General features: G+C 41.3%; 3 protein-coding genes and 1 non-coding gene across 4 annotated transcripts; 1 reads left to right on the top strand and 3 right to left on the bottom strand.

Annotated features, from left to right (window-relative positions):
- Positions 1-68,814: 68,814 nt before the first annotated feature.
- LOC124606465 lies at positions 68,815-137,052 on the bottom strand. Its single transcript, XM_047138447.1, has 5 exons — positions 136,967-137,052; positions 130,718-130,796; positions 104,197-104,273; positions 93,506-93,644; positions 68,815-68,936 (listed from the first exon to the last, which is right to left on the bottom strand). Exons 1-5 carry the CDS (start codon positions 137,042-137,044, stop codon positions 68,815-68,817), a joined length of 495 nt encoding a protein of 164 aa, XP_046994403.1. The 5' UTR covers positions 137,045-137,052.
- Positions 137,053-285,656: 148,604 nt separating this feature from the next.
- On the top strand, positions 285,657-365,268 carry LOC124607115. The gene is made up of 5 exons (XM_047139313.1): positions 285,657-285,888; positions 303,367-303,510; positions 321,971-322,219; positions 354,057-354,192; positions 364,614-365,268. Exons 1-5 carry the CDS (start codon positions 285,657-285,659, stop codon positions 364,753-364,755), a joined length of 903 nt encoding a protein of 300 aa, XP_046995269.1. The 3' UTR covers positions 364,756-365,268.
- A 42,244-nt stretch (positions 365,269-407,512) lies between these two features.
- On the bottom strand, positions 407,513-918,676 carry LOC124605364 (huntingtin). Its single transcript, XM_047136992.1, has 53 exons — positions 918,505-918,676; positions 892,579-892,762; positions 890,904-891,028; positions 877,877-878,030; positions 877,635-877,776; positions 859,173-859,354; positions 839,344-839,536; positions 831,290-831,571; positions 825,854-826,017; positions 824,730-824,955; positions 819,258-819,454; positions 802,689-802,844; positions 789,205-789,365; positions 779,179-779,458; positions 772,851-772,978; positions 765,285-765,439; positions 750,223-750,317; positions 746,519-746,732; positions 729,256-729,377; positions 717,680-717,865; positions 714,120-714,322; positions 701,617-701,752; positions 693,534-693,694; positions 686,220-686,368; positions 677,678-677,814; positions 672,006-672,239; positions 665,312-665,517; positions 655,133-655,272; positions 654,803-655,025; positions 650,724-650,814; positions 638,366-638,545; positions 626,769-627,013; positions 624,447-624,599; positions 597,822-597,972; positions 593,687-593,854; positions 575,609-575,833; positions 568,382-568,610; positions 568,161-568,302; positions 558,043-558,219; positions 552,929-553,052; positions 540,404-540,531; positions 529,411-529,545; positions 511,840-511,934; positions 502,046-502,155; positions 489,552-489,749; positions 468,982-469,184; positions 451,605-451,782; positions 450,751-450,895; positions 435,974-436,088; positions 418,692-418,854; positions 416,133-416,293; positions 412,162-412,249; positions 407,513-408,280 (listed from the first exon to the last, which is right to left on the bottom strand). Exons 1-53 carry the CDS (start codon positions 918,588-918,590, stop codon positions 408,182-408,184), a joined length of 8,724 nt encoding a protein of 2,907 aa, XP_046992948.1. The 5' UTR covers positions 918,591-918,676; the 3' UTR covers positions 407,513-408,181.
- On the bottom strand, positions 886,945-887,019 carry Trnas-uga. Its single transcript has one exon. It is a non-coding gene; the product is annotated as a tRNA-Ser (tRNA).
- Positions 918,677-941,600: the final 22,924 nt, after the last annotated feature.

Here is a 941,600-nt window from a genome sequence, read left to right as displayed (position 1 = left end):
CTCATTAGTTATGTGATCTACCCATCTAATCTTCAGCATTCTTCTGTAGCACCACATTTCGAAAGCTTCTAGTCTCTTCTTGTCCAAACTATTTATCGTCCATGTTTCACTTCCATACATGGCTACACTCCATACAAATACTTTCAGAAACGTCTTCCTGACACTTAAACCTATACTCGATGTTAACAAATTTCTCTTCTTCAGAAATGCTATCCTTGCCATTGCCAGTCTACATTTTATATCCTCTCTACTTCGAGCATCATCAGTTATTTTGCTCCCCAAATAGCAAAACTCCTTTACTACTTTAAGTCTCTCATTTCCTAATCTAATTCCCTCAGCATCACCCAATTTAATTCGACTACATTCCATTATCCTTGTTTTGCTTTTGTTGATGTTCATCTTATATCCTCCTTTCAAGACACTATCCATTCCGTTCAACTGTTCTTCCAAGTCCGTTGCTGTCTCTGACATAATTACAATGTTATATTCATTGCCTATTGTGGATAAAATTCCGCCATTTAAAATTCTTTCAGACAAAACATTTTCCTCATACTTCCTGTAATTCATCTTTCAAATTCATGAAAAGCTTTTCCAGCTTCGCTATATGAGTTCTAGCAGCCTCTTTCTCATCACATTGAAGGTGAAAACATGTTCAGTTGTTACATACACGTAACTTGTCCAAAATTTCACTTGTCTGGTTTCATATCAACATGAGCTTGGCTACAGATTTTCCTAGTGGACTGACTAATAAACTAAAGTCTTTCGCATCATATTTTAGCCAATGCTACTGTGCCACATTTTTTCCGTTGTCGCGTCTTCCGCCAATTCAACTATGTCTTCAAGCGCATAGCCGGCCGGAGTGGCCGAGCGGTTCTAGGCGCTACAGTCTGGAGCCGCGCTACCGCTATGGTCGCAGGTTCAAATCCTGCCTCGGGCATGGATGTGTGTGATGTCCTTAGGTTAGTTAGGTTTAAGTAGTTCTAAGTTCTAGGGGACTGATGACCAAAGAAGTAAAGTCCCATAGTGCTCAGAGCCATGTGAAACATTTTTTATTCAAGTGCATACTCTCACAATAGCATCAACACAAGCCATTTCCATTTTGCCCAGTCTTCAGGTTCTTCAAGCGCATCCACTTGTATTTTGTGGCCACCAACGCCGGCCGCCATTTTTGTTGAACACAAAAATAATGGGCAAATCCACAACATGTGACAAAAATTTATTCATGAGTGAAAACAGATACTTTGCGCGCGGCTGGGCTCATAACCTCTTAAGATTATTTATTTCAAACAGACTACAAAAGATATACTAAACATGGTTAACCAGAAATCACTCACAACAACCTATTAAAAAACCATTTTCAGTTTTACCCATAGCAGTATAATAAGGGGAGATGGTGCTACAGACTCAAGCCGGCTTCAGACATGCAACAGATGAGTCACCACAGCTTGCGGCATATGGTGGTTGCACTGCAGTTGCATGGGTGAAATCCCAGTTTTTGGTGGCGCAATTTAAGAGATTCATCACACCACAGAAAGTTTAGCTTGGTTGTACTTTGTTGCACCAAGTTCCTACCAGCACTGCTTCTTGGTGGCATTATTTCTGAACATGAGCATTCTACTGCAGTTATCGTGGAGTAATTGCTGCTGTATTCCATTCGATTTCAGTGTATTTCTGTTTTATTTCTGGAAAAAGTGAAAACAATGATCTGCAGGTACACTTTTGCAGCTTCTAGGACTACAAGAGCAGTGTGTATGTTTGTGTGTGTGTGGGTAATATTTGCAGACCACTAACATATCCCACAGTCTTAAAGGATTTTTGAATGAATACATAGATAAACTTAATGTATGTAACCAAGAAAGTGAGTAACATAGAATTTGTAATTCATGAGACCAAGCATTGTGTAAATTGTGCATTATATGCAGGATAGAGTGTTATGTGGCAGCTGTTAAACTAAAAATTAGTTATTTGAAATGCCTATACGGTATCTACAAATACAATAAGATTCCAAAATTCTAAAATAGTGGCATGCCTGCATATGATATTTACATGCCAGTTGTTGGTTAGTTTGCCATGTGATGTATCTTTCTACGGGGTCAATCAATAAACTATCCTCCCAATCAGTTATCTTTAACGGTAATGATAAGGGAAAGGATTAATTCGCCCCAATGCTTCACTTTAGATTTTGCATTTATTGTCATGCCCTTCAGTGTAAACCACAGAGCAAGCAAGTGTAACAATGAGAGAATATTTGCACTCGTAATATTTGCTATATAACTTAAGAATTACTTAATAAACAATAGAAATCTAAAATTATTCCTTTTTAACAAACATATTTTTAAGACCATAAACAATAAAGATCAACTGTTAATAGGTGACATAGGGGACAATCAGACATACATTACATGTTACACCATTATGAACGATCACTCTAAGAATTATAACCACAAATTAAAGAAGATTCATTTAAAGCAATTAACATCAATAACAAATAATTAAATCACATCTCAGAAAATTTATCAAAACCAAATCTTTCAGTTCTGTAACTATGTTGGATCGTGGAATACGCCATATTACCGACACAGAAGGCTAAATTTTACTAACAAGCAATTTCTTCAAATCTAGAACTATCTTACTAGTGTACAATACTTAGGTTATCCAGAACTACTCTAATTTGCCTTTCTTGGGCATAACGGTGGAGTAGATAATTAACCTCTTATTTCATTCTCCTGAAACATTGAGCGGCAATAGACACTCGGGCAACTCTTACCCCAGTGTGGCTCGGGAAAGAGGATGGCTCGACCAGGAGGAGGAAACATTTACCCGAACTGAAAAGGGAACTCGTCTAACTTGAGCCACTAGGTTGTATGAAGACGAGTTGGCGATTTTTAATCATTAACCAAAGCTTGCTGGCCAGTGGACGAAAATTACAGAGGCAAAGGTAGCTTTATTTGTGCTCACAAGAATTGATAACTTCTGCAAATGTGATTTCAGCAGAACTATCTCCGTAATATCAATACGGGACTTCGGAGCTGACGAGAGCAAGTCAGCAATGGTCTCTACCCAATAGGCCCAACATTTTAGACAGACCGAGCAACCGACATCAGTCGTGGCTAGGCGGGTTACCATATAGAAACTCTAGCACTACCTTAAATATAATTAAATAGAGCACTTAAATGCCATGGGGACTAAACTCCTTAACACAAGAATGTATACACAATAATGACGACTAAAGTTAAATATGCCTACGTACTAAAACACAACAGATATTGGTGAACATTAACATAATCTTGCATTTCAGACATCCATAAAATTAATTGGCTCTATCTTTCTGCCAGACAGTACAAGGTTATTTAACATTTTACAATGTGCTTATCCAAAGAGTGACGTATGCTGTCTATGGGAAAACATGGCTTGCAGAAGGTCCACAGCCAAAAAATTCTTTTCTTTTGTTTCTTTACGACACGTGCCTTAAGTCAGCATGGCGTTCAAATGCACGATCATGCAAGGGGGCAGTAACACACACGCAAGGCAAGTTCCGATCACAATCTCAAAGCAGAGAAATGTTGCCACACAGTTATTCATAGCTCCCACAACACCGGGAGATTGGCCCCGTCAGATGACAACCGTTGCACTAACTAGATGAAAAATCTTACTTTCAGTGATGACACTGCCTTCTGGAGGTTATAAGCAGCCACAGATGGACTTCATAGCTTCCCCAGCCCATGAACGGAAACTAAACATTGTCCAGAGATTTACAGTCTCTTGTTCCCTCATGCCCCAGGTTTTTGGGCCCATCCAGACTTAGCATAGAGAGACCGAGTGTCCCGCTGCAGAACGATCGTCCAGGGCCAAACAATCATCTCAGCTGCCTCGTCCGCCCTGGGCATGGCACACAGCGCCTCCTCCCAGCGGGCGTGCTAGCAGTGTGCTCGTGGAGGCTCCGCAACGCCTTCTAGGAAAGTGCGGAAACTCCAAACATGAGTAAACCAAGGGAAAAACAGGAACCATGGCAAGCGACACGGTTCACCGTGGCAGACAGGATTTTCGTCTCTGAGAGCTACTGTTCTTTTTCTTTTTTTTTTTTTAAATAAACGTGTTGGTTTTCCCTTATTTATCCATTTACAAAATCTATTTTGGGATCCAGCATTTGGATTTCATCTTCCTTGTATTGAACTCTTGCCACAACTCAAAGACTATAATCTCCACTATAATGTCCATATGATTTCAATTGAAGCCATAATGAAAACTGTGCAACTATGTATAATCTGTGGCATTCTATGTGATCATTAGATCACGATGTCACTAAAACAAGCCGCAAGCTATGGCGCCACCGTATTAGATGTGTGTGAGAACTCAGCTTTACACTGCGTGGCAGTTTGAAGCCGGTGCCAACATGTTGGATGCCCTGAAACATTAGCAGACTATTGCTTAAGTCTGCTTCTTGTTCTTAATTTTTATCTTGTGCAAGCAACAGTTGTTTCAATTAGTTAATTTTATAGGTATTTCGTAAATAACACAATGATAGGAAGATATTTTGACACTTTTTTCTGGTCTTAAATGAATATTTGAGCCAACACTATGACATTTAGCCTCATTAATGTAACCTAGTTTTTATTATACATTTCAAATAAACAGGAAGAGAAGTATATAATGTGACAATGCTGCTTCTGTAATCCATCATTTTCCTTGATGCAAACTGACGAAAATTATCTTTGGTCTACATCATCTTCTAAAAAATTCTTAGAACATATTTTGACACATTTGATCAGCTTCCAATCTTTCCTTTTTGGAGCGTACACTCATGTGTCGTGTCTAAAATAATTTCCATGCATCAGGATTGCTACAAACTCATTGATAGTTGTTGCCAAAAACTGTCAAATGTAACACAAGAGACAAAGAAACAATGAATAACACTAAAATGCAAGGAATAACAGAACTGCCAACTGGGTCTGTCCAAGAGCATAAAAAGCAACTTGCACTGTGTGTGCTTCACTGTGATGGTGACTGCTCTTACACAGTCCACTTTCACCCCTCTACGCCCCCCCCCCCTCCCCACAGTAAAACGGAGATCCAAGGACGTAAGGGTATTTTTTTTTTTTTTTAATAATTTCGTCAGGACAGCGCGAACGCAATTTGATATTATGTGTCATCCCGCTTTGGAACATCTTACATGTGTCTGTGGCTTAACCTTTTGGGTTTGTCTAAATGTGTGGCCAGTGGTGTGCTTCTTTCCTGAGTTCTTTCCTCTTCCTAAGCTTCCTGCAATGCAGATACTATTTCTTCCTTCTAAGGAGTCAGTTTTTCGTTTTCTATTGCACTCTACCTGCATCGTATGCTCACCTCTTTTAAACACCTAATAAGGTCCAGAGAACAGCGATTAAAGCAGCAGTCACCCAGTGTCTCTCCTTAACCACACACAGTGGCAGTGTAACTAAGTTCTTTGGGTATGAATGGGTTGCCTTCGCCATGACGTAAGCACGATGCTGGGCAGAGCTATAGGCCTTTGTACCGGCTCTGGGATATATGGCATTTACTCCATCTCAAACTCTGTTGGTGACATGAAGAAATTTGCTGTCAGATTCAAGGCCTCACCATAAACCAACTCTGCTGTGGACGCTACTAAATCTGTTTTACAAGTGATCCTCAGGCCCAGTGATACTAATGGCAGTGCCGAAGTCAACTCTCAGTATGGGACATCAGTGCAACTTTCAATGTTCTGTGCCAGCAGTTGACCATACCATTACCTGCTGGTTGGTAGGCAGTCATGCAGTGATGCCAGCTTCAAGAATAACCAATGTTCAAACTGATGGCCTTGGTCAATTCAATTCAATTCAATTTTTATTATCACATAACATGTCTTGTACAATCAAAGATTGTGACATAGGTGACTTGTCAGTTTTACACTATATATAATAATACTAAAAACAGACAATAAACTAATAATATATATGGTGTAACATCTTCAGAGAGGTATTTTAATTACAATTATAATGCATTGTTGCCATTCATGAAATCTTCTACACTATAGCAACATTTATCTTTCAGATACTTTTCCAGGTCTCTTTTGGCACCTTTTACATTTGGGTCATCCATATCTTTCCATATTTTATTTACAAATTTCATGCCCATATAGTATGGGGTTTGTCATATGATTTTAAACGGTGGGTAGGTAACATGTAGCTCGTTCTATATCTAGTATGATATTGATGCAAGAAGAAGTTGCCCTCAAAAAGTTGTGGGTTTCTTTTAGTGAAAGTGAGAGTTTCATAGATGTATATGCTTGGAATGCACATTAGATCTAGTTTAACAAATAAAGGTTTGCAATGTTGCTTTGGTTTTGCTCCCACCATTGCTCCGATAATTCTTTTTTGTAGTCAAAAACCTCTAAGTAAATTTGTTTTTTCAGACCCCCAGAAAATTATACCTACTATATCTAATGACTGAAACAAAATATGCATTATATACAGTTTTTCTTACAGCTGAATCAGTAATACTATACAAGAATGAAACTTTGTTCTGTAACGATGTCTCAGTTTCCTTAAAAAGTGATAGTGATGTGTGTGAAATCTGCATCCAGTGCAGGTCGTGGTATCACGACAAATGTGTTAAAGTGAATCTAAAATATATAAAAGACGAACATGACTGGACATGCCGTCATTGCGTTGTGAGTGTCACGAAAAACGAAGTAATGGACACGATAAAATCAAAAGAAAAAATAATAAGTGTGCTTACAGATGATTTAATGACTATAAATGCGAAATATGAAGAACTTCGGCAGAAATATCAAGAACTGGAAACGAAATACAAAGAGATAGAGCGAGATCATCGTCTAGCACAAGACAGTGTTGTTAACCGTCGTTCTGCGCAAAAAATGTGGCGTCTGCCGAAAAAAACAAATAAACAGACAGTGAGTACAGTTCTGGCGATACCGCTATCAAATAAATTCATAGCACTTGACGAAGACTGTGATAAGACAACGAACAATGACGAACAAAAATCAGTGACGAAACTTCCAATCGAGTGCACATTCAAGAAAACATCTAATACGAAAAATAAACCTGTGAACATCAAACGACGAGTTGTTGTACTTGGTGATAGCCACGCCAAGAAAATTGCCGAAAAAATAAATGAATACTGTACGTTATTCACGGCAACAGGTATGACGAAACCCAGTGCACCTTTGACTGAGATAATTAAGAGCAGCAACTCACTTAATGAGCTATCTAAGAATGATGCCGTCATAATCATGGGTGGAAGTAATGATGTATACAGAAATGAGAGCAAACATGCGACCCAGTGTTTAAAAACTAAATTACTTGATCTGAAAGTTCCGAACATCATAGTTACTAGCTTGCCTCACAGATACGACCTGCAAGACAATTCCATCGTAAATCTGGAGCTTGCAAAAGTAAACAGACAGTTCTACAAAATATGCAAGTCCCAACAAAGTGTAACATTTTTTGATCTTCCAGATGCAAGAGATTTGTTTACGGAACATGGGCTACATTATAATTACGCTGGCAAGTCACACGTTGGCAAAATGCTAGCGAAATTAATACAAAAAGACGACGAAGTTGCAAGAAAACCAATTGCTATGCAAATAGTTTCGACCAAGGAAATGGATAAATGGGAAAACAATTTCAGAATCGCAGCCACAGCGACAGCTCAAACAGGAACATCACGTTCAGAAGATGAGACGGTGCCAGAACCAGCCTCAGAACATACAGCAGAGACTGAAATTATCGTCAAGAAAACTGTACCTACTCATCATCCAGATGGTCACACACAGGGAAACTGATGAATGGGTCCAGTTCTTTCCGAATTTGGCCCAATACAACGAATCCAGAACAAGCAGTCAACACTCAGGTGGACGTTCCATTACTTTATAGTCAAATTAGTTTTAAAGACCTTCTACCAAATAATATATGCAGCAGTAGTAATTTCGTTATGCACTTAAACATCGGAGGCCTGTCTGAAGGAATGATCAGGAAGCTTTATGATATAGAAATTTTGCTAGAAAGTGTGAAACAATCTGTGAAAGTAATATGCCTTAATGAGCATTGGCTAAAATCTGAAAATATGAGTCTCCTAAATAAACTTACAGGTTATAAACTGGCTTTTGTAGGACCAATGGGTCTGGAGGCTCTTGCATACTAGTTCATTCCACGGTAGACTATGATATCAGACAGAATTTTAGCCATCTGAATGAAGAAGGTACATTTGAAAGTTGTTGTGTAGAACTTAAAGAGTATAACATACTAATTATCAGCATATATCGCACCCCTGGGTACCATATAAGCTCTGTATTTTTAGATAAGTTTGATACATTGCTACATAAATTAAAATGTGAGAAACTGTACAAGAAAGTGGTTATATGTGCTGACTTCAACATAGATGTAAGGACTGATGACAAATTTTCTTCACACTTAAAGAACCTGGTAGCCACAAATGGGCTAAATCTCAATTTTGGTCAGTATACAAGAATTACAGCAACCTCTGCAACATGTATTAACAATATTGTAAGTAGTTATAATTATTGTGTAAAAGAAAAGTTTCTTCTAGATTTAGGAGTATCAGACCATAAAGCACTATTTGTATCACTACCGAAGCAAAATTCAGTCTGCACAACAAAAAGATGTAGGAATTTCAGTCAAGAAAAAGTGGAAGTATTTTGCAAAAAACTAAGCCAAACCAAGTGGACAGTCAGCAAACACACTTCCACAAGTGACAGTTACAATAACTTTTTAACTGAATTCTTGGGTATATTCAATGAATGCTTCCCTTTTGTAACAGTGAGGACCAGGTGCCAAAAAAGAAGATCCTGGGTAACAAAAGGAATTAGAGTGTCTAGTGTTACTTAGAGGAAACTGCATATGGAGGCAAAAGTAAATCGAAGCCCTCAATTTCTTCAGTATGTAAGCACATACAAAAAAACATTTGACAAAATAGTTAAACTAGCAAAACATACTGCGAATAATAACTTAATTTTAAATGCAAAAAACAAATCAAAAGCTGTTTGGTCTGTTATAAGAAGCGAAGTTGGCAGTGAGGCAGAGAGAAAATGCCCTTCTAAAATAGTGATAAATGGTAGAGCTGTTACAGAACCCAGTGCCATTTGTGAATCATTTAGTGACTTTTTCATAAACTGTAACAAATTTGGTGGCTGTTCACCACCAAAAACAAAGCCCAATATGACAGATAGCAATTGCCCATGTTTTAAGTTTTCTCATGTTTCCATCTCAGGCGTCATCAAAATCATAATGTCCCTAAAAAATTCAAAATCTGTGGGGTGGGATGTGGTCCTCACTGAAATAATAAAAATAGTCTGCCACAGTGTCGCATATCCACTCTCTTTCATAATCAACCAATCTTTCGATGAGGGATGTTTCCCAGATCGATTAAAATATGCAGAAGTTCGGCCCATACATAAAAAATGCAAACAAGATGAATTGGGCAACTATAGGCCAATCTCACTGTTACCAATCTTCTCAAAAATATTTGAAAGAGCTGCATGTGATCAGATCGAAAATCACAGTTCATCTAACAGCATTATCTTAGGCAATCAATATGATTTCAGAAAAGGCCCCAGCACAATCCATGCAATAAATGAATTAGTCACAAAAGTCAACAGATGTCTTGATGATAGAATGTGTGTGTCAGGCATCTTTTGTGACCTGTCCAAAGCCTTCGACACAGTAAATCATGACCTGCTTCTCCAAAAATTGGCACGCTATGGTTTTCAAGGTAAATCTCTTAGATGGATGTCATCATACTTGGCAAACAGAAAACAAAGAGTACTTATTAACATCAACGGCAAGAAATTTCTCTCTGGCTGGAAAAACACTCAATTAGGTGTTCCACAAGGTTCAATATTAGGGCCACTGCTTTTTCTGTATTATATTAATGATATGCCATGTCAGGTCCAGTCTGATACTATCCTCTATGCAGATGACTCAACACCTGTAGTCTGTTGTAAAAATGAGGTAGACCTAATTCGTCATATTGAACAAACACTTGGGGAAGTGGAGGCATGGGTCAAAAACAATAACCTGACATTAAATTTTACAAAAACAGAAATTGTTCATTTTACCACAAAACAATCTGCACACTCTATAAGTGAAATAAGGTATATGGACAAATATATCTGTTACTGATAAATTAGATATATATGTACAGTATTTAACAATCTTTTCTCAGCACTGCTGGTGAATTAAATAAAAATTTAGTTTCTCCAGGGAATCATATAACTCTCTTGGCAAATGTATTTACGAGATTGATGTCTGAAATACACCTCTGTGATACAGACAAGGAGGAGATTGAGTAATAATTAACTCACTGAAGACTAAGGACTCTCATGGATATGATGAAGTGCCTAGCAGAATATTAAAGTAGTGTACTGCGCATGTTAGCCCTGTATCTAGCCATATTTTTAATTTTTCCTTTAGCAGGGGTCAGTTTCCTGAATGATTCAAGTACTCAGTAGTAAAGCCACTTTATAAAAAGGGAGAAAAGGATAATGTGGGTAATTTTAGACCTACTTCTATGCCATCAATGTTTGCTAAAGTTATTGAAAAGGCTGTGTATGTAAGGATAATTGATGATTTTATATCACACGATTTGTTATCAAATGTACATTTTGGCTTTAGGAGTCGTTTAACAACTGAAAATGCTATATTCTCATTTCTCTGTGAGGTACTGAATGGGTTAAACAAGAAGTTTCGAAGGCTAGGCATATTTTTTTGATTTACTAAGGCGTTTGATTGTGTTGATCACAAAATATTGCTCCAAAAGTTGGACCATTACGGAATATGGGGAGTAGCTCTCAATTGGTTCACCTCTTACTTTAGCAACAGACAGCAAAAAGTCATTACTCACAATGTTGAGAATGGCTGTGATGTGGGGTCTGAGTGGGGTACAGTCAAGTGGGGGGTGCCCCAGGGATTAGTGTTTTGGCCACTCCTGTTCCTTATTTATATAAATGGTATGTCCTCTAGTATTACGGGTAACTCTAAAATACAGGGTGGAGCAGAGGAAACGCATGTTTTTTGAACCGCTAGTATGCTGTGACGAGAGGATGTATTGACCGTGAATGAATGTTGGCAGACTGCCCATACAATGCAGTTTCAGTCGCTATGGAGCGTTGGAGTGTAGTGCATCGTGTGTTCGTTATCGAGCAGTACTTTAGAAACAATCCGTCAAAATTTTAGAGCTGAACGTCGCGGTGAAGTGCCTGATCGAAATATTGTACTCCGGTAGGTTTCAGCGTTTACAAATATTGGATCTGTGATGAAAGAGAAACCACCTCGTCTTCCCTATTCAGTTCGTACTCCGGAAAATGTAGACCGAGTGAGAACGGCAGTTTTTGCTAGTCCGAAACAATCGGCTAGACGACAGGCTGCAGTGCTGGGTATGTCACGTCGTTCCCTTCACCGCATATTACATGACGATCTTAAGTTTCACCCGTACAAGATAATGATCGTCCAGCAGCTTAATGAAGGGGATTTTGTGCAGCACAAAGAGTTTTGTCACGTAATGGACGAAATTTTTACAGCAGTTGCAGATGCTACAGTCTTCATGAGTGATGCACATTTTCATGTAGACGTTTACGTCAATGTTCAAAATTGTCGGTATTGGGCGCCGGAGAGCCCTCATGAATTCCACCAAAGACCCTCCACAGTTTAAAAGTAACAGTGTGGTCCTGCATTTCAAAGATGGGGATTGTTGGACCCTATTTTTTTGAAGAAGAAAGAACTGCAGTTACTGTGACATCAGTGCACTACGTAAAAATGATAAATAACTTTCTTCATCCAAAACTTGAAAGGCGCCAAGTGAACATGAGAGAAATATGGTTTCAGCAGGACGGTGCCACAGCTCACACAGCAGGAGCATCCATGAAGTGGTTCGACAAATGTTCCCAGGACATGTTATTTCGAGATATGGCGATGTTTACTGGCCCCCTTGCTCACCCGATTTGTCGATATGTGACTTCTTTTTAAGGGGGATATTTAAAATCAGAAGTCAACCCGAACAAGCCCCGCGCAATCGATGACCTGAAGAATTCCATTCGTCAGGACATTGAAGCCACGCCGAATGAAATCTTGGAGAAGGCCATGCGTAAATTTTGGGAGCGGATCCAAATTTGTATCCAGCAAGAAGAACATCATCTCCAAGACATCATTTTTCGAACCTAATTAAAGCATGTATATTTCAAAACTGCATTAAAAAATCTATCATTTAATGCTCGTTTTTATTATTTTTATCAAACCCTGTCCAAGTCATTCAATAGTGAAAAACATGCGTTTCCTCTGCTCCATCCTGAATTTCTGTTGCTGATGACAGTAAATGGTAGAAGGATGATGTGTGCAACATTGGCCCAGTTTCAAATAGTGCAGGTCTTGACCTAAGTTTATGGCTTGTACAAAATAAACTAACGCTAAATCACAGTAAGACTCAGTCATTACACTTTCTAACAGACAATTCAACAAAAACTGACGTTTTAATTTCACAGAATGGGCATACGATTAGTGAAACTGGACAGTTCAAATTTCTAGGTGATTAGATAGATAGTAAACTGTCGTCGAAAGACCACGTTCAGGATCTTGTTCCAAGACTTAATGCAGCCATTTTTACTATTCGAAAGGTATCTGAATTGAGTGATCGTTCGACATGAAAATTAGTCTATTTTGCTTATTTTCATTCGCTTATGTCGTATGATATTATATTTTGGGGTAACTCTTCCCATTCTAAAAGGATATTTTTGGCTCAGAAACGGGCAGTTCGGGCAATAAGTGGTGTAAGTTTTTGGATCTCTTGTCGACCCCTGTTTACGAGTCTGAGTATTTTGACATTGGCCTCTCAACATATATATTCCTTACTGTCATTTCTTGTTAACAATATTAGCTTATTCCCAAGAATAAGCAGCTTTCACTCAGTTAACACTCGGCAAAAATGAATCCTGCATTTGGATCGGACTTACTTAACCCTTGTGCAGAGAGGTGTGCAGTATACTGCTGCATCTATTTTCAATAAGCTACCGCTCGAATTCAAAAATTTTAGCAGTAATCCACGCACTCTTAAATCGAAACTGAAGAGTTTCTGTCGAGGAGTTCCTTGAAAAAGTAAGCTCAATCTTGTTGTATTGTTGATTGTGTTTACTTAAACTTATGCACTGACTTTTTTCGGCTTCATAAACATTTTATTCTTACCTGTTATTACTTTTACATTGTAATTTCATGTACTGTCATGTTTCATGGCCTTGGAGACCTGCTCCTCAATTTGGTCCTACGGAAATTGACGTGTAAATAAATAAATAACTAAATAAATAAATCGTTGTCCTTGTGCTGCTGACCAGACACTTCCTTCACAACTGACCATATGGTTTTAATTTTATCCTGTGAATTAGCTATTCTATTTGCGTACTTGTAATGGGCTAATGAAGCTCGATTGTGACTACTTCTAACATTTTTATATAAGTCCCGCTTTGTTCTACGTGATATTCTTATCCCACTAGTCAGCCCCCCAGGGTACCTTTTACTGCTAGTACCCCATTCAGAACTTTCTAATGGAAAGCAACTCTCAAAGAGCATGAAAAATGTGTTAAGAAAAGCATTATATTTGTCATCTATGTTATCGACACTACAAACATCCTGCCACTGTTGTTGCTTAACAAGGTTTAAAAAACTCTTTATCTGCCAATGGATTAGTTTTCCTACATAGTTTGTAAATATACGTCACATTTGTTTGAATACAAAAGGCTTTTCGTGTTAAAATTTGTGAATCAAGGTCTGAAAGACCATTCACCGTCTTACTAACAGAACGCCCATCCAGTAATGAGAAATGAACAAAAATATTGTCTATGGCTGTGCTACTGTTCCCCTGCACCCTAGTTGGAAAAAACACAATATGAATTTAGGAGATCCACCACCATCCTTTTTCTTGCACAATAATCTACGAATTTAATACTGAAGTCACCACATAAACTAATTTCTGGTACTTCCTATAAAGTTAACCAAGAACCCGCTCTAGCTCGATGTTTGATATTGGTGTTTGGTTCGTGGGGCGTTCAACTGCGAGGTCATCAGCGCCCATACAAAGTCCAAATTTTTACGCAGTCCAATTTTTTTTCACTTTCCAATCTAGCCCCTGTCACGATTGAAGATGATGATGAAATGATGAGGACAACACAAACACCCAGTCACTTGGCAGACAAAACCCCCAACCCGGCCGGAATCGAACTCAGGACCCCGTGATCCACAGGCAGCAACGCTAACGCTACCCACGTGACCACGAGCTGCGAACAACAAGAGTATGTAAGCCTACTCGTCACTAGGGCTAGGTTGTACCCTAGAGTGAGTGCGTTTGTGAGGTCCAAGCAAGGTCTCGCTTGCCGGCCAGTGTGTTTTCAATGGGCTTGAATGGCTGCCGTATGAGGTAAATCACGTCTGTGAAAATTAATTTCTTGATTGATGCTTTTTATGCGGTTTTTGGCCTCAGGATAATTAAAAACCCATTTTTCCCATCCGATGTGATATGACCTTGCCGTATTGCATGGGCTTACGTAACACCTGTACACCCATGCACACTGAGTAGTACAGTTTGTTTAACGTCAGACGTATATCTTAGGCATTGTTGTATGATTCATTTGCCATTTGTGGTCGACCGATATTAAATTATGGTGCTTACAGAGCCATCTATTGCAACATTTTGTAGCTATTTATTTTTCTTCTGCCATACGTTTTCCCCCTTCTCCGATAATATTCCGTTGCAATTTGATGTCATTTTGACGAGTGGTGTTTGAAAGTTTAACTTTATTTATGACCACCCTGTATATTGGTCCGAGAAAAGATTTGCGGAAAGAGTTTTACACAGTGCCTTACTGCAATCTGTAAACAAAGGTTCGAGCAAACAGAAGAGGTTCTCGGATACTTGAGTGCTTCGAAGACCTCTTTAAAAATAAAGAGCAGTATGTTGTCCTCGACGGTGAGTGTTGATTAGAGATGCGGGTATATGAGGAGCGTCCCACGGGAGTGCGATTTGATCAAAAGTATCTGGACACCTGGCTGGAAACGATTAGCTTCCACTCTCGAGGGCTTATGTTCAGTCAGTTGCTGGAAGGTTTCTTGGGGAATGGCAGCCAATTCTTCAAGGAGTGCTGCACTGAGGAGAGGTTCGATGTCGGTCGGTGATGCCTGGCACGAAATCGGCGTTCCAAAACATCCCAAAGGTGTTCTATAGGATTCAGCGCAGGACTCCGTGCAGGCCAGTCCATTATAGGGATGATATTGTCGTGTAACCACTCCTCCACAGGCCGTGCATTGTGAACAGGTGCTCGATCGTGATGAAAGAAGCAATCGCCATCGCCGAATTGCTATTCAACAACGGTAAGCAAGAAGGTGCTTAAAACATCAATGTAGGCCTATGATGTGATAGTGCCACGTAAAACAACAACGGGTGCAAGCCCCCTCCATGAAAAACACAACCACACCATGACACCACCCCCTCCGAATTTTATTGTTGGCACTACACACGTTAGCAGATGACGTTCACCGGGCATTCGTCATACCCACACCCTGCCATCGGATCGCCACGTTGTGTACCGTGATTCGCTACTCCACACAACGTTTCTCCACTGTTCAATCATCCAATGTTTACGCTTCTTACACCAAGCGAGGCGTCGTTTGGCATTGACCGGCATGATGTGTGGCTTATGACCATCCGCTCGACCATTAAATCCAAGTTTTCTCACCTCTCGACTAACTGTCATAGTACTTGCAATGGATCCTGATGCAGTTTGGAATTCCTGTGTGATGGTGTGGATAGATGTCTACCTATTACACATTACGACCCTCTTCTACCGTCGGCGATCTCTGTCAGTCAGCAGTCGAGGTCGGCCTGTATGCTTTTATGCTGTATGTGTCCCTTCACGTTTCCACTTCACTATCACACCGGAAACGGTGGGCCTAGGGATGTTTAGGACTGTGGAAATCTGACGTACAGACGTATCACACAAGTGACACACAATCACCTGACTACGTTCGAAGTCCGTGAGTTTCAAGGAGCGCCCCATTTTGCCCTCTCACGATGTCTAATGACTACTGATGTCGCTGATATGAAGTACCTGGCAGTAGGTGGCAGCACAATGCACTTAATATGAAAAACGTATGTTTTTAGGGGTGTCCGGATACTTTTGATCACATAGTGTATATATAACATGATCACTTACCCATAATACCTACGCTTTGTTCGGAAATTACTATTACAAACTTCTATAACTTGTAGGGGGAAGTGAGTACATAATATTTTCAACAGGAACGCACATCCGTAAATGTACCGTTTACTTGTTAAAGTCATTGGAAAACATACTCGCTAGGTGGGTTTGCAACAGGGTAGCCATGGTGAAAGGTGATGTCACTTGTCGTCTATCCTACCTCTCTCATCTAGTTCGAGTCTCATTCACGTACCTGTGAGTGTTAGAGCAACATGGCTGAGTACTCGCTTGCAAAATTCACCGACAAGCTCACGGTATCCATAACGTATGACTCCATCGCATACCCTTTTCGCCACAGTTACGCAACTGCTTTTAGATAGGGCCCTTTACTGTCAGCAGGCGTGACTATGGTGCTCCAAGGAGCAAGAGACACTGGTCATGTGTGAAGTATGCTAGCGGCAAGACATGATTAATGCCTTCTCTGCACGATAGCAGTGGAAATACTATCAACGACAGTTGTGCGAAAGCAGAGCTACTAAACAAAGCCTTTCGAAATTTCTTCACCAAAGAAGACGAAGTAAATATTCCAGAATTCGGATCAAGAACAGCTGCCAACATGAGTAATTAGAAGTAGATATCCTCGGAGTAGTGAAGCAACTTAAATCGCTTAATAAGAGGAAGTCTTCTGGTCCAGACTGCATACTAATTAGGTTCTGTTCATCGTATGCTGATGCAATAGCAGCATACTTAGTCATATACTAGCGCTCGTTCGACAAAAGATCCGTACCTAAAGACTGGAAAGTTTCCCAAGTCACACCAATATTCAAGAAAGGTAGTGGGAGTAATCCACCAAATTACAGGCCCATATCATTAATGTCGATATGCAGCAGGATTTTGGAACATATATTGTGTTCGAACATTATGAATTGCTTCGAAAGCACGCAGTCAACACGGATTTAGAAAACATTGTTCTTGTAAAACACAACTAACTCTTAGCGCACAAAAACTGCTGAGTGCTAGTGACAAGGGATTTCAAATTGATTCTGTATTTCTAGATTTCCAAAAGATTTTAACACTATACCACACAAGCGGCTAGTAGTGAAATTGCTTGCTTATGGAATATCGTCTCAGTTATGTGAGTGGATTCGTGATCTCCTGTCAGAGTAGTAGTAACTGACGGGAAGTTATCGAGTAAAACCGAAGTGATTTCTGGCGTTCCCCAAGGTAATGTTGTAGGCCCTTTGCTGTTCCTTATCTACAAACTATTTGGGAGACAATCTGAGCAGCCGTCTTAAGATTTTTGCAGATGAAGCAGTGCAATAATGTAAATAAGACATCTGTGTGGTGCGAAAATTGGCAATTGACCCTGGACAATGAAAAGTGTGAGGTCATCCACACGACTGCTAAAAGGGATCCGTTAAACTTCGGTTACACGATAAATTCGTCTAATCTGGGCTCGTAAATTCAGCTAAATACCTAGGAATTACAGTTACGAACAACTTAAATGGGAAACAACACACAGGAAAATGTTGTGGGGATGACAAACCGAAGACTGCGTTTTATTGGCAGAACACTTAGAAAATGTAACAGATCTACTAAAGAGACTGCCTACACTACGCTTGTGCGTCTTTTTTTGGCAACTGCTGCATGGTCTGGGATCCTTAATAGCTAGGATCAACGGAACACATCGAGAAAGTTCAACGAAGAGGAGGACGTTTTGTATTATCGCGACGTAGGGGAGAGAGTGTCACGGACATGATATAGGATTTGGGATGGGCATCATTAAAACAAAGGCGTTTTTTTGCGGCAGAATCTTGTCACGAAATTTCAGTAACCAAACTTTTCCTCCGAATGCGAAAGTAGTTTATTGACGCCGACCTACATAAGGAGAAACGACCATCACAATAAAATAAGGGAAATCAGAGCTCGCAGGGAAAGATATGTGTGTTCGTTTTTTCCGCGCGCTGTTCGAGAGTGGCATAATAGAGAATTATTGTGATGGTGGTTCGATGAACCCTCTGCCAGGCACTTAAGTGTGACTTGCGGAGTATGTATGTAGATGTAGATAGATGTAGGTGTAGAGACACTGCACACCAGAATTGGAAGATGCGGTGCTGCATGATGCTGAAGAGAACCCGTGAACGAGTGCACGAACAATTGCGTGTGGAATGGATGTTGCTCCCAGCACTACCCGCTATGTTGTGGGTGACCAACAACTACATCTGTACCACCTCCAACACTCCATACCACCTCTGACCCTCACAGGCACATAAATGAGGCTTGAACCAGCTGAGAGAGGTGGAACAGATGCCAAATGAAATCAGTCAATGCGATATAAGCACCCCTCACCGTGACTAGCCTGTTGCAAACCTACCTAGCAAACATGTTTTCAAACCGGTGTAGTACGGAAACGTAAGTTTCCGGACACTGGCTCCTATGCAAAACACTACTTGCTCACACTCCTCTACAAGTCTCAGAAGTTTGTAACGGGAATTTCCGCACATCCGGTATATGATGTGAATGGCAGCTCCCTCTAGAAGTAGAAAAATATAATACAGATGACTAATATTGAAATACGATTTTTTAATATTGAAATATGATATTGGTGGTGTGCTTCTTTAATAGCCAAGTCAATGAAATATCTAGGCCTAACGTTGTAACACGATACGAAATGGAGCGGGTTCGTGAAGTCGCTAGTAGGGAAAGCGTATGGTCGACTTCGGTTTATTGGGAGAATTTAGGAATGTGTGGCTCATTCATAAAGGACACCGCGTGTAAGACACTAGTGCGACCTGTTAGTGAGTACTGATGAAGTGTTAGGGGTACCCACCAAGTCGAATTAAACGAAGAGAGAAAAGCAATTCAGAGGTGTATGTTAGATCTGTTACCTGTAGGTTCAATCAGCACGCGAGTATTATGCTGCGTACACACTGAGCCTGAAACATGTTTCCAAAACATGTTTCCGGCTATTTGATGTGGACACCATTAAATGTATCCGCAACAGTGTCGGTACAGATCAAAGAAAACAATGTTTCAGGCTAGTTACCACTTGTCACCGCTGCACGGCGCTGGCGTGTCTGTATGTGTCGTCTACTGTTAGGTGGTGTTATGTTTACTATAGCGTCGTTTTTGCTTTATTTTTCTAAAATAATAGAGTGGTCAAGGCAGCAAATTGTTGATTGAATTGCCATGTAACTGCGGAAGGATTGGCTATGAAACGTCCGGAGCAAGGAATATACACTACTGGCCATTAAAATTGCTACACAAGAAGAAATGCAGAAGATAAACGGGTATTCATTGGACAAATATATTATACTAGAACTGACATGTGATTACATTTTCACGCAATTTGGGTGCATAGATCCTGAGAAATCAGTCCCCTGAACAACCACCTCTGGCCGTAATAACGGCCTTGATACGCCTGGGCATTGAATCAAACAGAGCTTGATTGGCGGGTACAGGTACAGCTGCTCATGCAGCTTCAACACGATACCACAGTTCATCAAGAGTAGTGACTGGCGTATTGTGAAGAGACAGTTGCTCGGCCACCATTGACCAGATGTTTTCAATTGGTGAGAGATCTGGAGAATGTGCTGGCCAGGGCAACAGTCGAACATTTTCTGTATCCAGAAAGGCCCGTACACGACCTGCAACATGCGGTCGTGCATTATCCTGCTGAAATGTAGGGTTTCGCAGGGATCGAATGAAGGGTAGAGCCACGGGTCGTAACATATCTGAAATGTAACGTCTACTGTTCAAAGTGCCGTCAATGCGAACAAGAGGTGACCGAGACGTGTAACCAATGGCACCCCATACCATCACGCCGCGTCATACGCCAGTATGTCGATGACGAATACATGCTTCCAATGTGCGTTCACCGCGATGTCGCCAAACACGGATGCGACCAACATGATGCTGTAAACAGAACCTGAATTTACCCGAAAAAATGACGTTTTGCCATCCGTGCACCCAGGTTCGTCGTTGAGTACACCATCGCAGGCGCTCCTGTCTGTGACGCAGCGTGAAGGGTAACTGCAGCCATGGTCTCCCAGCTGATAGTCCATGCTGCTCCAAACGTCGTCGAACTGTTCGTGCAGATGGTTGTTGTCTTGCAACGTCCCCATCTGTTGACTCAGGGATCGAGACGTGACTGCACGATCCCTTACAGCCATCCAGATAAGATGCCTGTCATATCGCTTGCTAGTAATACGAGGTCGCTGGCATCCAGCACGGCGCTCCGTATTACCCTACTGAACCCACCGATTCCATACTCTGCTAACAGTCATTGGATCTCGACCAACGTGAGCAGCAATGTCGCGATACGATAAACCGCAATCGCGACAGGCTAAAATCCGACCTTTATCAAAGTCGGAAACGTGATGGTACGCATTTCTCCTTCTTACACGAGGCATCACAACAATGTTTCACTAGGCAACGCTGGTCGACTGCTCTTTGTGTATGGGAAATCGGTTGGAAACTTTCCTCATGTCAGCACGTTGTAGGTGTCGCCACCGGCGCCAGTCTTTTGTGAATGCTCTGAAAAGCTAATCATTTGCATATCACAGCATCTTCTTCCTGTCGGTTAAATTTAGCGTCTGTAGCACGTCATCTTCGTGGTGTAGCAATTTTAATGGCTAGTAATGTAAAAACAGTGTTAAACAGGAAGATGATGCACTTGCAAAAATTGGCACAAACAAGGAAAGTGTAGAGAAAATAATGCGATCGCTCGTGGTTGCTTACAGGCGTGAGAAAAGAAAAATGATTTCCAACAGACCATCTGGTAGGGGTGCAAACACTGCATATGACTCCAAATGGTTCGGCTGTCGCCTGCTGCAGTTCTTGAGCCGAAAGAGACTACAGATACTGTGGAAAATGAGGTACGAAAATTATGCTTGTTTGTCTTTATTTGTATTTTATAGTACACAGTCACATTCACCCCTAATAATTTTGCCACGGTACACATCCTTGTGGTCTTAAAAAATAATTAGCAAACTCGTCTCGAATTTACTTATTCGTCGAAGCAGCTTTTCTTGGTATACTCTGTGCTGCAATGAAAACTGATGCAGTGTCATCTCGTCTCCATGTGTCTGGAACCTTCTCACCTGTTTGTAAATCAATTCGTAGAGACATACAGCTGTAAGTGTGACAGTTTTTGTCTTCTCCGGTTGTAGCAACATAGGTTTTCTAAACACACGAAAAACTGAAGCCATAATGCCGAAGGTGTTCTCAACAACCATCCCGACCCTAGAAACTCTGTAATTAAAAACTCTCTCTTTTCAACCTTTGGCATGTTTCCTGGGTAGGTGTTTCACTGTACACTACTGGCCTTTAAAATTTCTACACCACGAAGATGACGTGCTACAGACGCTAAATTTAACCGACAGGAAGAAGATGCTGTGATATGCAAATGGTTAGCATTTCAGAGCATTCACACAACGTGCTGACATGAGGATAGTTTCCAACCGATTTCTCATACACAAACAGGAGTTGACCAGCTTGCCTGGTGAAACGTTGTTTTGATGCCTCGTATAAGGAGGATAAATGCGTACCATCACGTTTCCGACTTTGATAAAGGTCTGATTGTAGCGTATCGCGATTGCGGTTTATCGTATCGCGACATTACTGCTCGCGTTGGTCGAGATCCAATGACTGTTAGCAGAATATGGAATCGGTGGGTTCAGTAGGGTAATACGGAACGCCGTGCTGGATGCCAACGACCTCGTATCACTAGCAAGCGAGATGACAGGCATCTTATCTGGATGGCTGTAAGGGATCGTGCAGTCACGTCTCGATCCCTGAGTCAACAGATGGGGACGTTTGCAAGACATCAACCATCTGCACGAACAATTCGACGACGTTTGCAGCAGCATGGACTATCAGCTCGGAGACCATGGCTGCGGTTACCCTTGACGCTGCATCACATACAGGAGCGCCTGCGATGGTGTACTCAACGACGAACAAGGGTGCACGAATGGCAAAACGTCATTTTTTCGAATGAATTCAGGTTCTGTTTACAGCATCATGTGGGTCGCATCCGTGTTTGGCGACATAGCGGTGAACGCACATTGGAAGCATGTATTCGTCATCGATATACTGGCGTACCACCCGGCGTGATGGTATGGGGTGCCATTGATTACACCTCTCGGTCACCTCTTGTTCGCATTGACGACACTGTGAACAGTGGACGTTACATTTCAGATGTGTTACGACCCGTGGCTCTACCCTTCATTCGATCCCTGCGAAACCCTACATTTCAGCAGGATAATGCACGACCGCATGTTGCAGGTCGTGTACGGGCCTTTCTGGATACAGAAAATGTTCGACTGTTGCCCTGGCCAGCACATTCTCCAGACCTCTCACCAATTGAAAACGTCTGGTCAATGGTGGCCGAGCAACTGGCTCGTCACAATACGCCAGTCACTACTCTTGATGAACTGTGGTATCGTGTTGAAGCTGCATGGGCAGTTGTACCTGTACACGCCATCCAAGCTCTGTTTGACACAATGCTCAGGCGTATCAAGGCCGTTACTACGGCCAGAGGTGGTTGTTCTGGGCACTGATTTCTCAGGATCTATGCACCCAAATTTTGTGGAAATGTAATCACATGTCAGTTCTAGTATGATATATTTGTCCAATGAATACCCGTTTATCTTCTGCATTTCTTTTTGGTGTAGCAATTTTAATGGCCAGTAGTGTATTTTCCTGTAACGGAAAAGCATCGTCTGCTACAAAAACATATGGTAGGGCCTTGTGCCACCTGGTAAGCATTCAGATTGTGCCAAGTTTAGTTTCTTTTTGTTAATTAACTCACTTTTGCTCGCGTTTTTGAACTCAACACCCTCTGACATTATGTTCTGGCAGCCCATATCTGCGTACAAAAAGTTGAAGCTGTCATCGACGACAGCAAGCAGTACAATGCTGAATGAACTTTTTTAAGTATAATATTCACTTCCACTACCAACAGGCCACTGTAGCACTGAAGAATCTGTGAGAACAAACATGCTGTTTCATGCCAGTTGTTTTCATTCGCAGGTATCTGAAAGAGAGAAATTTGATTTCAGGCTTTCGTACATTCGCCGGAGGGCATAAACGAAGATGAAGAGGTTTTGGCTGGACCTTCCATCACCACGAAAAATCAGAAGAGTGGGTGAGAAAAAAGATATACAGTAACCGCACAAGATTGCGTCTCAATTATTAACTAAAGTGCTGCAAGAGCAAGAAGATAACAAGAACGATGAATGTAGTACGTATGGGCAGTATGCGGCCCGCGCGGGATTAGCCGAGCGGTCTCGGGCGCTGCAGTCAAAGACTGTGAGGCTGGTCCCGGCCGAGGTTCGAGGCCCCCCCCCCCCCTCTGGCATGGGTGTGTGTGTTTGTCCGTAGGACAATTTAAGTTAAGTAGTGTGTAAGCTTAGGGCCTGATGACCTTATCAGTTAAGCCCTATAAGATTTCACACACGTTTGAACATTTTTCAGTATGCGGCATCAGTGTTACGGAAATTTCCAGAGTTACAAAGGGCAAAAACAATGGCTTTGCAGCGGTAGACGATACGAACTCAGTAACGCAAGGAGCATTGCCGACAGCGTGAATACACAACGATAAATGTTTGCCGCCAGTGTGGACGAAAACAGAGACCAGAAACAAAGTCGAAAAATTTGCGAAACATCGCAGAAAACAATGTTTCCAACAGTAACATGTTTCCCGTGGCAGTGTGTACGCGGCATTACAGAGATGCTTCGTGTACTGAAATGGGAATATCTAGAGGGAAGAGAATGCCCTTTTCGTGCAACACTATCCAGAAACCTTAGACAAACGCAGTTTGCGGCTGACTGCAGAACGATTCTACTGCGACAAACTACGTTTCGCGTAAGGACGGCAAAGAAAAGATAAAATAAAACAGGCGGCACATAGACAATCGCTTTTCTGTCTCTCCATCTGCGAATGGAGTAGGAAAAGAAGACGTCTAGTAACCTTGCAATGTACCCTCCACCAGGCACCTTAGGCTGGCTCGCAGAGTACGTATGTGGATGTTGATGAGCATGAAATCGTGAACCACGTGTTGCACACCTGCCTAGCCGTCGATGCTCTTGCTAGTACTGCCTGTTGAGCGAGCGGAAGCTCACGTCACTGCCGACGAGGTGACACACGGGGATGGCGTGGCTTATCTGCACATCTTATCCGCTTAATCTGAACGGAATGTATTGACGACAGCCGCGGCAGCCGATAGCTGTCGCGTTGTTCGGTGCTGTGTTGGGAAATTTTGCGACGCTTTGAGTGACCGCGAGCCTTGCTCAAGAGAAGTGTGTAGTTGGAGAGACATCGACGTGTGCTCACAAATGTTTACCTGCATATCATGCAGCCGGCTTTGCTGCTCAATTAGAACAACTGCACGCAGTAAAACATGACAAGACTGAAACAACTCAGTGTTATATTACTGCTGTCACACACACATACACAATATGGGTTGCCTAACTTTTCCACCTTCAATAACAATTCCCCTTACAAACATCTAGGACTTGTAGAGGGGAGTGAGTAGACAATATTTTGAACTGGAACCCATGCTACAGTCGTCTGAAAACATGTTTGCTAGTTAGATATGCAACGCGGGAGTCATGGTGGGGGGTGCTTATGTCGCATCGGCTGATGTCATTTGAGGTCTGTGCTACCTCTCTGGCCTGGTTCGAACCTCATTCACGTGTCTGGGAGTATTAGAACAACAGTGTTGAGTACATCGAGTACACGTTCACAGAAGAAGATCTGATGGCATAAATTCTGGTCGCCGCAGGAGAGATGGCGGAGACACCAGACAGCAAGTGCACCACAACGACATTCGTAGGTGCAATGTGTGCACCGGACTTGGGGGTCATTGTTACGGCGTACGAAACAGAAGAGGAGGCTGTGAGAAGAAGTCAGCCAATCGCACGCTGACTTGACCTCTCTTCAGGACGACAACGTGACAGCGGCGTCCCCTGTGTGAAGCGGACATAAGCACCGCGACCGACTGTTGAGGGCCCAGTTCTGTAGCAGTTTCAAGATTAGCGACTTCGCTTGTACTCTCTATGCAGCTCAAACTTGGGATTGACTTTACTGAAGATGATTGATTATTTCGCATGTAGCCCTTTGCTTGCGAAACATCTCTGCGATTGTCAAATAAGTATCTGTAGATTTCTTATTGTAATAAAACTCATTAATACGACTTGTTCGATTGTTTGTCTAGCGAACCGAGTAAGCAGGCCTGAGCATCTCGCCCTGTTGGAGGTTCGAATCCTCGCTCAGGCATGTGTGTGTGTGTTGTCCTTAGCGTAAGTTAGTTTAAGTTGGATTAAGCTTAGGTACCAACGACCTCAGCAATTTGGTCCCATAAGACCTTACTACAAATTAATTAAATTATGCAGGCTTCCTAGACACTACAGTCATCACATCGAACCTTACTTGTAGTGAATCAGAATGTTAACCCTCCTCTGAAAAGGACAAAGACAGTTTAACTGTAAACAATTAAATCAGTACATGCATACGGGCGTTGATATACGCCAACGGGGACAGTTGAAAATGCGTGCCCCGACCAGGACTCGAACCCGGGATCTCCCGCTTACATGGCAGTCACTCTATCCATCTTTTTTTAATTTTTTTTTTTTTTTTTTTTTTAATTTAGTAGGTCAGGGGGCAGAGTGGGCAGGGGTCGTACTTGGAGACCTGGCCACGGTGTCCCCGTCTCCTGACAGGATAAGGGAGAGGCAGCGGGAAGGAAACATTGTACATTCATGTAATTTTTTTTATTAGTAACAATAATATTTTATTTATTCATTTAATTTTAATGTCCCAAAAGAAAAATCATATATGAAAAAGAAGGGAAAGAAATATAGGGACGAAGTGACATCCTTGACACTTCACCGGGAGTTAATCCTATCCCTCGAAACAACGTAAACCTGGGACTCCCCACCGCTTCGGGGGGTTATGAAACATGCTGCCTAGAAAGTTCGCAAAATGCGTTTTATGTTTAGAGTGGCGTCGGATGATTTCGTGTTGTTCTAGTAGATAATGCCAATAGTCCATGCCCGATATCAAGGTCCGCGAGAGCACGTAGTGCGATGCGTGTCCTCCAATCCATCGGATTGCCGATGTTTTTTGTGAGGGGAAGAAGACAGCGTCATGGAAAAATAAAGCGTCCGTCGTGACCGTGGATTCGTCGGTGCGTCGGAGGAGGGCCATGATGCGTTGCGTCAGCTGCCAAACATCCTTTGCCTCACCGCACTGCAGAGAATGTTCGTCGGTGTCCTGCATGCCACATATAAGGCAGAGTGGGGAATCTACCATGCGAATGTCGTACAATCGTTGGCGGTTGACTGTCTTGCGGTTGATGAATGTATACCATGACGATCTCACTGCCGTGGTGAGGAGAGGCGTATGGACAGCTCGCCAAATCTGTCGCCAGTCTCGCGTTGGGTATTTAAGTTCGACAACATTGCTGCCATGATGATGCTGCAAGTATCGATATATCTCACGAGTAGTGGGGATTCTTGTAGAAGGTATCTGTAACTGAACATAACTAAAATCAACAAAGAACCGCGCGACGTGAGAAAAGGAGGGCGAAATTGTGCCTACCGCCACCGGCGGTTCAAAGGACGTGGGAAGAAGCACATCCAGGATGGCCGATGTGATGGCGTGTTGCCGTTGGTTCCAAGTTCGTAGCGTCGCTCGCAGATATAGAGCTAGAGCCTTTTTCCGCACATCCGTGAGGTTAAGTCCTCCAGAATGGTGTGGGAGAGTTAAAGTCTCGTATTTGATCTTAAACAACATTCCTTGGGTGACATAGTATCCAAAGGCCGCCATTAATCTGTCAGCAACACCATGTGGCATTGGCAGTACCTGTGCCAGGTGCGGCAGTCGCGAGGCCAGGTGACCATTAGTGTAGTCCACCCTTTGGAGCAGGTCTTTCGTCCGGAGTGAATTGTTGCGTATGTGCTGTCGGACGTGCTGGAGGAGACGTCGATAGCTCGCCGCCGCTGATTGCCGTAGCGATCGGGTGAATAATACACCTAAGCATCGCCAGATGTCCACCGTCGTAAGCGGACTGTGCAGAGCGTCCAGCCCTCGACCGATGTGCATGATCCTGGTTTTATTCATGTTGACCCTGCTTCCCGCAGCTACTCCGTACGTAGTAAGAAGGGTAACCACCTTATTTACTTCGTTCTCCGACCGGACGAGTATCATCAAGTCGTCGGCATATGCACGACACGTGAAGGAACTCGCACGGAGTCGGACGCCTGTTAAGAGTCCGTCTAAGAGTCTGCATCAATGGTTCGAGTGCTATTGTAAACAGTATCATCGACAAGGGACATCCTTGCCTAACTGAGCTGCAAATAGGAATCGTTCCTACCTCCCTGCCATTGACTCTCACCGTGGAAGAAGCGCCGCGAAGGAGGCGCATGAGGACGGTAATAAAATCCTGTGGTATCGCCATGCGTCGCATGGTCGAGTCAAGGAAATCATGGTTGATCCTGTCAAAGGCACGATCAAAATCCACCGATACGAACGCCGCTCGCATGCGACAAGCTTCCGTCAGGGAAATTACGTCACGATATTCGCCTAGGATAGGATGTATGTTGTTCCGAACCCCTAGACAAGCCTGGTCTGGTGCTATTGTCTTGGATATTACAGTCTTGAGCCTTGCCGCCAACATTCTCGCAAAGATCTTATAGTCAGTATTGAGCATCGTGAGCGGTCTAAATTGATGGGCGCTGACACTCGCTGTCGATTTCGGTATTGGTATAAGCAGTCCCGCCGTGAACTGCGACGGAACGTCCGTGTCAGGGCTCAATAACTCATTATACATCAATACCAACTGGGACATCATTAAATCCGCAAATGCGCGATAAAATTCGAGTGTCAACCCATCTGGCCAAGGGGATTTATGCACCGCACCCTTCGTGAGTGCGCCCCGGATGTCATCTTCCGTTAGGAGTTCCAATAGCGCCTCTGCATCCGGACCATCCACCTCCGTTTGCATCTGTCGCAAAATTTCTTCTCCTGTCCGACTGTACGTCGGCGTCCCAGTGAAAAGGAGGCGGTAATGCTCCAGAAACTCAGCAGCAATGTCCTGTTGTAACGTCAAGGGCCGACCATCGTCATCATGGAGCACTGTGATCAGGGATAGGCGATTACGCGCATGTCCCTTGGACACATGATGCATGCTAATACGTTCTCCATCGACGTTGTCCAAGCACCGAGCACGAATCGAAAGTCCCTCCAGTCGATGTCTCGTGATCGATAAAATGCAGGCCTGAATGCGATGGACTTCCGCTTGACGCTCTGACGATGGGGCCTTGGAGGACAGGTCGCGGAGCACCATGTAGTAATAATCAAGTGTATCTCGGAGCCATTTCGCTTTTTCCTTGCCATACGTTATTAGAGCTCTTCGTATCGCCGGTTTTGCACATTGTAGCCACCATGAAAGAACAGTACGGTGCAGCGGCAGACGGCGAGTGCATGTCTGCCATGTTTCTTCGATCCGCTGGCGACATTCGAGATCCACCAATAAGGAGGAATTAAGTTTCCAGGAACTACGAATCCGCCAGACCCGCTGCCGTCGGAGGGTTAACGTGCATAAGTATGCAAGGTGATCCGTAAAAGCCGTGGGCCAACGTTCAGCAGCCAACACGTGATCCCGTAATCTGTCAGAAACATAAGTCCGATCCAGCCTGCTCGCCGAGTGGCTAGTAAAATACGTGTAGCCCTCTCGCTGCCCATGGATCTTCTCCCACGTGTCCATTAGGGCCATGTCCCGGCAGATCGTGTTCAAAGCGTAGCAGGAGCTGAAATTAGGGGTTTGATCCTTCGGTGCGAGTACACAGTTAAAATCTCCCCCTACCAAGATGTGGTCATACCTCCCATGGAATAGGGAGGCAATCTCCTTCGAGTACAATCGTGCATGCGCCTGTCGATTATCAGATCCGGAGGCTGCATAGATGTTGACGATACGAATGCCGTTCACGGTCATAGCCAAACCCCGAGCCGAAGGAAGGTAATCGAAGTCATACATCGGAATCCCTTCCCGGACTAGTATCGCTGTGCGACGTCCTCCATTTGGTCTCGGCGCTAGATAAGTGTTGTACCCATGTACATCGGGAAAAGCAGCATCGCAGGTTTCCTGCATCAGCAGAATATCAACGTCTGTGGCGTAAATCATGTCCCGGAGAAGTTGCATCTTTGCAAGCGAACGTGCGGTGTTAATGTTCACTGTGCCCACCTTATATGCTTGGTCCGTTGTCGTTGTCATGCTCGTGTCATGTCATTGAGAACTCCAAGGGCTGTAGTCCACTATTCGTGCTCAGAGGGGTGCCCGCCAACGGCCGCCAACGGCCGTTGTTGTTGTTCCGTGGTGTGCATCCTGTAAGTGAGTTGTCATCATTTGGGGGTGGCAATTCCTGTATGTCTTCGACTGGTTCCGCCCAGTCGCAGTGGTCACCAATCCGAGAAACGTCCTCCGATGTATTTTGATGTGGCTGCCTGGACATTGGCGTCCCTGACTCCTTTGTCGGCAGCGCTGGGTCAGTCGGTGTCAATGAAGAGGGACCATCTGAAAGGCAGGACATCCTGTCACCACCTGACGGAATCCTGTCAGCGTCCTCTAAAGGCACGTGTTCCTTGTCAGACAGTTCTTCGGCTAGGATAACTTCCGTGTCCCCTAGGCTAGGGGGGGACGTGTCACCCGAACTATGGCGACACTTTTTGCGACGCTTCGGCGATCGCTGTTTACGTGCCCTGACCTCTGTTGCCTCACTGTGTTCGTCGATCGTTCGTTGGTCCGTTGCTTGCGCCACTGTCTCGACCTCTACTTCCACGCCGCGTGCTACATGTGAGTTTTCGGAGGGTTCTTCCCTCGTCTGACGTGACGTGGGTCTAGGGACATTCTCCGAGTGACCTCCATGCTCCCGTAACTCGGTCTGCTCTTGCAGAACCACGTCCTTGTCACGCTCCGAACTTGGCAACACCTCCCGGCGGGCCACCGACACGTACGTCATCGGCAGTTGCGTGGGAACTTCTCGCTGTGGCGCTTCTCCATGTGACAGTTGCACTCCGAGCGGATATGTCCTTCTCCACCACAGCCAGAACAGGTGCGTGGCTGGCCATCGTAAATCACAATAGCTCGACATCCTCCAATGTATAAATAAGAAGGGATATGTTTAGTAAGGACGATCCGCACCTGTCAGACGCCGTTTAGCACAGGATAGGTGCTAAAACTTGCCCAGCGCTCAGGCGTATGACAAAGTTCCGTTCCATATGGTCGCAGTGATTCAGAACCATCGATTCTGGCACCTCAAACGGCAATTCAAAGATCCGAATGACCCTCACACCCAATCCTGAAGGTGCTACTGTTACATCGCTGATATGACCATCGGAGTGTCGAAATTTAAATCCTCTTTGAGCAGCGGAGAAAGTTCTTTCACACGCAGTTTCATCGGTCATCTTTACGTACATTGTACTGCTTACAATGGACAGGTGTATTCCAATTATGTCTGCAGCAGGTAAACGAACTTCTTCCCTCAAAAAACGCTCTATTTCGAAAGCTTTGGGTCTGGCATATTCGTTGTCGAACGTAAACTAGATCGTAGTCTTTCGAAAATTGTGTGCCATGGCGATCGAGTCAGACAACAACACGCGCGAGTACCGGCGGTGTAGAACACTTCCTCGTCCACGCGCGCCCGTGGCCGGGACAACAGGTCCGTGCCGCGCCACCGCCGAAAGCAGACTGTTCCATCTGAGCCACCGAGGACACAGATGATAGTGCGACTGCAGGGACTAAACTCTGGCACGCCTCCCGTGAGACCCACATTGCCAACTTATTGCCTCGCACTATATTCGTAGTGCCCCTGCCCATTACGCTCATTACTCGCGGCTTTCCCGATCCCCGTAAGAGTTCGGGCAATGTGTGTGTATCCGCACAGAAGATGGTCAAACGGCCGGTTAGCCTTAACTGTATATATGAAGGTGGTGTCTTTTCTTTCGGACATGTCGGATAAGTCCTAGAAGTCTGCAAGGGGAGTTTCAGATCTCTGCTATGAGTTATCAGGCGCATTTTCTCTGGTGTTTCGGCAGATATTTGCACTTTCTTTTTTGCAACGTGTAGCTGGAGCTAGCCTAAACAAATCCTGCTCATCACTTCTCTCATATGACACCGAGCTTTAACGGAAAGCGTCGGTATGTTTCCCATTACGAAACAAAATTGTTTTTAAATCGGAATTTTAAGTGCCCATTCGATAGAGCGCATGCACACTAGTGTGGTGTGCGTTATTCGTTTTATCGATACGTATTAGCAGGAACAGTAAAACACGAAGAGTAATCTGTACTCCAGCAGTGAGTGACTAGCGCTGCTGCATGGCGGAAGCAGTCAGCGAGGGCCAGGGCGGTGCTGTCGCTGCTTGGGTACTGGGTACTGGTTGTTGTTCGTGCTTGGCTGTCCCTGGTGATACACATCGATAAAACGAATATCGCACTAGAATAATTTGAGACCACTCTGTCCAATGGGCACATTAAACTGCACTTTAAAAAACCATTTTGGTTGTAACGGGAAACAAACCGATGTTTCCACCGACGCGGAGACGTAATGACCGGTATTTCTTTGGGCTGATTCCAGCTGCAGCTACTTCGACATAGACACTCCGCAAGCCACCGTACGGTGCGCGGCGGAGGGTATCCCGTACCACTACTAGTCATTTCCTTTCCCGTTCCCTCACAAAGCGAGCGAGGAAAAAACGACTATCTATATGCATCCGTATGTGGCCTAATTTCTCGTGTCTTGTCTTCGTGGTCCTTACGTGCAATGTATGTTGGTGACAGTAGAATCGTGTGGCAGTCAGCTTCAAATGCCTGTTCGCTAAGTTTTCTGAACAGAGTTCCTCGAAAATAACATCGCCTTCCATCCAGGGATTCCCATTTGAGTTCCCGAAGCATCCGTAACACTTTTGTGTCGTTCGAACCTACCGGTAACAAATCTAGCAGCCCGCTCTGAATTTCTTCCAAGTCTCCCTTCAGTCCGACCTGGAACGGATTCCAAACAGTTGAAAATCAACGCTGTCTCGAAGAAATGGATAAAAACAGGCACCAAACGTTGATAGACCAAGAGCGTTGTTTTTATTTACTTCTTCGAGTCAGGCTTGATTCCACCCGGCGATTAGTGCATACTGCGAAGGTTGACTTGCCCATGGTTTATTAACAATGCCCTTGTTTAAACAAAACTTTGTATGGATTTGCCACATCAGTTTGCACTGGCCGTAGATAATGTTTGGAAACTGTAACCAATTTTGGAAGTCATTGCCATGAAGCTGTAAGTGAAGCGAAATGTGAAGAGGATGACGCGATGAGGTGTAGGGTTCGCAAAACACTCGTTTGGTTGATCCTACTACTTCCAGGATGCCTCTTAGCAGCATTTGCACTGTACGTTACTGCTGATAAAGTGTTAGTTTCTTTTCTTTCATCTGTCGCTCTTCTTTCTCCTTGGTGTATTTTATTCTTCCCACTTCCAGTTTACAGAACTTATTTTTATCATATTTGCAAAAACAGCTCCTTACTGCTTGGCACGAACTGCATACTCTTCAGCATAGAACCACACAGCTGCTCCAATAGTTTTGGCGACAAACACCGTAAACGATATTCACTTATTCGATTGTTGTATACACAATGACTATCTCAATAGCCTTACGAGCAAGTTATCTGACTGTTGCAACAGCAGAACACAGACTGATGGGCTTCAAGACCACACGTAAACACATACCCGAGTTATATGTTCGCTTGCATTTGGTATATGAAGGGCTCGGAGAGACATACTCATAAGCCACAACTTTCACGAAATTGAGTTTTTCATGTTGCGGCATTCTTAACAATGTCTTCTTCACAATGTGTTGAAAAAGTTCCGTGTTACTGCAATAGATGGCAGGCTATGATGGAGTGCAGTTCTATGCTGCGCCATCTGGTGGTAGTTTCAGAAGATACATAGTCACAAGCCATGGCAAAATGGCATGTGGGTCAGGAACGTCTGAAGCGTCCTCGGGTGTTCAACGCATGTTTGACACAGACAGTAGTGCAAGTGAAGAGCTTTAACCTTTGGATCCTGACAGGATGAATCTTGGCATCCATTGACCAGCAGTTCCAGATCAGATGATGTTTCAGTAAGTATATAAAACGATTTATTTCCGATGATTAATTTCCTGTGGCTTGTGACTTTGTTTCTCTCAACATTGCCAAGGCATTTGACAGCCATCCTGTGTGTTAATGATGAAACTTGATGGGCACATTTATATTTCTGCTTAATGGTGCAATAATGTAGTTTCAAAGGCAAAAGACGTGTACAAAATATTTTCGCATTAATGTGATTTTAGCGAAATTTAATGTTTTGTGTGGCTTACGACTATATCTCACGCTAATTCTTAGACTATTTTGTTCTTCATATTATAACTTGAAATAAGTAGAATAAATGAAGAATCACCCGAAAAACCAAAGCCTTCACGAAAAAGAAAGCGAAATATTGATCAGAGGAAGAAAAATAAAGCAAAACGTCGCCGAAATACTGGTCAGCAGTATAAGTCTTTAAAAACCCACAAGATTGTTCAGGCTTCTACTTCCCTGCACTTGTTTAAATAAATGATTCACAAAACTGCTTGGAGAGGAAGAAAACATTTTTCATTCATTTAGGGACAAAGGAAGCTTTATTGCCCAGAATACTTACCTGATGAGCTGTACGAAAATGGAACCGAAAAAGTGGAGATTTGTTCACTATTTCAATACAAATGATTTAATATTTTCTATATTTATTTCATTTTGTTATATTTCTCATAATTTCTTTCAAAGCTATCAAAAAAAGACTTCCAAGAAGATATCATCCAGGGATGTTACATTTTCTTATAATGTGAGGGTATGCGGAATAGAAGTCATGATCTACAAGGAAGCTTTCCTAAGGGTTCATGGCTTAAAGATACATGCACGAAGAGTGAGGAATTTGCAACATCAAATGAAGCAGCGATTTGCAGTGACAAAAGAAGATGGAAGAGGTTTGTATGTTACTCTGTGCTATAAGTTATGGATGAACTCAAACTGAGTACTATACAAACATTTCTATTAGGAAGAGGATATAAGCTCATCTTTTTTTTCTTTCAGGAAGACATGGAAACTACCCACATAAATTTCAAGACGAAGCTGTACGAAGTGTAAGAGAATTTCTCAACGCCATACCGAAATATAACAGTCATTACTGTAGGCAACAGAACGCCAATAAAGTGTATTTGGATTGTGGTCTCACAATTGCTTCCTTATTTCGAGATAAATATTCAGAATACTGCAAGGAAAAGCAGGTTCCTGCAGTATCTGAAAGTAGATTCAGAGAAATTTTCGTATCTGAATTTAACGTAGGCTTCAGACTACCAAAAAGTGACACCTGTTCAAAATGTGATGGATTTCTAATTGCAATAAATAACCCAGAATTATGTGCAGAAGAAGTCACAGAAAAGAAACAACAATATGAACTGCATCTAAAAAAGGCTGACAGAGGACAAAATATGATTGCGTCTTTAACTACTCTGGCTAAAGAAAATTCGAAAGAGCATCATGTTATAGCAATGGACATGCAACAAACGTTCCCCACACCTAAACTAACAGTTGGTCCAGCATTTTGCAAGTGGAAAATATGGACATACAACTATGGTATCCACAACTGTGGATCAAATAAGGGTTATATGTTTTTCTGGAGCGAGAAAGATGGAGGACGGGGTTCAGATGAGGTTGGGAGCTGCTTATTGAAGTACTTGGAGATAACTAATCCTCAGACAAAACATCTCCACATAATCACAGACAACTGCAAGGGCCAGGCAAAGAATTGGACTATTATTGCTTTGGAATGGTCCCTTGTTGCTACCAAAAGATTTGATTCTGTCCAGCATTTCTTCCCTGTGGTAGGTCACATCGTGCTACCTTGCGATCGTGATTTTGGTCACATTGAACGGTATGCAAGAAACAGACGTCCAATAGTGTACACTCCAGATGAATGGGCAGAAGTAATAAAATCTGCCAGTCCAAAACATTTCATTCTAACTAAAATGGAAAGAGAAGACTTCAGAAGTTTGGAAGGCCTCAAAACGTACAGAATCCACATCTGGAGATCCCCACCATTTCAGTGAAGCTACTCAATTTAAGTTTGAGTCTGAAGATCCCTTCAAGCTAACTGTAAAGCACTCTTACTCAGACATAGGAGCTTTCATGTCAGTGGATATTCGTGTCAAAAAGAATGGAAGGCTAGTTGAACCAAATCCATATCAGATGCCAATAAAGTACAGAAAGCCACTACCAATTAACCAGAAAAAAATTGATGTGTACTGTCTCTTATGCCATCCATACCTGCAGAAAATCAAGATTTCTTTCGGTCATGTACTGGAAATAACGTGTACAATGATGAGGTAGAGGAACTTCCTTCATGTAACTGTATCAATGAAAAAATAATTTATACATCGCAGATACCTGATATGTATATATTAATGTGTAAAAATTATATATTCTGCTTGCTGTGTAAGAGTAGTTAAAATAAATCCTTGCAAATTCATACTTTATGTTTTAAACAATTTTTTGGAAGATATAGTCATAAGCCACCGTTGACTACATCTTCATTAGAATCATTCTAAAATTAATATTTTATAGCATGCAGAGAGTTGACTATTTAACAACATGCTTCGCAATTGTTAAGCAAGTGTTTGCAGTAGAAATAAGATTTCTATTTTGTATTAAACATTTTCAGACCTCCATGGAACTTTAAACTCGCTGTATCTCAAAACTAGTTCGATGTGGCTTATGACTATATCTCTCCGACCCCTTCATATGGAACCTCTTCTCCTGAAGGCGGACCAGTGATCTGCGGCGCTGTTATCTTGAAACTATTTGATCAAAGTCCCATACACGATATGTCGTTGAAGTTCTCGTAGAAGTTTCTTTAAGTGCCACAGAATGTGGTTCCTTTACAAAAGAAGTCTGTGTCATAATTTGGCGACTATAAAAAAATTAGTTGTGGACGTCAGCAAATTCGTTATCTTGTCTTCTATATCTCGCAGCTCGTGGTATTGCGGTAGCGTTCTCGCTTTCTGCACACAGGATCCCGGGCTCGATTCCCGGCGGGGTCAGGGATTTTCACTGCTCGAGATGACTGGGTGTTGTTGTGTCGTCACCATCATCATCATTCATCCCCATTACGGTCGGAGGAAGGCAATGGCAAACCACCTCCACTAGGACCTTGCCTAGTCGGCGGTGCGGGTCTCCCGCATCGTTCCCTACGGTCCTCGGAATATGGGACCTCATCATCATCATATCTTGGTGAAAACCGCCTCTCGATATTTTAATTCCTTCTGGATATATTTACAGAGTGTTCAGAAATTCCCGTTACACACTTTTAGGACTTGTAGAGAGGAATGAGTAGATAATATTTTGAATCTGGAAACGTACTGCCGACCGCGGTGGCCACGCGGTTCTAGGCGCTGTAGTCCGGACTGCTACGTCGCAGGTTCGAATCCTGCCTCGGGCATGGATGTGTGTGATGTCCTTAGGTTAGTTAGGTTTAAGTAGTTCTAAGTTCTAGGGGACTGATGAGCTCAGATGTTAAGTCCCATAGTGCTCAGAGCCTTTTTTTTTTCCACTCATTAATAGCGAAAGAAACTGCTCGTATTTTCGTTGAAGTGTTCTCTTCGACGTTATGCAGTACAGCCTCTTCCAGTTCGTGTGTGCGGCATGCGGTAGTGTGTAAGCTTAGGGACCGATGACCTCACCAAGTATTACGGGGCGAAAAATACCTTCTGCACCATCCAGAATTTTTCGCTCCGTAGTACTTGGTGACAAATTGTAATATGAAACTGTATTTAATACGTAGTGGATGTAATAGTGTGTTTATTTGCGAAAGTATACAATTGATTGTGATTATAACGTAAATATTGTAAATCGCTGGGTAATCGCCAAGGGAACGGTGTTGAAATGTACCGATAGCAACGACGAAATGGTAGTAGCTGTGCCATTGTTTATCTTTGCGTAAGGAGAGTCTTTGTCGCGTGCGAGCAGAGAGGAAGCAGAGCAGTTTGAGTCTTCAAAGAGTGCGGAAGTGTTTGTTGGGCGCTCCTGCAAACGTTACGTGCAGTTATGACCGCGCCAATGTAGACTTTATTTTTTAGCGAGCATTGAGAGCAGGGTCGGAGTGGACAGGTGGAGGAAGCTGCTGTTCTGACTATTGCCTATCCCATAATTACCCGTGGCTCTGGAGACGGGTCGGGGTTCTCAAATAGCAGTAGCTCAGCATTGTCGTCGTCTAAATTCTTCGTCGTCCACACGGCTACAATATCGTAACACTGTTAACTGACAGAGTATAACCAATATTGTGCAGGCATTATCCAGTGGCATTTCTTTAATAAACTTTAATGACTACCTTTCTTGAACAATAACCTGGAATAGTTAATAACCTGTAGAGCTCCTGTGTTGTCATTGTCCTCAGACATTATTACCATGCAATCACCGGGTTCGATTCCCGGCGGGGTCAGGGATTTTCACCTGCCTCGAGATGACTGGGTGTTGTCGTGTCGTCTTCATCATCATCATTCATCCCCATTACGGTCGGAGGAAGGCAACGGCAAACCACCTCCACTATGACCTTGCCTAGTACGGCGGTGCGGGTCTCCCGCATCGTTTCCCCTACACTCTTTCAAATGGGACTTCATCATAATCATTTAGTACCAGTACTGCTTGTTTGCTAGTGACCAGTTTCAGTCTAAATTTTGCTGCCAGAGTAACTGTTCATTCTTGTATTGCACAGCAGAGGCTGAACTAATTTGTAATTTTGAGGATTAACTTACCTCACTTAAAGTAACGCAAAACTTCACTGGTAAAACCAATAACTAAAGATACAGCACAAATTAAGGGTGCGAAATTTCATTTATTCTGTATTTAGCTTAGCGAGTGACTTCTACTGGCTTGGTACGTATTTTGTTGCGCTTACGTTAAAAGTCAATCATTTGCTTATTATTTAAAGTAAAGCACTGTTGCGAGTTACTCGTCGGCTAAGCAGTTCAGCTACGCTCCGTAGCCTCGTGCTGTGCTCACCACTGGATACCTCCAGTCCCGCCCCATTTGCCATTAGCAGCCAACGCTGGGGTTTGCATGACAGACAATACAGGGTGTTACAAAAAGGTACGGCCAAACTTTCAGGAAACATTCCTCACACACAAAGAAAGAAAATATGTTATGTGGACATGTGTCCGGAAACGCTTACTTTCCATGTTAGAGCTCATTTTATTACTTCTCTTCAAATCACATTAATCATGGAATGGAAACACACAGCAACAGAACGTACCAGCGTGACTTCAAACACTATGTTACAGGAAATGTTCAAAATGTCCTCCATTAGCGAGGATACATGCACCCACCCTCCGTCCCATGGAATCCCTGATGCGCTGATGCAGCCCTGGAGAATGGCGTATTGTATCACAGCCGTCCACAATACGAGCACGAAGAGTCTCTACATTTGGTACCGGGGTTGCGTAGACAAGAGATTTCAAATGCCCCCATAAATGAAAGTCAAGAGGGTTGAGGTCAGGAGAGCGTGGAGGCCATGGAATTGGTCCGCCTCCGCCAATCCATCGGTCACCGAATTTGTTGTTGAGAAACGTACGAACACTTCGACTGAAATGTCCAGGAGCCCCATCGTGTATGAACCACATGTTGTCTCGTACTTGTAATGGCACATGTTCTAGCAGCACAGGTAGAGTATCCCGTATGAAATCATGATAACGTGCTCCATTGAGCGTAGGTGGAAGAACATGGGGCTCAATCAAGACATCATCAACAATGCCTGCCCAAACGTTCACAGAAAATCTGTGTTGATGACGTGATTGCACAAGTGCGTGCGGATTCTTGTCAGCCCACACATGTTGATTGTGAAAATTTACAATTTGATCACGTTGGAATGAAGCCTCATCCGTAAGGAGAACTTTTGCACTGAAATGAGGATTGACACATTGTTGGATGAACCATTCGTAGAAGTGTACCCGTGGAGGCCAATCAGCTGCTGATAGTGCCTGCACACGCTGTACATGGTACGGAAAGAATTGGTTCTCCCGTAGCACTCTCCATACAGTGACGTGGTCAACGTTACCTTGTACAGCAGCAACTTGTCTGACGCAGACATTAGGGTTACCGTCAACTGCACGAAGAATTGCCTCGTCCATTGCAGGTGTCCTCGTCGTTCTAAGTCTTCCCCAGTCGCGAATCATGGGCTGCAATGTTCTGTGCTCCCTAAGACGCTGATCAATTGCTTCCCACGCCTTCCTGTCGGGACACCTTCGTTCTGGAAATCTGTCTCGATACAAGCGTACCGCGCCACGACTATTGCCCCGTGCTAATCCATACATCAAATGGGCATCTGCCAACTCCGCATTTGTAAACATTGCACAGACTGCAAAACCACGTTCGTGATGAACACTAACCTGTTGATGCTACGCACTGATGTGCTTGATGCTAGTACTGTAGAGCAATGAGTGGCATGTCAACACAAGCACCGAAGTCAACAGTACCTTCCTTCAATTGGGCCAATTGGCGGTGAATCGAGGAAGTACAGTACATACTGACGAAACTGAAATGAGCTCTAACATGGAAATTAAGCGTTTCCGGACACATGTCCACATAACATATTTTCTTTGTTTGTGTGTGAGGAATGTTTCCTGAAAGTTTGGCAGAACCTTTTTGTAACACCCCGTATGTGCGGCGTCGAATGCCGTAAATATCATTGGCGTTTTTCTACCTCGCTCTCAAGAGGGTCCTTATGAACTGTACTGAATGCCACCTAGCTGACGGGCCCAGGCGAGGCGTCAGGCTTTGTGTCGCGAAGTCATCAAGGGTACACGAGTGGGTCTTCTGCTCCGAAGGCCCATATCGATAATGTTTCGTTGAATGGTTCGCACGTTGATAGTTGTTGATGGCCCAGGGTGGCCGCAGCGATGTCGGAGATTTGACTTTTTACCTGATTCCTGATATTCGCCATACACTCGTGAAATGGTCGTACGGGAAAATCCCCACTTCATCGCTCGGAGATGCTGTGTCCCGCCGCTAGCGTGCCGACTATAACACCACGTTCAAACTCACTTAAATCTTGACACCACTGTAGCAGCAGTAAGCGATCTAACAACTGCGCCGGTTACTTGTTTTATGTAGGCGGTGTCGACCGCAGCGCCGTATTCTGCCTGTTTACATATCTCTATATTTGAATAGGTGGGCCTATATCAGTTTCTTTGTCGCTTCAGTGCGTTATGATGGTCATTTCTTCCTATGTAGGAGGGCGCAATAAAATACACTCCTGGAAATGGAAAAAAGAACACATTGACACCGGTGTGTCAGACCCACCATACTTGCTCCGGACACTGCGAGAGGGCTGTACAAGCAATGATCACACGCACGGCACAGCGGACACACCAGGAACCGCGGTGTTGGCCGTCGAATGGCGCTAGCTGCGCAGCATTTGTGCACCGGCGCCGCCAGTGTCAGCCAGTTTGCCGTGGCATACGGAGCTCCATCGCAGTCTTTAACACTGGTAGCATGCCGCGACAGCGTGGAGGTGAACCGTATGCGCAGTTGACGGACTTTGAGCGAGGGCGTATAGTGGGCATGCGGGAGGCCGGGTGGACGTACCGCCGAATTGCTCAACACGTGGGGCGTGAGGTCTCCGCAGTACATCGATGTTGTCGCCAGTGGTCGGCGGAAGGTGCACGTGCCCGTCGACCTGGGACCGGACCGCAGCGACGCACGGATGCACGCCAAGACCGTAGGATCCTACGCAGTGCCGTAGGGGACCGCACCGCCACTTCCCAGCAAATTAGGGACACTGTTGCTCCTGGGGTATCGGCGAGGACCATTCGCAACCGTCTCCATGAAGCTGGGCTACGGTCCCGCGCACCGTTAGGCCGTCTTCCGCTCACGCCCCAACATCGTGCAGCCCGCCTCCAGTGGTGTCGCGACAGGCGTGAATGGAGGGACGAATGGAGACGTGTCGTCTTCAGCGATGAGAGTCGCTTCTGCCTTGGTGCCAATGATGGTCGTATGCGTGTTTGGCGCCGTGCAGGTGAGCGCCACAATCAGGACTGCATACGACCGAGGCACACAGGGCCAACACCCGGCATCATGGTGTGGGGAGCGATCTCCTACACTGGCCGTACACCACTGGTGATCGTCGAGGGGACACTGAATAGTGCACGGTACATCCAAACCGTCATCGAACCCATCGTTCTACCATTCCTCGACCGGCAAGGGAACTTGCTGTTCCAACAGGACAATGCACGTCCGCATGTATCCCGTGCCACCCAACGTGCTCTAGAAGGTGTAAGTCAACTACCCTGGCCAGCAAGATCTCCGGATGTGTCCCCCATTGAGCATGTTTGGGACTGGATGAAGCGTTGTCTCACGCGGTCTGCACGTCCAGCACGAACGCTGGTCCAACTGAGGCGCCAGGTGGAAATGGCATGGCAAGCCGTTCCACAGGACTACATCCAGCATCTCTACGATCGTCTCCATGGGAGAATAGCAGCCTGCATTGCTGCGAAAGGTGGATATACACTGTACTAGTGCCGACATTGTGCATGCTCTGTTGCCTGTGTCTATGTGCCTGTGGTCCTGTCAGTGTGATCATGTGATGTATCTGACCCCAGGAATGTGTCAATAAAGTTTCCCCTTCCCGGGACCATGAATTCACGGTGTTCTTATTTCAATTTCCAGGGGTGTATGTTTCATATCATTTTCGCGACACTTCTCGATATCAATCATTTAGTAGTATGCTACCGATCGCCTGCATACTATAATTCCGAATGCATAGACTGGAAACTATTTCTCTAGAAACCCGAAACTTGAGCGAGGTGAAGCGTGCTGTAAACCATTGAGTAACTAGAAACTTACCTCGCCTGCGAAGACGTTTACATGAAAACTCGAAAAAAATGAAGGAAACTGATATTTCCATTCAAGAATGCCAATGTTGGTGATATAACAGATTCCAAATCATCCTTACAAGTTACAAAGTCAATTAAGGTGTTTCTCATGTCTAGAGAACCAGCAAACATGACTTCCACCAGCTAGATGCATGAGACACACACCACAACCGATGTTCTCTCAACCAAATAAAGACGGGAAATGTGCAGAAGTAGTCAACCGGGCAATTTACCTGGGAGGGGATAATGGTCCAGCGCAAACACACGTCCATATTGAATTTTCTCAAATTTCCATGGAGAACACAAGCGATTACGATGGCTGCCCAACACATACTGAGTATTAGTTCGCTATTCAACCGTCTAATGGACGACATGGTTAGGTCAGCTACCACAACAAGTCTTTCCTTTCGGACAGCTCCTGCCGTTAATCGGAAACGTGAATCATACCCGCCACAGTCCACCGCCGCTACGCACCACGCAGCCCCAGAGACGATAGTCCAAGGAAATGCCTATACTTACAATTAAATATTACGATTGTGGTCTTTATTGAACGACATTCGACAAAGATTGAAGTATCAGAATACCCCCTGCTGACGGCTGTGGCTCTGGAAATAGAAATAACTGTACCATTCTTATCATCTGAGATACTTTTCCAAGTAAAAGAAAAATATTTCATTCCATTTACGGCTATTGTAGCATTCCCAGCAAATCCATACCTTCCCATATTGCAGGACATAATCATTTTCATTGCACATGTCGGAACACACACACACACACACGTTATACGCCTGATGCTCAAGCCGAGCCTATTACGCATCCCCTACTACTAAGTATAATTGTAGGGTGTCAGGCAAATCCAACACCTTCCATGAAAACCCTGACATGATAAGCAAATCCAGTAGTATGTCACGTAGGTCCGAATAAATCGTGACATTAAATTAACCAAAGTAATACGAGTAACGAGTGAGCAAATGGAATACCACAGACTAACACAAGAATGCCTAAATGCATGTCATACCTTCTCAACGTGAGACAGACGCAGTTCCGAGGGGAGAAACGAGAACAGAAGCCGAGAGCAAAACCGTGTTAAGCTGGAAGGCCCTACGATAAGGGACGGACGGACACCCACGTCGCCAGCTAATCGCTAGGACCACACCACCCGCACGTTTTAGTGTGAGACTTTTTCGCGTCTCTGTTACGTCAGGACCACCCCCAGCCCATGTTATAAGATAGAGCCCTCCAGAAGAACAGTATAGATCTTACGATAACGCTAAAAGGACCACACCAGCTGCAAGTTTTAGCGTGAGACTTTTTAGCGTATCTGTTACGTTGCAAACTTTCAAAAAACATTGCCCCACCACGAAAAGTATAACGTTTCTCATTGGATAGACAGAATTTTTGTAGGCGGAGCTTAAGGTTAACATTGAGACCCTGATTGGTCAGATGAAAACACAGCCAGATAGTTTTTTTTAAACCAACTTCGGTAAATTGTAGTAAGGAGAAGTTAGGTGAGAGCTGTTGCTTCCGAGATGGCGAGGTGAGCGGAGCTGTGCTGCTCGCCGCCCCCTGACGAACACCGACAAGGTAATGAACGCACGCGATGCCGCATAACAGCGCATAAAGCTTCACTCAGAACTGCAGAAGTATCATCTGTTACACCCCCTTTTTGCGTAATACTAGTGTCGATCGTCAATTAAAGCTCATGGTGTTCACATTTGCAACTTGAAGTAAAAATCTGAAACGCGATGATTTTCCTGCTTTATATAGTTATTGAGAAGCCACATCAGCCACTGTAATTCACGACAAGTTAGATAAGTAATTAAAGATAATTGAGGGTCACTGTAGACCATTTTGATAGTTTTCTCTCTTGTGAAACTTAATTTAAACCTAGATTATAGATGTGATATGGCATAGGTCATCCTTCGATCCATTGTAGAACTTGGAAACCCACTCAGGGAATATTCGTTCACATTTTTGTTGAACGCAGTTGGTTTTTATCATCCTGTATTAAAACATTTCCTTTTATCAATAGTGCAATTTATAGCCAATGTTTTGTGAGTAGAATAAAATTTCCAGTGGTAAACTTAACTGCTTTTTCGACGTTGTTTTACCAGCTAACTAAAAATAGGAAAGCCTTGAACCCCTTCCACTAAATTTAATTAGTATTAAGATTCTTTCACAGGGAGTGCAGTGGAGCTGACGCTGAAATCATTAAGTATTTGGTTATATCATCGCTAGTCTCACTGAACTCTTCTGAATTCTACATGTCATGTGTGGTCTGGCGTCTCCTTACCAGCAACAGGTCCCAGGTTCAAACTAGTCAATTCCCTAAAAAACACGCTCAGAGCGTCGTTGCGCGAAAGTGGTAGGGAGACACGATATAGAACAAACAGACACCACGCAGAATGTTAGATAATACTTCGCCAATAACTGAATGCTGGCGGTACGAAAAAATACTGAGCGAAAATCAGCGAAGGGTGGACATTTCTCATAAGTTTTTATTGCGAGTGGTACCACAGTGTCTTAGAAAGAGAGACGTAATCGTCTTACAAGCCACCAGATGTTAAGAACAGATTGCTGTGGCTATGTTACTGTCACAAGCCGCCTTGTTTCTACAGGTGCTCACAAGTATCGCTGTCGATATCCATGTTAAAAACTATACAAGCCTTATGAATCGTGGTATGGCATGACCTCCGAATGAAGTAGTTTTTCCACACAAATATCGCAACACTGTGATCGCCGGAGTGTATATTAGCAAACCGTAAGTGCGGTTACATGTCGCCGATGGTGTAAGGTCGTAATAAAATCACCGAATTTAGAAAGTGATTCGGCTAAGGAATGTGGTATGAAGCTGGTATTTGCAGCTCCTTCATGCTGCTGCTAGATATACCTCCGGTATTTGTAACATATTCTGTCTCAATGGCACGTCAGAGGTTCTGCGATGTATCCACTGGGCAATAGACGATGGTTGATTCAGAATGATCACAAACAGCAGATGGTGTGCTTACTGAGGGCGTAAGAAATGTACACAGCTTTTCAGATCGCTAGTGCTACGCTTTCGGGTAGAAGTGCTTTCCATTCAACCGCATACCTGCGTTGGATCCTATGGAGGAGCCTTTAAATGATTACAGCCACTAGTGAATCATATTTCTGGCACTCTCATATCTCGAAACGTTTCGCCTTTTTCGAACCTATCTGGTACAGTAAAATTTTAGATAGTCCCTATGCATCTTGCAGCTGCCCCTCAGACTCTGCACTACCATCCCTGCAGCCCTGCACATGTGATCGTTCCATTTTAAGTCAGAACTGAGTAGATGTCGGAGAAAGCTACATGTGCCACATTCTGCAGTCTGCGTAGAAACAGGCTAAGCTGAGTTAGTGCAACAGGACCGTGTTTTGACCATTCAATGGAAATGAGAACATGTTGCTGTAGCTCCGCCCCTGTGTATGATGCGTATGTTCAGTGCAAAACGAAGCCCACTCCTGCAACATGAGGTACTATAAAAGACAGTATGAACAGTTATTGTGGTGTTTCTCATTGCGAAAATTAGGAACACTCAACATCATACAGGTACTGCAGTCCGAAGCAGATCCACATACCTCTGGGTCCATTCACATCTATCACTCCAACATTCTATCGTTGATATTCTGTACAAGACAACAAAGAAAAAGTATGAACTATAAAAGCTCCGCTAACTTAATCTGATAGAGAACTCGATAAGATTTTTATCGCATCTCTCTCTTCCCCTCATTTCATATATCGAAAATAAATAATGTCTGCATGTAGGCATCGTGCACATGTGGTGACCCTATTAAATATACAGGTATTGATCCATTGCACAGACCACTGTAAAGTTTCATCACCTGTTCTGTAGGAGGATCACCGTATCCCACAGACTACACTATCAGTCGTAAGAGAGGCTCCCTGTGACCCTGTGTCATTGGTTTTTTTTCTGCTGTAACACGCATTGTACAGTGCCATACATTTTGTTTTTTCCGCCACGACTTCGAGGTCTGTGTCAGGTTCCAAACTGACAAAAACACGTTCTGATCCATTGTTTCTCACAGAAAACTAGATGTCGCATGGTATAAGTTATGTTGTTTCTGCTGCTACTATAACACACTACACACATTGGATGATATTAAATAAAAGACATTTACAATTTAAGGAAACTGGAAGAGTTTGGCGGCATTGTGGAGAGTTTCCAAACCACAGTCCGAAGGTGATTGACTACCTCTACATTTAAACTCAGCTGTCACAGTGACGGAACAGATGATTGCTCTGCATTCTGTTTCGACTAATTCCTCATATTGCCGTCATGTACATGATCACTGTTTCGCTGCTAGCAATCCCCAAAAGGTGTTACGCTCCGCCAAAACTCTTTCTCCAAGTCAAACAAGCGAAGTCAGTCAATTATTATGCGGTAACCAACAACATACTGGTGGATGGATGGAATGGAAATGACACCGACGACGTACTGTAATAATAAGCATCACAGTACATAGTGCAAACAATTTTAGCAATTTTACAGTAATTTTAACACTCACCAATGATGCGACAGCATGCTTCCCTATCTCAGTATCATCACTGAACCGCCCTCTCTACTTTGCGAGTACCATCGCGAATGTAGGTAGATGACAGTGCAGTGCGTCCATTCATTGTAAATTCTAGAACATATACAACATCAAAGTATGCCAGACAGCGATCTACATATTTCTAGCACTTCAAGCATAGTGTGTAATTTACGAACTTTCTCCATACAGATGGGTGTCACAGGGCATTCTCACATTCTTAGGATGAAGTTAGAGACTGAAAGATCCCCTCGCACTGTCGTTGACCAACCCGCCCTGCAACATGGTACTGATTTAATCTGCAGCTGACCAGAAGCAGACCGCTACATTCCGCATCTTGTGAATGCATGGAGCTTGGCACACAAGACTTCTCCAGAGTAGGTTAGCACCCCTTAGCGGTGTATAGTAGTAGATTTGAAAGTGTTGTGATGTAATAGCAGAGAACAAGAAATGAGTGGTTTTTATGCATGATGCAGATGTAATTCGAAGCAGTTTACGTAAATCAGCTACTTTATCAATTCTAAAGTATTGTTCCAGTGTCTGGAATCAGTACCAGGAAGTTATTTGTGAGACAGAACATAAAGACATGCACTCCAAAAGCTACACGGTTCTGCGCTTAAAAAAGGCTATACTGTTAGATTGCTGCAGTTTCTGGTGCAGCTGCTTATGCTGTCTGTCTTTGTGATATATGTACGAGTGTCTGGTGGTCGATAGCTATGTGCAGGACACAGAAGTGGCGATTTTGTATGGCGCAGGATACGAATTGTGTGTTTACTGTATCGCTGTGGTATGTGGAGTTAGGTCACAGAGCAGTGTAATTGAGAAAGTGTCTTCCCATATTTGATGATCTGTAGACCGCTTTTCCAGGGTTTAATTGTCAGTGCAATGTGGCGATCTATATCAAATAGTTTTGCTGCCGAATGTCACATCTGCAGAAAAAAATGGCGGACAGTGCTCCCATACTGGTAGTAGCAGCAGTTTGAAGGGTAAATTCAGTAAGAGCCAATCAGAATGGTCCATACGTTCACAAGACATCCTTTGTGCTAGGACATAGGAGCCTCTACATAGTGGTGACAATTTCACCATTTTGGAGACGTTCATTGAAAGCATGACTTCAGGATTTCCAGGAAGGGTAACACGTGATGGATGGGGTGCCTCATTAGGACCACCAGGAAGAATGCATTCGGTGTTATTCTGGACTATTTTCGTAAACATCTACATCTACATCTACATCTATACTCCGCGAGCCACCTTACGGTGTGTGGCGGAGGGTACTTATTGTACCACTATCTGATCCCCCCTTCCCTGTTCCATTCACGAATTGTGCGCGGGAAGAACGACTGCTTGTAAGTCTCCGTATTTGCTCTAATTTCTCGGATCTTTTCGTTGTGATCATTACGCGAGATATATGTGGGCGGTAGTAATATGTTGCCCATCTCTTCCCGGAATGTGCTCTCTCGTAATTTCGATAATAAACCTCTCCGTATTGCGTAACGCCTTTCTTGAAGTGTCCGCCACTGGAGCTTGTTCAGCATCTCCGTAACGCTCTCGCGCTGACTAAATGTCCCCATGACGAATCGCGCTGCTTTTCGCTGGATCATGTCTATCTCTTCTATTAATCCAACCTGGTAAGGGTCCCATACTGATGAGCAATACTCAAGAATCGGACGAACAAGCGTTTTGTAAGCTACTTCTTTCGTCGACGAGTCACATTTTCTTAGAATTCTTCCTATGAATCTCAACCTGGCGCCTGCTTTTCCCACTATTTGTTTTATGTGATCATTCCACTTCAGATCGCTCCGGATAGTAACTCCTAAGTATTTTACGGTCGTTACCGCTTCCAATGATTTACCACCTATGGCATAATCGTACGGGAATGGATTTCTGCCCCTATGTATGCGCATTATATTACATTTATCTACGTTTAGGGAAAGCTGCCAGCTGTCGCACCATGCATTAATCCTCTGCAGGTCCTCCTGGAGTACGTACGAGTCTTCTGATGTTGCTACTTTCTTGTAGACAACCGTGTCATCAGCAAATAGCCTCACGGAGCTACCGATGTTGTCAACTAAGTCATTTATGTATATTGTAAACAATAAAGGTCCTATCACGCTTCCCTGCGGTACTCCCGAAATTACCTCTACATCTGCAGATTTTGAACCGTTAAGAATGACATGTTGTGTTCTTTCTTCTAGGAAATCCTGAATCCAATCACAAACCTGGTCCGATATTCCGTAAGCTCGTATTTTTTTCACTAAACGTAAGTGCGGAACCGTATCAAATGCCTTCCTGAAGTCCAGGAATACGGCATCAATCTGCTCGCCAGTGTCTACGGCACTGTGAATTTCTTGGGCAAATAGGGCGAGCTGAGTTTCACATGATCTCTGTTTGCGTAATCCATGTTGGTTATGATGAAGGAGATTTGTATTATCTAAGAACGTCATAATACGAGAACACAAAACATGTTCCATTATTCTACAACAGATTGACGTAAGCGAAATAGGCCTATAATTATTCGTATCTGATTTATGACCCTTCTTGAAAATGGGAACGACCTGCGCTTTCTTCCAGTCGCTAGGTACTTTACGTTCTTCCAGCGATCTACGATAAATTGCTGATAGAAAGGGGGCAAGTTCTTTAGCATAATCACTGTAGAATCTTAAGGGTATCTCGTCTGGTCCGGATGCTTTTCCGCTACTAAGTGATAGCAGTTGTTTTTCAATTCCGATATCGTTTATTTCAATATTTTCCATTTTGGCGTCCGTGCGACGGCTGAAGTCAGGGACCGTGTTACGATTTTCCGCAGTGAAACAGTTTCGGAACACTGAATTCAGTATTTCTGCCTTTCTTCGGTCGTCCTCTGTTTCGGTGCCATCGTGGTCAACGAGTGACTGAATAGGGGATTTAGATCCGCTTACCGATTTTACATATGACCAAAACTTTTTAGGGTTCTTGTTTAGATTGTTTGCCAATGTTTTATGTTCGAATTCGTTGAATGCTTCTCTCATTGCTCTCTTTACGCTCTTTTTCGCTTCGTTCAGCTTTTCCTTATCAGCTATGATTCGACTACTCTTAAACCTATGATGAAGCTTTCTTTGTTTCCGTAGTACCTTTCGTACATGATTGTTATACCACGGTGGATCCCTTCCCCTCGCTTTGGACCTTAGTCGGTACGAACTTATCTAAGGCGTACTGGACGATGTTCCTGAATTTTTTCCATTTTTGTTCCACATCCTCTTCCTCAGAAATGAACGTTTGATGGTGGTCACTCAGATATTCTGCGATTTGTGCCCTATCACTCTTGTTAAGCAAATATATTTTCCTTCCTTTCTTGGCATTTCTTATTACACTTGTAGTCATTGATGCAACCACTGACTTATGATCACTGATACCCTCTTCTACATTCACGGAGTCGAAAAGTTCCGGTCTATTTGTTGCTATGAGGTCTAAAACGTTAGCTTCACGAGTTGGTTCTCTAACTATCTGCTCGAAGTAATTCTCGGACAAGGCAGTCAGGATAATGTCACAAGAGTCTCTGTCCCTGGCTCCAGTTCTGATTGTGTGACTATCCCATTCTATACCTGGTAGATTGAAGTCTCCCCCTATTACAATAGTATGATCACGAAACTTCTTCACGACGTTCTGCAGGTTCTCTCTGAGGCGCTCAACTACTACGGTTGCTGATGCAGGTGGTCTATAGAAGCATCCGACTATCATATCTGACCCACCTTTGATACTTAACTTAACCCAGATTATTTCACATTCGCATTCGCTAATAACTTCACTGGATATTATTGAATTCTTTACTGCTATAAATACTCCTCCACCATTGGCGTTTATCCTATCCTTGCGGTATATATTCCATTCTGTGTCTAGGATTTCGTTACTGTTCACTTCCGGTTTTAACCAACTTTCCGTTCCTAATACTATATGCGCACTATTTCCTTCAATAAGAGATACTAATTCAGGAACCTTGCCCTGGATACTCCTGCAGTTTACCAATATTACGTTAACTTTTCCTGTTTTTGGTCTCTGAGGACGGACATTCTTTATCAACGATGATAATGTCCTCTCTGGTAAGCCGTCAGGTATTTTATCGTTTCGCCCAAGGGGGGGTCCCTCTAACCTAAAAAACCCCCGTGTGCACGCCACACGTACTCTGCTACCCTAGTAGCTGCTTCCGGTGTGTAGTGCACGCCTGACCTGTCTAGGGGGGCCCTACAGTTCTCCACTCAATAACGGAGGTCGATGAATTTGCAACCATTATAGTCGCAGAGTCGTCTGAGCCTCTGGTTTAGACCCTCCACACGGCTCCAAACCAGAGGACCGCGATCGACTCTGGGCACTATGCTGCAGATATTAAGCTCAGCTTGCACTCCGCGTGCGATGCTGGTTGTCTTCACCAAATCAGCCAGCCGCCGGAAGGAACCAAGGATGGCCTCAGAACCCAAGCGGCAGGCGTCATTCGTTCCGACATGTGCTACTATCTGCAGCCGGTCACACCCAGTGCGTTCAATAGCTGCCGGAAGGGCCTCCTCCACATTACGGACGAGACCCCCCGGCAAGCACACCGAGTGCACACTGGCATTCTTCCCCGACCTACCCGCTATTTTCCTAAGGGGCTCCATAACCCGCCTAACGTTGGAGCTCCCTATAACTAATAGGCCCGCCCTCTGTGACTGTCGGGACCTTGCCGGAGAATCGGCCACTGGCCCAACAGGCGAGGCATCCTGTGGTGGCTCGGAAACGATGTCATCACCACTAGGAAGCACCCCGTACCTGTTGGAAAGGGGTAAGGCAGCTGCCACGCGGCCAGATCCCACCTTCGCCTTTCGGCCAGGCACGCGCGAGCCCACCACTGTCCGCCATTCACCCTGGAGTGATGGCTGACCGGTAAGATGCTCACTGCCGGGAGACGCAGCGACATCAGGGGTTCCATGTGATTCCAAGGCCACCGAAGTAGGCATAGGTCTCACCACAGTTGCCCCAACGCCACTACGAGCCGACGCCTGCGCCTCGAGCTCGATGAGCCTAACAGACAAAGCCTCCACCTGCCCCCGAAGAGTGGCCAATTCTCCTTGCGTCCGCTCACAACAACCACAGTCCCTACACATGACTATGTTTACCCTACTCTATACGGTGACAAATTCCCAAGATAATCTTCTGATGAGCTACTCTGATAATCAAAAAACACTCACTGAAATACGAGACGCGAAAACTACGCTAGGTTTTCCCAGAAAAACTATTTAAAAGCTAAGCGCAGCAAATAAGTACAAAAACGCTTTATACAAACAGTACTCGCTGCTGCTGGTGCTCTCGCTCTGGCTGTCACAAGACAACTGCTGATTCAAGTGACTAGTGGCTAACGGCCGCGAAACAAACAAAAGACGGTTTTAGGGCGCTTTCTGTTCTAAACGATCAAGAAAACACTAAGAAATCTAACACGAAAACTACGTAAAGTTTTATCAAGAACTGTTAGTTACTATGCAGAGCAGATAAACACAAATAGAATCCCTTCCTTAGTGGAAGGTCGTAAACAAAATGCAAAATAAACGCTTTATACAAACAGTACTCGCTGCTGCTGGTGCTCTCGCTCTGGCTGTCACAAGACAACTGCTGATTCAAGTGACTAGTGGCTAACGGCCGCGAAACAAACAAAAGACGGTTTTAGGGCGCTTTCTGTTCTAAACGATCAAGAAAACACTAAGAAATCTAACACGAAAACTACGTAAAGTTTTATCAAGAACTGTTAGTTACTATGCAGAGCAGCCCGCATCTGAACACAGCCATCACAGTTTCCATCCACACTACAAGCAGCCTGATAAATACACAGACTTGCACGAAATTGGGAGTTTAAGCTAAAGAACACTGACGAAATGTAAAGTAAATCGCTTTTTGTGAGAACTTGTGTCACCTCAAGGTACTCTAATGGAGGGATGCTTGGAAAGCTATCACTCGACTGGGGTATCTAACTATTAAAGGTCACTCTTGAAACACAAAAAGCAAATGCGTGGCGCGATGCAAAGAGCAGTTCTATGCATTACACAGTTAAAAAAGCGTGGAACTGTGCCTTGCAAAGGAAGAAAGACCTACGAAATACAGAAGTTGAAGCTGAAGAAGCTAAAATAAGTCGTTTCTTATCAGAAGCAGTGTAAACTCTAAGCACTTGTAAATATAATTCGCAAACGAACGGTGAACTGTCCTTTATCTGCCGCAGGAATACAGATCCTCTATCACTGACGGTCTAGCCGACACTGACCTGATCTAAGCAAGAAAGTTCAGCCAACATAAATTTTGTTGAAAAAACTTGGTATTCCAAACTTTCCAACCATATGACCAAGTTAAAAAAAAATAAAATCTTCTGTCCCCACCTTTTGCAAGGTATATTTACTATTTGATCGGATTATATTTTTTCACGGAGCACTTACTCACTTCCTGCGGGAAACAGGTGTTCCGCCGAACAAAGTTGGGCGAAATCGTAATGTAAACTGACTTGTTCCACATAATTTCGATCGTTCAAGTGATATATGTATATGGATTATGTAACTAGCTAACATCCGACATACAACGTGCACCTCATTCAGAACCCGAAGATTGCACTTTTGACCTTTGTTGTCGCGATCAGACCAAACTAAACCACTTGCAAACGGAACAAGTGGAATGTGGCCAAATCTTGAAGGAGTTGGAATTTTTGTGAAAATGCTGTATGTCGCTGTGGTGCAGTGGAACAAACAATAAGACATTTTATGGAGGAATGCCCATTCCATACTTTTAAAGGAGCTCAGAAAGATTTCGTGATTTACACTGCTACGATCTGGTTGTCACATTTAAACATTAACCAGTAAATACAGGGTGACGTAGTTAATAGTAGCCTACCACCCTTTGAATGCGAATGCAATATTTCGACTTATGAAATAAACAACTACAACAATTTACATTTTTAGGCAACAATCGATTGTTAGCGGTCTTCTGACGAAATTTCAGTTTATTTCATTACAGAAGTTAGACGTTTATCTTTGCAGTCTGCAAAATGACTATCTCGATAGAAGAAAGAATTGAAATTGTGGAAACATATGTGAAAAAAGTTTCGTTTAACCCTGCGGCAGGCGCGCTGAAGACAATTACGCCAGCGGGAGCGAGCGGCACTCAGTGCCGCCTAACATCAAACACCATTTGACTAACTTTTTTTTTAGTTTTCTGGTAGAATTTATAGAAGGTGTTTTGAGCTACAAGTAAGACAGTTATCACCACAGCTTTTAGTGCTATTACAAGCCTTTATGAAGCAAGTCTTAACAAAAATGTACAGTGAAGAGGAACGGAAATACTGTATAGACATTATAAAGTCAAGACATCCACTCTAGTTAAGAAACAAAATATCGTGGACACATAACAAGAATCACACACTTTGTTTCTCTGGAGAAGTTCTGCAGACATCACAAGACAAAATGTTGTGACTGTGTTGCTTGCAAACAAATCTTTTGCAACTGTTGTAAGTAATAGTACATTTTTTTTAACTTCCTGGCAGATTAAAACTGTGTGCCAGACCTAGACTCGAACTCGGGACCTTTGCCTTTCGCGGGCAAGTGCTCTGGCACACAGTTTTAATCTGCCAGGAAGTTTCATATCAGTGCACACTCCGCTGCAGAGTGAAAATCTCATTCTGCAAGCATCCCCCAGGCTGTGGCTAAGCCATGTCTTCGCAAATCCTTTCTTTCAGGAGTGCTAGTTCTGCAAGGTTCGCAGGAGAGCTTCTGTAAAGTTTGGAAGGTAGGAGACGAGGTACTGGCAGAAGTAAAGCTGTGCTTGGATAGCTCTGATGGTAGAGCACTTGCCCGCGAAAGGCAAAGGTCCCGAGTTCGAGTCTCAGTCCGGCACACAGTTTTAGTCTGCCAGGAAGTTTCATATCAGCGCACACTTCGCTGCAGAGTGGAAATCTCATTCTGGAATTTTTTTTTTTTTTTCCACCACAAAGATAGTACCTTCCACACCTTCTAACAACCTCTTCGTTACTTACGGGGCTCGATCGACAAGGTGACAGAAATCCTTTCATGTCCCTTGGTAAAGCAAAGAGTTAAGCCCTTTCTTTCAACCGGCTCTCCATTAAAGCCAAGGCCAGGATTGTGACGTACGTTCTTCTTCTGAACCCTTCATCTGGACTATTTGCGAAGAACAGCACTTGTGAAGTAAGGCGCTGCAGTCATTGACTGTGCGGCTCGTCCCGGCGGAGGTTCGAGTCCTCCCTTGAGCATGGGTGTTTGTGTTTGTCCTTAGGATAATTTAGATAAAGTAGTGTGTAAGCTTATGGACTGGTGACCTTTGCAATTAAGTCCCATAAGATTTCACACACATTTGAACATTTTGTGAAGTAATTCCAGCAATATCCAGATACCGGAAAAACAAGGCCAAGGCCCATCTTCTCGTTGTCCTCTGAGTGGGGTAGGATGTACGACATGTAATCAAAAGTACCTACAACCCCCTTTGGCTGCATTGTAGTTCAGATTTACAACAGACTTTCTTGTAGAAGTGTCCGTTTCATCAGTGTCATGCGCTGACGACAGAAAAAGCACAGCCCTGTTTCTTTTCGTTTGGCACGAAACAAGACAGAGGTCATCTTGAAATTCGAAAAGACATTTTCCAGTTTCTCGCGACTTGTTTGGCAAAATTTCCCAAGGAATTTCCTCCTTGAGCTCTTTCAAAAAATATTCAAATGTGTGTGAATTCCTGAGGGACCAAACCACTTAGGTCATCGGTCCCTAGACTTACACACTACTTAAACTAACTGAAACTAACCTATGCTAAGACCAACACACCCGCCCGGGCCCGAGGGAGGACTCGAACCTCCGGCGTGAGGGACCGCGCAGTCCGTGACAAGACGCCTTAAACCGCGCGGCCACTCCGCGCGGCTGTTCTCTTTCAGTGTACCGATGAAGGTTAGCCCATTTTCTTGAAGATTCTGTCCTAAAGGATACTTACTATAATAGTTGTCCGTAGTTATATTCCTACGAGTGCCCTTGATTGGTTGAAGTAATCTCTTCACAATATCCATAGGCTGCTTAGATGCAAGATATGCCTTATGTCTGCCGCAGCATACTTTAACGTTACAAGGGTAAAATGTCTTGTTATCGTACAATGCGTACAACTTCACACCGTGCTTGGCAGTCTTATTTAACATATACTGCACAAAACCTCAACGTCCACGAAAACGAACAGGCATTTTGCCTATGGATGTGAACTCCCTGGGCTGTAGATATTTCTGCAGTTGTCCAAAAATGTGGAGTGCAATTTTTTCAATTGCAAATAGCTCTTTTCTCGTTGAAGTGTCATCAAACCTCAGAGACCGGTGGAAGAACATAAAGCGCTTGTAGCTAAATGCTGCCCTGAAAATAATCTTTCCTGTGCCATTTAATGCCCACACCTCTAATACGTTTGTGCGTCCTCCTCTTTGTACAGTAATGCGAAACAGTGCTCCTACGAGCCATTATTTCAGAAGTAGAGGTATTTCTTCAATCTCTCACCTTCGCTTAATACACAAATGATCTGTTGTTATTTATACACTCCTGCAAATTGAAATAAGAACACCGTGAATTCATTGTCCCACGAAGGGGAAACTTTATTGACACATTCCTGGCGTCAGATACATCACATGATCACACTGACAGAACCACAGGCACATAGACACAGGCAACAGAGCATGCACAATGTCGGCTCTAGTACAGTGTATATCCACCTTTCGCAGCAATGCAGGCTGCTATTCTCCCATGGAGACGATCGTAGAGATGCTGGATGTAGTCCTGTGGAACGGCTTGCCATGCCATTTCCACCTGGCGCCTCAGTTGGACCAGCGTTCGTGCTGGACGTGCAGACCGCGTGAGACGACGCTTCATCCAGTCCCAAACATGCTCAATGGGGGACAGATCCGGAGATCTTGCTGGCCAGGGTAGTTGACTTACACCTTCTAGAGCACGTTGGGTGGCACGGGATACATGTGGACGTGCATTGTCCTGTTGGAACAGCAAGTTCTCTTGCCGGTTTAGGAATGGTAGAACGATGGGTTCGATGACGGTTTGGATGTACCGTGCACTATTCAGTGTCCCCTCGACGATCACCAGTGGTGTACGGCCAGTGTAGGAGATCGCTCCCCACACCATGATGCCGGGTGTTGGCCCTGTGTGCCTCGGTCGTATGCAGTCCTGATTGTGGCGCTCACCTGCACGGCGCCAAACACGCATACGACCATCATTGGCACCAAGGCAGAAGCGACTCTCATCGCTGAAGACGACACGTCTCCATTCGTCCCTCCATTCACGCCTGTCGCGCCACCACTGGAGGTGGGCTGCACGATGTTGGGGCGTGAGCGGAAGACGGCCTAACGGTGTGCGGGACCGTAGCCCAGCTTCATGGAGACGGTTGCGAATGGTCCTCGCCGATACCCCAGGAGCAACAGTGTCCCTAATTTGCTGGGAAGTGGCGGTGCGGTCCCCTACGGCACTGCGTAGGATCCTACGGTCTTGGCGTGCATCCGTGCGTCGCTGCGGTCCGGTCCCAGGTCGACGGGCACGTGCACCTTCCGCCGACCACTGGCGACAACATCGATGTACTGTGGAGACCTCACGCCCCACGTGTTGAGCAATTCGGCGGTACGTCCACCCGGCCTCCCGCATGCCCACTATACGCCCTCGCTCAAAGTCCGTCAACTGCACGTACGGTTCACGTCCACGCTGTCGCGGCATGCTACCAGTGTTAAAGACTGCGATGGAGCTCCGTATGCCACGGCCAACTGGCTGACACTGACGGCGGCGGTGCACAAATGCTGCGCAGCTAGCGCCATTCGACGGCCAACACCGCGGTTCCTGGTGTGTCCGCTGTGCCGTGCGTGTGATCATTGCTTGTACAGCCCTCTCGCAGTGTCCGGAGCAAGTATGGTGGGTCTGACACACCGGTGTCAATGTGTTCTTTTTTCCATTTCCAGGAGTGTATATCTATTGGTGTTCGTAACAACACAATCCATTACCTTTGGATCAAAAAATTTGAGAAAATTTTCATTTTAAGTTTTAGTTTCTGCAACATTGCGTTTCGGGACAGGTAAGACCTTGATTATATTCTTGCGTTTTGCTTTACCCGGCAACACTAACGGATTATTAATCCATAAAAGTTTCCTGGTCATATAAAAATGGCTCTCATCACATGGTAATTCATTCGCTTTATTCCCGCCATCGTACGATTGTTCAAATTCACTGAAATAATCTGCAGCCTCGATTATTTCCCCTTCACCACCGATGTCAAAGAAATCAGCATAATCCTCTCCGTCAGATAATTCCAAAAGAACGCGCTCAATTTCGTCTGGCGTCTATCCTTTTCTTTGTGCGTACCTCCAAGACAACAGGAAAAGTATAATACTAATCTTCAGTATCTATATAATCATTCGCTCCAAGCGTTTTTGTAAAACATAGCTTCTGTTCTTCAAAACGTTTAGCAGATATTACGCCACGTTTGCTTACATCAAGGGCCTCCTCATTGTAGTTGTCCACTTCACAGATCAGTCACGGCTGTTATTAAGTGTCTTAAGATGCGACAATAGTGAAACTTGTCACCTGCCAATCTCATCGAAGCATATCTGGCACCATTGTTGTCTGCTTGGCGCGCCAACTTAATTACGGAAAGAAAACTGAATTGGCGGTACTGTATGCCGCCACGCGCCCGCAGCAGGATTAAAGAAACTCGCGAAATTTTCGGAGTAAAGTATCCGGATAGAGGACTACCAGCAAACCAAATGAGTCTCTACAAAGAGTCTATATAATGACTTCATAATTCCTTTTATTCGCACACCAGAAGTTATTGTAGACATTTATTATTTAGAGGCCACAGAAGTCTACACGTAAATTGGCCCAACAAGCCCATGTAGGTAGGGGTTGCCAGTGGATATTGAAAAGTCTCCATTTGAAGCCACATTTTGTGACGGTTGTGCAACAGTTGTGGCAGGATGGTAATCAGAAAAGTGTATATTACTGCACATGGCTTTTGAATAACATCAATGATGGTTTCTTAGACCCTTTACATTACATCATACGTAATGAAGCATGGTTTCACCTGTCCGGTCACGTGAATTCACAGAACACAAGATACTGGGCAACGGAGAACCCAATATTGTGTGTCGACAACCACTCCATGATAAAAAAAGATCGGCCTTTGATGGGTGTAAGAGGAACGTGCATCATCGCATCGACGATCCTGACAGTGCTCTCAACACGGTTGCATATGTGGAAAGTTTTGAAACATTTTGCTCTGAACTAACTGAATATGTAAGGCAATACAGCTTCTTCCAGTAAGATCAGGCAACATGCCACATGTCTAAGGTATCCTTGGAGTCCATCATATCTTAACTGAAGAACAAACTGTCAGCAAACACATGTGACCTCCACGTTCACCTGATCTAACAACATGTGATTTTTTTCCTGTGGAGACGCTTGAAGAGCAAGGTCTGTGAAACGAAATCCACACACAATACAGGACCTGAAAGGCAACATCTACTGTGATGTTGCCGCCATCGATATCCCAAGAATTTTACGCAGAGTGTATGTGAATATGCTTAGACGTGCGCAACTGTGTGCTGATGCAGGGAGTCACCACCACATCTTCTATAAGTGTATTTTTCACTGTAGTTTTCATCGAAAATAAATTGTAAGTTCATTTCAGCTCTTCGTTTATGTTATTTCACTGCATTTCCTTTATACGGGATGTTTCAAAAAAGACTTTACAACTTTAAAAATACATATAAATTTATTGAAAGAAGATATACAGCTGGGTTTAGTGTTATTTTGTAGGGAAACACATCACGTTTTTTTACATTAAACTAAAGATGTTGTATGTGGCTTCCGCTGGTTATCCTGCACACATCCCATCGGAAGTCAATTTCTTCCCAAATTCGCTGTAGAATTGCAGGTGCAACTTGCCGGTGGCGGCGTAAATCCTTGCTCTAAGTTCAGGTAGAGAAGCCGGCACAGGAGGTACAAACACGATATCCTTGTGAATCCCCATAAAAAAAAATCGAGTGGGTGTCAGGTATGGGGAACGGGGGGGGGGGGGGGGCATATGCAGTTGGAGCATCACGGCAGTAGTGGGGCTGGGAGAGTGTCGCCCCAAAGTAGCGTTATCCAAGATAGCGGCCATGACGCAAGTACATGATGTCATCTGATGACGCGATTGACGTCAACTGATGACGCGAGTACCGTTATCCAAGATGGCGGCTTTTGGAAGGAAGATAGCTCAATTGCACTACCTCTACTAACCTAAGAAAGTGTCACGCCCCTGTGGTGGCAAGTTTGAATTTTGGAGGGAAGATAGCTCAAGTGCCCTACCTCTACTAACCTAAGAAAATGGTGGGAAAGAAAGGGCTACCTCCACCAACCTAAGTCCCCCTTCCTAGGAACTGGACACAAGTCTTTATTTAAACAATTAGAGGCAATACCACCATCAAGTGTGTTCTCCATCCTCTTGGCAATTGTTCATAAATTTTGCTCTAAGAGCTAACTCCTGCAGCTGAGGCAGGTTAGTATAGTATTGCCATTCAATTCGAATAATATTTTTGTTACTTTGTTTAAATTTCCTTAAATTTCTTTAGATTTGTTTACATTTGAATAAATTCATTATCTACCTACAGCATTAGTGTCGTGTTACCGCCACAAGAGGCTGAGATATCGATAGCTGTATTACATGCACTCATTCAGCTCTGGACATGTTTTTATTTAAACAATTATATATATATAGGAATACATTCAGACAAAAGCTATTTGACTGGAAAGTTGGTCAGAGGGAAATTAGAAAACGGACACGAACACCATAATCTGATGAAAGAAAGAGACTTCTTTCTGAAAGGATGAAAAAAAATTTGGGTACAAAGAAAGACCAACCATCAAACTGAACATTGATGGGTTGTACCTCGCATGCTCCAACTGGGCCCATTAACATTTCTATAAATTTGTTTAAATATCTTTAAATTTATTATCTACCTACAGCATTAGTCTCATTTTACACGTACTCATTCAGCTCTGGACATAACTCTTTATTTAAACAATTGTACTCACTACCACCATCAAATGTGTTCGCCATTATCTTTTAAAATGTTCATCAATTTTACTCTAAGAGCTTACTCCTGCAGCTGACAGGTGTTAGTATCGTGTTGCTGTTCAACTCGAGTATAATTTATTTAAATTTATTATCTACCTACAACATTAGTTTCGCGTTACCAGCACAAGAAGCTTAGATATCAAGTCTTTATTTAAACAAGTAGATCCACTAGGTACCACGATCAAGTGTCTTCACCATCCTCTTTGAAAAAGTGGCTATTTTTGCCCTAAGAGCTTACTCCTACAGGTGAGGAGGGTTAGTATTGTGTTGCCTCCACTAGATACTGCTCTTTCAATTCGAATATAATTTGTTTAAATTTGTTGATATTTATCATCTACCTACAGCAGTAGTTTCGTGTAACCGCCACAAGAGGCTGAGATATCACTTGTTGGTGTTTTTCATACATGTATTACATGCTGTCCACCACAGGCCGCTCATGGACAGAATCATCCTACCAAATCGAACACATATATATTTGATCGCTATAATTACAACAATATTAGGATTCCGGTTTCAGTTGAATGACATTCGACAATGAGCGAAGTATCCGAAATACACCCTGCTTACGGCTCTGGAAATAGAAATATCTATACCATTCTTATGACTTGACATACTCTTCCCTTTGCTATCACGGTATTCCACATCAAATCCAAACCTTCCTTATGACTGGACATAGTCATCTCCTTTACACATCTCAGAACACGAACACATACTTTATAAACCAGATGCTTTCAATTTAGAAAATTATTTCGCTAAGGAACGTGTTATGAAACCGGTATTTTCAACCCCCTCAAGCCACCATGGCTATATAATTCTCCAGTATTTGCAAAGCATTCTCTCTCTATGCCATGCCAGAAGTTTGGTGATATATCGACGGGGCTATAGGTGATGCTTGATTGAGAAGGATCACGAACAGTGCGTGATGTGCTGATTGAGGTCGTAAGAAATGTACACTGGCTTTTCAGATCTCTAGTGCTCTGCTAGAAATGCTGTATCGGATTTGGAATCAAGTCCTCCCATTCAAGAACATACCTGCATAGGATCCTATGGAGAAGTCCTTTAGTTATTACAACCACTAATGAATCATATTTCTAGCACTCTCACATCTCGAAACGAGTCACCTTTATCGAGCCGATCTGCTGCAGTGAAATTCCACTCTCGTTTTAGTTAGCCCCGATGCATCTTACAACTACTGCCATTTTTCCTGCTTTACTTACGTGATTGTTCCAATTTGTATCGCAACTCAGTAGGAGTCGGAGTAGGAGTCCAAGCACGCCAGGGTGAGTGTTTTGCAGTATCATAATAAGTAAATTAGATGAAATAGGTAGCTAAATAAATTGTTGAAAAATAAATAAAGTAGACTACTTTCTTTCTCCAGCAGGTTGATTCCTTTCTCAGAACCAATTTTCCCAGTCAAAAGATAGCCAGTAGGGTGAGTGTTTTGTATCAGTGTAATAAATAAACTAGCTGAAGTCGGTGCCTCAATGTGAGTGTTCTTAGAAAAAGCGAGTGTTTGTGTCTGGAGCAAGTTTGAAAGTAGGCTAGTCATTCTTATTGTTAATGGATATCAACACGCCCGAGATAGTACTGCGAGTGAGCCGGATGCGCTATAGTTGAGGAATAGGTCAGTTTTTTGGTCGGAGGCATGTGACGGGTGTTTCTATGAGAAGAATTTATTTGCAGAACCGTACTCTTCCTCTTCACATGTTCAAGCATTAATGACTGCATGTAATACATGTATTAAAAAGACCAACAATTGATATCTTGGCCTCTTATAGCGGTAGTTGTTGTTGTGGTCTTCAGTCCTGAGACTGGTTTGATGCAGCTCTCCATGCTACCCTATCCTGTGCAAGCTTCTTCATCTCCCAGTACCTACTGCAACCTACATCCTTCTGAATCTGTTTAGTGTATTCATCTCTTGGTCTCCCTCTACGATATTTACCCTCCACGCTGCCCTCCAATACTAAATTGGCGATCCTTTGATGCCTCAGAACATGTCCTACCAAACGATCCCTTATTCTAGTTAAGTTGTGCCACAAACTTCTCTTCTCCCCAATCCTATTCAATACCTCCTCATTAGTTATATGATCTACCCATCTAATCTTCAGCATTCCTCTGTAGCACCACGTTTTGAAAGCTTCTATTCTCTTCTTGTCCAAACTAGTTATCGTCCACGTTTCACTTCCATATATGGCTACGCTCCATACAAATACTTTCAGAAACGACTTCCTGACACTTAAATCAATACTCGATGTTAACAAATTTCTCTTCTTCAGAAACACTTTCCTTGCCATTGCCAGTCTACATTTGATATCCTCTCTACTTCGACCATCATTGGTTATTTTGCTGCCCAAATAGCAAAACTCCTTTACTACTTTAAGTGTCTCATTTCCTAATCTAATTCCCTCAGCATCACCCGACTTAATTCGACTACATTCCATTATCCTCGTTTTGCTTTTGTTGATGTTCATCTTATACCCTCCTTTCATGACACTGTCCATTCCGTTCAACTGCTCTTCCAAGTCGTTTGCTGTCTCTGACAGAATTACAATGTCATCGGCGAACCTCAAAGTTTTTATTTCTTCTCCATGGATTTTAATACCTACTCCGAATTTTTCTGTTGTTTCCTTCAATGCTTGTTCAATATACAGATTGAATAACATCGGGGATAGGCTACAACCCTGTCTCACTCCCTTCCCAACCACTGCTTCCCTTTCGTGCCCCTCGACTCTTATAACTGCCATCTGGTTTCTGTATAAATTGTAAATAGCCTTTCGCTCCCTGTATTTTACCCTTGCCACCTTCAGAATTTGAAAGAGAGTACTCCAGTCGACATTGCCAAAAGCTTTCTCTAAGTCTACAAATGCTAGAAACGTAGGTTTGCCTTTCTTAATCTTTCTTCTAAGATAAGTCGTAGGGTCAGTATTGCCTCATGTGTTCCAACATTTCTACGGAATCCAAACTGATCTTCCCCGAGGTCAGCTTCTACCAGTTTTTCCATTCGTCTGTAGAGAATACGCGTTAGTATTTTGCATCCGTGACTTATTAAACTGATTATTCGGTAATTTTCCCATCTGTCAGCACCTGCTTTCTTTAGGATCGGAATTATTATATTCTTCTTGAAGTCTGAGGGTGTTTCGCCTGTCTCATACATCTTGCTCACCAGATGGTAGAGTATTGTCAGGACTGGCTCTCCCAACACCGTCAGTAGTTCCAATGGAATGTTGTCTACTCCCGGGGCCTTGTTTCGACTCAGGTCTTTCAGTGCTCTGTCAAACTCTTCACGCAGTATCATATCTCCCATTTCATCTTCATTTACATCCTCTTCCATTTCCATAATATTGTCTTCAAGTACAGCGCCCTTGTATAGCCCCTCTATATACTCCCTCCACCTTTCTGCTTTCCCTTCTTTGCTTAGAACTGAGTTTCCTTCTGAGCTCTTGATATTCATACAAGTGGTTCTCTGTTCTCCAAAGGTCTCTTTAATTTTCCTGTAGGCAGTATCTATCTTACCCCTAGTGAGATAACCCTCTGCATCATTACATTTGTCCTCTAGCCATCGCTGCTTGTAGCGGTAACACGGAACTAATGCTGTAGGTAGATAATAAATTTCAACAAATTTAAAGAAATTATACTTGAATTGAAAGAGCAGCGTCTAGTGGAGGCAACACAATACTAACCCCCCTCACCTGATGCGATTGACGTCAGATGATGACGCGACTACCGTTATCTAAGATGGCGGCTTTTGGAGGGAGGATAGCTCAAGTGCCCTACCTCTGCTGACCTAAGAAAATGGCGGGAAATAAAGGGCTACCTCCACTAACGTAAGTCACCTCTTCCTAGAAACTGGACACAAGTTTTTATTTAAACAATTAGAGGCAGTACCATCATCAAGTGTGCTCTTAGGGCAAAAACAGCCACTTTTTCAGAGGATGGTGAATACACTTGATGGTGGTAGTGGATCTACTTCTTTAAATAAAGACTTGATATCTAAGCCTGTTGTGGCGGTAACACGAAACTAGTGATGTAGGTAGATAATACATTTAAATAAATTATATTCGAATTGAACAGCAACACAGTACTAACACTTGTCAGCTGTAGGAGTAAGCTCTTAGAGTAAAATTGTCCGCCCCGGTAGCTGAGTGGTCAGCGTGACAGACTGTCAATCCAAAGGGCCCGGCTTCGATTCCCGGCTGGGTCGGAGATTTTCTCCGCTCAGGGACTGGGTGTTGTGTTGTCCTAATCATCATCATCTCATCCCCATCGACGCGCAGGTCGCCGAAGTGGCGTCAAATCGAAAGACTTGCACCAGGCGAACGGTCTACCCGACGGGAGGCCCTAGCCACACGACATTTCATTTATTTCAGAGTAAAATTGATGAACATTTTAAAAGATAATGGCGAACACATTTGATGGTGGTAGTGAGTACAATTGTTTAAATAAAGAGTTATGTCCAGAGCTGAATGAGTGCTGAATTAGTGCTGTAGGTAGATAATAAATTAAAACAAATTTTATCAAATTTAAACAAATTATAGCAAATTTAAACAAATTTATAAAAATGACATTCGAATTGAATGGCAATACCATACCAACTTGCCTCAGCTGCATGAGCGAGCTCTTAGAGCAAATTTCGAAATTCAAAGAGGATGGCGAACACACTTGATGGTGGTATTGCCTCTAATTGTTTAAATAAAGACTTGTGTCCAGTTCCTAGGAAGAGGTGACTTACGTTAGTGGAGGTAGCCCTTTATTTCCCGCCATTTTCTTAGGTCAGCAGAGGTAGGGCACTTGAGCTATCCTCCCTCCAAAACTCAAACTTGCCACCAGGGGGCTGTGGCACTTTCTTACGTTAGTAGAGGTAGTGCAATTGAGCTATCCTCCCTCCAAAAGCCGCCATCTTAGATAACGGTACTCGCGTCATCATCTGACGTCAATCGCATCAGCTGATGTCACTTCACGTCACGTGCTTGTGTCACGGCCGCCATCTTGGATAAGACTACTCTCCTAGCCCCACTACTCATGGTCAATCCACTGACCTGGAAAGCGGCGACAGAAAAAAACCCAGACGTCAGCCAAGTAGTGGAATGATGCACCATCTTGCATGAAGTAAACGTTTCGTTCTTGGTCATCCTCATCGATCTGTGGTATCAAAAATGGTTGTAAATATCCAGGTACACTATCCCGTTAATGGTTCTCTCATGTGAAAGAAAGTGGCCATACACTTTGTTCTTGCTTCACACACAAAAAACGTTCAGTTTAGGGCTGTCACGAATATGTTGCAATGTTTGATGTGGATTTTCACTGCCCAAATCCCGCAGTTATGCCACTCAAGTGAAAAGTCGTCTCATCGGAAAAGATAATTTTATCCAAGAAATGTTCATCATCATGTAATCGATTGCAAATATATGCACAGAAGCTCTTGCGAGCAATTTTATCGGTGCTTTTTTATTGCTTGTACGATCGTCAATCTGTACGGTTTCAAATGCAAACGGTTTCTCAACACAAGCCAAATAGTTGTATGTGGGATTTCCAGTTCGCGAGATGCACACCGAGTCGTTTTCGTAGAGCTGTTGATAAAATGTCGCTCAACGACGTCGTCAGATGTGTTTGGATGACCTCAAGATTTCCCTTGTCTTACCGAGAACCCTGTTTCTACAAGACATTTACGCCACTCATAAATTGCAGGCCTACTAGGAGGATCTTTAGCGTACTTGGTTCGGAAATTACGCTGAATTGCTGTCAACCAAAATAGACAGCTAGCATGCTCAGATCCAGTGACGGCACCCCCATCTTTAACGAAACTGCCGCTAGCGCTTCTTAAGCCTAGTTTACACGACGACACTGGCTTGCGCCACTCGCGTGGAATGAGTTGCACGCAAGTGGTTTCATATTTGACTGTAGACATGGCGACACCAGTATACACTTCAGTTTCGTCGTTTTGTGGATCCCTGAGTCGTGTTTCAAATGAAAGTTTTGGCAACTGCACGTTGCACGAGTTGATATGGAGTTAAAGCTTGTTGCGTGGAATCGCTGCATAAGAAAAAAATAAGAAACGTGTTTCGATTCGTGACTAGATGAAGAAAAGACGTCAACTCGTTTGCTCAGCATCCTTGCTGAAATAATTTATAATGGAGGATCCAAGAAGTTCTTTTAATTATCGTAGACTGTCACCGGAACTATTCACGTTTCTTCTAAATGGAGTTAAAAATGCGATAAGGAATAAAGGTACTGTAATGCATGAAGCACTGTCACCAGAATTGAAACTACATACCATATTGCGTGCATTACAATCGAGAACACTCGGCAAGCTATAAGATACGGTTTTTGTGGGTGATGACGTTATTTCATGAACGCCAATAATTATTAACACTAACAGTAGTAATTATTAACATTAGCAACAATAATTATTCGAAGTAGGCCGCATTAAAAAGAGAATGGTTTTCAAACTACTCTCTTGAAGATAGATCTGTACAGTGGCAAAATTTAAAAATTCTAACATATGTGAATGGGGAGCACTGCTGCGACGTTTTAAATAGATGAATATTGAATAAAGAATGCAGCTTCTTGAATTTGTATAGCCTTCTCTCCTGTCAGCAATATTTCTTAACACAGTTGGCCAACTCGAACGATGGGATTTTAGTCTTGTAGACGAGAGCATTGCCACTGCTAGAATTACACTTGCTTGTATTTCTCTTAATTCAGTTGTATATGTGCTCCTAACTCAATAAAGTTTGCCTTGCAGTTCAGATATTTTCAAACCATCTATGTTATGATCGCACACGACGGTCTCAGCGGCAGCAATATGTTGCTCATGTTTGTAATCAGCATCACTGAAACTCCACAAACACCTATGCAAAGCATAGTATCCAAAAAGCGAACATTATTCCCCACTTCATATTTCAGTTGGTCTACACTCTATGAACACACATAACCTCAAAACTCACGCAAGTAGTGTCGCCAAAATTGCAACACGTCGAAAGTGTTGTTTCAACAACGAGTTGCGCAAACACGCGACGCACTTGAGCAGTGGCCGGTAGCGCAGTTGCCAGCAACCTGGTGTCGTCGTGTAAACTATACACTCTACAAACACACATAACCTCAAAACTCACGCAAGTAGTGTCGCCAAAATTGCAACATGTCGAAAGTGTTTAGTTTCACCAACGAGCTGCGCAAACGCGCGGCGCGCATGCGCAGTGGCCGGTAGCGCAGTTGCCTGCAACCTGGTATCGTCGTGTAAACTATACACTCTACGAACATAGATAACCTCAAAACTCACGCAAGTAGTGTCGCCAAAATTGCAACACGTCGAAAGTATTTAGTTTCACCAACGAGTTCCGCCAACGCTCTGGCGCGCATGTGCAGTGGCCAGTAGCGCAGTTGCCTGCAAGCTGGTGTCGTCGTGTAAACTAGCGAACTACGCAAGACAAAACTTGATGTATTACCCTACAAATTGACACTACAATCACCTCAGTAGGCACTGTGAATTAATTTATATGAATTTTCAGAGTTGTGGAGTCCTTTGTGAAACAACCTATACTTACATTGGCTACTTTCATCTGGCAACCCTGTGTATTGTGTGTGTTTTGTAGTAATATTAATAATAATAATAATAATAATAATATTCAGCTATAAAAATAGTATGAAAGACAACAGCAAGCGCTCCTGCATTTGTTGCATGCTGTCGTATGTTGTAGGTTCTTACCAGTAATTTTCTCCACCAATTACTCATACTCATGCTTATATTTCATTCTGCACATAAACAAAACTTCTCTTACAATAGTAACCAAAATACAATAAAATGGAATCACAGTCTATTGACAAAAACGTTACAGTTTATCGACACACGCTCAGAGTGTAGAAATACTGTAGTGACAGAACAGTGGAGACACGTGGGACACAGGCCACACGTCCAGCGGGCGCCGCCCCGTCGGTCAGTCGTAGTAGTACAGCTGCTCCTGCGTCACGTCCATATAGTAGCTCAGCACCACGCAGAACGAGTACAGCAGCACCGCTGCGAACAGCACGCCAGGACTGGTGATTCTAATTGCACCAGCTGAGCACGTCCACCAATCATTTATACACGTTAAGAAAAACTTCACCGGTACTAATTGCAATACTAACAAGTCTATTCGTTAACGTACAACAAATACGAGGGTCACTCCAAAAGAAATGCACACTATTTTTGTAAAAATACGGTTTTCATTCTGCATGTGTGAAAGTTTTATAGTGTGTAGATACATCCTTCCCGCCTGTATTCAAACTTAGTTCAACCTGTTCCCGTGAGTGGCGCCATCACAGCATGTCTTCAAGATGGCTGCTACACTTGATGTTCGTCAGAAGCAACGTGCTGTTATAGAATTCCTGTGCCGTGAAAACGAGACAGTGGGAAACATCCACAAGAGGTTGAAAAAGGTGTATGGAGGTGCTGCTGTCGATCGCAGTACAGTTAGTCGGTGGGCAAGCAGGTTATGTGATGAAAATGGGCACGGCAATATTCAGAATTGTCCTCGTAGCGGCAGGCCTTGTACTGCACACACTCCAGACAATGTGCAGAGAGTTAACGAATTGGTGACTGCTGACAGATGCATCACAGTGAACGAATTGTCACGCAAAGTTGGGATAGGGGAAGGAAGTGTTTGCAGAATACTGAAAGTGTTTGCATTAATAAAGGTTTGTGCCAGGTGGGTTCCCAGGATGTTGACAGTCGCTCACTAAGAAACAAGAGAAACGATATGCAGTGAACTTTTGGAACAGTACGAGAATGGTGGAGATGAATTTCTTGGACGAATTGTGACAGGTGATGAAACATGGCTCCATCATTTTTCACCAGAGACAAAGAGGAAATCAATGGAGTGGCATCATGCAAATTCACCCAAGAAAAAAAAATTCAAAACCACACCTTCTGCTGGAAAAGTTATGGCTACGGTGTTTTTCGATTCCGAAGGACTCTTGCTTGTGGACATTGTGCCAAGTGGAGCCACCATAAATTCTGATGCATATGTGACGACACTGAAGAAACTTCAAGCTCGACTGAGTCCTGTTCGACCACATCGGCAAAAGCAGGATGTTTTGCTGTTGCATGACAATGCATAGCCACATGTCAGTCAAAAAACCATGGAAGCGATCACAAAACTCGGATGGACAACACTGAAACACCCGCCTTACAGTCCTGACCTGGCTCCATGAGACTATCATCTCTTTTGGAAACTGAAAGACTCTCTTCATGGAACAAGGTTTGAAGATGATGACTCCTTTGTGCCCAGACAGTGGCTCCAATAGGTTGGTCCAGAATTTTACCGTGCGGGTATACAGGCGCTGGTTCCAAGATGGAGTAAGGCTGTTGAGATGGATGGAAATTATGTGGAGAAATGAAAATATTGTTCCTAAAGGATGTATTTACACACTGTAAAACTTTCAAACATGTAGAATAAAAGATGGATTTTAAAAAAATAATGTGCATTTCTTTTGGAGTGACCCTCGTACCACTTTAACTTACATAAATGGTCTGAACACCTGAATCTTTATGACAGATTAAAACTCTGTACCGGAACGAGACTCGAACTCGGGACCTTTGCCTTTCCTCGGCAAGTGCCTCTCCCAACTGAACTACATAAGCACGACCCAGGGCCGCTCTTCAGAGGTTTACTTTCGCCAGTACCTCGTCTCCTACCTTCCAAACTTTACAGATGTCCTCCCGAGTTCGAGTATCGATCCGGCACACAGTTTTAATCTGCCAGGAAGTTTCGTATCAACGCATACTCCGCTGCAGAATGAAAATTTCATTCTGGTGCTGAAAACTTGCCGCCCAATAACTTTGACATCCATCTGTTTCAGAATCATACAAGACATTCTGCACTCTAACATACTGAGGCATCTCGAACAGAATAATCTCATCCAACCAAGTAGTACGAAAACGCAAACGTCGGTCAAGCAAAACCCAAGCTTTTCTCATACGACATCCAGGAATGAGGCAGTCAAGCAGATGCTGTATTTCTTTATTCCGAAACTCATTTGACTCGGCACCACAGAGAAGTGTATTAGTGAAAGTAAAATCATTTGAGGTGTCAAACGAAATTTTATGACTGGACAAATTTAATTTGTAGTTTTTTTAACTATACAAGCTTGGTTAAAATTTTTTTTACAAACAATCGGCAATCATAAATATTTCTCAGTGAAAACTGTATTTTTGTGTGCAGCATAGGGCTATACTCTGTTCATCATAAGAATAAACCTGATGTAAACATTACTCCATGTATTGTTCCGCGATTGCTTGAATTTCATTGGATTGCTTGAATTTCATTGGATTTCGTTTCACGTGGAGCGGAAGCCAAGCTGTGACCAGTACAGTTACGTACGATCATAAAGATCGTTGTATGCTGTGTTACACAGACATAGACTGGGCGATAATGCGGGACAAATGCTTCACCGGCGCATTAAACTGGGACAGCACTGGCTAGCGAGCGATCCAACTAACCTGCAATAATGTGAACAGTTGAAGTTCAGACGTAAAAAGAGACGAGCAAAAAATCTACAGGGTGGTCCATTGATAGTGACCGGGCCAAATATCTCACGAAATAAGCATCAAACGAGAAAACTACAAAGAACGAAACTCGTCTAGCTTGAAGGGGGAAACCAGATGGCGCTATGGTTGACCCGCTAGATGGCGCTGCCATAGATCAGACGAATGCGTTTTTTAAAAGTAGGAACCCCATTTTTATTACATATTCGTGTAGCACGTAAAGAAATATGAATGTTTTAGTTTTCGCTTTGTGATAAATGGCGCTGTAATAGTCACACACGTATAAGTACGTGGTATCGCGTAACATTCCGCCAGTTTGGATGGTATTTGCTTCGTGATACATTACCCGTGTTAAAATGGACAGTTTACCAATTGCGGAAAAGGTCGATATCGTGTTGATGTATGGCTACTGTGATCAAAATGCCCAACGGGCATGTGCTATGTATGCTGATCAGTATCCTGGACGACATCATCCAAGTGTCCGGACCGTTCGCCGGATAGTTACGTTATTTAAGGAAACAGGAATTGTTCAGCTACATGTGAAACGTCAACCACGACCTGCAACAAATGATGATGCCCAAGTAGGTTGTAACCTCCCCCTCACTTATCGACCTTAATGACAGTGAAAAATTAAACCGCGTGTACCTAATGGAAATTTGGGAAAAGCAATCTTCACCGAAGTTAATCTGTCGGTAAAGAGGGAGGAAAGGGTTACATCTAAATGAAAGGAAAAATGCAAATGAAACTGGTGGAAATTAATTTTGAAAAGGGGTAAAGTTAATGAAGAAAGTAAATGTGCGGCCGTTACGTTAACAATTAACTAGCGGTAATTAGATATTTGAGATTTGGGGGAAATTACGGTCGCCAGTCCTAAGGACAATTACTATAGTAACTGAAAAAGAAAGGTAATTACACATATAATTAGCACTAGAAGCGTGGTGACTGAAGTTTAACACGTGTAGTGTGAAAACTGAAAGTTTGTCAGAAGTAATAACTTTCGCTGCACTCTGACTTAATTTAGCAAAAGAATTAATAAAACCGGAAAACCGAAAGTTAATTTAGTGACTGAAATTAACAAGAAGCTTTCTTTCTTAAGCACATCGAAATTCAGCAAAATACGGTTAGTCTTGGACTACCTCAACAATCATTTCAAAAGCTACTTGAATCTACGCAGTTTAGAAATAAGAGATTTAGCTTTGAACTTGAATTAAATGATTCTGAACAATTAACAATAGTAAAATTTAGTACGTACCAAGCTGAGCTGCAGTCACAGGTAAGCTAAAATACGGTAACAAAACTCGCACTCTTAATTTGTGCTTGCGTAATCTAAATATTGTAGCCAGCTATGAATACTTAAACTGAACTTTGAAATTAAAGCAGTGAAATGGAATTATGCTGGCGTTTGAATTTCAACGACACTCGGGTTCATTTCGGAAAAGGAAGGGACCCTGCTTGGTAATGCACTTGGGACAATGAGCAACAAAGGTTCATGCTAAGTTGCTGTAATTTTGTGATGCAACAATTTTAAAAGCTGAGGTCTGCCATACAGTTCTAAAACTTTACGTGCTTCCAGTCTTCCTTGTTGGTTGATTGAAGGTTTGAAGCCGTCGATCGAGGATGTGGCGACAGTCACTCATTGTCGGCCGTCGCTGTTGCAGAAGCTGGATGTTGGCGCCTTCTTCTCGACACGGTCACCAGACGAAACGGGCTCTTGATGTGCGCCAGCTAATGCTTCCCGTCCGCGACACCATGTCAGAAACTATCATCGCAAGTCGAGCGCAATTACATGCTGCCAAACCCCGAAAGCGCGGCAACTCGCGGGAGCTTCACACCACACACCTGCTCCACTCGCTACTCCAGCCAGACTCACTCATGCTCTGCCCGCGCTCCACGCGGCAGAGTTAACACTACCAAAGATCCTACACACTTTGATTCTTCACACGACCTATCGATGTAATCGTTCGATAGCAGTTTTCCCTAGGCAAGACCCAGCGTAAAAATACAAATAATCTTTACACAACAAACCAATTATACATCGACATAAGTGCATAAATATATATATACAAACAGTAAAACAATTACAACATATAAAGAGACAGAAATGTCATATCTTGAGGTAACAAAACAAGGAAAAAAAATAATAGTACAATAGATGGAAATAGGAGGATATGCATTTCCGGCGTTACACGTGCCCCACATTGTCTGAGGATGTTCGTGTAACGTAAACAGACTCAGAAAATGTCCCAAAAGAGAAACAGCGGAAATGCATATGCTCAAAACATCAACAAAATTTAGCATTTGTCTAATTAACCATAAATCAATTTTTAGACCATAATAATTGAGTGGAGACACTCCTAATCTTATTCCACTCTGTCATCTTGCACAAAATAAAACAGGTTGACAACATATTAAAATTCATAGAAAATATAGAAAATGGTTAAGCTATTCCAAAATCATTAAAATTCGTAACACTATGAGAAATGGAATACTATTTGCAAAATTAATTAGAGTGCATGGTCATAAAAACAGGTAGATCAAAATACGCAAATAAATAATTGAATAGACTACACATTTTGTATAACCTTTTCATAATTAATATTCTCGTCACGAGAATCTATTTAACGCTAAACAAGAAAATAATGTACAGCAGATCGACAAAAACATAAATATTAACAGCAGAATTCTTTCACATCAGCTGTCCGGGAAGAAAAACAACTCCGCCTTCCGTACTCGCAAGTACAAAGAATGCCGACAGCGGCACAAGAGCCAACAGCGGCACAAGAGCCGACAGCGGCTCCGCCTTGCCAGTATTGTCGCGCCCGCCTGTGCGGCACGCTTGATCTCACTCGCCCTTGTTACGGCGTTTCCAGAACGTCCGTTTCATTGAATTCTTTGGGAAAAACTCACTCCCGAGTAATCTCAAGGAGTCCATAAACACTATCACAGTGAATAACTCAACACTGTCCATCATCACACGCATGTACTAGCCTGAAACTTAAAACAGCGTCTAAGTACATCGGCAATGACTAGTAAATCACATATTTATGAAATCTTACAGCTATTTACAAAATCATATTTACATTCCTTAATCTACTGTGACTCAGCTGAAAACTTAAACTAGCAGCTTGGATTTTTCAGTTGATTAGATCATGATTAAATTGATTAAAATTAAATTGATTAATCAAAATTAATTACTTATTAATTACAACTTCTTTAATGACCTTGGTCAGTCAAAAGCATGGCAATCTAGCAAATCGTTAAATCTTACACTCTATTTTACATACTGTATAAATTACCCATTGTGTGGTATTAATCGATCCTAGGTTGGTACAATTTCAAGTCTACAATGTTCCGTATACCTAATAGTTTTCCAGAGCTTGGATACTCTAAGCAATAAGCATTTGTGTGAGGTATACCAATGACTTTATATGGTCCATTATAAACAAACTTAAATTTAGAGATTTCATGGTCTAACTCGCTCGATTTCTCATGAGCTTTTACAAGTACTAAGTCTCCGATTGCAAACTTAGCAAAACGCGCTTTAGCGTCATGACGACGTGAGCGAGCATCGGCTTTTAGCTTCATTACTTCTCGCAAACGATCTTTTTTCACACCAATACTAATGTCAATCCGTGGAGGGAATTTGATTATCTCTTCCACTAAACTTTTACTTCTGTCATCCAACAGGATTTCCTCTGGAGAAAATCCCGTAGATTCATGTCTCAAGGTGTTCATAATTCTCTCAAATACTGCTACATATTTGCCCCATGCCCTATGGTTGTGATGGCAATAGGTCCGGCAAAGTCGGCCTAGCTCGCGCATATACCTTCTGGACTCGGGTTTTCACCATATTTAAACAACCGTCCTCGTTCTGATGACGACGTAGATTCTTACAGACGTTCATTATTAATTTACGTCCCTCAACTTCTTTAAAATAGTATAATTTGACCACTCCATCTGCCTCATCTTTCAATAGACCTTGATTAGACTCGGGCAACCGCGACAGCGCATCCGCTACGCAATTGTCGGTCCCTTTTACGTAACAGATGTCATAGTTAAATTGCTGTAAATACAACGACCACCTAGTCAGTCTTTCGTGAAGTAGTTTACAATCCTTCAGATAAGTGAGCGCCTTATGGTCCGTATGAACAATCACCTTACGGTCCCATAGGTAACCCTTGAACTTCTAGAATCCCCACATGATAGCGAGACACTCTTTCTCAGAAATCGTGTAGTTTCGCTCACTTTTTGATAAAGTTCGACTCGCGAACACTATCGTCCGGTGTTCCTTATCCTCTCCTTTACCAACTTCTTGGAACAGTTATACCCCCACCCCGGAATTCGACGAATCCGTTCCCAGATGGAAGGGTAGCGATAAATCAGGATGAAATAGTATGTTAGATCTTAACAACTCTTCTTTTAATCTCTCGAAAGCGGTCTGACACCCGTCAGCCCACACAAACGGAACATTTTTGCGTAAGAGGTTATTCAAATTTTCATCATTAAACACTTGTCCTTTTACAAATTTACGGTAAAATCCTGTGAGCCCTAGAAAACTTTTTAACTGTTTCCTAGACTTGGGTGGAGGACAATTCCTTATTGCCTCTAGTTTCTCTGGGTCTTTCGTAATACCAGCAGTGGTAATTACATGCCCTAAAAATTTCAGTTCCTGCTTCAAAAATTCGCATTTCTTTAGCTTTAGAGTCATTCCGCCACGGCGCCATGCTCTAAAAACTTCATCTAACAGGTCACAATGGTCATGCCAAGTGGCATTGGCCAACAATAGGTCGTCAACATATACAGTTAATCTTGAACTCAAAGCCGGTCCTAGCTCTTTATCTAGGGCCCTGATGAATACGGACACAGATATATTAAGTCCAAACGGCAGTACTCTATACTGATAACACCTGCCCGCAAACAAGAAGGCGGTGTATGGCCTAGATTCTTCTTCGAGTTCTATTTGCCAGTAACTAGCCGTCAGATCGAGGCTAGTCATGAACTTAACGTCATGAAAACGTTGCAAAATCTCCTCCATACTCTCTGGTCTGTCTGTTTCGAGTTGAACGACCCTATTCAACGTGCGTGCGTCAATCACAATACGCACACTGCCACCCCGTTTTGCTACAATGACCAAACCGTTATTGTATGGACTCGTACTTCTTTCAATCACTCCCCATTCGATCATCTTATCTATCTCCCGTTGCCCTGCTTCCTTTTTGGACAGCGGTATAGCATACGGTCTCACGAAGAATGGTTCGTGCGGAATTACATGCAACTTGCATCTATATCCTTCCACAAGTCCCGGTTTGTCTGAAAACACACTCTTATTCCTCATTATCACTTCGTACAGGCCTCGTCTTTGTTCGTGTGTTACGTTTGACACACCGTCTACAATACTTTCCAATTCACTTTCTACACTATTGTCAATGCCGAGATTCCTCACATTACAGTAGTTCAAATTCATACCTACGTCAATACCATTCGGCCAGTTAACAATGTGTATAGGCTGGTATTGCCTATGCACACCGTCTCCTGCCTCGTCAAAACTAACTACTATTGTTTTATCTTGGGACGTACATGTTAAAGTTTTGCTTTCGCAATTAATCACTGCACGGTACTTTAATAGCCAATCTAACCCGATAATTACTTCCGTAGTTAAGTCTGGCACGACAACAAACTCTTGCTCAAATCGTGCCCCACATATCTCGAAGTTGACAAAAATCTGTTTTGTGACCGGTTTACTGGCCTTCCCAGTAACACCGATAATTTTCACTCCTGTTACTGGCATAACTACGATGCCGGGTCTGTCTTTCAGTAACTCAAATATTTTCCCAGATACAGCACTCAATTCTGCACCAGTGTCAATCAACACGTTTAGTTGTAGGTCGTGCATATTAACAGACACTACTATCTGTCTACACTTGTCCTCGACTGTTTCTTTATTTTCCCACAGTAAATCCTCGTCTATATCCAGGTCATTCCAGAAAAAACCATCCGGCTTTGATCCTAAATCCGGTTTATCTGGCGGCTTTTTCAGCCTCTGTTCACATACAGTTTTAATTTCAACACGTCTGTCCTGAGGCTTAGTCTGTAGCTTCGCCTCCAATACCGAAACCTTTTCCTGTAACTCGTCAACTAGTGAGTGTTGCATTGCTATCAATTCACTAATTGTCACCTTCGTTGATTCCTCTTTAGTCAGATTGATCTCATCTGCCAATCTACCTGGAGAAATGTGCCCAGTAGTATTTGCAATTACTTCCTCTAGATCTGCGCAACCCACACTTCTATCGTCTGACCGTATAATGTCAGCTCTAACCTCATACACGCTGTAATCTATGTGCTTTTCTACCAATTGTGTCCGGCTATCAGTAAAATTTTCGTAATCTTTCTCCTTAATACTGTCGCAATGTTTAAACTGGATGTTCGCATCGGATGGGTCGGCTACTTCTACCACTACAACTTTCGGTAAAGTCTGCCGGTTAGGGCCAGAACTTTCCATTACTACTTCAACATTCAACTCCTGCGGGACGAAACACGACGCATCTTGCTCGTGCGCCCCATTAACATCAACTATTTCTAGTAAAGTCTGCCGGTTAGGGCCAGAACTTTCTATCACTTCACAACTACTACCTTCCTGTGGGACGAGACGCGGCAAATCCTGCCCGCGCTCCCTATAAACACTTCTCCCGTACAGGCCCCTATAATCTCTTAGTTCGTCGTATAAGCGACCGAACTGCCTTAACCAGACCTCATCCCTCTCCGCATCCCCTCGCTCAATGACGGACGTTTTATCCGACATCTGATATTCTCTCAACACTTGCGAATCATTCTTAAACTCAATCTCCAGTTCCACTGTGGGTGTTACAGCTGCCACTTTATAATCGATTTCCGGAACACTACTTAAATTGTTCTCACTGACAGTGAATGTATTTTCTACTGCCGTGTATACAGCTGATCTACTACTTGTGGGCGCACTCCTTTCTCTTACCACTGGCACACTCTCCCGCCGTTGATTATTCCATACGGAATTTTCATAACGACGACACCTGGGTTTTCTCTTGTTATTGGGCCTCCAAATTTTTCTCCACGCCCGGTCGGCCCCTCACCGGCGCGGCTAATGGTTTCCCTGTCTCGTCCCAGCAGATACGCTCCCTGGATGCTGCTGAGGCGGCTGATCACACCCTCTGGCGTTATTACTATTCTGTGAAGCCCGTATCACGTTAGTATGATACTGGTTTCCGTCATTCCTGTTATTATTTGCATTGTACCGATTGTTATTACGGTCCGAACCATTATTGTTATTGCTGCCATGGTTGCGGTATGCATTATTCCCATGGTTATCGTTGTTGTGGTTGCTGTGGTACCCGTTGTTGTTACCACGGCCTCTACCACTGTCGCAATTATTGCGCCAATTGTCCTCGTCCTCCACTCTTTTCAGGAAATCATTTATTGTCCTGTAATTGCTTCCTATGTAGCGTTTTGTATCATCTGGAAGCTTCATGTAGAGTTCCCAGACTATTTCGGATTCCGTGCGGCGATCACGCAAATATTCCAACTTGCGGATCCAGCCCTCACAAAATTCCTTCATCGAGCCGCGCGAATTCGCATCGAAAGGCCTCGATACGACAAATTCGCGCCAGACACTTTGCTGTTTTTGCTCTGACCAGTATTCAGCCAGAAACCAATTTTTAAACTCGTCAAAAGTCAGGTTCGTAATGTTGAGGTTTAAGCCCCAACGCTTGGCATCACCAGCCAACACATCAATAACCGCATTAATTTTTCTCTCATTAGTCCATGATCTGGGTAAAACCCTTTCACAATTCTTAATGAAATCCGTCGCGTGTATACCGCCTTTTTTCAAGGGGTCGAACCGCTCCTCTTTCGTCAACAATTCCGAACTATGTGCATAGACTGGCACATAGCTCTGTTTTTCGTCAAGTTTCTTTTCTAATTTCGACACTCTCGTAATTACTTGGCAAGTGGTTGTCGCAAGCGTTTCTACTTCCCTTTTTTTCTCTTCGCAGGTATTAGCCTGCTTCGTCACTTTGGTATCTACTTCGGATACTAAAGCCTTTAAAGTTTCCACCTTCTTTTGATCCTCTTTTTTCACTAATTGAATTTGTTCCGTCACCTTATTCTCGATGATCGGAGCAACTGATTCTCCTACACTTTTCTTGATTCTGCTAATTTCGGAATTAAAACGAGTATTTATGCTCGCAATTTCCGCCTGAACGCCTATCATTTCCTGTTTAAGATTACCGATTTCGGTATTAATTACAACAATATCTTCTTTGATTTTATCAACTTTTGTGTTAACCACTCCAACATTGTTGATAACAACGTTAATAGCTTTGTTCTGATTGTCTAGCATCCGTTCAAATTTTTCAGAATGAGCTTCTTGCTTGGCAGCCCGAGCTTCTTGCTTGGCAACCTGAGCTTCTTGTTTGGCAGCCTGATCTTCTTGCTTGTCCGATTGACTCTTGATTTCGTTAATCAAAACATTCAATAAATCAGTTAAATTCCCGGAAACTACCGGTTTTACTTCCGTAGCGGCTTCCTCTTTAATTGTCCCCCCGTATTCGTCATCAAGGGATTCAGATTTGATTTTCACTTCCGATTCCGAAACATTTTCTAAAGTTTGGAATTCCATTTCTGCTCTTTGTTGCGTTTCGGCGGTCGCGTCTTTCATGCTAGCCGCCTGCCCCTGAACAATGGGTACCGCGGTGCGCGTTTCCCACTGTTCGACCGATTGTTCCGTATCCAAGTCTACCAAATTTTGGCAATTGTTGGCTTCACTCATTTTAATAATTTTCAATATAAATGCCAAATCTCAAATATAATTAGGATTACTCCCACTACTTATTCTCGCTGACGTAACGGCCTGTACGTAACCAGTACTTTGTTACGAGATTTGCACAATACAAAATTCGTGTCCAGAACAACCTCAAAATTGAAGATTGTCCTGTCACCAGGTCGCCACGTGTAACCTCCCCCTCACTTATCGACCTTAATGACAGTGAAAAATTAAACCACGTGTACCTAATGGAAATTTGGGAAAAGCAATCGTCACCGAAGTTAATCTGTCGGTAAAGAGGGAGGAAAGGGTTACATCTAAATGAAAGGAAAAATGCAAATGAAACTGGTGGAAATTAATTTTGAAAAGGGGTAAAGTTAATGAAGAAAGTAAATGTGCGGCCGTTACGTTAACAATTAACTAGCGGTAATTAGATATTTGAGATTTGGGGGAAATTACGGTCGCCAGTCCTAAGGACAATTACTATAGTAACTGAAAAAGAAAGGTAATTACACATATAATTAGCACTAGAAGCGTGGTGACTGAAGTTTAACACGTGTAGTGTGAAAACTGAAAGTTTGTCAGAAGTAATAACTTTCGCTGCACTCTGACTTAATTTAGCAAAAGAATTAATAAAACCGGAAAACCGAAAGTTAATTTAGTGACTGAAATTAACAAGAAGCTTTCTTTCTTAAGCACATCGAAATTCAGCAAAATACGGTTAGTCTTGGACTACCTCAACAATCATTTCAAAAGCTACTTGAATCTACGCAGTTTAGAAATAAGAGATTTAGCTTTGAACTTGAATTAAATGATTCTGAACAATTAACAATAGTAAAATTTAGTACGTACCAAGCTGAGCTGCAGTCACAGGTAAGCTAAAATACGGTAACAAAACTCGCACTCTTAATTTGTGCTTGCGTAATCTAGATATTGTAGCCAGCTATGAATACTTAAACTGAACTTTGAAATTAAAGCAGTGAAATGGAATTATGCTGGCGTTTGAATTTCAACGACACTCGGGTTCATTTCGGAAAAGGAAGGGACCCTGCTTGGTAATGCACTTGGGACAATGAGCAACAAAGGTTCATGCTAAGTTGCTGTAATTTTGTGATGCAACAATTTTAAAAGCTGAGGTCTGCCATACAGTTCTAAAACTTTACGTGCTTCCAGTCTTCCTTGTTGGTTGATTGAAGGTTTGAAGCCGTCGATCGAGGATGTGGCGACAGTCACTCATTGTCGGCCGTCGCTGTTGCAGAAGCTGGATGTTGGCGCCTTCTTCTCGACACGGTCACCAGACGAAACGGGCTCTTGATGTGCGCCAGCTAATGCTTCCCGTCCGCGACACCATGTCAGAAACTATCATCGCAAGTCGAGCGCAATTACATGCTGCCAAACCCCGAAAGCGCGGCAACTCGCGGGAGCTTCACACCACACACCTGCTCCACTCGCTACTCCAGCCAGACTCACTCATGCTCTGCCCGCGCTCCACGCGGCAGAGTTAACACTACCAAAGATCCTACACACTTTGATTCTTCACACGACCTATCGATGTAATCGTTCGATAGCAGTTTTCCCTAGGCAAGACCCAGCGTAAAAATACAAATAATCTTTACACAACAAACCAATTATTCATCGACATAAGTGCATAAATATATATATATATATATATACAAACAGTAAAACAATTACAATATATAAAGAGACAGAAATGTCATATCTTGAGGTAACAAAACAAGGAAAAAAAATAATAGTACAATAGATGGAAATAGGAGGATATGGATTTCCGGCGTTACAAGGTGTTTTAGCTGCTGTCGCGGCTAATCCGCACGTCAGTAGCAGACAAATTGCGAGAGAATCGGGACTCTCAAAAACGTCGGTGTTGAGAATGCTACATCAATATCGATTGCACCCCTACCATATTTCTATGCACCAGGAATTGCATGGCGACGACTTTGAACGTCGTGTACAGTTCTGCCACTGGTCACAAGACAAATTACGGGACGATGACAGATTTTTTGCACGCCTTCTATTTAGCGACGAAGCGTCATTCACCAACAGCGGTAACGTAAACCGGCAGAATATGCACTATTGGGAAACGGAAAATCCACGATGGCTGCGACAAGTGGAACATCAACGACCTTGGTGAGTTAATGTATGGTACGGCATTATGGGCGGGAGGATAATTGGCCCCCATTTTATCGATGACAATCTAAAAGGTGGAATGTACGCTGATTTCCTACGTAATGTTCTACCTATATTACTACAAGATGTTTCACTGAATGACAGAATGGCGATGTACTTCCAACATGATGGATGTCCGGCACATAGTTCGCGTGCGGTTGGAGCGGTATTGAATAGCATATTTCATGACAGGTGGATTGGTCGTCGAAGCACCGTACCATGGCCCGCACGTTCACCGGATCTAACGTCCCCGGATTTCTTTCTGTGGGGAAAGTTGGAGGATATCTGCTATCGTGATCCACCGACAACGCCTGACAACATGCGTCAGCGCATTTGTCAATGCATGTGCGAACATTACGGAAGGCTCACTACTCGCTGTTGAGAGGAATGTGAATGTGAATAAATTGTGTACGATTACTTTTGGAACTTCTACACCTATAAGTAACTATACCCACGCATGTTTGTTAACTTTTAATTACATTAAATTGTTTTTTAAGTTAATATGCCTAATATCCACGTAAAAAGATCTGTCGACGTACGAGTGTAAGGAACTAACTATTGTCAATGTAAGTATCGTGGTTTACAGTAGCATGTACGTAATGACTGGGGATCTTTTCAAAATCCATCTGTTTGTATCAGTCCTACTTGAACTTCAGGAACAGTCTACTGCAGACAGAAATGGTACTGATGTCTAGTTTCTCTCGTGTTCCACGGTATCATTCGAGGAGGATCCCGTCGACAACGAGGTTATTAGAGACAGAGCAGAAGCTCGGATTAAGGGAGGATAGAGAAGGAAATTGGCCATGCTCTTTTCGAAGGAACCATCCCGGCATTTGCATAAAGCAGTTTAGGGAAAGCACGGAAAACTTAAATTAGGATAGACGGACGTGGGATTGAACAATCGTCCTTCCGAATGCGAGTCCAATGCAGTACCCCGCTCGGTCGGTACCATTCAAACCAAAGTTACTTGTTCATGAACCGAATAACGGCATACACAGTATGTAACCCACATTTGTAATAAATGTTGTGGGGAGGTTCCCACGAACGTACAAGGGCTATCCGAGAAGTAACCTCCATTTCCATGCAGCATGCAATGTTGTGACTAGTTGTGGTGGTGGGGGGACGTAGAGCGGAAGCAGTAGGTGTGTCTTTGTCTGCTTAGAGCTGAGAAAGTGAGAAAACCACATGGCTTCTCGGTCGCCTACACTAGGCGCTCAGCATAAGACTTACAACTGAAAATCCCTTAAGATGTGGAATCCATCCTGCAATATCGGTTAGTGACAAAACATCTACGTATAGTTGACATTTATCATAAAAACTATACGGTATACAGACCAAAAGTGACAAGGGAAGTGCGTCAATCGCGTCATTTGATCGTCTAATTAAGAGTGGTAGGAAAAATGTTCATGTTGATGGGAGAATTGGTCGTCTGTCTGTAATCAATAAAACAGGTATAGAAACTTTTGACACGAAAAAGCCGTGAAAACTGGCGTTACACAATATATCAATGTCTCAACTTTCAGATATATTTCCGCGTATTTCTCGGACCATTTCGCGTGATACTATGATCAAACAGTTAGTCTGCCACAAGTTCTGTGCTCCAAATCGTCTTCCTGAGAACGCAATACGCAACAGATGACAGCGTCGACAGCTTTTCTAGTCTTTACTTTTCGTTACGATGTGGAAGGAAAAGGCCTTCAGAAAAGAAAAGCGAGCAGTGGCGAGACACGAATTGCCTGTGCTTACGCGTAGGCAAAATGAGTCAATGGTGTGGGGTCATACTGCTTCATCCGGAATGTCTCCTCTTCCTCCTCCTCCTCCTCCTCCTCCTCCTCCTCCTCCTCCTCCTTCCCCCCCCCCCCCCCCCCCCCCCCCCGACTGAAAATATAAAATATACGGATATCCGTGTTCCAGAAAAATAATGTCTACAGTTTTTGTGGACGTTATAGGAAACGTGTTTATGCATTTTAATTTCACATTAACTACAAAGGGAAACAATAACACTAGTCAACAGCCATTTTGCATCTGGGATATGTAGTATGTATTTTGGTGTGTATAATCCGTATATACCTTTCAAAATGTTATAGCACGTACCATTTTTGAGTTTTTAAAGGTTTTTTATTTTTCGTGTTCAGTATATCGCTTTTTGCTGTTCTTCTGTTTTGATGTTTGTTTGTTTTTGATTTGCAGAGGAGAGCTAAAAGATCTACAAATCGTCAGTAAATGGTTGGTGTGGTAATTCAGCGGCGTGAAAGAGATCCCAATCACTTAAAACAAAAGTTTCCCAAATTAAGTGAGGCAAAGCTGAAAGAGGGTATATTTCTTGGACCACAAATAAGAAAATTGCTGAAAGATCCAACCTTTGATACCAGACTCACAGGTATCAAAATAGCTCCTTGGTATTTTTAAAGCAATTTCGTAGGGCTTTTTGGGTAACAGAAAAGACAAAAACTATGTCACCATTGTGAATGATCTGTTGGACAACAATAAGAATATGGGGTGTAGAATGTCGGTTAAAATTCATTTTTTACATTCTCACCTTGATTTCTTCCCTGAAAATTTGGGAGCCGTAAGCGATGAGCATGGTGAACGCTTTCACCAAGACATTCTTACCATGGAACATCGTTACCAAGGCCATTGGAGCCCTTCTATGATGGGTGACTACTGCTGGAGTGTTGTTAGGGAGAGTGATAAAACGGCAAACAAAAGGAGAGCTCCGTCGTCGCAGTTTTCAAAAACCAAACACGATTAAAGGTGAAAATATCTTTCAAACTAGAATGAGATTTTCACTCTGCAGCGGAGTGTGAGCTGATATGAAACTTCCTGGCGGATCAAAACTGTGTGCCGTACCGAGACTCAAACTCGGGACCTTTACCTTTCGCCCCAAGCACGACTCACGCCCCTTCCTCACACCTGTACTTCCGCCAGTACCTCGTCTTCTACTTTCCAAACTTCACAGAAGCTCGTAGGAGAGCTTCTATCGCCGGCTCGGTAGCTCAGCATGTTCGGTCAGAGGGTTAGCTGCCCTCTGTAATAATAATAATAATAATAATAATAATAAAACTGAGTTAAGGGATCAACGACGAACTTCAACGGGTGTCTTACGACGTCCGCCCCGAGCAGATGCAACGAACGAAAGCAAAAAAAAAAAAAATAATAAAAAAAAAATGCCTCACTGAGGCACTACGCCAATCGAAACTTGCAAAAGTGCACACAGATCCTATCCCACACACGGAATTGGGAGGACCCAGGATGGCTGGAAATATCGTGATATGCAACTTCAGCCAAGAACACACTGCATACGGCGGCAACATGACAAGGATGACTGTAGTCACCCAACTGTATTCGACAGCTGACCACAAGACTGCTGCAGTGGCCCTGACGTATTATTTATGTACCGAGTCTCGCCTATAACGAGTTTCGTTCTCGTTTACGCGTCGGCGCCTAAATTGTGCATGTTACGAGAGCTGTCTGCTGTGTAGTTTGACATCTTAACTGGTGAAAGTGAAGTTATGAGGGAACATCCTTCTTCAAAGCTGAAATATACTAATAGAATTAAGTAATTTGCAATAACAATAACAATCATTAATGACTAGTCCAAATAAATCAGGCGATACTGAGGGAATTACGAAAGGAAATTAAACACTACACATAGTAGATTAATTCTGCTATTTAGGCAGCAAAATGATTGTGGTTGGACTAGACGGAATAGAAAATGCAGACAAGCTATAGCATGAAAAGCGTGTCTAAAAAAGGAATTCTGTTAATATCAGTCCAAAAATTGAAGAGTTCAGGTATTTTTTCTGAATCTATTTTCAGGCGTTTAGCCTTACACGGAAGTAAAATGTGGACAATCGAAAGCTCAGACAAGAAGAGAATAGTAGCTATGAAATTTGACTCTACAGATCTTGAAGATTAGACGGATAGATCAAATTACTAGTGATGAGGTAATGCATCCAACCGGGAAAAAAGAAATTTTTGACTCAGTTTGTCTAAAAGATTGGATTAATTCATAGGACATACCACGAAGCATCTGGGAACTGGCAGTTTGACTGTGGAGGGAAGTGTGGGGGATAAGAATTGTAGAGGGAGGCCAATGTTCGAATGTAGGACACTGGTTCAGATAGATGTGGGCAGTACTTAGGAACAGATGAAGAGGCTTGCATAGACTAGACTAGCGAGGAGAGGTGCTTCAAACCAGTCTTCCGACTGACGACAACAACAACAACAGCAAGAATAACAACAACGACCAAAGTAAATACACTGCTGAGAGTTGAAAGAACAGGAAAAGTATTGTCCAAACACTTCAAAACGTCGACGTTTATTTGCTCGAGAAGATATAAACACAAAGACATATCAAATACACTACTGGCCATTAAAATTGCTACACCATGAAGAAATGCGGATGATAAACGGGTATTCATTGGACCAATATATTATACTAGAACTGACATGTAATTACATTTTCACACAATTTGGGTGCATAGATCCTGAGAAATCAGTACCCAGAACAACCACCTCTGGCTATAACAACGGCCTTGATACGGCTGGGCATTGAGTCAAACAGAGCTTGGATGGCGTGTTCTGGCACAGATGCCCATGCAGCTTCAACACGATACCACAGTTCATCAAGAGTAGTGACTGGCGTATTGTGGCGAGCCAGTTGCTCGGACACCATTGACCAGACGTTTTCAATTGGTGAGAGATCTGGAGAATGTGCTGGCCAGGGCAGCAGTCGAACATTTTCTGTATCCAGAAACGCCCGTACAGGACTTGCAACATGCGGCGTGCACTATCCTGCTGAAATGTAGGGTTTCGCAGGGATCGAATGAAGGGTAGAGCCACGGGTCGTAACACATCTGAAATGTAACGTCCGCTGTTCAAAGTGCCGTTAATGCGAACAAAAGGTAACCGAGACGTGTAACCAATGGCACCCCATACCATCACGCCAGGTGATACGTCAGTATGGCGATGACGAATACAATCTTCCAATATGCGTTCACCGCGATGTCGACAAACATAGATGCGGCCATCATGATGCTGTAAACAGAACCTGGATTCATCCGAAAAAATGACATTTTGCCATTCGTGCACCAGGTTCGTCGTTGAGTACACCATCGCAGGCGCTCCTGTCGTGATGCAGCGTCAGGGTAACCGCAGCCATGGTCTCCGAGCTGATAGTCCATGCTGCTGCAAACGTCGTCGAACTGTTCGTGCAGATGGTTGTTGTCTTGCAAACGTCTCCATCTGTTGACTCAGGGATCGAGACGTGACTGCACGATAGGTTACAGCCATGCGGATAAGCTGCCTGTCATCTCGACTATTAGCGATAAGAGGCCGTTGGGATTCAGCACGGCATTCCGTATTACCCTCCTGAACCCATCGATTCCATATTCTGCTAACAGTCATTGGATCTCGACCAACGCGAGCAGCAACGTCGCGATACGATGAACCGCAACCGCGATAGGCTACAATCGGACCTTTATCAAAGTCGGAAACGTGATGGTACGCATTTCTCCTCCTTACACGAGGCAGCACAACAACGTTTCACCAGGCAACGCCGGTCAACTGCTGTTTGTGTATGAGAAATCGGTTGGAAATTTTCCTCATGTGAGCACGTTGTAGGTGTCGCCACCGGCGCCAACCTTGTGTGAATGCTCTGAATAGCTTATGATTTGCATATCACAGCATCTTCTTCCTGTCGGTTAAATTTCGCGTCTGTAGCACGTCATCTTCATGATGTAGCAGTTTTAATTACCAGTAGCGTAATACTCAGAAGGCAGTAAACAGTGTCATTTTACTTTATACTTTTACTTTTGTATCTTGTTTTGTTTATAATGTTATAGGACCATTTTTCGGAATAGCCTTGGAACATATACAAATTCACAAGATTCAAATTAGAGGCCCACTCTCGACATGCGTAATTAGTTGATCTAAATGTACGAGAGGTCGTTACTGAAACAGTTTAAAACCTACTTCCACGCCACTGGGAAGTAAGGAAACGATATGGAAGCAAACGGCGCCACGGCCGGTGAACCGAACGCTGGGATGACCAGGCAACCCGTTGCGCTTCTTCTGCTGCCGTGCGAAGTCCACATCAGGGAGAGCTTTCTGCAGCGAACACTTGTGAGAATACACTGATATGAAACTTCCTGGCAGATAAAAACTTTGTGCCCGACCGAGACTCGAACTCGGGACCTTTGCCTTTCGCGGGCAAGTGCTCTACCATCTGAGCTACCGAAGCACGACTCACGCCCGGTACTCACAGCTTTACTTCTGCACCTCGTCTCCTACCTTCCAAACTTTACAGAAGCTCTCCTGCGAACCTTGCAGAACTAGCACTCCTGAAAGAAAGGATACTGAGGAGACATGGCTCAGCCACAGCCTCGGGGATGTTTCCAGAATGAGATTTTCACTCTGCAGCGTAGTGTGCGCTGATATGAAACTTCCTGGCAGATTAAAACTGTGGTAGAGCACTTGCCCGCGAAAGGCAAAGGTCCCGAGTTCGAGTCTCGGTCGGGCACACAGTTTTAATCTGCCAGGAAGTTTCATATCAGCGCACACTCCGCTGCAGAGTGAAAATCTCATTCTGGAAACATCCCCCAGGCTGTGGCTAAGCCATGTCTCCGCAATATCCTTTCTTTCAGGAGTCCTAGTTCTGCAAGGTTCGGAGGAGAGCTTCTGTAAAGTTTGGAAGGTAGGAGACTAGGTACTGGCAGAAGTAAAGCTGTGAGTACCGGGCGTGAGTCGTGCTTCGGTAGCTCAGATGGTAGAGCACTTGCATGCGAAAGGCAAAGGTCCCGAGTTCGAGTCTCCGTCGGGCACACAGTTTTAATCTGCCAGGAAGTTTCACCTGTGAGAATGTTTTATGAGATGGAGCAAGGAGGGACGTCAGCAGAAAGCACTGTTGTCCGCCGAACGTAGACTCGACTTATGGAACGGACACTGAAGATCTCTATCGGGCAGGTGAAAAGAGAGCCTCCAGTAAAACTATGGAACACCAGTAAATGTGCGGCTCGCTCTTACACAAAAGGCTTTGTTTAATAAAATACGGAAGATGGACGACAGTTCCGCACCCAAAGACTGGAAAGTTGCATAGGTCACACCAATATTCAAGAAAGGTAGTAGGAGTAATCCACTAAATTAGAGGTCCATATCGTTAACGTCGTCATGCATCAGGATTTTAGAACATATATTATGAATTACCTCGAAGAAAACGGTCTATTGACACACAGTCAACATGGATTTAGAAAACATCGTTCCTGTGAAACACAACTAGGTCTTTATTCACATGAAGTCTTGAGTGCTATTGACAAGGGATTTCAGATCGATTCCGTATTTCTGGATTTGCGGAAGGCTTTTGACACTGTAACACACAAGCGGCTCGTAGTGAAATTGCGTGCTTATGGAATATCGTGTCAGTTATGTGACTGGATTTGTGAATTCCTGTCAGAGACGTCACAGTTCGTAGTAATTGACGGAAACTCATCGAGTAAAGCAGAAGTGATTTCTGGCGTTCCCCAAGGTAGTGATATAGGCCCATTGCTGTTTCTTATATATATAAACGATTTTGGAGACAATCTGAGCAGCCGACTTCGGTTGTTTGCAGATGACGCTGTCGTTTATCGTCTAATAAAGTCATCAGAAGATCAAAACAAACTGCAAAACGATTTAGAAGAAATATCGGAATGGTGCGAAAAGTGGCAGTTGACCCTACATAACGAAAAGTGTGAGCTCATCCACATGAGTGCTAAAAGGAATCCGTTAAACTTCTGTTACACGATAAATCAGTCTAATCTAAAAGCCGTAAATTTAACTAAATACCTAGGTATTACAATTAAGAAAAACTTAAATTGGAAGCAACGCATAGAAAATGTTGTGGGGAAGGCTAACCAAAAACTGTGTTTTATTGGCAGGACACTTAGAAAATGTAACAGACCTACTAAGGAGACTTCCTACACTACACTTGACCGTCCTCTCGTAGAATACTGCTGCGCGGTGTGGGATCCTTACCAGATAGGACTGACGGAGTACATCGAAAAAGTTCAAAGAAAGGCAGCACGTTTGTATTATCACGAAATATGGGAGAGAGTGTCACAGAAATGATACAGGATTTGGGCTGGACATCATTAAAAGAAGGCGTTTTTCCTTGCGACGGAATCTTCTCACGAAATTCCAATCGCCAACTTTCTCCTCCGAATGTGAAAATATTTTGTTGACACCGACCTACACAGGGAGAAACGATCATCACGATAAAATAAGGGAAATCAGAGCTCGCACGGAAAGATATAGGTGTTCATTCTTTCCGCGCGCTATACGAAATTGGAAAATAGAGAATTGTGAAGGTGGTTCGATGAACCCTCTGCCAGGCACTTAAATGTGATTTGCAGAGTATCCATATAGATGTAGATGGACGTTGGTTCATCTGGAATTTTCCCAGGGAGACTGTCAATGCTGAAAGGAAGCTTCTTTACTGGTTGATGAAAGAGACCGGAAGAGGCAAGAACGACTATTTCCCGAGGAAACTGATAGGAAGAATTTCACTGGTTAACCAACTTAAACATAGTCCAGGGAAGGGAATTTGCGCTCTCAGAGACGCATTTTTAGCGACTGCAGATCGCAAGAGACAGAATCCAGCCAATCAGGTCTAACTTGTAACGAAAAACGCTGTAAAGCTAGGTTTCCTCGACGGACGCCGTCGCACAGTAAATCTGCAATTCACCTTACTCTTCTCTCCTTCTGTAGAGAGGAGAATGAGGTCGCAATATTTCTCCCAGCAACAGCTACAATGTGTGAGACCGAGGCGCCGCTGCGTGAGATGCAGGGAAAGTCAAATAAGTTTACAAATTTAGCATCTAAGAGTTTCACTCTAACGAGTTATGTTGCAAGTCATGAAACGTTTGCTTCCAAATTCCACAACCGGTACTATGTTACATAATTCTGTGTGTTGCCTTCAACAGTTCTATCCTTTGTTAACCCATTTTGCGACTATTACTCGGTACTTACATGGCTTATTCTCAGTTTTGCCCTGACCCTTGTGTCAGATTAACAGATTTGGGTCCGCAAAGGTTGCCATAAGTAACTGTTTATTAAGATGTTGCCACAGGATGTCTTGATGAAATATTATTAAGAATTAAGCATTTTTATCAAAATTGTGAATTGTTGGGGTGATGAACCAAAGGATTAATATACTGAATTTCATTCAGTTCCACAATCCAAATAAAAGAAAATCACCCACAGTAGGTACAAATTTTTCGGATGTAATGGACCTAAATTTTCCGGTGTCTTTCTTGTGGCAGAATACAGCCAGGAAAAATATCAAGTTCTCATGTTGCCTTCGCAGTGTCTCGCGGAAAAAGCAAGCAATGAAATAAAGATTAAGAAGACATAGGAATAGCGAATTAAGGTATCGTAACAGGAGCGAGCTCGGCGAGAATCGGTTAATGTACGATGATAGAGGCCTCGTTTCTGGGCATGCGCTGACTTCAGCGCACTCGGCATTTTACGAGGGGCGTTTGAAAAGTCCGTGTAATGTCTAAGAGATGGCACCATCGGTGCGTATCGAGGTCATGTTTAGTTAGTAGCATCTTAGGAAAGAACGCACACCAATTTTCAGCCATATTGGTCTATTTATTTGTGTTTGGAATTCGTGTGAATCAAGGAAGTCGAGTGATTGTCAAAAAATTGACGAAAAAGAATTTCATGTGGTGAATGAAAGGAAAAACGCCTCAGGAGACTAAAGAGAAGCTTAATAAACATTACGGTGACTCTGCACCTTCGTTTAGAACAGTTTATAAGTGGTTTCAAAATTTTCAGAGTGGACATATAGGCACAAGTGATGCTGAACGTTCTGGACGCCGTGTGGAGGTTACGACTCTAGAAATCATTGATAAAATCCATGATATGTTGATGGATGACAGAATAGTTAAGGTGCTTGAGATTGCTAGCGCTGTGGGCATCTCGAATGAATGGGTACGTAATAATTTGGATAAACATTTGGACATGAGAAAGCTATCCGCATGGTGGGTTCCGCGATTGCTCACGCTTGACCAAAAACGAAATCGTGTGAAGTATAGCAAGGATGGTTTGCAGCTGTTCAGGAAAAATCCGCAGGACTTTAAGTGTCGTTTCGTCACTGTGGATGAAATATGGATACATTACTAAACTCCTGAGACCAAACAACAATCGAAACAATGGGTTTCCAAGGGAGAATCTGTACCAAAAAAAGGCGAAGACCATTCCTTCGGGCAGAAGGGTTATGGCGACTGTCATTTAAGATTCACAAGGGATAATCCCAATCGACTATCTGGAAAAGGGTAAAACTATTACAGGTGCATATTATTCATCGTTATTGGACCGTTTGAAAACCGAGTTGCAAGAAAAACGTCGGCGATTGGACCGCAAAAAAGTCCTTTTCAATCACGACAATGCACCAGCACACATCTCAGCAGTTGTGGTTCAAAATTAATGGAAATAGGGTTCCAACTCGTTTCACATCCCCCTTATTCTCCAGACTTGGCACCCTCGGACTACTATTTGTTCCCCAATTTGAGGAAATGGCTGGCGGGACAAAGATTTTATTCAAATGAGGAGGTGATTGCAGCAACTAATAGTTATTTTGCAGACTTGGACAATTCCTATTACTGGGAACGGATCAACAAATTAGAACAGCATTGGATGAAGTGTATAAGTCTAAAAGGAGACTTTGTCGAAAAATAAAAAAAGGTTTACCCCAAACACGCAAGTAGTTTTTATTTTTGCACGGACATTTCAAACGCACCTCGTACAACTACACATTCAGCACTGTCAATCGACAATTAGCATCATTGAGTCACGACGTGGTTGGCAGCTGATTTACACGCTGGCACACGAAGCACAGCCACCACTACTAGTCAGTTTTTATCAGGTCTTTTCTGGAAAAGTGTCTCCATATGCCACCGCCCTGCCGCTCCATCCTGCAGATGCCTTCCACTCGACGCCCGCCAGTGCTGTAACCCCTTGTCGAGGCTGGCTGGTTATCTTAACTGCATCTCCAACCACCATGGGCAGTGTGGGGGTAAGACGCAGATGATGTGGCAGAGTTTTTAGTGATACAAGTGTACTTATGTGAGTGTGTGGTACGTACCGCAGTTGATGAGGACAACCTCCGCGTGTAGGATGGCCTCGTGCGGCCGCGACGGATGTTGCCTGGACCACAGCAGCAGGTTCGCCGCCGTCTTGGTCACAGCTGCCACCAGAAAAGCCGTCGCCAGCGAAGGCCGCTGCTGCAACACCGCAACAACAACCACACCACTTCATCCATCCATTCCTTCACAATGTTTCGTATGACCCCATTGGTAAGAGGGACCTTCAGAGTAATCATTGGTTCAAATGGCTTTGAGCACTAAGGGACTTAACACCTGAGGTCATCATCAGTCCCCTAGAACTTAGAACTACTTAAACGTAACTAACCTAAGGACTTCACACACATCCATGCCCGAGGCGGGATTCGAACCTGCGACCGCAGCAGTCGCTCGGCTCCGGATGAAGCGCCTAGAAACGCTCGGCCACCGCGGCCACCGCGGCCGGCAGAGTAATCATTAACAGAGGCAAGTAAATCACACAAACTTAATCTGAACAATGGACAACTGTGTCTCAATGGTAGCAGATGCAAAAAGCTCCATTTCTCAATGTCGAAGGACATACTAAACGCCTCCCAGTTTGAGAACCCAGTAATCCAAACACTGAGCACACCCCTATTCCCACACATGAGGAAGTCAAAAAGGTCATAAAAGTCTCTCCAAAAATAACAAAGCATCTGTGGGAGATGGGATAGTGGCAGAAATACTAAACTAGCTGAAGGAAACACGCATGGGCATATAAATAAAGTAATCCTGGATATAAAGGCTCCTGAAAAACTCCCAGAAACTGGACCACAGCCACTACACATTCCATTCTACTAATAAAGGAAGCGTAACAGAACTTGATAACTATAGAGGAATATCGCTGCTGGTAGTCAAATAATTTTTTTTCCAAGATCCTTGAACGACACATAGCGGAGAGCTTGACATATAGTTATGGGAATATCAAGCAGGTTTCAAAGCATCGAAGTCCTGCACTAAACAGACACAAAACCTCAAAATCATCATCCACATAGCTAGAAAGAACCAGATAGTGGGTAGCTGCATTCTTAAGGTTCCAAAAAGGGTACCACTCCCTTTGGATTAATGAGAGAAACATGATTCAATGAAAAATTCAATACGGACAACACCAAATTCAAAGAGAAGTTTAGAGGACAACTCTCAGAAAATTTCCCAACCAATACAGGTGTGATGCAAGGAGACGGTAGTTCTTAAACATTATTTAACTGAGTCCTGGAAATATTCGGGGAATGGACCGTGTATCTACCAGTAAACACCGGACTGAGGATGGGGATCAAAATAGAATATCTAAGGATCCCATGTCTGGCTTTTGCTGATGACTTGAACTTACTGGCGATCGAGATGCAAGAGACTTCTATGGATCTAAAAGCACTGCATTTAATAGCAGAGAAAACATCAGAAAGACCGAATTCATTACCAGTGTTAAAAACGCCCCTATAATGATGAGAGTCAGCGCTCACAAACATATCCCAAAATCCAAAACTGTGAAGTACTTTGGAGAATGGATGTCAGTTGATATCACTGAAACGGCAGTTCTCAAAGGAAGAATACACAAACTAGGTGGGGCATAGTATGGTTGTAGAACAATGTATGCTTCAAAACACATGTCAATGAATACCAAGCTCAGACACTACAACGCAGTAGTCTGATTGTCAGTACTCTATGTGACAGAGTGCCTATCCCTAACCAATATGGCCAGAATACAAAACGGCGAATTACAAGAAAGGACATTCCTGTGAAAGATAGTGGGACCAAACATCTATCAGACAGGAGGCGATGGTACAAACGTAATGATGAACTCTGCTTGCAACAGTAAAACCTCAGTGATGGTATCAGAACAAGAAAACAAGCTTTCTATGGTCACAAGTACAGAATGAACCCTGACAAGCTGTCCTACAATATCTTCAAAGAAACCTGCACGGGTAAAGGCACTGGATCCCCAGGGATCAAGCAAATAGAGAAATATATACCTTGCAGAATTTCATATTAGGATAGACATAATAACAGGAGTGACTACCATGTAGCTATTGAAATCAAACCCTTCCTAATATTCCTTACAGAAGTTAACCACAGTGAGAAATGGTCCAAGAAATGTAAGATAGAGTTTACCAGCAAAATGAAGGAATACTGGATTCACAGAAAAGCTCAAGGTACGAAAAAGCAAACAGCTACTAAACTTTAGCAGGAAGACCAGGCATGACAGACGACAACTACACAGCAAAAACTAAATCACCGCGGTTCACAGGTGGCTCAAACGAGTTTAAAAATATACTAAGTAAGTGGGGTAAAAAGAATTAGTCAACCTCCACTCCCCCAAACGTCCCCTCTAGCCTTGATAATGGTGAGTAAGGGAATCCACACGTCTTCAGATATGCCATCTCCAGCTGACACCACTGGGTGATGGTTAGATCATGTAGTGATACCTAACTGAAGAGGTGTCGACTGCTACAATTCTCCCACTGTTCTAAATAGTCCCAGCTATTTTCTATGGGATTAAATTCAGATGATTTAGAGGGTCATTCGAGGTACGGTAATGGGTAAACATCAGAGCATGTGGACAGTGTCGCTCACTTAGCCAGAGGACAAACTCTGCACCAGAAATAACGGAGTGTAAGACCGTCTGAAATATGGCTTCTCACAACTCTTAGAAATTCTACAATACATCACAATGAAATAATAAGCGAAATTTGAAAATATGTGTGATCTCAGAAGTATGCAGCGCATCCAATGAAACAACAACATTTTCTGTATCTTAAAAACTACAAAAGTTAATATATTAAAGTGACTAAAAACTTTCACAATGAACGTTAGATCTAACAACTTTTAAACACTTCATGCAATTTCAGTAAACAGAGTCTCAGATCATAGCTTTGCATAATAAATATCATCCCTGAAAGCAACGTATCTGTATATATTTTATTTATTCATTTACTATGTATTTATATTCTACTCATTATGCAAATGTTTTTTGTTAGAACATCATACGAGCATCCTCCATAATAACAAAGACATTTCCTATATGCATTGACCCAAGGGAATGTATTTCGGGTGTGGAAATTGGGGGGCAGTCGGATGGCCTTGAAAAGTAGTTGAAACTAGGCAGTTGAAAGTATAGTAACCCCATTTTCTTACCTATATGAAATTGTTTACATAATAAAGACAAGTCCTTTTTCCCACCATTTTCTTTGCTTAGTAGAGACAGGGGGTGTGACGCATTATCATGTTGGAATTTGAACTTCCCGCCATTTCCTGGGGGGGGTGGGGGTAGGATTGTGGAGGTAGCCCAATTGACCTTCTTCCCACCAAAATTCAAACTTCCCGCCAAAATTCGCCATCTTGATTGACGTCATTGGGGATGTGTCTGTGACGTCACGGCCGCCGTCTTGGATAATGGTACTTTGCGCTAGAACACAGGTTGTTCCAAAACTGACAACAATGTCCTCTGGCAACATATCGGCATGACATCTGAGGAATTAGCACAGGCCCTCAGCTGCAGCAACAACTGTCATCTACACAATGATGTCACGACTCCACGACGTGTGTGGACTCCACAACAGCTGCCTTAACCACCCATGTCAGTAACACTACACCTTCCAGTACCAACTTAGAGTGTTTCCACCCTGTGCAAGTCGACCATTAAGTTTCCTTCGTGGTGCCAGATGCTCTCGCCTATCAGGCATTACTAACTGTACTTATCATTAAATCAATACCACTGAGCGATCTCCTGTGCGTCCGGCTCAATCCAAAAAAACTCCGCCAGGCAAAACCCATCTTTAGTGAGCTCTTTAGTTGGGACATTGTTCGCCAATCCGATAGCAACTGGATTTCTCCAACACACCGCGTGCAAAAGAAAGACGGTTTGGTGATTATAGGGGGGTCTTAACGCTTGCACCATTACAGACAACTGTAGGATCCTGCACATAAAAGACTTTGCACAGCTGCTTAGTGGTGTGCAGGTGTTCAGTGTTCTGCACTGCTGCAAAGCCTATCATCAGCTTCCGATGGCCCCATATGAGGGGATGTTATGGATGTTTCATTCCTGTCCTCATATGCGATCGGAAATTAACATACTACTTAAAATCCATTTTCTCGAGACTGGTGACAGAGACCACCCAAGTCTAAAGACAAATTCGAAACCTTAGCTCAATTTCTTTTGCAGCAACATATGATGAAATATGCAACAAATAGAAAGACATTGCGGCCCCTACTTTTTATTGTAACGCTTTCGAACTTGTTATTTATATAGGAAATACCACAACTATGACCGTTAACGAAATGATGGGTATTTCACCATGGAGCTGACATACAAAGCCGAAAGTAACGTACAAATCAAGTTTTTTTAGCGAATAGATTCTGTAAAATCGTTTGAGAAACATTCTGTCTCCACAGCGTCTTGCTAAGCCTGGCCTGCTCTGGGTGACGTCACACCGAGCGCGCTGCGGCGTTCTTTCGCCGTGCAGGATCTCAACGAATCCACGCAACTTGCCCCAGAGAGGACAGACACAGTTTGCTTCGTCATGTGGGATTGTACAGCTCAGTCCCATTCCTCGAGTAAGGAAACGGCTTGTTTGCACACAGACAGTGCAACAACTGTCAGCGCAATGACCAGTTTTGCTGCTCTCCTTGACACAGCACAACAGAGAGAGGTGCGCCAGCAACACTGGATACAGGAGCTGCACCACTTTTCAAACGAGTGTGGGTTCTGTGTACTGGATCACAATGAACATGACTGTGTGTAGAGGTTCTGAAGAGAGCAAACATTTCCAGTCACGTTGTGAGGTCGATACCTCATATTCAGCAAACCCATCTTTGGGTATCTGGGAGCTAGCGCTCTCTGGAGGAGGAAGGAGTGGAGCGTTAGTCAGAGGCTCCTGTGGAGTCTCGAAGAGGATGGCATGCGAGGTAGAGTGTACTTGTTTTTGTGTTGGCATGACCAGCTTTCCTAGTGTGCGCATGTTCCAGCAGCAGGCCCTGTGTGCTTGACCAGTTGGCATAGAGCTCTACAGCGGTTATTGCAGCGAGCCAGCAATTTGATGATTAGTTTGAGCAGACATTTCCTTACTATGCATGGTCGAAGATAGAGCTTCAACATGGCTCTGAGCACTATGCGAGTAAACTTCTGAGGTCATCAGTCACCTAGAACTTAGAACTAATTAAACCTAACTAACCTAAGGACATCACACACATCCATGCCCGAGGCAGGATTCGAACCTGCGACCGTAGCGGTCGTTCGGCTCCAGACTGCAGCGCCTAGAACCGCACGGCCACTAAGGCCGGCGAAGATAGATCTTCGGATGTGCCATTATCTTTTTAATGTTGAACCAGTGTTAATTCCTTGTCACAGCAGGTCAGGTGCCCGAAGTCTACCTCGGAATATGATGTGCTGTCTGTGGGTTTACATTCTGATCTCATGCCAGGCCCGTTCCTCATAATCATTGTGGTCCAAAGAACTTTTAGAGTAAATTGTTTTGCTAGAAATTTTGGAAATGTAAATAGAATAAACATATAATTGCACTGATTAATAAAAAAAAGATTTAATGCCTGAAGTAAGTAAACTGCTTTTGAAATGCTTTCGAACGTAATGCAAATTTGGTTTCTTAATGTAAATGAGCCTTTTTGTAGAGTCGCACTGTTTTAGTAAGATAAGACTTACTGGTTGAAATTAGTAAACTACTACTTGCAATACTTTTGGAAAGTAAGGCAAAAATTGGATTCTTACTTTGAATTAATCATACATAATATTGCACTGTTTTAACAGAGAAAATTAATTCTTGCAACTAAAAAATTTTTATTGTCAGAAGAAGGGGACTTACGAAAATTTGTAATGTATTGATCTGGTGTACTGTGGTAATGAATTTGGGAAGATATTTTAAAGAAACAAACGATGTTTCAGTTGTTACCCAGTCCTTCCATCCTCTAGTTAATTAACGTCCTTGATAAGGCCATATAATCTTCGTCATTGTCACACACGAGCAAAATTCGTAAATGTTATACACGCCCGACACCTGGCGTAATAGTGTGTTTTACCACTGAGTAAACAACATGATCACCCTCGGTTCACTTATCAGGAAATACAGGCAGCAGCCGTTACATTTCTTATGTGTTAAAACCGACGCCTGTGCTATGTTTCCCAGGTCTCCACGACGTTACGTTTCGACAACGTCACGCAAGGCTGCATGTTGCCCGTGTTGCCCTGATCTGCCTCGATACAGAGTATGTTCAATTGTTACCCCGCTCAGCATGTTCTAGATCTCTCACCCACTGAAAACACTGTCCTGTGTTGCTGAGAGACAGGTATGCATCCACTCGTCAGCCACTACAGTTGAAGACCACTGGCATAGCGTTACACGTTCTGTCGTGTTCTGTCATAAACGCTCTGTTCACCTCAATGCCCAGATGGGTTAGAACCACCTCCAGTAGCTGCAGGTGGCTGCCCAAGTGGAGACCAAACACAGAAAACTTGGCACCAATGCACCGCTCGGTCACCAGCTGTGTGGCTGTCTTCTGTGTCAGTGCGTGGCGCGTTCGGGTTTGGGTTAGGGGCTGCCCAGCCTCACTACTGCATCAATTTGCCCATGACAGATGAAGATGCCAAGTACCTGTAACATACCTAAAGTCATACCTGATCGCTACCAACACCGTGATGCTACTGCAGTGACTAGCTAAAACCTTGGAAAAATGCGACTTCTCCCCAAGTCCCCACCACGCTCGGTGACGATGGCCATACTGGGTAATGTAGAACTTTGATTCATTGCTAAATGCAATGCGACATTATTCATCAGCGGTCCACACACTCCGGTCACGACACCACTCCTACTGCAGCCATTTGTTTCTTAGTGTCAAAAGTAGCCTACACATGGCATGGTAATTCCTAATTCCCTAATCCGGCTGCTGCTAGTCTCTGACCAATGGTGTGGGAACGATAGAGGATGCTGCAGGGAATCCATTACTTGTTCTAGGGTGACAGGTGCATATGTGAAGAGGTTACAGTTTGCTTGATGTACACACAATATGGAGTTCCTCCCTTGTAGTGGCCAAATGTGGTTGATCAGAACCTTGATGACGTTCGTGATGCAGTCCAACACTGGGCCATTCTCACATCTAAATGCCCCAAAAACCTGAATGCACAATTCGACCAGCCGGCCAAATTGAGACTGAAAACGAGGCCCTTTTCAAACTCTGCCAGGTGCTAATAACGCTGTCTCACACGAATATGCAGCGTGTCCATGTTCTTCACAGTGATCTGGACTGAACATGTCTGGTCTGTTCATGTCCCTGAACATGAACAACACTAAGACTCTCTGATGGCCATTCTACCTGTCACAGAGAATTGCAACTCTAATCATCCACATATCGATCATTGGGCATACATCTACAAAATTACACTGACGTCCGATCATGTCTGTTGGGTGCTTTACTTTATTTGTCGGGCACTGTAGGTTATAACCCTTTACCATCTACCGACTTGGGACACTTCACCCTCACCCCCCTTTCCTTTTCCCTGAAGAAATTCTTTTGAAAATTATGTAGTGGTGAGGAGTAGCTGTTACTTTGATTAGTTTAGAAAACTATGTTAATGTCTTTCACCTATTAATTTTCTGTATTTCAATGAAATAATTATGAACCTGTACATTTGCGATGAAACTGAATGAATTCACTCAATAAAAGCCAATTGGGAGCCGTATACTCTAATGTCATTCTACATCTACATCTACATCTATACTCCGCGAGCCACCTTACGGTGTGTGGCGGAGGGTACTTATTGTACCACTATCTGATCCCCCCTTCCCTGTTCCATTCACGAATTGTGCGTGGGAAGAACGACTGCTTGTAAGTCTCCGTATTTGCTCTAATTTCTCGGATCTTTTCGTTGTGATCATTACGCGAGATATATGTGGGCGGTAGTAATATGTTGCCCATCTCTTCCCGGAATGTGCTCTCTCGTAATTTCGATAATAAACCTCTCCGTATTGCGTAACGCCTTTCTTGAAGTGTCCGCCACTGGAGCTTGTTCAGCATCTCCGTAACGCTCTCGCGCTGACTGAATGTCCCCATGACGAATCGCGCTGCTTTTCGCTGGATCATGTCTATCTCTTCTATTAATCCAACCTGGTAAGGGTCCCATACTGATGAGCAATACTCAAGAATCGGACGAAAAAGCGTTTTGTAAGCTACTTCTTTCGTCGATGAGTCACATTTTCTTAGAATTCTTCCTATGAATCTCAACCTGGCGCCTGCTTTTCCCACTATTTGTTTTATGTGATCATTCCACTTCATATCGCTCCGGATAGTAACTCCTAAGTATTTTACGGTCGTTACCGCTTCCAATGATTTACCACCTATGGCATAATCGTACTGGAATGGATTTCTGCCCCTATGTATGCGCATTATATTACATTTATCTACGTTTAGGGAAAGCTGCCAGCTGTCGCACCATGCATTAATCCTCTGCAGGTCCTCCTGGAGTACGTACGAGTCTTCTGATGTTGCTACTTTCTTGTAGACAACCGTGTCATCTGCAAATAGCCTCACGGAGCTACCGATGTTGTCAACTAAGTCATTTATGTATATTGTAAACAATAAAGGTCCTATCACGCTTCCCTGCGGTACTCCCGAAATTACCTCTACATCTGCAGATTTTGAACCGTTAAGAATGACATGTTGTGTTCTTTCTTCTAGGAAATCCTGAATCCAATCACAAACCTGGTCCGATATTCCGTAAGCTCGTATTTTTTTCACTAAACGTAAGTGCGGAACCGTACCAAATGCCTTCCTGAAGTCCAGGAATACGGCATCAATCTGCTCGCCAGTGTCTACGGCACTGTGAATTTCTTGGGCAAATAGGGCGAGCTGAGTTTCACATGATCTCTGTTTGCGGAATCCATGTTGGTTATGATGAAGGAGATTTGTATTATCTAAGAACGTCATAATACGAGAACACAAAACATGTTCCATTATTCTACAACAGATTGACGTAAGCGAAATAGGCCTATAATTATTCGCATCTGATTTATGACCCTTCTTGAAAATGGGAACGACCTGCGCTTTCTTCCAGTCGCTAGGTACTTTACGTTCTTCCAGCGATCTGCGATAAATTGCTGATAGAAAGGGGGCAAGTTCTTTAGCATAATCACTGTAGAATCTTAAGGGTATCTCGTCTGGTCCTGATGCTTTTCCGCTACTAAGTGATAGCAGTTGTTTTTCAATTCCGATATCGTTTATTTCAATATTTTCCATTTTGGCGTCCGTGCGACGGCTGAAGTCAGGGACCGTGTTACGATTTTCCGCAGTGAAACAGTTTCGGAACACTGAATTCAGTATTTCTGCCTTTCTTCGGTCGTCCTCTGTTTCGGTGCCATCGTGGTCAACGAGTGACTGAATAGGGGATTTAGATCCGCTTACCGATTTTACATATGACCAAAACTTTTTAGGGTTCTTGTTTAGATTGTTTGCCAATGTTTTATGTTCGAATTCGTTGAATGCTTCTCTCATTGCTCTCTTTACGCTCTTTTTCGCTTCGTTCAGCTTTTCCTTATCAGCTATGATTCGACTACTCTTAAACCTATGATGAAGCTTTCTTTGTTTCCGTAGTACCTTTCGTACATGATTGTTATACCACGGTGGATCTTTCCCCTCGCTTTGGACCTTAGTCGGTACGAACTTATCTAAGGCGAACTGAACGATGTTTCTGAATTTTTTCCATTTTTGTTCCACATCCTCTTCCTCAGAAATGAACGTTTGATGGTGGTCACTCAGATATTCTGCGATATTCGCTCACTAAAAGTCCCTGATGAAGGTGTGAAAGTATATCGGTAGGGTGCATATTCAAACTCGTGTAACAAATATAAAAAGAAATTAGAATTATACATTAATACCTTCAGCTGCTGACGGGCGTTGATATATATCAACGGGAACAGGTGAAAATGTGTGTCCCGACTGGGACTCGAACCCGGGATCTAGTGCTTACATGGCAGACGCTCTATCCATCTGAGCCACCGAGGGCACAGAGGAGTGTGCGACGATAGGGACTACTTGGCGCACGCCTCCCGCGAGACCCACATTCTCACCTTATATATCCACAAACTACCTTTGTAGTGTCGCTACCCAACACACTCATTACTCGTGGAAGACATTCTTACCAAGTCCGGTAATAGTTTAGGTAATATAAGTGCATCCCCGAACTCTTGTGGGACTTGGTAAGAATGTCTTCCACGAGTAATGAGTGTGTTGGGTAGGGAAACTACGGAGGTAGTGTGTGGACATATGAGGTGAGAATGTGGGTCTCGCGGGAGGCGTGCGCGAGATAGTCCCTGCAGTCGCACTGTCCTCTGTGCCCTCGGTGGCTCAGATGGATAGAGCGTCTGCCATGTAAGCAGGAGACCCGTGTTCGAGTCCCGGTCAGGGCACACATTTTCACCTGTCCCTATTGATATATATCAACGTCCGTCAGCAGCTGAAGGTATTAATATATAATTCTAATTTCGTTCTAGACGGCTGCAGGTCATCAACGGTGACCGCTCTTTCGGACATGTCCGAAGGAACAGACACCATATCCATATAACTATCCATATAAGGATATAAAAAGATGCCGAGCAACCATTTACAGAGAATTGTGCCACACTGTTAGAAGTGGGCCACAGACGGAGATGTTGAGCATTGGCCCAGTCTGCGTTACCTCATAGACTGCGATCAGCAGCAGCACGCATGCGAGCACCATGAGGCCGCACAGGATCATCACGGCGCGGGACCACTCTGCAACAACGACAAAAGCGATATTTCTAAAATGAGCTTTACATCACACATCAGGTACACGACAGTGCACACATACCTACGAAAGCAAGACTGCATGTGATATCTAATGTTGAGAATTCAGTGCGCTCTGAGGCCTCCACTGTGTTGTAATAAGGGCATCTAACAAGGGGAGGCCCCCAACAGTGGAATAGCCTTTTTGAAACCATCTGTACACTACTGTAGGTTAAGATCCCAATTATCACACACTGCAGCCATTCACTCTGTTGGGTCCTCATTTGCGAGTAACTGACGAAAAAAAATTTCGGAATATTGTGTGACACACAATAGCGTTAAAAAAGTTGCTTCGAATAGTCTGGTTGCGTCGTGTAATGAACAGGACAGTAGCTTCACATGCAGGAAGTTGTGGGTTCGAATCCCGCCATGTGCAGTAATTTCTTTTATTTTAAAATCTTTATGGAAATGACATTCATAATCATTTTTATTCGAGTAATTGATTTAAATGTATTTTTTATAATCTCTTCAGTTGCTCTCATTTTTCTTCCCATCATTCTTTCTCCAGTTGAAATCCATGTTACGTGTTTTTAATTAATTTTATACATTAATTTCGATTTAATTTCTTCTGTTTATCGCCCGGTTATTTCGTACACATTATATTCACATCACTGTACAGTCAATATTAATAGACTGTTTGGTCTTTGGTTTTGTAACTGACGGATAGGAATATTCAGATAACTAAATACTATAATAGATAAATATAATTAAATTCATATTCACAAAAATTCTGGTTGGAAAATAATCACATAAAGAAAAATTAAACAAATGAAAAAAAGTTATTGCGATGATTAAAATAATGTGACAGAGGAATAGAGATAAAACATTTCACTTAAACCAATTAACTGAATAAAATAATGATCAAAATCACTTAGGTAAAGGTTTAAAAATAAAGAAAATTGTGGCCTTGATGAGATTCGAACCCACTACCTCTTGCATGGGAAACTATTAGCCTATCCATTACTCCACTCAACTAGAATACAGATCTAGCCTGTTTTAATGTTATTGAGCATCATGCAAAACGACGATTTTTTTTTTTTTTTTTTTTGTCAGTTACTCGCAAATGAGGATCTACCGGAGTCAACGGCTGCAGGGTGTGATTTGGGATCCTAACCTACATCATCGTACATTTAGTTTCAAAAAGACGATCCCCCACCTGGGGACCTCCCCTTGAAAGCATCTAGTGAATCCAAAGCTACATGTGGCGTTCCCTTACGAACTATGGTAGGCCTTTACTATTCTTCATCTGTACAAATGATTTGGGGGAGATTTCTTAAGTGGCAATAAAAAAAGGGTGTAGGGAAGGCGAACTAAAGGCTGTGTTTTATTGGTAAAAGACTTAAGGGGGCTAGGACGTCAAACGGGCCGACTTGGAGCAGGAGAGGCATCTCAAGACATTTTAATTTCCAGTGTCTATACTTTTGCAAATAAATTCATAAAACTTTGTTAGCATCACCAGGAAGGATTCAGAATTCACACCCATTGCAGTGGAAGTTCGAAAACGTAACAAAATAAATTTTTTTACCTGCGAAATTTCATCATTTTTTCACTTACTACTGGCTGCATTTGTTGCTATAGGTACACTTTTCTTCATAAGTTAGAGAGATTCTTCGATGAATTTTGCACAGCATACAAACCATACTTACAGGTGTATCAAACTCTAGAATTTATTTAATTTATGAAGAAACCAATGAGCTGTTATATTTGAAACTTTATGTTTAGAAAAAACCCAAATTTTCTAGTTAATTACCACAATTTTTACCACAGTTTTTAACAGATTTGTAAAATTCTAGAGTTTCATACACCTTTAAGTATGGTTTGTATGCTGTGCAAAATTCATCGAAGAATGTCTCTTACTTATGAAGAAAAGTGTACCTATAGCAACAAATGCTGCCATTAGTAAGTGAAAAAAATGATGAAATTTTACATGTAAAAAACATTATTTTATTATTTTTTCGAACTTCCACTGCTGTGAGTGTAAATTCAGAATCGCTCCTGCTCATGCTGACAAAGTTTTATGAATTTATTTGTAAAAGTATAGACAGTGGAAATTAAAATGTCCTGTGATGCCTCTCCTGCTCCAAGTCGGCCCGTTTGACGTCCTACCCCCTTTAAGCCCTTAAGGCTCTAACAAGTCCACTGGATAATCTGCTTACACTACGCTTGCCGGTCCTCTTCTGGTCTATTGGTGCACAATGTAACGAACTGACTGCTTGTTGAGCTCTGGTAGGTCAGTAGGTCAGCTGCTGGGGGGAAATGCAAAATAAACTGTTCTACATATCGGCATTTCTCTCAGCTTACTCTTCAGGACAAGCAAGACACTGGCTGAAGACTGTAGCAGTGATCACGTAGCATAATGTTTAAAACTAGCCAAAGGAGATCTGTAACAATTACGAGCAGCTGTCCCGCGGCTCATAGGGATGTGATCAGTAGCTGTCGATGAGCGACCAGGGTGCTGACGTAGAGCATGTGGTCCGAGGCAGCACAGGGTGCGAAGATGCAGACACGAGCAGAGGATTGGGATTTTTCCGATCCAGCCTGAACGTGTTTGTTCATCACATGGTGTTTGTGGCAGAATTATACCAACCGGAAGTGCCACTGGTTGTAAAGTGAAGTAAATGTCTCTTCACGGTGACAAGGAACAATATAAATTTTATTGTTGCCCGTTCCACTTACAGCAATTTAAGTTGTCGTCTTAGGTTCCTGCCTAACCACACACTCGAACATTGCTAGACATTTGGAAATAAACAACCAAATACACTACTGGCCATCAAAATTGCTACACCACCAAGACGACGTGCTACAGACGCGAAATTTAACCGACAGGAAGAAGATGCTGTGATATCCAAATGATTAGCTTTTGAGAGCATTCATACAAGGTTGGCGCCGGTGGCGACACATACAACTTGCTCACATGAGGAATGTTTCCAACCGATTTCTCATACACAAACAGCAGTTGACCGGCGTTGCCTGGTGAAACGTTGTTGTGATGCCTCGTGTAAGAAGGAGAAATGCGTACCATCACGTTTCCGACTTTGATAAAGGTCGCATTGTAGCCTATCGCGATTGCTGTTTATCGTATCGCGACATTGCTGCTCGCGTTAGTCGAGATCCAATGACTGTTAGCAGAATATGGAATCGATGGGGTCAGGAGGGTAATACGGTACGCCGTGCTGGATGCCAACGGCTTCGTATCACTAGCAGTCGACATAACAGGCATCTTATCCGCATGGCTGTAACGGATTGTGCAGCCATGTCTCGACCCCTGAGTCAACAAATGGGGACGTTTGCAAGATAACAACCATCTGCACGAACAGTTCGATGACGTTTGCAGCAGCATGGACTATCAGCTCGGAGACCATGGCTGCGGTTACCCTGACGCTGCATCAGAGACAGGAGCGCCTGTGATGGTGTACTCAACGACGAACCTGGTGCACGAATAGCAAAATGTCATTTTTTCGGATGAATCCAGGTTCTGTTTACAGCATCATGATGGCCGCATCCGTGTTTGGCGACATCGCGGTGAACGCACATTGGAAGCTTGTATTCGCCATCGCCATACTGACGTATCACTCGGCGTGATGGTATGGGGTGCCATTGGTTACACGTCTCGGTCACCCTTTGTTCGCGTTAACGACACTTTGAACAGTGGACGTTACATTTCAGATGTGTTACGACCCGTGGCTCTACCCTTCATCCGATCCCTGCGAAACCCTACATTTCAGCAGGATAGTGCACGCCGCATGTTGCAGGTCCTGTACGGGCCTTTCTGGATACAGAAAATGTTCGACTGCTGCCGTGGCCCACACATTCTCCAGATCTTTCACCAATTGTAAACGTCTGGTCGATGGTGGCCGAGCAACTGGCTCGTCACAATACGCCAGTCACTACTTTTGATGAACTGTGGTATCGTGTTGAAGCAGCATGGGCGGCTGTACCTGTACACGCCAGCCAAGCTCTGTTTGACTCAATGCCCAGGCCAGAGGTGGTTGTTCTGGGTACTGATTTGTCAGGATCTATGCACCCAAATTGCGTGAAAATGTAATCACCTGTCAGTTCTAGTATATTAGTCCAATGAATATCCGTTTATCATCTGCATTTCTTCTTGGTGCAGCAATTTTAATGGCAAATAGTGTATTTATTCCATCCTTCGTTTTCTAATCAAACAGAAATGTAGATAACACTGAATATAGCAAAAAATACTTTTATTAGATTCATGGGAACGCCCCAGAATGTGCGAAAACGCTAAGTAGTATCTCTTGATGGCTTATATTGTTGATGATTCGTTAACTGACATTCAATTATAAGTGACGTGTTTGGGGCAAATCTTCAAACCGCCCTTGCCTGGAAATGGCGAGTTATAATACAAAACAGCAACCCACGAACCTACTATGCTGTCATAGTAGGAGGAGAGGTGATACTCCTACGTGGCGCGTCCCAGGTGGCGGATAGGGAAGTCCTCACCGGTTTACTGGCGGACTTGAGTGAAATAAATTAGCTCTCGCGGACCAAACACACCCTCTGCGGTTAACAACCGGAGTTGTAAATCGGAGCTTGCTCCAACTAAGGTTGACAACCTTCGACAGTCAAAAATGGAAAGGTCTTTTAGGAAAAAAATTCCACCGTCCTGCTCAAAAAGGCAGGAAAAGGCTACATCGGATTCGGTGAGTAGTCAACTAGAAGACAGCAACGAATCGGAGCGTTTGCAACCATCCAAATGCACACTAAAACACAAAAAGAAGATTAAACATAAGCAAATAAATTATATAGCAACACACAACATAAACTCACTACTTCAGACCGGAAAACTCAAGGAGCTCACAGATGAACTAAATAAACAAAAAATTTTAATAACAGGGATCCAAGAAATGAGAAACACCACAGAGGACCCATTCGAATCACAAGGATACAGAATTTATAATGGGAAACCAGGACCGAGGGCAATGAAACAATGTCCCCAGTTTGGAACAGGGTTTTTAGTAAACATAAAAATAATAGATTCAGTAACGGATTTCCAAGCAGTATCACCAAGAATTGCGACTCTAAACTTTAAAACAATGAATAAAACCTGTACAATAATAAATGCTCATGCCCCAACAAATGAAAAAAAATTGTCTAACAAAAACAAAGGAAGAAGTAGATAAATTTTGGGACCTTCTAGAACAAACTGTAAACAGAGTAAATAAAAAGAATGTAAAAGTCTTATTGGGAGATTTCAATGCTCAGTTGGGAAAAGAAAGGAAATATAAAGATATAATTGGAAAATGGAGTCCACATAAATTTACAAACAAAAACGGTCAAAGACTTGTAGAACTCTGCAGAGAACACAACCTTATATCTAAATCAACATACTTTAAGAGGAAGCCAAGTAAACTTAAAACATGGAAACATCCAGACTGGAGGAAGGGCGAGTGGCAGCTAGACCATGTCTGTATGGACAAAAGTTTTCATAAGGAGATCCACAATGTTAAAGTACTGAGAGGAGCAGACACAGGCTCACCATTATATGGTTAAAATTAAAATCAAATTCACGCCGTTAAAGAAGAGGACCGGAAAAACTAGTAAAATAAAAAGGAGGTTTGACCCACATCAGCTAATTAAAAATAATAAGTACCAACAAATAACACAAACCATCAAATTAACAGATGATCTAGAACAACTAGTGCCTAATCTTAAAAAAGAAGCAGAGAGTCTAGCTCCCTTGAATCCACGAAGGAAACATGCATGGTGGACATCAGAATGTGACAAATTCCATGAAGATAGACACCAAGCATGGTTAAAGTTTCAAACACATAAAACTGAAGAAAATGCCATCAACCTAAAAAATGAAAGAAAAAAATTCACTCAAAATATTAGAAGAATCAAGAGAGGATTTCATAAAGATATTATAAAGTCTATAGAAGGTAATTATCATAAAACCAACTCCAGGAACTACTACAAAATCTTTGGGAAACAACTACAACAGTATGAGGCCCCTACACTAATACTGAAAGATGAAGATGGAAGAATGACACACAGTAACAAGGAAAATGCAGAAATCATGGCAAAAGCATTTTACAAACTTCTGAATTGCGAGGAACCCAAAGAACCTTTACAAATCAACATAAATACCCCAATAAAAACCAAACCTAACAAACTAGACCCTCCAACTTTCCAAGAAGTAGAAGAAATTCTTAAAGAACAAAAAAATTATAAGGCATGTGGAAAAGATCAGGTTTTTATTTAAATGTGGAAATATGCAAGTGACACAGTCAAGACCTCCTTACACATGGCTCTAACAAAAATTTGGGTAACAGAACAATTTCCCAAACATTGGACCACAGCTATCATCCACCCACTACACAAAAAGGGAGATAAGAGCAACCCAGACAACTACAGAGGCATTTCTCTCCTAGATTGCACATATAAAATTCTATCCAAGATCCTATATGAAAGAATCAAGGAGCAATTAGAACAGGAGTTAGGGGAATATTAGGGAGGTTTCAGACCATGGAGAAGCTGTGCAGAGCAGATAATTAGTTTAAAATTGATTATGGCATACTACAAGAAACGGAACAAACCTCTGGCAATAACATTTGTAGATTTTAAGAAGGCATATGACTGTCTCCACAGACCGTCAGTATTAAAAATTTTAAGAAATCTAGGACTCCATCCAAAACTAATTAAAATAATACAACTCACTCTAACCAACACCAAATCAAAAGTGAAGTTTAGAGGAGAAATTTCGGAACCATTCCTCATAAAAACAGGCTTAAGACAAGGTGACTGCCTATCACCATTACTTTTCAACTGTGCACGGGAATACATAATGAGAGAATGGTACAAGGACAATCCAAAGAGGATAAGAATTGGAAGTGCACAAGATGATATTAGCTTAAACTGCTTGGGATTCGATGATGATCTTGCTCTCCTAGCCAACACCGTTCAAGAAGCCAGGCAACAAGCGAAATCACTACAAGAAATAGCAGAGAAAGTAGGCCTTAGAATATCATTTGAAAAAACGGAGATTATTATAACTGATCCACCACTTGCAAACAAAATTACAATAGGAGAACAGGAAATCAAAATTGTTGATAAATTTAAATATTTAGGCGAAATAATAACATACAATCTAAATGAGAAGCCATCATGGCAAAACAGAATTAAAAAAATGAACTATGCAAATTACATTACCAAAACTACATACAACAAAAAAAAACTATCTATAGATGCAAAATTAAAACACTATAAAACAGTTACACAACCAGAAATAACATATGCAGCTGAAACTATCTTCAAAACAACTAATACAGCAGAAATTGACAGAATACTAAAAATAGAAAGAAGAATAATTAGGACATGTATAAATAAACAGTATAAAATAAAAATGGACATTGGAGAATAGCATCAAATGAAACAGTATATAAGAAAATAGAAACAGTCATGAGCACAATCAGGAAGAAACGCATCTCATTCTTTGGACATCTGATGAGAACTCCAGAAAACAGAATTAGTAAAAAAATAATACAAAAATTGTGGAATAGCAAGAGCGACATTAAATGGATCACGGAAATTAAGGAAGATATAAAAGAACTTCAAATTACAGTAGATGACCTAAAAAACAAGACAGAGAAAACCAGAATACTGCAAGACCCGCAAACCCGACTACAAATGAAAATCAATAAAAGGAGTACTGGAAGAGTTGTCTCAGATGAAGAAAGAAAGAAAATATCTGAAAGAATGAAGAAATATTGGGCAGACAGAAGAGCAAAACACCTCTCATATAAGAAAAGCCTCTAATAATTATATTACCTAAATATATTAAGTTATTATCGAACCAAATTGTATCCATGTGTAACAACTTGTTTAGAACTTTGTATTTTTGACTACAGTGGTCCAATGAAGGCCATAAAATCAATAATAATAATAACAAAACAGCAAAATACGCCATGAACAACACGACATCTCCGCATCATGTTAAAGATAGTACCAGTAAGGGGTAGTAGTTTCTGACCCCAAACAGAGGTGGCATAATTCTGCCGTTAACGTATACTCTAGTGTACTTTTAGGGGAGTGGAAAGAAGGAGACACAAATGAAATGAGTATGTGACACTGTTGGTCGGGAAGCCCCATCCGGGAAAGTTCGGTCGCCAGGTTGCAGGTCTTATTTCAGGTGATGCCACATTGACCAGCTGGCTTATCGGTGATGATGATGTTGAGAAAGACACAACGCCCAGTCCACAGGTGGAGGAAATCTCCGACCCAGCCGGGAATCGAGCCCAGGCCTGCTGCATGGTAAACAAACACGTTACCACTCAGCTAACCAGGCGGAGTTAACAAATTGTAATATTCTACGATAAGTACATAACTCGCCTTACAGACAAGCCACGTGAAAACTAGATACACCAAATGAGGCACGACGATGAGTCGACGTCGATGGAAGTTTAACTTCGTTTCAAATGGCTCTGAGCGCTATGGGACTTAACTTCTGAGGTCATCAGTCCCCTAGAACTTAGAACTACTTAAACCTAACTAACCTAAGGACATCACAAACATCCATACCCGAGGCAGGATTCGAGCCTGCGACCGTCGCGGTCGCGCGGTTCCAGACTGTAGCGCCTAGAACCGATGGTTTCTAAGCATAACAATTTAAAAATAACTGATGTTCTTCATTATCACAAATTACAAAATTTATAACAAATGAACCAAACACACAAATACGATACATCATATGAAAGCTGATGATGTCAAAAATCATGAGAACGTGTTCGTTTCAGAACCGTCAAAAAGCACAAACAATTATAAATATTTTATTTTATTTATATGCAAATTATGACATAACTACCATTTCTCCACGTACGAAGGTAGTATGAATTCAGCATGAGTGCCCCAGACCCTTATCCAATAAATATAAATATAAATTTAACCAATGACAGTCTGATGATTTAAGATCTAGTTGTAGTTTTTAACTTACATTATAGAGCTGGATGTGGCAAGGCATTCATGCGTCTCGAAATAAAGTACAAATATTTTATGATGTAGTCACACTAAACAGTATTTTAGGTAAAACTATTAAATCTTTTGTGTAAGTGACTGAAAGTAGCATTGAGGCTGCCACGGAGAATTGTGGTAACAGAACTGGCCATCGGCCATGCTATGTCGACATATAGGGCACAATAACTGATATGTGCAAGTGAGTTGTGAAGCGATAACTGCTGAGCAGAGCAGTAAAATGCCTTGCACAGTAAAGAGTGATGCAGCAAGAGGGCTGCTGCCATCACGCTCGAGAGAGTCTCTTTGTTATGGGCGATGTGACTAGACACCAGGTTTTAGAGAACGAAATAGATAGCAAGGGAGCAAAAATGAGGCCGAATTTGAGGGGAGGACGTCGTTTGATTTCATCGCCGAGCAGCCGCACCACGATGCCAGAGCACTGCTGGAATACGAGACGACTGGGCAACGCCAGAAGCATCTTCCAGTTCGAGACCAGAATGTGTCTGCCACCGCACTGGGTCCTTAGATGGACTCGGTGCCACAGCCCAACCAGCTTGTTGTTCGTGCCTGCTGCCACTGCCACTGAGTCCCAGGAGGGAATCGGCATCACTACGCCAGCCACCGTCTGCTGCCTGTCCCATGGGTGTGTATCGAGACCTGTGCACAGCTGCCTCTGCCACCGTGGAGCAAAGGGCAGCAGGGCCACTGTCTGGCGTGTCGCTCCACCAGGAAACGCTGTTGTCACAACTGACTTGGCCTCATCTTCATTGCCAGGACAGAGTCCTGATAAAGCATCGCCGGGTGCCATCCTAGCAGCTGATGCCTGCTGAACCATGCAGAACTCATGAGGATGGGCATGCCCGCCTCATGTAGAATTGAAGACATACACTACTGGCCATTAAAATTGCTACACCACCAAGATGACGCGCTACAGACGCGAAATTTAACCGACAGGAAGAAGATGCTGTGATATCCAAATGATTAGCTTTTGAGAGCATTCATACAAGGTTGGCGCCGGTGCCGACACCTACAACGTGCTGACATGAGGAAAGTTTCCAACCGATTTCTCATACACAAACAGCAGTTGACGGGCGTTGGCTGGTGAAACGTTGTTGTGATGTCTCGTGTAAGGAGGAGAAATGCGTACCATCACGTTTCCGACTTTGATAAAAGTCGGATAGTAGCCTATCGCGATTGCGGTTTATCGTATCGCAACATTGCTGCTCACGTTGGTCGAGATCCAATGACTGTTAGCAGAATATGGAATCGATGGGTTCAGGAGGGTAATACGGAACACCATGCTGGATCCCAACGGCCTCGTATCAATAGCAGTCGAGATGACAGACATCTTATCCGCATGGCTGTAACGGATCGTGCAGCCACGTCTCGATCCCTGAGTCAACAAATGGGGACGTTTGCAAGACAACAACCATCTGCACGAACAGTTCGACGACGTTTGCAGCAGCATGGACTATCAGCTCGGAGACCATGGCTGCGGTTACCCTCGACGCTGCATCACAAACAGGAGCGCCTGTGATGGTGAACTCAACGACGAACCTGGGTGCACGAATGGCAAAAAGTCATTTTTTCGGATGAATCCAGTTCTGTTTACAGCATCACGATGGTCGCATCCGTGTTTGGCGACATCGCGGTGAACTCACATTGGAAGCGTGTATTCGTCATCGACATACTGGCGTATCACCCCGCGTGATGGTACGGAGTGGCATTGGTTACACGTCTCGGTCACCTCTTGTTCGCACTGACGGCACTTTGATCAGTGGACGTTACATTTCAGATGTGTTACGACCCGTTGCTCTACCCTTTATTCGATCCCTGCGAAACCCTACATTTCAGCAGGATAACGCACGACCGTATGTTGCACGTCCTGTACGGGCCTTTCTGGATACAGAAAATGTTCGACTGCTGCCCTGGCCAGCACATTCTCCAGATCTCTCACCAATTGGAAACGTCTGGTCAATGGTGGCCGAGGAACTGGCTCGTCACAATACGCCAGTCACCACTCTTGATGAACTGTGGTATCATGTTGAAGCTGCATGGGCATCTGTACCTGTACACGCCATCCAAGCTCTGTTTGACTCCCAATTGAAAACGTCTGGTCAATGGTGGCCGAGGAACTGGCTCGTCACAATACGCCAGTCACCACTCTTGATGAACTGTGGTATCATGTTGAAGCTGCATGGGCATCTGTACCTGTACACGCCATCCAAGCTCTGTTTGACTCAATTCTCGGGCCTATCAAGCCCGATATTACGGCCAGAGGTGGATGTTCTGGGTACTGATTTCTCAGGATCCATTCACTGAAATTCCGTGAAAATATAATCACATGTCAGTTCTAGTATAATATATTTGTACAATGAGTACCCGTTTATCATCTGCATTTCTTCTTGGTGTAGTAATTTTAATGGCCATTAGTGTATGTTTATATGGGTTCAGCTATTGTTTACAACTGAATGGTAGTCATTTTGTAAATGCATGTCTTGAATTCAGTAACAGTTATAAAGATAACCGAAAAGAAAGCTTGAGCCTCCATCCTCAGAATGGAGAGAACTGCTCTTATAATGTTGAAAAATCCAAAACATACAGAATGGAGCTTGGTGAGAGGGCCTCCACTTATGCAATTCTGGCCCCTTGGTCCTTGCTACTTGTCGGTCAAATACATTCAGAAAAGCACAGTCGCTATGGAAAACGAGTACTAGAACAGATCGGCACACACTACTATTGAAGTTTCTAGCTGCTACAGAGAGACTCCCAGAGATTCGCTGCGCTCCCTCCAGCTATAGGTGGACGACTCGGTAAGGCAGTCAGTGAAGACAGAATGTGGGTGCGTCCTGTCTCCAACCCTCGGCTAGGTTCTCCTCTCTCTGAGTGGCGGCTTATACAGCTTTCCTACCTGATCCTTTGTCTCGTTTACGTTCCTTTCTATTCTGTGTTCTCATAAATTTAATAGTGTGCTGAAAGTTATCAACACGTTGAAGCGGTTTTTTGCAACTTAACCTACAGTTAACTTTGCATGGCGATTATACCGTAATAAGGTGAAGTAGATGGCACTATTTCAGGACACAGGGTCGACTTGTCTTTTTCAGGAGGTATCCTGGCAAAGAAACTACGCAATGTTTTCCTATACGGCTGGTATCTCTCCGCCCAAGACCTTAAGAAATGGATCCAGTGCGCTGAACTCGTCTGTTCTGACTCTGTTCCCTTTGCGTGACCTGCTGTATTGGACAGTGAAAACTGGTCACTAAATAAACACATGAAAAACACCATTTCAGGCTCTAAAGTTGTTACCTTCACAATGGTACCACTTTAAAATTGTAATAGGCCTTATACTTTGATTTACCTACTTCGGAAATTAACAGATTATAACTTTGATTAGAAACTTTAATCAGTTGCAGAGTAATAAGCTATGTACCAGGCAAGATCGGCGGAAGAATAGTGGGGCAAAGGGGGATAAGTGCATTTTGTTAGGCCAGGTTGCATACATTCAAGGGCAAACTTGACTGATTTCAACAAAGCCCCTCACTCCTCTCTCTCCCCCTCCATCTCTCCTCCCCCTCGACGATACAAGCATATTTTTTTATATCAAATTAATTGACTAATTCATTAAATTAATCAATTAATTAGCACCTTGCCCTGTGGTAAATCCCCCACTCACCCTTCCCTCCCCCATCTGGAAATTGGCGCGAAAAGGACTCAGTCTGTGCAGGAGAGAAAGGATCTCATGACAGGAAATTCAAATCAATTACGTAGAAGAGGATATACAGGTTATTTATAAAATTAAATTTGCAGTAGTTTGATCTCTCTTTTATTTGGTGGGAAAAGCTCATCATTCTCTGCTGTTTGCTTATAAAGTACATCAAGAAGAAGTAATTAAATAGATTGCTTTTTTTCTGCTCATGCAACGAATACCGTCACCTAATCGATGTCAACATAACTCACTGAAAGTAATTACACTGTTCAAAATCTTTCGATCCCTTGTTCACACTGATCGCAGAGCAGACGTGCCGACCAGTACATTGGGCGCCCACGCACCAGCTGCCTCAGTATTACCATGCACATGGCGCCAGCTGGTGCAGTGCACAGACCAGAAGTCGTGCTAATCCTCAAAAAAAGCGTCAGGTCACAGCAACCCTTTGCATGGCTGTGCCGACAGGTAAGAGGTGGTAGGAAACACTGGCTTTCCACATCACATCAGACATGATGTTCTGCCCTGATTATAGTCCTACAGATTGGTGGTGGGAATAACATATAGCGAAAAAACCGTAGCCTAACAAGGATGCCACAAACAGACTCTATAAAACACACATCCACTAACAGCTCCAAGTAAATGCATGACGCTAGAAAAAAAAAAAATCCTTTACCACACTTTGCTGGGACCATCGCGGCAACACATCTGCTTCCCAGTGTCCAAAGCGTTGTGCCCAAACTCGCAGACAACTAGTGAGCGATCCCAGCGCCCCCCAGCGACATTAGGGGGAACTACTGACTGGTGATCACATAACAAAGAGTGACATGATCTATCCCCACGTCTACAGACAGACAAAAGCAAATCAAGTAATTAAATTTCAAGAAAACTTGCCATATATCTGAAGTCTTGTATGCAGAGACATTTGAGAACACAAGCACACTCCTCCACGTGTTGCCTGTAACCTGCACGGTCACAAAGGCAGCCAAACACATACTGAGCAGTAGTTCGTTATTCACTCACCTAGAGAGCACCTCGGGTATTGCCATCTGGACAGTCCAGTGACCCCAGAGCAAAAGTCGGCACCCTTTTTATATCTGAAACGTGGGAAAACACTTCCACTCTCTCTCTATTGGTTACATTCTGTTTGTGCATGCATGAATCAACCTGTCCAGATATTTCGACCATGGTCTCCCCGAATGTTTGGTACCTGCCAAATTAATGAGCGGAGCTTGAGTCTATATAAACCCTACCCCTTTCATCCCCAACCTTATTCTGATATCGTTTGCCGGTGTCTCAGATCGCCTTCTTGCTTGTGTGCATAATACTAGCTTTTATTTGAAAAAATGAAGCATGGTAATAGCTGCCGTGGCAATGCCATTTATGGCAAATCCCCGAGGCAGTGAGAATTACGTGATAAGCAGATATTGTGGTAATAAATACATTTGGTCATATTGTTACAGCATATATCCACCAAGTTGTGGATGAAATGTATGCTGAGATACATCGACAGTAGCAGCAACAACAACAACAACCGCATCTACATCTACATCTACATTTATACTCCGCAAGCCACCCAACGGTGTGTGGCGGAGGGCACTTTACGTGCCTCTGTCGTTACCTCCCTTTCCTGTTCCAGTCGCGTATGGTTCGCGGGAAGGACGACTGCCTGAAAGCCTCCGTGCGCGCTCTAATCTCTCTAATTTTACATTCGTGATCTCCTCGGGAGGTATAAGTAGGGGGAAGCAATATATTCGATACCTCATCCAGAAACGCACCATCTCGAAACCTGGCGAGCAAGCTACACCGCGATGCAGAGCGCCTCTCTTGCAGAATCTGCCACTTGAGTTTATTAAACATCTCCGTAACGCTATCACGGTTACCAAATAACCCTGTGACGAAACTCACCACTCTTCTATGGATCTTCTCTATCTCCTCCGTCAAACCGATCTGGTACGGATCCCACACTGATGAGCAATACTCAAGTATAGGTCGAACGAGTGTTTTGTAAGCCACCTCCTTTGTTGATGGACTACATTTTCTAAGCACTCTCCCAATGAATCTCAACCTAGTACCCGCCTTACCAACAATTAATTTTATATGATCATTCCACTTCAAATCGTTCCGCACGTATACTCCCAGATATTTTACAGAAGTAACTGCTACCAGTGTCTGTTCCGCTATCATATAATCATACAATAAAGGATCCTTCTTTCTATGTATTCGCAATACATTACATTTGTCTATGTTAAGGGTCAGTTGCCACTCCCTGCACCAAGTGCCTATCTGCTGCAGATCTTCCTGCATTTCGCTACAATTTTCTAATGCTGCAACTTCTCTGTATACTACAGCATCATCCGCGAAAAGCCGCATGGGACTTCCGACACTATCTACTAGGTCATTTATATATATTGTGAAAAGCAATGGTCCCATAACACTCCCCTGTGGCACGCCAGAGGTTACTTTAACGTCTGTAGACGTCTCTCCACTGATAACAACATGCTGTGTTCTGTTTGCTAAAAACTCTTCAATCCAGCCACACAGCTGGTCTGATATTCCGTAGGCTCTTACTTTGTTTATCAGGCGACAGTGCGGAACTGTATCGAACGCCTTCCGGAAGTCCAGAAAAATAGCATCTACCTGGGAGTCTGTATCTAATATTTTCTGGGTCTCATGAACAAATAAAGCGAGTTGGGTCTCACACGATCGCTGTTTCCGGAATCCATGTTGATTCCTACATAGTAGATTCTGGGTTTCCAAAAACGACATGATACTCGAGCAAAAAACATGTTCTAAAATTCTACAACAGATCGACGTCAGAGATATAGGTCTATAGTTTTGCGCATCTGCTCGACGACCCTTCTTGAAGACTGGGACTACCTGTGCTCTTTTCCACTCATTTGGAACCTTTCGTTCCTCTAGAGACTTGCGGTACACGGCTATTAGAAGGGGGGCAAGTTCTTTCGCGTACTCTGTGTAGAATCGAATTGGTATCCCGTCAGGTCCAGTGGACTTTCCTCTGTTGAGTGATTCCAGTTGGTTTTCTATTCCTTGGACACTTATTTCGATATCAGCCATTTTTTCGTTTGTGCGAGGATTTAGAGAGGGAACTGCAGTGCGGTCTTCCTCTGTGAAACAGCTTTGGAAAAAGGTGTTTAGTATTTCAGCTTTACGCGTGTCATCCTCTGTTTCAATGCCATCATCATCCCGGAGTGTCTGGATATGCTGTTTCGAGCCACTTACTGATTTAACGTAAGACCAGAAGTTCCTAGGATTTTCTGTTAGGTCGGTACATAGAATTTTACTTTCGAATTCACTGAACGCTTCACGCATAGCCCTTCTTACGCTAACTTTGACATCGTTTAGCTTCTGTTTGTCTGAGAGGTTTTGGCTGCGTTTGAACTTAGAGTGAAGCTCTCTTTGCTTTCGCAGTAGTTTCCTAACTTTGTTGTTGTACCACGGTGAGTTTTTCCCGTCCCTCACAGTTTTACTCGGCACGTACCTGTCTAAAACGCATTTTACGATTGCCTTGAACTTTTTCCGTAAACACTCAACACTGTCAATGTCGGAACAGAAATTTTCGCTTTGATCTCTTAGGTAGTCTGAAATCTGCTTTCTATTACTCTTTCTAAACAGATAAACCTTCCTCCCCTTTTTATATTCCTACTAACTTCCATATTCAGGGATGCTGCAACGGCCTTATGATCACTGATTCCCTGTTCTGTACACACTGAGTCGAAAAGTACGGGTCTGTTTGTTATCAGTAGGTCCAAGATGTTATCTCCACGAGTCGGTTCTCTGTTTAATTGCTCGAGGTAATTTTCGGATAGTGCTCTCAGTATAATGTCACTCGATGCTCTGTCCCTACCACCCGTCCTAAACATCTGAGTGTTCCAGTCTATATCTGGTAAATTGAAATCTCCACCTAAGACTATAACATGCTGAGAAAATTTATGTGAAACGTATTCCAAATTTTCTCTCAGTTGTTCTGCCACTAATGCTGCTGAGACGGGAGGTCGGTAAAAGGAGCCAATTATTAACCTAGCTCGGTTGTTGAGTGTAACCTCCACGCATAATAATTCACAGGAAGTATCCACTTCTACTTCACTACAGGATAAACTACTACTAACAGAGACAAACACGCCACCACCGGTTGCATGCAATCTATCCTTTCTAAACACCGTCTGTGCCTTTGTAAAAATTTCGGCAGAATTTATCTCTGGCTACAGCCAGCGTTCTGCACCTATAACGATTTCAGCTTCGGTGCTTTCTATCAGCGGTTGAAGTTCCGGTACTTTACCAACGCAGCTTCGACAGTTTACAATTACAATACCGATTGCCGCTTGGTCCCCGCATGTCCTGACTTTGCCCTGCACCCGTTGAGGCTGTTGGCCTTTCTGTACTTGCCCAAGGCCATCTAACCTAAAAAACTGCCCAGCCCACGCCACACAACCCCTGCTACCCGTGTAGCCGCTTGTTGCGTGTAGTGGACTCCTGACCTATCCAGCGGAACCCGAAACCCCACCACCCTATGGCGCAAGTCGAGGAATCTGCAGCCCACGCTGTCGCAGAACCGTCTCAGCCTCTGATACAGACCCTCCACTCGGCTCTGTACCAAAGGTCATCAGTCAGTCCTGTCGACGATGCTGCAGATGGTGAGCTCTGCTTTCATCCCGCTAGCGAGACTGGCAGTCTCCACCAAATCAGATAGCCGCCGGAAACCAGAGAGGATTTCCTCGGATCCATAGCGACACACATCATTGGTGCCGACATGAGCGACCACCTGCAGATGGGTGCACCCTGTACCCTTCATGGCATCCGGAAGGACCCTTTCCACATCTGGAATGCCTCCCCCCGATATGCACACGGAGTGCACATTGGTTTTCTTCCCCTCTCTTGCTGCCATATCCCTAAGGGGCCCCATTACGCGCCTGACGTTGGAGCTCCCAACTACCAGTAAGCCCACCCTCTGCGACCGCCCGGATCTTGCAGACTGAGGGGCAACCTCTGGAACAGGACAAGCAGCCATGTCAGGCCGAAGATCAGTATCAGCCTGAGACAGAGCCTGAAACCGGTTCGTCAGACAAACTGGAGAGGCCTTCCGTTCAGCCCTCCGGAATGTCTTTCGCCCCCTGCCACACCTTGAGACGACCTCCCACTCTACCACAGGTGAGGGATCAGCCTCAATGCGGGCAGTATCCCGGGCAACCACAGTCGTAGTCCGATCGGGGGATGCGTGGGACGAGCTGGCCGTCCCCGACAAACCCCCATCCGGAACCCCACAGTGATGCCCATCGGCAACAGCCTCAAGCTGTGTGACCGAAGCCAACACTGCCTGAAGCTGGGAGCGAAGGGATGCCAACTCAGCCTGCATCCGAACACAGCAGTTGCAGTCCCTATCCATGCTAAAAACTGTTGTGCAAAGAACGTCTGAACTGATCTACAGAGAGCGCAAACAAATCGACACAAAATTTAAACGGTTATTAAAATACAAGATTGCCTAGTAAATGCAGTAATGCTGCTACTTGCGCACTGCTGACACACTGCTCGGCGGCGGAAGGAGACTACGCGATTTTACACTATTCAAGTACTAAAACGCGATGCTACAACTCTCAAATACTATAATACGCCCGAAATTTATGAATTAGACAATGCAAGTACCAGAAACACGCGAAGAACTTAAGAATTAAACTATGTAACAAATGACTGAGCTAGGAGTATATGACTTGCTGCTGCAGCTGCTTATCCAACGGCGGCAGAGAGCACACTGACTGTGACCAACCGACACTGGCCGTTCAAAACTAAAACAGAAGACAATCGACTACGCGAATTTACACTATTCATGTACTAAAACGCGATGCTACAACTCTCAAATACTATAATACGCCAGAAATTTATGAATTAGACAATGCAAGTACCAAAAACACGCAAAGAAATTAAGAATTAAACTATGTAACAAATGAGTGAGCTAGGAGTATACGACTTGCTGCTGCAGCTGCTTATCCAACGGCGGCAGGGAGCACACATAAGCATCATAAGTAGTATATACGTTTTTCTTTGTATACATAATATGCTGGTGTTATTCAGTGGTCAGTCAGTCCTTGCTGTTGTATATGATTTCGAAAACCAATATCAATAACTGTAACTTTTTTACCAAGAATTTCATAGTATTGAATACACGTCGTCTTATTGTTTCAGTATATGACCAACATATAATTGGTGAGCTGGCCGCTGAAAGCCAGCAATAGCAGAAGCATGAACACTGTAAGTAGTACGTACATTTTCGTTCTTCGCACTACTGTGTATACATAATATGTTTCTGTTTGACAAAAACTTCATCATGTATGTAATATGGCGCGTATTCTTTGTTGTAGACCATTTCCTGGAAGATGGAGACGAACAGGGAGGCGTATGTGCCGAGAATAAGCAAGAGTCATCGCAGATCTCCTGTAAGTGGATATTCTAAAAAAAAAATTTCTCGTACTTTTTCTTGTGTGTATATGCTTTTATTATTTAAAAAAATAATATATGGTTTTAGGTGATATAACTGAGATGGGCAGATGGCTCTTCTCCAATTCAGGTGAGGACGAAACACTACAGTGGGTGGAGGAGACAGAGAGAGACCTTCATCAGTGTGAAGTTGTGTTGAATGACCTGAGGGAAATGTCATGGGACCAGAGCGAAATAAGTAATTTATATACATGTGCTCACTCTGTTGGAAAACAATAATAATAAGCAGTATTCTAACTTTTCTTGCAGCAGCAGCAGCTGACGATTTCAAGAACATAGTACTGAATTTTCGTTATTCTATCTCTCCAGCACCACCACCCACGCAATACGACGTGGTGCAGGTACCTGGGTGGTGGAGCCTGCTTTGCCAAAGCGAGGTCTGGTGAGATATGCCTTGGTGGCAAGGGATGCCACTAGTCACTGTGCAAGAAGCCATGGACTCTGCCACCGCCCCCACTGCCGTCCCCCAGCACCATTCTGGAGTTCATAGGCCACTCTCCCTCCAGCAAGTAGATCAGGGCAGCAGCACCAGCCAGCCTCCTCCTCCACCTTCTCGTCCTCGTCGATCTCGCAAGATACGGATCATGCCCCACAATACCTCACAATACCTCACTGACTGCATTATCCGTTAGTAGTAGTATTATTAGTAATAGAGATGAAATGAAAATCGTGTGGCTAGGGCCTCCCATTGGGTAGGCCAGTCGCCTGGTGCAAATCTTTGTAGTTGACGCCACTTCAGCGACTTGCGTGTTGATGAGGATGAAATGATGATGAACACAACATAACACCCAGTCCCTGAGCGGAGAAAATCTCTGACCCAGCCATGAAAAGAACCCAGGCTCCTCGCATGGCATTCTGCCATGCTGACCACTCAGCTATGGAGGCGGACAGTAATAGAGATGATCCTCTGACTAGCTACAGTTCCTTCTCCCATCCTTTAGCGAAGGACATCAGATCAGTGACACCATTACTGATCATGTGAAAAGCGACAGTTCCTTCTCCTATCCTTTTGTGAAGGACATCAGATCAGTGACACCATATGCAATGGTGATTGCAGGCGTCTTTGAGAAGCGAATCTCGTTCACAAGGATCGAGAATACCGTGACCCTACTGGATTTCTAAGAGCATGCTTTCCTGTCATAAAAATGTAGCTCCTCAAGGTAGTCAGTGATCGGTGGTATCCCGCCATTAAATGCGGCGCGGTGCTGTGCATCGAATTTTCACCCCCCCACCCCCCCTCAAAGAAGCGTCATAGTTTGAAGACACAAGTCTTAATTATCTTTGGGGGGATAATGGCTTGATAACATGGAGCATATCAATCACCAAGTGGTTTCGTGGGTCCACCTTTAGTGTTACACTGGCCCAGTTTTCCGAGATGGAAGTTAGACTGTCAGCTAAAGCAATCAGCCAAATACTAGACCTGGACATCCATACACATGCCTATGATCCACTAAATGGAGTGTCCAGCTATATCGAGCTGCCTAAAGATATAGCCAATAAGAGAGCATGCATTACTGTGTAAAATGAAAAGAATCAGGCTTGTTTTGCTTGGTGAACCCTGGTTTTAAAAGAAATATTAAACAGAATCCAGAGCACACATCCTTATATGGTAGATACCTTGACATTTGTAAGTGCTATAAATTTGATGGTATCTAATTTCCTATGAAAGTCCTGGGCATACCTAAATCTGAGGCTCCAAATCCTAGAAAATCGATTAATGTTTATGGACTGAAGAAATGCAGTCAGATGAGCAGAACAGCATATAGTCGTCGGCCACCGCCCTTTCCCAAAATTTGCCAATGAGCGTAAGATGCAAGTAAACATGCTTTTATTCTCCGACGAAAAAAAAGGAGAAAGGCAATTATCATTATGCTTGGATCAAAGACATGTCCCGTCTTCTCACCTCCCAGATTGGTAAACATAAGGGCAAAGAGCATATTAGCTTAAGGTGCCTCAGTGCCTCCTCCTCAAACAAGTCATTAGCAAAGCATCTGGTAAATTGCGGTTCCAAGGACCCAGTACTTGTTATCATGCCTACTGAGGAAACAAATTCATAAAGCTTGAAAATGCTCACTATCAGGAGTGATGCACATTTGTGGTGTACGCCACTCTCCTGTGGCCCGCTGTGGAGGTGACCCTACAGCCACACATACTACCTTTACAGCAAAACACGTACCACATGTAGCAATGTACCAAATTGTGTCATCCTATGATTCAAGCCTTAACCACTAAAAATCGTATGTCAGGGATAATCCTGCGGTTTGCCTGATCACTGAGTTCGAAAAACGTACTTTCATGGGAGGTTAATACGCATTACAGTGACAATGTTCCCATGGCCAAATCGAAGGAGAATGAAAATTTATACGATAACGTGTCTGACTGTCATATTTGTGGGCTGCCGCACGGCTCCTCCCGTCGGAGGTTCGAGTACTCCCCCAGGCATGGGTGTGTGTGTTGTCCTTAGCATAAGTTAGTTTAAGTTAGATTAAGTAGTGCGCAAGCTTAGGGACCGATGAGGTCAGCAGTTTGGCCCCATAAGACCTTACCACAAATTTCCAAATTTGTGGACTGCCGTTAGAGAGAAAAGCAGAAACTCCTCATATGTTCCACTGTCATCTTACGGGGAAGTTCCATGGCACAGCTCACAATATATACAATCTGAAGCACTAGTTATAGGTACATACCCATTTTCTTCCACAATTTAAGCGCGTATGACGCTCACTTTCTTGTTGAGCACTTGGCTGATTTCGGCATGGAGCAAAATCATGTGCTTAGGCAAAAGGAGGATGCCATTATTGATGAAGCTCTATTATCGAAATAAAAGTAATGCTGTAGCTACACTTCGAGAATATCGCCGGCTGAAAGGATTACGGAAGGCTCTGTCTCCACCTGCTGCGCGGAGCATGATGAAGAAGTCTGACTCTGGGGCGTTTCTCTGAGAAGGGACCGAGGACCGGTTACACCACAGGTGGTTAATGAAATCGCTGTTGCTATGGCAGACAACGCTGCACGCAATTCCCGATCGTCAGGCAGAGCGCGTGCCGTGTAACGACAGTAGAACATCCCGTGGTCCACTGTACGGAAAGTGCTTCGAACCATTCTCAAATAGTACCTGTACAAGATCCAGGTGCAGGAGTTTGCACCGCAGAATGCACAACGACGTGTTGACTTCACTCTCCACTTTTTCGCAAGGATTGAAGGTGATGAGGGCTGACTCTGCACCATCCTGCGGACAGGCAAAGCTCATTTTTCTCTGACGGATGAGGTTAACACACAGAATTGCCAAGTGTGGGGATCTTGACCTCCAGTCACTGTGCATGAAGTTTCTCTGAATGGTGAACTTGTCACCATATGGTGTGGCTTCATGTCTACATTCATCCGTGGCCCAATTTTTTTTGAACAGGTTGGCACCCAAGGACCAAAGACGTGCAGTGTGACTGGCCAGCATTACTGCGATATGCTTCGCCACCACGTCATAACAGCCCTACAGGAGAGAGATGCATTGCACTAAACAGTTTTCATGCAAGATGAGGCCCCACTGCACATTGCTCATGAAGTCCACCTGCTTCTCCGAAAGACATTTGGAAACGATCGAATTATCTGCCGATCGTTTCCAAATGCTTGGCCAGCACGATCACCTGATCTCACTCCCTGTGATTTCTGGCTGTGTAGCTATCTGAAGCACAGGGTGTACCAGGGGAACATTCACACATGTGCTGATCTGAAGCGCAGCATTATCAAGAGAGGTAGCCAGCATGCCTACGGACATGCTTTGTTCTGCTGTGTAAAATGCAATCCAGCGCTTTCAGACACTTCTGGGCATTGAGGGGCACCATATTGTGCCCGTTTGTAGCAGTAATGGTACCGGTATGTAATGATACGATGTACCGTAGCAGCACAATAAAAGTGTTTCAACTGAATTGATTGCTACGGTTGCAGGTTCGAATCCTGTCTCGGGCATGGATGTTTGTGATGTCCTTAGGTTAATTATGTTTAAGTAATTCTAAGTTCTAGGGGACTGATGACCTTAGAAGTTAAGTCCCGTAGTGCTCAGAGCCATTTTGAACTGAATTGATTCTGCATTATTTCTCTTCCGTATGTCCTTGACATTAATGCTACCAAGTTTCATACTCGTACTGTAATTAGTTTCTGTGTTGTAACGTGCTTGCGTCATGTGAACAGAATAGTTTTAAGTTTCACCTGCCACTAGCTGTCCAAGACTGATTGGTTTCTAAGTACACACACTCCATCAGAATTACTGTTCACCGTATGCTACTGGGACTGTGGAATTTAGTTGTAGTAGTAAAAAAAAAAAGTATTTCCATTTATATATCTGGAATAATTGTTAATATGAGGAGCACTGTGGGACACACACTTTGTTTACTGTGTGGCACAAGGCAGTAGGAAGATGTGGTTTCAGCATGATGGGGCCCCAGCGCACATTGTAGAACTAGTATGAGCAGTAATAAATAGCACTTTTGGCAAACGGTGGATCGGCGGAGAAGCACCTGTACGTTGGGACTGCAAGATTCCCGGACCTCACGCCATTACACTTATTTCTATGAGGCTATGAGGTGTAGTCTACTCCCGTTGACTTTTGAGGCGTAATTGGTTGAAGAATTCTTGCAGCAGCCACGCAAATACATAACACACCACACATTTTCCAGCGAATACAGACTCCCTGCTATATCGAAACCAGCTCTGCACTGAAGTGAACGATGCTCATTTTGAACATTTATTCGAATGCAGTGGTGATCATGACGATAAAGCAACAAAAAGCATTTAACACCATTTTGTTCTCAGTCACACACAATAATCTCCTGCATACACATTACTACAACATCATACGCTTCCAACACGTGGCTGCTCTGCAAAATACGTTAGTTTCTGCCTCTGTCATTATTCTGTTAGTTTGGTAACCGAATTTTTGAACGCTCGTTTACAGTATAAGGAAAAGGAGTGCTTGCAAAATCGAATCCTGTTGATCTCCCATTGTGATTCCACCCCAGTCATTAAAATTTTCTACTCTTCAACATTTTCTGAACTATGTAGCACAACTTTTTGCATTCTGTTTGTTAAGTATGGCTCAAACTAGCTGTGCATAAAACCATCAGTTCCATAAAATTTAAAAGTCACAGTGACCAAAAAATAAATAAATTAAGTCAGCACTCCGCAAACATACTCATAAATTTTTACAGAATTTGAAGAAAGTTTTTCACAGTTAATAGATTTTCAACTCATATTCCGCGCAATAATATTTTATGTGCACCTAACTGCGGCATGGGGAGGTAATATAGTAGACAATATCAGGTATGGGAACATTGCCTGGCTTGATTTTTTAGTTAGTTTTAAATAAGAGATATGCTTAGGGAAGTAAGAACACCGACAGTACAAAAAGGATGTAAGCTTGTTTCCCATGTTCAGCCATCTTGGTCTTAGTTTTCCACTTTCTCTCTCTTTTCTTTTCAAATAGTTTCAGGCAATGCTAGGATGGTTCTTACTGGTGGTTAACGTGTGATGCCTTCACTTTTCTTTATCAAAAACTGTAAAAAAAATAAATTGTTAAACATTGTGTTTGTCATTATTTTTTCAGTGTTATTTTTATTCTGGTATTTTATATTTCTATGGTTTATTGATGATTGACTGATTTGGCCTAGTAACATTAACCAAAACGGCCTTGCCATCCTGGTACTGTGAACGGCTGAAAGCAAGGAGAAAGTACAGCCGTAATTTTTCCCGAGGGCATGCAGCTTTACTGTATGGTACCCTCTTGGGTAAAATATTGCGGAGGTAAAATAGGCCCCCATTCAGATCTTTGGGAGAGGACTACTCAGGAGGACGTCGTTACCAGTAGAAAGAAAACTGGCGTTTTACGTATCAGAGCGTGGAATGTCACACCTCTTAATCGAGCAGTAAGTTAGAAAATTTAAAAAGGCAAATGGAAAGGTTAAACTTAGATATAGTGCGAATCAGTGAAGTTCGGTGGCAGGAGGAACAAGACTTATAAAGATTTGTGGGCATGAAAGGGATGCGGTGGTTGGGAAGGGAGTGCGAAAGGGCTGTAACCTATCTCCGATGCTGTTCAATCAGTATATTAAGGAAGCAGTAAAGGAAACAAAAGAAAAGTTTGGAGTAGGAATTGAAATCCATGGGGAACAAATAAAAACTTTAAGGTTCGCCGATGACTTTGTAATTCTGTCAGAGACAGCAAAGGACTTAGAAGAGCAGTTGAACGGAATGGACAGTGTCTTGAAAGGAGGATATAAGATGAACATCAACAAAAGAAAAACGAGGATAATGGAATGTAGTCGAATTAAATCGAGTGATGCTGAGAGTATTAGATTAGGAAATGAGACACTTAAAGTAGTGAAGGACTTTTGCTATTTGGGGAGCAAAATAACTGATGATGGTCGAAGTAGAGAGGATATAAAATGTAGAATGGCAATGGCAAGGAAAGCGTTTCTCAAGAAGAGAAATTTGTTAACATCGAGTATAGATTTAAGAGTCAGGAAGTCTTTTCTGAAAGTATTTGTATGGAGTGTAGCCATGTATGGAAGTGAAACATGAATGATAAATAGTTTAGACAAGAAGCACTCGAAATGTGGTGCTACAGAAGAATGCTGAAGATTAGATGGGTAGATGACGTACCTAACGAGGAGGTACTGAATAGGATTGGGGAGAAAAGGAATTTGTGGCACAACTTAACTCAGAGAAGGGATCGGTTGGTAGGACACATTCTGAGGCATCAAGGGATCACCAGTTTAGTACTGGAGGGAAGCGTGGAGGGTAAAAATTGTAGAGGGAGACCGAGGGATGAATACACTAAGCAGATTCAGAAGGATGTTGGTTGCAGTAGTTACTTAGAGATGAAGAAGCTTGCACAGGATAGAGTAGCATGGAGAGCTGCATCAAACCAGTCTCTGGACTGAAGACCACAATAAGAAAATGGTTTATTATTCTGTTTTGTTTTCTTTATACAACTTCTGTGCATATTATGACCTATTGTCTTAAATGTTACAAACTAAGCAACAACAGCGTAATTCGGTGCTGAGGCACAGGCCTACAGAAGTTGGGTGCCTGCAGGCTACAGGTATCTAAAAATTTGCTTTGGAAAGAAGATCCAGTAGCAAAATGTCACTAAATGCACAGTTTAAAAGCACATAGTAGAGAACTCTATCTAAAAGCGAAACGCAGAAATTGGACTCACCTACGTTATAATCGATGCAGTACAGCTGATGCACCCATGGGTTCGTCAACTCCGTCAAACAAATGATGATGGATGAGGACTGCAAAACAAAGCATGTAAACACCTCACAAGAGGTATAGCAGCACGTTTATGGCAAACTAATACACCAAAAACACAATCGGACATCTGCATGTAAGAGTATGAGCAATTTCACGTTAATAAAACAACATATAAGGCATTACATTTGATATCTCATAATTCATCTTCATATCTTCTTCTTTGAGGATAAGGATATATAACAGTTCTGTAGGTTAATTACAAAGCAGCGCGTGAGTCACACGATACATCTGCTAGATTTTTTACGAATTAGCGAAACTTTTTTAAGCTGTTTGGCAGTTGTTGATCTTCGTGTTTGTAGCAAATTTGTTGTAACTTTCTAAGAGCTCCAACATCAGCATCTGCCTTGAGTGACAGGTGTTACATGCTTCTTACAAACTGATAAGCAGAACGTTATAAGTGATAAAATACTTTAAACTGTTAAGAAGAACATCGTGATACATTTTTTAAATAAATACAATAAATATCATAATTTAAACATAGTTGCACGTACACTTCAGATTAGCGAATTTTATTACATAATCCACATCTCTTTTGAAGAAATACGCAATCGGAAAAGGCCGTGAAGGCCCAATGGTACCGACTGACCGCCGTGTCATCCTCAGAATATAAGCGTTAGTGGAAGCAGATATGGTGGGGGTATGTTGTCAGAACACCATTCTCCCGGTCGTTGTCAATTTTCGCGACTGGAACCGCTACTTCCCGGTCAAGTAGCTCCTCAATTGGTTTCACAAGAGCTGAGTGCATTTCGCTTGCCAACAGTGCTCGGCAGACCAGACGGTCACCCATCCAAGAGCTAGCCTAATACGGTAGTGCTTAAGTTTAGTGATCTGATGGGAACTGGCGTTACTACTTGGCCTTTTGAAGAAACAGTCCATAAGAAATTTGTTATTGAGATATAAGACCGTCATATTGAGGAAGATTTTGAGACTGTACGCATCTCATGCAAAAGATTATACAATATCCCTAATGGAGCTCTGCAAATGGAGAAGCATACCGTGACACGATTGCGACTTTTTTTAGCCTCACAACAAGAATAGTCGAGCAGAGACACTTCAAAAATCATGTTTGTACACACAGAAACTTAATCTGATTTTTTATTTTGTTTAATCCGGTATTTCATACATACTGGACACACAATATTCACAACTATTACTAATACTTTGTACAATTCACAGCTCCAGCTGTGTACGTTTATCTATCACCACGACCACTTTTGTCCATAAGGCTACTATTCACAAGTGTTACACAGGCATTTTACGCAACAGATTGTGGACATGCCAGTGTACCGCATAATATAAAATGTATGACAGATGGCGAAGTAAAATTTTGAAACAAATTCAGAAAGTTTCTCTTTGACACTTCTTCTGTTCCGTAGAAGAATCTCTATTACTGTAATGTGATAAAGGTGGTTGGTAAGAATTACTAACCCACATCTGTATTAAAAAAAAAAAAAAGAATTTATATTACTGTAATGTGTCAAAATGGGGTGCGTATGAATTAGTGACTCGTATCTGAAAAAAAAAAAAAACATTTAGAAATGCTCAAAATGTAACCACATGTACAAATTAATTTGTGATGTGAATGTAAAATGTCTAGTTCCACACCATTACAATCTATTGTGCAAAATGATCCATGGGACTAATTGTGCATCATACCGCGAGGCCTCATGCAGAGACAGCGCATAGGGAAGCATCAACTGGGTTAGATCTGCTTAGGCGCGGCGGCTCATTAATTTGGGAGGAGATTCCATCTATGTTGCCGGTCCTTCCAAAGTATTTCTGTGGACAACAATATGTAACATCGTCTCACCACTGAAGTATGGCCCTGCCGCAGTATGGCTCACCCAAAATAATGTTGCACCGGCGCAGAAACGCATTCTCGCTGTGAGCGGTGGGTGATTCCACAGAAGATTCGGGGGGAGGGGGGGGGGGAGGGCAGAGGGGGCGCCACAGTTGATGGTCGTCAGCCGACCTGCACTTTTCCAGCAATTGTATTGTTGTAGCACCACAGTCTATGCGTAACACAGGTGCAGATAAAGCTTTTTGTCGGAAGAGGAAAACAAAAAAGCAAAACTCTCATTGAAAACTGTGCTTGAGAGAGCTACAGGAAGTGCTAGCTATTCTAGTTGTTGAGTAAAGAGAATAGAGAGGAGAGGGAAAACATAATTACAAGAACTTCCCAAGTCTTCACTACTTCACATAAACGTGGAAGAACGAAAAGAATTTTTTTTTGTAATACTGCTGAAGAGATAATCACAGGATTAATACATAATTTCCATGTTAGAGATATTCTTTACTTGACATTGTCAGTATTGTAGTAAGTGACATCCACTACGTTACGCCGCGTGGGATTAGCCGAGTGGTCTAAGGCGCTGCAGTCATAGACTGTGCGGCTGGTCCCGGCGGAGGTCCGAGTCCTCCCTCTGGCATAGGTGTGTGTGTTTGTCCTTAGGACAATTTAGGTTAAGTAGTGTGTAAGCTTAGGGACTGATGACCTTAGCAGTTAAATCCCATAAGGTTTCACACACATACGTTACATTTTCTACCCATTCTTTATTTTATGAGATTTCCTTTGACAGTGTGTGGCCAATCTTGTTCTGTTTTGACTGATTCTTTTATATGCCACTCCATCTAGTAACAAACTATTGAATTTGAAGGTGTATTTATCAAATTATCAGTCAGACCGACAGCAGTTGTTAATGTGATCGTTTGCAAAATAGTTCAAATGGCTCTGAGCACTATGGGAACTTCTGAGGTCATCAGTCCCCTAGAACTTAGAACTACTTAAACCTAACTAACTTAAGTACATCACACACATCCCTGCCCGAGGCAGGATTCGAACCTGCGACCGTTTGCAAACTCAGTAGGTGTAGCTTACATCTTATACGGCACACAGGTTTGTGCACCACACACACACACACACACACACACACACATGCACATGACCACAGTCTCTGGCTGCTGGAGCCAGACTGCGAGCAGCAGAGCATTATGGGAGAGGGAACCAGATGGGGGTAAGGAGACAAGAGAGATAGTAGGGTAGGGGTGGGGGTTGATGAAGCGCTGCTGGGAGCATGCAGGGACATGGTAGAGAGTAGGACAGCTAGCTGCAGTCAGGGGTAGCTACCTCCCTTCTCTCCTGCACCCTCCATCTAACCTCCCGACTGCACCTCGCTGCCATCCCTCACCCCTCCCCCCATACCTCCCCCTCCCGGTCCCAGCCTCCTTACCCCCACCCCCTCGCCCACCCCACGAGGCTCTGCTGCTCGCAGTCTGTCAAAATTGGACAACACACACACACACACACACACACACAGCTGGAGCCAAAGGTCTTGTTGGTCAAATGCTGACAGTCTTTTTGTAGTGCCTTTCTGCGACTCATCATCTCCACTATATGGTGAGTACCAACTATCCTTTTCATTATATTGTTACATTCCATCCCGGATTTTCTACTGTTTGAAACATTTCTTTATTTACTGGCTTCAGTCAGTAAAGCTATACAGTCAGCTTAGCTTCTTTAACAGTAACTGACATGGTAAACGTAAATTACAATACTGGTTGAATGCAATATTAATAAGTTACAATAACATAGACATGTGTTGAAAAATGGTGTTACGTTGCCGATGACAACCAGTGGAAGTCCAGTGCACACATTTTTTCATGGGCTGATACGTGAATAGCTTCAGATCATGTGTTATTCTACAAAACAAAGTTTGCCTGAGGCAAATAGGAAGGTAAAACTATGTAAACTCTGTCATTCCTTCCAAGCAACAAAACAGATCCTGGAGAACAGGACGTCTTGTTTCCTAAGTTTCTTGTACAAGCCTTCTTGCCTTGCTCTTATCTGGAATTTTTGTGTGCCAGGATGATGTGACTGAGGCTATCTATTTGGAAAGCTTCCTCCAAAAAATACAGATCGTCATTACCTTTTATCCTACGGGCATAGTTTGGCCAAATATTAATATGAAGTAATAACATGAAGTAACATGAAGAGCTGATATGAAAGTAACATCAGTAGTATAGGAGGCGAATGGACTACTTAGATTTGTTTGAAGGGTTCTGAGAATGCGCATTACATCTAAAAAAGAAATGGCATGAACGACGCTACTGTGCCAAATTATAGCATACTGTTCCAGTGTTTGGGTTCCCTATCAAGTAGGCATGGGAGCAGACACAACGAATTCAGAGACGAGCTGATATAATCGCTACATGTTGAAGCAGTCTCTAACAAAGTGTCACAGAAACTATCAACGAACTTAAATGGGTATATTTAGAAGAAAGGCGACATAGTTTTCTCGAAACCCTAGTGGATAAAATTATACTACCAGTATCCGAGGAAGACTGTGCCGTCATTCAACTGCCACCACAGTATGTCTTGCATAGTGACTACAAGAGCGAGATAACAGATATTAAGGTACCTTGTAGACTGTAATTCTTTCCTCACTCAATACCCGAATGAAATAGCACTCAAATTTGCTGGCACTGGGACGAAGTACCCTTCACCACGTAGTGTATTGTGGCATGAGGAGTGTATATGTTGTTGTATATGACCAGAATTCTATAGGATTTTTCTCCGTTGGACAGAATGCCATCTCACTATGACTTCTGAAAAAGTTATAGGCCCAGCAAATGAAAAACAGGAAACCACTGGCGATATGCAGATAAACGGAATGACGACGAAAAACGTAAACATATGGTCAGTTGTAGAATTAGATTCAGTTAAGTGTAGGATACCACGCGATTGTTATCTGTGTACGAAATAAACTGAAGGCAAAACTGCCGTGTGTGTGTCTGTGTGTGTGTGTGTGTGTGTGTGTGTGTGTGTGTGTGTGTGTGTGTGTGTGTGTGTGTTGTGGCGTCACATATGCGTTTTAATATCTGAATTACGATACTCGAAAAAAAATTGCGATTATCTCCGGAAAAACCACCTACGAAATTTCTAGAACCGAATTTTTGATGAAGACCCTCCTGTTTTCCATAGCCCACTGCGTACTAGCTACATTACCTGCTTCTCGGTGTGCACACGCCTTCAATACCTCATATCGCAGATCAAGTACTTGCATCTTATCGTAATCGCAACATAAGGCTTCACTCGTCTAATATTGTAGCTGTATCAGACTGTAAGGGGAAAATATTCGCAAACTCCTTCTTCACTGCAGCTGTCCGCCTCTGATAGAAGATAATCTGTCCTCAACACATTTCAGTACGTTTCAACTCGTTTCATTTGAGAAATCACCGAAGAGTCGTCAACTAAAAAGACTTGCAATAGGGCGGCCGAACCGCTAAGGGGATATCCCGGTTGATAAATGCCATACGATAGCCATTTATATCTGACATGTGGCGAAGCAGACACTCGCGGCTTATTCCAGTTTCGCTTGTTTCTCAGTTTTTCAATCAGTTTCGTCGAATTCTTGCTTATTTTGCGTTCCTTCCCACGTTCCTATTTCTCTCCCTTTTCCCTCACACCTATGGTTGCCAACTTAGTCTACATGCATCTGCCTGTAAAGTATATCTATTATTCTACTCTTCCTAAATAAAATATAAACTGTACACCTTCGTCGGCTGCGGTTATTACTGTCTTTCCTATTTCTTCTATAGCAAGCTCTGAATGTTTGAATCCATACTATGTGTGTCATAAGAAATGTAATGATAAAACATTAAGAATAGTTGGCTAGACAGAGTGCCTTATAACCTTTATCATAACGAGTTGGATAAATCGATAAGTACTTCAATACTAATTATGAGCCAGTCAAAAAAGACAGTACGTTTTAGTTCATCAAGACATTATTCTGATCCATTACTCAGAAATAAATCCAAAAGATAATACGTGCGTCAAAGAAATGTTCCCTCTGCCATTACCGTTACATCACATATACTTATAGATTATCGATATAATGTGAACATAATATCCCGAGAAATTGTACCAGTAAATTTTGCATGAACGAACACGCCTTATTTTTGAAACTGGGGGTCTTGATGATACATTGAAAAGACATTAAGAGTTTACAAATGCCACTTCACAGTCTTAAATTATTATGTGCTTGTACTCAATCACTTTCACAAAGTTAAATACTGACACTGTTTATTATCGCGTATGCGTGCGAAAAACACTTGGTAATATTCTAAAAATACTTCATTGTTGCGTGCTTACCAGATAAGCCCAGCCGATCAATAAAGTCCCCATGTGCAGGGACAGAAGGCCACAGCAGCAGGAATCTACCAAACACATAGCGCAATTTCTGCTCCTTTCTTAAGTCACACCTTGAATCACAAACATTTTCAAAGATTTTACTTCACACCTAAGCGTTCGGCGTTTTTAACTGAACGAACATCTCAGGAAATGAACAGAGAGGTTCTTTACTCAAATAACTTTTGTTGATATGGCTCGCTTGTTCGTGTTTGTTTGTTTGATGTAGTCAAAGATATGCAGACTAGTTGTTTCTTTATCGTCCTTAAATTAGTGCCACGTAGCAGCTTTTCAGACATATAATGTTCCGTAAATGCGTTAGCGTATTATCGTTGAGATACGGGGCAAAAACTGTAAAATTTGGCTCATGGCCGAATAAGTGACCCACAGTCGCCAAATTCAGTGAGACATACTTTCATATAACACGTTACGAACTTAACAATGTTATTCAAAATCTCAAAAAATTGTTTGACGATGTTTAACACATCATTTACACTCGCAGTGAAATTGTTTTAATATATTGCAAAAGGGCTCCAATCATGTATTGCTGTTGCTTCATAGTCATTCCTGTTATTTGCGTTTATCGTTGGCTGTCCAAATGGAAACTGCTGACTTGTCTTACTAATTGGTATCTTAATGAATTCGATTCTTTCCAGCCAGCTGTTAGCAAGCTTGGAATAGCAAAAAGGAGTTCTCCAATGGGAAAAACTGAAGGGGATTTTCACTTACGAAACGAACGAGAGAAACATCCAACAAACCAGGGTTGCATCGGGTAAAGCGGGGCGGGAGCGAATTGGAACTCCTTTAATTCAGAGTTGAAGCAGTAAAAAACATGAAGGCTTGTTGCGTGAAGGAGCATTTACGTGAGACAAATAAATGATTCGATGACTTTACTGTGTAACGTAACGGAATTTATCTGCCATGGTGAAGTCCACAGCTCAGCTTTGTTGCTCGCTACGCGAATTGTGTAGTAATGGCGACAGTCTCGTATCCACACAGAATGTGCTGTGTTGTTTATTTCAAGACGACGTAAACCGTAAAAGATACATGAATTTCAGCGGTAAGAAAGTGATATATCTAATTATTTTTTTAAAAAACCTCTTGCTGTTCCTGCTTGTCAGCAAAATTCCTCTCTTCCGTTTACATGCACACATTAGAAGAAGTCGTTCGGTAATGATGTGTTTTAAGCAATGCCAGTTTCGAAAATCACGTTACAGGTCTGTTCTTGGGCTAATGGGATCACGTTTGAAGCATATAATCGTTTGCAGACGCAGCACAGTGGTATCTTGATCCTGTCATCTTGATTTGAGGGGAGTTGGAATGCCCTTTAGGCTACAACGATAATGATAAACATTTTAGTGTACTGTACTAAAATCTTTACATTTCAGTCACCGGTCTGGGAAACCAGTAGACAGTTTAATTTTTGTATAATTTTTTGTAGTTTCTCCAAAATAATGTTAGCCATACTTTGCATTGTGTTTTTATTTTATTAGTAGACTCAGTGTATGTACTTTGAAACTCCCAGAAAAGACTTAGAAGAGTTTCTGACCAGAGAGCAGTATGTAGTTAGTTGTTGCTTGTCGCTAGTCGGCAGTAGTCTTGAGTAGTCTGCGTGAGTCGGCAGTAGTCAACGCGTGTCTGCGCTTGTCTGCAGTCTGCCCTGGTCGGGACTCTGGAGGATGAGTATTATTGTAGAAGGTAAAGAAGCAGCCTTGCGCATATCTAGTAATGTATGTTAACTGTCATTCAATTTCTTTTAAAAAATGCCCCACTAATAATTTTTATAATATAAAGTAATTTTTTTTTAAAAAGCATTCATTTCATTTTAAAGATTTTATCCAATGAATAATTAATTCCTTTCACGAGTCACAAAGCATAGGCCAGCGTTGCACGGAGCTGTGCCGAAATTTTTTTTAGGTAAGAGCAGATATATTCGCAGTTTTTATTGAGGCAAGAATTTTGCTTTTTTTATTCAGAGCACAGGGCCGTGGCGCAGCGCTGCTGTCGTCATAAAATTTACCAGGTTACTGAATATTTTTATTTCGGGGTTTTTGGAATTTTTCTGTTTCGAACTTAACACTAAATGAGAAAAGAATTTTTCTGGGTACATCAAATGTGAATGCATTTCTGCACAGAGATTATAAATGGGAACCTAATTTTGTTCAGAAGTAACAATATTTAAAAATTCATTTAATTATTATTTCCGTGGGGAGGTTAAACTAGGTTCATGGTACATTTACTTAATATTTTTGTGGGGAGGTTACAACTTCGTGCTGTGTCTAGGAAGTGTTATTTGTTTTTAAGAAATCAGGTCGGTTTCCCACTTCCAGGACTGTCAACACTTAAGAGATGGACGTCACGCTCTTTCAGATGCTTTCCAGGTGTGCTGACAGACGTTTTGCAACTAATGAAAGCCCACTCATCTGTATTGACAAAAACTGAACGTGTGTGTGTGTGCTATCATTCGACGAAATGAATGTAGACAGCAATATTATTTGTGATCCTGTTGAAGATTGTGTTGTAGGGCCACACAGTAACGTGCTATTTGTTATGGTACGTGGTTTGTTTTCTGGGTGGAAGCAACCCATTTACTATGATTTTGACACACAAATAACAGCTGATCGGTTAAATAGTATTATCTGCTCTGTACAAGATGTTGGTTACGATGTTGTTGCGGTAGTGAGCGACCTTGGAACAAAAAATCGATCAGTGTGGAAACATTTTAATGTGACAGCAACAAATTCCTGCTTTCCCAATCCGCAGTATGAAAATAAACGAATCTGGGTGTTTTCAGATGTTCCGCATTTGTTTAAATTAATGAGGAACCACTTTCTGGATGACGGACTAAAGCTTCCAAGTGAGAAAATTGTTAATAAATCTATTGTAGAAAGACTGCTCGCATTAGGTAGGAGTGAAATGAAGTTGTGTCCTAAACTGTCACAGCTTCATCTCAGTGTCAAGGGGAGAGAGCGTCAAAGGGTTTATTTGTCAATGCAACTTTTTTCGAGTACCACAGCTAAAGCCATAAAGTACTTAATGCCTGAAGAAGAGGAAGCAGCAAATTTTTTTCAGTTAGCAAACGACGCATTTGACATTCTGAATGCTCGGAGGTACAATAAGAAGGTGTTATCATGTGGTTATGGGATACATAAGGATGTTCAAGAAAGAAAATTGAGAGAACTGTATACGTGTGCCGAAAAAATGCGCGTAGGCAATGCAAATAACTTGCTCCCATTCCAGAAAGGCATTATGACAACTGTTCGGTCATTATTTGGACTGTTTTCAGATCTTCAGCCACTACAAATAACATATATTTTAACTGCAAGATTGAACCAGGATGCACTGGAAAAATTTTTCTCACAGATCAGAGGAATTGGTCATTTCCATTTGAACCCTTCTCCAACAGAAGTAAAATATCGATGACGGCTGTTACTGCTGGGACACAATGCTCATGACATTCCTCTGTCAAGTGACACATCAGTAGAGGCAGATGAGTGTGACGGATTTTTGACGTCACACCTGTTCACAGGAATTTTGCCTGACATGAGCGAAGCACTGCAAACGGTAGATGGTGAAAGAGAGCTACGAGATATTGACTTTCCTGTTCAACCTGCACCAGGAGAATCTGCTGTCAAAGAGGGATGTGACTGCTCTGCAGAAGGATTCCGTTACCTGGCTGGCTACATCGCATATCGTACAAAGAACTGTGACAAGACACTGGGAACGCCGTCTGCTGATATTTTAAGTCCTCCAACAAATGAAAATTATGGTTGGATTGAATTTCTATCTCGCGGTGGGCTTACAGTTCCAACAGATGAGTGGCTACATAAGGTGTCTCAGTTTGAACTAATTTTTAATGAATTTAATGGATTGGATAGTATTTCCAAGAAAAAAATATAGTGAAAACAATATGCACTGCTGTCCAAACTAAATATCCGGAATTTTCGTCATACGTTATAAAACTGTATGTCAGAACACGACTTTTCATTCGTATGCGGTTCCTCATTACGAAGCATAAAATGCAGAAAGCAGCAGCAGCACCGAAGCGGAAATCAAGATAGTGGCACTCTTCTTCTACTGCAAACATCTAATCAGGTAAATCAACTGTTTTAAATAATTTCCTGAGAACTTATTGGTGTTACAAGTAGTTGCTTGTCCTTAGTAAGAATCGCTTGCTGCGCTAGCCGCTGTCTCGCTTTGCTCCTACAGTGACGTCACTGCGCCAGCTAATCACAGCCGATTTAGCTTCGGGCCCAACCTCCCTTTTAAATAACCTTGGTATAACCTCTTCAGTCTATAAGTGCACATATGTGCACCTTCGTTCGTAAGCTTGTGTGGCTGTCTGTTGCGTATTTTGTGTTCTGAGACTTCGAGGTCAATGTAGTGCACCTTTGTGCTTTCAAATGACGCCGCCTGGAGCGCTCTTGTAGCAGAAGTTTGTTGTGAAAGAAGATGGCGGCCCGACAGCGTCGCAATGACAGTAAGTAAATAATACATAGAGCTATATGTGTTTATCTTCGTTGTAGTGAGTGATACGTGAAGGGTTGAAAGACTGGAGGATTATCTGAAATGCAGCAAATGTGTGTTATTTAAATTTTCCTGTGTAGCAAATGACGATGTTTTCATGGTACACGTCTGTGTACCTTAGTTCTTGGTGTGTACTTGTAGGATAGATCTCTACTTCATAACGTTTTTTTTTTTTTTCAGCTCATGTGCTAACTGATGAAGAGATGAATGAAAGTGATGATGCTGAATGAAAGTGATGCAAACTGTTCAAATTCTGACTCTGAGGATGACTTATTTGCTGAAATGAATCAATAGCCTACGATTTCCGACTCTGAATTTGATGCTAATGACGAAACTCAGTCTCAAAACATTGAAGATGTAACGAATGGTGGTGTTAAAAAATCCTCATGGGGTTTGAGGTGGAGAGCTACTTGGTTAGCATCGCCATTCATTTTGAAGAACAGTATTTTTGTTTGTTTGTTCCTTTATTTGCAACAAAAATATGTAAAGTGTCACACCAATTTTTTTTAAATGTTGGTTTGGTGCCAACCTATAATTTGTTCATTTCCATTTCAGCATGCCTGAGATCGACCCATATTTGAAGAACAAAAAGGAAAGGGATTCCAGTGGACCTAAAGGAGTACTGGAATCTTTCATGAAATACTTTCCAGCTGAATTTTGGCAGCTTGTGGCGTATCAGACAAACCTGAAATCTGTTCAGACTAGTTCACTTAGTTTGAAACCAAATGCATCAGAAATTTTGCGTTGTGTTGGGATTGAAATTATCATGTCGACTTTTAATATACCGCAAGCAAAAATGTATTGGTCCAGGCTTCTCCACTTTCCTCTCATTACTGAGGCTATCTCCAGGGATAGATATTACAAACTTAGAAGTAATCTGCATTATGGTGATAACCTAAGTGCTCGGGATCCTAATAATAAGTTGTGGAAAATTCAGCCACTTGTTGATGCAGTGAGGAAACAATACTTAACATTGCCCAGAAATTCACATTTGAGTATTGATGAACAAATGATTCCTTTTTCTGGGAGGTGTGGTTTCACTCAGTATGTTCCTTCTAAGCCTAATCCACTGGGATTAAAAAATTTTGTTCTTGCTTCTAATGACCGACTGCTCCTGGATTTCTGTATTTATGTTGGGAAGGGTACTGTACCAGAAGATGATCTGAAGACCCTGGGTTTGGGAGGAGCTGTTGTCAAACTATTGTCAGTAACTGTCCCTCAGGATGGCTCTCATGTAGATTACACAGATAGATTCTTTACAAGTGTTAGATGTGCAGAAATGTTGTTGGAGAAGAACATTTTCCTGACAGGAACAGTTGTGAGAAATAGAATTGGTTCAGCTGCTTCAAAACTGAGCGATGATAAGTGCCTAAAAAGAGGTGAATGGAATGAGATTGTAAGGGAAGATGGCAAACTCTGTGTTGTCAAATGAAAAGACAATAAATGTGTGACATTACTTTCCTCTTGCACTGGTAGAAATCCTGTGGGCACATGTAAAAGATGGTCAAAAAAAGATGGCCAGAGGATTAATGTCCCCTGCCCAGCTGTCGTACAAGCATACAATCAAATGATGGGAGGTATAGATTTGTGTGACAGGTTGCTGGCTTATTACAGAAGTTTTATTCGACCAAAAAAATGGCCAGTAAGAGTATTTAACCATTTTGTTGATGCGGTGGTTGTGAACTGTTGGTTGATGTACAGAAAAGCTTGTGTGATTGCAGATTTGAATAAAAAGGATCAGATGCCTTTGATTGCTTTTCGACTACATCTAGCAACGGCACTTATAAAATCTCAGGAACAGTGTAATATCAGGAAGCAGCCACTGGCAACACATAGTGCCATTGATGAAGAAAGTTCCACAGATGAGGAACAGTTTACACCAATACCAAAATACAGAAAGTTGTAAGTCAACCAGTTTGCGAAGGAAGGTATCGTTCAAGTAGGGCATTTTCCTGTATTTTGTGATGACAAGTTTGCATCAAAATGCAGACTCGAAGGTTGCAAATCAAGGACAAGAGTTAAATGCACCAAATGACAAATGTACTTGTGTGTGATGAAAAACAATTGTTTCTTGACATATCATACAAAACCATCTGGAAGTAATGAAAAGTTGTGAAACATGTATTGTAAAATTTCTTATTGTAAATAAAATATGCAGTTGTACAAATACAAGATACTGTAATTAATTTTACCTTGAAATACAGTAGGTTCCCATAAGAAAATTTAAGAAATATATCTATGATTGAAACCCGAAGTACACAAATGTGTACCATCAATTTTCAAAAAATGAAAATTTTCTAAATTGCAAAACAAAAATCTGGTGCCTATGCAACCAAATACACAAAAAATTACTGTCATTTTCAAAATGTTTAATTAAACTTGGCATTGGGTCTGAAGAGGATAAGTTTCAACGTAAACCTGCCCCGTATAAATTAACTGTAGTCCCTTTTCTCGCAGTTTAACAGAAATGCCCTGATCCCTTCCGTAGCATATCACGCGGAAATGCCAGCTAAATTGCACGCCACAGTTATGTAGACTTATTCAGAGCGCAGAAAACAAGACAAGAGAACTGACAATACCCGTGCATGGTTTATATAGTAGAATTTAGAAGCAATAGTAACCGCATTGAAGCCTCTTTGATTTCCCTGAGGCGATACTTTGCTGTGTGCGTTATTCTGATGAGAGACTAAATATCAATCATTTTAATTAAAACTTTTTCAGTGCTATTGATTATTTCCGATATTATCATCTCTCCTGTATATGGCAAAAAGCCCGATAATATTGTTTTCAATTAAAATAGCGATTATAAGATCTATTATGTTTTCTGATGAAAGCTGGTTCTGCCTCGGTGCCATGATGGCCGGGTGTTAGAAGGAGGTCAGTTGAGGGCCGGCAACCGGCCTGTCTGCATGCTAGACACACTGGATGTACACGTGGAGTTATGGTCTTGGGTGCCATTTCGTATGAGAGCAGGTGCACTCTCGTGGTCATTCCGTGCAACCCAACTGGAAACTTGTATGTCAATCTGGTGATTTGACCTGTTGTACTGCCATTCATGAACAGCATTCCAGGGCGTGTTTTCCAACAGGATAACATTTGACCACATACCGCTGTTGTAACCCAACGTCCTCTACAGACTGTCGATATCTTGACCCACAAACAGCATTAACCGTCCCTGTATTGACCGACCAAGTGCGAAAGGCATGGAACTCTATACCACAAACTACCATCTGGCACCTGTACAACACAATGCATGCACTTTTGTATGCTTGTATTCAACATTCTGGTAGTTACACTGGTTGTTAATGTGCCAGCATTTCACATTTGCAATGTCTTATCTCGAGCTTACATTAACCTGTGATCTTGCAATGTTAGTCACTTAAATATGTTACCTAGACAAGTCTATTCCCAAAATTTCATTACTCTACAGTAGTTATTTTTTGGTTTTGCGACTTTTTCCATCATTGTGTGAAATATTAGTTCATTTTATTGCCAGAATGATAAAAAGTTGTACCCAACTTCATACAATCTTTAGCCACAGGAATGTGACGAATATTTATAACTGTCTTTGAATCTTAAAGCGTCACTTGATGTACACATTTACTCTAAGTACAAAGTTCTCAATGTTAAGTACAACCCCAGCTAAGACATGAGTAAGACGTGAGCCGTAATTAGTTGATTTCGTCTGCTTGATCGAAAGTCACGAACTGGGACAGAGCCTTTCTCTTCTCAGCTGTACAGTGGCGCTGTGAAAGTGGGAGCGAGGATATAGCTCCACCAGCACCAGCCATTCGTCGGTGCAGACTGCAACGAGACTTCACTAACTTCTGTGGTATCGAGGCGAGTTGCAGACTTTGGTATTGCACTGCCATCTTTGGATGTACCATTTTTCCGTACTGAACTGAATGGCATACTATGTGGGTCCGATAAGATATGGTAGATGGCGAGAGCACATCTACGTGTTAGTGGGGTGGCCAATTGAAAATGTACTCCTTACCCTGAGCCTCGTTGTAGGTTCGCTCTTGGTTATTGAAATTAAAACATCAGCAAGGATAGTAAATAACGAAATTTTACTAACCGTGTGAAGGCAGTGTAATAGAAAGATACATGATGGAATTTGTAGGTAATTGGGGGGGGGGGGGGGGGGGGGGCATGTAGATTGCGAAATTTAGTGCACAGAGGTAACGACGACTCTAATCCGGTTAAGTATCGAGTCGAACTGGGCTTGGATGAGAAATATGGGTATATGATTCCAAGCTGTTTCAACTCTGTACCAGAGTTCATTGATCTTTGTTCCTGGCGGTTAGTGGCGTTCCACTCTCTTGGCAGATGGGTGTGAGATGTGAGGAACATGCTGTCCACAGCAGCAGTGGAACACCGTCTGTATCGAGGTAGGTCAGGACAATGCGGGCAGCAAGCGGTCTTGTGTTATCTTGTTGAAAGATAACATCACACTCACCCTGAAGATAGAGCACACAGACACCAGCCTAAGCACGTCAGAAATGTTACATCGGCTGTCCAGATTAGTGGCTATGCGAACCAGAACTGACTACATTGTGTACCCAATGGCACCCTTTACCATCTTGCCAGGTGCAGTGCCCATGTGGCAATGACGAAGTCAAACTGGCAACATTCAGTCTTCTTGGAACCTCTAAATGCGGATAAATCCATCGCGATGCTGGACCAATAACAAAAACTCGTCTCAAAAGACGAAGTGGTGCGACCCCAGTGTTCAGTATTTCCACTGGGCGCACAACTGGTTACGTCTCTCTCTCTGCTACCCCACCAACAGAAGCTGTAAGAATGGTCACTTTGGTGACATTGTTTCACATTTTTTATTCTTTTCTTAAATTTTATATCCTGCCAATTACAAATAACCTGCCACCTACATTCTATGGCAGGTCATATTTTCACAATATGAAATTGTTTATGACTGAATGTGAAACTTTTCTTATTTTTAGTATCGATTAATAATATTGCAGCTTTGAATACTTGGACATAAAAGTAGTTAAGACACGAAAATCTTAAAATCAACGATTTGTAAATCTAGGATAGGAATTTAGGATGATAGAACAGAGTTATTACATATTATCACTTTCTGTCCACCCCCTGTAGCTCGATGGTCAGCTTGACAGATTGTCAATCTTCTAGGCCCGGGTTCGATTCCCGGCTGGGTCGGGGAATTTTCTCCGCCCAGGAACTGGCTGTTGTTCTGTCGTCATCATCATCCTATCATCCTCATCGACTGCAGGTCGCCGAAGTGGCGTCAAATTGAAAGACCGGCACCTGGCGAACGGTCTGCCCGACGGGGGGCCCTAGCCATACCACTAAATAAATAAAAATCACTTTCTAACATATTACAAAATCGAAAAAAGTAAAATAACAAAATTCTGACATTTAGAAGAAGAAATAAAAATTCGTTGGAAAGTACAAAAATCCGTGTTGGAGATCCCACCACCATCAAGCCTCTCACTTCGAAGTAGCGTACAAAATATGTTATTGATATTCATTTGCCAAACTTATGTCTAAAGACGTGTATTTATATTACTCTTATATTACATTTGTTACAGACCATATGTGCTTTGCACAGGGCGTAATTAGTATCTTATTCGTACTTCTTTAGTGCATGGTGTTTGTGTTGTCTATAAGGTAAAACCTTATAATCAACTGCATCATTTTCATTACAGATGTTACTTTACCTAAGCTTAAATTGCACCTATTTATTACTCAAGACGTTTCTACATACGTTAAAATATTTTATGACAGTTGATTCATTTCTGTTTCTTATTTTGTCTCATCTTACAGCTAGGCCTGTATATTAATCTCACTCTTTCTTTCTGTTTGAACATCTGATTTTGTCTCTGTGTTTGTGTCTGTATCATTCAAAGTACCCATTCCTGTGTTTGTGTGTTTGTCCATATTTGTGTATGTGATTGTTCTTGTTTGTATAATCCGTGAAAGGTATGTGACACGTTATCGGCTCTGTCATTCAGTGCACCAATCGTCTGGCTGTCTCAGTATAAAGTGACATGTTCAAAGTTCTTAATTCTCCACAAGTGCATATGGATGTTCGGCTCAGACCAAACCGATGGAAGTATCTTGGGTATGGACCATGGCCCGTGAGGAAATGAATCATGCCACCTGCGGGATCTATGTCTTTTAGCCTCATTCGTTCCTTGATGTTTGGGAAAAAGGTTCAGAGGCAATAACTTTTTTCTGCCCAATCCGATTCTCTCTGCCAGGCATCATTTCGCCAGCGGTTTAGTTGGCGCCTTTCTGTGATCTCCTCTGCTATAATTTGAAACATCTTGTTATGCCTGCCTTTCATCAACCAGGACGCTGCTGCTGTGTGACGGATGATGATGCCAATGGGGCACGCTCCCATCACCAAGCATAGTGACTCCGCCGATGTCGAACAGAAGACACCCGACATCCTGAGCAGGACACTTTTTTGGTCACGTCACACAATGATTTTATGTGTCGCAAGCCCAGGCACTCTCTGCAAACAGTACTATGGATTCAAATAGTGCGGTACGGTATGTACAGTCGTGGACAAAACGAACGAGACCCCGCGCCTTTTCGTTATGCTGATCCGCACAGCTTTAAAGTATGCTACACAGCATAACAGGCAAAGCGACGAAGTGCTACCAACATACTATGCCAGTTCGCTCAGCTGATCTGCTGAGATAGCTAGCACTGGAGAAACTCGTGCTTCGAAGACGCCACAGCATCGTCTGCCACCACTTCGTGAAAAACGAAATACCTCAAGTATAAGCCAATGTGTTTATTCGCATATCTGTGACTACGACTTGGATCTAAAGTGTGGTTATGGATAGTACGTATGCTCAGATTGCGAATCTAACATGAATAAAGACAAGGGGAAATGAATTAGGCGTCCTTCCTCTTCCGTAATGTCAAATATATTTTAGTTACTCGTTCTTAAATGAACTGCGCAAAAAATCATTCACCAGAAGTGAATAACTTTTTAGTAACACCAGACGATATTAACAGCGTCATATCACGGACCGCGGGGCTGGTTGCGCCATCTACATGTACATGATTACTCTGCAATTCACATTTAAGTGCTTGGCAGAGCGTTTATCGAACCACAATCATACTATCTCCCTACCATTCCACTCCCGAACAGCGCGCGCGAAAAACGAACACCTAAACCTTTCTGTTGGAGCTCTGATTCCTCTTATTTTATTTTGATGATCATTCCTACCTATGTAGGTTGGGCTCAACAAAATATTTTCGCATTCGGAAGAGAAAGTTGGTGACTGAAATTTCGTAAATAGATCTCGCGGCGACGAAAAACGTCTTTGCTTTAATGACTTCCAACCCAACTCGCGTATCATATCTGCCACACTCTCTCCCCTATTACGTGGTAATACAAAACGAGCTGCCCTTTTTTGCACCCTTTCGATGTCCTCCGTCAATCCCACCTGGTAAGGATCCCACACCGCGCAGCAATATTCTAACAGAGGACGTGCGAGTGTAGTGTAAGCTGTCTCTTTAGTGGACTTGTTGCATCTTCTAAGTGTCCTGCCAATGAAACGCAACCTTTGGCTCGCCTTCCCCACAATATTATCTATGTGGTCTTTCCAACTGAAGGTGTTCGTAATTTTTACACCCAGGTACTTAGTTGAATTGACAGCCTTGAGAATTGTACAATTTATCGAGTAATCGGATTCCAACGGATTTCTTTTGGAACTCATGTGGATCACCTCACGCTTTTCGTTATTTAGCGTCAACTGCCACCTGCCACGCCATTCAACAATCTTTTCTAAATAGCTTTGCAACTGATACTGGTCTTCGGATGACCTTACTAGACGGTAAATTACAGCATCATCTGCGAACAACCTAAGAGAACTGCTCAGATTCTCACTCGGGTCATTTATATAGATCAGGAACAGCAGAGGTCCCAGGACGCTTCCCTGGGGAACACCTGATATCACTTCAGTTTTACTCGATGATTTGCCGTCTATTACTACGAACTGCGACCTTCATGACAGGAAATCACGAATCCAGTCGTACAACTGAGACCATACCCCATAGGCCCGCAGCTTGATTAGAAGTCGCTTGTGAGGAACGATGTCAAAAGCTTTCCGGAAATCTAGAAATACGGAATCAACTTGAGATCCCCTGTCGATAGCGGCAATTATTTCGTGCGAATAAAGAGCTAGCTGCGTTGCACAAGAACGATGTTTTCTGAAACCATGCTGATTACGTATCAATAGATCGTTCCCTTCGAGGTGATTTATAATGTTTGAATACAGTATATGCTCCAAAACCCTACTGCAAACCGACGTCAATGATATAGGTCTGTAGTTCGATGGATTACTCCTTCCCCGGGCATGGATGTGTGTTAGGTTCGGTAGGTTGAAGTAGTTCTAGGTCTAGGGGACTGATGACTAAGCAGTTTGGTGACATAGTTCTTAGAGTCATTTTTTGACCTTTCGCGTAAATTTTCTTTACATAAATGGCCGTATCTTTAGATTGCATTTAGATTTTATCTTTAGATTGCACTCTTTTACACAACCAAGGGACCGTATACCGCAGTAAGTGCGATACATTTCCGCTTATTATGTCCACCCGTACTCGAGGTAAACGGGTTTTAAGGGTTGGGTAGACAGATAGACGGTCAAGAAAGTGAGACTAGCAGGGTTCCATTTTTACCGATTTACGTGACGAAATCCTAACAACGAAAACAGCTACCACAGTTACTGAAGATGAGGGCCGCATAATAATTTCCATTACTCTTTATTCGAAATGTTCCAGTTGCAGTCGATACATCAGCATATTAAAAGTAGCTACGCTTTCGATCCAAATCACGTTCACAGGAATGCAAATAAAATCCATTTGCCTGTACACGTGGTAATTCAGATCCCACTATTAATGCCACCGCGTTTTAGATGTGCGAGCATTCCCATTGCTATATATCGTAAGGAACACTTCGGCTAATGAACGTTTTCTGACAGTGGCACGTCTAATGGAGAATTCGAAACACTGTAGAATACGTTTGGCAGCTACGTCGCCGTTTATTTCCTGGGGTGGTGCAGAATTATCCTACTAAATTTACTCGCTAATAACAGTTTTTTGTTATTTCGATAAACATCCCGAATGATTGTCACATAAGTGGTGACATAAAGGTAGACAATTCATGTTTTTGAGTCCAGAAAGCTCTGTGCAACAGAAACTCCAGATAATTTTGCCATTTTCATTGCGAAATTGCCGGTTTATTCATGTCTGGGGTAATAATAGAGGGCTGTTTGCCTGGGTTGTCTGCTAGCGTAGTGAAAGGTGTTTGCTACTGCAAGGGAGGTCTGGTTTGTTTTCGGTTCTAATCTCGATGGAGGCAGATAGGCTATCAGTAAAGGAATTTTAAGAAATTCTCGCACCCCCAATACGTTTTATTGCTACCTTTATTCTGTACCGGTGCCCCGTGGATGTCGATATGAAACTCTTGTAGAATTTCATACTTCTTACTGCCTACTTTTTCCGCTTCTGTCAATAATTGAATTGACTTAAGTGTGGCACTGAATGATTTTTAACTGACTTTCGTTATGAATCTTCACGCATTGCTAAATTTGCTCACCTTCATGGTAGGTCAGCAACGGTAATCTGGTCTGAACGTTGACACAGACCATTTCGCGGCCGAATGCGCATAATATTTTGTTAATTCGTAACGATCTGGGATACTTTGTCTTACTAAAACAGTTATGTTATCTCGATAAGCTGAAATTCATTTTTATTAGTACTGTTCATACTAATTAGCGTTTCTTCTTTCATTTATATCTTATATTTAGGTGTGTGGTTAAGACATTAATCAGCATTGATATAGTCTTACACATGATTGAAAACAGTCTGACAAATTTCGGATAGTTTTTCAGTTTTACGCCTGTGCATAGTATGTTGGTAGCACTTCGTCGCCTTGCCTGTTATGCTGTGTAGCAGACTTTAAAGCCGTGCGGATCAGCATAACGAAAAGGCTAGGGGTCTCCCCCGTTTTGTCCACGACTGTGCATATTGTCTTTACGGGTAGTCTGTATTTTTCAGTGTTTAGTCTTGCTAATTTATGCATTATTTTCATTGCTTTTTCGGCTGGAAGGCTGATATGTTTAGTGAATTTCATTTTCTCCTCAATGTGTATGCCTTGACATCTTGTCACTCTTCTACATGGCAAGAATGTGTTATTTAGCTTGATGCTGGGGTTTCTTTAGGTTCGCCTTTTAATAGTAAGTACACCGTTTTATTAGTTGTAATTGTTATTTTATTTCTGTTACACCTGGAGGAGCTGCATAGTCTTTTGTTCTAACTGTCTTCTTGAGTTTCCCGGCAGCAGTACAAGACAGTTCGTGGTGCTCCACAAGTTGTCGCAGTGTCCGTGTGGATGAGTGAGAGAGGCAGGAACATGATGGGCGAAATTATCACTCTCGCCCTTTACGACTATAAGCCACCAATGCGAACAATAAGAGCGTATCATAACGCTATATTAACTGTGATCATGGGATACTGTGAGAGTACTTGGACGCACAAACTTTTGCTCATAACACCAGCACGGATAGTTAACAAAGTACAGCATGGAATACTTCCTCGATTGACGGGATGGTTCAAATGGCTCTGAACACTATGGGACTTACCTTCTGAGGTCATCAGTGCCCTACAACGAAGAACTACTTAAACCTAACTAACCTAAGGACATCACACACATCCATGCCCGAGGCAGAATTCGAACCTGCGACCATAGCGGTCGTGCGGTTCCAGACTGAAGCACCTAGAACCGCACGGCCACAGCGGCCGGTGATTTACGGGAGATTTAGGATCTGTGTCAGGTGAGGCATTACAAGTAATAGTACTTGGAATATGTCCACTCGATCTGCAAGTACGTAAAAAATCGGCGACGAACTGGCTGAAGAAAGTTCATGAACTGCGCCACCCTTTAGGTACCAATAACGGCATTTTTGTACTATGTTTCAACTGTAGGAGGTACACTGTATGAACAATCTCTTACACGTAGGTGAAAAGCAACGTCGGCCAATGTAGCTCACTCTCGTAATATTACAATTAGTTGTCCTGACAAGATCTTGCCGAGACTCAACGACGTAATCTGTGTGACTTAAAATAATCGCATGTACAAATACAACGACGTCACGTAAGATTTTGTATTCAGCTTCTCACTCAATAAATTGCGCAATCACTCGCTACGACATTGCTATGTACGGGTATTTGAATTTGACTTGTCGTACAGCTCTTGTACGGACGACCGGTTGACGTGTTGGTGCGAGCACAGGTGTGTCTGGTTGTTCAATACCTCTGGCATCTTGGCGTTGTCTCTTCAGTTCGAGTGGATGTAGGCTCGCCTGACTCGATCATTCTGATCTGGAGGAGGGTTTTCGTGCTTCGGCGATGATAAGGTCCATGCTGGTTTCACTCTTTCAATGGACAGCCTGGAAGATTTTCCATTTTGCGAGATGTCTCTAGTTTGGACATTACGTCGCAGTACTTGGTTGTTGTTGTTGTGATCTTCAGTCCGCCGGCCGAAGTGGCCGTGCGGTTAAAGGCGCTGCAGTCTGGAACCGCAAGACCGCTACGGTCGCAGGTTCGAATCCTGCCTCGTCCATGGATGTTTGTGATGTCCTTAGGTTAGTTAGGTTTAACTAGTTCTAAGTTCTAGGGGACTAATGACCTCAGCAGTTGAGTCCCATAGTGCTCAGAGCCATTTGAACCATTTGATCTTCAGTCCTGAGACTGGTTTGATGCAGCTCTCCATGCTACTCTATTCTGTGCAAGCCTCTTAATCTCCCAGTACCTACTGCAGCCTACATCCTTCCGAATCTGCTTAGTGTATTCATCTCTTGGTCTCCCTCTACGATTTTTACCCTCCACGCTGCCCTCCAATACTAAATTGGTGATCCCTTGATGCCTCAGAACATGTCCTGCCAACCGATCCCTTCTTCTAGTCAAGTTGTGCCACAAACTCCTCTTCTCCCCAATTCTATTCAATACCTCCTCATTAGTTATGTGATCTACCCATCTAATCTTCTGCAGCATTCTTCTGCAGCACCACATTTCGAAAGCTTCTATTCTTTTCTCGTCCAAACTATTTATCGTCCATGTTTCACTTTCATTCATGGCTACACTCCATACAAATACTTTCAGAAACGACTTCCTCACACTTAAATCTATACTCGATGTTAACAAATTTCTCTTCTTCAGAAACGATTTCCTTGCCATTGCCAGTCTACATTTTATATCCTCTCTACTTCGACCATCATCGGTTATTTTTCTCCCCAAATAGCAAAACTCCTTTACTACTTCAAGTGTCTCATTTCCTAATCTAATTCCCGCAGCATCACCCGACTTAATTCGACTACATTCCATTATCCTCGTTTTTACTTTTGTCGATGTTCATCTTATACCCTCCTTTCAAGACACTGTCCATTCCGTTCAACTGCTCTTCCAAGTCCTTTGCTGTCTCTGACAGAATTAGAATGTCATCGGCGAACCTCAAAGTTTTTATTTCTTCTCCATGGATTTTAATAGCTACTCCGAACATTTTCTTTCGTTTCCTTTACTGCTTGCTCAACATAAGAATTGAATAGCAACGGGGAGAGGCTACAACCCTGTCTCACTCCCTTCCCAACCATTGCTTCCCTTTCATGCCCCTCGACTCTTATAACTGCCATCTGATTTCTGTACAAATTGTAAATAGCATTTCGCTCCCTGTATTTTACCCCTGCCACCTTCAGAATTTGAAAGAGAGTATTCCAGTCGACATTGTCAAAAGCTTTCTCTAAGTCTACAAATGCTAGAAACGTAGGTTTGCCTTTCCTGAATCTTTCTTCTAAGATAAGTCGTAGGGTCAGTATTGCCCCACATGTTCCAAAATTTCTACGGAAATTCTACTCGATACGGCCCAGTATAAGGAGATTGTTGGGGAGCCCGTGCAGCATATGAGGGCAACATAACTTGCGATCAGTCTACCAACGTTTTGTGCACGAAGACTAGGTGTACTCCACGCTGGGATGCCAGTGGCCCTCTCACCCTTGGCACATGGTGACGAATGCGGTGTACCATCAGTTGTAGCTCCATTTGTGGTTGTAGTGGTGCTGTTGTGAGATAGTCTGCAGGAATTATCAATGGTTCTCCGTAAACCATCTCCGCCACAAGTGCGCCTATATCCGCCTGCAGTCCCTAGTACAAGTACTATTGGTAGCGCCTCTGTCCATCTCTGTCGGTGACACATGAGGGCTGCCTTCAGTGTTTTGTGCCACCTTTCCACTACCCCACTGCTTGCCGGTTGATAACTGGTTGTGCGGTGACGCTGGAATCCACACAGTCTTGCCAGTTCATTGAACAGATTAGACTAGAATTGTCGACCCTGGTCCGTTGTACGAGGGTAATCCCAAAAGTAAGGTCTCATATTTTTTTATAAGTTCATAAACCTGTTTATTTTTACAATAGTTTACAGCAGATTACAGCTTGAACATTCAGCTATTTTTCGACATAATCACCATTTCTGTCGATGCATTTTTGTACACGCTGTGGTAGTTTTTGTATGCCAATGTCATAGCAGCCTGCCGCCATGCTGTTCAGAAAGTTATGAACCTCTTCTTTCACCTCGTCGACGAAGCTGAATCGCTTTCCGGCCGAATGTTCTTTTGACTTAGGGAACAGGTGATAGTCACTGGGTGCTAAGTAAGGACTATAGGGTGGGTGGGTGATTATATTCCACTGAAACTGTTGCAGGAGAGCAACGGTTTGCCGAGCTATGTATGGACGAGCGTTGTCATGGAGAATCTGTACGCTGTTGCTCAACATTCCTCTTCTCCGGTTCTGAATTGCCCGTTTGAGTTGTTTCAGAGTCTCACACTACCTGTCAGTGTTAATTGTGGTCCCAGTGGGCATAAAGTCGACCAACAATAACCCTTTCCAATCCCAAAAAACGGTTGTCATGACTTTACCGGCAGACTGTGTTTGTTTGAATTTCCGCGGCTTTAGCGAAGAAGGATGCTGCCACTGGCGTGATTGTTGCTTGGTCTCAGGTGTAAAGTGGTACGCCCAGGTTTCGTCACCCGTGACAACTGAGTCCAAAAAGTTGTCCTGTTCTGCTACAAGGCGGTGAAGAAATGCGCGGGAAGCATCAACTCGTTGCCGCATGTGGTCCTCAGTCAGCATGGGTGGCACCCATCTTGCGCACACCTTCCGGTAGTTCAATGTTTCCCTTCAAATTCGCCGGCCGGTGTAGCCGTGCGGTTCTAGGCGCTTCAGTCTGGAACCGCGTAACCGCTACGGTCGCAGATTCGAATCCTGCCTCGGGCATGGATGTGTGTGATGTCCATATGTTAGTTAGGTTTAAGTAGTTCTAAGTTCTAGGGGACTGATGACCACAGATGTTAAGTCCCATAGTGCTCAGAGCCATTTGAACCGTTTGAACCTTAAAATTCTGTGAGCGGTGCTTCGGGAGACCTCAGGAACCAACGTGCAGAGATCATCCAGGGTGATCCGCCGATCTTCACGCATGCTTTGCTCAACCTTCAACACTGTCTCCTCAGAAATTGACGGTTTCCCGATCCTTTGTTCAGAGTGAATTTCGGTCCGACCAGCTGCAAACTCTCTACATCACTTACGAACATTTTTGACATCCGTGCACGACTCACCATACACTTCCGTTAATTGGCGATGGATTTCAATCGGCGCAGTGCCCTTTGCGTTCAAAAACCGAATAACTGCGCGCAATTCGCATTTGGCGGTAACATCCAACGGGAGCTCGATTCTCAACGGCTGCCAAACCAAGACAGCGCCTCAGCGCGGCGTGCGGATGTTTACACACAGCGCGTGAAGCACTCTTCATAACAGTGTAACCAACTGCCATGCAAACAGAGTTCTGTACTTAAAAAAAAATAGGAGACCTTACTTTTGGGATTATCCTCGTAATATGTAGGGGGCATTCGGAACGTGTTGACTCCAGATCAGAAGGTTGCGTGTTCAGATCATCACGTCGGGGTGACCAATTATGTACGTCAAAAGTCAAGCCCACATATACTTAGAGCTATTTATTTCACTTGGATAACGTCGGAAGTACAACTAAAAAAAAAACAAAAAACAAAAAAAAAAACATCAAACCATAGATATCAGATACTCGCCCAAAGAACAAACGATGAACTTCACTGGTCGGTCTCTTGTTCCCACAGCCACAATTGCACTTTTCTTGGTATAATGGAGTCAGTGATAGCTATCTGGATATTAATTACACCAACGCATCTGACTATCAGGGTTCGCTAAGTTCGAAAGATAAATTAACAGCAATGCGAGTATCAATCAAATGAAAAGTACTAATTGCGAGAGTCTACGGGGAGTACGAATGATGTATTTACTTTGCCAATAACAGCAACCTATATTGGAGAAAACGATCGAAGGGCAAACATATAATTTTATATCTGTTTATGTCTCGTTGTCAATCAACAATAACCTCTGTAAGTAGCGCCTCGCTACAACAATGTCCTTGACACTATTGAAATTTTACTATCATAAACTATTTCTTTAAGTTCAGTCTTTCAGAATTAAATGGACTAACTTTTTACTTATAATTAATCACTTTTCCATAACACGCGAACTTGCTTTCCCTGTCTAAACATTAATTATCTTTCTTTTCGCTACAAGTCGCTCACTCAAAAATGCTATTCCTTTTCTCCTTTTCTTTAATTTCTTTGAACTTTGCTTTTACCAATATTCCAGTCTTTTGCTTTATTGGCCTTTTCTTTACTTTATGCCGAAAAGATATATCCAGATATTAGTCTGCTTTCGAATAAGCCCTTGATTTCTTATTTATTTTTGAAATAGTTTGGGGCTAAAAGACAAGTTGGGTACTGACTTTTTCAGTTTAAAAATGTTTTCTTTATTTCCTGCAATCAAATCCACTACAGGTACAAGTCAGCGTTTTATTTTTCGAGTGCTGGTTATCTATGCAAAACCCCACTAAGCGAAAACGTAATAAAAAAAGAAACACAACAAAAAACCTAAGTGTCACCGCCACTTTTCGGCTATCAGAACTTCAAATAATCACACAAAACTCAACCATTTCAGGCGTTGACTTCCGCGAACCACTAAGATTTGAAACTCAAAACACAGCACTCGATGGTCTCTTTCAGAAAGAATTAGCTTATTCTCTTTTAAATGATTCTTGATTTGTCGTTTAGGGCCAAAGGGAAAAGCGATCACATTCTCAGTAAACTTCCGATTGTTTCTCAACAAATAACTATTGCGTAGTACGACCGTTCTCTTTAATATAGACTACACATTTAGCTCCAAGGAGATTTCCTGAATTTTCCTTACGCCGAAGTTAGGCAATAAATCCTAACCCAAATATCGCTAAGTCACTACTCCATAGTGCTTGCGTCCACCTATACAACCACAATAATACAATGCAACGCTGCTATCCCTTAGTGTGTGCTTTGATCCTCAACTACAAAACAACGACTTCGCGCGAACACGTCTTTTCACAAACACCGTCCAACGGAAAATCTCACAAAAATATTGAAATACGGTTCGCCTACCATCGCGTGTAGCCATTAAACAGCACAATGCATGATTAATCAAACTAGGAGAAACTAATCTCATACTTCAATGAATCGAAGCTTTTCCTATACCTGGTTAGTCTACACACTACCAAAAATCATCTAAATAATCATTTCCTACATAAGCCCACAATCTTCTCAAAATACCTTTCTAAACGACTTAGAACTGCACTGAACACATTTGAGTTCTATCTTCATTGCAGACTAGTTCATGTGTCGTACGTGTGAGCCGATCTCATCACACTCTAGAGATAATCTCTCTCGAGGCTCACTACTCGAACGATACTTGGATACTACTCGAATACAATTACTGAAATTTTCAAAGGACAACCCAAAAACCAATCTCTGCGAACAAACATATCACGCTAATTCTCCCTTTAACAATACGTGTTTCTTCCTTTCAGTCGCCGGCAAACGTTCGTAATGGCCAACTGCATCGTAGTTGTTATCTTTGCCACGTGCCGCGATTTAGCAATCGGCTGGGCGTTGCAAGCTCGCTGATTTGTGAGGACACAGGTTTCCTCGACCATCAAGTGTCACACATCTACAACAACTTAACATAAAAATTTGAGAAAACTATACGAACAACTTAATCTCTTCATTTTTCAAGCCCATAAAAATCGCTAATAAGTTGAGGCGGAGCAAGCAAGTAATACGCTTTATACGGGCTGAAGTCGATTTGGCGCATTACAACCAGTTTCATGAAGTGCTGAATTTAATATGAATACGGGCCACCAGCAAGCAGCAAATTCACTATCAGAGCCTCCATCTATGGTAGAAACGGTAGGACGATACCCAAACAGCGAGGTGAACCTGTGGTTTCCTACCATATATAAAACAGAAACTGGTAATAAAGCACCTGAATTCCTCAAGAGACCTGACACACTTCTTGACTGGTCATGGACCCCACCAGCCTACTGCCGTCGAATTGGTGGAAGACAGACGCCCCGAAAGTGTCTGTGGTGAAGAGGGATATCCACTGTATGCCGATGTCGTAGCAACTGAATCACCACCGAACGATGTGGCGCAGTGGTTAGCAAACTGGACTCACACTCGAGAGGACGACGGTTCAAACCCGCGCCCAATCATCCTAATTTACGTTTTCCGTTATTTCCCTAAATCGCTTCAGGCAAATGCTGGGATGGTTCTTGAAAGGGCACGGCTGATTTCCTTCCCCATCCTTCCGTAATCCGATGGGACCGATGACCTCGCTGTTGGGTCCCCTCCCCCAAATCAACCAATCAACCAACTGAATCAGCACGGAAGGCTCGATGTCAAGGAACTACTACGTTGCGAGACAGTGTGGCAGAACTTGGACAACACTGCCGATGTTATTTCAGAAAGGATTGGGTAGCGCATTATCTTATCAACCAACTCACGTCTACCGCACTACGACAGGTTGCGACAGGAGATCGGGAAGTAGCCCAATGAAGGCAGCTGAGATTAACAGAGGCAGCAGAAGACGTGGCAACGCTCCATGCACGGCCATTGTTCCAATACCAGAGAGAAAGGAAGCCATGGGCCGTTTCTCGCCAGCCAAGGAACCAGAGCCGTAGTGGCTGGGGCGGCGTGTGGCTGCGCTCCTTACCGGCAACAACGGTGCTCTCTCGGAAGGGGAATCGTCTCCCACAAGCAGGGAACCAATAAACTGTGGAAGAGGCAGATGCAACCACAATATCCACCACAGTGCTCAAGTAACTGGAACGCCATGCCTTTAGAACGAGGAACTATGTAGCACTTCGGAATGTACCAGACAAGAACTGATGTTAGACTAACGGTAGACGTAGGTTTGGTAGTAGGTGTAGTTTTATTTATGGTAATAACAGCTCATTATTATAAGAAATAATAGAAATAATTATGGTGATACGTAGTAGTCCTGTGTAGAATAATTAAGTTCAAATGATTCAAATGGCTCTGAGCACTATGGGGCTTAAAATCTGAGGTCATCAGTTCCATAGACGCAGAACTACTTAAACCTAACTAACCTAAGGACATCACACACATCCATGCCCGAGGCAGAATTCGAACCTGCGACCATAGCGGTCGTGCGGTTCCAGGATCATTTAATTATTATTTAATTATTATTTAATGTTCAGATGAGTTGAAAGCCGCAGTCCGCGAAGAGACAGAAGTCATTTCTCAACAAATAATTGAGAACGTAATGAGGAGCTTACTCCAACGTCTTCAGGAATGCGTCCACAATGAGGGTAGCCATTTGGTGTACCTTTTAAGAAATAAACTTCTGTCTGTGTCTTCAGTAATGACAGTGTGTGTAGAACAGTTATCTACAAGTTATGTTGATGTAAATATACGCTTAACAAAGTAACAATCAAATTAAAACCTATTATTTCCCATGGTCAGTAATTGCTGTGACTTTCGAGTATTTCAGAGAAATGTGTGCCCGCAGTTAGTCGTATCGCACAGACTTAATAGTTCTGGCTGTGGAAAAATGACATTTCTTTCGCTACAGGTGAAACGATGTTCCCGGCTGTGAACCGTGTGGACAGAGTTTATTTGCCGGCCGATGTGGCCGAGCGGCTCTAGGCGCTTCAGTCCGGAACCTCGCTGCTGCTACGGGTGCCAGGTTTGAATCCTGCCTCAGGCATGGATGTGTTGATGTCCTTAGGTCAGTTAGGTTTAAGTAGTTCTAAGTCTAGGGGACTGATGACCTCAGAAGTTAAGTCCCATAGTGCTCAGAGCCATTTGAACCATTTGAGTTTATTTGTGTGGTATCAGTATCTGCTTACCGAAACTATCGTACCATTATCTTCGAACGTAATTTTGTACCGAGTGCTATTATCCTTGGGTTGGAAGGTATCGATATTGTATTCCTTACTTATCACTGGCTTCTAGAACCTTCGAAGCCGAGCGCGCGTTTTGTGTGAAAGAGTATTGTCTTTCTGTTCTGTGACGACAATGCAACAGCGCTAGTGGTCACGCGCCGTCTTGTTGATGGATGAAGAGAAGTCGGTGTAAGACTCGCGCTCGGGTCGGCCTCACGCAGTCGCGTCTAGATTAGTAAAGGAAGAATTTGGTAGGTACTGGAATTAATAGCTGAAAGAGCTCCGTTGGTTGGTAGAAGAAAAATATTACACAAATTCAAATAAATCATGGAAAGGCACTTGGATTAATTAAGAGATTTATGGCGGATACAGTGTCGTAAGTGAGAATCAGTAATTGTCGTAGAGAAACAGATTAATGGAATGGAAAGTCTTCCGCTATCAGTGATAACCTGCTTAATTAATGTGGAAACGCGACGTAGCAATGGTTAGTCCAGTGCGGCTGTGAAATGAACGCAAGTGTTAAAAGGAGACTCGAATAGCGTAGGCATTGTTAGGGGAGTGTGTTTCGTACGAAAGGGTCCATAAACGAAAGTAACACTACGGTATTTTCATAATTTTTATTGCCGGCCGGTGTGGCCGTGCGGTTCTAGGCGCTTCAGTCTGGAACCGCGTGACCGCTACGGTCGCAGGTTCGAATCCTGCCTCGGGCATGGATGTGTGTGATGTCCTTAGGTTAGTTAGGTTTAAGTAGTTCGAAGTTCTAGGGGACTGATGACCACAGATGTTAAGTCCCATAGTGCTCAGAGTCATTTGAACCATAATTTTTATTTTGGAACCTTCAGATTACAACTGAATGAAACACAGTTTTTGTGCCATACGCATTTCGCCTTTATTCTTTGCAAAATGAATCATCAGTGGAAGATTTCGTGGATGTTGATCTACATGTTGTGTTGTTATCTCTGTTCTGCTTCTTATAACCTCCATTTGAAATGAGCACCCGTTTTGATGTTTTCAAGAAAAAAAATATTTCAGTGTATCTGAAGCTGACGGAATGGATTGCGGGCACAGTAATAATATATACATTTCTAAAGTTTGCTTCAGTTACTCCTCGGACACGTCTGAAAGAACGTAACAAAAAGGAACACAGCAATCAGTCATAATGCCACTGCTTTTTTATGATTCTTACATATACAGGTTTCTCGAGTAAGTTACAGTCCAGCAAACACCCAGCCGTTCTTGTCACCACTCGACTATTGGTGTACGTAGCTGAAATCTGGATACCCAAGAACGATAAAAAAACAATGAGTGCTACTGATTGCTGTATTCCTATCCTTTCTTATAATGATACACCGTCGCTGTACACCACCGTACCGCATGAAGTCAAAGTAGGTGATGTGACAAAAAACAGACGACAGAAGTACATTTTCGTTTCAAAGGTCAGCCATTTTATCTTTTTTTCGGATTTCAAAAAACTGTGATATTATTCCGTGCGCAGTATCCTATAGATTAAGAAAACTTAGTTTTTTGATGTCAGGTAAGATTTGCAGACTAGAGGACTTCTGTGATGGACACTCCCCATTTTGGACACAGCAACTTTAACTCCTCCATTGGGTGTCTCAATGACGACTGATTTTCTTTAAAAAATCGTAAAATGTGTAAGAATCAATAAACAATGAGCAAAAAGATTTAAGTTAAATGTATCAATAGTTTTTCCAGAAGAAAATTGTAAGAATCGCTTACTTCGCGACTGGAGCGAGAAGAAAGCCTAAACAATGGAACAATGGAAAGTAACATTCGTCATGCGCTTCTCAAGAGTTTGGAGAGTATGGAAGTAGGCGCAGTGGAGGATACAGAAAAACCTCAAGAAGGGGTTGCTAAAGGAATCTTGAGCTACCTTTACCTTTACCGTAATAAAAAATAATGAAGTCACATGCAAAGTTTAAGAAAGTTTTATTTGATTATACACATATACAAGACAATGCCATCTTATGATATAAAAAAGTTACAATTCTGGTTCTCTTCCTTAAATGGTGAATTCTATGCGCCTAGTCTTCCTGCCAAATTAGTTAATTACATCGTCTATAGGACAATCAATGTCAGGGTGAGTGTTCAACAGAGCTAAGCCATTAAGTCGATCCTCCTTCATTGTCGACCTCAGCCATGTCTTTGTATGCCGCAATATTGAAAATCTTCTTTCTACTGTAGAAATAGATGCAGGTAGACAAGCAAATATTTTGTACAGCGTGTGCAAAGTACAAACATCCTCATAAATTAAGGATAACTGCAGAATGTGGTGCCACACAGCGTGGCACTACACAAAACTGGCGCTAATAGCATAGTCACACAGGGAACACACACGACACAGATCTGTAAGTCCACGGTATTGGTGATAAGTTGAGAAAACCGTCCCGAAACACATGTGCTACAAATCGCCACTGTTTCCTGCGCATGTACCCCGACATCAATATGGCATATGATCACCATGCACACGTACACAGGCCGTACAACGGGTTGGCATCCTCTGGATCAGATGGTCGAGCAGCTGCGGGGGTATAACCTCCCATTCTTGCACCAGCCTGTCGGAGCTCCTGAAGTGTCCTAGGGGTTTGAAGACGTGCAGCGATAAGTCGACCGAGAGCATCCCAGACATGCTTGATGGTGTTTAGGTCTGGAGAACAGGCAGGCCATTCCACTCGCCTGATATCTTCTGTTTCAAGGTACTACTCACGATGACAGCTCGGTGGAGTCGTGCGTTATCATCCATCAGGAGAAAGGTGGGACCCACTGCACCCCTGAAAAGACGGACATACTGGTGCAAAATGACGTCCCGATACACCTGACCTGTTACAGTTCCTTTGTCAAAGACATGAAGGGGTGCACCAATCATGATCCCACCCCACACCATCAAACCACGACCTCCATACGGATCCCTTTCAAGGACATTAAGGGGTTGGTATCTGGTTACTGGTTCACGCCAGATGAAAACCCGGCGAGAATCACTGTTCAGACTGTACCTGGACTCGTCCGTCAACATAACCTGGGACCACTGTTCCAATGACCATGTACTGTGTTCTTGATACCGCGCTTTACGGGCTCTCCTGCGACCAGGGGACAGTGGAATGCACCTTACAGGTCTACGGGCGAATAAACCATGTCTGTTCAGTTGTCTGTAGACTGTGTGTCTGGAGACAACGGCTCCAGTGGCTGCGGTAAGGTCCCGAGCAAGACTACCTGCAGTACTCCGTGGCCGTCTGTGGGCACTGATGGTGAGATATTGGTCTTCTTGTGGTGTTGTACACTGTCGACGTCCCGTACTGTAGCGCCTGGACAAGTTTCCTGTCTGCTGGAATCGTTGCCATAATCTTGAGATCACATTTTGTGGCACACGGAGGGCTGTGTTTGACCAGCCTCCAGTCGTCCTAGTATTCTACCCTTCATAACGTCATCAATATGTGTCCTTCGAGCCATTTTCAACACAGAGTCACCATTAGCACGTCTGAAAACGTCTGCACAATTACTCGCTGCACCGCACTCTAACATGCACCAATACACCTCTGCGTATGTGGACTGCTGCCAGCGCTACCGTGCGACGACCGCAGGTCAAATGCACCGCATGGTTATATCACGAGGTGATTTAAACCCGCAAACCGCCCACCAAAGCGTTGTTTCACCATGTATCAGCATTATCCTTAATTTATGAGCATGAGTGTAGGATAGTCACATCTAGCGCAAACAGAAAACGCTTGCATAACAGAATCACGATCATTAAGGGCGTTTATGCTTCTGAATGTAAACTAACTTCCCATTCGGCGATTAGTCCGTATTTGTAACGCTACATATCGAAGGTTCTCTGTACAAGAAAATAGTAGAATATTCGCGACTTTTCTCGAACAAATGCCAGACAGATTAACGTATCGAGATCATGAGAATGGACTTGTGCCAGACGAAAACGTATAAAAGGCGATGACGCGGACGCCCGTGCTACATAGGAAAGTACAACTACTCGATTGTCGAGTCGACTGACGAAAGAAACGAATAGTGTGCGAACTGACTGGCGGTGGCGCGGGTGGCAACGCCGGCGCCCCCCCCCCCCCCATATGTAGCCGCCTCTGAATAGGCGTAGGCCACACTTGTTCTTGAAAGAATCTTACAGCTGAGTAACCTACCTACTGCAAGACGTGTCCTTTAGCCTGCCTGGATCCTTGCCAGTCCAATGGGGATGGGGGGAAGGGGTAGCAAACAGGCCGCGTCCACGTAAGCGATTTAGGGAAACCACAGAAAACCCAATCTTAGATGACCCAACAGTTATTTCAGTTCCGTTGCTACCTAAGGAAATTACAGAGATTCAGTCACTACACCAAATTGCTCAGTTCGTGTGTTTTCGGATTCTCAGTTATCCTTATAATTCTAGGTTTTCACTCTATCGTATCCCAGAAGTCTTGTCATCAGTCTTTATGTTTACCTGTTCCCTCCCGGCATTCTGTTGAGGAAATACGTACTGATTTCTTGATTACACTTACTTTCTGGACACTAAGGTATGATTAACCTCTTTTGACAAGGAAAAAAGCCGCCCATGAAGCAACGACCTCGTCGAAGTTGTATGACTTGCGTGCCTCAGCGATACAGATAGCCAGAGAGGCAGAGGGGCAGCCTGCTTTTCGGTAGTTGCAGGGGCAATAGTGTAGATGACACAGTGATCTGATCTTTATATCATTAGCCCACAGTACTTTGAGCGTCTGAATGTAGGGGTAAATTACAGTGGTTATTTTTCCTAAGGGACAGGCCGGCTTAAGGCACAGTCAACACAAGCCTGAGAGGGGCGACATACGTGATGAAGATGCTGTTGGCATCAGCGCCCGTACAAGTTCCAAGCTTTCCATTTCTCGACACTACCAGAATGATGAAGAGGACAACGCAAACACCCAGTCCCCGAGCGGAGAAAATCCCCGAGCCGGCCGGGAATCGAACCCGGGACCTCGTGACCCAGAGGCAGCAACGATAGCCACTAGACAACGAGCTGCTGACAGAGGGGTGGCAGAGGGACCACGACTGTAAGATTTCTATACAGGACGTATCACAGTCTGTAGGGGCCAATTCCGGCGTCCCTGGTGCCCAAATACAAGTTTAGTATACCGTGCACATTGCAGTCAGTAGCGAAAAACGACACGGGTGAGAATGTACAAGGGAAGAAGGAGCAGAGCCGGGACGGGGTGGAATGATAAGTCGCTTGTCTGGAAAAATGTTCTCGAAACGGACTTGCTAACGATATGTAGCTCTACTGTGTGGTTAAATGAATAGCCCCATGAACCATGGACCTTGCCGTTGGTGGGAGACTTGCTTGCCTCAGCGATACAGACGGCCGTACCGTAGGTGCAACCACAACGGAGGGGTATCTGTTGAGAGGCCAGACAAACGTGTGGTTCCCGAAGAGGGGCAGCAGCCTTTTCAGTAGTTGCAGGGGCAACAGTCTGGATGATTTACTGATCTGGCCTTGTAACACTAACCAAAGCGGCCTTGCTGTGCTGGTACTGCGAACGGCTGAAAGCAAGGCGAAAATACAGCCGTAATTTTTCCCGAAGGCATGCAGCTTTACTGTATGGTTAAATGATGATGGCGTCCTCTTGGGTAAAATATTCCGCAGGTAAAATAGTCCCCCATTCGGACCTACGGGCGGGGACTACTCAAGAGAGCGTCGTTATCAGGAGAAAGAAAACTGGCGTTCTACGGATCGGAGCGTGAAATGTCAGATCCCTTAATCGGGCAGGTAGGTTAGAAAATTTAAAAAGGAGAACGGAATGGACAGTATCTTGAAAGGAGGATATAAGATGAACATCGACAAAAGCAAAACGAGGATAATGGAATGTAGTCGAATTAAGTCGGGTGATGCTGAGGGAGTTAGAGTAGGAAATTAGACACTTAAAGTAGTAAAGGAGTTTTGCTGTTTGGGCAGCAAAATAACTGATGATACTCGAAGTATATAAAAGTAAGACTGGCAATGGCAAGGAAAGCATTTCTGAAGAAGAGAAATTTGTTAACATCGAGAATAGATTTAAATGTCAGGAAGTCGTTTCTGAAAGTATTTGTATGGAGTGTAGCCATGTATGGAAGTGAAACGTGGACGATAAATAGTTTGGACAAGAAGAGAATAGAAGCTTTCGAAATGTGGTGCTACAGAAGAATGCTGAATATTAGATTGGTAGATCACACAACTAATGAGGAGGTATACAATAGAATTGGGGAGGAGAGGAATTTGTGGCACAACTGGACAAGAAGAAGGGACCGATTGGTAGGACATGTTCTGAGGCATCAAGGGGTCACAAATTTAGCGTTGGAGGGCAGCGTGGGGGGTAAAAATCGTAGAGGGAGACCAAGAGATGAATACACTAAGCAGATTCAGGAGGATGTAGGTTGCAGTAAGTACTGGGAGATGAAGAAGCTCGCAGAGGATAGAGTAGCATGGAGAGCTGCATCAAACCACTCTCAGGACTGGAGACCACAACAACTACAAATTCTTGGGAGGTAACACAGTCCACCATTCAGATCTCTGGACGAGAACTGCTCAGAAGGACGACGTCATCAGGAAAAACGGGTCAGAGCGGGGAATGTTACATCAATCGGGTAGTTAGACTTTTATTTAATAAACGGCTTTAAAACTGTACTCTTGACGGTATAATATTAATGCTGGTAACCTTAGTGGTTTATTTCCTCAGGAAGCTTCAGTGCTTTAAGCTCACTACCCGTTATGTAATGGTGGTTTTGTCACGATGTATGTTTGCTATTACATCGGCCCTTATGGGATTTTGCCTGGCTCTAAAAATTTTGTTTTTCCTGTGAATGTGTATTAACAGTATCGTGTACCAGTATTCGTAATTCTTTCTTGACAAGGGCCATTATTGTCAATTTTAAATTTCTGACATTTATACCGTTTGTGGACTTCATTAATTTAGTAATGTAATTTTTTATATATTTCGGCTGTATATGCCACTGGGCGTAAGTTTCTCGGCGTAAGCGCCACCTGCCTTTTTTGATGTATAACTACATTATTTGTACCAATGCTCCCATAATGTTATAACGGGAGTGTTAATTTCCTTCCTTTTTTTAGTGTTACTTTACCTGAGGACGTTATTAATACTGATAATTTACACGTTGCCTTTGGTACGCCAATTGGCACATGGTTCTCGGCACGAGCGCCACCCGCCCTGTTTTCAGAGTAACTACGCTCGCCGATTACGCTCAGTCTGTTGTAAGCTCTGCAAGATCCATGTACTAATTTATATTTACGTGACAAACCCTAATTCTAGGGCTATATTATATCTTTGACACATGGATCTATGCCGACAATTGTAAAAACGGCGATGGTACATTAGTCCTTACTAATGTAAAATTTGTAATTACCAGTCGTCGTTATCATATTTCTGTAATGCAAGAGTTCTCTAATTTGTCTTAAAATTTATTCTTGGTTTATAAGTTTCATACTTTTTTTAATGTAAGCTATGATATTCATTGCCCTTAGGTTACCTTCTGAAGAAGACAAATTTATATTTGTCGAAACCTAGATAAAGAACTTCTTTATCCATTGCAACTGGTCGGCTTTTTATAATTTTATTACGTGAAACCGTTGCTGTTGCGCAGCTATGTTTAAAATATTTAAAATATTAAACTTATATTTTTTTTTTTTTTTTTGAGTCATCAGTCTTCTGACCAGTTTGATGAGGTGTGCCACGATTTCCTTTCCTGTGCCAACCTCTTCATCTCAGAGTGACACTTGGAACCTACGTCCTCAATTACTTGCTGGGTGTAACGCCACGTCTCACATGCTTCGATTCTCTTCTGGTCCCGTTTTCCCACTGTCCATGTTTCACTACCATACAATGCTGTGCTCCAGAAATACATTCTCAAAAATTTCTTCTTACAAATAAAATAGCTTACCACTATTTTGAAAATTTCTAACATCTTGCACCATTTTACGTTGTCGAACGCTTTTTCCAGGTCTACAAATCCTATGAACGTGTCTTGATTTTTCTTTAGTTTGCTTCCAGGATCAACCACAACGTCAGAAGTGCCTCTCTGGTGCCTTTACCTTTTCTAAAGCCACTCTGATCATCATCTATTTCCTCAATTTTCTTTTGTATTCTTCTGGATGTTATTCTTCTCAGCAACTTGGATCCATGAGTGTTAAGCAGATTGTGCGATAATTCTCTCACTTGTCAGCTCCTGCAGTCTTCGAAATTGTATGGATGATATATTTCCGAAAGTCAGATGATACGTCGCCGGACACATACATTTTATTCATCGATGTTAATAGTCCTTTTGCGCCACTTCTCCTAATGATTTTAGAAAGTCTGATGGAATGTTGTCCATCCCTTCTGCCTTATTTGATTATAAGTCCTCCAAAGCTCTCTTAAATTCTGATTCTAATACTAGATCCCCTATCTCTTCTAAATCGACTCCTGTTTCTTCTTCTATCACACCAGACAAATCTTCCTCCTCACAGAGGCCTTCAATGTAATCTTTCCACCTAACCGCTCTCTCCTCTGCATTTAACAGCAGAATTCCCTTTGCACTCATAATGTTACCACCGTTGCTTTTTTTTAATGCCACCGACTATCATATCTTTTTTTATTTCTTCGCATTTTTCATGCAGCCTTTTTGTGTTACCTTCCCTGCTCTTCCTATTTATTTTATTCCTCAGCCACTTGTATTTCTGTATCCCTGAATATCCCAGAACATTTTTGTACTTCCTTCTTTCATCAATCAGCTGAAGTACTTCTTCTGTTACCCATGGCTTCTTCGCAGTTACCTTCCTTGTACCTATGTTTTTCTTTCCAACTTCTGTGATGGCCCTTTTTAGAGATGTCCATTCCTCTTCAACTGTACCACCTGCTGAGCTGTTCCTTATTGCTGTATCTATAGCCTTACAAACCTTCAAGCGTATCTCGTTATTCCTTAGTATTTCGGTATCCCAATTCCTTGCATATTCATTCTTCCCGATTTCTCTCTTAAACTTTAGCCTACCCTTCATCACTACGACATTGTAATCTGAGTCTGTATCTACTCATGGATAAGCCTTAAAATCCAGTATCTGATTTGGGAATCTCTGTCTGACCATCATGTAATCTAACTGAAATCTTCCCGTGTCATCCGATCTCTTCCAAGTATACCTCCTCTTATGATTCTTGAACAGAATATTCGCTATTACTAGCTGAAATTTATTACAGAACTCAACTAGTCTTTCTCCTCTCTCATTCCTTGTCCCAAGCCCATATTCTCCTGTAACCTTTTCTTCTAGTCCTTCCTCTACAACTGTATTCCAGTCCCCCATGACATTTCTTCTCCGTTTACGTACTGTATTACCCTTTCAATATCGTAATATACTTCCTCTAATTCTTCGTCTCCAGTTTGTATCTTCAGCATATACACACTATGTGATCAAAAGTATCCAGACACCCCAAACATAAAAGTTTTTCGTATTAGGTGCATTGTGGTGCCACCTACTGCCGGGTACTCCATATCAGCGACCTCAGTAGTCATTAGACATCGTGAGAGAGCAGAATTGGGCGCTCCGCGGAACTCACGGACTTCGAATGTAGTCAGGTGATTGGGTTTCACTTGGGTCACACGTCTGTACGCGACATTTCCGCACTCCTAAACATCCCTAGGTCCACTGTTTCCGATGTGATGGTGAAGTGGAAACGTGAAGGGACACGTGCAGCACAGAAGCGTACAGGCTGACCTCGTCTGTTGACTGACAGAGACCGCCGACAGTTGAAGACGGTCGTAATGTGTAATAGGCAGACATCTATCTATCCAGACCATCACAGAGGAATTCCAAACTGCATCAGGACCACTGCAAGAACTATGAAAATTAGGTGGGAGGTGTGAAAACTTGGATTTCATGGTCGAGCGGCTACTGATAAGCCACACATCACACCGGTAAATGCCAAACGGCGCCTCGCTTGGTGTGAGGAGCGTAAACATTGGACGATTGAACAGTGGAAAAACATTGTGTGGAGTGACGAATGACGGCACACAGTGTGGCGATCCGATGGCAGAGTGTGGGTATTGCGCATGCCTGGTGAACGTCATCTGCCAGCGTGTGTAGTGCCAACAGTAAAATTTGGAGGCGGTGGTGTTATAGTGTGGTCGTGTTTTTCATGGATAGGGCTTGCAACCGTTGTTGTTTGGCGTGGCACTATCACAGCACGGGCCTACATTGATGCTTTAAGCACCTTCTTGCTTCTCACTGTTGAAGAGAAGTTCGGGGATGACGATTACATCTTTCAACACGATCGAGCATCTGTTCAGAATGCTCGGCCTGTGGCAGACTGATTACACGACAATAACATCCCTGTAATGAGTTGGCCTGCACTGTCCTGACGTGAATCCTATAGAACACCTTTGGGATGTTTTGCAACGCCGACTTCGTGCTGGGCCTCACCGACCGACATCGATACCTCCAGCCAGGTATTCGTATACTTTTGATCACATAGTGCAGGCGGCCCAGGAAGATTTTTAACTGGGAGCTGCCCAGAATATCATATAGTGCACCTGAACTATCGTTGTCGGTGTTGGTTTGCTGTCAATTCTAATAAGAACAACCATGTTCACAGTAACACGTTCTCTGTCCTACCATCCTATTCATAACCAATCCTACTCTCGTAATACCATTTTCTGCTGACGTCGATATCGTCCTATACTCATCTGACCAGAAATCCTTGTCTTCTTTCCATTTCACTTCACTGACCCATACTATATCTAGATCGAGCCTTTGCATTTCCCTTTTCAGATTTTCTAGCTCCTCTGCCACCTACAAACCCGTTACATTCCACTCCGCGACTCGTAGAACGCTGTCCTTTCGCTGGTTATTCAAGCTTTTTCTCGTGGTCATCTCCCCCTTGGCAGTCCCCTCCCGGAAATCCGATTGGGGGACTACTCCGGAGAGATCATCATGACACTTTTTCAGTTACAGGTCACATGTCCTGAGGATACACGTTATGTGTCTTTAATGCAGTTGTTTCCATTGCCTTCTGCATCTTCATGTCATTGAAATTCCGTCTTTAGGGCCAGTTTCCCACCCCAAGGACAAGAGAGTGCCCCGAACCTCTGTCTGCTCCTCAGCCTTGTTTGACAACGCCATGGACTGAATGGGGGTGACTTCTTATGCTGAATGTCTTCCGCCGCCAGTGCTGATTATTAATCGAAATTAAAGCAGCGGAGGGTTTAGAACCCGGGACCGAGGACGTTTTGATTGATATTCATAGACGCTACCTCTCCTTTTTATTGATCTCATTTTTGTCGTTATTGGTCGCTGTGTTTGTGCGGGGCGGATGTCCCATGAGGCTTGTTCAAGTTCGTCGTTGATTCATTAACACAGTTTTTTATTACAGAGGGCAGCTAACCATCTGACCGAACATGCTGAGCTACCGGGCCAGGGACACACAGACAGTGGTAGTTTGGCTAGAAAGATTTAGAAAGGGAAATGGATGGGTAGAAGTTTGATGTTGTAGGAATTAGTGAAGTGCACTGGTAACACTTGTGTTCATACTAGTACAGGGGGATAAATACAAAATCAAATAGGGGTAATGCAGGAGAAGCTCTAAAAATGAATAAGAAAATACGAATGCGGATGAGCTTCTATGAACAACATAGCGAATGCTTTATCACAGTGAAGATAGACATTAAAACAACATCCATCAGAATAGTACAAGGTTCTATGCCGACTAGCCCGGCAAATGATGGAGAGGTTGAAAAAACTTGCAATGAGATAAAAGAAATTATTCATAACGTTAAGGGGGACTGGAAGTCGACCTTATTAAAAGAAAGAGAAGAAAATATAGTACGCAAACACTGACTGGAGGCAATGAGTAAAAGTTTCAAAGGGAGCATTAAGCAACGATCGACTGCATCAGGGGAAAGGAATACAGGAGGAGGTAAATGGTAAACCTACAGAGACGAACTATTGAAGGTCGCAGAGAATCAATTATGCAGAAATACGTGGGTTAGAAGAAATTCTTGGATTATATACGAGGTAATGAACGTAACTGACGAAAGAGGAAAATATAAAAATGCAGCAAATGAAGCAAGCAAGCGAGAATACAGACGTATGAAAAATAAGATTGACAGGAACTGCAAAATGGCCAGACGAGAAATACAAGGTCGTAGAAGCATGCATAACTGAGGAAAAGATAGATCCAGCCTACTACGAAATTGAACAGGCCTCTCGAGAAAAGAGAAGTAGCTGTATGAATATCCAAGAGCTCAGATGACAAGCCAGTACTAAGCAAAGAAGAGGATCCTGAAAGGTGGGAGAAATATAGAGAGGATCTGTACAAGGGAAACAAACTTGAAGGCTATGCAATAGAAAGATGAGATGAAGTTGATGAAGATGAAATGGGAGATATGATGCTGCGAGAGTAATTTAACAGAGTACTTAAAAATCTAACGAGACTGCTGCAGTAGACGACATTGCCTCAGAATTATTAAGATACTTGGGCGAGCCAACGTTAAACAACAATTTCACCTGGTACGCAATAAATATGAGACAGCTGAAGTGACTTGAAACTTCAAGGACGATGTAATAATTCCAATTCTAAAACAAGCAGGTGATGATAGATGTGAATGCTACTGAACCATCAAGTTAATAAGTCAGAGTTGCAATATAGTAATACGAATTATTTGCAAAAGAAGGGAACAATTGCTAGAAGCCGACTTCAGGGAAGATAAAGTTGGGTTTCTGAGAAATGCAGGAACGTGCAAGGCAATACTCACCTACGACTTGCATGGATAGAATACTGGCATCGAAGAGTTATGCCCAACTTTTACAGAAACCACACAGTAGCTAAAGAGTCGAAGGACATGAAAGGGAAGCAATAGTTGATAAGGTAGTGAGACAGGGCTGTAGCCTATCCCCAATGTTATTGAATATGTGAACTAATCAAGCAGTAAAGGAAACCATGCAGAAATTTGGAAGAGGAATCAAAGCTGGTTGTGTTATTCAGCAATTATTAATAACGGCTGCGGTGTTCACAAGACTCAACATAGATAAAATGACATCAAAAGCTTTCACCTTAGTCGATGATATTGTTAATTCCGACAACGATGACAGATGGTTTGGAAGAACAGCTGAACGGAGTCGATAGTGTCTTGAAGAGAAATTGTAAAATGAAGATCAACGAAAGCACAAAAGGGTATTGGAGTGCAATAGTATTCAGTTAGGCGATGCCGAGGGAATTAGATTAGGAAGTTAAAAACTAAAAGTGGTTGACTTTTTTTTGCTATTTCGGCAGTGAAATAACGTACGATGGCCGCGGTGGAGAAGACAGAATGCAGCCTCATACGGAAGTGAAATATGGACGATAAACGGATCATACATTGAGAAAACAGGAGCTTTTGGAATGTAGTGCTACGGAAGGATGCTGGAGATTAGATTGGTTGATCATGTAAGTAATGCGGAGGTACTGAATGGAACTGGGGGGCAAAATAAATTTGTGGCACGGCTCGATTAAAAGAAGGGATCGACAAAAATATTTAAAAGTGACGAAGAGACGAATACAGTAAGCAGGTTCAGATGTATCCGGAAATGAAGAGGCTTGCACAGGATGGAACTGCGTGGAGAACTGCATCAAACCAGTCTTCGGACTGAAGACCACAACAATAACAAGTAAAAAAAATGTCAGGTGTTGATGGTGCTCCATTTGATGTTAATTAGTCAGTTGTTTATATTATCTGTGGAGTCATATTTGCGACCACCCACCGCGACGCAGAACCGGTCAGTAAATAAGGTCCAGAGGATCACGCGACGGTGACATGTCACCGCGTCGTTCTCTGCCATATGGACTCGTTTACGTGATGTGTGAGGAATGGGGGGAGGGGAGGGGGGGCATCAAGTCAGCATGCCGCTCCCCTAGAAGGTGTCAGCTTTCCAAAGCTACTTCTCATTGACATCAGGAGTAAGTGCATCCTGTTCCACTCTTCCCAGCACGAAAAAGTGCCTTGCTGTACCAGAAACTAAACACAAGTTTCCTAAGTGATGATCGCTCAGTTGTAGATGAGGACTACCAGGTCAGGAAGAGTACTTACTTACTTACTCCACAAACCGCAGTCTGTTTTTGGCCTCGGCAGTCAGCATCGTCCATCCTCCTCGGTCCATGTAGACTCCTCCAGGTAGTCCTATCTTACACATTTCCTGTGTGATGCCATCAGTCCATCTCAGCCTTGGTCTTTCCCTCGGTTCGCTGCCTCCGCATTCTTCTTCCCCTACCTGCCTGGTAGTCTTCCCTTCTCGTCGCATTACGTGGCCGTCCCTCTTTGGTCTCCTCTCCCTAATCATGGCCTCTGTGTCCACCGAATTGTACAACTCCTGCAATTCGCGGTTTTTCCTTTTTCTCCTCTCGTCTCCTTCCTTCACAGGCCCAAAAATCTGTCCCAGAAGAGCATTCTCAAATGTCAGGATTTTTCTTTCTATCTTCTCTGTCATAGTCCACGTCTCTGCTTCGCATAGAACGACATGTTGTGTTACTGTCCTGTAGATGCTTGTTGATCCCGATAGAAGCAGGGACTCCAGCAGCTTTCCAAATGCAAACCTTGACCTGTTTCCTGCCTGGATTCTTGACGTTATTTCCTGGTGTATCTCATTCCTTTCACTGAGTATTGCCCGAAGATATTTGAACTCTTTTACCCTTTCAAAGATCGTTCGCTCGGCTCACAACAAGGTATTTGGTCTTATCCATATTCATCTTCAGGCCTGCCCACATCGCTTTCTCAATTAATTCTCTCGCCATCTGAAATCAGATCTCGCTCATTCTGTGCTGTTAAAACTACATCCTCCGCATAAGCCCAGAATGTTGATTTCTCTACCTAGCTGCATTCCTGTCTCCGGGCTTGTTACGTTTGTTAGTGCTTTATCCAGAACCAGATTAAACAGAAGGGAGGAGTGGCAGTCTCTCTGATGCACTCTAATATTCACCTTGAATTTCACTGACATCTTTCCATTCAGTTTTGCCATTTTTCCTTTCTAAACCCTGATTGTTGGAATCCAAGTACCTCCTCAACGTACAGTGTTAGGCGCTTCAGCAACAACATGCTCAGGATCTTATAAGTTGTGCGTAGTAAGGTAATTCCTCTACAGTTGCTGCTTCAAATTTGATCTCCCTTCTTTAGTACAGGGTAGGTGACAGATTGCCTCCATTCTACTGGGATCCCTTGTGTCCTCCAATGTAAACTGATTAGATGGTAGACTCTCTCTTTTTAGGACATCTCTCGCCTCTACCAGCATCTGTGCAGGTATATCTTCAATTCCTGGTGCCTTTCCTCTCTTCAGAATTTTTACGGCTTCTCTTATGTCCTCCGTGCTCGGCAGTTCACTCTCCGCTGTCGGTATTGTCACTCTATCTTTTCCGTGCAATTGTTTGAATACTTCTGATGCTTCTGTCTCAACGCTGTTGACGATGGCGCCCACATTCAGGAGATTTACGAAATAGTTTTCTCAGTACATTTACAAATGACGTGTATTTTTTCCATTAATAAATTAATGAAAAAATGCAACACCCTCACAGACTGTAAGCAGTGGCATCAATTTATAATATGTCCGTACTGAGGGGTATCTGTTACAGTTCGTGGTCAAGCTTGGCGTTTCTGTTGGGAAAAGTAGACAGTATTCGCTCCATTGTTCAGCCTATTCCCTTACTACTAACATTTCTTCCAGGGGGAGGTGATGCGATATCTCAGCTGGACAGTGGACGTCCAAATACGGCTGTTGCAATGCAAGATGCTCTTTATGGTGTACAACAAGTGCTACGACCAACGAGATCATCATACCTCTCGCCAACTGAGCACATATGGGAGATGGTGAAGTGGCAACTTCCCGTTCTCTAGGGCCTTCGAGAACGATTCCAATTCCAAAAAATGTTCAAATGTGTGGGAATTCCTAAGGGACCAAACTGCTGAGGTCATCAGTCCCTAGACTTACACACTACTTAAACTAACATATGTTAAGAACAACACACACATCCATGCCCGAGAGAGGACTCAGTCCGTGACATGGCGCCTCAAACCACGCGGCCACTCCGCGCGGCGCCGAATTGCAACAAACGGTCTAAGATACTTGTGATAGTCTATCGCAGTGTGCCATTCGGCATCTTTATGATCGTTTGCACGCGAGAACTCACTCTTACGTCGCAGCCAAAGAGGACCACACTGTTTATCAATGCGTCTCATTTGGCACCCTTCACTGTGAAGTGTGTTTCATTCGGAACTTGTTATACACTCTTACAATGATGAACTACCTGTCACCTTCCTTGTCAGTAAAATGACCTTGTCATTGAGGGGTTGGTATTATTTCCACAGTGTATATAGCCACAAGATGGTGATTTACAGAACTGAAATTTTACTTTAATCTTAGTCTGCATCAAAATTTAACAATAGTAACCCCACCACATACAGATATTATCTGTTCAGGAATTCATCTACAGTGTGGATTGAGTTGTCAAGCAAAAACTATCGTAATTTGTATTCAAAACTTTCATTGTTTGCAGTGCAATTAATTTACAATAAGAAATGGTCCAAAAATTTTATGGGTACATACTTTGCACCATTTTGTGCAAGACTAAGGCTATATTGTGGATAGGAGAGCTATTTTTGTTCCTGGGGCTTTATCTCCTTTTTCGTTTTCCTTACGTTTTATTTTCTTATAAAGCATTTTTATCTGTTCACGCTTTCTTTGCGTGTATGTTTCCATTTTACTAAATTTGCCCACATTTGTTTCTTTTAATGTGTGTCACGGCGCTGATGACCTCGACGCTGAGCGCCCTTAACACACACACACACACACACACACACACACACACACACCTGTGTTGTTATTATTTTCAAATTTTGGCCTGTTCGTCACTACAGACTTCGTAAGAGCGTAAATGCCAAGTGAGGCTCTTGTTAGCACGCCTAGTACTCTAAATAGGTGCACACATGAAGTCTGAAGATGGGCACCAGATTTATCCCCACAGCACGTTTATGTCCAATGAATACGAGTACTTTGTGTCTAAATTTGGTATTGCCGCAGAAAATATTTCGTATGAAATCAACAAATCGCTGTCTGTAAAGGAAACCAAATTCCTCATACATTCATCAGTAGATTACGCGTAGGATGTATGTTGATGAACTCAAGCACTTGATACGATCTATAGTACTTTATTTCCAATTCAAGTTATGATCAGCACGCACACTGGAATTACTTGTTTTCTTTTCCCTGTTCTCTAATACTGCTGCTAATTATATATCCTAACCTGAATGAACTGAAATTTTCCTAAGTGCTAGTCCTTTTAGTAAGAACCAATCAGTAACATCCGTAAGGCACATTTTCATTGCAAAATCATGGGTGCTGGTTTCGGAAATGAAATAAATTTTTGACTATCGAGCTCAGACATCCTACCTTCTATCTAGAAAAATCCTTGAAAACGCTTCATATCTATTATTCTTTTGTGGCTTGACTTAAATATTCTGTAGATGTGAGTGTTGAAAAAAGATCGCACGGAATTTACACATACGAACTCATAGTTGGAAAATGTATCGCCTGGGAATGAAGCTGGTTTGACAGCAGTGCCAACGAAGCATGTCTGAACACACAGAATCACATTGTTTTTGTTATCACTGGGTCTCAGCATTTACAGTTTTGGCAATTCTTATTGTTCTAAGTTCATGAAGAGTCTTAGGAGGGTAATCCCAAAAGTAAGGTCTCCTACTTTTTAAAAGTACAGAACTCTGTGTTGCAGTTGGTTACACTGTTATGAAGAGTGCTTCACGCGCTGTGTGTAAACATGCTCACTACGCGCTGAGGCGCTCAGTCTTGGCTTGCCAGCCGTTGAGAATGGAGCTCCCGTTGGATGTTCCCGCGAAGTGCGAATTGCGCACACTTATTCGGTTGAAATCTATCGCCAATTGACGGAAGTGTATGGTGAGTCGTGCACGGATGTCAAAAATGTTCGTAAGTGGTGTAGAGAGTTTGCAGCTGGTCGGACCGAAATTCACGACGAACATAGGATCGGAAGACCGTCAATTTCTGAGGAGACAGTGTTGAAGGTTGGGCAAAGCATGCGTGAAGATCGGCGGATCACCCTGGATGATCTCTGCACGTTGGTTCCTGAGGTTTCCCGAAGCACCGCTCACAGAACTTTAAGGAAAGCATTGAACTACCGGAAGGTGTGCGCAAGATGGGTGCCACGCATGCTGACTGAGGACCACATGCGGTAACGAATTGATGCTTCCCGCTCATTTCTTCACCGCCTTGCAGCCGAACAGGACAACTTTCTGGGCTCAATTGTCACGGATGACGAAACCTGCTCATACCACTTTACACCTGAGACCAAACAACAATCACGCCAGTTCATAACTTTCTGAACAGCATAGCGGCGAGCTGGTATGACATGGGCATACAAAAACTGCCACAGCGTCTACAAAAATGCATCGACAGAAATGTTGATTATGTCGAAAAATAGCTAAATGTTCAAGTTGTAAACTGATGTAAGCCATTGTATAAATAAACAGGTCTACGTACTTATAAAAAAATAGGAGATCTTACTTTTGGGATTACCCTCGTAATTTAGAAGACATGTCTCGTTCCTGTATAAATAACGCAAATTAAAATTGTTGTATGTGTGAAGAGTTAACTCTAAACAGGGTCTTATCACGCTCAAAGTTTATTTTGCAATAATACGGTGTCAATATATTGTTCTAAAGTACGAGGCCAAGAACGGGACAATAGTATTGCGCAATATTTTAGCCCGAGGCGCGTCAGGTACAACTCTGTCTTAGTAGCGGCCATGTTGGCACTCGATGATGTAGAACTCTCACGTATTCCGACTGCAGTCATTACATGCTGGAAAAAGAAAAGCAAGAGGAAGCGGCGACGGCCGAGGTGGCTTTGGGGACACGACTATACTAACTTGCAGCAGATGCAGACAACTTTCAGAATTTTTTAAGGATGAACGATGAATCTTTCAACAAGTTGGTGAAATTCGTTACACCTTACGTGCACCAAAAGATTCTGTTCATATGCTCGTCGGATTTTATTTACCACAATGCTCGAAGCGATCTATAAATCTGAAAAGAGGAAGCTAAATTACAGTGAGGTGACAAAAGTCATGGGATACCTCTCAATGTCGCGTCGGACCTCCTTTTGTCCGGCGTATTGCAGAAAGTCGACGTGGCGTGGACTGAACAAGTCGTTGGAAGTCCCCTGCAGAAATACTAAACCATGCTGCCTCTACAGTCATCCATAACTGCGAAAGTGTTGGCTGTGCAGGAGTTCGTGCAAGAACTCATCAGTTTTCTGACTGGTTCGATGAGCCACGATTCTTCTCCACTGCCAATTTTTTATCTTAGAAAAAACTTGCAACCTGCTTCCTCAATTATTTGCTGGATATATTCCAATCTCTGCCTTCGTCTACAGTTTTTACCCTCTATAGCTCGCTCTAGTACCATGGCAGTCAGTCCCTGGCGTCTTAACGGATGTCCTATTATCCTGGCCTTTCTTCTTGTCAGTGTATTCCATATACTCCTTTCCTCTCCGATTCTGCGGAGAACCTCCACATTCCTTACATTAGCAGTCCAACATTTTTCTGTAACACCACATCTCAAATGCTTCGACGCTCTTCTGTTCCGGTTTTCCCATAGTTCACGGTTCACTACCGTACAATGCTATGCTCCAGACGAACATTCTCAGGAATTTCTTCCTCAAATTAAGGCCTATATTTGGTACTAGCCGACTTCTCTTGGCCAGGAAAGCCCTTTCTGCCTTTGCTAGTCTGCTCTTTATGTCCTGCTTGCTGCCTAGGTATCGACTTCCTTTATTTCATCTACTTCGTGATCACCAATTCTGGTGTTAAGTTTCTGGCTCTTTTCATTTGTGCTACTTCTCATTACTTTTGTCTTGCTTCTATTTCCCCTCAACACATATTCTCTTCTCATTAGACTGTTCATTCCATTCAACAGATACTGTAATTCTTCTTGACTTTCACAGAGGATAGTAATGTCCTTTCACCTTGAATTTTAATCTCACTCACGATCCTTTCTTTCCGTCGTTGCTTCTTCGATGTATAGATTGGACAGTAGGGGCGAAAGACTACACCCCTGTCTTACACCTATTTTAATCCGAGCACTTCATACTTGGTCTTCCACACTTATTCTTCCTTCTTGATTCGTGTATATTTGTATATCACCTGTCTTTACCTATAGTTTATCCCTAGTATTCTCAGAATGTAGAAAATTTTGCACTATTTTACACAGTGGGATAATTCCCGCACTTGTCGGCTCTTGCTACCTTCGGAACTGTGTGCATGACAGTCTGATGGTATCTCGCCAGTCTCATAAATTCTGCACACCAACATGAATAGTCGTCCTGTTGCCACTTCCCCAAATGATTTTAGAAATTCTGATGGAATGTTATCTATCCTTTCTGCCATATTTGATCTTAAGTCTTCCAAAGCCCTTTTAAATTCTGATTCTGATACTGCATCCCCTGTCTCTTCCATATCGACTCCTGTTTCTTCTTCTATCAAGTCATTATACAAGTGCACCCCATCATAGAGGCCTTCAGTGTACTCTTTCCACCTATCCGCTCTCTCCTCTGCATTTAGCAGTGGAATTCCCGTTGCAGTCTTAATGCTATCTTGCTTTTAATTTGTTTTTTAAGGTTGTTTAGACTTTTTTATGTGCTGAGTCAGTCCTTCCAACAATTGTTTGTTTTTCTATTTCTTCACATTTTTCATGCACCATTTCCCCTTATCTTCTCAGCATTTCCTGTTTATTTCATTGCTAACTGATTTCTGTTTCTATATTCCTGAATTTCCCTTATGGTTTTTCTACTTACTTCTTTCGTCTGTCTTATGTTATCCATGATTTCTTCGCATTAACTTCCTACTATCTATATTTCTCTTTCCAACTTCTGTGATTGCCCTTCTTAGGGATGTACTTTCCTCATCAACTGAACTGCCTACCGAGCTATTCCTTATAGCAGTATCTATAGCGTCAGAGAACCTGAAACGTATCTCTTCATTCCTTAGGTTTCCGTATCCCATTTCTTTGCGTAATAATTCTTCCTGACCCCTTCCTTAAACTTCAGCCTACTCATTATAATCGCTAAATTCTAAGTCTATATCTGCCTTACATTCCAATATCTGATTTTGGAATTCTGCTTGACCATGATAAAATCTAGCTGAAATCTTCCTGTATCTCTCGGCCTTTTCTTAGTGTGCCTGTTTCTCCTGTGATTCCCGAATAGAGTTTTCGCTATTACCATCTGAAATTTATTGCAGAACTCAATTAGTCTTCCTCCTCTTTCATGCCTGCTAACAAGCCCATATTCTCCTGTAACAATTTCTCCTATTCATTCCCCTACTATCGCATTCCAGTACTCCTTGATTATTAGATTTCATTTTCCTTTACATACTGAATTACCCATTCATTATACAGAAGCTTTCGAAATGTGGTGCTACAGAAGAATGCTGAAGATTACATCTACATCTACATTTATACTCCGCAAGCCACCCAACGGTGTGTGGCGGAGGGCACTTTACGTGCCACTGTCATTACCTCCCTTTTCTGTTCCAGTCGCGTATGGTTCGCGGGAAGAACGACTGTCTGAAAGCCTCCGTGCGCGCTCGAATCTCTCTAATTTTACATTCGTGATCTCCTCGGGAGGTATAAGTAGGGGGAAGCAATATATTCAATACCTCTTCCAGAAACGCACCATCTCGAAACCTGGCGAGCAAGCTACACCGCGATGCAGAGCGCCTCTCTTGCAGAGTCTACCACTTGAGTTTGCTAAACATCTCCGTAACGCTATCACGGTTACCAAATAACCCTGTGACGAAACGCGCCGCTCTTCTTTGGATCTTCTCTATCTCCTCCGTCAACCCGATCTGGTACGGATCCCACACTGGTGAGCAATACTCAAGTATAGGTCGAACGAGTGTTTTGTAAGCCACCTCCTTTGTTGATGGACTACATTTTCTAAGAACTCTCCCAATGAATCTCAACCTGGTACCCGCCTTACCAACAATTAATTTTATATGATTATTCCACTTCAAATCGTTCCGCACGCATACTCCCAGATATTTTACAGAATTAACTGCTACCAGTGTTTGTTCCGCTATCATATAATCATACAATAAAGGATCCTTCTTTCTATGTATTCGCAATACATTACATTTGTCTGTGTTAAGGGTCAGTTGCCACTCCCTGCACCAAGTGCCTATCCGCTGCAGATCTTCCTGCATTTCGCTACAATTTTCTAATGTTGCAACTTCTCTGTATACTACAGCACCATCCGCGAAAAGCTGCATGGAACTTCCGACACTATCTACTGGGTCATTTATATATATCGTGAAAAGCAATGGTCCCATAACACTCCCCTGTGGCACGCCAGAGGTTACTTTAACGTCTGTAGACGTCTCTCCATTGATAACAACATGCTGTGTTCTGTTTGCTGAAAACTCTTCAACCCAGCCACACAGCTGGTCTGATATTCCGTAGGCTCTTACTTTGTTTATCAGGCGACAGTGCGGAACTGTATCGAACGCCTTCCGGAAGTCAAGGAAAATAGCATCTACCTGGGGGCCTGTATCTAATATGTTCTGGGTCTCATGAACAAATAAAGCGAGTTGGGTCTCACACGATCGCTGTTTCCGGAATCCATGTTGATTCCTACAGAGTAGATTCTGGGTTTCCAAAAACGACATGATACTCGAGCAAAAAACATGTTCTAAAATTCTGCCGGCCGAAGCGGCCGCGCGGTTCTGGCGCTGCAGTCTGGAACCGCGAGACCGCTACGGTCGCAGGTTCGAATCCTGCCTCGGGCATGGGTGTGTGTGATGTCCTTAGGTTAGATAGGTTTAACTAGTTCTAAGTTCTAGGGGACTAATGACCTCAGCAGTTGAGTCCCATAGTGCTCAGAGCCATTTGAACCATTATTTTTTCTAAAATTCTACAACAGATCGACGTCAGAGATATAGGTCTATAGTTTTGCGCATCTGCTCGACGACCCTTCTTGAAGACTGGGGCTACCTGTGCTCTTTTCCAATCATTTGGAACCTTCCGTTCCTCTAGAGACTTGCGGTACACGACTGTTAGAAGGGGGGCAAGTTCTTTCGCGCACTCTGTGTAGAATGGAATTGGTATCCCGTCAGGTCCAGTGGACTTTCCTCTGTTGAGTGATTCCAGTTGTTTTTCTATTCCTTGGACACTTATTTCGATGTCAGCCATTTTTTCGTTTGTGCGAGGATTTAGAGAAGGAACCGCAGTGCGGTCTTCCTCTGTGAATCAGCTTTGGAAAAAGGTGTTTAGTATTTCAGCTTTACGCGTGTGATCCTCTGTTTCAATGCCATCATCATCCCGGAGTGTCTGGATATGCTCTTTCGAGCCACTTACTGATTTGACGTAAGACCAGAACTTCCTAGGATAGAATTTTACTTTCGAATTCATTGACCGCTTCACGCATAGCCCTCCTTACGCTAACTTTGACATCGTTTAGCTTGTCTTTGTCTGAGAGGTTTTGGCTGCGTTTACACTTGGAGTGAAGCTCTCTTTGCTTTCGCAGTAGTTTCCTAACTTTGTTGTTGAACCACGGTGGGTTTTTCCCGTCCCTCACAGTCTTACTCGGCACGTACCTGTCTAAAATGCATTTTACGATTGCCTTGAACTTTTTCCATAAACACTCAACATTGTCAGTGTCGGAACAGAAATTTTCGTTTTGATCTGTTAGGTAGTATGAAATCTGCCTTCTGGTAAACAGATAAACCTTCCTCCCTTTTTTTTTTATATTCCTATTAACTTCCATATTCAGGGATGCTGCAACTGCCTTATGATTACTGATTCCCTGTTCTGCACTTACAGAGTCGAAAAGTTCGGGTCTGTTTGTTATCAGTAGGTCCAAGATGTTATCTCCACGAGTCGGTTCTCTGTTTAATTGGTTCAAATGGCTCTGAGCACTATGGGACTCAACTGCTGAGGTCATTAGTCCCCTAGAACTTAGAACTAGTTAAACCTAACTAACCTAAGGACATCACAAACATCCATGCCTGAGGCAGGATTCGAACCTGCGACCGTAGCGGTCTTGCGGTTCCAGACTGCAGCGCCTTTAACCGCACGGCCACTTCGGCCGGCTCTCTGTTTAATTGCTCGAGGTAATTTTCGGATAGTGCTCTCAGTATAATGTTACTCGATGCTCTGTCCCTACCACCCGTTCTAAACATCTGAGTGTTCCAGTCTATATCTGGTAAATTGAAATCTCCACCTAAGACTATAACATGCTGAGAAAATTTATGTGAAATGTATTCCAAATTTTCTCTCAGTTGTTCTGCCACTAATGCTGCTGAGTCGGGAGGTTAGTAAAAGGAGCCAATTATTAACCTAGCTCGGTTGTTGAGTGTAACCTCCACGCATAATAATTCACAGGAACTATCCACTTCTACTTCACTACAGGATAAACTACTACTAACAGCGACAAACATGCCACCACCGGTTGCATGCAATCTATCCTTTCTAAACACCGTCTGTGCCTTTGTAAAAATTTCGGCAGAATTTATCTCTGGCTTCAGGCAGCTTTCTGTACCTACAACGATTTCAGCTTCGGTGCTTTCTATCAGCGCTTGAAGTTCCGGTACTTTACCAATGCAGCTTCGACAGTTTACAATTACAATACCGATTGCTGCTTGGTAGCCGCATGTCCTGACTTTGCCCAGCACCCTTTGAAGTTGTTGCCCTTTCTGTACTTGCCCGAGGCCATCTATCCTAAAAAAACCGCTCAGTCCACGCCACACAACCCCTGCTACCCGTGTAGCCGCTTGCTGCGTGTAGTGGAATCCTGACCTATCCAGCGGAACCCGAAACCCCACCACCCTATGGTGCAAGTCGAGGAATCTGCAGCCCACACGGTCAGATGGATAGATCACATACCTAATGAGGAGGTATTGAATAGAATTGGGGAGAAGAGGAGTTTGTGGCACAACGTGACTAGAAGAAGGGTAGGACAGTTCAGAGGCATCAAGGGGTCACCAATTTAGTATTGGAGGGCAGCGTGGAGGATAAAAATCGTGGAGGGAGACCAAGAGATGAATACATTAAGTAGATTCTTCATCTACTGCTTGCGACGTCGGTATACCTGAACTATTGTTGTTGGTGTAGGTTTGCTGCCGATTCTGATGTGAAGAACCCCATCACTGAACTGTTCGCAGTAGCTTACACTCTGCTCTAGCTTCCTGGTCATAGAGACTGCTATTCCCGTTATACCATTTTCGGTTACTGTTGATATTACCCTGTACTAATCTGACCAGAAATACTTTTCTTGTTTATATTGCACCTTAATGACCCCCACTATATCTAGACTGAGCCTTTGTATTTCCCTTTTCAGCTTTTCTAACCTCCCAACTACATTCAAATTCCTTGCATTCCTCGTCCCGACTTGTAGAACGTCACCCTTTCGTTGGTTATTCAATCTTTCTCTCATGTTGACCCCCTAGGCAGCTCTCTCCTGGAGATACGAATGTGGGATATGTCCGGAATCCTCTTGATTAGATGGGTTTCATGTAGGGCAAACTGGGTAACCAAATCATTCGCACGAATTGTCCAGAATGTTCTTCAAACCAATCACGAACAACTATAGGAGGGTGAAATGGCGCATTGTCGTCCTCAAAAATTCCATCGTTGTTTAGGTACAGTATATGAAGTTCATGAATGGCTGCAGATGGTATGCAGTTAGCCAAATATAACAATTTCCAGTCAATGATCGGTTCAATTTGACCAGATTATACAGACCATTCAGTGCAAACACAGCCCACACTATTGCAGAGTGCCTTGTTGACAACTTGTGTTCATGGCTTCGTGGGGTCTGCGTCACTCTCGAACCCCGCTGTCAGCTCTTACCAACTGAAATCGGGAATCATCTGGCCAGTCCACGGTTTTCCAGTCGTCTAGGGTCCAACCGAAATGGCCACGAGCCCAGGAAAGGCGCTGCAGGCGATGTAGTGCCGTTAGCAAAGGCACTCGCGTCGGTCTTCTGCAGCCATAGCACGTTAACGCCAATTTCACAGGACTGTCCTGACGGATAGATACGTTTGCCGGACGTTCCACATTAATTTATGTTGTTATTTCACGCAGTGTTGCTTGTCTGTTAGCACTGACAACTCTACCCAATCGCCACTGCTCTCGGTCGTTACGTGAAGGCCGTCGGCCACTGCGTTGTCCGTGGTGAGACGTGATGCCTGACATTTGGTACACTCGGCACACATCTGACACTGTGGACCTCAGAATACTGTATTGCTCAACGATTTCCGAAATGGAATGTCCCGTGTGTCTGGTTACAACTATCAATCCGCGTTCAAAGTGTGTTAATTCCGGTCGTGCTGCAATAAGCATCTCGGAAACCTTTCCACATGAATCACCTGAGTTCAAATGACAGCTCCACCAATGCACTGTCCTTTTATACCTTGTTACGCAATCCTAGCGCTACCTGTATATGTGCATATCGTTATCCCATAACTTGTCACCTTAGTAAAGGATCTTTAGGTAGTTCTGTTATGTATTAGTACAACGAATTATTCAAGCTACTGAAACGAACAGACGCGCAGTTGCAGTGTTAATCCCCTGCACTTAAAAACTTCTGACGAATGTTCCTGCAGCCAATTACTGAATAAGTATTAATTATGTAATCAAACTCTTCCCCGAATGCACTACCGAGCGAGGTGGCGCAGTGGTTAGACACTGGACTCGCATTCGGGAGAACGACGGTTCAATCATGCGTCCGGCCATCCTGATTTAGGTTTTCTGTGATTTCCCTAAATCACTCCAGGCAAATGCCGGGATGGTTCCTCTGAAAGGGTACGGCCGACTTCCTTCCCCATCCTTCCCTAATCCGATGAGACCGATGACCACGCTGTCTGGTCTCCTTCCTTAAAGAACCACCACAACCACCACCCCAATGCACTTCAACAGATGACTTCCTTCATCTGCCTTTCCAACTGTTACAATATTCATATGGCATCGCTGTATTAGTTGTCTGCATGTTCGCAAATCACGAAGTCTCGGCAGGAACTGCCGTGTATTGACAATGTCACCCTCACACGGTACAATATATTACTCAACATACTGAGGGAGCGTCAATATTTTTAAACATCTGCATTCTCCTTCCATGTATTGTGCAAACCGTCAACACAGCTCTCAGATGGTCAACATGATTGCACAATACTCTGTATTACGTAATAAATAATAAGCGTGTGAGGGTCCCTAACATTGCAAAAACATGATCTCAGTCCTCTTTTAAAGAAATGCAATCAGCTTCGTGTTAGGTGTAAGGTCGGCGCGCAGGACAAGAAGTGACCATATCACACGTCCTTTGCTGTTGCCTTATTTTGAAAGGAACCAACGGGCGACTCAGCAGAATGTAGTAGCGCTACTACCCTGGCTTATATGTACTGACGAGCTCATCGGGTTGCCTACATGCTGGAGCAAGAGGCTGTATACAAATCAGGGGCAATGACATCATCAGTGACTTCGTGCACGATCTTAAGTACGTGACATCATCATGAGGGCGGATGACGGGAAATTTAAAAATTATAGGTGACAGGCGGTGGGCTTCAAAATGGCTCTGAGCACTACGGGACTTAACATCTTAGGTCATCAGTCCCCTAGAACTTAGAAATGCTTAAACCTAACTAACCTAAGGACATCACATACATCCATGCCCGAGGCAGAATTCGAACCTGCGACCGCAGCAGTCGCGCGGTTCCGGACTGAGCGCCTAGAACCGCGAGACCACCGCGGCCGGCTGACAGGCGGTGGGATACTTAAAAATTACTTATGACAGATGATAGGAAATTTAGAAATTAAATCGACCAGTAGTGGGAAATTAAAAACAAAAAAAAAAAGGTCGAAGAATTCTATGATGGGGAAACAGGACCACTTGTGCTTTGTAACACAACCTACTCCCACCGCCTCTTTTCTCTCCTCCAGTCTCAGCCTAGTACTGTACAGACCATTAAAATGAAACAGCCAATCGAACTGCAACCACGTTGGCTGTTCTCAAAATAATCCGAACGCTCAGATTTTTTTTGTGACACATTCAAGAGTATTTACACAAAAAAACGACGTTAAGATGAAACTTGCAGTATTTTTGACAGCGCTAAAAAGTATCTGCACGCTCTGATTAATCCAGAATGTTATGTGAAGGTGTAACTTGCAGTATTTTTGAATGCCCTCAAAAGTATCCAAACGCTCCGGATTTTAGCGTTTTTTCGAAAGTATTTATGCGCAATATTACGTAAAAATTGGAATTTGCAGTACTTCAAAATGCTTTATAGGGTGTTCCACAGTATCAGAACACGCTGAATTTTTAATTTTTGCACCATATTTAAACAAAAAATTACGTACAGGGGTGTAGCTTGCAGTAATTCAAAGTAGTCATACTTATCAGAATAGTCAAAAGTATCTGAACACACTAAATTAAACCAAACAAATTACGTAAGGGGCGTGACTTACAGTATTTCAAAATACTTTAAGGGTACTCAAAATTATCCAAATGTTCTTATTTTTTGACCATATTCAACCCAAAAATTTATATGCATGGAGTATATTGCAGTATTTCGAAGTACTTTACAGGGTTTCAAAAGTAGCCAAAAGCTCTGATTTTTGGTGACATATTGAAAAGCGTTGGTTCAAAAATTACGTAAAACAGCACTTGTGTACCTTCAAAGTTCGATATTTTTACGCCGGCCCCTGTGGCCGGGCGGTTCTAGGAGCTTCAGTGCGGAACCCCGCGACTGCTCCGGTCGCAGGTTCGAATCCTGCCTTGGGCATGGATGTGTGTGATGTCCTTAGGTTAGTTAGGTTTAAGTAGTTCTAAATTCTAGGGACTGATGACCTCAGATGTTAAGTCCCATAGTGCTCAGAGCCATTTGAACCATTTTCTATATCTTTTTACCATAGATGGTGTATGGCACAACAGAGCCTCAAATTAATTATTTTCCACATCTAAATTGTTCCATGATCTTGTCAAGTGTCACAAGGGATGCGAGCAGTCATCTGCAATACCGAAGGTTGCTGATTGACTATCTTGCTTGTACCGGAAAATGTTGTCTTGCTGACATAAAAAGCCTTTAAGTCTCTTAGCTCAGCGTAATTGGGTAAGGGTACTATATTGCAAAACACACATGGGCACTACTAGTGATCTAACTTACAGTTTAAGGTGTTCTTGTCGACCAGTATTACCAAAGAAAATAATGTTATTCTCACTCAAAAACTTATATCGTACTTTCATTCCATACTCGTAATTTTACTCATATTTCGGGTGATGGACTTACCATGGAAAAGAACATGGAAAAGTTGACTATAAAATTCTCACTGGATGGAATTTTTAGTCCTTTATTAAAGCATTAGTTTTTAATAAAAAGCATTAAATATAGACACTACGAAAGGTGTGTGTCTTCTCAGTGGAAACGCTTCTGGAAAAGGCTCCCCTGTACCTACCTAGCAGACATTATGTACATGAAGTCAAACTCAGAAGCGTATTTGAGGAAACAACGAGCTGTAGGAACACAGAACTGACTACACAGAAAAAAAAGGGACTGCATCGATGGTAGTGTATTGTAAACTAGAAGTCTGCAAGGAACGGTTTAGCAATATATTGATCAATTCGCTAAGTCTTGATACTTCCATTTTTTACCGGATAGTTCGAGAGATCAGCGGTCCAGAGAGAGTTATGTTGAATATTCAGAGTTAACTGTGATCTATCTTGTTGAAGGAAAATTTCGCACTCCTGGGGCTATCCATCATTCAAGATACATGGCAAAAGCTATTTATTGCTTAAAAATGTACGCTCTAAGACAAAAAAAACGAGCCACCATGAAGGCTTTATGAAAATTGGTTGTTGTTGTTGCTGTTGTTGTTGTCTTCAGTCCTGAGACTGGTTTGATGCAGCTCTCCATGCTACTCTCTCCTGTGCAAGCTTCTTCATCTCCCAGTACGTACTGCAGCCTACATCCTTCTGATTCTGCTTTGTGTATTCATCTCTTGGTCTCCCTCTACGATTTTTACCCTCCACACTGCCCGCCCATACTAAATTGGTGACCCATCTAATCTTCAGCATTTTTCTGTACTACCACATTTCGAAAGCTTCTATACTCTTCTTGTCTAAACTATTTATCGTCCACGTTTCACTTCCATACATGGCTACACTCCATACAAATACTTTCAGAAACGACTTCCTGACACTTAAATCAATACTCGATGTTAACAAATTTCTCTTCTTGAGAAACGCTTTCCTTGCCATTGCCAGTCTACATTTTATATCCTCTCTACTTCAACCATCATCAGTTATTTTGCTCCCCAAATAGCAAAAGTCCTTTACTACTTTAAGTGTCTCATTCCCTAATCTAATTCCCTCCACATCACCCGATTTAATACGACTACATTCCATTATCCTCGTTTTGCTTTTATTGATGTTCATCTTATATCCTCCTTTCAAGACACTGTCCATTCCGTTCAACTGCTCTTCCAAGTCCTTTGCTGTCTCTGACAGAATTAGAATGTCATCGGCGAACCTCAACGTTTTTATTTCTTCTCCATGGATTTTAATACCTACTCCGAACTTTTCTTTTGTTTCCTTTATTGCTTGCTCAATATACAGATTGAATAACATCTGGGATAGGCTACAACCCTATCTCACTCCCTTCCCAACCACTGCTTCCCTTTCATACCCCTCGACTCTTATAACTGCCATCTGCTTTCTGAACAAATTGTGAATAGCATTTCGCTCCCTGTATTTTACCCCTGCCACCTTCAGAACTTGAAAGAGAGTATTCCAATCAACATTGTCAAAAGCTTTCTCTAACTCTACAAATGCTAGAATCGTAGGTTTGCCTTTCCTTAATCTTTCTTCTAAGATAAGTCGTAGGGTCAGTATTGCCTCACGTGTTCCAACATTTCTACGGAATCCAAACTGATCTTCCCCGAGGTCGGCTTCTATCAGTTTTTCCATTCGTCTGTAAAGAATTCACGTTAGTATTTGGAGCTGTGACTTATTAAACCGATAGTTCGGTAATTTTCACATCTGTCAACACTTGCTTTCTTTGGGATTGGAATTATTATATTCTTCTTGAAGTCTGAGGATATATCGCCTGTCTCATACATCTTGCTCACCAGATGGTAGAGTTTTGTCAGGACTGGCTCTCTCAAGGCCGTCAGTAGTTCTAATGGAATGTTGTCTACTCCGGGGGGCCTTGTTTCGACTCAGGTCTTTCAGTGCTCTGTCAAGCTCTTCACCCAGTATCGTATCTCCCATTTCATCTTCATCTACATTCTCTTCCATTTCCATAATATTGTCCTCAAGTACATAGCCCTTGTATAGATCCTCTATGTACTCCTTCCACCTTTCTGCTTTCCCTTCTTTGCTTAGAACTGGGTTTCCATCAAAGCCCTTGATATTCATGCAAGTGGTTCTCCTTTCTCCAAAGGTCTCTTTAATTTTCCTGTAGGCAGTATCTATCTTACCCCTAGTGAGATAAGCCTTTACATCCTTACATTTTCCTCTAGCCATCCCTGCTTAGCCATTTTGCACTTGCTGTCTATATCATTTTTGAGACGTTTGTATTCCTTTTTGCCTGCTTCATTTACTGCATTTTTATATTTTCTCCTATCATCAATTAAATTCAATACTTCTTCTGTTACCCAAGGATTTCTACTATCCCTCGTCTTTTTACCTACTTGTTCCTCCGCTTCCTTTACTACTTCGTCTCTCAGAGCTACCCATTCTTCTTCTACTGTACTTCTTTCCCCCATTGCTGTCAATCGTTCCCTTATGCTCTCCCTGAAACTCTGTACAACCTCTGGTTTAGGCAGTTTATTCAGGTCCCATCTCCTTAAATTCCCACCTTTTTGCAGTTTCTTCAGTTTTAATCTACAGTTCATAACCAATAGATTGTGGTCAGAGTCCACATCTGCCCCTGGAAATGTCTTACAATTTATAACCTGGTTCCTAAATCTCTGTCTTACCATTCTATAATCTATCTGATACCTTTTAGTATCTCCAGGGCTCTTCCATGTATACAACCTCCTTTCGTGATTCTTAAACCAAGTGTTAGCTATGATTATGTTATGCTCTGTGCAAAATTCTACCAGGCGGCTTCCTCTTTCATTTCTTAGCCCCAATCCATATTCACTTACTACATTTCCTTCTCTCCCTTTTTCTACTCTTGGATTCCAGTCACCCATGACTATTAAATTTTCGTCTCCCTTCACTACCTGAATAATTTCTTTTATCTCGTCATACATTTCGTCAATTTCTTCATCATCTGCAGAGTTAGTTGGCATATAAACTTGTACTACTGTAGTAGGCGTGGGCTTCGTGTCTATCTTGGCCACAATAATGCGTTCACCATGCTGTTTGTAGTAGCTTACTCGTACTCCTATTTTTTTATTCATTATTAAACCTACTCCTGCATTACCCCTATTTGATTTTGTATTTAATATCCTGTATTCACCTGACCGAAAGTCTTGTTCCTCTTGCCACCGAACTTCACTAATTATCACTATATCTAACTTTAACCTATCCATTTCCCTTTTTAAATTTTCTAATCTACCTGCCCGATTAAGGAATCTGACATTCCACGCTCCGATCCGTAGAACACCAGTTTTCTTTCTCCTGATAACAACGTCCTCTTGAGTAGTCCCCGCCCGGAGATCCGAATGGGGGACTATTTTACCTCTGGAATATTTTACCCAAGAGGACGCTATCATCCTTTAATCATACAGTAAAGCTGCATGCCCTCGGGAAAAATAACGGCTGTAGTTTCCCCTTGCTTTCAGCCCTGAAAATTGGTTACAAATTTGTATTCACACAGGTACAGACGGAAAATTCAAAACTGTAAACTTTGGCGACTAATGGATGAATATGCGATGCTGGAGTGCAATTTCACAGCGCAACTAGAAATGATAGCAAGCAGCGGACATGTCGATACCAGGACATGAAGTCTTTGCGAGTTCCCTGTACTCAGCTGGACAATGATTATGCCTCGCACACAGGCACGTGAACAGTATACGCAGATATCAGCACTTGAGAGAGCACGTATAGTTGGGCTCAAAGAAGCTGGTTGGACTAATCGGTCAGTCCCTCGATTTTTGAATAGGAGCGATGCCACTATTCAACGATGTTGGGAGGAATGGGTAACCATGGTCGAACATAAAGTCAAGAAGGAAGCGGTCGACTTAAAGAGACGACAGAACGTGAGTATCGAGCAATCGTATGAGAGGCACTCAGAGCCTCGAATCCACCATTATCATCAGTCCGACGTGCAATTGGGCTTCAGTGACCACAAGGACGGCTCACAGAAAGTGGGCTCAGCTCTAAGCCGACTACCATTGACCTCCATACGTCAAGAAGGCCGTTGGGAGTAGAGTCGAGCACATTCGGCCTGGAATCTCATTGACTGGGGTAGCATTGTGTTCAGAGACGAGTCGTGTCTCGAATTAAGCCTTGATGACCAGCAAAGGCGTGTCTGGAGACGCCCCAGACACAGGTGGGATACCAACCCGACTGTCGCCCACCATAACCCGACAGCCAGGAGTGATGGTCTGGGGCACCATTCCACTTCATAGCAGGATCCCTTTGGTTGTCATCCGCGGCAGCCAAACAGCACAGCAAAACGTCGGCTATATCCTGCCCTCCGTTTTGTTGCCTTTGATGGCAAGCCATCCTGGGCCCACATTTCAGTAAAAAAATACCCGCCCGCACACCGCGAGAGTTTCTACTGGTTGTCTCCGTGCTTGCCATGCCCTACCTTGGCCAGCAAAGTCGCCAGATCTCTCCCAGATTGAGAACGTTTGGAGCATTACAGGGGGAGACCCCCCTCTTCCCCCCCCCTCCCATGCAGCTCGTGATTCTCACGATCCAACGCACCAATTGGTCAGAATTTGGCACGATATCCCTCAGGAGCACATCCAACAATTGTATCAATCAGTTCCAAGCCGAATAACTGTTTGCATAAGGATCACACATCGACCAGCACGTTAGTGACTTGCTCAATTTGTGAAGCTCGTTTCTTTCAATAAATCATCCAATTTTTCTGAAATAGTAATCATTTGTTTGTCTGTACATATACATCACATCTACCTGTTTCTGTCCAATTTGGAAAATTCCTTTGTGATACTTTTTTTTTCTTAGAGTGTATATGTTCAGTGATAAATTTCAGTCGCCACGACCAGCATTTAGTACAATTTATGATATTTGTATATCTTGTAAGGTGTCCGCATTTTTTGGACCTTACATAAGCTTCATACGTACGATACAGAATAAAATCCCCAGGAAATAACTATATATTATCAACTGTATGGATAAATGATGATGGCGTCCTCTTGGGTAAAATATTCCGGAGGTAAAATAGTCCCCCATTCGAATCTCCGGGCGGGGACTACTCAAGAGGACGTCGTTATTAGGCGAAAGAAAACTGGCGTTCTACGGATCGGAGCGTGGAATGTCAGATCCCTTAATCGGGCAGGTAGATTAGAAAATTTAATATGGGAAATGGATAGGTTAAAGTTGGATATAGTGGGAATTAGTGAAGTTCGGTGGCAGGAGGAACAAGACTTTCGGTCAGGTGAATACAGGATATTAAATACAAAATCAAATAGGGGTAATGCAGGAGTAGGTTTAATAATGAATAAAAAAATAGGAGTACGAGTAAGCTACTACAAACAGCATGGTGAACGCATTATTGTGGCCAAGATAGACACGAAGCCCACGCCTACTACAGTAGTACAAGTTCATATGCCAACTAGCTCTGCAGATGATGAAGAAATTGACGAAATGTATGACGAGATAAAAGAAATTATTCAGGTAGTGAAGGGAGACGAAAATTTAATAGTCATGGGTGACTGGAATTCAAGAGTAGAAAAAGGGAGAGAAGGAAATGTAGTAAGTGAATATGGATTGGGGCTAAGAAATGAAAGAGGAAGCCGCCTGGTAGAATTTTGCACAGAGCATAACATAATCATAGCTAACACTTGGTTTAAGAATCACGAAAGGAGGTTGTATACATGGAAGAGCCCTGGAGATACTAAAAGGTATCAGATAGATTATAGAATGGTAAGACAGAGATTTAGGAACCAGGTTATAAATTGTAAGACATTTCCAGGGGCAGATGTGGACTCTGACCACAGTCTATTGGTTATGAACTGTAGATTAAAACTGAAGAAACTGCAAAAAGGTGGGAATTTAAGGAGATGGGACCTAAATAAACTGACTAAACCAGAGGTTGCACAGAGTTTCAGGGAGAGCATAAGTGAACAATTGACAGGAATGGGGGAAAGAAATACAGTAGAAGAAGAATGGGTAGCTTTGAGGGATGGAATAGCGAAGGCAGCAGAGGATCAAATTGGTTAAAAGACGAGGGCTAGTAGAAACCCTTGGATAACAGAAGAAATATTGAATTTGATTGATGAAAGGAGAAAATATAAAAATGCAGTAAATGAAGCAGGCAAAAAGGAATACAAACATCTCAAAAATGATATAGACAGCAAATGGCTAAGCAGGCATGGCAGAGGACAAATGTAAGGATGTAGAGCCTTATATCACTAGGGGTAAGATAGATACTGCCTACAGGAAAATTAAAGAGACCTTTGGAGAGACCTTCAATCTGTCTATTGAGCAAGCAGTGAAGGTCTTGTATGAATAAAAAGGGCTCAGATGGAAACCCAGTTCTAAGCAAAGAAGGGAATGTAGAAAGGTGGAAGGAGTATATAGAGGGTCTATACAAGGGCGATGAACTTAAGGGCAATGTTGTAGAAATGGAAGAGGATGTAGATGAAGATCTAATGGGGGATATGATACTGCGTGAAGAGTTTGACAGAGCACTGAAAGACCTAAGTCGAAACAAGGCCCCCGGAGTAGACAACATTCCATTAGAACTACTGACAGCCTTGGGAGAGCCAGTCCCGACAAAACTCTACCATCTGGTGAGCAAAAGGTATGAGACAGGCGAAATACCCTCAGACTTCAAGAAGAATATAATAATTCCAATCCCAAAGAAAGCAGTTGTTGACAGATGTGAAAATTACCGAACAATCAGTTTAATAAGTCACAACTGCAAAATACTAACGTGAATTCTTTACAGACGAATGGAAAAACTGGTCGAAGCTGATCTAGGGGAAGATCAGTTTGGATTCCGTAGAAATGTTGGAACACGTGAGGCAATACTGACCCTACGACTTGTTTTAGAACCTAGATCAAGAAAAGGCAAACCTACGTTTCTAGCATTTGTAGACTTAGAGAAAGCTTTTGACAATGTTGACTGGAATACTCTCTTTCAAATTCTGAAGGTGGCAGGGGTAAAATACAGGGAGCGAAAGGCTATTTACAATTTGTACAGAAACCAGATGGCAGTTATAAGAGTCGGGGGGCGTGAAAGGGAAGCAGTGGTTGGGAAGGGTGTGAGACAGATTTGTAGCCTGTCCCCGATGTTATTCAATCTGTATATTGAGCAAGCAGTGAAGGAAACAAAAGAAAAGTTCGGAGTAGGTATTAAAATCCACGGAGAGGAAATAAAAACTTTGAGGTTCGCCGATGACATTGTAATTCTGTCAGAGACATCAAAGGACTTGGAAGAGCAGTTGAACGGAATGGACAGTGTCTTGAAATAAGGGTATAAGATGAACATCTACAAAAGCAAAACGAGGATAATGGAATGTAGTCGTATTAAATCGGGTGATGTGGAGGGAATTAGATTAGGGAATGAGACATTTAAAGTAGTAAAGATGTTTTGCTATTTGGGGAGCAAAATAACTGATGATGGTTGAAGTAGAGAGGATACAAAATGTAGACTGGCAATGGCAAGGAAAGCGTTTCTCAAGAAGAGAAATTTGTTAACATCGAGTATTGATGTAAGTGTCAGGAAGTCGTTTCTGAAAGTACTTGTATGGAGCGGAGCCACGTATGGAAGTGAAACATGGACGATAACTAGTTTGGACAAGAAGAGAATAGAAGCTTTCGAAATGTGGTACTACAGAAGAATGCTGAAGATTAGATGGGTAGATTATTTAACTAATGAGCAGGTATTGAATAGTATTGGGGAGAAGAGGAGTTTGTGGCACAACTTGACTAGAAGAAGGGACCGGTTGGTAGGACATATTCTGAGGCATCAAGGGATCACCAATTTAGTATTGGAGGGCAGCGTGGAGGGTAAAAATCGTAGAGGGAGACCAAGAGATGAATACACTAGGCAGATTCAGAAGGATGTAGGCTGCAGTACGTACTGGGAGATGAAGAAGCTTGCACAGGATATAGTAGCATGGAGAACTATATCAAACCAGTCTCAGGACTGAAGACCACAACAACAACAGCATCATCAACAGGAAGTAATTATGGAAATTTCATGTACCGAATAACAAAACAATATCTACCCTTATAACGACAGGGGCATGCGTAAATGAGATTGAGTGAACGCAGCTTGGAGACCAGCGCACGTAGCTCCATTGGTAAACCTCAATTAACATTAACAAAAGAACGTCCAGCTGCAGCGCAGAAAGAAATAAGGCGAGTACAATATAATACCTTTTAGAATAAACACGCCGAGACTGTGGGTAAATGGCGATACTACATTACCAAAGCTAGCAGCAACCCAGACAAGAGAAATAACAATTCACCTATACCGAAGAAGCAGTTGGCTGAATCCTTACTGTGTGACATGGTAGAATCGTGGTGGGGAGGTTCGTCATATAAAAGCATTTTGAGAATTAAATTAACACACAGAGAGCTCTCGTCTTGCAGCGCGCCATGCACACGCTTGTGGTAAAATTAGCGAAGACATTGAGACCCAAACTTCACGTTTGCGAAGTGAGGACGGTACGCGAACTTCCCGTACCGTGGCGACAAACATAAAGCGGTAGTTCAGTGTCCTGCAGGAATTTTTGTGGGCTGAGATTTGTGCACGTCGCTCCATCCCATAGCGAGTGTGCAATTGCCATTAATTTCGACAAGGGGAAATTTAACGTTGTATGGAACCCAGGAAATTTAAGTCAAGGCCAAAGTAGGGAATTAGCGTTTCAGATCTATCACGGAGACAACGCCGCCGCATTTCCCGACTGGTAATGTACCAACACGCTTTAGGCGAGATTAAATGATGAGTCGAGATTTTGCTCACTCTAACCTGTGTACGCTTTGAATATAGAAATTCAAGAACTAATTACTAACATACCCTCCATTGAGTACATGAGAGTTTTGATGAGTTAAAATATAAAGTTCATTTTCCACCAACTTAGCCCATTGCTCAGCTATGACAACGTATATGTAAATATCATTGATAAAGGTTTAATTGTTAACAGTTAACAGTAAATCGTAAACGGTAAACTGCTAATACTAAATGGTACCCATTACCCAGTTCCTTGATTCCTTAAGTGATGTTGAAAGAATGACATGGCAGTCTTTCACGAGCGTTTGCAAGAACTCTTTGGTAAATTATAGGATAGAGAAGTATCGTCATATATCACTAGAACTACTGAGATCTACCACTTACGCGATGTAAAGTGTCGTTTAAACGGAATTTCTTGTTGACTTATTCTTGGATAACGTTTGCGCCGTTGGTGACGGACATGGAAAACGCTAGCACCGGGACGCTTCTCAGATGAGCAAGAACTGTCAAGGCAAATAGAGTACCTCAATGATGCTCTTACAAAATGGTGTTCATGAGGCAAAGTATAGCAAGAATTAGGAGACGAAATATTTTTAGGTATGCATCTTTACTTTTCTTCATTCTTATGTTGTTCATTTCTTTGCTTCTTTGTGAAGTGGCAGATTTCTTTGCTGTCTGCGTCTGGAAGTCTTGTTGTGAGAGTGCGTCAGTTTTGCCACGCCATAGCAAAAATTCTAACACTAGATCTGGATTCAAAAACAGTGTACATTGTTCTTGCAACTGAAAAAAATGTTATTTGGTGATCATTGTACCTTTTGTGAAGACTTCATCTATTACTTTCCTCATGTACGTATCTAAATAAAAAAACCACGTCAACAACTTTAGGCTGTTAGTTTTATTCGTTCAGTGCACCATGCATATAAATTACATTGCTGGCCGATTTCGGTCTTCGGCCATTACCTAATGAAACAAGTTTTTTAATTGTTACACTCACATCGCCAATATCAAAGTTTGAAAGTGGCCTAAAGCCATCTGATTTATATGCATGGTGCATTAAAGGAATAAAATTGACAGTCTATGGTGGTTAAAATCGTTCCATCATTTAGACTTAATTTATTACTTCTTACGTTATTACATCTCTCTTAGGATAGATTATGATTCGTTCACAATCAGCATGTGTCGCTATTTGTGGTTTTTTGGTGTAAGAGGGTGGCAATTTGCTTGAAACAAGAACAAAAGTGGTTCCAATAATACACCAGTATTAATTGTTTCCCTCTCAGGAGAAGTTCCACCATGACAACAGGATGAGGTATCGAATGTGAACCTCGCATCCTATCAGTTATACAATCTGCCTTGTGGCTTCGAAAAATGGTTCTAAGCACTATAGGACTTAACATCTGAGGTCATCAGTCCCATAGACTTAGAACTACTTAAACCTAACTAACCTAAGGACATCACACACATTCATGCCCGAGGCAGGATTAGAACCTGCGACCCTAGCGGTCGCGCGGTTCCAGACTGAAGCGCCTAGAAACGCTCGGCCACTGCGGACGGCTCTGCCTTCTGGCCCCTACGCTTTAAGTTTGTCCAAAAGAATGTTGCGATGTGCACTGTCCAATGCCTTAGATAGAGTGCAAAAAATCCTGGCAGGTGAAATTCTTTTCATCCACGCATTTTGATACAAGGACGGTGAAATAGTTGCTGGCACGTCCAGTGGAGCCACTAATCTGGATTTGCAATTGTGAGTGATTCAGAATTCCATGTTTGCAACTGTGTTAAAGCGTTCTTAAATACACTACTGGCCATTAAAATTGCTACATCACGAAGATGAGGTGCTACAGACGCGAAATTTAGCAGACAGAAAGAAGATGCTGTGATATGCAAATGATTAGCTTTTCAGAGCATTCACACAAGGTTGGCGCCGGTGGCGACACTTACAACCCGCTGACATGAGGAAAGTTTCCAATCGATTTCTCATACACAAACAGCAGTTGACCGGCCTCGTGTAAGGAGGAGAAATGTGTACCATCACGTTTCCGACTTTGATAAAGGTCGGATTGTAGCCCATCGCGATTGCGGTTTATCGTATCGCGACATTGCTGCTCGCGTTGGTCGAGATCCAATGACTTAGCAGAATATGGAATCAGTGGGTTCAGGAGGGTAATACGGAACGCCGTACTGGATCCGAACGGCCTCGCATCACTAGCAGTCGAGATGACAGGCATCTTATTGCAAGAGAACAACCATCTGCACGAACAGTTCGACGGCGTCTGTAGCAGCATGGACTATCAGCTCGGAGACCATAGCTGCGGTTACCCTTGACGCTGCATCACAGACAGGAGCACCTGCGATGGTGTACTCAACGGCTGACCTGGCTGCACGAATGGCAAAACGTCATTTTTTGGCATGAATCCAGGTTCTGTTTACAGCATCATGACGGTCGCATTCGTGTTTGGCGACATCGCGGTGAACGCACATTGGAAGCGTGTATTCGTCATCGCCATACTGGCGTATCACCTGGCGTGCTGGTATGGGGTGCCATTGGTTACTCGTCTCGGTCACCTCTTGTTCGCATTGGTGACACTTTGAACAGTGGATGTTATATTTCAGATGTGTTACGACCTGAGGTTCCACCCTCCATTCGATCCCTGCGAAACCCTACATTTCAGCAGGATAATGCACGACCGCATGTTGCAGGTCCTGTACGGGTCTTTCTGGATACAGAAGATGTTCGACTGCTGCCCTTGCCAGCACATTCTCCAGATCTCTCACCAATTGGAAACGTCTGGTCAATGGTGTCCGAGCAACTGGATCGTCACAATACGCCAGCCACTACTCTTGATGAACTGTGGTATCGTGTTGAAGCTGCATGGGCAGCTGTACCTGTACACGCCATCCAAGCTCTGTTTGACTCAATGCCCAGGCGTATCAAGGCCGTTATTACGGCCAGAGGTGGTTATTCTGGGTACTGATTTCTCAGGATCTGTTCACCTAAATTGCGTGAATATGTAATCACATGTCAGTTCTTGTATAATATATTTGTCCAATGAATACCCGTTTATCATCCGCATTTCTTCTTGGTGTATCAATTTTAATGGCCAGTAGTGTACATTACCTATTCCGAAAAATTTGACAAGGAAATTAATACTGGAATAGGTCGACAGCTATTAATATGTCCAACAGATAGGATGATTAAGTCGACACGCCGTAGCTGCTTCCTCCCAGATAAGCGCTGCGGAACTGCAGTCCTGCCCGCGGGTTAATTTCAAATTTTGTAATCCGCAGCGGTTGTCACAGTCCCGCACGACCTGCGTGTCATGACGTAAAATGCGAGCTTATCTGGCGTGAGATATCGCGGTCACGCCGGCCCGCGGTTTTATCAGTCCATCTGACGAGTCGCCAGCGGCCGCTCACGACAGCTGTACACCTGTACACCTCTGCAGCAACTCTTACAGGTGCGTCCCGCCTACCTACACCGTACCTTTGTTACTTAAATTCGTCGCAAGCTTCGCGTACACCTCACTTATCCACATCGAACCCTTACAATCTCTATTTTCGAAGAGCACATCTGGAAGTGCAGACAATACAGGATCTACATGTACTCCTTAAGCCAGCTTACAGTGTGTTGCGGAGGGTACACTTCGCAACATCATTGTTTCTTCCCCATTTGCCGCGCTGTCTAGGAATGGTGCGTGGGAATATCGACTGTCTGCCGGCCGCTGTATGAGCTGCAGTTGTCTGATTCTTCCCGTGATGGTCATTTCGCGAGATGTATGTGAGAGGAAGTACGAGGCTAAGTCAATTATTATCCGCAATTTTGTTATATTTTTGTAGTAATGTCGTTTTACGTTGATGACGCATGCTTTGTTTATTTGTTGTTATGCTTTTGCAATTTTCAAGCTGCTATATGAGTTTCGTTATCGCTGCCGTGCTGTTAATCATGGCTGCTCCACTGTCTATTTGCACCAAAGATCCGTGTTTTGTGGTCGGAAGGCGTAACAGGGGCCGAAATTCATCGAAGACTTTCGGTACAGTACGGGAACAGTGGTTTGCTACAACGGAGTGTCTACGAATGGATTGAGAAATTCCGAAATGGTCGCACAAGTGTTACGCACGATGAAGGACCCGGACGACTGCTTACCTCCACAAATGAAGGAACCATTGAGCGTTGACGTGAAATGATTCTCTTAGACAGACAATTAACTACTGACAAAGTGGCACATCGTCTGCAAATTAGTCACGGTTCTGACTACGAAATCATTCACAACAGACTTGGGTTTCATAAAGCTTGTGCGAGATGGGTCCCAAAACAACTCACACAGTTGCATAAACAAACGCGCTTGGACATCTGCAAAAAACATTTCGATCGCTATGGTAACGAAGGGGACAACTTCTTAGACAGGATCATTACTGGTGACGAAACATGGATCCATCACTACGACCGGAGAGTAAACGGCAGAGTATGGAATGGAAACATCCAAATTCGCCGTGCAAGAAAAAGTTCAAGACCTAGCCGTCCGCAAGAAAACTGATGCTTACGGTTTTCTGGGACGCGCAACGTCCAGTACTGGAACATTATGGGGAAAGGATCTCAACAATAAACAGTGTACGCTATAGTGAGATGCTTACTGCCAGGCTAAAGACTGCCATTCGAAGTAAACGCCGACGATTGCTGTCAAAAGGTGTTGTGTTGCTGCACAAAATTACCCGTCCGCATACTGCTGAAACGCTCCAGAAACTCAAATTTGAAGTACTGGATCGTCCTCCATATAGTCCCGATCTTGCCCCTTCTATCACTTGTTTGGTCCACTTCAACAGTCATTAAGGGGCCGTCGATTTGCCTCGGACGAAACAGTGAAAGAAGCGGTGCATTCCTGGCTCGCAGCTCAACCGAGAACCTTCTTTTATGAGGGCATCAGGAAGCTTGTACAACGATGGACCAAATGCGTTGAAACGCAAGGAGACTATGTCGAAAAATAATGTTCTTGTAAGTTTCCTATTTCATTACAATGAAATTTTTTAACTACTTTGCCAACAATAATTGACTTACCCTCGTATTACGTAGCTTGTCTCTTGTTGGAACTTGCTCTCTCGTAATTTTGGTGGTAGGCATCCCCGTGCTGGGCAGTGCCTCCACCAGAGTTTGATTAGCGCTCTACTAAACCGGCAGCTATGACAGGCATTTGTTTTCTTTGGACATTCTCTGTTTATTTCATTAATAGTATCTCATAGGTACTGATGAGCAGTACAAAGATTCGAATGAGGCGTTTCTAAGCTACTGTATTCGTGAGTTATGTGCTACAGATACTCATTGCTAATATCGTAATCGCATGCTATCGCTTTCTTCGTGCTTGTTGTGGAGGTTATCTTGCATTTATCTACAGTTAAAGAGAACTGCCGCTCATTAGACAAAGCGAAAAACTTGTACAAGTTTTCCTGTATTCGCTTGCTGTGGTCCAACGATGACATTCGCTGATAGACAACTGTGTCGTCAGTGGGTACTCGCTCGTTGTGTACTAAACTACTCGTACTTATTCAACGTGGTCTCTCGAATTTTTGTTTTCTCATCTTTCATTTGCTTCTGGGCGAAACACAGTAGAATTCTTCTTACTTAAATCCCATTGAGATGGTGATGGTGGACAGCGATTCCCAATCGGGATCAGATTTCAAGTGAACTCGCGAAATTCGTGGTCTAAGGCTGTGAAAGTAATTACGATTGTCGTCAGGGATTAAGTTCAGAGGCGACGTATTCAACTAAACAAAAAAGTTTAAAACGAGATCAAATGCTTTGTGTAGTGATCCGTGCAAAAATAAGAAATGAAATAGGTTAGAGAAACATGTAACGCGCCTTTGAATGATGGTTGAAATTACCAACAGCAGGTGAAGTGTTGATTGAAAATTTAAAGTTCAACGTTTAAAGTGGAATGGAGGCATAGATAATAAAAATATGTCAAGACCACATGGCAGCAAAATGTACGGTCTACACAGGATGTTTGGAAATTCCCGTTGCAAACTTGTAGAACTTGAAGTCAGTACACAATATTTTGAAGAGAGACACATGCCCGAAACGTTCCGTTTCCGTGCTACGGCCGGTTAAAAACATGTTTGATAGGTAGGTATGCAATAGAGTAGTCATGGTGGGGGAAGGGGGGGGCGGGGTGGATAGGGAGGGTGTTTACATCGGATCGACTGATTTAATTTGACGTCTGTCCTACATCTCTGACCTGGTTCATTCACGAGTCTGTGAGTGTTAGGGCAACGTGGTTGAGTGTACGTTTGCAGAATCCATCGACATGATCCTTCTGTATGACGAAGATCAACGTAATGGAAGAGATGCTCGTCGCCTTTGTCAAGATCGTTCTCCACAACGTCCGACTCCATCGCGTATCTTTCCGCCACAATTACGGAACGACTCCGAGAAGGGGTGCCTTCACCGTCAGCGGGCGTGACTGTGGTGCTACAAAGAGAAGCCGCACACGCGAATTGGAAGAGGCCGTTCTGCATCGCGTTGAAGAGAACACGTCAACGAGTATACGAGTAATTCCTTCGGCTGTTGATGAGTGGAACTGTAAAACAAGTAATGTTCTGGGTCATGCGTAATCAGTTACTCGTAAAAGTGGTCGCGCAACCAACTTGTTTTCAAATGGTTGTAACATGGAAATGGTATGTTTCCGGACTTGGGTTCCAAATCAAAATATTATATACCCTTTCCCGTACACAAGTCCTAGAACTTTGAAACGGGAATTTCCGAACACCCTGTATAGTCCACTAGACAAATATCCTCCACTGCTGTTTAAAATTCTAAGATGTTAAGTTAAACATTGATCGGCCCGTCATTTTCTGTATATGATTTCGAGCATCATTTAAATCAGCGTCAAATGTTTGTCTAATCTATTTTACTTCTTGCTTTCAGACAAATCACGTCACAAAATACTAGATCGCTTTTTTCATTTTTTTCAGAAATTAAAGAATGAAAAGATAAACTTTTTCATATCTCGCTTCTCTTCCTGGTGTCCACTGCTCCCGATATATCCTAAATTTAGTAGCTGGTTCGAAGAAAACCATTTTGAAATTATCACAAGAATAAAACTTCTTCCACGTAAAGTAGCTACGCCTTGAAGAGACAAACTTTTTCATGCATCATCTGCGTTCCTACCTTCTTCTGTTTTCAATATATCCTTAATTTAGTGCTTGATTCTAAGGAAACAATTTTTATCCCTAACTATCAATGTCATGTAACTTTCGCTCTGAAAGTAGCTAGACGTTAAAGAGAGGAACTTTCTGACACTTCATTTACACAGGCAATAGCAGTTTTTCGTGAAATATTTAAGTCTTCTGTCAACTCACCAACTGTTTTGTTAATTACTCGTTACTTTCAAGCAATTAAATATCTAGACCACACGTGGGTCAATTTCACCATTTCCTACCCTTGTATTGTATTGTATTGTATGTTAACCGGGAACCTAGAAATGACGAAGAGGCTCTGTCCCCGCCGCGGCCGCAGTGGTCCACAACCCCACGACGACTACCGCAGTCTACTTCACTGCTCCGCCGCCCCACACCGAACCCAGGGTTATTGTGCGGTTCGGTCCCCGGTGCCCTCCCAGGGAACGTCTCACACCAGACGAGTTCAAATGGTTCAAATGGCTCTGAGCACTATGGGACTTAACATCTGAGGTCATCAGTCACCTAGAACTTAGAACTACTTAAACCTAACTAACCTGAGGACATCACACACATCCATACCCGAGGCAGGATTCGAACCTGCGACCGTTTCGGTCGCGCGGTTCCAGACTGGAGCGCCTAGAACCGCTCGGCCACAACGGCCGGCACCAGACGAGTGTAACCCCTATGTTTGCGTGTTAGAGTAATGGTGGTGTACGCATTCGTGGAGAACTTGTTTGCGCAGCAATGGCCGACGTAGTGTAGCTGAGGCGGAGTACGGGGAACCAGCCTGCATTCGCCGAGGCAGATGGAAAACCGCCTAAAAACCATCCACAGCCTGGCCGGCTCACCGGACCTCGACCCAAGTCCGCCGGGCGGATTCGTGCCGGGGACCAGGCGCTCCTTCCCACTCCGGAAAGCCGTGCGTTAGATCGCTCAGCTAACCGGGCGGGCTTTCCTACCATTAGTCGGACTATGAAAAATGAGACAAAAATCTGTTGTGTAACGTCTAGACAGTCTTTGTTTTCGATCCGTTCAAAGATTTGACCAAAGTTGTTGTGTCTACGAAGCCTGCATACTGGGTTCGCTAGACAAACAACCAAACAAATCGTATTAATGAGTTTTATTACAAGAAGAAAATTATAACACTTCACTTTGTCGATTGCACAGATGTGTCGCAATCAAAGGGCGGCATACAAAATAATCAGTCTTCTTCAGTGTCAACATCCAAAGTCTGTGCTTCATAGAGAGTACAAGTGAAGTGTTCTAGCATTGACGCTTCTATCCAAGTCAGTAGTCTTGAAGCCACTACTGAACTGGGTAATCTTGAAGCTGCGACAGAAGTGGGCCGTCGGCAGTCGGTCGCGGTGTTTATGTCCTCTTCACACAGGGGCCGCCGCTGGCGCGTTGTCGTCCTGGAGGGAGGTCCTGTCAGTGTGCGATTGGCTGACTTCTTCTCAAGGTCTTATCTTCTCTTTCGTTCCCGACTGGTGCACCTTCGCTTGACTTTACACCGTAACGAAAGTGAATAAGGAAGATGAAAGAGACCAACAGAATGACGATAACATAAGCAATGTTTCCGAAACTGCATCCATTATTTGGACATTTTTCATTGCATCAGATTTCTTTCAATACAGTCAAGTCGTACGAATTGTCCCCTTGTAGTGATATTTCGTGCCAGTTTCTTGTACTTAGTGACGGTCATCAGTGAGCAAGGTACGCTATTTCTGGTCCATCTTATTGTCACATTAACTTTTTCGAGCAACTCGGTAGTTACTTAAGTTAATCACAGGCTTCGCTCCAGATATTCGTACTGAGAAACGTGCAACTGTTTGTTCCCATCCATCTACAAACCGTTGCCTTATCTCCCTGACGCTGACAGATTTGATGGTGCACTTTCGCTGGGAGCATGTCTTAAATTTACAATAAGCTAACCACTACACGAGTCTCAAACATGCTGGCCGTTATCATCATCATCATCATCATCAGCCAATTCAATCATTGAATGATGTGGCCTCTTCGAGTCGTGGATTCAGGTAGGCTTTCAGCAGTCTTCTCCAAGTGGGACAGTCTTGGGCAGTTCTCTGCCAGGTGTTACCAGCGATCTTCTTGATGTCTTTGTCCCATCTGTCTGGTGCTCTTCCTCTAGGCCTCCGGTGCTCCCTCGGACTCCACTCCAGTACTAGCTTCGTCCATCTGTTGTCTTTTCTTCTTGCGACGTGGCCAGCCCACTGCCATTTCAAGGAACCTACTGTCTCTAAGATGTCATTAACCTTCGTCACAGACCGGATGTCATCTGCCCTTTTCCTGTCCTTTCTTGTATAGCCCAGCATTGATCTCTCCGTGGCTCTGTGTTGTCCTATGTTTCCCTTTTGTAAATGAGTTCAGTGTCCATGTCTCGCAGCCATACGTCATCACAGGAAGAATGCATTGATCAAATACTGCTTTCTTCACATTTACTGGCATTTTTGATCTGAACACTTTTCAATTCTTCCCAAATGCTTGCCAGCCAAGCTTGATGCGTCGATAGATTTCTGGCCTTATGTCTCCCTTCATATTTATAATCTGGCCAAGGTAGACATATTCACTGACCTCTTCTAGCAGACTGTCCTTGACCTTCACATCTCCAGCTGGGACCCATTTGTTGGACATTACTTTTGTTTTGGAAAGGTTCATGTTCAAGCCAACCAGCTGACATTCCGATGCAAGATCTGTAACTAAGTTTTGGAGCTCTGCGAAGTCTTTGGCCAGTAAGGCAATATCATCAGCAAATCTCAAGTTGGTAAGCCTTCTTCCACCAATTCTAATTCCCTTACCTTCCCACCGTTATAATGGTGATTTTTTTTCATTTTTACAAACGCCGGTCACTGCTAAAGCGTATCTGACAACTAAATCCAAACGGCGTTTATTTTTAGCCAAAACAAGAATCTATGGCATCCGAACCGTTGTTTATCAAGCGTCGATCAACGGAACCTAATTTTAAGAACGACATGTCGCATACTGCTTAAATTGAGGAACCTATGAAGATGCTTAGTATGCTCCAGGTTGTTTGTATGAATACTGAATTGTACCTGCCACACAAAGCGATATCTGTACACGAGTATCCGGTCGTTCCAGTCAGAGATAACTCGTCTGACGTTACGTGCTCTTCGGAAGAATGCAAGATATCGGGAGACAGGCTAAGTGATGATTGTTATCGCGATATCGACTGACTTGATGCGTCTAATGCTAAACCTACAGTCGGCTCTGACTCTTCTCCTAGGTCATTTTGCGTAATTTTCAAGAACGGTAGTCGGACAGAGTAATGTAATTATAAAACTACATATTTGACGTCACTCTACTGTTGCTTTCTGGAACCCATTTTATGCTACGTATCAGAAACTTTCTGGAAAATGAAAATATCTATAGGAAGCGACATGGATTCCCTAAAACAGAGATTTTGAGAATTTTATCTCGCTCTCTTTGTCCACAAAGGTCCAGAGCGCCCAAGTTGAAGCCGCGTTTCTTGACTTCCGAAAAGCATTTGATCGGGGCTCGAACCTTGGACTTCGTCTTCCGCGGGCAAGTGCGCTACTAACCGAGCTATCGAAGAATGACCCTGGATCCCTCCTCACAGCTTTACTTCCGCCATTAACTCGACTCCTATCTTCCAAACTTTACTGAAGTTCTCGTGCCTACCTCGCTGGACTATTGCCTTCTGTGTCTGTGTACCGATCTACATCTCTTATTTTAATACGTAACCACTGTTGTAGTAACACAAGCGAGAACGTTCCATGTTAGTCAATTCTTTTCAAATACCATTAGTTCGGAGTGGCATACGTAACTAAACACAGTAACGCGAAACATGTATTGCACAGACTGTTGCTCTTCGCGGCTTGATCCGACATTGTACGATTTACAGTACCCTATAGGCCTACTGGCACTGCACCACGCAAGTAACGAGCAGACATTAGTGGCTCACCATCACATTTTCTTTATCTTAAATTTCTTTGTGACTAATGTCCTTTTGGCATAATTATTATTTTATGAATGACATATAAGTACTGCCAGTCTTTCACGACGATTCCGTACTTATATTCTATCATACGTTTTTAGTCATAATTCTGTGACCATGTTATAGAATATAGACCATTCTTTGATTTAAATTCTGAGGAAGACACTCCTAACAGTGTCGAAACCAGGTTAATTTGTTAAAAATAGTGACCGAGGGCTGATCTCCTTTCAATTATATCTTTGGATTAATTTCAATCACTTACTGTGTGTGTGTGTGTGTGTGTGTGTGTGTGTGTGTGTGTGTGTATGTGTATGTGTATGTGTGGGAGGGGGGGGCGGGGTGAGTCTAGAGTTTAGAACACGAGATGGATAACTCGTTTCTGTAAACAGTCTCGCTCCCTCCCCACTACTGGCCTGCTACAATCGACCTGTATAAAATTTCTAAAACGGTCATTTATTCAAATTTACAATACCAGTACACGAAGGCTGCTACAACAGTTTTTCTGTCTCTCCGCGCCCGTCATTTTCAGACATTACAGTCGGCTCTACATCTACCGATTGTCTTTCAGTAACAAAAATGGTAGTATAAAAATAGTAAAATACAGTATTGCGATGTAGAGGAGACACCACAATAATTTGTGTGTTCTAACTCTCTAAATAGCACCGTCTAGGTCACGAATTTTTTGCTATATTTTCGATGACTGATCTGAAGCAGTACAGATCATCTTCAGATGTAGAATCTCGTCGCAGCGACTGTTGTCGGTCGTCAAGTTTACAGCCGCATACTAATTCCCGTCATGCCCTGCGGCCGAATGTCCAGTTTGAACGTCCTAACGCAAACCGTTCAGAAGTGAAATAAATAAATGAAATAAAATTTCCATGTAGTTCAGTAATTGTCACCCTGTATATTTCACACCAGTTTAGAATTATGATTTGCTTTCTTAACCTGCGTTTAATTAAATGTAAATTTTACCAAGAAATATATCTGATATCTACAACATTTCTACGTAGGAACATAGCTTGTGTGTCCTGCCGTGTTGTGCTGTCTACCCACTGCGGGTGCGTGTCTGAAATTACTGAACGCTTGTTCAATTTTTCATATCTTGTACATCACGCCAGTGGCCTAGAAACGAACGACATCCTTTTCGTATCTGACTCGTTAACTCTACGAAGGGCGTTGAATAAATATTTCAACAAATTTTTGTTTTTCTGATAGCCGATTGGTTTTATTCAGGATACCAATGAATCATATTAATCCCACACTTTTGTCTACAAAACCTCATTTTTCACTCTACTGCTCCACGTCGGAGCCAACGTCTTGCTGCATCAATACTTCCTCACCATCCACGTACCGCTTCCCGCGGAATTACATTAGATTAGATTAGATTCAGTTTTCGTTCCATAGGTTCAAAAATGAGACCAGTCTCGTGGGTGCAGAACAAGTCAGAAATTATAACATAAAAAACATAAAACATTTGAATGTAATACTTACTACCCTGATAATTAGTCAGGAGACCGTCAAAATAGGCGATTACATTACAGTAAATTGGAACAGCTAATATTTACAGAATTAATACACTGTCAGAATGAAACACTATTACCCACACTTAACAAATTCATCATACACAAAATATATAATCTTGATTGTTGTGGCCAAGTGCTGTCAAAACTGAAATTTAACAGAAATTTTTGCTTAAGCTAGCCTAACAGTCTTTGTTAACATAGTCATCTAGAGAGTAGAAGGAGTTGCCTATCGAAGTCTTTCAAGCTCTGCTTAAACTGTGCTTTATCCGAAAGCAAGTATTTAATGGTTGCTGACAATTTATTCAAAATTTGTGTTCTTGAATATTGGACCCCTTTTTGGACCAAGGTAAGTGATTTTAGGTCTTTATGTAGATTGTTCTTATTCCTAGTATTGATACTAAGTATTGAGCTATTGGTTGGAAATAGAGACATATTATTTGCAACAAATTTCATTGAAGCATAGATATACTGAGAAGCAGTGGTTAGAACACAAGGTTCCTTGAACAGGTTTTTACATGATGTTCTTGAATTTACACCACAAATGAGTCTGGTTACACGCTTTTGCACGTTAAAAGCTTTCACTCGGTTTGACGAGTTATCCCAGAATATGATCCCATATTACATAATAGAATGAAAGTAAGCAAAGAATGCAAGGTTTTTTGTATTTATATCTCCTACATCTGACATCATTCTCACTGCAAATACAGATTTGCTTAGGCGCTTAAGCATTTCTGTGGTGTGCCCTTCCCAACTGAATTTATTATTCTGTTGTAATCCCAGAAATTTAACACTGTCAGACTCTTCGAGCTGTATGTCTTCATATATTATACATATCTGGAAATAAATCTTACAGGTTCTGAACTGCATATAGTGGGTATTTTCATAGTTTAATGACAGTGAATTAGCTTTAAACCATTTACTAATGTCAGTGAAAATTTGATTAGCAGCTGTTTCTAAATCTGTACTTTACTTACTACTAACTGCAATGTTTGTATCATCTGCAAACAAAACAAACTTAGCATCTGGCAATAAAAGAGACGAGAAGTCATTAATGTACACAAGAAAAATCAACAGTCACAAGACGGAACCTTACGAAACGCCACATGTAATTAATTCCCAATCAGGTGAAGATTGACTGCTTACTGTACAGGTATTTCGCAACAACACCCCTTGTTTGCTGTTAGTTAGGTAAGGCTCGAACAATTTCACAGCATTGTGGGTGACACCGTAATATTCTAATTTACTTAAGAGAATGCCGTTATTCACACAAAGGCGTTTGACAGGTCATAGAAAATGCCAGTAGCCTCTAATTTATTATCTAATGAATTAAGTACATTCTCACTGTAATTGTAAATAGCCACTATATCGGAACCCTTAAGGAACCCAAACTGTGATTTGGAGAATATATTATTTGCAGTTAGATGCGTAAGGAGACCCTTGAACACAACCTTTTCAAATATTTTTTAAAAAAGGCGGCAAAACTGAAATTGGTCGATAGTTTGATGGTATTCTATATCACCCCTCTTGTAAAGAGGCTTACCTGCAGCATATTTTAACCAGTCTGGAAATGTCCCGCTGATAAGAGACTGAATACACAAATAGCTTAAGATAGAACTCAACTCGCACGAGCATTCTTTGATTAACTTCATTGATATGTTATCATACGCACTAGAATACTTTGCTTTTAAAGGTTTTATAATGGATGTTACTTCTTTGAGAGGCATTAGTGTCATTTCCATTTTACTGAAGTTATATGAAAAGACTGGTCTCAGAAAGTCTACTGCACCGTTTAGTGAAACTGATAACCTCAAGTTGTCAGTAACAGACACAAAGTACTTGTTTAAGAGGTTTGCAACACAACATGCACTTGTTACCAATGTCTCATTTATTTTTACAGCGATTTGTTCCTCTTCCATTTCTGCCTCACCTGTCTGTCTTCACTATATCCCATCTAGTTTTTATTTTCTTGGCGATGTAATTATTTTTTTCTCATGATAAAGCTGCTTAGATTTCTGGATTACCTGCTTCAATATTTTGCAGTATTCTTTGTAATGCATTACAATGCTAACGTCAGAGCTAGTCTTAGATAGTAGATACAGTCTCCTTTTTTCCCCAGATGATATCGTTATTTCTTTTGTAATACATAGTTTATTTTTATACTTCCGTTTGATTTGAGTTACCTTTAGCGGGAAACAGTTTTCAAAACATGAAGTAACTTTATTAATGAATCCTTTGTATTTTCCATGTGAATCAGAAGTACTGTAAACATCTGTAGAGTTCATGTCTTTGAGCAATCTCCTAAAATTTTCAATTTTTTACTGATTTATTCCCCTACGGCACTCAGTTTTAATAGATGTTTATCCTGACAAGTTTCAACATTTAACACAAGATACTGCATGTCAATAATCAGATTTACTATTGGTATGTGATATGACTTTTATTTCTAGAGTTATCTGTAAAGATATTATCAAGAGCAGTCTCAGAACACTTGCATACTCTAGTTGAAAACTTCACAGTAGGAATTAAATAGAATGACAGTGCTACAGATTTCAATAATTGTTCACTGATGGTGCTTTTCAATAAAACCACATTAAAATCACCAGCAACCACTAGTTTCTTGTTTCTTACTGTGAGATGGCACAACATAAATTCCAGATTTTTTATGAAGATGTTAAAGTTCGCTGTAAATGCTCTGAATATACTTACTATTACAACAGGACTTATTATGGGATACTACTTCTGTTGCACAAGCTTCTAAGTGATGCAAAATTCATTAATATCATGTTCTTGAAATTAAAACAGTTTCTGACAAATGTGGCAACTCCTCCTTTCTCCATATTTTCTGTACAGAAGTAAGAAGCTAACCTGAATCCTGTAACATTTAACATATCTATATTACTGGTCACATGATGTTCAGAGAGGCAAATTATATCAGTTGGTTTGCTCAACTGTAAATTCTTCAACACAAGTAAGCAACTCATTAAGTTCACCCCTTAGTCCTCCGATATTCTGACGCAAAATTGATAACTGATTTTGTGCACTGGATGAATTACAACTGTATTAACCTAATTTTCTGTTAAGTTTCGAATGTCTCCAGTTTCAATCAGGAACTGTTTGCATGAACTGTGTACATTAAAATTTGCTTTCTGGCTGCCTGTTTTATCATTGTAAATTTCATTTTCAGCCTGTCTTTGAAGGTCTTTAGATTCTGCCCTCCCTACCCTAAGAAATTGCTGTTCTGTCACTTAGAACCACCGGTACTTTACCACTTGTGATATAGCCCCCCCCCCCCCCCTTACATTATTTGCTATTAGTCCAGACAGTTTTTCTTCCCTTTCCTGTTGAGGTGAAGGCCATGTCTAGTACAGTCCCATCTGCTGATAGAGTCAACAGGAACCACACCGATATGAGACACAATACCTGATCCAAGCAGCCATTCCAACCCTAAATTAACTCTGATAGCAGAAGAGTTTGAATGAGGCCGGTCGTGGCGTCTCAGAATAGATACAAACCCAACACCAGTATGTCTCGTTGCTGAAGCTATCTGTACCAGGTCACCCTCAGTTGAATAATCAGGGTCCCTGTCTATACTGTTCCCCGCCCCACCCACTGTTACCACGGTGTCTTCCTTTGTGAAATCTTTACAAAGTGAACCTACATCCTCTATCGCCTGACCCAAAGTTGTACTAGGTTTTAAAAAACTTCTGATAACCTGACCCTAGTTCATCCTGCAACATTTGGCCAACATTTTTACCATGTGAAGTACCTAACAAAAAAAGTTTCTTCTTCTTCACAATTTTTTCTGACTTATTATTTCTAAAACACTTTGCGTCCTTCATTGGTCCTAACAAATGGAAGTCGGAAGGTGCGAGATCTGAGCTGTGGGGTGGTTGAGGAACTACAGTCCAATGAAGTTTTGTGGGCTCCTCGCAGGTACGCTGAATTAGGTGAGGTCTTGCGTCGTGGTGGTGAAGTATTTATGGCGACGAACACGCTGAAGTCGTTTCTTCAATTTCCTAAGGGTAGCACAAAACGCTTCAAATTGATCGTTGCACCATGAGGGATAACATCAAGCAGAATAACCCCTTCATGGACTGCCGTTTTGTTTCCTCTATCATCTAGAAATGAGAGAAATCGGACACGTTTGCGTGACCTTGTTGCGCGCCCAACGGTTCACCGTACTTTTGTTCATTGGCAGGTCTCCGTAGACATTCTACAAGCGCCTAAGAATATCTGTGATGTTCTGGTTTTCCGCCAAAAGAAACTCAGTGGCAGCTCTCTGCTTAGCACACGCCTCCGTTACAGCCGCTATTTTTGAATGCTACGTATAGCGACACCACCTATCGGAAATTCATGAAACTATAGTGGCTGAAACGGAAATATTCCACGGTGCCTCACAACAAATTCCGCGTTTTTTCAACAGAAATTGGCCGAGGAAAAAATGTGTAGATTACTTGTTGAAGCCAGTCGTACTATTGGCTGTCAACACGCCAGTAAGATGGAGAGATGCCAGTCTTCGTGTTATGAACGAAATGCAACGAGTTACACCAGCACTGAAACTCGGTAACTTGCACTGCATACCACCGCAGTTCGTCCCCCCGACAATACGTGTTCGTGGACCTATTTACAAAAGACAGATCGGACTTATTCCCACTTCAATGTATTCGACCACATGCTAATGAATTGTGTGAGGCTCCTGATGTCCTCCTTACTTTTGTAATCCCGCGTAACCTTCCTTCCTAGGTAGGGGAATTCTTCCCCTCATTCCGCTACTGTGTCATTCCTAGTTCTGGTCTAAGCAAGTTGCTAATCTCCTTTCTGCTTTTCTGCTACTTCGTGCCGCCCGGAGTGGCCGAGCGGTTCTAGGCGCTTCAGTTTGTAACCGCGCGACCGCTACGATCGTAGGTACGAATCCTGCCTCCGACCTGGATGTGTCTGATGTCTTTAGGTTAGTTAGATTTAAGTAGTTCTAAGTTCTAGGGGACTGATGACCTCAGATGTTAGGTCCCATAGGGCTCAGAGCCATTTGAACCATTTTTTGCTACTTCTTTTTTGCTTGTTTACCCTATACACAAATTCTGTTCTAACTATTTCGTCAATTGCTACCTGCATGTCTCCTAAGTTTTCTCATATCCGGACAGAGGGGCATATTACAAACTGGAAATAATGGGAAGCTACATTTTCTCTCTGCCCCTCTCAATACCGGCATCGAAGCGGTGCAACATTTTGTTTCCGACGGGAAGTCTTATTTTAGAATGAAAACAGGAACTACGCAAGAAGACAGTCGTTCAAAGGACACTTCTTTTTTTTCACTAGCTGCTTATATTTTATGACCCACCGTATAATTTCTTATGGTGGGTCGTATGTTGCCACTTAGCCGCTGTGACTGGGTCCGGGGTCCGGAGTGACTGAAAGTAGCACCACCCCTTCCCCACTTACACCGTTGCCCGTGTCCCGCCACGTGGAGGCGGGCTCTGTTTAGATCCATTTGCTATTTTTTTGTGTGCAGCATTAGAAAAACTTATAACTAATACAAAACCACGTAAGATATTAATAAACAAAACGAAATTAAATATTTAGAAAGAAGGAAGAGAACTGAATAGAGGAGGGATAGGTATAATATTGCCCGTAACCTGGTTGTGGGCGGCGGCCCGGGTCTTGGAATGGCTCAAATGGCTCTGAGCACTATGGGACTCAACTGCTGAGGTCATTAGTCCCCTAGAACTTAGAACTAGTTAAACCTAACTAACCTAAGTACATCACACACATCCATGCCCGAGGCAGGATTCGAACCTGCGACCGTAGCAGTCGCGCGGTTCCGGACTGCGCGCCTAGAACCGCACTTGGAATGACCCTCAAGACGCTGGCCGTCGCTCACCATGCCTTTAACATCTACCATCCTAAAAACTAACTTAACTAGAAGAGATTAGGGTACGTTAAAGCTAGAAACTAAGACTAAGACGTCCATGTCCAGCCTGCTAAACTATTTACGATATACAAGGGAGGTAACTGATTTTGTGCTTGGCTCTGAGTTGCTAATGAAAGGGTACTTGTGGTAAAAGTACTAAGGTAACGACGCAAACGGTTTGTGTTGAGCCTAAAATGCTCCTAGTAGAGTACATCAGGCGCAAGCACCTCCCGGCCCCGCAGACAACACGACCTGAACGGTGGTTTTCCCCGATCTACTATAGGTATCGGTCGGGTTGGGCTCAAAAGAGAGGAACCACAATTAAGATCCTTCCATCCAGGACGTGCGCCGTAAACGCTCGTAAACTTCTACTCGGATTGCAGTGAATGAAACGTCAACTACTTCTTCTCAGGTCTACATTACTTCTTTCACCGGCTACGACATGGTCGCGAATGGAACAGTGACCCGGAAATGCAGAATAAATTTCTTTTATTTCACATCTACGGTCATAGACTTCTAGGTTCTCAGACTAACGGGTTCGGCCATCAATGGTCGTATTCAGATCTGTTTCATAAAAAAAAACATGTCCTACTGTATTGAACGCATAGTGGCATCGTCAAATGCTAAACACAAAATCGGCCAGCATCGTGATACATACATAAATTATAGTATGTACAAGAGTCATCTTGTCTACTGACGACTCATATACAGGGTGGTCCATTGATTGTGACCGGGCCAAATATCTCAAGAAATAAGCGTCAAACGAGAAAACTACAAAGAACGAAACTTGACCAGCTTGAAGGGAGAATCCAAATGGCACTATGGTTGGCCCTTTAGATGCCGCTGCCATAGGTCAAACGGATATCAACTGCGTTTGTTTTTAAATAGGAACCCCCATTTTTATTACATATTCGTGTAGTACGTAAAGAAATATGAATGTTTTAGTTGGACCACTTTTTTCGCTTTGTGATAGATGGCGCTGTAATAGTCACAAACAGATGGCTCACAATTTTAGACGAACAGTTGGTAACAGGTAGGTTTTTTAAATTAAAATACACAACGGAGGTACGTTTGAACATTTTATTTCGATTGTTCCAATGTAATACATGTACCTTTGTGAACTTATTTCTGAGAACGCATGCTGTTACAGCGTGATTACCTGTAAATACCACATTAATGCAATAAATGCTCAAAATGATGTCCGTCAACCTCAATTCATTTGGCAATACGTGTAACGACATTCCTCTCAACAGCGAATAGTTCGCCTTCCGTAATGTTCGCACATGCATTGACAATGCGCTGACGCATGTTGTCAGACGTTGTCGGTGGATCATGATAACAAATATCCTACTTACCCCACAGAAAGAAATCCGGGAACCTCAGATCCAGTGAACGTGCGGGCCATATTGTGGTGCTTCAACGACCAATAGACCTGTCATGAAATATGCTATTCAATACCGCTTCAACCGCACGCGAGCTACGTGCCGGACATCCATCATGTTGGAAGTACATCACCATTCTGTCATGCAGTGAAACATCTTGTAGTAACATCGGTAGAACATTACGTAGGAAATCAGCATACATTGCACCATTTAGATTGCCATCGATAAAATGGGTGCCAATTATCCTTCCTCCCATAATGCCGCACCATACATTAACCCGCCAAGGTCGCTGATGTTCCACTTGTCGCAGCCATCGTGGATTTTCCGTTGCCCAATAGTGCATATTATGCCGGTTTACGTTACCGCTGTTGGTGAATGACGCTTCGTCGCCAAATAGAACGCGTGCAAAAAATCTGTCATCGACCCGTAATTTCTCTTGTGCCCAGTGGCAGAACTGTACACGACGTTCAGAGTCGTCGCCATGCAATTCCCGGTGCATAGAAATATGGTACGGGTGCAATCGATGTTGATGTAGCATTCTCAACACCGACGTTTTTGAGATTCCCGATTCTCGCGCAATTTGTCTGCTACTGATGTGCGGATTAGCCGCGACACCAGCTAAAACACCTACTTGGACATCATTTGTTGCAGGTCGTGGTTGACGTTTCATATATGGCTGAACACTTCCTGTTTCCTTAAACAACGTAACTATCCGGTGAACGGTCCGGACACTTGGATGATGTCGACCAGGATACCGAGCAGCATACATAGCAACGCCCGTTGGGCATTTTGATCACAATAGCCATATATCAACACGATATCGACCTTTTCCGCAATTGTTAAACGGTCCATTTTAACACGGGTAATGTATCACGAAGCAAATAACGTCCGCACTGGCGGAATGTTACGTGACACCACGTACTTATACTTTTGTGACTATTACAGTGCCATCTATCACAAAGCGAAAAAAGTGGTCCAACTAAAACATTCATATTTTTTTACGTACTACACGAATATGTAATAAAAAATGGGGGTTCCTATTAAAAAAAACGCTGTTGATCTGAATATGACCATTGCTGGCCGAACCTGTTAGTCTGAGAACCTAGAAGTCTGTGACCATATATGTGAAATAAAAGAAATTTATTCTACATTTCCGGGTCACTGTTCCATTCGCGACCATATAGACCTCAGAAGAAGTAGCTGGCGTTCCATTTACTGCGATCAGAGTTTGCTGTTCTTTGAACTGCTATCTTATTACTTATTTCCTGTTTTCACTCTAAAATAAAACTTCCCGTCGGAAGCGGAAGAAACAAAATGTTGCACCGTTTTGATGCCGGTATTGAGAGGGGCAGCGAGAAAATGTAGCTTCCGATTATTTCCAGTTTGTAATACGCTCTTTTGTCCGGATATGAGAAAACGTAGGAGACATGCAGATGGCAATTGACGGAATAGTTAGGACAGTATTTGTGTAAAGGGTAAACAAGCAAAAACGAAGTAGCAGAAAAGCAGAAAGTAACATTGCAGACGCGATAGATCCGCGGTATTGACAGTCTAGGCATGGTTGACAACACGAGCCGTGTACCTCCTTCCTGGTGGAACGACTGGAACTGATCGGCTGTCGGATCCCGTCCGTCTAATATGCGCTGCTCATGCATGGTCAGTGTCTATCTTCAGGAGTTCTGGGAACCGGGGTGATACAAAGCTTTTTTTTGATGTGTGTATTTCTCCCGGAGTCTAGCCCTATTTGTTCATCCTCCCCAAATCTTCGCTCTACGTGAGATGTAAGGTTGTGGCTGCAAAATTGTCTCGCAGTATTCCCCAAATACTGGACTTCGTGGGAACTACGTCGTTTTTATTCCAAAAATTCCTGTTTAAGTTCTCCGAGCGTCTTTCTTACACTTACATACGATTTCTTACGATCCCAGCAGCGCGCGCCTGAAGTAGTTTGATATCTGTGATGAGGACTGCGCAAATGGCTCTGAGCACTATGGGACTTAACAGATGTGATCATCAGTCCCCTAGAACTTAGAACTACTTAAACCTAACTAACCTAAGGATATCACACACATCCATGCCCGAGGCAGGATTCGAACCTGCGACCGTAGCAGTCGCGCGGTTCCGGACTGCGCGCCGAGAACCTCGAGACCACCGCGGAGGACTGCGGATGCTGGACCATTACGCTATAAATTGTCACACTAGCTTCTTGTAGTCTATTTGTTTTACTTATGCACTGCACTTCCCATAGTCCTTCAAAATAACCAGCGGAAGAGCTGTAACAAATAGATATGAAAAGGCAGCTCGCGGAATAGTGGTTTTTGGGGAGGCGGGGGGGGGGGGGGGGGGTGGGAGGCATCTTCGTGTTCGGTTCCTACGTGAGAATAGCGATGCAGGATAGTGATAAAATTTCAAAAATCTAGCTTCATTCGGATTTCATGTTTTTGACAGTTTTTATGTGCGTCACTTCTGTGTTTCATACTTGCCTGAATCGGTAATAATTTTGTATGAAGGTAGGTATATATATATATGTAATTAATCGTCACCCTGTTGTTTTGTGAAAGCGTTATTCGTTGCCACTATATTAGTAAGATGGTTCGAAAGACAATTACAAAAACTATACCGGATCAATTGTCATTCAAAAAATCTACATCAGTTGACAAGCTATGGCGGTCTAACGTCAAAATTACTGTAGAGTAAAAGTTGGGAAACAAAGCACAACAAGAGCCGAATATGTCCTGGTAAGAGTTAGGGATTTAAAACAAGAAACTAGGTTTGGCTCCATAAGGATCCCTTTCTGTGCATCGAGTGCGGAATATAAAATTATAAAGAATGTAGCAACCAGTCGCACAAACACAATTTATTTATATTGTTGCATATCGATTTCAACTGATATTGGTGCTGAAACAAATACAAGAGACAAGGCATAAACAACAACTGCTTTAACAAACGAAAAAAATTGACAATAAAACATAGTTACATAAGTTACGACATATATAGACGTCTGAAATTAAAATTCAAAGTCATAACATACAATTTTTCTAACCGGTACATGCCATAACTAGAAGCACTGTCCTTGGCAGATTTCTATCGTGAATGACACATCATAGGTCAACACTACAACAAGACAGCATGAGGTGGCGCCACGTTGCAATAAGCGCCCTCTATGTAAAATAGAAGGGTATTATGTGAAATACATGCAATAAGGAATATATCACATTACTAAAAATTATACAGTGATGGTAGCTGATAACACCAATTTAAATAATTACAACAAGTGAAAATGTCTGAATATTGTTTGTCAGATAATAATAACAAATTAAATACATATGTCAAAACTACGATCGTCATAATTGTAAGAAGAGATAAACTCGCTAAAAATACGAATCCATTCACACAAATTTAGGACATAAAACTTATTTGCCATAATGACGAAACCGAATAGTGGTATCAATGGCCATCTACCTTTCTACATATGAACTACAGGTGCATCAAAAGGTACATTTATGTTGCTTCTAATAGATTACACTATGTTACTGAATGCACAAATCCAAAGTTGACGGAGTTCAGGTAAAAATTACAGTACGAGATAAATAATCATCTTATTTAAATAATGGGATCAACAAATTGTTACGCATTTAAAGAACCATGTATGTGGATAACGACTTTAGATATACTATGCAACGGATAGTCTCATGAACAAATGTTCCATGCGCCCTTATATTCAAGAATGGCTCAGTTTAGGCGCGAAAATTGACAATTGCATCAGATTTCACAAAATACATGCTTTATTTAAAAGTTAATACATATAAGAAGATATTAAACCATTTACAAAACCAAAAGTTAAAATGGTAGAATAAATAGACGTCACTTGATGTAAGGTAACCTAAATAATCGTCAGGAAGAGAACAACACAACATACTGTATTATGTTGTCCTAACGTGAACAAATATGAACAATCGTGTGATCACATATCATCTGCTCAATGCAGCAAACTTACATTCTCATGGCCTAAAATATTCGTAAGTTTGCCCGAAAAAATGAAGGCCGCCATATATCGAGTAATGTGATACTGATAACGACATGTCAACCATTAGGAAATGGAAAAACAGTAACGACATAATCTGATAATCTACTCCTTCAGCGAATTAGCTCGAACCACTAAGGCCATCTACAGGGAAAAAGCATAGTTATTGACGAGCACACAAGATTTCCATAAAGGTAATTGCCGCTAAAAGGGAATAGAACTATCAAGTATGGTGTGCATTTTTTACCTAGCTAAATGGGTGAATAGCCATTATTTTTCATTGCAGGTAGAATGGGTAAAATCATGCTCTATTACATATGCTCGATAAGCAGAAAAACTCCACTATTTATGAAGAAACAGCGAAAAGGAACCCGGGATGTACAGAGTAAATGTCAATGTTAAATGGTAGGACGATGTCAAATGTTATTAATATTGCAAACCCACAGCCTCCCCCTCCCCACCAATATAGGAGTGTCCTTTCAGCAAAATATTGTTGTGAACAATATAGGGGGTCTTTTCAGCAAAATAGCGCAAAATGCTTAAACCTATTAAAAAACACTTCCGATTCCAAAAACAATTTTATGTGAAAGATAGTAAGCAACTAATTGAGCAGATCAGAGCCATCCCCACAACAGCTGATATGAAGTTTGCATCCCCTGATATTGTGAATTTATATACTAACATCCCGATAGACGAGACTATTGGAGTTGTGAAAAATAATTTAACGTAGAGTAAGATGTCAGGAAATGAAATTAAGGAATTTATGGATCTATTACCACTTATGCTATGCGTGCAACATCAATGTTCGCTGGAGAACGCGCACTTCTTGGTCTCCCTGTTGGTTTCTTCTTGAGGGGAGATCCAGTCTCTTCAAAGTTATTAATCCAACATTATATCGCGTGTTTCGACGGAACAGCATCATAACGTCCTAAATTATAAAAACGTCGATACTCCCTCTGCACCGCTACCAAATTATCATTGTTTTTATAAAACACCTTTATAGCTCACGCAGACTGCTGTCCATTCCAGTGATCCATGATTACTGAAATGGTGGGCTGTTTACTCGCTGTCACAAACACGCAGTGCTGCCACCTACTCATTGCTGCCACTGCTCATTTCAAACATTCCCACTATTCTGTGTCACCCTGAACTTCTCATTCGATTCCGAGGAAACTAATTAGCACAAAGAATTTATTTTTGCATATCTTAGAGTTTCGCATCATAGCTTGATATGAACAGGCTGTTTTTTCGATATCGGCCATGCTTACTGTGATATTTTCTAAGTAACGTATCGCACAAAATTTAAAGGGTTTACCTTGAAAAGTGTGGGCACTTGTTACTTTAGGTTTGGTTTGTTCAAGATGCTGCACTACTGTATACTAAATGTAGCTAACGTATCGAAATGGTTTTTAAAGTTGAAAGGAAAACCATGTCTCGCTACAGTATGGAGAAAGTAGAAGATGATGTATTATGTTTGATCTCGCTGGCGCCGAGCGCGTTGCAAATTGTTCTTTGTGTTTTGTAATGTTGGCAGCATAACCTTGCCGCTAGTTTGTCTTTGATATCTACTCCTTTTTTTAGTTTATTGTATGTGTGTAAACCTATTTAATTATGCTGCTGCCTATTTATATACTGTGTAAGAGTATCAAGGAATGGTGATGGAGGTTTTTTTTTTTTTTTTTTTTGCCTGTGGGAGTGAGAAGCCATACATATTTAGAAGTATAAAAAGAAACAGAAAACAGTGGTGTGCGAAAAAGTGTACTGTGTAAAACAAAAAAATGCATAATGCTGCAGAGAAATTGAAAATTAGACCACAACTATCAGTGTCTAAAGAAGAAAAACATCAACGATGTGCTAGCTGACGGCATGTCCCATTGTAGGCGAGAAATCAAGAGGAAATCACCGTAAGTTCAAATCAACATATTGTTAACAAACTGCTTTTTTATCTTAAAGTAATTCTAAATGTAAATAATTGAATTTACAGACCACCGAAGACGCTTTATCTCAATAAAGCGAAACGCGTCTGGCGAAAAAAAGTCATTTTTCAAGAACTGTAAACCAATTACGGACAATATGGCCGCACAATTGAAGAATTAAATTCATCATGTATATACGAAAGACATTTTAAGGCAGGGCCGGCCAGAAATTCTGCACGCGTGCAGTGCTCTTGCACATGTGCAACTTCCGGGTCACAGAGTGCACGCCGCAGCCGTCAGCGTTCATGTAGTGCATGTTTCTACGCACAGATGTCGCTCCTCTGTTACACAACGTGCGTTATCGACACCTCGTATGTATACACAACCTGGGCTGTAACTGTAAGATCTGTTGCTTCATCGAGCGCAACAGAGAAAGCAACAAAGTATTTAGCCTTAGTTATTAGCTGCCTGTGCAGATCACCGGCCATAGCACTGATACGTCTTGTCACTGTTTGTTTGGATAGACTGATTTCTTGAAACCTGCTAACGTTCGTAGGACACACAACTTCTGCAGCATCAATCAGACACCGTTTCACAAACTCCCCTTCGGAAAAGGGTTTCCCAGATTGTGCAATTCATAATGCGATTTTAAAACTTGCTCGCAGTGAAGATTTAGTGTGGTTGTCATTCTGGAAAACTGAAAACAGTACATTGTACAGCGTACAGTAAAACAGACCTAAATATAACACAAGAAACTAAGAACTCAAGAAGTGTCAGTTACTTTGACATACAGTAAAATCGAGTTGTTGCGTCTCATCCATTTTCTGAAGGACATTTAATTTTGCTTGTCGTTCTTCACGTCTTTGTGATATGTATTGTAATGTCTTTCAATTGAAAACTTACGCTGGACGCCTATTATTCGGCGGCACAGCAAACACTCTGAGTTTTCACCAACGGCTACAAAAAAGAATTGCAGTTCCCAGTCATTTTTAAACGACTGAGAACATAGATCTCCCGTCCTTTGCTTTTTCACAGTACTTGATATTTCTCAGTACTTCTCTGTTAAGGTTACGGTCACCAGAGGTATACGAGACTGGATATGTTGCGTTCTTGCTTGTACCACAGGAAAGTGGAGCCGCCGCCGTTCATTTAGGACACATGTCTAATAACAGATGTCGTTGTCGCTCGCTGTCGCACACGTGCGCACACGTGCAGCACTTCCGCACGTCTGCACACTGTGCAGCGTTTGGCCGGCCCTGTTTTAAGGGAAAACTCATATCTTACATATCAAATACAGAAGAAATATTATCTATGACAAAGGAGTGTAATAATGTAGTTTTTACATATCTACAAATACTTATATATGCAGAATTTCGAGACTTGTATGAAGAATTGAAATGTCAACCTGTGCTATTCAAGCAGTGCGCTTGATGTTCCCTACAACCTATGATTATGTCGTGGATGCTATAAAACCTGTTCTGCAATTGAATTCGACTAATACAGTTCTGTCAACTCACTTCTTTCGAAATTTCAAAGATTGGTATTTTTGTATAAGTTTGTTATGCTAGATGGACAACTTTGTTAATAAAGCACATGCTCGAACTAACATAAGATGACTTTGACAAAATAGTACAATAAACAGAAGGCAATTGTCAAACTGTTTTGTGTCACACTAAAAAACACAGTAAATCTGGTTCCATGTAGCATTGCTACATATACTTCTTTTTATCTGGATTATTAACTGTCAGTGATGCAAATATTAGTTTTTTATGCTTAAGGTAGGCTTCTACGGCAAAGAGAACACGCTGGTGTTTTGATGATGCACCCTTGCGACATGCAGTGGAAATGGGAAGTAGAGTAATAAGAAATTGTGCTAGGATCCACTATCGAAAGCCCATATATTTTCCTAGGGAATGCAGCTTTTACTCTAAAGGAAAATTTAAAGAAGCCTTTTCCAGAAAGGACAAGAACTGCAGGCGATGATGAAGATAGATAAAACTATCGGTTGCCTTGCGCAAGGATGGCGATATAATGTTTTTTAGTTCTATGAGATCTAAATTTTAAAATTTTGCGTAAACCTATCGTAACCAGTGTAGAAAATGTAGTATATATGGTGAGAGCTATAAATTTATTTAAGTTTACCTGGAATCAGTAAGTGAGGCTGAGGTTGCATTTTTTTCCGGATGTGTACCGAAATACTCGGTATACGAAAAGTAGCCGAGAAAATGAGGGAAAATTTTAAACTGCATTTTAAAGAAAATCTTACCCAGGGAATGTAAACTACGCTGCTTAATACATGTATTTATTTATTTGTATACCAATTATTGCGGCAACTTTCTCTTATTCAAGGTACGATATAAACTGATTATAATTTTTATTTCACTTGTCCCACAGTAGACAACGTTCTTCAACAGTACAGATCAAAATTTCATAGCCTTTGTAGTCTGGTCCCTTCAACCCCCACAAACCAACCAAAATTTCATAAATTTTAAGTCGAAACACGAACTGCAAACCACGTCCAATTCATGCGAAGATGTCAGACCAATAGATCGCGTATGCTTCTTCGCATCGCGCGTCATTTGATGGCCCGCGGGGAGAAACTAAAAAGCAACAGAAAAACGGGAAAATGAAATGAATTACAATAAATAACAAAAATTGGAATCGGTAACTAGAATTGACCTTCTACAGGGTGATTCGCGAAGACATGCAAATATTTTAATATGTTTTTCTATAAGTAAAACAAAAGAAAAAAGTTCATATAACCATAGGCCGCAAATGTTTAGTTACGGAGTTATGACTAATAAAATATTTTGCCAGAAATTTAGCAACTTTGCTAACATGAAGCCATCTAAAAACCGTACGAGGTTAAAGTAAAGCACGATTTCCATTTGTGTTGTTGTTATTGGTCTGGTGAATCTAATAAATCAGGTCCCAGACGTGTATCTGCAGTAGTTTTCCAGAACATCCAGACAAGGAAAGTTATTATACAAGTAAATTTGTTTAATTTCCATTAAGAATGTAGAATCGTTTACGTCATTGTTGACAACCGTTAGTGAGTTGTTTCTGTCGTTTCCTAACCTTGAAACGAGTTAGTTTTCTGTATTGCTCAGTGAAAGAACATAATAACAGTGAATTTAAGTGAAACCGCGTAGTAACCGTTGAAATAGGGATGCCTTTCAAATTTAAGACATAGGAATACGCCGATGCCGGCCGTTGGGGCCGAGCGGTTCTAGGCGCTACAGCCTGGCACCGCGCGACCGCTACGGTCGCAGGTTCGAATGCTGCCTCGGGCATGGATGTGTGTGATGTCCTTAGGTTAGTTAGGTCTAAGTGGTTCTAAGTTCTAGGGGGCTGATCACCTCAGCATTTAAGTCCCATAGTCCTCAGAGCCATTTGAACCAGTACGCCGATATGGTGTTTATTTATTGCAAATGTGATGGTAATGCTAGGTAATGCTACGGCCGCAATTAACGAAGATCGCGTACGTTATCCAACTCTAAGGATTCCGAATACACGAACCATTAGTGGAGTATTTCGAATGCTACGGAAGACAGGTTCTCTATCTAGCGTTCATAAACAGTACAAGCGCTCGATACATGAAGACGATGAGGAGGATATTATGGACGCTGTTCAACGTAGCCCGGGTACCAGTACACGACGTATCTCTCAACGATTAGGCATTTCACAATCTGAGATATGACGTACACTGAAGTACAATAACTCGCATCCTTACCATAAACGAAAAATACATCATTTACGTCAGGGAGATCCTGCCCTTCGCTTGGACTTGTGCAACTGGTTAAATACTAATCGGCAGTTACACAAGTACATTTTATTTACTGACGAGGCACAGTTTGCTCGAGATAGTATAAACAATTTACATAACGAGCACGTATGGTCTGAAGCGAACCCACATGCAACAGTGCAACCCAATTTCCAGCAGCGATTTGGCATAAATGTGTGGTGTAGTATAATCAACACACGCTTTATTGGACCATTCATTTTCCCAGGACGGCTAAATGGCGAGACGTACTTACAATTCCTTCAAGAAGTGCCCCGCTTGCTCAAAGGTGTTCCACTTGCTACGCGATTGCAAATGTATTTTCACATGACGGCGCGCCTCCACATTTCACCAACGCCGTTACTACACATTTAAATGAACATTTTCCCCAGAAATCGATTGGTCGTGGTGCTACACGTCTGTGGCCACCCAGGTCGCTCGATTTAACACCAATGTAGTAGTGAAGACTGTAACCAAATGTAGAAAACCTGTAACATTGTAATGCGCACAGTTGTTAAAATGGTCTGAATAACGAACAGTGGAATAATTGAAATGAGTAACTAGAATCAACCGATAGGTCAATTCTAGTTACCGATTCCAGTATTAGTCATTTTTCTGCAGATTTTCAGAGAGTAATTACAAGTACATAAATCCCATTACACTTCAGTGCACACACCTGCTGGAAAAACGAGCTAAATCATGTACCATGGAATGGTTGGGATCGGTAATTTGAATGGACCTATATACCTTAAATCTAGTTGCCGAGCCCAATATTTGTTAGATCATACTTTTTTGCGAATTTTCGATACTTGTGTACTAGTCTCTTTAGACTTCATAATTGTTATTAAAAATTAACGCTATTTCACAACATTGTGATTTTGTTGTTGTTGTGGTCTTCAGTCCTGAGACTGGTTTGATGCAGCTCTCCATGCTACTCTATCCTGTGCAAGCTTCTTCATCTCCCAGTACCTACTGCAGCCTACATCCTTCTGAATCTGCTTAGTGTATTCATCTCTTGGTCTCCCGATACGATTTTTACCCTCCACGCTGCCCTCCAATGCTAAATTTGTGATCCCTCGATGCCTCAGAACATGTCCTACCAACCGATCCCTTCTTCTAGTCAAATTGTGCCACAAACTTCTCCTCTCCCCAATCCTATTCAATACCTCCTCACTAGTTATGTGATCTACCCATCTAATCTTCAGCATTCTTCTGTAGCACCACATTTCGAAAGCTTCTATTCTCTTCTTGTCCAAACTATTTATCGTCCATGTTTCACTTCCATACATGGCTACACTCCATTCAAATACTTTCAGAAATGACTTCCTGACACTTAAATCTACATTCGATGTTAACAAATTTCTCTTCTTCAGAAACGCTTTCCTTGCCATTGCCAGTCTACATTTTATATCCTCTCTGCTTCGACCATCATCAGTTATTTTGCTCCCCAAATAGCAAAAGTCCTTTACTACTTTAAGCGTCTCATTTCCTAATCTAATTCCCTCAGCATCACCCGACTTAATTCGACTACATTCCATTATCATCGTTTTTCTTTTGTTGATGTTCATCTTATATCCTCCTTCAAGACACTATCCATTCCGTTCAACTGCTCTTCCAAGTCCTTTGCCGTCTCTGACAGAATTACAATGTCATCGGCAAACCTCAAAGTTTTTATTACTTCTCCATGGATTTTAATTCCTACTCCGAATTTTTCTTCTGTTTCCTTCTCTGCTTGCTTAATATAAAGATTGAATAACATCGGGGAAAGGCTACAACCCCGTCTCACTCCCTTCCCAACCACTGCTTCCCTTTCATGTTCCTCGATTTTTGTAAGTGCCATCTGGTTTCTGTACAAATTGTAAATAGCCTTTCGCTCCCTGTATTTTACCTCTGCCACCTTCAGAATTTGAAAGAGAGTATTCCAGTCAACATTGTCAAATGCTTTCTTTAAGTATACTAATGCTAGTAACGTAGGTCTGCCTTTCCTTAATCTAGCTTCCAAGATGAGTCGTAGCATCAATATTGCCGCACGCGTTCCAATATTTCTACGGAATCCAAACTGATCTTCCCGAGGTCGGCCTCTACCAGTTCTTCCATTCGTCTGTAAAGAATTCGTGTTATTATTTTGCAGCTGTGACTTATTAAACTGATAGTTCGGTAATTTTCACATCTGTCAACACCTGCTTTCTTTGGGATTGGAATTATCATATTCTTGTTGAAATCTGAGGGAATTTCGCCTGTCTCATACATCTTGCTCACCAGATGGTAGAGTTTTGTCAGGGCTGGCTCTCCCAAGGCCGTCAGTATTTCCAATGGAATGTTGTCTGCTCCCGGGACTTGTTTCGACTCAGGTCTTTCAGTGCTCTGTCAAACTCTTCACGCAGTATCATATCTACTTTTTCATCTTTATTTACATCCTCTTCCATTTCCATAATATTGTCCTCAAGAACATCGCCCCTGTATAGGCCCTCTATATACTCCTTCCACCTTTCTGCTTTCCCTTCTTTGCTTAGAACTGGGTTTCCATCTGAGCTCTTGATATTCATGCAAGTGGTTCTCTTTTCTCCAAAGGTCTCTTTAATTTTCCTCTAGGCAGTATCTATCTTACCCCTCATGAGATAAGCCTCTACATCCTTACATTTGCCCTCTAGCCATCCCTGCTTAGACATTTTGCATTTCCTGTCGATCTCATTTTTGAGACGTTTGTATTCCTTTTTGCCTGATCCACTTGCTGCATTTTTGAATTTTCTCCTTTCATCAATTTATTTCAGTATCTCTTCTGTTACCCAAGGATTTCTACTATCCCTCGTCTTTTTACCTACTTGATCCTCTGCTGCCTTCACTATTTCCTTCCTCAAAGCTACCCATTCTTCTTCTACTGCATTTCTTTCCCCCATTCCTGTCAATTGTTCCCTTATGCTCTCCCTGAAACTTTGTACAACCTCTGGTTTAGCCAGTTTATCCAGGTCCCATCTCCTTAAATTCCCACCTTTTTGCAGTTTCTTCAGTTTTAATCTACAGTTCATAACCAATAGATTGTGGCCAGAGTCCACATCTGCCCCTGGAAATTTCTTACAATTTATAACCTGGTTCCTAAATCTCTGTCTTACCATTACATAATCTATCTGAAACCTGTCAGTATCTCCAGGCTTCTTCCATGTATACAGCCTTCTTTTATGCATGTGATTTTATCATGCGCTACACTGTAATGTCATTAATGGTTCTATGTGCTTTCGTTACCCGTAGAAGTTACGATAGTCATTTATTTCAGACATGCACACTCCTCTTTGTCTGTTCTTATTTGTTTTCGTTACCTTCATTTCTTTTCGGCATAATTTATGGCTAAGTGATTAATGTCGTGAAATGTGACTATAATTTTATAGTATGCTACATTCGTTTGTTTACGAATATGATGAATTGCTTTCAAAGACTGCCTCTATGTAGCACTCTCCCTGAGGTATGATGTCATTACTCAAAGCCGATGAGTGGAATCGGACTTCACAGCTGACCCGCACAATTCATCCGCTGACCACTGTTTGTTGTTTTCGGGCGATCGACGCGTCGCGTCGCGTTCGCAACAGTTGGCTCGTGTAGGACGCCGCCTAACTCTGTTCAGATGTATATACACCTTTTTTGTGCTACGATAGGGGCATTTTTCATTCTCGTACATTTATTGTGAAGATCTGTACAATGCAGACAGCTTCTCTGCGACGTCACCCAGCAGCGCGCGTGGCCGGCTCGCCCGTCTGCTTTGCGTGGCGACGTCGGGAACCGCGGAATCAGTGAAGGCGGCGTCGAGCGGGATGCCGAACAGGAGTACTGCAGGCGCTGCCCACCCAGCCGGGTCAATATACTCCGATCATCATAGAAATAAACCTGATGTAAACAAACACACTCGATGATTGGTCAGAAGCCGCAACACACGTACACTGGTATTGTTGCACTCTTGGAAGTAGATTCTACTTACGTATTAGATATATTATTATTCAGTTGGTTCAAGAATCATAAAAGAAGGTTGTATGCATGGAAGAACCCTGGAGATACTAAAAGGTTTCAGATGGATTATATAATGTTAAGACAGAGATTTAGAAGCCAGGTTTTAAATTGTAAGACATTTCCAGGGGCACATGTTGACTGACCACAATCTGTTGGTTATGAACTATAGATTAAAACTGAAGAAACTGCAAAAAGGTGGGAATTTAAGGAGATGGGTCTGGATAAACTGACAGAACCAGATGTTGTAGAGAGCTTCAGGGAGAACATTAGGGAACGATTGAAAGGAATGGGGGAAAGAAATACAGTAGAAGAAGAATGGGTAGCTTTGAGGGATGAAATAGTGGAGGCAGCAGGGGATCAAGTAGGTAAAAAGGCGAGGGCTAGCAGAAATCCTTGGGTAACAGAATAGATATTGAATTTAATTGATGAAAGGAAAAATATAAAAAAGGCAGTAAAAAAGCAGTAAGGAATACAAACGTCTCAAATATGAGATCGACGGGAAGTGCAAAATATCTAAGCAGGGATGGCTAGAGGACAAATGTAAGGATGTAGAGCATATCTTCCTAGGGGTAACACAGATACTGCCTAAAGGAAAATTAAAGAGACGTTTGGGGAAAAGAGAACCACTTGTATGAATATCAAAAGCTCAGATGGCAACCCAGCTCTAAGCAAAGAAGAGAAAGCAGAAAGGTGGAATGAGCATATAGAGGGTCTATACAAGGCGATGTACTTGAGGACAATATTATGGAAATGAAAGAGGATGTAGATGAAGATGAAATGGGAGATACGATACTGCGTGAAGAGTTTGACAGAGCACTCAAAGACTTGAGTCGAAACAAGGCCCCGGGAGTAGACAACATTCCATTAGAACTACTGACGGCCTTGGGAGAGCCAGTCCCGACAAAACTCCACCATCTGGTGAGCAAGATGTATGAGACAGGCGAAATACCCTCAGACGTCACGAAGAATATAATAATTCCAATCCCAAAGAAAGCAGATGTTGACAGACGTGAAATTAGCGAACTATCAGTTTAATAAGCCATGGCTGCAAAATACTAACACGAATTCTTTACAGACGAATGGAAAAACTGGTAGGAGCCGACCTCGGGGAAGATCAATTCGGATTCCGTAGAAATATTGGAACACCTGAGGCAATACTGACCTTACGACATATCTTAGAAGAAAGATTAAGAAAAGGTAAACCTACGTTTCTAGCATTTGTAGACTTAGAGAAAGCTTTTGACAATGTTGATTGGAATACTCTCTTTCAAATTCTGAAGGTGGCAGGGGTAAAATACAGGGAGCAAAGGCTATTTACAATTTGTACAGAAAGCAGATGGCAGTTATAAGAGTCGAGGGGCATGAAAGGGAAGCAGTGGTTGGGAAGGGAGTGAAACAGGATTGTAGCCTATCCCCGATGTTATTCAATCTGTATATTGAGCAAGGAAACAAAAGTAAAATTCGGAGTAGGAATTAAAATCCATGGAGAAGAAATAAAAACTTTGAGGTTCGCCGATGACATTGTAATTCTGTCAGAGACAGCGAAGGATCTGGAAGAGCAGCTGAACAGAATGGATAGTGTCTTGAAAGGAGGATATAAGACGAACATCAGCAAACGCAAAACGAGGATAATGGAATGTAGTCGAATTAAATCGGGTGATGCTGAGGGTATTAGATTAGGAAATGTGATGCTTAAAGTAGTATATGAGTTTTGCTATTTGGGGAGCAAAATAACTGATGATACTCGATAGAGGGGATATAAAATGTAGATTGGCAATGGCAAGGAAAGCGTTTCTGAAGAAGAGCAATTTGTTAACATCGAGTATAGATTTAAATGTCAGGAAGTCGTTTCTGAAAGTATTTGTATGGAGTGTGGCCATGTATGGAAGTGAAACGTGGACTGTAAGTAGTTTGTAGTTTGGGCAAGAAGAGAACAGAAGCTTTCGAAATGTGGTGCTACAAAAGAATGCTGAAATTAGATGGGTAAATCACATAACTAATGAGGAGGTATTTAACAGAACTAGGGAGAAGAGAAATTTGTGGCAAAACTTGACTAGCAGAAGGGATCGGTTGGTAGAACATGTTCTGAGGTATCAAGGGATCACCAATTTAGTATTAGAGGGCAGCGTGGAGGGTAAAAATCGCAGAAGGAGACCAAGAGATGAATACACTAAGCAGATTCAGAAGGATGTAGGTTGCAGTAGGTACTGGGAGATGAAGAAACTTGCACAGGATAGAGTAGCATGGAGAGCTGCATCAAACCAGTCTCAGGACTGAAGACAACAACATTATTCACTTACGTTAAATAAAACTATAAGGTATTCAAATGTATTGACAGTCATCAACGTTTTTCTTAATTACGCTTTAGTTATATAATTTTTGTTTAAAAAATCGTGTATAGTCACAGCGTCTGCGCTGTTGTGCTCTGATTGTCACGATGTTAGTACGCATTACGAAAACTGCTGAGGCTGCTAGGACAAAAATGAAAAAACACATACTCTTTATTTGGAGTATGTCCATTGTTTTATGCCACAGATGTAGTCTCACAGGAACCAGAACGCAAAGTTTCGTAGAAACATAAAAAAAAACAATCAGTTTCACAGCGTCGAGTACAGCATTCAAGTGCTGCATTTTTACCTTTGCCACTGCACCATTACGATATGAATCTAACAAAACTGACCTGGAGCCAAGTTAAGGGATTTGTCCCGAGATAACTGTTAAGATGCCAGACATATTGGAACTAACGCACGCAGCTTTTTCTCATGTTACTGCCGAACGTCGGCTGGGATGTAGAATGACACGTCATAAAAGAAAAAATGCGGCGATTGAGTGGCTTCGTGGATTCTATTGTTGATGGACTCGTTATCAACGTAGCAGATGACAGTTCCAGTACTGGAATGTACTTCTCTGATTCGGCTAAGGAAGGTGCTAAGAGATTACCAGACGACTGACTGTAATTAATGCCTTCAGTGGTTTCAGTAATCAAGAGTGCGGTGAAATCCCTGCAATATGCTTTTGCATCACACATAGCTCACTCGGAAAAATTACCCTGAGTTCAAGCTAGAAATTTTCGTCACTCCTGTTTGTAATTAGAATACTACACTCCTGGAAATTGAAATAAGAACACCGTGAATTCATTGTCCCAGGAAGGGGAAACTTTATTGACACATTCCTGGGGTCAGATACATCACATGATCACAGACAGAACCACAGGCACATAGACACAGGCAACAGAGCATGCACAATGTCGGCACTAGTACAGTGTATATCCACCTTTCGCAGCAATGCAGGCTGCTATTCTCCCATGGAGACGATCGTAGAGATGCTGGATGTAGTCCTGTGGAACGGCTTGCCATGCCATTTCCACCTGGCGCCTCAGTTGGACCAGCGTTCGTGCTGGACGTGCAGACCGCGTGAGACGACGCTTCATCCAGTCCCAAACATGCTCAATGGGGGACAGATCCGGAGATCTTGCTGGCCAGGGTAGTTGACTTACACCTTCTAGAGCACGTTGGGTGGCACGGGATACATGCGGACGTGCATTGTCCTGTTGGAACAGCAAGTTCCCTTGCCGGTCTAGGAATGGTAGAACGATGGGTTCGATGACGGTTTGGATGTACCGTGCACTATTCAGTGTCCCCTCGACGATCACCAGTGGTGTACGGCCAGTGTAGGAGATCGCTCCCCACACCATGATGCCGGGTGTTGGCCCTGTGTGCCTCGGTCGTATGCAGTCCTGATTGTGGCGCTCACCTGCACGGCGCCAAACACGCATACGACCATCATTGGCACCAAGGCAGAAGCGACTCTCATCGCTCAAGACGACACGTCTCCATTCGTCCCTCCATTCACGCCTGTCGCGACACCACTGGAGGCGGGCTGCACGATGTTGGGGCGTGAGCGGAAGACGGCCTAACGGTGTGCGGGACCGTAGCCCAGCTTCATGGAGACGGTTGCGAATGGTCCTCGCCGATACCCCAGGAGCAACAGTGTCCCTAATTTGCTGGGAAGTGGCGGTGCGGTCCCCTACGGCACTGCGTAGGATCCTACGGTCTTGGCGTGCATCCGTGCGTCGCTGCGGTCCGGTCCCAGGTCGACGGGCACGTGCACCTTCCGCCAACCACTGGCGACAACATCGATGTACTGTAGAGACCTCACGCCCCACGTGTTGAGCAATTCGGCGGTACGTCCACCCGGCCTCCCGCATGCCCACTATACGCCCTCGCTCAAAGTCCGTCAACTGCACATACGGTTCACGTCCACGCTGTCGCGGCATGCTACCAGTGTTAAAGACTGCGATGGAGCTCCGTATGCCACGGCAAACTGGCTGACACTGACGGCGGCGGTGCACAAATGCTGCGCAGCTAGCGCCATTCGACGGCCGACACCGCGGTTCCTGGTGTGTCCGCTGTGCCGTGCGTGTGATCATTGCTTGTACAGCCCTCTCGCAGTGTCCGGAGCAAGTATGGTGGGTCTGACACACCGGTGTCAATGTGTTCTTTTTTCCATTTCCAGGAGTGTATGTCAGGTGCGAACGAGAGCATTTTATGCTTTCCGTGTGGTCGCCTAGGAAGAGCGCGGTGGTGCTGGAGATCTGGAGAATATTATTTCATTCTCTTTACAAATTAAACTACATAGGGAACCTATATTGTTTCTCTGCTCGTCTCTTTTTACGTCTGCTCACACCATTGCAGGGTAGTTGGACCGCTGGTTGGCCAGTGCTGTCCAAGTTTAATGCACCGCTAAAGCTGTTGTCTCGCACATTATCCCGCAATCTACGTGCGTGTAACACTGCATACAACGTATCGTTGTGATCGCACTTGACTGTGCTGGTCACAACTTGGCTTCCGCTCCACGTGAAACTAAATCCAATGAGATTCAAGCAAACGTGGAAGAATACATGGCGCAATGTTTACATCAGGTTTATTCTTATGATGAAAAGAGGCGGGCTTTTCCACCAACGGGCTCTCGTGCACATTGTAGTTCGCGGCCCCCTCAGCGGCCAGCAGTTCCTCACCGGATGACGGTAGCCACGCATAAGCACGCCCTGCACTCGTGTACAGCCAGGAAGTGGCACGAATGCGCCTCTCCCGGAAGGTGTGAGGTCGGCAGCTCACGGGCCGCCACCCTCAATTGACCCTCCAGTGGAATAAATTTCTTTTATTTCAAGTCTATGGTCACAAACTTGTAGGTCCTCAGACTACCTGTTTCTGTCGGCAATGACAATCTTCAGTTCTGTTTTATAAAAAAACGTGTCCTAATTTACTGGCACCATAGTGCCATTGTCAAAAGTTAGGTCATGTTTCTATGAAACAGATTTGAAGATGGTCATTGCTGACCGAAACCGGTAGTCTGAGGTTATACAGGTTTGTGACCATAGACAAAAGAAATTTATTGTACATTTGCGGGTCACTCTTCCATTCCCGATCATGTCGCAGCTCGTGACTTCAGTGGTTTGCTGGCCAAAGGCACACGAGTCTTCACATCAGATGCAGCAAGGCAGCCGCTGAGGCGTACCACGGAAGTGGAGTTCTACGGGCTGGCTGGCTGGCGTGACGCTGACGCTGAAAAGACGAGCCTATCCTTGGCTCGAGGTGGTGCAGTTTAGACAGAATTTGTCATTCCTGCGGTTCCTGTAAAAGAGAGAAAGACACATTGCCTGTGATGAGGTGGTTGGCCCAGTCCACGGATGAGCCGGTTGCGGGAGCGTCCCATCTTCTCGTAGAACTTCCTGGCGATGGCGCGGAACCTGTCTCGGAGAGGCAGGATCCCGGTGTCCCCGTGGAGTTGGCGCGTCGAGAAGAGCCTCGGAAGATGCATAGCAGTCTTCAGGGCGCGGTTCTGTATCCGCTGCAGAGTCACAATGTGAGCATCTGCGGCTTTCCCCCAGACCACGGCCGCATACTCTAACAGTGGGCGAACCAATGTTAGGTAAAGCGTGATGCCGTGTTGCGGTGGCAACGACTGCGGATTTAGCAGCGGATACAGGGCGCGAAGGCGTCCTATTGCTCTCCCTTTCACATCACGGATGTGATGCTTCCAGGTGAGCCTGTGGTCTAGGGTAACCCCTAGGTATTTCGCCGTCCCACTCCATGGGATAGGTTCTCCCAGGATTTCGACTGGCGTAAGCCCTGGCGGCAGAAGTCTTCGGGTGAAGACGACTGGTGTCTCGGAGTTAAAGTCATCACATGAACTGTAGGCAGCACATAATGAAACAGTTTCAACTTGGATTCACTGTAACTTACGAGACTATCATACAAAATGAAGACCCATGATTGATGAGTGATGACTGTATGAATGAGCTTCAGAGGTCCACGTTCTACGTGGTTATTACTTTGCTGATGGTGTTCTGAGTAATGCAGTAAGAGCTCTATACATTGGAGGATACTGAAACATCGTAGGTATGTTCATTAATCAGTGTGCTCATGGAGAATGTTGAAGAAGTAATAGTTTCACCTTCTGCCACCAGGTGAAAATATGGCGATTCTGTTTGTCGCTTGGCGATGCATGTTGATTTCTTTTGTCAAGTCACTATTGGTGTAAACGGTTGAGAAGGTTGAAGTTTTACATACGAAACGCAATAATAATTGAGAAGAAAGACCGTGCACTGCTTGTAAAGTTGTTTTGTCACAACGGCAGCAATAGCCATGATGCATTACGGGAATATTGCCGAAAGAAAAATCTGCGAAGATGCCCCGTGTCAATAAATGGGCCAATGAATATCTTAAAGAAATTTGAAGTAACCTGTGATTCAGGTGGTGCAACAGGCAAAGGTAGACGGCCCATTCCCATGGCAGTTACTGAAGTTGCTATTGCTATAGCCGACCGCGCAGCACACCCGTCAAATTCTACAGCCAGTGCTCGAGCTGTGTCACGGGCATTCTCTCTCCCGTGGAAAACAGTTCAAAAGATTTTGCAGTGCACTTTACACTGGTATCCTTACAAGATACAGAATGTGCACCCCGAGATAGACTAGAAGGCCGTGACTTTGCCCTTCGTTCTTTGGCGCTTATGGTAATGAACGGCATGTGGCTGGGAAATATTCTTTTCATGGACGAGGCACATTTTACTCTCCACGGGTGCGTGAACGCACCGAACTGTCACACATGGTGTCCTACTTCCGACACAAATTGTGCAGAAGCATCGACTGCACTCAGCTTTCTCAGTTGGTCCATTACGACCAGGGGACATCGGCTGGTACGTACATTTCAATGTCAACAAACTTTACCAACAGCCGTGCACTTTAAGATATTTTATTCTGAAATCAACCAGTTTCGGCAATTCATTTTGCCATCTTCACGCCCCATACGCTTTTTTCAAATCAACGAACTTTTATGGCTCTATATGATAAGTTCGTATGGGGCCTGAAGACGGCAAAATGAATTGCCGAAACTCGTTGCTTTCAGGATAAAATAAAATATCTTAAAGCGGATGGGTGTTGGTAAAGTTTGTTGACATTGAGAATCACTCAGTTTTTGTGGCTACTTGGTGTGGTTCACAAGATCCTTCATTTTTGGTCTTTTCTCGAGGATATGACACCTCGTGAGCCTGTTATATGTACAGTCACATCTGCGTGTTATAACGACTTCTTCCGCAACACGATTCGAGCTTCATAAGAAAGCAGCTCTGTCCACGCCACTATTTACGTGCAAGATGTGGCAATACCACAAGTCGCTTGCCAGGTGAGAGATTTGCTTCAAGAACCCTTTGGTAACTGCCGCAACATCTCCAGGCAATTTCAGAATGTGTGGCCTTCCATATCCCCTGACCTAAATCCATGTGGATTCTGGTTGTGGGGATGTCTGACAGATCGTGTCTATCGAGGACTTATATAGATTTTTCTTGATCTGAAGGATAGCATGGGACGACGTATCACTGTGATTACACCGGAGAAGCTGCGAGCAACTGTCGACCATGACCCATGTTACAGATGCAGCATTTTGCTGAATCTCCAATAAGAGACATGTTGTAACTTGTAACTATACCCTAATAAATGTTCCAGAACCACCACTATAAAGTGTTTGATCACTTCTCCCCTTTCACCGCACTGACACCAAATTTTCACTGCTCACAGCGCCATATTTTCACATAGTGGCAGAAAGCGGAGCTATTATTTTTTCAGCATACTCCACGAGCGCACAGATTAATGAACACGATGTAAGATGGCTATTTTTGATGCTCTTATTGGACATGTTAATATTTGTAAAGGAAAATGATATATTTGTAGAATTGTGGTATGAGAGACAGTATCTGTGTCCGCGACGGCACCACTGTGGATTAGTAGTACTGTGTAATGCACGGACGCATTTTTGCAACTATTTGAGTTGCAGATTTATTACAAGGAGGAATGATGACTCAGAACAATGGCTGGGTAGCATACGGACATAAGCTTTTCAAATGAAGAACAAGGTATTGTTTGATGAGGTAAAAAGTGATGTGTTGGCAAATGTGCCAACACCTTGTAGATAGAGGAGGCCGAAATGCACGCTATCTAACGCAGACGGGCGTGAATTCTGGAACAGGATAAGTAGTGAATTCTAATAAGAAAAGTATGCAGCTCCTCGAATACTTAACTTTTATCTATCCTTGTTGGTTTACAACGTTCTTGATGAGACATTTCATACGATAATACAAATAAGACTATCTTCAGATACGGTTAATGGCGCCATGCTAGGTCGTAGCCATGGACTTAGCTGAAGGCTATTCTAACTGTCTCTCGGCAAATGAGAGAAAGGCTTCGTCAGTGTAGTCGCTAGCAAAGTCGTCGTACAACTGGGGCGAGTGCTAGTCCGCATCTCGAGACCTGCCTTGTGGTGGCGCACGGTCTGCGATCACACAGTGGCGACACGAGGGTCCGACATGTACTAAATGGACCGCGGCCGATTTAAGCTACCACCTAGCAAGTGTGGTGTCTGGCGGTGACACCACAAAACGTTTATTTTTATTTTTGTGGATTTCTGTTGTTGGTCCACTTCACCCTCGTCGCATTCGAGTTTTTGATAATCATTCTATTGATTAATCTTCTGCGTTAATTTACTGTCCGTGGAAGTTAGTAGATTAAACGACTTTTCATATTAGAGTCTATAATTGTTCTCTTTGATAAGTTCCTTCCTAACTGAAATTTCAAAACTTAAAGCTTGGGTCGTGTGTTTCATTGGCATTCTGTGTCAAGATTATGAACCCATTTTGCCTGGACCAACTCTAGTTGGTTTTTAGTAGTATTTTTTTAGCGAACTGCAGTTCACCGCTTTCCCTCGGAGGGTGTCTCCCGCAGTCGGAGGCGAAACATTAGGGGAGAGTTTTCTACATTGACCACGGTCTATCAGCCCGAAAGTTTTAAGTCAGTCAAACAGATGTCAGCTCTGCTTCGGTTAGTATCTAAAAAGAATTTCGCTGAAAATGCAACGATTTATTTTCGCCTGGCTTCTTAACCATTCGTAACTTTCAGAGAAGCGTCATGAGTGGCGAATTTTGAGTAAATTTCTCTGGTCGCCGTGTTAAAAGTTGCTTCTTTCGCCAAAACACAGGGGAGTTTAGAGTTTACACAGTCTCACCTAGCTAACATGTTGTGCAGACGCAGTCGCAAAAGAATTCTGAAAAAGTGGTTTATTAAGTGAGGAACTGAGGAAAAGTAAGACCAGTAGCTTATGAAAACGCACATTTTCGATACAAAATAAACTTGTAATGCCTTCACTTATGTTGCTCCGAAACCCACAGCATTTCTCGTTTCATCAGCTATCGATGGCCCTTAAAAGTTGCATTTTTTCATAAGAAAAGTCCGTAGTTAGTGGAATAACACGACAAATAATAAAGTTTTTAAGAACGACATGGTAGAATATTGTCCTCCTTGTGCGCTATCACTTGCTAAAATCTAATTTCGATACCTCAAGCTATTTATGAAATATGAAGAATGTTGTAGATATTTCACTCTGGCTTTACCTCTGGCACGGCGCGATCGCAAATGAGTGTGTTACATCAGACCAATTTTCTCGAGATTGGCGACAGAGACCTCCACCCGAGTCTATAGAAAAATTCAACATGTTAGCTAAATTTCAAACGCTGCAACATATTGTGGAATATTTAACAAACGCAAAATCATAGCGACCTCTATTTTTCATTACAAACCTTTTTGAAACTGTCGCAGTGTCTTACCTCCACTTAAATATCACGATAATTATGACCATTAGTGAAATTACGTATAAAGCTATAAATAAAGCAAAAATTATTTTTTTTACCTAATAGTTTCTGTAAAATCGTTTGAAAAAGACTGCAGGGTGTGCGCCTCGATCCTGCCGTCGCAGCGCGTCGCTGACTGGCCGAAAGCGGGCAGTGCCGGCCTCCCCTTTCGAAAAAACGAATGAACCCACCCATCGCTCTGGACGAAAATTGGTCACTGCGGATCGGTCCCCGTATGTTGTGCAGGCTATAGCTCCCATACAACAGTATTGTTGTGCCTTTTTTTTAGCAGGGTAATGCTCTTTCACACGTCACAACTGCCTCTGTGACGCCAGGAAGATCCCTAATTCTGTTCCCAATGGAACATACTTGAGACTAGCTCACAAGTCACCTCTTTTCCAGAGCCAGTATCCAGGACACTTAAGACCTGTCAGTTCCGTCGTGGCCCAACTTGTTTCAGGAGGAGATACAAAGGCTTTATTGACACATTTCCCTGTCGATTCAATACATGCATCCAGATGAGAAGGTATGCAACGTGATATTGATTAATGAACTGGTACTGCCAAGTTCTTTGTAAATTTGACTCAATTTTGTAATCACTGCAATAACGTTAAATACCCTCTCAAGCCATGAAGTTTCATTTTACCTCTTGCTCCTCCCCCTAGGAGGAAGGGGTGGGGGAGGTGCCGTGAGGCAGGAGGGGGAGAGAATTTTGAGTGAGGTGAGAGATGTCATCTTCCACCAAAGAAATACTGGTAAGAAGATGTCGCAATCAGGCGTCACTTGGAACTGTACAGAGGAATATTTCGCCACCGTCAGACTGACGAGTGATTTCCTCATTCTCCCTTCCCCCCTCGCCCTCCGAGGCGTCTTGTGAAGAGTGAATCACACAGCCACCAGCTGACGCCAGAGCACAACATGGTCGATGCTAATCTCTCCCTGTGTAGCGACATCTCTGCATGCGGCACTATCGCAAGATAGCAGTGCTATCTCAATGTCCGCCTTCTCAAAATGTCAATATGTCCCTCGCGTGCAGCCGATTACCAGCTTATCAGGTTCTCTTTCCTCCCTGAGCGCATCGAACACTTACGCTCACCCCATACATTCCCTGTAAACCAGATGCGAGCCATCCCGTCGTATTACCCCTAATCTCCAATCCTTGCACTCGGCCAGGTTTAAATCAATACATTCCTCCCACCATATACCTTGCCTCGCTTTATTACCTTCCTTGTAGGAGACTTGGTCTTTCCGACTGTCCACGAAGTACCTCCATACCTGAAGTAATAACAGCATTAGCTAACTTCCCTGGGTGCATGCATCACTGCAGATGCTCTAGATCCACTTCAAAGTCATCATGATCCAAACCATTCCCAGTACATACCAAGAGAATATCCCACCAATATCTTTCCAAAATTATATGTAACTTTATATGAGTTATCTGTAACACACAATATTTTTTTTAAACGATTCTGGCTATGTGTTTGCACCATGTTTATGAGGAAAGCAGATAAAACACGTCTGAGAACCACTGCATACTGTGGAAATACACTGCCGGCCATTAAAATTGCTACACCAAGAAGAAATGCAGATGATAAACGAGTAGTCATTGGACAAATATATTGCACTAGAACTGACATGTGGTTACATTTTCACGCAATTTGGGTGAACAGATCCTGAGAAATCAGTACCAAGAACAACCACCTCTGGCCGTAATAAGAACCTTGATACGCCTGGACATTGAGTCAAACAGAGCTTGGATGGCGCGTACAGGTACAGCTGCCCATGCAGCTTCAACACGATACCATAGTTCATCAAGAGTAGTGACTGACGTATTGTGACGAGCCAGTTGCTCGGCCACCGTTTACCAGGCGTTTTCAGTTGGTGAGAGATCTGGAGAATGTGGTGGCCAGGGCAGCAGTCGAACATTTTCTGTATCCAGAAGGGCCCGTACAGGACCTGCAACATGCGGTCGTGCATTATCCTGCTGAAATGTAGGGTTTCGCAGGGATCGAATGAAGGGTAGAGCCACGGATCGTAACACATTTGAAATGTAACGTCCACTGTTCAAAGTGGCGTCAATGCGAACAAGAGGTGACCGAGACGTGTAACCAATGGCACCCCATATCATCACGCCGGGTGATACGCCAGTATGGCGATGACGAAGACACGCTTCCAATGTGTGTTCACCGCGATGTCCCCAAACACGGACACGACCATCATGATGCTGTCAACAGAACCTGGATTCATCCAAAAAAATGACGTTTTGCCATTCGTGCACCCAGGTTCGTCGTTCAGTACACCATAGAATGCGCTCCTGTCTGTGACGCAAGGGTAACCGCAGCCGTGGTCTCCGAGCTGATAGTCCACGCTGCTACAAATGTCGTCGAGCTGTTCGTGCAGATGGTTGTTGTCTTGCAAACGTCCCCATCTGCTGATTCACTGCACGATCCGTTACAGCCATGCGGATAAGATGCCTGTCATCTCGACTGCTAGTGACACGAGGCCGTTGGGATCCAGCACGGCGTTCCGTATTACCCTCCTGAACCCACCGATTCCGTATTCTGCTAACAGTCATTGGATCTCGACCAACGCGAGCAGCAATGTCGCGATACGATAAACTGCAATCGTGATAGGCTACAATCCGATCTTTATCAAAGTCGGAAACGTGATGGTATGCATTTCTCCTCCTTACAGGAGGCATCACAACAACGTTTCACCAGGCAACGCCGGTCAACTGCTGTTTGTGTATGAGAAATCGGTTGGAAACTTTCCTCATGTCAGCACATTGTAGTTGTCGCCATCGGCGCCAACCTTGTGTGAATGCTCTGAAAAGCTAGTCATTTGCATATCACAGCATCTTCTTCCTGTATGTTAAATTTCGCGTCTGTAGCACGTCATCTTCATGGTGTTGCAATTTTAATGGCCAGCAGTGTATCTCAGCGGCTGCAATTTCCTTTCTTACTCAGTATAGTATTATGGCTCAGAAGAATAATTTAATGTTTTTAAGCTGGTAATATTAAACTCGTTATTTAACTAGTGTGCGTAGTGTCTCTGTTTATATGTCTGTGAAGAACAATATCAATTTCCAGACCGGCGTCGACTACTCCCACAGCGTACTTAATTTCGTACACGTAAACAAGTTGCTCTCGTGGTGTAGAAGCAGCTGCCGACTCCGACGGTCGCCTGAAAAATTCTTGAAATGTAAGAGAAAGAAAACTATAGGATTTTCTCGAAATGGGATACTGCCATTCGCATTTGGTAATTCGATTATTGTCTGCGAGTGAAATGAGTTCGTTTTAGCGGAGAAAACTTTCTCTATGCTTTTGTTCGTGTTATTGATGCAGGTTCTACAGCAAACATGGACCATCAAATGTTGGAAGTCCTACACAAGCTTGTCGTACATTACGGTTCATTCAGAATCTTTTGATCAAAAATAAATACACGAAATTACCTTTGAAATGCACCAGACTGTATTATGGCTGTTACTAAACCTCACATTAACGTTACATATCGTTGTGAATCTCAAAAAACACAAATTATACAATATGGCGGCTAACAATGGATGTTTCTTTGCACACCCTTCATACACGCCCTCTCGTTATCCTGTCTCGCAACAAAGTCCGGTCACATACCGATTTTCTTACATTTCGCCGCTCGCCATGGAGCAACGCTAAGTCAAGGAATAAATATTTCGCTTGCGCAGGCGAAACGCGCCGCCTCCCGATATATGAGTTTTGTCCAGAAAGTAAGTTCCGAACGGTCGCGAAATGGAAACCACTGGGCAAATCCGGTAAAGCTTTGCACAGATGTGTTGGGCAGTGTCTCTAGTATGGCCGCCGATGGTGTCGAGTCGCTCTTTTCAGTTTTGAGTGAATAGTGAGCTTGTAAAGATGCGTAGGGAATAGCGTCTCCCACCAAGCCTGAGGGCCTGTCTAGAGATTTCGCAGTGTCATGCAGCCCACATAACACAACTGTCGAGCAGTTCCTTCTTCATGCCAATTCTCGGCCTGACACTGCAGGGGCAGTGAAGACGCTCCTGCAGCGTTTCCGATGAGAAGCGTTTGATCACCCACAATACAGTCCGTTATTGTGTCCCCCTCTCATCTCTGCTCACAAGAACCACTGGCTATGAAGACGAAATTTTTCCACCGACAACGAGCTGCAGACCAGTGCAGATAACTGGCCGAAGGCATAGGCGGCTGCTTTCTATGATCAGGATATTGGAAAGTTGATACCACACTACGACAACACTCGAAGTTGGAGCGCCGACTGTGTAGAGAACTAGGTGGAAGGTGTACTTAACTGTTGCAAATAAAACGTTTCTGATTTTCACTGTGGTTTCCATTTCGCGACCGATCGGAACTTACTTTCTGGACAACCCTCGTATATTAACTTTGAACCAATAACAATTGGAAGGTCGTCGAACCGATCAGCTGATCGATTCACGACTTCTAATGGCTAGTACTGGCCAAAGGGTATCACATCAGCCACAATAAACTTGCAGCATACAGGATAGTACGAGGACGTGCTTAAAAATAACGCCTCCGAATTTTTATGTAAAGCTTTTTAAATACAACGAACTTTAATAACATTTCTACGTCTTTGTTCTTCAGGTCAACAGATTTATTTCTCAACGTAGTCACCCTAGTGTCGAACACATTTCTCCCAACGAGAGACCAGTTAGTTGACACCTCCACAGTAGAACGTTTGACTTTGTTTACGGAGCCACAGCCTCGCCCCTGCTTGCACCGTTTCATCACTATCAAAGTGAAGTCCTCGAATGTGTTCTTTTAGTTTCGGAAACAGATGAAAATCGGATTGGGCCAAGTCGGGACTATATGGAAGACTATCGATGACAGGGCACCCAGGGTGTCAGATTGTTGCAGACGCCGCAGCTTTCGTGTTTGGTTTGACATTTTCATGCTGAAGGAGAGGATGCTCTATGTGTGGAGAAACTGTTCGAAATCGTGCTTTCAGCTTTCTGGGATTTTCTGTGCGTCTCGCAGTACTTTGGGGAGTTTTTGATGGTGCCTTTAGGCATTAATTCCAAATGCACCACACGTTGAACATCCTAGAAGACTGTAGGCACGACTTTGCCTGGTGACGGAATAGTCTTGAAATTTTTTGGCGTCGGTGAGCCTTTGTGGGGAAACTCCAGTGATGCTCTCTTGTTTTCAGAGTCAAAATGGTGAATCCCGCTTCCGTTACCTGTCACACTGTTGTTAAGGAATCCATCACTCTGTCCCTCAAACGCCTATCGGGAGTGAGCATTAGAGGCACCCGCCGAGCACACAGTTTTCTGTACCAAAGTTCTGCAATGATTTCCAGTACACGCCCTTGTGATATGCACGCTTACCTGAGAGCTACCTCTGCGTTATCCGACGATTTTCTCTGATGAGTCCATCAACCTGATTCTGATGACTCATCGATCGCCGCGTGCTGTCCTCTACTATCAACTCTGTCACACACGTTTAGCTTAGCACCACCGTTTCCCTCATCACGAGCACCAACAACCCAACGTCGCACATTACTGATGTCGTTTCAATCGTCACCATACACAGCTTTCATTCTTCTATCCATTTGAAGTGGAGTCACGTTTTTTGCGGTCAGAAACTCGATTACAGCACGCTGTTTCTCACACACAGTTACATTACACACTGCCAAGTTAAACGCTGCAGTTCGGAAGAGGGTAGGAACTTGCGTCATCGAAGCAGGAAACTCGACCGACTAATATGTGTGACGTGTAACACCGCAACTGATACTGAGAACAGACTAAAAACTTCAGAGATATTAGTTTTCAGCGTGGCCTCATAAATCATTTAGATGTGTCTTTGTAAACAGTAGCCCTTCGAAAGGTGACCGCCAAGCACAACACGTTTAAACAGTGAAATTTAAACACTGCGGAAAGTTTCTGGATTTGATAAATAACTCTGCCCGTCATGTCCGCGAAGTGCAAACTCTAAAACATATCAAAATTTATTGGAAGCCACCATTGCGAATCTGATCACTGTGGCTTTCAACTGACTGATTATAAGCGCTACCTTCTTGTCGAGGTATACTGTGATTCCCTAAAAGAATCCGCTCCAGCTTGGCAGTCATATGGAATTTGGGGCGCTCATGGTTCCTTACACCCTACAGTAAATGTCTCAGGTCGTCAAGTTATTTTGCGTCTATCATTTTCTTTTGTAAATAAAAAAATTGGAAAAATATTGGTCAAATGTTTTGAGAAATTATTTGTCTAGAAGGAAGAAATGAAACAGATTAGAGAAACATTTGGCGTACCTTTGAACGATGCCGGAATTATGCACAGTAAATGAGGTGCCGACTGGGAATGTGCATTCGCTTTTCTGATATTCGAGGGATGCACTACCGAAAAATTTTTGAGACTGAAAAATTGTTGAAACTTATTTACACCTTTGGACGTAGATGTCAGAAATACGTGGAGGCCACAAAACAGGAGACTGTACAGTCTGCATAAGCCACCAGACAAAAATCCTCTAGCACTCTTTACAATTCTGAATTAAACATTTAAATTCCTAGTTGGCATCTCATTTGCTGTAAATAATTTTGAGCATCATTCGAGGAATGCGTCAAATATTTTTATATATTTTTTTCTTACTTTCAGACAAATCGTTTCAAAAAACAGTTGACTGTCTCTTTTCAGTTTTTTTTTATTTTCAAGTTTTGTTCAGAAAGTGTGGTATCGTCCAGAAGTCGCGGCGCCACACAAAAGTTCGCAACACATGTCGATACGAGAGACGTTACAGAGGGCTCATTGCAATCGACGTGAGAGAGGCTGAAAAAGACACAGCCTCTGTTTCTTTCACCACAGCAGTGTGCTCACACGGAGACCAGTATAGAGCCGAGCGTGGAAGCGCTCTGCACCAGGTCGTGATCTCAGATGAGGCAGACAACATCATCAAGTAGGAGTAAAGAGTTACTCAAGTCTCAGACGGAAAAGCGCTGTTGTAACTGTTCAACACCATACTCCAAGAGAAGCGTTTAATTGTATGCATCAAGTGCTTTAATAGTCAGTGACAGCTGTAAATATTCAGGTACTCCTACAACAAAGGACTGTATCAAGCTAAGTAAATCTTTTTTATCGTTCGTGCATTAAAGTGAACAAATATTTCATCTGTTGTAGGTCCAATGAACCATCTCCCAGAGCAATCTAATAGCCCCCAGTTACGCCCGGACGACCGTAGTTTCGTCTCGTCATACCAGAAACTATGATCTTCTCGACACCGAATTTGCTCCCCTAGCTTCTTCTGTTAGCGAAATGTCCTCAGTTTAGTACTTGATTTGATGGAAGCCATTTTGACAGCCAAACGTCACTCCAATGCAACTTTTGATGCACAAACCAGTTAAGCGTTGAAGAAGGAAGGAAGGAACATTGGCTTTAACATCCCATCGACATCGAGATCATCTGAGACAGAGCACGAGCGCGGATTGAGTCAAGGATGGGAAAATAAGTTGGCCGTGCCCTTTCAAAGGAACCACGCCGGCGTTTGCTTGGAGCGATTTAGGAAAATCACCGTAACCCTAAATCTGGATGGCTGGACGCGTGTTTTATCCGTCGTTCTCCCGAATGCGAGACCAGTGTGCTAACCATCGCGCTACCTCGCTCGGTAAAGCGTTGAAAAGCTGAACTTTTTGAGATCTCATTTGCATTCCTAGTGTCTTCTGTTCTCGAAATATCCCAAATTTAGTAATTGCTCCGAAGAAAGCCTTTTTGACATTTTAATACCATACCACTGTTACTAGGCTTTGAAGAGATGAAATTTTTGACATTTCATTTTCATAGCTAGCAGCTGCTGCTTCTGGAATATATTAATTTCCCCTCAAATTAATAAGTTTTTCTTAACTACTCTGATTACTTGGAACCAAACGGTTTTTTGGAAAACCAATCGGTTTCTCACTTTCCGTTTGGCTATGAAAATTCGGACAATTTTTTCCCCTCAGATCATTTTTTCCTAATCATCCTGATTAGTTTCAAGCAATTACATTTTTTTTCAAAACTAAATCTCACGCTGGTCCATTTGTTCACTTCCAACTCATCGTTTGACTATGAAAATTCAAACAAGATGCAATTGGGTAATTTACGGAGAGCCTTTTTTTCCGCTCTGCTCAAACATTTTACCGATAACAAGCATGGAGTGCAGTACAATTTTCAGTGATATCACAAGCACAAGTGCAATCTACATTCCCATGAATGTCCTGTCTGAAAATTCTTACAGTTTCTTTACTTTTGTTTTAACTTTCTCGACTAACTTAATTTCCGGCGTCTATCTCCCTAGGTCCTTGATACGGAGCTTGGCTTCAAATGACATGGAAGCGAAATTACTTTCCCTGAACCTCTGCACTGAAATATCGCCCTTGACTTCATACTGGACACGCACCTGACAACTCACTTCTTCAATTCACAACTGCCCATCGAATGGTACTGGGTGACACACAGTATAAAAGCTGGTCGTAGTGTTGGTAAGTTAACTGTAACAGAGAAACTCCTGCCTATAGTTGCCGAGTAGAGTCTTGATACCATTTCAGTTTTAGAAGTGTAATGGCTCGCAGTGGGCAGTAACACAACAGATATTATGCATATTAAGGAATAATGTAGACGTGAATTAGTTCCGAAATCTGCCATTTACCTGCCGTGTCTTCGCTAGAGGTCGCGTGTCTAGAGTTATCCAAGAGAAACCTTTAAAAGGGACCTTCAAATACACCCTCACACTCATCCCCCAGTAGTCAGGATTTCTGGTATGTAGTTCATGGTATTGCTTCTTCCCACTGTACACAAATGTGCGACTATACGAATTATTTCACATATTCGACCCTTTTTGATCTTCACTGAATGGGCTGTTACGTCATGCGTTTAGAACGCTATTTTGTTATCATTAAATTAAACTTTCCCATGAGGTTAATGAAAGGAACAAGATTTTTGTAAACGTTGTGAAGCAACTAATTTACATTCATTGTAAACTCTACCCTCACAAGCACAATAATTTCGTAGTAAGGAGACCGGACAAACAAAACGATTGACTTGTTAATTTTATGCTGCTAAATTTCACTAAACTGTGAAGTTAAATTTACGCAACGTCGATTTTACAATTTGAAAATGCGCGACTAAGCTGGAGTAATAGCAGAGAAGAAGAAGGTGGAATTTGGGAAACAATGCGTGTAGTCTCACACTTTTGTACAGTGGCAGTAGGGAGTGCCACGAACAACATACTAGAAATTCCGACCGGTGGAAGATGAGTGAGGGGTGGGTTTAAAATCACTTTCATATGTTTTTCTTGAATTACGTGAAAAACGCGGCATCTAACGAAGACGTATTCAAGTAAAAAGTTGAACTACATTAAATTTCTTGCATAAAGGATCCTATTCATTTTTTTCTCTGGGACTAATAGTTTGTGAGAACAGAGTGGGACAATGAAATTTCCGGGCAGATTAAAAATCATTTTTTTCTCTCTAGAACTAACAGGTCATGCAAATAGAGTGGAGGAAGCGTCTGGTCAGCAGCACAAGGTTGACGATACAAAGTCAGCTCGTAGAAAAATGTTTCTCTTACTGATATATGTACGATATTTAACATTCACTTTCTGAGCACTGCTGGTGAATTAAATAAAAACTTAGTTTCTACAGGGAATCATATAACTCTCTTGGAAAATGCCTTTCGGAGACTGACGACTGAAATACTTCTCTGTGATACTGACAACAGGGAGAGTGAGTCAATAAATAAATCACTGAAGACTCAGGACTCATGAATATGATGGAGTACCTAGCAGAATATTAAAGTATTGTGCTGGACATGTTAGTCCTGTACTTCGCCATATTTGTAATTTTTCCTTTAAGAATCGTCATTTTCCTGAACGATTAAAGCACTCAGTAGTAATGCTGCTTTATAAAAAGGGAGAAATGGATAAAGTAGACAAGTTTAGATCTATTTATATGCCACTAGTGTTTGCTAAAGTTATTGAAAAGGCTGCGTATGTAAGGCTAATTGATGATTTTATTTCACCAACTTGCCATCAAACGTACAGTTCGGTTTTGAGCATTCCTCTGCAATACTGTTACTGGTGACGAGTTACGATGCCGTTATCGTTAACTTCCTAAGAAGAAATGGAAGGCCACCAAGGTCCCCAGACCTTATCCCTCTGTACTTTTGCCAATGGGGGTGGTAGAAAGGAAAAGTCTACAAGAAAAAAGTAAATCCAAGAGCCGATTTGATCGTTCAGATTATGAATAGTGCAGCCCTCAAGTAGTTTTTCACAATTATCGGATTTCAGATGGAGTTCGTCAGATTCCACTAGTTATGACTGCTGGAAGAATAGAAACATCAGAGTTTCGCCACATGGAATATTCGAATCCAACCTAAGTCTTCACGTTTCAAGAACGGCAGAATATCCGTCAGAAAAGCTGACAACAAGAAGCCACGTCATGTCTGTCTTCTGGCGGGTGTCCCAATGACAGTGATCTTAATAACAATATTGTATAGCAAATATACATTGCCAACTCAACCACTGGAGAAGGTCCAAAACTGTGAATCGCGTCTGGTGAATACGCTTTCAAGATTTCAGTCCGATTAAGACAGTAAAACGCAAATAATTGTCGCAGTTATTAATTTATGACGTTTCGTTTCCACTCAGTGCGTCGATGTATTACAAGTAATTACACTTTAGCCCCTAAACCTGCGAATAAGACTCATTGACATATAATGAGGATATTCCGGCCCTTGCCACTCACAACTTTGAGACAAAGGTATAGTCACTTCCGAGGTCACTCACAGAACACATCAGCTGGTATCCTTCCTGGTAGTATAACTGAAACTTGGCAACAACGCAGAATATGTTTGGCAACTCTGTGACTGACGAGTTACTTCCTTGATGGCACAGAACTATCCTGCTAAAATCATTCACCTTGGTGGCCTTGCATTTCTTCCTAGGAAGTTGACGATAAAGGCATCATAACTCGTCACCAGTAACAGTATTGCAGAGGAATGCTCGATGAGCGACTTGATGACGTTCAAGCAAAAGTGGAATAATAGTACTCCATTTAATTTATTTGTTTCGAATTAGAGCATGCAGTAATCCTACACCAGGCTTCTGAACCTTGCCTGTTGAATGCAAATGTCGCAAAATGGTTAAATGGTAATCCATCACTTATATCAGTAGTCTAGACTTCCTTAATGTGGAAAATAATTCATGCCAGAACGATCTTTGTTGAAACAAGAATATCTTTTTCTGGCGTATTTTTCCCAAAAGCACTCGCTTCACACACGGTTCAAATCTTTCGAGCTGCCTCCTCTGCATTCACCCCTCTATTATACCAAAATTAAATATCGTGTTGCAGATGTTACACCTTTTTCCACTTGCGGCCCAATTTTACAACGCTTAACCGTAGTTTATGATTTTCAAGTATGCGAACTCCAATGCTGAACTGCAAGATTATAACTAGAACTTCAAATTCGAGCATGAGAGTTGAAACATACACTGACAGCGTCGCGCCGTGTTCACCTGGGCGGCGCCCGATTTCATGCGGCGGGTGGCGTCTGGCCGGTGGCCGGTAGCCGCTGCAGCGCGAGGAAGCGCTCGAGTGGAAGCTGTTCTGATCGCGACGCAGCCACGAGCTGTCCTGCGGAATTGTTTCTGGGAGTATTTGTTTTTACTGGTGGGTAGAATGTGAAGCGAATTATCTTCAATCAGACTCTTAACTTTAGACAAGGGGCGAAATGTGGTAAAAATAAATAAAAAGAGAGAGATACGATTGGACGCGAACACGCAATTCCGAGTTTAGAACGCACAATGATTACCACTTTTTTTATTGTTCTCATTTTGTTCGTTGCATTTTCTCGTTGCGGATGTCCCATGACATCCGTTCAAGTTCAGTGTTGAGCCGTAGCTCAGTTTTTTATTACAGAATCTCGACCACGGGCTCACACAACACAACATCTCGGAAGTAGACAACACTTCCTCCCGACACCTCCGCATCTTACAGTGTTGCCAGATTGTGCAGATAGCTGGACTTAGCGTTGTTAGGGGCGGTCGGTTCTATTGGCCATTTTAAGTGAACGACTCGGACAGTCTGTGTCGGCTGGCCGGCGGTCGGTTTTTATGTCTAAGACTGTACATAACCTAGAGACGCCATTTTGAAACTGTCCTGCAACTACGCTATCTGTTGGAAGTGTCCTCACACAGTATCTTTAAATAGTACATAACGTTTCACATTTGTAACATTGTTTTCGGCTGGCAGAGCATTACTTTCTGGTCAACCGTCGCACGTTGGAGGAAGCAATATATTGGTTGACTCAGCGAAACTGAAATGTACCTGAAAGTTACGACATGTCTGTGTTACAAGCCCTTAAAAATGTTTGAAAGCGGTTGAAAAATTTCACACACACTAGATTAAAAAGCAGAAAGTAACTATTTAAACAAAAATAAATTTGCGATATAGCTCCTTTTTAATCGGAATAGAAAGTATCAAATAATTTTTTCATATCCCGTACACAGATTTCTAATCCCATAGGGATGCTCCCTAAAATTTTTAATTTTTAATAGCTATGAATATGCTTCAAAAATTTATAACGAAAAACTAAAGCACATGCAATACATTACTGATGCATGAGCAGTTTACTTCCTAGCTCTTATCTGTTGTAAGTGTCCCACGTTTTCCGATTTAAATCTTACGAGTATTTTTACAGTTATTAAGAAATCCACAATCACAGATCTGTGGGAGTATCTTTATACGTTTACGAAATCGCATGGGGCTAGCAGAAAGTATTTTATGCTTGGTAGTCCAATTTAAAAACGTGTTATGTTAAGAATTTTCTTTTTTAATAACTGAGGCACGGAAAACCATATGGGCCTAAAACACACCGCCGTCCAGCCCGCATTCAAATGAATATCAGAGAAACCAGTGACATTGCTTTTCGTGAATGTTCATACAGGGTGACAATGATGGAACTATATGAAATAAAATTTTCATAACTTGCGAACGATTTGCATTAGGACGTTCAAACTGGATTGTTGGTCACGGGGTATGATGGGAATTAGTATGTTGTTCGTCAACAAGCAAAATTAGCGCATTTGGGTGACTGAGAATCCGCATTTCGCAATCGAGAAGTCTCTTCACCCTTAATGGGCGACTGTGTGATGTGCCAGAATAATCGGTGTGATATTCCCTGATGACACAGTGACTACCGAATGATACGTGAATGTTTTGGAGCATGGTTTCACACCCATTATCCAAAGTGACACTGATTTTGTCAAGACGGGGTTCAGGGAAGAGGGAGCTCGACCCCATCGAAGCAGGAGAGTGTTTGATGTCCTGGAGGAGTACTTTGGGAGCCGTATTCTGGCTCTGGGATATCCAGAGGCCACTGGGATGGGCCTCGATTGGCCACCATATTCTTCGTATCTGACCATGGGCGACTCCTTTCTGTGTGGCTATATTGAAGACTAGGTGTACAGTAATAACCCAGAAACCATTGCTGAGCTGAAAACAGCCGTTCAGGTGGTCATCGATAGCATCTACGTTCCAACACTTCAGTGGGTCGTGCAGAATTTCGCTATTCGTCTGCGCCACATCATCGCCAATGATGGTAGGCATATCGAACATGTCATAACCTATATCCGAATATCTGTAGTCATGTTTACATGTTGAATAAAGTGTGTGCACGCCGTAGTTTGTAACTAATTTACGTTTTCTTTCGTACAGTTCAATAATTGTCACCCTGCATAAAGTGTAATAGCGCGATTAAAAAGCGCATAAAATGCCATGTCAAAACGACATGCCGTATTAACCAATACAGTCATATTTAGAATTATTTTCTTAATTTTACGTATTTTTATCGTTGCCTGAATAACACAGTCTATGAGGAACGATTAAAAAGTTTCCGTTCGAAGGCCGTGAAGTCCCAGTATCGGTATACCAGTCGAAGAAAATCGCGGTGAGCGTTTAGCCCCATCGAGGCACCCGTTTGAAGATACCCATTTGGTAAAACGCCGTGTCTTGCTGCTCGAAGTCCTTACCTGCCCGCTGCACATCCCCGTCCGACGGGAATCGTCGACCCTTCAAAGACTTTTTTAAGGGACCGATGGCGTGATAATCGCATGGGGAGACATCAGGACTATAGAGCGGGGTCTCTAGTGTCTCCCACTGTAGTTACCGTAACTTCTGCGTCACGACATTTGCGATATTGCGACGTGCGTTATCATGAAGCAGCAACACTCCTTGGCACACCATTTCACAACGGTGGAGACAGACATGCTGCTCCATACACAGTCTTCATTCTCCAGTGGATGACTACTGGTGCTCGTCCTTCGGCAGCCAAGAAAAGAACATCATGGTAATCCTGTTTGGACACCTTTGGTAATAACGTCTCTATAGTTCACGTTTCTACATTTCCCGCGCGCGCGTCGGAAGGACACGAATGCCTTACTAACCTCCTGCCTCGATGTCTGTGCTGATACAGAGTGTTTCAGAAGTGGTGGTCAACATTCGAGGATGTGACATGAATGATCATTCGAAACAAAAAGTCAAGTAAACATGGGCTGTAAAACGCATACTTTAAAAGCTATGAGCAGTTCTTGATCTTCAATACTGTGAAACATTTCTACTGCAAGCTCTTTGCTTTCCATATTTTGGGAAGTGGTCGTATGGCCCAAGACAAGGAAAAAAAGTCCTGTCAACATGCGTACTAAAACGTGTACCTTAAAAGATATGAGCACTTGTTCATTAGAAGAGTTGTGTTTCAAAGTAGGGATGATTAACAATTGCTCATATCTTTAAGGTATGCGTTTTAGAGCACATGTTTACTCGACATATTTTTCTTGTCTTGGTCCATACTACCACTTCCCAAACATGGAAAGAGCTTGCAGTAAAACAGAATTGTTTCACAGTATCGAAGTCAAAGAACTGCTCATAGCTCTTACGGTATGCGTTTTAGAGCCCTTACTTAGTTGACTTTTTTGTTTCGAATGATCGTTCCTCTCATATCCCTGAATATTGACCACCACTTCTGAAAGCCCCCGCATCGGAGTCAGGCTACGTTGCCTATACGCTGCAGCAACGGTATCAGGCGGAAACCTTTTGACCACCCCTTACAGATCACGATTTTGTTCTGTACTATATTTTCGGTTACTGGCTTCTGGTAGCGTTGTCCATTTCAGACATAAAAACACGTCGTGCAACAGTCAGCACAATAGTCGCCGCGACGAATTTCTAGATCTGAAGATGTCCTTTTACAGGCTGAAAGCAGTCAACGAAAATGTAAAAATGTCGTGACTTAGACTGTGCTGTTTAGAGAGTTAGATTACACAGATCATTGTGGTGTCTCCACTACATCGTAATACTGTATTTTACTATTTCTATAGATTTACTATTTTCGGTTAGGAAAGACAATCGGCAAATGTAGAACCGACTGTACTGTCTCAAAATGACGAGCGTGGAAAGACAGAAAAACTGTTGTAACAGCCTTCGTATACTGATATTGTAAATTTGAGTAAATGACTGTTTATGAATTTTATACAGTCGGTTGTAGCTGGCCAGTAGTGGGGAGGAAGTGAGACTGTTACGGAAACGAGTTATCCATCTCGTGTTCTAAACTCTAAACACACACACACACACACACACACACACACACACACACACACACAGTTTGAATTTTTGATTGTGACAATAGTAAAAATGGCCTGAAAAAAATTAAAATAGCTCCGATTCCCTTGTTGGACTAGGGTTTTCGGGCAATTTCCCATGATTATCAGACTAACGTGGGAACTAGAAATCCGCTCGCAAACATTCCCAATTGTGCAGCTCTTGGGAGTAGAGAATGAAACTGTGTTTAATAAACACAAAATATCCAGACTGGATTTTCACTCTGCAGAGGAGTGTGCGCTAGTTTCAAAGCTGCTGGTGGATGAAAACTGTGTGTCGGAGCGGAACTCGAACCTGGTAGCTTTTCATTTCGCTGCCAAGTGCTCTGCCACCTGAGCTACCGAAACACGACCCACTATCCGCCTTCACAACTTTATTTTCACCAATAGCTCTTCTCCTGCGTTACGAACTTCACAGAAATTCTCACGTATATCTTTCCCTACTAGCACTGCTTGTAGAAATGGATTAGCCAGAGTTCGGGAGATTGCTTCCGGATTGAATTATCAGATTCTCTAACCATCATGCCCCATTAATATATCTAGCATTCCACCCTCCGACCCGAAGAACGCCAAACTTTTTTCTTGATCACAAGATCCTCGTAAATACTGCGAGCCCGGAGATCCGGATTGGGAACTATTTTACCAACGCAGTACGCATCAACCTAGCGACCGGCGTCTGTAGCCTTCTGTATCTCTGTCGAACAGATCGAGGATCCTTTTGTTGCAGAACCCATATCGATCCCACAGAGGAGAATTCCGGTGTCCTGGAAAGTCGTAATATGTGAAAAAAATTGTTAAAAATTCTACAACTGATTGACGTCAACGATATAGACTAATAGGTTTGTGCATGTACTCGATGACCCTGCAGAAAAACGGGAATGACCACCGCATTTATACTATCACTTAGTTCCTACAACTACCTACCATAGAATGGTACTAATAAATGAGCAAGTTCATCCGCATAGCGTACACATAATCACATAGGTATCCAACACGTCCACTCACCCTGCCACTGCTGAGCGACTTAGTTGATTTTCTGTCCTGCAGTCACTTAGGTTTATACCTGTAATTTTGGTATTTGAGCGACGATTTATTGCAGAAACCGTAATAAGATCTTCTTCAATGAAACGATTTCGGAAAACACAATTTAGTTTTTCAGCCGCTTCTCTGTCATCTTCCTTTCCCATGATATTATAGTCACTGAGTGTCTGCACAGATGGCTTTGATGCCCTTTCTGAATTAACGCAAAGTCTGAACATTTTCCTTTATCGGCAGAAAGCTTTCAAGCTCGTTGAACGCTTCACGCATGGTTTCTCTTACATTCGCTTCCGCGTCATCTACTTCACGTTTGTCAACAAGGCTGTGGCTTATGTTTAAATCTCCGGTGAAATTCTCTTTGTTTTAGAAGCTATTTTTGAACACGTTCGATGGTCCATAACGGTCTTTCCCATCCCCCACAACTTTGCTCGGCGCTCCCTTGTCTAAAGGTTACTGCACGTTACCCAGCAATAATGTCCATTTATACTCAACCATTTCAGAGACGAATGTTTCAAGTTGACTGCTCTGGTAATCTAAAATCTTTCTTGTCACCCTTACTAAGCAGAAGTACATCTACACCATGTTCCTTAAGGACGGCAGTTCTGGTACCAGTAACTGGTCCCTCCTTTATCGGCAGAAAGCTTTCAAGCTCGTTGAACGCTTCACGCATGGTTTCTCTTACATTAGTTTCCGCGTCATCTACTTCACGTTTGTCAACAAGGCTGTGGCTTATGTTTAAAACTCCGGTGAAATTCTCTTTGTTTTAGAAGCTCCGAGATAGGCTACATCACCGTGACTTTGGCCTTCGTTTCTTGGCACGCCTGGAAATGGATGACATGTGGCTGGGGAACATTCTTTGGACGAACGTGGCACATTTCACTCTGCACGGTGCCGTGAATGCACAGAGCTGTCGGATATGGGGTTCTATTCTGCCACATGTGCTGGAACATCCACTGCACTCCGCTTACGTGACTGTGTGACGTGGTTTCACAAGCTCCTTCATTATCGGTCTGTTTTTCTTCGAGGAAATTCGGCCTTTAAGCAATAATTTCGTTAACACTGTATCCGACAAACATGACAGAGGCAGCTATTAACGTATGGCAGACAGACAGACACTAACCGCCTAACAAAGGTGGACGAAAGACAAGCGAGCAAGCTGGGGACGAGAGACTGACCAAGAAAACAAGTGGAACTTAACAAGTAAATGAAACAACATATGAACAATCACTTAACTTCTAATAAACGGCGATGTGTGGCGAAGGCCTGGCGGAGCATCCCCAAAACGCTCTCCCGAACCGTCCGCTGCCAGCCGCTTCAACGGACGCAGGAAGGCGCGCCGATCTCCCGTCTCACGGCGTCGTAGCTCGCGCCGGCCAGACCGATGTCGTGGGTTGACTCCTGTTGCTCTCGCATCGGCCGCGAAGCCACTACTCCTCGCTATACGACGCGGTCCACTGGACTGACGTGGCGACCTCACATGCGCCGACGCTCAAGACGGACCAGTCATCTTGTGTCCCAGTGTGCGACCGACCAACCGATCGAAACAACCGCCAATGACCATTGCCCTGAAAAACTCGAGCAGGCTGGCGGTCTAACACATACTAGCACTCCGGACAACAGACAGACACTGACTGCCCCACACTGATCCGGCTGACCAACTAACCAGACTCGCCGCCGACTGCACCGACTCAGACTGACAGACCCACTCTAACTTGGCTGACCGACTGCCTCCCACTGACCGACTCACGCTCACTGACTGCCGAGCTCTTAGCGCCGCTTACATGCACGTGAACAGGCAACCTTTCCCCTCTTCCACCAGAGTGAGACACCAAGCTGCGATTGCCACAGCGGCGCCACCGCCAGAAATGGAGGGCGACTGCTTAACACTACGCGCTGCGGCGCGCTCTTCAAAACAGCAAATTTTTACTACGGCTCAGGTATGTAAACAGGCAGATTACGGCACTACGGTCGGCAACGCCTATGTAAGACAACAAGTGTCTGGCGCAGTTGTTGGATCGGTTAGTGCGGCTACAATGGCAGGTTATCATGATTTAAGTAAGTTTGAGCGTGGTGTTATATTTGGCGCACGAGCGATGGGACACAGCAACTCCGAGGTAGCGATAAGTTGGGGATTTTTCCATATGACTATTTCAGAGTCTACCGTGAATATCAGAAATTCGGTAAAACATCAAATCTCCGATATCGGTGCGGCCGGAGAAAGAACCTGCAAGAACGGGACCGACGACGACTGAACAGAATAGCTCAACGTGACAGAAGTGCAACCCTTCTGCAAGTTGCTGCAGATTTCAATGCCGGGCCATCAACAAGTATCAGCGTGTGAACCATTGAACGAAGGCCTACTCGTGCACCCTTGATGACAGCACGACACAAAGCATTACGCCTCGCCTGGGCTCGTCAACACCGACAATGGACTGTTGATAACTGGAAACCTCTTGCCTGATCGGACGAGTCCTCGTTTAAAATTGTATCGAGCGGCTAGACGTGCACGGGTATGGAGGCAACCTCATGAATCTATGGAGCCTGCATTTCAGCATGGAAGGCTCTATAATGAGGCGGGGCGTGTGCTGTTGGAGTGATATGGGGTCCCTGATACAAAAATGGCTCTGAGCACTATGGGACTTAATTTCTGAGGTCAACAGTCCCCTAGAACTTAGAACTACTTAAACCTAACTAACCTAAGGACATCACACACATCCATGCCCGAGGCAGGACTCGAACCTGCGACGTAGCGGTCGCGCTGTTCCAGACTGTAGGGGCTAGAACCGCTCGGCCACCCCGGCCGGCTCGCTGATACATCTAGATACGAGTCTGACAGGTGACACGTACGTAAACATCCTCTCTGATCACCTGCACCCATTCATGTCCATTGTCCACTCCGACGGACTTGGGCAGTTCCAACAGGACAATGCGACACCCCACACGTCCAGAATTGCTGCAGAGTGGTTCCAGGAACACTGTTCTGAGTTTAAACGATTCCGATGGCCACCAAACTCCCCAATCTTGAATATTATTCAGCATGTCTGGGATGTCTTGCAACGTGCTGTTCAGAAGAGATTTCGACGCTTTCGTACTCTTACGGATTTATGGACAGCCCCGTAGGATTCATTGTGTGAATTCCCTCGATGACTACTTCAGTCATTAGTCGAGTCCATCCCACGTCGTGTTGCGGGTCTTTTGCGTGCTCGCAGAGGCCAACACGATATTAGACAGGTGTGTCAGTTTCTTTGGCTCTTCAGTGCAGAAAAGCGCTGTTTTGGCGGTGCTGTACTTCATGGCATCCATTCGGAGACAGCCACTGCCTTTTGCGTTTTGGATTATCACAGAGGACTCATTTTTCATCTCCAGTGATAAAGCGATCAAAAAACGTTTCGGTATTGTGCTACCGGACCAGTAAGTTCCATGTGGTAGATCGCTTAGCTTTGTTTGCCTTTAAGAATTTGCTGCAGATGTTCTTGGACGGTCGACCTAGGTTGCTTAAGAGTGTCTGAAACTTCCTCGATTGTCTGACACGGATTTGCCTCCACTTCCGCTCACAACATGTCGTTGTCTAATGTTGTTCGTCTTTCTAATCGATGATAGTCAGCAGGGTAAAAATTACCGGATATGAACGTATAAAACAACTTTTGACATTCACGAACGTCTAACGCACTTCGATGAACAACGCAAATGTTTTTGGTTGCAACTGTTGCGTTACGCCCTTGCGAAACTCAAAAACCATGCGGTGCTGGATAAGTACCTCCTCTGGTATGTGGCTAACGATTTCGCCATAAACGCAAAAAAATTATCTAATTATTTACGAGTACTAAACAAGTCACTGTTGCCTTACAGTGTCTCTGGCACCGCTCTGAAGTACACAACGAGCTGCCGGCTGATGTGGCCGAGCGGTTCTAGTTGCTTCAGTCCGGAGCCGCGCGACCGCTACGGTCGCAAGTTCGAATCCTGCCTCGGGCATGGATGTGTGTGATGTCCTTAGGTTAGTTAGGTTTAAATAGCTCTAAGTTCTAGGGGACTGATGACTTCCGACGTTAAGTCCCATAATGCCCACAGCTATTTGAACCATTTTGTACAGAGCACGGGAAGAAAATTGTTTTATCGTTTTAAGGAGGACTGTTTTGACACTGGTGACTCTTCACGTTTAGAAGATGAAGGTCGTGAAAATGCATTAATACACAACGATCCACGTCATTGCACTCTAGAACTGGCGACCATTCCAGCATCGTGCGACATTTGCTTGCAGTAGGGAGGTGTCAATTATCGGATATATGGGTAGCACGCAGACTAAGCCAAAATGACAAAAATCAGCAGGTGACCATAAGTGTGTGTGTGCTTGCTCATCATCAATTGCTTCGTGAACAGCACAGACCATTCCTCTCCTTTATTGTTACTGGTGATGAGAAATGGTGTCTTTATGCTAGCTTAAGGGAAAGAAAGGGATGGTTGAGCGCCAACAACTCACTGTACAAAAACATGTGTGGATCCAAAAAAGATAATGTTATACGACCGGTGGAAAAGTGACGGTGTGGTGTACTACGAATTGCTTCCCCGAGGTGTAATCATCAATGCTGTCATTTATTGTCAACAACTGAGACGTCTTGCAGACGCAATCCAAGAACAACGACCAGAAACACTTAGTGAAATGATGCCACTCCACGATAACGCCCTCTCCCCGGTTCCTGCTAGAATGACAGAAAAGGCTATGTACACTACTGGCCATTAAAATTGCTACACCAAGAAGAAATGCAGAGAATAAACGGGTATTCTTGGACAAATATATCATACTAGAACTGACATTTGATAACATCTTCACGCAATTTGGGTGCATAGATCCTGAGAAATCAGTACCCAAAACAACCATCTCTGGCCGTAATAAGGGCCTTGATACGCCTGGACATTGAGTCAAACAGAGCTTGGATGGCGTGTACAGGTACAGCTGCCCATGCAGCTTCAACACGATACCATAGTTCATCAAGAGTAGTGACTGGCGAATTGCGACGAGTCAGTTGCTCGGCCACCATTGACCAGACGTTTTCAGTTGGTGAGACATCTGGAAAACGTACTGGCCAGGGCAGCAGTCGAACATTTTCTGAATCCGGAAAGGCCCGTACAGGACCGGCTACATGCAGTCGTGCATTATCCTGCTGAAACGTAGGGTTTCGCAGGGATCGAATGAAAGGTAGAGCCACGGGTCGTAACACGTCTGAAATGTAACGTCCACTGTTCAAAGTGCCGTCAATGTGAACAAGAGGTGACCGAGACGTGTAACCAATGGCACCCCATACCATCGCACCGGGTGATACGCCGGTATGGTGATGACGAACACACGCTTCCAATATACGTTCACCACGATGTCCCCAAACATGGATGCGACCATCATAATGCTGTAAACAGAACCTGGATTCATCCGAAAAAATTACGTTTAGCCATTCGTGCACCCAGGTTCGTCGTTCAGTACACCATCGCAGGCGCTCCTGTCTGTGATGCAGCCACGGTCTCCGAGCTGATAGTCCATGCTGCTGCAAACGTCATCGAACTGTTCGTGCAGATGGTTGTTGTCTTGCAAACGTCCCCATCTGTTGACTCGAGGATCGAGACGTGGCTGCACGATCCGTTACAGCCATACGGATAAGATGCCTGTCATCTCGACTCCTAGTCATACGTGGCCGTTGGGATTCAGCACGGCATTCCGTATTACCCTCCTGAACCCACCGATTCTATATTCTGCTAACAGTCATTGTGTCTCGACCAACGCGAGCAGCAGTGTCGCGATACGATAAACCGCAATCGCAATAGGCTACAATCCGACCTTTATCAAAGTCGGAAACGTGATGGTATGCATTTCTCCTCCTTACACGAGGCATCACAACAACGTTTCACCAGGCAACGCCGGTCAACTGCTGTTTGTATATGAGAAATCGGCTGGAAACTTTCCTCATGTCAGCACGTTGTAGGTGTCGCCACCGGCGCCAACCTTGTGCGAATGCTCTGAAAGGCTAATCATTTGCGTATCACAGCATCTTCTCCCTGTCGGTTAAATTTCGCGTCTGTAGCACGTCATCTTCGTGGTGTAGCAATTTTAATGGCCAGTAGTGTAGTCTAGCGCACTGAAGCATCACTCTGACGGCCAGGTGGAGGGACACAAGACAGAGTGGGAAATCCTGAGTAGGTTTAAGTCCAGGACACTCCCCACCCCGGGGAAGGACGGTGCCACAAAGTTGTGACGCACTTTGAAAACAGTATAATTCTTTGAAATTACTGAACGGAAAAGAATGTGAACGTGGCAGACGGTCATGAATGCCATACGAGCACCCACCCTGACAGGCAGATGACAAACTAAGCTGGGGGCGGACGGTAGGAGGCGCACTTGCCTCGTGTCACCTCCGCTAACAGACGCCCCTGGGCCAAAACCCACCCACCATAAGCCGGCTGCGGTGGCCGAGCGGTTCTAGGCGCTTCAGTCTGGAACCGCGCGACCGCTAAGATCGCAGGTTCGAATCCTGCCTCGGCCATGGATGTGTGTGATGTCCTTAGGTTAGTTAGGTTTAAGTTGTTGTACGTTCTAGGGGACTGATGACCTCAGATGTTAAGTCCCATAGTGCTCAGAGCCATTTGAACCACCTACCGTAAACAGGCGCAGGCAGCGTGTAGCAGCTGCCTACTTCACTACAAGAGGCTGAGAAACTGCAGTGTCCCTGTCTTTCCGAAAGTAGACATTACGAGAAGTCATGGGGTACTACTTGACATCGTGTCGGGCCTCCTATTGCCCTCTTAGTACAGCAACTCGGCGTGGCATGGACTCTAGAAGTGGTTGGAAGTCCCCTGCAGAAATACTGACCCATGCTGCCTCTACAGCCGTCCAAAATTGCGAAAGTGTTACAGGTGCAGGATTTTGTGCAAGAACTGACCCCTCGATTTCGTCACATAAATGTCCGATGGGATTCGCGTTGAGCGATCTGGATGGCAAAATCATTCTCTCGAATTGTTCAGAACGTTCTTGAAACCATTTGCAACGAATTGTAGGCCTCTGACATGATGCACTATCATTCACAAAAATTTCATCGTTGACTGGCAACATGAAGTCCATGAATGGCTGCAAATGGTCTCCAAGTAGCCGAACACGATCAAGTCAGTCAATGATCTGTTCTGTTCGACCAGCTAATAAAATACTTGTGGACATTGATCACTGGTTCCTAGCCAATTCCTTGCCACTAAACTTTGAAACAACACACTACATGCAGTTCAGAACTTGTAAGGGGTGTCCCACGAGTATATGCCTAACATACGATGACAAGAAGGTAGAAGAAGTGGACAGTGTTAAATTCTTGGGATTACAGCTAGATAATAAATTCATCTGGGAGGAGCACACCACAGAACTGCTGAAGCATCTTAACAAATCTCTATTTGCAGTGCGAATTGTGTCAGACATAGGGGATATAAAAATGAAAAAGCTGGCATACTATGCTTACTTTCATTCCGTAATGTAATATGGGATTATTTTTTGGGGTAATTCATCAAGCCAAGCTGAAGTTTTCCGGGCACAAAAACGTGCCCCCAGCTTAGTTTGTCATCTGCTTGTCAGGGTGGGTGAACTCAAGAACATCCCGCAGAAGCCTGTTTAGGGAACTAGGGATACTAACTACTGCTTCCCAATATATTTATTCCTTAATGAAATGTGTCATTAAAAATATATCACTTTTTCAAACCAACAGCTCATTTCATGGAATCAGTACTAGAATTCACAAGGATTTAAAGTCACTTAGTCTTGTACAAAAAGGTGTGCATTATTCAGGAATACACATTTTCAATAACTTGCCAGCAGCCATAAAAAGCTTAACAACCAATGAAATTCAGTTTAAGAGAAGCCTAAAGGATTTATTGGTGGCCAACTCCTTCTACTCCATTGATGAAGTCCTCAGTAAAACCAACTAATTGTATATAAGTACAATATAACTGCCCGCATCTCGTGGTCGTGCGGTAGCGTTCTCGCTTCCCACGCCCGGGTTCCCGGGTTCGATTCCCGGCGGGGTCAGGGATTTTCTCTGCCTCGTGATGGCTGGATGTTGTGTGCTGTCCTTAGGTTAGTTAGGTTTAAGTAGTTCTAAGTTCTAGGGGACTTATGACCACAGCAGTTGAGTCCCATAGTGCTCAGAGCCATTTGAACCATTTTTTTTTTTTACAATATAACTTCTGTACGATTTCAGTGCAGTAATGTGTTCATTGTAAATAAATGTGTGTGTGTGTGTGTGTGTGTGTGTGTGTGTGTAAGTACAATCTAAGTTTTGCACCATTTCAGTGCAGTAATGTGTTCATTGTAAATAAGTATTATAGTAGTTGTATTATATGTTTATTACCTCATAAATAAATAAGTAGACTTTTTTATTTTAAATTCAGTGCATTAGCATTTGTAAAATGACTCTTTCATATAGTATTCATTAAAAAATGACTATCATTCCACTTGGGACCTGTGGAATGGTACATTAGCTCACTTGTTTTAGTTGTAAATATTTGTCATGTATTGTTGTATTTTTGACATGTTCTACATCCTGGAGGATCTCCTCACTACGGATCAATTGGAATGAAAGTAAATCTAATCTAATCTAAAAAGAGGATCCAATCCATCCCATGTAAACTCAGTCCACACCATTATGGAGCCACCACCAACTTCCTCAGTCCCTTGTTGGCGATCTGCCATCAGCTGTTACCAACTGAAATCGGGACTCATCTGACCAGGCCACGTATTTCCAGTCGTCTAGCGTCCAACCGATATGATCACAAGACTAGGAGAGGCGCTGTAGGCGACGTCGTTTCATTAGCAAACGCACTCGTATCGATCGTCTGCTGCCATACCCCATTAACGCTAAATTTCGCTGTACTGCCCTAACGGATACCTTTCTCGTACTTCCCACGTTGATTTCTACGGTTATTTCACTTAGTGTTGCTTGTCTGTTAGCACTGCTCTCGGTCCACGGTGAGAGCTAATGGCTGAAATTTGTTATTCTCGGCACACTCTTGACAATGTGGATCTCGGAATACTGCACTCCCTAACGATTTCTGAACTGGAATGTCCCATGCGTCTTGATCCAACTACCATTCTGCGTTCATTAGTCTGTTAATCCGCGTCGTGTGGCCATAATCACCACGGAAAGCTTTTCACATGATTCATCTGAGTACAGATGACAATCCGCCAATGTACTGTCCCTTTCATACCGTGTGTACGCGCTTCCACTGCCATGTCTGTATCTGCATATCGCTAACCAACGACACTGTATACACTATGCAGTCTCTGTAAACATATTTAATATGGCTACAGCTTTGAAAATATCGTCTTTGTTAGTCTAATTATGTGAATCTGGGCCACGTTTTTAAATGTTGAGCGTAGAATAGTGTGCGTGGAATCAGTTTTCAGAGAATTGAACAGCACCCACATACTGCACGTTTCAAAACCTGTTATCTTTCAAGTGTAGAAACACAAACACACAACTGACTCGTCACACAGAAAGAGACTGCACATAAGTTTTCGGCGCATCGTTGAATAACCTTAAAATCATTTCGTATACGTTTCTATGAGGGCCAAAAAGAAGAAAAAAATTATTTCACGTAACTTTACTGAATTTAAACGAAAAACGTTTTGCTTAGCTGAGTGAACAAAACCAATAACGACTACAACACAAGGCACTAACAGGAAAGCAAGAAAATCAGTAAGAACCGTCTGAAGGTGGACTAGTAATAAATCCTGAACCGGGAATCGTTTATTTAATAAACTTTTTAAACCATACTTCTGGTCGATTTGACTTTATACCTTTATCTACCTTCCTACAAATTTTGAACCGATTGGTACAGGTTTAAAGTATAGAAGTGGCGCGCTTGTAGAACACTCCCAGCTAAACTTTTGTGTTTTAATTGTTTTGTACGCAAAATCCGAACAGTGCACATACAAATAGGCTAGGCGCAAATTGAGACGCGTATAGCACGTGTGACGTGACGCGACACTACAGCGCGACACGCACGTGCCGCACGGGTCGCGCGGGTGCAGCGCATATTGCGACGCGTACACCGACCATACTTCGCACGCGTCGACTGACGACGCTCTGCGCTGACAGAACCGAAGCGCGCGCAAACTGTTACCTTTCTCAAACGATTTTACACGAACTATTCACTGAAAATATTTGATTTTTACCTCACTTGTAGAGTTGTATGTCAGCTTCGTGGCGAAGTGCCCATCATCTCGCTAATGACCATTCTTGTTGTGATGTACACATTTTAGTAAGACACTACGCAAAACTCAAAAAGTTTGCAACGAAAATTAGGGGTCTCTATGATTTTGCGTTTGGTGCGTATTACACCATATGTTGCTGCGTATGAAATTTGGCTAACATGTTGAATTTTTGTTTATACTTGGGAGGAGGTCTCTATCAGCCTCTGATCTCATATCTCCTAAACCGCTCTAGACATCGAAACGGAAGTTTGGCAAATGATAGCACACAAGGAGGAGAGTGTTTTGCCAGTTCTTAAACACACGGAACTTTCTTATCGATGGCGATATATCAATACTTATACTTCCCTTTTTATTTATTTCACTCCAGTGACTGTAATTTTTGAATAGTTATCGACAGCTAGCGAAACAAGATCTTCCTAGTATGAGAACAAACATGAAATTTCTTCTTTCATGTTACTGCAAAACCGACACTGTGAGGTCTTTCGCAAGCTATTGAGCTCTGTGATTGCCAATTACTTGTTTAATGAGCCACTCCGTTTCGGAATTCTGTCGCAATAGCTGCTGTGAGGCAATACTGACCCTACGACTTGTCTTAGAAGCTGGATTAAGGAAAGGCAAACCTACGTTTCTAGCATTTGTAGACTTAGAGAAAGCTTTTGACAATGTTGACTGGAATACTCTCTTTCAAATTCTGAAAGTGGCAGGGGTAAAATATAGGGAGCGAAAGGCTATTTACAATTTGTATAGAAACCAAAGGCAGTTATAAGAGTTGAGGGGCATGAAAGGGAAGCAGTGGTTGGGAAGGGAGTGAGAAAGGGTTGTAGCCTCTCCCCGATGTTATTCAATATGTATATTGAGCAAGCAGTGAAGGAAACAAAAGAAAAAATCGGAGTAGGTATTAAAATCCATGGAGAAGAAATAAAAACTTTGAGGTTCGCCGATGACTTTATAATTCTGTCAGAGACAGTAAAGGACTTGGAAGAGCAGTTGAACGGAATGGATAGTGTCTTGAAAGGAGTATATAAGATGAACATCAACAAAAGCAAAACCAGGATAATGAAATGTAGTCGAATTAAATCGGGTGGTGCGGGAATTAGATTAGGAAATGAGACGCTTAAAGTAGTAAAGGAGTTTTGCTATTTGGGGAGCAAAATAACCGATGATGGTCGAAGTAGAGAGGATATAAAATGTAGACTGACATTGGGAAGGAAAGCGTTTCTGAAGAACAGAAATTTGTTAATACCGAGTATAGATTTAAGTGTCAGGAAGTCGTTTCTGAAAGTATTTGTATGGAGTGTAGGCATGTATGGAAGTGAAACATGGACGATAAATAGTTTAGACAAGAAGAGAATAGAAGCTTTCGAAATGTGGTGCTACAGAAGAATGCTGAAGATTAGATGGGTAGATCACATAACTAATGAGGAGATGTTGAATAGGATTGGGGAGAAGAGAAGTTTGTGGCACAACTTGACTAGAAGATGGGATTGGTTGGTAGGACATGTTCTGAGGCATCAAGGGATCACCAATTTAGTATTGGAGGGCAGCGTGGAGGGTAAAAATCGTAGAGGGAGATCAAGAGATGAATACACCAAGCAGATTCAGAAGGATGTAGGTTGCAGTAGGTACTGGGAGATGAAGAAGCTTGCACAGGATAGGGTAGCATGGAGAGCTGCATCAAACCAGTCTCAGGACTGAAGACCACAACAGATGCTGTGAGATGAGTTTGGCAAATTACACTGTGACAAAGGAAATACAGTTAAACCAGTCACCAAGAGAAATGTGGCCGTTACTCACAAACGGCGATGCTTCTTCGAATGGGAAAAGATTAACAACTCACACAAAAACAGATTGCCAATTCCGTTGGAATTTTGGTGGAATACCCGTAACTTATCGTATTTCTAACACTGAGCGACTGGACTGGAAACTTACCAAAGGATTTTATTCCTTCTCTTGATCTGAACAATATTAAAACAATGACGAGTGTTCCATCAGGCGGAATGATAAGCACATGCCAGATACTGGTTACTCACGTACGGCATGCCAAACTGACAATGTGCGATCGCGAATAAAATAGTTATTGAGAAAAATAAACAATTGATCTGTCGCACAACACAACGGTCAGTGTATTGTCAGCAGCGGAGGATAAAGCGCGGTTGATTTTTTGGATTTGATGTTGTCTACGGTGGATTTGATGGGAGCTATACAGGCACCATTACTTCGTGGCGATTCCTACGAACCCCCCTCCCCCCCCCCCCAAAAAAAAAATTATTACATTTTCACAGTCACCAGCGGACCAAAACACAGCCGAGGATTGCTAGACGGCTATGCACAGCAAATGGCTGAGATTTTTACGATATATTCCTAAGATTCCGATATCAAAAAACTTTGACAATTTTCTCGGTACCTGTATACCATTTCAAGATACAGAAGTTCAAAGTAGCCCCCCCCCCCCCCCCCCGCCACCCACATCAACACCGGTATGAGGCGAAAACGTAGTTTATAAAGTGACGTAGGAGGGAGAAATATACTGTAAAGTGTATCCGTTACCATCTGTGAGCTCCACGTTGTAGTACTAAAGCATACGAAAAAAAATGTTTGCACATAAAATCCGATATGATGTGTAAAATTAGTTTCGCATTTCTTAAATTTCACATAAGTAAACTATCTCATTTTTACTGAACAATACATTTTATTTTACATGAGTTACATTCCCTGCTGCAGCAGGGAGAAGATAGGAACCAGCGGAAAATTGCTCCTATTGTAACATAAAAAAATCCGAATATGTTCCTGTTTATTTAAAAGACTCTGATTGAATAGTCAGGTAGCAGCTGACTCATTCTACCCTCCTCAGCGCCTTTAGAAATGTTGCCAAAAATTTTGGCACATGAACATTTCGCACTTTTTTATGCTGAGAGAGAAGAAGATGACGGGAGTGGCAAAGAGACGGAAAAGTAACAAATACTGCAAGATAGTAGCTGTGTTATAGAAAGAGCGAAGGAGACAATTTGTAGGGAAGCAACCTACTCACACCATATAAAATTCATATGCTTTCCATTGTGTGCCAGCCTAGTCCGCTGTAACTAGCTACGACGTCACGAATGTTGCGCAATACCTCAAAAATAAAATAAATAATCAGAAAAGTTAATAGCATGTCAGGAGTGATGCTATAATAATAATGTGTTAAGTTTCAGTTTGGTAACTTAAACAGTTTTCGGAATTAAGACGTTTTAAATAAAAATCATCGGCGCAACAGGAAGGAGCTAGAAACTTCAAAATTTATATTCTGACTCCTTTTTCATTGTAATTTAATGGAAATGCAGGAGCTCACAAAGTAATATTTTGGTTGAATTTCATGATTTTCTGTTTTTGTGTCCTAAAAGTTCGGAAGGAAGATTGGATAAAGCTAGGATGTTTAGATTTAGGTAGAATGGAGATACGCTATAATAACAAAGATGTGAAAAGTTTCAGAGAGGTAGCGTCTCTCCAAAGGGCAAGTTCAGAGCTCATCTATTGCATGCAGTACAACTAAATTATTTCTCTCGCCAAAAGTATTTAACCCAGCCACATTAGAATTTTCTTATAGATACTTACCTGTGTGCTGATATCACAATTAAATCGAGAACTTCATTGGTCTTCAGTGAATGAAGCAATTAATTATTTAATAAATTGAGGTGGTGTTTTGCTAGCCCAGCGGCTAGTCGCTAAGGCAAATGTCGGCTGCTCCTTCGGCGGTCTGCACCGTGGCTATATAAATAAGAGCGTTCGAGCTACAGTACATCTAGAGGGTTGGATCCCCTCCTTCGAAAGCGTCAGACTGCAAAGCCTGGGCTACTCTCAGGGTGGAATCTGCGTCTTCGAAGATTGTGTCTGTCTGTCTGTCTGTCTGTCTGTCTGTCCGCCCGCCCGCCCGCCACTTACTGCTGTAGCTGTTCGTCCGTCCGCCTGCTTGCTCGCTGTCCATCGCCGTCGCCGTAACCGCTGCCGCCGCCGCCACTGCTGTCTGCTGTCCGTCCGTCTGTTCGTCGCCGACCATCGCCGCCGCCGCCGCCGCCGACGCCGCCGCCGCCTGCTGCCCGTCCATCTGTCCGTCGCCGTTCGTGTGCAATGAGTACTCCCACCTCCACTGTCATCTACACCTCCCCCTCCCCCTCTCCCACAGTCACTTCCTGGAGTGCCGCCCCTGGCCTCCCTCCTTACACTTCCCCTCCCCTTCCCCCACTTACCCATCCCCCTATCTCCTCCCCTGCTGTATACCCACACCTCTACACTCTTCGTCCAGCCTCCACACCCTCAACAGCTCCCGCTACTACCCCCACCCTCACATACGCTTCTGTTGCCGCCTCTGCTGCCGCCCCTCAGGTGGTCGACTTCCCCTCTCTCACGCACCCCGTCACTTTGTCATCTGCATCTCCCGCACACATCACGTCGCGCCGAGCCACCATTGGCACCACTAAACCGGCTGCTTCTCCCGGCACCTCCACTACGCCACAGGGATCTGCCACCCACCACCTCCCTCTCCTCCCCGTTCCTCTCCCCTCCACCCAGCCTCCCATCTCCAAAAACCCCAAAAGCGCGTCATTACCGACTCTGCTCCCGCCACTTCCCACAAAAAGTCAACGCCACCTCCCCCTCCCCCTGCCGTCTCCATGGACACCACCCCTCCTCCTGCCACCCATACCTCGGCCCCCACCCTCCACACCTTTGTCCTGTCAACTCCCGATCCTAAGTTCCTCGATGCTCGTACCCTCACCATGGAGATACGAAAGTACTTACCTGGTGCTCCCATTTCCCAACTCATTCCCCGCAGGGACTCAGTCCTTATCAAGTCCCTGTCCCCATCGTTTCACACAGACCTCCTGCGAAAACTCCCATGAGTTATGTTTGGCCCCCTGGCCCCCACGCCTCTCTGACACCCTTCCTTTCCGCTTCCACTCCTTGTCAGCCCCAGCCTCCCTGTCGCCCCCCCCCCCCCCCCACCTACACCGCTGTGATCACCAAGCTTAGCCCGGTGATCACAGAGGATGAAGTATTGGCAGAACGCAACTCCCACCCGGACTTGGAAATCCGCTCTGCCCACCGTATCCACAATGCCTCTGGTCCCACCTACCTCATGCGGGTGTTCTCTGAGTCCGCCCCATCCATTGACCATCTCCTCACCCAGGGTGCCTTGATATACCACCGTCGCCACCCTGTCAAATCCTCCAAATCCCCTCCCCAATCCTACCGTTGCCAGCGGTGCCTGATGTACAATGACCACCTGACTCCCAACTGCAAACCCCCCCCCCCCCACCTCTCCCCATTGCAAGGCCTCCCACTTTCTTAAGAACTGCCCCAACCTCGCTGCTCCTCCTTCCTGTAATACCTGCAATGGCCCCCATCCCACCTACTCCCACAAGTGTAAAGCTAAACCCCCTCCAGCCACGCCTGAGCTTACAGTCCCAGTTCATCCCATCAATCCCCCTGTCCATCCCAACAATTCCGTCCATCCACCCCCCATGACCGAGGACATCATCCGGTTCCTTACCGTTGTACTCCAAAACATTCACCCTTTCCAGCGCCCCCACACCTTCCAACAAATCTCCCTTGCTGCTCACTCCGTTTTCCACCTGAACACCTTCGCCACCTACTCCCACAACCAAGCCCACTTCACCTTCACCCGCCTCGACACCCTAGTTTAAGTCTCTTCCCTTCCCTCTCTTCCCCCCCTCCTTCCTGCCATGGTGCGGCATGAGTATCGCATCCTCTTCCAGAACATTCGCTCCTTCCGCTCCAACAAATACCTTCTCATGCACACCCTCTCCCACCACCAGGTCGACACCTTCCTCTTGAACGAAACCTTTCTCCAGCCCCACCATTCTATTCACACCATCCCTATATCCTCCATCGCACTGACGCTCCTGGTCCTCGTGGAGGAGTCGCGATTGGCCACCTTAAGCATATCCCCGTCCAGCCACAACCTCTCCTCAATAACCCCACTGAACACCTTATCCTTAGCGTCTTCTTCCCCTCCCTCACCATTACCTGTGCCACCATCTATGTCCGCTCCACTGCTCCTCTTCCTTCTGACTTCATCTCGCAAATTGACCGCACCTTCTCCACCTATGTGATTGCCACCAACTTCAACATCCATAGCCGCACTCCTGCTGCCCTTCGGCGGTGGCATCAGTTCCTCTCCACGATCCAAGATGACCTTGTTCTCCTTTCCCAGCACACCCGACCTGAAAGTGACACCACCCCCGATGTTGTCATTGCCTCCGCCAACCTCCTTGGGCGTATCGCTGTCGCCATCCTTGACCCCACAGGTAGCGATCACCTCCCTGTCCTTCTCACCATAACGTCTGCTCACTGTCCCCCTCTGGCTCCGCACCCTGCACCACCTCCGAAGGTCGTCCATGACAATCACCGTGCCAACTGGGATGCCTGCAAGGACTCCATCTCCACCCAGGTCGAAAGCCACACTCTTACCTATCGCCATCCTGACGACATCATCCACACCTCGTCCTTCCTTCAGAAGGTAATTACTGACGCCGTGGAGGCCCATGTTCCTACTAAAACCATCCACCCACACCATCCCACTCTCCCTCCGTGGGCTGTCCTCCTCCTCCGTGAATCCCGCCGCCTCTATCGCTCCTTCTTGCCCACTTGTGACAGGGATACACTCCAATGCCACCGGCAAATACAGCGACACGTACGGAACCTTATTACAGCAATGAAACGCCGAGACTGGCGCCAGACCTGCACACGACTCAACGCCACCCTCCCTATCAACTTCTCCAAGTACTGATCCACCTTCCATCGCCTTACTGGTTCCCTTTCCACTCCCCACTACCCCCTTCTCCATAACGATCGCCCCCTTCCTGCGAGCCTCAGTAAGGCCAACCACTTCGCTTCCCACCTTTCCGAGGTCTTCTCCATCCCCGATGATCCCCACTTTGATTATTCTCTTTTCCCCACCATCATGGAATGTGCCGATACCTCGGTCGCTCCACTTGCTCCTAGTCTCCAGTACTTGGGGCAGTTGCCCCCCTCCGACATAAACACTCCCATCACAGCACAAGACATTAACCTTATCCTCTGGTCCAAACGCAACACGGCCCCTGGTCACGACTGTGTCACCTACCGTCACATTTGAGAAAGCCCCTATTCCTTCCTGACTGTCCTCGCCCATCTCTATAATGTCATCCTCTCTACTGGCTTCTACCCTGACCTGTGGAAGACCTCCCACGTCCTCTTATTCCTCAAACCCAACAAACCCCCTTCTGCCACCTCTTCCTATCGTCCCATCTGCCTCACCTCCATCTTCAGTAAGGTCCTTCAATCCATCCTCTCCCACCGTATCCATCAGCACCTTGCTCAACACCACCTCCTCCCCCTTACCCAGTGTGGCTTTCAACCCTCCTTCTCTGCTGAAGACCAACTCCTCAACCTTGTTCACCTTCTGTCCCTCCAGCTCAACTCCTGTCGCTTCGCCATTTTTGTTTCTCATTACCTCCAAAATGCCTATGACCATATATGGCATCCCGGTCTCCTCTTAAAACTCCAAACCTACACCCTGCCTATCAATTTTGTCCATTTGGTCGCTTCCTTCCTCTCGCACCATCCTTCCTATGTCACCCTCCACAACACCAACTCCCATATCTTTTATCCCACGGCTGGCGTCCCCCGGGGTTCTGTCCTCTCCCCTCTCCTTTATCTCTTGTATACAGCTGATATGCCCAAGCCACCCCCACCAGTCCACCTTCTCCAGTATGCTGATGACACTGCCTTCCTGGCTCTCTATCCTACCCTTCAACGGTCTCAACATACCCTCCAAACCCACCTTAACCAGTTCAGCACTTGGTGTAACCAGTGGTTCCTCCGTCTCAACCCCTCCAAAACCCAGGCAATCATCATAGGCCGCACCACTCGCTCCTTTCACCTCCATGATTTCTACCTCACCCTTTATGGTCGTCCCATCCAGCTCACCCCCACCCTGAAATACCTTGGCCTCACCCTCGACCGACACCTCACCTGGACCCCTCATCTCCAGACCGTCCAGCGGAAAGCCCATTCCCGCCTCCGCCTTCTGAAACTCCTGTCTAGCCAGACATGGGGATTGCATCCTTCTGCTATCCTCCACACCTACAAATCCCTCATCTGTCCTATCCCCTGTTATGCCAGCATTGCCTGGATCTCCGCCCCCGCCCACTTTTACAAGGCCCTCCAAATCCTTGAACGCCATGCGTTCCACCTTGCCTTCCGTATCTGCCTTCCTTCCCCCACACAGCTCCTGTATGAACTGATCCCCTCCCCGCACCTCCTCCTGTTCCTCCAACATATCTGCATCCTTTACATTGTCCGCAGGCTTGATCCCCCCACCCTCTGGTTTCCTCCTTCCTCTCCACCCCCTGCCCGTTGCCGTGCCTCTATCGCTGTATCCCTCCCTCTCTCCACCTCCACAACCTCCATCTCCTTCATCAGGGCAATTTCCAATGCCTCCCCCTCCCAGATGATGAACGTCGCCGTGACATCTACCCTTCCTTCCAACTATAACCTGACCTTGTTCCCCCCCTCCCCCTCCCCAGGGCCCCCTGTTTTCCTATTCCCTCCTTCTCCCAGAGCGGATTTTCCTCCTTCCCCCCCCCTCCTACCCCTGAGACCCTGCACCCCATACTTGCCTCTCTCCTTCCCACATCCCTCCCTACCTGGCCCTCTTCAGCGCGCTCCCCGCTCATCTCCCCCATCTCTTCCCCTCCCTCCCTTCTTCCAGTCTCCCTCATCTCCTTGCGCCTGGCAGATCTTCTGTTTTGATCATCGTCAATGTGTCACATCAGTGTTGTGTTTAGTGCTGTTTCTGCTGTGCGTCAAGAGGTGTGATTTTAATTCTGTACTGCCTTGAGGTTCGCCGTCAGTGTCTGTCGATACGTTTTATGCTCCAGTCATACTGTGCCTTGTGTTCTTTTAATTGCCGCAGTGTGTGGCTTTTTGTGTGTGCTACTTTTAAACAGTTTTAACAGTTTTTTATCTCCATTTTACGGTCACCCCGTTTTTTGTCTATTGCCTTCCATGATGTTCCCCCTTTTTTATATCTATGTTCACCATATTCTCTCCTTTGTTATTTTTAAATGTCTTCTATTGTTTGTTCCATGTCTTTCGGTTGAAGAGCAGCGCATATGCTGCTGCCAGCCCGCCCCGATGGGGAATTGAAATACAATAAAGAAAAAAAAAAAAGCTACAGTAACGCCCCAGTTCTCTTCTAGATTCGTATCAGTGCGTACTCCGTCTCGGAAGCCGCGTCGCGTTTGTGCAGTTGCCAGGAACAGCCTGCCATGGATGCCGTATTACGTAACTAGATATGCACTTAACAATGAGTTCGCATTGGGGTAAAGTGTTAATTACTGAATGACTCCAGTGATTTAGTCTCAGTTTTTGTATGTCGAATTTTCACATGTCGCCGCAGGACAGACTTTCTACCATTACTAGCGTGGCGTTTGATGAGTATTAACATCAAATTTTGGGGAGCATTCAATTTGAACATTTACATCGATAACGGTTACTGAACAGTTTCGTTATCTAGGGATAATAGGATCCACGCAATAGACTCTGAACAGCTCTGATAGTAAAATAGCTGATATGGGTATTCATTTGTCTGGAATTTTGCACTTTATCGTTTTCAGAATATAGTGGAAATTGTTATAGTAAACTGCATTTTCTATGAATCCCAGAGATCATCCTAAATCCTCAGAGTAATGAACTTCAATAATCAATAACTTTATTCTCCATCAGAGTGGGCACAGTGAACTTTAATTGCAAGCATCACGTTTTGCTAATCACCTTCTGGTTGCCAACATTGTAGTTAGAGAGCTTGTGTTGAGAACGGCAATACAAATAGAAATAATAACATTATTTTCCACCTGCCCCCCCCCCCCCCCACACAAATTGGAGTGTGAGAGACAATTGCAGTGTGAGAAACAGTTGCAGTGTGAGAGAAAGAAAGGGACACAGTAGCAGTGGAAGAACATAGTTGACAGTGACAGAACAGTGCTAAGAAGAGAGTGGAGGAGGAAGTGCCAGTGGCGGGGGAGGGGGAATAAATAGAAAGTGGAAGTGAGTGAGAGCCAGTGATAATGAGAGAGAGAATATGATAATGAGAACGAGGAAGAGAGAGATAATGACAGTGTGAAGAGACAGTAGGAAGGAAGGAAGGAAGGAATGAGATAGCACCAGTAAGAGAGAGCAACATGGAGACAGTGACAGCGAGAGGAGACTATATTATTAGGACAGAACGAAAGAGACAGTGGCTGTGACACAGGGGACAATGAGTGAGAGACGCGAAGAGATGATGGCAATGAAGTGAGTGAGAAAGGGCAGCTGGCAGTGGATGGCAATGAGCGGCTTACACTGATGGACCAGTCGTGTGGGCGAATTACAGTTAGGGGAGCTCGTGGGAGGGAGAGGTGACTTGCATGTTAAAAAGAGAGCGAATATGTTTACATACCAAAATTTTTGGGAAAATTTTAAAGACCTGAGGAAGGCAGAAAGTGGCAACTGGTATCCCACTTTTCAGTGAGAGTCTTTTAAATAAACAAGAGCATTTTCGCATTTTTCCGCTGGTATTTTATTTAACTTACTTGAAAATTACTGAAAAGGAGCACCTGCTAGATCATAGAGTAACAAGGGATGTTTTTGCACTCCAAGTCCCACTTCTGGCACGAGTCAGTTATCTTAGCTAAATCATTTTGTAGCTAGTTTCGATCTATTGTTGCATCACTCAATGGTAAATTACGGTACAATCTACAATCAGTCTGTTATTTATCTACAGTGTTCGCCAGGAAACGTAGTTAACATTGGGCTTCTTTTTCTTGTAGGTTTTACTTACATGGTGACGATTAGTGAACTATACTTTATTCATCATGTAAACGTCACTACAGGTAATCGGATCTAGGTTATGACATATTCGATATGCCTACCATCATTGGCGATGATGTTGCCCGAACGAATAGCGAAATTCTGCGTGACCCGCTGAAGTGTCGGAACATCGATGACGTCGATGACCTCCTGAATGGCGGTTTCCAGCTCAACAATGGTTTTTGGGTTATTGCTGTACACCTAGTCTTAAATATAGCCCCACAAAAAGGAGTCGCCCATGTTCAGATACGGATAATATGGCGGACAGTAGATGCCCATGCGCCGGCCGCGGTGGCCGAGCAGTTCTAGGCTCTTCAGTCCGGAACCGCGCGACTGCTACGGTCGCAGGTTCGAATCCTGCCTCAGGCATGGATGTGTGTGATGTCCTTAGGTTAGTTAGGTTTAAGTAGTTCTAAGTTCTGGGGGACTGATGACCTCAGATGTTAAGTCCCATAGTGCTCAGAGCCATTTGAACCATTTGATGCCCATGCCAGTGGCCTCTGGATACACCAGAGCCAGAATGCGGTTCCCAAAGTACTCCTCCAGGACATCAAACCCTCTCCTGCTTTGATGGGGTCGAGCTCCCTCTTGTCTGAACCCCGTGTTGACAAAATCAGGGTCACTTTGGATAATGGGTATAAAATCATCTTCCAAAACATTCACATACCGCTCAGTAGTCACTGTCATCAAGGAATATCACACCGACTGTTCTGGCACACAGTCGCCCGTTGAGGGTGAAGAGACTTCTCGATCGCGAAATGCGGATTCTCAATTCCCCAAATGCACCAATTTTGCTTATTGAAGAACCCGACCAAATGAAAGTGGGTTTTGTCGCTAAACCATACCATGCATGAGCATACTAATTCCCATAATTCTCCGGCGGCCAACCATGCAGTTTGAATGTCCTAACGCAAACCGTTCGGAACTTATGACGATTTTATTTCATACGGTTCAATAACTGTCACCCTGTATTAGGTATATACGGTACAGTAGAAAGTATATGTGATTGAATATCTGGCTGGTTTTGGGGTACATAGTTTGCGAAATTCAGTACACATGGCTTCCACCTGTGCTGTAGCTGGGTTCCGAGTCGAACTGAGTTTTGATGATAGACACGGGTCCATCATTCCTTGCTGATTCAGTTCTCTGCCAAAGTTCATCTATTACAGTGGCTGGGGAGTGGTCTCTTACCAGATGTTTTCAACTTGTGAGACATCTGAACAACATGCTGCACAGAGCAACAGTTGAACATCCTCTCTTCTGAGGTGGGTAAGCAAACACTGGCGACATGCGGTCTCGTGTTATCTTTTTGAAAAATAAGATCACACGAATCTTGAAGACAAAGCACAGCCACCAGCTTCAGCTCGTCAGAAAAGGAGCGACTGTTGTCCATATTACCGGCTCTGCGAACGAGAGGTGATCCTGGCCAAGGTTGAGTGTGGCAAACACAAAGACAACCAGCAGATATTCTCTCGCCATGTGCGGGTGGGCGTTATCTTGCTATAATGTAAGCCCAAGATGGCTTGCCTTGAAAGGCAACAAAACGGGGCATAGAATATCATTGATGTTCTACTGTGCTGTAAGGGTACCGCAGATGACAACGAAAGCGGTCTTCCTATGAAAAGAAATGACATCCCCAACTATTACTCCTGGTTGTCGACCTGTATGATAGGTGAGACTGAGGCTGCTATCTCACTGCTGTCTTTGCTGTCTTTGGCGTCTCCAGACACATCTGTAGCCTACAATCGCTTTGACTGCAGTGGAATTGTCTTCTGTGATGAGTGCGGCTTCGAACTGGGTCCTGATGACCACCAGAGGCACGTCTGGAGATGCCCCAGACAGTGATGGAGTATCAATCCAACTGGCGCCTGCCATACGTTCCATCAGACAAGAATGATGGTCGGAAGTGCCATTTCTTTTCATAACAAGTTTGGTTGTCATCCGTGGCATCCCTACAGCACAGCAGTACGTCAGCAACATTCTACGCCCAGTTTAGTTGACCTTCATGGCAAGCCATCATGGGCTTACACTTCAGCATGACAAGCCCATCTGCACACACTGAAAAATTCTCCTTCTGTTCTTCGTGCCTGCCAAACCCTATCTTGGCGAAGAAGGTCTCTGGAACTCTCCCTAATTGAGAACGTTTGGAGCACCATGGGAAGGGCCTTCCAACCATCTTGGGATTTTGATGGTCTAATGCACCAGTTGGACAGAATTTAGCATGATGTCCTTCAAACATCCAACAACTCTATCGGTCACTGAAATTAAACTCCGCCTGAACAGGCCATTAAGGCCCAACGGTACTGACCAGCCGCCGTGTCATCCTCAGCCCACAGGCATCACTGGATACTGATATGGAGGGGCATGTGGTCGGCACAGCGCTCTCCTGGTCGTGTGTCAGCTTGCAAGACTGGAGCCGCTACTTCTCAATCAAGCAGTTCCTCAGTTTGCCTCACAAGGGCTGAGTGCACCCCACTTGCCAACATTGCTCGGCAGATCGGATGGTCACCCATCCAAGTTCTAGCCCAGCCCGACAGCGCTTAAGGTCGGTGATGTGATGGGAACCGGTGTTACCACTGCAGCAAGGCCGTTCTATCAGACAATGCCAAGCCAAATAACTGCTCTCAAGGGGGTCAGAGGTGCACCAAAAAGTTACTGAGGTGCTCAATTTGTGAAGCTGTTTTTCTCGAAAAAATCATCCAATTTTTTCTAAAATTTTAGTCATTTGTTTGCCTGTACATGAAAATGTCGTCTACCAATTTCCTTTTCATTCAGATAAATTCTTTGTGGTGCATCTTTTCTTTTTCCTAGATTGTATGTGCGATGCAGATAGAGTTAATCTTGTGAATGAGTTGCATATGCATTTCATCCTAATCTGACATTAGTTTCATGCTGCCTTCTCGGTGTCGCAATTTTAGTGGCCAGTTCGGTAGGTCAAGAACAAAAAACACACTAAATTTTAGTACGCGAGATATAACTGTGTGCGTCACCAAATGAGTCAGTGACAGCATACTATTCTCTTGTTGACAGGAAGTGAAGCAACTGGTAAATGTAGTTTAAAGTAAAATTGTGTAGCTCTCTCGTTACAGAGTTCGGGAGCTTCTTGTGTGAGATACTCCAGTGTAGAGGTGTATATCTCTAGGGCTAAGATAGATAATGCCTACAGGAAAATTAAAGAGACCTTTGGAGAAAAGAGAACCACTCGCATGAATATCAAGAGCTCAGATGGAAACCCAGTTCTAGGCAAAGAAGGGAAAGCAGAAAGGTTGAATGAGTATGTAGAGGGTCTATACAGGGGCGATGTTCTTCAGGACAATATTATGGAAATGGGAGAGGACGTAGCTGAGGATGAAATGGGTGATATGGTACTGCGTGACGAGTTTGACAGAACACTGAAAGACCTAAGTCGAAACAAGGCCCCGGGAATAGACAACATTCCATTAGAACTACTGCAGCTGTGTGAGAGCCAGCCCTGACAAAACTCTACCATCTAGTGAGCAAGATGTATGAGACAGGCGAAACACTCTCAGTCTTCAAAAAGAATATAATAATTCCAATCCCAAAGAAATCAGGTGTTGACAGATGTGAAAATTACCGAACTATCAGTTTAATAAGCCACGGCTTCAAAATACTAACACGAATTCTTTACAGACGAATGGAAAAACTGGTAGAAGCCGACCTCGGGGAAGATCAGTTTGCATTCCGTAGAAATGTTGGAACACGTGAGGCAATACTGACCGTACGACTTATTTTAGAAAATAGATTAAGGAAAGGCAAACCTACCTTTCTAGGATTTGTAGATTTAGAGAAAGCTTTTGACAGTGTTGACTGGAATACTCTCTTCCAAATTCTCCAGGTGGCAGGGGTAAAATACAGGGAGCGAAAGGCTATTTACAATTTGTACAGAAACCAGATGGCAGAGTCGAGGGGCATGAAAGAGAAGCAGTGGTTGGGAAGGGGGTGAGACAGGGTTGTAGCCTATACCCGATGTTATTCAATCTGTATATGGAGCAAGCAGTAAAGGAAACAAAAGAAAAATTCGGAGTAGGAATTAAAATCCGTGGAGAAGAAATAGAAACTTTGAGGTTCGCCGATGACATTGTAATTCTGTCAGAGACAACAAAAGACTTAGAAGAGCAGTTGAACGGAATGGACTGTGTCTTGAAAGGAGGGTATAAGATGAGCATCAACAAAAGCAAAACGAGGATAATGGAATGTAGTCGAATTAAGTCGGGTGATGCTGCGGGACTTAGATTAGGAAATGAGACACTTAAAGTAGTAAAGGAGTTTTGCTATTTGGGGAGCAAAATAACTGATGATGGTCGAAGTAGAGAGGATATAAAATGTAGACTGGCAATGGCAAGGAAAGCGTTTCTGAAGAAGAAAAATTTGTTAACATCGAGTATAGATTTAAATGTCAGGAAGTCGTTTCTGAAAGTGAAACATGGACGATAAATATTTTGGACAAGAAGAGAATAGAAGCTATCGAAATGTGGTACTACAGAAGAATGCTGAAGATTAGATGGGTAGATCACATAACTAATGAGGAGGTATTGAATAGAATTGGGGAGAAGAGAAGTTTGTGGCACAAGTTGACTAGAAGAAGGGATCGGTTGGTAGGACATGTTCTGAGGCGTCAAGGGATGATCAATTTAGTATTGGAGGGCAATGTGGAGGGTAAAAATCGTAGAGGGAGACCAAGAGATGAGTACACTAAGCAGATTCAGAAGGATATAGGTTGCAGTAGGCACTGGGAGATGAAAAAACTTGCACAGGGTAGAGTAGCACGGAGAGCTGCATCAAACCAGTCTCTGGGCTGAAGACAGCAACAACAACAACACTGCAGTGTCCTGTTTCCCGCGCAGAGCGCCCGGCCCGCTAGCAGCGCCACACGGGAGCAGCAGCAGCAGCAGCAGCAGCAGAGCAGCGGCGGGCATGGCGACGACGAAGCGGCTGTACGTGTTCGCGACGTTCTGGCTGGCGTGCGCCGCCACGGCGCTGGTGGTGGCCGCCTTCTCCACAGGCGCCTGGCTCACGGCGGAGCTGCTGCCGCCGGACTCACAGTTCGGGCTGCAGGGAGACATCAACTACGGCCTCTACACCGGCTCCTTCCGCAGGCGCGCCCAGGGCGACCTCGGCGGCACCACCGCCCAGTCCACCATATACAGTGAGTACACGCGGCTCGCGCCAGATAACGCCGCGCCCCTGTGAGCGCTGCGCGTTTGCATCCCCACAGCTACACTACTGGCCATTAAAATTGCTACACCACGAAGACGACGAGCTACAGACGCGAAATTTAACCGACAGGAAGAAGATCCTTATCAGACCATTCACACAGGGCTGGCGCGGGTGGCGACACCTACAACGTGCTGACACGGGGAAAGTTTCCAACCGATTTCTCATACACAAACAGCAGTTGACCGGCGTTGCCTGGTGAAACGTTGTTGTGATGCCTCGTGTAAGGAGGAGAAATGCGTACCATCACGTTTCCGATATTGGTAAAGGGCGGATTGTAGCCTATCGCGATTGCGGTCTATCGTATCGCGACATTGCTGCTCGCATTGGTCGAGACGCAATGACTGTTAGCAGAAAATAGAATCGGTGGGTTCAGGAGGGTAATACGGAACGCCGTGCTGGATCCCAACGGCCTCGTCTCACTAGCAGTCGAGATGACAGGCATCCGCACAGTTGTAACTGATCGTGCAGCCATGCCTCGATCCCTGAGTCAACAGATGGGGACGTTTGCAAGACAACAACCATCTGCACGAACAGTTCAACGACGTTTGCAGCAGCATGGACTATCAGCTCGGAGACAATGGCTCCGGTTACCCTTGACGCTGCGTCACAGACAGGAGCGCCTGCAATGGTGTACTCGACGACGAACCTGGGTGCACGAATGGCAAAACGTCATTTTTTGGGATGAATCCAAGTTCTGTTTATAGCATCATGATGGTTGCATCCGTGTTTGGCGACATCGCGGTGAACGCACATTGGAAGCGTGTATTTGTCATCGCCATACTGGCGTAGCACCTGCCGTGATGGTATGGGGTGCTATTGGTTACACCTCTCGGCCACCTCTTCTTCGCATTGACGGCACTGCTTGAACAGTGGACGTTACATTTCAGATATGTTACGACCCGTGGCTCTACCCTTCATTTGATACCTGCGAAACCCTGCATTACAGCAGGATAATGCACGGCCGCATGTTGCAGGTCCTGTACGGGCCTTTGTGGATACAGAAAATGTTCGACTGTTGCCCTGGCCAGCACATTCTCCAGATCTCTCACCAATTGAAAACTTCTGTTCAATGCTGGCCGAGCAACTGGCTCGTCACAATACGCCAGTCACTACTCTTGATGAACTGTGGTATCGTGTTGAAGCTGCATGAGCAGCTGTACCTGTACACGCCGTCCAATCTCTGTTTGACTCAATGCCCAGACGTATGAAGGCCGTTATTACGGCCAGAGGTGGTTGTTCTGGGTACTGATTTCTCAGGATCTATGCACCGCAATTGCGTGAAAATGTAATCACATGTCAGTTCTAGTATAATATATTTGTCCAATGAATACCCGTTTATCATCTGCATTTCTTCTTGGTGTAGCAATTTTAATGGCCAGTAGTGTAGTTAAGGGGCAGCCACTTCAGCCGACTATCACCTGCCTACCTACGCACTTCGAGCCTTCTAGTCGCTGTCTCTGTACTGCACAGTGTAGCACCACAGGTTTCACACACACACTGGACTCCATTCAGGAGGATGAGGGCTCGAACACGTGTCCCGACATCCCGATCTAGGTTCTTAGTGATTTCCCTTAATTGCTTCAAGCAAATGCCGGGATGGTTCCTTTGAAAGGGCACGGCTCACTTGCCTTCCCATCCTTCCCTAATCCACTGGAACCGACGACCTCACCATTTGGTCCCTTTCCCAAATCGACTAGCCAACCAATTTCGCCCACCGGAGGTGTGAGGAAAGTTCATCATAATTAGCTACTACAGATAAGAAGTGATCTCTGTATACTCGGTTTGAACTTGTCAGCGGGTCCCATGACGTCATCTCCAATCTTACCATCTCACAGACTCTATTCACTGGCCTTCACCGCACTACCCATTTAACTGAAAAATCGTCAGTTGAGTTTGTTGCCAGTTACAAGTGTACTATTAAACTAAACTAAACTCGGTCCAAACAGGCGATGGAACGCCCAAAGGTACCGACCAGCCACCGTGTCATCCTCAGCCCACAGGCATCGCTGGATGCGAATACGGGGGGGGGGGGGCATGTGGTCAGCACACCGCTCTCCTGTCAGTATGTCAGTTTACGAGAGTGTGGAGCTGCTACTTCTCAATCAAGTAGCTCCTCAGTTTGCCTCACAATGGCTGAGTGCACCCCACTTGCTGACAGCGCTCGGCAGACCGGTTGGTCACCCGTCCGAGTTCTAGCCCAGCCCGACAGTGCTTACGGTTGGTGATCTGACGGGAACCGGTGTTACCACTGCGGCAAGGTCGTTGGCACAAGTGTACTGTACCATCGCAAGAAGGTGAGCAACCACACAGATTCGCAAGTGTAACTGGGAAATTACGGCGTGGCCACTATGCACGAAACCTTTGGTAAGTGCAGTGACAGTACAGTGACTGATCACTTACCAATGAATATTGTTCAGTTTATACATTCATTATGAACATTCCAACAACAAGAAAGAGTTCTGCGTCACAAATGGAAGTTGGTGGGCGAGTTTCTGTATCTGGAAGATCATGATTACTTAGACTTCACTCCAGTCGCATAAGAATGACGCTAGTAGCACCAGTATGGATCAGATTTGCTTCAAATACATGCTGTAACAGTCGTGAGCGTTAGTTATCTTTGAGACAGGACCTGGTGAGTTAATGTTAGTCAACAATGCCTTTAAGGCTAGAAAGACGCCACTGTTAACACCTCACTGAGTTTGAACAAAGCCGTGTAGTATGGCTACGAGAAGCTGGATGTTCCTTCTGTGATACTACAAAGAAGATTTTGCAGGAATGTAGCTACTGTACATGACTTCTGGCAGCGGTGGCCACGAGAATGTATGGTCGCAAGAAAACCGACCCCAGCCAGCCGCATGGCACTACCGAGAGGGAAGACCATCGTGTTGCAACTACAGCAGCAATTTAGGAGCACTTGGCACCACAGAGACACGATGATGATGATGATGATGATGATGATGATGATGAGGTCCCATACTCCGAGGAGCGTAGGGGACGATGTGGGAGACCCGCACCGCTGTATTAGGCAAGGTCCTAGTGGAGGTGGTTTGCCATTGCCTTCCTCCAACCGTAATGGGGATGAATGATGATGATGAAGACGACACTACAACACCCAGTCATCTCGAGGTGGGAAAAATCCCTAACCCCGTCGGGAATCTAACCTGGGAACGCTACCGCAAGACCACGAGCTCACGGAGACACAACGAACTGTATTGAATTGAATTTTATTTGGTCCTGTAAAATTACATTGAATACAGTAAATGTACGTGTAATATAGGACATGTCAAAGTAGTAACATTCATTATCACTTACTTTTCTACCCCTTTAGTTTACATTTTTACATAATTGATAATGAATAACGATATATACAAATTTAATGGCATAAGTATTCTGCAATACTGTAAAACTGTTTTTCAATTAGATAGTCTTTAAGTTTCTTTGGAAAGTCATTGTCAAGTACACTATCTTGCAGGGTTTTAGGCAGACTTCTTAGTAGTCTGATACCAGAGTACTGGGGTCCTTTTTCTAGCATTGTCAGTCGGTGAAGTATGCTCCGTACTTCATTCTTCCTTCTTGTATTGTGGGTGTGTACACTAGCATTTGTAATCCAGTCTTCACTACCTTTTGTGATGTACATTATTGTTTAGTATATATACAATGATGAAAAAGTTAAGAGACCTAACTTCTTGAAACAGTTTCTGCACGTTTCAGAGGCCTTTCTTCTTAAAATAGTCCTAATTGCTTTTTTTTTTGTAATGTGAACACTTGTTTTGTCTCTTGTTTGTTTGAGTTTCCCCACACAGTCACTCCACACTGTAAGTAAGGTTCGAAAAGTCCATGATACACTGTACACAGAAAGTTCTTGTCTGAATACTGTGATAGCTGCATCATTAAGAATATGACAGAGCTCAGTTTCTTACAGACATTACTAATATGTTTTTTTTTTCATTTCAATTGATTATCCACACGAATACCTAAGAATCTAGCAGATTCTACTTCTTCCAACCTTGTTCCATCAACCTCTAAATCCATGTCTACGGCCTTCTCCTTGTTTTTAAACACTGCATACATAATCTTTTTTAGATTTATAACCAGTTCATTTTCCAACAGCCATTGAGCTGTGATATTTTCAGATACGTATGCTCTTCTCTCAAGCTGTTCCATATTTGGTTCACTATTTAGTGTTGTCATGTCATCAGCATACGATACTGTTAGAAAACCGGTTATTTCAAGGACATCCCAGACCCAAACGTCCTGTAGCGTGCATTCTGCTGACACCAAACCGTCGCCATTTGCCACTTCTGTGGTGTCAAGCGAGAGCCCATTGGAGGCCAGAGTGGAGAGTCGTTGTGTTTTCTAATGAAAGCTGCTTCTGACACCCAGTGACAGTGATGACTGTGCCTGGGTTAGGAGGAGGTCAGTTGAGGACCTGCCTCCAACACACTGGGCCTACACCTGGGTTTATGATAAGGGGTGCGATTTTGTAAGAGACCAGGAGCACTCTTGCGGTCGTCCCACAAATGCTGACTGCAAATTTGTACGTCAGTGTGGTGATTCGACCTTTCGTGTTGCCATTCACGAACAGACTCCCAGGGGGTGTTTTCCAGCAGGATAAGGCTCACTAAGATACCGCTGTTGTCGTGCTCTACAGAATGTCAACATGTTGCCTTGGCCTACTCGATCACCAGATCCATCTCTGATGGAGCGCATATCGGAAATCATCCGACGACAGCTGCAGCTCCATCCACAAACAGCATTAACCGTCCCTGTGTTGACAGACCAAGTGCAACAGGCACGGAAGTCCATCCTACAAACTGACATCTGGCACGTGTATAACACAATGCATGCACGTTTGCATGCTTTCATGCAACCTCCTGGAGGATACAGTAGTTATTAATGTACCAGCATTTCACATTTGCAATGAGTTACTTCGCGCATACGTTAGCCTGCGATCTTGCAGTGTGAATGACGTAAATATTTTAGCTAGACAAATGTATTCCCGAAATTCCATTGCTCTACATTAAATATTTTTTGGTGTTGCTATTTCTTCTGGCAGTTTGCATATACACACATCCAATAAGTTTTGCATCACCTCGCTTCCGAGAGTTCTGGAACCCGTACAGGAAATTGCAATAGAGATCAACATAAACATGATTTCCTACACATTGCATGTTATATCACCATACAATGAGAACTTCAGAGGTGATGGTCCAGACTGCAGTACACTCCGGCACCCCTAATACACAATAACATGTCCTCTTGCATTGATGCATGCCTGTATTCGTCATGGTATACTATCCACAAGTTCATCAAAGCACTGTTGATCCAGATTGTTCCACTCCTCAATGGCGATTCAGCGTAGATCCCTCAGGTTATTTGGTGGGTCACGTCGTCCATAAACAGCCCTTTTCAATCTATCCCGTGCATGCTTGACAGGGTTCATGTCTGAAGAACATGCTAGCCACTCTAGTCGAGCAATGTCGTTATCCAGAAGGAAGTCATTCACAAGATGTACACGATAGGGGCGCAAATTATCGTCCATGAAGACGAACGCCTCGCCAATATGCTGCTACCGATATGATTGCACTGTCGGTCGGAGGATGGCATTCAAGTATCGAACAGCCATTACAGCGCCTCCCATGACCACCAGCGGCGTACGCCGGCCCCACATAATACCAACCCAAAACGGCAAGGAACCTCCACCTTGCTGCACTCGCTGGACAGTGTGTCTAAGACGTTCAGCCTGACCGCGTTGCTTCCAAACACGTCTCCGACGATTGTCTGGTTGAAGGCATATGCGACAGTCATCGGTGCCTGAGGGGACCATTCAGCATGTTGTTGGGCCCATCAATACCGCGCTGCATGGTGTCATGGTTGCAAAGATGGACCTCGTCATGGACGTCGGAAGTGAAGTTGCGCATCATGCAGCCCATTGCGAACAGTTTGAGTCGTAACACGACGTCCTGCGGCTGCACGAAAAGCATTATTCATCATGGTGATGTCGCTGTCAGGGTACCTCCGAGTCATAACCTGTAAGTAGATATCATCCACTACAGTAGTAGCCCTCGGGCAGCCTGAGCGAGGCATGTCACCGACAGTTGCTGTCTCTCTGTATCTCCTCCATGTCTGAACAACATCGCTTTGGTCACTCCGAGACGGCTGCACACTTCCCTTGTTGAGAGCCCTTCCTGGCACAAAGTAACAATGTGGATGCGATCGAACCGCGGTATTGACCATCTAGGCATGGTTAAACTACAGACAACACGAGCAGAGTACAACCGTCCTGGTGGAATGACTGGAACTGATCGGCTGTCGGACCCCCTCCGTCTAATAGGCGGTGCTCATGCACGGTTGTTTACATCTTTTGGCGGGCTTAGTGACATCTCTGAACAGTCAAAGGGACTGTGTCTGTGATACAATATCCACAGTCAACATCTACCTACAGGAGTTCTGGCAATGCAAAACTTTTTTTGATAGGGTGGTCCATTGATAGTGACCAGGCCAAATATCTCACGAAATAAGCATCAAACGAAAAAACTACAAAGTACGAAACACGTCTAGCTTGAAGGGGGAAACCAGATGGCGCTATGGTTGGCCCGCTAGATGGCGTTGCCATAGGTCAAACGGATATCAACTGCGTTCTTTTAAATAGGAACCCCCATTTTTCATTACATATTCGTGTAGTACGTAAAGAAATGTGAATGTTTTAGTTGGACCACTTTTTTCGCTTTGCGATAGATGGCGCTGTAATAGTCAGAAACGTATAAGTACATGGTATCACGTAACATTCCATCAGGGCGGACGGTATTTGCTTTGTGATACATTACTCGTGTTAAAATGGACCGTTTACCAATTGCGGAAAAGGTCGATATCGTGTTGATGTATGGCTATTGTGATCAAAATGCCCAACGGGCGTGTGCTATGTGTGCTGCTCGGTATCCTGGACGATATGATCCAAGTTTCCGGACCGTTCGCTGGATAGTTACATTATTTAAGGAAACAGGAAGTGTCCAGCCACATGTGAAACGTCAACCACGACCTGCAACAAATGATGATGCCCAAGTAGGTGTTCTAGCTGCTGTGGCGGCTAATCCGCACTTCAGTAGCAGACAAATTGCGCGAGAATCGGGAATCTCAAACACGTCGGTGTTGAGAATGCAACATCAACATCGATTGCACCCGTACCATATTTGTATGCATCAGGAATTGCATGGCGACGACTTTGAACGTCGTGTACAGTTCTGCCACTGGGCACAAGAGAAATTACGGGACGATGACAGACTTTTTGCACGCGTTCTATTTAGCGACGAAGCGTCATTCACCAACAGCGGTAACGCAAACTGGCCTAATATGCACTATTGGGCAACGGAAAATCCACGATGGGTGCGAAAGTGGAACATCAGCGATCTTGGCGATTTGATGTATGGTGCGGCATTATGGGAGGAAGGATAATTGGCCCCATTTTATCGATGGCAATCTAAATGGTGCAATGTATGCTGATTTCCTACGTAATGTTCTACCGATGTTACTGCAAGATGTTTCACTGCATGACAGAATGGCGATGTACTTCCAACATGATGGACGTCCGGCACATAGCTCGCGTGCAGTTGAAGCGGTATTGAATAGCTTATTTCATGACAGGTGGATTGGTCTTTGAAGCACTATACCATGGCCCGCACATTCACCGGATCTGACGTCCCCGGATTTCTTTCTGTGGGGAAAGTTGAAAGATATTTGCTATTGTGGTCCACCGACAACACCTGATAACATGCGTCAGCACATTGTCAATGCATGTGCGAACATTACGGAAGGCGAACTACTCGCTGTTGAGAGGAATGTCGTTACACGTATTGCCAAATGCATTGAGGTTGACGAACATCATTTTGAGCATTTATTGCATTAATGTGGTATTTACAGGCAATCACGCTGTAACAGCATGCGTTCTCAAAAATGATAATTTCACAAAGGTACACGTGTCACATTGGGACAACCGAAATAAAATGTTCAAACGTACCTACGTTTTGTATTTTAATTTAAAAAAACCTACCTGTTACCAACTGTTCGTCTAAAATTGTGAGCCATCTGTTTGCGACTATTACAGCGCCATCTTTCACAAAGCGAAAAAAGTGGTCCAACTAAAACATTCATATTTCTTTACGTACTACACGAATATGTAATAAAAAATTGGGGTTAAAAACGCACTTGATATCCGTTTGACCTATGGCAGCGCCATCTAGCGGGCACACCATAACGCCATCTGGTTTCCCCCTTAAGCTAGACGAGTCTCGTTCTTTGTAGTTTTTTTGTTTAGTATACTGTATAAGTTAACTGAAAGAAATATGCAGAGAGACGAACATAGATGACAATAATTACACTGGAGTCACTGTGATTTGTGATGGGCCCTGGACATTACAAAAGTCGGTACATGGTTCTTAATATGGTGTGTGACCACCAAGGACGGCGATTGACGCTCTGCATCAAGCTCCCATGCCGGTCACAGTATAAAGGAGTTCTTGTGGTGCACTGACTACTGCTGGATGGTCATCAGTGTAACACATCTTCCCAACGCATCCACATGTGCTAGAGTTGATTTAAGTCAGGGAAATGGCAGGCCAGTCCATGCGCCGAATGTCCTCTTGTTCTGAGAGCTCCTCCACCTGCAGGGATCAGTATCGTCACACACTGCCATCCGTAAAAATGAATTTAGTGCTGAATGGGCCCCTCAAAGACGCGCATGGGGAAGGAGTACAGTGTCACAAGGAAGATGACTGGTGAGTGTACCTCGTACGCCCGTGGAGCAGTTTGCCTCCTCACAAGGTATCACCTGGACCACCAAACGATCATGCCCGGTAATATCCCTGCGTGTGTTGAGTGTTTCCACCTCTCACTGTATGAGCGTGTGTCCAGAGTCACTACTCAGACTGAATCTGCTCTTAACTGAGGAGAGCAAGCAACCCCAGCCGTCTGTTGTCTAGTCTCTACGCTCTAAACACCATTGCAAACGGTGCTGCCTACATGTTGGTGTCAGCAGAACGTAATGTACTGGTCATCGGGTGAAGAGCCCTTCCCTATGCACTCGCCATGCCACTGTGAAGCGTGTGGTTGAGTGCATTTCAGCCCTGTTAAATGTGGTTCCAATTGCACCCCTTTTGCACAATGTTGCGGTCACCTGCTGCTGTAGTCGACTACCTACTCTCCATCGGGGTGTGATGCAAGTGGTTCAGAACATTCTCCGTGCACTTGAAACAATGTTGTGATCAATATGACACTCCTGGGCTAGAATGGTCACATTTCATCCTCATCTCAGTTTCCCGATGATTCTTCCACATTGGAAGTTACCCAGATGTTGCCTCCGGACCGTGTTGTAATAAAGAACACTACCACCAGAGTGCACTGTAACAGCTCACTGATTCACACACACTGTCTTCTTTTCCTGTTCCTTCAACTGTCTTTTCCTGTTCCTTCAACTGTCTCGCGTTGTGGGGCCGGACCCCATTGCCCCGGTAGTCTTGCTAGTCTCACGCCGTGTGACGTCCGACTTGCAGTGCACGACTGGGGGCATCTGGCAACATATTGCTGCACTTTCATTCATTTCCACCAAGTTGTTAATGTCTTACAAGGGTCGTTCAATAAGTAATGCCCCACATTTTTTTTTTAAAAAAAAGCCATTGACATACGTAGACAAACGTTGTTGTTGGTGCTTCACATTTGATGTTCGTTCTGTACGCTGGTGAAGTTTCGAACCGTTCTGGCAGATGGCAGAGCCGTAGTACGACGTCAAAATGGCGTCTACATACGACTCACGTTACAAGCAGGTTGCTGTTACTGAATTATTGTGTGCAGAAAAAGAAATCGTGGTGAACATCCATAAACGTTTGTGTGCAGAGTATGGTGATCCTGCAGTTAATGGGAACACAGTTGGGCGATGGGTAAAGAAATTTACAGCCTGAGGAAATGCGGGAACAGAAGTCTATGATAAGCCATGCTCAGGACGTCCTGTCACAGCCACTGCTCTAGACATGCTGAATCGTGCGTATGCCATTATTTGTGCCGACCGGTGCATCACAATTCGACAATTGGCTCTACAGTTGTCGGTCAGCACTTGAAATGAGTCTGCAATGATCTAAGCTCTTGGATATTCTAAGAGGTGCTCACAATGGGTTCCACGAATGCTCACAGCAGACCACAAGATTCAAAGAAAGGCCATTTCATTTGAATTGTTGGAGCGTTTTCAGACCGACGGAGTGGCCTTTCTGCCACAGAGCCGTGCAGGGTAGCCGCATGGTCTAGGGTGCCTTGCCATGGATCTCGTTTCTCCCCTCGTCGGAGGTTCAAGTCCTCCCTCGGGCATGGATGTATGTGTTGTCCTTAGTAGATTGAATAGCGTGTAAACCTAGGGACTGATGACCTCAGCAGTTTGGTCCCATAGGAAGTTACCACAAATCTCCAAATTTTCTGTCACAGTTCTTCACGGTAGAGGAAGCTGAGTGCACCACTTTTCGCTGGAAACAAAAAGGAGTGGCATCATCCTCATTCGCCACACAAGAAGAAATTCAAGACAACCCCCTGTGCTGGAAAACTCATGGTGACAGTCTTCTGGGATTTAGATGGCGTCATTCTCGTGGGTGTGATGCCAAGAGGGTCAACCATCAAGTCGGGGGCAGACGTGAAGACTCTGAATAAACTCAAGAACCATTTCCAACGTGTTCCATCAGACAAGAATCCACCAGAAATCTTGCTCCAACACGATAACGCACGCCTACACATAAGTTTGAGGATAGGGAACACATCGCCAAATTGGACTGGACATCATTTCATCATCCGCCATACAGTCCAGGCCTTGCACCCTCGGACTTCCATCTCTTTGGGCCGCTTAATGATTCTCTACAGGGAACACACTTTAAAGATGACGAGAGTGTCAGTTGTGCAGTGAAAACATGGCTGCATCTACAGGACAAGATCTTTTACCAGCAGGGAGTAAATGCTCTTCCACAACGTTGGCGTACGGCCACAGAACGTGATGGAGACCTAATAGAAAAACAGGACATGGACAAGACGTGTTGATGTATAATTGTTACCATATTCTGACTCTTAAAAATAAATACTTTCTAAGAAAAAAATGTGGGGCATTACGTATTGAACGACTCACATATTTTACTGTATCCAGCTCGCCCATAAGTTTTGTGGTCTCCATAATTAAAGTTTCAATTTCAAAATGCTGTAGAAAGAGAACCGTTGTGCACAATTTAAGCATTTTATAACTGACACAGTGGGAAACGTCATGCAACAACAACAACAAAAAATTAACGAAATTACATCAATAGATGGCTCTGTAAGTGTCTTAAGGTAAATGGGACTGGCTACAAATGAAAGATTAATTGCAGTACTTTATGTAAGCCCATCTGCCATGGCAAGGCTGTACTACATTGAATGGAAAAAACTGATTTTCAATTGTCCTGAGACCAAAAACTGTGTAAAAATCAAAATGATAACAGCTTCCAGTTGTCGTGAGACTGGCGAATGACGTGGATAATATGCTGTCAAGCGTTTACTGCCACAGGTTGAAATCGAGAAACAGTATGTTCCATGACAGATCAGAGTGTCTCGGAGGTCACATTCAGAATGCACTGTGCAATGCGTGCCTTTGATGCAGCTACTTGTGTAATTGGAGTACTGAACACAACGTCTTTCAGATAACCCCACAGCCACAAGTCGTACAGCTTGAGGACAGTTGATCTTCATGGCCAGGCTGTAGGGAAATGATGTCTGATAATTCTAGCATATCCGAAATGCCTGTGCAGCAGCCCCTTCCACTAGCTGTGCCAAGTGCAGAGGAGCACCATCGTGTGTGTCCAGACATCGGCACTCTCGAAACATCGGAACGACGCTGGGGCGCAGATGACTCTCATACTGTTTACCGGTGACGGTGCAGGTAACAGAACTCGCACGACCTGTCTCCTCGAAAAAATGTGTCTCTGTCATAAACTATGCCATCAACTCGCACCATACAGTCACTTTTGCAGAATGAAGTGGTACCGCTTGATGTGCGTGCGGATTTTCTGTTGCCCATATTCTGTCATCCTGCATATTGTGATGTTCTTGGAGATGGAAATGAGTTTTGTCTGTCCACAGAATGTTCCTTGGTCACTCATTGTCCACTTGCACATGAGAAAGAAATTCCAGTGTGATCGTTTGTCTTGGTAGCAGGCCGCCAACTGCTGAACATGGATGATGTGTGCCTTTGAGTGTCTGGAATTTCTGCAGGTATTTCTCATTGCTATTAAAAAATGTTAACTCCCTGCCATTGAAGGTGTTGGCTTGCACATATTGTCTCTATATTTATTATAAATTATTACAGTTCATGTTAGAAACTGAAATGACCCACATTAAAATCATGTGAAGGGTAGATTTATGGACAGAACCAAGTTTCATGACATGTCACACAGTAAAATGTCATGACACAACAGTTGGAAAAACTAGACCTACATTTTCATTGGTGACGGAAGCTGGAAATTCGACAATGTGACATTCTGCAAGTAAGAACGAGTAAAGGAGCATATATTGATGGGTTAAATATTAAAGAATTTATGAAAACTTTACAAAAATGCATTGTAACATGGTAGAAAAAAAAACATACTGTGAGGGCACACATTGGCAAAATTTATGTTAGTAAAAGGAACTAAAACAAGATCACAAAAACAGGACTAAGTGGGCTCAACAGTCACTAACCTCAATTGAATGGCATCCTAATTTCAGAGTACTGGTATTCTGATCATCCAATTATTTCACTTAGTAACCTGTGGTGTCTGATGCAGGAAAATATCAACTAAATCAACAAATGTTAGATGATCTTTGTTAGTGAGGAGATTTGTCAATAATGTGGCACAAGTTCACTATAATACATAGCAGATCATAGTGAATCAGAATGGAAAAACTCTTGTGACAATTTTTGATACATAAAATGTGGTTTCATAATACATATATGTCGAATGCAATCTTTAAACTCTCAAAATCAGACACAGTTTCACACTGTTGAGCCAAAGATTGTGAACACCAGGAGTACAGCAATGTTTGTGTGTGGCATAGATTTGACAAGTCCTTGATAGATGGAGGTACATGGCACCAGATGCCCACATGCAAGTGATGCAGTCCCAGTAGATTATGGGCAGGTAATCTACATCTACATCTACATTTATACTCCGCAAGCCACCCAACGGTGTGTGGCGGAGGGCACTATACATGCCACTGTCATTACTTCCCTTTCTTGTTCCAGTCGCGTATGGTTCGCGGGAAGAATGACTGCCGGAAAGCCTCTGTGTGTGCTCGACTCTCTCTAATTTTACATTCGTGATCTCCTTGGGAGGTATAAGTTGGAGGAAGCAATATATTCGATACCTCATCCAGAAACGCACCCTCTCAAAACCTAGATAGCAAGCTACACCGTGATACAGAGCGCCTCTCTTGCAGAGTCTGCCACTTGAGTTTGCTAAACATCTCCGTAACACTATCACACTTACCAAATAACCCTGTGACGAAACGTGCTGCTCTTCTTTGGTTCTTCTCCACCTCCTCTGTCAACCTGACCTGGAACGGATCCCACACTGATGAGCAATACTCAAGTGTAGGTTGAACGAGTGTTTTATAGGCCACCTCCTTTGTTGATGGACTACATTTTCTAAGGATTCTCCCAATGAATCTCAACCTGGCACCCACCTTACCAACAATTAATTTTATATGATCATTCCACTTCAAATTGTTTTGTACGTACACTCCCAGATATTTTACAGAAGTAACTGCTACCAATGTTTGTTCCATTATCACATAATCATACAATAAAGGGTCCTTCTTCCTATGTAATTTGTGGGTGTGGAGCTGGCACCCAGCAGTGTCCGAGATGTGTATTGCATCAGTGTCAGAACAGGTGGGTTTGGTTACTAAGTTCACTATAATGGTGCTCAAACCACTGTAGAATGATTCTGGCCTTGTGACATGGATAGTCATCTTGTTGGGAGATGCCATCACCACCAGGCAAGACATCAAGCAACAAGGGATGCAGGTGGTTCTCAACTGCCTGGTGCCTTCAATTTTTTTTCTATCACAGGTTCCATGGAAGCCCAGGTGAATACCATCCATAACATCGGCGTGCGTCTATGCCACAGTGTGTATTCTGAGCAGCTGTTTGCTTGGGTGACAACACGTCTGAACACGACCAACTACCTGGTGTAATAAGAAATGTGTTTCTTCTGATCAGATGACATATTTCCACTGATCCACAATCCAATCTCGATGACTTCATGCACAGTGCAATTGTGATTGACCACACCACAGGATCTACATCTACATTTGCGTTTACATGGATACTCTACAAATCACATTTAAGTGCCTGGCAGAGGGTTCATCAAACCACCTTCACAATTCTCTATTATTACAATCTCATATAGCCTGCAGAAAGATCCAATGCCCATACTTTCTGTACGAGCTTTGATTTCCCTTATTTTATAATGGTGATTGTTTCCCTTTTGTAGGTTGGCGCCAACAAAATGTTTTTGCATTCGGAGGAGAAAGGTGGTGATTGGAATTTCGTGAAAAGATTCTGCCACAGCAAAAAACACCATTGTTTTAATGATGTCCACCCCAAACCCTGTATCATTTCAGTGACACACTCTCTCCCCTATTTCGCCATAATATAAAATGTGCTGCCCTTCCTTGAACTTTTTCAATGTATTCCGTCAATGGTAAGGATCCCACACTGCGGAGCAGTATTCTAAAAGAGGATGGACAAGTGTAATGTAGACAGTCTCCTTAGTATATCTGTTACATTTTCCCAGTGCCCAACAAAACACATTCTTTGGTTAGCCTTCCCCACATTTTCCTTCCAATTTAAGTTTCACTTAATTGTAATTCCTAGCTATTTAGATGAATTTACGACCTTTAGATTTGACTGATTTATCATCTGAATGAAGTTTAACAGATTCCTTTTAGCACTCATCTGGATGACCTCACACTTTTCATTGTTTAGGGTCAATTGCCAAAGTTAACACCATACAGATATCTTTTCTAAATCATTTTGCAATTTGTTTTGATCTTCTGATGACTTTACTAGTCGATAAATGACAGTATGATCTGCAAGCAACCTAAGATGGCTGCTCAGATTTTCTGCCAAATCATTATATAGATAAGGAACAGCAAAGAGCCTTTAAGACTACCTTGGGGAACACCAGAAATTACTTCTGTTTTACTCAATAACTTTCCGTCAATTACTATTAACTGTAACCTCTCTGACAGGAAATCATGAATCCAGTCACATAACTGAGACGATATTCCATAAGCACGCAATTTCACTACAAGCCACTTATGTGGTACAGTGTAGAAACCTTCCACAAATCCAGAAATATGAAATCAATTTGGAATCCCTTGTCTTTAGCACTCAGCATGTCATGCAAGTAAAGAGCTAGTTGTGTTTCAGAAGAACGATGTTTTCTAGAGCCATGTTGACTGTCTGTCAATAGACCATTTTCTTTGAGGTAATTCATAATGTTTGAACACAATATACACTCCTGGAAATGGAAAAAAGAACACATTGACACCGGTGTGTCAGACCCACCATACTTGCTCCGGACACTGCGAGAGGGCTGTACAAGCAATGATCACACGCACGGCACAGCGGACACACCAGGAACCGCGGTGTTGGCCGTCAAATGGCGCTAGCTGCGCAGCATTTGTGCACCGCCGCCGTCAGTGTCAGCCAGTTTGCCGTGGCATACGGAGCTCCATCGCAGTCTTTAACACTGGTAGCATGCCGCGACAGCGTGAACGTGAACCGTATGTGCAGTTGACGGACTTTGAGCGAGGGCGTATAGTGGGCATGCGGGAGGCCGGGTGGACGTACCGCCGAATTGCTCAACACGTGGGGCGTGAGGTCTCCACAGTACATCGATGTTGTCGCCAGTGGTCGGCGGAAGGTGCACGTGCCCGTCGACCTGGGACCGGACCGCAGCGACGCACGGATGCACGCCAAGACCGTAGGATCCTACGCAGTGCCGTAGGGGACCGCACCACCACTTCCCAGCAAATTAGGGACACTGTTGCTCCTGGGGTATCGGCGAGGACCATTCGCAACCGCTGGGCTACGGTCCCGCACACCGTTAGGCCGTCTTCCGCTCACGCCCCAACATCGTGCAGCCCGCCTCCAGTGGTGTCGCGACAGGCATGAATGGAGGGACGAATGGAGACGTGTCGTCTTCAGCGATGAGAGTCGCTTCTGCCTTGGTGCCAATGATGGTCGTATGCGTGTTTGGCGCCGTGCAGGTGAGCGCCACAATCAGGACTGCATACGACCGAGGCACACAGGGCCAACACCCGGTATCATGGTGTGGGGAGCGATCTCCTACACTGGCCGTACACCACTGGTGATCGTCGAGGGGACACTGAATAGTGCACGGTACATCCAAACCGTCATCGAACCTATCGTTCTACCAGTCCTAGACCGGCAAGGGAACTTGCTGTTCCAACAGGACAATGCACGTCCGCATGTATCCCGTGCCACCCAACGTGCTCTAGAAGGTGTAAGTCACCTACCCTGGCCAGCAAGATCTCCGTATCTGTCCCCCATTGAGCATGTTTGGGACTGGATGAAGCGTCGTCTCACGCGGTCTGCACGTCCAGCACGAACGCTGGTCCAACTGAGGCGCCAGGTGGAAATGGCATGGCAAGCCGTTCCACAGGACTACATCCAGCATCTCTACGAATGTCTCCATGGGAGAATAGCAGCCTGCATTGCTGCGAAAGGTGGATATACACTGTACTAGTGCCGACATTGTGCATGCTCTGTTGCCTGTGTCTATGTGCCTGTGGTTCTGTCAGTGTGATCATGTGATGTATCTGACCCCAGGAATGTGTCAATAAAGTTTCCCCTTCCTGGGACAATGAATTCACGGTGTTCTTATTTCAATTTCCAGGAGTGTATGTTCCAAAATCATGCTGCATATCAATGTTAATGATATGGGCCTGTAATTTAGTGGATTACTCCTGCAACCTTTCTCGAATATTGGTGTGACCTGTGCAACTTTCCAGTCTTTGGGTACAGATCTTTCACTGAGCAACATAAAAAACATTTGTACCTCCAACAGTATTGTACTCTGTCACCAGATCTCCGACAGATCATTGCCTATCCTGCTTTGCAGAGTGGGCAAGCCTCAGACCCCCGCATTCTGTGGTGAGGCACGATTCCTGGTGATGTACCATTCTCATTCACCGTGTCAGGTGGCGATCACTCCCTGTATCAACATTTTGGCCACTTCCCTCTTTGACTCAGTAGCTGCCTAGTGGTGATGAATTCACAGGACTCTTTGCCGTATTGCTGTGCATGCTGAGCTAGACACTGGTGCCCTCTGCCGTTGTTCCGCAGTCACGTGCGTGGTGGAGCAGAATGCGTGTGCCTGGAGCTGCAAGGAGACGGAAGAGGAGCGCCAGGAGGAGATACTGTGGCTGCTGGCCAACCGGTCCCTCATCTCCAGTTGGTGCCCCACCATCACTGAAAGGAGCCGCACCAGTGAGTACCACACTGCCTCTTGTAGCCAGCTCCTCATGGGGCTTGCTGCTGTCACTTAAACTAGCCTTACCTGTAAAGGAATAAGCCTCACTGGCTGCACAGTTTCACTGGATTGCTACCTGAAAGTGTTATTGTAAGTCTTATCCTTAAAATGTTCAAAATTGGAGGTTTAGCAATCTTTAATCATGTTTCTAAGATCTTACTGGTGATGACCAAGACTCTTACAGTCTCCATAATGTTTACACACAAGTAAGTAGGAAAGACATACATATGAGGAGCATAATAATACTTATTTCTTCAAAAGTAAAATTTCACACAGTACAGATGAAGTGATCACACTTTGTTTCACACACAGTTAAGCAGAAGAAAGCACAGAACTCTTACCACAATCACAAAAATTATTTAAATGCTCCAAATCACACATTCTGATATCTGTTGCTCATAATTATAAAAATGTTTCCTCAGCTTGATTTAAACACATGGAGAAGCAACACAGACAGTTCTCAAGGTTGGTCTAAAATACAAACTAGCTAAACTAAAGCTAGAGGACACAAAGACTAAGAGCACAATGAAAGCACTCTCAGCTAAAAGTAGACTGACTGAAAATGGCCTGAGTATTGGCCTTATAGAGACTCACTCCAGGATATAACCAAACTTTGTTAGTTTATAACAGTTTACAAATTGCACACATGCTCAGAAAAAACAGAGCATCTTGGACCACTAGAGATAGGATTTTCATATTCACAAAACATGTTAATTAACATGTTCTGTAGAAATGATTAGCATTTGAACCACACCAGCAACAATATTTCAGCAAAACACCACCTACCAGTAAAATGTGCATGTGGCTCTTGTTGTCACCATAAACTGTAGGTAATGGATTAGTGTGACTTGAGCAGAATTGCAAGATGTCTTGTAGATGTATGCACGAACTATACCATCAAATCATTGAGTTTGAGGAGGGCGCATTATTGGCAAGAGAGAAATTGATACATCCATCCAGAAAATTGTTGTTCATGTGGCAAGAAGTGTTTTGCCAGTGCAACAGGTGTGTGCAGAGTGGTTCACTGGCTGCCGTAGAACACGATGAGATGTGTCAGGTCGCACCACCCAGACCATCCCGTGATAAGATTTACACCTCATCTGAATGGCATTGCAGGACAGATCTGTGTCCTTCTTGGTTCTGGTGCAACACAGTAAAAGTGTAACACATCGTACATTATCAGGGATGACAATAAGTAACTGTTTATCATGGCACCTACCTTTGACGAATGTGCAGAAATATGCTAGAAGACAATTGTGTATAGAATGACTCACTGAGAACAGGAATGGCATCAGACAGTTTTTTGGACAAATTCGGGTTCTGTTTGTTTGAAAATGATGGCTGCATTTTGGTTTGCTACAGACAGGAGAGCAGCATCACAGAGACTGCATTTGCACACAATATACAGTGCAAACTCAAGGCTTTATAGTGTTGGATGCTATTGGGTACAGCCACAAATCATAGTTGGTGGGTGTCCAAAGTATTGTGACAGTGTGGCCACGTGAATGATGTCCTGCAACCTACAGCCATGCCCTTTGTGTACAACACCCCTGATGCCATTTTTCTGCAAGGCAGTATACGGCCACATGTTGCTGCATGAAAACATGCCTTCTTGGTATCACAGTATGTCAGCATTTGGCCCTGGCCCACCACATCACAAGACTTGTCGCCAATTGAAAATGTGTGGAATATGGTGCAACACTGTGACCCAGTGCCAACCACCACACATGACCATTGGAAGGAAGTGAATGCAGCATGGATGGCTATACCACAGGACGCCATTCATGCATTATACATGTTGATGCCATCATGCATGGAACAGGCTATCAGAACATACTTGTGGCACCTCTGGCATAGAGTGCCCTATCTTTGACTATGATCTCTTTGGACTGCCATCTCCTGTACTGAGCCTCTCTCAGTCACAGTTGCAGCAATCCTCAGAGAAAACACCACTGAGGCCATCTTTTGACCAACATGAAAGACAAAATATCTGCTTCTTTTAGCGAAGGACAAACTAGAACTACAAATACTTGGTATATATAGCATTCCTTGTGAGTGTGGTCACCATTACATCAGGCAAACACAGAACTGCATCTCAAAAACACTGCATATAACACATTAGAAGTGAAAGTTGGGGGCATAAAGATAAATCAACAGTGGCAGAATGAGGGATATACATTTGAATTTAAGAGGAAAAATGTTGTGCCAAGCTAGTGGCTTTTGGTAGACTCTACTACAGTGTCATTGATAGGAATGTGAGCTACCAACTAAGCACATCGTGGAACATTGCACTAGCATCAATATGCTGAGAATGCACCCGATAGTTGACACTTTGCAAGTCTGGGCAAGACTGAATGTACTGAGAGTCAAATGGCAGTCCGTGCACCCACCACAGGTCATTGAATCTCGAGCCTGGGGAAAGGTGGGGGAGAGATGGCTGCTGTTCAGGTTTTAACAGACCTCTTCCTATGATTTCCACTGTATATAAGTTGTCCTACTCCTTTGTCCACATGGTGACTTCATGTACTACAGGAGATTCAAATTTATAGTCCGAGGTCGTTAACAAGTACGAACAGTTTGGTACTTAACTCATATCGATGGCTGCGTTGTTGTCTTCGTGAAGTCTAGAGGTGATTCCACTGCGATGTTCCCGCGGTTTTCTTTGTGTTTGGATGAGACTAACTGGTTTGTAGGGCGATGTGGTATTTTGAATTTTAGAGAGCAAACGTTACATTAGTTTTGCAAATCACTATTTAATTCATTTATTCACATTTAACACTTCTACAATAATATGCAATAAGACATTGTTTTACACCACATCTGTATTCCCACCTCCTCTAGCCCACGCTTCCTCTCCAAAGCCCTTTTACCACCCCTCCCAAAGATCGACCTCCTTTCCGCATGTCCAAAGATAACTGTCTCTTAGTCGTTAAACTCGCAGTCAAAGGCTATATTTACATAAAACATTACACGTAAAGAAATTACTGACATACACGAAAATTACTGACATACACGATCTTACGTTCTGTTACAATACCCCCCCCACACAAGTCCGTGCATGGCATGCATGGGATTGTGTGTCACTATGGAATAAAATATGTCTAATACACACATCATAATAAAATTTCCAGTTCCGAAAGTTAGTAATAAAATTGGTTCCCAAGTGATCTTAGTTATATATGTATATATATATATACACTTTCCATGATATACAATTTGAAAGTTACATTGGCTGTATTGAGCAAAAAGTGTAATGAGCTTATAACTAACAATAAAATATGGCACCTTATATTTAATTGATCATGGTAGCTGAACAGCCGTGTTAAGATGGGTACATAATTATATAGTATATGCATAAACTCAAGTTTACTTCAATACTGACTTAATGCATCTTAGTTAACCTCATTCTTCTGATTGTCAGTGGTTTCTTTAGAATATATTAAGTGAACTGCGGAATGCAGGCATCTCTCACAATCTTTTAATATAAGTGCTTCAACAAAATACCTTATGGCATGGATTGTGCCCAAAACAACCATTAAATCTAAAGAAATCATTATTCTAAAATACACAGGTTCTTTTAACCACATACATAAAATAGACATAATTCAAAATATTGTAATACTTATACACAATGTTAAATGGTTGTCTCTTAGGGAAAATTCATGTATACATGATGAATGGAATCACATGGTGAATCCAGTGCAAATTCAATTATGTGCGATCAGCACTGTATTTACAGAGTCAGATTGGTTTACATATTTACGATTTAATGTTTCCTTTATAATGAGATAGCTGAGACGTTCCATATGATTGCGACTATAATTGCAGTATCCTCACATTGTACATCTATTTCAGCTTTATAGGTCAAATTATGACAAACTCTACACTTAAATTGTGTAAGATTGTTAGTATTTATACCTTAACTTTACATCATTATTAAGCAGCGTTTCATTTTTATTTACTCTCCTGTGCTCAAATAGCATATTGCCATGAATAGAAATTATTCCAAATTGTGTAACAGGGTATGGGATAAATTCCTAACAGCTCTTCATTCACTTTAACATTAAATTATCTAAACTATTACAAAATATTCTCCCACAACATAAACTTCAAAATTAGTGTCACATAACCTTCAATCCATCACAAGTGTTTCAAAAGTAATACACCAACATCTGTTTCCATAATGCTCTAAACCTCAATACATTCTTGATTTGCATGATTAAATTTCATGACTACCCACTATATTTTTAACACACTATAACATACCTGGTCTTTCAAAGTACACTCTCATAATCTGACAAGTACCTCCAGTTTGCTTTATCCATTAAATAACGTTCCATCTGACATAGCTTACAAATGACAAGGTTTTGTCTTCTTACACACAATCACTATTCATATCTTATTACTTTAAAAGTGTCCACATCATTAACTTTGGTTTCGGTTAAGAGACATTACTATGACACTGTAGAATGGTTCGTAGCCAGACACACTGATCTCATACCAAATTTAATGAATGGGTATACTAGAGAACAAAGAGAAATTAGTACAGACATAATTCACATTAACACAAAATCTACTTCATACTTTTAGCTGACCTAGTCCCACACTTTGACATGAAGTTTTCCTTGAATGATAAAACAATAAAGTGATGTAGTTGGGCCAGTCAACTAGTTCTTTCCGAGCAGCATTTTACTTATTAAAGACTATTTTATGGGTCATGTTTGTAGAGTTTTAACTCTGTAACATTGCGCAGTCCAAATAACTTCTTGGATTTTGGGTAGATTAGCCTATAGGCATTAGGGTGTGGGTTTTCCTTGATTTCAAAGGGGCCTATATAGATGTCAAAAAATTTCTTTATTTCAGAACTCATCAATCTAGATTTTTCCTGTGTTTTTACTAAAACCAGATCTCCTGCCCTGAACTGTACTCCTTTACTTCTTGCATCATGTCTCCGCTTTCTTACCTCTCCTTGTCTTTTCATAGTGTTCCTAACAGCTGTCTCTCTTTCCTGGGGTGTCATAGTTTGACAAGGTGGGAAATCAACATTCTCAGAAATCAAATTTGCAGGTCGTCTATTAAACATTACTTCGTAAGGTGAGAAACCAGTGGATGAATGCTGTAGGCTGTTCATTATGTCCTCAAAGTCAGTAACATTTTCAATCCAATTAACATGATTTTTACTACAGTATGTTCTGCAGAGCCTTCCAATTTCCCTCATGTACCTTTCTGCTGGGTTACTTGATGGGTGACAAACCGAAATCAAGATATGTTTTATTCCTGTATCTTCAATAAAATTTTTCCATAATTTAGATGTAAACTGTGACCCATTATCAGACATGATGGCCTGGGGAATACCAACATTTGTGAAATAATGATTCGTCAGCTTGATGATAATTTGTTTACTGGTTGCTCTCTTTAATGTATACAATTTTATAAATTTAGAGAAAACGTCAACTATAACGAAGATGTAACTATACCCTCCCCTTGACCTTGGTAGTGGTCCATATAGATCAATAGCTGTTAATTCAAGGTTTTTATTTGGTAAAATGTTTTGCATCAATCCTTTAGATGTTTGGTTGCTCACTTTTACTCTCTGACAACGATCACAGGTTTCAAGTTTTTTCTTCACTCTCCTACTGATATTATAGAAGTATACATTTTCCTGTATCTTCTGTATACATTTTGTTGCCCCGCAGTGTCCGAAGCTTTCGTGTATGTAACTGATTAACGTGTCAATACATTGCTCAGGCCAACATAGTTTCCAATTGTCTAAGTCAGGTCTAGGTCTCCTAAACAAAATCCCTTTTTGTACTTTATAATACTGATCTACCTTTTCTCCTCCCTTTTTCCCTATATAACTTTTAACCAACTTCCAATTTTCATCATGGTTTTGGTTTCTACGAATATCATTACAGATTTTCAGTATTTCAGCTTCATCTTTTACACCCTTTAAGTACATAAGTTTGAACTCTTTCTCCTCTTTTCCATAAGTATTTTCAACATCTGCACCTACTGGTAGTCTGGAAAGGGCATCTGCAATGACATTATGTTTACCCTGAATAAATTTGATCTCGTAGTCAAACTGTTGAAGGAATAAAACCCACCTTGTTATACGGTCATGATAGAGTCTGCACTCCTGAATGTACGATAGAGCTTTATGGTCAGAGAAAACAATTACCTTGTGCCCTAACAGATAACTTTTAAACTTATTAAATGCCCAGTGGATGGCAAGTAGTTCCTTCTCTGTGACTGTATATGATTTTTCATACTTTTGTAAAACCCGGCTAGCAAAAGCAATAGAATGGTGTTCTAATTTTCCTTCTACTTCTATGTTTTGAAACAAGTGTGCCCCTAAACCTGTCTCACTACTATCTGTCATTATACAGAATGGTAACGACATAACAGGTCTATACAACATTTGACTTTGGGACAGTTGTTGTTTTATTTCCATGAACGCATCCTGACATTCTTGTGTCCAATCCCAAACAGTATTCTTTTTTAGTAAGTTACATAAGCAGTTTGCATTTAAAGCTTGGGTACTAAGAAATTTTCTATAGAATCCAGTGAGACCAAAAAAGGACTTGAGTTGTTTTTTGTTCTTGGGAGTAGGGAAGTTTACAATGGCCTCAAGTTTATCCTTATCAGGTAAGATTCCCTTTTCTGAAATATTATGCCCCAAAAATTTCAGTTCATTAACTCCAAAACAACATTTTTCCAATTTTACGGTCATTCTCCCTTCCCTCAATTTTGAACAGACTTGTCTCAGAAGGTTTAGATGATCTTCCCAGGTTTTTCCAGTTACAAGAATGTCATCTACATATACTATTAATTTTGAAGACAATTCATCACCTAATACAAAATCCAGTGCTCTGATAAATTCAGCCACCGATACATTCAATCCAAAAGGGACAACACAATATTGGTAACTTTTGCCACCATACAAAAAGGCAGTATACTTCCTAGAATCAAGTTCAAGTGGTATCTGGTGAAAACCAGATGTCAAGTCTAGGCTACTCATAAATTTTACATTATCAAATTTGTGCAGGAGTTCATCCATATTGTCAGGATGGTCATTTTCTCTAATCAAAAACTTATTAAGGTGCCTAGAGTCAAGTACAAGTCTAACCCCACCATTTCTCTTAGACACAACTACTAATGGGTTGTTGTAAGCACTTCTACTCCTTTCTATAATCCCCCAAGTTTCCATTTTTTGGATTTCCCTTTCTACATCCTTTTTCCTGGAGAATGGAATGCTATATGGTTTTAGGAAGAAAGGATGATGATCTCTGAGTTGAAGTCTGCACTGATAGTCTTTTACCTTCCCTGGTCTCTCACTGAATGTATCCTGAAATTCCCATAACACTTCTCTTAACTGATTTTTCTGACTTTCACTTAGATTTACAGCTTCCTTCAATTTTACTTCGACTAATTCTTCGAAATTTTGTTCATTTATAAGATCAAAGGATGTGTTATCACTTATGGCTTGACTATCTACCTTGCTTACAACAGCTTTGATATGGTTGCAAGAATTACTACAGTTAAGGATGTACATTTCTGTTTTCAGAATACTATTTTTCTCAGGTTCAGTAATTATAACAGTCTTATCTTCCCAAGAGAAGCTTACACCCACTTTTAAGACCCAATCCATGCCAAAAATGATATTTTCTTCTAACCTTGGGACCACAAGGCAACCCTGCTCAAACTCCACATTTTCAATTTGAAACATTAACAATACTTGACTCTTAACTACCTTACTTTGCCTACCAGTGGCACCTCTGATTTTTACCCCTATAACCGGCATTTCTACAAAGTTCTTACCATCTCTAATTTTATCTCTAAATTTTTCTGAAATTGCGCATATGGGGCTTCCTGTATCAATAAGACAGTGCCCTTCCCACTGATTTACTCTTATTTTAATGTATGGACAGCCTAATTCCTTTTCATCTGCCTTCCCCTCGGGGACTTCATATAATAAATCTTTTTCAATTTCTTTATAATTTCCATCTCCTTCCTCCCTTTCAGTCTTCATCAGGTTTACCTGATTTTCAGATTCTAAGTTACTAGTGTCAAGTTTACACTTTGGCTGCACACAAAATACCTCCTTACTGTTTACGTACCTTTCACTCAGACTCTTTCTTTTACTCTCCCACCAGCGTGGGCATAAAACTCTACTAATTATACTTAGCCGATACCAAAACACTTTGCTACTACAATTCTCATTATACTGGTTCCACAGGATTTCTAAAAATTGGCTTCCTTTACTTTCAATAATATCACGCAAATCTAATTCTTTCACAATATTTTCACTTTTGTTATCACCACTTTGATTAACCATGAGCTCATCAGGAAAGGCATGTAGCAATTGATTTTCAGCTGTCACTTCATTATTCTTATCATATTCCTGTACTTCATCACCACAACTATCATCAAGTTCCAAAACTTCATTATTTATTTCAATAAAAACATTGTACTCACTTACTGGTTTGCTTACCATACTTTTCACATCAAAAATACTAACATCATCACTACTATGGTATACTTTACTGCCAGTTTCATCTATTTCTCTCTGTTTTTCACTTTCTATGGTTGATTCTTTTTCCTGTTGCTTAGGTTTATCATCAGCTGATTCACTATTACCTTCTTGTGTGAACAACCCCCCCAATTCTGAACTAAAACATTTGTTACTCTCTTCATTATTAGCTTGCTCTCCCCTTTTTGCCCACCTGTAAAAATCATTTAACATCTCCTCATCCAGAATTGAGTCAGAACTTTGGTCTCTCCTATGTTTATTTTGTGGTGGTCTACTGTGCCACATAGCATCCCAAAATTTTTTATCAAAATTTATATAATTCACTTGGTATTCCTGGTTTTTAACCTGTTTGTTAATGGTACAGTTATTTACAGTATTGGGTTTTGTGTGAAAGTTAGTGGTCCTATTATGTTTAAATCGGTTCGCCCCAAAGCTGTGGACCTTCATTGAGGCGGTCCGGAGTTTTCCGGATGTCTACCTCTATTGTCACTCCTCCAATTTGTATTCTTTCTGTTGTTACCTTCCCATCTGTTGTTCGTAGTTACACCATTGCTTTCCCAGTTACTCCCTCTCCAATTAGCATTGTACTCTCTTGTTCTATCATATTGGTGTTCATTCCGAAAATCTCTATCGTCCCTTCTAGGGTTCTCTCCACGGTAATCAGAATTCCACCTCCCACTGTAATGGTTTCCGTTACTAAACTGTTGCACATTTCTCTCCATTGCCCTGTCTAATTTGTCTATATATTTTAGAAACTGGTCTAAACAGTCGTCAGGTCCATGCACTAATTCCCACTGTATTCTTTCAGGTAACCTCCTTTTAAGGGCATCAATTTGCGTCATTTCGTCAAAGGGTTTATCTAGATGCACCAATTTCCTAAGTTGATCCCTGCAAAAGTCTTTCATTGAGTGGTTTCTGCCCCTGAAGATAGGCCCATTTAAAAATTCACTTTTTATTCTACCCTGTTCAGTCTCAGACCAAAACTTATTTAAGAAACTCTTCTTAAAATCATCAAACGTTTTCCACTCATCAAAATGTTGGTTTGCCCAAGACAAAGCTTCTCCCTCAAGAAATTTTTTAACAAATTTAATCTTTAGATTATCAGACATGCCAGTAACAAGGTTGTCAGAGCAGTGTTGCAAAAAATCTACAGGGTGTAAATTATCACAAGGAAAACTTTTTAAAGGTGAATTACTCCACACACTTCCACCATTCATACATAAATTTCTAGACACAAAATTATCTTGCATTTCAGTGAATCTCTTGTCTATTACACTTAAATTACATGTTACAGACTCTTGTATCTTATTTAATTCAGCATCTAAGGAGTTAACTTTTGATTCTGTATCTAGACTTAATTTGTCTACCCTCTCCTCCACAGTTCTTTGAGCTGCAGTTAACCTTTCAATCTCTTTCCCTTGACTTGAGCTAACTGTGGCTAACTTATTTTCTAGGGTCACAAACTTATTCTCTATAGCTTCAATTTTGGAGTTCACGCCCTTCAAACTTTCTCCTAATTGAAGTTTTAAATTTGAGATCTCTTCTTTCAGTACATCACCGTTGCTTTTCATTTTTGCTTCCAGCGCTTCACTAGATGCATTTATTTTCGATTCTAGGAATTCACTATTTGAGTTCATTGCCCTTGTTAATTCTGTCTGCATTTGTCCCATTCTGGCAAAGAGTAAACTTACCCAGTCCTGTTGATCCGGTTTTCTTTCGGTTTGTGAGTCATCTGGATCGTCACTTACACCACACACGTTCGAGTCTAACATTTCTCCAACTTCCTTTTTAATTTCTTCTGATAGCGTCATGATGGCACCACGTGTTTGGATACAGTCTTGACGAAAAGTTTAAAACACACTACTTTTTCTGGTCCAGGAAACGTGTACAATGTTATTCACGTTTTACGAATTATAAAGTTTGTAATGTTCCGCAAACGAAGCGCAATTAGTCCCATCGCATTTAACTGTAATATCCCGGATGAGCCCCCAAGTTTAACAGACCTCTTCCTATGATTTCCACTGTATATAAGTTGTCCTACTCCTTTGTCCACATGGTGACTTCATGTACTACAGGAGATTCAAATTTATAGTCCGAGGTCGTTAACAAGTACGAACAGTTTGGTACTTAACTCATATCGATGGCTGCGTTGTTGTCTTCGTGAAGTCTAGAGGTGATTCCACTGCGATGTTCCCACGGTTTTCTTTGTGTTTGGATGAGACTAACTGGTTTGTAGGGCGATGTGGTATTTTGAATTTTAGAGAGCAAACGTTACATTAGTTTTGCAAATCACTATTTAATTCATTTATTCACATTTAACACTTCTACAATAATATGCAATAAGACATTGTTTTACACCACATCTGTATTCCCACCTCCTCTAGCCCACGCTTCCTCTCCAAAGCCCTTTTACCACCCCTCCCAAAGATCGACCTCCTTTCCGCATGTCCAAAGATAACTGTCTCTTAGTCGTTAAACTCGCAGTCAAAGGCTATATTTACATAAAACATTACACGTAAAGAAATTACTGACATACACGAAAATTACTGACATACACGATCTTACGTTCTGTTACAAGGTATATATATGAGATGTCCACACAATCTCAACACTTTGCCAGAAGATAATGAGAGTGACACCCATTGAAACATTGCAGAATTTCAATATAGCTACCTGGATGGGAGCCCAAGAAGATTCCATCAGCAATATATGCAGGAAGAAACTACATTCACATTTAAGGCATTCCTACATTTATAGAATTTGTAGATTTGGAGGAAGCTTTTGACAATGTTGGTTGAACTACACTCTTTGAAATTCTGAAAATAGCAGGGATAAAATGCAGGGAGAAAAAAGCTATGTTAAACTTGTAAGGAAGCTAGACCACAGTTATAAGGGTCAGGGGGCATGAAAGGCAAGCTATAGCTGAGAAGAGAGTGAGACAGGTTTCTAGCCTATCCTCAATGTTACTCAGTCTGTACATTGAGCAAGCTGTGAAGGAAATCATGGAGAAATTGGAAAGGGGGTTAAACTCCAGGGAGAAATTCTGTCAGAGACAGCTAAGGCTTTGGAAGAGCAGTGGAATGGAGTGGACAGTGTCTGGAAAAGAGATTATAAAATGAAAGCCAATAAAAGAAAAAAAGAGTGATGGAATGTGGTCAAAGTAAATCAGGTGATACTTCAGGAAGTAAATTAGGATATGAGACACTAAAAGTAGTAGATGAGTTTTATTTGGGCTGAAAAATAGCTGAGGATGGGCAAAGTAGAGAGGATACAAACTGCAGACTGCCAATAGTGAGGAAATCATTTATGAAAAAGAGGATTTGTTAACACATTGTGATGAAGCAAGCTGGGATCTCTTTACTTCCTCTTTTGTTTTGCCATTTGACTCCTTAAATTCATTCTATTTTCACTTTTGCCTAATTACCATTAACATGCATGAGTATAATCTGCATTCCATAAAAGAGAAAGGTTGGCCCTCGGTCTTAAGGAATATAGCACCAGGTCTAATTTTGTGTTTAGTTTTGTGTGTATATTTAATTCCCTAATTTATTTTGACCATTTCTAGCTAATATCTTTTGCTACAGATCATCATAGGGTAAAATCAGTAATTGTTTCATGACTTAGATTCTGTTGTTGACTTATAAACACATATAAATTCTGTACTGATTATAAACATTTGGAAGAAGATCTAATAGTATTCTAAAAGTATTTATTTGGCTCTAGTTGAAAACATATTAGCAAAGTCAGCCCTTAATTAATTCCAAAATATGTAAAAAGTTTGCCAAAAGTTTTGTTTGTACAACTATATCTGTTAATTTTTTTACTTAAACAAATAATTTAGCCTAACCTTTGTGGTAGAAGGAACTACTAAAAAAGGAGGAATTTTTTGACATATTCAGTTCACTGAATGAGTCATGTTTTATTTGTAATTTCTGTAACTTAAACATCGAACAGTGTATAGTTTCAGTAAGTATTATTGTGAGGATATATGAAGGATGGATTTTTGGTCTGAGACAGTCAGTCCTCAGCCGATTTTCAGACGGGAATGATGTATTGCTTAAATTAACAACAATGCATCAGCTTAACAGTGGAATAAGTGTAACACAAATAGGCCATGTGTTAGATCAAGTAATGACAATAGTCTGTTCAATTTATTTGAGAAATAGTGTCACATGTACCTTATTATTCTGCAAGAACTGTGAACTTTGTGGTTAGGTTTTTACTGCTCATAGACGTTCAACAGCAAACTATTGTAGCAGTGTGCTGATGTTTGCCTGCAACCTATTAATGAGGCTTATCAAATTTATCAATAGTGAACTGGCCATATAATTGTGTAATTTTGGGGCTTGTGAACAGTGAAAGTAGGTAGTTCAAATAACTATTGAGAATGTACTGAATTGAGTTGTGGATAAAAGAAGTTCATCTACAACTTGATGAACATCAGGATCAGTTTATAGGACACATCCTAAGTCATCAAGGAATAGTCAGTTTGGTAATGAAAGGAAGTGTAGAGGTAAAAATTCTAGAGAAAGAGCAAGTTTTGAATACATAAGTGTATACAAATGGTTTGTAAGTAGCAATTGTTATGCAGAGAAGAAGACACTTGTACAGGACAGCCTAGCTTGGAGATGTGTATCACGTAGTCTCTAGACCAAAGACTGCAACAACAACATTTAAACAAATATGCTTTCATATACACTAAACTTTCACAGATTTTTGTATGTGATGAATTGTATCAGAATTAAATAATAAACTGTTCAAATCTCCCATTTCTGATGAACCAAGCCCAAGCCTCATTGCAGTAGATTCTCTCCATCCACAAAATTCTCCTGCTATGCAATCAAAAATTCTTGGAACCCATAACACACACTGAAACTCTTGCCCTCAAGGAACTAGGGCAACATGCACAACACCACCTCAAGAAGCTCTCCACCCTGCTCATATCCTTGCCTCCTCGGTGTACCTCTGTCCACCACCTTTACAACATCCTCCAAACCTCTCCCATGTCCCCTCATAGCTGACAAACCCTGTCTTGTAGACCTACTACACTTAACCCATGCCGGCCGCGGTGGTCTCGCGGTTAAGGCGCTCAGTCCGGAACCGCGCGACTGCTACGGTCGCAGGTTCGAATCCTGCCTCAGGCACGGATGTGTGTGATGTCCTTAGGTTAGTTAGGTTTAAGTAGTTCTAAGTTCTAGGGGACTGATGACCACAGATGTTAAGTCCAATATTGCCCAGAGCCATTTGAACCATTTTTTTAACTCGCCCCACCCTCCAAAACTCCCTCCCGCCACCACACAAAATCCAGAACCTAAACAGACCCACAACACAATCATGAACCTTTCCTCCAGAAATCGTAGCCCCACAGAAATATCAATCCTTTCCAAAGGCCTCACCTATTGCCCCACTCCCAGATTCAATCATGCAGGACTTGTTAAAGACCTCCTTTCATTCTCCCAGTCGCTACAGTGCAAATACTTTTTCACCACCAACCCTACCAACCAGACACAACCAAAGACCAATGTTGAACCCTGCTTAACTCAGTTCACTCCTCCATCCAACTGTGATCCACCTCCACTGACCCCAAATCACCACCTGTTAACTTTCGAGAATTTTTTAACCTCATACTTTGCCTCATCTTCATTCCCCAAATCCCTCAACATGCAAACTAACCTTACATCTGCAAAAAGAACCACAGTCCACCATTTCGAAACTGATCTCAATCTTAAATCCTACCTGCAGACAAAGGCTCTACCACTGTTGTTTTGAATCGCAAGGATTACCTGGCAAAAGGACTCCACCAGCTGTCAGATACTTCCACCTACAAGCCTTGCCATAGTGATACCATTCCAGAATTCCAGTCACTCCTCAAATACTTAGGCCCGTCCCAGAACCTTTTCACAGAGTCCATCTCTCTGCTCACCCCTACCACTCCCCACACTCCTAAATTCTACATGCTTCCTAAGCCCATAAACCCAACCACCCAGGACATCCCATTGTGGCTTGTTACTGTGCCCTCACTGAGAGACTCTCTGCTCTCATAGACCAACACCTTCAACCTTTACCAGGAACCCACCTTCTAATATAAAAGATACCAACCATTTCCTCCACTGGCTCTTCACAGTTACTGCCTCTTTGCCACACAGTGCTCTGCTCATCACTATTGATGCCACCTCCCTTTACACTAACATCCCTAATGCCCATGGCCTTACTGCTATCGAACACTACCTTTCACAATGCCAAACCAACAATCTCCTTCCTAGTCACCATGACCAACTATATCCTCACCCACAATTACTTCTCCTTTGAAGGTATTACCTACAAACAAACGGGGCACCTTCATGGCACCATCTGATGCCAACCTATTCATGGGCCTTCTAGAGGAATCCTTTCTAAATACCCAGGATCCTAAAACCCTCACCTGGTTCAGATTCATTGATGACATCTTTGCAATCTGGATCGAGGGTGAAGACACCTTGTCGACATTCCTCCAGAACCTCTACAATTTCTCCCCCATTTGCTTCATCTGGTCCTACTCAACCCAACCCAACAAGCCACCTTCCTAGATGTTGACCCCTATCTCAAAGGATGTTGTGTGCAACATTGGCTCAGTTTCAAATAGTGGAGTTCATGACCTAAGTTCATGGCTTGTAGAAAACAAACTAATGCCAAATCACAGTAAGACTCAGTTTTTACAGTATCAAACACACAATTCAACAAAACCAGACATTTTAATTTCAAAGAATGGGCAAATGATTAGTGAAACTGAACAGTTCAAATTTCTAATTTCTAGGTGTTCAGATAGATAGTAAACTGTCATGGAGAGACCACATTCAGGATCTTGTTCAAAGACTTAATGCTGCCATTTTTACTATTCGAAAGGTATCTGAAGTGAGTGATCATTCAGCATGAAAATGAGTCTACTTTGCTTATTTTCATTCACTTATGTCGTATCGTATTATATTTTGGGTTAACTCTTCACATTCTAAAAGGATATTTTTGGCTCAGAAATGATCAGTTCGGGTAATAAGTGGTGTAAGTTCACCCCTGTGGTGTAAGTCGAACCCTGTTCACAAGTCTGGATATTTTGACATTGGCCTTTCAATTTATACAGGGTGACTCAGGAGGAAAGGTACATGCTTTGAGGGGTGATAGTATTAGTGATTCTGAACAAAAAGGAACTTCATATGGACATATGCCCTATTCTGAATTGTTTCCAAGATAGAACACATTTAATTTCACTTTTGTATGTTTTTCTTGAACAACTCAAAAACTGCACCCTCCAGTGAAAATGTGTCAGAGTACAAAATTAAACTATATTAAATTTCCTACAAAAAAGATCCTATTCATTTTTTTTACTAGAACTAATGGTTCTTGTGAAGAGAGTATGAGAATGTTGAAAAACTCACTCAACATGCATGCACTGTAGCTTCCGTAATTTTTGTAGGCCAATTTGAGGTAGTTTCCTGACTTGATAGACCACAAGTGTCCCATATCAAACTGCTCGTGTGAACTTGCTACCTCAATATGCTATCTTAAATTGGCCTACAAAATCCACATTAGCTACAGTGCATGCACGTCAAGTGAGTTTTTCAATATTTTTGCACTCTCTTCACACAAACCATTAGTTCTAGAGAAAAAAATGAATAGGACCTTTTTTGTAGGAAATTTAATATAACTTAATTTTTTGTTGTGACATGTTTTCACTGGAGGGTGAGGTTTTCAAGTTATTCAAGAAAAATGTACAAAAGTGATAATAAATGTGTTGTATCTCAGAAACTATTTGGAATAGGGCGTATGTCCATATGACGTTTTTGTTCAGAATCACTAATACTATCACCCCTCAAAGCACCTACATTTCCTCCTGACTCACCCTATATATTCCTTACTGTCATTTCTTGTTAACAACATTAGCTTATTCTCAAAAATAAGCAGTTTTCACTCAGTTAATACTCGGCATAAATCAAGCCTGCATTTGGATTGGACTTCCTTAACTCTTGTGCAGAAAGTTGTGCAGTATACTGCTGCATCCATTTTCAATAAGCTACCACTCGAATTCAAAAATCTCAGCAGTAATCCACGTGCATTCAAATCAAAACTGAAGAGTTTCCTCATGAGTCACTCCTTCTATTCTGTCAAGGAGTTCCTTGAAAAATTAAGCTGATTCTTGTTGTATTTTTGACTGTGTTTAGTTAAAATTATGGACTGACTTTTTTTGGATTTATAAACATTTTAGTTTTAGCTGTTATTGCTTTTATGTTGTAATTTCATGTACTGACACGTTCCATGACCTTGGAGATTTGCTCCTCAATTTGGTCCTACAGAACTTGATGTGTAAATAAAATAAATAAATAAGATGGTTACATCAATACCTCCATCCATATCAAACCAACTAACCACCAGCAATACCTCCACTCTGGCAGCTTCCACCCATTTCATACCAAGAAATCCCTTCCATACAGCCTAGCCACCTGTGGTCATCTCATCTGCAGTGACAAGCGGTCCCTCTCAAAATATACTGAGGGTCTCACGGAAGCCTTCACAGACCATAAATATCCTCCCAACCTTGTACAAAAACAAATCTCCAGTGCCTTATCTTTCCAGTCTCCCTTCACCTTCCAAAGTGCCACCATCCAGCCACAGAGGAGCATTCCCCTCATATTTCAGTGCTGCCCAAGACTGGAGCAACTGAATTACATTCTTTGCCAGGGTTTCTACTATTTTTCATTGTGCCTTGAAATGAGAAATGTCCTGCCCACTATACTTCCCACCCTTCCCAGAGTGGTATTCTGCCATCCACCGAACCTACATAATATACTCATCCATCCATACACAACCCCTCATGGTTCATACCCCTGTAATAGACCTAGATGCAAGACCTGTCCCATACATCCTATCACCTCCACCATCTCCAGTCCAGTCACAAACATCACCTATCTCATCAAAGGCAGGGCTACCTGTGAAACCAATTGTGTGATCTACAAGCTAAGCTGCAACCACTGTGCTGCATTCTGTGTAGACATGACACCAACAAGCTGTCTGTCCGCATGAATGGCTACCGACAAACAGAGGCCAAGGAACAAGTGGGCCACCTGGTTGCTGAACACAATGCCGAACATGATGTCTTCATTTCAGTCACTCCTTCACAGCCTGTGCCATCTGGATCCTTCCCACCAACACCAGCTTTTCTGAATAATGTGGGTGGGAACTTTCCCTGCAATACATCCTACATTCTCATAACCCTCCTGGCCTCAACCTTCATTAGTCATTGTCCAGTCCCTACCCTGTTCCCATTCCAGCACTACACAGTCCTCAATCTGTCATCACATTCAGTCTTTTTAGTTCTCGCCTTTTCTGCCCCCCCTCTCTACCTCTCCCATGCCCTCTGTCTAACCTCTGTGGGCATGCGCATGAACACACTTGTGAAAATGCAAGCAGAGGCACAACGAAATAGAGAATGAAATTTTCATGACAGTCTTTTTATTGTGTCTATCTGCGACTCAGCATCTCCACTATGTGGTGAGTAGCAACTTTCCTTCTCATACTACTGTTCCATTTCTGATGAAGGTATTCAGAAGATTCCCCATACTGTAAGACAAATAACATCCCCAATTGTGGCTCCTTCTGCCCCACTAACAGCCCACCCACTATTTGCCTGAAAAAATCCCTAACTTGACATGGGTTGTTACTGGAACAGCCCATTTTTGCTGGAGAGGGAAAAGTGTATCAAGAAAGGAGAAATACGTTATACTTTCTGTTTGCTGTTTACCATCAGCTGCTTCCAAATTAGTGGATAAGCAGTTGCAGATATCTGAATCTGTTTCTGTAAGATGTGGAATGCGCAGATTTTGATATTATTTGCACACACTCATTGGTTTTGTCTCCAGTCAGAGCTACAGAAGAGGATGCACCACGGCTAGAAGAAGATGACTCTACAAATACAACCACATCTTCTTCATCTACTAGTGACTTCCCTTTCATCAACATGGGCCTGTGGGTGAGCACGCAGCTCTTCTTGAGTATCTCACTACTGCTGTCTGCTGCGTCTGCAGTGCTGGGACTCATCAACACGACGGCCAACCCCACGCTGCCCGCCCTCGCCGTCTTGGGGCTCTTCTACTGGAACGCTGGTGCAGGTGCGTCTCGAAATGCTTTGTCTACTGTTCTTGACAACTAAATATGTTCAACGTTGATTTTGAGTTCTTTATTACATGAAAATAGAGTATATATTGCAATATTTTAAAAGATATTCAAAAATAGAAAGTACAACATATTTTCACTTATTTTCTGTGTTTTGATCTTGACGAAACTTCAGTGCAGGCCTTCTCTTTTATCCTGGATTCATTTCAATTGTTACATGCTGCAAGCAGAAATATAATTCTGATAATTTTATTAAATACCTCAGTTTATTAATTATAGTCATATTTGTTAATTAACTTTTAAATCTGGTCTCATACAATTCTGTACTTAAACTTGCATTGATACAATTGCAAATAATTTCAACATGATGTTCTTCAAAGATGTAACTAACATAGAAAGACAGTAAAACACTGGCATATAAATGAACTGACAGAAAACAGTCGACAACTTTTTAAGTTTTTTGTATATTGTTACAATAATTTGAATTTACAGAAAATAATTTTTTAAAATGAAATATTTTTTTAGATTATTTTTTCCCACAGATTGACTAAAGTTTATTACATTACTGATTTGGATGTGACTGAAACATATGCACAATTGTTATTTACACAATTTTTATTTCAGAAGGGAACCAATAACAAATGAAGAAACCAGTAACAAACAAAACAACTTCGTACCTCTAAAACCTTTACAGTCTCTTCTCATGACTCACACTGAATGCTATAATACTGGAAACGCACACTGCCAAAGTAGAGTTATATGATAAACACAATGTTTCGACATGTTTATAGCAGAGTCACTTTCATCTTTTCAGTACAGACTAGTTTCAACAATTACTGATCTTCTTTAGATCTTTGTACTGTTTATTTACTGACCAGTTGGATGGATGTCTCAGTCATCTTCTTCTTCTTACAATGTGCAGTTGGTGATTGCTATGAGTAAATTTTAAATAACATTTATCAATACCATCAAAGAAGGATTTCATATTTATGCGTCTTTACTGTCACTGACCAAACTGTTGATCAGTTTATTTATTTATTTATTCATTCCATGTGATCTGATGGTACACAGAGTGTTGCAGATGTTGGAAAATATCATTTAACATTGTTAACATATATTAACATATTTCAATACAATGAACTTCGTACTTGTAACAAACAGGTCTATCAACTACATAAACTCTGAGAAGTCTAAATTAAACAACTGGCTGTAATACAGGATCTATACACAATTTATTTATTCAAAGATCTACCCAGATTGAGATCTATTATTTGATAACGGCTAACTGTGTATTTTATACAAGGGCTATCAGGAAAGTAACAGACATTTTGGTCTTTCACAGCAGTAGATGGGGCTACATCCACCATCTTGGTGCTGTGGCGATTATTGGTCGCCAATGACTGTGGGAAAAGGCATGTTCTACCTTGTGATTCAGTGAGCTTTGGGAAACGTTTTACTTTGGTTGTTTTTTAATGCTATGGTTTTTTCGTGCATGAGCAAAGTGTGTTTGACTGTAAATGCTGTTTATTTCTATCCAAGGAATTCGTCAGAATTGATAGAAAAGCTACACTTATGACTGCGAGTTGCATGAATATGCTTCAGTTTGTGCATTACTCATTACCAGTTTCACACTAGCTCAAGCAAAGTGTCAAACTACAACCTTCCCAACAGTTCAGGACATCACTATAGTGGAACCAACTTTTGATTGTGAAGCACAATCTTTTTCAATGCATGCTGTCAATACAATGAGAATGCTCATTCTCCAGTGTCTACTCCACCGCAACAGACAACTCTGACCTCCTTTGTCATACCACATTGCGTGCAGCACACACCTGCACTGATGCCTGCTACTGGATTCTCTGTTCACCAGGAAATTTCTTCTACTCAATATTCTGGTTTCCTCTGTCCAGAGTTTCTACCTCACTCCACTGTGGACCACTCAGCTGTACAGTTTTTGGCCCACATGCACGGCTCCCCTCTCCCAAGTGTGGTCAACCATTACACGCATCGTGTACCTTTGATGCTGGCTTTCTCATCAACCACGCTCTGCCATTTAATGTGCCCCCTTCCGTACTGGCCAATGGGACACTTGAGTCAACCAGGCTGGGATACACCTGTGTCTACCTGACCTACCGCACTCTGCAGACCTCAGGTGACATATAAGCTATGTTCCACCCCACCACTCGACACTCGGCACGATTACACACCTTACTTCGGAAACACATCCGCGTTGGTTGGCAATACTTCCACAGCTGCCACGATGGGTTTCTCTTGTGGTCATGTACTGCTTCCTCCTACACAGACCACAGATGACAGATCACCGGCGGCCCACCTCAACATTGCTGCTTTCATTTCACCTGTTTCGCATCACAATTCTACTACTCCGGCCGTGCTGTGTTCATCACGTGGTCATACAGCCCCCTTCTCCACATGACCTGTGACTGTTGGGCATCATACCACACCAACACATGGGTCACACCTACATCAGAAAATTGCACCCAACACCATTGCACAGTCGATGCCAGTGGATGCAACTTCTCTGAAACCTCACATGGTCTGCTCCCTACACATTCCACCACAAGCTCTGCTTCCAGGTCATCTTCTGAAGCTGCCAATGATACAAATGGACAATGCTGTGATGTGATGTACCTTGGTGGACAACTTGTTGAACAAAAATGGTATTATAGATGGTGGCACCTATTTTGTTTGATTGGTGAACCATCTGCATGACCACCCATTAGTGACTTGTTAAACCCACCTGAGCATAACAAATATGCTTCTGCTTGTGCACTCCTCATCAAGCATTTTTCATGTATGCCAAACTATGCAATCCAAAGTACCATTTACAATGAGAGTTTAAGTGACAGAACCCCTTCCCAGCTATGGCATCACCTATGTGCTAAGGTTATGGCTTAGTTCACGCCAGACTTTGCACTCTGTGCATTGTGATTAGTTAAACTGTCACAAGAACTACAGTTACATTTGTTTCCTCATACCTCATCATCACAGGAAGATAAAGTACTGTTGGCATACCAGGCGTATGCCATTATTCGACACCACCACTTACTTACCATGCGCAGTACAGTGTCTACTACTGAGGCTGGTATTGGCAGTGCCTATAATTTTTCCATTGGCTGGTAAAGGCTGGGCACAGATCTGCCTCGGGCAGTGCAATGAACTGCAGTGATCTTGTGGCCAGCACTGGGAACCACCAGCCACTTCTTGCGGAACTTCCCTGACTACAGTTGAACTAGCAAGGGCCATCCATTCGCTACCCTCTCCCATCACTGTAGGAGGCATAGCAGTCCCAGCTGAACCACACGCAGCCCCCCACCCAGCATATCCACTATGCTGATTACACACAACTATCAGGGATGCCACCCGTGATTTCCAACCTCCCTGCACATTCCCAAATGCTTCATTTGGGCCACAGTAGGTGCCACAGCTCATGAGGACAACAAAGGTCACCTACAGACATGCACTCTATTCGATCCTTTGCTCCACGAGGCTGTCTGTACACCTCAGATTTATGCTCGTGTTGTCATTTCCTTGTTGACATTGGAGCTGATGTTACTGTTGTCATGCTCTTATTCACTGTAGCAATTGTGATACCAACCACGCTTTCCCTTCAAGCAGCAAATAAATTGACACTTTGTGTCAATATCATGGTCAAGTTACCTATGAAACACATCCCTGGCAAACCATTCATGTGGCCTTTCCACATGGCTGACATCAAACACCCAGTACTTGGAACTGATTTCCTGCTTCACTTCAGCCTGTTGCCTGAACTCCTGTTGTCTACTTCAGTGTACCACGCTTCGGGTACATATAATGCATGTTCAATCGCTCCCTCAGCTCTCCATCAGCCCTCCAACAATACTAACACAGCTCTCATTGAGTACTCATTTCTGATGAACTGCCTCACCATTTCCATCACTTGGTTCCAATCTGAGCACTCTGTGGTCGATGACCTTCACACTCACAATGCAGAACTGGACTGCACCATCTTGATGGCTAAGCAGGCCCTTGCTGATACGCGACACCTCATACACCGACTGTCTATACCTCCGTATCTTGACACCAGCAGTGTGCCTCTTACAACTCTAATGTGCCTGCCTTCGCCTGAGCCAATAGAATCTCAGGTTGTGACTCCTATGTGCTACTAATTCTTACTTGAGATGTCCCCTTCTCATATTCATTGGTCCAGATGAATGATATTACAAACAGGATGACACACAAAATTATCATGACAGATTGCCCCCCCCCCCCCAGTGCATGCCACCTCCCTTCACACTAACTATGCCTTGCTAAAACTGTAGTTGATGAACTTCTTGTTCACCCGTCAGACAGTAACTGGTCTTCGCCCATACACTTGGTAACCAAGAAGGGTGGCACATTGCTCTTCTCTGGTAACTATTGTCATCTCAATGCATGAACCATAATGGACAATTATCCTATCCTGCACATGCATGACTTCACCTAGCTACTTAGTGGAGTATGCATTTTCAATGTTTTGGGCTGCTGCAAAGCATATTTACAAATAAATATGGAACAGAGTGACATACCAAAAACAGCCTCAATCATCCCCTTTGGCCTTTACAAATTATTTTACAAGCCTTATGGCCTCAAAAATGTGTCTCAAACTTGGCCACATTTCATAGACTCACTTCCCTTGAACTGCTCTTACTGCTACACATACACATGCCTAGCCAACATTCTCATTTTCTGCTCCTCTGACGAAGAACGTGAGCCGCACCTGGCCAAGGCAGAGGAGTCGCTGGCATCTAATGGAGTCAGGATTTATCATGATAAATCACAACTTTGATGCTCTCCTGTGAGGATATACGTCCTCCCCCAGACCGGGTCAACTGCATCTGCGATCACCACACCCACTGACTTTACACAAATTGCATGGCTTTTGGGGAGCACCAATTTTTACATGCACAACCTGCTGATGGCAGTATCTATTCAAGCTCCTCTTACTGACACATTAACTGGTAAAAAAACCTTCCAGTAATCACTGGGTACAGTGGTCTGACGATACGATGAAAGATTTTAAGAATCTCAAAACAGCTGTAGAACGTGCCATCACTCTTGCCCACCCCTTGCCAGATGCTTGTATCTCTATTATGGCAGACACAAGTAATCTTGCAGTAGGTGCAGTTCTCCAACAGCACATTGGTAACACAACTCAGCCACTCCGTTTTTTTTCCAATAAACTACCTATGGATCAACTTAAGTGGTCGGCTTTCAACAGGGAACTTCTTGTGATGCACAAGGTTGTCAAATATTTCCACACATACATTGAAGGAAGGAACATAACAATTTTCACAGATCATCCCCCCTTGTAGACACTATTTGCAATCCTACAATTGACCCTACCCCATGCAGGTTTTGGTAGACTGATCTAATCTGTCAGTACACGACAGACATCTAGTATATCCATGGCTCAGAAAATTTTATGCCTGTTTATCTATCATGTGTCAATGCTATCTCAGCTCCCATCAATTCTGATGAACTGGTGCACTTACAGGACATGGTATCAAACTTCAGAATCAGACCGGGTCAACTGCATCTGCGATCACCACACCCACTGACTTTACACAAATTGCATGGCTTTTGGGGAGCACCAATTTTTACATGCACAACCTGCTGATGGCAGTATCTATTCAAGCTCCTCTTACTGACACATTAACTGGTAAAAAAACCTTCCAGTAATCACTGGGTACAGTGGTCTGACGATACGATGAAAGATTTTAAGAATCTCAAAACAGCTGTAGAACGTGCCATCACTCTTGCCCACCCCTTGCCAGATGCTTGTATCTCTATTATGGCAGACTATTTGGTAGACTGATCTAATCTGTCAGTACACGACAGACATCTAGTATATCCATGGCTCAGAAAATTTTATGCCTGTTTATCTATCATGTGTCAATGCTATCTCAGCTCCCATCAATTCTGATGAACTGGTGCACTTACAGGACATGGTATCAAACTTCAGAATCTGTGTTAGGCCTCTTCCACTTCCCTACAGATAGTTTCTTGCATTCTACTGGGTGTGGTACGTCCATGGTCATCAGTCAGCTTATTTTCCTGCTTTACATCACCAAGTTTTTGCTGTTTTGCATAATCTTCCACACACTGGTGTTAAGGCTATTACACCGCTCATCATGAAATGCTTTGTGCAGACAGGCATGAACAAGGACAGCCATATGTGGGGTCCTGCCTGGATGCTGTGTCAGTGCAGAAAAGTTGACAGACATATGTAGCAGCCCCCCACCCCAGGCAAATTTGACATCCCTAGAGGCCGTGTATGACATGTGCACCTAGACCTCTAGACCTCATCAGCCCATTATCCATGTTGATGGTTTCAGAAATATCTTGTTCATCATAAACCATGTTACATGGTGGGTGGAGGCAATCCTTCTTGTGGACATTATGGTGGATTCTGTAGCATGAGCATTTGTATTTTCCTTGATAGCTAGATTCGAGTGACCAACATCCATCAACACTGTTCAGGGTAGATAGTTCAAATCACTGTTATTTAAAAAACTCTGCACACTCTGTGCTGTGGGCAAAATTTTGCACCACAGCGTACCACCCTCAGAGCAATGGGCTCATTGAGCATTGGCACAGGATTCTGAAAGTGATCCTCATGTGCCACGGTGGTGAGTGATTTGACACATTTTCCTGGGTCATGTTAGGAATCTGCAGACCTCCAGCTGTCACTAGCAGAAGTCCTGTATGGTGCAACATTAGTCCTCCCAGCTGAGATCATCGACAGTGTTGCAACTGTTGGCCTATCTGACCTCTCTCCTCTTGTTGAGCATGTCCAGTCACACATAGCTGTTAGCCATATGCCTCCTCCATAACTGAATATCTGTCCCCCAGTTTCCTTGCATTCGGCCCTAGACTCATGCAAGTTTATTGTGTTACAGGATGGCATAGCCACCTTGCCCTCACCCGCATCTTTTATTGGCACACATGGCTCATACTATGGACATCCTCACCAATGGCTGGTGTCAGACGGTTTCACTTCAATGGGCTAAACCAGCTTGGGTGATCGAGAAATCCATCCCACAACCTCTTGAGTCGAGTTCTCCACCACCTTGCGATGGCCCTGAACCTGCACATACCACCTCTCTGCCTGTGCACCAACCATATCTTGTGTGCGTTGAGCCTATGTCCATCAATCGCTCAGTTGTTGTGTGTCACAGTCCTCCTCCCTTGTCTCACTCAGACTACATGTGATGATCCACTGCCTCAGGTTCAACCACACACTGTGTGTGACATTACATCATTGCAAGTGCTGTCACCTGCTGTTCCCCCAGTCTGTTCTAGTGTTTCTCCCAAACTACAATATCTTTCACCTCCTTTTTCTACAGTGCCTCCTACGTCTACAATGGATGAGATTTGCTTTTCTATCAACACTTCTTGGTGCCCATGCGCCGAGCTTTCCTTACAGCTCCAAGATGGATCATTCTTCATCCTCTAATCAAGAGACACTTCACACAAGGCCACACCCACATCACATGTAAACAGTGCACAGGCCCTGTTCCAGATGAGTTGGATGCAGCTGGAAAACCAGTGTCACTCGGCACCAACAGAATGCTCAAGGTATGCATCCCCCTCTTCGTCGCTCCTCCAACACCATCACCTGTTGTGCCTGTCCAATTCACATGTGCAAGTCAACGGTTAGTCCTCCTTACTGGATGGTAAACTATACCTTCTCCAGTGCATCTTGCATGGATCTCCCAGATTCCACAAGAAATGGTCTTCCCAATCCTTCCATTCTGACCAGCCATGGCATGGGTGGTCAAGCTACACTGCACGATCAACCAATACCTGTTGAGTGGCCTACAACACCACCGTATCTGACAACGTCCATTCATCTCCTCTCCCCAGTACTCCACACTCCTGGTAGGGGGGGGGGGGGGGGAGGTGTGGGTAAGGGGGGGGGGGGTCTCTGTGATGATCATCAATTGCCAATGGCTCTGGGATGAGGAGTGCTCTATCTTCAGATTCAGTGAATTTTGGGAAATGTTGTGACTTTTGTTGTTTTCAAATGCTGTGAGCTTTTTCATGTGATTGTGTGTGTTTAAGGTGTATTTGACTGTAAATGTTTGTCATTTTTATCCATGTAATTTGTCAGCATCAATAGAAAGCCCAGAGTGCTTAATGTTCCTACATTCAGTATGCATCCATCAGTGGTAGCATGTGGTCTATTTCTCTGCTACTTTGCTTCCAATGATGTGATAAAATGTGTGCTGCAATAGAAAATCCCACCACTTTCGAGGTGTTTTCTATGATTAAGTTTTTGTTGGCAAAAAAACTGCAAACCAATTGAAATTTATTGCAACCTTTGTGATGCATTCAGAAAAGGAATAATGAGTGAAAGCTGAGTGAGAAAATGGTGCACTGATTTTAAAAATGTCCCTACCATTGTTCACAATGAGGACTGCAGTGGTAAGCCTAGCCTTGTGACTGATGAACTGGTGATGAAAATCAGTGATGAAATTTGTGAAAATCATTTCATGATTAAGGAACTTTTGCAGCATTTTTCCCAAATTTATTTCACAGAGCTTGGTGTATGAAATTGTGGCAGAGGAGCATGGTTACCACAAATTTTGTGCTAGGTGGGTTCCCAAAATCCTCACAGATGACCACCAGGAATAGCAATTGACTGCAGCACTTTGACTTGACTTAATTCCTTTGGCCCCTATGGGGGCATAGGGCATCCAGGAGAACTTGTCATCCATCTCTGTCTTTGGCCATTTGCCTCAATTCTACCCAGGTCTTGCCAACTCTTTTTGCTTCCCCTTCCACTGCCCTCTTCCATGTGCCCATAGGTCTTCCTCTCTTCCTTGTTCCCTGGGGATTCCATTCCAATGCTTCTTTCTTGATGGCTCCATCTGGTTTTCTCAAGGTGTCCCCCAACCAACCCCACTTTCTCTCTTATATCTGGTCTTCTATAGGTATCTGGTTTGTTATTCAGCAGAGCTCCTCATTACATATTTTTTCCGGCCATCAGATATTCATGATGCCTTGAAAACATCTATTTATGAAGCTTCGTAATTGGGATGCTATCTTTTTATCCATTTCCCAGCTTTCACTGGTGTACAGAAGGACAGCCTTCACATTTGTATTAAAAATATGGATTTTTGTTTTGTACATGATATTTCTATTTTTCCATATTGGATACAATTGTATGAAGGCAGCATTTGCCTTTTTAATGCAGCTTTTCATATCATCTCCAGCTCCACCATCTTCCATCCCTATACTACCCAGATACAGGAATGAGTTGACAGTCTCCACTCGCTGCTCCCCTATTAACAGTGGCACCTCCTTGTTCCCTGAATTTACTCTCATTTCCTTTGTTTTGCCTGTATTTATCTTGAGGCCAGCAGTCTCTGCTTCTTCTTTCAGCAAGTTTAATTTAGCTTGCATATCAGTCAGCCTTTGAGCTAATAAAACTATGTCATCTGCAAAATCCAAATCCTCCAGACATTCATGGATCCCCCACTGGATTCCTCATCTTCTGCCTGCTGTGCCTATTCTATAACTGAGTCTAGAACAAGTAGAAAAAGTGTTGGTGATGAAATGCAATCCTGCTGGACTCCGGTTGTTACATTTATGGGCTCTGTCATATTTCCCTTGTGGAGAATGCAACATTTGTAGCCATCATATAGATCTTTTATGATGTTTAAGATCTTCTGTGGTATGCCATACTTCCACAACACCTGCCAGAGCACTTTGGGTTTCACGGAATCGGAGGCCTTTTGAAAATCAATGAATGCAAGGTACATGGTTGTTTGGAATTCTTTGCTTTGCTCTAAAATGATCCTAAGAGTTTTTTTAATAAGATCAACACAAATGCGTCGTGCCCTAAAACTGGCCTGTTCTTTACGCAGTCGCTTTTCAAGAGACTCTTTAATTCTGTTTAAAATAATTCTGGTGAGGACCTTACTGGGCACTGACAACAATGTAACACCACACCAGTTGTTACAGTCTGACAAATTTCCCTGTTTTGGAAGCTTTACCACCAAATCATTTTTCCACTCCTTTGGAGATTTCTCTTAAAGCCAAATATGCTTCAGCAAGGGATGGAGCATTTTAACAGTACTTTCAATATCGGCTTTTAAGAGCTCCAGTGCTATGTTGTCTAGGCCTGGAGCCTTTGTATTCTTTAGTGTTTTCACAGCAATCTTAATTTTGTCCATTGTGGGGCACTGCAAATTTATATCTTGATCTTCTTCGACTTCTTCTGGAACATCTCTCACCTGTTCCTCCTGGTTGTCTTCACAATTTAACAGTTCCTTGAAGTGCTCCTCCCAACTCTGTAGCTGTGCCTGTTGAGTTGTAAGCGTCACCCCATCCTTGTTTTTAACTGGTCCTTCACGTCTGAAGTTCTTCATTGACAACCATTTAGTCATTTTGTAAGGATCTTTCATATTTCCTTGTCTTGCTGCCTCTTCTGCTAATTTTGCTTGCTCATCTACCCATTTCCTTACTTTGCTCTTCTGCACTCTTGTCTTACAAAGATTTAACTTAAGTTTTAGTTCTTTCCTGTGGCTGATTTCATTCCATGTAGCATCAGAGATCCATTCCTTCCTTTCATGTCCCTTAAATCCTAAGATTTTTCTCCCACATCTAAGTAACTCTCTTTGATTTTTTGCCAACATATTTCAGTTCTCTCTTCCATAAAGTTTTCTTCAGAGAGGACCTGGAATCTGTTTTGTAGTTCAAGGGCAAATGTTTCTTTGATCTGTTGGTCTTTTAACCTTGCCACATCTATTTTCTTGTACCTGTGACTGAGCTTGGTTCTATTTTCCACTATCTTCAGTCTGTATTTCTGCCAAAACTAAGTGGCGGTCACTTCCAATGTATGTTCCTCTTCTGTTTCTGACATCTAACGGAGAGTGTCGGAACTTGCGGCTTATGACTATTTGATTTTCAGTGACGTGGTCTGGGGAAACCCACATTATCTTATGGCAGTTACAATGTGGAAACAATGTGCCTCCAAAGCCTAGGTTATGTTCAGTGCACGTATCTATCAACAGTTCACCATTTACATTCCTGACCCTCACACCATGCACACCCATGATATGTTCAATCCCTTCCTTTTCTGAACCAACTTTTGCGTTCAAGTCACCTAGAAATAGTGGTTGCTGGTGATTTCAATGTAGATTTCCTTAAAGACTCTCCCAATAAGAACCTATTTGAGTTAGTAACACTATCATTCAACTTAATTCCCACAGTAAAGTTCCCCACTAGGATAACCACTTGCTCACAAACAGCCATTGATAATATCTTTATAGAAAAGTCAAATGAACAAAATTATATTACAAAACCAATAGTCAATGGCCTCTCAGACCATGACATGCAGTTCCTTCTGTTAAATGTTAATACTGAACAGGATATAAAATCTGTTAAATCTGAGCTCAAGAGGGTAATCAGTAAGCCAAAAATTGATTATTTTAGGACACTCCTCAGAGACATTCACTGGACTGATGTTTACAGTGCTCATGGCATGAATGAAAAATATAACATTTTTGCTAATAAAGTGCTTACCTTATTTGAACACTGCTTTCCCCCAAAACTTACCAAGGTTAGAGCAAAGTCTACAAAGAAGCCATGGATTACTCGAGGAATAGGGGTATCTTGTAAAACAAAAAGAAAACTGTATCTGTCAATCCGAAACATTTCCAATGTTGATGCTATAGCACATTATAAGAAATACTGCAAAATATTAAAGACTGTAATACGGATGTCAAAGCAAATATATTACAAGGAAAAGATAGTCATATCAGATAACAAAATAAAGACAATATGGGATATAGTGAAGGAGGAGACCGGTAGAACCAGACATGAAGAGGAACAAATAGCATTAAGAGTAAATGATGCATTGGTGACAGATGTGTATAGTGTTGCAGAACTTTTTAACAAACATTTTATAACTGTTACTGAAAAGATGGGGTTGTCAGGTTCGGTAGATGCTGCTATGGATTACCTTAGACCAGACATTTCAAGTAACTTCCATAATATGAATTTGACCCTCACTACCCCAACAGAAATAATGTCCATCATAAAATCTTTAAAATCAAAAACATCTAGCGGGTATGATGAAATATCAACAAAGTTAATTAAAGAATGTGATTCTGAGCTAAGTAACATATTAAGCTATCTGTGTAACCAGTCGTTTATCAGTGGAATATTTCCCGAATGGCTGAAATATGCTGAAGTTAAGCCACTGTTTAAGAAGGGAGATAAAGAAATAGCATCAAATTTCCGTCCAATTTCACTGTTGCCAGCATTCTCAAAAATTTTTGAAAAAGTAATGTACAGTCGTCTTTATAACCATCTTATCTCAAATAACATACTGTCAAAGTCACAGTTTGGATTTCTAAAAGGTTCTGATATTGAGAAGGCTATCTACACTTACAGTGAAAATGTACTTAATTCATTAGACAAAAAATTGCAGGCAACTGGTATATTTTGTGATCTGTCAAAGGCATTTGACTGTGTAAATCACAATATCCTTTTAAGTAAACTAGAATATTATAGTGTAACAGGAAATGCTGCAAAATGGTTCAAATCTTATATCTCTGGCAGGAAACAAAGGGTGTTATTAGGAAAGAGACATGTATCAAGCTATCAGGCATCATCCAACTGGGAACTAATTACATGTGGGGTCCCACAAGGTTCCATTTTGGGGCCCTTACTTTTTCTTGTGTATATCAATGACCTTTCATCAGTAACATTACCAGATGCCAAGTTTGTTTTGTTTGCTGATGATACAAACATTGCAATAAATAGCAAATCAAGTGTAGTCTTAGAAAGATCAGCCAATAAAATATTTGTAGACATTAATCACTGGTTCCTAGCCAATTCTTTGTCACTAAACTTTGAAAAAACACACTACATGCAGTTCAGAACTTGTAAGGGGTGTCCCAAGAGTATATGTCTAACATATGATGACAAGAAGATAGAAGAAGTGGACAGTGTTAAATTCTTGGGATTACAGCTTGATAATAAATTCAACTGGGAGGAGCACACCACAGAACTGCTGAAGCGTCTTAACAAATCTCTGTTTGCAATGCGAATTTTGTCAGACATAGGGGATATAAAAATGAAAAAGCTGGCATACTATGCTTACTTTCATTCCATAATGTCATATGGGATTATTTTCTGGGGTAATTCATCAAGCCAAGCTAAAGTTTTCCGGGCACAAAAACGTGCAGTAAGAATTATATGTGGTGTGAACTCAAGAACATCCTGCAGAAGCCTGTTTAGGGAACTAGGGATACTAACTACAGCTTCCCAATATATTTATTCCTTAATGAAATTTGTCATTAAAAATATATCACTTTTTCAAACCAACAGCTCAATTCATGGAATCAATACTAGAACTAAGAATAATCTTCACAAGGATTTAAAGTCACTTAGTCTTGTACAAAAAGGTGTGCATTATTCAGGAACACACATTTTCAATAACTTGCCAGCAGCCATAAAAAGCTTAACAACCAATGAAATTCAGTTTAAGAGAAGCCTAAAGGATTTATTGGTGGCCAACTCCTTCTACTCCATTGATGAATTTCTGAGGAAAACCAACTGATTTGTATATAAGTACAACATAACTTCTGCACAATTTCAGTGCAGTAATGTGTTCACTGAAAATTTGTGTGTGTGTGTGTGTGTGTGTGTGTGTGTGTGTGTAAGTATAATCTAACTTCTGCACCATTTCAGTGCAGTAATGTGTTCATTGTAAATAAGTATTACAGTAGTTGTATTACATGTTTCTTACCTTATAAATAAATATAAAACTTTTTTATTTTAAATTCAGTGCAATAGTATTTGTAAAATGACTCTTAGTGTTCATTAAAAAATGACGATCATTCCACTTGGGACCTGTGGAATGGTACATTAGCTTATTTGCTTTAGTTTAAATATTTGTCATGTATTGTTGTTTTTCTGACATGTTCCACATCCTGGAGGACCTCCTCACTACGGATCAATTGGAATGAAAGTAAATCTAATCTAATCTAATCTAATATTAAGGCCATGAGGTGGCAGCCCCACCAGGACACTCGGGCAATGTGGGCTGATAACCCGCACCACCAAAAAACTAAAAGGAGAAACAGCCAGACGGATCTTAAGGATATGACCTTTGGCCTGAAAAGGAAAACCCGTATTGGTTTTTGGAATGTAAGGACATTGAGAGAGGTAGGGAGGCTAAGACAGGTTAAAAAAGAGATGGAGAACTATCAACTAGATATATTGGAACTGAGTGAAATAAGGTGGCCAGAATCTGGGGAATTCCAAACACAAAATGCATGCAGCAGATTTCTTCAGACACAGCATTGAAAAACTTGTGCCACAGCATGATATGTGCCTCAATTGGAAAGGCAATTATGTAGAAAAATAGCTTCAAAAGGTACCTTTAATATGTGTATAATAAAATTTGGTTCTTCCATATTGATAATTTTTTACACTAAAATGTCTGTTACTTTCTGGATACAAGGATGTACAGGCTGATAAGTTTCACAGACTTTTTCTTAATGAATGCTCAACTCAGACTTAAAACAATACAGACACTGTGTATGACTACCTATGAACATTACTTAATGAGAGCTATACATGGACATTTTCCACAATGGCTTTTCTAGATTTACTTAGGACAGTTATCACAAAATGATAAAACAGAAAGTTCTAAATCTACATGCATATTCTACAAGCAACTGTATAGTGGTGGATGGAACCTCATACCTCTATTAATCATTCCCTTTTGTGTACCACTCACAAATGGAGTGAAGGAAAAATGACTGTATGCCTCTGTGCTAGCTTTAGTTTTTATTGTCTTCTCTTCACAATCGTTAAGCAAAATTTACATCGGCAGCAGTAGAATCATGCTGCAGTCAACTGCAGATGCAAGTTCTCTAAATTTTTTCATTAGTGTTTTGTGAAAAGAATGTCTTGCCTTCGAGTATTCCCATTTGAGTTCACAAAGCATTTCCATAACACTCACACATTGATCAAACCAGTTTACTACATTCTCAACAACAACATAAAACACAGGAAAAGTAAGGAATGCAGACACACATTAGGGAACTTATTTATTTTGTATAACTGTGAGCTATATATTCTTCCAATGGAAAAAAACACAAGGTCCTGTAAAGCCCACCAAGAATTAGCTGGAAACTTATATTTTCTAATTGAAACATTTCATACTCTATCATGTTATTCTATTAAAATTCACATTTTTGGAAACAGAAAAATTAGTGCTACAAGAAGGTTAGATTTTAAAACTGGAACATTCTCAAATTATGGAGATAATAATAATTGTGTATAGAGATAGCTTTGAAATTACTTTTTAAGAAAAGATGAGATATTTGGTAGAAAGAAGAAAATGAAAGCTTTCAAATGAAGTATGTCTATCATCAACAGTTATTGGCAGGACTAAGTTTTGAAGTTCATTTGGTTTTTGTCACCTGTAAGTTTGACTATTTCTGTAAATAAAATGTTTTTACTTGAACTTATTATATTATTAACATCAGCTGTGTGCAAATTATACACTGAATAATAATATTCAAAAAAATACACTTTAGAAATGATCTGGAGATTTTATATGTGCATGGAGGAGGGATCACTAATGTTAGAGTGGGTATTATATTAGTCACACATATTCTACCTTGCTATGTTTCAGTACCTACTACAGCAGGACACTATTACATCTTATTTTTGTTGTGGTCTTTAGTTAGAAGACTGGATTGATGCAGCTCTCTATGTTACTCTATTCTGTGTAATCCTCTTCATCTCCAAATAACTACTGCAACCTACATCCTTCAGAATCTACTTACTGTCTTCATCTCTTGGTATCCCTGAACAACTTTTACCCTCCACACTTCCCTCCAGCAATAAACTGGTGATTCCTAGATGTCTCAGAATGTGTTCTATCAAAGGACCCCTTCTTCTAGTCAGGTTGTGCTATAAAATCCTTGTCTCCCCAATTCTATTCAGTATCTCCTCAGTAGTTATGTGATCGACCCATCTAATCTTCAATATTCTTCTGTAGCACCATATTTGAAAAGCTTCTGTCCTCTTCTTGTCTAAACTGTTTATCATCCATGTTTCACTTCCCTGCACAGCTACACTTCTTACAAATACTTTCAGAAAAGAGTTACTGATGCTTAAATTTATACTTGATCTTAACAATCTTCTCTTTTGCAGAAATACTTTCCTGGCTATTGCCAGTCTACATTTTATATTCTCCCTATTTCAGCCATCATCAGTTATTTTGCTCTCCAAATAGCAAAATTCACCTACTACTTGAAGCATCTCATCTCCTATTCTAATTCCTTCAGCATCACCTGATTTAATTTGACTACATTGCATTATCCTTGTTTTGCTTTTGTTGATGTTCATCTTGTATCCTCTTTTCAAGACACTGTCCATTCCGTTCAAGTACTCTTCCAAGTCCTTTGCTTCCTCTGAGAGAATTACAGTGTCATTGGCCAACCTCAAGGTTTTTATTTCTTCCCCCTGGGCTTTAACTTCTACTACAAATTTTTCTGTGTTTTCCTATACTGCTTACTCACAGTACAGACTGAATAACATTGGTGATAGGCTACAAAACTTTCTCACTCCCTTTTCAACCACTGTTTCCCTTTCATGCCTCTCAACTCCTATAAAGTGCCACCTGGGTTCTGCACAAGCTGTAAATAGCCTATTGCTCTCTGTATTTTACCCCTGCTACCTTCAGAATTTCAAAGACAGTATTCAAGTCAACATCGTAAAACCTTTCTCTAAGGCTTATGACTTATGAACAAATAAGACATTGGTCAGTTGTTTCGCATTCCATAAATCATATTCACAATAATGTGGAATATGTCAACTGAAAAAAGGATTACACAGCCAATTTAAAAAATATATTATGTGACTATGGGTTGGCTATTTATAGGTTTGCAGTTGACTATGCATTTCACTTTAAGAATTTTGTGGTAGTTTAGGAGGAGCTGTTAATGAGAATCAATCATGATGTACATGTAAAAACATTTCTGCTGCCTGTCAGACAGTTTATTTCCACAGGAAGATTATCAAAGATTTTTGTGACTGCATATTTCACTACCTTCTGTTCCTAAGTTAGATTCAGCAGAAAGATGTGCAGATAATTTTCCCTTTTAGTATTGTCATTGTGAATATCTCTTTTACTCTTAACAACTATAATAGATTGTTGATAATAAATGTTATCGGTGAATAAATGTACTGCAAGGCTTAGTTGCCATACCTATTTGCTTAAACAAATACACTCATGATCAGAAAAGACAGAACACCTTGAACAACTTGAGATATGACGTTTATATTCACAGAACATGTACATTAGTATATTCTGCAGAAATGATTAGCATTTCAGTCATCTCAGTTCAGCAAGTGCCCTGTTGCCTAATGGGCACAGGGTCCACCATGGGCCCTGATACCTTGTTCCATGTTTGATGGCATCAATGCATATTAGGCTTTAATGGTGTCCTGCGATATAGCCACCCATGATGCATTCACTTCATTCCATAGTTCATCTGTGACGGTTGGTATTGGATCACAGTGTTGCACCCATTGTTTCTCCAAATTACACCTATTTTCGATTGGTGACAAGTCTGATGATCTGACAGGCCAAGGCACAAGACTGACATCCTGTGATGCCATGAAGGCATGCGTTCATCCAAAAACATGTGATTATGCATTGCCTTGCTGAAACATAGCATCTGGAGTGTTGTGCAGAAAGGGTATGGCTTTGGGTTGCAGGATGTCATTCATGTAGGCCACACTGGTCATAGTGCCATGGACATGCACCAACTGTGATTTTTGTTGCACCCAAAAGCGCTCCACACCATAAAGCCTTGAGTTAGTGCTGTATGTCTTGTGTGAATGCAGTCACTGTGACACCACTCGCCATGTAAGTGGCGAACAAAAATGCGGCCATCATTTTCAGACTTTTTGGATTCATCCAAAAACATTATCTGATGCCATTCCTGTTCCCAGTGATGTCACTCCATACACCATTGCTGTGTAGCATGTTTCTGCAGATTTGTTAAAGGAAGGCAGAGAAATGTATGATGTGCACCTAATCCAGGCTGTAATAAATGGTGACGGTCTTTCATCCCTTCTAGTGTACAATGTGTTATACTGTTCCACTGTTGTTCCAGAGCTGATGAGTATGCAGATCTGTCCTGCAATGCCATTCAGATGAGGTGTCAGTCTTCTTGGAGGATGATCTGGGTTGTGCAAGCTGACCCATCTTGTGTGTTCTACAGTCTTCCATGAACCATTCTGCACACACCTGTTGCACTGCCAAAACACTTCATCCCACACAAGCAGCAATTTCCTGGATATATCCATCACATTCTCTCATGTCAATAATGCACCCTCTTTCAAACTCACTGATCTGATGTTGTGGTTCACGCATGCATCTGCGAGGCATACTGCACGTCCACTCAAGTCACACATCAATTTATAGAGACAACAAGAGCCGCAGGCACATTTTACTGGTAGGTGGTTTTGTGCCTTGTTACGATGTTGACCTCAAACCTGTGGGCCAACATGGTTCAAATGCTAATAATTTCTGCAGAACATACTAATGTATATGTCCTGTGAATACGAGCATACTCTCTCTAGTCATTCAAGGAGTTCTGTTTTTTCTGAACATGAGTGTACATGCATCTGGGCACAAAAATGCAGTGTGTGTTTCATGAGCCCTTGATCATTGCTCATCTTGGAGAAATAGGTTGGGAGAAAGGCTATTTGAGATGGAAAGTGTTGAGCAACACTGTTCACTTACAGGTCTCTGGCTCCTGTGTTTGTACATCTAATTTTTGAGTATATAGTGCTCTGAGGGTGAACATGTAGAACAGAAATATACAGCATTCAAACATTTACAATTTGCCATAGACCAGTAAGCATTGAGCAGCATTTTGAGGGTGGAAAAACCTATCACTGTTAAATAGCTATATTAGAAAGTTGCTCCAAAGGAGAGAGAGTTTAGTTGCAGATCGGAGCATAGTCAAAACGTGATTCACAAACAAAAGCTGAAAAACGCCAAAAAGAGCATAAGATGAGCAATGCAAGAAGCATACAGCAATGTTGAAAGTAAAATTCAGCCAACTGCTCTTACTACAAATCCTTACCTGAAACAGTAAGGGGACTGAAATCATTTGTTCAGCCTCTCAGTGACTGTTCTGGCATCAAATATGAAAATGGGGAGATGATGAAAATACTAAATTTGATCTTCTGAAACTGTTTCACTGAGGAAGTTTGTAATGAGGTTCCTCCTTTCAGTTAACACATGAATGTTGAAATGGCAAATATTGAGATATGTGATCATTCAATGGAAACTCAACTAAAACTACTCAGTAGTGGAAAAGCATTGGGCTGAATGAGATACATGAGAGATTCTAGAGATTACGAGGAAGAACCTACTCCCCTTCTAACAGTAGTTTGCCATAGCTCACTGGAGCAATGAATTGTTACTAGCAACTGGGAAAAAGCATAAATCATTTTGTTTTCAAGAGCGGTGCACATTATTACAGGCATATATAATTGATGTCAGTCTGTTGTAGGACATGTTTTATGCTTGTAGAGTATGAGTTTTTGGGGAACAAAAAGCTCCTACATAAACCAGCATAGATTCTACAAAAAAATATCTTGCAAAATTCTGCTTGTCCTGTTCATCTGTGAGATTCACAGGGAAAGCTGAAAGTGCAAGGAATATGTAGAGGTTCCATATAAGGGAAACAAACTTCAGTACAACATTATAGAAAGAGAAGAGGAAGCAGATCAAGATGAGATGGGTAACATGATACTCCAAGAATAATATGACAGATCACTGAAAGACCAAATGGAAACAAGGCTTCTGGAATAGATGACATTCTCTCAGAATTACTTAGATATGTGGGAGAGCCAGCTATCATAAAATTATTTATTTTCCTTGGTGCTCAGGATACATGAGATAAGTGAAATACCACCAGAATTCAGAAAGAATGTCATAATTCCAGTTCCAAAGGAAGAAGTTTCAGACAGATGTGAATACTACCAAACCATATTGACATGAACACTACTAAACCATATTGACATTAATTATTTGAAGGAGAATGGAAAAACTGATAGAAGCTGATCTTGGGGAAGATTAGTTTGGGTTCTGGAGAAATTTAGGAACACACGAGGCAATACTAACCCTGATGGCTTATCCTAGAAGATAGGTTGAAGACAGGCAAACCTACATTTATAGCATTGGTAGGTTTAGAGAGAGCTTTTGACAATGATGACTGAGAGAACAAAAGGTTATTTACAACTGAAGTGGAGTTAGAGCTGAAGAACATGAAAGGGAAGCTGTTGTTGAGGAGGGAGTGAGACAGGGTTATAGGCTGTCCCCAGTGTTAATCCTTTCTACATTGATTATGCTATAAATAAAATCAAGGAGAAACTTGGAAAGGCAATTAAAGTTCACAGAAAAGAAGTAAAACCTTTGAGGTTTGCTGATTACATTGTAGTTCTGCCACAGATGGCAAACGACTTGAAAGAGCAGTTGGAGGAATGGATAGTATCTTTATAAGAGATTATAAGACGAATATGGATTTAAATGTCAGGAAGTCATTTCTGAAAGTATTTGTATGGAGTGTAGCCATGTATGGAAGTGAAACGTGGACGATAAATAGTTTAGACAAGAAGAGAATAGAAGCTTTCGAAATGTGGTGCTACAGAAGAATGCTGAAGATTAGATGGGTAGATCACATAACTAATGAGGAGGTATTGAATAGAATTGGGGAGAAGAGAAATTTGTGGCTCAACTTGACTAGAAGAAGGGATCGGACATGTCCTGAGACATCAAGGGATCACCAATTTAGTATTGGAGGGCAGCATGGAGGGTAAAAATTGTAGAGGGAGACCAAGAGATGAATACATTAAGCAGATTCAGAAGGATGTAGACTGCAGTAGGTACTGGGAGATGGAGAAGCTTGCACAGGATAGAGTAGCATGGAGAGCTGCAGCAAACCAGTCTCAGGACTGAAGACCACAACAAGATGAATATGAATGACAGTAAAACAAGGAGAATGGAATGTAGTTGAAATAAATCACTTGATAATGAGCTAATTAGTTTAGAAAATGAGACATTAACGTAGCAGATGAGTTTTGATATTTGGACAGCAAAATAGCTGATGATGGCCAAAATGGGGGGCTACAAAATGTGCATGACAGTAGCAAGAAAAGCATTTATGAAAAAGAGGAATTTGTTAACATCTGATATAAATTTAAGTGTTAGACAGCCTTTTCTGAAGGTATTTGTCATCAGTGAAGTCTTGTATGGGAGTGAAATGTGGGTGATAAGCAGTTAAGACGAGATGAGAATAAAAGATTTTGAAATTTAGTACTATAGAAAAATGCTGAAAGTTACATTGGTATATCGAATAACAAATGAGCAGGTATATAAGTGATCATAGTTGGAATTCTCTGCAACAGACAGAATGGTCACAAGAAAGCATTAGTGTTGTTATCACGCTGGGACTTGGAGATGAAGAGTACTGATTTATCAGCTCCTGACAGAGTTTGAAAGAGGCCTCCATCACGTCATCTGTTCAAATCATGCAATATCCAGATGTTTAATGCATTCTTATGTGACAGTAGCCTGACTATTAAGTGCATGGGAACACATTTGTATTTGTATTTCTTTATTGGTCCTGTAAATCATGTTTAGGTACATATTTTACACAAACGATGTAGGACAAGTCAGGTTGGAACAGTATATACAACATCATACACATTGTTATTTTGAAAGGGTAAATAATTAAAAATTATTCAATACATGTTGAATATAGATGACAAATTTAATATAATTAAATAAAATGATAGACATATTAAGACTATTTGAGCAGTTACACTACACTTTTGTGGTACTCTTAAAACTCAGAAACAGAATAGAAGCAGTGGTCAAGCAAGTACTCTTTCAGTTTCACTTTAAACTTTTGTAAATTTTTCATCTGTTCCAAATAGGATGGCATGTGATTGTACAGCATTATACCAGTATGATACACTCCCCTCTTACAAATGTTTGTATTACTGTATTGACATGCAAGTAATGCTTCTGCCTAGTATCATGAGGGTGATAATCACAGTTACACTTGAAGATATTTCCATCTTTTAAAATAGTTCCTTTTGTGAAATTTAATATTTCATACATATATAAGCAAGGAAAAGGCAGTATATTGAGATTTTTAAATATTGGTCTACAGGAGTCTCTGTACTTAGCATGGTCCATTATTCTAACAATCTTTTTCTGTAGCCTAAATGTTTTGTTTGTACCTACAAACAAGGGTTGGCATTCTTGTCATGAAGGTTCCGGTTGACCATGTCTGACCACCACAATGGAAGATTGCTGTATTATGCACCGAGCACATCATAGTCTCTTTACATCTGCACCTGCCGTCCAGGGTCACGTAATAGACTAACTGCAGGATTCTGTGTAATTTTGCAGCAGACCGACTAGCGAATTACAGTCCCCCATGTAGCTGTCTGTTAACACCAGAACACAAACAGCTGCATTTAGAGTGGTGACGTGACTAGAAAGTGCGGAATTCTGATGAATAGTGCCATAATGTGTTCAGTGATGAATGCGGTAATGCACTACACCACCGGGATGAATGTTGTTGGTGAGTACAGCAGCAATGTTGGGAGAGGTCCTGTGTTTCTGCTGTTTTGGACCAAGCAGAGTAGTGCAGTGATTAGCACACTGGACCCACATTCAGGATGACGACAGTTCACACCCACATTCAGTCATCCTGATTTAGGTTTTCTATGATGTCCTTAAATTGCTTAAGGCAAATTCTAGGATGGTTCCTTCCAAAGGACAGAGCTGATTTCCTCCTCAATCATTTTCTGATCCGATCTAGTACCCAGTCTCTAATGACTTCATTGTCAATGGGACATTTGTGTGAGGAACCATCAGGAATGACTTCGGGTTATGGTTGGTAGTAGTTAATTGAATTCTGACAGCAGAACAGTACATCATGGACATCCTGCATCCCCATATGTACACTACGTGGTCAAAAGTATCTGGACACCTGGCTGAAGATGACTTAAAAGTTCATGGTGCCCTCCATCGTTAATGCTGGAATTCAATATGGTGTTGGCCCACCCTTAGCCTTGATGACAGCTTACACTCTCGCAGGCATACGTTCACTCAGGTGCTGGGTTTCTTGGGGAATGGCAGTCCATTCTCCATGGAGTGCTGCACTGAGGAGAGGTATCGATGTCTGTCAGTGAGGCCCGGTACGAAGTCAACGTTCCAAAACATCGCAAAGATGTTCAATAGGATTCAGATCAGCACTCTGTGCATGCCAGTCCATTATAGGGATGTTATTGTCATGTAACCACTGCGCCACGGGACGTGCATTATGAACAGCTGCTTGATCGTGTTAAAAGATGCAATCTCCATCCCCGCATTGCTCTTCAACAGTGGGAAGCAAGAAGGTGCTTAAAACAGCAATGTAGGCCTGTGTTGTGATAGTACCATGCAAAACAACAAGGGGTGCAAGCCCCCTCCACGAAAAACATGATCACACCATAACACCACCGCCTCCGAACTTTACTGTTGGCACTACACACACTGACAGACGACATTCACCAGGCATTCGCCATACCCACACCCTGCCATCAGATCACCACATTGTGTACCGTGATTAGTCACTCCACACAACGTTTTTCCACTGTTCAGTCATCCAATATTTATGGTCCTTACACCAAGCAAGGCGTCATTTGGCATTTACCGGCATGATGTGTGGCTTACCAGCAGCCGCTCAACCATGAAATCCAAGTTTTCTCACCTCCCGCCTAACTGTCATAGTACTTGCAGTGTATCCTGATGCAGTTTGGAATTGCTGTGTGATGGTCTGGATAGATGTCTGTCTATTACACATTATGACCCTCTTGAACCATCGACAGTCTCAGTCAACGGACGAGGTCAGCGTGTACACTTTTGTGCTGGACGTGTCCCTTCATGTTTCCACTTCACTATCACATCAGAAACAGTACACCTAGGGATGTTTAGGAGTGTGGAAATCTCGCATACAGATGTGTGACACAAGTGACACCAAATCACCTGATCACATTAGAAGTCCGTGAGTTTGGCAGAGCGCCCCATTGTGCTCTCTCACGATATCTAATGACTACTGAAGTAGCTGATATGGAGTACCTGGCAGTAGGTGGCAGCACAATGCACATAATATGAAAAACCTATGTTTTTGGGGGTGTCTGGATACTTTTGACCACATAGTGTACCTCTAATGCAACAATATCATGCTGCCATTCTTCGACAGGAAAATGCTTGTACACAAATGGCACATGTCTATTTTTACTGTCTGCATGATGCTGATGTACTTATGTGGCCATTAAAATCTCACATCTGTCACCAACTGAACATATATGTAAACAGCTCAGAGATTGGCTTTATCGCAGTGCCAGTATACGGGATACTGAGGAGCAGCTACAACAGCTGTGGGCTAGCTTGCCTCAGTAGAGGATACAACGGCTTCATGAGACTCTTCCAAACTGAATCAGTGGATGCAATCAGATCAGAGGAGGCACAATGTCATACCAAGTGGGCTCGCGTTGCTAGTGTCTTTACAAATTTGGCTCGATATTGCAATTACTGAAACAACATTTAAAACCCTCTCAAACCATTAAGTTTCATTTTGCTTCCTCCTCTCCTTCTGAGTGCTTCATTTTTTTTGTAATTCAGTGTATAACTGATAATATGAAATAATGTCAGTATTACACAAAATCTGACTTCTGTACAACTTCAGTGCTGTAACATGATCAATGTAAATTAGTGTTTTAAAATGATTTTTCTAATTTTTCTATGTAACAATGTGTGGCTACAGTAGACTAATAATTTCATAGCTTCCTCAGTGTATTGAACATTTATATGTTTTGAGACAATTTGCTATAATCTTTAAAATGAAAATAGGTTTGAAATTTTTTCTTTATTCCACATCCATTTCATTTGGACCTGTGGAAGGTGCACTAGCATGTCATTCTTTTCCTCTGTAAATATTTACTATGTATTCTTGTTTTCTGACATGTTGTACATCCTCACAATGCATCTATGAGAGGAAAAATATATGTAATATGAAATCTAATCTAATCATGTGTAGGATACTGAGAAACTACCAACAGTAGACATGACATACAAAACACTTCTACAGCCCATATTTCTATATTGCTGAAATGTATTGAATCCATATCAGGTCAGATGAACAGGGGGCATTAAAAATATATGAAGAAAGTTGCTGGAAATGATAATGGCCTGACAGAGAGAGTGTGACAGAAATGTTGGGAAAAAAAGCTAGCATAGACTCAAAGGAAGATGTCATGCATGTTGCAACAACCTGCTTATAAAAATTCAAGAACCGCATTTCATGACATGAGCTACACATATTCATCAGCTCTATATCTATCTCTATAATAGGGATTGTGCAAACAGAATTAAATGTACAACAGCTGGCACGGAGTTGTACAAGCAGTTGTCCTTCCCACACACTGTCCATGAGTGGGATAAGAAGAAACTTTAATACAGTATCTTGTACAATAAATGTACTATCTGCCACAGTCTTCACAGTAATTCTCTGAGTATGGGTGTAGAAGAATATATTTATAGCAGTTTAAGGATAACTAATAATTAATGTAGTTTCTAACAGGTGCTTCACTTTGTTACTATACAACCTGATTCATTCTACATGCCTGAAGGCTCTCCTCCTGATGAGATCTACAAAACATTATCTGCATCTAATCTATATACATACTGTGGAAGCCACCATGTGGTACATGGCAGACAGTACCTTGTACCACTACTAGCCACTTCCTTTCCTATTTCATTCACAAGGGAAAAATGACTGCTATACACCTTCATATAAGCCCTAATTTCTCTCGTCTTATCTTTGTGGTCCTTACTCAAATTGTACATGGGTACTAGCAGAATAATCTACAGTTGTCCTCAAAATCTAGTTCTCTAAATTCCACAATAGTGCCTCTTGAAAAGAACATTGTCTTTCCTCCAGGGATTCTCATGTGAGACAGTGAAGCATTCCTGTAATACCAGTAACAAATCTAGCAGCACATCTCTGAATTGCTTTGATATCTTCCTTTAATCTGACCCGGAGGGGATACCAGACACTCAAGCAGTATACAAAAAAAAGGCCCCACTAATGTTCTATATGCCATCTCCTTTATAGGTATGTTGCACTTCTCCAAATTACCTAAATAAAATGAAGTTGAGCATTCACCTTTCCTACTACCAATCTGACACACTCATTCCATTTTGTATCACTTTGCAACATTATGCCTAGATATTTAAACAATGTGACTGTGTCAATCAGCACATTACTAATGCTGTACTCAAACATATTGGATTGTTTTTCCTAATCAGCCACATTAACTTACATTTTCTTACATTTAGAGCCAGCTGCCATTCATCACACCACCTAGAAACTCTGTCTAAGTCACCTCATATCCTAATACTGTCACTCAAGAACAACGCCTTCCTGTACCCCACAGCATCATCATGAAACAGTTGCAGATTGCTGCCCACCCTGTCCACCAGATCATTTATGTATACAGAAAATAATAGTGTTGTTACCTACTGCATTTCCCTGGCAGACTCTGATGATTCCCTGTTCACTGATGAACACTCACCATTGAGGATAAAAAAACTGGGTTCTATTACTTAAAAATTCTTTGAGCCACTCACACATCTGATAACTTAATCCATCTGCTCGGACATTCGTCAACAGCCTGCAGTGGGGCACCATGTCAATCACTTTCTGGAAATCTAGGAATATGGACTCTGTCTGCTGCCCTCCATCCATGGTTAGCAGGACACCATGTGAAAAAGGGCTAGCTGAGTTTCGCACAAGCGATGCTTTCTAAATCTGTGCTGATTTGTGAACAGAAGCTTTTCTGTCTTAAGTAAATTTATTATATTTGAACTCAGAATGTGTTCAAGAATTCTGCAGCAGACCAGTGTTAAGGACATTGGTCTGTAATTAAGAGGGTCCATTCTTTCACCTTGCTTATATACGGCAGTCATGTGCACTTTTTTCAAGTCACTTGGTATTTTCCGTGGGAAGAGAGATTCGCAATAAATGCTAAGCTAAGGAAGGGGCCAAAGCCACAGAATACTCTCTGTAAAACCAAATTGGGTTTCCATCTGGACCTGGTGACTTGTTTCCAACTCTTTCAGTTGCTTCTCTATGCCAGGGATGCCTATTTCTATGTTTCCCACATGGAGTCTGTGTGACAGTCAAACAATGGTATATTTGTATGATCCTCTTGATGAATGATTTCATAAATGTGAAATTTAAAACTTCAGCTTTCCTTATGCCATCTTCTACCTGGTCGATGAGTGAGTAGATAGAAAGAGAGAAGCCTTCACCCACTTAGTGATTTTATGTATAAACAAAATTTTCTTGGGATCTCAGCACGAGCTTTTGCTAAGGTACTACAGTGGAAGTTATATGCTTCACACATTGATCTTCTTCCAGAGACATGACTTTCTATTAACTTTTGACTGTCAACCTTTGCTCTTTCTTTCTTTCTTGAACCGTGAGTGTAACAATATCTGTTTCCTCAGCATCAATATCTGTTTTCTCAGCATTTTATGAATTTGATTATTAAACCATGGAAGGTCTTTTCCATCCTTAATCCACTTATGTGGCACATACATCTGCAGAGTGTGATTTACAATCAGTTTAAATTCTGCTCATAATTCCTCTATCTCTGTCACATTGAAACTAAATGATGTACATTCATTGTCTAAGTGGGATGCTAACAACTGCTTTGACTTCAGTAACCATTGTCGCTATGGTGATACCATGAACAGTAATCCCCGTCTCTATACTAACACTGTTGATAGGGTCAGGCCCATTTGTAGTTACAAGATCTAAAATACTTATGTTGCATTTGGTTTGTCTTACCAGTTGTTCAAGGCAGTTTTAGGAAAAATGTTACCAAAAGTACTTCAGAAGACTGTCTGTCTGTACCACTTGCATTGAATCCACAGATGTTTCTGTCTATACTCAACAGATTAAAGTCACATCCAACTAATACTGTATGATCTGGGTATTTCTGCACTATTAAGCATAGACTTTTTTTTGAATAATTCTAAAACTGTTACAGTGGAATCAAGCGGTTGGTAAAAATATCTGATAATTGAATTCACCTAGGCCTGCTACTCATGTCCAGTAAATTCAAACTCAATTTCAACCTCAGTAGATACAACATTTTTGTCAACAATAATGATCACTCCCCCTCCTGTGGTAGCTAATCTGTCTTTTGGATAGACATTCTGTGCCTCATACGATGAAATTGTTCTGAATGTAGTAACTGCATGCTACTATTAATTCAGCCTGTAGATCCACAATAGCAGAAGAATATTTACCTGCTATAGTTCCTTAAAGGTGGTCAATTACATGCTTGATAATTAAACACTTGCACATGCCGGGCACACGATAACAGAAATGTAGCAACATAACATGGAATAACAAGTAACATTTATTAAGAGTATGTCACAAAATGACATGTAGCTTCAGTACAATTTGATGCATGGCACTTGATGTCCTAAACCTAATACAATGAAATCTACATAAGTTTTGCTGTCTCTTAGCAGTCTACAGTGTTGTCACAATAACTGATAGTAACATGCAGACACATTTGATAGACCAAATAATTCATAAATAGCGACTGCCAAATTGGAAGGTAGTCTTTAGAAAACTGTAATCAGCTGAATAATGGCTGACTTACAATTCTGTGAGTACCCACAGCATGTTGTGTTCTTGTGCCAGTCTGTGGAAAGATTTCCAGGTCCGCCAGTGTGAGACCGAAGCAATGTAGACCACAGTTGACAGCACTCCATAAAGTGCCTGTCCATGTTCCCAACAGATGTATACAATGTGCTGGAGGAGTGGCACGGAAGTGGGAAAAGGTCCACTTTTGGGAGTGCCATAAGATGCTGCCCCACAGACCTAAGAGGCACCAGGCGAGTTGTTATGCCCATGTGGTGGTGGCCTCTCACAGTGGTTTTTTTTTTTTTTTTTTGTACACAACAGAATGAATGAATGTTTCACACAAACTGCCATCCTTAGCCAGGCAGCCAGCAGACCTCAGTTTGGAACTTGAAGAAATCATTGCTTTACACATGACAGCAAGTAGCAGCATATTCACAGTACACCACCACTGTGCTGCTCATAACACACTTTTTATCTTGCTCAACTGTACAGTTCATTTTAAAAATGGAGTTGTACAATCAGTCCAAGTGACATGTGGAAATGGGTGAGTGGGGTAGGAGGACTGGAGGGATGGGTGTTGTACAATGACGTACTTTTTAAATTATCATTGGTATTGTATAGTTAGATCATATTTGTTCAATATTCTGCTGTATTTTTACTCCAGAGGAAAGAATAATATAGGTTATCACACATTATGTTTTTAGTGTTTGATATTTAGTGTGTTCTGAGTAAATGTAGAATTATATCTGTTTCTCTCAGAAGTACAGGACAGGATCATACTGACCTAATTGTGAAGCATACTGTTGGAAAATGCATTCTTATACATAATGTAGAACATTTGTACAAGTTGTACTTTCAAAATTCTCTTTCTACTTAGTATGCATTTACTATCCATTTCTGTTCATTTTAGACAAAGGAAAAATCCAGGATGGAATGTAACAATATTATGAAAAGGGTAGTTGCCACTCACCATATAGTAGAGGTACTGAGTCACAGATAGGCACAACGCAGACTGTCAGAAAGTGAGCTGTTGGCCAACAAGGCAGTGTTCAATAGTGATAAGGCCATAGGCATTCCCAAAACCCAATGAATTACAAACCAACAACCTCCTTCCTAGTCACTATGACCAACTATATCCTCACCCACAATTTCTTCTCCTTTGAAGGCACTACCTGCAAAGAAATCCGAGGTACAGCTATGGGACCCGCAAGGTGCCATCCTATGCCAACCTATTCAGGAGCCATCTAGAGGAATCCTTCTTAAGCACTCAGAATCTCAAACACCTCACCTGGTTCAGATTCGCTGATGACATCTTCATGATCTGTCTCAAGGATGAGGCCAGCCTATCCACATTCCTCCAGAATCACAACACCTTCTCCCCCATTCACTTCACCTGGTCACACATAACCCAACAAGCCACCCTCCTAGATGTTGACCTCCACGTCAAAGATGGCTAGATCAGTACCTCTGTCCCTATCAAACCTACCAGAAACCATAAATACGTCCACTTTGACAACTGCTACTCATTCCATACCAAGAAGTCCCTTCCATACAGCCTGGCCAACCACCATTGTCGCATCTGTAGAGACAAAGCAGTCTCTCTTGAAATATACTGAGGGTCTCATTGAGGCCTTCACAGATCATAAATACCCTCCAAACATTGTACAGAAACAGATCTTCCATGTCTTATCTTTCCAGTCACACAACACCTTCCAAAGTCCTACCATCCTGCGTCAGAGGAGCAGTCCCCTTGTGACTTAGTACCACCCAGGACTGGAGCAACTGAATCACATTCTTCGCCAGAGTTTTGACTACCTCTCATTGTGCCCTGAAATGAGGAATATCTCACCCACTATCCTTCCCATCCCTCCCACAGTGGCATTCTGCTGCCTACCAAACCTACACAATATCTATGTCCATCCCTACACAGCCTCTGCTCTCCACCTCTTGCCTCATGACTCTAATCCATGTAACAGACTTAGTTGCAAGACCTGTCCCATACAACCTTCCACCACCACTTACTCCAGTTCGGTCACATGCATCACCTATTTCATCAAAGGCAGGGCTACCTGTGGAACTAGTCATGTGATCTAAAAGCTAAGTTGCAACCACTGTGCTGCAGTCTACATGGACATGACAACCAACAAGCTGTCTATCTGCATGAATAGCCACCAACAAACTGGGGCCAAGAAAGAGATGCACCACCCCACTGCTGAGCACACCATCCAACATGACATTCTTCATTTCAATGACTGCTTCACAGCCTATCCCATGTGGATCCTTTTCACCAACACCAGCTTTTCAGCATTGCACAAGTGGTAACTCTCCATGCAATATATCCTACGTTCTCGTAATCCTCATGGCCTCAGCCATTGTTAGTCATTGTCTTTACCCATCTAGCCTCTTCCCTGTTCAAATTCTTCACTACCCTCTATTCCACCAACACACCCTCATTCTTTTTACTTCTCTCCTTTCCCACAATCCTCCCCTCCCCCCTCCCCCTTCTGTACTCCATCTAACCTCCTGACTGCACCTAGCTGCCCTATCCTCTCTCCACCTCATCCTGGTATGCTCCTACAATTAGCATTTTACTGTCCTCCATCTCTACCCTGCTATCTCTTCCCCTCCCCCTCCCTGCCCCAGCCTTCTCCTTATGCCCACCACCTAGCTGTCTCTTCCATCATGTGCTGCTGCTCACAGTCTGGCTTCAGCTACTAGAGACTGTGGTCATGTGTGTGAGTTGTGTTTGTGTGAGTGTGTGTGTTGCTTATTTTCAACAAAAGCCTTGTTGGCCGAAAGGTCACTTTCTGACAGTGCCTATCTGTGACTCAGCATCTCTGTTCATTTTAAGTGATAATGGTAGTTATTATAAAAATTGGAAAGAATTATCTGTCATTAAAAAAAAAGAAATCTATTTATAAAATAGTGCATGGACCTCAACCACAGAGATTAGATTTAGAATTCTAGACACATGCTGTCTACAGCTCACCTGACTGTTACCTTCTATTTACAGCTGTTGCTGATCTTCTCATCCTGATTCTCTGGGGTGTTCAGTACGCAGTTACACTGGCAGACAATGTAGCATTTGCACAGGTCATTGCTGGCCAATATTTATCAGATGGGCATGCAGCACTTGGATACTCCTATTGGTCAGTATGAAATCATCCATAGTAACTACTAGTATTGTAATTTACTTTAGTAAGCCCCAGCACCACCTCCTTAGCACCTGAACAATTCCTTGCAGCATAATGCAACATTGTTAAAACATGTAGTTATTACTAATAAATTTATCACTGGGAAATATGGAAGGAAAGAAAAAAAATCAGTTAAAACAAACATATGCTTTTAGTGGACATGGAATCAGAAAAGACAGTGAAAGCAGCCAGCCATTAAAAATTATGAAGAGCTGATTTTAAAATTCTAATTCTTGGTTAGATTTTGTTGCTTTTATTTATTTTTAATATTCTGTTATTCTTTTTAAATTTTATTTTAACACCCAGAAGAAAAAAATTCTAAATCCAAAAGCTAAATATGTATTGTTACATATTACATATCAGAATGGCAAAAAATGCTGCATGATGAACATATTAAGTGAAGATTCAATCCCTGAAAAAACTGACAGAAGCAATATTTCTTAATGATTGTATGTTTTTGCTGCACATGGAAGACTGAGGACTGAGACACATTCTTAGAGGAACCTAGAAAACAGAAATTATGTGAATGAAAGAACAAGTGTTGTGTTGATATGTGCTACCATTCCGTCATGACTGACAATGTGCTGAAAACCTATGTTGCACAGCACTGAAAATTGAGGTTCAGATGTATGTGGAACACTCAACTTGCAGAATGGTTTGTAATTCTGCCAATATCTCTGATTAACTGAAGTAAGGCTTATAGGAAACAGGCAAATACAGAGAATTATTTGATTTACATTTTATCAACTAAGAAAGTGCACCAAAATGAAACCACTCATAAGAGCCTTCAGCTTATGAAAGACCACATTTAGATTAAAACCTGAAGACAAGAGTGATGCAAATTGCACATTTTAATCTTTGACTTCATATTTCTGGAAATGTCTTTGTACGTGAAGTTGGCAGATGTCACACTCTTTAATTTCCTCATCAAATAATGGAGACATAATGGGCAGTGAAGTGAATGGCAGCTTACTGTGGCCCACCGAGTCAAACAACAGCAATAAGAAAATTTCTGGTTGCTTATGCTGCTCCATTTGCTATTGGTGACATTCTTCTTGCTGCCCAAAGGAACTGGATGACTGGTGCCTCCACACTGAATGGAAAGTTCTTCTGAAATTCACTGTTCCAATGCTGCGGCAGCAAAGTGGACACAAAATGAAGTGAGCAAACTCATCATCAGTTTGGGTTAGTCCAAATAGCTACATATACTATGCTCGATAACCAGACCGAGTAAGGTTGTCAGTGACACAATAGCTACCAAGACTGTTAATGTGCCTATCATTACTGAGACCAAAGCTGGATGTCATCAGCAATAAGCACCAACCATAATTCAGGCAGTACATAAATTAACAGATCCCTGGCCAACAAGTGATGTGAGTGAGTAAAAGTTTGGAACACAATTAAGAGTGGATGTGACATCATCATCATCAGTATTCTGCCCTATGGCATGTAGCATATAGCTCCCCATGCACTCCTGTCATTTGCTACCCTCTTCATTTTCTGATAATTGTTTCCTATCCTCATACAAGCCACCACCTGGTATCTTTTGCATCCTCTTCTTCTTTTGCGATTCACTATTCCCTCCATAGCGTCCATTAGTAATCAATCTCTTCTCATCCAGTGCCCTGATTACTTTTAAAATTTCTCTCTCTTCCCCCACTCTTCTCAGCTCCTCCTTATTTCTTACTTCATCTATTCTTTCATCCTCTTCCAAACCCACATCTCAAATGTTTATATTCTTCTTTCTTCCTCTTTCCCCAGTGTACATCTCTCAGCTCTATTTAATACCATGTTCCATATAAAGCACTTAGCCAGTCTCTTCCTCAGGTCTCTGTCCATGGACTCACAGAGAAGCCTCCTCTTCTTATTAAGTGCCTTCTTGGCAATTACTATCTGTTTTGTCACCTTCTAATTACATCTCATGTTATCCGTAATTGGTTGGTTGATTTGGAGAAGGGGACCGAACAGCAAGGTCATCGGTCCCATCCATAATTATGCTTCCCAGATTTTGAAAGCAATAAATTGTTCTATTATCTTCCTATTCTAACTTTATAGCTGTTCTCACTTTTCTTGCACTTATCACCATATACCATATGTTTTGTCTTTTTCTTATTAATTCTCATTCCAAATTCCTCACAAGTCTTATTTAATTCTTTTAACATTCCAGTCATAGTTTCTTCACTCTCTGCCAATAACACCATATAATATGCAAGTCAAATACATTCTGTCCTCCTACCACCAACCTGCACTCCTCTTTTGCATTTCAAACATTTCTGAATAATATGCTCTAAATATATGTTAAACAGTATTGGGAAGACACAGCAGCCTTGCCTCACTCCCCTTCCAGTTGTGCTTTCCTCCATCATCTTGTTCACAATCTGTCTTCATATTTTCTGCTGTAGATATAATCAAATAGGGGTAATGCATGAGTAGGTGTAATAATGAATAGGAAAATAGGAATGCGGGTAAGCTACTACAAACAGCATAGTGAATGCATTATTGTGGCCAAGATAGATACGAAGGCCATGTCTACTACAGTAGTACAAGTTTATATGCCAACTAGCTCTGCAGATGACGAAGAAATTGAAGAAATGTATGATGAAATAAAAGAAATTATTCAGATTGTGAAGGGAGATGAAAATTTAATAGTCATGGGTGACTGGAATTCGGCAGTAGGAAAAGGGAGAGAAGGAAACATAGTGGGTGAATATGGATTGGGGGTAAGAAATGAAAGAGGAAGCCGCCTGGTAGAATTTTGCACAGAGCACAACTTAATCATAGCTAACACTTGGCTCAAGAATCATTAAAGAAGGTTGTATACATGGAAGAACCCTGGAGATACTAAAAGGTATCAAATAGATTATATAATGGTAAGACAGAGATTTAGGAATCAGGTTATAAATTTTAAGACATTACCAGGGGCAGATGTGGATTCTGACCACAATCTATTGGTTATGAACTGTAGATTAAAACTGAAGAAACTGCAAAAAGATGGGAATTTAAGGAGATGGGACCTGGATAAACTGACTACACCAGAGGTTGTACAGAGTTTCAGGGAGAGCATAAGGGAACAATTGACAGGAATGGGGGAAAGAAATACAGTAGAAGAAGAATAGGTAGCTATGAGGAATGAAGTACTGAAGGCAGCAGAGGATCAAGTAGGTAAAAAGATGAGGGCTAGTAGAAATCCTTGGGTGACAGAAGAAATACTGAATTTAATTGATGAAAGGAGAAAATATAAAAATGCAGTAAATGAAGCAGGCAAAAAGGAATACAAACGTCTCAAAAATGAGATTGACAGAAGTGCAAAATGGCTAAGCAGGCATGGCTAGAGGACAAATGTAAGGGTGTAGAGGCTTATCTCACTGGGGGTAAGATAGATACAACCAACAGGAAAATTAAAGAGACCTTCAGAGAAAAGAGAACCACTTGTATGAATATCAAAAGCTCAGATGGAAACCCAGTTCTAAGCAAAGAAGGGAAAGCAGAAAGGTGGAAGGAGTATATAGAGGGTCTATACAAGGGCGATGTACTTGAGGACAATATTATGGAAATGGAAGAGGATATTGATGAAGATGAAATGGGAAATATAATACTGCATGAAGAGTTTGACAGAGCACTGAAAGACCTGAGTCGAAACAAGGCCCTGGGAGTAGACAACAGTCCATTAGAACTACTGATGGCCTTGGGAAAGCCAGTCCTGACAAAACTCTACCATCTGGTGAGCAAGATGAATGGAACAGGCGAAATACTCTCAGACTTCAAGAAGAATATAATAATTACAATCCCAAAGAAAGCAGGTGTTGACAGACATGAAAATTACTGACCTATCAGTTTAATAAGTCGCAGCTGCAAAATACTAACACGGATTCTTTACAGACGAATGGAAAAACTAGTAGAAGCCGACCTCGAGGAAGATCAGTTTGGATTCCGTAGAAATGTTGGAACACGTGAGGCAATACTGAACCTACGACTTATCTTAGAAAATAGATTAAGGAAAGGCAAACCTACGTTTCGAGCATTTGTAGACTTAGAGAAAGCTTTTGACAATGTTGACTGGAATACGCTCTTTCAAATTCTGAAGGTGGCAGGGGTAAAATACAGGGAGCGAAAGGCTATTTACAATTTGTACAGAAACCAGATGGCAGTTATAAGAGTCGGTTGGGAAGGGAGTGAGACAGGGTTGTAGTCTCTCCCCGATGTTATTCAATCTGTATATTGAGCAAGCAGTGAAGGAAACAAAAGAAAAATTCGGAGTAGGTATTAAAATCCATGGAGAAGAAATAAAAACTTTGAGGTTCGCCGATGATATTGTAATTCTATCAAAGACAGCAAAGGACTTGGAAGAGCAGTTGAATGGAATGGATAGTGTCTTGAAAGGAGGATATAAGATGAACATCAACAAAAGCAAAACGAGGATAATGGAATGTAGTCGCATTAAGTCGGGTGATGCTGAGGGAATTAGATTAGGAAATGAGACACTTAAAGTAGTAAAGGAATTTTGCTATTTGGGGAGCAAAATAACTGATAATGGTCGAAGTAGAGAGGATATAAAATGTAGACTGGCAATGGCAAGGAAAGCGTTTCTGAAGAAGAGAAATTTGTTGACATCGAGTATAGATTTAAGTGTCAGGAAGTCATTTCTGAAAGTACTTGTATGGAGTCTAGCCATGTATGGAAGTGAAACATGGACGATAAATAGTTTGGACAAGAAGAGAGTAGAAGCTTTTGAAATGTGGTGCTACAGAAGAATGCTGAAGATTAGATGGGTAGATCACATAACTAATGAGGAAGTACTGAATAGGATTGGGGAGAAGAGAAGTTTGTGGCACAACTTGACTAGAAGAAGGGATCGATTGGTAGGACATGTGTTGAGGCATCAAGGGATCACCAGTTTAGTATTGGAGGGCAGCGTGGAGGATAAAAATCATAGAGGGAGACCAAGAGATGAATACACTAAGCAGTTTCAGAAGGATGTAGGTTGCAGTAGGTACTGTGAGATGAAGAAGCTTGCACAGGATAGAGCAGCATGGAGAGCTGCATCAATCCAGTCTCAGGACTGAAGACCACAACAACAACAACAACAGATATAGATTACTAATCAGCATTCTATCCCACCAGTCAACAGCTTTCTTTCTTAGAATATCCATTAATTTATTCCACTGTACATTATTAAAGGCTTTCTCCAAGTCTATGACAACAGTATAACCTTCTCTTTCTCTTTCAGTGTACCTCACATCTAGAATTCTCAGAAGTCCATTTGCATCTCTTGTGCCTTTCCCTCTTCTAAGTCCATACTGTTCCTCTGCAATACTTTTTTTTCTAGTCTTCTGTGAGGTATTCTACCATATTTACTCGAATCTAAGCCACACTTTTTTTCCAGTTTTTGTAATCCAAAAAACCACCTGCGGCTTAGAATCGAGTGCAAAATACGCGGAAGTTCTGAAAAATGTTGGTAGGTGCCACCACAACTAACTTCTGCCATCGAATATATGTAGCGCTAGACAGGCATGCTTTGCAGGCACAAAGATAAATACTGGTGCCAAAACCTCTGCGTCAGTAAATAAATTTTAAAAAAAGGTGGAAGAAGAGCTTTTTTTCCTCTGCCCCAAGCTTCGATCACTGCATTTTCATACACTATCCGTCGAAGTAAATACAAATTCCATATTGTTCATCTTCGAATGTTGCAGCGTTTCATGTACTATGAAAATCCGACTGGCAAGACTGTTAGGGATGTTTGTCAATATGGCAAACTCTGCGTTCTGAATTTTTTCCTACCTGTGAGAAGAGATGGTTGCTAATAGGAACTTTTATGAATTGTGAATCATATGCAGTATTCTCTTCACCATAAGAATAATACGAATATAAACATTTTGTCACGTATTCTTTCATTTTTGCTGCTATCTCATTTAAATTCTGTCTGCCTAATAAACTAAGAAACTAGAGTGAGACAACAGCAAACACGGAAGAATATACATATCATGTCATGTTTATATTCGTATTATTCTTATGCGTAATAGTGATACAGTCAGAAATGAAGCACAGCAATTGACTAGATTTTTAAATCTAAGATGACTCTAATTTCTGTGCAGAATGTAATGTACTAAAGAGGCGTCTGCAAAGATTTTCAGCCGGAGAAAAATTTTCGCTTAACTCTCGTTCAGAACATCTTCTATCATACGCAGTCTATTATTTGGTTCTTGTTGATCATTATCAAAGAAAGCAGCAGTGTAAGTAACAACAAATAGCAGTCTCTTGCCATTGTTTCGCTAATGAGACGATTCCTCTCTGTCTCTCTCTCTTTTTTTTGTAAGCGGTGGTAGCACGCACAAAAAGCAAGCCATGCCACGAGCGGCAACAGGCTGTAAACACTCATCATCAGAATGTGACAAACAATGCATTACACAGTACAGTAATGCATTTTTGGCTTAGAGTGACGTAAACACTTATAACAAAGAGAACGGCACGTATCAGATCAAAGAAAAATAAGCAATCAATTCAAACCAGACGAAGCACGTGAAAAAGGAAGGGCACCCATATAAATACGGATGGAGTGCCTGAAACACAGCAATGACTACCTGCTAAGCTTACATCTCGAACCAAACTACTGTAGCTGTATCGTCATTCATTCGACCGAAATTGTGTCTCATATTACAATGGACCAACTTTGTTTTGATTTGGGGTTGCCGCCTAAAACTTTTCTCTCCCCTTGAATTTTGAGTCTCAAATTTCAGGTGCGGTTTAGATTCAGGAAATTTTTTTTTCCTTGATTTCGAGTCTCATTTTTCAGGTGCGGCTTAGATTCGAGTGCGGCTTAGATTCGAGTAAATATGGTATTTATCACCCAAAGTAGAACTTTTGCTACATGAGAAATAAAACTTATGGTTCTAAAATCCTCTAATTTCTTGGCATTGCTTTTCTTCTCAGTTGGTATCATTATTGCCAACAGAAAGTCAACGACTATTCACCTTTTTCATATGTCGCATTACATAGATAAGTGAGTCATTTTGCACCACTACTCCTAGGGCTCTTAAAGAACTTGTCTGGTAATCCATCAATTCCACTTGCTTTGTGATTCTTCATCTCTCTTAAAGCCATTTCTGCTTCTCCTTCCATGACTCAGCGACATTTGTCGTCTTCTATAACTCTCATCTCCTCTTCTAATACAATATTGTTTGGGTTTCGATCAGCCTGATGTAAGCACTCTACACATTCTTGCCACCTTCACAACACTTCCTTTGGTTTATTAACCACTGTACCATTACTTTTTTCTGTTCCCATACTTGTCCTGTTTTTCTTTGCTTCAAAGACTAGGCCGGAACCTAATCTATACATCATTTTGTATTTTCTTTCTCTTCATTTCTCTATTTCGTTACATCTCTCTTTCATCTATGTCTTCCTTGCCTGTTCTGTTTTTCTCCTTTATTCATTATTCAGCACTCTGTACAGTATTTTCCCTTCCTCAGTCCTACTTCTTCCATTTCCTTCTTTCTTCCGTATTATCCAGCATTGTCTTTGTTACCCATTCTTCCCTCATTCTTTCAAACTTCCTCACCCCTATAACTTATTCTGCAGATTCCTTAAGGTTTTGTCTCATCCTCTTCCATTTTTCATCCACACTCTCTTCATTGGGCCCTCTATCCCATTTTGACATAAATGTGTTTTCCAACTCGGCATCATTATCTTCCTCCTTTAGTCTTTCTAAGTCAAATGCTATGCCATTCTTTACGCAGTTTTTGTACTTTTTGCGAATTATGATGTAATCATTTTGGTATCTGTTGTCATTCAACCTAGAGATCCATGTATATTTTCATCTTCTCTGATGTTCAAACAATGTGTTTCCAGTCATAAGACAATTTTCTCTGCAGAAATTAACCAACCTTTCACTCCTCTCATTCTTATTTCTAAATCCAAATCTTCCAAAGATTCCATCTTCTTTTTCCCCTCCTGCCACTGTACTACAATCCCCCATTATGATGATGCAGGCATTTCTTTTTCCTTTACCCATAATGTCTTCAATCTTTTTATAGTATTTCCCTACTTGTTCATCAGTGTGTTGAGTTGTTGGTACAGGGTGACAATTAGTGAGCTACATGAAAAAAAGTGAATTATTTACAAATCATAGCATGCACACAGTTTATCTAACATGTAAATGCCACTACAGATATTTGGATTTACATTATGACATGTTTGATATGCCCACCATCTCTCTCTCTCTCTCTCTCTCTCTCTCTCTCACACACACACACACACACACACACACACACACACCAAAAGATTTTGTATTCTGACATACAAAAACATTTCATGCCCACACTGTGTGATTATATAATTGGTACAATACAACAATATTAGATGTAATGGTTATTAAATATTTAATGGAACACAAGCAAATATGGATAAGACTGAAAAGAAAATCAACTGTGCATAGCCTATTACAGGGAAGATCTTTAGGGCAATGAAGGAAAATCTGCATCTGAGAGAGAGAGAGAGAGAGAGAGAAAGAGAGAGAGAGAGAGAGCGAGCGAGAGAGAGAGAGAGAGAGAGAGATAGAGAGAGGAGGAGGGAGAGAGGATTGAAGCTCACTCATCCTAGATGTCAGTCTTCAGCACTGCAACTAGAGATAGGACATTCTTATTGCCAAGGGGACTTTCACTAACCTTAACTGAGTAACCACTTAAGCTGTCCAGTGATAGTGAGGTAGAACGAACTATCCTTTCTTCCAAAAGTGCTAGTTCTGCAAGTTTTGCAGGAGAGCTTCTGTGAGGTTTGGAAGGTAGGAGACAAGGTACTGGCAGAAGTGAAGCTGTGAGGATGGGACGTGAGTTGTGCTTTGGTAGCTCAGTTGGTAGAGCACTTGCCTGTGTAAGGCAAAGGTCCTGAATTCAAGTCTCAGTCCGGCATACAGTTTTAATCTGCCAGGAAGATTCAAAGCAAGTAGAATTTGCTAAGAGCAATCACAGCCAAAAGCAGCTCCAATTTCTGTAATACATGTACACCTGGTGACCATCACATGACTGGAAACTTTGGTACATTAGGACCAGATTTCCTCCACAAGGTAGTAGATTTTGGAGACACTTTTTAGTGTAAAGAGAACCACCGATTGTGCATACTACTTCATAACATTACTGTTCTAAGCTGAGTTGTGCCTGGTGCCAAATATTGAACAAAACCTGGTGTTGAAGGTTGATGAAGGATACAAACTTTTAGGAGAAAATTCCATGAAACTTGGTGCATTGAGTAGGCTCAAGTGATCAGGAGCAAAAATGAAAACTTGGCATCATTGGGCAGTTTTGAAATGAGCCGGAGCTAGAGTGAAGATATTTTTAGGACTTCAGTATTCAAAAACCTTTGAGTGTCAGTAATAGACATAAACAGTATTTAGTAAGGTAATGGACCATTTTAGTGCACTTAAGGTGCACCAGACTGTCTTTATGTTACAATATCTACTGAATGTGGAGAGTCCATCTGTACCAGAATATTGCGGAGATTGGGAACAGTTCAGGGCATCATTTTAGGAAGTCCATTATGTCCAACATTTTACCCACAACACCGAAAATAGCTTTTCATTGTCCACCCAATCTCTGCGATGCCCTTGTCAGGCCCTATGCTCCTTCTGGACACATTTCCCTACCCTACGGCTCCAACCCCTCCGACCATCCCCACTGGTAGACTTGCCCTGTGCGCCCTCCTACCACCATCTGTACCACCCCTCTAACTGCCAAAACACATACTATCAAAGGGAGAGACACCTATGAAACAGCACGTGTCATACACCAGCTGTTATGAAAACACCATTTGGCCTTTTACATCGGTGTGACTACCACCAAATTATCAGCTAGGATGAATGAGATAGGCAGAGGCTGATAGACATAATATGCAACATCCTATTGTGGAGCATTCTTTGCAACATGACAGTCATGACCTCAGTTTCACCACATGTCATCTGGATTCTTCCCCCAGACAAACGTTTCTCAGAGCTCTACAGGTGGGAACTGGCATTATGACATGTCCTTGCTTCTCACTACCCACCTGGCTTTAATTTACATTAATTTCTTCCTGTCTGGTAAGTCTTCCCTGACTCTGGGTGACTTTTCTGAACTCTTCCCACTTTCTAAACCTCACTAGTCCTCTTCCTTCACCCATTTTCCTTCCTCTTCATCCCTTCAGCCAAAAGAAGGAACCAATGGCTCTGAAAGCTTGCAACTTTAAATATCTTTATATGTGTGCTCTCCTGCTGCTGCTTAGTGAGTAGACTTTTTTATCTATCCAGTTACATTATATTTTCAAAAATTGATTCTTTTCATATTTTTGTTATTCTAAATGAATCTGTTAATTTATCTAAGCATATTAAATTCCTTTAATTCAAATTTCAGGCTGGTGCTTGTGGCCATGTTCATAAGCATTTCTAGCATAGCTGTGTTGGGCTTCCGAGAGTACTTGCTACGCATTGAGCCTCCACCTCCAACAATTAATCCAGATGATCAAAACACAGATGGTGCTATATTTCTGTATTAATATGTGCTGTGCAGAGTAGCACATAGATCTTTTCCGGGTGGAAACGAGAAATAACTTTTCATGTTGTGAATGAGAATGGATGGTATTTTTACTTTGCAAGTCTGGAAGCTAAAATATTTTCAGCTGCAAATTTCAGTAGAAGTTATCTTCTATTTCATAAGTTAAAAGTGAGGTTTCTTGCAGTTGCAAATATTTCAGTATTAGTTACTGCCAGATCAGAATTTGCAATGACAATTTATTAACTAGTAAGCAGTGGTGCGAAGCTAAGTACAGCATGAGGACTGTTACCAATTTCTTCATATTAAAGAACACAATAAATAGTAAAGAAGGCTTGGAGGGGGATTGTGAAATGTTTGTATTTAAAGATATTTATGTTTAAGAACATTATGTACATGTATTTTTAAAATGTTTTACTTGTAAATACATTTAAACTTCAGAACAACAGTCTTCAAAGATAAATTTATAGCTGACCAACACATAGTGTCTTCTTCAATAAAACAAATTATTTATTTATTTGTTTTTATTTTTTGTCCGTCATTCAAAAGAATCTCTCTTCTTACTTGACAGAATATTCCTTTTCAAATATCTCTTGCTTTATTTGGTGGTTACTGTAATATTTAAAAATCCCAATAGCAGCAGGGACCTTCAGCAGAGCACTGCACAGCACAAACAATGATAATGTAACACTCTCTCTGTACATACAAATAAAAAATGAATCTCTCTAGTTTCAATTTCTCACAGATTATTTTATTTGAGCTGATGACTGTGGCATATATGTAATTTTCATCAGTATAAGTCTTAATAAAGAAGCAATAAAATTTCAGTAATTACAGCAGAAAACTGTAAAAAGAAAGTAGATACTACTCAGAAAATATTTTTATGTATACATACAAATTTTTACAATGTTTAAAATTATGAAATCCAGAAAAAATTGAAGCTGAATTCACAAAATTTAAAATCATGTGGTTTGAAGAATTTGACACTAAATCTCAAGTTCAAGAAATCAAGATGTTTTAACACATGGCATGCTGTGGCCATATCAGAGCCTAATGCCTGATGCTGCGATACATTCATCACTATATGTGTGGTACTCTGTGTGTTAACCACTGGGATCGATTATGTCTCAATAATGTGTTGTATTCTGTGCATTATAAAACAAAAGACCACAATCAAAATATGATAATTAGCAAAAGAGAGGAAAGGGCTGGAACAAAACACAACTAGTGAGGATGAAAATGTCACCCACGATGCCTTTTTCATGACTGTCTTTGCTGCAAACTCTGCGTAGTTTTTCAAGAACATTTTTAGACACAAATTTTGCTCTTTAACCTTCTCTTCAATGTATCACCAAGACGCACATTTCTAAATTATGAAATTTTGGGACAAATCTGTGCATTAATGAAGAACATTCATAGGCCAGTCAGAACTATCTGTGCTGTCAGGTCATTAACTTCATGTAGGCCACTGTTTGACCTTTTTTATAATCTAACTGTGCCATTCCTGTTTGTATAGTCCATCATGGGTATTTTATCTAATAATATTGACTCATTTAAAAGGAACTGCAAAATTCACTCGGTGAACACTAGACAGAGAAAATGATTTGCTAGTACGCAACACTTCTTTAGCCACTTGTAACAGCACAGGCCACAACCAAGGCCGAGAGTTGTATCTGGAGAACAGATAGCCACTGTAAGTGACTTGCTGACACAGCTATTCAACAAAAGTCGGCTGCTTCTGCTCCATCCCCTTTCACGAGGTTACAGTTGGGCCTGAGACACTGACCACCTTTTGGAAAGATTATGTGCTAACCAGACGGTCCATCAACACAGAGGAACATAACAGCGCTATGTCTTCCACTTGGTCAGTGCCAGATGGCTGTATTAAAACCCTCAGGAGCAGCCAGTCACTGTTCCCTACAGCTGGCTGTGTTTTGACAAACAGTCTGTGTCGGGCACAGCAGAGTGGGTCTCCGGAATTGCAGGGCTTCGTTATTGGTCCTGCCACACATCAGTCACCATCGTGAGGTCAACAAAATTTTACTGATGCAGTCATCATTGGTGCGGCTGGACTGTGCTGTGCTATATTATGCTGTACTTATGACGTAGCCGCCACTGCCACCAGGCCATGAACCGTCGACCACTGCCTGACACCTGTCGAGCAACCGCTGGCACCTAACAGTCTGAGGCATGAATCAAAAACCACCCAGCTCTGTGCCACTAGTGTATGCCACCCGGTTGCAGTCATTGCACCTTGACCAGCTACATACTGAACAGAGAGATGTGCACTATTCTGCAAGTTCCATTTTCAGTAGCCTTCCAGCAGAACTGATAATTTAATGAAAGAAACCCCAAACTTTCATATCTAAACTGAATGGTCTCCTTGTCACACACATCTGCATCTACACACATACCCTGCAAACCACCATTTGGTCCATGGCAGAGGGTACCTTCTACCACTACTAATCATTTCCTTTCCTGTTCTACTCACAAATGGGGTGAGAGAAAGACAACTGTCTATAACCTCCAAGTGAGCAGTAATTTATCTTGTCTTTGCAGTATTTACACAAAATGTTTCTTGTCAGCAGTAGAATTGTTCAACAGTCAGCTGCAAATACCGGTTCTCTACATTTTCTCAATAATGTTTCATGAATAGAATGTCTTTCACCCTCAGTGTATTTCAATTTCAGTTAATGAAGCATTTCTGGAATACTTGGAGGTTGATCAAATCTACCAGTAACAAATCTAACAGTATGCATCTGAATTACTTCAATGTCTTCCTTTAATTGGAGCTGATAGGGATCCCAAACACATGACCAGCACTCAAGAATGGGTCACAGTAGTGTTCTGTACGTGATTTCCTTTATACATGAGCTACAGTTTCGTAAAATTCTTCCAATAAGCCAAAATCACCCATTCGCTTTCCCTGCTACTGACCTTAGGTCGTCATTCCATTTAATATTTCTTTGCAATGTTGTATCTAAATGTTTAATCAACATGACTGCATTGAGCAGCACACAACCAATACTGTATTTATTTATTTTATTTTATTCATCATCCAAAATATCACGCATGTAATATAGAATTTGTCATTAGAAAGTTTACATGTAAAACATGATAACTGCATAACATAATAAACAAGCAAAGCAAATTACTTACCCATAATACATCAATAGAGAACAAACACTTAGTACACAAAAAACACATGCTCATGACAAATAAAACTGTGCCTTATACACATGATGCACTGGGGACATTAAACAGAATCTTTATAGCTATTACATAATTTGAAAATAAGTTTAAAATCATTTAAATTATTAAAAGCAAGTGTCACCTTATTGTCTGAGACAGATATTCTTTTTAATTCATGCTGAATTTACTTTTGTTTTCCAACTCTTTAATTTGTGATGGAAGTGCATTTAAATGCTTTATTTCTAAGTGGGTCACATGATTCTGACTTCTAGTTTTTGCTACATAGGGAATGTGGAAGTGTTTACAATACCTTGTATTGTCATTATGATAGCTAGAGTTGGTTTGAAGATAACAGTTATTTTTACTGATAGTTTCCAGGCATTTTAAAATATATATGGATGATGCTGTTAGTATCTTTTGATGTTTAAAAAAGTGTCTACAGTACATCTGTTGAGTGCTGTGAGTCGTGATATGGATAGCTCTTTTTTTTAATTATAAAAATTTCTTCTAATCGTAACTTGGTTTTGCCCCAAAAACTTATGCCATAGCTTGCAAATGACTGGAAATAACCAAAGCACACAGTTCTTGTGCATTCTGAGTTACACACATAGGATATTATTCTTAAAGCATTAAAGCAAAACACACTGAACTGAGTTAGATAGACAATATTTTCGTTCCAGTTTAAATGTTGATCAGTCTGCATTCCCAGAAACTTCATAGCATACACCTTTTATGTTTGTTTGTTTTCCAGCATCATGCCTATATTTTCCTCCTGACACTTACATCCACACCATCCAAAGTTGGTTTTTTTTTTTTTTTTTTTTTTTTTTTTTTTTTTTTTTTTTTTTTTTTTTTTTTTTTTTTTTTAAAGTCAGCTTATTTGAGTAAAACCACAACTTTAAGTATGAGAGCACTTTTTCTGCTTGTAATAACTTCAAGTTGAACAAATATATTTCAAGGAAGAAGCAATACATGAAAGTCACAGATCAAGCAAACAGAGTAAGACGTGTGTACACTTTAACAGTCAAATCATAACTGAGTCCAAGTCTAGCGGCCGCTGGCTTGCTGGCCACTTATGTGGCACTACTGGTGCATGGCTGGCAGACAGCACCACATGTAGAGGATGCACGTAACTGCGCGGCGGCACTTTGAGATATCGGCGAGTCACAACACTTTTCCCCCCTTTGAATTTTTTGCACAGGTCTTGATGGAGGTGGCCAGTAGATTGATAACGTCCATAGGTGTTGTTTGACTGGCCATAAAGTCTTGAGGAGGAGGCTTCCCGTACAGATGGAAGTGTCCCCGATGATAACGGGTCGAGAAGACAGGAGACGTGGGGGTCGAATCTGCTGGGGCCCCGTGCACCAATCTGCCCGTTGCGGCAAGTCCGGTTGTTATAACAGGAGACATGGGCGATGTGTTCGCGTCTGTAGGAGAAGGAGGCGAGTAGGTTTGCTCTGACAGATGATGGTCATCTGGTTTCTGCATGGGCACATCTCCTGGTGGTGTCAATTCTTGGGCTGGCACCGATATGATGGTGAGAGGACTGTGTTGTGAGTAATGAGAGATTGCAGTATCTCGAGCATCAGGTAGAGCCGAAGGTGGTGTAGCGGCATCCGGGACAGGCGTTGCCGGCACACGAGGCCAAAGCTGATTCGAATGACGCACTGCAACACCCGTGTCCATCTGGATTTCATACAGGCATTGGCCACGGTGTCGTAAGATGCGGCCAGGACTCCATTTTGGCCGCCTGCCATATCCCCGTACCCATACAAGGTCATCGGCGGTGAACCGGCCAAGTGAAGGCACCCGCGGCCGTGAGGTGGAAGGCCGCAGAAGATGAAGTAGCATGCAGGGCTGTCGGCCATGTAAGAGCTCAGCCGGGCTGTGGTTGCCCATGGGGGTGAAACGGTAAGAAGCCAGAAATTGGAGGAGTGTATCATCAGCAGAAGAAGTCAGGAGTTTCCTCATCTGAGCCTTAAATGTGCGGACCAGTTGTTCAGCCTCACCGTTTGACTGTGGATGGAACGGAGGGGCCGCGACATGCAGGACGACGTGACGGGCACAAAAATCTGCAAAATCGGAAGAGGCAAATTGCGGACCATTATCAGTAACAAGAGTAGAGGGAAGGCCTTCCAAAGAGAAAATGCGAGCTAGAGCATTGGTGGTTGCCGTGGTGGTAGGCGACATGCAACTGACAATGAAAGGAAAGTTAGAGTAGGCGTCAATAATGAGAAGCTAATAAGTACCTAAAAAAAGTCCCACAAAGTCAGCATGAATACACTCCCAGGGCTACTCAGGTGAAGGCCACGGTGACAATGATGACTTCGGGGCGGCAGCCTGTGACGCACAAGGGCCGCAGGCAGCGACCGTGTGTGCGATTTCAGAATCGATGCCAGGCCCTTACACATGACGGCACGTCAGAGATTTTGTGCGAGAAACACCCCAGGGGCCTTGGTGAAGGAGGCGCAAGACCGAAGCATGCAAAGATGCAGGTACCACAACACGCGGCGAAGCATTTTCGGTGGAAAGGAGGATAACACCATCCCTAGCCATGAGGCGGTAGTGTAAGCGTAGTAGTTCCGCAATGGATCAGAAGTCTTAGTGGACAGACGATCTGGCCAACCCTTCTGAATACAGCATAAAACCCGAGAGAGGGTAGGGTCAGAACCCGTAGCAGCTGCCAGCCGGTCCCCGGTGATGGGGAACCCGTCCACAACCCACTGCTTGGCAACATCCAGGTGGAAACACAAAAGTTTGTCCCTATCAAATGCCATATCAGGACCCAAGGGAAGGTGAGACAGTGCATCAGCATTCGCATGTTGCACTGTCAGCCGGAAATGAATCTCATAATTGAAACGAGACAAGTAAAGAGCCCAACGCTGGAGGCGGTGTGCAGCCTTGTCGGGAAGTGATGTTGATGGATGTAACAAGGAAACAAGTGGTTTGTGATCAGTAACAAGTTGAAATTTGGATCCACAGAGAAAAACACCAAACTTATGAAGAGCATAAATAATGGCCAAAGCTTCTTTTTCAATTTGAGAATACTTCTGTTGGGCATCCATGAGCGTTTTGGAGGCATAAGCAATGGGTTGTTCGGAACCATCAGAAAAACGGTCCACAAGGACTGCACCGACCCTGTATTGAGAGGCATCCGTGGCAAGAACAAGATGTTGTCCAGGTCAATAAGTAGCCAGGCACGGAGCCTGTTTCAGCAAAGTCTTCAATTTCTGGAAAGCAGCATCACATGACGCGGACCAGTGCAAAGGCACGTTTTTATGCAACAGGCGATGCAACGACTGAGCCACCGAAGCAGCAGACAGTAAAAACTTGTGATAGTATGCTATTTTCCCCAAGAAGGCCTGCAGTTCCTTAACAGATGTAGGGCGAGGAAGGGCATCGATTGCAGCGACAGTTTGCTGAAGCGGACGAATACCATCCCGAGAGAGTTGAAACCCCAAGTACGTGATAGATGCCTGAAAAAATTTTGATTTCTGAAGATTACACTTAAGACCGGCAGTCTGTAAGACATGAAAAAGGGTGCGGAGATTTTGAAGATGTTCGGCAGTGGTGGAGCCAGTGACAACAATGTCGTCCTGGTAATTTATACACCCAGGGACAGTGAGCAATAATTGTTCCAAGAATCATTGAAAGAGAGCAGCGGCACTGGCAACCCCAAATGGCAATCGTTGGTATTGATAGAGGTCGAAAGGCATGTTAAGGACCAGAAACTGCTGGGAAGCATCGTCGAGAGGAAGTTGATGATAAGCTTCTGACAGGTCAAGTTTAGAAAAATACTGGCCTCCAGCAAGTTTAGTGAACAATTCTTCAGGTTGAGGCATAGGGTAAGTGTCAATAAGGCATTGAGCATTTACAGTGGCTTTGAAATCGCCACAGAGACCAATATCACCATTTGGCTTAGCAACGACAACAACAGGAGAGGTACACTCACTGGAAGTGACAGGAAGCAAGACCCCTGAAGCAGTGAGACGAACCAGCTCCCGTTTGACCTGATCACAAAGGGCCACAGGAATGGGCCGAACCCGAAAAAACTTAGGCCGAGCAGTGGGTTTGAGCATGATATGAGCTTGAAAGTCGTTCGCACGGCCTAACCCAGGAGAAAAAAGGGATGAAAAAGTCGTCGACAAGGAATCCAATTGAGCATAAGAAATAGCAGCAGAGACGATATTGACAGAGTCATCTATGGAGAACCCAAAAACGTGAAAGGCATCGAAACCAAAAAGATTATCCACGTTACTATGGTTGACCACAAATATGGGAACAGTGTGAATGACAGATTTGTAAGATACCTCAGCATCAAATTGTCCCAAGAGAGAAATCTTCTGTTTATTGTAAGTCCGTAATTGCCTAGTGACAGGTGACAGGATTGGAGAACCCAACTGAAGATACGTCTGAGAATTGATGATAGCAGCAGCAGAACCAGTATCCACCTGCATGCGAACATCTCAACCAAGTATTTGGACAGTGAGGGATAACTTCCCTGAAAGGGAAGAAGTAAACTTGACAGAGAACACAGAATCAGAGTCAGCATCATGTTCATGAACATCATGTATGCAGTCGTATTTGCGAACGGATGACACATGACCCTTTTTTTTTGCATTTGTGACACACGGCCCAACGTTGTGGACAATCTTCTCATGAATGTATCATAAAACACCGCGGACATGAAGGAAGTTGCCGTGGGTTTTGCTGCAGTTTCTTAGAGGTTTGTTTACGGTTAGGCTGAGGCTGCGCTTGGGGACGTACTGCGGCTACGTCGGTTGGTGGGGACACGCCACATGCTTCGTCAACAGCGCATAAAGGTTGTACATCCCCAACGTCACCCCATGCCTCTATTTGTGCTCCAGCGGCGTGAGAAATTTCAAAAGACTGAGCGATGGATAGGACTTCATCTAGAGTTGGATTTGCCAACTGAATGGCACGTTGCCTAACTTCTTTGTCGGGTGCCAATCGGGTAATAGCATCCCATACCATGGAATCGGCGTAGGATTATTTGTGAACTTCAGTAACAAATTGACACTTTCTACTGAGGCTGTGAAGTTCAGCAGCCCAAGTGCGATTGGATTGATTTGGTTGATTTTGATAACAATAAAGGACAACACGAGAGTCTACCACATGCGTTTGCTTTTGAAAATAAACGGACAGAAGTGAGTCCATTTCAGCAAAGGACAAAGACGCAGGATCTTTCAAAGGAGCCAATTGCAACAAGAACCGATAAATTTGAGGTGAAATCCGTGAAAGGAACAGAGACTTACATGTTTGTTCGTCCGTGACATGAAATGCCAAGAAGTGCTGTCAAAGACTTTTTTCATAAGCAGCAGGAAAAGTAGGTAGAGACAATGACGAAAGACGCCTCACATTTGATGCCGCGACGAAATCACGAATTGCATTTGTGAGAAGCATTTGCTGTTCTATGTGAACTTGCAATAGTTGCTCTAAAGTAGCCATGGAAACATGTGGGCCAACAATGGAAAAGAAAACTCACTACCTCGTCGCCAATTGTAATAACTTCAAGTTGAACAAATATATTTCAAGGAAGACGCAAGTAAACAGAGTAAGACATGTGTACATGGTAACAGTCAAATCATAACTGAGTCCAAGTCTAGCGGCCGCTGGTTGGCTGGCCGCTTAGGTGGTGCTGCTGTTGCATGGCTGGCAGACAGCACCGCATGTAGAGGATGCGCGTAACTGCGCGGCAGCACTTTGAAAGATCGGCGAGTCACAACACTGCTGTATTTTTTTTTTTAAATAGAGGTGGAGCCCCTCCATGCCCACACCGACATGATGGCCAACAGAAAAGGTCTACTGCCATCTCTGCATAAGGGTTAGTATTCACTAAAGTGAGGTGTCGCAGGATGTGGGTACTGCGATGTTTGCGTACGTCTGGTTAGGATTAACCATTAATACGCACTCATCTGGAGATAGATTGGTCGAAATCTGATGAAGGGTAGCAGTTTGAAGGGCAGAAGAAAAAAAGTGCCAAGGCAAGAGCCAAGGGAAAGAAACCTCTGCGAAAGTTAGGTCGGGTGGTAAGAGCAGTAGCGGTTGTCTTGCTGCCTGTGATAGGTTGTGCAAGGATAGGCTTTGTTAGTAGTGGGTATCATGCATGTCGATACCTCGACGTTGTGCGTTTGAGCTGCTCGGCGGTTAGCACTGGGTGCTGGTACAGAGTCCTCGTTCAGCATCAGCAACCTGCAACAGTTAGGTTTGTTATCGATCTTGTGTCCGATAGGTCATATACCGGAGGCACAGTGTGAGGGAATGTTGGCAGATTGTTTGTGCATCTGTGGGCGAGCTCGCCGGTGTCCCTGCTGTGGCCTGTTGGTCGGCTCTAATAGCAGCTGGTAGTTGCCAGTCAGTGTTGCTGATATGCAGGGGCTTACTGACGTTTGTTGCTGTTTGCGTATGTTAGTTTACCACAGGTGGCTATGCCCTAGCTAGCAGTGTCTTTGGCCGCTTGTGCTTCCATCTGTGGTTGTGATCGTAGTTTCCCAGAGTGAGGATGAAAGGATTGTTCGAGTGCCTCGAGTTCCTGTATAGTCATGTGTCATGTTTTTTGAATACTTCCTTGAGGGTATCAAGGCGGTATTCATGGTGAAGATCCACAGTGCGTGTGTAGCATGGAGCATTGCTAATGATTCGTAGCACCTTGTTCTGTATGATCTGCAGGCGGCGCAGTCATGTAGGAGCTGCATATCCCCAGACGGGAGCTGCGTACGTCATCAGAGGTCTAATCAGTGTCATGTATATGGACCTCGATACCCTCCAATTCAGTGTGCTTTCCTTGTTGAGCATTGGGTAGAGCTGTTTGAGCCCCGCGTGCGCTCGGTTGGCAACGTATTCGATGTGGTTCCCCCATGTAAGTTTCCGGTCCAGCCAGACACCAAGGTACCTGACTTTCTCTCGGAAACGTATTGGGCATGTATGTAGTGTTATTGGTCTACAGTGTTGGTGTTTGCGCAGTAGTTTCGGTCTGTGTGTGAACAGAACTACTTCGCACTTGTCGACATTTACTTTAATACGCCATCGCTCCAACCAAGGCTCAGCTGTTCTGAGTGCTGTCTGTATTCATGAATTGATGTTCGACGGTTTCCAGTCTTGCATGAGGATGGCTGTGTCATCCGCATAGACAGCTAACGTAGTGTTTTGTGTCGCTGGGAAGTCATTAATGTACATGTTAAACAAGATGGGCCCTAGGATGCTCCCTTGGGGTACTCCATCTTCGATACCGTGTTGTGTTGATTGTTTATCCTGCACGTTAGTGTTGAAACATCTGTTCATGAGATATGAGTGTATGAGACATACGAGTCCGTCCGGGAAACCAGCTTCGCTAAGTTTGCGTATGAGTCCATTGTGCCAGAGACGATCGAAAGCCTTTTCGATGTCTAGGAACACGGCCCCTGTGGCTTTGTTCATGTCGTAGCTGTGTGTTATATGTTCGACTACGCGGAGGAGTTGTTGTGTTGTCGAGTGGTGATTCCTAAAGCCGAATTGCTCCAGTCTTAGGGTGTCGTTGGCGATGCAATGCCTAGTGATACGTTTTAGTATTACCTTCTCAACAATCTTGCTGAGCGAACACAGCAGACTGATGGGTCGGTAATTTTGTGGGAGGGAGTGGTCTTTCCCTGGCTTCCTGAACATCAGGACCTTGGCCGCCTTCCAAAAGTCAGGGAAGTGTTGGTGTGTCAGGATGGCATTCGTTAAGTGTGTGAGGTATTCTACGGCTTTATCTGTGAACTCCTGGAGGACACGGTTTTGAATGCCATCAGGCCCAGGGGCTTTTCTAGCGTTGGTGTGCTTGATAGCCCATGTGATTTCATTTGTGCTAGTACGTCTTATTTCGTTGCGTGAGGGCTGGGCTACAAGTCGTGTAACCTCCTGATCCATTTCAAGTGTGAATGCTGGATCTGAAGGAACCAGATTCGGCATGAAGGACGCTGCAAGTGTTGTGGCCATAAGCTCTGCCTTTTCCGTCACGGAGTAGGCTGGGCCATCTGGTCCTTGTAACGTGGGAATGTAATGTTTCTCCCTGGTGAAGTGTCTGGCCAGCTGCCACACGCCAGGACATGTGGTATCCAGCCCAGCGAGTTTCTGTCCCCATTGCTCGTTTCTTAATGTTTGTATTTTATTCCGTATTATGCCCTGGAGTCTGTTGACGTGCAGTTTATAGAACGGGCGCCCGGTACGCTGCCAGTATCTCTTGAGGCGGTTCCTCATTGAGATAAGGCCCAGGATTTTCTGGGCAGGGCCGTCGAGTGTTGTCTTGGTGTTGTAAATGGAATGACGTCAGTCATTGCGTCTTGGACGGCAGTTGTGAGAGCCTCCACAGTCTCATGTTAATTTCTTGGGTGTCAGGAATGTGACTATCAAGCGTTTCCTTGAACAGTGTCCAATTCGCACGCTTGTAGCTAAGCATCCTGCGTGGTTCGATGTCCTGTAGTGTTTCTTCCATGTGCAGTATTACAGGCATGTGGTCTGAGTCCAGATCGTTTTCAACCGTAAGGTTGAGTGTGCATGTGATGCCCTTTATGAGGGCTATGTCTGACTCGTCTGGCCTATGTCGAGCCTGTGTAGGCACGAACATGGGAACGTCCGGCCCAAGTATAATGTAGTTTCGGCCTAGTGCGTGTTCGTACAGTTTCTTGCCGTTGGAGGTTTGTATTCGTGAGTTCCAATCAGGGTGTTATGCGCTGAGGTCTCCAGCGGCTATTACCCGCGGTGCTATGTTGAGTACTGTGCTGATATCGCGTGTTACTACATTTTTAGGAGGATTGTATATCGATACCAGTGTGGTGTCGGCTCCGTTGAACTTGACCCTGACGGCCATAGCCTCTAGTCTTTCAAGTGCTGGGAGCTCGATGTTCGTGTGTTCTATGTCTCTGTGTATGATGATTGCCGTGCCGCCTCCCCTCCTGCCATCCGCTCGGTCGGTACGATAGACACAATACCCTGGGATGTTTAGTTGTTTGCAAGGCATAAGCAGTGTTTCGTTCACAAGAGCAATTCGGATACCCTTTCGCTCCATGAACGCGGCCATTTTGGCTTTTTTGCTTGCGATCCCGTTGGCATTCCAAAACAGGATCTGTGAGATTGTGTTTAAGTCTGTGTTTCGGGGCTGGTGTGGTGTATTATCCATGTAGTAGTGTAAAAAGTGGTGTGATAGTGGCTTGGAAGCTAGTCCAGTTGAGCGTGCTCGACATGAACTGCATGAAGAGCTGTGAGACACACCCCATAGTCTTCGTGACTATTTCGATGGTCGTGTGTCCGGGGAATAATGTTTCCATTATTCTCTGGAATGTTGTCATAATGTTGGTCATGTCAGCCTGCGAGTTATTGGTCGTGTTAGCGGCCGCTTGTTCCTGTGTTGGCGTCTGGCGGCTGTTTGTGTTGCAGTTGTGGGCGCCTGTGTATTCTCTGTGGTATACACAGGTGCCCACAACTGCCACACGAACAGCCGACACTCAGGCCAGCCCTCACCAGACGCCAACACAGGAACAAGCACCCACTAACACGACCAATAACTCGCAGGCCGACATGACCAACATTACGACAACATTCCAGAGAATAATGGAAACAACACTGCTGTATTACACAATGATCCTTTTATATTGCTAATTATAGCACTTTTGTGATCTACAAGCAACTGTAGTTTGGCTGAGCTGTCTGGAACCTGCACTATCATTGATATAAATTGGAAACAACAATGGACTCAGGATTCTGTCCTGTGGAATACGTATTTCAGTTTGTGGTGGTTCTGATATGAGTTTAAAATTATGAAAATTGTGACACGATCTCAGCTCAACTACTTGTGACCTGTTTTGCAGATAGAACTCAAACCACCTTTTGACAGTACCCTAATGCCTATTGTTTCAAGTTCCCCTAGTAGTATTTCATGGTTCACAGTATCGAAAGCTTTGAACAAATCTAAATTAATTCCAACAACATGTTTCTTTAATCCCAAATTTCTTACTATAGTACCCTGCTCAAAAACTATGTTGACTGTTATTTATTACTTTATGTTTTTTCAAGATATTTTGTGACCCTGATTTTCATTAATGCCTAAAGTATTTTTAAAAAAGCCACAATGAGTAATATAGGTTTGTAATTTTCTGTTTTGTGCCTATCACCATTTTTAACTTAACATAGAGATTTAAAGCTTATCAGGAAATATTCCTTCACTAAAAGACAAATTTGCTGTGTGTACTAGAGGTTTCACAATACATGATGCAGGTTTCTTAACTATTAATACAGATATTTCGTTCACCCCAGATGACATTTTGGATTTCATGTTTTTAATACCTTTCAGTACTTCATGTACATCTGTTGTGATTGCCATCATATTGATATATACCACTGTAGCTGTCACTGTTGGTTGTTGCTTAAAGTTGCTAATTAAAGTATGGGGAATATTTGCAAAATAATTTTTTACATAGTCTGCCATGACTTATTCCTATAGAGATATTTGCCTTATTTTTTAAGATTCATATCCTGTTCTTTAGTTTGTGGCCCAGCTTCTTCTTTTATAATTTCCTACATCATTTTGGTCTTGTTACTAGCCTCCCTTATTACTCTATCATTGAATAACAATTTTGCTTTTGCTGTTACTTTGCAGTAAGTCTTTTTTTAGGTCTTCACATACTCAAAAAACTGCACATTATGACATATTTTAAGGTTTAAACTTAGTATTTTCATAATTTCACTTGGCTTTTTAATTCCTGGTGTAATCCAGGAATTTGACACTTTGGATCCAAATGATCTGTAGCTTACAAGCACTTTTGGGAAACACATTTCAAAGTTTGTCATAAAAGTGGAAGCAAATGTACTGCAAAAATCTTTTGCATTTGCTTGTGCCAAGTGTTCTAACTAGACATAATTTTTACGACACTTTTGATCTGGTTACTATTTTCGTAGAGAAAAATCATTTGTACTCATTTTGTACTATATTTTCCTTCTTAGGAGTTGCAGTGAGATAAAGGGTTAGTGAGTTACGATCTGATAATCCTATATTTGCATTTGTTACGGTCACTTCATTTATGAACTCTCTAAAAAAGATGTTATCTATTAAACTTTCACTGGAATGTTGTTCTAGTGGGATCTGATACATGTTGAAGCTTTTCAATATGTCAAGAAACTTGTTTTTTACTAAACTTTGCACCAAGAGATTAATATTAAAGTCACCACAAAGAATTGTGGTAGAGTTCTCATTAGAAATAGTGTTGAGCAATACTCCAATTTTTTAATGAAGACTTGAGTGTCCCCAGATGGTGACGTGTAAACTGCTGCAACAATTATTTTCTTCTTTAAACTAAACAACTGAACAGTTACTGCTTCAAAAACCTTTACAGTGTTTAATGATTTGGACTCTGTTCTTAATTTGAATTTAAGTTTGGAATTTAGATAAATGCATACACCACCACCTTTGGCATTCTGCCTACAGTATTGACTGGCAAGTTTAAATTGCTTTAATTTATCCTGTTTAATTTACTGTCCCTACACCAGTGTTCCACAACACATAAACAATCAATATCGTCACTATTAGCTACTGTCTAAAGTTCAGGGTACTTATTTATTTTTAAGACACTGAATACATAAACTCATAATACTTAAATGATTTGAACAAACTGACTGTCCAATGTCTTCATATTCAGTTCATTCTCTCTCTCTCTCTCTCTCTCTCTCTCTCTCTCTCTTTCTCTCAGTCCATTTAAAGTCCTCTGCTTGCAAACATTTAACTGTTTCCCAATTTTGTTGTGCTGTTCACTGTTTGGGCCCAGAAAAACTCCTGGCTTTGCAAGGCTGGTTGTCTGCTTCCAGTGCAACAACTGCTGCTGTGTACTGTTGCTGTGAGTCCCGATGATTTTGATTTGGTTGGTTTGTTGTTGATGTTGTAATTACTGCTACTGGTGTTGGTTCTGTAGCATGTTTCTCTGTTGCTGTTGCTGTAATTTAGATAGCTGGTCGTGGTGCTACTGTTATTTGTGCTGGTGACAATAGCGTGCTATTGGAGATTCATACCACCCCAGTTCATTGAATGTCATATTGGAATTGCATGTAATTGCTTTCTTTAGTCAGTTTCCTAACTTGGCTTTCCCATCAGTGTTTAAGTGAAGCCCATGATTAGTAAAACATTCTCTATCAAGTGTGCTTGAGTCATTTCACATTACTGAATAGCCTACAACAACTTTTAAGTTTTGCTTTAATTCTGTGAATTCCTTATTTACACATGACCATTCATGTAAATCATTCCTGTGGGTAAAGTTTACAAATATAATATTTGCATTTGTTAGTACCAGCAAAAGACTCAAGAGCTGATGATATGTTTTCATAGCATCATTTCTGTATGTGTCTTTTGCTCCAGTACAAACAGCAACACTATCCTGCTTGTCATAGTTATACTTTACTATGTTTTTTGTCACGTCTTTGAAACCAGGACCTAACTGTACCTGCAACTGTTGATGGTTTACTGTTGAATTACAATTCTTGAGAAATTCCCTTGTTGTGACTGTCTGCAAAAATGTCGACTTTTTTTTTCTTTCTTGTTTGTGATACAGACCAGTTTTTGTTTATTTGCACCTTCACCTTTTTTTGTTTGCCAAACTGAGACAGTTTTCAGAAGCAAATCTGAAGTGATGATGTTTGTTTGCTGCGTTTTCTTCAGCCTGTTCACATACTGGAATGTAGGGGAAACAATACTTTCATCACTCCTAATTTTGTAGCACTGTTCTTGAACTTCTAGAGCAGTGAATTTATTTGTCACATTTACTGATTTTGCACATGTATTATGTACAGCATTTAGTGAGACACTGTTTGTAGGTCAACAACAAGTATCATCATTGTTTACATTCCAATCAGTGAAATGGAGGTGATCTAGTGGAGGCAGTTTCTTTTCTAATTGAGTATTTTTCACTTAGGGTGTTGTACTTCTTGTATAAAATGACCATGTCATTTCGAAGCACTTTTATTAGCTGGTCTTTGTCCATAATAATCTTTTTCATTTGATGTTGGAATGATTCTGTGACGCAGTTTTGGCATGTGCACATAACATTGTACATATTCAAACATTAAAGGATTATTATTACTATTCATTTGCATTAACTTACAATTTTTCTATATTTAGAGCAAGCTCTCATTCATCGTACCAAATATATAAATTCTGTGTCAGTCATCCTTCCTGCTACAGCCAATCAGTGATGATACTTTCCCCTATACTAAGTCACCAGCTAACAATTGCAGATTCATGCTCATCCTATTCATCATATCATTCATTTCCTACCATACTTTCCTGGGGCACTCCTCATGATATTGCCATTCTGATAAACATTCGCAATCCAGGGAAATGTACTGGGTTCTATTTCTTAAGAAGTCTTCAAGTTATTCACTTATCCGGTAACCTATTCCATATGCTTGGATATTTGTTAACAGTCAGCCGTGGGGCACCATGTCAGAATTTCTTTTAGCCTGTGCATGAGTCCTCAAATAGTTTACAGCCTTTTCCTGTAATGTGTTACTTGCTTGTATCCATTATTGCATATTAGTTGTTTCCATGTATTTTACTTTCCAAGTTTTTTTTTATCAGAATTCCAGCAATTGTGTAGAAACTAAATCCATGAATAAGCACCTTCAACTGACATGGTTCTACAGAATCTGAGGAAAATGCATCTTTATCTTTGCTGTAGCTTTAGATTTAAAAACTCACACAACTTGTGTACAAGCACGAGCTCAGGACATTTAGCTGTTACGTTGTTAACCATATAATTCTTGAAATAAACTGCTACTTATTGATAACAGAAATCTTTTATGTTTAATGCTATAAACTTAATGATTTCAACATATCTATAGTATCAAAGGAAAACATCGGTCTAGAAAATTAATAAATTATGAAACAGAATTGCTGGCAGATACTTACCTTCATGATGTGAAATGTGTGGTACTATTGATAGCCACAAATAAAAGCTGGGAAGGGGAAAATGGTGTTATGGGGAAGATTAAAAGGGAAGGTCAGGTCACTCAGATCCTAGGGTGACAGAGACCCAACAGTGGTGAGGACAAGAGTAGACAAAAATGAAAAGGGAGGCCTAATCTAGCAGGTAGAAGGAAAATAGTGGCAGAAGACAAAGTAAATTATACTGTGATATCACTTCTATTATTATAAGCTCCTCTATTTGTGATATAACATTTTGTAGAGTAAATAAAGAAGTTGTTTATAAGGTCTTCTTCTTCTTCTTCTTCTCAACCTCATGCAGCATGTAGGATTCACAATAGCAGTTTTGTTAGGAACATCAATTATGAGTGCAGGTTTTATCTTTAAGAAGTAAGCTACTGCTAGTTCTTTAATGCATGAATTATAGTCTTTTTTTTAAAAAAAAGACAGGGGGCTTCTTTATATCCCAACATTGGCTTCTGCATAGAATGCACTACATGTAAGTTAAGTGAAATCTGATATGCCAATGAGATTAAGTCTGATGTGAACTAACTGGTATTTGGTGGGGCACTGCCATTTCATGCCATCCAGAGCAAATCAATGAAACAAGTGTAAAATAAAGTGAAAAAAATAGATAATGAAGGAAACTACCTTAAAACCTACAGTAGAAGTCCCAGATGAATATTCCAGAATCAACCAAATTTTTTTTTTTTTTTTTTTTTTTTTTTTTTTAATAGTAATGAAAAAGCCTATCATGTGCAGGTCTGTTGCTTTTCACCAAAAAAATGTTTTTCATTTGAAAGCCAGTTGCCATGTTTCCCATAACAGTGAGAGACTGTAACTGTGGCACACAAAAGTGCAATTCATTAACCAATCAAACCATATAATGATTCAATTATATATAAAAACAAAGATGAGGTGACTTACCGAACAAAAGCGCTGGCAGGTCGATAGACACACAAACAAACACAAACATACACACAAAATTTAAGCTTTCGCAACAAACTGTTGCCTCATCAGGAAAGAGGGAAGGAGAGGGGAAGACGAAAGGAAGTGGGTTTTAAAGGAGAGGGTAAGGAGTCATTCCAATCCCGGGAGCGGAAAGACTTACCTTAGGGGGAAAAAAGGACAGGTATACACTCGCACACACGCACATATCCATCCACACATACAGACACAAGCAGACATATAATGATTCAGGAAGATGCATACTGTAATATTCATTCTTAATCAGAGACAACATAAAGTGGATGTCTGCAGCCAAGCATATAGGCCAGTATGTTGGGATCCAAACACAACCATGTGACATAACTGTATATTTATGCATTAATTTCTCACCTTAACTAATTTCTAATGATCTCACTATTAACAAGATCTTAAGCTCTAACCTTCTTTCTTAACATTTGTCTCTTACCTTTGTACTACTACTGAGCTACTTGTGTCAATATGCAAAACTATATTATGACATTCATTATGGATGCAAGCATGAGAATGCTCAAATGCATGTAAGGAAACAGTAATTATATACAGTCAACTCTCTGTGATATGAACCATCACTAATCAATTTTTTTTAACAAACTGAAATAGTTGTCCAGCTCCATGAAATGACCTCAACAAATCTAATGAATTGACCTCAATAAATCTAAGAAATCATATGTCTTTTGGTATACTTGATAGATGACAGACTGCCCACAAATAATTTGAAGTTACTTCTTATCTAACACTCATCACTGGAGTACTATTTGTAGTCTGTATTACAACAGCTTTGCATCAACTCAACATGCAGGATGTTGTGTCAGCATTGTGTCGACTTCACTACGTGATCAAACAGTCACCGAGCTACTATCACTATGCGTCCATTCAATCATGCAATGTTCCTTTGGTTGGTTATCACAATATTGATTGTTAATATAAAATTTACCCAGGAGCTACAATTTCCTATTATTCATTTACTCGCCGTGTTATTTCTTCACACTCACCAATATCTCTCTCGATTGGACTGCATTTCTCGAAGTGCTGAAGTTACTACTGGAAGTTAAGAGTACAATCCAATATCCAAATTTTCAAAATAAATACACTGCTTCTCAGAAACAAGTCATATATTATAATAATGTAGACTTCCATGGCTGGTGTCATAGTAATTAAAATTCTTCTGGGTATTATGCCGCGTCATTGCTAAAAAGCTAACAACAATAATAAACTAAAACCGATGTTTCGGCCGAATTGCAACAGCCTTTCTCAGGGCATGACTGGTTTTGCATGGGGATAAGGGCTTCTATCTTCTATTTATTACAGACTATCGATGTAAAACTTTTAATTCGCCCTCTAATATGATTGGCTAGTCATGATGTAAGGGAAGATGGAAGGAAAGAGGCTATTCGTGGATGTCCATGTCGTCAACAATTGGTAGCTGTCCGCCAATTAGCATTCGGTTTCTGGTTGGCAAGTTTTCCTTCTGGTGTGCGCAGAAGTGGACTGACAGTTGCTCTACAGCTGTTTGTGCAGATACGTCTGTGTCCTGTGTAGCTTCTGCCCCATGACCGCTCGTGGCCCATTGGACTGGTACGGCCAGCAGCCAGGACACTGGGAGTTTGTAGCCATCTTTTCTGTTGATGTTGTCACAATGCTTAATAATTTCGATCATCTCCTTCGACCTTAGTATCTATGGTCGAAGATCACCTCCCATATTTTGCGTTCTCACATCCATGATTCTTTCGCCAGTACACGGGCTTCCTGGAACCTGATAGGTTGTCCACAGTCATACTGGTGTTCTGCTGTCGCTGATTTATTATGTTGTTGTAATCGTACATAGCGTTCATGTTCTGCTACTCATAAACTGACAGGTCTTCCTGTTTCTCCTACGTAGGCAGCTCCGCACTCACACTGTAGCTCTGCTGAGGCCCATAGTGAACATAACAGATTCACAAACGTATTATGTTGTGAAACATCTGGCACCAAAGTTACGCCATCTTGTGGGACAAACAGATTCCTACATGAAAGACTCTTCCCACTTCATATAACTGATTAGAGAACAGCGAATAAAGCCATCAGACATTATGGTCAGTTTTGACATCAAGTCTCTCTCCACTAACGTACTTATTGAGGAGACTACCGTATTTACTCGAATCTAAGCCGCACTTTTTTTCCGGTTTTTGTAATCCAAAAAACCGCCTGCGGATTAGAATAGAGTGCAAAGTAAGCGGAAGTTCTGAAAAATGTTGGTAGGTGCCGCCAGGACTAACTTCAGCCGCGAATATATGTAGCCGTTTGTAGTGCTACACAGGCATGCTTTGCAGGCACAAAGATAAATACTGGCGCCAAAACCTCTGCACCAGCAAATAAATTTAAAAAAAAAGGTGGAAGACTAGCTTTTTTCTCCACCCCGAGTTTCGCCCACTGTATTTTCATACATTATCCAACGAAGTAAATACAAATTCCATACTGTTCATCGTCGAATGTAGCAGCATTTCAATGTACTACGAAAATTCGACTGGCAGGACTGTTTGGGATGTTTGTCAATTTGGCCTACTCTTCGTTCTGAATTTTTTCCTACCTGTGACAAGAGACGGTTGCTAATAGGAATTTTTATGAATTGTGAATCACATGCAGTATTCTCTTCACCATAAGAATAATACGAATATAAACATTTTGCCATGTATTCTTTCGTGTTTGCTGCTATCTCATTTAAATCCTGTCTGCCTAATGAACTACGAAACTAATGTGAGACAACAGCAAACGCGGAAGAATATACATATCATGTCATGCTTATATTCGTATTACTCTTATGCCTAATAGTGATACAGTCAGAAGTGAAGCACGGCAATTGTCTATATTTTTAAATCTAAGATGTCTCTAATTTCTGTGCGGAATGTAATGTACAAAAGAGGTATCTGCAAAGATTTTTAAGCGGAGAAAAATTTTAGCTAAACTCTCATTCAGAACATCTTCTATCATACGCAGTCTATTATTTGGTTCTTGTTCGTCATTGTCAAAGAAAGCTGCAGTGTAAGTAACAACAAATAGCAGTCTCTTGCCATTGTTTCACTAATGAGACAATTCCTCTCATTTTTTTTATTGTAAGTGGCGGTAGCGCGCACAAAAGCAAGCCATGCCGTGAGCGGCGACAGGCCGTAAACACTCGTTATCAGAATGCGACAAACAATGCACGACACAGTACAGTAATACAGTTTCAGCTTATAGTGACGTAAACACCTATAACAAAGAGAACGGCACTTATCAGATCAAAGAAAAATAAGCAATCGATTCAAACCTGACGAAGCACGTGAAAAAGGAAGGGTACCCCTATAAATACGGACGGACTGCCTGACGCACAGCAATGGCTACCTGGTAAAGCTTAACTGCTAAGCTTATGACTCGAACCAAACTACTGTAGCTGTATCGTCATACATTCGACCTAAATTGTGTCTCATATTACAATGGACCAACTTTGTTTCGATTTGGAGGTGCGGCTCAGGTTTGGGAATTTTTTTTTTTTTTTCCTTGATTTCGAGTCTCATTTTTCAGGTGCGGCTTAGATTCGAGTGCGGCTTAGATTCGAGTAAATATGGTATGCGCATTCTACAGGATCAGATCCCACCAGATATCTGCGATCTGGTGTGCTTATACCTGTCATCTACATACTTCGCCTGGCGGGGAAAATATTACAAACATTTAGATGGAGTGGCAATGGGTTCCCTGCTCTCCCCTGTAGCTGCAGATATCTTCATGGAAGCTTTTGAGCAAACAGCCCTAGCTTCTGCTCCGTTATGTCTCAGTTGTTGGCTATGATATGTGGATGACACATTCGTTACCTCGCCTCACGGTGAAGCAGAATTGGAAAACTTCCTCCAGCACTTAAATAGCCTGCACAAAAATATAAAGTTCACACATGAGACTGAAAACTATGGTACCTTGCCATTTCTGGATGTGGAAATATACAGAGCTGTTGAAGGTAAACTGGGACACAGAGTGTACCGGAAAAACACTAATCGGTACCTGCACGCGGAGAGCCACCACCACCCATCTCAAAAGTATTCTGTTCTGCATACGTTAACTGCCCGAGCCTACCGGATAAGTGATGAAAATAATATCAAAGAAGAATTAAAGGAGATACAACACACGTTTCGTGGCAACGGCCATGATGACAACATCATAAGAAAGGTAGCTAAACCCAAAGGGAGCAGAACACGAGAAGAAGGCAGAGAAGAGGAGCTTCCACTGGTACACTTGCCATATGCAAAAGGCATCCGTGAACGGCTAGGCAACGTCCTCTGCCGATGAGGTTTCAAACCAATTTTTCGAAACAGTCACAGGATCCACGAAATAATAGGTTCCACCAAGGACGTAATCAACAACCTTAACACTGCAGGTGTTTACGAACTATGGTGTGAGTGCGGAGCTGCCTACAAAGGAGAAACGGGGAGACCTGTCAGCTTACGAGTAGCAGAACATGAACGCTTTGTACGGTTACAACATAATAAATCGGCAATAGCGGAACACCACCGTGACAATGGACAATCTATCAGGTTACAGGTAGCCCGAGCACTGGCGAAAGAATCGTGGATGCGAGAATGCAAAATACGGGAGGTGATCAAAATTATTAAGCAGCCTGACAACATCAACAGAGAAGATGGCTACAAACTCCCAGTGTCCTGGCTGCTGGCCGTACCAGTCCAACGGGCCACGAGCAGTCGTGGGGCAGAAGCTACACAGGACACAGACGTATCTGCACAAACAGCTGTAGAGCAACTGTCAGTCCACTTCCGCGCACACCACGAGGAAAACTTGCCGACCAGAAGCCGAACGCTGATTGGCGGACAACTACCAATCGTTGACGACATGGACATCCACGAATAGCCTCTTTCCTTCCGTCTTCCTTTACGTTATGACTAGCCAATCATATTAGAGGGCCAATTAAAAGTTTTACATCGATAGTCTAAACAGAAGCAGCTATCCCCATGCAAAACCAGTTGCGCCCTGAGGAAGGCCGTTGCACTTTGGCTGAAATGTCAGTTTCATTTTATCATTTTTAGTGTTTTAGCAATGATGCGGCATAATACTCAGAAGAATTTTAATCACTAAGTCATATATTGTACTGTCATTTACAGTGACCACGCTTAACAAAGTTTGCTCATTATTCAGAACATCAAAATAACATATCTCCAAGGCACGACACGATGACACAGAATAAAGCACCAAACCTGCACGCACTGCAAACATAATAAGACTCTATCACTGTCCCAGCTTGTAGTTATGCTGCGTCCATACACTCCAGAATACATGTGCATAAATAAAATACACTTCCAAACAGCAGGCTACACTAATTCATTACTTAACTATTGGTGGTGATCATATTTGTCTGTTTGATAGATGCCTGCGCAACACGTCACTTCACTAAAGTGATATACTACACTACAGTCACCAGGGCAGTGAGCCAGTGGCCACTGTAATCAGATGGCAGCCGTGCTGCCTACAGCAGCATCAGTCCAGCTGATGGTCACTGTAACAGAGTGGCTGCAACGCAGCAGTATCCTCAGACTGTTCCGGCACCCTCCGGACAGTCATTGTTCGTCAGTAACTGCCGCTCGTATGTTGGGATTCAGGATTCAGAGCCATCCATGCTAGTTGCCAACTGCAAAGCATACTGGTGAGAGCGTCCAGCTGTCTCCGTAAAGTCAGCACATGCAGCATCGGCCGTAGCATTGCAAGCCTTGCTCTGTCACCCTGACCGAGCACTAAGGCACAGTGCTGCTTTGCTTCACACGAGCTACAGATCGATGTCTATGGATGCTAACCTGTTTCCAGCAATGGATGCTTATCTGTCTCTGGCAATGTATTATAAATCCTGTGGTTAATATAGATTACTGCTAAACTGTTAGAGTCTTGATGTCTGGTCCCTGTTCTCCAAAAACCTGGTACATCCAGGTAGGGAGCACCCACACCATCCTGACAACAGAAAAATGGCTTCACACCACTGCAGTAGCGGTCAAAGTGAATCCAACCTCTACACTTGCTGGCTTAAGTGGAATGACCATGTACAGGCTTCTCCACATCCAGTGTCAGAATCGTGCAGCATATGTGTGGAGGTACTGCAACACTAATGATTGGGTAAAGCAAAGACAGTGCCAGCAGCAACTGTTCTATGGTAGTATCCATCAGGAGGATGCAAGCTGGTGGCAACTGTGAATGTTACATGGACTTTTAAGGTCATTTTTTCGACTTTTACTGTGTCCCTCTTTTTATATTCCCTTTTTTCCAATGCTGGTGGAATGTAAGCTAAATGGTGACAGGTATTGGGGGTGAGACGGAGACTACCCAGCAGGCAATCCAGTTGCTCAAATGTGAACAGACAATATCAAGTTCCACAAGGAGTTAGAAAGGTTGTGGGAAGAGAGAAGGGAACACTCTTTTTCTAATGCTTCGCTACTCATCCTACATTCTAGCACTGACACATTAGTAACTCTTTTTCTGGAAAGTCATGGAAAGACTTTTGGCATTTGTCGTGCAATACATACAGCTACAAAGTTAAGAGGATGGAACTGTGATCAATTGTCACATATGGCTTATTAAGACTAATGGGGGATGCACGGGCTTGTGGTCCGTGTGAAGGAAAGTTGCCGGGTGCTCTCCTCTTCCAGGATTTGCTGGGAGAATTATTGGTTCACCACTGGAGCATTAGTACATATAGTTACTATTGGGAACAGTGAAATAGCACAAGACAAGAGAAGTCTAGAGAAAATTTTGTGGACGGTATCAGGAAAATGAATATCAATACCTATGAAGTAATCGACCATGACAGCGATAATACGGATTTTCTACATGAAACAGAACAAACTGTGTTTGAGGCATTCTTGCAGGGCTTTCCTGCTAATGTTTCCCGTAGGACAAGCAGAGATTTTGAAAGCACTGAAAGAAGCTGCGGCACTTGCAATGGCTTTATCAGAAAAAGAGGCAGAGACTAGACTTAAAGAGAGAAAAGTGGTGTTTAGCCTGAGGTAACATGTTATTGGTGTGGTTAGCCTGGTCATGTTTGGTGTGATCCCAAGGAACTCTGGTGTTCTAACTCTAGACAAATTGGCCAGTCAGACAGGAAATCTCATGGAGGCCCATGCACGGGGAAGACAGGTGGACCTGAGGTGTACTTCACGCTCCGCCATTAAACGAAAATGTTGTGACCAGTGTCCGATGTTCTCTGTAAAAGTAAGCACAGTAAGCCCATGTGTAGAATCAGTGGCAGGTTATTCTATGACCGGCTCTGTAATAGGAAACATGAAATAAGTTCCTGTTGGACACAGGCCCCAGGTATTTGTAGCAAGTCAAGATGTAATTGGAGTAAGAAATTTGGATGCATCTCATTGCAGACTTAGAGGAATAGTCAGTTATGTGCACTTCCTCGATTCGGTATTACTGAACTTCTGATTGGGAGACAAAGATTTACAGTGTTAGTCAGAGGTGCTGCTTCAAGTTGGAAGCACCTATAATGTCATACTTGGACTGAATTTTCTAATTAAACATCATGCTAAAGTTGGCACATACAGGGTGTATATGTGGACAAGGAAAAAAATTCCCGAAATGTTCCCAGATTTCCCGGTTAAAAATACGGTTTTTTCCGGGTGAAAATACACTTTTTCCTAGTTAAGTGGCAGTTAACTTTTCCTCGGAACTGTAAAACTATCAATCCTCTGAGTGGTTATAGTTTGCGTAGAATTTCCTGGCGCTTTAGAAAACGAAACTTAGGGGAAAAAACACGTTTTGGAAAGATGTTTGATGTGCAGAAACATATGCACTGCATATTTTCGCATTACGAAAGTATCAATTCGAATTCCACCAAACACCGCATGTTACTTTACGAAGCACTGAAATAGAAATTGCGATGCGCTTTTGTAAGCCAGTCATTGCTCATGTCACGTGATCTCGCCAGTCGGTGACGGCAGATATTCAGAGCGCAGGACACGTGACGCAGTAAGCCAATAGCACCATCACTGTTAAGTAGCGCCAACCCACACACACACACACACACACACACACACAGGAAAAGGTAATGGTTTAAATTAATTTACATAGTGTTGCTACAAGAAAAGAAAAGCTTTCACATAAATGGTCTCGAAGATTAATAAGCTGCAGGAGAAGCTAAGCTTTCACACACAATGTTGATATTTTTTGTGCGTATTACACTTTAAGATACGTCACACAAATGTGCCAGTAAAATTATTAACGGCGACGTAAGTGGCTGTTCTTCTGGGCTCGAAATTCTTCTAAAGATCTGATTTTGAAATGAGAGCCAAACACTCTGTGATTTAAGGAATTCGTCACACATTCTCACACATAGTTCATCTTGCGTAAAAGGAAACAGACTTTGGAAGTAACTCTTTTCAAACAACCATTCGCATATTTTCCCGTGACCTTTTAGAACAGGGGCGGGCAAACGTTGCACGCGGCTCATGAGCACACAGCGCTGCGCGTGTGCTGCTCGCGTGCAATCGTCGACCGGGGCAGTGGCGACAGCCAGCAGATTGCGGCAGTGTAGTACCAGGCCAAGATGCGGACGTTGAAGCGAAGCGACCACTACGTAGTGAACGTTGTATTTCAATAACCGGAAAATGCAGAGTGAATCAAGGAGACGGAGAATTGGAGATTGGCTATCTTTTAAAAAGGAATGGGCGAATCATTTTTTTCTCTGTGCAAAAACGTGAAAATTGGAAATGTATAATATGTGACAGTATTCTGGCTGGTCAGCGGAAGTTTAATATTGAATGCCATTATAATACATTTCAGTATGTTGCCGTTCTTGGTGCAATAAAAGAGGAATTTCTCAAGCGATTTGGGGATATACGAGGCCTGTTCAGAAAGTAAGCTCCGATTGATTGCCAAATTGAAACCACAGTGAACATCAGAAATGTTTTACTTGTAACAATTAGCTACACCTTTCAGCTACTTCTCTACGTAGTCGCCGTTCTGACTTAGACTTTTGTCATAGCGTTGTACCAACTTTTCAATAGCCTCATCATAGAAGGCAGCCGCCAGTGCTTTCCGCCAATTCTCCACGCTGGCCTACACCTCGTTGTCTGTGTCAAAATGTTGTCTTCAAAGACAGCGGTTCATGTGACCAGAGATGAAACTCAGGGGGAGACAATTGCAGACTGTGTTGTGGGTAATCTCACATTTCCATTTGAAAACGATGCAGGAGCATCTTCATTGCCCCTGCAGAATGCGGCTGAGAATTGTCTTGAAGAAGAAACAGCACGACAGTTATGTAATGTTAGCTGCATAGCTTCAGGCGAAATTTCTCACCAGGCCCTCGTACTTGGCGGGAGACACTATTTTCTAGACATCTTTACGCACTCACTGCGAGCTCAGAAATGAGAAGAGCGACGTGATGCTAACTGGGGTTATACTAGAGACACTACCCAACACATCTGTGCAAAGCTTTATCGGATTTTCATAGTCGTTTCCATTTCGCGACCGATCAGAGCTTACTTTCTGAACGCCCCTCGTATCTTACTTATCCCAAGGTTTTGAATAGTTCTCGAGACAATCTGCTGTTTCTGCAGATGATATTCATCCCAGTTTGCAAATGGAATTAATAGATCTACAGCGTAATTCTCGTCTGAGAGACAAGTTCCTTTTGGCAAGACGTGTAATAGATTTTTATCACGACTTTCCACAGCAAGAGTTTCCTCGTCTCCATCGTGAAGCCCTGAAGATAATGTGAATGTATGGCTCGACATACGTTTGTGAGAGATTTTTTTCTGTTATGAAAGTCTCGGTTAAGAGCAAACATCAGTAATGAAAATTTACGTAACTTTTTGCGTTTGTCTGTATGTAGAAATTTTGTTGCAGACATTTACGTATTGTAAACTCCACCTGTGATAATTAAATAAAAGGTATCGTAGGTAATAGGTACTCTTTCAAACCACGATTACTTTCAAGCACTCCTACTAACCTTATTCCTTCATTCAATAAAGCAGGCCAGGAAACAAGACGCATTACAAAGGAAGAAGCGGTGAGACGGTATGGGGGGGAGGGGAGAGAAGCGGGTGGCCAGCTTGCCCCTGTGTGCGCGCAGAACACCTGTTAACTTCACACGTGCATGTGCACCGCACACGTGCAGAATTCCTGCCCGCCCCTGTGTTAGAAATAGTTTCATTTCAGCAGTAGCCAGAGAGCGTCACAGAACGGGCGTCACTGCGCTTACACAGCTACGTTGACGCAGGAAGCCCATCTGTTCGTACGTGTAAAATATTGAAAGATCTTACATGACGTCATAAAAGAAACAAGACATTAGAGGATATTCCAAGAGCATCGGAATTTCGTGAACCATACTAAAATGCATAATTCGGCTTGAAGTACACATTCGTATGTCCAGATTCGGGTGTAAATTTCCTTGGCGTATAAGTACTGTATTATCTCATGTTTGGTTCTTTATTATGGCATAATGCCATACCTGCTAGAAGATAAAAACATGCACTTGAAATTCAGCGAACATTTAAAACTTGCCAATAGTGTGGAGTTAAACACTTAGTTTCAAATAAACTGACTGTCTCAGCGGAAAAGATTAATAAAAGCCAAATTTCTTCGGCAAACCGACAAATACAACTTCATTGTTCAGCAAGGCGATTAATTTTGACTGTCAGAAAGGTGGAAATAAAATAAAGTCTGAAGCTAATAACATATTTTAGCCTTCCGTAATTATGTGAATGTATTTTAATTCACTTGATAGCTCCCGGCGACAGAAATCTGTTTTGTTTTCATTTGACGTGAGAGCAATAAACGAAGAGGAAACAACACAATCACTAAACGTAAACACGGGTCATGTGGAGACTACCTACCTCCCCACTACAAGTCACATTGCTCTGTGCATCAATCAGCCCCGCATCTACGATATTTCCGGACCGGGGGCAAAAATTTAAAAAAATCGACGTTTCAAAAATTTGTTCACTTCGCAGCTCACATCTTTCTGAAGAGTCTGAGACATAATACCATATAACGTGTCTTAAATTTCCTCAAAGACATACGTTTTAAGTGTGCCAAAGTGCAGTGCCACGCTTCTTCACACAGCATTCTTCTATCTCACGTCACTGCATTTCACTCTGTGGAATTTAAACACGTGATATTTTGTAATGGGTGCCACATACTATATTCAGGACAGTGGACAGTACCTCTCCTGCTCCCAGACAGCTGGTTTGAAATACTGTCTCTCTTTTCTTTTTTTTTTTTTTTTTTTTTTTTTTACTGGCTACTAATACTAGATAGGATTATTTGTAACCGGGAGAACAAGAACTCTTCGGAAAATCTCCACTCTTTATTGCCTATTAGCTAATAACATGCTGTTTTGTGTAAGACAAAATTAAATGTAGGATATATAAAACCAGTAAAGACAAGAGACAAGCAAGTCAGTACACATTTCTTCAATCCTTAAGTCCTAGCATTTTTTTTCTCTCTAATCATGCCACAGGTTTACATGGCATGCTTCCCTTTCTGGAAAAGAATCTATTACCTCATTAAAGTTCGTCAAACGTTTTGGTACATGGAGAAACGAAATGTCGTCGTCTGATACTGAAAAAGCTGTTAATACAAAAGTACCCAACACTGGTGTGATTTCTCGATCTGATTGCGTTTATTTTGTCACTGTCTGCTAAATAAAACGAAATATGCCTGCCTAATAATGCAGCAGTTGTACCACACACCAAATAAGCGAGACTGTTTTGGCACAAATGGTCATTTTTATAACACGACAGAATGTGATTGACGCACTAAAAGCAAAAAGTTCTATGTTAGGAAATAGTTTCACATTTCATTCATAAACTCCAGCTTCCAAAGCATGAGATCAAAAAGTAGTGGTACGAAATTTTTATATAAACGTGGAATCGTCCTATTCTTCCATACTTTGTGTGACGTCCCCGTTTTTTCTCCTTCCTCGTACTAACAATCTTGTCATCACTAATTCTGTAACTATACCTGCCAGTGTCAAAACTTATTCTCCGGATAGCTTCACTAACCCTGCCACAATCACCAGTTTACTAATCCCGCGTTTATTCTCCGATTAGGCGTTATTACGTGTCCGTACAACGCGTTCTCTTCGCTACTCCCAGAACAGAACTTAACGGCTGCTAGCCGGGGACTGTACAACTGGCCCTTACTAGTGTAGCCATCTGACCAAAAATTTGCTGTCAAAATTTCTTTTTCCTGGATACACCGAGAAGGCAATACGCAATCTTTTTTTCCTGTTATTCCTGTTAGTCGTTTATTTCTACTCTGGTAGTCTGAATCTATGGATTTCGCTAGTCATTACAACAACGCTGATCATTTGCAAACCCAGTCAACCACATAAACAGCGATTGGCGTTCACCCGTTCTGATGTATTCCACTCAGCTCGTATAGCCCCGTCTCTTTATGTCTGCAGGAAAATTTATTTCTAGATGCGACGGGGATTTCCCTGTCACAGATATCACGTAGACCACGCACGCATTCAAAAATCAACTTTGATTCATTCAGAAATCAGCTTAGAACGCGTTCAAAAATGTTCAAAATCATATGAATAATTGATAGATCATCATGGCGCTGGATGCTATGCGCTTAATGAAACAAGGGTTTTTTCCCTCAAGAATATGAATTTGCCCCCCCGCCCCCGCCTTGAAATTGCCGCCCAGGGCAGATACCACGATTTGCTCCCGCCCCCTAGATTCGGGCTTGTTGCGCATATGTGAATCTGGCAGCTTAGGCGCGCCAGTAAAATTTTTACGGGTATCAACTGACTGCTTGCTGCTATTGCCTATACAACTAAAGTGCGCGTCATTTATGTTGGCGGCCGAGTTTAGGTTCGTTCTTGCGCATCTGACGTCACAAAACACAGTCAGCCAACGAACAGAGAACGACGTTGCCAGATCTCGACTGCAGTGCAGAGCATGGACGAGTGTCTTCAGTTTTAGAAACGTTCAGTCATAAATAAAGTAATAGAACAAAAGCAATGTCCTGATAGCAGACTTTCTTTTATAGAAAGTTTGGAAAAAGCACTCTTTATACCAATTGCTTCATATTCTATTAATTAATTAAACCAAACAAGCAATAAGACTCTTAATTCAGGCGATAGCAAGGAAAGGTGTTTGTATCAATCTCATGAACCGCTTTTTCGCGATAAAGAACAGCGGCAATTGTTTATTTCCTATTGTACTTCGACGAAGCGTGAGTAATTCGTAGTCATACCAACAGTGTTTGTCAGTATTTTGCGTGAAATGTTAGAGTCCTCATGGCGTAGTGCAGTTGGGCGAGTCGGAATGTGTAACGGTTAAGGAGTTGGGCTTCTATCTGAAAGGTTGTGAGTTCAAACCTTGTGCGGTGCTTAATATTTTCATTATTTAAAAACAATATCGAAGTGCCTTACTTCACGAATTATATTCGTGTGAATGCAAATTTTTTGAAATTTCTAGTGCTTTGTCTCTTCATTAACCCTTTCGCTGCAGCAGACACGTGCTCCCCGCATTCCGCGCTGTGCGCGATTTTGTCATCACTGCACTGCTCGCCTGTGCAGACGCATGGTGTTCCCACTGCTTTGACACACTTATCATTAGATTTCACAAAAACTATTTGGCCCAAAAATTGGATTTTTACACGTCTTCTTGACTGGTACCTTCCACCCATAAATGACTTAATTTTGTTTCGATGTTCAACGCAGTTATTATGCAGCATTAAATTTAGTAAACCATTGCACGAAATTTTGAAGAGTTTGCAGAGATAGAAGTCCGTAGCGTATACTTTCCGTATGATTGATTTTAGTTGCCACAATGTTGAGAATGAAATGTGGACAAGATACCTAAATTTCATATAAAATTTACTGTATAACAATATCTCATTTAATTTAAGTACCACATAGGAGTCGTAGGTAATATTGAGAAATATTCCGTCTTTCGCGACTGTAATAAAAGTTTTATTTACACCGGACGCGTTTGGCTTTGTTTTAAAGCACTTCAGTCAATGAAAGGTATGGCACATACGCAATGGCACTCATGTTCCCTTTCTTGTTTTTGTTCCACAGTCGCAGTTTTACCAATGGTACTGAAATACTTCTGCAACTGTAATAAGCGACTTATTTAGACCAGACGCGTTTCTCTCTTTTGAAGCATCTTCAGTGGACAGTATTTTGTCTCCTCCATTGCCAAGTCACCTTTCGTAGTTTTGTGCTGCGGTAACACAATATCCAACGTTTGTGTTGGCTGATCAGTGTTTTAGCAAATAAGTGATGTTTGTGTGTGCCACACACAAAAATTATATTTGACATAGCTCAGAGCACTTCACTGATAGAAGGTATATTCAAGTCCTAATGATTTTGTAAGTCCACAGTTTTGATTAATGTATTTTGTCTACTTCCTTCTGATTGATTGAAGTGCTTTAAAATAAAGCCAAACGTGCTCAGTGTAAATAAAACTTTTTTTACAGTCGTGAAAGACGGAATATTTCTCAATATTCCATACGACACCTATGTGGTACTTAAATGAGATATTGTTATACAGTAAATTTTATATGAAATTTAGGTATCTTGTCCACATTTCATTCTCAACATTGTGGCAGCTAAAATCGACCATACGGAAAGTATACTCTATGGACTTTTACCTCTGCAAACTCTTCAAAATTTCGTGCAATGGTTTACTATATTTAATGGGGCATAATAACTGCGTTGAACATCGAAACAAAATTAAGTCATTTATGGGGGGAAGGTATCAGTCAAGAAGATGTGTAAAAATCTAATTTTTGGGCCAAATAGTTTTTGTGTAATCGAATGATAAGAGTGTCAAAGCAGTCGGAACACAATGTGTCTGCACAGGCGAGCAGTGCAGTGACAAAATCGCGCACAGCGCGGAATGCAGGGAGCACGTCTTTGAAGCAGCGAAAGGGTTAATGCGGCCGTGGTGGCTTTAATTCATGAACTGCGCGCTCCCCCCTAAACGTAAGCTTGCGAACTATGCTATACTATGGCGCTGCTTCTATTGGCGCGTGCGTCATGTGCAACTGACAACGCAGCGATCTCCCGCGTCTGGGCGGGCATGCGCGAGCCGCCACGATAAAAGAATACAACTATAAAAGCCTAGTTTACACGACGACACTAGGAGTAGGTTGCAGGCAACTGCGCTACCGGCCACTGCGCATGCGCGCCGCGCGTTTGCGCAACTCGTCGATGAAACTAAACAGTTTCGGCGTGTTCAACTTTGGTGATACTAATTGCATGAGTTTTGAGGTTATGTATGTTCGTAGAGTGTAGACAATCTGAAATATGAAGTGGGGAACGGAAAATAATGTTCGCTTTTTGGATATCTATGCTTTGCATAGGTGTTTGTGGGATTTCAGTGATGCTGATTACAAAAATAAACAACATACTGCTGATCCTGAAACGGTCATGTGCAATCAGAACATAGATAGTTTGACAATATCTGAGCTGCAGGGCAAAATTTATTGAATTAGGAGCACATATACAACTGAATTACAAAAATACAAGCAAATGTAATTCTAGCTGTAGAAATGCTCTCGTCTACAAGTCTGAAATCCCATCGTTCGAGTTGAGAGGAGGGAAGGCTACGCAAATCAAGAAGCTACATTCTTTATTCAATATTCATCTATTTAAAAAGTCGTTGCAATGCTCCCCATTCACATATGTATGAATTCTGAAATACTGCCACTGTACAGATCTATCTTCAAGAGAGTAGTTTGCAAACCATTATCTTCTTAATGCGGCTGCTTCGAATAATTACTGCTGTTAATGTTAGTAATTATTACTGTTAATACTTATTGGCCTTAGTGAAAAGTGTCATCACCAACTAAAATCGCATCTTATAGCATGCCGAGTGTTCTCGAATTGTAATGCATGCAATGTGATATGTAATTTCAGTTCTGGCGACAGTGCTTCATGCATTACAATCTTTATTCCTTATCGCATAATTAACTCTATTTAGAAGAAACGTTAACTGTTCTAGTGACAATCTAAGATAATTAAAAGAATTTCTTGGATCTTCTGTTATGAATTATTTCAGCAAGGTTGCTGAGCAACCAAGCTGACGTCATTTCTTCATCCATTCATGAATCCAAACCTTCGGTATCTATGGTCGAAGATCCAAACACGTTTCTTGTTTTTTTTTTTTTTTTTTTTTTTTTTTTTTCTTTCTTATGCAGCGATTCCACGCAACAAGCTTGAACTCCGTCACAACTCGTGCGGCATGCAGCTGCCAAACTTTAATTTCGGACACAACTCAGGAACCCACAAAACGACGAAACTTAAGTATATACTGGTTTCGCTGTGTCTACAGTCAAATATGAAACCATTTGCGTGCAACTCATTCCGCACAACGAATGGCGCAACCCAATGTCGTCGTGTAAACTAGCCTAAACTGCCACACTTCTGAGCCAGAAGAGGGAGAAGGTACAACTCATAGCGACTCAACTGAGCATGCGCATGAGCTCACTCACAAGTCACAACTGCTCAGACGAATCCAATGTAAACAGCTGTGATGTCACGCTCATCGAAGGCAATTCGTTGTTATGAAGCATTGCATAGTCTTCCTAAAGCCTTTGACACATTTTGCTGTTTGCAAACGCTTGTATGAGCACTGTTTTAGTGTTGTATATGGCGCATTTCCTTTGTAACTTAAGTTTTGTTTTCGTTTTTTTTTTTTCTCTCGTTCATGTTTTATTGCTGCAATAGCGAGATACAATAATATCCTTTGTTAGAGTATTGGTTCTTACCAGTCAAAGTTACAAAAATTTAACTGTAAACTAAAACAATGAAAAATTCCCGGAATTCTAAGAAATTCTATGGTCTTTCACGGTTTCCTCCCGGATGAAAACATTCCCAGGCTTTCCCCGATCGTATACATGGTGCACATAGTACAGCTGAACAGTACATCATCCCGAGAATCGTATATGGCCCGTCCCCAGGACAATTTCCATTCTGTAAAGGCAGAGGTAGGAGGTGTGGCTAGAAAAAAACCGGTCTAGTACTGGTGAAACAATAAAACGAATGCAATAAGGCTGAAAGTCGCGTGGCCTGTCACGTGACTCTCGCTCCGCCTACTGCTCGAGTTTCATCTGCCTCCTGCACTCAGTCTGCCCGTGGCGTCTGTTTTAAGTAGTTGACGTTTTGTCTGTGCGTCAGAAAATGTTGAGTGTACTGAAAGAACAGCGTGTTAACATCAAATTTTGTTTCAAACTTGGAAAATCTGCAAGTGAAACGTTTGTAATGTTACAACAAGTGTACGGCGATGATTGTTTATCGCGAACACAAGTGTTTGAGTGGTTTAAACGATTTAAAGATGGCCGCGAAGACACCAGTGATGACACTCACACTGGCAGACCATTCTCAGCAAAAACTGATGCAACAGAAGGAACGCCGAAGAATGATTTGTTCTGACATCCTGGAAAACATTGAAAGTGATCCCACCTTCTTACAAAATGTTATTACTTGCGATGAATCGTGGTTTTTTACTTACGATCCCGAAACTAAACGCCAATCGATGCATTGGAAAACTCCTGGTTCTCCACGACAAAAAAAAGCACAAATGTCAAACTCGAAATTCAAGGCAATGATGATTGTTTTTTTTGACATCAAAGGGATTGTGCACATTGATTGGGTACCAGAGGGACAAACAGTGAATCAGCATTACTACATTAGCGTCCTGGCTACCCTACGTGAGCGAGTACGGAGAAAACTGAACGATTTGTGGAGAAAAAAGTCATGGATCCTTCACCAAGACAATGCCCCAGCTCACAGTGCGTTGTCAGTGAAGACGTTTTTGGCAAAACGCAACATTCCCATCTTAGATCATCCACCCTACTCACCTGATTTGGCCCCCTGTGACTTTTTTCTTTTCCCTAAAGTCAAGTCAGCTTTGAAAGGAACTAGATTTGAGACTGTTGAAGCAGTAAAAGAAAAAGCGACGGAAGTAATGTATGGACTTACCGAAAATGATCTGCAGCATTGCTATGAACAGTGGAAAATTCGTATGGAGCGGTATAGAGACCGAGGAGGAGAGTACATTGAAGGAGATAACATGAAATTGTAAATAATTGTAAATAAATGTTTTTTCCTGCATCAGTCCAGTTTTTTTCTAGCCGCACCTCGTATTATGAAGTGTAGTGATAGCCAACCTAGAGGTACTTTAGGACAACAGTCTGGATAGGGAGTTTAATATAGAGTATTCGAAGCCGGGGCATTCTCCCAATTTAATGCATTATGGGAGGAGGAGTTGCACTAAGAAGGAAGTCACAGGAAATGGAAAAATTGTTACAAGAATATTCAGAAATGTTTAACCCTCCTGGACCATTGCCAGCAACTTGATAATTCAGGGCAGGATTCCCACTAGAAATTAACTGCCTCTGTATAAGTTCCACATGGACTTCAATTAGTGATGGAAGAATCTCTAAATCAGGAACTCAGTGACAAGATTATAGATGTAAGTACTCACCCTTGAGAGGCACCTGTGGTAATTGTACACATCAAAAGCGCAGATGGGAGTAAGGCTTATCATTTTTCTTGTGACAGTCACATACGTGAATTCAGTGTCAAATGTTGCAGGAACTTTGGACAACCTGGGGCAATGTCAATATTTTACAACGTAGATTTGCGAAGTGGGTATCACTAGTTGGAAATAGCACCAGAGGATCAACCCAAGACCACAATTACAATTCCATCTGTTCATTAGCAATACTGCCGACTGCCTTTCTGATTGAAGAATACGCTGGTGCAATCCCAACATCTGTTAACATGGGATGCTACAAAGCCTGAAAACAATGCAGTCAATGGTGTATTTGCATGGTGTTACAGTGTTTTACAAGCACATCCAGGAGCACATAGTGCAATTACACTGAAGGGCCAAAGAAACTGGTACACTTGCCTTAAATCATATAGGTCCCCAGCAAACATGCAGAAGTGTCGCAACACAACATGGCATGGCCTCAATTAATGTCTGAAGTAGTGCTGGAGGGAACTGACACCATGAATCCTGCAGGGCTGTCCATAAATCCGTAAGAGTATGAGAGGGTGGAGATCTCTTCTGAACAGCACGTTGCAACACATCACAGATGTGCTCAATAATGGGGGCTTTGCTGGCCAGCGGAAGTATTTCAACTCAGAAGTGTGTTCCTGGAGCCATTCTGTAGCAATTATGGATGTGTGGGGTGTTGTAGTGTCATGCTGGAATTGTCCAAGTCCGTTGGAATGCACAATGGACATGAATGGATGCAGGTGATCTGACAGGATGATTACGTACATGTCACCTGTCAGAGTCATATCTAGATATACCAAGGGTCCCATATCACTCCAACTGCACACACCCCACACCATTACAGAACCTCCACCAGCTTGAACAGTCCCCTGCTGACATGATGCAGAGTCCATGGATTCACGAGGTTGTCTCCATACCCATACACATCCATCCGCTTGATACAATTTAATATAAGACTCAACCAACCAGGCAGCATGTTTCCAGTCATCAACAGTCCAATGTCAGTGTTGACAGGCCAAGGTAAGGCGTAAAGCTCTGTTGTGCAGTCATCAAGGGTATATGGGTGGGCCTTTGGCTCCTAAAGCCCATATCAATTGTGTTTCATTGAGTGGTTCACACGCTGACACTTGTTGATGGCCCAGCATACAAATCTGCACCAATCTGTGGAAGGGCTGTACTTCTGTCATGTTGAACGATTCCCTTCAGTTGTCGTTGGACCCGGTCTTGCAGGATCTTTTTCCAGCTATAGCCATGTCAGAGATTTGATGTTTTACCAGATATTAATGGTACCCTTGTGAAATGGTTGTACGGAAAATTACCACTTCATCGTTACCTCGGAGATGCTGTGTCCCATCGTCTGTGCACTGACAATAATGCCATGTTCAGACTCACTTAAATCTTGAAAACCTGCCACTGTAGCAGCAGTAACCAATCTGACAACTGCACCAGACACTTGTTGTCTTATATAGGCATTGCTGGCCACAGAGCCATATTCTGCCTGTATATCTCTGTATTTGAATCCACATGCCTACACCTGTTTCTTTGGTGCTTCAGTGTATAAGACACGTTTAGTTGATTACGAGCAGTACAGCTAACTCTGAGTTTAGAGAAATGCCACTTTGTGCAAAACGAAATTCATTACCAGCAGAAAAATGCTCCTATCGGAGCGTGAAATATGTGAATAAGCTCCTGTTTTAAAGACAGCCTGGAAAGTGAGGTACCAGCTGCCTCATTATAACTTCCTCAGCACCTTTAAAAATTTCCACAAACATTTTGGCACACAAACATATTCACACTCTTTTTATCATGCAACTAACCTCCCACTAATGCTAGCTCCCATAACCTCAAATCACTCATACCCACTAGTCCATCGCTGTAAGTCACTCATACCCATCCATTCCCACTTGCACATTCTCACTCACTCATTCAGCCCAACTCATTGTCATTATTTCGTTGTGTCTCTTTTAACTGTCATTGTCTCCATTCTCACAGCCAGTCTCCTCCATTCTGTCCTACTACTACTACTACTACTACTACTGTCTCCTCTCACTATCACTGCCTTCCTCTTGCTCTCTTTTTGTGCTGCTATCTTATTCATTCCTTCCCACTCCTGCTGTCTTCTCACTATCTTCCTCAGTGTCATAGTCTCTGTCTCTCATTATCACTGGCTCTTGCCCACTTTCACTTTCTCCTTCACTTTATTTCTCTCCAACTGGTACTACCTACTACACTATTTTCCTAGCACTTTTTGTTACTGTCAACTATGTTCCACTGCTGTTGTGTCCATCTATTTCTCTCACACTGCCATTGTGTCCTTGGCTCTTTCTATAACACAGCCACTATCTACTATCTTCCAGCATTTATTACTTTTCTGTCTCTTTCCCACTGCCACTGTCTCCTTCTCTCTCAGCATAAAAGAGCGCAAATATGTTTGCAGGCCATAATTTCTAGAGAAATTTTTTAAGGTGCTGGGAAATGTAGAATGAGGCAGATCTCAGTACCAGTCTTTTAAACAGGAGCATATTTGTCTCTTTTTTCTCTGGCAGGAGCATTTTTCTGATAGTTCCTTGCTTTTCCCTCCCACAGCTGGGCATGATACGAACTTTATGGGTCAGTAAAGTTTTGATGATTTACTTATGTGAAACTGAAATAATGCAAAACTAATTTTACACCTCAGACCGGATTCTACATGCACAAACACTTAGCATATGCTTCAGTACTACAACTTGAGTTTTCCAGAATCCTTCTGATGGTAACATAGACACTTTACAGCATAGTCCATTAAATTTTGGGCATGCAGCCACGCAAATAAAATTTCTTCCACTGGTATTTCGGCTGCATATTGTCTGGACATCCTCAGAGTGAGTTCACAAGACTGACGACAAGGTGCAAAGTGTGGCCTTTTGTGCACTACCGTGGCATTACTATTCGTGCGGATCACAGACACTGGATGGCGGCAAAGAGATACGCTTAAATACTCACTGCCTGTGGTGAAGGCACAGAGACACGAGATTCGCTTATCGATGTATGTTCGGCAGCAGTGACAACTTCTCTGCAGTAATTAAACTGTAAGTGTATCTCTTTGCCGCCAACCAGCATCTGTGACCCGCATGCACAGTACCGCCATGGTAGTGCATATAAGGATGTCCGGACAATATGCGGCCGAAATATCAGTGAAAGAAATTTTATTTGCATGGCTGCGTGCCCAAAATTTAAGACTATTACGCCACGAAAAGTTGAAAATGCACTTTACAGCATATTTCTTCATGCTAAATTACTTTATAGGCTGTGTTTTCACCTCACACTGGATTTTGTATGCATCTTTTACGTGTGCACGCAGGGCAACTTTGAACCTCTGTTTCTCAAAAATGGATAAATATATCAAGAAAATTTTCAAAACTGTTTGAGACCAGAATCTTAGGAATATATTGTAAAAATTAACCCCATTTGTTGTGCATAGCTGTCTTGCAATCAATCGATCAATTCTTGATAACAGATGAAGATTTCTGAAAAATGGACAATGGTGCATCTAGATAAATGCCTAGAGACTATACTGTTAAACTTGAGCAATTTTGTGCAGTTAGATTTTGCCTCATACCGGATTTTATGTGTGTATTTTATGGGTAGAAGTAGGATAACTTCGAACATCTTGTATCTCTTGAAACACATAAAGATAACAAGAAATTTACAAAGTTGTTCAAAATAGAGCTATATATATCGTTAAAATTTCAGCCGTCTGCTGAGCACAGCCATTATGAAATCGCCAGCTCAGTTTTTGTACAAAAAAATGGTAAAGAAAATAGTTTATGGGCTCGTGGTGCCTCCATAAGCCCCTTATGATCCACCATAGTTCACATCAAATGAGAAAAGAACCTGCCGATTTGTTCCATTTCCCTAAGCAGAAGGAGGTATGTAATACTCACACTTTAACCCTTTACTATGGGATAGTGACAACAGGACGATCCTTCTGTTCAGTATACAAACGGTCTCCAGCCCAAGGTTATCCAAAAGCCTTGACCCTACATTTCTTTATCACCAATCGAACCTGAAGTATGAGCCCTGGACAAATCCTGTTCTTATGCGTGGCATTTTGGAACATATTAGGTAGAACATGCTTTTGTGTACATACCAATTTAAGCCAAATTATTGGCTTGGATGGTGTGTAAACAGAGATAAATGCCTGACCAAACACCCAGACAACAGCAGAACAGCTCCACAACCCTCCAAATTAATGCAATCTATATGGTTCATCTGAACATGTATTCAAGATGCAGTTATTCAGAATTTAAGGATAACAGTGCTTGCAAGCTGAACATACACATTTCTCAGACTAGCTTGTCACACCTCATGTGGTTGTACAAAACTCCATCTCTACACCACACTTATTTCACCATTCAACTCTTTGTGATAACTCTATTTTCTAGTCAACAATGCACAATGTACTACAGAACATTACAAATCAGCTGGAAAAATAACTTCAAACAAGCACCAGTTTTTGACTTTCCACCATCCTCATTGTTGACAGTCCAGAAGTAGAAAGATTAGATTGCCGAAAATATATCGTGTAGTTGGAGGAAAAGAATCAGGCAAGGTGAGTTCATTTCATATCTTGAAGAATGCTTATTGAAATGACTCAATCAAAGTAGAGAACAAAATGGACCTGCTGGAGATTACATAATTAAAGAAAAGGTCAAGTCACTCACTGCTAGTCTTGGCACTGAAGTGTTTGCTGCTAATGGCACGTGGCTCACAAACTTTAAAAATTATTTAGAAGATCTTTAGAGACAGCGTGAGCACTGATAACACAGTTTTTCCACATGAAAGAAGGAACTACATAGCCTGCTAGCAAATTATGATATATGCATATGTTCAGTAGTGCAGGAGCTAGATTCCCCCCTCCTTGCCCCCCAAGTGTCTTACTGACCCCACACCGATCTTTAAAGATAAAAAAATGTCTGGCAGAAAACAGAGCACAGAAAGAGTAATGATGTTGCTAGCTATGAACATGGGCAGGTCTCAGAAACTGAAACCTACTTTGATAACAAAACCCGCTAATGTTAGGTGTCTAAATGTTATCATATAATTTCCTGTGTCCTACTGCTACAACAAAATGGTGTGGTTTATAACAGAAAACTTCAATGAATGGCTGTTGAGCCTGGAAAAAAAAAAAAAAAAAAAAAAAAAAAAAAAAAAAAAAAAAAAAAAAAAAAAAAAACCGAGGCAAAACATCCTGGTTTTTCTGCATAAATGCGCAGTTCATAATAGCCCACCAACTTTGAAATTATATCCACTTGAACAGGGAATAATTCAGAATCTTAAAACTGTGTACCACAAAGAAATTTTGACAGTGGTGTTAGATGGCACTGCAGGTGGTCAGAAACCCAACATAACAGTTTTGGAAGCCATAATTGTGATTTAAAAAGTACATAAGAATGTTATCTCAACAGGATTCCAAAAATCAATCTTTCCTCCTCATCCTGGCCGGTAAATCTTCCCTTACCCGGGGTTCCGGGTGACTTTTCCGAATGCTCCCCATTTCCTAAACTTTGCCTGTCATTTTTCTTCATTTCTCTTCCTTCTCCTTCAATCCTTCTACCGGAAGAAGGTCATTGGCTCCAAAAGCTTGTAAATTTCTTTAACCTTTATATGTGTATGTTCTCTGGCTGCCACCTGGTAAGTACTTTAAATTTCTATACAGTTACATTATATACCAAATTTCTGAGGTTCTTTGATATTCAAATCTCCAAGATTTGACTGTACCAACTACTTCATCAATTAAGAGCCAACATTACTCGTTTCCCTGCATAAAAATTAAGCCACATAGTTTTGAATATGAAGTAAATAGAAGCACTGATGTGTTGTAAAACAGACTTACATAATTCTTTTTACTGTATTTACTTTATTTTAAGTATGCTTGGTGAATTTTAAGTGAACAGTTGGCTTCTAATTAATTGAAGATAGAAGATCTAACATTAATACATAATTTATTTTATGTACATCAGTAACTGTATAGTGGGATAAGACTACATTGACACGGCATGCAGCAGTACCAGTACCTTAAATAAAATATTTTTATGATTTACCACAAATATCAACCAAGGAACATTGTTTCCAATAAATAAATAATTGTGAACTGTACAAGGTTGACTTACTACCAACATTTATTTAAAAATCTTTTTTTAATATCAACAAATCAGTTTGGTATAATTTATAACAAGTATGGAATTCAGCATTTGTACCATAAATTATTTCACGACCTGAATACATAAATCTCATTATTTACAGACATACACATACTCTGTTATTCAAGTAACACATACACATAATTCTCAGTAATATAAAGTGGTCTCTAAATGAGTTCACCTGATTTGTATTTAACAATTCTTTACAAACACGTCCAAAAGAAATAAAAGTTAGAGAAGGCTATCTCAATACATTTTGAAGAGACTCTGGCAAACTTCAATAGTATTAAACTGCAGGTTGGTATCTGTTTCTTTCCCCTCAGAGTTTGATTATTATTAAAAACAAAATAAAAAAGTAACAGGTACTAAAGATTACCCTTCTCTAAATATTTAAGCCCACCTGAACAAACACACACAGCCATTCTAACAGAGATCATTAGTACACATATGACTTTTGTAACAGTAAAAATTATTGACAAGTATTGCACATACCAATGTAATGCAACTGACTGCATTTGAATTTGACTAAATGCATTACATAGGGAGTAAGCAGCTGCAATGCACCTCACATGTTTTTCTTAAGAAACACAATAAAATGAAATACATCTCTACTGTTAAGCAGGATTCCGATTATAAACATGCTATAATATCCGAAAATGGTGCCTGGGACTGTGGCGCTGCAGCCTGGAATGTCGAAACAAATGTCTCCTTCTGTTTATCGTCCTTAAGCTGAAACATACACAGACATGAACAACATTCAATAACTGGAATAATGTTTAACTTTCATTCTTAAATGATACATGCTTGCAGAAAATTATAAGCACTGTACACAGGAGAAAGCATCGTGCATCAGAGCCGAAGCTCCGAGATGCACACTGAGGTGACAAATGTCATGGAAAAACAACACACGGTTGACAATGCTTGCCTAACATGAGAGGTAGCACTAATCAATTCTATTAGCTAGACTATCACCTGTGTTGTGTAGCATCTTCAAATGCGATTATGGCCACACAATGAAACTTATCACTGAAGCTTACTGTTAGATTATAGCTGTGCACAATACCAGAACTGTGATTCATACTCACACCTTTTGTAGGCAAATCACTTATCGACTACTACCTCTAACTACTGAAGTTACAAAAAATTAAATTATGTTCGCAATCCCGATTACAGCCATGACAATTACTTCCATAACATGTAAGTGATTCAGAGCAATCTAAAGTGAGGCAACCACATAAAATTTCTTGTAGGAAAAGCATATATAAGGCTGATATTTATTGCAGAAATCCTAAGGGAGTTAATTCACCCACAAAAGAAATGGCTTACGAAACACCCGTTCATGCAATTGTTGAACACTGACCATCAGTCTAGGATCTTTACCATGTAGCATTAATAGAGCACATATAAAAGACCCAAAGAGGAGCAGCATATTCCCTCACTGGTTTGTTTAGTCCGGGCAAATGCATCACAGAGCTGACGATCAAGTTCCAGCAATAAACATTACAAATGACATATTGTGCATAAAGAGAGAATTACTATTAAATTTTCAAGAACATTCCATCCAAGAACAATCATGCAACATATTACTTCCTTTCATATACATCACACTAAATGGCTACGGTGAGAAAAATAAGTGAAATTAGATCACATGTGGAGTTGCTCTTCAGGAAAGCGGGCAACAATAATAGTAATACAAGTAACTTCCACCACATGCTTGAAGGTGACTAACGGAGTACAGATTCAATGTAATAAAAGAGTATACAGTAGTTGACATAATAAAGTCTGCTGTAGGGTTCATAAAAGGTCACAAATACAAACCAGCTCTTACTTGACCACAATGGAGATGATATTTAACTGTAATGTACCGTTACAATGCATGTAGATCATATATAAAACCAATTCTCATATTTTACCTTTTCATGTTCAGTCAAGTTTTCAGCCACAGTCTCTGATCGTTGTCATTTCTAGTAAAATTTTCAGCCCAGTATTGGTCAGTGTCAATAGCTGCACTGTTTCCCAGCCATAGATCTTCAGGGGTGCATTTTATAGAATTAATAGGACAATCTAATGTGTGTGTCATAACTAGCACCTCACCACAACTGCAGAAACTGTCACTATCATATTACAGCTCCCACTGAGATAGTTTTTTATAATTGGAGCAACACCAAAATGTAAGCTGCTGAGGGTCTTCCAGTTTTCCACTGCAGTTAGGTACCTGTTGCCTCAGTTTCTTGGGGTGGGTACCACTCGAGAGGTTCTACGTCCAAAATGTTCATGAAGCTTTTTCTGGGTTTTTATCTTCCTGGAAATTTGCTTTCTGCACGGTACATTGCATGTTTTTCATCAAAAGTCTGTTTGAATTTTTCTGTGTACTCTGTTGTGGCTCATCAAATATGTGCTGCAGGGAAACCAGCTGTCTATATAGGGATGTAGCCCTCACACAGCCAGTTGCTATATGGCACGTTCCATTCAAGATGAGATCCACTTTTCTGATACATACAGATCTAGTACAGACTGTGCAGGCACACACTGCAGTGGAAAATCACAGAGCTGTATCAGTTGCTCTGAGGACAGTAAGATGTGTCCCCACTTACTGCAAGTAAACTTCATCAAAAAGCTGATGTTAAATCTATCAATGGAAAATCCAGGATGGAATGAAACAATATTAGAGAAGGAAAGTTGCTACTCACCCTTCTCTCCTGCCCTCCGCCTAAACTGCAGCACTTCACTGTCCGCCATCCCCACCATACTACCCCTCCCCCTCTCCTCCCCGCCCCAGCCTCCTCCTTACCCCCACCCAGTTGCCACTCCCATCATGCACTGGTGCTTCTGCTTGCAGTATGGTTTCAGTTGTCTGAGACTGCAGATGTGTGTGCAAGTTGCATTTGTGTGAGTGTGTGTGTGGGCGTGTGTGTATGTGTGTCTATTGCTGACAAAGGCCTTAATGGCCGAAAGCTATAATTGTGTGAATCTTTTTGCTGTGCCTATTGCGACTCAGCATCTCCACTATACGGTGAGTAGCAACTTTCCTTCTCTAATGATGTTAAATCTATTATTTGTATAAGATAAGCACTTTGCTTCACACATCATAATTTTATACAAAATGCACAAATGTATTTAGAGCCCTGATTGTTCATTTCAGGTGCTAACATTAAGTTTTTTTTAATAATATTGTAGTTCCTGTTGGTCGTTATTACATGTACATAGATTAGCTACAAAACAATGTAATGATAATTCTCCATAAAAAGTTTTTAATAATAAAACAACCGGAAGAGACACTTACTAACTCTAGTATATCTTGTCCAGAAATGTGGTGCAAACAATGAATGGCATCCACAACACCTTCACAAAACTTTATTTAGGAACAATCAAAATATTTTACCAAAATAAAATTGCCAGAAATGTCAAACAAACAAAGAGAATATGTCCACCACAGTTATATCCCTGTTGCCCTTGCCCCTCATTTAAAAATAGCTAAAATCTCATAATTATAACCAAATATGGCATGTGGGTTACCTCGGCATCTATTGAAAGCTGTCACCCTTAGTATGCAAGTTCTTTGTATAGTGTTACACGTCGGCATATTTGATCTGTTCATCAGGGCATAATGTTAACAGTTGTAAAACAAAATTGCATTAATGGTGAAGATATTATTATGTGATTTAAATCATAACTGCCTCAATTCTGTGCAACCACTACTTTATCAGAAAGTAGCTTTTCTATATTAAAAAAACCATTTAGTGATTGTTAGAGTGTGCACATTTAACAAGATCTGTGAAAACTGGTGCACAAAAACATTGGTGAAAAATTAATGTACAAACTTAACACAGCCGGAATTTTGAATAAAATCACAATTTCTGACTGAAGTTAAACTTTTACTTCATATTTTCATCATTAATACAGCTGTATATACTTGTTATCAGCTGAAACATCCTGGCAGGTTAAAACTGTGTACTGGAGCTGGTCTCAAACCAGGAATTTTGCCTTTCAAGCAATGCTATTATCAGAGCTGTTGAAACGCTACTCACGAACCACTCTCACAACTTCACTTCTTCTGGTACCTCTCTCCTACTTTCCCAAACTTTACAGAAGCTCTCCTACACACCTTGCTGGGCTAGCACTATTGGAAGAAAGGATAATGCAGAGAAATGGCTTGGTCATAGCTTACGAGATTCTTTAAAGAATGAACCCTTACCTGCTGTGAAGTGTCCACTGATTTGAAACTTTCTGGCAGCTTAAAAACTGGTGAAAACCTTTTTCCCTTAAAAATGTTTTAAGCTTGGGGAATAACTGAAATGAGCACTAAAGTTTTGCTGGCCAAATCCACTTACAGAGGGGGTAATGGATGATAGATTGCCAGTCAAATGAATATAATAAAGCATTAAAACAACTTTTGCAAATGACTAATATCAATTTGGTATAGGAAGTTATGGTAGAATGTAAATAATTTTGGAGTAGAAGTAACAACTTACCAAGTAGTAGAGGGACTGAGTCATCAACAGACACATAAACACAACCAAAAACTTAACACATGAATGAGAGAGAGAGAGAGAGGGGGGGGGGGGGGGGGGGGAAGGTGGGAGGGAGAGAGATAATAGTAGAACATTTACCTGCCGATAAAAATCTACGGCTGCTACACACAGTAACTTCCTGTCTTCGTATTCACATTTTCCAATGCGTGACTGAACATGTGGAAACCTGAGACATAGCTAAGGAAATGAATTGTTTAAAAATATAAAAAGAAATGAAACAGGCCACATACTATGTTCTAAAGAATTTAAATTAGTTATTTGTTGTTGTTGTTGTTGTTGTTGTTGTGGACTTCAGTGCAGGGGCTGGTTTGATGTAGCTCTCCATGCTACTCTATCCTGTGCAAGCTTCTTCATCTTGAAGTACCAACTGCAACCTACATCCTTCTAAATCTGCTTACTAAACGACTTCCTGACAATTAAATCTATACTCGATGTTAACAAATTTCTCTTCTTCAGAAACGTTTCCTTGTCATTCCCAGTCTACATTTTATATTCTTTCTATTTCAACCACCATCAGTTAATTTGCTCCCCAAATAGCAAAACTCATCTACTACTTTAAGTGTGTCATTTCCTAATCTAATTCCCTCAGCATCACCTGATTTAATTCGACTACATTCCATTATCTTTGGTTTGTTTTTGTTGATGTTCATCTGATATCCTCCTTTCAAGACAATGTCCATTCCATTCACCTGCTCTTCCCAGTCCTTTGCTGTCTCTGCAGAATTACAATGTCGTCGACAAACCTCAAAGTTTTTATTTCTTCTCCATGGATTTTAATTCTACTCCAAATTTTTCTTTTGTTTCCTTTACTGCCTGCTCAATACACAGATTGAATAACAACGGGGATAGCCTACAACTCTGTCTCACTCCTTACTCAACCACTGGTTCCCTTTCACGCCCCTCGACTCTTGTAATTGCCATCTGGTTTCTGTACAAGTTGTAAAAAGCATTTTGCTCCCTGTATTTGACCCCTGCCACCTTCAGAATTTGAAAGACTGTATTCCAGTCAACACTGTCAAAAGCTTTCTCTAAATCTACAAATGCTAGCAATGTAGGTTTGCCTTTCCTTAATCTATCTCCTAAGACAATTTGTTGGGTCAGTATTGCCTCACGTGTTCCTACATTTGTACAGAATCCAAACTGATCTTCCCTGAGGTCAGCTTCTACCACATTATCCATTTGTCTGTACAGAATCTGTGTTAGTATTTTGCAGCCGTGACTTATTAAACTGATAGTTCAGTAATTTTCACACTTGTCAACACCTGTTTTCTTTGGGATTGTAATTACTATATTCTTCTTGAAGTCTGAGGGTATTTAGCCCGTCTCATGCACCTTGCTCATGAGATGGTAGAGTTTTGTCACAGCTGGCTCTACCATGGCTACCAATAGATCCAATGATTGTTGTCTACTCCTGGGGCCTTGTTTCGACTTAGGTCTTTCCGTCCTCTGTCAAATTCTTCATGCAATATCATATCTCCCATTTCATGTTGTCACTGTGTGGTTTCAATTGTCCGAGACTGCAGTCATGTGTGTGAGTTGTGTTTGCGTGAGTGTGTGTTCTTATGTGTGTCTATTGTTGACAAAGGCCATTGGACAAAAGCTTTAAGTGTGAAAATCTTTTTGTTGTGCTTATCTGCGACTCAGCATCTCCGCTAAATTAATATTACTGGCATTCCCCATTATGTTGTTCAAAGTATGAAATTAAAACAATGTACATTTTGGTTATTTAAAAAAATTAAAATAATTTTTTTTTTTTTTTTTTTTTTTTTTTTCCTTAACAGCAACTAGCTCTACTTATTTCTCCACAGTATACAAAGCGACAACCTCAAAGGCTGTCGCCAAGTGCTGACACACAAACGTGTATGGGGGTTTCCCTCTTCATTCTCATTGTGTCTGATGGTGTAAATAAAACATGGAAGCAAAAGTCTTTTATGAAACCACATTTAAAAGAGATCGTGTTTTAATATGAGATTTTTTGTTGGTAACAAGGAGGTCCCTCGGTTCAGGGACGTCACTGATGAAAAAGAGGGAAGAAATTATCATCGTGTTATGGAGCATCTTGAGGAGGAATGCTTCATCCAACATCACGTCATACCAAATTAAGACTGAACGCATAATACAAATTACCATATTTCATGTGGAGGAAACAGTGATTCATGAAAACCCATTATAGAGACATCTATCTTCCAAAGTGGTACTTATTTGCAGAAATAACTCTGAAATTAAATTAAAGCTCTTGTAATGCAACAGAATGAGCAGAAAAAAGGCTGCTACTATAGTTCAATTCTTTTATCTTGGCAGTTCACGCATGCCCGCCCAGACGCGGGAGATTGCTGCGTTGCCAGTTGTATGCGCCAAGAGAAGCAGCGCCATAGTATAGTTCGAAAACTTACGTTTAGGGGGGAGCGCGCAGTTTATGAAGTAAAGCCACCACGGCCGCATTAACCCTTTCACTGCTACAGAGACGTGCTCCCCGCATTCCTCGATGTGCGCGATTTTGTCATCATTGCACTGCTCGCTTGTGCAGACATATGGTGTTTCGACTGCTTTGACACACTTTATCATTCGATTTCACAAAAACTATTTGGCCAAAAAATTTGATTTTTACATATCTTCTTGACTGATACCTTTCCCCAATAAATGACTTAATTTTGTTTCGATGTTCAACGCAGTTATTGTGCAGCATTACATGTAGTAAACCATTGCACGAAATTTTGAAGAGTTTGCAGAGGTAAAAGTCCATAGCGTATACTTTCCATATGGTCAATTTTAGTTGCCACTAGAAATTTCAAAAAATTACATTGAAACTAATAAAATTCATGAAGTAACACACTTCGATATTGTTTTTAAATAAAGAAAATTTTAAGCACCGATCAAGGTTCGAACTCAGAACCTTTCGCGTAGCAGCCATACACTTTAACCATTACGCTAATGCAGCTCATCATTCTATACGTCTCCTGGAGGACTGTAAAATATCACGCAAAATACCGACAAACACTGTTGGTATGATAATGAATTACTCACGTTTCGTCGAAGTACAATAGGAAATAAACAATTACCGCTGTTCTTAATTGCGAAAAAGCAGTTAGTGAGAATGATACAAACACCTTTCCTTGCTATCGCCTGAATTAGGAGGCTTATTAATTTTTTGGTTTAATTAATTAATAGAATATGAAGCAATTGGTATAAAGAATGCTTTTTCCAAAGTTTCTATATAAGGAAGTCTGCTATCAAGACATTGCTTTTGTTCTATTACTTTATTTATGACTGAACGTTTCTAAAACTGAAGACACTTGTCCGTGCTCTGCACTGCAGTCGAGCTCTGGCAACGTCGTTCTCTGTTCATTGGCTGACTGTGTATTGTGACATCACATGCGCAGAACGAACCTAAACTCGGCCGCCGTCATAAATGACGCGCACTTTAGTCACTATCATCAGATTGTGACTAACATGAAGACAGTGACTCCCATACTTTCTCACACTTCCAAACACTGTGAACCTATAATATAGGTGGTCATGATCCAACACATTGACAGCGAGAATCTTGCTTACTGAGCTAACGCTATGTTAAATGATGAATAACTTTGCATATAGTCTGCATTTTCTGCTTTGTTCCAGGAGTGAGTTAGAGTAGTAAAACAATGCATTTTTTTCAGAAATCTGTTAAAAATCAATGTTAACGGTCATGATAATGTTAAAAAAATTAGAAATGTAGAAAATGTTGTAACATGGACTTGTTACTGACATGAAAGCATTGTACTGAAACAATAGGACTTCCGTTGGGTCTGAGAAAAATTAACATAAAAATGTGGGAATATAAAAACCGGGTTTTACGATACACGTTTTTCTCTCTTTGAACAGTTTTATATTTTCCAGAATATGAACGATTTTTGTTGTATTCCTCTCTCCAATTGTTGTCCAATACTCATCTAATTACAAAAACTCACGCACACAACAATAAAATTATAATGGTGATGATGCTGAATTATTCATGGAAATGATGTAGGACTAAAAACAAATTTCACTGAGAGTAAGTATAAAAAGGATACAGAGCTCGGAGCCACGGATTTGTTGAAGCACTGATGAAGAAACATGTGAGGCACCATGTTGCCATACCTACTAGTGAACACTGAGTAAAATTAGACAAACTGAGCACGACCCACTCTTGCAGTAATGGCAGTTGTGACTGCTGACATGCACTTTCAAACACCTGTAAAAATTAAGATCTTCCATTAATAATTCACTTTCTAATGGAACTACACAACAATTAAAATTTAATTCCTATTTATAAGTATTATATCCAAACTAAAATAAATCCATTAACAATTTTTTGGAAGTTATGTCTCACTTATATGCAGGGGAAGAAAACCTGATTGATTCCACAATTCACTATTAGGTGACTGCACATTCTCCCTTCACCTCCCCCAGTTTTCCAGCTTAATGATACACATGTTTGACATACCAGTCACCCAAATTGCTGCAAGAGCACACATTGAGAAATACTCAGTATCAAGTAGCAACCAGTCATAAAATCCTGTGCCGTATCTGGTGTCATGCAATCTGAAGTGTTACTACAGTAGATTTCCACATGAAATTTTGGAGGATTTAATTGCAACAGAGTTAGGCATAGTACAGAAGTTTCTAAACACAGCTATGTACAGCCATTTCTCAATGAAAACTCTGAAACAAATATCTGATTTTTGTTTACACAGCCTGTGAGAAATTGCATATTTCCAGATCACCCCATGCTAGAGATGGCCCAAATTCTTGGTTGAACAGTGGTGTTTCGAATATAACCAACAGTGCAAGAAGTTGACAAACTGTCTGCTTGTTGTGAATACTCTGGGCAAATAACAATGACACATAGACCATGACGCACATTACGTGACAGAACTAAATCTGCTCTTAGCTCTTGCTAAACATAAAGAAAGGGAAATATTGCATATACACGCTAGACACCTGTAAGATGTCACAGGAAATCTGTCACTTGGTACTGTATTAGGCACCTGAAATGTTGGCATAAATGCCACAGCAAAGTGACGAAAGATACATTACTGAAATTTGATCCTCTGGCTGTGTGTGTGTCATTGTAACTCCTCCTCTGTAAATTTCCCTTTACTGTATCTTTCAATGGTCATGTGAATTTAACTAATCTGAAAACATAATTTAATGCCTTGCACAATCTTACCTCAAACAATGGAAAATCCAGGATGTAATAATGACAATATAAAAAAATGATAGATTGCTACTGATTATATAGAGGAGATGTTGAGTTGCAGACAGTCACAACAAAAAAGACTGTTAAACAAGTATTTTCGGCCAAATGACTTTCCTATGAAGTAGACAAAACACAAACACACACACACACACACACACATGCGCGGGTGCACACACACGCACCCACGCACACACTCACACATGCACCCACGCACACACACACACACACACACACACACACACACACACACACAGACAACACACACACACATGCCCACTGCCTCTGTCTGGCCTCAGTTGCAAGACACAGTGATTGTGTGTGTGTGGGTGGGTGTGTTGCCTACTTTAGAAAAAGGCCTTTTGGCCACAAACTAACATGTTTTGCAGTCTTTTTGTTGTGCCTGTCTGTGTTCAACATCCCTATATGGCGAATAGCAATCTATATAGAAGAGATGCTGAGTCACGATAGGCACAACAAAAAGATTCACACAATTATAGCTTTCGGCCATTAAGGCCTTTGTCAGCCACAGTTTGTGGCCAAAAAACAAGTGGACCACTCTGTTGCTGAACACACTGCTAAACATGATGTCCCTCATCTCAATGACTGCCTCACAGCCTGTGCCATATGGATCCTTCCCACCAAAACCAGCTTTTCTGAATTGCGCAGGTGGAAACTTTCTCTGCAATACATCCTACGTTCCCGTAAACCTCCTGGTCTCAACCTTTGTTAGTCACTGTCCTCACCCATCCAGCCCCTACCTGTTCCCATTCCAGCACTACACAGCCGTCATTTCACCTCCACACCCAGTCTTTTAATTTCTCTCCTTCCCGCTACTCCCCCCCCCCCCCTCCCCATCTTCTCTCCTGCCCTCCGTCTAGACTGCAGCACTTCACTGTCCAACACCCCCACCATACTATCCTTCCCCCTCCCCGCCCCAGCCTCTTCTTTACCACCACCCAGTCGCCACTCCCATCATGCACTGGTACTGCTGCTCACAGTGTGGTTTCAGTTATCTGAGACTGCAGACGTGTGTGCAAGTTGCGTTTGTGTGTGTGTGTGTGTGTGTGTGTGTGTGTGTGTCTGTGTGTGTGTGTCTATTGCTGACAAAGGCCTTAATGGCCGAAAGCAATAATTGTGTGAATCTTTTTGTTGTGCCTATCACAACTCAGCATCTCCACTATATGGTGAGTAGCAACTTTCCTTCTCTAATACTGTTACATTCCATCCAGGATTATCCTTTGTTTGAATAGCAATCTATCCTTTCCATATTATTTCACAATCTTATTACACATGCATAGAAGTATACAATATTTCTCAAATAAAGGATTGTTTACATTTCAAGGTAGTGCAGGAAAAAAAAATTGTTTCTGTTGCGATATTAACTGCTTACCTGGAAGACAACTGCAGCAAGAAGCTGTGGATGAGGTTGCTGAGGTGACAGAAATTCACCAACAACTTTTGTCAGTATTTCTGATGGTGGGAAGAAGTCTGTAAGTAAATTTGGAAGAACACCACAGAGAAGCTCAACTTCAAATGGATAACCCTTTTTAATCCTGAAATAACAAATCAAATTCTGTAATAGTAAGCAAAGATTAAGTTTCACAATATGTTCAACAAGCAACATAATATTTCAACAAGCAACATAATATTTCTTGGTATAGCTTGCTATTGGTGCTCATATCAAATTCACTGAATGGTACCATAAAATATATTTTTCCCCCGCAACTTTTACGTGTCTCATGAAGAGAGTATGAAATATTCTGTAGATCCATAACAGAATATGAACAACATTAGTGAGAACTCTACAATAGTACCGTTGTTTAACATCCTCTCTGTGTTACTGATCCTGATCTTCCACTTCAAAAACACAGAGAAAGGCTTGAAGACAACAGAATCTCTGCTCATTTCAGGGTCTACAGTGAATACATAATGCAGATATATAGACCAAATTCCAAAAACATAATCTTGGAAAATAAATCACCAGTACTGTTTCAATCATCTAACTCACAATAAATGGTGTGCCCAAACCACAATGACACAACGAGAGACACGAAACTCCTCTGCTTTGTGCCTTGCGATTTGACAGCCCACGCTGTGACCTACTTTAATTACTTTTATACAGTTTGCACTGTCATCAGGGTGTCTGCTGTAACATCATGGAATAATGTCAAGCATATATAGGATGTAGCACACCCTCATAAATGACAGGGAGTAGTCCAGTTTACTCTATAATTTAGTGCATGTAAGCCAATAACTAGATGTGGTCTGTAATGCCCGATAATTGGTTCTCTATACTGTAAAAAGTGCAGTGAAAAATATATGGTTAAGTTACTAAAAATCTTGTCATTCACCCACATTATTATTCTAATTACCAATCATACTTCAGTCATACTAGTTTTCCAACAACTTCGTGATGTCAGGTCATAGAAAATAAGTTGGAATAATGGCAAAGCACCACTGCTTTTAAGAATCATTTAATCTTGAATATCCAACTCACAGCAATTTGAAAACAGTGCTCAGGACCCTTATTCACTGCCTATGTAATATTCTAATTGCTGTGGCGATCCATCAACAGTCACCTGCACTACGTAATGATAACATGTGGGAGATTGGTTGAAATACGAGGACATATTATTGACACTATCCAATGCAACGCTCGAGAGCTTCAGTTACATTTATATTATTGTTAACATAAAATTATGAGGCAGATTTGGTGTCCAGTACTTACATGCAGGGAAACAAAATATTGAATAATGTATATAGAAGTACACGGCGTATCTAGCTTTTGGAAAAACTGGTTCCTTCCTTAGGCAGGAAAAACGGATACATCTGAGAAGGTTAAAAGACTCCAGGATGGGGGGGGGGCATTTGTTGTGAGGATCTGGGGACAGTCACTTCTGTGGATACAAAACCAGTGCTAAGCATTCTCCCCCCCCCCCCCCCCCCCCCACTCCCCCACCCCCCATGAGCCACTGACAAACATCTATTTGATCAGAGGTGGGTAATGGTGGGTAATCCTTTATACTTTCTTCTATAATCCACGAGTCATTTTAAATGGTGTGGCTGAGAGTAATTTTCACTGTATCTTATAATCACAAGAATAATTGTTTATGTGATTCAATACATTAAAAAACAAAGATGCTTTGACTTACCAAACGAGAAAGTGTTGGTAGATAGACACAATAAAAAACACACAAACACACACACACAAATTTCAAGCTATCACAATCCAAGGTTGCTTCATCTGGAAACAGGGAAGGAGAGGGAAAGATGAAAGGATGTGGGTTTCAAGGGAGAGGGTAAGGAGTCATTTCAATCCCGGGAGCGGAAAGACTTACCTCAGGGGGAAAAAAGGACAGGTATACACTCGCACACACACACATATCCATCCACACATATACAGACACAGGCAGACCTATGTAAAGGCAAAGAGGTTGGGCAGAGATGTCAGTCGAGGCGGAAGTACAGAGGCAAAGATATTGTTGAACGACAAGTGACGTACGAGGGGCGACAAATTGAAATTAGCAGAGGTTGAGGCCTGGTGGGTAACGGGAAGAGAGGATATACTGAAGGGCAAGTTCCCATCTCCGGAGTTCTGACAGGTTGGCGTCAGTGGGAAATATCCAGATAACCTGGACGGTCTAACACTGTGCCACGATGTGCTGGCCGTGCACCAAGGCATGTTTAGCCACAGGGTGATCCTCATTACCAACAAACACTGTCTGCCTCTGCCCGTTCATGCGAATGGACAGTTTGTTGCTGGTCATTCCCATATAGAAGGCTTCACAGTGTAGGCAGGTCAGTTGGTAAATCATGTGGGTGCTTTCACACGTGGCTCTGCCTTTGATCGTGTACACCTTCCGGGTTACAGGAGTGGAGTAGGTGGTAGTGGGAGGGTGCATGGGACAAGTTTTACACCGGGGGTGGTTACAAGGGTAGGAGCCAGAGGGTAGGGAAGGTGGTTTGGGGATTTCATAGGGATGAACCAAGAGGTTACGAAGGTTAGGTGGACGGTGGAAAGACACTCTTGGTGGAGTGGGGAGGATTTCATGAAGGATGGATCTCATTTCAGGGCAGGATTTGAGGAAGTCATATCCCTGCTGGAGAGCTACATTCAGAGTCTGATCCAGTCCCGGAAAGTATCCTGTCACAAGTGGGGCACTTTTGGGGTTCTTCTGTGGGAGGTTCTGGGTTTGAGGGAATGAGGAAATGGCTCTGATTATTTGCTTCTGTACCAGGTCGGGAGGGTAGTTGCGGGATGCGAAGGCTGTATTCAGGTTATTGGTGTAGTGGTTCAGGGATTCAGGACTGGAGCAGATTCGTTTGCCACGAAGACCTAAGCTGTAGGGAAGGGACCGTTTGATATGGAATGGGTGGCAGCTGTCATAATGGAGGTACTGTTGCTTGTTGGTGGGTTTGATGTGGACGGATGTGTGAAGCTGGCCACTGGGCAGATGGAGGTCAACGTCGAGGAAAATGGCATGGGATTTGGAGTAGGACTAGGTGAATCTGATGGAACCAAAGGACTTGAGGTTGGAGAGGAAATTCTGGAGTTCTTCTTCACTGTGAGTCCAGATCATGAAGATGTCATCAATAAATCTGTACCAAACTTTGGGTTGGCAGGCCTGGGAACCAAGGCGGCTTCCTCTAAGCGACCTATAAATAGGTTGGTGTACGAGGGGGCCATCCTGGTACCCATGGCTGTTCCCTTTAATTTTTGGTATGTCTGGCCTTCAAAAGTGAAGAAGTTGTGAGTTAGGATGAAGCTGGCTAAGGTAATGAGGAAAGAGGTTTTAGGTAGGGTGGCAGGTGATCAGCGTGAAAGGAAGTGCTCCATCGCAGCGAGGCCCTGGACGTGTGGAATATTTGTGTATAAGGAAGTGGCATCAATGGTTACAAGGATGGTTTCCGGGGGTAACAGACTGGGTAAGGATTCCAGGCGTTTGAGAAGGTGGTTGGTGTCTTTGATGAATGATGGGAGACTGCACATAATGGGTTGAAGGTGTTGATCTACGTAGGCAGAGATACGTTCTGTGGGGGCATAGTAACCAACTACAATGGGGCGGCCGGGATGTTTGGGTTTGTGAATTTTAGGAAGTAGGTAGAAGGTAGGGGTGCGGGGTGTCGATGGGGTCAGGAGGTTGATGGAGTCAGGTGAAAGGTTTTGCAGGGGCCCTAAGATTCTGAGGATTCCTTGAAGCTCCGCCTGGACATCAGGAATGGGATTACCTTGGCAAACTTTGTATGTAGTGTTGTCTGAAAGCTGACGCAGTCCCTCAGCCACATACTCCCAACGATCAAGTACCACGTTTGTGGAACCCTTGTCAGCTAGAAGAATGACAATGGATCGGTTAGCCTTCAGATCACAGATAGCCGGGCGCCAGCTGTGGTGATGTTGGGAGTAGGATTAAGGTTTTTCAAGAAAGATGGAGAGGCAAGGCTGGAAGTGAGAAATTCCTGGAAGGTTTGGAGAGGGTGATTTTGAGGAAGAGGAGGTGGGTCCCGCTGTGGTGGAGGACAGTACTGTTCCAGGCAGGGTTAAATTTGGATAGTGCCTTGGGGAGTTGAATCATTAGGCGTAGGATTAGGAATATTTTTCTTCGTGACAAAGTGTTATTTCCAGCAGAGACTACGAGTGTAGGACAGTAAATCTTTGACGAGGGCTGTTTGGTTGAATCTGGGAGTGGGGCTGAAGGTGAGGCCTTTGAATAGGACAGAGGTTTCGGATTGGGAGAGAGGTTTGGAGGAAAGGTTAACTACTGAATTGGGGTGTTGTGGTTCCAGATTGTGTTGACTAGAATTTTGAGGTTTTGGGGAGTGTGGAGCTGGAAGTGGGAGATTGAGTAGATGGGAGAGACTGGGTCTGAGTGCAATGAGAGGAGGTTGAGGTTTGTTGGAAAGGTTGTGGAGGGTGAGTGAGTTGCCTTTCTGGAGGTGGGAAACCAGGAGATTGGACAGTTTTTTGAGGTGGAGTGTGGCATGCTGTTCTAACTTGTGGTTGGCCTGTAGGAGGATGCTCTGAACAGCTGGTGTGGATGTGGGAGAGGAAAGATTGAGGACTTTGATTAGGGAGACGAGTTGATGGGGGTGCTCACTGGCTGAGTTTATGTGTAGGTGAAGGATTAGGTGGGTGAGGGCTATGGATTGTTCGGTTCGGAACTGGTATAGGGACTGATGGAAAGAAGGGTTACAGCCAGAGATGGGAACTTTAAGTGTGAGGCCTTTGGGGGTAATGCCAAATGTCAGACAAGCCTGAGTAAATAAAATATGGGAGCGTAATCTAGCTAGGGGGAAGGCATGCTTGCTGAGGGAATGTAAATAAAACTTAATGGGGTCGTTGTGGGGATGTTGTGAGGGTGACATGGTATTAGAAGGTGGAAAGTGTAACATGAGGATAAAGTGAAAATAAAAATGTATGGGGAGAGATAAAGGTGAATTCTGTACAAATAATAAACTGAATAAGAAAATTGTGATCATGAGAATATTTTATACAGACAGCAGAATATCGCTGAAAACAGTTTCTTAACATTTGGTAAGTACATTTTCCTGAGATTGTAGGTGTTAATTCAGGTTTATCACTGTCTGTATGTCTCGTCAAGCACCTCTGGCCTTAGCAGGATGACTGACATGTGAGGTTTATGCCATCCCTATTTCCAGGATGTTTTTATTCCAACTTGGGTGAAAATATATTGAAATCAATTGCTTGGAAAATTCAGACAACGTGGTATGCCCAGCTGCTTTTGCAGTATTAGCACCTTACACGTTAAACACAGATAAACAAAAAGTAACATGGACTTTTGAAGTCCAGCTTCTTATAAGTAATATGGACTTTGGAAGTCCAACTTCTTATACTATATTTTATTTTGAAACTAGAAACTGCACTGCTGTGTAATAAAAAGAAAGTTCCGAGTTGAAACATTACTTAAATAACTTCAAACAGAATATATTAAGGCTATCTATATTAAGGCTATCAAATACATAACAAATAAATAAATATGAAAAACAGAGAGTAGATACCCAATTAAAATCAAGTAGAGGGCAGGGAAGAAATTCAGATATAGCCTTACCTTAAAATAGAAAATTAAAAACAATATTATATGTATAGAGGGGATCTAAGACAAAACAGCAAAAGTTGTTTTAACAAATAGACAAAAGATATTCCACAGAAATCATTAAAGTGTACACATCAACATGTTCACAAGTGATAAATAGGTAGAAAACCTCTAAAAGAGATACAGAAACTGATGAATGATAGTAAATCCCACCACAAGATGATATCAGTAGATAAGTAAAACTTGATGAAAAGCTGGAAAAAATATCATCAGTCAATCAATTGGAGGAGTAAAAACAACCACTCATTGCAAACATGCTGCTTCCATCCCACATGATAACTGTGTTCTGGCCCGAACTGGCTGAGTTGACGATCATGTGTGTGTGTGAGGTGTGCTTGTTTGTGTGAACGAATGGTGTGTGTTTCTCTTTTTCTGAAAACGGCTGGGCCAAAAGCTTTGCGTAAGTGTCTTTTAAATGTGCCTGTTTGCAACTTAATGTGTCATCTTTATGGTAAGTAGCAGGCTATCTTTTCCTACATTGTTGATATACCTACCTGGAGTTTCCACTGTCTCATTTCACTGTATAAATGAGTCACTCAGCAGTCAATAGGCATATAAAAAAGACCAAAAACACGGCTAAGCTTTCAGACTATGTCCTTTGTTCGAGCTAAGTAATACAGAACATACATACAGATGCAAAGCTACACTTTCCTCACTGACTACACTGTTTAGCACTGCAGCTCAACTGGGATCAGAGGTTGTGTCAGATGTGTCTCCTGACATTACATGGATCTATGGTTTCTGGGAGAGTGAAATAAAAGAAACACATGAAATTAAAATATTGAAAACTACTCAATAGAAAATGTGGTTTGCAGCTCCATATAGCAAGGATTCGGCCATCATGAGGTTAAAGTGGACACAGGCGATGTGGAACCTAAATACTGCTTTGATTGGTGATGGACTATGCACATTTGATGTTACAGTCAGTATCTTGACCAAACAAGTATAAGACCATTAACGACACTGCAGTCAGTTAGCAATTGAACATATCTGAAAGCTCACAGGAATTTCATCACTTGACACAGCTGAAAACCCAAAAGATTCTGTCAATTCATATGGCCAGAAGATCAGATACTGTATAGTTTTCAGTAAATGCAGTTAAGCTTCAACAATAAAAGTAAGTAAGAGCTTTACAGGATAACTTTAAAGTAGGCATAAAAATCATTAATAATATGAGTGATGGTTGCTCAGTAACTGATGTAAGAATGCTTACTGGAGCTACTGGAAGAGACAGGAAAATAATGTAAATAATCCACTACAGCTTAAAAGGAACAATGATGTACATAATTACAATACCAGAAGCAAAAATGACATTCATTACTTGGGTTGCATATGTTTAGCTGGGTATGGATGACAGGTGCAACAAGGAGGCCTTTGCTGGATTTGAAAAGATAAGAAAAGATTGAGATGATGGCCAAATGGAAGGTGGGTAAATGACATTACTAAAATAGAGGATTAATAGCGCTGTGTATAGATGAAGACTGCAATGCAGGGAAAGGATGACAAAAAACATTTGTGAAGTGGTAAATGTCCAGTGACTGTCAATGCTCATGCCATAATGATGTCACATGCTCCATAGTTTCCTTACCTATACAAATAGTGGAATGTTTTTCCTTTTTGAGCTGCAACTTGTACTTTAGTGATCATACATTGGAAAGTTGTTCTAAGAAATATCTCTCATTTTGTTGAATTGCAGATGGGATTACTACCATACTTTGCATACCATCACTGAACACCGTCTTACGGTATAATCTTCAGTAGCAGTGCAGCTAGGCTAAACAAATTTGAGTAAAGTTGATAACTGAACATTTCTCAAAAGCCCTTTCAGGGACCTAGGGATTCTTACAAATACATGCTGATATGTATACTTCCTAATCACACTGGTGAATAAGAACTAGAGTGAATTTATGATGAACTACGTAATTCACAATTGCAATTCTAGAATTTTTGTTTGGAAAACTGTACAACTGACAATCGCAGTGCTAGAATATATGTAATGACATCATCTCAAGAAACAGTGGTTATGGCCATCACTAGCCATCATCAAAACTACTCAAGCAGTATCAGTCTTATGAAAAGGAAAGTTGCCACTCACCATATAGCGGAGATGCTGAGTTGCAGATAGACACAACAAAAAGACTGTCACAAATAAAGCTTTTGGCCAATAAGGCCTTTGTCAAAAATGGACAAAAAACACACACACACACACACACACACACACACACACACACACACACACGTGCAAATGCAACTCACCCACACATGAATGCAGTCGCAGTCTCAGGCAACTGAGGCCACACTACGAGCAGCAGCACCAGTGCATAATGAGAGTGGTGACTGGGTGGGGGTAAGGAGGAGGCTGGGGCAGGGAGGGTGAGGGATACGGATGGTAGGGTAGGGGTGGTGAACAGTGAAATGCTGCAGGTTTAACAGAGAGCAGGCAAGAGGTGGGGGGCAGTAGTGGAAAAGGAGAGAAGTAAAATGACTCTGTGCAATGGTGGAATGACAGCTGTGAAGTGCTGGAATGGGAACAGGGAAGGGGCTGGATGGGTAAGGGCAAGGTAGACGCCAGGAGGGTTACAGGAACGTTGGATATATTGAAGGGAAAGTTCCGCCCATCTGTGCAAGTCAGAAAAGCTTGTGTTGATGGGAAGGATCCATATGGCGCAGGCTGTGAAGCAGTCATTGAAATGAAGGATATCATGTTTGGCAGCGTGCTCAGCAATAGGGTGCTCCACTTGTTTCTTAGCCACAGTTTGTCGGTGGCCATTCATGTGGACACACAGCTTGTTGGTTGTCATGCACACGTAGAATGCAGCACTGTGTTTCAGCTTAGCTTGTAGATCACATCACGGGTTTGATGGGATAGCTGATGTTTGTGACCGGACTGGAGCAGGTGGTGGGAGGATGTATGGGACAAGCCTTGCATCTAAGTCTATTACAGGAGTATGAGCCATGAGGTAAGGGGTTGGGAGCAGGGGTTGCAGAGGGATGGACGAGTATATTGGGTACTTTCGGTGGATGGCAGAATACCAGTGTGGGAGCGGTGGGAAGGATAGTGGGCAGGACATTTCTCATTTCAGGGCACAACAAGAGGTAGTTGAAACCCTGGCGGAGAATGTTATTCAGTTGCTCCAGCCCTGGGTGGTACTGAGTTATGAGGGGAATGCTCCTCTGGGGCCGCACACTGGGATTTTGGGAAGCGGTGGCAAACTGGAAAGATAAGGCACAGGAGATTTGCTTTTGTTGGGAGGGTAATTACGGTCTGTGAAGGCTTCATTGAGACCCTCAGTATATTTCGAGAGGGACTGCTGATTACTGCAGATATGACAGTCATGGGTGCGTAGGCTGTATGAAAGGGACTTCTTGATATGGAATGGGTGGCAGCTGTCGAAGTGGAGGTATTGCTGGTCGTTAGTAGGTTTGATATGGATTGGGGTACTGACGTAGCCATCTCTGAGGTGGAGGTCAACATCTAGGAAGGTAGTTTGCTGGGTTGAGTAGGACCAGTGAAGCAAATGGGGGAGAAGTTGAGGTTCTGGAGGAATGTGGACAGGATGCTCTCACCCTTGATCCAGATTTGAAAGGTCATCAATGAATCTGAACCAGGTGAGGGGTTTAGGATCCTGAGTGTTTAAGAAGGATTACTCCAGATGTCCCATGAATGTGTTCGCATAGGATGGTGCCATGTACCCATAGCCATACCCCAGATTTGTTTGTACGTAATGCCTCCAAAGGAGAAGTAATTGTGGGTTAGGATACAGTTGGTCATGGCGACTAGGAAGGACGTTGTTGGTTTGGAATCCATTGGGCATTGGGAAAGGTAGTGTTCAATAGTGTTAAGACCACGGGCATTGGGGACATTAGTGTAAAGGGAGGTGGCATAAATAGTGACAAGCAGCGTACCGTGTGATAAAGGGACAGGAACTGTGGAGATCCGGTTGAGGAAATGGTTGGTATTTTTTATATAGGAGGGTAGGCTCTGAGTAATAGGTTGAAGGTGTTGATCTATGAAAGCAGAGGTTCTCTCACTGGGGCACCGTAACTAACCACATTGGGGCGTCCTGAGTGGTTGCGTTTATGGACTTTAGGAAGCCTGTAGAAGGTAGGTGTGCGGGGAGTGTTAGGCATGGGCAGAGAGATGGACTCTGGGAAGAGCTTAAGGATTTGAGGAGCAAATGGAGATCCTGTTGGATTTCTGGAATGGGGTCACTGTGGCAAGGTTTGTAGGTGGAAGTATCTGAAAGCTGGGAGAGTCCTTCTGCCAGGTAATCCTTCTGGTTCAAAACAACAGTTGTGGAGCTTTTGCCTGCAGGTAGGATTATAAGGTTGGAATCAGTTTTTAGATTGTGGACTGTGGTTCTTTCTGCAGATGTAAGGGTAGTTTGCGTGCTGAGGGATTTTGGGAATGATGGTGAGGCAATATTCTGAGTTTAAGAAATTCTGGAAAGTTAACAGGGGATGATTATCCCCACTATCTGGCTGCTTCTCCCGTCATGACCTGCTGCTCACAGTCTGGCCTCAGCAGCCAGGTGTTGTCTAATACTGAAGAAGGCCTTTTGGCCAAAAGTTTACTTGTTATCAGTTCTTTTGTTGTGTGTGTCTGCGACTCATTATCGTCACTATATGGCGAGTAGTAATGTATCCATAACATAATACTGTCATTAAACCACCAATTTTGTAGAGACAGTCTGAAAGATAACATTATTTTGCTTCTAATTATCCATCTCCTAGAAAGAAAAATCATGAAAAAGTGCCAATTCAGTTAAAATGGCGGAAGTGTGGAAACATTTTGAGCAAGGTAAAAAATTTAACTATATGTAACTTACTATTAATAAGGTATGTGCAGGGTGTCTAATGTAAGCCATCTAATCAATGCATGGGCTTTCACTCAAAACAAGATGAGTACATTGGTGGTCTGTGACAGAACCATTACAAACGTGTATATCCTAGAGCAAGTGCTTTGGCATGCAATGCGGAAACAGGTTGAATGTATTAGAAGTCTATCTGGGAAATACATAATCATGACGAAACTACATTAATAAACAAAAATGCTATTTAAATATGTGAAGAGGAGATTCAGATTCAACATTCTCAAAAGAGAACATAATACAATCATTGAAATTTCTAGAGTAAAAATGGAACACCAATGTAATTAAATAAATCACAGGTGTCTCCAGTCATCTACTGCAAACTTAAGCCTCTGTGAAGAAAAGATTCTAAACAATTAAATACAGTGTCAGCTGAATACACATACAGTTTACAAGAGTCTTACTTTTTTTCAAGGTAAGAGGGAAGGCAGCACTGGTCAAAAATTTTTAATTTGTTTATTGAAGGGCGATTTCAGTTGCTGTGTGCCTATCTTCCATGGAGCTATATCCAAGTCATGATGACTCATTGTATATATAATAGCACATGGTACCACTTAGTATTACAGATAACAAACATCAATTAAACTTTATTGATGGTTGTAATCTGTTTTGTCAAGTGGTGCTATGTGCTATTATATTTACAATGAGTCATCATGACTTGGCTATAATTGCATTGAAGATAGTACACAGTAGCTGAAATCAATATGCAATAAACAGGTTAAAATTTTATGACTGATGGTGCCCTTCCACCAATCTTTAATCTTGAATCTCATTAATATGGTTGTGGAGCTTGATGCTCCTACTGGAAACAAACTTGAAGTCTTAATTTATTCCATTGTTCTCTTTCTTTAAATGCAAGTAGTAATCTTCATAGGTGCATTAACATAACAAATAAGTATTATTATTATTATTATTATTAATCATGTATCATTCAAAACCAATCCATTTTACATATATCCAGCAGTAGCAACTATTGAAGTTAAGAGACATAATAATGACACATTTTGCTGAATATGTCTTTCAAATTCTAAAGGTGGCAGGGGTAAAACGCAGGGAGAGAACGGCTATTTATAATTTGTACAGAAACCAGACAGTGGTTATAAAAGTTGAGGGGCATGAAAGGGAAGCAGTGGCTCAAAAGGAAGAGAGACAAGGTTGTAGCCTATTCCCGATATTATTCAATCTGTATGTTGGGCAAGCAGTAAAGGAAACAAAAGAAAAATTTGGAGTAGTAATTAAAATCCAGGGAGAAGAAATAAAAACTTTGAGGTTTGCCGATGACATTGTAGTTCTGTCAGAGTGAGCAAAGGACATGGAAGAGCAGCTGAACGGAATGGACAGTGTCTTGAGAGTGGAATATAAGACGAAAATTGACAAAAGCAAAACAAGGATAATGGAATGTAGACAAATTAAATCAGAAGATGCTGAGGGAATTAGATTAGGAAATGAGACAATGCAGTAGATGAGTTTTGCTATTTGGGAAGCAAAATAACTGATGATGGTCAAAGTAGAGAGGATATAAAATGTAGACTGGCAATGGCAAGAAAAGCGTTTCTGAAGAAGAGAAATTTGTTATCGTGGGGTACAGATTTAAGTGTCAGGAAAGCCTTTCTGAAAGTATTTGTGTGGAGTGTACAGAAGTGGAATATGGACGACTTCTGTAAAACTTTGCCAGTGTTGGTGATTTTGCGTTATTTTAAATTTGGCATCTTTTTTCGCTGCTTCTGCAACAGCAATCTGACCCAATTTGTGTTCCATGGGGGATCAGTATCATCACTTATTAATTTATGTGGTATATATCTCTCAATTGCTGTCGATAGTATCTCTTTGAAATCATCCCACAACTTTTCTACGCTTACATGATCAAACTGTAAGGAGTGAAGACTCTCTCTTAAAATGGTGTTAAGAGCATTTTTATCAGATTTTTTTAAATAGATAAACATTGCGTTTCTTTTTGATGGTTGTAGGTGTTACAGTAGCAACTGCCTTATGGTTGCTAATCCCTGCATTCATCATGATACCCACTATTAGTCCTGGATTATTTGTTGCTAAGAGGTCAAGTATGCTTTCGCAACCATTTACGCTTCGAGTGGGCTCATAAACTAATTGTTCAAAATAATATTCTGAGAAAGCATTCAGTACTATTTCGGATGACGTTTTATGCCTGCCGCCAGCTTTAAACGTATAATTTTTCCAGCATATCGAGGGTAGATTGAAGTCACCATCAACTATAACTGAATGAGTGGAGTAACCTATTTGAAATAAGACTCAAGTTTTCTTTGAACTGTTCAGCAACTATATCTTCTGAGTCGGGGGCAGTAAAACGATCCAATTAATAGTTTAGTCCGATTATCCAGTATAACTTCTACTCATACTATTTCGCAGGAAATAATTACTTCAATTTCACTACAAAGCAAACTACTTCTGACAGCAATAAATACTCCTACTGTATTTAATCTATCCATTCTGAATACTGTTAGATAGATTGAAAAATTTCGGCTGAACTTATTTTCCACTTTAGCCAGCTTTCTGTACTTGTAACTATTTAAGTTTAAGTGCTTTCTATTAGGGCTTGGAGCTCTGGTTCTTTCCCAACACAGCTACGACGATTTATAATACCAATCGCTTCTACAACTAGCTTACTGTGTTGTACCTGTCCCCTTATAGATGGATGCCCTTTCTGTGGTTCCCTGACACCCTCTAACCTAAAGAAACTGACTAGTCCCTTGCACACAGCCCCCACTACCTGTGTAGCCACTTCCTGTGTGTAGTGGACTCCTGACCTATTAATCGGAACCCGGAAACCCACCACCTGGTGGGGCAAGTCAAGGAATCTGCAGCCTACATGGTCACAGAACTGCCTGAGCCTCTGATTCAGACCCTCCACTTGGCTCTGCACCAAAGGACCACAGTCAGTTCTATCGATTATGCTCTGCCTTAATCTCGCAAGCAAGACTGGCAGTCTTTACCATTTCCACTAGCCGCCCGAAACCAGAGAGAACCTCCTTTGATCCAAAGCAACACACGTCATTGGTGCTGACATGAGCCAAATCCTGCAGTTGGCTGCACCATGTACTCTTCATGACAATCAGAAGCACCCTTTCCACATTCGAAATGACTCCCCCCGGTATGTACATATGTTCATAGAGTGCACAATGGCTCCCTTCCCCTCCTTGGCACCCATGTTCCTAAGGGCTCCAATATGCGCCTAACGTTGGTGCTCCCAACTACTAGCAAATTCACCCTCTGTGAATGCCAAAATCTTGCAGGCCAAGAAGCCTCCTCTGGAATAAGTAAGAGTGATTTCAGGTCTGCCACAGGGGAGTGTCGTAGGACTGTTGCTATTCACAATATACATAAATGACCTTGTGGATAACATCGGAAGTTCACTGAGGCTTTTTGCGGATGATGCTGTGGTATATTGAGAGGTTGTAACAATAGAAAATAGTACCGAAATGCAGGAGGATCTGCAGCGAATTGACGCATGGTGCAGGGAATGGTAACTGAATCTCAATGTAGACAAGTGTAATGTGCTGCGAATGCATAGAAAGAAAGATCCCTTATCATTTAGTTACAATATAGCAGGTCAGCAACTGGAAGCAGTTAATACCATAAATTATCTGGGAGTAGGCATTAGGAGCGATTTAAAAGAGAATGATCATATAAAGTTGATCGTCAGTAAAGCAGATGCCAGACTGAGATTCATTGGAAGAATCCTAAGGCAAAGCAATCCGAAAACAAAGGAAGTAAGTTACAGTACACTTGTTCGCCCACTGCTTGAATACTGCTCACCAGTGTGGGATCCGTACCAGATAGGGTTGATAGAAGAGATAGAGAAGATCCAACAGAGAGCAGCGCACTTCGTTACAGCATCATTTAGTAATCGCGAAAGCGTTACGGAGATGATAGATAAACTCCAGTGGAAAACTCTGCAGGAGATATGCTCAGCAGCTCGGCACGGGCTTTTGTTGAAGTTTCGAGAACATACCTTCACCAAGGAGTCAAGCAGTATATTACTCCCTCCTACATATATCTCGCAAAGAGACCATGAGGATAAAATCAGAGAGATTAGAGCCCACACAGAGGCATACCGACAATCCTTCTTTCCACGAACAATACGAGGCTGGGATAGAAGGAATAAACGATAGAGGTACTCAAGGTGCCCTCCGCTACACACCGTCAGGTGGCTTGCGGAGTATGGATGTAGATGTAGAATAGGGTGGATGACTGCATCCAGCTCAGAGACATGGTCAGCCACAGATAATGCCTGAAACGTGTTCGTCAAACGAACCAGGGAGGCCATACGATAGGCCCCTCAGAAAGTTTTTCGCTGAATGTCAGACTTTGGGATGATCTTCCACTCAACCACGCGTGAGGGGTCAACCTCAGTGCAGGCAGTACCTGGGGCTGCCACAGCAGTGGACCAATCGGGGGACACGTGGGACGTGCTCGATGTCCCTCGCATCCCCATGTCCGACCCCCCAGAGTGACGCCCCTTTGCAGCAGCCTCAAGCTGCGTGACGGAAGCCAACACAGCATAGAGCTGTGAGCGAAGGATCACCAACTCAGCTGGCATCTCTACACACCAATCAGAGTTCCATTTCATTCAACTCTTGTTCCAAGTGATTTGTCATCTTTGACAGAATTACAATGTCATCATCAAAACTGAAAGACTTGATTTCTTCTCTCTGACCTTTAATTCCCATTCCATATTTTTTTCTTGGTTCCCTTTGCTCAATTGAAAATTGAATATCATGGGGGTTAGACTATAACCTTGTCTGACTCCCTTCTCAATTACTGGCTCCCTTTTGAGTTCTTTGAATCTTATAAAGACAGTCTGATGTGTGTACAAGTTTTAGATAATGTTTCACTCTCAGTATTTTATCTATGATAACTTCAGAATTTCAAATAATATGTTCCAGTCAACACTGACACTTTTTTCCCATTCATTCTACAAATGCTACAATTGTATGTTTGTTTTTCTATCTGTTTCTACAATAAGTTGTAGGGTCAGTATTGCCTTGTGTGTTCCTATATTTTTCTGGACCAAAACTTATTTTTCCCCTGAGGGGGTCTGAATTAAGATGAATTAAATTCAGTAATTTTCTCACAAGTTTTAGGGGAATGTATAGATAAGCAAGTGTATGCACAACTAATTTTATTGTAATTTTAATAATAACTAGAGGTCATTTATATGTAGATGATATCCTATAGATGTTCAAATATCTTTTTTGTATTTTTGTTATTTGTCTGAGGTGCTCCTTGGACAACATGCGCCAGATGGAGTCCAACAGCAGGAATCCCTACGTCACAGCAGGTGTTTATCAAAATTCAGAAATAGAAGAAATATCTTATTCACTAAACTGGACTGGATAGGTAAAAGGTATACCATTAAGCAGCGACAAGGGAAAACACATTTACAAGCTTTCAGAAGCATTGGATCCTTTTTCTAGCAGATGTCTCAACATTCCAATGAGAACAACCCTACAGAGTTTATGTAACTTTGTCTTCCCCATCTGCTTCCTTGGTTCTTGTGACGTAGTTTCTTTCGTGTCAACATTTATTCTCGTTCTCAGTAACTATTCCTTTCTTCACTCCCTTTTAGTTTTTGATCAGCTTACCACCCCCCCCCCCCACCCCCCCCCCCCCCCACCCCAAACTCTACCACATACAATGTGCACTTAGCTTTCCATTCTTATTAATTCATACCCGATGTTTTCTCAATAATTTCTGTCTTGTCTATTACCCTATCTTGCATCTTTAAGCTCCCAGGTTTTCAAATCTCATTACATTGGTCAGTCCTTACTTCTCTTCCTGTACAGTAAGTCTCCCCTGAATTGGGGTTTTGGGTGACTTCCCAAACTTTAATACAATCTGTCAGAAGAAGGAATCACTGGTTTTGAAAGGTTCCAGATTTGAATTCCTTTATATGTGTTTTCTCCTGCTGCCATTCGGTGAGTAGATTTATTATCCATTGATATATTATTCACTAAACAACTATTCATGTTGATTTTAATACTGAAAATGTTGAAAAACGAAGCTGCAGCAATTTGAGGGTAAAAAAAGGTGAATAAGGGTGGATTTTAATGGATATTACACAGTTTTTGTAGTATTTTGAAAATTTGGAAAGGGGAAGAAACATTTTGAAAATCAATTACTAATAATTTTTAGTTTTTATTTTGATGCTCTAGTTGCCTTTCACATCACTTTGACTCCTATGAGACACTCCATTCTTTATTAAATAACTCATGTTATTATCTTTCAGCCATGACTTAGTGAACTGATGGTTGAATGATACTAACTGCTGTCAACAACTGCCTTCTTTGGTCTTGACGTCTGAGGTATATTCCAACTCTCTCATATATCCACATCATGATAATGAAAATTCCGATATAAAAACAATGAACAAAAATGAAAATATGGATAACTAAATATGCCGTATCTATTTATTTACCTATTCAATTGTGAAGTTAAGTGTGTGTGTGTGTGTGTGTGTGTGTGTGTGTGTGTGTGTGTGTGTGAGAGAGAGAGAGAGAGAGAGAGAGAGAGAGAGAGAGAGAGAGTGTGTGTGTGGTCTATGGACAACATATTTCTGACCTGTAGGTAAATTGCTGCTCATTCTAGTTGTTATTTTTGGTGGAGATTAACAAATACAAAAAGACATTAAATGTTTGTTGTTTGACTCTCACCTGTCAAAGAGGGCTGATGTTTTCTCCATTGCTTGAATTAACAATTCTGGATCACTGTCCTTATTAGTTTGGCTTGAGGTTGTATCCTTTCCCAGTTCCTGGCGATCATACTTATCTAGATTTTTTTGTAAAGCAGAAAAGATATAAAAAATTACATAACAATTATAAAATGTATTTAAACTGTTATATCTACACATTTGATTAAATTAAGAAAATTTAATCCTCCCACAGTAAAGTGACAATCAAAAAGCTAATGTCAGATCATGGAGCACATAAAAATGAATTTCTCAATCATAAGAGCAGTATAAACTGCTCAATACCGAGTGCCTTCACCTCACAGTGAACAATAAGTAACAAATTTGTTTTGAAACACGGCTTTGGCATTCATACTGCTTGACTGCACCAGCACAATCAGTTCTAGTCCACATGGTTTTATTATTACATACTGTTGTTGCTCTTTATACTGATGATATTAATATTAATTAAAAATTGCATGTGATGTATTTATAGGTGTCTCAGCATAGTGGGCATCAGTCAAATGGCAATGGTTGCTGATCTTGTTTACTGCTGTTGTATTACAAAATATGTAAGACACTACCGGAGCATCAGAGACCAGAATACATTGCGTTTATATTTCAAGTATTGAAGCACAAAGTAACACGGAAGTCAACACTTGCTGTTTTATGTACCTAAAAAAGTCATAGTTGCATCAGCAATATATATTTCTATACTCACAACCAGATCCAATCTTCATTTCATTATGTTCAGGTATGTTAAAATCAAACAATGGAAAGTCCAGGATGGAATGAAACTATTATGAAAGAGATAATTATTACTGATCATTTAGCAGAGATGCTGAGTCACAGATAGACACAACAAAAACACTAAAGACTGTCACAAAATAAGCTTTATGCCAAAAAGGCCTTCGTCAAAAATAGATGACACACACACACACACACACACACACACACACACACACACACACACACACACACAGTTGCCTCTCCTATCATGCACAGCTGCTGCTTGTAGTGTAACTTCAGCTGCTGGAAATTGCGTCACTTATAACAGCTTACATGGCAATGTTAAAACTGCAGTATCACAAAGCATAAAATTCATCCTACGTGACTACTGTTAAGTGATAAAATTTTACTACATGAAAGTAGTGACATAGGATGAATTTTATGCTATGTGATGCCAGTTTTGATATTGCCATGTAACCTGTTACAGATGACTTTATGATACCTGATGATGATGAACTGAAAACTGAAACCAGCTGTGAATAAAGACATATTTATTAGCAGCTCTTCATCTTGAAACTATCATCTTTTTTACAAAATACTATCTGTGTGGTGCAACCTTCACAAAGTACACTGATGAGCCAAAATAATTATGATCACATGCTTAATAGCTTGTTTGTCCATCTTTGGAACGAAATACTTCACTGATTCTGCATATCAGCGATCCAACAGTTTGTTGGTAGGTCTGTGGCATTATAGTGTGTTTAAAATAAGCTGAGACTTTTGACAGTTCAGTATGGAGCAAGTGGTGGGAAGCATAGTTGCCAGCATAAGCTAGGCATGTCAGCAGGTGACCACAGTATAATGGTAGGCTCACTTGACTGTGTGTTGCAATCTTTCTCAATTGCTGTTTAAAGAAACCAATAGGTATAAACTCTCATTCTTGCACATCTTAAAGTTTAATTAGTCCACTGCATGATGAAATGCCTATCATATCATTAAAGACCATAGTTATTGTGATATTTTGTTAGTAGGTAACTACTGCTAGAAATTCTTAGTTTGCAGTGAAAAATACGTGTTGCTATGAATTTGTGTTTGGTGCATGTTAGGTTACCTGTTGCTGTGTATTAAATGAAGATAATACATTGAATCATTCTTTAAACTTGGAGCAATATCACTGTCTGTTCTCAAGAATATGGAATGGCAAATGAGAGCACGCAAAGACAAGTGTGTTTTGCCATATGATTAATATTTAAAACTCCATATCTACTGCGACATTCAAGCGACTACAGATTTTTTCAATGAAATAATGTAACTATTGAGAGCCATCGATAGCTGGTGAAACTATAACTGCTGTTGGTTTTGTAACAATGTAAGTGAAGAAGTTACACCTTTATTTTTATACTGAGAGTGAGGCGTTTCATAAACTACTGATCTGACTTGCTTTCAGTTGTTAGTTTAACAATACATTATTTCAGGATTCTGTCACAATTTCAAATGCATTAGAATATTAATGACATGTATTTTGCTAAACTCTAATGTTTTTTTGACAAAAGAAGCAGATTTTAACATAGCAACAATAGAAGCTATGTATTCCTGAAAACTCTTCATGGTCCTTCATGAATCAGTGTCTTCTCAACTATCTTCTTGGTACAGCTGACAACTCAAAACGAGCCCTGTTGCATTAAATTTTGAGTAGCTTCTTTTGTCAGTATTCCAACCTCAGTGAGCATAAAATTCTTGCTGTTTTTTGTCACATTACTTTTCATCTAGGCCCATATATTCTCTGTCGGATTTAAATGAGCATGACACGGAAGAAGCCTGATTAAATTATGACCTTTACCATTAGCCTGTTCATCGAAATGGTAGCGTGAAGTTTTGGCTTGTACAGCAGTAAAAGTTCCATTAACTCCAACTTATACATGCTAGGTTCAATTTTATCTCATGGAACATTTCTTTGTAGCCAGAGCAAAATATCTGCTTTCCTCCACTCCACTGTTAGAGCTTTATGCATCACAACAGAGTGATGTGGTGTTTCGTCCATTACTAACGTCAAATTCTGAGGAATGTTTTGCGGCAGAATGTTTTCTTCCCAGCTGGCAAATGAGTTCTTGGAGAACACTTCTACTGCAAATCATGTATTCAGATGTACTGCACGGTTGTTATTAAATCAATGCCAACACAAAACAGTTCTTCACAGTACCTGATGACTACAGAACACTTTAATGCCAGAAAATATGACTTTATAACGAAAACTGACAAACATTGTTGCATCTAATGTGTGACATCAAGTGGTACCGTTTATTCATGGTGTGGCAACAGGGGCATGTTTCCAGCAGAACCATTGGCGGCGTGGTACAGAAAGCCGTCTCACCATTGGTGTTACCTGGGGAATGGCATCGTGTCCCACTCCGGTCAGTCAAATGTCGAAAGTCGCAACTAATTTTAAATGCACTATAGACGTCTACAAACAGGTCATGTAACTCATGTAAATATCGGGCTGCTGCTTACACAGTGATGGTGCCTGAAAGCAACCCAGATGGGTTTCATAGATTTACATCAGACAAGTTTGGTGGCCAAGACATCAACGTGAGTACACTATAATGATCAGCCTGCAAACCACCGTAGCATGGTTCTGGCTCCGAGACATGGACAGTTATATTGCTGAAAGATGACATCACTGTCGGAGATGGCATCAAACATGAAGGGATGCAGGTGATTCGCAGCTGTCCGTGTCTCTTTGATTATAACCACAGGTACCATGCAAGCATAGGAGAATGTCTCACATAGCATAATCCTGCTCCCAGCAGCCTCCATCTGTGGCAGGAGGCAACCATTGACCTAGTGTAGCAAAAATATGGTTTATCCAAAGAGCCAACAAGTTTCCATGGATCGATGGTCGAATCCCAGTGGTCTAGCATCCATTGCAATCATAACTGACGATGTCATTGGGGTCAACATGTGAACATGTAGGGATGGTCTGCTGCGGAGCTCCATGTTCAATAATGTATGATGAATGGTGTGCTCCGAAACACATGTGTGCGCCAGCACTGTGTTCTTTTGACAGAGGTGCCAAAGATCACCATCTAACCTACTTCACAGAGCAGGCACTCCTTCGAACCCCACATACTGTGAAGATTCGTGGACCGTCCAACCACTCAGTGCCTAGTGGTAGTTTCACAACCTTTCTACCTCTTTCAGTAAATGCTGATGACAATAGCATGGGAACATTCACCATTTTTTAAATACTTATTCACAGGCTCTGCCTAATAATAATCTGCCCTTTGTCAGAGTCACTTATCTCGATGGATTTCCCCATTTGCAGCCCATATCTTCACTAGGGTGATACCCCAGCTGTGTCTGCTCCACTTACATACATTTTTTACCACGTCATGTGCTTGCAACGCTACTAGGTGGCATCCAATGTTGCAGTGGGTAATGGTCATAATGTTTCGGCTGATCAGTGTATGTTGTCTCAAAGTAAGTAGTAGCAATGGTCAGCTACAATAATAATAATAATAATAATAATAATAATAATATAGAGCAGCTCTTATACACAACACTTTAAAATTTTCAATAATTTTTTTGGGCTACCCCCAAGTTTGGTTTGTTTCCATGAACAAATGAGCTGTGTGTAATATCAGCTCTGTAACATAAGAGGAAGGAATGGCCCTGTGCCATTATAATCAGAAAAATCAGAGAACAAGAAAACGACGAACTTTGTAAAATATTATTTCTGTATGATAAATATCTTCATTACCTAATGTGGACATGTTGCTTAGCTCACTCACTTTAACCTTCAAGTGTGTACAAAGTGCACCACCCACAAATAACATTTTCTTGTACCATTCCACTGTTGCTTTACAATTGTGGCTTCAGCTAACACAGTGATAATTGTGCTATGAGCAGTGGTAATATGAAATAAACAATAAGCTAGTTGAAAAAAAATTTACGATCCATACAAGTAAGGGGCCCTGATTCCGAGCTAGTGGCACAATCCCACAGTGAGTCAGTTGACTATGAGACAATTAGTAATTGAATATGCTTTCAGCTGGGATCTGATGGAACTGGTCCATTTAATACTTCAAGTGCGTCGTTACTGTGGAATAACACTTAACACAGCAACATAGTGATATAACGAAAGTCTGCTTGCTTACACAGTAATTTTGCTCACGTAAGTTTACCATACCGTACCATTGTTTAATTAAAACAAGATTAAACTGTAATTTTGCTCATACATTTTTACCTTGGTAACACAAAAACAGCAATCCTTTACAGATGTACGAAGTACACCATGCACACGTTTGTGTTATGAAAATCAGCACTCCTGTTCGAGGATTAACTGAGTGTGCACACATTTCATAGCTAGAAATGGTCAGGTGATGTGATGTGTCAGTACCTCCAAGTCAGGTAGATAGGTAGAGAGAGAGAGAGAGAGAGAGAGAGAGAGAGAGAGAGAGAGAGAGCCAATCTATTACTTTTGATTGCCAAATCTGGATTACCCCAGTACTCTTTCACTTACAATTACAAGGGGTGTAAGTATAATAGCTTCAGTTAATTAACTGGAGATAATTTATTCATTCAGGTATCAGTCACATGAAATAACTAGAAGCAAACTGCCATATGTGAAACAAATGTGCATCAATGTTTCACATGATCCGTAGGGGAACTAAAGATTTACTTGGAACAAACAAGAATGCCCACACTAAATTTGTGAAATAGCATAACAAAATTAGAAGCTTTTGTCAACAATGAAGGCCTCTAGAAAAATTAGCTGGACAACAGTTGAAGGTTCATACATGAAGATTTTGTCAGTGCACCTAGTTATATGTAACTTGGTATTTATGTACTTACAACATAAATTTTACACACAAACATATTTGAAAGTAAAAGGAAAATGAATCTACTCCACATAAAAACTGTTAATTTTACATATCATTAGGTCTTTTAACTTACTATGGTAAAATATGGGCAAAGTTGTCTATGAAACTTTCACTGAATAGGGTTTTCAGTGTGTTAATGGATTAGTTTATAAAACAACAGTGTTAACTACAAGCACTTTAGAGGTAGGTGTGTGTGTGTGTGTGTGTGTGTGTGTGTGTGTGTGTGTGTGTGTGTGTGTGTGTGTGTGTGTGTGCGCGCGCGCGCGCGCGCGCGTGTGCAAGGTTTTTTTTTTAATTGACAACTTTTTAGAAAAAGACCTCTTGTAGTGACCCTTATTCTTCAAGAAGATGAGGTATTTATTGCTCCATGGCTTTTTGAAGCCAAAACACAGTACTCTTTCAAAACAGTATAAATATCAGGTTCTCGATCATCATGTCTCTTAAATGTATTTATTCAAACTGAAAAATTTGTGCATCTGTTTTGTGTATTGTCATGTTTGATCCTAATTTCTCTTCTCATTCAAAAATGGAAATGGTGAAGGTACCATGAAGCAGAATAATCAGACAAAAATGTTGGAAGTGTTCAAATAAGAATCAATCAAATCCCAGTAATTATCCATAATGGGACTGAACAATTTCTAGTTTATTAGAAGTTCCTCTCCTTGCCAAATTTTACACAATGGAGAAGTTCCTCAAGGTAGATACTTCATAGTAGTGGCACAAAGATGAAGGCTGCATCAATGCACCTAGTTATTTAACTGAATTCCGTGAATGATTGACCTGAAGGATGTGTAAAACTCATGAATGACTACAATAAATAATTTACATACAACTAGAAACAGAAGTAGTATGTGCTTCAGGTTGTATCAAAATATTTTTGTAAGTTAGTTTCCGGGGCACAAAGAGTGATTTTTTCCAAAGAAAAAGAATTTTTAAAAGAATGCATGATTTTCTTATCAAAATGCCTTACAAAAATGGTAACTTCATGGACTGTATTATCCGGGTTAAGAGCCACCCTAAAGCATAGCACTCTTAAAAACCTAGAGCACAGATCAAGCAAACCATTTTACCATTATACAATGCATCCTGCCCAAGCCAATAAGTTTTTGATGCCTGTTACATTTCATTTAATTAGACTCATTCCTGTAGAAGAGACATATTAGAGCCCTGACTTTCTGTAAACCATAAATTGCAGCAATATCCAAATAATACTGCAGTCTACAATGTGATAACAACGAACAAAGTTTTGCAGTACATTCCTAATCTCTGGCAGATGATTCTACGCAGACACACACCAACTTTGAATCATAATCATGTTATGCATGTCTGGGTAACATAATGTTAGTGCATGACAAGTACTTGCTGAAGTTACTGACTGTTCAAACAACTGTCCGCCTAAGACGTATTTTCCTTCTTAAGTCAATAAGTAATGACAAATAACAATTTCATGTACTATTTTATTGGCTCTGAGCACTATGGGACTCAACTGCTGAGGTCATCAGTCCCCCAGAACTTAGAACTAGTTAAACCTAACTAACCTAAGGACATCACAAACATCCATGCCCGAGGCAGGATTCGAACCTGCGACCGTAGCGGTCTTGCGGTTCCAGACTGCAGCGCCTTTAACCGCACGGCCACTTCGGCCGGCTACTATTTTATTTCTTACATATGCAGTGAGTAAACATATTAATACAAAACCATTACGGTTTTCATGGCTACTTGTCGACAAATTGCCTGTCGGCTTCTGTCTCAGTTTCTTGCGACAATATTTGTTCGATGATGTTGCTGATGTTTTACCATCACAAGTGACTCAAATTATCAATGTTTCATCCTCTACCAGTAATGAAGGATGAATATTTGACAATGCTGGTCACTTGGCTTGGTGAAATGTAAGAAAAAATCATCACACAAACACCAGCTGAAGAGCCCAAGACAGAAGAAAACAGACAATTTGCAAGGATATTAATGTTAGTATATACAAACCTTTCAGACACACAAGCAAGCACATATCATGCACACATGTCCACCAACTCCAGCGTATCAGGCCAGTATGCAATTATCACGTAGGATGCAAGCAGCAATCTGAAGGGAGCAGAGAAGGGAAAGGGACAGTAATGTACGGGTGGGGAGAGAAATGGACGACGTCTAGTGAAGTGTGGAGAGACCAACAGGTGCAGCATCAGAAGGTTGCGGTGCCAGGGAGGTGAGGAAAAATGGATCGAATGGGTGGTTACATTGGCACAGGATGGCAAATAAACAGGGTGGGAGATGAGAATGGTAAGGAGATGATAGGACAGAGGGGGGTGGAAACTGTTGGGTGGAGGGTGTGCGGATATTATGATAGTGTAAGTTGAGGCCGGAATAATTACAAAAAGGAAGACTGGGTTGAATGTCCCATTAACATCGAGGTCATTAGAGATGGAGCACAGCCTCAGATTGTGTCATGGGTAGGGCAGGAAATAGGCTGTGCCATTTTAAAGGAACCATCCCGGCATTTGCCTGGAGCGATCTAGGGAATTCACAGAAAACCTAAATCAGGGTAATTATAGGAATGGAGAACAAGCTGTAAGGATAACTTCAATCTGCGTAGTTCAGAAAAACTGGCGATGGAGGGAAGGATCCAGATGTCTCTGGTAGTGATGCAGCCATTGAAATCAGGTATGTTATGTTGAGCTGCATGTTCACAGGATGGTTTACTTTGTAGTTTGGTGGTGGCCGTCTATCCTGGTGGTCATATCAATATAAAAAGCTGTTCAGTGATTGCATCAGAGGTAGTAAATGGCATGGCTGCAATCATAGGTGGCCCACTCTGATAGGGTAGGATACAATTGTGAAAGTACTGGAAAAGGAAGTGCTGCGTGGGTGGATTGGGCAGGTCTTGTGGTTGGGTCTTCCATAGGGATGAGATCCATGTGGTAAGGGGTCTTAAAACTAATAATAAACTTATAAAAACAATTCTAGTATATTCCGCCCAAAAAATCAAAATAAAACAGTCTACACCATACTCAATATTAAATCCTGAAACTAATTCAGATTCTCCTTCAGCAAAATCAAGAGGGAATTTGGTTAGATATAGAATTTGACACCTACATAACCCCAGAACAAGATCTAGAAAATGATGGGTTCTGGTTATTAGATGTAGATAATTGAAAAATTTTACCTGAAAGTAAGTTAATCTCTAGTCCAATTCAAACTCCAAACCAGGAATTTGATGAAATGGACAAGATTGTTCCTATCATTAATGTTGATAGGAAGAGAAGTTTTGAGAGTTGTTGGTCTTGAAAAAGGAGAGGATTGATATCTGTATAAATGGGGTATGAACCCATTAGCTTGCTTAGCTTACCTTTTTACGTTAAGGTGTATGATGCACATGAGTTTTTGATACTAAGGGAGGTAGTTTAACTCTATCCTATGTAATATGTTCAATGAAGGTCATTTTTAGATTATATTAAGTTAATTTGTAAGGTGTTGTGACTTGCCGATCATTCAAAGTGCTGCCACGCAATTACGCGCGTCCTCTACGTGCGGCGCTGTCTGCCAGCCACGCAGCAGCTGCGCCACCTAAGCGGCCAGCCGAGCAGCGGCCGCTAGACTGGGACTCAGTGCTCATTCAAATGCTAACGTGTACACATGTCTTACTTGTCAACTTACTCTGTGACTTATATGTGTTGTTGTGTTGTTCCGAAATATATGTGTTAAACTTGAAGTTCTAACAATTGGCGACGAGGTAGTGGATTTTTCCTTTTCACCGTTGACTCACAGGGTTCCATGGCTACTGTCGAGCAACTATTGCAAAATCTCCTTGAACAGCAAACGCTTCTAACAGCAGCGATTCGCGATTTCGTCGCAGCGTCAATTGCGGGGCGTTTCTTGTCGTTGGCTATACCTCCTTTTCCTCCTTACGACGAGACGGCGGAAGACTGGTCTGATTATGAAAAATGTTTTCGACAGCACTTCTTGGCATTTCATGTGACGGACGAACAACCATGTAAGTCTCCGTTCCTTTCCTGGATTTCACCTCAAATGTGTCGGTTGTTGTCGCAATTGGCTCCTTTGAAGGATCCTGCGTCTTTGTCCTTTGCTGAAATGTGCTCACTTCTGTCTGTCTATTTTCAAAAGCAAACGCATGTGGTAGCCTCTCGTGTTGCCTTTTATCGTTGTCAAAAACAACCAAATCAATCCTATCGCGCTTGGGCTGCTGAACTTCACGGCCTCAGTCGAAAGTGTCAATTTGTTACTGACGTTCACAAAGAATCCTATGCCGATTCCATGGTACGGGATGCTATTATCCGGTTGGCACCCGACAAAGAAATTTGGCAACGTGCCCTTCAGTTGGCGAAAACGACTCTAGATGAAGTTCTCTCCATTGCGCAGTCTTTTGAAATTTCTCGCGCCGCTGGGGCGCAAATAGAGGCGTGGGGTAATGTCGGGGAAATACAACCTCTGTGCGCTGTTGACGACGCGTGCGACGCGTCCCCGCCGGCCGACGTGGCGGCAGTGCGCTCGCACGCACAGCCTCGGCCTAGCCGTAAACAACCCGCTAAGAAATTGCAGCAAAACCCCTGGCAACTTCCTTCACGTACGCGGTGTTTTACGAAACATTCACGCGAGGATTGTCCCCAACGTTGGGCTGTGTGTCACAATTGCACAAAGAAATGTCATGTGTCTTCCGTTTGCAAATCCGACCACATACATGATGTTCCTTAACATGACACTGATTCTGATTCTGTGTTGTCTGTCAATTGCACTTCTTCCCTTTCAGGGAAGTTATTGCTCACTGTCCAAATCCTTGGTCAAGATGTTCGCATGCAAGCTGATACCGGTTCTGCTGCCACTATAATTAATTCTCAGACGTATCTTCAGTTGGGTTCTCCACTCCTGTCACCTGTCACTCGGCAATTACGGACTTACAATAAACAGAAGATTTCTCTCTTGGGACAGTTTAATGCTGAGGTATCTTACAAATTCGTCGTTCGCACTGTTCCCATATTTGTGGTCGACCAGAGCAACGCAGAAAATCTTTTTTGTTTCGATGCCTTTCGCGTTTTTGGGTTCTCCATAGATGACTCTATCAATATTGTCTCTGATGCTATTCCTTATGCTCAACTGGATTCCTTGTCGACGACATTTTCATCCCTTTTTTCTCCTGGGTTAGGCCGTGCAAACGACTTTGAAGCTCATATCACACTCAAACCCACTGCTCGGCCTAAGTTTTTTCGGGCTCGGCCCATTCCTGTGGCCCTTCATGATCGGGTAAAATGGGAGTTGGATCGTCTCACTGCTTCAAGGGTCTTGCTTCCTGTCACTTCCAGTGAGTGGTCCTCTCCTGTCGTTGTAGTTGCTAAGCCAAATGGTGATATTGGTCTCTGTGGCGATTTCAAAGCCACTGTAAATGCTCAATGCCTCATCGACACTTACCCTATGCCTCGACCTGAAGAACTGTTCACTAAACTTGCTGGAGGCCAGTATTTTTCTAAACTTGACCTGTCAGAAGCTTATCATCAACTTCCTCTCGACGATGATTCCCAGCAGTTTCTGGTCCTTAACATGCCTCTCGACCTCTATCAATACCAACGCTTGCCATTCGGGGTTGCCAGCGCCCCTGCTCTCTTTCAATGATTCTTGGAACAATTATTGCTCCCTGTCCCTGGCTGTATCAATTACATGGACGACATTGTTGTCACTGGCTCCACCACTGAAGAACATCTTCAAAATCTCCGCACACTTTTTCATGTCTTACAGACTGCCGGTCTTAAGAGTAATCTTCAGAAATCACAATTTTTTCAGGCATCTACCACGTACTTGGGGTTTCAACTCTCTCGGGATGGTATTCGTCCGCTTCAGCAAACTGTCGCTGCGATCGATGCCCTTCCTCACCCTACATCTGTTAAGGAACTGCAGGCCTTCTTGGGGAAAATAGCATACTATCAAAAGTTTTTACTGTCTGCGGCTTCGGTGGTTCAGCCGTTGCATCGCCTGTTGCATAAAAACGTGAAGCGGCTTTCCAGAAGTTGAAGACTATGCTGAAACAGGCCCCGTGCCTGGCTACTTATCGACCTTGCCAACACCTTGTTCTTGCCACAGACGCCTCTCAATACGGGGTCGGTGCAGTCCTTGCGCACCGTTTTTCTGACGGTTCGGAACAACCCATTGCTTATGCCTCCAAAACGCTTACGGATGCCCAACAAAAGTATTCTCAAATTGAGAAAGAAGCTTTGGCCATCATTTATGCTCTTCATAAGTTCGGTGTTTTTCTCTATGGCTCAAAATTTCATCTTGTTACGGATCACAAACCACTTGTTTCCTTGTTTCATCCATCAACGTCACTTCTCGACAAGGCTGCACACCGCCTCCAGCGTTGGGCTCTTTACTTGTCCCGTTTCAATTATGAGATTCATTTCCGGCCAACGGCTCAACATGCGAATGCTGATGCTCTGTCTCGCCTTCCCATGGGTCCTGATCAGGCATTCGATAGGGACGAACTTTTGTGTTTCCACCTGGATGTTGCCGAGCAGCGGGTTGTGGACGGGTTCCCCATCACTGGGGACAGGCTGGCGGCTGCTACGGGTTCTGACCCTACCCTGTCTCGGGTTTTATGCTGTATTCAGAAGGGTTAGCCAGATTGCCCGTCCGCTAAGACTTCTGATCCATTGCGGAACTACTACACTTTGCGCTACCGCCTCACGGCTAGGGATGGTGTTATCCTCCTCTCCACTGACAATGCTTCGCCGCGTGTTGTGGTACCTGCATCTTTGCGTGCTTCGGTCTTGCGCCTCCTTCACCAAGGGCACTGGGGTGTGTCTCGCACAAAATCTCTGGCGCGCCATCATGTGTACTGGCCCAGCATCGACTCTGAAATCGCACACATGGTCGCTGTCTGCAGCCCTCGTGCGTCACAGGCTGCTGCCCCGAAGTCATCTTTGTCACCGTGGCCTTCGCCTGAGAAGCCCTGGGAGTGCATTCATGCTGACTTTGCGGGACCCTTTTTAAGTACGTACTGGCTCCTCGTAATTGACGCCTACTCTAACTTTCCTTTCATTGTCCGTTGCACGTCACCTACCACCGCGGCACCCACCAGTGCTCTTGCCCACATTTTTTCTTTGGAAGGCCTCCCCTCTACTCTTGTTACTGATAATGGCCCGCAATTTGCCTCTTCCGAATTTGCGGATTTTTGTGCTCGTCACGGCGTTACGCATGTCACGGCCCCGCCGTTCCATCCACAATCCAACGGTGAGGCTGAACGACTGGTCCGCACATTTAAGGCTCAGATGCGGAAACTTCTGACTTCTTCTGCTGCTGATGGTGCGCTTCTCCAGTTTCTGGCGTCTTACCGTTTCACCCCCATGGGCGACCACAGCCCGGCTGAGCTCTTACATGGCCGACAGCCCCGCACGCTGCTTCATCTTCTGCGGCCTCCCACCTCATGGCTGCGGGTGCCTTCACTTGGCCGGTTCACCGCCGACAACCTCGTCTGGGTACGGGGATATGACAGGCGGCCAAAATGGAGTCCGGGCTGCATCTTACGACACCGTGGCAGACGCCTGTATGAAATCCAGACGGACACAGGTGTTGCAGTGCGTCATTTGAACCAGCTTCGGCCTCGGGTGCCAGCAACGCCTGTTCCGAAAGCCGCCACACCACCTTTGGCTCTACCTGACGCTCGGGATCTTGGCATCTCTCAATACTGACAACGCAGCCCTCTCACCGTCATCGCCAGCACCAGAACGGATGGCACCAGGAGACGTGCCCATGCAGGAACTGGAGGACCATCCTCTGTCAGAGCAAATCTACTCGCCTCCTCCTCCAACGTTCGCCGACACATCGCCCATGTCTCCTTTCATATCAACTGGACTTGCCGCAACGGGCAGATTGGTGCATGGGGCCCCAGCAGATTCGACCCCTATGTCTCCTGTCATCTCGACCCGTTATCATCGGGGACACTTCCATCCGTACGGGAAGCCTCCTCCTCGAGACTTTACTGTGAGTCAAACAACGCCTATGGACGTCAGCCATCTCCAGGACACCTCCATCAAGACCAGTGCAACAATTTCAAAGGGGGGAAAAGTGTTGTGACTCGCCGATCATTCAAAGTGCCGCCGCGCAATTACGCGCGTCCTCTACACGCGGCGCTGTCTGCCAGCCATGCAGCAGCTGCGCCACCTAAGCTGCCAGCCATGCAGCAGCTGCGCCACCTAAGCGGCCAGCCGCGCAGCAGCCGCTAGACTGGGACTCAGTGCTCATTCGAATGCTAACGTGTACACATGTCTTACTTGTCAACTTACTCTGTGACTTATATGTGTTGTTGTGTCGTTCCGAAATATATGTGTTAAACTTGAAGTTCTAACATAAGGAGGAGTCTATTCTTATTATATTTAATTATTTGCTTTATTATTTTTTTCTGTGTGGTTCAGTTGTTCCAGTCTAGGGTGGTACTGGGTGACAAAGAGGACACTACTTTGTGGCTGATTCTTGGGTTTGGTGGGAGGATTAGGGGTGTGAGGAGAAATGACACGGGAGATCTGTTTGTGGACGAGGTCTGGGAGATAGTGCCTGTCTGTGAAGGCCTTCGCAAGACCCAGAGTATACTACACAAGGGAGTTTTTGTCACATCATCTTTAGATGGCCTGGCTGTATGGGGGGAGATTTTTGATGTGAGAGGGATGACAGCTGTCGAAATGCAGGTACTGTCAGTAGTTGGTGGATTTAATGTGGACAGTGGTGTGGATGGAGCCATCAGAGAGCGGGAGGTCAACATTTAGGAAGATGACACACTGGGTTGAGGAGGACCATGCGAAGCAGCTGAGAGAGAAGGGGTTGAGATTGTGAAGGAATGGAGCTAGGTTGTATTGGTCACGAGTCCAGATCATGAACCTGAACCAAACCAGGGGTTTCACGTTTTGGTAGGCTAGGAAGGTCTCCTTTAGATGATCCATACAAAGGTTGGCACACAAGGGTGCCACACGGGTGTCCATATCTGTGTCACAGATTTTTTTATATATATCGTCCCTTTCAAGGAGTAGTAGCTATCTGCTTTTTCTACACAGTTGATATTCTTACCTGGAGTTTCCATTGTTATATGATGATAGTTTTATTTTAACAGTATTTTTGTAGCTGATAAGTGTGTTACAAAGGAATAATTTTTAATTTCTCTTACATGTATACATGCAGGACAGTAGAAGCTGCAAAGCTGGCAGAGAAATTCTGGGATTGGAGTGATGCAGCCTCTCCACAGCTAATTTTGTTACTTGTTCACTTATTTTCCCTGTCACTGCTCTGGATACCACCAACCTCTCAAGGCCCTGTCAACAAATACATTTTTATTAAAAGAAAAAATACATAAGCATTAAAAATATGCAGCAATATTTTATTGGCCAAATTGATATTATGGTCAGTCTTGAAATATACCATTTTAGTACACTTAGCAGCTTTGTTCTACCTTTCTGAATCTATTAAAGTTTCAGCTCATTCAGTATGAAAAATTAGGCATTACTTTTACATTCACATCATCACTGAAGGACTAAAAAGCAAAAAGACATATAATTAAATCACACCAACTAAGCATCGTTTAATCAACATATTATGAACAACAATCTTTCATCAGTGTCTCTTCATCCGAGCACAGCTACACATCACCGAGTCATTGGAGGCCCGATGGGCACAACCACTCAATGCATATACTGTACAATCTCACAGCTAAAAATGCCGCTAACTTTACTTGAAGAGGGAGAAAAATGGTCAATCCACCTGTAACATACTGGATTGGGCAGTGGTTAGTCTCTCATGTGATACATGACCATGATTACAAACAGATTAAGAGCAAACTGATTGTGCATCTCTAACAACTTCTCCTATGCTGCACGGTAATACCACAAACAGTGTAAATTCATCACAATAAACAAGAAGATACTGAGCTTAAAAGAAAAATTATCCTCTCTATAAGATCTGTTGTTAAGGATGCTGCATATCAGGAAAACCATATATATCTGTCATCACATATCATATACAAACCTGTAACAAGGCAACATGCAGCAACGAAGGTACGTTGTTTGTTGCAGCAAGAGTGAGTACCAACTGCAGAACTGCTGGTGCTACTTCCGTCTCGGCCATCGTTTCCTCCACTGTCTCCAGCAGGTAAAACACAAGGGCCCACATTACAAGCTGGTGTTCTTTACTCTGACTGCTCATGCTTGCAAACAAAAACCAGAAATACCATATTTTTCTGCTGGCAAATTAGAAAAGCATTAAAAGTGTTGAGAATATTTACACTATTTCTGTCATTAAACAATGATGTATGTTTTAAATCCACAAGGAACATGATTATCACCAAAACTGATTGCCAACTTTATACTGAAAGATAATCATCACATTTACATGGGATCTACAGCAAGGTAAAACAAGTGTAACAACTGAAATACAGAACACAATAACAAGGATTATGGATAGAAAAATATATGCTTGTAATTGTTTTCCTAGATGGCTCACGTTTTCCTACTATATTTACTGCAATTAGAGTATTTTTTCCAGCTGAAGCAGCTCTTTAAACGAGTCTTTTTTTTTTATTATTTTAAGTATGATTTTAAGTAAGAATATTTGACTATGAAGATTAGGATGTAGCTATTGCTGACTGAAACTGATAATTATTTACTGTGATCAAGACCAAATAATGGCATGAAGACCCTTTACATTATAGAAAGAAGGCTAAGATGTTTATGGAAAAGAAAAGGAAGAAAAGTTATAATTAACGTGAGGTGTTCTTTTACTAGTAACACCCTGCTTTCAGACACAATATTTTATTCTTCTGTTTAAAAATTAAAACTTAAAGGCTTAAGCTGAAAAAGAAAAAAGAAAATATTCTGTATGAAGACAGAATATTCTAAGTCATAAAAAACACCATAACCTAGAAGCTACACTCACAGACAACCTATGAAAAATCTCTGTTAGTACTGTAAGTTGTAATTTAATGTTCCATTCATTTGGAACTCATCAGGTAATGAATGTGAGCTGAACTAAATGAGAAAGACACAGGAATCTGCCACTATAATGCTGAAGGAATTGTTCAGGCATTTCACTGATGCAACAGAGAAACATCCGTATAGGATAGCTGGATATAGATTTGAACATTGTTCCACTTGAAGAGGAGACACAGGTAATTGATACAAAAGTAGATTAGATGGGTTAAAGGGGACAGATATCAAGAGGAGGGAATAGATCAGTTATGTGGGCGGGTTGATAGGCAGCATGGGGAGAAGAGTTCTCAGGGAGGGAGTGAGGGGGAGAACAGAGAGAATGGGATGAAGTGGCAAAGTGGGATAAGAAAGAGGAGAAAAGGCTGCACACTGTTTAATACTTGTAGGCTGTGGGGACAAAGGGTGTGAATTTCTGACGAAGAAGGCATCCACATCACTACGGTAATGAACTAACTCCCACAAGTGGAAGAAGGGCTTTGTTAGTGCTCCATGATTTTTCTCTGTTTTGAATGGAATAGACTGATGCTACAGTGTTTACCTTTTCCACCTTTATCACTAATCAGCAAACTGCACAACCCGTGCATTTCATACATTTATTTGCATATATATAATGCCTTCCCATTTTTCTTGTGTGTATGAGTGAGATCACACAGTCAGATAAATGGACTTTGTAAGTAGAACACTATAATCTAGAATTTCAACTAAATATGCTGTTCCAGTTGTTTCACAATTTTCTTTAATTGATGTGTGTGTGTGTGTGTGTGTGTGTGTGTGTGTGTGTGTGTGTGTGTGTGTGTTGTGGATTGAATATTAACAACTACCGCAAAACATGTAGTTCATACTATAACATCTGTTGTAAACTATGTTTGTTATTTCTACAAATTTTGCAGTAATATCCTCTTTAAGGCAAACATTTCTCATAATCTGAATATCAGGAATCCGGTAAAACATCAAATGTCTGACATGACTGCGGCTGGAAAAAGATCCCGCAAGAATGCAACCAACGATGGCTGAAGAGAGCCATTCAATGTGGCAGAAGTGCAACCCTTTGGCAAATTGCAGCAGATTTCAATGCTGGGCCATCAAAACAAGTATCAGCGAACCATTCAATGAAACATCATCAATATGGGCTTTCAGAGCCGACTGCAGGACACAAAGCTTTATCCCTTGCCTGGGCCTGTCAACACTGACTTTGGGCTGTTGGTGACTGGAAATATGTTGCCTGGTCAGACGAGTCTCATTTCAAATTGTATTGAGTGTATGGATGTGTACGGGTATGGAGACAACCTCATTAATCCATGAACCCTGCATGTCAGCAGGGGACTGTTCAAGCTAGTAGAGGCTCCATAACGGTGTGGGGCGTGTGCAGTTGGCGTGATGTGGGACCCGCCCCCTACTTCTAGAGAGGACTCTGACAGGTGACACATAAGCAAGCATCCTGCCTGATCACCTGCGTCTATTCATGTCCTTTGTGCATTCCAGACTTGAGCAATTACAGAAGGACAATGTGACAGTCCACACGTCCATAATTGCTACAGAGTGGCTCCAGGAACACTGAGCTTAAATACTTCCACTGGCCACCAAACTCTCCAGACCTGAACATTACTGATCATACCTGGGATGCCTTGCAACGTGCTGTTCAGAAGTGATCTCCACTCCCTTGTAGTCTTAAAGATTTATGGACAGCCTTGCAGGATGCATGGCATCAATTCCCTCCAGCACTATATCAGACATTAGTCGAGTCCATGCTACGTCGTGTTGTGACACTTCTGTTTGCTCACGGGGGCCCTAACGAAATCTGGCAGATGTAGCAGTTTCTTTGGCTCTTCAGAGTATACAGGAGTCACTTCTGCATTTCTCCAGGTGCTTGGGACTGGGCTAGGCGAGAGGTTCATGATATATGGACTCTAAGCAAGGAGCAACGCCATAGCATACTCTTTGTAAAACTAAACTGGGGTTCCATCCAGACCTAGTGACTGATTTGTTTTGAACTTTTTCAGTTTTATCTCTATGGCAGGGATACTTAATACTAGGTTGTCCACACCGGACTGTGTCCAATGGTCAAATGATGGTTTTGTATTATTTTCCCACATGAACAATTTCTTAAAGACGGCATTTAGATTCCTCAAGCAAAATTGTGTCTGGCAATTGGAACAAAGCACAGTGAGTAGTAGTGAACCACAAAACTACCAAGCAGTGTCTTTGACACACACTGGTTGTAGAATTGTATAACATATTCCGAGTTCAAATGTAATAAGATTTCTTGAAGAGAAAGAACTCTCCCCCATGCCAAGCAGTTCAGATTTCATAAACATTGTTAATACGAAACCCAACTTCCATTTTTCTCACACAACTTCATGAAGGCCATGGGTCATGGCAATCAGATGGATAAAACATTTCATGATGCTATTGCCTCAGTACCACACAAACACTTACTAGTGAAAGTACAATCATATGTGGCGTAAAATGAAACTTGTGACTGGACTGAGGATTTCTTAATGAAATACACTACTGTCTGTGAAAACAGCAATCCCCAGAAGGAATGGTCTGAGTGAGTCCAAAATTGGAAGAAGTGTAAAACACTGGAACCATAAAAGGCGATTCAGATTGTAGAAAGATGATGCGCACTTATGCCTAGCAGCACCCTCTGTTGAGTTACCAGTTAGCTTGGGTGTCATGCAATGCTCAATTGGTACATAACTGTCTTAGGAAGTGGAACCATGCAAGAAAGGAAACTATATCAGCATGTGAACGAGTTCGAATGTCGCAGAATGACTGTCTCCCAGGAAACAGGTTTGTTGTCCCATGACACTGTTGCTCATAAACTACATGTTGCTATGACACATATATGTGTCTGGAATCAGCATATATAAGAGGGTTGTGCACAGTGATAATGGGTACTGAGTTACACAATGTGACCAGAGCATAGTATGACCAACATCTTGTCCACATCGCCATAATCGACCAAATAGCTACGATTACAGAGCTGGCTCGATGGTGGAGCAATACAACAGGTGTGGGCATGGCTGTGTTGACAGTTCACCACTGTCTACAGAGGCCTGGACAGGTGGCAAGCATACCATTTCGTCGGTTTTCACTGACCAGAAACCACCAACACCTCTAGCTGTGATTGACATGTGGATACTGTCGCAGGCATGCTGAGTGGCTAAATGTAGTGTTTTTAGACAAGTTCATCTTCAATTTGTCTACAGAGGTGGCCACCTACAATTTAAACAGAACCATGGTGAACACATTCGGACAGACTGCACTGTAGACCTGCACAGAGGACAAGTGCTAAGTGTGACGATTTGGGGTCCCACTGGCTACAAAAAGTGACTTCAGCTTTCAGCAGAACAATACACTGTTATATGTCGTGAAGAATGTGCAAGCTTTCTTTGAAGAATAACAAGTTCCACTGATTCTCTGGCCTGTTCTTTTGCCTAACATGACACCCACTGAACATGTCTAGGATATGGTTGGCTGGCAACATGTTTGTTCTGGTCCCCCTGCATGCTCTGTTGACATTTTGTAGTACATTTGTTTGTTCAGAATGGGAGGCAGACAAATATTTGGCAGTTTTCGGCCAATTGTCGATAACAGAACTGAGGTACATGCCTTGCAATATTTGTCAAACAATTTTGCAGAAACTATTTGGAAAAAACTTCATTTTTGCTTTATTTATAGCTTTATATGTCAGATTCATGATGATGGACCCATCAATTTTTTAATTGTCATAGTTACTGTGATATTTACTTGGAAGTAAGACAATGTGCAAGATCTGGAAAAGTTTGCTGTGAAAAATATAGGCAGCTATGATTTTGTGTGAAGTGCATATTACATAATATGTTCGAACAATGGAAACTCCAGGAAGGAATATCGACAATGCAGGAAAAGACAGATTGCTACTTACCATAAAGAAGACATGTCAAGTTGCAGCAGGCACAATTACAAGACACTTATATAAAGCTTTCGGCCACAGCCTTCATCAGCAAAAGAGAGAGACCCACCTTTCACACACACAAGCAATCACACCTCATGCACACATGACCGCCAACTCTAGCATCTTGGGCTGGAATGCCAATGCCCATGCCAATGACAATGCATTCCGGCCTGAGATGCTGGAGTTGGCAGGTGTGTGTGTGTGTGTGTGTGTGTGTGTGTGTGTGTGTGTGTGTGTGTGTGTGTCTTTTTTACTGATGAAGGCTGTGGCTGAAAGCTTTATTTAAGTGTCTTAATTGTGCCTGTCTGCAAACTTCATGTGTCTTCTTTACGGTAAGTAGCACACTGTCTTTTCCTACACTGTTTACAAAATATTTTGCTGCATATAAAATTTTGCTAACATATTGAATTTTTCTTCAGATTTGGATAGAGGTGTCTGTCACCAATCTCGAGAAAACTGAACTGACATAGCACACTCATTTGTGATTATGCTGCAACAGGGATAAACCCAGAGTGAAATATCCACCACATTCCTCATATTTCGAAATGGTTTCAGATATTAAAATGAGATTTTGGCAAATGATAGCATACAAAGAATAGAGTATTTTGCCACGCCACTATTATGGAAAACTTCATTATCTACCAACTTATTCCACTAGCTACAGATTTTTTCAATGAAAAAATGTATTTTTTAAGGGCCAATGATAGTTGGTGTAACGAGAAATGCTGCGGATTTTGGAACAACATAAGTGAAGATATTACATGTTCTTTTGTGCCAAGGATGTGCTTTTTCATAAGATGCTGACTTTACTTTTCCTCAGTTCCTCACCTAATAAACTTAGAATACCACTGTTTCATAATTCTCTTACAATTGTGTCTGCACAAAATGTTAGTGAGATGAAACTGAGTAAACTCCACAGTGTTTTGGCAAAAGAAGCAAATTTTAAGATGGCAGCCAGAGAAATGTGTAGGTTTTACTCAAAATTCATCACTCATGATGCTTCACTGAAAGTTACAAATTGCAAAAATAAACCTCTGAATTTTTTGTGGAATTCTTTTTAGATGCTAACCCTAACCAAAGCAGAGATGACAGACCTTTTTAAATGGTCACCATGCAAGTGTGGGTGTGGAGAGGACCCACTTAATATCTACAAAAATGTGAGTGTAGGCTTCAGTTTCGAATGCCACTTCTCCTCCAGCACTCCGCATTTCCGCTACAACACGGGCAGTAACCCCCACCACTACCCATGGGTACCCTGCCGACTGTGCACCTTCTGGCCACGGTATTCAGCGCGCACTCTAGCTGTAGTCCTAAGAGTAACAGAATTGGTTAAATTTTCTGTGGAGGCTGTTCACTGCTAAACATTTGGTTATATCCCAGATTCCAGTGAATACCAGACAATTATGATCTATACCTTCAAAAGAATACAAGAGAACACAAATTATGTCAACTAAGTAATTTTTACAGTTTCTTTCTATAAGCATATCACTTAAAGAAGTGAATATAGCTTTCTCTGCAGAGCAGCTTGAATACATATTAAACTGTGCTTATGGCATCCATAGTATCATATGCAGTCTTCTGCAATGCTATCAAGAAATCAATCAAACCTATTCTCTGAAAGTAGGGAAAGAAATAACAGAAACACATGTTCACTTTTAGTTTGGAGTTTTGATGCGGATATGTGAAAATGGCATGGAATATAACACACTTCACTCAACAGACTTTGAGTAATGTAAAAAGCAGATTTGTTTCGAATTGTGATGCAAAAAGAGACAGCCAGAGCTGCAACTAAAATGGATGTTTATTTAGTCAGTGAAAGGTCTCGTAAAATGCCCGTCCAAAATAGCAGTAGACAAAGTGCGAGTATACATATATGGTCCAGGGTGCTGGAGTTACGCAAGACTTGTTTGGGCTTGCAAAAAAATTTGTTTCTCTGCTTTTTAAAACAACTGTTATACATCTGATATTTGTTTTGACACAAGAAAAAAAAGCTGTCTTTATCCTGACGGTTGGTTTGAACATTACAGTGCTGTGCTAAGCATGGTCCAGTTGGTTGTGGTATGCCACTGCCTTCTTCTGACATCTGGAATGACTTATCCAAGTAGTTCTCGCAATATCTACATTTTGGTGTGGACTCTCTCACACAGTGCAATTTGCAAAGTAAGCAGTAATAAATCATTGACAAAGACGAAACAAGGACCACATGACACAGGGGGGCTGGGACAGGGGTGTCCTTGGCCAAATGGAGAGTAAACACCAGAGCACTGGATTTGAAGTTAAGCACTTGGCCACAAAGCTCAAAGCCAAAATATTTTGTGAATACATGTGCAAAAGTATTCTCAGATAAAATGCTGGTTTATGTGTCACATAAAGCATACCATAAAACACAGTGTGAAAGCCCATTTTGTTCCTTTTTTGTGAAATGAGCATTCCAATAACCTCCATCAAAAGGACCATAAATACCAGTTCACCCTGCCCTGATTACTAACTCCTTATCTGCTGCCTGACTTGACTCTTGTTCACCTATGGTCTCCTTAGTTTACTCCCCTAGGTGTCCAAGTTCCTTGTTGGTTCCTATGGTGGTACCAGAGGCAAACCACTAGTCAGAAACTATTACACACTCATCAGTTCCAGATCTGTTGACCATCTCTAATTCTTATACATTAAGAAGGGAATAATATCCAGTGACATCCTTCCACCTTTGTATTTGAATCTTCAGAGAGGTTGTATAGGTACATAAGGAAAAGACCCAACAACCTAGGACAATAATTTAACACCAATGATAATAACTATTATCGCGGCCACAGTAAGCACCAATAAAGATATATTTTGCTTCGCCGGAAGGCAGATAACAAATGATAAAAAATTCCATTCAGTTTTTTTTTTTTGTTAATAGAGGACTCTGTCTTTGGTTCTTGAGTGAAGAAGATGTATTTTTTGTAAGATGTGTGTGGTAGCTATTTGTGCTGTCTGAATAATAATGATTATTTGTGCAAAACCATGAAAGTTTACCTTTCTTCTGCGTAATACGTAAATGTCATGTCACTAATGCAGCCTGCATATATACAGAAGTAGTCTGATAAATAAAATTTACATTATCTACACGGTCAAGAAGAATAAGTTCTGCGGTGTCAGAAGAAGAAGCACATACCATGGAGTGTGTAGATCTCTACTACAAGGAAGTAAGTTCAGCTTAATATGGACGCAAAGGAGAGAAACTCTAAAAACTAAAATTTGGGCATTAATTGAAAATAATTGATTTCTATTAATATCTTTATTTATGTATCCTTTCTTATTATTGCTATTTATATGTATACATATATAAATTTGCACAACTGGTGACATGACATTGAAAAAGCCATGAAACCAGTTGTGTAAATTATTTAACATTTACAAAATTGTATGAAAATTTTTTGCATGTACTAATTATTTTTAAATTTTCATGTGCAACATCACGACTGGGAGCAAAATAACCAGAACCAAAAATTCTTATGGATAAACTAACCAACTCAAAAGGGAATCAAAAGTGAAACTGGAATTTACAGAAATTTTTTGAAATACACTGTTTGTTTCATTGCAGCAAAGGTAGGACCACTACGCAACCGCTTGCTTAGCTATGCTTGGCAGTGTCTCCTGTGTAGTAATTAGACATTCCTTTCCTAAATGTACTGTAATGAATTTTTCAGAAACTTTATGTAATGATTAGCGAAAGAAAAGTTTGAAGTTTTTGTCTCATAACATTTCGTGCATCATAAAAGTAAGTAAATAACGCTTGACGACACCTAAATCGTAAGTTTAAATTCACAAAAATAATATAATTCAATTTTCTGTTTTCCAAAAATTTTAATTGTAATATTCAAACAAAATGGCACAAAAAGCAGTTTCCATTACTGTTGACAATGGTGAAAACGCAATGAGCCAAGATGGTGTACAATTGCAGGACAGAACATCTGAAGTACCAGCGCCATGTCTTCCACAATGAGTCGTATTAAATAGTTCAGAGATGAACATGACCGAAATAACAAGTGATAGTGAGCTTTCACAGAGCTCTAACATTGATGATACGTTGATGATGATAGATAAAACTACATCATGTATCTCCGCGAACAACATTCTGTTCGCACAGGAAAACATAGAAAGTGCAGATAACATGATTTTTGGTGACACTTTACCATCACACATCACACGAAATTCAAATGTCGATTTGCAGAGTACAGTTGTCAACAACCAAAGTACATTAAATAGCAGCCAAAATGGTGCACTTGCCGCGATACTTCAGAAACTGGATAGTATGAACACCAATCACACCAGTTTGTGTGGAGACATAAAAAATATAAACAGCAATTTGCGAACGTACATATATACAAAATTTGACAGTTTGTCACAAAACCTTACCATAGTCACACAAGACATAAAACAAGAGCAAAAACAAGTTTTAAGAGATTTTCAGGATACAGTCACACAGCAGATCAGTGATTTGACAAAAAAATTTCGTGAGGAGATGAACGTAAAATTTAAAGACATGGGAAAACAGCTAAAATAAGATGTACTTTCCAAAGTAAACAATGACATTACAGGTGTAAAACAGGAATTAGACACTCTTAATGAGCAGAATGATACAGTAGAAAAGCAAATAAAAGCGATGAAAGACACACACACAAACCTGGAAGCTACACAAACACAATTAACTCCACAGTAAAGAACAACTCTACCGTAGTAAACAAACTGCAAAAGGATTACAAAAATATACCAATAGCTATTGATGAACTCACTTTTAAAAAAAGTAGCATCACTTGAAATCAAATCAGTCTGTGCCAAAAAGGAAAGAGACAAAATTAATGAAAATTTATCTGACGTAATTTCAGAAGCTGAAGCAGGTACTTTAGACAAAACCAGTACCGCAGCGGAAAAGGTAGTGACGGAATGTAAATTAATCAATGATGTAGTTGAAAGGATTATTCAACAAAAGGAAAATGACATCATCAACAAATTGAACACCAATTTGCAAGCTACAGAGCACAGGATACGCAACTACTTAGGTGAAACTGATACACAGACACCAGTTGTACACATAAACAAAGTACCAGCCACAGCAAACCAAAGTAATGCATGCACGCAGATCACTGCAAACCCTACAAACAATGCCAGCAGTAATGACAGAACGCAGAGTGTAAGTCTACATGGCATAACACCAGAACCAGTACCTACGAGAAGTGTAAATAATTATGACAGCTATGTAAACACAGTACAAAATGTAAACAGCTTGTCCACTACATTTGCTGATGAAGGTCTTTTAAGACACCGTCAATATCCAACATTCATGAGTGAAGGTAAGAAGATGAATCCTGTTGTGTTTATTAGTGCTTTTCGACATTGTTTCCTAGAAATTGGACGGAAGCACAAAAGATCAGGTTTGTTGTTGGGTATATGCAAGGCGATGTACTTTTGTGGGTGACCAAGGTAGCTGAGCATTGTACCACATATTTACAATTTGAACGGTCTTATCTCTTAACAAATACTGGTCAGAAGCTGTACAGGAGAGATTTAGGTGAGAGGTTTTTAACCCTGCCCCGTTTAATAGCAAATATGGTAGCTTGCGAAGATATTTTGAGAAGTATCTCAAAAAACACATTATTGGACAATTCTATTTCTCATATTTTAAAAATTTTTAAAAGTCATTTGGCATCACATATTCGTGAAAAATTAATTACTGCACCTGAGCACGACACAGAATATTTTCTATCAATTTCACATTCAATTGACCTTATAAACGAAGAGAAAGTAATAACAAATAGGGTGTCAGAAAGTCAAACACCACAACAATGTAACTTGAATGGTCAATACAGAAAGCCAGACTCGAATACACAGCAAAGCGGGTACGTGCAACCGCAAGGATACATTAACCGAGGTAATGGATACGGGACTGGAAATGATAGCAACAAGAGATTTAAACAAAACTTTCCGTATAACAGGAACAATTACCATCCACAAGCTAATCTAATTTCAATCCCTCCTCTCAAAATCGGTCGTAGTTGAGCCCCATACTATAAACCTTATAAGGGATGGGGGCAAACCAGATTTGCAAACATGTTTCGTGCGATTCGATGAACAAGGAGACATAAAAGACGATCTATACCAACACGAACTAAAATCGGCAAGAAATACACAAGAAGAACAAGTGCAAGCAGTAATCTGAGTGAACATTTTTGGTATAGACACATACGGTTAATACTTGATACAGGGTCCACGACTAATTTAATGTTTGAAGCATTTTTCACTGAATTAAAAAGATGGAATAAATTTCCTGTTCTGCCAGTGCAAAACTGCAAAGTACAAACCGCTACAGGCGTCAAAACCAAATTAGTAAAACATCAAGCTCTTATCACCATGAACATTGAACTATTCTCTGTGCAGTGTAATTTTTTAATAGTAGACAAACTTATAGTCAACTACTTGATATGTATGGACACATTTAGAACCTACAAAACTCAAATAAACATAGGTAATGGTATGTGTCATTTCCTTGTGAAGGACCAAAGAATTTCTATCAGTCTGATTACCACACCGAAGAGGAATGACAAATTAAACCCAGAACCCCATGTCACTGTACCAGTATTTATATCCCACCATGTATTTTGTGAACAAATGTGATAACGAACACGAGACCGACACTGAAGTTAACCAGGAATTAGTAGAACACAAATTGAATGAATCAAATATTCTAGATGCTACACAACGACAAGAGCTTTCTGACTTACTTTTTAAATATGCAAGTATTTTTAATAAGAATCCAGGAGTAATCAAAGATTATGAACATAAACTTAATGTCTATCCTCACAAAACATTTTGTGTTATGTCTTACCCTATACCGTGGGCAAAGAGTTAAGGAGGAAATCAATAGAATGTGAAAATGGAGAATCATACAGCCATCATTTTCTCCATATTGCAGCCCAATACTACCAATTAGCAAACCTGATGGATCAGTATGACTAGTTTTAGATGCTAGAGGCAGAAACAAAAGTCTAGTACCAGTAAGAACAAAACCAGATAATTTAGATGAAAAATTGCTAAAATTTCACAACACCAAACACCCCTGACCTTAAAAAATCTTACTGGCAAATAAAGTTACACGAGGAGAGTACAAAATACACAGCATTTATCTGCAATGACAGGAGTTATGAATTTCAAGTTCTACCCTTTGGCTTAAACATTAGCGCAGGCGTATTTATATCAGCCTTAGACAAGGTCTTAGGACCTGAATTGCTCAGTAAAGTTACCATTTATGTTGACAATATGTTAGTAGCCACATCAACTTTGGCAGGACAGTATTTCAGAGATTCACAAAGTACGTAGTAACAGCAAATCTAAAGAAATCTAACTTTGACAAAGAACAAGTGAAATTTTTAGGACATATCATATCAGAACAGGGTATATTACCAGACCCAAAGAAACTAGATGCCATACATAATTGCCCACCCCCAAGGAACAGAAAACAATTGAATGCATATCCAGGACTAACTTCCTTTTTCCGAAAATTTATACCACAGCAGCTTATGAATAGCGATGCCCTACTTAACCTGTTGAGAAAGAATAAGCCTTGGTTATGAGAAGAGAGATGCCAGGAGGACTTTACCAAAATTAAAAATGCATTAATATCAGCAAACATTTAGAGTCATCCTGACATGTCCAAAGACTTTTGTTTAAGCACGGACGCCTTGTCTCAAGGGCCGGGGGCATGTTTGTTCCAGATACAAGAAGAAGAAGGAAAAACCGTACCCAAAGTCATCAGCTCTGCCAGCAGAACTTTATCAGAGACGGAAAGACCATATTCTGTATCAGAACTAGAAAGTTTAGCAGTAATTTGGGCATTTAAGAAATTTGAGTATTTTTTAGGGTAAAAATACTGAAGTCTATTGTGATCACCAATCATTCTCTCTTCTCTTAACATGTAAACTATTACACCAAAGACTAGCGAGGTGGTGTTTGTACCTGCAGGAATTCAATTTTGAAATAATATACATAAAGGGCAGTCAGAATGTTATTGCAGATGCATTATCCAGATTACCGCAAGAACTAGACGAGTTCAGTGAACTGTCTGAACACGATTCAGAAATCTGTACATTATTGATGCAAAGTACTACACAAAAATCAGACTACAATAAATTTGTAAACAAATGGGAATAATACAACAACAAGACAACAGATGGAAAAGGGTAATACAAAATCTTAACCAGAATGCAAACCACAAGGTAAGTGAATGGTATCAGTTATGCAAAAGTGTTCTGTTCCACCGGAAGCACGAAAGTTCTAACCATTGGTGTGTATGCCTTCCAGAGGAATATATCGACACATTTATCAAACATACACATGAAGTATGGGGACACCACGGAGTAACAAAATGTACAGACAAGATTTCCAAACTTTGTTACTTTCCTAATTTACAACGATGTGTTTCAAAAATATTGAAAATGTGTGCTATTTGCCAAAGAACAAAACCATCGAATATGTCAAGGTTTACAGAACTACACCGCATACTAACCAAAGCTCCACTGGAAATGGTTTCTCTGGATACTGCAGGGCCATATCCTAGAGCAAAATGTGGTGTCAAATACATAATAGCTCTTTATGATATTTTCACAAAATACATCAAACTTTATGCTATCAAAACCACTACAGCCAGTAGCATCATAAGGAGAATTGAAGAGGATTATTTATGAAGAGTAGGGAAACCCGAAGTCATATTAACAGACAATGCAGCATATTTCGTAGGAAGAAAATGGAAACAATTCATGAGCACACAGGACATTAAACACATCTTGGTAAGTTTTTTCCACCCAGAAGCAAGTCCCGTGGAGAGGGTGTTTAAAGAATTCAATAGATTTATAAGGACTTACGCTCATAATAAACATTCACGAATGGATTGAATACGTGACTCCATTTACGCAAATAGTAAACAGTCTCCCCCACTCTTCCACAGGTTTCACTCCTAATGAACTTATGAATGGGAATCACCCGTACCAAAATTACCTACTAAAGAGTCAACTTTACAGGATAAAATCAAACAAGCAGTTATTACACTAGAGAATAGAGCAGAATACAGAAAGAGAATACACAACAAAAAGTTAAAACGAGTTACATATTTTTTCGAAGGGCAACGAGTCCTCTTGAGAATACATTCCAAAGCGACAAAGATCAGTAAGTTGAACAAAAAATCGCTATTACTATACTCAGGGCCCTATATTATTGCAAAAATACCTTAACCTGGAAATTATAGGTTGGCATATGAAAGAACAGGGAGAGACAAAGGTCTCCACCCTCACAAAGACTTAAAAGATTTTCACGAGTAGTGACACAATGTCACAGCAATTTTCTTGTCATAAAATATATTTATAAGTAATGTCATAATTTTATAAGTAAGAAATTTTATTATGTGTATTTTTAAATGAAATGTGTATAAACTCAAGTAATTTTCTTGTTTTGTAAGCAAAGACAAACATTTGTTTGGGAGGAAGTGAAAAAACACAGCTTCGCACAAATCGAAATGCAAACTGGAGCAGTGTACAACACAGCTGTGCGCGCTTAGCAATGCATGTTTATGTCAGTACTAGGGAAGAAACATTGACCTCGCGCAAGCGCAACAGGCTAACTCGTGACACAACCAAATAGAAACGCAAAGCTGCACAAGTATTAAGCCCAATTTCAAAATAAATAATAACATGTAACAACTATATTTACAATCAGGGAACGAAGGAATATAATATTACATTTATATCAACATGCGAAGTTGCATCAATACTTAAATATATACATTGTAACTAGAATTAAAAGAAATCATTACAACGAAACATACAGGGGGTGGGGGGGGGGGGGGGGGATGTGTTAGCTAACAAAAGGATAAGATACCGTATCTTAGAAGAAAGATTAAGGAAAGGCAAACCTACATTTCTAGCATTTGTAGACTTAGAGAAAGCTTTTGACTATGTTGACTGGAATACTCTCTTTCAAATTCTGAAGGTGGCAGGGGTAAAATACAGGGAGCGAAAGGCTATTTACAATTTGTACAGAAATCAGATGGCAGTTATAAGAGTCGAGAGGTGTGAAAGGGAAGCAGTGGTTGGGAAGGGAGTGACAAAGGGTTGTAGCCTCTCCCCGATGTTATTCAATTTTTATATTGAGCAAGCAGTAAAGGAAACAAAAGAAAAATTCGGAGTAGGTATTAAAATCCATGGAGAAGAAATAAAAACTTTGAGGTTCGCCGATGACATTGTAATTCTGTCAGAGACAGCAAAGGACTTGGAAGAGCAGTTGAACGGAATGGATAGTGTCTTGAAAGGAGGATATAAGATGAACATCAACAAAAGCAAAATGAGGATAATGGAATGTAGTCAAATTAAGTCGGGTGATGCTGAGGGAATTAGATTAGGAAATGAGACACTTAAAGTAGTAAAGGAGTTTGGGGAGCAAAATAACTGATGATGGTCGAAGTAGAGAGGATATAAAATGTAGACTTGCAATGGCAAGGAAAGCCTTTCTGACGAAGAAAAGTTTGTTAACATCAAGTATAGATTTAAATGTCAGGAAGTTGTTTCTGAAAGTATTTGTATGGAGTGCAGCCATGTATGGAAGTGAAACGTGGACTATAAATAGTTTAGACAAGAAGAGAATAGAAGCTTTCGAAATGTGGTGTTACAGAAGAATGCTGAAGATTAGATGGGTAGATCACATAACTAATGAGGAGGTATTGAACAGAATTGGGGAGAAGAGGAGCTTGTGGCACAACTTGACTAGAAGAAGAGATCGGTTGGTAGGACATGTTCTGAGGCATCAAGGGATCACCAATTTAGTATTGGAGGGCAGTGTGGCGAGTAAAAATTGTAGAGAGAGACCAAGAGATGAATACACTAAACAGATACAGAAGGCTGTAGGTTGCAGTAGGTACTGGGAGATGAAGAAGCTTGCACAGGATAGAGTAGCATGGAGAGCTGCATCAAACCAGTCTCAGGACTGAAGACCACCACAACAACAACAACCGTAGGAGATGTCAAAGTAACTTTCTTTGCAGGGTAAATGAATAAAAGGAATACAGTTCCGACCCGGTGTTTCTTCAGAATGTGGGCGATTTTCCCCGAGAGTGCGCCTGTGTATGGAATTCTGAAGGAACACCGGGTCGGAACTGTGTTTTGTCCTCCAAATAAAACTCGTGCACTGGTGGGGAGCGCCAAAGATGACCTCGGTTTGAGGAAGGCCGGCGTGTACCAGATTCCGTCTCAATGTGGCAAGTCGTATATTGGTCAGACGATGCGTACCGTCGAGGATCGATGGCGTGAACACCAGAGGCACACTCGACTGATATATCCGAGCAAGTCGGCGGTCGCTGAACATTGCTTGTCGGCAAATCACGCCATGGAGTATGACCGCACGAGGATTCTGGTACAGACGTCGAGATACTGGGACAGCGTTGTTAGAGAGGCCATCGAAATTCGCACCAATGACGACCTCATAAACCGTGACTGTGGCTATAATCTTAGCAAGGCTTGGGAACCAGCGATTGGGTTAATCAAGAGTAAATCGAGCAAACGTATAGTTGTGACGACCACGGTGGACAGAGCCATCACGTCGTCGCAATCTGTTCCACCGCGCGACCGTGGCGTGGTGCGCGAACGGCGGAGGGAGCGCGCCGCGGGCGGAGGGTATTTAAATTGGCCGCCGCTGCGACCGAACCCAGTTCCCTCTGAGCAGCCATAGCGTACGGATCTCCGTGCCGGCACGTTCACAGGAGCTCAGTCCGTCAGTTCACCTGATGATGGCGACATGTTTGATCGCCGAAATATTGTGCCCGTTGGACACTATAGACCGGCAGCACACCCGTGGATATTTTGATTATCAAATACGCCGGGAGAAACTCAAGAATCACAATGGGTGGAATGTCAGCCTTAGATGTAAGCCATTACTGCAAATATATAGAAGAAGTCAGATAAATGAAATTTACATTACCTACACGGTCAAGAAGAATAAGTTTTGCGGGCGTCAGAAGAAGAAGCACCTAACATGGAGAGAGTAGAGCTCTACTAACTATGAGGAGGTAAGTTCAGCTTAATATGGACGCAAAAGGAGAGACACTCTAAAAACTAAAATTTGGGTAGTAATTGAAAATAACTGATTTCCATTAATCTCTTTATCTATGTACCCTTTCTTATTATTGCTATAAATTTGCACAAGGTGATGTCCTGTACAGTTGATGAATAGAGTTCTCTAACGGGAAGACCTTGCCAACAGCAACCAACAACAGGAAACAAATTATGAAATGACACTGCTTCATGTTTCAGGCAAACAGTTGCCTGCTACTATTACGACCGCGAATATCACACTCTGGGTTTTCCACTGCTAGTACTAGTAATGTTAATATTTCAGGTGCAATGTAAACATTTCAATGGTGTTCATAGAAACAATCACTCATTTATTTCATTTTTCCCCTTACCTGTCGTTGCTGCATATGTGTTTTTGTATGTATTCTATTGCCAGTGGAAGTACATGTACAGCATCTTCTGCTGTTCCTCCCTTCAAATAGTTTGCCTGGAGAAGATATAGCACTCCGTGAAGAGCTGCGATGCGGGATGGTAGAAATGCACTTTTCAGTGCAGTTTCAACTAACTTCTTCACTCGCTCACAGACTTCAGCATCCTTGGAAAGAAGAGCATAAACACAAAAATTACATTTTAAGTTGGAATGAAGAGTACTATAAGTAACTGAATACTCCTATGTAAGGACGAAGATCACAGCAATGTACTAAATAAATAGCCCCACAAATATCCTTACTAAGTCAAGTACTATAACTACTAGTTTCAATGAACGACACAGTCACCTTATAACTTTTGATCTGGGGAATCATCTGGTCCATGACAACAGAAACATCACCTGAAAGTCACAGACGCTGGTAGGTGCAAATCACACACATCTTGTTTGATGCCATCCTACATGTGTTGAATAGGACTGAGATCAACTGGTATGCACAAAGAGGGGTTGGAGGAGTTAAGAGAAGGGGGATGAGGATGAACAACTGAGCACATGTCCATGGAATGCTTAACTGATATACTGTTGTTGTTGTTGTTGTGGTCTTCAGTCCTGAGACTGGTTTGATGCAGCTCTCCATGCTACTCTAGCCTGTGCAAGCTTTTTCATCTCCCAGTACCTACTGCAACCTACATCCTTCTGAATCTGCTTAGTGTATTCATCTCTTGGTCTCCCTCTACGATTTTTACCCTCCACACTGCCCTCCAATACTAAATTGGTGATCCCTTGATGCCTCAGAACATGTCCTACCAACCGATCCCTTCTTCTGGTCAAGTTGTGCCACAAACTTCTCTTCTCCCCAATCCTATTCAATACTTCCTCATTAGTTATGTGATCTATCCATCTAATCTTCAGCATTCTTCTGTAGCACCACATTTCGAAAGCTTCTATTCTCTTCTTGTCCAAACTATTTATCGTCCATGTTTCACTTCCATACATGGCTACACTCCATACGAATACTTTCAGAAATGACTTCCTGACACTTAAATCAATACTGGATGTTAACAAATTTCTCTTCTTCAGAAACGCCTTCCTTGCCATTGCCAGCCTACATTTTATATCCTCTCTACTTCGACCATCATCAGTTATTTTGCTCCCCAAATAGCAAAACTCCTTTACTACTTTAAGTGCCTCATTTCCTAATCTAATTCCCTCAGCATCACCCGATTTAATTAGACTACATTCCATTATCCTTGTTTTGCTTTTGTTGATGTTCATCTTATATCCTCCTTTCAAGACACTGTCCATTCCATTCAACTGCTCTTCCAAGTCCTTTGCTGTCTCTGACAGAATTACAATGTCATCGGCGAACTTCAAAGTTTTTATTTCTTCTCCATGAATTTTAATACCTACTCCGAATTTTTCTTTTGTTTCCTTTACTGCCTGCTCAATATACAGATTGAACAACATCGGGGAGAGGCTACAACCCTGTCTTACTCCCTTCCCAACCACTGCTTCCCTTTCATGTCCCTCGACTCTTATAACTGCCATCTGGTTTCTGTACAAATTGTAAATAGCCTTTCGCTCCCTGTATTTTACACCTGCCACCTTTAGAATTTGAAAGAGAGTATTCCAGTCAACATTGCCAAAAGCTTTCTCTAAGTCTACAAATGCTAGAAACGTAGGTTTGCCTTTCCTTAATCTTTCTTCTAAGATAAGTCGTAAGGTCAGTATTGCCTCACGTGTTCCAGTGTTTCTACTGGAATCCAAACTGATCTTCCCCGAGGTTGGCTTCTACTAGTTTTTCCATTTGTCTGTAAAGAATTCGTGTTAGTATTTTGCAGCTGTGACTTATTAAGCTGATAGTTCGGTAATTTTCACATCTGTCAACACCTGCTTTCTTTGGGATTGGAATTATTATATTCTTCTTGAAGTCTGAGGGCATTTCGCCTAACTCATACATCTTGCTCACCAGATGGTAGAGTTTTGTCAGGACTGGCTCTCCCACGGCCGTCATTAGTTCCAATGGAATACTGCCTACTCCGGGGGCCTTGTTTCGACTCAGGTCTTTCAGTGCTCTGTCAAACTCTTCACGCAGTATCGTATCTCCCATTTCATCTTCATCTACATCCTCTTCCATTTCCATAATATTGTCCTGAAGTACATCGCCCTTGTATAGACCCTCTATATACTCCTTACACCTTTCTGCTTTCCCTTCTTTGCTTAGAACTGGGTTTCCATCTGAGCTCTTGATATTCATACAAGTCGTTCTCTTATCTCCAAAGGTCTCTTTAATTTTCCTGTAGGCAGTATCTATCTTACCCCTAGTGAGATAGGCCTCTACATCCTTACATTTGTCCTCTAGCCATCCCTGCTTAGCCATTTTGCACTTGCTGTCGATCTCATTTTTGAGACGTTTGTATTCCTTTTTGCCTGTTTCACTTACTGCATTTTTATATTTTCTCCTTTCATCAATTAAATTCAATATTTCTTCTGTTACCCAAGGATTTCTACTAGCCCTCGTCTTTTTACCTACTTGATCCTCTGCTGCCTTCACTACTTCATCCCTCAAAGCTACCCATTCTTCTTCTAAAGTATTTATTTCCCCCATTCCTGTCAATTGCTCCCTTATGCTCTCCCTGAATCTCTGTACAACCTCTGGTTCTTTTAGTTTATCCAGGTCCCATCTCCTTAAATTCCCACCTTTTTGCAGTTTCTTCAGTTTTAATCTACAGGTCATAACCAATAGATTGTGGTCAGAGTCCACATCTGCCCCTGGAAATGTCTTACAATTTAAAACCTGGTTCCTAAATCTCTGTCTTACCATTATATAATCTATCTGATACCTTTTAGTATCTCCAGGGTTCTTCCATGTATACAACCTTCTTTCATGATTCTTAAACCAAGTGTTAGTTATGATTATGTTGTGCTCTGTGCAAAATTCTACAAGGCGGCTTCCTCTTTCATTTCTGTCCCCCAATCCATATTCACCTACTATGTTTCCTTCTCTCCCTTTTCCTACACTCGAATTCCAGTCACCCATGGCTATTAAATTTTCGTCTCCCTTCACAATCTGAATAATTTCTTTTATTTCATCATACATTTCTTCAATTTCTTCGTCATCTGCAGAGCTAGTTGGCATATAAACTTGTACTACTGTAGTAGGTGTGGGCTTCGTGTCTATCTTGGCCACAATAATGCGTTCACTATGCTGTTTGTAGTAGCTTACCCGCATTCCTATTTTCCTATTCATTATTAAACCTACTCCTGCATTACCCCTATTTGATTTTGTGTTTATAACCCTGTAGTCACCTGACCAGAAGTCTTGTTCCTCCTGCCACCGAACTTCACTAATTCCCACTATATCTAACTTCAATCTATCCATTTCCCTTTTCAAATTTTCTAACCTACCTGCCCGATTAAGGGATCTGACATTCCACGCTCCGATCCGTAGAACGCCAGTTTTCTTTCTCCTGATAACGACATCCTCTTGAGTAGTCCCCGCCCAGAGATCCGAATGGGGGACTATTTTACCTCCGGAATATTTTACCCAAGAGGACGCCATCATCATGTAATCATACAGTAAAGCTGCATGCCCTCGGGAAAAATTACGGCTGTAGTTTCCCCTTGCTTTCAGCCGTTCGCAGTACCAGCACAGCAAGGCCGTTTTGGTTATTGTTACAAGGCCAGATCAGTCAATCATCCAGACTGTTGCCCTTGCAACTACTGAAAAGGCTGCTGCCCCTCTTCAGGAACCACACGTTTGTCTGGCCTCTCAACAGATACCCCTCCGTTGTGGTTGCACCTACGGTACGGCTATCTGTATCGCCGAGGCACGCAAGCCTCCCCACCAACGGCAAGGTCCATGGTTCATGGGGGGAGGACTGATATACTATCTTATCAAAGGCAGCCAAATTCTGCAAGTGAACAAACATATGTACATGAGGGACAACAGGTTATTGTACCATTTGCTAGATTAACAATGGCATATGAACCAGGGGCTTCTTTACACTTGCATTAGTGATGCACAGACCAATTTGGTTTTTCGGTTTTTGATGTAATTGGACACTCCCATCAGCATTTACCAGTATGTGTGGTATCTCAGCAGTCCAGGCAATCTTCATACACACTTCTAATACTCCACTGGGCAATGACTTTTTTACTCTATATTGAGGTTGTAATTCGGGATGGTACGGCTACTCACCATCCGATGCTGTCCAATATTGAACTGGCAAGTAATTTGCTGTGCTGTGGCTCATCTAGCTGCCATTAAAAAATTGATATTCAGTGACAACCACTGTCTTCATCATGAGATTGTCCACTGCAGTTTGCACTGGGGGCAGCAACGCTTTTCACATATCATTGAACTCATAGTAATTTGTGTCTTTCTGACTACCGTGAATTTAAATATTCTCCTCTGCACTATAAGTCTTTTCATTTGTCTGTAGAAACCTAGTACCATTTTTTTTAAAAAAAAGATTTTATCATAGTTTGTGATCTTGCCCAACTTTTTTGGGCATTCCTGTATGACACTCTTCAGAATTTCTCGTCCTTTTCTCCACACTTTCCAACAGGAAACTCCTTGGACAGTAGTATGGATCTCGTCAGATACAAACTATATAGATGTAGATACAGACCATATAGCATTATCAGTCTTAACAGTGGCTGAGTCTGGCAATGACAGATCAGTTCTTGTTACAGATATTCTGCTATAGCTGGAAGACTGTCACCATTCTTCTTACCATTTTCTCTAGTGTTATTTCTGATACTTTTTTGATTTTATCAATTCTACTAGGTACTTAAATTACTGTGCTCTGTTGTTCCTTGCCCGACATCGATGGTTTATGTAGGGTCTGGTTTCTTTCTGCTTTTCCATATGATATCCTAATTCTTTTTCTTTTCAGCTCTCTCATAAACTGTTTCTATATGTCCTCTGGGTGTTTCCACACGTGATCTTCCAGTATCACCATACCATCAGCTAATGTTATTTTTGTCCTTTTCTTAAAAATTCTGCTAATGTAATCACTTTTTCATTTCTAGTTCGATCAATCCTCTCCTTCAATCAATCCTCTCTTCTACTCTCCCGCTAATTTCTTAAGGCTGGTATTCAACAGATATGCTATCTCCTTGACATCTGTTTTATTTTAAAATGGTTGCAGTGATTTTGTATTTGACTTCGCATGTGACATTATATCAGTAATTTTTTATTTAGCTAAACAACTAGTTTTATCATTGATACTGAATTTCTGTAATACACATCAACTCATAATTTTTATTGGTATCAATTAAAAGAATCACCGTTTTTTTAATGTAATTGCATGCAGTCTACTATTGACATTAAGTTACATACAGTTACAAGCAGCTGCAATGAATTCTCAAGTCTCTCACAGCTGTGTCCTAAACCAACAAAATCAGGTACAATAATTCAGTAATTAACACATTGCCCGCTATACTGTTTTACAAGGAATATTCCACTAGGGAGCAATGCAAATTTTTGCACAAAATCCTTAACACAGCTCAAAACAAAAGCTTTTACGTTAGTTTCACATTATGTTCTTTATTTATAAATATTATTTTATATATATTGTTTCTGCTGCAGGCCACGTTAGTCAAACATATATGATAAATTCTAGCAGTCAGTGAAGTTAGTTGCAATTGTTGTGCACTGATTGTTGCAGTGACATGACAGATACACGTTTGTGTGTGTACAGTGAAAGCCAAATGCAAAAATTTTGTGGGAGATAATGTGTGAAAAATTTGGAACAAAATAATTGGGCTGATGATCTGGATGATCCAAGTTTTGAAGAGCCTGCGGATGATACTAGCTTAGAAGTGTGTGATGACACAGTCAACTATTGGCGACATTTTTGTTGTTGTTGTTGTTGTGGTCTTCAGTCCAGAGACTGGTTTGATGCAGCTCTCCATGCTGCTATATCCTGTGCCAGCTTCTTCATCTCCCAGTACCTACTGCAACATACATCCTTCTGAATCTGTTTAGTGTATTCATCTTTTGGTCTCCCTCCACAATTTTTACCCTCTGCACTGCTCTCCAATACTAAATTGGTGATCCCTTGATGCCTCAGAATATGTCCTACCAACTGATCCCTTATTCTAGTCAAGTTGTGCCACAAGCTCCTCTTCTCTCCAATTCTATTCAATACCTCTTCATTAGTTAAATGATCTACCCATCTAATCTTCAGCATTCTTCTGTAGCACCACATTTCGAAAGCTTCTATTCTCTTCTTGTCCAAACTAGTTATTGTCCATGTTTCACTTCCATATGTGGCTCCGCTCCATACAAGTACTTTCAGAAACGACTTCCTGACACCTAAATCTATACTCGTTCTCTTCTTCAGAAATGCTTTCTTGCCATTGGCAGTCAATATCTTATATCCTCTCTACTTCAATCATCATCAGTTATTTTGCTCCCCAAATAGCAAAACTCCTTACTACTTTAAGTGTCTCATTTCCTAATCTAATTCCCTCAGCATCACCCGACTTAATTCGACTACATTCCATTATCCTCGTTTTGTTTTTGTTGATGTTCATCTAATATCCTCCTTTCAAGACACTGTCCATTCCGTTCAGCAGGTCTTCCAGGTCCTTTGCTGTCTCTGACAGAATTACAATGTCATCGGCGAACCTCAAAGTTTTAATGGATTTTAATTCCTACTCCAAATTTTTCTTTTGTTACCTTTACTGCTTGCTCAATATACAGATTGAATAACATTGGGGATAGGCTAAAACCCTGTCTCACTCCCTTCACAACCACTACTTCCCTTTCATGCCCCTCAACCCTTATAACTGCCACCTGGTTTCTGTAAAAATTGCAAATAGCCTTTCACTCCCTGTACTTTATCCCTGCCACCTTCAGAATTTGAAAGAGAGTATCCCAGTCAACATAGTCAAAAGCTTTCTCTAAGTCTACAAATGCTAGAAACGTAGGTTTGCCTTTACTTAATCTATTTTCTAAGATAAAGTCGTAGGGTCAGTATAGCCTCACGTCTTCCAACATTTCTACGGAATCCAAACTGATCTTCCCCATGGTCGGCTTCTACCAGTTTTTCCATTCATCTGTACAGAATTCGTGTTAGTATTTTGCAGCCGTGGCTTATTACACTGATAGTCGGTAATTTTCACATCCGTCAACCCCTGCTTTCTTTGGCATTGGAATTATTATATTCTTTTTGAAGTCTGAGGGCATTTCGCCTAACTCATACATCTTGCTCACCAGATGGTAGAGTTTTGTCAGGGTTGGGTCTCCAAAGGCTATCAGTAGTTTTAATGGAATGCTGTCTACTCCCGGGGTCTTGTTTTGACTTAGATCTTTCAGTGCTCTGTCAAACTCTTCACGCAGTATCATATCTCCCATTTTATCTTTATCTACATCTTCTTCCATTTCCATAATATTGTCCTCACGAACATCACCCTTGTATAGACCCTCTATATATTCATTCCACCTTTCTGCTTTCCCTTCTTTGCTTAGAACTTGGTTTCCATCTGAGCTTTTGATATTCATGCAAGTGGTTCTCCCTTTCTCCCAAGATCTCTCTAATTTTCCTGTAGGCAGTATCTACCTTACCCCTAGTAATATACGCCTCTACATCCTTACATTTGTCCTCTGGCCATCCCTGCTTAGCTATTTTGCACTCCTGTCGATCTCATTTGTGAGACGTTTGTATTCCTTTTTGCTTGCTTCATTTACTGCATTTTTTTATTTTCTCCTTTCATCAATTAAATTCAGTATCTCTTCTGTTACCCGAGGATTCCTATTAGCCCTCGTCTTTTTACCTACTTGATCCTCTGCTGCCTTCACTATTTCACCTCTCAAAGCTACCCATTCTTCTCCTACTGTATTTCTTTCCCCCATTCTTGTCAATTGTTCCCTTATGCTCTCCCTGAAACTCTGTACAACCTCTGGTTCTGTCAGTTTATCCAGGTCCCATCTTCTCATATTCCCACTTTTTTGCAGTTTCTTTAGTTTTAATCTACAGTTCATAACCAATATATTGTTGTCAGAGTCCACATTGGCCCCTGGAAATGTCTTACAATTTAAAACTTGGTTCCTAAATCTCTGTCTGACCATTATATAATCTATTTGAAACCTGTCAGTATCTCAAGGCTTCTTCCATGTATACAACCTTCTTGGCGACATTTATTCAGGTATTATTCTTGAAGAAGACAGAAAGTGAAGGAAAATTACAAAATAACAGAAGACTTTACGAAGCTGCGGGAAGTGATTTTCCCAAATGTAGAAACTATGAGGTTTGCCATAAAGGATATTATTTCAAAGGCAAAAATAAATATCAGACAGACATATGTAATGATATAACTCCTTGACAAAAATGGTACTGGCATTAAAAAATGACTTTAGGTGTGAAGCTTCTTTCAGCCAAACATTCTCCTCATACTTACAAAGTGACATACACGATACAAGGCATATTTTTAAAGTAATTACCATTTTGAAACATGGCCATTGGAGCTTTGCAGTTGGCATACTGTACACGCTCATAAACTATTTCAACTGTTGGCTACCCACAAATGTCATTGCTGTAGCTTTAGATTGCACAAAAATTTATGACTCAGTTGATTGAAAATGCATTGTTATTCATTCCTTACATTCAAGTCATTAAAGCTGGTGAATTTCATTGGATGATTAGTAAATGTATGGAGAAACATCATCAGCACTGAAATGGTTAGAAAATGGTGTAGAGCATTTGGAGATGGTTACCATATGGCATTACTGATAAACTGTTGCACCAAGTACACAAAAAAAATCCAAATAAGAAAACGCTACATGATTTCATCATTCTCACATGATTTTTCTTGCATTTCAAGAAGTGTTCTGTATGAAAATGTTACAGAACACTTAGTCATGAATTACAGTGGAGCAGTACAACAGAGTAGAGTGGAAATGCACCTCGGGCTGCTGACGCAACGCTGCTTCACACCCAGGTATAATGTATAATGGGGGCAGGAAGCAGTGCGGCAGTCAGCAGGCCCGCTTCACTGTATTGGCTGAAAACACACAAACTGTCTGATCCGCAATCTTTCTCGTACGATTTTAAAGAAACTACTCAGTAAAAAATTTTTATCCTTGTCCATCTCATAGCTTTACTTGTCAGCTTGATGTTGAACTGCTTATATTTTCATTAATGGCCATGGTTATTGTGATACTTCAAAATTAAGTAACCTACTGCAAGAATTTTGAAAAGTTTGCATTGAAAAATAGAAGTCACCATGAATTTGCATTTAGTGCATGTTAGACCACATGTTTCTGCATATGAAATATAGCTAACATACTGAGTTATTCTTCAAACTTATAAGGATATCACTATCTGCCATCAGTCTCAAGAAAATGGATTGTGTGTAAAGTGCTTCATACCGAACTCGCGTGCTAACAAAAAACCCAGAATGAACTATTTGTAACATTTCTAGTATCTCATAAATGGTTTAAGATACTGAAACAAGGTTCTGCCAAATGATATTTTGCCATATCATTAATAGGTAAAACTCCCATATCTAACTGATATTCAACCAACTACACATTTTTTCAAATGAAATAATGTCATATTTAAGTGTCGTCAATAGCTGATGAAACTAGATTTGTTACAGATTCTTAGAAACCAGAAGACATAGCTCTAATATTTACCCTCCGGCCACTCCACAGGCAAGCGCATTTTTCTAAGTATTGTGAATGATTTATATAACACACAGAACTTTCCAGTTGCATTCGGTGGTGTTGACACAAGACAAACTTGTCTAAAATGTTCAGAAAATTCTGATTCAATGTTTTATAGTTACAAAAATTTTCAATCAGTCGTACTCCAAGCAGTTGCAGATCCTCACGGAAATTCATTATAATCGATGATGGGGGAAGTGGGAAAGTGGTAGATTTTATTCTTCTAGTGTATTTCGCTTGAGGCAAGAAGGGGAGCTTAATATACAGCCAGACTGACCACTACCAAAGACATCAGTTATGTTGCTTTTTGTATTCATTGGAGATGAGGCATACCCATAGTTGAGGCATTTTATCAAATCTTTTAGTTGATGGGTTTTAGATTCACGGAATGAATATTTCATCGAACACTTTTTCAGACCATGACGATCAACAGAATCTGCTTTTGGAATAATGAGCACTAATAGGAGCACATTTTGGAAGCCAATAGAAACTTCACCTCAATTTGCTGACAATACTGTGAAATGTGCATGTTCTCCACAACATTGTCACTGATCTACAAGGATCCATGGGTGTCAATGAGCAAATACAATAGATATAGAGCATTTTATACAAAGCACTTATCAGACAAGAAGAAACTTTAACAGACCTTCAAATGAAGTTGTCAAAACGAGACGTTATTGAAAATTTCTCTCACACAATAAAACACAATTTTCATGTGTTTCTCAGTTATGCTACTTCAGCTTTATTATTGCCTCTTGTTTTAAGACAATGAAATAAACAAGAGATTAACAAAATGTATTTTGACTTATCATCTGTAATTCTGCTGCCACCTCATCACATAACTTGTCCAAAATGAATCAGACATGATGATAGTTGTTTCACTGCTATCATAAATGATGCTGAGTAAAAATGGCTGCTATCAAAACTTCCGCTGAGACCATTTTCTCAACAGTACAACAAATGAAACACACTCACCAACAGTACTGGCTCTGCTATCCACAGCAACAGCAAAATAATTTTGGCATTGTCCGAATGCAGCTGGGGTCATTCGAATGCTCTGGTTGCCTCTCTATGAAACAAACATGTTTGATTCGCTCAGTGCAGCTCTGTGCCACTCTACTACATACCGGTCCACTTCAGTACTAGTATAATCACACACACTGTTTCGCCAGCACTGCTCTGCTCACCATGCTGCTCTGGCCGTGCCACAAAGCTCCACTATGACCATTGCCTTACAGTGTGTGCCTGCTGGGTTCCAAAAATGCTGACCGGTTTACAAATCAGTAATCATTTAGTCAGTGCTGCAACTTTCCTCCAGAGATACTGTGTCAAAGGGAATAAGTTTTTAGGCCAGATCGTCACTGGTGAAACATGGAGTTGATTCATTACACCACCAAAATCAAAACAACAGTCTTTGGAATGGAGGCTTTCAAAATAGCACAAGAAATTGAAAATTCAGCAAACAACTTCAGCCCAAACAATTATGTTCACTCTGTTTTGAGGCAGGCAGAATGTTTTTCCAGTCAATTTTTTACCTTGTGAGTTCTTTAAGAGACTATGTCATGCAATCACCTTGTGAGTTCTTTAAGAAACTATGCCATGCAATCCAAAACACTGAGTGTGAGATGCTCAGCACGTTGCATGTCAGTGCCCATCCATATCTGGCTTACTGCACCAAAATCTCATTGTGTCATATAGTGGGGAACAATTTGATCACCCCTCCATACAGCCCTGATCTAGTGTTCTTGGACTTCAAGAAGTATCTTGCTGGTCACACTACAAGGAAGATAACAAAATCAAAAGATCAATACAGGACTGGCTACAAAATCAGGTGGTAGATTTCTATGAGCGTGGATTTCAGAAGCTGTTCATACTATACAGAAATTTCCTTGTCATAAGTGGAAATTATGTTCTGAAGTAAATTAATTTCCAGGCTTTCATATAACAATAAATTTGTAATACTATTTATGTTTCTTATTTTATTTTAACACAGTATTTACTTTCAAAAAAACACCTTGTAAATAATGAACTTTCAATAAATCAGGAAGAAACATACTGAGAAACCAGAAATTGTCTTGGTTTGTAATAAAGAAAAAGACTGTAACCACACTGAGTGAATAAATAACCACCACATCCACTGTTTCAACGAAGAAAATTAAAAAGAAAGAAAAGACCCTGAAGAATGTGCACCATAATACTACGTATCAATAAAGCAAACTGGAGGAAGAGATGTCGACAGGAAGATAACAAGAAGGGTTTACAAATTTTGTCCAGATTGTCCTCATTAACCATTCATGTAGTTGGAGTGCTTTGAGAACTGTCACAGGGAATGAATACGTGTGATATCATTAAATGTATGCATTTTTTAAAGGAAAAAAATTTTCTTCCATTACCTATTTACTGAGAGAAAACAAACTGAAAATCGTTGTCGCTTGCAAAAGCTGCAGCATCACATATGTCCTGAATGGCAGAAGGTGGTGTCACTGTGCAAACTCTCACTCCAGTGACAAGTAATGGGAGTTTGCTCGGGAATATTTTCTGAATATTTTGGTATAAGGAACACACAATCTCTGGGAGCTTATTATAGTGTTTTGATACAGTTGTGATATATTGCTTTATTACCCCTGTTACCCTTGTTTTTGTGAAAAATCCTTCACAACTGTGGAAAAGTTGAAATATGCTATTAGTTTAGGAAAGCATCTGGTTTCTCATAGGTGACAAACCAAAGGTGCAAAAGCACTGCCACACAGCTGTCACTCTGCTCTCCTCCGCATAGCATCATTGTGTCACTCTTCCATTGCATTCAATGAACCCATACATGACGAACACATAGGCCAACTCTTGATCAGTAAACCTATCCATACTACTTGGTACAACTGTTAATGTACAAATAACACTGCAGCCCTCTTAGATTGTTTGCAGATGGTGCTGTCATTTACCATCACATAAAGTCATCACATTATCAAAATGAATTGCAAAACAATTATATATAAAAACAAAGATGAGGTGACTTACCGAACAAAAGCGCTGGCAGGTCGATAGACACACAAACAAACACAAACATACACACAAAATTCAAGCTTTCGCAACAAACTGTTGCCTCATCAGGAAAGAGGGAAGGAAAGGGGAAGACGAAAGGAAGTGGGTTTTAAGGGAGAGGGTAAGGAGTCATTCCAATCCCGGGAGTGGAAAGACTTACCTTAGGGGGAAAAAAGGACAGGTATACACTCACACACACGCACATATCCATCCACACATACAGACACAAGCAGACATATTTAAAGACAAAGAGTTTGGGCAGAGATGTCAGTCGAGGCAGAAGTGTAGAGGCAAAGAAGTTGTTGAAAGACAGGTGAGGTATGAGTGGCGGCAACTTGAAATTAGCGGAGATTGAGGCCTGGCGGATGACGAGAAGAGAGGATATACTGAAGGGCAAGTTCCCATCTCCGGAGTTCGGATAGGTTGGTGTTGGTGGGAAGTATTCAGATAACCTGGACGGTGTAACACTGTGCCAAGATGTGCTGGCTGTGCACCAAGGCATGTTTAGCCACAGGGTGATCCTCATTACCAACAAACACTGTCTGCCTGTGTCCATTCATGCGAATGGACAGTTTGTTGCTGGTCATTCCCACATAGAATGCATCACAGTGTAGGCAGGTCAGTTGGTAAATCACGTGGGTGCTTTCACACGTGGCTCTGCCTCTGATCGTGTACACCTTCCGGGTTACAGGACTGGAGTAGGTGGTGGTGGGAGGGTGCATGGGACAGGTTTTGCATCGGGGGCGGTTACAAGGATAGGAGCCAGAGGGTAGGGAAGGTGGTTTGGGGATTTCATAGGGATGAACTAACAGGTTACGAAGGTTAGGTGGACGGCGGAAAGACACTGTTGGCGGAGTGGGGAGGATTTCATGAAGGATGGATCTCATTTCAGGGCAGGATTTGAGGAAGTCGTATCCCTGCTGGAGAGCCACATTCAGAGTCTGGTCCAGTCCCGGAAAGTATCCTGTCACAAGTGGGGCACTTTTGTGGTTCTTCTGTGGGGGATTCTGGGTTTGAGGGGACAAGGAAGTGGCTCTGGTTATTTGCTTCTGTACCAGGTCGGGAGGGTAGTTGCAGGATGCGAAAGCTGTTTTCAGGTTGTTGGTGTAATGATTCAGGGATTCCGGACTGGAGCAGATTCGTTTGCCACGAAGACCTAGGCTGTAGGGAAGGGACCGTTTGATGTGGAATGGGTGGCAGCTGTCATAATGGAGGTACTGTTTCTTGTTGGTGGGTTTGATGTGGACGGACGTGTGAAGTTGGCCATTGGACAGGTGGAGGTCAACGTCAAGGAAAGTGGCATGGGATTTGGAGTAGGACCAGGTGAAACTGATGGAACCAAAGGAGTTGAGGTTGGAGAGGAAATTCTGGAGTTCTTCTTCATTGTGAGTCCAGATCATGAAGATGTCATCAATAAATCTGTACCAAACTTTGGGTTGGCAGACTTGGGTAACCAAGAAGGCTTCCTCTAAGCGACCCATGAATAGGTTGGCGTACGAGGGGGCCATCCTGGTGCCCATGGCTGTTCCCTTTAATTGTTGGTATGTCTGGCCTTCAAAAGTGAAGAAGTTGTGGGTCAGGATAAAGCTGGCTGGCTAAGGTGATGAGGAAAGAGGTTTTAGGTAGGGTGGCAGGTGATCGGCGTGAAAGGAAATGCTCCATCGCAGCGAGGCCCTGGACGTGCGGAATATTTGTGTATAAGGACGTGGCATCAATGGTTACAAGGATGGTTTCCGGGGGTAACAGATTGGGTAAGGATTCCAGGCATTCAAGGAAGTGGTTGGTGTCCTTGATGAAGGATGGGAGACTGCATGTAATGGGTTGAAGGTGTTGATCTACGTAGGCAGAGATACGTTCTGTGGGGGCTTGGTAACCAGCTACAATGGGGCGGCCGGGATGATTGGGTTTGTGGATTTTAGGAAGAAGGTAGAAGGTAGGGGTGCGGGGTGTCGGTAGGGTCAGGAAGTTGATGGAGTCAGGTGAAAGGTTTTGCAGGGGGCCTAAGGTTCTGAGGATTCCTTGAAGCTCCGCCTGGACATCGGGAATGGGGTTACCTTGGCAAACTTTGTATGTGGTGTTGTCTGAAAGCTGACACAGTCCCTCAGCCACATACTCCCGACGATCAAGTACCACGGTCGTGGAACCCTTGTCCGCCGGAAGAATGACGATGGATCGGTCAGCCTTCAGATCACGGATAGCCTGGGCTTCAGCAGTGGTGATGTTGGGTGTAGGATTAAGGTTTTTTAAGAAGGATTGAGATGCAAGGCTGGAAGTCAGAAATTCCTGGAAGGTTTGGAGAGGGTGATTTTGAGGAAGAGGAGGTGGGTCCCGCTGTGACGGAGGACGGAACTGTTCCAGGCAGGGTTAAATTTGGATGGTGTCTTGAGGAGTCGGATCATTAGGAGTAGGATTAGGATCATTTTTCTTCGTGGCAAAGTGATACTTCCAGCAGAGAGTACGAGTGTAGGACAGTAAATCTTTGACGAGGGCTGTTTGGTTGAATCTGGGAGTGGGGCTGAAGGTGAGGCCTTTGGATAGGACAGAGGTTTCGGATTGGGAGAGAGGTTTGGAGGAAAGGTTAACTACTGAATTAGGGTGTTGTGGTTCCAGATTGTGTTGATCGGAATTTTGAGGTTTTGGAGGGAGTGGAGCTGGAAGTGGGAGATTGAGTAGATGGGAGAGACTGGGTTTGTGTGCAATGAGAGGAGGTTGAGGTTTGCTGGAAAGGTTGTGAAGGGTGAGTGAGTTGCCTTTCCGGAGGTGGGAAACCAGGAGATTGGATAGTTTATTGAGGTGGAGGGTGGCATGCTGTTCTAACTTGTGGTTGGCCTGTAGGAGGATGCTCTGAACAGCCGGTGTGGATGTGGGAGAGGAAAGATTAAGGACTTTTATTAAGGATAAATAATCCTTCACCTACACATCAACTCAGCCAATGAACACACCCGTCAACTCCTATCCACTCCCTCCAAAACCTCAAAATTCCGATCAACACAATCTGGAACCACAACACCCTAATTCAGTAGTTAACCTTTCCTCCAAACCTCTCTCCCAATCCGAAACCTCTGTCCTATCCAAAGGCCTCACCTTCAGCCCCACTCCCAGATTCAACCAAACAGCCCTCGTCAAAGATTTACTGTCCTACACTCGTACTCTCTGCTGGAAGTATCACTTTGCCACGAAGAAAAATGATCCTAATCCTACTCCTAATGATCCGACTCCTCAAGACACCATCCAAATTGAACCCTGCCTGGAACAGTTTCGTCCTCCGTCACAGCGGGACCCACCTCCTCTTCCTCAAAATCACCCTCTCCAAACCTTCCAGGAATTTCTGACTTCCAGCCTTGCATCTCAATCCTTCTTAAAAAAAACCTTAATGCTACACCCAACATCACCACTGCTGAAGCCCAGGCTATCCGTGATCTGAAGGCTGACCGATCCATCGTCATTCTTCCGGCAGACAAGGGTTCCACGACCGTGGTACTTGATCGTCGGGAGTATGTGGCTGAGGGACTGTGTCAGCTTTCAGACAACACCACATACAAAGTTTGCCAAGGTAACCCCATTCCCGATGTCCAGGCGGAGCTTCAAGGAATCCTCAGAACCTTAGGCCCCCTGCAAAACCTTTCACCTGACTCCATCAACTTCCTGACCCTACCGACACCCCGCACCCCTACCTTCTACCTTCTTCCTAAAATCCACAAACCCAATCATCCCGGCCGCCCCATTGTAGCTGGTTACCAAGCCCCCACAGAACATATCTCTGCCTACGTAGATCAACACCTTCAACCCATTACATGCAGTCTCCCATCCTTCATCAAGGACACCAACCACTTCCTTGAATGCCTGGAATCCTTACCCAATCTGTTACCCCCGGAAACCATCCTTGTAACCATTGATGCCACGTCCTTATACACAAATATTCCGCACGTCCAGGGCCTCGCTGCGATGGAGCATTTCCTTTCACGCCGATCACCTGCCACCCTACCTAAAACCTCTTTCCTCATCACCTTAGCCGGCTTCATCCTAACCCACAACTTCTTCACTTTTGAGGGCCAGACATACCAACAATTAAAGGGAACAGCCATGGGCACCAGGCTGGCCCCCTCATACGCCAACCTATTCATGGGTCGCTTAGAGGAAGCCTTCTTGGTTACCCAAGTCTGCCAACCCAAAGTTTGGTACAGATTTATTGATGACATCTTCATGATCTGGACTCACAGTGAAGAAGAACTCCAGAATTTCCTCTCCAACCTCAACTCCTTTGGTTCCATCAGTTTCACCTGGTCCTACTCCAAATCCCATGCCACTTTCCTTGACGTTGACCTCCACCTGTCCAATGGCCAACTTCACACGTCCGTCCACATCAAACCCACCAACAAGAAACAGTACCTCCATTATGACAGCTGCCACCCATTCCACATCAAACGGTCCCTTCCCTACAGCTTAGGTCTTCGTGGCAAACGAATCTGCTCCAGTCCGGAATCCCTGAATCATTACACCAACAACCTGAAAACAGCTTTCGCATCCCGCAACTACCCTCCCGACCTGGTACAGAAGCAAATAACCAGAGCCACTTCCTTGTCCCCTCAAACCCAGAATCCCCCACAGAAGAACCACAAAAGTGCCCCACTTGTGACAGGATACTTTCCGGGACTGGACCAGACTCTGAATGTGGCTCTCCAGCAGGGATACGACTTCCTCAAATCCTGCCCTGAAATGAGATCCATCCTTCATGAAATCCTCCCCACTCCGCCAACAGTGTCTTTCCGCCGTCCACCTAACCTTCGTAACCTGTTAGTTCATCCCTATGAAATCCCCAAACCACCTTCCCTACCCTCTGGCTCCTATCCTTGTAACCACCCCCGATGCAAAACCTGTCCCATGCACCCTCCCACCACCACCTACTCCAGTCCTGTAACCCGGAAGGTGTACACGATCAGAGGCAGAGCCACGTGTGAAAGCACCCACGTGATTTACCAACTGACCTGCCTACACTGTGATGCATTCTATGTGGGAATGACCAGCAACAAATTGTCCATTCGCATGAATGGACACAGGCAGACAGTGTTTGTTGGTAATGAGGATCACCCTGTGGCTAAACATGCCTTGGTGCACAGCCAGCACTTCTTGGCACAGTGTTACACCGTCCGGGTTATCTGGATACTTCCCACCAACACCAACCTATCCGAACTCCGGAGATGGGAACTTGCCCTTCAGTATATCCTCTCTTCTCGTCATCCGCCAGGCCTCAATCTCCGCTAATTTCAAGTTGCCGCCACTCATACCTCACCTGTCTTTCAACAACTTCTTTGCCTCTACACTTCTGCCTCGACTGACATCTCTGCCCAAACTCTTTGTCTTTAAATATGTCTGCTTGTGTCTGTATGTGTGGATGGATATGTGCGTGTGTGCGAGTGTATACCTGTCCTTTTTTCCCCCTAAGGTAAGTCTTTCCGCTCTCGGGATTGGAATGACTCCTTACCCTCTCCCTTAAAACCCACTTCCTTTCGTCTTCCCCTTTCCTTCCCTCTTTCCTGATGAGGCAACAGTTTGTTGCGAAAGCTTGAATTTTGTGTGTATGTTTGTGTTTGTTTGTGTGTCTATCGACCTGCCAGCGCTTTTGTTCGGTAAGTCACCTCATCTTTGTTTTTATATATAATTTTTCCCACGTGGAATGTTTCCTTCCATTATATTGAATTGCAAAACAATTTAGACATGATATCTGTATGGTGCAAAAAGTGACAACTGACTCCAAATCATGAAAATTGTGAAGTCATCTGCTCAGCTAAATGTCAGTTACATGATAAATCACACAAATCTAAAGGCTGTGAACTCAGCTAAGTACTTGGGGATTACAATTATGAGTGAACTCAGCTAGTACTTGTGGCTTACAATCATGAGTAACTTAAGTTGGAACAATCACACAGATAATGTTATGGGGAAAGCAAACCAAAGACTGAAATTCATCGGCAGAACACTTAGAAAATGTAATGGGTCTCTTAAAGAGACTGCTTACACCTTGCCTGTCTGTCCTATTCTGAAGTATTACTGTGCAGTGTGTGATCCACTCATGAAATAGAAGAGAGAGTGCCATAGATATGATACACAAATTGGGATGGCAGTCATTAAAACAAAGGCATTTTTTGCTGCGGCAAGACCCTTTTTCTTTTAACAAGAGTGTGAAAATATTTTGTTGGCACCCATCTACATAGGGAGAAATAATCATCATAATAAAATAAGAAAAATCTGAGTTCACATGGACAGACTTAAGCATTCGTTTTTCCCGCACACTGTTCGAGAGCAGAACGGTAGAGAAGTAGCTTAATGGTCGTTTGATATACCCTCTGCCGGGCACTTAATTATGAAGAGCAGAGTAATTACGTAGATGTTGAAATGATGAAGTTTGTCTCCAACCAACATGCACAGGACATACGAGAAGTTTTCAGTATAACACAGAGATAAATTTGGGTAAGAAGTCAAACAAAACGTAATTACTCTGTTTCACTGGAGACCACAGGTGTCTCATACCAATATACTCGAGAATCACCCTGAACAACATTTTAAATTCTGTCTAGAGTTTCGATCCACCCAGAATGGCTGACACCGTCAATGTGTTAAGAAAACTATCTAATGTTTGAACTTGTGCGGCATTTACACTTCAGAGTGTAAGCCTGTTGAGCTCTGCCAAAGCTATCAGGATGTGCTACTGCCTGTAGTTTCTGCCAGTCACAAATGGCAAGACTTGGTGGTGTGGGAGGAAAGGCAGAAACAGTGGCTCTCTGTTGAAACAGTGGCTCTCTGTTGTTGACACCACTGGTAAACAGGATATCTCTGTAAGGCTCGTATATTCAAACGGTGGAACCAAAATGTCACTGTTGTTTAAACGGTCGCCCATTACAGTTGACAGCCACGGAGTACAACTTGTTCTGTTGCAGAGCATCTATTTTATCCATGGCAGAGTAACAAAACTGATACAAGCAATGAATTCCTTGGCCATTGTGTCTGTATAACATCTGCGCCTATTACAAAGTTGCTCCTAAGTTCACTAAAACAAAACTATCAGCAACAGAATGTAAGAATGTACTCGATGTGTTTTGTAATGCATTTAAACATTGAAGAGGACATCACTGCAGCAATAAGAAAGCCTTACTTGGTAACAGAATTAAGCCAAATTGCATAAATACAGCTGACTACAAAGACTTACATAGTCCAGTACTAAAAACATTGTAAAGAAAGCCACTTCATTCACTAAGATCTCTTCAGGGAGTCTAAAATGATGTGTGAAGTTCAAAAGGTTAAATTACTGTTAAAGATGAACCGGTACATAACCACAATTAAAACAACAATTTTATTATTATTACAAATCAATTACAAGATAAGTATTTTTCAGCTGATTTGACAATATTTTACCAAAACTGTCTGTTTTTACAGTGTTCTCTACAATCAATCACCTTTTTACCTTTCTTTTTTCTTTTAATTGAGCCCTTTACCACACTATCTAAAACTCTCATTCTTGGCTGTCCTTGAGTTTTCCCGTCTGAAAATTTTTGTATGATAGTCTTGATGAACCTGTCTTCTTATTATCTCTTAGCACAATCAATCACTTACCTCTTTTAACTTTTCTTTTTTCAATAATGTGAAGTTCTTTAAAAGGCTCGCATTGTTCAATGTGTTTTTCAGATCTGACGTTCTTCACTGAGAGTATCCTTACCCGCTTTTTGTGTATTTACACTGATTAAGAAATGAAATAAAAATTTGTAATTTCTGCCTTTATCCACCTCTAACTGAAATTACACCTAATAGAAACATGTACTTACTGTTCCAATAACAGCTGCAGCCTTGCAGACACCGATGACAACTGCCTGGTGAAGTAGATCATCCTCAAGAGGATGTGTACGTGCCAGTTCAAGAAACGTTGCTAACAGCCATTGGAACTGAGCTCGTTCAGTGAACAGATCTGAGAGGCACAACGATGACCTTACAGCTTCTCCGATCAGCCTTAATGCAGTTCCAGACTGTTACCATGAAAAATATAAAAAGAAGTGATTGCAACAACAAAACACAAAAGTTCATGAAATTTCAATCTATATATGACACTGTGACAAAATACAAACACTATGAAGTATTAATACATGGATGGAGTCAATACAAATAAGCATGATCAGCAGAGTACTTGTTGAATGTACAAGAAGGTGGAGGCTCTTATGTCAAATGAGGAGAGATATTTGGAAAACCTTTTGTTGTTTTCACCTTCCCAGATTCAGGAGAGGTTTCAGCAGAGTTTCTCATGACCAAGTGAGTTTATGACAAAAAAAATCATCATCATTTGCTATCTAAGTTTGACAAACATATTTCTGTGGGCAACTGATAGTTAATAAGACCTCAAATATCTATGAACCTTCCGATTAGTTATTGAGGTATTTACATGATAATTCAAAGAGGCTGTGATATTGTGAAGTGTCAGCTGTTTGAATACCTAGATCACTGAATACAGAGCAGAAAGCGGCACATACTGGAATTTTGCACACACTTCTCATGAGGTTCGCAGCAAAAGTTGAGTCTTCATAACAAAAATCATCATGTGCAATGACAACATTATTTGCCTCAATGGATGGCATCAGTATGGGGTGGTGGAGATGTGGACTGGATGCACTTGCAATTGTCTGGTGAGATGACCTTTTTTACAATGTTCTGCACACAGCAAATGCATTTTGCTGATTAGTTTCCCCACAGGAATTACTTACTACTGAGGTGCTTCTTCACTTTATGTTTAGCACTTGGCCACTATGCCATGATCAGTAAAAACAACAATATGGGAATTGTTAATCTGTCTTGGTGCAAAACACTTTTTGTTATTTACTTACTGGAGAAAGTGTTTTCCATCGAGGCAGATTCACAATTCCCCTATTGTTGCTTTTCTGCGCAAATACGGACCTAAAGGAAGAGTTCCAAGATGAAGTACCTGGATCAGCAAAAGTTGGTTCTCTGTTACCAAACAGTACAAAAGCTCAGTTCTAAGTGTTTACACATGAAACTGTTATTTGGGAGAACATTTTCTGACATGTTAAAGGACTTCTTGAAGCTTGTAACAATGTTCTTTTGGCATTCTGCTTTTACTTCGATAATTGGAAGTAGCAAACCTATGGAGTACATTTGTATAAATAAGTGTCGTGTTCTCTCCGACATGTATGACAGAACAGACACTACTCGTGATGAAATGGCTAGAGCATTTGTAGTTTCGCAGAATAAACATATACAACCGGAACAGTAGCATAAAGAAACAATTGCATTACATGTGCAGAAGTATTAAGAGTCCCATATAATACTTTCATGCACAATAAAGAAAGAAAACTGTCTTCATTGGGGTACGAACCCAGGACCCTTGGTACGACAGCCTAATGCTCTATCAACTTCCCCGCAGAAGCTTTCCATATTAGTTATTCACTGTAATTCTTTTCCTATGCTAAATAGCTCTGGTGCTACTTTTAATGTTTATGTCTGTTCTGCTGGATGACAGCACATAGCACAAACTAAATCGGAGTTTCAGTTGATACTCTATTTACGTACAACATTTCGTACTGATCTGAGTGTCTGATATCTGGAGGCTTGGGAGTTAGCACTGCCCAGGAGCATGACACAGAACTCGCCTGCTTCCACCTGGACAACATTACCAGACTCCGACTTCAATGTACGCCACCTCCCAGCTCAGACAACAGTATCAATTCACCAGCCCACCATGCCCATTCCTACCTGCTGCCTTCCACAAGGCTGCATTCAACTGGTTGCATAACATGACGCACCCCATGTGCGCAGATCTGCCAATCTAGTGAGGCAGCATATTTCATTTCCAGGTATACACAGGGACTGCAAGATCTGGGTCCGCACCTGCCTTGCCAGTCAGCATGCCAAGGTTGGCTGCCACGTGCACACCCCCATCGCTGCCTTTCCAGACGTCACACAAATCTTCACCCACATTCACTGGCACCTCATCAGCCCTCTGTCTCCTTCTGATGGCTGCCACTACCTCCTTACCACAGTGGACAAGTTCACCCACTGGCCTAAGGCAACACTAATGTGCAACGTCACCACCACCACCACCACGGTAGCCACTGGATTTCTCTCCACATGGATTGCACTTTTTGGCTCTCCACGCCATATCACTGTGGACCACTGACACCAGTTTACATCAACACTTTTTCGTGTGCTAACAGACCTCTGTGGCACTGACCCCCAACTGACATCGAGCTACCATCCAGCCGCCAACAGCACAGTGGAACTGCTCCACTGCACTCTGAAGGCTGCTCTCCCCTGCCACAATAGATGGACCATTGCCCTACCACTGGTCACATACGAGGCTGACCTTGATGTGTCTGCTGCCGACTTTGTTCGCAGCTAGCCAATCACCATCCCAGGTGACTTCCTGCGGCCTGCCCACCTGCCCGAAGATGAAATCATCTCCAAGTTCGTTGCCCCCTTGTAGTAGCAAATGGCTCACCTGTGACCCATCCCATTCCAGCACCACAACAAACACAGGGAATTCATTCATGGAAACCTGGCATCAAGTAAACACATTATGCTGAACAGCCTCCGCTTTGCCTGCACTACCTTGCCCCCACCAGTTTCTGTAGTGGGACTACAAGACATCTCCACAGCACCCCTACCAGCGTTTTGATCAGCAGGTTCAAGCCTGCCTGTACACTGGCCAATACCACACCACCCATCTTGACCACCAACCTCATCAACACCCTGCAGATGTACACTGCCACCAGTACCGTGACTGGTGCAACCACCGCCGACAGCGATCCATGGATCCCAGCCACTGAAGCTCCCTTGATGCTTGCCTACCACACTACAACTGAAGGAACCGTGGCAAACCCACCATGCTATGTTAGCACCGCCCCCGACTCACTGGGCGTTGACAACACAGGCGCCAGCCCACTCCCCCACAATGTGGAGGATGCCCATGCCGATGCCCGTGCCCATGCCCCAGTGCCGCGTATGCCCGATGCAGTGAATTCCCCTCTGATGCTGTCAACAGCCAGCTATGCCACCGCCGCCATATTGCATTCCCCACCAATTCGACAACAGCGTTATTTCAAGTGCTCCCAACACCGTGCCCCAGAGCTGCTGCCACCTTCCTCACACCAGAACCACCAGTGATTCACACACGCGCGCACGCGCGCCCACACACACACACACACACACACACACACACACACACACACACACAGAGTCCTATGCATGTGCTTTCAGCTGTCAAACATAGCCACCATGCTCTTGACCTCTCCTTGCACCCAACCACAATGACGCTGCACCCTAGCCTCCACAGCTGCATGCTGTCAACAATGTCCAGTACCTGCCCGCCCCTGCACACACAGCACTGGACACAGGCTCAGAGCGACCCAGCCCTGCTCCCCCTCACTCCATGCACTGGCAGTGTACTCATCGGTTGTGTCGGCTGCCAGTACTGCACTGCTGCTGGCTGTCACACAGTGGACCAGCACTACTGACTGCCGGCAATCCTGCACATTTGACATTTGGCGCCCTGAAGACCAGTGCCAGCTCCCATTGTGTGACCAGCAACCTCAGCATCGATGCCACCACCCAAATTCTCACTGTGGGTCAGAGTAACGCCCCTACCAATACAATCCTCCACTGTCACCACCTCACTCTCTACCCAAACTCTGCTCTTTGCAGAGAGGGGGAACTGCGTGGTGACCTTTCATCACAAGCTGTCTTAGCAGGTGTGTTCACCCCTAGCTCGCAACAGCCATCTGCTACGGCAGTGAGTTTCTCCCTTCATGTGTTACCTCCAACTCAAGCTGTCGAACCTGCCAGGTGACCAGATACCTCAATTGTACGGTCACTGGCTATCGGTAGAGAAAAACAGTTTGGTCCATAGTAATGCTTACTCCGATCTAGCCTCAACCAGTCCGCATCTTCTCCTTACGGTTTCAACATCAGTTCCTGCTCAGCACCCATGCTGCTACAGATATACATTGTGGCAACAAGTACCGTGAGGTTTCAAGAGACACCTATGTCACGCTGGCTGCAACCCTGCTATGCAGCTGGGTTTGTAAATGGTGTTTCATCCAACATTTTCTGCCAAGGACTATTAATTCTGTGCCTCATGTCGGAATATCGTTGTGCTGGTGAAACTCCGAGGCGAGACTCCCACCTTGCTCAGCATCCGCATTTTCTACTGTGTCGCACCTTTTTCCACTGACAACATGCCGGTGAGTGACTTTGTCCAGAACTTATAATTTTGAGACTATTTCATGTGTTTCTTCACAGTTGGGTAGTCGGTAATTATACTTGTTTCTTGACCACATGTGAGCATTGTTCTCGGTACAGTGCCTACCACACCTTGCCCTACTATTTGGTAGCCATATTATAAGTTAGGTAAGGAAACATTACAACAACATGTAAAGATTAATAGCTAAATCTCTACAAATAGACTGTCTCTGAATTAATATAAAATGCAATACATGCAATTCAGTACATTAGAAATTATGCAACAAGAAAAATCAACAAGTTAAACAGAATACTCTAAATTCTAAGGTGTTACGTACCATGAAGAACCTCAACTGGAAGTTACATTTTACACATTTTCTTAAATATCTAACCTCTGCTAGTTTTGCTTACAGATAAAATTAATTTTGGAGATGTCAAAAAGTTGACTTACTTTTCAAATTTCCACTTGCTAATGTCTCATTACATTACATTCTGGAATAATTTGTCACTGAGGAATATCGTATTTGTAGCACAGAGGTGTGTAATATGGATAATATAGTGTGTTCACTCTAGAACATCTTGTAGACAGCTTATTAAAAAAGTTACGTATACAGACGACTCCCTCACAATAAATTTACTTCTGTATGAAATTTGTTGTTAACAGTCAATCACAGTAACATTTGTAAATATAATATTGGAAGAAGAAGTGATTTCCACTAGCTATCATTCAGCCATAGTATGGCACAGAGGGGAGTCGTCAGGTATCCAACCAAAACCATCTCTGACCACCTATCTAGTGATGTAAGGACTCTAATGGATAAAGAAATTAACTTTAAGCACACTCTGAAATTGTATCTGCTTGACAACCCTTCTACTTACATGTGATGACTTTGACATAGATGTAAGAACTCGTGACAGTTTTGCATTGCATTTAAGGTATACATAGCCATAAATTAAATAAATTTTTACCAATGTACAAGATTTGCATCAACTACTTCAACATGTATTGATAACATTGTAAGTAGTTATAATTACAGTCTAAAAGAAAAATTTACTCTAAATTTAAAAGTATAAGATTATGCATTACTATGTGTATCACACAATAAATTTAATTCAGCCCGCACAACAAACAAAAAGATGTAGGAGCGTCAGTCACAAAAATGTGGAGGTATTTACGACGGTGGTTTGAAAAGTTCTTGGAATCACCAAGAGAGGTCAGCGTTAGCACAATGAGTTGTTCACATGACATTCATTGGACTGTTGCCTGTACACACGTGCTACATCAGTGCTCTTGGAAGAGAGCTCTGGCAGTGACGTGGCTCTTGTATTTGTAACAGTACAGGCTGAGTCTCATAAAAATAGATAATGGGTAAGAGTGTCTAGCATTAACAGGAAGAACTGTATATGGAGGCAAAAGTTAATTGAAACTTGAATTTCTTCAATATGTAAGCACTTTCAACAATATCTATATAAAGTTAAACCACTAAACCATACTGCAAACAAGAGCTTCATTTCAAATGCAAAATGCTCCTCTAAACTAATGGTAAATGGTAGACCTGTTACAGATCTCAGAGCCAAATGTGAATCCCTCAATGACTGCTTCATAAATAATGATAAAATCCATGACTGCTCACCAACAAGTACAAATTCTAGAACAACAGCAAGAAGCTCAGGATTTAAGTTTTCCCATGTTTCAGACTCTGTTGTTATGAAAATCACAATTGCCCTATAAAATGTAAACTCATTGTTTGGGATGAGGTAGCTTCTAGAATAAGATGAGGTATCTTCTAGAATAATAAAAATAGTCTGTCACAGTATTGCACAACCACTATTTCTCACAAATAACTAGTCTTTTGATGAGGGATGTTTTCCAGATTAAATAAAATATGCTGAAGTTTGGCTGACTGATAAAAAAGGCAAAGAAAATGAAATGGGAAAAATATATCAGTCTCATTGTTACCCAGTTTTCTCAAATATATTTGAAAGAGAAAATTGTGATCAAACAGAAAACTTTAATTCATCCCGTACTATTGTTTTATGCAACCAGTATGGTTCCAGGAAAGGCTGCAGAACAACCAATGCAAGAAATGAATTGGTAACAAAAGTTAGATGATGTCTTAATAATAAGTATGTGTATCAGGTATCTTTTGTGAGCTTATCAAAGCATTTGATACTGTAAATCATGACCAGCTTCACTGAAGAACAACAATTATGAGTTGTAAGGAAGATTTATTAGTTGGATGACATCATACTAAGTGAAAAGAAAACAGAGTGCTTACTAATAACAGTCACAAGAAATTCCTCTCTGGCTGGAAGTGCACACACATACACACACGCACACACTTGGGCATTCCACAAGGTTCAATATTGGGGCCACTAGTATTTTTTGAATTATGTGAACTACATGCCATGTAAGGTTCAATCGGATCCCATCCTCTATGCAGATGACTCAACAGCAATAGCCTACTGCAAGACCGACAAAGACTAAATCCACCATACAGAGCACACACTTAGGCTGTGGTCACAGAGGTAGTGACATCAGTGGATTCTGCCACTGACTGACATCTGCCAAAGATGGCTGAGTGTTTCAGATCAGTAAGCCATCACACTAACAGTCACAATGCGGCCAATCCCATCCAGAAAACAACTGGTGAAATTCAAAACGGGTTGTTTTCTTCAGTTCAAGTTGGCCAATGTTATGTGAAAAACTGATAAATTTAGTCGAAGAAACAAGGACTTTTTGGCATCCTGAGCATGGAAAATATAAAACTGCGATATAGCTTGGAATCTATGGACTGAAGTTGCAGCTTTATTGGAACACAAGAGGACAAAATCTTTATCATGAAATATAAGTATAAATTATAACCTCAAAAAAAAAAATTTGTTCAAGGGAGACAAGGGACATATCTTATGTTTAAAGTTACTCTAGTAGATCTTTTTTTGGGTATGGCAGGTGGGCATTAGCTGTTTACAAATTATTATTACTGATTACTGGTGTTTTTATGCCTGTAGGGTGGTGATTCTGTTACATAATGTGGTTTGCAAATGTGGTGTATGTGTTTCCACTTTTCAGGGCTTTAAATGTTCAGAGTACCTGATTTTAAAATTTATGTTTGTCTTTCAAACATATGCTGAATGACAGTCACTGAAGGTTAATAAAAATACATCTGTTTTGAAGAATTTATCTGCAGTTGTGCAGAGAGTTTGTAATCTTGCTTTTCAATGCAACTGTGAATCATTGAGAGTATGTAATAGAACATTCCTCCTTGCATCTCATACATTTGTAAAACTTGTCTAGTTATTCCAGTAACTGAGGAAAGAGTGTACAGTGCTTTCCATGTTCTTTTCAAGACAGATATAGCTCATTCATTGTCTTTCTAATAGCCAAAGCTGTAATGCAAAGGTGTTGTGGTATCTATCCTGTCCAAGGATGTTGAACTCTAACCTCCTTGATCACACCAAAAACTTATCAAGGAGATTGACTGCACTGTCACCAAGCTGTTGGCTGATGTTTGATACTACTGGGCAACATGTGACGATGGCGTCTGATGACTCTTATCAGTGCTAGGGTGAATACAGCCTAAGGGAAGTACAGGCATGGGTCAAAAATAATAAATTTGAAATTAAACTTTGCAAAAACAAAACTAGTTAATTTCGCCACAAAACAATCTGTCCAACATATAAGTGGAATACTACGTATGGACCAAAAATTGGACATTGCAAACTGTGCCAAATTCCTTAGCATAGTAGTGAATAAATGTATATTGTGGAGTAATCATGTGGATAGCATACTGAGTTGACTGAACAATTTCATTCATGTCACTGGCATCATAACTGATCTTGCTTTAAAAACACTGTAACTAAGCATATTTTGTTCCAGTCATTAAGTGTAGTATAATTTCTGTGGGTCTGAGAAAACTGATCTATTCAAAGCTTTCGACTACAGACAACGGTCATCCAATCCATGGTGGGAACTAAAAAGTAATAACACTTCAAACCTTTGTGTGGTAAGCTAAATCCAATGTTCATTCCAGTTGTATACATGAGAGCCTAATTTTCACAAAGAGAAACCCACACCATCCTGAGGGTAGCTGTTTCTTTCATCTTTACGAGACTAGACACAGACAGTTACATGTTACATAACCGCAGACTAAAACTACACAAAAAAACTCCATATTACATAGGCATGAAATTAATAAATAAAATTTGGAATGGGAACTGTGACTCAAATCTAAAAAAATAGTGAAGGAAACTTGGAAAAATATTTGGAAAGCAAATGCTACTATAGTTTAGAAGATTTCTTGAATGATAACCATGTAAAATAGTGTGTTTATAGTAAAACCATATGTATTATACCCTGAGGCTAATTTATTAATGATAACCATGTACAATAATAACTGAAGAAGCAACAACATGTGTACCATAACCTTAGATTAAATGTATTGTTCTCCAAGTAGTGTTAGAATTGACAAGTCACCTAGGTCACAATCTTTGATTGTATGAGTCGTGTTATGTCATAATAATGATTTCATTTGATTTGATACTCCACATGAGAATTTTTAACAGTTTAGTAGTATGGTGTGTGTGTGTGTGTGTGTGTGTGTGTGTGTGTGTGTGTGTGGTGGGGAAGAGATAGAATGTAGTTCATTATAAATCATTGTACGTGAGAAACAAATCCTTAAGAAATCATGCAAACAGTTAATATCTTCAGCCTTCCATATTTTGTCACTGAAAGAGTGCCCTATAACAGTAAAACTGATTCGTTTCACATCATACGTCAACATTATGAGTACATGAACGAAGAATACGTTACACCTGCACTATTCAGAGAAGCTGGTATTGCTGGGAACAATTCAGATACATGGGCTTTGAAGCAGTCACTGATGTCAAGCACATCAAGATAGGTAGCATTCTCAGCAACTGGGTGGTCCAGTTGCCCCTTCGCCAGTTTGACAGTGGCCATTCAAGCTGACAGTCAGTTTGTTTGTGGTCATACCCACGCAGAATGGGGCACAGTGGTTGCAGCTAAATTGGTAAATCACATGGCTGCTTTCACAGGTGGTCCTGCGTTTGATAGGTTAGGAGGTGCCTGTGACAGGACTGGAGTAAGTGGCAGTGGGAGAATGTAAGGAACAGGTGTTTGCATCTGGGTCTATTGCAGGGATATGAGCTGTGGGGGCAAAGGATTGAGAGCAGTGTTGGAATCTAACAGTGTTTTAATTGTGCCCGTCTGCCACTCAATGCTTCCTCCATGTGGTAAAAGAGAAGCAAACTACCGTTTTCAAATTGTTGTTATTTGATCCCGCATTTTCTATATCACAAGTAAATCAATTAGACCTGCTCATGTACATAACAAGGACATCTTTCACTTCATTGTTGGGAGGTAGTTTGAAGTTCTTACTTTTTGATAATAACAGCTGCAATATAAAGGCAGATAAAAATTATACATACAATAGCATCTGAACGGGACCAAAATTTATACGCAAACAATAATATTTGCTTTAAAGAAACACATAGCCATTTGACTGTTTCATTGTTTATTTAAGTTCCACCCAGGCTTCAGCCTTTTATGCCATTTTCAAGCACATGATTATATGTCTTTAACTTACACTATGTGATCAAAAGTATCAGGACAACTGGTTGAAAATGACTTACAATTTGTGGCACCCTCTACTGGTAATGCTGGAATTCAACATGGTGTTGGGCCACCCTTAGCCTTGGTGACAGCTTCCACTCTCGCAGGCAAATGTTCAATCACGTACTGAAAGGTTTCTTGGGGAATGGCAGCCCATTCTTCACGGAGTGCTGCACTGAGGAGAGGTATCAATGTGGGTCAGTGAAGCCTGGCACGAAGTCAGCATTCCAAAACATTCCAAAGGTGTTCTACAGGATTCAGGTCAGGACCCTGTGCAAGCCAGTCCATTACAAGGATGTTATTGTCGTGTAATCCCTCCACCATAGGCCATGCATCATGAACAGGTGCTCAATCATGTTGGAAGATACAATCGCCATCCCTGAATTGCTCTTCAACAATAGGAAGCAAGAAGGTGCTTAAAACATCAGTGTAGGCATGTGCTGTGATAGTGCCATGCAAAACAACAAGGGCGTACAAGCCCCCTCCATGACCACACCATAATACCACCTGCTCCGAATTTTACTGTTGGCACTACACATGCTGGCAGATGACATTCACCGGGCATTCGCCATACCCACACCTTGCCATCAGATCGCCACATTGTGTACCATGATTCGTCACACCACATAACGTTTTTCCACTGTTCAATCGTCCAATGTTTACACTCCTTACATCAAGTGGGGCATCATTTGGCATTTACTGGCATGCTGTGTGGCTTATGAGCAGCCGCTCGACAATGAAATCCAAGTTTCCTCACCTCTTGCCTAACTGCCAAAGTACTTGCAGTGGATCCTAATGCAGTTTGGAATTTCTGTGTGGTGGTCTGGATAGATGTCTGCCTATTACACAGTAAGACCCTGTTCAACTGTCTGCGATCTATCAGTCAACAGACGAGGTCGACCTGTACGCTTTTGTGCTGTATGTGTCCCTTCACAATTCCACTTCACTATCACATCGGAAACAGTGGAGCTAGGGATGTTTAGGAGTGTGGAAATCTCACATATAGACGTATGAAACACGTGACACGCAATCACTTGACCACGTTTGAAGCCTGTGAGTTCCACGGAGCACCACATTCTGCTCTCTCATGAAGTCTAATGACAGTGAGGTCGCTGATATGGAGTACCAGACAGTAGGTGGTGGCACAATGCACCTAACATGAAAAATGTATGTTTTGGGGGTGTCCAGATACTTCTGAGCACATGGTGCATATTATAAGACACTTGACATGTCAAGATCAAAGTTGGCTATAAATTAAAAAAATATTGGTCCCCACAAAAAGCCTGATATAAAACCACCGTCTTATAACAGGTCAGTAAGTAACTGTGCAAGCACGTCATATTTAGCAAAAATAGGCTTAAATTGGTAAATAAAAGATGAGCACATGTCCTTAAAATGTACTGGTAGTGTGTTCCTTTATAAAATATTGTATGACTGTTGCTCAGCAACATCAAAAACTGTTTAATGATACTTGTGTAAACAATTAGAACACTATTAGTTTTATTTATGAAATGGACCCAGTCTGACATCTTTAACTACATGTTACATGGATGTTATTTTTTCTGTCCATAATGAACATTATTCTTAGAAAATGCATAATTTATTTCATTCTCTAACTTGCAAGATTTTTTAGGTACTTGTGTACATGTAACACATGCAAATGACCTATTTATTTATGTTTTTCACATCCCAACCCTCATTTACATCACTATTTCAAAGCTAAGTTTTTCAATTTCATAAGGTCTTCAAAATTGCATTGTGAATCTCCTTTTTTCTCTATGAGTCCACAGTAATAATTGGCTTTGATTCACCAGCCTTCTTTTGATACCTTTCTCCTAGTCTCCTAGTTTCCTTCCCCCCCCCCCCCCCCCCCCCCCCCTATCCTTTCAACTAAATCACACAATTCAGAGTCCATGCAAACTGCACGTCTCACTGCACTGGCCTGATTGTGTGAAATGATTCACAGGTCAGAGAAAGATAAGGGTGTTAACCACTGACTGGGACATACCTCAAGAAGCAACATTTTCTGCAATCTGTCTTTTCTATCTCTGAAAAAATACTGCTCCATTTATATACATGTAATAGTCAAAATTATTTAAAACAACAAATCAGTTAACTAAACACTCATAATTATAACTGCAGCAATTATGTAATGAACTATGTGACAGAGAACTGTCAGAAGCTATTCAAAGGTGTTGTCAGATTATGCAAGGTGCTGTACTGTGTAACTTCTTTTTGTTCTGCAATTTTCAAAAACCAACTGTTAATTCTACTGAATGATTGAACATTGATGATACATTATTACTGAAATCAGTACCTTCAAAAACTTTTCACTGAGTGAACATAAGTGAAAGAACAATGTATCAAACAAATTAGTCATTGTCAAATAATAAATTTATTCTCAGAAAGAGGCGATTAAAATATTTCATGCAGATTACATACTTGCGGAGCTGTCCACTGTGTATACAGGTCAAGAAGAAAATGTAGGCAAGATGTAAGATCAAGGCCACTTGCTGCTAAGCACTGCTCTCGTTCAAGACATTTTGTAGATACTGCAATCAAAATTAGAGACCACTTGGCACTTTTTCATATTACGCATTCATAATTACAATCACAATAAATATAGCTTCTGATTGAGATGTACAATATGACACAGATCATCAGAGGCTATCCAAAGGCATTGTCAAGATAACGGAGAAAGCCAGCTACAACTGAAAAAAGTAGCATACTGTGTAGCTTATTTGTGCAGAAGTAAGTAAAAACAGTTTGGGTGATAAATTGCTGGTTTTTATTACATAAAGAATGGTTGAAATTTTTGCTAAGCATAATGTATCCTATTGAGAGTGAAAGAGATCATTCACCAAATAGCAGAAGTGTTGAGTTGTCGACAGGCATGCACGCACACACACACGCGCTCACACACACACACACACACACACACACACACACACACACCTGTCCCCTTACATAATGCCAGCTGGACATACAATGTTCGGATTGGATTTCAGTGATTGGACCAGGGTGGGATGGTGGTTGTATCAGGTGGGGTGGGTAGAGGTAGAGAGAGGTGGAAGGCAGGAAGAGGGGTGGGTTGTGGTGGGTAGCTAGCAGCTTGGAGGGAGGCCATCAGTTTGCTGGCTAGGAATGTAGGACGGAGGGGGGTGGCAGATGTGCAGCCTAGGCATGTGATGTATGGGTGCCAGAGCTAGTGGGGAGCTGCACATGATGAACGTCACATGCAGGCATGAACTGCGAGGTAATAACAGGCAAAGGTGAAACCACTGGGTGAGGGTGTGGGGACAGTGGGTTAATGGAGACTGATGCCAGGAGGATTATAGGAGGATAACTCCCATCTACATAGTTCAGAAAAGCTGTTGGTGGATGGAACAACCCAGATGGCGCAGGTTGTGATGAAGCACCCATTGAAATCAAGTGTGTTGTCCTCAGCTACATGTTGTACCACTTGCTAGTCAACATTGCTCTTGGCCACAGTTTGGCCATGGCGAGTCATTCTCATGGACAAAACTGTTGTGCAGTGATTGCAGCAGGGCTGGCAAACAACATTCCTGCTGCTACAAGTCACTACTTCAGATGGGTTGGGACAAGCCTGTGACATGCCATGAGTAGGACCTGATGGGTTGGGAGTGGGACTGGCATAGGGATGGACTAAGTTGTTGTGTAGGTTGGGTGGATGGCAAAATATCTCTTTATAAGGAGAAGGAAGGAACTACTACTTCTACTTCTACTTCTACATCTACAACTACACAATTACTCTGCTATTCACAATAATGTGCCTGGCAGAGGGTTCAATGAATCACCTTCAAGCTGTATCTCTACTGTTCCATTCTCGACGGCAGGTGGGAAAAACTAGCACTAAAATTTTTCTGAGCGAGCCCTGATTGCCCTTATTTTATCTTGATGATCATTTCTCCCTATGTAGGCGGGTGCTAACTGAATGTCTTCGCAACCGGAGGAGAAAACTGGTGACTGATATTTCATGACAAGATCCCGTCACAACGAAAAATGTCTTTGCTTTAATGACTGATACTCCAATTCACGTATCATGTCTGTGGCACTGTCTCCCCTATTTCGTGATAATACAAAATGAGCTGCCTTTCTTTGAACTTTTTCAATGTCATCCATCAGTCCCACCTTATGTGGATCCTACACTGCAATACTCCAGCATAGGGTGGACAAGTGTGGTGTAAGCAGACTCTTTAGTAGACCTTTTGCACCTTTTAAGTGTTCTGCCAATGAATCCCAGTCTTTGGTTTGCTCTACTCACAACACTATCTATGTGGTTGTTCCAATTTAGGTTATATGTAATTGTAATCCCTAAGTATTTAATTGAATTTACGGCCTTCAGATTTGTGCAACTTATCTCGTAATTCAAATTTAGCGAATTTCTTTTAGTACTCATGTGAATAACTGCACACTTTTCTTTATTCAGGGTCAATTGCCACATTTTGCTCCATACAGATACTTTATCTAAATCATTTTACAATTTGTTTTGGTCAGCTGATGATTTTACAAGACGGTAAATGACAGCATCATCTGCAAACAATCTAAGACGGCTACTAAGATTGTCTCCTATGTCGTTAATATACCATAGATCAGGAACAATAGAGGATCTATAACGCTTCCTTGGGGAACACCGGATATTATGTCTGTTTTACTTGACGACTTTCCATCTATTACTACGAACTGAGACCCTTCTGACAGGAAATTGTGAATCGAGTCACACGACTGAGGTGATATTCCATAGGCATACAGTTTGGTTAGAAGACACTTGTGAGAAACAGAGTTGAAAGCATTCTGGAAATCTAAAAATATGGAATCAATTTGAGATCCCCTGTCGATAGCACTCATTACTCATGAGTATAAAGAGCTAGTTGTGTTTCACAAGAATGATATTTTCTGAATCCCTGCTGACTATGTGTCAATAAATAGTTTTCTTTGAGGTAATTCATAATGTTTGAACACAGTATGTGTTCCAAAACCCTACTGCAAACCGATATTAGTGATATGGGCCTATAATTCAGCAGATTACTCCTATTTCCCTTTTTGGGCATTGGTGTGACTTGAGCAATTTTCCAGTCTTTAGGTACGGATCTTTCTATGAGCGAGCAATTGTATATAATTGCTAAATATGGAGCTATTGTATCAGCATACTCTGAAAAGAATCTGATTGTTATACAATCTGGACCTGAGGCCTTGCCTTCATTAAGTGATTTAAGCTGCTTTCCTACACCGAGGCTATCTACTGCTCTGGATTCCTGATTGGAATTCAGGAATATTTATTTTGTCTTCTTTGGTGAAAGAGTTTCTGAAAAGTGTGTTTAATAACTCTGCTTTAGTGACTTCACCGTTGTTATCGCACAGTGAAAGTACTGACTGCGTCTTACCACTGGTATGCTTTATGTATCACCAGAATCTCTCTGGGTTTTCTGCCAGATTCCGAGACAGAGTTTCATTGTGGAAATTATTAAAAGCATCTCGCATTGAAGCACGCACTATATATTGAACTTCTGCAAAACTTTGCCAATCTTGGGGATTTTGCGTTCTTTTAAATTTGGCATGCTTTTTCCGCTGCTTCTGCAACAGCAATCCGACCCGTTTTGTGTACCATGGGCATCCAGTATCATCACTTATTAATTTATGTGATATATATCTCCCAACTGCCAGCAATACTATCTCTTTGAAATCATTCCACATCTTTTCTATGCTTACATGATCAGGTCGGAAAGGGTGGCGACTGTCTCTTAAAGGCATTAAGAGCATTTTTATCAGCTTTTTTAAATAGATGTACTTTGTGTTTCTTTTTGATGGTTGCAGGTGTATTCAGCCTAGCTGCAACTGCCTTGTGGTCGCTAATCCCTGTATCCGTCATGGTACTCATTATTTGTCCAGGATTATTTGATGCTAAGAGGTCAAGAACGCTTCCGCAACCATTTACACTTCAAGTGGGCTCATGAACTAATTGTTTAAAATAATTTTCTGAGAAAGCATTCAATACAATTTCGGATGATGTTTTATGCCTGCTGCTGGCTTTATACGTATAATTTTTCCAGCATATAAAAGGTAGATTGAAGTCACCACCAACTATAATTGTATGAGTGGGGTACCTATTTGAAATTACACTCAAGTTTTTTTGAACTGTTCACCAACAATATCTTCTGAGTTGGAGGGTCGGTAAAACAATCCAATTAATAGTTTAGTCTGATTGTCAAGTATAACCTCTACCCATACTGTTTCGCAGGAACTATCTACTTCAATTTCACTACAAGGTAAACTACTTCTGACAGCAATAAATACTCCACCACCAACTGTATTTAATCTATCCTTTCTGAACACTGTTAGAATGTTTGAAAAAATTTTGTCTGAACTTATTTCCGGCTTTAGCCAGCTTTCTGTACGTATAACTATTTAAGCTTCTGTGCTTTCTATTAGGGCTTGGAGCTCTGGTTCTTTCCCAACACAGATACGACAATTTACAACTACAGTACTGATTTTTGCTACAACTACCTTACTGTGTTTTACCTGCCCCCTTTTAGATGGACACCCTATCTGAGGTTTCCTGAGACCCCCTAATCTAAAAAACTGCCCAGTCCCTTCCATACAGCTCCCGTTACCCATGTAGCCACTTCCTGTGTGTGTAGTGGACTACTGACCTATTCAGCAGAACCTGGAATCCCACCGATGACGCAAATTAAGGAATCTGCAATCTACACAGTCACAGAACCACCTGAGCCTCTGATTCCGATCCTTCCCATGGAGTGCACACTGGCTTCCTTCCCCTCCTTGGCAGCCATGTTCCTGAGGGGGCCCATCACGTGCCTAGCGATGGAGCTCCCAGCTACCAACAAACCCACCCTCTGTGAATGCCCAGACCTTGTGGGCCGAGAAGCTTCCTCTGGAACAGGGTGGACGACTGCATCCAGCTTAGAGACTTCGTCAGCCACAGATAAAGCCCAAAACCTGTTCGTCAATTGAACTGAGGAGGCCCTATGATCGGCCCCTCAATTGTCTTTTGCTACCTGCCAGACTTTGGAATGGTTTCCCACTCAACTACAGGTGAGGGGTCAACCTTAGTTCAGGCAGTACCCAGGGTAGCCACAGCAGAGAACCGATCGGGGGACATGTGTGACGTGCTCGAAGTCCCTTGCATCCCCGTGTCCGACCCCCCAAAGTGATGCCCTTTGACACCAGCCTCAAGCTGTTTGACAGAAGCCAACACTGCTTGGAACTGTGAGCGAAGGGTCACCAACTCAGCTGGCATCTCTACACAGCAATCACAGCTCCTACCCTTACTGAAGTCACTCCTCTTTGAAGATCATAAAAATATGTAACAAACGAACAGTGTACTTGGCTTATTAGCAGCAGGAATTCCCAGTGCACTCTCAATGACAGTCTAACTGACAGTGACTTGTGCAGGCTGTCTCTCATTTCAGGGCATGATGATAGATAACCAAAGCCTTGAAGAAGGTTGTGGTTCAGTTGTTCCAGTACAGGGTGATGAAGGAGGCATTCCTTTATAGCCAATTCTTTAGGAAGTTGCATGGATTAGGGACATATGAGGAAATGGCATGGGAAATCTGTTTGCACACTAAGTGTGCTGTGTAGCGCCTGTCTTTGAAGGTATTTGTGAGAACTTCAGCGTACTGCGCAAGGGACTTCCCGTAAGGGACTTCCCGTCATGGTAGATGTGCTGTCCATAGGTAGACAAGCCGTATGGGAGCAATTTTTTGGTGTGGAAGGGATGACAGCTGTAGGTACTGTTGTTGGTTAGTGGGTTTAATATGGTCAGAGGTGTGGATGGCACCATCAGAGAGGTGGAGTTCAACGTCCAGGAAGGTGACACTTCGGGTTAAGGAGGATCAACTGAAGTAAACGGGAGGGAAGGTGTTGAGGTTGTGGAGGAATAAGGGTAGGTGAGACCAGATTGTGAAGATATCATCAATTAACCTGAACCAGACAAGGAATTTGGGGTTTTTGAGGCTAGGGATCTTTCCTCCATATGGCCCAAACAAAGGTTGGAATAGAAAGGTGATATGTGGATGTCCATAGCTGTTCCGCAGAGTTGTTTAAATACGTTCCCCTCAAAGGAGAAGTAGAGGTATGTCAGAATATAGTTTGTATCGTGTGTGAGGAATAAAAGTGGTTGGTATCTTTGATATGAGAGGCTAGGTTTTGGCAATTGGTTGGAGGTGTTGACCAAAAAGAATGGAAATTCTTTCACTAGAAGCACAATAACCAGCTACAATGTGGTGTTCATGATTGCTGGGTTTTTGGATTTTTTGGGAGAATGTGGAAGGTGGATGTCCATGGTGCCACTGGGATGAGGAAGGAGAAGGACTCAAGAGAGAAGTTCTGGGGTGGGGCTAAGGATTTCAGTAGGTGCTGGAGCTATGTTGCACATCTAAGATGGGATCACTACAGCAGAGCATGTAGGTGGAGGATTCAGTTGATGTGAATCTTCTGTCAGGTAGTCACAAAGTTGGCACAACAGGCAGCTGAGCATAACATGCTTGATTTCAACGGCTGCTTCACAATCCATGCCATCATGATCCTTCCCTCCACCACCAGATTTTCTTAACTTGTCAGATTACAGTTATCCTTGCAACAAATCCTTCACTCCCGCAACCCTCCTAGCATTAGTGTCTGTTAACATACTGCCCAAGTCCTCCACCCAACACTTTCACCTATCTGTGTCCTACCACCCCATCCCACTTCATGTCTCCAGTTCACCTTCATTACGAGTTGCTCCTCATCGGCTCTGGCACCCGTACATCACATGCCTAACCCATGCACCTGGGCCCCCTCTCTTCCACATTCCTAGCCAGCAGACCAGCTGCCTCCCTCTGAGATGTTACCTATCCACCCTAAACCCTCTTCCTGCCACCCTTCTTTGTCTCTCTCCAATCACTCAATTCAAAACAACTGCCATTCCACCCTAGTCCAGCCGCCAAACTGCAATTCCAGCATTGTACATCCAGTCAGCGCTAGGTAGTGGGACAGGTGTGTGTGTGTGTGTGTGTGTGTGTGTGTGTGTGTGTGTGTGTGTGTACTCTAGCTCGAGAAAGGAATTATTCTGAAAGCTAGCAAGCTTTCTTACTCTTTCATGTGTCTGTCAACAGCCCAACACTTCTGCTATTCTGGGAGCACTCTCCCAAAGTATTTACAGTCTATCAGAACATTTGTAATATATTTATGCTATTCAGAAGTGTTCACAATTAGATATTCAAGAATATTAAACTAAAACTGCTCTACGGATAAACAGAAGTGTAGTAAGATAAAGGATACTACATACAACATTTTACAATCTTGTAAAACAGATAAAACTGAAATACCATTAAAATATGCTAAATGATCATTGTACCTTAGTGAAAACAAGGCCATATTGTGACCTGCTGAACTGGTTGTATGTATTTACTGACTTTCTGAAAAGTGCTTCCAGCAAGTAGAAAATTGTAAGTTCACCTAAACAAAGGTGACAGTTTCACTGTGCATTCAGAGTAAGTTGCTGAGAGTGGGAAAAGTATCTTCACACAATAAACCTCCCCCCCCCCCCCCCCAATCCACCCACCCATTCCCTAGCACATAAACAGAGTCTGTTTCTTTATATACGATTACAGTACATTTATCATATCAGTACACTTGTAATTGGTGCTTTAACATCTGTAACCTACTTTATCTGTGTATATTATTAAACACTGGAGACCATAAATCATTTATTTTTAATCACTTCACACTTTTCAATATACATTCAGACATTAAAACAAACTGCTTTCGCCTGTTCCATTACAAACAATATTTTGCAGTGATAACTGCACTGTTTATTTTAATCCAAGCCTACATAATGACCAAATATAGACTTCATATTACCTTCCTGAAGTGGTTTTTAACAGTAGTACGATACACAGTCAGACTACTAAAAGCACCTTCTGGTTTTAGTGAATAAAGAGATCTCACTGTAAGTGGTTACTGATTTAGCTGTGTATCCGAGTGCATGATCAAAATATGTGTATCACATGAGATAATTTGAAACATGCAAAGAGGGAGAGAAATAAATATGCAAGACAGAGGAAGTATCTGAAAGACAGAAATCGAAAGATGTGATGTACACATACAAACAAATAACCAAAATTTCAGAAAAATCGGTTGATTTACTCAAGAAAAATAGCTTTACAAACGGAGTAAGTCAATAACGCAGTGTTCCACTTCTGGCCCTTATGCGCACAGCTATTCAGCTTGGCACTGATTGACAGAGTTATTGGATGTCCTCGTGAGGAATAATGTACCAAATTCTGTCCAATTGCCACCTCTGATTGTCAAAATGTCAAGCTGATTGGAGGACCCTGCCCATAATGCTCAAAACATCCTCAACTGGGGAGAAATCCGACAACATTGCTGACCAAGTCAGAGTTTGGTAAGCACAAAGACAAGCAGTAGGAACTCTCGCCCTGCACGGGCAGCCATTATCTTTCTGAAATGTAAGGTCAGGATGGCTTACCATGAAGGGCAAAAAATGGGTTGTAGAAGGTCCTCCACATATTTCTGCGTTGTAAGTGTGCCACAGATGACAACCAAAGGGGTTCTGCTATGAAATGAAATGGCACCCAAAACTATCACTCCTAGCTGTTGGCTGTACGACAGGCGACAGTCAAATTAGTATCCCATCACTGACTGGGACATCTGTGGACACATCTTCGCTGGTCATCAGGGCTCAATTTGAAGTGGGACTCATCACTGAAGACAATTCTGCTCCAGTCAATGAGATTCCAGGCCAATTGTGCTCAGTATCACTGCATATGGGCTCATTGGTTTACACAGGCCAAAGGTAATTGGCGCAAGGGGTGCCGTAAGCTCTGTCCCTTTTATGTGACTGGCCTATATTAATGGTCTCTGTGGTCACTGAAGCAGCAGCTGCACATTGGATTGATGATAATGATGAATCTGAGGCTCTGAATGTCTCTCAGGTGAATGCTCGGTCCTTACTTTCTGCCATCTCTCTCTAGGTCGAACGCTTCCTTCTTGATGCTGTGTTTGGCCACGGTTCACCCATTCCTGCCACTTCATCAAATAGTGGCTCACTCCTATTCAAATTTAGAGCAATTCGTCAATTACTCCAATCAGCTTCTTTGAGCCCAAGTACATGTCTTCTCTCAAATGCTGACACCTGCGTATATTGTTCAACGGCTCTCTGCAAGAATTGTTGTGCAAGTGAGTACATGAAATGACATGTCCCCTGGTTACTATTCCTGAGAGTTCCACATTGAAAGTGTGCTGCAGCATCACACATTCATCCACTGGCTGCCTAAGTTTGCAATTTTCCATTTTCCATTGATACCTGTATGAATATCAATTTATGTCAAATTTGCATAACTCCTACATGGCATGCTGGTTTTTTAATTGGAGAGCATGTTCTTCTAAAGGCTGACACTTGCATTACTGTGGTAAATTCTGTAAGACTAGGTAGTAATAAATGTGACATCACAATCAGGACAACACTGGTATTCACGTCTTCCCTTCTGACTCTTACACATTTTCACTCATTTAGCAACACTTTTTTTAATATATTTGTTGTGCCACAAAAGTGTTTCCAAATTCAACAAGAAACTTGAGTGGGTACACTTTTTCTTTTTCCCATTATCCTTGTTTCCTCGCCGGCCGAAGTGGCCGTGCGGTTAAAGGCGCTGCAGTCTGGAACCGCAAGACCGCTACGGTCGCAGGTTCGAATCCTGCCTCGGGCGTGGATGTTTGTGATGTCCTTAGGTTAGTTAGGTTTAACTAGTTCTAAGTTATCGGGGACTAATGACCTCAGCAGTTGAGTCCCATAGTGCTCAGAGCCATTTGAACCATTTTGAACCTTGTTTCCTCACAAGCCACAGACCAAGAATAATCAAATGGACTAGTGTAATGAATATAGAGTCAAAATCAGTATAGCCACATAACTATTATGGCATTTTTTGTCTACAATAACCTTTATTAGATATGTTATAGAACCTATAATGCAAATATATTACCTGCACACCATACATCAATGAGACAAGAGAAGGGAGAAATGCTTAGTTTTCAAACACATTTTACCAAATACATCATACAGCATATGGACTAAATGTGGACACGCAGAAAACTTATTATCTGCTGTAATAAGAGCCATTTACTAATAAAATACACCAATTCCATTTCTTTACTCTTAGATTAGTCCACTAGTTATGCCTTAATATCCATACCTGTTCCTTTATTTTGTTCCACAGAAGTAGCATTTTCTTCTAATATCCTTGTTGCAGTCCAAAGATATTCTATGGAAACTTGACTATAGCCATACCTATGAAACATGAATCACATTATAATTAGGATGTAAACACATGGTAGAATTATTCTCTTACTTGAAATTGAATGAACTACATTCACTTCATGGAAGCAATGATGAATTATTTCTCAGATTCCATTAACTAGTCCCTTGAGACCCTGTGGCTACAATTGTGTCCATTAACTAATACTGTGTCTTAGCTGCAACAGAAGTATTTTTTCCCAATGGAAATCTCAGATACAAATTTGTGAATATTTAACCTTCTAATCATGCGTAAGTGCTGCCAACTGTTGGGCATCACTATGAAAACATCAGCAAGTCAATGTAGCAGTGTGCTGCAACTAATGACCACAAGAATACACAGGTCTGGTTGGTTTGCTATATTCCACTGTATAATTGAACATTCTTATTGTTATTTTGCATGGTAATGACTGAATTATCAATTTACTACTTATTACAATAAAGAATATTTCATAATTCATTGTTTAAGTCCATAATATGAAGCCAAATGTAAATATTATTTTTGTATAAATCTTGCAGCTAAAATCATTAAAACATCACCTAAAAATATTGCCACAAAAAAAAGTTTTTCTTCCTCCAAAAAAAAAAAAAAAATACAGGTCTGAAAGGGCTAATGTGTAAAATGTGTGTCAAGTACAACAAACAATGGAAACCCCAGGATGAAACAATGATAATACAATGAAAAGAACAGATCACCACCTTCCACACAGCAGAGATGCTGAAGGGCAGACAGGCACAACAAAAAGCCAGTCAAAAAAGACTTTCATGGGTAGCCCTAGCTTTGATGGGGTAGGTGATGTTAGTGATTGGACTGGAGTACCGTATTTACTCGAATTTAAGCCGCACTCGAATCTAAGCCGCACCTGAAAAATGAGACTCGAAATCGAGGAAAAAAAATTTCCCGAATCTAAGCCGCACCTGAAATTTGAGACTCGAAATTCAAGGGGGGAGAAAAGTTTTAGGCCGCACTTCCAAATCGAAACAAAGTTGGTCCATTGTAATATGAGACACAATTTAGGTTGAATGAATGACGATACAGCTGTAGTAGTTTGGTTCGAGTCGTAAGCTTAGCAGTTAAGCTTTACCAGGTAGCCGTTGTTATGCGTCAGGCACTCCGTCCGTATTTATACGGGTACCCTTCCTTTTTCACGTGCTTCGTCTGGTTTGAATTGATTGCTTATATTTCTTTGATCTGACAAGTGCAGTTCTCTTTGTTATAGGTGTTTCCGTCACTCAAAGCTGAAGATGCATTACTGTACTGTGTCATGCATTGTTTGTCGCTTTCTGAAAATGAGGGTTTACGGTCTGTCGCCGTACGCTACCGCAGCTTACAATTAAAAAAAAACAAAGAGAGGAATCGTCTCATTAGCGAAACAATGGCAAGAGACTGCTGTTCGTTGCTACTTACACTGCTGCTTTCTTTGATAATGATCAACAAGAACCAAATAATAGACTGCGTATGATAGAAGATGTTCTGAACGAGAATTTAGAGAAAAATTTTTCCGTTTGAAAATCTTTGCAGACACCTCTTTAGTACATTACATTATGCACAGAAATTAGAGTCATCTTAGATTTAAAAATGTAGTCAATTGCCGTGCTTCATTGCGGCACCTACCAACATTTTTTCAGAACTTCCGCTTACTTTGCGCTCGATTCTAAGCCGGAGGCGGTTTTTTGGATTACAACAACCGGAAAAAAAGTGCGGCTTAGATTCGAGTAAATACGGTAGGTGTTGGTAGGAGGATGTATGGGACAGGCCTTGCATCTGTGTCTATTACAGGGGTATGAGCCATGAGGTAAGGGATTGGGAGCAGCGGTTGTGTAGGGATGGACGAGTATATTGTGTAGGTTCAGTGGATCGCGGAATACCACTGTAGGAGGAGTGGGAAGGATAGTGGGCAAGACATTTCTCATTTCAGGTCACAGTGAAAGGTAATCGAAACCATGACGGAGAATGTGATTAGTTGCTCCAGCGCTGGGTGGTACTGAGTTACAAGGGGAATGCTCCTCTGTGGCCAGACTGTGGGACTTTGGGAGGTGGTGGGAGACTGGAAAGATAAGGCACGGTAGATTTGTTTTTGTACAAGGTTAGGAGGATAATTACGGTCAGCGAAGGCTTCAGTGAGATGCTCGGTATAATCCGAGAGGGACTGCTCGTCACTGCAGATGTGATGACCACGGGTGGCTAGGCTGTACGGAAGGGACTTCGTAGTATAAAATGGGTGGCAGCATTCTAAGACAATACTTATTTGGATATAAATATTAATAATATACAAGATAAAATTTTATGGGAATATTAAAAGAATTTACCAGATGAGTTGTGGAGCACTACAAAACTCGAAGTAAAGTTAAAATATTGACAATGAAATGAATTGCAGCAGTACAAGATGATCTGAAAGATGTAGAGATAACACAACAACAAATGCTAGACAGAACAAACTGGTAAGCATAAAATTCATGACTGGGCAATTGGCTAGACAAAAAAACTGAGGAGATCTGGACAATTTGGCCTGTGAGTAAGAAAAGAACTCATTCTGGGAGAATGAAAGAAATTAGGAACAAAGAAAGGTTAAGTAGGGCACAAGTGTGAATAATAGTAGTAATAATAATAATAATAATAATAATAATAATAATATAATTATATTATATATATTATATAATTATACATATAATAATAATAATAATATAATTATACTGGAACAGAACCATTATAACAGATAAAACAACACCACATAACAAACCTGACATCATACTCATCAATAAAAAGAAGAAATTAACACAACTAATCGAAATATCCATATCCAATACAACAAATATGCAGAAGAAAACAGGAGAAAAAAATTGAAAAATACATCCAACTGGCTGAGGAAGTGAAGGACATGTGGCATCAGGATAAAGTTGACATTATACCAATTATACTATCAACTACAGGAGTCATACCACGCAATATCCAGCAGTACATCAACGCAATACAGCTACATCCAAACTTATATATACAACTACAGAAATCTGTAAGTATTGATACAAGTTCAATTACCCGAAAGTTCCTAAATGCAATGTAACATACACCGTACAGTTAAAAGGAAGTCACACTTGATCAAGGTCCGCGTCACTTTCCATTTTTAACCAGACATAATGTCTGAGAAAGGAAAGAATTAATAATAATAATAATAATAATAATAATAATAATATACATACAAAGGCTACCATAGCCAGCCCAAATCCTGGTGGAGAATAACACATTATAGAAAAGCCTTGGTTTGCCTGGCCCACGAGATAGTATGTCATGAAGGCAATTTATCAAGGTAATGATGAAGACCTCAATGGCAGTGAAGCCAGAAATGAATTCGAGTGGTACAGCAGAACTGCGTCTGCAACCCTGCTCTTAGCATTCACATAAAAGTTGGAAATTAAAATCCAAATGCGTCTGTTCCCATATCAGATATGTTTAGACAACATTTGTACCCAATGTTAGGGACAGCTAGAAAAGAACATTCTAAGACTAAAAATCTTAGTTTTACCTCTGGTAGAAAAGTGTCTACCCTCACAACAAAAATAGGATAACTATGAAGTGTAAGGGGAAACAAAATATTACTCCAGGTGGGTGATCCACCACTCCTGAACTGAGTGTAGACAGAGATTTAGATTCTGGAGTGTCTGCACCATAATGCAAGGAACAGTTGGTAAACCTTTCCAATCTGAAGTTTTAGAGGCAATAAAAATGTACACGGATAAATACTAACTCCCATTGCAAAGTTGGGAAACTCAAACAAATGATAAACCTTTTGAACAGTAACAACATCCTGCTAGCATCCATCCAAGAAACAATACATGCTGATGACCTAATAATGGACGGTGTGAACTGTTAACTTTTTACAGGTGACCTGGCAGTTACACTTTGCAACTCAAATATCAGGATTTTAGGAATGGCCTTCGCAGTTCACAATAGTAAAATCCCGAATATTGTTGATTTGAATCCTTTAGTGAAAGACTATCTGTTTTAACATTTAAATGCAAGAATAAACATTAATAAATTTTGAAGTGCAATGAAGCCAACAAGAAGAACTGAAATAAAAAAGAAAATCTAGAAAACATTATATCAAACGATCACAAAACCCACATAATAATCATGTTGGAAGACTTCAGTGCCAATCCTGGTAGGGAGCAATCACTGATAGAAGTTTTTGGAAGCTATCTAGCTCACAAGAGAACTCAAGATTAGCAGACATATTCAAGTTACACTGAACAGCCAAAGAAACTGGTATACCTGCCTAATGTCGTGTAGGGCCCCTGCAAGTACACAGAAGTGCCACAACACGATGTGGCATGGACTCTACTAATGTCCTACAGGGCTACCCACAAATCCACAAGAGTATGAGGTGGTGGAGATCTCGTCTGTACAGCACGGTGCTACACATCCCAGATATGTTCAAATAATGGTCATGTCTGGAGAGTTTGGTGGCTGGTGGAAGTGTTTAAACTCAATGCTCCTGGAGCCACTCTGTAGCGATTCTGGACGTTTGGAGTGTTGCACTGTCCTTCTGGTATTGCCCCAGTCCATTGGAATGCACAATGAACATGAATGCATGCAGGTGATCAGACAGGATGCTTACTTACATGTCACCTGCCACGGTTGTATCTAGACGTAGCAGGGGTCCCATATCACTCCAACTGCACACACCCCACACCATTACAGAGGCTCTACCAGGGTGAACGGTTCCCCTACTGACATGCAGGGTACATGGATTCATGAGGTTGTCTCCATACCAGTACACGTCCATCAAATTGACACAATTTAGAATGAGACTCGTCCGACCAGATAACATGTTTCCAGTCACCAACAGTCCAATGTTGGTGTTGACAGCCGCAGGTGAGGTGTAAAGCTTTGTGTCATGCAGTAGTAAAAGGTACAAGAGTCAGCCTTTGGCTTCGATACCCCATATCGATGATGTTTCATTGAATGCTTCACATGCTGACACTTGTTGATGACCCAGCATTGAAATCTTCAGCAATTTGCCAAAGAGTTGCACGTCTGTCATGTTGAACAATTCCCTTCAGTCATTGTTGGTCTGGGTCCTTACAGCTTCTTTTTCCAGCGACAGCAATGTGGGAGATTTGATGGTTTACCAGATTCCTGATATTCACGGTACACTCATGAAATGGTCGTAAGGGAAAATCCCCACTTCAACGCTGCCTCGGAGATGCTGTGTCCCATTGCTCTTGTGCCGACTATAACACCACATTCAAACTCACTTAAATCTTGATAACCTGCCATTTTAGCAGCAGTAACTGATCTGATAACTGCACCTGACACTTGTTGTCTTACATAGGCGTTGCCAAACACAGTGCCATATTCTGCCTGTTTACATACCTCCGTATTTGAATATGTATGCCTATACTAGTTTCTTTGGCGCTTCAGCGTATTTGATCTTAACATCACGACAACACTCTTCAATAAACCACCTAGAAAGCAAAAAACATAGCTGTCACTGAATCCCAACTTGTAAGAGTTTCACAGTTATACTTACCAAGAAATCAAGAACATTACAGTATAGAGAGAAATGGAAATTAAGCCAGATCACTCCAACTGAGATCCACACGAGATTTATTCCAAAACATATTTATAACTCAAGCCCGTATGACTAAGAGAATTAATAATGAAACTTGAAGAAAAGGGAATGTAATTTTCAAGAGAGGCTCAAGGAAATGAGTAATGATGTCAACGACTGTGTGGAAATAATCAAACATATTCCATTTGAAACAGCTCTAGGCAACAAGCTACGAAAGCACAGATGGTGGAATAACAGATAAGAAGCACTTAGACAAAAAAATGAAAGCTTGGTACAACAGGTACATAAGAAAACAGGTAGACATTTGAAAATCTATCAGTTTGATAGGAAGCAAGCAGATAAAATTATTAGGATATGCATGAGATGCTTTGAAATGAAGCAACTTGAACCTATCAACAAGCACCTCAAAAAGTATAACACAAGAGAAAGAAGTAAGAAAAGTGTTTGGCCTTTGCAAATGATCTTGTAGTAATACAGAATACAAAGAAAAGATTAGAACTTCTCACAGAGACAACGGAAAAGCCAAATCTGCAAATATTTTTTGGAAGGACTTAACACATGACCCATGAAAGTACCTCACCAAGAATTTTCAAAACCATGTCTAGCAACGTCAAAGAAAACAGACAACTTTAAATATTTGGATTAAAATATAAACATAAAAAGTGAAAACAATGCAATTAAAATCAGAACTCTAAAATTAAATGGGTGACATGAAAGTGATGAAAAAGTGGTGTAAAAAATGTTTTTCTAAAGATGACATTCTAAAGGCATTATAATGAAATTGCAAAATTAGAAGTCCTCTTTGAGTCAGAAGCACTACTTTTATCTGAATGCAAAATGGTGCTGATTTAAAAAACTGTGGAATACCTGAGCCAGGATGGCTGAATCAGGTAAATTTTGTGACGCAGTCTCTGAAACACCTTTTCATATTTTTGAAACAGTTACTGTCTGTTAACAGTCAATATGGATTAAATTGTGGTATCTGCTGAGATCCCCTATTAGTCTTTGGAATCTTTGTACTCAGAATTTCAGGATATCTTTACGGAAAGCATTTAACCTTGAATCAGTTAGCTCAGTCTAGAGTTTTTTGTGCTAGGCAGATTCCCCTGGCCCTCCACTCCCAAATGAAGACGGAGCTGGACAAGCTTGCCTCCCTTGGGGTTGTGGTTCCCATTTCATCTAGTGGATGTGCCACACTCCTTATCATAGTTAAGAAACTCTCTTGTAAATTGCATCCTTGTGGCGAGTTCACAGTCCGTGGTCGCCACATACCCACTGCCATGTCCTGACAAACTGTTCACATGCATAGAAGGGACAATTCTTCTCTATCTGAACCATATCACCAAATTAACCTTGGATGATGAGTCCAATGCTATCACGGTCTTTAACACACCATTTGGCTCTTATCAATACCAACTGTTGATGTCTGGGATGGCACTGCACCCACAATTTTTCAGTCCTATTTGAAACAGGTCATGTCCAACATTCCACACTGCTTCAACTACCTGGATGACATCATTGTTACAGAACGCACTATGAGCAACCACCTGCACAACCTCCTGGCTCACTTTCAAAAACCATGGGCTGTGCATCTGCATTGCAATCTGCAGAAGTCCAAACTTTTTCCAACCATCTGTTGAGTAACTGGGCCATGTCTTCTCAAGGCATAGTGTCTGACCCCTGTAGAGTCTTGTCAGGGCCTTTACAGACCTCCTGTGTCCCTCATCGTTGTGTGAACAGTTTAGATAAAATTGCATATTTCCACCGGTTCATTCTCAGGGCATCCACCACCATGCACCCATTGCATCTCCTTCTAGGTAATGGTGCTGCTTTTGTCTGGTCTCCAAACTGCGATCAGGCCTTCATCATACTGAAGGAACACTTCTGGTCACCTCCATGTCTAGTTAACTTTGAGCCCGACAAACCACTGGCTTTGGCTATGGACACCTCGCAGCACTGTAAGGGGGAGGTCCATGAGACCTCAGAGGGCTTGGAGCAGCCACTGACATTTGCATCCAAAACTCTCAATCCAGTACAGGTCTTGTACTTTCAGATCGACAAGGAGGTCCTGGTCATTGTGCATGTTGTCACCACACATCACATTTTCTTGTATGGCACCAAATTCAAACTCATTACAGATCACACGCCCTTAATTTCATCATTTAGTCCATCTGCCCGGGTTCCCAATAAGGCAGCCCACAAGTTGCAGCAGTGGGCCTTGTTCCTCTCCAAATACAATTACGACATTCGTTTTCACCAACATGGATGCCTTATACTGGCTGCCAGTTGGCCCAGACCTCCAGTTCAATTGGGAGGAGCTCATGTGTGTGCATTTGGATGTCTCCTCCTACCAAGCAGTACATAGTTTTCCAATCACTAGTACCCAAGTCGCATGGCAACAGCAGCCAACCCCATCCCTAGGCACTTAGTCTATCTCGTCCAACAGAGTTGGTCTTCTTGTCTTCTGGGATGCTTGTCCAATTCACTTCATACTACTTTGTCTTGCACCATTGTCCCTCAATCTTGTATGGTGTCCTCGTCTCCACAGATGATCCAGCTCCCCAGTTGGTCGTTCCCAAGAGTTTGCAGCAGGAGGTTTTACAGATGTTACATGGGGGGCACTGAGGTGCTTCCTACACCAAAGCCTTGGCTCACAGATGTATGTACTGGCCTGGCATTGACAGAGAGCTTGGAAAACTTGGTTGCTGCATGTCCCCAGTGTGCTAGTCAACAGGTGGCTCCCAGGTCATCGTTCTCTTTATATCATCTAGCAAGCCAGCCCTGGGAACACATCCATATTGATTTTCCAGGTCTGTTTCTGAATTTGTCCTGGTTGATTGTCATTTATGCACTTTTGCATTTTCCATAGGTGATGTGGTGCCCCTTGCCTGCTACTGAGGTCACTACTCAAGGTCTCTCCAAAAATTTTTCTGTGGAAGGTCTTCCAGTTACCCTTGTTTCTGACAATGAACCCAAGTTCCTGTCTCAGACATTTCATGACTTGTGTGTGTGGTCATGCATTTGCCATGTCCACTCTGCTTACAATCTTAATGAGGAGGCTGAGTGCATGGGTTGCACCTTAAAGAACCCTGATGAGGAAAAATCTGTGACACTTCCCTGTGGAATACGTATTAAATTTCTATCTGATGGCCTTCTGGAAGACTCCTATTGGTTCCCGTGGCACAGAAGAGATAGGCACAGGTGCCAGCTGAGGATGCTGCTCTATCTCCTCTGTCCTGGATCTTGCCTGCCATCACATTCTGGTGTACCAGATTTTACTCCAGCGATGTGTCTGGGCATGTGATTTTGGCTGGCATCCCCTCTGGATAATGGTAGTCATCGTGTGTCAGAAAAGATATCGAGTCTAGAACATCCCGACAGAGGACTGGTTGGTCGATTGTCATCATTGATATCAGCTCCGTACCTTCGTCAGTACCCCAGTTGCTGGATGCTGCCTGCCTGCTGTTAGGGTTCCAACCTCCTCTTCTACCTGCAGAACCTCCTCCTCCCAAAGAGCCTATGCCTTTGCAGCCTGCAGTAGCAACTCTAGTGGCGCTCTAGCTGGGGTGGATACCCCTCCTTGTTCACTGTCACAGGAGCAGCCTGAGGCAATGCCGTCTCTATCTTCCATGCCACTGCCAGACAACACCGTGGCTTGCTCATCACCGGTTGTGTCATCTTGCGCTCTGACAGGGAGCTGTGGGGGCTCTCCTCACACCTGTCACTTTTTCCTGTATCTCCAGGTCTCTGGCAACCAGGGGCTGCTCGCTCCTCGTCTCCGGGGCATCGGTGGATGTGGACGGTGTCTCCACATTGCAGCTGTCCACAACTCCCCATAAGGATCAACAATGCTCCGCTTCCCCGAAGGGGGAGGGATGCAGTCACCCACATGGATCCAAGCCTGGGATTCGTGCATGCACTCATAAGGTGTGCCACAGAAGTCGGCAGATAAAGCTAGAAGTTCGACAACTTCAGTATGTGCACACAATCTCTCATCTGCACGCTCTAACAGTTAGAGGAGGGTATCAGTGATCATAAGGATGTGATAGCATCAATGTTTACTGGTGTTATTCTTTTGAGAAACATAGGAAAATATTTTTGCTTCATAAGAGTGATAGGATGCAAATTGCTAAGTGTCTGAGTAGTCAACACCAAATATTCAGTGCTGAGAACAAAGCTGCAGAACAGAAGTGGAAAAAATGCAAAAACCTCATTCAACATGCATCAGACAAGTATGTTCAGAGCAAACCCACAATGGTGTAACAGCTGTCATAGAAAACTGCTCTGTAAACAAAGAGAACTTTAACACAGATTTAAGAGAAGTCAAAACTTAGCTGACAAACAAAAGCTGAATGAAGTGAAAATGAATGTAAGAAGACTAATGAGAGAAGTTCTCAACAACTTTGGAAGTAAAATTTTGCCAGACAATGTGACTAGAAACCCAAAGAGATTTCTCTGGTACCCCAGTCCAACAATTTGGACAGCTCGCCAGAAGGCATGGATGTAGACAACAGCCACTATGCAGCGCCCCTATAATCTGGGACCATGCTGTGTGTGGGCCACACTTGCCACATCAGTCTATTGGCACTCACAGGGGCCCGTAACGCCAGCAGTCAGTCGTGGTCCAACTGTGCTCTTGTATTGCACTTCGTACCCATCGTTGTTTGGTTTCTGATCTTGCTACGCCTAGGCTCTCAATTTTGTTCACTCTTCCGTCTTTCCATTCTGCTGTATCTGCCCATAGATGTTGTTATCTTCACTATTGTCTATAGCTGTTGTCCTTCTGTCATTTTAGGTGACTCGCTGTTGACACCCTTGGCCAGCCAGCCTGCATCTCCTGGTCGTGTCAGATTCCGACTGCTAGAGTTTTGGTCTTGCATAAAATCAATAAGCAGTTGGAAATCATCTATTCAGTCACTCAGCAACCAAACGACACTGAAACAGAAGATGACAGAGAGAAGGCTGAAACCCTGATTTAGGTCTTTTAAAATTGTTTCACCGCAGATGGCTGTACTAGTGACCTCCCTCCCCCTCTCTCCAATCATTGTATGAATACCAAACTGGCAGATAAGATAAGTGATCACAGAATAGAAAAGCACTACTACTGTAGTCAAAAAGCATATGGTTGGTTGGTTGGTTAATTTGGGGGAGGGGACCAAACAGTGAGGACAGGGAAGGATGGGGGAGGAAATTAGTCATGTCCTTTCAAAGGAACCATCCCAGCATTTGCCTGAGGTGATGTACAGAAATTGTGGAAAACCTAAATCAGGATGGCCTGATGTTCATTTGACCCACCAGTCCAGTGTGTTAACCACTGCATCACCTCACTCAGTGAAGGCATATGGACCATATGAGATATCTGTAAGATTCTACAAAGATTATGGGAAAGAATTTGCTCCTCTTCTAGCAGCAGTTTATCATATGTTGTTTAAGCAACAAAGGGTTCCTAGCAACTTGAAAAAAAGTATAAGTCATTCCGGTTTTCAAGACAGGCACAGGTCAGATACACATAATTCAAAGTCCATATAGCTGACATGCTGTACCGTCATGAAACTTGTTTTATGCTCACGTATTATGAAGATTTTAGAGAAAATCTCCTCTCTAAAAATCAACATGAATTCTGCAAACAGAGATCTTGCAAAACTCAGCTCGCATTGTTCCTCTATGAGACCCTTAGTACTGTAGTCATCAGCACTCACATTGATACCATGTTACTATACTTCAGGAAGGCATTTGACACTGTCCCAAACTGCTGTTCAGTGTAAAAGATAAAAGCTTATTATGTGTCAGAACAGATTTGCAACTGGATCCAAGATTTCCTTGTAGATGGAACTTAGCACATCGCTCTTAACGAAATAAAATTTACCAATGTACGGGTAATTTCAGGAGTATCACAAGGAAGTGTGATGGGCCTTTACTGTCCACAATGTATATAAATGATCTAGGATAGAGCATAAGGCGCTCTATAAGGCAGTTTGCAGATGATGTAGTTATCTATAAAAAGGAATCAATGCCAGAATACAGTACAGATATGCAGAATGACCTGCTACGATTGATGAATTATGCAGGCTATGGCAGTTGTCCTGAACATAAATAAATGTAAAGCATCGCACACACAGTGATGTAAAAAGAAAACAGCAACACCAAAAAATAATTAATGTACAGTAATCAAATAGGGGCAATGCAGGAGTAGGTTTAATAATGAATAAAAAATGAATAAAAAAAGTAGGAGCACGGGTAAGCTACTACAAACAGCATAGTGAATGCATTATTGTAGCCAAGATAGACACAATGCCCATGCCTACTACCACAGTAGTACAAGTTTATTTGCCAACTAGCTCCACTGACGATGAAGAGATTGAAGAAATGTATGATGAGATAAAAGAAATGAAACAGATAGTGAAAGAAGACGAAAATTTAATAGTCATGGGGATCTGGAATTTGATAGAAGGAAAAGGAATAGAAGGAAAAGTAGTAGGTGAATATGGAAAGGGGATAAGGAATGAAAGAGGAAGCTGCCTGGTAGAATTTTGTGCAGAGGATAACACTTGGTTCAAGAATCATGAAAGAAGGTTGTATATGTGGAAGAGGCTAGGAGACACTGGAAGGTTTCAGATAGGTTATATAATGGTAAGACAGAGATTCAGAAACCTGGTTTTAAATTGTAAGACATTTCAAAGGGCAGATGTGGATTCTGAGCAAAATCTACTGGTTATGAACTGTAGATTAAAACTGAAAAATGGGGGAATTTCAGGAGATGGGACCTGGATAAACTGAAAGAACCAGAGGTTGTACAGAGTTTCAGGGAGAGCATAAGGGAACAATTGACAGGAAAGGGGGAAAGAAATACAGTAGAAGAAGAATGGGCAGCTTTGACAGATGAAATAATGCAGGCAGCAGAGGATCAAGTAGGTAAAAGGATGAGGGCTAGTAGAAATCCTTGGGTAACGGAAGAGAAATTGAATTTAAGTGATGAAAGGAGAAAATACGAAAATGCAGCAAATGGAGCAGGCAAAAAGGAATATGAAAGTCTCATAAACGAGATCAACAGGAAGTGCAAAATGGCTTAGCAGGGATGGCTAGAGGACAAATGTAAGGATATAAAGACATGCATCACTAGGGGTTGCCTACAGAAAAATTAAAGAGACCTTTGGAGAAAAGAGAATCACTTGTATGAATATCAAAAGCTCAAATGGAAAGCTAGTTCTAAACAAAGAATGGAAAGCAGAAAGATGGAAGGAGTATATAAAGGATCCATACAAGGGTGATGTACTTGAGGACAATATTATGGAAATAGATGGGGACATAGATGAAGATGAAATGGAAGATATGATACTGCATGAAGAGTTTGACAGAACACTGACAGATTAAGTGGAAACAAGGCCCCAGGAGTAGACAACATTCCATTAGAACTATTGACAGCCTTGGGAGCATCAGCCCTGACAAAATTCTACCATCTGCTGAGCAAGATGTATGAGACAGGCAAAATACCCTCAGAATTCGAGAAGAATATAATAATTCCAATCCCAACGACAGCAGGTGTTGACAGGTGTGAAAATTACCGGACTGTCAGTTTAATAAGTCACAGCTGCAAAATACTAACACAAATTCTTTACAGACAAACGGAAAAACTGATAGAAGTTGACCTCCGGGAAGATCAGTTTGGATTCCATAGAAATGTTGGAACAAGTGAGGCAATACTGACCCTACAACTTATCTTAGAAAATAGATTAAGGAAAGGCAAACCTACTTTTTTAGCATTTGTAGACTTAGAGAAAGCTTTTGACAATGGTGACTGGAACTCTCTCTTTCAAATTCTGAAGGTGGCAGGGGTCAAATATAGGGAGTGAAAGGCTATTTACAATTTGTACAGCAACCAAGTGGCAATTATTACAGTTGAGGGACATGAAAGGGAAGTAGTGGATGGGAAGGGAGTGAGACAGGGTTGTAGCCTATCCCCATTATTCAATCTGTATACTGAGCAAGCAGTAGAGGAAACAAAAGGAAAATTTGGAGTAGGAATTAAAATCCATGGAGAAGAAATAGAAACTTTGAGGTTTGCTGACAACATTGTAATTCTGTCAGAGACAGCAAAGAGCCTGGAAGAGCAGTTGGGAGAGAATGGACAGTTCTCGAAAGGAGGATATAAGATGAACATCAACAAAAACAAAATGAAGATAATGGAATTTAGTCAAATTAAATCAGGTGACATTGAGGAAATTCGATTAGGAAATGAGACACTTAAAGTAGTAGACGAGTTTTGCTATTTGGGGAGCAAAATAACTGATGATGGTCGAAGCAGAGAGGATATAAGATATAAACTAGCAACGGCATTAACGTGTTACTGAAGAAGAGAAATTTGTTAACATTGAGTATAGATTTAAGTGTCGGAAGTCTTTTCTGAAAGTAATTGTATGGAGTGTAGCCACGTATGGAAGTGAAACATGGACGATAAATAGTTTGGACAAGAAGAGAATAGAAGCTTTCGAAATGTGGTGCTACAAAAGAATGCTGGAGAAGAGATGGATAAATCACGTAACTAATGAGGAGGTAGTGAGTAGAATTGGGGAGAAGAGGAATTTGTGGCACAACCTGACTAGAAGAAGGGATCGGTTGGTAGGGCATGTTCTGAGGCATCAAGGAATCACCAATTTAGTACTGGAGGCCAGTGTGAAGGGTAAAAATCATAGAGGGAGACCAAGCGATAAATACACTAAGCAGATTCAGAAGGATTTAGGTTGCAGTAAGTACTTCGAGATGAAGAAGCTTGCTCATGATAGAGTAGCACGGAGAGCTGCATCAAACGAGTCTCTGGACTGAAGGCCACAACAACTACAATGTAATTTTGGGAATACATTTACCTGGGTAACATATTTACATGATTAACATTGCTAAACAAGGGTTTATACAAGCACAAGATAAGCCACTGCAAATGTGAAATGCTGGTACGTTAATAACCTGTGTATCCACCAGAATGTTGAATGCAAGCATGCAAATGTGCATGCATTGTGTTTTCCAGGTGCAGGATGTCAGCTTATGGGATGGAGTTCCAAGCCTGTTGCACGTCAATACAGGGACAATTAATGCTATCTGTGGATGACACTGGAGTTGTCATCCAACAATGTCCCTTATGTGCTTGATTGGAGACAGATCTGGTGATCAAGAAAGCAAAGGAACATGTCGACACTCTGCAGAGCATTCTGGGTTACAACAATGGTATGCGAGTATGTGTTCTCCTGTAGGAAAACACCGCCTGCAATGCTGCTCATGAATGACCCTAACCAACACACAGCTATCACTGGCACTGGGGCAGAACCAACCTGCATCACAAAACACAACAGACACCCACCCTGCCCTCAAATGAGCTCTCAATAGACATGAATGAAGTAACAAATGGTGGTGGTTTGGGGTTAATGGCATGCACGCTATAGAGGATCTGGGTTGGGCTACCCTTGAAGTAACCAAATTTCTCTTTGCCCTATTACATGATCTTTTTCACACTCAGTGAGGTGTTGACAATGGCATCTTTGCCATCTTAAAGGTATTCTTGACTAACATCAACTCACCATGTCCAATCTCAACTCTAACTAATGCTTGTGACCTGTACAGCATGTATTTAAAGAAAATCTGATTTGCATCCTCATAATGGCACTACTAGTAATGCTCTTATGTGACTGGTGCAAAATTTGAATGGACATCATCTTTCAGATGTAGAAACATGCCTACCAACTTTTGCTCTTGTTGCACAACTCCTTTTTGGTGTTACGTGTGTCTTTCTTCCCACCCCCCTGACTAATTGCTGGAAACAGTATCTACCATAAAATATCTCAAAGTAACTATCCAGAGTGACCACAAGTGGAACAGTCACTTAAAGCAAATAGCAGAAAAACAGATGCCACACTGAGAGTCAAAGGAAGAATCTTAAGGACATGTAACTCATCCACGAAGGAAGTGGCTTACAAAGCACTTGCTACATCAATTCTTGAGCACTGTTCATCAATCCGGAGCCATTACCAGGTAGGACTGATAGATAGAAATAGAGAAGAACCTATGAAGAGTAGTCTGTTCCATCACGAGGTCTTTTAGTCAGCATAACGTCATCACAGAGATTTTCAATAAACTCCAGTGGAAGATACTGCAAGAGAGGCATTGTTCATCACAGAGAGGTTTACTACAGAAATTCTCAAAATGTACGTTCCATGAAGAGTCTAACAATGAGAAAATTGGAGATATTACAGCTAACAGAGAGGTTTACTGACAATCATTCTTCCACATGGAATTCATGATTGAAACAGGGAAGGAGAAATCAGTCAGTGATACCAGAAGTACCCTCCCCCACATACGTTCAAGTGGCTTGTGAAGTGTAGATGTAGAGGTTATCACTTTTTACACTGGGCTGTTACATACTGACATTGTGCCCTTATTATGGACGGTAAATAAAGTGAATTAACAGTCAATTAATTTGTATGTTTATTCTGATCAGATAGGAAATAAATTAATACACTGATGAGCCAACACATAATGACCATTTGCTTAATAGCTTGTTTGTCCACCTTTGGAACGAGATACATCTATGACTCTGTGTATCAGGGACCTGACGGTTTGTTAGTAGGTTTGTGGAGGTGTTGACATTAGATGTCTGTGCACAGGTCATGTATTCAGCATAAATAATGGGCTGCTGATTTGTGTACGCGGTGATGGCACCTGATAGCAACAAAGGTGGGTTCCACAGGATTTACATCAGCCTAATTTGGTCACCAAGACATCAAGGTCAGTTCATATAATCTTCCTCAGACCATTGTAGCATGGTTCTGGCTCCAAGACACAAGCAATTATACTGCTGAAAGATGACATCGCCATCAGAGAAGGCATCAAGCAAGAAGGAATGCAGGTATTTTGTATCTATCAGCATATTTTCGATTACCACCACAGGTCCCATTCAAGCGCCCGATAATGTCTCCCACAACATAATACTGCACTCACCAGCCTATGTCCATGACATGCTGCATGTTTCAAGCTACCATTCACCTTGATGATGGCATTTGTGGAGATGACCAGTGATCTAGTGTAGCAAAAATGTGATTCACCCAAAGAGCCGACACATTTCCATTGATCAAAAGTCGAATCCCAATGGTGCTGTGCACATCGCAATCATAATTAGTGATGTCATTGGGTCAACGTGTGAACACATAGGGGTAGTCTGCTGCAGAGCTCCATGTTCAACAGTGTATGATGAACGATTTGCTCCGAAACACTTGTGCATGCAGCTGCATTGTGCTCTTTCAGCAGAGATGTCACAGATCACCCTTATCCTACTTTACAGAACAGACAAGTCTCCAAACTCTATGTTCTGTGAAGACTCATAGATGTCCAACCATTTGGCATCTAGTGGTAATTTCACTATCCTTCTACCTCTTTTCATAGATACTCACGACAGTAGCATGCCATTTTCAAGTAACTCATTCACTGGCCCAGTGTCAAAGTCACTCATCTCAGTCGATTTCACTCATCTCAGTCGATTTCACCATTTGCAGCCCATATCTTCACAAGGTTGATCCCCCGTCCATGTCTGCCCATCTCTTACATACTTTTTGCTACCGCACACCAGACAGCACCCAAGTCGGAGTGGCATTGGTCTTAATGTTTTGGCTCAGGGTGTACATGAGTACTTGAAATGTATGTACTGAATGGAAGAACAAGGAAGAAGCAATGCTTCACAAAATCTGCCCATTACCGAAGTCTGATAAGTGTGTTTCGAAATCAATGTAAGATATGTTACTCATACAACACAATACACTACCAGTTTTCAAGATAATAAAATACTTGAAGCTTCCTTACTTACAATGTTTGTCTCTTCACCCTCTTCCCCCTCTTGAAATTTAGAAAGAAACATTATTCACCTGTGCCGATTGTTCAACCTCTCCATATTGCCCCGGTTGAAAACATGATCAAGCTTCAAACACGGACCAATCAAATGATGATCCTGAAGTCTCCAGCAAAGCAATTCATGGATGGCTTTTAACTTCTGATAAAAGCTGCAAGAAAAATCAATACCACACTATAAACAATTAGTCATAGCAAAGACTAACATTCGACTCAAGGTTGGGGGATACACAGGCTTGCTACAAAATTACTGACAGTTAGTTCAATGAAACAAAACATGGAGTTTTATTAACTTTACATCTTTCAGAGATTCCATTTGTTGCGAAAAAGTAATTACTTGTAGTATTACAATAGTAAGCAGTGATAGTCTAGGATATTCAAGAACTTTTGCTCAGCTCAAACTTTTCTTTGGGGACCAAAGAGTGGCTTATTCAGAAGCACAATATTTTCCCGAGAACCCTCTATTATATACAATGGGGAATAAATCACGGTAGCTAAGAACCCATCCCTCTCGTATGTCTAAAAAGTCATTACTGTTAGTGGTTTTGAACTGTAATATATGTCATCTTTAAAACATAATTACATCATATCACTCCCATAACGACACAGCTGATGACCACACAGCTGATTAGATTAGTGACCTCATTTATATTGCACACATATAATAAGCTCAAGTTAAACAAACATATGCTAGTGATACAATTAGTGAAGGGTGCAATGATTATACTCCGTTGGACATACTGCATACCTGAGTTGAATGCACAGTTTGGAAAAAAATAACAGAAAAAAGTGTAATTAAAGACAGATCATAAGAGTATTTCAACAAAAATTTAAAAATATTCTAGTTTCGGGTCAAGTATTGCATTTTCAATATTGAATTTTGCATGTTTCCTAAAATGTCCAAACCCATTTTTGGAAACTGTTTATCCTTAAATATAATTAATTGTGGTACCTGCAGGCTGCCAATAAATCTTTAATCACTTCAGCCATAAGCTCATCCTCATAAAATACATAAAATTTACAGACTAAAAGAACTAGGAAGTACTTCTCTGTTACAAGCATTACTGAAACATAGTACGAAAAGTTTTCTTATAAAAAAACTTCTCCTCGGTTCATATAGTGCCATGAAGAAGTTCAAGATCAGTTGTCGCGTTAGATAATAAAGACATGTTACCAGCTGCTGGTGTGCAAAACTTAAGGAAAGTAACTTTTGCATGATGTGTCACTGTCATAGCTTGATTAAACTTGGATCATACACAGAAAGAACTGCTATAGCATAGTGCAGAAGGTAACTATAAAAAATATCCAATGAGACAAACAGTAATGACACTTTTATTCAAAGACAATAATTACAATGAAGTCACCATGATTTATAATGGTCCCCTGGACATCACAAAAGTAGACACATTGTTCTCAATTGGGTGTCTGATTATCACTGATAGCAATGCCTGCTCTGCAACATGCTGGTTGGAGTTCTTGTGGTAGGTTGTTCCAACCCTCCACCAGTGCAGTTGACAACTGCTGGGTGGTTGTTGGTAGAAATGGAAGTGATGCAATATCTCTCCCCAATGCATCCACATGTGCTTGATGGGATTTGAGTCAGGGGAACGGGTAGCCCAGTCCATTTGCCAAATATCCTCTCATTTCAAGAACTCTTCCACCTGCACTGTTTGATAAGGCCACACATGGTCATACATAGAAATGAAGTCAGGGCTGAATGCACCCCTAAAGAGACACATATGGGGAAGCAGCACAGCGTCAAAATGATGTTGAGCACTGAGTGTACTGTGTTCAGAGATTTGGAGGTCAGTACGCCTATGCAATGTTATGCCTCTCCACGCCATGACACCTGGACCAGTAAAACAATCCTGTCCGACAATGCTGGACGTACTGTCATACTGCAAGAGATGGGAACAAGTAATGCACCTAGGAACACTGTTGAACATGACTGTTTCTGTGTTACATGTGCCATGATATGGGGAGGCAAAGTACTGCATGGGAGTACTGACCTCCGACACAATGCAGCAACTCTGCATGCATCAATGGCCATTTAGTAGTTGTCAGCCTCTATGGTGGAGGAATAAAACACCCTACCACAAGAACTCCTTATCAACTCTGTGGCCAGCAAGGGAGCACATTGCAGAGTGTGCATTGCCGTGGCAATTACACACTCTACTGACAACAATGTCTCATCTTTTGTAATGTCCAGGTGACCACCATACATTGCAGTAACTTAGGGTAATTACTGCATTTGAATAGAAGTGCATTTCTCTCTGTCTCATCTTACAGTTACCTTCTGTATTATACTGAAGCAGTTTTTTCTACGTGTAGTCCAAGTTTCACTGAGCTATGTGACATGGCAGTTGGCAGTTACTTTCATCCTTAAGTTTCGTACTCCAGTTTAGTGTATTATGAACAATTCTCCAGAAATCAGTAGTATAGTACTGACCAGTTCAGCAATATTTCAGTAAATATCATATGCCAACAGTCATAATAACAAACTATCTGCCTCTGAATGCCTGTTTCTAACCCTCACCCTCTATTCTCCTGTTTACAATCTTGACCCAGCGGCAGTTGGGATCGGTCCCACTGTTGAGATGAAGGAAGATGTAAACTGTTAAAGCACGAGTCCAAGTACCTGAAAACAGTGCTGTCATGTACGGAACTCACCTGATGCAGGGAAGGTGCATCCCAAAGAGCATGTTTCATGTATTCTGTTGATGAATTGGATCAGTATCTTCTACTTAGGTGACATGATTTCAATCAAGTTCATGGGCAGGTCCCATGCTCTGTGCAACTGGCAATAGCTGTATTCAATTAAAGTCTAATTATGTAACTGAATTTCAACTGACTTACAAAACATAATTAAGGATGATGTAGGGCTGTTTAATAATCATGTGCCACATTTGTACTCTGTGCACCCATCTCCTAAGGACGAGACCAACACACACAAATTCTTCCACACTAGCATAGTGTGTTGCAGCACTAGATCACACTGTGCAGAACTTAGTGGGTAATTATTAAGTGGTGGCCACAATGTACGCTTGGAATTTATTTCCATAGTACCCTCTGAATTACTGTGGATACCTGTACCAGAGATACCTCAAATACTATCCCCTCCTGTGAATCCTGTCTCCTCCGCAGAAAGTACGGATCTGTCGTTGCCTATCCATTTGATTGCAAGTGGCATGTCAATGGGACACTTAAGCATCCATACAGGGTGGATGGGGACCAAGGAGGACTCAGTGTGTTGTACCGATCCCCCTAACCAACAAGTTTGAGGTGCTGTCTTTCAATGAAACTCAAACTAACCAATGGAACTCACCTCATCTGTTTTGGGGAAACCTGTTTTGTCTGGTGTCAGGAGGAGGCAATTGCAAAAGGGTAGGGGTCTACTAATCTTTGGCAGTTCAAATGTATGGTGAATGATGGTACCCCTTAGCGAAACGGCAGCAGAGGACAGGAAAGGCCACCAGGTACTCAGTGTGTATGCCTGAGGGCCTCATTCAACATGATAAAGAGGCTATTTCAGCAGCCATTGAGCGAACAGGGTGCAACCAACTGCAGATTGTGGCACGTGTTGGAACAAATGGTGCCTGTCACCTGGGCTCTGAAGTCACTCTTGGGTCACTCCAGTGACAGACAGAAAAGTTTGAGAAGACCAGCCTTGTGCGTGGAGTTTCAACGAAGCTCACAATTTGCAGGATTGTCCTCAGAACTGATCGTGGTCCTTTGGTTATGACTCAAGTGGAAAGACTGAACCAGATACTTCAAAAGTTCTGTGATGAGCTAGGCTGTGACTTCCTGGACTTGCACCATAGGGTTGATGACTGTAGGGCCCCCTAACATAGGTCAGGTGTGCACTGCACATCAGAGGCTGGTACTGAGGAAGCTGACTCTGTGTCTGGGGTGCACACAAAGGTTTTTCAGATTAGGTGACTCTCCATCCACTCCAGATAATGATTGCTGTAGGAAATCCATTAGTATCAGTGAAAGATCAGAAGAAATGCCTCCCACAGGAGAGAGTATTAAAGTCCTAACGTTAAACTGCTGAAGAAATTATAACATAATGCCAGAGTTAGAAGTGCTCCTGAAAAGCAGTGAAGCTCACATAATACAGGTACAGAAAACTAGTTGAAACATGAAATTGATAGCAGTGAGATTTTTGGGGAAAATTTAAGTGTATATCGAAACAATAGGGGAATGGGAAATGGAGATGGTGTATTTGTCGCAGTAGAGAAAAAACTCAGATTCACTGAGACAGAAATTGAAGCTGCATGTGAGAGTGTTTGGGCAACACTCAGTATCAGGTGTGGACATCAATGATAACTGGATCCTTCTATCGCCCATCAGACTCTCTCCAAAAACTTCAGTTCACTTGTATGTAAGTTCCCCAATCATACTGTAATCATCAGTGGAGACTTTTATCATCCAACAATTAATTGAGAAAGTTACAGTTTTCTTAGTGGTGGGTGTGATAAGACATCCTGTGAAACTTTACTAAATGCCTTCTCTGAAAACTACTTAGAACAGATAGTTAATAATCCCACTCATGATGTGGAAATACATTGAATCTGATGGCGACAAATATACCTGATCTCTTTGAGGATGACCACATCGAAACTGGTATCAGTAACCACCATGTGGTTGTGGCAGCAAGATTACCAAAGTACAAAGGACAACTAAAATAATCAGTAAACCAGATATAAAAATCATCAATGTCTTATCTCACTGAGGAACTTGAAACTTTAAGCACAGGTCAGGGGCATGTAGAGAAAAACTGGCTCAAGTTCAAAAAAATAGTTGACCACACTCTGGGTAGATATGAACACAGTAGAACAGTTCATAATGGGAGGGAACCTCCATGGTATACAGTCACTGTAAAGAAACCTCTAAAGAAATAGATTGCTACATAACAGGTGTAAAACAAAGCATATAGGGCTGTAAGTAGAGAGATGCTGAATGAAACATGTTTGGCTGTCAAGAGAGTAATGCATGATGCCTTCAATGACTATTGCAACAGAATATTTGTTAAATTTTTCATAAAATCCAAAGAAATTCTGGTTATATGAACAAACTGGTGACACCAAAGTTAGTGTCCAGTCCATAGCGAATGAGACAGGAATTGAAATTGAGTGTAGCAAAGCAAAAGCTGAAATCCTTAACTCCATTTTCAAATGCCCAATGTAATCCTCACACCACTGGAAAGATGAATGAAATATGTACTAGTGTCAGCGGTGTTGAGAAACGGCTAAAATCGTTAAAATTGAACAAAGCTTCAGGGCCCGAAGGAATCCCCGTCAGATTCTATACTGAATCTGCAGATCCCTCAGACAAAAAACCAATGCCCAGTTCTTGGAAAAAGACACAGGTCACACCCATCTACAAGAACAGTAGTAGAAGTGATCCAACAAATTACCGTCCAATATCCTTGACATCAATTTGTTGTAGAATCTTAGAACATACTCTGAGCTCAAACATAATGAGGTATCTTCAACAGAATGACCTCGCCAAAGCCAACCAGCATGGTTTTCGAAAACATCTATCATACGAAACCCAACTCACAATTTTCTTGCATGACATACTGAAAGCTTTGGACCAAGGCAAGCAGATAGATGCAGTGTTTCTCGATTTCCAAAAAGAATTTGGCTCAGTACACCACCTACGCTTATTGTCAAAAGTAAGATCGTATGGGGTATTACGTGAAATTTGTGACTGGCTTGAGGAGTTTTTGGTAGGGAGGACACAGCATGTTATCTTGGATGGAGAGTCATCATCAGATGTAGAAGTAACTTCAGGTGTGCCTGAGGGAAGTGTGCTGGGACCCTTGCTGTTCATGTTGTATATTAATGACCTTGCAGACAATAGTAATAGAAAAATCAGGCTTTCTGCAGATGATGCAGTTATCTACGAGGGCAGTTCAATAAGTAATGCAACACATTTTTTTTCTCGGCCAATTTTGGTTGAAAAAACTGGAAATTTCTTGTGGAATATTTTCAAACATTCCCGCTTCGTCTCGTATAGTTTCATTGACTTCCGACAGGTGGCAGCGCTGTACGGAGCTGTTAAAATGGCGTCTGTAACGGATGTGCGTTGCAAACAACGGGCAGTGATCGAGTTTCTTTTGGCGGAAAACCAGGGCATCTCAGATATTCATAGGCGCTTGCAGAATGTCTACGGTGATCTGGCAGTGGACAAAAGGACGGTGAGTCGTTGGGCAAAGCGTGTGTCATCATCGCCGCAAGGTCAAGCAAGACTGTCTGATCTCCCGCGTGCGGGCCGGCCGTGCACAGCTGTGACTCCTGCAATGGCGGAGCGTGCGAACACACTCGTTCGAGATGATCGACGGATCACCATCAAACAACTCAGTGCTCAACTTGACCTCTCTGTTGGTAGTGCTGACACAATTGTTCACCAGTTGGGATATTCAAAGGTTTGTTCCCGCTGGGTCCCTCGTTGTCTAACCGAACACCATAAAGAGCAAAGGAGAACCATCTGTGCGGAATTGCTTGCTCGTCATGTGGCTGAGGGTGACAATTTCTTGTCAAAGATTGTTACAGGCGATGAAACATGGGTTCATCACTTCGAACCTGAAACAAAACGGCAATCAATGGAGTGGCGCCACACCCACTCCCCTACCAAGAAAAAGTTTAAAGCCATACCCTCAGCCGGTAAAGTCACGGTTACAGTCTTCTGGGATGCTGAAGGGGTTATTCTGTTCGATATCATTCCCCATGGTCAAACGATCAACTCTGAAGTGTATTGTGCTACTCTTCAAAAATTGAAGAAACGACTTCAGCGTGTTCGTAGGCACAAAAATCTGAACGAACTTCTCCTTCTTCATGACAACGCAAGACCTCACACAAGTCTTCGCACCCGAGAGGAGCTCACAAAACTTCAGTGGACTGTTCTTCCTCATGCACCCTACAGCCCCAATCTCGCACCGTCGGATTTCCATATGTTTGGCCCAATGAAGGACGCAATCCGTGGGAGGCACTACGCGGATGATGAAGAAGTTATTGATGCAGTACGACGTTGGCTCCAACATCGACCAGTGGAATGGTACCGTGCAGGCATACAGGCCCTCATTTCAAGGTGGCATAAGGCCGTAGCATTGAATGGAGATTACGTTGAAAAATAGTGTTGTGTAGCTAAAAGATTGGGGAATAACCTGGTGTATTTCAATGCTGAATAAAACAACCCCTGTTTCAGAAAAAAAAATGTGTTGCATTACTTATTGAACTGCCCTCGTATAAAGAAGTAATAACTGAGCAAAGGTGCATAAATATTGTCAGATACTGATAAAATTTCAACATGGTGCAGAGATTGGTAACTTGCTCTAAATATTCAAAAATGTAAAATTGTGCACTTCACAAAACGAAAAAAACATAGAACACTAGAACTATAATATCAATGAGGCACTGTTGCAATCTGCCAACTCATACACATACCTGAGTGTAACACTTTGTAGGGATATGAAATGGAGAGATCACATAGGTTCAGTCGTGGGTAAAGCAGGTTGTAGACTTCAGTTTATTGGTACAATACTGGGGAAGTGCAATCAGTCTACAAAAGAGATTGCTTACAAATCAATTGTGCAACCCAGTCTAGAATATTGCTCAACTGTGTGGGACCCATGCCAGATAGGACTAACAGAGGATATTGAATGTGTACAGAGAAGGGTAGCACGAATGGCCACAGGTTTATTTAATCCAGGGGAGAGTGTCACAGTGATACTAAAGGAACTGAAATGGTAGACTCTTGAAGATAGACTTACACTATCACACGACAGTCTATTAACAAAGTTTCACGAATCGGTTTTAAGTGATAACTCTATGGATATACCTAAGCCCCCTAAATATCGCTCACACAAGGATCATGAGGATAAGATTAGAATAATTACTGCATGCACAGAGGCATTCAAACAATTATTCCATATGTGAATGGAACAGGAAGAAATCCTAATAACTGGTACAATTGGACGTATCCTCTGGCATGCACCTCAAAGTGATTTGCAAAGTGTAAATGTAGACATGTTGCTGGTGCAAACAATCAATCTCCCCATATTAGGGTTTCCTTCTGCTGTTGCAATCTTTGCAACTGTTTCCTCTGGAATTCTTAGAACATTTATAACGACTGCTATGAGGCCGTGCTGAAAAGTAATGCCTCCAAATTTATGAAAAGTCTTAGAGCTTTTTATATAAAACAAATGTTATTAACATTCCACATCTTTATCATTCATGTTTATATGGCTGCAGTACTCTGCTGCTGGAGGGCTCAGAACTGTAGAGTATAACATGAGACAGTGTGTAATGTAACTATGCCAGTGCATGAGAAACAGGAAGCAATAATCAAGTTTTGAATTCAAAGAGTTCGTCCACATGTGGGGCACCATCCCCTACAACATGATAATGTCAGACCATGCATGAACACTGTGACATCTGCAACAGTTCAACACCTTGGGTTCAATATCATTTATCATCCTCCATGCAGTCCCAACTGGGCCCCATTGGATTTTCATCTGTTTCCTAAACTTAAAGAACATCTTAGAGGACTTGGCTTTGATAGTGATGAAGCAGTGCAAGCAGAGGCGGGGTTGTGGCTCTGTCAACAAAGTCAAACATTATACAACAATGGTATCAACAAAATGATCTCTAACTGGTAGAAATGTGTTCATCGCCAGGGTGACTATATTGCGTGCGACCCATGCCAGATAGGACATACACAGCCATGAACATTACATATGTACAATGTTAATGAGGTTTGTTTTATTTAAAAAGCTTTAAGAACTTTCGCATAAAAAGTTTGGAGGCTTTACTTATCAGCATATCCTTGTAGAGCCTGTGTGTTATGAAGCCAAAGGAGACCATCTCGAAGTCTGTAAATGAGGAGTAGAATGATACTGTAATGGTATTCACCCCTCTGCCAGTGAGTGCCCACATTACAGGAGAACAACGTCAAGTGTTTAGTCCGATTACTATCCTACACCAAAGCCCTGCCAAATTCTGTAAACTGGACACTGGAAAACAAAAGTCTAGCACTTCTGTCCCACTGTAGAGAATATTTGTCTCATTGTTTTCCCATTCACAATTCTTGCCCTGGAATGTCAGGGTGAGGTGGAGGGTAATCTGACTACTGAGAAATGAGCTGGTACTGTATTCATCATGCCTGTAACTCACTTAGCACAGGGGAAGGGCAACAAAGGTATTTCATCGGTGTGCTGCAGGCTCTTGGTTAAGGGTTTGCTTTACGCAAGCTGAAGGCTGGATATAAATTAAAAACTGCTGTATTTATTCAGAAGCTCATCATGAACAGAAATTTCTACGAATCTTTTTACAACACAGTCTCTAAAGATGTTGATTTGCTGAATTACCCTTGCACTGCAGTAATTTCTTTTATGTGCTGGGAGGCACAGTGCTCTATTAAAGATAGTTCTATGTGCTGATTTGGGCCCATGGAGTGCTTATGCATCATTCATCTCATTCTGTGGTCCAGATTGTCTGTACAACTTTTACACTGGCACAGCAGCTGTTGACTCCAGCTCTCCAATGTCTTATGTAGATTGTTCTTTACACAACTTGGCAAGGCTCTGTTGTTGGGTGGCACTTGGGATAAATGCTTCAGTTTGTTCTTCTGTAATATGTTTCAATTTTTTTTCTCTCATATACAGACTTTGGCTTCATGGCATACTGGATCTGGCAGTTGCTAAAGCTGCCTAAGAAAGACAAAGCAAACCATTATACAGGTTGCTGAAGAGGAAGAAAACCATGTTACACTGGTGTTCATTGCATTCACTATTAATAGGACATAGTGGCTGGGAGAATATGACGGAATTACAATGTGAAGTGTAGATTCTGGCTACTGCTCAAGATCAGAACCTCACTGAGTTCTACAATAGATGATCTAGGGGCCTGACAACTAAGAGTCAACCTCATATTGCACCAGTGTAGAAATAGAAGTGTCCATCAGATAATCTGCATCATAAGTGTGACATGCACACAGCACGGGTGTCACATGGACACAAAACAGCCCATAAAATCAGCTGTTAAGGATTACCTTCCCTGAACATAACTTGATGTGAGTTACTGAATTGCCAGTATACTTCAACAAGCCTATATCTTATTGGACAGCATTGTGGAATGGCTGGTGGAAATTCAAGTACATGATCAGTTTCTATTCAAGAGTATCATTTTCCAATAAAACAGAGGGGGAGACCCAGCACTGAGCTTGATTGAAATCATATGTCATCTAAGGGGAAGATATATGAGTGGACTTCATCAATAGAAGACAAGAGACATGGTCCTGGTGATTCTTCCTCGGTCAATGAGTGAGTTCTGTGCATGACAGCACTAGGCTTGACAAGTGGGGCTCATGCATGAGCTGTCTACTTCTTCCTCCATCTAACCAGCATATACAACCTCATCTATCACTGAATCACAGCCTTAACCAGAAGAGGCAGCATGTCACAAAAAGGTACTCAGACGGACACTCTCATCAGGAGAGCTGAAGAGGGTAATATGTTTCATCACTGAAATGTCGAAGAATAGAGTCAATGCCATCATATTAAATTCTTAAGAATGTTACCAAATATACAATATTCATTTTAATTTTAGGTTACAGAAATTATGAGCAAGATGTATGATTGCCGAAGTGTGGATGTACCTAATGAAATGACATTCATAACATTGTATGATTCACCAGTTAGGTGAGAAGAAGACATTCAGGAGGTTAGCTAAGGTACATTAGAATACCTAAATTTTATAATTCATATTTGAATGACACTCTCATTTTTATGCATCCAGTCAAAAAACATGTAGGGTTCAGAATTTAAAAATGAGTTTCATTTTTTGTTAGATCTTCACTAATTTTGTTAACTGAAAATAGACCTGTGTTTTATTTACTTTACGGCTCTGTACACCTTTCTTTTTTGTTTCAGCAGAGTATATACTCATAAAATAAACAGTTACAAACACATAAGCATCTAAAAATGTATTTACAGGAATGTCGTACCTCAAATCCTTCAAAGCACGTTCTCGAGGTTGATGAACAAGGGTGCTACAACATGGATTACCAGGCATGGGCAACATTAATGTTTGCACAAGAAGAGACGTGATGGCTTGCACAGCAAGACTGCTGGCCTGAAACAAAGTTTTAATGAAGCACACAGCACAAAAGTTCATTTTCATTTAAAACATGACTTTTTTCCAGATGTGTATAGTGTACACTGAGTGTTTATCTGACTTTTTTGGAGCAGACTTTGGGGTCCAAGTTAAAACTGAATATCATTCTTAGAGGGGGAGGGGCACTGAATACATTCCAAACTAAATAGAAAAATAATGTACGAGTTCAAGACAGGCGAAAAATACCTTCAGTGTCCACATATTCTACAAGTATGAAACTTGCTCACTTATTAGAGGGTACTGAAAAATTGCACACTACTGGCTAACATAATTTATGAAAATGCTGAGACAAAAATTTGCCCAGGACACAACTGCAACCTTGAACCATTTGATTTTTCAATCTTTCATATGAATAACAACATATTCACCAGCACAAATTCAGAAACATCATTTTGTACTTCCAATGAAAAATCTATGTTCAAAATCAAAAGTCTGCAGATATAACCTAACAGGTTTATTCATTCACATTCAGTTAACAACTCACCTCAGAAGATATTGCCTGCAGTTGGCAACGAAATGTCAGGAGGAAGAATTTCTACTGTTCGACCATGGCCTCTTAGGCCAGAAGTTTTAATTAATGAGGTTTATTCATTGTTACCTGCCATGTGTACAAGGTACCCAAGGGGTCCAAATGAGAGAAATTTTATTACTTAAATTTTACAAAGAGGTCAACTTTCCATCCATCATCTTTCTACTGATACAATAATCGACCTGTTCATGCCTTAATAGGCCAAATCATTGTTAGCAAAGCTGCCCTGGCAAACAAATCACACTGCAGGTTCACCTGACTTCTGAGACTGAGGGGTCTCGGAGTCATGTCCGACAAACTTTTCTCCCATCTGTTCCAAGCTGCCATCTGCAGCAGATGCTAAATGGCTTAGTTGCTTTATCTTTGCATTTCCCTTCCCCTTTGAGAATGCTATGTGGCTATTGGAGTTATCTTATCTCACCCCCCTGAAAACCTCATCATGTAATCCCCATCAGCACATAAACCAACATAGTTTCTTTTTCTCAAGTTCAGTAAGCTATGTTTATTACAAGTCCTCACTGTTTCTCAATCCTGACTACACCCCCATGGGGGCTGTACAAAATGGTGCCAGAATCAGGGTGCCAAATCAAACTGTTATCAGCTTTGAGGTTCAGTACACAAATTACAAACCCCAGAGGGGATGCATGACAGCATTGCGCAGGGCCATCTAGTTGCGAGCTGTAATGCAACAGACAAGTGCTTTGCGTATTCAGTCCTGGCTGCCTGCCCCTGTTTATCCACAGCCACCGCTGCTGCAGATGTGTGGAGCTAGCCAACCTCACCTTCCGCCCTGCCACCTTCAGGTGAGGTTGCATCACAGGTACAAGGGCCATCTCAATGCCAGGAGCTGAACCCGCTACCATGCCTTTTGTTGATCAACAAATGCAAGTCACAAGCTTTGCTTTTAGGAAGAAGATGCTGCTAGAGCCAGTGCTGCCAGAGATGTTATAATGGTCCAAATGGCTCTGAGCACTATGGGACTTAACATCGGAGGTCATCAGTCCCCTAGAACTCAGAACTACTTAAACCTAACTAACCTAAGGACAGCACACACATCCATGCCCGAAGCAGGATTCGAACCTGCAACCCTAGCGGTCGCACGGTTCCAGACTGAAGCGCCTAGAACCACTCTGCCACTTCCGCCGACATGCGGAGATATCACCAGGAGCTGCTCCCGAACACTTTTGGTTTTTTTTATGCTTGTACTTTAAAGGAACGGCCACAACCAGGCCATAGGGACAGTTTAAGATGGGTCCAGAATTGCAAGCTAGCTTGGAGGAATTACAGACGGAGAATAAAACTCTGAAAAGGCTCTTTAAAGAGGCATTAATAAATGTGATGCCACAAAGTAGCACTGTGCCTGCAGCTAGCATCACTTCCTCATTTCTGAGGTTCCCACATGCAATTCCATCTAGACCTGTAATTAATGTTGCAATGGATTTACTGGTTCCCACCTTAGGAAGGAGGTACTACTCGGAAAAGCAGAAGCTCACTGTGTAGATACGCTTGTTTGCTGGATAGACGCACAGGTAAGTGCTGAGGTGAAATGTGCTACATCAAGTGCACTAAGGGAGGCTGTACGTCTAGCATTTCTGTGCAAGGTGGCCCAGAAATTCGTTCAGTCATCCACCAATAGATGTGCATTCACTGTTGGCATGCAATGCACTCATTACAAATGCACAGGTCTCAAGGCTCCTGAGCATCTGGGACCAGCATGTGCCTACTGCAGAAAGTTAGAACACGAGAGAGCAAATTGTCTGTCTCTATAGCAACACTTGGCTAACCAAATAGGTTACTGAGGTTCTTGATGGAATGTTAATATGAGAAATGTGATTGAGAGCCATTCTGCCAGTGCCCCTTGCTCCCCTTCCACAAAGCAAATCCAATAAGAAGGGTAGGACTCACTCAGGTGGGAAACGTAACTTTGCAAAGGAAAATAAATAGCAGATAGTCTATCTTTATCATTGACATAGGGATAGAAGTGATTGTTTTGTTTGTTAAATCTACTCACTGCTGAGAATTACAACAGTCACGATGCAGACTTAGTGGATTGGGAAAAAAGGTAATTTAACCCCAACAGTTCGCAAAATGTGGAATTGGAAATAGACAGAAGAAAGCATCAGCTCACATTGGAATTGGTTTGGAAGCATGACCACAATTTTGATGTCGCTTTAGGAAATGGTTTCCAAACACAAGAAGTCCAAATAGTGGAAAATCAACCATTTTGGCAGTGTCACAACTAAAGAGGATGCAAGGGAGTCCAGAATGAATGGCCACGTTCTGACAACCCCATAAACCACATAACATATCACTGAAGTTAAAAAAAAAAATCAAGAAAATATCAGGCTGTACATTCAAAGTCTTTTCAATAGTGACAAAGAAAGAGTTTTTGAGAGGACAAATTTTCCTCATGGATCCATTAACAAGAAATTAAGTTTTAGATGGTAAACAGTCACATGTGAAGTTCGGTTTAGCTCAAGTGAATGTGGCTCGAGAGAGTACATTTTTATCAGCGAGCATAGATAATTTCGGAAGCAGAGATACAAAACTTTCCTGGCAGATTAAAACTGTGTGCCGGACTGAGACTTGAACTTGGGACCTTGCCTTTTGCAGGCAAGTGCTCTACCAACTGAGCTACCCAGACTCACGACATGTCCTCACAGCTTCAATTCTGCCAGTATCTCATCCCCTACCTTCCAAACTTCACCGAAGTTCTTCTGCGAACCTTGCAGAACTAGCACTCCTGGAAGAAAGGATATTGTGGAGAGATGGCTTAGCCACAGCTTGGGGGATGTTTCTGGAATGAGGTTTTCACTCTGCAGTGGAGTGTGCGCTGATATGAAACTTCCTGGCGGAAGGTAGGAGACGAGGTACTGGCAGAATTGAAGCTGTGAAGGTAGGTTGTGAGTCGTGCTTGGGTAGCTCAGATGGTAGAGTACTTGCCCGCAAAAGACAAAGGTCCCAAGTTCGAGTCTCGGTCCGTCACACAGTTCTAATCTGCCATGAACGTTTCATATCAGGGCAAACTCCGCTGCAGAGTTAAAATCTCATTTTGGAAGCAGAGACATTAAAATTCCTTGTGGTACCAACAAGCCCAAGTGAATGCAGTAAATATTGAGGAGACAACAGAATATCAAGAAAACTAACAGCCTGCAAGAGCAGTAAATAAATTCTACCTACATTTCAACAGTTTGCTCATCATCTTTTACAAGATTTAAACCCAACCATGTGCCTAGTAGAACTGGATGACAAAATTGTCTTTTTAAGTATGATAAGAGAACACGCAGAGTGACTAAGAAATGTACTAGCTCATGTTAATAATGCTAAGCCAAATTCGAAATTAAAAAAGTGCAGATGTGCGTAATCACGTGCTCTACTGGGCCACATAATTTTGGTAGATAGTATAAGACCAGCCCCCCCCCCCCCCCTCCCCATTAATGTATGCAGTGAGTGATTTTGCAGAGCCAAGCAAAATTAAAGAATTGTAATCATTTGGCAGACACCTTAAATAGGAAAATTAAGATCCTGCTAGAAGAAGATGAAATTTTTTGAGGAGTTAAAAAGGGCAAGAGAATCCAATGCTGAGTGTAATTATGGGCTACCTTGCTGGACATTATTACAATAGATTATGTTTTGTATCAGAAACGGTCCTGGAGAATGAATAGCAGTTCCAAAAACTTCTCATGATGCATCAATGTCATGTTAGTACATAGGTGTGTCATAATGGGGAAAATGACAGGCAAGCACTCACTGCAGGCCATTATTGGTAGCCACAACAAAAGAAAAATGTAGAACAATAAGTTCAAAACTGTCTTCATTGCGCTAAGGGAGTTCAAGTACAAAGAGCAAATATCTCTCTTTAAATCCCATCTGAGCTGCAGGACCTTTTGCTTGATATCATGGGATCACTTCCCACAGTGACTCAAAATAACATATGTTTCATCTATCACTGACCATTTCTCTTGCTATCTGATTATGATACTGACTGAAGACATGATCACAGTGACAATTGTGAAAGGATTTGTCACCCATTTAGCACTACCATAATGGCTTCCAGAGGCTCTCATAACAGAACAAGGGACAATCTTTGTGCTCAGTCTTATGGTATAAGTTATGTTGACTTCCCCAAAATGAAGAAGAGGAGAACCTCCCATTTCACCTAAGAGTAGTGGTGGGTTTGAACACATTCACAAAGCAGCAGCTGATATAAAATATTTCAATGAAGATGACATGCCGAGTTGCAGAAAGGCACAACGAAAAGACTGTCACACACTGAGCTTTTGGCTAAAGCCTTCTTCAGAAAAGCAAGGAAAACTCATACACATTCACACAAGCAGGCACACCTCATGCACATGAGACCACTACCTCTGGTCTGATGGCAACTCTTGCACTGAATGAAAACTGCAATCCTAGAGTGGGGCAGGGAAGCAGGTGGGGTGGAGGATGGGTTGCCAATCTTGTTAGGATTTCCCTCATTTCAGGGCACAATGTAGATTTCAAGCCCTCGATTGAACAACATCGGGGAGGGTTGTAGCCTCTCCCCGATGTTGTTCAATCTGTATATTGAGCAAGCAGTAAAGGAAACAAAAGAAAAATTCGGAGTAGGTATTAAAATACATGGAGAAGAAATAAAAACTTTGAGGTTCGCTGATGACATTGTAATTCTGTCAGAGACAGCAAAGGACTTGGAAGAGCAGTTGAATGGAATGGACAGTGTCTTGAAAGGAGGATATAAGATGAACATCAACAAAAGCAAAACAAGGATAATGGAATGTAGTCTAATTAAGTCGGGTGATGCTGAGGGAATTAGATTAGGAAATGAGGCACTTAAAGTAGTAAAGGAGTTTTGCTATTTGGGGAGCAAAATAACTGATGATGGTCGAAGTAGAGAGGATATAAAATGTAGGCTGGCAATGGCAAGGAAAGCGTTTCTGAAGAAGAGAAATTTGTTAACATCCTGTATTGATTTAAGTGTCAGGAAGTCATTTCTGAAAGTATTCGTATGGAGTGTAGCCATCTATGGAAGTGAAACATGGACGATAAATAGTTTGGACAAGAAGAGAATAGAAGCCTTTGAAATGTGGTGCTACAGAAGAATGCTGAAGATTAGATGGGTAGATCACATAACTAATGAGGAAGTATTGAATAGGATTGGGGAGAAGAGAAGTTTGTGGCACAACTTGACTAGAAGAAGGGATCGGTTGGTAGGACATGTTCTGAGGCATCAAGGGATCACCAATTTAGTATTGGAGGGCAGCGTGGAGGGTAAAAATCGTAGAGGGAGACCAAGAGATGAATACACTCAGCAGATTCAGAAGGATGTAGGTTGCAGTAGGTACTGGGAGATGAAAAAGCTTGCACAGGATAGAGTAGCATGGAGAGCTGCATCAAACCAGTCTCAGGACTGAAGACCACAACAAACAAAACAAATTCTTAAGTAAAATATCTATACATGGTGTGTGAAGTACTTTTAGGTTATTAACCATGGTTCCCTCAGAATGCTTGTTCTGAATAATGTGATGATAAAAAATCGATTTACTACTAGCTGTTCTGGAACATAAAAGCTACATTCATCAAAAAAAGTACTGTTGTTCCTCTTTAATGAGCATGTAGATTTTATTGAGGAATTTTTCTTTGATATTTTCACTGAATTACTCTAAAATGTCAAGCTCTTTCTGTTCGTGGATTGTCAATTAGTCTTTTTTTACTATATAAATGAGATGGTCTTATCACTAGTCCTTTTATGTATTACATGTTTTAATGAAGAATTTAGTTGCCTTGTATTTTATATATTGTATTACCTTTTCCATTAACTTGACACATATTGTCTCCTTGTTTTTACACTGGGACAAATTATTCTTTTAAGTTAAATAATCATTCAGAATTATGGTTTAAATTTATTCCTCTTTTTATTACTCACATTGTATAAAGTTGGTCCTGCCCATGACATACGCTTTCTAAGTTGCTGCTTAATCTCATTTAAGTAGCTTGTACCTTTGACACTTACCTTTATAGATCACACTTGCTCAAGTGACGAAACAGTTACTCACTTCTGGTTTTTATTCACACTATAGGAAGCAACAAATTAACAAAATATGTGACACCATACTTTTGTGGGTGGTGTATGAATAAATATTATTCTACACTATCCATAAGTGCAGTTTCAGAATACTATCTAAATATGGACTAAGCACTGTGATCCATTTTGCGCTTCTGGTACTATTTTTTGATTAAAATATCTTAATATTTTACAGATGTTTTACATCAATGACAACATCTGCATTACAACTTTTGTATTTCTTGCATGTATTATGCATTTCACATATCCCTTACTACAAATTTTTACATTACTTGCCCGCTGTTACTTCGTATGTGATGAAAATATAGTACCCAACGATTACACACAGCTTTTAAAAGCACTATGATATTTCTGTTACCTACTTTGTTACTCTCTCTTGACTAGGATTCACTTATGATTTGAAATTATTTTGCATTCTTGATGCATAAATGTATGTAGCATTTGCAAAATCTTGCCTCACTTCTGTAAAATGTACGTTTTATATTTCATTTTACTGGCAAACAGTGTCTTGACCTTTTAAATGATAACATGAGATATATTTAACCTTGGCAATCAACAGACAGCTAATTGTACATATAAGCATACACAAATAGCTCAGGAACACGTTTCGTTTCTATTGTTACCAGTTGGCGTCATACCAACCACCTTTCGTATGCACCATAGAGGGCAGCATACGTTTAAATGAACCAATTTCAGGGGATAATGAGGTCTTCTCTCTTTTTAACTTTTTATAATGCATGTCTTTTACGTAAAACTTAAATACTTCCTTAGCTGTTCACTCTTTGACCAAGTTTTTGGTAATTACCCATTTTATAAACGGATTCCATAGAATACAATCACATGTCATTACCAATGGTTACTAGCGATATTATGCCAAAGGTGGAGATCAGAGTTTTCACTATTAAACTACCAGTGACTGAGCTTTATTCAGCAGCATTCTTCAGACCTCAATGGTGGCAGTTTCATGCCATTGTCTCCTGCTGTCACCTAGGATATACCAGCCACACTATAATATTAATTTATTCTTCTGATTTTATTCAAGTCCTTTGACCTTTAAGAATGTGTATTACTCTTTTTCACAGAGTAAAATGGAGTGATGATGACCTTGTACGAGACTGAAACCATACATGAAATTAACAAGAACAATGGAAAATCCAGGATGGAAAGTAACAATATTAGAGAGGAAAGTTGCTACTCACCATATAGCGGAGATGCTGAGTCACGATAGGCACTACAAAAAGATTCACACAATTATAGCTTTCGGCCATTAAGGCCTTTGTCAGCAGTAAACACACACACACACACACACACACACACACACACACACACACACACACGTCTGCAGTCTCAGACAACTGAAACCACACAGCGTGCAGCAGCACCAGTGCATGATGGGAGTGGCAACTGGGTGGGGGTAAGGAAGAGGCTGGGGCGGGGAGGGGGAGGGATAGTATGATGGGGGTGGCAGACAATGAAGTGCTGCAGTTTAGACGGAGGGCAGGAGAGAGGGTGGGGAGGGTGTGTGTGTGTGTGTGGGGGGGGGGGGGGGGGGGTGTAAGTAGCGGCAGGGAGAGAAATATAATAAAATTAAAAGACTGGGTGTGGCGGTGAAATGAAAGCTGTGTAGTGCTGGAATGGGAACAGGGAAGAGGCTGGATGGGTGAGGACAGTGACTAATGAAGTTTGACGGCAGGAGGGTTACGGGAATGTTGGATGTGGAAAGTTCACACCAGCGCAATTCAGAAAATCTGGTGTTGGTGGGAAGGATCCATATGGCACAGGCTGTGAATCAGTCATGGGGATGATGGATATCATGTTCGGCAGAGTGTTCAGCAACAGGGTGGTTCACTTGTTTCTTGGCCAGAGTTCGTCGGTGGCCATTCATGCAGACAGACAGCTTGTTGCTTGTCATGCCTACATAGAATGCAGCACAATGGTTGCAGCTTAGCTTGTAAATCACATGACTGGTTTCACAGGTAGCCCTGCCTTTGATGGGATAGGTGATGTTAGTGATCGGACTGGAGTGGGTGGTGGTAGGAAGATGTATGGGACAGGTCTTGCATCTAGGTCTGTTATAGAGGTATGAGCCATGAGGTAAGGGGTTTGGAGCAGGGGTTGTGTAGTGATGGACGAATATATTTTGTAGGTTCGGTGGACGGTGGAATTCCACAGGAGGAGGGGTGGGATGGATAGTGGGCGGGGCATTTCTCGTTTCAGGGCACGACCAGAGGTAAGGGAAACCCTGGCGGAGAATGTAATTCAGTTGCTCCATTCCCAGATGGTACTGAGTTATGAGGGGAATGCTCCTCCACGGCCGAAATGTGGCACCTTGGGAGGTGGTGGGAGACTGGAAAGATACGGCACGGGAGATTTGTTTTTCTACAAGGTTGGGAGGATAATTATGGTCAGTGAAGGCTTCAGTGAGAGCCTCGGTATGATTCGAGAGGGACTGCTCGTCACTGCAGATGTGATGACCACGGGTAGCCAGGCTGTACAGAAGGGACTTCTTGGTATGAAATTGGTGGCAGCTGTCGAAGTGGAGGTATTGCTGGCGGTCAATAGGTTTGATATGGACGGAGGTACTGATGCAGCCATCTCTGCGGTGGAGGTCAACGTCTAGGAAGGTGGCTTGTTGGGTGGAGTAGGACCAGGTGAAGCAAATGGGGGAGAAGTTGTTGAGGTTCTGGAGGTATGTGGATAGGGTGTCCTCACATTCAATCCAGATAGCAAAGATGTCTTCAATGAATCTGAACCAGGTTAGGGGTTTAGGATTCTGGGTGTTTAGGAAGGATCCCTGTAGATGGACCATGAATAGGTTGGCATAGGATGGTGCAATTCAGGTGCCCATAGCCATACCCTGGATTTGTTTGTAGGTAATGCCTTCAAAGGAAAGGTAATTGTGGGTGAGAAAATAGTTGGTCATGGCGACTAGGAAGGAGGTTGTTGGTTTGGAATCCATAGGGCATCTGGAAAGGTAGTGTTCAATAGCAGTAAGGCCATGGGCATTAGAAATGTTAGTGTACAGGGAGGTGGCATCAATAGTGACGAGCATGGCACTGTGTGGTAAAGGGAACGGAACTGTGGAGAGTCGGTCGAGGAAATGGTTGGTATCTTTTATATAGGAGGTTAGGTTCCGGGTAATAGGTTGAAGGTGTTGGTCTACGAGAGCAGAGATTCTCTCAGTGGGGGCACAGTAACCGGCCACAATGGGGCGTCCTGGGTGGTTGGGTTTATAGACTTCAGGAAGCATGTAGAAGGTAGGAGTGCGGGGGGTGGTAGGGGTACCCCGAAGTATGATATCCCTCATCTCCATGACTGATTCACAGCCTGTTCCATATGGATCCTTCCCACTAACACCAATTTTTCTTAGTTGTGCTGGTGGGAACTTTCCCTGCAATACATCCTACATTCCCTGACCTTCCTGGCCTCAACCTTCATTAGTCACTGTCCTCACCCATCCAGCCCCCTCCCTGTCACAGCCGTCATTTCACCGCCACACCCGGTCTTTTAATTTCTTTATATTTCTCTCCTTTCCACTACTTACATCCCCCACCCCCGACCCCCTCCCCACCATCTCTCCTGCCCTCCGTCTAAACTGCAGCACTTCACTGTCCACCACCCCCACCATACTATCCCTCCCCCTCCCTGTCCCAGCATACTCCTTACCCCCACACAGTTGCCACTCACTTCATGCACTGGTGCTGCTGCTCGCAGTGTGGTTTTAGTTGTCTGAGACTGCAGACGTGTGTTTGTGTTTGTGTGTGTGTGTGTGTGTGTGTGTGTGTGTGTGTGTGTCTATTACTGACAAAGGCCTTAATGGCCAAAAGCTATAATTGTGTGAATCTTTTTGTTGTGCCTATCGTGACTCAGCATCTCCGCTTTATGGTGAGTAGCAACTTTCCTCTCTAAAATTGTTATATGTCATCAAGACTACTTTCATTGAAATAATTTTACTATAGTTTTATAGACTGCTGTTTTCCACAGACAATGTTTCACAAAATTGGTAGCCAATATGTTGTCTTATTTCATGTACAGCTTGCACTTTGATTGAAATCATCTATTACCATATGCAATTTATCATACAATGCCAGTTTACATAAAACACTTTCATGTTGTTCGCAGTCGAGAAATGCGTTCACCTCATGAGACTAAGAAGTTTCCACCCGAAATAAATTCCAGAACCAAGTAGGAGATTATGTGATGTTACAACAATTAGACTGACAATCAGTGTAAAATTTCAAAGTAGGAATGACTAGACCAGAACTGCCAAACTATAGAGGAATGGCAAGCTATAGGAAAGAGAAATGGAGTCTGTAGGAAAACTAAAGCAACCTTGGGAAAAAAAGACAAACAGCTGAATGAATATCACAGTTCAGAGTCCACAATGAAATGTAGGTTTCCTATAACAGTCCGGGTAAGTCAGCTGAAAAGTCAGTGGATAGCAAAAGCTTACTACTTCCAATAGGGCCATGCCCAGTAAAGCATTGAAAGCTCTGTGGTATTAAAATGAACCTATGGGTCTTTCCCATTACCTTTTGTTACCTATCAATCCTGAAGAGATGGACACTGGAATGAGCAGAGACACACACTCACTGAATACTGTAGGCTTTGAACAGTGTACATACATATTTAAAAAACCTTGCATATAACTGCTCAACTTATGAAGTTGTAGTCTTTCACAGAGAACACACAGCTACATTGTCTAATCACTGTAACTAAACTGTAACTTCCACTGGGTATTTTGTTATGTAACCAAATTTCTTACTCCCATTCTCCCACAATAGTATCCTAGGCCTATAACAAATGAAGCAGAGTTAGAAAAAGATGAAGAAGAAGAACTACATTATGCCGGAATGTCACAACAATAGTGTGTATATGTGTGCTCTAAAGAATAATGCAAACTCATAATCACATAGGTTACATTTTTGTTCTGAGCTTATCCACTGATCAGTGCTTCCATTGTTTCTTTTGTATATCATATTTTTTGGTATAATAAATTCCAATTTCAATTAAGGATTACTACACGTTTACCAGTATAATGAGTGCTTCTCCTAACGTCATCAGTGCATTTTCTCTGGTGTTTGGCAGATACTGTTTCCAAATTTACTATTGTAATCTGTTGACAAAGACAGCTCAAACAAATTCTCCTCATCAGATCTTTCAGACAGTGCCTAGTGCAAAGGAAAAATTCATTTGTTTCTCATTACAGGTTAAGTGTTTTTTAAAGTGAAATTTTACGTATCACTTCAACAAAATAGTGCAATTTATGGTTCAATGAAACACAAAGAATAAGTGATATTCCAGAACTGACTGAATAGTACTGTTGCTTAGTGGCAGCTGACACAGTGGGATGCTTGCTGGCACACAAAATGGGGCAAGTTGGATAAGGTAAGAAGAAAAAACAAATGTCTGCAGATATAACAAGAGTGGTAGAGGACATGCCATTATAATTTAACTGAATATCCACAAGTGTGTTTTGGGATCACACTACTCAATGAGCATATTACAAATTGCCACATTAAAAAGCATTTTGTCTGTAATGAGAAATAAACTCTGGTTTTCCATTGACACTGAGCAATACATGAAATGTGTGATGAGCAGATGAGCAGTATTTGTTTGGGTAGGCTTAATCTATACATTGCAAACAAAATTTCAAGTACCTGCTGAAAAATCACAGAAAATTAGGTTGGACCACATATCAAACACTAGGATTAGATTATTACACAATAATATTCATGTTGGCTCACCTGGATCATGACTGCTGACTCTTCAGGTCCAGTATTTTCAGACGGGCTCATGCTTAAAACACTTAAGAGAGCGACCCACGTTTCTTCAAACTGCTGGCGATTGATCCAACCCAGAAGCGTAACACTAGAGTGAAAAAAAGTATAGAAACAACTAAGATTAAAACGCATGCTTTGAAGAACTGGGATTGTCATTCATTGAATATCACTGATTGAACATGCAAGCAGACCAAGTTAGTGTGAACAAGTATACACGAAATCACACGAGTGCCTGCACACAAAATGTGTTGGGGGAAAAAAAGGGAGGGAGGTTGGAGGGGGCAGGGGAGTACCCATCGTCCTGAATCTCCTCTATGGTTTGCAGAAAACATTCTTTCAACAAAGTTTTAAGTTTGAGGAACAGAAAAAAGTCTGCTGGGGCTAGGTTTGGAGAATATCATGGGTGGGGCACAAAGGAAATGTAATTTGTTATTAGATAGCTGCAGAAAAGGAATGGTGTATGTGCTGGTGCATTCTGATGATGCAAAATCCAAGTCTGATTTCCCCACAATTCATCCCCTTTCGGCACACAGAATCCCTCACACTAGGATTCTTCAGAAACTTCTCGAACAGTTATATGATGATTTCTGCAAATCACAGCAGGAACTCTTTTGGCATAGTCATCATCTGTTTACTTGCTAGGTTGTACAGGATTGGGACTGTCACCAACAACATTATGCCTTCTTGGAAATGCTTAAACCACTCATAGCACTACATGTGACTGATATAGTCTTCCATGTATGCTTAGCTAAACAAGTTTTGCCAAGTTTGCAGTAGCTGCAGCTCGCTTACCAACTGATTGAATTCTATAGTGACACTTTATATTAATCATGAAGTAATTATTACTAGTTTTGACATTATAATTACCCTGTTAATTGGAACCTGGTGGATCACTTGCCATTAATAACCGAGAGTTGTGGTACTGAACTGCACAATATGTCTTCTAAACTGGTCTTTTATGTATCAGTTCCCACTTGTTAGTGTGTTGATGTGTATTCTCAATCACTGCAGCTTGCACTGCCAAAGATCTTTTATCTCCAGCTGCAAGTGTGTGTACCTCCCTAGGAATGCACTTCCAGCTATTATGTCAACATGAGCTTTTTTGTTCCTTTCCTCTCAGGCATCATTTCCTGCAGTTTGACCCCAATTAGCAAAATGTGTTTTGCATGTTTATTTACATATATATTCAAACTTTTGTATTTTCATTTACAGAATAACAACAATAAGAAAAGGATAAATTGCTAGTCACCACAGAAAGGAGAGGATGAGTCACAGACAGGCACCATGAAAAAGAAAATGTCAGCTGAAGGCATCATAAAATAACGACTGCCTGGCTTTTTCTTTTTCTTTGTCATTGTGCCCATCTGAGACTTAATGACTCCTCGATGAGGAGAGTAGCACCTATCATTGCTGTTGTTATTCCAAACTGGACATCCCACTGTATTTTTCTTTATGTGGGATTGTGTGTGCCACATAGATCCAATCCAAAAGCCTAAATTTTAATATTTTACTTTATGAATCACCTTCCCATAATTTTTCACTGATTGTATCAAAGCTTGCATGGATCGTGATATACTGTGCATCTTCAAACATTTGTGGGTGCCACACAAAATACCTAATATATAGGGTGTTTAAAAATTAGTTATACAAAAGTAACCTTTAATTGTGCAAAAGGCAAATAACTTAGAGAAATGTTTGGTACAGCAGTGAATGCCGTATATCTTCAAATTTTATTCCCACCTAACACGTTCAGTTCCAACATCCCAGTTAGATGGCATGTGTGAATGGATTATTCCCACAGTCATCATGCAGTAGTATAACAGTGCACAGTGTGCACAAGATTTTTTATGGTTAATGAACCCAAGTCCACTGTTACAATCCAGAGACAAAACAAAACTACATACTGCAAGCCACCACCTCAAAGGCAAACTGCTATAAATTGGCTGTGTATCACATAGGATGCCGGGTTGATGTTGGCCTGTAGTCTCTGATGCACCAACTGAAAGAGCTCCACAGTCTTAAATTTGTAGTCTGGGTAATGAGACATGTCAACTTAGAATTGAATACACCTAGCTTTTCAATGTGGAAGGTATTAAGGAAACAACTGTCATTCTGACCCTACAAATTGTAACTACTGCAAGCTTTAAGAGAATGAGAAAAGGAAAAGTGAGTTGAGTTTTGTGTAGGAATGTTTAACAAAGTGCAGACTGAAGATGATTTTCTTAATAAAATTGAGTTCAGTGATGAAGTCACCATCTATACCTACAGTAAATTGAATTGGCATAATGTTCAGATATGGGGTGCGCAGAAACTACATAACTTGGTTCAAACATGTAGGGACCTTATCTACAGTAATTGTTTTTTACGTTGTAAGCTGTAACAAGATTTATAGTCCTTACCTTTTTGCCAAGTCATCTATTAACTGGCACAATTACAACAGGATATGGACACAGAATTTATATTACAGCAATATGGTGCACCTCCATATTATCTTTGGGAAGTTGTTGTATTTCTCTGTAAGAATTTGCTGACTTGGACTGGACATGGCAAAAGAACATCTGGCCACCACAATCATTTGATTTGTCTTCAGTTGAATTCTATGTATGGGGTTACATTAAAGACTGAGTGTTCGTTCCTCTGCATCCGGGAAACGTCAATGGGCTGTGACAATGGATAACACAAATAGTTGCCACCATACATCAAGACTTGTTTCATAGGATTTGGCAGGTAAATGATTACAGATGAGACCCACACTGAACATTTGTTTAAATAAAAATTTAGAAGATGCACTGCATTTAGTGCTGTATCAAACATTCCTGTAAGTTATTTATCTTTTTCACAATCAACGGTTAATTTTGTATAACTAATTTATAAACACCCTGTATCATTAATAGTAAACTAAATTTGTGCTTCTTAGAAAATTATAGCATCAGTATCCTTCTTCAAATCTACATAGCCCCTAATTTCATATTTTTGGCACTTAACGATAGTTACATGTAAAATACTTCGTAATGAACAATAAGCTACAGTAGTTTATTTGAATAAACTTTTGCACAAATGTATTTTCAGAAACTTGTTTCCTTCTCATTGCAGTGAAAGTATTTGTATGATTAGTGCAATATTTCCAGTTTTTCACTCACTGAACTGTTTTTACAAAAGGCAGTGTCTGGAATTTTATGATTATGATGTAAACTTAACTCTTACAAAATGAATTGCTGCTTTGTAATATTGTGTTTTATACACATTATAACTATCGCACTGAGTTCCATTTACTTTCACACTTTAGCAGTAGTGTTGGGGGTCAACACCTGTTGTACAACTGCACTCCTTTTTGCATTGTTACCTGAATCCGTTAATGAGCATAGCCTTGACAAAAGTTCAGAACTCAAAGTTAGCACCAAGGAATTTGTAACTTAAATCCTTAGTTTTTATTTCATTATTTACACATACAGCTTTCTTGAGTATTGTATTGTTGTAGTTTCAGATCTCAAACAGAACTTGCAAGTACAATCCTCTATAATGAATAATGTCTCCTCTGAAGAAAGTACAGAATTTAATACCGCTCACCCACTTTATTGCAAGTGGCATGTCAGTGGTAGATCTAGGGGCCCTGTACTGAGGAAGGACAGAAATGGGAAAACTCGAGGCACTTCATCCATCCACCTAGCCAACGAGCCTGAGGGGCTGTCCTCCACATGAACTGAACCTGAGCGAGTGAGGCACACTGCACCAGTTGAGAAGCCTGCTCTGACCCATGTCACAGGAAGTAAGTGGGAAAGGGAAGGAATCTGTTAACTGTCAGTGGTTTGGACATACAGCAAACCATGGAGCCCTTTACGGAAATGGCAGCTAGGGACAGGAAGGATTGTCTTGCGCACTCTTGGTGTATTTCTGGAGGCCACATTCAGCATTCTGAAGAGGCCATTCTGACAAATGTCAAGGGAAAAAGGTGCACCCAACTTCAGGTTATGGCACATGTTGGAACACATGATGGTGTGTTTTGAGTATGGTGTCAAACCTGAATCATTCCAGCATCTGGCAGAGAAGGTTCATAAGACCAGCCTCATTTACAGGCTTTCAATGGAGCTCATAATCTGCAGCACTGGTCCCAGAACTGATTGGGACTTCCCAGTCTGAGCTGAGTGGAAGGCTTGAATCAGAGACTTTGAAGAATCTGTGACAAACTAGCCTGTGACTTCCCAGACTTATGGCATATGTTTGAAAACTGTAGGGTCTACTGGGAACTTGTTTTAAATATTCATAAATGTAAAACTGTACAACACTTAATAAAATTACGAAAGGTAGTATCCTCTGACTATAACATAAATGAGTCACAAGTGGAACCTGTCAACTCATGTAAATAATCTGGCGAGACAATTTGTAGATATAAGAAATGGAATGGATTCAACTGCTTGCAAATCATTTGTGTCCCATCTAAGATTACTGCTCAAATCTGTGGGACATATACCAAACAGCAGTAACTGGAGATACAGGACATATACAAAGAAGAGAACATGAACTGTTAACATTTGCAGTTTTAATTCAGTCGCAGGAGAGAATCATGGAAATATAGAAAAATCTAAATTTGCTTGAATTTGAAGACAGCCACCAACTATCTCACAAACACCAATTTACAGAGTTTCAAGGAGCAGTATTATGTGAAGAATCTCAGAGATATTCTTCAGTGTGCGCACACACACACACAAACACACACACACACACACACACACCACCACCACCACCACCACCACCACCACCACCACCACCCCTGTTGGGACCTTGAAGAAATAGTGAGACTAACTGCAGGATGCACAGAGGGATTTACACAGCCTTTCTTCCTTCACTCCATATGCTACTCGAATGGAAAGAAACCCTAACATGTGGTACTTTGTTAAGTACCCTCCGCCATGCACTTCACTGTGGTCTGGAGTACCTATAACTGTAGCTGCAGGTGTAGAGGTAAATATATGTGTGTGCTATTGAGTAGAACATTAACCGATAAGCTCAAACACTTGCAAAGTACCTAAAATAATTAATGAGTCAATATTCACAAATTTCAGTAAGAGATCAGTACAAACCGGAAAATTAGCTGCTGCAACAAATCAATATCCTGAAGGTACTCCACAGGGATTGGTGGGACATGAGTCTTTGCTGGTCCATTCAGTTCCACTTGCCATCCATGTCGCCAGACATCCGGTGGTGTGATAACGTACGAGTTGATTAGGGGCATGCGCGATAAACACACTATCAGTTTCCTAAACAGAAAACAAAGTGCTTTTTTGCAAAATAAAAATAACACAATACATTTGAAAAACAAATTGGGCTGTTAGATAAAATCCAATATCATCAGTGGAGAAGAAATGGGGCAAGTGCGAATATGAATAGCTGATCTATATACAAGTAGAAGGTATAAAAAGCAACTTCTTCTAAAAGAAAAACTTACCTTTCAAAAGATGTAAAATTCAACTACCTCATATCTATATCTCACCTTACGTAGTCTAAAATGTTCCTCTTTTTATGATGTGGGCATGCCTCATGAAAGCTTTTTAATATTGAAGTTATTATAAGCTGTTACTATGATCTACAAGGTGTTTAACATTGAGGGATGCTAGATCACACAAAGACGACAATTTGCTTTCATTACGGAATATATATGAGGTGTGATCAAAAAGTATACGGATTTTTTTATTTCACAGGCTTTATACACTCAATTTTCAAAATATGTTTTATCTTGCTGGTACACATGTTCCTGATGTATGCTTGTATTTTCAACTGTTTTGAATACTTCGTTCATTGCTGACAGTCAAAAAATTTGTGTGTGGTTTGGAGTGCTTCATTAATTTTTATTTCAGGAAAAGATGGATCAAACAATATTCATTAAATTTTGCTTGAAAAATGGAATAAAGTGCAGCACCACATTTGAGATGTTGACTATGGGTTTTGGTGAATCTACTATCAGTAAGAGAGAATTTATGAGTGGTATAAATGTTTCAAAGAGGGTTGAGAAGATGTTGAAGATGATAACTGCCCTTGTGCCCTACCACTTCAATTACTGATGGCAAGATGGAAGAAGTAAAGAAAATGGTTCTGGAAAATGCCCGAATCTCCATCAAAGAGGTTGGTAGTGATGTCGGCATATTCTTTGGCTCATGCCAAGCATTTTTTCTTTTCTTTTTTTTTCTTTTTAATGTTTTGAGGATGAAGTACGTAGCAGCACAGTTTTTTCCTATATTGTTGAATTAATGACTTCAGTCGGAAATTGCTGAATGAAGTCAACAACAAACCGTAGCTTCTAAAGAAGATTGTAAGGGGTGATGAAACATGGATTTACGGGTGTGATGTATAAACCAAGGTATAATGACCCCAGTGGAAACTACCTGAAGGTCCAAGACCGAAAAAAAAATTTGACGAGTTCAGTCATATGTGATGGTCCTTCTCACTGTATTCTTTGATTACAATGGGACACTGCATCATGTATTCCTGCCTTATATTACACGGTCAATAACAAACACTGCCTGGAAGTTAGGCACCATTTCCGTGAAGCAGCCCAAAGAAAATGACAAGAACTGTGGAAAAACTACTCTTGGAAATTGCATCATGATAATGCTTCTGTTCACACTTCAATGCTTGTTCATGATTTTTGTGGGGGGGGACCATTTGTTGTCTCAGCCTCTGTATCTTCTTTCTATTCTTGAGACTGGAGAGAACCACAAAAGGCCATCATTTTGCCACCACTGATGAGATAAAAACAGAATCACTGAAGGAATTCAAACCATAATGAAAAGTGAATTCCACAACCGCTTCCAAGGCCGGAAAAAGTGTTGGTACAAATGTATTATATTGAAGGGGGACAAAGTTGATGTTCATGAATAAATACAGATTCTTTATGACAAGCAAAAATTTCCATTAGTTTCTGATCACATTTCATATATTTTGTCCACTCTTTATGAGTTATGCGCACGTTCATGATGGGCACCACTATCTAAGCAACCCGCTGCGCAGCTCCTAGTGAGATTGTTATTCTGGGAAGTCATACCAGTTCCAGCAATCAGTTTGTGTTGTAATACTTTGACCAGACTGCATCTTACCAGTGCTGCATTCAGCTTGCATTCTTGTAATACTTTACCTTCAGTGTAGCGCGTCTTACTAGTCCTGAATCCAGGTTTTCTTGCTGTTAGTAACAGCAAGTATGGATTTGATGAGCTCACTGACTTGATTGTGTGTTACAGTGAGATGAGGGGAAATGAAAGACCAGTTCTTTGTATCTATGAAAATCGGTTCCCTAACAGAAGATATCCACAATACAGTACCTTTGCAGAAATTCATGGACACACATGAGAAAAAGGGGATTCACATTCTAAGCATGTTGGTGCCAGTAGATGTGATGTGAAAATACCAGAACTTGAGGGTGAAGCGATCTATAAATTTAGCAATCAATCTTCAAGTGGTATATGTGCTACAGCCCATTCTATGGGAGTACAACCTACAGATGTACCATCTTCAAATTGTGTAGGTTTTACAACCAGCTGATTAACCACATCCTACATAGTCTGTGCAGTGGTTTGTACACCAGATGATGTTGCCTTCCACACATGTTTTATTTACAGATGACGCCTCCTTTATGTTATTTTAACAGCAAGAACAGCCACATCTGGGATGACGAGAACTCAAATGTGGTTGGTGTTAGATCACACCAGTAAAGGTTCTCCATAAACGTAAAGGTAAGAATTGGGGATAATCATCTTTTAGATCCTGTAATACTGCCACCTATGTTACCTGGAGTCCTTACTTACAGTTCCTGCAGACCACACTTCCAGTATTGCTGGACAATCTACCTCTTGCTACACCTAGAGCCTTCTGGTAATAACATAATGGAGTCCCAGCACATTTCAGAGTTGATGCGTGAGCACAGCTAACTGTTGATTTTGGGAAACATTTGATAAGTCGAGGAAGAGCTGCTGAGTGGCTGAAACATTCACCTGACATGATTATTTTCTTTGAGGGCATGTAAAGAGTACAGTTTATGTTACTCAAACAGCCACTAGAACTGAGCTGATAGTTCAAATCACTGATGCATTCCAACAAATCTAACAGGACCATGACAAGCTCTCCACAGCTGGACAGGCACTGATGCAAAGGTATGCAGTTTGTATTGAGGTGAAAGATAGCTTGCGTGAACCATTCATATAAATTATTGCCAGAACATGCCTAATAATAATAATAATAATAAACAGTAATTTTTGTGCAACTTTAGTTAATAATTATTATAACCTTAAGGACACATTTAAAACTATAAATTCGTTAACAAATAATTATCCTCTTTGTGTGACCTATCATTTCTCGAAGTTTGATGCTGAGGTCCTAAAATACTCTCTACACAGTTTACATGTTATATGAAATGCTGTTAAATTTTTTAAACACAAGGAGGGGAATTTACTGTCATGAATTTCTTGCAAAGAATTTAAATAAATACTATGCACTTGCCAATATACACTACCTGACAAAAAAAGAATGAAGCACCCAGAAGGGGAGGATGAAAAAAAATGTTGTTGTTGTTATTTTCATCAATGGAAAATCCAGGATGGATTACAAAAATATTACGAAAAGGAAAGGCACAACAAACTGTCAGAAAGTGAGCATTCAACCAACAAGGCCATTGTTGGAAATTGACAACACGCACACAACCACGCGCGTGCACACACAAACACAACCCCCCCTCCCCCCCCCCCCCCTCTCTCTCTCTCTCTCTCTCTCTCTCTCTCTCTCTCTCTCTCTCTCTCTCTCTCTCACTCACACACACACACACACACACACACACACACACACACACACACACACACACACACACAAAACTGGAGACCATGATCGCGCACATGTGTGTGTGTGTGTGTGTGTGTGTGTGTGTGTGTGTGTGTGTGTGTGTGTTTCTGATGAAGACTTGTTGGCCGAAAGCTCACTTTCTGTCAGTCTTTTTGTTGTGCCTATCTGTGACTCAGCATCTTCGCTGTATGGTGAGTAGCAACTATCCTTTTCGTAATATTGTTATTGTTATTTTGGTGATTACAAAATCAAGTCAAATTTACAATGCACTTGTCAGTATGAGCCCTCTTGCTAGTATGACACTGCACCTTCTGTGGCCTGCAGACAATGGTCCTGATTTGGTTGGGAAGGATGTCATAAAGCTATCGTATCTTCTTCTGTGGCAAGAGCCAACAAGTAACTGTTGTGACTGGTCCTCGATATTCTAGATACAGACACTGGTGTGGAGATGACTTCTGTGGTGGCCTCACATGTTCTGTTGAAGACAAATTTGGGAATCTTGCTGGCCATGGGAGTACCTTAAAACCATACAGACAGTTCATAGAGACATATGTATTCTGTGGACGAACACTGTCCTGTTGGAAAATGGCACCACAATACTGTCACAGCTGATGAACATATGAGGATGTGGGACATCTGTGCTGTACCACTGTGCCTCCAAAGTTCCCTTAAAACACTAACAGCTGTGACCTGAATTCAAATCCGATGGGTCCTTGCACCATGACACCAAGAGTAACATCATTGTATGGGACCCCACCTCAGGTAGCCACCACACTCACCAGTGATGTTCATTCGAAGTACTGCAAAACCGCGAGCCACTGATGAAAACAATATGATGCCATTCATCAGCAGTCCATCTTCCTGCTCATAGAACCACTCTGTGTGTTAATGGCGGCCCACGTATGGTTCAGTAACTCCCTAGTCCAGCTGCTGCTAGCCTCCAAACAATGGCTCAGGGTAAAGTAGAATGTTGCAGGGAGTCTATTACTTGTACTCAAACGGTCAGATGGTAGGCGCAGATGCGAAGGGGTTACGATACGCTTGGTGCAAAATACAGCAATCCTCCCCTGTGTTTCTCATATGTAGTTGAGCGAAACCTTGCTGATAGTACGCCTGCCCTCACATACCTGTGCAGTCCAGTATCAGCCAACAGTCACATTCGAATACCTCACATATTTGGATGCTGCAGGATTCAACCAGATGGCCAAATGGAGAACAACAATGAAGCCCCTTCTGGTCTCTCCCAGATGATGATAATGCTGTCCTTGAAGAGTAGGCATCATCACCATGTCCTTTATAATGATCATCCAACATCAAACCCATTATATACCCAACCAGTCCTGGTAACAACACAAAGCGCAACCAACACTAAGGCACTGTGTTGTTCATTTTATACGCTGCAGAGGATTATAACTTTAATAATTTACATACCCATTGGTGGTGTGTACATGTTGGAAATTACACTGACATTTGGCCATGTCTTCCACATGCTTCACTCTTTTTGTCAAGCAGTGTAGAATGATCGAAAATTTGCCTCGTGTTATTAACCACTTTAGTAATTGTGCACTATCCTCCTTTATGCATATGTAAAACTTGAAATTAAAATCAAACAATGGAAAATCCAGGAGGGAATGTAACAATACCAGAGAAGGAAAGTTGCTACTCACCATATAGCAGCGATGCGGAGTCGCGACAGGCACATTAAAAACTTAAATCCTGGATTTTCCATTGTTTGATTTTTGCCTGACGGCTTTTCTTTGATCCTAACCCTGTGCTGTTTTCCTTTGTAACTACTTTCTTTTGCATCGCTGTACTCAATGTCCATCCTTCTTTTTTTTCTTTCCTGTGTTTCTCTTGTTGCCTTACGAACCGCTCTGCACGCTCTACTTATGAGCCACACTGTATCAACTGACTCGGCCGTGTGCAACAAACGGACTCAAGACCACACTGATTGTTGGTGCAGCATCTTATGTCCAACATTACTGCCGCCAATATAATTAAGCCTATACCTTCAAACTGATCACGCTCCCTGTGTTAGTTCCCATATTTTTGCTTGTTATCTCCCGCACTTTTCTAGTGCCACATGATCTTACATCTCTAAGTATGAACCCCTCACCACCACCCCACACTTTCTCCATTCTATCCTTGTTCGCACCCACTAAATCAACCTCATCCAGTCACATCTGCTGTCCCCCTTCTTTACGCTTATCCGCCTCAAACCTGCTACCCACAGAAATATACATACATTTATTAATGATTAGTTATTCTCTACTTTGACCTTTGCGACTTCTCGCCAATTTTAGTGAGTTTTCGCCTTCCACTATCGTCGTCTTCCTCAGACTGCATCACTTTTTTCCCCCTGTGCATCCATTACGCCCTTTTCGTACTTTTCACATGTATTTGGGTGTATTTGTGCGTAATTATTCTGACATAATTCTACTTTCTTAGATATTTTTTCACATTTTTGCACCACCTTGGATCCTTGCTCCTTCCATCTGCATCAATACAGAAAAGTTCCCTTACCCTAGCCAGATCCGTCCCACATACTGTTCCTGTGTTGTTCTTTGGCTCATGAAATCCCCCCAAATGGGCATACCATCAAATTACCCATCTCTGGTGGCCACCCCTCCTACCACAATGACCTCCACCTGTTCAGATTCCGCCAATCCTTAGCCCTCACCAACATAGTCCTGCAAAACCATATCAACCAAGCCCAATCCTCCTTGCAGTACCTTCTCTCCATCTACAAAATTCTCCTGCTATGTAATCCCAAATTCCTGAAACCTATAACACACATTGAAACTCTTGCCCTGCAGGAACTAGAGCAACATGCACAACACCACCTCAAAAAGCTCTCCATCCTGCTCACTTCCTACTCCCGCCTCGGAGTACCACTGTCCACCACTTCTACAACAACCTTCAAACCTCCCCCATGCCCCCTCATAGCTGACAAAGCCTGTCTTGCAGACCTACTACACTTACCCCACCCTCCTAAACTCCCTCCCACCATCACACAGAACCCAAAACCTAAACAGACCTGCAACACAGTCATGAACCTCTCCTCCAGAAGCCTTAGTCCCACAGAAATATCAGTCCTTTCCAAAGGCCTCACCTTTTGGCCCACTTCCAATTTCAACCATGCAGGATTAGTTGAAGACCTTCTCTCCTTCTCCCGGTCCCTACACTGGAAACATTTTTTCACCACCAACCCGACCACTCAGACTCAACCACAGACCAATATTGAACCCTGCCTAACTCAGTTCACTCCTCCGTCCAACCGTGATCCACCCCCACTGCTTCCAAACCACCCCCTGTTAACTTTCCAGAATTTCTTATCCTCGAACCTTGCCTCACCATCATTCCCCAAATCCCTCAACATCAACATGCATATTAACCTTACATCCACAGACAGAACCGCAGTCCACCATCTAAAAACTGATCCCGATCTTATAATCCTACCCACAGACAAAGGCTCCACCACTGTTGTTTTGAACCGCAAGGATTATGTGGCAGAAGGACTCTGTCAGCTGTCAGATACTTCCAGCTACAAACCATGCCACCGTGATTCCATTCCAGCAATCCAGCAGGATCTCCAGTCACTACTCAAATCCTTAGGCCCATCCCAGAACCTCTCCCCAGAGTCCATCTCTCTACATACCCCTACCACTCCCCGCACTCCCACCTCCTACATGCTTCCTAAAGTCCATAAACCCAACCACTCAGGACGCCCCATTGTGGCCGGTTACTGTGCCCCCACTGAGAGAATCGCTGCGCTTGTAGACCAACACCTTCAACCTATTTCCCAGAACCTATCCTCCTATATAAAAGATACCAACCATTTCCTCCACCGATCTCCACAGTTTCTTTCCCTTTACCACACGGTGCCTTCTCGTCACTACTGATGCCACCTCCCTGTACACTAACATTCCTGATGCCCATACCCCTACTGCTATCAAACACTACCTTTCCAGATGCCCTATGGATTCCAAACCAACAACCTCCCTCCTAGTCTCCATGACCAACTACATCCTCACCCACAATTACTTCTCCTTTGAAGGCATTACCTACAAACAAATCCGTGGTACGGTCATGGGCACCCGCATGGCACCATCCTATGCTAACCTATTCACGGGCCACCTAGAGGAATCCTTCCTAAAAACCCAGAAACCTAAATCCCTCACCTGGTTAAGATTCATTGATGACATCTTTGCTATCTGGATTGAAGGTGAGGACACCTTGTTCACATTCCTCCAGAACCTCAACAACTTCTCCCCCATTTGCTTCACCTGGTCCTACTCAACCCAACAAGACACCTTCCTAGATGTTGACCTCCACCGCAGAGATGGTTACATCAGTACATCAGTCCATATCAAACCTACTAACCACCAGCAATACCTCCACTTCGACAGCTGCCACCCATACCATACCAAGAAGTTCCTTCCGTACAGCCTAGCCACCCATGGTCGTCGTATCTGCAGTGACGAGCAGTCGTTCTCTAAATATACCGAGGGTCTCACTGAAGCCTTCATTGACTGTAATTATCCCCCCAACCTTGTACAAAAACAAATCTCTTGTGCCTTATCTTTCCAGTCTCCCACCACTTCCCAAAGTCCCACAGTCCGGCCGCAGAGGAGCATTCCCCTCGTAACTCAGTACCATCTGGGACAGGAGCAACTGAATTACATTCTCCGCCAGGGTTTTGATTACCTCTCGTCGTGCCCTGAAACGAGAAATGCCCCGCTCACTATCCTTCCCACCCCTCCTACTATGGTATTCCACCGTCCACCAAACCTACACAATAAATTTGTCCATCCCTACACAACTCCTGCTACCATTCCCTTACCTCATGGCTCATACCCCTGTAATAGACCTAGATGCAAGAATTGTCCCATACATCCTCCTACCACCACCTACTCCAGTCCGGTCACTAACATCACCTATCCCATCAAAGGTAGGGCTACCTATGAAAACAGTTATGTGATTTACAAGCTAAGCTGCAACCACTGTGTTGCATTCTATGTAGGCATGACAGTCCACAAGCTGTCTGTCTGCATGAATGGCCACCGACAAACTCTGTCCAAGAAACAAGTGAACCACCCTGTTGCTGAACATGATATCCCTCATCTCCTTGACTGCTTCACAGCCTGTGCCATATGGATCCTTCCCACCAACACCAGATTTTCTGAATTGCACTGGTGGAAACTTCCCACATCCTATGTTCCCGCAACCCTCCTACCCTCAACCTCCATTAGTCACTGTCCTCACCCATCCAGCCCCCTCCCTGTTCCCCTTCCAGCACTTACACTGTCATCATTTCACCGCCACACCCAGTGTTTTAATTTTGTTATATTTCTCTCCTGATTGCTGAGCCACAGACAGGAATGTAGAAAAGACAATCACACTCTCACAACTACATTTTCAGCCATAGCTTTTGTCAGAAAATGAGAGCACACACACATTCACACAATCACCAAGAGTCAACTCATGCGCTCATGACCACTTCCTCTGGCCACTGTGTATACAGTCTCTGAGAACCAGATCCAAACAAACCATCCCTCACACCTCCCTGCCTCTCGTCAGCAGCTGCTAGGCTAGCGGCAAGAAGTGGTGGCAGCACTGACAACAAGCTGAGGGGAGTGGTAGGAAGTGAAGAAGCAGTAGTAATGACGGAGTAGGGAAACGGCGCATGTACTCAGCTGCACCCAGTCAGCTGCACACCTCAGTAAACTAACCATTTCATCTACTGAGACAAAAACAAGATTTTTCCAGTGGTACCTTCCCCCCCTCCCCCTTTCAAGTTTCCCAGTCATTTGAAATTCCCTGATTTCCAGAACCCGTGGGAACCCTGGTTTAGTTCTTGACATGCAACTTAAAAACGATTGGGGTGGATTTTATTAATATCAGAAAAACTGAAGAGTTTTTCATAAGATTGCGTGCCATAATCGTACCCCTAGAACAAAGAAACTTCCCTGTCTGCAAATATAAGAAAGGAACTGAGTTATAACAAAAGTTTGTAAGCAATATTGTTACTTTATGAAGTACTTTACATTGTAGAAATCATATGTTCAAAACCATAACTTTTTGTGTAAAAATAAACGTAAGAGTAAGAAAGTATTTATTCTAATGTACTACTCTGCACACCTCCAAACCAAAGGAAGTATCAGACAGACAGGAGAAGAAAGAATGAATTCAGTTTTAAACAGGTCAATCACTTTCTTAATTTACAAACTGTGTTGGCAGTAAAGATGCCTAATGAAATCTATTAAAGAGGTATAAAGCAAAAGGAACAACTGTGACAAATTAATTATAGTTTGACAACATTTGATGAAACCTGCTTGTTTTGATTATGTAATTACATTGTTTATAATGTTCTTACATTATAGGTTTGAGAAGAAATTCAGGGACAATTTTAATGGCATCAAGATGGCAGTGCTCAAGCCAGAATACCATTGTAGCCATCTGACAACAAGCATGGCCAATACTAAGCATGTCTGGATCTCCCAGAGCAGGACCAAGTGCTGAAACAGAAGAACACACGTAAAACTGATTCATTCTTTTGACAATTACCCTCACATAAATTTATTGCTTTTCACTTACCTTGGCTTCTAGGGAGCTGAGGTAATTGACATCCTTCAAGCACATGTAAAGTGCAATGGACCAAAGCACTGACAGCAGAGGCAACCCAACTGCCATGTTGAGTCTGGCCCAACACTGCTGAAAGATTGGTATCTTGTATTACAGAAGCAGCACAGTTTAAAGAGGCCTCTAGGTGTTGGGGCAAGATGAAACTTCTTCCAGCCTTTGTAGTAATCAGCCAATTAATAGCCTGTAAAACAATTACACTGACACATAGTATACCATATTTACCTGAGAATGAGATCTCCCCCCCACCCACTTTTTATTTATTTATTTATTTATTTGTTTGTTTATTTATTTATTTTTAAGGGGCTCCTAGGGAAAAAATTATTCTTAACATGTTTTGAATAATGAAAATTACAAACTGTTTTACTGATATGACTTATACGACTAAAAAAGTTAACATTACAGTTGTTCTAGGCTTATGGCATTTGTGAACTGCTTGCATTTTGACAATACAATGAGACATACAATAAATAAAAAGAAATGGTTTGCATTAATGTATATCTTTACTTCCTTTTTAGCTTAGTATCTCTGCCTGTGGTATCACTATTTTTAGTCATTGTCATGATTACCTGAGATGACAGTTTTACCTAATCAAATGAGAGGCGAGAAAAGAGGCAGTGTATTTACATGTTTGAGCCACAATAAAAGTTGTAATCTTTGCTGTCACAAATACAGGGTGTTTGAAAAAGAGCTCCCTAGTTTTAAGTATAAATTTAATGGGGAAATTAATGAATAATTACATCAATGAGTACATATCATGAAAGAGAATTCCTTCAAGTTTTGTTTAATGTTAGTAGATGTCAACGTGGAATCCATTTGTTGCCCTGCACTCGTCAAGATGGTATTCCTCTTCTCGCTATGTATTCACCTTCAAGTGTAACTGTCCCAACCGCTGTGACGATTCTTTCCTGTAAATGATTGATGTCTCTGATCATTTCACTCCACACAGCATTTTTTATGTGGCCCCAAAAGAAAAAGTGCAGTGAGGTTAAGTGTGGGCTTTGTGGTGGCCAAGGTATTGGGCCAGCCCTGCCTATCCTATCCACCTTCCTGGAAAGCAAGTGACAAGAGCTGCAAGCACATGGTTACTGTAATGAGATGGGGCGCCATCTTGTTGGAAAAACACAAGCCCCTTTTCCACCTCAATATCGTCGATTTGGGGAAAGACATACTCTGTCAACATGTCACTGTTAACGTCCCTGTTTATTGTTTTTTCTACAAAAATGAAAGGATTAATCACACAATCTTCCATCAAACCACACCAGACATTAACTTTCAGAGATTACGTTGATTCTGAATAACTTCACGTGGATGCTTTGCCCCCCAAATTTTGCAGTTATGACGATTAACTGTTCCACTGACATGAAATGTAGCCTCATCAGAAAAGAGAATTGTTTTTAAAAAATTGACATCATCATCATCAATTAAGTGTAGAAAGTCAACAGCAAACTCATATCTTTTGTTTTATCAGTAGGTTTTATTTCATGTAACAGTTGCAATTTGTAGGTGCACGGCTTGTCTTTTACACACATCATCATACACAGTACCTTTAGGCACTCCTAATTGTAGACTACATCTGGCCAATGACTTTTTCAGGCTCCGACGACACAAATCACAGATCTGTTCAACATCATCATCAGAAGTTCTCAGTCCACCTGGTGATTTTGCTTTTAAAACACTATCAGTTTCCTTGAAAAACTTTAGCCAATGATGGATAGTTTTTGCTGTAGGTGATTCACCACCATACTGACACCTAAAATTACATTGCACAGTTATAACTGACTCAGTTTTCACAAGCCAAATAACACACTGTGCTTTCTGTTGCGGAGTACACATTGTTGCTGAGTTGCACTGCACTGCACTGCCTGGACTGAACTGAACTTTGTGTGTGTGTGTGTGTGTGTGTGTGTGTGTGTGTGTGTGTGTGTGTGTGTGTGTGTGTGTGTGGTGGTGGTGGTGGTGGGGGGGGGGGGGGGGGGGGGGCACTGGTGCTGTCTCGTGGTCAAGCAGACCTGCCAACTGCAGGGGAGCCAAACCTGGAGAGTAGATAGTCAAACACCACAAACTAGAATAGTGTATGTCACTTTGTACAGATTCTAGGACACATTAAAACTAGGGAGTTCTTTTTCAAACACACTGTACTGTACTGTTTTTTCTGGATATGTTGCGATTTCCAAAGTTGTGGTTACAGTGGGAACTGTGAACAGGACGTGCTAACACAGTTGTTTTTCCCAAATAAATAGTGGATTTCACGTCTCTATTGACATGAGAATGTGATAATATTCCTTCATCTCTTTCTTTCAAACATGTCTGCCAGCAACTTTCTCAATGGATGCATGAGACCAGCAGCTGACAAACCCTCTTCTGTTCCCATCCTATTTCACATGACCATTGAGAACACTGCTGCATTGAACACACAGGTATGCCACTGGTCCATACCTAAATTTTTATCATCTCCAGCAGAAATGTATATTATTGTTGAATATTTGTCCAATTTTGTAGTCAGTTCAGTTCTGACTACAAGTGGATTCAGGCAAACTGCAGTTTGAACCCGGCAGACATTCACAAAAAGTCAAGGTACACTGTATACATTCCAAGGCCCACACCACAATGAAATTTGCTGCCCTATCATCATTCCCCTCTCTACACTCATCCTAGTTCCCTGCCAACCTGGCGTAACTGTTCTCCCTCAAACCCTTCTGAATTCTTCAAAAGAAATGTGCTTATGACCTCAACTGCAAAAATCTTCATTTTTAATTGTAAGACGACCCCTATGTTAATCCATTACGCAAAATAAAAATGTTGACCTCAGCAGCAATAAATTAATCTTTGAATGTAAGAAGACCCTGCCCCCTCCCCATCAAATGGTGAATTTCACAAAAAAAAGCTCTTCGTATGAGGGTAAATATGGTATTTATTCACTATCAAAAAGATGTAAAAATAGCAACATAAATATGTGACAAATTAGGAAACTTAAAGATTCAAGAGTCAATTCTTTTTGCCAATTTTTCCTACCTCTCTCATCTACTAAATCATCCCATTTTACTTTTGGCTGGCCTAAGAAAGCTCATCAGTTTTCTTATCAATATGAACTACTTCCACAGTATCAATTTATTCTCCATTTCCTACTCATTACACTGAATACACTAAATAATCTGAGTCTAACAGTGCACACACTGTGATCTGGTGCAGTTATGACCATCTACAATTTATGCAGTTATCAAATTAATTTAAAGTCTCTGGCAGATTAAAACTGGGTAGTGGGTCAGGGATCAACGTTGGTACATTTGGGAGGTGGGGTACTGCTGGAAGCAAAGCTGTGAGGACAGATCATGAATCATGCTTGGATTGCTCAGCTGGTAACAGCACTTCCTGTGAAAGGCAGTGCTGCAAGTTAAAGTCCAGGCCCACCACACAGTTTCAAAATGTCAGAAAATTTCAGGACAGTGCACTTCCTGCTGCAGAGTGAAAGACTGATTCTGGGATTAACAAATGTAGTACTACATATTGATCCCTCTAGAAAGCTCTTCACACACACTATTCCTTATGTAAATACAGTGATTTAAAATTACTGACTAACTTATATTTCAGAATGAATTCTACAACAACGAAAATAATGAATTTTTGACAATATAATGTAACTGGATACATAAAAAATATCTACTCAGCAAGCAGCGGCAGGACAACTCTTACACACACACACACACACACACACACACACACACACAGGTTTAACTTACGTAAGCTTTTGGAGCCAGTGGCTCCTTCTTTTGACAGAAGAGTTGAAGGGGAAGGAAGAGGGGTGAAGGAAAAGGACTGGAGAGGTTTAAAAAAATGGGCACAGTTCAGAAAAGTCCCCAGAACCCATCCAGTAAGTCTCCCCTGGCCTGGGGTTCTGGGTGACTTTTCTGAAACGTACCCATTTTCTTAAACATCTGCAGTTCTTTCCCTTCACATCTCTCCCTTTCCCTTCAACTCTTCTGCCAAAAGGAGGAGTCACTGGCTCCAAAAGCTTGCATAAGTTAAACCTGTATGCATGCATATATGTACGTATGTTCTCCTGCCACTGCTTGGTGAGAATGTTTTACTCAGTATTCTCCTTCTACGTATCAACCAAAATATTTATCCTCGATATACTGCTTCTCTAACTTCAATGCTCAGAACAAATACTCTCTTAAGCACAACTGAGTGGTTGACAGCTGTAAATATTTTCTTCTGAAGAAAGTATTATTTCAAATTTTTTTTTTTACCTGCAAGAAGCCCCCTATATTTTATTTGTTAGTTTTAATCATGAATTTTCTATTTTGACAGAAACCAGGTTGTCACTAGTATTCACTCGTTTTTAAAGAATCATATTTCTTATTATACTGTTTTTTCAGTTGGCACATTCTCTAAAGCAAATTTCATAACACATCAAGAGAAACAGTGTTATCACATATAAACTAAATTTATTTAATTTCATATCCTTTTTTTTTCTTTTTACTCCCCTAATGTTTTACTTTCCCTATTGCATAATAAAAAAGTCATATTTCAGTCTCATATAACATCTTACACAGTCTGTCCAAAAAGTTCTGTAACCGATTTCATTCCAGACGTACAAACAACACCAGCATAGTAGCTGTGCTGGTAGCTTGAACTGATAACTGAAAACAACAGATATGAATTCAACCGGTCAGGTGTGAGCTGTAAGCAGGCAGTGTTAAGTAGTGGATGTGCAGCCATAGTGTATCAATGTTGTGTCACAAATTGCGATCGAGCAGCATCTATAAATAATGTGTTCGAGACATGCTGCACAGCATTCTGAAGAGAAGAAAAATGTGTCCGAAGTTTGTCCCATATATCTCGAGCTCTGAACAAAAGCAACAACATGTAAACGCCCGCCATGAGTTGATCGACATGAAAAATATAGACAATTCTTTTGTAGAAAAAATCATCACAGAAGACTTAACGTCATCAATATGTGCCTACCAAAATGATAAACTGCAGAAATTCACATGAAGAATCTAACACTTTGATGACATAACTGGCATTCAATCCAGTATGATGTGTGGGTCAAACAACAGTTTCACAAGTCTGTATGAACTATTCTGTAAACAAATCTTTTAATTCAAATTTATTATTATTTTTGAGTAAATAATTTTCAAAAAGCTTCATGTACCATCTGTAAAAAAAAAAAAAAAAAAAAAAAAAAAACCACACACACCCTCTTGTGTATCATCAGAACATGTCATATCTAAAATTTTGGTATCTGGGTTCTTCTTTGACAAATGAAGGCAATTAAAATGAAAGAAATAAACATGCAAAAATAAATAGATGAGTTCATTGTTGATACAGTGTTAGAATTAACTGAAGCAATAGAACTAACAGCCAATATTAAAATTTTACAGCAGCTGGTAATTTACTGGAGGCAAAAATAACACTCCAAAACATTCATTTCAGGCAACACAACACGAAATAAAAAAGCACAGGTGTGTGCAAAATCAATAAAATGGTGAAAGACAAAATAGAAATGTTTTAGAGCTTAAAAGATATCACCTTTTATTCTTTTACTTTGTTTCATAATTAAAGAATAACACAAAGAAGCAATATGGAATGGGACAAACTTGAGCTAGTGCATCCAATTCTGGAGTACCGCTCAGGCATTTGAGATTCCTTCCTTATAAGGTACACAAAAAAAAAAAAATAAAAGCATTTACGTGCACAAGGCTGATACCAGGCCAATACAGCTTGCATGAAAGCATAACAGTAATGTTCAGAGGTCTTTAATAGAAATCTTTAGATGAAAGATGATATTGTTGTAATGAAGTCCTTGGAAACAGGTGAGAGTGAATAATATTGGTATTATCTCTCCCCTCCCTCAACTGTAGAATGGCTTGTGAAGTATATGTGTAAATGTAGATTAGTAATAAGTGGTTGCCCCACCTTTCCAACCCCACCCTGATAGTTTTATTCATTACTTTCTCTTTCACCATTGATGCGCACCTTTGGTAGATAGTTTTTTCTTTGTCCTAACTTGTCAAGTATCTACAAAATGTCTGGTTCTGTGACTTTTGCTTAAGCTTTTGTGGGCTAGATGTGTTAAGATGCAGCACTGCACCTTTCCTTAGGTGCTATGGAGGTGTCTAAGAACACTGGCATGCATTTCCTCAGCTGCTAAAGGTTTATTTACTCATTCTACCTTTTTTAATTTTGTGAGTAGTACAGAACTGCACAGTTGCTGCTTTGTGTGTGTGTGTGTGTGTGTGTGTGTGTGTGTGTGTGTGTGTGTGTGTGTGTGTGTGAGGGCGCGCGCACGCGAGTGCCTGCACGTTAACGTGCCAGATTGTATTTCTGCCCTGCTCTCTCAGCAGTTATTCAATTTTTGGCTGCTTAATGCATGTGTTTCTGAATAGTTGCTGTTGTAGTGTTTGTTGGTGCTTCTGACATTTGTGTTCGTTTATTTGTCACAATTGATATATGATTGTCACTCTGTTTTTCTTGACCACTGCAATGAATACACCACTGCCATGTCCCATTACCCACTCCTTTTGGTATACTCTTAGGTTTAGTAGATTTACAATAAAAATATAACTACTATCTACTACTTTAGGTTTAAGCCATGTTTTTGTACCCATTATAATGTGAGTTCCATTGCTTTTTAGGATTGTTTCAAACCCTGACACAGTTCTGTAAATCTTTCAGCAGCTGATCACTAGCATTTTAATACTCTCATCAATGGGGGCCACGTCTCTGGGGGACTTTATGGGGTCTCCTTAAACTGGATGATCTGTCTCCTCCCATCACATGCTCCAACCCTCTCTTTCTTTCCCTGGAGCTCCGTAAGTTTTCATGTTTAAGAGTTACAGATACAGCCCCAGCACAGTTTTTTCTTTGCAAATAAGTGAATGCCTAATCCAAAGAGGTTGTGAGTTTTTCACATATTATATGTGTCACACAATACACAATGACTTGCAGTTTTTCTCAGATTATTGTTATGTAAGTGTCTCCTCAGAATATCAGTTTTTTTAAAGATATTCAAATTATTTACATGACTAGATTGCCTGAAAATTTCCTAGAAATTATTTTATGCACTTTAGTATATAAACACTGAAATGTTTGCAGTTAGCTTTTTAACAATTATTTAAATTAAAACTGTATAACAAAATGTCTAATGTAATCTACAAGGTCATGTGAGTAACACACCTCGAGACAAATAACACCAAATTTTGCAAGTGGCTCACAGTCCTGCTGAGGCACAGATGGCCATGAACCCAGAGCAAGCTTCGGCAGAGACTGCAGGTAGCAGGTAACTCCAGGAGCCAATTCAAATATCAGGTCCCAGAATTTAGAATCAGACAGAAGATCTGAAAGACGAGATGTGTACTTCACTTCCCTGGGCAAAGGACTTCTGCCTTCAGGGTTAAATACCTGAAATAAAAGAATACACCTCTATGTCAGAACTATCAACATTAAATGACATTTTTGTGTGTCATAACTGGTAGTTACTAGCTGCAAAGACAAATACAGCTCACTCATTTAGAGAACAGGACACCATAACATATGGCTCTCTGGCAATACAAACAGACATAAGATAATCAAAATTTTCTGCATCAAGTTGGAAGAAACTATTTTCATCTAAATTTACATTTCTAACAATATAATTTAGTATTTTAGTTATTACTAATTTATTAATCTGATTAGTTATTGATGATGTAATATGATCTAATACAAAATTAGTTTCTTTACACACATGACTTCTGCAGTTTCTGAATGTTTTCAAAGTTGTCAAAAGTTGAAAAGAGAATTCTAGAAACAAATAATTCATCTTTTATGTGAAAACCACTGATGTTTCTCAATGGCCACTTTATAAACAACTTACATTACAGCACAGGCACTGAATCACATTATAGGTGCCTACTAAAATGTTTTCAATTCTGAAACTAATTTCCATAAATCAACTCTACTGTTCATGCAAGGAATAAAAAACCTTTTTAACCAGTTAATCTTAACACTAGTCTTATACTATATAAGAGGTAAGAAAAATAAGATTAAGGTTTAATGTCTCATCAACGATGAAGTCGTTAGATGAAGCACAAACTCAGATATTACAAGAATGGGGCAGGAAATAGATTGTGATCTTTTCAGAGAAACATGCTGAGCTTTCTCACTGAGAGACTGCCATTACATGATTCTGATGACATCAACAGGACAATGAGTGCTGACACAACTCAGAGAGCAGTTCTTCCTTTGAGTTAAAAACAGAACTTCCATCAACATTTGATTTGAAAGACAAAAAATTGGATGCTATTCAGTAAAATCTAACCCTACTTTAGAACGTACATTTATAATAATGTAGTTTAGTGTTATTTCTCTGGAAAACACAAGGCGACTTCTGCAGAACAGTAATGTCTTCTAGTGTTGTCACTCTTCTAGTAACTTCAAAAGTAATAATCTGCAAACATGGGAAAACACAAGTATAGGAATCCATGATACATGTGTGTGTGTGTGTGTGTGTGTGTGTGTGTGTGTGTGTGTGTGTGTCATGGAGAGAAGGGAGAGGAGAGGAGAGGAGAGGAGAGGAGAGGAGAGGAGAGGAGAGGAGAGGGAGAGGGAGAGGGAGAGGGAGAGAGGGAGAGAGAGAGAGAGAGAGAGAGAGAGAGAGAGAGAGAGAGAGAGATGCAATAGTGTATCGTAACTGATACCTGGAATAAGAGGGATAAGATAAACCAGCAGCAGGGAGACCATCTCATACCTATGGAATACATGTGCCGACTGCAATGATGAAAAGATAGCTACCCTGGACAGTACAGATGGGAAGTAAACTTATCAAATGTATTTCTTTTAAATATAACCCTGTCAGCTCATGATGATTTTAGAACATTTATTTATTTACCCACGTGGTCTGATACAAACACTAGTGACAAGATTTAGAGAACTGACATTTGAAGCTGACTGCAGAACAATTCTACTGTCACCAACATACACTGTGTGTAAGCACCACTAAGATAAGATATGAGAAATTAGGGCTCATACAGAAGCATATGGACAGTCATTTTTCCCTCACTCTATTTGTGAGGGGGACAGGAAAGGAAATGACTAATAGTGGTACGGGTTACTCTCCACCGAGAGCCGTATGGTGGATTGTGGAGTATCTATGTAGATGTAGATGAAGTGTGTTACAGATGTTGGACAAAATTTGTTAATATATATTATGGGCAAATTATGGTATTATGACACACTGCAACAGATTGGCTAAGTTAGCTTCACTGAATAGTTCTTGTTTTGCACTTCAACACAGCCAGCAAGATTACTTTTCTAGGTATTGTTTTATAAAGCAAAAATAGTGGCACAGCAAGTAGGACTTCACTGCTTTAATAAACTGGATGTTGTTTTCAATAGATTTTATACATATGGGTAGCTTGTTGAACAGTTAAGAGGCCAATGTGAAATGCTTCCTTTTGACAAAGTTTAGTGTTTGCACATAATACATATATATAATGGCCTTGTGCTTCCTGTCGAAAGATTCAAGTGCCATCCTAGAGACATTTTCACTGGTGGCTCAGAAGTCCGATGCGAGAGCCGACTTGGTGCCCACAAATGAGGCAAATATGAGTCACTCCAGCAGGAGAGTTAACTAATGTCTGCACAATCATTTTGCAGCTAAGTTGTTAAGCCATACTTGGCCATGCATCTTGCTTCCATCTGCAGTTGGTTGCCCCCTTTTGCTGCAACAGTCAGCGAGTTGCTCCCACTAGTCACTGTCAATATTAAATGTTCGCATATCACGATTGATGCAATCTCTAAAGTGTAGTGAAGGTCTTCCATGAGGTCTCTTTGCTCCTGCTATTTCACTGAGTAATGTGTGCAAGGGCAGACGATGCAGATGTCCTAACCACCGCATGTGACGTTGCTTGAGCGTGGCAGCAAAACTCTGTTGTTTTGCAGTTGTCAGAACCATATCATTTGTCACATGATCCTTCTATGATATTCCCAAGATGCTCCGTAAGCACTGCAGGTGAACGGCATTGAGCTTTTGTTCCTGTTTGGCATACGACATGCAAGTCTCAGCTCCATACAGGAGAGTGATCAGCACACTTGATCTATGCACAAATATTTTTGTTGACAATGTAAGATATTTATTATCCCATGCTTATGTGCGGAACTTCCTGAAAGAGATGGCAGCCTTTCCTATTTGTGCATTTCTCGTGTCATCCAGTGAGAGATCTTCTGTCATTATTGAACCAAGGTAGCAGAATTTATCGACTGTCTTCAACAAGAAGCCATCCAGTTTGATGACAGCTGGATCTGTGTATCCTTGTGCCATGACACCCATCTTCTTTACGTTTATAGACATGGAGAAGAGCTTGCATGAGGTAGAGAATTTATCCACAAGCTCTTGCAGATATTCTTGAGTATGCGCTATAAATACAGCATCATCGGCAAATAAAAAGCTATTTACAAGCAAGTCTTTTCAGAAGCACTTGGATCTGAGTAGAGAAATGTGGCAGAGCTTTCCATCAGCTCTGGTATGCAGATGAATGCCCAGGTTAGTTACACCAAAAGCAACTTTGAGGGATGCTGAGAAAAAAATATCGAACAGAGTGGGAGCCAGTTTGCAGCCTTGATAAAGCCCTCTTTTCACAGCAAACGGGTCAGATGTGATTCTGTTGAAGACCGTAGCACCTTCCATATCTTCATGAAAAGCCATGATCATCTTTAAGAGCTTTGGAGGACACCCTATCTTCAAAAGTACTCCATACAGTCCTTCTCTGCTGTGTTGAAAGCCTTGTTTAGGTCAATAAAGCCAATGAACAAGGGGTTTTCTGCTCGCAGCATTTTTCCTGAATGTGCTGGAGTGTGGTGACCATATCAACTGTAGATTGTAGGGGGCGAAACTCACATTGTTCCTCAGGGTATATGCTCTTGACAAGCTTCTGAAGTCTGCCCAGGACCACATGGGCAAATTTTTTTCCAGGTATACTCAGAAGTGAGATTTCATGGCGGCAGTTGCAATCGCCGTGATTACCTTTACCTTTGTATAAAGTAACAATATTTGAATTACGCATGTCTTGAGACACAGTACCCTCAGCCCAACAACTCAGTAAGAGGTTGAAAAGTAGTGGAAAACTGGCTTAAGTTTTACAATTTTTGTGAAGACGTTGTCTCTGCCAGGGCCCTTCCCACATTTAAGCAGTGCAATTGCTCTCTGAAGTTCCCCCATAGTAGCCGTGACATCCAAGTCATGGTAAGGTGTCATATGAGGAATTTCATCCATTGCGTTTGAACTAATATTGATGAGATGTGGGTACAGGCTGGAATAATGTATTCTATCCAATGGTGCAATTGACAATTTTGATCTGTGATGACTTTTCCATCTATTTCCTTGAGTGGTATGCTCTTATTTGGAATGGGTCCAATGGCCCATTTGATGGCCAAGTACACACCACCAATGTCGCCAGAATTGAAACACTCCTGTATGACAGCGAAAAGTTGCAGACACTGCGTTGAACAGCTGCCTTCGTTTTGCTTAGCTCTCTGCTTGTAGAATGCATGGGTTTTTATGACAGATGACAGTGGCCTGATGCTTAGCCTCAAGAAGAGGGGGGGAGTCATATTTACTGTGACACTAACCTTCAGTTTAAATTCTACTGTATTCCATAAACATCAACTTTGGAGCTGTTGAGCTGGTTCTGTTGGTCAACCTTGGCTTCAGACTCATCTTGCAGGTGATCCTTTAATTTATTCACCTACACTGCTGAGACATCACATTGTCATTTTGATGGACTGGTAGAATATTGTTTCAGTGAGACGTCACCTCATTTTTATTCCTTTTTATGTTGTGCAGAGAGGATAGGCAGGAGGCTGCCTTGGTTTTCTAGTGTGCACTATTATAAAAAGAATAGACTGCTAGTCACAATAAAAATGACACATTGAGTTGTAGACAGGCACAATGAAAAGACTATTACACACGCATACACAGTATGTGTGAGGTGTGCTGGTTTGTGTGAAGATGTATATATTCTCTTTTCTTTTCTGAAGAAGTGTGTAACAGTCTTTTCATTGCACCGGTCTGCAAACTCAATGATTCATCTTCTTGATGAGTAGCAATCTATCCTTTTCATAATATTGTTGATATTCCAAACTGGACTTTCCACTGTTTGGTAAGCACTAATTATATTCATGGATGCACTGCTGATAATAGCTACATCGCCAGTGTTCTAGTACCTCTAGATGTGCAGAACTGAATATGTTGTGTCTTTTTGAAACTGAGAGGAAGACCATTTGTGGAAAACCCCTCAATAATACTTTTAAGAACATTAGTCATCATTTCATCTGTTGCTGTATGTACATTGTATATTTGTATTGATTACAATACCAGTGTCATCCCGAAAAAGAACAAATTACATTTTTTGACTGTAAGATGCATCTTTCTCGTATATGAGAAACACATGTGGATCTAAGATTGAGCCTTGTGGAACTCCATAAGTGATTTCTTCCCAGTCAGGAGAATCTCCATTGCTTTTAATAGGATAGATAAAAAAATCTAGCCATCATGTGGCAGCAGGACACACACACACACACACACACACACGCACACACACACACACACACACACACACACACACACACACACACACACACACACACACACACACGGGGGAGTGGAGGGGGGGGGGGGGGGGCGAGGTTGCTGACACTTGGTGAGCAGATATTGTTTTTATTTATCCAGTTATATTTTAATTGTAATAAGTATTATTTTATGAATATAATAGAGGGAAACATTCCACGTGGGAAAAATATATCTAAAAACAATGATGATGTGACTTACCAAACGAAAGCGCTGGCAGGTTGATAGACACACAAACAAACACAAACATACACACAAAATTCAAGCTTTCGTAACCAACGGTTGCTTCATCAGGAAAGAGGGAAGAAGAGGGAAAGACGAAAGGATGTGGGTTTTAAGGGAGAGGGTAAGGAGTCACTCCAATCCCGGGAGCGGAAAGACTTACCTTAGGGGGAAAAAAGGACACGTATACACTCGCACACACACACACATATCCATCCGTACATACACAGACACAAGCAGACATTTGTAAAGGCAAAGAGTTTGGGCAGAGATGTCAGTCGAGGCGGAAGTACAGAGGCAAAGATGTTGTTGAAAGACAGGTGAGGTATGAATGGCGGCAACTTGAAATTGGCGGAGGTTGAGGCCTGGCGGATAACGGGAAGAGAGGATATACTGAAGGGCAAGTTCCCATCTCTGGAGTTCTGACAGGTTGGTGTTAGTGGGAAGTATCCAGATAACCTGGACGGTGAAACACTGTGCCAAGATGTGCCGGCCGCGCACCAAGGAATGTTTAGTCACAGGGTGATCCTCATTACCAACAAACACAGTCTGCCTGTGTCCATTCATACGAATGGACAGTTTGTTGCTGGTCATTCCCACATAGAAAGCTTCACAGTGTAGGCAGGTCAGTTGGTGAATCACGTGAGTGCTTTCACACGTGGCTCTGCCTTTGATCGTGTACACCTTCCCGGCTACAGGACTGGAGTAGGTGGTGGTGGTGGGAGGGTGCATGGGACAGGTTTTACACCAGGGGCGGTTACAAGGATAGGAGCCAGAGGGTAGGGAAGGTGGTTTGGGGACTTCATAGGGATGAACCAAGAGGTTACGAAGGTTAGGTGCACGGCGGAAAGACACTCTTGGTGGAGTGGGGAGGATTTCATGAAGGATGGATCTCATTTCAGGGCAGGATTTGAGGAAGTCGTATCCCTGCTGGAGAGCCACATTCAGAGTCTGATCCAGTCCCGGAAAGTATCCTGTCACAAGTGGGGCACTTTTGGGGTTCTTCTGTGGGAGGTTCTGGGTTTGAGGGGATGAGGAAGTGGCTCTGGTTATTTGCTTCTGTACCAGGTCGGGAGGGTAGTTGTGGGATGTGAAAGCTGTTTTCAGGTTGTTGGTGTAATGGTGTAATGGTTTTTACCACATCGTTGATCATTTTTAGCCGCTTCCCACAGGTTTTAACGTCACTATTTCTTCGTCAGACAATTGTTAGCCTTACTTTCATAATCTGACACCACAAAACCACTCCTTTTAATACATTTACACGGAGTTTTCTTCGAAATTTTCCCAAATTTTTCCACCCTTTAACGTGTTTTGGTGGCATCACAACCACCTAACCTTTGTGCACATCGTTGTCTACCAACCCAAGTTCACCACAGGATCAACATAGCCCAGCTTTAACCAACACTTTTTCGCCTTTTTTCACACCAGAGCTCCAGTTGCTTTCTAGTTCACCTTTATCTCTCCCCATATATTTTTATTTTCATTTTCATTTCAGCCTCAAGTTACACTTTCCACCTTCAAATACCATGTCACCCTCACAACACCCCCACAACGACCCCGTTAAGTTTTATTTATATTCCCTCCACTAACATGCCTTCGCCTTAGCCAGATTACGCTCCCATATTTTATTTTCTCAGGCTTGTCTGACATTTGGCATTACCCCCAAAGGCCTCACACTTAAAGTTCCCATCTCTGGATGTAACCCTTCTTTTCATCAGTCCCTATACCAGTTCCAACTGAACAATCCATTGCCCTCACCCACCTAATCCTTCACCTACACATCAACTCAGCCAATGAACACACCTGTCAACTCCTATCCTCAATCTTTCCTCTCCCACATCCACACTGGCTGTTCAGAGCATCCTCCTACAGGCCAACCGCAAATTAGAACAGCATGCCACCCTCCACCTCAAAAACCTATCCAATTTCATGGTTTCCCACCTCCGGAAAGGCAACTCACTCACCCTTCACAATCTTTCCAGCAAACCTCAACCTCCTCTCATTGCACACAGACCCAGTCTCTCCCATCTACTCAATCTCCCACTTCCAGCTCCACTCCCCCCAAAACCTCAAAATTCCAATCAACACAATCTGGAACCACAACACCCTAATTCAGTAGTTAACCTTTCCTCCAAACCTCTCTCCCAATCCGAAACCTCTGTCCTATCCAAAGGCCTCACCTTCAGCCCCACTCCCAGATTCAACCAAACAGCCCTCGTCAAAGATTTACTGTCCTACACTCGTACTCTCTGCTGGAAATATCACTTTGCCACAAAGAAAAATGATCCAAATCCTACTCCTAATGATCCAACTCCCCAAGACACTATCCACATTGAACCCTGCCTGGAATAGTTCTGTCCTCCGTCACAGCGGGACCCACCCCCTCTTCCTCAAAATCACCCTCTCCAAACCTTCCAGGAATTTCTGACTTTCAGCCTTGCCTCTCAGTCCTTCTTAAAAAACCTTAATCCTACTCCCAACATCACCATTGCTGAAGCCCAGGCTATCCGTGATCTGAAGGCTGACCAATCTATCGTCATTCTTCCGGCGGACAAGGTTCCCACGACCGTGGTACTTGATCAACGGGAGTATGGGGCTGAGGGACTGCGTCAGCTTTCAGACAACACTACATACAAAGTTTGCCAAGGTAATCCCATTCCTGATGTCCAGGCGGAGCTTCAAGGAATCCTCAGAACCTTAGGCCCCCTACAAAACCTTTCACTTGACTCCATCAACCTCCTGACCCCACTGACACCCCGCACCCCTACCTTCTACCTTCTTCCTAAAATTCACAAACCCAATCATCCCGGCCGCCCCATTGTAGCTGGTAACCAAGCCCCCACAGAACGTATCTCTGCCTACGTAGATCAACACCTTCAACCCATTACATGCAGTCTCCCATCCTTCATCAAAGACACCAACCACTTTCTCGAACGCCTGGAATCCTTACCCAATCTGTTACCCCCGGAAACCATCCTTGTAACCACTGATGCCACTTCCATATACACAAATACTCCGCACGTCCAGGGCCTCGCTGCGATGGAGCACTTCCTTTCACGCCAATCACCTGCCACCCTACCTAAAACCTCTTTCCTCATTACCTTGGCCAGCTTCATCCTGACCCACAACTTCTTCACTTTCGAAGGCCAGACATACCAACAATTAAAGGGAACAGCCATGGGTACCAGGATGGCCCCCTTGTACGCCAACCTATTCATGGGTTGCTTAGAGGAAGCCTTCTTGGTTACCCAGGCCTGCCAACCCAAAGTTTGGTACAGATTTATTGATGACATCTTCATGATTTGGACTCACAGTGAAGAAGAACTCCAGAATTTCCTCTCCAACCTCAACTCCTTTGGTTCCATCAGATTCACCTGGTCCTACTCCAAATCCCATGCCACTTTCCTTGATGTTGATCTCCATCTGTCCAATGGCCAGCTTCACACGTTCGTCCACATCAAACCCACCAACAAGCAACAGTACCTCCATTATGACAGCTTCCACAGATTCCACATCAAATGGTCCCTTCCCTACAGCCTAGGTCTTCGTGGCAAACGAATCTGCACCTGTCCGGACTCCCTGAACCATTACACCAACAACCTGAAAACAGCTTTCGCATCCCGCAACTACCCTCCTGACCTGGTACAGAAGCAAATAACCAGAGCCACTTCCTCATCCCCTCAAACCCAGAACCTCCCACAGAAGAACCACAAAAGTGCCCCACTTGTGACAGGATACTTTCCAGGACTGGATCAGACTCTGAATGTGGCTCTCCAGCACGGATACGACTTCCTCAAATCCTACCCTGAAATGAGATCCATCCTTCATGAAATCCTCTCCACTTCACCAAGAGTGTCTTTCCGCCGTCCACCTAACCTTCGTAACCTCTTGGTTCATCCCTATGAAATCCCCAAACCACCTTCCCTACCCTCTGGCTCCTATCCTTGTAACCGCCCCTGGTGTAAAACCTGTCCCATGCACCCTCCCACCACCACCTACTCCAGTCCTGTAACCGGGAAGGTGTACACGATCAAAGGCAGAGCCACGTGTGAAAGCACCCACGTGATTTACCAACTGACCTGCCTACACTGTGAAGCTTTCTATGTGGGAATGACCAGCAACAAACTGTCCATTCGTATGAATGGACACAGGCAGACTGTGTTTGTTGGTAATGAGGATCACCCTGTGACTAAACATGCCTTGGTGCACGGCCGGCACATCTTGGCACAGTGTTTCACCGTCCAGGTTATCTGGATACTTCCCACTAACACCAACCTGTCAGAACTCCAGAGATGGGAACTTGCCCTTCAGTATATCCTCTCTTCCCGTTATCCGCCAGGCCTCAACCTCCGCTAATTTCAAGTTGCCGCCACTCATACCTCACCTGTTTTCAACAACATCTTTGCCTCTGTACTTCCGCCTCGACTGACATCTCTGCCCAAACTCTTTGCCTTTACAAATGTCTGCTTGTGTCTGTGTATGTACGGATGGATATGTGTGTGTGTGCGCGAGTGTATACGTGTCCTTTTTTCCCCCTAAGGCAAGTCTTTCCACTCCCGGGATTGGAATGACTCCTTACCCTCTCCCTTAAAACCCACATCCTTTCGTCTTTCCCTCTCCTTCCCTCTTTCCTGATGAGGCAACAGTTTGTTGCGAAAGCTTGAATTTTGTGTGTATGTTTGTGTTTGGATGTGTGTCTATCGACGTGCCAGCGCTTTCCTTTGGTAAGTCACATCATCTTTGTTTTTAGATATATAAGTATTACACTCCTGGAAATTGAAATAAGAACACCGTGAATTCATTGTCCCAGGAAGGGGAAACTTTATGGACACATTCCTGGGGTCAGATACATCACATGATCACACTGACAGAACCACAGGCACATAGACACAGGCAACAGAGCATGCACAATGTCGGCACTAGTACAGTGTATATCCACCTTTCGCAGCAATGCAGGCTGCTATTCTCCCATGGAGACGATCGTAGAGATGCTGGATGTAGTCCTGTGGAACGGCTTGCCATGCCATTTCCACCTGGCGCCTCAGTTGGACCAGCGTTCGTGCTGGACGTGCAGACCGCGTGAGACGACGCTTCATCCAGTCCCAAGCATGCTCAATGGGGGACAGATCCGGAGATCTTGCTGGCCAGGGTAGTTGACTTACACCTTCTAGAGCACGGTGGGTGGCACGGGATACATGCGGATGTGCATTGTCCTGTTGGAACAGCAAGTTCCCTTGCCGGTCTAGGAATGGTAGAACGATGGGTTCGATGACGGTTTGGATGTACCGTGCACTATTCAGTGTCCCCTCGACGATCACCAGTGGTGTACGGCCAGTGTAGGAGATCGCTCCCCACACCATGATGCCGGGTGTTGGCCCTGTGTGCCTCGGTCGTATGCAGTCCTGATTGTGGCGCTCACCTGCACGGCGCCAAACACGCATACGACCATCATTGGCACCAAGGCAGAAGCGACTCTCATCGCTGAAGACGACACGTCTCCATTCGTCCCTCCATTCACGCCTGTCGCGACACCACTGGAGGCGGGCTGCACGATGTTGGGGCGTGAGCGGAAGACGGCCTAACGGTGTGCGGGACCGTAGCCCAGCTTCATGGAGACGGTTGCGAATGGTTCTCGCCGATACCCCAGGAGCAACAGTGTCCCTAATTTGCTGGGAAGTGGCGGTGCGGTCCCCTACGGCACTGCGTAGGATCCTACGGTCTTGGCGTGCATCCGTGCGTCGCTGCGGTCCGGTCCCAGGTCGACAGGCATGTGCACCTTCCGCCGACCACTGGCGACAACATCGATGTATTGTGGAGACCTCACGCTCCACGTGTTGAGCAATTCGGCGGTACGTCCACCCGGCCTCCCGCATGCCCACTATACGCCTTCGCTCAAAGTCCGTCAACTGCACATACGGTTCACGTCCACACTGTCACGGCATGCTACCAGTGTTAAAGACTGCGATGGAGCTCCGTATGCCATGGCAAACTGGCTGACACTGACAGCGGCGGTGCACAAATGCTGCGCAGCTAGTGCCATTCGACGGCCAACACCGCGGTTCCTGGTGTGTCCGCTAAACCGTGCATGTGATCATTGCTTGTACAGCCCTCTCGCAGTGTCCGGAGCAAGTATGGTGGGTCTGACACACCGGTGTCAATGTGTTCTTTTTTCCATTTCCAGGAGTGTATTTTAGTTAGATATGACACTATCCATTGGTTTGCTGTACCATTAATTCCATAAAACATCAGTTTATTCACAACAATAATGTGATTTGCATAGTCATATACCTTAGGAAGTCACAGACAATACCAGCAGGTGCTATTTTGTTATTTAGCGCTTATAAAATATGGTGAGGGAATGTGTTAATGGCATTCCAATTCGAGCAACTCTTCTCAAATCCCAATTGTGATTTACTGAGAATACCATTGCTGCTCAGGTGGAGTACTATTCTAGAATACATGGCATTCTCACAAATTTTGAAAAATGATGTCAGAAGTGAAACAGGTCAGTAGCTATTGAAATCTCTCCAATCACCTTTTCTTACAGAGGAGTTTAACAATGGCATATTTCAATCTCTCTGGGAAAATTCCTTGAGTTAGGACGCACATTTCAGAAAATGAGAGAGCTTATTATATGGGAACAAGGAACAAGTCCTTAGTACTCTGCTGGAAACCACATCAAACCTGGATGAGTTTTTATTCTTGAGAGAATATTATCTCTAATTTCAGAAGAAGTAGGTGAGATGTCCATATGACTGAAATTTATGTAAGTTTCTTGTTCAATACACTCTCTTAGTTTTTCCTCTTTACCTGTTTGTCCCTACATTTTTTTTATTACATTTAACAAATGTGACACTACTCAACAGCCCTTTTGTATCTGGGATGTGATAGTTCAATTATCATGTATTATGATATGTAGAATCAGAATTTGTATTTAAAAATGTTCTATCACATATGATTTCTGAATTTTTAAGGGACACCACCTTATCAAAGATATCTCCAGTGTCAGGCAGGAGGGTCTATGAGCGTGAAAGAGGAGAAGGCCTATGTCAGCAGCAGTTTAGCTACTGGCAGGGCTTCCCCAGCTCTACAGACCTCAGCAGAGGAGCCACAAAAAAAATCCACGTCCTCCAGGGTACTGTTGGGTGAGGGAGCTGATAACCCCACACTGTAAGAATGTCATATTTGGGAACCACAACAAGAGACTGCATGCAACATCAAAGCATGACTCTGACAAAGAAAAATAGTAACATGGAATATACGAACAATGTTGAAACCTGGAAAAATGACAGCTGAAGAGATCATGAAATTTAAGTACAATCAAAGAATGGAAAATCCAAGATGGAATGTAACAATATCACGTGAAGTAAAGTTGCTACTCACTGTATAGCGGACATGCTGAGACGCAGATAAGCACAACGAAAATATTTTCACACTTAAAGCTTTTGGCCAATGACCTCTGTCAACAATACACACACATACGCACACACACACTTACAGAAATGCGGCTCACACACATGACTGCACTCTCAGGCAACTGAAACCACACTGTGAGAAGCAACACCAGTGGATGATGGGAGTGGCGACTGGGTGGGGGAAAGGAGGAGGCTGGGGAGGGGAAGGGGAAGGATAGTATGATGGGGATGGCGGACAGTGAAGTGCTGCAGGTTGGGTGGTGGGCAGGGGGAGGTGGGAGTATGGGAAAAGGAGAGAAAGAGACAGAAATAAATAAAGAAAAATGAATAAATAAATAAAAAAATAAGAGGAAGAAAAATAAAAAAAGATGGGTACGACTATGGGCACCTGCATGGCACTATCCTATGCCGACCTATTCATGGGCAATCTAGAGGAATGCTTCCTAAACACCCAGAATCCTAAACCCCTCACCTAGTTCAGATTCATTGATGACCCTTCAAATCTGGATCGAGGGTGAGAACATCCTGCCCACATTCCTCCAGAACCTCAACAACTTCTCCCCCATTTGCTTCACCTGGTCCTACTCAACCCAACAAGCCACCTTCATAGACATAGACCTCCACCTTGAATATGGCTACATCAGTACCTCCATCCATATCAAATCTACTAACTACCAACAATATCTCCACTTCGACAGCTGCCACCCATTCCAGTCCAAGAAGTCCCTTCCGTACAGCTTAGCCACCTGTGGTCATAGCATCTGCAGTGATGAGCAGTCCCTCTCAAAATATACAGAGTCTTTCACTGAATCCTTCACTGACTGTAATTATCCTCCCAACTTTGTACAAAAACAAATCTCCCATGCCTTGTGTTTCCAGTCTTCCACCACCACCCAAAGCCCCACCAACCAGCCACAGAGGAGCATCCCCCTGGTCACTCAGTACCACCCAGGACTGGAGCAACTGAATTACTCTCTCTACCAGGTTTCGATTACATCTGGTCATGCCCTGAAATGAGAAATGCCCTGCCCACTATCCTTCCCACCCCTCCCACTGTGGCATTCTGCAGTCCACTGAACCTATACTCATCCATCCTTACACAACCCCTGCTCCCAACCCCTCACCTCATGGCTCATACCCAATCCCTTACCTCATGGCTCATATCCCTGTAATAGGCCTAGATGCAAAACCTGTCCCATACATCCTCCCACCACCACCTACTCCAGTCCAGTCACTAACATCACCTATAACATCAAAGGCAGGGCTACCTTTGAAACCAGTGGTCATGTGGTCTACAAGCTAAGCTGCAACCACAGTGCTGCATTCTATGTAGGCATGACAACCAACAAGCTGTCTGTCTACATGAATGGCCACCGACAAACTGTGGCCAAGAAACAAGTAGAACACCCTGTTGCTGATATGGATCCTTCTCACCAACAACAGCTTTTCTGAACTGCACAGGTAGGAACTTTCCCTGTAATATATCCTACTTTCCCGTAACCTTGCTGGCCACAACCTTCATTAGTTGCTGTCCTCACCCATCCAGCCCCTTCCCTGCTCCCATTCCAGCACTTCACAGCCATCATTCCACCACCACACCCAGTCTTTTTTAATTTTTATTATTATTTTTATTATTATTATTTTCATTTTATTTACTTATTTATTTTTTTATGTATTTCTTACTCTCTATTTCTCTCCTTTTCCACTACTTCCCCCCCCCTGCCCACTGCCCAACCTGCAGCACTTCACTGTCCACCATCCCCACCATACTATCCCTTGCCCTCCCTGCCCCAGCCTCCTCCTTTCCACCACCCAGTCACCACTCTCATCATGCACCAGTGCTGCTGCTCGTAGTGTGGTTTCAGTTGCCGAGATTGCAGTCGTGTGTGTGAGCTGCATTTGCATGAGTGTGTGTGTGTGTGTGTGTGTGTGTGTGTGTGTGTGTGTGTGTGCGCGCGCGTGTATTGTTGACAAAGGCCATTGGCCGAAAGCTTTAATAGTGAAAATCTTTTTGTTATGCCTATCTGTGACTCAGCATCTCCACTATGTGGTGAGTAGCTACTTTCCTTCTCATAATATTGAAGTTTAAGTACAGTACTGCGGAACTACAAGAAGTGAGATGGCAAGTACAAGGTAAGGCAGGTGTGCATCATCAGTGTTCTCTGCTGGACCAGAAAGAAGAACAGGCCAATGTGGAAGAGGATTTATAATGACTAAAGAGCTTTGGAAAAGTCTTTTAAAATTTGAACTGTTAATGAAAGACTTAGTATGTTCTGGCGTGACAAAAAGCGCTGGCACAAAGATGAAGAATGCAAGAGCAGAGAAGGCTGTAAGACAGCGTCAGCCAATAGTCCACTGACTAGGACAGCACCAAAACAGGAGCGGCCTCCTTAGGAAGAGAATACAAGTGCCGCTCTTGCCAACCTCGGCCGCAGAGGAGTGGTAGACCGTCACTAACAGAGAAGACGCACACTAGAAGAGCAATAATCCTATACTGAGACTTGTGCCTTATATCAATTGCTTACATGGACATTGTATATAGCGATGGACACTAATTGTTTGCATGTCACCCATCACTTGAGACATGTTATTTTAATACAAAGTTAAGGATTGTCAATCTACTTTATTGTAACAAAAACCATTAATGTGATTTGCTGGAATTGTTGTATAGCTATCTGAGGAAGCAGCATCCTTTAGGCACCCTGTAAGAGATGAGTGGGTAGGACCCCACATAGTAGCTAAGAATAAAATGGAAATTAAGGAGTATAAAAGTAATAACAGCATACACACCAACAGAGGAAGCAGAAGAAGTAATTAAAGAACTGGTTGATGAAGATCTTGTCCAGTGCAGTACCCAACAATCAATCTTTCCTTCTCATCCCACACGGTAAGTCTCCCCTTACCTGGGCTTCTGGGTGACTTTACTGCTGAATTCTACCCCTTTTCCTAAACCTCTCCAATCCTTTTCCTTCACCCCTCTTCCTTACCCTTTAATCCTTCTGCCAGAAGAACAAACCACTGGTTCTGAAGGCATATGTAAACGCTTTTTTTATGTGTGTTCTCCTGCTGCCGCTTGGTGATTAGATTTTATATCTAGCCAATTACTATATACATACTAAGTGGTATTGCGTTCTGAATATGTACTTCTTGTTTGTTTCAATTCTGTCACTGTTCACCCGTACTGTTTTTGATTCTGCTGTCTATGAATTCTGCACCCCAAAATTACAGAGATCCACTCATTTCCTAACCATATGCAGAAAAATAGTTCAAATTAATTGACTAGTGTTATTAAACACACCTGCTACTTGTGACTAATCATTTATAGCTGCTCCATCCAAATTAATAGTGATGTTTCCTGTTTCTCATTTTACTACATTACATACAGCCTTACATCTCTTGTCAGAATTACTGATTTCTGTCATAATATTCTTGTTCCTCCATTTTTTAAAAACTTTTCTTTGTAGATTTTTTGAGTAATTTTTGTATTGCACAACTACTGCAGGATCTTTCTTTTCCTTGCCAACAGATAAAAATATCTTTTCATTTCACAAGATAATTTAATCTCCCTGATGATCCATGGTTTTTTACACAGTTGTTTAGTGTCCTTACTGAGTAGTGTAGGTGGAAAGCTATTTTTGAATAATGATATTAATTTATTAAGGAACAAATTAAAAATTTTACGTCAATGTTTGGCTCATTATAAATTTCATCCCAGGCCATCTCTTGTAAACTCTTCTTAAAATTGTTTGTCCTCGAATCATTAATTATTCCAACTGATTCCCACTGGTGAGTATCTATACTGTAAGGCACTATCTCATTTATACTAATCAACTGTGCATCAAGCTCAGAGAGAGCATTTGTTGCTGGGTATATAGTTATTTTCTTGTTTCGGGCTTCGTCAAGAGAAACACTACCAATTAGGGTCCTACTGTCTTTATACATCCTGTTGAAAAATTAATTATTGAGATAAAATTGTTGGATCCAAATAAGATTTCCAAATCTTTTTCCTATTAGAATCCTTTAGAAAATTTAAACTGAAATCACCACAGACTATTAATTTCTTTCTGCTGTCTGGCTGATAGCATAGTAGGGAAACCATATTCCTTACAAACAGTTCAAAATTTCCAAGTGAGGACCCATATACAGTTACTGTCACAAGTGAACAATTGGTCAGTATCAATTCACAACTACATAATCTACTTATTTAAATGTTTCTAAATTTGTGTTCTGTCTTAATGTATGTAACAATCGATTACCAGGTAATGCTGTTGAGTCTTGAGGTTTTCAACATTCCTGCATACAGGAATTGTAAGACATTAGATGCAACAGCCAAGAGACTCACTGGCACAAAGTTAAGAAAAAAGTCAATTTGTGTTGTTATGTGGGGTGTCTTAATTAATACAAGAACACAGGTCGTGTAGGACACAACTGAGTACTATCGGTAAAAGGGAGAAAGAAGATCTCATTTTATAAATTAAGTTGAAAGTAAAGGTAGATATAAACCATAACATGTCTGCATGCATAAAACCTGATAAAATATACTTTACAAATTATGAATGAATTGACTTCTTAGGTAGTTTTTCAGTTACACACTCTGCTCACCATTTACATGGCGTATTTTGTAATGATGCAGAAAGTGTCAGTTTACAGCCTACTTAACATCTTTCATTTTGTATATGGGAATATCTAAACAATTTCACAAATAACATAACAATCCTTGACATGTCTGTACTAATTGATGGTCTGCTTATTCCACTAAATATAGCACGTCACTGCTACAGATTCATCTCAAGTTTCCCCTATCTCACCTCTTCCATTATTTATACATGAGTAATAATATTATTAAAAAGAATGTGGGTGGGTTCAGTCTTCAGTATTGACTCTCATAGACTTGACTCTGTGATCAAACAAACAGAAATTCTGAAGTGAACTGATGACAGGAGAATAATTCTTTTTTACGCTAAGTTTTTGTTACGTCTAAATGATATGTTTTTCCTTTTGTGGAGACACGATTACCTGGTGCGGGCGAGGCAGAAGGCTCTTGATATGGGCAACATGCTGCAACAACACAGCTCGAGAGGCAGCATACAAGGGGCTTTCCAACTCCTGCATTTTCTCCTGAAGTTCTATGCATGTTGCTGGATCACTGTAACTTGCCTGGGGAACTCCAGCATCTTGGTAAGCCTGTAATAAAATAAACCCCATACATGCATGCCAACTGCTGAGACAGAAATCAGTGCAATTTCCTACATTGTATACATTCTTTCTAATGTTTGCATGATGTCATCCGTATATTAAACATCCTGTTTTTATCTTCACAAGTAAAATGCAAAATTAACAAAAATGTTAAACAAACCTAGATGAGGTTCATTTAATGAACATCACATAAACAAGTAGTACAAACAGAGCCTCAAGACAGAATATACCATAATGAGAGATGTCACAAGGGTACACTCCCACCCCCTGAATAACATCATAGCAAATGAAACTCCAAGGTCATATTTGACAAGGAGCAGAAACTGTGAATAGTTTCATTTACTTCACAAAAATAAAAATTACAAATTGGCAATATAAAAAAATACAGCTAGAAAAACATTTCGTATTTATAATACTAGAATAGGTACTAGCATGCATATTTAGTATTACCTTTCAGAACAAAATGTTGCTACATGTCCTGAAAGAGAGAGGAAACAACTGGAGAGCATGATACTAAACAGGAATTAAATAACTGGAGAGCATGATACTAAACAGGAATTAAATAACAAAAGTTACCAAGGAGCTGAGGCCAATCAAAAAACAATGGGAAAGGAAACATGAAACTTTACAATGAAATGAGATCTGATAACCAGAAAAATAAACAATGATTCAGACAACAGCTGACATGTCACATAAAGAGGAAGGTTAGATGAGAATAAAATTCAAGGTGAAACAAAAATGGGTGGCAACAAAGAATAATGAAAGAAGAAGCAAACAGTACATGAACCAAGGAAAGTAGAGATGTGAATAGCTTTAAATAGAAGACAAATTAGGAAAAATTAAGTGGAAAGTTGCAATAGGCACAGAAGGGAAAATGAAAAGTAATGATTAGGGTATGACGGGGCCAGGTGCATGAAGGGAAAGCAGAGACATGTGGCAGTCCATAAGAAGAACCAGTTTTAAAGATAGTATTCCTGGCTGTACATGTGATGAAACAAGCACCACTGCAAATATGGGACCTAAATTAGTGTTCCTCTGCAACACGACAGATATGACCATGGTGCCTGTTTCACCCTATTTGCTATTCTAATGATACCTTAGAATTTTGCAGGGGCTCACTCACAAAACACAGCATGTGCTTGGTTCCTGCCAACTACTATATCTCAACTTCTGAATCACTCTCGACATTGATTACTGCCTTACCTCTTCCTCAATTTTTCCATTTATTTTGCGTTTTTCATGTCTCTTTTCTCCATGAGCACTACCTACAATTATATTACATATTCAGCCTCATTTCTTCCATCCCCTTTCCCTCTTTCAAAAACTAAAACAATGTATCATTGTGAATGCAATATATTCTATGTGAATATGCATATACTACCATTTGGCAAATAGAAACTTTTTCTATCAAATTTTGATTGAAGCTATAGTTTCATACGCTAATAAATATAATTTACTGCAGTTTTCCATTGATTATTCATTACATTACCTTATAAAGCATAATATCAAGTAGGAAAAATTACATATTTCAGAATCTATTAGCAAAACATTATACTGCTTTAAAATGCATATACATTGCATGACAAAAAAACGCAACACATCCAAAGACCAGCTCAGAAGTCAGCACAACTTTGGACACATAACTGGTAGGTATGTAAATGATTATAGCTAGAATTCTCTGCACAAGGTAGAATGACCACCAGAGCATGTTAACGTTGTTTATGTTTAGTTTTGTTACCAGGCCCGGTAGAGTATACAAGGGGCAGAAACAAGACAGATTTTGAGTGATCATTGTGAAGAGCATGTAGATGCCACATACTCATCTGAAGCAGCACTATCAGCACCTAAAATAGTTTGAAAGTGACCTCACTGTGGAGCTCCATTTGGTTGGCTGGTCGAATCATGCAATATCAAGGTTTGTAGGACACTCAGATGTGACAATGGCATTGTGTTCAGTGATGAACTGTGATTCTGCACTACCCATGACCACCATTGGTGAGTATGGTAGCAACATGGGGAGAGGCACCAGTCTTTCAATGTTTTGGAGAGGCACAGTCATGTTATTCCTGGTGTTATGGTTTGAGGGACCATCAGGTATGACTTTAGGTCATGTCTCCTAGTGATTGACACAACTCTGAGGGCACAACAATACATCACAGACATCCTGCATCCCCATGTGTTTCCTCTCATGTGACAGTACTGTGGTGCCATCTTTCAATAGGGCAATTCTCGGCAACAGGTGGCAATGTCTATGTGATGCTGAGGTACTCCGGTAGCCAGCAAGATTCCAAGATCTGTCCCCAACAGAACACATGTGGGAGCATCTCAGATGTCTACTTTGTCCCAGTGTCAGTATGTGTGGTACCAGGCACCAGTTGCAAAAGCAGCTTGACTCAAGAGGTGATACAATGGCTTAATGACACCCTTCCCAACCAAATCAGTGCAAGCATCCTGGCCAGAGGGGGTGCAACATCATACTGATCAGTGGGCTCATAATGTGAAATTATTTATCAATTTGACTCAATTTTATAATCACCAGAATAACATCACATACCGTCTCAACAGAGATTTCATTTTGCTTCCTCCTCCCCTTTTGCTTGCTTGCATTGTTTTGTAGGCAGTGTAAATTTAAAATATTTTAGCTGAATTTTCAGCAGTTAGGTCTCAACTTTGCATTTTATTTTTGTTGATTTGTAATATTCATATTATTACTGTAATGGAAACAATAATCAGGAAAAGTCCACAGCTCGTGGTCTAGTGGCTAGCATTGCTGCCTCTAGATCACGGGTTTCCATGTTCAATTCCCGGCCAGGTTGGGGATTTTATCAGCCTGGGGACTGGGTGTTTGTGCTGTCCTCATCATTTTATCATCATCATCATCATTCATGATAGTGGTTAGACTGTACTTTGTAAAAAAATTGGACTGTGTAAAAGAAATTGGGAGTTTGTACGGGTGGTGATGACCGCACAGTTGAGCGCCCCACAAACCAAGCATCATCATCATCATCATCATAATCAGGAAAGGTAACTACTTATTTGTAGCTGATTGAAGAACAGTGCAAAGACACAAACATGACAGCACAGACTCTTTTGCCAGCTTATGGGCTATCACTCTTTTTTTAATTCCAGTATGCCTGCGCATGTGTGATGCCGCCCCCCCCCTCCCATTGCCTGCTCCCTCCCCACACACACAATTATATTTATTGTAGTCTGCTTGAAGTATATCAGCAGCAGCAAATTCACATTACTTACAGAACTATCATGATGAGCTGAAGTTTTGCATAGTCAGAAAAGCCTTCATTACTTAATTTTCCCAAATAATTCCATACATTACTCCATCCCAGCAAGGTTCTGTGGTTGAAAGGAAAAAGAGTCAAATTGTAAATTCAAATGCCTGGAGTTCAGTCCCCATCTGATCCTAGGATTTTTTTCTGTCACTTTCATTTCTTTCACCTCTGGCGATCATTAGCAACTGTAGTTCAGAGTCCACATTAAAATGCTGGCCCCCGGTAACTGGCTAGTTAAGTCAAGTCACAGGTCAGAGGTTGGCACCCCTTCCAATAGAACCATGCCCCATAAAGCGCTGTTGTACTCTTCAGCCCCCCCCCCCCCCCCCCCCCCATATATAATCCTAATGTCCAACCTATTTACTTAGATAAATACAAATTATGGTACATAGTGTGATACGTTTTCTGAATAATGAAGTTTAGATTACAGTTGTATTTACTTCTGATGACCAGTTTCAACCTGTACTGGCCATCTATGACCAACTTTTAGATCTGAAGACAACCTATACTGACTGAAACCATTCATTCAAAAAATAAAATTGCAATCTATGCTGCATTATTCAGGCAATTTGAATATAAAGAGCATTGTGGTGACTCCACAACAGCATAATGCCATTTTTCAGCACTGATAAATTTGTAATTTATTGCAAAAAGGACCTTATAATTACCTGGAGAGTCAGCTGTGTACCCAACCGTATGCAGTGCTGCAAAATTTTTGGACTGACTTCTTTGCAGCTCAGCACCAGCAGTACGTCCTCATACTGGAGCTTGCTAAGAAGGCGGGCTGAGTCACGTCCAGACAAACAGCCCTGAGAGCATCTGAAATCAACACAGCATCTCAAGTGCTCTGCTTCGTATAAAGGGTTATTCAAACAGATGGATCATTTAATTTTCATTTCATGAAACAAAAATTGCATACCAATGACCTACACACAAGTGGAAAGAACAGAAACTAAAGTTTCGATTACAACCACCAAAGAGCCAATGGTTGCGTACACCACCACTGCAGTGCTCACATAAAAAGGATGGCAGTTGTGAGTTACGATGGCTTACTGTGCAGCATAAGGTTCTCCATGTTCTCAAGTTCAAAAGAATTGAATCGTCATTTGCAGTATAGAGGGTTTTTGTCTCTGATTTGGCACTGAACCACCAACTAAGAAAAGCATAAGCCATTGATTAAAGAAATTTTTGACAAACTGGGTGTCTCTGAATACCTCAACCAATTGTATGTTGAATTTTGAAATGCAGTTTGCTCAACCTGTGCAAGCTCTCATTAAAAATGGCACAAAAAAGCATACTGAATTTTGTGGTGACATTGTGAGAAAGGGTGAGGATTAAATGTTTCTCGCAAACCCTGTGTAACACCGCAACATGAGAGGGACTCATTAAATCAAAATCTGTGTTGTGCCTTACTGCAAAACAAAGTTTATCAGTCTTTCTTTCTTTATTTTTTATTTTATTTTTTGGAGAGAGAGTACTGTTAGTAGAATAACATACATGGGCATGTTGGAACAACGGCTTTTTCCTCAACTTACTGAAGATCCACAAGACTTCATTTTTCAACAGAATGGACATCCAGCTCACTGGTACTTTAACGCCTAAGCATCACTGAAACAATCCCTTCCTCAATGAAGCTGGAATCACAGGGAAAAGAAGAAATCACTCAAGTGATGGTCATCGATATCTCCTGATCTCCCACATGACTTTCTCGTGAAGCTTTGTAAAACAGGTAGTTTGCATCCCATCTCTACTAAAAACTATGCTCAACCTCCTGCAAGACAATATCACAGATGCCATGAACTCAATAAAATAAGACATGATTCTTAACATGGGGGATGATACCCACTTTGATGTTTGCCATGCAGCAGGAGAGAGACATACTGAACATTTGTAACCTTTGTTTGTAAACTTTAAAGTATCACATTTCCATCTGTATACAGATTTCTCATAATCAATTTATATTTTATGAAATAAAAAGTAATGAAATTGGGTACGTATTTTTTCAATAATGTTGTATGTTGTCATTTCTGCATGAAAGTACTATTCATCAACAACAACAACAATAACAATATTAAGGACTAGTCTTGTTGGGACTTCCACCTTCAGTGTTATTTTGTGATATAAAATGAATGTTAAAATGTCCAGACAGAAATTCACTTCATCATTGTTAGAGAATTTTATTAAGACTCTTCTAATTCATGAACATTGACTATTAGTACCTTGAACACTTTTGTAATCACCAAAGTTCAAGTTTCTAGTTCCACTATGACTACACGGTATTTAAATAGATGTTCTGATGCAATATTCTTTCACAAAAAGCTCAAATAACATAGACCTGTGGTAAATTTAACATTCTAGTCCTTTGTATAACTTAGTGCTACAGTAAAAAGGAAATCTTTGTTCATCAATCCAGATTGTGTAGTTTACAGGTGAAGTTATGATAGGAATACATCACCAACAGATGTTTTGTATCATGCCGATGTTTCTTGAATAGACTGCAACAGCATTCTCTGAGCTAAACGACCTTATATATGTTACAGTTAAAATAATTGTACTGCTGGTTTATTAATAAAATAATACATTTGATAAACATTGTGTTTTCTCCTTTAAGCTGTAAAAATTATTTAATTTTTTGTTCACTGTGATTGCAATTTTGAGTTGCTTCTCATCTTCAGGTAGAAATCTCAAATGCAGGTATGCACACAGGCATTAATACAGCCACTAATCCGAACACCAAGCACGTATGAATGGTGTGCAAGTCATGGAGTAAACAAATAAATAAAAAACCAGATAAAAACTATGACAGCAACATATTTCCTCACATTTGTTAAGGTCCTGTACTTGACAGTTAGATAACAAATGTGATGGGCAGACATATGAAGGATATGAACACATCCCATGTCAAACTACTTAATACATTCAGGTTTCATAGATTTTATTTCCATCCATGCTGTAAATCTGTCATTAACATAAAAGCAAGTCTACTGTAAATGTTAGAAACTACACGGATTTCATGACTTCTGAACATCCTTCCCACCTTCCCACTGCCAGCGACTCTTCTACAATGACCATGAAAGGCAATGACTATGTTGGGGATAGCTAAATTGCATCTCTGATTTTTATCTGTAACTCTGCATTGGAAACTAACAGCGTTATATAACTTCCATGCTTGGTATGTTCTGTGAAATAAAGTCTATGTTCACTGATGCTAAATCACTTTGTAATTGTTCCCAACCATTTTCCAGTGCCAAAACCCAGGGAAAACCAATAGTGATGGGACCTCTTGGAATCTCTGAGACAACAACAATAATTTAACAGGACTTATACATTGATTCAGTATGACTAAAAGGCAGAATTTCTTCCTGCATAACATACAGCACACACACTCAATCATTTATATTTGTAACATATCAGCTTTTCACACAAATAACTATAGGAATAATATTTGTATAGAGGGTAAAGGAATAATTGCTAAATAACGTAACAAGTGCATAGCTCACCTTTAGCACAGAAGTTTAACATGATGACCTGTCAAGTGTTGCCACCTGTTAGTGACAATTACAGTGTTAATGTACAATTACAGCTGAACAGGAGCAAAGACATAGAAACAACCAAGCATCTCTCTAAGCTGAAACATACACGAGGAATGCAATGTTCTAATTCTACAAGCTTCATTAAGAAAATAAATTTGTTTGACAATTTCAGACCCAAACAGGAAATAGAATACATTAGCAGTCGATTGCACGAAACTACGGCTACTTGAACCTTGGACGATGCTATCCAAGACTTCCTCAATGATATGGAATATGAAGGCAACAGTTCAGCATGTGAAGACTATACACACTCTGTGAAGCGGGCATCCCTGAAGACAAAATACAATATTGAGGGAAGACTTTCAGATGCCATGGCTGACATGATACCTTCTGCATTTTCTACAAAGTGATGCAGTTACAGTGTCTGACTGCCACCAATCAAGCTAGAGCCATTTTCTAGTGACATGAAGCACTGAGCTCATTTCATTTCTAGGAACAGTTTGAATGCTCTATTGTGCAAATTCAAAATTGCCAGTAGTCCACAAACATGTATTTCATTGAGGGTATCTGGAGACGGAACCCAAGAAGGTACTGCTACAACTGCAGCTGCTTACAAACAAAACAAGGAAATTTCTTATGCCTTCTATAGGGATAGAAACAGAATTATCTAAGTGCATTTTGATTACCTGGAAGATGTCGCACTTATAACACCTGATTGCCAGAATGTCTTAACTTGATATTTATTGAATATAATAAGTGCATTCACGCTTTGCAGGCACTGGTGGAGGATGCAGAGGCTAATGCTAGAGTCTTAGCTCTACTTCTCGAGGAATTTCATGCTTCCTATTCTATTGAGGATAAGGTGTATGTAGAAGAATGACATCTTTTATGACACATATGATACACAGATGTAGAATTACATCCAAAATGTGCTTGTCGGATTGGCTCTGCTCCAAAATTCAGCCAACACTTTTTACTTGCCTCACCAAATAGAGATGAGAAAGAGACATGGAAGCACCAAGTGGCATGGCAATTTGACAAATCTTTGCACAAAAAGAACAGATATCATCCATGCCTCTATACAGTTTGTTTTCCAGACAGAAAACAGACATCTGACAATATTTTTCCGGTACAGAAATTATCATGATGGTTCAAATGAAGCAATCAGCATGTGAAGAAGAACTACTTCATGGTTCCCTTTAGCAATATTGTGGAAACTGCTAGTCATGCACCACTTGCAGTTTCCCACTGCATCTCCATTATTAGGCTCTAGCACTCACATGAACGACTTTGCAGCAGACACTGTGAACAAAAAGGGAGTGGTAAACTTTTAGTAAGAACTGACCTCACTCACGAGTCATATACAGTTGCATACGTCTAAATGGGCAATGGACTCTCAGAAATTGGTTGGAATAAGGAAACCAGAAGGATAAGAGACCATGAGAACTCTACATGTGTTTGGTGTGTAGCGGCACTACCGTTTGGGATAGGAAAAGGCGGTTTTGGTGCAATATTTCTGAGCGCGCAGGTTACAGCCAGGTGCGGGCCTGTTTACAGTGAATTACACTCACCAGCATTTGTGAAGTACAATAAAGGCCACAGGGGTGTAGAACCACCGGAAAAAGTACATGCAGCAGTTTGCATGGTGCAGGTCACTGGCAGAAGGGGCCCACAGGCCAACCTAAGTGTTACGAGTACGTGACGTGAAGCGGAGTATTTAGCAAAACAGAGGGGCACAGCTGCATATAAATAGGTGCCGGTTCACTAACAAAGCATTCAAGTGTGACAGCTCTCCTGGACGTTGGAGAATGTCACACCTCCGGCTACACGCACCAGCAGATGGGGCGCCAGCATTACAGTCCACGGAGGGAGGCTGGTTCGACCCTCTGAGGCCAACGCAGGTCATTCAAGTGTGGCAGCTCTCCTGGACAGTGGGGCGTGGCACACCACCGGCTACACACAGCAGCAGATGGGGCACCAGCATTACAGTCCACATCGGATCGCTGGTTCGACCCTCTGAGGATGACGCGGGGTCCGTAGCCAGCCAGAAGCGGGCCACTCCACGGCTCACTACTGCAGGAAGTCATCTTGGCTCCCAACACGCACCAAAGACATCCAGGGCGAGGGCCGCAGATTGCTGCTGGATCGCGGGCACTTGTTGTCGCCGCGACCCAAGTCATGGCGGCGGTGACACACGGCGCGGGCCACCTTGCAGTTGTCATTGGACGGCACTGAGGTAGCGCAGGACAAGGGCTGCTGAGTAGGCTTCCGGCGTAGCCCTGACATCGTCATATCAACACAGCCATACAAGGCCGACACATTAGCAGAGTTCTTAATGGGTTGCTAAAGTGGTGTCCTCAGCATTGCGAGACCTGGTGACGCAGACCGAGGGTAACGTGGCACTGTAGTTGGAAACAATAAATCACTTGGAACACTCGGAGTAGTCTTAATATGGTGCCTTCTATCTCTTCCCGCTACATTTGCTACTGTTGATACAATCAGTGTCAGAAGTTGCCACTACAGGTGGAATACAGCACATGATACATTCTGTGAGGATCAGCATGATATCATTGATAAAATATGACAGACAGTGCCCACCAAAAACAGCTTTTTAGAAGAAAGACTAGTTTTTATAAGTCCTGGGCTTGGTAACCCCAGTATCCATAATGGAGAAAACTTTATTCAAGATACTTGACTGGATGGGATGAACTTCAGCCTTGGATCTTGCAACTCAATATTATACTTTCATTTCAGCCAAACCAAGCCTATTGTACATTTATATACCAAGATAGATAAAAAAAAAACTGAAGAGGGAAGCATTTGCATAGCTAACACTTGGTTCAAGAATCATAAAAGAAGGTTGTATACATGGGAGAAGCCTAGAGATACTAAAAGGTATCAGATAGATTATATAACAGTAAGATAGAGCTTTAGGAAGCAGGTTTTAAATTGTAAGACATTTCCAGGGGCAGATGTGGACTCTGACCACAATCTATTGGTTATGAACTGTAGATTGAAACTGAAGAAACTGCAAAAAGGTGGGAAACTGAGGAGATGGGACCTGGATAAACTGAAAGAACCAGAGGTTGTAGAGAGATTCAGGGAGAGCATTAGGGAACGATTGACAAAAACAGGGGAAAGAAATACAGTAGAAGAAGAATGGGTAGCTCTGAGAGATGAAATAGTGAAGGCAGCAGAGGATCAAGTAGGTAAAAAGAAAAAGGGCTAGTAGAAATCATTGGGTAACAGAAGAAATTGAATTTAATTGATGAAAGGAGAAAATATAAAAATGCAGTAAATGAAGCAGGCAAAAAGGAATAAAAAAGTCTCAAAAATAAGATCGACAGGAAGTGCAAAATGGCTAAGCAGGGATGGCTAGGGGACAAACGTAAGGATGTAGAGGCTTATCTCACTAGGGGTAAGATAGATACTGCCTACAAGAAAATTAAAGAGACCTTTGGAGAAAAGAGAACCACTTGTATGAATATCAAAAGCTCAGATGGAAACCCAGTTCTAAGCAAAGAAGGGAAAGCAGAAATGTGGAAGGAGTGTATAGACAGTCTATACAAGGGCGATGTACTTGAGGACAATATTATGGAAATGGAAGAGGATGTAGATGAAGATGAAATGGGAGATATGATACTGCATGAAGAGTTTGACAGAGCACTGAAAGACCTGTGTCGAAACAAGGCCCCGGGAGACAACATTCCATTAGAACTACTGACAGCCTTGGGAGAGCCAGTCCTGACAAAACTCTACCATCTGGTGAGCAAGATGAATGAGACAGGTAAAATACCCTCAGACTTCAAGAAGAATATAATAATTCCAATCCTGAAGAAAGCAGGTGTTGACAGATGTGAAAATCCTGAAGAAAGCAGGTGTTGACAGATGTGAAAATTACTGAACTATCAGTTTAATAAGTCACAACTGCAAAGTACTAACACAAATTCTTTACAGACGAATGGAAAAACTAGTAGAAGCCGACCTCGGAGAAGATCAGTTTGGATTCCGCAGAAATAGCGGAACACATGAGGCAAAACTGACCTTACGACTTATCTTAGAAGAAAGATTAAGGAAAGGCAAACCTACGTTTCTAGCATTTGTAGACTTAGAGAAAGCTTTTGCAATGTTGACTGGAATAATCTCTTTCAAATTCTGAAGGTGGCAGGGGTAAAATACAGGGAGCGAAACGCTATTTACAATTTGTACAGAAAGCAGATGGCAGTTATAAGAGTCGAGGGACATGAAAGGGAAGCAGTGGTTGGGAAGGGAGTGAGACAGGGTTGTAGCCTCTCCCCAATGTTATTCAATCTGTATACTGAGCAAGCAGAAAAGTAAACAAAAGAAAAATTCGGAGTAGGTATTAAAATCCATGGAGAACAAATAAAAACTTGACATTGTAATTCTGTCAGTGACAGCAAAGGACCTGGAAGAGCAGTTGAACAGAATGGATAGTGTCTTGAATGGTGGACATAAGATGAACATCAACAAAAGCAAAACAAGGATAATGGAATGTAGTCAAATTAAGTCGGGTGATGCTGAGGGAATTAGATTAGGAAATGAGGTACTTAAATTAGTAGAGGAGTTTTGCTATTTGGGGAGCAAAATATCTGATGATGGTCGAAGCAGAGAGGATATAAAATGTAGACTGGCAATGGCAAGGAAAGCCTTTCTGAAGAAGAGAAATTTGTTAACATTGAGTATAGATTTAAGGGTCAGGAAGTCGTTTCTGAAAGTATTTGTATGGAGTGTAGCCATGTATCGAAGTGAAACGTGGACGATAAATAGTTTAGACAAGAAGACAATAGAAGCTTTCGAAATGTGGTGCTACAGAAGGATGCTGAAGATTAGATGGGTAGATAACATAAATAATGAGGAAGTATTGAATAGGATTGGGGAGAAGAGAAGTTTGTGGCACAACTTGACTAGAAGAAGGGATCGGTTGGTAGGACATGTTCTGAGGCATCAACGGATCACCAATTTAGTATTGGAGGGCAGCGTGGAGGGTAAAAATCGCCGAGGGAGACCAAGAGGCGAATACACTACGCAGATTCAGAGTGATGTATGTTGCGGTAGGTACTGGGAGATGAAGAAGCTTGCACAGGATAGAGTAGCATGGAGAGCTGCATCAAACCAGTCTCAGGACTGAAGACCACAACAACAGATCAAAAACACTGAAGAGGGAAGCATTTGCACCCATGTATTCTGTTATACTGCAGGCGAGAGTATGTTACAGTCTTGGATTTCAAGTGCACTGTAAATAGTCTCTCATGTGCAACTCATGTGTAGCACCCATGAGGAGCTGATTCAGTCTTTCCTTCTCATCCTACCTGGTAAGTCTCCCCTGACCTGGGATTCTGGGTGAGCTTTCTAAGCTGTACCTTTTTCCCAAAACCTTTCCAATCCTTTCCCTTCACCCCTCTTCCTACCACTCATCTCTTCCACCACTGGCTCCGAAAGCTTGTAAAAGTTAAATCTTTTTGTTGGTGTGTTATTCTGCCACCACTTGGTAAGTAGATTTTTTTTATCTGTCCATTTATAATATTATATATAAAATCAAAGATGAGGTGACTCACCGAACGAAAGCGCTGGCAGGTCGATAGACACACAAACAAACACAAACATACACACAAAATTCAAGCTTTCGCAACAAACTGTTGCCTCATCAGGAAAGAGGGAAGGAGAGGGGAAGACGAAAGGAAGTGGGTTTTAAGGGAGAGGGTAAGGAGTCATTCCAATCCCGGGAGCGGAAAGACTTACCTTAGGGTGGCATGTTTGCGGAGGGAATGTAAATAAAACTTAATGGGGTCGTTGTGGGGGTGTTGTGAGGGTGACATGGTATTAGAAGGTGGAAAGTGTAACATGAGGTGAAATGAAAATGAAAATAAAAATATATGGGGAGAGATAAAGGTGAACCGGAAAGTAACTGGAGATCTGGAATGAAAAAAGGCGAAAAGGTGTTGGTTACAGCTGGGCTATGTTGGACTTGGGTTGGTAGACAACGATGTGCATAAAGGTTAGGTGGTTGTGTTGCCGCCAAAGCACGTTAAAGGACGGAGAAATTCGGGAAAATTTCGAAAAAACTGCGTGTAGTATATTAAAAGGAGTGGTATTGTGGTGGCAGATTATGAAAATGAGGCTAACAATTGTCTGACGAAGAAATAATGACGTTAAAACCTGTGGGAAGCGGCTAAAAATTTAAGTGATGTGGGAAAAACGGAAATGGAAATAAAGCGAAAGTTATTAGAACTGGCCAAAATGGTTGTTTAAAAGGTGAAAGGAGCTGTTTGTGAACTAGAAACGGTGGATATTATAGCGGCGGTAGTGCTGAAAGCGGCAAAAAAATTTTTGGTTATGGTTTGGAAGTGGGTTACGTATTATTGAGTATATATATAGGCGGGATAAAATAGTATAGCAGATTACGGTGAAAAGGAGAAGGTGAATACAAAGTGAAACTACTGGCAAAAACAGAAAGAGGAAAATAAGACGACAGAAAAGATTTCGAAATGCAACAGTGACAATAACAAACGTAATTGTTGGATTCAAATTTCGAAATGCAATGTTTACGGAGGGAATGTAAATAAAACTTAATGGGGTCGTTGTGGGGGTGTTGTGAGGGTATGTTTGCGGAGGGAATGTAAATAAAACTTAATGGGGTCGTTGTGGGGGTATCAATAACTGAATATTTTCATTGTTTCTTTGACAGATAGAGCGAAAGATTTAGTTCCTACAGGAATCTGCTGTGAGTCACTGCCCACATTCTCCAACTGAAAAGGAAATTTATTGACAGGACAAATTTGCACAGTGAATTCACGCCAAAAGAAATGGAAGCAACTTGACATCACTGGCCCAAGACTGTACAAGAGCAACGTTTTCTTAATGAAATCAAGGCACTCAAGAGAAACTTGCCACTACCGTACCCAAAGGACAGAAAATACAGAGTGCTAGAACTTCAAGTTTAACACACATATTTCGGAACGACACAACACATATAAGTCACAGAGTAAGTTGACAAGTAAGACATGTGTACTCGTTAGCATTCGAATGAGCACTGAGTCCCAGTCTAGCGGCCGCTGCTCGGCTGGCCGCTTAGGTGGCGCAGCTGCTGCATGGCTGGCAGACAGCGCCGCACGTAGAAGACGCGAGTAATTGCGTGGCGGCACTTTGAATGATCAGCGAGTCACAACACTTTTCCCCCATTTGAAATTGTTGCACTGGTCTTGATGGAGGTGTCCTGGAGATGGCGAACGTCCATAGGCGTTGTTTGACTAGCCGTAAAGTCTCGAGGAGGAGGCTTCCCGTATGGACGGAAGTGTCCCCGATGATAATGGGTCGAGATGACAGGACACGTAGGGGTCGAATCAGCTGGGGCCCCATGCACCAATCGGCCCATTGCGGCAAGTCCAGTTGATATGACAGGAGACATGGGCGATGTGTCGGCGTCCGTTGGAGGAGGAGGCGAGTAGATTTGCTCTGACAGAGGATGGTCCTCCGGTTCCTGCATGGGCACGTCTCCTGGTGGCGTCCGTTCTGGTGCTGGCATCGCGATGACGGTGAGAGGGCTGCGTTGTCAGTATTGAGAGATGCCAAGATCCCGAGAGTCAAGTAGAGCCAAATGTGGTGTGGCGGCATTCGGAACAGGCGTTGCTGGCACACGAGGCCGAAGCTGGTCCGAATGACGAACTGCAACACCCGTGTCCGTCTGGATTTCATACAGGCGTCTGCCACGGTGTCTTAAGATGCGGCCCGGGCTCCATTTTGGCCGCCTCCCATATCCCCATACCCAGACGAGGTCGTCGGCGGTGAATCAGCCAAGTGAAGGCACCCGCGGCCGGGAGGTGGAAGGCCGCAGAAGATGAAGTAGCGTGCAGGGCTGTCGGCCATGTTAGAGCTCAGCCGGGCTGTGGTCCCCCATGGGGGTGAAACGGTAAGACACCAGAAACTGGAGAAGCACGTCATCAGCAGCAGAAGAAGTCGGAAGTTACCGCGTCTGAGGCTTAAATGTGCGGACCAGTCGTTCAGCCTCACCGTTGGGTTGTGGATGGAATGGCGGGCCCGTGACATGCGTAACGCCGTGACGAGCACAAAAATCCGCAAATTCAGAAGAGGCAAATTGCGGAGCATTATCAGTAACAAGAGTAGAGGGGAGGCCTTCCAAAGAAAAAACGCGGGAGAGAGCACTGGTGGTTGCCGCGGTGGTAGGTGACGTGCAACGGACAATGAAAGAAAAGTTAGAGTAGGCGTGAATTACGTGGAGCCAATAAGTACCTAAAAAGGGTCCCGCAAAGTCAGCATGAATGCGCTCCCAGGTCTGCTCAGGTGAAGGCCACGGTGACAAAGATGACTTCGGGGCAGTGGCCTGTGACGCACAAGGGCCGCAGTCAGCGACCATGTGTGCTATTTCAGAGTCGATGCCAGGCCAATACACATGACGGCGTGCCAGAGATTTTGTGTGAGACACACCCCAGTGCTCTTGGTGAAGGAGACGCAAGACCGAAGCACGCAAATACGCAGGTACCACAACACGCGGCGAAGCATTGTCAGTGGAGAGGAGGATAACACCATCCCTAGCCGTGAGGCGGTAGCACAAAGTGTAGTAGTTCCGCAACGGATCAGAAGTCTTAGCGGATGGGCGATCTGGCCAACCCTTCTGAATACAGCGTAAAACCCGGGAGAGGGTAGGGTCAGAACCCGTAGCAGCTGCCAGCCTGTCCCCAGTGATGGGGAACCCGTCCACAACCCGCTGCTCGGCAACATCCAGGTGGAAACACAGACGTTCGTCCCTATCGAATGCTTGATCAGGACCCATGGGAAGGTGATACAGAGCATCAGCATTGGCACGTTGAGCCGTTGGCCGGAAATGAATCTCATAATTGAAACGAGACAAGTAAAGAGCCCAACCCTGGAGGCGGTGTGCAGCCTTGTTGGGAAGTGACGTTGATGGATGAAACAAGGAAACAAGTGGTTTGTGATCCGTAACAAGATGAAATTTTGAGCCATAGAGAAAAACACCAAACTTATGAAGAGCACAAATAATGGCCAAAGCTTCTTTCTCAATTTGAGAATACTTTTGTTGGGCATCCGTGAGTGTTTTGGAGGCATAAGCAATGGATTGTTCCGAACCATCAGAAAAACGGTGCGCAAGGACTGCACTGACCCCATATTGAGAGGCGTCTGTGGCAAGAACAAGATGTTGGCCAGGTCGATAAGTAGCCAAGCACGGGGCCTGTTTCAGCATAGTCTTCAATTTCTGGAAAGCCACTTCACATGACGCGGACCAGTGAAAAGGCACGTTTTTATGCAACAGGCGATGCAACGGCTAAGCCACCGAAGCCGCAGACAGTAAAAACTTGTGATAGTATGCTATTTTCCCCAAGAAGGCCTGCAGTTTCTTAACAGATGTAGGGCGAGGAAGGGCATCGATCGCAGCGACAGTTTGTTGAAGAGGACGAATACCATCCCGAGAGAGTTGAAATCCCAAGTACGTGATAGATGCCTGAAAAAAATTGTGATTTCTGAAGATTACACTTAAGACCAGCAGTCTGTAAGACATGAAAAAGTGTGCGGAGATTTTGAAGATGTTCTTCAGTGGTGGAGCCAGTGACAACAATGTCGTCCATGTAATTGATACACCCAGGGACAGGGAGCAATAATTGTTCCAAGAATCGCTGAAAGAGAGCAGGGGCGCTAGCAACCCCGAATGGCAAGCGTTGGTATTGATAGAGGCCGAAAGGCGTGTTAAGGAGCAGAAACTGCCGGGAAGCAGCGTCGAGAGGAAGTTGATGATAAGCTTCTGACAGGTCAATTTTAGAAAAATACTGGCCTCCAGCAAGTTTGGTGAACAGTTCTTCAGGACGGGGCATAGGGTAAGCGTCGATGAGGCATTGAGCATTTACAGTGGCTTTGAAATCGCCACAGAGACGAATATCACCATTTGGCTTAGCAACGACAACGACAGGAGAGGACCACTCACTGGAAGTGACAGGAAGCAAGACCCCTGAAGTAGTGAGACGATCCAACTCCCGTTTTACCCGATCACGAAGGGCCACAGGAATGGGCCGAGCCCGAAAAAACTTAGGCCGAGCAGTGGGTTTGAGTGTGATATGAGGTTCAAAGTCGTTTGCACGGCCTAACCCAGGAGAAAAAATGGATGAAAATGTCGTCGACAAGGAATCCAATTGAGCATAAGGAACAGCATCAGAGACAATATTGACAGAGTCATCTATGGAGAACCCAAAAACGCGAAAGGCATCGAAACAAAAAAGATTTTCTGCGTTGCTCTGGTCGACCACAAATATGGGAACAGTGCGAACGATGAATTTGTAAGATACCTCAGAATTAAACTGTCCCAAGAGAGAAATCTTCGGTTTATTGTACGTCCGTAATTGCCGAGTGACAGGCGAAAGGAGTGGAGAACCCAACTGAAGATACGTCTGAGAATTAATTATAGTGGCAGCAGAACCGGTATCAGCTTGCATGCGAACATCTTGACCAAGGATTTGGACAGTGAGCAATAACTTCACTGAAAGGGAGGAAGTGCAATTGACAGACAACACAGAATCAGAATCAGTGTCATGTTCATGAACATCATGTATGCGGTCGGATTTGCAAATGGAAGACACATGACCTTTCTATTTGCAATTGCGACACACAGCCCAAAGTTGGGGACAATCCTCGCGTGAATGTTTCGTAAAACACCGCGGACATGAAGGAAGTTGCCGGGGGTTTTGCTGCAGTTTTTTTAGCGGGTTGTTTACGGCTAGGCCGAGGCTGCGCGTGGGAGCGCACTGCGGCCACATCGGCCGGCGGGGACGCGCCGCACGCATCGTCAACAGCGCACAGAGGTTGTATTTCCCCGACATCACACCACGCTTCTACTTGTGACCCAGCGGCGCGAGAAATTTCAAAAGACTGCGCAATGGAAAGAACTACATCTACAGTCGGATTCACCAACTGAAGGGCACATTGCCGAACTTCTTTGTCAGGCGCCGACCGGATAATAGCATCCCGTACCATGGAATCGGCATAGGATTCTTTGTGAACGTCAGTAACAAATTGACACTTTGGACTGACGCCGTGAAGTTCAGCAGCCCAAGCGCGATAGGATTGATGTGGTTCTTTTTGACAACACGAGAGGCTACCACATGCGTTTGCTATTGAAACTAGACAGACAGAAGTGAGCACATTTCAGCAAAGGACAAAGACGCAGGATCTTTCAAAGGAGCCAATTGTGACAACAACCGATACATTTGAGGTGAAATCCAGGAAAGGAAAGAGACATACATGGTTGTTCGTCCGTGACATGAAATGCCAAGAAGTGCTGTCGAAGACATTTTTCATAATCAGACCAGTATTCCGCCATCTCGTCGTAAGGAGGAAAAGGAGGTACAACCAACGACGAGAAACGCCCCGCATTTGACGCCGCAACAAAATCGCGAATCGCCGCTGTTAGAAGCGTTTGCTGTTCAAGGAGATTTTGCAATAGTTGCTCGACAGTAGCCATGGAACCCTGTGAGTCAACGGTGAAAAGGAAAAATCCCATCCTCGTCGCCAATTGTTAGAACTTCAAGTTTAACACATATATATCGGAACGACACAACACATATAAGTCACAGAGTAAGTTGACAAGTAAGACATGTATACTCGTTAGCATTCGAATGAGCACTGAGTCCCAGTCTAGCGGCCGCTGCTCGGCTGGCCGCTTAGGTGGCGCAGCTGCTGCATGGCTGGCAGACAGCGCCGCACGTAGAAGACGCGCGTAATTGCGCGGCAGCGCTTTGAATGATTGGCGAGTCACAACACAGAGACTACTCTTTTTTGGATGAGAACCTTTTGAATCCAGATTGTTGTCTGCATTATATCAAATTAGCTATTAAAGAATGACATCCACTTATCCTGGTCAAAAAGCACTACTTCATGAGGCTTCTAGTCGTACATACTATTTGCATTGTCTTGAGGTTAGCTTCGTTCTTTCTCCTGGGTGCTACACACCCATCGTGCTGTAAAGAAGCTTATTTATCGCTTCCTCCACTGGTGTGACTGTTCAAGAAATAGAAGCTCCGCTGCCAGCTGACAGGGTAACACCACACAGACCTTTTAAAAGTCAACAGCATTGATTTTGCAGGGCTGTTGTACATCAAAGTAGGCAGTACCACAACTAAATGCAACATTGTACTGTTCACCTAAGCTGTGACTACAGCCATTCACAGAGAGCTATAGTGCACGTCATTTATGACGGCAGCCGAGTTAAGGTTCGTTCTGCGCATCTGACGTCACTAAACACAGTCAGCCAATGAACAGAGAACAATGTTGCCAGAGCTTGACTGCAGTGCAGAGCACGGGCAAGTGTCTTCCGTTTTAGAAACGTTCAGTCATAAATAAAGTAATAGAACAAAAGCAATGTCTTGATAGCAGACTTTCTTTTATGGAAAGTTTGGAAAAAGCATTCCTTATACCAATTGCTTTATATTCTATTAATTAATTAAATCAAACAAGCAATAAGCCTCCTAATTCATGTGAGAGCAAGCAAAGGTGTTTGTATCAATCTCACGAACCGCTTTTTCGCAATAAAGAACAGCGGTAATTGTTTATTTCCTATTGTACTTTGACAAAGCGTGAGTAATTCATAGTCATACCAACAGTGTTGATCAGTATTTTGCGTGATATTTTAGAGTCCTCAAGGAGTTTTATTGACTGACGAGCTGCGTTAGCGTAAAGGTTAGGGTGTTGGGCTGCTAAGCAAAAGGTTATCAGTTCAAACCTTGTGCAGTGCTTAATATTATCTTTGTTTAAAAACAATATTGAAGTGTCTTACTTCGTGAATTTTATTCATTTGAATGTAATTTTTTGAAATTTCTAGTGCTTTGTCTCTTCATTAACCCTTTCGCTGGTACAGAGACGTGCTCCCCGCATTCCGCGCTGTGCGCGATTTTGTCATCACTGCACTGCTCGCCTGTGCAGACACATGGTGTTCCGACTGCTTTGATACACTTATCATTTGATTTAACAAAAACTACTTGGACCAAAAAATTGATTTAACAAAAACTATTTGGACCAAAAATTTGATTTTTACACATCTTCTTGACTGATACCTACCCCCCATAAATGATTTAATTTTGTTTCGATGTTCAAAGCAGTTACTGTGCAGCATTAAATGTAGTAAACCATTGCACGAAATTCTGAAGAGTTTGTAGAGGTAAAAGTCCATAGCGTATACTTTTCATATGGTCGATTTTAGTTTCCACAATGTTGAGAATGAAATTCGGACAAGATACCTAAATTTCATATAAAATTTACTGTATAACAATGTTGTTGTTGTTGTGGTCTTCAGTCCTGAGATTGGTTTGATGTAGCTCTCCATGCTACTCTATCCCGTGTAAGCTTCGTCATCTCCCGGTACCTACTGCAACCTACATACTTCTGAATCTGCTTAGTGTATTCATCTCTTTGTCTCCCTCTACGATTTTTACCCTCCACGCTGCCCTCCAATACTAAACTGGTGATCCCTTGATGCCTCAGAACATGTCCTACCAACCGATCCCTTCTTCTAGTCAAGTTGTGCCACAAACTTCTCTTCTCCCCAATCCTAATCAATACTTCCTCATTATTTATGTTATCTACCCATCTTATATCCTCCTTTCAAGACACTATCCATTCTGTTCAACTGCTCCTCCAAGACCTATAAACTTGTAACTACTGTGGTAGGCGTGGGCTTCGTATCTACCTTGGCCACAATAATGCGTTCACTATGCTGTTTGTAGTAGCTTACCCACATTCTTATTTTCCTATTGATTATTAAACCTACTCCTGCATTACCCCTATTTAATTTTGTGTTTATAGCCCTGTAGTCACCTGCCACCGAACTTCACTAATTCCCACTATATCTAACTTCAACCTATCCATTTCCCTTTTTAAATTTTCTAACCTACCTGCCCAATTAAGGGATCTGATATTCCATGCTCCGATCCGTAGAACGCCTGTTTTTTTTTGCCTCCTAATAACGACATCCTCTTGAGTAGTCCCCACCCGGAGATCCGAATGGGGGACTATTTTACCTCTGGAATGTTTTACCCAAGAGGACACCATCATCATTTAACCATACAGTAAAGCCGCATGCCCTCGGGAAAAATTACGGCCGTAGTTTCCCCTTGCTTTCAGCCGTTCGCAGTACCAGCACAGCAAGGCCGTTCTGGTTGTGTTACAAGGCCAGATCAGCCAATCATCCAGACTGTTGCCCCTGCAACAACTGAAAAGGCTGCTGCCCCTCTTCAGGAACCACACATTTGTCCAGCCTCTCAACAGAAACCCCTCCATTGTGGTTGCACCTACGGTACGGCTATCTGTATCGCTGAGGCACGCAAGCCTCCCCACCAACAGCAAGGTCCATGGTTCATGGGGGGCGGGGGGGTGTATAACAATATCCCATTTAAGTATTAGATAGATGTCATATGTAATATTGAGAAATATTTCATCTTTCGCGACTGTAATAAAAGTTTTATTCATACCGGGCACATTTGGCTTTACTTTAAAGCCAAAGGGTTAATGCGGCCATGGTGGCTTTACTTCATGAACTGCGCACCCCCCCCCCCCCCTCCAAACGTAAGTCTGTGAACTATACTACACTATGGTGCTGCTTCTCTTGGTGTGTGCGTCGTGTGCAACTGGCAACGCAGCAATCTCCCACGTCTGGGCGGGCATGTGCGAGCTGCCAAGATAAAAGAATTGAACTATACTCCACAATGCAACAATGGATGGATTTTTATTGACACTACAGAGAGTTATTTCCAGATGCAGTACGCCACTCACCAAACAGTGAAAATGATCAGACGTTCCATGCATATAACAGAGAGCCAACAGAATCTGGGCCTCTGCAGGTGGTTTTCCAACACATCCTGGAGAACTGCATTATTTGCAAGTTGGAAAAATGTAGTTTTTTCCCCAGTGCCACATGTTTTGGGACATGTGCTTAGCAAAGACAGCCTCACCTATGGATGAGCATGTCGAAGCCATCCATCGCCAACCTGCCAGCACCCAAGGACCTGACTGGACTCTTTGCCTTTTTGGCAAAGACTTCTTGTAATGCTAAGTTAATCCCCCCACATATAGCTGTAACCCTCATAACTGGCTTCACCAAAAAGGCATCAATTATGTGTGGTCTGTGGGCTTTCAGAGGGCTTTTTTATCCCTCAAGCAGCGTTTTGTGCTCTGTCCGTATGGACTTCTTTTACATCGTGTAAGCCATTAACCTTGCCCACAAATGCCTCCCACTATAGCACTGGTACATTCCTGTCGCATTGTAACCAAGGTGCCATCAAGCATCCCATCGTTTGCACATTGAAATCAGTTTCAGCACTGCAAAATAACCATTTGCAGGTGGAAAATGGAGAAAAGTCCTACTCATCACTGACCACAAGCCACTGATTTCTCAGTCCTTGTTCTAAGCTACCAGATAGGTCTGGACTGTCCACTGATTGCAGAGATGGGCACTCTTTCCCAATAATTATTGCTGTGACATTCATTGCCAGTCCACTGCCTAACACACTATAGCAAATGCACCATTGTGGTCGCTGCCGGGACACGACCCAGAGTTTGAACAACAGTTGGCTCTCTTTCTCGCATCGGTCGATACCTTGCAGCAGATGTTGCTGAATTTTTCTTTGATAGCACAGGAGATAAAGGCCACCGACCTGTTTTTCTGGAAAGTCATCCAAGCAGTCCAGATGGGATGGCCCGGGCGTGCTCCTTTAGAAGTGGATTCAGTATGGTGTACGTTTTCCCTATTGCATGATCAGCTCAACCATGTCCAAGGGTCCATTTCCTTGCCATGCATGAGTGAAGCTCTCAAGTCATCATCCTTCCATTGCTGCGTCCTCGTATATTCCAGCTCCAGCAAGCATTGCACTGGGGTACGAGATACGTCCTGAATGACAGTTCTGCCACGGGGACATTTCTAGAAACTGGCAATCAAGAGTGAAAATGAACATCTTGTGTGGACTTGTGTGGCCTGTGAACAGAACCAGGCTGCACTGCCACATCAATTTTCTGCTCAAGCAGTCCCGGAGCAACCTTTGGACAAGGTGTACACCAACCTTGTAGGTCCTTTTCTGGGAATCGTGTGGTTGTTATGGTGGATGCATTGTGCAGTTTCCCATTTGTAGTTAAACTGTCTTCCAAGACACTGACAGCAACTACTTGCACACTGTCAGTTGTTTTTACTATTGAGGGCTTGCCCTTGACTCTCATATCTGAAAATTGTCGGCAATTTGTATCGGAGAGTTTGAGGATCTTTGCATTCGCAAAAATAACGAGCAACTGACTACTGCCCTGTTTCATCCAGTTTCTAATTCAGGGGAAGAGTGATTCCCACAAACATTAAAGACTGAGACACAGAAGACTGTGTCTGTCTCATCTTGTCACAATACACTGTTTAGCTTTCTAGTTATGTATCGGGTGACAACAGTCGGCAGATACAGTCCAGCAGTACGTTTGCACATGTGCAGGAGTAGGGGCTTCTCGCATTTATTACATTCCATGTTGCATGCCCTGGAGTGTTGAGGCCTACTGTACTTTCCTCTCAGGGTGGCCATTTGAGACCGGTGTTTCGGTTGGCAGCAGGGATGGCTGCCAGGTGTTTTGGTGGACCACGGAAATTGGCATTTGTCTGTGGTGGATGTCAATCAGAAGCAGCTGACTTGTCATTCAAATCAGTCGAGTCCGCCACCCATTCTACAAACGACGCCACAGTCTCTGCACCAGTCGGGTGGAGGGGTCAGTCACAGCGTTTTCCCAGTAGGAGGCCCCCAACTGTGACAGTGTGTAAGTGCACTGTCACATCCAGTGCACCATCCAGTGTCCTAGTTTCACCTGCAGAATGGGGCACCAATGAAGACTGCTCCTGCGACCCCCGATGCTAAGCCCGTAGAACTGGAAACTGCAACCCCCTTTCTCCATTCACCCTGTACGAGCCCTCGCCCCAGCCAGTGCAAACAGACCTGCCATTCTCCCTGCCTGCACAATCTTCTGCTATTCTGGTGGAGTCAGCCAAGTCATAGTGGCCTACTTCAGTGGGAGACCTACTGGCAGGGACTCTCGCACCCTTTCTGGTTTTGTGACAGAGATCACGGCAGAAACTAGGTCATTTGCAGCACCTATGTGGTCTTTTCATGGGGGAGGGATTTCATACCCCCACCAGCAGACATTCGTGTGGATGCAGATGAGCTATATTGGGCCTCACAGCAGAGTAGTGCGGAAAGCTATCACGAATGCACGTGTGTGGAGCATTGTACGAGCAGAACTGCTGATCCAGGTGTCTACCTGCCAGTGGCGATAGGCTGCACCAGTCAGTTCTTATGCTGAGGTTGACTAACACAAGTCTGGATTTCTCATTTATCAGTTCTACGTGATAACTGTTTTTGATCATTTGTGCTTGTTGCATTTTGTGCTTTTCTCCATGCCATTCTCTAAGCAGTAAAGTGAACAGGCTGTCGAGTTTTTCCTCTTCTAGGGTCCACCTCCCTGGCTTCCAGGTCCAGAAACAACCATCAACTAGAGTAGTGACATTCACCCCAACAATACAGTTTCAGGGCATTTTTGTGCTTACACAGATACAAAACCATCCATCCCAAATTCTTGTCATCTTAATACCTCCCTTTTCCCACTGAGGAACCAAACTTTTATCTTTTTCCAAAGCTTCATAAATGCAACACTACTGTTCCTTAAGGGTCCCCGCACTGAGGCTGGCTACTGGATTCCCGTGGAAAGAGTTCCTGCCTTGGCCACCCAGCATCTCTGGCCACTTGTCTGCCGCCTTTCTTCCTACAGTCAAGATGCTAATCCCCTCCTTACCAAAGATTCCCCCGTGAGATCACAAGTGCCAAAGGCAACAGAGATCAGACTGATGCCATGTTCTTTGAATTTCAGCAGACAATTCATATAGCCCATTCCTAATATAGATCAGATCTGCCACTGGATTCAGGACTTTCAGGGAAAAAGAATTCGACATGGCATGTTTAATGGTCTTTATTTATTATTTATTACTGTGTCTGAAGGACAAAGTATATAATCGGCAGATGTAAACGACAGTTTGGTAGTACCCTTATTGTCATTACTGTTTACAGTATTTATAAATGATCTAGTGGCTAGCGTTGTTGTTCGTGCGTAGAGGAAAGTTGTAATGCCAGAAAACTGTACTGTAATGTAAAAAGGCCGGCAGTGGGCCAACACTTGGTGCAGAGACTGGTAGTTCCTGAATGCAAAAAAAATGTAATGTACTGTACATAAACACTCAGAGAGGTCCATCACTATCTGATTACACTATCTGTAGTACATCACTAAGAACTGTAACAACCACAAAATACCTAGGATTAACTCACTAGAATGACTTACATACACTTCAATATGATTACTCTGCAATTAACATTTAAGAGTTTGGCAGAAAGTGCTTAGACCTAAAATGGAATGAACACAAAACAATAAGTTGTAAGAAAATCAAATGCTAGGCTGAGATTCAGTGGAAGAATCCAAAGAAAATGTATTCATCCTCAAAATAAGTGGCCAACAAAACACTTATAAGGAAGATTCTTCAGTACCGCTCATCCATCTTGGACCTTTACCATGTAGAATTAATAGAGGAGATACAGAAGATCCAATAATAAGCAAAAACCTCCAGTGATACATGTTACAAGATAGGTGTTGTACATCAAAGAAAAGCTTACTGTTAAAATTTTGAGACAGAAGAATTGGGCTACATAAACTATCTGGTCCAAAGTGTCAGGACACTCTTTCATCTCCCCCCCCCCCCCCCTTTAATGAGGAACTGACCACTAGCTAGTATAAAAGGAGGCAGAGAGTACTGAGTTGTCAGCAAAGAAGCAGCAACAGCATAATGTGTAAGTCAAGAGATCTCAGTGGCTTCATAAGTGGACTAGCCGTGGGAGGCCACCTCAGTAGCAAGACTGCACAGGTCGACTGGGGGTGATGTGATTGTGAGGTCGAAATGTGAAGCTACAAGCACAGTTAAACCAGGTCCAAACAGACCTCACATACTGGTGGACACAAATGTCAAGCATTATGGAGTATGGCTACAAAAGAACTGTATTTGACACACCTGCTTAAGGAGCAAGTGTGGTGAATGTGTGTCAGGTGGCCCGAGGATGCTACTGTGCGCTGAAACCAGAAGCCAAAATAAATAAATTACAACTGTAGACACAAACACACGAAGTCTATTCAAATAATTCTGAAACGAATGTATTACTCCATACGCCTGCATTTAATGCGTAACTGCTGAAAGTTTCATTGTTGTATGTCTGTTAGTTAGTGTTCAGTGCACTATCGAGTAGAATGTTAGTCTGAAAATTTTGAGATGGCAGAGTTAGAGGAGCAATAAATGTGCATTAAATTTTTCATGAAACTCAAGAAAACATTTACGGAGAGGCACCAAACAATGCAGGAAGCCTACGGTGATGAGTGCTTAAGCCGTACTTGGTGTTACGAACAGTTCACACAGTTTAAAAATGGCAGAATGGAAGATAAAGATGACCCTCATTCAGGACGCCCTTCAACGTCTACCAACCACGCTCGTATCAGGAACGTCGACAATATTGTGCATGCCGATCAAAGACTTACTGTCCGAAATATTGAAGAAGAATGTAGCATTTCAGGTGGATCATGTCATGAAATCCTGACACAGCATCTTGGAGTGAACTGTGTTGCCCCCGAAGTTCGTGCCACTGCTCATGAGTCAAGACCAAAAAGACCTTCACATCGCAATCTGTGAAGAGCTTTCGGATCATGCAAATGAGAATGAGATGTTCCTTAAGAGAATCATAGCTGATGATGAGACACGAGTCTATGGTTTTGATGTTGAGGCTAAGGTTAATCCTCACAATGGGCCAAGAAAGATTCTCCACGACCAAAAAAAGCTCATCACATCAGGTCAAATGTCAAAGCCATGCTGATTGTTTTCTTTGACCGAAAAGGATTAGTTCATGATGATTTTGTGCCACAGGAATGTGTTGCAGTGCCTTCAAGAAAATGTGAGATGGAAAAGGCCTGAAATGTGGCGAGACAATTTGTGGCTCTTGCATCATGATAATGCACCTGCACATTCATCCCTGTTGGTGCATAGCTATTGCACAAGAAACGAAATCACTGTGCTGCCCCTTACCCTCCAAACCTGGCCCCTGCAGACTTTTCTTTTTATTTCCAAAGTTGAAAAACTTGTTGTAAGGATACCATGCACCGTGAGTAAAAGGTAAACACAGAAACATTTTGTGGACAAAGTTCCGGAATTTTTTGAGCAGATATTGTAAACTATTTCAGTACTGTATTGATCATTGTTACACGGGCAATATGTCAGGAATATGTAATATGTAGTATATAAAAAAAAATCAAATTGAACAGCAAAATGAATCACCTGTTAGTTCCACAGTGCTACCAGCAGTCCAGATACCTTACTGACTGTTCATAGGGAGTTAAAAACAAAGGTGCACAGTGGTTGAGCAGTTCCTCATAAGCCATATAGTTCTGTAGTCAGTACTAAGTAATGTTTGAGGTGGTGTAAAGAGTGACACCACTGGCCACTGGATGGCTGGAAACAAGTGATTTGGAGTGATGAATTGTGCTACACCCTGTGGCAATCTGATGTAAGGATTTGGGATGGGCAGCTGTTTGGAGAACACTACCTGCTGTCATGTTTAGTGTCAACTGTGAAGTACAGAGGAGGTGGTGTTATGATATGGTGGTGTTTTCATGGTTAGGGTGTAGTCCCCTTATTGCATTTAAGAAAACACTATGTGTGCTGTGTACAGTTGAGAAACAGTTCGGAGACGATAATTGTTTGTATCAGAGTGCTGTCATAAAGCAGCAGATGTGAGGCAATGGTTTTGGGCAATATCATCCCTAATATAGACCGGCCCTCCAAGAGTTCCAACCTGAACACGATGGAAAAACTGTGGGATGTGTTAGAACGTCACCTTCACTCCGGACCTTGGCATCCCACAGCACTACGTTCTCATGTTTCAGCTATTGAGGAAGAATGGGCTGCCATTCCTCCACAGACATTCAGACTACTCACTGAAAGGGCTCAGCAGTGTTCAAGCCATCATAAAGGTGAATGATGGACACACCCCATATTAATGTCCACTAACAGGTGTCTGGATACTTTTGATCAGATAGTGTAGTCCTCCCAGATACTTGTAGCAAATGCACCAAGATGAGAAACTCACAAAATTACTGCTCCTAGGGAGGCTTGCTACAGTTAGTTGTTCTGCACATACACCATTCAAAACTAGAGCAGGAAAGGTGTGAAACAGTGGTAGTATCAGAAGCACACTTCACCCCATACCATAATGTGGCTTGCAGAGAACATACGTAAATGTTAGTCCATCCCTGTCACTGAGCGAGGTGGTACAATGGTTAAGGCAATGGCCCTGCATTCGGTAGAACCAGTGTTCACATCCATCATCCTAATACCCAGATGTAGGCTTTTCATGGTTTCTTCTACAATGATCACGATAAATGCCTGGATGGTTCCTTGAAGTGGAGTGAGAGTGCACTGAGTCAAGCAAGAATGCCTGTATGGTTCAAGTGCTTTGAGGAAGGTCATGAATCTGTGTAAGATGACAAATATTCTGGTCAACCATCAATTAGCACACCACCAGAAATGATTCTGAAAGTGCATGATGTGATTCATGAGGACTGAATGCAGAAAATTCATGAAGTTTGTAAAAAACTTCGGCTATTGTACGGTACATGTCAATGACTTCTAGCTGATGAACTCAACATGAGATGAACTGCAGCAAAGTCTGTCCCACACCTTCTCAGCATTGACCAAAAAAACCTCAAGATTCAGACATGCACTAATCTGCAACAAAGAGTTTGAGAGTTCTAAAATTCTTATCCAGAGTCATAACAGATGATAAATCTTGGGTCTGTAGTTATGATCCTAAAACGAAGCAGCAATCATCACAATGGAAAATGTCATCTTCTTCCTAAAAAAGCTACATGAATTTGCAACAACTTGAAGTTAATACTGATCTTTTTTTCAACATTTGGGGAATAGTGCATAAGGATTTTCTTCCACCTGGTCACAGTGTCAACATGCAGTTTCACTGTGAAGTTTTGAGGTGGCTGATGGAAAATATTTGGTGCAAACGGCCAGAGCTGTGGAAAAAGAAAGACTGTTTGGTGCACCATGACAATGCATCTGCACACACCTTGCTCATTATGAAGAAATTCCTGGCCACAGTCCACTACCCTCGCTACCCACCAGACCTAGCCCTGTGAGACTTCTACCGGTTACAGAGGACGAAAATCACTTTGAACAGGCAATGTTTTGACTCGACTGAAAACATCCAACTGGAATCGTAACTGGTTCTGAATACCCTTCCTCTTGTGTTCTTCCAGGAATGCTGAGAACAATGCTGGGATTATTGCATATATGCCGAGGTGACAGTGGACATTAGGATGTAAGTGTAGTTTTCTGACTTTAACAATGATGTTCTTGGATATTAAGGGTAGCACCTTGCATAGTAATTTTTGTTAGTGTAATAACAGTGTGAACCAAGCAGTACCAAGCAACATTACAGGACACCACCAAAATATGATACACAGTCAACACAAATTGTTCACAGTTTAACCTGATATCTTGAACAGAAATCATTAAGGAGAGTAGGACAGCAAAAAATATCTTACATGTTCACAAAATTGAGATTAATGGGCAGGATATGAAATCTATTATATAAAAACTTCAGCACTCAATGTACAACCAGCATTCTTACTTCCCCTGTATATTACTTAGTTACCACTGTCTAAAACCACTCCACACTATATCATGTCATAATGTGATAACCTCAAGTACATGAGAAGTAATTGCAGGAACACACTTTGAACCACTGCCACTGGAATTTAATATCGATTGACTCTGATAGCAATGACATATCATGTTTTAAACCAGATATTCTTCACACTGTGGTCATTATTAACTAGAACCATGAAACTGTGAAAATGTTTGGACTGAACTTGGTAAACAAAAAGTACTGAAGCCTGAATAACCATAGTTGATCTACAATATATGAATTTTCAAATATGGATCCACGTTTAAACTTTTTATGGAATAGAAAAAAACCCACCTTCACTTCTGAGTGAATGGCAATTCACAGTTTTGTAACAAATTCTCATGCACACGTTACATTTCATCACACTCCATTACCTATAATGGACCTTGAGCCCAGGAACATATGGAAAACAACAGAGATCCCCCCAGAGTCGGGGAGTGCGCTGGAGTTAGCTGCGATCAAGGAAATAATTAGTGCAACATTTCAATGCTCATTTTCACTCTTCTTTACCTGACTCCACAACCAATTGTTTCAAAAGCAGAATCTCAGAGTGATTTGGCACAAAATGACTCAGTACATTTCCGTCAATGAACAGTTCAACTCTTAATAGGCTCTGTCACAATTCTCTGAGTATTTCAGAATCCTTTGAGATTTCCTCGACTTGTCCCAAAAATTTAACTTATCTGAGAAATCCCTATTTCCCATGTTTTTCAGACAATTTGCCACACTGTTTTCAACAGTACCTTCTGTATCATAGATCGATTATTAAATACAAACAACTATTTAGCCACAAACCTGTAAGTGACACAGAGACATACAATTATATTTTTTATAAATATGTGCAGCCATTATGCAACTGACAAACTCACAAAATTTTTTTGATGTGGACACAAAATATCTAACTAATGAACTATATGAGGCATACCTGTTTTTAACTTGAGCCAGAAACCAGTTCTTGTCAACAACAATGCTACGAATACTTGATGGGACAATGTCTGTTCCAGAATCAAATTCAGATGACTGTAAATTGTAGCACTCAGAAGCCAACTTGTTTAACACACTTATGAGACCACTATGCCTGTTAACAAAGAATATTTTTATGAAATTTTGGCTCCAGATATACAAAATTAAAAACAATTTATTAACACTTATATTGAGATGCACTGCAGAAACAGTGAGCAGAATCAAAGCATATGTTATCTCATACTCACTACTAAATGTAGTATTAGTAATATAATAATAATAATAATAATAATAATAATAGTATTGAATACACAACACTAATAACTAGTGAGCATAGATAGAGAAGCCTTAAATCATTGATGATAAAAGGAGAACTGGAAGCATTGCTGCACGTAAATTAAGAAATCTGAAACTGAATGTTTTTTAGTTTTACAGTGTCTGCCAGTAAAGACAAAGAAAAAACAACACTAAGAGGTACAAAATTCATTAATTCAACCAGTTCTGTAAATTTCATCAAGAAGAGCCCTATCCTAGGAAAATAATCTTTATACTGCAGTAACAATCATTACACTGCTTAATGTCATTCTTGTTTCTCCCATTACAACAATCCAGAAATCAAGTTGTTCACAGAAGGCTATCAGTTTTTCTCCCCTCTCGCTGGTCTTTCACAGGCCATGGTCTCCAGCTGCATTGTTTCTTCTTCACTTTCCGCTGTACTATTCAAGCCACCCATCATTTAATTTCTTCCTTGCCCTTCCCAGTTTTCTTTGTAGACTTCCTCACTCAACTCATATATTTTGTCCACTTCCTCTTTACTTGCGGCTGATATTGGCACATAAACTTGAATGATTGATGTAGCCACAGAGTTACCCTTCAGTTTCACCTCTAATACTCTGTCACTAACTGGAATAACCATTACTGTATTTTGTCTAATGCTTCCTGCATATAACTCCAACTCCATTTTCCTTCCTTTCTGATTCTTTGTAAAATACCTTGTATTTCACCAATCCAAATTCATCTTCTCCTTCCTACTGAACCTCACTTACCTTAAAAGACTGATATTATGTCTCTCCATTTCTCTCTTCATCTTTTTTAACTTTCCTTTCTTATCCAGCATCTTCACATTTAGTGTAGCAATCCTCAATCAATATGTTTCCCATTTCTTCCTCTTATTTTAATTGAATTCAGCACTGCTATAACCCTATACATAATACTTGGACAAGTACCGCAGCACCAGGTCGCTGATGCACTACACTTAGTATTTTCTGCCACTGGCACCTGCGCAGGCCAGTCCCTGGAGACACCTGCGGTGGGCACATGACTTGTGCACATAGCACGGCACCTGTTGCGCCATCTACCAGAGCCCTCATCTTTATAGGTACAGTGCAGCAGATAAATTTGATAAATGGATTGTAGGTATCACAAGCGCATGACACGGTGCCTGGTTGCTCTTAACATCTGCGCCACATTGAGCCTTAGGACCATGGGCATTCCATTTTAAATCGCAGACATACATAGCACTCTAATAGTTAGGCCACCATGCCAGCTGTTGGCAGGTGGCACTTAAGCCATTATCAGTAGATCTACCATCCCACTTCACTGGATCAAAATAGAATCATTTTTTAAGATGTTTTAATCCCTCCCCCTTCTTGGCAGTGTATTCTTAGTTCAGATGTAATGTGGTACGTCAAACGGTACTACTGTTTTACAACTTGTAACAGGTTTAAGGATTTCGTGGAATTCCTGGAAAGTAGGACATGTCATGTTAGTTATCTTCGATGGAGAGTCATCAACAGAAGTAGAAGTAACTGCAAGTTTGTCCATGAGAAGTGTGTGGGCCGTTGTTGTTCATGCTGTAAGTGAATGACCTAGCAGACCATATGCATTGTAACCTCAGGGTCTTTCTAGATGATGTCCTTATCTATCAGGAAGTACAGGAAAAAGCTTCACAAATATTCCATCATATCTTGATCAAATTTTAACAAAGTGCAAAGAGAGGTAACTTGTTTTAAACATCCACAAATGTAAAACTGTACACTTCTATCAAAGCAGAAAAGTAGTATACTGTAATTACAATGTCAACGATTCACAACCGGAAAACACAAATATCTGGGTGTAATAACAGAATGGAAAGGAATGATTACACAGACTTTGTCATCGGTAAAGCAGATGGCAAACTTCAACCCAGGAAAATGCAGTCAGGGTAAGAGGAAGACTGCTTACAAATGTGAGCTAGTCCTGACACGTAATCGTAAAACAATGATCCGTGCAAAGTAAAGCCCACCTGCGATGGTGCTGCAGCTCCGCCAGCAGCGCCTGCAGCTCCTCCGCCGCCAGCTGTGCTTGTGCCTGCTCCCGGCCCAGAGCCAGCAGCACTTCGGCACGGCGGGCAGCCAGTGATGCAGCCTGCCTCGCCAGTGCGAGCTGTGGCAGGGACAGCAGCTTCGTCGCCAGCAGCTGCAGTAGCGGACCACTCTGTGAAGGGTGCACTCCCTCCAGGCAGTGCAAGAGCCGCGACACTTGGCTTGGCTGAGAATAACGAAAAACAGTGAAGCAAACAAAGGAACTGCTACAACTTCAGCAGTAACAACTGTTACGTACAGCCGAGGTCAAACCACTAGGAAACTGAATTACAAGGAGGTACCCAGAAAAACCAGAATTATTTTTCAAAAGATATATATATTTTCAAATTGTTTACAGAACAGTATTATCCCCTTTAAAATACACTCCGTTCCAACTAATACATTTGTCCCAATGGTGCTTCCACTGTTTGAAATATTTTTTGTAATCATCTTTAGAAATGGCTGACAGCTCCTCCCTCATTTATTTCTTGACTTCTTCAATGTTGTCAAATCAGTGTCCTTTCATGCCCACTTTCATGCACGGAAATAAGAAAAGTCGCACAGAACCAGGTAAGGTGAGTATGGTGCATGGGGCAGCGGAACCATGCCATTTATAGCCAAAAACTGTACAACAGAGATGGCTGTGTGTGTAATTGCATAGTTGCAGTGAAAGAACCGGTCTCCTGTCTGCCACAAATAGGGTTGCTTTTGAAAAACATTGTTGTGCAGTCTTCTTAAAACTTCTACATTAAAGGTTTGATTGATGGTCTGATCTGGGGGAACAAAGCCTGAATGATTCAGGCAGCTGATGGATGTACTGGACAGGTTTATCATTAATCGACATGTCGTCATTTTTAAATCATGCAAAGCACTCGCACACTTGAACTTTTCCCATAGCATCATCTTGGTAAACTATTTTCAACATTAAAACAGTTTCAGCAGCATTTTTACTGGGTGGAAAACAAAATTCCACAGCTACACGTTGCTCACTTAAGTCTGGCATCATAAAAAAATGGAACAAGAACAAAACAGAGCTACCAAAAACAATTACTCCATATGAACAGAACAAGCCAGGTCAACAACACAGGCGGCACTGAACTGGCAATGAGTTGCACTATACACGCATAGAGGCAGAGATGCACACTATACAAGCTCCGCCCACAGCAATATTATTCCGGTTTTTTTGGGCACCCCCTCATACAACCTTGCTACAGAGATCTTGACTTTGGACTGTCAAGTGACATTACGCAGTAGTGACATAGACTATTAAATGATAACTGAAACAGGATGGTATATATGAAAGACCACCAACACACAGCAGTTTTATCACACTGAAAACAATTACTGCAAAAACAATCTGACCATCACTTTTGCCTTTTTACTGTTACACAATGACATGGCCTAATAACCCAAAGAATTTTATTCAAAAATGTTAATGATTTGGTCATTTGGTAAAGTGAAGTAGTAAATTTCCTGTATCTGAACTCAATATGGCCCAAAATAACACAAGCACTGACAAAGGCAGCATATGTTTCATGTCACCAATACCCATAATGGCCAACTATCCGGCAGGTCTTGCACCAGTCCCTTCCACAGGGATATGACCTGTATACTAATAGGTTTGGGAGTGGGTGTGATAAAGAGATGTAAATTGGATGACAGCGGCAGAATATCACTTTACGAGAGAGGAAAATAATTGTGGGTAAGTTGACCCTCTTTTCTGTGCACAATGACTGATATTCAAAGCCTCGCAAAGGACATGGTTAAGTTACTTCAGTCTGGGCAGATATTAGATGATGAGCTGGGTATTCCTTTGCTGTTCATTCTTGAAGATGGTGGGAGGACTAGAGATACTGAGGATACGGTGCAGGAAATCTGTTTACAGACTAGGTTTGGAGGATAGTGCCTGCCTGTAAAAGCCTTAGCGAGACCTTCAGTTTTCTGGCATGAGGTTCTCATCACTGCAGACATACCATCCATGCGTGACCGGACTATATGGCAGCAACACTTTGGTGTTCAAAAGAAGACAGCTTTCAAAATGATAGTACTGTTGATGGTTAGTGAGTATGATATTAACAGAAGTATAGATACAGTCATCAGAAAGTAGAGGTCAACTTCCAGAAAGGTGGCATGTTGGGCTGAGGAGAACCAGATGAAGCAAATGGGAGAGAAAGTGTTGAAGCAGTAGGGGAATGAGGACGGTGTCTTGGCCCTTGGTGCAGATGACAGACATATCATAAATTAACCTGAACCAGAGAAAGGGTTTGGGGTTCTGAGAGTCTAGGAAACTTTCCTCTAGACGGCCAACAAACACATTGCGGTAGGACAATGCCACATGGATGCCCATGGCCACACCAAAAATTTGTTTATATATCTTCCCCTCAAAGGACAAGTAGTTTTGTGTGAGGATGTAATCAGATAAACGTATTAAAAAAAAAAGAAGATGGTGGGTTTAGAGTTAGAAAGACATTGGGAAAGGTAACATTTGATAGTAGCAAGGTCAGTGGCATGTTGGATGTTGGTGTTTAGGGAAGTGGCATCAACAGTGGTGAATCGGGATCCACGTGGTTGGATTCATTAAGAGTTGAGAAAGTGGTTCATATTTTTAATAGGAGAGGCGAGGTTATGTAAAATCTATTGGAGACCTTGTTTGACAAGATCAGAGATTCTTTCATTGGGAGCACAGTAAATAGCTATAATGGGGCATCCAGGATTGTTAAATTTATGAGTTTTGGGAAGCATGTAGAATGTTGATGTGCGAGGAGAGAAATGGATTTGGGGAAAAGTTCATGTACTCATAGGTTTGTTGTGTCTATCTACTTAGTTTTGGGGAATAATGTCTGTGTGTGTGTGTGTGTGTGTGTGTGTGTGTGTGTGTGATTGGGCATGCGCGTGTGCGCGCAGGGCAAAGGGGAGTGTCACATTTGTATGCATGCTATGTTTCTGTCAGAAGACTGGAGTGGTTTTATGATGTACCTTTTGCATTTCTTGCTTTTATGTTTTCATTTTCTTCAAAGGCAAAGATAAATTGTGAAGTGGTAGCCCAGTGTAGATCCTGTGCCTATCGCCATATATTTTCAATTTTCAAATTTAAAAAAAAAAACAGAAGATGTTTTTCCTGTTCCTCAGTAAGAGGAAGAACTCATTCTCTGTTAATGACGAAAGGCAGATTCACATTATTTTAGAGTGCAATCAGCAGTGTTTGTGAGAATATGTAAAAAGTCTGTATTTTTTATGTGCATCGAGGGAAAATTATAGTATTATTTTACCACTGAAAAGTTGTACGAGTCATTATTCCAAGTAGTGCTGCAATATATGGAAAACCAAGAAGCCCACCTGTGTACTTCAGAGTTATCACGAAAATTCAATTTCAACAACGTAAAGGACACAGTCAAGATTTTGTCAGTAGATGCGGCGATCGGATGTAGTATTTTTAATTGGTAAGCATAAATCTACAACAAGAGAAAGACTATTTCTTTTATGTGGAACTAATATGATAAGATTTTTTACCCATTTACAAGATTAGCTCAGCTTATTGTGCTTGTCCGACACGGCAGAAAATTTTATAAGAGACAGTAATCAAAATTCCAATTTCAGATCACCTCTTTATTATTTTCTTATCTGCCATTAATTAATTTCATTATTTCCATATATCTAATTTTGAGTCCTGTCACAATCGCCACTTCATAATATAATAAATAATAAAATTTAGATATATGGAAATGATGAAATTAATTAATGGCAGATAAGAAAATAATAAAGAGGTGATCTGAAATTGGAATTTTGATTACTGTCTCTTATGAAATTTTCTGGTGTGTCGGACAAGCACAATAAGCTGAGCTATGCCAAAATCTTATCATATAAGGTCCACATAAATGAAATAGTCTTTCTCTTCTAGATTTATGCTTACCAATTAATAATACTACGTCCGATCGCCATATCTACCTACAATATCTTGACTGATTCCTTTATAATGTTGTAATCGGATTTTCATGGCTCTGGCTCTGAGCACTATGGGACTCAACTGCTGAGGTCATTAGTCCCCTAGAACTTAGAACTAGTTAAACCTAACTAACCTAAGGACATCACAAACATCCATGCCCGAGGCAGGATTCGAACCTGCGACCGTAGCGGTCTTGCGGTTCCAGACTGCAGTGCCTTTAACCGCACGGCCACTTCGGCCGGCCGGATTTTCATGATAACTCTGAAGTACACAGGTGGGCTTCTTGGTTTTCTATATATTGCAGTACTACTTGGTAATAGTGATGCATACAACTTTTCACTGGTAAAATAATATTATATTCTTCCTTCGATGCACATAAAAAATACAAACTTTTTACATATTCTCACAACCAAAATGGCTACTGCTGAATACACTTTAAAATAATGTGCATCTACCTTCCTAATGTCATTAATTGAGAGCGAAACCTTCCTCTTACTGAGAAACAGGAAAAGCATCTTCTGTTTTTTATTATTATTATTATTATTATTATTATTATTATTATTATTTTTTTTTTTTTTTTTTAATCAAAAATACATGACAGTAGGCACAGGCTCTACACTGGGCTACCATTTCACATTTTATCTTTGCCTTTGAAGAAAATGAAAACATAAAAGCAAGAAATGCAAAATATACATCATAAAGTCTCTTTACTTAGGGAGACAGTATAGTTTGTATCATGTTTCTGTCCTCTTATTTGTTCTGTCTTCTTATTTCAGTGTTTCTGGCAATTGGATAAATAAAAGCTGCTCTTTTGGCCAAAAAATATTAGGATTAGCAAATCTTATGTGCCAAGTATATTTTTGCATCATTGAAGCATCATCTGCAGTGTTCATTCCTTAGAGAGAAATGGAGTAACAATGTGTTAATCACTGAATATGAGGTAACAATGTAACCAACTTTGATTGCTGGCAAATGTCATTTAGATTGTGACTATTATGAAGCTTACTGTTCTGTTATTTTATGCGAGAAGATGAACACAGATTTCTCTACATAAAGAGCAGAATTTAGTATTCACCAATTAAAGGTTATTTCGAAAGAAAATCATCAACAAACTTCAGAATTTAGTGCAGTTATGATGCAAATTTCAAATTCACAGTGTCTGTTATGCAGAGGGTACATCTAATGGAGAAGCTGACAAAAAGTAGGGTTTGGACAATGAGTGCCAATGGAGAATATCATTTAAACTGTCATTTTATCAAGAAAATCCTACAGAGGGACCGCAAACTGGGAAATATCCTGAACTCAAAGCTGGAGTTCTTTCTTTTGTATAACATAAAAGGAATGACAGTATACCTATCTCTCGACAAACAAACCAGGAAAAGGTCTCAGAAATTGTGGAGACCTCAAACATACGGCATCAAAATTCTGTGCATGTTATCAATTGACTATGCAGGTTTACAAGTAGATGTGGCCCCTCTATTCAGCAACGTATTGCATTTGCACAGAGACTGCCAGAAGATTTTAAATGATAAATCCATAGACTTCCAAACGCACATACTAAACAGAACAGCAACACTCTGACTCTCCATACATCAGCAACAATGATAAGATGCCCAACTTTTGGGGATGAGCTCTATAACAGTGTACTATAATGGGATGAAAAATCTCTCTTTAGAACTGCAAATTAAAAAGAAGAAATTACCATGATTTTATTGGTTACTGCAAAGGGATGAAAGATTTCCCCCCTTCCCCAAATATCACATTATTCTGTAGCATATCATGTTATTCTGAAGCATAAAACTTTACCAGAGGAAAATTTGCCGATGGTGTTAGTAATTTACTGCCTAGAAAAAGGCTGGATGACAACAGAATTAATGATTTTTTGGAATCTCAGACCTAGTGTGCTGCTCAGAAGAAATATATACTGGCACTGGATGCTTTTTAACAGTCACTTGAAGTAAAGAATGAAGTTGTAGCATTGAAGACAAATCCCATCATTATACCTTGAGATATGACTTCAAAACAGCAGGTGCATTTAAATACATCTCCAAAAACACTATTACCATTGGCTTTCTGAAGGGGATAAAATATTCACTCCAGCTAGGCATCATTAAAAAGCGTTATGTGTGAATGGATTCTCCCTTCATGACAAACGGTATCATCAAACTCTTTCATCCTAGGATTCAAGAAATGCTGGCTGTTCAATGCCCTGAATGGCAGAAAGGACAATTTTCTATCCTGCTCTGTGTATATAGAACACAGTTTATGATCACTTGTGCTGCCATTAACACAGACAGGTGGTTCCCGAGGTTGATGATGCTAAAATTCACAAAGTGAACAGCTAACCAAAAGGAAAATCCAGAGCATAACAAAGTCGTCGTAAGTGTGCACAAATAGTCCAGGAAGCAATGTGAATCAATGCGTAATACAGGCAAAGGCAATCATCAACTAATTGATGGTGCATATCAAAGGTTTCAAGAAACCAGTGAGACTGTCTGGCAAGTGTCAGGCTGCAGAATTTACCTGCACTCTTGTGTCAGTCTACGTGCCCACACAAAGTGTCTGCAGTGGTCCCCCTCGCAAGAACAAGCCATGGCCTTAGTAGGAAGCCTGACTATATCTGAGCTGTCCCCCCCACTGATATTTGAACTAAGTGGAGAATTTTAATCACTGCCCTCTCGCTTTTAATTGGGACGTAGAGACAGAAATGGCCCAGCCTATACTGACTTCATCAAGGAAAGGGGAGGGGGAGGGGGGGAGGGGGAGAGGGGGGAGGGGGAGAGGGGGGAGGGGAGAGGGGGAGGAGAGAGGGGGGGAGGGGAGAGGGGGGGAAGAGAGAGAGAGAGAAGAGAGAGAGAGAGAGAGAGAGAGAGAGAGAGAGAGAGAGAGAGAGATCCCCACCAAACGCTCCAGCGGTATTTCTTCAGTGTGACTGGGTAGACCAGAGGGGGGTGCTGTCTGTGAGAGGTCCCTGCTGATATATGGGTTCTGGGGCACAGCTTGATTCTGCCTGCAGGGGAGTTGATGCTGGTCAAGGTGGAGATGGGGATATCGGATTGGGCTCACTTGCCCAGTTGTGAGATGAGGCATCACCGGTGTTGATGGGGATGGAGTTGGCAGCTGAGGGGAAGCACGAGCAGTACGTCTCATTGCGCCAGAGGTGATTTCGATGCCTGACTAGGCGCTCCTGACCAGCCAAAATGTCAAACACTTGCTGCCCCCAATTGCCAACAATGATACCTTGGGCCCGCTCAGGGTCCTGGCTGAAATTCCACGTGGTAATATGCCTGTTGCATTGGTGGGGGTCCACAGAGCTGGGTGTAGCAGGTCAAAGAGGATAATTTAGACCAAGTTACGTCCTTTTTTATGTGGACCAGTAGGTAGTGAGAAAGCTGGTGCATGCTTCACCACATTCAGCTGTTGTTGTTATGTTGTGCATCTGCATTTTGAAGGTCCTCACCACCTGCTCAACTTCTGAATTTGATGCGGGATGGAAAAAGGCAGTGATCAGCTGCAGAATGCCATAGGATTTATAAAAATCATGAAATCCATATGCTGTGAACTGAGGGCCATTGTTGGTAACCATAGTGGAAGGTGCCCCCTCTACCGCAATACTGCAAATAGGTATGGGAGGGCTGGGACGGTGGCTGTTGTGGTGGTGGCAGCTACCCATGCAATGTGTAGAATACTGGAGAGGGCACTGACAACTAGCAACCACATTGCTCTCCAGAATGTCATGCAAAATAATCATGCACTCTTTGTCAAGGGTGGTCAGGGCGTTGCCAAGGGTTGAAATGCTGTGCTGGGGCCGACTGAAGCTGGGTGCAGGCCTGGCAGTACTGGGCGGAATATTCTATGGCAGCACCAACACCAAGCCAGTACACATGATGCCCCACTATTTCCTTCATTCATCACATTCCCCAATGTGCAGTGAGAAGGAGCTTTAGTGTGTGGGAAAGGAATGTGGGACGAACTACTACATGGCTTTCAATATGACACCATCAGTGATGGTAAGACAGTCCCATAATGAAAAATACATGTGTCGTGCCAGGTTGGGGTCCGTAGACGAGTACTCTGGCCAAACCCACTGTACAGCAGACATCATCCCGAACAGTAGTGGATCACAGCCTGTTTCTGCTGCTACTTCCTGCACTTTAATTGTGATCTCATCAAGGGTGTACCTCTGATTTGTGTCTATGGCAAAACGTGGCACTTCAGTCTTGTCAAACTCTGCATCTGGTCCACACGGCAACTGGGAAAGTATTTCAGCATTTCAGTGCTGTGTGGTGAGCCAGTAATTGATCTCATAGGTACAGTTATTACACAACAATGCTTAACATTGCGCATTATCCGGAAGTTTTGATGGGGATAGAATTGCAAAACAAGAGGCTTGTGATTGGCGATCAGGTGAAAGATGCACACGAATCTCCTTGACACCACAGATGATGGCTAATGCCTCTTTCTCTATTTGGAAATAAGTTCTCTATGCCGCATTTCATGTTTTAGATGCAAATGGCAATGGCATCTCTGTGCCATCAGCATATCTGTGCCACAGTACTGCACCAGTCCCACAATCCGAGACATCAGTGGCAAGCAAACATTAAGCACTTGCCCAGATGCAATATTGCTAAACAAAGGTATAATCTACACCACTTTTTACATTACAAGAAAGCTGTCTGGCACAACTATGACCACACAAATTTAACACCTTTTTTACACAATAAATTCAGCACATGGCAAATCTAGGCCACATGTGGAATAAATTTCACATAATACATTTTGCCCGGGAAAGACTGTGGCTCTTTGAGGCTTTTACGAGATTGCTTCCACATGATCCTGTACAGGCTTGAGCCCTCTTTTACTTAATATATGTCCTAAGTACTTGACCCTTGGCTCAAAAAAAACATTTGTTGAGATGACAATGCAGACCATGGGACTGGTGCCACTCAAAGAACATCTGCAGGCTGCCCCATGAAGGGCATATTAATTACTAGAAACTGTTTTGTCTGATCATCTACAGGTGACTGAAAGTAGGTGTCAGTGAGATCTATCTTTGAAAAGTAACAGCCCCCAGCCAATTTGGCCAAAAATTCCTCCAGCAGAAGGAGTTGGATACAGATCGATATTTGGTTGATCATTAATGATAGACTTAAAATTATCACATAATCTCAGTGATCCATTTAGCTTCTTACCTATGACCATGAGTATTGCCCACTGGTTATTATGCCCATACTTTGCAATCTATCTAATTTCACTTTAACTTGATCGCACAGGGCAAAAGGCACTCGATGTGCTCTACTAAACTTAGGCACTGCTGAATGCTTTAAGGATATGGGCTTGGGACCTAAAGTAGAATTAAAGAATTGTTTATATTTAGAGCATGATGTATCAAGTTCTGTGAATGACATCACAGTTGAAACAAGATTCACTTGGTCTTGAATTTGGAAGCAAAAAAATGCAAAAGCACCCAAGCCAAACATGTCGGTTGTCATCCAGGGAGAGTTGACTAGTAGCAGTGTTCATTGCTGAACAACATTTTTATACTTAGCTTAGACTACGATCTGACCCCGCAATGGATCTAATGACCACTGTATGTCAATACACTGCAGCAGTAGGTGTAAGCGTTTGGGTGTCTGTGTGGCAGTGTGTGTAAATGTCAACGTGTGTGCTTTTGTTTAAGAAAGAGCAAGGACTCGAAAGTTAGTGTAAATACTATATTCTATTGAGTGTGTCTATGCACCACAAATCAGTCAGTTACAGGTGAGTGGTTGCCTTTTCTTGAAGTATGTGTTTGTTATAGAAAAAGCCAAACAGGTAGAGTTTCTTGGTGACATTTGTTTTATAGATATTAGACTGCTGTCTAACAAATGTTTTGTCTAAAATTTTTATCCCCTACTAAGAGAGAATAATCAGAAGCTATAAAGACACAGTACGAAAATTTGTTCAGCTGCATGAAGCTGGCATTAAGAAATATGTCTTAGGCTATGGCTCAGTGCCCATAAAACTAATATCACTACGGATATAAATTCAATAAAAAAAGTATTTCATTAGTAGTAATGGAGGGAGTTTCTTAGTTCAGTTCCTTTAACCCACAGGTACTGATACTTTCAAATTGCACTCTGTCACATGACCCCCCCCCCCCCCCCCAAAAAAATAAAAATAAATAAATAAATAAAAATAAAAACAAATTAAAAAATAAATAAATAATAATAGTGGTAGTAGTAGTAAAAGTGTGAAGTGTAATTACTGTACCAAGATTTGCAATGAATGCGTGAAGATGTGCAAGATTGACTTTCAATTTTTTTCACAGTTGTTAAGAGAGCAGAATGTAATAGTTGCTCTGAGTTATTTTTTCTGCAAATTTTGTGAGTGTGTTAAACTAAGAGTATTTCATTAAATCCATTGCATATATTGCACAAAAATAAGAAATCATTTATTTGTACATTACTTAATTCCCCACCATAATTGTAACTAATAATTAAAACACATACACAGGGATTAGTGTACTATGAATTATGATGTGTGGAAGTTGAGCCATGTGTGAAAGAATGAAGTCAATAATTCTGAAAGTCAAGAGATTATTTGCATCCAAAGTCTTATTGATTCCAGTTGCCCAATGGGGCTACATCGCTAAGAGGTGATGTAGTATTATGTTTGTACCCAAATGTTGAAGTTCAATACTAAAAGATTAGATGCAATTATAATTTTAAAAAAGCTGAACTATAAATCATAAATAAAATGAAAACATGGGGCACTCACACAATCACAGCCCTATAGTAGCTAGCAATGGAATAACAAGAATGATTATCAACACATTTTTGCTCCAAATTAAAATAAAACATGAATATCAACAATAATTGTTGAGGAACACATCAAATAGAGCAGGGGGCTGAAATTTGAAAGCATTGCTGAGTTCATACATAGTTACGCTGTGGCATAATTTTCATTTGTCACACGTATCTTCCTAGGTGTCGCAATTAAGTAGAGAATGTGAGTAGAACAGTACTGCAGCCAAAGCTTAATAAACTCTGGTTCACTACACAGACTTACATGTGACAGCACTGCCACAGTAAAAAAAATCTCCAACTTTTCGTGGGTCACAGATGTTGCTTCCTCATGTTGTTGTTGTGATCTTCAGTCCAGAGACTGGTTTGATGCAGCTCTCCACGCTACTCTATCCTGTGCAAGCTTCTTCATCTACAAGTATCTACTGCAACCTACATCCTTCTGAACCTGCTTAGTGGATTCATCTCTTGGTCTACCTCTACGATTTTTACCTTCCACAAATCCCTCCAATACTAAATTGGTAATCCCTTGGTGCCTTGGAACGTTTCCTACCAACCTGTCCCTTCTTTTAGTCAGGTTGTGCCTCAATTTCCTCTTCTCCCCAATTGTATTCAGTACCTCCTTATTAGTTACGTGATCTACCCTTGTAATCTTCAACATTCTTCCGTAGCACCATATTTCAGAAGCTTCTATCCTCTTCTTTTCGAAACTAACTTCCTCTTATACTGGCCAATTGACACCTGGTAGTGTTCATGGAAAGTGCACATTAGGCAGAAAAACATTTACGTCACTGAATGGATGTGCACAAACCTGTCGCATATCTTGACAACGGGATCCAACGGCATGTACAAGCAGCCCGCTGGCCGTGCTGTGGCGGTGGACGGCTGCTATCAACTCCTGCACTGGTGGCTCCGTCGACAGCTGGATAACATGCTCCATATGGTTCACCAGCAACCAGGTCAACTGCTCGGCATCACTCAAGTTCTCACACTGTGCAAAGTATGGCAACACAGATAATGCTGCTATGTAGCTATAAAACTCTTCACACAATACAATGACACCATTCACTGATAGTCTCAATACATTTCAAACCAAATGAGACAAGTTCAACATAAGAACATTAATTTAGAATGGAAACTTATCTGCCTGCCTGACATCCTAGATTACCTTTGTATTAAGTGAAAACATGGCACAACTTACTGAAATGGTTCAGCTAACATTACTGTTACTCAGTTTGAACATCAGGTTAACCAAAGAAGACAAGCAAAGAAAAGACTGCTTAAGGATGAAGAGGACTATGCATATGGTTTTCACGAGTTCAACCGGATATGGTAAGGTCTGATACAAATACTGTTAACTCCTTGGTTTCTCACATTACAGCAATTTTTCTTTAATCCTCCCACCTCCACTGCTGATGGCCTCTTTCTCCTGTATATTTCGTTAGCAATCACAGTTACAAATACTTTTCCCGCAAAGTACAATCAATAGTTTAAAATCCCTGACTGACAAATATCGGAATATTTTCCTAGAATAATTGATACTATTGTCAACAGATAATTTTTTCCTCTGTAGCATTTCTACAGAAAAAGAATGCTTTGGCTCAAGGCAAGTTGAGGAGTTGAGAAAGGATGTCACAGCCTATGGGTCTAGAGGGGTTGTGAAAGGTGTATGTTTACTTATTTCTTGGTCAGTACTGGCAAGCAATGTATGTGCTCATCTGATACCATACAACAGCTACAGTATAAATAAAGTGCAGAACTAAGAAGGACTTGCGGAAACGAATTATAAGGACATTCATGTTTAAACATACTTATTACATTGTTTACTTCTCAAATGACTCACACAAGCTTATTGTGTGTGGTGTACTCCTGACTTCAGCGACTGCAGCCATCATTCTTGTATAAAAGTTCATAAATAAGTTTCATGAGAGCTAGCAATAGTTTCTCATACTGTCAAATATAATATCAGCATTAAGAAAATGGCAGATAGCTACTCACCACTAAGAGGTATTGTTGAGTTGCAGATAGGCCACTAAAAAGACTGCTAAACATGTGAGCTTTTGGCCAAAAGGTCTTCTTCTAAAGTAGAAAACATACACACATTCTTGCAAGCTCAATGTGAACACAGATGACCAGTCTCTGGTCACAGAAGCCAGACTGCATGTAACTGCACATGGTTGGAGAAGCAGCCTGGGTGTTGGGGGTAAGGAGGAGGCTGAGGTGTGGAGGGAGAGGGATAGCAGGGTAGGTGTGGGTGACAGTATGTAGCAGTTCCACCTGCTTTTTATTTCTTCGGTTGTTGTCCTTGGTGTCAATGTACGACGTTGCTAAACTGGCTGAAATAATGGGGTTTGTAATTTGGACACTGACTACGGTAAATAATGTAGCCAACAGCTGCACAATTATGTCTCACAGTACTTTAATTTCACTGTCCACAACCCCCACCCCTATATTAAAAAAAACAAAAAAAAAACAAAAAAAAACACAGTTATTTGTGTATGGCCAGAGCATTATTGTTTAAACCTTCCATAAGCCTCATTAATAGTTTGCAGAAGAACCTCCACATACTGCTACAATAGTTTACTGTTGAACATCTGTGAGCAGTAACAACATAGCCACATAGTTCACAGTCACTGTCATTGCTTTAACACATGGTCTATTGGTGTAACACTTATTTCACTGTTAAGTTGATGCATTGTTGTCATTCTAAGCAACACAGGTTCCTCATCTGAAACTCTGCCATAGACTGATTGTCTCATGACCAAAAATCAGGCCTTTATACATCCTCACAATAATAGGGGGCAAAACTACACATTGTTTCTGTACAAATTGTAAATAGCCTTTCGTTCCCTGTATTTGACCCCTGGCCACCTTCAGAATTTGAAAGAGAGTATTCCAGTCAACATTGTCAAAAGCTTTCTCTAAGTCTACAAATGCTAGAAACGTGGCTTTGTCTTTCCTTAACCTATCTTCACGTGTTCCAACATTTCTACAGAATCCAAACTGATCTTCCCTGAGGTCAGCTTCTACCAGTTTTTCCATTCTTCTGTAAAGAATTCATGTTAGTATTTTGTAGCCGTGACTTATTAAACTGATAGTTTGGTAATTTTCACACCTGTCAACACTTGCTTTCTCTGGGATTGGAATTATTATACTCTTCTTGAAGTCTGACGGTATTTTGCCTGTCTCATACATCTTGCTCACTTGATGGTAGAGTTTATATGTCTTATAACTCAGGTAATTTTTTTCTCTGTCTCCTAATACAAAAACAGACAGATGTTCCCTCTAGTTATAACATATTTTGATCCTGAAAAGGTAACAAGAAATTGACTTATGGACATCATTCAACAGGCTGATGAGACAACTAATGGTGTCTGATCAAGTCTTCACTGAAATTTTCATGTGTCATATCATGGAGGGGAGGAATGAGGTGAAGTCGGAGGTAGATGGAACACACAATAAGGGAGACACCAGAGAGCAAAACCCGGGTGGAGATTTCAGAAGTGAAGTGAAGTGAAGTGAAGTGAAAGGCATGGAGAAGGGCTGGAAGGCATTTATTCATGCTCTGAAATGGTGCACTTTTTACTCCTCCCAAATTGGTATTCCGGTGTTCACCCAATCTGTGAAATACTCTATCCCAGTCCAGCTTTATTCCACAGCTACCACCAACCCCTTGTCACGGAGTTACACTTCTATGGAAGATCCAGTTGCACAACCTGTTCTATGCACTCATGCAGGAAATATTACTCCAGTCCCATCACATGTATATGTTGCCCTATCTCACGCTGGGTCACATATGAAAGGAATCAAGTCACATGGTACCAATCTGTGGTAACAACACCTTTTAAATGGGCACAGCCCCACACCAGCTGTCTTCCTAAGTGAGTAGCCAGTACCAAACATTGGTTGAAAGAAAATCATGAACAGCTCTTGTTACAAGTGCAATTCTAAACAACTGCATTATCATAATCTACAATCTTTCAAGTTAACATGTAGTGATGTGAACAGCTTCTAACTCAGGACTACAGGCTGTATTTACAAAATGGCCAAGATCCATTTATTAAAAAGGAAAAACCTGTTGTTTAAATTTGTATCAGACTTTGGCACATTTATGCATATGTGTAGACGGTCCCAGCAGTATTGGGAGATGGGTGAAACACTTGTAAGAGGAAACACAAGCATTTGAGACGAGCCTTGTAGCAGTCACCCTATCACTGCCTCCATAGAGTGCAAATAAAAATACATTGAATTCATTAGAGGAAAGGGATATGTTACTGTGAATGAAATCACAACTAAGTTGCAGTAGGACATAGTGCAGTGTAGGAAATGACTGAAGCTTGGATATTGACAAGTCTGTGCTTGCATTTATGACTGAAGATCATAAGGTTCAGAGAAGAACCATTACCCAAACCCTTCTCCAGCAATTTCTGAAATGAAGGATATGATTTTTGATGCTTACTGTGGCAAGCAATGAAAGATGTTTCTATCATATTCCGGAACATAGAGGGCTGCACTCTGGTTTATTTCTTTAAACCTGCACAGACTATCTGCCACATCCAGACACTTCTGAAGCTCTGCAAGAGATGGCACAATTAACATCTTGGGATGATCACCATCCTGCAGCATGATAATGTACAGCCTCATACAGCTCAGGCCCCTGTGGAGAAAATCCTGCACCCTTTCTACAGTCTTGAATTGGCAGCCTCCAGCTGTAATCTTATGAATTCTGTGAAAGAACAGCTAAGAGGTAAACACTATTAGAAGGCTAGTGCACATTCAGAGAATGATGCTTGAGTTTCTTCAGGCAGTTGGAATACACTTCTATTATAGGAGAATTTTCAGACCTACAGAACAATGGAAAAACATATGCAAAGAAACTGAGATTATTTTGGAAAGTGAGAGAAAAGTGTATAGAATTAGATTTACATGGTCTGTCTAAAAATAAAAATTAACTTTCAGACAAAGTATTACTCAGAACTTTTAGTTCGATCCTGTTTTGTATTGAAATATACACCCATATGCCTCTGCTGATGTGCCCCGCTAATATAGTGTTACAGTCTCTCACAACTTGCGAGGCTTGACTGTCGCACCTGACAACAGCCTTCAGCAGCCCCAACACTGTTGTGCCTGACTGCAGTACTCCATTACTGCACTCAGGCATCTCCAAAACAGCAGCCTAGTCACTACTTGGCTGACGCACGTCGACAGCCCTCATGCTATATCTGCCACTCAGTAGACCCGTCGCTGCGCCTCGTGTGATCTCCGCATCACAGCATCGGCACACATCATCAATTAGCAATATATTTCTATTGTTATTAACTAAAATCAGCTAATTCAGATTTCAAACGTTATTGAAATATTATTTGTAAAGAAAATTAAATTACCAAACTTTGTACCCTTGCCCCTTTTTATTAAGCCTTTCTCAGAAGCCAGCCCATAAGCCATTCAGACAGTTCTTCCCATCCCGGTCTCGGAGACATGCCCTGTGGCATCACACTTTGTATCCTCTAGTGGCAGGTTTTCTGAATAAACTTGGCACACTGTCCAGTTTCTGAAACGTACCGTACTGATCTTCCTCCCAGATGCCCACTTCCCGTAGTAGCCTTACGAGGTGGAATCCAAAATTTTCAGGACTGGTGCTGCCATCTGGAAACTAGTAGTAGTAGTAGTAGATCTTTGCACTGCTAGGTGGTGAGAGCTGCATATCTGATGAGTCAGTGTACGGAGTGGCATTCAGCTGGGAGGACGTGTTGCGTGTCCACAGTGATTTCTGTAATACTCTGTGTTTGGTGTGTGGCAATTTAGCAATGGATCTGTGAACAGAATAGCGCACGTGTATCAAATTCTGTACGAATCTTGGGAAAAGTGCTATGGAGACACCTGCAATGATTAAACAAGTGTTTGGCAGACAGAGCATGAGCCATATGCTTGTGTTTCAGTGGCATGTTCGGTTCAGGGCCGGCCATACAGACGTCGAAGATGATGCTCAGACTGGAAGGCCCGTTAGCCGCACAATGCCAGACATTGTTGCCAAACTTCAACAACTGGTTCATGCGGATTGACGTCGAACCATTCAAGACCTTGCAGATGAAGAGGGTATTGGTTATGGGACACATCAACAAATGTTGACTGATGAATTAGGCATGCATCATGTCACCGCAAAATTTGTGCCAAGGATCTTGACTGCTGATCAGAAGGCACAGCATGTTGAAGCATGCACAGACCTTCGTCAGACCGCATCTGATGATCCAACCTTCTTGTCACAGGTTATCACCGGCGATGAGAGCTGGATTTACAGTTATGACCCAGAGACAAAGCAACAATCATCCCAGTGGAAGAACTCGGGCTCTCCAAGGCCCAAATAAGCAAGCCCCAGAGACAAAGCAACAATCGTCCCAGTGGAAGAACTCGGGCTCTCCAAGGCCCAAAAAAGCAAGCCCCATAGACAAAGCAACAATCGTCCCAGGGGAAGAGCCCGGGATCTCCAAGACCCAAAAAAGCAAGACAGGTGAAGAGCAAAGTGAAGAGCATGATCATCATTTTCTTTGATATTAAGGGAATTGTGCACAAGGAATTCGTCCCACCCAACCAAACAGTGAATTCTGCATACTACTGTGACGTTTTGCGACGGCTCCATGAAAATGTGCAGTGATGATGGCCTGAACTTTGGCGTCAAGGGAACTGGCTGCTGCATCACAACAACACGACATGTCACATGTCCTAGCTCACCAGGAACTTTATGGCAAAAAACAACACGGCGGTTGTACCCCACCCACTGTACTCGCCAGATCTGGCACCTTGCAACTTTGCACTATTCCCAAAACTGAAACTCAAGTTGAAAGGCTGTCAGTTCAACACTCTAGAAAGGATTCAATAAGCATCACTGGCGGTGATAAACACCCTCAAAGAACATGACTTCCAGAAAACATTTTACCAGTGGCAGAAGCACTGGGACCGGTGTGTACGTGTAGATGGGAACTACTTCGAGGGTAAGGTTTCCAAAATAAGGCAGCACCAGTTCTGAAAATTGGGGAAGCACCTCGTACCTCATCCAGTCCTGGATAGGTACAAGAGTGTACTGAAAAGTAATTCCTTCAAATTACTTATGTGAAAACTCTTATAGCTATTTAAATAAAACAAATATTATTAACATTCTACGTCTTTATTCTTGTCTAAATATTTGCAGCCTAGTGCCCCAGAGAGCTCTGTTATTGTAGTGTATAACATGACAGTGTGTAATGTAATAATGTCGGAGTGTGAGAAAAAGTGTGCTGTGATTGAATGTCAATTTCAAAGAGATCATCCACAAATGGAGCACCCTCCCCTTCAGCATGACAATGCCAGATCACACTCCAGCATGACAATGCCAGATCACACTCCAGCGCTGAAACATCTGCAACAATCCAATGCCTTGGGGTCACTGTCATCAATCATCCCGCACATAGTCCTGGGTTGGCCCCAATCAATTTTCATCTCCTTAAACAACATCAAATATTTTACAGTGACAGTGTCAACATAACTGTCTCTCACTGGGAGAAGTGTGTTCATCACCAGGGCAACAATGTTGAGAAATAAACACACTGTTATATATTTGAGTTCTTGGGCACATGACCTCATTCTAAAGTTGAAAATACAAACACATTCACACAAGTACAACTCACACACACACATAACCACAGTCTCTGGCCGCTGAGGCCAGACTGCAGAAAGCAATTGCTCCTGATGGGAAAGCAGTCCATGGATGGTGGGGTAAGGAAGAGGCTGTGTCAGGGAGGAGGAACAACATGTAGGTTCGACAACATGTAAGTGTTACGGAGTTGCTTCGGGAACTCAAATCCCTCAAGGGAATACGACGTTCTTTTCGAGAAACATTGAGAAAATTTAGAAAATTGGCATTTGAAGCTAACTGCAGAACGATTCTACTGCCACCAACATACACTGCGCATAAGGAGCATGAAGATAAGGTATGTGAATTTAGTGCTCATATAGATGTGTAGAGGAAGTTGTTTTTCTCTTGTTCTATTTGCGAGTGGAACAGGAGGGGAAATGGGGAAATTATACAGTTGTACAGGGTACCCTCTGCCATGCACCGTACGGTGGCTTGCAGAGTATCTATTCAGATGTAGATGTACATGTAGTTGGTTAGGCTGCCGGATGGGTAAAGTACTGCTTGCGGGAACATGCAGGGGCGTGCTGGGATAAGGTAGGCCGGCTACACGCAGTCAGGATGTTTGAATGGGAAGCAGTGGCGGGGAGGGGGGGGGGGGGGGGGGGCAGAAAAGGAGAGAAGCAGAGGAGAGGAAAAAAGACTAGTGAGTGCATTTGGTGGAATGGAAAATTGTGCAGTACTGGATTAGGAGCAGGGAAAGGGATAAGTAAGTGAGAGACAGGAACTAACAAAGGTTGTGAGCAGCGCTTATGGCAACATAGCATGGAAGAGGAGTTCCCACTTGCGCAATTCACAAATGCTGATGTTGGTAGAAAGAATCCAGATGGTGCAGGCTATGAAGCAGTCACTGAAGTGACACACATTGCTTTTGGGAGCACGTTCAGCGACTGGGTGATCTGGCTGTCTCTTAGCCACAGCTTGTCTGTGGCCATTCATGTGGATGGAAATTTTGTTGGTTGTGATATCCACGTCGAAAACAGCACACTGATTGCAGCTTAGTTTGTAGATCTCATGACTGGTTTCAAGGATGACCCAGTCTTCTATCGGATAAGAGATGCCTGTGACTGGACAGGAGTACATGGTAGCGAGAGGATGTATGGGACAGGTCTTGCATTTAGATCTATAGCAGGGATATAAGTCGAGAAGCAAGGGGTTGGGAGCAGGGGTGGAGTAGGAATGGAGAAGGATACTGCCATGGTCTCTAACCAGCTGAGGAGCACCACAGTCCAGCGTCCATGGACAAACCATGAAAATCCACTGCATTACACCACACACAAACAGATCCGGTCTGCAGCAGATTTGTGAGACAAGATCCGATGGGCAGGGCACGCACATTAGTGGGAACCGAATGGCTTCAGATCGGCAGGCCCAATCCATTACAGATACCCACAGAAACGGCCTCCGGTTTTGGCCCATTGTGGAAATCCACTCCAGCTAATCAAGAGCCACAGACAGCATGTTGATGAACTGCGATCACAGTGATCAATCCATGCAACAGATAATTTGTTCAAATACTCTGAGAATCAATCATAATGAGGATAGGTAGCAACTCACTGTAAAGATGATTACTGAGCCACAGACAGGCATTTAGAAAAAGACAATCCCACACACAACTAAATTTTCAGCCATAGCTTTTTGTTAGAAAACGGGAGCATGCATACATACATTCACACAACCACTTTGACATAACTCACACACAGGACATCCATCTCCGGCAGCTGCATTTATAGTCTCTGAGAATCAGATCCAAACAAATCACTCTTCATGCTTCCTTGCCTCTCACTGGCAGCTGCTAGGCTAGTGGCAAGAAGTGGTGGCAGCAATGAATGAGGGAGTAGGGAAGCAGCGCACATACTCAGCTGTACCCGTGCGTGATGATGCACGACACCTCAGTAAAAAACTATTTCATCTACTGAGACAAAAGTGAGATTTTTCCAGCGTCTTTTTCCAAATTTCCCTGATGTGTTTGAAATTCCCTGATTTCCACAACCTACAGCAACCCTGTAATTGCCAACAAAGATTTCACCGCTATGGTCATGAACCGCAGGAATTATTGGCAGGACGACTCAGCCAGCTGCCTGATACATACACCTGCAAAGCCTGCCACAGTGAGCCCATTCCAGAAATCCAACAGGATCTCCAATTTCTTCTCAAATCCCTAGCCCCCCCCCCCCCCCAACCCCCCCCCCTCCTCTCTCTCTCTCTCTCTCTCTCTCTCTCTCTCTCTCTCTCTCTCTCTCTCTCTCTCTCTCTCCCCCCCTCCCTCCCTCCCCTGCCCCCTCAACCCAGCCACACCCCACACTTCTAACTTTTATGCTTCCTAAAATCCATAAACCCAGCCATTCGTAACACTCTGTTGTGGCCAGTTATTGAGCCTCCACTAAGAGAAATGCTGCTCTCATGAACCAACACCTTCCGCCTATTACCTGTAACATACCCTCCTATATAAAAGTCACAAACCATTTTCTCCACAGACTTTCCACAGTTCCTGCTCTTTGCCACATGTTGCACTACTCGTCACTAGTGATGCCACCTCCCTCTACACCATCGTACCTAATGTCCATGGCCATGTTGCTATTGAACACTAATTTCCCCAAAGCCCAACTGACCTCAAACCTACATCATCATTCCTGGTCACCATCACCAACTATATCTGCACCCACAATTCCTTCTCTTTTGAAGGCATTACCTACAAACAAATCTATGGTATAGCAATGGGCACCCGCATTGCTCTATCCCACATCAACCCTTTCAAGGGCCATCTGGAGGAATCCTTTGTAACCATCCAGAATCCCAAACCTCTCACATGGTTCAGATTCATTGATGACATATTCATGATCTGGACTGGGGATGAAGACACACCATCCACATTCCTCCTAAACCTCAACACCTCCTCCCCCATCCACTTCACTTGGTACTCCTTGACCCAACAAGCTACCTTCCTTGATGTTGACTTCCACTTCAAGGACAGCTACATCAGACCTCCATCGATACCAGACCTACCAGTCAACAGCAATACCTCCACTTCGACATCTACCACCCATTCCGTACCAAGAAGTCCCTTCAGCTTAACCACCCGCAGCCATTACATCTGTAGTGACCAGCAGCCCCTCTCTGAAAATAATGAGGGTCTCACTGAGGCCTTCACATACCAAAATTATCTGACTAACAGATCTCCCTTGCTTTGTCTCTCCAATCACCTACCACCTCCCGCATACCAACTGTTGCCCCAAAAAGAAGCACTTCCCAAATGACACAGTCCAACCTAGAACTAGAGCAAATTAATCAAATTCTCTGCCAGCGTTTCGACTGCCTCTCATTGTGCCCTGAGATGAAGAATATCCGATGCACTATCCTTAATACCCCTCCCATAGTGGTATTCTGTGCCCTACCGAACTTACACAATATCTATGTCTGTCCCTATTCCAGACCTGCTCCCAAACCCTTGTCTCATGACTCATATCCCTGCAATAGACCTATAGAAAGACCTGTCCCATATATCTCCCCACCACCACCTAATCCAGTCCAGTGACAGGCATCTCCTATTCCAGGGCCACCTGTGAAAACAGTCATGTGATCTACAAATTACGCTGCAACCACTGTGCTGCTTTCTACGTGGCAATCACAACCAACAAGATGTTCGTCCATGTGAAGGGTCACCAACACACTGTGGCCAAAGACACCTGGATCACCTAGCTGCTGAAAATGCTACCCAAAACATGTGTCACTTCAATGACTGCTTCACAGCCTGCACCATCTAGATTCTTCCTACCAATATCAACTTTTCTGGACTGTGCAGGTGGGAACTCTCCATGCAATATGAGTTACATTCCCGTAATCCCATTGTCTCATCATTTGTTAGTTAGGAGGAGGCCTGGTGGCTGAAAGTCACCCCCCCCCCCCCAACCTGAAACTCAACCTCTTCTTTGCGTAGTGAGTAGCAATCTATCCTTTCTATAATACTGTCATTATGCAGCCTGGATTTTCAGTTACTTCCAAATAAATAAGTAGACATGAATAATAAATATGTAGAAAGCTAACATCATTTGCTTTATTTAAAAAGCTTTCAGAGTTTGCACATAAAAGATTTGGACGCATCATTAGCGCATCCTTCTATAATGTTAACATTATAAGTAAAATAAGAGAAAGGTAACCACCCACCAATAGCAGATCAACACTTGGCACACAGAAACACATAACAGAAAACTGCAACCACACTAGCTTTTGAGCACTAGCTATTTTTCTTATCAAGGGTACACACACACACACACACACACACACACACACACACACACACAATGACACTCATAGCTAAAAGTACACTCCACCATGGCTATACGACTGCGCATTAGTGCGTCGGTGTGGGCGTGTGAGTGAATGTATATACTTTTGCTGGAAAAAAAATTAGTGCTTGAAATTAGTGTGAATGCTGTTTTCTATTAAATCTTTCTGTTCTCCATGCATTTATCTGCTATAGGTGAGTAGTTGCCTCTCCTTTATTTTATGTACTGCTACATCCAGGAATTTTCCATTATTGTTTAACATTATATGTGTTTAATGAAAACATGTGTGGTAACAAAATACCACAGCAAGTACAGACCAGCTTTCATGTAAATTAAATGATTAAAAATTTCAAAGACTGGCATTCAACACTGAATCATATGTTGAAAAGTATTATGCGGATTACAACAAAATGCATGCATTCATAAATATGTACTGCAGTGCCTGTATTGTTCAGAAGTATGATGCGGTGTTCCTTCAGACACGTGTGGATGTATGAAGAATCAGACAATACAGCGACTACAGCTGTTATGAAATATGTGAAATGTATTCACAGTTGCAAATATGGACAACCATCAGCTGTATAATGAAATGACAACATGGAAAATTTGTGCTGGGCTGGAATTCAAACTGCGATTTCCCGCTTATCGCAAGCAGTCACCTAATCATTTTGCTATCCGAGCACAACCAGGCCACACCCAAACTTTCACATGTCATCAATCACATGTATACAACCTTCATATGTTCATCCATTATGTATATTCTTGTACAAGTGAGACATTTTGATTGAAAGTTGCTTGCCAGATGTTATTTTTTTAATAGAAAGTTGCATGTTCAGTGTCTGTGGATAAATGTCTCCCCTGTACAGGAATATACATAATGGATGTACAAGTGCAAGTTGTAAGCACATGGTTGATAACATAAGGAAGTTTGGGTCTAGCAGTGAGTCCTGCTCGGAAAGCATAGTGCTAAACCGACCGCTCACCATAAGCGGGAAATCCAGGTACAAGTCCTAGTCCGGCACAAATTTTCATTGTCATCATTCCACCACACAGCTGATTGCTGTCAATATTCACAACTGTGAATACGTTTCTTGTATTCACAAATATGTTCTTGTAATGAAAATTAATAACAATAATGGAAGATGTAACACACACATCTAAAATCCATATTGTCCTCAGTAGTAAATAACTTAATAATGTGTAAAAAAAAAACTTACCACAAAGTCACAGTACAGGATAGTACCACCCTTCCTCACTACTTCCAAGTTAACACAAGAGGATGGGCCACAGCTTTCAGTTTCAACTGGCCTGAGAGGAGACACACATGCACAAACACAATTATTTCACCATTTGTACTCAACAAGTCCATGCATAAACAAAAAAAGAAGGTTTCAGGCTCTTACTGTAGTACTAAGCACTGCAATATTCTAAACATTATAAAGAAAATGTATTCAGTGTTTCAATATTAAAATTCCTTTTTGGAAAACGTGTAAAGAAAACATATGAAAGTGCTTGTAAGATGGAAGCGATTCTGTACACAACTGCAGCTATGATGTTGATATTCACAAGGCTAAGTAGAGTAATTTCTATATAAATTGCTTCTAAATTAGCAGCAAAATATTTTATTTAGCTTGCGCTGGTTGTATTTCTTCATACAAGCTTGTTTCGGCTAGTACGCCATTGTGAAGTGTACCTGTTCATATTAGAATTAACTTAATACTGAAATTACTGAAAAGTATTATTAGGTACGTGAGCTGTGTGTCCAAGGAAATCGTGTCGCCAATTGTTTAAAAATCTGAAATTATGAACAGCACCCTCCATATATATCTATGATATTATCACTTTTTGCTCACCAGTTTATAATTATGCAAGGAGAACTGCTTTTATCACATTTATAACACAAGAAATAAAGAAAATCTATGCTCCATGCTCACTGTTTAAACTTATATGCTGTTCAGACTCCCCAGTATATTGATATGAAAATTTACAACAAATAAAAAGCCAAGATTCACTGAAAAGAAAGCTACATGATACTCTGCTAAGCGATGCTGCTACTCAGTTGACGCTTTCAGGGATGAAGAACTGAATATTTGAGCAGGATGTAGTTTATAAATCGTCTTGTTATGAGAATATATACAGGTATCTTTTCACAAAAAAGTTGCATTAATGTTTAAATATAACTCCATCTTATTAACAATAGCTTTATATCAGAGAAATTTTATTAACCATATTTTGACATATCTCCTGTACTCTAATCAAACAACTAGCATATGTATGTTACAAGACAAATAAATCATGGTTCACAACAATTCATAAAATTCAATATGGTTCATATAGAGTTGTTTTACAATTTTACTTACATCTAGGTGGAGTGATGTTCATAGTGCATCTTGGAACACATTTGTTTCTTGAAAAATTGCATGAATCACATAATTTCATCAGTATGGAATATACTATTTTTGGCCAATAAAATGACAGTTCTCGCTCCCATCATGCTTCGTGTTTACAGAGTGAAATGTATCTCTTAAGGTCATACATGGTGGTTGTGTGTAATAATAATAGAATTTTGTTTCTAACTGTAGTTAAAGGCTGTCTATGGTTTTGCATATCATGGGGTTTTTATTCATTTTCTTTTTCTAAAATTTCATTTAAGTCTTCTACAGAATTTTTATGTTTCAAATTAGTTTATTTATTGAGAATATCATTGGGATATTTATCTGTATGAGTGTAAATTTCTAGTTCTTCCAAAATGTTCATGGTGGGACTTTAGGTATTGTATGTAGAATTTTTAAACCATTTTCAATGTGCTCTGCTGTGTGGTTTTGGTTCTGCAGGTGTAAGCAGAAGTTTTACTGGTTGCTTTCACAGTTCCTCATACATTCTTTCAACTGAATTGTACAGGTTTACAGAACAGTATCATGAGAACTTTCCAAAAACAAAAGTTATCAATGGGTCGATCTCACCACCATCTTGAACATTTTCTAACTTTTGGCTGTGTCAGGTGAGGACACAAGTCTCTGCACCACCTCTCCATTTTGTCATCCTCCATGACGTTCCAGTTCTTCCCTCCTATCTTTTCACTCTCTTGTAATCAGTTCAGCCATCTGTACCTTAGTTTTCCTTTTATCTTTTTTCTCAAAACATCATGTCCATCATCATCTCTGGTATCCTCTATCCTTCCATTCTTCTCATGAGACCACACAATTCAAATCTTGATGTTCATATTTCATCCTGAAAAGACCACAAACCATGCTCCAAGTGGGAATACTTGGTTATCTCTTGAGTGCAATAGGACGTGTTCCCACCCCAGTTCTGCAATCAGTTACAAACAGATTGAGAGTATTACCATAAGAAACAGAACAGCTCTTCTTAAGTGAGTTCAGATGGTTTTATCAGAATCTCACAATTGGCATTCCCTATCAGACTGAAATTCATACACAAATCTGACCCTTTTAACTGGACACATGGTGATTTCAATCTTGTTACGTTAAAAAAAAGAAAATATTTATCTTCTGTTGTGAAACATACTCTGTATTTTTTTCAATTCTTAAACTGCTTTCTTTCATGTTGACATTCAACTTCAGACTTTTGTGCACACTGTGCTCACCAACAATCAGCAGTAGCTCCATTTCAACAATTGCTTATGTGGTATCACCACTGCAACATTTTGCATTGAAGAAAACACTTATCACAAATAGGGGGGGGGGGGGGAGGGGGGGTGTTTGAGTACTCATATGATCTACCAATTGACCAATGGTCTGGCCTTGGCAGCTAGAGACTGCTGTCATGTGTGTGCACGCGTGCGCGCTGTGTGTGTGTGCGTGTGTGTGTGTGTGTGTGTGTGTGTGTGAACGGGCATGCGCTGTCTAATTCTGATGAAGACCTGTTTGAGCAAAAGCAGCTGCGGGTCAGCATCTCCACTACATGGTGATTAGCAACTATCTTTTTCATAGCATTGTCAATGGATGAATAAGTTTTGTCCAGCATTTTATACTTACACAAATGACATCAACATATCAGTCAGAATAAATGATTACAGAAGCCCACAATCGCTGTGTTGCTGCACAGCACACTGCAGAACACAACAGTAAGAGAAATGGTTGCTTGTTCTCTGGTGTTCTACCTGACCTCCAAGATTTTGGGCTGCCCAATGAAATCGAATATGTTTCATCACAAGCAGAGGATGCCACTATAGGTGGAATATTGTTAGCAAGTGAGGCTGATTTTCAACAGAGGCAATTAATGGTGCACAACAATGGACAAGGCCTTACAGCATGCATGCAGTTACTTTTTTCTAACTTGTGGATATAATACTTTTTACAAAAACTATATAACAGATCTGGTCTTCTACCCACACATTCTCTGACAGTGTTATTTCCTGCTTTGTCAAGCTAGCAGTACTGTAAACTATAATGGTAACGCCAAATAACACATTTTTCAGTTACAGAGAATGAGCTACACACCAGCCTCACTACTTGCATGTGGGTTCTTGTTCATGAATCAAGATTTGTCTCTTACTTAATAAATCATGTTCAGATCCAGATTTTGGTAATTGCTAGCACAAATGTGATGTGAGCATATTTTAATAGTATGTCACACTCAATTACTGTGAAATTATACAGTATCAGCAGATGCAGCACAAGCAGCAACACCAGGCACTCCAGCTCCCCCAATAATCATAACAACAATGTGTACATAGTAGGAGATCGCAGCAGTTCATCCAACACTTTTTGTCACAATCAAACTAATACCAGACAAACCTGGGACTCTTGTCACTATTTCGCTTTCATGCTTTGCTCTTTATTCGTCGACAGCAGACAGTGACTCACAACAGACTGACGCTAAACTGATCTGTTGCATGCTGCGGGGCAGACACACAGCATCACGAGAGTTTTAAATACAGGTTAGCAGTTTATAATGCCACTGTCCTTGTCATCTCATTGTGGAAGACTTGTGCATGTTTTGAAAACCAGAAGCCAGACACACCAGTGTGCTTAAAAATCCACACCATGCCTCTATACACACGGTCATAGTAATTGCTTGTGGCTGCCATGACTTGAATTTCTCAAACAAAATTTTATGTCTCCCAGGTTGCAATACAAGAGGTTACATTCTAAAACTTTCCTTCCTTGAGGGTGCACCTATTGAGCCACCACCATTAATACACATATATAAGGTTATATAAACTACAGTTACATACTACATTGTCTTCATAACGTCTTTAAGAAATATCTGCAGGAACTTACAGTTATTCATTTTAATCGCAAATACTGATTAAATAAGAGAAGAGACTAACCCTTCATCCATCAGTAAAGGAACTGGCTTTGTACGAAGAATGCTGGCCCAGAAACTGCGATCACAGTAACCAAGAAGAATTAAAAGGTAGCACCACAAGAACGTTAATAGCGGACAGCGAGCAGCGAGTTCCAAAAATATCTTATTCATGTTCCCGACCAGGCTGTCAGTTGGACTCACTTGCACCATCTCCATGGCTGCTGTGGCAACCTTACAGTAGCTACCTAGAAAACAAACATTTTTCACACAGTACATGGACCAAGTGAACATCTCACATGACACTGTAATTAATAGGAACTATTTTCATTTTATCTTTCAAATCAAAACCTACCTGATTCAAACATGTATATACAGTACAATAGGAAGTGAGCAAACTGCTCCTGTAGGTAATCCCAGGCAGGGTCAGCTGCTGGATTGAAGGCTTCTTTATGAATCCGTTTGCCAACCACACTAATAACTCTGAGTACGAACCTACACAAAAAGATTGAGAAATAATACAAGCACAGGATTTCACTAAAAAAATCGTCTTAGGAGGCAGTTGAGTTACATTCTTTGGTGAAGAAGAGGGCACGCAAGACAAATCAACACTTAGCTGATTATTCAACAACATTTTATCAATCATCAAAAAATTTAGTCAGGTCAGACAGTTAGACAATAATGTCCCTTACTATCTGTTATATGTACTTGAACTGCACTCACATACATAATGAGATCATACTCTGCAACAGCATTTACAGTGACTGGGCTTACAGCAATATGAAGCAACTGATGTAGAACCATGAAACTTGCAATTCAGGGTTCCAGCATTGTCATTAAGGTAAATTATCGAGAGGTAACAGAAAACAGAAAGCATGTCTCTTCAAGAAGCATTCATGAATTCCATTTGCATGCTAAGATAAACAAAGCAAATCAACTATAACTAGCCGCTAAACAAAATGTTAACAAATAAGCATTACATGACAACATCTGGTGGCTAACAAGGTAAATCTCCCTAAACAACATTCAAGGTGTGTTCACAATATATTGTAAATAATAATCATACTTTATTTCCCTTAAAATGCAAAACAAAAATAAGCTCATGATGGTAATTTGCTTTCCAAATACTGATAGCAATATACTAATGACCCCATTGGGACCTCCCAAGTCAAAGCTGCTCAGCTTGATACTATGAACCGGAATGGGGTATGTTTGAAATTTGAATGTTAAGTGGGAACTGGAAAATCTGGAGAGAAAGGGAGACAGACAGGATGTTGGCAGACATGGTAAGAATGAGAGAACTGAAATGGTCAGAGAATGAAGATTTATGGTAAGTCAAGGTGGAGATCTGGGTGGGTGCCTATTAACAATGCAGCCAATTCTTATCAGAGTTGAATTCATGTCCGTAGTATCCATCACTGCATGACAAAATACAAAACATGAGGAAATTCAATTACTGATAAAATATGTCACAGTCCTGGAAAGATGAAATGTTATACAGAGACAAATTACAGAAGAATATGGATTCACTGGAAGAAACAAGGTAAGAGAAAGGCTTCTGGTTTCAACATCAGCTTTTGACAGACTGCAACAACCAGCTCTTCCTAAATCACCACAGAGTAAGATATACTCAGTAAAGGGTGGGAGAATATATCAACTGGGGTGCCTCACAGTCAGACAGAACATTTAGGCTCTAAATACTAGCCTGACAATGATTCTGAGATGCACATATGAGATCAGATGATAAACTGGTAGAGGGTGCAGAGCAAGAGGCTCTCTGAAGCCTGATGAGATTCACAACTTTGTGCACTCTGGAAATGTTGGCTAATTTTTCGATAACCAACAAATAACTTAGAAGATAGAAAGTAAATAAACTGAGTAAACTAAAACTTCCTGTATAATAAAACTAAGTACCAGACTGGGATTAGGACCTGGGGCCTCTGCCTTTCAAGACAAACTGTTCTACTGAACTATCCAAGCATGACTCATAATCTGCCTCACAGATTCACTTCGGCCAGTACCTATTCTCCTGAATGAGATTTTCACTCTGCAGTGGAGTGTGGGCTGATATGAAACCTCCTGGCAAGCACGTGCTTGGGTAGCTCAGTTGGTAGAGCACTTGTCCGCGAAAGGCAAGGTCCCGAGTTTGAGCCTCGGTCCGGCACACAGTTTTAATCTGCCAGGAAGTTTCACCTATTCTCCTACCTTCCAAACTTCAAAGTTCTCCCAAATATCTTGCGGGGCTACCACTTCAGAAAGAAAGGATACTGCGATGAAATGCATCAGCCATGGCCAAGTGAAATGCTTCCTACATTTCCAAAATGAACTTCCCCTTTAAAGCAGAGAGTGTGCTGATTTGAAACTTCCTGGCACATTAAATCCATAACAATTAAAGTTCAGAGAACACAAATAAAATCTTTAATGTGCACCAATGGCACTGTTATCTGACAAAGACAGTTAAGAACTTCAAAATTACTGAACAGAATGGATCATGTCTTGAAAATAAGTTATAAGATGAACCTCAACAAACATAAAACACAGGTAATAGACTGTAGTCAAATGAAGTCAGGTTCTGCTGGGAGAACTAGATTTTGAAATGAGATACTCAAAAGAGTAGATCAGTTTTGTTACATGGGCAGTAAAATAAGTGAATATGGCAGACGTGAAGAAAAAATAAAATGTAGGCTGCAACAGCTCGAAGAGCTTTCCTGAAAATTAGAACTACAAACTTAAACGTTAGGAAGCCTTTGTCAGAGGTATTTGTTTGGAGTTTAGCCTTATGTGGAATTGAAATGTGGGCAACAAACAGTGCAGAAAAAGAAGAGAATAAAAGGTTTCTAAATGTAGTGTTACAGAAGAACATTGAAGATTATATCTGGGTATATCAGATAATTAATGAAGAGGAACTGAACTGAATTGGGAAGTACAGAACATTATGACACAACCTGACTGAAAGAAGGGGTCAGTTGATAAAAAAGACATATTCTGAGAGATCAAGGAATAGGCAGCTCCATCAGGAAATGATATGTGGGGAATAAAAATTATCATGGGAGACTAAGTACTGACCCTCTAGTAAGCAGGTTCAGGTGGAGGTATATTGCAGTAATAGTGCAGATAGGAAGAAACCTACACAAAGTAGACTAATGGGCAGAGCTGCAGCAAGTCATTTTTCAAGCTGAGGACCGCGACAAGAACAACTAATATGGGTTCAAAAGAACAACAGTGACAACCAATGAAAAGAGAAGAATCAAGAATTTCTGTAGAAATGAAACTTCAAATCACAAATTTCACACAAAGAGTGCAAAATAATGATGTCACAAGATCTGAAAAGTGCTCAGTAAATATGAAGTTGAAAAGTTGCGAAAGAAAGCTCTGGCATATTGCATAAATTGTGGTAATAAACAGTGGAAAGTGCAGGACAGCATACCCAATAATATTGAAAAAATAGAACTGCAGAAAGGCAGAATGAAAAAGAATGCTAGAAATGTTTTCTGCCAGGCATTGCCCTTCATTACCAGTAGAAAACACACACATTCACACAAGCATTACACATACATGGTCAATATTGCCTCCAGGTGCTAAGGCCCCGCTGCAAACTGCGTCTGAGGTGTGCAGCAATCCGGGTAGTGGGGATATGGAATAGTAATGGGAAGGTGAGGGGTCATAGCAAGGTAAGGAGGGAGAATGATGCTAATGCTGCCTGCAGAAGTGTGCGGGGATGGGGTGGGGACATGTAGTGGGTGTGGGCGGAGGCAGGGAAAGGGGGGGGGGGGGGGAGACAGGAGCAGGTAGAAGTAGAGAAGAGAGAAGGGGAAATTACTATGCAACTGCTATGATGAGAGAAAAGGTGTGTTTATTACTCAAGTAGGAACAAGGAAGGGGAGGAGGAGGAGGAGGAGGAGGACAGGGACTAATGATGGTTGAGGCCAGGGAAATCACAGGAATGAAGGATACATTCTGGGCAGAGTTCCCACCTGCACAGTTTAGAAAAACTGGTGTTAGTAGGAAGAATCTGGATGGCACAGGCCTGTGAATTATTCATTAAAGAGAACCACATTGAATTGGGCACATGTTCAGCAGCTGGGTGGTCCAGCTGTCTCTTGGCCACCGTTCATCACTGCTTATTCATTCGGACAAAATGCTTGCAGTAGTCATGTCCATGTTGAATACGGCCCAATAGCTGCAGCTAATTTTGAAGATCACTTCGCTGCTTTCACAGGTGGGGTGAGGGATACCTGTGGGGTGAGGGATACCTGTGACTGGGCTGGGGTAGGTGGTAATGGGAGGATGTATGGGACAGGTCTTGTGTCTTAGGCCTATTACAGGGTTATGAGCCATGTGGCAACGGGTTAGGAGCAGGTTTGGAGTAGGGATGCAAAACAATATTGCACAGGTTGAGTTCGAAGCAGAATACCACTGTGGGATGACTGGGTGTGACAGAAGGTAGGACACTGCTCATTTCAGTGCACAATGAGAGGTAGTCGACCCCTGATGGAGCAAGTGATCCAATTGCTCCAGTCCTGTATGGTATTGAGCGATGAGAGGAGTGTTGCTCTGTGGCTGGACAGTTGTTATGTTATAGGCGGTAGGTGTGTTCAAATGTGTGTGAAATCTTATGAGACTTAACTGCTAAGGTCATCAGTACCTAAGCTTACACACTACTTAACCTAAATCATCCTAAGGACAAACACACACACCCACGTCCGAATGCCCGAGGGAGGGCTCGAACCTCCGCCGTGACCAGCTGGCGGTAGGTGACTGGGGAGGCAAGGCATTGAAGATCTGTTTCCGGACAAGGTTGAGAGGGGAACTGCTGTCTGCGAAGGCCTCAGTGAGATCCCTGGTATATTTCGAGACGGACTGCTCGTCATTACAGATGCGATGACCACACGTGGCTAGACCGTATGTGTCTTCTTGATGTGAAATGGGTGAAAGTGGAGGTACTGCTGATGGTTAGTGGCCTTAAGATGGACAGAGTTATAAATGGAGGCATCAGAGAGACAGAGGTGATGTCCAGGAAGGTGGCTCGTTAGGTAGAGGAGAACTAACTAAGGTGAGTGGCGGAGAGGGTGTTGAGGTTCTGGAGGAAAATGGTACCCTCACGCTTAGTCTACGTCATGAACACATTGTCAATCGATCTGAACCAGGTGAGAGGTTTGGGGTTCTGGGTGGTTAGGTAGGATTCCTCCAGATGGCCGTTGAACAGGTTAGCATAAGATGGCGACTTGCAAACACCTGTTGCTGTATCACAGATTTGTGTGTATGTGATACCTTCAAATCAAAAGTAACTGTGAGTGAGGATATAGTTAGGCATGGTAACAGTGAAGGGAGTTGTACGTTTGGAGTCTGTCAGGCACTGAGAAAGATAGTATTCAACAGCAGGAACACCATGGATATTGGTGTTGTTTGTGTACAGTAAGGTGGCATCATCAGTGACTAGGGGGGTGCCAAGTGGTAAAGGAACAGGAAATGTGGAGATTTGGTGCAGGAAATGGTTGTCGTCTTTTATGCAGGAGGGTAAGTTACAGGCAATAGGCTGAAAGTGTTGGTCCACAACAGCAGATATTCTGTCTGTGGGTGAAGAGTAAATGGCTACATCAGGCATCGTAGGTGGTAGGGTTTGTTTACTTTATAAAGCATGTAGAAGGTATGAGTGCGGGAAGTGGCGGGGTGAGGAGACAGAGAGATTTATGGGTGAGGCTTGGGACGGAGCTAAGGATTTGAGGAGGAAATGGAGATTCTAGCTGACATCTGGAATGAAGTCTATGTGGCAGGGCTTGTACAGTGAAAAATATGACAGCTGGCAGATCCCTTCCACGAGGTAGTCCCTGCGGTTCAAAATCACAATGATGGAGCCTTTTTTGGTAAGCAGGATCATAAGAACGGGATCAGATTTTAGGTGGTGGATTTTGGTTCTTTCTGTGGGTGTGAGGTTGGTTCCCATGTGGAGGGACTGCGGGAATCATGGTGAGGCAAGGTTCAAGGTTAGAATATTCTGGAAATTAACTTGGAGATTTGGGGGCAGTGGGTATGGCTTACAGTTGGAGGAATAAGTTAAATCATGTAAGGTTCAGTATGGTTGTGGATTGAGTTTGACTGATGGGGTTAGTGGTGAAAAAGTGTTTCCACTCTAGCGATCATGAGAAGGACTTCTATCTGCAATGCAAATGTTGCCAGACATACATGATATAAAAATAAGTAAGCTGGATTACTATGTTTACTTTCATTCCATACTGTCATATGAGAGTACATCATCAATAATAAAATTTGTCATTAAAATACATCTCTTTTTCAAACTAACAACTCAGTTCATGCAATCAACAACACAAATAGGAATAATCTTCACAAAGACTTATAATCACTTACTTCCATACCAGAAAGTTGTCCATTATTCAGGAACACTCATTTTCAGTAACTTGCCAGCAGCCATAAAAAAGTTTTACTAATAATAAAATTCAGTTTAACGGGAGCGCAAAGGGTTCATTAATGGCCAAATCCTCCTACACCGTTGATTTTAATAAACCCTTGATGTGTATATCTTACTAATAATATCATGTAATGTGAATATTGTAGGCCTTCAGGCTTTCCCAGCTTGGCATTGTCACCTCAGAAAAACAAGGTTTCTGTTGGTAATCCACATCATACTTTACGATAGTCTGATAACATAACTCGCAATCTTCAAGAATGACATCTTCATTATTTGGCAACATGGCAGGGAAATGCCCCTTGTTTTCCTGGAACATCTGAAGTCACTCCACCCTAACCCGAAATTCCCATTGGAAATGGTACAACTCCCACTCTTAGATGTTCTTATCCAGAGAAAGGCAGGTGGCAGTTTTGGTCACAGTATTCACTGAAAACCAACTGACACTGATCTGTACCTGCAAGTCAGTAGTGGCCACCATCCAGCACAAAAGAAAAGTAAAGTATCCTCAAAACTCTGGTTCACTAGGCAAGAAACTTTCAAATCTAGACAACTTCACAATGGAGAAAGAGCACCTACAGTCTGTGTTCTACAAAAACAGATATTCTTCCAGAGATATTCATAGGGCACTGAGCCCTGTTCTCTGTCAGAGGGGTCATTAGAAGTGCAAGAAGAAGCAAAGGAGGCCACTTTTTTGCCGTATGCCGGACCAATATCTGACGAAATCAGCAGAATTTTTCTCAAATATAATGTCAAGAACATTTTCTGAACACAAAACAAAATTAAGGTTCTATCAGGGAACGTGAACGATGATATGGGTCTACAGGCACTGGCAATTACCACATCCATGAGAATGTGGTATGTAATATATCGGCTAAACCACCAGAACCCGTAGTGTAAGGAGCACCAATGGCACAACAGACTCAAACAGGCTTCCAAGTCAGCTACAGCAGAACACCGTTTGGAACTAAATCATTCGATGAATTATGATGATGCCAAGATTCTGACACACACACACAAGTACTTGGAAAGTGTTATTGAAGAATCCATACAAGTAAAGATCACACAGAATCTTATCAACTGTGACACAGGATGTATGCTTTGCTCCACCTACCATCTGACACTCTACCTCCTAAAGACACAATGGAGGCAACAACAAACTCCGAGGGACATAACTTTGGAAATGGTGATAGAGCAAATAACCCAGCACTACCAACACAGGCTGCACAGACAGCGGTACTTTAGACAGCAGATCAAATACCTAAAGTCTGTCATTTCAAGAATGAATGGCAATTTGAACACCAGTGGCCAGAAAATAATCAGACAGCTGCCCCTATCAGGCATGTATCTCAGGCAGAGCACCTAATGTGGAAAGCTATGGTAATGGAACAGCATAGTCCACAGGAAAGCTTAAGTGACAGCAATCAGAAATTGAACGCACAGTACAACTTGGAAGTAGAACAGAACATCAGACAACAATATTATTAACTGTCAACAGCAAAAATGTATGTGCACAACGACCAGAACAGCTGTGGCTAGAAAATACTACAGCTGCTGCTAATGGCCAGCACATATGTCAGACAGAGCACCTGGTGGGGCACAGAGCAATGACAGTGTGCCTAGACCCACACAGCCATAAATACTGACCTGTTCCACACTGGATTCAGCTTCACGAAGCACACTGCGAGTCACACTTGCAAGTAAAGTGCGGATTACTGGCAGAGAACCCAATTTTTCCAGATGACAATGTGTAATTAGTACAAGCTGACTTCTGTGCAAACTCAGTGCAGTAATGTGATCACTATGAATAAGCACTGTAAAATGATTTTCTATTTAGTTATGCATGGCTGCAAAAGCCCAAAAATTATCATATGCACGTAAGTGTATCGAACGTTTACTTGTTTTATGATATGATATTTATTACTTTGAAATAAAAATGTGCTTGGATTTTTTCCATGCACATTCACTTGGGACATATGGAAAATATATAAACATATTTGTTTTTCCTTGTAAATATTTAATGAGTATTCTCATTTTTCTGTCATGTTGTAAATCTTGGAGGATCTCCTCATTATGGATCCACTGGAACAAAAAGTACATCTAATGTAATCTAATATCAATGAACCCACAGTGATGGAATCTGAGAAAGGGGAAAAAGGTTATGCCTCCGGAAAGGACTGATACTTCTGTGGGACTGAGGTTTTGCCACTTCCATCTATGCAACATCCCCAATGCAAACAGCCTTGCCACTACTGAACACTATCTTTATCAACACCCAACTGACTGCAAACCTACAACCTCCTTCCTGGTCATCATCATGAACTATATCCCCACCACAATTACTTTTCAACTGAATGCACCACCTACAAATAAACCTGTGGTACAGCAACAGGTATATGCAAGTCACCATCCTATGCTAACCTGTTCAAGGGCCATCTGGAGGAATCCTACGTAACCACCCAGAACCCAAACCTCTCATTTGGTTCAGATTGACTGATGACATGGTCATGATCTAGACTAAGCGTTAGGGCACCATTTTCCTCCTGAACCTCAACACCCTCTCCCCCATTCACTTCAGTTGGTTCTCCTCTACCTAACAAGCCACCTTCCTGGACATAACGTATCTGAAGCCTCTGAGTATACATCTGTCTATATTATGGCCACTAACCACTGGCAGTACTTCCACTTTCACCAATGTCACCCATTTCATACCAAGAAGTCCCACATGGCCTAGGCACCCATTGTCATCACATCTGTAGCGATGAGCGGTTCCTCTCAAAATATACCAGGGATCTCGCTGAGGCTTTCACAGACTGAAATTACCCTCTCAATCTTGTCCAGAAACAGATCTTCCATGCCTTGGCTCCCCAATCACCTACCACCTATGACATAACCATTATTCTGCCACAAAGCAGCACTCTTCTCATGACGTAGTACCAACCAGGACTGGAGCAACTGAATCACATGCTCCACCAGAGGTCAACTACCTTTCTTTGCGCACTGAAATGAACAATGTCCTACCTTCTGTCCCCCCCCCCCCCCACACCCCCCCCTCCCCACCCAATTATCCCTCCCACAGTGGTATTCTGCTTCCCACTCAACCTATGCAATATTGTTTTCATCCCCTATTCCACCTCTGCCCCTAACACGTTGCCACATGCCCCATAACCCTGTAATAGGCTTAGACACAAGACATATCCCATACGTCCTCCCATCCCATACGTCCTCCCATTACCACTACTCCAGTCCAGTCACAGGTATCCCCTACCCCACCAGAGGCAGGACCACCTGTGAAAGCAGCCAGGTGATCTTCAATCTTTGCCACAACCACTGGGCTGCAATCAACATCCACATGACTGCTGACAAGCAGTTTGTGCTGGACCACCCAGTTGCTGAACATGTGCCCAAAACAATGTAGTTCTTTCTAATGACGAAGTCACAGCCTGTGCCATCTGGATTCTTCCCACCAGCACTAGTTATTCTAAACTGTGCAGGTGGGAACTCTGCCGGGAATGTATCCTTCATTCCTGTGATTCCCGTGGACTCAACCATCATTAGTCCCCATTTTCCACCTGCATATCCCCTTCCCTGCTCCTAGTCCAGTAACTCACACCTTCTCTCCCATCAGAGCAATTGCACAGTAATTTCCCCTTCTCTACTTCTACCTTCTCCTGTATCCCCCCTCCCACCCACACTGTCTCCCGACGCTGCACCTAGCAACCCACTACATTTCCCCACCACGTCCACGCACACTTCCGCAGGCAGCACTAGCATCATACTCCCTCCTTACCCTGCTATGATCCCTCACCTCCCCATGACTATTCCAGATCCCCACTATCCGGATTGCTGCACACCTCAGATGCAGTTTGCAGATGGGCCTTAGCATCTGGAGGAAAGACTGGCCATGTGTGCGTAATGCTTATGCGAATGTGTGTGTTTTCTACTTGTGATAAATGCCTTTATGCTAAAGATGAAATATTTGAAGAGTTCTTTTTCATTCAGCCTGTCAGTGATTCAACAGCTCATCTGTGTGCTGAGTAGCCACCTATCATTTCCATATTTTTGTTGTAAACTATGGTATTTCTACTTGTAAGAAACAGTCTTAAATACCTGGCAACAGCCTGGTCTGGACCCATCCCACAAGATGCAGTTGTAGCAGCAGCATTCAAGGGATCACAAGGCGATGACGGAGGGGGTGCCAGCTGCAGTTCCTCCAGCCGGGCCAGGACAGCATCTTCCTTACCGTGGGACAGCAGCAGCAACACCAGTGCCAACACCCCACCCAGCCACCGCTGCACTGCTACCAGGGAGCCGTTCTGGCAGACAGACACACTGACTCTATAAATTACAATTAAACATAAAATTTATACTGAACAAGAAATTGGGTAATGTTGTTTTTGAAGTGTAAGTGTCCAACTGAAAGTCATGCAAAATCCATTGTCATGAATAATAATTTTCATTTTTTACACAAACCATGTACATCATTTTCAGTTAGAAATGTTTCTGTCTCTTTCTAGTACAATCTCCCTTTTCTTGCACATGTTTTCCCCACAGTCTTTAAAAATCATTTGCAGCAGAAGTTTATTCTCACTGCCTGAAAACACCAATGCATCACTTTTGGATGTCTTCCAGCATTTTGTTGTGTTAACCTCACCACAGTTCTTTCAGAAAATGGAAGAATAGTAGCCAGAGGGTGCCAAGTTAAGACTGAAGGTGGGATCTGGAAGACTTTCTCTCCCAAACATCCTAATTTTCTCTAGAGAGACACAAGCAGCCTGTCATCAGACAGCAAAATGATCTTCTTCCGATAGCGTTTATCATGTAGTGCAGGTTGGAGCTTCAAAAATGTCTCGATGTAGTGGACAGGATATCTGGTCTATCCACGTTCCAAATAAACAACCAGAATGCCATCCTCTGCATCTCAGATGGCAATGCCCATAGTTTTTCTCGCATATAGCACTGTCTTTGGTTTTTTTGTCAATTGCAAATCCAAGTGGTGCCCTGCTCTTAGTGACAGAAGCAGCTTTCATTATTTTGTTTAATAAGCTTGGAATCCAACATGCACAAACTTTCCAATGAGCCAAGTTTTGAATCATTTCCTGCACTATGTCATATTCGAGTTTTGTTGCAATTTCACTGAAACTGATACATATAGCTTCTCTAAAAATGTCATTAACTCTTCCCTTGTCATGTACCACGGAGATGGAATAAGGGTGATCATTATGAGGTTCATCTTGGATGGTAGTCTTCCTATATTTCACGTATTTCATCCATCCCCCAACACAGCTGGTGCCCATGCAAAAACCTCCACATACATGATGAATCTGACATGAATTTCAGAGCAAATTTTTGTCCTTTAATAAACAATTCAGTGACAGTATGCTGTCAAACAGAAAGTATATTATGTTGTATCAAAGGACTATTCAGTCAAGGAAAATAATAAATTATCAGACGGAAGTTTTGGTCAGTACTTACCTTCATAATCCTAAATGTAAGAACTGCTGATAAATGCATATAAAAGTAAAAGTTTCACATTGCCTGTCTTTCAGAACTAATAGTTACTTCCTCAGAAAATAGGCTGAGAAAGGTTGAAAAGGCAGGGAAGGTCACTCTGTCCCCAGGACGAGAGCGACCTATCCGAGTCTTTATGACTTTGATTCTTAGTCATCATTAGTAGATTACTCTCTCTCTCTCTCTCTCTCTCTCTCTCTCTCTCTCTCTCTCTCTCTCTCACACACACACACACACACACACACACACACACACACACGCACGCACACACACACACGCACACACACACACACAAAATTCCCAGAGTACGGAAGTTAAAACATGGAGCCTGAAGGGTTGGAAATCTGGACAATACCAGTATACTTTGACCATTTGAATTACTTGACTTTTTAAATTTACCAAAGCACTTCATACTTCCAAGAACTGTGTCAAGTGAAGTTCCTTGTTCCTTCTTCAGGAATAGACAAATGTTAATAGTTTTCCATTAGTTTTTATTTTCTACATAAATGCACGGTGTTGACTACTGAATTTAAATCATTTGTCATATTCTACTAAACACTTCACTAGTTAGTTACAAGTTCCACGAATCATTTTGCATGATAGAAATTTTCTCAGTTTGTTATCAAATTCTACTTTCTGTCTATCAGATAAAATATTACTGGGTAAATTATCAAAAATTTTTTGTTGCAGCGCTGTGTATCCCTTTTTGCACTAAAAACAACATTAATGTGGAGTAATGAACATCATTTTTCCTTTTGGTATTGTAATTATGTAGCCTATTGTTCCTTTTGAACTGTAAAGAATCATTTTCAACAAACTTCATCCCTATTGTTCCTTTTGAACTGTAGTGGATTATTTACAACAAACTTCATGAGGGATTAAATATACTGTGAAGCAGTTATCAGAATGCACAACTCCTTACACAGATGTCTACAAGATGATTGTGGGTGAGCACCACATATTATTCTTACAGAATGTTTTTATGCAATGAAGACTTTCTCTCTTAAAGATGAATTACCTCAGAACATCATTTCGTCTGACATTATCGAATGTAAATATGCAAAATACATCAACTTATTGATTTGTCTCTCCCCAAGTTTCGCAATGATTCTACATGCAAATGCGCTTGAATTAAGTTGTTTTAGGGCTTCAAAACATGTTTTTCCCTATTTAAATTCTCATCAATATGGACCCCTAAGAATTTTGAACTTCATACCCTATTTATTGTTTCCTCGCCACATGTCACACGTGTCATTGGTGTAATACCTCTAGAGGCACAGAACTGAGTATGTTGCGTCTTTTTAAAATTGAGGGCAAGAACATTCGCAGAAAAATCAGTCAACGATACTTTTAAGAACTTTGCCATTTCTTCTGTTCCTGTACATATGCTTGGCTTGATTGCACTACTAGTGTTATCTGCAAAAAGAACTAATTCTGCTTGTTGTATACTAGACAGAAGATCATTTACATGTGTGAGGAACAACGTGGACCTAAGACTGAATATTGAGGAACCCCATACATGATTTCTCCCCAGTCAGAATTATGTCCCTGGACTATATTGTTTGAATTACTAAGTACGGCTTTCTGCATACTTTTAGCTACATATGACATTATCCATTGTTTGGCTATACCATAAACCCCACAAAATGTCAATTTATCTGGGAGAATATTGTGATTCATGTCAATTTATCTAGGAGAATATTGTGATTCATACAATGAAAGTCCTTATAGAGGTCACAGAAAATATCAACCTGCATTATTTTATTATTTTATTATTTAATGCTTGTAAAACCTGGTAAGTGCACATGTAAATGGCATTCTCAGAAGAGCAACCATTCTGAAATCCAAACTGTGATTTTCTGAGGAGAGTATTGTGATTAGGATAAGATACTATTCTAGAATACATCATCATATCAAATATTTTGGACAATGATGTCAGCAGTGAAACAGGTCTGCAGTTATTGACAGCTCTCTTACCATCTTTCTTACAGAGGGGTTTAACAATGGCATATTTCTGTCTCTCTGCAAAAATGCCCTGAGTTAGTGATGCATTACAAATTTCAGATAGGACCGGGCTTATTACATAGGAACAAATTTTTATACTCTATTGGAAACAACGTCAAAATCAGGTGAGCTTTTATTTTTGACAAATGTATAATTTCCTTAATTTCAGAAAGAGAAGTTGGTGATACATTCATATGAATGGATTTTATGAAAGTTGCATTTACAACACAGCTGTGATTTGGCTCTTAAACTGTTTGTCCCTATGCTTTCTACAACATTTAAGAAACGATTATTAATTGTATTTGCTACCTGTGACTCAACATTTATAACCCTTCCATTCAGTTCAATAGTGATCATGTCTTGTTCTGTAGCTGGCTGTTCTGTGTCTTGTTTCACCACATTCCATATAGTCTAGGTCTGTTGTTGGAAGTACTGATATCTGACATTGTGTGCATGTTCTTTGATTTTTTTAATAATCTTTCTTAGCAATTTCGAGTAGTTTTTGTAGTGTGCTACTACTGCAGGATCCCTACTCGTTCTTGCCAAAAGATACATGTCCCTTTTCCTTTTACAAGATACTTTCATCTCTCTAGTCATCCGTGGTTTTTTACATGGCTGTTTACTGTCCTTTCTGATTAGCTTATGTGGAATGCTATTTTCAAATGATGACATAAATTTATCATGGAGCAGATTAAATTTTATGTCGGCATTTGAGTCATTATAAATTACGTCCCATGTCGTCTCCTGTAAACTATTCTTAAAAACATTGGTACTGGAATCATTAATTATTCTAACTGATTTCCACTGAGGAGTAGCCATACTGTAATGTGCTACATTATTTATTCTAACTAACTGTGCATCATGAACAGAGAGAGCATTTGTTACTGAATATACAGTTATTTTCTTACTTTGAGGTTCATCAAAGAAAACATTATCAATTAGAGTCCTACAGCCTTTGCCAACCCATGCTGGAAAGTTAATTACTGAATAATATGTTTTACTGTACAGTGTTTCTCTTTGTCTTCAATTTTCATATCAGAAGTGTTATACTGGTATGAAAATTTTTATAGCAATTTGAGAATACAGAGGCCTCTGTAAAATGATCTAAAGTTATCTTCTGACTCTTTGTTTTTTTAAGTACTTTTCCTTTGAACCCATGAGATCTTGCATCCTCTAGTTGTGTTTTTTATACATCACACTTGTCTTTCCACTTCAAACAAAGAACGTTTCTTATGTGATGAATTGGGTTTTCTCCTTTCATTTGCTTACTAGGTCTGTTCTGTTATTCATCACTGTTCCAAATTCCAATGTATTTCTTCAACACACTTCTTAAGGGAATGTCCACTTCTCAAGTAAGAGATGCACAGCCTCAACATATAAGATTTGACAGAACTGATTTTCTTGCCAGTATACATTTCAGTACTGCACATTAACCTGTTCAAGTAATACTAACAATGTTCAGTTTAATCTACTATATTTATGGTTTGTTTTTCATAGCCACACAAAATACCATTCTTCCTCAAAAAGGACAGATTATTTTATTTACAGATAGATTTCACGGAACACAAAAACACACTGCACACTTCTGCAAAAAAATCCTGAAAAGGTCTTATTTTATACAACAGGTCATGACCTGGTTCTTACTGAGGAGTGTACAAGGCAGTGTTGTTCACATACAGCATCATGAATATCGTAAAAACTCTCTCGACATCAGCTGACAAGCAGATGCTGATGCAAGCACAGGATGTTCAGACCAATAATCTCTCAGATTAAGTCTACTCACAGCAAACATATGGAAAATAATTGTAAATAACTTACATGCTTCATGTATTGCAGTTTACTCAACTTCTAGTACAACAAATTTGGTTTGATTTTGTTCTGGTAGCAAAGTTCAGGAGCGGTATCACTCGAGTATATACATGTCTCTAATTTTATATAAAAAAACAAAGATGAGGTGACTTACCGAACGAAAGCTCTGGCAGGTCGATAGACACACAAACAAACAAACACAAACATACACACAAAATTCAAGCTTTCGCAACAAACTGTTGCCTCATCAGGAAAGAGGGAAGGAGAGGGGAAGACGAAAGGAAGTGGGTTTTAAGGGAGAGGGTAAGGAGTCATTCCAATCCCGGGAGCGGAAAGACTCCTCACCCTCTCCCTTAAAACCCACTTCCTTTCGTCTTCCCCTCTCCTTCCCTCTTTCCTGATGAGGCAACAGTTTGTTGCGAAAGCTTGAATTTTGTGTGTATGTTTGTGTTTGTTTGTGTGTCTATCGACCTGCCAGCGCTTTCGTTCGGTAAGTCACCTCATCTTTGTTTTTTTATATATAATTTTTCCCACGTGGAATGTTTCCTTCTATTATATTCATGTCTCTAATTTTATTTTTAAGGTGTTTTGATTGGAAAAACTTCATGAAACAGCCCAGTTAATTCGTTGATAGCATCCTGAATTCCATTGGTTTCCTCAAATACAGGTAATTCATGTTGTGCATCAAAATCACATAACCCATTATGAAGGGCAGGCTGTTGAACTGAAAGACAAATCTGACTATTTGAACTTCTGTGCTACATTAACAATCAAAAATGGCTCTGAGCACTATGAGACTTAACATCTGAGGTCACCAGTCCCCCATTAACACTCAGTTCCTTCTTTTGTATCTGCAGCAATGTTTTCATCATAAAGCTTAAATGAATAAGCAGTCTTCTGACAATTTGTCGTTCGTCCAGTTCCAATTTGTTAAGGAGCTCTTCAATTCCAATGTTTGATAGGTGATGTCTAAAAGCCATATTACCTTAATTTCATTACTTATATGTTTCAACACAGTTATGAAAACAGGAGTAATGCAACAAAGTCTGCAAATAAAAACCACCAACAATATTCTTGCTATTAGCACAATTTACTTAACTCTGGCACAGTTCATCAGACACTGGCATGCGCACCAAAAAAATGCATCAAATAAAGAACTTCCATTATCACCCCTAGTGATGATTAGCACAATTAGGACATCAAACATTTAAAAATAAGTAAGTTCTAAATAAAGAATGTGTGACATACATTTTTGGGATTCATGGTTGGGACTTTGTGGGTGTATCTAGCATGACCGCCAACCCCAATATGTTAATGTTGTTGTTATAATATGCAAGACACATTATAAATAATAATATATTGCAGGCAGAAACATAAAAATGATTGGAGCAAACAGAACAATGAACAATGAACAATGAACTGCCACTGTATACTGAATTGAAACGGTGCAAAAATGAATAAACGAGTGATTGAACAGTACCGGGTTCGGGAACGGTGCAAAAAGCGAGCGCAGGAGGGGGTCGGCGGGGCGCAGCACACTGGGTGCGGCAGCTCCCAGGACGCGGTTGAGCGCCTGCTGTGCCTCACGGGACTCGAGCCGGATGCGGCCACTGGCGAGGAGCGGCAGTACCGCATCCACCACCTGGCGCGACCAGCGCCGCCAGCGCTCCTCACTCTCACGCTCGCTTAGCACCAAAGCCAGCAGCTCCAGCACCTGTAGTGCACACATGTGACCAACACCTGTGTAATTCCTTATTGTGTTCAACTGGCAAATGAGCAAAGTGCAAATGATTAAATCTGTCGTCAAAAATGTACATCGAGTTTATAACTTAGCTGGGAGCTCAAAACAGGCAAATAGTGGGAAATTTGTTGCTTCTTTCTATGAACATCATATCAGAGCCAGTACTTGTGCTTTTAGTGCCTACATACACACAGCTTACAGCAAATACTAAAGAAAGTGCTAGAGAAAATGGGAACATAGTCCTCTATGTTTATAAATGCCACAAGGTACACATCAGTATTAGACAAGGAGAGCAAATTACTGTGCACTCGTGATCAGGAGGGGGAAAAACACCTTGAACAACTAGAGATGTTTATACTCACAGGTCAAGGACATTAGCATTTCAATAACATCACTTCAGCATGCGTCCTGTTGCCTAGTAGGCACAGGGTCTGCCATGGGCACTGATGTTCTATGTGCGATGGCATTGACACATATATGGAGCAAATGGCATTCTGCGATACAGAAATTCACGCTGCATTCACTTTGTTCCAAAGTTCATCTTTGGTGGTTGGCATTGGGTCACAGCACTGCACTCATCGTTTCACCCTATCCCGTATATTTTCAATTGGTGACAAGTCTGGTGATGTGGTGGGCCGGGACAAAAGGCTAATATCCTGTGACACAAGAAAGGCATGTGCTCATGACGCAACAAGTGGTTGTGCATTTTCTTGCTGGAAAATGGCACCTGGAGTGGTGTGCAGAAAGGGTATGGCTACAGATCGCAGTATGTCATTCATACAGCTCACACTGGTCACAATGCCCTGGATACGAACCAACTGTGATTTGTGGTTGTACCCAAGAGCACCTCATACCATAAGGCCACTGTGATGCCGCCCCCTCTGACTGTGGCGAACCAAAATGTGGCCACCATTTTCAAGCAAACAGAACATGAATTTGTCCAAAACCACTATCTGATGCCATCCCTGTCCCAAATGACATTGTTACATACACCACTGCCATCTAACATATTTCTGCACATCTGTCAAAGGTAGGTGGAAAAGTGGATGATGTGCATGTAGCCCATGCCGTAATTAACGGCAATAGACTGTCACCCCTGATAGTGTACGACGTTTTACACTGTTCCATTGTTACCCCACAGCTGAGGAAGATGTAGATCTGTCTTGCAATGCCATTTCAGATGAGGTGTTGATCTTCTCAGGGGGGTAGTCTGGATGGTGAGACCTGACCCATCTCGTCGGGTTCTACGGCCTTCTGTGAACCATTCTGCACACACTTGCTGCACTGCCGAAACACTTCATCCCATATGAGCTGCAATTTCCTGGATGGATGCATCATATTCTCTCACACCAATAAAGCGCCCTCTTTCAAACACACTGATTTGATGGTACAGTTCGTACATACGTCTGTGAGGTATCCTGCACATCTACTCAAGTCACACTGATCCACTATCTTTGGTTTATAGTGACAACAAGAGCTGCAGGCCAAATTCACTAGTACGCGGTGTTGCGGCACAATATCAATGTTGGCCTTGAGCCTGCAAGTCGAAATGGTTCAAATGCTAATCATTTATACAAAACATACTAATGCTTCCATCTAACTACCAGGACTATGATTCTGCAAAAAATTTGAAAAATCAATGTTACTTTAATAATTAATTTTTATTTTAGTTCAAGCCACACAGTATCTTATATGGAATCCATTCACACACATGGCAGCCAATCACTGTTTGCCTTTCACTCATTGCAACATAATAAATAGTCAATATAATGGAAGGAAACATTCCACGTGGGAAAAATTATATATAAAAACAAAGATGAGGTGACTTACCGAACAAAAGCGCTGGCAGGTCGATAGACACACAAACAAACACAAACATACACACAAAATTCAAGCTTTCGCAACAAACTGTTGCCTCATCAGGAAAGAGGGAAGGAGAGGGGAAGACGAAAGGAAGTGGGTTTTAAGGGAGAGGGTAAGGAGTCATTCCAATCCCGGGAGCGGAAAGACTTACCTTAGGGGAAAAAAGGAGGAAAAAAGGACAGGTATACACTCGCACACACGCACATATCCATCCACACATACAGACACAAGCAGACATATTTAAAGTGCCCAAACTCTTTGTTTTCTATTCTCCAAGATTCACATCCATATATAGCGAGTCTACAAACAAATGCTTCCATGGTCTGTTTCCTTGTTTCTAGGCTGGTGTTCTTGCTGTTGAGTAATTTCTTTCTCAAATTAAATGTAATTTTGGCCTGCAGTATTCTACCCACAATTTCTTTCCAGCTTCTACCATCCCATGGCATGCTTCTTCCCAAATAAGTAAATTCCTCTATCACTTCTAGCTCCTCTCTCCAAATTCTTGTTCTTAAAATTTGATACTCTTCCTCAGTACTGAAAATCATTGCTTTAGTTTTCCGCTTGCTTATTCACGTACCATACTCATTACAGAAAATGATTTCCATTGTGCTGAGGACCTCCTCTATGTCTTCTTTCATTTCCATGACCACAGCAATACCATCAGTGTTAACACAGAACGTCTATCTCCTGCTAACTCTGGCCCCAATCACAATAGTTTCATGAACCTGGTCTATAGCTTCCTGGATGTAAGCACTGAATATAAGAGAAGAGAGAGCACATCTTTGTTTCGAGTCCTTTTCTGATTCTTGCTTCGTGTTCCTAATGAAAATTCCTAATGATAGTCGTTTCATTTTTGTAGAAGATGTCTTTGTATTTCACAACTGCTTTCTTCAGCATTCTGAATATCTATTGCCATGTGAAATTATTAAATGCTGTTTCTAGGTCTACAAAGGCAATGTAAGTTGGTTTATTTTTCTGTACCTGTTTTCCCTTAAGAAGCCTAACTGCCAGTATCACCTCTCTTCTTCCTAGTTAAAGTTATTTAATTTGCAGCTCAGCTGATTAATCTTCCTTTAATTGTCACAAATTTTAATACACACTAATTATTCTAAGTATAAATTGTCTATTTAATGAATAATTTGAAAGTACCATGGTCAGGAGAGACTCCTTAGTTCTAAACACACTACCATGTTGCTTACATACTATCTTTTTCTATGTGCTACTGAGGCTATATGCACACATTCATTGTCTTCCAAAAACCAATAATGTTTCCCCTATCTGCACCAGTATAGTACATTCATAGAGCTTACTCCCTCAAGGTACATATATTTTGCTCAAATGAACAACACAAAAAGAAGAGAACGGTCATTTGGGAACAAAAAGTGGATGAGCAGGTGAGAGAAGAGGATCCTATTGCGAAAGTTTCTGAACAGTACTGAGATGATAGAGTTTTCATTTTCTTTTTAATCCCCTGCACTGCTGTTAATAGTTTACACTCTTTTGAAACAGTGCATACTTCATTTAGTACTGCTCCAGTTGTGAAAGTATTTACTTCTGACATCAACAGACACAACTGCTGTTGAAACTGTTCAGTTTAAAAATTTGCATAGGCTTTGCACCTAGTGGCCATGTTCTGCATTCTTTTCTCTTGAAATCACTCCACCAGTGCGGCATAGAATCTCCAGTGAGTGCATGCGCAGGCTGTCTCCCCTTCCCATTCCATCTGAAAGAACGTGTGTTTCAGTTTCTATCAACAACATTCGTTTATATTCTGATGCTCTTTTACATATTAATGACTTGTCTTCAACTCTACACAATGCACAGAAGTGAAATGGAATTGAACCCAGTTTAGACAGTCAGCACAACAACATGTTTGCTTGCTGGCCACTAAAAGGAATGTGTGAACAGGCAGTTGAGTTGTTTTGGCTCCTTATTGGGCCTTCCATCTTCTCTAGGTGCACCTCTGTTTTCGTCAGTCTAATGGTTTCTATTGGCCATTCTTCTTATCCTAAATTTAAATGTGTGTTGGAGTGCTGTAAGCAGTTGTTCCAGTAATTCATTATTATTTGCATGATGCTCTGAATGGCCAGCCCTTCTTCCATATTTCACTACTTTTACAGTCCAGCAATAAAGAACTCACTAAATATTGCGAGAACTTTATTTTGGTTGACCCTGTTTGTTTCATTTGGGCAGGTGATAGAGTCCAGTTTTCACTCTCTACAGAAGAATTTATGAAGATGTGGTAGGCGTGTGTGTGTGTGTGTGTGTGTGTGTGTGTGTGTGTGTGTGTGTGTGTGTGTGGGCAGGTGGGTGGGTGCACACGCATGCACGTGTTTGTTTTAAGAGGAGGTGAAAGAGACATTAAACATAATTAAGGAAAAATGACTGTATGAATGAAAAAAAGATAAACCCTTAAAAAATCACGGAACTGGTCAACATGTTGCCATATTTTCCACTGAGAAGATGTACTATAATTGTAAAACTGGGCTGCTCCATATAATAGTAATAGTTTGTAATTATGATCCATAAAACATGGAAACAACTAACTCCTAAAAAGATACTGTAATTAGCTTTTGTAATGTAACTAATGGACGTTACTATTCTTTGCGACCAAGTGCTGATTGTGCTGTTCGCACGAAATATGCAAATCGGGTAAGTGTGGTGATGGGATCCAGCATATTGTGATACATGTTGTGGAAGCCCAAATATGTAACTCCCTCAATGATTTTGTTGTCAGTTACAGTTTTTGATTTTATTGGGTTTTCACCAGAGAAGAACACTGTCCTGGTTCTCTCCATTGCTATTCTCATATTACATTTGTTGAAAAACATTGGTTAAATTACACACTGACCCTTCCACTTCGCCCTTTCCATTGCCTTCATATAAGAACTAATGATTGTTGTAAAGCTGAAACTAGTTATCAGTCCAAATAAAATTCAAAAATGACGAAGACTGTGAATGCTACAACAAACTACAATTCTGTTTGTAGAAACAGCATGAAATAAGCCTATTTAACTAATCTTTGAAATACTGGTACAAATACCCTCCAACTGAGACTAAATGTAGAACCATGAAACAAATCAGTGTGATCATTATTAGTGGTAGCTATAATCCTCTGCATGTACTTGGTACACAGCATTTTGGACTGTGAATAGTATCTGCCACTGTGAATTTCAAGTTGTTCAATTGTTCTTTGTGGTATTTCTGACTAGAAGCCTGCATAAGAACCCAATATCAGCAAAATTTATATGGCTATATGAAAACTATTTCAGAATGTTTGGTTTTGAATAGTTATACACCAATGTGCTCATAACTGAATAAACAATAGTAAAATGCAAAGATTATTTAACAATGACTTTATTAATTATGAAAACCTTTCTCTTGAACTGTAAAATTTACAGAAACAATTCCAGTAGGAACTGATCAGTGAATTTTACGATACAATTAGTTTGCAATATAACAAGTTGTACATACATTTGCAACATTACAACTTTTACATGGACTTATAATGAAAATAATGTATCTCAGAAGGAAAGAAATAAAATTACCTGGTGGTATTCTACCAAACGAAGCAACATTGAAACCAGAACTTCACGCTGTGTATCTAATTCCCGCAGATCTGCACCACCACTACTGCCACGCAGAAGGAAAATATCTTCTACCACAGGTGTTAATGCTGGTATACCTGTCAAAATTCCAGAACACTTAATGCAATGAACAACAATGAAGCATCAGTGAGCTACATTGGTTATGAAATCAGTCAGCCTAACTGTAAAATTTATTTTGTTGTAGACATACTGAAGTTACACTTGACAGCCAACCATTGCCATTAAAAGACACTATATCAAGGACAGAACTGTAAAGAGTTAGGTGTTTCAAAAGTCAAGTTGCAGACACATTTAATGTACCACACTCAGCATCACAGCTGTGGATTAACTGACGATGGGAAATATGTTGGAGACTGAAGAATATTTCACACAGTAATTTGTAGTTTTTGATTCAGTGGAATAGTTTTAGCTTTATAGGCTTTTTTCCCTCAATTGTGTCCCGCATAGACACAAGGTCTGCTTGTTTGGTAGATGTCCAACATAATTTTCTGTTGGGTGCACCTTGAGGTTAGAGGCATGTCACTTACATGTCCCCTTTAACCTTAAAATGTTGCTTTGACTTATCCTGGGATAGTCTGTGGTACCGTGTGAGGTCTCACTTGCAGTTGACATTGAATCCATGCGTTTTTCGGGCTTGAGACATGTTACATGAGATACAGATCGATTAACTCAAAACTGTTTCTCAGCAGACTAAGATCAATATACTAATTTGCTAAACTTACAAGACCCATGATTAATGTCTTGTGGCCACTAACAAGCACTCACAAATATTTTGGAATCTGAACACTGGGTTGGAAGACATACACTGCTAACAATCAATAAACCACCTCTTATTACTCTACTTCTGCTGATATTGCCTCACTCAGGCCTGTTGGAACCAGCTAACCCCTGTGTCATCCTCAACCAGTGGTGCCTTTTGGATGCAGTACAGAGGGAGTCAGGGTCAAGCGCACGCCTCTCCCAGTTGTTGTCAGTTTTGCAGACCTCGGGGCCACTACTACTCATTCGAGCAGCTCCTCAGCTGGCATCACAAAGGTGAGTGGACAACATTCCAACCCTCCTACCAAGGAAACATCCCTGGCAGCACCGGGAATCAAATCCAGGTCCTCCGCATGACAGTCAGCCATGCTCATCACCCACCTGTGGAGGCAGGCACACCATTTCCAGCTGGCTTCCAGTTTTTTATCAGACACTGCCATGCCCACCTCTATTATTAAACACTGCCTCTAGTCAGCTAGTGGCTCCACACTCTGATATGAGGCCTCTCCCTGCTGAGCTAGTGCACACTCATTTCACTGTAATGCTGGTCTGCAAAACCAGGAGATGGCTAATTAAACACACATGCTAACATAATGGTGAATATTCACAGATTTACATGTTGAAAAACAGCTTTAGGAATCCTAAAGTATAATTCTCCAAACATCTCCTCTGCTCCAGAGCCCACAACTTGGCCCAAAACTCAGGAAGTCTGCTGACCACTCCCAAGTCCATGAACTCTGAGCAACAACTGAAATTGTTTTAACATCAGACCTTTCAGCCATGCAAGCATTCTCATTGGTCATTCCCCCACTCCTCAGGAAAGTGCTACCTGCTGTGAGGACTTTTTGCGAGATTGTTTTCATTAGGTGCTCAAAAATACTTGTCATAGTGGGGAAGTCATCAGACTTTCAGCCAGGATTTGATGCAAAGAACAAAACATTGACTCCAGACTGGAGAAGGCCTGCAGGTTGCATGATCTGGCACCCAGATATGGCCAGCAATTACAAGTTATGGCTTTGCCAAATATTGCTTCTTGGGACAGCGACAGAGTCAGCTTCCTTCTGGGGTGTAAAGGAGTACAGTTTTTGCAAGAGAGTTGTCGTCATTAGTTCTGCTGATTGTCCATACCACCTAAGGTAGGATATTCTTACGCTGGCCTGAGGGTAACGCGTGTTCATGTGAGCCCTCGTCACGCTTCTGGACAGGTGCACATAGTGTAGGTTACCCATCAGATGCAGCTCGGCCCACCCGTACCACACTTGCTCAGCCAGCGGAATATGATAATGTACACTGTGGCCAGGCTGTGGGACTGCCCTCACATCAGCCATTCGTCCACTCTCGTCCACCCAGCTCTCTGTGTGGGTACTTGAGCTGGAATGGCCTAACTCAAGGCATGTTTCTCTCAAATTATTGGTGACTGTTTAAGTCCTGTGGATTCCCTCACATGTTTGTTTCTCACATGGTTGAGCTTGGACACACCTTTGGCCCAGTGCAACATTTTTATTTTGATCCCCTGTAGTGCTTGTTCATGTACTGTTGTTGCCCTCAAACATTCAGAGCCAACAGGGAGATGTTGGATATATAAATTTCCTCTTAAGGCGGTCTGTTTCTTCCTTGTCACATTAAATTCACACCTATACGGGAAATATGAATAATTTAAGCCTTGTTCATTTGCAATCAAATCACATTTTTTCACCAATTACTTGGCCTGATACAGCTGCAACAACACAGTTGTAAAACCAGCATTCATCACACAAATTGTGCTTGTTTTTCGTATACTTTTGCATGCATAAAATATTATAAGTTAGCCCTTTGTTCTAGTTGCACAATCACAGTTCACTTCTTGCGATATTCAGTTAAGAATAAAAATTTTAATCTTAAAGTAATATGTATTAATTGCATTGTAAATGGCCTAAGTTTAATTATAAACTTCTCAGTCAGTGAGAGAATTTGGAACTGTTGATTATATAACAATAATGGAAATTCCTGGATGGAGCAACACGCAAAACAATTGAATGGCAACCACTCATCTAAAGTGGGTTGATGTGTGGAACACAGAAACACCTAACAGAAAACAACATCCACATTAGTTTCTTTTTCTAGCAAAAGTACACACATTCATTCACACAAACTCACAGACACTCAAAAGCACACTCCTGTGGTCACAGCAAGACTGATTATTGATACTCAGTTACTGAAAGCAGTTGTCCAAGCTGATGGAGGTGGGGAGGGGTTGGGTAGAAAGCGAGGAGTGGGCTATTGGGACAAAGGCAGGTTTAGGGGCAGATGACTCTGCGGCCGCACAACAAGATGAAAAGAGTACTGAGCATACAGCAAAATGAGATGTACAAAAAGGGAGAGGAGGGGGAAGGTAGGGGGAGGAGGGGGGAGGAGGGGGGGGGAGGAGGGGAAGAGGGGGTGGAGGGAGGGAGGGAGGGGAGGGGGAGAGAGAGAGAGAGAGAGAGAGAGAGAGAGAGAGAGAGAGAGAGAGAGTGCGCACTGGGAAGGGGGAGAAAAGTCAGCGGAGGTTTAGGCCAGGGTGATTACAAGAGCATAGGAAGTGCTAGAGCGACAATTCCCGCCCACGTAGTTTAGAAAATCCTGTGCTAGAAGGGTGTACCCAAATAGCTCAAGTAATGAAAAAGCAGTTGAAGTGATTTCTGTTGCAGTGTGCAGCATTTTATGCACCTGGATGGCCAAGTTTGCGGTTTGGCACAGTTTGGTGGTGATCAATCATGTGAGCAGACAGTTCGTTGTTTGTCATGCCCACATAGAATGCTGTACAGTAGCTGCAGTATAGCTGATATAAATCATGATTGCTTTGACATGTGGCCCTGCCTGTCATTGGATGGGAAACATCTGTGACTGGATTGTGGTAGGAATTGGTGGGTGAGTATGGGGCAGGTCTTGCAGCTGGGCCTATCACAAGGGAATGACAAAATGAGGTGGAGAACTGGGAGCAGGATTTGAATAGTGATGCACAATGACATTCTGTACGTTGGCTGGGTGTAGACCACTACTGTGAGGAATGTGAGTAGGATTCTATGTAGGATATTATTCCCAGTTTTCTCCCTGATGAAAAAATTCCCGGGTCTTTCCCAGATCTCCCAGATCGTATACACCATGCCATGTGCTACCACCGAGTTTTACCCTCTCCCTGCTGTTGTAATGATCAACACTAACAGAAACATAAAAACTATACTATATACTCATCTCTATGGAACACTGATGCTGGTACATTTACTGTATGCACATATTGTGATTCAGTTTATTTACTATTAATCTATTCCTTCTGGTATCTCCTCTTGTCATCTATCCTTCTTTGTTCCAAAATCACACAATGGAAAGCCATGCATGTTGTCGTTATTTCTCATGGCTACAAACATAGATATGCCATTAAAATCAGCTTATGTGACTTGCCAAAAAGAGGATACAGTCCTTTTACATGCGTCAACCTCTCATATTACTGAACTGTGGGGAGCACCACATTAATTTCCAAACTGAAAGTTAACACTTACATAACACTCTTTTTCATATTTATCTATTGTGGGGGCACTGATGTTTCTCTTGAAAGTCATACACAGTGGTGTGTCTCATTTATTCCTCAGCTATGCTACTTATCCCACATTCAAACATGCATCACTAAAGTGCCCTGAAATAAGAAATGTCCTACCCACTATCCTTCCCATCCCTCCCACAGTGGTATTCCGCCGTCCACCGAACCTGCACAATATACTCGTCCATCCTTACACAACCCCTACTCCAAATCCCTTACCTCATGGCTCATACCCCTGTAATAGACCTAGATACAAGACCTGTCCCATACATCCTCCCACCACCATCTACTCCAGTCCGGACACTAACATCACCTATCCCATCAAAGGCAGGTCTACCTGTGAAATGGTCTACAAGCTAAGATGCAACCACTGTGCTGCATTCTATGTAGGCATGACAACCAACAAGCTGTCTGTCCGCATGAATGGCCACTGACAAACTGGGGCCAAGAAACAAGTGGAACACCCTGCTGTTGAACATGCTGCGAAACATGATATCCTTCATTTCAATGACTGCTTCACAGCCTGTGCCATATGGATCCTTCGCACCAACAACAGCTTTTCTGAGCTGCGCAGATGGGAACTTTCCCTGCAATACATCCTATATTCCCGTAACCCTCTTCGCCTCAACCTTCGTTAGTTGCTGTCCTCATCCATCAAGCCACTTCCCTGCTCCAATTCCAGCACTACACACCATCATTCCACCACCACCCCAGTCTTTTTTTTATTTTTTTATTTCATTTTTTTTATTTATTTCTCTCTATTTCTTTCCTTTTCCACTACTACCCTCCCCTGCCCGCCGCCCAACCTGCAGCACTTCACTGTCCACCATCCCGACCATTCTATCCCTCCCCCTCCCTGCCTCAGCTCCCCCCTTTCTCCCACCCAGTCACCACTCCCATCATGCACTGGTGCTGCTGCTCGCAGTGTGGTTTCAATTGGATGAGACTGCAGTCATGTGTGTGAGTTGTGTTTGTGTTAGTGTGTGTGTCTGAGTGTGTGTGTGTGTGTGTAGTGTGTGTGTGTAGTGTGTGTGTCTATTGTTAACAAAGGCCATTGGCCAAAAGCTTTAAGTGTGAAAATCTTTTTGTTGTGCATAGCTGCAACTCAGCATCTCCGCTATATGGTGAGTAGCAACTTTTCTTCTCATAATATCGTACATGAAGTCCAACTCTCTCTTTATTACAATATCCAAATGCTTTAGAATTTTAACTTTAAAACTTAAAAGAATTATTCACGTCTATTACAGTCAATCTACTTTTATTCATATTTTCCAATTATGGGCATGACAGTATTCAGTACCAAGAAAGTATGAATAATAATGGCTTCAGTCACATTTTTTTCATGCTTTACTGAATCACATGATAAATTTCGGACCTTGTGAGTCCATAATAAGGTGCTAACTATTTTAATGCATTATTTACTTCTGCTCTTGAGTGAGGCTATCTGAAACATGAGTTCCTGTTGTGAGAAGGTTAGATGTTAGGCTTTGTAATTTCTGAATGAATCTGTCTATTACATTCATTTCAAATACAGTTTGTATGTACGTAGTAAATGACAATGAAAATTTAAATCAAGCCAAGAAGTGTGATTAGATAGTCCAACAGCTGGCCTAATTGGTTGCAAAAAGTGTGAAATCTGGGTTCAAATCTTGGTCTGGCACAAACTTTCAATGGTCATGACATATTTCTTGCATTGCAGGTTCAGTGTTTCTGACTGGTTTTCACTTATATCATTTCATTTTATTGCATATTCTTTGATTTCAACATGTACCCATTAATTTCATTTCAGTGAGCTGATCCTCCGGGATGTATAACATGTCATAAAGCATGAATACATAACACATATTTATAAGAAAACAGATTTAGATTAATAATAATTTTTTTTAAAAAAAAGAAAAGTCTTGATTATATTATATTATATTATATTATATTAGAATAAATTACTGGATCAGCTTCGTAGTCATCTACACATATAAAGTGCTTGGAGGAGGATGCCTTGTACCACTACTAGCTTTACAGTTCCACTCTCAAATGGAGTATGCGAAAAACATCTGCCTATATACTTCCAAACAAGCCTTAATTTCACCCATCTTGTTTTTAAGTCCTTATGTTAAATGTACATTGGCAGCAGTAGAATCGTTCTGCAGTCAGCCGCAAATGATAATTAAATTTCTAAGTAACATGAATTGTTTCAATGTCTTATATTAATCCAACCTGGAAGGGATCCCAAACACTTCAATGGCACTCTAGAATGGGTCACAGTAGTATTCTACATGTGGTCTCCATTATACAAGAGCTTCACTTTCCCAGAATTCTCCCACAAAACTGAAGTTGATTGTTCACCTTCGCTTCTACCAACCTTACATAATTGTTCCATCTCATATTCCTTTCACAGTGTTATGGCTAGATATTAATTGACCTGACTGTGGCAAGCAGCACACCACTAATACTCAATTTTAACATTAAAGGTTTATTTTATCTACTCATCTGTCTTAACTTACAACCCCCCCCCCCTTTCTTGTTGTAGTATGCAGCCATTCATCACATCCAACAGAAATTTTGTTTCAGTCATCCTGTGGCTTCCTACAGTCTCACGACAATGACACTTTCTGCACACTTCAGCATCATCAGCAAACAGGTGCAGATTCCTGCTCACTCTATCTGTCATATTGTTTATGTGTATGGAGAACAGGAGTGGTTCCATCAAACTTTCCTGTGGCATTCTTGACAATACTCATCTCTGATGAACGCTCACCATCCAGGACAGTGGACTGTGTTCTATTATTAAAGAAATCTTTGAGCCACTCTCATATCTGGGAACCTCTTCCATATGTGTGGACCTTGGTTACTGGTCTACAGAGGGGCAATGTGTCAAACGCTTTCTAGAAATCTAGGAATAAGTGTTCTTCATCCACAGTTAGTGGATACTGTATGAGAAAAGGACAAGCTGAGTTTCGCAAATGCAATGCTTTCTAATCCATGTCAGTTTGTGGACAGAAGCTTTCCTGTCTCAAGGAAATTTATTGTATTCAAAATTAGAATACGGTCAAGAGTCCTGAAAAAACCCATTGTTGCAAATATTGGTCTGAAATTTTGTGGCTCCTTTCTTCTATCAATCGTATATACATGACCTGCGCTATTTTCCAGTCACTTCACACTTTGTGCCAGTTGACAGATTCACAATAAATGCCAGCTACACAAAGGGTCGGTGCCAAAGAGTACACTCTATAAAAACTGAACTGGTATTCCATCCGGACTTGGCGACTTATTTGTTTTCTAACCCTCCTAGTTGCTTCTCAGTGCCAGAAATACCTATTTCTATGTTCTCCACATGGGAGTCTGTGTGATTGTCAAATGGTGATATGACTGTATGACCCACTGGTATGAATGATTTTTTTTTTTAAAAACTGAAATTTAGAACTTCAGCTTTCCTTATATTGCCTTCTTCTGTCACACCAGACTGGTTGATGAGCGACTGGATAGAAACCTTTGGCCCACTTCATGATTTTTGTGTGTGTGTGTGTGTGTGTTTGTGTGTGTGTGTGTGTGTGTGTGTGTGTGTGTGCTGTTGACGAAGGCCAATGGCCTAAAGCTTTAATTGTGAAAGTCTTTTTGTTGTGTCTATCTGCGACTCAGCATCTCCGCTATATGGTGAGGAGTAACTTTCCTTTTCGTAATATTGTTACATTCCATCCTGGATTTTCCATTGTTTGAATCAGAACTTTTGTGGGTTCTCGGCAAGATCTTCCACTACGAAATGAGGGTGGAAATTATTGTATAATTTGCACATTTTTTTATCATCAGATCTATTAATTACAGCAGGAACAAGCAGATATATAGTCAGTGCATAAGGATGTACTGACATATACGTTCTATACATACTGCCATACATAAGTATATTTCAACTAGAAATCTAATGTCAGTACTGTAATCATGAGATCTGATGATGGCTGCAAAGCTGAAACCAGAAATCTGTTTTAATAAACAAACGGTGTCATTTTAGGGGGGGGGGGGGGGGGGGGGGGGGACTACATGAATGCCCCTTACACAGAACCTAAGTGAACTGGTCCTCACCAATGTGGAATATGTAAATCTAATTCAACTGATTTTTCTGTGTTCTAAAAAATAAAGGCCTTAAAAGCGAGAAAAAAATCATCATCAACTTACAGTGGGTAGCAGGTGGCTGACCGCTCGCCATCAACCCATCACACAACTGTATAACTTTGGGAACACTTATTATACTTTTTGAATGATGCTTTTCATACGAAAGATGCACCAGAAAATAAAATATTCTCGGAATGAGATCTTCTGCCAACCTGGAGGACACAAAAAGAGAATAACAGTTGTATGTTACTTATACTTGTAATTATACACTTGAAAACACAAAAACTACAGTAGACATCAGTGAGGAAAAGTTTAACAAGAAAATATGAATCCTCGTGTGGCAAACTTTGTTTTGGAAAAATTCAATAAATGTGGAGCAAGAAAACTTGGCTCTCTTCTTTAAGGGGAGGACTTTAGAAGGTGCAGCGAATAGGGAATAAGGTAATAGGTGTGATGGCAACCGAGAGGTGCCAGAAATGAGGTTTCACAGAACCTAGCAATTCACTCCATCATTTCTTAAGAAGTAAGCAGTGTTCCAAGTTCTCAAGGTATTGCATCCCTCAAAATCTTTTTGTTAATTTTCCCACTACTATCATCACATTTCAGGACATGGAAACTGACAATGGTGTGCTGGCCCCATGCAGCCACACAGCAGAGAACGATACATCAGTCGGTTGGTACTGATGCGCCCGACAGGGCCTGTGAATGGAGTTTGTATTTACATTTTACCATCACATTTGCTGTGTACCAATGATTACATCTGGTTTTTGAAAAAAATTGCGTTCTGCCTTACCAAAAAGGTGATTGGCATGTTATAGACTTGTCTTTATTTTGGACACAATCATATTTGTAATAAGATAAAAATCATTACTGGTTTCATCTATATATTTTTGTGTTCTTTGGTTCCCTGGTTATGTTCTTAGATTTAGTATGAAAACACTTTCTTTACCAAATGAAACCTATCTACATCTACATACATACTCTGCAATCCACCATAAGGTGCGTGGCGGAGGGTACCTCGTACCACAACTAGCATCTTCTCTCCGTGTTCCACTCCCAAACGGAACGAGGGAAAAATGACTGCCTATATGCCTCTGTACGAGCCCTAATCTCTCTTATCTTATCTTTGTGGTCTTTCCGCGAAGTGTAAGTTGGCGGCAGTAAAATTTTACTGCAGTCAGCCTCAAATGCTGGTTCTCTAAATTTCCTCAGTCGCTATTCACGAAAGGAACGCCTCCTTTCCTCTAGAGACTCCCACCCGAGTTCCTGAAGCATTTCCGTAACACTTGCGTGATGATCAAACCGACCAGTAACAAATCTAGCAGCCCGCCTCTGAATTGCTTCTATGTCCTCCCTCAATCCGACCTGATAGGGATCCCAAACACTCGAGCAGTACTCAAGAATAGGTCGTATTGGTGTTTTATAAGTGGTCTCCTTCACAGATGAACCACATCTTCCCAAAATTCTACCAATGAACCGAAGACGACTATCCGCCTTCCCCACAACTGCCATTACATGCTTGTCTCACTTCATATCGCTCTGCAATGTTATGCCCAAATATTTAATCGACGTGACTGTGTCAAGTGCTACACTACTAATGGAGTATTAAAACATTACAGGATTCTTTTTCCTATTCATCTGCATTAATTTACATTTATCTATATTTAGAGTTAGCTGCCATTCTTTACACCAATCACAAATTCTGTCCAAGTCATCTTGTATCCTCCTACAGTCACTCAACAATGACACCTTCCCGTACACCACAGCATCATCAGGAAACAGCCGCACATAGCTATCCACCCTATCCAAAAGATCATTTATGTAGATAGAAAACAACAGCGGACCTACCACATTTCCCTGGGGCACTCCAGATGATACCCTCACCTCCGATGAACACTCACCATCGAGGACAACGTACTGGGTTCTATTACTTAAGAAGTCTTCGAGCCACTCACATACTTGGGAACCAATCCCATATGCTCATACCTTAGTCAGGAGTAGTATGAAGTACTGGTATAAAATATGCATATTATGACTTTAACTATAAATAAATTAGAAACACAATAGGTACAAAAAATTATGGATTTTAAGTTTGTAACTGAGATTTTTCTTATAAGTCTGCTACATTTTACAATCTGAAGATGGCTGTAACTGGTAATTAAAGTTATTATACTCAAAATGTGACTGTGTTTAAAATGAAAAGAAGTGTACAAATGTCTGTTTTATTTTGGACACATGATTCAAATGACTTTACAATAGTTCAGTGCTATGGATATATAGTTCATTTCACTAGCTCTTTTTTGGCAAAACTATATTTGTAAGTAAAACAACTGGTTTGCAACCAATAATCAATGCAGATCAAGATGAATATCCCTTGTAATGGCACAGAGCTAGCATTGAAATTCAAGGAAATTTTGTTTTTGTTATGTTGGCACATATTATACAATAATGTAGCATTTTGTTCAGAAATGAGAAACATCATTACCATCTCTCACAACATGGTATTCCACCATCTATCCATCTACATTGTATTCCATCACCCATCCAATCTACAAATCATCCTGATCCACCCTTATGTCATGCCTTCTCCCAAACCTTAGTAACATAGGGCATATTCGTGTGAAAGATCCAGGTGCAATATCTGTTCTATTCAGTACTTCTCACTGAGGTTATCCTGCTTCATTCCCATTACAGGTATCTCCTATGTCATAAGAGGCAGTATCATCTGTTAAAGCAGTCGTGCTGTATACCAATTACAGAGTAACTTTTGCACAGCATTTTACGTGGGCACGACTACCAACCAGCTGTTCACAGGAATGAATGCCTCTGCCAAAGTATGGCCAACGTCCAAGTGATCACCCAGTGGTGGAACAGACTGCTGAGCTTAATTTTTTTCACTTTAATGGCTGCTTTACAACCTGGACCAGTTGGATACCAACACTCCAATATCAGATTCTTTGAATCTTACAACGCATGCTTTTATCCCAAAGTCCTCCTGCTGCAGCCCCTGTTATCTATCCCCTGCCTCACAGCCAAGTACTCCTCTGGCCTAAAGCCCCCTACTTCACTAGATTAATCAACACTCACAATCACACTTTTCCCTCCTCGGTGTACCTCTTCCACTGCTCTTCTCTAGCCCCTCCCCTCACCATCCCCCAAACACATTCATATACTTGACTGTGCGCCACACAGCTTCCCCTGCATGCGCCAGAGATGACTGCTCTGTGACGTAACATTCCTGTTCCAGTTCCTCGGTATATCTTCTTCCCCGCAATCAGCCACTCTTACCTCTCTCTGCCTCCATCTCTCCCTTACCCTCCTCACCCCCCTTGACTTACCCCATCCGACACAACCTGTCACTCCAGTCTGACTGCAACTGTAACACAATGTATCTGACTGAGAAAATGTAACTTTGTTACATTTGATAATCATGGAATATGTACATAATGTGACAATTTGGGGGAAAATGAAGAACTACTAAATACTTGGCAGAGAGTAACTGAAGAAACAGGCAAGGAAATAACTTTAACGAAAAATTAGGTAGTGAAAATCACCAGGGAAAATGAAAAAATTATGGATGTAAGTTGTAATGGAAAAATTATTAAAGAGTTAGATGCTTTCAAATATCTACGAAGCAAGTTATAACTAAGAAAAATTGTTCAGAATTTTATTATTTTGAACTGGATATGATTAGAAACTGGAAAATTCCTGCCAAAACAAAGATCATAATATACAATGACCTACAGATCAGAACATTGATCTTGGACATAGAAAGATATGAGCAGAATATTACTGACAGAGATGCACTTCCTATGAGGGATGCTGAGTAAGACAAAAAGGGACAGGACAGGGAAAGAAACAATATGAAACACCCTTCAGATCAATCCCCTCAAGAAACTATAGAGAGCTATAGGCTTAAATAGTTTGGCCACATCAAAAGAATGGAACAAGAAGAACTTCCAAGAAGAGTGCTAAAGTGGACAGAATATGGAAGGAGACTAATTGGAAGATCTTGACAACCTGGAGAGACCTTGTGAAGGATGATGTGAACTGAAGGGTCTGCAATGGAAGGAAATGCTGAATGATACACTGTGGGTGAAAAGAGAAGCCTGGAAGAGGCTCTGTTGTGAACAACCTGCATGTGCACATATGTTTCAGGAAGAAGAAGAAGAAGAAGAAGAAGAAGAAAGGAAAGGCATTTTCTTTTCTTTTTTTAACCTTTCCATTACTATTAAGAAAAAGGGAAGGGGGGAGCAGGAGTAGAAGATTAATTTTTAACATCCCATTGAGACAGATCACAAGCTTGGATTAGGGGAAAGATGGAATAGGAAAGTGGCCATGCCCTTTTGAAGGAACCATCCAGCACTTGCCTCAAGCAATGTAGGGAAATCACAAAAACCTAAATCAGGATGGCAGGGCATGGGCTGTTGAATGCAAGTCCAGTGTGCTAACCACTGTGCTACCCTGCTCATTGCCCCCCTCTACCCCACTGTGCTACTCCACTTGGGTGGCTTCTTTTCTTTTCTTCCTTTAAAAAAAAAAAAAAAAAATGCGAGAGAGAGAGAGAGAGAGAGAGAGAGAGAGAGAGAGAGAGAGAGAGAGAGAGAGAGAGAGAAGAAAAGAAAAGAAAAGAAAAGAAAAGAAAAGAAAAGAAAGAAAAAGAAAAAACAATCAGCTCAGCTACATTTTCATTCTTGTGGGTGTTACTGTTAACTGCTCAACACTTCAGCTATATGGTGAGTGGTTGTTTTTAACCTTTCAATTATTTTTATATGGATTTATTTGTTATCATCTTTTCTTAACAGACAAGTATGTACCAATGACAGTGGTACTTATCCAGGGTGTATACGGGGAGAAGGAAAAAAAATTCCTGGACTATTCCCGGATAACCCGTTTAAAAAATATGCTTTTGCCCAGGCGAAAATACACTTTTTCCGAGCTAAGTGACGGTAGGTTTTCCATAGATTTTCCCTCGGAACTGTAAAAATTATCTATCCTTTGAATGGTTAACGTTTTATACGCTCGCATAGAACTTCCCAGAAGAAAAAAAAAAGTAAAGACGGGGGAGAAAAGTTTTTGGAAAGACTTTTAATGAAAAAAAGGGAGAGAAGTTTTGGAAAGACCTTTGATTTACAGCAACATATACGCTGCATATTTTCGTATTAGGAAAGTATAAATTCGAACTGCACCAAACATAGCTCATTAGTTTCCGGAGCGTTGAAACCGAGCTTGCGATGTCCTTTTGTAAGCCAATTATATCTTATGCCACATGAAAACGCCAGCTGATGACAGCAGATATACAGAGCATAGGAAACGTGTTATTGTCAGCCAATAACAAGATCACTGGTTACATAGTGCAAACACACAAAGAGGAAAAGTTAACAGTTTACATTAATATACATAATATAGCTACAAGAAAAGCTAAGCTTTCACATATAATATTGGTTTTAAGATTAACAAGCTACAACAGAAGCTAAGCTTTCACATGTAATATTGATCTTTTTTTGCGTGTGTTATACTTTAAGATACATCATACAAATGTGCCAGAAAATTTAAAATTATGACATACATGTCTGGGCTCAAAATTCTTTTAAGTGGCTGGTCCTCAAAGGGTTCAGTTTTAAACGCTCTGTGATTTAGAAATTAATCCCACTTTCTCACACATAACATAATTCATCTTGTGTAAAAAGAAATTTACTTTGAAAGTAACGCTTTTTGAACCACCTTTCACAATACCACAATACTATCCAGAGACTGTTATAAATAGGTTCGATTTACCAATTGCCAGAGAGCGCCAGAAAATAGGCATTACTGTCCATACGTAGTTGCAGTGGTGCAGGAAGCCCGCAGGTTCATATGTATAAAGCATTAAGAGAGCTTACATTACACCAGAAAAGAAACAGGGCATCAGAGGATACTCCCAAGAGCATTGGAATTTCGTAAACCATACTAAAATGTATAATTCGGCTTGAAGTGCACATTGTTTTTTTCGAGATCCACAATGAAATAGGTCCCATCTGATATTAAGCTTTTCAGTGTGGTTTTTGGGATGTAAATTTTCTTGGAGTACCAGTACTCTACGATCCCATTTTTGGTTCTTTATTGTAGCATAATGCCATACATGGCAGAAGATGATAACATGCACCTGAAATTCAGTGAACAGTTGGAACTAGCCAATACTGTGGAATGAAACACTTTGTTTCAAATAAAATTATTGCCTCAGCAGAAAGATTAATAAAGGCAAATTTCTTTAGAAAACTTGCAAAAATAACTTCATTGTTCTGCAAGACAATTAATGCTTGACTGCTAATAACTTGGAAATACAATAAAATCAGAAAACTGAAACTAATAATACATATTTGCGCTCCGTACTTATGTGAATGTATTTTAATTCACTTGATAGCTCCCGGAAACAGAAATCTGTTTTGTTTTCATTTGACATGGGAGCTGTAAACGAAGAGAAGCAGCGAAATCACTTAATGCAAACACGGGTCACGTGGAGACTAACGCCCTCCCCACTACAACTCTGTGCATGCGCGAATCTGGCAGCTAGGGAGTGAGTGAGAAAAAGTTTTCTCATTTGCATCTGGCTGCTTGCTGCTACTGCTGATACAGCTAACAGCCACACTTCAAGAAGCGGAAAGCGGGAATAGGTACTGCTCATATGCGAGCCAACTGCGCATGTGCATCAGCCCGCTGGCAAGTGGTCAAACAAACCTAATGTGAACAGTTGTGACGTAATGTTCATAGCAAGCAGTTTATTGTTACAAAGAATTACATAGTCTTCTCCCTACGGCCTTTGACATATTTTTGCTATTTGCAGATGCTTGTGCGTGCTCGGAGTTTTGTTGTTGTAAATTGTGCATTTCCTTTGCAACTAAAGTTTTACTTTTTTCTCTCTGGTTTATATTTTATTCTGCAGTATCATTCTCCAGTAGCAGGATACAGTAATATTCTTTGCTAGAGAATCAATTCTTACCAGTAAAATTACAAAAAATTAACTGAAAGCTAAAACAATGAGAAATTCCTGGAATTCCGAAAAATTCCCGGGTTTTTCCCAGTTTTCTCCCGGATGAAAAAATTCCCGGGTTGTTGCCAGATTTCCCAGTTGTCCCGGGTTGTATACACCCTGTTATCACATCCTCTAAGTGGTGACTAGCATTCTCTCTTAATTCATATTGTTATTTTGTATAATTATAACTACTCCTGTCAAGTGTGGTAACTATGTAACAATTATGACAATGACTTGAAACAATAGAAATTGGAATATTTCTTCTATTATTTTCAGTTTACACCACAATAACAAAAGGCAATGAACTGCTAACACAATAAACTAAAACTACAGAAACAGGAACTGAAACTGATGATGCTACTTACGGTATCTGACCTTCTTCAATGAACTCGAATTGCTTCAGAACAAATTCAATGAAAATTTGATCTGAATCAAGTAAGCAATAATTGACCCGTAATTGAACCAACTGGCTTAGCAAAAGAAGAACACGACACTGAAGCTGCACATCACTTGTCACAGTGTATTGCTGAAAAATGAAAGAGAACAAACTTATTTTCAGCAATTTGTACAAAGCATATATAAAGTTAAATACTGTTCAACACAATAACAACTTAGTGCCGTCCATGCTTATATCAGCTAAATTTAATCAGTTAATTTGGGAGAAGCATATATGTCCCATCAGCAGTACAATTTTGTAATTATTCTCTACTGGTTTTGATTGTTACACTCATCTTCAAGGAGAAAACTGTAAGGTACAAAAAAATGTCTGTAGACAAAAAATGTCTGTGGACAAAAAATGTCTGTAGACTATACACAAGCATCATAGAAAATGGAGGAATTAAAAAGATCATTTTTAAACCACAATCCTTACACATCGTACATCAATGGATCAACCATACATTTCAGTAATATGTGAGCCATACAAATGTGTAACATACATAATTGTCATAATAACCTGTCTTAACACAATTCATACAACCACGCTGTGCCTTCACACAATTACACTAGTACACATTTGGTGATAACTACACATTTAATAATTGATACATTGTAACTGTCAAAGGTACAAATGTTATGCGATCCCCAAAGAGATCACGTTGAAACACAGCATGAATGCCTAAACGGTTACAAATGTTCTTTGGTCTATCTGAAGATTACAGCAACAGAAATAACATGGTACCCTTCCTATGAACAACATACATATGTGACCTTTTACAATGTGATATTTTGACTTTAGCATTAGAAAAATTAAAAAGTTATTTATCTGTACTAAACATTGTGACAGAAGTATAGATAAATATATTCTTTTTAATTTCTGTACTACAAGTCAACATACCACATTACAAAAAGTTATATATTTACGTTTTTGTTCAGAGAACAGATGCCATGTTATTTTTGCATTTCTATTGCTGTAACCTTTGACGAGACAAAAGAGCATTTAAGCGACCACACTCTGTATCAATTTAAACTTGATCTCTTTGACAATCACATAATATTTGAATTTTTCGCAATTATGGTATGGCAATCATTAAATGTGGAGTTATCAACAAATGTGCACCACCACAATTGTGCCAAGTTGTGTGGACTGTGTTAAAGACAGACTATTATTACAATTATACATGTTCTACATTTTTCTGACTCACATACTTATAATATTTTAACTGTTTTCTCCTTAAAGATGATTACAACAATTGAAACCAATAGAGAATAAACAAAAAATTGTACAGCTGTTGGCACAAATACATTTTTTCCACATTATTTAACAACTGTAAATCATCACCTATAAAAAGCTATATTAATCTCGGTTATACTGAGCTGCAGTTTAGCTGCCAGTGGTAACAAAAAATTTACTTGATTACAATTTTACTTTTCAAAGAAAATAGTCACCTACATCTGCAGATAGTGAGCCCTATTTAAAATACATTACACCTTGTTATGCAGCTTCACAGTCAACACTGCCATGTAGTTGCCACGTAGCTAACAGAACTTTTCAGTCACCCAATCTAGCTACTCAGATAATTTGTAGAAACAGGCTAATGTTATGTTTTTTTTTTTTCTAATTTTCTTTTAAATTAGTATGGTGTTAGACAACAGCTTACTGAATATCTTCACTAGTACTTAATTGCAGTTTGAACACTAGGCAAGTTTAAATACCCAAGTTTAAATACCCATTACAATTTTGTCGCAGTAGCTGTCATACTCACGCCAAAGACAGGCCTGGTGTAACTCTCAATGCTAGTCTATCCTGCGCAAGCCTCTTCATCTCTGAATAAATACTGCAACCTACATCCATTTGAATTCACAGCTGTATTCATATCTTGGTCTCCCTCTGTCATTTTTAACCCCCACACTTCCCTACAAACTAAACTTATGATTCCTCGGTGTCTCAGAAGGTGTCCTATCAACCGATCCCTTCTTTTAATCAAGTTCTTTTCTCCTCTATTCTATTCAGTAGTTCCTCATTAGTTACGCAATCTATCCACCTAATCTTCAGCATTCCTCTGCAGCACCATATTATATTTCAAAGGCTTCTGTTCTCTTACTGCCTGAACTGCTTATCATCCACATTTCCCTTCCATACAGCGCCACACTTCAGACAAATAACTTCAGATAAGACTTCCTAACACTCAAATTTATATTCAGTGTTAACAAATTCCTCTTATTCAGAAACACTCTCCTTGTTACTGCCAGTCTACATTTTATATACTTTCTACTTTAAACATCATCAGTTATTTTCCTGCCGAAATACCAAAACTTGTCTACTACTATCAATGTGTCATTTCCTAATCTAATTCCATCAACATGGTCTAATTTAACTCAACTACATTCTATTACCCTTTTCTTTACTTTTGTTGGTGTCCATCTTATAATTACTTTTTAAAACACCACTCTTCCAAATCTTTTGCTGTCTCTGACAGAGTTAGGACATCAGTAGCAAACCTCGAAGTTCTTATTTTCCTGAACTTTACTCACCTTTCCACATGTTTCCTTGGTTTCCTTTATGTCTTGTTCAATGCACATTTTGAACAATACTGGGGATAGGTTACAACCCTGTTTCATTTCCTTCTCAATTACTACTTTCCTTTCATGTCCTTTTACTCAGGACTGCAGTCTGGTTTCTGTACAAGTTGTAAGCAATCTTTCAGTTCCTATTATTTTATCCATGCTGCCTTCAAAATTTCTAAGAGTGTAGTCCAGTCCACATTGTGAAAAGCTTAATCTAAATCTACAAATGTAGTTTTCCCTGTCTTCAACCTGTCTTCTGAAAGTCAGTATTGCCTTGTGTGTCCCCACATTTACCCAGAAGCCAAACTGATCAATCCCTAGAACAGCTTTTACCAGTTTTTCCCCCCATTCTTCTGTAAATAATTCATGCCAATAATTTGGAACTATGGCTAATTAAACTGATGGTTTGGTAGTATTCACGCCTGTCAGCACCTGCTTTCTTTAGAATTGTAATTATTACAGTCTTCTTGAAGTCTGAGCGTATTTCACTTGTCTCATATATCTTGCACATTAGGTGGAATAGTTTTGTCATGGCTGGGTCTCCTAAGGTTATAAGTAATTCTGGGGGAATGTCATCCACTCCAGGGGCCTTGCTTCAACTTAGGTTTTTCAGTACTCAGTCAAATTCTCATTGCAGTATCATATCTCCCAGCCTGACTTTAGCTACTCCCTCTTCTCTTCCATAACATTGTCCTCACATTTTTTTTCTTTTATATGAACCCTCCGATACTCATTCCACCTTCCAGCATCCATTTATTTGCTTAGTACTGGCTTGGCTTCTGAACTCTTGATATTCATAAATCCACTTCTCTTTTCTCCAGAGGTCTCTTTAACTTACTCATAGTCATGGATTTTTCTACAGCCTTGCATTTGTCCTCCAGCCTTCCTATTCAGCCATTTTGCACCATTTTCCTATCACATTTTTCAGACATAAGTCTTCCCTTACACCTACCTTTATACCCAGATGTTATCATCTACTTCCTTCTTTTGACCTTTCAAAGGTACCCATTCATCTCCTATTGTTTCAGTCAAATGTTGCCTAATGTTCCCTCTGAAACTTTCAACAATCACTGGAACTTTCAGTTCCCTATCCCTTTGAAATTTCTTTTGTTTCAACCTGCAGTTCATAATCAATAAATTATTGTCAGAATACACATCAGCATGTGGAAATGACTTACAGTTCAAAACCTGGTCTTGAAATTTCTGTGTTACCATTATGTTATCAACCTGATACTTTCTAGTGCCTCCAATCTCTTTCATGTATACAAAATCTTCTTACATGACTATTAAACCAAATCTTAGCTATGATTAAACTATGCACTGTGCAAAATTATGCTAGGTGTTTTCTATTTCATCCCTTTCCCCCAGACCGTGTTCTCCTACTAATTTCTAGTCACATATCACAATTAAATTTTCTTTCTCTTAACTATATGATTACTTTCCTTTATTTCATCACACATTCTTTCAATCTCTTCACCATCTGGGGAGATAGCTGTCATATAAAATTGTACTATTGTGCCGGCCGGTGTGGCTGAGCGGTTCTAGGCGTTTCAGTCTGGAACTGTGCGACCACTACGGTCACAGGTTCGAATCCTGCCACGGGCATGGATGTGTGTGATGTCCTTAGGTTAGTTAGGTTTAAGTAGTTCTAAGCTCTAGGGGACTGATGACCTCAGATGTTAAGTCCCATAGTGCTCAGAGCCATTTGAACCTTTTTTGTACTATTGTTGTGGGTATTGGTTTCATACCTACCTTGGCTATGATAATGCAATCACTATACTGTTCATACAAGCTTTTCTGCATTTTTATTTTCTTTTTCATTATTACGCCTACTCCTGCATTACCCCTGATGATTTTGTAGTTATAGCCCAGAACTCACCTGACAAGAAGTCCCGTTCTTCCTGCCACTGCACTTCCCTAATTCCCACTATACTTAACTTCAACCTACCCATTTCCCTTTTTAAATTATTTAACCTTCCTGCTTTATTAAGGGATCTAATATTCCACAGTCCACCCCATGCAATCCCTGTTTTATTTTTCCTTGTTATGACGTCTACTTCTTTAGTCCCCACCCTGAAATCTGAATGAGAGACTATTTTATTATCATAATATTTTACCCAAGAGATGCCCCCATCATTAAGCCACAGAGTAGAGTTGCATGCACTCGAAGGAAAAAAATAACAGCTTACAGTTAACTATTCACAATAACAGCACAGGAAGGATATGTTGGCTAATGTTAAAAGGCCAGAACACTCAATCATGCAGACTGGTGACCTCCTTTAGGAACAATGTGTTAGTCTGGCATCTCCACAGACAACCACCTGTTGTGTGAACACCTAGAGTACAAAAACGATCTACATCGCTGAGACACCCAAGCCGCCCCACCTCAGCAAGGTCCACAGTTCATTGGGGGGGAGGGGGGGGGGTCAACATTCACAATTTTATACTGCAACATAGTCACATTAGGTTTATTGTAATACAATGAAGTGAATTTGTTTCTGTTTCATTTGCAGTTTAGAAGATTGTGAAAACACATCATAGTTTTTCTCAATTGTGCTGATCTCCTCATTGTATTGGGCAATGGACAGAAATTTCTAGAAGATGGAAGCCATGTTCTCAAGAGTATTACTGCAATTTATTGTCATAATTACACAAAATGGACTGCAAAAACATTGTAATCTACATTACTATATAAAAACAAGACATTGTTTAACATTTTTACCAAAAATATGGAAAAGTACTTGACTGATTTCTTTAAAATTTTCTACATGATACTATGATACTCTAATAAACACTGAGACAGACACAGACTATAGATTTTTTAATATTTATAATATATAAATATATATATAAAGGGAAAAAGTTGTTACCAAAGGTTTTGAAAAGTTATTGAGTGATTTACTTCAAAATTGTACATGATACTCTAATGAATATTTCAAAGCACACAGGCTGTATATTTTAATATATACAGGGTGGAGGAAAATTGTGTCATGAAATTTTAACCCTGGATAGCTGATGCCAGTAGGAACCAAAATTACTAATGTTGTGTAGGTCGATAACACAAAATTTTTAAGCTACACAAGCTTGGCGCCATGCACTCCGATTGGCCACGGGATTGCTCTGTTTCTGGATGCTCTGGACAATGCATGACCATGAACGATTTGCCTGTTGGAGATAATGATGTATCCAAGGCAGCTCGCATGCTCAGTGGTAGCGCGCCAGCCTTCCACTCTGGGGAGGCTGGAGGCGAATCCGCCTGGGTTCCGAAACATCCATTGTAGTTTCATGATATGGCGTACAGGGGACAAACTCATCAACAGCTGTTAGTTTGCATACAATAAGTCTTTCACAAATTGTGTTGGCCCTGAAAAGGGCCTTTTATTATAGCTAGGATATTGTTTACTTAAAGCAGTTGCTTGAACTGGCGACCCTCTGACGCGACACAAGCTTGGTAACACCGAATGGTGTTTTGCCGAACCCTTTCAAAGATTCCTGACATTGCCTTGATGTGATTGGCGGCATGTTGAATGCAATTCATTAAATCCTCTTCGTTTCTAGGTGGTCCGTGTCTGGGTGGGTGAACTAGAAGCTTGGAGAATCCCCACAGAAATAAGTCTGGTGGCGTGAGGTCTGGTGATTGCGGGGGCCATGTCCTACGAGCACCTCTGACATTTACCCAGCCATCGACGAGTTCACTTAAATATCTGTGCACAGCACGACTGTTGTGTGTGGGCGCCCCATCATGCTGCAATCATATGCGTAGTCTTATGCCCAGCGGAACATCTTCCAGCAGGCCGGGTAGAGTTTCTTGCAAAAAGTGAAGATAAGTTGAGGAGATAGATGGACCAGCCCAATCAGATGGTCACCCACAATCCCTGCCCAAATGTTGAGCGAAAATCGTTCCTGATGTCTGTGGACGTACGTTAGATGAGGATTTCCCCTTGCCCAGTAATAAACATTTCGAGTGTTGTAAAGGTCATCCCCATGGAATGTGCACTCATTGGTAAAGAACACAATGGCGGGGAAGTCGGGATCTTGTGCAACATGTCACAAAAACCACTGGCAAAATCCTAGCCTGTGTTCATAGTCCACCACAGGATTTAGGTTTTGGACAAGGCGGAAGCTAAATGGATGCTGGCTGCCACCCCTCAAAACCTCCCAGACTAAGCGTGAGTGACCGCCATATCGTGCTCAACTGCTCGAGTACTTGTCGTAGATGCTTCCTTGAAGTGCTCGAGAACAGTCTCCTCAAAAGCAGCATCTCGTAGTGTTCAAGGTCTTGCAGCATCACCATGATATCCTACTAATGAGCCTGTTTCAACAAGTCACAGGTGAATTGCTGTAAAGGTTTTTGGGTGTGGATGGCGTCTTGCTGGGTACCGTTCCTCATACAACCTTTGAGCTTCATGTGCATTACCGTTGCCTAGTCCAACAACAAAAACCATATCTCATTGTTCTTCAAATGAATACGGTGCCGCCTTGCTTACTGTATGACTAAATCGCAGGTTACATGTGTGTGTGTGTGCGCTCCAAAGTGAAGCTTACATGTGAATGCCTCTGACGTGAGGTGGAGACAAACAGCAAGACCTATTCGACACATGTGCTTATCATGTTGGGGCATTGACGGGGCAAGAGACATTTGTATGTGTGAACTGACAACCATAGCACTGCCCATCAACCGACAAATGGCAACAGGGCAACCCCATGACCAATCAGAGTGTGTGGCACCAAGTCTCTCTAGCTTAAAAATGGTGCGCTGTTGACCAACACAACATTAGTAATTTTGGTTCCTACTGGCATCAGCTATCCACGTTAAAAATTTTGTGACACAATTTTTCTCCACCCTGTATAATATGTAACTATATGAAACACATACTATAAAACAAAAAAGACACATCACAAAGGAATTATCTGAATGTGATGGAACAACCAAAGGGATCCTGCAATGAACTGGTACCCCAGACAATCACTTGTCAGGTTGTATTGCAGGCGACAGTCAGGTGATACACTAGTGCCATCTGAGGCATCTCCAGACACGTCTTTAGCCTGGAATCTCATGGACTGGAGTAGGACTGTCTTCAGTGATGAATTCTGATTCAAAATTAGCCCCAAAAACCAGCAAAGATGTGTCTGGAGGTGGGATAGGACGAGGAGAGGAAGACATCTTATTAGCAAACAATGAAAACTCCAAATAGGGATATCACCACTGTAGGAAAAGATAGGTTGCTTCTTACCGTATAGATGACATGTTAAGTTGCAGACAGGCACAATTAAAAGGCACTAACACATAAGCTTTCAGCCACAGACAGCAGCTCTGACCTGAATGCCACTGATCCGAGCTGCCAGAGCTGGCAGTCATAGGTTCACTTTTGATATTTCATTAACAATAGTATAAGACAAGATGAATAATAAAATTTTTTTGACTATTATGGTAATTCTTACCTTCAGTGCCTTGATTACCATTGGCTCAAACAAGCGGATGTAAGCAGCCAGTGAATCCTTGTCAGAACCCCTCGTGAAATTTTTCTGTAGGAATGGAGCTTTCCGGTCATTTCTCCTCCTCATATAATTCATCCACCTAAATTTCAAAGGTTTATCACTGTCACATATTTATCAACAAAACACACACTATGTCTGCTAAGATACTGACAGGTTATCATAAAGGAATTATTTTTATACATGTATCTCTGTAGTACAACACAGGAAATTCAAATGAAAACTTACTTGTGAACAGGTTATTGCTCACAAATTACAAAGACCACTACACAAAAACACAGGAATGTGCATCGGGAAAAACAATTCATGAGATCACAGAGAAGATAGTGTGATGCATTATAAATGTAATTTAATGATTGTGTCACTATGAAATAAGGCCACTTCTGTTTATTACCAGAAGAAAACATAGCCCAGACAAGCAGCTAGACAATTAATTTAATAGTCATGCTTTCTTCAAATGGTGAAGCTCTAGGAGTGGTCACTGTCTGATACGCAAGAAAGTTGGTACAATGAATGAGCAATGTGATTCACTGAGATCGAGATAGAAGATGCTCGGTCACCATGTGAGGTGGACAAATGCCCTTGAACTTTCCTAACAATTATTAGTGAGCTCCTGGGTATTCTGCGAAGGTACTGTTTTGATTTTATGCACAATATTTCAATGGCCAATCCAGTCATCTTCCCCAGTGCTGAGAGTTTTGCTGTTATGTGCACTCGCAGCACTTTAAAAAGATGGCTGGGTCGGTGTTCGAAATATTGTTCATAAAATGGAAACAACAACTTTGCAGAGCACCCAGAAACACACTAGTAATCATGCATGCCAAGAAAACTTGAGGGATCATATCCTAACTTCTTTGTAAAGATCTTTTCAAAGAAAAGCAGAGGAATGTAACTCAGGAGATGCCTCAGCCAAGGATAATCATTAACTCTTTTCCACAACACATCAGAGCAAGCAGGGAAAATGTAAATACTATACAGAAGCCTAGCGAATGGAGACAGAACAAGACACACAGCATTAAGCCACACTGCCTGCACTCTGCTCTCTAGTGAAACTGGGTTTTAAGTACCTAAGCCTCAGCCATACATCATGGGTAGTAGATGGAACAGGTCTGCTCCAGTTTTACAAGGTGTTTGTGCAATCCTGCCTCAATTATAGTTGCACGGTTTACAGCTAAGTTTGCCATGAGGGGATTCAGCTGGTGATAGGAACATACAGGACAAGTCTGATTCCCAGTCTCTACGCTGAGGCTGGTGAACCACCACTCGTAATCCAGTGGCAGATCCATATGGTGCACCGTGTATGCCACCTACTGTCCACCTCATTATCTCCAGCATTCCATACTGTTGCTTGCTGCCCAATGGAATGATTATTTAGAAATAGGTGGGAACGGAATGAAGCCATTTGGGATTCGTGTGTGGCAGGACTTAGTAGCTCTTAATGTGGACCATATTTCTGAGCTTCATCAAGGCTGGAGTCATTTGCCACACGGTTGATAAAAGGATCCAAAATTATTTTACATTTATCAGCATAAAAAAGGAATTTTACTCCGTGCTGTGTTTTTAAATCAATGTTTTACACAATTTTATCCTAGCACTGTGGCTGTGTGGTTGTCTACACAGATGGGTCTGCCCAGGTAAATGCATCAGCTGTGCTGTGGTGTTTCCAGAATGTGTTATGAAGATTCGGTTACTTGATACATTAACAGTGTACGATGCTGAATTATATGTGATCTTGAGGGCAGTGGAACAGATGCGGTGTCTTCCTGATACCAAATTCCTCATCCACACTGACTCGCTACGTGCCCTTCAGCCTACCCATCACACGTACCGAGCACAAAAGTACCCTCAGCTGATCTGTGACACCCTTTCCCACTTACAGAAGCAAAGCAAGGATGTGTCATTCTGCAGGGTACCAGGGCACATGGGCTTTCAGGATAACGAAGCAGAAGATGATGCAGCTAAGAGTGCCTACAATTTCCAAATGTGCTGCCTCTGTAGTGCACTTACCTCACTGTTGAGGCAGAGGATCATGTGTCAGTGGGAGGAGGAATGGTTAGAGTTGAGAGAAAGCTGCACCTGGCAAAATCAATAGAGTGGCTGTGGCATTCCTCCTTCCAGCCAGTGCAGTGCCTGTGGAGTAAGCACTGTTCTCTGATGCATGGATTCTTCCTCCGACAGGAGGATCCACCCGTATATAGTACTTATCGGGTACAAATATACCAAGCCATGAGGGCTGCACCCAACTTATCACCTAACTTCCTCTCTACTTCAGGAAACAATGATTCAAATGTGGTCTGTGTATCAAGTTTTTGTGTAATGTCTGGTGTTCTCAATAGTATCTTCGGTATATGATATTAACATGTGGATGGTTGCTTCATCTTTTATTTTCTAATTGATCAACCGAGCACAATTCCCTGTTACACTGTTTTCGATTTGTGTAGTTACAGTCCATGTATATTAATCACAAACTGCCTTGAGGCTTATATCTTTTGATGTTCTCTGTGAAAGTGTAAGTGTGAGTGAGAGTGAGAGTCCCAGGGTGGTTGATAATAACATTTTATATTTCACTGTTTGGTGCATATTTTTCACAAATCAAAATGACATTCATCTCCCATTAGTTGAGTATGGGTGCTGATGACTTATCTTTTGAGTGCTCTATACATACAACCACCGTCACCAATCATGATGTGCAACCAATTAACAACTTGACAGAGGAAGGACAGAAGATTAGAATTCAACATCTCATCACCATCAAGTTCATTAGAAATGGAACAACAAAACAGTATGGCATGCAAAGACACAGCATAAAGGCATGGCACAAGTGGAGACATGTTTTACTCTTGTGTGAGCTGCAATTAACTGTACAGATTTTAAAGTAATCAACCAAGCATCTGTCTAGGGCAATTTAGAGACACAATATAAAACTTAAATCCAGAATGGGACTTGAGCCACCATCCTCGCAAATGCAAGTACACTGTCCTCCTGCAACATCACCTCACTCAGTATGTTGTATTGCGCATTAAAAGAACAGAAAACCGAATTAATGATTTCAAAGACATCCTTCCACCCAAATCAATTTTTGATTTCTTCTGCTCTGTCACATGGTGATTTCATTGGCCTTTTATACTTTCATGTCCCTCTGCAAACAGTTCAGCTGGTAGACAATGCATTAAAAGTTGACAGTATCGATCAAGTGGTTCAACCAAGTCCCTCCATGGACTTTAATCTTACTAAACATGTGTCAGCAAAGATAATCAATTTTCGAAAGTATTATGTAACTGGATGGATAAAAAAAATCTACTCACCATATGGTGGCAGGAGAACACACATATAATAGTACCTAAATTTGCAAGTTTTCAGAGTCAGTGATTCCTTCTTCTGAAAGAAGGGTTAAAGGGGAAGGAAGAGGGATGACAGGAAAGGACTGGTGAAATTTAAGAAATGGGGAGAGTTCGGAAAAGTCACCCAGAATCCCAGATCAGGGGACACTTACTAAGTGGTATGAGAAGGAAAGAGAAGATTTTTTTATTTATCCAATTACTTTATATTGAACATTTGTTGAATTCACTTGGAAGATACATTTCAGCTATATTGGCACCTTACAGGACTGTTCCAGTGTTGGAGATTGCTATTCCTGATGAATGTCAACAAGTCCTTCAGGAAATCATCAGTAACCCCATGGGATCAGTGCACGTAAATTCGAAATAGTCACTGGCACTTGCAGTCAGGGCACACATTATCATGAAACAGTAGTTCTAGTTACCTTCCTTATTGCTAAGCAGTTCGAGAGGCTCACATCATATCCATATCTTGATTCATACAGACAAGAACTGCAGAGACCCTACACCTGTGTAATCCTATGTTCTGCATAATTTCTGAACATACAGGTATGTCATCCTAATAGGAAATATGTTGTGCAGAAACAGAATGCTACCATCTTTATTATAAGAATAACCTCCACTGTCTCTAACAATGGAACACAAATGCTTGTTTACTTTCAGTCTGTTACCTCCTATATTATATTCTGGGATAGCTCTGCACTCTCTGAGCATGTTCTTAGACCAGAAAAGGGTGAACAGGCAGATCTGCAGTGTCAGTTTGCAAATTTTGTGTAGGTTGTTGCTCAGGTATCTCACAATTCTAACTCTGCAATCCCTGTACGGACACTAAATCATGGGATTTGTTGTTGGAAATACTGACTCATTCAGAAAAAAACTGTAGCTTTCATTCAATGAACACAGGATGGAAGATGATTTTCACCTGGATAACATTTCCTTAAATATACAGATCGGTGTGTACTACTCAACAAGTTTTATTTTCAATAAGATTCCAGCAAAACTGAGAAAAGTTGGTCATATACCTCAACTCTTCAAATATTAAGCTGAAAGGTTTTACTGTGACACAGACCTCCTATACTGTATAGAAGTTCCTTGCATCAGTTCTGAACTTCTCTCTCTGCTGCATTGTTATTTCATATGATCTCTCACAATCATTTTTAATGTTTTATTGATTTTTTTCAGTTTCATTTGTTTATAAATTTTTATTTAGCATTCTGCAACTTACTAAATGTAAAATCAAAATTAGCAAATCTGATTCATGAAACATTTACAAAGTATCTAAATAGAAATTTATGGGAAAATAGCTCAGCCCTTAGAAATAAACACTGGTGTATGGCAAGGTGATGGCCTATCCCCAGTCCGTGTAAATTGTGTTCTAGAAAAAAAACGCACAAGATGAGAAATTGGAATGGATATAAGACTTCACCAGTAAGGTTGGGAAAAGGAAACAAAAATACTGGAATAAACTGCCTTACATTTGGGTGAATGTTTTTGCTATTCTTTCTCAAAATGTGACATTCTGTAGTGACACAGATTAATCTTCTAGAAGAAATAGCCAAAAGGTCCGATTTAAGATTTTCTGCAGGAAAAAAATAACATACATTAAAGATGCACCAATATTTCTAAACACAGACACTGGCCAATCAGAGGAGGTTAAAAAATTTAAATATCTTGGTGAGATAATTGAAGAAAATAGTCCAGAAAAAAAGATGCTATAGAAGAAGGAATACATATGAGGTACCACCCAAAATATCCAAGAATTTCATTGCATGAGTCAAATCAGTAGCAGCACAGCATTCCACAGCTAAATGTCATAAGAGGCACATCTTAGCTACTGTGGCACAAAGATGCATCATCTATGGTGCACGCAGTTGTGGGCTGTAGCGGTGCGTGTCAGGATGTGTTTCAGTGCTTCTGTGAATTATGAAATGGGTAATGTGAAGGAGCAATGGACCTGCATCAAATTCCGTTTCAAGTTAAAGAAAACTGCAGCTGAAAGCCACCGCTTGCTGCCAGAAGCATTTTGTGGGAATGCACTGATTCAAGCAAGAACATTTGAGTGATTCAAGTACTTCAAGGAAGTCCAAGAATCTGTGGAAGACAATAAACATTCTAGTCTGTCAACATGTGCAGCACCGGAACTGATCACAAAAGTGTGAGATGAGATCGACAATGACTGAAAGCAGACAATTCATTATGTTTGTGACAGACTTGGACTGTCATACAGTACATGTCAATGAATTCCAGCCAATGAACTGAAGCGAAGTTTGTCCCTCGCCTTCTCAGCACTTACCAATGAAACCTCGGGTTCCAGAAGTACACTGAGCTGCAACAAAGAGATGGTGAGTGTCCAAAATTCTTATCCAGAGTCATAACAAGAGATGAATCTTGAGTCTACGGTTATAACCGTGACACAAAGCAGCAGTCATCACAATGGCTAACGCCAACCACCCCAAGGCCAACTAGAGTTCAAAAAGTTTGGTCACACTGTCCACAGGCAGTTTTACTGTGTGGTTTTGAGGTGACTGAGGGAAAATTTTTGGTGCAAATGGTCCGAGTTATGGAAAAAGAAAGACTGGTAGGTGCACCATGACAACACATCCATGCACACCTTACTCGTTGTGAAAGAATTCCTGGCCAAAAACAAAATGGCAACGGTCCACCAGCCTCCCTATTAGCCAAATCTAGCCCCGTGTGACTTCTACGTGTTGTCAAAGATGAAAATCATGCCGAAAGGGTGACATTTTGACTCAACTGAAGATGTCCGAATGGAATTGTACCGTGTACTGAACACCCTTAACCCTGCGGACTTCCAGGAATGCTTCCAAAAATGAGAACAATGCTGGAATTGTAGCATACATTCCCAAGGCGACTACTTTGAAGGTCATTAGGATTTAAGTATATTCCCAAGGTGACTACTTTGAAGGACATTAGGATGTAGGTACAGTTTTCTGATTTTTGCAATGAAATTCTTGGATATTTTGGGTAACACCTCATAAAATGGGAAGGGCATAAATTATAACTAGAGTCCTTTACAATAAAAAAATTGCCTGTCTGAAATGCAAAAATAAGGCATTATAGTACACATAAATAAGAAATACAGTACTAGGAAAATATTTAAGAAAATTATTAGGAAAATATTAGGCTCATGAAAAATTGCGGGAAGTTGGAAATTACAAAGTAATGATGAATCAAGACACAAAAGAAATGAAGACATTAGCTGCCAAAAGGCATTGATTTGAATCAATGGGGGAAGTTGAAAATTTGTGCTGGACTGGGGTTCAAACCCATGTTTCCTGCTTACTAGGCAGATGCAGTTACCACTGCGCCATGCGGTCACAGTAGTCACCATAACTGCATGGACTGCCTTAGCACACCTCGTGTCAGACCCAAATTCTCAACTTATACCACACACTACCAATGCAGTGCCCATGCTTATTAGCCTCATTACTCACTGTGTCTTGCAAATTCCCATAGGGGTTTGACCTTGATGTGCATCTGCACAGAAGGGATCAATGGCCATCATCATCATAATAAATGGGCAGATAAAAGTGGCTTGGACAAGTGGATACAACTGGATGTGAGTATATGCATATAACCACACCCTGTGGTGCTCACACTACATGTATGCCTGCCACGCGATCTACACTGGTTCAGAGCATAGCGTGGGCTTTATCGGTGATCGGTGTGAGTGGAGCAGTGCAAAGAGTGGAGCAGCAGGTATTAATGGTGGATAGTTACATGGTAACAAAGTCAGTTGTTAGCTGAGAAATTTAATGGTGTCAAAGTGCCATGCAAAGCTTAGTCTGAATATGGTGCCAGACAGGCTCTGTTCTGAACAAGTCTAAAAACATTCCAAAACATGCCTGCACACCAGAAAATGTAGCTGCAGTTCACCAAAAAATGCTTCAGAGTTCTACCAAATCAACTTGGTGCGAAAGATCAGAATATCACATTGATCATGCGAACAAATACTCTACCTGGACCAGTACGTGCATCCCTACCAAGTGTCTACTGTTCATGCATTAAAACCATCATATGTTCCTCAGCACCTCCTGTTTTGTGAGTGACTATTCATTAAGATAACAATGAATGGCTTCGACATGGATCTCTCATTTATGTCTGATGAAGTCTCATTTTACCTGAGTGGGTATGTTAGCTCACAGAATCACAGGTTCTGGGCAGTGGAGAATACACATAACTTCTATGAAACACTATTGGATGATCAGAAGTTTGGGGTCTGGTGTGCAGTGTCAACATGCCACATCATTGGTCTCGTCTTCTTTCATCAAACCCTGACTTTTGCACATTACATTTCCAACACTTTGAATCTATTTGTGGCAGCATTAACGGAGGAGGAAAAGACCTACAGTTACTTCCAACAGGATGGAGCTACTGCCCATACAGCTGACCGAACCTTGGAGCATATTTACACAATCTACAAGCCTGACAGAGTTGTTGCCCAGTCTGATCACGGCCCTAGCTGGCCACCCAAGTAACCTGACCTGTCAGTGTGCAATTATTTAACCTGGGGAGCCTTTAAGTCTAAAGGGTATTGCGACAACCCTCATAGTTTTCAAGAACTGTAGCAGAACTTCAAGTCAGATAAGACTGCAGCAATTCCAGCAATCCATCTCCGATCCGCCTTCATGAACTTGTTGACCAGGTCCCAAAAATGCCAATAGATGAATGTTGGTCAATTTCAGCATTTGCTGTAGTCACATTAGTACTGTATTTACTTTCCTCTGCACTGTTTCTTTGTACCCTGGAACTCTGTTCCCTGGGCCACTTTTATTTGCCCTACCCTGTATACGTGGTGTCTGTTCATTTGGACAAGTCCGAGAAAAAGAAGACAGTAATTTTTTGGACATTGATTTTGAATGCAAGACAGTAATTAACCATGTTGTTGTTGCGGTCTTCAGTCCAGAGAATGGTTTGATGCAGCTCTCCATGCTACTCTATCCTGTGCAAGCTTCTTCATCTCCCAGTACCTACTGCAGCCTACATCCTTCTGAATCTGCTTAGTGTATTCATCTCTTGGTCTCCCTCTACGATTTTTACCCTCCACACTTCCCTCCAATACTAAATTGGTGATCCCTTGATGTCTCAGAATATGCCCTACCAACTGATCCCTTCTTCTAGTCAAGTTGTGCCACAAACTCCTCTTCTCCCCAATTCTATTCAATACCTCCTCATTAGTTATGTGATCTACCCATCTAATCTTCAGCATTCTTCTGTTGCACCACATTTCAAAAGCTTCTATTCTTTTCTCGTCCAAACTATTTATCGTCCATGTTTCACTTCCATACAAGGCGACACTCCATACAAATACTTTCAAAAACGACTTCCTGACACTTAAATCTATACTCAATGTTAACAAATTTCTCTTCTTCAGAAACACTTTCCTTGCCATTGCCAGTCTTCATTTTATATTCACTCTATTTTGACCATCATCAGTTATTTTGCTCATTTACTACTTTAAGTGTGTCATTCCCTAATCTAACTCCCGCAGCATCACCCGATTTAATTCAACTACATTCCATTATCCTCGCTTTGCTTTTGTTGATGTTCATCTTAAATCCTCCTTTCAAGACACTGTCCATTCCATTCAGCTGCTCTTCAAGGTCCTTTGCTGTCTCTGACAGAATTACAATGTCATTGGCGAACCTCAAAGTTTTTATTTCTTCTTCATGGATTTTAATTCCTACTCCGAATGTTTCTTTTGTTTCCTTTACTGCTTGCTCAATATACAGTTTGAATAACATCAGGGATAGGCTACAACCCTGTCTCACTCCCTTCCCAACCACTGCTTCCCTTTCATGTCCCTCGACTATTATTAACCATAATCTTCAAATATTAGTGTGATAAAAAGTCAACAGAAAATTGGATCCACAAACAAAAAAAGGATTTAGAAAAAGAAATAATATAAAATCTGAAGAAACAAATGACAGAAAAATGTTTAGGGATAAGTATTGAATGAGGAAGGATTCAAAGGAGGAGAGCGAAAACAATTGGTCCAAAATAGCACAGTGAACAGACAAAAAGAGTACTAGAAGAAAAGTAAACAACAACAATTAATGAACTGAAATTGGCATGTCGTCCTTACTCAGCTTGTCCAAGAAGAAAATAAATAATTAAAAAGTATCTGTGTCAGAGTGAATTTACCAAATGTCTAAGTCATCTTATACCCTTACTGTTTTGACCACTATTCAGTTATGCATACATAATGAAATTTCATTTTCCTCTTTCTGAAATTCAACAATTTTATCATGATCAGAGGATTTATTCCTGTAACTTCACAAACTACAATATCAGTTCCTACACATAAATGCAATAATTTAGGATATATGCAGTGGTTACGTACAAAGTACATTTCTGGATGACATTCCACACGGTTTAATATTGAAAACTGACAAATCATCAAACATTCAATATCAAAGTCATCAGAGTAGTAGCAAATTACTACAGCACATGTCTTGTGAAAGCAACAAAGAAGGAAAATATGGCAAAAGGATAACCAAAAAGATCACACAAACAGTAGAAAATCCAAGTACAAAATGATTACAACAAATTGTGACAAAGTGGAACTGCATATGGACCTTTACAGTATGAACCACAATTGTATAGAAATAATACGAAGGAAGATCAGGGTCTAAATTTCACCAGCAATGAGGTTATTAGACAATATGCTTTAGACATGTATGTGCAGAAGTAAGTTGCCAGGGACAGAAATAACCAGCCATGGATTCTACAGTCATGTCAGAAAGACTCCACAAAAGCTGAGTGAACTTCATGATTGTTTTAAATTAATTGAAAGTTTTTTGATAAATAAAAACTGAATAAGGCCAAAAGGAATGTAAGAAGACCACATGAGATGCATTCAATGAATTTGAAAGAAAAATTTTGCCTACTGATCTAAAACAAAATCCCATAAAATTTTGTTGTTACATGACAACCATAAAATTTGTAAATAGAAGGTTCAGTGACCACAACGGTATCCAAATAGAGAATGACATAGAGAAGGTGGAAATATGGATTCAATATCGTAAAATTGTTTTGCTCCGAAAGATGTTAATACAGTTCCTCCTTTCATCAATCACATAAAAGCCCAAATGAAAGATATGGAGATAAGTACCCACAGAAGACAAATCAAATAAAATTGCTCAACAAAGGAAAGGCAACTGGCGTGATGACACACCTGGATACTTCTACATAGATAATGCAAACGAACTTACTTCCCTTGTAGCTGCAACCTGTCAAAGGGCACTGGAGAAATGATGTGTTTTCCACGTGGTTTGAAAAAGTTACAGATCACTCATCCTTTCAAAAAAGATTGTGAGACATATGTACTTAACTACAGGAATCTATTGCAACAATACTTTGACATGTCCTATATCCTTATAAAAAGAGATCTATGGATGAATAAAGCTACTACTACTACTACAACTACTACTACTACTACTAGCAATCTGCTGTAAAACTATGGGACATGTTTCATGTTAAAGTATTATGGCGTATTTAGTGAACAAAAGTCCCCTCTGTAGGAATCAACATGAACTCCACAAACAGTAGTATAGTAAAACTCACAGTTTATTCACGAGATCCACAAGACAGTAGATAATGGACGCCAGATTGATGTCATACTTCACACTTTCAGAAAGCATTTTAAAAAATGGCTCAAATGGCTCTGAGCACCATGGGACTTAACATCTCTGGTCATCAGTCCCCTAGAACTTAGAACTACTTAAACCTAACTAACCTAAGGACATCACACACATCCATGCCCGAGGCAGGATTCGAACCTGCGACCGTAGCAGTCGCGCGGTTCCAAACTGAGCGCCTAGAACCGCGAGACCACCGCGGCCGGCCAGAAAACATTGAATAAAGTCTATAATGTGAACTAGTAAACAAAACATGAGGTTATGGAACATCCAACCAGCTTTGTGACTGGATTCAGGACTTCCTGGATACAGGAATCAACATTCTACATTTAAAGGGGCAAAAAACCTCAGATGCAAAGGCAGCTTCACAATGGAATGATAAACTACAATTATCAGTTCACGACATACAACCAAATGATCAAATGGATGACATAGATGGCTAGACAAAATTATTCGCAGGTGATGATGATGATCATGATGTACATAGGAAAGTAGTAATGACTAAAATTGTAGGTAAATGCAGGCAGACCTACAGAGGAATGAAGCTTGGTACAATGACTAGCACTTGAATAACCCTCTCCCCTCTCTCACATACAATAAAACTTTGTACTGCCCTGTCAGCTCTTAAAAATGTTGCATAAAATCAATACACAGCTCAATTCAAAAAAAATTTGGCTTGAGTCCAGATAATTCACAAAATTTTAAAGTTTTTTTTCTTACTTATTTCCCTCCAAACTCATCAACCAAAGTAGTGAGCAGTTCACTTGGCGGGAGCTCCTGCCAAAGCATGAAGTCATGTGTTATTGAAGTTATCCACTGTGGGCACGTTTCAGAGTGACTTTACCCTTTTCTACCTTAAAACTAACAATAAGAATTAACAAACATTTTGACATACAATAGTAGCTTTCAATAAACTAAAGGCTTTTGATATGTGCTTGGCAATGACCAACAGTCAAAATTAGTTAATAGCACACACAATAAAGAGAAGATCACATAACTAATGAGGAAGTACTGAATAGGATTGGGGAGGAGAGAAGTTTGTGGCACAACTTGACCAGAAGAAGGGATAGGTTGGTAGGACATGTTCTGAGGCATCAAGGGATCACCAATTTAGTATTGGAGGGCAGCGTGGAGGGTAAAAATCGTAGAGGGAGACCAAGAGATGAATAAATAGACTAAGCAGATTCAGAAGGATGTAGGTTGCAGTAGGTACTGGGAGATGAAAAAGCTTGCACAGGATAGGGTAGCATGGAGAGCTGCATCAAATCAGTCTCAGGACTGAAGACCACAACAACAACAACAACAACAACAACAAGACGGCGATTCAACAAAACTGCATATATTAAATAGTATATATTCTTTTTTCCCTTTTATGGCCTATGAGGACAGTATAGACAAGGGCTGTAAAATGTAATAAAATAAAAGAATAAGAAATTTACATAAAACTTACGTAGACACTTCGTCCTTGTCTGTCTTTGTGCAAGGGGATGCAATATTATCTGTAAGGCAACGGTACGCTGCTTGAAAACATGTACTGTAAAATCCATCAGATGAGACAGGAACCTGAGAGCCAACAGGTGCTGAAGAAAATTTCTTCTCATCTGCATCCTCCCATTGTGCGCTTAGATTTGTACCAAACAGGCATTTCAGTAGCTGTTTACATGTACAAAGCAAAAAGTACTCATTACTCAGAGCATTTCTGCAGAAGCTTTTCAAAGTAATATCTACAAAACCTGAAATGTTAGCTGCACAACAGCAAATAATAAAACACACAAAATGTTCCAAGATTTAACAGTTCACAAAAATGGTCACAGTTAACAGCAGTTGAGGAAAAAACTAAAAATAAATAGGAAACATAAATCTCATTGTTACAGGCTCATGAAACAGCTGCAATATTTATGAAATTTAGTCACAACTGGTTATAAGGTATTGACAGGGAAGAGGTATGTGTTAGGTCAGATGGGCATCAAATCAGTGTTGTCAATGATTGTCATACTAATAATTAATAATGACAGTTTCTTATAACCACCTGAACCCTGTTCTGATATCACAGGATGCATAAATTGTGACGTAAAGCCAAGACGTAAAACATCTTCCATCATTTCACATTCTCAGACAATGGACACTCATTTCAGTAAGCAGCTTGATTCTTTGTTAACACCATGCAGTTGGCGTAATATTACGTCGTGCATGAAAAAGAAGAAAATGTGCCACCATAATATTACATTGCGTAGCATTCCACGCTCCTTTTGCGTTTCAAACATAATTTTACTGTTCCCGCTAAAACCCATAGGTTCTCTAATGTTTTTAGTTCATCACTTTAGCACTGGATCATAGGACATAGCAAGGTAAAGCAATATGCCAGTATATATTTTTTTGAAACAAGTTGCTTATGTTTGTTGTTTGTTTGTTAGATGTTCTATGGTGGTCTGTTATTTGTCTGTTACTGTTTTTGATGCCACTATTATTGGTTTTAGCTTGTTATCTTCTTTATAATCAAAATGGCATGTCATAATGATGCAAAAGTTCAAGAAAATTATTGAAGAAGTACTTGCTGAGACTATGGATGATGAATGTTTTTTGGGTTTCAATACTGACAGTGATCATGGAATACTAGACAATAACCAGAGTCCTAGTACGTCTAATTTCTTCCTAAATCAATACAGAACGTAAAATTTTAAGCGATTGGTTCTGCAACATTCTGTATAATTTCATAATCATATTCAATGTCAAATTAAGGTTCACCATCGTCTGTGGACCCAGCCACTCAACACCAAACAGACCAAGACTGAGTAACAATTTGAAAGATGATGGGAGTGAAGTGGATAAAACTCCAAACACTTTGGTATTTACAGCCTCTCATGGTGTGCCACACAAGTACTTGATCAGGCTTGTGAATATTTAGATTTTTTCCCTCATTTTGTAAATGACAGTGTTATTTCAAATATGAAGGAACAAAGAAACCTATGTGCTAGACAGAAGCTGACCATACTCAGAGCACAAAACAAATTAGGGGCAAATTCTGAAAGATATTTCTGGCTATTATCCTCCACACGTTGATCAGTGAGATGCCAAGTATGGCCAGTCACTGATGTAGTAATCCAGTGGCTAACTGGAGTTTCTGCCCAAATGTTATGCCAAGGAATGGTTTTTTTAATATTTTGTCAACATTTCATATAAATGACAACACAAAGCAAAAAAAGGAAGATGGAGTAGACTTCAGTGCCTTTCATCAAGTTAGGCCTCTTTTGGATGCCTTCGTAAATAAGTTCAAAGAAAGTTATCAACCAGATGAAGCACTATAGTTGGAGTCACAAGTGATGGCAGTCGTGTTCAGGCTTGTTCTGCATATCTACTTTACGCATTCTCTGATGGGCCACAAGCGTTCAGTAGTGTTCTTGCGGTCTGCGGTGAATGTTGTTGCCAATGCGGGAGTTAAACATAATTCTAGTGGGTTAATAGTGAATGTTTATTCCGCTTGTTGCAAGTCGTCATGGCTGAGGGTGGTAGTAAGTGATAAATTCTGCACAAGCAAGTGAGTAACATAATTTGCAGTTTGCATGTTTTCTTCAAGCACAGAGCATGTGTGTGTGTGCACTTACCACAACTGTTGCTTGCAACTGGCAACAATGCAATCCCCATCCATGTCTCGAGCTGCATGAACTGCCATTGTTCATGGTTCACTGATGAAGATATGTGTCCTTAGGGGGTGTATAGGTTTCAAAGTTTATATGGCTAATTAGCCGAGTAAATATGGCATGAAGCTATACATTCTTGCAGCATCCAAAATTGGCTACATATCCAACCTTGAGGTTTACCATGGAAGGGATGATAACCTGGACAACACTGGTTCTACAGTAGTGAAGCAACTGCTCAGCACACTCCAAGATAAGAACCACAAAGTATAAGTTGACCAATTCCACATGGTTGCTCAGCTAGCTGAAGAATCGGCTAAAGCTAACACTGATCTTGTGGGAACTGTAATTCAAAAGAGAAAAGGATTGCCCAAGGCTCTAATAGTGGGTAAAACTCGAGAATGGTGAACAATTTTTTTGTCGTAAAAATTATCTTCTAGCATTGTGGTGGAAAGACACGAATGATGAGTGGATAGTAAGTACCAGGCACACTCCTCAGTGCTGCCTGTTGCCACAAGAGAAGGTAACAACAAAATGAAGCCAGTGGCAGTACTGGATTACAACAAACATAAAGCTAACACAAAACTTTTTCATTAGGATCTCTCATATGGACCACCTGATCACAAAACAGTGACTTGGTGAAGATTGCCTGGCTTCCACCGTATAATTACAGCAGCATCCAATGCTTGAATTTTGCACTATTGTGTGATTGTGATAAAAATGAGCACTCCTAAGTTTATAAAGGAGATCTGAGCTGCATTAGTCTTGCAGAGAGAAGAGGCAACTGAGGTTTTTCATGGATCGCTCGGTTGTACAGAAACATTTTCCAAACTGTATGAAACTGGTAGAAATGAAGAAGAAAGCATGTAGATGATGTGTAGTGTTTAGTGAGAAGCAGAAGAACATCACAGGGAAACATGGGATGAAAGACAGCTCACATAAGCGTAGTGAGTGTAATGTAGGTTTGTGTGTCACCCCATGTTTCAAACTTTGCCACACTGTGATTCTTAATGATAAATAGTTGATATTTATGTAGGTATGAATGATGTGAAAATAGTGTAATTAATGTCTTTTAAGTGTTATCTATCAAGAACAGAACCAACTAAACACTTCATTTAACAGTGTAACAATGGCAGAAGTAGCCTTGGTAACTTGGTTCTACTGTTGATGCTTAAACTAAATAAATAGCAAAAATCAATTTTTCACAAACTTCTTTTTCTGGAAGTTAGTATCTAATCCTCATCTTCACCAGCTTTATGTTTCTTTAATCCAGCACTGCCATTGGTTTCAATTTCTACAGTATTTAATAGTAGTTTCATTTTGGTGATCATTTTCACCAAAAAATAATTAATATTTTACATGAAAAAACTAATACCTGTTGAACACATTTAACAGTTGCAGTGGGAGCTATAATCACTGTTAGACGTAGGTATGAAAGAATTTCTTCTGCTAGCCTTCCTCCTTCATGCAAAGTTGCTATCTCCAGAAGTTGTGAAAGAGTTTCTAGTGTTGCATTAAGTAAGCAGACAAACTTCTGACTTGCCCCAGAGTCCAAAGTGATCTGAAAGAGAATAAAAATAAGCCATTATTACAGTGGTACAAATTACCACACACAAAATAACATTCGCAGTCATACAATGCACATATTCTGTCCAAATTTGAAATGCTGCCAGCAGTGCACAAAAGTAAACATAATGTTCCCAAATAGTTCATTTGAAATGCTGTAACGAATATATGTGCACAACAAACAGGTATCAGTTACATACATGTTTAACCACTCTGTTTTTATAATCTGATTACTAAACTATTAATGTTATTAACAACAGGTGATAAATTTGAAACTTGGTTTATTTTAGTGATATTCTTGGATAAAATTCTTTCAGTTTCATCGCCACATTTTGTCTACATCATTACACTCCAATTCACATATAAGTGCCTGGTACTGCAGTCATCAAAGCACTTTCGGACTATTTCTGGACTGTTCTACTCTGGAATACCACATGGAAAAAATGAACACCTAAATCTTTCAAAACAAGCTCTGGTTTCCCATATTTTACCACAATGGTATTTCTCCCTATGCATATGGGAGTCTACAAAATATCTAGCATTCAGGGGAGAAAGTTTAGGATTGAAATTTCATGAAAATATCTTGCCACAATGAAAAAGTCTTTGTTGTTAATAACTTCAACCTAAACTTCATCTATCATATACTGGCCACTCTCTCCCCTGATGCTGCAATAATACACAAATGCCCTTCTCTGAACTTTTTCGATAACCTCAACCCAAGGACGCCACCTCCCCTCTGCATCGCTGCGGTCTGATGCAGCCAGCCATAGCCATATATCCTCTGGTGTGGAGTTCAGAGCACAATGTTGCCTTACCGTCACTAGGCCATCTTCTCCAGGACAATGGAAGATTCCATGGCTGAGTTTGTTACATGCTCAGTTACACAATATGACCACGGGGGCTGACACAGTATTAGGAGACACTTGTTATGCAGTGCCATTGACACAGATGGTGGTGCAAGTACAGTTGCACCAAGAGGCTCATTTGCTCATCGAGGTGCCAGAGATCAACAGCCTCAGCCAAGGAGACTGAATGGTTGTAAATAATAAACTATAAAGGGTCTTCTGCTGCCCCCATACATGTCTCTGGTGCAGAATCTCTCACCCACTTCAAGCCATCCCAAAACTCCGTCACAATAAGTAGGTGCAAGTCATCAAACAAATTTCACATTCGAAGGAGAAAGTTGGTGATTTAAATTTCATGAAAACTTCTCAACATAATAGAAAACATCTTTGTTTCAAGTATTTCCATTGAAGACCATTCATATTTATAAGTCATATACTGTCCGTGCAATATATACATCACTGACTTCGCATCTTCAACTTCTATCAAGATCAAACTCGACAAGAAATCTCTACACAGAATGAATGAACCCATCTGCAGGTAACATTTGCAACAAAATGGAAAGGACAAATTACTACTCACCATATTAGAGGTGGTGTTGAGTAGCAGACAGACGCAATGAAAAAGACTGTTAATATATTGAAGCTTTAAGACAAAGTCCTTCTTCTGCAGTGAAAAACACATACATATTCACAAAATCACAATTCACAGACGTATGGCCACTGTCTCAGGGCACTGTGCTGTAGTGGACCTGGGGGGGAGGAGGGCGGGGGCTTAGTAGAGGAGGGGAAAGGACATGTAGGTGGGTTGGCAGGACAGACACGTGTTGTAGTAATAGAGTGGGAGCAAAGAAAGGGTTATGTAGGTGGGAAACAGGGACCAGTGAAGGGTTAGTCCAGGGGAGTTAAAGGAACAGAGGATGTGTCGCAGGGAGAGTTCCCACTGACACAACACATAAAAGCTGATACTGCTAGTACAAATCTAGACGGCACGAGCTGTGAAACAGTCGTTAAAGTGAAGCACATGACACTGGGCAGCATGTTCAGTAACTGTGTGGTCCAGCTGTCTCTTAACTAAAGTTTGTCGGTGGCCATTCATGTGGACAGACAACTTGTTTTATGATGCCCATGTAGAAACTGGTACATTGGTTAAAGCTTAGTTGGTAGATGACATGGCTGCTTTCACAGGTAGCCCTCCCTCCAACAAGGCAGGAGATGCCTGTGGCACAACTGGAGCAGACAGTAGTCAGGTCTTGCAGCTAGTCCTATTGCAGGGGTATGAGCCATGAGGCAAATGGTTGGCAGCAGGGCTGGAGTAGGGATGGAAAACAATATTGCATAGGTTGGATAGGTGGCAGATATCACTGTGGAGAACAGGGTATGGCAGAGGGGAGGTCATTCTCATTTCAGGGCATGACAGATACTTGGATACTTGAAACTTTGGAGGAGAGTGTGAATCAGCTGCTGCAGTCCTGGGAAATATTGAGTCACAAGAGGAGTGCAACTTTGTGGCTAGACAGTAGGTATGTGGAAGTTGGTAGGTGACTGGAGAGAGAAGGCATGGGTTATCTGTTTCTGGACAGAGTTGAGAGGGTAATTTCAGTCTGTGAAGGTCTCCATGATATCCTTGGCAAATTTGGAGAGGGACTGCTCGGCACTACAGATGTGAAATGACCATGAATGGTCAAGCTGTATGGAAGGAAATTCATGGTACAGAATGGGTGGTAGCAGTCGAAGTGGGGGTATTGATGGTGGATGGTAGATGTGATGCGGACACAGGTATTGATACAGCCATACCTGAGTTGGAGCTCAACATTAAGGAAGGTTGCTGGTTGGGTAGTGGAGGACCAGGTGGAATGAATAGAGGAGAAGGTGTTGAAGTTCTGGAGAAATGTGGGTAGGGCATCCTCACCAAGTTGGTTAGGAATGATTCATCTAGCTGGACCATGAAAAGGTTGGCATAGGACAGAGCCCATAGGTGACCATTGCTGTACCACAGATTTGTTTATAGGTGATGCCTCAAAGAAGAAGTAATTGTGGGTGAGAATATTGTTAGTTATGATGGCAAGGCAGAAGGCAGTAGGTTTGGAGTCAGTCGCACATTGGAAAGGATAGTGTTCAATAGCAGCAAGGCCACAGGCACTGAAGATTTTTGTGTAAAAGGAGGTGGTATCAATAGTAACAAGCTGATATTGATTGGTAAAGGAACAGCAACTGAGTGGGTCACTGGAGGAAATGATTGGCGTCTTTTATACAGCAGTGAAGGTTATGGATAATAGGCTGAAGGTGTTGGTCCATAAAAGCAGAGATTCTGTTTGTGGGGGGCACACTAACCAGCCACATAAGGGCTTCCTGGGTGGTTGGGTTTACTTGTATCCTTAAGCCCACAAACATAACCACTAAGGATGCCCCCTTGTGGCTGATTACAGTGCCTCACAGAGGGAAATTCTGCTCTCCTCAACCAATACCTTCAGCCTATTACCCATAACCTATGCTCCTACATAAAAGACTCCAGTCATTTCCTCCACCAACTCTCTGCAGTTCCTGTCTCTTTACCATTCGGTGCCCTGCTCATGACTAATGATGCCAACTCCCTTTGCACTAACATCCCCAATGTCCATGGCCTTGCTGCTACTGAACTCTACATTTCTCAATGCCAAAATGACTCCAAATGTACTACCTCCTTCCGAATAAAGGTGAACAACTATATACTTATCCACAATTGCTTCTCCTTTGAAGGCATCACCTACAAACAATTCCATGGCACAGCAATAGGCACGATCCCATGCCAACCTTCCCACAGACCACATAGGGGGGAGCCTGCTAAACCACAAACTATTCCAAACCCCTCATCTGGATTAGGTTCACTGATAACATCTTCAGAGCCTGGACTGAGTGTGAGGATGCCCTATCCAAATTACTCCAAAACCTCAATGCCTTCTCCCTGATTCACTTCATCTGGTCCTCCTCAACCCAACACGTCTCCTTCCTCAATGTTGATCTCCACCTCAAGGATGGCAACATCAGAACCACCAACAATACTTCACCTACGATAGCTGCCACCCATTCCATACCAAGAAGTCCCTTCCACTCAGCCTGGTCATCCAGATTCATCACACTTGTAGTGACAAACTTTCCAAATATCCCAAGAGTCTCTCATTGAGGCCTTTGCGTACCGAAATTAACCTTGTACAGAAACAGCTATCCTGTGACTTTTCTCTCCAGTCACTTACCACCTTCCACATACCAATTATCCAGCCACAAAAGGGCATTCCTATCGTATTTTGGCACCATCCCGGACTGAAGCAAATGAATCACATTCTCTACCAAGTTTTCGACTACCTGTTTCATACCCTGACATGAGGAATATCCTCCCCACTATCCTCTTCCCCAGTCCCACAGTAGTACTCCACTGCCCACCAAATCTACGCAATATCCTTGTGCGTTCCTACTCCACCCCTGCTCCCAACCCTTTTCTTCATGGCTCATAACTGTGCAATAGTCCTACATGCAAGACTTGTCCCATACATCCTCCCACTACCACCGAGTCAAACCTGTCACAGACATCTCCTATCCCATCAGAGGCAGGGCTATCTGTGAAAGCAACCATGTTATGTGTGTGTGCCACTGTCTAAATGTGCATCACAACCAAACTGCTCTCTGTCAACATGATGGCCACTGATAAACTGTAGCCAAGATATGGCTGGACTACCCATTTGCTGAACATGCAGCCCAATGTGATGCGCTTCACTTTAATGTGTGATTTACAGCCCGTGTCATATGGAGTCTTCCTAGCAATACTAGCTTTTCTGAAGTGTTGGTGGGAACTCTCTCTACAACATATCTTTTCTTCCCGTAACCTCCCTGGCTTAAACCTTCACTAGTCCACGTCTACCACCTAACTATCCCCTTTCCTGCTTCCACTCCAATGCTACATATGTCTATCACATCAATGCATCTACAAGTCCTTTCCCCTCATCTACTTTGCACAGATACCAGATGGCAGTTATAAGCGTCGAGGGGCATGAAAGGGAAGCAGCGGTTGGGAAGGGAGTGAGACAGGGTTGTAGCCTCTCCCCGATGTTATTCAATCTGTATATTGAGCAAGCAGTAAAGGAAACAAAAGAAAAATTTGGAGTAGGTATTAAAATCCATGGAAAAGAAATAAAAACTTTGAAGTTCGCTGATTACATTGTAATTCTGTCAGAGACAGCAAAGGACTTGGAAGAGCAGTTGAACGGAATGGACAGTGTCTTGAAAGGAGGATATAAGATGAACATCAACAAAAGCAAAATGAGGATAATGGAATGTAGTTGAATTAAGTCGGGTGATGCTGAGGGAATTAGATTAGGAAATGAGACACTTAAAGTAGTAAAGGAGTTTTGCATTTGGGGAGCAAACTAACTGATGATGGTCGAAGTAGAGAGGATATAAAATGTAGATTGGCAATGGCAAGGAAAGCGTTTCTGAAGAAGAGAAATTTGCTAACATCAAGAATAGATTTAAATGTCAGGAAGTCATTTCAGAAAGTATCTGTATGGAGTGTAGCCATGTATGGAAGTGAAACATGGACGATAAATAGTTTGCACGAGAAAAGAATAGAAGCTTTCGAAATGTGGTGCAACAGAAGAATGCTGAAGATTAGATGGGTAGATCACATAACTAATGAGGCGGTATTGAACAGAATTGGGGAGAAGAGGAGTTTGTGGCACAACTTGACAAGAAGAAGGGACCGGTTGGTAGGACATGTTCTGAGGCATCAAGGGATCACAAATTTAGCACTGGAGGGCAGCGTGGAGGGTAAAAATCATAGAGGGAGACCAAGAGATGAATACACTAAGCAGATTCAGAAGGATGTAGGTTGCAGGAAGTACTGGGAGATGAAGAAGCTTGCACAGGATAGAGTAGCATGGAGAGCTGCATCAAACCAGTCTCAGGACTGAAGACCACAACAACAACAACAACATTGGAATTACCACCCAATGCAGCATGTTACTTTCCGAATCATTGAAATCATGATTGCGATGCGCTTATGTAAGCCAGTAATAGCTCATGTCACGTGATCTCGCCAGCCGACGACAGTGGATATTCAGAGCATAGGACATGTGATATAGTCAGCCAACAGCAACATCACTGTTAAGCAGCACGAACACACAAACAGGGAAAGTTAATAGTTTAAATTAATATACCAGGTGATCAAAAAGTCAGTATAAATTTGAAAACTGAAAAAAATCACGGAATAATGTAGATAGAGAGGTACAAATTGACACTCATGCTTGGAATGACATGGGGTTTTATTAGAACCAAAAAAATACAAACGTTCAAAAAATGTCCAACAGATGGCGCTTCATCTGATCAGAATAGCAATAATCAGCATAACAAAGCAAGACAAAGCAAAGATGATGTTCTTTACAGGAAATGCTCAATATCTCCACCATCATTCCTCAACAATAGCTGTAGTCGAGGAATAATGTTGTGAACAGCACTGTAAAGCACGTCCAGAGTTATGGTGAGGCATTGGCGTCAGATGTTGTCTTTCAGCATCGCTAGAGATGTCGGTCGATCACGATACACTTATGACTTCAGGTAACCCCAAAGCCAATAATCGCACAGACTGAGGGCTGGGGACCTGGGAGGCCCAGCATGACGAAAGTGGTGGCTGAGCACACGATCATCACCAAACGACGCTTGCAAGAGATCTGTCGGACATTCTGTGAAATTTTTTTTTTTTTTGTTCTAATAAAACCCCATGTCATTCCAAGCATGTGTGTCAATTTTTACCTCTCTATCTACATTATTCCGTGATTTATTAAGTTTTCAAATTTATACTGACACCCGGTACATAGTGTTATTACAATAAAAGAAAAGCTTTCACATTAATATTGGTCTCTAAGGTTAATAAACTGCAAGAGAAGCTAAGTTTTCACATATAATGTCGATCTTTTTTGCGCATTTTACACTTAAGATGTATCACACAATGTTCCATTAAAATTTTTGATAATGACATAAATGTCTGATCTTCAGGGTTCGACATTCTTCTAAATGGCTCGTCATCAACGAGCTGATTTTTAAATGAGAGTCAAACGCACTGTGATCTAATAAATTCATGGTACATTCTTGCACATAGTTCAACTTACATAAAAGGATATTTACTTGGAAAGTAACACTTTTCAAACCACCATTCGCAATATTTTCCCGTGACCTGTTTAGAAATAGGTTCGTTTCAGCAGTTGCCAGAGAGTGTAGATAACAGGCGGCACCGCGCTTGCGCAGCTATCATGACGTAGGAAGCCCGTATGTACGTACATGTAAAACACTGAAAGATCATACATTATGTCATAAAAGAAACAAGACACCATAGTATACTCCAAGAGCATCGGAATTTTGTGAGCCATACTAAAATTTGCACATTTAAAGTGCATACTTAAAGTGCACATTCGTATGTCCAGATTCCCAATGAAGTAGACCTCGACCTGATATTAAGCTTTTCAATGTGGTTTATGGGATGTAAATTTTCTTGGAGCACCATTAGTGTATTATATCATGTTTGGTTCTTTATTATGGCATAATGCCATATGTGCTAGAAGATGAAAATGTGCACTTCAAATGCAGCAAACAGTTGAAACTAGCCAGCACTACGGAATTAAACATTCCCTTTCAAATACATTGACTGCCTCTGTAGAAAGGGTTAATAAACATCAAATTTCTTTAGCAAACAGACAAAAATAACTTCACTGTTCCCGCAAGGCGATTAATGCTTGACTGTCAGAAAAGTGGAAATAAAATAAAATCTGAAACTAATGACATATTTTAGCCTTCCATAACTATGTGAATGTATTTTAAATCACTTGATAGCTTCCAGCCACAGATATCCATTTTGTTTTCATTTGATGTGAGAGTAAACGAAGGGGAAACAGCAAAATCACAAAATGTAAACATGGGTCACGTGGAGACTACCCACTATAACTCGTACAGCTCTGTGCATCAGCTCCAGATCTACGATATTTGCAAACTGGGTGAATACTAAAAAAAAATCGAATTTTCAGAAATATGTTCATCTTGTAGTGCACATCTTTCTGAAAAGTCTGAAACATAAAACATATGTGTTCGAGGAAATGTAAAACATACACTCCTGGAAATTGAAATAAGAACACCGTGAATTCATTGTCCCAGGAAGGGGAAACTTTATTGACACATTCCTGGGGTCAGATACATCACATGATCACACTGACAGAACCACAGGCACATAGACACAGGCAACAGAGCATGCACAATGTCGGCACTAGTACAGTGTATATCCACCTTTCGCAGCAATTCAGGCTGCTATTCTCCCATGGAGACGATCGTAGAGATACTGGATGTAGTCCTGTGGAACGGCTTGCCATGCCATTTCCACCTGGCGCCTCAGTTGGACCAGCGTTCGTGCTGGACGTGCAGACCGCGTAAGACGACGCTTCATCCAGTCCCAAACATGCTCAATGGGGGACAGATCCGGAGATCTTGCTGGCCAGGGTAGTAGACTTACACCTTCTAGAGCACGTAGGGTGGCACGGGATACATGCGGACGTGCATTGTCCTGTTGGAACAGCAAGTTCCCTTGCCGGTCTAGGAATGGTAGAACGATGGGTTCGATGACGGTTTGGATGTACCGTGCACTATTCAGTGTCCCCTCGACGATCACCAGTGGCGTACGGCCAGTGTAGGGGATCGCTCCCCACACCATGATGCCGGGTGTTGGCCCTGTGTGCCTCGGTCGTATGCAGTCCTGATTGTGGCGCTCACCTGCACGGCGCCAAACACGCATACGACCATCATTGGCACCAAGGCAGAAGCGACTCTCATCGCTGAAGACGACACGTCTCCATTCGTCCCTCCATTCACGCCTGTCGCGACACCACTGGAGGCGGGCTGCACGATGTTGGGGCGTGAGCGGAAGACGGCCTAACGGTGTGCGGGACCGTAGCCCAGCTTCATGGAGACGGTTGCGAATGGTTCTCGCCGATACCCCAGGAGCAACAGTGTCCCTAATTTGCTGGGAAGTGGCGGTGCGGTCCCCTACGGCACTGCGTAGGATCCTACGGTCTTGGCGTGCATCCGTGCGTCGCTGCGGTCCGGTCCCAGGTCGACGGGCACGTGCACCTTCCGCCGACCACTGGCGACAACATCGATGTACTGTGGAGATCTCACGCCCCACGTGTTGAGCAATTCGGCGGTACGTCCACCCGGCCTCCCGCATGCCCACTATACGCCCTCGCTCAAAGTCCGTCAACTGCACATACAGTTCACGTCCACGCTGTCGCGGCATGCTACCAGTGTTAAAGACTGCGATGGAGCTCCGTATGCCACGGCAAACTGGCTGACACTGACGGCGGCGGTGCACAAATGCTGCGCAGCTAGCGCCATTCGACGGCCAACACCGCGGTTCCTGGTGTGTCCGCTGTGCCGTGCGTGTGATCATTGCTTGTACAGCCCTCTCGCAGTGTCCGGAGCAAGTATGGTGGGTCTGACACACCGGTGTCAATGTGTTCTTTTTTCCATTTCCAGGAGTGTATTATGTGGTCTTAAGTGTGCCAAAGTGCAATGGCACGCCTTTTTACAAAGCATTCTTCTACAGCAGGTCACTGTATTTCTCTCTGTGGAATTGAAACGTGTATATTTTGTAATGGATGCACAATGTCACCACGTTCCAATAATAGAGTTATCTTGTTTTCAACCTTTCTCCATATGAAACCAATGGACGTCAGCTCCCTTTGATTTCCTCACTTCTTCTCCTAAGCTGAAGAGAAGGAAAAGATGCTTATTTTTTATTTTTATTTTTTTAAAATAGGGAATTGAAATTGCGTTCAACAATGAATCTTTTCAGAAATGGTTTTAAATATATTATTATTACTATATGTATCTATCTTTTTACACAAAGTGCACTGTCATTGGTATAGCACAAATATAGAAGTATTTGGACCAAATGCATAGCTGTTTAGAATTACTTACTAATAGAATTACAGCTGAAACTAATCTCTTCTTGCCAGGATTTTCTGAGGATACATCTAATTGACTGATGTTACATTCTCTAATTCTAGCAATGCTACACAGACTCTTGCCAGTGTGCATCACAGTTCTGAGAGAAGACTACGTAATTGAATGTAATGGTTCTTTTTTGAGTTTTCTCAGCATCACGGCACCTCACCAAATATGACATCTTTTCCAGCACGCACTCCTTATAAATCGCTTGCTTTTCTGGAGTGGGATGTGCCAGCAACCACATCACCTCTCATTTTTGAAAAGATCACATTGAAAACAGTGCAACAAAACAGAGACACGACAAATACAGCACAGTGACAAAGCAGATGACAAAGCAGCCAACATCAGATAAGGGCACACTGCACATTTCTCAACAAACATCTGGAAACTGCTATAGCCTGAAGTCTCCCGACTGCTACTGATCAGAAATAGGGAGTCCACATAACAAGCTATAATTCCTACAACAGAATATTGAAAGACTGTACCTTTTACAAAAAAAAAAAGAAGAAAGAAAGTGATCTCCCTAGTCAAAAACTGTCAACTTCAACAAACTCACTCACTTTGTATCTTTCTCTTCTGTTTAACCTTATAGCTATCTCTAATGTGTCCTTAATGGTTTTTTATTCATTTGCCTGTTTGTTGCACTGTTGCTTGACATTCTCAGAGGTCACAGTCTGTATAAATTGACAGTTTTATTCTGCTCAGTCTGAAATGATCTACGATTAGCTGCTTGCTGTGGAACTATTTATGCGCCTAATATGCTGGAGAGGTTTTATGACACAATACTAGCAGGTAATAGTGATGTAATCAGTGTCTCTCTGACTCCCAACTCTTTCTGCAGAGACAGCTGCTATGTCTGTTTCATAGTATTTACTTACTCATAGTCAGACAGACAGACAATAGATCCACTGAATAAACCATTTAAGTTAACAATGAAAGTCCCAAATCCAACAAAGAGCCTAAGAAAGACATTCTGCAAATGTCTATTGTCACTTAAGGAACTGCCTGCGCTCCATATAGCCTCAAAAAAAAAAACTACTACAATTCCAAAAAAACTGACAGAAAATCACTATAAAGCTACCAACCTCAATGAAAGCAAGTTTTTAAATGTACAGCGTGACATTTTCATACACATGCTATAAATGATCTGCTAGACTGCATTCAACAACTCTTGCCTCAAAAAGTTTTATGGAACGAAATACTATACTTCTCATCAATCACAAAATTGTACTCCAATCCGTTCAAGTATTTATTTCCACTGTGAGCATACTGATATACTAGCATTTTATGTTCAATATTTTCTTAAAAATGAAAGTGGGGGCAATTACTTTATGGAGATAAACATTACCTATCTGATTCTTTTATGGATGCCTGTGGAATAACTACTGCACTATTACCATATCTGATATCTTTAGTGGATTACTAAGTTTACTCTTGTCCACTCCGTTACACTGCATTCAAGTCTTGTTGTGCCATTATAGCATATCAGTAAAAGTATTAAATTCTGATGCAATTTGGTACAAACCTTGTAATTTGTATATGCACTTTTAACAGCATCATACAATTTCATATAATGAGCACTGCTGGCAAATAATCCAATGGGTGTTCCACGGTTTGTCTTCTTTTCATCAACTTTATCCTCTTTCTCTGCAACAAGCAAGTGAACTGAAAAAAATCTAACTATAACAAAAAAATATAGAACAGTAAAATGAATCTGACTGAAAACGAAACCAGTTTCACAGTTAAATAATACTTTACCCACAAGGACAAACTGCAGCGCGCACACACACACACACACACACACACACACACACACACACACACACACACCAGAGGAGAAACCCAGCGCTGCCCAGGTATTTATTTACAGCTGTGCGTCCCCATCAATACCACATAGTGTCTGGCGTTGTGCTTAATGTTTATGACATCACATCATCTAAATTACATGTCATACAATGATACAATTTTGTAGGTACATTCAGCGGCATATGTGGATGCTGACTGCAAAATGTGTTGTGAATGGAGTTAATAGCAACAAAGTAAAAAATTTAACCAACATGCACAATGCTGTAGTTTTTCACACATTTCATTGTTTATGATGTTTTATCTCCTGAACTGTGTGTTGCACAGTGATATAATACCGTAGGTACACTGACTGGCATGTGTGGATACTGTCTGTGAAATCTATTGTGATTAGCATTAGTAGCAAAGAAGTAATAAATTTAAATGTCATACATGATGCGACAATTTTTCATGCATCTCATTGATTGTGATATCACATCTCCTGAACTATGTGCCCTACTGTGATATCATTTTGCACTTTTACATTCAGTGGTATAAGTGCATACTGTCTGTAAAATGTGTCACAAATACATAGGATCTGGAAAAATGTAGCATCTACTTTTGGTGAAACTTGCATCTATTTTTTGTAAAATTCGCTTCTATTTTTGTTGAAACTAACATCTTTTTTGCTGTAAATTAGACGCACAAATTTATAGGGTTATCATGCTACCTGAGTGAAGACAGACAAAGCCTTAGTTCTTTGAAACTGACAGTTTAAAAAAAATGCTAATTGGGAAATTTTTGCATGGAATGTTCGCTTTTCCAAAACCTTCAACACTTTTTTCTTCCAAAATAGCCTTTGTTTTCTTTGTTTGGCGGTATTTATACTTTCAAAAATGATTGTTCTGTTGCAAAGCAGCAGCATTTTCCTGCAGGTGAACTGAACGAATCTCCGATTTAAGATGTTTCTGGACATTGTTTGTCTTTTCCCATCCAAAGATTAAAAATTCTGTAGACTATTAATTTCGCCCATTCATGGACATTTATAGCTGTGCAACCGACACTTGACAACACTACAGATAAAACTGAGAAGGCACTTAGTGTAGAGGTGGAACCGAACATGCAGAACTGTATTTTAATGATAGGGAAAAAATTTCAGTGCAGTACAAAAATGTAACAGATTTTGTTTTCCAATCACTATAGCGCCGAGAGTGGGCACTATAGGATATCGTGGCAGATAGTCGTGAGTATTAACACATGAGAATTTTGACCATCAGAGGGGATAGGAGAGGTGCGGGCAAACAAGCCCCGTCTCCCTCTCTCAACGCACCTGCCTACACCAGAACTGACATACTGTCAGAGATTGCACATCTCTTCTGGTGTTGCAAGGGTCATAATCGAAATCCGTGACGGTCCAGGAGTAGTCACTTCACTTATTTCAAAATAAGAAAACAATGAACAACGCACAATACTACCTATTCAGGGGCGGCTATCACGCAATTGCTTCTTGAGGTTCATTGTTAATGATGTAGTTCAGGCCGAGCGTCAAGTGGTCTTTGATCAACCACAGTTCAATACATCCACCACCTAATTTACCACGTTAAAAGTTTCCGCACTGCTTTAGCTAACAAATGCATGTGTTTCTTTATTATAAAATGCTAGGTCTCAAGGCTGAATACTACGTTGCATTATGCGTCATGTATCTTAACTAGATCAACCTCAACTGCCCACGATTGGCATGGCACCAGATCACTGAGTGCATGATACACGTCACTGCATTCATATACTTTTTATTTTGCAAACAGGTTCTTACACACATTATCTTTTCAAATTGGTCTTCGCCAGATGATCTACAAGGGCTGTTCAATAAAGAATGATCATAATTTCTCATGCTAAAACTTAAATCTTATGATATTCTGTTAGCTTAATGTGCAACAAACACGCTGTAGTAGTTTCATTGTTGGGATCCCTGGTTCTCGCCCGTGAGAGGCACGCAAGGTCACACATGTTCAGCATTGCCTACCGCTGCAATGGAGGTAGCACTTCAGGAACAAAATGCGGCTTTGAAATTCTGCTTTCGTCTCAGCAAATCTTCAGCTGAGGCCTATACGATGTTACAGGAGGCCTATGGAGAGTCTGTTCTGAAAACATCAACACTGCTGCTGTCACTGTGAGAGAGGATCGATGAATTACCTTAGGATCATTTTCTGAAATACTGAACATTTCATTGGGTGCCACCCACACATTGGTGACAGAAAAATTACACATGACACGTGTTTGTGCTCGATGGGTTTCATGACTGTTAATTCCCGAACAAAATGACATTCACAAGCAAGTCTGCATGCAGTTAAGTTAATGTTAGATGAAGATCCGGAGTTTCTTTCAAATGTAATCACTGCTGCTGAAACTTAGCTACATCATATTGATCTTGAGAGCAAACAGCAAAGCTCAGTGTGGAAATCTCCTTCACCACCAACCCCCAAAAAAGCAAAAGTAGTTGCTTCTGCAGGGAAAGTTATGGTCATCTCGTTCTCTGATATTCATGGAATGGTTTATCAACATGTTGTACCTACACACACATTAGTAACTGGACAATACTAGAAGAATGTGCTGAAAACATTGCAAGACCATATCAGGGGCAAAAGACCACATTTCCGTGTAGCAGGCTGGACGCTGCACCACAATAATGCGCGGCTGCATATTGCCAATGTTGTTGCTAAATATCTTGCAAAAATCAACGTGAAGTCCATCCCTCACCCTCCCAATAGCCCAGATTTAGCCAGCCCCATGTGACTGTTTTGTATTCCCTAATGTAAAGAAACACCTTCGTGGGAGGCATTATCAATCATCAGAAGCAGTGGTGAAGGCTGCAGAGGCGATTTTGAAGGACCTCTCAAAAAATGGTTTCCAACATGTATTTGAAGACTGGCAGAAACGCTGGAACAAGTGTGTCCCACTCATGGGAGACTACTTTGAGTACAACCATCAAAATTATGAGGATCAGTATCGGTATGTTGTCAAACAAAATTATGATCATTCTTTATTGAACAGTCCTCGTAAATATCAGTAACTGAAAATTAGTTACATTTTCGATATTTATATGCAGAAAATAAAGCTATTTCAAACTATCTCTGATAAAATAGCACATCTGGACACAATTCGCTATGAAACTGCATCTATTAAGTAATTTCCCATTTTTGCATTTTGAGGCATAATTTGCATCTGCTTCGCATTTACCGCAAAATGTGAATTTTTCTGGTCCCTATGAATACAGTTAGTAGTAAAGAAGCAATAAATTAAACGTCATGCCTCATGCAGCACTTTTACTGCATTAACAGCGGAAAAAACTAAGCAATAAACATTTTACTATCGTCATTTTTAAGGCATTGTCAGTGAGAAAAAATGTGTGCAGGTTTGAAATTGTGTGTAAAGCTTGTTATAAGTTGCTAAATGCACAAATAATGGATGGATGAAGGTTGTGAATTCACGTGTCGCGGGCTGCATTTCTGATTCATCCCTCCACCACACACACCCTTTTGATAGGTAGGGGTTCTCACACTCACAGAAACTGTCACCTAACATTACAGTATATGTGTAACAAGTTTGGCTGAAATTGGTCCAGTGATTCAAGAGGAGAGGTGGGAAACACACACACACACACACACACACACACACACACACAAAAAAATGGTTCAAATGGCTCTGAGCACTATGGGACTCAACTGCTGTGGTCATTAGTCCCCTAGAACTTAGAACTAGTTAAACCTAACTAACCTAAGGACATCACAAACATCCATGCCCGAGGCAGGATTCGAACCTGCGACCGTAGCGGTCTTGCGGTTCCAGACTGCAGCGCCTTTAACCGCACAGCCACTTCGGCCGGCCACACACACACACACACACACACCTCGTATACAAGCCTCTTGATCCTTGTAAATAAAAAGTAAGTGGTAAAAATAAATAAATAAATAATATTGTCATCATTTCATCCTGGATTTTAAACTGTTTGATAAAAATAAAGGCACCTTACGATTAAAAGATAGTCTTGTAAATAGTGAGCATGTTATTATATTTTTCACTGAGAAGCTGTATTCCACATGTACACTAACTGATATGTTCCAAATCATAGTGGGAGACCAAAGTCCACAGAACATGTAGCTAAATGTTTAAATATATGCAAATGATCAAATGATGCACTACTATTGCATTTTAATGTAGAACCAATACTTAACTCAGTGAAACTTGTTCATTTGTATTAAACCAGTGATATTTGGACCACCTTGAGTTACCACTTCATGAGCCTCAATGGCAAATAACGAACTTTTTGCACATAGATATTACCTGCTCCTTCGCATTGATAGTGCAATGTTCTGCATTCTCAAATTCTTATTTGTACTCCACAGTTATCATTCTCTACTACTGGAAGGAAATCAGATCTCAGATTTAACAAATCTGGTCCTTTTGTCTTACAGTCATTTTTAGTGTAATGCACAAGTAGATCACTCATATGAACACTTACTTCACAACATAATTTGTTTTTTCAAATATCACATACTATTTGACGACATATTTTTTTCTGTTCTCATATTATCATTAACCCTCTCGACACGAGGTGCATGCCGGCACTCTCCTCCTACCCGTAGCCAGTGACTGAGGACGTACCGGCGCATTTCTCCATACCCCTATGCAATGACTGAGAGCCTGCCAACCCGCACTGGTGCATCACTTTTACATCTATCTCACTCCTTACTAAAATCCAGGTGATTTGTCAGTGATTCTGAAAGGCTTAGAGAACCATGAGCATGTCTTTGTTTTTCTAACATCCATTGCAGTCGCCTGCAGCAATTCTGCAAACTCAAGGTAAGTAGAGCACACTTTTTACACATTTTGATTCAATTGTTACATTGAACCCTTAAATAAATAAATATATTTTTGCAATCTAATCAAGATACAATCACATGTTATAGTAGGTTAATGGAACAAATAACTTTTCTTTAGTAACTCCTTGTCTAAACATGTATGTTATTCTGATTGGTTTAACACTTGACAATAATATTTTCCATAAATATTTTTCCATTCTACAAAATTAACTCATTTTCCAATCAGAATGGTTTGCACTACAGGAAGAAAAAGATGGTCTGGCAGGTCTGAACCCATTTCACCACCTTCCTCAGATCCCATGCCTTCAACATTAGCACCCACACTGCACACTAGGACGCTTCTTGCAGCAACTCTGACTAACAATTTATGATCAGAGTCAACCAAAGACTCTGATGGACAAACAGATAATAATGCAGTTGTCACAAAATCACTTACTAAGTGTTCTTATCTTATTTGTGCTCCATTCTTGTTAGTGTCTTTTACTGTACACATTTTATTTGAATAATATTGATTTCTTTTGTAAATATGGCTGAAAAACAAACATTTGTTTACACTTCCTTACTTCATATCTCACATTGCAGACAGTGGTAAAATGATTTATCTCAAATACACAAATCTGGATTTCTGGTTTGTCTTTCATGTATGTTCATTTACTTTTGTTTAGTTCCAAGCAAGTGAGGACCGCACTCTTCACTAATAAAACTTCTGAGGATCCCGAGAGATGATGAAGAGGACATCCCGGGAAACATCATCAGTGAAAATAATGATGAGTAGTTCCTGGTGGAGAAAATTTTTGTTCTACTTCTTGAAGGAGTTGAGGATTCCAATGAAGATGATGAGTCCCAAGCACCTCACTTGACACTTCAGATAGGTGTGCCTTCAGCTGCTCCAAATAGACGTCCCTAGAAAAGGGACCAGGCAAGCCACTGCACCACTGACATACCTTTTGAAATACACTCCTGGAAATTGAAATAAGAACACCGTGAATTCATTGTCCCAGGAAGGGGAAACTTTATTGACACATTCCTGGGGTCAGATACATCACATGATCACACTGACAGAACCACAGGCACATAGACACAGGCAACAGAGCATGCACAATGTCGGCACTAGTACAGTGTATATCCACCTTTCGCAGCAATGCAGGCTGCTATTCTCCCATGGAGACGATCGTAGAGATGCTGGATGTAGTCCTGTGGAACGGCTTGCCATGCCATTTCCAGCTGGCGCCTCAGATGGACCAGCGTTCGTGCTGGACGTGCAGACCGCGTGAGACGACGCTTCATCCAGTCCCAAACATGCTCAATGGGGGACAGATCCGGAGATCTTGCTGGCCAGGATAGTTGACTTACACCTTCTAGAGCACGTTGGGTGGCACGGGATACGTGCGGACGTGCATTGTCCTGTTGGAACAGCAAGTTCCCTTGCCGGTCTAGGAATGGTAGAACGATGGGTTCGATGACGGTTTGGATGTACCGTGCACTATTCAGTAGCCCCTCGACGATCACCAGTGGTGTACGGCCAGTGTAGGAGATCGCTCCCCACACCATGATGCCGGGTGTTGGCCCTGTGTGCCTCGGTCGTATGCAGTCCTGATTGTGGCGCTCACCTGCACGGCGCCAAACACGCATACGACCATCATTGGCACCAAGGCAGAAGCGACTCTCATCGCTGAAGACGACACGTCTCCATTCGTCCCTCCATTCACGCCTGTCGCGACACCACTGGAGGCGGGCTGCACAATGTTGGGGCGTGAGCGGAAGACGGCCTAACGGTGTGCGGGACCGTAGCCCAGCTTCATGGAGACGGTTGCGAATGGTCCTCGTCGATACCCCAGGAGCAACAGTGTCCCTAATTTGCTGGGAAGTGGCGGTGCGGTCCCCTACGGCACTGCGTAGGATCCTACGGTCTTGGCGTGCATCCGTGCGTCGCTGCGGTCCGGTCCCAGGTCAACGGGCACGTGCACCTTCCGCCGACCACTGGCGACAACATCGATGTACTGTGGAGACCTCACGCCCCACGTGTTGAGCAATTCGGCGGTACGTCCACCCGACCTCCCGCATGCCCACTATACGCCCTCGCTCAAAGTCCGTCAACTGCACATACGGTTCACGTCCACGCTGTCGCGGCATGCTACCAGTGTTAAAGACTGCGATGGAGCTCCGTATGCCACGGCAAACTGGCTGACACTGACGGCGGCGGTGCACAAATGCTGCGCAGCTAGCGCCATTCGACGGCCAACACCGCGGTTCCTGGTGTGTCCGCTACACCGTGCGTGTGATCATTGCTTGTACAGCCCTCTCGCAGTGTCCGGAGCAAGTATGGTGGGTCTGACACACCGGTGTCAATGTGTTCTTTTTTCCGTTTCCAGGAGTGTAAATCCTGGACAAACTGTTGACATGACTCATCTAAATACCCCATTAGACTTCCTAAACCTCTTATTAACCAATGAACTCCTTGACCATATTGTGACACAAGCAAATGTTTATGCCCGATATTTAGGCAGAATGGCCACACATTCTAATACACTGGTAAAAAAATGGAATCCCCAGGAGGTAGAAAAATTCAGGATGCTTCTTGGTTTACTTTACTACATGGGAACCACTCCACTGAACAGACTAAGTGATTAATGGAACACTAATTTTGCACTTTTTTGTTTACCATTGGCTATAAACAAGGACTAAGATTTGGAACATTAAATATACAAACACTGATTGGAAAGGTGGAGGAGATGGTATGGTATGATGGAAAGAACCTATTGGGGTTAGCTGAAGAACCTATTGGGGTTAGCTGAAACAAGATGAAAAGGAGAAGGAAGGAGAGAACTGAGGAAAGGCTATCAACTGTACTGGAGTGGAAATGAGGAGGGAAGAAGAAATGGAGTCAGAACAGTAGCAAGTGATGGATTAAAAGAGAAAGTGAAGAGAATAAGTGACAGGATGATGAAGACCAAAATATCACTCAAGGGGACTACCACAGAGGTAATACAAGTGTATGCACCGCAGGAGGGTTGCACTTCTGAGGTGAAGCAAGAGTTTGAAGAGGAAATGCAGGAGCAGATGGGAAGGAAGAATATGATAGTAATGGGGGATTTAAACATACATGTTGGAAGGGAAAGACAAGGCTGCGAAAGTGTGCTTGGACCAGATGGCTTGGGCTGCCGAAATGAGGAAGGTGGAAGACTACTGGAGTTCTGTCAAAAGAATGGCTTGCTGGTTGGGAACTCTAGGTTCAGGAAAAGAGAGAGCCACAAGATTATCTGGTATAGTCAAGACAAGAAAGTCGATAGTTGACTACTTCCTGTACTATAGTGAGATGAATAGGAACATCACTGACATTAAGGTAATAGCATCAGAGGTCTTGGATAGCGACCACTGATTTCTGGTAATGAAGCTGAGAAAGACTAAGGATAATAAAGGGACAGAAAACCACGAAAGATGTACAAGGGTATGGAAGTTGAAGGAGGAAGAAAGCAGGCTACAGTACCTACAAGTAGTACAGAAAAACATCCCAAAGGATGAACCAAAAACGGTAGAAGACGAATGGGGTAGAGTCAAGGGAACATTAGTAAGTGCGGCGGAAGCAATATGCGGGAGGACACGCAACAAAGAGAGATGGGAAGAAACACTCTGGTGGAATGAGGAAACAAAGGAAATAGTACAGAAGAAGAATAGAGCCTTTAGGGTACATTTCGAGAAGAGAACAGTAGAGATAAGAGAAGAGTATCAGGCAAGACAGAAAGAAGCAAAAAGAGTGGTGGCAGAGGAAAGAAGAAAGTAGATGGAACAGAATGATGGAGAAGGATAGTGAAGGTTCAAAAAGGGTGTTATATGGGGTGATTAAAAGCAAGAGGAAGAAGAACGTTACAACAGATTATGCTCGAATGGTGAACAAAAGTGGACAATATGTAGAGAATAAGGAGGAACTCAAGAATATGTGGAAGGAGTATTTTGAAGAACTCCTGAACCCGAATGGAGACCTGGATGAGGAGGAACAAGCCGAGGAGAAAAATGAGGAGGAACAGCAAATAGAAAAAACACCTTACATGGGGGGAAGTGAAAGAGGCATTGGGCAAGATGAAGGGAGGGAAATCACCAGGTCTGGATAAGCTAAGTGTAGAGATGGTGAAACCAGCAGGAGAGGGGGTGGGGGTTACAATGGCTATATCAAGTAATGAAAATTGTGTGGAGACAGAAGATGATCCCAGGAGAATGGAAGAAGGGAATAACTGTCCTGATCTTTAAGAAGAGAAATAGAAAAGAGTGCAAGAACTATCAGTGGATAACATTGATGAGTCACTGTGCAAAGATTTTTGAGAAAATTCTAGAAGCACGAACTCAGACAAATTAGAAGGAAGAATGAGAGAAGAGCAACATGGCTTCAGAACAGGCAGGTCTGCAGTGGATATAATTTTGCAGTAAGACGATTGCAGGAACATCACTATGAATATGGAATAGATCTACTAATGACCTTCCTGGACATTGAAAAAGCGTATGATAGTGTACGTAGAAGCTACGTGTGGAAAGCCCTGGAGAACAGAGGAGTAGCAAAACAGATAATTTAGAGGATAAGGGAAGTGTAACATGGAAGTGTGACCTGTGTGAAAGTGGGATGAGAGAGACCAGCTTGGATCTAACAGAAGAATGACTTGAGGCAGAGAAGTGCACTTTCAACATTACTCTTCATTTTAGTGTTGGGTGATATAATGAGTACAGTAGCACTGGTAATTGGTGAAAGGAAGATGAAAGCTATGGTGTTTGCAGATGATATGATGATTTGGGGGAATAAGGAGGAAGTACAAGAGCGGTTGGACGTATGGGAACGAACAGTACAAGAATATGGGATGAAATTTAGTATAAGTAAGAGTGAGATGATCATCACAACAAGAAAGAAGGAGAGAGGAACAACTGGAATAACAATTGGTGGGGAACGATTGAGGAGAGTGGAGAGTTTCAAGTACGTAGGAAGTCTGATACAGGAAGATGGAAAAAACAACAGAGAAATAAACGAGCAGGAGAGAAAAGCAGAAGCATTTCGGAAGAGTGTCAGAAGCCTGATATGGAGCAAAGATGTACTCCAAATCAGTAAAAAGGTTATATATTAGTCATACTATGTCCCGAACCTGACATTTGCATCAGAAACCTGGGTTATGAAAGGAAGAGAGAAAAGCAAAGTACAAGCTAGTGAGATGACATTCTTGAGAAACAGTATTGGAGTGACAAAGATAGACAGGTTAAGAAATGAGAAGATCAGAGTGTTAATGAAGGTGGAACCATTACAGGAGGAGATAGAGACATCAAGGCTGGGATGGCATGGACACATTAGGAGAATGGAGGAGAAGAGGATACCCAGGAGGATACACGAGATGAAACTGGAAGAAAGACACCATAAGGAAGACCGAGAGACAGATGGCTGAAAGGAGTAGAGGAATGCATCGAGAAGAAAAGAGAAGACTGGACCAAGGTTAAGACGGAGAGATGGTGGTGAGACAGAAGATGATGGAGAGGCCTATGTTCCATACAGACTCGGCTAGAGGCTGGAAACTGCCCAAGATGATGATGATGAATTACCATGCTTTTGGCACAGTATGGGCAGGGATAGATTTTTTGGGATCTTGCAAGCTTTGCATTTTGAAAAAAAATCCAGAACCCAGTAAACCTATACCTGCTGACAGGCTGCACAAATTCAACCCTTGTCAGACATTTCTCACAGGACTTATGTTACCTACCAAATTCTTAATACAAGATGAAACCATGGTTCTGTGGAGAGCTAGATTCATGTTCCAACAATACGTAAAAAACAACACTCACCCTTATGGAATTAAATTTTATATGTTGAAATAGTCATCTGGGTTAGTTCTGGGATTTATTACATATACAGGTGACTCTGTTCAAGAGGTTAGTGGAAGAGGACATGCTGTTCAGTTGTCCATAAATTAATGGATTGAAGCCTGGGGGATGGACATTCATTATTTATGAATAATTTCTATAATAGTGCCAAACTCATACAAGAACATCTTCAGAGGAACACATATGTTACAGGAACCCTCCCGAAAAACTGTAGATATTTATAATGAAGAGTGAATTTGCGTACTCAAATGGAAAGACAAAAGAGAAGTAATGATGATCAGCTTGGAGTTTTTTGAGAAAACGGTTGATACCATGATGCATCAAGGCATTATATTTCAGAAACCTGAGATAGTTCTGAAGTACATGAACGAATGGGTAGTGTCGACCATTTCGATCAAGTGGTGGTGTATTACCCGATCCAAAGAAATAGTCTTAAATGGATGAAAAAAGTCAGAATAAATTTTCTCCATACAGACCTACATAATATATATGCAATAAATAATAAAAAATAGGCAAAAAAGTCTTTTAAGACTTTTGTAATTCAGAATACAATACCTATTTCCCAGACACCAACAATAAGTTAGGCTTCAAAAAGAATTGGGCTCAAAGGACACTCTGATCATTTCCAAACAGAATTTGGGAAGGCTGAAGAGACAAACAGAAAAACTAGAAATAGGTGCCAATTTTGTCTAGATAACATGTAAAGACAGGAAACTTCCAATGATTGCCCTGTCTCCACAGATATATTAGCATTATGCATAACAACATGTTTTCAGTATTCTCATAAATATGTGACACTTTAATATTTTATGTGAGAGTTTTAAAAAATGTAGGATATACATATATATTTATTTAGATTTGATTATGACTCAGATTATAATTTTTGAAATGTGAACTTTCTAATTAATCAAAATCCTAATTTCAAGTTCTAAAACTGCCTCGACAGTAACTTTTAATTCATAAATTTGTACATTTCAATTAGGCTATGTATTTTTGATGAAGAGTCAAACATAAAGTCTTATTACACAAGCCCACAACGCAGGTGAAAATTCCCATTACGGACAGCGAGTGTGCAGGCACGTTCTCAGTCATTGAGAAGGGGTAGGGGAAGCATGCCGGTATGCCCTACATCACACGCTATGGATTGGATGATGATGATGATGATATTTGATTTGTGGGGCACTCAACTGCAAGGTTATCAGCACCCATACAAATTCCCAATCTTTACACAGTCCAGACTTGCTACTTTCACGAATGACGATGAAATGATGCGGACACTACAAACACCCAGTCTCTGCTGGGGATTGGAGGAATGTGCCAGAGCACTCCTCGTACTGAACAGGTTAACAGCTACTTTTCTCTGAAAACTTCTTTTCCATGGCCCTAACATTCCTTTTGAAACTGCTTTTCCAATATCTGCATTGCAAGGTACTGAGATGTGGGGTTAGTACAGTTTAAATCTTATGGACCTGCATTCAATGGCGTATCTTCCTTACCACAAAAGTATCTTCTGGCAATGAGAACTTGCTCTCTAACATATCCTTAAATTCTACCAACCTCCTGGACTTAGCCAGTGTTAACACTACCCCATTTTTTTCCTCACAGTAGAATAGCATTAGCTACTCTCATCTCCCTTTCCCTCTCACTCATCACCCAATCTTTTCCCACTTTCCGTCAAAATATTAATTGATTATTCACTTCACTTCTCATTTCTCTCCCACTTTCACCTGTCTTTACATGTCACTCTGTTCTGTTACCTCTGAACTTAAGCTGGTGCAGCTGACTTCCGACTTCCCCCTTCACCTTTGCCTCTGCCTGTCCACACAACAGGTGTTTTACTTCCATCAGGGGTCTGAGCGACCTGCCCTTCTTATTCAACCTTCCTCACCTTAACCTCATATCAGCCATTTGGACTTTGGTTTGGAAACTGCAACTGTTTATGATAATAAAAGATGAATTAAAATAATTATCTGTGTCAGTCACTTTTTATTTTCTCCCACACAATGCTTTTCAGACCTTATGCCTTTGTTTTCAGGTAGATCAGTGGATTACATTATGATTTGTTTGCTGGATGAAGTTGGTTGTCTCTTTTGAGCTTCATTTAATTATAAATCAGACATAATCAGCATTTGTTAATGTAATATGGCACTAGCTTTAGAAATTTTAAACAATAGCAAAGGCATTTACAATATACTCCAGCAGAAAGAAATTTGAGTTGTCACAAACATACATTTCCATCTCTAGATGGTGCCCAACATGAAACCACAACGTGAACTGTCCAGAGATAGTAAAGACGTGTAAATATAATGCCATGTAAGCCAAATAGCATTCATTACCAGCTTACATTGCAAATCAAAGATACACGTAACAAATATTACAGTGTTCAACTCTGCAACCTTTTGCTTAAGAATATCACCATTGCAAAAAATAAATATATGAAAAATAGAAAATTGTATGTGTCAGACAAGGATGCCCCCCTACCTTCGTCATTATTTCACGTGTTGCCTGAGGAAGGTATTCAGATTTTGAATACACTGAAAAGAGGGAAGGCTGTGACAGTTACATGGAACTGAAAACACCAGCCATTGACAGAAGACTGTGGCTGCATCAACAAGGCATCATCATTTAGAATATGTATGTATATCAGCTCGTATATTGTGTCTTGTCGGCAACTCATAGCTCCATCGTTACTTCACCATCTTCCCAGGTGCAGCAGGTGTGTCTGGATCACGGTGCAGTTGTTCTCAGATTCCAAAAGATCACTGAACTGCTTTCAGTTAAGCTGAATCTATGAATACTTTAATCTAACAACCTATATTAACTGAGAAAGATTGTGAGAGCCAAGTGGCTACGCTAAGGAGTGGAACCTAGAGCTTGTAATTTGTACATGAGACAAGTGTTCAAAAAATGCAGCAATTTGGTGCTACATCTACATCACATGCGTCAGCAGCAACAACAAAAAATCAAGTATATTTAACTGAGAGTGACTGATCTTGAGCACACCGCATTCACTCTGCTATGTTGTGGCTACACTGACATCCATTATGAGGTGTCAAAGAGAGGGATAACACTCTGGTTCCAAAACTACTTTATAGGAAAAATTGTAAACATAATGTGAGTAAAAGCTTGCAATACGTAAATTCTGGCACATAGTGACAAGTGATTTTAGAAGTAAACTACAATCACCCATTTGCTACACCGTGCCATTACCCTAAGCATGTCATGTTAAAAGGAAGCAAACCTAAACTCACCACATAGACGAGGTGTTGAGAGGCAGATAGGTACATCTTTCTTTCAAAATTAGACTGATTGACTGACTGAGAGTGTTTATGGGACCAAATGGTGAAGTCATCACTTCCATAATTCCTAAGTTAGTCACAGAAGAAAGAGGTTCCGCTAAAAGTGGGCAAATCCAGTCAGAGGAGTCAAATTATAAAATAATGAAGTTAAAACACACAGAGTAAAAGTCATAAAAGGTAAGACCAAATCTAAAAACTGGGAAAAAAGGGCAGTCTTTCCATGGGAGAGTGGTCATGGGGTCCCAGACCGATAAGACAAGCAGAGAGGCCCCAACCACAACCACCCTGCCCCTGCTCCAAGAGTAAAGTAAAACCTTATACCTGGAAATAAAAACCACTTTCACACAGGAAACTGAGGACCAGTTCAATCATCCGTGAATCGTCTGCTAATATTAAATGTAAGGAATCGGGAAGACTATACTTAGCACTAACGGCCAAAAGAAGGGGACATTCCACCAATTTGTGGGATACTGTCAGTGTGGCTCCAAAACCACATTGTGGGGGTGATTCTTTACATAGGAGGAAGCAATGGGAGAGGTTGGTATGACCAATGCGTAGACGGCATAAAATAAGACAGTTCAATACTACTAACCTTGTCAGATGTGGAAACATGCACGTGTCCTCTGCCATCTCCACGCACTGAGGCCCAACTGCTGTAGATGGCAATTTCGGCTGGGTTGGGTAATGAGTGTACAGAAGAGGTGAGCGCAGGAAGAACGACGGGCAGCAGGATAGGGGGTGAGGGAAGATGCTGTACTGCTACATGTGAACAGGGACGTGGCAGGAGCAGGATGGTGGAATGCTAGGTGCAGCATTGGGCATTGGGAGGCGTCTTGTGCTGGGAGGGGGGGAGGGGGGGGGGCAGGGAGACCAGCAGAGAGAGGGGGAGGACAATGTAAGTGTGCTGGGGGGATAGTTGGTTTGTGTGAGGTCGGACTGGGAGTAGGGAACGAGAGTAGACAACAATGTGAGAAACGAGGAGATTGAGGACAGGGACAACCAAAGTTTGAGTACAGGATCGAAGAATATGTTGTAAGGCGAGTTTCCACGTGTAAAATTCAGAGTAGCTGGTGACTGTGGGAAAAATCCAGATGTGCAGGCTGTGAAGCAATCATTAAAATCAAGTACATCTTGTTGCTCAGTAACTGAGTGATTCAGCTATCTCTTGTTCACAGTTTGGTGGTGTCCATTCATGAGGACAGACAGCTTGTTGGCATCACATCCACACAGAATACTGCCCAGTGGTCGCAGATAATTTAGTCAACCCACAACTTCAGTAGGTTAGTAGGGAGAGTGAGTAAGATATTTCTCATTTCAGGGTGCAGCAAAAGGTAGTCGAAACCCTGACTAAGGACATGATTTAGTTGTTCCAGTCCTGAGTGCCCACTCACATACAGGGAGGTGTTTCCCTTTTAGGGCCAGTCAGTCTGTGTATGGGGAGGGGGGGGGGGGGGGGGTTGATCGTAGGTAACTGGAGAGATGAGGTATGATATATCTGTGAAACAGGTAATTTTTGTCTGGGAAGGCCTCAGAAAGAGCCATGGGATATTTGAACAGGGACTGCTCGTCACTGCCAATGCGAAAGCCCAGGAACTATGCTGTACAGAAGGGTCATCTTGTTGTGAGATGGGGACAACTGTCAAAGAGCAGGTACTATTGATGGCCGGTAGGTCCGATGCGATGGAGGCACTCATGCAGCCATCCACGGGCTGGTGGTCAACAATGAAGAAGGTAGCTTGTGGGACTGAGGAGGGAAGAAGATATTGAGGTTCTGGAGGAATGTGTCTAGGATGTCCTCAGCCTTGATCCAGATTATGAAAATGCCATCAATGAATCTGAACAAGGTGAAGTATTTGAGATTCTGATTGGTTACAAAGGATCCCTAGGATAGGTTGACACAGGATGGTGCCATGCAGATGACCATCACTGTACACAGATTTTTCACTGTTTGACAGTAGGACAGACAGATGAAACAGAGCAACAGTCAGCTTGCAGGGCAATGCTACAGCTCAAGGTATGGAGCTGTTAGACAGAAATTGGGTTTTGTCTGCCCATAATGCACTACAAGGTATCTAAGAAAAATACTCAATCACTAGAAAAATACTCAATCACTCAGGTGTATCAAAAGAGGTTTGTTGCCAAAGTAACAGGCTAGTAAAACAATGTCCAGAACTGCTGGAAATGTGTATGCAAGCATTTTTCACATCTCTGTGTTTTGGTTACCACAATTATTTATCTGAAGAGAAGCTTCAATCAAAAACTTTAACTTATTTTTTCATCTGTTGTTCTTATTTTGTCATGGCAGTAACAAAATTCAGGGTGACTGTATGAGCTGTCACCGCCACAGCTCAAGAAATATTCAGAATGACCAAGGCAGACTGCTGAGTAACTCAGACCCAGGTAGCAACATAAATCTGAGGCACTGAGCACAAGCAATAAGATGAAGGGATTATAAATCTGTCCTCAACACAGGGTCTAGCAATGAAAAATGGTTCAAATGGCTCTGAGCACTATGGGACTTAACATCTGCGGTCATCAGTCCCCTAGAACTTAGAACTACTTAAACCTAACTAACCTAAGGACATCACACACATCCATGCCCGAGGCAGGATTCGAACCTGCGACCGTAGCAGTCGCGCGGTTCCAGACTGCGCGCCTAGAACCGCTAGACCACCGCAGCCGGCAACAATGAAAAGGTTAACAACAAAAGATTAAACAAATAAATAAATAAATAAATGAAGACAGGTCACCACTAACCTACAGATGGTCTGACTCAGAAGTGGACACAAAAATACTAAAAAGTCTAAAATAATCTCTCTCTCTCTCTCTCTCTCTCTCTCTCTCACACACACACACACACACACACACACACACACACACACGGCTTTTGTAGAATAGGCTCCTATCCAAACAAAATTTTACGAACACATTCTTAATTATACAGGCTTGATTTCTGTATGCTTTCAACAATGCTCACCATGGGAACCTTTGGAAGGTGACAGCCCACGAGTACGTAAGACCTCAGTATCTCTGCCTCTTCGCTTGATTGGAGAAAGAGACGGTGCAGTTGGCAAAGAAGGTAATGCTGGTCTCGGAGCTGGAGCGCTAGGGACTGTCTCTTCCAGGACATGTACAAACACATTTAGCACTCGTGTTACATGTATCAACAACTGTTCACTCATCATTGCCAACTGAAAAGATGAAAGCCATTTACACATCGGCACATCTATGATTAAATAGCAGATAGTAAATATAACATGTTGCCCAGAAGGCTACATTTGCACAAAATGAGACAGATGGGAGCATCACTGAAGTTACTGGTGTTGTAGCAGCATATTTTTAATGTAAACACAGAGTGCAAGTTAATATATTAAAATACATTAACACAACTGAAAAAAAATCTTACTCTGAAATCTGCAAAGAAAGTAAACAAGTTGAAGCAAACACATCACAACAAAATAGAGGGTGTTCAATTTATCTGATGACCGCCTGCCCAGGGTATTGCAGGCCAGCCATGGAAGCCGCACCCGTCGGTCGAATGAATCCCATGGGACTGCACCGTGGCCCCCTTTTATTTGTGTGTTTTTAGCCTGAAGGCCATACAGCAAACATTCCTTGTCAGCTGGTGTCATTTGGGCAGTGAGACAAGTATCACGAGTGTAACAGTGAAGTCTGCGAATGCAACAATGGCAAGAGCGAATTATTCAAGTGCATAAAAAGTGTTTATTTACAATTCATATGTGTGTACAGAGTCCACTTGTACTGTTCAGAGATTTTTTGAACAGAAGTTTCTAGGTGTTTCAGTTCCAAGGTATGATGCAGTTCACAAATTAGTGAATAAATTTTGTGAAATGAGAAGTGTTCAAGACAAGAAGTGTCAAAGACGACATACACTGCTTACAGCAACTCATCTCAATGACACTGCATACCACCTGGAAAATTCCTCTAGAAAGTCTCTCAGACGTCTCTCACAGCAAACACAAATATCATGCAAATCTGTAAAAAAAGTGGTGCTAAGCTGCTTCGGCTAAGGCCCTATAAAGTATCAGTAGTACAAGAACTTCGACCTGGTAATCCTGCACACAAGGTTAAGTTCTGCGAATGGGTTTTAAAACAAGTGGATGACAGTGAAATGGATCCTTACCTCATTCTGTTTTCAGATGAGACTTGGTCCCATATACACAGGTATGTTAATTCCCAAAACTGCTGACATTGGAGCACAGATAGACCCGTTGTGCTTCATGAGGAACCCCTTCATGATCAGAAAAAAGGGGTATGGTGCACAGTTAGTAGTGACCGAATAATAGGCCCAATTTTTTTTAATGACACAGTTACAAGTGAAAAATATGTGCAAAACGTTTTGCAACCATTTTTTAATTAACTGAGTGAAAGAGAATTAAGCTTCACATTTTTTCAACAGGATTCGGCAAGGGCTCATAAGGCCAATGTTTCTTTGCACGCAATTCATGATGTGTTGGATGGCAGAGTGATTAGTAAGAATACCTGGCCTGCTAGAAGTCCTGATTTATTTGTGGGGTACACTGAAGAACAAATCGTACACAACAAATCCTTGCACGATAAAGGAACTCAGGGATAATATCCATGAATCAATTAATTAAATATATCTGAGAGAATTACATCGTGCAATTAATAATTTCTTGAGCAGATGTCAGAAATACTTGTAAAATAATGGTAGGCAGTTCCGGCATCTCCGTGTGTGACCTGGGTGAGCACAAAATTTGTTTGCTTATATTTTAAATGTAGTCGTGTCGTACCGCAGCAGTAGACAGGCGATGCGGCATCTGATCACCAGGCAACAGAGTGCTCGCTGCCCGGCACCTACTGCGCTGCACAAGCAGTCATTAGATACATGGTACACCCTTTATTAGAGTATTATAGATAAAGTCAACAACCTTCTGAATTGCTTAGATGAAATGCAGCCTACAAATCAATGTCCGAACATCCTATGACCAATGAAATACAATTGCTGAACATACTTGCTCCAGTTACTGCTCGTCAGAGGGATTGCCACTTTTACCAAGAATATTAAGATCTCAAGCTGACAAAGATATCTTTAATGCTCTTTAATTTAATTGCTCATGATGGCTTAATTTTAATGAAAATTTGTGTTAAGTAACTAGATAGTAACCACTGCTAAACTTTAAAATGCAACAATGTCAAATCACAGTTATTTTGAACGCACATATATACTTTTCAAATGCATTTCACAACATTTTACTTAACACTTGTCAAAATTGGCATCTTCAGCCCATCATTTCATGTCACTCACCATTACTTCATTATATTGATGCACATATGGCAGTGGAAAATAAATAAATAAATAATGGCAGTGTCAACACAATGTACCCAGCCTCAACAATGCAGCCATGCATGGTTTTGTGTGTGTGTGTGTGTGTGTGTGTGTGTGTGTGTGGACTTAGCTCTGAAGAAAGATTCATCCAAAAGCTGACAACAGTCTCAGTCTTGTTCACGTGCCTATTGACGACTCATCTATACAGCGAATTGTTACCTTTACCCATCTATTATCTACACTGATATATACTTGTCATGTATATGACAACTGCCTGAACATAACTCAAAAACAAACAAAAATTAAATTAAATTATATGCAGGTCTACAGAGCTTACCAGCAGATACAAACTGATATTACAATTAGCTGCACAAACCACTAACAAACATCTGTCATGATTTGCCTTACAAAATACGATTCAATGACATTTTTATGCATAGTGAATCCAGAGTACAACTGTTTAGTGATACCAGTACGGAGATTATTGTGCACCAGTTGTCCAAAATGTGCAATTCATTATTAGGACATATTTTGGGGCTGCATTATCCCATTATCGAGTACTTCCCTTAAGCACAGTCAAGAATAATAAGGAAGCAACAGTGACACAGTGACAAACATATAAAACATACCCAGTAGACTTACTTATTTGGCTTTCATTAGTAAACAGTGCTCTGTGAGAATGTTATGCGACACTGGCTGTTACAGACATTATACGGTGATACATATAGACAAGAGTCTTATATTTCTAAAAGTGTAAATTGCTACACACCATATAGAGGAGAAGTTGAATCACAGACAGGCACAAGAAAAGGCCAGCTAAATATTTGAGCTTTTGGCCAAAAGATCTTCTTCTGAAGAAGGCAACAGGTAAAAAGAAGAGAAAGAGAAAGAATGATTCTTTAGAAGAAGGCTTTTTGGGCAAAAGCTCAGACGTGTAACAGTCTTTTCATTGTACCTGTCTGCGACACAATGCGTCCTCTATATGGTGTGTAGCAATATACACTTTTGATAATATTATCAGTATCCTATCCTGGTTTCTCCATTGTTAGTAACTTTAAACCAGAGCAGATCACCCCCTTCCCCCCCCCCCCTCCCCACACTCTCTCTCTCTCTCTCTCTCTCTCTCTCTCTCTCTCTCTCTCTCTCCCTCACACACACACACACACACACACACACACACACACACACACACACACACACACACACTTCTCAAAAACTGGAAATAAATTATAAGAAATTACTATATTGCTTTTTTTTATTGCAAACTTGTATTCTAATATTCAGATAGCGAGTTGTTTACATCCACTAAATCACAAAGCTACACTTGGTCATGCCCAAAAGGGGAAAAGTTGCTTTGGTGAGTTTATTACCTGTTTGTCTCGAAGAACAGCCCATAAAGTTTTATGCTGTTCAGTTTCAGCTGGAGTTACTATTTCAGCTGGTCGTAGGCAGTAAACTGACAAACCTGCGGTGAAATAAGAAACCACAAACAAAAGTAAATAAGAACTACGATAATATGCGCGACTTATGCAATGATAATGTTACATATATATGTTCACAATGTTCATTAAGTATCTCTCATTAAGTAAAATTAAAGTTGTTTGGTTGGTTAGTTGGATGCTTAATGGGACAAAATTACTGAGTCATCAGTCTCTTCAGTCCTCGAACAGACAGATCTATATGACTGTGGATCGAGATAGCCTAGCACGCAAAACCCAGGGGAAGAAAATCCCAAGGTCTACCAATGTCAGTGAAGCTGAGGTAAAGGACAAAAGAAGAACAGGAGACAGAGGAGGAAAGGCAAGCAAGGTGCCCCATCTAGGGAGCAGCCAGAAGCCCCTGAAAGCAGAGTGGAATGAGGGGACATACAACCCCCAGCCTCCGCCACTTACCAGAGGTACCCTACTCTGAAACTGTCGTTGAAAGACTAGCAGCACAGACAGGACAAGAGAAGCACAGATAGACAAAAGACAAACGAGTCTAACAGACCACACAAGAGGGTGTGATGAAGAGTAAAAGAGTAGGTAGGGTGAGAACTGGGTGGGACAACCAACCACTCAATGGGCCAATAACCTTAAGCAGTCGTCCCTTAAAGAGAGTGATAAAAGCCCGCTTCACAAACAAAACACAAAACTAACTCAGCCACTGGGGTATCATCTCCTAACACCAGGGGTAGCAAGTCAGGGAGATCAAGAGTCTGCCACAGGGTGGCTAGGTTGAGACAGTCCAGCAAAATGTAGGCCACTGTCAAACGGCCATCACAATGACAGTGGGGTGGGTCCTCCTTATGGAGGAGATGACCATGAGTCAGCCAAGTGTGGCTGATGTGGAACCGGCAAAGGACGGTACAGCCCTTGTGAAAGGCCTGCATGGAGGATTTAAACAGATTTGTAGTCTACTTTATCACCAGCAGTTAGTTTGGTGAAGTCAGAATGAGCCAGTCCACTTTCCAGACACACAATACTTGAAGGTGTAAAACCCATCACAGGGCTGTTTCGGGAATACTGATCTCCAAGAGTCGGCTTACTGGTGGCCTGTTTGGCCTGGCTATCAGTGAGTTCATTCCCCGGGATCCCGACATGGTCAGGGTTCAGACGAGAGTCACTGAGCACCCACACTGGATCCAGACGAGGGTCACTAAGCATCCACACTGTTCAAGGTCATACAGGGAATCATCGATAGTAATTACCAAGGAATGGCAAGGATAGCGTTGGTCGAGAGCTTGCAAACTGCTGAAGGAGTCACTGCATATGAGGTAGGACCCACCAGTGCGGGAACGGATATGCTCAAGACCATGAGAGATTGCTACCAATTCTGCAGTGAAAACACTACAGCCATCCAGCAAGGAACACAGTTCGCTATGTCTCACATAAGTATAAGCAAAGCTTACACGTCCAGCAACCATCGAGCCATGAGTGTAGGTGACTTCTGAACCCTGGGATGTGCCAAAGATGGACAAAAATTGGCAGCGGAGGGCCTCAATATGAACGGAGTCTTTGTGACCTTGTGACAGGTCAAGGCGAAGCTGTGGCCAAGGGATGCACCATGGAGGTGTATGGTGGGGGTGGGTCTAGAGGAGAAGTGGAACAGAAACAACTGTAGTTCAGAGAGGATAGACCAGATGTAGAACATGATCATAATCCCTGATCTGGGGCACTGTTGCAGCAGATGGATTAGCATGTTTGGAAAGAGAGGACAGTAGTTCAAATCCTTAGGGAAGCTGCGAATGTGGATAGCATACTGGACAAGCTGTTGTTGGTGCCTGATCCACAATGGAGGGACGCCAGCCTCCACGAGTAAGCTGTTCACAGGGCTAGTTTGAAAGGCTCCTGTCACCAGACAAATCCCACAGTGGTATATCAGAACCATACCTGCAACGGTGAGGGCGATGCCAAACCATGCGCCAGACTCTCATAATCGAGACGGGACTGTATCAGGGCTTTGTAAAGTTGCAGCAGGGTAGTGCGGTCTGCACACCAGCTGGTGTTATTTGGGCAACAAAGTGTATTAATGTGCAGCCAGCACTTTTCACTCAATCTGGCAGACAGGGGGAATCCATGTCAACCAAGAATCGATGACCAGTCTTAAAAAGCGATAAGTCTCCACCACATTGAGCAGTTGGTCACTGAGGTAAAATACTGGTTGTGGGTGAATGGTACTACACCAATAAAAGTGCATGACACAAGTCTTGGCAGTGGAAAATCAAAAGCCATGAGTGAGGGCCCATGCCTGTGCATTTCGTATTGTGCCTTGCAGTCAATGTTCAGCGACACCAACACTAGAAGAAGAATAATAGAGCCAGATGTGGTCAGCACACAAGGAGGGTGAAACTGAGAACCCAACAGCTGCTGCTAGACCACTGATGGCTACCAGAAAGAGAGGGACACTCAGTACAGAGCCCTACAGGGGTACATTCTCCTGTATATGTGGGGGAGGGGGGGGGGGGCTACTGTGGGAAGCAATTTTATTATAATGATCATTTCTTCCTATGTACATTGGCATCAACAAAATATTTTTGCATTTAGACAAGAAAGTTGGTGATTGAAGTTTCTTGAGAAGATCTCACTGCAACAAAAAATACCTTTGTTTTATTGATTTTCACCCCAAAACCTCTGTCATGTCCATGACACTATCCCTCCTATTTCTCAGTAATACAAAATGTGCTGCCCTTCTCAGTGTATTCCATTAATCCTATCTATCTGAAAAAGATCCTACACCACATAGCGGTACTCTAAAAGAAGACAGACAAGTGTCGTGTAGGCAGTCTCTTTAGCAGATCTGTTGTATCTTCCAGGTGTTCTGCCAATAAGACGCACTCCTTGGTTTGCACTCCCCATAACATTTGCTGTGTGTTCTTTCCAGTTTCAAGTTTTCTGTAACTCTCATTCCTAGGTATTTGGCTGAATTTATGGCCTTTAGATTTGATTGATTTATTGTGTAGCTGATGTTAAACAAATTTGTTTTAGCACTCATGTGGATGGCCTCACACTTTTCATTACTTAGGGTCAATTGTCAATTTTTGCACTGCACAAATAACTTATCTAAATATTTATGCAGTTGGTATTAATCTTCTGATGACTTTACTAGAGGATAACAACAGCACCATCTGCAAACACCCGAAGGCTGCACAGACTGTCTCCTACATCGTTTATAAAGGTAAGGAACAGCAAAGGCCCTGTAACACTGCCTTGGGGAATGCCAGAAATCATTTCTGTTCTACTCAATGACTTTTTTTCAATTACTATGAACTGTGGTCTCTCTTACAGGAAATCATGAATCCAGTCACTTAGCTGAGACAATATTCCATAGGCATACAATTTCCATTACAAGATGCTTGTGTGCTACGGTGTCAAAAACCTTCTGGAAATTTAGAAATACAAATTTATTTGAAATTCCACGATGACAGCAATCAAAACTTCATGTGAGTAAACAGCTAGTTGCATTTCACATAAATGAAGTTTTTTAAAATCTGTGTTGACTATGTGTCCACAGACCGTTCTTTTTCAGGTGATTCATGATGTTCAAACACAATCTATGTTCAAAAATCCTGTAGCATATCGACGTCAATGATATGGGCCTGTAATTTAGTGGTTACTCCTATTGCCTTTCTTGAATAATGGCATGACCTGTTCAAATTTCCAGTATTTGAATAGTTATCTTTCATCGAGTGAGCAGTTTTATATAATTGTTAAGTACGGAGCTATTGCATCAGCATACTCTGAAAGGACCTAACTGGTATACAATCTGCTTTTATCAAGTGATTTAAGCTGCTTTGCTACTCCAAGGATATGTACTTCTAAGTTACTCATGTTGTCAGCTGTTCTTGAAGCTTGATTCGAATTCTGAAATATTTACTTTGTCTTCTTTGGTGAAGAAATTTTGGAAGGCTGGGTAACTAACTCTGCTTTAGCTGCATCGTCAACTATAATAGTTCCATTGCTACAGTGCAGAGAAGGCACTGATTGTGTCTTGCTGCTAGCATACTTTAGGTGGTGTCTTCAGTCCAAAGACCGGTTTGATGCAATTCTCCCTGCTACTCTATCTTGTGCAAGCCTCTTCATCTCCGAGTAACTATCGCAACCCACATTATTCTGAATCTCCTTAGTGTATTCATCTATTGGTCTCCCTTTAGGATTTTTACCCCACACACTTCCCTCCAGTACTAAATTGGTAATCCCTAGATGTCTCAGAATGTGTCCTGCCAACTGATCTCTTCTTTTGGTCCGGTTGTGCCACAAATTTCTCTTGTCCCCTATTCTATTCAGTACCACCTCATTAATTACATGATCTACCCATCTAATCTTCAGCATTCTTCTGTAGCACCAAATTTCAAAAGCTTCTAATCTCTTCTTGTCTAAACAGTTAATTATCCATGTTCCACTTCCATACATGGCTACACTCCAAAGAAATAATTTCAGAAGAGACTTCTTCTTCAGAAATGCTTTTCTTGCCATTGCCAGTCTACATTTTATATCCTCTCTACTTTGGCTTTGCTGCCCAAATAGCATCTACTATTTAAGTGTCTCATTTCCTAATCTGATTCCCACATCACCTGGTTTAATTTGACTACATTCCATTATCCTCGTTTTGCTTTTGTTGATTTTCATCTTATATCCTCCTTTCAAGACACTGTCCATTCTGTTCAACTGGTCTTCCAGGTCCTTTGCTGTCTCTGACAGAATTACAATGTCATCGGCAAACCTCAAGGTTTTTATTTCTTCTCCCTGGATTTTAATTCCTACTCCAAATTTTTCTTTTGTTTTATTCACTTCTTGCTCAATATACATATCGAATAACACGGGGATAGGCTACAACCCTGTCTCATTCCATTCTCAGTCACTGCTTCCCTTTCATGCCCCTCGACTCTTATAGCTGCCATCTGGTTTCTGTACAAATTGTAAATAGTCTTTCACTCCCTATATTTTACCCCTGCCACCTTCAGAATTTGAAAGAGAGTATTCCAGTCAACACTGTCAAAAGCTTTCTCTAATTCTACAAATGATATAAACATAGGTTTGTCTTTCTAGATAAGTCATAGGGTCAGTATTGCCTTACGTGTTCCAACATTTCTCACAATCCAAACTGATCTTCCTGAGTTCAGCTTGTACAGGCTTTTCCATATGTCTGTAACGAATTCGTGTCAGTATATTGGAACTGTCTCTTATTAAACTGATAGTTCTGTAATTCTCACACCTGTCAGCACATGCTTTCTTTGGAATTTGAACTATTATATCTTCTTGAATTCTGAGGGTCTTTTGCCTTCTCATACATTTTGCTCACCAGATGGCTCTCTCAACGTTATAAGTAGTTCTAACAGAATGTTATCTTATCCTGGGGCCCTGTTTCAACTTAGGTCTTTCAGTGCTCCATCAAATTCTTCACACAGTATCGTATCTCCCACCTCTTCTTCATTTATGTCCTCTTCCACTTCTGTAATATTACCCTCAAGTACATTGCCCTTGTATAGACCCTCTACATACTCCTACCTTTCTGCTTTCCCTTCATAGCTTAAGACTGGTTTTCCATCTGAGTTCTTGATATTCATATAGGTGGTTCTCTTTTCTCCAAAGGTCTGTTTAATTTTCCTGTAGGTGACATCTATCTCTTCCCCAGGTGATATATGCTTCTACACCATTACTTTTGTCCTCTAGACATTCCTGCTTAGCCATTTTGCACTTCCTGTTGATCTCATTTTTGAGACGTTTGTATTCCCTTTTGCCTGCTTCATTTACTGCATTTTTATATTTTCTCCTTTCCTCAATTAAATTCAGTATCTCTTGTGTTACCCAAGTATTTCTGCTAGTACTCATCTTTTTACCTATTTGTTCCTCTGTTGCCTTCACTATTTCATCTCTCAAAGTTACCCATTCTCCTTCTACTGTATTCCTTTCCCCTGTTCTTGTCAGTCGTTCCCTAATGCTCCCTTTGAAACTCTCTACAACCTGTGGTTCTTTCAGCTTATCCAGGCCCCATCTCCTTAAATTCCCCCCCCCCCCCCCCCTTTTTTTCAGTTTTGATCTACAGTTCATTACCAATAAACTGTGGTCAGAGTCCACATCTGCCCCTGGGAACGTCTTACAATCTAAAACCTGGTTCCCAAATCTCTGTTTTACCATTATATAATCAATCAAAAACATTTCGTCGTCTCCAGGTCTCTCCCGTGTATACAGCCTTCTTTCATGATTCTTAAACCGAGTGTCTGCAATGATTAAGTTATGCTCCATGCAAAATTCTACCAGGCAGCTTCCTCTATCATTCCTTAGTCCCAGTCCATACTCACCTACTACTTTTCCTTCTCTTCCTTTTACTACTATCGAATTCCAGTCCCCCATGACTATTAAATTTTCATCTCTCTTAACTATCTGAATAATTTTTTTTTTTATCTCATCAAACATTTCTTCAATCTCTTCATCATCTGTGGAGCTAGTTGGCATATAAACTTGTACTACTGTGGTAGGCATGGGCCTTGTGTCTATCTTGGTTACAATAATGCATTCACTATGCTGTTCATAGTAGCTTAGCTTATCCGTATTCCTATTTTTTTTATTCATTATTAAACCTACTCCTGTATTATTATTACCCCTGTTTGATTTTTTTATTTATAACACTGTATTCGGTTGACCAGAAGTCCCGTTCCTCTTGCCACCAAACTTCACTAATTCCCACTATATCTAACAGTAACCCATCCATTTCCCTTTTTAAATTTTCTGACCTATCTGTCCAATTAATGGATCTGACATTCCACGCTCTGATCCATAGAATGCCAGTTTTGTTTCTCCTGATGGCAAAGTCCTCCTGAGTAGTCCTTGCCCAGATATCCAAATGGGGGACTATTTTACCTCCTGATTATTTTACCCAAGAGGATGCCATCATCATTTAACCATACAGTACAGCTGCATACCCTCGGGAAAAATTATGGCCGTAGATTCCCCTTGCTTTCAGCCGTTCATAATACCAGCACAGCAATACTGTTTTGGTTGATGTTACAAGGCCAGTTCAATCAATCATCCAGACTGTTGTCCCTGCAAGTACTGGAAAGGCTGCTGCCCCTCTTCAGGAGCCACACATTTGTCTGGCCTCTCAACAGACACCCCTCCATTGTGGTTGCACCTATGGTACAAATATCTGTATCGATGAGACATGCAAGCCTCCCCACCAATGGCAAGGTCCATGGTTCAGGAGGGGGGTGGGGGCGGGGGGGTGGGTTATACTTTATCTACGATCAGAATCTCTTTGGGTTTTCTGCCAGGTTTTGAGACAAAGTTATGTTGTTGAAACTACAATAAGCATATACCGCATTGAAAACTGCACTACATTTTGAGATTCTGTAAAATATTGTCAATCTTGGTGATTTAGCATTTGCTTAAATTTGGCAAGCATTGTTCTTTATTTTTGCAACAGCCTTCTGACCTGTTTTGTGTACCGTGGGGTATCAGCTCCATCATTTGTTAATTTATTTGGTATAAATCTCTCAACTGCTGTCTCTGAATTTAGGTCACACCTGGTTTACACTTACATTATTAATTTGGAAGGAGTGGAAACTGTCTTTCAGGAAGGTTTCAAGCAAATTTTTATTTGTTGTTTTGAATAGATATCTTTTTCTTCTAGTTTTGGTAGATGTGGGGGTTACAGGATTCAGTCTCGCTACAACAACCTTGTGCTTGCTAATCCCCATATCCATTTTGATGCTCATTCTTAGCTCAGGATTATTTGTTGCTAAGAGGTCAAGTGTGTTTTCACAACTGTTTATTAGTCTAGTGGGCTCATGAACTAACTGCTAGAAATAATTTTCAGAGAATGCGTTTAGCACAATTTCAGATGACGTTTTATGCATGCCTAGATTTAAACATGCATTTCTGCCAACATATTGATGGTAAATTGAAGTCACCATCAATTATAATTGTATGAGTCAGGTATGTGATTGAAATTAGAGTCAAGTTTTCTTTGAACCTTTCAGCAATTGTATCATCTGACTTAGGAGGTTGGTGAAAGGATCCAATTGTCATTCTATTCCAGTTGCCAAGAATGAGCTCTACCCATAATAACTCACACAAACTATCTAATTCCATTTTGTTACACGATAAATTACTTCTAACAGCAACAACACGCTACCGCCAATTGTATTTAGCCCATCCTTTCTGAACACCATTAGGTGCTTTGCAAAATGTTTGAATGACCTTATCTCCAGCTTTGACCAGCTTTCAGTGCCTATAAAGATTTGAGCATCAGTGTTTTCTATTAGCACTTGGAGTTCTGGTACTTCCCCAGCACTGCTACGCCAATTTACAACTGTTATACCGATAGTTTCTAGACCTACATTCTTCCTTTGCTCAAGTTGCACCCCTTGAGACTGATGCCTGTCTGCCCGTCTGCAACTCAACAGCTCCTCTATCTTATGAGTAGCTATCTATCCCTTCCATATGGTTATAAATACTGATTCTGGCACAGGTCTGCCCTGTTGCAGACATTTAACTTTGCCGTAACTAAAACATTCTCTGGAGGACTTACTTGTCAAGACCTCTTTGTTGGGTGTGTGTTTGTACACCCTGACAACCCACCCATGGATTAGGTGTACGTGACAGAGTGTTGCGACATACTTTTGTCATCCCATGAGATGCTAGGAAAGTCAGTGTCCTTTCAGCCTGAACTCTGCACAATCTCCGGGCGGGTACTACTCAGGAGGACATTGTCATCAGAAAAAACAAAACAGTATCAAAGAAATATTCAATCGAGGAAACTAATAAATTATGAGACATAACGAAAGGCTAGTACTTAGTTTCAGGAGGCAAAATGTGTACTACAGACACAAATAAAAGTGACAAATTATCCTGACCGTCTCCTCTCCTGTTAGTTCCAAAAGCTAGGTATCGTGCCACTTTTATATATATCTGTAAGCAGTGTTGCACATTTTGCCAATTATTGTGCTTCATAATTTATTAGGAAAGAACAAAACTGCCATTCTCCGAGTCCCAGCACGGAACATTATATCCCTTGACTGGATAGGTAACTTACAAGAAGAAAGGCACAGGGTTAAGTTAGAAATAGCTGGAATTGGTGAAGTGTAGTGGCAGGAAGAACAGGACTTCTGGTCAGGTCAGTATACAGGGTTAGCAAAAAAAATTAAATATAGGTAATGAAGCGATAGGTCTAATGAAGAATAACAAAAGAGATATGTACAAGAGCTACTATGAACAGCAGTGTAAATGCTTCACTGTAGCCAAGTTAGATACAAAACCAACAACAGTCAGGATAGCTTATGTTTACATGCCTACTAGCTCCACAGATGTTGAAGGCATTGAATGTATGATGAAATAAAATAAATTATTCAGGTAGTTCAGGAAGACAAAAATTTAACTGTTTGGGGGGGGGGGGGGGGGGGGGGGCTGAAATTTAACAGTAGCAAAATGAAGAGAAGGAAAAATAATAGAAGACCATGGACTCAAAGAAGGAGTGAAAGGGGAAGCCACATGGTAGAATCTCGCACAGAGTAGAATTTAATCATCACAAACACTTGGTTTAAGAATCATACGTGGAACAGGTAAAACAGGATTCAGATATATCATGTTAATTGTACAAAGGAGATTTTGAAACCATATTTTAAAATGAAAACATTTCCAGTGGCTTTTGTGGGCTCTGACCATAATTAAAGGTTATGAACAGCAGATTAAAACAAAAAATTTCACAGGGTAAGAAATTAAGGAGATGACACTAAGGAAAGTTAGGGGACCAACAAGTTGTTGGTAGTTTCACAGAGAGCATTAGGAAACAACTGGAACAGGTGAAAGGACTACAATATAAGGCAAATAAGTAGCTCTGAAGGACAAAGTAATAAAAGCAGCAAATGACCAAACAGGCAAAAAGATAAGCCCCAGTAGATATCCTTTGAAACCATAAGAGATATTGAATTTAACTGAAGAAAGGAGAAAATATAAAAATTCACCAGGTAAAGCAGATGAAAGGGACTACATGTCTAAAAATGGAACTGACAAAAAGTGGATACTGCCAAAACAGGAATGGTTATAGGAGAAATGCAAACCTGTACAAGCATGCATAGCTGTGGAAGAGACAGATAACACCTATAGGAATATTAATGAGATCTTTGGAGAGAAGCAGAAGCATCTGTATGAGTATTAGGAGGTCAGATACTAAGCCAGTTGTAAAAAAAAGCAAGAAATGTGGAAAGGTGGTTGGAATATATAGAAGGAACTAAAGACCAGTTTTTTTTTTTTAAGGAGCATTTTCTTTTTAATTGTAGTTACTTTGATCACTATTTTTATTCAATTAACTTTCTCTAAACGTAAGTTGTATTTCTATTCCTTTGTCACATTCTTTTAATCATCATTTCAACTTCTTCATTTGCTCTCATTTTTCTTCCTATCATTCTTTTCCAGGTTGAAATTTTTGTTGATGTGATTTTAATTAATTTTATGTATTAATTTTGATTTTTTTCATCCATGTAACTGCACTCGTTTCTACTCCTAATTTTGCTTGAATTTAATTGCACTTATAAGCCCAATTTTCCTTTAATTCCTCATCTGCATTATTTTCCCCATAGTCGCAATAGTAATTTAAGCTGTGCTTTAAATGTTTGGAAAAAAAAAGAAAGAAAGAAAAAAAAAGGGGGGGGGGGTACATCTTGTAATGAAAAATATATTTTTGACACTATAGTAAGTCATAAATAGATTATTTCATCTTTTATTTTCTAACCAATACACCAGTACTTTCAAATCTTTAAACATTCTAATAGATAAATATTATTAAGTTCACATTCACAAACATTCTGAGTGGAAAAAGAATATGAAGAAAAGCGAGAACAAATACAAAAAAATCATATAGCGATTAAATGTGACAAAGAAATAGAAATAAAAAATTACATTTAAACCAATTAATTGAATAAAAATAATGATAAATGTCATTTCAATAAAATTTAAAAATAAAAAACTTTAAGCCACATGACAATACCCGAACCCATGACGTTCAGTATGGCGAAGACTTTACCCTATCCACTACGACACATAACGAATCTTTAAAATTCTCTGTCTTATAATGCTACAGAACACCACATAAAATTCCAATCTTTTTTTCATCGATTACTCGCTAATGAGGGCCTGCTACGGTGAATGGTTGCAGGGTGTGATCCTGGGATCTTGAGCTACATCACCATACGGACGGTTTCAAAAAGTCGATCCCCACTGCTTGGGATCTCTCCCCGTTAATATGACCCCTATGATATTTTCCTCAGCATGACTGTTAGAATATGTATTTTCACATATCTAGCCAGGATGACAACTCTATTTTCTCCTGCCAAACACAATTCTGATTACCATATTGAGCACAATAATTACATCATAAGAACAGCTAGACACCTAAAAAACAGTTTATAAAACTGAAATTAAGTAAGAGTAATTACACGCAAACTGCTGTTGGTGGCAGGTTATCTTTCCTGACGGGTCACAAATCCTGCTTCCCCTGGCAGACGAACATTTTTAATCTTCAAAAAGAAATGCTGCAGGACAAATGCTCTGTAACCTTTCTGGTAGAACAAAAAGCATTACTGAGAGAGTTATAGTTTGACGAATGGAGTTGTGACATCCTAAAGGGCCATTAATGCACATGGAAAGCACTTTTCACCAATCTGACTGCAAATCCATCCATACAGATAAGATTCAGCCTTACATGAATTGTTTCCCTTATGAGAATGAGATCTTTTAGCAATATGATGCACGTTTCCATACAATCCTAAACCTACACATGCCTGAAACAGAGCAAGCACATGATCAAAATGTCAGTTTTCTCCTGGTCTCAAGTTGCCCACACTGTAAACCACATGTAGGATCAATGTGTTTTGGTGTTAATTTTTTATCACATACCCTTCAAAGAGGGTGGGAAGCATGCAGTCAGGATAAGTGTAGGTATCTACAAAAACCTAATAATACATCTATCTGAAGGCTAAAAATGTAAACAGATTTGGCATATATTTGGCAGGTTGCCTGTGCACAACCCAAAATGAAAGACTCTAAGACATTTTGGTTCAACATCTCCCCATTTCTGAGAAAACTACCCCTAAATTTTATGATGCGCAACAACTCAAATAATTGACTGGGTCAATGAGGAACTGAAAATCGAGCATTTTTCATCACCATATATGGGGTATGGGATCTGTGAATCAAGGAAAGAAACTGTTAAGACTGTTGCTTACGTACCCCTAAGATAAACACCAGTCAACGAAAGCACACTGACCAAGGGATTCAGCTGGGGGAGTGGAAAACCTGTGTTCGATTCCCGAACACATTCTGCAGTTTTTTTTATTATTTTTCCCCCATATCAAAACTGGTAGGATAAGGAGGGCTAATAAGGTAAGGAATAACAACAACACAGGTAAATAAATTTTTCAGGTGACTTTTTATGAAAACATTTCTGAGTAAGAGTGCAGGGTATTTTTGGCTCAAAAACGGGCTGTTCGAGTTATATGTGGTGTAAGTTCGAGAACCTCTTGTCGACCCCTATTCAATAGTCTGGGAATTCTGACATTGCCCTCACAGTATATATTTTCTTTAATGTCATTTGTTGTTAGCAATATTAGTCTATTCCCGAGAGTTAGCAGCTTTCACTCAGTTAATACTAGACAGAAATCAAATCTGCATGTGGAATGCACTTCCTTGACTCTTGTGCAGAAAGGAGTGCAGTATTCTGCTGCATCCATTTTCAATAAGCTACCACAAGAACTCAAAAATCGTAGCAGTAGCCCAAACTCTTTTAAGTCCAAACTGAAGGGTTGCCTCATGGCTCACTCCTTCTATTCTGTCGAGGAGCTCCTGAAAGAGCTAAAAAATTAAGCAAATTCCAGTGTGACATTGTTGATTTTCTTTATTTAAACTTATGACTTGTCACCTGAATATGTTCTTTATATTTCATTTTATCTGTTTCTACTACCGTGTTATAATTTCATGTATTGACTCGTTCCATGACCATGGATACTTCTCCTTAATTTGGTCCCACGGAACAATAAATAAATAAAATAAATATAAATCATGAGGGACCACACAGAGCCAACTGCATGACACTTGCATACAGCCAGGTGCTGGACAGAATTTTACTTCAAGGGTTCAAAATTGTAGTATGTTTCTGAAAACCCAGATAGAATCACTCAACCAAGTGGATGCAATAACGATTCATAGCATAATTCACAATCAACTGTCAGCACCGATTTTTAGCTGATGTTATTGCATGCACGACACTCATTAAATGTAATTCCCAAATAACAAAGATTTTAAATGTCAACTAAACCTGTTTACTATCGAATCTTCAGAAGGAATAATGCAGTTGTGCGAAGACTGTATTCATTAGATGATGATGATTGAAAGAGCTATTGTAAGGGAACCACAAGGGTTAAAAATTTAATTTTTTTGCTAATCAAAGCCATTTGAGAAATTTATTTGCCTACCTTGTTAGTACTCCTTATTGTTTTCCTTGCCTCATTAAACCTCCAGTTTCTAATACATTCAATACGGAAAAAATTGCAGAACCCAAGTGGGAATCAAACACAGGTTCTCTGGGCCCTAGCCAGATGCCTCAGTCACTACATACGCAGTGCTTTCGTTGATTGGTATTTACCTTATACGTACATAAAAAGCAATCACAAAAGTTTGTCCCCTTGATTTCTACGATAATATGCATTTGTAGTCCCCATATATAATGATGAAAAATGCTCAATTTTCAATTATCTATCAACACTTTCAATTTGGAGGTGATCTTGCATCATGAAATTTAGGGGAGGTTTTCTCAACAAAGGGAAGACGTTGAGTTAAAATTTAGGGTCTTTCGTTTTAGGTTGTACACAGGTGACCTGCCGAATATGAGCCGAATTGGTTGGCTGTGTCCGAGATCTTCATCTTGTCAGTACTGTTAGGTGGTAGAAATAATGTCACCATTGAATAAAACCTTCTGAATATGAAAACAGGTAATGCAAAGGGTTGTGTATCAATTAATATTATAATATTATGTACTGAGTTAATTATGCTGACAGTACTACACAAATGGTATACAATTAGAAAGAAATCACTGCAAGTGGGTCATTTAAAACAGCGCCAATCAAACAAGTGATAACCAAGAAGAGGGTAACTGGATTTCAAACATAAAAGTATCTTTGGGTGTACCCCCAGTGAATGTAAAAAAAAAGTAACTTTCAGCGAACTCCATGAAAATGTAAGAAAAAATACATAAAAAAAAGGTTACTGTTAACATGATATACAGGATGCAGCTATATCAGGCATAGATAAATATATCCAAGTGTCATCTGTGCTAAGCTATAGTGAACAATGTGGCTAATTCTGTGATGTGCATGACATTATTCACATTTATACCTACCAATTTATGCACTAACTTCTTTTATGGAACTGTACTTTTTTTCTGTTGGATTGGGAAGAGGCTCTGAAGAGTGCTTCAGTGACTTAACATACATGAAACTAGATCAGACAGTAACACAATTACAGCTCCAAAATGGCTGTCCCACCATCTGGAGAAGGGGTCCAACAAACATATGCCCTGTTGTACAAAATGTAACCACACACTTAATTCAGTCTGTGTGTTTATTAGTATGACTGTCATAGACAAGTGCTGAAAATATTGACATTGTTTACTGAAACACGCTATAAAGTGATTTCAGGTAGAGAATACTGCTGGTATTTCATGTTTTTCGGAAGTCGTCAATTGATCTGAATTAAGACTAACTGTGTCAAATTGCAATAATAATATTTCTGCTGCTATACCATCAACAGTCAACATAGTGAAAGTCAATATTAACTGTGGCTGTAATCCATGACCAGAATGTCACCATTACAAATGCTACTAAGACATAGCTGAGGACCCACTCCATTTTGATGATGTCTTTTCTTACTTCACTAGATAAAAATAAACACAAAAAAGGTCTCACCAGAAAATAGATTTCCAGCAAGTTGAACCAGCCATGTCTGACAACTGATGTCCAGAGATAGCGCCGAAGCTGTTAAAAGTGACAGACTTGTGGCCAAAAGGCCACCTGCTGAACTTAGCGTTAACGGACCTGCTACAACTGTGCCATCCGACTGACTGAAAAATATAACAACTCGTTATTGAAGACAAATCATCATCTTGACTTTTAAGAGTGCTTGCTCATTTAATAAATCAAAAGTAACTGAACACAAAGTGGACAGACACATTTCATTTAAGTTCCCCCCCTGAAATAATTGCAAAGCATGAACAAAACAAAAGGAACAAAGCAGGAAACTGAGAAACCCCACCTGCCTCTCCATTGCTTTGTTTGAGAAATACCAATACAATCTGGCAAACATTAAGATAACAACAGAAGACAAGCAGTAATTTTTTCCAAAATAGCCCCTTTCCTTCTAATTTACTATCTTATATTTATCTGATGCATGCATAGATAGTATTAAGCAGTATTTTAATAGTTTATTGACTATACAGAGTACAGATTAAGTTTCTATGATTTTTTTGTCTTTTATATAACTTTACTCAGTCCACATCCACTGAATGTACTTCTTCTACATAGGTTTGATAAAAAGTAGATGAAACACTGCTGTAACATGAAGGATGTGCACAATGTGGCATGACCACATTCTGTATCTGATAGCAGAAGGTCAATTGAAGTTGTACAGGGAACAGTGACGGCTGTATTTGAGTCAGTTGCAGTGTGTCCAATTTGAAAGTGAGGAAGGCCAGTACAAGCACTCTATCAGTATATTTAGGAAACACGAACCACGTGCATAGATCAAGACTGAAATGGCACTTGGTCATAGTGCATAACAATGTTTCCTTCTGGCACTGCACCTCATCACCCTTCATGACAATGAACCTCGTGCAGGATCTCCTCAGTATGGGGGGAAGATACTGGAATGTCCACCATATTCACTCTACAAGAGTCTGCGCGATTACAATCTGTCTGCCAAAATGAAGGAACCTCTTCATAGCATGCAGTACAAGACAAATGAAAACATCATCCACATTATAGGGCAGTCCTTGGGAGACATCAACAGAGATGGATGTGCTGATGGCATACAATGCTTTCCATCTCTGTGGAGGAAGTTGATGGAGATGCGAGGCGATTATACTGAGGGGACGTAATACGGTGAAGGTCTGTCAATAAAGTCTGGTATGATTTATAATCGTGTTGCCAATAATTTTTATTCAGCCAGTGTACAATCAACAAAACATGACCAATGAGTAAACATCCCACTGACATGAGATCATTACACAGTACTAGCTTAGCTGGATAGTAACTGAGGTGGAAGCATCCATGGTCAGTTTAAGGAATCACTTTGCTATTTGTCCAAGGCAATTTAAGGGAAATTACAGATACCTTAAGTTGAGATAGCTAGACTGGGATATGAACCTCATTCCTGCCAAATATATATCCACCACCAAAACATACAGACAATGATGAAGGTGGGCAAGCTAAAGTAAGTTCTTGACACTATGAGAGAACTTGGGATTGGCATACTTGTACTACAAGAAACAAGATTCAGGGACGAAAGCACGATGGAATCAGAGGGATATGTAATTCTCAAAGGGAAACCCTGTGTTGGGGGGCCAAAGCAACCTTTTATTTTTGGCACACCCTTTGTAGTAGATTGTAGATACCTGGATAATATCACTGCGTGGAAGGGCATAAACGAGAGGCTGTCATACCTGACAATAAAAATAGGAAACAAAACCTATACAATAGCAAATGCACATGCACCAACAAATGATGAGGATAAAAAAGACAAAGAAGGAACTGAACATTTTTGTTCCACTTTGGATAAGGTAGTGACAAATGTGGACAAACTATTTTTCTAGAAGATTTTAATGCACACATGGGCATGGAAAGGAACTTTAGAGGTCCTGTGGGAGATTCTCCAACCCACAAGAGAACAAACAAGAATGGTGAGAGATTAGTGGACCTGTGTAGGAGACACAGGATGAGAATAATGAACACCCATTACAAAGTTAAGGCAGGCAAGAAAAGAACATGGGTCAGCCCTGAAAGCAGGGTTGGGGAAAAACAGTGAGACCATGTAGCAATCCGTGACAAGAATCACATAGAGATTATGAACACAAAAGTGAGGAAAAATAGCAGGATTGAATCAGATCACTACCTTGTTGAAATAAAATGCATGTGGATACCCAACAGAGCAAGGAAACATAGGACCAAAACACTCACAGAATCGACCTAGATCTTCTGAAAAAACACAGAGAAGAGTATGCAAAGAGAATGGTAGTTCAGAGTGATTGGAAGAGGGTGAGAGATATGATGGAAGAACAGGCAGTGCGACTGGCTACTAACGACAAGAAAAGGAAGCATGAGTGGTGGATGGATGAATGTGAGAATGCAGTTGAGACAGGTGGAAAGAATGGATGAAATAGCAATCCCGAAAAAGTAAGAAGGCATGTCGAACTTCCAGAATGCAAGAAAAATTGATAGCAAAATGATCAAGAAATGCCAAGAGAAGTAGATGGAATGCGAAACTTGAAGAAGCAAACACAGCCTGCAAGAAACACAAATCACGAGTCTTTTTAAGAGAAATGAAGAGCAGAATTAAAGGCTTCGAGGCCAAAGAACTCTTCATAAGAGGACAAGATGGCACAATAAAAATTGGCAAAAAAGAGGTGCGAGGAAATGGCTAGGTATTTTAGGGATCTGCTGAATGCTGAAGCACCAACAGTAAAGTGGACACTCTTACGCTCAAGCAACAAAAGTCAGAATAGTCTAGACAATGCACCCACCAGGGCGGAAGTAGCAGAGACAATTAAAAACCTCAAAAACAACAAGGCATCAGACAGTGATGGTATCTGTGCTGAAGAGATCAAGTGGTGTGTGCCTGAAATAGAAAGAAGTGTGTATAACGTAATAATGGATATCTGTAGAAATAAGAAAATATCCATAGACTGGAAAGAAGCCATTATAATACCACTACACAAGAAAGGGGACAAGAAAGTACTGGATAACTACAGGAGCATCTCTCTCTTAAACATGGGGTACAAGGTTTTGTCGAGAATCTTGCTGAACGGAGTTGAAGAACAACTGGAGCCAACAATAGGAGAGTACTAGTCTGGCTCTAAAAGAAGGGAGGAACTGTACAGAACAGATATTTGGAGTAAAAAGGATAATAGAACACAGACACAGGAAAGGAAAAAAGACAATAGTGACATTTGTGGACTTCCAAAAGGCCTATGATTCAGTTGACAGAAGTACTCTGCTTGATGTGTTAGAAAATGGAGGACTGGATGCTACAACACCTGCAATAATAAAGGAAATGATAAGCGACACTACTGCCAGGATCAGGCATCGCAGTATGCTGTCAGACAGCTTTGAAATAAAAACGGGAGTCCGGCAAAGGGACGGGTTGTCACCAATATTATTTAACCTGATTTTGCACGATGTAGTGAGACAGTGGAGACAACTAAACAGTAACATGAAGATCAAATGTGTGCAAATAGGGTACAAGGTCAAACATAATCCAACAGTGGACTGCCTGGCATTAGCAGATGGCATGGCACTCTTAAATGAGACAGAAGAAGAAGCAAAGACAGCACTAGAAAATCTAGCCGAAACAGCTGAAAAGATCAGACTGAAGACTGCATATAAGAACAACAAGACATTGAACACCGAGTCTGACTGGAAGATAGATGGCCAAGTAGTTGAGAAAGTCAACAGTTTTCGTTATTTGGGGGAGAAGATAACTGATGGCATACAGAGCAACAGTAGCGCAGTAGACAGGGCACAGTTTTTGCAGAAGCTTCGGAATGCGGTGAAAACAAGATATGGCAAGAAAAATCTGTCATGGAATGCCAAATTGCAACATTACTCAGCAACTGTAAAAAATGCTGCTCTGTATGCATCAGAAACACTCACACTCGGCAAGAGAGCTTGTATACAGTTGGAGATGAAGGAGCAGAAAATTTTGAGAGACGTATGGGGCACCAAAAAACATGGGGATATATGGATATACAGAACACGACAGGAACTGTATGAAAATACTGAAGCCATATCGAGCAATACGCAGAAGAGGAGGTTACAATCTGTTGGACATATCATGGGAATGAACGAGGAGAGGTTGACTAAGAAGATATGGAATGCAAGATGTCATACAGGAAGCAACTGGGTGAAGGAAGTCAGAGATGACTGGAAGACTGTAGGAATAAAAGAAAGAAATCTGCAGGCAGTAGTACAGGACAGGGAGAAGTATAAAGGGTTGGTGGATGGTCACAGGTGGCCAGACACCAAAATCAAAGTTGTCTTAACAGAAGAAAAAAGAAACAGAAGAAGCAAGAGAATGAAGAGGTATTGAGAAGAAAGATGTGCAAAACAAACCACCCAAGATCCTGAAAGGTCATAACGAAGAAGAAGAAGAAGAAAAAGAAGATCCACTGTCTTATCGACAACGTAGCTTCTCTCAGTATAAACGAATGAGTTGCCATTCACCTAAAAATATAGTACCAATAATAGTCAGTGCCTGACACTAAAAACGATTATGTAAGCAATATGTTCACCTAGCTGTTGCAGCTCCCACAACAGATGAAATTATTATAGGTAAAATGGTACATACAACTTCAGGGACACTGGTACAGAATATGGTAAATATTGCACTACGCAAAGTGTACTGTATAATACCTTTTGGTGTGAATGGTGGTGGACAGTTTGGAAAAAATTAAGAAAAAAATAATACCACAAAGACATGAGAGACAGAATTGTGGACCAAAACAAGACAACAAATATTGGCAATTACAAGGAGATGATGTAAATGTCAAAGATATTATAGATGGAGATTATATTCACAATGGACAATGATGGGGACTGAAACCAGCCATGGCATTTCTTTTTTTACAGAAAATATACTGCTCTTCATCCCAAGTGATCTAGAAGATAGGAGAAACTTAATCAATACTGTTATTTGAAGCCCTTTATTCCCAAATACATGGCAAGTGTTTTAACCACTGTGTCACCTAGCTCGGCAACAGCAAGAAGATGAATAAGAGAGTGACAAGGTTGTGTTTCCCAATTCTTCACCACTTCACATAAGGCAGGACCGCACAGAAAGGGGTGGCAAGACAGAGCGCAGGCACCGAGGGGGCACAAAAATAGACTGGAAAAAAGCCAAGAAAGATGGTTTAAGAGTTAAACGGAATAAGTATACGAGTTCTCCTATCCCTCACGTTCCTATCTTCTACCTACAAGAAGAAGCCTTTTCCTCAGCATGTGACTGTAAATGCATGCTGTTGTTGCAGTGGCTATTCTACAGTGTCATTCTGCCCAAGTAGCACCATAAAGAAACAGCTACTATGGAACAGACAACTACACCTACATGATTTATAAGACAACAGTGCATCTGGTTGACAAAACTCCCTCAAATTTAACAACAGAGTTATGCCGCTACTTCGCTAAGATATTTTAGGATCTCAAAGATCAGGGACTGGGTGCTGAAGCAATTAGGTTGGTTGATCAAAGGCTTCCAAGTTTTGCCCATTTCTGCCAGCTGAGGATTGGAGGTGGAGTAAGCAAGAAACAAGGGGTATTTAATTTACCAAATGTAATAGACATAGTCATACAGTGAAGCTAATTTACGAAACAGTTGCTTTCAATTTACAGGCAAAAGAGTCCATGAAGGGCCAGCTTCCTATCTGATTATTTTGTAGGTATCCTCCCTCCAAGGGATGCTTATTCAAGCACTGAAATGGATCCGAGGATATTTATGACAATGCCAGGGACTAAAGCAGCTTGTGAAGGTATCTCCAGCAAGCTACAGATAATAAAAATCCATGTAAGGGCAAGTATGGGTGAAATCAGACTGTCAAATGTACTATCTCAGCATCAGATGACAACACAACTGCTAAATTTGGCTTCAATGCCATAATTAATGTGACATTTTGCCTGCTCGACACACATTGCTGAGATTACATTTTGGCAGGTAGACTAGGGTGGTGTGGAAGTTGCGTCAGGTAGGGGGAGAAAGAGGTAGGAGGGCTGTCCTGGGCACCTTTTGAAGCTGGTTATTGTTCTCCTAACAAAGGAAATTCCCCTTTTGTCCAAGCAATTTCGTAGCCTCTAGCATCACAGACACTAACCACTTCCTTCACACACTCTCTACTAATTGCACACCCCTTTACCATCTGGATCCCTAGTCATCACTGTTGATGCCTCCTCCCTATACACCAACATCCCTCTTGCCAAAGGCCTTACCACTACCAAACACTAGCAACATCCTTCAGACACCAAACCCAAGCCCACTACCTCATTCCTCAGATACCTTGCCAACTATATCCCGACACACAACTACTACTCCTTTGAAGGGAACGTATATAGACAAATCCTCGGCACAGGCATGGGCACCCACACAGCACCCTCCTATGCCAACTTTTTACAGGTCATCTAGAGGAAACTTTCCTAATCTCCCAAAACCCCAATCCTCTTGTCTGGCTCAAGTTCACTGAGGATGATAATAATTTTATGACTTGGACACAGGACCAAGACAACCTATCCTCATTCCTCCACAACCTTCACTTGGTCCTCAACCTAACACACCACCTTCATGAATGTTGACCTCCACCTCTATGATGGCTCTATCCACATCTCATCCAAATTAAGACCACAAACCACCAACAGTACCCACATTTCCACGAACCACATGGTCAGGCTGTGTGGATGACATATCAGCAGTGATGAGAATTCCCTCAGTCAGTATGCTGAAACTCTCAGAAGAGCCTTCACGGGCAGGCATTGCTTCCAAACCTAGTCCGCAAGCAGATCTCCTGTGTAATATCCTCATACAGCCCTAATCATTCTACCACCCCAAGAATCAGCTACAAAGGAGTGCCCCCCCCCCTCCCCCCACCCCTCATTGCCCAATATCACCTTAGAATTGAGCAACTGAAACACGCACTTCACCAGAGCTTTAATTACCTATCATCAAGTCTTCAAAAGAGGGACATCCTCCCCAAGATCCTTGCCACCCCACCTAAAGTTGTCCATCCAACTTCCACAACATCCTTGTCCATCCACTGCCACTCACAACCCCTTGCCACAGGTGTCATATCTCTATGGAAGACCCATATGCTCTGTGTGTGTGTGTGTGTGTGTGTGTGTGTGTGTGTCTTCTATTTCCGACACAGGCCTTGTTAGCTGAAAGCTTATTTGTGACAGTCTTTTTGCTGTGCCTACATGCAACTCAAATGTAGTAATAATAGTTTCAACGTCTTTTTAATCTATCTTGAACCCCATGGGACAGCAAGTGGACATCATGAGTTAAAAGTCATAGCACCAATTAATCACCAAGGTCTTAGCTATCGAATATCTAACATTAAGAAATGTTGCTGTTTTTAACTGAACCCACTATGAAATCTCTGTTCCAGCACTGACAACTCCCCCCCCTTCGAGAAACTACGCCTTTGTAATTTTTAACTTAAAATATGCAAATCAAATACAGCAGCAGTTTAACATGGATAAAATAAAAAGAAACATTTTTACCTTTGACTTCTTTTAAGGTTTCCTCTTTTGGAATTTGTCTTGCCCAGAAAACAACAGTTCCAAGCACGAGGGTAAGCCGTTGTTGGGAAACGAGCTGACAGCTGGCTCAAAGCTTCACAGCATCCATACTGAACAAAAAGAAAGGCAAACAGAGTAACCTATACTCTCATATGTAGGAGAGAAAGAAGAAAACTTGAATGTAACATTTGACACTAGTGGCACATTTGTGCTAGTGGATTAGTTACATTACCAAAAAATATCAAAATTAATAACTCTTTCAAAGGTTTTATCAAGTAGTGGTTACTACCAGTATATACCATACAATATTAAGGTATAAATTTAACATACAATAAATAAGAATGACAAACATCAAATATCCTATGTGCCACTGAAGCAGGTGGTCTCACATCAGTACCCAATACCAATGTTGTGTGTGACTTAGAGTAAATCCAAGGAATTAATTTGGCCTCATTCCCAACAGTTGGATTTGTTGATAAATACCATCGAGCATATTCTGAAATCAGAGCTGCACAACGCATATACAAAACTTCGCAAATTGAAAAATTGGTTAACTGAAACTAATGGACCATTAAGTTGAGGTAATCCGATGAGTGGATTATGATAAGTTAACAAGCAAGCAAGGGTTCTATTCAGGATCCTCTTAAATGACATGGCAAATTTCCATTAAACAAATCTGAGGATACTTACCACATACTGTGAATTGAAAACACAGAACTTTCCACAAAAAACAAAATCATGCGCAGAGCATGAGGCAGTTGTGTGGATTGTGGTGAGGCCATGTAATAGATCTGTATTTTGTGCGGAAAACACAGAATGATATGCTCTTACAATGAATTGAATCACTGCCATGAAATAATTTCTCAGTTGTTCTTTGTGCACGTACAGTCATCTGGCCACATCATCTGGGACACTTCACACATACGGAGCACACTGAGTGGAGGGGAACCCCTAATGATGAACCAAGTTCTGAAATCTGTAAATGCTGCCATAATATTGCTGCCGCAGTGCCATCCTTAAACTGCAGGTCACACATGGTGCAATAGTTCCAATGGCTGTAATGTGTTTATAATGAATTGTGAGTTAGCAGTTGAATTTGTGTTAACAGTGCAGTGTAAAGTATCATACTGTTAATTTCAAACATATGTGAAAGTATGGTTTCTCTGTAAGTAGCTAGGGGCAATAGCTTAAAAGAGCAAATGTCATGAGATTGTACATAATGTTGAATGTTATTCTGCGGAGCATCTTATACCTTTGTTCAAACTCATCGAATGGGTAGCTGCAGCTCTGAAAATCAGAATGACTTCTGCGAAAAAAATAAGAAGGAAGATGTGTGTTGGATATCTGCAGGAACCAACTATATCTTTCATCTCCAGAAAAAACTGGAGTGCATGCTAGTTAACAAAAACTGGATAATTTTCAAGAGGATGACACGGATATGTCTATCATGTGTGGAAAGAATATCCCACCCCATAGAAGTATATTCTCTCACTTCAAAACAGTAAGTTGTTGTTCAGAGGAAAACCCAGCCTTTTAGTGGTGCAAAAGAAGATCAAATTTCAAAGGAAAACCTTTACTGGAAGAAGAGTTCTGCTCACACAGGATGTTATCATTGTCTGGAGATGCTGTTTTCTGAGTGAAGTACAGGGTGTGTCAGTCAAGCCTTCATTTATTATTAGTGCGTGGAAGTGGTGGTGGTGGTGGTGGGGGGGGTGAGTACCCGAGGACACCACTGCATTCCCCAACACAAAGCATTTCAGTAGCCATGGAGCAGTGGACTAAGCACCAACGATCGTTTGCAGTGAGAGCGTTCTACCAAAGTGGTAGCTATGTAGCCGCTGAGCATCATTTCCTGGTGCACTTTCAAATTAATCGTAATAGGCCGGTGCCTTCGGTCACCTCAATAAAAACTTGGGTCCAAAACTTTGAAAATGTCAGAGAAACAACAAGGGAAAGAGGTGGCAGAACAAAGACAGTGCATACTCCCAAGAATGTGGAATGTGTAAGAATTGCTGTGGGAAAAAGCCCCCGGAGATCAGCGCATAGACAGAGTGTTGCACTTCGAATTTCTGACAGGACTGTCCAAAGGATTTTGAGATTAGACTTACATCACCACCCATACAAAATCCAAATGGTTAACGCTTTGAATAACAACAACTTCACGGTCCAACAGCATTTCTGTGAAAGTCTTTTACAAATGATTGAAGAAAACAAGGAGCCTCTTCATAACCTCTGGATGAGTGACGAGGCACATTTTCACCTCAATGGACATGTGAACAAACAGAACTTTAGACATTGTAGTGATCAGGACCCTCACCAACTCCTTGAAAAACCCCTGCACTCAACCAAGGTAACAGTTTGGTGTGCAAAGTCCTCATTGTGAATCATAGGCCCTCATTTTTTTGAAAACAAAAGAGGGCAATTCGTTACCGTTACTGCTGAGTGCTATTCAATAATGTTAAGGACATTCTTCATACCTCAGCTTTGTCAATATGTCATGAATGATGAAACATTATTTCAACAAGATGGAGCAACAAGTCACAGAGCACACGTGAGCATTAATGTTCTCAATGAAGTTTTTCCTAACCAGATGATTTCCAAGATTGAAGCGATTGCTCCCCCCCCCCCCCCCCCTCCCCACCCGCTCCCCCCGCCAAGCTTGTGATTTTTTTTCTTATGTGGTTACCTTAAGAGCAAAATGTACAAAGAAAGACCTCATAGCGTTGGTGATCTCAAAGCAAGAATCCAGCTGGAAATCGATAGAATTCCTCAGGGTATGCTCCATCATGTGATAGACAGCTTCATCAATCGCCTGTGAGAATGCCATGATCGAGAAGGATGCCATCTTGCTGATGCTATTTTCAAACAATGAAAAAAATGTGTTGATGTTTCTTAAATGCTTTTAAAAGTAGAATAAGATTGTATGAATAAAATTTTGATATCTGCTTCTGTGTTTATTTTACACTCATTTAAAAAATGCAGGTTTGATTGCCGCACCCTGTGTCTAAGCGCAAACTTTACGAAATTGTCTGGTTGTATAAAATGTGGGTAAATACTGGTCACTCCAGACAGACTGCATGGACTGATGGCATTGCATGAGGAACAATAAAAGTTCCACTTGGAAAAGGTAGTTGGCTCATTCTATTACATACTGGAACAATCAACAGCTTTGTTCCAAATTCTTTGCTGTTCTTTATATTGAACAAATTTGGGGACTACTTCAAGGAACTGATGGCAACAAAATTTAAAGAGTGGTTCATATGGTCTTTGCTTCCAAATTTCGAATAAAACTCCATTATAATATCCACTGAGCAACATATCACTCCAGTCAATCAACAAAGCCCATGTACGCAGCAACAGGAAGAGTGACACAGTAGATCTGCTAGGAAAGAGCCTAAATGGAAAAGGCAGAACTGCTGAAAATTGTGAAACAGAATAAATCACATTATTTTGTTTACAACACTGACAAAATTACAGAGAAAATGGTCATAGAGTGTTGTGCCTTCCATCATATCAATGCCATTTCAATGTAGCAGAACTTGGGTGGGTTCAGGTGAAATCATACACTGTAGACAAAAATAAAGGTTTAAATCATAAGATTTTAAACTTTTTGTGCACAAGTTACTGAGCATTATTACTTGCACAAACAGCACAATATTGTCACACATGTGTGGTACATTTTGGAAGAGGCAGTGGAACAAAAAGAGTTACCAATAACTACTTCACCTTTGAGGGGCAAACATACAAACAGATAAAGCCTACAGCCCTGAGAACCAGAATGGCTTCTTCCTATGCCAACCTTTACATGGGTTGCTTAGAGCGGGCTTTCCTTGTATCCATAGGCCTTGAGCAGCTGGTTTGGTTTAGATACATTGATGACATCTTTGTCATATGGACTCATTGTGGTGAAGCTGACCCGTTAAAATTCTTGGAATCTCTAAATACATTCTCCCAATTAAATTTCACACATGCCTATTCTCAATCCCAAGTGACTTTCTTTGATGTTGATCTCATCCTCACTGAAGGTCAGCTACACATGTTAAACCCACTACCTACATTTTAACAGTTGACGTCCTCTCCATGTCAAACATTCCCTACCATACAGCAATACACCGCCATTCTCACAGCAGTCTTCACTGGACGTAATTACCCCACCAGCCTAGTTAAAAAGCAGATTTCCGGGCCATCACATCCAGTCCTGGTACGGCTGATCCCTCCAGAAAACAACTTAGGAGTACACCTCTTATCACTCAGTATTATCCTGGTCTCGAATGTACTAAGCGGCTACTTCAACAAGGCTATGACTTTTTAAAAACATGCCCATAAATTAGGTCCCTTATATTTTGCCCACCACACCTAGAATAGCTTTATGTCACCATCACAATCTCTGCAATACCCTATTCAAACACTATGCTCCTTCTGCACCCATCTCCCCACCCTATGGCTCCTACCCCTGCGACCATCCCTACTGTAAGACTTTCTCTGTGCACCTTCCCACCACCACCACCTGTACCAGCCCTGTAACTGCCAAAACATATACAACCAAAGCAAGAGCCACATGTGAAACGATACGTCATATACTAGCTGTTCTGCAAACAATGTTCAGCCTTTTTACATCGGCCAAGTTATCTGTTAGGATGCTCCACAACATGACAGTAGTAACCTCCATGCCTGTTTCACTACACATGCCATCTGCTTTCTTCCCCCAGGCACCAGATCCTCAGAACTCCACAGATGGGAACTCACGCTACAACATGTCCTTGGCTCTTGCCACCCACCTGGCCTTAATTTATGTTAATTTCTTTGGTCTCAGCATTTCTTCACAGTAACTATTCCTTTCCTCACTCCATTGTAGTTTTCTACATCTTTCATTTTCTGACCTGTCTATTTTTCATCAGTCCTATGCTATCTCTATTTCATATAATGCACTTAGCTTTTCGCTCTTATTAACTTGTGCACAATGTTTTAGTAGTAGTCTCTATCTTGCATATTACCCAGTCTTCCATCTTTAAACTCCCAGGTTTTCAAATCTCCTCCAGTGCAGTATCCAACAATCAATCTTTCCTTCTTATCCCGTCCAGTAAGTCACTACTGACCCAGGGTTCTGGGTGACTTTACTGTGACTCTCTCCATTTCCTAAACCTCACAAGTCTTTTTCCTTCAGCCCTCTTCCTTCCCCTTCAACCCTTCTGCCAGAAGAACGACCTAATGGCTCTGAAAGCTTGCGAACCATAATACCTTTTATACATGTGTTCTCCCACTGCCGCTTGGTTAGTAGGTTTTTTTATCTATCCAATTACATCATATATATATAGTGTATGTATTATATATGCAACAGATAGCAGAAAAGAAAAATGTATTTGTGTCAGGAGTGGGTTTACAGCAAGTGCAGCCATTTCCCCTTGCTGTGTTTCAGTCACAGCAGTCACTTTGCTGAAAAGTTTTCCAACCAGCACCTCTCACTTCATGGGCCTCCAAATTGGCTACTCAATCTGACAATGTAACACATCAAGCCTCAAACGCTGGTTTAATTTAAGTGCCTGTTCAATTCAACAGAAAAGTTTATAAAAGAAAACCACTAGCTCTAGGTGGATAAAGTGTATGCAGAACTAGTAGGTAACACATTTCATACTGGATTTTCACACTCAAGCTTCATAATTTACTGATTAGCATTTTTAAAAAGATTACACTGCTTTTTCAAATCCAGTGTTCTTTAAGTTAACTGCAAATGCAAGTTGGTACTAATTTTGAGTAAAATACAGTAAAGTCTTTTCCACCTTGGATTTTCCACAATAAAGCTTTGATTTTTCAAATTGAGTACTGCCATTCTTAATATCTCTTATCTGCAAAATAAATAATCTTGAAAATAAAATTGTGATTTAATAATGGTAGAAAAAATATCTACGTAAAAAAGGAAGATGTCACAGAAGGAAAAATAGAACTACTTGTGTTTTCCCTGAATATTATGAGAATAAAAACAATAATGAAAGGCTGAGTTCATTCTCTAGTTCTCTTTTATTGTTGTCTTCAATGTCTCAACTAAGAAGTCTGGAAATGTTTCTGTCTGCTCCTTGAATACACCTGCATTCTACAGTCTTCAACTATTTGTTACAGAATTGAGGAATACATCTCAGTGTATATCTACCCATTGTCTGCTGTGTAGTAAATTGTTTTTTTCTCATTTGTCTTTGGCTGGCTCTTCCAAAATCATGCGCTTTTTCTTATACAATGCATACACTACTCAGAGGGTTCTGTCATGTAGATAAAAATAAGCTAGTGCCAAAAATTTGTTAAAATATATAATGCTTACCGATAGGAATTTTGAAGAAAGGATTAAGCTCTTGCAAAGCAGGCTTATCATCCGCGAAAGTGATGATTCGACCACTCTGTCAGATGCAGCTGTGCAAGGGTAGAGGTTGAAAGGTGCTGGAATGCTGTTAATGACAGACCGGTATGGCAGTGAGTGGTTTGACATTTCTGGCATTGTAACAAGCAACTGGCTCATATAGCAATTGCTGTAATAGGCTCCTTTTGCTGTCACTGTATCTTGATGAGGGTATTCCACTGGGAAGTACAGCTTGTCAATTATGCTGAAACAAATACATTTGAGTGGCATCTGATTCCCAGTTCCACTTTCTTTCATTATTTCTCACATGTAGATTAACAATGTTTCAATTTTTTTACAGGAAAAAGCAAAAACAGCCAGGCTTAAAAGTGTCTCTACCAAAAATTAATATCTTAGAATATAAAACTGTTTCAACAACACTGTTCTAAAGAATGAAATTGATATTAATGGGGTAGTAGGCATTGTTGTCTTAGATTATTTGTGTTGTTTCGACATAACATGCATTAATAGCCAAAAAATGATACATATAATATCCACAGCAACAGACAGGCATAGCAGCTGAAATAAATAACTGACACAGAACAGTCCCACTCAACATCAGTTGTCTTCCGAAAGTGTGAATATCTCAATATTTGATGCAAAAATTACTTTAGTTTTTATAACAAAACTGGAAATTAATTTAAAATTTATGTAAGTCAGCAACAACTATTGTTTCAAGACACTGATACTCAAAGTCCCACACCTCTTCACAATTTATTCATAAGACCTACAAGTGCCTTTTTGTAACATGATAACAAACATGAGATCATGTCACATTAGATACTAATTACTATGAACATTCCAAAGTAAAGTCTCCACTGGTAGCAACATCTGTAAGATAGAACAAACTGCTTACTCACATCAGATGTTAACATCGAGTCCCATTACTCCAACCCCTTCACTTTCATATCCAACTAAAACATGTACTGGTCCATAACTGACTCAAGAGGCAGAAATAAGGGACGGGCAAAAGTGGGAGATCAAACAACCTACACAATTCCAAGACTGTCCCAAAAAAATGAACATCTGATCCTCCCCTCTGCAGCCTAGTGGGTAACCACTGCAGCAGTTACTAAAAGCCTCCTTTGTGTGAACAAAAATGGTAGAATGTCCCTAAAGTTAAATTGCATAACATACTCAGCAACAGTATACTGAACACAGATTGTAAAACCAGTTTGCCGGAGAGTTCGTATATGGTGACGCTCATATGAAATAACTTCATAACTGACCAAACTGTGATTAGAAACGCTCATCACTTTACTTTCATGCCATAATTTAGAATGGCTTATTTGGTACTAAGTAAAGTTACATAGTATTGTTGGCTGGGAGAGGTCTATGGAAGCTCAGTCACCTCCCCTTGCAGCCAAACACTGGTAATGAAATTTTTTCTCACAACAAGATTTGAAGAGGCTGTAAAGGATGTGCATGACATGTAGGACTGCTTACATGACTCACAAGATCAAAATGGACGATGAGGAGCACCAATACCTAATAGCTATATGTCAGCATCTGCAAGCATACGTACTCTACAAAACAATGCACAGTGCTTGGGGAAGGTTACTTCATCCCAAAATTATCCACCCCATATCTTATACAATTTGCGTACACAACAAAGGAAAAATTATGGTTTGTACTCCCCACACATCTCATTCTCATGGTCTCTATGCAAAACATACAGTGGACACACCAAAGTGTTGCAGTCTACACTGAATACAGCACTGACCTGAAAAAAAAAGAAAGACCACACTGTTTTCCCAAAATTCAACCACTACCCATAAGCACCCCAATCAAAGTGTTATTATTTTGTCATCAAAGCAATCCACGCAAAATCCCAGTCCATCCTTACATCACACTTACTCCTAACTCCTTCTCATCTGGGCCACATCCCGGAGGAAGAAGAAGACCAGTTGCAAGAACTGTTAGATATATAAAACTAGCTCATCCTTTTCAGATCCCATCACAGGCTATCCAAATCTACCAAAGGCAGGACAACTTGTGAAAGCAGTTATATACCACATCTGCTGTAATTTCCACACAGTATTTTACAGTATTTTTTATGATAATGACCACCAGCTACCTGCCCATCCAAATGACAGGTTGCTGCCAAAATATTGGCAAGAGCAGAGTTGACCATGTAGTGGCAGAACATGCTGAGCACAACGGGCTCGATTTCAATGGCTGCAACATAACTTATGCCATCTGGATCCTCCAACCGCCACCCTATCAGATTCTCCGAACTATGAACTACCTACATCGACGGTGAAACATAACAGACACTGAGGACTCACACAGGAGTGCTTCTTTTTATTTAATAAAATTGCAGCCAAATAGCCATATACAGTTACTTTGCTCAACGTTTACACTTACATTTACATTTTACATTTTTTGCATATTCATTTATAGATTTCACTCGTTTACTCCACAGTTCTATGTGATATCGTTCACAGGCTTCGTTACACAGTCCACAAACACAGGTTATGGTTGAGTCATGATAAGTTTTGTTGTTGCAAATTAGATGACGAAAGCCGTGAATAGAAAATCTAGTTATGACATGTCACAGTTCGAAGTTTGCTGCTGTCCATGAGCGGTTCGTCATTGCTTCTGTGCCACAGAACTCCAGCCATGCTTTTTCTTGTTTATACTCCATGATCTTCAGTTGATTTCTGGAAGCTCTGGTGTGTGGCATCATATATTGAAGTTTGATGTCTTCAATTAGGAATGTCTCTCTCACTAGCAGGTACACTAGTCTAGATCTTGTTGTCTTTGAGAGACCTAGTGTTCTTTTTAGATAAGTTGATTTTACCTTTTCTAGTGTTTCTAGATTTTTTTCTGTCAGGTGGTCCATATAATCTCCATCCTGTAGGCCAGAATTGGCAAGATTTTTGCATTGAATAATTTCGTGGCCATTTCTAGACTGAGTAGGCGGATGTTTTTGATGTCCTGTATTGCTATTATTGCTTGGGCTGCACGTTCTGTTGTATGTTTTGTGAAGCATTTGGCTGTTGGTTGCAATGTCACCCCTAGGTACTTAAAGTCTGATGAGATTTTTATTTTTTGTCCTCTGATGTTGATTTCCGCATTCTTAGGTGTTTTGCTTCCTTTTCTGAAAATCACCATTTCTGTCTTTGGTATGTTTATGTGTAGTTTGTGTTCACTGCACCATTTGTCTATTTTTTCAATGATTTTCTGCAGCTTCTGTATACCTGTTGATCCTACAGCTATGTCGTCAGCGCATGCATATATGTATACATCTTCTTCATTTTCTCCAATTCGCAGTACTTCTTTAGTGACAAGAATGTACAGCAAAGGGCTCATTGGGTCATCCTGCAAGGCTCCGTTCAATTGCAGAATGAGGTTCAAAAAAGAGAGGTTGTCTGATATTGTGATTAAGTTGTATTCGAGGATTGACTTGATTATTCTTGCCCATATGAGATCTTCTCCCATTGTGTTTTCCAGTTTTCGGATTATGAGATCTCTTTCCAGTAGGTCTATGAACACTGTGTAGAACATTTGTTTCTTTTGTAGTGCTTCGTCGATGTTGTTTAGAAGAAGCATGACTGCCGTAAGTGTTGATCTTCCAGATCTGAAGCCCATTTGTCGTTCTGGGAGGTGACTGTCCACACAGGCTTTGATTTTTTGTGTAATTATCTTTTAAAACATCTTGAACTGAGTGTTTTCCAGAGCTATGGCTCTGTACTTGTTTGTGTCCATTGGGTCTCCTCTACCTTTGTAGAGAACTTTTTAAACACATGCACCTGTCAGAAAGGGTGGTGATAGTCCACCTCAAGGGACAGACCTTAAGCATGGCTCAAGGCTACCAGCTAAAAGATGAGGCACAAGAGACACTGTGGATTTCCCTGTCAGATATGTCAGATCTGCACACTCAGAACTGAAGGGGTAACAAGGCAAGAATGCTCACTGAAATAAAATATCTCTAGGTAAAAGTCTTGGACATTTAGCATCACACGACCCACTAATGGTGTATTAATTCCAAACTGCAATAGTGAATGTGTCAATGAGACATGACACTCACTACTTATAATGTTTTTACAAACAAAAAATAATGCAAATTGCAGCATCATTAATAACTCCTATTTATGCTAATTTCCTTAACAAATTAATTGTATGAGAACCTGAGATGCTATGACCTCAAATGAGGAGCCAAATGAAACACACTTGTTTATATTATAACATGCTTTCAGACACTAAATAGTTTTAATGTTAGAAGCAACAAACAACTCTGCAGTCAAATTGAGCCAGAAAGCACCATTCTCCACAGTACCATGTATTATGAAGTCAGCACAGAGTAGGCACATCTGTTGTCTGACAATCTGACTTGGAGATTTTACAGTATTCATTGCTTTTAAAAACAATATTAAATTTATTTAAATCAGTCATTAACAAAGTATTTTGCTGTAAAGTATGATATAGGCATTTTACTCTCTGAGGACAATGGATGAAGGACCATCGAAAGAAAATTTGGAATAAATGACCACTTAAATTTTATGTTAATTTACAAATATATTTTCTTTGTGTAAACCAATGTTGTAAAAAGGTTGCAAAAATTAATTTTGTCAATAACAACGGAACTACTTTCATATAGGGATAGTTTTAATGTTTTATTTGTAAAATTTGAATAGAGGTCAACAAGAGTAATTTGCACTGCAATGAACAGGGCAGCGCTGTGCCGGGGGAATGTCTTTTGTGCCTCAGTCATAGCCACAATCTCAGTGCTGAGTCTGGCAACAGGCAGTGCTGCAGAAGGATTTTGTGCGGCATATGAGCTGCACTGAAAGTAAAATACTTTAAATTTTATGCTATGTGTTGAATTCTATCTTAATTAATCATTTGAAGCTTATAGTTGTTCACAGACTGCGAGAACTTTAACTTTCGATGGGTGTTTGGCACTGAAGGTAGTTGAATTATTACTTTTGCGGTGTGTTACACAGTGCTGCAGTCAAGTAAAGACTGTTTAAATTAATTTCACATCACATGGATTAGTAATGCTAAAGAGAAACTACATAGATATTATTAAATAGTTTCACTGCCAGTTTTCAATGACTATAGAATCATTTAGAGAACTTTTAATTTCTGATTCTCATCAAATCAGGGCACTTTCAGACTTTGAAATTGAGGGCCCAAGTGTGATGAGTGCTTGGTATGTGAGTTAGCTTCACACATACTATATATATGAACCTTGGAGATGAATTAAAAACTGTTTTCAGCTTTTTTTTATATTAAGTCTGCAGCTCACGGTCTAGTGGTAAATGTTGCTGCCTCTAAATAATGGGGTCCCGGGTCGATTCCCAGCTGGGTTGGAGATTTTTTTTTCATCCAGGGATTACATTTCATCCTCAGTGACACATCAAATAGAAAGAGTTCCAGCAGGCAGTTGAACAATACCAGACGGGGCCTCCTGGCCAATAACACCATATGATCATTTCACTTCACTTCCCTTCATTCATTTTATTGACAGGCCATCATTTGGAAGTAAATTCAAATTTATTTATTAATATAAACTTCATTCAATTTCACTCCAATCTATTTGTCATCATCAGTTACTTAACTTCCTATTTCACTTACAAATGTTGCTGTATTCTGGAACTCTCTTCAACTGCTGGGAAAAACAGAACAAAAAATCTAATACTTCTATAGCCAAGTTGGCCACAGGGTGATACACGGAGCTACGCGTAACCACCCTTTACACATATGTTCAAGCCAAAGTTTGTGTTATGTCACAGAAACAACCCTTTGCTATTTCAACCACAACTTTTAACACTAATTTTATCAGTCAAAAGTGAGAGTAGGGCTCACAGTGGAAATTGTTCTTGCAACATGTCCTTTTATCCCATAATCCTCCTGGACCCAGTCTCCATAAGCTCCTGCCCCACACTGTCTTTCGAGCCTTACTTCACTTGTCCTGCACTCACACCCTTCCTTCCACAGTCTGCCTATCCTCTACTCTCTCCCCTCCTCCTAATCCACTTCTCTGTGCGCTGTTCACAGCTCTTCCTGCCCTGCCTACAGCTCTCTCCACATACCTCACCCCCTATCCTGGGCACCCGGTGTCTCTGCCTCCCACGTCTGCTACCCATCCCAGACCTTCCCACCCTTTAAGTGTCAAAGTGCAGAGCTTGCACAACATAGCCAGCCAGGATAATGTAGCCACACAGATGACGGTGTGTACATGAGTACTCTATAAGATTTGAATGAGGATTTGTCCAAAAAGTGATAAAGAGACAGAAAAAGTTCTAGGGCCGATGGAATCAGATCCTAGTTTTTATATTGTAGTCTGGCACTTAAAATGAGTGACCGAGCCAACAAGCCAAATACTTTACTAATAATGACAGTAAAATTACAATTTGTTTCTTTAATTTCAGTCTAGGATCACAAAAATTGTCATCAGACGATCAAGTTTGGTCTTTAGTGATCATCTTCAGTTCTGTAGTATGACAAGGTTTCCAAAATCAAAATGTTGGACACATATCAGAAGTTGAAGAGAATCAACATTTTGTGGAAACTTTCATTAATACTGCACCTAAACAGTAGATCTTTGTAAAAATACATGGTTTGTGCCATTACTACACAGTTTATCATAACTTTTTGTCAGAATTTGCACAAAATAGGGTCAAAACAGGGCAATCTATATAAACCTGAATTACTTCAATGAGCCGTAATTTCCCTTTGTACGCTCATAGAAGCAGAAAAGTTGTTTTAATGATCTCAGTAGCTCTAGGAGAATCAGAAGTACCACTCACTGTTGGAAAGTTGATTGTCACTTCTGCACACAAGGTCCTTTGCCTGGTATAATGCCACACTTACTCTGTTCGTGTCAGTTTGTTAGTAGCCTCATCAGTCGCAGTTTGTGAAGTCTGTGAATGTGTAGTTTGGGTCGCATGAGAATAACGAGCAAATTAGTGAGTTGTTCACAGTCTTTAGCCACCAAAAACAGACAGTACACACTTCGAGAGCAGGTTTTTGTTGTGCAAAAATACTGGATGACAGACTCATTGGTTACAAAACAATGGGCATTCCGGAGAGAACTCATTGTTCGCAATGTTCCAACAAAAGCAACAATTTTATTGGCGACAAGTGATGTACTATACAGTGGCAGTAGTAAACACAGACGATCATTGAGTTCAGAGGTTACTGATAATGTTCGAAGACTCTTTGAGAACGAGTTGTGTCGAGTGAGCCGGGAGGCAGGCATTTCGTATGCCAGATGTCAGAGAGCTGCAAAGAAATCGGCCCTGCGGCCATACAGAGTGAACATAATGCAAGCACTGTAAGAAACAGATCACGAGAAAAGAATGCCTTACTGTCGATGGTTTCAGGGGTTTCTTATTCAAAGTCCAGACATTCTCTCCATCAACTTGGTTTACAGATGAGGCATGGATACATCTGTCAGGTCACATCAACATACAAAACTGGGCTGGTGTAAACCATCCCTAGATCCACAAAAGGCTGGAGTGTGGTACACGGTGTAAGCTTCCAATATTGTTGTCCCCATTTTCTTCGATATGATCACAGCCACTACAATTTATATGAGCATCTTCCAACAAGCTAAAGCAACATGTCACACAGCTCGCACTTCCGTGCAACTAGTAACCAGTTTCTTTGTTGAGTGAATATTCTTAAAAAAAATCGTTGCTTCCCAGGATCACCTGGCCTAACCCCAGTCCCCTCCCCCAGATTTTTAATTCTGGGATTATCTTAAAAGACGAGTGTACAAGAATAAACCATGGGTAACTGCGGAACTCTGTGATTCCATTAAACATTAAATAAGCAACTCTGGTGACAATACATCTAACAGAACATTGCAGAATATGGTGAAACGAGTACAGTTGTGAATCAATGCAGGTGGAGGGCTCTTGCAACATTTGCTGTAAGGACTTTGTATGTATATATGTACGTATGTATGTATGTCGTCTTGCACTTGTGTATTATCATCTCTCAAAATTGCAAATGTGTCCCATTATTGGTTCAAATGTTATGACCCATTAAAGTAGTTCAGGTTTATATGTATCGCACTTTACCTTCCCTTACAAACAGAGTAAATATTTTGTTATTTTATTGTTGTCACATGCATGTGCAATATATCACTATAATAAATGAGGTCTTAACTACGGTAAACAATGATTATTACAACTACTTATTATTTTTTATATAGGCTACCTGTTTCTCATTTTCATTTGTATTTTGCTGAATAATTTATGTCATTCAGAAGCTTGTTATTTTCAAATAGAAGTTTATAAAAATGAACACAGGAAGTATCCTGAAAATGAGTCTTAGTTATAATTATCTCCTTAACAATTTTCACACTGAACCTACTCTTTTTATCAGTCCATAGAGAACACACTTTCTGCAGCAGTATTAGGGCCAGATAGAACTTGCACAAACACAGTAATGAGCCACAAATTTTTGCAGCAAATATCTTGAGATGCACGAAAGTTGAAAATAATACACTGTTGTTGACCAACAGACATAACAGTTCTTAATTCATGGTTTTACACTTCACAACATTTTTAGCATGGTGCAGTCCATCAAAAAGTTCATCTTCACACATTTCTTTCATAATATTTTCATCAAGCTCTACTAAGGTTTTAAGACTTTGCTAAAACAACTTCCTAAGAAGAGGATCTCTGAGCTTAATCCAGTTAAATGGTTTCAGTACATGAAATGGGTAATCCCATTTATCAAAGTAATCATTTAGTGTCTCAATTTGAATAACCAAGAAAGCTGAATCTTTCAGCAATTTATCTTCTGAAATGTATTTGTCAAAGATCACATTTTCACAGTTTGAAAGTTTTCCTCTGTCCTCTATTTCACTTTCCTTATCAATTACTTCATTTGCTGATATATCTGCAGCCTCAAGAGTTTTTATTGGTGATAAAAGTATTTTAAATTGGCTCTGAGTAAAATAAAGCCAAAACAGTGATGCAGGCTCTTTAATAATGATTTTAAGTTATAGATTACTTTTCTTGGGACAAAAAGTAAGATTTTTAACCCATTGTAAATATAAACAATACAGTTAACAGACAATTCCAAAGAAAGTCATTTGCTTGTCACACTACCAAGCAGCTGTTTGTATTTCACTTCAGAAAACTCACAATGCAACATCTTATCCCTCACATGAAATTTATTAAGAACATCCTTAATAAGATTTGTTATTATATCAGTTATTTCACCTTTTATATTCCAGAAGTCAGTGAGAAAGTGCTCTCCATGTGAAAGCATTACACAGTACCAAGCAAAAAACTTCAAAACTCATGTCTGGTTCATGTTGGTCTAATCAGAGACTGCATTTCCTTTATTCTTTGGGTACAAATACTTTTTCTCCATTTGATTATGCTACATGTTACTTAAAAAGATGTTGTTCCAAAATATATGGGATGGTTAATGAAAAATGGGACAATACACATCCCATGTGCATTTCCTCAGGACAATGGGACACTTAAGTGAAATAAGTGACAATTTCGTAAAGTACAGGACCTCTGGTTACCCTAGTTTACAACATAGGAGCAAGAGCTCTGGAACTATGAAAATGGATACTACAAACCAAAATAAATAGTCCGACGACAATTTTTGTGATCAGACTGGAAATAAAGAAACAAATTTGATACTTCCTGATTCACTGTGTTTATTCATTATTATGTCCAGCTTTTAGAATAAAATTGGTTATCTGAATGCAAAGCTGATAAAAGGAATCATTCTCAAAAATACATGTGTCAACTACCTACACTGTCCCTACACTGTCTACTTCTAAACACACAGTCCCAGATATAAACAACTTTTGGTTGCACATGTATCACAACACAAACAGAGAGACAGAAGTTGGCACAAATATTCAGAGAATATTTTACTAAACTGTCACACACACCTGGACAAAAATAAACTTGATGGAAGTAGCATGTATTATGAAGGTGTAAGTAGTTTATCACAAATGCTTACCTCACTATGCCATCAGATGAAGCTCGCCTCACGCGAGCATCCTCATCGCCGAGAAGAATAAGCACTATGTGATACAAAACATTTTCCTGGAACTCCATAGTCTGTGTAAGATAATGGATTGTATTAAATGGTAATTCACTAACCACCTCAATTAGTTTAACCTGTAACAAAGAGCATGTATCAGTCACTGGAGATAATGATAATTATTAGTTCTGGGATGCAAAGAAACTCAGTCTTCAAGTACCTGTACAATGGTTAAAAAAATCAATGGAACAGTCATTTTTTTTTAAAATTATTCACTAGGTCTGCAGGTGACACTGAATGACAACGACAGAAGTTTTAGAATAGGACATAAGCTGCCAGGATCTACAAAACCTAGATCCATAACAATGATGTTCGTGTTGTACAAGAAAAGATCTAAGTCTTCAGAATGAAGAAGAAACTCAAAAAGTCAGGTCTGACAATACAAGAGGACCCCACCTCCAAAAGACTACACATTTTGAACCACACAATTTCGAGATTTGGACAACAAAATGCATGGGCAAATGATAACAGGATAATAGTGAAGACTGAAAATGGAAAAAGACGAGATTGCAATACAAATGAACTCAAAAGCCAGTGCATTAGGAGCTAATAACATACCAGCTCTTGCTGCCACTGATTTGTGTGATTATAGCATTACTGTAGATTGTAGTTCACCATAAGTTAACTAATGTGTGAATTGTTTTGTTTTACTTCATACTAATTCCTGCTTTTCACTGTTTCTTATTGTCTGTGAATTATTGTACGTACTTAATCCCCCCCATGAACCATGGACCTTGCCGTTGGTGGGGAGGCTTGCGTGCCTCAGCGATACAGATAGCCGTACCGTAGGTGCAACCACAACGGAGGGGTATCTGTTGAGAGGCCAGACAAACGTGTGGTTCCTGAAGAGGGGCAGCAGCCTTTTCAGTAGTTGCAAGGGCAACAGTCTGGATGATTGACTGATCTGGCCTTGTAACAATAACCAAAACGGCCTTGCTGTGCTGGTACTGCGAACGGCTGAAAGCAAGGGGAAACTACAGCCGTAATTTTTCCCGAGGGCATGCAGCTTTACTGTATGATTACATGATGATGGCGTCCTCTTGGGTAAAATATTCCGGAGGTAAAATAGTCCCCCATTCGGATCTCCGGGCGGGGACTACTCAAGAGGATGTCGTTATCAGGAGAAAGAAAACTGGCGTTCTACGGATCGGAGCGTGGAATGTCAGATCCCTTAATCGGGCAGGTAGGTTAGAAAATTTAAAAAGGGAAATGGATAGGTTGAAGTTAGATATAGTGGGAATTAGTGAAGTTCGGTGGCAGGAGGAAGAAGACTTCTGGTCAGGTGACTACAGGGTTATAAACACAAAATCAAATAGGGGTAATGCAGGAGTAGGTTTAATAATGAATAGGAAAATAGGAATGCGGGTAAGCTACTACAAACAGCATAGTGAACACATTATTGTGGCCAAGATAGATACGAAGCCCACACCTACTACAGTAGTACAAGTTTATATGCCAACTAGCTCTGCAGATGACGAAGAAATTGAAGAAATGTATGATGAAATAAAAGAAATTATTCAGATTGTGAAGGGAGACGAAAATTTAATAGTCATGGGTGACTGGAATTCGAGTGTAGGAAAAGGGAGAGAAGGAAACATAGTAGGTGAATATGGATTGGGGGACAGAAATGAAAGAGGAAGCCGCCTGGTAGAATTTTGCACAGAGCACAACATAATCATAACTAACACTTGGTTTAAGAATCATGAAAGAAGATTGTATACATGGAAGAACCCTGGAGATACTAAAAGGTATCAGATAGATTATATAATGGTAAGACAGAGATTTAGGAACCAGGTTTTAAATTGTAAGACATTTCCAGGGGCAGATGTGGACTCTGACCACAATCTATTGGTTATGACCTGTAGATTAAAACTGAAGAAACTGCAAAAAGGTGGGAATTTAAGGAGATGGGACCTGGATAAACTAAAAGAACCAGAGGTTGTACAGAGATTCAGGGAGAGCATAAGGGAGCAATTGACAGGAATGGGGGAAATAAATAAAGTAGAAGAAGAATGGGTAGCTTTGAGGGATGAAGTAGTGAAGGCAGCAGAGGATCAAGTAGGTAAAAAGACGAGGGCTAGTAGAAATCCTTGGGTAACAGAAGAAATATTGAATTTAATTGATGAAAGGAGAAAATATAAAAATGCAGTAAGTGAAACAGGCAAAAAGGAATACAAACGTCTCAAAAATGAGATCGACAGGAAGTGCAAAATGGCTAAGCAGGGATGGCTAGAGGACAAATGTAAGGATGTAGAGGCCTATCTCACTAGGGGTAAGATAGATACCGCCTACAGGAAAATTAAAGAGACCTTTGGAGATAAGAGAACGACTTGTATGAATATCAAGAGCTCAGATGGAAACCCAGTTCTAAGCAAACAAGGGAAAGCAGAAAGGTGGAAGGAGTATATAGAGGGTCTATACAAGGGCGATGTACTTGAGGACAATATTATGGAAATGGAAGAGGATGTAGATGAAGATGAAATGGGAGATACGATACTGCGTGAAGAGTTCGACAGAGCACTGAAAGACCTGAGTCGAAACAAGGCCCCCGGAGTAGACAATATTCCATTGGAACTACTGACGGCCGTGGGAGAGCCAGTCCTGACAAAACTCTACCATCTGGTGAGCAAGATGTATGAAACAGGCGAAATACCCTCAGACTTCAAGAAGAATATAATAATTCCAATCCCAAAGAAAGCAGGTGTTGACAGATGTGAAAATTACCGAACTATCAGCTTAATAAGTCACAGCTGCAAAATACTAACACGAATTCTTTACAGACGAATGGAAAAACTAGTAGAAGCCAACCTCGGGGGAAGATCAGTTTGGATTCCGTAGAAACACTGGAACACGTGAGGCAATACTGACCTTACGACTTATCTTAGAAGAAAGATTAAGGAAAGGCAAACCTACGTTTCTAGCATTTGTAGACTTAGAGAAAGCTTTTGACAATGTTGACTGGAATACTCTCTTTCAAATTCTAAAGGTGGCTGGCGTAAAATACAGGGAGCGAAAGGCTATTTACAATTTGTACAGAAACCAGATGGCAGTTATAAGAGTCGAGGGACATGAAAGGGAAGCAGTGGTTGGGAAGGGAGTAAGACAGGGTTGTAGCCTGTCCCCGATGTTGTTCAATCTGTATATTGAGCAAGCAGTAAAGGAAACAAAAGAAAAATTCGGAGTGGGTATTAAAATTCATGGAGAAGAAATAAAAACTTTGAGGTTCGCCGATGACATTGTAATTCTGTCAGAGACAGCAAAGGACTTGGAAGAGCAGTTGAATGGAATGGACAGTGTCTTGAAAGGAGGATATAAGATGAACATCAACAAAAGCAAAACAAGGATAATGGAATGTAGTCTAATTAAGTCGGGTGATGCTGAGGGAATTAGATAAGGAAATGAGGCACTTAAAGTAGTAAAGGAGTTTTGCTATTTGGGGAGCAAAATTACTGATGATGGTCGAAGTAGAGAGGATATAAAATGTAGGCTGGCAATGGCGAGGAAAGCGTTTCTGAAGAAGAGAAATTTGTTAACATCCAGTATTGATTTAAGTGTCAGGAAGTCATTTCTGAAAGTATTCGTATGGAGTGTAGCCATCTATGGAAGTGAAACATGGACGATAAATAGTTTGGACAAGAAGAGAATAGAAGCTTTCGAAATGTGGTGCTACAGAAGAATGCTGAAGATTAGATGGGTAGATCACATAACTAATGAGGAGGTATTGAATAGGATTGGGGAGAAGAGAAGTTTGTGGCACAACTTGACCAGAAGAAGGGATCGGTTGGTAGGACATGTTCTGAGGCATCAAGGGATCACCAATTTAGTATTGGAGGGCAGCGTGGAGGGTAAAAATCGTAGGGGGAGACCAAGAGATGAATACACTAAGCAGATTCAGAAGGATGTAGGGTGCAGTAAGTACTGGGAGATGAAAAAGCTTGCACAGGATAGAGTAGCATGGAGAGCTGCATCAAACCAGTCTCAGGACTGAAGACCACAACAACAAACAACAACTTAATCTTATTTCCATTTTTATTTAGCAGCTTATCATCATATCGTTGTTACTCATCACTAGGGCATTAATAGTACACTCTGTTTATAATTTGTTTATCTTGCTTTCAATAATGACATGCACAGATTATTCTGTCTCCATCTAGCAAGCTGCTTTTCCTGTCACCACTTGCCTGTTCAGCAAATGCTGCAAACTCTGCTGGCCTTGGTCATAAAACCTCCCTCCTCCCTGAAGGCACCTGCAGCTTTCACTTCCTGACACCTGCGCTCCCCACCTTAGAGTACTTCCTTATGCTCTGTTCCCTCACAAGCAATGACCCAGGGTCACAAGTGTCCAACAGCAGCAGCCCCCTTGTATGTTTGCACCTGAATGCACTAAGCTCCACGTAGCCATCTAAATGTCAAATCTCTGCCAGTTCATCTGTCATATATTTCAAGATGTAGATGTAAACAACCGTGTAATACTTCTGTTGGAAACCTGGCTCAAACTGAGTCTTCCCACTCGTTCAGTAAACCAACCTGTCTAAATGTTTCTAAGAATTGACAGACGTAACAGACTAAACGGGTAAGTTGGGTCATATATACGTTCTAGTTTATCACCTACTGTGCTACACACATCCAACAATAGTGAAGACAAACAACTGGAATATATTTTCATAGAGATCAAATCCCTTAACAGAAAGTGTCTGATTTGTGTCCTCTGCACACCTCCTGAAGTAGGCAGGTTTGCTTGCTTCGAACCTGTTCTTTCAAGTCTCAAGTCGACACACAATCAAGTAATTATAGCTGGTTACACTAACATAAATTTTCTATGCAGTAGTCCTTCCATTGTCAAATTTAAAGCTGATGCTTTCTTCTTCAAATGTGTCACTACTTCAGCCTGCTCCTACCATCACACAAACAGTAGTAACATTCTCCTAGACACATTTGCAAAGAAATCCCCAAACAGAGTAGTTTTTACTCCTCAAATATCTGTACCTGGCATGGCTGCCCATGACATAATATTCATGATGCCCCAGAAAGAAACCACAACTGACTACAAACCAAGACTTCAAACACATTAATTATTCTGAAGTTGCAACTGAGATGCAAGAAAGTGTTTGCAGGACATCATCTATTCCCTTTTTGGAAACAAACAAAAAAACTCCATGGATTTACTAACAAACTTATTCAACTACATGAGAAATATGCTCCCCTAAAGACCAGAAAAGTAAGCAGGAAACCTGAACCTTGGCTGACTGCCAAGCTGTGAGAAACGCTAAGCCTGACATGCCCATACAATAACCACAATAGAAATACACCAGCTGTCTTATGAAAAAACCTGCATGGTTTTGGTATGGACAAAATTAAAACTGTACTTCACATTACCTACATCATAACTGAACTGCAAACGAAACGGACACACTTTGTCTACATGATAAGGGTAAATGGCTGCAGCCATGAAAAATTCTACCTAAAGCATGTCACTTGAAATACTACTCAAGAAACTGTCATGTGTATCAGATTAACATCTGCTAGACACAAAGTTTATCGCTGACGCACTATAAAAGATATCTTCAACCACTTGTTAACCACAAGTGATTTCCCTGATGCATGGAAACAGTGGCTAATAAGCCACTACCTCAAAAGGATGTTAACACAGCACCCTCTGATTACTGACTCATTTGCATTCTTCCTACACTGTCCAAGGCCTTAGAGTGTACAGTCCATGACCAGTTAACAAACGACCTAACTACAAAAACCTACTAGACAAACACCAAACAGATTTCCATAAGCATCACACCACATCTGCCTTAATAAAGGAAATAGATGACCTGAAGCTTGCCATGATTGCACAATAGGCGACTATCATGTACTTCTTAGACTTCAGCAAAGCCTTTGAGACCACTTACTTCCACATTTAATTTGCCAAATTTGGCAGCCTAAATTTCTCGCCAGGTGCAGTGCAATGGTTTCACTCATACCTGACATCTAAACAGTAAGGCATCATGTCCTATACCATAAAGTCACAATGGAGGACAGCAGTATCAGGTATTCCCCAGGGTTCAGCATTATGTCTTATATGTTTTCCTACAGTAGATACAACACATACACTGATGACCTCCAGTTGCAAAACTAATAAACCCTATGAGAGCTACTGCGAATCTCAATACTGAACTGTGTGCACTACAAAAATGATCACTGAATATAGGGTTTAAGCTCAACCCATCCACAAGCAAAGTGGTACCAGTTGGCCATTCTACACTCATTAACCCAAAACATCAGGAATCCTGACCATCTTTAATGCTAAATGGGGCAAACACCAGCTTAGCTCCTTCAGCAACGAGTTTTAGAGTATTAATAGATGAAAATCCAACTTGGACTCAGCACCTAACTATAACGTGCACGAAAGCATCAGAATTTCTCCACACCCTACAAAAATATAAAATGCTCTTCCCTCTTGACCTCCAAAAGAATCTTGTACAAATACTTATACTTCCAATTATTGATTACAGCTATTATTGATTATCCTACACAGTCTTTCCCAGGAAAACTCATGGCACCTGGGACTAGTTACGAATGTTTGTGTTCGATATATATGTGATGTTCGACTGTACGATCACATTTCACCGTTGTACACACACGTTATCCTGGCTGTGTGCAGACAAGCATAGAGATTTTCATACCCTCTGCCTACTGCCTTATTGACATACACTGTCCCTCATCCCTCATATCTCTCCTTGACCTTAATGTTCTTGTTTGAACAACATGGCAGACACACATTCCCATTAGAGAAAAATCCTTTCTGTCCCACCCCTTGTTCAGCCACTTTCTCAAAGTCCTCCTCAGTAGTAGGAACCTGACTCTGCAATAATCTCCTGCACTATATTAGAAAACTGAATAACATCTCCAGCCTCAGAAAGCAGTTAGGGACATATCTACTGAACCAATAATAGTGAGCACCATTGTCCCTGTATGCACTCATTGCCCCTGAACATCCTTCTTTCTGATCACATCTTCCACATTTCCCAGTACTCTTCACTGGTGCAGTTGCCTTAAATTTCGTTTCCCCAGAACTCACTATATAAGTAAACATCTATTTTGTACACCCATAAATTTCTTTTACATCTGCCACTATCACAATTATTATTATTATTATTATTATTATTATTATTATTATCATATCATCATCTTCTTCTTCTTCTTCTTCTTCTTCTTCTTCTTCACTGGCACTGGCAGCAGCAGGGGAAGGAGTATTAACTTTATTAGTTCCTAGTCAGTATTTTTTACTCATGTTGCCTTTATAACCACTCAAATCAATTCAATACTCTCATATTAAAATTGATATTTCTTAGGCAACTATGAGTTAAAAAATTGCTTTATGTGCAAAACCCCAGTCCAATATAAGGGTCCTAATTTGAGCGGTTTTAATAAATAAATAAATAAAATAGTAAAAATTCTGTTACAAAACACTGATATCTGAATCTTAAACATGATAAAGTATTTCAATACGATTCTTCTGGGTGTGTTCCCACACATGACCGACACTTTAGCTACTGTTACATGCATCCTGATGAAGTTACCTGCAATAACCCCCAAACATCAGTAGTTGAATAACATCATGATGCTGTCGCACACCAAGAAAAATTATACTGAAACTGAAACTGGTCACAAAAGACTATGTTCATATTTCATAAAATGGTAGGAACTGCTCACCACATAGAGGAGGTGTTGAATGGCAGACGGGCACATTGACAAGAGACTGTTAGATATTATTTAGGTATTGGACTACATCAGACATAAACAAAATAAAACACACACACACACACACACACACACACACACACACACACACACACACACACGGCCACTGTCATCCCTGCCTCACTCAATTTACTGTTCCGCGTACCTGTGGTCTACCTCCATTGGCCCCAAGTCATCTGATTAAATTTCTAGAATTTCCTAACATTGTACTGTGCCTCACCATCATTTCTTAAGCCCTCAATTTTCTAAACTGATGACACATCCACAGGATTAATTGGCATACACCACCTGCAAACTGATCCCATCATCATAATCCTACTTGCTAATAAAATCTCCAACTCTTTGGTTATGAACTGCCACATACATACCCATACAAGCTATGCTACAGTGACCACCATTCCAGAAATCCTGTCTCATCTCAAACACCTGCATCCATCCTGAAATCTTTCCCCTGGGTCTTCTGAATTTCCAATGGTTAAGTACTACTGATTTTCAGCTATTTATATTCAGCAATTTAACATTTGTGGTGCACATAAAAACTTTACATAATTTCCTGTTTCCTTGACTAAGAGTACCTGGAGTCCAGAATGAAATTTTCCCTTTGCAGCTGAGTGTGCACTGATACGAAACTTCTGGCATGTTAAAACTGTCTGCTGGACCGAGGCTTGAGCTCGGAACCTTTGCCTTTAGTGGGCAAGTGCTCTACCAACTGAGCTATCCAGGCAGAGCTTACGACCAGTTCTCACTGCTTTACTTCTACCAATACTACATCTCCTACCTTCCAAACCTTTACAGAAGTTATCCTACGAAACTTGCAGGGCTCCTATAAAGTTTGGAAGATAGGAGATGAGGTACTGCTGGAAGTAAAGCTGCGGGGGCGGATCATAAGTCGTGCTTGGGTAGCTCAGTTAGTATAGCACTTGCCCGCAAAAGGCAAAGGTCCTGAGCTCAAGCCTCGGTCTGGCAGACGGTTTTAATCTGCCAGGAAGTTTCACATCACAGTCACACTCTGCTGCAAAGGGAAAATTTCATTCTGGACTCCAGGTACTCTTAGTCAATGAAACAGGAAAGTACCTAAAGTTTTTATGTGCACCACAAAAGCTAAAAAAATGCTGAATATCAAAAACTCGAAATCATTAGTGTGCAGGTAATGAACATTTAGTATGCCAAAAAGATGATTTTCTTCACAAACTATCACAGCTGACAACATAAGGTCCCACTATAAAGGGCAATTCAGCTACCCCTATCATTGTTATTCTGTCTTTTTAAGCAGCCTGCAATGTTATAGCTGGCATTTGTATACCACGCACAGGATTTTCATATTCTCTCCCTCTCCACTCACTACACACAAACTATTAGTCCTACAGAAAAAATGGTCAGACCTTTTTGTAGGAAATTTAATATAGTTAAATTTTGTACTAGGATACAATGTCACTGGAGGCCACAGTTTTCGAGTTAAGCAAGAAAAAAACAAACAAACCTTTAAGCACACCTCCATCCCACGCTCATCCCTCACCAGTCAGGATTTCTAGTGTTCGTGACACTACCTCCACCCACCGCACAAAAATTTCTGCCTACAAGAATTAGTACTGATATCTGAACTTTTTTGCTTTCTATTGATCAGGCTATTACACTATCAGCATAGTTGACTACTTCATTAACGTTATTATTTTAAACATGTCCATGAGGATAACGAATGATAAATGATGTTTGTAAATATTATGGTAAAACTGATTATATTGACAGCTCAATCCAAACTTAACTCTTACAAGCACAGTTGTTTCATAGGTAGAAGACATGATGAATACAACACTGTAATTGTTTTTTATGGTGTTAAAATTCACAAAATTGCTAGTTAAAATTTACATAAACATCAATGTCACAATTTCTAAGTGCTCAAATAAGTTGATGACATAATAAGGCCGGTCAATGAAGACAAAAAAAGGTTGAATGTGGGAAACAATTAGTAGAGTCACAAATATTTTTACAGTGGTAGGAAGGGAGTGCCATGGACAACAAACTAAAAATCCTGACCAGTGGGGGATGAGTGTGGGAATTGCAGTGCTTTTGAAGGTCACTTTTTTATTAGGTTTTTCTTGAACAACTCAAAAACTACTGCTTCTAGTGGAAAGATATCCCAGTACAAAATTTATTTACGTTCAGTTTCCTACAAAAAAATTTTGTTCGTTTTTTTTCTGTACGACTAATAGTTTACACATAGCGAGCAAGAGAATATGACGAACTTGTGCACAGTTTGTGAAGGACAGCTACAACATTGCGGGCTGCACAAAACAGCAGCAGCAGTGGCAGCTGAGTCACCTGTACATTAATCACAGACCAACAGCCTTAACATTGCTTTGCTGCTGAATTCTTGAACACTTTCTGAGTTTACATAATAAATTTTCTTGAGACCAAAAAGCTTCTGTCCATAAATCAGCACTGACTTAGGAGACATCACTCATGCAAAACTCAGCTTGCCCGTTTCTCACATGAATTCCTACAAAACACGGATGGAGGCCAACAGGCAGAGTCTGCATTTTTCTACATTTCTGGAAACAATCTGATACAATGCCCTACTGCAGTCTGTTGAAGATCTGAGTATACGGTTTAGGTTGATGGGAATGGCTCAAAGACTTCTTAAGTAATAGAACCCAGTAAGTAGTCCTTTGTCAGAGACAGGGGAATCATAAGGAGTGCCCCAGAGAAGTGTGATAGGATCAATCTCTTCTCTATATACATAAATGATCTAACAGGCAGGGTGAGCAGCAATATACAACTGTTTGCTGATAAAGCTATGGTGTACAGGAAGATGTCATGTTTGAGTGACTGTAGGAGTATACAATGTAGAAAAGCATTCCTGCAATGTTCAAACACAGCATTAGCTGGGTTGTGACGGAGACAGCCACATCAATTAAATATCTGGGCATAACACTGCAAAGTGACATGAAGTGGAATGAGCACGTCAGGTTAGTAGCAGGAAAGGCAAATGCTCAATTTTATTTTACTGGGAGAATACTAGGGATGCGTAGCTCTTCTATACAGGAGACGGTGCACAGAACACTAGTGTGACCCATTCTTCAGCTCTGTTTGAGTGTTTGGAATCCACACCGCATCAAATAAAAGGAAGATATTGATACAATTCGGAGGTGTGCTACTAGATTTGCTACTGGTAGATTCGATCAGCATTTAAGCGTTATGTACATGCTTCGTGAACTCAAACAGAAATCCCTGAAGCAAAGATGATGCGCTTTTTGTGAGACACTATCGTGAAAATTTAAGAGAACTGGGATTTGAGGCCGATTGCAGAATGATACTTCCACTGCCAACACACATTTTATGCACAGACCACAAGCATAAGATGCGAGAAATTAGGGCTCACACGGAGGCTTTTCGACAGTTGTTTTTCGCTTTCTCTTTTTGCGAGTGGAACAGGAAAGGAAATAACTAATAGTGATGCACCATATGGTGGCTTGCAGGGTATGTACCTTCATGTACATGTAGGAGTAGATATACATTTAGATGCACATGTATACATATACTGAACCGGATAGGAAGAGTCTAAACCTAGCATGGCACTTTCCACAAATGGCCTAGCCTTCTAAAGCTTGAACTTGCATTATTATAACTATATCACTCTGATTGCCACAAAAATATGTGCAAAGAATCAGATCTGGCAAAATGTTCTTTGGGCTATCAACAGAAATATGATAGAACCTGGAACAAAGGTAATATAGACCACCTCACTCTGTAACAATCCAAAAACAAAATTTTGAGGAACATGTAACAGGATCAACTAGAGGCAAGATTAGAAATAACAAGAAACTACATAATAATACATAAGAAGAAGAAACAAAAGAGAAATGAGATACCTAAGTACAAGTGAGGGAAACAGTAGATTTATTTATACCAGCAGGGCTGGGAAATGATGAAGGGATGGAATGGATAAAACATAAGGAATAAGTGTACACTTGATGGCAAAAGCAATTTCTATATCTGAAAACATCAATTTGATGAGAAACACCAAAAAAAAAAGTGTTTGATTTTTTAATTTTATTCGCAGGGTTACACTCGGGATGTCATCATTTGTGCTGTTGGATCATATGCTACACTTTAAAACTACAGTTACCAAAAATCTAGATGATCTTAAGCTTGTGCTCCACAGCTTTAATAGAAGACATTTGTACATGTACGCCACCAAAAAGCTCTGTAAAACTTTACTATGCTGCAGCCAGTTTCGACTATTTATGTTTTCAGATTTTAAAGCTTAAAATGGCATGTACCATATACACATTATTGCAAAATATTTTTCAAGTATAGTTAATGCTCTAGAAGCAAGTGGGTCCTACATATGTAACATATCTTGTAACAACATACATGTAGTATATATTGTTTTAAGCTTTAAAGACTGCCAGGTTATGATGGTCACAACTAGTTGCAACATAGTAAAGTTACATAGCAGATTTATAGCGGCATATATAAAAAAATCTGATAACAATACCATATCTCAAAGTTTTTCATGAGATTTTGGAACTGACGCTGAATGATTTTGACTGCTTGCCTTAATGTTTCAGCTGACAATGATGCAGCCATGTTCTGGTGAATTTAATTATGAGATTACATCCTATGTTTACACAAAAGGCTACACAACTGCACATCTGGGTTTGGTCTTGATTGTATGACTACCACTGACAAATTTAGTGCTCTCTGATGAATTTTGCTGCATCTGGGGCACACTGGTGCATTCTTATTGGCATTATAGCAGACATGCCCTCTGCAAATTGCGTACCCACGTAATTAAAGCTCAGTAGTCAAACTGATAAGGCTAGTTGTCTCTGGACATGCCACTTAAGTCTTTTTGTATAAATTTTAAAAAAATGACCAGGTCCCTTACCATATTCAGTTGAAAGCTATCCTTTTAATTAATAAATTCTTGCAATAAATGTATTTCCACAAATTACTTAATAACTGAATCTCAGGAGGATCTAATCAGAGGCACTATTTTCATACCACTATAATTTACAAAACATCATGTAAGGATATGCATTCCAGCTGCAGCTAACCACTAGGTTGCATGACAATTAAGACACAAACATTCCACACACTTTTGATGTGCTGTATTTTTGATCTAGCCAATGTAGGCTTTGCCCCATTGACATGGTATTCCACAGATTTCAGGTTTCTGCAAACACAGATCATCCATTATCAAGCTGAGGTGGCCAGAAAATTACTTTAACATAATAAGTTTTTAGAATTTTGCCTAGCTTTGATCATATTTGCCAACATACGGGAGAACTTGTGGCTAGTCATGATTCCTCCTCACTAAAGTTGTTTGTTGAGTATTTCTGTAACACTTTCATACTGTCTAAACAAAGCTATGATCAAGTGCACAACTGTTCTTTTTACTCTCTCTCTCTCTCCCTCCCTCCCTCCCTCCCTCCCTCCCCCTCTCACCTATTACTCTAACTTGGTAAGCATTTCAACCCATCCAACAAAAATCTAACAAGAGGAAAAAGTGGAACACCTACAGTTTGCGTTAATAACATCCCATTTTAAGAGCACACTGTTCTGCAGCCAATGTGCAGCTCTTATCAGTTACTGTGATGTATCAGAAACACATTACCTATTCATAAATAAGAACAATCACTTACCTTCACTAGCCAGTAGGGATTCCTCACAACTATAGGAAGTGCATTCAGTATTGGAATAGAATCGACACTGTTAACACTTTCCAGAAGAGGGTTCAGACAATGGCCAATGGCAGTCAAAGTGTGACGACAACAAATTGAAGATTCATCCTGTAGCCCCTGAAACGCATACATATCATTTCAACCTACATCTTTAAATCTACAGAGCTGATGAAAATATAGAAAGAACTAAGACTGCTATAAACAATTTTTTCTCGCTAACGCCCTTCGAGACAGGCAAAGTAGTGTAGTTGCTTGCAATCAGGTCGGAAGCCTGCTAATCGTGTTGAGTGCAGCAGACTTTACCTTTTAATACCCCCCAAATCAATTTCTCTTTTCTAGCTTTCTTTTATTTTAAATAATATTATTTATAATTACTGGCAAATATTACAACCAACTGACATTTTTAAAATGTAAATGTTGTGTGGCATTGTTGGCTAGGATATCTTGTGGGGAGGGTTCAGCTGACAAGTTGTAAAACAAAAGAGAACACAGTTATTTTAAAACTGATGAAATTATCCTATGTTAGAGTCACAATTATATTATGTTTTATACATATACAAGAGTTTTGAATCTGAATGATAATCCATGTCCGACTTCCACCTCCAACAAACGTGATGCACTCATTACTACAGGTATCTCATAGACATTATGACAGAGGTAGACTTTTCGTAAAACTCAATAATAAATAGTCCCTCACTTGCTCACTTGCAAATATACATCTGCACACTGCAAGCAGCTGTCTGGTGTGTTGTGGGGAGTATATAGCATATCGAAATCATTTTATCCCCGACCCGTTCGATACAAGGACGATATGGGGAAAAAAAGACGGTGGACATCTCTCTTTATCAGAATTAATTTTACCCTTGTGGCGATTACATGAGATCTATGCTGGAGGAAGTAAAGTGTTTCTTTATTAGGTATGGAAAGTGGGCACTCTGGATTTTGTGAAAAAAGCTCTTTAGTGTGCACTTTTCTCGTAGCATCTTCCACTGTAGTTTGTTGAGTATTTCTGTGACACTCTCATACTGTCTACACAAAGCTATGACCAAGTACATAACCGTTCTTTTTATTCATTCCCCCGCCCCCCTCTACCCGCCCCACCCTCTCGCGTGTTACTCTAACTTGGTAAGAGTTCCAGCCTATCAAACAAAAACTGAAAAACTGATTGAATCAGGGATTTGTTAGCAGCTTATTTCAGGTATGATTTACATTTACTTACGGTTCTTCCAATAAATCTGATTCTGGCATCTGCCTTCCCATAGGTTAGATTTGTATGAGTGTCCCACCTGCTTTGGAAACACGTCCTTAGAAATTTGATGGTTGTAAAGGATTCCAATTGCCTTAGTCAAGTGACACTGATTTTTTAATCTAGTTACGCACAAACATGTGCAACCATTATCCTGCCACCATCATACGTCTCACATAGGGATTATGAGACTAAGATAAGAGAGATAAGGGCACACAAAAAAAGCATATAAACATTTTGTGTAAACAATCAACAAATACTGTAGAATAGGGCATAAAAACAATATGGTATACTACCCACCAGGTAGAGAGATTCCAATCAATGTGGAATGCCGTGTAATGTTTAAAAATATTGCATGGTACAAGATCAGTGTGATGAACATTGTCATCACACAAGAAATACAGGGCATTTTCTCAGCACATAAATCCACACAATGTACAAGATAAGATAACAACTATAATGTTAATGATTAATGAAAACCACCTCAGCTGTATTATTAGACATTTATTAGGCTACAAAGATATGTAAAAATACAGTTGAGGTGATTTTCATTAACAGCATTGTCAGCTGTAATGCTCAACATGATCAAGGTAACAACAATATTGTCTCAGTTTTGTCCATTAAGGAATGTGTGATAAAGGAGCTCATACAATTTTGCATGGCAGATAACCTTGTTGATAGGGTCTGGGGATTTCAACTAAGTAAAGTCTGGAGTCCCTTACTTGCTGCCATTAGATATAGAGGAAAACAAAAATTTATGACACAAGCGTGTGTGTGTGTGTGTGTGTGTGTGTGTGTGTGTGTGTGTGTGTGTGTGTGTTGGGGTTTATGGGCGCTCAACATCGAGGTCATCAGCGCCCTGATACACATTAAAAGGAACGAATGTGGAGAGACCTATTAAAACTGAAAAACACATTCAAAGAAAACAGGAAAAGAGGGAAATTACTACATAAGAAAGTATAACCGAAGGGAAGGGAAAACATAGCAACAAGAATGACACAGGAATGTGTCATTGGCTGGCCACTTACAGAAAAGATGGGCGAGCTTGTCACACAGTGAGCAAATTAAAATCCGCTCCCTAAAATCTTTGTAAAAACATTTGACAAAGCACAGAACTTTAAAACTTTAACCACATTCGTCCGAGTGTTGCCTAAAAGAGTTGGCAGGTCCGCTGGCAAATCAGCCGAGGCCCGCTGGTCAGAAAATAAAACACAATCCAGTAAAATGTGGCTCACAGTGACCTGGACGCCGCAAGCACCACACAATGGAGGGTCTTCTCGCCGGAGCAGGAAGCCATGCGTCATAGGGCTGTGGCCTATTCGAAGCCGAGTGAGGAGAACCTCGTCCCGTCGACGGGGCTGAAAGGAAGTACACCACACACGCGTTGTGGGCTTGACTAGACGGAGCTTATTTAGTACCATGACACAAGCCAAGCTGCAACATAATGAAGGACCTACATAGCTAGCAACTTTGATTTGGCTACCGGCCACACCAATGCCTGGTAGCAGCAGCAACTGTCACCTGTGCACATGTGGAGGGCCACAACTTGGTTCCTAGCCGGGGACTCTGAAAACGCTACCATCATCTGAGCCTTTGATGATGATACGGTAGCTGTGATGGGTATTTTGCAGACTTTCCCAAACTGAAATCTGATCAAGGGGACAACACTGGACTAATCACCCTGACCATTAAGCAGGCAATGTGGAAATGTAAGTGCATTTTTTGTGTGTTAACTATTGTTTGCTTTTCACTGCCAGGCCAAGAAATTTTTGCTTTGATCCTAACAGTCATCACATCCATTATATGTAAAACCTCACAACTGTTTTCAGATTTATCTAGGGCTCTTGATATAAAAGACCAAAATACTATAGTCAAAATTTCTATAAACTGTCATTTCATGCAACAGTGTAAGTGCGCTGGTCTATTACCACAGAATACTGGAGTCTATTGAATATACACACGGGTCATTTTTTGTTAGGTTGTGTGCTGGATGCCAACATGATCATTTTTCCCACAATAAAATGGTACTGGAGAATGATCAAGGCAATGGTTGGGATGGATGCCGAGCTTGTGATGTGTCAATATCTGTCATGCATGACTGTAGCAAAAATTAAGAATACATAATTATTTACCCCCTCCCCCCCATGAACCATAGACCTTGCTGTTGGTGGGGAGGCTTGCATGCCTCAGCGATACAGATAGCCGTACCGTAGGTGCAACCACAACGGAGGGGTATCTGTTTAGAGGCCAGACAAACGTATGGTTCCTGAAGAGGGGCAGCAGCCTTTTCAGTAGTTGCAGGGGCAACAGTCTGGATGATTGACTGATCTGGCCTTGCAACACAGACCAAAACAGACTTGCTGTGCTGGTACTGCGAACGGCTGAAAGCAAGGGGAAACTACAGCCGTAATTTTTCCCGAGGGCATGCAGCTTTACTGTATGGATAAATGATGATGGCGTCCTCTTGGGTAAAATATTCTGGAGGTAAAATAGTCCCCCATTCGGATCTCCGGGCGGGGACTACTCAAGAGGACGTCGTCATCAGGAGAAAGAAAACTGGCGTTCTACGGATCGGAGCATGGAATATCAGATCCCTTAATCGGGCAGGTAGGTTAGAAAATTTAAAAAGGGAAATGGATAGGTTAAAGTTAGATATAGTGGGAATTAGCGAAGTTCGGTGGCAGGAGGAACACGACTTTTGGTCAGGTGAATACAGGGTTATAAATAAATAATCAAATAAGGGTAATGCAGGAGTAGGTTTAATAATGAATAAAAAAAATAGGAGTTCGGGTAAGCTACTACAAACAACATAGTGAACACATTATTGTGGCCAAGATAGACACAAAGCCCACGCCTACGACAGTAGTACAAGTCTATATGCCAACTAGCTCTGCAGATGATGAAGAAATTGAAGAAATGTATGATGAGATAAAAGAAATTATTCAGATAGGGAAGGGAGATGAAAATTTAATAGTCATGGGTGACTGGAACTCGACAGTAGGAAAAGGAAGAGAAGGAAACGTAGTAGGTGAATATGGATTGGGGGTAAGAAATGAAAGAGGAAGCCGCCTAATCATAGCTAACACTTGGTTCAAGAATCATGAATGAAGGTTGTATACATGGAAGAAGCCTGGAGATACTGACGGGTTTCAGATAGATTATATAATGGTAAGACAGAGATTTAGGAACCAGGTTTTAAATTGTAAGAATTTCCAGGGGCAGATGTGGACTCAGATTAAAACTGAAGAAACTGCAAAAAGGTGGGAACTTAAGGAGATGGGACATGGATAAACTGACTAAACTAGAGGTTGTACAAAGTTTCAGGGAGAGCATAAAGGAACAATTGACAAGAATGGGGGAAAGAAATACAGTAGAAGAAGAATGGGTAGATTTGAAAAATGAAGTAGTGAAGGCATCAGAGGATCAAGTAGGTAAAAAGATGAGGGCTAGTAGAAATTCTTGGGTGACAGAAGAAATATTGAATTTAATTGTTGAAAGGAGAAAATATAAAAATGCAGTAAATGAAGCAGGCAAAAAGGAATACAAACGTCTCAAAAATGAGATCGACAGGAAGTGCAAAATGGCTAAGCAGGTGTGGCTAGAGGACAAATGTAAGGATGTAGAGGCTTATCTCACCAGGGGTAAGATAGATACTGCCTACAGGAAAATTAAAGAGACCTTTGGAGAAAAGAGAACCACTTGTACGAATATCAAGAGCTCAGATGGAAACCCAGTTCTAAGCAAAGAAGGGAAAGCAGAAAGGGGGAAGGAGTACGTACAGGGTCTATACAAGGGTGATGTACCAGGTGATCAAAATGTCAGTATAAATTTGAAAACTTAATAAACCACGGAATAATGTAGATAGAAAGGTAAAAATTGACACACATGCTTGGAATGACATGGGGTTTTATTAGAACAAAAAAAAAAGTTCACAAAATGTCCAACGGATCGCTCACGCGCGTCGTTTGGTGATGATCATGTGCTCAGCCGCCACTTTCATCATGCTTGGCCTGCCAGATCCTCAGCCCTCAGTCCGTGCGATTATTGGATTTGGGGTTACCTGAAGTCGCAAGTGTATCGTGATCAACCGACATCTCTAGGGATGCTGCAAGACAACATCCGACGCCAATGCCTCACCATAACTCCGGAAATGCTGTACAGTGCTGTTCACAACATTATTCCTCCACTGCAGCTATTGTTGAGGAATGATGGTGGACATATTGAGCATTTCCTGTAAAGAACATCATCTTTTCTTTGTCCTACTTTGTTATGCTAATTATTCCTATTCTGATCAGATGAAGTGCCATCTGTCGGACATTTTTTGATCTTTTGTATTTTTCTGGTTCTAATAAAACCCCATGTCATTCCAAGCATGAGTGTCAATTTGTATCTCTCTATCCATATAATTCCGTGATTTATTCAGTTTTCAAACTTATACTGACTTTTTGATAACACGGTACTTGAGGACAATAATATGGAAATGGAAGAGCACGTAGATGAAGATGAAATGGGATATATGATACTGCGTGAAGGAGTTTTACAGAACACTGAAAGATGTAAGTCGAAACAAGACCCCGGGAGTAGACAACATTCCATTAGAACTGCTGATAGCCTTGAGAGATCCAGCCCTAATAAAACTCTACCATCTGGTGAACAAGATATAGAAGACGCAAAATACCTCAGACTTAAAAAAGAATATAAGAATTCTAATTCCAAAAAAAGCAGGTGTTGACAGAAGTGAAAATTACCAAACTATCAGTTTATTAAGTCACAGCTGCAAAATACTAACATGAATTCTTTACAGACGAATGGAAAAACTGGTAGAAGCCGATCTCAGGGAAGATCAGTTTGGATTCCGAAGAAATGTTGGAACACATGAGGCAATACTGACCCCGTAAGTTATCTTAGAAGAAAGGTTAAGGAAAGGCAAATCTACGTTTCTAGTATTTGTAGACTTACAGAAAGCTTTTGACAATGTTGACTGGAATACTTTTTTTCAAATTCTGAAGGTGGTAGGGGTACAATACACAGTGCAAAAGGCTATTTACAATTTATACAGAAACCAGATGGCAGTTTTAAGAGTCGAGGGGCATGAAAAGGAAGCAGTGGTTGGGAAGGGAGTGAGACAGGGTTGTAGCCTATCCCCAATGTTATTCAATCTGTATATTGAGCAAGCAGTAAAGGAAACAAAAGAAAAATTCAGAGTTGGAATTAAAATCCATGGAAAAGAAATAAAAACTTTGAGGTTCGCCAATGATATTGTAATTATGTCAGAGACAGCAAACAACCTGGAAGAGCAGTTGAACGGAATGGACAGTGTCTTGAAAGGAGGATATAAGATGAACATCAACAAAAGTACAACAAGGATAATGGAATGTAGTCGAATTAAATCAGGTGATGCTGAGGGAATTAGATTAGGAAATGACACACTTAAAGTAGTAAATGAATTTTGCCATTTGGGGAGCAAAATAACTGATGATGGTCAAAGTAGAGAGGATATAAAATGTAGAATGGCAATGGTAAGGAAAGCATTTCTGAAGAAAAGAAATTTGTTAACATCAAGTATAGATTTAAGTGTCAGGAAGTCGTTTCTGAAAGTATTTATATGGAGTGTAGCCATGTATGGAATTGAAACATGGACAATAAATAGTTAAGACAAGAATTGAATAGAACTGGGGAGAAGAGAAATTTGTGCCACAACTTGACTAGAAGAAGGGATTGGTTGGTAGGACTTGGTCTGAGGCATCAAGGTATCACCAATTCAGTATTGGAGGGCAGCGTGGAGGGCAAAAATCATAGTGGGAGGCCAAGAGATGAGTACACTAAGCAGATTCAGAAGGATCTATGTTGCAGAAGGTTCTGGGAGATGAAGAAGCTTGCACAGGATAGAGTAGCAAGGAGAGCCGCATCAAACAGTCTCTGGACTGAAGACCACAACAACAACAATGCGATACGTGTAGTTCAACCCCTAGATGAGTTTGAGCCAAGACATTTTTACAAAGAGGAACTGCACGTGAGCCCGAACATCTTTGGGATGTTAGCTCGCAACAGTTGTGTGTCTTTACAGAAAATTGTGTAATTTCCAACGTATGTGTGCAGTTTGGTGCAAAGATTTTCAGTGCTAAGGACAGTTCATGTTAGGTATCAATGGAATGTCACAGAACAGGAAGAAAAATCCATATCAAATGTTGATGTGTTCTCAACAGACAAAATTTCCATATAATATCACTTCAATACTGAACTGTAAAAGTGAACTTATCAGTGATCATTGTCCACAGAAAGAAGTCACAATACAGTAATAGAATTAGGGAACTAGGAATGAGCTGGCTGTGAAGTGTGTGTGTTCACATTCCAGTATGCTCTTACACTTCCGAGTTGTGTGTTATGTCACAAATGTTTAGGAAATAATTAATAGTGGGCTTCCATGTGTTCTACTGAGTCGCTGTTTCCATTTCCTGCTCAGTATTTGGACAACCGACCCATCCGTCTTCTATAGGTGCTGCGAGTTTTGCTGCTGTGCGTACTCACTGCCTGGACACCAACCAGATTGTGAACTACTGTTGACCTCACGCCGCTATTTATAGCAGAGTTCAATTTCCAACCCTCACTAAACTCTCTGACACTCTTTTGTTTCTCAAGGCTCACACTGAATCATGTGAAACAAAAATTCTCTGATGGTTTTCCAAATCTGTTGGATGTGGTGGCTGGCGATATTTTTATAAACCGAGTACCAGACCCCAATGTTATTTAAATTGAAATGTCTATCCTTGATTATTAGGTTTTCTGACATCACTATTTCAATATGCTCTTCAATTATGTTGTCCCAGAAGCTTAGAGTTCACATCACAATACTGGTAATTATATTTCTTTTCATGATTATATTCGAGACAGTGCTCAGTAACACCTGATTTGCATGGTTATTTTAGTTGGGCAAGTCACTCAGGTTCCTTACACCTCTCCTCAACTGTTCAGATAGTCTGTCCCATATAAGGCATGCCACATTTACAAGGAATGCGATACGCACCTAGATTTCAGATATCTAGATTGTCTTTAATGTTACAAAGATCGCTTTTAACTTAGCTGAAGGGTGTGAAACAGACTGGATGCAATGTTTCCATAGAAGTCTACCAATTTTTCCTAATACTGGGCCAGCATAAGGTAGATTAGCAAAACAGTCGAGGGGATTTGCAAGGAACTTCGTGACACACCCAGCTACCACAACCAAGAAAATCAGCTGTTTCTGTGCACTGCCTCAAATATAATTATGAAATGAAATATAATGACACCAGTATTGCAGTGCAAATGCAGAGTATCTGAGACAGCATAATTAAGGAGTCTATCGAAGTAAAGATATCTGAAAACCTAATAAACACTAACACTAATCCACTTGGCGTCTGTCTTGAAACAAGCGGCTGAGTGGTCAGCGTCTGTCCACCAGTGGTGCGGCTGAAAATCATTCCTCGGAGCTAATAACCTCGAGTAGAATCCTTAGGGGACTTGTTCCCCTAACCCAACAAACAATCAACAATGGATACGCACCTTGTAAGAGATTTTACCCCAGGGAGTAACCAATCTCCAATTTCTAATACAAAATCGAAAGTAAAATTTAGGGAAGAGCTCTCAAAATCGTTTGAAATAAAGTCAGGTGTTCGACAGGGAGATGGTCTGTCACCTCTGCTTTTCAATTGTGTCTTGGAGAAGGTAGTTCGAGAATGGAGGAAGGCCATCAATACTAAAGGGATTCAACCAGGGAGAAATCCAAACAAGATCACTGTCGACTGTTTAGCCTTCGCAGATGACATGGCATTGATTACAGATTCACTAGACAATGCCCAAGAACAAATAAGAGAACTACAAAAACAAGCAGCCAACGTAGGACTACAAATATCCTACGAAAAAAACAAAGTTTATGACAAACATCTGTGATGCTCCTTAAAATATTGCAGTTGACAACAACACAATACACAAAACAGATTCCTTTAAATACCTAGGAGAGTGGATTACATACAATGCCAAAGAAAAGATAGCTATAGAAACTAGAGTGCACAAAATGGAAAGAGTGTTTCATATGACCAAAAACATTTATAATAAAAAATCCTTGTCCTGGAACACGAAATTAAGACACTACCAAACAGTGGCCAGACCTGAAGCTCTCTATGCGGCAGAAACACTTAAACTAACAAGAAATGGAGTTCTTGAGAAACTAGAGAAGGTCGAAAGAAGAATTTTAAGGAAAATACTGGGAGCCAAAAGAAACGATAATGCTGAATACAGGTTAAGACCAAACAGAGAGCTATATCTGAAAACAGAGAAACTAACTGATGTAATGAGGAAGAGGAGACTACAGTTTTTTGGACATATATTCAGAATGGATAACAACAGACTAACCAAGTGGATATTCACATTACTCAATAGTTACAAATCCAAGCCAGCATGGTTCATAGAGACTGAAAAGGACATTGAAAATGCTGGAGTTACAATAGACACAATAGAAAACAGAACACATTTCAGAAAGGCAGTTCAGAAGGCAGAATTTCAGGAGAGAAAGAAAATAACTAGACGAAAGTGGACTCAAGAAGAAAGGGAACAACACTCTAAAAGGATGAAGGAAATTTGGAAACTGAAGAAATCTAATACAATGAAGAGTAGCCAAAGTTGATTCATCGTACCCTCCAAATGGGTTATTCGAAAGAAAAAAAAAAACACTAACAGAGATTTAAAATGAAATAACGCTTGGGGTGTGGCATTCAATTTGTTAAAATCTCACTGGCCATAATATGCACCAGAGTTGGAAAACACTCAACAAAGTTCTGCTTTACAGAACATCAGTGCGATCCCTGAGAAACAAAAGAGCATCTAAGGGCATAGCGGTTGTCAGAAATCACACTTGCTGTCAATAGCAGTGTGAGACCAACAACAGTTTACAGTCCAGCTGGAGTCCAGGCAGAGAGTACACATAACAGCAACACTCACAGCATGTGAAGAAGATGGCTAGGTCAGACGTCAAGATATTGTGCAGAAAATGGAAACCAAAACTTGCAGAACAGTTGGAAGTGCTCTATTACTCAACCATGCTGAGAAAACTTGACAAAACACAGTTTAGGAAATACTTCGTGTCATGTTTGTGATTGTAAAGTCTGGCCAACCTGTCAATTTCTACCACTGTATGACTTGACAAACACTTTAATAGTAACTCAAGTATGTGCACTTTATGGGTCACACTAGACAACCACTTTAAACGATTACACAGCCTGTGCAGTACCGGTGATAAAAAAAAAAAAAAAAAAAAAAAAACAGATATTTTAATCCAAACAATGACAGCCAGTGCAGCAAACTGTTGTCATTCAGAATGACAATAGAGTGCATAATGACCTAAGTGAAAATCATAGTGGACGTCCCTGAGAAAGGCTGTATGGCAAATATTCCATACATTTGAACACAGGAAGAATAAGAGATTGTCATTCAAACATTTCAAACCATCAACATTTGTTTGTTTGAGAAAAGGTACACATACAAACACATCAAATAATATTTACAAGATAGTACAAAGCACTTTTTTTTTTTTTTACTTTATTCTTTTCAGCTCATTTTCTTTCCAAGTGTCAAATAACATCCAAAACTAGTTTTCTGACATTTTCATTGCTGAAACAGCTTCTATTAAAAATAACAAATAAACTCTTTTTTATGCACTGTGTAGGCTTTTTCTTTGCCCATGTAACATAAAACTTAAACCATTTCCTTCTTTCTGATATTGGATCTCTTGAGGTGGAACACTAACAGAAAAAATATCAAATCCGCATACAATCTTCACAGTGAACCATGGAAATAAAACAAATAATTAAATAAATATTAATAAGACCCAAAAGCACAAAATTCATTACTCTAACATGAGTGAGCAGAGTGGAATTGGTCAACTTTCAATGTTAGCAATAACGTCACCATCTCTCTGTTCTTCAGCACACGCAGTCTTCATTATACTCGAGCTTTTAGAACTCTACAGTCACCATAATCAATCCATCACTGACATCATCAACTGACTCGGGAAATATCTTGAGGGAGAGTCAATTCTGACACAAAACTCATTTGTACACGTATAGTCAATTTAGACAAGAAAGTCACTTGAGAAAACACTGGCCCCTGAACAGAGTAGCAGAGTTACTGTAATGTATGTATCAAAAGATTAAAAACGGTTGAGAAACTACAAAAAATGACAAGGAGAAAGAACAGCTTGTCAGAAGACTCAGATCCCAACATGAGAGAGATCCATCTACTGTCTAAAGTAATAACTAGCCTTTTAAAAGTTAGGATAGTTTTTCCTACTTTCTGTATCTATCAGAAGTATTTAGGATATTTCCCCCCTTAGGATAAGTACATGCCAACTGTTATAAGGTATTTTTTTTTTACAGACTGGAGGTCACTATTCCAACTCTGAAGCCGAGTGGACAGTGTTGCTCACTGCCACACAGTGGGTCCAGGTTCTATTCTCATCAAAAAAATATACTGAGGGGTCCAAAAAAATGTAACCACTGTTTAAAAGTCCATGATTTGCAAACTAATTGACGGAGTTGTCTCATTTTTGGTGAAAGTGTAGCTTAAAGTCCAACTTAAAGATATCACTGTAGGTGTTCGAAATGGTCACCATTAACATCCACACACAAACGATGCCGCCGAACTGCAGCACGAACTACTGACTGCAACATGTATGATGGATTCTCGAAGTTCATCCAATGTGCATGGCTTTTGTCAATAAACGACGTCCTTTAGTGTTCCCCACAGGTAAAAGTCCAGAGGAGTTAGGTCTGGGGAATGTGGTGGATACTCCACAGCACCTCTACAGCCTAACCATCTTCCTGGTAGATTTCCGTCGAGATACGCCCTAACATGATTTTCGTAGTGGGCTGGGGCACCATCTTGTTGACAGTAAACTCTTCCATCTCCAAACAAGTCTCGGATGGCAGGTAAAATGGATGTCTGAAGCTTCTGAAGGTACACCTCACCAGTACCCCTGCCGTCAAAGAAGAATGGCCCAATCAAGCCCCAGTAAGACAACCCACACCACACATTTACTCCTGGCAAATTCACGGTTTTGTCTACATGGACGTTCGGATTTTCGGCGGCCCAGCAGATGCAATTGTGGCGATTTACTGTACCATTGAGTTTGAACTGTGCCTCATCAGAACACACAATCATCTCTGCAAACTCTTCATCGTTGTGCACCATGTTAGTAAACCACTCGCAGTACTCCATTCTACGATCTGGGTCATCCTCGTTCATTGCGTGTAGCAATCGTGGGATGTAGCACTTCCACTTTGCTGTCTTCAAAGTTCGTCGAACACTTGAGCGACTCACTCCATTTTCACGGGCACACTGTCTCACAGACTTCTGTGGTGAGCGAGTGAATTGTTGTAACACACGACGGGAGTTAGCTGGACTTGTTACTGTAACAGGTCGTCCAGATCATTGTTTGTGTACATCTTTAACAAAGCCTTCGGCTTCAAATTTCTCTCGAATGCGGCGAATCGTTAAACGTGTTTGTGGCTCTGTTTGATACTCATTTCGCCATTGCCATTGAACCTCATTAATGTTTTCGTACTTCAAATACCACTTCAAAACTGACTTCCTTTCATCGAATGTAAGCCTTGCGCCAGCCATGTTTATTCGAGTAACTAGGTGCAACTAAGAACAAAACACTGACTATCTGGCAACTGTCATCTGACAAAACAAAACAACGCAATACAATGCTTGTGTGGTGATTGCCGGAACTACAAACTATTACACTACCGTTAACAGCAGCACTCGTTCACAATTCGTCATACGGTTGGAAGCATGGGCTGCTAAATGTATACCCCTCCATACTGTTGATAAATAACGCCTTGACTCTGGGCAGTGTAGTATATACGTCAGATACAACAATGCCAACACATAACGTCAGTTATCCTAATGTGCTGTGTTGCACAAAGTCGTGTTAGAGTTTTATGCTGATTTGTTTCAAGTCTGCAGCATAGTGTATGAGGACAAGAGACTGACCACAAATGTATGTTGTATGAAATAGCTATGTTCTAGAACATGAGTGGTCAACCTTGTTTACTTCCCACCCATTTTTGTACCTCCGTAAGGACTGCCCACCAGTTATACAGTAATGGTGTTTTGCAAAGTAGGGATGTAACTTTGAGAAATAACCCATAACCTAGAACAGTGGTATTCAACCTGGTCCTTAGTGCCCACTAGTAGGAATTTCAGCTACCACTTTACTTTGCAAAGGTTATAAGGTAGAGTTACAGCAAGCTAAAGCATATAATAATAATTACATACCATACACTTTGTGTAAATTTTTTATGAAAACCTACTGAAATGTTTTCAAAACCCCTACTGCCTACCATCCACCACGGAAGCTGGAATGCCCACTAGTTGGTGCTAGGGAACAGGTTGACTACATCTGCTGTAAATGATGGTAAACTCTACACCTAGTTCCAAAGCTGCATCCCCTTCCTTATTTCCTCACCGATGCCAGCTGACTAACACAAATATATTTTAACCACTCTAGACCTCAAACCACCTGACTCCAAATTTACCCTATGTACACAGTCACTGGTATCTATTCTAATCTCTCCATCTATCACAACTAAATATAAGAATACAGATTCCTTCTTCTTTTCCATCTTCACTTTGAGGTTTAAGCTACAGCTTGTACCAACTCCTCCTTGACTCTCAGACAGCAAAGTAGGACTTCCCCCAATATGAAACAAGCAAATCACAAGGTGGCAATTTAACTACTCAGCCATAGACAGTGTAATGTGGCAGATGAGGAAGTGATATTATGAAATTATCCGTGCCAGAACAGATGGTCATCTTGATACAGTGGGCGCAGATAGAACACGTATTTTGTAGATAACTGCTAACATGTTCAGTCTTAATTCCACTTGAAGATGAGTTTATAATTACTTTATGGTCAATTAGGCTTGTTTTCAGTTGATTACTTTACGTTAATTTACTTTTGTAGAACATTCCAGGAAAATCAGCATGTCATCAGTTCCTGAAATCACTTTTCTAAGTTGATTACCCCAGAAGTGATAGATGAATAATGTTCAATGTTAAGTCAAGAGTCAGTATAAATGTTAGCTCAAAATTTATTTTGTAATAAAAAATAAAATTACTCTTTTTAAACTAAATGTTAACACTATATAACGGATAAAATTTAATACAGAAAATTGTATTCAACTATGATTTAAAGCATGTAAACAGAATTTACATTTGTCATCTAACGTTTTCCTCAATACTTGAACTTAAGTAAAAGTATAATTTTTAATTGTAAGATTAATCACATTTAAGGACTAACAATGCGTGCAAAACACTTCAGTTACTGTACGACAGAAATAAGCCAGCAGCAGAGGCCACCACAGCTCAGATGTTCTCATTTTGTTCCAGCTTTTTTATTGCTGTCTTAGCTGTAAACATGAGTCAGCTTTATTGAAGATTTTAGTACCACCCTGTGTGAAAATTTGTAAAAAGTTACATTTTACATTTCTGGAGATGTTAAAGAATACAAAACAACATGAAATGGAAATATTCAGCTGGATATTACAAAACTATCCTCCAGGCTGATATCGATTTAGTTGTCCATTACAATTCAATGCTTTTGGTTCTTGGTGATGTACATTGCAAATGTGTTCCAATAAATTCATCTGCAGTGTTTTTTAAAGTCAACAGGAATATAAACGATTTTTGGTATACTAATGAATGCTAACATCACAACTGGGAAGCACCATTAAGGAGATCAAAAATTCTAAAAAATTTTAAGAGGGGCATTTGCAAAGTCCGTGCAAAACTAAAAACTACTTACGTGTTTGGGGTAAACCTTTTTAATTTTTTGACAGTCTCCTTTTAGACTTATACACTTTGTCCAACGCTGTTCTAATTTGTTGATTCCTTCCAAATAATAGGAATTGTCCAAGTCTGCAAAATAGCTATTAGTTGCTGCAATCACCTCCTCGTTTGAATAAAATCTTTGTCCTGGCAGCCATTTCTTCAAATTGGGGAACAAATAGTAGTCCAAGGGAGCCAAGTCTGGAGAATAGGGGGGCTGTGAAACGAGTTGGAATCCTATTTCCATTAATTTTGCGACCACTACTGCTGAGATGTGTGCTGGTGCATTGTCGTGATGGAAAAGGACTTTTTTGTGGTCCAATCGCTGTCATTTTCTTGGAGCTCGGTTTTGAAACGGTCCAGTAACGATGAATAATATGCACCTGTAATAGTTTTACCCTTTTCCAGATATTCAATGAGGATTACCACCAACGAATCCCAAATGACAGTCACCATGGCCTTTCCGGCTGAAGGAATGGTCTTCACCTTTTTTTGGTGCAGATTCTCTCTTTGCAACCCATTGTTTAGATCATTCTTTGGTCTCAGGAGTATAGTAATGTATCCATGTTTCATCCACAGTGACAAAACGATGCTTAAAGTCCTGCGGATTCTTCCTGAACAGCTGCAAACCATCCTTGCAACACTTCACTTCATACGATTCCATTTTTGGTCAAGTGTGAGCAACCGCAGAACCCATCTTGCGGATAGCTTTCTCATGTCGAAATGTTTATGCAAACTATTATGTACCCATTCATTCGAGATGCCCACAGCACTAGCAATCTCACACACCTTAACTCTTCTGTCATCCATCACCATATCATGGATTATATCAATGATTTCTGGAGTCGTAATCTTCACAGGAGTCCAAAACATTCAGCATCACTTGTGCCCATATGGCCCCACTCCGAAAATTTTGAAACCACTTATAAACTGTCCTAATCGAAGGTGCAGAGTCACCATAATGTTTATCAAGCATCTCTTTAGTCTCATGAGGCGTTTTGCCTTTCATAAAGTAATATTTAATCACAACACGAAATTCTTTTTCATCCATTTTTTGACAATCACTCGACTTCCTTGATTCACATGAATGCCAAACACAAAGAAGTAGACCAATATGGCTGAATCTTGGTGCGTGTTCTTTCCAAAAATGCTACTAACTAAACATGGCCTCGATATGAGCCAGTGGTGTCATTTCTCAGACTTTGCACGGACTTTTCAAACGCCCCTCATATAGTAAAAGAAAAACTATAAACTTTCTTTTTAATAATCTAAAAAGTACCCTTTTTTAAATTCCAGCAGCACGCGTTCATTAATAAGCATTGTTGAACTACATACAGATATTGAAACACAAACATATAAAATTCCTAAATTTTTACATGTTAGGCTTGTTTAAAGGATGCAGAGAATACAATGCAACTTACCTTTATCAGCAATGTTATTAAATACGGGAGAATGATGTTCTTTGGCGCTTTGCTGTCTTTCATTACATCTCCAAAACTTTTCGTATGTTTTGTCAAAATTGATCTCATAAAATTTCCCACAATTAGATTTGTAACACCTCTTAATTGAGGATCAACATGGTCAGAAAAAAGCAAGACATCAGTCAAAGGCTGTGCTCCTGAAAGACAGGGAAAAAGATACTATCACAGTTCACAAAACTAAAAAGTATTTTGACAGAATACAGTCATCTGCAAAGGGGAAAACAGTGCACTCTGACTAAACCTGTGATAGAGTTTCTCTTTAGCACTTTTGAATGGTTAGCCAGAAGAATTCAATTAAACTCATCCAAGAGCATATCTTTCATAAGGCTTGTTGACCGATACCAAAAACTTTAATAGAGAGCAATTACATTCACGTGGGGTCAATATATAGTTAATTTGTACACAAGCAAGGAAGGGGACGGGTCCAAAAATTTTGGTACATAAATGACTTACTATTTGAAAAAAAGTAATGAAGTATTTGTTGGATAAGACATCCTAGCATGCTTAGCGATGATGTGGGTGTGTGAAGGGGTTACATGAGAAATATATCAAAAACTGACTGTAGACAAATATAAGACTGGGATAAGTCAGAAGCTGGGCAATGCCACACCTAGTGAACAGAAAATGTATCTTGCTCAGTTTTGTAGATGCTTGGGTTATCTTTTGAATGTACAACACTAATTGTACAAGGAAACTAAAGTATATGAAGAGTTTTCCCAGAAGTGTTCCAAAATTACACTGAAGCACCAAAGAAACTGGTACAGGTATGCATATTAAAATACAGCAACATCTATATAATACCACAAGTGTCTGGCGCAGTTGTTAGATCAGCTACTCCTGCTAAAATGGCAGGTTATCGAGATTTAAGTGAGTTGGAATGTGGTGTTATAGTCAGCGCACATGTGATGGGACACAGCATCTCCGAGGTAGCGATGAAGTGGGGATTTTCCATTATGATCATTACACGAGTGTACCGAGAATATCAGGAATCTGGTAAAACATCAAATATTTGACATCGCTGCGGCTGGGAAAAAATCCTGCAAGAACGAGACCAATGATGATAGAAGAGAATTGTTCAACATGACAGAAGTGCAATCCTTCCACAAATTGCTGCAGATTTCAATGCTGGGCCACCAACAAGTGTCAGCGTCCGAATCATTCAATAAAATATCATTGATGTGGACTTTCGGAGCCGAATGCCCACTTGTGTACCCTTGACGACAGCACAACACAAAGCTTTACGCCTCACCTGGGCCCATCAACACCAACGTTGGACTGTTGATGACTGGAAACATGTTGCATGGTCGGACTAGTCTCATTTCACGAGCGGACGGACGTGTATGGGTATGGAGACAGCCTCATGAATCCATGGACCTGCATGTCAGCAGGGGACTGTTGAAGCTGGTGGAGGCTCTGTAACGGTGTGAGGTGTGTGCCGTTGGAGTGATATGGAACCCCTGATATGTCTACATATGACTCTGACAGGTGACACACAGTACACATCTTGTCTGATTGGCTGCATCCATTCATGTCCATTGCGCATTCCGACGGACTTGGGCAATTCCAGCAGGAGCAATTCCAGCAAGACAGTGCGACACCCCACACATCCAGAATTGCTACTGAGTGGCTCCAGGAACACTCTTCTGAGATTAAACACTTCCACAGACCACCAAATTCCCCACACATGAACATTATTGAGCATATCAGGGATTCACTGCAATGCGCTGTTCAGAAGAGGTCTCCATTCGCTCGTACCCTTACATTTTTATGGACAGCGCTGCAGGATTCACAGTGTTAGTTCCCTCCAGCACTACTTCAGATATCAGTAGACTCCATGCCATGTCATGTTGCGGGAATCTGCGCGCTCGCAGGGGGTCTACACAATATTAGGCAGTTTCTTTGGCTCTTCAGTGTATTTAAATGTAAAAACCTACTTTAGAGATATCAAGAAGACAAAAATTACTTTCAGCTGTTATTAGATCCAATTATGCTTTGAAAAACAACATGGCACAGGAAAGAAAGGCAATACATGAACCTGTTAAAAATATCTGATGCAATAATATTCACTGAAGAACAGACAGAAACAAATGATAGTTCTGAGACAGTATAAAATATACGTGAATCATTTCCCTGTAGCAATAGATCTTAAAAAATGTAGACATGAAAAAGAAAACTTATGCATAAAGTGAATGGTATAATTTCATTTTCCAAAAGCACCAGGCATTGTTGAAGTTCAAAATCAAAGTTAGTAGATAAGGTTAGAAATTTTTCAAAGTAATTTTCAACTCCTCTACTCTTCATTAAAGTTTTGAAAATCTGATGAGAGAAACATCAGTTTTCTTTAACTGTAGGTGAGGTAACTTCTCTACAACATTGCCCCTATCAGACTCAAGATCTGCAGATGCATCAGCATTCGAAGAATATTTTTAGTTTGTGAGGTGTAGTGGTACCGAGAAGCCAGATCATACATCTCTGTAGACCTAAATATTGAGGCATGTAGTTAACATTACCCAGCAGCAATCCTGAAATCCCATGAATAAATGGAAAACAGAATTGTGGGTAGTTCTTATATGGATTTGAATTAAGCTGTCTCCTCCACTTTCACCACTCTCCAAAACGAAACAAGAAAAATCTCAGATACCAGGTGACAGGTGTTGGCATGAACCATGATCTGCATTTGGCATCCCTCACCAGTCTCCATCACTCTCAGTATGGTCTCTTTCACCCGTTCCTCCACAAATATATGCCTATGGCACACATACGATTCCTCCCCCTCCAATAACACTATTTCATTTCTATCACAGAGTTAACACTGTAAGTGGCCCCAGCAAGCAATACCTTGACCTCTTGTTTCCCATCAATGGCTACCCTAACCTCAACGAAAGACACAGGATGCTAGGAAGATTAAAATCTTGCTGCACAAAATTAATTAGACGGCATTGAGCGAGAACAGCCTACAATTCTAACTCATCATCATTGGAACAAAAATGCCTCAAATGTATTTCTTAAAGGTGGGTGTCTAGTGTTTTAGCACAAACAATTTTTCCTGCAAAACAGATCCTTTTCTGTGCACAGGCTACCGCGTGATTGTTAGACAGTATTTTAGGATTCTGACTGTTGATACATCATGCCCGCACTTTTGTACCCTCAGATGCATAGCCTCATAGACAGGTCTCTTCAGGTGCCTGGATGAGTCTTGTCACTTTAAATACCTCTCAAGGTGCCACATATTACCACAATACTCTGCACTCACAAAACATATTGCTTGTAGAGTCTATACTTCCTTGTTCGGTATTTTCATTTTCGTGCCTTGCTTAGCCATAGTCAACCTCCTCCTCTTTACACCTTGTTAGAGAAATATGTGGCACTGGTCAAAGTCGTAACAGATACAAAAGATCTACTGCCAAGAAATTTATTATTTACCAGATTCTACCCTGAATAGCATACTGATCCAAGACACAACACACAGTCTTGCATTCTGATTAAAGTTATCAGCAACTGAGGGTAATAAAGTTTCTAAATAAAGTAACTTGCTTTCATGAAACCCAATATTAAAATATGTAACTAATATTGGTCTTCATACTTATTTTGTTAGAGAAAAATAATTCATTTCTTCATGATTACTGTTTCAAAAATTATTCAATAATTCCATGTAAATCCTACAGAGGGACATGAAAAATGAATCAAAAGAAAAACTCAATTGAGAAAACTGTGAACTACAAAGGGATGGAATAGTGACCACTGCTAACATTTAAGAGGTAAAATTCCAAGTATGCCTGACAGAACCGATTAAATGTGATCTCTCACAAAACAAAAATTTGGCAGAAACACTATTAAAGAACCACTAAAAAGTAGAAAATACACTGGCTGTCCAAAAACATTTATTCCTGGCATATAAGAGATGTTAGCGCAATGGCTATGGCGGCAGCCTGAATTGTAAACAACAGTTGCGCAATCGACCAGTCAGTTGTGTGCAGGTAGTGTTAGGCTGTGCAGCCAAAGTGTGCCAACATTGTTGTGTCACAAATCACAATGGGGCAACGTCTCTTCATCAAGTTTAAAGACATTCTCCAGAATGGTTGGCAGAAGAGAAAAGTGTGTGCAGTGTCTATCGCACACACCCTGACTCCCAAACCAAACCAATGACTCGGGAGACCTGCAGCAACTTGATTGAAATACAACATGCAGACAATTCTTTACTACAAAAAACCATCACAGGTGACAAGACCCAGTGTTATCAACACAAACCTACCACAAAACAGCAAAGTGCAGAATTTCACATGAAGGATTAAATGCTTTGACAGCATAATCAACATCCAAGATAATGTGACGTGAGTCGAACTACATCCCATAGAACGACTTTTCTGTCACTTTCACACAGTTTTATGAACATTCTGTGCATTTTACTCAAGTGAGGGATACTATGACAAACAAGTGAAGCATTAGTACTGTAATCTTAGCCCTATTTCTTTTAATCGAGTCTCAAAAATTTTTTTGCCTGATGGGGTACACTTTGAGGATCCCTTGCATCCACCTACTGGATTTAACCTCTCTAAACCTACACACACACACACACACACACACACACACACACACACACACATTTTGGAATGGTAGAATTTTATCATAATTTTTTCTGTCTTCATATCCTTTTCTTCTTGCTTCCTTGTTCCTAACGGCATTATTCCTAACACTTTTTACTCTGTCCCTTCAATAGCCTCTGCAAAGAAGCCGTCAAAGTACCAAAAGTAATTTCACCTGTGAGTAAATCATTTATTGAAGGACACACATGATGCACTTAACTTATGAATCAGTTTTTTAAGAGTATTTCTTAAATGTGATAACTGAAGTGTACAATAAACTATGACAAATTGTTCATTGATTCTCAACAGTATGGTTTCTACAACTCCTGTTGTACCTGCGACATTAATAACTTGAGTAAAGTGACAGAATCTGCCATAACTTTAATAACTGAGATGGTGGAGGGAGGTTACATACTGTTTTAGACATCTTATTCTTCATCTTTTTCTCCCTTCATCCTCGCAACAGTTTAGGTCACTCTCAATTTCAGGGCCAAGTAACCTGTCCCCTCCTTTCAATTTTACACATCCCATCCTCCTTGCTACCCCAAGAATGCATTGCAGCAATCATATGAAGTGCAATTTCTACTTCTGAGTGTTTCTATCACAGCTACTTGGAATTTTGTTTCCCGCAGATAAATACTCATCACACACTGTCTTCTTGTGAAATACATGGAAACAACATTTACACCAATTTTTAAAAAGTTCTGGAATTTTCAAATTGAAATTGAGCACTATATTTAAAAGATATTTACATACTTTTCAAACCTGAACTAACCACAACTCCAGCCTGTAAACATACAAACAGTTTTCTTGAATGTATTACACATACCTTCTGAAAGTTGCTTCACTTTGTCAACAGGTAGCAGGATAATATCTGGTGCCAAGCGCACAATGCTGGAGATACAGCTGAGTGCTAATGCTTTAACACTGACCCTTACACTCTTGTCCGGCATTGTATGCCCTGTCACACCCGTCAACAGGAAGGAAGCTGCGAGGTGACGAGCACAGTAAATAAGTGGAATGTCACTGTCAGTGAAGCTCCCTACATCACAGTCCTGCAAAATGTAACAGTTTTTATTTAATTTCCCTGACCTCTGCCAACAAATTCTAAAACTAATAACAAAATTCATATTTTCACTTTCTGCTCTTGAGGCAGAGTGGTTTCAATTTTTCAGTGCCTTCAGAGCCCAAAGCAGCATATAGTACAAGAGCCTCAATTCCTATTACGTAATTTCAAAACGTTTGAAGATTTCCCACATGAAAAATTGCAATGCATAATCCATTGCTGTTTTTACAAAGCCTCATGTACTCTTTGTCTAACACACTCTGACTTACATCACAGTAGTAATACTAATGACACAAAAGTTAGCAAAACTCATTGTCAAATGGCTACAAGATTTCATGTTGTCCTTGTTGGTCTCAATAAAACAATAAAAATGCAGTTAATTAATGCTTTGTATGTATGTGACTGGTTAATCACTCACTTTCATCAAATCAAGAAGAAATATGGAAATAGCAGAACCCTAAAACACTTGATGGAGAATGTCTGGACAAGATCCCGTCTTAGTTCAATCATCACTGTGAAACATATACACAACTTTGAGTCCTTAGGATTTGATTATGGAGCAGCCATGCAATCTACGGAACATACTTTCATAGAGTCACCTCTCTGGAAGACCACAGAGTCAGCCAGTGACCAAAATGAAAAGAGAAAATCTGTTTAGACTGATCTCATTTTTAGATGTTAAAGCTATGACACTTTCAGTGAATTTCATTTCCTGTGCTAACTATTTATAAGTGCCCTAACTGAGATGTTTTAAATTATGCACAACATTAATCACAGATACTGTCATGCCAAAATGATGCATCTAAATAAAATAATCAATTTGTGATAATGAACAACCTACAGACATAGAATACGCTGAAACACTGTAGGAGAAGTAGTGAAAGTACCTGAAACGGAACATCTATCTGATTGGCAGTTGGTGATGGAGACCCACTATACAGCATTGATTCTTCCTGTGACTCTTCACTTTGTACTGATGACTGCAGCTGCACCACAGGTGGTCGATTAGGAGCTGCAGGAAATGACGCCTCACTACATGTGTCAATGTCATCTAGAAAATAAACATTAAAAAGTCATTATATGGTGTTGTCCAAAATTTAAATGCACTGACTTTGTTGTTACCCACATTCTGGCTACCACATTACTTATAAAAACATAAGACATAAATGAGAAGGGATTAAATGCACCATACATCAATGAACAAATACGAAGTGTAGTTTTTCATTTTTTCCCCCTTGTCTCAATGTTTATACTATTTATGTTAGAAGCTCTTTATTTTTCATAAAATAGCCTTCTGCCTTTTGCAACCCTTTCTAGAATGTCTTTTACCCTTCTGCATCTATTTAACTTACAAGATTTCTATAGTCATCCACCTCTTTAAAAGTCTTTTATGCAAGCTTCTAGCCATCCAGAATATATACCCCACGTGAACACTTAGTTTTCTTTTTGTTTAAGTGCATGTTTCAGCCATCAGCTAGCACATGTTCTATCACATTAAGCACCTGGCTCAATAACAGTTCATTCTCTGTATCACTGCAACATCAATAGTGAATAGTTTTCAAACTCATGTATAATGAAAACTGGTGTATTTCCTTATTAGCTGCTGGCAGAGATTAATTTGTTTAAAAATAATAAAAACTATATTTTATACAAACAAACCAATCATACATCAATAATGCAATGCAGGAGACAATGGAGGGACAAAGGACTTATGGTCCACTTTATTACAATGAAATCTGCATCACTTAATTGATTATAAGCCACAAAAAGTTAATTAGAGTACACATTAAATTAATACCTCCAAAGATCAAATTTTTCCATGGAGGAACATTTTTTATCTGAACTACAGCAATCACTTACTGCCGACAGCTTTAACTCAATATTTAAGGTGCTCTTGTAACCCATTATTGATAAAACCTTTTCAGATTAGCAGCCAAGTAACAAGATCATCTTGAAGTAGTAGACTGTTTCAGTAAATTTCATACATTTCACCTTCAGACTAAATTGCAAAATCTGTGAGTTTGTTAAAAAATAAAGTAACTATTACAAACTTCAACCAAGCTGCAAGTTATTCGAAACGCTAACACGCAATGTACACACCTCAATGGAAGTTTGGAATGTCGTAGAGTTTACTACAATGACTTCTTACAGTACACCCATTGAGATTTGTACAATGCAGTATTAACAAAATAAACATAATTCCTTCTGAAAACAAGAACGATTTTTGTTACTTACAAAAGCTCATTACAAAACAAAGCAGTCTCTCTCCTAAGTGTACATCTTGAAAACAAAAATAGTGCAAATCTTTATCTCATGATGATGATTCAGTCCTTACTAGTGAGTATGTCCTCCTCGCACATGGATTAGATCTTTCACTCAGCAAGGCCTGCTCTGGATGAGACCCTCAAGTTTATCTTGGAGTACGAGGTCCCACTTCTCAATGGCAGCTTCAGTGACGTCCTGAATACTGTTAGGTGGATTCAGACACTATGCAATGATCACTTTCAACAAGTCCCTTGCATGCTCAGGGGCTGATGCAGTCAGTTGATGTTGCATCTTTGAAGATACTGAGATACTGCTGTAGTACTGTGTAATCTTGCAGCATCATCAACTAGGATGAAGCTGTCAATGACTTCACGTTTGTAGGGCCTTACAATCATTAGTCAGACCTCTTAACGGTATTGGGGCCCAGCCAAATTGCCATAGAAGAGAATTGGTGGGGTCTGCTGTCCTGTCATTACTGCTGCCCAATTTGTTACACTTCCACCTCCAAACAGATGGACTTCAAGAATGTATTGGCATTCCTGGTGCCATCTAGTGCTTCTTCAAACCCTAACACATCTACTGTCCGGTCACAAACCAATCCTGGTCAAGTCAGAAAACATGACATTACTCCACTCTGCAATGGTCCAATGTTAATGTACAAGAGCTCAGGTTCTTCGATTGCATCGGTTCCATTGGTTCTGTGAAAAATTTCTCATTGGTCTTCTGGAATGATGGCCACCCTGATGCAATCTTCTATGCACTGATATATGGATCCCTGTTACCTGGGAGAAAACATTTATGGCAGTTGATACTTGGTCTCTGCAAGCCGACAGTTGGAGGAAACAATCCTGCACTGGTGTTGTCATGTGAGGATGACCACTGCAAGGTCTATTGTTCATGTTTCCCATCTCTCTACACTTTCTCCGTATCTCAGACACACCACTTTGAGTGACATGTAACCGAGTGGCAATATCTTGATGGGTATGATCTGCTGAAAGTAAAGCCACTATCCTGATTCTATCAAAGTGTTGTGTGCCTTTACATGACATGTTACTGCAGTGCTGAACACAAACTGAATGAAGCTGCTGTTGATACTGAACTGCCTCTGATGTGGCTGCTGTGGTAGTGTTATCTTTACGTAATGGTGAAACAGACACAAAGCATGCCAGTACTAAATACTGTCTAGAATATGGGCTCTAAATGGATAATGTGTAAAGTACCTACAGCAATGAGACCTCTAGTATCATAGACCAAATTTTACAATAGTATTCCAAACTTTTTTGAGCAGTGTATTTTTTTAACTTTTTTTTAGCAGTGTATTTTTTTACCAAACTACATATCTAAAGATTATGATTAAAGTTCTGTAATTCTGTTAAATTTCTGACTAACAGGTTCCTTCTTAAGAGGGTAAAGAGGAATAGGTTGGGAGAGGTTGTAAAACTGGAGTATTGGGGGCAGTGGCAGATAACTAAAAACCCTAGATTAAGAAAAAATCACTTATTATGAAGGGGTATGGAAGCAAAGATGAAGTAGAAAATATAATGTAGTTAGGTATTTGTGTGTTCCGAGTATTTCCGAATATTGAAACTGTGGCCTCTGTTTATAATGTGGAATCAATCAAAAGATAGCAGGGGCTCAAAGATAATGCATTAGTAAGCACAGTGCCAACACTAGATCACAAACATATGAGTGAGAAGATAACAGAGATAAGAGGCAGATGAGAAAATGAGAAATGGAAAGCAAAGCGCAAGCATTTTGGGAAATGAAAGAAAATCCTCCTTACATACATACATACATACATACTATATCTGTCTGTCCAACTTCCATTATTTCACTTTTCAGGGGTGTCAATTCCTTGTCTGTACCTACGCTGATATCTTTCTGTGTCTCCAGGCCTTTACCAAGCACATCAAATCTTCTTGTAATTCTTGGTCTGAGTATTCATACTGAATGGGTGTCTGCTGTAGACAGGAAGATATTGTTGAGTGGTTTCATTCCGAGTGGAGCCTGGATGCAAGCTCAAAGACATGGAAGCCAACATTAAGGAAGACAGACAGATATGTGGAGAAGAGCATGATGTTTTTAGTTTGGAAAAGGAGTTGAGTTGCGATATGCAGTGGATAAGTTCTTCTTGATGACTGAATCCAAATCACAAAACTTTTCATTCAGCTTTGCCTTCCTTCCTCGACGTTTTTCAGACACAAGTCTTTTCTTTGGGGCCTCATAAATTATCCATATAAGTAACGGCATGTAGTTCCAGAACGTATAGAACTACTTTTAATGCTGATAGTGGAAGTTACAAATTGATGAGGATTACAGAAAACTAAAAATCAACAAACAGAACTCACAATAAAGCAGCAAATATCACAACACAAAACATGTCGCAGAGTTTAATGAAGGATAGGAACACAGCAATCAGTCGCGATCCCACTCATTTTTCATTATTCTTGCATATACAAATTTCAACTATAAATAGCCATCTTCAGTGTTAAAGTATGAGGAAATTACATAATCAGATTAACATAAAAAATAAGTAAAGCACCAAGTTATCCAATAGTGACGATCCATCCTAGTCAACATACCATTTGAGTAAGTTACCATCCAACAAACTCGCAGCACTTGATGTCACTATATGACTTTACTTGAGTAAGTTACCATCCACCAATCTCGCAGCACTAGATGTCACTATATGACTTTACTGGTGTATGTGCAAAAGGAAACTTAAGTGGTTGTTTACAACAAATACAGTAGCCTCAGTTTGCACTGTGTAGTATGCATAACACTCTTTGTATTACAAAAATAACTAACCCACTTTAATTCCAATACAGTAGTTTAAAAACCTTTTTTAATAAATAAATTCAGCAAGTATATTTGCATATCACCTTTAAAATAAATCAAGAAATGCCAATTTAAAATGAGTTTGTTCATATATCAATGGTTAGGCAATCCACCAAATCTTATGCATAAGATCATTAACAGGTTCATAAAACTGTCTTACAGAGAAATGTTACATCACATTAGAAATGAAATATTCCACATTTTTGTGAAGATCATCTTCTTAAAATATAGTTCCATACCAAACCAAAATTTGTCAAAAGATGAAGTGTAGCATAGTTGCTCATAGTATAGTGGTTAAGTGATCCACGAAATAATTAATACAAAAGAAACATAAAAAAAGTTCATACACGTCATTTTCATGAAGATCTATTGACATCATTGTAAAATATTGAAGATCAATTGACAAGGCTAATTTAACCAAGTACATGTAACAAAAATATACAAACGTCCTGCACTGATGTAAATTTCTTATGTAACGTATGGTGTAGCTCCAACTTGGTATGATGTTTCCAAAGAATGATATAACAAGCTGCCCTATATCTAGTCCCTAAGACTAACAGTTGAATTGTGTTTTACTTGTCTGATGGTAAACCCAATATAACATTGGACAGTTCCAACAAAATGGAAGACAAAATAATCCACTTATTATTAGCAGTACTCTGGGGTTTTTGTTCAGTTTTTCTACCTCACTTTTTACCAATGGAGGACTGTGGTCTAGCTGTATGTTGGTGCCAGGATGTTTTGACGTAAGTAAAACTGTTCCTGTATTACTGTAGTCAGTTTGATTTTGTATTATGTTATCAGGTCTAACATAGGTGCTGACCGACAATAAAATAGTTAACAGCATCTCCATCAACAGTAAAATAAAATTTAATAAAATTATTAATATTGGATAGTTAGAGAAAGCTGAATAGCAATGAGAATATTCATATTGGCCCCATATGACTTCTCCCCTTCTGAAGTTGTAAAAATGGCTACTAGAAATCAAAAATTATTTCATTGTTGAAGTAATCAGTACAAAGAGAATTATACTATTTTAATTAAAAACAATTATTATTGTGATAGTCTGAAGGATCTCAGAAAACACTAATCCAACAGTACTGTGTTCAAGGTAGACTAAACTACTAAGTAAATTATTCTGAAAATTAAATCATGAAATATGGCTGTACAGTTGTGAACATTTTTCTAATTTACATCAGCCTACCAGATAAAGCTCTCACCATTTATTTTACCAATCTTCATGTTTGAATAGCCACGTGTAGTTTCTTCTGTCTGGATGAAGCTGTTGTCTTCAGTTTCTTCTTCTTGGGCATTTGACGTTTCAAATGTTTCATTTCCATGAGAAATGTGCTGTGGTGATAACTTCCCTGCTGCTTCCATAGCTGCTCTAGCTTCCCCAATCCATTTCTCAATGGATGGAAGCTTCAGGTCAGGGACATCTGTCTCATTATCCAAGAGTGACATATCCCCGTGAGTAATTGATGGTGCAACACTCATTTGGCCTTAAAAGGAAATTTTTTGTGGCTGTTAGCAATTCCAACAGAGATCATAAAGCTACCATTTTAGCATCACATTTCATTGTTATTTTAAAAGACATAAATGTTAACACATTATAAAAATTCTTGGAGGTATGTACCGTCTATATAACCAATTGATGGCAGTTTGTCTGCTGCCATATGCATTTCGCTTCGTTTATTTGGGAAGCATCATCAGCGGCCTGTGATACATGTTTCCTTTCTTTACATACAATAAACATTTGATGTGGTAGATATAATATGCTGCTATACTACATTCTGCCGTGGCTTTCTCTTGTTTTTTTAGGGTACTATCAAGTTTTTGTAGCATAAAGTTCATAAAGAGAACTTATCGTTCAGTGTTACTTACGATCTCTAGTGATGTTAGGTTAAAATCAATTTTTTGCAGCACAAAGTTCGTAATGTGAACTTATCGTTTGGTGTTACTTACAATTTGTAGCGCTGTTAGAAATCGTAAGGAACACAATACGATAAGTTCTCATTACGAACTTTGAGCAACAAAAAGTTGATTTTAATCTTTTTTTAAAAAAAAAAGAAAAAAGGACATGACAGAATGTAATATAGCAGTATATTATATCTACCACATAATATTTTTATTGTTATGTAAAAAAAGGAAACATTTATTACAAGCCACTGATGATGCTTCCCAAATAAATTAAGTGAAACACGTATGGCAACAAACAAACTGCTTTCAATTGGTTGCATAGATGGTACATACCTCCAAGAATTTAAAGCAACTAAGCAAAAGAGGAAAACAGAAAAAAGACATTATAAAAATATTTGTAAATAAATTTCTTTATCAATATTTAATTAGAAGCATTCATTGTGACTTACTTAAGACTAGACAGAAGCTCACACATAACGTACATATACGATATGTTAATGATAAGCACAAATGTACATGCATCACAAAACAGCTGAACACTACAAGCTATGTGTGAAAAATGACGAGACTGACAACACTGCAAACAATCTGGCAACGTTATTTCGTTCTAACTGTATGAACCAATGTGCACATCTGCTCCAGTCATTCGGTTCTTTTCAACTCCATACAGTCATCACATGATATTTGAGAGCATCATCAGTGAAATTGTGTTTCTGTTGTGTGTTATGAAAATGCGACAGTGGAATTTAGACCAACGTTACGCCATCGACTTTTGTGTTAAACATGGGGAATTTTTGAGTGTGACCTTTGAAAAGTTGAAAGAGACCTATGGGAAACATTGCTCATCAAGAAGAAAATTTTCTTCAATGACTCGAATCAGATAGTACATTGAAGACATACCTCACACAGAGAGATCTTCAACTTCAAAAATTGTTGAGAATGTCAAATGTGTGTGTGTGTGTGCTGCTGTGAGATCAGACCGACATTTAACAATAAGGATGACAAGTGACCTGTTGTTGTTGTTGTTGTTGTTGTTGTCTTCAGTCCCAAGGTTGGTATGATGCAGCTCTCCATGCTACTCTATCCTGTGCAAGCTTCTTCATCTCCCAGTACTTACTGCAATGTACATCCTTTTGAATCTGCTTAGTGTATTCATCTCTTGGTCTCCCTCTACGATTTTTACCCTTCACACTGCCCTCCAACACTAAATTTGTGATCCCTTGATGCCTCAGAACATGTCCTACCAACCGGTCCCTTCTTCTTGTCAAGTTGTGCCACAAACTCCTCTTCTCCCCAATTCTATTCAATACCTCCTCATTACTTATGAGATCTACCCATCTAATCTTCAGCATTCTTCTGTAGCACCACATTTCGAAAGCTTCTATTCTCTTCTTGTCCAAAATATTTATCGTCCATGTTTCACTTCCATACATGGCTACACTCCATACAAATACTTTCAGAAACGACTTCCTGACACTTAAATCTATACTCGATGTTAACAAATTTCTCTTCTTCAGAAACGCTTTCCTTGCCATTGCCAGTCTACATTTTATATCCTCTCTACTTCGACCATCATCAGTTATTTTGCTCCCCAAATAGCAAAATTCCTTTACTACTTTAAGTGTCTCATTTCCTAATCTAATTCCCTCAGCATCACCTGACTTAATTTGACTACATTCCATTATCCTCGTGTTGCTTTTGTTGATGTTCATCTTATATCCTCCTTTCAAGACACTGTCCATTCCGTTCAACTGCTCTTCCAAGTCCTTTGCTGTCTCTGACAGAATTACAATGTTATCGGTGAGCCTCAACGTTTTTATTTCTTCTCCATGGACTTTAATACCTACTCCGAATGTTTCTCTTGTTTCCTTTACTGCTTGCTCAATATACAGATTGAATAACATCGGGGACAAGCTACAACCCTGTCTCACTCCATTCCCAACCGCTGCTTCCTTTTCATGCCCCTCGACTCTTATAACTGCCTTCTGGTTTCTGTACAAATGGTAAATTGTCTTTCACTCCCTGTATTTTACCCCTGCCACCTTTAGAATTTGAAAGAGAGTATTCCAGTCAACATTGTCAAAAGCTTTCTCTTAAGTCTACAAATGCTAGAAATGTAGGTTTGCCTTCCCTTAATCTATTTTCTAAGATAAGTCGTAGTGTCAGTATTGCCTCACATGTTCCAACATTTCTGCGGAATCCAAACTGATCTTCGCCGAGGTCGGCTTCTACCAGTTTTTCCATTCGTCTGTAAAGAATTCGCGTTAGTATTTTGCAGCTGTGACTTATTAAACCGATAGTTCGGTAATTTTCACATCTGTCAACACCTGCTTTCTTTGGGATTGGAATTATTATATTCTTCTTGAAGTCTGAGGGTATTTCACCTGTCTCATACATCTTGCTCACCAGATGGTAGAGTTTCGTCAGGACTGGGTCTCCCAAGGCTGTCAGTAGTTCCAATGGAATGTTGTCTACTCCCGGGGCCTTGTTTCGACTCAGGTCTTTCACTGCTCTGTCAAACTCTTCACGCAGTATCGTATCTCCCATTTCATCTTCATCTACATCCTCTTCCATTTCCATAATATTGTCCTCAAGAACATCGCCCCTGTATAGACCCTCTATATACTCCTTCCACCTTTCTGCTTTCCCTTCTTTGCTTAGAACTGGGTTTCCATCTGAGCTCTTGATATTCATACAAGTGGCTCTCTTTTCTCCAAAGGTCTCTCTAATTTTCCTGTAGGCAGTATCTACCTTACCCCTATTAAGATAAGTCTCTACATCCTTACATTTGTCCTCTAGCCATCCCTGCTTAGCCATTTTGCACTTCTTGTCGATCTCATTTTTGAGACATTTGTATTCCTTTTTGCCTGCTTCATTTACTGCTTTTTTATATTTTCTCCTTTCAACAATTAAATTCAATATTTCTTCTGTTACCCAAGGATTTCTATTAGCCCTCGTCTTTTTACCTACTTGATCTTCTGCTGCCTTCACTACTTCATCCTTCAGAGCTACCCATTCTTCTTCTACTGTATTTCTTTCCCCTGTTCTTGTCAATCCTTCCCTAATGCTCTCCCTGAAGCTCTCTACAACCTCTGGTTCTTTCAGTTTATCCAGGTCCCATCTCTTAAATTTCCCACCTTTTTGCAGTTTCTTCAGTTTTAATTCACAGTTCATAACCAATAGATTGTGGTCAGAGTCCACATCTGCCCCTCGAAATGTCTTACTATTTAAAACCTGGTTCCTAAATCTCTGTCTTACCATTATATAATCCATCTGAAACCTGTCAGTATCTCCAGGCATCTTCCATGTATACAACCTTCTTTTATGATTCTTGAACCAAGTGTTAGCTATGATTAAGTTATGCTCTGTGCAAAATTCTACCAGACGGCTTCCTTTTTCATTTCTCTCCCCCAATCCATATTCACCTATGTTTCCTTCTCTCCCTTTTCCTACTCTCGAATTCCAGTCACCCATGACTATTAAATTTTCATCTCCCTTCACTACCTGAATAATTTCTTTTATCTCATCACACATTTCATCAATTTCTTCATCGTCTGCAGAGCTAGTTGGCATATAAACTTGTACTACCGTAGTAGGCATGGGTTTCGTGTCTATCTTGGCCACAATAATGCGTTCACTATGCTGCTGGTAGTAGCTTACCCGCACTCCCATTTTTTTATTCATTATTAAACCTACTCCTGCATTACCCCTATTTGATTTTGTATTTATAACCCTGTATTCACCTGACCAAAAGTCTTGTTCCTCCTGCCACCGAACTTCACTAATTCCCACTATATCTAACTTCAACCTATCCATTTCCCTTTTTAGATTTTCTAACCTACCTGCCTGATTAAGGGATCTGACATTCCACGCTCCGATCCGTAGAACACCAGTTTTCTTTCTCTTGATAACGACGTCCTCCTGAGTAGTCCCCGCCTGGAGATCCGAATGGGGGACTATTTTACCTCCAGAATGTTTTACCCAAGAGGACACCATCATCATTTAACCATACAGTAAAGCTGCATGCCCTCGGGAAAAATTACGGCTGTAGTTTCCCCTTGGTTTCAGCCGTTCGCAGTACCAGCACAGCAAGTCTGTTTTGGTTAGAGTTGCAAGGCCAGATCAGTCAATCATCCAGACTGTTGCCCCTGCAACTACTGAAAAGGCTGCTGCCCCTCTTCAGGAACCACATGTTTGTCTGGCCTCTCAACAATACCCCTCCGTTGTGGTTGCACCTACGGTACGGCCACCTGTATCGCTGAGGCACGCAAGCCTCCCCACCAACGGCAAGGTCCATGGTTCATGGGGGTATTTCGTTCTAACTGTACGAACCAATGTGCACATCTACCCCCCTCATTTCGTTCTTTTCAACTCCATACAGTCATCACACGATTTTTGAGAGCATCATCAGTGAAATTGTGTTTCTGTTGCGTGTTATGAAAATGCAATAGTGGAATTTAGACCAACGTTATGCCATCAACTTTTGTGCTAAACATGGGGAAATTTCTGAGGTGGAGCAATACATAAAATAAGAGAAAGGCAACCACTCACCTATAGTGGATTGATTCGTGGCCACGGGAGGGTGCATTTGGGAGTGTGTGGTTGTGTGTGTGAAAGCATATGCTAAAAAAAAAGCTAGTGCTCGAAAGGCAGTGTGAATGCAGTTTTCTGTAATGCATCGACATATTGTACGTGACTGGTTGCCTTTTCCTTAGTTTACGAATTGTGAAAATGTATACCTGCTGAAGGGAAGGGAAAGTTTCTATGAATTGAGGGATAGGGGAAACATAAAAAGTAGTAAGAAACAACAGCAGGCTGACAGACATGATACAGATTCAAGACTATTACAAACAGTGATATTTCTTTAACAGATATGGCAAAAATTAAACTTATATACACATGCGAATAAAGTTTCTCAACTGTGCACAAAACAAACTTGCAAATTATAGAAGATAGACCACTGGTCATTAATAATTTTTTGAACTAGTTGTGAATAGCAGCACAGTGGTCATCACTCAAGTTCATTAAAAATGATGAAGTTAAATGTTTGGCAAGTCAAGGAAATTATGGAAGATACCACATAACCAAAAACAACAAGGTGCACATATGACAATTGCCACACTTACTCCTAACAATAAGAAAACCCACTTCTATGGGAATAAGATTGCACATAAACAAACACATGAAGCAAAGTATGTGACTTGTATTCTGCAGCAAAAGAAACATCTTTATATGTCGTAAACGTAGAACAGAAACAGTGGTTCTCCAATTACCGTCAGTTTAACAAATATTTTATTGACAGGAGTGCACATTTAATTACAAATGCCATAGTACAAAGAAGAAGTGCCATAAAAGTTGAAGTGATGTTGGAACTCTTGACCACACCTCTGTAACTCATTTCATAGCACTCAACTTTTAAGATGGGACAAGTCTCATACAATTTAGTTTGGTACAATCTTTATCAATTACCTGTAGTTCTGTAGGAGACTGCTTAAAACCTAGCCAAATACAATAATAACTTTTTTTTAACCATTTCCTCCTAATAAGTAACACTGACACCACACACACACACACACACACACAGACACACACACACACACACACACACACACACACACACACACACACACAGCATGGCTACATTGTGTCAGCTGCATTCTGTATGAACATAAACCATAAGCGTACACAACACTGAGCTTAATACTAACATTTAAATCTTTATTACAATTAAAAATCAGAAAACTCCCAGCTCAGATAAAAGGAGATTGTGATGTGATAGGAAATGTGAACAGCATTAGTTAGTATGATGACAACACACAATAAAAGCCAAGAAAAAAGTAACACTTCTGGAAGGATGCCAAATATCTCGGAATACACTGAGAAGAAATTTATGGATGAAATAAGGTACATATTCAGGCAATTTATGTAGTCCCAAATCCTTTATTTGAAGGAAGTACAGGTACTTGATAAAAAAGACAATGAGGCAAACTGGAATTGAACCACAATACAAAAGTAACATATGACACCTAATACACTGTTTCTAAATGAATGGCAAAAAGTATAGCTAGTTTTCTCAAAATTTTTTGCTTTTTATTTAATGCCCTTTGAAGACATGGTTACCGGAGATAGACCAATAGCCCATTATATCCTGGTGATGGAAAGAAATGTATTTTTTTTTCCTTTTTCTTAAAAAGGAAAAAAAGATCTTGGCATTCAATTTAACTGTCACAAGCACAATGCGAAAATTAAAATTTGGTTGCTGTAGCAGGAAATATGCACAAGTCTTCTCCAACACATTCATACATCCACTGCATAATTTTTCACAGTTTCCCACAAACAAGGGGAGTTCTTTAACTTAACACATTTGACTAGAAATACTGTGAATATTTGACATATGTATGTGTTCAACTGAAGTGCAGTTTGTTTCTGTGTTTTTCATGTAATTCAATCTGAGTTGTGTGGCTTGAAAGCACTGCAACAGTGAAAAGAAGCAAGGTGACTGTTGTTAGTAACGTGGTGCATTTGCTAGAGAAATCAGTGAAGAAACTTAACAATTAAATATTGACAATGTATGGGCATAATGTGTCACTTCATGATACTGTGAAAGAGAGGAACAGGTTTTCCACTGTGGTAACAAATATCTGCAAGATGCACCATGAAGTGGCTGTGGTAGAATACATTTTCAAAGCATCTGAATTTCTTCCTATTCAGTATGTTACATTTATGTGGAGTAACTGCAAATATTATGAAGCAACACTGATTGTTCACTGTTCAATCTAGTGGACCTGTTAAACTTCTACAAGATGCTTGTCTTTTGTTATTGTATACCTTGACTCATTCCACATCTTTGAAGGTGCTCCCACTGCATGGGATCTACAGAGCACGACAAATGAACAGTTAATCAAGAGCAAGTGAAGGTACAAAAGACAGCAGAGACACTGAATGAAGGATGGAGGGATACCAAATCACAAAACCATGCATTGAAATCACACACTGGAATGCAAAAGCAATAAACAATGATCTGTGAAAAAGAGTGTAAATGGTTAACACAGACCACTGACAATTCATAGTAATTATATATAGTGACAAAGTGTAGTACCAAATACGAGATGAGGAAATGGCTGTAAAAAAAAGGAAGCCAAATACAATCAAAAGGCAAGGCTGTGGAAATTAGGAACTACAGTAATAATGACTGAGAGAAAATATTATAATGAAGAGGAGATGTAAGGACAGGAGTTGGTTGAAGTTTAGTTTGCATGCTGTAAAAAGTTCAGCTGAAGGATAAACAACTTCGAACAAATTTCAGAAATGGAACCACCATTCAACACACTTCCAAAGTTCAGCAGAAACTTACTCAAGGAACGGCGAGACAGCTTCTCGAGAGACTCACTCGGCTGTATGTGGCTCCGTCGTATGCCTTCAGAGGAAAGCAAAATGGCAAGCAAATCATGTGGTGGATCCTGCAGCAACTGATGAAGTGTTTCAAGAGCACCATTAATGACATTATGGTCTGTGTGGTTTGTGTAATGCAGGCAAAGTTCATACACCTGAAGGCAAAATACCATAAATAAATTACATTTCAAGTACAATAAAGATTACTGAGTACAATTACTTTGCAGTTGTACCACAATACATTCATATCATTCTGCACAAAAAACAATTCATAAAATATCTTTTGAGGTGAGTCAATTAAAATAATTTATTATATTCTCTTCACATAATGTTTTATTGGAAGTTTAAAAACATATATGAGTCTTCAAGAGAATCACATTGCTCTTCCTGTGCTTAGGAAATGGTTACATGTTTTTAGTTGGCATTCAGATAAAATATGTTAACATAACCAACTACAAATAAAATGGATTTTAAAAAATCACTTAAAACAAATAAAAAATAAACTCTAAGTCTTTTGTGCAGACTACACAGCTAAAAGATTATGGTGAACAAACTTTCAAACTTGTAACAGTAATATACATCTCAGTAGTAATTTACATAAACAATACAGTCAGGATCCATAAAGTATAGTGACGAGTTGCACATTACTGATTTGAAGAAGCCTAATTTTTGTCCGGTGGTGTTATTTTGACAGTGCTTATCACACTCCTGCTTACTGTCCACATTTTAAGTCCTAGATGCCTACATTAATCAAGCCGCCACAAGTCATTACCCTTGATAAAATTTAGACAGCACTTCGTTTGGATGATACATAAAGGGTCATCTATCTGCATTTGTCGAATTAAACAAACCTATTCCCTATGATCCATGGACCCTGCCAAAGTAGGGTGGCTTGCATAGCCCTGAAATACAGACAAAGCTGTGGTTCCTCAATAGAGGCAGCAGCAAGCCAAAAATTGCTATGTCGGGACTGAGATAGTCATTTTTTTTTTTCGAGAGTATACAACTCTATTATATGGCTTAATGATGTTATCCTCTTTTGTAAAATATTCCTGAGGAAAAATATTGCCCCATTAGGATCTCCCAGCAGGGACTACTCAGGATGATACCATCAGGAGAAACAAAACTGGCATTTTACTGGTCAGAGTGTAGAATGTTAGATCCCATAAACAGGTGATGTGATGCGTGTTGCACCGTGGTCTTCAGTCCAAAGACTGGTTTGATACAGCTCTCCATGCTATTTCATCCTGTGCAAGCCTCTTCATCTCCAAGTAACTATTGCAACCTATACACATCTGAATCTGCTTAGTGTATTCATCTCTTGGTCTCCCTCTACAATTTTTACACCCCACACTTCCCTCTGATACCAAACTGGTGATCCCTTGATGTCTCAGAATGTGTCCTATCAACTGATCCCTTCTTTTGGTCAAGCTGAGCCACAAATTTCTTGTTGCCCCAATTCTGTTCAGTACCTCCTCATTAGTTACATGACCAACTCATCTAATCTTCAACATTCTTCTGCAGTACCACATTTAGAAAGCATCTATTCTATTTTTGTCTAAATTGTTTATCGTCCATGTTTCACTTCCATACATGGCAACACTCTATACAAACACCTTCATAAAATGACTTTGTAAGACTTAAATATACATTCGCTGTTCATCTTCAGAAATAATTTTCTAGCCATTGCCATCCTACATTTTATACCCTCTTTTACTTCGGCCATCAACAGTTATTTTGCTACCCAAATAGCAAAACTCAAGTACTACATTAAGTGTCTTGTTTCTTATCTAATTCCCTCAACATTCCCTGATTTAATTTGACTACATCCCGTTATCCTTATTTTGTTTTTGTTGATGTTCATCTTACATTTTTCTTTCAAGACACTGACCATTCTGTTCAAGTGCTCTTCCAAGTCTTTCGCTGTCTCTGGCAGAACTACGTCATCGGCAAATCAAGGTTTTTATTTCTTCTCCCCGAACTTTAATTCCTACTCCAAATTTTTCTGTGGTATCCTTTACTCAGGGTGTATACGCGGACAAGGAAAAAAAAAAGCCTAGATTTTTCCTGGAACTCCCGGTTAAAAATACATTTCCTCCCGGGTGAAAATACACTTCTGCCATGTTAAGTGACAGTATACTTTCCCTCGGAACTGTAAAACTTATCCTCTTATAGGATATCGTTTTATACAGCAGCGTAGAATTTCCCGGCACTTTAGAAAACGATATTCAGGGGGAAAAAAACACGTTTTGGAAAGATCTTTGACATGCAGCAACATATACACTGCATATTTTCGTATTACGATAGTATAAATTTTAATTCCACCAACAGGAAAAGTTAATGGTTTAAATTAATATACATAGTGTTGCTACAAGAAAAGCAAAGCTTTCGCATATAATATTTGTCTCTAAGATTAATAAGCTACAAGAGAAGCTAAGCTTTCACATATAATGTTTATCTGTTTAGTGCATGTTACACTTTAAGATACATCACACAAATACGCCAGCAAAATTTTTAATACTGACATAAATCTCTAATCTTCTGGGCTCGAAAGTCTTCTAAATGGCTTGTCATCAAAGAGTTGACTTTTAAAAGAGACCAAACACTGTGATTTAAGAAATTCATTGTACATTCTCGCACATAGTTCATCTTGCGTAAAAGGAAATTTACTTTCAAAATAACACTTTCCGAACAACAATTGGCAACATTTTCCTGTGATCTATTAGAAATAGATTCATTTTAGCAGTTGCCAGAGAGCACACCAAGAGGCGTCACCGCACTTGCACAGCTATGGTGACGTAGGAAGCCTGTATGTTTGTACACGTAAAACATTAAGAGATCTTACATTACGTCATAAAAGAAACAAGACATCAGAGGATACTCCAAGAGCATCGGAATTTCGTGAATCATACTATAATTCATAGATCGCCTTAAAGTGCACATTCATATGTCCAGATTCCCAATGACGTAGGCCTCGACCAGATATGAAGCAGTTCAGTGTGATTTCCGGGACGTGCATTTTCTTGGAGTACCAGTATTGTATCATATCATGTTTGGCTCTTTATAATGGCATAATGCCATATGTGCTAGAAGATGAAAACACGTCCCTGAAATGCAGCGAACAGTTGAAACTAGCCAATAGTGTGGAATAAATTGACTGCCTCAGAAGGAAAGCTTAATAAAAGCCAAATTTATTTATCAAACCGGCAAAAATAACTTCTTCATTGTTCTGCAAAGCGATTAATGCTTGACTATTAGAAAGTTGGAAATAAAATAAAATCTAAAACTAGTAACATAATTTAACCTTCCGTAATTATGTGAAAGTATTGTAATTCACTTGATAGCTCCCAGCCACAGAAGTCCGTCTGGTTTTCATTTGACGTGAGAGCAGTAAACAAAGGGGAAACAGAAAAATCACTAAATGTAAAAATCGGTCACATGGAGACTACACCCTCCTCCTCCTCCTCCTCCTCCTCCTCCTCCTCCTCCTCCTCCTCCTCTCCCCCCCCCCCCCCCCTCCCCAATAACTCAGACTGCTCTGCATATCAGAACATCAAAAATTAAAAAACGACTTTTCAAAAATAAGCTCATTTTGTAGCGCATATCTTTCTGAAGAGTCTGATACATGAAACATATATCTTCGAAGAAATGTAAGACACGTTATTTGGTCTTAAGTGCGCAGTGCAGTGCCACGCATCCTTTTAAAAAAAAAAAAAAAAAAAAAAAAAAAACCTCGCAATTAATACTGGATAGGATTATGTGTAACCAGGAGGACAAGAACTCTTCAGAAAAACTTGACTCTCTATTGTCTATTAGCTAATCTTGCTCTTCTGTGTGACATAAAATTAAACATAGGACACCTAAACCAGTAAAGACAAGAGACAGGCAAGACAGTACACATTTCTTCAAGCCTTAGGTCCTAGCGATTTCTCTCTCTAATCTTGATACAGCTTTACATGGCGTGCTTTCCTCTCTGCAAAGTTCATCAAATGTTTTGCTACATGAGAAATAGAAATGTCGTTGTCTAATACTGAAAAAGCTGTTAATACAAATAGTACCCAAGACTGGTGTGATTTCTCGATCTGATTACGTCATTTTGTCACTGTGTGCTGGAGAAAACAAAATAGGCCTCGCTAATGTTGCAGCAATTGTAACACACACCATATATGCGAGACTGTTTTGGCAATAACGATCATTTTTATAATACATCAGATTATAATTCACAAAGTACCAATACGAAATACCTATTTGGCCTACTACAAGCAAAAAGCTTTACGTTAGGAAATAGTTTCACATTTCATTCATATGCTCCAGTTTCTCACACACGAGACCGAAAAGTAGTAGAACGAAATTTTTGTATAAATTTAGAATCCTCATATTCTTCCATAACTTGTGTGATGTCCCCGTTTCTTCTCCTTCCTTGTTCTAACAAACAGTCTAGTCATCACTAATTGTGTAACTTTTCCTACCACTGTCAAAACTCATTCTCCGGTTAACTTCACTAATCCTGCCACAATAACCGGTTTAGTTATCCCGTGATTATTCTCCAGTTGGCACTATTACGTGTTCGTACAATGCGTTTTCCGCGCTACTACCAGAATGGAACTTAAGCAGCTGCTAGCTGGGGACTACAACTGAGCTTTTCTAGTGTAGCGATCTGGCCAGAAAAATTTCTGTCAAAATTTCACTTTCTTGGATATACCGAGAAGATAATACGTATTCCTCCTTACCTACTAGTCATTTAATTCCACTCTGGTAGTTTGAATCTATGGATTTTGCTAATGATTATAACAATGCTGAACATTCGCAAACCGAATCAACCACATAAACAAGCAGCAGTTGGCATTCACCGGTTCAGCTTTATTCCACTCAGCTCGTATAGCCCCACCCCGTTTTGTCTGCAGGAAAGTTTATTTCTAGATGTGACAAGGATTCCCCTGGCAGAGACACCACATACACTATGCTCGAATTCAAAAACCAACTTATAATTCATTCAGAAATCAACTTAGAACGTGTTCAAAAATCAGCAGGGGTGCGTTTCAAAATCATATGAATAATCAATAGACTGACGTGTGCTAGATGCTAGGTGCTTTGTGAAACAAGGTTTTTTCCTCAAGAATATGAATTTGCCCCCTCCCCCCAAAATTGCCACCCGGTTCAGATACCAGGGTTTGCCCCCACTCCCCACTAGATCCGGGCCTGCTGCACACGTGTGAATCTGCCAGCTTGGGCGCGCCAGTAAAATTTTTCCGGGTACCATGTGGCTGGTTGCTGCTACTGCTGCATACACAACTAACAGTCACATTTCTGTACCCACAAGCGGGAGGAGGTACTGCTCATACGCAATTCAACTGCGCGTGTGCATGAGCCCACTCGCAACTGATTAAATGAGTCTAATGTAAACAGTTGTGACATCACGCTCATCAAAGGCAATTTGTTGTTATGAAGCACTGCATAGTCTTCCAAAAGCCTTTGACACATTTTGCTATTGGCAGACGCTTGTACGAGCACTGTGTTATTTTATATGGCTCATTTCCTTTGCAATTTAAGTTTTATTTTTGTTTTTTTCTCTTGTTCATGTTTCAATGCTGCAGTATTATTCTGCAGTAGTGGGATACAGTAATATCCTTCGTTAGAGTAACAGTTCTTACCAGTCAAAATCACAAAAATTTAACTGAAAACTAAAACAATGAAAATTTCCCGGAATTCTAAAAAATTCCTGGGTTTTTCCCGGTTTTCTCCCAGATGAAAAAATTCCCGGGTTTTTCTGGTTCTCCCAGTTGTCCCAGGTCATATACACCCTGTTTACTGCTTGTTCAACATACAGGCTGAATAATATCAGGAATAGGCTACAATCCTGTCTCACACCCTTCTCAACCACTGCTTCCCTTTCATACCCTTCGACTCTTGTAACTGCCGTCTGGTTTCCATAAATAGCCATTCGCTCTCTAAAGTTTACCCCTGTTTCCTTCAGAATTTCAAAGAGAGTGTTCCAGTCAACATTGTCAAAAGCTTTCTCTAAGTCTACAAATGAAGGTTTGTCTTTCCTTGACCTATCTTCTAAGATAAGTCTGTAGGTTGAGTATTGCCTTGCATGTTCCTACATTTCTCCGGAATCCAAACTGATCTTCCCCAGGGTCAGCTTCCACCAATTTTTCCATTCTTCTGTAAAGAATTCATGTTAGTATCTTGCAACCATGGTTTATTAAACTGATAGTTCAGTAATTTTCACATCTGTCAGCAACTACTTTTTTGGAATTGGAATTATTACATTCTTCTTCCCCCCCCCATGAACCATGGACCTTGCCGTTGGTGGGGCGGCTTGCGTGCCTCAGCGATACAGATAGCCGTACCGTAGGTGCAACCACAACGGAGGGGTATCTGTTGAGAGGCCAGACAAACGTGTGGTTCCTGAAGAGGGGCAGCAGCCTTTTCAGTAGTTGCAGGGGCAACAGTCTGGATGATTGACTGATCTGGCCTTGTAACAATAACCAAAACGGCCTTGCTGTGCTGGTACTGCGAACGGCTGAAAGCAAGGGGAAACTACAGCCGTAATTTTTCCCGAGGGCATGCAGCTTTACTGTATGATTACATGATGATGGCGTCCTCTTGGGTAAAATATTCCGGAGGTAAAATAGTCCCCCATTCGGATCTCCGGGCGGGGACTACTCAAGAGGATGTCGTTATCAGGAGAAAGAAAACTGGCGTTCTACGGATCGGAGCGTGGAATGTCAGATCCCTTAATCGGGCAGGTAGGTTAGAAAATTTGAAAAGGGAAATGGATAGGTTGAAGTTAGATATAGTGGGAATTAGTGAAGTTCGGTGGCAGGAGGAACAAGACTTCTGGTCAGGTGACTACAGGGTTATAAACACAAAATCAAATAGGGGTAATGCAGGAGTAGGTTTAATAATGAATAGGAAAATAGGAATGCGGGTAAGCTACTACAAACACCATAGTGAACGCATTATTGTGGCCAAGATAGATACGAAGCCCACGCCTACTACAGTAGTACAAGTTTATATGCCAACTAGCTCTGCAGATGACGAAGAAATTGAAGAAATGTATGATGAAATAAAAGAAATTATTCAGATTGTGAAGGGAGACGAAAATTTAATAATCTTGGGTGACTGGAATTCGAGTGTAGGAAAAGGGAGAGAAGGAAACGTAGTAGGTGAATATGGATTGGGGGACAGAAATGAAAGAGGAAGCCGCCTGGTCGAATTTTGCACAGAGCACAACATAATCATAACTAACACTTGGTTTAAGAATCATGAAAGAAGGTTGTATACATGGAAGAACCCTGGAGATACTAAAAGGTATCAGATAGATTATATAATGGTAAGACAGAGATTTAGGAACCAGGTTTTAAATTGTAAGACATTTCCAGGGGCAGATGTGGACTCTGACCACAATCTATTGGTTATGACCTGTAGATTAAAACTGAAGAAACTGCAAAAAGGTGGGAATTTAAGGAGATGGGACCTGGATAAACTAAAAGAACCAGAGGTTGTACAGAGATTCAGGGAGAGCATAAGGGAGCAATTGACAGGAATGGGGGAAATAAATACAGTAGAAGAAGAATGGGTAGCTTTGAGGGATGAAGTAGTGAAGGCAGCAGAGGATCAAGTAGGTAAAAAGACTAGGGCTAGTAGAAATCCTTGGGTAACAGAAGAAATATTGAATTTAATTGATGAAAGGAGAAAATATAAAAATGCAGTAAGTGAAACAGGCAAAAAGGAATACAAACGTCTCAAAAATGAGATCGACAGGAAGTGCAAAATGGCTAAGCAGGGATGGCTAGAGGACAAATGTAAGGATGTAGAGGCCTATCTCACTAGGGGTAAGATAGATACCGCCTACAGGAAAATTAAAGAGGCCTTTGGAGATAAGAGAACGACTTGTATGAATATCAAGAGCTCAGATGGAAACCCAGTTCTAAGCAAAGAAGGGAAAGCAGAAAGGTGGAAGGAGTATATAGAGGGTCTATACAGGGGCGATGTACTTGAGGACAATATTATGGAAATGGAAGAGGATGTAGATGAAGATGAAATGGGAGATATGATACTGCGTGAAGAGTTTGACAGAGCACTGAAAGACCTGAGTCGAAACAAGGCTCCCGGAGTAGACAATATTCCATTGGAACTACTGACGGCCGTGGGAGAGCCAGTCCTGACAAAACTCTACCATCTGGTGAGCAAGATGTATGAAACAGGCGAAATACCCTCAGACTTCAAGAAGAATATAATAATTCCAATCCCAAAGAAAGCAGGTGTTGACAGATGTGAAAATTACCGAACTATCAGCTTAATAAGTCACAGCTGCAAAATACTAACGCGAATTCTTTACAGACGAATGGAAAAACTAGTAGAAGCCAACCTCGGGGAAGATCAGTTTGGATTCCGTAGAAACACTGGAACACGTGAGGCAATACTGACCTTACGACTTATCTTAGAAGAAAGATTAAGGAAAGGCAAACCTACGTTTCTAGCATTTGTAGACTTAGAGAAAGCTTTTGACAATGTTGACTGGAATACTCTCTTTCAAATTCTAAAGGTGGCAGGGGTAAAATACAGGGAGCGAAAGGCTATTTACAATTTGTACAGAAACCAGATGGCAGTTATAAGAGTCGAGGGACATGAAAGGGAAGCAGTGGTTGGGAAGGGAGTAAGACAGGGTTGTAGCCTCTCCCCGATGTTATTCAATCTGTATATTGAGCAAGCAGTAAAGGAAACAAAAGAAAAATTCGGAGTAGGTATTAAAATTCATGGAGAAGAAATAAAAACTTTGAGGTTCGCCGATGACATTGTAATTCTGTCAGAGACAGCAAAGGACTTGGAAGAGCAGTTGAATGGAATGGACAGTGTCTTGAAAGGAGGATATAAGATGAACATCAACAAAAGCAAAACAAGGATAATGGAATGTAGTCTAATTAAGTCGGGTGATGCTGAGGGAATTAGATTAGGAAATGAGGCACTTAAAGTAGTAAAGGAGTTTTGCTATTTGGGGAGCAAAATAACTGATGATGGTCGAAGTAGAGAGGATATAAAATGTAGGCTGGCAATGGCAAGGAAAGCGTTTCTGAAGAAGAGAAATTTGTTAACATCGAGTATAGATTTAAGTGTCAGGAAGTCATTTCTGAAAGTATTCGTATGGAGTGTAGCCATGTATGGAAGTGAAACATGGACGATAAATAGTTTGGACAAGAAGAGAATAGAAGCTTTCGAAATGTGGTGCTACAGAAGAATGCTGAAGATTAGATGGGTAGATCACATAACTAATGAGGAAGTATTGAATAGGATTGGGGAGAAGAGAAGTTTGTGGCACAACTTGACCAGAAGAAGGGATCGGTTGGTAGGACATGTTCTGAGGCATGAAGGGATCACCAATTTAGTATTGGAGGGCAGCGTGGAGGGTAAAAATCGTAGAGGGAGACCAAGAGATGAATACACTAAGCAGATTCAGAAGGATGTAGGTTGCAGTAGGTACTGGGAGATGAAGAAGCTTGCACAGGATAGAATAGCATGGAGAGCTGCATCAAACCAGTCTCAGGACTGAAGACCACAACAACAACAACAACAACAACATTCTTCTTCAAGTCTGAGGGTGTTTCACCTGTCTCACACATCTTGCACACCAGATGGAAGAGTTTTGTCATGGTTGGCTCTCCCAATGCTATCGGTAATTCTGTGGAATATCGTCAACCCCAGACGCCTTGTTTTGAGCTCTGTCAAATTCTCCTCACAGTATCGTATCTCCCATCTCCTCTTCACTTACATCCATTTCCCTTTCTATAACATTCCCTTTAAGTTCATCTCCCTAAAACAGAATTTAGAAAGAGAATGGATAAGCTGAAATTAGATATAGTGGGAATTAGAGAAGTGTGGTGGCTGGAACAACAGGGCATCTGATCAGGTGAGTACACTGTTATACAAAGAGACAGTCAAATGAAAATTACACAGATAGAAAAAAGTAAGTAAACTGCATACTACTTCAAAAGTATTATCATAAATTTCAATACATTTGTCCCACTGCTAGACATGATGGTCTGTGCCTTCACGGAAAAATGTTTGTGGATGTCTATAGAACCTCGAGTGTAGCCCATTGTGCACCTCTATGTCCAAAGCAAATTGAAGGCCATGAAATGTCCTCCTTCAGGGCACCAAAATATGGAAATCACATGCGGAAAGATCAGGTCTGTATGGAGGATGTGTAAGGGCTCTTCAGTGCAACTTCTGCAACATCTTAGCGATCCGAAAGCTTAGAAGTTTAGTAGTCTTTTCATTGTTTCTGTCTACGACTCAACGCCTCCACTAAGTTGTGAGCAGCAAGCTATCCTTTTCAAATTGTTGTTATTCCATCCTGGACTTCCCAATGTTTGGAATGTAATACTGATAGTGAATATATGAACTGTCTCAATGATAATACCTTCCCCATTTGATTGTTCTTTTATTTCCCTCATCTCCAGAAAGAAATGAAAGAACAGTCAAAGTGCTATCATTTATGCAATTCTAATGTCTGTGACTCTCAAAAATAGGAAAATTAATGTGCGAGCACTGGGAAAAATATTTAAAAGAGTTGTACAGTAATAAAAAATCACAAATAAAGGTGAAAGAACTGAGAAAACAACGAACAAAAATAATAATGAAGCCACTATCACCAAAGATGAACTTCAAAAAAACTCTGAGGAATCTGTGGAATAAAAAGGCGCTGGACTTAAGTGACATACCAGCATGACAGATCTGTAATCTTTATGCTGCACATAAATAAGTAATACTGGAGCTTACAGAACAACTAAAATCTAAATGTATAACAAAGAAATATCATTTTAAAGATTTTATAAAGGTTTTGACCTTAGTATCTGCTTTTAAGTTTTTGGGAAATTTGTTAGGAAAGAAAAACTTCCATGTGGAAGTACTTTCCTGGCACAGGGAAGCATTATTCACATCAAATAAAAGTTTCTGTTTTATTTGGTATAGTACTCATGCTCCTGAATATCACTTTTTCCAACATAATGTCCTTACACACTATATTTATTATGAAGAACATAAGAGTTTCCACAATTATGCACATGGCACAAGTGCAATATCAGGTATCTCAAAGAGTGGTTTACAACACTTTCCAGGTTTGCACTCAGATATAATTATGAAAGTCCTTTTTTGTGACTTGAATGTACTGATATCTGCTTTTGAATTTCCCAAAATGTGATCCCATGTTTAAGGTGAGAATGAAAGTAGACACGACAGGCACAATTTCCTGTTTTTACTGAGCTGGTCTTGCTAATTTTGCATCAGATATATTATATACTTATTTCTCTTTAAATTGCTTTGCAATCATAAAGCTAAGAATTTGGTTTGCTGCAGATAAATGGGATGCACATATTCTTGTTTAGAATTTGTGAAATCTTAATGAGATTTTTTTTTTAACTGTTTATTACAAGCTGATTATTCTGTGCCCAGCTACTAACTGTTTTGTCACAATGTTTTCCAATTGCTGTAAATATTTTCACAGAATTGTGGTGTCATCCACAAATTAGTTCTATGATCTTCAACAATCTCCTCCTGCATGGCTGTTTCTCCCTCCCTTCCTCCTCCCTATTTTTGTCATCATGAAAGAAGAAATAGCAAAAAACGTTCTTAGACGTATTATTGAGAGGTATGGTGTGAATCCTCTCTCTCTCTCTCTCTCTCTCTCTCTCTCTCTCTCTCTCTCTCTCTCTCTCCCACTTTCAAAATGACAACACATTCAGTTCTACACATGTGGAGGTACTAAATGAATGATAAGTTTATACATGGAAAGATGTTGTGTCACAGATAGGTACAAAAAAATATTGTAAAAAAAGTAAGCTTTCAGCCAAAAGCCTTTCTTCCAAATTAGGCCTCAGCAGCCAGAGAAAGTGGATTGTGTGTGTGTGTGTGTGTGTGTGTGTGTGTGTGTGTGTGTGGGTGGGTGTGTGTGTGGGTGGGTGCACGTGCGCGTGTATATTGTCTTTTGTTTAACAGTTTTTTTGTTGTAACTATCTGTGACTCAACAACTCCGCTGTTTGGCAAGTGGCAAGCTATCCTTTTCATATTACTGTCATTATTCCATCTGGGATTTTCCAGTGTTTGATTTTTCCACATGAAGTTTGTTATAAATAATCCACTTTAGTTCAAATGGATGTCACTTAATTCCAGTATGATGGACGTACAGAAATTATGGGCACAGTGTCAATGGACTATAAATCACACTCTGGAGAAACATGGGCCTAGTAAATGGATTACGGATGGAAAAGACCCACTGTGGTTTAATAACAAAATTCAGAAAATGCTGCGGTAAGAAAGACTGTTGCACTCTCAGTTCAAAAGAGAACCCGCAAATGATGATAGGCAAAAGTTAGTAGTGTCTCATGCAGCATAAAGTAACTACCACTATCAAACCTTAGCAAAATTCTTTGCCAGGAACCTGAGAAAATTCTGGCCCTACATACAATCACTGACTGGGTCGAAGGCTTCTATCCAGTCACTCACTGACAAGTTTGGTGGGGCATTAGAAGATATCAAAAAGAAAGCTCAAATTTTTAATTTGTGTTTAAGAAATCATTCACACAGGAGGAGCGTACAAGCATCTGATAATTGCACAGACTCCTGTATGGAGGACATAGTAATAGACATCCCTTGCGCAAAGAAGCAAATGAAAGAACTGAAAACAAATAAGTCACCAGGTCTGGATGGAATCCCAATTCAGTTTTAAAATCTATGATCTAGGCTCATTCTATAAGGTTTTGGGATTGTAGCCAGATTATGTCGACTTCTTTCCACAATACTTCAGCAGGCAACCATTCAGCCATCTTCAAGTGAGTGTCCACCACTGGAGATTGCTAGTTCACAGTGTTGGTTTTACAGCAAAAATTGGCACAAAGGTGCATGCACACTGGCAGCAGTCACAGGAGTACACCATTTCTAAATCCGCACCCTCTGCAAACACTGTCCCATCTGTGGCGCACAGGCACATGCGTAAAGGTGAAACTAAATTTCCGCCCTCTGTTGGAACGCACACTCACAGCACTGAAAACAAATGTCTGATGTTGCCTGATGTGTCTTTAACAATAAAATGTTCTCTCTCAGAAAAAATTAAAGAGATCACTGGGTCACAAGCCTTGTACAGTTGAAAACCGTTGTCATGATTTATAAGATATTGTGCTAGATGTATTTCCACAGATTCTTTAATTACTGAATTCCACAAGCATCTCAGTGGGGCCAAGATTTTTGTGGCGGAGTAATCCATAGAATGTCCATTGGTAATACAATGCTCAGCTATGGCTGACTTAATGGGCTGCGAAAGGTGAGTGTGGTTCTCACGTTCAATTCACCTTTCATGTTAATTTATTTATTGTTCGGCTAATTCAATCTATACAAGATGTAGCCTCTTTATGTTATTAAATATATTTTTAAGAGGTGTCTCCATGCATCTCTGTCCATTGCTGTCTTCTGCCAGTTGAAACCCGCAACTTTCCTGAGCTCCTTATCCCAGCGATCTGATGGTCTCCCTGGTGGTCTTCATTTTTCTCTAGGACTCCACTTTAAAACTGATTTTATCCACCTTCCATCCTTCGATCGTGCAGAATACATTTATCTGGGACAATTAATCGACACAAAAGGGAATTTGAAACCTGAAATTTTTCATCGAATTGAACTGGGTTGGAGGGCTTACAGAAGAAATGCAACAGTTTTCAAATCTAACATGCCAGTCTACTTAAAGAAGACAGTTCTTGATCAGTGTGTCCTACCGGTTTTAACGTATGGGTGTGAAACTTGGACTTGAAACGAATTTTTCAAAAGGAAACTTAGAACTGCTCAGAGAGCTATGGAAAGGTCATTTTTAGGTCTCACTAAGAAAGATCGCCAGAAACGTGGAGACATGAGCAATAACAGGAGTAAAAAATATTATATAATGGGTTAGGACTCTAAAATGGCAGTGGGCAGGACACATTGCATGAACCTTTCATGTACTCTGCGTATTGTTTGACCTATGTAAGCTTTGCCACACTGGCATGGAATTTTGTACATTGCAGTCTTCCACAGACCCAGATCGTTCTTTACCAAACCGAGAAGCGCATTAATCTTTGCCAGTGGCTGGAAGATTACTTTAACCTGATGTTTCCTTAGGATCCTGCCTACTTTAGACGAAAGGTTGAAGATTTATGGAAGGAACATCATGGACTTAAAAAGCTCCTTATCTCCTTGATGTTGTGGGTGGTCACGTTACTTCCCCCTTGGCACTGTACCTATCTGATGTGGAGAGTAACCATTATCTTTGAACACCGACTGTAGATGTTCTAGTTCCCATGTAAGGTTGTCTCCATCAAAAACAACATGAGCCCAGTGCACCCACATTCTAAGGATGCTGGTAGTTTGTAAAGGATGCTTGAAGTTAGAGGTCCACATGTGTGGGTGCACGGTAGACAGAATGCTCTAACGACCTGTCCACTTTCCTACTAACCAAGATGTCCAAAAATGGTAAGCAACCATCCTTCTCTATTTCCATCGGAAATTGGATCTTCTTGTAGATTGACTTAAGATGTTGCAACAAACGTGACAGCGTTTCTTCACCATGGGGCCACACAACGAAAATTTCAGCTACATATCAGCAGAAGACTTTCGGTTTAAGTTCTGAGAAATCAAGTGCCTTTTGCTCAAAGTCTTCCACAAAAAAGTTTGCTACCAGAGGGGGCAACATCACCAGCCTGCTCAAAATATTCATTGTTAAATGAAAAGTAGGTTCAGGAAAGGGCATGATGAAAAAGTGCTGTCATAACGGCCTTCAACTTACTGCTGATGAGTAAGGATGAGTCCATAAGGAAAGTGAGATGACATCAAAGCTCACTAGCAAGTCAGTTTCACTGAGTTGAAGTGACTTCAGTCTACTGATACAAGTCAGCAGAGTTGCGAACATGATGTGTGCACTTCCCCAAAAAGGTCTCAGTGGAGGGTCAGTAGCCAAAATATCGTGGCAAGAAGTCAAAATTATCCGGCTGCAAACCCCAAACCTCATAATATTCAGTATGCTGGGAAAACTTAAATAATTATAGTACTCTACAACACTGACCCCTTACTTTTAATGCCTTCCCCAATTCAAAGTCCCAACTGATTAAAAAAGGCACAGGTGACTCCTGTATATACACACATCAAAAAAAGTTCTGCATCACCCCGGTCCCCAGAACTCCTGAAGGTAGATGTTGACTGTGGATATTGTATCACAGACACAGTCCCTCTGACTGTTCAGAGATGTCACTAAAGCCATCCACAGAAGATATAAACAACCATGCATGAGCAGCGCCTATTAGACAGAGGGGGTCCGACAGCCGATCAGTTCCAGTCATTCCACTAGGAAGGAGGCACACGCCTCGTGTTGTCTGTAGTTCAACAATGCCTAGTTGGTCAACACCGCAGTTCGATTGCATCCGCATTGTTACTTTGCGCCAAGAAGGGCTCTCAACAAGCGAAGTGCTCAGGCATCTTGGAGTGAACAAAAAGCAATGTTGTTTGGACATGGAGGAGATACAGACATGCCTCGCTCAGGCTGCCCAAGGGCTGCTAGTGCAGTAGATGATCGCTATCTACGGATTATGGTTCAGAGGAACCCTGACAGCAACACCACCAAGTTGAGTAATGCTTTTCGTGCAGAGAAAGGCCGTCACGTTATGACTCAAACTGTGTGCAATAGGCTGCATGATGTGCAACTTCACTCCCGACGCCCATAGCGAGGTCCGTCTTTGCAACCACAACACCATGCAGCATGGTACAGATAGGTCCAACAACATGCCAAATGGACCGCTCAGGACTGGCATTACGTTCTCTTCACCGATAAGTGTAGCATATGCCTTCAACCAGACAATCGTCGGAGACGTGTTTGGAAGTAACCCGGTCGGGCTGCACACCTTACACACACAGTCCAGCAAGTGCAGCAAAGTGGAGGTTCCCTGCTGTTTTGGGGTGGCATTATGTGGGGCTGACATACGTTGCTGGTGGTCATGGAAGGTGCCCCCATCATGCACATCTTGTGAATGACTTCCTTCAGGATAACAACATAGTTCGAATAGAGTGGCCAGCATGCTCTCCAGACATGAACCCTATCGACCATGCCTGGGATAGACTGAAAAGGGCTGTTTATGGACGACATGACCCACCAACCACTCTGAGGGATCTACACCGAATCGCCATTGAGGAGTGGGACAATCTGGACCAACAGTGCCTTGATGAAGTTGTGGACAGTATGCCATGACGAATGCAGGCATGCATCAATGCAAGAGGACATGCTACTGGGTATTAGAGGTACCAGTGTGTACAGCAATCTGGACCACCAACTCTGAAGTTCTCGCTGTATGGTGGTACAACATGCAATGTGTGGTTTTCATGAACAATAAAAACGGCAGAAATTATGTTGATATCTATTCCAATTTTCGGTACAGGTTCTGGTACTCTTGGAACCGAGGTGACACCAAACTTTTTTTGATGTGTGTAAGAAGGGTAAACTAACAGACCCACAAAATTATAGACCACTGCCCTTAACATTGGTTTGCTGCAGAATTCTTGAACATGTTCTCAGAGTAAGTATAATACATTTCCTTGAGATGGAAAAGCTTTAGTCCACACAACAGCACAAATTTAAAAAGCATTACAAGAGCAAAACTCAGCTTGCTCTTTTCTCACACATATCCTGGGAATGATGGATGAGAGGCAACAAGCAGATTTAAAAATTCCTAGATTTCCAAAAAAGTGTTTGACACAGTACCCCACTGAAGGCTTAACAAAAATACAAGCATACAGAGTAGGTTTCCAGATATGCAAGTGACCCAAAGACTTCTTACATAATGGAACCCAGTATGTTGTCCTTGATGGAGAGTGCCCATCAGAGACAAAGGTATCGTCAGGAGTGCCCCAGAGAAGTGTGACAGGACCGCTGTTGTTCTCTATATACAAAAATGATCTGACTGACAGGGTGAGCAGCAATCTGCAGCAGTTATCTATTGATTCTGTGGTGTACGGGCAGGTGTCATCGTTGAGTGTGAGTAAGAGGATACAAGATGACTCAGACAAAATTTCTAGTTGGTGTGATGAATGGCATCTAGCTCTAAATGTAGAAAAATGCAGAGGAGTAGGAAAAACAGATCTGTAAAGTCACAGCATTAGTATTGTCCTGCTTGACTCAGTCACATCTTTCAAATATCTAGGTGTAACACTGCAAAGTATGAAATAGAACAAGTGTAAGGACTGTAGTAGGACAGACAAATGTTCGACTCTGGTTTATTGCGAGAATTTTAGGAACGTGTAGGTCATTTGTAAAGGAGACTGCATTCCTGGGTATTGATCTAGTGTTTGGGATCCCACCAGGTCGGATTAAATGAACACTGAAGCAATTCAGGCAAGGAGGAGGGGGAGATTAGTGTTTAACATCTCACTGACAACAAAATCATTAGAGGCAGAGCCAAAGCTCAGATTAGGGAAGGATGGAGAACGAAAGCAACCGTGCCCTTTCGAAGGCATTTATCTTAAGTGAATTGAGGAAATCATGGAAAACCTAAATCATTATGGCTGGGTGCAAGGTCTGAACCATCGTCCTCCCAAATGGAAATCCAATATGCCAGCCACTGTGCTACCCTGCTTGGTAAAGCAATTCAGATGCAAGCTGCTACATTTATTACCAGTAGGTTCGATAAACACACAAGTATTATAGAGACGCTATGGGAACACAAATGGGACTCCTGGAGGGAAAGTGATGTTCTTTTCAAGGAACACTGGTGAGAAAATTTATGGAACCAGAATTTGAAGCTGACTGCAGAATGATTCTACAGCTGCAAATGTACATTTCGTGTATGGACCACAAGACAGAATAAGAGATAATTAGGGCTCATATGGAGGCATAAAGAATCATTTTTCTCTCACTCTATTTGTGAATGGCACATGAAAGGAAATGACTAGCAGTAGTTCAAGGTACCTCTGCTATGCACCATACAGTGGCTTGTGGAATATGTATGTAGAAATAGATGTAGATGAAAAGGGACAATTATGTGCTTAGTTACAATACTATAAGGAAAAATCCCATTTATTACAGGTTCCCTTTAGCACAAAAAGCGTTGCACACTGCCGCCACCAAAATGTTTGATCACTTACCCAATGATAAATTAGAAAACAGACTGAAAGAGTTTCAGACTGATAACTCCAAAAGATTGTAGATGATAAGGGTGTAGCCATATGAATGTATAATGTGGATGTAAAATGACTCATCTCACATCATTAAACATCATCCATGGAACATGGAGCTACCAAATGAACTAAATTTGCCATGTACTAGCGTTGCTCTCCTCTTTTTGACATGACCAGTTGTATAAAGTGTTGTCATCACCCATTTCACAAGAATACTTCTACCTTTTCTAAATTTGATTCACAAGGGGAACAACTGACAAGATGAAGCTCTGAATCAGTACACAGGGCAGTCACAGACATAGAAAGTTGCAGTGCAGTGTCTGCAAAAGGCATTACATTTATGTTAAGAGTTCCAGTCTGACACACAGTTTTAACTTGTCACAAATATTTACTCACATACTTGATTCCCTTGAAGCTGCAAACGACGAATCCTTGCATTAAATGAATGAATGACTGCATGAAAGAGGCCAAGCATTACCTTATGCTACCTGATCTAAACCATGACTACCCTCCTTCCAATACAAATCACATTCCCCACAGCAACTCTCAATCCTCTCTAGCACTCCTAAAAGTGAACGTACAAAATATCTCCTGCCTTGCAGGATTAAAACGACCCATAATCACAAAAACCCCATCTTCAGAATGGGACTCACCAATACAGGCATACCACAGTGGTCAGTATTAGGTAAGCTCTTGTTCTTGCCATATACCAATAATCTCACACGAGTTATCCAAGAAGCAGAAATGGTTCTATTTGCTGATGATGCAAGAATTGCAGTCAAAGTTAATGAAGTGACTTCAGTACTTGAAAATGTAAACAGAAATTAACAATGGTTCTTTGCAACTGGACTGTAACTAAATTAGGTAAAATGATACAATACATATGATTGCACAAATTCTGACCTCACCATTAGAAATAACGCATGAGGGTAAATCAATAAGGGAAACAGAATATTCCAAATCCTTAGGTGTTTACACTGACAAGAACCTGAACTGCAAATTTTGCATATCAAAAGTTAACTTACTTTTCCTGTTTTCATTTGCTAATTTCTTGTAGCATCATATTCCAGGCTAAAATGTGACTGACAGAAAATGTGTTAGTTTTACAGAAGTGAGTAATAACGATTATATATGGTGTTCACTCTAGAATCCCCTATCAGAAGCTCTTTGAGCAGCTAAATATACTGGCAACAGCCTCACAATACATTTACTCTCTTTATTAAGTTTGTTGTCAACAATCAATCATAGTTTGGAAGCAACAATAACATTCATAAATGTAATACTATCAGAAGTAGCAATTTACACTGGCCATCACTCACCCTTAGTATGGTACAAAAAGGAATAAGGTGTCCAGCCATAAAGATATTTTACTGCCTACCCCCCATGACGTATGAATTTAACAGCTAATAAAATTAACTTCAAACACTGAAATCATACCTGTTTGCAACTCCTTTTACTCTATAGAAGAATTTCTGATCATGCAGTTGCATGTGTGTGTGTGTGTGTGTGTGTGTGTGTGTGTGTGTGTGTGTGTGTGTAACTAACATACTCTTATTATGAAGTGATCTGGCTGCTTGGAAATGGTAAGAGGACAAGATGTCAACAAACCTGTATCATTCTATCAATTGAAATCGGTGTCTCGTGTGTACGACATCTGACACCGAAACTGCCTCTCATTTCGTCCTCAGCTGCCTCCTTCAAAACCATATGTGGAAGAATAGATCGAAGGCAACCCAAAACACCAAGTATAGTGGGCACTGGTTGCATCTCACGCACAGGCACCAAACAATCTTGAAAAAGTAAAATTACCATTCTTAGTGAAAGTAACTACTAAACATAAATTGTACAAACAATAAAACTGTTTTCCATTGAGCTAGTAAAATACTTTAGCATAAATAATGGACAATAAAATGAGTAAGTTACATTGTGCTGTTGCCTCTATTTCAATGTAAATGAGGAGAGATTACAATAAACACATTTTACAGTATATCCTCAATCACACATTACTTTTCACTCCTGCCACTCTCTCTACCTATAGTATAAATAACAGTATCCAAAAAGAAAACTGTATTGTGTTCAAATGTATGTGAAATCTTATGGGACTTAACTGCTAAGGTCATCAGTCCCTAACCCTAAGCTTACACGCTACTTAACCTAAATTATCCTAAGGACAAACCCAAACCCACACACACACACACACACACACACACACACACACACCTGCCCGAGAGAGGACTCGAACCTCCGCCGAAATCAGCTGCACAGTTCATGACTGCAGCGCCTTAGACCACTCGGCTAATCCCGTGCAGCAAAACTGTATTAATACTTGCAAAAGTCAGGATAGTGATATCATTATTTTTTCTATATATGCCTATCGGTAGCATGAAATATTTTGCCTCCTGAAAATAAGTATTGGCCAGCATTGCTGTCACACAATCTAAATAACAAAATTTAAAAAATCAAATCTTAAAAATATAATAATATACCAGTAATTAGACAGATAAAACATCTACTCACTGGCAAGGGAAAAAAACATATAGAAGTTAAAGAAATGTGCAAGTTTTCGGAACCAGTGGCTACTACTACTGGCAGAAGCATTGAAGGGGAAGCAAGAGTGATAAGGAAAAGGACTGGTTATGTTAACGAAATGGGGAGAGTTATGGAAAAGATGCCCAGAACCCCAGGTCAGGGGAGACTTACAAGATGGGATGAGAAGCAAAGACTGACTGTTGGGGACTCCATCGGATGGGATTTGAAAACCTATACGCCTTAAAAGCGTCAGATAGCATTATAAGTAACACAGAGATTACTGAAAAAAGTTCACGAAAGGAAAGGTTAAGACCGAAGAAATTAACGTAAATTACAGGGCAGTGAGGGATGCGGGTTGGGGGGTGAGAATCCAGATAGCACATGTAGTAAAATAGCCACCGACGTCACGACTGTCATGCCATTCATCCTAACTGATAACTTGGTGGCAGTCATATTGCCAATGCAGAAGCCCAAACAGTGTTTACATAAAACAGCTGGTACAAAACCGTGCCATTTCACAGGTGGCACTCCATTTGATAGTGTATTTTTGTCAGTTACAGGTCTGTGATATAGGTGGTTGTAAGACAGTGTATAGGGCAAGTCTTACAGCAGGGACAGTCATAGGTTAGGAGTCACAGGGTAGGGAAAGAGATGCATAGGCTCTGACCTGTATATTGCAGAAATTGGGAGAAGCTGAGGGCAAAAAAGTTATTCTAGGTGTGAAGAGCAAAATGTCAGTCAGATTGGATTAATTTCAGGGCATGATTTTTAGGAAGTCATAGTCTTGTCGAAGTAGCTGATTAATACATTCAAGACCAAGATAATACTGAGTTGCGCGAAGTGTGCTACGAAACTGTTTTTGGAGGGATCACCAGAACCAGGACTGGATGGGATGGGATGGGATGGGAAATCTGCTTTTGAACTAATCTGGTGAGGTTATTACGCTCAGTGAAGGCTGAGGTGAGAATGGTGGTGTATTGCTGTAAAGAGTCTGCATCTGAACAAATATGTTTGTGTCGAATGCCAAGGCTATATGGGAGGCAACATTTGACATGGAGGGGATGGCAAATGGTAAAATGTGGGTACTGTTGCTTGCTAGTGGGTTTAATGTGGGTAGCTGACCTTCAGCGAAGACGAAATCAACGTCAAAGAAAGTGGCATCGGATTCAGAGTAGGACCACAGGAAATTTAATTGGAAGAATGTATTTAGAGATACGAAAAATTTTAACAGGTCAGTGTCTCCATGAGTCCATATGGCAGAGATGTCATCAATACATCTAAACCAAACCAGGGGCTGAAGGCTAACGGATCCCTGGAAAGCCCCCTACAAGCTACCCACAAGAAAGTTGGCATAGGAAGGAGCCATCGTGGTTCTGATGTCTTCCCCTCAAAAAGGCAAGTATAAAGTTGACTAAGGTGAACAGGATAAGTGCAGGGAGTGGGACAGGCATGTGTATCTGCCTTAGTTGATCAAAACCTGCAATCTATACTACAAAGACTCCCACCCTCTCCCCCCATATTAAAAACACCAACCATTTCATAAATTGTCTGAAACCTGTGCACATCCCACTTCCAACACATCCCTGGTTTGTCACCACTGATGCCAACAGTTCCCATGTACATCATCTGTCTGCTACTCAGCATTACCTCAACCAGCACCCACCAGATTCCAGCCTACGACATCCCTCCTGCTCACCTGAATCAACTCTACACTTACAAACCATTACTTTACCTTTAAGGGACAGACATTCAAACAGATCAAGTCACAAAGAGGGCACTGTCCTGTCATACATAAGCCTTCAGCCCCTGGTTTGGTTTACATGTATTGATGACACCTTTGCCATATGGACTCATGGTGACGCTGACCTGTTGAAACTCCTGGAATCTCTAAATACATTCTCCCAATCAAATTTCACATGGTCCTATTCCAAATCCCATGCCACTTTATTTGACACTGACTCATCCTCACTGAACATCACCTACACACTTCTGTTCATGTTAAACCAACTAGCAAACAACAGTATCTACATTTTGACAGTTGCCATCCTTTCCTTTCCTTGGTTAACACCTTTGCCATGGACTCATGGTGACATACAGCCTTGGCATTCGGGCAAAAGTACTTGTTCAAATGCAGACACTTCAAGAGAATACACCACAATTCCCATCTCAGCCTTCATTGGATTTAATTACTGCACCAACCTAGGTCAAAAGCAGATTTCTCAGCCCATCACACCTAATCCCGATATTACCGATCCCTTCAAAAAACAACTTAACTGTACACCTCTTGTTACTCAATATTAACCTAGTCTCAAATGTATTAATCAGCTACTTCGACAACACTCTCACTTCCTAAAATCATGCCCCAAAATTACGTCCATTCTGTCTGACACTTTGCCCATCACTCCTAGGATAGCTTTTTGCCGCCCCCCCCCCTCCCCCCCTTCCCCTGTATCTGCAATATTCTGGTCAGACCCTATGCTCCTTCTCCAACCATTTCCCTACCATTTGACTCCTACCTTGTGACATTCCTGATATAAGACATGCCCTATGCACCCTCACACCACCACCTATATCAGCCCTCTAACCGACCGCCCCCCCCCCCCCCCCCACCCAAAAAAAAAAAAAAAAAAAAATTACACACACACACACACACACACACACACACACACACACACACACACACACACACTCTTACTATCAATCGGAGAACCACCTATCGAACGACACAATTTGTGTACCAGCTGTTATGTAAACACCATTTAGCCTTCAGCATTGGTATGACTACCACCAGTTAGGATGAATAGGCATAGACACAGTGTTTATACTGCCACACAAAACAACATGACGGTCATGGCCTTGGTGCTTGTTTTACCACACATGCTATATGGATTTTCATCCTCCTCCTTCCTCTGCTCTGAAACACCAGTCTCTCTGAACTACACGTTGAGAACTGGCATAACAACACGTACTTGGTCCTCGCCCCCCACCCGATCTTAATTTACATTAATTCCTTCAGTTTCAACCTTTCGTTTCTGTAACTATTTCTTTCTTCACTCCTTATTCATTTTCTATACCTGTTATATTCTGGCCTGTATAACCCCCCCACTTCACATGTCTACCACGTATAATGCCTTTAGGTTTCTGCTCTTATTAACTCTTGCATGCTGTTACTTTTCCATAACCCTCCCAATTTCCTAAACCTCTTCTTTCCCCTTCAAACCTTCTGCCAGAAGAAGCAGCCACTGGCTTGCAAAGCTTGCACATTTTGTTGACTTTTATGTGTGTTTTCTCCTGCTGCCACATGATAAATAGATCTTTTATTGATCCAATTATTTTATAATCTAAATAATAAGTCATTACAGCAAGTGACCAGCAAGAAAATATGTTCTGTGCCTTATTTGAGTGATAATCAAGGCTTGATGACAAGAAACATATGATCATTTAGTTCTAATAGCACAAGTATTGCTCCACTTTTTTAAAAATTTTGATTGGTGATGTCACTACTCATTGGTACTGAAAAACACACACACACTTAATGTACCTTGAACAAAATAAAATGTTGCAGTCTATTGTCATGTCACTCCAGAAACACAATGTTTGTTTCTACAAACAAACATTCATACAATTGCTAGCAATGTTCAAGCATTGTATACGCATTTACTTGTACCCTTTGAGATACCAATCACATATCCGTGTCAATTTGAAAAAAAGATACATATGAAACAGCTACATGTGAAGCAAATTAACCATCCAATAAATTAGCGCTGAAAGGAAACTACACAGAATGATACAAAGGAACAAAGATATTAAGCAATATACATACATTAAATGTTAAGTGACTCATAGTGATAAGAGACTTCAGGATGAAAGCTGAAATCAGGAATGACTAAGTCAGAGACGACAGGTACCACACCCGTACCAGAAAACACTGTATGGAAGAAAATTAAAAACAAAGAATGTGTTATGAGGGAACTGCAAGATCCTGAAGCAAATGTTACATGACACGTACCAGGAGAACTGTGTGTGAGAAAATCAAGGGTACGGTGGTAAAAATTGAAAGAAGTTGTTCTAACGTAAACCTGGCTAGTCTAAAGCAGCAGTCATACAACTTATTTCCACATTTTATAATTCTTATCTACGACCACAGTTACACTATAAAAATACATAAAATTTTCTGCTTATACAATTCATGACAGTTGATGCTTAAAGGAATCGTTCCCAAGACTAATTACAGTATGTCATCTTCTTTGTGTATTTAAGCTAATCTTACATTTTAACAAAATATGTTCCCATTTCCATTTTTATTATATCTTCACATACCTTCAAAATTAGTTTTATTTTGAAATCCTTACTACTGGCTTCTGTTAAACAAAATTATGTAAATCTTAGCATCATTATTATGTTCCCAATAACATGTTGTTTGTAAAAATTGACATTCTGTCTGTAGGGACCACAATTGACTTACACTCTTTTTCTCTCTTATTGATAGAATCACAAGAACCTCTCAGTATGGAACTGTCTTCAGTCACACCTGATCATCGTCAGACATTACCAGAAAGATAAATATGGAAAATCATAACAAAATATAGCATACTAGTACACTGACACACACAAAATCTCACTTGCCATACTTTTAAAATGTAGCAGAGGTTTGGGGGCACGGCTTCCTCGGAGTACAGCTCTTAATGGTGTCCCAAAGGCTCTAGTGTTCAGCCTAAGGGTGTCCCATTCTGCACACAATTTTCGACCTCCACTGCTTACTTCAAATGGGAATGATGAGAATTGCTGTGACTTCACTATCAAATTCCTGTCTCTGGATATCTCTAATATGGTTAATTGCATCATTAATTGACATTTAGTATTATTGTTCTGATAGTGTTTTAGAAGGCTTTCTGTTTCTGCCATTGGCTATTCTATCCACCGTCAGAACAAGTTTTAAATGTCTTGCCTGAGTGCACTAGAGTACGATATCATCACATAGCGAGAGTTCCATGAGTAATTAGAGGAAAAAGTGCGCGAAATAAATAACATGAGTGAAATATGTTCGGTTACTTTGCTGACTACCGGTAACATACATTACTAAGAGGTTTCTGTTTGTGAGTGTGTTATGCATGTGCTTAGTGAATTTTATGTTCCTGTGAATAACAGCAGCAAACCACGAGTTTGAAAACAACACAATACAAGTTCAGTTTGCAATTTATCAGGTAAAATTTTGGAACACATAGTTACGATGAAATTGAAGGAACTTGGTGCACAATATCCAACGTAAACATGAATCAAGAACAAAAAGCGTAAATCCATGCAAGAGTATACACACAACCTTGACAGAACAACATACAATGCAACTGAGTGGTTGTGTGCACTATATCGCGTAAAACACACATTTTTGTAATACACAAGTACAAATATGACAAACGTGGTGTGTAAATTACCATGGCAGTTGCTCATGTCAGCCAATCACAGCACAGGATTTGAGACAACACGGAAACTTCACTGTTTCGTCACACAAACTCAAACACCACAGATAGAGCACACAAAAGAGTAAAATTTGAAGTTGAGAAATGAAAACACCAAAAACATTAGGCATATAGCGAAACTAACATACAACGTATTAAAGATCTCTCTGAAACATGTATTTTTAGGTTGGTTGGTTGGTTTGGGGAAGGAGACCAGACAGCGTGGTCATCGGTCTCATCGGAATAGGGAAGGATGGGGAAGGAAGTCGGCCGTGCCCTTTCAGAGGAACCATCCCGGCATTTGCCTGGAGTGATTTAGGGAAATCACGGAAAACCTAAATCAGGATGGCCGGACGCGGGATTGAACCGTCGTCCTTCCGAATGCGAGTCCAGTGTCTAACCACTGCGCTATGTCTTTTTAGTACAATTTGTTGTGGTAAACTGTTAGGAAATGTGACGCTGGGGAATAAATATGCTACACAGAGTGATCTCTAGCACAGGCGAAGACCAAGGTTAGTTCTGATTGGTAAATGTCGCTGCCCTCCCCATTATGGGAACCATGAGCCACACCTGGATCTGGAGGCCTTCTACACTTTAATCAAGGGAGATGAATCACCAGTTGTGATCAATTTGTTGCTACCTAGTCACCAATTTGCACATTGCTCACCTGTACAAGAGCGGTTCGGTCATGCACTGTTGCTTTAAGCCCCTATAGAAGCATGAATCTATGATGAGGCACATTAATGTAGCATAGACAAATCAGGGAATTAAACAAATATATTAATAAATGCAGTCAGAATACTAGAGGAAAAGCATTTAGGATGCATCCCACTGTACCAGTCATTAGGGTTTCTTCCTGTTCCATTCACATGTGGAGCACAACGAGAATGATTGTTTGAATGCCTCTGTGTGTGGAGTAATTATTCTAATGCTATCCTCACGATCCCTGTGTGAGCAATAGGTAGGGGGTTGTAGTACATTTCTAGAGTAATCATTCAAGGTCGGTTCTTCAAACTTTGTTAATAGACTTTCTCAGGATGGTTTATATCTATCTTCAAGAGTCTTCCAGTTCAGTTCCTTCAGTATCATTGTGATACTCTTCCATGCATTAAACAAACCTGTGACCATTCGTGCTGCCCTTATCTGTATAGGTTTAATACCCCATGTTTGTCCTATCTGGTACGGGTCCCATAGACTTGAGCAATATTCCAGGATGGGTCACACAAGTGATTTGTAAGCAATCTCCTTTGTAGACTGACTGCACTTCCCTAGTATTCTATCAATAAACTGAAGTATACCACCTGCTTCACCCACAACTGAACCTATGTAATCATTGCATTTCATATCCCTAAAAGTGTTACATCCATGTATTTGTATGAGCTGGAGACAATTCCAACAATGACTCACTGATGTTATAGTCATAAGATATTATGCATTTTTGTTTTTGAAGTACAAAATTTTACATTTCTGAACATTTAGAGCGAGTTGCCAATCAAGATCTGACTGAATATTTATGCAGCTTCTTTTAGATAGTACTTCATTACAGATAATGGCATCATCTGCAAAAAGCCTGATTTTACTTTAATATTCCCTGCAAAGTCATTAATATACAATATGAACAGCGAGGGTCCCAACACACTACCCTGGGACACACCTGAAGTTACTTCTACATCTGATGACTCTCCATCCATGATAATGTGCTGTGTCCTCACCACCAAAAAGTCCTCAATCCAGTCACAAATTTCACTTGATACCCCATATGATCATACTTTTGACAACAAACATCGGTGTGGTACTGAGTCAAATGCTTTTTGGAAATCAAGAAATACTGCATCTACCTGGTTGCCGTGATCGAAAGCTTTCAGAAAGGCTGTGTTGCAGACAGGCACAGTGAAAAGAGTGTCACACTTTGTGCTTTTGGCCAAGGTCTTCTTAAGGGAAAAAACACCACATATGTGCACACTTGCGCGCACACGGACACACACACACACACACACACACACACACACACACACACACACACACACACACACACACACAAACAAAAAATCCCTACTCGACACTGTTGATGCCACTTCTCTACACAATGACATTCCTCATGCCCATGCCCCTTCAGACTCCAAATCCATTACCTCATTCTTCATATATCTCTCTAATGTTATCTTAACATACAACTACTTCTTCTTTGACGGGAAGGTACACACACACACAAAAATGTGGCAGTCATGGGTACCCACGTGGCAGCCTCCTATGCCAACCTGTTTATGGACCATCTAGAGGAAATTTTACCTGGTCTCCCAAACTGCCGCTCTGGTTCACGTTCATTGATGATATCTTTATGATCTGGAGTCAGGGCCAAGGCACACTATCCTCATTCCTTCACAACCTCAACACCATCTATCCCAACCCCTTCACCTGACTCTTCTCAGCTCAGCATGCCACCATTCTGGACACTGACCACCTCATCTCTGATCACTGCATCCACACCTCTGCCCACATTAAACCTACTAAACACCAACAGTACCTGCATTTCAACAGCTGTCACTGCTTCACACCAAAAAATCCCTCTCATACAGTCTGGCCACACGAGGACAGTGTATCTGCAGTGACTAGACCTTCCTTGCCCTGTAGGCTGTAGGTCTAACAAAGGCCTTCACAGACAGTACTATCTCTCAGAGCTAGTACACAAACAGATTTCCTGTGCCATATCACCACACACTCTTTAATTCTCCCACCACCCTCACGAATCAGCTACAAAGGAGTACCCCCGTTATCACCAAGTAACACCCTGGACTGGAGTAGCTGAAGCACATTTTACTTCAAGACTTTGATTATCTGTCATCATGCCCTGAAAAGACGGACATACAACCCAAACCCCAAGATCCTTCCCATCCATCCTAAAGTTGTGTTCTGTCCCCCACCCAACTTCCGTAATATCCTAGTCCATCTCTATGCCACTTCCAATCCCAACCCCTTGCCATGGGGATCATAGCCCTGTGGAAAATGCAGGTGGAGGACCTGTCCAGTCCACCCACCCAGCATTTCCTATTCTAGTCCCGTTACAGGCTTATCCTACCTCATCAGATGCTGTGCCATCTGTGAAAGCAGCCATGTCGTATACCAGCTCTGCTGCACTCATTGCACTACCACTCTATCAGGATGAATGGCCACTGCCGAACTGAGGCCAACAGCAAAGGGTATCATCCAGTGGCACACCATGCAACTCAACATAATATGCCTGATTTCAATGGCTGCTTCACAACCTGGGAAACCTGACTCTGCCCCTCCAACACCAGCTTTTCTGAATTGTGAAGATGGGAGGTTTCCTTACAACACATTCTCTGTTTCTGAAATTATTCAGCACTCAACCTACAGTAAACTACTGCCCCCATACCCTCCACCCAGCAGCTTCCACCCCCTCTGTCCTATCACCTCCTCCCAACTCACATCCCATCACCCTCATTGTGCACTGCTCTCTGCCGAAGCACCCACTGGTCTTTTTCCTCCTCTCTGCTCCTCTCCTTTCCTGCTGCCCATGCCTCCCACTCCCCTCCCCCACAGCTTCCTGACACTGTACTTGGCAGCCTTGTGCTGCCACCTGCTGACTCCTCTCACACCCTCACTACCCTGCTACCCTTTCCCCTTCACCACTCCACTCCAGATTCCTGCTTCTCCTTGACACAATACTGTTGCATTCTAGTGGGAGAGGACTGAGATAATGGTCATGTGTGCATAAGGTGTGCTTGCTTGTGTGAATGTATGTGCTTTCCTTTCCCTTTCTGAAGAAGGCTTTGGCCAAAAGCTCAATGTGTAACAGTCTTTGCACTGTGTTTGTCTGGAACTCAAAGTGCCGTTTTCACAGTGAGTAGTAATCTACCTTATTCATAATATTGTTGATATTCCAGCCTTGAATTCCATTGTTTAAATATATATGACATACACTTTTAGTTGATTTGCTGTCTGATATTGGATTGTGCAATTTTATACACAGCTAAATAACTACCTTTAATTAAATATTTTACACCACAAACAGAACTGCTGCAACCTGATCAAATAAATGACTATTTAGCTTGACACTGCAGTCCTATGTTGTTCAAATCACAATCTTACAAACATTATGTTACCAAAAACTGTTAATAAAACACATATTGATGATGTAATAATTCGAAAAGATGATGGAATAATGGAAAAATCGCTCACACAGATGTTAATGCTATAGCTGACATTAATCACTACCCAAGTCTGTATCTCATATCTACTAGTATATTATGTGTTTGCGTCACTTTTTATTGATTTTATAAACAATTTCTGTGAGGCTACTCAAACTTGGAAAAAAATTCTCTGAGAACTCCAGGTATGAAGAGAAAGATGGTGTCAAGAAGTTCCTGATAAATTAATGGTGAGTGGCTGAGGGGGGCGGGGGGGAGGGGGAGGGGGGAAGGGGCGGGGGGCAGGGGGCAGGGGGGATGGGGGGATGGGCAGCATACCACAATAATGACTTTTCTTTCCTCTCAACTGAGCTATATACCAGCCATAAGCACTAGCTTAACCACAGCTTTTAAAAACTGATAATTTATATATAATTAACACACTTTGAGATATTAAGTATTTCAAAATTTGTGATTTTAAAACTCAATAAAATTCAATTTCAATGGTAGGTTAAAATTGCACAATTCCCTGAGATATCCCTGATTGTTCCAAGTTAAATGTAATTTCCTGAGAATTCCAGGTATTCCAGAAGAATTTTTAATATAACTGTTAATAACTTCAATAATAAAGGCTTTACACAAACGGTAAAAATGTTAGTGAGCTGGTCTCACTAATCTGAGTTCGACACTGTTTTCAGATTTTTCATACCATGACTGGAAATCATTTTTGTGTTTGCAGTGAATATTCTACTTGCAAGTTTCAACAGGGTCAGTTTCTGGCCACATTGCTTTACTTTCTTGTGCTCACAATGGCACATCCTCCCTGCTGCTACCACATTTTCTACATCGGTAAGACACTGTGGCTAGTCAGGAGGCTTTCCCAACACCACACACGGCTTGCTGTCCTAACTTGGACACACTGGCTAGCACCCCATCACTTACCTGACCCGGCCCCCCACACAGCAACTTGCCAGCTATCTACAGCTCATCCCAACATTCTGTTTCTGAATAAAACTGCATAATGAACTCACTGCTCATAACGTCACAATGCTGTGTACTCCTCCCTGTCTCCGACTCTGATGTATTGAACTCATACGTAACCAATGTAAATTCTCGAACAATTCTTACCCTAACTCTTTTGAAAAATGATAAACCACGGAGAAACAATCAGAAATGAATAAATTCACTTCACACACAGCTTATAAGAATACAAAAATTAAATATACAGAACAATCCAACATTTTTCCAGGTGAAAAATCAGTATTTGGTGAAGCCTCCACACACTGCTGTAGGATTCTGTGCATGCCATGACATCAAATCATACAGTCTATAAAATCACAAGCTAAATGTTGCCAGTGAAATTCCAGATACAGTCAACAGATGATGTCAATGAATGAGTTAGCTAGGACAGTTCAAATGGCTCTGAGCACTATGGTACTTAACTGCTGAGGTTATCAGTCCCCTAGAACTTAGAACTATTTAAACCTAACTAACCTAAGAACATCACACACATCCATGCCCGAAGCAGGATTCGAACCTGCGGCTGTAGCGGTCGCGCAGTTCCAGACTGTAGCGCCTAGAACTGCTCGGCCACTCCGGCCGGCAGTTGACTAGGAAAGATGAAGTACCTGCTTTGCAGGGAATAAGTAATGAGCCTTTGATGTAACACTGCTCTGTTTGAAAATTGCTCTATAACTAGAGTGACAGAGGAATCTCTATAGTAACCAACTGCAATCTGGATATGCGTACCAAAAACACCTCAGACTATCATTCCATCACAACACTGAATAAAGTACTGTGGAGCACAGACTCTTCTACAATGGCTGAATTGAAAATTGGCCCCAGCTGCAGGTTTACATAAATGCAAGTCCTTCTGCAGCATTCAATAAGCATCTGTAAATGAAACAAGGAGGACAGTGCTTCTGGTACACAACTTTTCTGCCACACTATTCAGCAGCTTGCAGCACACAGACCCAGATGTACAAACAAAAGTTCTGTATCTGACACAGTTTTCACGGTTTTAAAAACTACTATTACAATATGAAGCAATACCAGCTTTACTTTTCCTGATATATAGAACGGCATGCTGAAAAGTAACGCATCCAAATTTTTTATGTGAAAGCTCTTAAAGCTTATTAAATAAAACGAATGTCATTAACATTCTACATCTTTATTCTTCATGTTTACAAATTTGTAGCCTTCTGTCACAAGAGGGCTCCAACATGTAGTGTATAACGTGGTAATGAGTAACGTAACTATTACAGTGCATGAGAAACAGCATGCTGTAATAGAGTTTCAAATTCGAAGAGTTCATCCACACATGAAGCACGCTCTTTTTTAGCAAGAGAATGCCAGACCACACACGAGTGCTGTGAACTCTGCAGCAATCCTATGCCTTGTGTTCACTGTCATTGATCATTCTCCATACAGTTCCACTTGGCCCCATCCAATTTTCATCTGTTTCAAAAACTTAAAGAAAATGTTCCAGGACTTCACTTTGATAGTGATGAAGCAGTGTAAGGAGAGAGAGGTTGTGGCTCCATAACCAAAGTCAAACACTATAGTCACTGTATTAACAAACTGATCTCTAATTGGGAGAAGTGTGTTCACTAACACAGCTTATGTCTGAGGTAGATCTACATAACATTGCCACATCACTTAAAGTATGCTGATACTTCTCTCTTAGTTGAAGATCAGGATTTGGAAAAAATTCCCAAATCTGTGATCAGTACCCTCAGTACCCTAGAAACTTGGTTTCAGCTAAATGGGTTGAATCTAAACATATCTAAGACTCATGTGATGCAGTTCAAAATCAAACAGTCAAAATGTGAGCAGATTAAGATTGTACACAACAACCAAGGTATAGAAGAAGTTGACTCAGTGAAATTCTTAGGTTTAAGTGTAGATAAAAATTTGAGCTGGCAGGCATGCATTGGATACCTAGCTAACAAACTGAGCAGCTTTGCATTTGCAATGCAAATACACTACTGGCCATTACAATTGCTACACCAAGAAGAAATGCAGATGATAAACGGGTATTCATTGGACAAATATATTATACTAGAACTGACATGATTACATTTTCACACAATTTGGGTGCATAGATCCTGAGAAATCAGTACCCAGAACAACCGTCTCTGGCCGTAATAGCAGCCTTGATACACCTGCACATTAAGTCAAACAGAGCATGGATGGCGTGTACAGGTACAGCTGCCCACGCAGCTTCAACACGATACTACAGTTCATCAAGAGTAGTGACTGGTGTATTGTGACGAGCCAGTTGCTCGGACACCATTGACCAGATGTTTTCAATTGGTGAGAGATCTGGAGAATGTGCTGGCCAGGCCAGCAGTCGAACATTTTCTGTATCCAGAAAGGCCCGTACAGGACCTGCAACATGCAGTCGTGCATTATCCTGCCGAAATGTAGGGTTTCTCAGGGATCGAAAGAAGGGTAGAGCCATGGGTCGTAACACATCTGAAATGTAATGTCCACTGCTCAAAGTGCCGTCAATGCGAACAAGAGGTGACCGAGATGTGTAACCAATGGCACCCCATACCATCACGCCAGGTGATACGTCAGTATGGTGGTGACAAATACATGCCTCCAATGTGCGTTCACAGCGATGTCGCTGAACACGGATGCGACCATCATGATGCTGTAAACAGAATCTGGATTCATCTGAAAAAATGACGTTTTGCCATTCGCGCACCCAGGTTCGTCATTGAGTACACCATCGCAGGCACTCCTGTCTGTGATGCAGCATCAAGGGTAACCACAGCTACGGTCTCCGAGCTGATAGTCCATGCTGCTGCAAACGTCGTCGACCTGTTCGTGCAGATGGTTGTTGTCTTGCAAACGTCCCCATCTGTTGACTCAGGGATCGAGACATGGCTGCACGATCCGTTACAGCCATACGGATAAGATGCCTGTCATCTCGACTGCTAGTGATACAAGGCGAGCAGCAATGTCTTGATACGATAAACCACAATGGCGATAGGCTACAATCCGACCTTTATCAAAGTCGGAAACATGATCGTACGCATTTCTCCTCCTTACACGAGGCATCACAACAATGTTTCACCAGGCAACGCCGGTCAACTGCTGTTTGTGTATGAGAAATTGGGTGGATACTTTCCTCATGTCAGCACGTTGTAGGTGTCACCACTGGCGCCAACCTCGTGTGAATGCTCTGAAAAGCTAATCATTTGCATATCACAGCATCTTCTTCCTGTCTGTTAAATTTCGCGTCTGTTGCACGTCATCTTCGTGGTGTAGCAATTTTGATGGCCAGTAGTGTATTATCGACTTCAACTGACATGGACACACGAAACGCAGCATATACAAGCTACTTTGAATCCATTATTAGGTATGGTATTGTTTTTTGGGGTAACTTGACAAACATAGTGTGGGTACTAAAAATACAGAAAAAAATCATACAAAATATGTGCACTGCAAATCACAAAGAACCATGTCAACCACTATTCAGAAAACTTAAAATATTAACTCTGCCATCCTTATACATATATGAGATTATTACTTTTTGTACGCCAGACATGAATTATTTGAGAGAAACCATGTTGTCCATTCACATGATACTAAACACAAAGAAAATTTCATGCTCCCCACCCACCGCCTCAGACTGTATGCCCAGGGACCTCAATATATGGGAATGAAAATTTGTAATAAATTAAAACGGAACAAGTTGATGCAGATGAATTTAGGTTCACTTAAAAGAAAGCTATATGAAATGTGTTTTATTCATCTCAAACGCACACAATTTCAGAACATATGTCTGATGTACAGGAGACATGTCAAGGTTACAATTTGATTATTTAATATTTTGTCACACTTACAATAATACTTTGTGGAGCATTTACTTACTTGCAATTAGTCAAACTTACAGAATTTACATCTACTATAACTATCATAAATTTTTATTCCATTTTAGGGATCCAGCTAAAAGTATCACTTTGTCCTTCATGAAATCTTCCACAGAGTAGTAGCATCATTCAATTAGAAAATCATGTAACTTGCTTTTTAAAATATTTATCTTCATATTCATTATGCCACACCCTTTTATTGTGTTGTGGATTTTCATAGCTATATACTGAGGAGTCTGAGCACACATTTTTAAGCGATGAGAGGTGAGCATAAAGTTGTCTTTATGTCTTGGGTCATATGAGTGTTCAAAATTATTTTTTTTTCCAATAGATCAGCTCTGCTGCGTAGGAAAAGAACCACCTCAAAATGTATAAAGAGGGGACAGTTAATATTTTTAGGTCTTTAAATAATGGTCGACATGATGCCCTCGCCTGTGCAGAGCAAATGTTACGAATGATTCTTTTTTGCAACTTTAAAATTTGTGTAACATTTCCCGAGTTCCCCCAAAAAAATTATTCCATATCGAATAGCCGATTCAAAGTAGCTATAATATGCTATTTTCCTGGTGGCCACCTCAGTGGTGCAGTCTAAAATTTCCATTGCAAATGCAAGTCTGTTTAATTTATTTGCTGGATATTCTATATGAGAATTCCAACTCAAAGTTCTCTCCAAGTTTATTCCCAGGAACTTGACTGAGTCAAGTTCTTCCATTTTTTGATTGTTGTGAGTGACACAGATTTCTTCAGTTTTTGAATGTTTGGTTTTAAAATTCATCAGGTGGGTTTTTGAAGTGTTTCCCCTTAAGCCATTTTGACTGAACCATGTTTCCAGGTTACTTAACGTGTTCATGATACTCTGTGGTATACTGTCAGAATTTTCATTTTCAATTAGGGCAGAAGTATCATCTGCAAACAAAGTTAAATGAGTATTTACATTGAGAGGCAAGAGATTTGCATAGAACGGGAAAAAAATGAGTCCAAGGACTGAGCCTTGAGGAACACCCTGTGTCACAGTTTTCCACTCGGAGAAGTGATCTCCTCCATTTGATGTGATTACTACCCTTTGTTTTCTCTCCAAGACATATGCTTCAAACCATTTCAATACAACACCCCTTATTCCATACCTGTTGAGTTTGAAAAGCATCAGTGCATGGTTTACAGAGTCAAATGCTTTTGTAAGATCACAGAATATTCCTGTGACCTTAGCTTCCCTATCTAGTGATAAAGTAATTTTTTCAATAAACTCATTTATCGCATCTACTGTGTTTTTGCCTTGTTGGAAGCCAAATTGGTTATGTGTAATGATATCATTCTGTGTGATGAAGCTTTGTATCTGTAAGCAGCAATTTTTCCAAATATTTTTGATATGACAGGGAGTATAGAGATGAGGCGAAAATTTCCCATATCATCTTTTGACCCTTTTTTACACAATGGTTTTACTTCCGTGTATTTCAAGAGTTCAGGGAAGTAACCTTCTTCAAAGGATTTGTTTATTATGAGATAGACAGGATGAACTATTATGTTGTAAACATTTTTAATTATTTTGGTGGGTATCCATCCCAGCCAGCAGAGTTTTTGTCTTTTAAGGAGAGTATGACATTTTCAACAAATTTTGCTGAGACTGTGTTGAATATTTTGAGACAAACTCTGGTATTGCCTTTTAACCCAAAACCGTTTACTTTCTGCTCATAATTTGCTATGTCTAAATCAGATTTTGCTACATTTATGAAGTTCTCATTGAAGCATTCAGATATTTGAGCTGGACTTACAACTGATTTTTCCTTAAGTTTGATTTCTAAAATGTCTTGTTTATGATTTCAGGTACTGACACTGAAGTGTTATTACTCAGTGGATGAATTCACGGGGGATGAACAAAATTTGAGCTGGATACAATGTGTTACACATTCCAAGAAATATCCTTATAGTGTTATTATTTATTAAAGTGCTATTATTTATTAATGTAAAATCATTGTAACTGTTTTACAAATTTTTGACATGTCTCCTGTACGCATACCAAATGGATTGCAAATGTATGTCATGAGATGAATAAAACACAATTCACAATTCAGTATACAAGGTAATAAAGGAGAAATTCAGTCGGCTAAGATTCTAGTGACAAAGTCTGGATCCAAGCATATAGGTATAAAATATCACTTTACAAGAAGGCATTTTCAATCAGGTATTATTAATATTGAACATCTGCCTTCTGAAAGAAATGTTAGCTGATGATTTTAGAAAACCCCTAACTTATGCAAGACATGAAACATGTGTAAGAAACTATGGTCTTGTGAAATAAGTGAAGGAATGACTGTACAGTTGAACTTCATATGGTTTTGTTTGTCAATGTCAATTTAAGAGGACATGTCGAGATACATAAATTGACGGCTTTCTTTTTATTCTTTTTTGTTACTGTTACTCTGTGGTTGTCAAGCATTCATATGTGTATAGTCATATTTGTGCACTAACTGATTCTCATTTAATAAAACATTATCTCACAAAATTTCCATGCTAATTGTATTACAAATTAGCAACAATGACACTGTAATAAATATTAATGCAAGCACTTGTACTTCTAATGTAAAATCATATTAGCTTCATTTTTTGTAAGTTACTATTACGTCGTCTCATGTCATCAACCATCACATTAAACTACATCTGACCAATATCGTAAATTACCTTTTGTACATCACCATGTTCATGTCTTGAAAAAGATTCAAAGAACCAACAAATAAGTAAATAAATGATATCTGAATTTATTACCAGCTTTGACTTGCGGCAGTGAGAAAAGGATTTTTAACGTGAAAATCATTAAAGAATTGACTGTCATTCATCATACACTGAAGATACGCATACTGGAAATTACTAAGAGATACAAAAACAAACAAATAGACCAGGGAACAGGCTGCAGTTGAAGATATAATTATGACTCCTTAAGAATATCATAATTCAAAGGAAACCTCTAGTACACAAATTTCAACTTTTTATTACAGTGACATAAATCAACTGAGTTCTGTTTATACTGTCGCTATTAGGCTAACACAAATAAACACTTACCCATCAAAATATTCAAAGTATATGAGAGGAAGACATGTGGCTTTCTGCAATATACACACAGTGCTAGTATGCTGGCAGCTGCTGTTCGGCGGACGACTGCAGAGTTGGATGACAAGTTGTGTAGAAATGCCTTCAGAAGGTTCTGTTTGAACAAAAATTGAATGAGAAGGTAAAACAATGAAATATTAATTACAAAGCAGTTTGCTGAACAGAATTAAACAATATCAGTGGTTAAATCTTACCTTAATATCATTATCTGTGGTGAAATTCCCCAGAGGCTTGAATATCTTTGGCATTGCTAAGGCAAGTGTTTCCAGCACAGATTCTTCAGTTCGTTGAGCAACAGCAATGATGCATGGCACCAGATTCAGCACATAGGGTTTTCCCTTCTGTGGCCTATTCGAAAAGAATATGAACATTATGAATCCTGTTCCATAACTGACCTGAGATTAGAAGTATAAATACTGTTACCAATATTTTTCCAAACAATAAGGCAATTAATCATCATGCACTTATTACACAAAATATAAACAAACATGGACCAATTTAACTGCAATACTCCATCACCAAACTGAACTAGAAAAATAGCTAAGAGGGTCATGATCAGAACTCACATTCAGTGATATACAATTAAACAATGACTGTGGAAGTATGCACAAACAGGTGAATGTACAACTAATATGGATCCTTGCTCGCTTTAGCCAATTATTTATCTGCTACAAAAATCATACAGTATTCCATAGAAAAATACATCCTGCAGTAGTATAAGCTTCATTTTGAGGTGCTGCAGATCATCATAACAGAATTAGGTCCAACAGTCTACCAAAATGTTCCTGACTACAAATTGTGTGGCCCTCAAAGCAAACGTCAACACACACAATGATCAAAACAGTTCATGGTACACTACACTGGAAAAGTTCACTTTGTGCTTATAAAGCAGGAAGAAACATACAATACCTAATACACTTGCTAAACCACAGGTTTTCTACATACAACCGAATACATAAGCAAAGAAGTTCACCAAAAGAAAAAGGTTATGGCATTAATATTATCCTTCAACAAAATTACACCCTATGGGAAAATAATCATGGGAAGTATTATTCACACATACCGTATTTACCAAATTATAAGACGAGATTTTTTCCCAAATTCGCCATTCAAAAAATACAGTCATCTTATATTCACAGATTAAGCTACTGCTGCTGATTTTAACATTTTTACATTGATTAATACAATTTATGGGGGTCAATTTACATTTCAGATAAAACTCTGGCTGTTGAGGTCAGGTGCATATTTATTTTGAAGAATCTGGAAGGTTGGGGCTGGACAAATGATACTCACTTTCAGGCAGACTCACGATTTTCTGATATGCCTATATGATCAATACAATATTGACATTGCTTGAACAATCACTTGACATATGACTGGCACGGCGCTAGTGCAATGAATACATGAGAAACTATGAACCAGCTGCTACAACAATCTATTTTTCTGATTAAAATCTGACAATTGAGTGAAATACAGCAAGAAATAGCATTATATTCTATCAGCTTACAAATTCTAGTTGTATTTTAACATATTTGCAAAAAAAGTTCTTCTGGTGTATGGATACTGTGTACAAACATTACAAAATGCTGCTTTTTAAGGGCATTCAAAAGAAGAAATATGGTCCTTCAGAAAAAGAGTACTTGATCCTGAACTCTGATCAATGTTTTATTTGATTGCAAATGAGAAATTCAGTCACTGTTCACTTATTAGAATACCATATAAAAATATAACCAGCTTATAATCAGCATTAAGATGAAACAAAAAAGAAAATTAATTCAATATTAAATGTCTAACAAAACAAAACAAATCACATTGAACTGTAATTGTTGCTATGAGAATTTCCAGAATGAGATTTTCACTCTGCAGCGGAGTGTGCGCTGATATGAAACTTCCTGGCAGATTAAAACTGTGTGCCCGACCGAGACTCGAACTCGGGACCTTTGCCTTTCGCGGGCAAGCGCTCTACCACCTGAGCTACCGAAGCACGACTCACGCCCGGTACTCACAGCTTTACTTCTGCCAGTATCTCGTCTCCTACCTTCCAAACTTTACAGAAGCTCTCCTGCGAACCTTGCAGAACTAGCACTCCTGAAAGAAAGGATATAGCGGAGACATGGCTTAGCCACAGCCACAGCTTGGTAGAGCGCTTGCCCGCGAAAGGCAAAGGTCCCGAGTTCGAGTCTCGGTCGGGCACACAGTTTTAATCTGCCAGGAAGTTTGCTATGAGAATTAATTACAGCGCCAAGACCCGTTGTGGAGATAGCGCCAACAGACATATGTAGATGGCAAGACAAATGAAGTTTGAGAACTGGACTGAATCTTGATTGCAATCTTTTATTTGTGTGTTAATTGCTGTTGTTGCATATGACTTGCACACTAGAAGATATTGCAGTCCATGTTTCACAGTTGCTCAAGCTCAGCACTACGGGAGGGCAGTCTGCCTGAATCCATTTGTGATTGGAATTGAAATGACTCTAAAATTGGACAAATACCCAACAATATTATTCATTTTTGCAGGAGATGATAAGTGTCTAGATTGGGGACAGTGGTATGCTTCTGCTTTTCATGCTGCAATGTTGTCTATGCTCACCAGAACAGGACAGGAACGAAAAGGGGTGTGTCAGCTGCTGGTCCTACATAGCCAATGAGAGAGTGGTGGCAGATGATATGTGTGAAAGCAAGAGACATTGTAACATTCTCACATCAGTATAGAAGCGAAATCCAATATGTATTCAGATAAAATCAGCTGTGTTCTCAGGTCTCACAACAGTAACCACAACCTCAGAAATTGCAACACACTTGAAAGAAACAGTCACATTTATCACAATGAAGATATGAAGTTCACAGCTCTGCTATCAGGATAGTGATACCATAGGCAACAAGGTGAGTAAGCGAAAAATGTAGAAAAGAAAACAGTCCAAAAATTAATGTAAACTATTTCTTTTCATTTATTTTATTTCCCTCCGTATTATCAAAATGTAGAAAATCAATAAATGGCATAAATTTAGAATAGGTATAATATTAACTTTTTAGTCAGATAATTTATGTCAATAAAACAGTTCATAATTTTGATGAGTCAGAATATGCTAAAAATAATTTTTTCTTAAGAACACTCTTGAAAAAAGGGGGGTCGTCTTATAATCAGGGTCATCTTATACTTGGGTAAATATGGTAACACAACATAAATTTCTCTTCAGATATCACAGGAAGAAAAATATGTGTTTCCCACTTGACTTCACTGTATAGCTTTCATGAATCTGTTTCCTTTCTTATAACTTCATATTGTTACCCCTAGGTATTTACATGAAGTGTCAGACTCCAGATATTTACAAGTATCACTGTTATCTCTCATTTGTTTGTGTGTATTATCACCATTCATACACATTTACAGAATCTGAATCACAGTGCATCATCAAGTGGAAATACAGCCCCATTTATTCTGCACTTTGCTATAATCATCTCACTTCCCTGTCAACAATAATATTGTCAGTAAAGAATCACAGAGCAACGTTGACTCCATAGACCACCCATCCACACTGAGAACATTAGTGGTAATATCACACGTTGTGATGTACACCCAGTGTTGCTCGCATTTCCATTCAACATCCACAGACCAGTAGAGCGCAGAGAGTACCATCAGAAAAAAAGTTCGCCAAAGTGTGGATTTCTGAACTCATACTATGCGGGTGAGGAACAGTACAATATTGCTTACTGCTTCGTGCCCACTGCACTACTCATGTAATAGAGAACAGCATGTGAGATGCATGTGGGGAATCTTTGAGCTACTCGACACACTACATCTACATCTACATTGATACTCCGCAAGCCACCCAACGGTGTGTGGCGGAGGGCACTTTACGTGCCACTGTCATTACCTCCCTTTCCTGTTCCAGTCGCGTATGGTTCGCGGGAAGAACGACTGTCTGAAAGCCTCCGTGCGCGCTCTAATCTCTCTAATTTTACATTCGTGATCTCCTCGGGAGGTATAAGTAGGGGGAAGCAATATATTCGATACCTCATCCAGAAACGCACCCTCTCGAAACCTGGACAGCAAGCTACACCGCGATGCAGAGCGCCTCTCTTGCAGAGTCTGCCACTTGAGTTTATTAAACATCTCCGTAACGCTATCACGGTTACCAAATAACCCGGTGACGAAACGCGCCGCTCTTCTTTGGATCTTTTCTATGTCCTCCGTCAACCCGACCTGGTACGGATCCCACACTGATGAGCAATACTCAAGTATAGGTCGAACGAGTGTTTTGTAAGCCACCTCCTTTGTTGATGGACTACATTTTCTAAGCACTCTCCCAATGAATCTCAACCTGGTACCCGCCTTACCAACAATTAATTTTATATGATCATTCCACTTCAAATCGTTCCGTACGCATACTCCCAGATATTTTACAGAAGTAACTGCTACCAGTGTTTGTTCCGCTATCATATAATCATACAATAAAGGATCCTTCTTTCTATGTATTCGCAATACATTACATTTGTCTATGTTAAGGGTCAGTTGCCACTCCCTGCACCAAGTGCCTATCCGCTGCAGATCTTCCTGTATTTCGCTACAATTTTCTAATGCAGCAACTTCTCTGTATACTACAGCATCATCCGCGAAAAGCCGCATGGAACTTCCGACACTATCTACTAAGTCATTTATATATATTGTGAAAAGCAATGGTCCCATAACACTCCCCTGTGGCACGCCAGAGGTTACTTTAACGTCTGTAGACGTCTCTCCATTGATAACAACATGCTGTGTTCTGTTTGCTAAAAACTCTTCAATCCAGCCACACAGCTGGTCTGATATTCCGTAGGCTCTTACTTTGTTTATCAGGCGACAGTGCGGAACTGTATCGAACGCCTTCCGGAAGTCAAGAAAAATAGCATCTACCTGGGAGCCTGTATCTAATATTTTCTGGGTCTCATGAACAAATAACCTGCATAATTTCACAGACCCATTTATACTCATATCTAAGTCCATACAACTACTCTGCAATTCCCACTTAAGTGTTTGGCAGATGAAACAACTTCAGTTTCTCTGTCTACCATTCAACTCTCGAACAGTGCTTGGAAAAACTGAATATTTAAATCTTTCTGTGCGAGCTCTGCTTTCTCTTATTTTATTAAGATAATCATTTCTCTCTCTGTAGGTGGGTGTCAACAAAATATTTTCGCGTTCAAAGCAGAAAAGCTGGTGACTGAAATTTTGTGAAAAGCGCTACGGCACCATAAGATTCATTTGTTTTAATGATTGCTCACTAACTTGCGTATCACATCTGTCACACTACTCCCCTATTTTGTGATAATATAAAACAATCTGCCCTTCTTCGAATGTTTTTTTTTATGTCCTCTGTTAATTCTACCTGATAACAATACCACTGTTTAATTCTACCTGGTAAGGATTCCACACCGTGCAGCAATACTCCAGAAGAGGATAGACAAGCACAGCATACACAGTGGTAGATCTTTTGAATCTTCTAAGTGTACTGCTAATGAAATGTAGTTTTTAGTTCATCTTCCCCACTTTTTCTATGTGACTGTTCCAATTTAAATTGTTCACACTTGTAATCCCCGTGTATTTACCTGAATTTATGGCCTTCAGCTCTTTGTGATTTATCTGTAACTAAAATTTAATGGATTCCTTTCAGTGCTGATGTGAATGATACTCTTTATTGCTTAGAGCCAACTGCCACTTTTTGCACCATACAGATATTTTGTCTAAATAATTTTCAGCCTTCTCAGTTAAATATAACAGATAAAATATATATTACTAGAAGTAACACACAGCTGCAGGAAATCATACCTCATCATATCAAATTAATACTGCACTTGTGGTGAGGTTCCAATAGTAGTTCCCATCATAATATCCACATCATACTAAACATGCAAAAGAGTTCCAGGCATGTACACATGACAATGAAACTTTTCATTCTGGGTGGAATTTGTACAGCAAAGGAAGGTCAAACAAAGGGTTGCCCTCTTTTTTTTCCATATTCAGGTGCATGAGTAACCTTCATGACATATCATCTTTCGCCACATTTCATGTACCAATGCTACCTCTTTAAATCTTTACGCCTAAAAAGCAATGCATATAGTCATAGTATGATTACTGTCTGATTAGAATTACTTGTTAGTTGACACTTCATGCCTAAGTAACTAATTTATTCAATTGAAGAGAGGTCTCAATGGTATACATGGACTGTCTACCAACGCATCATAACAAAGTGACAGTTCACTTGCAACTGTGTGAAGAGCATGTGCTGTCATTATCAGATATTGCTGATCTAACTGCCACTAGCTGTAAATGGGGGGAGGGAAAAAATATACAATCTGCCCATATTAGCAGCAGGCTCCTAGTTGTTTGTGCTTTAACTGAGGTGCCACTGAAAGCCAATGTGGTAACACTATAGTTCCATGTGATAAACCACAAATAACAATCAGTTATATTATCAACATACTTCAAGTTTTAGTTGCTATGAAAAACAATGTTAGTAAACTTGACCTCAAATCACAAGTGCAAGAAAAGGAAACAGCCTAATTGATCTTTACAAAAGTGTCCCAAAAAAATAAAAAAAATAAAAAATCACAAACACACTCAAATCTCGGTACCTATATCAAGAACATAACCACAATACTAGCAACACCATTTCCCAGTAGTTACAACATTTCAAAGTTATTTGATTGTGTTACAACTAAATTGTTAAGACATTAGGGGCAAGGCAGCTAACACCATAAAATAGTTCGTGGAAAACAGAGAGCAGTGTGTAGAAGTGAAGCCTAAAATGTGCACTACTGCAAATGTGTACTCTAAATTTCAGCTAGTAAAGTTCGTTATACCTCAGGGATTAGCTCTGCAATCCCGTGACAATGTAGTAATGTTTGCAGATGACACTCCACTCATAGTAAAATATGACACAGTCAAACAAATGGAATCAAGTGTGTCCACAACTCTGAGAGAGGCTTATAAATTTTTTGGTGAAAACAACAATGCAAATAAGACAACATATATACAATTACAAACAAATAAAACTGCAAAAACTAACAATATCTGCGTTGAACTAGACAATTCAGCTCTTACGGAAGTAAGGACTTACAAATTCTTGGGTGCCATTATTGGTAAACACTGGACATGTGATGCCCATTCAGCAAAGTATGCACAAAACTAAGCTCTACCACATTCTTAACGAGAAAGATGTCTAGGATTGTGAACACAGATACACTGTGAACAATTTTCTATTGTCCAGCATACCTGCACTTATACTTCATTATAGTATGGGAAAACACAGCACATACGAATACACATGGGTTACTGAAGCTTTATAGGAGAAGGCTGTTGGATGCCTTGTAACTGTGACCCCAAGGCAATCCTGCAGAAATAAATTCACAGAACTTAATATCATGACCGTCCCTTCCCTATATATATTTGCAACAGTTATGCACTTGAAAGCAAATATAACAGTGCAGTTAAATACAGACATATATGATTACAATTCCAGAAACATGGATAATTACTATCCACATAGGAAGCAGTTCAAACTGACCGACAAAGATCCCTTCGCTGGTGGACATATTTTATACAATAACTTATCATTCAGAATTAGGTGCATTGAAAAGATACCTGTTTTCAGAAATAAATTAAGATGTTATTTATCTTTTCATCTACATATAGCCTAAAAGAATATCACTGTGTTAAAGGTAAGAGGTACACAGCAATACCACGAGAGGCCACAATCACACAGGCACAACCACTCGCCTGTCACCTTCTCAGTTCCAAGCAGCTGCATCCAGTGATGATGATGATTTATGGCAGAGGTTACTAAACAGCAAGGTCATCAGCACCCTTGCACTAATGATATACTGAAGAAGAGTGTGAAAATCTACGGAAAAGGATCAATAAACTAGAAAACTATGTTCCATCTCACCACAAGAATTGTAAAGCAACCGCAAGAAGGTGAGCTTCAGAAAAGCCCGCAATAAAATCCCAACGAGACACAGCAGAATAACTAAATAAAATCTAAGATAAATACCTGTTAAGAGGCTGTTAAAAAAGGGACAGATAACCATGGCTGGATGACGACAATAATACATGACCCAGCCATTGTGTGACACTTTAAGATTGCACACCCATTATTTTGGGAAGAACTCCGGACACCACACAAAATCTTAAGACAGGAACAACACTCGCCTTGTTATCAGTTTAGAGGGAAGATCCTGTGGGAGACCCAGTTCAATCCTCAAGTCGTCATATAAAACAAACTCAGTTAAAGTATGTCATACTGACAGCTGTGTCCCACATCTCTGACACACTGGGGGCCCCTCCCGATGTAAGAGGAAACCATATGACAATGGGCAATGTCCCACTCTGAGCTGAGTAAGGATTACTTCTGCACACCGTCGTAGGCAGGGAGTAGGTAATTCACAGTCGCAATGATGTCTTTATGGAATGTAATTTATTATTCCTCACTTCCAGCCACTGAGACTCCTACAAACATATGGCCTTCCTGGTCACAAATGAAGTGACAGGCCGCAGAGGGACTGGACAGCGAGCAGGAGGAGGAAGGGAGCAAGCCTCCTCAGCAGCTGCATCAGAGAGTTCGTATCCCTGAATCTTTGTGTATCCTGGAACCCAGCAAAAAATTATTTCCTTGTTTTGTCTTTGCAAGAGGAGGAGAGTGTCTTCCACCTGATGCACCATCTTATCTGCTGCATACATCTGTTGAATAGCAAGACAGGTACTTTGAGAATCGGAGCAGATGATAAATTTTTTGCAAAGACGCTGTCTCATCCAGCTCCATTGCCCTGAGGATAACAAATAGTTCCATGTAATAAACTAAAAACTGCTCTTTGAGCCATATCCTGAGGACAATGTCAGGGACCATGACAGAAAATTCAAAAAAAATCTCCCTACTTAGAACCATCTGTATAGACAGTAATAAAATCAGGGTGGCTCCGTGAAATCTCATTAAATATAATTTTAAAAACATAGTCTGGGGTACAATACTTCTTGCAAGCAGTCAGTTCAAAAAGTAATCTAAGCCTTGGTAGTAGCCAGGAGGGTGCCCTACTCCACCCGTGGCTTTGGACCATGCCCCTCACCTATAACAACTCAAAGCTCCCCTTGCACATATCCCAAAGGCCATGTTGCTTGTGGCCGATGATCGAACAGCCGTTCCAGTGGTGGCTGAACAACATAGCTGGGTGTAAGCGATGTAGAAACGGAGAATGCCTGATATGAAACTTCCTGGCAGATTAAAACTGTATGCCGGACCGAGACTCGAACTCGGGACCTTTGCCTTTCACGGGCAAGTGCTCTACCAATTGAGCTACCCAAGCACGACTCACGTCCCGTCCTCACAGCTTTGCTTCTGCCAGTACCTCATCTCGTACCTTCCAAACTTTACAGAAGCTCTCCTGCGAACCTTGCAGAACTAGCACTCCTGAAAGAAAGGATATTGCGGAGATATGGCTTAGTCACAGCCTGGAGGATGTTGCCAGAATTAGATTTTCACTCTGCAGTGGAGTGTGTGCTGATATGAAACTTCCTGGCAGATTAAAACTGTGTGCCCAACCGAGAAAGGCAATGGTCCCAGGTTCGAGTCTCGGTCTGGCACACAGTTTTAATCTGCCAGGAAGTTTCATATCAGTGCACAATCCGCTGCAGAGTGAAAATCTCATTCTGAATGCCTGATATGCTTGGCATACCACAAGAAGAAGATGTCGAATAGACAGAGTAGGCTCACCAGCCTCCGCACACAAACTAACAACAGGGCTCGTGCAATCGGCTCCTGCTGACAGCCTAATACCCTCCGGGTGAACTGCATCCAGCGTTTTAAGGTATGAAGGCCTTGCTGACCCATAAATCTGGCATCCATATTCAAGCTGGGGTCGCACAAAGGCTTTATAAAGTTAGAGCAGACGTGCCCTATCAGCTCCCCAAGACCTATGATTGGCAAATTTAAGGATATTTAAGGCTTTGCGACATTTCAGTTTCAGATCTTTCAATTTTGGCAACCATGTCAGCTTCCCATCAAAACTAAGACCCAGATATTTCATCTCTTCCTTAAAAGTGAGAATGGTGTCCCCAGTTTTAAAATGGGTAAATTAAACAGACAGCAGGAACGATTAAAATCAACACAAACTGTTTTCTCCATAGAGAATTTAAAACCTACAGTGCAAGACCATTCCTCCAACCGCATAATCGTCAACTTGTAGCGGTTCACCTACTTTGTTTCTTCATTGATCGTTTGCTGTCCTCGGTATCGACGTACTGGCTGAAACATAGGAGTTGGATGTGCAACTACTGCCTACTGTAAATGATGTAGCCGACAGATGCACAGTAGCATTTCACAGTCTTTTACTACCACTTTTCACAACCCCTCGATAATACACAGTTATTTGGCCAGTGCACTATTGTTATAACTTCCCATAAGTCTCATTAATAGTTTGCAGGTGAACATCCACATACTGCTACAATAGTTTACTACTGAACATCTACGAGCAGTAAAAACCTAACCACAAAGTTCACAGTTCTTGAAGAATAGAAAGGTACGTATGGAACAGACACTGTCACTGCTTTACACATGGCCTAATTGTTTAACACTTACTCCACAGTTAAGTTGAAGCATTGTTGTTGTTCTAACCAACACAGGTTCCTCAGCTGAAACTCGGACATGGACTGACTGTGTCTGTTCCATACATACCTGATTATTCCGAAAGAACTGTGAATTGTGTGGTTATGTTTTTACTACTCGTTGATGTTCAACAGGAAACTATTGTAGTAATATGTGGATGTTCGCCTGCTAACTATTAATGAGGCTTATGGGAAGTTATAACAATACTGCACTGACCAAATAACTATTATCGGGGGGTTATGAAAAATGATGGTAAAAGACTGTGGAAGGCAACTGTGCATCTCTCGGCTACATCATTTACAGTAGACAGTGGTTGCACATCCAACCCCTATGTTTTCAGCCAGCACGTCGACATTGGGGACAACAAACAATCGACAAAAAAACAAAGTAGGCGAACCACTACATGCAGTGCCCCAGGTGACGAGTATTGTACATAACCACAATAAACAAGGACTCGTGAACTTTGAAAAGTGAAATCAAGAGTGGTTTACAGTGTAGTGATACAACAGACAATCAGCACTGGAGTTTCATGGCCACAGTAGACAGAAGCCAATCAGCAAGCGGGTTCTATGGAAGCAGCCAATCCGCAAGCAGGTGAACAGTCACTAACTGCAATTGCCGTGTAGGTGTGACAAGGCTGGAGGATGCACAGAAGATGGAGAAGTCATCCACAAACAAGGAACATAGTACCGGACGGTGCACTGTGGACCCAATACTGTTGATTGCAATGGCGAAACCCCGACACTTAATACACTCCCTTTAGGGACACTACTCTCCTGCTTAAAACCATCAGACAGAACATTCCCAACCTTGTATCTAAAATATGTGTCCGAGAGAAAGGAGCGTATGAAGGTCGGTAGACGTCCAAGGAATCTCCAGTAATGGAGCTGCGACAAAATATTATGCCTCCATGTAGTATTGTAGGCCTTTTCCAAATCAAAGAAAACACCAATAAGGTGTAGCTTACGAAGGAAAGCTTGTTGGATTGCAGCATCCAGATGGCGATTGCTAATTGAGACTACACTCGGCTTCTGCGCCACGTCCATCAGCGTGCCTTATTCATCCGTGACTAGTGTTGCCAGTCACCAGAGACAGTGCTTTCAACCATGGATTATTTTGCTTCCACCTAGTATTGATGCTGATGCAGATCCAACTGCGAACATGCACCAAGGTCCTACAGTTTCAGCATTTCCTGCAATTACTCGAGGAGTAAAGTTCCGCAATTTTCGTTAAGAAGACAACAGTCCACACAGCAAGTGCTAGGAAACTGCCAAGTGCCAAGAGACGGCCAAATACCGTGAGTCAGACAAGTGCCAAGAGACAACAAAGTTATTTAGATTTCATCGTAACAGATATAGGAAATCAAGTTGCACATATCAAACTGTTAGTGAAGTTATATAAAGCTGTGAACTAGTACTATCACTATTAATAAATGTTACTGATTGTTTCTTATTATGTTACTACAATCCTGATCCAGTGCTGCCCTGTCAACCAAGTGTGTAATTGGAAATAACTAGTGTGTATACTTGTACCTTTTCCAACTACAGTAGAAATATTTTTTCTACTACAATAGATGTTTGGGCTGAATAGATAGTAACATTCAGATATAACATACTTAGAAGCTAAATAATAGAGACGATGTCCTTCAAACAAGAAATTATTATGACATCTGTGTATTTATAACACAAAATATAAATATAGAACATGTGTACTTTCCAGAGTGTAAGATAATGAAGATTAGTGAGTGCATGGCGTATGTTGCAAAAATGAATTGGTGAAAAATGTAAAATTGTGAGGACGAGAAAATGAATTCATGTGGACATCAAAGTGTGATATTCATGTTCTTATCTCATCCAGCCTACATTATTCACCAAGTGGCAGCAAAAGAAAACGCATATGGAAGTACTGGAAATGAGCAAGCTTTTGGAGCCAGTGGATCCTTCTTCTGGCAGAAGGGCTGAAGCGAAAGGAAGAGGAATGAAGGAAAAAGATTGGCGAGGTTTAGAAAATGGGGAGGGTTACAGAGAAGTCACCCAGAAATCCAGGTGAGGGGTCTTCCGTCTCATCTTGCATGGCAAGTCTTCCCTGACCCAGGGTTCTGGATGACTTTTCTATTACTCCATTTCCTAAATCTCATCAGTCCTTTTATTTCATCCCTGTTCCTTCCCCTTTAACAATTCTGCCAGAAAGAAGAGCCACTGGCCCCAAAAGCTTTCACATTTCCTTAATCTTTTCGTGTATTTCCTCTTGTTGCAGCCTCATGAGTAGATTTTTAGTCACCAAATTATATTATACTGTATTCTCAAAAACTGGCTATTTTTGTTGGTATATTGGATTGGTGCTGGGTACTCATCTTAATGGTAACTAAATTTAGTTCTCAGTAAGTTAGATATGTTTGTATTGTGTTATGCACATAAATATAATTGAAATTGTGTATGTCCTGACTATACCTATATAACAGAAATTGTATAGAGTTGAATTAAGGAATGAATAAATAAACAAACAAACAAACAAATAAATGTAAAACTCCTGTACGGTGTCTGGTAGCAGCGAGTTTTTTGTTCTTTGATTAACACATTCAACGTACCTGATCATATGACACAATTCCGCAAACCTCCATAATGCTGCTCTCAAACTCCGAGGATTGCTGTTCTTCTTTATTTCTTTATGAAGTTCAACTTGGATCTTAACAATATTGCTATCAGCCATAGCCTAAAAAAACAAATATTCAAGTGAGGAATTCATATCTATACTTAACAATACTGATATAATTTACAGCCTGCTAAACACATTACCAAGCAAGAAAGCTGAATACTTAGTTCACATTTCTTTTGTAAGAGTACTTGCAACTGAAGTGATAACAAAGAGGGTTATTAAATAATGAACGTAGTTGGGTATACTACACAAAGCAATCATAACGCCATATTTCACCCAACCGCATAAGCATGTGCATAATCATGCTGCTTCCAGAATGCAGGGAGATGCTGTGGATCCAGATCAAATCCGCAAACAGATTAACAATAAGTGCCAATGTGCAGGCTATATTGGATGTGGTTTTTAGACAGTTTCCCACATCCGACTAGATGAATACAGGGCTGGTATCCATGACCCACTAAAGTTACACAATTTGCAAATATTTTTAAAACATTCCCAACCCCTTCACATGTGATAACACTAGACACAGGCACACAGAGTACACAAATTCTGTCCAGGACGCTATTATACAACACAAGGTTTACCAGCCTGGAAGGTGCCTGGATAGGACTCCTGTAATAGCTTTATTGGCTGCATTCTAAAGTAACTAAAATGTATAATTTTAAAATCAAAATTTGTAGTGACAATTTATAATACGAATGAAGCATACCCATTCACAAACTGGAAAAACAGGAAAAATTGAAGACAGCTTGATAGCAGAACAAATGAAACCGAGACATCAAACATTGGATTTTGGCAACTGGCAATTCAAAAGGAAGATAAAAGGTATTACATGAAAAGGAAAACAGTGAAGAAATTGTGTATAAAGCAATTGGAAAATAAAAATGTCTGCAACAAAAGAGACACTAACTGTATAGCATGCTATACATGTTTTTCAATTTTACACTATTAGTGAATGCTATATTCACACCATTCGCCTTTATTCTTGATTGCCAGTGCCAAATTTTCATTTTGCATACTTGTCAGCCAACTGTTCCGAATGGTTGGCAACTACACCTTTTTATTCAGTACTGCATACAGCCCACAGCGTAAAAGTATACAGAGTAAAATACAGAAGGCAAAATAGATCTCATTAAAGAGATTATATACCTTACAAAGAGCTACGAGATGTGGAGAACAGATTCTTCCCATTTTTAAAATAAGAACTGAAATAATGGGAATATGGTTTAGTAAGAAAGCATCCCAATATTAGTCTAAGAGCAATTTTGAGTAACTGCTAAAGATTGTAGCAGCATTTAATGAAGAGTTAATACCAAAAATAATTACAACAATAACTGAATTGTTGCACATTCAAAATAGAAAGAGTGGTAAAATATGCCATTATACATTAATATCACTACAGGACAAGGAAGGAAGGAAGAAACAAATGAAAAACAGGAAAGTTTGCTCTAGAATTATTCAGCTTCACTGTAAGGAAACACACTCAGTGTGCATTCTGAAACTACACTATCACAGTATGCTGTATGCAATTCAATATTCTAGAATACTATGTACAAAAATAGTTGTATCAGAAACTAATGAAAGATAACTTCTACAAAAAGACTCACCCTAATAATCCTGTTGAGGCTTTCATCTGCGATCATACGTACATCAGAATGCTGGTCATCACATAACTGAAGCAAGATTTCAATTGCAACACTGAGCAAATGGGAAAAGTTTGACGCTCCTTTTATGCCAGTCTGGCACATAGCATCAGCTATTGTCACACAATGTGCAATCTTTTCTTTCACCCTGTTAAAAATAAAACTGTGTTAGTTACACACCCAAAGAAATTTCTAAAAGGATACACTGTTCTACATTTCCAGCTTTTAAGAACAACACACATTATTTATTCACACCTCCAGAGACACACATCACATCAAAACTTGTAACCATTTCACGTCACTACTTGGTAAGTAGAAACTTTAGTACCAAATTGTAAATAATGATCTCACTTGTTCCAAATTGCTACAAAGATCAATTTGCATGTGCACACCAAACAGAAAGAGCAGAAATTCTTTATGGGCCTGCCAGACTATGTAAGAACAACACAAAAGATCTGCATTTCATGGAAAAACTTGCAAATGAGTTAATAAGACGAACAGAGGTTATACACTTCACAGCATTACAGTCTGTTAGATGTGCTTGTGATGGGTCATACTGCAGAAAGAAGGTTGTGCCCCATCATTTATGCAAGCAACAACAGACCCGCAATATGTAAGAATGGACAACTATCTTGCTGTGCAGCAGTTTGTTTACTGCAGCAGCCAATTCGTTTTTCAAGTTTTTTTCAGGTGTTTTTTCAAGTGAGTGGATTGTTGCTTGTGTAATATTTAATTCCATGGAGCAGCATCTTCTTTCTTCTTGTGTTGTTACAGTCTGTAGGCAGGCATATTCATCACATTCCATGAGGCCTACCACACAGCAAGTTTCTCAGCCTATGCACATTCATGAGTCAATGCTCTCAGTAGTTCTCTTTTTGGCATCACTCAGGTGATCTGTTCCTGTGTTGTAGAAGTGTGAACACTCCTCATTGAAGCTACTGGTCTGAATTGTTTTCAGTACTTCATGTTCAAGTTTCAGTTCGCTGGCAGTGTCTTTTTGCTCACAGTTTGAGCGGAATTTTGTCTCATCGTGTCTGTACCACCATCGGAGCGGTCTTTGTCTCAGGTTCTCCAGTTAAAGCAGCAGTCAATACTATGTCTTGGCACGCCATTTGTTTTAACAGTAAGGAACACATTTCAAGCAACACTTGTTCCCAATTGTATTTTGATGACAGACACTTAACCATATCAACAGTAGCAACACAAAGTCTCGTGGAAATTCATACTAGTACCCTACTGTAACAGAATAGCACTCAATCTTATACTGTTGCCATCTCCACAGCATGTTTTGCAGACTATTCGGCCACCTTCATCAATGAACCTATCCCCAACTGAGAACCTGCAACGTGCTACTGAAGTTGGAATCCAACACAATACAAACGTAACCTCTAAAATATCATGCCATATGTACATAATTATAGTGCCATAAAAACAGTCATGGTGATCCAAGTCACCTCTACCACCATTCTGCAGTAAAAATTAGAATTGTTCGATTTCAGAAATGTGCAAGTGAAACTATTAAACATCTCTTCCATCACTGCTGAAACTGTTGTACAAAATGTGAGCCTTTGTGCATACTAATACTCTGTGAAAACAATACACCAATTCCATATTTATTTTGAAAGTACATGCAGCAACAGTTTCAGGTGACTTAATCTACACTATGAGATCAAAAGTATCCAGACACCCCGAAAAACATACGTTTTTTATATTAGGTCCATTGTGCTGCCACCTAGTGCCAGGTACTCCGTATCAGCGACCTCAGTAGTCATTAGACATCGTGAGAGAGCAGAATGGGGCACTCCAGGGAACTCACGGACTTCAAACATGGTCAGTGACTGGGTGTCACTTGTGTCATACGTCTGTACGTGAGATTTCCACACTCCTAAACATCCCTAGGGCCACTGTTTTCGATGTGATCGTGAAGTGGAAATGTGAAGGGACACATACAGCACAAAAATGTACAGGCCAACCTTATCTGTTGACTGACAGAGACCGCCGGCAGTTGAAGAGGTTCGTAATGTGTAATAGGCAGACATCTATACAAACCATCACACAGGAATTCAAAACTGCATCAGGATCCACTGCAAGTGCTATTACATTTAGGTGGGAGATGAGAAAACTTGGATTTCATGGTCAAGTGGCTGCTCATAAGCCACACATCACGCCAGTAAATGCCAAACAATGACTCACTTGGTATAAGGAGTGTGAACATTGGATGATTGAACAGTGGAAAAACATTCTGTGGAGTAACGATTCATGGTACACAATGTGGCGATCCGATGGCAGGGTGTGGGTATGGCGAATGCCCAGTAAACGTCATCTGCCAGTGTGTGTCTTGCCAACAGTAAAATTTGGAGGCAGTGGTGTTATGGTGAGGCCATGTTTAGAGGGGGCTTGTACCCCATGTTGTTTTGCGTGGCAGTATCACAGCACAGGCCTACAGCACCTTCTTGCTTCCCACGGTTGAAGAGCAATTCGGGGATAGCGATTGCATCTTTCAAAGTTGAAATTTAAAACAGTCTTGATCGCAATCTTGTTAAAATATTTTTTTTTTATTGGAGTGAGTGGCCGGTTTCGTCTCTATGAAAGAGTCATCTTCAGACTCCAGAGCGGTGGATGGACACTGCTAGAAGAGTTCTGTTGACGCTCTAGCAGTTACACGAGCATCAAGGGTCAACAGAAATCGTCTAGCACTGTCCATCCACCGCTCTGGAGTCAGCAGATGACTCTTTCTTAGTGTAGAAACTAGTCACTCACTCCAATAATAAAAAATAAAACAAGATTGCGATCAAGACTATATTAAATTTCAATTTTAACAAATTTTAAGATCACTGACTATGTTTCCAAAAATTTCAAAAATTTTATGCATCTTTCAACCTGTTCATAATGCACAGCCTGTGGCGGAGTGGTTACATGACAATAACATCCCTGTAATGGACTGGCCTGCGCAGAGTCCTGAAGTGAATCCTATAGACCACCTCTGGGGTGTTTTGGAACGCCGACTTCATGCCAGGCCTCACCGACCAACATCGCTACCTCTCCTCTGTGCAGCACTCCATGAAGAATGGACTGCCATTCCCAAGAAGCCTTCCAGCACCTTACTGAACATATGTCTGTGAGAGTGGAAGCTGTCATCAAGGCTAAGGGTGGGCCAACACCATATTGAATTCCAGCATTGCTGATAGAGGGTGCCACAAACTTGTAAGTCATTTTCAGCCTGGTGTTCGCCTCCCGCAGTAAAGGCACCTCAACATTTGCTTCACGCCTCCGTGCAAGCAGAACAAGTCATGAATGGAAATAAAAATCACTTAAATGTTGCTCACAATCATTACTATTGCTGTCGTATGTACTGTCATATTTAATGAAAATGGTAATTGTAGCAATCACATATACTTATCATAAGGAAGAGGCACAGTATAAAGCACAGCGGAGTACAACATAGTAACACAGCAAAAAATAATGGCTACCCTACAGAGTAATCTCAGCTAGGTAATGTAGGCTGCAGCCAATAACAAATGACTACCAGCTGAAGCCTTCCAACCTTCACTGATTCAGCACAAGGGAGTTGACCAAAAACTTATTCTTTAACACAGTGTACATTATTAGTTATAGTTTGCTTATTTTAACACTGTATCTTACAAAATGACTGAGTCTTGTGCATTTTGTGCTTCTGTGTGACGGCAAAAGAATCAAAATGGAGCTTTTGAAGTGTAGTTTAAACATTTTTGGCCACGTTTTTCTCAAATCAGTTTAGTATGGGTGCTGATGACCTCAGTATGAATGCACTATACACACTATTAAAGGAAATACAGGTGGAAAAGAGCTCCTTTACTCATTCCATTTCTGTGACATGACTGAATTATCTTTGACATTATTTAAAAAGACAATCAAAGTGTTGTTATAGTGCTGCTCTGTAACTGCTTTGCTGTTGTCTGCTGCTTTTCTCTTAATAAATGCAATGTGTGTGATACAACAGTTGTATTCCACTACAACAATGGTCCAAGTCGTGCTAACAAAACATATAGAGAATTGTGTTAGTGTCAATTAGCCAATCTGAAACTCATCTGTGTGGCAAAGACGAATTATTTTCAAATATTGGGCAATATATTCATGCATTGCATCTGTAAAATGTTAAGTGATGCTGAGCTGTGTTGTGAATCTCACAGAAAAGAAAACAACAGTAAAATGAATAGTGAAATGTGCAGAGATGATGGAGAACAGACACTAATTGGAGCAAACTATGTCTCCTTGTTGTTACCAGATTAACATGATTCTAATAGAATCTGATTTGTGGATTTTAATTGAGCCTGGTGTGATGGAATCTGGTGAAGATGCATCAGTTGCTGATAAAGAAATATATATAACACATCAAGTTAAGGCCGTAGCAAAAGCTGTACTTTCTATATCTGATAAGCAGCAAATGCATAAATATAATATTTTTCAAATCCAAAAATAGTATCAGAAGAATTACAAAAATTGTATGCCCCCACGAGATAGCAAATTTCACACTTTGCAACTGAGAGGGAAGTTATATTCACTAAAAACGAACAACTGTGAATGAATAGAAATTTATCTACGACTGAGAAACAAAACAAGCAAATCTAGTGAACACTTGGGGATTAACTTAAGATAGAGGTTAAGTAATGACTATTCTGTGTGGATTTCCAGATGAATGGGATGCAGTAGTTATAGATTTGTGTAATTTGCCAGATACCGATTTTAAGAGTGCTACAATTAAAAGTGTCATGACGCTAGGCATCATTAATGTAATGAAGGTAAAAATTCTACTATGTCCTTGAAAGCTAATACTGGTAATTAAAAGTACCAAAAAAATGAAACATGACAAAGGACAGGAACGAATGAAGAAAGAAACAATGCGGAAAGATAGCTTCATTTATCACAGCTGTCACAAAGTTGGTCACATATACAGAAACTGTCCTGGAAAGTGAAAATTGTAAGGGAACAAAAGAATCTAGATGCTGTTAGTATGAGTGCTGCCAAGTACAGTGAACAGTGATTACTGGACAGTGGATTCCACAGCAACTCATCACATGGCTCCAAATGCCCTGCAATCTTGTCTGGGCAGCTCACTGAAAAATTATGGAAAAGTTATTTTCAATGAAGAAGGTTGCAAGGTCTATGATGAATCTGGAAGACTGATGATTAAAAACTCAGGGCAAAGACCATTTATATAATACAGGGTGATTTTTTCCACCGTGCACAAACTCTGGGGATTGATTGATGAGAGGATATGGAACAAAAAAGGTCTAATGAGCTTATGTCAGGAAATGTATGGTTCCCATGCTAGAGACCATTTATCCATTCAACCATACACACAGAGACTGCAGTCTAATACGTACTGTACCACGCAGCCAAAGTTACAGTAACACGATTTCCTCCTAGAGAATGGTGCTGTTCCTCAAAGATCATGCACTAGCACCCTTTACTGGCATAGTAACTGGTAATGTTGTACCCCATTCATTTCAACAGCTGACTGACCTCTTAGTGGACATGATACAGCATTGTACACAATGGTTCTGTATTCAAATCGAGAGCTTGCCGATATGGTGTTACATTAAGACAAATGGCAATGGGCAGCAAGGTTCCGTCAGACGACCTATCCCCACTGACGACAACCACAGCATTCAATGGCAGCAACAATGTTTTGCCATTTGTCTGAGACATGGTCATTTAAGGAAGCAGGAAATCATGAAGAGCTAACCCGAAATTTTTGAACACCAGACTTGGAGGAAAATGTGATTAACACTGTGGACAGCAACTGCCGTGCCAGTACCAAGCAGTTGGCCTGCCAGTACAGGGTGAGCCACAAAATCATCTGGAACATTCTCCATAACAAACCCAAGTGTTGAGGCACATGGAAACCATTTTCAACAGAAACTGTAACTGTGGCTGCATGGTACACCGCATATTAGACTGCAGTCTCTGCAACAATATATGACTGAATAAATTGTCTCTAGCATGGAAACCATCCATTTCCTGACATAAGGGCATTAGACCTTTTTTATCACTTACAGTGTGTGCAGGTCTTACTAGCGACAGACTTTTCACATCGGGAGCAGTTTTGTCACTGGTTTCTTCACCAGGCAACCATGATTCCGCGATACATTTCACCCATCCTATTTACGGATGAGGCCACCTTTATGCGGAGTGGTATCTTCAACTTTCATAACAGTCATCTGGGGTATGCAGAACCCCCGTGGTATGGTGACAACAAATCATCAGCATCGGTGCAGCCAGAATGTGTGGGCCAGGATAACTGGTGAACATATTTTGCGACTAGCACTCCTCCCACATCACCTAACAGGCTGGAACTATTGGCATTTCTTGCTAGTGACCTTAAGTCCTGTGCTGAAAGAAGTACCATAGATGGTTCGAAGGGTTATGTGGCTGCTACATGATGGTGCTCCAGTGCATTTTACTGTTAATGTTCAGATGCATCTCAACCGTGTCTTCCCTAGTCGATGGACCAGACGAGGGGAGTCCATTTCCATGGCCTGCTTGTTCACCGGACCTCAACCTGTGCGATTTCTGGTTATGGGGCACCTCAAAAGTATCGTGTATGCAAAGCCCATTTCCGATGTGGAGACAATGGAGCAGTGTATTCATGCTGCCTTTGACATTGTTCAGATGCAGCCTGGCCGATGTGAGCGTGTGAGACAGAACGTGCTACGGCACGTAAATCCAAGTGTTGAGGCACATGGAAACCATTTTCAACAGAAACTGTAACTGTGGCTGCATGGTACACCGCATATTAGACTGCAGTCTCTGCAACAATGTATGGCTTAATAAATTGTCTCTAACATGGAAACCATCCATTTCCTGACATAAGGGCATTAGACCTTTTTTGTTCCCATATGCTCTCACTGATCAATCCCTTGAGTTTGTATATGATGGAAAAAATCACCCTGTACAAATACGAAGGTATGTGCAGTTGACATATTAGTAAACATACAGGGAAATAACAAATGTAACACAAAATCTCTACACTTCTGGCATTATTGAATGATGCACATCAGTAAGTGTACAATAAACAACAAGATAAGAAAGCAAGCAGTCCTGGGATTAGACTGTGAAAAGGATGAAATAAACCTGTGTGTTGGCCGTTTGGTGGGTAACTCTACATGAAGACCATTTCTGAAAACTGTATCACAAGATTTGAAGAAACGAACAACCACTTCAGGACTTGTTCAAAGTGATCTCATTGGACCTACTGATGTTTCAAAACTTGGAGGAAATAGATATTTAACGAGTATCGTGGATGATGTAACCGGATATAGATTTGTGCATTTCTCAAAAAATAAAGATGAAGTATTTGAAGAATTTGTACATGAAAGGTTCAAATGGAAAAACACATGAGAAAACACTAGAAGAGAATTTACACAGACAATGGCCTAGAATTCTGTTTGTGCAAATGGTCACAGTTTTGTGAACCTGAAGGAATTTGGCATGAAATAACAATGACATACATATCACTCGAAAATGGAATAGCTGAACACCTCAACAGAATGTTAATGGATATGGTAAGGTCACAGTTGCTAGGAAGTAATTTATCAGAGTTCTTGGACTGAGATGATGCACACTGTGGCATACATAAGAAATCGTGTTACAAATAGCCACAACAACAAAAAAACATCTTACGAAATCTGGATAGGTAGAAGGCCTAATGTGTGACAGTTACGTGTTACAGGATGTGAAACATTCAATCACATACCCAAACAAAGACATCATTCTAAATGATACAAATGGACAGAAAAAGGTATTCTTACAGGACTTTCTCAACATGGCCGTATATATAGGACTTGGACACCTGAAATGAAACAGGTCATGGAATTCAGGGACAGTATATTCAAATAATTTTTTAATGGCAAATACTCCAATATCATTTCCAAGAATTTGAAGATGAATTACGAAGTGATAGAGAAGATTCTAACATAGAAGAGAAATTTTATGCTTTCTCAGATCAGGAGGAAAATTTGAAAGAAACTGGAGGTAACAGGAACTAATGGAACACGCTGAAACTGCATGAAGTAGATGCAGGTCAAGAAAAGATGTAACAGATGAAAAAATGAGTTTCAGCAAATGTCATCCAATGACATTTCTTTTCAAAGACAAAGATTATGGTGGAAAAGCACAAATAAATATCATGTGAGGAAGGAAGAGTGATGAACCATTATTGTATCACGAAGCAGTTAATTCTGATGAGGCAGCAGAATGGATCATTGCAATGAATCAAGAAATTAACTCCTGGAAGAATTGTGATGCTTGGAAATTGGTTGAGCTACCATCTGGTGTAATTCCTGTAAAGAACAGATGGGTATTTAAGAAGAAGACAGTTGGTGAGAAGCAGATTTTTAAAGCTCATCTAGTAGCAAAGGGTTTAGCCAAGTAGAAGGTGTAGACTATAACATAATTACACTTCTTTTTCGAATTTTGAAATGATTCATCTACTGATAGCAGCAAGTGTTGAGAAAAATTGGCGTATTCATCATACAATGTGAAGAATGCATAGCTGCAAATCAAATTAAAGGAAAAAGTACATATGCTCCAGCTAGAAGGTTTCATCAAGAATAGCCACAAAAGTTTGGTTTCCAAGTTAAACAAATCAATACATGGACTATACCGAAGTGTCACATGCTAGAATGATCATTTAAATAACTCACTGGGTGAACTGGTATTTATTCAAAATGATATACATCCATGTCTGTACAAGCTTAGCGCAAAGGAAGGGAAAGCTACTCCATTGGTATATGTGGATAATATGGTAACATTTGCACAAAATGAAGGGACTGGGCAAGAGTAAAACTATTTTAAAAAGTTGCTTTGAAATCAAGCACTTTGGCATGGTATCACACATGTAAGGTGAAAATTTGGGAACAGGAAAGGTGGAACAATTAGTCTCTCTCAGAAGAAGTACATTAATTAACTACTTGATAGATTCTGACTTCAAAATGTTAGGGAGCCAAGATCCCTATGGAAATGAAACAGAATTTTCTTGATGAAACGTGTAGTGAGGAAGCCAAAAATCTCACATATTGTGAGCTTATTGGTAGACTCTTTTCCATATCACAGAGAACTCAACCAGACATAGCTTTCTCAGTAGCAAAGTTGTCACATTATTGTTCAAAATTTAATATGAAAGTCTAGAACACAGCAAAAAGAGTACTAAGGTACCTGAAGTAAACAGTACTTTATAAACTCATGTATTATCCCATTGGTCAAATACACTATGTGATCAAAAGTATCCGAACACCTGGCTGAAAATGACTTACAAGTTTGTGACGCCCTCCATCCGCAATGCTGGAGTTCAATATGGTGTTGGCCCACCCTTAGCCTTGATGACAGCTTCCACTCTCACAGGCATATGTTCAGTCAGGTGCTGGAAGGCTTGGGGAATGGCAGTCCATTCTTCACGGAGTGCTGCACCGAGGAGAGGTAACGATGTCGGTTGGTGAGACCTGGCACGAAGCTGGCATTCCAAAATATCCCAAAGGTGTTCTATATGATTCAGTTCAGGACTCTGTGCAGGCCAGTCCATTACACAGATGTTATTGTCGTGTAAGCACAGGCTGTCCATTATGAACAGGTGCTCGATCGTGTTGAAAGATGTAATCGCCATCCCCGAATTGCTCTTCAACAGTGGGAAGCAAGAAAGTGCTGTAGGCCTGTGGTGCAATAGTGCCATGCAAAACAAGGGGTACAAGCCTCCTCTATGAAAAACACTACCACACCATAACACCACCGCCTCCGAATTCTAATGTTCTACATCTACATCCATACTCCGCAAGCCACCTGACGGTGTGCGGCGCTACACACACTGCCAGATGACATTTACCGGGCATTCGCCATACCCACACCCTGCCATCGGGTCACCATGTTGGTTTCCATGATTCTTCACTCTACACAATGTTTTTCCACTGTTCAATCGTCCAATGTTTATGCTCCTTACACCAAACAAGGCATCATTTGGCATTTACCAGCGTGATGTGTAGCTTATGAGCAGCCGCTCGACCATGAAACCTAAGTTTTCTCACCTCCCACCTAATTGTCATAGCACTTGCAGTGGATCCTGATGCAGTTTGGAATCCCTGTATGATGGTCTGGATAGACTGTCTGCCTATTACACATCACGAACCTCTTCAACTGTCGGCGGTCTCTGTCAGTCAACAGATCTTCGGCCTGTATGCTTTTGTGCTGTACGTGTCCCTTCACGTTTCCACTTCACTATCACATCAGAAACAGTGGACCTAGGGATGATAAGGAGTGTGGAAATCTCGTGTACAGACGTATGACACAAGTGACACCCAATCACCTGAACACGTTCAAAGTCGGTGAGTTCCCATGAAGCACGCCATTCTGCTTTCTCATAATGTCTAATGACTACTGAGTTCGCTAATATGGAGTACCTGGCACGAGGTGCAGCACAATGCACTTAATATGAAAAACTTATGTTTTTGAGGGTGTCCAGATACTTTTGATCACATAGTGTACTTGAAGCATTTGTTGGTGCAGATTGGGCTACTTGTATAGATGCTTGCAAACATATTAGAGGATATGTAATATTCCTGGCGGGATCTCAGATGTACTGGAAGAGTATGAAACAAACTGCTGTTGCATTGAGCACAATGAAAGCAGAATACATGTCAGTGGCGTCCTGCATGAGAGAGGTGGAATGAATGAGAGAATTACTGAAGAGTCATAACCTGAAAGAACTGATTGGAGAGTCAACAGCTGTGTGATTTGATAATCAAGCAGCAATCATGCACTTCAAGAATCAACTAGACAAATGAAAAACAAAACATCTTGCCATAAATTTAATCCATTTCTGTGACATGACTGGATTATCTTTGACGCTATTTAAAAACACAAACTGTTGTTATAGTGTTGCTCTGTTATTGCTTTGGTAGTGTATGTAGTTTTTCTCTTAATAAATATAATCTGTGTGATACGACAGTTTTATTCCACTACAGCCTATACAATCAACCAACCAACCAGTTAATCAGTAGGGTTTCAACAACATAGGGATTGTACCTGTGATTTTCACATGATGAGATTGTACCCTTATGTAGACTACAATCAGAATGTTAGGCACTGCTTATTTTACATGTGTTAATTATTCTTCATGTCATCAACAGTGTTTCTTAATTTGATCACTCCTTCAACATTCCATGACCGAACAAATAGTGTGTAAGACTTCAGAAATGGAGAACGGTGTGTCTTGATTTCTTTAAATTGAAGCTATTACATCTACCGTGTTTCACAACAGCTCAATCTCAGCAAAACAAAGGAAGGAAGATAAGGAGTTTCATATCCCATCAACGACATCATTGAAGATGGAACACAAGTTTAGAATAGGTCAAGGGTGGCAAACGAAATTAATTGTCTTCTTAAAAGGTACCATCCAGGCATCCAACTTAATCAATTTAGAGAAACCACACAAAACTTAAGACTGCATGTCCAGACAAAGATTCAGAACCCACTGTCCCTGAACATAAGTCCAGTGTCAGTCATTGTTGCACTGTGATCAGTATCTTGACAGTCTCCTTAATTGTATTGCAACTGAAAGTTGGAGAGCACATTATTAAACTGATCTGTTACTTCCTAATTTTAAGATACACACAGCCCTTAGTGATAGCTGAATTGCTTGACTGTTTCAGTTGTGTGTATTGCTGATGTTCCTTACATACCACTTTAAGGTTTTCACTTAAAATATTCTCATCATTACTAGTTTTCAAACCCTTAAAGAGTATTATTATTTCATATACAATAAAAAATAATGCCAGTAAAAATGTCCCAATGAATACAAAATAAGATGCCCCTCTTTCCTTTTACTATGTCTGCTGAATATTAAGTAAGAAGTCTTTCTCTCATTACGTTGCAGCATTTTTTTAAAAAGTACAGTGTACTTCTACGACCATAATGGATAATGAGAAAATATTAACATAAACTAAAAAGTTATCTCAAATTCGCAATGTATTTATAACAATAAGTTTGCATTCTGGCTAAAAACAGTAATATTTACCACTTTTGTACAAATGCAAAAATCATTTGCAGTTGAATGATGTATTATTATTATTGTTGTTATTATAATGGTATAATATCTGCTGCTTTGCACAATATGTAATATATGCTTGATTTTTTTGATTTGCTTTCAATATTACAAAGCAGCCCTCTTAACCTTGATGACAGTGAACTTAAATCAGCAATTTCTTTGTGGAAAAAGTACTAGTATCCACAGAGTTAAAAAAAAAAAAAAAAAAAAAAGAAAAAAAAGTTCTTTTGAATATGTTGATAAGCAAACCAATAATCTGGTTCAGGTTCATTGACGATATCTTTATGATCTGAACTAAGAGTCAAGACACCTTATCTTCGTTCCTTCACAACCTCAACACCTTTTCTCCTATCCGCTTCATTTAGTTCTCCTCCACCTTCCTAGATGTTGACCTCCTACTCTCTGAAGGCTCCATTCACACCTCTCTCCACATTAAACCTATCAACCTTCAACAGTACCTGCATTTTGACAGCCTACCACCTCCAAGAATCAGCCACAAAGGAGTGCCCCTTCTTCACCCAGTATCACCCCGGAGTGGAAAAACTAAACCACATCCTTTGCCTGGGCTTTGATTACCAATTGCCATGCTCTGAAAAGAGGGACATCCTACCTGAGACACTTCCCACCCCTCATAAAGCGGTTTTCCATCACCCACCCAACCTCCAGAACATCCTAGTCTGCTCCTATGCCAATCCCAATCCCTTGTCACAAGGATCATATCCCTGTGGAAGATCGAGATGCAAGACCTGCCCAATCCACTGACCCAGCATTTGCTATTCCAGTCCTGTCACAGGTTTATCCTATCCCATTAGGGGCTAGGCCACCTGTGAAAGCCACCATGTCATTTACCATCTCTGCTGCAATCATTGCACAGCTTTTTTATATTGGTGTGACTACCTACCAGCTGTCCACCAGGACGCACGGCGACCACCAAACTGTGACCAACAACAAAGTAGCCCACCTTGTGGCAAAGCATGCAGCTGAACATGACTTGCTTGATTTCAATAGCTGCTTCACTACACAAGCCATCTACATCCTTCCCTCCACCACCAGCTTTTCTGAACTGCGCAGATGCCAGTTATCCTGATAACAAGTAGTCTGCTATTGTAATTGTCTCGGCCTCAACTCATGGTAACATACTGTACCCACAGCCTCTACCAAACAGTTTCCGCCACCTGTGTCCTACCATCTCCTGCCTGTTCTCATCTCCTATCCTCTTTGTTTGCCGCCCTTGCCAATGCACCCGCCAATTTTTCCCCACCCCGTCCCACAACTTACTGACGCTGCACCTGTTGGCACTCTATTCCCTGCACACTCTGCCAGACAGCGTTCGTGTCCCTCTCCACCCCTACATTACTATCCCTTTCCCTTCCCCACCCTCTCCAAACTGTTGCTTACACCCTACGTGATAGCTGCATTCTGGCCCAAGATGCTGGAATTGGCAGTCATGTGTGCATGAGGTGTGCTTGCTTGTGTATGAATGGTATGTGTTTCTCTTCTGCTGATCAAGGCTATGGCTGAAAGCTTTATTTAAGTGTCTTTCAATTATGCCTGCCTGCAACTTAAGATGTCTTCTTTACTGTAAGTATCAAATGGACATAATCCTTATTAATACAGGCAGGGGGAGGGGGTGGGGGGGGGGGGGGGGGGGGAGTAGTTACCTTCATAGTCTCAAATCTCAAATTTAAAATATGTTACAATTTAGGACAAAATAGAAAAATTCTTATTTTTTCTTTTGTTCAAAAAAAGTTCTTGGCATGAGACAAGCCGCCAAAGATGATGCCTCAAGCACCACTTGCACATGTGATTTTCAGGATAAATTTTAATACACTGTAGTCTCTGGAATATATGAAGACAGTAACCGTTCTCGAAAGAACAGAATACTGTTGATGACCGTGCAGCTTTTCCCTGGAATAAATGATGACTAACTGAAACCCTCAGCTGCCGACAGGTGTTGTTGACATACCTCGATGTGGACAGCTGACAATGTGTGCCCCGACCGGGACTCAAACCCGGGATCTCCTGCTTACATGGCAGATGCTCTATCCATCTGAGCCACCGAGGACAAAGATGAATAGCGCGACTGCAGGGACTTATCCCTTGCACGCTTGCTGTGAGACTCACATTCCCAACTGTCCACAATTCTACATATGTAATGTACCTTATAGACATTTGCGCATTCACTCATTACTCGCGCACACTTCGGCGATTCCCGTTAGAGTTTGGGCAACCTGTTAGTCATCATTTATTCCAGGGAAAAGCTGCACAGTCATCAACAGTATTCTGTTCTTTCGAGAACGGTTACTGTCTTCAGATATATAGTTAAAGGCTACCCAGCCATTGACCTTCATCTGTGCGAATGCGCACAGGTTGCCCAAACTCTTATGGGAATCGCCAAAGCGTGCGCGTGTAATGAGTGAATGGGGAAATGTCTATAAGGTACATTACATTTGTAGAATTGTGGACAGTTGAGAATGTGAGTCTCACAGGAACCGTGCAAGGGATAAGTCCCTGCAGTCGTACTATTCATCTGTGCCCTCAGTGGCTCAGATGGATAGAGCGTCTGCCATGTAAGCAGGAGATCCTGGGTTCAAGTCCCGGTCGGGGCACACATTTTCAGCTGTCCACATCGAGGTATATCGACAACACCGGTCGGCAGCTGAGGGATTCAGTTAGTCATCATTTAGTCTCTGGAATAGTTCTTTTTTATTTGAAAGATAACAACTTCATGATTTCAATGATACATCTGGTTTGTAAACAAATGTCAACATTCTCATGCTGTAGCCTTCTGATAGATTTTTTTTCTTTATTTCAGAAAATTCTTTTCATTAACTTTTTTTGACACATTTTTCAAACACATTAACTGATCCAAAAATATGTGAAAGTTCCAAAAACTTACAGGTTCCAATGCAAGCAGCTTCAGTGCATTCTGCTTAGAAATGAAATTACCTACTCAATGAACTAAAAATGTGTTCAACTGCATCAGTATCTTTCTCTGATATTGAGTTATGCCTCCCTGTTCAACCAATAGGAACTGGGGCACTCACAGTCTTTAAACCATTGCGAACCAGAAGTGAGCAATGATGGTGGTGTTGCTGTCTTGTAGCTGGAAATCTACATCCAGCAACTGGTCCATGTGGTAGCATAAAGCACGCAACGATCTCTTTTAATTCATAACTGACATACACATATTCACTGGAATTCACAAGTCACAGTCATATACGCAGTCCACAAATATCCTTCTTAGCAGGTTGTGAGGTTGAATATTATTCTGCTTTTCTTGAGGTCTTGGCTGGACAAATGGAATTTCTTGTTTCCTGCTCTTTAAAATCCGTGCAATATAAGTTTGCCCATTACTTTGGGTCCAGAGATGGGTATTCTGAATTCCTTTCACAGGCTTCGTTTGGCTGAACCATTCTTCTCTTTTCTGCTGGCAGACTTCTTCAGCATCCTCTTTGGACAACAGGATGAGGGCTGCAGATATGTATGATTTCACCCTTCTTGTTAAGTCATTGGCATTCTGAATTTCAGTTGTACTTGGGCTGGAAAGATTATGTTTTGTATCAAAGTGCTTCAGTAGGTCTCCTACACCATCACCAAGGCCCCTTCCTGTGATCACTAGCAGTGTATATCCACTCCACTGACAAAAGTGAATTAGTCAATTCGAAAATATGGCAACGATTTTTGAATTGACTAGGAGCACCAGCAGAAATAATGATGATCTTTTCTGTCTGTGATTGCTCTTGTTCAAGAATTTTATGTACTGCCAACAATGTCTGTGCTGAGTCATGCCCTGAGTCATCATCACTTTTAACTGCAGCACTTGTGATCTTGTTTTGGAAACAGGTTACATCACTCCTTTAAAAATCAAAATGTGATCATTACTTTAATCATATCCTTGTACTTCTTGTGAAAGAATCACAGACTAGTTCCCAGCAAAATCACAGTGAAGCACTATACACAGCTCTTCAGCCTGTACACGTCCCTTCACTGCTGCAATGTGTTGTCGCAATCTCTTCAGATGCTGGTGTGTCACTGCTTCCACTGTCCATTTCCCAAGTCTGCCAATGAAAATGTCAATGGCAACAGTTTTCTTAATTAGTTTATTTTCCTCTCATGTTGGATATGTAACTTCTGAAGAGTCATTTGTCCTTTCCAGGGCAGTAACCACATTGCCGAAGCAGACATGCCTCTTGCTTTACATCAAAGACCACTAATGACTTCACACACCCAACCATGGTGTCATATGTCATATGTTCAAGTAAGTTCTTCAAAGTTACCATACAAAGTTCGAAATTTGCACAATACACACATAAACAGACACCACTAGGTGGGCGTGGAAACACTCACTCAGGTTGTTTTCATTAAACTTCGTACTTCCAATGTTTAATGTTGTATATTCGTTTTCGTACATGGTAAAAGTATCTTCAATACTAGGAGTCAAGTATCTTTTCACCTTCAGCAATTTTTGTCCATCAACTGTTGTAGTTATACAACCTAAAATCATTCGAAATTCTGCTGATTTTGATCTTGTTTACGGCAGTGGACTTGAGTTGTGGTGATTTTTCTTGTCACAGTAATTGTTTGGCCTCTGGCAAAGCTTCTTTGATGATCAAACTGAATTTGTCCAATTTCTTTCTGTGCAACATAAAATGGATGATCTCTCAAATTTTGTCATTGCAAAACTTACAAAAGATCAAGAGGCAGCAATATTCGCACATTTAGAAGCCTCTACAAATTTGCATGAGTTGCCAGTCTTTTAGCTGTTCCTCCAATTCCATCTCCACAAGATTTTCCATGGCTGGTTGCAACTAAAGTCCACTTAGCCGAGATACTGAAGCCTTTTTCATCCTGACAAACTGATAAAAATTATTGAAATTCTTTTATTGGGCAGCACAGTCATCACTAAAGTAGTGAATATACTTGATGTCTCCTATCGATAACCTAAAATATTTAATCAGTCTCATTACAAAGGCTTGCGCTGCAATGATATCTTAACAATGACAGTCACTAATAACACAGATGCCGATATTCTGTAGTTCCTTACAACAAAAGCAAACCACAAAGGGGTGTAATGTGGCTTCACTGCCTCCCAGTGAAACTGTTGAACAGCATCTTGAATGACAAATGAATAGTGCTCAGCAAAATCCATCAAAATTATCTCTTCACCTTCTGAAAGGTCCCATAGATATGAATCTTAGTTACTTGTTGGACCATGAATTTTTTAGAGCCAGTTCCTCCATAAACTTTTGTACAGTTGTATGACATATCTCTAGTGTATCCATGTCAATATGAAATCATTGTTTGTATTCTGCCATTTATTCTTCATCATATTCTTTGAAAATATGTACCAAATCAGCTTCCAGCTCAGGTTTTGATTAGATTAGATTAATACTAGTTCCATGGATCATGAATACGATATTTCGTAATGATGTGGAACGAGTCAAATTTTCCAATACATGACATGATTAGGTTAATTTAACAACATACTTAAGTTAATATGACAAGTTTATTTTTTTGTGTTTTTTTATTTTTATTTTTTTTTTATTTTTTTAATATTTTTTTTCTTAATTTATATCTAAAAATTCCTCTATGGAGTAGAAGGAGTTGTCATTCAGAAATTCTTTTAATTTCTTCTTAAATACTTGTTGGTTATCTGTCAGACTTTTGATACTATTTGGTAAGTGACCAAAGACTTTAGTGCCAGTATAATTAGCCATTTCTGTGCCAAAGTTAGATTTAATCTTGAATAGTGAAGATCGTCCTTTCTCCTAGTATTGTAGTTATGCACACTGCTATTACTTTTGAATTGGGTTTGGTTGTTAATAACAAATTTCATAAGAGAGTATATATACTGAGAAGCTACTGTGAATATCCCTAGATCCTTAAATAAATGTCTGCAGGATGATCTTGGGTGGACTCCAGCTATTATTCTGATTACACGCTTCTGTGCAATAAATACTTTATTCCTCAGTGTTGAATTACCCCAAAATATGATGCCATATGAAAGCAATGAGTGAAAATAGGCGTAGTAAGCTAATTTACTAAGATGTTTATCACCAAAATTTGCAATGACCCTTATTGCATAAGTAGCTGAACTCAAACGTTTCAGCAGATCATCAATGTGTTTCTTCCAATTTAATCTCTCATCAATGGACATACCTAAAAATTTGGAATATTCTACCTTAGCTATATGCTTCTGATTAAGGTCTATATTTATTAATGGCGTCATACCATTCACTGTACGGAACTGTATGTACTGTGTCTTATCAAAATTCAGTGAGAGTCCGTTTACAAGGAACCACTTAGTAATTTTCTGAAAGACAGTATTGACAATTTCATCAGTTAATTCTTGTTTCTCAGGTGTGATTACTATACTTGTATCATCAGCAAAGAGAACTAACTTTGCCTCTTCATGAATATAGAATGGCAAGTCATTAATATATAATAAGAACAACAAAGGACCCAAGACTGACCCTTATGGAACCCCATTCTTGATAGTTCCCCAGTTTGAGGAATGTGCTGATCTTTGCATGTTACGAGAACTACTTATTTCAACTTTCTGCACTCTTCCAGTTAGGTACGAATTAAACCATTTGTGCACTGTCCCACTCATGCCACAATACTTGAGCTTGTCTAGCAGAATTTCATGATTTACACAATCAAAAGCTTTTGAGAGATCACAAAAAATCCCAATGGGAGATGTTCGGTTATTCAGATCATTCAAAATTTGACTGGTGAAAGCGTATATGGCATTTTCTGTTGAAAAACCTTTCTGGAAACCAAACTGACATTTTGTTAGTGCTTCATTTTTACAGATATGTGAAGCTACTCTTGAATACATTACTTTCTCAAAAATTTTGGATAAAGCTGTTAGAAGGGAGATTGGACGGTAATTGTTGACATCAGATCTATCCCCCTTTTTATGCAAAGGTATAACAATAGCATACTTCAGTCTATCAGGGAAAATGCCCTGTTCCAGAGAGCTATTACACAGGTGGCTGAGAATCTTACTTATCTGTTGAGAACAAGCTTTTAGTATTTTGCTGGAAATGCCATCAATTCCATGTGAGTTTTTGCTTTTAAGCAAGTTTATTATTTTCCTAATTTCAGAGGGAGAAGTGGGTGAGATTTCAATTGTATCAAATTGCATAGGTATGGCCTCTTCCATTAACAGCCTAGCATCTTCTAATGAACACCTGAATCCTACTATATCCACAACATTTAGAAAATGATTATTAAAAATATTTTCAACTTATGACTTTTTGTTCGTAAAGTTTTCATTCAATTTGATGGTAATACTGTCTTCCTCTGCTCTTGGTTGACCTGTTTCTCTTTTAATAATATTCCAAATTGTTTTAATTTTATTATCAGAGTTGCTGATTTCAGACATGATACACATACTCCTGGATTTTTTAATAACTTTTCTTAATATAACACAGTAGTTTTTATAATTTTTGATAGTTTCTGGGTCACTACTCTTTCTTGCTGTCAGATACATTTCCCTTTTCCGGTTACAAGATATTTTTATACCCTTAGTAAGCCATGGTTTGTTACAAGGTTTCTTACGAGTATATTTAACTATTTTCTTGGGGAAGCAGTTTTCAAATGCATTTACAAAAATGTCATGAAATAAATTATATTTTAAATTGGCATCAGGTTCACAGTACACCTCATCCCAGTCTAACTGCTGTAGGCTTTCCCTGAAATTTGCAATTGTTAAATCGTTGACTGAACGTACTACTTTGGAGGACTGTTTAGTATTACTGAATGGAGCTATGTCATATATTGTAACTAGCTGTGCACCATGATCAGAAAGACCATTCTCAACAGGCTGAGCATTTATCTGGTTAAACTTATCTTGGTCTATAAAGAAGTTATCTATCAGTGAGCTGCTATCCTTTACCACCCGAGTAGGAAAATCAATAACGGGTGTCAAATTGAAAGAACCGAGTAATACTTCAAGGTCATTTTTCCTATTACCCTCTTTCAGAGAATCTACATTGAAGTCCCCACAAATAATAATTTGTTTCCCCCCGTCTGACAGATAGCACAACAAGGAGTCCAAATTTTTCAGAAATAGATGAAAATTTCCTGATGGGGACCTATATACAGTTACAATTATAAATGTGCCTTTATTTAATTTAAGCTCACAGGCACATGCTTCTATATGTTTCTCTCCACAAAACTTTTTTGTTTCTATACTTTTTGCACAATGATAACTTTTGACATATATGGCAACTCCTCCTTTCTCCATATTTTCTCTCATTACATGTGCAGAGAGCTTATAACCACCTACATTTACCTTATCCATATCAGTAACAATGTGATGCTCAGACAGGCATAGTATATCTATTTCATTCTCAGCTTCTAAATCTTCTAAACAAACCAGAAGCTCACCTACTTTATTCTTTAAACTCCCAATATTTTGATGAAATATACTTACATTATTTTTAATTATACTTTTATGAGAACCTTTCCTTATTCTAACATTTGCAGTACTCTCCTGTCTGAGTTTCTCATTGTGCTTAGGCCTAGTTCCTATACCAGTGGTCACATGGTGTTCAGAGAGGCAAATTATGTCAACTGGGTTGGGTGACTTTAATTCATCAATGGAATTACCTAGGACTGAGATACAACTTGGTGGAGATAAAATTTCTGGTGATTGGTGAAAATTTATAATTGATAGCTGTGATTGGTGATCCAATGTGCTAGAATTGTGCTGTTTAATTTCTTTCCTAAACTGAAGATCTGTTTCAATCCTGACCTCTCGTAGAACTTGACATCTTTCTGTCTTACCTATCCTAAAAAAGGTGCTGCTCCAACACCTGTAACCACTGGTATTTTACCATTCATGGCAGTGCCTCCCCCCCTTAAATTTCCTGCTATTACCCCAGCCAGTTTCCCCTTCCCTTTCCTGTTGAGATGCAGGACATCATTCCCAGTGCTGCAGTAAGTGATCTTTTGATTCCACATAATCCATAGTTTTCTTGATTACTTCCATTTAGTCGTCATTCTTGATAGATGTTGCAGCCGATATCAACGTGGCATTTTGCTGTATTACACATAGGCCCACTCAGTTTGTGCTAGCAGCATCAACCATAATACACCTCTCTGGACTGAGTTCAGAAAATTTTTAAAATCCCAATTCACTGCCATACTATTCACAATAAGCTATGGTCATAGCTTCCAAGTTACAAAGTAGAAGGCATTTCCGCTTATGAACTCTTTCACCATCCATTCTTGCTGCTATGTGATCACTTTTGCCTGCGCATGGCCGAGAAAATTCATCTTATTTGAAAAACATGAGGACTCCTATCTTTTCATTGAGTCTTGGTCCCAACTTCCATCTTTAGTTTCCTTTCCTGCTTCAACATTCTCAAAGGACACTAAATTCTTTTGCTATCTGTTCTATACTCCAGCTGCAAGGAACCAGAGTCAAAATTTGAATTTTACTGGCATAACTTAAATGATGCACTTCAATTTTTAGTTCATTACTTGAAATATCCATATGCTTTTATTTCTGGCATTGTTTCACCATTTGTGTTTCCAAAACATCAGTGATGCTGACATAAACAGCTGCTGGCATAGCTTTGGTGATGGAATCTGAACTTTCTGCCTTATATAAGCCATTGAATCCCTTTTGCTAATTTGTTGAAGCTTTGAAGGCTGGTGAAGTATTCACTGTGCTGCACGCGTTAACAGCATTCATTTCATCATCGATTCTTGCTCATCCCGCAGCTGTAGATGCTTATGAAAAAATTATCATCTCCGTCTGAGAGAAAGCTTCTGGTCAGGCTTCAGACCTTTATTAGTCAACAGTTTCAACTCCTCCTTAATCCTTTTTTTTCCCCCAAATAGATTACAGCAGGTATTTCACAGAAATTTAAATATTTTCATTAGCAGGGCATTATGGTACAAACAAATTTGGGCATCTTCTGCAAAGCCCAGTTCAGAACTCTTTGTCCAACAACACTGGCTTAAGCTGAATTTTACCATATTAACATGATTTAGGCTAAGTTTAGAACAGTCAGTGCCATCTTGAGCACACAAAAAAAGAGAATAAAAGAAAAGGATCAGGCACTTCTTGGTTTGTGTCACAAAACACATAAAATGCGAATGAGTTCAGCCATAAAACTTTCTAAAAGTAATCTAATCACAAGCGCAACACCAGAGAGAAACCGACAGATCCAATATAATACATACTCCTTCAACAATAGTGTAAAAAAGTTTTGGCAATTTTTCAATAATTTCTTAAATTATGATGCGAAATAAAAATTCAATAATGAATTTACATGATTCCAAAATTTACCACTATAGCTTCTGAAGCTTATGAAACACCTTTTCTAGACATACGGTAGGAAGACGATAAATTTTAAAGAATACACAGTTGAGGTATGGGTCGCCAAAAATATCTAAAATTTGGCACACAAAATGTTTTCATCAAATTTTCAGGTGCATATAATTTGATAGAGAAGGCTAGAGGTTATTGTACAAAAAGCATGAGAAGACAACATGGCTGTATGTCATATTACCAATTCTTGGCTGAATCTGTCCATAAAGTTATGATTTATGGCTGGTTAAAGATGGGATCTCCAAATTGCACACTGAATCTTCTGCCCCCCTTTTTTTAGTAGTACATTTGTCACCAGATATACTTAATAGTCTAATCAATACTGTGCAAGCACTAGCTTTTAAGTGGGGAATAATTTTCATAAAAGTTAGCCAAAGTTGGCCTTTTGCTAAGTGTATAAGTGGCGCGAATATGGGACTCTATTTACTCCTGGGAGAACCTATCCCATAGAGCGGGACGGTGAAATACCTAGGAGTTACCCTAGACCGCAGGCTCACCTGGAAGCATCACATCCGTGATGTGAAAGGGAGATCAATAGGATGCCTTCGCACCCTGTATCCGCTGCTAAACCCGCAGTCGTCATTGCCACCGCAACACGGCATCATGCTATACCTAACATTGGTCCGCCCACTGTTGGGGTATGCGGCCGTGGTCTGGCGGAAAGCCGCAGATGCTCACACTGTGACTCTGCAGCGGATACAGAACCGCGCCCTGAAGACTGCTATGCATCTTCCAAGGCGCCTCTCGACGTGCCAACTCCACAAGGACACTGGGATCCTGCCTCTCCAAGACAGGTTTCGCGCCATCGCCTGGCAGTTCTACGAGAAAGCAGGACACTCCCGCAACCGGATTATCCGTGGACTGGGCCACCAACCTCATCACAGGCCAACCACGCATTGGCCTGACCTGCTCAGGGATTAAGTTTTACTAAACCCCCATCAGAGTGTGTCTTTCTCTTTTTAAGGTTACACCAGCAGGGACAAATCAACAAGAGTGGTAAGATATTTTTCTCTCTCCCACAGGAACTGCAGGAATGACAAATTTTGTCCAAACTGCACCATCTTTGAGCCAAGGAAAGGCTCGTCTTTTCAGCGTCAGCATCACATCTATTTACAAGAGACTGTAGAAATGGAAGCAAAGGAGGTATCAAGCTGAAACTCACAGACAGTGAAGAACATTCCCATAAAATCTGACTGGATTCAGAAATGGTCAAGTGGGTCTTGACGTGGAATGACTCAGCAGTTAAATCTTCAAAAGTTACATATGATTTGCATGATAACCCAACAAATAGTACACCGAAGACTGTTGTCACACCATGTATGATCATCGAAGGCAATGTGCCCGAGAAACTTTCTTTTGTCAGCATGCATTAAATTAGTACCTATGTTTCAAGTCAGAAACATTGCTCACTGGTGCCCCACAAAGAGAAATATGTTGCCAAGGAACTATCATTCACAAAGTATGATCCTGGTACAATGGTACACATGAGTCTGTTCTTTCTAAATGACAGCACTATCATAATTAGCACATAGAACCTTCCTGCATTAAACTTACCAAAATCCCCCAAACTACTCAAAATTTAATATTTTAGTGAGGTGACTTGCTACCACTGTCAGGAACTTTAATAATTACATTTTATCCATCAGCTGTAGTCTTTGTTCATTTCCACTTTCTGTCATATTGATCGTGAAAACAGTACATCAGATGGAAAAGTAATTCATGTTCTTTTTAGATGAACTGAAAGTCCTCAAAGTTACAAGATGTTTACAAAACCTTTATGTAATACTCCATTACTCTAAACAACATAAAACTGGCCTCACGGTATCTCACAGCTGAATAGAAAGAAAAAATGGAAACGAGCGTATGGCATCATTGGCCGGTAGGCCCCTATTTGGGGAAGTTCAGCCACAAAGTGCAAGTCATAATTCATTCGACGCCACATTGGGCGACTAGCGCGCCATTGATGAGGATGAAATGATGATGAGGATAACACAACACCCAGTCCTCGAGCAGAGAAAATCTCCAACCCGGCCGGGAATCAAACCCGGGCCCGCTTGCATAGGAGGCGAGAGGGTTACCACCCAGCTAAGCAGGTGGACAATAGAAATAAACAATGTGAGTACTGGTCTCTGAATGATCTTACTGTTAATCCCTCAATCCCATTCACTCATATCTGTTCTCCCATAGCCAGATGAAACAATCCTTGCTTTCAAAATCTTGCTCTGGTGTACCCGCTAGCTAATTAATAAAGCCTCCTCCTTCCTCCCCTCTTGATCATATATTACAAGAGAATTGGCCAACTCATAATGTAGTAAAGCCTTCTCCTTCTTCCCCTCTTGATCATATATTACAAGAGAATTGGCCTACTCGAACTACAATGTAATTCCAAACTGTTTTGATGAGCAATCTGGAGATTTGAATCAATGGACAGTCACCACATTCTCCTTATGTGAAACCAGTTAGTCAGTAACATACTGTGATGTGGTGTTAAACATATAGCAGCTACAAACACTAAGCAACCATTTTCAAAAAGCATGGTCCAAAACTCCTTCACAAGTCTTCCATCTCATTCTGGAGAAGAATCAGTAAAGTAATTTATTTGCTTGTTTCACGGCCTGTATTCATAACACCAGCCAATGATAGGAAATGCCAAATTATCTTTTTAAAAATGAAAGAACACCACAGAGAACATATACCTAGTTAATGTTGACTGTGCCAAACTGCTACTGATCATCAAACATGAAAGTAAATTTGATGAGGTCACTTGTGTGCCTTGTTGCTTGGAGGGCTACTTATAGGAAGTTTTATATTATATACCAAATACTATCGTTATTACAAATTTTTGTACAGACTACATTGTGTTTATGTGTAAATAACGCAACAGCAATACTATAGCATTAATGAACAAGGAATATGCAAAAATACCTACTGCTGTGACCTCTTCATAGCAAAAACTAACACTCCCACAATTCATAAAAATTGCGTAACTTTCTATTAAGTAATATTCAAGTTTTAACATAATGCACACGTAAAATTTAATTACATTCCGAGAGAAATACACGCTACCAACCGGCGAAATGTAAGCGTCATTCACATTTTTTCCTGTGATTGTTAACGTCCTAATATTCCGGTTAAAGTATATCAATGATCAACCCTTGATAATTATATGCAAATTACTGGGGCCATAACATTTGCTAATTATTGGCTGATGCGCAACAATGAATTCAAACTACTACAACAATAATATCTATCGTGAAATATAGCAAACACACCATTTTCCCGGGATGTAAACAAACTGTTCATATTTCAGACTACACAGACGTATCTCATAATATTTTAAACATCTGTGACGTCTATCAAGCTCTGTGTACATGTAAAGATATGTTTGTGACACACATGATACACGCAAAAGACACGTCTAAATTAATTTATTTAGTAAATATTTATTTTTTCGTGTCTTTACCTTGAAGATTCATCTGACAGTTGTGGGTTAACGTGCAACACCTTTAGTGTCTCTAAGGCCTTCACCAATCTTTCAAGTGTCGCCATGATGGGGCACTGTATACGACAATGTTTTAGTAAAAATTGTTGTTATCTCAATTTAATTTTTGAAAGCGTGTTAAGCGCGTCGTCCGACGCATTGTGTTTTCAAAACATGCTAATACTTCAAGGCCATTTTGAATTTTGCACTATCAAAGATTTGACGAAGGAAGCTATACAGTTCCGAAGATAGAAGATTTGCACGAACTTCTGACTTATCAAGTCTTGTAATACAACTGTGGCAATAATAAACCTAAAACTAAGCAATACATTAAGTTTAAGAATTTGTCAGACTACTGCAGTATATTTACATATATCCTATATGGCCTGGAAAATCTACCATACAGGACTTACTTTAAGCGAAATAAAATTGTCATAGTTACTGCAATAGTGTATTTTATTCTAAAACTTCGTCATAATTACAGCAGTTGGACTGTGTATTTAATTCCGAAACTTTATCATAATTACAGCTGTCGGACTGCGTTCTTCCGAGGATGGATCGCCCGTTTCGGTGTGCCTCTACGAATCACAGCAGACCAGGGAAAACAATTTGAGTCGTGTCTCTTTGAAGCACTGTCATACATAATGAGTATGAAGCGGATTAGAACTTCAGCTTTACACCCGGCAACGAATGTTTTAGTTGAAGCCATCCACTGCTGTCAGAAAGTGTTGCCTCGATGTCACGATTCACAGAGGTGGACAGAGACGTTGCCTATCTTCCTCCCGGGCCTCCGGACCTCACTGAAAGATGACATGAAGCCATGACTGCAGAACTTGTTCGTGGCCAGCCGATACGACTGCTCGCGAGCTCTTTGTAAACGTGTTAGACGACTGCATTGACCCGTCAGATATCGTACAACCACTGTGTACACAAATCCGGCAATTACGCCCCTTTGTTACAAGGGATCAGCAGACCCATCGCCCTTTTGCTTTTGACGAGCTTCGAGAGTGCCATTATGTCTTCATACAACATGACACTGTATGCAAGCCACTGCAGCCAACCTACAGGGGACTTTAGCATGTCATCAAAAGGGAGGATAAGATATTCAAAGTCGATGTGATGGGTATTCCAACCGCCATCACTGTCGACGGGCTCAACGCAGCTCTCCGCGCACCCTACACTGGTACGGATTTATCTACACACGCCACGGACTTAACAAACGCTCCAGCCACTCCACGGCCTGCTATAGATCAGCCCACGACGGATGTTGGAGGCTGTCTCCAATATACCAGCAGCAGCCTATGCACAACCCGTGTTACCAGGTTCGACGACCGTTTGATTCAACAGAAAATATAGTTGAGACTAGGTTATGTGATATGTGCAGCGCAGTACTTTGCACAAGTGATTACTATTTTTAATTATTATCTTTGTCGTAGCGTCTGACTTATGTTTTCTCTTTGTTTCATATACTGTACTTTTTGTTCTGTTGTTGAATGCGCTATGAAACAGAGTTGTGTGAGTCACCGTTCAGTTTTTATGTTGCATTAAAGTTAATTCGTCTAGTGGAGCAACAATATTACGACATTCAAGAGAGTACAGTTTGTGAACGTGATGAAATAACAGTAAGGCATATCAATCACATTTTTGTCAAATACAAACTGTATGAAGACCAGCTATTCGATTTCATAAACAATTAAGTAGATCTCATCAACCATTACCAACTACTACACTTAATCTGTAAAAATCCAAAATACTGATAGATGGCTGTATGGCTTGCAGGACAAAAGAATAAGGTCATACTTAGGATGAATGTGACAGGGTTTTGAACGCCTCCTCTGGGATATGAGTCCAGCATGATATCACTGCACCTTCTCGATTGGTACACACAGCCAGCTCATGAAGGTAGTAAAGTTTATCAAGTGCGCCCATGACACGCACAAGTGTTATGACCTCTCGAAATACTCAGATAAAGTTTCTTGGACACCAAAGAATCTCACATATCAAATTAATAAATTAAACACCAAGACAGAATTACCTGGCAAAGCAGACTCTGTATTACTAAATGTCTAACACAGATCACGACACATGCTCCCAGTTGCTAGTAACCTGTCTAACAGCTTCCACAAGAAACAAAAATTTTATTTTCAATATTTCATGTAAATATTGTCTGAACTTCAATAATTCAAATTTATATCGTTATGTTAAAGGTTTAGCAATGAAGTAAGTATTACAGTTAGAAACTATGTATGCCAGCTACCATCACAGTCAACAGGCTGAAACCACACCTTAGACTGGTACTGCTTGTAACTTATAGTGCGAAACTGTTCAAATCACATTCTTCCAGTATTTGAGAATGAGAACATTTAGTAATTGGCAACAAAGTTAAACATAATTTTAAATCTTTACAAAACTTTTTCTTGCTCATATACCCCACAAAATGAGGATAAAAGTTTATCAATTACTATACTTCCACTGCTCATGCAGTAGAACTTCAGCTTCAGACCTTATTTTTAATTTATTGCTTCTTTACTAATAATTCTATTCGTAAAACATTTTACAGATAGTATCCACACAAAACACAGAATGCATGTGCAGAATTATATCATTGCATGACAATTAGTTCAGGAGATATGATCTCATAAACATTAAAATGCGCGAAAAACTAAGAGAACTAAGCACAAATTACCCAGACCACATTCATTCAGGGTTTGACAATGAGAGCACTTGGTGACTATCTCAAACCTTTTCCAAGCTTTTTCTCGCTTACATGCTTAACATCAAATACTGAACACATTTGTAAAGCAATCATAGGTTTAAATCTTTTTTATGCATTTGTGTGTTCGATTCTTTAAGGAATTGAGGGTTTATTGGTCAGTAGCTGAAGCACAGTTTATGTTGAATGTCAACGAAGTAGATAAAAAGGTGATGTCAGCAGCTAATGATACAGTGTGCTCACAACAGAAATATCAACACATGATTGTGATTAGTCTATTATTTAATGATGAGGCTATGAAACACATCCATCACACTAAAAGTCAGAGTTTACTATGACAATTAAGAATATAGCTGTAACACAACATGAAAAGCAAACATCCTAGATCACTGTTTTTATTCGTCTTTACGACGCAGCTTCTGTTTGTATCACAAACTGCCAAGAGATTAAACAATAGGAACTGTATCATCGAAACGTTTCCAACATCGGCATTCATTTGTTCTTGGTCTGAGAGTCAACCAACTTCACCACTGCTGTTTGTAGGTGGGCACCTCTGTGGTGATTAGGTTCTGGAAAACTGTTACTCAAATTAATTAGCACTATGTGAGTGAACACTTATTTATAGCAACACACACGAACACCATAACATCCAGTTCTGGTAAGACACAATAATGAATCTGTCCAGGCTGAAAATTGAACTCCCTAACAAAACTGTCACCTCCAGAAATAAGTATTAGTCCCGAGACTAATTCTGTTACTAACATTGGTGGTCTAAGGGCTTCAACAGTTCTTGTCCTCGGGGCTGTTTACTGTAGGCAGCTAAATTCAGAATGGCCACTGCTCTCTTCAGACTGTTACTGTGTGTGAACTCAGTCCTGCATAGCTGATTCATTCTCAATGAAATCCCGTTGTTGCCTGCCAAGTACTCCTGCTGGTTTGCTGGGCTGCAATTTACAAAGCTGCACAGATTGATACACCTAATCTGCGTGATTGGCTGAGGCTATCATCAATAACACACATCCTGATCACTGCCCATATATGGCGATGCTGTGAGCACCAGTAACGTCACAGCTGGCAGATAGTCTATATAAGGGGCACACCAGTAGCCCACTGGCAATCGAATCACTTGACAATGGCCAAGGAGTGCTTGACCAAAAGCTCAAGTAATCTTAATCACTTGATACGGCTGGGAACGCAGTCAGATTTTATTAAAAACTGTTTGCATTGCTGCTTCCTTTGATGTATTATTTATAATTGTAAGTTGAATGTAATAAATGCTATGAAGCCTTAAAACATCATCCACTGGCGCCCTCTGTGGACAACCACCGAAGTGCTCATTGCTCTTCACCTTGTCTAAATGTAGGCTACTCTGGAATGCCACCATAACAGAAGGGTGCACTACACAGCAAAGGTCGTGATGTAGAGTACAACAGACACAAACACATCAAAAAATTAGAAGGTGATACACAGAACCTTTCTTCTTATACATTGTATTTCTTCCTTCTAAGCACCAAATAGTGCCAAAACCGCTCCATTTTCTCATGCAATAGTGTTGATATTTTCACTTTCATAACATAAGATCTTTCTAGAATGAAAACTGGTTTATTAATTTATGTTCTTATTTAGGACAGTGCAGGGTTTTTCTCTGACTAGATATTGGAAAACCTAAATCACCATCGTTTTTGGCCTCCATTCTAATATAATACTCATAGAAAGGTGATCCAGGTCATCACACAATATTTTAAATTTCAAAATAAAAAAGAAAATAATAAAAAGCTATTAAGACACAACTGGTCAAAACCAGTTGCAAAATGAATTAGATAAGATATCTGTTTGGTGCAAAAAGTAGCAATTGACTCTAAATAATGAAAAGTGTGAAGTCACCCACATGAGTTATAAAAGGGATCCGCTAAATTTCGGTTACACGATAAATCGAACAAATCTAGAAGCTGTGAATTCAAGTTAATACTTGGGGAATACAATTACAAATAACTTAAACTGGAATGATCTCATCGATAATGTTGTGGGGAAATCGAAACAATGACTGCAATTTATTGGCAGAACAGTTAGAAAATGCAATTGGTCTATGAAAGAGTCTGCCTACACTACACTTGTCCCTTCTGTTCTGGAGTATTGCTGCACGGTGTGGGATACACTTCAGATAGGATTGATGGAGGACATCGAAAAAATTCAAAGAGGGGCTACTCGCACTGTGTTATGCCAAATAGGGGAGACAATGCAACTGGGGTGTCAATCATTAAAACAAAGCCTTTTTTCATTGTGGCAGGATATTCACATGAAGTGTCAATCACAAAATCTCTCCCTCAAATGCAAAAGCAATTTGTTGGCACAGATCTACATAGGGAGACATGATCATTTAAATAAAATAAGAAACGTTAGAGGTCGCACAGAGAGACTTAAGTGTTCATTTTCCTATGTGCTGCCGGCCGGAGTGGACGTGCGGTTCTAGGCGCTACAGTCTGGAACCGAGCGACCGCTCCGGTCGCAGGTTCGAATCCTGCCTCGGGCATGGATGTGTGTGATGCCCTTAGGTTAGTTAGGTTTAATTAGTTCTAAGTTCTAGGCGACTGATGACCTCAGAAGTTAAGTCGCATAGTGCACAGAGCCTTTTGAACCATTTTTTGAACCTATGTGCTGTTTGAGTGGGTAATGGTAGGGATACTTTTAAGGTGGTTCGATGAATCGTCTGCCAGGTGCTTAGTTGTGAATTGCACAGAAGCCACGTTTAACTTCAGATGGTGGTAGACAATGCCATCCTCTACCCCCCAATGACAAAACTTTCTTCTTAAGAATGCTTGACATTGATGTCCCATACTATCAATAGCAAATGTGAACGCCTAAATTTGTTATGTATTGTGGGATGTTTTGTCAAGCTGTTCCACCATGTTCCATTCTGCCGAGAGTAAATAAGCCTTATGAAGTTCCATAACTCGTTAATCATGATTCTACATAACATATCATAGTTTCCAGTACAGGAAAGAACAACTTGGCAAATTCTAAGTTGTCTTTTGATATTGCACTAGCACAAACTTATTCTCAAAGAGTGGGATACTATTTGGCTATCAAGGGGTATTTTAAATATTAATTAATAATATAATAACTGTTGTTTAAGAAATGCTTACAAGTCTTTGCCAAAAGGTGCTAGGTACAGTTAGTATTTAAATTCCTTTGCAGGCTCTTGTATAGTTTTAGTCCATGATACATTTTGTGTTTTAGACTGATTTCTTTCAGTGGAGAAATTACACAGCCAACCATTTGCAAATAATTGTTGAATACATTTGCGTAGATGTCGACACCTCTAAGGATGTCTTCAACAGAATGAAAATTTAAAAGCCCTATAAAATAATACACAGAAAAATAAGTGTGACAGAAACATTATCGAAATCAAAATTATGAGCAGACATCTTGAAATTAAAAATTAAAACCGTTCCAGTCTTTGGTATGTAAACCTTGCAAGAAATAACAACAGACTGGGCAGCCCAGTGACTTTTAAATTTTTATTCTGATGAAGACCTCCTTAGAGATGTCGCACACTAGGTAAATATATTAAACAATTATTTGCAACCTGCTGGCTGTGTTATTTCTCCATTGAAACATATATATGGTTGAAGCTTCCTGGCAGATTAAAACTGTGTGCCCGACCTAGACTCGAACTCGGGACCTTTGCCTTTCGCGGGGAAGTGCTCTACCAACTGAGCTACCAAAGCACGACTCACGCCCGGTACTCACAGCTTTACTTCTGACAGTACCTCGTCTCCTGTGAGTACCGGGCGTGAGTCGTGCTTCGGTAGCTCAGTTGGTAGAGCACTTGCCCGCGAAAGGCAAAGGTCCCAAGTTCGAGTCTCGGTCGGGCACACAGTTTTAATCTGCCAGGAAGTTTCATATCAGCGCACACTCCGCTGCAGAGTGAAAATCTCATATATGTGGTTGCTGAAAGACAGCCATGTTCAAAACGTTTTTTTGGATGTAAATACTGACTCACTCTGGTTCTATTGGTTCCAAGCACATGCATTGAGGTTTTTGTGACCCACAGAGGAATAATTTTCCTAATGTACAAGATATTCTGAAAGGTATATTCACATAGGACACTCAAAATGTCTAGCATTTTCCATAACTAGTGTTTGGAAGTATATATACAAAACGGGTGACTTTGAGGTGTGAAATATTGCAAACTGGAACAAGGATTAGAAGCCACAAACCTATCTAGCAAATCATATTCTGAAGGAAGGTATTTTCCCTGAATATTTGAAACTGACTGTTACACTACCAATCAATAACAAAAGACGCAGAAAAATTCCAAATGGCTATAGGCCCATGTCAATAGTTCTCATTATATCAAAAGTCGTAGAAAATAGTGTATATATGCAAATTTACATTTATTTTGAAAGTAATAAATTATTGAGTAGTAGCCAGTTTGGCTTTCAAACTCAACCACCAACAACAAAAGCAATTATTTGTCTCCTCAGTAACTTATATGAAGCATATTGGAACCAGAAACTGACTTGTGCAACACTTCTAGGTCTAAGCAAAGCCTTTGTCTTTGTCATACATGGCACAACGACCAAAAACGTTGTAGATAATCAATTACAATAATTGCTTTCATACTTAAGTAACAGGCCACATTTACTAAAGACAAATAACCAAAATGAAGAACCCATGAAAATAAAGACTCAGTGCTCGAGCCTCTGGAATATTCATTATGTATATCAGTTACTTTCCACATTACTTGCCATGTGACAATGTGCTGTATGCTGACCAGATAACACTAATTACAGTTGGAGAACAATCTACAAGAAGTCTTACAGTACAAAAAAGTAGTAATTGAAAAGACCAGACAAAACTTACTTCACCCTGAAGACATTTAAATGAGGTATAAAAATGTAAAATTACATGTAGATCAAAAACGTAGTATCTGATAGACATACAAATTACCTATGTGGCAAATTTGCTCATACTCTCTGTGTGTTGTACAAGTTGAGATATGCTAGTAATAATAATTTGCTATGTCCATACACTTTCCTTTATTTTACTTAAAATGCAATATGGAGTACTAAAAACATTGGGGTGACTCAGTGGGTTCATATAACATCTTCAAGTGGTAGAAGAGAGCAGTTAGATGTATATGAAGTCCAATACCAATACCAAACTGCAATATATATGTACTAGGCGGTGTCTATCTTAGATTCTTTAAACTGTTGCAGTTTTGTCTTGGTGTTGGACTTAATATACATCTAACTAATACATATATAGAATATTAACTTAAGTTCCAAAGTGCAATCCGTATAACTAAAAATAATAGTAAACCAGATCTTTGATACTCAAGATAGACATAAACCCACAAGAGCTATAAAGACCTAAGTTGGAAGTCTTAAAACAAACTCCCAAAGACAGTGAGCGGCCTAGTCCTGAATAACATAAAGCATCTCATAGAAGTATGTTTCAATCATACATGATACTATTCAGCTGTTGAATTTTTTTACATTGACCCACAAGAGACATGCAATAAAAACTCCATAACTACCTTAAGTGCTATATTACGTACTATGCCAATATGTGTATGCAGTATTGTGTCATCATAGATTATTTACACTGTTTTATACATACATAATTAATTTAAATCAGAATTATGTACGATACTATTGTATAAATAATCATGGGATATTATTCTGCTAAATGCACAGTATCACTGTATGTAAGATTATTGTATCATCATTATTACTTTAGCATATATATCTACTGGTTTTGCACATGTATATGTATGTAAAATATTTACTACTGTATTGTTTTATGTATTGAACATACTGACAAAGTCAACTATACAGAAAACATACAAAATGGCAAACAAAGATTCTATTCAGTTCTATCATGAACGAATGTACATAGTATTTTTTTGCACTATAGTAATTCGTAAATGTCATATATTTCCGAGTGATCATAAAGTCCCATTCTTGTGTCCACATTATCACCGATGGTTACTTTGTATTAATGTGGGATCATGGCAGAGGACAACGTTGAGACAATGTGACTTATTATTACTATGTGATTTATTGATACAGCTGTAAGTATTTCCATGCAACTGTTATTGTCTTTTTACACACATTGTATTGCTGCATAATAAGTCACACATTTTGAACTTGTGAAATGAATATACATGGTGTATACTGGACACTTGTAATAATCATTACACATAAATGCGTCATGCAGAATGAAAAAGGGAGAAACAGTGTGCGTGACACATTAGAGATGCTGAGAAAAACATATCAGCAAATTAAAATGGGATATGCTTGATATGCGTTAATCATTAAGTATAAATGCATTATGAAATAGAGCACAATAGTATGAAATAAACATTTTAAGAAAAGCTCAAATAATATAGTGGCCCAAACATACAGCAATTTTAGTATAGTCTGTCCAAAATTACTTTAGGATTGACACTTCAACAGGAACACATGGAGGTGCAATAACTAGCCCAAAACAACAGTATGTGCTGTATTACGTACTATGCTCTTGTATAAGCTGTATGGTTATTTTACATTGCCATGTCCAACACAGAACAAACGTGTAATCTTACATTTCACTCTACTCGCTCCAACAGGCAAACTACTCACTTTATAAATACATAAATTGTGGCAATGTGTTCTGGAAGACTTACACTACGTTTTGATTTTAGTTTTATCTGCACCAATAAATTATTAAAACGATATACACACAGTTTGCGAAAACGCATTTTCTCCCGACGTTACCGAATTTTCCAAATGCAGGAAAGTGTTGTATTATCGAAATTAGGCGAATATATTATGTGAATGAACTCTTAAGAATATGCAGGAACTATAACCCCTAGCTGAACACCAACGACATAAATATTATAAATTTATTACTTTAATGAACAGCGAAAATCAAGGAACAAAATACGCTGGAGAAAAAATGGAGAGATCTTACGAAAGCAAGACATACTCGTATGTTTGTATTAAGAAGCAAGGACGACACATGAACAAAAATGCTGTTAACTCGTTCATAATGTAGATGCGAAGGTAGTCTACACTTTCTGATACTTGCTCAGTTGCTTGTGTCGCCACACGGACCCCCTGTTGAATCCTGCCTTGATGTCAAATGTGGTGGGTCTGGAAAGACTTTTTAGATTAGGTTAGATTAGATTCAGTTTTCGTTCCATAGACCCAAAAAATCTACATCTACAACTATATCTACATTTATACTCCGCAAGCCACTCAACGGTGTGTGGCGGAGGGCACTTTACGTGCCACTGTCATTACCTCCCTTTCCTGTTGCAGCCGCGTATGGTTCACGGGAAGAATGACTGCCGGGAAGCCTCCGTGCTCGCTCGAATCTCTCTGATTTTACATTCGTGATCTCCTCGGGAGGTGTAAGTAGGGGGAAGCAATATATTCGATACCTCATCCAGAAACGCACCCTCTCGATGCCTGGACAGCAAGCTACACCGCGATGCAGAGCGCCTCTATTGCTGAGTCTGCCACTTGAGTTTGCTAAGCATCTCCGTAACACTATCACGCTTACCAAATAACCCTGTGACGAAACGCACCGCTCTTCTTTGGATCTTCTCTATCTCCTCTGTCACCCTGACCTGGTATGGATCCCACACTGATGAGCAATACTCAAGTATAGGTCGAACGAGTGTTTTGTAAGCCACCTCCTTTGTTGATGGACTACATTTTCTAAGGACTCTCCCAATGAATCTCAACCTGGCACCCACCTTACCAACAATTAATTTTATATGATCATTCCACTTCAAATCGTTCTGTACACATACTCCCAGATATTTTACAGAAGTAACTGCAACCAGTGTTTGTTCTGCTATCATATAATGATACAATAAAGGATCCTTCTTTCTATGTATTCGCGATACATTATATTTGTCTATGGTGAGGGTCAGTTGCCACTCCCTGCACCAAGTGCCCTATCCGCTGCAGATCTTCCAGCATTTCTCTGCAATTTTCTAATGCTGCAACTTCTCTGTATACTACAGCATCATCCGTGAAAAGCCGCATGAAACTTCCCACACTATCTACTAGGTCACTTATATATATTGTGAAAAGCAATGGTCCTATAACACTCCCCCCAGAGGCGTGCAGTTCCTCATTTTTAGCACCAATGAGCAAGGGTCTTCAGATTGATTACATTGTGTGAAAAAAAATCAGATTGAAGTCCTCAGGACTTCGCTGTACACCATGAAATGAGATGATTCTCGTGGGTGTGGAACAGCCTGTCTTCTCAGATCACCAGACAACATTCAAACATATAGTATTAATAAGTTTTATTACGAAATGAACAATGACAATACTTTGAGAATAAGAGAGAATTGTCGCAAGAGAAGGGTGATCTACGAAATAAACAAGATTCAGTACTAGCGAAATTGTTGGTTTTGAAGCTGCTGTAGTAATGTCCCGCGACCAGTTTGGCGTGGCACTTATGTTCTCTTCACATAGAGGCCGCTGCTGTCGTGTTGTCGTCCTGGAGAGGGGTCGGTCAGTGCACAATTGGCTGTCGTCTTATTCACAGCCCTCTCTGCTCTCTCGTTCAGGACTGGCGTGCCGGCGCTTGACGTTACGCCGTAACACCCCCATCCTGTAGAGCAGAGCTCCTGGAATGAAAGGATACTTGTGCCGAACAACCCTGCCCGCTCTCATGTAAACGGGGGGCTGTACCAGTGAGTGTGAGTGTGAGTGCTCATGTCGATGTGTGAGTGTCTGCAGTGGCTGACTCCATTGACAATGATGGCAGGGCGACAGTTGGAACTGGTGGCGTGGGGGCTTAGTCAGAGGGGGAAGATCTAGGATCAGGCATCGGCGATTGACAGGTAGACGTTGCTCAGTGCGATCTGATGGAACGAGGTATGCTGGTTTTACCCTTTCACTGAAAACTTTGTTTAGCTTGGCATTAACTAAGAGCATCATTATGTGAGCGTCTCTTTCTAAAAGTGGATAGGGCCTGGTGTAAAATAGTTGCAAGGGTACTCTAACTACATCCATATGGAGCATGATATAGGTACATTGATCAAGGTCTTTATGCACGAAAATGTCTGGGTTCATATGGCAACGAGCTGTTGAAGGTCGGAAATTTGCAGTACAGTTCCTCATTTGTAGCACCAATGATTGGCTCTGAGCACTATGGGACTTAACATCTGTGGTCATCAGTAACCTAGAACTTAGAACTACTTAAACCTAACTAACCTAAGGACATCACACACAGCCATGCCGGAGGCAGGATTCGAACCTGCGACCGTAGCAGTCGCGCGGTTCCGGACTGAGCGCCTAGAACCGCTAGACCACCGCGGCCGGCAGCACCAATGAGCAAGGGTCTTCAAGTTGATTACCTTGTGTGAAAAAAAAATCAGATGGAAGTCCTCAGGGCTTCACTGTACACCATTACTGATGTAGAAGTGCTGAGATCGGTTTTGAAAGCATTCCACAGCATCAGTAACACCAGTGGCAATGCTGCCAGCCAGGAAGACTTGTGCAGCGCCGACTTGAGAGTTCTGTGCCAGCATTCCACCACACAGTTGTTTGCTGGATGGTAGCTTGTGAAACAATGAGTTAATCGACATAAAGCAGCTAATTCATAGAAAAAAGAAGGCTCAGTTTGTCAGCTGTGATCCGTTGTCACATGAGCTGGGCAGCCAGGTCTCGCAATCCATGTTGTCAAAAAAGCTCATGCAACTATCTCTGCAGAAATGTCCACAATAGGCGTGGCCTCGGACCACAAGTAGACTTATCAATGCCCGTGAGAACATATGTGAATCTGTTTATGGGGGTAGTGGCCCCACGGTACCTTTGTAGACATTTTAACAAAGGGGAGGGATGGGAGTTGATGGGAGAGCTGATGAACTACCAGCAGCTGGGCAGTGCCAGGTGCTGAGCTCTCCGAGAGTGGGACAGAAGACCATGAGCAGGCCGGTAGTATTGGGTTCAACACCTGCCACCTACACCACACCATGGATGGGGTGATCAAGGGAAGAAGAGACATGGAGTGGGATTTAGTGCACTCCTTCAGCCGGTAGCAGCCATTCACGCTGCACCAGGCTGGGCTAAGCATCTGCTTTGACGCAAGAGGAACGACGTCTCGCTAGGACTCAGGCGCAAGGACTAGCGCAGCGGCCGAAACCGCGAGTCTGTCCGTAACCAGGGCAGGAGGCAACTACGGCCAACAGTGCACCATCCTTTGTAAATTTGTCACAATAAATAATTCACTGAATAATCATGTTTTCTTAGCGCCACAAGCGCTTTCAGACGATTCCTGACATCATGCAGATCCACTCGGACCCTCTATACTACAATTGAAAGTAACGAAAGGTCGAGGTCAGCTCTGCAAAACGTCACAGCAGATGAGGAAGTAGCCCATAGGAACTTCTTTCAGCTGCATTTCCATAGTTTACTTCGAAAGGAACTCCCGTAAATCTTGGTCCGTTACTTGTGCCATAACTAACTGGGTTAGATCCAATCATGCAGAGAGTATGTTAATTCTTGAGAAGTAGCCAGAAACTGTGTGTCAGCCCCTCACAAGTGACGAAAATTGGTTGTTAAACGCCAAAGAAATAACTTTCTGGTCTGTAAGGACAGTGAATTGGCATCCCTGATCTTGTGGTCGGAAATGTCTAATTATTTCCTAGACTGCTAACAGCTAGTGGTCATAGGAATCCCATTTAGTTTGTGTGTCAGACAACTTGCGGCGAAAAATGGAGGGGCTGCCATGACCCTTTCAGTTTTGTTGCAGCACTGCCCCTTTACCCACCTGTCTAACATCTACAACCACAGCCAGTGGCGCTGAAGGAGGAGGGTGAGCAAGAAGTACTGCCACTTGCAAGGAGGATTTGACATTGTGGAAACCAGACAATATTTCATGTGTCCACACGATGGATCCTTTTCCTCATGAAGTGTTTCCAGAAAGCAGCTGTGAGTGGTGCCTGGGCTGCTACAGTTTGTGATAGGGGGTGCCTGTAGAAAGTAGCCATGGCTTAGAAAAAGCGTACTTGCTGATATGTTTCGGGTAGGGAAACTGATTGAAACAAGTCCACCTTAGACTATGAGGGAGTTATCCAACGTTCCAAAAAGTCCACTGCTTGTTTGTGGATCACACATTTGTCACCGTTTGTCTTCACTCCAAAATCGGAAAGCCTCTCAAAGATAGTCCTTAAGTGAATTTCGTGCTCTGCAGCTGATACAGAAAAAATTAACACATTGCCGATATACACAAAGCAGAAATCCAGATGGCGGATCACAATAAGTTTCTGGTTCTTCGAAGGTCATTAGCTGCATTATGTAGTCTTAAAGTCTTTTTGGACGTTTTAGCGTTAAACATTCACGCAGTGTGGCCTAATTCTTCCATCATCACATTGTTCTTATCGTTCTCCAGTTTCATCATATAAATAACAATAATTATTGGACTCATTCTGTTCTATTTTATCTTCTGCATCATCCTGTAAATCATCATAATTATCAAACTCATTTTTCTTTAAAACCTATGTTTGACTTTGCTCTTAATTTCGTCTGATGACTCTTGAGACTCCTGGTGAGGTAGATCTAGGTCCGCAGAAACTATTGGACTTCCTCTTTCATAATTCTCTCTTCAAAAGTAACATTCCGTGATCTCATCAACTGAAGAATTTCTTCACACAAGACCTGACAACCATTGTCATGTTCATAGCCAGTCAGATTCTCTTTTACTGCTTTTCGATCCATTAAATGTTTTGCAACATGAACATAACATTTAGACCCTATTGTACGTAGGTGCTTCACGCCATGCTTCTTTCGATGTCATATTTCATATGTAGATGTCCCTAAAATACTGGAAGGTCCCATTTGATTGAGTATGCATGCTACAGAATTTATCTTTCCAGCCCAAAACGATTGAGGAATGTTTTCATGTGCATGCATCATAGCCCTGGCTATTTCAACAGAAGTATGATTTTCTCTTTCACTGCATCCATTTTGCTGTGGAGTGTATAGCATAGTAAAATGTTCGATTATGCCATCCTTCTGTAAAATCTCCCTTGTCATTTTAATGTCGAACTCTCCTCCTATAATGCTTAAAAGGTTTTTAATTGTATGCTTAGCAGTATTTGTTTCATTTATAAACTGTCTTAGTTTATCAGGAACTTCTGATTTTTCCTTGACAAAGTAAAAAGCTCGAAATTTACTCTAATCATCTTTGAATAACACAAAGTAGCGACACCAAGAATTGGACTTTTCAAAAGAACCACAGACATCCATGTGAATTAGCTCTCCCAGTTCAGAAGCTCTCTTACAAGTGCCAAGTGCAAGTCAATGTGCTTAACCACAAATACAGCCCCCCCAGAGCTCAGCGTCCAATCTCAAGTTTGTGCTTAAGATCTTGGAGACCAACATCTTGAAATATCGCTTATTTTGATGCCCAAATCTTTCATGGTACAATTGTAGTAAATTTTCGCGACTTATTCCATTTACTTCAGCAGGAATACTTCTCATCATTAATTTAAACAGTTTTCCATAACGATGACGATAGCCAACTAGTTTTGTGATTTCACGAATTTTAAAATAACACCTTTCTGTTGTGGATGAAATGTACTTTAGGATTTTTGTCTTGTGCTGCTAAAACTGAAAACAGATTCTTTTTAATTTTTGGTATGTACCATACACCACTCAAAGTGATTTTGCGCCACTTTTCATTCACTTCATTATTCCATTTCCGTTGTGGCCTCACCAACAGCCTCAACAGTATCACAATCTGCTGATGTAACTGTATGCGACGTAGAAAATAGTTCAAATGTCTTGAAAAAATTGTCAGTATTGCTGGTATGACCAGTTGCATCATTATCTACAAATCAGGTTACCAGTATTGCACTCAGATGACATAACAACAGATGATTCAGCGAAGAGAAACATGTTCGTGTTTGAGGTTTCAGCAGCTTCCAACATAATACTTCTCTGAGGCTTTTGTGGTCGACCAGCCGCAACCCACTTCCAGCATTACTGGTCTGGTTTCTTACAGTAATGACAGACAACTTTATTTTTCCACTGTGGTTGTTTAGATGAATGTTTCAATTAGTTGCTTATAACAGACCCTTGATATGTAGAATCCCCACCTTTATTCAACAGAGCTTTCTCACATGCGCAAAGCTGAGCTGTCAAGTTATCAACGGTCTTATCATTTTTGACGTAATCATGCAACTTGATTTAAATGAAAAATAGTCACCTGGCAGTGCCCCTAAAATTTTACAGATTAAAAACAAATCGGATAATCAGAATTATTTTCTACATCTTTGGCCTTTTCTTGCTTCAAATTATTCCATGCATTTCCAGCTTTGATATATGATTTGCTACATCATCAGTGGACTGTTTCACATATCCAAAAAATCGTGAACAAAGATCATAAAATTCGTCTTCAGAAATACTATCAAATAATTTATGCAATTCTGCCCATACTTCTTAAGATGTATTAAAGTGCATTGATTTCAGCAATGTTTCATCTGTCATATGCTTAGTCAATACAATTACAGCAGTGCTGTCAGTCTCAAGATAATTATTTATTGCATTCTTATAACTGTCATTTACTTGAGCAGCAGCATCTTCCATAGCTTCTACAGGTTTAACTAACCTACCTTCAACAATCCCAGGCACTCCAGGAATACGCCCACAGAGAGACATTTGCTTTGCATAGGCATGTATTCCAATTTTATTGCCCTTCCAGTAAACCAATGCTTATTACTCCATAGTCGAACTTTACTCCAAAAGTTACACCGACATATAAATGTCGCAATATGAGAATTTCAAAATTTATACTTCATTTATGTACAAAACTTACAACTTGTATTTCTTCAATTCCTTTTAATAATTACGCAGTAGCACACCTGGGCCTATAAACTGTTTGATTATTTAGGAATGACACAAGTTTTTCATAGATAGAAAAACACACTGGTTTAATAGAAGTCTACAGAATGACGCTCAACAACGATAATAAATTTCCATTGTGGGAAAGAACGCAAAACAATCTGTGTCTAGTAAGACAGAGATATTTAAATGTCAGTTTTATTTAATAACTGTTTACAACACAAACCTTTAACAGGTACAGCCACAACTTTGTAGAATTTCATTTATGTTTCCTTTCTTGTTTTCTTTCCGAAATTTATTTCAGTTGTTCCGCAGATAGCTTGGAATTTATTAACCTTCTTCTCAATATCCGTCATAGTTATAACTAATATCATTTCCTAGATAACTGGATTGGAGCACTTGTTCTAAAGTTTTCTCGTTTATTACTGTTTTCGGCCCGACTAGATTCTTTCCTCTGAAACTGTTATCATTGTCTTATCCACAGATACAGTTAAATTTTAGTAAATTATGCTTTTGCTCAATCTATATACTGTTCTTTGTAAATTATCTTCTGTTCCCTGCATAATTATTGTCGATGGGCTGATTACCCACTCAAATAGAAAAACTACAACTTAGAAGTCGTTAAGATATACATAAAGTCAACTACGAAAAAAATAAATAAATGAGAACTTAGTTCTGTCCACAATTGAAGACTTTGATAAAGGCTGTTTCACATTGGATGGCACAGAAAGGGATGGAAAGGGAATTTAAAACATTCTACAGTCCATTTCAAATTGCGGTATTCACACAGAATGGCAACGGATAGAGTGAACAAGGAAGTTTACCTTGTGGCGACGTCATTTATCCACTGCGCCAAAAACAGCGGGTGAAAGCTGCAGCTGATAGATATTTATCTTTGGCGTAGTCGACTTGGTTACGAGTTGTTTATTCTTGTTAGTTTTTGATCTGTGCTTGGAAAATAAAATGTTTTCTCATCTCATGAAAAAGCTGTTACTTCATAAAATATAAAGGCTCCCATAGTGGTGACCCCGAAAAATCGTAGCAGAAGCATAAAGAAAATACGAGAATAATGAATTCAGAGAAAAAAGCATGGGGCAGTGGAATCAAGATTGAAGACTACAGTCTGTTCGACCAAGGATCGCGGTCCACGCCCTTTGATTCGCCACAAAACGGAACGACAGATGTTAACGCAAAAGATGGGAGTACCTAGGCGCGACGCGGAAATGTTACGCTTTCCGCGTTCTGGCTGACGCGCCCCCAGCTTTGGTTTACGCAGGCTGAATGCATATTTCGGCAGCGTGGGGTGTCTAACAACATTGACAAGTTTAATATAGTGGTTTCACATCTAAATTTAGAAGTGATAGAGCAAGTAGAAGAAACCTTGTCGCAACAAAATTACTTAGTGCTAAAGGAAGCTCTCATACAGTATTATACGTTGTCACCAGATTTGCGACTACAAAAAATTTTCGCATACGAAGATTTGGGCGACAAGACTCCGTCACAAGTACTCAAAGCCTTACGTACATTAGCCGGCCCGGAACTCCTACCTAAAGAGTCTTTACGTCTAATATGGCTTCGTAAACTTCCTGCCAACATCCGTGCCGTCATTGCAGCAGAAACAGACTTACCATTGCAAGTCTTAGCAAAAAAGGCAGACACCATCGCAAACACCTTAACCGAAGTTTCTGCGTGTTCCGAATTCAACTACAGCCAGGATAGAGACCCAAGAACGTGTAGTGTGATGAAATCTGACGTCAGTGAACCAGGAACGTGCAATAATACTTCCCAACAGCAGTGCTCATCGACCGAACCCACCATACAGCAACTGGCAGCACAAGTGACAAAACTCAACGTGCAAGTAACTTCACACCACCAGCAGCTACGAAGTCGCAGTTGGAAAAGACGAAGAAATGCTATCCAACAGGATTTGACAGATCAATGGTGCTGGTACCACAGACGCTTCGGTAACACTGCCCGTCAATGTATTCAACCCTGCAGCTACCCAAACTTAAAGGCGGGCGTTAAAGGGCGCTAAAGTTCGTCAACAACAACATAGGCGCCCGAGTCATAGCGTGATTCAAAGAGGTGAAAACGCCACGGTATCTGCAGTCAACCAATCACACCGACTGTTCGTGTTGGACCTCTCTTCAGGTGAGAAGTTTCTGATTGACACAGGTTCAGAAGTCAGTGTTTATCCAAGAAAGAGTGGTGATATACTCACGACAACAACGCAACATGTGCTGACTGCGGCAAACAATTCCAGAATATCTACCTATGGTGAGAAACAGTTGGCATTACATCTGAATTCCAACTTCCATCCAAAATGGACTTTTGTGGTTGCTGATGTGACGAGTCCTATAATTGGAGCGGACTTTTTACGGAACTACCGACTTATGCCCGACCTGGTTAACCGTCGTTTGGTGACAGTTCCCACAGAAGGGATATTGCCTACTGCGTCTTCCGCGTCGGTTCAAGTACAGTGCGATGTGCCCGTGTCTTTCCGCACGAAGATTTCCGGCTCCTCTACCGAATCATCCGCGTCGGGATATTGTGATACGATTTCGTACCCTCAACTAAGCGGGGCGCACACGTGTGCGTCACGCAAGAAGACATCCAACAGTCGTAACGATTCGTATACTGTAGGCAATATCAGAGCACTGTCGGAGGAATCACTTTTTCGTAAACTGCTTCAGGACTTTCCAGCACTTATCGAACCCGTCCACGCAACCAGGAAATGCAGACACAATGCTCAACACCACATCAGCACGACACAAGGTAACTCGTTGCCTTCCGCCCGCGGCGTCTGCCTCCAGAGACGCTGCTCGCGGCGCGAGCTGAGTTCGACAGACTTCTAAAAACAGATATTGTAAGTAGGTCTGAAAGTTCATGGGCATCTCCAATTCACATGGTCCGTAAAAAAGACAGTTCATGGAGAGTATGTGGAGACTACAGGGCGCTCAATGCCCGCACAATCCCCGACCGCTACCCAGTATCCAATGTGACTGATTTCAACAGCACGATTAGCAATGCCAAAATATTTAGTGTGATTGATTGCACCAAAGCATTTTCCCAGATTCCCATGGCTCCATCTGACATTAAAAAAAAAACAGCAGTTATCACACCATTCGGTTTGTTTGAGTACAATTTTATGCCATTTGGCCTCAGAAACGCTGCCCAAACATGGCAAAGATTCATGCATGAGGTGCTTCGCGAATTACCATTCGTATTTTGTTATATGGACGACATTTTAGTATTCTCTGGTTCTGTATATCAGCATGTCGAACATCTGCGGCAGCTTTTTCGCCGTCTGACACAGTATGGCATAATTATTAACGAAACAAAGTGCGCGTTTGGAAAACGCGAGGTTAAGTTACTGGGATATTTGGTTTCAGCAGCAGGCCTGTCACCTTTGCCTGAGCGGGTTGAAGCAGTACAACAGATGCCCCTTCCCACAACTTACAAAGGACTTCGCAGGTTTTTAGGCATGCTCAACTATTACAGACGTCACTTACCTAAATTAGCTGCCGCCCAAGAGCCACTCACAACGTTACTTGCAGGTAAAAATACAACAGGAAATCGTAAAATTCCATGGAGTCCAGATGCTGAAGCAGCTTTCCATAACTTAAAGAAATGTCTTTCTCGGGTAACACTACTGGGACATCCAAGATTGAGCGCTCCTTTAGCGCTCATGGTTGATGCGAGCCAAACAGCGGTGGGTGCAGTGCTACAGCAAGAAGTCGATGGCAGATGGCAGCCGCTCGCATTTTTCTCTAAAAACCTGACTCGACAGCAGCAAAAATGGAGTGCTATCGACCGTGAGTTGCTTGCTATTTACTTAGCCATAAAGCATTTTCGCACGTCTGTCGAAGGGAGGCACTTTGCAATTTTTACCGATCACAAGCCTTTAGTAGCTATATTTCAACGAGACACAGAGTTCAATTCGCCACGTCAGTGCAGGCAAGTCGAGTACATTGCACAGTTCACAACTGACGTGCGTCACGTTTCAGGAAAAGACAACCTGGTGGCAGATTGCGTGTCTAGGAATTATGCCAGTTTAAATTCAATTCGTTGGACCGAGTTAGCGTCTAAACAACGAGAAGATCCTTTCTTGCGCCGTCTAATAGAGTAACAGAGAACTGCGCTGCAGCTCAGACGTGTGTCTGTCCCAAATGTTCCAGACGGAATTTGGTGTGATGTAGCAAAAGGAAAGGAGCGACCTTACATACCAGAACAATATCGTCGCGAGATTTATAGTGCACTACATAACCTATCACATCCAGGAGTACGAGCTACAGCCAAGTTAATTTCCTCCAAAGTAGTGTGGCCTAGAATACAAAAAGACTGTCGTGGATGGGCGCGTGCATGCCTAACATGCCAGCGTAATAAAATCAGCAGACATGTCTTTGCACCTATTGCTGACTTCCCGACGCCATCTGCAAGATTTTCACATATACATGTGGACATTGTGGGCCCGCTATCATGCTCTTCAGAACAACGCTATTTGCTCACAATCATTGATCGTTTTACCAGGTGGCCAGAAGTAGTTGTAATGCAAGACATTTCTGCGGAGTCGGTTGCATTCATGGTTCTCCAGGTTTGGCGTTCCGCAAAACATAACAGATCGCGGAAGGCAGTTTGAAAGCCATCTTTTCAATGAACTTTTACTACTGTGCGAGTGCAACCACCTACCCACCACAAGCTATCATCCATCTAGTAATGGAATGGTGGAACGACTATACCGCACGCTCAAAGCTGCATTAATGTGTAGTTCCACTTCATGGCCTGCAGCACTACCGCTGGTCCTACTCGGATTGAGAACAGCCGTGAAGGAGGACTTACAATGCTCTTCCGCAGAATTGGTTTATGGCGAGCAATTGAGGGTTCCTGGAGAATTTATCGTTCCAGCATCTACACAGCCGTTCGCCCCTGAGCTATGCACGCAATTCGCGAGACAACTCAGCGTTAGAATGAGAAACATCAAACCCACTAACCCTGTCAGACATGGAGACCGGAGAGTGTTTGTACATAAAGACCTGCAAGCAACGTCCCACATGTGGCTTAGGGATGATACGGTGCGCCCGCTGCTTGTTCCGCCTTACTCTGGACCATATAGGGTAATCACAAGAGGAAGCCACAGCTTCAAAATCGATAAGGATGGTAAAGAAGAGACAGTCTCAATTGAGCGGCATAAACCTGCTTACACCGAAGAGGGTACACTCCTTCCTCAGTCTGCAAAATCACCCTCAAACGTGGAGGCCAAAGAAACAGCAGAGAGTCTCGCCAAGCCCTCGGTTTCAGAAGAGGACAACGAAGCAGCAAGTGCAGAACAGGAGCAGCCATTGCCTGCACCAGATGTTTTCACGAGAGCTGGTAGAAAAATCAAGTGCAAGTTTCCCCACATACCTGGTGCACCCGGTTTCAAAAGGAGGGGGGCTGATGTGGCGACGTCATTTATCCACTGCGCCAAAAACAGCGGGTGAAAGCTGCAGCTGATAGATATTTATCTTTGCCGTAGTCGACTTGGTTACGAGTTGTTAGTTTTTGATCTGTGCTTGGAAAATAAAATGTTTTCTCATCTCATGAAAAAGCTGTTACTTCATAAAATACATATAAAGGCTCCCATAACCTATTCTCACTCTGCTCAAAGATGTTATAATATTAGGTTTGGTACTTTCGTGTCTTTTCACTCTTCATTTTATTGTTGGCTTTGTTTTTATGACACATTGCATGTGTTCCATGATGACTTGTATACCTTTTGAATAAATATTCACCCATAACAGATCCCACATGTCCAAAAAGGAAGAATGACTTACATTTTGCACTACTTGGACAAATTAAACAGCCTATGCTGGCATAAATAAGATCTTAAATTGGTGGAACAGTTATCATAAAATAACTTTTTTACTATTGAAAAAGTCTGTTTCAATGAAGAAGAAAAATACAGTGATTTTTAAATTTATTTGGGCATTAAAAAGAAAAAAATGCTCATTGTATTTATTCCTATACATCGTTTAATGAGTTTGTATACATATTTTGTTAAGCAAATACATTTCTATGTTGATTTTATTTTATTTCATGTCCCACAGGTCCCACTGTGTTGGGTTCATAAGGACATAAAAAAAGTCTGATGTCATATTTGCAGAGCATTCACTTTCACTATCATGTAACACAGTACATTAGACTTCATAACTACAAAAAAATTACATTTTCATAGAAACTTTAAAATTATACACAGAAACAGATATAATGTGCAAGGTAAATAACGTTACTAGTGGCCAGACCATCGAAACCATATATTTTTAATAATATTAAAACATGTAATTTAATTAGAGCTATAGTGAATTCAGTTTTATTATCATTCTTGTGTAGGGACTTCACAATAGCATGCATAAGTCTGTTGGAATAATGCTTTGTTGAAGTGAAGCACTGAAAATATGACAGAGAATGTCTCTTATCCACAAGCAAGAATATTTTACTAAATTGTCAGATGTATTACTCACCACTTC

Source organism: Schistocerca americana, chromosome 3 (genome assembly GCF_021461395.2).
Source record: "Schistocerca americana isolate TAMUIC-IGC-003095 chromosome 3, iqSchAmer2.1, whole genome shotgun sequence".
Classification (NCBI taxonomy): domain Eukaryota; kingdom Metazoa; phylum Arthropoda; class Insecta; order Orthoptera; family Acrididae; genus Schistocerca; species Schistocerca americana.
Note: the sequence above shows the minus strand (reverse complement) of the source record. Positions and strands in the feature narration are given on the sequence as shown.

What these genes read in the sequence shown, in the direction of transcription:
- LOC124606465 (XM_047138447.1), bottom strand. Translation starts at nt 137,044, where the DNA reads ATGTGTTTGGTAGATTCCTGCTGCTGTGGCCTTCTGTCCCTGCACATG. An exon ending in TGATCGGCTGGGCTTATCTG is followed by an intron (nt 130,797 to 136,966) that starts GTAAGCACGCAA and finishes TTTGTTTTGCAG; the next exon opens with TCCTCATCCATCATCATTTG. An exon ending in GGTTGTCCTCATCAACTGCG is followed by an intron (nt 68,937 to 93,505) that starts GTACGTACCACA and finishes GGACGTGCTCAG; the next exon opens with CTGGTGCAATTAGAATCACC.
- LOC124607115 (XM_047139313.1), top strand. Translation starts at nt 285,657, where the DNA reads ATGGCGACGACGAAGCGGCTGTACGTGTTCGCGACGTTCTGGCTGGCG. An exon ending in CGCCCAGTCCACCATATACA is followed by an intron (nt 285,889 to 303,366) that starts GTGAGTACACGC and finishes GTTGTTCCGCAG; the next exon opens with TCACGTGCGTGGTGGAGCAG. An exon ending in CACTGAAAGGAGCCGCACCA is followed by an intron (nt 303,511 to 321,970) that starts GTGAGTACCACA and finishes TTTTGTCTCCAG; the next exon opens with TCAGAGCTACAGAAGAGGAT.
- LOC124605364 (XM_047136992.1), bottom strand. Translation starts at nt 918,590, where the DNA reads ATGGCGACACTTGAAAGATTGGTGAAGGCCTTAGAGACACTAAAGGTG. An exon ending in GCCTCAACAGGATTATTAGG is followed by an intron (nt 891,029 to 892,578) that starts GTGAGTCTTTTT and finishes TTGTTTTTTTAG; the next exon opens with GCTATGGCTGATAGCAATAT. An exon ending in TGCTGGAAATCTATTTTCTG is followed by an intron (nt 750,318 to 765,284) that starts GTGAGACCTTTT and finishes ATTTCACCGCAG; the next exon opens with GTTTGTCAGTTTACTGCCTA.